Here is a 1,066,095-nt window from a genome sequence, read left to right on the forward strand (position 1 = left end):
ATGGGTTAAACAGTGAAGGGATTACGAAGTAAAAATTGGAAGTTATAAAATAGTCACAGGGATGTAAAGGACAGCATAGGAAATATAATCAATAATATAATAATTATGTATAGTGCCAGGTGGGTACTAGATTAGTCAGGGATCACAGCCTAAATTATATAAATGTTTAACCACTATGCTGTACACCTGAAACTAATATAAAATAAAATTGAATATCAACTGTAATTGTAAAAGAGAGAAAGAGAGAAAGGAAAGAAGGAAGTAAGGAAGGGAGGGAGGGAAGGAGGGAGAGGGGGGGAGAGAGAGAGAGAGAGAGAGAGAGAGAGAGAGAGAGAGAGAGAGAGAGAGAGAAAGAGAGAGAACAATCATGTCCTAAATAACACATGCCTGTAACAGAGCAGAAGCACAGCGTAAGTCTGATTCCTCATTTGTCCCAGATGCACACTCACCCATTCCTGCATGTTCTTTCTTGCACCAACCCTTTCTTCCATTTCTCCACTTTGCCCCTCATGTGTCCAAATGTTACCCTCCATTCCTGTACTGTTTCCTTTCATCCACAGCCAGAACTCCCTTTGCTTAGCTATAAGAATCAGGTTAACCAGGTCTTTCCCTTGTATTAGCTTTCTAGGGCTGCTGCAACAAATTACCACAAACTTAGTGGCTTAAAACAATACAAATTAGTGATAAACAATTGATAAAATTCTCCTTGTTTGGCAAAATGGTACATAAAGAAAATATTTCCCTGACTTAAATGTTTTTTCTTCTTTAGATTAAAGTAACAAATGCTGACTAAAGCAACAGCAATCAGACTGAAACAGAGGCTTTCCAAATATTTTAGAATTATGAAAATATCCTATAAACAATCAAACCAAATAAAGGACACGTATTCAAATGAAAAGAAATACAAATTCATTCTCTTACATTTCTGAGGGTCAGAACTCTGAAATGACTCCTATGAGGCTAAAATCCAAGTGTCAGGAGGGCTATGTTCCTTTTGGAAGCTCCAGGAGGAGTCTATTTCTTTTTCTCTTCCAGTTTCTGGAGACTGCTGGCATTCCTCGGCTCACTGAAGCTTCTCCCATCTTCAAAGCCCATCATTCCAAATTCTCCTTCTAGCATTCCATCTCCTTCTTTTGCCTTTGACTCCCACCTCCCTCTTATACAGATCCTTGTGATTACATTGGGCACATCCAGATAATCCAGGATAATCTCCCTTCTCAAATCCCTAGTTTAATTACATTAGAAAAGTTCTTTTTTAACATATAAAGCAAAATATTCACATATTTCCAGGATTAGGATGTGAATGCCTTTGGAGAGGGGAGGGTTATCTGTTTACTACAGATCCTCTAGCTTTCTAGCCAAACATCATTTTGATCACTTTCTCCTTTCACTTGTAAAATATACTGAGTTGAATTGTGCCTCCCACCCCTGCCAAATTCATGTCCATCTAGAGCCTCAGAATGTAACCTTTTTTGGAAATAGGATTTTTGCAGATGAAATTAATTAAATTAGGATGAGGCCATCCTGGATTAGAGTGGGCCCTACATCCAATATGATTGGTATCCTCATAACGCAGGGACACAAAGGGAAGGAGGCCATGTGATGATGGAGGTAGAGAACAGAATGATGCAGCTACAAGCCAAGGAATGCTAAGAATTGCTGGCACTCACCAGGAGTTAGAAAGAGGCGAGATAGGATTCTGTTCTATTGGCTTCGGAGGAAGCGTGGTCCTGCCAATACTTTGGTTCCAGACTTCAGAACTGTGGGAGAATACATTGCTGTTGTTTTAACCTCCCCAGTTTGTGGTACTTTGTTACATAAGCCCTAAAACACCAATACAGATACGATGGAAAAGAGGCACCCTATTTTGTTCATGTGCCAGGTTTTATTAAGAGACAGTTTGACTGGTATGTCAGCTGACCAAACTAAACACTTTCTTTGTTCCATTTGTAATGTACGAGGTTTGTGAATTGTTGGCTCTGTTCCTGGGGCTTCCCCATTTGAGGACCTCAGACTGCCCTCCAGCACACAGGAAATCTAGAGCAGTCTAAGTCAGGGGTTGGCAAACAGTTTCTGGAAAGGGACAGATAGTAAATATTTTTGACTTTGTGGACCAAGAGGCAAAATTAAGGATATGATATAGGCACTTATATAATGAGAAGGGAAAAAAAATTCTGCACACTTTTTACTGATAAAATTCAAAATATAATATGAATTTAGTATATTTTTTATAATATAAAGTCTATAATGAGAAGAATAAAATTCTTTTGGGGGTGATAACATTTCACTTAATTGTTGTTCCAATGCAATTGGCCTATCATCAACATTGATTGCTAATCCTCATCTGTTAATGCTGATCTGTAATGAGATTTTACCTCATTGAGTATTTCAATTCAAAGATGAATATTGCATCTTTGAAAATGTCTTTTCACACAAACAAGTACTGCCAAATACTGATATCAATTCATAAGTACATGATTTTAATTAAGCATATTGATTGCTTGCAAGGCATTTATGGTTCTATTAAATTTTTCTATTGATGTTTGTCTTTTAGCATATCATTACATTGCAGATTAATCACTTCCAATTGAAGGTTAGGCGGAAGCTCCTAAATTGCTCAGTTAAATGGATTTTGAAATATGGAAAATTTCGTTGCATTTGCATTGAAGTCCAAAAACTGCTGCTGGAACTGAAGTTTGAATTCAGAAAATATGTTCCCGCAAATTTGCATGGAAATGGAGATCTTTCTTCCTTACCTTTTGATACCACTGGAAGTGTATAAGGCAGCTTGACATTCAAACAATGTTAGTTGTCAAAACGACTTTACTGCCGTGTAAGTTTCTCACATGAGCACTGTTCCGCCTGGTAATTTTAGGTTGAGTTTATTAAGAAACATCAAGTGTTCAGCAAAAACTAATGTCCAAAGCCATTCAGTATTCAATAGTAGTGGTTGAAGGCAGTTCTTTTCATTAAAAATAATTTCAATCTTATCTCTTCGCTTGAAAAATTGTAATAAAACTTTACTACTCCCTTTGAACTGCTGTGTGGCACAAGTCAAGATATTCATCTTTTTTTTCTGACAAAAATTCATGGTATGTCCATGAGACCAAATGAGTTCACCAGTGGAACTAGTGAATCAGTGAGACATGATAGATTCAAATATTTTCTGCAAAGTACCTGCTAATGAACAACAATGAGTAACCACAGGCTATAAACACCTTACATTTTCTCAAGCTTTGTGAATTTGTCCAACTAAGCCTTTACTGCCCCACATATACTTTTAATTCTATCAATTGTAACACATTTTAGCAGACCCCAACTTAGGTTTTACTGAATTATTTTTCTCAAATTCTTTGAAAATATTCTCACCAGTGGACTATTTATCACGGTTAATTTTTCATTCACTTCAAACTTAGCATTGACTCCTCGAATAAATAACATCAGCTGAGCAGTATCAGTAATGTCTGTGGGCTCATCAAGAGCCAAGAAAAACCACTGCAAATTATTTGTCTTATTTTTTAATTGACTAGTGATATTGCTCCCAGTATCTTCAGCTCTCTGAGCATCTTTTCTCACTGAAAGGCTAAAAGTCTCACACAAGTTTCTTTTCTCTGGACATATTTGTCTGGATGCTGTAATCAGTCACAATTTAGTTATTTCACCATTGGTAAACAACTTTCTTTACTTGGCTAACAAATGAGACACTCAGAATTTTCTTTGGTTGATTTTAGGCTCATTTTCTTGTTGTTTTTTTTAAAAAATTCCACTGTGATGATAAATTCTGTTTTAAGTTTTTCTAACCATTACTTTCCTGTGAGCTTGGAATATTGTAATGATTGTTTAGTCTGGTGATGTTGACATATATTGTATTCTTTTAGCACAATTATAATGCTATTTTATAGTCAACATAATACTTTGCTATAACATTGTATAACAAAATAACCCACACTCCACTGTGTCTTAAAGACATGATATTCAAAGTCCACTTTTCCTTTGTTGTTTTGACTTAATGAGAGTTTACTATAAATTAAAATAAACAAATGTAGGGGGAGAAAAAGGAAGAAGGAAAGGAAGGAAGGAAGGAAGGAAGGAAGGAAGGAAGGAAGGAAGGAAGGTAGGTAGGAAGGAAGGAAGGAAGGAAGGAAGGAAGGAAGGAAGGAAAAATAGATGGAAGGAAGGAAGGAAAGAAAAATGGATGGAAGGAAGGAAGGAAAGAAAGAAAGTAGGAAGAAGTAAAAGAGGGCGGGATAGCACCATACAGAATTTGAAATGCTGTGGCATCACTGCCATTTGTAGTGTGCCAAGCATCAGTCCAAAGTGATGAGAATGCCATATATGGTCTATTGCACCTACTCAATTCTGCCACTATGGTTTGGAAGTAAACACACAATATGTAAACAAATAAGTATGGCTGGGTTCCAGTAAAATGTTATTGTGGACAATGAAATTTTAATTCCATGTAACTTTCATGTGTCACAAAATCTTTTGCCAATGATTTATAAACATAAAAATCATTCTCAACCATAAAAACAGGTGGTATGCCAGATGTGGCTGGTGTGTTGTAGCTTGTTGACTCTGCCTTAGTTATTAGGTCTTCTCCAAAGTTTATCCAGCTCAATATCATAAGATGCCCTTAAGACAGTAGTCATTTTAGTCACTTCCTTTGCACAGAGTACCTGTATACTACTGTTCGCTTGAATATTTCAAAGAAAGAGCTGTGAAATTTGTTTTAAAACAACTTTTTTAAACCATTTGGTCTGTTTTTTAACTTTTGCTGAATTTATGCTTACTTTATTTTATTTCTGTTTGCTATTATTTATTTTTTTATTCTTTTCTTAAGTGACAGAAAGCAGAGTTGGAAGCCATAGTGTATTATATTACCTGGGAGTCAAAAAGGAGGTTTATTTTTGATTTATTAATGCCCCAAAATATACATCCTATGACAGTCCCAGAGGGTTCTCAATCCCAAAGATGACTTAAAAAGAAAGTTCTAAGACATATCAGTAGTTGTCAGGGGTTGGGAGGCGGGGAGAGGCTGATCACATGGAGCTGCATAAGGGCATCTGCTGCTAAGGGAACTGGTCTCTATCTTAATTGTGGTGACAGCTAAATGATGCTTTGCATTTGTCAAAACAGAGCTTTATACCAAAAGTGTGAATTATATTGCATGTAACTTTTAAGTGAGCCATAAAAATAAAACACAAAGAGGACTTTTTGGGTTCCAAGCCGCAAAGAACTTGGAAGTCATCACTCCCATCCTCACAACAAGATAGAAATTGAATAAAGTAAAAATCGATGACTTTTCTTAGATCCCTCAGAAAATTGAGACCACATGGCAAACTGCCACCCCAACACTTATAGAGACTAGAGAATACAGATACAAGGTTGAGATCAGCATACTGGAGCAGAAGCCACTGCAGCCTGTAACTGTTAGGAACATTTAAACCATAATTGATGAATTCCAGGAGGCTGAGTATGGACTAATTTGAGAGTCAAAAACCCCTGGGGGCCCAGTTCCAGGGGAGCCCCCACATTTTCATGGGTTTTACCTCCAGAAGCAGATTCTCAAAGTGAAGATTGGAGAAAAAAGTCCCCTTGTGCTTCTGGCCACGGGAGGGGAAAAACAATCTTTTTTAACTACACCCAGAGTTTTTCCATACAAAGGCCTGCCCTCAAGGGAAACTATTTTATCAGGGGCTTTGCCAACCAGGTGGGAGGGCAATTAGACAACTCTAACCACCTCTAGCCTTCCTGTCTCACGTAAAGGGAGAAAAAAAGTGCTAAGAAATGCTTCTGAAGATGATAGCTCAGAGACTCAGACCCCTAAAAAAAATTGAGATTTAATCATAAGATTATAGCGTGCTTTCCTTCTCCAACATCATACCACTACATCAACAGGGCTCCAGTATAATAATAGATACAACTGAGAGAGATGCAAGACACAGACTATATTTAAAAAGGAATTCTTAGGGAAACCCAAAGACAACAGGAAGGGAAAAAAAGAAAGTCCTCTAGGACATATAGCTATAGCAAACATCAAACACAGCCTATCTACTAGCTAGATTAACATAAAACCTCACACTAAAAGCCTATTTATCATAGTTACTATTATCAGTACAGCATGTCTGGCTTTCCACAAAAAATTACAAAGCACATAAAAAGAGCAGGAAAAAAACAAAAACAAAAAACAAAACAACAACAACAACAAAACAGTCTAAAAAATCAAAGCAAGTATCAGAACCAGACTTAGAGATGACACAGGTTTTAGAATTTAAAGATAGGGAGTTTAACTATGATTAACATGTTAAGTGCTCTAATAGAAAAAAAAAAAATTAGTCAAGATTCAACAGATAGGTAATGTAAGCAGAGAGATGGAAATTCTTAGAAAGGGGAAAAAAAATGCCTTACCTATAAAGAAAAAAAGATAAGTATTATATAGGTCATCTCTTCAGAAACATGTAAGCAAGAAGAGAGTGGAGTCAAATATTTAGTGTTGAAAAGATAAAAACCACCAATCTACAATTCGGTATCCAACAAAATTATTTTTCAAAAATGAAGCAGAAATACTTTCTCAAACAAATAAAAACTGAGGAAATTTATCATTAGTAGACCTGCCTTATAAGAAATGTTAGAAGAAGTTCTTTAGAGAAAAGGAAAATTATATAGATCAAAAATTCAGATTTACATAAAGAAAAGAGCATTTGAGAAGGAATAAATGAAGGTAAAATAAAATCTTTTATTTTTCTTCTCATTAATTGATCTAGTAGATAACCATTCGTTCAAAATAAAAATAGCAGCAACATATTGGGTGATGATAGCATTTGGATACGTGAAACGGGCAGCAATATTACAAGGGACGGGAGGAGGAATTGGGAATATTCTGTTACAAGGTACCTGCAGTTCCTGTGAAGTGGTATAGTGTTATTTGAAAGTGGACTTAAATTAGTTGTAAATGTATGTTGTAAACACTAGGGAAATCATTACAAAATTTTTTTAAAGAATTATAGTTGATATGCTAAAAGAAGAAATTGAATGATATTAACTGCTCAATTAGTTAGAGAAGGCAAAAAAGAGAGGAAGATTAAAAAGAAGCAAAATACGAGTACAACGAATAGAAAACAGTTACAAACATGATTGATGTTAATCCAACTATATCAACAGCCACATCAAATGTGAATGGTCTAAATACACCAATTAAAAGTCAGAGTGGATTAAGAAAACAAGACCCAACAATATGTTGTCTACAAGAAACTCACTTTAAATATAAAGACATAGATAGATTAAAATAAAAGGATGAAGAAAGATATATACCATGCTAACACTAATCAAAAGAAAGCTAGAATAATTAATTTTTTCAGACAAAGCAGATTTCAGAACAAGGAAAATTTTGAGGAATAAAGAGGAGCATTGTATAAAATAGAGTGGCCAACTCTCTAAGAAGACATAACAATCCCTAATTTATATATACCATACAATAAAGCATCAAGATATTTGAGGGGAAAAAACTTATAGATAACTACAAGGAGCAAGAGAAAAATTTACTATTATAATTGGAGACTTCAACATCTCTCTGCCAGTAATTGACAGATACAGAAGACAGAAAATCAGATCAGTAAAGATATAAAGTTCATCCTTGAATAACACTGGTTTGAACTGTGCAGGTCCACTTACAGGCAGATTTTTTTTTTCAATAAATACTGTAAGTCTATTTTTTCTTCTTTATGATTTTCTTAATAACATTTTCTTTTCTCTAGCTTACTTATAAGAATACAGTATATAATACATATAACATACAAAATATGTATTAATAAACTGTTATTTGTAAGGCTTCTGGTCAACAGTAGGATATTAGTGTTAAATTTTGGGAGAGTCAAAAGTTATACATAAATTTTCAACTGCAGAGGGGTCAGTGCCACTAACCCCCACATTGTTCAAGGGTCAACTGCAGCTGAAACAGCAGCAGCAATCAATTGGATTTAATTGATATTTATAGAATACTTCCTCCAACGATAGTTGAATAAACATGTTTCTCAAGTTCACACAGAACATTCACCAGGATGGACCACATTCTGGGCTATATAAAAAACATTCTAACAAATTTAAACGAGTAAAATCTTACGAAGTATGCCCTCAGGCCACACTGGAATTAAACAAGAAAGGAATAACAGATAGTTAGAAAAATCTCAAAATACTTAGAGATTAAACAACATACTTCTAAATAACACATGGATCAATGATGAAGTCTTGAGAGAAATTCAAAATTTATTTTGAACTAAATGAAGTGAAAATACAACTTATCACAATGTGTGGATGCAGTGAAAACATTGCTTGGAGTGAAACTTATAGCACTGAATGCACGTGTTAGAAAAGAAGAAAGATCTGAAAGTAGTAGCCTAAACTTCCACCTTAGGAAACTAGAGGAAGAAGTACAATTTAAGACTAAAGCAAGCAGAAGAAAAAGAATAATAAAAATTAGAGCAGAAATCAATGAAATAAAAAAACAGGAAATCAATAGACAAAATCAACAGAGAGACCATAAGCTGGTTTTTTAAAAAGAGCAATGAGGGGGTGGCCAGTTAGCTCAGTTGGTCAGAGTGTGGTGTTAATAACACCAAGGTTGCTGGTCCTATCCTCATATGGGCCACTGTGAGCTGTGCCCTCCTAAAAATAATAATAAAAAAAATAAAAAGGGCAATAAAATTGATAAACCTCTAACCAGGCTATCCAAGAAAAAAAAAAAGAAGGTATAAATTATTAATATCAGAAACAAAAGAGGGGTAACCACTACTGATTCAATTAACATCAAAAGGATAATAAAGGAACGTTGGGAACAAGTTTATACCCCAAAATTTGATAGCTTAGATGAAATGGACCAATTCTTCAAAAGACACAAACTACTAAAATTCATATAAGGAGAAATAGATTATCTGGATAGGCCTATAGTTATTAAATAAATTTAATCAACAATTAACAACCTTCCAAGAAAGAAAGCAACAGACCCAGAAACCTTCACTGATAAATTCTACCAAATATTTAAAGAAAAAATTATGCTAATTTTCTACAATCTCTTCCTAAAAAATAAAAGCGAACAGTTTCCAAGTCATTCTATGAGGCCAGAATTAACAAAACCAGCTAATGCAAAATGAGATAAAGACGTTATAAGAAAACTAAAGACCGATAGCTTTCATTTACATAGTTACAAAAAATCCTCAATAAAATGTTAGCAAATCAAATCCAACAATGTATAAAAAGAATCATACACCATTACCAAGTGGGATTTATTGCAGGTATGCAAGACTGCTTCAACATTCAAAAATCAATTAATGTAGCCCATCACATCAACAGGCTAAAGAAGAAAAATCATATGATCTTAACAACAGAAATAAAGAAGCATTTGGCAAAATCCAATCCCCATTCATAAAAAAATAAAATAAAATTATAAAACCTCTCAGCAAACTAGGAATAGAGGGAGACTTAATAAACTTGATTAAAAACAAAACCTATAAAACAGAAAAACAGAAACCTACAGCATCATATTTAATGGCAAAAAACTGGATGCTTTCTGAAATCATACTGTAGCTTGTTATGAAGGAGCTAGGTAGGTTGAAAACCTCGCGGAAGATCACCTTTATGGGCTTATTTACAACAACAAAGCACCCGTTGGTTCTACCCCTTTGTACATCATCACTTCTTAGACTGGGATCAATAGCCCCTCAAATAAATCATTCCCTTTTCTCATCCTTCAAACCATTTCTCTGGACCCTTCAAGCAGTGATCCCCTTCTTCAAGGATTTTTGTACCTACCTGCGATATTACACACCCACTCCTTCCAAACCTTCAGCTTTCCAAGACCACACCTTCCAAGATGCCCACTGTGACAATTTGCTCCATTTAAGTTTCCCCCATACTCATTCCCAAGAAAGAATCAGATGCTGTGCCTTCCCCATAAAAACACAATCAGCCTTATTTTGCATAAAAACAACACAAATAGGACACTTGTTCCTCCTTCCTATCTGTGCCTCACAGAGCAGCATACTAGAGTCTGTATTAATTGATGAAGATGACGTAGCAGCAGACCAAGAACAATTCTGTTCTGTTGAAGCTTTTCTGGTTCTGGTTTGACACTAACTATTGACCCATTACGAGCTGGGGAATCCCATCTTTAACTGGGAGCAAGAAAGTACAACCAGTCAAGTAAGTATTCAGAATATAAAAATCAAAACATTAAATGGTGCCTCACATTATCAGAGAAAAACCATGTGCCACTTCAGAATTTACTCAGAGCAACTCAGTTAATAATATATTACTCATAGCCAAAGTATTACCTACAAGTGGTATTTCTATCTTTATGTCCTGTTGCTTCCCCACCCCTTGCCTTTTAAATTCTGTTGCTGTTTAAATGCAAATCCAGAGCTGCATAATGGATGATGCTACTAATCTTTAAGTTTTTGGTCCTTGGTTTAGAAGTGAGTTTCAAGACCATGGCTGTCTAGACAGCTAAAATTGTCCGAGTGCAGGGGATTTCCAATTTCCATACACGTGAATTGATGGAAACCACCCTGAAAACATCATGTTGCTAGAATCTCAAGGATAAGCAGTCAGCTAGTTGACGAGTCAGCCTGATAGTTCATCTACACGAGCTTCCTAAATATAGATAGCTCCAATATAGACTTCACATAATAAATAGTAGGGGAAGTGAAACAGAACTGCAACAATGATGGCAGTAAAGAAGATACCATAGAGATAATGTATAACTTTATAAGTTGCACACTTTACAGCTCTTCACGTTGTAGTCCATATAAATCATGCCACCTGGAGTTGTGCAGTGCACAACTTCTGCAACCATAAGCAACAAACCTGAAAACATTCTGATGCTAGTATATAATAGCAAATGCAGGCCAACAAAGAGCACAAATTTTATGTCTAAAGTCATAAGCTTTATAAATTAGATTTATTTAAAAGTCAACAAATTGTACTTTATCAAAAATTAAAACTTTTGCTGTGTCAAAGACACTGTTAAGAGAACAAAAAGACAAGTAACAGACTAGGAGAAACTATTTGCAAATCATATATCCAGCAAAGGTCTCATATTCAGAATGTCATATATTGAAGAACATGAAAAGATGCTCAACATTGATAGGCTTCAGGGAAATGCAAATAAAAACTGCAATGAGATACTGCTGCACACCTACTAAGATGATTTTTTTTAAACAAAAAGACAATACCAAATATTTGCAAAGATGTCAAGAAAGTTCAACTTAACATGCACTACTGGTGGGAATGCAAAATTGTCCATCTACCTTGGGAAATAGTTCGGCAGTTTCTTATAGTTAAACATTCACTTATCATATGATCCATTAATCCCACTCCTAGGTATTTACTCTAGAAAAGTGAAAACTTATGTTCATGTAAACCTGTACTCAAATGTTTATAGCAGTTCTATTCATAACTGACCAAAACTGAAACTAACACAAATATCCTTCAGGAGATGAACAGGTATATCCTGAAGGATCTAGTATATCCATACAATGGAATGACACTGAGAAAAAAAAATAAATGGATATTGATATTTGACTAACATGGATGTATCCCAAAGGCATTATGCTGAATGAAATAAAGAAAACGGTCTCAAAAACTTAAATACAATAAGGTTTCATTTATATGATTATATAGCAAAGGCAAAGCTGTAAAAGTGAAGGTGGGTGGCTGTCCAGGATTGGGGTTCAGGAGGGCTTGCCTACAATATGAGGGAATTCGGGGCGGGGGAAGGAACTGTTCTATATTATGATTAGGGTGGTGTTTTCATGACTGTACATTTGTTAAAACTCATAGCACTATACACCCAAAAAAATATTTTTAAAGTATGTTAATTAAACAAAAAAAGCATTTTTAAAAAATCCCAAATCTGTCCTCATCTCTCCTTTTCCTGCCCCTACTCTAATCCCTCCCTGGCCCTTTCACCTCTTCTGGACTAGTGCAATGACTGCTGACTGGATTTCCTCCCATTTACAACCCTCAAATCTGTTTTTTTAATGATATTAATTATGAAATATTTCTACTATACAAATTGTTATAAAGAAAAAAGTCAGATCTAAAGAGCTCTTCCCCTTTAGATTGGAATTTACACAAGTCCCTCTAGTAACCCCAATACTGAGACCCAATGTGAAAATTAAAATAAGCAGCCAAAGGAATATGTTTGTATTATATTATACACTTATACCATAGTTTAACAAAAATAAAGCAAGCTTGGTTACAGTGCTGGAAATTTTTTTTTTCTTTCTTATGCACAGCCCATTTTGCTCATTGTTCATTTCTGTGTCTCCTGCCCTAACCACTACGCCCACTGCCTCTAGCAGGTGCTAACCTAATCCTAGTTGAATTGAGTTTCTAGCTGTTTCAATTCAGTAGCTTCCTTGGCTTGATGCCTTTGTCATGTGGACCTGGAGCAAAAGTCAGTGAAAAAATTAACATGCCAGGCCTGGCCTGGCAATACTAATAATGCCTGGCAAAGAGCAATACCCTCCCAGCGACAGCATCTATCAAACAATTAATTAGCTATTTAGGAAACATGAGTCAGAAAATAGAAGAAAGGGAACTTCCCAATGGGATGCTAAAAAATTGCACTGGAGTTAAAAATTGAAAAAAAAATAAAATAAAACAAAAGAATTTCATCCCAATGTTATTGCAGGTGTTTCTGGATTGATGAGATGAACCTGAGGCAAGTGATTCCAAAACAAACAGAAAAAAATTGTAAAATATGCACTGGTATAATTTAGCATGTAATCAGAGCTGCAGAAAAGTACCTTTATGTAGAAATAATTAGTATGCCATAGCTGCTCAAAGGAGCCACATTTATTGCTAATAACTGATGCTCAGGTGGTGTTGATCATTTTATCACCCAAAACTAATTAAGGATTTTAAAAATGAGGAGGAAACCCACACAGGGAGACAGAGAGGGCCGAACAGATGGGGTGGCTCAAGGGCTCAACGACATGGAAGGCCGTCGTCTCAAAGTGAACAATTAGCCTGAAAATTCAGGCGTGCACACAAGGCCCCTGGGCTCCCTGCCCGGAGCTGAGGAATATTAGGGAGCGGTGAGATGAGCTGACAGCATGGAGAGCTTCCTCTGTGCCAGGGACGTCACCTAATAGAAGCTCCCCCATACCCCTGTTTTCAAAAGAAGGAATTGAGGTTTAAGGAAGCTTTGCAATCTGCTCGAGGTCACACAGCTCAGAAAGTCATGGAGATGGCCTTTAAACACAGCCATGACCTTCACCATGACAAGCTATGTCTCAAGTAAGCAAAATTGAGCTTTGTGGTTCTTTTGCCATCTTTGATACCCAATGTCACCAGTACAAGTCTTGGCCTATGTTCAGAAACTTTCTACTTGCAACCCTCTCTCTCCATCCCAAATCAGAAGTGACTTGATTTCAGAACACTGGCCTCTGAGCTGGAATACATGAAAAATAAATTTAAAAATAAATGAATGGTTAAAATATTAATATATGACCCCTTGATCTTAGCAATACATTTATAACTATCAGAAATATAATGTTGTAATAAAATATATAGCTCTAATTTCACACATGGAAGCCAAACTCTGGAGAAGTTTTGGGGCCAGCACATGTTTTTCTTCAGCTATCCATCCTTACCCGGTAAAGAAGGGACTGCTTTGTCCCTGTGTTGCTTTGTTGTAAGTTTCCTTTAGGCTGCAAGACACAGAGGCCCAACAAGTTGTCCGAAGTATTAGAGGTTTATTGTAAGGGTGGATGTGGAAGTGAAAAATACAGGCTTCTTAACTACAGCACTAGACCTCATAGGAAAAAAAGGAACCACAACAGAGCCAGGCCTCCCGGGCTCTGCAATGTAGTTCAGAAATCGACAAATAGGTGACTGAGGTATCCACCCCTCTCAGCAACATAATCTGCTGATCTGTCCTTCAGAGGCCAGTTTCTCTCGGACTTCACTTCTATTGCATTTATTTTCACTATAACTCTTCAACATGTTGTGTTTGCTCACTGAAAACTTCTGCTTACTCGTGCTAATTGTGGAAACAGAAAATGTAGGAGGTAAAAACTGCCACTAAAGTATATCCTTCAGTATATATATTTAAATAAAATATATATTTACATAAAATATATTTAAATGTATATGATATTAAATATACATTATTAAGTATATATTATATTGTATGTATGTATTTAATATGTGTATTAAATATATGTACTTAAATTAAAAGGCCTATTCAGCAAATAGTGCTGGAACAATTGAATGCCCACACAGAAAAATAAAATGAACCTCAACATTACCTCAGATCATACACAAAAATTAACTAAAATGTATTACAGACCTAAATAAAGTTAAAACTATAAAGTTTCTACATAAAAACAGAAAGTCATTGTGTCTTTGGGGCAGGCAAAGGTTTCTTAGATAGGACACCCAAAACACCAAATCCATTGGTTGTGACAAATAAACTATACCAACATTAATGAGACAAAAGCTGGGTGTGGGGTACATGGGAACTGTCTGTGCTATCGTTGCAATATTTGTATAATTCTAAAAACCAGTCTAAACTATGAACTTTATTATAAAAAATGGATAATAAAATTAAAAATATGTAAGTTGACAAAATTAAAACTTTGCTCTTTAATAACACTATTAAAAAATGAAAAATAAACTATAACTGGGGAAAATATTTGCAAATCACATATCTGACAAAGGAATTGTATACAACATACATAAAGATCTCTCAAAACTGAAAAATAAAATAAACAACTTTAATTTTAAAAGATTGACATTTCACATGAGAAGATATATGGATGACTTATAAGCACATGAAAAGATGCTTGACATTAATCACTAGGAAAATGAGATACCATTACACTCCTATTAGAATGGCTAAAATTTTAACGCAAACTATACTATGAACTTGGAGGATGCAAAGCCGTTGGAACTCTCATTGCTGGTAGGAATGCAAAATATCACAGATGCTTCGAAAAAGAGTTTGGCAATTTCTTTAACATACATTTACCATATGGCCCAGTAATCCTTCTCCTAAGGTGTTTACCCAAGAAAAACAAAAGCATTATGTCTTGTAGATAAACGTTCATGATCATTAGAAACTGGAAACAACCCATATGTCTATGGACTGGTGAATGAATAAATTGTGATATGTTCACACAATGCAATGTTGCTTTGCAATAAAAGGAGTGAAGTGCTGATATACAAAACAAAAATGGATCTCAGAAGTAAAGAAGCCAGATGCAAAAGGCAACGTACTGTATAATTCCATTAATGTGATATTCTGGAAAATAAAAAACTATAGTTTGCCAAGGACTAGAGTGGAGTGAAAGTACTGACTACAAAAGGGCAAGAGGAAACTTTTCAGGGTGGTAGAGTCTATATCTTGATTGTGTTGGTGATCACATGACTGTACAGACTTGTCAAAACTAATCAGAGTATATATCTGAAAAGGGAAGATCTTACTGTATGTAAATTATACCTAAAATATTTTGAGGTATTTGATTGAAAAAAATAAATTGGGAATATATCCTCTACCTTATGTACTGCTTCTCTTTTTCATTTAACTTCAGAGCATTATATGTATTATGAAAACATGACTTTAATGACTACATAAAATTTCATTGTGTGGGATATTGTCACATAATTATTGTCCCATTACTGGACATTGTTTCTTTCTAATTTTTCTTAAATATATTCTTACACAAACATCTCTGTACACCAATTTAGTTTTTCATCTTTGATTGCATTGGAACAAGATTCTAAATGTGAAATTACAGAGCAAAAGGGTATAAACATCAGTTTAAAGTTCTGGATATTTCCTGCCAATTTGCTCTCCAGAAAAGGAGGAAATAGCTCACATGTCTATCATTACAAGAATGCGTCTATAATAGAACTCTTCACTATATCTTTATTTTTTAACATGAAGCAATCGTACGAGAAAGACTTACTCTAAGTGTTTGAGGGAGATAGCACTCAAACTCTCAGGTCTAAAACACCAGACTGAACATCAGAAAAAGGTCTCTGGACTAGTGAGAAAAAGAGCAGGAAAGAGAAAATGAACAGAAAAGTTACAGGAAAGAGGATTTTCTGTGAAATTTCCAGGGGTCCCTTTAATCAAAGTTTTCTTGAATAATATTTTCCTCAAGAAGAGAGATTAGTTTTTCAGTTTGTAATACATTCTTTTGAATAATGAAGAACAATTAGGAAAATACTTCATCAGAATCCTATTCACACTTCTATTTTCAAGAGCAATCATTTCAACTAAGATATTCCTCTCCTTTTAACCATCAATGCCAATAAGTAAGCATGTTGGAATTTTCATAATCATCTTTCAACATACCAAATCCTGTATTCCACAATACAATCCTAAGCTCACAATATTCTCAATATTTTTTCATGCACTGGTCACTATATTCAAGATCCAGTTTATACTAATCGATGACACACCTTTTCAATAGAAACAGAAAGTCATTATTCATTAATTTTCTAATGATGTCTCTATTCAGACATTAGCTGTGCTATAACCAAGGTAAACACATTGCTGCTCTAAAATGTTAACTAAAAAGTGACCAAAATAGAAGAACAAAACGGGACAACATTAAATTCAGTTTTAAAGTATCTTCATTGGTGAATGAATACAATTTCTGAACCTCAGCCATACATATATCTCCATCTCTAACTTGAAAGATGAGCAATGTCTGTCTGAATAACTCCATCTAAAGCCCTCTTTTCCAAATTATTCATGCAGGCATGAGTTTTGATTGTACAGAATTCATATAGACTATTAATCTGCATCATGAAACATCAGAATAGAAAGAACCCTGATTTGCCCAAATCCTCACAGCAGGTTGGTGGTTGTGCTGACTGTGAACTCAGCTTCTAAACCTCGCACTCGCCACACTCACCCTGTTCTGCCTTGCTCTCTGCTCCACGTTGGCTGCGATAACTCATCTGACTGTACATTTCAGCTTGCTCCTGCCAGAATCCTTGATCTGTGAAATGAATTAAAAATGACACCAATGAAGTTTCCATTCCAAAGCATCTTTAATATTCCATTATATCTTTCCAGATTCAGAGGAGACCAAACCTAACTTGTAAAATCAAAGAAATATGTTTAGGAAAAAAAGTTTTTTAACAATGCACATCAATTTCTAGATCTAAGTATTATTATTGTTGTTGTTGTTGTTGTTGTTGTTTCTGTTGTTGTTGTTGTTATTCTTTAGGACTTACTTTTTTTAAGAAAAATGACCCATGATTTGAATCATTTGAAAATGATTGGAATAGGCAATCAAAATAAATATCACATCCCTCCACTGTGATCCTCTCTCCCTCTTTCTCTTTCACACACATGTACACACACACACACACACACACACACACAGACTCACACACACCTGTTTCCCACAGACTGCCAGGAACCTACCCAAGGTGTCCCTTACCCCAGGACATCACCAATACACGAAACTCCACCAGCACTTATGACCAAGGTGCCCAGACATCCTTACTAAGGCCAGTGCAAAGCAAAATGGAAGGACGCAGAGTGTCCCTCAGGCCCCGTCTCCTGGTGTTTCAGTGTCCTCTCTCCTTCCAGGTCTCACTGTATCTCACCCACCCTGTTTTCACAGCCCCTTTCCCCATCTCCAACTACCTGATAAACCTACCTTGTGCTAAATTCCTCCAGCAAAACACAATAAAAATCCAAGGAGGAAATCTAAGCCTCTCTGTGAAAGTGGATCAGCTGATAAAACACTGGATGGAGAATTGGAATATGAGAAATCTCATCCCAGGTGTACCACTCACTAGCTGACAACACTGGGGAAGGCCCTGTGGCTCTCTGGGCTGGGACATTAAATTGAGGGGGCTGGGCTGGTTTGTTTCCAGAAGTGGCTCTAAGTCACACCTTTTAAGGTTCAGGATGGTTGTCCTTTCATTAGAATTAAGAGTCGTCAAGCATGAAAGAGTCTGAGTGATGGAATCACTTCAGGAGTGGTGGCTGCTGCAGCAAGTGCACCCTGGCACCCTGGCTGCTGCAGCAAGTGCACCTCCTTCAATCGCTCCTGAGGCCTGGCCTGAGGACACCCAGTGGGGCTCTCAGCCAAGGGTCAAGCTCCATATTCAGTGGCCCTATAATCGAATCTACATCTGCCCCAGGTTTGGGAATTCACCCAATGGCTGTGTCACTTGACCAAATGCTTCCGCAAAAAGCTATTGAATGTTAGTCAAACCCTTAGGACATACAATGTTGATGAGCCCCTGCTGGTTTGTTTTGCTTTGTTTAAAATTCCTAGCTCAGCCTTCTGGTCAAGATGGTGGAGTAATTAAACTCTGCTTCCCTCTTCTCACAACCACATCAAAATGAAAACTAGACTACAGAACAACTATCACTGAATCACTTGAAGTCTAGCTGAACCAAAGCCCTACAACTAAGGACCTACAAAAGAAGCCAGGTTAAGACTGGTAGGAGGGGCAGACATGCAGAGCAGACTGGTCCTACACCCACGTGTGGCCGTTAAAAACTGGGAGGGTTGTCTTGGCTATAGAGATTCCCCTGAGGAGAGAGGGGTCCTAGCCCTACACCAGGTGCCCAGCTCAGGGTTCCAGTTCTGGAGAGAGAAGTCCCATGACTTCTGGCTGTGAAAACCAGTGGAGCTTGTGGCTGAGTGAGACAGAGGGTGGCCCAAGTCCCAGGTGTTCTTCTGAAAGGGATTATGCATGAACTCATTCTCTCTGAGCTCCAGTTCTGCAACAGCAGCTCAAAAGGTGCCAGGGACATGGGGGAGGAAATGAATTGCTTGGCTTCAGGGTGAGGGCTGGAGGAGCAGCTTTCTCCCAAGGGAGGAGCTGGTGGAAGCCACTGTTTCTTTGTTGAGCCCTCCCCACAGCCAGCTGCCATGCACAGGTGGGTGCCATATCTGAGTCTCCATGAACCTGGCTAACACCATTCATCCTGTCCCGGTGATTCTCTGAAACCCCACACCACCCAACTTGCAAGCCCATCTGAGTTGCTTCCAGTGGCTTTTTCATACAAACAGCCTGACTTGGCTCATGTTGTGAACTTCCCTAAAATCTCTGAAAGGTTCACAAACCCCAAACAAGCAGCATCTGGCCTCAGCATGTCTTGTACCTCTTGCTAAGCAGTCCGAAGCCTGGCACTAGTGGTAGCCTGCCTCAGTTCACAGCTTAGCCTTTCTCAGGTACCACCAAGGCCAGTACAAGTGGCAAACATCTGCAGATCATTTTCTCATACCAACTGACCCTGAACATGGCACAGGAAGCAGCTGACCTTGGCCTGCACCAGAGCTCCTCCCAAGAGGAGGAGAATCAACACAACCATTGGCCAGTGTCAGACCACACCAGAGCACCACCCAACCACCTTCACAAACAACACACCCAAAGGGCAAACTCAGCAGGCACCAGAGCCTCACTAAAGCAAATCCTGCTCTGTAGGGTTAGCCCCTGCACTACAGCCCCTCCACTGTAGTCACAACCAGTCCTCACAACAAGTCAGCTTGAGAGTCATTCCTTCCCATTGACATGCAAAGAGCAACCAAGGCTCAACTACAACAGGACACAAACAGCCCACACAAAAGACACACCTGGAGCACCTGCTCAGGTGACCAGCGAGACTGACACAGCCTTACAGGACACCTACTACATAAGGCAAGTCTGCTAAGACTCAGCAAGCCTACCTAATACATAGAAACAAACACCAGGAGGCAGCAAAAATGGGGAGACAAAGAAACACGTCTCAAATGAAAGAACACAACAAAACTCCAAAAAAGGAATAAAATGACATAGAGACAAGCAATCTACTAGATGCAGAGTTCAAAACACTGGTCATAAAGATGCTCAAAAGGGAATTAGAATACACTCAATCTATGCTGTCATCCTGTAGCAGTCTACAGAGCTGATACCATAAATTGGAGGAGGTATCTGCCATGGGACCTGCAGGAGTCTAACAGAAAGGTGGGCAATTGGGGCGTAGAGAAGGAAGGTTTAAAAGTGCATGTGACTCCCCATGGCTAGACTTGTGAAATCTGTATTTTTACTGTATTTAAGGTTATCTTAAATAACCTTCTCTTTTACCTGATTGTGGCATTTAGAAGAGGCTGCACATAAAGTGGCTTATGATGGCTTTAGACATAAGCCAGATTGCCCTGAGACCCTCAGCCAAACTAAACAATCCAATCATAGGAGCAAAGGAATTCATGCTTTTGTTTGTTCATTCATAATCTTATTCATTTCACAAACATTGAAAACCTATGCTGTACACCAGGAGAAATACAAAAGTGAATAAAACAGGGTTCTTAATTGGTTTATTTTTCCACCTTGAGATTTCACAATCCTATAGTAGATTTCTCCAGAGGTGAAGAATTTATTTCGCTTCTTCCAAGTGTTTAAAAACATAAGTGGAGGGAGGGGAATATGACAGATGTGAATTCATATCTGCTACACAGATATGTGATATTTTCCAAATTTCTTAACATCTTTAAACTAAGCGTTAGTTTATTAATCTATTAAATACAAATGATAATAGCTATTTCATAGGATTGCTAGTTTTGCTTGTAAGAAAAGCAAGCATAAAGTGCATAGAATAGTACCTGGTGTATAGTAGAAATTAAAGTTAATTTGTTCCCTCTATTACCCTGTGTATTTCTGACCATTTCCTATCAGTTTGTACTGAGGGCAAGTCTTATGCATCTCTGTGCTCTTCCCAATACTTTCAGCACCTTTTGCATGACCACTTTAGTGAATTTGACCTCACCCTCCCAAAGTGAACACTTATTGAATTGCAAGCACTATTTTAAATGTTTTACCTGTGTTACCTTACTTAATTCTTATAAGAGCTCTATGAGGTAAGTGCTACCTTGCACATGTTTTCACAGCTGAAGAAACTAAGGAACAGAGAGATTGAGTAGATTACCCAAAGGTCTGCAGCTAGAGGTAGGAAGGCAGCCTAGATCCAGGGGCCACCCTCTTAACCACTGTGCTATGCTGCCTCTTGCTAAGGCAGTCTGAGGTAGTGATTGTTAGGTGGTATTGGGTTGTAAGTAAGATCATAAGTTATCAGTTTTCAGCCCATTCATTTGATCAAAAATTGCTAGAAATTCATCAAAAGTTTATTACATAGGTTTCTGTATTATATACCATAAACATATATATGTATATATACTATATATGTATATACAGAGTGCCAAAAAATGTATACACACTTTAAGAAAGGAGAAAACTGTATTAAAATTACACTGATGGTAACAACTTGGAGCACCTCTTGTAATTGCAGAAGTCATACATGATTTGTATTCATCTTTGGTTATTGGTATATATTGAGTATTACAATTTTAATACAGTTTTCTGTAATTAAAATTGTAATGTTTAAATAAAAAAAAATTTTACAGTAAAAGACACATTGCCGTTAATCCCCCTCAAAATACTCTCCCCCCTTCCACTTCAAACACACTTAACCCATCGTTCTTGCCACTTTCTGGAGCAGTACTGGAAGTCCTCTTTTGTGAGTGTCTTTAGTTGCACTGTCGTGGCTGTCTCCATGTCCTGAATCATTTTGACTTTGGGGAAGAGCCAGAAGTCCCACGGTGCCAGATCCAGTGAATAAGGTGGATGAGAACACACCGCCATGTTTTTATTTGACAGAAATTGCCATACCAGAAGCGATGTGTGACACAGAGCATTGTCATGATGGAGAATGAAGCAGAGACACTCATTAAAGAAGACTTCCAGAACTGCTTCAGAAAGTGGCAAGAACAATGGGACAAGTGTGTTCATCATGAGGGGGGAGTATTTTGAGGGGGATTAATGGCCATGTGTCTTTTACTGTAATAATTTTTTTTAAAAATTTACATAAACATTCACCATATCTTTTAATCACACTGTGTGAGTGTGTGTGTGTGTGTGTGTGTGTGTGTATTTTTTTCCTCCATTACAGATTGCTTCTATTACACATAAAACTGAAATGATACAGCTAGTTCTTCAGTAAAATTTGGGAGCATGTATTCTGGGTTTGTATGAACTCCATAGCACAATGGAGTTCAATGTCTACTGATCATTTGCACATGGCCAGCACTGTTGTAATGACACAAAGATGAGAAAGATGAATCCTGCCAATTAGGAATTCATGGTCTAAGAGGAGAGAAAGAGAGTTACATAAGGAGGTAATTACAACATAATCAGTGTGAAGAAGTATTATGGACACAGAAGAATTAAGTAAATATCCCCGAGACCCTTTATTTAATTAAAAAAAACAAAAAACAAAACAAGTCTTTTTAGGGTTCTGAAGACATCTTTCACGTGGGTTCTCATGAGTGTACTTCTCACTAATTCCACAACAATTGAGAGCTGAGCCCTGCTGATACAAGACCTTCCAACTTTCCTCTGCTCAGCTGGCTTCAAGTAAATCTGGATATTCTGCACTTCTACAAAGTCTCCCTCTCCCACCACCCAACACTCAGCCCTCTCAATACCGAGATTTCTACAAAAATCAACATACAAGGTGAAATCCAGGCCATTCCTCACAGGGCCAGGATGTCCACTATGTTATGGATTATTTCAATAAAATCCTACCAAGGGCTGGAGAAAAAACTCTAAGAGATGAACTCATATCTACTCAAATGTTTGGTTTTATGACAATTTAAGTTCACTGGTCTTGGGTTAACAATAATCAACATCATTCCCAATTTCAGGGCTTGTTTTGTACAAAGGATGGAGAGAAAAAGAATGAACACATAATAGACTTTTTTAAAAGCTCAGCTTTAAAATGGGAAGAATATAGAGAAAAAATGTCCTTTCATTTCATGTTAAAAGCAGAAGGAAAATTTTTTTTTCAGCTTTGAAGAACAAAAACATAATAGCATTACACAAAGCAAACTTTTTAAAGATAAGTTTTATAATCTTATTAGCAGAAACTTTTTAGTACAAAATTTACAGATTATGGTATTTCTCATAACTCCTAGGGAAAAACATTTCATTGCTTAAATATTATCCGACTTCACGACAATCTTTCCTTTTATTTTTTTAAAACATAGTTCACCCTAATCAAATAAAAATAGTTTCTCTCTTTTTTGGTAACCGAAGGAAATCTAATTTATACTTCTAACTCTATTGCAGTACATAGCATGGCTGATCAATAGAGATGATATTTTCATTTGAGAGCAAAAATAAAACACATGAGTTTACTTATCTCCCACAGAGAGAACAAACTCCTACCAGAGATAATAAAACATCTGGGCATTGAATGTGTCAGTGCTATTCCAAATGTTCATACTCGATTTGAGGAAAAGTTGGACAAGTTTGGTCAAATGTCCAGTGGGATAATGCAAAGGAAGTAAAGAAAGCACTGGAGGAAACTGCACTGAAAATTAATAAAAGCTGGAGACTAGTTTTGTACAGGATCCAGATCTTTGAAAAGCTCTAAATTTATACTGACAAAGACCTTATAGAGATTTGCTACCATGTTATAAACAATGCTGTGAAAATCCAAAGGGCTATAATTTTCTAAGGCAGGATTTCTCAAAGTATGATCTGACCCTGCCTCACCTCACCCCACATCAGACCATGGAGTGCTTAGTAAAGGTACAGATGCCAAGGTCCCACACCTCTATATTTTCAGGTAATTCACCATTTATTAGTAAAATGCCCAAAACTAGCAATAGTGTTCCAACCTGCAAAGGACAGATGCATAAACTACACTTCCTTTATCATAAAGTTTAGGTTAGTTTGGTAAATGGACGAAGATGACAAAAACACATCAGCCTGCAGGGAATAGTGAAGGCTTTCCTGCCATTTTCTGAGGAGAACAGAAACTGTGCTATGGCCCCACCAGGGATATAAATGATAAATGTCTATGCTTGTGTCAGAACTCAGCATGCTGCCCGGCCACAGCTAACCACAGTTATCCAGTGAAATGGTCTATATTTGCTAGAGACTCGCTGACTAATCAGATTCTTACTGCTCATGGGTCTGGGAGGTGAGCTACATGGAGAAAAACAGATAAACCCAAGTGGCCAGGATATAGATGACTTGGAAAAGAAGGAATGACTTTCAAATGACAGCTATTCCATATCACAGGTTTGCTGTGAGTCTGAAATGCTGATACATTTGAAGAGGGCAAGTGTCAGTAATGAGTAAATATTGGTAGTATTAGTATTCATGATTGCTAACATTTCTTACGATATTTTGAGGTAGATTATAAAACAAATTGGCAGCGCTGCCATTCCGGGCAGCTTGCTTCAGGTGACACTACTGCCTTAGGGTAGTAGAGCCTACAGCCTGTTTTGTGAGTAAATCTCTCTGTTTAAGCCACTGGTGGCAAGATTTCTGTTATTCGCAGCCGAATGCATTCCTAACTGATACTACTGGCATGTACTCAATCCCGTTAAAATATACTTTCCCATTTTATTGGCACAGATAGCATTTATGATGCCACCCTTCTCAAAGGTGAAATTAAGAACAAAGCCGAACAGATAAAACATTTGAGAAAAGATGCCAGAAAAGTTTCCTAAATGAAGTAGTCTTGCACAGTCCCATATTCTGTGATATTAGCATACCCTCAGAAAACAAACTGTAAGACCTGCGGTTCTCTTCCTTACCGCATAACTGGAAGGTTAAGAGTGGTTCCTCATCAGTCTCAGCAGAAACCCAAGGTAAAGAAGGGTGTGCTTAAAAGAACAGAGACTATATATATAATATATATATATATATATTATTTATATATATACATATATATGTATATATATTTACAAGAAGCTGAGTACAGCATTAGGAATAGAGACAGTGGAAATGTAATGGCTCGGTGCGATGTCAGAGGGATAGTGGATGGGGGGAGGGGGGTTGACACAGTGTGAGTTAGACATATAAATGATAAATGTCTAACTATTACATTGTTTTGTGCACCTGAAACTAATAAAAATAAATAAATAAATAAATAAATAAATAAATAAATAAATAAATAAAAAAGAACAGAGACAGTACAATGAGATTGTTTTGGATCCACGGGCTTCTAGAATCAGTAAGGAAGTAGACTAAAACAAATATGCAGCTACAAAATGCAGGCTACCTTTCATGAAAAAGAAGGAATGACTCAAAGAATGAAATCAAGAACCCGGAGGGTAGAGCTGGAGCCACAGAAAATGATCCCGGGCTTTGAATCCTAATGAAGGACCTGCCATCTGTGCCAGCTGAATTTTAGAATGGCTATGGACCGGTGACTCTTGTGCATCTCCCTTTGTCCCTCTTCTTGAACAGCAGTGTCTATTCTGGTTATTCTATGCTTATCCCACCACGGACTGTTAGTTGTATCTTTAATTTCCACGCCTTCAGATTAAGTGGAAGTGGACTCAAGGACCTGTGTTTAAGAAAGTGCACCCAAGGAGCCCCATTCATACCTGAGCCTAATTTAGACGACAACATCCTGGACTTTGAGCTGATTATAAGGACTAGATTGAGGGGGCGGATCTCAGGACAGGGCCAGGATATTTTGCATTTGAGATGAACGTAAATAATTACCAGGGGGTAGTCTGTGGTGTTTTCAAATATGTTCATAAATTCCCTTTTAGGCCCTTCAAAAGGCGGAGCCTCATTGCCCTTGCTGGACTTCGTGAATCATTTCAAAAGAATACACAATAAGGTAAAAATGACAGCATGAGTCAGAAACACTATAAAAAGTAGATATCATTGTTCCAACAGTGTTATAGTCCAGGGCCACTTAGGGAAGGGGCAATGAGTCATCACAACTTAGAATTCCAAACCTATCAAAACTGTTCATTAAATGTGAGAACAGAATAAAGACATTTTCAGACATGCAAAGCCTCGGAACATTTGACTCTATTCACTTTTTATTAAGAAGTTATCTGAGGATGTACTCCAGCAAAACAAGAAGAGGGAAAATAAAGAACTCTCTGAACTATCTGGTCAATTCTTCTGTAAACCTAAAGCTGTTTAAAAAAAATAAACTCCATTAACAAAAGGAAGGAAGGGAGGAAGGGAAGGAGGGCGGGAGGGAGGTAAAGGACATGGAGGAAACTTAAATACATAATCCTAAGTGAAAGAAACCAATTGGAAAAACCCATACACATATACTTTATGATTCCAACTATATGACATTCTGAAAAAGACAAAACTGTAGAGACAGTAAAAAGATCACTGGTTGCCAGGGAACCAGGGGAAGAGAGGAAGCGATGAAAAAGTGGAGCATGAGGCATTGTTACGGTAGTGAAACTAATCTGTATGATACTGTAATGGTGGATATGTAACATTATGTATTTGTCAAAAGTTATGAAACTGTACAACACAAACAGTGAACCCTAACTTTAGTTAATGATGTGTCAGTAATGTCTTACCCATCAGCTATAATAAATGTACCCACATTAATGCAACAGATTAATAACTGTAGAAGCTTGGTGTGGGGAAGCCTCTATACATTCTTTTCAATTGTCTCTAAATCTAAAACTGATCTAAAAAACAGCCTTTTCCAAAAAAAAAAAAAAAAATCCTGACTTAAAAGAGTTGCCCTACACGACACGGCTGTCCCCTATCACCTCTGCTTTTCAACATAGTGTTGGAAGTCCTTGCCAGAGCAATCAGGCAAGAGAATTTATTTATTTCTCTCATCCACATTGGGAATGAAGAAGTTAAATTGTCACTCTTTGCAGATGACATGATGCTATATATAGAAAACCCTAAAGACTCCACCAAAAAGCTATTAGAAACAATCAACGAATTCAGTAAGTTGCCGGCTACAAATCAACGTACAAAAGTCCATTGCATTCCTATATACTAACAATGAAATCTCAGAAAAAGAAATACAAGAAACAATTCCTTTTGCAATTGCAGCAAAAAGAATAAAATACCTAGGAAAAAACTTAACCAAGGATGTGAAGGACCCATATGCTGAAAACTATAAGACATTTTTGAAAGAAATTGAGAAGACACAAAGAAATGGAAAGACATTCCGTGCTCATGGATTGGAAGAATCACCATAGTTAAAATGGCCATATTACCCAAAGCAACATACAGATTTAATGCAATCCCCATCAAAATCCCAATGGCAGTTTTTTAAAGAAATAGAACAAAAAATCATCAGATTTTTTGGAACCACAAAAGACTCCGAATAGCCAAAGCAATCTTAAGAAAAAAGAACAATACTGGAGGTATCACACTCCCTGACTTTAGCTTGTACTACAGAACTACAATAATCAAAACAGCATGGTATTGGCAGAAAACAGACACATAGACCAATGGATAGAATTGAGAGCCCAGAAATAAAACCACATAAATTGGACAGATAATTTTTGACAAAGAAGCTAAAAACATACAATGGAGGAAAGAGAGCCTCTCAAGAAATGGTGCTGGCAGAATTGAAAGCCACGTGCAAAAGAATGAAACTGGACTGCTATCTGTCACCATGTACCAAAATTAATTCAAAATGGATCAAAGACTTAAGCATAAGACCTGAAACAATAAACTGCATAGAAGAAAACATAGGTACTAAACTTATGGGCCTTGGGTTCAAAGAGCATTTGATGAATTTGACTCCAAAGGCAATGGAAGTAAAAGCTAAAATAAACAAATGGGACTATATGAAACTTAAAATCTTCTGCACAGCAAAAGAAACCATCGACAAAATAAAGAGGCAACCAACTGAATGGCATAAGATTTTTGCAAACAGTGCCTCCGATAAGGGGCTAATATCCAAAATATACAAGGAACTCATGAAACTCAACAACAAAAAAACAAACAACCCAATTGAAAAATGGGCAGAGGACCTGAAGAGACATTTCTCCAAAGAGGACATACAAATGGCAAATAGACATATGAAAAAATGCTCAACATCACTAACATCACATCTGTTGCATTTCATCAGAGAAATGCAAATAAAAACCACAATGAGATATCACCTCACCCCAGTCAGAATGGCTATCATCAACAAGACAAATAGTAACAAGTGTTGGAGAGGCTGTGGAGAAAAAGGAACCCTCATACACTGTTGGTGGGAATGCAGACTGGTGCAGCCGCTATGGAAGGCAGTGTGGAGGTTCCTCAAAAAATTACGAACAGAATTACCATATGACCCAGCAATCCCTCTCCTGGGAAGCTACCAAAAAAATCTGAAAACATCTATACATAAAGGCACATGTGCTCCAATGTTCATTGCAGCTTTATTTACGGTGGCCAAGACATGGAAACAACCAAAATATCCTTCGATAGATGAATGGATAAAGAAGTTGTGGTATATATACACAATGGAATACTATTCGGCAGTAAGACAAGATGATATAGGACCATTCGTGAAACATGGATGGATCTTGAGAGTATATGCTAAGCGAAATAAGTCAGACAGAAAAAGCAGAGAACCATATGATTTAACTGATACGTGGTATATAAACCAAAAACAACAAAAGAACAAGACAACAAATGAGAAACAAAAACTCACAGACACAGACAATAGTTTAGTGGTTACGGGGGGGGGGAGGGGATGGGGGGTGGGAGCTGAGGGTAAGGGGGATCAATATATGGTGATGGAAGGAGAACCTGACTCTGGGTGGTGAACACACAATGGGATTTATAGATGATGTACTACAGAATTGTACACCTGAAATCTATGTAATTTTACTACAAATGTCACCCCAATAATTTTAAAAAAAATATATCATCTTGTATTTCAGAGTTGAATAATAAATAGCACTTGTTTCAGTTCCAAAAAAAAAAAAAAGTGTTGCCCTTAGAAAAGGGTTGTTTGTGGATGATGTAGGGTTTTTTGTTTTTTTGTAAGCCCTTACGTGTTGTTATTTAAGGTATTTTTTTTTAACCCTGTGTATACATTACTTGGTTTAAAATGTTTTTAGTTCTTTAAAAAGTCTGTTTACCTACCTAAAATGACCAAAGACACCAGTGTTGGCAAGGGTATGAAGTATCCAGAACTCTCATACACTACTATAAACCTTCATGTAAATTGGTATAACCGTTTGGGAAAACTGTTTGGCAGTATCTACCAAAGCTGATCATTTGCGTAACATGTGACCCAGGAAATTCATTGCTAGGTAAGCAGTACCCCCCACACACACAAACACAAAAATCTCACTGAAGGACATGTTCTCTGATGTTCACTGAAGCTTTAATCATAATTGGCCTACACTGGAATCTACCTAAATGTCCGTCAAAAGTTGCAGAATCACCATGTAGAATACTCACACAATGGAGTTCTATGCACCAATGAGACTTAATGATTTACAATTACATGCAATAATATGAATGAATCTCACAAACATAATTTTGAGTGAAATAAGCTAGGCATATGTCATGCGGGGTTGTCAGGCAGGGTCTCCGGTCCCACTCCCCACACAAGACGCAGGATATGGCTAGGCCAAAAAGGAACACCCACGGAGCCATAGGTAGGGAAGTCACACCACTATGGTCTCACTGGAGCTGGTTTACACGACGTGCGACCTGCTGTCCACTTTGCAGCCAACCGACCGACTCTCCTCCACTCTCCTTCAGTCTCCTCCTCTCTCCTCCTCTCTCCTCTCCTCTCCTCTCTCCTCCTCTCTCCTCTCCTTCCTCTCTCCTCCGTAGCCGCGGCAGTTTATATTAGTGGCCATGGCTCAATGGTTACAGCTGACAGCCAACCAGCCACAGCTGATGGCCATTTACTACCTGAGCCAGCACCTTTCCACATGAGGCCGAGAGCCTGGAAACTGCTTTCTGGGGCTCTGTCCCGACACTCCACCCCTACAGGCTCTCGCCTCATAATCTACGCGACAAGCGTCTTTCGCGAGGGTTCCTGTGCCATATTAGCCTATTGACACCTACGGACGAAAAGAAACGGTAGTCTTAGGAACCAACAGTGGCAAATCCCTTCCATCTGGGAGGATACACGCTAGCTTTTTATCCTGGGAAAGGAGGGTTGCTGCCACTGGCACCTTTCCCGTTTGTGGTACCAAGCCTTTATGGCAATGCTTGGGGTCCCTTGCATAGTTTCAACATGTAACAGAACAGGGACCCCATAATAGGCCATAGTGAGAGCACATAGTCCCCCCCGCAAAATCATCCCAGTATCGGGACCTTCGTATACTACAGTCCACTTGTGGTGGCCACCCAGCCACCACCCCTGGCGTCACTTGCAAATCATGATTCAAACCGACCCCCCATGGGCTATCAGGCCCAACCAGCGACAGTGGGGGCTTTTGACCTGCCAGGGCCAAGTCCATTGCTGCCGTTCCCCTGCTTTGAAGCATGTGGGTGCTGGCAGCAAAATGTTTCCATTCCTGCCGTAGCCTGGCTTTAACAGAGTCTCACTGGTGGTAACTTGTAATTGAATGGGAGCAGCCGTTCGATGTAGCAGAGCTTCCACTGGTGCGGGCCCTCCCTTCCGTGGTCTCTCATTCAGGACTCTCAGGACATCCCATAAACGCGAGGCCCAGTCACGCATCGTGGGAGGGTGTTTTGACACCCGGAGACCTTGCTTCAAAAGGCCGTTATAGCGTTCAATCATGCCAGCTGCTTGTGGTTATACGGAGCATGAAACAACCATTGCACGTCCATCCTGGCAGCCCAGCGCTGCACTTCTTGCCCCGTAAAATGGGTACTTTCAATGACTTGGGGGCGCCCATAGAGGGCGCACAGCCGTGTAAGAGCGACCACTGTATGCCACTGATCTGCAGCTGGACACGGCCAAGCAAACATCAATCCCGTAGCAGTGTCCACTGCTGTAAACGCGTATATCGCATTGCGGGCCTTAGGCAGGGGTCCAATGTAATCCACTTGCCAGTGAGTGAGGGGCACCCTCCCTCGCGTAATCTGCTGTGTCTCCCAGGGGAGCCTCCGCCTTTGGGGGTTGTCCTGGGCACAGACAGCACAGTCATAACAGGCATCTTCTATCTCCTGCCATTTCAAAGGCAGACCCCAGCGTCTGCTCACCTGCACATGGCGCAGCGAGCAGGGTACGGTGCCAGCCAAAGCTCTCCGAAGGGCGGTGGAGCAGTTTGTGCGTGTGAGAGCCCAGCTTCAGGAGGGCCCGTGAGGAGCGACACCGGGAATGGGAGGCGCGGTCCGCCTGGGAGACTCAAGCCTCCAGCTGGCCACACCACCTTCTTGGCCATGGAAGGCGTTGCCTTAATTTTGATGATCTGCTGCGGCCTTAGGATCCGATGGTTGTGGACATCTTATAAAGGAGGCCCTCCACCCACTCAGGCACCTGTCACAGTGAGCAAGATTCCGACCAGGTAGGAATGGAGTCTGACTCTGGGCAGGAGGACGTGTGGCCCCCACACAGTGTGTGGTGTCCGATGGCCACTGTTCTCAGGAGTTGGAACCCCAAGGAGAGAGGAGGAGAGTGGAGGAGAGTCGGTCGGTTGGCTGCAAAGTGGACAGCAGGTCGCACGTCGTGTAAACCCAGCCTCCAGTGAGACCATAGTGGTTAAGACTTCCCTACCTATGGCTCCGTGGGTGTTCCTTTTTGGCCTAGCCATATCCTGCGTTCTTGTGTGGGGAGTGGGACCGGAGACCCTGCCTGACACCCCGCATGACACTTGGCGTAGTCGGCAGGATCCCCCGCAGGCTGCCCCGCATGACAGCATACGACACATAATTCCATTTATACAAGTCCAAAAACGGGCAAAACATTATCGACATGAAAGAAGTCAGAATAATTGTTATCTTGGAGGAGAGATGCGTAGTGACTGGCAGAGGCATGAGGGGTCCTCTAGGGCACTGGTACTGTTCTGGGGTTTTTTTTAATCTGAGTGTTGGTTCCATGAGAATACTGAACTTATGAAAATTTTATGAAGTTGTGCTTATAATACTTTTAACATATGTACTTTTAATGTGTATACTATGCTTCAATAATTGTTTTAACCTAGAGTTTAGAACCCTAAGTCACACACTTATTTCTATGCTCACTCCAGTGAACATTTTTTTAAAATTAAAGTTTATTGGGGTGACAATTGTTAGTAAAGTTACATAGGTTTCAATTGTACAATTCTGTATACATCATCTATATATCACATTGTGTGCTCACCACCCAGAGTCAGTTCTCCTTCCATCACCATATATTTGATCCCATTTACCCTCATCTCCCACCCTCCTCCCCCCTTACCTTCTGGTAATCACTAAACTGTTGTCTGTGTCTATGAGTTTTTATTTTTTGTCTTGTTCCTTAGTTGTTTTCAGTTTTATATCCCACATATCCGTGAAAATCATATGGTTCTTCACTTTTTCTGTCCAGTAAACATTTAAAAGAACATATATTTGGAAAAAAATCCTGGAAATATATGTGTGTGTGTGTGTGTGTGTGTGTGTGTGTGTGTGTGTGTATATATAATTTTACAGTTAATTTCAGTACTCAGAAAGTCTCTAAGTAACATTTCTATGAATACTTTCAGAGGCAAAATAGGTCCAATTTTGAGTTTAGTAAAAGCATATTTATTCAAACTTGCTGGGCTAGCCATAGTGTCTGATGTTGTTATGATCATTACCTTCCAGTTGGGCTATGGATGTGTTTATGACGTTATAGATTACAGTTTTGGTTGTCATTTACCAAAACAAGTGAGTGCTGACAGTGAGAAGTCATTGCTCTCATGCAATCTGCAATCAGGCTCAGCTTTGAGCTTTTTACTACTGGGTAACTTCCAGCTAAGAAAATTCTTTGTGTCAATTTCAGATAATACAACTTTGGCTTGCTCATCAAGTTAAAATATGTTGTTGTTCTCTGTGTGAAGAGGAATTAGAGCTAATTTACAGGCTTTAGACCCAAAATCTAAAAATGAGTGTGTCAATGCTTCAAATATGAGAATCTTTTTTATTTTTGTAATAATTTTCTGCTGTTTCAAACATAATTATTGTACTCATTTGTTTCAACACAGGAAGTACAAACCTCACACAAATTGTTCTTTTTAGCTCTATACATGTAGATTAATTAACATGGTTCTTAAGTAACCCTTACTGAACTTATTCCAAATAAGTGAAAATTTAGTGTGGAAATTTGCCAAGTTCTTGGGTCAATAACTTTAATCCATTAATTATAAATTCTCAATTTAAAACACCTAACAGCACATTTTAAATATCTTTCCAAGATATGATAAAAGACTCCAAATTTTAAGAAAGCCTAGAAAAACTTCAAGTCAAAACTGTCCAATAAATCAATTTAATCCAACCTCCTGCCTGTATAGTGTCAGTAACCTACAAAATATAGATTTCTTTGTCTTTAATTCACCCACAAATTACCTCTTAATTTGTCTTTTAGCTTTCCCAGTCCCCTCTGTCTGTGGAAAGCTGAACTCCCAAAGGACCACTCTGAGCAGATGTACTCATTGTCTGCACACACGCCTCCAATTAATAGCATTTATTGTTTCCTATGTGCCCATCACCATCGATGTCTTTTAATTATTTCAATAATCCAAGTTTCTTTCACTAACCATATTTGATCATTGAAGCTAAGGCACAGAGAGTTTATGTAACTTATCTAGAGTGCTAACGTTTGCAAACAGTGAAGCCTTAATTCCATCCCAGGCACTGTGATTCACAGCTGTTACACTATGCTGACTCCAATAGGATTTAACAGGAACTCAGGTACAAAGGCAACTCAGGCCACACAATACTATGAATCCTGCCCTTGCTAATACTCCACTTCTACCTTCTCGGCTGTAATGAAAATTCTGGCTCTACTCTTGTTCTGTGCAACAGCCCTTACTGCTGCTACTCACACGGAACACTCTTTCATAATATGAAACAATGTGAGCTTTAGACTTTCTATCACCACCACAGGGGGACTTGGGGTCAGGACTCAAAACTTAATTTTGATGCATTTTAGTCTTCACTGCTGGCAAAACTGGGGTAAGGCTTGGGCTTGGGCATGAAGCATTGTCCTGGAGATTCACTAGATCATTAAAGAATTGATGTAACAGACCCCAAGATAGCACAAAACACGTATCTTAAGACTTCAAGGAGTGTGAAGTTCATGAAAAAGTCAAACTTTATCACATTGTAAATTAAAATGCTTTCCAATTCATGCAAACATAAAATCCCATTTCAAAAACTTTCAACGTCACTAAAAAAACCAGACACAGTGTATTCTCTAAAATTTATTTACAGTTAATAAGTTAAAAAGCAAAGTTCAACCAGATTGTAAATCTTAATCATATGCACATCAAACTGTCAAAAAAAATTCAGTTCCATTACAAATAATTGCCTTCTAATGCACTTAAGACATAAGTCTATCAAAAAATATTTTAAACACACCAATAAAGTAAATATTATGTATATATGTCCATTTAAAAACACCAACTTAAGAGTGCTGTGGCAACCCTTAAAACAACACAAAACTTTGAGTTCAAAATTGCTCAGATTTTTGTATTCAAACATTTAAAATTTTTCTTACTGAAGAGTTTTCAGAAAAACAGTAATATACCGTTTGCACGTAGCAAATCAATAGGTGTCAGCCACCAGCTTAAGTTACACTTGTCTTATGGTATTCAAACTTGGATAAAATAAATACACACCACAACAGTGACACTTTGCACTATCAACAATGAAGCTTACCCTCAACAATCATGACATTACTGGTCTCAGTGAAGAAAAATAAGTTGCTGGTTGACAGGAAAGAGAATAAAAAATTGACATCAGGAATTTCAAAAAATTATATGAGGTGCCAGTCACCACATTTAGGCACTCAAGAGTTAAAAATAAACAGCATAGCAAGATGATCAACTTTCTCCTAGCTTCCCCCTTTACTTGTGCCATATGAGATATAAGAAAAGGTAAAAGAGTGAATAAAGATCATAGGAGTTCTTACAAAAACTATATACAAGCTAAGCTAGACTCACTTGAGAGGACAGTAAATGGATGCCTCGCAATAAAGGCCACCATGCCAAGTTCCCTTCACATTCTGCCCAAAAGTATCCATAAAATACTTTCACTTTTCCATTAATATACTAATCAAGTATATTTGTTGTTTCTTCACATTTAGAAGTTGTAACATAGGTTTTGCTAAAGAAAACTTGACAAAAATAAGGATTTTTTTTTTACATCTTATTTCACAAACTAAAAATGGCATGAATTTTTAATAGACCAGATAAACAACATATTGAATTCAGGATGAGCAATCATATCCAAAGTGAAATCAGATAGCCCAGATAATCCAAAGAAGCATTTATGTGAGTTCAAGTGCACTCAAGAAGTAAGAAGGCTAAGAGGAAAAATGTTCAGAATCTGTTACAATAAATGAGTGGTATCAATGGTTATGTTTCAGTTTTGTGCTGAGCAAAGTTATCCTCCCAGCTAAGTAATTTCAAAATCTCTGGGAAACTATCTACATAAGCTATATGTTGAAATTACATTCTAATATGGCCATTGGATTTAATTATTACAAAATTACATACAATAGTGAAGTAGTACAAATACAAATTTTTTCTCTCAGGTGGTAGCTTAAAAAGTTATCAATTTTGAGGGGGAAGAAACCCCTATGTATCGGAAATACAATTGGCAATGCAAGTTAAACAATCAAAAGAATATATATAAGCTTCCTATCACAAATATAACACTCTCCATCTTCTAATTATTCACTTTTATTTACTCATGTGACAGCGTTTATAACAATGCATTATCATTGAGTAGTGAATAAAAGAATATGCGGCTTACTGGGAAACTGGCATAAAGTTTATATATATATATGTATATATATATGCATATATACATATATATGTATATATATACATACAATAATTTTTTTTTTTTTTTACAAAACAAGAACACTTAAATTAGTCACAAAGCTCCTACAAGGGACTATTAAACTTGAAAAAAATCATTTCAGAAAGCTATGCCATTTAAATCCTAAGAACACAAGAGTCAAAATTGGTAAGTCTCATTATTTTCCCAAGAAGCTGCCAAGCAGAGACAAACCTTAATATTGAGGATTCCACATGTTAAGTTCCAGCCTGGTACAGCTCCTTCCATGGCAGAATACTTAAATTGAATAATAGCGGTACAAAAACACTACTTGACCCTTGAGATATTGCAGTAAAGTCTGGCTGTGGCACCACTGGCTAAAAACCATTAAGTCTTGCTGCCACCAATGACCAAAGGCACTTGGATAATCAAGAATTACACACTGGGCCATAGAGTATAAACACTATTATAAAAGTGTAAAAGAAGGGTCAGAACTCTGTGGATTGCCTGTTCGATTCCTGTGGTGTTCAGTTGTCAAAGACCCATTAACTGCAACATAATTATGAATGGAAACAAGATAAAAAAGGAAACTTGTGGAGCAAAAAAATCAACTAACTGTCATGATGTTTATAAAAGTGATGGATATGAGTCTGCACGTTTCTTGTGATCCAACAATAACAAGAAGGAAAGAAAAAGAGATCTATTTTGCCCAAAGTATAATAACTTCAACCACTTATTTAAACCGAGAAATGCCCCCACCCCTCTAGACCATTTCTAGTTCTGAGGATTGCAGTGGGTATTCTGTTGATCATTTTAATCACAAAGTTTACACACATTCACTTCTCCTATGTTGAGTCTTATTTTAAAACAAATTATCCTTGAATTATTACTGGATTTGTATGTTAGACCAGTACAAGGAGCCAAATCATTTCTAATCAGATTCCATCCACTCTTTAACCAACACAAGTTTTTTATATAACGCAGTCATTTTTTCAAACCACAGGCCATGTAGTTTCAATGCACTTTTTTATCAACTGAAAAATTCTAACAAGTCAACTTTTCCTAAACAAAACTTTATATGAGTTTCTACCTTTTTCTTTAGGAGTTCAGTAAATATAAACATTCAATTTCGATATAAATCTTTAGAAACACCTTAAAATAACTAAAAGTTGTATTTTGCATCTCTTTGTTTGTAATTACTGAGCCATGAAGTTCAAAGCCATACAAACCCTTGCACTATTAAGTCACAATAAGCTTGAATCTCTTAGAAAACATCCTTGGTCAAAGCATCGGAATCCAATTAATAATATTAGGAAACCAGGGGATTCAGAATACCCTCAGCACAAACTCGTGCACACACAAAACATGTCCAATCTTTCGTCCAGAAAGAGGGGTGGCAGTCAAGAAATTAAAAAAAGGAGAGCGAGAAGGAGAGGTATAAAAAGCAAGTGAACTCTGGCTTATTACACTAGCATGAAACCAAATTCCTTTGGAAAAATAATGACTTCTGCGGAGGGCTTCCAAACCGGTGAGGTAGAGTCCAAAAGGGAGAAGATGGATCTGCCCCCACAGTCCTGGAGACGTCTCAACCTGGGGTTAGGAAGAAAAGGGACCTCTCCTGCGGATCCAGCGGCCTCCTCCCTCCGCAGACCCGGTGCTGGGAGGCAGCAGAGGGCACACCTGCCCGGGAGTCCCAGACGGCGGCGCCGCATCCCGGGGCGCAGGGCCAGGAACACCATCCGGTGACTTCTTCGCCCGTAAAGTGCACTAGGGGACGGAGTCCTGTCCGGATCTGTAAACACTCGACTGACACTTGTTCATCCCTCCCGGCGGAAGCTCCGTCCTAGGGTCGGGGGGCCGCGTCTCACGCCCGAGGCACCGGGAAGCGGCGGAGCTTCACCACGGGTTCCAGGTTCACTCTCAGGACTTGGCGCGCCCGGTGTCGCGCCGCTGCCAAGCTGCGCTCGCCCCACACGTCGCCGCCAACGCGGATGGTGGGGAAGGTGGTCAGCGTCGGGGTGGCCGCTCTCCATATCTCCTCAAGGTGCGGCCCCCAAAGCAGGGTCCGGGGGTCGCGGGCTTGGCGGGGCAGCTCTCCTCGGGGCTCGCGGCGGCTGTGGCTTCCTCCTGCGAGCGGCGGCTGCCCGGGCTCCGCGGCGCCTCCTCCTGGCCGCCGAGCCCGGCGCCGGCCTGCGCGTCTGGCCGCGGGCGGCGGGGGCCCCCGGGGGGTCGGGGACTAGGGCCCGGCAGGAGGAGTAGCCGTAGACGTCCTTGCTGCGGAGGATGTGCGGGGAGAACTGGTGCTTGAGGCTGCAGAGGAAGCTCCACAGCTCCGCGTCCGAGCTCATGAACTCCGTGCTGCGGGGCATGAACAGCTTTGAAGGCGTCGCCCAGCGCTTCGGTGCTGTCGGCCAGCGACAGTTTGCGACCGCGAATACACCACCTTCTCCTCTTGCGCATCCAGTCCGGCCCGGTCCCCTGCCCTAAAGCCGCCGCCCCCGGGCGGCCGAGGCCGGGGCCGCTGGGGGCCGGGGCCGCCGCCTCTTTACGCCGCGCCGCATCGGAGGCCGCTCGGGGCCGCCCGCACTCGCCGGGTTCCGCTGCCGCCGCCGCCCCCGTCCGCGTCCGGCTCCGCGGCGGCGGCCACTGCTGGCGCCTCCCGCCCCGCGCGTCTCTCGCTACTTTTCTCGCCTCCGCCGCCCGCCGCCCCTCCCCTCCGAGGGCGGAGGACGCGGGTGAAGATCCTGCGCCCGGTACAAAATGGCGGCCGGCGCCCACCCCTGGGCTTTGTCATTGGACGGCCGCTTCGCCCCCCTGGTTTCTCTTTCTTCTCCTCTCTTGCCTCCTTTCGCCCTCTGCCTTTTCTTTAAATGTGCCCGCCTCAGGCCCCTCCCACCGCAGCCCTGATTCCACCCATTGGGTGCTCTCAAAAGAGGGGCGGGGACTAATGGGGTAGAGGCCAGTTCCTGGAAGATGGTGCTGGGGTGGATGGTGGTGGTGGCCCTTGAACGGGAGTCAACAGTTGGATAGGTAAATGGGAAGGGTGCCATGCCTAGAGGAAGGGGTAGACATCAGCTCCACCTTGGGGAGAGTCAGTCTCATAATGAGTGGGTGTGCATTTGTAGATTGAGCTGGGAGATATGCCCAAGGGCTGTTGCTTGTATCACAAGGGAATTTAGGTTTAAAATCTAGAGGGAATGGGCCTTTCACAATTCCTTTCTAAACCTTCGAAGACCTCTTGGCAATTTCATCCAACTCTTCCTTCTTTTGGTCCCAATCCATTTCAAGCAAGCACTGGTATTCCAGAATCATTCAGGTAATAGGGGCGGCATCAGTGAGATTGTCTCCTAGACAGTGGAACCATCTTCATATTTAAGAGATACACTGCTTCTCAGGAAAACGAAATCTTTTATACCTATAGAACTAAATATTCTGCTCATATTGATCAAATATCAATTACAATTAAGCCATTCTACTTAAAAGAAAATATCCTTATTTTTAAATATTATATATAGTTCTTTCCAAATGAGTACACTTCATTTTTCATTTAGTTTTAATATGCCCCTTGGCATCACCAACTGTATCATTTAGAAAGATTGCAGCATCACAGTCAAAAAGGTTCTGTTGAAAAGAACACATTGTTAAGCACACATTATCTTTGTATTTGAAGGAAGGAGGACATTATGGGTTTACAGTGCAGTGGACATTTCTTTAATCGTGTTTTCTATCCTCAGTACTTGGCTCAGCGCCTGTCAGGTAGTGAGCACTCATGTTTGCTGAGTAAATCAATGAAATATTGTTTGAAATGAGGTGAGAAAGAAAGATATACTGAAATCGCTTAGAGCAGGACAATTTTATATTTTACATATATATTGCAATTTTTTCTTAACTCCCTTAAATTTTTAAGGTTAAAACAATCTCCTAATACTTTGAATTTTGAGGTAGGCATGGAAATTTTACCCTTCAGTGAGCATCTTATTTTGCAGTAGTGAACTGATAAAACAGAAGTTTTGTGATTTGCATGTAGTTGCTACTGATTCCTCAAATATTTGAGCTGAAAGATACTAGTTCAATCTCCTTATTTCACAGGTGTGGGAATTTGGACACACAAAGGTTCAGGAACACAACCTGCTGGTAAGGACTGGGCTATCGTTTAGTTCTTTGGATTCCTGATTTGGTGACCTTTGTATTTCACTGGAGATTTCCCGGTTGTGTTGCCCAGACTCTAAAAGGTTCAATAGAAAGTTATTTATGCGTAAGTTGGAGTGACCAAATGACAAAGCTATACCCCTATTTCTACTTCTTCTTCATCTAGAACTGAACAGTTTTTGTGTGTCTTATATTGGACTTACAGATAATATTTTATTTGAACCATACTATTTTGTTGGTTTAGTTTCAATAACAAAAACAGAACTGCCTACCAGGAGATCAGTTCTCTACGTACCAAAATCATAGTAAATTTCTGAAGAGAAAATCATTTTCCTAAAAAAGCACACTCTGATCTCAGAACAAGATTAGGGAGCCAATTATCAGCTTCCTAAATCCTTATAAAGAAATGAGCTTATAACAGCTATTTACATCACACTTTGTTCTCTTGGTGATTCTGGGAACACACGGTAACATGAAATTTGAATAATTTCCATTGGAATGCCCCTGCAGATCGATGGAAAATCTCACGTATAAAGTCAGTGGAACATTAAGAGGACTTCATATGGAATAAAACAAGGAGTTATGTACTCCTAGCTTCTCATATTGTTATCCTCTCCCTTCCATGTTAATCATGTTATGAGTACTTAAGGGTCTTTTGTCACATAAAAACCGGGGATGCCAAAAAAACGCATTCAAGTGGACACTTTGGTCAACGTTGCTCAAGCAGTAGTTTGCCATAATCAGAAGTGTCGAGATGTTGATGGTAACCACATTGAGCACCTCTTGTAATTGCAGAAGTCAAATGTAACTTGTATTCATCTTTTATTATCAGTATATGATATTGAGTGTTACAATTTTAATACAGTTTTCCTGTCTTAAAATGTGTATACGGTTTTTTGGCACCCTCTATAAATATAGGGCATCTATACAAGCTTACAGAATTGATTTCAATTAAGAGGATAAATCTTTTTTCAGCATAATTTTGATTCTAAGAAAACATAAGATCTCAACAAATTACAGAGAATCCATAATACATGTTCATTTAATTTACTTAAAACCAAACAATATTTTTATGAAATATTTTTAGGAATTAGTGTCATGTCAAAGTGCTTAAGTTATACTTTAAATTTGGTATTGTTTGATCTCTCTAACCTTCTGTTTTCTCCATTTCTTATTTTTACATTTCTTCTTGACTTCTACCTTTGATTAGCTTATATTGTCTTACAAATAGCTCCCATATATTCTCCATAAGTGAGTAAATTTGCCATAAAGATATTATATTTTTTCTAGTTTCTGGGACTCTCCTGAGACACTATAAATTTTATGGAAAGTGGACAAATTAAATTTTGTTCTTGAGGAATAATAGTTTAAAATCCTCAGTTTATTTCTTTACTTCTCAAGGGGAATGATGCTTCCTATATCTGATGGATACTAAGAATAAATGGGAAAAACCTAGCTGTGTATATTTCTGAAGTTATAATTTATGTAAAAAATGAATCAAGCAGAATAAAGTGATTGGAGAAATTGAAAATAAAATATATCTCTTAGCTATCCATAACCTTTACTTTAAGATCACACTTCTATAAAATAATTTGTTTATTGAAAAGTGGCCAAAAATAAAAAGTATATGTAAGGGGTTGTGAGCATCAGCTCTGGATCAAATTGACCTGGAACTAAATAGGTCTTTACAACAAATATCCTTGAACACATTTTTTTCTGAGCCTCGGTTTTCTCATCTATGAAACGGGCATAACTTCTACTTCAATGGGTTGTTTTGAGATTGTATGAGACAATATTTTTAAAACATTTACTATAGTACCTTGATCACAGTAAGCATCCAACAAATAATAACTATTCTTATCTAATTATAAGGATTTTACTTGCTTTAACCAACATATTTCAAACCCTGTATTATATAATAGGAGATTTTGAAAAAGTATAGATTGATGAGAAGAAAATAAAAATGTTAGTGCTACAAGGAAACTTAGAGGTCGTCTAATGAGTCCAACACTCTTAATTCAAATGAGAATGTTTAGATGCCAAGAGATTTGCCCAAGGTCACACAGCTGAATGGTGAAAGACCCTGAACTAGAACCTTGGTCTCTAACTATTAGTCCAGAGTTGTTTTCTAACATTCTTATATTTAATACAAGGAGATAGTAATTTTTCGTTCAAATGAAATTAAATAGAGCATGATTCATCAAGAAAAATTTCAGCCTTTTCATTAGAAGCATTCTAAAGTAATTTTGATTTTTCTATAAAAGTTATCTCAAAGATCTGATATGCTGCAAAACTGCTTAATGTGAAATACAAAAAGACCATATAAACTAAGAGGCTTGGAATTCCACTTCGAGGAAGATGATTGTACTTTCCTTATTCCTCCTTCTGCTTATAACTAAAAACCCTGGACGTGACATATTAAATGAACATAATAAGACTGAAAAATGGAGAGAAGAAAGCAGACAGGCTAGGAACCTCAGAGCCCAACGAACAACTTGGCAAAGAGTTCCTTGGGTTTTCTTTTCTTTTTTCCTCTTCCTGCACACTTCTCAGATTGGGTGCTGGAGAAGCCAGCAACCCAGAAATTCCAACAGATGTAAGCATAAAATGCCTTAATGAAATCTTGTTTCCTCTTTCCATGAAAGCAGGAAATGAGCAGGCTAGCAAAACAGAAAACTTTTAAGAAAATAATCAATCTACTGCAACAAAACACCACAGAAAAAACTATGACTTCTATCCTCCTCACCAGTCTGTAAGAAGGCACTACACTATCCCTCCTGGGTAGTGTCAAAGAAGGCTAAATAGGAAATCATGATTCTCAGTCCTGCTGGACAGCTAAGAGACAATCCCATCCCACAGTATCAGTGGAAACCATGTGGGAGCAATAACAAGACACTCCTATCCCTCCCAACCAGGGAGCTATCGGTGGAGGTCTAGTGGTGAGCTAGAATTCCTGCCCACCCCACTCCAGCAGTGATGAGGAGCCCCTCTCCTTAACTTGGGTGTTAATGGAGGCAGATCAGGAAACTTGGACTTCTACTTGGCAGTACTGAGGCAGCACCTCTCCCTGTTTCTGTTGGAACAGAGTCAGAGAAAACCAGCTAAAACAAGTTTAAAATCATATCCAGTCTCATAATACTCATAATATTACTCAGTTTTCAATTGAAAATCACTTATCATACCAAGAACCAGGAAGATCTAAACTGAATGAAAAAGACAATCAATAGATGCCAACATTGAGATGAGAAAGATGTTAGAATTACATAGCAAAGATATTAAAACAGCCATCATAAAGACAATTTAATAAGCAATTATGAACAGTCTTGAAACAAATAAAAAATAGAACCCTGCGGTAAAGAAATAAAAATTGCAGCAAAGAAACAGGAGACATAAAGAAGACCAAATGAAAATTTTAGAGCTAAAAAATACAGTCATCAAAATAAAAGCTTAGTGGATGGCTCAACAGCAGAATGGAGGAGAGAGAAGAAAGAATCGATGAACTTGAAAATAGAACAATAAATATTATCCAATTTGAACAAAAGAGAGAAAATAAACTGAAAACAAAAGAGAGCTTCAGGGAGCTGTGGGACTATAAGACCTAATATTTGTGTCATCAGAGGCCTGGAAAGAGAGAAGAAAGAAGATGAAGCTGAAAAAGTACATGAAATAATGGTTTAAAATGTTCCAAATTTGGCAAAAGACAAAACTTACAGATTCAAGAAGCTGAATTAACTCAAACACTATAAACACAAGAAATCCACATCAAGACACATCACTGTCAAACTGACAACTAAAGACAAGGAAAAAAGAATCTGTAAGCAGTGAGATAAAACTGACACCTTACCTATAAGGGAAATGCAATTTGAATGACAGCAGATTTCTCCAGAAAAGAAGGCCAAAAAGAAGTGGCTCAACATTTTTCAAGTACTGAAAGAAAGAGCTGTTAACCTGAATTCCTATATCCAGTGAAATATCCTTAAAGAATCAAGAGGAGATACAAGATGGTGGGTAGATAAAAACTGTGCCGGCATCCTTCTGTGAACACATTAAAATTACAACTAAATTATAGAATGATAAACCTTAAGAACCATCTGAAGTCTAGCTGAACAGAAGTCCTATAACTAAAAATATAAAGAAAAAGCCATGTCCAGATTGGTAGGAGGGGCAGAGACACTGAATGGGCCCCAACCTCCCTGTGGCTGTTGAGAACCAGGGGGACTATCTTGGCCATGGAGGTTCCTCTAGAGGAGTGAAGGACCCCAGCCCCCCACACCAGGCTCCTTAGCCAGGAGTACTGGTGGCCAGGAAGAGGAGCCCCCATCACATCTAGCTGTGAAAAACAGTGGGGATTCCAACCATTCAGGTGGGATGGAAGGCTGCAGGAAACCTAGATGTCCTCTTAAAGGGCCTATACACAGACTTACTTGCTTGAAGGCACTCACCTTGAGCTCCAGCAGCAGTAACTCAGGGGGCCTCAGAGACATATGGGGGGGGGCAGACTGAGGATTCTTCAGGGGGAGGACTGGAGGACAGTTGGCATTTTCCTGGTGAGAGGTCCTCCTACCATTTAGCTGGCAGCCGGGCGCCATCTTTCCTATGTTGAACCCGCCCCCACAGGCTAAATCTGCATCTAATTGGCCTGGTGAGCTCCGCTGCTCCACTCTGCTGACTCAGCTGGGACTTCACCCTACCCAACTCACAAATTGCCAGAGGCACTTTCTCTTTAAGCAGCCGGTCTATCTCTCATTACATTCTTTCTTGAAAAACTGAGTCCATGGGCACCAGGCAGGCGACAACTGACCTCAGTGTGCTCTAAGACTTTTGCTGAGTCACTCCAGGCTCAGCATTGGCACCAAACCAGAGTCTACATTAACCTGATGACCACAACTCTTCCCACTCTAGTGACTCCCTGAGACTGTGCCTCACCCAATTCACACACTGCTTAAGGTTTTATCAGTGGCTGAACCATAAGGGAGCCATCAAGTGGCAGCAGGCCTCTGGCTGTCCTGGCATTTTGCAGAGTTACCCCAGACCTGGTACTGGTGGCAGACGTCATCAGTTCTCAGCGTGGCCTCTCCCATTCACCTCTAGGTTTAGCACCGACAGCAAACAACTGCAGATCACTTTGCAGCTCCTACCAGGTAGCCCCCTGGCCATTTACAGGCAGTGGCTGACCTGGGTGTGCACCGGAGCCCCTCCCAAGAGGCCCCCGAACCAACATACTTGGAGGATGGTGTCATGCAGGGTGTCATGCGGGGTCTCTGGTCCCACTCCCCACATAAGAACACAGGACATGGCTAGGCCAAAAAGGAACACCCACGGAGCCATAGGTAGGGGAGTCATACCACTATACTCTTGCTGGCGGCTGGGTTGGAGGGACAGGAGCCACACAATTTCCAACCCTCACTGCGCCGCTTGCTAGCTCAGCCACCGTCTTCTTGCTAGCCCCCATTTTCTGCTAGCCTAGCCACGGTAGTTATATTAGTGCCCTATGGCTCAATGGTTACAGCTGACGGCCAACTAGCCACAGCTGATGGCCATTTGATCACAGTCGTTGGCCATTTACTACCTGAGCCAGCACCTTTCTATGTGAGGCTGAGAGCCTGGAAACTGCTTTTTGGGGCTCTGTCCCCACACTCCACCCCTACAGGCTCTCGCCTCACAATCTACGCGACAAGCGTCTTCCGCGAGGGGCCCTGTGCGAGGAGCCTGGAGGTGAATGCTATTTCCTGGACACAGCCAAACTCTCTGGTCACAGCCAGGGTTTCTCAGGGCACCACCAGTACTTCTGGGCACAGCCAGACTTCCTGGACTTCTGAGGGTACCACCAGTACTTCTGGGCACAGCCAGACTTCCTGGACTTCTTAGGGTACCACTAGTCTCCCCGGGCACAGCCAGGGTTTCTCAGGGCACCACCAGTACTTCTGGGCACAGCCAGACTTCCTGGACTTCTTAGGGTACCACTAGTCTCCCCGGGCACACCAGGGCCTCTCAGGGCACTGCCACTCTCTCTGGGCACAGCCAGACTTCCTGGACTCAGCCAGGGCTCTCAGGGCACTGCCACTCTCTCTGGGCACAGCCAGACTTCCTGGACTCAGCCAGGGCTCTCAGGTCACTGCCACTCTCTCTGGGCACAGCCAGACTTCCTGGACACAGCCAGGGCTCTCGGGGCACTGCCACTCTCTGTGGGCACAGCCAGACTTCCTGGACACAGCCAGGGCTCTCAGGGCACTGCCACTCTCTCTGGGCACAGCCAGACTTCCTGGACACAGCCAGGGCTCTCAGGGCACTGCCACTCTCTCTGGGCACAGCCAGACTTCCTGGACACAGCCAGGGCTCTCAGGGCACTGCCACTCTCTCTGGGCTCAGCCAGACTTCCTGGACTCAGCCAGGGCTCGCAGGGCACTTCCACTCTCTCTGGGCTCAGCCAGACTTCCTGGACTCAGCCAGGGCCTCTCAGGGGACCGTGCTGGAACAACAGCGGCTCATAGTCAAGGTGCTTACATATTCTCGATGGCGGCCAGTCAAGACACAATAGCAAACATCTGCCAGTTCCACTACATAGTGGTATGTTCCCAAACAAATAGTCAAGCTGTCCATTAAATTAGGGATGGAAGGCAATTCCCATAGTCCATACTCATTGGCCAGGGCTGTCCTGGGGGTGAGGGATGACCTTGACCTCACCCTCATCTCCCACGGAGGACTCAGCAAGTGTTTCCTCCTGGGACTACAAGTCCTGCATCCGGGCTGCCTCAGCAAGCACTTTCCAGCACACGGGGCCGCAAGGACCTTCGCTTTCTCCGGCCTCTGCTGGTTGGGGAACCGTCCACGTCTTTCCACCCCTCCACGGGGTTCCAGCTCTCCGGCAGCCGCTCCTCCTGGTCTTCCTGAGACTGAGTGTTCATACACACAAACTGCTCCACCGCCCTTCGGAGAGCTTTGGCCAGCACCATACCCTGCTCGCTGCGCCATGTGTAGTGCAGGGGATCCTGCCGACTTCGCCATGTGTCATGCAGGGTGTCATGCGGGGTCTCTGGTCCCACTCCCCACATAAGAACGCAGGACATGGTGAGGCCAAAAGGAACACCCACGGAGCCATAGGTAGGGGAGTCATATTACTATCTTCTCGCAGGCGGCTGGGTTGGAGACACAGGAAACAAGAGCCACACAATTCTCAACCCTCACTGTGCCGCTTGCAGGCTCAGCCACCATCTTCTTGCTAGACCCCATTTTTTGCTAGTGTAGCCACGGTAGTTATATTAGTGCCCTATGGCTCAATGGTTACAGCTGACGCCCAACTAACCACAGCTGATGGCCATCCAATCACAGCCGATGGCCATTTACTACCTGAGCCAGCACCTTTCTATGTGAGGCCGAGAGCCTGGAAACTGCTTTTTGGGGCTCTGTCCCCACAGATGGCTTCACACCACAGCAGAGCACAGCCCAATTAGCCCCACAAGTGGCACACACAAAGTGTGGTCTCAACAGGTACGAAAACCCACTGGGGCAAATCCCACTCAGTGGAGTAAGGCTCCCGCACAGCAGCTCATAAGTGGTGGATATGGCCAAACCCCACAACCAGTCAGCCTGAGGGTCAATCCCACCCACTGATGTGCCAATAGCCATCAAGGCTCAACTATAACAGGAGAGCACACATAATCTATGCAAGTGACACTTCTGGAACACGTGGTTCAGGTGACAAGAGAGATTGGACCCCACAGTACACCTACTACATAAGGCCACCCAGCTAAGACTGGGAGACATAGCAGATCTACCTAATACATAAAAACAAACACAGAGAGGCAGCCAAAATGAGGAGACAAAAAAATGCACCCCAAATAAAAGAACAGGAGCAAAATCCAGAAAAAGAACTAAAAAAATGGGGGTAAGCAACCTACAAGGGGACAGAGTTCAAAACAGTGGTATAAGGATGCTCAAGGAACTTAGTGAGAACTTCAACAAAGAGACAGAAATCATAAAAAAGGACATAGAAACCATAAAAAAGAATCAGTCAGAAGTGAAGAATACAATAACTGAAATGAAGAATGCACGAGAAGGAATCACCAGCAGACTAGATGAAGCAGAGTATTGATCAGCGATTTGGAAGACAAGGTAGCATAAAACACCCAATTGAAACAGCAAAAAGAAAAAAGAATGTTAGAGGGACTTTTTAAAATGAAAAAAAGAAAGTTAAAATATGAATAATAAAATGGCAATAGCTAGATATCTATCAACAGTTACTTTCATGTAATGGATTAAATGCTCCAATCAAAAGACATAGGAAGGCTGAATGGATAAGAAAACAAAACCCTTACACATGCTGCCTACAGGAGACTCACTTCAGATTGAAAGACACACGTAGACAGAAAGTAAAGGGATGGAAACAGTTATTTCAAGAAAATGGAAACAAGCAAACAAACAAACAAAAAGCTGGGTAGCAATACTTATACCAGACGAAATAGACTTTAAACAAAGGCTATAATAAGAGACAAAGAAGGACCCAGTAATCCCATTTCAGGGTATTTATGCAAAAAAATCCAAAACACTACTTTGAGGGGACGTGGGCATCCATATATTTATTGCAGCATTGTTTACAATGGCCAAGATGTGGAAGCAGCCTGGGTGTCCATTGATAAAGAATTGATAAAGAGGTGGTACATATATACAACGTAATATTGCTCAACTGTGGAAGAGAATGGGTTCTTGCCATCTGCAGTGGCATGGATGGACCTGGAGACTGTTTGTGCTGAGTGGGGTATATCAGACAGAGAAGGACCGATGCAATGTGATTTGACTTATATGTGGAATCTAAGAACACAATTAAAAAAAAACAGAAAATCATAAATGCAGAAAACATTTGATGGTTGCCAGATGGGAGGGTGGTTAGGGCTGTGGGTGAAAGAAAGAAAAGGAATTAAGAAGTACAGATTAGTAGATACAAAATAGTCATAGGGATGTAAAGTGAAGCATAGGGAATGTAGTCAGTGATTTGGTAATAACTATGTATAGTGTCAGGTGGGTACTAGTCTAGTCAGGGGGATCAATTCTTAAATTATATAAATGTCAAACCACTATGCTATATACCTAAAATTAATATAATATTGACTGTCAACTGTAATTGATAAATTTAAAAACAGGGGGAGTGGAATAAGTAGTCCAAATTTCCAGGTAGAAAACAAGGAAGTCATGGGTATGTAATGGACAGTATGGGGAATATAGTCAATAATATTGTGATAACATAGTAGTACAGTGTCAGATCGTTGCTGGATGTATCATGGTGATCATCTCTTTAGGTATATAAATGTTGAATAACTATGGTATACCCTTGAAACTAATGTAATATTGTATATTAGCTATATTTTTAATAAAATCTTTAGAAAAAGAATAAAGAGGAAATCAAGACTTTTCACGTGAAAAAAACTAAGAGAATTTGTTGCCTAAAGGAATGGCTAAGGAAGTTCTCTAAACAGAAAGAAACAATAAAAGAGGGAATCTTGGAACATAAGGAAGAAAGAAAGAACACAGTAAGCAAAAATGTGGGTAAATAAAAAAGACTTTCCTTTTCCTATTGAGTTTTCTAATTATGTTTTATGGTTGTTATGTACTGAATATTTACGTCCCCTAAAATTCTTATGTTGAAACCTTAATTCCCAATGTGACCATTTGGAGATAGGGCTTGTGAGGAAGTGATAAAGGTTAAATCAAGGTCATAAGAGAGGAATCCTAATCTGATAGGGTTGTAGAAGAGGAAAAGACACCAGAGCTCTTTCTCTCTGTCATGTGAGGACAGAGAGAGAAGGTGACCATCTACAAGCCAGGAAGAGTTTCACCAGGAACTAAATAGCTAGCACCTTGATCTTTTACTTCTCAGCCTTCAGAACTATAAGAAAATAAATTTCTGTTGTTTAAGCTATACTGTCTATGGTATTTTGTTATGGCAGCCAAGCAGACTAATACAATGGTTGAAGTAAAAAGCATAACACTCTTTGATGTGGTTCTAAATGTATGTAAAGGAAATAATTAAAACAAATGTATTAGAAACAGGAAAGATAAGGATGTAAATGGAAGTAAGACTTCTGTTCTTCACTGGAACTGGTAAAATGACACCAGAAGACTGGATAAGTTATGTATATACAGCATAATACCTAGTGCAACCATTAAAAAAATCCTATAGAAAAAGACATACTCATAAACCAACATAGATAAATCAAAATAGAATTCTAAAAAAATGTTTAACCAACCAGAAGGCAGGAAAAGATAATAAAGAAATAAAAAATAGAGAACAGACAGAACACAAATGAGAGGGTAAATCTACAACATAACATTAAGTTATTAATGCTTATTGATGAATGATTGATCAGATAAGAAATTGCCAAAATAGGAAATGGACCAAGAAATTGACCAGACTTGAATTAGCCAGGACTGAATTAACAAAAATTCTTTGTTTCTCAGGTCTATTTGAAAGATTTTTCTTATGTTTAATTAAAATCTACGTCCATTTTAACTTTTACCCATTGTCTGTCTTCTACACCTTCATAAAACCAATCTTGAAAACTAAGTTTTAGATTGTCAAAACTTCAAAGTAAGCAACTTCTTCATACTGTTAACTCATATTAAATTTAAAGCCAAATAAAAATCTTAAATTTTTTTCCCACCTGAACTTCTCCAAAATTATGTATGCCTTGCACTGTGTTATACTTGGAAGACTTTACATTTTTCCTTATTAAATTCATTTTGTTTTAGTTTAAGTCCAACATTCCTACCTATGTGATACTTTTGAATCTAGATTCTGTCGTGTCTGATTTGATTAATGCTTTCAGTAAATTAAGCAACCATCCCTCCACCTTAAACTGAGTCATCAATGGCGCAACCAGTTAGCACAGACTCAGTGACAAAGACTTATGTCACTCTACTTGAGACTTGTACATGCTGACACACGTCCACTTTTTGGATATGGTTGGTCCCTTGGCCTCAAGTCTGCCTTATATTATTATCACCCAGCTCACACTCTCTTATCCAGGAAGATATTATACAAAACTTTGTCACATTTTTGTTGAAATCAAAATATATTATCTATAGGCTGTTGCCTAATCTTCCGAACCCGACATCCCTATCAAACTGAAATGAAGTCATCACATAATTTTTTAAGTTCATACTATTTGATCTCAGTTATAGACCCCACTAGTCCTATACCTCTCCTTAATAATTTTGGAGCTCAGCTGCAATTACATGTAAAAATAATTAGTTAGTTTGAAACTATTAATGTCAGGTTGGAAGAATATTAATACATATATTAAATGATAAATGTAGAAAAAGAGAAGTTAATAAAATGAACAACTAGATGAAGTGTCAATGAATTAATACCATAACTTCAAAAACAATTTTGCTTTATAGATACATAGGTAGATGCATAAGTAAGCATATAACATTTCAGAATCATGAAGAATATTCTTCTAATTTTACTTAATACTGCTCAGATTAATTACTTAACACACAGCTCCTATTCGGCCCCTTTAATACTCAGAAATCTTCTATTGTTGTACGTTTTTGTGTGCCATCATGAGAATGTCTGAGCTTGAATTAGAGCAACCAACAAACATTAAATTTCTTGTTAAACTTGGCAAGAGTGGAACTGAAATCAGGGACATGTTATTCTAAGTTTATGGGGATAATGCCATGAAAAAATGGCATTAAACGTTTTTCTAAGGGGAGAGAACGTGTCACTGATGAAGAGAGGTCAGGGGGGCAAGTAAGGAGCAGAACTGATGAAAATATTGCAAAAATTTGTTGAATTGTGCGTCAAAATCATCACCTGACTGTGAGACGCATAGCAGACCAAGTAAACATCACTAGAGAAACAGTTAAGAAAATCTTAACTGAAAATCTTGACATGAGAAAGCTGTGTGCAAATGGACCCAAAGGAGCTCACCGATGAACAAAAAAAGCAAAGGAGAGTAGAAGTTTGCCAAGACCTTTTGGAGAGGCAGGACAATGTTTTGGGTCATGTTATCACTGGTGATGAAACATGGGTGTACCGGTATGACCCTGAAACAAAGCGTCAAAGTGCACAATGGAAGTCAGCCAATTCTCCACGACCAAAAAAGTTCTGTCAGTCCAAATCAAGAGTCAAAACAATGTTGCTAACCTTTTTTGATATCAGAGGGATTCTTCATTATGCATTTGTACCAACTGGACAGTTAACCAAGTTTACTATTTGGAAGTGCTGAACAGGCTGCGTGAAAAAGTTAGGTGGCCTGAACTCTTCGCCAACAATTCATGGCTCTTGCGTCACAACAATGCACCAGCTCACACGGCACTGTCTGTGAGGGAGTTTTTGGCCGGTAGACAAATCACTGTATTGGAACACCCTCCCTACTCACCTCATGTGGCCCCCAATGACTTCTTTCTTTCCCTGAAGATAAAGGAAATACTGAAAGGAAGACATTTTGATGACATTAAGGACATCAAGAATAATATGACGACAGCTCTGATGGCCATTCCAGAAAAAGAGTTCCAAAATTGCTTTCAAGGGTGGATTAGGTGCTGGCGTCAGTGCATAGCTTGCCAAGGAGAGTACTTCGAAGGTGACTGTAGTGATATTCAGCAATGAGGTATGTAGCACTTTTTCTAGGATGAGTTCCCAAACTTAATTGTCAGACTAACTTTAAAATGGGGAGATTATCCTGGTGGGCCCTAGTATGCCTGTTTGAAGCAAACTTGTTGCCAAATTTCACCACAATGTATTCCTAGAATGCCTATTCATTCAATCATTTAAATAATTTATTGAGGGTCTACTACATATCAAATTGAGTGATAGAAATAAACAGTGAATAAAATTGTATCAGGATGCTTATCAGCTTGTATTATTAGTTTCTTATTGCTGCTATAAGAAATGACCACCAACTTGGTGGCTTAAAGCAACACAAATGTATTTTCTTATAGTTCTGGAGATCTGCAGTTTGACATTGGACTTACTGGGGCTAAAATCAAGTTGTCAGCAGGGCTATGTTCCTTTCTGAAAGTTTAGGGGTGAATTCATTTCCTTGCCTTTTCCATTTTCTAGAAGGTACCAGCTTTCCATATCTTATGGATTCATCCTCAATCTTCAAAGGCAGCAACATTAAATCCCTCTGACCACTCTTCATTAGTCACATCTCCTTCTGATTCTTCTGCTTCCTTCTCAAACTTTTTAAGGACCTTGTGATTACATTGGGCCCACGAGGATGATCTCCCGATTTTAAAGTCAGCTGATTAGCAAACTTAATTCCATTTGCAACCTTAATTCTTCTTTTCCATGTATTTAACATACTTGCATGTGCTGATTAGGATGTGAACATCTTTGGGGGACCATTAATCTACCTAAGAATTATAGGTTTAACCAGTAATAACACAGATTTAACATATACTGAATATTCATATTCTATACCAGACCCCATGTTAACCACTTCACATGGATCACTTCATTTAACCTTCAAAACTTTCCTGTGAGGTAAATACTATTCTATATGCCCTATTTTACACATGGGCAGACTGGGACTATTTTTTCCCATTTATTCGCTCACTTCCCCATTTTCCTCTTTCCACAATGTTATCCATCATTTGAGACTCCTCTCCAAAGCCATTCGATCCTCTGTGAAGTCTGTATCATTTTGCTTTTATCTCCCTTATAACATGCTTCCCCGCCCTTATCCATAGCCCACCTTACCCTTTATCCCAGGAGAACCACTGTTACTGACGGAATGTGTTGTATCTCTCAGTTGTGTTGGGACAGCAGAAAGCTTATGAACCATCTAGATTATAAACTCCTTCACAGAAAGACACATTAAAAGGGGGGAACATTACAAGATGTGTCTTAGTCATCTTTCAATTCATCATTTACATGTCAGATATATAGCAATAGTGTCAATATGTTTCTCTGCATATAGTAGTTTATAATTCAAAAAATAATTAATCTGATTTGATCCTCAAAAAGCCAGGTGACGAAAACAAGAAAAAATGTTCTTATATTCATTTTATGGATGAGGAAACAGAAGCCCAGTAAGGTTAACTGATGTGTTCAAGGTTAAAAAGATAAAGCTGGATCCTGAACCAGAGTTTCCTGATTCAAAAAGATCAATATTCTTTTCAGTACTCTTCCTCCTTACTCATAAGAAAAATACTCAACAACTATTTTGAAGCATTTCTTAATGTTAAAGATTATAGATTCTTCTTTGGCTATATTTATAACTTCACCATTTCCATTCTCATTTTGTTTTCATTTTAGTATTGAGTAATATGAACAAACTAGATAACCCATTAAGATACCCTCAAGCTCTAAAATTCTTTGAACAAAAGGGATAGAAAATAAATTACTTTTTAAAGATGAGAAGACATAGAAAGTAAAACATTATGGACCAGTGGTTCTCAACCAGTTGGGAAACCAAGCCCATGCACCTGAGGCAATGGCACAGGATCCGTGGCCAGGGGCCCCTTTCATTCCAGAGTGGAAGGTGCCAGACTGGGTGACACAGAATGTCCCCCAACAGGGGCAAGGGTTCCCACAGCAATGACTTCTTTCAGGCAGTGGTCACCCCATCCCAGCCTGGGCACACAATCAATGGAAAATCCACAGGGAATAAAATTTGGTGTGACTAGAAAAAAGGATAGAAAGTGAGAAGTCAGCTTAGGTCTCAGTTTGTGGTCCTTTGTAAGAGCTACCAAAGAACGTTAGGGTTTAAGCTCAAGTCAATGCTGCCTTAGGCACTGAGTGTTTGCCTGCCACTCAGTGGTGAGCTCCTCCTGCAAAAGAGAACAACCACTTACCCCTCTCTTAGCCTCTTCCCTCCAAACCCTACCACACAAGAACTTGTCCCCATTTAGCCAAACTCATCTCCTCTGGTAGAGGAGCTATTTGTCAGCCATGCACAAGGAGGGAGGTCCACAGAATACTTTGCAATGAGGCTTATTTTTACAATTTTACTATTATAATCAACATTTTATCCAACTCCACCCAACATCTGAAGGATGTGACACACTACATTTCCTTTCTGCTTTATACTCTGGAGTGGGAAACCTTGAAACTTTTGCAGCCCTCTTGCAACTGTGAGGCAAAAATCTTAGGGATGAAATTCAAGCTGAGGACGATGGGGAGGGCTCGAAAGAATCTATGCCATTCAATGCAAGTCCTCAATGGCATTGTTGAACTATCAATTCAACCCTGAGACTTGCCAGCTCCGGACATCTAGTTAAGAAATGAGAAAATGTCCTAGTGACTTAAACTCCTATTACTTGAAGCTGGACCCACCCTAACTGATACAGCCCCCCTGGCAATTATGCACTCCATCCCTCCAAGGATGTCCTCTACCCCACCTGCCCCACTGACTACCTATAGTAGAGATTTTGCCAAAACTGTCTTAGATTTCAAAATATGTGGAAATTACCCTCTTGAGAAATTCCCCCTCATTCAGGTGGAAACTCATAATAAGTAATCACTATCTCAAGAAACACATGATTGGGCAGCTGGTTAGCTCATTCGGGTTAGAGTGCGGTGCTCTTAACAACAAGGTTGCTGGTTTGATCCCCACATGGGCCACTGTGAGCTGCGCCCTCCGCAACTAGATTGAAGCAACTACTTGACTTGGAGCTGATGGAGCCTGGAAAAACACACTTAAAAAAAAAAAGTAAAAAAAAAAAAGAAAGAAACTCATGATTCATTTAGAAAATATGTTGGAGAAGAAAAGACCCAAAACACCACTGGGTTATGTCATTTGGAAAATAGTTCAATTTAAAATTCTTAATTCTTATTTTTGAAGATCTGTAGCTAGATTTACTAGAAATGTTTTCCCTCAATTGTGTCCAGGAAAATATTTCCACTGTCTCAATCAATCCTCTCCCACATTTTGTTTAGTAACTACACTGTAGCTCAGTGACTCTTCCTTTCTGTACAGGTGAAAAAGATCAAGGATCTTCTCGCAACCTGTTTTCCAGCTTTTATCGCATTGCCCTCACCAATGATTTTTCTAACTAATCAGACAGTAGAATGTATTTTATATGGTAGTAAATTTTAATGTAAAATGCATTTATTTTGAAAACAATATTACAGTAACATTGATTTAAACTTTTAAAATAAAATATTCACTCCATAATATCAATATTCAAATACTAGGTGATCAAACAATACAGTGAATGTTTAAATAAAAAAATGTATTACAGTAAAAGACACATTGCCATTAATCCCCTCAAAATACTCCCTCCCCCCACCACTTTGGACACACTTATCCCATTGTTCTTGCCACTTTCTGAAGCAGTTCTGGAAGTCCTCTTTCGTGAGTGTCTTCAGTTGTACTGCCTCGACATCCTGAATTGATTCAAAATGTTTACTGTCATGGTCATTTTGACTTTGGGGATGAGCCAGAAGTCACACAGTGCCAGATCTCGTGAATAATGTGGATGAGGACAAACCATAATGTTTTTATTTGACAGAAATTGCCGTGCCAGAAGAGATGTGTGACATGGAGTATTGTCATGATGGAGGATGAAGTAAAGACACTCACAAAAGAGGACTTTTGGAACTTCTTCAGAAAGTGACAAGAACAATGGGATAAGTGTGTTCAAAGGGAGGGAGAGTATTTTGAGGGGGGTTAATGGCAATGTGTCTCTTATTGTAATACATTTTTTAATTTAAACATTCACCATATCTTTTGATCACACCTCGTATCTATTTGCATGTTTCCTTAGTTTTGTCCAATTTTATATTGTCCTATAGTGTTTTTTCATTTAACATATAAACATTTCTCCATATTTTTATATAATCTTAATATTTAATACTTCCAGTTCTTCATAATATAATATTTCTTTCATCAGGATGTTCAAATACAGTATTTGTGGAATATTTAGGAGCTAAACACATTGCTTTCAGTTTTTCAGGATGACAGACAATGTTCAAATGCACCTCTTCAACATCTTTTTCTGCTTTTTATTACTTCCTCTGGATAAATTTCCTGGGTCAAGAAGTGAGAAAAAAATTTAGACCTCTTAATACATATTGCTGTATTGTTTTCTAAACAGATTATACCACGTTACAATACTTCCAGCAATATATGAGTATGGGTTTCATCCCAACCTTTCTAGCATTAGGTGTTTTAAATATTTTAAGCTTTTGCCTATCTCTAATTATTATCATCTTAATTTGTATTTCTTCTTTTACTAGTGAAAATAAACATTTTATTTTATATTTCTTAACTTATATTTACTGTTATTTAAATTGTCCCTTCATGAACTCTTACAATTAATTATTTATTGTGGTCTTTTGGTGGCAAACATTTAAAAGACAAAATATTGGTATAGTATGCTATTAAAATACTCACTCTTTTATTACATATCATTGTACATATTATAAAAGTTAATAATATTTTCACTGAAATTCAGAAGTTAGATCTACAGCGGTGATATTTAAAGATCAGTTTCTTATTATTGCACTTACACAGGCATATACCTGGCTTTAAAATATAGGCTTCTGTTTAAGTTGTGAACAAGCAATTTCCTATGCTCTGGATACCATTTTCAACATTTTACCATTTTCTGTGATTTAGATAAGATGATGGGTGGTGGGCTTATCAAACTTATGGATTCCATGGAGAAATATGATACAGCTAATACCACCTTTAGGACTACCTGAAACAATGAAAACAATTATAAAGTCTAGACTGTCTAGACCTGGGGTCCAACAACTCAACAGTAGAAGCATAACATAAAAGAGCTATATCTTAATAGCAGTACAAGTTTGAAGGATCAAGGAGGTTCAGTTGGCAGCAAGATTAACAAGAGCCCATGGAAGGCATTTGCTGCCCAAGAACCTATGTGATCCTACAACTGTGTTAATAACCACCCTGCTCTGCACTTCTGAGACCATTCCTGGCGTATGGTACGTAGTTCTGGGACATTGGCACACTGGAGCCTATTCCCCAGAAGAATGATCAGGAAGATGAAGTGACTCAACAATGGATCATGGAAAGAATGGACAGGATGGCTTAGGATATTTTGCCTGGAGAATAGACATCTCATACAAGATGGATTTAATGACTTGCAAACATTTTAATGTTTGCATGTTCTCTGAGGTACTAAATAGGGAAGCAACTAGCCATGAATCCATTTTATGATTAGTGCCCCTTTCTCTGGGCAAACATGAGACAGCCATACTGCTCTGTATTGTCTGTATCTGCTTCTCACTGCAAACAGAACTGAGCAGTGGCCACAGGGCCGTATGGCCTGCTAAGCCTAACATGGTTAATGCCCGGCTCTTGACAGAAAAAGTTTACCAGCTCCTGCTCTATAATGCTTTTTAATTTTCTTCTGTTCACAAATACCAGGATTTGGGGTGCAATTAGGGACTTAAAGTGTGAGTGCTCATTTTTAAGAAGCTGATTTTAGAAAAAAATACTTTTTGAAAGTTCTATTATTATAGTATTTGGTTACCCTTCATATGTCACTGTTGCAGTATGTATGTGTTGTAACGCTTCTGCTTATGAATAACCGAAACTCCCTTGGTTTTGATTAAACAGAAAGAGGATATTGGAAGGGTGGTTCCATATCTCTGAGAATCCAGTGAGGTGCTGCTGGGCCTCAGAAAAGGACCGGAAGCAGGGCTAGGCCTTGTAAGTAAGGAACCCAGAAGTCCTTTGATCGCCATTTCCCATCTCTGCTCTCTCTGTGCACTCAATTTATTTTATTTCATTTTCAATGAATTTTTAATTGAAAGGTTAAAAATACTTATGTAGTTTTAAAACTCATTGTCATATAAGACAAACAGAAAAGTCCCTGCCCTATCTTTTCTCCTCAATTTTCATTTCCTAGAAGCAACCATTTCTAAATCTTCTGGTATTTCTTCTGTCTATGTTTCTAAGTAACATGTTCATACTGCTGTTTCTTGATTCTTCATTTTAAACATTATTTATGTATTTCTTACTATGGAAGATGAGGTGTCTCCTTTGCTCTACCTCCTATTGTATTTATGTGACATACTTTTGCTAAATCTGTTTCTGTCATTTACATTACTATGACTATGTAAATAAAGCAAACTTTCTAACAGTTAAAGCCTTCCAACAATAGAAAAATATCTAGCAAGCTTACTGAGTTCTTAGAAACTGTAAATGCTTTATTTATCTTTATATCTCCAGTGCCTTCTACAATGCCAGTATATGTGAGGTAATGTTTACGCGGGAATGTATAATGTGAAAGAAATCTGGCATTTACTATTTCCCAAAAAAGCATCAAAGTAGTCCTCAAGGGGAAAACAAAATCCAAATTTTGTTAGATTTCCTGACTCTTATTTAGGAATTTAGTGTTATGGTTATTTTAGATTATAGAGAGTAGCAGATGGGAGAAGGAGCACCGCACTTGTCTGGGCTTCGGGCTTCCAAAGGTCATCCTGAGGTCCTGCATGTACAGATCTAGTGCACACGTACGCGGTTCACAGTGTAAAGCAGGGCGGCTCAGAAGCAAGGACTGAGATGAGGTCTAATTTAGATTCAGGATATTTTTACTTCTATCTATCGAGATGCTAGACATATCTATACAAATGCGTGAATTTTTGTTGCAACTAGTAATGTTCAGACAGATCTTGGAGCAGAGCAGGAAATGGGATTCTGTATAGAACCAGATAAAATGCTGTGTAACTAAGAGGCATACTAGAGCCAAGCCTGGGCCTTTATTTTACTTTCAGAAATGTCATCTTGACCTACAGCATTGCCATCTAACTGTTATTACTGGGATTTCATATTATAACTCTAGATTTCATTTTACTTTGTAATAATGATGAGACTTTCATTCACCTGAAACTCCATGTATGTAGTCTGTCAATTTCTCTCTTAGTATAAAACGGGGGAGGAGGAAAGGGTGCTATCTTTTGTTCAGCACAGTGCCATCCTATGAATCAGATGCTTTACCATTCATTAAAGTCATATACTAGGAAAACCAAGGGAAAAAAACAATCCGAAAACTCTGTGAACTTTGAGCTACAGGATTGGTCTTCAATGAAAGGATGTAGTCTCTCCCAAGAACATTGTCTGTGAGATAAATTTGTGTTTTGAAGCAGGTCTCTAGCCAGTTGCAAATCAAGGGTTGCAAATCCACAGAAATGCTTCATTTGAAATTGCACAGAATTTTAATAACCATAAAAGTTTAAAAGAATTACGGACCTCTGACTGTTCTTGAAAAATTGTTACTTCTGTCATCACTGAGTCCTCATTCAACATGATCACAAGGGCTGGAGCTGAACTGGTTTTGTCATCTGTGTGTCCTCAGTGACATATTTGGTTTGTAATCCTTGGACTCTGAAATCTCAAGGTTATCAAATCAAACCTTATGGCCTTAATACTGGTGGTACTATCAGGCCCCACTTCACTATTTATCAACTTCTGGGTAGCTTCAGGGAATTGAAGTTACATTTTGGTACTTTGAAGAACAAGCATAGAGTCAGAATAATAATAGAGAACACTTTTTCACTCTCCAATAGATGCAGCTGTCATGATGATGTCCAGCAGTCCACTTTTTTGACTCTATCTTCTTGAAACTGGTCTTCTGTTGTTGTTTATTTGCTTGTTCACAAAGCTATCGGACTATACATATGAGGCAAAAGTCCCTATGGGCCATCAATACCATTAAGAAGTTAGGACAGACTGAAGAAAATATTCTTTTGATAGGATGCCAACGAGGAATAAATAAATAAATGATGTTAGAAAAAGTATTCCATATTACAGGATTAAATCCACAGGACAACATTTTTCTGAATTCCCTGAGGATCTTTGTAAATCACTAAAGACACCCTGGCCTGACTCTGAAAACCGGAAACTCCAGGGCAGCGTCACATCAGTAACAGTGTGTTGATGCCTCCTGTTCAACCTTGCAGTCGGGGTGTCTGCACTGAACAGCTTGAGACGAACCCATAGGGGGTGTTTGCTAATATACACAGGGTGCCAAAACGTACACACATTTTTAAGGAAGGGGAACATTGTATTAAAGTTGTAATACTCAATATACACCGATCACAAAAGATGAATACAAGTCATATGTATACATTTTTACATTTTAAATGCTAAAGCAAAAATTAAGCATCACTACCCAGCTGAAATAGGTAGAATTATAGTAAAAAGGGAACTTTCTTGTCTAGTTTTACAACTATTAGCACTATTCTTTATGTAACTTCTTATCCTTATCGGCATTTTAGCACTTATCACATTATTCTGTAGTTGCTTACAGGTTTCTCTTTCCTAAAAGTCTTGAGGACAGGAATCAAGTCCAATTTCCTTTGAATCTCAGTTCTTAACAGAGTACTTGGTATTTTGAAGTTCAGTAAATATTTGTTGAATTAATGAATTTACAATTCATTAACTATACAACAGGCAAATTTTGGGGGTAATTACTACTACTACTCAAGTGTTCAAATATTGAAAACTTGGCTCCTAAAACAATCTAAATGACTGGTCTCTTTCTTAATTTCGTGTGTGTGTATGTGTGTGCGTGTGTCTGTGTGTGTGTGTGTGTTTTCCCTACCATCTTCCTTTTACTTGGCATTCTCTAAAGATGTTTATGGGGCTGACGTCATCCCACAGTGGACTGGGTCTCAGCCTTGACAAAATGCCCAGCCTGGCCCATGAAGCTTACACAAGTTACAGTTCACTGCAATATGCATGAAAGGTAGATTCTTAGCCAAGAACACCAGGATTTCATGTGGTTTCTGGAGCCTTACAGTGGGAGACTTCAGCTGATAGCAACCACAAACGGCTTGTTCCAGGTAAGGTCCCACCAGGTGCCAGAAACACTCAGTGGGACCTAATCAAGCCTCTCGTGCCCTCCAACCACATCACGCTGAAACTCCAGCAGAAGTACCTTAAATAGCTTGTAGGGAAAAAGCTGCTTTTCACACGCCAGATCACCTGGATCTCCCATTTAGCTGGCTGACACTACTTCTTACTGTGCCACCAGCACCTTCCTGCTACACTGTCCACCTGTTATACAACAGTGATCAGGCACGAGACATGCTGGCCGCATTTGGAACGACGACCTGTCTGTGGATATGTCCCACCATCAAAGCGGTTGTTCTTTCTCTTTGTGTTCATCAGCACCACCTAAGAAGTTTGCTGAACATATGTTCTTGGACCTCACTCTAGATATTCTAATCCAGTAAGTCCAAGATGGAACCAGTTAGCTTCCAATTTTAACAAGCACTCTAAGTGATTCAGATGAAAGTGGTCCACAGATACACTTTGAGAAACATTTCATTAGGGACAAATTATGCTTTAGTCTCTAACGAAATGCATGTTTTTAATGGCAGCAATCCACAGCAATCTTTCACTCCCACTTCCCAGATCTCTATATGTTCTTTAGGAATCTTTCTTTGGTTGTAACTCAGTTTATATAATATACAGACATATAGCTATGACCCTTTTGTTTTGAAATAAGTCTCCTATATGCTTTCCTCTAAATCAGCAGTTTTTGTGATACATTCCATGGAAACTGAGGATTGTATGACGCTTTTTTTTTGTAAGGGATTTTAAATTGTTCATAAACTTTGATGTATGCTCTATTTGGAGACATACAAAATATGTGCAATTTCCACAACCTTGAAAAAAAGGAAAAACATAAAGCCACCAGAATGGTTGATGACCTTATAATACATGTTTATGAATGTCTGCTTAGTTTTAAAAAAAATGCTTGTGATCAGTGTTTCCCTCTACATAACCGTCAAGAAAATTTACAGGTGACAAAAAGAATGAGTCAGCTAAGATTGTATCCTAAGTTCAATGCACACTAGACAGATTTCCCATAAATCTTCGATTGCTTTGTAGCTATCCCCACTCTCCAATCAGAGGCCAGGTCTAATCTTTATAGCATTAGAGGTTCAGCTTTCATTTGTAATATTTGAAGTGTGAGAATTAAAGGCAGAGTAGAATTTTCAGGAGCCTATATTTTCATTCGACCAAACTCATGGTTCTGTGTTTCCTGTTTTCAAATGCTTTTCATTCTTTTGTGAGGATCTGGTCCATTAAGATGTCTGAAATGTGCACCCTTTGGGTGTGCTTAACAAAAAGCCCTGCCTGGATGGTCTGCCAGAGTCCATCCCCTGTGAATGAAGTTGAATGCAATTGAATGAGCAATGATGTATAAATATCCTTAAAAACAACAGCACTGGTGATGGAGTTTCAGTGCCATTCTAAATACTGAACCCTTCAAGATGCAAAGGAGCAATCTCTGCCAAGTCAAATGGGAACACAAACGTAAACTATCCAGCTCTATTTAAACTGCCAAAGAAGAAAGGAGAAGAATAAATGAATGCTCATGATGAGGTTTTAGTGGGCCGTTAGAACAAGTCAAGCAAAATCAGTAAATATTTATTGAGCACCTTCTATATGCAAGAGTATTGATGAAAGTGTTTATATTACTACAGGACCCAGAAAGCTATTCCATAGGAGACATACCCCAACCTCCAGGCTTGGTCCCAGAGGACCTGAAGGAGATTGTCTGGTCCAATGTGACATGGTCCCATTGGACCCTGCCCAACACCGAACTACATCAAGAGTCCTATTGGAGCAATTGAACAAAGGATCAATACTGAGTAGAAATCAGGAAGTTTTCTGTAAGAGCAGGGTCCAAAACATCAAATGGTTGGACTAGATCAGTGTTTTTCAAGTTGTAGGTTAAAAAAATTAATTATTGGATCACGACCCAAAACATTTTTTAAAAATATAGAATAGAGAAGAGGAGACAAAAGTATCAGCACATTACCAATAATGAGCCCAAGCATTATTTCATGAAATATATGAAGTCTGACAATTAAGTTCAAGAACTTGTTGCAACAGTGTTGCTATCCTTTTTTGATATCAGAGGGATTATTCATTATGAATTTGTGCCAACTTGACAATTAATCAAGTTTACTATTTGGAAGTGCTGAAAATGCTGTGTGAAAAAGTTAGACGATCTGAACTTTTCGTCAACAATTCATGGCTCTTGCATCACGACAATGCACCAGCTCACACGGCACTGTGTGAGAGGGAGTTTTCAGCCAGTAAACAAATAACTGTATTAAAACACCCTCCCCACTCACCTGATCTGGCCCCCAATGGCTTCTTTCTTTACCCGAAGATAAAGGAAATATTGAAATGAAGACATTTTGGTGACATTCATGACATCCAGGGTAATACGACGACAGCTCTGACGGCCATTACAGAAAGAGTTCCAAAGTTGCTTTGAAGGGTGGACTAGGCACTGGCATTAGTGCATAGCTTCCCAAGGGGACTACTTCAAAGGTGACCATAGTGATATTCAGCAGTGAGGTATGTAGCACTTTTTCTAGGATGAGCTCATGAACTTAATTGTCTGACCTCTATATTAGTTGTGTGGGCGGAGAGAGGGAATGAGTATGTGTGTACGTGTGAGTCCTAGGTTGTTGTGAAATGTATGCTACTGGTGAGCAGTGGTACAAAAGTTTGAAAGTCACTGAACAAATGATCTAGTAACAGCTTTATCAACACAGAGATCCTATAGTCCCCAAATTTTCTAGTTTTTGCATGATTGATTTTTAAATTACTTTGTATCAGTTATATTTGTATATAGTTTTAAAACTCAAATAATTCTATAAATGTTTACAAAACAATCAGAATTCCAAATGTTACCTCTTCCTTTCCCTATTTCCATTTCCAAGAAAAGTACTAAATGCTTACGTTAATTTTGAGGTGAGAGATCACTTTTTCATTTATAGTTGTTATACTTGTAGTTAGCTCCATATTTCTAAATAGTATGCTCATATCGTTTCTTGACTTTTTTCTTCTTAAATGTAATCTATTGATTTTTTTCCAGTGAAAGATGAGTATTTAGCTCTCTTACACCACACACACACACACACTTTCTACTTCAATATCCAGTCCCATTAGTATCATAATTATGCTTAAGTCACTTGTCACTATTTATATTATATGACTATATGACTATTATTTCCAGCTGAACATGCAGAGTAATATGATAATATATCTTCACTTGCTGATTTTTTTGTTGTCCCTGGAGTTATTAATAGCTTCTTTTTTATTTCTTTGGTTTTTATGTATACCTATCTCTTATTCATATATAGACTTTCAACAGATCTATAAATACTTTCTCAAAACTGTGAAACACATCTGGCAAAATGTCAGTATCGTTATTTCTTAGAGCCTTTCCTCTAACTTCCTTAACACTCCTGTGCCAAACTGAGTTCGTGAGTCTCCTGACTTGCTTCTCTTCTGTCATCCTGGATTCTCTCTTTACCACCAGCCTGGGAATTCCCTTCATCTCTCTCCTGTGTTGTATCTCATTGGATATCTAGATCCCACGTGATCATCTCTGTTGGTTTACTCCTGCATTTAGTGGAACACCTTCTCCAGTAGTCTCTTGTAAAAAGGATAAATGTGAGTTACACATTTTTGAGAGCTTTGTACCTAAATCTCACAATTCATTCCCAGTTTGACTAGGAATAGGATTCTATGTTGGTAATCACTTTCCCTTATCATTTTAAGGAGATTGTTCCATTTTCTTTTGAATGAAAACTGTGTTTTCAATTTTACTGTTGAGAAACCTAATGCCATTCTGATCCCCTGAACCTTTACATGTGACTTGTTTTTTACTTCTGGGTGCTTTAGCATCTTTACTTTGCTCTCAGAGGTCTGGAAATTAAAGACTTATTTTGCCGTGGAATTTTTTTTTGTTTGGTTGGTTGGTTGGATTTTTTTATGCATTGGGCCGGGTCCTTAGTATGGTAACTCAAATCTTGCCATTCTGGGAATTTTTTTTTTACTATTTCCAAGTTAATTTTCTTCCTTCTGTTTTCCTATGTCTTTGTTTCTGGAACTTCTTTCCTTTGGATAATTTTCGTACCTATTTTCTCCTTTCTATCTATTGGTTTTCTGTGTACTGAAAGGTTTCCCCATCTTTATCTTCTAACTCTTCTATTACATTTTTCACTTCTGCCAACATATACTTAACTTCTAAGAGTTTTTAATGTATATGCTGTTTTCTCTTGCCTCTCAAGTATTAGCAATAATTTTTTTAGTGTTTTCTGCTCCCGGCCTTGTCCATGTATCCTCCAAGTTCCTTTTTAACTTTCTCTCTTCAGTTCTGTACACTCTGTTCCATGTTAGAGGGTTTCCTCAATTGTCTGGTGATCCTTGGATTTTGAACATATATAAAGATGAAGCACTAAATGGGGCTTTTAAACTTCACTGTCTTAACAGAGACACAGTCATTTTTGGGAAATCCCACACCATCAGTATCTGTTAGATTTTCTCTTGGGTTGATCAGTCCCCTGAAGGGGAATACTTTAAATTCCTGCCTGGGGTTTATAAGCCTCTCTGTCAACATTTTCTTGGAGCTGTGTAGGGGAAGGCAGGCTACAGGGAGTGAGGAGTCCATACATTTAATGCATAGAATTACCCTGTTTTCAGAGCAGTGCTCTGCCCACACCTATGCCTGCTTCAAAGAATCACCTCCTGTCTTCTCCCAGGTTGGGAGACGAGTAGTTGCCTGGCATGGGGCATGAGAAGGGATCTAAGGACCTAACTGATTCTCATTTGGAGTGTCAATCCAATTCATTTTCAGATCCAATTTCTGGATCTTTCTGAAGTTCTGCAACAAAATGGTATCTGCCCCTGGGCATTCTTCACTGTTAGTCTTTAGCTTTCTCTGGTGTTAACCATTTGCTTTTACACTCCCAAAATTGTTGTAGTTATCTTTTCTTCCATTCTCCTTGTCTTTTGGGGGGTTTACGTCTTTAAAAATTGCCTTTACTAGTATTTTGGTGGAGTTAGTAGAGGTTAATAGACACCATGTTTTCTTAGCTTTATAAAGATTACATGTAATGTCGTATCTTATATATGATTGTTACAGATGAGTTATCAATCATAAATTTCAATACTATGCAATACATTTAGGGTGGGTAGGAGCTTAAATTGGTATGATGTTTTGTACAGGTAGTATTTTTTAAATCCAGTTTGTTATTGGATTATCAATACAACACTTTCATCGAATTCATGAGCAAATTAGTTTAATTCAGTTAAACTAGACAATTCTATTTGATTCTCAACAGTGGGAAAGCAGGATTATATAGAAGGATATATTCTTCTCTGCTCTACTCCATTCCCATGTCCCTGAGCCACAGATACATTACACAGACATTATTCTCAGGCATAACTTGGGCTTTAGAGCCTGAAGGAGAACGCAGATGACAGTAAAGTAGAAAACAGGTTGTCTGATGCATTTATCTGGTAGAGCCTACCTGGGATTAAATCTGTATGCACTTCTTGTATCAGGGGAGAACTTGTAGTTGCTTTACTGGCTTCCTTTCCTCACTGTACTTATATTTAAGTGCATCAAAGGCATCAAAAACCCTTCTAGCTGCCATCAGGTACAGGGTGCTATGCGAGGAGAATGAGGAAGCCGGTGGAAATAAGCTATTTCCCCAACTCAGTGTCTGAACTGCCTTATTAATTGCAACCTTCTGGAAGCAAAGAAAAAATCTTGACAAAACATCAGTGACCTGAGTAGAAAATAGTTTCCATAGGGAGAACAGGATGAGAAAACACATCTCCTGTCAACCTGTTCTTTCCCTTTCCTTTCTTCTTTTTAGAATAGATTACACGTGCACTGACTACAGAGACAGGGTTCTTCCTCAGGGCACTCATGAAACAAAGTCTCTTACCCATATCCTTAATTCACCCTTTGAAATGTTACAGAGCACCAAGAGATCACAAATTTTATGATTCCATTCTTTCATCAAAAGTTATAGAGTTTGTTTAAGTAAGCTTGATATACTTTTCTATTCATTTATGAGATTCCATTAAGTTTTTCATAACACACTCCTTGTCACTGATAAAGTCTGAAGTTTCTACGTATTCTGGAGGCAGTCTTGTTCCCCAGACTAGATGCTTCGTGACCGGTGTGGACGCATCTCCCTCTGTGGGAGGAGGAGATGACCTGGAATGTTGGAAGGAATACCAGCTCTGGAAGCAGAAAAGTTCAAATTCTGGTTGTCACTTATGAACTGGTTGACTTTGTTTGTGAATTTACATGCCCTTTCATCAGAAACCAAAAGTTATGCAACTTAATTGCTTCTTTCCTTTGCCTTAGTTTCCAGAAAATTTGGAGCTAAATCCATCACTCCATTGTACTACATAGATGACTCATTTCAGGTAGCTGGTAGAGCCTTTTCCCTTTGTTTCCTTAGATGATCTTTATTGTGTTTGATTTCCAGTGTCTCATTTTATATTTCAGTCTATTTTAAGACAGCTAAAGTCATCAAGTATAAATCTAAAATAATTTTTATGCCATCGATGCTTCTTTAAACTGTCACTAATGTAGGCTGACCTTCTCCAGGTGGCTCACGATGCTGCTTTACTATCCCTCTGGCAATTTTGCTGTGACATACTGATGTCATTTAATGTTGTTTTCTCCTTTTATAGAAAGGTGAGTTGGAGGTGATATTTTAAAGTCTAGGATATTTTAGTTGTAGAGTTTTCTGAAAATTAATGCAAAAGGAGAAGCACATAGAACTACACGGTTTTCCCTTCTATCAGGAAAAAAATCATACCTGTTCATAAACTAACACATTTGACTTAGAAATGCCATCAAGAATTAATTTCTATTTCTTTAAGTACACATGCAATTAATTCAGCAAACATTTATTGAGTATCCATTATGTGCCAGACCTCTACTAGTCTCTCAGAATAGATATGAAAAGACAGATCTTATTTCTAAAATAGCTGTCTGTCTAGTGGGAAAAACTAATAACAAAATAGACAAGTACAATAAAGTGTGATAAATGCCATAGTAAAATGCAATGAGAACATGGAGTTGAAGCCAACTATTTTGAACAGGAATTGATTATTGAATGGTTTTGAATATGTTTAGCTTTTATAGATACCAGTTTTCCAAACTGGTTGAGCCAATTTATTCTCTTACCAGCAACATATTTGTGTTTTAGTGATTCCACATCCTCACCAACAATTCCTTAATTTAGCCATTCTAGTAGACATGTCATGATATCTTCATTCTGGTTTTAATTTGCATTTCTCTGATGAGTAGATGTTGGTGGAGGCAACGGGTAGGAAAGGTGGAGGGAAGAAGAGGTATTACAGACAGAGAAACCAACAATACAGGAGACATAGAGGCTAGAGATAATGATGTATATGATAGGTACAGAGATGGCAAGAATGAGACAAGAGAGAAGCCCAAAAAGAATATGGAAGGCTTTTCACAGCACACTAAGAAGGTTTTGCTTCTTGTAATGTCACTGGAAAGCTAGCCATCAAAAAATTTTTAAGTAGGAGATAAATATAATCAGACCTATAGTTAACTGATCCCTCTTACAACAGTGTGGAGAACAGATTGGAGGAAGCAACACTGGAGTAAACAGCCAGGAATGGGGATGAATAGGGCCTGGATAGAGGCAATGACACCAAGGACCATGCACAGAAGGTGGTTGTAAGAGACAGTTAGACAACAGCATCAACAGGATTGGCTGGACAAAGGAGAAGTGAGGAGCACAGGATGGCACACAAGATTCTGGCCTGAGAACTGGTTAGACGGTGATAATATTTACCAGCTTGGGAATAAATGAAAAGAAGCAGAAACAGGGTAGGATTGGATGGGAAAAGTGGTAACATTCATTTTGGACATGTTATATTTGAAGTGGTGGGAGAACATCCAATTAGAAAGATATTTTCCCTTCCCCAGCCTCAAACATCTATCCCCGAAACCAAGGAGTGTACATCAGAGGTCTTATATTTTCTTGCCTTGGAAGAGTTCAGATTCTGTTTTCAGAGCTTAATCCATAGAACTAACAGAGCTATGTTTCCAAAGGGAGATTAGGCTTGGGGGTTAAGAGAGGAGATAAAATAAAGTGCCATGGTCTTTGAGAGTATGAAAGGGCCCCGCGGCAACTTCTGCAAAATGAAGAGGGATGCTGTGAAGGGCATTGCTCTATCTCTGTCAGTGCAGCTGACAGCAGTCACAAGCAAGACTGCATCCCAGGAAACAAAGTATAAGAAGCTGACCTCTATAGGTTACGTACTGGTCATCAGCATGTGTAGGGAGGTTAAAGCCAGGAAGTGGGGAGAGCTTACTGTAGGATTGTTTATAGGATGAGTGGAGAAGAGGGCCAACATGAGGGGAAATATTATTGTTTAAGGGGTTGACAATGGAACAGGATGAGTCTGAAAATGAATGTTCAGAGAGGCAAGAAGAGCACTAGCAAAGAGCAATGCATGGAAGCCAACAAAGAGAGAGTTTCAAGAAAGAAGTGATAAAGGTGGTAAGTTAAATAAGGTGAGGATTTTAAGGAGTTAGAAAGTCATTAATGACTTTGCCAGAACCATTTCACTAGATTGATGTATAATCCTGATTATAGCAAGCTATAAAGAGAATGAGCGATAAAGAAGTGCAGAGAATGTTTTACATTCTTTTTTGGGATTTAATAACAAAGTGGAAAAATATAGGGTGACCTCTAAGTGGGATTACAAGTTTGGGGGAGAGAATTTTCCTTTAAGATGGAAGAAATTTTATCACGGTAAAAAGCTATGGAGGAAAAAAAAAACCAACAGTGATAGACAAATTGAAAAATGGGAGAGAGAAGAGGCTAAGAAGTAACAGAAGCATCAGAAGGAAAACCAACAGAGAAGTCTAAGAGAAGGGTAGGTTGTCAACTATACCAATTGCTTTTAAAAATTCATGAAACATAAGGGCAGAAAACAGTATGCTATATTTGTCAACTAGGACATCAGAAATGGCCTTTTTGAGAGAGGTTCAATTGAGTGTTGGAGGCAGAAGCAAGAGTGTAAAGAGCTGAAATCTGAAGGGAATATAGGGAACTGAAAATAGAAAGTTTAAGATGATGTTTTCAAGACATTTGGCTGTGATTGAAAGAAAAATAGGTAAATTCACTAAATCTGTTTATTATCTCTGGTAGACCTGTGGTCTCCATGAGTGGCCAGTATACCAGTGATCTTGCCTTGCTTATTGGATTGGGATAGGCACTAGTCAAGGGGAGTGAATGTTATGGGCACAAATTTCAATTAAGGTGAAGCATTTAAAGTAATACACATTGGCTTTCTTTTCATGGAACTTCTTTCTGGGGGAAATTAAAAATCTACTCGTGGTTCAATGACAGATACACAAGTTACACTCTTGGAAGAGATTCTTATGTTTTTTGGAGTGAGGAAACTCCCTTTTTTCTTGGAGATTAATTGATCCCCATGGTAATTAGTGGTTAAAATAATGTTAAGAGACATAGTATCTGTTAGATTGCCTTACAGAGATTATATCTTTCCTTTTCCATATTTCCCATTATTTTGAGCCATGAATAGGAAAGCAAAGAGTCATTAAGGAACCTATAGACCAAACACTTTCTGTTGGCACCATCATGATTTCAGAATATCTGGGTAATCAATCAATACCAAAAAGAAAAAGAGGCCAAATAAGTTAACAATCATAAATAAGTTGACAATCATTGATGAAATCTAACTTGTTTTTGTAACAACTTCCTCATTCTGTAAGCATGAATAATTATAATTATGTCCTAAAAGCTAACAAGGATTATCAAAAGTCATGTATAACCATGAGCTGTGGCTTTTCTTAGTCACAGCCTCTGGACGTGTTGATTCAGTTGAGAAGGAAGCAATAGGAGGATTCACTCTGACTTAGTTAGTAGTCATGTGTGGGGGACGGGTGTGGGACTGGGTAGAAGACAAAAAAAGATAAGCAAACATTTTTAAAAATTACAATAAAAATCTTTTACTATGATTAAGAAAGTAGCATTTATTTTTCTTATGTTGTAATGTGTTCAGTTTCATAACAGGTTATGAAGTTTGCTACATTCTTTTAAGGATATCTGAGCAGTACAAGAGAAGGGAGGAAATTACCAGGCATGAAGTAGGAGATTAGTGATAAATACTTTTATACCATTTAAAAATATTTAAAACCGTCTGCATTTGCTGAGCAAAAGTATACTACCATTTCATTATCTTTTTTTTTTTTTTTAATGTTACAGCTCAAGTAGTCAAGTTGCCATGTCTACTCTATTGGAGATGAAGAAGACAAAACTATCAATACTGAAAAATCTCAAACAAGGTAATGTTTATCAATTTGGAGATACCCTACCTTTCTGAATAGTTGAGGACAGTCTTTAATTTTTACCACATATAAGCAAAAGCCAAAGCTAACTAGACAAAAACTTAAGTTTTAAGAGTCCTTTGGGTATGGGCAAATATAATAATTCTGAGAGAAAAGGGTTTTTTGGCCTACTTTTTAAATCCCACTTGCATCCCATCTCACCCACTTCACAACATAATACAGTATCTGATGCTTATTTGTGAGGCAAGCATTTGCTAAGGGAATGGGGACACAGGAATAAGTAAAAAGAGTACCTACTTTCTTTTAGAGGAGTATAAACACTAATACAAAAACAAAAAAAAAACAAAAAACACAAAACAGTTTAATGATGTGTTCTATGCATTAACACCTAGATTTTATAGATGTTACATCAGAAATTGGTAAAGGATATACAGAGTGCCACCTGTGAATTAAAAATCCACTGGGATTAGGAAAAACTTTATAAGAAAGGTGTCATAAACTGTATTTGGTTGGAAGATTTCTCTCTGTGGAATGTGAATGTGATCAGGTCTAGATAGTGAGATAGTTGGAAGTCTCACAATAAACCTGTGCAGGTTCTGCCTGATGACCCTATAGCAAAGCCCTTCACCTGAAGCCCAGTCCCCACACACAGAGCCTCAACTCGTCTTTTAGTGCACCCTCATAAATATGGGCAGAGAGCCAAGGATCACCAAATATTTGAGGAAAGCCTCCAATGTAAAAGATAGAAAAAACCAAAACAAAACAAAAACAAACCCAAAAATTGTGTTGGGAAGAAATCCAATTTGAAAAGAAATAATTTCTAAATATCATAAATAATATCCTTAGGAAAAATTAGAAAAGATGATGTATTCGAAGACATGAATGGAAGGCTATAAAGAGGGACATTCAGAGAACAAAAGAAATTCAAAAGTGGTATTAGAAACATAAAACTCAGTATAAGAATTAAATGATGAAATTGAGGCAATATCAAAGAGGCAAATCCAAAAAAGGATAACTCTAGATGATCCAACATTCAAATCACAAGAGTTCCAGAGAAAGAGAACAGAAAAAAACAAAGGAAGGAAACTACCAATGAAATAATTTCCAGTGTTTAAAGATAAAAGTTTCCAGGTTATGAGAGTCTACTGAGAGCCCAGCATATTACAAATCTTCAAATTCACAAACAAAGAGGAGCTGTAACGTCCCTGGGGTAGGGGTGGGGGATGATTTCATTCAAGGGATCTAGATTCAAGATATCATCAGACTTCTATTGTAAAACTAGTAGCAAAAAGACAATGAATGGACAATGTTCAAAAAATCTGGAAGAAAATTTACTTTCATCTAGAATTCTATACTCAGACAAAGTATCAATCAAGTGGTAGAGGAGACCACATATATTTTTAAGACATACAAGGTCTCAAAACATTTACTTCTCCAGCATCCTTTCTGAGATTGCTACTGGAACATGTGTTCCACCAAAACAAAAGAGTAAGCCAAGAACGGGAAATGTATGCGACATAGGAATTATGAGATCTAACAAAAGAGAGATGAGAGGAAAACCACAGGGTGACAGTGAATGGAAATCTCAGGATGGCAGTTGATACAGGCCCAGAGAACACTAAGTCTAGATGGGAACAAAACAAATCACATTTGAAGAAACATTCCCCCAAAATAAAATTAATAGAATAGCTGAGCATTTTAATGTATTGAGAAAAGATACAGATTTTCCAGATAGTTTGAAAATGAAATAGTAAGAGAAACAGAAAATAAACCAACAGGTGAGGGAGATTATTAATTACAGGGAAACAAAACATTGTATAAGAAAAGAAATGAATTAATAGTACACTACATGGTTCAGATGGAAATGTTGGTAACACAACCATAATACTGTAAATGGTGAACATGGTCTAACTAAAAATTATAATATAACCTTATTGGGAGGAGAAGGAAAGTGAGGAAGATGTGAGAGATGGTAAGAGAGCATGAAATACTTGTTTTCTATAATAAAAATTCAATAGATATATCTAATGGGGGAAAAAATCAGAAGAGAGCAGTATAAGGATGCTACTTAGAGAAAAAGAAACTAATACCAGAAGAGACATCTAAAAGATTTTAAAGTAATTGCCTCCGAGAAGCAGAAATGGAAGTGTGTGTCTAAAAGAAACCTGATTTTTATTTTTAAAAATACCACAAAACTTAGAGAATTACCGTACTTAACTGCTCAGTATACTAAGATGCACTATTATTTTTATGTATCACTAAGAAAAAAATGCTGAAAAATTATCTCCTAAAACTTAAAATTTTTTATATTGATTGAAAGAGCTGTTTTGGGCATCTGTAGATATTCTTATCATATTTCACTCTTGTACATATGTAAAGAAAGAAAATGTAAATAAAATAAATTAGCCATAATATTTCTAAAAGTTCCTCATAGAGTCCAACTCTTCTGATTTTTCTGGGACTCCAAGTAGTTGATCTCTGTATTTTTCTAGACAGGTTTTATCTCTGTGCTATCTTGAGTATTGGAAATACACAGCATTCATTTAAAAAGTGCTTACTTAGCCTTCCTGAGTAAGTCACTTAATATTTTAATATTTTCTTTGGGTTTTCTTCCAACCTGCTGTCACCCATTCTGCAGCTTTTGATACTGTTATTAGTTAATTTTACCAGAAGGTATCAATAAAAGTTCATTATATAACAACCAGGACTCATATTCCTTCCTGAAATGGTCCTTCAATAATTGTTGAATAAAACATCAGGGAGCTGCAGTTGTCCAGTCACATCACACTAACGAGTAATCCAGTTTGGGCAGCAGATGATGATCACGATGTCAGCACAACGTCCTGACTGACAGCTAATGGAAGACACCATCAAGTAAAAGATGTAGCCCAATTTCAGGCACGTTGAAACATAAAAGACACACAAAAAAAACCCACAATTATTTTCAATACAGATTTTAAAAGCTAGAAAAGAAAAAGGGGAGAATGAAGAAAAAGAGAAGAGAAAAACTATTCTAATAATCCAGACAATAATAAGATATAAGCAGTGGGGATGGAGAGAAGAGCATGGATACAAGGCATACTTAGAAATTAGAATCACGTCTTGGTACTGATGGAAAGTTGAGTCGGAGGACAACAAAGCAATACAGGATGACTCTAGGGTTTCTAAGTTATATATCTGGATAAGGAGCAAGAATGTATTGGGGGGAAATTAGTTCAATTTTGGATACACAGAATTTGAGGTTTCATTTGATATCTAGATAGAGATGTCCAGTGGGCAGCTAGATATACAAATCTGGAGCTTAACAGAATTGCTTAATCTGTATATATAAAATTAGGAGAAATAAATCTATGACACTGGATGATATTGACCATGGACAGCCTATTGAATTTAAAACAAAACAAAAAAAAAAACAGAAAACAACCCCAGTGCTGTACTGGTCAGTATTTACCAGGTATGTACAAAGGAGAGAATCCACTGGGAACAGTTTCAGAGGAAAGGGATTTATTACAGAGTATTAAGTGACTTCGTTAGAAAGACTAATGAAAAAGACTCTATCCTAAACTTTCAGAGACAATTCCCAAAGCCACACTGCAGAAGTGGGCAGCTGAAGAAGCTACTGCCTTTAAAATGATCAGGGATCTGTAAAATCAGGAAACTGTCGGCCACATCAGAAACTACTGTTACAGTTATTTGCTACCAAACCACATCGCATTCATTAAAATCTATACCAGAAAAAAAAAAGGAAAAAAAAAAAAACCCTATGCCCTGACTCCCGGACTCTCTGCTCTCAAATTAGCTCCAAATCTAAATCTCACACAAATGTATCTATCTGATACAGCAGAATTTAACCTACATCCAGAACTCTAGGGAATCTGAAAAATGTTTTGCTTTGTTGTTTTGTTTGGGGGTAGGTATTTGTTTAGCTTCTGGCTTCCACATATTAGAAGGAGGCCGGGTCGAAATACATAAGTTAGCTAAAACACATACTCTACCATGAAGATCAAAAACAGAATACTGCGGAAAACGAACAATGAAAGTGTGAGAAACCAGCGAGGAAGAGAAGTCTTGGTCAGAACGGTGAGCAGCACGGTGAGCTCACTCAACGAAAGCCAGTGGGAAAAGGAATTTTTAGAAGAAACGTGTGGTAAACAGTGTCAGAAGCTTCTAAGAAGTGAAACGTTTAAACAGCTAGATCAAATGTGATAGAGTTCCCCAAAACCATATCCTTTGGTGACTTTGGCAAAAACAATTTCAGTGAAGTGGTTAAGAGAGTATAGGCCGTGATTTCAAGGAATTTAACCTCATCTTAAATACGAAGTAACCTCTAAGAGCGGGACTTTCCTCATCTGGTAAAATGGATGTATACACACCTGGTAGGTTTGTTAGAAGTGTAAAGTAGAGTGGCCAGGCCTTTTCCATTACAACACATCAAAAAAATTAACCTCACTTCTGCAGTGGTGGTCTCCCCAATTACCTCCTGGCTGTTGGGCTTTGGAGAAGCTCAGCCATTCACCTCCGTTTTCACTTCCATCCTCTTCTAAATTGAGAACAGACTCATTTCAGAAAAATCCATCTCATCCCCCAGAAGGCTGTGCCACCACTAATCCCACCCCATATTTGCTACCATATGCAAAGCTTTGGGACTTCAGCAAGATGCTTATCAAGGCTCTCCTCCGTCAGTCATCACTGGCCTCTGAAAATACAGAAAGGGCTTGTCAAGCTGTGAGCAAGAGTGGATATGAGTACTTTAAACTCAGTGCAGTTTTAATTAAGGAGAACTGTGATTTATCTGTTGGCCTTATCTATTGCCTAAATAAGGTCTGATCTCATACTGAGAAAAAAATCGTTCTCTTATCATGGTATGGCTCTTGTCCCTTTTGGAAAAATAGACTGCATTTCCTGTCCTGTTTGAACCAAACTATACCACAAAAGAAATTGTATCAGTTTTCTTTTTGCCATTCAAATGGAATGGACTCAGATCTATGAACATTCCAATTAAACTCTATCTATTTGGGGGAAAGTGGAGGAGGCTAGGAAAACTTCCAAACTTGCTGCCACTCTAGGTCAGAGTTAATGTAGACAAAGGACATAGCACAGTGCCTGACATTCTAAGTACATTTTAATTCTCTTTTATTTTTAAAGGTGAATAAGTCAAATTATCTCTAATTGCAAATGATATGATCTTGTACATAGAAAATTTTGAGTAATCTAGTAAAAAAACTATTAGAACTAATAAATGAGTTTTTCAAAGTTACAGGATATAAGATCAATATACAAAAATCAATTGTGTTTCTATACACTTGCAATGAACACACTAAAAATGAAATTAAGAAAACAATTCCATTTACAATAGCATAAAACTATAAATTAACACAAAAAAAGGGCAAAACTTATACTCTGAAAAATACAAAACATTGTTAAAAGACAGAAGATCTAAATAAATAGAAGGCATGTTACATTCATGGATTGAAAGACTTAATATTGTCAAGATAGTAATACTCCCCAAATTGATCTACAGATTCAATACAATCCCATCAAAATCCCAGCTGGCTTCTTTGTAGAAATTGACAATCTGATCTTTTTTGTGGTAGTGCAGAGTATCCAAAATAGCCAAAAGAATCTGAAAAACGAAGAACAAAGTTGGAGGACTCACACTTCCCAATTTTGAAACTAACTGCAAAAGCTAATAAATACAGTGTGATACTGGCATAAGGTTAGACATATAGGTCAATGGAATAGAATTGAGAGTCTAGAAATAAGCCCTCACATTTACAGTCAATTGATTTTCAAAATAATTCAATAGGAGGAAAAAGTCTTCACAATAACTAACATGCCAACCGAAAAAAAGAAAAGAAAGAAAGAAAGAGGAAGAAATTGCACCCTATGTCACACCATATGCAAAAAATGAACAGAAATAGGATCAAAAACCTAAATGTCAAAGCTAAAACTATAAAATTTTTAGAAGAAAACAACAAAAGGTTAAATATCCTTGGATTAGGCAATATTTTCTTAGATATGACACCAAAAACACAAGCAACAAAAGAAAAAAATAGAGAAATTGGATATAAAAATTAAAAAAAAAAACCTTTTGCGCTTCAAAGGACAAAATCAAGAAAGTAAAATATCTGACAACCCATAGACTGAGAAGAAAATGTTTGCAAATCATATATCTGATACTGCATTTATATCTAGAATATTCTACAACTCAAAAATAAAAAGACAATCCACTTTTTAAAAAGATCTGAATAGACATTTCTCAAAAGAAGATATACAAATGGTCGATATACTCATCAAGAAATGCTAAATATTATTAGCCATCAGAGAAAACACACAATGAGATGCCATTTCATATCCATTATGATGGCTATAACCAAACAGTCAGATAATAACAAGTGTTGACGAAGATGTGAAGCAATAGGAACCCTCATATACACTGCTGGTGGAAATGTAAAATAGTATAACCACTTTGGAAAATAGTCTGGCAGTTCCTCAAAAGGTTAAACATAGAGTTACCATATGACCCAGTAATTCCACTCCTAGGTATATACCCAAGAGAAATAAAAATATATGTCTACACAAAACCTTGTATATGAATGTTCATAGTAGCATTATTCATAATAGCCAAAAAGTGAATGCAACCAAGTGACCATCAAGTGCTGAATGAATTGAAAAATTAGGTGTATTCATACATTGAATTATTCAACCATAAAAAGGAATGAAGTACTGATACATCCTAAAATGTGGATGAAACTTTTATGTTAAAAGAAGCCAGTCACAAAAGGCCACATATTATAAGATCCAATTTATATGAAATGCCCAGAATAAGCAAATCTATAGAGAAAGAAAATAGATTAGTGATTTCCTAGGGAGGGTCAATGGGGGAAATGGGGGTGATGGCTAAGAGGTTTCTTTTTGTGGTGATGAAAATGTTTAAAAATTGGTTGTGGTGACGGTTGCACAACTCTGTGAATATACTAAAAGCCACTGAATTGTTTACTTTAAATGGGTGAATCATATGGTATGTGAATTATATCTCAATAAAGATATTCTTTTTATGGGAAACTTCTCAGACTGAGTAAAAGAAGTGAGAGAGGTTGTGAGTATAAGCAAGTTCATTAGAGGAAATTCCCAACTGAAAACCTCAGCTTTGAAATAGGAGGCGAAGCCATCTGCTAAGGAGTTTATAATCAGATAATAACATGTCCAAGGTAAAGACTGCGGAGGTGGTGCAGTTCCTTGAAATCTGGTTTCAGGGTGTGTTGTGAGAGTTGGTGGCTGAGATGGAGGAAAGAGAGAGGTGGCCGAGGCCCAGGAAATCCTGAGGCTTACTGCACCTCAAAAGTATTTGTTGAATTGAATTAAGGAATGACTTCCCCTGCTAGCATGTATAAGACAGCATTAGGATATCAATACGACCTTTAAAATCTTAGAAATTGTCACTGCATTTGCCCTAGGCAAGTCTCATTTTTATTCTACTAAATTCAGGAACTGCTGTGTGAGTTTGAATAGAGACCATACTCAAGTCACTTCTCGTCTATGGAGGAGGAAAACAAACAACAAAGAGGGATTCTTCGAGCACACTATGATTGCTCTAAGAATATAAAAACTACTTAGGAGAATAAGCTTCCAGAAATTTAAAAGCAAAGCAATGAATGTACTGAACAATAAATAAAATGCTAAACACCTTTATCTACTGATTGAAGAAACTCACCTAAGACCTTCTTCCTTCATAGCTCTAAGGTCAGTGGAGTCAGAGAGGGAATGTCTGGGAATCCCAAGGGCTTGCCTCCCTTCCCCGAACCCTGAGCACCTTCCCAGGTCCCAGCTGACCTTCAGATTCCTGGGATCAGCCTGATTTCTTTCCAGAGGGCACCATTCTCTCTCACCTGTGGAGTCAATAAACTCCCCTCTCTCAAAATAAGATTGGGAGTTGACACAATCTCCACAATTCCTTTGCCCCCAAACCAGTCCCTGTCTACTAACAAAAACACACAGTAACAATAAAGTTCCAAAGCAAAAAATAGAACCAGTCTAGTTATATAAAGCACAAAGGAATTTAATAAAGGGAGTTGGGTGTTTAAAAGATAACTAGAATGGCTGGAGGAGCAGGCTCTAGACTGGACTTCCAGAAATACCTCCCGGAATAATGCAGAACTGACCGTCCCGACAAGCTAATAGCTTTGCAACAATCAGGATGGTGAGCAATCAGGAGGCTGACGCTGGAACTAATGAGTTCATGAACCGTGACGTTCACAACCTCAGCTGTGATACAGGGATCAGAAAGGAACATCGGAAGCTACTGCTGCCTTAGCACGACTGCCTCTCGGCACCCATGAAGCTAGTGGCTGGACAGTAGAACACCATTTTAGAAAAACCTCCAAGATCACCCTCAGCATCAGAAAAACACTTAAAAAATAAAAGGGAGATAGCTTCTGTTTCACTTCTGCTACGTGTAAACCAAAATATCTATAATAAAATTTCATCCAGAAGAATCAGGAAAATGTGATTTCCTGCTGTTCAGTCTCTGTAGTACAGGAAGACACCAAAACAAGACAGAAACAGAGGCCAGATACCAATCAACCATGTCCAACACACGCACACACACACTCACACGGGCACTCGCACATGCGAACACTGCCCACGATGGCAAGATTACCGGCCCTTTCTGTTATATGAATTTTTCAGATAACTCTCACAGGAAACAGACTACAATAATGTAAGTTAGAAACATGGGACATTATAAAAGTTCCAACATTTCACATGGGCTATAGAATCTTGGCCCGGTTACTTGCAAAGCTTGGACTGTGAGGTAACCCTCACTCCACCCTCACCCTCTAATCATTTTAAAATTACAAGCGAGTCTCCCTTCCCTGATCTCTCAAGCCATTTTCAGACCTACTTAGGATCCTATTCTGCTCTCCCAAAAAGCCTGATTACGTGACTAATAAACCTTTCATACCCTCTTGGCACATGTGTTTCATCACTAGACTTGACATTCAAACAAAATTTTGTGTGGAAGGTCCGTCTTGCCTCTGAGGAATGCCTATAAGATACCCTCCCTCACCACCTCCCACCACAAGCCTCCCACACCATACATTCAGACCCCATCTTTGCTTCCTGAATGTCCCTGCTCCCAGACACCATCAAGGCAGACTACAGACACCATCAAGGCAGAATGGTGTCGCTTTGTCCTAAGTGGGGAGTTGACTTTTCTGCAGGATAAGATTGGTGAGGCCCAATCACCAGGGCTCTGCTTTGCCCAGAACACTTTCTCCCAGAGACCACATCCACCTTTCTCTCCACTGCCTAATCCAGAGTAATTCCTCATGCCGATGTGAAACTCCCTTACTAGATACTTTTCTTCACAATCATTGGCTGCTGTCATCTGTGTCTACTGTTCATTCTGTTATGCACTAGGAGCCTGATGCCTGGCTTACACGTTCACTTACCTCAAGACTCCTTTAACCGGGGAGCATGAATGATGCTACCTGCAAAATTCAGAGACATTTAATTCCAATGATACTTACTTGCAAACAAGTAATGCCATCATCCTACCTTTCATTGCTGTTAGCCTTCACTGCCCGCCCAAATTCAAACCTCGCCAGTCTCTCGTCTTCTCCTATACTTTCTTCTTAATACTGCTCTTTTTGCCTGGAATAAACTGCCTTTAACATTTTCATCTAGATAACTGTTTCTTGCCCTACTACACTCTGTTCAGAACTTTCCCTACTTTGCAAGGCTAAGACTGTCCTTCCATTGTCCCCACTACAAAGGTAAATAAATAAAAGGTAACAGGGATTGCAAATTGGCAGCTTACAGTCTGATTCTGGCTAGAAGCTATATTTTATTTGGTCTGCAGAGGGTTTTTATTTAAAACAAAACAAAACATTTTTTTCCAAAGAATTGAAAGCAGGATTTCAAAGAAAACTCGCACTCTCATGTTTTTTGCAGCATTACTCACAATAGGCAAGAGGTAGAAGCAATACAAATTTCCATCAACATTTGAATGAATAAAGAAAATGTGGTATATATTAGAACATTATTTATCCTTAAAAAAGAAGGAAATCCTGTTACATGTTACAACATAGATGTAACTTGAGGACATTTTCCTAAGTGAAATAAGCCAATCACAAAAAGATAAATACAGTGGTACCTCGATTTTTCGAACGTAATCCACAAGTTCTGAAATGTTTAAAAAGAACCAACAGCTAAGCCTCAGGATCTTGCACTCAGCGGAAGCCGTGTGACATGTTCGACTTCTGAGTCGTGTTCAAAAACTGAAGCATTTACTTCCAGGTTTACGGCATTCATAAACCAAAGTGTTCGTCAATGGAGGTTCGAAAACCGAGGAACCATTGTACTGTATAATTTCACTTACATGAGGTATCAAAAGGAGGAAAATTTATAGAAACAGAAAGTAGAATGGTGGTTGCCAGGGCTGTGGAAGGAGGATAAATGGGGATTGGTGTTCAGTGAGTTTGTTTTCAAAATGAAATTTCTAGAGATCTGCTGTACAGCAGTGTGAATGTAGTTAACACTACTGAACTGTACACTTAAAAATGCTTAAGATGGTCAATTTTATGTTGTGTGTGTTTTGTTTTGTTACCATAATTAAAGATTAAGAAAAAAAAAACTTTAAAAATCTGAATGCCTCTAGGAGGACTCTCTAGTTCACCAAAGGCCCAACACTCCTTATTCTAGCTTGATTCACATGTTTACCGCGTCTGACACTTAAGCTCATGAATTCGCCATGTGTTTACATTGGCAGCACTGTACAAACAGCTCGGTAAGGTTTCATAACCTTGATATATCAGTGTCTCACAGCTGTGTGCGTGTGGACGTGTGGCGGTGTCTTGCTGAGTGGCATTCATTATTGTTGTTGCATATTTTTGTGTGTTGTCGCAAGAATGTCTGAGCTTGAATTAGAGCAACGAACAAACATTTGTTTCTTGTTAAACTTGGCAAGACTGGAAGTGAAATCAGGGACATGTTAGTCCAAGTTTGTGGAGATAATGCCATGAAGAAAATGACAGTGTACAAGTGGATTAAACGTTTTTCTGAGGGGAGAGAACATGTCACTGATGAAGAGAGGTCAGGGCGGCCAGTAACTAGCAGAACGGATGAAAACACTGCAAAAATTTGTCAAATTGTGCGTCAAAATCATCAGTTGACTGTGAGAAGCATTGCAGACCACGTAAACATCAAAAGAGAAACCGTTAGGAAAATGATAACTGAAAATCTTGGCATGAGAACGGTGAACGGTGTGTGCAAAAATGGTCTCGAAGGACTTCTTGAATCACAAAAATGCACCAGCTCACATGGCACTGTCTGTGAGGAAGTTTTCAGCCAGTAAACAAATAACTGGATTGGAACACCCTCCCTACTCACCTGATCTGGTCCGCAATGACTTCTTTCTTTACCTGAAGATAAAGGAAATATTGAAAGGAAGACATTTTGATGACATTCAGGACATCAAGGGTAATACGATGACAGCTCTAATTGCCATTCCAGGAAAAGAGTTCCAAAATTGCTTTGAAGGGTGGACTAAGTGCTGGCGTGAGTGCATAGTTTCCTAAGGGGAGTACTTCAGAGGTGACTGTAGTGATATTCAGCAATAAGGTATGCAGCACTTTTTCTAGGATGAGTTTGTGAACTTAATTATCAGACCTCATACATTATCTGTCAAACCCCCGTGGGCATTCAGTCTGAGTTTGGAATCGTGGGAGAATTAAAAGATGAAATGAGGTGGATTTAGAATTCTTAACATAGGAGTGTGGGATTTAACGTTGATAACGATTCCTTGTTCAGCAAATATTCTTTAAACCCTAAAATCTGGTACTTGCTAAGCACTGCAAATACAAAAGTGAAAAAAATCAGTTCCTGCCCACACATATTTTACATTCTAAGTAAACTGAATTATAGATAGTTTAATAAGCCCTGTGGTCAAGGCCTGTACCAGGTGCCCAGGGCCACCTCCCTGAAAAGGAAGGGCTATGAGAACATAGGATGGGCATGAGGGGATGAAGAGAGCAAGTGTTCCCTGTGTTTAGTCTTGTAGGATGAATAGGAGTTATCCAGGGAAAGGAGTAAGAATAAACTTCCAGGCAAGACGATCAAGAATGTGGTAAAAGATAGAAAGGTTTGATAAGACAGCAAATTCCGGATCCCCACGTTTGTTCAGAATGGCCAAAGTTGCCCGTACTAGGGAGGGTGCAGCAGGTACTAGGAAGGGGACATGCCTCTGGGACACGCAAGTCTGTTATAAATAAGCTGACCTGAGACTTCAGCAAAAGAACTGGGTTGGAGATAAGCTTTAGGAACAATTAATGTAGATGATAACTGAATCCAGTGGGGTACATTTGCAGGACTTTGACAGGAAAGAAGATAAGGTGGTTCTAAAATTTTTAATGAATGTCGTGGGGGGAGTGGAAGGAGAGTGCTAAGAAAAATCCAAGGGTAGTAGTATACTCAAATGGCATAAGCCCAGTGAAATAAGGTTTTATTTTTTAAATAGTATTTCAAAATAACATTTTCTAAATACCATTTTTATTACAAAAATATAGAAAAACATAGTAAATGCGTAAAAATCACCACACTGTCATCAACTGGATTTAACCACAGTAATGTCTTCATGTTTTTCCTATACAAAGCGTATTTTTCAAAAATAAAATCATACCTAACTATTAATTTATAGCTCACTTTTAAGCAATACCACTGTTAAATTTTAAAGCCTCCTTTTAAACAATAGATCATAAATATTTTCTGTGCCATTATTTCTTAGTATCATTTTTCATGGTTATGTGGTATCCATCTTTATTTAATTAGTCCCGTATTGTTCATCATTTGGTTGCTTCCAAATATTGGTTATTATGAATATCCTTGCAGGCAAATAATTCATAATAATTTACTGTGTAAATTCCTGTTTGTCAAAAGGCCATGAATGTGCTAGAGGCATTTCATATGCCACATTGCCCTCAAGAAAAGCTGGGCTCCTATTAGTGCGGTATGAAGGTTTCATTTCCCTGAACCTTTATCAAAATTGGATATTTTCATTTAAAAAAGCTTTGCCATAGTAAAAATTGGTAACTTCTGTTTTGATTTGTGCTTCTTTGATATCTAGAAGTTTGAATTTATTTGTGCTGATCTGCAGGATATTTGTATTTTTTTATGTGTGTGTTAATATTGTGTGTGAATTCCCTCGGTTTTCTTTCCAGTTTCTTTCTAATTGTTAATTTGTAAGGGCTTTTTAAGTATACTGAATATATCTACCTTTTCTCTGTGTTGTTAGTTCCAAATGTACTTTTACCGAGTTTGTCATTTGACTTTTAATTTTGTTTTGTGGAGATTTTTCTGCTGAATAAAAATATTTTTATTTTAAATCATCGAATTTCTCAGTATTTTTCTTTATGATATAAAATTTTTTGCCATTAAGCTTAGAAATACCTTCTTCACACAAATTAAATATTTTTCTATACTTTTATTATTCATGCTTGGATTTTAGTAGAGATGGCATTAAATTAGCAGCTCCACAGGTAACCTAAATCTGTGAATATTAGGTTAAACTTAAAACAAAACAGAGTGGCAAGAATGATAAAGTGAATGCTCCATCTAAAAGTATTTGACATGAAAGTTTTAAACAGTGATGGTAAAAGCAAACAGAGAACAAAGCTGATGCCCAGACGTGACGCTAACGTCTGTATCCTCTGCTAAAACTGATAGGTTAGTTTGAGGGAGAAGTTACATCTTTACCACACTGTTTTCTGATTCAAGACCCTGAACATTTCTCCATGCAATTGTCTTTTTAATACCTTCATGAAATCCTGTAGTTTTTCTTCATTTTTGAACCTATACATTTCTTGCTAAGTTTGTTCCTACTGGTATGTATTTTATTGTTTTGTTGCTATTGTAATGAGATTCTTTTCTATTATACTTTCTGAGATTATGATACAGAGAAAAGCAATTGAACTTTTTCTTAGTTCTAAATTTTCTTTTGGACATTTTTAGGGAGATAAATGTATCACCTATAAACAATAATTTTATCTCTTTTTTTCAAGCTGATACATTTTATCTGCTTTTCATCTCTCATAATGGCTAACTCGCCAAAGAAAATGTTTAATAGTGGTGCTCATAGGCTGACAACAGTAAAATATTGACTTTTCACTTAAGATTTAAATTTATTATTCCATGAAAAAAGTATGGTTTGAAGCCTAATTTGTCAAATTTTTGTTTTAATGAGAAATAAATGCTTAATTCTATTAAACTCCTTTTGGCATATATTTTGATATTCTTGTACTTTTTCTTTAACCTATTAATGTGGTAAATTATTTTAATAAATCTGCCTAATACTGAACCATCTATAAGCTGTTAGAATAAAATTTATTTGCTTAAAGTGTGTAGTTAATATTTTGCTATTATTCTCTTGTGGACAAAAAAAAAGGGGATTCTCTAATAAAACTGACAAGTCCAGGCAATTCCTAATTGGGCAGATAACAGTGGGTAGTCACCCCTGAGTCTTATAACATTTTTAGTAAAAGGTTAATTTGTGCCTTAAGCAAGTCCTGTCCATTGTTCTTGTACATCTATGTTAACATACCTTTGAAATGCCAGAGTAATCCTCTTTTTCAGACCCCTTGGAGGAATAACCACCCTCAAGGAGCATACAATCTTGTTGCCTATCCTGATATCCAATCACCACCTTGCTTTCTCACACCTTCATTTAATCTTCCTTACCTTGCCTCCTAATTCCAAATGCATAAAAGAAACTGAAAATGGGAGACGTCACAAAAGGGCGGCGTGAGATGAGCCTCTGTAATTCTCCCATGGAATTTACAACAAATGGAACAACTATAACTCCACAAAGGACTCTCTACACAGCAGACAGGCAAGATGAAGACACCCACTACTGAATTCACCTAACGGTGGGCCAATCTCAGGAGCAGGGGAAGAGGGAAGGGAAAAGTGTGGAGATGGAGCCCCGCGGGTGCAGGATGCAGACGTAGCTCAGTGCTCCGAGCTCGCTGCATCCCGGAGCTGCGGTGGCTGTGGGAGAGGGAAAACTCCGACTACTAGGGCTCCGTTTGTGGCCCACAGGGCTGAGGGGACAGCATATAACACGGCTGAACCCAATGCTCACGGCAGAGACCTTGGAGAAAAGACTGAGGGAAGAAGGCTGAAAACGGTGGTTTAAGCCCTCACTGCCAAGCAGAGAATGGAAGACTTAGGCACTGAGACTAGCTGCCCCCTCCCTACCCTTCCAGAGCTTGCCCCGTCCCCACCTGCCCGGTGCTAGAAGCTGAACAGTAGCAGTGTCAGATCAAAAGAACAGAATATTTTCTGTTCTGAGAACTGTGGACTGCAGACACAGATTCGCAGCCCAACTAATTCCGGCAAAGGGGAGGGAGCTGTGGAAGCAGGACCGGCTGTGGTGGTGGTCGCCACCATGGCTCTGGGCCACCTCTCACAACTCACCCCGCCCCTGGCCCCACCTACCTAGGTGGATCCCTGAAGGAGTAAACAGAACTGCTGAAACATATGGGCTCTGAATCTGGTGCAGGAAGAGCTTTGGAACTTCAAAAGCTCTCTGCATACCCACACAGACACTGTGTCTTGTGACCCAGGAAAACTATTAACAGAGGAGAAGCCCATCTCCCAGGGAATCCCCCCATTGTGTGAGAAGCTGGAGTAGTGCAGAAAAAACATAACCGTGTGAGAGAGAAAAAAAAGGCTGCAGACGGAGAGAAAATAAAACATTCTACCAACAAGTACTGGAAAACAAAAGAAAGACCTCCTCCTATCAATCTGTTGCAGAAGCCACTCTTGTAGATGTCTCGGAAGAGAAATAATATATCAGTAATTACCATGAATAACCAAGTCAACAAGACAGCTCAGAAAGAAAGTGAAAAGTCTCCAGAAAAGGAACTTAAAGATATGGAAATATGTGAATTAAATGACAGAGAATTCAAGATCGCAGTTCTGAAAAAACTCAACGAGATGCAAGAAAACACAGAAAGACAGTTTAATGAACTCAGAAACAATCAAAGAACAACATGAGCATTTTATGAAAGAGATTGAAATTTTTAAAAAGAACCAAATAGAATTTCTGGATATTAAGAACTCAGTAGAAGAAATTAAGACTGAAATAGCCAGCTTAGGTAGTAGAGTTGACCAGATGGAGGAAAGAATCACTGACATCAAAGATAGAAACCTGGAAGTGACACAGATAGAAGAAGAAAGAGACTTGAGACTTAAAAGAAATGAAAGAACTCTACAAGAACTTTCTAACTCCATCAGAAAGAACAATATAAGAATAATGGGCATACAGGAAGGAGAAGAAAGAGAGAAGGGAACAGAGAATATATTCAAACAAATTGTTGATGAGAACTTCCCAAACTTGTGGACAGAACTGGATCCTCGAATCCAAGAAGCAAATAGAACACCTAATTACCTCAATCCCAACAGGCCTTCTCCAAAGCACATTGTATTGAAGCTGTCTAAAATCAACAACAAAGAAAGAATCCTCAAGGCAGCCAGGGAAAAGACGATGGTAACCTACAAAGGAAAGCCCATTAGATTATCATCAGATTTTTCAACGGAAACTCTACAAGCCAGGAGGGAGTGGAACCAAATATTCAAACTATTGAAAGAGAGAAATTATGAGCCAAGAATAATATATCCAGCAAAGATATCCTTTAGATATGAAGGAGGAATAAAGACCTTTCCAGACATACAGAAGCTGAGGGAATTTTCTAATACACGACTTGCTGTACAAGAAATACTAAAGGAGGCTATTCAACCACCTTCAAGAGGGACAATTTGTGGCAACCAAAACATAAAAAGAGGGAGAGTAAAGGCCTGAACCAGAATATGGGAATGGAGAAAGTAAGCATGCTGAAGAAAATGGAATATTCTAAATATCAAACTTTCTTTTACATAAACTTAAGGGTAACCACTCAAAAAAAAAAAATCCAGAACTGAAATACATACTGTAATAAAAGAAGAAACAGAGGGAAACATCATAGAATACCACCACACAGAAATAATAGACAACAACAAAAAGGTAAAGAAACAATGGAGACACAGGCTTACCAGAAAACTAAAGATAGAATGACAGGAAATCCTCACATATCAATAATCACCCTAACTGTAACTGGACTGAGCTCACCAATAAAAAGGCACAGAGTAGCAGATTGGATCAAAAAACTAAACCCAAGCATATGCTGTCTCCAAGAGACACATCTCAGCTACAAGGACAAGCATAGACTCAAAGTGAAAGGGTGGAAATTTACACTCCAAGCAAATGTTATCCAGAGAAAATCAGGTGTAGTCATACTGATATCAGATGAAACAGACTTCAGGGTGAAAAAGGTAACAAGAGACAAAGATGGACATTTCATAATGGTAAAGGGGACTATACAACAAGAAGACATAACAGTCATCAATATTTATGCCCCCAATCAGGGAGCACCAAAATATACCAAGCAACTACTAACAGAACTAAAGGGAGAAATTGACCAAAACACAATTATACTAGGGAACCTAAATACATCATTGACAGCTATGGATAAATCATCTAAACAGAAAATAAATAATGAAATAGCAGCCCTAAATGACACATTAGATGAAATGGACATAATTGACATATATAGAGCACTTCATCTTAAAACCTCAGACTATACATTTTTTTCTAGTGTACATGGAACATTCTCAAGGGTAGACCATATATTGGGACATAAAATCAGCCTCAGCAAATTTAAGAAGATTAAAATCACACCAAGCATATTCTCTGATCACAAGGCTTTGAAATTGGATATCAACTGCAAAAAGAAAGCAGGAAAAAAACACAAATAAACAACATACTTTTAAAGAACGACCAGGTCAAAGAAGAAATTAGAGGAGAGATCAAAAGACACATAGAAACAAATAACAATGAAAATACACCCTACCAAAATTTTGGGGATGCAGCAAAAGCAGTTTTAAGAGGGAGATTTATATCATTACAGGCCTATCTCAAGAAACAAGAAAAATCCCAAATAAATAACATCATGTTACACCTTAAAGAACTAGAAAAAGAAGAACAAATGAAATCCAAGGTCAGCAGAAGAAAGGAAATAACAAAAATCAGAGCAGAACTAAATGAAATAGAGAACAAAAAGATAATAGAAAAAATTAATGTGATAAAGAGCTGGTTCTTTGAAAAGATTAACAAAAACCCTTGGCTAGACTCACTAAGATAAAAAGAGAGAAGACACTAATTAACAAAATCAGAAATGAAAAAGGGGAAGTTATCATGGACCCCACAGAAATACAAAGGATCATCCAAAAATACTATGAAGGACTATATGCCATCAAATTCAATAACCTAGAAGAAATGGACACGTTCTTAGAAACATATAGCTTTCCAAGGCTGAACCACGAAGAACTGGAAAATCTAAACAGACCGATCACCAGTAACTAAATTGAATCAGTCATCCAAAACCTTCCCAAAAGCAAAAGTCCGGGACCAGATGGCTTCACTAGTGAATTCTATCAAACCTTCAAAGAGGATCTAATACCAATCCTGCTCAAACTCTTCCAAAAAATTGAAGAGACAGTACTCCCCAACTCATTTTATGAGGCCAACATTACCCTGATACCAAAACCTGGTAAGGACAACACAAAAAAAGAAAACTACAGACCAATATCTCTGATGAATACAGATGCAAAAATCCTAAACAAAATTCTAGCAAATCGAATACAACAATACATTAAAAAGATTATTCATCACGAACAAGTAGGGTTCATCCCCGGAGCACAAGGATGGTTCAACATCTGCAAATCCATCAATGTGATACATCACATAAACAAAATAAAGGACAAAAATCATATGATTATATCAATTGATGCAGAAAAAGCATTTGACAAGATACAACATCCATTTATGGTTAAAACACTTAATAGGTATAGAATAGGTATAGAAGGAAAATATCTTAACATAATAAAGGCCATATATGACAAGCTCTCAGCTAATCTCATATCTCATAATTAATGGTGAAAAACTGAAGCTCTTTGCTCTATGTTCAGGAACACGACAGGTGCTCCCTTAGCACCTCTGCTTTTCAACATAGTGTTGGAAGTCCTTGCCAGAGCAATCAGGCAAGAGAAAGAAATAAAAGGCATCCAAATTGGGAATAAAGAACTTAAATTGTCACTCTTTGCAGAGGACGTGATGCTCTATATAGAAAACCCTAAACTCCACCAAAAAGCTATTAGAAACAATCAACGAATACAGTAAAGTTGCCGGCTACAAAATCAATGTACAAAAGTCCATAGCATTCCTATATACTAACAATGAAATCTCAGAAAAAGAAATACAAAAAACACTTCCTTTTGTAATTGAAGCAAAAAGAATAAAATACCTAGGAATAAATTTAACCAAGGATGTGAAAGACCTATATGCTGAAAACTACAAGACATTTTTAAAAGAAATTGAAGAAGACACAAAGAAATGGAAAGACATTCCATGCTCATGGATAGGAAGAATCAATATAGTTAAAATGGCCATATTACCCAAAGCAATATACAGATTTAATGCAATCCCCATCAAAATCCCAATGGCAGTTTTTAAAGAAGTAGAAGAAAAAATCATCAGATTTGTTTGGAACCACAAAAAAACCTGAATAGCCAAAGCAATCTTAAGAAAAAAGAACAATACTGGAGATATCACACTCCCTGACTTTAGCTTGTACCGCAGCACTACAATAATCAAAACAGCAAGGTATTGGCAGAAAAACAGATGCATAGACCAATGGAATAGAATTGACAACCCAGAAATAAAACCACATAAATATGGACAGATGATTTTTGACAAAGAAGCAAAAAATATACAATGGAGAAAAGACAGCCTCTTCAATAAATGGTGCTGGCAGAATTGGATAGCCACGTGCAAAAGAATGAAACTGGACTGCTTGCTATCTGTCACCATGTGCCAAAATTAATTCAAAATGGATCAACGACTTAAGCATAAGATCTGACACAATAAACTGCATAGAAAAAAACATAGGTACTAAACTTATGGACCTTGGGTTTAAAGAGCATTTGATGAATTTGACTCCAAAGACAAGGGAAGTAAAAGCTAAAATAAATGAATGGGACTATATGAAACTTAAAAGCTTCTGCACAGCAAAAGAAACCATCGACAAAATAAAGAGGCAACCAACTGAATGGGAGAAGATTTTTGCAAACAGTGCCTCAGATAAGGGGCTAATATCCAAAATATACAAGGAACTCATGAAACTCAACAACAATAAAACAAACAACCCAATTGAAAAATGGGCAGAGGACCTGAAGAGACATTTCTCCAAAGAGGACATACAAATGGCAAATAGACATATGAAAAAATGCTCAACATCACTAATCATCAGAGAAATGCAAATAAAAACCACAATGAGATATCACCTCACCCCAGTCAGAATGGCTATCATCAACAAGACAAATAGTAACAAGTGTTGGAGAGGCTGTGGAGAAAAAGGAACCCTCATTCACTGTTGGTGGGAATGCAGACTGGTGCAGCCACTATGGAAGGCAGTGTGGAGGTTCCTCAAAAAATTACGAACAGAATTACCATATGACCCAGCAATCCCTCTCCTGGGTATCTACCCAAAAAATCTGAAAACATTTATACATTAAGGCACATGAGCTCCAATGTTCATTGCAGCTTTATTTACGGTGGCCAAGACATGGAAACAACCAAAATGTCCTTCGATAGATGAATGGATAAAGAAGTTGTGGTATATATACACAATGGAATACTATTCGGCAGTAAGACAAGATGATATAGGACCATTCGTGAAAACATGGATGGATCTTGAGAGTATAATGCTAAGTGAAATAAGTTAGACAGAAAAAGCAGAGAACCATATGATTTCACTGATATGTGGTATATAAACCAAAAACAATAAAAGAACAAGACAAACAAATGAGAAACAAAAACTCATAGACACAGACAATAGTTTAGTGGTTACCAGAGGGTAATGGGAGCGGGGGTGGGAGACAAGGGTAAGGGGGATCAAATATATGGTGATGGAAGGAGAACTGACTCTGGGTGGTGAACACACAATGGGATTTATAGATAAAGTAAAACAGAATTGTACACCTGAAATCTATGTAATTTTACTAACAATTGTCACCCCAATAAACTTTTTTTTAAAAAAAGAAATGGACAAAGATTTAAAAAAAAAAAAAGAATGAAGATGTGAGAATTTTTATAGGCAATACCATCATTTTCAAAAAAGGCAAAAAAAATCACATAAGAACAAAAACATTTGGATAATTGGGGACAAAAAGAAACTGAAAATTGTCATTCTGGGAACCAATTTTCACAGGCAGGTGTGGACATTCTTACCTTGACACTCATATAATTTATATTTTTTTCATAAGAAATTAGTGTGTAGTTTTTGTCTTTATGCTGTTTTCTCAAATTTTGGGACCTTTTAAATGGTGATTTTGTAAAATGAATTGGGAATAATTCCATATTCTCCCCATGCTCTTAAGAACTTAAAAATGAAAAAAGTACTTACTCCTTGAATATTTGGAAGAATTTACCTATAAAACCTGGGTATGGAGGCATTTTTTTTTTGGTTAATTCTTTGTTTTTTTCCAACGTCTTTTCTGAATTTATTCATGTTTTCCACCTCTCTTTTTAGTAAACTTTGCAATTTTTATTTTCTTAGAAAACCACATCTTTTCTTAGGATATTCAAATGTATCATCATAGAATTGATACTTTCTCATTTTAAAAACTGTCTTTCTCATGCAGATGCAATCAGCCAAGTTGAGAATTCAGGGGACATATAACTTCATTTCTTTTCTTTCTTTTTTGTTTGATGGCTTAGATGCATTTTATTGGTTTTCATTCTATAACTTCATTTCTTTAAGAAATAAATGGCATATGGAAAAAAGTGGTGGAATAGCAATTTTAGACTCAAGAGACTTAAGGAACATACTAACTAAATGCAATGTATGGACCTTGTTTGGATACTGATTTGAATAAAACAATTGTTCAGAGTTTGACACCATCAGGGAAAGTTGAACACAGACTAAGTATTAGATGATATTAGAAATTATTGTTAATTTGTTCAGTGTAATGTTTAAGGTATACATTTTCAAATTCCTAATTTGTTAGTGATATAAACTGAAGAATTTATGAGTCAAATGCTATATTGTATGAATTTCCCATGGGAAAAAAATGTGGGGAAAAGAGAGAGAGAGACAGAGAGACAGACAGAGACAGAGACAGAGAGACAGAGAGAGAGACAGAGAGAGAGAAGAATAAATAATAAGAATGGCAAAAGGTTGGTAATTGTTGAAGCTGATTGATAAATGCATGGAGGGTGGTTCACTGTACTGTTTAAAATATTTGAACTGTCAAAAATTTTCCCTCTCTATTTATGGGCGACCCCTTTTATTAACATGTTGTGTTTTCTCCCTTTCTTCTAGATTAATCTTGTAGAGATACTTTTTGTTGTTGTGCTTTTAGAGAACAAGCTTTTAAATTTATTTACTAATTATTCTGCTTTAAAAGTCAGTAACATAAATTTTTATCTAAAAAATAATTCATTGTGGGCTATCATCAATAAACCAACAAACAACAAGTGTTGGTGAGGATGCAGAGAAAAGGGAACACTTGTGTACTGCTGGTGGGATTGCAAATTGGTACAGCCACGATGGAAAACAGTATAGAGGTTCCTCAAAAAATTAAATCAATTAAAAATAAAACTACCTTATGACCCAGGAATGGAAATTCCTGGGTATTTATCCAAAGAAATCCAAAACACTAATTCAAAAAAATATATGCACTCTATGTTCACTGCAACACTATTGACAATAGCCAAGATATGGAAACAACCAAAATGCCCATCAATAGATTGACGAGCATTGGATAAAGAAATTGTGATACATTCATACAATGGAATATTACTCTGTCATAAAAAAAGAATGAAATCTTACCATTTGCAACAACATGGATAGACCTAAAGGGTATTATGTTAATTGAAATAAGTCAGACTCAGAAAGACAAATACCATATGATCTCACTTATGAGTGTAATCTAAAGAATAGAAGAATGAACAAACAAAACAGAAATAGACTCATAAATACAGAGAATAAATTGATGGTTATTAGATGGGAAGGGGGTTGGGGGGGTGAGAAAGGTGAAGGGATTAGGACGTACAAATTGGTAGTCACAAAATAGTCATGGGAATGTGAAATACAGTATGGAGAATATAGTCAATAATGTTATAAAAATTATGTATGATGTCAGATGGGTACTAGACTTTTTTGGGGGGGTCACTTCATAAATTATATAAATGCCTAACCACTGTGCTGTACACCTGAAACTAATATAAAATAATATTGAATGTTAACTATAATTAAAAATATATATGTATAGTCACAAAATATATATGCAAAGTACAGCATAGGGAATATAGTCAACGGTATTAGAATAGCTAAGTACAGTGTCAGATGGGTTGTAGATTTGTTGGGGTTATCATTTTGTGAGGGTGTAAATGTCTAATCATTATGTTATTTTGTACACCTGATACTAATAAAAAAATTAAATAAAAAAAATCATTCTGTATTTTGTACAGCTTCTTAAATTGAATGGTTAATTTATTTATTTTATTTTCCTAGTTATGAATTAAAGCATGTAAGGTTATGAACATCCCTTTAAGTACAGTTTTGGTGTATTCCATAAGCTTTGACAGGCACTATTATTTTTGTGTGAAAGTATATTGTGTATATGATGGATAAGTGTTCAATATTTGTTCTACTATGTTTCTGATGTGCCTTCCTAAACTGCAAAATCTGGACAGCTAAAAATTACATTTCCCAGATTCCCTAGCAAACGGGGGTTTGAAGGATATTTAGATCTGGCCAATCAAATGTATCCATGCAAGTTTTGGAAAGCAGAAGAAAGGCAGAAGCAGAGCTCATGCCGCTTCTGCTCGCAGGCGCAGTTCTAAGCAATTAATTTCTCTGCCGCTGAATAAGCAGAGGTCCCAGTGCCAGTCACCAGTTTTGTGAATGTCATAAGGCAGGCACAGGGCATCATTTTACTGGTACGGATTACACAGAGAGGCTGTGTGGTTCTGGGGGCTGCAGCAGTAACGACGGTTTCCTGTTTATGGTAGCATCCTCACCAGGACAGTATTTTTCTGTAGCAGTGGCTTTCTGATGTGGAAGACACAGCAGCTGCTTTGGTGACACCATTTGAAGTGTGGTTTTTAGAGTCATTTCTGAAAACTCAAACTAGCATCTGGTCTTCAGCATATTCTCAACATTTCTACAAGGCACTTAATTCCCTATCATAATCTTCCTAAACTGGCCATAGTGAATTCTGTTCTCTGTAACTGAACCTTGACTAATATAATGAAATTAGCAGTGTGGTTCTATATTACTTACAATAAAGGATTGGCTGCATTTGCTAGACTCAAAATAGCAGTGGCTTTACAAGACTGGAATTGTTTTTCTCTCTAATAGAAATGTCTGAGCCAGTACAGTGTTCTGCTCTGCAAAGCTTAGGTCCTTTCCATCTTTGTGCTCTGATATCCCTAGGTTATTACTGCACGTGTCCATATGGCCTAAAATAGCTCACCGCTGTCTCTTAATTCCATCCAGAGAGAAGAAAAAGAAGGACGTTTACTTTGTATAGTGGGTAAGACTCCAAAGAAGCCCACCCAGGATCACCCTGCAAACCTAGGAACCACCAAGGGCCCATGGTGCCCCATTGACTCTCCCCATTTTGCATTTGATGAACTTGGGTGAGTTTTCTCTCAGAATCCCAGAAATCCCTGCTTTAAGTAGCAGGTCATGACTTTATCTGAGCTACTTTTAGAAAATCCTTCAGGTGGATAAGTGTTGAGATAATGCAGGGAAAGAAGAAAATGGGTGGCTGCTTTTCATTTTGGCTTATTATTGAATTGCTTACTGAGAGTCTGAACAAAATCTTCGCTGGTTAAATGAGAGACTGAACTCTCCTTAGCGCTGAAAGAGAAAGAACATTTGCTTCTGTGGACAAAAAAGGGCTGCTATAACAAATCTATCTGAAAGTAACCTCACAGCGTGCTCTGATCATAAATTCCTAACTGGGCAGGTTATGGTGGGTAGTCACACCCCAGGACTATAACTTCTTTGGTAAAATGTTTATCTTTGCCTTAAATAAGCCCTGTCCATTTTTCTATGCACCTGGGCTAGTGCACCTTTGAAATTCCTCCTTCTCAAATCCGTAAAGAAGCTTAACCACCCTCACAAGAGCACATAATGTTGTTAACTATCCTATAAACCAACCCTTCTCCCCTTGCTTTCTCCCACCTTAATGTAATCTTCCTTACATTCTTTCCTTAATTCCAAATGTATAAAAGAAACAACTGTCATTCTCCCAAGCATTTGATATCTTGCTTCCCAACATGTGTGATCGGTCTCACTCAAGTCAACTCTCTATAAGTTTGGACAATTCTTACATCAACATTCCCCAACCTGAATAGCCAATGGGGTGACAATAGTTATTACATATCCCTGAATCCGGAGTGGCAGAGATGGGCACTGGATGGCATCCACACAACCGATACTGGGCAATAACACAACCGATCCCAGAGAAGCAGGCAGAAGCCCCGAGGAGAGTTCTTGGTGAAGAGCAGGGTGCCCTGGAATGGGTTGTGGCTCCAGTGGCATCCTGCATGTTCTCACTGGTCCTAGATCGGGTCCTAGATTCTTAGGTGCCTAAGAATCTTTGCGGGGTTGCTTGAGAAAAAATTTCCTCCAGGGCATGAAGCAGGATGTTCACCATGTTTGGCTTAACTGGAGATGCACATGTAAAGGCTGGGTTTTCCTAGAAGTTTCTTCCAACTCTACAAATCTTAAAGAAAAAACTAAAATTAACGTGGGAAATTGTGCCTCCAAGTCCGACAAGCCCCATGACAATCAGCCTCTCAATAATACTGCAGGAACATGGTCGAGATAAAGATCCTTCGATACTTTTAAATTAATCTTTCGCATGCACAATTAGAAAAAGGCGGCTATATAATTAAGCAGAATAAGTGAAAATATTTATTTGGTCTCTCCAAACTTCAAAAAGAGGACTTAAATAAATGCATCAACCTACAATGTAATTTAGGTGTCAACACAATTCTTTGAGGTATTAAAAATGACTGTCCTTAATTAAAAGTGGGAAGGTCATTTGGAACTTGATTTGTCAAAGACAGATAGAAATTGAAAATGCCTCCAAAACAAAATTTGGATCCACTGTTCTTTTATAAACTAGTGAGTTTTTCTAATGGCTAAAAGTTCTTTGTTTATGTCTGCGTGTATACATATGTAATAAATGTGGGACAAATTTCCACCTCCAGGTGGTATTGTTAAAATTAATTTAAAGGCAGGTGCTTTTAAGAATTGAATATTCTGAAATTCTTAGAAATATAGAAACTAACCCAATTGCTTTTCAAATTCACATCTAAAATTAATCTTTAGTAAATAAAAGTTAAAATTTGTTGGTTTAAGGAGAACAGAGAACAGACATGTCTTTTGAGTTATTAATATTAAATATAATATTATATTTTACCCAGATTTTACAAAAATAAGTCCATGTTAATAATTGACTTTAATGTCTATGAAACATGTTTCTAGAGGTTATAAAATATCTTCATAAATTTACCAGGCTATAGAATGCTGATAGCGTACTTCTTCATTTTCATTAGAAACTAAGGTTTTTAAGGGTTAAAAATTCAAGATATGTAGGAAGAACTTTGCAGTGTTCCAGAAGAGCTCTTTGAACACCTCAAAATATTTGTTTGTTTGTTTGTTTTTATGTTTAATTGAATGGGAAGCATTGCAAAATAAGTGATGAAAAAAACTTCGAGGGTGTATTTTATGGGTAAACAATGGTTAACTCAAGACATCTGCTTGGTTCTTCAAGGCTCCCTGGCAAACCCCATTTTTGGTTTTTGCATTCCTTCATGCATCAGTGCATTTAAGCTGGACTTAAATGAGATAAAGGAACTTATGAGCTGACATTATTGAAAGGAGACATCTCATATTATTGCCAAGATTTCATAAAGTCACTTCAAGAAAATGCCAAATCGGTAATGGTTTCCTTTTGCTGCGCCCTCCCAGGAAACAAAGATTGCCACCTGGAGATTCTGTTTACTGGAAAGGACATTGAAAAAAGGACACTTCCAACCTCATTTGATGGGAACTTATCAGGCACGTATCCACAAATGGACACGTACCCCGGTCTGTGACACTCACCTTTGCCTACAGTGGGCATCAAAGTCTCCTCAAGGACAAGGATATCAACAATGATGAGACAAATAAAGAGTTAACGAGGAGCAGGCTTGTGAGCTGGCAGGATGGGACAGGCAAAGAGTTAACAGGAGTGAGCTTGTGGGCTAACAGGAGCGAGCTTCAACATTAACTGCTTGGCTCTGACTCCCCTGGCTAACCCTGCACCTGTAGGCTGACAAGCGCCTTACATCCATCATAGGTGGGAACAGAACAGTTCTTAATAACAATGGTAACCCCCCGCAAACTAACAAACACCAATCATAGATGGCACCAGAACAATTCCCAATCACAACGGCAACCCCCTGCAAGCTGACATCCATCATAGATGGGAACAGGACAGTTTCCCCTGCAAGCTGACAAGCACCCTACCTCCTGCATGGAAAAATATAAAACCCCAGCACTCCTTCTCATCAGGGTGGTTGTCCCCATCGGACTCTGCCCTGGCACAACTCCATTTGCCAGTATCTCTCTCTTACCCCTCTGTCTCGGCGGCTGTCTCCATCAGACTACCCTGGCAAAACTTCTGCCAGTTCCAAACAGAATTCTCTCTCTCTCTCTCTATCTCTTTTTATGACTTTCAATAAATATTTTTCTGGATACTCTTGTAGTCTTGTAAATCCTTTTACATTCTGGGAATGACCAGGAGTTAATTCTACACAAAGACAAGCAAGGCCAAAATACTTACAGACTGATGTTGAACTCAGAAGCCGTTTTGTTTGAGTGTCTTTATCTGTCTGCTAATGATACTAGTCAGAACAACAGTTATACTTGTTCTTTGGGTTTATCTATATAGTCCAACTGTTTATGTTTAATGAAGATGCTAATACTCCTTTACAGCTAATGTAAATATTATACTAGCTGCAAAATAAAGAAAAATGAGACAGAAGGCAAAACTCAGATCATGATAGTTTACAGGATGGGAATGATCCAGAGTGTTTTTTACAGTGAAGGCCATAAGAACTGACTGCCTTCCATTTACCTGCCATTCCCTTTTGAGAAAATGTGGTATTGCCCCATTCCCGATTGTCATGCAAGGCGTCTGGTGGGGTCACTGGTCCCGCTCCCCACATAAGAACGCAGGATATGGTGAGGCCAAAAAGGAACACCCATAGAGCCATAGGTAGGGGAGTCATACCACTATAGTCTCACTGGCGGCTGGGTTAGAGAAACAGGAAACAGGAGCCACACGATCTGCAACTCTCACTCTGCCGCTCGCTGGCTCAGCCACCACCTTCTTGCTAGCCCCCCATTTTCTGCTAGCGTAGCCACGGCAGTTATATTAGTGGCCAATGGCTCACTGGTTACAGCTGACGGCCAACTAGCCATAGCTGATGGCCATCCAATCACAGTTGATGGCCATTTACTACCTGAGCCAGCACCTTTCCATGTGAGGCCGAGAGCCTGGAAACTGCACTCCTGGCTCTGTCTCCACACCAATGTTCCACCATTTCAACAAGATGATGTTGATACTGAGACTTCCTAGGAATGAGCCTTCTTCGTGTTGTGAGAATACACTTACTATCTGACCAAAAGGTTGTCATCAGTGGATCCTTCACTTGATTTTTGACCAAAAGGGGGAACTGTGGATGAAAAGGGGGTACTGTAATAAATCATAATTCCTAACTGTGCAGGTCATGGTGGATAGTCATAAGTCAGGCCTATAACTTCCCTAATAAAAAGTTATCTTTGCCTTAAGCAAGCCCTGTCCATTGTTTTTGTGCATCTAGGTTATCAAACCTTTGAAATGCCTCTTTTCTGACCTCTCAGAAGCGTAACCACCCTCAAGACAACACATAATCTTTTTAACTATCCTGTAGTACAACCCTCCCCTTCTTTCTCCCACCTTCCTGTCATCTTCCTTATGATCCTTCCTTAATTTCAATGTATGAAAGAAACTGCAAACCTGTTATTCTCCAGAGCATTTGAGATCTTGTTTTTTGACACTGTTATCAGTTTGGCTCGTATAAACTCTTGTAAAAACTCTGTACAGGTTTGGATGTTCTTACATCAACGGGGGACCATCCTTTTAAAGGCATAACTCAAAAGTTGCCCATGTTACTAATGCTCACATCCCATTGGCCAGAGCTGAGTCATATGACTATGTTGGGCTGTTAGGGACAGTGACCTCTTTCTGACTGGTCCCTGATTATTGATATTTTGGAAAATCTTATTATGATTACAAAGCTCAAAGAATGCCCTGGCCTAGAGAGGGGAGACAACCCTAATTTTGCTATATCCTCTACTGCTTCTTATTTTCTGAATATGTTGAGGTATTCATTTTCATTTCTTCTTTCATCCAAGAGTCATTTAAAACCTTGCTATTCAAAGTGTTCTCTACAAGTACCAGCATCAAGAGCATCGCCTGGGAGCTTATTGAAATGTAGGATTTCAAGCCTGATCTCAGACCCACTAAATCAGAATCCACATTTTAACATGAAGTATTGGTTCAGAACTCAGAGATGTACCTCCAGACCTGGAAGCAGATGAAGAAGCAGCACTCCTATCTTCTCCCCCAACTCAACCTGCCCTACTAGCTAGCAAAGAGGGCTTCAGGGAAGCAGGGTTCGTGCAAGATGGAAAAGTTCTGGAGTTTGGTTGCACAACATTGTGAATATACTTAACACTACTGAATGGTACACTGAGAAATGGCCAAGATGGTAAATTTTATGTTATGTTTATTTTACCACAATTAAAAATAAAATAAATAATAAATCCATATACACTGGTCAGAGTTGAGTGAGTGAGCCCTAATTCACTGGCTTAACTGTTACTTTAAAAAAGAAGTTATTGCCTTACATAGAACAGGCCCTTCCGCTAGTTCAAGGTAGCTCTGTGTGTTATTTATTTTTAAAATCGGAACAGTATTCAACGTGTGCTTTATGCTAACTTTTGTGTTTTCTTAGGAAGGTTTCTTTTTAATTAAAGATATTTGCAATACCATTAGTATCTTGGAAATATCAAGAAATGTCCTCAAAATGAGTGTTTTGATTCTGGAGCATAGGTAGAAGGTGGGAGGTACCATACATGGCTCCCTCAGCCAGGCATAGGTTTTTAGGACTCCAGAATCCCTGTAGCCTGGAAAGTCTCCTTCCACCTGTGAAGTCTAGCTTAGTTTCCTAGCTCCCCATTTCCTTGTCCCAACTGCTCTTTCTCCCTTTGGTCTCGGACAGCACACCAGGTGTGGGCTAGTACAGTGCCTCAGCAGCCTCACGCCAGTGTCTATCAGAGGTGGGAAGCTTTGACTACAACCTCCTAGAACTCACTCCTGACTTAGCAGAAAACTTATTAGCATCTTCCTCTTTGGAGGCAGAAGGTCAACAGAGAGCCAAGGACTCCTTCTTCCGCATTCCTTATCTCCGTTCTTTTGTTCTTTTGCCTGCCAAGTTCTCTGCACCCTCTTGGCTCTTGTGACTTTGCCGGTACCTGCTCCCTTGCTCTGGTTAATTTTCTGCTTGGTTCCTCTTCGCCTCCTGATTCTCTGCTTGGGCTTATCTGCACAGTCTGCTATGAGCGATAGTGATGGGTGAATCCCAACTCCAGATTCTAGACTCTTCTAGCTCTTCCCCTAGCTCCCATTTTATCATTGGTCTTGAGGTCAGAGCTGTTCCATGGGTTACATGGCTTCTGGTGATAGGTACACATCAGACCCACCAGTGTGGATATCTGGAGTTTAAAAAAAAACAAAACACATGGATGCCTGCTGAATTAGCAGTTCCAGGGATGGGGCTCAGCAGTGTGTCTTGTCCAAAGGTCCCCAGGGAATTCCAACGGCATGTGTAGAGTTGGAAACGAGTGTTCCAGCCTTTGTTCCCTGATTGGCTTCAGAACCACTCTGCTCCACAACATTTGTTCCCTTAGAGACCCTGAAATTACAATCTTCCTTTTTAAAGCAGCAGATATAATATTTAGTTTAAATTTGGGATGATTTCTTTTTTACCCCAAAAGTGGCTCTTCCACCATTAAAACTTGACTATGGGGCAGATGATTAATGACCCTAAGAAAGGCAGATCATGAGGGCAAAAGGCAGATTTTTGGCTCTTAATTTCTAAAATAGACTCTTGAAATTTATGACAGAGATAACAGATTGGAAAACCAAGGAATTCAATAGCAAGACTGTTCTTTTGGGCGTCTATTCAGATACAAAAAGGTAAAAACTGGGTGCATAAAGTTTATGCCACAAGCAAAAAAAGCTGGGAAGAGTCCTTGATTAAGGAAGAGCCACTGTTTTCACTTCAAATGAATTAAAGTTAATCCAGCAACAAAAGACGCAGAAGATTTAGTTTACTGGGATCTTGTGCTACATCCCCGCTCAGCAAAGCCATGGGAGGGGACCAAAGTCACGTCCCAGTGAAGCCTGGGGAGGGCAGGCTTCCCAGAGAAGCCATCTGCTTCCACAAGGTGCAGCAACCAGTAACAGAAATGGCATCAAGCTGTGTCAGCCAAAAGGGCACATGCTAATCTTCTAATCTTACACTCAGAAGGACAAGACTTTCCAAGGGTTCCTATGGCTCCAGGGGGTGTGGCAGAAAAAGGGGTGACAGGGAAGGGGTTCTGGGACCATGAGGAGAGGATGCCATCAGGAGTGGCCTGGACGGTACAAGTTAGAGTCCGTAGCCAAACCCCTGGTTTCTGCAGCACAGCACATGCTGCCAACCAAAGACCAGACAATTAGGTCTCAGTGGAGGCTGAAGAGAACAGAGAACCATTCAGGATCTGATGCCTTTTCTCATGGATCCCTTAAGCAACTCCCCTCACCTGCCCACAGAGGCAGAACTCCAGGCAGATGGGGAAAGATGGTTCTCTGAATTAACTGAGAAATCTCGGAAGTGACTGGAAATGACTAGGTCACATATTTGCTGTCAGCAGAAATGGGGGCATGAGGTAAGATTAGGTTTAGTAATAGTGGGAAAAAGTCATGTCCCTGAGATTGATCAACTGCAATCATTCTTAGCTGATATACAAGAACCTAATAGTGCTGAATCGCATACATTCAGTAACAATGTGATGACTCTTAATTACATATTACGTTGGATACTTTGGAAGACTCAGTGGCAAATATGCTGACAGAGGTACTCTGGGCAATTCCTGGTCCCAAAGGAAGGTGAGAGCTGCTGGGAATTTATACAAGCTTTCAGAGGGTTGTCTGGGTGACAGAGAAAGAAGTACATCAGGGATACTATGGCTTATTTTCATCTGAGGCCCAAATTTGTATGAAAATGCCATTAGTGCTGACTAATGACTTTCAAGTGATTATTTGGGGCCATGATTTATCAGATAGAGTGGCAACTATTGTTACATTTTTTTAAAAATTATATTTTCAAGTATGGATTTTAAGGCAAATTTGGTAGATCTCATATAATCTAGAGTCGTGGTCTTCAGATTTCCCTACCAGTAGAACAAATAAATAATCCTGAGCAAACAGCCCCAGTAACTGAGCTTGCAGCCCCAATGCCAGCCCCACAACTGTTAACTTCAGGGGGGCTTTAGTAATACCTGGCAATCTTACTACACATCCTTGGTTCTTTCACTTTCATTCTCCTAGGTGATTATTTTATCCTTCCTTCACTCTCCTCAAACCTCTACTTCTCCCCAAGCTCACTCAGCTGGTGACACTGCTTTCTAATTCACTGAAAAAATACCGTAACCAAAAGAGAACCTCCATTGCCTCCATCCCCACATACCAAGCCACGTGTTCTGTTCCCTATACTCCGTTCTCCTTCCACTTTGTGTGGATCGACTGTCTGGTGGCCCCTGTCACCTACTCCGTGTCACGTCTCCAGGTGACTTGCCTTCCTAAATTAGGCATCCTACGTAGGTGCCTCGCTTGCCTCCCCGAGTCGTGGCTCTGCCTGTTGGCTCTGCCTTAACAAGGTACTCAGCATCCAACCTCTCCCCACTCTCTACTGCTGCCAGCCTCAGCCTCCTCTAACCCAGGACAAGTGCTTTGGTGGCTAGTGGACTAGCCGGTCTCTCGGCGTCACTGTCTCACTGTCTGTTCTCAACACAGTAGACCCAGTTCTTCCCAAACGCAAGTCAGATGCAGTCACTAGTCTTCCAAAACCCTCCAATGACTGCTCCTCTACTCAGCAAAAGCCGAAGTCCCAGCAGTGGCCGATGGCCCGACCTGACGTGATCTGGAACCAGGTACTTCTCTGACCTCTGCTCCTGCTCCATGGCCTCCCCACGCGCCAGCCACGCGGCCTCCCGCTAGCCCTTGAATGCATGAGTGTGCTCCACGCAAGCTTTTTGCTTTGGCCACTTCCTCCGCCTCGAATGCTCTTCTCCCAAACATCTGCGTGATTTGGGCCCCTCGTGTTACATCGCTGCTGAAATTCTTACTATCATCAGAGAGGCTTTCTCTGTGCTCTGCCTGAAAGAACAGTGCCCTCCTCCTGGGGTGTTGTCCTCCATGCCCGCATCCCCATCTGACAAACCTCATTCCCTCCTTCTCTCCTCCCATCTCCATCCAACTAGAACGTAACTTTCTGACAACTTCTCTGACAGCTTGTTTGCCTTTTTGTCCACTGATGTATCCCCACCGCCTGCTACAGAGTAGGCCCTCAATAAACATCTTAGATTAATATACCGTATTATTTACAATTTATTTTCAGGCATGCTTATCAATCCATATATGCAGTATTAATCAATCTTTATTTATTTCTATTATTATTTTTTAATGCTGCGCAGCATTTTCCTTCAAGCTACAGTCCTCGGTCTGCAGGTGGCTAAGTATTATGCACTCAGTAGGCGTGTCCTTTCCTTATTCACGGGGTTCCCACTTGGTTGTCTGCTCATTTCCAAGCATTTTCTTAATTAGGCTCTGAATCTTTCTTCCCCCTCCCCCCGAGGATATTTGGCCATGTATTATTCTCCAAACAATAATTTTAATTCTCAGATAACTGTCCTCCAAACATTAGTAATAGTAATAATAGTACTGAAGTTTCATAAAGCCTTCTTTTTCCCAATGGCACAAGATGTTTTGTGTTTGTGCGTGATAATACACATAAAGTTTACACTTTGAAGTGTAGAATTCAATGGTATTGAGTCGGTTCACACTGCTATGTAACTATAAGGAAACTGTTACTTCAGGATAAGAGTAAGTTCTAACATTCTCCTTGGTCCTCACCCGCACCACCTTATTCTGTTACGCTTCCTTCAGCAGGACCATTAGGCCCACCCAGGCACCACCCTCTGAGAGTCCCCTGTCGTGGTGACCCACTGTTCCAGAGAGCTGGTGTCACACTTTTCCTGCATGCTCAGGAGAAAAATAAGATGAGAACTACTGGTGCAGAACTTACTCTGTTATTTTCACCATAATATTTCAGAAATGGTCTGCTCCTATTGAGGAAATACAGCTGTTTTCTAGAATTCTATTTTTAAATTGCAAAAACATCTTGATCCCCCCCCCCCTCATCCATCTGTCATTCAGTGATGATGAATTCATTCAAATCTAAGTTAAAAATTAGGGGGGAAAATCACATTTATATATAAACATATTTATATTGCTATCCAATGTATATGCAGATAAAAATGTTTTTATGTATAAAAATGCGTATACATGTTTATCAACCTATCAACTTTGCATATATGCTTCCCTTTGAAAAACAACAAAGCTGTAAAAATTGACATGTACCATTGACGCAAATAAAGTGTTTTTAATGTAATTTAGATGTTGTAAAATGCAAAGCTTTCTTTTAAGGGTGGTGTTCACCCTAGCCTAGAGCAAAACTCCCCAGACGTTGGCATAGATGCTTTTTTCCCCTGTGATTTCCTTATGTGGAAATAATCACAGTTCTGGCTCCCCTCCCCCTACCTCTATTTTATGACCAGGACTGTTTTATCTCTCACCTCTTGCATACATGCAGGAGACACAGGAGCAATGAGAACAGTGACTACAGCAGCAAAGCACTGCATTGACTCGGGAGGGACAAAAGGTAAATGGCCCTGGGTGGACAGGGTCTGATTTATTCAGAAAAAAAAAAAAGAGACAATACGTATGCTCCTCCATGAAAAGGATGTCACGGGAGGGGCAGAGTTGGTGCCAATCAAGCTTCCCATAAATAAACAGGCACGCAGGGAGAGGAGAATCGCAGCTAATTTCTCTCCCACTTTTACAGTTTTGAAGGACACAGACAACCTGACTTTCCAGCTCAATCTGTTTTCTTTCTAATTAAAAGACAGCACCAAAGGACAAGCATGTCCAGAACACAGCATTAAGCACTGGGATGCTTTTGGTACTATAATAAAAGAGGAGGTGACTGAGATATTTACTTTGAGCTACATTCTGTACTGGAATTGAATACAGGTGGTCCTCGTGTTGGATTTTAATCATTTCATCTGTCTGTTCCTCAAATCCACACCTCTGCTTCCTAAGCACTGTGAAAAGATGACATAAGAGGAGCCATTTTAAAAATGGAGTTAGGGCAGCCATTCCAGGGGAACTGCCTTACACATCTTGCTCCTTGAATCTTTGGAATACTTGACTTGGGCAAAATAAACTTTTGACTAGGCCAAACCAATATCGTCTTCCAAACAACTATAAAGCTAACAGGAAAGCAGACATCCTGACCACAAGAACTGATAATTAGGGACATTGTTTAGAATCAGTAATCAGCCATATACAAGCTAAAGAATAACTTAGTTTATTAGCACCAATAGAAATTCCTTCCTTTAGAAATTCCTGTAATTATTCTCCTTCCCTTTCTCATGAAAACCCCTTGCCTTCACCCCATAATCAGGTCATAATTTGGATTTCTACCTGAATCCATGTCTGGGATTTCAATTCTTTTTTGATCTCAAAGAAATGCTTGTTGCCTCCCATTTTGGCTTTTTATTTTTCGGTTAAAAGTACTTTTACCCAACTTGTGTCTGCAACAGGCTCGCCAGGCGCTAAAGCTTAGAAGTGGGGGATGGGGTGGAAACTGCTCTGTTTAAAAAAAAAAAAAAATGAAGGTTCTTATCTGCACCCCCACCCCTCCACAGTAAGGCAAGAGGGCACAGCTGCCTTCTCAACTCTTCCACACTATCTGGCAGCTACCGCCTCCGACTCTGCCTCTACTTTGAGCCTGCTCACCACCTGACCAAGGAGAGAGAAAAATGAAGGCAGAGGATGTGAGTCCAGAGATCCCCGCTCACCAGGCCCTCTCTCCATCAGCGGTGAGTTGGAGCTGGTCACCGACGCTGGGGAGAGCCCCTGCGCACACCCCTGTCCAGCTGTTTGGTGATCACAGTGGTACTGGTGTTTGCTGAGGTGGGAGTATTCACAGGCAGTCCTAGTTTTATTGTGTTTCACAGGTGTTGCTTATTTTACAAATCAAAAGCAAAACCCTTCACCAGCACAAAGATTACAGCTCACTTTATTTATGGTGGTCTGGAACCAAACCTCAATATCTCAGCGGTACGCCTGTATTCAGAAATGGGCAGATATTACAAATCAAGGCGCTTGTTCTTTGGGGGGGCGGTGTGGGGGAGCATTGTTAAACACTTGGCAACACTTCATTGCTGTCAACGCTCACACTTAGCTGAGGGTTTCAAATCTCTCGATGCCCTAATTCTGAAAGCACAATCCCAGATTCAGGTCCAGTGCTTGCCACAACATAATGACGCTTTAGGATTTCTGTGTAATGCTGAGAAAAAGCGGTAAGAGGGACACTCCACTCTTAAAACGTTTAGTTTTTTAATTGAAATAGTTTATATTCATCTGATTATGTTATGATATCGCTGGGAAAATATTAGATAATACAGAGCAGTATAAAGAATATAAAAATCTGTACTGCAAGTTCACTGCCTTAAACGCTACTGCTATTTTTTTACATAGGTATTTTCAGGTGTGTGTATGTGTTTTCCTAGTCCAATAATTTTTAATGTTATTAACAAAACAATACTTGCTCATTGAAACAAATTTCAAGCAATATCAGTGAAGTAAGTAAAAGACCCACCTCAATTCCTCTCACCTTCCCCTTCAAACTCCTTCTCCCTAGCTTAACTGTTACCTGCAATTTGTGGAATATTCTTTTAGACCCTTCACAGATAGATGGTTAGACCCTTTAAAAAAAAATGAAGACAGGATTGTATACAAATACTGTGTGTCGGTCTGGTTTTCATTCAATAAAGTAGTATTGATATCTTTCCACATTAATACTTATAGAGAGTTTATTAATTACTATAGAGTTTCACAATATAATCGCAGACTTTGGTTGTCGTTCTCCCTCCCACTTCCCTCCCTTCCTTCCTTCCATCTTTCCTCTATTCATTTCTGCTGTTACAAACAGTGCTGCAATGACCACCCCATACTTCAAACACCTGCCTGAGAGCTCCCATTTGTTCATTGCTGTTTATGAGTGAAGGGCCAGGTGGATTCTTACAAATCAGTAGTCTGGGTTTCCCTGGAGACAGGTAGTCCTGCTTCCCCTACAGGAGACATTGTAGGCTCCATATTAGGTTGGTACAGGTACTTAATTAGGTTGACTCCTCTGAGGTTCGTGATTAGGAAACAGCCAAGGTTGGTAGAACATTGGGCAAAACTCTCTTGCCTTCAACTATGGGGTTTTTTTGTTTGTTTGTTTTTTTCCCTTAGTCTCTGTTGTGGACACCTGGTGTTAGCTCAAGCTCACTTCTGTTTATTTATCAGGTCCAACATCCATCCTAGGAGCCGGCTCCTATCCAGACAAATCCTTCATTGTCTTCAGAGGGGGGTACTTGGCGTTTGGCCACAGTGGTAGCCATCCCATATACACTGTTGGAGGAAGGTCTGGAATCTGGCCGATCCTGTGTTTCTGGTGCCCTGTTAATACCAGGTAATTGCCCTGCTCGCTACTTTACAAGCTATTCCTGCTTTTCATAGTTACTGACTCTGACGTTAGAGCTTCCCTGGTATCCCTGGAAAGAACGTAGCTTTGATATTTTAGTTCTAGTGTTTTTGTTGTTGTTCTTGTTTCTCTGTCAATTTATATATGTATTGGTCCTACCTAATTTTTATCTTCTAGGAGTTGCTCAAATTTTCTGTTCTGCCAATGGTATTTTGCTTTGCAATGCTATTTTGCTTTGCAATGCTATTATGATTTCATTCCTTTTTAAAAAATGGGTTTTTCTATACTTTCAATAGGGCTTAGAAAGAAAAGGTTAGTAGATAAATATGCTCAATTTTCCATCTTGGATTTGATGTACTATAACCTATTAATTTTTTTCAAAAATGTAATCTTAAAAATATATAAATAATATGTGAATGTTCTTATTGTAAAAGTTTTAAAATACGTAACTACGCAGACTAAGACATGAACATACCTCTTTGCCCACCCACCCTCACTCCCAAACCCTTCTTAGAAGATTCTACTTTAAAAGTGAGCAGGCTTTTTGTTTTTTTCTGTACATGTACATAACACATTTATGTGCAGTAAGAGAAAACATATCACGAGTACGTTTTGTGACATACTTTTTTTTCACTTACAATACTTCTTATAGATACTTCCATTCAATGGGTATGTTTATCTCATTCTTTTAAATGGCTGCATAGTAGTCCATAGCATAGATTTCCTATAATTTATTGAGCCATGCTTATATTAATTGGTTATTTCCAATTATTTTATTATTGAATTAAAACAATGTTTCAATGCACATCCTTACACGTATAACTTTGTCATATGTGTTTCCATAGAATAAATTCCTAGACATGTAATGCTGCCTCAAAGTTATTCATGTGTACAATTTTAATAGGTCTTGCCAAATTGCCTTCCAAAAAGATCTCCCTAACATACACCCATCCAATAACATGAGTGTTCATTTCCCTGTATCCTGACAACTCTTGATCTTATCCATATTTTTAATTTTTATCATTATAATAGGTAAAACAATCTCCTTTTAAAGTGTATTGCTCTTTAAAAGGAGATTGTTTTAAGAAACTGTGGTACATTTATACAATGGAGTATTACGCAGCCATAAAGAAGAAAGAAATCTTACCATTTGCAACAACATGGATGGACCTAGAGAACATTATGTTAAGTGAAATAAGTCAGACAGAGAAAGATAAGTACCATATGATCTCACTTATTTGCGGATTCTAAAGAAAAGAATAAGTGAATGAACTAATCAGAAACAGTTTGGGAGACAAAGAGGAAAAACTGAGGGTTGCTAGATGGGCGGGAGGGGTGGGGGTGGGGGGGAGGGTGAGGGGATTGGAGGGCAGTTGGTGACCACAGGATGGCTACGGGGTTTGAAAATTAATCTGGGGAACGTAATTTGGTGGTTACCAGAAGGTAAAGGGGTTGGGGGGTGGGGGATGAGGGTGAGGGGGATCAAATGTATGGTGATGGAAGGGGAGCTGACTCTGGGTGGTGAACACACAGTGTGATTTATGGATAATGTGATACAGAATTGCACACCTGAAATCTATGTAATTTTACTAACAATTGTCACCCCAATAAATTAAAAAAAAATAATAAAATAAAATAAAATAAAATAAAATAAAATAAAATAAAATAAAAAATAAAAAAAATTAAAAATAAAATAAAGTGTATTGCTCTGATTGCTAATGAAACTTATGTCTTATGTTCATTTACCATTTGTAGTTCTTCGTCCACAAATTGGTTTGTTTACATTCATTCCTGGTTTTGCTAATGGTATTGTCCCTATATGCTCTTTACACAAGCCAGGCAACATGTTTTCTATAAAATGTATTACAACTATTTTTCACATCTTTCCACTTGTCTAAATTTGTTTATTCTGTTTTATCCTATAGATATTTATTTGTTTATCTTATTTGTTTCTACTATAATGAACTCATATATATGTCAATATGTTGCTTTAAAGATTATGATTTTTGTACATTACTTCAAAAGGTCATCTCCACCCTTAGCTGACTAAAACTATTTTCCCATATAGGTTCCCTCCACTATCCAAAAGTAGAGCATGTCTATGAAATCTTTTCTAAACCAAAATGGCATAAAGTGAAGAAGCAATTACCCTTAATTTATATGGAAAAAATTTTGAGCATTCCCAGATCCAAAATTCAACACACACACAATGTGTTTATTTTGTTCACCACAACTGAAACATTTAATTATGTGCAATTTTACACTTAGCGTATAATGCATTTTGCTGTTTAATAGAGCAAGTCCTCCACTAAAGCTCATTTCCCCCAACAGTGTCTTCGCAATTTTTGCTCATTTTATAAACTTCAAAATTCACTTTTTTAAGTTCCATAAAGAATCCTGTTGAGATTAGGACTGAGATTACATTGACTTTAGAGAGTAAATTTAAGATATTGGACACTTATACAACATTAGATCTTCCTATCTGGGAACATGCTTATGTCTCTCAGGTTTTTTTCATATCCTTCCAAAAAGTTCTATAGTTCACCTCATAAAAGTCTTGCATATTTCTTATTAAATTTATTTCTGGATCTTTTATGGGGCTTAATGCCATTGTGATATCTTCTTGTTATCACATTTTTCGAATTGCTTATTGCCAATGTGTAGGAAAATTATTGAGTTTGTACCTCAGTCTTGAATCTTTCTTACTTTGAGTTCTCATATTAGTTCAAAGAGTTTTACTAGTGATTTTCTTGAATTTTCTAAATAGGAAAATAACGCTTGCAAATAGTGACTATTTGAATCTTCCTTTCCAATATTTATTCCTCTTCTGTTTGTGTTTTATGACACTAAGAACTCCAACATAATGTTAATTAGAAGCAGATATAGTAACTTGTAGCTCTAAATGGAAATGGGCAAGTGCTTCACAATTAAGATAGATTCACTGCAGTTTCTAGTAGACAACATTTACCAGGTTGAGGAATTTCCTTATATTCTTGGCTTACAAATGGTTATTTTTGTTGTTATAATTAACATTATAAATTCATGTTAAATTTGTTTCAAATGCTCCTTTTAGCATCTATTCAGATAATCATACTCTTTCCTTCAACCTATTATTATGTTCATAGATAAATTGATAGTGACTCTTCCATGTATAACATGATAAACCCTGTTAAGTCATGATTTATTTTTCTTTTAATATTCTGCTGGATTCTATTTTCTAAATATTTATTTAGGATTTTTTATTTCATAAATGAGACTAGATTATAGTTTTTTTGTACTACTTATTGCATGGTTTGCTATTGAGACTATGGCATTGTGGAATGAGTTAGAAAGCTTCTCCACATTTTGTATAAACTGAAGGAGATTCCATAGTATAAGAATTTTCTCTTTTTTACTACCTGTCACTGTAGTTTCAATTTCTTTTATAGTTCTTGATCTACTCCGTTTTTCAGCTCTTCTTCAATTTTTATTATCTATATTTTTTTAGAAAAGCATCCCATTTTGTCTAAATTTTCAACCTGGTTGCATGCAATGTACAAGGTAATCGCTTATAATTTAAAAAATTCCTCTACATATAGTTATTCATCTTTTGTCATCCCTAATGTTTATTAGTTATTTCTCTCTTCCTTATCTTAATCAGATTTGTCACAGTTTCTTCATTTTACTGGTCTTTCAAAGAACCATATTTGGGTTTTAATGTTCAAGATTACAATCTTGGAAGGGTATCGCCTGTTTGTTATTTTTCAAATTGTTGTTTTATGCTTTTCTTTTTATCGCGTTCTTCCTTATATGTACTTTGGATTTATTTTGGGTTTTTTTCTTCCTAGTTTCTGAAGCTATATACTTAGTCATATACTTTCCGTCTCTCTTGTTTTCTAATAATGCATTTAAACTATAAATTTTCCTCTGGGTTCTACTTCGGGTGTATTTGACAGAGAATATTTCATACTCTTATTTTTATTCACTTCTAAATAGTTTATCATTTCAGTTCTTATTTTCTTTGTTCCAAACGTGATTTTTTTTTTTTAATTTCCAGGTCTGTGGGGGTTTTGTTTTTGTTTTGTTGTTGTTTGGTTATCCTTTTGTTGTTAATTTCTAATTGTATTGCAGTGTCATTAGTGATTGTGGTTTCCTATGTGGTTTCCACTTAATCTGTCAATTTCTAAGAAATGTGTTGTATATAAAGCTCCATGATTTATTTGTGAAATAAATTAGTTTTATGAAAAATCCATTTTAGTCTCTATGTGTCATTCCATATAGTGCTTTTGTCTTTATTTCTATTTAGTCTTGCATTAGTATTGTTATACATTCTTTCTTTAATTTTTATTTACCTGGTACTTCTTTTTTCTTCTTTAGTTTCAACCTATCTGTATTCATTTATTTTTTAAGTCAAGGTTTAGATTGACATCATGAAAGGTACCTAATTTGAGAACATTTATTTCTACCATATTATTTTATATTTCCTATTCATAATGGTTTCTTGTTTTGTTTTGGTTTGGTTTTTGTTTTGTTTTGTTTTGTTTTATTCTACCCTGCTGTTCTTTGACTTGGTTTCATTTTCTTTGTAACACATTTTTCCCCTAATGACTTAAAAGTTATGTATTCTATTTCTGTTTCTCTAAAACTTAAAGCTATGGTTCTAAACTTTATTGTGCATCAGAATCACCAGACAAGATTATTAAAACACATATTGCTGAACCCCACACCCAGATTTACTGATTCAGTAAGTCCAAAGTGGGGCCAAAGAATTTACATTTCTCACACATTCTCAAATGATACAGTCCTCCTGATCCAAAAGACCACAATTTGAGAATCAGCATTCTAGAAATTTCTCTAAATTTTTAACATTAATAGTTATTTTTCAATTAATATCTATATTTAATCTGTTTAACCTGATTTTTTAATTTTTAAAAAATTAATCATTAAATTGCTCTGTATACCATTACATTTTAAAATCTATCTTTTACTGATACACAATTAAGATATTTCTAAATTTTTACCATTATAAATAACACTGTAACCAACACTCTAAAACATTCATTTTTGCATACTTGTCCAATTATTTATTCAGGACAAATACTTATAAATAGAGTTACTAGGTTAAAGGTATGCAATTTCATATGCATTGATATTCTCACCAAATGCATTTGACAGGTATTGTCAAATTTCCCTCCAAAAAGATTATACCAATTTGTCCTTCAATTAACAGTATATGAAACTGCCAGAGTATCCATATTTACAAACACTGAAGAGTTTAATGTCTATATCTTCTTTCAGATCTTACATTGTTTCTTTTCTTTTCCTTTTTTCCTTTTTTTTTCCCAACATTTCAATCTCTAAATTTATCTGAAGTTTTTATGGTATCATATGTGAGAAAGATGTTTAAGTTTGCTTTTATTCAAATAGTTTTCTGGTTATCCCAGCACAATTTCCTAAATAATCTACATAGAATAATTTCTCACCTGACATGGTATTTATAACACAATATTTATATTTTTAAGAATTACCATGGTTGACCAAATCACAGTTATCAAAAGAAGGGTTTCATAGAAAATAGAGAATTGCTTGGGAGAACATAACATTGGGGATAAAAAACTAAAATAAATAAATACTTCAGAAAGTAGAATTCAATTTAAAACCAAATCAATGTTGGCTGGTAAAGTATCACTGCTTAACAATATAGCAAATAACTCCTAGCACTTACTGAATGTCAAGCACTCTTCTAATAATGTTACATGTATTAAATGCCTCATAATAATCCTATGAGACAGGCATGATTGTTAACTGCATTTTATAGATGAGGAAAGAAAGACACATGGAGGGATGTAATTGAAATAGTAAACATATTGACACATTTCTGGACTATCTCTTTAATTTCATTGATCTTTCTAGCACTGTATCTCAGTTCTCATTTCCAGATACTAAATATATTTTAGTATATGGTATGGTTAGTCTCTCCTCATAATGCTTCAAAAATTCCCAGCTACTCTTACATGCATCTTCTACCTGGTAGATTTTTTAAAATCATTTCTTTCAAGTTACAAAATGTCCGTTAGGATTGTTATAAGATTGCATTGAATTACTATGAAAATTTCCATTGAATTAACCCACTGATACTATGGAAACTTCCTGTCCAATGGCAATGTATTGTTTTCCTTTAATCAAATCTTTATTTTCCTTAGTAGAATTTACAGCTTTGTCATATAAGCCCTGCACAGTCCCTATTAAGTTTGTTCCTAAGTATTCTATATATATTTTTCCTCCTGTCCAGGTTATTTCTCATTATATTATCTAATTAGTTATTGTTAATAGAGAGAATATTAATATTTTAATATTTATTGTCTATCTGGCCTCTTTACTGAATGCTTGTATTAGTTTTTGTGTTTTTCCTTTCTGTTTTTTAAATAGACTATCATACACACTGAAAACAATACTAATTTCATCTTTCTGATACTTATTTATTATATTTTATTTTGGCCTTATATTGACCAGAGCTTCAAGAACAATGTAAGTGTTTTTTGTAAATGATAGGTGTGTCAACTAAATTATCCCCCAAAGCTTTCCTATATCTAAGTTCAACTGTTAGCTAAATATTTCATGTATGACTATTTTTGCTCATTTATATTATTTTCAAGTTGTAATATATGTAGTATTATATATTGAACATTACATTCCTGTACCCTCATTAGGTATGATCGTTTTATGCACAAGATATAAAACATAAATTTCATATTCAAAATAATCATAGAACTTATAATGGTTGTATCATTGTTCATGATAAATGATTAATTCAACCTAAATCTATTTGACGCCAAATGCTAGCTCATGAACATAATTCTCATGTGTAATATTTCTATGGAAAAGTACAATCTGCTTTTTGAGCATCCACTTTATTTTGGTTTCCAAGAACATATTCCAGCAAAACAAAGGGACTACACATACAAAGTTAGCTTTAGATATTAAAAGGCTTCTATAAACTGTTAGCTCTCATGATGGAATGTTGGATATGTGGTACTGGGGTAGTGAGCTAGGGGCCAAGTTGGTGGATCCTAAAAGCTGGAGAGTCACAAATATTTCAAACCATGAAGGCCAAACACAATAATATATCTAAAAAAGAAAATCTCCCGGAACCTATAATGACCATTGCATAAGTTAAATATGAGTCCAGGAGACCGTTTCTCAAACTGTTCAAATCACAGTTAAAAAGTTTTTGTAGATTGCTTAATTAAGATTATACAGAATTTCCTGATCTTTGGTTTTGTAAGAATAATTCCTCATCCCCAAATCCCAGAAAATATTTTAATAATTTAAAATGCATTTTAGAAAAATATCAAATGCTGTGGACCATCAGGAAATAACTTGTAAACACAAAAATGAAACTGGAGTGTTTTTCAGTTGCCATACAACATCTTTGGTTGACTACTTGAGTCACTACTAAAAAGAAAATTGGATCATCACAACTTAAGTTATAAAGAGCACAAGAATTTCATGATTTTGATTCACTAATTATTCACAACTGGAGATTTCTCTCTTTTTATATCATGTGTTCTGCCACATAACTCCTATAACATGAACTTGTAGACGATTGATTAGAGAGCTTTTCAGATGAGTATGTGATACTCTGGTAAACATTTTAAAGGTATTCTTCAGTGCTGAAGTCACTCTGTGAGGTATGTGTGGGAATAGAGCCACAATTGGATTCTATTAAAGGTGGCTTCAACTTAACTCCTTTGCTCTTTGCCTGGAGCAATCAGAGACCCATGTGACACCCTCAACCACCTCGAGTCCCTCACTTCTCCTCCGTGAGCTCTCTTCTGCCAGATGCCACTAATTTTGTGGCAGGAAAGCAAGAAGCTCCTGGTGAGGAGGTGGAGATGAAAGCTGTGTGGAGGGCAATGTTCTAGGTCAACTGGAGTTGGCAGTCCCCTGCCCAGGGGGAATGAGGTCTGTGTTTGATCCTGAGGGATCTCTACATTGTGGGCTGTATTATCTCAATGAAGCTTTGATGGACATGCTATCCTTGGCTGCCCTCAGCCCTACCAAGGCACAAAATAGCAGACAAGATTCAGGTGCAGGTTTTATCTTCTAAGAAGGTAGATAAGATGGCTGCCATGAGGTCGTACAATTAAGTTTGCAAACTCATCCTAGAAAAAAGTACTACATACCTCATTGCTGAATATCACTACAGTCACCTTCAAAGTACTCCCCTTGGGAAGCTATGCATCGATGCCAGTGCCTAGTCCACCCTTCAAAACAATTTCAGAACTCTTTTTCTGGAATGGCCATCAGACCTGTTGTCGTATTACCCTTGATGTCCTGAATGTCATCAAAATGTCTTCATTTCAATAGTTCCTTTATCTTCAGGTAAAGAAAGACGTCATTGGGGGCCAAATCAGGTGAGAGGGTGTTCCAATCCAGTTATTTGTTTACTGGCTAAAAACTCCCTCACAGACAGTGCCATGTGAGCTGGTATGTTGCCGTAATGCAAGAACCACGAATTGTTGGTGAAAAGTTCAGATTGTCTAACCTTTTCATGCAGCCTTTTCAGCACTTCCAAACAGTAAACTAAGTTAACTGTTCATCCAGTTGGTACAAATTTATAATGAATAATTTCTCTGATATCATAAAATGTTAGCAGCGTCATTGCAACAAGTTCGTGAACTTAATTGTCTGACCTCGTACATTGTGACATAAGAGACGCCAAAAAAAAGCCCCTACAAATGCCCAAGATTGGCCAATCTTCATGTTGATCTGCTTTCAGTCATTAGTCATGACATGCCCAAATACAAGGGGTTTACAAAGACTATAATAATAAATTTTAGCCTGTAGTCAAAAGGGATCAAAGTTCCTTATTTTATTTCTTCTGTAATCATAGCCAATTTCCCTGTGAAGTGATTCCTTAATAGTAAGTGGTCAACCTGCCAAGAACTGTGAAAAGTCTGAAATTATACTCGCAAACTAACAAATCAGCCTATTATCGTTTCATGGATGCTAGTAGAAGGCCCACAATTTCTAGATAACAGACAAGGTATTTTATCACTCAGAGCACAGAAGGCAGCATGAGCTTTAGGTTTATGTCAATTCCTGTCCTCCCCAAATCCCACAAAGTAAACTGGGTGGAATCTGCACATGCAGTAGATTTGCATTACAGCTAAGGAACTCCAAATTTAAGAAACCCCAACCTTTTATAGGGTGCTGCAAGTAAACCCGTCCAATCTTTGCTTCCAAATAGACATCATCTTTATTATATTGGATGGTAAACAAATCTGCCCTCTGTTCTATAGGGAGACATTATCTCTATCTTCCAATGCTGTTCACTATACAAACAGCCTTGAAAAGATAATCCACAAATCATTATGTTGAACACCAAAAATGAATACAATGTTACATGTCAATTGTATCTCAGTTAAAAGAGAAAAAAATGAAAGAAGGGACATAACTACAGATCCCATTGGGAAAACAAAAATTATATTCCAGAACAGAGACAGTCAATGCTTCTGCATGTAAAATGTGCAGAAATGTTAGAGACCTGCTTAGTCCATTCAGGCTGCTATAACAAAAATAGCATATACTGTTTGGCTTAAACAACAAATTTATTTCTCACAGTTCTGGAGGCTGGGAAGTGTCTGATGAAGGCCCACTTCCTGGTTCACAAATGGCCATGATTTTGCTGTGTCCTCATGGCAAAAGGGGTGAGGATGCTATCTAGGGTGTTTTTTATAAGGACACTGTCATGCAGGGTGTCATGCGGGGTCTCTAGTCCTGCTCGCTGCATAAGAACACAGGATATGGTGAGGACAAAAAGGAACACCCACGGAGCCATTGATAGGGCAGTCATACCACTATAGTCTCGCTGGCGGCTGGGTTAGAGACACTGGAAGCAAGAGCCACACTATCCGTAACCTGCCGTCTGCTTCTCTGCCAACCAACCTCACTTGTTAGCTGCAATCTGCCATGTTAACTGCAATCCGCGCTTGCTAGCTCAGCCACCATCCTCTTGCTGGCCCCCATTTTCTGCTAGCGTAGCCATGGCAGTTATATTGGTGGCCAATGGCTCACTGGTTACAGCTGATGGCCAACTAGCCACAGCTGATGGCCATCCAGTCACAGTTGATGGCCATTTACTACCCGAGTGAGTACCTTTCCACATGAGGCCGAGAGCCTGGAAACTGCACTCCTGGCTCTGTCCCCATAGACACTAATTCCATTCACAAGAGCTCCACCTTTATGACCTAATCAACTCCTAAATGCCCCACCTCCAAATACCTAACACATTGGGGATTAGTTTTCAACATACGACTTTTAGGGGAACACAAGCATTCAGTCTATAGCAAGATTCAAGAATTGTTTCCCAACACAAACCCTCAGCAAGACCACAATCTACAAATTCATCATTGGTATCCTATCTTGATATATTGAAATATGAGATATAAAGAAGGCCGTGTTTTCTCCCTCTTAGTAAGAGAGTTTCAAAAGAGGACCAGAGTTTTATTTTGAAGGGAACAAGGAGCATGATGCCAGCAATTCACTATTCTCATTTTTGCCATTCTCCATCTCAGGACCTTGTAACATTACAAGTCCAGCCGTTAACCAGATGAAATCACTTGAGCCACAGAGAGTGTGAGAATAAAAATATTAGCATTATTTCCATAGTACTCTTCATGTGGGTATTATAGAAATAATAGACATCAGCATATTACAATATTTTGTTCTTAAATGTTATAATGTCAGTGGGGGGGTATCTTTATTTGAAAAAGGTTTAAATGAAAGTATGTGTTACATATCTTTGCTGAAAAACAGTGGGAAATAAATTTATTGAAACCATATGAAAGGGAGGAAATAATCAATTAAAAACAAAAATCTAAAAACAAAAAAGAGAAATGGGTCAAGATGGCAGAGTAGGTAAACGCTGTGCTTACCTTCTCTTATGATCACATAAAAATTACAACTAAACTATAGAACAACCATCATTGAGAATTGCCTGAAGTCTTGCTGAACCAAAGCCTACAACTAAGGACATACAAAAGAAGCCACCTCAAGACTGGTAGGAGGGGCAGAGACACAGAATGGTCTTGTCCCACATGTGTGTTTGACCATTAAAAACTGGGAGGGATATATTGGCTGTGGAGGTCCCACCTGGAGCAGTGAGGAGTCCCAGCACCACACCAGGCTCTCCAGCCCAGGTTTCCAGTACCAAGAGAAAAGTCCCCATAATTTCTGATTGTGAAAACCAGCGGAGATTGTGGCTGAGTGAGACAGAGGGTGGCTGCATGCCCAGGCTCTTCTCTTAGAGGGACCACACATGGATTTACTCACTAATGGATTCACCTGCTCTGAGCTCCAGCACTGGGGCATCAGCTCAAAAGGTGCAAGGGACGTATGGGGAGGAACTGAGTTGTCTAGCTACAGGGTGAGGGCTGGAAGGGCAGCTTTCTCCCAGGGAGAAGCTGGTGGAAGCCATAGTTTCTTTGTTGAGCCCTCTTCCTTCCTGCATGCAGATGCAGGGAGCTTCCATATCTGAGTCTCCATCAACCTGGCTAATACACTCACCCCACATTGGTAATTCTGAGACCCTACTTCACCCAACTTTTGGGCACACCAAAGTCACTTCCAGTGATTTTTTTCATACAAACTGCCTACCTTGGCTCATGCTGCTAAGTTTCCTAAAGTCTCTCAAAGGTTTACAAACCCCAAACAAGCAGCATCTGGCTTGAGCATGTCCTATACCTCTGGCTGAGCAGCCCTAAGCCCAGCACTAGCACCAGCCAGCCTTGGTTTGCAACTTGGTCCCTCAAGGCACCTCCAAGCACTGTGTGGGTGGCAGCCATCTGTGGAATCCTTTGTGGCTCATGCCAGGTGGCCTCAGGCAGGGTACAGGCTATGGCTGAACTTGGCCTGCAGCAGGTCCCTTCCCAGGTGGTCCTGGGTCTGGCATGCCCAGTGACTATCTTTGAATCGAGCTGGAGAATCACCCAACCACCTCCAAAAATGACAAACCCCAGAGCCAGACTGGGCAGGCACCAGAGCCCTGCTAAAGTGAACCCTGCTCCATAGGGTCAGCCTCTCCACACAGTTCCTTCACTGTAGAAAAACCAGTCAACTATAACAGGAGGACACATACAACCCACCCAAGGGACACACCTGGAGCAACCAGCTCTGGTGATCAGGGAGAATGTGCATTGGGCCCCAAAGGACACATACTACATAAGACCACTCTATGAAGACTGGGAGACATAGCAGCCCTACCTAACATATAGAAATAAACACAGGGAGGCAGCCAAAATGGAGAGACAAATGTTCCAAATAAAAGAACAGAATACAACTCCAGAAAAAGAACTAAACAGATAGGAGACAAGCAACGTACCATATACAGAGTTTAAAACACTGGTTATAAGGATGCTCAATGATCTTAGGGAAAACTTCAACAAAGATATAGAAAACATAAAAATGGGGAAGGAAAACAAAAAATGAGCCAGTCAGAAATAAAGAATACAACAACTGAAATGAAGAACACATTAGGGAATCAAAAGTAGATTAGATGAAGCAGAGACTTGAATCAGCAATTTAGAAGATAAGGTAGAAAACACCCAAACAGAACATCAAAAAGAAAAAAAAAATACAAAAAAATGAGGACAGTTTAAGTGGCCTTGGGGACAATATCAAGCGTACTAATATTCACATCATAGGTGCACCAGAAGGAGAAGACAGAGAGCAATGAATTGAAAATCTATTTGAGTAAATAATGATGGAAAACTTCCCTAACCTGGTGAAGGAAATGGATATTCCAGCTCAGGAAGCACAGAGAGTCCCAAACAACAGGAACCCAAAGAACACACCACAATTAAAATGCCAAAGGTTACAGACAAGGCAAGAATCTTAAAAGCAGCAAGAGATAAAAAGCAGTTAGTTCCCTACAAGGGAGCTCCCATAAGACTGTCAGCTGATTTCTCAACAGAAACTTTGCACGCCAGAAGGGGTTAGTATGAAATATTCAAAGTAATGAAAAGCAAGGACCTACAACCAAGATTACTCTACCCAGTAAAGCTATCATTTAGAATCCAAGGAGAGATAAAGAGCTTCCCAACAAGAGAAATCTAAAGTTCATCAATACCAAATCTGTATTACAGAATCTTAGAAGGACTTCCTTAAGACAAAAAAAGATAAAAAATATGAATAATAAAATGGCAATAACTATGTGTCTATCAACAATTACTTTCAATGTAAATGGATTAAATGCTCCAGTCAAAAGACAGGGTGACTGAATGGATAAGAAAATAAGACCCATACACATGCTGCCTATAAGAGACACTTCAGATCAAAAGACATACAGACTGAAGGTAAAGGGATAGAAAAAGTTATTTCATGAAAATGGAAACAACAACAACAAAAAGCTGTGCTATCAATACTTATACCAGACAAAATAGCCTTTAAAGCGCTATAACAAGAGACAAAGAAGAACCTAGTAATCCCCCTTCTGGGTATTTATCCAAAGAAACCCAAAATGCTACTTCAAGGGATCATGTTCATCCGTATGTTCACTGCAGTATTATTTACAATAGCCGAGATATGAAGGCAACCTGGGTGTCCCTGAATGTGTGAATAAAGAAGAGGTGATACATATATACAATGGAATATTACTCAGCTGTAAAAAAGAATGAAATCTTGCCATCTGCGACAACATGGATGGACCTATAGGGTATTGTGCTGAATGGAGTAAGTCAGACAGTGAAAGACAAATGTCATATGATTTCACATACAAGTGGAATCTAAAGAATGAAATAAACAAACAAATGAACAGAAACAAATTCATAGATACAGAGAACATTTTGTTGATTGCCAGATGAGAGGGGGTTTGGGGATGGGTGAAAAAGGGGAAGGGATTAAGAAGTACAAATCGGTTGTTCCATAGTAGTCATGGGGATGTAGAGTAGAGCATAAGGACTGTAGTCAGTAATATTGTAATAACTACATATGGTGTTAGGTACTAAATCTATCAGGGTGATAGATGGGTGGAGGGTTGGGGGATACGGTGAAAAAAGTGAAGGGAATAAGAAATACAAATTGGAAGTTATAAAATAGTGGGATTAACGTAAAGCATAGGGAATACAATCAATAGCTACGTACAGTGCCAGGTGGGTACTAGACTAGTTAAGGGGATCACTTCTTAAATTATATAAATGTTTAACCACTATGCTGTACACCTGAAATTAATATAAAATAATATTAAATGTCAATTGTAATTTAAAAATTAAAAAGGGGGGGAACATAAAGGGGAATAAGAGGTTCAAATTTCCAGGTCTAAAATAAGTCACGGGGATGTAATGTACAGCATGGGAGTATAGTCAATAACATTGTGATAGCGTGGTACGGTGTCAGAGGGTTGCTGGACTTATCACGGTGAGCTCTTCTTTAGGTATATAACTGTTGAATAACTATGGTGTATACCTGAAACTAATATAATATTGTATATTAGCTATGTTTTAATAAGAATCAAACCAATAAATAAATGAATACAAAAAAAAGACAGACAGAACCACAGTACAGTAACCCTACTATGAAAATAGGTATCAGGGATCCCCATAAAAAAGCTTTCCTAAAATTCAAGATACCATACATCACAGTTAATTCTACTTTTAACTGATTACACACAGTTCTGACAAATTACCTTTAATTTTTCACAACTTGAATTATTATTTGCCTTTGTGGTATAAAGGAAATAATAATTGAACTGGAGTCAGGGGACATTACTATATGGTATTATCAGCATAACCTTGCGCTTTAGTTTCTTCATTAGTAAAATAAGGAGCCATAGAGCTTATAGCAGGCTGTCTAGCACTCAAATGCTAATACACCTTTTAAAGAAGGGAGTTTAATTCATTTTATTATTATCCTTATTATTAATTGCTGGATACTCGTATACCAAAATCACTATGCATGCCTGAAAAATTACCATTAAGAAAATCACAACCTAAGTTGGTAAAATTCCAATAATGTGAACAAATGCACATGAATTCTTAGAGGTTATCTAGTTCACAGTTCCACTCAATGCTGTATATTCATTCCCTTTTTGTCACTATAACTTTCAAGGAATCTCCACTTGTTCCCAGAATACAAGTCCCTTTAGAATTCAATGATTGAGAAAACACTCAATACAAAACAACCAGTATGAATTCCGTACTGCTTTTAAAAGTAAAATCTATTTTACTTAACACATATATCTGAAAAATAGTAAATAATTCACATTATTAATGTGAATACAATGTTTGGGGTGTGTATGGTCTCACAGACCCACTGCAATAACCAGTGTCTTTGTCCTCTCACCTACCCCACCCCAAAAGTTCTTCAGGAACTACTCCTCTATAACATGCCACCATAGAATAATTTTAGAGATATAGGGACTTTAATGAACACAATTTCCAATACCCTTATTTTACAGAATATTAGAAATAAGTATGAAACTATTATTTATCAGTAGCAAAACTAAAGCTAGATTCCTTATTTCATTGCTATTCTGGAATATGGCCAGTCATCGTCTTTGTAGTAGGTGCTATCGGTGCACTACCCGGATCCCATTTCCTTGGACAATGCCACCATCCTCCACCTGCTGTGAGTACTGGCTTTTAACAGCTCACAGCTGTACCCTTTACCTGAGATTTGTCTTCAGCAGAGCTGCCTTGGGCAGCCCACGGGCAATGACTGACTGATGTAGGGGCACCAGAACTCCCTGTGGGGTCAGGTTGAGGTTAGACGTTAGCTGAACTCATAGCTTTGTCCAGCTTCTTCCCCTGCCCTATTCTGCTTCCCTTATCCCTCTATAGGTTTCTCCTGAGAACACTCGGTCAATGAATCACTTGCTAAAGAATCTCTATTTCAGGCTCTGCTTCTAAAGTACCTGACCTAAGACATCCACCTTGAACAATTCCACAAATAGAACTGGCAACCCTACAAGGCATGTCATTCTGGTTTTGGACAGCTTTGAATTAGAAAGTTTTTATTATTATTATTATTTTTTATTATTATTATTATTATTATTGTATTAAGGTCACATGTGCCTCCATAATTTCCACTCATGGTTTTCTGTAGAATGAGTCTCATCCCTTTTCTACATGACAGCCCCTTAGATATTTGAGGGGGAAAAACATTATGTCTTTCTTAAATATTTTTCTGGGTTGTGAGACAAAAACAAAGTTTATTTTTAAATCACAGAATGATATTTTTAACTCAGGGTAATGTCTGTCTGATAAAATTGCATGAAGAAGAATAATGGAAAATCACCCAGAAGAGAATTTGAAGAACGCTGTGTTCAAATCCAAATGGGTGGTTGGGGTGGGGGAAGAGACTAACTGAGTACAGGAGTGAGGAGGAGATCAAATCTCAGGGGGGAAAAAAAATCAGACAGAAACTACTTAAAACCAGACACAATGAATGACTACAAGGATCCCCTGGAAGAGAAATCTTATAATTCTCAGGAGAGGATGTGTCATGCGGGATGTCAGGCAGGGTCTCTTCTGAGGTCTCTAGTCCTGCTCCCTGCATAAGAACGCAGGACATGGTGAGGCCAAAACGGAACACCCACGGAGCCATAGATAGGGGAGTCACACCACTATATTCTCGCTGGCGGCTGGGTTGGAGACACAGGCATCAGGAGCCACCCGCAACCCGCCGTCCACTTCTCTCTGCCAACCAACCCCACTTGCTAGCTGCAATCCGCTCCTACTAGCTCAGCCACCATCTACTTGCTAGCCCCCATTTGCTGCTAGCGTAGCCACGGCAGTTATATTAGTGGCCAATGGATCACTGGTTACAGCTGATGGCCAACTAGCCACAGCTGATGGCCATCCAATCACAGTTGATGGCCATTTACTACCCGAGTGAGCACATTTCCATGTGAGGGCGAGAGCCTGGAAACTGTACTCCTGGCTCTGTTCCCACAGGATGTCATCGAAGAAGTAGGTCAGGAAGAACTCTAGAACTCAAATGTCCGTGCACGAAGCACGTATACATTTAAGATTTTTAAATAAGGAACAGTAAATACTGTCTCAGAATCACCAAGACTTATTGATGAGATACATACAATGAAAGAATAAGCCTAGTTCAAAGGAAGTGTTAAACTGAAAGTATAGGATAGGAAAACTGTTCAAAATGTAGACATAGATACATATATGCATACATAAGAATACATTATTTTTTATTGTATTCCAGTCATGCATCTCATTAAAAAAATGTATACATTCCTACAGAAATTCAAAATCTGAGGGTAGAAGCATTTAAGAGAGGATAAACCCAGAAATGAAATAGAGACGGCCTTTGAACAGCATGGGTTTGAACTGCACATATCCATTTATATGAGATTTTTTAAAAAATTGTATAAATAACGATACTGTTTTCTGTCTGTGGTTGGGAGTCTATGGCTGTGGAGGGCCAACTCTATGCACTGATCTACACTGTTTCATATGGGGGCCTGAGCATCTGTGGCGTTTAGTATCCATGGGGGTCCTGGAAACAATCCCCCACAGATGCTGAGGAATGACTTGAGTTTTGGGGATGTCAAAAGTTATGTGCAGATTTTCAACTGCATAAAGGTTAGCACCTCTAACACCCACATCGTTCAAGGGTCAACTTTACTATCTTTAAGGGACTATAATATAGATACCCCACCAGGTAAAGGAAATTAGGTTTAAAAATGCTGAATAACCTTTGTTGGGGCTTTGTAATTTAAAATGTGCTTGCTCACATTTTCTATTACTTCTTACACCCTCACAGGAACCCATCAGGTAAATAATGTGTCATCCCATTTTATGGAAGTTACGTATGATTGACTGACCATGTAGAAATCACCCAACTCATAAGCAGTAGATCCAGGGCTTCAGCATGGGTGTTCTAACTCTAAAGTCTATGTTCTTGCCACCTCTATGCTATCTTTTAATACATGTAGCGAAACTGCTACAGAACTGGACATCTGGAATCTATTGGTGGTCCTATTCTGTTAACAGCATTCATTAGTCTCCTAAGGCTGCCATTATGCATTACCACAAACTGGGTGGCTTAAAACAACAGAAATCTATTGTCTCATTGTTTGGCAGCTAGAAGTCTGAAACCAAGATATCAGTAGGGCCATCCTTAAAAAGCACCCAATTGGATAGTACTTGAACATTCTTGTTAGTGGAACATTAGATTTAATGAATGAGATGAATGCACTTGGTTTGTTTTTCTTTTAAGAAAATAAAAGTTCAAGGTTATTAGCATATACTTAATTACAGAGTTTTCTTGTTTTTGTTGTGCAAACCAACACTTTTGTTGTCAAGTGAACCTGCCTGATGGTGTAGGAGGCTCACTCTGCCCCCAGACGGACTATGGACAATAAGTGTCTGGGATCTGTAGGGGAGATGCGTGAGTGCAGTGAGAACAGCTCCAGCCACCACTAGGGTCTAGGTAGTCAAAGCAGGGTCTAGAGGCAGCAGGGGAACATGGAAGCCCCCCGGAGACCTAGGAGCTGGGTCTATTTACCCAGATCATCTGCAGGAGGCCCGTGAGGGCCATCAGCTCAAGCCCAGTGAGCCAGGCAGTGGAGCTGCGAGGGGATGAGGTGGTGAGGACGCAGGAGGCCATGATATGGGTCTTATTTTCATCCAGGATATTTTGTTTCAGCTATGCACATTATTTCATATCATTAGCCGGCAACTAGCCTCACTAGAAAGCTACCCATTTGCTTGATAGAGAGTGTGAAGGGGCTGAAGGAAGTGGCTATTTGAGAAACTACCAGCTGGTAGCCAACATATAGACTTGAGGTACATCTATGCATTTCTCAGATTAGAGCAGTGGGGGACTATTTATGAGTGCCAAAACACGAAATTTGGAGTTATAATAAATCTCCCATGAATGTCTTGTGTGGCAGCATATGTTCACATTGCTGAATATGTCAGGCAAGGGGTGGTGGGTGGGGGAGTATATTGCTAAACCAAAATGCATGAGTACAGTTAAAGTTATAGTCCTGGTTTTTTTTTTAATCCCAAGTTGTGCCAATCAAAAAAATAATTGCTTGGTTAAGCTTATTAGATTAAAAATATTGCTGAAATCAAGCTAAATATACATGTGAGGTTCCCGCTGATGTGACCTGGCTATAAAACATGCTCCCTCTGAAGACTCTAGGGAAGATTCCTTCCTGTCTCTTCTTAGCTTCTCGTGGTTCCTTGGCATTCGATGGTTTGTAAACACATGCCTCCAATCTCTGCCTCCATCTTCACATGGTGTTCTCCCTGTGTATGTTTCCTTGTGTCCAGCTTCTCTCTCTTATGGGGACACCAATCGTATTGGATTTATCTCCTGCTCCATCTAGTAGGACCTCATCTTAACTTGATTATATTAACAAAGACCCTATTTCCAAAAAAGGTCACAATTACAGGTTCTGGGTAAACAAAAATTGGGGGGGACATATTCAACCCAGTACCCAGCAGAACGAGTGTCTTGTTCTTGGCTGTGTTGCTGACAATTTTCCCTCAGAAGGTAAAGGAAGAAATTTAGGAAACTTCTGTCTTGGATCCCAGATTGACCAACAAGAAAGAATGAGGTACCAAATGTAGAAACAAAGAAATCTTGGGATAACGTAGCTTTGAGATGTTTTACAGTAGTGAAAACGATAACAGTGAGGTCTTCAGAAAGGGGACTTCAAAAGAGGTGAAGAACATAATAGGGCCCAGAAGTGCCCAAATAATTTACAGGAGGAATATGAACTCGAAAAATGGGATTCCTTCGGCATTATAAAAAATTGATGCCATTGAGGAAGAAATATATGCTGCCTGGAAAATATATATATATATAATAGGGATAAATAGTCTCTCATAAACGACCATAAGTGAGGTCCTGGGCTTGAACTGAAAAAATAAACAGCATATAAGTACAGAGGAGGCTTATGAGCAGACAGCTCTCAGAGAGGAATTAAAAGGAGCATTGAATCTGGAATCAGAAGACTTCAAGTTCCTATGGCTCAGAGGGTTCTCTGATGAGTTCAAAAGGATGGGTGGAGATAGATGATGTCATGGATGCAATTAAAGAAAGGGGGAAAAAATGTTTAGAGTAAAATAAGAAAATAAGGCCTAAAACCAAATTTGAGCCTGAGATAAACACTGTAAACAATAAGAAAGCTGTTTTTCTCTTTTATCTCTGTAGCCAGGAGATGAGAGAAAGATTAGCTATGCCATATCTCAAACAATATGACCTTAACAAATGATAGCATAACCAAAAAACCATTTGATTTTCTGCTTCATTTCCGTAATCTCTCTCATGGAGAATGAATGTCAGTTGTGGAACAAACACTATTAAGAGAGAATTAAAACTTACAATAGGAAAAGGGTTCAAAACTTCAGTTAATACAAATTCTATCCCAAAGCATGGAAAGAATTTGTGGATAAGACAATTGTTGCTGAGAATGAAGGAGAATCAAAGAGATGTCTGGTGACTGGGAAATGTTTCTACTCCCAAAAAAAAGGTGAGAGGATGAGATTTATATATAAATTAGTGAGTCTCATGCAGATTCCAAGTAAAATTCTAGAATGGATGATTTGTAAGCAATAAGGAAACACTGATCACTGGCAATGACAGTGAATTCACTAAAAACAAGTCATGCAAACTTAATCTCATTTCTTAGATTGGTTGACAGTGTGTCAGAGGAAGGCATGAGCACAGCATGTCTTGATTTTAACATATTATTTGTCAAATCTCATGGAGTGCTTCTTTTATTGTTAAAATGGAGAAATGTAGGTCAGATGATAGGGAGATGTCTGGGTGCCTTTCTTCTTAGTTAGGTAACCTACATCACCCAAGGAGTGTTGGTCAAAGGCTTGGCTTCAACCTTGAAAAACAACTTCAAGAATTGATTTGCCCATTCCTGTTCATCGTATTTGTCAAACACATGGAGACCAAAGAATGCAGGTTTATAAATACTTGGATGACAAAATTTTGGTAGAGAGCTGATATACCAGGAGATAATTCAAAAGTATTTCTTCATTTAGAAATCAGGACCAAAACAAAGAAAATATAAGTTATTTGGAATAAATGTGAGATCCTATGCTTAGTCCAAAAAAGAGAATAATAGCTAACATTTATTGAACATTACTATGCATTATATCTTCACATGCATTACATTTGTTTAACCTCACAACAACCATATTATAATTAGAATGAGTATAACTATTCTAATTCACAGAAGCCAAGGCTCAGAGGGGCTAAGCAACTTTTGCAAGTTATACAATTAGTAAATGGTAGAGCAGAACTCAACTCCAGGTCTAACTCCAGAGTTTGTGGTTTTAACCACTGTGCTATTTTCATCAATGCATAAATGTAGGAAATATGTCATAGATTTATTTTGAGTTTTAAGTGAAAACATCTAAACAAAAGCATGGAATTTTGCATAGTAGTTACTCAATAATGTTATCTTCTTTCTTTCCATAATATTGAAAAATTTATTAGCAATATGATGGTTGAATGCAAATTTTTAAGAATTAGTGAAATCGATGTAGCTCAAAAGGAAAAACTAGGACTATAGTTAAAAATTACACTGAGACAGATTTTTGTTCAATAAAATGAACATTTTTCTATGTTGGGTCTGCTCAGCCATGGAGCAAATCACCTTGCCCAAAACTGAACTCCTTCTCAGCATTTCTCAGGACTGTCTGAGAAGGGGGAGCTTGAACCTGGAGGAGAAGTCACTAGGAGACTTCTCAGAGTCTTCTGAATCTAAGATTCAATAAAGGAAATCGCTTAAAAGTTAAAAGTGTGAAAAGGAATTCCTGAGAATCAGATTCAGTGCTACAAGAAAACTTGAAGCCATCAGCACTCCAAGTTAAAGAAGTTGTAGTTCAATGCCTAATTCTCCTATTTTAATTCTATCAGGAAGGTATGAAACCCTTGGAGCACTTCATTTATTTTGTTCTATTTATTTTTAGAGTGTTTCTTGGACGTAAAGCAACCATCACTATCCCTGTTTTATAGAGTGGAAAATGGAAGCGATTTTCCATGGAAGCTAATGCGTGGCCGGGCAGGATGGAAAGTCAGTTCCTCCACAGGCATCCAGTAATCTTTCTATGACATCACTGCTTTTCCAGCACAAATTATCTCAACAGATCTTGCCAAGAGCTTTAAAATTCAAATAAAGAAAACAAAAATTAACTTTGATTCTCTCTTTAGAATATACATATATGTGTTTCTTATAAATATATACATACATATATATACATACATATGTATATATTTATAAGAAACACATATATATTCTAAAGAGAGAATCAAAGTTAATTTTTGTTTTCTTTATTTGTATGTATATATTTATGTATGTATATATGTATGTATATATTTATAAGAAACACATTCAAGAAAAAAACTGAAATGGTACTTACAATTCCAAAAGGCCTGGATGTAAATATTTATTTAAAGCTTTCAGTCATTTAACACCACTTTGTCAAACACTTGATCATGTGATTTGGATCTCCGTCTACATGGTTCTGTGGAAATTCATTAGCAGCTAGTAAATAAGAGTCATGTTATGTTTAAATGTAATTTTACAAAGGCAGTCCTGGAATTTTGGTGCTGGCATAGCACGGCATAACAAAGAAGCTCTGTACTGGAAATCCAGGGTCATATTCTAGCCTGGCTCTGTCATTGAGCCATGTGACCTTGGGCAAGTGAAATAACCACTTTGTACCTCATTTTCTTGGTTTCTAAAATTTATAAAGGGCTTGAACTACACTGATCGCTAATGTTTCTTCTAACTTATAACATCTCTAAGTCATTGCCTATCAGAAACCTTAATTTATTTGTGATGGCCATTTCCTCTTTCACAGCTTATGGCATGGTTTAATTTATAATCCTATTGATTTTTCATGTTTTATAGCCAGGTCACATCAACAGAAACCTCACATGTATATTTAGCTTGATTTCAGCAATATTTTTAATCTAATAAGCTTAACCAAGCAATTATTTTTTTGATTGGCACAACTTGGGATTAAAAAAAAAAAACCAGGACTATAACTTTAACTGTACTCATGCATTTTGGTTTAGCAATATACTCCCCCACCCACCACCCCTTGCCTGACATATTCAGCAATGTGAACATATGCTGCCACACAAGACATTCATGGGAGATTTATTATAACTCCAAATTTCGTATTTTGGCACTCATAAATGGTCCCCCACTGCTCTAATCTGAGAAATGTATAGATGTACCTCAAGTCTATATGTTGGCTACCAGCTGGTAGTTTCTCAAATAGCCACTTCCTTCAGCCCCTTCACACTCTCTATCAAGCAAATGGGTAGCTTTCTAGTGAGGCTAGTTGCCGGCTAATGATATGAAATAATGTGCATAGCTGAAACAAAATATCCTGGATGAAAATAAGACCCATATCATGGCCTCCTGCGTCCTCACCACCTCATCCCCTCGCAGCTCCACTGCCTGGCTCACTGGGCTTGAGCTGATGGCCCTCACGGGCCTCCTGCAGATGATCTGGGTAAATAGACTCAGCTCCTAGGTCTCCGGGGGGCTTCCATGTCCCCCTGCTGCCTCTAGACCCTGCTTTGACTACCTAGACCCTAGTGGTGGCTGGAGCTGTTCTCACTGCACTCACGCATCTCCCCTACAGATCCCAGACACTTATTGTCCATAGTCCGTCTGGGGGCAGAGTGAGCCTCCTACACCATCAGGCAGGTTCACTTGACAACAAAAGTGTTGGTTTGACAACAAAAACAGAAAAATTCTGTAATTATATATATGCTAATAATCTTGAACTTTTATTTTCTTAAAAGATAAACAAAGCTAGTGCATTCAAATCTAATGCCCCACTAACAAGATTGTTCAATTACTGTCCAATTGGACACTTAAGTTAGGGCATCTTTCTAAGGAAATTTCCAGAATGTCACAACCTAGTAAAGTTAAATATGTTAAACATTCTGATTTGTTAACATAAACATACATATTAAGTAGTCAGAAATTTTTTTCACCTTAAAATAAGTGGCTAATGACTGTATAATTTATTTATTTGTATATTTTATATAAAGTTTTCTAAATATATAGTAAAATGTCAGTGTTTCTTGGAATGAATTTTAACAAAGTTTTTTTTTTTTTGCGGGACTTTGGACTGGAATGTTTATTTTGCTGCCATTTGTTATTGACTAAATATTTCAGTTAAAAGAAAGTCAGGTGAGAGAAAGTGGTTGAATATCTCTGGGTTTAAAAGCAGAAAATGTTCTTCATCACACGTCCTGTCAGTAGCTATCTGAGATGGCTGTCTGATGCTATGCAGCAAATGGATGCTTTTGGATACCAAACTCGTACACATGCTCACATTTTTCGTCCTTTGATCCCTCACCTTTCTGCCACTTTGAAATGTCAAAATACCACAGAGCTTTGACTTGAACGGTGTCAAAACAGAAAGACATACAGCGTTAAATCAGCTCATGAATTCTCAAAATCCAAGTCAGTCTGTGTTAGCCCTATGTCCGGCACTTATGATTTAGCATAGTAAATCACAGGCAGCGAAGTGAATCACAGCTGCCTGAGAGTTCTTTGTTATTCTTTTAGCTTTTCTGAAGAGTTGTCGCGATCTGAATTCAAAGTGTGCCAAGAAAGCACTGCGATGGCTTTTTCTGCCCTATAACATATCAGAAGCTATACAATCAACCACCTTCAAAGTAGTTTCCTCATTTAAAAACAAGTAAGCATGTTTTTAAAATTTATTTCCAATAGCTACAAAAAATAGTTTATTAACTTCAGTCACAGCACTTGTTGCCTGGGTCTGATGCCTTTTTCTTATTTCCTCTTCTGTCATCCTTTTGTTCCACTAGATTGACCCACCACCACTCTTTTACCGCCCTGTCCCATCACCATCCCTGCTGCCCCTTCCTCCCTCCCCTACTGTAACCCCTAGAGAGGGTTGCCCCAAGGGCTAGGTAATAATCCCAGAAAGCTCCTGGGATTACAAATTCAGGACAGCCTTACATGGAGAACCTGGAAAGACAGAATGGTTCATGTATATCCGTCCATGTGTTCCAAGTGGGTGAGGTAATTGGCTAATACGTGTACATGTAAAATGCTAAAATTCAAATCTCTAGGAAGCAGCCAATTGTGTAAAAGAATTATCTTCTTTTCAACAATTTGTTCACTCTGTATTGGTCCTGCCAATCTTTCCGTGTTCATGATTTCATCTTTCCATTGTTTTTTCCCTGAGCTTTGGGCAAATCTCATCACTTAACCACTTGCAGTAAACTGGACGAAGTTCAATGGTTCATCTTTGTATTTGCTCAGAATAACCAAGAGAAAAGAAGAAATTGGCTAACACTAGAAGACAAACTTTAAAAGTACACTACTGGTTAGACTGGAAAACAAAGCAACCTTCCAGAAGTTAGACTGAACCATTAGAAAGTGAGAACATGTGGCAACACTGCCCAGTGTATGGGGCTCACTCCCCATTCCTGCTACCGGACACATGCACATGTTTTAGATATTAGCTGGTATCAGTGTGGACTTTTAGGCAACTTTAATGTGCATGTACCCAAACCACGATTTAGAAATATATAAATCAGCAACACTTTTTTTTTTTTTTTTACCAGCTCACTCTTCCCAGGAAGTGCTTCTATCACAGGTAAATGAAATGAGCGGTTTTTAACCACTCTAATCCTCAATGTGGCTTATTATTCTGTGGGCAGTGATCAGGTACCATGTCAGTAGGGACACTAGAATATTATAGGTGAAAGCTGTCACCACAGTAACTTCAGTTTACAGCAGCACTCTATTTCCATCAAGGGACAAGGGCACATATGTTTTTAAAGGCATGTTTGAAAAGCACTGTTCAAAACAGACAGGCCCAGATTATGCACCAACCCACAGAGGGAAATAATCAGATCTGCCTGCCTGCACCCTCTTCACTTTCAGGTCCCCCAGTTCCTCTGTAACAGGGTTTCATGGGGGAGGAGGCAGCGTCTATCATTCAATACTTTATAAAAGCAACAAAGGATTATTCACTGGATCGTGCTTAGGAATAAATCATGCTCAGTTCATGTAGCAATTAAATTATAGATCAACCTTTATACCACAGGTTTCAATGGTATCCAGATAAAATTGCAGAGTGATTCTGGTGTTAATTAGCTGTCTTTTTTTTTAATTAAAATTTATTGGGGTGACAATAGTTAGTAAAATTACATAGGTTTCAAGTGTACAATTCTGTAATACATCATCTATATATCACACTGTGTGCTCACCACCCAGAGTCAGTTCTCTTTCCATCACCATATATTTGACCCCCTTTACCCTCATCTACTACTCTTTACCCTCTGATAACCACTAAACTGTTGTCCGTGTCTATGAGTTTTAGTTTCTTTATTTGTCTTGTTCCTTTGTTGCTTTCAGTTTTATATCCCACATGTCAGTGAAATCATGTTTCTCAGCTTTTTCTGTCTGACTTATTTCACTCAGCATAATAATCTCAAGATCCATTTATGTTGTCACAAATGGTACTATTTTGTCTTTTCTTGTGGAGAAATAGTATCCCATTGTGTATATATATCACATCTTATTTATCCAATCATCTATCAAAGAACACTTTGGTTGTTTCCATGTCTTGGCCACCATAAATAAAGCTGCAATGAACATCAGAGCACATATATCTTTACAGATAAATGTTTTCAGGTTTTGGGGGTAGATACCCAGGAGAGGGATTGCTGGGTCACAGGGTAAGTCTATTCTTAATTTTTTAGGAACCTCCACACTGCCTTCCATAGAAGCTGCACCAACAGTGTATGAGGGTTCCTTTTTCTCCACAGCCTCTCCAACACTTGTTACCATTTGTCTTGTTGATGATAGCCATTCTGACTGGGGTGAGGTGGTTTCTCTCATTGTGGTTTTTATTTGCATTTCTCTGATGATTACTGAGGTTGAGCATCTTTTTATATGTCTATTGGTTATCTGTATGTGCTCTTTGGAGAAATGTTTATTCAGGTCCTCTGCCCATTTTTTAATTGGATTGTTTGTTTTATTGTTGAGTTGTATGAGTTCCTTATATATTTTGGATATTAGTCCCTTATCGGAGACATTTTTGCAAATATTTTCTCCCATTCAGTTGGTTGCCTCTTTATTTTGTCGATGGTTTCTTTTGCTGTGCAGAAGCTTTTTAGTCTGATATAGTCCCATTCATTTATTTTAGGTCAAAATTCATAAAATTCTCTTTGAACCCAAGAAAACGTAGGTACCCTAAAGTTAATAACATAGGTACCTTCTGTTTTCGTCTATGCAGTTTATTATTTCAGGTCTCATATTTAGATCTTCGATCCATTTTTGAGTTAATTTTGGTACATGGTGACAGATAGCAGTCTCGTTTCATTCTTTTGCACATGGTTTTCCAATTGTCCCAGCACCATTTATTGAAGAGGCTGTCTTTTCTCCAATGCATGTTTTTCGCTCCGTTGTGAAAATTATCTGTCCATAGTAATGCAGGTTTATTTCTGAGTTTTCAATTCTATTCCATTGGTCTATGTGTCTGTTTTTCTGCCAATACCATGCTGTTTTGATTATTGTTGCCCTGTAGTACAAGGTGAAGTCAGGGAGTGTGATACCTCCAGCACTGTTCTTTTTTTTAAGGATTGCTTTGGCTATTCGGGGTCTTTTCCGTTTCCATACAAATCTGATGATTTTTTTGTTTTCTATTTCTTTAAAAAATGCCATTGGGATTTTGATGGGGATTGCATTAAATCTGTATATTGCTTTAGGTAATATGGCCATTTTAACTATGTTGATTCTTCCAATCCATGAGCATGGAATGTCTTTCCATTTCTTCATGTCTTCTTCAATTTCTTTTAAAAATGTCAATTAGCTATCTTTCTTCATAACACTCCCAACCAAGCATGTCCTCCTCCTTTTGCAACTCCATTTTCTCTTATTGCCTAGCTCTGGGTAACATTCCATTCACTCATTCACCAAATATTTACTGAGCACATAGTAGGTGTTGCCACTCTTCTAGGCTCAGGGATGCAGGAGAACAGGAAGGCAGTGTTTTCAGCAGAGAGCCAGGTTTTCATCAGAGAAATTTGGTGGTAGGAACATTCAGGGGTGAGGCTGAGGATAAGAGTTTTGCTAATAATTGTCTGTCAGCTCCAGAAGGCATAGAAGAGGGCAGGATTGAGGAAGGATAGGAGATGTCTCTTCTATGTTCATGACCAATGGTGATCCATATCGAACTAATTACTTCTTCTGTTCAAAGCTGATATATTAGTATCAATAAATATTCAGTCTCCAGCTGTAATTACTCAAACACTTTATCTTAGAGAATGCTCATTGACTCCATTTTCTGGCGCTAGGTAATTCTGTCCCAGTTCTTGGTTATTACACATCTTACAGCAATAGTGAAATTTGGCTTTTTTCTGCAGCCCATAGAAATCATGGCTGCTGCAGCTGCCTGTTCTTTCCCCAAAAGGCATTCCTTCTCTTTGCAATGGAGATGAGGATGGGAGAGGGAAAGAAACCAAATTCCCAGCTGAGCATCTCCTAAGAGGCTCCCGGCATTCTTCAACATGCAGCATCATCCTAGCATCCACTATTCGGCAGTTACTTTGAGGGTCTCCTCAGCAGACATGGCCTTTCTCACAACAGCCTGGAGTTGATCAATGTCATGCCCACTTAGGGTGGACCATGAAAGTGCAGTCTTTATTTCTAACAGTACATGTACAATACCTTACAAAAGCTGAGGGTTACATCCTTACGGATCACTTATTTATTCATTCAACAAATATTTATTGAGTACTTCTAGACAGTGGCAGGAATTCATTAGGCATACAGTAAATAAACAAATTGATATGTAACATAAGATCCAGTAGTGATAAATAATATGAAGAAAAAGCAGAGTAAGAGAACAGAAAATGCGTGCAGGGAGGGATATATTAGTACCAGTCAGGTTTCCTTTCTTCACGTCTACTAGGTAAACCCCTAGTACACTGCAATGGATTTCAAGCGATTTCAAAGGATTTCCTGCAGCTGGTTTGTTGTTCTGCCTGAGACATATAAGTCTGTAAAGGTCACCACAAGTGTAACATCTTCAGTTTTGTTGATCTAGAAATCCGATTTTGTCCATCCACCCAGTAAGGATCAGGCTCTGGAGAACCAACTCCAGCTAAACGTACAAAGGGAGATCCTTCTATAAACCAGAATATTAATTTCTTGATCTATATTAGGAGCCATATCTGGCCAGACAGCCAGGCTCTGCTCTTTGCTCAATCATGTCTTTCAGGCAGGGATGTCCTCTTAAAAGAATACATTGTGCTATATTTAAATGTTTGGCTACCATAGCAACCCACAGGAACCCTCCTGCATGGACCTAGGCCTGGAGGTGCTCGATTTGAGGAGCATACTGTGACTTTGTGTGATTAGAAAAGGGCACTCTTCCCCCTGGTGGATGCAGGTCCTTATTAGGACCTGTAGTTTAACAAGGGGAAGGAGGGCTGGATTTCAACCCCTACTCATTTCTTAGAGTAGGTGCTCTTACACAGTGAACAAGCTGGACAACTGTATAAAGCAGACCTAATGGAAGCAGAGTATTAAAACAAAAATGACTGGATGTTTTAAGGAATATTGCCATTAAGGTATGTGGCATGTGAAATCAAGTAAAGTGAATGTCATGTAATGATGCCTTTTACACCTTGCAGGGTGTGTGTGAAATATATAAAAAATAAATCAAAGTTTCCTTTGTTAATCCATTTATAAAATAATTGATCCAACTCTGAACAAGTCTTTTTTTTTTTTCTTACATGCAACGGTAGTTGAAAATATTTTAAAGTCATTCTGAAAAGTGTTCACATTTCCAGACTCTGTCTCACTCCGAGAAAAAGCTAGGGCAACTTGAACAATGCAGGAGAAGTTGGAATCTTGGAGAGATGAGGTTAGACATCCGGGGTTTGCCACCTCCCAAAATAGCTGAAATTGGCCAGTTTGGCAAAACAGAATTATGCCCCACCCCCCCACCCACCCCTCTTAGATGAGAGGAGAGCAGACAGGCTCGGAAAGGCTGTACCAAGTCCTGCCCTGATACGTCCGTCACTGGGCCCCGCAGTGTGGCCAAGCCTAGAGGTCACATTTCCTTTCCTTTCTTGTCTATTTTTCCTTCCCAGATTTGGACAATTTCTTGATTAGAAAAAAATCGATTCTAAGACGTTGGTAATTTGAAAACATTGATCAGGTCTGCCCCTATCATTTGTGGGACCTGAGGCAAGAATACAACGAAGGCCCACAAACCATATGTCTACATATTCCGAAGTTATAAATCAAAGCTAACAAGGTGCTGAATAAAACATGTTCTGTCCTCCTGCCTGATAAACATACCTGCAAAAGGGCCTGGCACACCGGGTGTAGGAATGCAGCGGTGCAGGGAGAGCCAGCTCCTGGCCCACAGCCCACACTCCCGCTTCTATCTGGGGCTTCATCTGGCCACTAGTGGACACTGCAGCCCACACAGCCAAATGCAGCCCGCATCTCCCACAAACAGCTGCCCCCCAGCCACCACTAAGGTGGAAGGCTGCCTACAGCAGGATACGCCCTCTGGAGGCCAGACCAGGGAAGAAGCCCACGCAAACCCTGGGAGTCAGCTCAGTGCCATTTGGGCAGAACCTCCCAGGGACGCAGAACATGGTCTAGAAGGTCGGTTCTAGGCTCCAGGCTGCATAAATCCTTGAGCCCACGGATCCCACATCACATGGGGGGGTGTCACAAGGAGAGCAAGATTCTCTAAACCACAGACCCCAAAGCAGGAGCCCCACTGGATCTAAGACTGGTACTGTCACTATGAAAATTATTTAATTTTTATCCTAGCCACTTCAATTATGAGTCTAATCATCTCAAAATGTGGTCCACAAAAAGCCTATTAAAATGTAAATTCCTGAGCCCTAACCTAGACCTATGAATCAGATTATCTGGACAAACTTTCCAGGAATCTGCATTTTTAAACAATCTCCCTAAATGACTCTTACACTAAGCGTTGAGAACTATCAGACAGCTGGGGGTTGGAGTGAAAGGCTCTGCCTTTCCCACAGAATCCATCAACTCTGTCCCCAAACGCTGGGCTCCTGAACAAACTGATGAACTGCTCTCCATTCTAGAGACATTATCATCTAAATAAACCTGTTGATCTCCCATAAGCTAAGGCCAGACTCTTCAGCACCGTGTTAGATAAACACTGCTCACATCACCCGCGCTCCAATTCCAAGAACACCATTACTTAATTCCTGGCAAGGTGCGTTGTAATTGAGTAGGTTGCTGTTTCTTTATCCAGCTGCTGTTGGCCAACTTCCTGGGAACACCATGATTTCTTGATGAAGATCCTGGAAGCAGGCATGGTTTCCCAATTGTAGTGGGCCAACTATTATTAGCATGATTGAAATATGTGCTTTTAAATTCCTATTACCCTTTCCTTTCACTCATCATTCAGCAGTCAGTGGGCACTTTCTGTAGACCTCACTCTCAGGGTAGGATCATCCAGGCAGAACAAAAGCCACGCGTTGCGAGCTAGCAAGAACACTTTGGTAAATCTACGGATAGCAGAGACCATGGGCCTCACGGCATGCTTTCTGTTTGAGAGAATAAAAGAGGGTTTCTCTTTTTCTTCTCTTTTAAATACCAGAGGCTTAACTTTAACTATCAAGATTCAAACCCCTAGGACTTGGGCAGAGATTAGAACTAGAAAACAAACTTAAATTTCATTACAGACAAATAAGATTACCTTTTTACACACACATATTTGAGTACATAGCCTGACACTGTGACATATGTAAACTATCAAACCTGCCACATAAGCAACAAATCCCTTCGACCTAGTCTGTGCTGTGTAAGGCTTTTCCTGAGGAAGTGTGTGTTAATTTTTACTGCTTTCTTTTTGAGAGAACTATTTCCTGATTCTCAGATTCCCGAATTCAGATTCTGAGGGTATACCCCATTTGAAGCCCTATTTGAGGCCTGTGATACCTTACACATCCTTACACAGTGTCCTCAAACATCTCGCAAGTACACGTCATTGGCATGTCAGGTCTGAGATTTGATTTTTACCCACATATAAAGTAATAAGTTAGTCTGTTAGTATTTTCAAGGCTCCTGAGTCAAAGACAAAGCACTGTATGACTCACAGCACAGTAAGAAGCATGAGTATCAGAGTGTTTGCCCTCAAACCCACACGGCCATCATGAGAGGTGGGCCCAGAGGGATGATAAGCACGCTGTGGTTGTGTTTAACAACTGAGTTTGAAAACTCCGTATTTTTTATAGCAAACAATAAGCAAGACTTATTGCTTCAGCGGGGCTTGTTACTTACTCTCTCAAGGTTACCAGCTGCATAAACAGCCCTGAGAAATGGCCCAGGTAAAAGAACGGTCATGGACTTACAGAGTTGGTACGTGATGTGTAGCAATAGAAGAGTCCCAGAGAGGACTGTCTTCCCAAAGTGCAGGACAGGACCTTTAGTGACTCCGGCTACAACATGGTATTATGGGCAAAACGCCAAACCAGGAGCCTCAAGAACATGGGCTCCACCCTCTTCTGCCATTTAGTGGCCATATGATGTGGTCAAAACCTAACCCTTCTAGGCCACAGAGTTCTCATCTCTAAAATAAAAGCAATAATACAGGTCTTGCCCACCCAAGGCATGTTATTAAGACCAAATGAGCTACTTGTTGTGAAATCACTTTATGAACTATAAAACACTACATACATAAGAAATTGTTACAATTATCACAAATCCATCACCACTTTCTTTAAAAATAACTCAAATGGTATCTATTTCAAATTTTTTGTGCAGAGAAACATGGGATACAAATGAAAAATACGCAAAGCACCTCATCATTGACTTCCAGTTTATGATTATATTAACTTCCAGTTTTCTTCTATGCTGTAAACTCCTTGGGGGAATCTTCTTTTTGTGTTCATTTTTGTATCTCTGGCAACCAGCACTGTGCCAGTCACACAGCAATCATGGATATGATAATGGAGTCTTGGTCTCCAACATAATAAACTCATCAGAAGAGATCACCAACTTTGACATAAATCTGTTTTGCAAAAATTCATCAATAATGGATGAAGCCATATCTCAAAGATGCTGGCCAAAAATTCAGAACTTTGAGAATTGTGTACAATTTTGTTATTATTTCTCCAGCTCTACTTTTCTGTCACAAGAGCTCACATCAACAGCGTACTTATGCCTGCCCTTCTCGTGCTCTCAATTTTTCTATTCACTTTTTCCCCATAAAGTGCATCATCATCAACTATTTAAGCTGTGAGGATTTGACACATTAAATCAGTGGTCTTTGAACGTTTTTCTCTCTTACTTCCTAAAAGAATTTTGAAAAGCTATGTATCCCCTTGCACATTTTCAAGTGGACACCTAAAATTTTTCATCATAAATTGGAATAGCTTGAAAATATATACTTTCTATCATATTGTAAATATTGAGTTAAAATTAAAATTATGTCATACTTTGTATACAATGCATTCTAAATGCCCAAGCAATTTGATACCCATTCTCATTCATTTAAAAATTCACAGACCAGCTCTTTTTTGACAACTGGGATATTAATATCATTTCTTTTTCTCCTTGATCTCATATGTCCCCAAAATAATGTTATTAATGCAATATGTTTTTATATTTGGAATATTTTATCTGGTCATTCTATTAACCTCTCTACAATAAGAAAAATAATTATCTATAGGTTGAAATTTAAACATTGTAATTTTGTATACCCATAAGGTTCTAAGTATTTTTAAAGTTTTCTGGATTGAGTTACCTTTACAATGATTTTTAGTACACAATTGACAAAAGCAATGTAAATGTATAACATATTTTGAGAAATAATTATAAAACATAGCAAATAAATGTTTATTGAAAAATTAATCTAAATGAAAAAATGGATCTTTTTAAATAAATTCATGTATCTTTGGTTGTTACTGTTTGAATGAGACAGAATTCAGCATCAATTCTATTCTTATTTTTCATTTTTACAGACATAAGCCCTGAGAAAACTTGTGTAATTAAATAAATAATGAGAATGTTAGGCGTTTTCTCATAGAAACATCACTCTATTATTGAATGCTTTCTTAACTAGAAGTCAAAGTGCATAGTGATATATTATCAAAAAAAATACTTCATCTATTTGTTGACAACTTGGTTAAGTCCTCCTTTAATTTTATTGAAAGCAAAGAAGTGGAAACCCCTAATTTACAAAAACCAAAAATTGTTATCCAGTCATTAGAGTTCTTCACTTTTTCCGTTTCTAGGAAGTACGACCCAAAAAAGCTTAACCAAGACTTACCACATTACTATTGATTGTACTGTTCATCTTTTACTCAGAGGCATCTTGCTTATGGAGCTAAAATAGATGAAATTGGGGTTAAAAACAAAAATATAAATTGTGTGTTTTAGGATTTCTTTACTGTGAAAACAGACTTCTATATTAATGTCACATTTCATTTTTTAGGAACATCTCAAAATGCATAGTAAGATATGAAAGAAAGAGACACAGACACTGGAGGATATTTATTTGTATATTAGTGATTTCTTCCCATTGTTGAAGTCACTTATGTTTATATAGTTACATATTTCACAGAATTAGGGTCAGTATATCAACATCTGAAAGGGAGAAATTAGTACTAATTAAATGAAGCTGAATTTTCTAAAGCTTACTTTGCATTTGGGGAACATTTTTATTGCTTTTGAATCTAGATAGATGTTCTGCTTTTAAGAGTAGAGTTTATATACTTATGTAAATTGACATCAAGAGAAAGAACTCAGTCACTAACAAGTCCAGGCTTACAAAAAGTACATTAAGGATTGTTGAACACATTATCTAAAGTACAATCTGCAACATATTCCTGTTAATTAAACTAATGCCCTGGACTGAACTGGGAGCCTTGCCCACCCCCTTCCCCACGCCCATGTCTCTATGTGGAAGCCCTAACCCCAAATGTGATTGTGCGTATTTGAATACAGGGCCTGTAAGGATGTGGCGAAGGTTAAATGAGGTCATAAGGGGGGGGGCCTAATGCAGCAGGGCTGGTGCCCTTATAAGAAAAGGAAGAGACAGGAGAGGTTTGTCTGTTCACCATGTGAGGACACAGGGAGAAGCTGGCCACCTGCAAGCCAGGAAGTGGGCCCTCATTAGAAGCCTGCTGGACTTCTGCCTCCAGAACTATGAGAAAATCAATTTCTGTTGTTTAAGCTACTCAGTCTATGGTATTCTGTTATGGCAGCCACAGCTGACCAACACACCTAATAAGTACATGTAGGATTTAATAAATGAGCAGAAAAGTGGTTGTTGAGTGACAGTGAGCAGGAGAGCTGTGCCTTCATTAAAAATGAGTATGGATTTCAAATTTTGTTAACTTTTAGTAGTGAAAATGTTTCTCCTATGATTTTGAATAAATATTCAAGAAAATATGAAACACTAACTAACCTCTGTTTCTTATTAGAACATATAACATTAATATGTTGGAAGAAATTATGGGTCTTTTCACTTTGAAATCATGCAAATTATACTATTGAGACTAGATTAAAATGCAAATGAATGAGAGTAGTCAGTGAGCTCATCCTCATTACTGAGATGGTGAAATTGCAGAGAAAGTGTGGCTCATAGAAGATTGGCATTTCCCAGCATGCTTCTTACAAACCTTGAATATTTCAAGATAGATAGATAGCTGAAGTACAGAAACCTATCACAAGTTTGTCACCTGGGTGACTACGTGCTGCCATCTTCAATATTTCCAAGAGATGTTCTTTTCACTCTGCACAGTAGTAAAGACAGCAAAAAATAATTCCATAACCCCCACCCCCTGCCTAATTCCACAATATACTTAAAATCAAATCATCCAAATATGCATCAGCATACCTGATTAAGGTATTGTTTCAGTCAATTCAGGCTGCTATAATAAATTCCCATCGACTGTGACTTAAACAAAACAACATTTATTTCTCACAGTTCTGGAGGCTAGAAGTCCAAGATAAAGTGCTGGAAGATCTGGTGTCTGATGAGGGCCCTCTTCTGGTTTGCAGATGGCAGTATTCTCATATCCTCACAGGGCAGAGAGCAGAGAGAGAGAGCAGGCTTCTATGTCTCTTCTTAGAAAGACACTAACCCTGTTCGTGAGGGCTCAAGCGTCATGACCTAATTATCTTCCAAAGGCCCCATCTCCAAATACCATCACATTGGGGATTAAGATTTCAACCTATAAATTTGGGGGGACACAAACATTTAGTTCACAGCAGTTATGTCTTGCCCTTAACAGAGATAAGCATAAGCCAGGGAAAGACATGATGCCCTATTACCTTTGGTTCATGGTGCCATTTTGGTTAAAGGAAGCTCTCAGATACCCGCAGTTCGAGTTGCCTCTGCTTGTCTCAGAGATTTCTACACCCAAGGCAATGTACCATAGTATGATTTGGGTTGAATGAGAAATCCGTCTCTCTCTTATAAGACAGAAGAAGGAAGGTTATGAAAGGGAAGGCAGAAAAGGAGAAGCAACTTGGTGCAGGGGCATTTGCAAGCAGGCGAATATAGAAAGAGTATATATAAAGAGAAATGTAGACTCTGGAAACTGACTCCCTTAAAATTATCTGACTCTATACCTTTTAGAATGTCTTCATGTATTCCCAAAGCTATGCAAATCCCAATTTGAATTAAATATTCCTACTATTGCTAATAATTATCATTGCAGTGTACTATGAGCTTACTTTAAACTAAGTATTGTATTAGGTTCTTCAAATATATCAGCTCATTTAAGTTGTTTTTCTCATGTGACAGCCATTATTAGCCCCATTTTACAGATGAAGAAATTGGGACTCAGAGAAGATAAGTAATTTGCCTAGTATCTCACAGCTAGTGAGGGCTAAAGTCAATTCAATCCTAGCTCCATCTGACTCCAAAGCCTGTGCTTTGTGATAATCCTACATAGCCTTGTATAATATATGCTCTTAACTGATAGCAGCTCAATATATCTCTCTCCCAAGAGAAATGATTCTCTAACGGTGGATTTTCAGGATATGTGGCAGGCCTTTGAGAGATATTTCATCAAGACAGTCTTCCTAGTGCTTCCTTAAATCATGCAAGAATATACATATATATAGAATCTTCTGACACACGTGTTACTCTAGTTCTTAATCTTAATGAGGTTGCTACGGGAAAACCAAATATGAACAGCAAATAAACATTCAAATTAAGAAAATTTGAATTTATTCCAAGGTCTTTATTTAGCCCACTGTTAGAAATTCTCTCATCATGTTTCATGTTTAATTTAGGGACTTTGTGGTTGCTGGGCTTTCCTCCCATAATATCCCACCAAAGGATTAATTGTTTAACTCTCAATTTTTGGTCTGAACCTGTGAATGCATCTAAAAGTTCCTTTATTGATTAACTAGATAGTTAAAAATTAAAGGTAATGAATGACCATAATAGTAAACCCTAAAGAATGCTGTTTTCTGCACACACAAAAATAGACAAATTTATTATATTTTTTAAAAGTCTCATCTTCAACGTATTCCACACGTACAGACACACAATTTTCAGTGAAACTGTGAGTAAAGTGAATCTACATTCATATTTCATAATGAAGACTAAACCAATATTCATGTATTTATTCTTTAAGATAAATCTTCTTTCCTTGGATAGAGTTGGGGCCCATGTTTTTTCAGTCATAGAGGCATCTGAGAAGTAGCAAGACACAGTGTGAATAAGAAAGGTCAGTTACCTTTGTTACAGATTTAGGAGGAGAGTACGCTTGATGATCTAGCCTGGAGACATTATATAGCAGTTACTAAGACAAAAGAGCACCTCTGTCTGGTAAAGCCAACCACACTGCACTGCCGAGAATACCGTGGACAGGAGAAACCAACATCCTGAGGAATTTAGTAAGGCAAGGAAGTAGGAGAGAGATACTGTGCTACTTTTTAAGGGTATATGCCATAAAAGGAATGAACAAATATATATATATTTGGTCCACAATGAAATAACAATGTTACATATTTATGTTTTGCCTAAAGAACTTTCATGTAACAGCACATGAAGTTTGTGGAGCAGACACTATTTTCATTATGTGGCAGAAAAGGGAGCCCAGGCACAGAAAGACTGGGTGACTTCCCATGTGTCCCTCCACTGTTTCCTAGCAGGATAACGACCAGACAGACCCCAATCCAAGGGAGTCCCACTTGTTTCTAGCAGTCTCAGGCTCTCTCCACTTCCTCTGTCCCTCTCTCTTCTGATGCCTAGTATTTATAATAGATTCTTCCTGTCACTTCTGGGAACCCCCTTCTCCATCTACCGCACACTTCTATATTTATTACCCCCTCATGTCTTCATTTTCAGCAAAGGTAGAGCCCATACAAACAACCCAGGCCCCAACACTCAGTTAGTGGTACTGAGGGCTGCAGGCCCACAAGTCCCCACTGTGAGAGGCTGAGAATCTGTGTGACGCTCCCACATCAAGCTGTAACTATGAACTCTATCAATGCCCTTTTATTTTCCTATGCTGGATTATTTTACTAGGACAGAAATAGTGACTATTTCTTAGTAGCTGATAATCTAAAATGATGACTTTGCTTTGTAAAATCTCAACAAGAATATGAAAAAATGCATTTGAGTATCTATACAGTCCTCAACAATAGATTCTGGCTTTCACTGAGTGGACTTAAATGCCTTATTATTTTGATCCAATGTAAATGTTGCCATTTCTGGATGAAGACACATATTTATAAGCATATACAACTTGACAACAATTAAGCAGATATTTAAGTTAAAAACTTCAAGTACGTTAAGTTAACCTCTCCACTTTATTGTAAATACAAGAATTGTTTTCATGTGAACTCCTTACTTGATCATGTATCCCGTTACTGCCCAATTTTTAAATCTATGTCAGGTTTTAATAATAATAATAACAACAATGATAGTAATAATATTAAGTGGCATTTCTCTGAGTACCATTCGAAGTGCTCTGTTTGTGTTACCTTGTTAAGTTTTCACCACAACCCTATGAGGCAAGTATTATACATACGCTCGTTAATACCATTTTGCAGATACAGAAACTGAGACACAGAGAGGTGACAGGACTTGCCCCAAGGTCTCCCAGGAAGTGTAGGCATTTGAATCCTAGCAGTCTGGCTTCAGAGCTCATGTTCTCACCACCACACTAACCTGTCTCTCATGTTACTTATAAATTTTATCTTACTCGTTTCATCACTATATTCCAGCTGCTGTGTCACCTACATACCTACCGTATCTTCAATCTCTTTGACTGTAAAAGTTGAACAAATGAACTTATAATGTGTTATAAACTTACATGGAAAATATAAGAAAAATATTAGGAGAACATCTTCAGGATTAGGTGAAGAATTTTTTAGATTTGACACCAAAAGTATAACCCATTAAAGGAAAATTTGATAAATTGGACCTCATCAAAATGTAAAACTTTTGCTCTGCAAGAGATCCTGTTAAGAGGAAGCAAAGACAAATTATAGACTGGGAGAAAATATTTGCAAATTGTATATCCAATAAAGGACTTATATCTAGAATATATGAAGAACTCACAGAACTCAACAGTAAGAAACAAATGATCCAATTCAATCCAATTAGGAAATGCACAAAAGATATGAACACACATTTCACTGAACAGGATGTACAGAGAACAAATACACATATAAAAGATGGTCAACATCATTAGCCATTAGGGAAATGCAACTTAAAACCATGTTGAGGTATTACAATACATATATCAGATTGGCTAAAGTTAAGAATAGTAGTAAAGTTAAAAATAGTTGTCACCAAATGCTGACAAGGATGCAGAAAAACTGGATTGCTTAGGCACTGCTGATGGGAACGTAATATGCTATAGTTACTTTGGATAATAATTTGGCAAACTATTATAAAACTAAACATGTAATTAACCATATGACATAGACATTGCACTCTTGGGCATTTATTGCAAAGAAATGAAAACATATTTTAACTGAAACTTGTATTAAAATGCTCATGACAGCTTTATTCATAATAGACAAAAACTGGAAACAACCCAAATATCCTTCAGCAGGTGAGGGGGTTAACAAACAAACAAACTGGTACATCCACACAATGAAATACTACTCCGAAACAAAAGTCAACAAACTGACACAAGTTGTTGATACACACAACAACTTGGATGGATCTCAAGGGGACTATCTATGTGGAAAAGTCAGTCTTAAAAGAGTACATATTCTATGATTCCATTTACACAACATTCTTGAAATAACAAAATTACAGAGATGGAGAACAGATTAGTGGTTTCAAGGGTTAGGAATGGGGGTGAATGTGACTATAAAGTGATAACAAGACAGAGACTTGTGGTGATAAAACAGTTCTTTATCTTGATTGTGGTGGTGGCTACATGAATTTATACATGTAATAAGATTTCACAGAGCTGCACACACACACACAAACACACACACACTCTCAAGTATGTGTAAAACTGGTGAAATCTGAATAAACTCTGTGGATTGTACCAATACCAAGTCTCTGGTTTTCATATCGGACTATAGTTATACAAGATGCTACCATTGGGGTCACCTGAGTAAAGCACACATGCAACCACCCTATACATTCTTTTTTACAACTCCCTGTGAGAATCTATAGTTATTTCAAAATAAATCATTAACAACAAAAAAAGTTGGTCAGGCCCAAGACTTCAACCCTGTGGCAGCCCAACAAATATCTCATTCCAGGTAGAAAGATGCTATAACCAACTCTATTTGAATAAAGTTGTTTCTATCAGCTGAAAATTAACCTAACAGTATGATCATCAAATCATTATTGCATCATCCTAACCAAAAAAAAAAAATCAAGGAGAACTTGAATTGTTTTTCTGAAATTAAGATAGATTATATCCACAGCCTTCCCCCAACCTATAAATCTAGAGACTCTATCAGTGAGATTACTGGCAAGACCAGTCCTTGAGGAGGCCATGTTGGGATGTGGTGATGACTCCGTCTCCAAGTGCTCACAAACCACATTTAGTCATTTTTGGATTTGACCTCAGATTAACAAAAAGCTGGAGTCAGGTGTCCTGTGTCCCCATTTCTACTGACCTATTGCTTTGTGCTACTTGCTTTCATTCATCACACACTTATTAAACACTCACCTAACATGCACTGCTGCTCCCTGGAGTCATTTGCCTTGCTCCCATCATTTAGTTCCAATTTGCTCTTTACCATTCTGTGAAAACAGAAGAGGGAGCAACTAATTCAACCTAGCAGAACCAGGCAGCTTCACACAGTGGGCATTTAAGCTGATTTTACCAGGATTTTTTTCTCTCTCCTCCAGAAAATTAGGTGGGAAAGCCCTCTTGAGCAAGTCAAACAAATTCTTCCACCTTTGAAAGATCAACTTTGGTACATTTGGTTGTTACCCAAGCAATCCAATCTACTTCTTTAAACAAACAATAAAAGCCAACTCTTCCTTCCCTACATTCTTTTCTTACAAGATCAACTGAAAAGAAAAAATAAATGAAAACTCTATGTAAAGTCCTCTATTTTCTGTTCAAAACTCTGACAGAGATAAAAATCTGACTTCTTCTTGAAGTCATGAAATTTTGTATCAGAAATATTATAGACGTTAGAGGCAAGTTTCCTGACCACAGAGAAGAAGAAACAGCCGTGGCGGGTAGACAGTGAGCTGAGAGTCAGGCAGCTGCCAGAAGAAGGCAGGCTTCCTGCTTCCAGACAATGCCCCTCTGCTTAGCTGTATTTGCTAAAAATTTTCTTACCTATATTTCTTGGGATCATATCTTTGGATAGCTGCTCAAGGAAGAGGGCTCGTCCCCTGAGAGGCTGTATGAGCTCCTCCACAACTCTCTTGTGTGCCAAAGGAACAGGATGGCTCCTTGCAGGTAACAACATCTGAGCTTCCTTTCTCTCTTTCTTTCTCTCTCTCTCTCTCTCTCTCTCTCTCTTTCTCTCTCTCTCTTTCCTTCCCTCCTTCCCTCCTTCCTTCCTTCCTTTTTTTTTTTACTGTTTATCAGGGTCTGAGTCTCAAGAAGTCAACAAAGTCCCAACTGCCTGAAGGAAGTCTGTGCTCCAGATAAGATCGAGGACCCCCCTCCCCTGTTTCTTCCACATCGCCATTGGCAGAAATAAGGAGGGAACCACTCACACTTCTGGCAAGAGACCACCCTACAACTCCCCAACCCTCACACTCCATACCACCTCCCCTGACACTACCAGGACCAATCTCGGCATAATTTTAACCCTGTTCATGTCATCACAAGAAGCCCAGGGCTCCCAGGTCACCCCTTGTCCCCCATATGGCTTTATAAGCAGTGAGGCAACCATCTCCCCAATTACACACACACACACACACACACACACACACACTCCCTATCACCCTTCCTGCTCTATTTTTTTACAAAGCATTTATGATCATCTGACAAAGTGTATGCTTTATTTATTTGCTTTTCTGTCCTCTTCTGGAATAAAAGCTCCATAAGAACATAAATTTTTGTATGTTTTGTTCACTACTCTATGCTTAGTGCTAGCACTTTGTTGGAGCTCAAAAAAATACTTGTTAAACAAATAAATCCCTACCACCATTTTTAAGTCAGAAAACAGAAAACGCAAGGACCAAAGGATGACCAAGAAGTTCGAGATAAAAGCAGAGGTCATACGTGGCAACCAGAAAACTTGAGGAAAGGAAGACTTGAGCTCTAAGGAGTTCCAGAAATGGCATCTATCATATTAAAGAACTATTCTGTTGGTGCAAAAGTAATTGCGGTTAAAAGACTAAAAATAATTGCAAAAACCGCAGTTACTTTTGCACCAACCTAATATTAACAGGCAGCTCCTCAGACTGTAAACAGGGCCAGACAGAAGCAAATAGTGTGTCTTTTGAAACAGGGAATGGAAATAACGTGTTACCTACTACGTGCCAAGCACTATGTCATTAAGTTATCATAAAAACTATACAAGGTGGCATTGTTATCCCCATGCACAGATAAAGAAACCAAGGCAAAGAGGAGCTAAGTAACTGTCTGAGATCCACCATTAGTAAGTAGCACAGTCAGTGTGCAAACCTAAGTCTCTCAAGCTCCCAAATCCATGCCCTCTCCTCTATCTGAGCCTGCCTGTCCTCTCCACACCAGGCACCAGGGGCACTGCCCAGCACCCCGGGTCTCCGTCCCTCATGGGCCCCCGCCCAGCACCCTGGGTCTCAGTCCCTCACGGGCTCCTCTTCCAAGCCCCAGAGGACCAGCAAGATCTATTAGTTCCCAGGCATGTGCTAATAAATGCTATCCCACTGTCTTCCTCCCTCTTTTTTCTTTTTCCAACTTTACTGAGGTATAATTGATAAAGAAAATTATATGTATTTAAAGTACACAACATGATGACTTGATGTCTGTATACATTATGAAATGTTTACCACAATCAAGTTAATTGACACAACCATAACCTCAGATAGTTACCCTTTGGGTATCTGATGAGAATACTTAAGATCTCCTCTTCACAAATTCCAAATACACATTATTAACGAAAGTCAGCAGGTTGTACGTTAGACTTTCAGAACTTATTCATTATAACTTAAAGTTTGTACCCTTTGAGCAATATCTCCCCATTTCCTGGCAACCCCCCAGCTCCTAGCAATACCATTGTACTCTGTTTTACATGCCCACACGCAGACACACCAGAAGTGCCAAAACATGTGTACAAGTGGACACTTTGGTCAATGTTGCTCAAGCAGTAGTTCACCCTAATCAGAAGTATGTGAACACTGATGGTAACCACTTCAAGCACCTCTTGTAGTTGCAGAAGTCAAAGGTGACTTGTATCCATCTTTTGTTATCAGTATTTGAGGCCTGACAATTAAGTTTGCAAACTTGCCATTGTGAGCTTACATTGGCTGCGCCGTACAAACAGCTCAGTAAGGTTTCATAACCTTGGTATATCAGTGTCTCACAGCTGTGTTCGTGTTGACATGTGGCGGTGTCTTGCTGAGTGGCGTTCGTTAATGTTGCATGTTTTTGTGCCATCGCGAGAATGTCTGAGCTTAAATTAGAGCAATGAACAAACATTAAATTTCTTGTTAAACTTGGCAAGAGTGGAACTGAAATCAGGGACATGTTAGGCCAAGTTTATGGGGATAATACTATGAAGAAAGTGGCAGTGCACAAATGGATTAAACGTTTTTTTGAGGGGAGAGAATGCGTCATTGATGAAGAGAGGTCAGTGTGGCCATTAACGAGCAGAACTAATGAAAACATTGCAAAAATTCATCAAATTGTGCGTCAAAATCGTCGGCTGACTGTGAGAAGCTAGCAGACCAAGTAAACATCAATAGAGAAACAGTTAACAGCTCTGAAGGCCATTCCAGAAAAAGAGTTCTAAAAACATTGCTTTGAAGGGTGGACTAGGCACTGGCGTCAGTGCATAGCTTCCCAAGGGGAGGACTTCAGAGGTGACCGTAGTGATATTTGGCAATGAGGTATGTAGCACTTTTTCTAGGATGAGTTTGCGAACTTAAATGTCAGACGTCGCATATTGAGTATTACAATTTTAATACAGTTTTTTCCTTTCTTAAAATATGTATACATTTTTTTGGCACTGCGTGTGTGTGTGTGTGTGTGTGTGTGTGTGTGTGTGTATCACATGAAAAAAGTATAGAACCCACTAGAAAGCACTTTTAATGATTACGTCATAAACTAAAGAAAAGTCCAGTAAAAAGAGGTTGGTGAGGGGGTGATTAGAAATACTGGTATATTTTGTAAAGTTTTTAGGAGTAGGATTTGATTAATCATTTCCGAACTTTAGGGGAACAAACAAAAGAGACTTTTAGATAAAAGCAGAAGAGATGGTTTTGTAACAAAGGCACATTAGGATAAAGGGAAACACTTGAATGAATTTTTACTGAAGTTGTGATCCCTGGAGAAACCGTCAAGAAATTAGTTTATGTCATTCATCCTGGATGGGTCTTACTGACATCGTGAAAGGTTTTGAGCTCAGTCAGATGGCCTCTTGCCGTTCCACCAATGGGCAAATCTCGGATTAAGAATGGCCCCATAATTTTCACAGGGCCCACTTGACATGTCAGCTGTTTGGAATTTCAGCGCTTACAGAATTAAGAGCTGGTGCGTGTGATTATTGTTCATCATTAAACATTAAGTACTATGTCTATGGAATGACATTGTTTAAAGGAACTACGGGCTTTTAGCATTTTAATTGTATAAGATCATCACACCCAAGAAATCTAAGATCTAATACAGATCTTTAGGTTTAGTAGGAAAGAGGGAAATGAAAGCTTAAAACTAGAATAGTTGTAAGAAAGATGCTATTTAAGATGAATGCAAAGAGAAAGACATAATTTCTCTGCTTCTACTCATAAAAAACCCTTATTACAGGTATCAGTTACTTTCCCACCTGTCCAGTAGGTGTCAGTGTAAGACAATGTTCCTAAAATTCACCAAGCTTTAAATCTGAAGCAAAAACAGAGTATCAAAGTTATAAAATAGGGAAGAGGTAATAAAGATGGGCTGCCAAAATTCCACATGAGCCTCTAAATGTCATTACTTAAAAAGAGAGCTGACCTAAACAAAGTTTCCTCGTGGGTGAGATGACAGTTGGATGAGGGGGCCTCAGAAGACCCCATCTGACTCTCAGATTCCTTGTCAATTAAGTAGAAACTCCTGGTGTAGCTCACAAGTCTCCAGTGGGATTCGGCTTATTAAGTTAGTCGCTGTTAACTAGTACAGTAACCAGCAGACACTCCCAGGGAACACAGCAGGGTCCGTCAGGTGTACCCTCTTTGAAAAAAGATACCATCCCTGCTTCTCAGAGATTTACAATGCAAAGGTAGAAATCCTGTAATCCACAAAGATATATCATTATAAGGATTTACAACAGTGAATCAAGGAAAAAGAGAGGGGACTCAAAGCTCGTCTGAGTGGTTTTGGGAATGTGTTGAGTCAGTCAGGGTGAGCTTCCTGGAGAAGCTGGCCTTTGAGCTGTAATGGAAGAGAAGAGCCACAAAACTAGGCCTCCACCCTCACCCCACCTTTCTACTCCACATTCAGTTTTCCTCCTCCAAATACCAATGCTCTATACCCTCATAAAAGGCAAACAATAAAGAGAAAGAAAATAAACATTATTTTTTAATTATTTTTTAAATTCACTATATAAAGGTATATTGATACTTTAAAGGGAACATGAGGGAGGGATTTCTATTGAGCACCTAACATACACATACATTGTTATACAATCCTTACCGAAGTCCTGAGATGTAAGTGGTACTGTTATCATTTTTAAATAAAGGATCCAAGGCTGATCAAAGTTATATACCTTTCCCAGGATTATGAGATCTAATATTTATTAGTGATAATAATAGTGCCAGCTATTAACCTAAGTGCTCTCACAACAATGCTATAAAGAAGTTACTTTTATTCCCATTTTGCAGATAAGAAAGTTAAGTCTTACAGAGAATAAGTTATTGGTTCCCCAAGGTCACCAGGCTCCAAAATACAGACATACCTCAGAGATATTGTGAATTTGGTTCCAGACCACAGCAATAAATTGAGTCATAATATTTTTGCTGCTGGAGGGGCTTGCCTTCAATTTGTAAAAACCACAACACCTGTGAAGCACAATAAAGTGAATCACAATAAAATGAGGTATGCCTGTAGTTGATCTGAAATTCAAACTCATGTTGCAAGTTGGGTTCTCTGGGAAGCAGCCTCTGAAATGGAATTAAGGTTATGTTTCTTTGTTAGGGAATGGCCTTCGGATTAGCACCTGTGGAAGGAAGAAAACGGAAAACAGGACCGGAGGCCCATGTGAGTTGTCTGTCCAATCATTGGGTGTGGACATGACTGAGGCAGACCCCACAGGGGTGACAGCTGACAACTCTCTGCTGACGGCACTCCCAGAGCTGAGGCCACAAGTCCTTCCTGGGAGGGACACCTGGGCAGCACACCTTCACGTCCACTGCATCACGTCTATAAGTTACTCCCAGTTCATCATGTTTTTCTGCTACCCCATGACTGTGGGGGCCAGGAGGGCGGCACCAGTCTTTGACAAAGTTGCTGTGGGGTTGTGGAGTGGTGAGTTCAGGCCCCAGGCTTCACAGGGAAATAAGCAGCAGGGTCTCAGACCTTACATGCCTCAAACAGCATTAGCTAGAAATCGAGACAGGGATGGAGGCTGAGAGCACTGAGCCAACAAGGGGATCGGTCCTTAAAGGCTTGTTGTTCGGCTGATTGACAACATCTAGGAGGCCTAGCAGGGAGGCACCAACACACTTGCAGATCCAGCAGTTGATCCAGGCACGTCTGCTATTTACCGTGTTTCCCCGAAAATAAGACCTGGCCGGACAATCAGCTCTAATGCATCTTTTCAAGCAAAAATTAATATAAGACCCAGTCTTATTTTACTATAAGACCAGGTTTTATAATATAATATAATATATAATACCAAGTCTGGTATTAATTTTTGCTCCAGAAGACGTATTAGAGCTGATTGTCCGGCTAGGTCTTATTTTCGGGGAAACACGGTAGTAACGTCTGGTTTTCTGCTGCAGGCCACTCACTCAACCCAGAGGCCGCCTGAGAGGGCAAAACCACCGGGTATGCCAAGTGCTGCCTGGCTGCCCTGCCCTGCCCTAGGTGAAAGCAGTGTTGAGTGTGCTGTTTTCCATTTGGAAATATAATCATCTTGTGGTATCTCAAGTGGTGAGAAGAGCAAAATTCCAGTCTGAATGGCAACAAATTCTCATACTTCTGCTTGAATTCAGAGAACAGCTGACTTGACAGAAGGCAGAAAGCCGGTGAGTTTAGCTCACTCAGTGGCAAAGGAGCACAAAGCAAAATCAGCTTTCTACAGTAAAATTCTTCCCCGACATCGTCCTGTTTGTGCAGGAAAGAGAGGCCTGAAAGACTGCAGAATGGCCATGCAGAACTGAAAACATGTCCGGTTGGTTAGCAGCAGGCGCCGGGCAGAAACCTCAGAGCCGTCCTCTCTGTCCTCCCTGTGCTGCAGTCACTGGCCCATGTGCTTCGTTGCCTTGGGCCAGCCATTCCTCACCACGCCACGTCCCTTTGGCCTCAGTTAGCAAAACCCAGCCAAAGCCTCAGTTCAAATTCTCCTCCAGGAAACTGTCCATCCCATCCTCCAGTCAGAAGTAATTTCTCTTTTAGTTCATTTGTTAACTACCGCAAAGCAGCAGGAGCTTTAACATTTTAAATTGTGCATAAGAATCACCCGAAGTGCTTGGTTAAAAGCCAGACGCCTTGGCTCTAGGCTCCAGACATTCTGCTTCATCAGGAATGGAGAGGCCAGAGAATGTGCATTTTCATAATCAGCCCCGATATTCCTGATGTGCCTGGCTAGCAAAGGATACTTTGGGAAGTACTGGCATTGTGATTTAAGAGATTTCTTCTCTCCAAAAGAAGGGGATGGCACGCCTGCTATAATGTCTATTCCCTCCCTAAATGCGTGTTTAGATGCAAGAGGATAGGGACATGGCCTCATTCTTCACTGTCCCCCACGGCACCCAGCATAGCCATTTGCATACAACAGGTGCTCAAACATTGTTTAAGGGCCAGCTAAGCGTCTTTCTGTTCTCTGGATTTCCTTTTTACAACAAATGGTTTGAGGTTTATAGGGGAGCTTTCCTCTCACTCGTTTCTCACATATTTGCCTCCTGTGTCCCTTCCTGTTTCAAGAGCTACTGAGCTGCTGAACCCCACCTCCCTTCACCCCATTCGCTCTGCTCTCCTATGGCCCTCCGTTAGTAGATCTTTTAGTTGTTTAATAAGAGATGTTTGGCATGATCTTTTATTCTCTAATTTTAAAAATATACATGTTCATTGGTCATATTTTAGAAAACAAAAGTTTTCAGAAGAAAATTTACCTGTAATCCCCATTTCCTCATCAATGTACATTTTCACACATTCTGAAAAGATCCCTTTTTCTGGGGACTATATCTGTAAGTTTCTTTTTCCTTTGGACCTCTTTTTTCTGAGAAGACTGAGGCATTATTATAGATTTAGAAAGGGAATTTGTGGGGAGGAGAGACTTTAAAGGCTGTTTTAAAAAAACAACACTTGTTCTACTTGTGGATGTAAAAGGGGCCACATAGTAAACCTGACAAACACAGGGGAGGCCGCATGGCAGGTCCTGCAAACTCAGAGACCGAAAGTAACCACATAGGATGGTCTGAACAGAAAAATTGCTAACTAAAAGACGATCATGGTCAGTAGTCACATCCTTGGCCTGTAGCTTCCCTGACAAAGGTCAATCTTTACCTGCAGTGAGCCTGTCTGTTGTCTTTTTGCATCTAAGATAAGAGCCTTGGAATGGCAGAGTCAGCCCTTTTTCCAGACCCCTCAGGGCACAAGCGGCTGCACCAGAACATGAGACCACAGAACCCCTCATTGTTATCTTGTTCCCCCAAATACTATCTCTATGTGCTGTGAAGGTTAATTGTGAACTATCCTGTACCCACCAATGTAAAAGAAGTATGTGTCTCTCCGTTTTGCTTTTTATCCAGTCCCAGAGATTTCCCCTCTTTGCTTTCTCCCACCCCCTTAATCTACTACCAGTGGGATTTCATGTAACCCTCCTTACGTCTCCTCCTTTGAGTCTAATATGTAAAATAAACTGCAAAACTACCATTCTCTGGAGCATTTTCTTAATCCATTGAGATTTTGCTTCCCGCAATTATCATCAGTTTGGCTCAGATAAACTCATTAAACTTCCCTACAGGTTTGGACGTTTCTTACGTCGACATACTATTTACTCCCACCTATCAAAAATTAAACAAATATGAAACTAATGGGACAACTTTGACCAAGCACACTGCATAAGTGAGAGACATTTGGGCAACAGAATTTTAGGAATTTGGTGTCTTTTTGCTGGTTTTCAGAATCCACTTAGCACAACAAGTAGATAATTAAAAGAAAGTAGAGATAATACACATCAAAATACAATTAATAGCAAACATCTATTACTTCCTATGTGCTGGGCATTGACATGAACACTTACATGCATTAAATTATTTAGCTTTACAACAGCCCTATGGGGTAGGAATTATTATTGCTACCATTTTACAAATGAGGAAAATGAGTCACAGAGAAGTTAATTAACTTGCCCAAAGCAACACAGCTAGTCAGAGGCAGAGTTGGAATTTGAACCTAATCAGGCTCCAAAGTCCATGGTCTTAACCATTAACTTCAAGTTAACTAGGGTTATGCGAACAATTATGACATTTTAGTCATTTAAAGACCTTAAGTAACACTGCACTTGAACTTTTGTCCCAGGTCCCAAATATTCCACAGCGTTTCAGAAATAAGCCCACAATTAAGCCTTAATCAAACAATCGTTCCACTTATAGTTATGATGAACCAGTCTTATATGACAGCTTGCATGCAGCCTGGTTGAATATCCAGGCTTTACTTTAAGCAAATACTTCTTTTATTCCTGGTCTTGGTTGTTCTCCTGAAATGCTTTATTCAATAAATTTACTGAGCAACTACTATCTGCCAGGCATTATTCTGGGTTCTTGGCCCAGAAGATCAGTGAGCTGTGTGTTTACTGACCACGGGAGGACTCAGATCTGTGGTCACAAGAGAGGTAAGAATGGGTTGCAGACGCATCCACAAGCAAAACTTCTATGTAACAGGTGAGCATGGCCCTCAAACCAGCACCCTATATAACTAACTATGAGATAGCTGAAGTATAAGAAACTCAAGTAGAATGAGGGCAGGGCAAACATTTTTCCTCTTGTTCCCAATGAGAGGAGCAATAAGTGTAACCACTGACTCAGCCGATCGCCCGCCCAGTGCCACTGTTTCCTGGCACTCTGAGCTGTGTAAGGATGGCTCTGATCCCACTGTGTTGATATGCATAGCCATCTCCTCCTTCCAGCATCACCTTCTTCTGGGTTCACTGCTTTCTACAGTGAATGTTTTCTCTAATTTGCCTAAGTATTAAATGCCTTTATGTGCTGTCACTGAAGTAGCCAACTAGTACCATCAGTGAACAAAACAGACAAAGATTTCTCCCCTTGTGGAATTTACTTACAAATGCAGGAGGCAGGGAATAAACAAGAAACACTAAATATGATGTAAAAAGTAAATGATATAGTCTGCTGAAAGGTGATAAGTGCTGTATGGAAAACAGGTGTAGCAGGACACGGGGGAATCACGGGTCCTCGGTGGGAGGCGAAAGGGGCACAACTGGCAACAGAGGGGTCACGGCTGGCCTCAGAAAGGTGGTATTGAGCACACACTTGAAGGAGGAAAGGAAATTAGGTATTAGGCTGTCAGTGGAAGAGCATTTTAGACAGAGAGAAGCGCTAAGGTCAGAAGGCGCCTGCTGAGCTGGGGAAAAGCGAGGAAGCCAGTGGGGTTGGAAGCTGTGAGCAACAGGGAGAATGGGGAGAGGTGAGGAGAGAGTGAAAAGGGTTCCCAGACCCAGTTCCAGTGTGTGTGCACCCGCTTTCCGACACCAACAAGCCATTCTCAGACACCAGCCGGTGAATATCTCGATTCGGACACTATCACCCAGAACACAGGAGAAGGGCTCAGGCCCTGAAGGCCACCCTCTACTTCAGACACCAGTTGCGAGCCCAGGTTGTTACCTGTGCTTCTGACATACCAGCTACAAACTGGAGGTTCCAATGAGCCCCTCCAACTCAGGATGCCAATCGCTAGTACAGGTTGTCACCCTTTCTTCTGACCGATGGGCTACAAATCAGGTTCCCATCACCCCCTGCTCAGGTTTGACTAATTTACTAGGATGGCTCACAGAACCCAGGAAACCCCATTTACTCACTAGATTACCCATTTATTATAAAGGATATTAAAAGACACAAATCATCAGCTGGATGAAGAGCTACATAGGGCAAAATCCTCCTGGAGTTTGGGACCCAGCATGGCCATAGAAGTGTTCTGGTTCCCCAAATGGAAGTCCTCTGAAAAAAGGGCCAAGGAACTGTCTTTTTGCATTTTATGGAAATTTAACTATATAGTCACGATTGACTACATCATTGGCCATTGGGGATTGATTCAACCTCAACCCCCTCCCCCGAAATCAGAGGACGGGACTAAAAGTCTAACCACAGGATTGGCTCCTACTGGTAACCAGCACTACTGCCCCCCACCTTCACATGGGGTGCAAAAGTCACCTCACTAATATAATAAGAGGCACCATTGTTGCTCTCACCACTTAGGAAATTGCAAGGGCTTTTAGGAGCTCCGTGCCAGAAACAGGGATGAAGACCAAATATATATTTCTTATTATAAACTGCAATATCACAGAGAGGGAACGAGGAACCAGTCGTACTGGGCCTCTTAGGCCTCGTAAGGACTGGCTCTGATTCTAAGTGAAACCAGGAGCCACTGAAGAGTTTTGAACAGAGAAGCACAACAGGTTTTAACAGGATCTCTCTGGCTGCTTTATTGAGAATTGGCCATAGGTGGCTGAGGAAAGAATCAGGGAGACCAGTTAAAAGGCTATTGTGGTGCTCCAAGCATGAGATGATATGGCTTGAACCAGGGTAGCAGTACATCTTATCAGCGCCTGGACGCTTTTTGAAGGGAGGGTGTATTGCTCAGATTAGGCAGTTATGCTTCAGTTACAAGAGACCCCCAAATCAGCAGCTTGCAACACTTCATGTCCAGTGCGAGTCAGCTGTGGCCCTGTTCCCTGTGATGTGGCTCTGGGTCCAGGTTGGCAGAGTGGCCTCTATCGGGAGCATCCAGGGCCATTGTGGCCAAGGGAGAAAGGAAATATGGCAAATATGTATAAATCTAACATATATGCTGGCCCTTAGAGAAGCTACTAAAAATGATATCCATCAATTCTGCCCACATTTCTTTGGTTAAAGTAAATCAGATGGCTACTCCCAAACTCAACAAAGTGAGGGGCACGGCAGGAGTAGAAACTGGATTACTTGGTGAAAAGTAATACTATTGGCCATACGGAGCCAACGGAATTTCCTGATGGATGTGGGGTATGAGTGAAAGAAAAGTATTGAGAATGACTTGAAGATTGTGGCACGAGCAACCACAAGGACAGACTGCCATCACCCCAGACGGCAAGACTCTACACCGTCTATGGTAGACGATCAGAGTTCAGTTTGGGGCATGTGCAGGTCAGGCTATCGATCAGACGTCCTAGGAGATATGTCAAGTGTGAAGTCGGACAATGTAAGTGTGGATTTCAGGTCTGGCATCTGGACTGCAGATACAAATTTGGTAAACATCGTCACATGGTTGGTATTTAAAGCCAAGACCCCAGTGCAATCAGTAAGAATATGTAGACAGAGAAAGGCGGGAGACCAAGGGCTGAGCCTGAAGCACGCCAACATAAAAAGCTAAGGAACAAGACAAGGACCCGGCAGGGAAACTGAGACTGAGAAGAGCTGGGCAGTGAGGAATCCCAAGACAGCGTGGTGATGGCCAAGAGAAAACATTTATCAGAGGAGGAAAGAGCAGCCAATTGCATCAAATCCTGTCAAAAACAGGATTTTTCTATTGGATTTAACAATGTGGAGGTCATTTGGTGACCTTGAGAAGAGCCGTTCCCATGGAGGGGCAGGAGTAAAGCCTGAATAGGAAGGATTTGACAGACAGTAGGGAAGAAGAATTAAAGTCGGAGTACAAACTGCACTTTGATTTTTGCTGGAATGAGGAGCAAAGGAATGAGGGCTGGTAGGGGAGGTGGGGCCAAGGACAGTTGTTTTATTTCTCTTTCAGGATAGAACATATAATAGCATAGACGTCAATGCCGAGAAGAATGGGTCCAGTAGTGTGTGGAAATTATGAGACAGAGAATTGCTGGCGTGCTTTCTTGACTACACGGAAGGGGAGGGGAGGGGAGGACTTAGCTTTAGCCAGGAGCACCGACCGGTACCTCCAGGTACAGACAGGAAGTATACAGGAGAGATGCAAAGAAGTGGGCCTGGGGTGGGGGTCGGGGGAAGCAAAGGAAAGGTCTCTTCTTGGTGCTTTCATTTTCTCCATGAAGTACCAAACAAGATCATCCGCTGAGAGTGAGGATAGGGAAGAGGAGTTGGAGATTTGAAGAAAAAGGCAAAGGTGTGAGAGAGCTCCTCAAGACAGAAATCAGAAGAGTGGTTGCCTCTGGGGGCAAGTGGTTCAGGAATCGACTAGGAAAGGACTTCGGGGAACTTTCTGGACTGTATTCTATATCTTGATGGGGGTGTGGGTGACTTGATGCATGTATTTGTCAAAAGCATCAAACTTATGATCTGCGCATTTCACTGAGCGTAAATTACACCTCAATTTAACAAGGAAGGGGAGGAGGAGAAGTGAATTAGGATCCTGATGTATTTTCCCGGGGTAGGGGATCCCGCCGTTACCGAAGAATGGAAACGGAGAATCCGGAGAGGCAAGCGAGGTTTAAGCAGAATCAGTTTTTATTGCGAAAGCGTAAGACAAAAAGCGCAGGAGAAAAACAGCTCTCCGCGTACATTCGCGGAGATGGGGCATTAGAGCGAAACGCCGGGTGGGCCGGGCTGTGCTGGGAACTATAGTAGCTCTGAGTCAAAGCTGACTGGTCTTTTATATGGGCAGTCAATCTTGGCGGGCTCGCCAAGCTGATTGGTTCCCTTTCCTGTACCTGGGCAGTTAATCAAGCTGATTGGCTTTGTTACAAGCCGGTTGCCCGCCTCTCCTCCCCCGCACCCCTCTACACCTGAGCAGATTACGCTGGCTTATTCTTGCGAGTCCATCATCCTGAATGTATTATTTAGCCATTAAAGTTACTTCCTCTGGCTTTGTTACCGTCTCTGCCTTAATTCCCCTCCACCGTGGCCATTTTCCTGACTGCCAACGATTTTCTATCTCAGAAGGATCAGAATGGGGAAGAGAGAGAGGACAAAAGTCACCCAGGAATGTGGAAGAGTGAATGGAGCAGGGAAGTGTGGCATTTAAGGCCCACTTGAAGTTTATGATCATTAATTCAATTAACACCGGGATGTGGTGTGTTACTCACCTGCCACATTCAGCTGCACAGGTAAGGGGCAGAGCTGGATTGATCCAGGGCCGTGGTTTTGCCAAGCAGGTAGTATGAAGTGGGAGAGTTATGCAAGGAAGTGTTTGTAATGACTGACCAGTTATTGTAGTTTTCAAAATGGGGCTGTGGAGTGTGTGGACTGTACATGAAATCCATTAGCAGATTGAATAGATACCATGGCTATCAAGGTAGAAACATGCATGCATTTTAGAGAAAACACTTGCTTGTCATTGATCTGTCTTGTAATTAGCATCACCGATGCTTTTTAATCATCTCTGATTACATCTTATGCTGTGAAATGTATTCATGTGGCCTTTGTAGATATTCTACTACAAGGAAAAGGCCGTCCTTTGGGAGGACAGGCAGGAAGGGACTATGCAGCACACGCACATCTGACCATCCAGCAAGTGGGCCAGTGACACAGCTACCATGTTCCCCCGAAAATAAAACCGGGTCTTATATTAGTTTTTGATCCAAAAGACGCATTAGGGCTTATATTCAGGGGGGATGTCATCCTGAAAAATCATAGGGTTTATTTTCCCGTTAGGTCTTAATTTAGGGGAAACACGATGTCTGCCTTCCTGGGTTTCAGGTAGTCGATTCTGCCGTGGCCGTTCACCAGCCCTGGCCTCCTGCAGATGAAGTATGTAATAGCCTGGGGGATATGGTTTCAGAGTGCAGTCAAGTTTCTTACCCCTGGATGCAACCGATTTTGCCTAATGTCTTGGCTAATGTCTGAATGTCACAAGAATTACAGTCTTCTAGCTTAAGGCTTTAATCATAAATAAAAATTCAAATGATCTTGTTATCGATAAATTATACTTTACACTTGAAATTTTCCCATCCTAACTTCTGCATTCCCACAATATTTTGACAGAAGGGTGAAGAGTTGAGAAGCTGCCAAGACAGAGTTCTTAGGGCTGACAGTCTGGGTGCCCCCCTGTCTGCTGAGGACCCCCGTCATGGTCCCCCTGCTCCTCTGCAGGGTCTGCACACACACACAGACCCTCCCTTCAGCTGCCTGGACTCTGCAAACCAGCTCCCCTAATTCACCCACACCAGACGGTTTGGGAGAACTTATTTACTGAAGGGTCAAGGTAATTTTAAAGGGAACATAGGCAAGAAAAAGTTAAGTTGAGGGCTGTAACAGATTTGACTTTTTTCAGAATCCAAAGGCAACAGGCACCTAAGATATTAACTCGTCATAACAGGCTTCCACCTGAGCTCAGAACCAACCTGTTCGCATCCTGAATCCACTGTCCTCATATCTAAATGTCTTCCTCAAAGAGACTCTCACCTCTAGTTTTCAAAAGGAAAATCCACACCACCTTCTGGAAAATTTTGCCCCTCGCCTAGAGGGGTCCATTATCACCCCAGAATGCATCCTCCTCCCATTAGAGCACATCCCACATCTGAGCCTTTCAGCAGGGGCTTCAGTAAGATGATCAACAATGTCTATGTTGCCCCCATGTGCCTCTAGACAACCAGGGGTGGGGGAGGGGCTGTCCAGGGTGAGCGTAGCTTCTTACAGCCTCACCACAAGGGTGAGCTGAGGGCACCCATCTGTTTATTTAACACCCGTTGATTCAAAGGTGGACCCATTACACCAAGTCTGTCCACACGTCCTTCGGGGACAGACATTAATGCTCATGGACAGTCTAAACCCATAATGAGGAAGAAAATATTTATTAAAATCACTGTAATTTTTCCTTCAGTAGAGTCAGGAAGCCACATCATCACACAATAGAGAATCTAGTTTCTTTGTTGCTCCCACATTCTTGATGGACACTTCCTTGGTTAATAAGAAAGCTTTGAGACAAGCATCTGTTGAGGGTTTGCTCTCATTCTGCTCGGCTCTCAATCGTGTAAAGCGAGGCCAGTTTCCACGTTGATAATGCTAAGCCCTGGGCAATCTTACTTCCCCGGCACTCTTCTCCTCTCTCCTTACACTGGTCTCATCCGTGCTGAAAGGACTGGGTGGGGGAGAGAGGGAATCCCAGCATGCCTACACAGAGGAGCCCTGAATTTGGGCATGGAACTGAGATGGGTACATAAACCTGGGACAGCGTGTGGTGGGCGGACAGGCACAAGAGGAGACAAGCTTCAGTGGCACACAGAGACACGTCATGAACGGACTTTCATGCCATGCTGCTCCTAGTCCTTGAAAATATAAGGAAGGAGTTCTGAGGCCCAGTTTTGTCAGACTAGTAGCTCATCAGCTGCCTACAAGGCTTTCACAGAAATAGAACTTTGAAGTCTGTGGGTCTCACAATATTTTTTTGCTTCTAGGTAATAAAAATAATTTAATGACTATTTGTTAAACAAACATAGAGAATAAAAATGACAGTTTTTCATAAATATTGATAAGATTGGCAAATAAAATTGAGAAGTAGTTGGCAAGGAGTACATTGGTGACTACACATTAATACACAGTACAGTGACAGAGGGAAAAAAACTGAGTAGGAAAACTCTGAAGCGCTGCTATAAAGCACCAGTTCTTGGATGCCAAAATCCTAATACTATTCAAGCTTATTCATAACTATTTTCCTAAATCCTAGTTCTTAATAATACTCCCTAATATTTGCCCAGAAAAATGCTTTCACAGGCATTACTTCACAAAAAGCCTACAAACAGAGTGTTATCATTTCTACCCATGAGAAAAGGGCTCAAAGAACTCAGTGTCTTGCCCAAAGGTACACAGCAAAAATGAGCCAGTTACACACATCAAGGAGTCCAAGCCTGTTCCTGCCACGGGAATTGGGACCTAGCTATTCCCTCTGTGGGAATGCTCTTCCCCCAAGTTTTACATGGCTGGCATTCTTTCATCCCAAATGCTGCCCCCTCACAGGAGTCTTTCCTAACCACCCCAGTCTAAAGTCACCATCTCCTACTCTAAGTGCTACTCTATCCCCGGAGTCCTTAAACAACATCCCTCAGGCCAAATCGGCCCACCACCTGTTACTGTTGCTGTTGTTTTGTAAATAAAGTTTTATTGGAACACAGCCATGCTCATTGGTCACATATTATCTATGGTTGCTTTCCCACTACACTGTAGAGTTCATATAACCTGCAAGCCTAAAGTATTTACGACCTGGCCCTTTAGAAAAAGTTTGCCACTCCTTGCTCTATATCCTATTGCTCCATTTATTTTGTTGACAACACTTGTTATAATGTGGTTGTGTCTCTGTCCTGCCTCTAGAAGGTAAGCTCCGTAAGGGCACGGTTTGTCTGTGGTCTGCACCACTGTACTGCCACCACCTAGATCAGTGTGTGATCGATAAATATTTGTTGAGTGATAAATGGCTCTTGGTGTATTCTAACTTCAAAGTCCCCAGGAAATTTTCTCTTCATAGTTAGGCTGACCAAAGGAGGGAAATAGCTGATCCCCTTTCTGTTATACATTTCATGTCCAATGACAGTGCTATTTCTGCTTTTAAAATAGGTACCTGAAGGGCACTGCCACACAATTCAATATTACTGCATTAAATTATTTAAATTAAATGATTACTGTTTAATTTTTAAATTATGGTAAATATTGGCATTTTGATAATGGTATGAATGCTCACTGATGAAGTTTCAAAATCCATTAATTTCTTAACATAATATATATTTTTTCTAATAAAACAAAGCTTGGAAGCATTACCAGCTAAAAATTACAGTGGGACCATTTTAATCTATGTCTTATCTTTTCTCTTTGATACTAGAAAAGTCCTGAAACATTTATCATGGAGAATAAGTAAGAAAGGAAACTATTCTATTCCTGCTAGCAAATTCCTATTTATCTCCTTCCACCATCACCTCTGGCCCAAATGACCAAAGAGAAATTAGGGGTTGGTGAGACGGTAGTTAAATGAGGATACCAGAAGTTGCATCAGATGAAATAATCAAGAGAAAGAATTTCTAAAGTGGCATTCCCCAGTAAGATCCCCCCACAAACATAACCCCAGATGTTAACAGGTTGGCAGTCACTTGTGAGTTTTAGCTTGAATCAGCGATAAGAGTCCAGTCACTTCTGAAACAGAAGATGTAGCATCTGACCTGAATTGTCACCTCTGCACCACTATGAACTCATCACATACCTTTCTTTCAGAAGTCTACTGTGTCATTTAGATTCTCCAGGATCTTCAGTTTAAAACATCAAAGATAGTTTTATGTTATAAGCCAGATGACTGTTTTCCTCCTTTTCTATTCTTCTCCAAATAGCTTAGGTTTTTAAAAAGTTTTCTTAACCAGAATTGAGATGCTTTCCAATGTACGTTACCAGAATTCTTAACATACATATCCAATTTTCTTTTTCCTTTGCTTCATCAAATATTTGACTTCAGAACATAGAGAATTAAATACAGAGGGGAAAAAAGTTAAAGGCCATTTATTTTGTTTGTTGTTCCCCTGTCAAGAATACCTATTGTGGCTTTACTCAAAGAGGAGGCTCACTTCCCTTCTATGAACTCCACGTGAAGAAGTTCCCAGGGTTCGGGAGAAACAATACACAATGCCAGTACTTCCCAAAGGACAGCCCCATGAAAATTCCAATACATTTTGTACATAATTATTTAACTTACCCTGACTACCCTATCTAATCTGTCACCCCAGTCATTGTCTATTCCCTTGCCCTGCTTTATATTCTCCATAACACCATGTTCCTAAGGTATCCACACATTACCTTACTTATATTACCTGTCTCCCTCACTAGCGCAGAAGCCCTGCAGTCTTTACAGAATCCTCAGAGCTTTGACCAGTAATTAGCACATAGTAGGTGCTCCATATGTCTTTGTTGAGCACAGTGGACACTGTTGGTTCTCCTTCTTGATCACATCCTTTTTACTCTTGTATTGTTTCTATACATCCCTTTATGTGTTTTTGATCCCACTGTTCCCGTCCTTCCATTCATCTTCAGAGCATTGCTCTGGAGCTACCAGAACTATTTTGCCACCTCGGGCAGAGAACCTGCATGCCTGGCATTTACATCTCCCCTGGGCAGTCCACAGCCAACGGCTGACTGCTGTGGGAGTACGAGAGCCCAGCTCACCAGCCCACTATCTGTTTCTAAGGAGCCTGACCTAAGACACTGAAGGACTGAATGAGGGCATTATAAGACTTTTTACAAACTCAAACCACTCTTTGAAAATTTTGCAATAGTAACAAAATGTCAACCAGATTTCTCTTGCTTTGGCCTCAAACAGTAAAGGATTAATATTTACCATCTGAATCTATGATAAAATGAGTTACCCAGAGCATTTTAGAAAGGACTCAGCTTCTGAAGTAATTTCATGAACAATAACTATAAACCATTGGAAAAAAGAAATAACTGAGTCAGTCCCCATTAACCATGCAGAATTATACTGCTTTGAAGTAATGCCATGATTTGAAAAGCATTGCTCTTTTAAAAACAAGAGAACTATAACAAATAAATTAAAAATGCATTTGCTTTTAATGCTGCCTGCTTCTCATAACTCCTGCTAATATCTTCATTTCTCAGTCAAAATGTGGGTAAAATGAAGTTTACTTTGCATTCTTCAGAATATCATTAGCAAAATGAGAGCACAACTACATGAGTAATTTTGATTAAATTGTGCTTCATCAAAATATCTAAGTGCCAGGTTTGCTTCTTCAAATGTCCTTTACTTAGCTTGCGCTATCTCCCACAACTTATTTTCCTCTACTCAAGTAATAAAAAAGGACAGTGTGTCAAAGGTCAAATCCCAACCCTAACTGCTAGACATAGAAATAGATGATGGCAGCATTTCCGAGTACAGGCTAATATAATTCTATGAAATCAATGCTAATAAAAAAGACAACCACTTATGTTTCCATTTTCCTGCCCTATGGATTTTGCAGCTACACAGACAGCAGGTATTTTCCAGTAAAGCTTTGAGGATCATGACTAACATTTAAAGAAATAAAGATGACAGTTTGTATAAGCAATGTCTGGAATTAGCTATAGTAAGAAAATATGAATGCCTCTATTTTTACACTTTGTTTTCATATGCATAGTTTCCATAGCTTCAGTCATCTCTTTGTTACTTTAGCAAAATCTTTCTCTGTCACTCCTGACACCAAAAGTATATTAATCAAGAGTTATTCTTATCAAAAATCCACAGTGTCTCATTTTATTGTGTATGTATTTCTCCTTAAGTCCTGTGTGGTCCTGGCTGTAATGACAATACTGGATCTTCACAAGATTTCTCTTTCTGGTGTTAGTCCTGCTTAACTGATTTTAGCATCCAACTCTCCAGAGACTGTTCACTGGATGGTTTTTGCTTCCATGGACTTGGTGTGGGCCCGTGTTCACCTTGGTCTCGGTGCTGACACCCAAGACAACAGGAGTGATTCTTACTCTTCTACAAAAGCCCTGGACCTACCAATGGCTTCACCCGGCCTCTTCCTCCACATTTGAGGGCATCGCATGTTTGGGCCACAGCTGAGCATCCATTTTCAACCATCTCATCAAAATGTCTGTGGCAAAATACCTATGGAGATAAATGAATGCTAGGAATTTAATGTAGTCACAGAGAGTGCATCTCTTAATTTCTTTAACCATGCGACATGTACAATAAACTATGATAATTGTGTATATGTGAAATGAGTGTAGTGTTATCAAAATTGTGCAGAAAAGCTAATTCAGTACCTTCACGGACGTGTCTACTAAACATTTTGGGGCATATATAAATGATGAGCAGTTTTCAAAAGTTGCTGTGATCACTTTGACCAAACCAAGTTTTATAGCTTTTGTTGTTTGTGTTTCTGAGTGTGTGGTTTAACAATATTTGTAAATGTCAATATTAACAAATTTCCTAACATCCTATAAATCCAAATAAAAGATATCAGTCCAAAGACTGACCGCCCCCAGGCCTGCCCCCGCCCCCCCCAGAATTGCTGGGCTCCCTGGGCAGCAGTCCTCACCCACTGGCCCCGAAATCAGGTGCTGTATTCTTATCTTCAGCAAGCCTCTTTTCTTCTGCCTTGGTTAGCCCCACCCCTATTCACACCAAGGCTTCCTCAACTTGGAAAGAGCATTAGAGAGTCAATTAAGTCTTTCCTGTCCTTCTTCCAAAAAGCGACACTCTGGAGGCCCCATATGTTACAAAAGCTCAGAAAAATATCTCAGAGAACCCATGGTCACCTCTGTCCCTGGAAATGTAGTGTTCAGAACTGACACAGTATAGCGCTTTATCCTAAACATTCATCCTCATGATTAAAGCCATTCCGTTCCCAGCGAAGTACTTCTTTACCTGTCTTGTCCCATGCACTGCGATCTCAAGATGAAGACATGAAGATTTGGGGGATGTATTGTTGCTGACTTTAGAGATACTGCTTTGACTTTGGGGGAAATTTGAGAAACAAAAGCACTTATGTAAGAGAAAATACAACTTAACTAATTTCTCAATCTTTCAATGTGAATGCAGTAGAATCCTGCATGAACCAAGGAGCATTTCCCAATGGTTTTAAAGCTCCTTTTCAGGTTCCAACTCCAGAAGGACTGATTCCGGGGCACTCACAAATTACCATAGTATTCACAATATATCTAGGAATATTAACCAGTCCATATCGCTCCTACATTGTATACATGTAGGTTTGAATGTGACATTTATGATACAAGATACCATTTTTAAATATTGCTGCATGACTCTCAATGTTGCTTTAAGGAACTGAAAAATCACAATTATATGTGATAGTAACTTGTATGGAACAGAGCATGACATTATGGGGATTTTTTTGACCTCAATCAAAATAGTGTTTCAAAAGATTCAGAGTGACTGTAAAAAACTTTTAATAATACTTTGAACAATTTATTTCACTTTTACTTTCCTTTTATGTATGCAATAGAACAGCAGTTCTCAAAGTGTGACTGCAACCTCCTGAGAGTTCCAAAACCCTTTCAGGAGACTCACGAGATCAAATTTATTTTCATAATAACACTAAGACGTTATTTTTTTCACTATGCTAAAATTGTCACAGATAGTGCAAAAGCAATGATGAATACAACAGCCAGTGCCTTAGCATAAATCATATGACATCAAATTTACTAATAATCACTGTATTCTTCACTATCGTACACTCATAATTTTTTTAAAAATATGTCGTTAATGAAGCAAAAAGTACTTCTGTTACATAATGAAGTACTATGGCTATCTTGAGGAAAATCAGCTATACAAGTAATATGCTTCCAAACAAAAACTGAAATTTTAAAAACTGTCTGCCAATGTGAACTTGATAACTTCCCAATATTTCAAGATTCTTCTGACGAGGTTGGTATGATAATAACAAATGTGAATATTTTTATACTGTAGAAGGAAATGTGTAAAGATAGGCATTTGGAAGATAGGCATCTCAGTGGACCAGGATTTTCCAAATGACTGCTGCATGTTGCTACAAAATCATGCATGAGTAAAATATCCATTCAATGTGAAAACAGACCAACGGATGTTAATGAAACAGAATATGAAAGTTCATTGATATAGTTTCAGATTTGTTATGGCAACCAATGTTTAAGAAACGACCATTTGTCAAGCTTGGGTAGTATCAAACAAGAATATCCACAGTTATTGCAAAGGCTATTAGAATCCACATGATATATAATCTGCTATATATATCATATACATATGCTATATATATGCACACACCCACACACACTCACACACACACACACAGAGGGTACCAAAAAAATGTATACACATTTTAAGAAAAGAAAAAAAGTGTATTAAAATTGTAATACTCAATATATACTGATAACAAAATTTGAATACAAGTCATGTGTATACATTTTTTGGCACCCTCTGTGTGTGTGTGTGTGTGTGTGTGTGTGTGTGTATCTTTCCAGATAAGGACTAAATTTTCTTTTCTTTATATGCTTTCACCAAAACAATATGTTACAACAGATTGAATGCAGAAATAGATATGAGAATCCAGCTAAATTCTATTGAGCCAAATAGTAACATTAAGGAGACTTAGGAAAATGTAAAACAATGCTACTCTTCACACTAATAGTTTTCAAAATATATTTAGAAAATGTATTATTTAGTTAAATGAATAATGGATTTGTTATTGTTGGTTTTAAAGCAATTATTAAATATTTTTTTAATTTCTCAGTTTTAATTTCTAATACTGTAAATATCAATGAATAAAGTCCACATAAACCAAAGTTTTGGGGCTCCTCAATAATTTTTAAGACTACAAGGCAATTCTGAGATTTTTTTAAAAATAATAATTGCTGCACTCAATTGATAAAAAGTAAAAATCTATGTCTAAATTAGTCTAGGAACACTTTCAATACACATACAATAAAAAGTATAAGTAATAAAGCATTACATCAGAGTTCATTGGTCAGAATATTTTCTTTTTTGGGTGGAGCATAAAATAATGATGCATCTTACAATCTATGGATTTTGAAATTCATTGCAAAATGAAATGTATGCCCAGAAAAACCTATGAATAATTACACCAAAGATATCACACAGTCCTGCATATGCAATTACATATTCATTTTAGAAAAGGATTCTCCTCATGACTCCTTATAACACTAACTTCTCTAGCACATTTAAAATGCGATTCTCATTACAAAAATTCTATTTGCACTTACTTTGGCAAGGGATCACATCTAGGGAACACAACCATACTTGTAATGTGAGAGGTAGAACGTTTCATTGGCTTTCATTTCAGTCATGATCTTTCCTGATATGCATGGTTCACACATCCATATTCGATTCACATTGTTTAGTTCAAAATTACCCAAAGATCTTTACTTGGCATTTGTTTGTTTTTTTCATTCTAGTGGGACTGCACTTCGTCTGGAAAGAACTTTGCCCCATCTGATGGTCACACTGAGACATTTAATCCAGAGACATACTGCACGTCGATTCCACCGAGGCTCAGGGCCGCCTCTATCGCGCTGGTGAAACCCTCTGCCTCCCGCTGTGATGCAGTCATAGGAACTTTTGTTAAAACAGTTCCTATGAATTTAAATAAGACAGATTAACAGTTTCATGGTACTTAACAACAAAAACAACAAAAAACTCAACAACAAAAGAAAGTGGGTTTGTAAGGAAATGTTTATAATAACATATTAAGTTGACAATTTTATCTACATACTTCACTTTCTCATTAATGCAAAAGCTAGATATATCTAAAATGACTGGCATAGATACGAGGTCTGACAATTAAGTTGCAAACTTGTTGGAACGATGTTGCCAACCTTTTTGGATATCAGAGGAATTATTCATTATGAATTTGTACCAACTGGACACACAGTTAACGAAGTTTACTATTTGGAAGTGCTGAAAAGGCTGCATGTAAAAGTTAGGCAACCTGAACTTTTTGCCAACAATTCATGGCTCTTGCATCACGATAATACACAAGTTCACAAGGCACTGTCTGTGAGGGAGTTTTTAGCCAGTAAACAAATAACTGGATTGGAACACCCTCCCTACTCACCTGATCTGGCCCCCAATGACTTCTTTCTTTACCCCAAAATAAAGGAAATATTGAAAGGAAGACATTTTGGTGACATTTACGACATCAAGAGTAATATGATGACAGCTCTGATGGCCACTCCAGAAAGAGTTCCAAATTTGCTTTGAAGTGTGGACTAGGTGCTGGCGTCAGTGCATAGCTTCCCAAGGGGAGTACTTCGAAGGTGACCATAGTGATATTCAGCAATGAGGTATGTAGCACTTTTTCCAGGATGAGTTTGCAAACTTAATTGTCTGACCTCGTACTAAAATGTGTGTGTGTGTGTGTGTGTGTGTGTGTGTATACATATATTATACATACAAATTATTAGTAAGCAAGAATCAACTCATAATTAACTTATTTCAGACCTGTGGGCAATCTTACCTACTAAGTTACTCTTAAGATTTTCACAACTTAGTAAGCATATAAACAAGAGACATAGAATTAAAGAGTTGGGGGTGGTCAGGAAATTGGCACTCCATTCACAAATTAAAGAATAATTCTGAGATTTGTTTTTATTTAGTATTCCCATGATTTGGTACATACTAACCAAAAGTATTCAGATATCACAACCAAATTTACCTCAGCTCTATAAAAGAATATGAAGAACCTTGTCTATTCTGAAATGGTAGTGAAAATATTAATCCCTGGTTCCATTAAAAAATGTTTTCTAAATCAGATTGACCTCAATTCTTGACAAATGTAACAGTTCTTTATCTAACACACCTGTGCTGCGGCAGTGTACCAAGCTTCACCTGACGGCCTAGACGACTGAGCTTATAAATTGATGGATTGGGCTTTGGAGAGCCAGAAAAGCCCCATGTTAGCCTCCTCTTTGCCTGCCTCACTTCACGCCTAAAATTCCAAGACTAGAGACTGATTTGCTTAACATTACAATAAAAATCCCTCTGAGAGAGGTAAAACATGGGAGGTCTTCTGTTTATTAACCAGTAGAATCAGTTTATTGGCCTCTTCCCAAAGATGACATGGGGCCTAGAAATCTTGGAGAGAATGCTTTAGCTCCCTCTGCCTGGATAAATCCTGAATAGTTTCACTCTGGGGTCCTGTTGCCTCCCTGGGTACGACAGAAAGCTGAGTCTAGGCCCTTGTAGTCCACTCACACACCCCCTCTCCCTCTTCTCTCTTCCCACCAAACAGTGGGGTTGGGGAGGAATCAGTAAAGTCTTTTCTGCTATTATTTCTGACCTAGCTAAACTGCCTTTTTCATAATCCACTTCACAATCTATTGATAAAGTTATGGGAACAAAATCAAGAATTTTTGTTATCTTCTACATCCCTTCCCTGAAGCAACGAGCACAAAACAAAAATTCATGATAACCCACCCCCTGAGGTCATAATTCATCTATAACATGACTGCCACGAACTCCAGTCCTCCACCTGGCTCCCGTTCTCACACAAGGGTAGGTTAACCATGATGGAAGAGCAAGACTGGATGGGAAGACGGCAGGCAACCAGATCAGACAGCAGGAAGGAGGAGATTTCTGCTAACAAACCTGGAAATTTCCGCAACCGACATGGTAGATCTGGAAGTCGTGTTCAGGCACAGGACGCAGAAGGGTCCCCGCAGATATGTAAGCTGCAGTGAAACACCCCATCAGGGTGATCCGGGCAGACCCACGTCCAGTTAGCTATGCCGACTCACCCCAGGCATTTCACTACTCATGAAATAGCAACCCTACGGTTTACTATTGAGTATTTTAGATCCTGCTCTTCCCATGCTTTATGGCAGATATTTACTACAGATATGACTGTACATGCTTAAATGGGGAAAAGGAAAAGGGAAAAATACAGGAATAAAATAAATATATGTTTTTATCTCAACTAATATCCCACTGCAAGAGGATGTAGGCCAGGGGTGTCCAAACTGCGGCCCACGGGCCAACTGCGGCCCATGATCCATTGTTAATTGGCCCGCAGCAAATTCCAAAAATATATTTAGTTTACTTAAATAAACCAGGTGAGGCAATACGTGAGTGAGTAGCCCGGCTGCTTATGTATTTTATCGCATATGGCCCTTGGTGAAAAACGTTGAAAAAAGTTTGGACATCCCTGATGTAGGCAATCAGGTAGTATTAGGTCACCCAGGTATGATACGTGGCACCAGGACAGAATGAAATGGATGTATTCTGAACATTGTTTTGGTATTAGAATCACCAGGACCTGAGGTTGATTGGATGCAGCTTGTGACCAAGGTCAAACAGAACTCCCACGTTTCTGACTTGTACATCTGTGCAGATGGTGGTATCATTTACTGAAATAGGGAGCATAGGAAGAAGAGGAGGTTTGAGCTGGGCAAATGATGTGTTTGGCTTTGGACCACTGGTTTTTAGATGCCTGTGGGACATCAGCTGATTTGAAGGACACAGCTGCAAATCAGAAGAGAAAGCGGCCAGCTGTGCCAGAGGGACAAACCGTGCCACTGTTTGTTCTCTGCAGCCAGGGAGGCCTCTTAAAGATGAGCTGACTGATTGGTAATTAAGTACATTAGAGTAGAGGCACACATCTCCTTAGAGTGGCTGGAGGCCATTAACACATTGCACCTTTTACTTACATTGCTCTGAAACAAATAGCACATCCAGAAAGTTAAACATCAATTCCATGTCCATTACCACGTGCAAATCAAAACTTGTGTTTTAATAACATGGACAGTGAAACAAAAGGGCATTCAAAGGTGTGCAAGTGACTATTCCACGCTAGGTGATGCTATTATGAAGCTCACTTGTCTTTGTTCATTAACCAACCCGCCTCCCTCAATCCATAATTCCAAACTCTGTGCTCGGCAATGCTTGTGTCACCTTCCAAGAGAAATCACAGAAACAATTTAGCATGATGCTGACTAATAAACTCGCTGCAATATATTATCTATCACATCAACAGCAGTTGCCCCACTTGACATATTGCTTGACAAAAAGAATCTCCTTTCTTCCCGAAATCAAACCCAATGTAAGCTGAAAACATTTTGATCACATTTATAGGGGAGGGCTATCAATATTTCAGTGTTGCAAACCAACCTCAGCTAATCTGATCAATCGTCAGATAAAAAGTAAAAACAGCTGTCACCTCTACAAACTCACTACTAGGTGGATGTTACAATAGAAATCTCAGACCAAATGTCACCGTGTACACAAATTTGGTAGCAATCAGGAACAAAACCTGGTTACTCTAAGAGAAGTACCTACTCTCTGTCTTAGACAATATACTTCAACGATCACCTTGCAAGAATCCCTCCGAGTCAGAGGGAATGATATTCTGACAGCAGAATCAGCAAACCTAGTTGTATTAGGTGGCCCGAACCTCACCATGCAGAGAGTGCAGAACTAAATGTAGTACTTGACCTCGTTCCTAACTCCAAATAGGGGTTGTTGCTGGGCCTGTTGATACTTAGAGCTTATTTATTCAAGGAAGGTAGGGCCCATTAAATCTTTCTAATTTACCACATATTTGAAAACTATTAATGTCACCAAGGAAATATTTCTAACATCCTTTATGCTAATTAACAAGCCCTATGGTGCAGACTTAGGTGCCTGTATTTACACTACTAGTGCTCATGCATTCTTGGTTAAAGCATCTCAAAATGTTAGTTTAAGGACCCTAGACCTTAGATTACTGTTAAATTAAACCCATGTATATCACATACTGAAATATTTTAAAGTAAAAATGAGACATAGACAATATGACATTTGAGTTCTTATTTTTTGTTGTTGCTTTGATGTTAAAAAAAATACCAAAATCTCATAACATGGGCTATGTCCCAATTACCTTTTACTATGTAACAAACCATCTCAAAACTTAATGTATACCATGGTGATTATAGTTAATAATACTGTATATATACTTGAAAATTGCTAAGATAGTAGATCTTAAATGTTTTCACCAGAAAAAAAAAAGAGATGGTAATTATGTGATGTAATAGATGTGTTAGCCATCAGCTATGGTGGTAATCATTGTTCAATACATAAGTGTATCAAATCAACATGTTATACACCTTAACTTACACAACATCTTCTGTCAATTATATCTCAGTAAAGAAAATGATGGAGTAATACAACAGTAATCATTTGCTTTGCTCACAACTCTACAGTTTGGTCATGGCTAGTCGGGGGCAGCAACTCCTCTCTGGTCCATGATATCTGGGGCCTCAGCTGAGGAACTTGGAACAACAGGATGGGAAGTGGGGGCTGGAATCATAGGAAGAGTCTTGACTCACCTCCCTGATATCCGGACTGGGATGTCTCAAATATGGGCTCAGCTGGAACTGTCAATCTGAGTATCTACCGTGTTTCCCCAAAAATGAGACCTGGCCGGACAATCATTTGTAATGTGTCTTTTGGAGCAAAAATTAATATAAGACCTGGTCTTATTTTACTACAATATAAGATTGAGTCTATATAATATAATATATAATACCGGGTCTTATGTTAATTTTTGCTCCAAAAGACACATTACAGCTGATTGTCCGGCCAGGTCTCATTTTCTGGGAAACACAGTATATGTGGCCCCTCCATGTGTTTTGGGCTTCTGACAGAAAGGTGGCTGGTGTCGCAGAGGGAACATCCCCAGAGTGAGTATTACAAGAGAACCAAAAAACATGGCGTTTCAGTCCTAGGCTCGGAAATCACACAGCCTCACTTCCACAATGTTCTATGGTGACAAGCGAGTGACAAGCAACCCCAGATTCAAGGCAGGAGAGTTAGACCCCACCTCTAGAAAGGCAGTGACAGATCACACTGCAGAAGAGCAATGGGAGATGTCGTTGTGGCCATCTTTGAGAAAGCAATCTGCTACACAAAAAAGAATTAATATGTGGTCACTGGGTTCTTACTCTCAAAGAACTCATAATTTAGTTGTGGAAGCAGAAAAATAAACCAATAAATATAGTACAAGATGGCAATAGCTCAGGGATTAGGAAACTATTCCTTGCCTCCTGTTTTTATAAATAAACTTTTCTTGGAACGCACCCATGCTAATTCATTATCTATTATCCATGGTTGTTTTCGTGCTACAGTGGTAGAGCTGAGTAGTGGTGACAGACACCATATGGCCCACAAAGCCTAAAATATTTACTTTCTGGTCCATTAGAGAAAAAGTTTACTAACACCTGCAATAGATTCTAGTAAAAAAAAAATGCTTTAGCAGTATTGGGGAGGAGAATATTAAATTTTTGTGGGTATTTCAAAAGCAATGTCACAAAAAAGTAAAATTTATATTGAATTTTATTCAATGATTTATTCCTATTTGCCTTGTTTTAGAAAAGATTTAATGCAGTTTACAAAGATATGGAAAGAATAACTAAGGATCACCCAGCAGCAATGTTAGGTAAGAGACATTCCAGGCAAAAGGAACAATGCACAGAAAACATGTCTAAGGAAATTAAAAGTGTGGTATGTTCAGAGAACTCTAAAGATTCAGTATACTGGACTATGTGGTAGAAACTCCAGACCGTGAAAGGATTAAGAGGACATATGAGACCAAGAAATATAAAGTTAAAGCATGGAGCCTGAAAACGCTTGGGAGAGTGATGATAGAGATTGGACTCAAGCAGGACCAATGAGAATGCTAAAAGTGTTATGCCCAGACACTCAGGGGATCATTCCCTTACTTATTCAGATGATGGTTTGTTTGTGACCTCATCAGAAATATTTTCTCGAATCAATGTACGAGGTGTGATCAAAAAATATGGTGAATGTTTAAATTTTAAAAGAAAATTATTACAATAAAAGATACATTGCCATTAATCCCCATCAAAATTCTCCCCATCACTTTGAACACACTTATCCTACTGTTTTTGCCACTTTCTGAAGCAGTTCTGGAAGTCCTCTTTCATGAATGTCTTTAGTTGCACTGTCATTGCTGCCTCGATATCCTGAATCATTTTGACTTTGGGGAAAAGCCAGACATCGCATGGTGCCAGATCCTGTGAAAAAGGTGCATGAGGACACACCATAATGTTTTTATTTGACAGAAATTGCCATATACCAGAAGTAATGTGTGACATGGAGCATTGTCATGATGGAGGATGATTTATGGCACATTTTAAAACACACCTTCTCACAACTGTAGCTCAGACCCAACTGACGGCACTGAACAAGTTAAAACTTGTCACACATTGTTACTAAGGTTTGACGCACCACTTCCCATATTGAAGATCCCTGCCTTTCCGATGGATGGCACTCGGCAGAAGCATTCACCGTATTTTGCAATCACAACAGAAAGGCTCTGTGTCACACATCGCTTCTGGTACTGCAATTTCTGTCAAATAAAAACATTATGGTGTGTCTTCACCCACCTTATTCACTGGATCTGGCACCGTGCAACTTCTGGCTCTTCCCCAAAGTCAAAATGACCATGAAAGGTAACATTTTGAATCAATTCAGGACATCAAGGCAGCCATGACAGCGTGACTAAAAACACTCACGAAAAAGGACTTCCCGAACTGCTTCAGAAAGTGGCAAGGACGATGGGATAAGTGTATTCGAAGTGAGGGAGAGTATTTTGAGGGGGATTAATGGCAATATGTCTTTTACTGCAATATTTTTTTTTATTTAAACATTCACCATAGTTTTGATCACAACTCATATCTAAAATGGCAACTCCCTCTATTACTCTTTGTTCTCTTACCCTGCTTTATGTTTTCTTCCTCGCACTTGACACCAGCTACCATCATATATTTACTTGTCCATTGCCTATTTCCTCCTATTAGATATAAGTTCCAAGAACATGAACTTTATCTGTTTTGATCATTGCCATTACCCCAGTGCCTGGCACAGATTAGACTCATTTGTTGAATGAATGACTGAGTGAATGAATGAATGAATGAATGAGTGGATAGAAAAATGTCAGAGCAGAGTGGCCACAATTCAGAGACAAACTGGATGTGGGAGATGGGGAGGGAAAAAGCGCTGAGGATCGCTCCAAGATTTCTTGTTCAGTTGACTGAGTAGAGGCTGATGCCATCCACTAAAGGAAGGAGAACAGGTCTGGTGGGGAATGAAACATTGGGTGGGGAGACTGCAAGTTTGATTTTAGATATACTGAGTTCAAGGTGCCTGTAAAACCTCCCAGAGGAGCTGTTCAGTAGGCCGCTGGGAATATGGTTGTGAAGTTTAGGAGAAAGGGACTGCGTGTTTATATTTGAGATCACGTGAGTATAGGTAATAGGTGATACTGTGGGAGGATATGAGATTTTCCAAGAAAAGGCGTAAAGTAAGAAGAGAGCTAGTGATTATCCAAGAAGAGAAAGAACACTTTAAGTGGCTGGCAGAGCAAAAGGAATCAAAGAGACTTAGGGGACAGTCAGAGAAGAAGATAACCAGAGAAGAACTGGTACTAGGTAAACAAAGAGAGTATACAATAGACCCCTTTATCCTTGGGGAATGTTTCAAGATTGCCAGTAGGTGCCAGAAACCATGGATAGTAACAAACCCTATATATATTATGTTTTTTCCTACACAAATATACCTATGATAAAGTTTAATTTATAAATTAGACACAGTAAGAGGTTAACAACAATAACTAATAAAAACAATTATGACAATATACTGTAATAAAAGTTATGTGAATGTGGTCTCTCTCTCAAATTTCTTATTGTACTGTACTCAACTTTTCATTTAATGGAAGCACTTTACAGCTTCTCTTTGGCATACCCAAATTGCCAGTATCACCACTATTGTTCTTTGGGGCCATTATTAAGTAAAAGGGTTGTTTGAACACAAGCAGTGAAATACCGCAAAAGTCAATCTGATAACCAAAATGGTGGCTACCATGGGACTAACAGGCAGGGAGCATCCACAGTATGGAAATGCTGGACAAAGAGATGATTCACATCCTGGGCAGGAAGGAGCAGGACATTGTGAAATTTCATCACAGAATGGAGCACAATTTAAAACTTATGAATTATTTATTTCTGGAATTTTCTATTTAATATTTTCAGACCATGTTTGACCTCCAGTAACTGAAACCATGGAAAACGAAACCAAGAATAAGGGGGGACTACTGTGTTTTCTAGAGAGAGAATGGCGAACAAATTCAGAACCAGCAGAAGTCTTGCGATAAAAGGACTACTGAGAAACCCCAAGGAGTTTCTACAATGTTCCCATGATGACTCTTACTATTTAGTATTGTTTATAATTTAGAAAATTTGCTGTTACTTTTATGACCTATTTCCTTTTTAAGTTTTTTCTGCCAGCCATAGAGAAATAAGATTCATAGAGACCTAAAGACCTAAGTGAACTCTTAGCTAAAGTTGGCAAAATTTTCCCTGAATTTCAGCCTATGTTTTCATATCCTCGCCTTTGTTCTCCCATATCTGTTCTCATCTCAATATGACATCTATTACCCCCTGAAACTGTTCTCTCCACATCAGGACCAAAACTTTATGACTAAATTCAATGATATCTCTACCATTTTCGTCTGCTGCATCTCACCTGGTGCATTACCATCCACCTTCAACCTCTCTTGGAAAGCTCTTCTCCTTTGGTTTCTCTGATACCAAGTTCTAGTTCTTCTATTTCTCTATATACTTCTTCTTTATTTCTTTGAATGGCTGATTTGCCGCCTTCTTCTGCCCCTAACTGTAGTTGTCTGCTAAAATCCAATCTTCATTCTTCAGTCGTTTTACTACAGTCATATTGGTCTCCTCTACTTCTCTGTTTTCCTACAGTTTTCCAACTAGACTTATAGTTTATATTTTCTTAGAATATTTTGATTATTCAGAACATTAGCATATGCAGTTATATACAAAATATTATTTACAATGTATTGGTAAGGATGCTGTGGTTTAATCAGTGGTCATTTAGATAATCCTTTTATATTGGAATCAAAGATGATATTCTGACTTAGAATATAATATGAACAAAGCAGTTTGAGAGAGAATATCTGAGAATTGTCTAAGGATGACATAGGGCAGAGTTTAATTCAGATTGAGGACATGACTAGTTTAATTAAGAAAACACTAACTCACACAGAAACTAGTGAGGAGGCAAATGCAGACACTACTTGCTGTTCAGTGACTTCCCTGCAGTTCCCAAATTATTTAAATTCTGTGCATGAGATAACTTCTTGGCAGTCCCCTAACTTCATGGACATGAAGGTGGTAAATTAGAATGAATACTAGACCTGTGCTTCTCAAAGTTGAGCCTACTTATGAACCACCTAAGGATGTTGTTAAAATGCAGGTTCTGATTCAGTGGGTCTGGGGCTAGGCCTGAGACTGTGCATTTATAATAAGCCCTGGATGATGCTGATGCTGCCAGTCCAAGGACCACAGTACTGGGGACAAATTAAAATTTGGATTAAATAAAAATTTACCAGTGTGTAAAGGGTTTAAGGCATAAAACAGATCTCTGGTCAAATAAGTTTGGGAGTCACTTGCTTAAACTTAAAATACTTTCTTTAATATAAGCCTTTCCAGAACCTTTAACATGCTAATGTGAATTGGTACTCTCCAGAGAGCAATATGGTATAAGATGTTTCCCAAGTTAATTAGATTATAAAACATTATTTTGCAGAGCATTTGAGAGATCCAGTGCCCATCCATTAGGGTGAGAGGACCTTGCATATACTTCCTGAACCTAAACCACTATTATTTCCAAAGGAGCTCCTTCAAGGGTTAGCTTGTATTGAAAAAATAAATAAATAAAACAAAAAGCTTCCCCCTGACCACCACCCTCAAAAACAAAACATTAACTTAGATTTCTGGTCAAGATGGCAGAGTAGGTAAATGCTGTGCTTTCATCCTCTCAAAACCACATCAAAATTACAACTAAACTACAAAATATCCATCACTGAGAATCACCTGAAGTCTAGCTGAACAGAAGTCCTACAACTAAGGACATACAGAAGAAGCCACCTCAAGACTGATAGGAGGAGCACAGATGCAGAATGGGCTGGTCCCACACCTTTGTGTAGCATTTAAAAATTGGGAGAAATATCTTGGCTGCAGAGGTCCTCCCTGAGGAGCCAGGGGTCCCAGCCCCATACCAGGTTGCCCAACCCAGGGCTCCAGTGCTGGGAAGAGAAATCCCCATAACTTCTGGCTGTGAAAATCAGTGGAGATCATGGCTACATGGGATAGAATGTGGCTGGAGTCCCAGGTGTTCCCTTAAAGGGTCCACACACGGACTTACTCACAGATAGACTCATTAGCTCTGAGCTCTTGTGCTAGGGCAGCAACTCAAAAGGTGCTAGGGACATATGGGAAGGTAGTGAATTGTCTGGCTGCATGGTGAGGGCTGGAAGAGCAGCTTTCTCCCAGATAGTAGTGCTGACAGAAACCATTGTTCCTTGGTTGAGTCCTCCCCCTCCCAGTGTGCAGACCTAGACAGGTGCCATGTCTGAGTGTCCATCAACCTAGCTAACACCATTTGCCCCACCCTGGTGACTCCCAGCGACCATGCCCCTCCCAACTTGTGGGCCACCCAAGCCACTTCCAGTGGTTTTTCCATACAAAGAGCCTGTCTTGACTTATGCCGCAGACTTTCCTAAAATCTCTCAGTGGTTCACAAATCCCAAACAAGAGCCATCTGGCCCCTGCATGCCCCACATGGCTTGTTAAGCAGCCCCAAGCCCAGCACTAGCAGCAGCCTGCCTCAGTTCACAGCTTAGCCTCTCCTAAGTACTTCCAAAGCCAGTGAAGATAGCGCCACCTACAGATTGCCTTGTGGCTCATTCTAGGTGGCCCTGGGTAAGGCACAGGCTAAGGCTGAACTTGACCTGCAGTGGAGCCCCTCCCAGGAGGTCCTGGGGCCAGCACATTTGGTGATCAGCTTTGGAACCAGATGGAGAACCACCAGGCTGCCTCCGGGTATGACACACTCAGAAGGCAGAGTGCGCAGGCACCAGAGCCCTACTACAGCAAATTCTGCTGTGTAGGGTCAGCCTCTGCACAATAGCTACTCCACTGTAGTTACAGCCAGTCCTCACAACCAATCAGCCTGAGGGTCAATCCCTCCCATTGATGTACAAACAGCAACCAAGGCTCAACTACAACAGGAGGGCACACAGAACCCACTCAAGGGACACACCTAGAGCACCCCGCTTTAGTGACCAGGGAGATAGCACCACTGAGCCCCACAGGACACTTACTACATAAGGCCACACTACTAAGACAAGGAGACATAGCAGCTCTACTTAATACATAGAAACAAACACAGGAAGGCAGCCAAAATGGGGAGACAAAAAAAAAACATGTCCCAAATGAAAGAACAAAACAAAGCTCCAAAGAAAGAACTAAACCAAATGGAGACAAGCAATTTACCAGATGCAGAGTTCACAACACTGGCTTGAAGGATGTTCAATAATCTCAGGGAAAATGTCAACAAAGAGGTAGCAAACATAAAAATGCAGATAGAACACATATAAAAGACCCAGTCAGAAATGAATAACTGAAATGAAAAATATATTAGAGGGAATCAACAGTAGGTTAAATGAAGCCGAGAATCAAATCAGTAGGTAACAGAAAATACCCAATCAGAACAGCAAAAAGAAAAATAATCCAAAAAAATGAGGATAGTTTAAGGGACCTCTGTGACAGCATCAAGCATACCAACATTCACATCATAGGGATACCAGAAGAAGAAGAGAGAGCAAGGAATTGGGAACTTATTTGAAGAAGTAAGGACAATAAATTTCCTTAACCGGGTGAAGGAAATAGACATACAAGCCCAGGAAGCACAGAGAATCCCAAACAAGATGAACCCAAAGAGGCCACACCAAGACACATCATAATTAAAATGCCAAATGTTAAATAAAGACAAAGAGAGAATTTTAAAGGCAGCAAGAAAAAACTAGTTACTCCCATAAGATTATCAGCTGGTTTCTCAACATAAACTTTGTAGACCAGAAGGGATTGGCATAAAATATTCAAAGTTATGAAAAGGACCTACAATCAAAATTACTCTACCCAACAAAGTTATTGTTTAGAATCGAAGGAGAAATAAAGAGATTCCCAGACAAGAAAAAGCTGAAGGAATTCATCACCACCAAACCAGTATTACAAAAGATGTTAAAGGGACTTCTTTAAGAAGAAGAAAAAAAGATTTAAAAAGTAAATTTAAAAATGGCAATAATGAGATATCTATCGACAATTACTTTACATGTAAATAGATTAAATGCTCCAATCAAAAGACATAGGGTAGCTGAATGGATACAAACCAAGACTCTTACATATCCTGCCTATAACAGACTTACTTCAAACTGAAAGACGCACACAGATTGAAAGTAAAAGGATAGGAAAAGATATTTCATGAAAATGAATAGACAAAAAAAGCTGGGGTAGCAATACTTACACCAGACAAAATAGACTTTTTAAAAAAGTCTATAATAAGAGACAAAGAAAGACCCAATAATCCCACTTTTGGGTATTTATCCAAAGAAAACCAAAATACTTCTTTGAAGGGACATGGGCATCCATATTTTCATTGCAGTATTATTTACAATAGCCAAAATATGGAGGCAATCTGGATATCCACCAAGATATGAATAAATAAAGAAGAGGTGGTACATATATACAATAGAATATTACACATCTATAAAAAAAGAATGGAAGCTTGCCATCTGCAACAACATGAATGGACATAGAGGATATTGTGCTGGGTGGAGTAAGTCAGACAAAGACAAATGCCATATGAGTTACTTATATGTGGACTCTAAAGAACAAAATAAACAAACAAACAAAACAGAAACAAACTCATAGATACAGAGAACATTTTGAGGGTTGCCAAATGGGAGGGGGTTTGGAGGGATAGGTGAAAAAGGAGAAGCGATTAAGAAGTATAATTGGTCGTTACAAAATAGTCACAGGGATGTAAAGCACAACACAGGGAATATAGTCAATAATATTGTAATAACCATGTATGGTGTCAAATAGGTACTAGATTTTTCAGGGTGACTATTTCATAAGTTACATAAATGTCTAATCAATATGTTGTATACCTGAAACTAATATAACATTGTATGTCAACTATAATTTAAAAATTTTTTCTTAATTATTTCAAAAAAGAAAAGAAAACACTAACTCAGAGAGGAAGTTATATTAAAATTGAAAGCTAACTTCAGGGTACTATGCTAGGTGCTAATTTACATACATTAAAAAGGCAGTCATACTGAAGCTAATTTAAGCTATTTCTACAATAGAATTCATCATAAAGGTTAAAAGTTCATTATTATTTCACACTTTTTCTTTAATAAGAATTTAATTCATTCAAAACTACATATGCTTATTTTGCTACATGTTTAAAGATTATCTTTCGTCTGCAAGCTTCAAGACTCTAAAATTTTAAACAAATCCTTTAGAATCTAAAATATAAGTATAAATTATACACTTAAAATATTACCAAATGTTCAGTAATTCTTAAATACTAGGTTTATCTTGACATCGGCTGTCAGCAAATCCTTGAGCCAAAGTAAAACATGTATTTGCTTAAAAGAATGGAGGAATGGATGAAGTCAGTCCCAGTTAAAAATAAACTTGAGCCCCCAATACAATAAGGGATGGTAAAGATATCGGGCCTTCAAATGTACTCCTTCCCGCTTTCCCATTTCTGCTAACAGTATCGTTAATTCCCTCGTCCACAGGCTTGACCCTTTAGAGACTCCGTTGCCTCTGCCCACTCCTTTCATACCTATTTCCAGCCTGTCTACAATTGTTACTAATCTTCATCTAAGCCGTGAGTATTTCAACTTGGGGTGTGAAATGGCTTCTGCTCCCGTCTCTCCTAGTCCCCGTCTCCTCACCACTTCACGAGTTTTTTCTCGCCACCTGAATGTTTCCTACGATTCTGTGACTGCCCAAGTTTAAGAACACTCAAAGGCTTTTTATTGTTGGTCACAAGAAAACCAAGTTGGGAGCCTGCGCCTCGGTTTCTTCGATTATAAAATGGCTGTGCTGGTCTTGAGGAGGGGTTTGCACACTTTTGAGCAGCCCAAAGCATACATAAAGCAGATTAAAGCAGGGCATCTCAGATTAAAGCATACGAAGGAACCAGACGCTACCACTCCCACCACTTCCCCTTCCCCACTGCCCAGCAGCCTTCACAGATAAATCACTGACCTGAAAGCTCTCTAAGTTCCTTTCTTGCAGCTGTAATGCTCTAGCGTTCTCTCCTGAACTTGGATTTAACGTCCTCCACCAAATGGTCTTGCCTTCCTTTACCAAACTGAGGTTTCTCCATTCCCTTTCAGGGTTCAGGACACAAGCCCAAATGCCTACGGACAGAGTGAGACTGACGCCATCCAGAAGTCCATCCTACATCTAAGGGCTTATAGGTCTGCAGTTGCTAGATCTTTCCACTTTTCAAAAGAAGCTTGAAATCTGGCTCTTCTTTTTAAAATCTAGAGATTTTTTAGTGTTAGTAGCTGTGATGGGCTACTAACATGTCTGGGCTAGAGCTCTGTTACTGAATCAAACATTAATATAAGCGTTGCTGTGAAGAGACTTTGTAGATGTGGTTAGTATCTACAGTTTACTTTAAGCTAGGGAGATTACCCTAGATAATGTGGGAGGGCCTTATCCAGTCAGTTGAAGGCCCTAAGAGCAAAAATCTGAGGTTTTCTGAAGAAGAAAGAATAAGAAATTCTGCCTCAAAAATGTAACATAGAAATCCTACCTGAATTTCCTGTCAGCCAGCCTGCCCTCCAGATTTCAGACTGGCCAATCCCCACAATCACATGAACCAATTCCTGAAAAATCAATCAATCACTCAATCAATTTCTATATATCTAGATACAAACACACACACACGTACACAAACATACATGTACAGTCAACCGTCTGTATCCATAGATTCTGTATCCATGAATTCAACCAACCCCAGATTGAAAATATTCAGGAAAAAAAGTAACATTTTTCCTGATGTGTACTAAGTAGTTAAGCCTATGATGGCTGCATCTGTACTGAACATCTACAGATTATTTTCTTGTCATTATTCCCTAAACAATACAGTATAACAATTATTTACAGAACATTTACTTTGTATTAGGTATTATAAGAAATCTAGAGATGATTTAAAGTATACAGGAGGATGTGCGTAGGTTGTATGCAAACACTCTGCCATTTTATATGAGACAAGCATCCACAGATTTTGGTATCCCCCAGATTTTGGGGGGGTGGTGTTGGGGGCGGCTGTCCTGGAATCAATCCCCTGTGAATATGGAGGGAAGACTGTATATATTATATGTCACACACACACACACACACACACACTTGGTTCTGTTTCTCTGAAGAACGCTGACAGATAAAAGTAACCAACTCAAGTTTTTGTGAAACTCTGTAGGTCAGACAAAACACATACAGGAACCCAGATTCCAACCAACTGCAAGCCACCAGTTTGTAACCTCAATTTCCCATAATCCAGCTTGTCTCCTCATCTCCTCAGGAGAAAGTATTTCATGCGCACCTGGTCTTGCTTCCACAGTGCCGTTTTTCCCCACCAGGAAAGTCTTTCCCATTTTATCTTCCCAGCCATCCAATGCTTCCTAAAGGCACTAGGCACAAGACCCTTCTCTTTCAGGAAGCTTCTGTAATAATATTTGATGCCATCATAATCTCTACACATGACTTTTAATTCCTGCTACATTTAATGTTCATAGATAGGTAGTATGTGCTAGGTTATGCTTTATGATTTTAAATTGCTCTCAAAATGTTATCAACCTTGTCTCTCAAATAATAATAAAGATTTCACCTTTAGAGATTGTCTGCCATTGTTCTGCAATTAGTACTTAAGACACATTTTGCTCTAGAAATTAGAAAACATGAGTTCCAGTCTCAACTCTGCTATGAGTTAAGGGCATTTCCTTGGGAAGGTCACCAGACATCTCTGAGCTGGAGTCCCTGCATCTATAAAACAGGATAAAGCTAGTTAATGGCTAAAATTTACTCACTGCTTACCATGTACCAAACACTATTCTACAAGCCTTTATATATTCATTCACCTAAAATTACATGAGGTAGATACTGTTATAGAGAATAAACTAAGACACAGAAATATGAAGTAACTTGCCCAAGGCAGGCTTGCAAGTAATGGAACCAGGATTTGGACCCAAGCAATCTGGTTCCTAAGTAACGTCGCTAACCATTACACTAAAGAGACTCATAATACATATTGCATAATTCCCAGCAGTTCTAAAATTCTATGATTTAAAAATCACCTTCACTTAGTATGCTCTTTATTATAAGACACAATAGGACTCATTAAATGTTTGTTAAAATGAGTCAACTACTTTACAGTTAATTTCAGTTTCATTGCCATGATGGCCTGTCAGAGATTATAAGTGTGTGGACTAGATTTGACTGAGACCATTGTCACAGGTGATGGGTTCTAATCACAAGAACTGACTTGGCCATCACTTCTACACTTCATCTTTTACTTGGACTTTAAGTCACTTACAGGTCAGATTTTACTGAACACCATTTCCTACAAAGCAAGATGAACATACTTCTCTAGAATTCATTTCTAGACAAGCCTTTAAAAATGTATCATGTGCTACTACTGATCATATAGTTGGTTAAAATAGGCATTTCCAGCCGGTAGCACAACCTCAGAATAAGTCATAATTTTTTGCCAATAGGAGCAGAAAAAACAATGCCTTTAAAAGATGGGAGTGGGGTGGCCAGATGGCTCAGTTGGTTAGACCACGAGCTCTGAACAACAGGGTTGCCAGTTCAATTCCCACATGGGCCAGTGAGCTGCGCCCTCCACAACTAGATGGAAGACAATGAGCTGCTGCTGACCTTCCACAGGGGCGGCCAGATGGCTCAGTTGGTTAGAGCACAAGCTCTCAACAACAAGGTTGCCGGTTCAATTTCTTCATGGGATGGTGGGCTGCACCCCCTGCAACTAAAGATTGAACATGGCAACTGCACCCTCCACAACTAGACTGACGGACAATGACTTGGAGTTGATGGGCCCTGGAGAAACACACTGTTCCCCAATATTCCCCAATAAAATTAAAAAAAAAAAAAGATGGTGTGAAATTGGATATAGCAGATGCTGTCAATAACCTCTTCATATCCCCTTGGCCCCCAGAGGTCTTCAGGAGACAGTTCCCACACACACCAGCAGCTTCCAACTTCAAGCCCCTGTGTCTCTGCCCAAGGCCATGCTCAGCCCAACACAGCCGAGGTCAGAAGTGCTGAAGGACTTCTGTGGTCAGGAGCAACCCCCAACTGATGAGGGATAAATGATCAAGTTCCTCCCCCATCGGTAGGATGGTTCTAGGCACCTTTCACACATTTTCTGGGAGCCTCTCAGAGGGATGGCGCCTCCGTGCCCCCAGTGGTCATCCATACAGCCTTTATTGGCCTCCCCACTTCTGTTTCCCCATCTCACTCTTCACTATGCTTCCTAGGATCATCTCCCAAATGAACTACTTGACCCAAATCCTTGTCTTAGTTTTGGAGACTGATGTTTTACAGGAACATAGACTGAGACACTGAGCTTTTCATTCCAAGTTGGTTCAGTTTCTAAAGCTGCAATCTTCAAATCAACATGGCATTGTACTCCCCATAGCAGCCATCTAACAGTCAATGCTTTGAGTGTGCTATTCGGGAAAGTGACCGATTGCGCATGACCACCCTGTAAGAGTGCATAAATACACATGGTGGGGGGGAGGGAGAGAGGAGCAGAGTGAGAGAGAGAGAGAGAGAGAGAGAGAGAGAGAGAGAGAGAGAGAGAGAGAACGAGAGAGGGAGAGAGAGGACGAGAGAGGGAAAGAGGATGAACAAGAGGAAGGAGGAGGAAGAAGAATATCAGCAGCAGCAGCAGCAGCTGGGGCAACACATCCTAAAATGTATGTACTCTGGGGAACATTAGTTTCCACAGAATGTTAATAAATTTTACGTGAAAAAACATTTTAATGTCAAATAAATTTTTGAAATGCTGGGTTGCTTAAAGAATAGAAGGTAAAAGAAAATGGATCTACTTTCTATAGCCAACTTACCTTGCTCTTGAGACTCTATTCTTATCAATAGGGAAAAATTAGCTTGCTAATTAAAAGTCCTTCCATCTAATCAATTGTAAAAATTCTTCTTTGAGTAAATATTTACTCAAACTTCAATCTCCCAGTCAGAGAGGTCTCCGCTCAAAGGGGTCACCATCTCTCATATCCCAAGGTGGCCTACAGGCACAGAGGCAGGTACACAAAACCTCACAACCGAGGAAGGATGAGGAGGCATGTGGCCCCATGTGCTGTCCTCTGGGGGTCCTCTGTGGCCTTTGCGGACATGGACCCAGCTGTCACTTATAAAATCAACTGGAGAGATTGTTGGAAAGGCAGAGTCCCAGGTTCTTTTGATTCAGAGAGAAGGGAGTGAAACTAAGACCCTGTGTTTTACAAGTCACCCCAAGGGTTCTAATGTAGCCAGGCCAAAGCCTGGCATTTGGGACACACCAGGATAGCCCATTCTGTTTCCTACAAAGCTTCGAACTTCCTACTATACAGTAAAAGGGGAAAGACTCATGACCTATTTTCTCCCATTGAGCTATGTGTCATCTTTATTCAGTATGAGGCATATTGGGGCAGAGGATATAAGGCATACACAGTGAATCTTGGCACCTGCGGCAAATATACTGATATTGCCATTAAAATACAGTCATCAGAATTTTTAAAGCAGAACTAAGGAGACAGAAAGAGAAAAAAGTCCTCTGTCACTAATTCCAGTTATTTCAATACCATTAAGACGGAGGAGGTTCTGAGAAAAGCCACACAAAATCCCTGAGGGGAACAATCTTTGTGAAGAAAGACAAAAAGAATTATATATAATTTATTTTTACTAAAATTTACATCTGAAACTGAAAATTATACCTCATTTTTAAAATGCTGGAAAAAGAAATTACTTATTATTTTTCTGTAATTGTGTACCTTAAACATTAGATGTAATGTTTGCTGTTTCTCCAGTACTTTTTTTTTTTTCCAGGACTTTACTGGGGAACAGTGTGTACTTCCAGGACTTTTTTCCAAGTCAAGCTGTTGTCCTTTCAATCTTAGTTGTGGAGGGTGCCGTTCAGCTTCAAGTTGCTGTCCTTTCTCAGTCTTAGTTGTGGAAGGCACGGCTCAGCTCCAGGTCCAGTTGCCGTTGCTAGTTGCAGGGGGCACAGCCCACCATCCCTTGCGGGACTCGAGGAATTGAACTGGCAATCTTGTGGTTGAGAGCCCGCACTCCAACCAACTGAGCCATCTGGGAGGCAGTTCAGCTCAAGGTGCCGTGTTCCATCTTAGTTGCAGGGGGCGGAACTCACCATCCCTTGCGGGACTTGAGGAGTTGAACTGGCAACCTTGTGGTTGAGAGCGCACTGGCCCATGTGGGAATCGAACTGGCAGCCTTCGGAGTTAGGAGCATGGAGCTCCAACCGCCTGATCCACCGTGCCAGCCCCTCTCCAGTACTTTTTATAAAAGAAGATTATAACATCACTTTGAAGCATTTTTAAATTGAAATTGTATTTTCATGAATAAATAGGATGGATTTATACTACTTAAACTTGATATCAACAAAGTCTTCCACCCAAATCAGCTTTATATTTCAAATCCGATAGAGTGAAATTCAACCTTTTAAAATCTTACGTCAGCCTATTTTTTCAAGGAGTACCTACCTTTACCTGATGTAGGAGTCAGAACATATTAGGTTGGACTGCTGTTACAAACAACTCCAAGATTTCAGCAGCTTGACCCAGCAAAGGTGAATTTCCCGCCCATATGCGCAACATGAGTGAACTGGGCAGTTCTGCTGATCCCAGTCTTTCAGGGGCCAGGTTGACAAGGTTCTTCTCACATGTGCTTCCAAGTTCTCCCCAGCAGAGGGAAGGAAACATAGCAACTATGATCCATTTCTGCTCATGTTTCATTGGTCAAAACAAATCAATCATCACTCCTAACTTCAAAGGGAGTGGAAATTGTCATCCAACTACTGCCTTCTAGGGGGAGAACTGGAGTATTTGTCACCAGTCCTACTGACCATCACATCTGCTTTTGCTTTTTATCTTCTTTGGACCTTGGCACCATATAACGATTCACACTATATATCTCCCCATATAGAACTCATATCATCAATCCAACAAACTTAAACTATCAATTCAATAAGAACAAAACATTTCTTTCTTTTAAAACCATTGTATTAGAGCAAGATCTTTTTTTCTTAAAACCAACATCCTCAGTACATCTCATTTTGGCAGAGCCAGGGTACTGTATGTAAATCTAAAGAAGAGTGAACTTGGTAGTCCACTGTGGCAGAGATGACTAGCTATTCACCAAAGCCTGATGACCCTCCCTACCACCACCATAGAGCAGAATTGTTGCTAAGTTGCAACTGGAGCTATTTCTCAGATCCTTGCAATAGGTGTGGTTACATGCTGAGTTCTGGCCAATGTAATGTAGATGGAAGTGCTATTCACCACTTTCAGGCCCAGCCCATAAAAATCTCTTATCACTCACATCTTCTGCTGGTTGTTAATGCCTGAGGCAACCTAGAAAGCCACATGTTGAAGATGACAGAGCCTCTGTCAGCCTGGTCTCCAAATGACTATATGACCCAGAACTTCCACTAATCGTCTACCCTGCTGATGATACGTAAACTTTTTATTAAAAATAGCTTTTTCTAAAGTTTATAAAAATAAACTTTTATTATGATAAATAAGCTTTCATAGTGATGGATTAGTATAATAAATTGACAAAACACTCCAAAAGTGCGAATTTTTAAAAACATTTTTGTTGGCCTTGACAATGACAAACACAACTAACGTAATTCCCTTAGCTACGTATTAATCTCTCTCCATTCTCTTATGTGCATTCTGTAGACAACTGCACTGCCTGATTGGAAGAGAATTTCCCAGCAAGTGAAGGAAGAACTGCATTATTGCAGAGGAGTTTGGAGAAGGCAACAGGGAGGACTGTCAGCTTCCAGTTTTGTAAAACCCTTTCCTTATCACTAACCACTTAATGTAGGGACAAGGTATAATTACAACATCAATGACTGCCTCAGTCTGACAGGCCATATTCTAAGTGTCTCATGGTAGAAATAATTCATAATGCATGAAATTAGATATATGATAGTACTTAAATTTTATCATGCTCATCAAAACCCTGTCCTCTATAATATGTTGCGGCAAACATAATGCTATGGCTTTGCCAAACCTTTCTTTTCCCCCATGGGCACACAGGATGGCTGTATTTTCCAGCCACCCTTGGCATTTGATGGGTCATATGACAGAGTTCTGGCCAATGGAATGTGGGCACAAGAGATGTGAGCCATTCTCACATCTCTAAGATGTGAGACTCAGTGGAGAACTCAAGGCCCAAGGGGAGAGCAAAAACACTAGTGGGAACAAGCTGGGTCCTGAAGGAATGCTTAGAACAGTGCCACCCTACCCAACTGGCTTGGGACTATAATGTGAGAAAGATATAAACCACTGAGATTTCGTTATAGTGATGAACAGTTAGCAGGCTCTAATGAATACATTAGGACAGTTGCATTTGCCTCAGAGAATTATCTGAAAGGTTAAAACTGAAGAGGATGATACATAAAGTATACCTCAATAAGACTGTTAAATTAAAAAAGAAAGTCCAGCCCTAAAGCTGTACTCTAACCCCACCTCTAATTCCACCCCACCCTGTTCAACCTGGCTCTTCCTAATTGTTTAACAACTGCCACAGGGGACGATGTATACAGATTTTAAAAAAGGAAAACTGTATTAAAAATGTAATACTCAATATATACCAATAACAAAAGACGAATACAAGTCACATTTGACTTCTGCAATTACAAGAGGTGGTAAAGTGGTTACCATCAGCGTTCAGACACTTCTGATTACGAGAAACTACTGCTTGGGCAACGTTGATCTAAGTGTCCACTTGTATACATTTTTTTGACAACCCTGGTATAAAGTATATCTCAATAAAGCTGTTAAATTAAATAAGAAAGTCCAGCCCTAAAGATGTACTCTAACCCCACCACACCCTTTTCAATCTGGCTCTTCTTAATTGTTTAACAACTGCCACGGAATGCTTCTGGAGATGGCAGAGGGAGGGGTATGCTCCAGGGGAACTTGCCTTCATTGAGACACACCCATCAGGGCTTTTCCCCCATCTGCAAGTAGTTCTCAGGTGCAGGGGAATAAGAGGCACGAACTCCAATTCCCGGGGATGTAACGTACAGCATAGGGAAAAATCAATACTATTATAATAACTTTGTATGGTGACAGATGATTACTAGATTTATTGCGGTGACCATATTGTAAGAAATATAAATGTCAAATCACTATGTTGTACACCTGAAACTAATATAATATTGTGTGCCAACTATACCTTAATTAAAAAAAAAAAAACACAGACCCACAAAATGGGTATTGCAGAAAATGTGGACCCGGCTTTGGAGGAGAAAAGGGTTCCTCCGAGGTGCAGAGCAAGGTGGGTACAACGGTGGCACATGCAGCTGGTCCTGACCTTGCTCAGTACCCTCCATCCCCCTCTGCACCCCAGGGAACAAGCTGGCTGAGCCCGCAGGGAGGCAGGCAAGGAGGCCTGGCACCTCCACCAGTGAGGTTCCCTCTGGCTATCGCAGAAGGCCATGCTGGGCTGTGGCCTTCCTGCATCCAACACCAGGGAAGAGCCTGGCTCAGAGCCAGCACCCCCACTCCCCTTCCTACCTCCAGCCCACACTTCTGCTCCCTTTATCTGAACTTGGAGAGGTGGGGCATCCTCTTGGCTTCCATCCAGCAGGACACAATTCCTGCCAGACTCTAAGCTTAGAACTCAGGGCTTTGGAAGGAACAATGTTCCATATAAAGACCTAAGAGGCAGTTTCTGTTCACCCCCGGGGCCTCAGGACCTCGGCCCTGACAGCAGGCTCCATTCAAGATTCTAAGACTCCCTGCCTCTTACGACCCCCTGCTATGCCCTTGAACAGGAAAAATCCCATGAATGAAGGAACCATCTTTGATTTGGAAACTCCCTATTGCAAACAGCTTTTTCTGTGTCAGGATCATGCCATGTACAAGGTAGATAGAGACAGGTAGGTGATTAAATAGGCATGTAGATAGACACATAAAAAACATTGACAGTCTGTAGCTCATTCTAAAGGCACAGTCTCAGGGAAGGGTCTGAGTATCCATTATATGGGAGGCGTTCTTGATCCCAAGGAAGTGGTACTGACAGTTTAGTCTCATATTTCAGTCGATATTAATAAGGAACAACAAAGAAAACTAATAAATTGGGTCAGGCAGAGGGGCTATGAAGGGGGATATTTCTAAAGCATTAATGGTTCCCTGTAATATTAACCAAACTGGGTTCCTTCCCAAGGTCCACACCCCACACCATTTTCTTTCCAAGTTTCCTATTCTGAGGTTTCAGGAGGAGGCAGATTGCAGGGCTTGGGGTTAGATGGTTAGATGGGAGGGAGGGGATGCCTAGGTTTGCGTTGATCTGGTTCTTCAGGACTGTCACCCAATATTCCTGCTGCTTACTGTAAATCCAACGGACTCCACTGATTTTTTTTTTTTAAAGCAGATACTCTATACCAACTCTCCATTCTACAAATACTTATTGAAGCCCTTGTTTTGTCTGTGCCAAGCATGGTAGTAGCCTTGGGGAATTCAGGGATGAACAGAGCAGTGACTGTCCCTAAGCACTTACAGTCTGGTGGAGAAGGCAGCCTAGTAAATTGCTGTCCTTCCCTAGGAGAAGCACTATGGCAACTGCCACTTACCAGCTGTGGGACCTGGGGCAAGCCACTTAACTTCGCTGTGCCTCACCTTCACCACCTATACATGGGGATAACAGTAGTGCCCCTCTCCTTGGGACGTGTGGGGATTAAATGAATTAATGTATCAAAGTGCTTAGAACAATGTAAGACGCCCAGGAGGTGCTATGGGAGAGTTTGTTCTTGGTCGTGGAGACACCCTGGTAGTGTGGTAGAGGTGACTCATGGAGAAAAGCCTCCCCAACCCCGTGCTTTCCTAAGCCACAAAGCCCTCCCAGTGGAAGTCACAGAAACTGGGGAGAAGAGGAGTTGGTCAAATGGCTGAGGGGGAGAAAGGAATGGGGGAGGGAGAGGAGAGAAAAGAACAAAGGGGAGGGGATGGAGCAGAGGAAGCAGCATTGGGCCGCACAGAGGTTTGACAGCAGAAAACAGTTTGATTCAAATGGGGAGGCGATTTGGAAGAGGAGGCAGGGGTTAAGGACAGATCATAGATGTAGACCATAAAGGGTCTGCTGTGTCATGCTAGGGGATTTAGATGTTTAACAATGAATTTACAGAATTTTTTTTCCAGAAATCTGTGAAGTGCTTTGTAAGCAAAGTTTAGCTGAACAAGGAAATTGAGAAAAGTGACCTCAGTGGCCAGTTTCTGATTAGAATATGCAGAATGTGTGGAATGTCCCATAGGCCTGGATCTGGCTGTAGACCCCTGCGGTGTATGGACTGTGACTTCTTTCCTATAGTTTCATTTCTCTGAACCTGGAGTAGCTCCCCTCTACCCACAGGCATAATAGTCTACCTCCCTAACAGCATTCAAGGCTGTGACAAACTCTCCTCCCTGGTACCCCTTTGTCCTTACTGTCAGAGCCCTGACATTTTGTTCTGGTGCCCACCCTTGTCTGCCACCCAGGAACTCAGTGGGGGAATCCAGATTAACTCACACCACTCATGAAATTCTGTCACTTATGCCAGTCATTGGCTGAGGGCTGGGTACTTGCCACAATTCTGGTCAGAGACATTGAGGGATCCCAGAAGCTTCTGGGAAAGTTTTCCTTTCTGTCTGGAAAAGAAACACACCAGCTGACATGCCTCTTCCTCCTCTGTGTGCTGTGTTGTGTTGTATGTGACACCTGGCATCGCATGTCCTCTACAGTATCCAGCACAGTGGCTTGCATAGTATAGTTGGGTAAGTTTACGTGCCATTGAAAATTGCAGATTTATGACAACTTCCTGTGAGACAAGGAGGATGGTGGTTATCCCTTTGGTAGATTAGGGAGCTGAGAGACATGAATGGGCATATATCAGGCCTACAGATGAGCAGGGCTACGCCCAGCTCTCACGATTGCCAGTGCTTGTACAACACCAAGATGCTTCTCTGTCATCCTACCAGCCATAGACTAGAAAGAGTCAGAAAGATTGGTGTTCATGCCCAGACAACAAAGCAAGGCATGAAGGTCAAGTAAATTGTTAGAGTAGATTAAAGTGCCTCTTTGCATTTTTGTTCACATTGTATAAGCCTCTGAGGCTGAACCAAAAAAAAAAAAAAAAAAAACCACGAAAAGATGGGTTCAGCTTTTCAAGCTGAAAGATACACCCGTCTGGGTCAGTCAGGTAGCTACTCCACCCAGGAACAATAACCAATAACACAGCTTCCCAACCAGTGTGGCCCATAGGGGATCAGGTAATTTAGGGAAACAGGCATTGCCTCAGGCTTCAAGGAGACTTTTCACTTTAGCCCGGTGTCAAAGTTGGTACGGATGCTATAACACAGTACCACAGACTGAATGGCTAATCAACAACAGAAACTTATTTTTCATAGTTCGGAAGCCTGGAAGTCCGAGCTCAGGACACCAGCACGGCCACGTTCCAGTGAGGGCCCTCTTTCAGGTTGCAGACTACTCTCTTTGTACCCTTACGTGGCAGAGCAAGCAAGGGAGTGCTCTCGGGTCCCTTTTATGAAGGCACAAATTCTACTCCAAAGGCCCGCCTTCTAATGTCACTATATTGGGAATTAGGATTTCAATATATGAATTTTGGGGGAACCCAAGCAGTCCATTGCACCCAGTGTGCCATGCAAATGTTATTACTATTTGCATGTACTGAGACATGAAATAAGTTTGGGAAGCACATGCCTCTGTCTCCATGTCATTCCCATATCTCCCACTGTCGTCTTTCACAAACCCTCCATTTCAGCAAACTGATCCATTCACTGTTTCGTTTGTTCACATTTTGGCTTGAAGACCTTCCCTGTGATTCCTCTTGCCTTAAATCCTGGGCCTCTCCCTGCATATCTGAAGCTTTTTTTATCCCACCCAAAGTGACCTCCTCCAGTAAAGTGTTGTAGCACGAGTATGTAATGAATGTTACCTAATACATTTAAACCACTTGGCCTATACTTCCGATCGTGTTGCACATCTTACTTTTTCATCTGTGTATCTTGTGTCTCTAACTAGACCACAAATAATCTCTCTGAAGGCCATCACAAAGAGTCTTTCTCACAGTAAATAATTCATTCTTAATCTGTTTATTGACCATTGACACATCTTTCTGTGTTCTTCTCGTTCCTGTGATGGTTGGATGTGATGTAGAAAGTCCAACTATTCGACAGTATTTTTTCCAACTAAAATGTAATGTATGAATAGTACATACAAAGCATGGTGCTAGATGCATGGAGATTCACAAAAGAGAAAAAAAGAAGACAACAGAGAAACATAGTGACAAAAACAGCGTAATGATGAGGTCTAAGGGTCTTCTGACCTAAAAATCTGGAGACAAAAGAGGCCCCAACTGGTAAAGTTTCCTCCATATAGAGGAAGTATGTACACAGAGGAAGGAGACACTGGCCACTACTTCTTCCTTGGAATATTTACTACATAGAGTCAAATTTTAGTGGCTATATTAGAATTTGGGGAAGAGGAGGGTACTTCTATTCTCAAACCACCAATAAAGCCTGACATATTGGCAAGTTTAATCATAGAACAGACAACCTTTGCATAACTCGACTTAGCTGTAGTTCCTGCAGAGCCAAGGAGACCCAGGAACCAGAGTCCAGCATTTCTGAAATAATGTATGTGTGTGCGCGTGTGGCGTCAGGTTGGAACTTGGTCTCCTGGGTGTAACTGAACCAGGGCAGAGAAAGAATCTGTTGAGGGAAGAAACCTACTAAATGGTCTGGAAAACAGAGCTGGCCAAGCTCGCGTTCCCTCTGTGGTCAGCCCTCCCAGCACAAACCCCACGCAGCCCACTCACCCGCCCGTGAGCCCTCCCACACACTCTGGGAGAAGCACAGCTTAGCAAGCTCCTGCAGTCTGACTCCTTAGTCCCTCGGAACCAACCAAGAGGTCCAGCTTTGAGGTTTCTAAAGCTGCCAGCCTCCTAAGGGAGTAGTCCTATATAAAAATATATTTTGGGGTGCTGATAAGCCTCCTTTAAGTATTTGGGATGCACCCTTTGAATTTAATGGTTTAACTGCTGATGCCAACTATTATAGTACAATATGTAGAAAGCTAAGACACAAGAGGCCTACGTGAAAGGAGACAGATCAGAGATCTTTAAATTATAAACCACCAAGAAAACTCTGAGGCCAGTGATATCCTACCTGTTGCCTTTGGGGCTCAGCTGTTGCCCAGGAGAGCCCAGGTTAGAGGACAAACTCTAGTCTAGGAAACCCTGGAATGGAGGAGAGGGGGCACTGGTTCAGGATCTGAGTGTGCCTAGAGGTTCTGGAAGGAATTGAGGTCACCTGGAAGATCCAGAGCTGCTCTCAAAATGATTTAGGATGCTTTTCTATGATCTCCACTCCCAGGACAGCCAGGAGCCACATCCCAGCCTATCTCCCCCAAAACCAAAAACCTCCTATTTTGTCTGTAATCATTGCCAACAGTAAACCTCCACCTCAACTCTCATTCTCTCTCTCTTTCTCTCTCCACAAACACACACACACACACACTTTCAGTTTGAGCCAGTGATATTTTGGACCCTGAATGCTATGAAAAAACAGGGAACTATCTCACCAAGCTAAGGAAGTAAGCTCCCAGGCCTTGTCTTTACAAATGTTCAGCTTGGTAACTCAGGCCCCTAGATCACTAGGTTTCTCTTCCCCATCCCTCAGTTACAGCATATAAACAAGCGATCATTTGAATTACTGTGAGGGAAAATTAACTGAATGGGCTTTGCAGGACTAATGTGTTTAGTTTGGCTTCCTATCAGGCTGTTTCTCTAATATTGTGACTGTTAAGCCTTTTCTTCTATTTAAAACTACCTAGAAAATATTTCATGTGTTTATGTCTCATGAATTTGTAGTTTTTGTTTGGATCTATGTAATTTTAATTCATTTCAGTCTCACAATTATTTTTAAAAACTAGTTTAAAGAGTTTAAAACATATATGGTAAACATTGCTCACTTTCATGCCTCACTCTCTGTGCTATTAACAGGAAATGCATTTCTGACACTTTTCAAATGAGCAATCACACATATATAATCGACTTGGTTAAAACTTCCTTCCTGGTAAGTGCAACACTTCCTCTGCATCTGGATACGAAGGGGGACCCAGAAAAGCGGAAGAGTTTTAGAGGCACACTGGGTAGGTTTGAATTTGTTTTGTTTTCAAAAATTAAACAAATGATCCTTCAGTATCATCATCTCCACTGCTTTATCAGGTATTTTTTGTCCTTTCTATTTTTTGCCCTTTGTTGGGTCTGATTTAGAATAGTGACACTTCCTTCTTAGCTAGCATATTTTTTATCTGGAACTGTTGTCTATTCTTGAGATGATACTACCACTGAATGTCTCTGTTTCTTTGCCTAGTCCAAACTACATGTGTGTACATCCACAAGGTTCCGGCAATAGCTTTGCAGGTGCATCGGTCTCTTTTTGTTTTTGTTTGGGAGGAAGAGGGAGGAGGGCACAGGAGCCTGTGTCAGCCAGGCTTTGCGTTCTTTCAACTGCACGCTTAGCCATTATTGTACTTAACGGTGTTTCTAACATTTCGTAAGAGGAGAACGCTTCATTGCCTCAACCATGACAGAAAGCAGTGAGTATTTAGTCCGCCTGTTTTCTTCTGCATCTTGTATCTTATAAGATTGTTTGAGATCACTGAGGCAAAGTTATTGCTGTGTATTCATTCGTATGTTGCCTAAATTCAGACCTGTTTTATTTCAAGATAGTGTCAATATTAATATATCTTACAGTTCTCTTCTCTGTTAGTTATTCTGTAATGTAGTGACAGACCAAATAGTGAATGTTTTAAGCTGCAAGAGACAGTTGTATGGGACAGCTGGTTTCATGTATTTACTAAGTAGAACTTCGTAATATTTTACAAGAGGAAATATTGTGTTTAAAAGTAATTTTAAGCCAAGATTTGAACAGAAGTTTGAATCTAATGAAACTTTCTTATCTTTTAATCAAGCTTTTCTTTTTGGTATATAGCAAATGCTCCACTGTTTCTTAAGGAAATAAATAGTTATGAGTCTCACTAACATTAATCCCTTATGAAAGTAAATGATGTTTTCTGAAACATTAATTTTTGTGTCAATAGTTTATTTTTATTTATAATGTAGTGATACTAAATATTAAAATTAAAAACTTATTTATATTTCAATTTTAATATTTTTAGCACTTTAATCATTATTTGAAGAGTTTCTTACTACAGTATGCCACATTTATACTTAAATGCTTTGTGCAGGATAGGTACTTATTAAATATTTGTGGAAAGAGTGGATAAGTTGTTGAGAAGAAACTGGTGAATTCTCGTTATAAAGATGAAAATATTAGAGCAAAAAAGAAGTTAAATAATTGATTGGGATCCAAACAACAGGTCACTGGAGCCCAGAAATCCTTCCTTTCATCTGTCTAACGCAGAGAAAGATGGGATGAAATGGGACAACGTTAAAATTACCTGAATGCTCCTGTTAGGAGAGTGCAGCCTTGGGTGACTCCCTTAAGACACTGCCCTAATATAGTAATGACAGTCAGAATGTTTACACATTTCATAATTCAAAATATTAAATATCTGCAAACGTTCTTGGTTGCAACTTTACCAATTCTGATGTTTCTGAGTTTTATCAATGAAATGACTACCTTTCCTAAACTAGAAAGAAAAAAACAAAAAGAATGGCAGGAAGTGCACTAGGCCACAGTTACCTGAAAAAGACAGTTTGAAAATAGAGTATGTGAAGTGAGGTTGGGTAAGGTGTCTCGGTTCCAAGCAGAAGTGTGAGACTAAACAAAGAGGAAATAAGCCAAAGGCCTGTGTTCAAAGTGGGTGTTTCAGCACCTCACAGTGCACCTTGCAAACTGGAACTTCATCCTTTAACTAGATTATTTTATTCGTCCATGCATTTCAGTATGCTTAAGAACAATGACCACTTTGACTTTGAGCCATTATACTATGTCAGACTTTGAGCCATTATAATATGTCAGACTTTGAGCCATTATAATGTCAGACTTTGAGCAATTATAATATTTCAAACACTGTGCTAGACGAATGCTTTACATATCTCCTTTATAAAAGTTAAATTTTCAAACATAGCAAAACTAAAGAGAATGATTACTGAACCCCATATACCCATCACCCTTGTATACCTTATTTCATTCTCACCTCCATCTTCTGAGTTAGTACCCCATTTGCCAGATGGGAAATAGGCTCAGAGATCATTTAACTATCTCAAGTCACCAGGTACTAAGTGGCGGAGTCAGGATTCATGGGCCCCAACCCAAGCCCCTGAATCCTCATGCGCACGTCACCGTCATTAGTCTACGCCTTCTGCCATCTCACAGACAAATGCAACCGAAAAGTGCCTTCCCGGTGACAGAACCCTCTGTTTCTCCGCTCCCAGGTCACGCCGGGCATGGAGCTGGAGAACGATGAGCAGCCCGTGGTTCTGAGAGAGGACAATCGCCGAAGACGCCGGAGGATGAAGCCGCGCGGCTCGGCGGCCAGCCTGTCCTCCATGGAGCTCGTCCCCATTGAGTTCGTGCTGCCCACCAGCCAGCGCACCAGCAAGACCCCGGAAACGGCGCTGCTGCACGTGGCCAGCCACGCCAACGTGGAGCAGATGAAGGCGCAGGTGTGGCTGCGCGCGCTGGAGACCAGCGTGGCGGCCGACTTCTACCACCGGCTCGGCCCCGACCACTTCCTGCTGCTGTACCAGAAGAAGGGGCAGTGGTACGAGATCTACGACAAGTACCAGGTGGTGCAGACCCTGGACTGCCTGCGCTACTGGCAGGTGCTGCACAGGAGCCCGGGCCAGATCCACGTGGTGCAGCGGCACTCGCCCTCCGAGGACACGCTGGCCTTCCAGCGGCAGCTCACCGCCCTCATCGGCTACGACGTCACTGACGTCAGCAACGTGCACGACGATGAGCTCGAGTTCACACGCCGCCGCCTGGTCACCCCGCGCATGGCTGAGGTGGCGGGCCGCGACCCCAGGCTCTATGCCATGCACCCCTGGGTGACGTCCAAGCCCCTCCCGGAGTACTTGTTGAAGAAGATTACCAACAACTGCATCTTCATCATCATTCACCGCAGCACCACCAGCCAGACCATCAAGGTCTTGGCTGATGACACCCCAGGCACCATCCTCCAGAGCTTCTTCACCAAGATGGCCAAGAAGAAGTCTCTGATGGATATCCCCGAAAGCCAAAACGAACAGGACTTTGTGCTGCGCGTCTGTGGCCGGGATGAGTATCTGGTGGGCGAAACACCCATCAAAAACTTCCAGTGGGTGAGGCATTGCCTCAAGATTGGGGAAGAGATTCACCTGGTGCTTGACACGCCTCCGGACCCAGCCCAGGACGAGGTGAGGAAAGAAGAGTGGCCACTGGTGGATGACTGTACAGGAGTCACCGGCTACCATGAGCAGCTGACCATCCACGGGAAGGACCATGAGAGCGTGTTCACCGTGTCGTTGTGGGACTGTGACCGGAAGTTCAGGGTCAAAATCAGAGGCATTGATATCCCTGTCCTGCCCCGGAACGCTGACCTCACGGTTTTTGTGGAGGCAAACATCCAGCACGGGCAACAAGTCCTTTGCCAAAGGAGAACCAGCCCCAAGCCCTTCACAGAGGAGGTGCTCTGGAACGTGTGGCTTGAGTTCAGCATCAAAATCAAAGACTTACCGAAAGGGGCGCTACTGAACCTCCAGATCTACTGTGGCAAAGCTCCGGCGCTATCTGGCAAGGCCTCCGCAGAGACTCCCAGTTCTGAGTCCAAAGGCAAAGCTCAGCTTCTCTATTACGTGAACCTGCTGCTGATAGACCACCGGTTCCTCCTGCGTCACGGGGAATATGTGCTCCACATGTGGCAGATATCCGGGAAAGGAGAAGACCAAGGGAGCTTCAGTGCAGACAAGCTCACGTCTGCAACCAACCCCGACAAAGAGAACTCAATGTCCATCTCCATTCTTCTGGACAATTACTGTCACCCAATAGCCTTGCCTAAGCATCGGCCCACCCCTGACCCGGAAGGGGACCGGGTTCGAGCCGAAATGCCCAACCAGCTTCGGAAGCAACTGGAGGCAATCATAGCCACCGATCCACTTAACCCTCTCACAGCAGAAGACAAAGAATTGCTCTGGCATTTCAGATATGAAAGCCTTAAGCATCCAAAAGCATATCCTAAGCTATTTAGCTCAGTGAAATGGGGAAAGCAAGAAATTGTGGCCAAAACATACCAACTGTTAGCTAAAAGGGAGGTCTGGGATCAAAGTGCTTTGGATGTTGGGCTGACCATGCAACTCCTGGACTGCAATTTTTCTGATGAAAATGTAAGAGCCATTGCAGTTCAGAAACTGGAGAGTTTGGAGGACGATGACGTTCTGCATTACCTGCTACAGCTGGTGCAGGTAGGGGATGCCTGTGGTATCAACAGAGCACTCTTCTGAGGAATTTATTTGCATGTGCACAGGCACCCCATTCAGTTGTCATCGAATGCCCTTTGTCCAGAACATCATGATTAGTCAAAGCAGATCTGATGAGGCCACCTCAGAAAGTAGTAAACTGTTCCATTTGCTTTTTTATGGTCCTTGAGGGTTTGCTGACAAGCATTTTGAAGATGTTAATATTTCCACTTTTTAGGAGAACTGGCCCTGTGGGAATACTTAGTTCTCATTTACTCTATTAACGATAGATTCAACGTAAGGAATGCTCCCTGTGCCAAAGCTCCAAGTGATTTACATGCTTTTCGTGTATTATCCCATTTAACTGTCCCAATAACTATGATGGAGGTCAAGTTAATGTTTTGATTTTATATAAAAGGAAACTGAGGCACAGAGAGGCTAAGTAATGTACTTTGAAGACCGGAGCTCAAACCCAGGAGGTCTGACTCCAGGCCCTGCACTTTTCACTGCCTCTCGATACCCTGCACCAATCCAGTATCAGGATTGTGTATCATAGAGAGAAAAGGTCTGACCATGTTTATCACACTCCATGAAAAACAACTCAGATCTGGATGGGACCTTGAAAGCCTCTCTTTAGACAGGTTCAGTACTGTATTTCCACTCCTGTTCTCATGCATTACCCTGGGGGTCAAGAGAGGCTAAGTCCTTTGCCTAAGATTTTCTTAGGAAGTTAAAGAGTGGCCATTCTGCCAATCTCAAATTAGATGGTGCTGCTTGATAAGGAAGAGGAAGTTAAGGAATTAGAATAGAGATGTTGTTTTAAAGAGCAGACTGCTCATTCATTCAAGGAGTTCTGTTCTGGATGCTGGATATGGAGCAGTGATCAAAACAGGGCCTGTCTCTGCCCTCGTGTAACTTGTGGTACGTGGAGAAGACTGACATTAAATGATACACATACAAGCAGATATTTAGTGACAAATTGTGACGAATGCTTTGGGAAAAAACTATAGAGTACTATGAGAAAATAGGAGTCCTGGGACACTTAATTTAGATTGAAGAAGCTAGGGACAGTTCTGAGTAGGTGATATTTGACCTGAGATCATTACGATTAGCCAGGCTAAGTGTTAGATACTAAACTGTTTAATCATTATCTGTATTGACAGGAAGGCCCCGGAATTTTCTGATGAGCATTTTGGATTCTCTCATCTGTAACTCTGAATTTTCACCTTCCCATTAGGCAGATACTTGAATCATTACATTTGACCTTTGCCTTCATCTGTCAAATATATCCAATATTTTTCTCTGCCCCTGAGTGCAGATGTTGGCATAACACTAATGAAAACTTTAGAATAATCCAAGTATCTTCAGCTTTCTAGCTCTCCATAACAAATAAAACAAATTTGCATGAGATCTGTTCCAAGTCTCAAGACCACCATGAATTATTTTACATTATCATTTTCACAAGTAAACTTTGAAGAACTGGAAAATGAGTAGAGTTCTTGGAAGGACTTCAATGAAAGAGGTCAATAAGTAATATTAGCGTTAAATCTGTAGTCGTAAATTTGTAAAAGAGTAGTCATTTGTAAAACTATTTGAGACATCTTCAGATGGCCAAATGACTCATTCCTGATTAAAATGGTCTCCTTGCTGAGATCTGCTTGTCTTTACAGAAGTGAAACACAAAGAAGGTCAAAAAGACTCACATTCAGGTTAGAATATTAAAACACTCTGAAGGAAGTACTGGTGGGGAAATAACCACATTCTCAGAATTGAGATCTTATTTGACCACACCCATGGAAAGCATCTTTCAAAGTATGGGGATAATTGAAATATTATCAGGACAGTGTTGATCATTTCCAAACTGGAAAACCAGAGTAAGAATTGTAAGTCACACGAAAAGCCCCCAGGCCCTAAAACATAAAGTAGGATGGGAATTTCTCCTGTTCCTTCTGAAAAACTAATAGACCATGTCTATTTATAAAGAAATTACTCTGAGATATTTAAGCCTCTTTTTATACTTATATATGACATCTGCCCTATAATCTTTATATATGTATCTATAATAATCAAACAAAATTTGTATTAGTCTGGCTGCTTTTAAAATTATGGACTGTTGCAGACACAGAAAAGTACAGAGAATGATATACCAAATATCACGCACCCACCAGGATTTAATTATTTTTCACATTTTATTGGTTCTTTTTCTACAGCCATAGAGCTGTCATCTAAGTCGATATCTCTATATTAACCAAGTGATATGAAAACTAAACACTACAAAACCTGAGGAAGCATATGAAATGAGAGATTTCCAGACAAAAAGCTCTGTATAGACCGCAGCGTGACAGGGAGTAGTAATTGCTCTGTATCGACTGACTGATCCAGGCCTGCTGTTTACTTGCAGTAAAGAACCCGCGAGGCAGCCCAGTGACTTGCCAGTGAGATGCCAGACAGACATCTTAAGAGAAGAGAAGCAATAGGATTTTTAGGATCTTCACATCTAACAAATATTATTCTCCTTGCGTGTACTCTGTCTGCACTGTCGGTGTTCTTGCCAACAGCCTCCCTTACCGTCCACTTCTATAAATGTGTTATAGCCGCCTCCATCTTTCCCTTCTATCCTTCCAGTAAATCAAATGAGCTTTTAATGGGAGCAAAAGCCCTCCCTCTTTGCCTTTGAAGTTATTAAAAGCACATGACTGTGAGTCAAGCGTTCTGGCTTCTACTCTCTGTCCTTAAGCAAGTGGTTCACTTCTACTCTCGGTCCTTAAGCAAGTGGTCCAAAGTGTCCTTGAAAAGAAAGGATTGAACTTAAGTGACTGAGAAGATTCTTACCACCCTCACCATAAAAACACACTGAGACAGAGCACCAGTTTTTCTCCATTTGCTTTTCCCTGATTAACCAACACAGACTGCAGTCCTACAAATGCCGATGTGTTCTTCCTTTAGGCTGTGAAATTTGAACCTTACCATGACAGTGCCCTGGCCAGATTTCTGCTGAAGCGTGGTTTAAGAGTAAGTATTTCCAGTTTGATAATAGCATGACATTTTAAAAGTTATTGAGAATTAGCTGATAGATCTAGAGCCTTAGTCATAATAATTTCAACCTTCTCGTTCTCACCCTCAGAACAAAAGAATTGGTCACTTCTTGTTTTGGTTCTTGAGAAGTGAGATAGCCCAGTCTAGGCACTACCAGCAGAGGTTCGCTGTGATCCTGGAAGCCTACCTGAGGGGCTGTGGCACGGCCATGCTGCATGACTTTACCCAACAAGTCCGAGTAATTGAGATGTTACAAAAAGTCACCATTGATATTAAATCACTCTCTGCTGAAAAGTATGACGTCAGTTCCCAAGGTATTGTAGCTGTATTTCCTTGGTTCTCCTTCCAAATGCTTTCATCTTCAAATGCCATTGTCCCTGCGATTCTCTTTCCTTCTGGAACGCAATTTGTACCCTCCTAAAGGCAGTGAAGAGCAAATTATTTAATCATCTGTCTTCATGGAGCAAACAAATTAAAGCCCTTTCTTCACAAATTAATATATATATTTTTAATCATATATGTTTAATGATGAGCTTATGATTGATATTAAACTCTGAAAAATTTATAAAGCATTATGCAGACGTAAGATGTATTTTTTAGAAACAATTGTGTACACACAAAAAGATTAGTTTTCAAATATATACATTTTCTCCCTATTTTTCAATATATACATATACTTTTCAAATTTCAGTCTTTTAAAGTAATGAATTATTAAAGCTATTTAAAATCTTTGAGATATATATATCTCCATATATATTATGTATGAATATATATACATATATATCTCAGAGTACTTCATATAAAAAATATATATCACCTCCTCTTAAAGCCATTTCCAATATTATCTTTTTATCCCTAAGAAATCTTATCCCTGCCCTAGGAAAATTAGTCACTCTTTCTCTGTATTTCCATAGGTTTTGTTTGATGCTGCATTAAATTATAGTCATCTTTCCAGTCTGGTAAACTATATGAGTCTTGAATCTAGGGATTATCTATTATTCATGTTTGTATACCTAGACCCAGCACTATGGCTCATAAGACACACTCACTAAGACACACAGCCAGTATTTTAAACTTCTGAATATTTCAAATTTCCACTTTATCCCTTTGATTCTTTCCAATACACCAATAATGCTCTTTCCAAAAATTAATGGTAATAATAATCTTACTCATTTTTATTCTTATTCTACATAAGAAAGGGGAACATTTGTACTGGCCTCCAGTCTATCTGTTATCCAGGGGTGTAATTTTTTTTTAATTAAATTTATTGGGGTGACAATGGTTAGTAAAATGACATAGGTTTCAGGTGTACAATTCTATAATACATCATCTGTATATCACAGTGTGTGCTCCCCACCCAGAGTCAGTTCCAGGGAGTAATTTTTAATTTATGTATTTGCCTTTAGAATTTTGAGGCTGTCGTATCCTCTCCACACAGCCTAACTTCCTCTTTGGAAAAGAATTTACAGAACCCTAACCAAAATCCGTTTAATATGGTCTGTTCCCCAAATCACATGGCAGTTTGAAGTTTCACATGTTGGAAAGAAATTCAGTTCCTTAGCATTATCGATTCCTTAGCATTACCCTTAAAACATCCTTCTCTACCTGATTGTCTTGGTATCTCATATTCCCCATTTCTATCTCCTGTTGTAGTACGCATGTATAGGGTCGTTTTGCTGACAATAGGGCTCGCTTATCTTGCCACCTCAGACGGTTAGGTCCTCAAAGACAGGAGCATATCTTTCTCCTACTCCACACCAGCCCAAATGTATAGAATTTTGTGAACAGAGGTGGCCTCAGGAAATGTTCTAGGTAATATTGGTAATTTCTTGAACTCACATAATTCTTATGTGCTTTTGACAATTACAGTTGTTTTACAACTTAAGCAAAAGCTTGAAAACCTACAGAATTCGAACCTCCCCAAGAGCTTTAGAGTTCCATATGACCCTGGACTGAAAGCAGGAGCGCTAGTGGTAGGTATCACGTTGCTGTCTCCCCGTGGTCTTTATGTCTTCAAGATACCTGTCAAACCCTTCTCTAAACACCTGCTGCTAGAAATCTCAACACCAGGCAATCTCCCACCCATTTTATTCTAAATCAGGTTTCATGAGGAACATGTCCATATAATAAAATTTTTCCATTTTAAGTGTACAGTTCAATGAGTTTTGACAAATGTATACAACAATATAACTATCACTACAATCAAGATATAGAACATTTCCGTAGAAAAAGTTCTTCCATATCCCTTTATAGTTAGTACTTTCCTCCTTCCATGTCCCATTCCAGACAACAGATCTGCTTTCTATCATGTAATTTTGCCTTTTTTAGAATTTCATGAAGTGGAGTCAAACAGCATGTAGTTTTTGTATCTGGATTCATTTACTTAGCATAATGCTTTTAAGATCCATCCATATTGCTGTATGTATCAATCTATTCCTTTTGATGACTGAGTATGGCTATGCCACAGTTTGTTTTTCATTCGCCTTTCTGAGTAAACTGTTTTCCCAAAGTGACTGTACCTTTTTACATTCCCACCAGCATTGTACACAAGTTCCAGTTTTTCCACATCCTAGCCAACACTTGTTATCATCAGTCTCTAATGTTAGCCATTGAAATGGCTATGAAGTGGTATTTCATTGTTGTTTTTATTTGCATTTCTTTAATGATGTTGAACATCTTCTCATGTGCCTGTTTTCCATCTTCTCTTGAGATGTTTCTGTTCTCATCTGTTGTTTTTTTAATGTGTTTCCTTCTTATTTTTATTTATGAGTAATTTATATATTCTGAATACAAGTCCTTTATCTATACAAATCCTTATCTTATTTTCTCCCAGTCTGTGGCTTGCCTTTTCATTTTCTTAGTAGTGTATTTTAAAGAGCAGAGGGTTTTAATTTTGGTTAAGTCCAATTTATTACTTTTTCTTTTATGGCTCATGCATTTTGTGTCCTAAGAAATATTTGCTTAATCCAGTAATTTTCAACCCGGGTGACCGCCCCCTCCCACATACACACACACCCCCCAAGGGACATTTGGCAAAGTCTGGAGACATTTTTAATTCTTACAAATGGGAGAATGCTACTAGCATCTAATGAGTCGAGGCCAGGCATGCTGCTAAATATCCTACAATGCACAGGATACTTTGTTATATCCCACAACCAAAAATGATTCAGCCCAAAATGTCAACAGTGCCCAAGTTGAGAAATACTGCCTCATTCAATGTGATAAATATTTTTCCTTGAAGTTTTATAGTTTTAACTCTTATATTTAAGTCTTTGATCCATTTTGAATTAGTTTTTGAGTATGATGTGAGGTAAAGATCAGGTTTCATGTTTTTTTTTATCTGAATATCCATTTTTCTAGCACCATTTGTTGAAAAGACTGTCCTTGTCTTGTTTAAATATGTTGGCACTATTTCTGTCAAATATCAACTAACCATATATACCTACGTGGGTCTATGCATGTATTTAGATTCTCTATTCCATTCCATTGATCTAAATATCTATTCTTACATCAATACCACATGCTCTTGATTACATTCAAATAATAAACCATTTCATGTGTGTATAAGAATCTTACAGCAGTATGCTTCCATTAATCTTCCCCACCACTTATACTATTTTTGTTATGCTTTTAATTTCTGCATAGTATGTTATAAACCTAATACGTTATTATTCTTTTTGCTTTAAACAGTTAAAAATACGTTTAACAGATTTAATAGATTAAACTTTTTTTATATTAACCCACCTGTTTACCATTATTGGTACTCTTCATTACTTTGTATGCCATGTTTCCATCTGGCATAATTTTCCTTCAGCATTTGATATTATTATAGTGCAGGTCTTCTGGCAAGAAATTCTGTCATATTTTGTTTGTCTGTAAAACTCTTTATTCCACCTCACTTTTGGAAGATGATTCCCCTGGATAGAAGGGGCAGTACCTCCCTTCACGTTTAATTTTACAGTGGGACCGCGTTTTTCAAACGTCTCCGCTGAAGAGCATTTCGGTTTACGAACACCATAAATTTTATGAATCTATAGTATCATTAGATAGTAAAATTCATGCTAAATTTGCAGTTTTAGGGGTTGATTTTCAAGGTCTGGAATGGATTAATCCATTTTGCAGTACTTTCTATGGGGAAACCATGCCTCAGTTTTTGAACATTTCAGAACTCGAACGGTCTTCCAGAACGGATTATGCTCGAAAACCGAGGTACCACTGTATATCCAATTAGCAGTAAACTGGCCCTATAGCCAAAGTACACACTATCCACTGTCCTTATGCACTTAAGAGATTGACAGGAATAATAATATATTAGTACAGCTTCAAATTGTGTTTGATTTTTAAAAAGACCACATCACATTTTTGATCCATGGTGAATTCACTTTTGGCTAAAACTCCTAAGATTTCTTTTTTTTTTTTGAAGTGAGTCAATGCTAAGCCACATTTCCCCCAAATTTCCTTGAATTTACTTAGATGTGTGGGTTCTTTTTGGAGAGTGCAGGTGTACCTGAGTGTTAGATTTCCATTTACTGCTGTTAAATTTCATCTTATATTTGGCCTATTGCTTCTGATTTTACAATAATAGTGTTTCGATACTGTGGTAGCAGTAGAATTCTTTTTTCTAAATTAAATCTTAGAAGGAGGCCAACTTTAATACAAAGCTATATTAAAGAGACAGGGGAGTACCAGAGTCCTATGGGAGTGGTGAATGCAGAGGATAGGATCTGCCACACCTCTTAGGCACCTTTACAGACTCTGAGGGTTCCTTGGAACACACTTTGAGAACCACTGGTTTAAGTGTTCTCAATTGCTCTCACTAGCATTTTCAGGTTTTGTAAGAACATTTTCTGTATTTTTTACCCAAATCACTGAAAATCATTTTCCAACTAGGGCTTCGTCCTGGTTGTTTATAGTGATACTTTGCAAGAGGATGTATGTCCCCACAATGTGTATTTATTGTGTGTAGAAAACATTTGACTGTTTCTTTACAGGTTGAAAAGTGTAAAGTGATGGCCTCCAAGAAAAAGCCCTTGTGGCTCGAGTTTAAATGTGCTGACCCTACAGCTCTATCAAATGAAACAATTGGAATTATCTTTAAACATGGTGATGATCTGCGCCAAGACATGCTTATTTTACAGGTATGCTACTGTTAAGGAATTGTGTTTTAATTATCTGAAAAAATACTTCTATATTAGAGCTAAAAAAAATGCCTTCTAATTACCCTATTCCCATTCTCCTATCTTGTATGCTGAACAGTGATCAAAGATTACAAAATAGAGAGTTTTCACGGGAGACATATGGTCGTGGGCAATTAGCCACACAATCTAGTGAGCATCACAGTTCTGTCCATTCCTGAGAAGACGCATGTCCAGCATTCCCAAACAGCCACATATACTTCCCTCACCTCGCCTCTTTTTTATGCACCCCATTCCTGGTATGGTAACATGGAATATAAACATGTTTACCCCCTAGCATCTACTTCATTCATATTCATACACATAGCTACACACCCACAGGTGCTCTCTCCTTAGATAGATCACCTTTGATACACACCCACATATACTCACACTCAAATGAGTGATTTGATAGGAAGGAGAGAGAAGATGAATAGATGGGTGATTGGAGATATCATGCAGTTAAGTAATTAGAGTGAACAGATTATTAGATCAGGTGAATGGTGAAGGTATCAATGTTAATCAGTTTTATATTTATAACATTTCTGGATGAACTTTAGCTTCATAAATCCATAAGTAATATTCTCTATATTCTAGTTGTTCAATATTGTGGAGGTAACATAATTTCTAATATTTAATATGACTTGTTTAAAATAGGCAAACCACAATGATTTAAATGTAGAGTACTTAAAAACTGGTTATGTTTTCAATTCCCTCTATGTTTCTGTTTTTACTTATTTCTAACACGGAAACAATAATACCCTTTGCTCTCTTTTCAAGAATGGTATGTGTATTGTCCTGGAAATAGTGTTTTATAAAAAGGGAAAAATAAGTCCTTCAAACCTTTGAAAGTTTATTAAATTTCCAATACATCTACAGATTCTTTTGAATTTTTCGAAGATGGGCACTTCAAAAAACACAAAACATCACTCTTTTCCTCTCATTTTGAGGGAAAGTTTACACTTGACCTTTATGTACTTTGTTTTGTTGTTAAGGCTCTTTGCTTGGCAGATATGGACAAGTTATTGAAGCTCTCTAGGCCTTAGTCTCTTCATCTGCAGAATGGAAGTTATCATCATATCCACACTATAGGGTTAATGCAAAGGATCAACATAAGGTAGCATTCAGGCGTGGCAGAGGAGGGTAATGGGGTCAAATATATGGTGCTGGAAGAACTGACTCTGGGTGGTGAACACACAGTGTGATATACTGGGGGTGCCAAAAAAATGTATACACACAACTTGTATTCATCTTTTGTTATCGGTATGTATTATTATAATTTTAATAGTTTTTCCCTTCTTAAAATGTATGTACATTTTTTGAGCATTTTCCGTATAGATGTTCTACACTTGAAACCTGTGTAATTTTACTAACCATGATCACCCCAATAAATTTTAATTAAAAAAATTTTTTAAATAAATGAAACAGCATTCAGTAAATGTTAGCTGTCATCATCGTTACTGTTGTCTTGGGTGTAGCCCAAGAGTGCCTTATAGATAAAAATGTATAGAAGTGTTAGAGTGGAACTTGTTTTTTATTGTCGTACAATATACATAACTAGAGTGGAACATTTGAATAAATGAATCACGGCTAAAGCCCTCAAAAGAAATCCGTTTATTTTTTTCCCCCAGGTACATCTCAGGGACCAAAATTAACTGCCTCCCAAGGAAGGGAATCTTTAGCGTACCAGAGTGATAAATAAAAGTACAATTGTTAATTATGTATTTTTTGTTTCCTTATATAGTTTGTCTTACCAGCTAAGATGATTGTTTTTTTAAAGGAGAAGAAATATATACATTTATAATGGAAATATTTTTGTGTTTTGATGCCCAGATCCTACGAATCATGGAGTCTATTTGGGAGACTGAATCTTTGGATCTGTGCCTCTTGCCATATGGTTGCATTTCAACTGGTGACAAAATAGGTATGTGGTTAACTCAGGAGATGGATATACCACTCAGCTAGTTTTAAAGGATCATAATTCCTTCAGTGTAGGCATTTAGTTACTAAAACCTTAAAATCATAATCCATATAAAAAGGAAGAACGTGTTCCAAGGCTGGTGAATGTCACTCTCAATTTAATATGGATATGTTGAAGATACATGAATGCATGATTCAAATCCTTGAGACTATACATGGAAATGATGTTAGTAAGAACTTGTTCCCTCCTCTTTACTTTTCCACCTCTAAACTTGAACTCTTTTCATTGCACATTAAACTTTTCCCTCGCAAATAACATTTAAAAGTAGAAAGATCTGTCACTTATTTTAATATCCCAGAATTCACATTATCATAGCTATTGCATATTCTACTCTTAGGTGCTTTTACAAACATTTAACATTTTAATTTCAGTCAAACATATTTTTCTTCAAGTTTCTGATTTGAGAAGTGTACAAAGCCATTTACATTTGACCCTGTAATTTAAAAAAGGAAAAGGCACAGGTTGCCAAGTAAGGAAGGATATACTCAGTACGTAAAAAAGCTCTTCCTTATTACCTTTCGAAACCAACCCTTTCCTCTTTTCATCAGGGATATTGAAAGCGCGTCCCACACAATTTCCATATCCTCCTCCTTTTGTTTCTCTTGCTCCTAAGAAAACCAACAGCATGAACCTGGAAAATAGCTTTCTGCCCTCCACTCAGCAAAGACATAGCCAGCCTTCCTCCGGGTCAGGCCCTAGGCCCCAGTCTGCATCAAACTGTGTGCCTCCCCCTGTAGGAATGATCGAGATCGTGAAAGATGCCACAACTATTGCCAAAATTCAGCAAAGCACAGTGGGCAACACGGGCGCATTTAAAGACGAAGTCCTGAATCACTGGCTCAGAGAAAAATGCCCTATTGAAGAAAAGGTGAGCTCCTGCGGCTTTTGGTGAAACCCCTTTACTCATGCGGCCCACCGTGGGGGCTTTCACATATCTGTGTAAAACAGAGGCAGGCGCTCGGTTCAGAACTCCATGAGAATTTGCTTCTCTTTTGATTATCAGGCATGCTTTGCATAAAATTCAGTTCTGTGGAATAATTTGTTAGCACTTTCTATAATGGTCTATTTTTGTTGTTCAGCCAAAAAAAAATTAGTTACGATATATAAATTGTTTCCTACCTGGGAAATACCACATACCCCATAAAGTAATTTTTCTAACTTGCCACTGCACTCTGATTTGAATGGTAAATTATGGATGCTGAAATTGTCGGTTTCACCATTCCTCGGAAGTACATATGCTGAATCCTTCACAAGCTGTGTGGTAGGCTGTCTAGCTGTCATTTAAAGTTCTGCAGCACAGGATTAGCACTTCTTGTTTGCATGATTAGCAGCCTTTGGGGGAGGAAATGTAATTAGTAGCAATTCTTAATCTGTTATATATGTGTATTCGTGACCCCATGTATCCTTTAAGTGGTCACAAGCAAAACAAATGTTCGCCAATCACGGAGAAATTATCATGGCTTCTGGATAACTGTTGGCAAGTGAAGCGTGGAGAGGAAGTGAACCCTTTGACTAAATTACTGTTGCCCTTTAACTGTTATTTCCTGCTTGTGCTTTTGTGATTCCTTGAATCTTGACCTAAAACCTACAGTAAGTAGAGCAATAAGAAGTTGACACTTCATAGATAGAACGTTAATGAAATCAGGCACAACTCACTTGCTCTCTGAAAATGGTTCCCAGAATACTGTCTTTTGGGAAGTCATTTGTAATAGATTCATGCTGCAATTTGTAGTTAGAACACAACTTACATTCAGATGCATTTTAATTAGTTTCAGGCAGCAGTGGAGAGATTTGTGTATTCCTGTGCCGGCTACTGTGTGGCAACCTTTGTTCTTGGAATAGGTGACCGGCACAATGACAACATTATGATCACAGAGACAGGTGAGTTTATCTGTTGTCATTTCTTTTTGATTGTGGTAAATATGCATAACATAAAATTTACCATTTTAACGAGTTATAAGTGTATCGTTTAGTGGCATTAGGTATGTACACAGTGCTTTGCAACCATCACCCCCATCCGTCTCCAGAACTTTGTCATGCTCCCCAACTGATACCCTGTGCCCGTTGAGCGCTAACTCCCCACGCCTCCTCCCAGCATAGAGTAATTTTTAAATGGAGTCCAAGGTTGTAGTACATATCTAGAAGTCATTATTATTCTGTGTGTGTGTGTCTGTGTAGGGACACAGAAGTTGTGATCACCCTAGATCACCCAGGAGTGACTAATGGTAGAAGATGCAGGAAATGAGACTTAAAAAGGAAAAGTCAGAGTAGCTGAGAAGCTACCATAGGGTCATACCTTAGAAGCTTCTAAGTGAAGGTGGGCGTGATCAACTGTATCAGATGTTGCAGAGAAGTAACCAAAAGAACTCGTAGATATCCTTACATCTGAAATGCTGTCCCTTCCTTACCTACTTCACCTCACTGGTCGCAGTGATCAGTATTGGCTATCATGCAATGAATTTTTCCCAAAAAAATTGGACCAATGTAAGAGTAGAGTTTGGAAAAAGTACCATATTAGAAAAAATCACTTACTCTCCATGAGAATCAAAAGAGACAATGCGCTTAAGGATCATACATGTGATAAAGGGCTATATAAATGAGACGAGATTATGGTAATTGTGGTGGTGATGGTGACAGTGGTAGAAATCGACCCAAAGGAGATTCAGAATGATTGATTTTTATCATGCTACTCAAAAGTAAAAGGTGAATGACCCTCCCCCAAACAGAGTGAAACATCAGTCAATCCTGAGTTACACAAAGGGCATAAGACTCTTGGGCATAATCATGACATATTAGCCAGAGAGTTTTGATTTATATTTCTATGAATAATTCTGAGATGAGAATTTTTTAATGGCATTTGGCTGTCATTTAAAGAACACCGGAAGGATAAAAATACATACATGGTTCAAAGAGTGCTTTGTGGCTACTACTACACACACCTGCTAAGACGAAAAATAACACAAGCTGATAAAACAGTGTAAAAATAGCTCTCTCGCCCAAGATAGCTCATTTTCAGGCAACTTAAAAAAATGTTTCAAGAAATAAACAAACAAGAGTATTGTTACGAGCACTTATGTCAGTGTAATGATGTCAGACATTTTCTTCTTTTAAGGAAATCTATTTCATATTGACTTTGGGCACATTCTTGGGAATTACAAAAGTTTCCTGGGCATTAATAAAGAGAGAGTGCCATTTGTGCTAACCCCAGACTTCCTGTTTGTGATGGGAACTTCTGGAAAGAAGATGAGCCTACACTTCCAGAAATTTCAGGTAATTGGCCTCCCTCTTGATCACCTACTGTGAACAGTAGCCAGATGGTACCTGCAGCTCACAGCTGCCCCCACCTCTCCTCCACTTTGAGGCTCTTCTCACCTCTGCCCACCCCCGTCTGGCATGACCACCCCACCTCCTCCCCATCTCCTCCATTCCTTCCCCAAGTGCAAAATGAGGCTTCTCAGAAATCCTTCCACTAAAAACCAAACAGCAAGTAAAAGTCTTCCGCAATCGGTGGGCCTGGCAAATCTCGAACATCAGGATGACACTGGCACAGAAGAGGGAGCTTTAAGAAAGAGTGCCTGGCAAGCAGGTGTCGCCTCTGAGTATTTATCTATCTAAGACGTTGCCTAGAAGATCTAAAGTTTACATCTGTTTTCAGGACTCTTAAATAATTGTGAACTTCTCTTGATTTTTGCTACAGGTTATCAAATTACTAACATAGGAATTCTTGTTAGACCACTGTGTGCTTGTTTCATTTTTGCAAAAGATAGTCCCTTCTCTCATTTGAACTCTCGTCAGCTTGACTACAGGTCCTTCAAAGAGCTGCGCCCTGTACTGCTGACCTGTAACGCTCCTCCATGCGTCTGCCCAGCTCCCTGGCAGCCTTCACATTCTATCTTCTTTTTCATTCCTTCCTGGTCTACATCCACTGTTGGCTATCAAGTATTTCAAATACCCAATGAGTAAAATTTTCACACTTGCAAATTTAATAACTGTGAATGAACATAACTCTGAGAAGTTGTAATTACTACTGTAATATACAGTTTTATAGCTATACAAACACAAAACACATCAATAGAGGCAACGAGTGATTATAAGTTCATTTGCCTTAGGTTCCCTTTAAGTAGCCCCCTCCTTTAGTGCCTTTTAAACATGGCTTGATTTGCACTCAGCATTTCAGGAACAAGTGTTTTACTTGAGTCTCTTCTTGAGTCTGTGTTACCCTGAGGAGGTGATATGGTTTCTGAAGTTCAGTGGAACAGGAACTAGACTGTATTGTTTTGAAACCTTGTTTATTCTCCTAGCTGATTTTCGCTTTGGTGATTACAGGACACCCTCCCACAGTTCCAGGAATGTTGTCAGAGAAACTGAGATCTCTGTGGCCAGATGGTCTTAGCATTTTTAGTGTGTATTTTTCTGTGTAAACTCAACTGGGTTTCAGACTATTTCCAGGGATTTGACACATTTCAGTTCTGTTTTCCTTTAAAGTTAAAAATCATATGTTTTGACAACTTCCTGGAAGAGAACAATTGTTACACACACACACACACACACACACACACACACACACACACACACACAGCACCTGGAAGAATTTCACCATTTAAAGGAGGGAAAACGATTAGTTCTCCTCTCCTGGAGGTGGGGCTTATCTGACTAGCTATGAACAAACAGCAGCAATAGTGTCATTTAAGGAATCGGAGACAGGAGGCTTTTGGCCTCACTAACAGGCTCTCCTTGTTTCTGTGTGTATGTTCCTGTCCTTTGTGCTGGTGGTTTTCCCCAGAATGATGGCCCATCTGTCCTGCTGCTGACAGCATTCCCAAAGACCCAGAGTGCCATGTCACCCCTAAAATCTCAGGAATACTTTGCCTTTAATGTTCTTTGTTGTTGTTTTAAGTTTCAGAACATTCTTTAGAGAAAAGATTTGGGGAGTGAGGAGACCAAGCAGAGGTTACCTCCCCTCCGGCAGCTTCCACCCAAAGCAAGAAATCTTTGCAGGGAGACTTTGCACAAGCTGTCCTCTCAGTCTGGGAGTATTTCTCCTTCCTTTGTGACCAAAGCTGGTTTCTTAAGCCATTAAAACCTCTTTCACTAAAGTGACATCTGGGCAGTGTGCACCACTAAAAACACACCTTTATAAATTTTATTGTACTTATATAGAGAGACCTACATTTTGGAGTATTGCACACTATTTAAGTGCCTGTGCATATATGCACTTTGAGCGTTAAACAGACCCAACATGGCATTGTGGTTGGAAGGAAGGATGGGCTCTGGAGCAGACAAACTTGAGTTTGAATCCTGGCCCTGCTACTTAATTGCTGTGTATGTGATACAAATTATTTATCCTTTCAGAACCTCAGTCTCCTCATCTTTAAAGTGGGAATACTGAGACCTACTTCCTGTGTTTTTTTAGGGATCATTTAAATTAAATATGTAGAATGCTTAGCCCAGTGCCCAGACCATAGCAGAAACTCAACAGACGGTAGAGCCCTTTGTTATATACATCACGACTGGTCTTCACACTTGGAAAACTTTTAAGTTGAGAAGTCCATTCTGAAATGACATCTCCAGCACAAGTGTAACATGTGAAACATGGAAAAGTGACATTGTTCTGGTGAAGGAGCAAGTGGGCTCCGAGCTCTGCCTGCCCCCTTGTCTGCTCGTCCTCTCTGCACTGTCCCCACCTTCACTCACAGCAGGAAAAAAGCTAAACACTTACACATATATGTGTACAGTTATACATATGCGGAATTTCTAAAGTTTCCAGCTTGACAGAGATGAGCGGCAAGTTTTTTTCATCATTTAACTCAGACCCTATAACAATACTTTTTTACATCCTACTAAGTCTTCAAGAGCATTTTTCTGTTTCTTAGTTCTGTGTTCCGTTTTTGAGATGAACTCCTTCAAGCTCAGGGAACACATCTCTAAACTCTCGAAATAGCACCTCCGGATCTTGTATAATAAAGCTGCCATTTTTAGGTAAGCAGGGGAATGTTGTATATATTTACATTTTGAATTAAAGGTGTCCTCATTTCCCGTGAATCACTAGTTTTGAATTGATTTGATTAATTAATGCATGCAGCACATTTGAATACCTGTTAGGAAGGGTGGAAAATGCTGACCCAGTTTTTGTTCAGGATGAGAAGAGCATTCTCCAGAAAAGACTTAAAAATCAGGGAGTGGCCGGAGGATGGAAGTTAGGGGAACTGAAGCAGTCCTTTATTTTACCTCTTTCTTTCCAGGGTAGCTAGTTTAGGCCAGGGTCATATTCATAAATTATTTCTAGAATAGGGAGAGTTCAGGAGCAAACTATAATCAGACAGAGACACAAAACCAAGGCCTATCATTTGTACCCAAGAATGTCCGTTAGCTTCTGGAGCAGCATCTGGCACACAGGCTGCCAAACAGATATATTTCAATGAGGACAATTTTAATAAATCAATTTTCCTTAGAAAAATCTCCCCCTTCCTGAAGAGATAAAAAAAGAAAAACAGTGTTTTGCCCACTGGTGATTTATTTTAGAACCACTTTGTTTTAAATTTCACTGAACAGTTATAGAACACATATTACATACAAATACACTTATATCACTGGCAAATTAAATTTGACTTCCTATTTATTTTTATATAAGAATGGGGGGTTGTCCCCTAATTTTAAAAGTAGTAAGTGCTTCTTTTAAAAAAAAAAAAAAAGCCAGCAAAATATCAGGAAGATCTAAAAAATCCATTATCCCATCTTCCAAAAATAACAGTCAAATTTTCGTGTTTTTTGTTTTTTGTTTTTTCATTCTATGAAGTCTCTGGTCTTTTAGAAGATTGTAAATTAATCAGAGCTTGGTTCAAAAGTGAACTTAAGAAACAGAGACAGTGTTACTCCCTTACTTGACACTGTTCAGTGGCGTCTCGTCATGTCATCTGTACTAAAATCTAAGTGTCTAATCTTGCCTTACAGGCCCTGTGCCATGGAGCCCTGTCCCCGCCCCATGGCACTCTCCCTACGTTCTCTCACTCAGGTCGTAGTGGCCATCCTCACTCACATCTGCCCCATTCCAGCTGTGCCACCACCCAGCCCCTCTCCCTGGAACGACCCTCAGTGCCCATTAGGTCCCCGCTTAAATGCACCAGGACCCTTGCGTTATTCTTCGCCACAGCCCCCTGCATGCTGCCTTCACAGCATCTGTCACAGCGTGTAACTATTTGTACTAGTCTGTTTGTCTCTCCCTTCCCAGAGGAAGCTCTGTGCAACAGGGCAGTGTCTGGCCTGCATCCCTCGTGTGGGGCCTGAGACAATCACTCAGGAGGTATTGGGGAGTGAAGGAGTGAAAGGTGGAGGGGCAAGGCCTGCATCGGAGGTGCATGAGACTAACTGCCCCCTTGCCTTGCTTCCTTCCCCATAACACACTGTGTTCTATGAGTTTACGAAGTAGTAATAGCACAGATTGACAAACTACCATCCCATGGACGTCAGTAAGCCTTCAGAGTACAGGTTAAATATCTATATATCAGAAGAGGAAGTACACCTAATTATGAAATCTAATATTTTATTAAATAATACAAATATGTGTCATACGAGGTGTAGTCACATTTTTGTGATGATTTCCTTACTGACAAACATTCCCTGTGTTCCCCAGTGAGAGCAGCAGTCCATGCAACGAGAACAGGACTTGCGGTGCGTACCTGCACATTCAGTATAGGATAGTTTTCAGGGCGCATGGACCGTTTGGCCTTGTCTAGGCAAGCATTTTGAAGGTGTTCTTTGCACACAGTAGGCACTGAGCAAGTGTGTGTCAGATAAAGCCGAGAAGTCAGGGCAGCCACAGAGCACCTTCCCACGCCCGCCTGGACAGAGCAGACAGCCTGGTGAGCAGCCTTACAAGGCACTTGCCCCTAGATGTCACTCTTAAGAAGCATCACAGGAAAGCAGTCGGAACCGTTGGCTGTGTGTTTGTTATTTTAGCCTAGGATGCCAGTTTTATCAGGCCGGCCGGTTTCCACTCCTGGCAGTGCTATCCCAGGCCCCTCGACCTGCAGACCCAGCGCTGGGCCCAGCCTCTATGCTGAGTCCTGACTTGGGTTTTTCAGAACCTTTATTCCAAATCCGTCTCTGCTGTCACTTAGCTGTCATCTCAGATCCCAGGTGGTTTTAACTCCTTCTGCCTCAGGTCCTCCACCAGCGCCCTGCTTGTTAACCTGCTTGTAGTACTGGGGCCCTCCTCCCACCTGCCGTCTGTCTGGCTGGAGACTCACCTACTCTCCCTCAGCCCAGCCACAGGGCCCAGCGGTCAGAGACTGTCTGACACTCACCGTTATTCCACATTCCTGCTCTCTGACTCCCCTGTCTTGTGTGCTAACCTCTGCCTCGTCTCCACCTATAACTGTCTATGCCTGTGACCTGCCAGGCAGGGCTTTCGCAGCCTCCTGCTCCATCCTGTGGTGTCACCAGGCCCTGTTCTTCCGTATCCAAGAGAAGACTCTTATTCAGTGCACACTAACTACCCACTACATTTCAGGGGCCGAGAAGCCTCAAGCACTGCTCTTGGTGAGGCAAGATGTCGTTACAGCTTAATCCCCTTCAAATATGATTATTCCCCAATTCATCTGGATTTTAAAGCAATGAATCTTGTCCAACATTGATTGAACTTGGCTTCTGCATATGAAGGATTCTGCATATTGTCTATAGTGCCAGACACTGCTGGGCGCAGGTGACACACAGAGCAGAGGCACAGCCCCAGGGCACAGCAGAAGAGAGACATGGGAAGGTCTGTGAGGATTTCAACAACGGTTTGCAGAGACAGCAATTAAATCCTGGGGATAGAAAAGGGCTGTGGAGCGAGTGAAGGAAGAGGGGAAGGAACATCCAGGCAGAAAGAATAACAAGCGCAAGGGCATGACGTTGGTATTTGGTATCAGTACTGAGGAACAAAAGTAGAGTTGTCAATATGGGGAGAACGTAGGTATACAAGGGAGTGCGCAGTGGAATTTGAATCAAGAAAGGAAATGTGGGTCCAAGTGTGAGCAATGCAAGTTTGAGGGCTAGCCTAGGGGGTAGAGAACAAAGCAAGTCGTTTAGAACTCAACTGATTCATCACAAATTACTATAATGAAGGCCTATTATAAAGGTCAACAGGGAGATGACGACTTATCTATCAAATTGCCCAAAACGTGCTGAGTTGATAACGAATTCTCTATCAGGACTTGCACCCTGGCCCACTAACGAGGCCAAGGTTAGCCTCCTCTGCCCAGGTCTGAGGCTCTCAGTTCTTCACTATCTGCCGTTGCTACCCACTTTTAGGGGTGCTCAGACAAGGGCCAGCATCAGCCACTTGGAGGACTAAAAATATGTTGGTGTGACATCTGCCCCAGATGCAGACTTGCCTGGGGCTGTAGAATTGTTAGGACTTGGATAAGCTTGCTGAATTTCATCAGTTCTCTGGAAAAGACATGAATACAAAACTGACAGGCGGCCTTGGATTGGTTATGGTTAATCTACCAGCGTGCAGTACCACTCAGTGCCTCCTAGACCGTTCCTTTTAAATATTTATCGAGAATAACTTTCCAAATGGCTTCATCCTCTCAATGTTTAGCGCCGTTTAGAGAATTGTTTTGTCTACCATAAGAATATTATCAAGGACACTATCCCTCATGTTGCAAAGTGTACTCTTCATAAAGATCCTCTTGCAAAGTCTCTCAGGTCTTGGTCTCTAGAAAAGCTGTGTTTCTCCTAACACTTTTTTGTTTTTTGTTTTTAATCTTCTGAACATTGGATGAAATATGCATTCTATTTTCCTTTTGGCTACAGATATATTTGAAGACCGCCGATAGCCAGTATTTGTGACATGTAGGATTAGTCTCTTTCCCAAACTCACTGTGGGGTCATTTCCTTTGTTAGTCCCTTTCCTTTATCTATTCATTTCTAGTTAATGACTTTTGTGTATCCAAATAATCTACCTTCAATCCTTTTTGGAACAAGGCTAGAAGACAAATACACACACACACACACACACACACACACACACACTCACACTCACCTCTACATACAGTCTATTTAGAATATTTGACTAAAGTAGAGTAGTTTAATTCTAACCTTTACTTCTAGCTATAGTCGTTTCCCCGAAAATAAGACCTAGCCGGGCAATCAGCTGGAATGCATCTTTTGGAGCAAAAATTAATACAAGACCGGGTCTTATTTTAGTGTAATATAATGTAATATAAGACCTGGTCTTGTATTAATTTTTGCTCTAAAAGACTCATTAGAGCTGATGGTCCAGCTAGGTCTTATTTTCAGGAAAACACGGTAAATATTTGAGAAGATGGCAGTTTAGCCCTGCCCCTGGTAGGCAGAGCTAGTCTTAGAATCATTTTTAAGAATACCTTAGAGGTAAGACTCCTAATTCAAACTCAACAAATGCATAGCCAAGTGTCAAACACACTCTTCTTTCAGATTTACCAAAAAGTGCTTCTTCCTGCATTACTAGGTCTGTTCATCGGTGACCCTTTTCTCTGTTTTGCCAAAATAACTTCTAATCACATTGCCTCACCAATTCATTGATTTTTATAAAAAATAAAATCCTCTGTCTTTGACTGAAATACTACTTTTCTCCACTCACTCCTTCCTCTAGCAGACAGAATCAACCTGACTTTTTAGGAAAAGTGGGTGAGAACATTTCTTCATTGATGAATATTTGTGAGTTTTTCTTTTCTCTCTCCTCTGCCTACATTCTTTTCCGAGTTTCTGTTTTATGATCCTGAGATCACTTCCTCATTTTTGTGCATTATGTGCAGTAATATTTCAGTTCTACTGTGTTTCTAGATGAGAATGGAAGAGTTTAGATTTAAAAAAAAAAAAAAAAAAGTAGGCCTATTTCACATTACCGTGGGCAGTCGAAAGCAGCCACAGCTCATTGGTGGTTATGAAATTAGTAGATTGTGCATAGAAAGTAGTTTCTTTTCAGTTTAATGAACTGATAAGTAATGCCAGTTTACAAATCAAGTCAAAGTTTTGAGCTCAAAATGGTAATGAATTCCTTTGTTCCCAAGAAGTATGGGAGTGGTAGCTTTGTACCAGCAATCCATTCCTTGGGTACTAGATGCTATAGTTAAGGCATTTAAATCAACTATGAAGTTCAGAGCAGCTGTACTATGGAAGCTCAATCTATTTATGAGCTACCAAAGGAGATGGTTCCAGCTAACGACATGAAGAAAACTGCAGTGTTTCCTGCTTTCCACTCATTAAACCAAGTCCCAGAATTCAGATTCTTCCCTAGCCCCTTCTCCTCCATTCGGTAACAGAGAACTCAACAGGCCATGGAGAAGGCCAGAATGAGAATGTCTGAGGCCAGCTCTGGGCAGCCCTGGCAGAAGGGAAAATTCTGTTGCTACAGCCAGGAACTTCTGTGTTCTGTGCTTCCCCCTGAGCTCCCCAAGCCACATCCGCATGGTCCCTGAAACCACAGGCCTCGGGGCTGAGGCAGCACGGTCAGAACGCTCTCACAGACCCTGTGGCTCAGTACAAAGGGCAGAAATGAAACCTCTGGGGCTTGAGTGGGTGGAGCGAGCGTTCACGGTGCCTTCATAGCAAGAGAGCCAGCTGCAGATGCACCAGCAAACGTGCTGTGCTCCCACCTTCCTACCCCACAGCGGGCCAGCACAAAGACTAGCTCCCTCTCCACATTGGTCGGAAGGAGGTTATCTCCCACCTCACCATCTGGTCTTTATTGTCGGAGGAGACATTTTGGACAGGTGGTCTAGATGGGAAGGTGACCTCAGCGTTGAGAAATGCAACTTCTTACACTATTATTAATAATAGGCAACCATTTACATAGCACTTAAATCTCACCACAACCATATGAAATGGGTATTGTTATTATTATTCTTATTCTATAGATGAGGAAACTGAGGTCCAGAGAAGTAACTTCTCAGATGACAAACAGCTTTTCAGTAATAAAGTGAAGTTTTGAATCCAGACAGTGAGGCGTGAATCTGTGCTTTTAACCACTGTTCCATACTACCTTTAAGCCAAAGATAATTAAATCCACACCAAGTCTCTAAGTCTGCACAGCCAGTCAGAATTTAGACATTGCATCTGACAAGTATGGAGCATGCGGTTAAATTTGGAAATGAAACTTTTTTTTCATAGAAGTGACCCCTGTATATGAAAATCAGAACTAACAGATTAAATTCAAGCCAGCAGAAATTCCTTACATAGGTGAAATGGCCTTCAAGAGGAACATTCCTTTTCTTTAACATCTCTTTGGGCTATAGCAATTGGTAAATCACTGTGTTGTCACTTAACAAATACTTACCTGAGCACCTACAGATTAGTGTCATGATAACTTGGCCCCAGATTAATTTCCCTCCTCAAAAATTATCTATCAAAGGGTTTGACCACACATGGGTTCAGACAGTGGGGTGTTACCTGGAACACCCAGTGTGCAGAAAGAATCGAAAATAATTAAAAATCGGAATGTAATCTAGTTCAAAATCAGAAGGCATCCCCATCTATGCCTTTGTAAAAATTGTGTGAGTTGGCAAATTAATGAAACTATAGCCTGGGATGAAGTCTGCCCTTAGCCTTGTGATTAGCAAGAAATGAGAGAGACCTCAATGGGTCCTGTGGGTGAGCAAAAGAAAATGATTTCTGGACATAAAAGTGGAATCACCAAGAATGCAAGGGCACTAATGCACTGGGGCCACTTCCAGGGACAAGAGGTACCTGGGCTGTGGCAGGAACTGCTCAGTCTTCTGGGCCTGTGGAGTGTCCCTCGGAGTTGATTTCCAGGTCGAGAAGGGAGAGGACTCACATTTACTGAAGCCTGTACTGTCCGTCCTCTGGGCCAGGCATTTTATACGTATTGTCTCACTTTAGAAATGCGAGTAGTCGTGGATTTTTGTCCTCGGACAGCGCGACACATACAGTCTCATCTTGGCACCCACAATGACACAGGCATGGCCCACAGGCATCGTCACTGCAGTCACCCTGTCACATGCAACGACACCAAAAAGATCATCTAAAAGCAAAAAAAACAAAAAATCGCTATTAACGTTTTGGCCTATAAATTTATATTCCTTTTTTATCTAAATATTTTAAGTTCAGTTACCAAAATGGGATTATACTACGTGTTGTCTCATACCAGCTTTTTATTTCAAATACTTTTACATGTTTACTAAATATTTTTCTACAGTATCATTCTAGTAGTTGTAGAGCATACAATTTTAGGTATTTTCATAAACCCTTTTTATCAGTCCCAATTGTAGGATATTTAGGTTTGCTTTCAAGTTTCCACAATTTTAAACAGTGTTCTAATTAACATTCTTGTAGATAAATCAGTACAAAATTACCCAATTTTTTTAAAAAGGTAAATTTTCTAGCATGGAAACCTCTGGGCAAAAGGATACAGACATCTTTAAAGTCAAGTTTATTGAGGCATTATTCACATACAGCAGAATTGGGCCTTTTTAGGCAAATGCATGTCATGTAGCCACCACCACAATTAAGTCATATAACACTTATAAGTATTTTAAAGCTTTTGATGCATGTTATCAAATTATTTTCTAGTAAAATTATACCTATTCCTATCTACCATCAGCCTATGAAAGGTGAACACTGAGTATTAACCTTTAAAAAAATTTTTAAAACACTTTCCAATTTAGTAAGTGAATATTTCCACCTCATTTTAAGTTATATTTATTTGATTACTAATGAGGTTGTATATTTTTTCATATGTTTATCTGTTTTCATGTCTTATATGAATTCTCTTTTATATCCTTAGCCTGTATTCTAGCCAACTGGTTTTCTCTTTCTTATTGATTTGTGAGAGCTATTGGAGGGTTAAGGTGAAGAAGTGATCTATCATGTTGCAAATAGGTTTCTCTTGTCATGTGCCTCTCTTAATAATTTATGGCTTTTTCTTTTCTCAAAAATTTGAACTTTCTGTAATCTCTCCATCTTTTCCTCATGGATTCCACTTTGGAAGGTATCTTCATAAAGTCCTTTCCCACTTCATGATTATTTAAATATTTTCCCTTTTTACATTTAATTCTTTAATTCTTCTGGAACTTATTCTGGTATATTACATGAGATAAACTTTATCTTTCCCCTAAATAATGAGCCCAATTGTACCAGCCCCGTTTATCAAATAATAGATCTTTTCCCCACTAATTTGAGAAGTCACCTTTATTATATCTTATATTTAATATGTACTTAGCTATATGTCTGAACTTTCCATTCTGTTCCACAAAATTTCTTATCTTTTTTGGAAAAGAATAGGTACTGTTCTACACAGTTTATAATATTGCAGTTTTATAATATGTTTTATATCTAGTATGGCAAGCAGTGTTTTTTATTACTATACTTTTTCAAAATTTCTCTCCAGCCCTAATTATTCCAGATGAAATTAAACCATATCTGAGTTGAAATATTCAATAGGAACTTTTATTGAGAGTTCATTATATTTATAGATTAATCTGAGAAGAAGTTCCATCTTTATAATAAACAATCATCACTGAGGAACATGCTATTGGCTCCACATGTTCACATTTTCTTTTATGTGCTGCAGTAATTTTTAGTTTTAAAATATGGGTTATGCATGTTTTGTGTATGTGTTTATCCCAGGAATCATGGTATTTTTGTTACTATTATGCATACATCTGTCTTTTCAATAGACTTTCTAACTTGTGGCTCCCATTTGTAGCATCCTATTTATTAATTTTATAAAAAGCTTGTTTAAAAAACCTAGTTAAAATAGTATTTAGTTTTTTTCCCTTTTGGTATTCCAAGAAGATAATTAAGTTATTTGTAAATATTAGCAATTTTACCTTCATTTTTCTGATTTTATTTCTTTATTTCTTTTTCCTGTACTCATTATTCACAATGACTGTGCATGCTAATTTCAGATAATGCTTCACTCATTACATTTTAGTTACATATTAAGTTGCATATTAGTTTTATAAAAATCAAAAGTGATTTTAATACAGTAATTTGTGATGAACTACTTTTGCAATTTTGGAATAAGTCGTATTTGGCTATGGTGTGTTATTCTTTTAACATTTTACTCAATACTTTATTTGAAATATTTATATCCGTACATGCTATCTTTGCCAAGTTATGACATTAATGTTGACTTATTCTCATGTTATGCAATTGGGAATCTTGTATATTTGTCTATGCTTTTAAACTACTTAATTGTCATAAACATGCCTGTTGCCTAATAAGTGAATTTAACTCACCTGTATCATCTGCTCCAAGGCTTTTGGAGGAGTCACCAGCTATAGCATTTTTTTCAAAGGCCTCTGTCTTATTCAATAGTCAGAATTTGTATTAAAATTCTAAAGTTCATTCAACAATTTTGGGAGTCAGACAACGAAAAGCTAATTCATCTGTTTTCTTAGAATAGGGCAAATTGTAAAATAAAGACATCACGTTTTCATCATTTCTTTGGATTCCATTAGCTCTTGGCAAAGCTTATTTATGCTTACATAAAGTTTATTGATTCCAGTATAGTGTTCAAAAACTGATTCATTCCTGTTCAGAGACAACAGAAATTTCCACCCTCCATTTCCTAGGAAAGAATTGAAGTAAAAAGGTAGAGTAAGAACCTTAACTAGTTTTCCTTGAGCACACCCTGGATATATGCAATACACTGGAGTACTTAAGAGATTACAAAAACAGTTTCTGTTCTCATCAAGCTTTTCACCTGAGGCAGGGGACCTAACTGTGTTTGTGACGTTTCTTCTCACAAACGGAGTAATGCCACGTAAATTCCAATACAGCTCAGTCTTCTCCACCCGACTTAGTTACTGGAACAACAGTGACAGCCCTTTCTTCTTTCCAGGACGTCTGTGCTAAGGCTTATCTAGCCCTTCGTCATCACACAAACCTACTGATCATCCTGTTCTCCATGATGCTGATGACGGGAATGCCGCAGCTAACAAGCAAAGAAGATATCGAATATATTCGGGATGCCCTCACAGTGGGCAAAAATGAGGAGGAGGCTAAAAAGTACTTTCTTGATCAGATTGAAGTTTGCAGAGACAAAGGATGGACTGTGCAGTTTAACTGGTTCCTACATCTTGTTCTTGGCATCAAACAAGGAGAGAAACATTCAGCCTAGTATTTTGGGCTAGAACGTTCCAGAGCTGTAAATGAGCATGTCAATCATCAGCCATGGATTTAAAATGTAATGAGACGTGAGGAAAGCTGGCACTTCAAAAATATAGCTCTTTTCCCGCTGAACTCTTCACTGGAAAAAAATATTGGCATATCTGATTATTTAAGTAATGTTCAATTCTAGGCTATTTGCAGGTTTGTGTTTTTCTCATTTATCTCAGTGATTTTGGAGTTCTAAGTTTAAACAGACTAATCATTTCCTCATTGTGCCTGATGTTTTGACTGTCTCATTATTGAATGCTTCTGGAAATTCTCTAGAATAATTGGTGACATCTATTTTCATCTGGGTTTACTCTCAATTGTGGTTGTCCCTGTATTCCTCCAGATCTTTACAGAAAAAGGCGTAATCATTGTAACCTTTGTCTCATTCCTTAAGCGCTAATCCAAACATCCCCTCACTGTCTGCAAATGTTAGTGATGTGCTACAAGCACGGAAAGCAAGTTCATCTTTTCAGTGTCTTTTGCAATCAGGTTCTTTTACAGTATACAACTGAGATGCACAGACGCAAAATGGAAAATCTGAACCTTCGTGCCTTGGTCCTTCTCTGCTGGTCTGGTTCTAGGTTATGAATAGGAAAAAGAGAGATGAGACTATTTATCTCCACTCTGTGTACAGAGTTAATTACCAAGTACAATCAAGTACAACTACTACCGTGTTTCTCTGAAAATAAGACCTACCCCGAAAATAAGCCCCCGTTAAGATCATCAGCCAGATGGACGCATTTAGTACGTTATGACGATGTTCCAGAAGAAGATGACATGCCTGTATTTGAATGAATATAGATTGTTGCACATGAAAAAATAAGACATCCCCTGAAAGTACTCCCTAATGCATCTTTTGGAGCAAAAATTAATATAAGACCCGGTTTTCGGGGAAATATGAAATAGTATAGTTTTCTCCAGCATATAAATAGGAAGTAACTAAAGGCACTCATTTATTTTTTTTTTTTGGCCTTTATATTTTCCTCCCTGCCTTCCTTCCTGCCTCCCTTCTTCCTCAGTTGCCACCCTCCCACAACTCTTTACCCAGAGTTGTGAAATCTTCAAGAACCCTTTTACCCTGGATTCAAAAATTAGTTGAAAAGGAATTTCTCCTCTAGGCTTACTAGAATTTTAGACACTTATTTGTAAAGATGCTTGGAGGAGTTTTTTGTTTTGTTTTGTTTAAAGTATATTATTAAAGGAGACATTCTATAAATTACAGATTAGTGTTAATCCATATGTGTTAATCCAAATGTGTTAATTTTAAATTTTGTTTTGAGCAGCTTTTTCTTTCTTTTTTAATGGAAAATGATGTTAGATATCTAAGAAAGTATCCAAGTTAAAAAGAACACTACTTGCCTACCCACCTATCAGTATAAAGGACTTTTAAACTTTGACACATTCTTCAGATTTCTTAAAATTATTTAAATGTGTTCTTTAAAAATTATCTTCATCTCTTAAATATTTTGCTATTTATTGAAAGTGTTGTTTCAGAGAAATATCATTAGAGAAATATCATTAAACTATTTATAAAATATTTTTAAATTACCTACACTTAATACTTTACATAGGATTATCTGTTAACAGTGTGTATATGTAAGTATATCAGATATAAATGTAGATTAAATTTAAAATTTTCTAAATAGATACCTGTTTGACTTTGGTGTAGCCCAAACCTTTTTGTGTGTGTGTGTGTATGCAAAAGCCCAGTGGTGCTTAACCCTGGCTGCAAATAAGAATCACCAGGGATACTTAAAAACACCCTGCCTGAGCACCAATCTCAGGTTATAAATTAATGAGTTTGGGATTATGCCCAGACATCAGTGTTTTTCAAAGTACCCTGGGTGAATCTAGCAAACAGGATTCAGCAGCCCTGCCTGACCTTGGAAGGGGAAGGTGGCACTGTTTCCTTGCCTGCTGAGCCTTCCCCGTGGCTCATAACTTATCCAGAAAGCACTCCTCTTCCTTGGCAAGTCGTCCTTTAAAATCACTTTCTGTCTCCCTGTACAGAGGACCATGCCCTATAATGAAATGTTTATTCCTCAGTGATAATGGAGGATAGACATCTTATGGTATATTTAGACCAACTGTTCCCTACCATTCTTTTAAAGAAAAGTAGGAAGAATGATGCTTTCCAGTTCAGAAGAGGGTGTTTTCATTATTCTTATAGAGAATAGCCAAACTCAGACCTTGCACAAATTCTACTTGTTATTTGAATTGCTGGAATAATCATCTTCATGATAGAAAAATTACAGAGGAATGTATTTATATTTAGCTTATTGGCGCATGTGCATACAAATTTACTCTTCAGATGAAGAGGTTCTTTCATTATGCTGATATAGATACAGAGGGTGCCAAAAAAATGTATACACATTTTAAGAAAGGAAAAAAACTGTATTAAAATTATGCTGATGGTAACTACTTTGAGTACCTCTTGTAATTGCAGAAGTCAAATATACTTGTATTCATCTTTTGTTATTGGTATATATTGAGTATTACAATTTTAATACAGTTTTCCTTTCTTAAAATGTGTATACATTCTTCGGTACCCTCTGTACACACACACACACACACACACTCATACGTATGTATGTATACACACACACACATACATGTATATAGCTCACATTGGGCATGATTCTTCTATATTCCAATGGAGGTATAATTTTAACTCTATACACTTACAGATAAACAAAAATCACCTTGTGTGTTTCCTTCCTTCATTGTTCCCAGTGAATCACATGCTCTACAACTTTTATGACTTTGAAAATGTCCTAGAACTAGGGTCATCTTGCTATTGAGAGGAAATGTTGGGAAACTACCCACAACTCGATCTTCAATGCCAAATGAAAACAGAGAGCACGAGTCAGATGACTCAGGTCAAAACAGCTTTTACGTGTATTTAGAATTGGCTACATAATTTTCAGAACCCAGTGCAAAATGAAAATGCCAGGCCTGTCATTCAAAAATGATTAAGAAATTCAAGATGGCAACAGAAGAACATTAAACCAAGCACAGGGCCCCTTCTGACAGTGGGTCACTGCACAGGTCACAAGCCCACGAAGCTGGCTCTGCATGTATCTGAAGAACGGCTTTGGTGCTCAGTTTTACATTTAGACAACGCCTGTATGAGTGCAGATAAAGTGCCTAGATCAAAATACATATTTAATAAAATTAATTTTTTAAAGTCAAGAACTTTCTCTAAGAGTTGATATATTTTATCTCTAATATTTCCACTTCTGCCTACTTTCACCAACGCCAGTCAAATGCGGGACGAAGTCTAAAATATCTGCAACGTTTTACTTTTAGTGGCCATAGTTCTCATCTAAAAGCAATGGGCCAGTGTTGTAGGACCTAATGCACAGCCACAGAAAAGAGGTATTTCAGTTTGAACAGAAGCAATACCAGGTACCAAAAAATGTATACACATGATTTGTATTCATCTGTTGTTAACAGTATATGTTGAGTATTACAATTTGAATACAGTTTTTTCCTTTCTTAAAATGTGTATACATTTTTTTGGCACCCTCTGTATATATAATGGAATATTACTCAGCCATACAAAAGAATGAAATCTTATCATTTGAGAAAACGTGGATGGGCCTAAAGGATATTATGCTAAGTGAAATAAGTCAGACTGAGAAAGACTAATACCATATGTTCTCAGTGGAATCTGAAGGAAAAAATATACAAACAAAACAGAAACAGACTCGTAGATACAGAGAACAAACTGATGATTGCCAGAGGGAAGGGGGGATTAGCTGGGTGAAAAAGGGGAAGGGATTAAGAAATACGAATTGATAGTTACAAAATAGTCAGAGGAATGTAAGGCACAGCATAGAGATATAGTACATAATGTTGCAACAACTACCGTGTTTCCCCGAAAATAAGACCTAGCCGGATAATCAGCTCTAATGCATCTTTTGAAGCAAAAATTAATATAAGACCTGGTCTTATTTTACTGTAATATAAAAGCAGGTCTTATATAAGACCAGGTCTAGTATAATATAATATAATATAATATAATATAATATAATATAATATAATATAATATATACCGAGTCTTATATTAATTTTTGCTCCAAAAGATGCATTAGAGCTGATTGTCCAGCTAGGTCTTATTTTCAGGTAAACACGGTATATATAGTGCCAGGTGGGTACTAGACTAATTGGATGGATCACTGCATAAATTATATAAATGTCTAACCACTATGCTGTACACCTGAAACTAATATAAAATAATATTGAATGTCAACTGTAACAAATTTTAGAAAGTAAAAAGAAATAAAATAAAATGTAGGTTTGCATATGTATTAAAAGGCTGGGAGGATATACTCACCAAACTGTTAATAGTTATTTTCTTACTTTGCATTTATTTTTTCTCTTGGGTTTTGGGGAACTTGACTTTCTATTATTTGAATTTCTTAACAAGGGAAAAAAATAAGTCTTTTCATTTTGGGGAAAAATGCAGTCTGCATGATAACTATCCTTTATCTTCCATCAAGCCTCATTAAAACTCAGAAAATTTTCTCAAACGGAAACTAATCATGTGAAGTCAGTAATTATCAGGCACTGGCATCAAAGCTGTTGTTGGAACTTCTGGAATAAAATGACTATTCAAAGCTTCCTGCGTCAGCTGACCTACCTGATTGTGATCTGTCATATGCCAAGGCTGGCCTGATCTATCCCCTCAGATGACGATGCTTTTGGAGAAGGAGGGCCTCCTGGGATGCTGTCTATTCAAGTCAGTGAGGGATGCATTGCCCGGCCCAGTTCTCATTCTGCAAACCTCACACAGCCCGCGTGGCCATGCTGGGTCTCTATTCAGTTAGGATCCTGATTGGAGGTGCAAACTGCCTCATTTTCACTTCTCATGAAAGTCGGAGTTTTTTTCTAAGCATTCACTCATTAGTACGGATTAAATCTCACTGCTTGCTGCTTTGGTAAGAATTTTCCCTTTCGAGAGCTGGGCTCTGAGTCTGTGTTCATAATGCACTTCTCATGTGACTTAGAGGGAGCAATGCAGATGGGGACATACCAAGGAATCCATTTGCAGCATTTCAGCAGCACTTCTCTTCACTCACAGCAGACGAACAGCCATCTAAAAAGTTTTCTACTCAGAGAATTACACTCAGAATTCTTTTAATTACACTTCAGAGTTAAGATGGGTGCCTAATGTCTACAGAGATGCACTCACCAGTATTCCTACCAGTTCTGGCCACGTGCAAGGTTTGTGGCTGCAGAGCACCTCCAATCACCAGATGTGTTTGGTGGCCAAAGCCATACTGGTCCCTAGCCCCTCCCACCTGCACCTTTCCTGCATCATCACCAAGCACCTGTGCTGCAAAACAACCAGCCCTGTGACTACTGAGGGTTTCCACTGGGGAAATCCTCTGGCCACAAACCACTGCCAATCCCTGACTTTTCCCAGCCTCTCCTCTCTCCAACCTATGGTTCTGGAAACCAGGCACGACAATTCCTCATTTTGGAAGCAACTCTTTCCATAGGAAATAATTGCTTACAGTGGCAGACGACATTCTGCGGGCTTTTAGTAGGCAGATGTGTGGTTTGACTTATTTAATGTATTAGACTTAAAGGAGTCTGGACTTGAGAGATCCTGGTGGAAATACAGAGTAAGTATATATGGATGTGGATAGAGGGGGGACTGTTAGCCAGGAACTTGGGGATAATCTATTTGAGAGTCTGAATGAGATTTTACAGGAGCAATTCAGAGTAAGTAAGGCTGTACAAGACAGTGGGTGAATGGTTTGAGCATTTGATCATCCCAACTTCAAGTATGATCATTTGAAAAAGTTGCTTCATCTCTCCAAGCTTCAGCTCTCTCCTCTGTAAACTGGACGGTAGTACCTCATTTGCAGAATTGCTCTGCAGATTAAATGAAATAATGTAAATGAAGCATTAAGTAGAAAGTCTGGCTAGAGTTCTTGCTCAATAAATGAAAACTACCATTTCTATGTTCCTTTTCAAGAAAGGCTGAAGAATCTTGTGAAATCAAAACGAAAAGTTCAATAGCATCATCCTTCAAGTGTGACTTTTAGGAATACTTTAAATGATGGAAATCTTAACAACTTTTAAGTATGGTGTCTTCCCAGTAGGACATCAAAGGAGAAATAATTTCCATTCAGTGTCAACATGAGATACTAGAAATCTTTTAAATAGCATCCTTCTCTGATGAGTTATCTTATCAATGCAAATTAATCCCTGGGTCCTGGGCCTCAGAAAAGTTTCCCCGAAAATAAGACCTAGCCGGACAATCAGCTTTAATGCGTCTTTTGGAGCAAAAATTAATATAAGACCCGGTATTATATTATATTATATTATATAGACCCAGTATTATAGTAAAATAATACCAGTAATCCCACTTCAGGGTATTCATCCAAAGAAACTCAAATGCTACTTCGAGAGGATGTGTGCATCCATATGTCACAGCAGCATTGTTTACAATGGCCAAGATGTGCAGGCAGCCTGGGTGTCCATCAATGGATGAATAGATAAGGAGGAGGTGGTACATATATACAAAGGAATATTGCTCAACCAGGGAAGGGAGTGGGTTCTTGCCATCTGCGGCAGCATGGATGGACCTGGCGGTTGTTGTGCTGAGTGGAGCATGTCAGACAGAGAAAGACAGATACACTGTGATTTCGCTTATATGTGGAATCTAAAGAACAAAAACAAACAAACAAATAAAACAGAAACAAACTCATAGATACTCATAAAACAAGGAACTAACACGGCTCTCCAATACCAAGTTTCTTCTCTACAAGTCCAATAAAAGACACAGGACCTGACTATAAAGGCTGCTTGTTAGTCATTTCTTGGTGTGTAGATGTACAAGATGTGATCAAACAATACAGTGAATGTTTAAATAAAAAAAATTATTACAGAAAAGACACATTGCCATTAATCCCCCTCAAAATACTCCCCGTCTCTTCGAACACATTTATCTCATCATTCTTGCCACTTTCTGAAGCAGTTCTGGCTGCCTCAATGTCCTGAATCATTTTGACTTTGGGGAAGTCAAATTTTGACTTTGGGGAAGTCATTTTGACTTCGGGGAAGAGCCAGAAGTCACACGGTGCCAGATCTGGTGAAAAAAATGGATGAGGACACACCATAATGTTTTTATTTGACAGAAATTGCCATACCAGCAGTGATGTGTGACACAGAACATCGTCATGATGGAGGATGATTTACGGCACACTTTAAAACACACCTTCTCTCAACTGTAGCTCACACCTGACTGACTGTACTGAACAAGCTGAAACATGTCATACACTGTTACTAAGATTGAATGTTCTACCTCCCATGTTGAAGATCCCTGCCTTTCCAGTTGATGGCACTCGGCGGCAGCATTCACTGTATTTTTCGATCACAACAGAAAGGCTTCATGTCACACACTGCTTCTGGTACGGCAATTTCTGTCGAATAAAAACATTACAGTGTGTCCTCATCCACCTTATTCACCGGATCTGGCACTGTGTGACTTCAAAATGACCATGAAGGGTCAACATTTTGAATTGATTCAAGACACCAAGGCGGCTATGACAGCACAACTGAAGACACTCATGGAAGAGGACTTCCAGAACCACTTCAGAAAGTGGCAAGAACGATGGGATAAGTGTGTTCAAAGCGAGGGGGGGAGTACTTTGATCGGGATTAATGGCAATGTGTCTTTTACTGTAATAATTTTTTTTTTTAATTTAAACATTCACCTTATCGTTTGGTCACACCTAGTACATACATACATACATATGTAAAATTTTAAAACTATCCATTCTAGAGGCAGTCTGTTGGAGGTGAGAGAGTTTCCCCAGAAGCAAGAAAACCTCTACAACAGACGGAGCAAGAGATAAAATGGAACCAGGACAGATATCATGGGCCATGAATGTGACATGAGTGTAACATGAACAAAGCAGTTGTTTGTTAGACAGTTGTGAGATACCTCACACAGAGTATCTGGGGTCAAGAGAGAAGAGACATTTTAAGAAGAAAATTTGGGAATCATCTGTGTAATGAATATGATTTAGGGGGGCCTGTGGTGCAAAGTCAAAACTTAGATTCATCTTTTATATCTTGTTTCTACCCATGTTAAATAAGTGTAAGTGACCTTGGTACGTTTTCATGGTTAATTTGATATCAGAACATGCACAGCCTAAGATAACGTAGTTAAGTTAGAGGAACACCAGACATATGGGTCCACTGAAAAACATTTACTCGTTCACATTACTTGTGGACTCATATTCTTCAATTTGCTTTAAAAATAAAATAAATACACTTAATATCATCACAAGACCATGAAATCCTTAGTCATATGTGTGGTATTGGTATCTTCTTATGAATATTCCAAATACAGTGCAGAAGGGAGAACCCAGGTGAAGTTCAGGACATGCCACTCCAAAATATGCCACTTTGGCATACTGATTATTTTAGGCTGAAAGCACTTGAGAAATAGCAGACGTGGGAAGAGTTCTCTGACCCCCCATTTTCTATCTAAAAACAAGCCATAAAATTTCCCATGAGAGAGGTGCTCTTTGTACCAGGAAGAGAACATCCTTATCACCAGAGACTAGGAAATGCTGCTGAAATGGTTCCGTACAAACACACTAAAATAGCCCTCATCTTCCACTAGCTTCCCTCCCCCACGTATCTTCTAGTCGCTGCCCCTAGTCCTAACCCCCTTGTCTTGTCATTTCTTCAAAAACTTGTTTCTTTGTCTAACAGGTACAAAAGACTTCTGTTCCGGTCACTTTTTTGGATCTTCATTCTCTTGCAAAGGTCCCCATGTACATGTAAAATCTCAATAAAACTTGTATGCTTTTCTTCTGTTAATCTGTCCCAGTTGAATTCCTAGGCCCAGCCAGTGATCTTAAGAGAGAAGAGGAGAATTTTTTTCCTCCCCTAAACAGAAATCTAAACCCTCCTTTCATTAAGAAAGTTCTAGAGGCAGAATGGGGTTGGGGCCAGAACACTGTTCTGGGGGTGGGAGTCTTGGCTCCCCACTCAGAGCAAACTAGTCAGCCTCCCTGGCTTCATGATTCTCATCTGGACGCAGAAGAGGTGGACCTGGACTCTGCATGAGTTTCCTTCCGTATCTACCAGTTTATGATTCTAAACCCAGAAGCCACCATACGTAGGAGTCTCCCTCCCAGGGAAAGTTCTGAATCTCCTCCAGTCAGCCTGCTATAGTTCTATAAAAAGCTTCACTGACAATTCCACCAGAAGCAGCACATGATGATGGAGCAGCATTTCTGTGTGGATCACCCAACCACATCCAGTGTGAAGAACAAGTCTACAGAGAGCCCTCAAGTGGCCAGTGCAGGAGGTCAGCATCCTTGTGGTACCACAAGAGGGCATCTACCACAGCCCCTGAGCAGGTCAGAAACGACAAGACCAACAGCCCACAAACCTGGACCATTGGGAAAGAAATGTGGTAAAAACTGATTCTAGCAAAGCTGGGTGTTTTATGAGGAGCCTTTTGAATGGAAGCAACAGAAAACCACTCTAACTTAAGAACATAATGGGATTTATTTTAAGGATATAAATCTATCTCATAAAACCTTGGATCAAGAACTACAGCAAGCCTCCCAGACGAAGAACCAGGAACTAAAAAGCCACCAAAAGTCCTTCCAATCTCTGTCTCTTCTCTCTTACTTTTCTTTTGTGTGTGCTTCAATCTCTCCCTGCATAACAACTGTCCTCCTGTTGGTTGAGCAGGAACTACACAGGGCTGCCCCCCCAGCTCCTCTCTGGATTGATAGTCTAGTTCAAACGGCCAGCATCTTTGCGTTCCAATTAAACTGCACTGAAGGTTGTTTAATTGAACTGCATTAGCTCAGCTCTCTGGTCAGGTATCCAAATCAAGGTCAGTCAGGATTAGGGAGGCAGAGTCAGACAGTGAAAACATGGTGCCAGGATTTACCCGCACTACGCTGGAAACATGGGCAAGGCAAGAGGCCAAGCTTCTGCCAGTCTTTGGCTATGAATGGAGATGGACACATATAAGAACATTTTGGCCAAATTTTCAGTGATTTTCTCCCTCAAATATTTATCCGTATATTAAAAAAATACACAAAGACATTCTGTGGTATTCACATTTTCTACATGGTCTAGAATGTATAGGATCTCAGTGCTCAATCTGATAATCACTGTCGTTCATTAGTAACCATCACCAATACCATGGAAGAAAAGCAGTTCAACTGTGTGGAGTTAGCTGTCCCTATCTTTCACCCCACAAATGAACCCAGGACATTTAGTTCTCCCCAGCTGAGCATGCTGACATTTAGTGAAGGAAGCACTTAATGATTTCTGTGCTTCATACAGAAATGTGGGTGTGTTTCATACAAATACTCTTCCTCAGCAGCTCTTTCTAATGAGAGCTTCAAGAACTAGCAGGCACATTTAGGGCTTAATGCCTTTAAGAAAAAAGGAATAGAAGTTATATGGTTTCCCTGGAAACCTTTTCTAAAGAAATTTGCACATGTGCCTTCTCAAGAAGCCAGCGCTGCAGCCTGGGGATTCTTCCCAGCCCCAGGCCATCCATTAAAGTGTGAAGGCCAGGGCTCCTCAGCTATAGCTCCGGGAGCAGCGACTGGGCTTATTTGGTTTAAGATTACTGAGTACCAATTCTCTGTGGTTCTGAGAGTAAGTACGCCCAGGTAATTTTGCCATCTTTTGAAGCATTTGCAAGTTCTGGCTATCAAAGTTTGTGGCCGAAATCCTATCAGAATGGGTGATGGGGGTTCCTCAAGGAACAAGGGGAATAGCTTGCTGATTATTATCAGTTATTTGAATATGAATTCTCAGTGCACTTGTGTTCCAATTAGAACAAAAATAACCTGGAAGGGGCCGTGCCTATTTGTGCAATTCTAGGATCTCTTTCAATAGCTGTGATCTTAACAGTTTTAGGGTAAGGTTACTAAACAAAGCAAAACAAAGAAAACTATCAAGTTTGCAGAATTTGAGGAAATTATTGATACTTTGATTTCCAAAGTGCCATGGGACCTATGTTGAAAATGATTCCTACCTGGCTTAAAGGGATACATACCATGTTTCCCTGAAAATAAGACCTAGCCGGACAATCAGCTCTAATGCGTCGTTTGGATCAAAAATTAATGTAAGACCCAGTCTTATTTTACTACAATATAAGACTGGGTCTTTATAATATGATATGATATGATATGATATGATATATGATATGACATGACATAACATAACATAATATAACATAATATTATATAATACCGGGTCTTGTATAATATAAGACTGGGTCTTATATTAATTTTTCCTCCAAAGGACGCATTAGAGCTGATTGTCCGGCTAGGTCTTATTCGGGGAAACACAGTATTATGAACCGCTAGACTTATATAAGTATGCCCTTCTTCCATTGCAACATTCACAATCCTCTTCCTGTTCCCCCTTTCCATCTCCATAACAACCAGGGTTATTAATCAAGAAGAAATCAGCCTGCCTCTTCAGCCTTTATTCTAATTTAGGGATGTTTATTTTGGGAGGTGCAGGTTATTTCTTCCTTGGAAACTCTTGACATTTTAAGGCATCTGTTCAATATCTTGGTTTCAAGGTCCTCCCCCATGTCCAATATCAATAGATCAGATAAAAATCAACAAAACACATAGGAAAAGAGGGTATCATTGTAAGATACGGAACAAACTGCATGACTATTTAATAGGTTAGGACAGGCAGTACAACTATAATATTGACTAGTCTTGGATAGACAAGAGAAAGAAATATTAACCAGAACAGCACTTACTCCAGATTCCGTTACAGAGCAAGGCCTCCAAAAGTGTCCCATTTCCACATGACGTCATCCTCAACATTTAGCATGCCATGAGGTCAACGCTGAAAGAACCCACTTACTTTCAAGATAATGTCCTTTCTCTTTCAATGTGATTATCAAACATTTATGTGCCAGGAACCATGTGAAATCTTTGGAATTCAGAATTCCTTCAGAGACGGAATAAATAAATTTCCTGCCGGTACTTTTTCCTGGCTCACTTTTAGAGAAAAGTCATATTGTGTTTAGGAAAAACTTTCTTGAATCAACTTGGCTTTTTTAATTTTCTGAAACAATTTAAATTCTTCAAATGTTTATCACTGATGAATGATTGCTATCCTTCCTGGCCTTTGCTCTTTTAGAGGGAAAATGGAGCCAGCAATCCAAATTAACATAGAATTTCTGTAAGCAAGAACTGCCATCAGCTTGCCTACAAAGTTCAATAAAGGTTCATCATTTTGTTTTTGGCCCTGCCCTGTAAATTCAACCCTCTGTTTCTGCAAATTGCGAGTGAAATATACTGATGATTTATAACCAAAAGCTGCATTCCCTTTTCCTCAAAAATCCTGGAGCTCTTTTAAAATTTTATACTTAGCGAAATATATAAGCATATTTTGAATTCCTGGAATATTTTGTCTTTACCAAGTATGTCAATTGACTTGAGAATATTTTGAAGTTATACAGATCTAGATATAAAAACTGCAGAATAGAATGAAAGATTTTAGAGTGTATAATTCATTGGACTAAATCATCAAATGACTGATATTGTGACAACTAAAGTACTAGGATCTAAATATACTCAGATATTTAAAAAGTCCTTTCATGAATTTTCCTGAGACAACCACACAGTATACTGTGGACACTTGCAGATCTAGCATCCAGGAGTTCAACTACTGAAGGGCAACTCTGAAGGTTCATAGTGAGACAGCACAAGTACTTGGGCTCAGGGCCGAAGGAATGCGGGATGGCCAGGAGGAATGCCAGATGAGCTGACCACAAGAATGCCACCAACCCAGCACCCCATACCTAAAAATGTAGAAATAGCTGATCATTATCTCCCTTCTAACCATTTATTTCAATACAAGTCGAAACCACTGTTCCACATGCACAGTTGATCAAGGTTTGCCCTCTGTATGACCTTCCTGGAGTGGTGATAATGAGCAGTTGGCCATCTTGCCCCCACAGTGCAGGTGGGAACATAGTTACCAGGCAAGTAGCCAGTGAAGAAAGCCTGCCTTTTCAAAAAGCCCTTCACATTCAAAAGGCCCATCTTTATGCACAAGCCCACTTTGTCCCCAACTTATAAAAGCAGCCAAGCAGAGCTGGCCCCTGAGTCAGTTCAGAGGGCCTTCTCTCCTTTGTGCTGCTTCCCTTGTGCTCTAGCATAGGCTTAATAAAATTTGTCTGGAAATTTTTCTGAGGTTTCCTCTTGATTTCTATCTTGGGAAACCCAACGACCCCAACACCGGTTACAATGGTATGTACTAACTGATCATTTTTTGTAGGAAACCAACTTTGAATCCAAGCTTTGAGGCTCATGTACGGAGTTGAGGCATTTAGTTAATGAGGGATTATTTCTGACCCATCAATATTCATATCTCTGCAATTCGTTTAAGTATACATCAAAAGCATACACAAGTATGATGTCAGTGTCATTTGTTTATTGTTTCACATGTTTAGTAGTTGTCTATGTTATGCTTTTGTAGTTGAGAGATCCATTTATTCACTTGTGCACCAAAAATTAGTATTTATTAGTTATTGGGGATTCTATAGTGAACAAATACAAGGAGTCATTGTTTTCATGGACTTATACTATGTGGTGGAGAGTAACAAGTGAGATGATTATATATTGTAATGTGTGATTAAGGAAATAAAGTAGGTGATGTATTACCAAATAAATGCAGGAGGGCAGCCATCCATAGATGGGTCAGGAAAGGCCTTCTGAGAATTGACATCTGTGTGAAGACCTGAAGGAAGAGAATTAAGCTGCCACTAGTTAATTATTAGCTGTTGCTGGAGAAAGTTAAGTATATAAAGAATAGACAATGTTATTCTCCTATTCCCGAGATATTTGAGCATCAAAAGCCATCTATGGGATGTTTAAATGCCTTTGCGTTATGCGTCTGATTTTTGATATATTTCAGTCCTCAGGACAAAACAAAGCCACTCCTTGGACTATAATGTGCTATTCATTAGCATAATCTATTTAGAACAAACAGTATTTCTTGTAGTTGTTTTCTGTTACCAGAATAAGTGTTATCTTAGAGCAAAAGTAAATGAAATATACAAAATTCAATTATATTTCAATACACTTTCAATAAACAGTCTGGAAATGAAATAAAGAAAAAATCCCATTTACAATAACAAAAGAATAAAATACTTAGGAATAAATTTAACAAAAGAAGTACAACACTTATTTTCTGAAAAGTACAAAACATTGAAAGAAAGATCTAAATAAATGGAGAAGCATCCATGTTCATGGACCAGAAGACAGTAGTGTTAAGATGGCAGTACTCCCCAAATTGATCCACCAAATCAACACAATCATCATCAAAATCCCAGATGGCTTCCTCATTGTAGAAATTGACAAACTGATCCAAATATGGAAGCGCAAGGGGCCCAGAATAACTAAAAGGATTTCAAAAAAGAACAAAGTTAGAGGACTCACAGATTTCAAACCTTAACATGAACAAAGGTACAGTAACCATGACCATGTGGTACCGACATAAGAACAGACATAAATCAAAGGACTAGAATTGAAAGTCCAATTTAAAGATGAGCAAAGGATCTGAACAGACATTTCTCCATAGTAAATATTAAATAGTCAATAAAAAAGATGATCAACATCACTAAACATCAGGGAAATGTAAATCAAATATACAATAAAATACTACTTTCTACCCACTAGGATAGCTATAATCAAAGACAGAATAATGAGTGTTGGCAAAAATGTGGAGAAATTGGAACCCTTATGCACTTCTGGTGGGAATGTAAAATGGCACAGCTGCTGTGTAAAACAGTCTGGCAGTTTCTTAAAAGATTAAACATTGAGTTACCATATGACCCAGTAACTCCACTCTTAGGTATATACCAAGATAAATGAAAACCTATATCCATATAAAAACTAGTAAAAAATGTTTATACCAGCATTATTCATAATAAACAAAAATTAGAAACAACACAAGACCAATTGATTAATGGATTAAAATGTGGTACATAATGAAATATTATTCATCAACAAAAAGAATGAAGTACTAATATATGCTACAACATGAATGAACCTTGAAAACATTATGGTAAGTTTGTGTGAAAGAGGCCAGTCACAAAAGACACCCATTGCATGATCTCATTTATATTAGATGTCCAGATTTGACAAATCTATAGAGACAAAGTAGATTAGTGGTTATTTAGGCCTGGGGTGCGGAGTGGTAGGTAAGAAATGGGGAGTGACTATTACTGGTTATGGGGTTTCTTTTTGAGGTGATGAAAATGTACTAAAACTGATTGTGATAATGGTGATAGAACTCTGTGAATGTATTAACACTGTATACTTTCAATGGGTGAATTGTACAGTATGTGAATTATATCTCAATAAAACTTTTATATTAAAAAAAGTAAATCAGAGACAATATCAGGAAACATCAGTTCTCCTAACCTTGAACCTTAATATCAGAAGAGTCAACAAGAATTTATTAAGTCCACTTACCTATCTTGCTTTTAGGTACGACCTCTTTGTAATAACACCAGGTGAAAATCTGTTCTGTTTTTTGGCCCGTAAGAAAAGGAGCATCCATCAGGTACTTCAATAAACTATTCCAGTTCTGACAACAACTCCATGAATCAACAGAGTCTTCCCTAAGACCAACCATGTGTTAGATTTTAGGCTAAGATTAATCTCCTTTGAGGAGAAAAGAATCAATATAGTAATTACTGTTTCCTGTTCTTCTGGGTGTTTCATTTTCTATTTTGCACTAAGACTCTGGTACTAATATATTATGCCTCTGCTCTACAGGTCTCATCTCAGGCTTGGTTCTTTATTGCAAATGCTGATTTTAAAAACCTCACATCGTATTATAATTTAAGACCAAAATGACGCTGCACAAATGAGTTAGTTTTTCCCTGCATTCATTTCTCCCTGTTGTTATTTCTAAAATGAGGTTTCTAACCCTATCAATTTCATGACTAGTGTGTGATAAATAAGTCATATGCAAGAGGAAAAGAATACCAAATAGCAAGTAGCATCGTTTTTCTAAAAAATGATATTGATTACTACTTTACAGTTTTTCCAAACCCCAAAGGTCCTTTTCTTCTTTCCATGGGTGCTTTTAAGTGTCTTAATTTAAGGTTATTAACTTCTCATTGCCTACTTGATGCCTTAGACAATTTAGTATCAGCAGATTTTAAAATACCACAGCCTTCTGAAAATCTGAAACCAGTGACTGGATAGTGTGAGGAAAAGGGCTGCAAAAAACTTTTCTTGGGAGAGAGGAGCTCTCCAAGAAGACAGAAAGGAGGAAGAGAAGAAATGGCAGGTAAAAACTATATGAGGCTTCTCATTTGGCCTTGTATCAGTTTTTCTCTCTTCTACCCTGCATTTTAAGATGGTAACCAGCTGTTAGGTTATACTTCATATTAGATTGTCTCCAAAGCTCTCCTAGAGGGTTCTGGCTGAGATAGTCCTCATCTAGAAAAGTTCAATAATGGACACTGGAACAACTATATGTTATTTTAATGCAGTAAGAGCTTGCCACACTAAGACAGGCTTTTCCCCAGATTATGTTGTGTTTAATTTGTGCTTTTCTCAAAGTCCTATGCTGATGGGATCCTAGTTCCTTAAAACAGTGAAATCTTTGTCTTTAAATAAAATTCCATTTTGGCACAATGAGTATTGACTACCCTATGAAGCACTGTGGGGTTTAAGAGATGACTTAGCTACACTCTCAAGGATCCTAGAGTCTAATGAAGGATAAAGAGCACAGAGAACTTTGATACAAGACAGAGCATAACAGGTGTTGTCCATCAGCATCAGTATTTAGTTGATGATTTCCCAAAGCTTCCCTTCCATGTTTAATTCACAGTAGCTCCTGAGAATTTGAATAAAATACAAATATTAAACAATCACCCAAATATGAGGTCATCTACTTTCTGTTATATATCATTTCCTCCAGTTTGCTGTCCTGGTAAAAATAACATTCAAGCCCTCTCATGTGCTAACATTTAGAACTATTTCAGTGAGAGGTTTGTATCTTCTAAAGAAATAACAATGACAAACCAGAAAAGCAAAGGAAGCTTTCAAAAGTAAGCCAGAGACTGTGGTGGAAAACTATTTATTTCTTTATGATCTTAAAAGATCCAGGTGTTCTTAGATTCCCTCAACGGTTGGATTTTTCTTTAGCTAGCTCTCACAAAAAAATACATGTAATAATAACACCTTAAAATCTGCCAGTGTTATGCATAAATATTTGAGACATTCACAGACAAATGCAAAACTCCAACTCCCTTTCCACACTGCAGAATTAATGGAGTGTTCTCTTAAAGCAAACAATGAGGTTTCTCTTTGGCAAAGTACAGAAATACATTTCCTTTTCGAAGATAATTATAAAGACTTCTTTCTCAGGGTGTGAATGCCATCTATTTCAGTATATGTCATATCCATTATATTTTCTCATTTTTCTCTAATGCTTCAACTGCTTACTGTAAGATCACACCAGCTATTTACTAAAACCTGAAAGTTTAGTCTTTGATAGGCCAACCAGATAAAGCTCACTGGTAAGTTTTGCCCAGCAAGTCTAGTGAACTTATTAACTATTCTTAGCTGCATTGCTTTTATCCCATATGAATTCACCTGTGTTTCAAATGACCGATTGATTCTTCCCCCAAGAAATTTTGATGAAGTTCATTTGCTCATATTCAGAACCCCAAAGTAGATGTGGGTTTTTTTCCCCAAGAGCAGACATTAAAGAAAACAGAGAAAGTACTGCCCACCTGTGTAATTCAGGGGAGGCACCAAATACATCAGCCACGGTAGCTGCCCCACCACAGGCCATGCTAGGGAGCAATGCTTTGTTCCGAGATACTGTGACCTCACCGATGACAGATGAATAGAAGCCAACCCATAGCTTGGCTAGTGACCTAAGAAGTATCTTGATGTGAAAAGTTAATGAGACCTTATCTTGGAAATTTAAACTGATAAATATTAAGATGATGAGAGGATAAGCACCTAACTCTCTCTATTTCTCAAGTCCATAATGGGAATGGTAATAAAAGCATTTACAACACAGCAGAGATTGAGTTGACCAGTAATATGAAAACACTTAGAATAGGGTCTGGCCCTTAATAGGCCTAGAATAAATGTACTGTCATCATCAACATAATTACTGTTTTGAATAGTTGTCTTCTATTCAAAAATCTTCCATAAGGACACGTGTGTAACAATGTATGTGTAATAAGCTGAAAATTTAAAATAATCAGGGATGACTAGCCCTACCAGATATGAAAACAAAGAAAATAAAGCCACTTTAAGTAAAATGATATGGGATTCATGCAGAATGAGGCAAATATAAATTGATCTGAATCCCCTATTATAAAAATATTCATCCATATTTTTCTTCTATTACATTCATTCTATAGATTTAAATCTTTAACCTACCTAGAATTTATTTTGCTGTAAGAAGTAAGTTAATGATTTTGTTTTATTTTATTTTTCTGAGTAGCTGCCAAGTTGTTCCAAAAATAGTTATTAATAATTTAATAATATATCTTTTCTTCACTAATTTGAAATGCTTTTTATCATACACTAAATTTGCATATATATATATATTATATATATATATATATAATATATATATATATATTTTAAAGTATGGCTTGATGAACCAAACAAAATGGATCTTTAGATTCGATGTAACTCATAGATAACCTACATATTGTCTTAAGATTTCCTAGGTATTTATACCCTCACCCCCCCAAAAAAAAACAACTTTAATGAAGAAAGTACTGTTAATACCAGTCATTTTGTTTTTATGAAGAATATGGACAGTGATATTTTCATGATTTTGTGAATAATGCATCAGTTTCAGGGCAATTATAATTTCAAAGTCCATTATTTTGTTTTATTTTTTAATGCATTCACTTTTGCATTTAGGTGGTTTTTAATATGCTTTTTCTCTTCAGTTTGATAATAAATGGCTCCACAACCTTGCTCCAGTTCAATGAAGGTTTTTTTAAAGGCAGTGCCAGCCAAAGTGTATATGAAGGTCTGACAATTAAGTTCACGAACACATCCTAGAAAAAGTGCTACATACCTCATTGCTGACTATCCCTACGGTCACCTCTGAAGTACTCCCCTTGGGAAGCTATGCACTAAGCCAGCACCTAGTCCGTCCTTCAAAGAAATTTTGGAACTCTTTTCCTGGAATGGCCATCAGAGCTGTCGTCGTATTACCCTTGATGTCCTGAATGTCATCAAACTGTCTTCTTTCCAATATTTCTTTTATCTTTGGGTAAAGAAAGAAGTACTTGGGGGCCAGATCAGGTGAGTAGGAGGGTGTTCCAATACAGTTATTTGTTTACTGGCTAAAAACTTCCTCATAGACAGTGCTGTGTGAGCTGGTGCATTGTTGTGATGCAAGAGCCATGAATTGTTGGTGAAAAGTTCAGGTCATTCAACTTTTTCACGCAGCCTTTTCAGCACTTCCAAATACTAAACTTGGTTAACTGTCCAGTTGGTACAAATTCATAATGAATAATCCCTCTGATGTCAAAAAACATTAGCAACATCATTGTAACAAGTTCGCGAACTTAATTGTCAGGCCTCGTAGGCATGGATTTCCAGCCCTAGCATGCAGATGTATTTGCAGAAACCAACCCCTAGGGGTCAGAATTAACAAACTAGAAGTGGTCTCAGGGGCTTAGTCATTAGCTCAGGAACCCTCAGCTCTTTTTCTCTGGACAGTAGTAGCCTCTTATCTTTTGTGAGAGAATTGGGGTTTTCCGTAAAGGATTTCTGACTTCTCTTCACCTGCTGATATAGGAGTAGGTCTGGATGACAAAGAGAAGACTATGTCAAGATCACTGTGCGTAGGCTAATGAACCTTTTATGCTGCACAAAAATGTTCCTGACTTGACAATTTTGATAACTATTTTAAGTCTTTCCAAATCCTCTAGCATGGAAAAATGTTCTCTGTTGATTTGCCAACTTAGATCAAATAAGTCCTATGTTCACACTGACAAAATTCTTTCTCCTTGTCATGAGACTACTATACGTACGTTTTTTAGAAAAAATGTTTATATAGATAGATAGATAGATAAGTGTGTGTGTATATATATATGTATATATATATACATATATATATATATATATATATTTAATAAAAACTCTTCAGAAAACCATTTTCACAAAAACACATTTGTATCTGACCACAGTTATAGATTGTGGCAAAGACAAACAGTTGAGAAGTGCTTAATGTTTAAAATGGATATGGTATTAAAATTTCAGATTCACACTTAATACTTCTTGGTGGATATTCCTATTAGAAGAAGCTGTGGGAATTGGTAAGTTCACTCAGGAAGAGTGGAATGTAAAAAGAGAAGAAGAGAGAACTGGGAGAAGGTAAGTAGTCCACACAGACGAAGCGTTGGAGACAGTAGACGTAGGTGAAGAGGCAGGGGCGTGAAGTGACTGAGCATGGAGTCTGGGTGGGAAAGCCTGAAGGGAACACTCAATGGGTTTGACAGGCTGGAGAGGGTGGGTGGGATTCAGAACTGGAGGTGCCAGTCTGGTTGGATTGTGGCTATGTTGTGGTGATCTGGAAAAATAAGATGTGGTCAGGAGGTGGGTATTTGAGTCTGAGATTTCAGGGATGGAGCAACTCTAGCAAGTAAAGTCAAGGTGTGGTCTTGAGACGTCAAGCACTATGAGCCTATTGCTTCTTTCGATGAGAGTGTAAAACTACTGCCTTGGGAGGAAATGAAAGTCCCAGTTTCCTGCTTCCAGTTGACTTCACTTTTGCACAATGGAAGGACAAAGAATTGCAAAGGCCATTGTGCATAGACAATGACCAGGCCTGAAGCATCGATGTTAACCCAACTTTCGTCCTAGTTCCAGCAATCCCACTGCCAACCTTGGACTTTATCAACATTGCAAACCCCTCTGATCATCTATCCTCTTTCCTGCTGTGCTCCTCAAATCCAATTTCCCACTATTCTCCTCCTTCTGAAGACTTACCATTTGATGGTAAACAAACCCCTTTATTATTCTCAACCTGTTCAAAGAGCTTCCCTGCCCTCTATGTCCTCTACTTTCCCTGCAGAGAGGGAAAGTTCACTCTCCCTGAGGCTACCATTTTCTGCAGTCATCTGGCATAGAAGCTGTTCTGTATTTTCCAGCTCTGCTGTGTGCAGACTTCTCTCATTTCCACTTCCAAAATCATTAATATTTCCTTAAGTACCACATCGTCATTCTCACCTCACTACACATTCATTCTCAAACTCAGGCACTTGTATCACCATTTTCTCCTGGAGAACTTTAATCTCCATGCAAAAGACTATCCATAAGCTACCAGTCTCATAGTGCTTGACGTCTCAAGACCACACCTTGACTTTACTTGCTAGAGTTGCTCCATCCCTGAAATCTCAGACTCAAATACCCACCTCCTGACCACATCTTATTTTTCCAGATCACCACAACATAGCCACAATTCAACCAGACTGGCACCTCCAGTTCTGAATCCCACCCACCCCTCTCCAGCCTGTCAAACCCAATGAGTGTTCCCTTCAGGCTTTCCCACCCAGACTCCATGCTCAGTCACTTCACTCCCCTGCTTCTTCACCTACATCTGCTGTCTCCAACGCTTCGTCTGTGTGGACTACTTACCTTCTCCCAGTTCTCTCTTCTTCTCTTTTCATATTACATACTCCTCCTAAGTGACCTTATCTACACCCACAGCTTTAACTGCCACTTATAAGCTAATGCTTCCTGAATCTCTAGCTCCATCCATAACTTTCTCCTAAATTCAGGAAGAGCCACATAACTGATTGTCTATTGAACATTTTTATAAGCACTTGCAAACTCAGTTTGTCAAAACTGAGCTACTCGTCCATCCCCACGGTTGGAGTGGGAAACATGACCCTCCTCTTATCTCCCTCATCTTAGTGAATGGTGCATCCCATCTATATCCCCAAATGTTGCTAGGCTACTTCGTACAATGCTTATCATAGCATTTTTCACACTGTTGTAGCAGCTGTTCATTTGTCTGGCTCCCACATTAGCCTACATTTTCACAGGACAAAGATTTTCCTTGCCTCAGCATACGCAAAGCAAACAAAGCACAGTGTTAGGCACATAGAGTGTTCAACAAATGTTTAGTGAATTAATGAACAAATAACTGATTCAATCAGTTTTGTTACCAGAGAGTGGGCCCTTCTCAGCGCGGTGTCCAGGTTCTAGGCATCTCAAGCAAAGAATTGAATGAGGCACAGAAATAAAGTGGCAAAAGAATAGTTTTTTAGAAGAGACAGTACACTCCAAAGAAATAGAAGTGGACCCGAGCAGCAGAGAATAGCTCCAGGGCCAAAGGTGGCATTATTAGGAGAAAAAGTGCACTCCAAAGAGTTTGGAGCAGGCCGAGCAAAAAAAGAGGCTCAAAAGGCCCTGAATGGTGAGGACTTGGAGTTTTTAATCCCTTTTTTTTCTCTATAATGGGCTGTTCCTCTCTGGGCGTGGGACTAATTGATTGACACCTGTGATTGACAAAGGGCCATTACCTCCTCTCTTTAGACTGTGCATGTTCCTTCCCAGAATTCAGTCTGTTATAATGATATTAAGGAACTTCTGGGCATATGTATGATATTATAATATGGTATAATGAGGTCCAGGTGAAATGGAGGTCATTGTAGCCTTTACTGAGAAGGTATGAGTGGCAGGTTTAATCTAGTTGGGTATTTTGTACCCATTTGTTTTCTCATAGGGGTAGATAATTACAGTAAAAAGGGAAAGTTTTGGGCAGAGAGGGGAGGTCTTTTCGGCAGTCGCTTTCTATGGGTTGTGTTGGATGTACAAGAATGTAGAGACCCGATGTCTATCTCTAACTGCCTGCCTTGTTTTCCCCTTGAGAGACGTGATCCCCTTAAAATCTCTATGGGTAGTGGAGGAACAGGAGGTCTTTTCTTCTGTATCTGCTTCCTGCTGGGCAGGGCATAGAGCTGTCCCTACCTGTTGGGGATTCACAGAACTCTCGCCCTATTTGATCTCAGATGAGAGGAAGGGGTCTCGAGATCCACCTGCAAGACCGCATTGGGTTCTTTGGCTGGGACTGGTAATCTTGTTGGGGTATCATCTGTATCCCCAAGACCCCCAAATGAGGAAAAATAGATTTTAATTAATAAATTTAAAAGTGTTGGCTTAAAGAGCAGAGCTCAAAGATATTAATGTGAGGTGGCTACATGATGGAAAATCTGTCGGCTCTCTAGGGCCTGTGGCCACTTAACCGGTTATTCAGGTGTCATTAATTGTCCAGGAGTCAGGCCTGGAAGGGGTAGGAGAGAACATTAGGCTTCAATGATTACAATCAATAAGCACAAATCACAAATTTCAGAGCAATTATCTAAAGGAGGGGGTAGGAGATTTCTATGATTCAGGTTAAAAACAATCTATTATTTATGATTAAGAAACTAATGAGTTAAACACGAAAGAAAGAAAACTTAAAGAGTTTCTATAGTGAGAAGCCCTTTCATTTGGCCTGTATCAGTTTCACATTTTTCAAAGTAGAATCTGAAATCAGTAGGTTTACAGGCAATATAAGAAAAGCAAAGTGAGAATTTCAGGCAGAGTTTGGGGAAATGTATATTAAAAAAGCTACCACTGTGTTAGGCTCCTTCTGTTTCCAGAATTAAGTCTCCCAAAAAAATTGTTATTAAATTAAAATGGAAATAACAGGTTGTTGAGTCTGACTTTTCATGGAAACAATAAGCAAGAACCTTACATTAACATAATGCAGAAGGTGAGGCATAGCATGTCTTCTCTGACATAAGAAATGAAGAGTCCATGGATATCAACAAGATTCTCAAAAATACTAGGAGAACTGGAGCAAAGAGAGGAAAAATCAAGCTTAACTAAGAGTGAACAGACGGCTCTTGGTCCATATAAGTGATGCATGGAAGTGACAGTGAAATGTTCCATAAGAAACAGAAATAAACTAGCTCTGAGAGTAAATACAAATCAACACTTAATAGATGATATTGGAGATAAAGTTGCTACTTCTTAAGGCTGCAAAATTTTATTGTAATGCAATTAGTTTATCTTAAGAAATGTGTAACTTTGGACTTGGGTAAGGTGTGTCAGCAACCAATGTCTGATCACATCTGGAGCATATACAAGACTGAGCTTATCTGAGGATCTGACGACCTGAAGTCCTTGGACCAAAGTGAATTCGCTAAAATATAAGGTATGTTAGAAGCCAGGCTGATCTCTCCTAGACATACTTTCTATGGACTGAATTGTGTCCCCCCCATATTTGTATGTTGAAGTCCTAGCCCCAGCATGATGATATGTGGAGATAGGGTCTTTAGGAGGTAATTAAAGTTACATGAGATCATAAGGGGTGGTAGGGAGATAATCTGATAGAACTGTGGCCTTATAGGAAAAGAGGGAAAGAGAGAGGTCTCTCATGTGAGACACGGCAAGAGAACACAGAGAAAAGGCAGCTGTCTGCAAGCCAGGAAGAGAGCCCTCACCAGGAACCAAATCCTCTGGGACTTCCAACCTCCACAGCTGTGAGAAACAGATTTCGGTTGTTAAAGCCACCGTTCTGCGGTTCTTTGTTATGGTAGTCCACGCAGATTGAGCCAACAGCCAATATCAAGTTGGGCTCTATATTTGAACTTCTATACTCTCCTCTGAAACAATGGGTTTTCTCATAGAAAATTCAGATTCGTAGCTTAAAGCCAAAACATGAAGTCAGATGATCCTCGGTGAGCCACCCTCTGGGATCCTCTTTTCCGTCCTCTCTCAAAGGAGGATGGCCGTTCTGCCCTGCCAGCTTCACATCATTGCAGTTATGATGAAATGCATGAGGACACACTCTTGAACCTGGACGTGCCAGGAAATGCCAGTGTCACGAGATCAGGCCCCTGTACCTGTTGAACCCAGAAGAGAGCTGCACGTTAGGAATGTTGGCTCCTAGTTTTAGTTTTTAACCAGAACAAATGGTTATTATAATTCCTCATTGGAATAATTAAATGGGGGTGTTCAGAAGCAGCCGGAATTTTTTAGGCAGCCTAGTTTCAGGCAGGGGAAGTTTCAAGTCAGTTCAGGAGGGAAACTTGGAAAAACTGAGATATGGAAAAAAAGAGTAAAACAAATGTGCAGCTTAACAAAGAGAAAGAGCCAAAAAGCTAACATAACTCTGGCTTCGTTTCCCAAGGCAACAGTCTGTCCCTCAAGCAAGTGTCCCGTCCAAAGGGAGCAGGGAGAGTTCCCACAGGCTAGCTCTTCTCTGGCTGTGGGAGTTGGCGAGGGGAGGGGAACTGTGTATTTGAGGTCTAGAGAAGACAAATCACTTGCACTGAGTAAGGGTAAAAATGAAAGGAAAAAGGAGAAGAAGAAGGCTAACAGCCTGAACTTGGACTAAAGTAAATTCCGTCAAACGTGATGAAATATACACAATTCATAGAGCAAAAGCAGGAGCTGAGGTTCACACATCAGCCAAAAGCCCAGCCTCTCGCCAGAGGAGCCAACACACACAAGTGCTCACAGGGTGCCCTTGACCTGGGGGCTGGATGAAGCGATGCCAGAATGGAGGCCTTGGCGGCATGCCAGGCGTGGTCATGCCACATCCAAAGCACTGGAGAAGCCAAAATGAAGAGTGAGCAAATACGACACAACTAAAAGTCACCACCTCTGTGTTCCTCTCCCAGCTCTACCACTTACAAGTCCAGACTGTTCGACAATTCACTTCATCTTTGTGGACCTGTTTTCTCCTCTATAAAATGGGGTTGAGAGAACTGGCTGGACCTGCCCTCCAGGGCTGTTGGGAAAATCAAAAGAGTTACAAGAGCAAGTATTTCACAACTGGAAAACAATCCTACGCATCACTGGTATTCTATGCAGGTGTTTCTGCATAACCCCCCCACCCCCCCCCACCCCCCCCACCCCCCCCACCCCCCCACCCACCCCCCCCCACCCCCCCACCCACAATTGAAAGGCACGTGCTCAGTTAGACCAGTGCTCCGCGGACCTCCACGCTCTGCACTGCGAGGATCGCACTGCTCTCTTTCCTCCTGGCAGCCTGAGTCGTGGCACAGCTGCGGCCGTGGTGATGGCAAAAATGCCTCCCTGGGCTGCACTTGTCTCTCCTTCCTCTTTTCTCGAAGCCGTGCCAAGCAACAGAAAAACACAAAACCTCCAGACTCTTGCACTCCCCACCCACTTCCTCCTGCTCAAATTCCTGTCTTCCTGCTTCCCCGGAGATGGCATTACTCATGAAAAATGGGCTTGCTGCAGGGTCTGCTGTGCGTGCGACCCGCCTCTCCCTTTGAGTGGAACAAAATGATGCCTCTTTCTCCTGCCAATGGGGGTGAAATGTGTGTGCTGTATTCAGGTTGAGGGAGAGAGAGCAGTGGGGATTTCCCTGTGATGGGCTCCACAAGCACCTGTGGCCCTTAGGGAACTTTTGGGGGCCCTCCCGGAACTCCCTTAGGGGCATTAAGGCAGCTGGTTTGTTATGTGGGGTTGCAGAGGAAGCAGGAGTCCTGGCTCACATTTCTTGTCCACCCACCCAAGTTGCAGCTCCTTGGCATCCACGCTGCCACCTGGCCCCACCCTGCGAAGGCCTCCTATGGGCACCAATGGGCACCAATGTACTGACTCGTCCCGCCACTGGCTTCACCTTTTCCTGGCCTCCTGCTCTCCCACCTTGAAAACCCAAATAGGGCCCGGAACTCGGATGAATTCAGTCATGCAGGGCTCTCTTTGTTTTCTTTCCTTTTTACCCTTCACTGGGGAATAAAAATTCCCTCAGGGTTCAGCATGCAGTTTGGCAGCCTCATGGTTACAGGGTTTACTCACCTACAGCTTTGCTCCTGACTCCATGGTCTTGAGCAAGGGACACAGATGAATTCCGATCCGCTGGCGAGATGCTCAAGCACTGGTGAGGAAAAGGGGACATGGAGGCCACTCTATAATAACAGGATGAATGTTTTCATTACGCTTCACAGTTTACTAAAATGCCCTTATATAACTGCATTACTTTATTGGAGCCTCACAACAACATTAGGGAGGTTATTCAGATTAGAAATAGGGAACTCACAAAGATCAAACAACTTGTCCATCAAACATCTGGCCTGGTTCGAGATGGTTCCGGAGCCTACACCTGCTGCCTGCATCCTCCCCCTCACCACTCTCTCTAGAGTCTCTGCTGCCTTCCAGTTGCCACCCTGCACCTGTACTAGAACAGACCCCACCTGCCCCAGGAGCGGCTGTCCGCAGCTGCAAAGCCAAAGGAGCAGTAACAGGGGCCATCAGAGAGAGTGAAGTCTCATGAATGTCCCTGATGAGGGCTCGCTGGGTCAGAGAGCCGCTCTACTCCTTGAGCTGGCTTTCCCCACGTGGACAGAAGTCCGCAGGTTGCTGGCTGTCACTAGGCAGCCTACAGGGAAGTTTCCTCGGAGGTAAGTGAGAGGTGATTCCAAGTCAGTGCTTTTCAACTTTGTACACATTAGAACCACCTGGAGACTTTATTAGAAATGCTTATTGCCCGGATCCCACCCCAGAGCAATTGAATCAGATCACTGAGAGGGGCCTAGGCATCTGTATGTTTTTAAATTTCCCCAGGTGATTCTGCTGCACAGGAATGATTTAGAACTGCTGCTCCCGGTACTCAGCATGAGATGATCCAGGAGATCACCAAGTACGGGCACCCTGAAGTCAAACCAGTGTGCTGTTACCCCTCTTCTTTTCTCCACCCTTCCCCCAAACCATTCCCTTTCAACTTGCATTTCTGGGTCCTTCTGGGGTATCTTCAAATGTCATACGAGAAGAATGCTGGTTGTTCAAGGCCAAACTTTCTAACAAATCCCACAGGAGTCTCAGTGTCCAAGAAGTGTCCCTGTCAGCTCAGATTAGAACTGTGGAGCTAGCAGACTGCCCAAGACTATTCTAAAGACACCCCTCCTATTGCAAAGGGTCACTCACTATGGGGAAGAAGAGCAAGGAGAAGTGGTGCCTGGCCAGCCCAAAGAACTGAGGCAAAAAGGTTAGGAACTGTCTATGCAGAGACACCAGCTACTACTCAGTACTTTCAGCTGGAGACTAAGGGACTCCAGGGTCAGTTACAATCATTAGATTTCCTTTCAGGCATTTATCAAAAAACTTTCTGAGACAAGCCTCCCAGACACCCACTACTTACTGCCTCCCTGGGGCTAAAGCAAGTGGCCCTGTTATCCAGCACCATGGTCAGAAGCACCCCAGAACCTAGCATGCAGCTTAATCATAACTCCTAGCACCCCAGAGAACCCATGCCCAGACCATGTCGCAGGAGCAAGGAGACTAGGAACAGTCTCCGGAGCGGAAGGGGAGTAAGGTGTTTAATGCAGGAATGGAGAGTTCTCTACTCAGCATATGCAATACAAAAGGAGAGGGTAGATGCTTTTACAAATTGTTTCGATGATCCTCACAACAACCCGTGAGGTAATAATTATTAGTTCTGCTTTAATTACAATTATCTCAGCTCAACAGAGACCCAAGGACGACACATACCCAGGACCTAGGAGGCAATAGAAGCAAAAGTATTGTATACAGGCCTCAAGCTTATGGGGTGGAAGGTATTGACTGCTCATCAATGGTAAATCTGTGCAGAGAAATAGGTGCTGCAGAAATCCACTGACCCCTGACTAATATAAACCCAATGGGGAATATTATTCACCCATAAAAAGAATGAAGTACTGACACGTGCTACAACATAAATGACCCTTGAAAATATTAGCTAAGTGAAAGAACACAAAAAGCTGCATATTGTGCGATTCCATTTATACGAAATGTCTGGAACAGATAAATCCATACAGACAGAAATAGATTCCTGGTTTCTAGGCCCAGGAGAGAATGCTAAGTGTCTGATAATGGGTACGGCTCTCTTTTGGGGTGAGGAAAATGTTAGCGGTGATGATTGCACAACCTTGCAAATATACTAAAAACCCCTGAAGTGTATACTTTTTGTGGTATATGAATTATACCTCAAAAAGAAAAAAAACCCCAAGGGTGAAAGGCTTTAAAATCTGAAAGCTACTGTGGGGACAGAGCCCCAAAAAGCAGTTTCCAGGCTCTCAGCCTCACATAGAAAGCTGCTGGCTCAGGTAGTAAATGGCCATCGACTGTGATCAAATGGCCAGCAGCTGTGGCTAGTTGGCCGTCAGCTGTAACCAGTGAGCCATTGGCCACTAATATAACTGCTGTGGCTGGGCTAGCACAAAAAGGGGGAGCTAGCAAGAAGATGGTGGCTGAGTCTGCAAGCGGCACAGTGAGGGTTGAGAATTGTGTTGCTCCTGGTTCCTGTGTCTCCAATCCAGCCGCCAGCAAGAATATAGTAATATGACTCCCCTATCTATGGCTCTGTGGGTGTTCCTTTTTGGCCTCACTATGTCCTGTGTTCTTATGTGGGGAGTGGGACCAGAGACCCCGCCTGACACCCCGCACGACACATGGCGTAGTCGGCAGGATGCCCTGCACTACAGCTACCCAGGGTTCCTTGAGGATCTTAGGGGGGCCTAAGAAAAACTTTTATAAGATCTCTCAACTATAAGTGGCAAAGGCAACATGTAAGCCAAAATTTGTCTGGTTGTGAATATCCTGCTTTTCTCCCACTCAGTGTCAAGTTCAGTTAGTCCCAATAACTCACCAGCAAAGCTTCTTAGTCCATGCCACCATGCCAGTTGCTTCCCTCCTGACATCTCACTCAGGTCCGCTGCACTGAGGAGTTGGGGTTGGGGTTAGCATGAGATTGGACCAGAAGAGGACACGGGCAATGTGAGCCCAAGACGCCCTTTGAGAGGTTGGGGGAGCCAGGGCGGTGCCACTGTGGAGAGCTTAGACCTGGAAGCAGGACAAGGTCTCTGCATGATCCCAGCACCTGGCACAGTTTTCCACCCAGCCTCAGTGCATAAATACCAACACTGGGTCAGGTCTCTGAAGTGGTGTCTTGGAAAAACGGCAAGGACCGAGAAACTCAAGCTGCAGGCGGAGATCAGGGAGAACACAGTTTTATTACGCCGGCGGGCTCAGCGGGCTCCTTCCCGAAAGACAGAGCCTTTAGCAAGGTTTTGAGAAGGTTTTTAGGGGTTGGGGACTTCCTTGAGTCAGGGAAGGGGTAGGTGTCATCTGGTGATTGGCTCAGGGTGTGGCTTGGAGGGGGTTACGTGGAAGTGGGCTGGGGCTTAGGCTGGGGACTTCTGTCTCCGCTGGGGCCACCATTTTAGGTCGGTTCCACGTGTCAGGGAAGCATTTTAAGGTCAGTTTCCCCATCAGTGGCAGCTGCTGGTGAGCACCAATAAAATGTGCTTGAGGAGCTGTCGTGCGGGGTGTCATGCGGGGTCTTCGGTCCCACTCCCCACATAAGAACGCAGGACATGTCTAGGCCAAAAAGGAACACCCACGGAGCCATAGGTAGGGGAGTCATATCTCTACACTCTCGCTGGCGGCTGGGTTGGAGACACAGGAAACAGGAGCAACACAATTCTCAACCCTCACTGCGCCGCTTGCAGGCTCAGCCACCATCTTCTTGCTAGCTCCCCCTTTTTTCTCTTCTTTTTGCTAGCCTAGCCACGGCAGTTATATTCACGGCTAATGGCTCACTGGTTACAGCTGACGGCCAACTAGCCACAGCTGCTGGCCATTTGATCAGTCGATGGCCATTTACTACCTGAGCCAGCAGCTTTCTATGTGAGGCCGAGAGCCTGGAAACTGCTTTTTGGGGCTCTGTCCCCACAGGAGCTGCAGCCCCACCCTCATCTCAGACACCATCAGGCCTCAGCTCCCTGTTAAGCTCAGTCACCCCTGAGGTCCAGATCCCTGAGACTCATCATTACCCAGAGTCCTGCGCCCACCTTCAGGCCTTTCCTTTGTATGGCTGTTCAGTCTGCTTGGGCCCCTCTCCTCCAGTCACCTGTACAGCTAAACCCCTCACCTCTCTGAATCTCGCCTCTGAATGAGGCTTATGCTGACCACTCTGTTTTAAATCACAGACCCACGCCTCTGCCTCCGCTCTCCTCCTGCCCCCGCTTACCCTGCGCTACCTACCTAGCTTGTTTCACTCTTTCTCCACAGCACTTAACACCTAACATACGACATCGTTCATTTGGGTATTACTTTTGAGATTTCTTCTCTATTTCCCAGCTAGAACAGTACCCAGCATATTATAATGCTCCATAAACACATGCAGAGTGACAGATGAATTGACGAATTTGCATTTTGGTCTGTTATGTCCCTAATCTACCAGACACATACTTCCTACCACAGACACATACTTACTTCCCTGCCCTGTGGGATACTTGCTCTGAGCTCAGTATCAGTACCGTAATCAGACTTTTTCAGTCTTTTTTGAAAGACCTCCTCACTTCAACACAAGCCCAACTCTTTGATGAGAACATCACCACCACCTGAGAGTATCACTGCATCTGCAGTCCTACAAAGAGGTGATCTTTTCTCAGCTTAACTGCACCATCCACAGTGGCTCCTTTTCTATCTAAATTATGCACTCCAACTCTCTGTCCCACTATTCTCTCCTATCAGCCACTTCTTTCTTTTCTTTGAAGAATTTGTTACAATATGAGAATATTGTTTAGTCCTTTACCTGTTGACAGTCTTTCTCCCTCTGGAATATAAGCTCCATGAGGACAGGAACTATGTCTGTCTTCTTCATTACCAAATCATTAGCCCTTAGCTGCATGACAGGCACCCAACGAACATCTGAGGAGGGAGGAAGAAACAAGAAGGCGAGGGGTCAGGGAGGTGTCAAGGAGAGCTGGATTTGTCCTTGTGTATTCCAAATTCTTCTGCTGTATTCACTGCACAGGAGGGTATTATTCCATTAAGACACAGAGCCTCCTCATTCTACATTAGACAGTAAACAGAGCTTGAGAAGAAATGGGAATTCTGGATATGAAAGGGGCAGGGAAAAGATCTGCTAAAGAGGATCTGATAAAGGAACCTGGGTGTGGAGGACAAGGGGTCCTGGTCAGCAGGAAACGAGAGTGGCTTGAGCCAAATCCAAGCCTGCTGGCATGCTCTCTCCCACTTGCTTGACGAGGGGCTTCATGGTGGCTAATTCCAGCATCAAGCCGTGGACACAGATGGCAACCAGAGAGCTAACTCTTCCAGTTCAAATGGTGGTAGTACCGTGTTTCCCTGAAAATAAGACCTAGCCAGACAATCAGCTCTAATGCTTCTTTTGGAGCAAAACTTAGTATAAGACCCGGTATTATACTACATTATATTATATTATATTATATTATATTATATTATATTATATTATATTATATAAGACTGGGTCTTATAGTAAAATAAGACAGGGTCTTATATTAATTTTTGCTCCAAAAGATGCATTAGAGCTGATTATCTGGCTAGGTCTTATTTTCGGGGAAACACGGTAAGTAATATCTTCCCCATCGTCTAAATACAGCTAAGCATGTCCATGAAGCGATATGAAATGCAACAGTCTTTTCTCCACATTTAGAATAGCGAACTTGCATTGGGCCCTTTCTAAGTGCCAGCCCTTCACTAGAAGCTTAATATGCAATACCTTGTCTAATTCTCACCATGAGCACATGATGTGACTGTCATCATTCCCATTTTACAGATGTATGCAGGAAGCATGGATTAGTACTCAGGCAGCCTGGCTCCAAAGATCCAAAGCAGGTTTAACCACATTGTACTGCTTCATTTCATTGCTACTTTTTGAGTAAAACTGAGGTTGGTTAGTATATTGCAAGATAGACAGGGGAATCCCTGGTGGAATAAACAAAAAGCAGCCATATCCTGAAACTCCAGGTTCTGGAATGTCTCCTTCACTCCAGGACAAAGATATGAGAATGGCCTTGAGGTTAATAAATTGTCTCAAAGCCCTTTTGGCCTGACAAAGGAGCAGACCTGATAGACAGGAATGGGTTATTTCGTTAACCCCTTCAGGACGGGCAAACAGGACAAACCTGATAGATGAATTCTATTAGAAGGCTCCAGCCCCCTTCCCCAAGCAGGCAGGGGAAAGTATAAAAGTAAGAGCTTTTGCCTCAGTCACTGGGCAGCCCCATTCGGGACCCCCTCCCGCTCGGGAGTTCTGACCCTTTCCTTTCAATAAACTATCCTCTTTAAAACTCTTTGCCTCTCCTGGGTCCGTGTTTCCATTCTTCGGTCACAGGAGACACAATCCCGGCCCACACCCAGAAACTGCAGGCAGATCCAACACAATTTACATCAAAACAACTCCCTGTAGTTCATTTGACAAGGAGAATAAGCCAGCACCTCTATACTCAGACCTAAGCTGTGACTCGTTTACAAAGCTGGCTCTACAGCTGTTGGTGCAAGGAAGGTTCCAGTGCACAAGAGTTAGCAGAGATATTTTTTAAATGCTTTTGTCCACAACTGCCTCTGTACTGTCTTATTTTTAATTTTCATCATATTGAAAACCAATTCTTTTGTTCCCATTTTGTGAAGATGGGAAAAGCCACAAAGTGTCGACAACACAGTGGTAATTGAGGATGAGGCCTTAGGACAGTTTTACATTGCAAATATATATCAATGAATCACTTACTTTTCCTTCCCCAAAACAGGGCTTTGATTCAGATCTGCTTTGTTCTCCTTCAAAGAGAAACTGCATTTTAATAAAAGCTTAAGTACCACCTGCAGTGCTTTGGCACACACACACTGAAGTTATTTCTGCAACAGCGGACTGCCGACTTGGGCAGGGGAGCATCCTCCTGCAAAGTTTTACTTAGGATGCTCTGAATTTTAACTTGAGCCACTGAGTGTGACTCCTGTGCTAAAATGCTGACTCTGCGGGGAGGTTTCCCAGACATGCCAGACTCTTTTCCAAGACCATGCAAGGTGTTGGCTGGATTCTGCATCTGTTTAACAAACAGAATCTGTCTAAAAGAAGCATCTAAAGCAATCTAGAAACCAAAAGAAAGGGGTGGGGAAACTATCTTAAAACATCTAAAGCCTAGACTGGAGGCTGGAAAAATAGAAAGATGAAGGAAGAGATTGCTACAAGGCTTCTCCAAGGTGTGGCAGCCTCACAGCTTTTTACCTTTTTCCTTCTCTTTCTTTTTTTTTTTTTTTTTTTTTTTTTTTTTTTGCAGAATCTAAGCGACACCTTCTTCTCCCTTCCTAAAGCTGAAGCCCACACAGACCCTTATGAGAAAGGCAGATGGCCATTGGAATTTCATCTCTTTGCTTTGAACTTGTAAGTAACAGCTCCCCATGCCTGTTTACTGAACCAAGAGGGTCCTGCAGGAAAGTGGTTCCTTGTCTTCTCTGAGGATGAAAACAGCAGGTGCTGGTGCCAACCGGAAGGAACCCTGCAACTGGGTTATACTGATCCAAGATCCCAGAGCAAATAGTCTGAAGCCCAGGCCCATCCTCCTAAAACCACTTTGCCACCTAACTAAACCCATATGGCTTGAATATATTCAAAGTAGATTTCATACGGGAGAAAGTCCTTGATATTCAACTTGTCTCTTTAATCGTGACCTTCCATGAAGGGGACAGTGTTCTTAAATATCAAAAAGAGGACTTCTCAGAAATGTGGTCTTGGGACCATCTGAATCAGCTAGAGTACCTATTAAAAATTCAGGGTCCTGGGCCCCAGCTCACACCTACTGAATCAGGGGTGGGACCTGAAAATTAGCATTTTGCTGATTAGGGCATTCTAAAGCTTACCAGGCTTTGGAAATCACTGGATTTGAGAACTAAAGACTTAACTTTCTCAGAAAAAGCTGGCCCAGGTGAGATCCCAAATATTTTTAGACCGTATTTTCTTTCAATCACCCTTTCGTTGTTATGTTAACAAGGCACTTAGGGAGCTGCAGATTCATTACAGAACAAAAGATCTGTGCACAGACCAGTGGCATCCAGTTCACTGAAACAGCTCTGCCTAATAGTGCTATTTGCTGCTTAATGCAGTTTGCTCTGAACAAAAGGAGCAGAGAGACGGTGTGTGAGGGTGAATCTGACTTGCGCTTGAAATTGCATTGGAAACGGCAGCCATTACCACTAGATAGGATACCTTCCCAGGCAATCCTGCAGATCCATTTTTAAAGCCCCCCGTTATGCTTGCCTCAGATTGGAAATCCTGCATTCTTGGGGCGTGGATCTAAGGGTTCATAGATGTGTGTCTGAAAAAGATGTAAACAGAGACTTGTGCATTCCTACTACTCTGTTTTCTTCTCTTAAGTGTCTTCAAAACCATTGCAGCGTAATCCAAACAGGATGGAAATTCTTCTCATCGCTGGGCCCAAATCTCATCCTGCCTCTTGCTTGTAAGGGACTAGGAGGGGTGAGTTTGGGGTTACAGAAACAATGCATGTGCCTCCTTTCTTTCCCTTCTTAATTAGTAGGCCTAATAATAAATGCATCTGCACCAGGATTTTAATTAAGTTGAAATTTGAAAACACTGTTTATTTTAGACTGAGTTCAGGGGAACTTTTAAAAGCATGAATGTGAGGGAAACAATGCTACACTAGAAACCTCAATTTTAATACTGAGCATGCCATGCGCAGTGAGCACCGTCTTACATCAGGAGCTGAATAATTTTGTCTTTGCCTAAAAATGGTCAATTAGCAGCTAGGAGCACATGTGTTTATCACATAGGAAACAAGCCTCAGCGGTCTGTGTCTTTACCAAGGGAACTTGCCACATTCCAGAGTCAGGCCCTCTCTCTTCCAGGCTCAGAAACCCAAGTGCTCCCTGAGTACATTAGAATCCTCAGGGGCAGACTCAAATCCACGAAGCCCCCCAAACTGAATGCCAGATGGCCTCATTTACTATGAGAAGTACCTCTCACAGGAACAGAAACATATATCACGTAACCAGCTCTTTCTTTCCCAGTTAGTCAACCTACAGGGGAAGCCAAATAATATAATGGTCAAAAATGCCATTTTGCTCATTTACAATGGGGGGTGGGAAACACATTTTAAGGAATGGAATACTAAAAGCCCTTATAACAGATCCATTTCTGTAGGCAGAATCATAGAGGAAGTCAGATAATAGAGATTGCCTGGAGAGCAGGACATCAGAACAAAGACTCTGTCAGATAAGTACAGTGCTTACTTAATGTGATCAGGCTTGGGTAGCCTGATGCTCTCACCTATAAGATAGGGTTGGTCTGGCCCATGGGAGGAGATTATTACTTCTCTCCTGGACAATGCTGTGAAGAGCCCTGCCCACTGCTCCTGGTGACTCCATTTTCTGTGCTCCAAGCTGATCACTGTGCTCCTGACTTTCACATTATTTCTTCAGCTCTGCTTAACATCAGTCAGGTTACTGACCCATTGTCTTTTAAATGGCTTTGCGTATTCCAAGTGCTGTATTCTGTACCATGTTGTGTTGATTTCATAGTTTAACTCTGTGCCAGCTACCTTATTTCATTTTTGAGAACAACTTCTCTGAAGCTCCCGATACGACATATCTGAGTACAATGTTATATTTCTGATTTGCAAGTACTCCAGCTTGTATTTAAGACAGTAACAAATTCATAATCTATCTCTTCCTTAGCATGGGTTTTCTCAAACTGTGAGCTGAGCTGAGCCACCTTCAAATCCCATTGCAGGGGCATCATTGATTGTTGTAGAGATGCCACCCTCCCCTGGTTACCATTTGTCGGGCTGGGGGGCAGATGGCAGGGGTAAAGCAGTGGCTGAGCAAGGTAGTGCAGAGGGGGACATAGGTCCCCAGGGCCAGTCTGTGGAGGCACAGCAAAGACGCCAGTTAGGGAATTTTTAAATTTCAATTTATTCTATTAAAATTTTTTGATTTGTTGGACTGAACATCTATTGCATGAACGTACCTAACTTTGCACAGAATTTATTCCTTTTCAGGTAAATTCTAGTGAGCAGAAGGGAATGGGGAACAAGCATTTTATATAACCCCTAAGGGCTATTTGCTCCCGTTAAGTTACTGGGGAAAAGTTGCTAAGGACTCAGTTCTTCCAAAAGCTTTAGCCTGGAATGAAGGTACCACTCAGAAATGAAGGATTAGGTTAGGACAACAAAATTGAATCTAAAAAATCAGACAAAACAGGCCACTCAATCCATACATTCCAAAAGATATGTGTGGGCTGGGCCATAAAAGGATGGGAACCTATGTGAGGGGTCCAGGCTCTACCTTCCCTTGCCCTTTGATCTGTTCCTCTACTTTAAGCATGTGGGTCTACATTGCGAAGCAGATCCTGCATCATTAGTGTTTCTGCATGGAAAGGGTGGGCACAGCATTCAGCATTCACCCTAAGGAGACAGCAGACTCCTGAGGTGGCCTTGGCCCTCTCTGTGGGGTTATTTGTGGGACCCTGCAGCAATCTAAAGGCATGCAGAGTTCTAGACTGGAACTCTGCCATCTCCAGAAAATCGGGCATCCAACCTGAACAAGGAGAAAAAGGAGTCTTAAGATTCCACTGACAGGGTCTGAGGTTGTTGACCATGACACACTATCTGTATTGAGACCCCTGCTGGTCCAGGCTGATCAGGAAGGGGATGACTCCCAGGACCTCCATGGAGCTAGTGGAGACTACTCATCAAGTTCCAGAGTAACACAAAAAAGGAAAACATGTGACATGCGTCAGGATCCTCCAAAGTTAAAGCCCAGGAATTAAAGAGAGGCAACTCAGGTAAGCAAAAGGCCAATTTATCGATTTTAGGCCACAAAAAAACAAAGATCCTGGAGTCTTAAACTTTGCAGTCTAAAAACAAAATGATGCTGGATAGGTGTTAGAATTTCTATAACGTATGTTAAAAGGAATTGAATTGAATACATATTTTTGAACCATTATTAAACTTCTGTGTAGGAGGGAAGGAGAAAGTAGTGAAAAGTGGAGAGACTGGCAAATATTTTATCATTTGGGTGTACCAGAGTTTAATTCCTTTTTAAAGCAGAACCTTGGAACTACCCAACTCTACACTGACTAACTAGTAAAAGTGTGTGTATTTGTGTGTGTGTGTGTGTGTGTGTGTTAATTTGGAGGCATAAAAAAGCTTAGCATGTACCATGAAACAACATCCAAATAAAAGTGGAAAGAGGTAAGAACTCCAGAATTTGAGTGTAATTGCTTGTGAAATCTACCTGAACAGTCATAAAAGCCCACTATGCCGGTGAATCCTTTAAAGAAATCAATTATATCATTAAATCCATTCCTACATCTACACACTCTAGTTCTGAACTATTTTTTATTACAAGTAAATTCATATTCAAAATATAGAAACTATCTTCAGTCCTACTAAAAGAATAAAAATAGTTTAAGGCTCACTAACTTAAAGCACCAACACTGAAAAAATCCCAGTGGTATATACTGTATTTTCAAACTGGAACCATTTCAGCCATCCGGCTCCATATGAACTAATTGGCAAAAACTAAGTTTTCTAGTGTGGGCAGTGGTGTCTGTGAGTTAAAGCTCTTTCCATTCAGTTGTCAGCAAGCTCCTCTCCTGCTCACCTGAGAACAAAGACGCTCAGCCCACAACCCTGCCTTCTCCACCCCATGAAGAGTGTCAACCAGAAGAGTCCTTCTTACAGTGCAGCAGAAGAAAGTCACATCAGCTACTCAGTCTTTCCTTCTTACATGTGAACAGACATTTAGGATTGCTAGGCACAGGAATAAAACCAGCAACAAGAAAGAAAAACCAAGATAAATCATCAGAAAGCAGAAATTAACTCAGGAAACAGAGCAATTGTAATTAAAATTCTCAGAGAAATTAGCTATTCATAAACCAGGGTTAGGTTACTATAAACAAGGAACAATCAGAAAACAGAAAGAATTATTAGAAGTTATTAGTTACTGATATAAAAAAAAATACAACAGAAAAATGAAAAAAATAAAAAACTAATTTCTCAGACCTTAGAACAAAAAGACAAAGCGATAGAGAAAAAAATGAGAGAAAAGTTGAGACAACTTTATGTTTTGTGTATTTTACCACACACACACACACACACACACACACACACACAAGATGAGACAAGACTAATTCAGCAAGTCTAGCATTCAATAGATCAAGAGAGGACAGAGACCATGAAGAAGAAGAAATCAGCAAAAAATTAATGAAAATAATTTAAAGCCAAGAGGTCAGAAATCTTTACGTTGAAAGGACCTATTAAATGTCCAGTTCAAGAATTTAACAATACCTATTCTTAAAGATATTACTATGAAATTTCAGAATACCAAGAGTATAAGAGAACGTCTTAAAATCTTCCAGAAAGTAAAACCAAGTCAGCCACAAAAGAACAAACTCGAACCACACTAGCATCTTATTTTTCATGAGTAACAGTGAGAATGAAGCTACACTTTCAAAGGTCTAAGGAAGAAGAATTTTCTACTTGCTGTGGTAGATTATATATTGAAGTATTAATCTGTATGTTTCCTGTGTGGTTCTTGCCCTCTTTACTTACTCACTTGAACCCCTGGGCTGTTTTTTTCTTCCACTCTGTTCTTCTCAGATAGGCATGAGTCACCCACTTTGGAAGCAGCCAAAAAAAAAAAAAAAAAACCCTATAAAATTAAAAGAAAAACCATTTAGATAAAGGACAAGACAGAAAGATATAACTGCATGCTTACAGAACCAGTTTTTCCATTCCAAAGGCTAAACAAAATGTGGACTGGGGGAGGGAAGAAAAAGGCAGAGAAAATACTTCGGAAAGGAATTGAGAAAGCTCTAAACTTAAGAGGGGAATTGGTGGGATGGGGAAAGCCTTTCTTGAGAGATATAGCTGGTTCCCTGGAAACTGATTTGGTGCTGAGCTGTCCGCACTGGCTGCAGTCTCAAGTGAAGAGATGATGGCTGGTCATCATTCACTGAGTGCCCAGTTTGATGGGACACTCATTAATATGAATGGACTATCCCCTGTCTGATGCTATATATTCAAGACATTTTGTGAAATGGTGGTGGTGATGGGGAAACTGACCTTAAAATGGTTCCCTGCCACGTGGAACGGAGCTAAAATGGTGGCCTCAGTGGAGAGAAAAGTCCCCAGCCCACTTCCGCATAACCCCCTCCAAGCCACAACTTGAGCCAATCACCAGACGACACCTACCAATTTCCCAACTCAAGGAAGTCCCCAACCCATAAAAACCTGCTCAAAACCTTGAGAGGGGCTCAGTCTTTTGGGAAGGATCCCGCTGAGTCCACCGGCGTAATAAAGCTGTGTTCTCCCTGATCTCCGCATGCCACTTGAGCTTCTCGGTCCTTGCCATTTTTTCTGCAACAGTGGCATGAATAGAAAGCATTTTCCTCTGACTAAGACAGGGCTGGGAAAAACCAGTTGAAAATTGCTCTATTCCAGTTACACTTGAATACTATACCCAGCCAAACTATCAAATGCACTGGCAAAACAGCTATTTTGAGACATATCTTAGTTTTACACCATTTTTAAGAAGTTTTTTTTTTTTTTTTTTTAATCTATTTTAGCAAAATGAGGAAGGGAACCAAGAAAAAGAAAGATGGAATCCAGGAGACAGCAGATGCAATATAAAAAAAGCAGTGAAGGAAAGTCCTAGTACTCTCAGAATCTTAGCTGTAGTGCAGGCCTAGAAAAGAAGCAATTCCTATAGCAGCAGGAGGATGGAAGTCTCTGGAAGGAAGGGAGGTTTATGGGAGGGTGGTCTCTGCTAAAAAGGTGATCTTGATGAAAAAGACGATGTATGGACTGACTGAATGTGTCTCCCTGAAATTCAAAATTTGAAGCCCTACTTCCTTATGTGATGGTATTAGGAGTTGGAGCCTTTTGGAGGTAATTAGAATTAGATGAGGTCATGAGGATAGAACCCTTGTGAATGGAAATTAGTGAGTGTCCTTATAAGAGTTACAAGAACTTGCTCCCTCTCTCTCTGTGGTCCACCAGATGAGGATAAACAAGAAATTGCAGTCTGCAACTTGGGAGAGGGCCCTCACCAGAACCCTACCCTACTGGCACCCTGATCTTGGACTTCCCAGCCTCCAGAACTACGGGAAATAAGTTTCTGTTATTTAAGCCACCCAGTCTATAGTATGCTGTTACAGCAGCCTGAATGACTAAGACAGATGGTATGATGAAATAGATAGTATAATGGAAAGAATTTATCTAAGTGAGTGCTTTAAGCAAAAAACAGAATGAGAGAGATAAAAAGAGTTTTCTTTCATGTCTTGTATTATAAGGGCAATAATCCCATCATGAGAGCTCCACCTTCATGACCTAATTCCCCTATCACCTCAACAGCCCATCTGTTAATACCATCACACTGGGGGTTAGGGTTTCAACATATGAATTGGGGGCAGGGCACAAACATTCATTCCATAGCATTGACTATAGAACTGGGCAAAATGAGCCCTGACTATGTGTCTTTTGGGGAGGGAGACAAAGAGCTTCGAATGATATGGGGGACAGGCATTGGAAGGGGATATGAGAGTCCCGAGGCCCAATAATGGGCTGGGTGTCCCTTTGTAATTACAGAGGATGTCATTAAGGGTGAGTCTGGGAGGGGAGGGAGAGGTCCCTGAGGACTCTGTGCTGTCCTAAGGACTTTGGTGGCTCTCCTTTCTCTGTGGACATGAAGGAATAGGTTGCTTCTGGGAGCGAGCCCTGTTGACCTCCATTCCCCAGGTGTAGCAGGGTCTCTCAACCTTGTTGCTCACTCCCAGACCACAAAGAGTCAGCCCAGACCACAAAGGGTCGCCTGGGTGTTCAGATCGGCAATAATGACAATTTGGCATAGGTATGATTGCTTTTACTTTGGTTTTCTCCAAAAGCAGTGGAAATGAGCAGCACAAAGGATATAAACAAGTAAGTTTGCTGGAGTGTAGAAAAGCTCCCTAGTGTGTCCCTTTATCTTAGAGAGACCTTTCTAGAGTTTGATGATCTTGCCAGCCTGCAAAGATGCCTTTGATGCTCCAAGTCAGAAAAATTTACACAGGCATACAACGATTTTACTACCCAGGAAGCTACAACTCTCAAACCTTCTGTCTGGTTTATAGCCTTGAAATTCTTATTGCATCAGCTCTGTGACAAATCTCCCCTTATCTGCACTTAGGCTTCTGAGTTTTCCATTTATGTCCACTAGAGATGATGGCCACTATACATGCCTGACCTTGCGGAGGTGGGGCACACTTCTGTGAATAACAGCAGCTCATTCTAGTGGGGACTTAACTGGACAGAGGATAAGAAAAGAGTATCTATTTGCCTATTTGCCTTTCTGGAGCTCAGAAACTTCTAATATATAAGAGAGGGAGGTCTCCAGGCAGTTTTTATTTTAAAATATATTTTTTTGTTAACGGAACATAAAACAAACTTACAGATAGGTTGCTTTATAAAGCTTAAACTAGTTTCCCATTGTTATTGATGTAGAATATTTTCTCTGCGAGTCCCGAAATGATGTAGGGGACTTTGGATCCCCTACATGATGTAGGGGAAATGATGTAGGGATCGTGTCTCGTGAGACCGAAGAATGGAAATATGGACCAAGGAGAGGCAAGAGGATAGTTTATTGAAAGCAAAGGGTCAGAACTCCCGAGGGGAGGGGGTCCCGAATGGGGCTGCCCAGTGACTGAGGCAAAAGTTCTTACTTTTATACCTTCCCCTGTCTGCTTGGGGAAGGGGGCTGGAGACTTCTAATGGAATTCATCTATTAGGTTTGTCCTGTTTGCCCGTCCTGAAGGGATTAACGAAATAACCCATCCCTATCTATCAGATCCTAAAGGGATTAACGAAACCATCCCTCAGATCTGCTCCTTTGTCCGGCCAAAAGGGATTTATGAGATAATTAACCTCAAGGCGCATTCTCATATCTTTGTCCTGGGGTGAAGGAGACATTCCAGAACCTGGAGTTTCAGGATATGGCTGCCTTTTGCTTATTCCACCACGGACCTTCCTGTCTACCTAACGACATGCTAACTAACCTCTGTCACTATGAGTTATGTTGGAGGTGGCAGTTAGGATATCTGTAATGTATTTTCTTTAATTTCATGTACCCTAATTTCAAATGCTTGAATTTGCAATGCCTGAGGAATATAGATTGCCTTTAAAATTGGGATTTTTTTTATTAGCTGTTTTGTTTCCCTTGTTACCAAGAAAAAAATTTAAACACTTGTAGCAGTCTAAGAAATTACCTTCTGTACTTGGAGGGTAAATTTGTGATGACAGTTTTTCTTCTTTATAACTCCCCCTATCTTTTTGGAACAGACTGTGATTGTGGGCGGATTTTTCAGATACTATTGCTTTGGCTGTGCAGTATTTTGCAGCTTAAAAGTGAAAGTTTTCTCTTATCATTGAACATGCATCCTTGCTAAACATACAATAGTAGTTCTCTGGATGTAAATTAGTTCTTTATTTGTTATTTCACTTCAGTGGCCCTCAAATTTAACATATATTAACATCACCTGGGACAATTTCTAAAATGCACATTATGAGGTGTTACTCACAGAGCCTGTGATTGAGGAATCTGGGTTGGGGCCCAACGATCTTCATCTTGAGCTTTAGCCTGAGAACCACATTCTGAGGGTAAATCATTGCCTTAGAGTAGGTTTCTCTACCTTAGCACTAGTGCCATTTTGGTTGGACGAGTATTTGGAGTGAGGCTGTTCTCTGCATTGCAGGAGATCGAGCAGCATCCCAGGCCTACCCACTGGATGCCAGTAGCATCCCCACCGTCTCAGTTCTGACACCCAAAACTATCTCCAGACATTGCCAAATGTCCCCTGCAGTGATGGATTTGCAAACCACTGCCTTAGAATCTTTGTTCTTCCTAATTCAAACATTCTAGCCACTCACGCATTCTTGTGCGTGATGGATTTGTATATGGAACTGTAGTCCTAACTTGATTTTCTTAGGACTCTGTATGTTAAAATGACTCTTGTCATATAGGGCTAAACCTAAGGGCCCATGACTATTACCAGCTCCCAGACAATTAATTCTTAGATGACCAGAACAGATTTTTTTTTTTAATTATTAAAATTCGTTGCTAAAATTTACTGTTTGTGGTATATACTCAGTTCTGGCTTTACGTGAAAATTCAGAAGATTTTATCACATTAGCTTATATGATAAGAATCAGCGGGACTAGGGGCACAGCTGAAATAGAGACCCAAATATGCTCTCCAGTTGCCCAAGTCCCCAGTTGGCTGACCTCATCCACAGTATCTGCCTGGCTCTTACAGGCACTAGATTTGCAATTCTTGGTTTAAAGCTCCACAACAACTAGCTGAAAATGGAACACTCCATATGGAATAACTTTTCTAGGGTTGTCAACTTTGATGCCAACTCTTGAATGTATTCAAAGCTGAATTAGATTGTAAGGCAATGGTCCAAATGTTTTAATCTCCTGTGGTTAATATATCTTCTTATTTTGTAATATATTTATGTAGAGTTTTATTTATTTCTACCTTTCTGAAATAAAATTTGGATCATAGATATTCATTCTCCCCACTAATTTATCACATTCCGTAAATATTTTTTGTTATTGACTAATGCAACCTTGCGTGTCTGTTGAGAATTTTTTCTTTCTTAAATGCTGGTTCTTGGTGGGCAAATGAACCATTTCCAGGGAGCAGAAAAACAAAGGAGAAGTGAGTATGTGATGCACTCCTGTCCACAGTTACCCTCACCCCACCCAAACTTATGCTATTGTGGGAAAAACAATATTATACAGGACAGATAGAAACTAGGACTTTTGACTGATCGCAAGAGAAAGGTGGAGGAAAATATCCAGGGATAGAGCTGGATTCATGGGCCTGTTACTGTATAGTCACACAGGTCCTGTGTGTAGAAGGACCCGGTTCTTCATTTAGTACTCTGTTGTGGCAATCTTGAAATCCTTTCCTTCTTTTTAATTCATTGTAACTCTATTGTAATAGCAAAAGACTGGAAATAGGGCAGATGTCCAGCAGTGGGGACTAATTGAATGAGCTGCACAGTGGAGGACTCTGAGGTTGCAAAAGGAACAAGGCAGATCTTGACATACTACTGTCGAGAGATTGCTGGGTGGGGTGTTCTGACAATAAAGCAAGGTGGGTGTCCAGCATAGGCAAATGTCTACCAGTTTATTATAAAATGATTTAACTGAGGTGTATCCAGATGGAAGAATGCACAGGGTAAGAGTTTTCATGCTCTGTGGGTGTGCCACTCTCCCCAAATCTCCATGTGTTCACCAACCCAGAAGTTCATGAAATTCTTAATAACTTTTGAACAAGAGGCCCTGCGATTTCATTTTACACTGAGCTCCATAAATTATATAGATGGTTCTGTCTGGAGGAGGGGCTATTTTATTTTATTTTATTTTATATTTTATTATTGTGGGATGTGGGAGTGTTCAAGAACATCAAGTTCAGGAATTTCATTATTGTAAAGAGAAACAGGGACATTTTCCCATGCTGAGCAACAACCTCTCAAAACTAGATATGTGTGGGGAACTGCTAGGAGAAAAGGAAACACAGATGACAAAGAAGGCAGTATGATGGTATGGAGCCAGGTATAAATGGATTCTTTTTTTCCCCTCCCTTCTTCTGCCTCCCCTTTCCCTACCACTCTGGTTCAAGCTGTTTCTCAGTCTAGTTGTGTAGGACACAGCTCCCTGGCCCATGCTGGGATTATGAACCTTGCGCTCCTCTCGCTGAGGCAGTAGGCTGCCGGCTGTGGCCACTCACGCTGGCTGCCGGCCACTCATGCTGGCACACGGTAGCCCATGGCAGCACTCAGCAGCCCGCTGCAGCCCACGCCAACCTCCGGCTGCTCACGGCAGCCCAGCTCCAAGGAGAGCTGTTGTTCACAATCTTAGCTGTAGAGGGTGCAGCTCTACATGTGGGAATCGAACCCGCAACCTTGGCATTAGGAGCACAGCGCTCTAACCACCTGAGCCACCGGGCTGGCCCTATAAATGGATTCTAATTTAGACAAACCACATAATTTCTCCAACCTTTAGTTTCTTTATCTGTAAAATGAGGATAACAGTTTTGATCTTGAGAAGTTGTAAGAGTTAAATGAGATAGTGTGTGAGTGCCTGGTACAGTGATTTGCATATAGTAAGCCCTCAATATATGGCAGTTATATTAATATGGGTCTTTGCTCTCAAAGAATCTAGCATCTCAAATGGGACATAGATGTGTCAAATCATGACAGTAGAACCTGGTGTATTAATTTGCTTAGGCCGCCATAACAAAAATACCATAGACTGGGTAGCTTAAACAACACAAATTTGTTTTCTCACAGTTCTGGAGGCTGTAAGCTGAGATCAAGGAACCATTTTGGTCAGGTACTGGTGAAAGCACCTTCGTGACTTTTGGAAAGCAGATTTTTTTGCATGTTCTCACAGGGCAGAGAGAGCTCTGATGTCTCTTCCTCTTTTTATAAGGGCACCAGTTCTATTGGGTCATTTAATCTTAATCATTTAATCTTAATCACCTCCTTAAAGGCCCTTCTCCAAATACAGTCACATGAAGGGTTAGGGCCTCTCATATGCATTTTTGGGGGACACAATTCAGGCCATAAACACCCGGTATAAGTACAACTAGGGCATAAATGCAAGTGCCCAACGCTGCTGGTGGGGGCAGGTCAGAGAAGGCTTCACTGAGGTGATTCCCAAAATGTTTCCTTGTCTAAAAGGTATTAAAGCTTCCTGCTTTGGTTGCTTCCCTGAGTCTCATCTTTGTGGGGCTCCAGTACCTATGTACTTAATTAAATTTGTTTTATTCCTGTTAATCTGTCTTTTATTAAGGGGGGAAGGAGTGACTCACCCAAGATCCTAGAAGAATAGAAAGAAAATTATTTTTCCTCCACTACACTTCCTTCCAGAAAGTATTTATATTTTAAATGTTAAGAAAGGTAATACTTAATCTAAAATAATTGATCTCTAAAGGTAAATTTTTCAAGACCAAGTCTCCCAAATGGATGAGATCTAACACCTCTCAAATCATCCTGGGTAGTGAGAATGTGAGTTATGGATGGAGGGAAGGGAATGCTTGTAGGGAGACCTTGTAAAGGCAGGTCGTATGGTGACTAAACAGTTCTCCATCTTTCAAATGTATCAAAAAATGGACATGCCCGTTGCCAAACTGATGTTTGAAAACAGAAACGTTGCAGCAGTCTACCTGGAGCCTATGGTACAAATTCCTTTATCTTCAAAACAAATAATGGCAAATTCCCAGAGAGTGCACCCCAAACCCAAATTCCCAGAGAGAGTGCACCCCGAACTGAAAGGCACTCGGTCATTTTCCATTACCTTTGCAGGGAATGAGTGGGGGAAAGAAAGACTGTATCTCATTTGGCCTCTTTTTGAATCAGCTTGCTCTTCTATAAAGCTGAAATGCTCCGACACAAATATTGCAAACATCAGTGGTCTCATTAACTGATTGTACCTATACTACTAATAATAATGACTTTTAAAGCGGGCTGTTACATAAGGAAGAGGTTTTTGTGTGTGTGTGTGATTGTTATAATATTAAGTTACGGATCTGAGAATGTATCAGTCTTTTCAAAACCACAGAGAGAGTGGACATCAGTGGAAAGAGCTGCAGCTCAGAGTGAAAATGTGGTTGAGAACTGAGCCTCCATCCTGCTTTAAGTACTACTCCCTGACTTTCAGGTTGTGTGATCCCAGCTGCGACAGGGAAAGGTAGGCTGAAGTTGAACGTCCTTTAATAACTTACAACTGAAGACCATTTAGGTATCCAAGCACACGCTCAGCAAAGGAGAAGAACTGGGGTGGCTGTGGGTAGTGGGTCAAAGATAAATTTTAATCTGGAGCCAGAGAACTAATAAGAAATGAGTTCTATGCCTGCCATTAAGGAAACAGGAATAGCAAAAAGTAGTATACAGTGAGAAAAGAACTGTTTTAGAAGGAAAGAGAGATGTAGCATTTAGGTTCCCGTTTTATCACTGTTTTGTCATTTCCTGGAATGTAAGCTACAAGCGGGCAGGGACTTTTTGTCTGTTTTATTCAGGGCTGCAGTAGACCCACCTTATCCACCATTGCACTTTCTGTGGTTTCCGTTACCTGCAGTCAACTGTGGTTCAAAAATAGTAAATGGAATGCCAGAAATAAACAATGCACAAGTTTTAAATTGCACACCATTCTGAGTAGTGTGGTGAAATCTCACGCCATCCACGCCTCCAGCCCAGATGCGAACCATCCTTTGTCCAGCATGTCTATACTGTACACACTCCCTACCCATTCGTCACTCAGTAGCTGTGTTGGGTATCAAATCAACTGTCTCAGTATTGCAGTGCTTGTGTTCAAGTAACCTTTATTTTAGCTAATAATGTCTCATTCACCTTTATCTCATCACGTAGATATTTCCTTATTTCACAGCATCACAAAAAGAAGCGTGAGTACAGTACCATAAGATATTTTGAGAGAGAAAGATGACTGGGTAAAGAAATGTGGTATATATACATAATGGAATATTATTCAGCCATAAAAAAGTAAATCTTGCCGTTTGTGACAACAGGACAGACCTTGGGGACATTTTGATAAGTGAAATAAGTCAGGCAGAGAAAAATAAATACCATATAATCTCACTTATATGTGGAATCTTACCAAAACAAAACAAAACCAAACAAAAAACCACAAGCTTATAGATACAGAGAACATACGGATGCGTTGCCATAAGTGGGGGGTGGAGATGGGCAAAATGGGTGAAAGGGGTCAAAAGTCACAAACTTCCAGTTATAAAATAAATAAGTCATGGGAATGTAATGTACAGCATGGCAAATATAGCTAACAACACTGTATTGCATTTGAAAGTTGTTAATCTTAAAAGTTCCTATCACAAGAAAAAAATTCTGTTACTATGTATGGTGATGGATGTTAACTAGACTTACTGTGACGATCATTTTGCGATATATACAAATATCGAATCATTATGTCGTACACCTGAAACTAATACAGGTGTTGTATGTCAATTTTATCTAAATTTAAAAAGTGCACATACCTGTAAAGCACTAAATCAATAAACCAATATTCATTACTGTTAATACTACAGTTATTATTAGAAACATTTCTCCATTATTAATAGCAGCCCAGGAAAGTATTTTTATTAGCGTAAATTCATGTAATTAAAAAAGAGAGTAGAAGGATACAAAAACACTAATACTCAACCGAAGCTTCCTCTAATATACCTAGATTGCTTGGGTGCCATGTATATCTTTATAATAAACCAAAAGCATGAGAAAAGAGAATGCCTATAAAAAGCTCTGGAGACATTTACAGTAGTGGAGCTGGGCCAAGCATTACTGCTTTCCTAAGAAATTAGTTGTTTGAAGACTGCTTCAGAAAGTGCAGTTCGAAAGAGTCAGACCAGAAGGCTGTCAGCTGGGCAGCAATGGCCCTGGGAGGTTCTGACCCAGCTGTCATTCTCTGGATGCTGCCCTCTGCCGTTGCCACATTGGCTTAGAGCCCTGTTACTCTTTGCCCAAGTAGCATGTTGCAAGATATAACTCAGACGTACACGTGTCCTCTAGCTCTCCATGCTATTTCTACAGCTTTGAACTTGCACCCAATTTGCCCTTGTGTTTGTCATCTATAAATTTCTCTTGGTATTTTCTCTATCTCCTCTAGCTCCGGGGCCTCTCTGACCTCCTTAGGGGCTATTGCATTTTCTACAAAGACCCAGAGGAGCATTTGGATAGCACACTACATTCTGCCAAGCGTACAACTCTGGTTGTAGCAATTTGCCCTGAGAGAGACCTTTAAACTTTTATTCAGTCCTGTCATTTACCCTTTGTCATCTATGAATATAGACTTTAAGGGTGAGACTAAACATAAGCTACCGTGTTTCCCCGAAACTAAGACCTAACTGGAAAATAAGCCCTAGCATGATTTTTCAGGATGACATCCCTGAACAATGCGTCTTTTGGAGCAAAAATTAATTTAAGACCCAGTCTTATTTTCGGGGAAGCATGGCATGCCTTTTCTCAACCTATTTCATTACAAATGAAAAATTGTCCCATTTTAAGACATTTGGAAACATTTCTCGTATTCTAAAGTAACTGTGTTCAACAACCTCACGAAAATTCTATTATGTTCTCATCTATCCCATATGCTAAAGTCTCAACCTGCTATTTGTTGCAGCAGATTGCGTCGATATTGATTGTCCTCCCATATCTTTTATCCCCTTCTTCTATGGCGATAGAACTCCTTTTTGGTAAACATTCACATTGGCGTTCAGTATAAAGACTGCATAGTTCAGCCTCCCCTCCAGGTAAGTGTCGCTATGTTACTAGGAGCTGGCCAGCGGCACGTGATGAGAAATGATATGTTCAACTCTGGGATGTGTCTTAATGGAAGGGGCATGCCTGTCACTTCTCCATTTTCTGTCCTGTTGCTTGCAGTGTAGATGTGGATGTGATAGTGTGTGTGTCATTTTGGACCATTGTAGGTAAGGGCAATATCCTAAGTTTCATAGAACAATACAGGGGAAGAAACTTGGATCCCTGACTGACCTCATGGAGAAAACCTCCACACCATTCCTGGGACCATCTACTCCTTGCTATGACATGAGAGAAATAAATTTCTACCTGGTTTAAGTCACAGTTACTTTGTGTCCCTGATACATGTAGCAGAACCTATATAATAATAAATACATTTGTTCTCTGTCTCAGAATCTTCTCTTAAGTTCAAATCACATTCATTCTTTTGACTCTTTCAAGATAAATGTCTATTTTTTGACTTTTTTGTAAACTTTCCCCAGCTACCCTCTATCCTTCAAAATACCTAACTTGTTTGAGGTTCCGTCTCCTCATCAGTAAAATGGAGACAGTGATGCCTACTTCATAGTGTTATTAAATAGATTAAAAGAGACTTTATATATGTGACAGATTAAAGATGGCCACAGTTTCTTTGGTATCACTCCCATAGAGAGACGAGGTCTGTGCCCTTCCCCCATGAATCTAGGTGAGCTCTATGATGACACTTTGACCAGTGGACTATGACAGAAGTGCTGCTGTGGCCCCATTCAACATCACCTGATGGTGGAGTTAACCTGGTCACCCTTGGTTAAGTGACCTTTTCTGAGCATTAGTACAACACTTGCTTGAATTACTTTTCCTTTCTCAAAATTTCATAGACTATATTAAGTTACAAAAATATCCATATTTATACTTTCATCTTCCACTTCTATTTCTTGGAATACGTATTCTTGGAAGCCAGCTGCCATCTAAGAAGTATGACTACCCTGAAACCACGATGCTGTGAGAAGCCAAACCATGTGGAGATTGGGGCCAAGGAGAATTGAGGTGCCAAACGTGTGATGAAGATGCCATCTTGGAAGTGGGTTTCCTAGCCCCAGCTGTGTTAGGGGATGCCACGTAGATCCTAGACAAATTGCCCAGCAAAGACCTTCCCAAATTCCTGACCCACAAAATAAGGAGCAAAGTAAAAGATTGTTTTAAGCTACCAAGTTTTATGGGTAGTTTATTACACAGCAATAGATAACCAGAACAACATATATTAGTACGTGGTAAGTGTTCGACTGCAGTGCTGACCCTGATTCAGGTTTAGCAGGCAGCACTCAGTGACTCTTTGGAAGTCCTCCAGCATAACGATGTCCCATGTAAATAATATCACACATTAATAAAGAAGCACATACATTATTCTTATCACAGTTTTGTATTTTTACTCTTTTGATAACAGTATTTTGATTTAGTTGGTTTCCTTTGTATATTTTATTCTGCACAATTGAAAATCTTATGCTGAGATAAAGTCCAGAAAACTTCATTAAACTTTCAAAAGAATTCATGACCCAAAGAAAAGGAATAAGAAAAAAGAAAATAAGTAAAGAATGCACCAGATGAAAGGAACCTGCGTCCCTGAATAATTGCACGGAGCAGAGTCCCAGCCCTACCCATTCCTATAGGCTTAAAATGGCCTATGATAGGAGCTTAAAGTAAACTTCTGTTGTATTAAGCCACTGAGACTTTGGAGTCTCATTATTTAGCATGTTCTTCCTAGTATAGCGCCTAATTATAGAAGAATATATTTATACCCATTAAAAACAAAAAAGCCTACCAGTAGGAGAGACTATGATAAGGACAGAAAAGTTTAGCCAGGATAACATAAAAAGACAAGTGTGACTCTGAAGATTATAAGCCCTCTCATGGATGATGGGCCTTCCGCTCTGCAAACCCTCCGTGCCCAGGCTCTACCATTTCCCCTGGTGCAGCCTCCCAGGCTCCTGACCTCTTCCTTGAGGCTGACCCTTTGCCTCCTTTCGGCTTCTTCCAGGTTCTCTGCCGGCTGGCTGTTGCTCAGTGTTGACCCCCGCTGCCCGCTGCACTAGCCTCTGCCTCTCCTTGGCTCAGGTTGGTCTCCTTGGTTTCACCCTTGGCCTTAGAGCTCCTGGCCTGACTCCTGCCCAGCACCCAGAGTGCCCCCTGCCCGACATCCCCGACGTTAGAGTTAAGCCATTCACCCTTGGCTGAGTGACCTTCTGAGGGTTAGTCCAATACTAGTTGCAATTATTTTTCCTTTTCCCCAAATTTCTTTGAACAGATTAAGTTAGAAGAATATCCATATTTATACTCTCGGCTGTTCATGTCACCTATTATATACTGCCTGAAAGGGAGGAAAAAAACCTATTTATTGAGCACCTTACTATGTGTCAGCCAATATGTTGAACACTTTTGCATTTCATTTAATTATTGTCAAAATACCCCTTTGACGGAGGTATTGCAGCTGCACATTTCCAAAAGAAAAAAATAAGGGGCTCTATAAGATTAAGTTATTGCCTAAGGTCACACAGGTAGTAAGAAGTAGAGCTGGAACACTGAACTAGGTGTACCTCACCGAAAGCCCATTCCCTTTTTAGTCCACAGTGCTGAATCTGACCACCCCATTCTGGGCTACAATTATACAAATAGGCATATGGAGTTCTAGGTGAGCCTGGGGAAGCAGAAGGTGCGTAACGTATGGGATCTGTCCTGGGCATGAATAGTTCACATTTCTCTTGACAACTTGAATCATGGAACAGACATACGAGTATGCCTGTTATTTGCCAATGACATTAAGGTGATTAGTACAGCAGCAGTCAAAAACTAACCATGGTAAAATTTAATGAGGGCTTAATTTCCAAAGGAAAAACACAAATACACACTTTAGAGGAATAATTTTGTGGAAGCTTTTTAAAAAATATTTTCATGTTCACAGTGATGCAGCAGAACAACCCTAATGATATATTTTGATGTTGGTGATAGTGTTGAATATTGTGTCATTATTTTTTAAAGTATGACTCCAGAAGTTATTAGCAAAAGCATGGCATGGAGGAACCATGATGTAATCTCTCCACTCTGTTCAACCTTGGCCAGGACTTCATTGGATTATGTGGCCATTTTGGAGTCACTCATTGCAAGTGATATTGGAGTCACTCAGTGCAAGTGAAGGTGTTGGGCACGTTCCAGGGGCAAAGCACTAAAAATGATTAACTTGGGAGAAAGAGCCTTATTAACAAAGCTTGGGGGGCCAGGTTTATGGAGAAGCAGGAGAGATCAGTGATTGGGATGAAAAATTAGGAATTTCGGTCCCTGTTGTAATATTTTTCAAAGGTGTGCATCAGAGACCATCTGCATCAGCATCATCTGAGATTCACGTAAGAAGCGTAGATCTTGTGATTATTCCAAACCTACTAAACAAAATTTCTGTTGGGGAAAGGGAAGACCACCTCTCTTCCCAAGGATTATGAACTCTGAAGTTGAGAATCTTTGTGCCCGAGCTGCATGTTGGAATCACCTGGAGACCCCCCCCCCCCGCAGAGATTCTGATTAAGTGGTCTGGGATAAACCCAGGGCATCAGACATTTTAAAGCTCCCATGTGATTCTAACATGCAGCCAAGGTTGAGAACCTCTGCTCTGTGCTAAGATGTAACGCACGAATGCCAGCAAGCAAACTGTCCAACCTCCGTTGAATAGTTGAGAAATGGGTGTATTAAATTTGTGAAACACTTTAATTAGATAAATCGTTACTATTCATTGGGAGTCACCTTTCCAAGATATTTTTATAATAGTGATTTGTCTGTTCTGATAACAGAAATGTCTGTTCTAATAAACCTGTTCTAATAAACCTGTTCTCATGTCTGTTCTAATGTCTATTCTAATAAAACCTGAGACTCGAAGTCATTGTGAACGAAAATTACTATTTTCTCTGGGTTCTGGAGACTGCACTCTCCCTTTCATTCTGTTGTTTTCTCACAAGGTGGCTGTGAGGGATGACAAATAAAAATATTATAGAGTGCTTTTAAACAATGGTGTATGTCCGAGAATGAGCTGATCCCGTAAGTCCTCACTGCGGTCTTCCCTGTCACTCTGGTCAACTCCAGGCACTGAGTCTGTCATTGGAAATGTCCTGGCAGTCACAGGTACCGCAGGCAAATGTTCCATAACACACCGGGAGAGTACTACTGCCGATGGTAGCCATTTGTGCCTCAGATTAAATTGGAGTCCATTACGTACCAGGGATCTTTGCGTTCTGGACTTTATCTCATTGTGTAATGACATTAATTGGCTCCTGGAGGTATCTGACTGAATTTCTGTAGAGGCTCTTTCCTTACTCTCTTAAAATCATATTTTAGGTAATGTCTTCTTTTCCTATTGATGCATAATTTTGTACATTATATTTTTTAAAATTGTGACAAAACACACATAACATAAAGTCTACCACCTTAACCATTTTTAAGTATACAGTTCAACAGTGTTAAATACACTCATGTTGTACAATTGATCTCCAGAACTCTTTTCATCTTGCAAACCCAAAACTCTACCCGTTCAACAACTTCCCATTTCCCCCTCCCCTGGCATATTATCGTTTGAACATGGGCATTATCAGTTTAATCTACCCTTTTAAAAGTTTCCTAAAATTCATTGGCCGACAGGGTTTTATTTCATGTTATTCACATTTGCCAATCCAGTCTTATTAAATCAAAATACTTTCTTTTTCCTTCATGGATCTACATATCACTGGGCGAAGACAACATACACTCCAAAAGCAAGTACATTATGGTTTTTCTTTAGGTAGAAATGTTAGTCCACTTAAAAAAAGAATAAAAGTGCAATTCTATAAACTGAAATTCTCTTGAATGAACATTTAAATTTTTTCTAATTCCAGTGCTAGAGAAATAGTAACTCTCAAATGTTGGTGGAAAAGAAAACTGATTCAATAAATTAGACAATATCTATCAAAATGAAATATGTAGATATCCTTTCTCCAGCTATTCAACTGCCACATCTTTATAGATATAGTCACAACAATTAAAAACAACATAAATGATAATCATTTGGGGACTGGTTAAATACTTACAGTATACTATATAATGAACTATTATACAAGTGTTGAAAATAACGTGATAGCTCTGTGTGTGCTGATATGGGGAGGTCTGAAAACATATTATTAAATAAAAAATTCATGATACAATGGAATGACATAATCCTTTTGTGAAAAAAAATCTTAATTATATACATATACCCATACACATACATATATACACACACATACGTGCATATGTGTGTCTGGTGATATATTTCCTTTTCTGGAAATATAAACAAGCAATTGTTAACAATTGCTCCTTGGGGGAAATAGGCAGGTGGTTAGGAAGGGTGGAGAGGGTAGGAACACTACTATTTTTCATTTACACATCTCATCACTATTTGAATTTTTTTAAAAAAACGTGCTTATGTTACTTTGAAATTTTTTAAATGTCAACAGAGTTATCTAGTCAATGGGAGTATGGGCCATTTACATGTTACTCTTTATCATTTTCTGTATATAAAAAAGTACACTTTAAAAATCTCTGTTCATTCGAAACACAAAACACAACATGAAATTTTATTTCATGCCTTAGATATTTGGACAAAAAATTACTTTCGTGACTAGAGTATGTCACACAGTCTTCCATTGTTTATGTCTCTACAATAAAAGACCCAACCAAACTAAATCAACCAACCAACCAAACAACAAAAAACTTCTGCTTTATTTTCTATTTTGACAAGAAAATAAATGACATTTACTAAAAAATCCCTTCAGTTTTCTTCTTGGTGCTCTGAAAACAGTCTTTGTAGAAGCTTTGTAATTTTATTATTTTTTTTAAGCTTTAGTGCTGGATTCATCATTTTCTATAGATTTTTTTTAGAGAGTTTTGCTCAAAGATTCTGCTGTTCCATTGAATAGAATATAACATCTATGGATCCCTCAGGGTTTAAGACACTTGAAGGTCCTGTCTTATAATAAGATTGCCTCTTTTTTTGCCTTCCAGTCTGAGAGTTAAGCTTTGTAGCAAGTGAAAATAATTCTGCTTTTCTCAGGTCAAAGAAACATAGTCTTAATATCCATGCTCAGGCACACAGTGCAATAGAACAAGAGGTCTTCCACCTCTGGAAACAAGTTCAAGATTTCCATATACTCATATATCATATAGCAAAAGTTAGGTAAGAAAATGTTTCCTTTATTCTGTTGGGAAAAGATACATGATACTAATTTTCTGGTTATTATAGCTAACATAATGCTTATCTCTGTGCATGAATAAATGCATTGAGCAGTTGTGTGGAAAATGATGTAAGTGGAGCTGGTTCAAAAAGGAGTTGGAGCTGCCATTTCAGAGGAACTGCCCTGCACCTTGAAACTTGGGACTGTTTGGACTGGGCCAGGACTAGGACTGGGCCGAACCAATGTTGCGTTACGATCGTTTGTAAAGTCAGCAGGACGACGAACATCCTGACCACAAGGACTGATGATTATGGACTCTCTCTCTGAAGACGGAATCAATAAAGAATCATGTATAGCCGAGAGTAGCTCAGCTTATTCAGAGAACCTGTAGGAATCTTTAGTTCTTTCTTTCTGACTGGCCTTCCTTCCTGTCATTCCTTCCTTCCTTCCTCCTTCCTTCTTCTCTTCCTTCTCTACTTCTTTCCTTCCTGCCTTCCCTTCTTCCTCTTCCTTCCTCCTTTTCTTTTCCTTATTTGTCTTCTTCCTTCCTTCCTTCCTTCCTTCCTTCCTTCCTTCCTTTCTCTTTCTTTCTTTCTTTTCCTTATTTTCTTTCTTTCCTTCCTTCCTTCTCTTCTTCTTTTTTCCTTCCTTCTCTCCTTCTCTCCTTTCTTTCTTCTTTCCTTCCTTCCTTCCTGCCTTCTTCCTCCTGCCTTCCTTCCTTCTTCCCTTTCTTTCTTTTCTTTCTTTCTTTCTTTCTTTCTTCTTTCTTTCTCATTATTCTTTCATTTTTCTCATAAAACTCCTTGCCTTTACCCTGTAATTGGGACACTATTTGGGTTTCTGCTAGAAACTATGCTCCCCAAATTGCAATTCTTTTATTATAAATGCTTGTTGCCTCTTATTTCAGCTTTTTAATTTTAGATTAACAGTTATAACAAAGCAGTTCTTAATGACTTTTTTAAAAGAAGATGTTTTTGCTTAAAATTGGACACTTCGAAAGACAATAAATAAAACCCAAACTCACTTTAAGTTACCAGAATATTAGAGTTACAAAAAAGTCTGGGCTACATCATATAATTGTAAATTAAACTCACCCCTACTATGTCCCAGCAAAAAAGTGCACAATGTACTTATTTAGAATTGAGTAATACTCATTGGAAAATAAATTTCTGGCAAATGTACAAAGTATGTGTGGTTCCCATAGAATTAAACAAAAATAGATCTTGTTCAAAATAACAATAAAAATCCCACAGGACTGACTAATAAAAGATGACTGGCACAATTTGAATTCCGTTACAAGAGCTACAGTAGAACTTTAAAAAGTGGTAACACAGTAGAATCATTTATCATTCTTTGTAACTGTAGCAGCCATCTTGGAACTATCCGAGTGACTATGGCTTTGGATAAGAATTCAGGCTACTACCACACTGGGAAGCACAGAAACTGCTTCTTTGGTATTTTGGAGTTTCAACAAACCAACAGTGGGCCATCCAGACACCACAGATGGTAGACATTGTGCTGATCACAGAAGAATCATACTTTAAACACAACTTGTTTAATTTGTATGAATGTTTCTAAAACATCAGTCCATTGGGCAGAGGGTTTTCTTGATATCAGATTCTAAAATAGTATGATCAGAATATATTGCTCTTCAAGTTTTCTCCACAAGGGTTAAAAACTATCATCACGTCAGGTTTTCAGTTCCCTCTGCGTACAGCATAGTCCCAAATTCCTTCCACTGTCATGCAATTTTTAATATTTTCAGTAGAAGCAATTGATTTACAACCATAGCTAAATCATTATGCAGTCTTTATATCTTTGTAAGAATTTTCGTATAATAAACTCAGCAATCAGAAAAAAGTCTTTATACAGAATATCTGCCTTAGAAAACACAGTCATTTAAAACATAGTAAAGATTCCAGTTTGCCTATTTGTTCTTGGGGAAGAGTCTCCTAAGAGCCATTAGAAGGAAAAGGTTCTGTTAAGGAAAACATGAAACGCAGGCCGTTTGTGTGTGTATAAATATTAGCTAGCTGTGTTGCCCTTAGAAAGGCTTGACGGGGTTATTTCCCACTCCCCGATCCTTTCTAAAGCAAAGAAAAACATACCTGCTGGCTGCTGTTACTAGGTCAGGTGGCCACGTCCATACAAGCCCAGCACACCGGAAAGAAGCTCTCCACATGGCCCGCACACCTGCTGGTCCCCAGGGCTCCTGTATTTCCACCTCAATGGTCTTTGAACGGCCATGGAGGTATCACGAGTCATGGCTGGTATCAGAGAAATTGTCTCTAAAAAATTCAGAATTGTTTAGACATCACTATAATATGTTTTTAGAATGGCACTGTTACTGAGATACATCATGGCAGAATAGAAAGTACATGGATTTTGATGTTAAATGGACCCGAACTCACTACCATGGTTCCACCTTTTCCAGCCATGTCATCTTGCACAACTCATTTTTATCTGTCTAAGCATCGGTTTCTGCATTTATAAAATAAGGATAATAATAGATTTTGGGAGCGGAGTAAATGTGCTAACATTTTTAGTGTGTCTTGAATGTAAAAGACTAACAATTGTATTAGGTTGGTGCAAAAGTAATTGCAGTTTTTGGAATTAACCTTTTAAACCACAGTTACTTTTCCACCATCCTCACAGCTACTGTTATCATTGTTACTGTTGGTAGCATTTCCTTCTCTAATTGTCACACTTAGAATTTATATTCCTTCCTTGCCAATCCAATATTTTTATTCTTAAGTCTCTAATGGTGCTAAAATGTTGGTTAAACAACTGTCTCCCCTACTAGGTTGAAAAGGCCTTGAGGGTAGAGGTCTGGCCAACTTCATCTTTGTATCCCTCCTTCTAGCCTGGCATTCACAATATGAGTTGTTTTCTCTATGATGAATATGTATGAATATATCAGAGCCTAATAAAGCTTATTTGAACCTTTCCAATTCAAAATTACTAAAAATATGCCAGTATTTCAAAAAGCCTAATTTCACCTCCAGAAATTCTTGTGAAATGTATTTCAACACATACAACCAATACCCAGGCGTAACGGCAATGTCAAAATGCACAGCAACACCTTACTGCTGCTTACTGCCTTTATCAGCAAACAGCTAAATGCATCTATACATTTGTTCTCATTTGAAGTTTTCCTATGAAATACGTGATGCACAAGTGCTATTCGTCTTGTTATACATGTGGGATGAGTAAGATTAGTAAATAACTTACTGAAAGTCTGTTATGGAAGCAATGGTGACACTGGCACAGGAACATGGCCTACTATAATTTTCCCCCTTTGAAACAAAACATTTATGTCTCAAGATGAAGCACTGGTATACATTTGGAGCCTAAATGGAGAGTTGAATAAACATCTGCTATTATAGTTCCTGTCAATATAATTTCCTTCCTCAGTTGGAATTGATAATTTCCTTCTTTCCATTCCAAAAGCATTTGTTCGTAGGTCTCTAATGGCACTTATTATAGACATATTCCCTCAAAAACAATGTGACTTAATTTTTCAACGTGAAGTACTAAAGTGCCCTTCATAGAGTAGGTTGATACCGTTACAAAGATTAGGTGTCCTTGACTGGTAGATTTTTCAGGGAAATAAAGAAACTGTGTAGCTCGTTGCTACACATTTTTGGGGGGGCTCCCTCTAATATTAGTCCACGAGCTACACAAGGATGCAAAGTAAGACCCACAAGTCCACAACACACAAGTAGGACAAGCCTCCTTGTCCTACTATACTCCTACTATACTCCTACTAATGTTTAGGCTCCAAACATTACTATAAAGAGAGTTTTGCATTTTCTGGATAAAGGGAAGGAGAGCATTTTCATACTTAATGTTGCCTTGGTATTTCTTACTATAATCTACTGCAACTGTGTAATGTATACCCTTTGCCTTCTTTATAAAAAATCATCCTGAGAAAAGCCAGCCACCCTTTCAGCAACTGGTCCCTCTTCCAGGTCTGCTGTCTCACCCTCAACAAGAAGCGGTGTCAGGCAGGACATGAGGAGATGCCTCGTCCACTCTGCCATTTCCCCTGACACACACAACATAAACAAGTATGATCTCTGGAAGGCCATAGGGGGATGTCTACCACGTTAGTGGGGACCCACAGGGGTGTGCCTTGTAAAAGCAGAGAGACAACTAGTTGGAATAGACAACGTTCTCCTTGCCACACCAAATACTTTCCCTTTGGGCTAGCTGATACAAATAGAGTTTCTACAAGTAGAGTTTCTTTCATTCCTTAGTTCCATGAAAATATTCCTGGGCGATGGGGCGAGCGGGGATGGGGGGGGAAGCACGTCAAAACTTTGTTCATCATTTTCTCTTTCTGCTTCTTTGGAGAAAGGAGGTGATCAAATCCTCTCTTGAGAGCATGTAATAGAGAATAAGGGCTATTGGGGAAAGAGAAAACAGAGGGGGAAATCACTAGCCAGTTTTTCTTGGACCATGTGTAATAGCTAGCTCCCTCTGCCCTGGAAACGTCCTCGCCATTAACAGGACAGTAAAGAATCTTAGAACTAACTAGTCCTTTAAAGGAACTGGTGTGTTAGCTAGACTTGGAGATGAAATGTCATTTTCTGCAAGCCCTCCACAGCTAAATTGTCTTTGCTCAAGATTCTGATAGAATGACTCACACCTTAGAAGCTTTAAAAAGATATCCCTCTGAGCTACTCTAAATTCTAAGTGTGGTCATTATATCTAAAACAGGAGTGCAAGCCCTTTGTTTTCCCTAGAAACATTGGAGAACAGAAACTAGTTATCTTCTGCTCAACTGTTCTTAGAAACTGTTTACTGATAAATTCTTCGGGGCTACTTTCCTCTCTTGCTGGTAGATCGGGGGTTTCAAGGACCAGGTCTCAAGCTGGCTTATTTCCTCTGGTCTTTATCAGGACCATTGCAGTGGTGGCTACAATGGTGGCAGCTTTGATAGCCCTTCCTATCTTTGTCCCTCTTCCCTAATTCTAAACTTGGATGTGGTCACCCTTTTCCTTTCAAAGACACCTATGGAAACATGACAGCTCAGACTGTTACTTTGCTGCAATGCAAGACTACATTTTAAGCATTTTAATAATTCCATAGTATTTGAAATTACCACTTGGATATGTGAGAAAGTTCACAAAAATGAAGGCGGTGCCTGCTTAAAAAGAAAAAAATCCCTGTAAGTTTATAATACTGTATTGTATACTTGAAAGTTGCTAAAGAGTAGATCTTAAATGTTCTCACCACAAAAAAGAAAAGATCAGGGGAATGGGGGTGAGGAAATATGATGAAGGTGGTCAAAAGGTACAAACTTCCAATTATAAGATAAATAAGTACTGGGGATGGATGTGATGCACAACATGATGGCTAAAGCTAACACTGCTGTATGGTATACTTTAAAATTGCTAAGAGTATATCCTAAAAGTTCTTATCACAAGAAAAAAAAATTTTGTAACTATGTGAGGAGACGGATGTTAACTAAACCAGCGTGGCAATCATTTCACAATATATGTACGTCAAGTCATTATGCGATACACCTTAACCTTACACAGTGCAGCAAACCAATTATATCTCAATAAAACTGAAGGGGGAAAAAGGTAACTATGTGAGATCTTACTAAAGCTGGAAAAAAATCCCTGGTTATTTATATATTGTCAGGAATAAAAGTAAAAAAAAAACAGTAATCCAGTTTATGCTTGAATAGTAGTCTACGTGAGATGTTCTGGGATATAATCTTTGGCTAACATATTTTTCTCATTTTGCCCAATACTTGTATATAAAGTACTTTGACATGGTTTACTGGCCAGCTGGAATATTTAGTCTGGTGCTCAGATATGAACATACAAATGACCTCCATTCTCCATGGAATCACAGACTAACATAAATACTATGTAGCCTACTAGCTTCTTATTCCCCCAAGGAACATGGCCACTGCAGAAGTCTACGCAACTTCAGCGCAGGTTCCTCAGAGCTCCTTCTTTCAAGTTCCTTCGCCTTGTCTCCTATTGAGCCTTCTCTCTCAGCCACCCAGTTTTTTCTACCTTGGCTCTCTAGAAATAAAATCACTTTAATTTATGACCCAGCTATCTCTAGAAACTCTAAGTGCTTTACAGATATTTTCTCATTTAACCTGCAACACCTCTAACAGACCCATAGGAAATATAGTTCCATTATTATAGCAAAGAAAATTAGGTGCACATAGTCTAAAATATCTGCACACAGCACGCTGATACAGCTGATGAGACAAGGAATTCAAGCTTAATCCATTAAAATATGACTGCCTCGTTTTTTTGGTGTGCCATCATCATGAAAGTATGGATAAATGCTACTTAGCAAATGGAAAAAACTACTTTAACCTTTCTGATAAAATTCAGCAAGCATAACATTGTCACAATTAGAATCAGTTGTCTTTTCCAAATTTAGGTGACCTTTTTTAAGTGGAGCAATTGAAGCCTAATTAAACACAAAGAAGTTAAGGTTTCACTCAAGAACCAATTTCTAAATTCAAAAATTATTTCAGTGCCAAGGCTCTGTTTACCTTTAACTGAAAAATAATTAATAGAAGACTTCAAAAATATTGGATGTGAGCACAAGTATTTGATATAGTCTTATGAAAAGGAAAATTCAGTAATTTTATTAGCTACTTTTAGATGTCAAAGAAGTATAAAAGACTTGAAAAATGCGGCAATCAACTTTGCATGGCAGAACAGTCACCAGGTAATATAGGGAGATAAAAATGTTCAGTACCAGGCTGTACCTTTCATTCATGACATAAGGGAGGGGTGAGGGATTAACAACTGGTTTTTTAGCCAATATCAACTTAACTTTAGGAACTCCATGGAGCAGATTAGCTTAATGAGAAGGTCTGGGAGGGATCCAGCATGTTCTTTTCCCTGACCTAATAAAAACAAAGAATCCCAGGCCTGGAGTGTCCCTGTTCACGGAAAGTCCTCACACTAAGGATGGTTTAGGCACTTAAAAACAATAATAACAATTCTAACACTTATATGGGACTTAAAGTGTTTTCAAAGCATTTTCATATCCTTTCTCATTTTGTCCTCTCCCAGCCCATTATCTCCATTTACCAAATGCAGACACACTCAGTCTCTCTGAAATCCAGCTTACAACCACTCAACACCATGAAATGTTATGATGAGATACAATCCAGAATTTGGAGTAGATCAGAGAGAAACTTCTGTGATCTACCCCTTGCCTGATCCTCAAAGGCAGGGAGCAGAGCTACCACTGCCAGAAACGAGTCACCAGTGTGAGGTTCTTATGGGGGTGGACAATCTATTGGACCCCTGAGTGGGGATAAGGACAGAGGCTTCTGTGCCATCCTGCCCCCAAATCCTTCCTTCATGGAATGAATCACTGTGTCAGGTTAAGCAGAATGTGCACTGTTGTGCAATAGGCTCTGTGAGGTATCCCAACATTCCATCCCCAGAGTGCAGTCAAGCCCACTGCAGAATATGTATACAACGATCACTGTATACATGATGTGACCTCATACTGGACTGGCCACAGTGCACAGAATCCATTATGAAGTCTACCATGAAAACCTTTACATTCCTTTTGGGGGGGGTTGGGGGGGTGGGGAAGGGGAACAGGACTTTATTGGGGAACAATGTGTACTTCCAGGACTTTTTCCAAGTCAAGTTGTCCTTTCAATGTTAGTTGTGGAGGGCGCAGCTCAACTCCAGGTCCAGTTGCCATTGTTAGTTGCAGGGGGCGCAGCCCACCATTCCCTTGTGGGAGTCGAACCCGCAACCTTGTGGTTGAGAGGACGTGTTCCAACCAACTGAGCTATCCGGGAGCTCAACGGCAGCTCAGCTCAAGGTGCCGTGTTCAATCTTAGTTGCAGGGGGCGGAGCCCACCATCCCTTGCAGGAGTCGAGGAGTCGAATGGGCAATCTTGTGGTTGAGAGCCCACGCTCCAACCAACTGAGCCATCTGGCACTGGCCCATGTGGGAATCAAACTGGCAGCCTACGGTGTTAGGAGCACAAACCTCCACCGCCTGAGCCACCAGGCCGGCCTGAAAACCCTTACATTCTGACTCTACAATGTCCAATCTAAATTAAGTTAAAATGAGACACATTCAACATTTTCCAAGAAATGAAGTATTAGTCCATTTTATAGATCAAAGAAAGCCAAGATAACTAGGCAGTGGGTTTCAGAGAAATATAGCTCCATTTTGAAATTGAGCCAGAATTCATATCTTACCCTCTTAAAAAAAATTTTATTTTTACCAAAATCACAAGAAACTTCTAAATTTTCCTTAGAAAATTCCTAGTGTTTGTTTGCAGTGGTAAAGTGTGACACCTAAATATCTATTCAAACAAATAACTTGTTTTAGTAACCAAGTTACTTTGAATAACATCATGGCTGCCAAATGCTCCATAGGAAGTGTTTTCCTATCTTTTGTACAGGTGTAGATTTCTGCCTGTCACTGTAGCATTTTTCATATTATAATTTCAGAACACTTCGAAATACTATTATTATCACCATATTTTTACAAAATGGAAACTGAAGCATAAAAAGACTGTGTAGCATTTAGAATCATTTTAGGGTAGTGCTTCTCAAAGTATGGGCAGAAGGTCCCTTTGAGTCCCTGAGACCTTTTAGTTGGTTGGTTCTTTGGGGTCCTCAATGAATTTTAAAGGAATCTTGATAATAAAAAGTTTGAGGTCTGCTGGGTGAGGGACTAAAACCCCCCATTAAAAGAGAAAGTCAATGGGGATCCAAGATGGCAGAGTAGATAAACACTGTGACTGCTTCCTTCTGTGAACAAATTAAAATTACAACTACATTATAGAACAATCAATCTGGAAAACTATCTGAAGTCTGGCTGAACAGAAGTTTTATAACTAAGGATATAAAGAAGAAACCATGTTGACACTGGCAGGAGTTGCGGAACTGGCTAACCCCAAACTTCTGTGTGGTTGTTGAGAACTGGGAAGGATATCTCAGCCCTGGAGGTTCCCTCCAGAGGAGTTAAGGGACCCCAGCCCCATGCTGGCCTCCCCAGCCCAGAGTACTGGTGCCAGGAAGAGGAGCCCCCACAACATCTGGCTGTGAAAAACAGTGGGGATTCCAACTATCTGGGTGGGACATAAGGCAACAGAAAACCCAGGCATCCTCTTAAAGGGCCAGCACACAACTCTCTCAATCCCAGGCACTCACCTTGGGCTTGAGCAGAAGGACAGTAATTCAGGGAATGTCGAACACATACAGGGGGCAGACTGAGTTGTATGGTTTCCACACGAGGGCTGGAGGACAGTTCGCATTTCCCCTATGAGGGGTCCTCTTGCCGTGTAGCTGGCAGGCAGGCGCCATCTTTCCTGTGTTGAACCTGCCCCCACCACTACCAAATCTGAATCTGATTGGTCTGATGAGCTCCACTGCTCTGCCCTGCTGACTCACTGGGACCCCACCTGACCCAACTACCCCAACACCAGAGGCATTTTCTCCAAGAGCAGCCAGCCTTGTCATCATTGCAGTCTTTCTTAGAAAACTATCAGGGTCTGACAGACCGCTGGAGGGTGGCAACTGGCATTGGTGTTACTCTGAGACTTTTGCTGAGTAGCTTCAGGCTCAGCACTGGCAGCAGACCAGAATTTACATTAACCTGGTACCACAACTCTTCCCACTCTAATGACTCCTGAGACACTGATTCACCCAACTTGCATACCACATGAGGCTTTATTAGTGGCTGAACCTTAAGAGAGGTGGCAGGTGGCAGCAGGCTTCGGGGTATCCTAGCATTTTGTAGACCTACCCCCAGGCCAGATACTGGTGGCAAACGTCCTCAGTTCACAGTATGGCCTCTTCCACATGCCTCCAGGGTTAGCACAGGCAGCAAAGAACTGTGGATCTCTTTGTATAATAGCTGTTACCAGGTCGTCCCTGGCTGGTCACAGGCAGTGGGTGACCTGAGCTTGCACAAGAGCACTGTACAAGAGGCCCTGAAACCAACATACTTTGACATTGGCTTCAGAACACAGCAGAGCAATGTCCAATTAGCCCCACAAGTGCCATACCCAAGGGTGGTCTGAACAGGCACCAGAGCCCACTGGGGTGAATCTGACTCAGTGGGGTAAGCCCCTTGCACAGCAGCCCATAAGTTGTGGATGTGGCTAACCCCCACAGCCAGTCAGCCTGAGGGTCAATCCCACCCACTGACATGCCAATAGTAACCAAGGATCAACTATAACAAGAGGGTACATGCAACCTGAACAAGGGACACTCCTGGAGCACCTGGTGCAGGTGAACAGGCAGACTGTGCCCCTGGGCCCTACAGGGTACCTACTATATAAAGCCACAAGGTCAACACTTGGAGATGTAGCAGATCCACCTAATACATAGAAACAAACACAGAGAGGCAGCTAAAATGAAGAAACAAAGACATACATCCCAAAGGAAAGAGCAGGAGAAGACTCCAGAAAAAGCACTAAACAGAAGAAGGCAAGCAACCTACCAGATACAGAGTTCAAAACAATGGTTATAAGGATGCTGAAGAAACTCAATGAGAACTTCAACAAAGAGAAAAAAAAAACATAAAAAAGGACATAGAAACCATAACGGAGAACCAGTCAGAAGTGAAGAATACAGTAACTGAAATGAAGAACACACTGGAAGGAATCATGGAATAGATAAAGCAGAGGATCGAATCAACAATTTGGAAGACAAGGTAGCATAAAACACCCAATCAGAACAGCAAAAAGAAAAAAGAATCCCAAAAAATAAGGGTAGTTTAAGAGACCTCCGGGACAACATCCAGTATAACATTTGCATTGTAGGAGTACCAGGAGAAGAGAGAGAGCAAGAGCTTGAGAACCTATTTGAAAAAATAATGACTGAAAACTTCCCTAACCTGGCAAAGTAAATAGACAAACAAGTCCAGGATGTGCAGAAAGTCCCAAACAAGATGAATCCAAACAGGCCCACAGTAAGACACATTAAAATGGCAAAGGTTGAAGACAAAGAGAGACTCTTAAAAGGAGCAAGAGAAAGGCAACTAGTAACTTATCAGGGAGCTCCCATAAGATTGTCAGCTGATTTCTCGACACAGACTTTGCAGGCCAGAAGGGATTGGTACAAAATATTCAACATGATGAAATGTAAGGACCTACAACCAAGATTACTCTACTCAGCAAAGCTATCATTTAGAATCGAAGGACAGATAAAGAGCTTCCCAGACGAGAAAAAGATAAAGGAGTTCATCACCACCAAACCAGAATTACAAGGAATCTTAGTAAAACATCTTTAAGAGAAGAAGAAAAAATCAAAATATGAATAATAAAATGTCAATAACTACATATCTATTAACAATTACTTTAAATGTAAATGGATTAAATGCTCCACTCAAAAGATAGGGTAGCCAAATGGATAAGAAAACAAAGTCCTTACATATGCGGCCTACAAGAGACTCACTTCAGATTGAAAGGCACACACAGACTGAAAGTAAAGGGATGGGAAAAGATGTTTCATGAAAATGGAAAAAGAAACAAAACAAAACATCTGGTGTAGCAATACTTATACCAGACAAAACAGACTTTAAAACAAGGGCTATAACAAGAGACAAAGCAGGGCCTAGTAATCCCACTTCAGGGTATTCATTCAAAGAAATGCAAAACACTATTTCAAGAGGACATGTGCATCCATATGTTCATTGCAGCATTGTTTACAATAGCCAAGATATGGAGGTAGCCTGGGTGTTGGTCAATGGATGAGTGAATAAAGAGGAGGTGATAAATATGTACAATGGAATATTGCTCAGCAAGGGAAAGGAATGGGTTCTTGCCATCTGCAATGGCATGGATGGACCTGGAGGGTATTGTGCTGAGTGGAGTATGTCAGACACAGAAAGACAAATGCCATATGATTTCACTTATACGTGGCATCTAAAGAACAAAATAAACAAAGAAAACAGAAACAAACTCATAGACACTTATTAAACAAACATTTTGATGGTGCAAGAAGGGTTCGGGGAGTAGGTGAAAAGGGGAAGGAATTAAGAAGTATAAATTGGTTGTTACAAAGTAGTCGTGGGGATGTAGAGTACAGTATAAAGATTATAGTCAATAATATTGTAATAACTACGTATGATGTCAGATAAATCTATCACCCTGTAGATTTATCAGGGTGATAGATGGGAGGGGGATTGGGGCAGGGTGAAAAAGTGAAGGAATTAAGAAGTACAAATTGGTAGTTACAAATTGCCATGATGAGGTAAAGCATAGGAAATATAGTCAATAATATTGTGATAGCGTGGTACAGTGTCAGGTGGTTGCTGGACTTATCACTTCTTTAGGTATGTAAATGTTGAATAACTATTATACACCTGAAACTGATAATATTGTATGTTAGCTATATTTTAATAAAAATCTTTTAAAAAAAGATTAAAAAGAGTATTTGGAAGTCCAAAATTTGTCAGCTAAATTAATATGAGATCTCAGATTGATACATAAATTGATTTTAATTAAAAAACAAGTAATGATACAACCCAAATGTTTAATAATTGTGAATTGGTTAAATAAATGCATATATTCTTATTATGACATATTCAGCCAACTATGTTCTGGAAGAACAGTTAATGCTCACAAATCAAAACGCCGGTTCCAAAACAATATTTGGAAAAATATAAGTATAGAAGAAAAGATAGGAAGGCTATAAGCCAAAATGTTAATTTTGGCTCTCTCTGAATGATAATATGATTGATCACTATTATATTTTTTGTATTTTATTGTATGCTTAATTTTCACAAAATAATAATAACAACAGTACTATTACACCAAATGTGTTTTGGTAGAACTGCCTAACATTCTTGTCTTCTTCAGAGGGTCCCAAGTTGGAACCATCACTACTCAGACAAGCCACACCCACTGACTCTTCCCTGGTTTTAATAAATAGGCCCAGGAAACCAGTATCTTCCTTCCTCTTACAAGGGCCAGGGAAGCACTCTGTACTGCTCTTGAATTCAGCAGCTCCAGCATGTGCTAACTGATTTTATTCTGCGAATTTAGAATTAGGTAGTTTGATGTAGAATGATGAACTCTCCCTGAAATAATGAATGCAAATTAATGTGAAAGCATATCCCCAGGATTTCCTGTAAGAATCTTTTATTTCAGTGACAGTTAGGAGTTTTTATAAGTACTTATCATAAATAATTTATTGCCTCTGGTGGCATGCCAGAAACCTTATGTGACTGTTACTATGGGAACATCAATGTCCATATCCAGTTTAATTCTATTTCCGGAAGCTGAAATGAAAGTCGGCATTATCTTAATGTTACAGATGTGAGAACTGAGGCATTTAAAAGCTAAGAAATTGGCCTTGATCCAACAACAAATCAGAGGAAGAAGAGCTGTAACTAGTCCGCTGACACCCTAGCCAGGTCCCTTGTGGCCTCTTCAAATTGTGTGCACTGCAAGCTTGTTTTGGCAAGGACCCTTCTATACTATGGTGATTCTAGAACAGCCTATCACAAGCCCCAGGTGGGTGATGACGTGCTTCCCTCGAAGCGGTTTCCAGGAGTTAGAAGGGGGTGCGACACCAAGGGTCGGAATTATCCTTAGGGGTGAAAGCCCACAAGCCAAGGCCCTGAGTAAGTGGGCACTAGCCAGTGACCCTCCTTTGCCCAAGTTGGAGCAGCGGGTATTGGCAGGAAGGGAAGGAAATGTATGTGTGCATGAAAGAGCGAGAGAGTGCTAAGAAACAGTTAGACAAAAGAGGGCTGTTTCATCTTAAATAAATGCGGCACAGGGAAGAAATGCAGAGAGAGCACATTTAGATGGAAAGACTCAGAGATTTTTAAGTTGTCATTGTCAGAGGGCGGGAGTTTCAGCAGAGTAACTTTTCCTCTGCCTTCCCCACTATCTTAAGGAAATGATGACCCTTCTCCAGGTCATCGTCTAATCCTCCATTTGGGTACAGGGGTTAAAAAAAATAGAAAAATCCCAGAAAAGCTAGATAGAGAAGGTCCACATTTTATGTGGAGAATAGAGTCTAGGAAAACAAAATTATAGTCAAATGACTTACAAAAGAGAATTATGTTCTACAAAATTGATATAAAAGTCTACCCTCCTACTATCCACAACTTTTTATCATTTAATACTGTTTAACAATCATAGTGACATAATAATGCTTTATGTAAATAACAAATTATTAATTAAAAAGGCTATTATTTACACATGAAACTGTTTACTCTGGTCTTTATGAAAGAATTATAGGTCCCTCTAAAACAGGGGTCAGCAAATATTTTGTGTAAAGGGCCAGATGGTAAACATTTTAGGCTTTGCAGGCTACACAGCATTTCTTTAACAATGTAAAAATCATTCTAAGCTCAGCAGTACCAAAACATAATTTGCTGCCCCTGCCCTAACCTATTGCAGCAAGCATAGGGCTGTAAAGGCCAGGAGGGCAGAATGGACGGGTCATCCACACCCACCTCCGTCCTCTCCACGGATTTGGTCCATCGTGTTCATACTGTAACTCCAGCCTCTAGAACAGTGCCTAGTGTACCTTAGGCCTAAACATATAATTGTTGATTCCGTAAACATAGTTCTCTCCACATTCAGATGACTGGAGATCGCTTCTCGGCCTTTTGGCTAACATCAAGTGCAGATGACTGGAGAGAAACTGCAATTTGTTGAAAGTCTGCAGGTCTTTTCCTCTTCATCTTTCTTGGACAAAATTTAGATGTTGATTCTTTTCTGCTATGAATCTTAGTGTTGAGACTCCACAGTAACAAGCCTCTGCTCTCTCTCCTGGCCAACAAGAGTCTTATCGATAATGAAACGCCTAAATATTATGACTTATAGCACAATATGGTCTACATGCATGGATATCTCAATGGAAAACAGTATTTAAAGGGAGTTAACACATAACAGAGACCTCTTTTATGTGCAAATCATCCTGGATGGAGGAACGCAGGTATTTCCTAGCGCAGTGGAAGAAAACTAAGAGTTCCTGAGCCAACCTTATGCTAATGTGTTTAACACATTATGTACTATAATTTGCATATCATTGTAAGGTAAAGAATATTATATTTAATGGGTACAATACTGAGGCTCAGGGAGATTGCATAACTTGCTCAAGTTCCAAAATTTAGTGAAAAACCAGGAAACAAATCCAAGCCTGTCTGTTCCCAAACTTCGGGCTCTTTATATTATATCTGACTGTGGTTGAGGTTGTATTTCTAGCTCTATCAACAATTTGTCTTGTGATCTTTAAGATGATCACTTCACCTCATTCATCAAATACAAATATAAATAACTACCCACCTCTCAGGGAGATGAAGGAATTCATGGTACAAAATATAGCACATAGCACTACCTTGCACTCCATAAATCTATCACCCTGTAGATTTATCAGGGTGATAGATGGGAGGGGGATTGGGGCAGGGTGAAAAAAGTGAAGGAATTAAGAAGTACAAATTGGTAGTTACAAATTGCCATGATGATGTAAAGCATAAGGAATATAGTCAATAATATTGTGATAGCATGGTATAGTGTCAGGTGGTTGCTGGACTTATCACTTCTTTAGGTATATAAATGTTGAATAACTATTGTATACACCTGAAACTGATAATATTGTATGTTAGCTATTTTTAATAAAAATCTTTTAAAAAAAGATTAAAAAGAGTATTTGGAAGTCCAAAATTTGTCAGTTAAATTCATATGAGATCTCAGATTGATACATAAATTGATTTTAATTAAAAAACTAGTAATGAGACAACCCAAATGTTTAATAATTGTGAATTGGTTAAATAAATGCATGCATTCTTATTATGACATATTCAGGCAACTATGTTCTGGAGGAATAAATAGTTAATGTTCACAAAGCCAAGGCCCATAAATATTTGCTGAATTTGAATTTTGTTGAATATCTGAATTGGCTGACACCCATGAGCAAGGAGAGAGGAGTATGTGGAGGCAATGCCGATTTCACACCTCTGAGAGGGAGAAGGGAAAAAAGTATGAAGTGATTATGTAGTTGGGGGTACAAATTCAGACAAAGTAGGGTACAATGCAGGAGTTAGAGAGTAGAAAGTGTTGGGTTTCTAGGAAAACTAACATCAATGTTGTGTCAATGATTTCCAAAGGATTGTTGGTTTTGCTTTTGTTAGCAACAGAACCTTTTTTCAGAAACCTTATTTCAGATACTGAGCTATTCTTTGCCTTGCTTTTGGGTTTCCATGGTGTCCCCTGAGGAACTTTCATGGAACCCCTCAGGCCAGCTGAGGGCATGGTTTGAAACTTCCTGCTTTTATATCTGCCTCCTCCCTGAACACTGAATCAAACACAGAATTTACATTTGATGAAGGGTGGATGGTCTCTTTCTCCTAGTAACAGTTCAGAGACCTACTCTGTAGAGTGTTTTCCTGTTGATGTTATCATGACCAGAGGTTGAGGTGACTTTAAGCATGGCTTGTGATTCAGGCTTTATACTTTGGGGTCAGGAATCTGTGTCTCTCCCTTTTTGATATTGCATTCTCCGTGAAGACTCCATTTTCAAGCAGACTCTTTCTACTTGTGGCAGAGATGGCCACCAGCAGTTTCAGGCATATATCATCCTAACTACCAACCTACGCTCTCAGAAGAGAGTGACACTTGTTTAATAGCACAACTCTCCTCAAAGAACTTGATTGACTCATCATCTGTCTTGTACTCATCCTGATCCAATTGCTATGGTTGGAGTAATTCAGAATTATGACGGACCAGGCCTGGTTCTCGTGCCCACCCCTAGAGCCAGGGGGAATGCCAGTTCCACCAGAACACATGGATTGGGAAGGATGGGCGTGAAGGGGGAGGCCCCAATGTCATATGAGCACAGAAGAACATATGTCTGCTCTAGTGATCAGAAACTTGATTATGATGGTAGTAAGCAAGCTCAAGACAGGGCGATTTGAAGACCAGGCTGACTGAAGTGATGAGATAAGAAAAAGGTAGAAATAGAATTTGGGAATAAATAAGGGAAGAAAAAAGATGAAAGAAATGTCCTGTTATTAGTGTGGACTTGTGCTTCCACAAGAAGAAGAAAAAAATTCAGTCCCTGAAGGAAAGGCAACTAGATTGTGAAGCCATCCAAGAGACTATTTATCATCAGAAGATGAAAAACAGTCAACAAGTGCCTACATGAGGATTTTGTGTGGGAACTCAGATTATAAGTCACTGGGGTGGACTTCAAGAGACATTTTTGCAATGATTCAGTTGCCAAGGGTGAAAGGGCAGAAAGAACAAGCCTTAAGCCTTAAGAGTAGAGCAATTTCTTATTTATTTTGGACACAGTATCTAGAGGAAAAGAGAGCTATTGGCTTGACACAAATAGCACCGTCAACCAGAGACAGAGATCATTTCCGTGGTAGTATAGCCCAGTGGTTAGATGCTCCGGTTCTGGAATCAAATAGATCTAGGGTTAAATATGGACTCTTTCATTCACTGGGGATGGGACCTTTACAAGTTACTTATTCTCCCTGAACCATGGCTTCCTCATCTGCAAAATGGGGATAATAATAGTTTCTATTTCATGGGCTTTAGTGATTTAGGATTAACAAAGATAATATTTGCAAAGGACTTTGTACAGTGCCCAGAACATTTAAGTGTACATAAATGTTGGTGTTTACATCATTTCAAAACAAAATGGTGGATAGATACAATGTAGACATTGTATAAATGATGATATCCAAACATGTCACCTAAATCAACTGAGTGAAAAACCACATTGCCTCAGAGGGAAAAGTTGGAAATAGAGGTAAGGGAAGAGTAGACCTTTACAAGGAAGTGACCAGAATACGTGTTTTTTGTTTGTTTGTTTGTTTGTTTGTTTGTTTGTTTGTTTTGCTTGAAAAAGAGATAAGTCACTGCAGTATATTTTTGCCTTAATTCATTCTTCTTTCCTCATTCAAGAACTTTTTGCTAACAGTCATTAAGTGTCAGGCACTGTGAGCAAGGTGCTAGGGGTATAACAAAGGAAATAAAACTCCCAGCCTTAAAGAGCTCATGTTCTAGGAGAGGAGACAGAAAGAAGAACATACATGATGTCAGAACAGTGTGATAAGAGCCACACAGGTGTGTTCAGAGCGTGTGATGGGAGCAGAGCGGTGAGCAGCCAACTCTACCTGACTTTTTATGGCTCCGGAGGGCATCAGAATACAATCAGCTTCAGACTTGTAGGTTGGCATAGAGACTAGGAGCTCAGTAATCTGTAATCTTACAAGGCCACATCTAGAAACAATCTTGAAGCTGGGCGACAGGGATTCTTTATACTATTTTCCCAGCTTTTATGTATCACTGAAAATTTACATTATAAAACATTTTTCAATGGCATACGAAATCTAATTTCTCAGAGCTAGAAAAGAACCGTGAGGCAAAGAGCACTTGGCAGCAGCCATAAGCAGGAAGTTCCAGATTCTTAGATAAAGAGGAAACGTGTGCCTCACTTGATATGGATGGAGGAGTAAAGAGAAGAAAGTAAGGGGTAGGGACCTGAGAAAGACAACTTACGGCAGTGATAGCAAGGGGACAAGGAATAGAAATGAAAAGACAAATGGAGCAAAACAGTGAAAACTAAACCAGAAATTCTGAACACCCACTGACCAAAAAAAAAAAAAAAAGGAAGGAAGAGGAGGAGAAAAGAACGGAAGGAAAGAAAATATGATCAAAGCAGGACTAGATGAAAGCATTATGGTGAAGCTGAATGACAAAGGGTAAGACAGATGAAAAGGGATTCGGAGTCAGTTCCAAACGAGGAATAGTGAAAGATAAAACAGAAGGATGCTCCGTGAGGAAAACAAGTTCAGAGGGAGAGTGAGAGTTCCAAATAAGCTCTACAGCACGATGTTGATTTGAGGGGCTACCGTTTAAAGAAAATTTTCAAGGTGAGGTTGGGTAACTTTGGGGAAGATCCACATCCACACCTTGCCAAATTCATTTGCTCATTCATTCATTTCAACAGATAGTTATTAATATTTTTCTGTGGCAATGAACCAGAAGACAAGATCAACATGTTGATAACAGAGCTTAGAGCCTAGCAACTGAGACAAACAAACAACCAATTAGAAGAAATTGTGATAGGTGCCAAGACAGGTACGTTTACATGGCAGGTCCTCACAAGGCTGCCTTCATTCCATGCAGGGTGTTGCCCCATTCATGGGCTGGCCTTGGGGCTTTGTAGTAGGTGCACAACCCTGACCTGCTCCCACGCCCGCATCCATTTCTTGGGGATGGACACATTTTAGCCAAGCTCACAAAGACATAACCACCAATTCATTGATTTATAGTAGGAAAAATAAAACGAAAGATTTGGATATTTGTATTTTCTGATGAGCACATCTTTCATGATAGACAAGTCTAAGTGGAGTCGGGTTACCACCAAAGAATTACTCGAAGAGAATGGATCCCAGCAGGCGGAGGTGACCTGGATGGCATTAGCGCTCAGAGTCATGAAGCTGTGATAGCCCATGCGTTCACCCGCGCTCTGGCCATTATCTGCCTCACAGAAGAAACTGGTGTTCACAGGTCAGGGCGCTGTCCCTCTGGCCACTACCAGAGGAGTTGTCACAGTGTATCTTTCGCAATATCCTGTTTATAGATTCCCCTACTTCTCCCCTACACATTCATTCTCCAGACATGGTACAATTTAATTAACTAAATATAATTTTTTTAGATATAATCACAGTTCAGTCTTCGCCCCCTAAGGTGATACACAGATGATATTTGAGCACTGATAATCTGTTAGGTCCTTTCTCTGTAGGTCTGATTTTATCTCCAATGTTTTAATTATTCCGATTTTCATGCGCAAACAGTAATTTTAAGCTCATTTTGAGCGTGTGCTGCCTATTTTCCATTTATTAGTGTACTCTCTAGCCAGGGTTTGGCCAATGAATGGGACATCAGAGATCAGAAGGAAGGAGGAAAATGCAGTCGGGATATTTAATGCCTCAACTCTCTCCTTATAGGGTCGCTATAAACAGGCTCCACCTCTGAGAGCAAAGATTACAACTCTTGTTGGGAGGGTCCTCTCTGTTTCTGTACTGTTTTTTCCTTTCGGCTTTGGGGTGGTAACAGTTTCCTGGTGTTGCTAGTCCCAAGGTAGTGTACTGTCTCTTGCTGGTCTCCCTAAATCCTGTCCACACCCATGTAAAATCTCTTTATTAAACTCTCCTCAACTATCTACTTTGGACAGGCTATCTTTCTCTTGTTGGGACCCTGATACAGGTTGGGGTTGAGTTTAAACCCATCTATTTACAAAGGGAGGTAAAAGTAAATACGGCTGGAATACAAATATGTAGCCAACTAGATTATATAGTGATTGAGACCCAAAGAGCTCGGCATTTAATTTTGGGGGCAGTGAAAGAACAAATGTTAGATATTACTTTCCTGCAAAGTAAATAGATGAAATAAAAATAGAATTTTGAATTTCAAAGGAAAATTAAAGAGTGTCAAGTTTCTTAACAGTGTAAAATTGAGGCAAGTTAGTTTAAGTGGCTCACCCAGGATCACCAAGTTCCTTAAGGACAGAATTGAGAGTAGATTTGGCTTTCTGGTTTTTAACTTCCCAGGGATATTCCCACAGTTCCTCAGCTTCTTGTCCTTTGATACCCAAATGCGTCCTTGTCAGCTGTTTTCCTCAGCTTTCTTGTCAGCTTTCTAATCCCTACCCATGAGTCATCAGATACCTGGACTGTTGTTCTCCACTGTCTCCTACTGAGGTCCCCAAAAGGATGACGGACTCCTTCAAGATGGGGTCTCTAGCTTTTACTTCTTCATCACTAAGTCCTGGCCCAGAGTCAGTGAGCACGATGTGTTGGTTGAATGAAAGATATGACCATAAGAAACCCGGGTTCCAGCAGATGATTTTCCACCTGACCGTGGACCCAGCTCTCTCCCAGGCCATACCGTGCTCACCTATTTCCTCCCTGTCCTGGATCTTCTGCTGTCGCCTTTAAGGAGGAACACTTTGGCAGCGTAGATAAAGGTCTCCATGTTAGTTGTTGCAACACCCGAGTCTCTACCTTTGGGTTGTATCATCATGGGAAGCTAAAAAGGAAAGGAAAGGAAAGGCAGGGTTTCCCCTTCAGGGTCTCCAGGAAGAGTGTAGGGTGGGAAATGCAATGTCATCTAAGGACAAGGAAACTTCTGTTAAGTCAAGAAGACCGGGTCAAAGGTTAGGGAAGAGACTGATATGATGACAAACAGGTTGACACTCAGCATCTCAAGCAGGAGAAGTGGTAGGTTGCCATGTTGCGTGGACACTCAAACAACCCTATCGAGAGGCACTAAGGCCAACTGCCAATCGTGCTTTCAGGGCTATTAGAAGCAGATTCTCCAGCCCCAGTGCAGCCTTCAGATGATTGTAGCCCTAGAAAACAGCTTGACTTCAAGCCAGAGCCAGAACCACCCCCCTGAACTTCTGAATTCCTAACCCACAGAAACTATGAGATAATAAATGTTTGTTGTTTTAAGTTGCTGAGTTGGAGGGTAATTTGTTACACAGCAATAGTTAATTAATACAGCAGGGAAGGGGACGGAAGGCAAAAAAAGAGAAAAGAGAGAGAAATAGTAGTCAGCAAAAAAATGCTTGTTTAATAAAACATTCTTGCACACCACAGCCAAAAATTGTTCAGAGAATAAGTAAATTAAAAAACGGCCGATGAGCTGGGGAGGTGCAAAATCAACCCACTTGGAACACAGAATGTCATGGTTTCTATAACAATATAAGAAAGAAAAAAAATTTTGTAATTTAAAAACTTACAAAGTGTCACTGGTCAGATCATGATGTGTACAAGCCCAATATGCTATTTATGATGTCTTTTGATACCTTATGATGTCCTTATGATGGTGGAACAAGATTTTGTGGGAGAATATGATTACTCTTTATGGCACTAATCCCTGCAATCTAGACAGCATGTTCATCATTCTTCATTTCACACAAAGATATATAGATACACACACACACACACACACACACACACACACATATCTATATATCAGAGATTATTTTTTTAAAATATTGAACTCAATCTTTTTTTCCTCCAAATATTGTCTCAAAAAACTGTCTCCAACCCTTGCAGTTTTTGGAGAAAACACTGCAAGGGTTGACCCTTCTAAAATTCTTATGACATCTTTGTAGGAAATCGGGGATCCTAGAGGCTAAAGGAAGCTCTGCTAGTTAAATGTTAATATTTGGGGAAGGGATAGCTATCAGAGTCCAGTAAGTCTCCATAAAATAACTAAAATTATAGTCATTATCTCAACAAAACATTTAATCTCAATGATCAGTTGTTCATCTTGTCAAACCATTAATTCTATGATTTGGACCTTCATAAAAGACACGAGTCGTTCTTGCCGAGTGTAAAGGCTTCCCTATGAACCTCTGTCTTTGTGGTTTTATGCTATATTTAATACAGGATAGGGGGAACCCTCTAAAGTTGCTGCTGAAAGAATTCTAATTGGTGATTCTGATATTTGGTGGATGTCATTCATCCTAAGTGTGGATTATTTCTTTTAGAATCTTTGATTCCTTTCCATCAGCTTTTATCTTTCAGACTCAATGATGGACAAACATTAAAGGAGGAAAGCAAAGCTGAAGAAGTATGATTATCGTAAGAAGAACTTTTTTGAACAGCGTGGTATCAAGTATAATAATTTGCTCCCAAACAAGCAAGGATATGTGATGAGAGAGGAGCTGCACTTGGTACTTGGAATCAGGACCGTCGTTGAGTAAAACGCCTAACCCAGCATGTGTGAAAGTGGTGAGAGATGTCAGATCATGAGATAGAGATGTCAGGGAAAAGGAAGGCGGCCTGGGGAAGGGAATCTGTGTGTGACACCGAGGAAGCAGCCGAAACAGTAGGAATCAATCAAGGAGAAGAAATCACTGAAAGTAAAAAAGAAATAAGCAAGCAAATTTATGAAAGGTGGAAGAGGATACTGAATCAGGTAAGTTTTACTGAGAGATATACTAACATATGTGTCAGATAACGGAGAAAAAGGAGAAACTGATCCTTGGCTGGATAGATAGCTGGATAGCTAGCTGGCTGGTTAGGTAAACAAACAAACAAATATAAGTTAAAAAACAAAAAGATGAAAACGGTAGTAGTCTACTTTGTGTCATTTTTTTTTTCCCTAGAGAAAAGAGAAGTCTGCAATAATTTGTGACACCAACACGCCTAGAGAGTGATTAATGTCCACGCAGTCCGGCTCTGAAAAGAGAGCCTCTGATAATTATGCAAGTACCAGGGAATGAAATAGGACTCCTTCTGATCATTAACTCTGGGGTTGTGCTGTTTATTTTCCTAATGGGAGACTAGATTTTAAGTGGCAGAGGCAAATGTCTATAGTTAGAAAGCCTAATAAAGTTCAAGAGAAAAAAGAGAGTTCCTGGAACAGACTGGCTTACCACTACATTAGCAAATAATTCCCCAACTGTTAAAATAAGCCTTTGGCAGTTATATTCAGCCTGATTCTGGAGAAAAGGGAAACAATAAAATCCATGACTCTAGTGTTTTTGACTATTTCATTTAGGGAAGCTAACAAAAAAATAGCAGTAATTGGAGATGCTCAACATTTTTAGATTCAGATTAAATTTTTTTTCATAATTTCATTGCAGAGACTAGTAGTAGCAAGTGACAGAATAATACTGCAGGCCTAAAATTATGCTACAACAAGAAGATGACAGACTAGACTTTCCAGTATCTTCAAACCAAGAACAGAATGACTGCAGAGCTTGAATGGTACCTTTGTGTCAGGAGACAGTCATCAATACAATGAGGCATAAGGCTTTTAAAAATAGAGCCAGCATATGGGTTGCTTTCTAACTGTGTCAAATATATAAAAACGCTAGGAAAATGTGATTGGAATTCCAATACATTACAGATAAAGCTTGAAATAAGGCAAGAATATTCATGCAATCTTTTGCAATATGCATAACAATAGAAAGTCTGAAAATATACTGCATGGTAAAATGCTAATGAAACATTAATAAGCAAAAATTTCTGGGCACAGTCAGTGAAAGTAGAGTTATCAAAGATTGGAAGTCTCTTGCTTAGGGAAAAGTGAAGCTATATAAATAAAGAGGACAGAAGTAGAAATGGTAGAGGCTGTCTGTTTTGTGTATTAAAAAATCAAGAGAATATAATACATAAAGCATGATCCCAAATTGTTTTAAAAAAATAACAGCTTTTGTCTCTGGATGTGGGAATATGGAAATTTTATTTTTTTCTTTATATTTTCTTGTTTTTCAAATAATTTCATGTATTATTATTTAAAATATTATTTTTAAAAATTTGTACTGCAGATAGAAGGCCAGTATACTGTATAAATAAGGGAATGAGCACATGTAAGTTGCAGCCTACAAAAATAATATTATTATAAGGATGACAAGAAAAAATGGATTATGTTATCATTTTGGTGACAAATACACAAGTCTAGATGCAATGTAACAACTATAGAGTGACGAAGGAAGAGAAGAGGGAAAATATAAAAAGAGTAAGAAAAGAAAAATAAATTTTCACTAGAATCTTAAGAGTATGAATTTTTTTAAAGGTGAAAGTATGCAAAATAAAAATTGGAAGGAATGTTACAGAAAAAGAATATTAAACAGAGTTGATTTCCTATACAGTTTAAAATTTTAACAGGTATGTACATTGTATAGGATATGAAGTATTTTTTTTTGAGGCATCGAATTATAGAACACTAGACCTAAAAAGAATCTTAGAGAGTATCTAGTATCCAATCCCTAATTTTATAGAAAACTCTGAGACCCAGAAAGGCAATAAAGTGACCCAAACTTAGTTAGAGAAAGTTTAGGATTTGAACACAGGACATCAGCATGCAGTGCTCCTTTTGTCTGGTTTTATCATGGTTTCTACTGTATGTAAGCTTTGCAGTCATCTTACAATTTCCAAAAAAGAGAAGGCACATTTCATTCGGGCTGGGTCATGACATGATCAATGCATATTTTAAAGGGATGTGATTGACTTCTAAAATTGAAAAGAATTGGATAACTAACAGGGAACTGAAAGAAAGAGGTAAGTTACTTCTAGATTGAATAAAGAAAGTGGGGGTGGTGGGGTGGGCATGGGGCATGTCAATGAACTCAAATGCAACTTAGAAACTATGAGCAAAAGAGATTAACCAATTGAGACTGATTTGAATCAGGAAAGGTAAGGATAGAATGTGATAGCTCTCTATTGAAAACTGATGATTAATGAAAGCAATGAAATTTTAGGTGTTTAGGGTCTAAGTTCGTAGAAAGATGGATACACTTAGAAATTTTGTTTTTCTAATGGAAAGTCACATAGCAAAGTTTGCAGGAAGTCTGGAATGGAGATCAAAGGGTTAATAGAGTTCTTCTGTTCAGGGAACAATTACTTAAATAAAAAGTCGGAAGTAGAAAGAGGGTAGATCTCAGAGAACACTGACCACAAGAACACAGAAATACATTGGATTTTAAAGGAATTATTTGACATAAAATAGTGCATCCAAGCTTTAGGAAGAAAATGGTCTCTAATGTGTAGAAATAAAAATGCACAACAAAAAAAGTATAAAGTGTGGATTGGGGATATTTAAATTTAGGATTCTGTTACATAAACAACTAATAAATCTGAACTATAAAAATGAATAGAATTTCATTGAAGAAACTATCAGTATGTAAATAAGGAAAGGAGAAAAGATTGGCTTTTGATAAATACTACAATTGTGAGTGTTTCAAGTTTCCTGTCTTTTTATATCACCTAGAAAATTGTATTAAATTAAAAATATTTATGGAGTTTTATGAATACAGCATTGGCAGCTTAAAAGTTAAAAAAAAAAAAAAGATCGTTAAGTATTTGCTTCATGACTAACACCGACCTGTCTGTCCCACTTCCCACTAGAATCAGAGGCTCCTGCGACGTGCAATAAAGCCTGCTGGGGAGGATCAGACAGGGGCCCTGCACCTTGTGGGAAGACGAGGTAATCCTGTGGAAAATGGCTACGTTTTGCCAACTGCTGTCTCTGGGGCTTTGGCTCTGAGCCAAGGATCTTCATAATGGTATCAGCTGCTCCCGCTCTGGCAGACTTGCTGCTAACAGTCTCTGGCTCTATTTACTAGCAAAAGACGGCATGTCTATACACAATACTAGAAGTCAATAAAGAGGACGCATTTCCACTCATGTCCAAATGAAGTGGATCTCACATTGTAGGTTCTCACACACCATCCTATACGCCTTCATAATTACGTAATTTGTTTTCTATGTATTTGTTTAATGTCATTCTCCCCAGCTAGAATATAAGGACAGGCACATTTTACTTCGTCCTACTTGGCCCTTTGTGTCCCTGTAACTCCTAGCATGGTGCTTTGCACAGAGGAGACTATAAATAATGTTGACTTCTTCGATGAATTCTCTCTCAGAGCCACTATTGCTAGTAAAGGAAATGTTCCTTAATCTATGTCAAACAGGTAACTTTCCATATTTTTTAATCCTGGAAAATGGTTGTATTTCAAATATCTTTCAAGGTTTATTCTTATTTATTTTGCTTAGTGCAACTCTCAGCATTAATATTTTTGATTCATTGTGATGTGTCCCCAAAATAAGAAATCAAATCTAAATACATAAATTGGCCCAGGAAGTAGCATCCTGGACATATTATTCTTATTGATGATAAACTCTCTTCCCAATAGCTTCCCATCCTCCCTGGATTATTTCATGCCAAAAAAGGCATGCTTCACAAAGCTCTGAGTTCTTTAAGTGGGAGGTTCTATTTAAATACATAGATAAGCCTTGTCAGGCTGTGCTGCTGTTAAGAGTGAACTACTATTGTAAAGTAACATTGCAGTAAAAACAATACTTTGGGTAGCTTTCCATGTTCCTTCAATACTTCCTCATGTATGGGAGACATTGTGAATTTAGGGCCTGGTTTAAAAGAAGTTTCAAAGAAAAAAAAGTCCAGAACTAAGCAACAGCTAAAAATACCATTGCAACATTATTATCATACATGAAAGCATACACAAGTCATAAATATATTTGATATCCTAATTATTACATGGTCTTACTTTGATGTAGTCCCTGCGAAATCATGGGGAATATTATAGGATCAAGCCTTTGCACAAAACTTACATTTTATGGAGTTTATGTAGTTTTATCTCTAAAGGCTAGACACTGGCCTTTTAAGATAACAGGCATATTCTATTAGGACACATTTCCTGAGAAAACACACAATCTTTCATAGTCCTGAAGTACCACACAGTGCCTAGAAAAAATGATTTAACAAGATTTAACCTTAGGTGCCCTTACTGAGTTATTATGATTCATTTCAGATGTTATCTTATTTTTCCCAGTAGCAGGATAGTATCTTTGAAAAGAATGAGGTCACTAAGCTGCTCTATAAGGATATATTTCCAAATGCTATAGTTCATATATCAGAGTCCTGATGATTCTGCTTCTGCTTCTACCACTAAACAGTTGGGAAACCTTGGGAATGTCATTTTTAATTTCCATCTGACCTCGTTTTTCTCATTTACAAAATGAAGGAGTTGAATAAGATCAATGGTTTAAAATACTTGGCAAAAAAACCCTTTCTCCAAATAAAATATTTTGTTGAAGCCTGAAGTGTGGAATAGAATAAAACTCCAATTAATATAGCTTGAAAATCACTAACCTAACTACTATCTTGTGTCCATCTGACTATGAAATATTGTCATTCCATTAATAGATTCATGGTTCATATTAACAAGCACCCACAGCACTGCTTGCTGGTATTAGGCCCTGCAAAGATTCTGTTACCCCAGGTGTAAGCCAGGCCACAACCCAAGGCTTCCAACAAGTTGTTTTCCAGAGGGGTTCACACAATTCCACAAATAAAATAGAAAGTTACAATACAAGTACAAAAGAATGCGCCAAATAGGGAGTAGTTATTTCTGGCCAGGGGATAAAAGAAATAGCATTTGAGTAAGAGGCAGGCTTTCTCACTAGGTAAGAGGCTTTCCAAGTGGGGCAAACGAATGAAGGTATGGAGGCAGGAAATTGAAAGACACATTAACAGAAAGGCAAGTGTTCCAATTTGGTTGTGTTATAAACTGCATGATGGAGACTTTGAGCTAACGCCGGGAAATTAGGTTGGAATCAGATTATCAAAGTTCTTGAATTTCATGCTAATGAGGCTTGCCTTTCTTCTCCAGGAACCAGAAAGCCATCGGAGGTTTGTCATCACACAGTCATATAAATGGAAATGTACCCAGGAAAGATTTCTCAAAATAATGTGTAACTGGAAATGAGAAAGACTGGAGACTGGAGGATTAAGCAGAAAACACATTCTGGCAAGAGGTGATGAAGACCCAGCCTGCTACAGTGCTGTGGACTGAAATGTGAACCCCGAAATTATCTATGTTGAAGCTCTAACCCCCAATGTGACAGTATTCGGAGATAGGGCTTTTAGATGGTTGCAAAGGTCATATGAGATCACGAGGGTGGGGCCTAACCCAATAGGATTGGTGTCTTATAAAAAAGAGCTGGAGGAAAAGCCATGGTGAGGACACAGTGAGAGAGAGATTCTCTCTAAGCAAGGAAGTGAGCTCTCACCAGAACCTAACCATGCTGGCACGCTGATCTCAGACTTCCAGCCTAAATAACTGTGAGAAAACAAACTTCTGTTGTTTAAGCCACCCACTCCATGGTATTTTGTTATGGCAGCCTGAGCATACTGAGACGGATATGCTATTAGGAATGGCCTGGAGAGGACAAATGTCAGCAAGACACCATGGAAATAGAATCAAAGGGATTTGACAAGTAATCCACTTTGGGACAGGAAAGGCCAAGGTCAATGGTGGCTCTGAGTCTAAGCCATTGACTAGAGGTGTTATGATGCTATTTACAGACATAGAGAACAGATGGGGAAGAACAATTCTGAGGGGTCAAGCTCATTTTTTGTTTCTGACAAGTTTGGTGATTGAGGTGTTGGCAACATAGCTACGCAGAGGCTTCCAGCAGGTAAATGGAATTGTGGGTTTGGTGGTAAGAGAGATGAGTGAATTAAAAAATCTAAATCTTTATGGAGTCATTTGCAGAGGAGTAACACCAAGGGCTGCCCGTGGATGAACAAAAACGTTCATGCATTTGAATGATCTCCATTATCCCGAGTCTACCAAAAATGGCACCTAGCTCTCTGTTTGGTATGTATGTCCAGCTTATATGTCTTTTTTACAAATTCCAGAACTTGTGCAGTAAAAGAGAGTTGGAAAATGCAGAAGATATATCTTAAAATCGTAAATAAAATGTAGTTTAGACACCTCAAGTATTCCTTCTGCTGTGATACATGTGTCGTTTGTTTTTGTTGGCAAGAAAAAGACCAATCAGAATTTACTAGACCAAAAAATTTACTAGACCTCAACAAACAAAAGATACAATGACTCTGAGGCAGGGTAAAGGGTAAACTGTTCTTCAAATAGAGCACACTTTAGCTCTAAGAGGACTGAAAGTAAAACAGAACATTCCGCCCCACAGGAACGATGCTTGGCTAGGAAATTCTACACCTGGGAATCTTGGTTCTTGAATTTCACAAATAACAATGGAGAAAAAAAATTGGAGATGGAAAACAAGGAGCAAAAAAAGGCAATAACTGAAGTAGAACAAGATATAAAACAAAGGGAAGTTTCACAAACATTCAAGTAAGTGGTACAATAAACAGGATAGTTAGAGAATGAATACTTTAAAAGTCCTTCCCTGTAAAAAGGGCCTACCTATCTTAAGAGAAACTGATTTCTAAAATTCATAGAACCTGATGATGCAGGCTTGGGATTCCCACTAGATGGTTAGCCCACTACAGAGCGACTGGCAAATTTCAGCTATATGGTCCCCTGAACCCAGAAATAAAGGGAAGAGTTGTATGAAATGTGGGGATCCCTCTAACTTACTACCTGCTATAGAAATTCACTCTTTAGTTTAACAAATGAATGTATCATTCCAACTTCCCAGAAGCAACCACTTTCAATGATTTAAGCTCTTTGTTTTGCTATTTAATGATGTATTTCTAAATAATACATATATTATTTCTTGTTCTTCAATTTAGACACTTCTATTGATGTCCTGCTGTGGAATAACAGGATTTAGTGCTCTTACTGCATGCTCCCACCACACACACAGAGACAAACACACACACCACACCACACACCACACACCACACACACTCTTCCCTTCCTCTTTTTCTGCCCTATATAGTCATACCACACTTTTTGGTTGTGTCAGTACTTGTTGTCTTGATTGTTATGACTACATAAATATTGCTTATGGCTAAGCCACACAATGTTCTTTGATTTTATTTTCTTTCTTGTTCAATATTCTGTTTTCCCTGGAGTAGATTGCATTGTTTTCTTCAATTGTCTAGTTTTCTCTGAAACTATCATTTACTCAGTTTCCAAACCCTTCGCCAGAAGTGTAGTTTTTCTCAATATAGTCAAACACATTAGAGAATTCATCAGTGCTTTTCTTTTTCTTTGGGGACTTCCTTCTGTATGTCTTTGATTTCCTGCTTCAGTTGGACCTGGATGAACAGCTGCTATCCTAGACCCTTCTTTACCATTATCCTAAGAATTCCCTTAGCCTTTTCTTCTGCATGCATTCCCTCCTCACACAACTTCTTTCCCCCCTACTTCTTTCTTTTTGTTCAGTAAATACTGAGCGCCCACTATGTCCTAAGCATTGTTCGGTGCAGTGCATAGCACAGAACTAGTAATAGGGTTCAGTGTTGAGGACATGGTGAGTTTGAGGTGCTTCACACATCTCAGGCAGTTGGGTATGGAAGTGTTGAGTTCAGAGTTAGGACTGACAGTATAAATTTGAGAATCACTCACATATAAATAAGCCATTGGACTGGATGAGACCACTGAGGACTGGGTGTGGGGAAAGAAGACATCTGCAGGCTTCAACATTTAGAGGTTAGGAGGTTAAGACATATCCAGGAAAGAAGACTGGAAGATGGGCTAGAAGGTGGGAGAAAAACCAAGAGAAAAAGTCGTTTCTGAAAAATAAGTGAAGAAAGCATTTCACCTGGGCTTCCTCAACATGACTGCTCACTTCAGCCAGCCTGCAAGGAGACTTTCTCCCCTCAGGGAGGCCCTCACCCCTCTTTAAAGGGTTTTTGGCTGATTAACTCTAGTCCTGGATAAACTCTTTTCTGATTGACTCAAAATCAACTGTTTAGGGACCTTAATTCTTCTGCAAAATTCCTTCCCCTTTACCCTATTTTATTGGCAAGAAGGAAGTAACAGGTAGCACTCACACTCTGCAGGGCTTCAATACCAGGGGGCAGGTGTCAGGGGTCCCCTAGAGTCTGTTGCCACCGAATGGTTCAGTTGAAAGGGAACATTGATGACACAGAAAGAGGGTGGCAACTGCAGAAGCAATTTCCTTGAGTAGGTCAGGATGGAGCAGATAGGGCATGGACGTCTAACTTAGATCAGAAGTACAGGTGACGACAGGTGCAGGTAGGTTGGCTAATGTGGTGGGAGCATATGTCAGATCTCGTCTGCTTACTGGATCCTATATATTTCTATTTCTCGGTTTATTTCCTTGTTTTGGTAAAACTTACTCGAATTCTTGAGAAAGGGTAATGAGACTTTGTATTATCTAAAACTTGACATGTCTGAAAATATCTTTATTCTACCTTCATTTTGCTGGGTACAGAAACCTGGGTTGGAAATAATTTTCCCTCAGTATTTTGAAGATATCATTCCATTGCCTTCTAGCTTCCAGTACTGCTGCTGCGAAGTTGATTACGGTCTAAGCTTTTAGACTTCTGTTGACGTTAGTGTTCTGAATTTTCAGTATTATAGGCTTGGTGGTGGTGTTTTTATTTATTGTCCCACAGGCCTGTCCATGGGCCCCTTCAACCTAGAAATCCATGTCTCTTAATTCTGGCAAAAATTCTTTAACAATTTTCTCAATTTGTTATTGGTTTCTTTCTTGAACTCATATTATTGGGATGTTGAGCTTCTTGGGTCAATCCTCTAATTTTGTTATCTTTCTCTGTCACTTTCTAGAATTTTTATTTTTCTATTTTCTGATAAATTTCCTCAATTTTATCTTGAACTCTTTTTATCTTTTTTTGACAGATTTTTACTATCATAATTTTAATTTCTAGTCCTTTCTTATTCCTCAAGTATGGAATAGTGGCTGCAGAGCCAGAGTGCCTAGGGTCCCATGCCAGTACCACTGCGAGCTGTGTTATCTTGGACAAGTTACTTAAACTCCCTGTCTCTTGTTTATTCATCTGTAGTGTAACAATGCATGTATGTCATAGGGTTCTTGTGAACTTTAAATGAGTTAATGGACATAAAGTGCTCAGAACAGTAGCTGTTAAATAAATGTTTATTATATTATTATGTATCTGAGGATATTAAAGCGCTTAAAAAAATTTTTTTCTGCTTACTGCGGTCTTTACCTCACTTAGGGTTTGTTGTTGTTGTTTTTCATTTATTTTGGGCCCAGTCTTTCACACTGAAAGTTTTTCTTGGACATCTGATGATTCTTACCTGAATTCATGTTTATGAAGTGTGTGGAGGTGGTGGTAGTTACAGACTGGTCAACTTCAAAATGGGGTGAAAAGACAGAACTGGGTTTTTCAACCTCAAATGTCAGCATCTGTCCGTCTTGTCTCTTGGGCTGGTCAGTTCCTTAAAGAGGAATCCTCTGATTTGGGGGTCCAGTGGCGGAAGGAGACCACTGATATACAGTTCCTCCAATCTGAATTAGTCCTTCTTTCCAGTCCAGTACTTATAACAACAATCAGCTGTGCAGAATTCTACAGAAAGTCAACCTCCATCTCCTGCTGGGAAAGGAGGAGAGCAATTGCCAGCATGGCCTACCTGGGGCAGAGGAGGGGCCAGAGGGGGACAGTGTTATCAGCTCCCTACGCAAACATTGCATGAATCCTCACTCCTTACCTGTCTTCAGGTTCTGTGCTTCTGCGCGCTGTGATACAGATGGGATCTTGCTTCGTGTTGGCTTCTCTCACGGACCCTTCACCCAAGCTTTGCCTCCAGCATTCTCTAGTTTGCGAAGTTAGTTCCAAAATTCTAGCAGACAACTCCCATCTGCTCTTGTCTATTGTCCTGCTCTTTTTCTTTTGTAATTAAAAATATTTACGTTGTGGGAAAACATACATAAAATACAGAAAGTTTACCATCTTAACCATTTTTAAGTGGTATAGTTCGGTAGTGTTAAGTATATTCACATTGTTTTGCAATCAGCTTCAGAACCCTTTCATCCTGCAAAACTGAAACTCTTTATCCATGAAACAACTCATTTCCCCCTCCCCTCAGCTCCTGGCAACAACCATTCTACTTTGTTTCTATGATTTCTGACTACTCTAGATACCTCATAGATGTGGAGTCATGCAGTATTTGTCTTTTTTTTGACTGGCTTATTTCACTAGCATAATGTCCTCGAGGTTTATCCATGTTGTAGCATGTGTCAGAATTTCCTTCCTTTTCAAGGCTGAGTAATTTAAGTTCTTCAATTATTTTAAATTTTATCATGGTTCTCTTGTTTTTTTGTCCTTATGGGTTTATAGTTTTATTTTCCCCATTCCTTTAGCCATTATTTTAGTGGAGTTTCAGGAAGCAGAGATAAACCTGTGAATCCAACCTAGTCCTTAATAGGAAACCCATATTCTATTTATGAAACGTAGCATTTAAGGACGCTGCTTTTGAGGACCTCTTCAACTTTGCAAGTCCCCTTAAAGGAGAACAGAACAACGAAGTTGCATTTAGTTTTCATTTAGCCAAAGAAAAATTATGGTTTGACGTTAAGCAAAAAAGTTACTTCAAGCAGTTGTTTTTTCAGTGAATACAAACTCTTCCCTGGGGAGTCTAATGTAGGATCTCAAACTGTGGTCCCCGGACCCGCAGCATAAGCATCACTCGGCAGCTTGACAGAAATGCAATTCTTCGGCCCCACCTCAGACCTACTGAATCTGAACATCCGGGGGTGGAGCCAGCAACTGTGTTTTAACAAGCCCAGTGAGTGCTTCTGAGGCTTGCTCAAGTTTGAGAAATGGGTCCTCCAGAGGCAACCTTTTGCAAAGCTGCATCTAGAGATTAAATATTCTTTTTAGTCGTAGTCCAAAAGTTTACAAGATTTTCAGGCTATGAGCTAGCCATCTTTCAGCAGAGAAGTTGTGAGGTGCCTACATCACCTATAGTGCCCATGTTTGGGAATTTTCTCTCTGCTGAAGAGGCTGGCTGTGTCCTGTATGAATACCACCTGACACTTCTTTATCTTGCATCCCACTGGCCACATGGACTGAACCAAGAAAGAATCTCTCACTCAAGGCCATCCAATCCACTGGATGGTCAGGATCAACTAAGCGGATTCTCTCTCTTGAGAACATGAACTAGAGACACCGAAATTAATCAGTGCTGACCTGCTAAAGGTATACAAAACTGACAATGATGGTCATAGTGGGTCCTGTGCAAGCAAAGCCTGTCTCCTTTCAAGTGCCCACTTTTTAAAATCTCCCTGAGTGGGTATATATGTCTTGCACCAAAGACCCTTGATCAGGATACTTCTTAACTGTTGATAAGAAATATGGTATGGCTGATTGGTGATAGTTATTATTATCCATCATAAAGCCTGCCAAACTATTGGCTTGTCCATGCTGCTCTGTTTTGGCAGCTGCATATAAACAAATTGATGTCACTGTCCAATATCTGTTTAATTTCCCATGAGTAGAAACAAATTTGGTAGCACTTCTTTGTTGAACTCTTGGAGTTATTTTGCAATTGCTTTGTGAATCAACAACCAAAGAATCAACATCAGTGAGGTTCTTTTATTCAAAGATAAATAGCCACCATAAGCCATGGTCACTGCACTCCAAGGTTCAAAAGGAAATAGCCTGAAAATGAAAGCAAAGGAAATCATACAATATTACCGAAATGGTTATGTGCTAGTGAATAAAGTCAGAATATGATTTGAAAAGTGAATATTTGTTCTGAGAACAATATTAACATAATTGGAATATCAGGATCAAGCTTTACTGTTTCAGGTCATAATTATTGACTTAAGAATTGATGCAAACGAATATTGTTATTAGAGAGCTGTTTGCAAAGATGTTTTAAATCCAACATATCTTTTGATATTATACTATTGTAGAATATCACAGGATGGGACAGACCATATAGGTTATCTAATCCAATAATGCATTTTGACTCACTTCTATACCTCTAAAGAAGTGATAGCCACATAACGCTGGCAGTGTGGTTGATGTCAGAGCCACCTACCACGCCTCATATAGAAAGTCCACAAAAAGGAAGAAACGCATTTTGAAACACAAAACGTAGGATGCTACTTTGAAATACGGCTCTTGTAAATGTTTGGAAAACATTTTTCTTTTGTCATTTCTGGGGAAAAGGGTGTTAAGCATTGTGACAGACACTGATTATTTTCTCCAGGGTTGGTTCTCCTTAATCTCCAAATGTTTGCTTGGCACATGACTGCTCCAAATAAAGATTACATTCCCAAGTTTTCCTTACAGCCAGTGCTTCAGTTACTACTGCTGTGTAACAAATTACCCCAGAACTGAGAGGCTTAAAACAACCTTCTTATTATGCTCACAGATTCCGTGGGTCCGAATTTCAGAAAGGGCATCACCCGGGCTGGCTGCTTCTGTCATACTGGCTGACTTCTACGAAGCTGTCGTAGCCCATCCAGATTCAGAGGAGGGGAACGAACATTTCAACTCTTGATGGGGGAGTGGCATGGTCACACGGTAGAAGAGCACATGAACAGGAGATATTTTTGTAGTCACCTTTGGAAAATTCAGTTTGTCACACCATTGTTGTGGTCATCTTGACTAAGTTCTGGCCAAGAGATATGTAAGAGTAATAGGTATATTTGACTCTGTGGAAGTGTCCTTAGAGAGGTGGGTATGTAGGTTGGGGAGAAATTCCTTTTTCTTTTCCACTTTCTTCTTGGCTGAAACAGGGATGAGATGACTGGAAATAGAGCAGCAATTTTGGACCACAAACTGAGGATTACAGAGCAAGGAGCGGGTGCCTGATGACGTGGAACCACCATACAGCTCTGAACTGCTTATGTCACAGAGAAATAAGCTTCTATCTTGTTTAACCTACTGTATTTTGCATTTTGTGCCACATGCGAACAATGCTAATCTTAATAAAACATCATAAAGATGATGCAAATTCATCTTAAATTACTAGGTTTATAATGATAATAATGCTTATATGGCTTATGTAATGCTAATATGGTTAGAGTTTGACTAATATAGTGGACTATGCAATAAGGATCATGGTATTTAATAAAAGCTTACTTCTTAAAATGCTCGACACAATTAGAAGTACTTTATTATACTTAAGACAACATATTATTACGAGGTTGAAAAGAAACGGAAATAGTGAAAACATTCACTCATGGAATGAATACAAGCTGGATTATAAACAAAAGGTTAATATCAACAAGTATGTTTAGAAAAGGGACTAATTTGTTACATCTTGATTTCTAGTCTCTGAATTTCCTGAGTCATGTATTTACTCTTTTTTATGGGTAGAAAGCTAAATCAGAATAACTAAGTGAGCTTGCTCTTGAAATATTTTTTTTATAATGGTATGGTAGTCATTGTAGAAAATGAAGTACGTGTTTTTACCAGCATTTAATTGTCAAAAGACAATTTTATAATTCAAAATTGTAAATATTTGCAGAAGAAGCCTCATTTCAAAGTCAAGGATTTCTACTTTAAAAGTACACATCTCTAATTCTATTTCTCTTTATATTGAAGTATTCTTATTTTTGGTGATATCATTCGAAATCACTCAAGCATAAGGGAAACTTTTAGAATAATAAGAGCCTAATCAAGCAAAGCTTGTCTTCCTTTAGGACCGTCTGTCCTGACCATGACATTTTATTCCAATTGCTGCACTATCCTGTTTGAAAGGCATCGACTAACTTTGATAAGTGCCTCACAATTAAATGATAAAAAATACACAGGGCAGACAATAGTACAGTATTAGTAAAGCAAAACATATTCAACAGGATGGAAGGAGAGAGGTTGGATAAAATGTGGTGAAAGAAAAAGAAAGGTGTCACAAAGATGGGGTATCACTTCTTTGTCCAAAAGAGAACCAGTACCACTCTTTGACTTTAAGCAAAAGACTTTACCCACACTTATCAATGCAACTAGGTTCTCGGAGGAAAATAAAATGCCGCTACCGAGGTGGAGGCTGAAGTTTCAGGGAAAATCGCGTGGCACCGGCTCTGCGTGGGTTCCCCGCGGTGCATGACGTGTGGGAATTCGGCGGAGTGGCCCGCTGGCTCCGGGCACGCGGACAGGTGGACAGCGAGGCGCGCCTGGTCGGCGGGGGCAAAACCCGAGGTAGTGTTGAGTGGGGGCCCCAAACCTCGGCGACGCGCCGGGCAGCGTTCCCAACAAGCCCGCAGGCGACCGCCAGCGTCCGGGCCCCTGTGAGCGGCGGGTGCGCGGCGCCCTGCCGGCGGGGTTGCCATGGTTTCCGGGGTCACGTGGGCGCGCTCCGGCGCTCCTCCAGCGCGCCGCGGCGGGGCGGGGCGGGGGCGGCGGAGAGGAGCGGCCGTGGCGGAGCGGGAGGAGCGGAGATGCTGCCAGCCCTCCCGGGGCCGCTCGCTCAGCCGCCGCCGTCGCTCGGAGCAGCCGCGCGCCGTGAGCCGCGCGCCGGGCCAGCCGGGCCGCTGGGGCCCAGTGCTCCGCGCTCGCAGTCGGCAGCGCCGCCAGCGCCGTCCGTGCTCGCTTGGCGCCCGCGGGGCCCGAGGCCGGTCCGGGGAAGGGGCGAGGGCGGCGCCCAGGCGCCCGCCGCACGGGAGGCAGGATGAGCATCGAGATCCCGGCGGGACTGACGGAGCTGCTGCAGGGCTTCACGGTGGAGGTGCTGAGGCATCAGCCGGCGGACCTGCTAGAGTTCGCGCTGCAGCACTTCACGCGCCTGCAGCAGGAGAACGAACGCAAAGGCGCCGCGCGCTCGGGCCATGAGGGCAGGACCTGGGGGGACGCGAGCGCCGCCGCCGGGGGCGGCACCCCCAGCAAAGGGGTCAACTTCGCAGAGGAGCCCATGCACACAGACTCCGAGGACGGAGAACAGGAGGAGGAGGAGGCCGCCGACACCGGGGCGTTCAACGGTGAGGATCGGCCCCTGCGCGCCCCCGCTCCCCACCGCCGTTTCCCCCTTTGCTGTTGAATCCTGTAGCTGTTCTCACCTCTCCCCGCATTCTCCACCTTCCCTACCTTCCTGCCCACCCCCTCAGCATCCATTTCTGTCTCTCCCATTCGCCCACCTTCCTACTCTGTTCTCTTGTCAGCCTTTCCTCTCGTCCTCTCCTCTGGAGGTCGGGAGCTGAGAGGTTAGAGTTCTCTGCCCATCTACACCCTCTGGTCCTAGGCTGGGAAGCGCAGGACGGCCGGCTTGGGGTTGGCATCTGCAAGGCAACTTTTCACTGTGGTTGGCGATACTGCGCTGGGCAGATGCCATTGTGCATAAAGGAAATTGGCCCACTTGGCGTCCTCTTTCAGCCGTTATGTTTATTAACGGAGTGTCCAGAGCGAAAAGGCGAGGGATGTTCAGCTGGATTGGGCTTTGTTTAGGAGGGCAAATTCTCTAACAGGAGCATGAAATTGTACTCACTGGGGCAGAACAAAATTTATGGCGATAAGCTTTGACATTCTTGGAAACAGAGTAATCTATTATTTTCCAATTTACCAACCGCGTTGTGTTTTTTTTTAGATGCACGACAAAGGATTCTTTCTAGCAAGCAGCCCACGGGGTCTGTGGAATGAGGAAACGGGCTAATAGTTTGCTTTTTATTTAAAACAAATATTGAATGATTTGGTGCCTGTTTTAAAAAAGTGTGTGAAAAACACTGTAGGAAGTTTTTGAAAGCTTGTTGGTTGTCTTTAGAATGAAAAGCCAGTGAGTAATTGTAAGGACTGTGCCAGGCACTGAAGCTAGAAAGAATGAATGGGGGAGAGAAAAAGGGATTTTCTCGAATAGCTACTCCTGGCAAGTCCCACCCCTTCTGCTTACAACCGTCTTTTCCACACACAGACACACATGCACGTTACAGCTTCCTGTATTTACACAAATGCCTAGATCCCATCTCGGTGGCACCCCAAGCTAAAACAACATGTGTGCAGTGTGCAAGTGTTTCTCTTTGTGGTATAAGGCAAACCTGCATTCAGCATTGCACCAGCTTTTATTCACTTACGCTGCTTGTGGTTTGTGTGTCTGCAGCGCATTTCATATAATGAAAACATTTTAAAGTGTCATTTTCTTGTGTATGTTCCCAGGTAGGTGTTTCTTTTCTTTGCAAAATTCTTGAAATGTGTTATAAAATTAATATTTTTAGCTTGTTTGAAACAATCACAAAACCCCTGCAAATTAGTGCTCTATAAAGATAAAAGGAAAGATTGTTACTTAAATTTTTTTATTTTGGATTTTTTAGTGTTTCCAAGGGTAGGATGATCAGTCTTAATTGTTCTTTTTGCACAAGAATTTAATCAAATGTTTTTCTTCCTAGAAACAAGGAAAGGAAAAAGAATACATCTTTTAAATAGATGCAGAGGAGAAGCCATTAGTGGATGACACAGAAAGAGCAGAGGCATCTAATACTTCTTTTAACGCTCCAACATGCAAACACACATGCGCACACACAAACACATGCGCACATGCAAACACACATGCACCCACACAAAGGAAAAAAGGGCTAGTTCCAAGATTGGAGGAAACTAGGAATTGGTAAAGAACCTATACATGTTTGATACAGTATGTTGTTAGTATAGCTAAAATCTTTTGTTTGTATAATGCTTTTGAAGTAATTGGCATTGATGATTCCATTTTTTTCCTTACAACAGTGTATATTGTGTACAGAACAGCTTTTATTTCCATTTTGCAATGAAAAAAATAATCCATTAAGTTATAAGCAGCAGGAATCATTTTATATGGTTCTATATTCTCCCAGATACCTTTATTGTAAAAATTACTGAGTGAGTTTTAATAAATACTTGTTAACCAATTGTGCTTGTTAGCCCCAGCCATACCCCCAAGGGCTTAAAAACTTTTTTGACTGCAACCAGATCATAACCAACACACACACAATTTGATCATAACCCAACACACACACACACACACACACACACTCACACACGAACTGTGGCAATGTTACTTCCCTATAGTAGGTGTAGTTGTAAATGTCTACCCAAAGATTTTCTTTTATGATCAGTTCTCTCCTATTTTTTAAAAAATAAATTATGTTGAGACCTGGAGTTTAAAAACAATTACAGGCTACCAAGGGGCTGGCATACTTTTTTGTAAAGGTCTAGACTGTAAATATTTTCGACTCTGTGAGCAACATTTGGTCTCTAGTGCAGTCGTCTTCTTTTTTAAAACAACCCTTTCAACATATATTCCCTCTGGAGGTGGGGTTATACAAAACTGGCCACAAACCAAAGCCATAGTGTGCTGACCACTAGTCAGAGAGGGGCAAAAAAATCAAGATAGTGCCATTGGGGGGAAAAAAACAGGAGTGAGCCTATCAGGGTAATGTTGAGATCCGAAAAAGTGCCAAAAAACAAAACAACAACAACAGCAGCAAAAAAAAAAAAAAAAAAACCACCCAGATACTGGGTAATTCTAGCATAGTAAAGTAGTAGAAGACAAGTCTTAAATTATTGTGACATAGCAGAAGACCAGCTGAATCAATAATTGCTGATTTTTAGTATGCATCTCAAGGACCTTTGATTCAAAAATGAGTATTACCAGGTACCATTCTTGGAGATCTTTTTGAATAGGTTGGGGTGGAATACAGGACTTTTTTTTTTTTTTTTACAGACAGGCCAGGCTATTTTGATATCCATTGTTCCCTGACCACACTTTGAGAAACATTGATCAACAGATAGTGATGGTCATACGTCTTGTTTGTATTAACAATTAAAGAAAATAGCTGCCATTTTTTGACAGCTGTTTTGACATTTTGACATTTTGATATTCACTATGTGCTAGGCACTAGCTAAATGCTTTAATTCATCATCCCAGCTTCATGAGAAAGATGAGACTGTCCTTTGCTCCATGTGTCACAGCTAGTATGCTGCAAAACCAGGATCAGAACACATGGGGGCTTGGCTGCATCCCTGTGCTCTTAACTCTAGGAGGCAGTGGGGCCGCCCTGGCATCACTTGAGCCTCCCTTTCATGTCAAACTCTACTGTAACGTGTTCTATCTTTAAAGCTCTGAAAAATTAACTTGTCCAAGGTCACGCATAGGGCTAGTAAGTAACAGAGCCTGGTTTCTCACATATCTCTGACCCAAGACCATCCATAGTTTCTCCTAAATGAAATCTGTACTATGGGCTGAATCACAGGTCAGGTTTTCCTGATTATTTTTCCAGTAATTGTGATGAATTTTCATTGATTGGTTCATATTCATTCTTGTGAATCCATTTAGGACAAGTGCTGGTATTTATGAGAGATTGGGCAAAAAGGCAAGTTTTTGACCATGAAGCTCGTACCCATTGACTCAAATCGGGATCAAGCATATGACATTGACCTCCTGGTGTGGTGGTTGAATAAAATAAGCCATCCAGAGTCTGGTAGCATGGCCGTTGATGGCACCAGGCCAAATAATCGGATGGGTGAAGGTGATCTTTACTCTTTCCTACCCTTCAGAAGGATCCCTTCCTCTGCTGATAGCTTTCCTGTTCGTCTTCCATTTTCTTCTAATTTTACCACTTCTAATTTCTATTTTTAGTTTGCTATCAATTCTGGTTTAAAGGGCAACCTTTAGCCTTAGGTGTTAGAATAATAATGTCATATGGTGATTCCCCCTTTCAGCCCTGAAATACGCTATAATGGAGACTCTGCCTCCCTCTTCCCCAACATGCAGAAAGTGAATAAAGCTTGACATGTCACTTCTGAAAGGGTAGTTCTCCCAGGCTTAGAATTTATTAGAAGGGTGTGCAGTTTAAAGGCCAAAGAGTTGGATCAGTACCAACTTGGAGTGGAATCTATGGTAATTACAGGTGTGCTCCCCATCTGAAAGTAGAGTGTTCCTATGAAATCTTTTGTAAAGTGAAGAAGCAATTACAGTTGACCCTTGAACAACAGGAAGTAGCGAGGAGAAGGAAGGTTAGGGGCACCAATTCACTTAAAACTTGTGACTTCCCCAAAAACTTAACTACTAACAGCCTACTTTTGACCAGAAGCCTTACTGATAAACAGTCAACGCATATGTTATATGTATATATACTGTATCGTTATATTAAAGTTACTTAGAGAAAAGAAAATGTTAAGAAAATGATAGGAAAAAGAAAATACGTACATTTTCTTATATTTATTGAAAAAACTATATAAGTGGATCACACATTTCAAACCTGTATTGTCAACGGTCAATTGTAGCATTAATTTATGTGGAAAAAATTGTGACCTCCCCCCAAAAACCTTACCAAATCATACACATAAAACCTAAAATAACACTAACATATAGTAAAAGCTTATCTGCGTACGCACTGCCTCTATAACAACTTGCGGCAAAACAAACACTGAACACCTCTCACTTTTTGCCTTTTTTTGTAAAAACAAAGTTCCTCTTTGATTTGTTTCCATTAGCGAATATAGGTGTGTATTTATATAGGTCTTTTATAAAACTGAGGTGCTGTAACATGAACTTTTGAAAAGCGGGCAATACCTGTAATGGTTTTACACTGGCATCATTGTGAGATCTTGTGTTGCCCAATAATTTCTTCAGTGAAATTGCTGAAATTATAAAATGAAGTAAGTAAAATTCCAATTTACCCTGTTAATCTGACAAGTGGCCAGAACAAAATAAATTACATATGGCATAAGAAGGGCAATCAACTTGAGAGAAAATTAAACTAATACAAAATATGGAAGAACTAACTTTTTTATATTGTGGAAGAAAAAGATCTAGAATTCAAAGGGAATACACAAGCTGAAAATATAGACCTATACCTAATAAGCAAACATGTCAAAGGTATATAAATAGAAATTTACCATGTAAAAACTATGACTTAATCCCCTTAACTCTGACGTACGTCAGACCTTTGTTGGAGAATCTTATTTACCTTTGATTTTTTTTTTTTCAATTTAAAGGGAATGTGGAGAATTTACCAGAGATCCTTAAAACCATGCAAAATATTTGAAAGCTGGAGCTGCTAGTGGTGGTGGGAGGGAGACTAAGAGAACAAAGTTGTTTATTGTGAGGAGAAATGGTTGAAGGAGAGTTCAGAAGAATATTCATTGTATGAAAAAGTTTTCTTAGAGGATTACGAGCAAATATTTCTGTTAGATACAGAATTAGGAGAACTAATCTTCATTCTAACTTGAAAAATAAAAGTCAGAAATTCGTCTGTTGAAGTGGTTTATATGGTCTTCCTAAAATGAGATGGCAAAGCAGTAAGGGCAATAGATTGACTTCCCAAGAATCTGCTGTAAAAATGTTCTTACACGTGGTCATACATGGAGTGAAAAATATGTTTACCTATGAGTTCATGGCCTTACTGATAGCAGAAAATTGTAGACATTAATCATGGCTTTAAAGAATTGTTCTTTGACTTATTATACACACTTCTGTGTGCCCTTATTTAAGAACTTGCTCTCTCTATGGCGACTAGAGATTATTATGAGACAAAGCAGCCATTGTTAGCTCTTGTGTCCTACTGCATGTAGCTGTCAACTTACGACTAAAGAAATTTATTTTAGTGGTTGTACTTATGCAACTAACTGAAAGTTAAAGTATCTTTTAATATATCATCAACCTCTTAAATACATTTAATTGGTTTGAAAATGTTCATGAAAATCAGGTTTTTTGGATTAACTAAATTCAGACAACAGTTATTTTCTTTTATGTATGAAGTGCTAGGCATGTTGACATGTTGTCGTACTAATAGTACCTCCCTCATAAAGTTGTTTCAAGGGCGGATAGATGAATATTTGTGAGGCCTCTAGGACTGCACACAGCAAGCACTGATTACATGTGAAACAAATGTCGCATTAACATGAAAAATTACAGCAGTGTAAATTTTTCTTGCAGAATAGCAATTTCATTGTATTTGGTGGAAATGAATCTAGCATTTGCACTTTTTAGAGAGATGAAGTAGGAAATGAGCTTATGTGCAGTTCTGCTTAGGATTTAATGAGAAGTTATGTTGTACAGTAATAAAACCCACATCCTTTCAACTCGTAATTTGTAGCTAAGAGCCCAGGGTTTTGTAATTAATGATACTTTCTGGTCTCTGGCTATTAGAAATGTATGTGCTAGTTTTAAATCCTCCTGAAATGGATTACATCATTCATGACAAATGGCTAAAATATTGAGGCCATTATTTTGATTATGATCATAACACAGTAATATTAGAAAAGATTTTTAAAATGGTAATTGTGATTTTCAGAGTAGAACAGTTAAGAACATTATTAATTTTGATAGTAGTATTAAGTGGATTGCTTTAGGGTTTGAAATTGGGAAATCATAGAACTTGAAATCACATATCCAATGAGAAACAGCATATTCTCAAACTCTTATCCATCTGTTAGGCTTTGGGAAAAGGGAGGGAGGAAGGTAAAGGGAGAACGACAGAGAGGGAGGGAAGGAGGGACAGAGGAATGGGGGGGAGAGGGACAGGAGTGAAATCAGTTGGGACTTGTGAAGGGTTCTTTGAGTGACTTATACTTTGAAGAGAGGGCATAGAATGAAAATACCTAAACAAGAATTGAAGCACTGGATAATTTCATTTGACTACCTCTCTTAGAAATCAAACTGTTTAGCCATTATTTAATGTAAGATAATTACAAGCTTTCCATGTGAGGCTGCACATAAAGTGATGTACTGTGGGTGGGAAGGAGTAAATGATTAATGGTTTCTTCTTGTTGCCAGTCTCGTTCCATAGATTCCAGTGAATTTCCAGCTGTCAAGATTTTGTTCGGAGCTATATCAAAAAAATGTGTGTTTTTTTTAACGGTGTAAATACTAACAAAAGACTTTTGAATTGGTCAATGAGTTTATTTGTAACCCATTAAGAAAGGCGTTTAATGAAAGTAGCAATAAAGAAAGGTCTGGTGGAGATTGGGATCAATGGACTGTAAGGGTGAGGGATTCAGTGACGAGATTGAGTGACTGACTGCAGGGTCTCCCTTAGTCGAGTCTAGAGTCACATGTTACCGGAAAGGGGCTGAGACCTGGGGTGGCCTGTTAGAAGAAGGAATGTGTGAAAGTTGGAAGGTAGGATACTATGCTCTTTCGCTCTTTCACTCCCTGCAGAAATTTTATTGAGAGCCAACTCTTCCCTTTTTTTTTTTAAAGAAAAAGGAAATGATGATTCTCTTAAGTTTTCTGTCTGTAGACTTCTTAAGAATCAATATTTTGTCATAGATTGTTTCATCGATAGTGTATATAATCCTTTTCATTTAACACATGAGAGCCAGAGAAGTTCTTTACCCAAATTCAGTTGGTTTTGGTCTTCTTATTCATAGAACTATCACTTACATTTTGTGTGCTGTTTATATTAACTTACGTATTATGAATTCTGTCTTCTATCCAGGTAATAGATAAGGCTTAAAAGGTTAGGCTAAAGAGAAGTGCTTTTCCCTATTACCAATTTTTTTGCTCTTTGATTTTTTTTTTTCATTGCAGCGAAATCTTATATTAGACTTTATTTTTGTATCAATTGCTTAAGAAGAGAGAATTGAAAAGAAGAGTACTGATTTTGATGAATTATTACCCTTGTGTTCTCGGTCCTGTTCTTAGTGTTCTTCCACTCTTACCCATACCATTTACGTGTGGTTGGGAGAATCACAAAACCCCATATAGAAACCTCACTGATGCCAATCATTATCTTTATTTTATGGGCCTGAAATTTGTGTTTCGGAAATTCAAAATGACTCAGACTGTTCCATTATGTAAGTATTTTGTGGAAAGAATTTGAGCTAAAATTTGTAGGTCATGGCTTACATGAAAACAAAACAATCTAAAAAAGTCAGAAATATAAACACAGTTGGTGTAACATTTATAAATGTTTCAGTAATAGGCTCTGCCATGTGTAGCTTAATATGTTTGGAAACTAAAAAAGAATTCATTCCAGTTGCTGCTGTTTAAAAATGTTTCTGTATTAAAAAAAAAAGACAAAAGGTCAAAATATAAACACATGTTCCACATAAAAGTGTAGCCAAGAACATATACTGTATACTGTTATTCCGGTATCTGTTTGGCTAGAGACTGACATTTAATTTACATTAGCTGTTCCAAGACAAAATAGTTCATGGGAGTGATACTGAGGGGATTTTTTTTTTGGATTAAAAGAAGGAAAAAAGCTTCCATTTGTTTAAATACGTTTCAGTCAGACCCCCAAAAGCATCATTCCAAAAAATTATGCTAAATTAACACATGACCCTGCTGTTTCATTTCAGTTACTATAGAAAGCTAATGTTTGTTAAATGATATTCTTTTTATTTAATAATTGTTAACATTTTGGCTGCAAGTATCAGACACTGAAGAAGGCCGCTTCTACCTAGAATTTAGCCCTCCCTAAAGTAGGTGGAGTAGGTTTTGAACCTGCCAGTCTGAGTTCAGAGCCCATCTCCTTAACCATGGTACATATACTTTGTTTTCAATAACGTTTACAGCGGTGACATGGTTGAAAAGAAACATATATCAAAAAGGAAACTATGTACTTTTCCCTCGAAAAATTTGCCGTCTAGCCTAGCAGTGATCTGTCCCTTTTAAAATTTGTTTTCTCTCTTTATTCTACCCAAATTAGCCCTTCATATACTTTATTAATTCAATAAAATGTTTATTTTTAGAAGTGAACACCTCGTATACTGAGCTGTTTAATTCTCAAAACTTTTAAAATTATATACCCTTATTAGCAGAATACACTTGAATATGCATTCCTAATATGTCTTTATATTGTATACATGTACCAGTATATTGATTTATTATTAAATGATAAAGCTTCCCACGATATAATTTTATAAGGAATAAGTATAAAGTAATTGTAAACAAGTTCTAATTTTTCCTACACCCCAAAGGATTGCCTTATAGTCTGCTTTGGGGTGCATTGGGTCTCCATTTTGGAGACCACAACTCTAAACAATTCAACACAACTTGATACTCTATTAATATACAAGGTAGCTATGATCAACTTTGCTTTCCTGATTTAAGTTCTTAGATTATAAAGGACCTGCAGGTAGGCAGGGTTCGTGTATGTGTGTGAGTGGGTGGGGGGAGCAAAAAAGGGTTAATAAAAGTGGGCCCGAAGGGGGACTGCCCAGGCCTGCATTCCCTCTCACAAACCACCCAGGCTCATCCCTTAGTGATCAATCAAGCTGTCCAAACACCCCTAAAAAGGAGATAAGACCCAACTGGATTTAGCTGGTTCCTAACACAGGCACAAACTGCTGACACCTGGCCGTTATCTGAACTCTAGCCTCATTATAATACAATTAAAAGAAAGTGAACATTAAGCCTTGGTCCCCCTGTGGGTTTTTCTGTATGCATTCTGGGTAAGAGCTTGCGCAGAAAGAAACTAGTTATATAACCAACATATGTCAGTCAAATGATCTCAGTCTATACGTCACCTCTCCTGCTGTGAGGAAATTTACCTACCCTTTCCTATATAAGAAAAAGCGAACCTAAGTTAGGTGCAGTTGGCTGCCCCTGGCAACCTCTCCGCCAGCGCCTTTCTTCTTGAATAAAACTTTCCTTGCCCTCCTACTTTTCTGAGTCTGAATTCTTTCACCTTTTGTGAATGACCAGGGGTTAATTCCAGTGACACTGTGTGTGTTTGTGTGTGTGTCTATTTTTTTTTTAAATAGACATTCATTAGATAGTTGTTTGATTCAACAGAAGTTTGGCAAAATAAAGAGGAAAACTCTATCTTTTTTTTTTTTTTTTTTTTTTTACTTAGACGTTTATCATTTATATCCCTCACACTGTGTGAACCCCCCTCCCCCAGGAAAATTCTATCTTATAAAAAAGAAATAAAAACGTATTACCTGAAAGGTAAGACCCAGACTTTTAAACCTGTATTCCTGCCTGCACCTTCAGCTCCAGCCTAAATGGTAGAGTGCCAATGTTCTTGGTACAAATTTTGGAGATGTGCCAAAGCGACTCACATCGTACAGGTGTTTAGTTAAGAATCACTGAATGAGGGAAATGCCAACCGGAATTAGGAGAAAATCTAAGTTTAAAATAGTTTAAAAGAGGCACAGTTTCATAGCGTATCTCAGGAGAGATGTCTCTGGAGATGACAACTGGTTAGGAGTGAGACTTTTTCACTATCTCCTTTTCTGTAACTTTTGAAAAAATGTTTATTATATTTTTGTATTACCGATTAAGTAGATTTTAACTGTAAAAAAGACATGAAAGAAAGGTAATTCTTTTGTAAAAATCCATTAGGTTGTCAATAAAACAATCTGTATGTAGCCAAATATTCTTGCATAAGTTATTCTCTTGGCCCTGATTGCCCAGTCGTCTTTCCTTCACTGTGTGCCAAATCACACAAAGGTTGGCTTAGATTGCACCCTCCCAGAAATCTTTGCAAGATTCTCAGGTTGACATTAATGGTATCAATATGGCAGGATGAATATGCCATACATCAGAGTGAGCTTTGCAGATGTCAGGTGTCCCAGCGCAGGCAGGAATATGCAGGAATATGCTCTCCCTCTGTGGCTTTCCTGCGTGCACTGCATTTTGCCTGCTCAAATATACTTTAAATTAACCGTAGTTAAATACTAAATGTCTAATTAATAGTATATGTCTATACCGTATGTTTCTAAAGTGACTGAAACCCTCTTTTAGGCATGTAAATTTTAAAATAGTCTCCTAATAATCATTTACATTAATGCATTTTTAAATGTTTTCATGAACTATAAAAGCCTTAGGCTATCTCTAGTTTCATAGTTTTAGATGTCATTGTATTAAAAATGTGGCTGTGTAATATTTTGGCCTGGTATTTGATCGCTCTGCAAAATATAAAGAGCACAGGCACACCAGCTTGTCTTGCTGGTAAGGATTTCACGTGCTGATTGAGGAGCCATTCTGATCTATTCTGATCCACCTGAACTTCCCACGTCATTGCTTCTGCTTATATGAGTCCCGTGCCAAGTCCAATACTTGCTTTGTCCTTTTCTCTCTCCTCCTTTCATATTCCTACTACATTGAGTGCAGACTGCCTTCCTCCCCTTATTAGAGAATCCAGCCCACCCCTCACAGAGCACTGTCCCCTTGGAGCCCTCCAGTTTTTCCTCTAGCTCCAGAACAGACCCCCCTCTCGTTAAGAGTCAGAATGACACGTTCTCCTCTGCTTACCAGCCACCCCTACTTGCATGTTCTTCAGGCACCCCCAACTAATTTTGTCCTAAACTGAATGTGTTATCTTCTGCCTCAGTTATTATTCTTCCCTGTACACTCATGTCATCCTTCTTTTTCCTCCTCTAATTTAATAAACGTAGTCAATAGAGCTCCTTTCCTTTGCCTCATACTTCTTAAAGCTGGTAGTTTATGGAAAACAAACAGATTGCTTTTAGATGCCAAAATTTTAAGAGTAGTAACATGAAAAATCAGAAACAATCGAAAGTTTTTTAAAAAAATGACTTCACTTTGGCATGGACTCTGGGTTTGAATCCTGGCTCTGACGTTTATAACGTTTGGATCCTTGAGCAAATTACTTTGCTTCCTGTGCCTCAACTTCCTTCCTCATCTATGAAATGAGAATAATAATAAAGTTATAGAATATTAGAATTAAATGAGTTAACAGTGTCTGGCATGTACTAAGCATTATTATGGGTTTGTTAAGGAAAGAAAGAAAGGAAGAGGAGGGAAAGAGGGAGAGGGAAAAGCAAAGCAAAGAAAGAGTGAGCAAATTTTAGATGTCAGTGAGAATGTGAGTTTTTAAAAATGAAGTTTGATTGGAAATGTAAGAAACTGGAGGTGGCTTTCAAGGCAGTGTAGTAATAGTAACTTTTAAAAAAAGATATTAATGAAAAATATAAAAGTAGTCTTTAGATCTTTTAGCTGTTCCAAACTTTAAGAAAAAAAATCTTTCTTCTTTAAATCTTAAGCCCTCCTTTAATTCTGTTTGAAATACAGGGTAAGTAGTCTGACTTAAAAAAAAAAAAAGTGAAAAAAGCAGTGGGGTAAAGCGTGGCTTTGTTTTCACATCATCCCCTACCTTGAGAATCAGTGTTTAACTGATAGAATAAATACAGTTGTTTGTGCAAAATCTCCGATTTTATGGTTTTATTTAACAAATCATTTTAAAACATCTTAGGAAAGAGCAGGTAGGAGTATTGAAAATTGTCACTTTATTTAAACGAGGCAGATGTTTATAGTAAAAAATTAACGTGTGTCTAAAATATAAATTAATTAGAAAAAGTTAATTGCATTAAATTGACAGCTTGTTGCCATTTCCTCATGTCATAATATTTAGCTCAGGGTAAGACAAGTTTACACCAGAGTTTTACATTCGAATGGGTTTTACTCCAAAACCCCATCCTTCTGTACTTGCTCCACTACAAATTGCTATCTGAATAGATTTTCAGAAGGAAAAAAGATAGTCCTTTCGGATAACTTTGTTTTCACATGGAGTTGTTACAGGTCTTCTTATTTGATGACTCTCATTAGCAACAATTTACCAACTAAGCAATAATAGGACTTTTGATTACTTAAAATAATTTCCTTATAATTCCTCAAAAAGAATCTCAAAGGTATTTTAGTGTTTGAATATTAACATTCATTTGTAAAAAGGATATTTTGTGAAAAATATTTTAGGAGCATGTTCAGCATTAAAAGGGTACAAAATTGCAGTTAATGCAAGATGAATTAGTTCTGGGGACCATAATTACCAATGCTATATTACATACTTGAAATTTCTTAAGAGCATCTTAAATCTGGACGCACACACTGGTAGCTATGTAGAGATGATGAAGAAGTTATTTAGCTTAATTGTGATCTTTTCACAATGTGTGCATATATTAAAACATCAAGTTGTACACCTTTAATATGTACAATTTTTATGTCAAAGATAATAGTTAAAACAATGTTAACTGATCTGGGTGGGCTGATGATGAGAGTGGTAGAGCACACTGAGAAATGTGTATTTGCCAGAACAAAGTAGAGCAGGACATTTTTTCTCTCTTTTTTTAAAAAATTGTGAGATATTTCCAATATACAGAAAGGAACAGAGACTATATAAAGAACACTCACATAAGCTATCCCCATGCTACTAACCCTTTTTAACACTTGAGTTCTTTTTCTTTTAAGAAAATATCACATGTGCAGTGGGGCTCCTCTTGTGTATCCCTCTCTTACCCATTCTCTGTAGGTAACTGCCATTATCATAAATTTGTTGTTTGTATTTCCTGTGCTTGTTTTTGTCCTATTACTACGTAGGCATTTATCCATGATTAGCAATAGTGCTATTTTGCATATTTTCAAAGTTTGTATAGATCGTGCCACTTATAAAAGTTTCATTATGTAAATTATCATCTTTCAACTTGTTTCTGAGAACAGTTTGAGATGATGTTATATTGATTCCTGTAGCTCTATTTCATTTATTTTAAACTGCTTTGTAATATACCCTTGTATAAATAGACACTGTCCATTCTTTGATAAATGTTTTGGTTTCCAATTTGTTATTACAGTGCTGTAGTAAACTTAGTGTGTGTGTGTGTCTGTGTGTTTGTTTTATTCAAATGTACTACAGTTTTTAAGGTGGTTCTCAAAGTGTGATCTGGGGACTCCTGGAGGCCCATTCTCCTCTTACTCCTAGACCTTTTTAAGGAGTCCATGAGGTGAAAAATAAAACAAGAACAATAGCAATAATAATAATGTTCTTTGTTGGGTTCCCCCTCATTCTCACATAAATAAATAGTGGAATTACCCAGAGGGTACATGACTGCAACAGATCTGAATGCAGAAGCAAATATGAGAACCCAATTGTCTTCTACCACATTTGCCCCCCCAAAAAAAGTCATTCTTTTAATGAAATTTTGCTTGTTTTGGAAAACATAGATTTTTTTAATAAAAATATTTATGATAACGTAATTGTTTTGTTGGTTGTTTTAAATAAAATGATATTTTTTAATTTACCAATTTTAATTTCTAATACAATAAATAGCGATGGCTATAAACCATATAAATAAATAATTTTAAGAGTGTAAAGATGTTTTGAGACCAAAAAGTTTGAGGACTGCTGCTCTACGGTGTATGCCTAAGCATGGAAAGGCTGGTTGTCGGGGAGGCACAGCTTTAACTGCACCTTGTACCACCATATTTGCTTTGCAAAGTTGTCACACCGCTTTACATTTTTGGCAACAGTGTAAGAGTTCCTGGTTCTCCATATTCAAGCTAACGTTTGATATTGTCAGATTTTAACAGGCTTTGCCAATAGGATGGATGTTAGATGGAATCTCATTGTGAATTGAATTTGCTCTTCGCTGATTATTAGTGATGCTTAGCATCTTTTTGTGTTCATTGGCCATATTTGTAGTTTATCTTCTGTGAAAAATATTCTTGTTTTTTGCTATTTTTCCTATCTGGCTGGTTGTGTTTTTCTTACTGATTTTTAAGAGGGTTTTTTTTCCTTTCCCCTTCCCTTCCCCCTTCCTTTTTCCCTTCTTCCCTTTTTCCCTCCCTCCCTTTCTTTCTTTCTTTTTAAATGTTCTGGTTACTAATCCTTTGTTGGTAATATGTATTAGAAAAAATCTTCTCCCAGTCTTGAGCTTGTCTTTTCATTTTGTTTATGGTCACTTTGATTGAACAGAATTTCTTAATTTTAATGTAGCCTAACATTAATCCTTTCCTTTACATTTATGCTTTTTGTTTCCTTTACATTTATGCCTTGTTTAAAGAATCCATCTCTACCCCAAATTAAAAAGCTAATCTCTTTATTGTAAAAATTAAAGTCTTGTGTTTCAGATTCAAGTTTTAGTCTAGTTATAATTTATTTTTGTGTATAGTATGAGGCATAAGAATGGCCAGTAAGCCCATGAGATGGTGCTTAGGAATTTCAGTTATCAAGGAAATAAAAATTAAAACCACAATGAGATGCCGTTAAACACACACGAGAATGGCTGAAATAAGAAGACGTACCTTATGTTGGCAAAGATGTGGAGAAACTGGAACTCTTGTGCGTTGCTTATGAGAGTATAAAATGGTCCAAACACTTAAGGAAAACTCTGAGTCTCTATAAACATTCGTCTACCTATGACCCAGCAATCTTACTCTAGCCATTTATTCAAGAGAAATGCATGTATTCACAAAAAGACCTGTATATAAATATTTACAGAAGCTATATTCAAAGTAGTCCAGCAGGAGAATGGGTAAACAAATTGTGGTTTATTCATACAATGGACTACTACTCAGCAATAAAAAAAGAACAAATTATTGATCCTCCCAATAGCAAGAATGAATCTCACATTTGTATGAAATTCAAAGACAGACAAAATTAAACTATGGTGGTAGAAATCCTAAGAGTAGTTTCCTGTGGGATAGTAGGAATTGAGTGTAAGGTGGCTCATGGAACCTTTCCAGGTGTTGGAAATGTTTTATATTCTGATTGGAGTCTTGGTTACATAGATATATACATTTGTTAAAACTCACTGAGTTGTGCATTTCATTGTATGTCAGTTTCACCTTGATTTTTAAAAAATTGGAAACATGGATGCTCTTGAAATCCTCTTTTCCACATTTTAATTGAAAAATGCCATTGCTTTCTGCACTGATTATCTTGTGAGATTTTTCATTATTTTTGTTGGACACTTAACATCTAGGTTAAATTTTCATTTTTATTGGGCATAAATGGGATTGTTTTTTGCTATTTGTACAAAAAGCCAAAGGGTAATCAAGCTCTACTGTTTTATGTTTTCATAATACTGTATTTTATTTTACAGTTTTCACAAATTTTATACTTGTATAAATATCACATTTGTCCAAATAATCTTTACGTGTGAGGGAGTGTCTCCCATATTAATTTTTCATTAGCACTATTTAGTCAGCATTTGTTGAACCTAATATATATCAAGCAGTGTTCCAGGTCATGGGGATAAAAAAGTTAGGCAGACAAGGAAGGGCCCTGCCCTCACGGAGCTTGTAGTCTAGCTTGGGAGAAACACAATAGACATAACACACTAGATCCCTTTCAGTAGGCACTGCTCACTCTGAGGAAAATGAGACAGGATACTGAGATGGAGAGGACTTGGAGGGGGCTTCTTTGAACTGTGTTCAGAGAAAGGCTACTCCAGGAGGAGACATTTCACCTGAGACTGGAATGGCAGGAACATCTTCATTCTGTGAAGATATGAGGGAAGGATTTAACCAAAGGAGGATTTTCTGTAACACTACTTTTATGATTAGGCAACCTAAAACACATCCCTTGATTGTTTTCTCACTTGTTCTTCATTTCAAAGCCCTTATATTTTTCATAACTACTCTATTGTGGATCTGTTTTATTGTGACTTTATCGATGTGTGACAATTTGAACTTTTAAGCTTTTGGCTTTCCTGGTATTCTCAGTAATTTACTCTGTGTTGTTCACTCTTAGAAACAGAACATTAGTCTCCATAAATCTGTCCTTTGAACATACTTGACCACAGAGGTTTAGAAGAGACAATGTTGGCATATACAGAAGCAGAGATTGAATTTATGGAGCCTTGACAACAGTTTTCCTATATCCTGCATCTCTTCTGAACCTGCATTGTAAAATCCTAAAAGTATTTGGAATCCTCTCTCTCGGCATTGTTATTGCATGAATCCTGTGGTTTTTAAAGCTTAGCTACCTTAGGACGCTTCTAGCTGAAACTGAAGGGCATTTTTGTTTAAGTTCTCATGAATTAAAAAATCGAGAGTCAAGTTCATTCATAAGCAAAAGTAAGTAGCAGTGGTTTTTTTCCTAGTGTAATTGTTATATTTTGTTACCATGGTATTTTAAAATATCAGTTATATTTTGAGGAGTTTGGTTTATGAATAGGAAGAACGAAAATCTTTTCAGTGGTCCTTAAAGTTGGCACTTTCTAAAAGCTAGTGTCTGTATTTCATCTCAATCTGCCCTACCTCCAGCCATGCTTCATATGTCTAGGTGGGTTGGACACCTGATCACATGCTGTATAATAAAAAAGGAAGAAGAAAATTGGTCCCCCAAATGCCTGAGTCTAAGCAGTTTCCATTATGTCTGATAAGAAGTGTTTTGAGGACACAATGGCTCCTAATCTGCCCCCTGAGGACGCTGACGGGGAAGCTTTGGACGGCACCCTCCAGCTCAGGTTTGTGCTGGTACCTCAGCTCCCCCAGAGGCCCCGGGTACCTGGAAACCAGCTCAGAGGCTCGCAGCACCGCAGCCGCTGAGTATCTCTGAGTGCTACTTATTAAAGTCGTCAAAGCTCATCGTCTTTTAACAAAAGTATAGAAAAGAAGTGGTCATTTTCAATGTCAGGAATTAAACACGTATGAAACAGTTTGAAAATCATGTCTGTTAGGTTAATTAGCAAAATATTTCTGGTTTATTGTCATTTGCTTTTCTGCTATTGATGTTTTTTGAAAGTTAATTCTTCCTTGGTTCAAGGGTGAGCCCTATTTCATTTTTAATTTTTGAAGCATGGGCATTAAGAGACATTAATTTATTCTGACCTGCGTATTTACTCTGTCAAAAGTAATTAGCTAACGTGGTTTCAGTTTACGTAACTTCTAGTATCTTTTATTTAGACAGTTAACAGATTCAAAAAGTGTTTATTGCTGGAAAAGCCGACTAATAGCATTAGGGACGCTCGTTATTCCACTGACTCCAAGATCACTGTGTACATCTCACTTCAGGGTCACCTTTCTGCAACAGGTCCATTGAACTAACGTGGTTTCAGTATAGATGGTGAGAGAGAGAGAGAGAGAGAGAGAGAGTCATGGATCACAACTTGGGGCTCCTGTTTCCGTCTTGGGAACTTCTCTCCCAGCGTTTGCTCAGAGATGCAGCCTGTATGCACCACTGTCACCCTGGCCTTTCTTCTCGCCGACTGGACCTCACTGGCTCATGCTTTTGTCCTTAGAGAATTTCCTAAGGTTTTTAGTCTTCTGTGGAATGTCTCTTTTACCTAAATGTTTCAGTTAGGTAGCTCCTCGCATTGTGTAAGCCCTCGCAGTCATGGAACTTGAAAATGCGTCACGCCTCGGCCGAGCTGCTCAGGGCAGGACTTCGCTAGGTCTCCAGTGCTCAGCAGTTGCAATCAATAAAGCAGTGACATCAGTGGGACAAGGGCTCTCTCTGTGCTCTTCTCAGAAGTTTATTGATCCGGCCGCAGGTGTTTACTTGGATGGCGTCTTGTCCGCCAGGCACTGCTTAGGCTCTGGGCAGAAGGAAGTGGGGAGATAAGCACGTCCTGCTGGCACCAGTGGAGTCACAGGTGTGGGAGGCTCAGTCAGTGTACGTGACGCGATGGAGGGTTTTTCCTGTAAGGATACTCCAGGATTAAAGGAGGCTTGGATCAGTTATACTTCTGGGTCTCCTGGGAGCAGAGGAATTAAGACCAGTCTAGTGGAATAGGGTTTGGGAACTGAGGGGGTCTGTGGTTAGACAAGCGTGAAGGTCTTCACAGGAACACAGGACTCTCAGGAGGCCCCGGAATGGCATTTTGGAGAAAGTCAAAGCTATATAAATATTTCTGTATTTTTCCTTGAGGAGTCACTAAGTAAGATCTTAGGTTTTATCTCTTTAAAATGTTTAGTATAGTCTTAAATTGTATTTCATGTTTTTCCAGACAGATAATACATTTCTTATTTTTTTTCTATACTTTCCTAGTTTCTAGTGTTGGTTTTTTTCCTCTGTGTGTGTGTGTGTGTGTGTGTAAATACAGAATATTCACAGAATAGGAAAATCTAAAGGTGGAAACCAAGAGTCTAAGAGAACTTAATTTGACTTGTCACATTTTAAAACATCATCTGTTAACTTTTTTTGTGAATTTATACTGCTGTTCATTTTGTATGTTTAAAAAATGGTAATATTAATGTTAGCTCACAATAAATAAACATCAATCTCTTACATTTGAATAGGAATTTATAGTTTAGAGGCACTCTCAAAGATGTCTATTTTTTTCTTGACAAACCCCTCTGAAAGAAGGAGGGCAGGTCTTGCTTTTCATACTTTATAAGTTGAGAATTTAAGTCAGAGTTACATGCTTCATCCAAGGTTTCTCAGACGACGACGGGGCCAGTCGTGGAACCTAAGCCTTCTGATTCCAGTGGGTGCCCTGCCTTGAGTCCCAGCCTCATCCCCAGTGGAGAACGGTGGCCATGCCCTTCCTCATCTTCCTGCTGCTCCCTTCCATGTACTCGGGTTCCTGAGAGAGAAAACACCAAGCATATCTGCCCAGATGTGCATTGCTTTGATTTCCAATGGGGCTTCCACCCTGAATCTCAACCTTCTTCCCCATTTGGTGGCTAGACTAAAAATCTAGAAAACGGTGATGATTACTGTTTCCTTGCCAGAATTTCGTAGGAAATGTGTGTTTCATCCCTGCAAGTGGGTATGGAAGGAGATGGACATGAGGGGTTGGATTTTTGGTAAGGGTTGTCAAAGCCCGATATTTCCTTGGCTGCTGCATACCACTTGCCTGGTGCCCTCGTCTTCTTAACTGCCTGCTCCTGTGCCCACTTACTGTTGGGAAATGGAAATCATAGTCATAGAACCTATCTACCCACAATTTAAAAAATGATATAGTTTCTAGCAAAAAATACAGAAGAAAAATAAAGGAAAGTAATAAAGAAAGTGGTAGGTACGTGCATCAGTATGTACACAGGAAGACATAACGTAGTTAGAGTCTCCCTCTTACATGTGAAATCACTAAGCTGCAGATGTCGTCTGATTGAGTGTAATGTACTGGCAGCTCAAATACCCCAAGTGGCATAGGCACAGTGACATGAGTTTTTGAAATGATGAACATCTATTAGTAAAATTCCAAATAAAATAAAATACAAAACGTCCCTACAAAATTTCTTTGATTTATGTAGTAGTTGTGTTGTGGAAAATTTGATGTATATTAAACCTGCATAAACTAATCATGTTATGTAAAACACCGTTAGTTAGGATCCATGCTTAGATGGCTATCAACTGACTTTTTTGCCAACATGAATGTCCAGTGGGCTATTTGAAAGTAGTGCAGGACAAAAATTGTGGGATTCAGGACATTTTTTTGTTGTACAGGACTGTCCTGTATGTTGTCTGTCAAGCACCAAGGATGTCCTCTGAATTATTGTGAAAATTGAAAAAATTGCCCCACAAATTTAGAATATACCTCCTAGATGGCGATGCCACTTGGTTTTGAAAAATCTCTGCCTTTAAACATTTAAAAAAGACCCAGAAAGCTAAGGGACTCCACGAGAACAAAGACATTCCAGCATTTCGGTTCAGAGGCTCATAGTGTCATGTCCGTGTGGAGAGAGGTGGGAGGAGAATGTCTGCTCCGGCTTTTTTCCAAGGCTGAGTTGTGTGTTTTGCCTTCATCTTGCCGTTATCAGCCTGCACTATCTCCTGCATTCCTGTGATTGAAGCTTTTTGCATCCTCGCTGTTCCCTGTCCTTGTAGTTTTCTGGGAAGGCTAAATTTCTTTAGACTATTAATACCTGAAGGAGATTGGAAAACAAGTTTGATAGTATCCAAGAAAACTGATGGAAGGTTTTTTTTAATGTGGTAAATATGCATAACATACAATTTACCTGATGAAAGATTTTCACATAAATAATTTGTGATTGCAAATATATTGCTAAATTATTTTGGTGTATAATTTGGTATATAAATTAGTAGAATTTTTTCCCTCTTGATTAATCTGGAAGATATAATTTTGCTATAAACTATAGTATTTTAATAATTGGATTTGTGAATTATTTTACAAAGTTGATCTTTAAGAACAATGGAAATCAATATGGAGGAAAATATTTGCCTATTGTGTGATTTCAGGAATCAATATTTTTGCTTTCTCTTCTTTACGAGGCAGCATTTTGGTGCTAGATGTGCCTAGGTTCAAATTCTCCAGCTCTGCCACAGGGTAGTTGTGTGATCTATAGCGAATTAATATCTCTGAGCCTTAATGTTCTACAGGAATGTGGTGATGCTGATATGTAATAGTGTGGTTGCGAGGCCTCAGCGAAAACATCTGAGACTGTTTTCTTCTAGTATGTGTTCCTATGCCTCCATATTTTTCATGCAGTACCATAGTGCTTATGAAAAATTTGTCTTTTTTTCACTTGAGCTATTTCCATAGTGTAAATAATTTTTATAAGTACTGATCTAAAAATATTGAAGTATTAAAAAGTATTATACAGGCCCATGACATTCTGCCCCTAAAATATACTGTGTAGTACATGATGTCCTTTCTGTAAATAATATGAACCACAAACTCACCTGCTTCTCTCAAGAAATAAAGTTTTTAAAAACCTCACTTCTTGAGGTAACTGTAAGCAAAACCAAGAAGCAACAGCAGAGCTGAGCTGAATCCGGGGAGTGGGCCCATGGTCGCTTACCAGCTATGTGGTGAACTCCCGCCCACCAGCCTGGAATTGCAGCCGTCAGTATACAGATTTGCGTGTCTTCGACCTTTGGGTTACACAAAAATTGACAAAACCACAAATCTTGAATCTGAGAATATCAAGGATGTATTGTCCTTCACCTAATAATAATTTCAAAGTATATGAGCATTTTTAGTTTTATTTCCTAATTTTTCGTTGTAAAACTGATGCTGCTGAATAGATGTATACATATATTGTGTTTTCTTTCTCTAGTGGTATTTGTTTAGGATAAATCTCCAAAAGGAGAATTATTCTGTTAAAGGGCAAACCTTTTATGGCACTAGATGTAATTGCCAAATTGTTTACAAAAATATTATATAGAATTACACTGTCCTTAGTTAAATAGGTCCAGCTGTCTATAAGTAGGGATTTTTATTTAACATCTTTTGGGGGGGACTAGCTGATCCCTCCCAAAGGTGAAATAATTTATTTTAATTTATTTGACTACTAACAAATTTAAACATTTAATTTTTATGTATTTGTGATATTTCCTCTTGATAATTCAGTCATTTCTCATTTAATTTATGGGATCACTTAACTGTTTTTTTTTTTTCAGGACTTTGGATAAATTAGATTTTTATATAATATTATTCTGCTTTTTTTTTTTCAGCTCCAGTAATAAACCGATTCACGAGGCGTGCCTCAGGTAAGTCTGACTGTATTATGGATTTTGCTTACTAATCGTGACATTTTAAAAAATGATAGCAGTATTGGACAAGAAGGTATGAAGAGAATAATTGCTGTAGAGTAATAATTTATTTGTCCGTCACTTTCCCAGAAAAAACAACTTCTGATATAATCAAGAGCTAAGAAACAATTGGAAATATTTTCTGACTGGGTAAACTTAAAATCACACCAAGGCTAATGTACCTTTTTAAATGGAGACTTTTACCCCGATTCGTTTATTGCTACTCTTGATCAGTTATTATCTGTATGGTTACCTGGTTGACCAACCGCAGCTTAGAAGCAGTGATTTAGAAGATTGGGTAAAGAACACTTAGGAACAGTGATGGATGAGAGTTTTGAATAAGGAACAGGAAAACTGAAAATACAGATACCATAAAAACTTGTCATCATGGTGCCATTTAGAATAAGGAGTAAATTGCTTTCCATTTGTGAAGGCCCCCGTGGTTATTGCTGTCTGAAAGATCCCACGGTAACCTAAAGCATACTCACAGTGATAGACCTTAGCTTAAATTAGGTTCACCAGACTGAGTACTGCCTCTGCTGACTGGTAGGGAGGTACAGGACACAGTTAACAGCGTTTCTGTCTAAAATGGTTTCAGTGAAATGAGTTTGGGCATTGCAGTGGATAAACTATTATTTGGAAATTTCACCCCTGTGGAGTAGCTTCTTCTCTGAAGATAGAGGACAAATGAAGTGTTACTTTGTTTGGTTTGAGAAAATTATCCTTTTTTTAAACGTAACTAGAATTTTGTTGAAAAACATTTCAAACAAATCATCTGTGACGTTTATATAATACAAATGAGTAATTTATTTTGTAAAATTACCTATTTCTACCTGTGCTATATTATTAAAAGCGTTTTCAGATTGAGTTTTATTTTTAATTTGTCGATAGTTGCAGGTACAATTTTCTGTTCTTATGTCGGTATATAAGGAAAAAGGGATTCGGAAAATGTGCTATGTTAGGATGGTATCTACTTTACCCCCTTAAGCTTTTTGTAATCTCAAGGCACATTTATTTTAAATCTTGAATACAAGGAGTAGATTGTAATAACTTTTTTGGAATGAGAGGTTACATTCATTTAATAAGTCATAAAACTTTATCCCAGAAAAGAGGTATCACGTGTGATGGTAGTCTAGTACTGTCTCAAACTGTATGACATGAGATTTATTTCTGGGCAAGTTTCATTAGTATTTGTTGCACAATAGACATATATATCATCAATTGATGGGTCAGGGGCGCCAGTATGTAGGTTACTTTTGAAACACCATTATTTTAGTTCCCTGCTACCACTAAATCTGTGAGCAGTGTATCTCAGCAAGACTTGGCTGAAAATGTAGAGAAGATGGAATACCAGCAGAGAAATACTCATTAAAGTCAAATGTTGCATTTACTCCTATAATGATAGGCCATGGGAAATGTCAATGAAAACAACAGGAAGCAATTTGATTCAAAGAAAAATAATAAGATGATATCAAGTTCAAGAATCATATTATATATATAGCAATAAACCTTAAAAGGAGTAAAATGTTATCCTAGTAATATAACACGGTGGATGGAAACCATTATGAGAATGAATCTTGACATTGATTATTGGAAGGCAAAAAGAACTAATTTGTGGAGTATCCCTGATCGGACACTGAGCATTTTACATACACTGCTAAGCATTTTATATATATTTTCAGCCTTTCAGGCAAAGGGAAATAAAATTGTATTTACTACCTTAGATAAAAAGAACTTTTTTTTTTTTAAAGGAATGGGGCCTATTTAATCAGCTACCTGTTTATAATTTATATTGACTTTCTTATTTTTTATAAAAGTTTATCTAAAACTACTCTGGCAATGAAGAATATAGAAACAATCTTAAGACATCTGTCTTATGGAGGAAATGCTATAGTTCTCTTTGTTAGTTTAATTTGATGGCTAAAAGTAATTTAGTAATATATATATGAATTTATTTTCAAGTAGCAGTTCCTGAAAATAAAAATAAATTTGTGCTTAAAATATAGATATCCGTATTTGATAATTGAAAGTATTTCTTAGGATATTTTATTCTGATGGAATTTTGTTTCAGAAATACGTTTCTTTTCAAAAATAAACTATAAAACTTTAATGTAAGACCTGTATTTGGGGTGGGAGGGTGTGGAAGTAAGTCAGGTAAAATCAACGAGAAATCTGTAGAAAGTTTTTCTTATTAGTCTATTTTTTAATAATAATTCCAACAATAATGCTGTTTGTGTATACTACAACAACAAATATACCATGTATAGTGCTAGGTATTCAATGACTGTTAATTGAATGAAAAAAAGTTATATTTCTAATCTTCTGACTGAGTTTCCCAAATCTTTGAGGTTTTTTGGCTTTTGATATTCATACTGCATCTATCAAAAATAAATATTTCACCTTGAATAATTCAGACAAAGCATTTCTCCTTTTTATGCCTTTTTCTTTTGTTATAGTTCATGAGAATGAGAGGAATGTTTATATTAAGAAAGTGTGTAATAAATACATTATTTAGGATCATTTTTACACTTTTAATAATGCTGTTTCTGCTTATCTCTCCTCATGTGTTTTCAGTGGCTGCCCATAAAACTGGCAGTTTTTATTCCTATAAGTAAAAGGAATCAGTTTCACTCAGTATTTTCAAACTAAATTCTTAGAATCTTGAATTTGTAGAGATTTCAGGGTTTCGTAAGATAGTTTTCCACTTGGTGTAGCAATGAAAGGCACAGGGCCGTATATGACTGGCAGAAACAAACATAGCTGGGCATTGGAAGAATAGGGTCTTGCCTTATAGAGTAGATCGGATAAATTCTACAAAACATGATCAAAACTGTCAGGTAGCTTCTGAAATCCAGATAAAATGTACCTTTGGTATCTTCCTGGCAGCACCCCGTCACCTTAATTACATTACTTATTTATAACATTGTGTATGTTTAAGGTGTACAACCTTTGATGCATTTATATATTGCAGTATGATTACCCATAACCTTATTTTTAAACAGCACCCCATAATCCTATCTTTAAACAAAAGAAAAAGAAATACTGCTTTCATTCTTTTTTTAACCCATTCCTACTCCTAGTGATCACTTCTTATCTGTGTCTTTTTAAATACACAAAAATCATACACAACTATTTTAGAATTTTGATGTATAATAATTAACTTTAAAATTTTGGGGTTTAATTTCTCTTTATTTTTAAAACTAATTATGAATTTTTATTGTGTTTTCAATACTTAAACAAATACGTACACGTACTCGTATTTAGAAAAACAGCCTTAAGTCGTTAATGCTATTAAATAATTACAGCTACTTCACTAAAGTATTTACAGATACAACTTAGAAAAAAGTTTCAATTATGACATATTTAAAGTGTTAAATGAAAATTTAGCAAAGCCTTGTGAGAAAGGGAGATTTTAAATTTATCTTCATCTCTAGAAAAGGATGTGTAAATATTTGAGTATGACTTCTTTTTACCTTATGTTCTGAAGCATTATTGATTAATATTTAGTCAAGCTAAGGACAACCAATACTTTGGCTCCTAATAAAACATATTCCCTATAGGTAATTGAATCTATTCTTTCTTGTTATAACAAGAAAGGTTGTGATAACAAGAAAGGTCGTTTTTTGTTATCATACCATGGCTTTTGAGGTTTGAATCATTGCTCTCCATCTTCTCCCAAAAAGGTACCTTATCAAAGTATTCTTTCAAGTCACAAAAAGGACAATATTTCAGAGGCTTCCTTCTAAATGAAATATTCTCCATCTTGATAGTTAAAGAACCACAGAAATGGCTAAGATTACGCCTTTGTGTAGTACTTGAAACAGTTGTTTGATTCTTTGGAAAAGATACGGCAGGGTAGTTTATCACAATCTTTACTTGGGTTTTATTATTCACTAATAGTGTTTTTCCCTTTTTACTTTCTCTTAAAATCTTTTTTTTTTTTTAAATGTTTTGTATGGGGAGCTGGATGACTTTGTAGTGTCCTTTTATGACATGTTCCCTTCTTAGTATTTATTTATTTATTCATTTATTATTGTTTCAAAATATTTTTTATTTTTCTATTATAGTTGACATACAATATTATATTAGTTTCCAGTGTACAACACAGTGACTAGACATTTATATAATTTACAAAGTGATCACCCTGATAAACGCAGTACCCATTTGACACCATGCATAGGTATTACAATACTATTCTATTCCCCATGCTATACTGTACATCTCCATGACTATCTGGTAATTGCCAATTTGTACCTCTTAATCCTCTCCCCCGCTTCACCCATTCCCCCAACCACCCTATCCGGCAACCATCAAAATACTCTCTGTATCTATGGGCTTGTTACTGTTTTGTTTGTTTATTTGTCCTGTTTTCTAGATTCCATTTATAAGTGAAATCATATGACATTTGTTTTTCTCTGTCTGACTTACTCCAGTCAGCATAATACCCTCTAGGTCCATCCATGTTCTTACAGATGGCAAGATTTCATTCTTTTTTATGGCTGAGTAATATTCCATTGGATATATGTACCACATCTTCCTTATCCATTCCTCCAACAACAGACACCCAGGTGGTCTTCACATCTTGGAGAGTGTAAACAGTGCTGCAATAGACATATGGATGCACATACCCTTAAAGTAGCATTTTAGGCTTATTCAAATAAATACCCAGAAGTGGGATTACTGGGTCCTTCTTTGTCTCTTGTTATAGCCCTTGTTTTAAAGTCTATTTTGTCTGTTATAAGTATTGCTACCCCAGATTTTTTGTTTGTTTGTTTCCATTTTCATGAAATATCTTTTTCCATCCCTTTACTTTCAGTCTGTGTGTGTCTTTTTCAATCTGAGGTAAGTCTCTTGTAGGCAGCATATGTAAGGGTCTTGTTTTCTTACCCATTCAGCCACCCTGATTTTGATTGGAACATTTAATCCATTTATATTTAAAGTAATTGTGATAGATATGTAGTTATTGCCATTTTATTCCTCATATTTTTGATCTTTTTACTTTATCTTCTTTTTAAAGAAGTCCCTTTAACATTTCTGGTAATAATGGTTTGGTGATGATGAACTCCTTTGTTGGCTTTTTCTTGTTTCAGAAGTTCTTTATCTGTCCTTCAATTCTAAATGATAGCTTTACTGAGTGAAGTGATCTTGGTTGTAGGTCCTTGCTTTTCATCACTTTGAATATTTCATGCCACTCTCTTCTGGCCTGCAAAGTTTCTATTGAGAAATCAGCTGACAGTTTTATGGGAGCTCCCTTGTAGGTAACTAACTGCTTTTCTCAAGCTGCTTTTAAGATTCTATGTTTTTATTTTTTGGCATTTTAATTATGACATGTCATAGAGTGGGCCTCTTTGGAGTCATCTTGTTTTGGGACATTCCACGCTTCTTGGGCTTGTATGTCTATTTCCTTTGCCAGCTTAGGGAAGTTTTCCATCATTATTTCTTCAATTAGGTTTTCAATTTCTTGCTCTCTTCACTTTCTGGTCCCCCTATGGTGCAAATGTTGGTACACTTGATGTTGTCACGGAGGCCCCTTATACTATCATTTGTTTTGGATTTTTTTTTTTCCTGTTCTGACTAGGTGTTTTCTGCTCCATTGTCTTCCAAATCGCTGACTCAGTATTCTACTTCATCGAGTCTACTGTTGATTCTCTAATGTATTCTTCATTTCAGTTATTGTATTCTTTAATTCTGACTGGTTATTTTTTTATGTTTTGTATCTTCATTTTTATGTTTCCTGTCTTTGTTGAAGTTCTCACTGAGACATTGAGCATCCTTATAACCAGTGTTTGGAACTCTGCATCTGGTAGATTGCTTGTCTTTATTTTGTTTAGTTCTTTTTCCTGAGCTTTGTTCTTTTCTTTCCTTTGGGACATGTTTCTTTGTCTCCCCATTTTGGCAGCCTCCCTGTGTTTTTCTATGTATTGGGTAGGGCTGCTATGCCTCTGGTGTTAATAGAGTAGCCTTACTTAGTACATATCCTGTGGGGCCCAGTGGCACAATCTCCCTGGTCACCTGAGCCAGGTGCTCCAGGTGTGTCCCTTGTGTTCGTTGCTCTCCTATTGTAGTTGAAGCTTAGTTGCCATTTGCATGTCAGTGAGAGGGATTGACCCTCAGGCTGATTAGTTGTAAGGACTGGCCATGACTACAGTGGAGGAATGGTTGTGCAGGGGCTGACCCTACAGATCAGGATTTTCATTAGCAGGGCTCTGGTGCCACTCCAGTCTTCTCTTTGGGTGTGTCCTTTCTGGAGGTGGTTGGGTGGTGCTCTTGTGTGGTCTGAAGCTGACCACTGGGTGTTTTGGTTCTGGGGCCTCTTGGGAGGGGCCCTTTTGAAAGCCCAGGTCAGCTTCTGCCTGTGCCCTGCCAGAGGCCACTTGGGATGAGCTACAAAGTGATCTGAGATGGTTGCCTCATGTAATGGGCTTGGAGGTGACTGGGAAAGGCTAAGCTGTGGACTAAGGCTGGCTGCTGCTAGTGCTGGGCTTGGGACTGCTTAGCAAGAGGTATGGAGCACACTGAGGCCAGATGCTACTTGTATGGGATTTGTAAACCTTTGGGAGATTTGAGGACTGTCTACAGTATAAGCTAAGACAGACTATTTGTATGGAAAAGCCACTTGAAGCAGCTTGAGTGGACCTGCAAGTTGGGTGGGATGGGTTCTCAGGGAATCATCAGGGCGGGACAAACAAACGATGGTAGCTAGGTTAATAGAGTCTTACATATGGCGGCTGCCTAGTTCTGCACACTGGGAGTCGGGGAGGGCTCAACTAAACAACAATGTTTTCTTCCAGCACTCTGGGAGAAAGCTGCCCCTTCAGCCCTTGTCTTGGAGCCAGACAATTCATTTCCTCCCCACATTCCCTGTTGTCTTTTGAGCTGCTGCCCCAGTGCTGGAGCTCAGAGTCCGTGAGCACATCAGCAAGTAAGTCCTTGTGTGGGCCCTTTAAGAGGATCACTTGGGACTCCTGCTGCCCGCTGGGTCAAACAGCCACAGTTTCCGCTGGTTTTCACAGCCAGAGTTATGGGGGCTTCTCTTCCCAGCACTGGAACCCTGGGCTGTGGAGTCTGGTGTGGGGCTGGGACCCCTCGCTCCTCAAGGTGACCTCTGCAGCACCGATATCCCTCCCTATTTTTAACTGCTGCGTGTGAGTGTGGGTCCAGCCCCTTCCTCTTCCACCCCATGTACCGGTCTTGATGTGACTTCTGTATGTTCTTAGTTACAGGAATTCTATTCAGCTATACTTCAGGTGATTCTCAGTGATGGTTGTTCTGTAGTTTCATTGTAATTTTGATGTGTTCATGAGAGGAGGCAAGCACAGCACTTACCTACACCACCATCTTGACTGGAATTTGGGGTTTAATTTTTTGTAAAGCTTATCATGGGCTTTCTGTTTGGGAGGATTGTTCTTTTTGGTGGAAAAATGGAAATAAACCATTTATTTTTGTAATTATTAAAAATTAGCTGTAGTGGTAGATATAGTAGCTTAATAAAATTTTGAAGAGTAAAACTTTAAGCAAACAACAGTCTTGTTGCTTCATTGTTCATCTAGTATACTATATGGGAAGACCCTAGGATTTAGAGTTATACAGACTTGAGTTCAAACCAGCCATTTATTATGTGAATTTGAATATAAATGGTTTACCTCATTGAGTTTTATTTACTTCCTTTTTTTTTTTCAGTTTGGGATCATAAGAGCTATATTCATACTTATTGTGATGGTTAAATTAGATGGTTTTTATAAAGGAGAATGGCTAGACTCTCAGAAATGTTAGTGGTCAGCCCTCTCTTTTGAACATAGTTTAAGACAAAACAATAAAATCCTCAGCTCTGTACTTTAGTATGTCGTAAAAAAGCCTTAGAGAGTCATAACACTATTTGATAATCATCGTTTAATATGTGCATCTGTTTTTATTATTTGTACTTTATGGTTTTTTAAAAAGATTACAATAGTGTTCTTCTGTAGTTTTGTTTTTCCCTGACTCGAAAAACCAAAAAAGAAAAGACATGTCCCGAAAAATTTCATTATTCTTGAGCAAATGCCTTGATGCATGAGATAAGACTTCTCTGTGAATTTTTTTAACCCCAGGATTTTATTTTGAAAAAAGTCAAGCTTATAGAAAAGTTTGAACAATGATTCAGTGAATACCTTTATCTAGATTTCCCAATCGTTGAGATTTTTCCACATTTGCACACTCTTCCTTCGGTCCTTACACATGCACATACTTTTTTTTTTTTTTTTTCACTGAACCTTTTAGGAATCCTGAATACTTCTCGGATATCTCCTAAGAGCAAGGAGATTCTTCTACATTATAAAACACTCAAAAAACTTAACCTTGATACAATGCTATTATCTAATATATAGTCTAGAACCCTATTTCCTCAGTTGTCTTGATATATCCTCTCTTCCTCTCTCTCTTAAATTCAAGCTCATTCTAGGATTTTATATTGCATTTAATTGTCATGACTCTGCTTTTCTTGTCTTTCATAAATTGAGTCCCTGGAATCTGCTTTTTGAGAGTTCTGAAGGTTATCCGTAACAATGAAACAGTTCCCTGTATCGCCTGTTAGGAAATCTTAGATTGCACAGGGGCATCCACTGTCGGTCACTGTGCCCCATCGATGTCTGTGAAACCTTTGCATTGACATTTAGTATTGCTTTCACGGACCGCTGTTGAGCATTACTTGTTCTAATACATAATTATGTCTTAAATACAAGTGAAAATCAAACTCCAAATTATGAACTTGCTAATTTTCTTTTCTTATGTAGATAATTAGCCACTCGTCAATTTTTAGCCATAACATGAGCGTTGAATTTTACAGTATATTTTCAGCAGAGCTAAAATTTTATAATTTTTTCTAAACTAGCATTTAGAATAATTCGGAGGCGAAATTAAGTCTTTAAATCTCACTCACCTACTGTGTAAAATGACATATTAAATACTCAGTGAAGTCACCTCAAACAGAAAACAATTAGTCCCCAAGAAAGTAGTGAAATAGCAGAAGTTCAGATATTGTCTTGAATCCAATTCAGGGAACATATGCTTCCTTGATTCAGGGAACATATGCTTCCTTTTGTTTTGTTTTGAAACTATTTTGTAGCCATGGTGTTCGTTGTTTTTACTCTAAAGTTATTTGATGAGCTCTTTTAACCCCTCGATGATTTTTTCCCCAGAGGTCATTCTCATATTGTCAAACTAATTTGCTGGTATGAATACGTTTACATTTATATTTAGTTTTGTAATGAGCATTTTGGAAGCTCATTTCAAGCTTGGTAATCACCAAACTAGATAGATAATGCACACGGGAAGAATACTGTGCTAATTAATTTACTAATTCATTCAGCAAACATTTACTGAGTCCCTACTGTGTGCCAGATACAATGCTAGGGATGCAAGAAGAGTTCAATATGGCCTCGTGGAGTTCATAGTCTGGCAGGGAAGCTGACTGTGACGCAGTGTGGTAAATACCACAATACCCACAAAGGGAAAAGGAAAAAATAAATGTATAGTTCTTCCAGGGCGAGGCTCACAGATAGGGTGCCATTTAGCTGGTCTTTAAGGCTCAGAACATGGGTGTGAACAGCAAAATCAGGGGAACATTTGTGCCTTATCACTAGTAATGGGCTGTTTTTATTGTAAGAAGTCCTTTCTCATAGTCTGCTCTGCACTTTGCCTCTGCCACCAAGCACCTATGGCATGGCTGGAGTAGCAGATGCCCACGGCTAGGGCCTGCTGGGGCTAAGGCCAGGAGTGACTTCTGCATTTATCTTACTATTCTTGCTCTCTCACAGTGTGTGTGTATGTGGGGGGACGGGGGGGACAGTTTGGGCTCCGGATTCAGGTCGACCTGGGTTGGAGAACTGGCTCTGTTACTTACATGTCCACTTATGAAATGTGTGTGTGTGTGTGTGTGTGTGCGCGCGTGTGTGATTACTCAACTTTCTAATGCTCAATTTCTCCACATAGAAAATGGGGATAATACTTATCTCACAAGATATTGTAATGATTAAACAGCAGATAATCCATGAAAAACACTAACGCTTAACAAAGTCTTCTCTTCGGTTTGGTTTCGCAGTATCAGCTTGTTGTCCAAATGTGTCTCCTGGCTAGGCAGGGGCATTCAGGAGCCTGGACTGACTGAGCCAGAAGTAGCTTGTGGACCGCAAAGCTTGACATGGAGAATTCATTAGAAACATGATACCCAGGGTGAGGCTGAAATCAAAAGTCAGACGGTTCAACTGAGGCAACAGGATAAAACTAGATGTGCCAGCCCTGGGCAAGGGAGGTGAGAAGAGAGGGTAGAGGGTGGACCTAGAGAGTTCTCTGAGACGCCAGAGCACAGTCCCTGGAGCTTTTATCCAGGCATCTCCCTCAGGTGAGGTGGAAGTGGCTTCAACCACTCCATGCACCTTTTCTCTCTGGGCCCAGGCTGATGTGAAAACGGATTCTCCCCTGTGAACGGTTACAAAGCAAAGCAAGTGAACACAGCAGGCGCTGCTCCCACCTGGTCCGTCTCTTTCTTCATCCTCTGCAAGTGCCCATTTACTGCCACTTAAGCATGCTGTGTTCTTGGACGCCTTGGCCTCCTGTGGGAATTAGACCCTGGTGGAATCTGTGGAAAGTGTTGCGTCTGGTTTTTTTTTTATGTTAGGCCTAGGAATGCTGATAAACTATCTCAAGGTCAGTGAGAAATTCAGTTATCTCTTGAATTTAACTGCATTTTCTCCAGAGTTCTCTTGGAGCCCTCCAGTGAAGGGAGGAAGGAATGCACTAGTACAAACATGATTACTGGTTCAAGGCTGGGCAGGGTGAGTGGGTGTCTCCTTCTCCTGTAGTGTCCTCAGGTTCTTCACACCAGCAGGTTAGGAGGGGCTTGGGAGGTGGCACGAGAAGCCTGTGTAGCCCACTGTACCCTCATGTGTCCTGGTGATTGGACCCTGCCTGGAAAACAGACGTGAGTAGACAGAATGGGCATTTGAACTTGTTGCAACCATTCTGTAATTATGATCAGAGTAGGTCACTACTCCACAGACTGTGTGAAGGACCAGCCCCCCCCAATCCATTGCAGACCAGTACTTTTGTAAAATATAATAAAATTGCCACGGCAGTATCAAATAGTTACAATAGTTTGTAAACACTCCCCCTCTGTCCTTATCTCCTTGTGGACCAGTGTGGTTTAGGTGACATGACCTTGGAGAGCTCTGTATGAGACACGAAAATTCTCATAAGAAGCTTTCATAAGGGAAAGTCACATTTATCTAAAAGAACTGACTATTGAAACAAAGCCACAAGCCTTATTTTATTGCCTTGGCATTTTGCAAGAACAGACTGCAGTGAAAATGGTGCCCGTCAGCGTGGTGGAATGGTGCTCTCGGCATCCCCGCCCGCGTCCACCACACGCACGGCTACTTCTGCTGCCGGGCTGTGCCGGTGCCGATTCGGAATATTCCACAGCCTTTCTTTGTCTAGCCTTGCTGCAGAGCACCCCCTAAACCACGGTCCCTACCCCTCAGCCTTCTTTCTTTCTTTCTGGATGCCATCTGTGTATAGAGTACGTATTCATGCTGCTATTACTGTTACACATCATTTGATGTTGTAGTTTGTTCACATGTCTTCCTCTACTGAACTGTGAGCATCATAATTGATGAACTGAGAGAAAAGGATATGAAGTCAAAGGAAAAATAAAATGCAAAAATAGAGGAGTACTAAAAGGATGGCTGGAGTTGGCCGGATGTGTATAGTGAGGCTTAAGATTCCTGAGGTAAGGACCAGCATGTGTGTAGTTAGAGTGAGACTGCTAACGTGGATGTCGGATGAAGTTTTACTGTTGCCAAGGAAGCAAAAACAATTTGAGGTTGGGCTTGGACATCGAAGTCTTCTGTGATGATGGCAAAACTGGAGTGGAAAGGAAACTGAGCCAGCTCTCAGGCGGGGTGGGGGGCCTGAATGCCGGGAATCCCAGGAGCACGGGCGTTTGCATGGCAGTTCCAAGTCGTGGTCTAGAAGCCAGTGGGGCAGCCTGGAGAGTCCCTCGGATCCCACCATGTGCAGGGAGTGGCTCCTAAGAGAAGTAGTGTTCTTGGAGAAGAACCGGCTTTTAGCTGAGGCAGAGCCATGTCGGAAATGTATTAGAGCACTGGAGGGTGAAAGTGCTGGAGAGGAGGAATCCCTAGTCAGCATTTCGGTAGAGCAAATATGTATTGAGCAGTTCCCATTGCCAGGCGCTGTGCTCAGCCCCGGGTACTGGGGCAGCAAACGCGCCTTGCCCTCGAGACACTTCCCGTCTCGGTAAGCTGAAAGGAGTGTGGCTAGATGGTGGGAAAAGGCGTTGTCCAGAGCGGCTGGCATGTTGTGGAGGATCGGGGATGACAGATCGCACAAGGCGTGGTTGGATTAGGGGGTCATTAGGCTCCACCTGTTCACAGCAATGCTTGTTTTAGTCAGCTTCCTCTGAGGTAACTGTCGGGTTCCCAGTGAGGCGTTTTAACCTCCTGAGGTTACCTTAAGTACAAAGGCAGCGTAGTGTAGAAGTGAAGAGCTTGGATTTGGACCGTGCTTTCATTTATTGATATATTCATTTATTGATATATTCAAGAGGGCCTACAGTGTGTTTGGTATTGGGCTGGGCCTGAGGCAAACGGATATTGTTTAGGATCTTAGTTGCATCTTTTATTAGCTCTGTGACCTGGGACAACTTACTCAAACCTTCTGTAAACAACCTGGGTCTTCTGTAAAACCCAGTTGTTGTAATGCCTGAAGAGATTACAAGCAAAGCTTTTTTTTTTTTGAAAGCCCAGTACCTGACACATAGTGTGTGCTAAATAAACGTTTACATATCATTAGGCTCAGTTGTCAAATTTTACTCTAAAAAAATGCCACAATATTAGTATCTCTGTAATCTCCTGTAATTTCCCACTTAATTTTAATTGGCCAAAAATATGTAATCTGTGTATCTCTTACAGCTAATCCCCTTACCTCAAATTTGGATTGATTTAGCATTGCATGGAGATTTGTGGAAGATGGAGAGATTTTCCTGAAATACAACATCCTTTAGGTTTTTAGATAAAAACAAAACGGCAACTTCTGTCTCCCCAAAATTGTAAGTTATATTTGTAAGCTATTTTGAATATAAATTGATCTGCCTTTTAAATTTTAACCTTTAACTTTACACAGGTGTGTGTAAATATACCTCCCCACCCCCCATTGCTCTTAATCAAACTGAACCAGCATTTTCTTGGAGCAGATTACTAGAGAATGTTACTGTCATTGGGTTCTCAGTCTCTGTGCTCCCAACAACATATTTTATACTAGCTAATCATTTGATCATGTTTCTGATATTTAAAAATTAATGGTACAGCTAAACCCCTAAAAGGGTATCCAGGTCTTCTCTTTTACTAGTAGCAAGCAGGTTTCAGCTCCATTACCACCATTTTTTTTTCCTGTCTTCAGTCTTGAGTTACTAAAACCAGAGTTGTTGTTTTACATGAGAGTATGATCAAACTGATAAAACATTAAAATATAGATTAATGATGTATTGTTTTCAGAATGGTAGAAAAGACTAGCCTTTCATTTGAAAGAATAACGAGCCTAAATAATTGTATTGTTAGACCTCTTTCAAGGAATTAGTAATGCTATCTTTATTGACCTCCATATAAAAAGGAGGAACCGACTCTCCCCTTAGATATTTTAAAATAGGATTCCAAGTTATAGCTCTTTTTAAAAAACAGATATAGAAAATTTAATACAGTCATTGCATAACATAGAGTAATAGGGAATCAGACGTAAAGTGTTCCAAAAAATGTACATGGCTTTTATGCTGTGAGGCCATTTTCAGAGCAGCATTTCAACAGGTTGCTGAGTGGTGATATACAGTGGAGACTGAACACTTACACTTACTGTGTCTCCTCTGTGGCTTTCTGAAAATAAACTGCTACTTTCAAGTTACCTTTTTACTTGATATTTTCACTTTATTCAGATTTTGTAGACCATTAGAGTGTTGCTTTTCTTTTCTTCAGCACATTTACATGAAGGGGACAATTTAATCTATTTTAGGTACATTTCTTAGGTTTGAGGGCAGTTCTTGAAATTAGAATAATGAAAAGGCTTTGATCCAGAATTATATTTTTATTAAAAAGTAAACATGTTGTATCACGTAGGCAATTACATTAGAAGTTAAATGAAATTAAAAATTTTCTTTAACTCTTTTAGAAGGGAGACTTGATGTTAAACCATATAGTTGGTGAGACTGAAGTCCCTTGGATGGTTGTTGTAACCTTCAGGAGAGAGTCACGCTGTCTCATCCCGGACAGAGATCATTACATATTTTAAAGGCAGTCTATGATTCCTGTTAAAAGATAAACTGAGGAATAGCGAACATTTTAAGAGTTTATTTGAGCAAAAATTGATTTGAATTGGGCAGCATCCAATCTAATAGCTAGAAAGGAGCTCTGAGCTGTACAAAATAAAAGATTTATAGGCAGAAGAGAGTGGGAACAAGGAAATTGTACTAGGCAAAAAAGTGGGTTGGTTATTGGAAGGTTGCTTTCTTTTAGGGGATGGCAGAGGTCTGTCAGGCAGGTTGCCCCACTAGTGTTGATCAGGCGATTCCTGATTGGCAGATTGTCGTGAGCGGGACGTGGCTATGAAAGCGGCAGTCTCACACACATTTGTGTCTTTCCACAAGATCAGACTTTATTAGAATAAAGCCATGGATCTAGCCCTACTGACTCGGTTTACCACGGGCATTGACCAAAGCTCTGGCCAGAGGGTAGTCTTCAATAGAGGGAGAACGATTTCACACAAGAGGGTCACACAGGTTTGCAAGCAGTAGGGTTAGTGTCATGCAGGGTGCCAGGTGGGGTCTCAGCTCCCGCTCCCCACATAAGAATGCAGGACATGGTGAGGCCAAAAAGGAACACCCACGGAGCCATAGATAGGGGAGTCATACCACTATATTCTCGCTGGCAGCATCTGCCTCTCTGCAATCCACAATCCACAATCTGCCCTTGCTATCCCCTATTTTCTGCTAGCGTAGCCACAACAGTTATATTAGTGGCCAATGGCTCACCGGTCACAGCTGACGGACAACTAGCCACAGCCAATGGCCATCCAATCACAGCCATTTACTACCTGAGCCAGCACCTGTCCATGTGAGGCTGAGAGCCTGGAAACTGCACTCCTGGCTCTGTCCCCACAGTTAGGCAAAGTCAGCAGTCTTACACAAGAAGGATGGGAGAGTCCGGTGTTCCATGAGAGTCCCTTCCCCGCTGGGGTGCATAGCGTTGGGCGTCAGGCGGGGCTGGTGAGACAGTCAGGACGCCAGGCTTCAAGCGGTCGCCAGGCTTCAAGCGCTCCGTCTGGGACTAGTGCAGATGCAGCTGTCAGCTCCTCAGCTGAGGCCTGAGCTAGCAGCCCGCAGAGAGCTCTGATCTTATGCTTGAGACTGGGTGAGGTGCCCCCATCTGCAGTCCCATAAAGCTCACCTGCAGTCCGGTAAAACCGTCCAGATGGTCACACTCCACCCTGTGCCTAGAGTTAGGGCGTTCACCCTGGTTAGGGCGTTCACTGGGTACGCCTTTCCCATGATGCTCTGGCATGACTGTCACTGTGTGATTGACAGAGCTATCAGCATTATTAGAGTCCATTCTGTGTTCATAATTAATGCTCTGTACACTGGTGTAAGATTCCATTTCTGGGAGAGCTGAAACTAATTAAGTCTTGGTTTGGTGAGGTGCGTCTTAGCAAAAGAAATTTCATTCTGGGTCTGTAGTCTTGTTTTTAAAAGTCCCAAATGTTTTCCATGAATATTTAATTCGCAAAGTTTTTTTCTCTTGCTTTTGTCGAAGAATATATTTCTCTAACAAGGAAAGTAGCTCAAAAGTTTGAATAAGGCTCTGTTATTTAGCTTATAAACCTTAGCCTAAATTGTGAAAGGAGATGATGATGATGACACTAAAATGGACGCAGGGTGGATTGTGTGCCAGGAACCATTTCTCAACTTTATTTTCCCTTGATAATCCATGTGAGTCACTACTACCATATTTGAAGGAAATTTTCCTATTATTGCCATTTTACAGGTGTGGAAACAGACACAAGAGTTTAACATGCCTGAGGTCATGTTCTTTTTATTTTTTAATATTTATTTTTAAAAATTGAGTCAAACTAATTTTTGTTTCATTAAATGGGAGTTGCAGGCTGGTAGAACTATAAAAATCTTGGGAACTTCAGAGCCAAATCATGCAGTTGTTCGTGAGGATATTGCAGGATTCTAAATCAAATAATGATACCTATTTTTTCCCTGTTATAATTTTCATCCTGAATTATGAAATTATGTTAATATTTTATACACTAAATTCTAACGAAGTAGAGAAAAAGCAATTGTTTATAGTAATTTCTAGTACCAGCATTATTTTTCTACACATACTCTTACAACAGATGAAGCATTTAAATTGTTGTTATTTAGTAATACCCAAGGTATTTTTTACATTTTAATCAATTTATCATTCAAATTTTCTGTGCCCAAACTTACAAAATAATTTACATTCTAATGCTTTTAGCAGTCAATTTGAGTGATTCAGAGTTCCTCTTCCTCCCCCCTTCCCCTCCCATTCATCCCCCTCTCCTTCCTCCTCCTTTGCCTCCTCCCCCTCCTCTCCCTCCTTTTTGGTATCAGAAAAGATGTATTAGAAAATTTTGACCCTGAACTAGTGTGGGACGTGATGCAGCACCGCTGTTCATTAAATTAAAACCGATCGGAGGAAATGCACTTGTTTCCAAAGTGGTCTTTTTACAAAACATATAAAAAGCAGTTCTGGTATGAACTGTGCTCTGCCTCTTCCCGTTGACATCCCAGTTCAATTAATTTTGATCTAAATTTAAGTATAATCCCCTTCCCTTTACAGCTAGAAATCTGAAAATACTGTATTGCCACCCAAGTTAATGGATGAGTACCTAGAAATACGTAAACCATAATGCTATTTGTTTATACCTGGAATTAACTACATTTCTAGAAATGATTTGCTTGCAGTTTAGTTGGGTTTATTATTTTTCTTTGTTTCTCCCTGGAGGGGAGGAAAAAAACTTTAATATTGAGAAATATTAATTTAGATTGTAATGACTACCATCCTTAAAAGGCACAAATTAGAACATATAAGATTTTCCTATGTATGAAAAGTTTTATTTCAGTTTTATAAAACTACATTGTATATTATTTTAAAAGCCATGAAGTACATAGATATAAACTTAATAGACATGAAAATATAAGGCAGAAACAAAACCTAATTTCCCTATATCGTTTCTTACTCCATAGTTTGGGTGGAACAATGGCTGCTTGTTATAGGAGTATATATTGCCTAGTATATCTCACAAATGATAAAAGCCTCTTGTTGGGATCAGTACTTCAACCAACGGTTTCTAGCTAGATAATTCCTAGCTCTGATTCTAATTATTCACCTACAATGGGATGGCACACTCAATGATGTTCTCTGAAATACACCTAAACAAACAAATATACCTAAATTCAGAGCTTGATTCTGTGTTAAAAATGTGTTTTGATTTGTACTAAAATAATAATTGGTATGTGTTAGATGTACCTTAAGAACACAACTAATAATTAATATTATGACCAAGGAGATTTCATTCTAGGAATATAAGAATAGTTCAATATTAGATAATCTATTAATACAACTTATATCATTATGTTAAAGAGAAGAATCAGATGATCAGATAGATGCTATGAAAGCATTTGACGAATTCTAGTCTTAATTTTTCAAGAATCTTAGTAGTATTAGTAAGGCTACTAGCAAACGTAGGAGTATTATAGTCTTACTATAGGGAAATTAATTCATCTGTTAAGGCTGTGGTGTTATATCTTTTGGCTATCTCTATGTCGTCTTTGGAGAAATGTCTGTTCAGGTCCTCTGCCCATTTTTTAATCAGATTGGTTTTTGTTTTTGTTTTTTTGGTATTAAGTGTGTGAGGTTTTTACACATTTTGGATATTATCATTGGCAAATATCTTCTCCCGTTTGGTAGGATGTCTTTGAGTTTTGTGGATGGTTTCCTTTGCTGTGCAAAAACTTTTTAGTTTGATGTAGTCTCGTTTATTTTTTCTTTTGTTTCCCGTGCCCAAGGATACTTATCCAAAAATAAATAATATAATAATAATAATAATAATAATAATAATAATAATAATAAAATACTATTAAGAGCAATGTCAGAGAGTTTACTGCCTTTGCTTTCTTCTAGGAGTTTTATGGTTTTGGGTCTTACATTTACTTCTATAGTCCATTTTGAGTTTATTCTTGTATGTGGTGTAAAAAGGTGGTCCAGTTTCATTTTTTTGCATTTTTTTGGCTAGTTTTCCCAACACCATTTATTGAATAGACTATCTTTACCCCATTGTATATTCTTGCCTCCTTTGTCATAGATTAATGGACCATATAAGCATGGATTTATTTCTGGGCTCTCTGTTCTGTTCTGTTGATCTGTGTGTCTGTTTTTATGCCCTGCTGTTTTAATTACTATGGCCTTATAATATAGTTTGATACCAGGTAGCATGATACCTCCAACTTTATTCTTCTTTCTCAAGATTACTGTGGCTGTTGAGGGTCTTTTGTGGTTCCATATAAATTTTAGGATTATTTTTTCTAGTTTTTTGAAAAATACCATTGGTATTTTGATAGGGATTGCATGAATCTATAGATTGCTTTGGATAGTATGGACATTTTAATGATGTTAATTCTTCCTATCCATGAGCATGGTATATGCTTCCATTTATTTGTATCTTCTTCAGTTTCTTTCTTTAGTGTCTTATAATTTTCTGAATACAGGTCTTTTACCTCCTTGGTTAAATATATTCCTAGGTATTTTGTTATATTTTTGGATGCAGTTGTAAATGGGATTGTTTTCCTAATTTCTCTTTCTGATAGTTTGTTATTGGTGTATAAAAATCCAACCAGTTTCTGAATATTAATTTTGTATCCTGCTATTTTACTGAATTCATTTATCAGTTCTAATAGTTTTTTGATGGAATCTTTAGGGTTCTCTACATATAGTATTGTTATCTGCAAATAATGACAGTTTTACTTCTTCCTTTCCTTAATTCATTGTATTCCTAAAGCAGTTCTACACAACAACTATTATTAATGTCCTAATATTACAGGTAAGGAAATTGATACACAAAGAGTTTTACCTTTCCCAAGGTAACAGCAACAGAATGACAGAGACAAGATGCAAATTCACACATTCTGTCTTCAGAGCCTGGGCTCTTTTAAATACTCCAATCTCCCTACAAAGATGGAACTATTTTCATTCAACACATACTTATTGAGTGCCTACAGTGTACTGGAAATTATTAATTGTTGTAGATCTGGGGCAGTGCCATGGTAAACAAGACACACACGCTCACTTCTGTGTCATGGGGTGTACATTCTTTTGGAAACAGAAAATAGAAATACAAGTTCATAGTTTATGAAGGTTCTTCATTATGATGAATGTTTTTTTACCTTTTCCTCATTTATTTGGCTGGTTTATGAATTCCCTTTCTTCACTATTGGTGATATTCTGTGTTTTTATGTAGACCCGGGAGACTGGACAGTGTAAGGAGAAATTCTTATTCTTTGGCATCTGAAGACCTGGGTGAGAATGACAGCGCTCCATCATGAACTAGCTGTGTGTGAACTCTGAGCTTTGGTGTCTTCATTTATAAATGGGGCATTGAATGCCCTACCTCCTGAGGTGGTTGTTAGGATTAAATGAGCACAGGCTCCTAGCATAGTGCTTGACATAGAAAAGGCTAAATGACTATTGGTTTCCTCTTTTCTATACATTTTCTAGTCGTAATAATTTTCATTAAACAATGTAAATGTAGGTAGAGAGACTCCATTGAGTTCCCCATATATGATGTTTTTTTCTCACCAGAATGCCGTATTTTTTCTAACTCAGATAATTTTTGTTTGAAATTATCATTTAGGACAATGTTGAAGAAAGTTGATATTTCCAGGATAACTGAAAATTATCTTTTTGAAAGAGTAAAGTACAAAAAATGCATAACTATTTTCTCAATTTCCTTGAATGACATTGGTGTGTATTACATTACTGTGCTAGAATGCATTTCTGTATTTTGTACCATAAATACCATTCATGTCATTTTGGTATTACTTTTAAAATGATGTTGCTTCTTATTTGCTTATACTTATCAAATACACATTTGTTTCATTGGAAACATTTTTTTTGATATTAGTAACTGAGTATAATGTGATAATTAGATTTTATTGTACTACAGTAAATTCTTGATAGAAACCATTTCTGTTAATTAAATTATTAATGTGTATACTTAATAACCTTGGCCTTTATATCTAGTGTGTTAGTGGATTAGTGCTGACTTTTACTTACTTTCTATTTCTATTGACACCATACCAACCACGTACGCATAGGTTGCTATAGTGATGCTATGTGATCTCTCTTGCTTTAGTCTTCCTCTTTTTTTCTTAATTTGTCTGGCAGATTTCTGTCATAATATCCTACATATCACACAGGGTAAAGTCTATACATTTTAAATCAATATTCAACTCAAGGCCCTTGAGAACTTATACTCAGTTATTATATAACACTAGATTCTGGTACCCCTAACACAAATCTTGCCTTTCAACCACGCTGTGGCTGCCTACTGTATTCTGAACATTCTTTAATTTAAAAGATATCATGTAGCCGTCTCATCAACTTTTTGAGTAAGGTACTATTATCTCCATTTTATAGACAAGGAAACTGAGGCACAAAGAAGTTAAATAACTGGTCCAAGGTGCCTCAGCTTGTCTGGAATGCAGTCAAATTTTGAACACAGCAAGTTTCCCTCTGGATATGGGCTTTTTACTCTGCCTTTCTTGGGGACTAGAACTCCACTCGGGTGTCATCCTAAGTGAGCTTCGGTGGGATGACTCAGTTCTTCATTGAGTGTGACACATGACACCTATTTACACAAGCCAACTATTTACATAGGGGAGAATGCCTCTCCCAGGAGGTGGTTTCAGTCAAGACCTGGGAAGAAGTGGGAGGCAGGGCTTGGGTTGGGGTGTGGGGTGGAGCATTCTGGGGGAATTGTGCATGCAAAGGCCTGGAGTTCACGCTCATTCATCGGCAGGTGTGAATATTTATCATTCTACTTCATTATGTCTTTTGACAGTTTAAGCCAACTATATCAATCTTCGTATTTTTCAGTGTTTACTCACGTGATTCCTATACAGCTGGCAGTTATTTAATCACAGCAGCTCGATGAGGTAGTTCTTAATAGCCACACTTTACAGATGAGAAAAACTAAGATTCATAATGGTTAGTAATATATACAAAGGTCACACCATTAATAAGTGGCAGGCATAAAAACGGCAGAGCTGGGATGTGCCTCAGTCTGTCTGAGTCCTGTGCTCTTTCCCCACCATGTATATCAGTCACTGCCTGTATAACCACACACAATAATTTACACTACTGCTTTACAGATGAATTGATCTCCCTAACCAGTTTGTAAGCTAAGAGAGTGCAGGGACCCTATTTAGTACTTGTGTCACTCATAGACACCAAGCACAGCTTTACAAATAATCAGTAAGTAAGAGTTATTTCCATGTTAGTTTCAGTAAAGCTGGAGGCATTTCGTATAGGATAAAACAAAATTTTAATAGTTAAATGAATTGTTTGCAGAGTACATATATTATTTGCATAAAACGATAAAGCTATTTAAAAAAATACCAGTCAGTGGTTCTGAAATCCATGGAACATAAAAACTAAGTTGAAGACCTAAGGCCACGATTATTCGTTCTGCAAGACAGCAAAATTTGGTGGCAGGAATGATTTCAATTTTGCGGGCTACTTTATCATTTACATTCTCTCGTGTCATAGACAAACAGTCCTGGGTACTCCTGTCAGAACCACACAGGGTCCCGAGTATGTCTCACCCACTTTTGTTGTTAGAATTCCATTGAATAATCATTAGAGGTTAAACTTGTTATTTTGCGAATACCACTTCCTTATCAGTGACTGCTCTGTGCTTTTATTCTTAGTTATTTTTGGTAATTGGCTGGTGATTATCTTGTTTTCCTTGTTGTCCTGATTTTTTTTGAACCAGTGTTCCCCTTAATTTCTGATGTCTCCTTGGTTGTGAGTTACTGAAACACATTGAATTCAAGCAAGTGAAGATGAAACATTTATTTAAATAGTGGGGTTAGGGTTCTCACAAAATCACAGGGAGGGCAGTAATGTAGCCCGGCCTCTGGAGCAACTGGAACCTGGGCTTTGAACAGTGTTAGGGATCTCTCCATCTCTTGTCTCTGCTTCTCTCTCTTGTAGGCTGCTTGGTCCACGTAGTGGGGAATATGACCTCCACAGCTCCACACTTTACAGCAGTAGCCCCCAGAAAGAGATTGACCTGACATATTCCCTCTGATTCAAGATCCTCAAAGGCCCAGGAAAGGGTTCTGATTAGCTCTGTCATCCTGGATTGATCTGGAAGTTGTTTCATTTGCCCATCTGGGGTCTGCTGTGACAGAGGACTCAGAAACACGACCTCCCTGGGACTAATTTTAACTGATCCATTTTGGATTATGAGAATCATGTCTATTAGCTGATTCTTACTTTCGACCAACTACTCTGAAGAAGCCCTCTATCTTTCTTTGTTGAAGGAAGCTTCTCTGTTGGCCCTCTGAATTTCCTTTTCAGCCTAAGGGGACATCTGCAGTGTACTCAGCATATTTGTAAATCAAAGACAGCTGACAAGCCCTGAGCTCCGTGTGTGAGGGAAGCTCAAGTAACTTGTTTGACTGCCTGCCTGTACGACTGTGCTGACCCACTTGGATGTGTCATTTTCTATTGAGAAACATTACTGTTTATGATAGAATAATACTTGACACATAGAATGACAGTGAATAACAATACCAGACAAACTTTGCTTCTCTTCAAAAGAATGGAGCTATTATCTTGCATATCAGTTCATTTAACTACTAAATGAAAAGGTCCCAGAGAAGAAATAATACTTTACATTCATACCACACATTTGTTAAAGAGATAAAGTGGGAGACTAAAGGTCACTGTAATTTTCTTTGTACAAACACTTTTCTGCTGTTATTTCTTCAGAATGTTAAGAGCAGCCAACCACCTGGTTCCCTTATACTATGCAAAATTACTGTGTTTTAAAATCAGATTGGATGTTTTTTCTAGACTCGCAAGTGTTTTTGATTAGCAAGAGGATAACTTTTTTGTGTAGAAATGTTTGTTTTTGGAATGTTTATACTCTGACAACTGCAGACAAAATGGCTTTGTATCTGATTGGTTATGCTATCACTTCAGTTAAATTAAAAAAAAACATTAATCATTAACTCACTATTTGCAACACTATTCTGTGCATACTGTGCGATTGCTAAAGATGAGGAAGACATAGCTTGTGCCCAAGCCCCTGGAAGAGCTGACTGGATCCATGGCTGTCCTAGCAGGCGGTTGTAGGACAGCATAGCAGTTGGGCCATGGTCAGTGCCACCCACTCTTATTCCACTATACACATTTCACAGAGAGCTTGAGTGCAAAGGAACAGAGAGCCATTCCACTCAGTGAGTTTGTACCCTCAGTGGGTGAGGACGGATCTGAATCTACCCTTCCTGCTGGCCTGCTTGGTTCCTGCATGCCTCTCAGAGTGTGAGCATTTCTAGCGTTTTAAAGGGATCCATTTTCCACACATGTAGCTTCTAAATGTAAGCCAGCAACAATTTCTAGTGCTCAGCAAAAGAAAAAGCAATCAGTTTTAATGCTGGAGGGAAAAACCCCTTGTTGTGGACTTATTATGGGGCTATCTGACCATATTCAGCAATGGTTTCCTATGGGATTTTCAAGAATAATATTGACTATTGGAGATTTTTGCCTCATATATTGTATTTAGAATTTAGCTCCCATATAATATGTGATTACACTGAAATAAAGATACGAATAAGGTGCATTTTGCGTTCCTACATAGAAGGGAGCATTTAATCCCAAATTTTGTGCTTGGGAAAAGTGTCAGGGAGGCTGTGGCATTTGTGCAGAGCTTTGGAGAAAGGGTAAGGTTTTGATAGATGGGAATGGAGAGTGGAAGGGATAAATTTCCTGTTGAGCAAACCACATGAAATAATATTGTGTTGAGGGAATCGTGAATAGTCTAAAAAGGTTAGAAATTTATGGGCTTTATTATATTATAGTAGGAGGAAGGTTTCAAAAAACTAGGTTTGAATCAAATAATGGGAGACCCTTTTGGCAAGAGTTTGGGTTTTATTCTGTATGTTGTGGGAAGCATTAACAGTTTTTGGTCAGAGATGTACTGTGTCCAAGAATGGTCTGGATGGAATCCTGAAATTTCAAAAAAGATCCATATTATCCTCCATACCTCTTTCATCTTGATCATCACCCAGGAACAAACTGAGAAGAGGTGATCTCTTTGGGCATAGCCACATGTAACCATCAGACTGCTTTACTAAGGTGTGTGAATGAGAAGGAATTGAGGTACATGGAGTTCGACTGTCAGCCCATTGTTCCTTTACTAACATACTATATATGTTATAAACCCAACCGTTAAGTGTTATAACTGTGCTTTATATAATCTTGTCTTTAAATAAAAATTAAAAAGAGCAAAAGTATGAGTTTATACAGTCTGTTTTATTTATTCACATATTTACCTTTTGTGGTGCTCTTCATTTCTTCCTTGTCACTTTGAGTTAGCATTTGGTAGTTTGAGTTAGCACCTGTGTCATTTCCTTTGAGCCTGAAGGACACATCTGCTTGAGACAAATTTTCTCAGTCTTTGTTTATATGAGGATGAATTCATTTCACATTCATTTTTAAAGGATAGTTTTGCTGGATATAGAATTCTTGTGAGATAATTTTTTTCTTTCAGCAGTTTGAATATGCCATTAATGTCTTCTGATCTCCATTGTTTTTGATGAGAAGTTAGACATTGTTTTATTGTTCCCTTGTATACAAAGATGATTTCACATTCATGATTTTTTTTTGTTTTTGACTTTTAACAGTTGGACTAAAATGTGACTATTTATGGACTTCTGTGTGTTTCTTCTAGATTAGGTTCATTGAACTTGTTGGACCTGTGCAATTAGTGTTTTTTGTAAAATTTGGCAATTTATTTTAGCCTTTATTTCTTCCTATTTTTTTCTGCCCCTTTCCCTATCTCTTCTTTTTTGTGGAACTGTCATTCTATTGCTTTATCATCAAGTTCCTTGATTCTTTCTTCTGCCAGTTCAAACCTAGTGAGCTTGTCTAATGAATTTTTTCATCTCAGCTATTGTTTTTCCAACTCCAGAATTTTATTTAGTTCTTTTTCATAATTTCTACCTCTTTATTGAGGTAAAGGTATTTGTTGCATTATTGTCATCATACTTTAATTCTTTAAACATGGTTTCCTTTATTTCTTTGAACAATAGCTGCTTTGAAGTCTTTGTCGGCTAAGTCCAACATCTCGACCCACTCAGAAATAATATCTATTAACTGCTTATTTCCTGAGTATGGATCACACTTCCCTGTTTCTTTGCTGTTCTTTCCTGTTTCTTATAAGTTTGCTGAGAACTGGCATTTTAAATTATATTTTGTAGCAATTCTGATTTCCTCCATCTTAGGGTTGTTGATGCTGTTTTTTTGTTTAGTAATTTTCTTAGGCTAAATCTATGAACTCAGTCTATACCATGATATGTGGCTGCTAATGTCTGTGCTTTTCAAAATTTTTTAATTAAAAATTTTTAATTAAAAAAAGTTTTAACTTTGGGTTTCCAGGGTTAACGCTGTTTGTGCATGGCCTAGTGGTCAGCCAGTGATTGGTTAGAGGTTATACTCACAGACCTTGAGCTGATGGATATGTGTATGATTTGGGGAGCAGGTTCATATTTCAGATAGTTTTAAAGTGTGCCCCAACTTCTGTCATTTTTGTTTTCTCTGAATGTCTCACAGACATCTTCATGGACAGCCCAGGATTTATGAATGGCTTGGGCCCTGTCTGGTTTTTCCTGCATGACTGCATAGCCTTCCAATCAGCCATGGATGTTTGGAGAGTTTATGAAGCCCCTTTATGCTGTCTCATTTTTTGGTTTAATTTCTGGTTAGTTTGTTGGTCTGATGGTGGCTGTAACCAGGACCACGACCTCAGGTTAGGCAAGCTGCCAGCGTTCCTTCTTGTCTGCCACTGAGCTCAGCATTACCAACAATGCTGCTGGGCTTTTTTTTTTCCCCCCACTCTACTCTCAATCAGGTTAGTCTCCTTCAGCAGCAAAGTTAGTAGAACTCCCCTACTGACCGGTCTAGTGGTAGGGGATCTGGATAGCAGCCCCAGGCAGGATTGCCATAGACTCCCTGTGAAACAATGGAAAATATATATAGATATATTGGTTTTTGTCCCCAGTTCTTGGTACAGAACTTCTAAAACCCCTGTAATTTTCCAAGTGATAAGACCACTAGGGCCATCTTTTGTTCTAATATTTAGTCTTTGACCCTGGTTCCTGATATAGAACCCCTAAATCCTTTGGAATTTTCTGGGCGATAGGAGTGTTTTTTGTTCGAATGAGGCGACTCTTGGTGGGCTTCTGGATAATTTCAGTATGGGGGCTGGTCACCAGAAAGACCAAGCTGTGATTAGAAGCTTAGAAATTTTACCCACCCCCACCTTCTGGGAAGGGGAGAGGGGCTGGAGATTGATTTAATGATCAATCATGCCTACCTGGTGAAGCCTCCATAAGAACCCATGTATGGGGTTCAGTAAACCCATCTACATGCTGGTAGGGTGGCATACCCCGACTCCATGGGGACAGAAGCTCCTACCCTTGGGACCCTTCCGGACCTTGCCCTACGTGTATCTTCATCTAACTGTTCATTTGTATCCTTTATCATATCCTTATATAATAAACTGGTAAACGTGTTTCCCTGAGTTCTGTGAGCTTTTCTAGCAAATGATAGAATCTAAGGAGGGGATTCTGGTAACCTCCAGTCAGATAGAAGTTGTGGGTAATCTGGCTTCTGTAGTGTGGGCGGGGGGCGGGGGGCAGTCTTGTGGGATTGAGCCCTTACTTTGTGGGATCTGATGTTAACTCCAGGTAAATAGTGTCAGCATTGGATTGAATTGTAAGACACTTGGCTGGTCTTGGAGAATGGCCAGCGTGAAAATAAACCTACATATCTGGTGTCAGAAGTGTTGTGAGTGTGACAATAGTGTGAGCATAACTCCTGGTTTTCCTGTATGCTCCCACTGTTCGAACTAGAGGTTCAGTAGTTTTCTATGAATAAATGCTTCTCAATTTGTTACATGCCTTTAATTGATTTCCAAAGTCCTAATGCTTTTGTTTTTTGTGTGTGAAATTTTTGTTTTGTTTTATCATGGCTTTTGGGGTGAGAATTTGCCATACACCTCACTCTGCAGTACTGCATCTCTGAAAATGGCTTGTAAGTATTCAAGGTGTAGAGGAAACCATGTTATTATCAGCTTGAGGTTTATATACATTAAGTCAGTATTATTTTATGTAAAAAATTTTATTAGAAAGAAAATTTTCCATTTTACAATAATATTGTTGAGATTATTTTTCATAACTACTTTCTAAGTTTTAGTACCTTAACTCTGCCAGTTTTAGAAGCTGTATGTTTTTAAGAAGCATTAAATTGTAAAAGTGATTTTGTAAAAGGATTAGATGCATTTCAAAGAAAGACTGATTATTAGCAAGATAGCTGTTAACTATTTTTAAGCCCCTTTTTATGTTTGAGATATGAATGTTTCAGGGAGCTTTATAATCATTATCATCTTTTTAAAAAAATAAACAACAAACTTTATTTCTGATTATAAACATAGTACATTCTCTGTGGAAAATGAGGAAAATCTAGGAAAACTGGAATCGTTACAGTCATACTAGAAACAACTACTGAATAGTCTTTGGTGTCTATCCTATCAGACTTCATGCATACTTTATGTGAGCTCAAACCATGCACCTGTCTTAAAACCTGCTTAAAAAAACAAACGAACAAATAAAAAACTAATAAGATTTGGTGAACATTTTACTATTTCATCAGATATTCTTGTAATTTTTAAATGGCTGCATAGCATATCATAGTATGTAAGGACAGTAATTTATTATTGGTTGTTGGAAATTGAGGTTTCTTCTATATTCAACTGTCATTATCTCTTCAGATCAAACTAGTTGAAGAGCACTTGCTGAATTGGGCATAAATATTTTCAGGACTTTTAATATTTCAGACTGATTCTTCTATCTCACTCCCAGTTTAGCGTTTCACCAGCAGTGTATGAAAAAGTTCACTCTAATCTATGTATCTCTTCTAAAACTGGGTATTATTAAAAAACAAGTAACTTTACCAATTTATTAGATTTCAAATGTTTAACTGGCTGTTTTATTTCCATATCTCCTATCTTATTCTCTTTATATCATATCATTTTTCTTTTTAATTAAAAATTCATTTAAATTCATCGTCATCACCTCACAAATCTCGACTTTTTTTTTTTAAGTCTCCCTTCTTTTCTCTAGGAAGAAAATTTTCTTTTCTCTGAGAAGAAAATCCTGCTAGGCTGCTTATAAGTACTTATATCTTTTGAATGTAAATAATGAGACTGCTTGACTGAATTGCATTTACTTATAAATATGTGATATATTTTTTAAGTTTTTGGATGTTGGTGTGTATTGTTCACAATTTGGTTATGTTTTTTGAAAGTAGCATTGAAATTCTTATTAGACTTCTGATAGTCACATAGAGAGGCTTGATTGAAAGATGTTCCACAAATGCTCACACTGCTTAGTTTTATTACTAAATCTGGAAGCCAAGAATTGACTTAAACTATTTTCCCATTATTCTGACAATATTTAAATCCAAATTTAACTTCCTAGAGCCATCTGGTCAAATGATACTGGTTCTGAAAATTAATTAATAAATTAGAAGAATCCCTGTCGTGATTCTGTTCCTATAATTCCTTTATAGGTACATGTTAGGCAGTGTTAGTCTCAAAAATAGTAAACAAATAAAATTACTCAGACGCTTTCAGTAGGTCCAGCTCTACTGCATCTGTATTTTGATAAATGTGGGTATAACATTCATTATCAGCTAGTATTTATATTCATATTACCTTAATGTGATTCAAGGTCTCAGACCAAAATAAAATGCCACGAGATGATCACATTATCTAAACTCCTAGAGCATTTACACAAACTATTGGGAAGCTGTTGGCTTTTTAGTCAAAGGATCAGAATTATTTTTTGATTTCTTCTTGGCTATTAATTTCTGAAAACCCATAATATTCATCAAATATAATGCTCAGAAATCCTCATTTTTTTCCAGCAAAGCATGAAATAGTTTCTATTACAGTACTGTCCTCTAGTACTGATGGAGCCACTTAACTGTCTGCTACTTAATAGTTCTAGAGAATATCATTGAGGAATTATAGTGATTAGTAGCAAACACATACTGGGGGTTAAATTATTAATGGTTATCAAAATATATTCTTAGAATTAATCTTCAGGCTCTCTGTATTATGTCTGTTTATCTTACCCCTTGATCATTTGTAAGTTTTTATATTTTCTCTTAAAGAAAATTTACTTGGAGTAGATTATTTGAGAAATACCCAGAAATTGAGTCCTTTGATTATGTGCTCTTGCCCTATCTTAGATCTTGCACATTGTTTATTTCCTTATATCCTTACTGATGAAATAAGGGTTAGTAGCTACAGGGGACCACTGTTCCATGTGAGAGAGGGTGAAGACTTATGGTGTCTCCTCCATTCTCTGAATCCCACAGGCTACTCAGAGTGTATGAACAGTGGAATTGTGGAGAGTATTTGAGCCTACCGGATTCTGGATTCATCCTCACAGATACATTCCACATTGACTCGATTCTTTTTATAAACCTATTGAATACTTTGTCCTCTTAATTGTGATATACCGTGTTTCCCCGAAAATAAGACCTAGCCGGACATTCAGCTCTAATGCGTCTTTTGGAGCAAAAATTAATATAAGACCCGATCTTATTTTACTATAAGACCAGGTATAATATAATATTATAATACCCGGTCTTATTTTACTGTAACGTAAGACCAAGTCTCATATAATATAATAACAATATAATATAATATATAATATTGGGTGTGATATTAATTTTTGCTCCAAAAGACACATTAGAGCTGATTGTCCAGCTAGGTCTTATTTTCAGGGAAACACGGTATATTCCTGTTTGGCAGAAGTAACATGTATCACTTCCAGGCAGAAGCTTTAGGAGTTTAGGGGAGGAAAGATTCTCCTGTACCCACTTTGGGTCTCTGGCTGGATCTAAGTATTAAACTTAGATTCAGGAGAAAAGCATACAAATTTTATTGAATTTTAACATGTGTGTGGGAGCCTTCACAAGAAAATGAAGACCCAAAGAAGTGATCAAAGCAGGAAGCTTTTATACTTTTTAGACGAAGAAACAATAAATCTGTGAAGAATTGACAAGACAGTTGTCAGTCTATAGGTAGTAAATAATGAAGTAATAAGGTTTGTTTCCACGGCCTTCTCTGCCCTAAATTCCTTGTCTCTAGTGATAAGGCTATCTCCCTTCCTCCTGGTATACGGAAGGTACCTCTCACATGGGAGATTTATCTCCTGCTTTCAGAAAAGAAGGGCAAGGTGGGGGAGGTCAGAGTGACCTTCCGGTTTCTGCTGTTTTCTCAGACTCCTTTGGCTTCAGATAGTTCAGGTTTTGATTGCATGTCTTGAACTCCTTCAGGAGCCAGTGAGCAATTTGCCACAGCTTTGGGGACTGGTGACATTCCAAATGATGGCAGCTCTATCAGCCTGCAGCCTTTAGTAATGACCACATGGAACAGATTACCCTCTATCATGAGACTGACAAATAGTGTGAGCAAGAAGTAAACTTCTGTTTTTAAGTCACTAAGATTTGGGGATGCTTGTTATTGTGCTATAAGCCAGCCTACCCTGACAGATGCAGTTTCTATAAGTCTGAGGATCAAAAGAAGATAAACTTTTCTCACCAACTGAAACAACTATTCATTTCTTCAAACAATATAAACATTTACTTCAAACATTTTTAACCCTGTGCGAGTCACTGTTTTAAGTGTTAAGAGGATAGCAGTGAACAAAACAATCTCTTCTTTTCTCGGTAAACTTCTTCCCATTCTTCATTAACTGTTTAAGGAGTTCTGCGAATCCTTGTGTCCTATAAGCAGCTGGTCACTCCTTCTCTTCTGTGCTTCTACAGTGCTTTGTACATACATACCTTCATCATGGCACTAATATTATTGTTGATTATTCTGTTTCTGTCTTGCTTTCTAGGCTGTGATTGCCTGAGAACAAATGGTGTATATACAGTACATAGTTATATATAATATTTAAAGTAATATACATATATATATATATAAAACAAGTTCTACCCTATTTGTAATATATAACGATAATATAGTATATATGCCTTGCATCATTCTTTTACTCTTTGTACTCTTCATCTCCCACATTTCAAAACCTAATTTTTTAAAATGAATAAATAAGATTTCCTATAGGTCCTTTTGCTTGAGTGTGATTTTGAGATCAGAATGTGAACTTTATTTTTGGACATGTTGCCCAAATGCCTTTGCTCTGTGAATTAAAATTTAAGATTATGGATGAGAAGGAATATATCTGCCAAAAAGGGCTCCTCATGGTTAACTGGGCACAAATTCCTAACTAGAGTCTAGCAGCCATTGCTGACAGAGGCTTCTCACTCACGCTGCATTTCAGGGGAAAGCTATGGACTGAACCTTCAGCCACTCACACTGTGCTCTTGCCTGCTGAGTCAACCCTTATAAAGGGTGTCATCTTTGGACCAATAGGCTGAGACCTGCCCCATCCAATTGGAATTCTGCAGTCATAGCCTCATTTGCATATGTACTGACCAATCAGACCTGCTCCGTAATGACCAATCAGGATGTACAAAGCAGACCAATCGGGACAGTGCTGTTTGGAACAATCAGCCTGTGCAGATTTGGAGTGCTCATTTGCATAGAACGGACCAGTCAGGCACCAGGGTGGGAACTTTCTCTATATGAGTGGGCCTCCTATTTGTCTCTGTAGAGCACACTTTAGGTTTCCACCAAAGGCTGCGTTTCCCCAGTTGGGAAACTGTTCACCTGAATAATAAATAAAATTCCTCCTTTTTTCGCACCCCAGATTGGGACTCCTGTTGACAAGATTATCACTAATGTGTCAGAGAAGATATATACTGTGTTTCCCTGAAAATAAGACCTAACTGGAAAATAAGCCCTAGCATGATTTTTCAGGATGACATCTCCTGAATATAAGCCCTAATGTATCTTTTGGAGCAAAAATTAAATAAGACCTGGTCTTATTTTTTGGGAAATACGGTAGCAAATTATCTTGGCAGAAATACAAATGAATGAGGGAAGGGGAGTCTGTTGACTTATTGTGCCTCTTCCCTTTATTTAGCTATAACTAGTATATTCTTATACCAGTATTTCTCAATCTTACTTTTATTATTGCCTCTCGAAGTATTTTTAGACTTTTCCCCCCTTAACTGCCCCAAGACATTTTAATACCACAGATATGAGTATACTGTATATTGATTTATGTATGGTATATATGCGTATATCTGTGTTTTATATGGAAAAAAGAGTACTTTTTTTATCCCCCAACTAATCTTGTTTGAGAATTCATGCCTTAAATTAATATTTGTAAAAGGTAATTTTTTTTCCCCTTTGTAGGAGGGCATTTCCACTTCAATAAGCTAAATTTAACCATATTAAACCAGAGCTCTGTTGTCTGATACACCTGTGCTTTAATAATAGCTTTCTTTTAAGCTGATTATCATTTAAATAGTATGCTAAATTCAATATTAAGAACATTGCAAAAGTAAATTTTATACAGCTTATAGAAGTCAATTTTTTCCCTAGGCTAAAGGCCTTTAAACCGCGCAGTCTTTCTGTACAAGCCACATTTGCTCTTTATTCCCTCGACGCATACTTCCTGAGGGTGTGCTGCGTGCAAGGCTCAGTGCCCGGTGCTGAAGCCCAGTGGCTCGTGGAGTTCAGTCTGGGCCTTTATGTCTTGTTAGCTTTGTTGCAGCTTACTTGGGTTATGTAAACTTGTCCAGTGCAGAGTTGTTTTCACTCTACTGATTTTTATACATTACCACCAAAGTGCTATAGTGGGCACTTTGTGGAAGACCCTGGAAGTTGGTGTAACCACTTATGTGGAATAAAAAGAAATATACTTGGTCTTTGCCCTCGGTGCCTGGCACCGAGCTTCTAAAACCCTTGGAATTTCTAAATGATAAGAGTTTCTCTGGCGTGCTAACGAGGTGACCTTGACTGAGCAGCCCCTAGATAGCTTCAGAGTGAAGGCTGGTTGCCAGAAAGATCAAACTTTGATTAGAAACTTGGAACTTTCAGCCCAACCTTGGGGAAGGGGACTGGGCTTGAGACTGAGTTAATCACAACTTGCCAATGATTTAATCAAGTGTGTGTGTGTGTGTGTGTGTGTGTGTGTGTGTGTGTGTGACATGAACCCCCCCAAATGGCAGAGTTCAGAGAGCTTCCAGATTGCTGAGCACATCGAGGTGCCGGAGGGTAGCACACCGGAGAGGGCATGAAGGACTCTTTCGTTCCCCTCTCCCCATATCTTGCCCTATGCCTCTCTTCCTTTTGGCTTTCTTGAGTTGTATCCTTTATAATAAACTGGTACCATATAAGAGTAAGGAAAACACCTTCATGAGTTCTGTGAGTCAGTCTAGTGAATTATCGAACCTAAGAAGAGGGATGTGGGAGCCTCCAATTTATAGCTGGTTGGTCAGAAGTGTGCATGGCCTGGGAATTGCGATTGGTGCTGAAGTGGGGCAGTCCTGTGGGACTGAGTCCTTTAACTTGTGCGGTCTAACACTAAATTCAGGTCGATAGTTTCAGAATTGAGTTGAATTGTTGGACACCCAGTTGATGTCAGAGAGTTGGAGAAGTGGTGTTGGAGAAGATAGCACATTCGGTGTCAGAAGGGAAAAAGATCCCTTACCCCTTGTCTATCATCTGTGTGTATGTAGGTACCTATCAAATTACATGAGAAGATTGAAGGTAAAGCCCAAGAAGATACAAAGTCAGTGTAGTTCTCACTTTCCTGTTCTGGCCTGCAAACTGACAGGTGTGTGGTTACACCAGTGTACATTATACTGTCTGTAATGTGAGAATCGATTTAAATTCCTGGACCATTCTAGATAACTAATGTATTATCCAAATGCACAACATAACAGGGGAACCTCAATATAGGGCTCACGTAAACGATAAGGCTTTGTCCCTCACAACTGTGTAATCACCAAACAAAGATGGAACATATAGTTTCAAGCTAGATTTTCAGATTGCCAGGGAGGGAGGGGGCACATACATTTCAGGAAGAATACAAGACAGGTAACGTTATCTGGTGACTTTAGTTTGAGGGTCCATCTAAGCAGAGAGCCTTTCATCGATTCGTTCATTGTACAGATACTTGCTGAGCTTCTAATCTCTCTGCCAGCCCACTTGGTGAACAAGACGAAAGGTCCTTATTTTCACTTCTACTCTCTGTCCCAGTATCTTGGACAGACGCTGTAGGACATTTTAACAAAGAACACTTTTTTTTTCATTCATTCAACCTGCTGTGTTTGTTTGAGAGCATATGATACAGGTCGATATTTAAAAGACATCTCTGCCCTCAAAGACCTAGCTAGCTTGTTTGTTCTTCATTCATCCATTCAAAAAATGTACTTTGAGCCAGGCCATGTGCCAGGTCAGTGTAGTTAAAAAGCAAACTAGATAAACTGATTGTCAGAAATATGACAAAGTGGTATTAAGAGACTGATATAAGTCAAAAAGAGCACAGAGTCAGTCCGTGAAGGGCTGCACATCCCAGCCTGGAGGGGCAAACAGAGAGTAACGTCTTTGGTAAAGTGTGGTAAGTGATACCAAGCTCGGCCCGCCGTGAGGGAGGGTGCAAAGGGAGCACGGAAGTGGGGCTCCCCAGCTCAGCTCTGTGTGTGTGAGTTCAACATAGGACTCTTGGTCTGACTTTTTAGTTGAGGTTGGAGAGAAGGGATGGCTTGGAAAGGAGGATGTGGAGGGAGTTCCAATCAAAAGAAATGGTGTATTTGCACATAAGGAGGTGTGAGGTGCCAAGGCAATGTACAGAGTGCAAGAGCTGCATTTTGATTGGGCTGTAGAAGGGGGCGGGAGATGAATTTCAACACAGCGAAACAATTGTATGTAAATGCCAAGGACTAAATTCTTGTAATGTTGGCTTAGTAAATAGTTCAAGGAAATGGATAGTCCAGAACCAAACAGCAAATATATGATAAAATAGTTTTCACAAATCAAGAGGGTATTAAATAATAAGTAACGCTGTGACAGTTAGGAAGTTATTTAGAAAAATAATAGATTCTTACTCCTCATGATTTTTAGTCAGAGTTCAAGGGCTTGAAACTTAGAAATTAGAAGGTTAAGATTTTCCTCTGTGAGTTGAATTTTAAGATCAATGCTAATGGGTCAGGGGATATATAAAAGTTACCTTAAAGAACCAAATATCTACTATATCACCTCATTGGATGTATTGATCCCATTAGCAGGGCTGACTTCATGGGCTCCATACTCACGAGGGTTTGACTTAATGTTCTGCTGTTGCCCTCTTGAAATTCTTAATTTTTGAAAATGGGGCCTGTGTTTTCATTTTGCACTGAGCCCTACAAATTTTGTAGCAGTCCTGCCTGTGAGATGGGTCATTCACAGAAACAGAAAGTCACAGAGCACGGCTTTAGAGGTGGGTGTCCTCACACTTTTAGGAGAGTTGCAGCCAACACAATTACAGTGTCTGGGTCAAATTAGCAGCACCATCTGTATCGTGCACGTGGATGCAAAAGTCTGTCCCAGAATGATGCCATTAAACATTTATTTTATTTGACAAACGCACTTCCTCCCATCTCCTTCTCACCAAGCAACCTTTTAATTATGATTTGGCTTCTGTGGTCTTCCTGAAGGGAGAAAGCTGGCTGGTCATGCTGACTCCCTACTTGATTCAGGAAGTTACTTACTAAATTGGCATTCTGGTGACATGCATCAGTGAGTTTTTTAATGGGAAGCTGCCCCTGAGACACTGGGCCCCTTCTGTTAGATTTCTGAGACAGGAGACTGAAGTCCAGGCATCGTGCTGTTGAATTCACCAAAGCAGTATAATACAGAACAGTGGTTAAGAACGAGGGCTGTACTACTCGGCCATAAGAAAATATGAAACACTGCCGTTTGTGACAACATGGATGGACCTGGAGAATATTACGATAAGTGAAATAAGTCAGACAGAAAAAGTCAAGAACCACATGACTCATGTGGGATATAAAACTGAAGGCAACAAAAGAACAAGACAAGCAAATAAAGAAACAAAAACTCATAGACACAGACAATAGTTTAGTGGTTACCAGAGGGTAAGGAGGGGGATGGTAGAAGAGGGTAAAGGGGTTCAAGTATATGGTGATGGAAGGAGAACTGACTGGGTGGTGAGCACACAATGTAATATGTAGATGATGTATTACGGAATTGTACACTTGAAACCTATGTAGTTTTGTTGACCATTGTCACCACCATACATTAAAAAAACAAAAACCAGGAAACATTACTATGAAAAAAAGAACAAGAGCTTTGGAGTTAGCCGTACAATCTTGGGATCATGTATTGGTCCTGTGGTACTACAATGTATGATCTCCACCAAGATACATAACTTCTCTATGCCCTGGTCTTTCATCTGTCAAGTGGTGATACAACACCTGTCTTAGGGTTGTTGTGAAATTGAATGAGAAAATATACACTAGGTCAGGGTTTCTTAACCTCAGCACTTTGTTGGGGGGTGGGATGGGGAGTGGGGAGCTGCCCTGTACATTGTAGGATGTTTAGTAGCATCTTTGGACTCTCCCAGTAGCTTCCCCTTAAACCCCCATAGTAGTGACAATCAAAATGACTCCAGACATTGGCAAATGTCCTCTGGGGGAGCAAATTTGGCCCTGGTTAAGAATCACTCACTGGCCTAGGTATGTAGAGCAATGCCTAGAGAAAAGAAAGCTAATGTCAGGATTTGTAATAACGTAACAGTAATACTATTAATAATTATAGGGTGGCCGGTTAGCTCAATTGGTTTTAGAGCTTGGTGCTCGTAGCACCAAGGTTGCTGGTTCAATCCCCGCCTGGGCCACTGTGAGCTGTGCTAGCTCTCCTTAAAAAAAAAAAGTTATATGCTTGATGCCATCCTGAGGCCCTTAGAAAGACATTTTTCAGTTTTTTACCTCTGTTCTTTAAATTTCTACATCTGTGGCAGAATAAAGTCCATGTGGATGAAAAGGTAAATGTAAAAAGATCTACTTTTAAAAAACTGAAAGAAAAGAGAGGTAGCACATTTTTAGATTTTCAAACAAAGACAGGATTTTCAAGCTCAAAACCACTGGTACTTTTGTGATGTTTAACATTTGCATTTAAATCATTTTGAGGAATTTTCTTCCTTGATGTGGCTACACTAGAAATAAGTAAATATACATAATCTGTAAAATCTTTGTAATTGTAGTTAGAAAACAAACTAGATAAATTGATTGTCAGAAATATGACAAAGTGGTATTAAGAGACTGATGTAAGTAAAAAAGAAAACCAAATACATATATAAATTTCTCATACATAAGAAAACAGGAGGAAATATAGTTAGCTTATAAACATTTGAGAATTGTTCAAATAATAATAATAATTTTTACAAATTTAAATCCTTTTTCCACCCACATTAGCAAACTTTTAAACAACAACATCCAACTCTGCTGGACAGTTAGAGGACTCTTCTTTGTAGGATAGTGGATGGGTGCAATCCCTCTGGAAAGAAACTTGGTAATAAGTATGTCTTAAAAATTGTTATATCTTTTCGCCCCCCTCCCCCCCCAAAAAATAACATCTGGGAATAATTCCAACAGCATAATCTGAAATGTAGACAAATATTTCTGCATGAAGATGTTTATTGCAAAGTTGTTTTAATAGAAAACAGCTAAGTCTCTAGCTTTAGGGGAATGGTTAAATTATAGCTTATGATAAATAATCAGCAGTCCTTAAAACAATATTTACAAAATGTTTTGAATGGCATGTGAAATTCTTACAGTGTTAAATGAAAAAAGCAGTTTTTAAAATTATATATGCAATATGAACTCAGTTCAGAATGAAGACTGCAAAGGAATATGTAAAATGTTAATAGTAGTATTTCCTCCTGGAATTTGGGTCATGGATAATTTATGAAAGTTACTCCTAACTGTATGATTAAATTGATCGTTTCATAGCAGACGTAGACTTTTTTTGGTATCTGTTTTTTTAGGTAATTTTTAGATCTTGTGCATTTCTATCGCTTGGAAATTCAAGTGAAAGAGGTTAAGTTGTGTTTCTCTGAATAAGAGAAAGAAACAAGCAGTTGTCAATGTCTTAAAGTTCAGCTCTGTAATTTAATAAATTACGTATATATTGGAGTAGGAAACCGATTTGTGGGTAGACTGCTTGCCCCGGATGAATTAATGTTTTTTAGGCCATGATACTCTTTTGTTTGTTAATTTTTAAAGACGTGTTTATTATAGTATGTTTTGTGGTGAAAGAATCTTTAAAATGTCCATTTTTCTTTTGATAGTATGTGCAGAAGCTTATAACCCTGATGAGGAAGAAGATGATGCAGAGTCCCGGGTATGTAATTGACAGAATTAATTTATTTTAAATTACTTCTGTTATGGATAAGGAAAATAATAATAGAAAAGGTGTTAACAAGCGTATAGGTTAACAGGATGTATAATGGAGTTATTTTGACTATTTCTTTTCTTAGTCTTAGCTCTACTTCTATTTCATGTTCTGTAGGATTACTTTTATCTAGAGAGTCTCTCTCTTTGTCTAAAAGGAAAAATAAACATAAAAACTCACTGTAGTTGTGGTTTTATTTCTTTTGCAAAAACACAGCCTGGTGATGAAAAATATTTTTAGCTATCTTTCTCATAGTGATAATTTGTTTCTCCTAGTATTTCTAGTAAAGAAAAATACTGGGAAGAGCCTTCTGCTCCCACTAATTTATGGCAACAGAAGCTTACTCTGAAACAAACAAAAAAAAAAATCACAGTAAAATTACATCTGAAGTGTCAGTGCAGCAATTGTTAGTGTTTTTAAATCTATGAATCTTAATAGTTTGCTCAGAAACTGATTTCTTGGAGGTCCTAATGTTTTTGTAAAAATTTGTCCAGTTTTGTTTGAAGCAGTTTTTTAGCTGTGTCCTTTAGCTTCATATTCCTATTATTTATTTAGTAAAAAGTAAACTAAATAAGAGATGGAAATGGAAGTAATAATTTACCTTTTTTTCGTGAGTACATGTTTTGCAAAGTCTCCCTTTTCTATTTGGCATTAAAAAATAAACTAAAATCTATTTCTGTAGCTCTGAAAAATACTTCAGTAAGATTGAGTTTTAACATGGAAAAGCAGATACTGTGTCTCTAAGTCATTACATCATTAAGCTCCCTGAAATATATGTAAAATTCAATGGTAGCAAGATCAGGAGCCTTATGTGACCAGAAGACCTTCAAGGAACCCCCATTTCACTCTTATACCTATGGAGATTTCCAGCACCAGGGTTGGGGAAAAAATAGAAAATGAATAAAGAACAAGGAGATTAGTATAGCACCGAGAGTTGGCTGAGCTTTTGGGGACAGACGGACTGGATAGACTTGTTTCCGGTGATGCGGAGCATTTACAGGAACACAGAAGCTGTCAAGGTTTTGGTTTGCTCACGTGGTACCGCAGGTGGGAGCAGCTCCATCTTTGGCCAAGAAAGTTATTTCAACAATGGTGCCGTGGTATCCCTAACTTTCTCTCTCTGAGGATAGAGTTTCTCAGCAGGCAAGCATTTATGATTACTTCAGCTTGAAGTACTAGGTGAATTCCATGAAGTGAGAAATAACTTTTGTTTTATTATGTTAGCCTTCCTGACTTGAAGTAGGGAGATGTGAATTTTGGTTGGCATGATTTAGTTAATACCCAAATTGTAAGAGTTTCTTGTATACAATGAGTTAATAGGCACCCAATCTGTTTTTTCTGTGTTCATATGACATCTTAGAGTCCAGTTTGAGATAAATATTGATTAGATAATGAACAAAAGTTTGCCTTTGTCTTACCCTTATAGAAAAAATGCAGTGGCTTTCTCTCAAACTGGCTAATAGACTTTTGTGTAGTGTATAAATAGTGCACATGCACTGTAAATTTCCTTGATTCTTCTTGGGCCTGTAATTTTCATTCATTTTTAGCCATCTGAGATGGATTTGAAATACTGACTTTCGTTTCCCGTTGTGAGTTCAGATATAGTAATGGCACAGAAGTCAGCACTGCTGGTTCTGGGAGCTCTGGTGCTGGGCTGGCTGGCTGAAGAGGTGAGGTGCCAGCTCGTCATCTCCCGTGGTCACCGTGAGGGATCACTAGAATAGGAAAGGTGGTGTGTTGGGCCCCAGGAGACCGACTCGATGCCTGCTGCTCAAAGGACCAAAAGTCTCTTGTCTCTAACTCATGTTATAGTTGCAAACTACCAATGTCCATGAAAGGATAGGATGTTTGGTCCAAGTCTGTTGAGCCTTCTGTTAGTCACAAGGGACTCTGGCAAATTGGCAGAGAGCATTCTGTGGGTCTTACAGATGGCATTCTGTGGGTCTTCACCCTCCTGGAATGAAAGTTCAGCAAGAATATAGGACACTGGCTTTCTCTGAGCTCATTCTAACGTGAGCACACCAGGACTCTTGGATTCATTTTTTTCTCAGCTCCACACTCTTGGCGTGGCCGGGCACGATTGCTCCTTCCCTGCAGAAAGCCACTCAGTGCGGAGGGAGTTACATATATTTACAGTATTAAACAGAATAAAGGTTGTCTCTAGATTTTCAACATAGCTGTTGTCACCTGTTGTCCTTTTATGTGTTCCCACTGGCTGGAAGTTTGGGCATCCTTAGTGATTGGCCAATCACAGACCTTTACAAAATGAATTTGCTAACCTGGAGGGAAACACTCCTTTGAAAAACTTTCAAGTGCTGTATTGATCAGTGTGCGCCTCCCCCACCTCCCAGACAAATTGTGTTACTTTTCCTACTTAATGGGCTGATAGTTGTCTAGTCACATACAGTGAACCTCGGCTTACAATTCTTCCTCGTAACATCCTGCTAAGAAATTGTGTCCCTTATGAGTAAGAAGAGTAGACTAATTGTTTGTTTGTTAATTTGGTGTCCTTTTAGATTATACATCCAAAAACTGATGATCAAAGGAATCGATTGCAAGAGGCTTGCAAAGACATCTTGCTGTTTAAGAACCTGGATCCGGTAAGATAAATCTCAATATAGAAACGATTGTCTTTTCAGTGTCAGTGTCAAGAACTGTGTGGAATCTTGGGTCTTACTTTCTTCACAAGCTCACCTCACCCCATCGTGGATGCCTGCATGCGTAGTGGGTTGTGTTAGAAGAACACTTGTCCTGAGCTTGGGAGGTCCACTGCTGTTAGAACCAGGAGTAAGCAGGCCTGCCCTTTGTCTGGGGGAAGACGTTATCTCATCCTGCAAGGTTACTAGCACAAACATAGCTCTGAGAAATGGCCCAGGTGAAAAGAAGGGAGGACCTTCTTTCTCTGTACCCCCAGCTGGGACACCCAGGGATGTCCAGGGCCCATGATGGATTGCCTCTCTCACCAGCCGGTGACAGTAACTATATTCGAATGTTACATTTTACTTGGCTTTAAATGTGGGGGGATTTTTTGTTCTTTGTGAGGATTTTGAAATCTCTAATCTTTGGTTTGGAGTGTATTTCTAGAACAGTCTCTCTCAGTATGAGTGAGCGTGCCATTCAGATTTTGCCCTGCACTCTGACTTCAATATTCCGCCTCCATCATTACAGCTTATGCTTTTTCATTGCTATAGGGTCACTGGGGAAAGAGCTACTGCTGTCATGTTCCAAACGTGACAACTGAGTCAACTTTTATAATTGACCTCAACATTTTTTTGGTCAAATCAATGTCTTACAGTTTTCAGATTGATGCCCTAGAGAATAAAGCACTAAATCAAGATCCACTCTTTTTAAAAGTTTTCTTTAAAAGGCCATTTTTATAAAGAGGGAGGTACTACATTATACCGGGTCTTCTACACTTCTCTACATATTTTTAAAATATTTCAGTGTCTTATCACATACTGAAATATTTTTAAAAGCACCTGTGTTTCTGTTACCATTTATGTTTATGTCATGCCCTCCGGGAACTTGGATTACATTTTGTGACTTTGGAGATCTTGTTTTAGGACCACATATTACAGGTTTTGTCCAGTTTGATCTAGGTCCTCCAGAATTATCCCTGAGTTTGCAAAACTAGGAGCTCTAAAGAATGGGATTGCTGGTTCTCTCTAGTAATAGAAGAATAAGAAATGGAATTAAGACAGAAAATTTAAGAATTTAGTTTATGAGTAGAAATTTTTCCTTGTAGTAGTAAATAGTGGAAAAGTGACTAAAGGGAGTTTGTGAAATTTGATGGGCTTCCAAATAATCCCAAATTTCATTTATTTCCAGAATGGTTATGATTCTGAAATAAAGGACACTAAAATATGTGATCTCTCACCAGTATGAATCCAAATAATTTTTAGTGGATAGATAGAACTGTCTGTGTGTGTGTGTGTGTGTGTGTGTGTGTGGCGGGGGGGGGGGTGTAAGATGATAATTTTGGTATTGGAATTAAACTAATTTAGAATTTAACTCTTGTTCCAGATACACACACAGAAGACATCTGTAAAATTAATCCTTCAATTTACCTTTACGTATAGGCTTCAACCAAGGAGACTGTCTGTTTTTCAACTAGAACTTTACATTGGAGAATTTTGGAGGTCACAAAAACAGTGTTTCTCAAACTTTAATATGCCTGTGTATTATCAGGGGATGTTGTTAGAAATGCAGGTTCTGGTTCTGCAGGTCTGTAATGGGGCCTGAGAGTCTGTTTCCCACAAGCCCCCCGGTGGTGTTGCCGCTCCTGCCCTATGGCCGTACTTTCAGTAGCAAGGAGTAGACCCAGACGTGAAAATGCTCTCGCTCGGTATTTTGGTAGGACTATGTGTTACTTTGTTTGCATATGTCCCTATTCAACTGAAGTGTTTTAATGCTTCATCAGAGACTAAACAGTGATATTCTAGTGTTTCTACACTAAGGAACAAAGAGGCATGAGTGAAATAGCTGCCAATTATACTCTTCTGAGGTGCTGCTGCCTCTTCTATTCCATCCTATAAATTAAATTGCTTTTCCTTGCCATTTCAACTTTAAACTCTTAAAGCATTGTGAAAATTTTGGTTGCATTTAAAATAATTTAAAAAAAACTTTTGCTAGTATATTCTGGCGAGGAGCATCTTTGTTTAATTAAAGTGATTATTTTTATAAACATAAGAATTTTTTAAGATGTCTTCCACGGCTGTGTTACAGGTCTTTAATATATATATGTGTCTTCAATATATATTTTCAACATACACTCCTATAAATTGGTCTTCAATATATATATTTTTCTTAAAAGAGAAAAAGCCAGTTCCTGAAATTACAAAGTTCATGAATTACCATTATTGAATGTTTTGTAGAGAAGTAGCAAACATATTTACATAGTTGTTTCCAAAAGATCTTTTATTGAGTTTGAACTCAAACCATCTTGGTTTATTTCTTCCCTGTCTGAAATCCTTCTAGGAAAGATGCAGAATATAAATAAGTAAAAATTAGTTTTTCTCAGCAAATTACCACCTGGAATACAAAATTTATCCCCAAACATGGCAGATTGAAGGTTTTAGGGAAGCTCATATTTCAAGTAGCTTTCTACTTTTTTTATGATATTCACTTTTTACAATAACTTAAATGCATTTAAATTGAATTACATGTTCAATTCATATGCTCTGCTTGTACAGCGGCTTCTTTCAAGTTCGATTCCTTAATTACCCACTATGTTCCAAGGCATGTCTAAAGTGTTGAGTCCACAAAAGTGCTTAGACATGGTTCTTGTCCTCTTGGAACTTAAACTTTGATGAGGGATTCAAGTACAAATACAAAGCAATTTGGTAAAACATGGGAAATGCTGTTACATGATCAGGGCACTAAGAGAGAATGTGGGTCTCTTAGCGTCACTAAGGATTCACAAAGCTGAAGAGGCCACCTGAGCTCCGCCTCAGAAAATGAGTAGGAAACTGCCCGTTGAAGAAAAGTACAGAGTGGTATCACTATAGCCTAAAGTGGAAGACAGCCTAAGATGTGTGTGCTGTGTCACGAAGGGCCATTCTTGAATGCCTCGCTGTACCATGGGACAGACACATCCTGTACGCAGTGGGCAGGCGTGACTGGCACAATTGGAGCACTTAAAGCAGAGAATGTAACAATCAGATGTACTTAAGGTCGCTGTGGTGGTGGTGTAAGGGGTCCAGTTAAAAATGGGAGAGTGACAGGGCAAGAAGAAAGGAATGGAGCTCAGTGAGGAAACAGTATCACGACACAGGGAAAAGAAATGGGCCTACCTAGGGAAGGGGCGAGAGGGATGGTTTCACAACATATTCAGGACCAGTAGAAATTGGTACTTGGTGATTGAGTGAATTGGGACCTGAAAGCAAGTCTAGGATGACTCCCAGTATCTAGCTGGAATGACTGTGAAGGTGGTGCCTTTTCCTGACATGGGAAAACTTGAAGGAGGAAAAGGAAGCAGTAATTACTAATTAGCAAGAAGAATGATTTTGGCTTTGTGTCTGCCTCATTTGAATTTCCTGAAGTTATTGTTTACCTTGAAAATCTTGCACTTCCTAGGCCTAAGAACATTTTTCCTTGGAGTGCTGTATATATATATATGTCAGAGCACAGCATTTATACTTATTAATCTCTTTGAAGATAATCTTCATGAATATTTTAATGCTCAACGCAGTAGGCCATTTTTCTTCTGAATATTTCTAATATGAGGCAAACTGAAATAATTTTCCTAAGCTATATGATAGGCTCTTTCATTAATGGAGAGTAAATTGTTACTTTTAAGTGAGTCAGAGCCCTTTTACTGAGCTCAGTCTCGAATTTGTATTCTGTAGGAAAATAAGATGTGGATTTCCTGCAGTAGTTGTCAGTCATAGTGATAAGCCTTTGCATATTAAATATTTCCTAAGTTCTTTTTACTCTGCATAATTATGGGGAAGTTACAGTTTGATTGACTAGAACAGACACTTGTCGCATAGAGAACCTCTAGAGATAATTGTTCTGTATTTTATCAGGAATTACTTTTTCATATATCAGTGTATAAATTCTTAAGCTTTATAATGTTTTAAAATGCAGCTAACTCCAAAACAACAAAAACATTGAATATAACAATGTTTTTCATCTTTTTTTCCATTTCATGTTTTCAGCCAGAGCTAATCAATAAAGCTGATATTCCCCCTCCACCTTCCCTAAAAGAGTTGAAATAGAAACAGTAAGCAGAACAAACTATTAGTAAACCATTTAATCAAACTCATAATTTTGATAGGTGACCATATGTTGCCTGGTTCATGAACTCATTAGGTAAAATGGTCCCCGTGGGGTAAATTAGCACCACATCAAGAAAGCACAGTTTTTATTGCCATCCTGCCCTTATTTTCAGCCCTGGCTGCTGTTTCACAAGTAGGTGCCAGAGCTCCCACAGGGACCCAGAGCAGGGATGAAAACTACTTCCTGTAAACTCATCACCATTGTTCTCCCAAAAGTTGTTCTTAGCTTACATGAAGCTGCAATATTATGTTCTCTGTTTAAATGGAGAGTTTGTTTTTTTAATTAATTAAAAATTTTAAATCAGTATACATATTTGTATACAATGTACAAAAATTCAAAAAGAACAAGAGAGTAAAAATTCTAAAAGAGCAAAAGAGTAGTCAGTGAAAGGAAATCTCCCTTCCATCCCTTTCTCCCAGCAACACAGTTTCTTAGCCAAGTTCTTTTAGCATCATCATGTGTATTTTTCCAGAGTTACGCTATCTATACACAAGTATATTCCTTTTAAAATGTTGGTGGCAGCAAACTCTATACAGTGTTCTGCCCAGTTCTTTTTTTTACTTAACAATGTCTGTAAGAGATTCCATATTCTTTTAAAGTTATTTTTATCAGTACCAACTTACTTGTAATAATTTAAGTTGGTAATATTTATATGTTATAAAGCTAAACCATGAAAATACTAACATTTTGCTGTTGTCTAATGTATTAAAATTGTATATATAAGGGGGGATCCCAGTAGTCAAAATAATATTGAGAAAGAAGAACTAGTTGAAGGACACACACTTGCTGAGTTCAAAACTTTTCCTACAAAGGTACAGTAATCAAAACAATGTGTTACTGGCATAGGGAAAACATACGGAACAATGGGATAGAATTGAGAGTCTAGAAACCAACCTGTACATCTATGGCCATTTGATTTTGACAAGAGTGCCAAGACCATTTCATGGGGCAAAGAATAGTCTCTTCAACAAATGGTTCTGGGACAACTGGATACCCACACACAAAAGAACAAAGTTGGCCTCCTACTTTATTCCATATATAAAAATTAAGTCAAAATGGATCAAAGACCTAAATGCAAGCTCTAAAATTATAAAACTCTTGGAAGAGAACACAGGAAAATTTTTCTTGGATTTAGCGATGTATTCTTAAATGCCAAAAATAGGAGTAAGAAAAAGGATAAATTGGACTTCATAAAAAAATAAATTTTGTGACTCAAAAGGACATTATCAAAAAAAGTGAAGACAACCTACAGAATGGGAGAAAATATTTGCAAATCATGTAGAATAAGGGCCTAGAATACAGAATATACTAAGAACTCTTACAACTCAACAGCAAAAAGACAAACAACCTAACTTAAAAATGGGCAAAGTACTGGAATAGACATTTCTCCAAAGAAGAAATACAAATGACTAATAAGCACATGAAAAGATTCTCAACATGGTTAGTTATTAGGGAAATGTAAATCAAAACTACAGTGAAATAACACTTAACCCCCAATGGAACAGGTGTAAAAAATAAATAAATAAAATAAATGTTGGGAAGGACTTGGAGAAATTGCACCCCTAGTACATTGCTGGTGGGAAAGGAAAATGGTTCAGGCACTGTGGAAAACAGCTTGATTGGTTTCTCAAAAGTTAAACATAGAATTACCTGCTGTATGACTCAGCAATTCTACTCATAGGTATAGACCCAAAAGAATTGAAACAAATATTCAAACGAGTACTTGTATAAGAATGTTTTTAGCTGCATTATTTACAATAGCCAATAACCATAATGAACCCAAGTGTGATGGATGAATGGATAAGCAAATTGTGGTTGTGTGTGTGTGTGTGAACGCGCGCATGCATAATGGAATATTATTCATCTGTAAAAAGGAATAAGGTATGATACATGCTACCATGGGGATGAACCTCAAAAACTTCATGCTGAGTGAAATCAACCAGACAGAAAAGATAATGTATTATGTAACTCCATTATGTGAAATACTCAGGATAGGCAAATCCATAGAGACAGAACACAGATCAGTGTTGCCAGGGGCTGATGGGAGGGGAGAAGGGCAAGTGATTGCTTAATAGGCACAGGGCTTCCTTTTGGGGCAATGAAAAATGTTTGGAACTAGCTGGAGGTGATGGTTATACAACTTTGTGGCCACTGAGTTGTTCACTTTAAAATGGTTGATTTTATGTTATGTGAAATTTCACCTTAAAAAAAATTGTATAGGGAGCATTTTCTCAATCCATTGAGATTTTACTTCCCAGCAATTGTTGTCAGTTTGGCTCAAGTAAACTCTTATAAACTTTCAAAAAAAAAAGGTTGTATATATAATCCATCTAAGCATTTTTATTTCCATTAATTTTAATATTTAATGGCTAAAATACACTTTACGGATACAATTAAATCAGCTGTTTACAGAATTAATCCCTGAAAGGCCTCCACAAAAATCCCCGGGTTCCACAAAACAGTTTGAAAAACACTGAGCCCTTGCGACAGCATGTGGGAGATGGATAACCTGCCTTAAACACTTCCTTGAGCTACAAGAAGCTTCTGTCCGTGCGGGGCAGCCCATGCCACTGCTAGACAGCGCTCATTCTTGGGAGGTGTTTACATTGTGCCAATGTCTCCGTGAAACTTCCACCCAGCAGTCCCAGTGTGGCCTCTACAATTACTGATATCATCAATGTGACAGAAGATAGCATATGTGTTCACGTGCAGGTCTCTTTTCTCTCACCCAAATGCCCCAGTTCCCTGAACTGTTCCCCCTGTGGCAGGTTTTCAGATTTCCTGATTACCCTTCTGTGAGTATTCTCAGTGACTCCATGAAAGATAGATGTCTTAAAACCCTCCCGTTCTTTTTGATAGCTGCATAGCTTTCCAGTGTATGGATATACCAGCTTATATATCCAGTGCCCCGTAGATAACATTAGTGTTTCGATATATGCTGCTGCAGTGAAAAGTGCCTGTACACATGTCATTTCGCAAATATCTGTACAGTAACTTACCAGAAAAAATGAGGAGAAGGTTATACATATTTGAAATTGTCTCCAGTATTGACAGATTGCCCTTAGTGGAGTTTGTTCCATTTACCTCCTGTCAGCAGCAGTCTGTGTGAGAATACCTCTTTCCCATACTGTCTCCAACACAGTGTATTATTCTAACATTTTTATCTTTTTGAATCTAACAGGTGAAAAAATGGTGTCTCATTTCAGTGTTAATTTGCATTTCTCTTTATTTTGAAAGGAGTCGAACATCTTACTGTATTTTTAAGTGCTCCTTCCCCCTTTTTGCCGGAAGCTTTGCAGATCTGTTCTTTATCTTTGGTGTTCTTAAATGACATTGTCACTTTAGGGTGTGGTTTTTGGTCACTGACTGTGCTGGGCATTTGAGTGTGCCATTTTAGTCTGAACACTTACGTCCTTTGGTTCTGGAAAATTCATCCCATATTTCTTTGATTATTTTTCTGTTTTGTTTTCCCTATTTTCATTTTCTCGGGAACTCTTCTCTTGTCTTTTCATCTCTATCGACTTTTTTTGAAGTTTTTGGTTTTAATTTATTTCTTACCCTTTAATTAACTTTTAAAAGTATTTTGTAATGATAGGTACAGGTCATTTACATTTGGCACAATGTACAGCACCAAGAATGAACTCTAATGTAAACTGTGCACTTTGAATGATGATGATGTGTCAGTGTCGATCAATCAGTTGTGACAAGTACCGCTCTGGCGGGGCTGTTAGTGGTGGGGAGAGGCCGGGGGTGGGGCAGAGGGTGTGAGAACTCTGTACTTTTTGCTCAGTTTTGCTGTGAACCTAAAATTGCTCTAAAAAATAAAATATTTAAAAGGAAGAAAAAAGTTGACAATCATGTTTTTTATTTTTAGCTTACTCATTTTTCTCTGATTTGCTCTTTTCTATTTTTCATGTCATGATCATCTTGAATATCGCTGGGTATACAGAGTAGAACTTTCTAAAAGCTCTCTACTGTTCCTGAATTCTCTCCCATCTGGTGTTACTTTGCTGTTTATCTTAGTCTTGTAGGCTACCAGAGGGGCAACGCCAAGCTGACTGAGAGCTCTGAGCAGTAAGTAGGGCAGGCCTTTCAACCAATGAACTGACTGTTTAGTTGAGTGGACAGGGAGCCAGCTGTTATATGGGGGAACCCCTAAGTGCCAGTAGCTGTTCTGGTTTTTTTTAATTTGTTTAGTTTCTGCCAAAAACCTGACTCCGATCTTTTGTCTGGGTAGAGTTGGGGGTCAGTACTTGGTTGTTAGGTGTTCGGTGTTCAAGGTGGTGGCATTTGGAAGATATCAACTGATCATGACTCTGAATCAGTCCACCTGTTTTCAGCTGTGACTCAGCCCGGTCCTGGCTGAGGCAGGTGTTTCCCAGCCTGGTGGTGCTCTCACAAGTGGTTGATCCCATCTGCCCTACTTTGGGCTGTGCACTCTCTGTCCCCCGTTTAACTCCCTTTTGTCTGGAAATCTCTCCATCAATTTCCCTTTCCCATACTTTATGTTATTGTATATTCACACTTTAGTATTCCCTGTGACATGTCAGCAGGGTCTCAAAAAGAAGAGAATCACGTGTGGTCTGTTCAAGCTTTTGATCCAGAATGTCTTGTTTCTTTATACTGCATTTTCTACTTGTATTTTTCCCCTCTCTAATCTAGCTTCAGCTCCTTAACTTACAATAATAACTGATTTTGGCCTGAGAAGTTAGTGTTGTACCCATTTTGAACCCACAAAGAGTGATTTGATCAAATGTTCAGAGCTAGTAAGTGGCAAAGCAAATAACCCTCTTAAGCCTTTTGACTTTTTTATTACTATGCACCATACTTTTTCTCCATATCCATTTGTTCTATTTGAAGGCCTTTGAATTGTTTCTCTCGGTGTTTGTTCTGAGGATTTCTTTACCTCCTAGTTTATTCTCACTAGCTGAAGTTTGTCCCGGAGCTTTGTCAACTACACTTGAACCGAATAAAAATTTTAGATATTTTACATAGTTTTTGGATAATAGTTTTGATGTTTCTGGCATCAGTTTTAATAAATTTTCCCTAGTGAGGCAAACGGTTGCTTCTTAAAGAGAACCTTAGTGATAAAGAATAGTAGAATATTTGCCGCAGCTATTATTGGTTTTACATTTGTTGATTTTCTGTTTTGTTTTTGGTGCCAAACCAAAAATGATTGGAGTCAGGGTTTGAATTCACTAAGTATTTAGATAATCTCTATATAAATTCTGGTGATGACTAATATAGGGAAGTTTTAAAAACCGATATTTGAAAAAGATATTTGCAATAGGTCTTTACTAACCTGGTCATTTTTGTTGTTAATATTATATTTCACAAGGTATGTAGTGGTTTGGTGATTAATTTTTCATATTAAAGTGGTGATAATTACAAATATTCTGAAATAGACTAACTATAATTACTTTCACTCAGATATTGAATGTAAGATAAATATATAATCTCATTTGTATGTCTCTAGAAAGAATGTACTACGTATATTTTTGACCAGAAAATAGCAGTGATGGTATTTCCATTTCTTTGCACTTGTTCACAGAAATATAAAGCTAATCATGGTTGTTACTTAAGGAAACGTGCTAGATGAACATAAAGATGATATCTTTTCTTTTTAAAAAATAGGAGCAGATGTCTCAAGTATTAGATGCTATGTTTGAGAAATTGGTCAAAGAAGGGGAACATGTAATTGATCAAGGTGATGATGGTGACAACTTTTACGTAATCGATAGGTAAGTTTTGCATAATTTACTACTGAAATGGAACAAACCTCTTGTGTAAAATCTCAGTGGTTATTATAACGACTGACAAAGAAATACATGATAGTTGCTCTTGCCTCTTTACTTTTATGATTACATAAGAGGCACTGTAAACCTGCTGTGAAACCCACAGTGAAACCAGACTAGGTCCTGAAAAGAGGCAGAGTGTATAGAAGAACTGAGGATTCTGGGTAGGTTAGTCTATGCAGCTCAGCCCTGGGGAGCCCGCTCGTTTGTTAACTTCTAATTGAGGGGTAGTTAGTATGGAATAGATAGATGCTTGTTACAGTGGGAATTAGATGCATAATACAGGACCTGGGATCAGTATAAGTCGATCTGGGTTATGTTTTCTAAAAGGTTCTTTTTTATTAACTCTAAAGCAAAACATGCTCGTGGTTTAAAAAAATCAAAGGGGCATAAGGTAAACAGCCAGTTCTCTTCCTACTGCTCCAGCACCATTCAGTCAGGAGAGTGAGTAGTTTGTGTATCCTTCCAGAATTGATTATGCGTTGTTGTATTTGTTTTCTAAAAATTCTCTAGAGGAATTATTTTAAGTAAGAAGGCATGCATTTACATTGAAAATCTAATTTCAGAAAACATAAGTTGTGCTTTACTTTAAAGCTTTATGCTTTAAGCAGTAGTGAGGTAAGAGTTCTAAATTATAATAGGGGAGCAGTCTGAACTGAGTCTTTATTTCTTCACTTCTGTAAAGTGATGATGAAGTGTTCATGACACAGTTGCTATCCCCAGCCTCTCCCGTTTTGTGTGGAACACAGAGAATCTCCCAGCCTGACTTACTGGATTCTGTTTTCTTCTCTGGGTAGAGTTGTGTTCAACTCAGAAGGCTTGCGGAAAATTACTCCCCATCTGACTGCTTAGTCCTCATTTCTTGGTCTTAGCTCCATGGGTGGTATCTTTCACACATCGGTAGTGTGTGCTCCCTGAACCAGGGGTTTTCACCGATTCTTCTGTTCCCTCATCCCGAATGCCTTGTTGACGTGTAGAGCTGTTGCCAAGACACTAGCCGGGGCCCAGTGGACTCTGATTTTAGAAAAGAACAGGCACTGTTCTTCTAGTCATGACTGACTTCCAGTCATCCCGTATGTAAATGGAAGTCGTGGTTTTGGTATCATTAACAGTTTTCATCAACGTAACACCTCAGAAACTCATTCAGCTGTTTAATTATATTAATTGTAGGAGTATATGAGAACCCCAAATATAATACAGGATTCCTCTTCTTCTAGTAGGCATTTTGACTATAAAAATTGTCTTAAACATTTGTATATAGCATATCCTTCTCAGGTAGATCCTAATCATATGTTTGCCAGATGAAAACTCTCAGGAGTACAGACGTGGTGTGAGTGGGTTAAGGTCACCAAGACGATCGTAGTACAGCCGCCCCCACAGCCTCGGTGTTCTCTCCTGGGCTCCACTGCCTGACGCCTCAGGGGGACGACTGTGAAAAAGCAGCTCATAGTATTTTAATAGATTGCACTTGGACTGTAGCTCATTTTACTTCTCATCAGCACATTTGTTATATTATTTTATCTCAATTTAAAGTAGAAAATGTAGACAATAGTTTTAGTGCAAAAGTATGAATAGTATAAATAAAATTAATCTACACTTGAAAAATAAGTATTCAGGAAGCAAATTCTAGACAGTATCCTTGAAACAGCCATTCTATCCATGAGTTATATTCAAAACCAATTATTTTCTTCCTTATTCATTAATATCTTTGTCTATTATCTTATGTTTTTGCTTTTATTGTATTTTTACCATTCATAATCCATTTTTAATAAAAGCACTGCCTTTTTGGTCTTTGTTAGGGATTAACCAACAGGATAAAACCAAAGATTTTCTCCTGTTCGCCTTGGCAGTTTCTTTAGCGAGCCTTGAAACCATGTTCTCTGATAAAATACAGTATACGGAGAGACAGTCCTCCACAAGAGTGGAGTTCGTGTAAGCACAGGATCTGGACAATATGTAGTGCAGTGGTATGGAAACAGGCTTATTTGCCTAGAAAAAGAACCCCAATTAAAAGATAAGCACAGAGAGGGGCCAGCTGGTGGCTCAGGTGGTTAGAGCTCCGTGCTCCTAATTCCGAAGGCTGCCAGTTCGATTCCCACATGGGCCAGCGGGCTCTCAACCACAAGGTTGCCAGTTCAATTCCTCGAGTCCCGCAAGGGATGGTGGGCAGCGCCCCCTGCAACTAGAAAACGGCAACTGAATCTGAGCTGCACCCTCCAGAACTAAAACTGAAAGGACAACAACTTAAAGCTGAACGGCACCCTCCACAACTAAGATTGAAAAAGGACAACAACTTGACTTGGAAAAAAAGGCCTGGAAGTACACACTGTTCCCCAATAAAGTCCTGTTCCCCTTCCCCAATAAAAAAATCTTTAAAAAAAAAAAGATAAGCACAGAGAAACGATAAAAACCCTGTTTCCCTAAAAATAAGACCTAGCCGGCCAATCGGCACTAATGCCGAAAATTAATATGAGATCTGGTATTATGCTATACTAATATTGTATTGTATTGTATTTTATTATATATTATTACATTATATAAGACCGGGTCTTATATTAATTTTTGCTCCAAAAGATGCATTAGAGCTGATTGTTTGGCTAGGTCTTATTTTCAGGGAAACACAGCAACAAACCAGGGTCAGATATTTAGTCTGGATTTCTCCACTTGACCTTTTTACTTAGAGTGGGGGTTGGTCTGAATAAAGGGCCAGATGATGTCAGTTCTATAGGCTTTGTGGGCCACGTGGTCTCTGTTTTAGCACAGATCAGCTACAGATGATACATAAACCTGAGTGTTTGTTTTCTAGGAAAACTGTTTACAAAAGCAGGCGGCCAGTCTGTAGGACACATTGGCCAGCCCCTCCTTTCAATTATAAAGGACCCTCCCAAGTGCCGTCCATTTGGCTGACCAAATTGTTAGAGCTGTATTGTTTTTCTAAGTTATTTTCTTCTGATCTCAAAAGTAATACCTGTTCATTTTAGAAACAAAAACTCTTTAATTAAAGAATGTCCCTGGAATCCTTCACTATTCTTATGCTTAGAGGTAACTGCAGTCAGCATTTTCATACACATTCTTTCAGGTGGTTGCCCGCACTTGTGCTGTTTGGTTGCTCTGTCAGTTATATTCTTATTGTTGATTTTATCTTAAATATGTATTATTTCGTCTCATTTTCCCCAGCAGGCACATGCATGGTCTTTACCTAGTCTAGGTGATGGTCTCTTCATGCTTGTCTGGAACAGATAGTGTGTCTGGCGTGTACTGATGGCCTTTTGTTGCTTATTGTCATCAGAGGGGGAAAAGGAAGGCTGGGAATGAAATTTTATTATTGCACAGCACTGTTCTCTGAAATCAGGTTTTGTTGAAATGAGATTTTACTTGAATTACTTTCACCTCTTATTTTTCCTGTGTCCAACAGAGGAACATTTGATATTTATGTAAAATGTGATGGTGTTGGAAGGTGCGTGGGTAACTACGATAATCGTGGGAGTTTTGGCGAACTGGCCTTAATGTACAATACACCCAGAGCTGCTACAATCACGGCTACCTCTCCTGGTGCTCTGTGGGGTTTGGTGAGTGAAATGTTTCTTTGACCTGAATATTGTTTGTAAAAGGCGTTATGACAGAAGCCAGATAGATACAGTATTTGTTAGGGATTAACGAACAAGATAAAACCAAGTATGCAAGAACTAATTGGTAGATTTATCTGGGAACGTCACCAGGCACCAGGGATTTTATTAAACAACTACTGGATGCTGGACTGTTGGGTGCTGAGACACTGCTGCTACGTGAAATCTTCGTGTTCAATTCCCCAGTTAAGTCAGGCGCTTCACTTACTGGCCTTCCCTGGAAAGAGAGACGCTCAGATCCAATCGGCGTCTTTTACTGCCTTGAACCAACCTGCCACACAAACAACCAAAGCCTTCAGAGCAGTTTTCTCAGTTAGCCTTTTGTGTTAAGTATTATAATCTGTGGTTCCCAAAGTGTGGTCCCCTGACCAGTAGCATCTGTGTCACCTGGAAACTTGCGAGAAATGCACATTCTGGGGCGCCTGCTTACCGATTTGTATCCACTGAAGCAGACACTGAAGCAGGCCCAGCGATACGTATTTGAGCAAGTCTCCAGTGAATCTCCTGCACACTGGAACTGGAGTCACATTGTGTCTTGGTGTGGTGTGAAACGAGTGGTCACTACTTTGCATTGAAGAGCGGCTTTGCATTTCAATAGCTGTGTAGAAAATATACTCCATGCACATCAGAATTCCTTAGGGGGTGTTAAAAACAATCCTCTTGCCTAAGCCCCACCACAGACAAATTTAATCAGATGCTCCTGGGGTGGGGCCTACGCTTTCAAAATAAATTTCTTAATGGTGATATTTCTATCACATTTGGGTGAGGTGGGGAGGGAGATTTTTTTTTCATAGATGAGATCAGGATGCAGGGTAGCAAGTAAAGCTGATTCTAGAAGACTGTTTAAGCGGCTCTTCTCAGATTACAGATCACCTGGGGGTCCAGTTAAAACGCAGATTCTGATTCAGTGGGTCTGGGATGAAGCTTGTGAGACTGCATTGCTCATAAGCTCCCAGGAAACACCAGTGCTGCTGCAGCCCAGGACACCCTTTTGGCAATGATTTCAGTGGATGCTAACAATACTTGTATTTTCTTTTTAACAACAGCCCACTCTGTAGCTTTGACATGCATATATCTGGTAATTTCTCTCAAATCCTTTGAGAGAAATCAATCTCATTTCCAAGGACTATAGCTTCACAGAAGGTACACGTTCTTTAATCACGACTCAGCATTTGACTCTGAACTGGATACAGCTGATAAAAATATCGCTTGATCAGAGAAATAAGACAGTGTATGTACATTTCTTCTTATGAGAACCAGGCAGTTGCTGTCTGCTTATTAAAAATGTGATGAGTCATTTTTGAAGTTGTAGAAGAAAAATTGGAATTATTTCCAGGTGGAGGGAAACTCATCATCTGAAGTGTTTTTAAGGGCTATCAAAGATTCAAATATCCAAAGCCTGCTGGACAAAACTCCAACTTTTACTGTTGGAGTAAAAACTCTAAACCAGAGCAGTCTTGGTCCATAGGAAGTGTTTGCCTGTCATCAGAGTGGCGGGTAAAGTTAGAGTCTGCCAAGAACTGTTTCATTAAGGAAGGTATCATTTAAAAATTTAACCACCCGCACGGGGTTGCCTGCCAGGGTCAGATTGTCACACGATATAAGGAAGCCTTCTCCTTGCACGTCCTGGGCATGAGATCATGTTTTTATCCGGTTAGCCCCTTTGAGTATTGATCGTTTTCAGCTCTGGCAGAAACCTTAAACGAGGTATAAACTGTGCGTGATACTTAAGCTTTCAAGAAGGATCAGGCATTTTTCAGAGATGTTTTACTAATCTATACATGTTACTAAACTTTATAAAGTGGGCACTTTGTGATGGTCACCTTGGGGTTTGTGTGTAAGTGCAATAGCTTTTTTAAAAAAATTAGATAGTTAATATAATCTGTTAATACTTCAGACCTGCTTTTTAAGAGCAACTAGGCTCTTTTCAGGGAAAGTCGAGAAGAAATTTTTCTTTTAAGGCCAATGGATCAGAGTTCTGCCATGTAAGTGCAGATATAAAGATCAGTCCTTTATAGACTAGTCTAACTTTGCAAATAATACTCAGTGACTGTTAAGTCTTAGAGGGTTAACTATTACATGAGCATGCTGATGATTCAGAGAGGCGATTATTGAAATGACTAGGATGAAAACATTTGAAATGGGACTTTCTGGATTTTATTTATATGTCACAGTGGGTGTGAAGAGGTGGGCCACTAATAGAAAATTTCTCCTGAGACGTATAGCTCACTGTGGTTAATTTCTGAATTGCTAAACTATGTCTAGTCTTTTCTGTTTTGCAATAAACTCAGCCCATAAAATGGTGTTGCAGCTGGTTCCCAAACTGGACTATATCTCAGAATCCCCTGGGGAGCTTTTATCAACTATTGGTTATTGAGCCCTACATGCAAAGATTTTGAGTCATTCAGTCTGGGACTTCAGAATCTTTGTTTAACTGATTCTGATGCAGAGCCAGGCTTTGAAATTATTTTAATATTTTTACTAATTAACCTTGTAAAACCTTCTCGTTTTAAAAAAAATATTAAGAGTACAAATCCAAGAAACAACCAAAGCCCTTATTTATAAATTGTAATAAACTAAATTGCAGTCCAGGATGTTTAATTTACTAGATACTTACATCCACACTAGCGTTTTTCTCCATCCTGTCAGTTCATTTAAATTTAGCCTTAGTATATTGGCACAGTAACTTATTAATTAAGAACATATTCCAGTTAATTTTATTTTATATTAAAATGGTATAGTTATTTATCAATGTGTGCCAAACTAACATAATTCTGGGGGCTCTTTACTAAGAATTAAAATAATGTTTTGTAGGAATTTTTTCAAAATAAAACTTGTAGGAAAACCATTTTTTGAGCTGTTATCTTTAAAATTTCCCTAGCTCCTTAATTGAGTTCTGTATCTTTGAGGTTAAGTAGTATAAACATAGGAACATTTTAGAATGATGAGCATGAAATAAACACTGGAATTAGACTTTACTCAAGAAAGTTGTAGTTTCTCTATGCACATTTAAAAAAAGAGAACTGACATAATGTGGATGTGACTAAAAACCAAATAATTTTTCAACAACTCTTACAATTGCTTTATGATTTAAAAATATTTCCTAAGAGTGTTTTCCATTATTTTTTATCATAATCCACATTAAAAAGCACATTAGGAAACATCACGACCAGTGCATATGTTTGTGTGTGTTTGTGTATAAATATATAACTAAAAAACACTTTACTAAATGGAGTACACACTATTTTCAGTTCTATTTTATTTTTTATAAAAATGTTGGTCATGGGTGAAGGGGATCAGAAGGTACAAACTTTTAGTTATAAAACGAAAAGTCTTGGGGATGTAATGCACAGCATGGTGACTATAGTTAATAATACTGTATTGCGTGCGTATTTGAAAGTTGCTAAGAAAGTAGCTTTTGAAAGTTCTCATCACAAGAAAAAAGTTTTCATTAACTATGTAAGGTGACAGATGTTAACTAGATTTCCGGTGGTGATCATTTTACAATGTATACAAATATCAAATCATTATGCTGTGCACCTGAAACTAATATGTTACATGTCAATTATACTCCCCTTCCCCACCCCCCGGGAAAAAAAATGCTGGCCATGTCTTATCGAACTGATTTTGTAACACTCGAGGGCTGTCATCCACATAAAGAACTGGTTGCCAATCTGAACTGATTGAAACTGAATACAGTGGTGGTTGCCAGGGGCTGGGGGCTGGGGAAAGGGGGAGATGTTCATCAACGGGTACAGACATCAAGTTACAAGATGAATAAATTCTGGGGATTGAATGTACAGCTGGGTGGTTATGGTGAACAATATTGTATTACATACTTGAAAGTTGCTAAGAGAGTAAATTCTTAAATGTCACCACAAAGAAGAAATGGTAATTATGTGAGGTGATAGAGGTGTTAACCCTATACTGTGGTACTCATTTCACAATATGTAAGTATCAAATCCATACATTAAATATCTTAAACTTACATAATATTATAGGTCAATTATATCTCAATAAAGCTGAGGGGGGGAAAAGAACACTGTGCTAGTTAATCTAGTTTTTTAAATGGTGCGACAGCGCCACCTCGTGGGTTTAGCCTAATTACATGGTGGTCAGATCTCTGTTCTGACTAAAAGTAAACTGATGCTTCCTTTAAAAAAATGAAAGTGATATTTTATATGGTTTTATATTTTATACTTGAAGAAATAAAAATATGAAATGAGTTGCATTAAAAGTATAATAATGTTAGTCTTTTATTTCAAAATCTTCAATTATTCTTTGTTCCTTATAGGGAATGAAATGAAACTATCTCTTCAAACTTGTTTTTCCCATAAAATCTACCTTTTAACTGTTTTTATATTTGATATTCTGTCTTCAGGACAGGGTAACCTTCAGGAGAATAATTGTGAAAAATAATGCCAAAAAGAGAAAAATGTATGAAAGCTTTATCGAGTCACTGCCATTTCTTAAATCTTTGGAAGTAAGTATATGTTTATGCTTTTATTTTATTTTGCTTTAAAAGCTTCTGTTTTGTTAGGAATATTTACTTCTGTACAAGAGTTTCTTTGAATAAAAACCTCTCCATATTTTCATTGGAAAAGATTGAATTATGGTGTTTGTATAAATCACTATTTCTTTTACCTAGAACTGCATTTGTTTTGTTGCTTACAAGGAATAGATTCCTGCTAGCATCTATAGCAGAGTGACCTGTGGTCTATATCTAAAAGCAGACTTAAAGTAATCACATAAAGGTCAGTGATAGCCGCTAGTTACACCTTTGCAGGGAGAGGTTATCTAAATACAGAATGTCCTCATGGCCTCTCCTCCTCAGTCAACTTTGCTCTTCTCCTTTCCTAAAATTGGCATTCCAGGCTCTCTTCTTCTTTTCTCAGGCTATTGTTACTCACTTGGTGAACTTGTCCAATCTCCTGGCTTTAAATACTGTCTATACGTTGATGCCTTTTAAAATTGACATCACGAGACAAGGCCCCTTCCTTGAATGCCAGTCATTTATCCAACGGCATAGTTAACATTTCCTCAGACACCTGATAGACATCTCACACCTAACCGGCCTAAATCTACTCTTCCCCTTTCTTCTCCATCTTAGAGGATGGCAATACCATCCTTCCAGCATCTTGGCCAAAAACCCTGGGGCGAGTACTGACTAACCTATTGAAATATCTTTGTTGTATTGTCAGTATATGCCTGGCCACATTACAGAATGCATATAAAGCAGCTGATCTTCTCTAGCAGTGTCTCTTTAAATAAAAATAGATCAGAGGTTGGAAATTCAGATGCCTTCAGAGCTAGGCAAGTAACATAAAGAAGAAAACGAAGCCAGGATGAGACTTTGGTAAACTGGAGAACATGTGCTCTCTCTAAAGAAGCAGCTGCTATCCCACCACAGTGTATTGTTGCCAAGTGGAAATACCGGCTGAGTGTTGCTGAGTCTCCTGATTTTTCAAGATAAGCTGGAAATTCAACTTCTTATGAGAAATTTATTTTAAAATGCTGGCTGTTAATAATATAACACACACATACACACAGACCCACACACTGCTCAGTTTATTTGGTTTATAGACTACCCATTTTTAAACCTCTGAAATAGATGATTACCCAATTAATCTGTTGCATATTGTCATGTTTTTTTTTCTTTGTAGGTTTCTGAGCGCCTAAAAGTGGTAGATGTGATAGGCACCAAAGTATACAATGATGGAGAACAAATCATTGCTCAGGTATAATTGTTTTTATGTAATTCACTTTAGGGTTATATTCTAAAAGGTTCTTAGACACTGTAAATCTTGATAAATTTTTCACGTGTCTATAATTAGCATGTAGACTTAAATGAATATTACTTCTACCAAATGTCCTGTTAAAAATAGTTTAATTTATAGCCATTAAGCTATTTAATATTTTTTATTTATGTAATTAACTCCTAATGAGTATGTATTAAATTATCAAGTGAATTTCTGCATAATATTTGTATATGACATGAAATTCACTTGTATATAGAGAATAAGATGTCATTTATAAGAGGAAAGGAAAGGTGAGCATTCTGTGAGATTAATAAGGACCCAGAAGATGCATTGGAAGATATTGTAGAGTTTTGTACAATCAGTTCCCAATGAAACCCCGTGGCTGCTCCCTGATAAAACCAACCAGGAAGGGAACACACTGCACCATATAGTGTATTGGCTGGCAGGCACTCAGTGGGGGCCAATATGTTCTTTAACCCCTAACGCTTTTCCAAGGTCCCAGTTGGAACCAATTGTAATACAAATCTAGGGCTACCAAGAAGGAGGATTTATGAAGACGGTTGAAGTCCACAGACACAGCACGCAGATGATAGTATCTCATTTCCTAGTTACATTTTTGAATCACTGAGCAAATGATTTAAACAGATTTTTAATAGATTCTGTAACTTTTATCATATTATACAGAATTGTGCTATTTACCTAAAATATTGTCTCGATATTTGTGAAACAAAATTCAAGGTCTGTGAGACTGAGGAAAGAATTATTTTAGAAGGCAATTAAACAAGTAAATCAATCTGTACACACACACGCACGCACACACACACACACACACATTAGAGCAGTGAGGGATTGAGAAGAAGTGGAGTCAAATTGGAGAACAAGGCGAAGCTTCTACTATATAAATAGATAAACAACAAAGTATAGAGCACTTTTGAAATGATTTTTTTAGCTTTTTATTTTGAAATAATTATAGCTTCACGGGAAGTTGCAAAAATAGTAGAGAGGCCACATGCACTCTTCACCCAGTTTCTCCCAGAGCATCTTGCATCACTATAGTGCAAGATCGAAACTGGGAAACCAATGTTGGCCTCATCCACAGACCTTATTCTGTTTCGCCAGTTTTATATGCACTTACAGCATGTTTGGAAAACAAAATTACACAGTAGTTGTTAGCCCTACTACTATTCAAAACACTTGAAAATTTAACACGAAGCCCCTGGAAAACCTGATGTAAAGATTAGGAAAAGGGGATATGTATACCGTACTTAGAGTTTATTTAAGATACATTGAGGTATATTAGTTGTTTTTTAAGCATTTATAAACACAGGTCTACACTACATAAGTCTAGACTCCACATTTATTTTTGTGATGTAATCGGATACTGCAATTCTTGAATTGTACTGAAGAGTTTTGAAATACCTAAGTTTCTTCAGAATCACTTTGAGAGGCTCAGAAAAGTCAGTATCTGTTGTCTTCTGTGTTATACTATTTAATTCTGAAGGCATCCTTGGAAATCATGGCAAATTTTATTCAAAAATACCACCAAGAAAATATGCGTATGTAGTTAGAAATGGCAACACTTTTCTTTAGAAGTCTTTTCAAGACCTTGAGGTGGATTGTCAGTAAACTGGCATCTTGGCATTTGGTCCCTAGCTAACTGCAGTCAAAACATCAGGACCCACATCTACTGTTTCCGAATAAGTCTCTGTATGTTCTCCCTTTTTGGAGTCGATGGCTTATCTTGGGTCACTGCCCTGCTTGTCATATTAGGACGACACGTGCACAGCCTTGGCTGACATACTCCTGCTGACTGCGGACGTGCTGCTCGGACCCCTGTGGCCTTTTCAACCCTGTGCAGTTATCCAGGCAGAAGTTTGGGTGGAATTCTTACCCCCATGTTATCTGCCATATTTTCTTGGCTAGCTTTAGCAGAAATGCTATGGTAGAGTATATTATTTCAAATAATTTTATAAATGAAATCATTACTTTGTAATTGTCCACTGTAACCTGTCAGTGTAGAAAGTGAGAGATGATAGCCTGTTTTTATCATCACTTTTCAGGGAAAAGTGTTTCAGGGTTTCACTTTTCAGGGAAATCGTCTGTACATTGGGGTTGGATTGACTTCAGGGGTATGATAAGCAAGAGAATTGTTGTCAACTAAACTTGCATTTTCACCATTTGTTTTTGTTTTATTCTGATAGGGAGATTTGGCTGATTCTTTTTTCATTGTAGAATCTGGAGAAGTGAAAATTACTATGAAAAGGAAGGTAAGTTCTAAAAAATCCACGTAATATTAGCAAGGAACATAATACATTTTCTTTTTGATGTTTGGACTAAGGTTAATGTCTAGTTTTTACAAGCTGAGTAAAAGTTGATGCTTTTAATTACCTTGTCAGGGTAAATCAGAAGTGGAAGAGAACGGCGCAGTGGAAATCGCTCGGTGTTCTCGGGGACAGTACTTTGGAGAACTTGCCCTGGTGACTAACAAGCCTCGAGCAGCCTCTGCACATGCCATTGGGACTGTCAAATGTTTAGGTAGGACTCACCACGGCAGGCATGCTTCTCCTGGTGGAAGTTGTTACAGGAGAACAACTTCCTTGCACGTATTCAGTACACATTATTTGTTGGGGTTCATAAGTTTTATGATCCCCACAAAATATAACAAGATTAGGATTCATTGCATTGTAGACTTAGTTTGTGGAAGCCACTTTTTTCTTTAAAACTTTCATATACATATGTATCGTGTTTTTTTATAGGCATGAAATAATATCTTATTTTAGTAATTAAAATAATTCTGAGTACCAAGTTTTATATCTGATCTTTCAAATGAACAACGTGCAACGTGTACCTCACAAAAGAAGGCTAAAACAGTATTTTTATATAAAGTGCATGAAGTTCTGTGGGGGAAGTTGGAACATCTGTGGGAATACTTATTCTAGTACTGGGAAACATAGATTCAGGTTTGTCAAAGCACAATATAATTTTCTTTATTGTTTAGCTGTTTATTTTCTTATACCATATAGTAGCTTGGCAGAAATACCAACTTCAGCTGGAAAATATATATATATATATATATATATATATATATATACACCATGTTTCCCCGAAAATAAGACCTAGCCAGACAATCAGCTCTAATGCGTCTTTTGGAGCAAAAATTAATATAAAACCCGGTATTATATTATATTATAATATATTATAATATATTATATTATTTTATACCGGGTCTTATAGTAAAATAAGATGCGGTATTTTATTTTATATTATATTATTATATTATATATTATATTAATTATATTAATATTACATTATATTATATCCGGTCTTATAGTAAAATAAGACCTGGTATTTTATATTATATTATATTATATAATTATATTATTATATTATACCCAGTCTTATAGTAAAATAAGACCAGGTCTTATTTTTGCTCCTAAAGATACATTAGAGCCGATTGTCCGGCTAGGTCTTATTTTCGGGGAAACACGGTATGAGATTTTATATATGAGAAATAACTTTAATAATGAAAAATAAAATTCAGGTAGTGTCTCTATAGATGACATTTTTCTTTTTTAAAGAACGATTCAACAGTAATTAGTTACTATTCTCTTCATCCACAGTTTAGTAGAATAAACTTAGCTTCAGTGTTCTTAAGATTTGCTAATATGCTCAGAATTAACTTCCTAGAGAAGCCACTTTTAAAAAGGTTTTAAAGTATAGTATTAATCAAGCGTTATACTTGGATGAAAGAGAAGACAGTTAGTAACTGATAGGTAATTTCCCTGAGTAGAGATATTAGACAGTAAGAGTAAAGGTGGTATGAGTGAAACCCCATTATTTTTTTCTACAATAAATTATAATATTCACATAAAGAAAATTTGAGAAATACGGAAAAGCTAGGAAAAACTAAGAGCAACACACCACCGCCACCCAGTGACTACCACATCCTTTTATCATCCCTTCTTGTCTTTTATTTGCATGGATTTTCTGGTTTTAAACAATTTTGTAAACTGCTTTGTTTTAATTCATATAGCTTAGGCATTTTCTCATTTTATTACATCAAAGTGTAACATTGTATTAGGGAAATATATACATTATAAATTATTTAATGATCCACCACTGGTAAATATTTTGAGTTTGGGCTCCATTTGGGAGGGAGGGGATTTTTGATGTATGTGCATAGACTGCTTTTCCATTTATAGGATTTTTCCTTAGAAATGGTTTCAGAAGTCCTTTTATAGCTTTTTTAAAATTATATTTCTACCAATTTACATGCTACCAGCAGTACAAGAATGTCCATTCACTCTATTCTTGTAAACATTGCTTTTTACCTCTGCAAATTTGAAAGGTGAAAAACAATTTTTTAATTTGTATTTTTATGGTAGAGCGTGTGATACTATTTTCCACGTGTATATTATAAATTCATTTTAAAAAATGGAGACGGGCAAGCACAGTGACATGCAGCATATGCTTATAGAAGTGGACAAAAGCATGATTTGGGCTGTAATTTTAAAGTGACTAGGCAATAGTATAAGAGTGAAAACTATAAAAGGTGACATTTGGTCTTCACAAGGTGGCGTTGTAAACCCTGAGGAGGGAAAAATGGGACAGAAAACACTCCCTTGCCATCTTTGAGGAATTTGTATTACTCAGGTGATGACATCAAAACTAGTATTTTTAAATTCCGAGGTCTTGCCCATGACAGTCCCGCATTTTCTTCTCAGCCTGGATCAGGAACTTCCCACCAAGCTTACAGATCAGATTGCCAAGGGAGCCTGGCTACTTCTCTGGGAGTGGGACATTTTTATCTTTATGACTTTTGCTTTTATATTTATCTAAAAATACCACTGCGTTATTGACATATGCAGAACGGTATCAGAAATGACTCAGAAATTCTGCAGATTTTCAAAGAATGTCATTCATTTTTCTTTTATTCTCTCCTTTTCTTAGCCATGGATGTGCAAGCATTTGAAAGGCTTTTGGGACCTTGTATGGAAATTATGAAAAGGAACATCACCACCTATGAAGAACAATTAGTTGCCCTGTTTGGAACAAACATGGATATTGTTGAACCCACTGCATGAAGCAAAAGTATGGAGCAAGAAGACCTATAGTGACAAAATTACACAGTAGTGGTTAGTCCACTGAGAATGTGTTTGTGTAGATGCCAAGCATTTTCTGTGATTTCAGATTTTTTTCCTTTTTTACATTTACAATGTATAGTAAACAGAGTAGTGATTCAATAGGAAATAGGCTTTAACATCACTTTCTAAAGAGTAGATCATGAAAATATCGACATATTGATAAAAATGATTTTCTACTCCACAAAGTTATGTGACTAAAAGGTTCATTCAAATGATTGTAATACACTGAAAGTATGTGTTTAAGGAGATAATTAAAGGATGTTATCATCACAGAGGATAAGTGTTCATTTTAACTTAACTCAGATTGATACGTTAGTGACTGCCCATGTAAGAGGGAACTTGGCAGTGAATCATGCTATACAGCATGGCATCACGTTCTTTTTACAACTCATTATATATATAGTAAGTACAATTTTAACTATTTTTGTTTTCAAGTTTTTCTGGCTTGATAAGTTATGTGCTGGCCTTGGCCTGTTGGTGAAATGGTATAAAACATCATATGCAATTCTAAAACCTTTTCTATTTTTGCAATAAAGTACATTTTGACTTCTTTGGCATAATGTCAGTAACCTACATATTCCAGTGGTTTTAAGGATGGGCAATTTAGTCATTGTAATAGGGAACAGTCTTTTTTCATGGGAGATCATTAACACTTCTTCCTCATAAAGCATATATCTCTGCTTCCTTTTTCATTTGCAATTCTCTGTATTCCTTAAAAATGTGAGTTTGACATTTAATGCCACAAATAAAGTTTTTTTTAAAAAGCTATTTAAATTTACTTGTTGTCTTCTAAAAGCCCAAGATCTTATATATGCTATAAAAAACAAAACAAAACAAAACCTCCTATACCAAAAATAATTTCGGGTCCTCATGAACATGCCCACAGAATCTTTCGTTGTTCTTCACAAGGCATCCATAACACAGTCCTTTCAGACATCTGCTCCTAGGAGGTTCCTCCAAGGTGGTGGAAATAAATTTTTATAAGCAAAACCATATACAAAGACAAAAGGAATTTCTGCCCATTCTAAATATACCATTAGGCCTTGCCATTTGCTTTAATGTAGACTCACATTTAAAAATGCAGAATGAACTCAACCTGAAGAGATTTTCATTGATAATTGATACGCTTGTTATTTGGCTACATAAGATGAATTATATTCAACCATTATATTCTAGCCTACATGATCCCAATGTCTAGAGAGATTACTAGACACTGGGAAACGGGAAAATTACTCTGTTGCTAGTGTGGTCTCAATGGAGAATGTTTATGGTTTCACTTGTGTAATGAAAATGTGGTTAAAATATGTTAATCAGATAATGTATATATAAGAGGTTAAAGTATGTAAAGTATAACTTCAGCCACATTTTAACACTGTTTAACAATTTTGCACTTTCTTGTAGGAAGAGAGCTTATTACATGAAGATGACTTGTTTTCTATTTAATTTTATTTTAAAAGCCATGTCTGTCAAACAGGAAAAATCACACAGAACCCCAGATTTCTGCTTCATCATTCTGTATTCTTTATTCACTTTTTCAAGTTACCTATTTTGTTGCACAATGATTGTTAACTATTCATAGAATAGCAAAAAATGCCTGTTTAATAAAGAACTCTGACCAAGGCTGTAAATGCCAGTTACATTATTTTCAGTATTGTTGGTTATATTTAAATTTTCCTTATAATAAAGTACACTTTTATAATAAACAATTGTTTTTAATGGAGGCTTTTTTTTTTTGGCTTTTTTCTTTAATATGACTTCCATAGATTATACTATGTGAAAAGCATGATAGAGATATGGCATGTGTGAAAACTAACCCCCTGGGCATAATGTAGCAAGAAAGTATGGTTCTGAATGGCAATAGATTTAAAAAAAAAATTTTAACTATTAGTCATAGGTATGTGATTTTGGTATGTTGCAGGCTCATTTGGCCATTTAGAATAACGAAATAAATCTGGCTAAGGAATTTGTATCTTAAAGTATCTAAACCATCTCTAATTTGATTTGTGGATGTTATTTATTCACTAATTAAGAATCCATACTGTTTGGAAATTGTTGTAGTTTCATTCAAGGGTATAGTATGTAGGCCTAAGAATTCTTCTCGGATAACATTCTTTTAACACAAATGTGCTTCCCCTTATTTGTTTTAAATAAATATAAAGAGTGTGTATGTGTTTCTTGCATATCCATATGAACTAGGGCTTGGTGCATATATGTTAACATAAATACTACCTGTAACACAAGTTGGGTGAATGTATTGGTTTGCTGTTATAAACTCTGCTAGCAGACCATTTTACAGTGCAAGTGAAACATAGGGCATGAAACAAGGGACTTTGGATTTTATTGAAATATGTAAGATTAAGTGCTGAGTCCTTTTCCTTTCTAAAGCATCTTTAAAACAGTGATGTAATTTTTCCTACTTTTCTCGAGAAACATGTTTATGACGAGGAATTGACGATCTTTGGCTTCTTAAAGAAAATAATGTGTAAGCCTAGAAGGGTAAGTAATACATCTGGATAAGCCAAGGCTTTGTTAAATAACGGAAGAAGGGATTCTAATATCTAATTATGTTAATACCTAAGGGAGAAATAGAATTTTTAATACATAATGGAGAAATAGAATTGTAAGGAATGCTGGCTTCTAAAAATAGTGTGAGGTACAGCCTGGTGTTGAATATTAGAATTTTGACAAAAAGAAATTGGAATAAGTTGAGACAACCTTACCTGTTCCAGGATACTTTTAAAGGCAGCAAAACTGGTTGAGCAACTTAAACTTTATAGTTGTTAGTCTTCACAGGTATTTTAGAAAAACTTTAATATAAAAGTATGACTATGGAAACATAAGCAATAAAGTACACCAGGTATTTTCAGAGGATTTGTATGCCCAACAACGAGAGCGTAAATCAATTCAGTTACATAACAGTAGATCAGTGACTTCACCAAAATCATTTACTTTTGTGAGTCCATTGCAGAACTCATGGGCAATTGAGATCTCTTGGTTCCTCATGAATTCTTGGCTTCATATAGTTTCCTAATAATGATGTTAATTGAGCTTAGTATATAGAGAAATTTATAGAAAGTTTCCAATGCAGACAGATTATCTTGAGAGGAAAGCTTTATTGTGTCCCTTGTTATGCTCTAAGTTTGTAAATCTAAAAGTGCCTAGGAAATCCTGAAGAAGCATGTGATGATGTATGATATAGAAGTAATTGTCTACCCCATAAAAATGAAGTGCCACGTATCAGCTGGTTTTCCCAGATTTTGATTTAACCACAGCCCGAGTCTTGCCATTTTCCCAAATATAAAAAAATAAAACACTGCCGCAAAATGTATATACGTGAAATGAATTGTTAGAACCAATTATAACTGATTAATAAAGTAAATGCATGTTTACTCTGAATTGGAAAAACAAAGTGATTTGTTTTTCCTAGGTGCAAGGGAAAGAAGTGGGAGCTGGAAATGGAGTCTTAAAATAAGCAGCCTCAGCTCTTGACTGCAATAACGCAGAAGTGAAACCATAAATGTTTTCTATTTAACATGAAAAAAGTTGACAACATAGAACCCTTGAATGAGTTTATGAACAGTCAAAATCTTGGATAAAGTTGCTCCTAATTGCTGATTTTCTATCTGTCCTAATTGAAAACCTACCTGGATCCTGCTGAGGAACGAGAATACATGCACATCCCTAAAATTTCACTGTGTCTTGTAGGCCAAAGCCTGATGTTTAATGCGATTGTACTTCCCTTTACATAATGACTATATTCTTGAAATATGTACGAATTTTTTTAAGGCCAAATATTTTAATTATTTTAGGAGAGGTGCTCCCTATAAAGACATCTTGGGCAAACCTTTCTCTCGTAATTGCTCTTTATTAAAGCTGAAGTTAAATATCCTCAGCATTGTTATTACTATAGCGCATTGTGATATACTATGTAATGTGAAGGATTGAAGTGTATTAGACAAGTATTGTTTGCCTTTGTGTGACTGGCCCCATGAGGAGAAGAAATCAGTGAGAATACTGCTATTTACCATGTAATGTAGAAGGTGAGACCTTTCTCAAATAATACTGACGAATATTATAGGACAGGTGACACTTAAAGCCCATGGAAGCTATTTAACAGTTAATATTCAAAGGGCACATGACATACAGCATAACACACAATACAGTGTAAGTAAGAAAATTCCTGCAACTTATTTCCCCCAATTTTCCTTCATTTTTCAGCAGGCATCTATTTATTGACGGCCCAGACAAAAAGATGCATCAGAAGTGGTGACTACCAGGGAAGGAGGAGATCATGTAAATGTTGGGGAGGCAACTGTAAGCAAAAATAATCGGGGGGAGTACTGTGTCTAAGTCCTGTGTACATATTGTTCCTATGATTTTAATTGCTTTTTATCAGACAATTGTCTCCAGATTTAGGTACATTTGACTGGCAACTAAAAATACATAGAGAAGGGCCTGGGATACCAAATAGACATGAGTAGAAAATACGTGGGAATTTGTGTTAAATGGTTCAGATAGAAATTATTTAGTCTAGAAAATTTACAATGAAAGCCATGAGAATAGTCATCTGAGCAGATGAAAATCCTCTTATTTCTGCTTGATTTTAAAAATTGGAAGTAGGATCAAGTAGAATTATGTTTGCTTTCTCAACTTACATTTTCATTTACCAAATTGGACAACTTGAAAGTTTTTTGAAACCACAAAGGGTAGTCCCCTCTGTCCTGAGGACACCCAAGTTTATTTCCCTAGAGCTGGATCTTCTAAACTCTAGACCAGTATGTTTAGCTGCTTACAGGAACCCTGTACCCAAATTTCTTGCCTGTCCAGTAAGTTCATCTGAAGTTGAACCCATCTTTTCCCCTTCTCCCAGTCACCAAACCTGTCCTCTGCAACATTCCCTAGCATCAACATACCACAATTACCCAAGCCAGAAAGCCAACAATCATTCTTAATTCCTCCCTTTTCCCTTGGTTCTTCCTCTTACTGGTGATAAATGTTAAGACACCCACAGATGGGCCACTGAACAAAGGTCTTGCTTTATGGTCACCAGAGCTAAATCTTAACTTTTTTGCATCAATCATTACAATCACAAGAGATTCATCAGAGTTTAAATAATCTACCAAGAAAGATAGTTTGGGCACTTACTTTTTAGACCATGTATGTGTTCAATTCCCCAATTTTAGTACTTGATTTAAGTGATTTTGTTTGCTTACCTTTGGACAATTTGAACAGCAATATTTTCAATATTCAAGCATTGTTACTAGCTTGAATTACCTTCTGTATATTTAGTACCTTATTTATACATTAGTACCTTATGTATGTTTAACAGGAACATCATTAATTTCGTGGGTGACTATTACAAAACCAGCCAACTCATAAGCCAGAACAGAACAAAGTACTACTTCTTTCTTAGTCTAACAAAGTTGTCACTGGTGTGCCAAATGTGGTGGAATCAAGGGAAATACATTAATAGAATTTTTTTTTACCATCTTTAAATTAGAACTTGATTTTTTTTATATAACAAGTAATTTTACAAACTTTTGGAAAGACATCTTTTTTTAGATGACAACTTCTTGACACAGTTTGGCATAGTTTATGTGTAATATGTGTCTATATTTGTATTAACCAAGATAGGTGTTATTTAACAAAACATTTTTTTAATGTCAGTTTTATCATGGAAACATCTGAACAGATAAAAATTGTATCTGTTTTAGTGAAAGAGTAGAATTTACATGTGTAAAGATTTCCAAGGAGATCAAGTTTTGTAGTACTTTGTTCTGTTCTGGCTTATGAGTTGGCTGGTTTTGTAATAGTCACCCACGAATTAATGATGTTCCTGCTAAACATACATAAGGTACTAATGTATAAGTATAAATAAGGTACTAAATATACAGAAGGTAATGGCCACCCACGAATTAATGATGATGTTCCTATGAAATATACAGAAGGTACTAATGTGGTCAGTTTCACAAGAAAGTCAGAAGTCAGGACTAGTCCATTTAAAGGTATAGAGAATTCTAATACTGATATTTTAATCAGTTGTAACTGAGTTATCAGAATTTTATTCTTACAGTCAATGACTTGGACAAAAATTAATGTATATGAAAATATTTTTATCTGTATCCTTATCAAGTAGCACAGTGGTCAAGAAATAATAGGAACTAGATATTTTTGAAATAGAAAACTTTATAGTGCTATTAAAAAATGATTACTTATAATAATCTACAGTATCTGAGGTTGAAGTTACTCTTCCTATCACAGTATCCAGCAAAAAGTATCTCCACTGAGGCGTTCAGTAAAAACTTTCAAATAGAAAAACTTTTAAAATAAAGTAAGATTTAGCCAAAAGCAGATCTCACAGGTTATGCCATAAAGAGGAGAAAGAAACGGCTCAAGCTCTTGAGAGCTCATTTTTGGGGGAAGGAAAACTTTTTAGTTTCCTGGAGTTACACAAAAATATCTCAGATTTTAATTTTAAAAGATCAGGTGAATTCCACGGATGTTTCTTTTTGTCAAGAAATACTGGGGTTTATATTTTCAATTCTAGAGCACAATGAATCTCCATTGAAAAAATAAAAGAAAATAAGGATATACAGAACTGCAGGGACACGAGTTATTTTTTGGATCACTCTATTAATTCTAAAAGACAATAAATTCAAATCCTGTCCTTTATCCTTGAAAAAATTTGGGATTTTGTTGGCCCTCAATTATTTTCAGAAAAAATATGTTTGATTACTATTTGTGAATACAGGAAGTAAATCTTTGATCACACGGTAGGGAGGACTATTTTATAAATAATTTCACTTCAAGGATTCAAATGGAATCCCTACAAGAATTTGAAAACTTGTTTCAACATATAAGGGTAAATCTTGTATTTCTTGATTTGTTATGTGGCTTTCAAGTAGGTTTAAAAAGTCAAGAAATGTAGGGAGTTTAAAGAAATGGCTATGATTTCAGGCTCTTTTCAAAAGTTTGACTTCACTGATTTTTTTATTTTTTTACGAATGTAAGATTTCCTTCTCTTAAACTTTAAGCATACATAGTAATCTAAAGATATAAAATCTAAAGCATAGCTTAAATGATTAAACACTAAAGGATTAAAGGGGAAAAGCCGTAATAATGCCTTTGTAATGTGAATGGTAAACACATCAATTATTGTCTAGATGGGCTGTGATGTTTAAAGTGAAGCCACGTTTAAAGTGAAGGCAACTCACTCTAAAGCCGAGAAGCCATCCTTCTCTGATCAGAACGTTAATTTAAGGAGGAGCTCCTTAGTGGAAACAAGTAGAAATACCTTCTTTCTTTCATCGATGGAAAGTCGTCTGGAGAGAGAAAATGGTTAACAAAAACTCACCAGAGAAACTTAAATAATGGTTCACAAATTAAATCAGTTTAAGTTACTGTATTACCGTAACCAACAAGCAAGCTGGTCAATACGGTAAACACGGCTTGACTTCCTTCAATTTCGAAGCCAATAATAGTCGCCCACTCCCCTTACAGCTTTGTACGTTCTCCAGACCCTGAGCTTCGGTCTCACTACTCATCCCCAAGCCTCTCAGTGCGTGGAACACAGCTGGCATTCAGCAAATCTTGAGTGAACTAAACAGAGTTGGCCGAGAAATCTTAAGTCACCGTCTTGAGGGTGGCGAGTCAAGACTCGGGATAAAGGAAATACAGTTCTTCTCACTGGAGCTCAGCACCACCTTTAATATCCCCATCATGCCTGGGACCGTGATTTGTGTGGGTGACTGGGTCCCTCGCGAGGCTGCACTGCTTCCGCTTGTGTAGTCATCTCCTTCCCCCAGCACTAAAACAATACCTTGGCCTGCTGCCAAACTTTGAACAGCGAGAGACTCTGGCAATTTATGGCCGGGAACGGGTGCTGCAAGAGGTTGGATCTCCTCTGAGTGCTAGAACAGACTAGAGGAAGAGAAGAGTCCAAAGCTTTAAAACACTCCCTTCCTCCGCCTCCTCCCTTTTGTCCCAGACACCAAAACAAACGAGCTGATACACGTGTCCCTATGACTCTTGTTTACTATCAAGACTGCACTGTATACTCATCTCTGGGACATGTAGTCCAACTGGTTCCTCCGGCATGCCGTTTCCCAAAGGTACGGGGCAAGATTGAGACTACGAACCCACAATCCATTTCGGGGGCATCCTTTGGCTTGGGTCCCCGAGTCTCGGCAGCAATCCAATCCCAAGCGCTCACTCTAGTGATTGACACCCCGTCTTCTCCAGTAAACACAGCACAAAAGTCAATACAAGCCCGCCCCTCGAGACGGGCCACGGTGCCACCCAATGGGAAAGGGGAACGATAGAATGGCAGTTATGCAGGCCAATAAGAGGGTGAAAGAGCTGGGCGGAGGCTCAACCCCCCAGGGGGTTGAGGGGAGGGGGAAGACGAAGCTTGAAAGACTTGGTAATGGCGACGGGTTTGGTAAGTAGGAAAGTTTCGGTTGAAGAGTAAGAGCGGCGGCGAGAGCAGTAACCCGTGCCGGGGAGGCCGGCGTCAGTCGGAAAGCGGGTACGCGAGCTGCTGGAGGTGTTGTCGCGACCAGGGCCGCTCGCTCGGGGGCTGACCGCACTCCGCGGCGGGTTTGTTGTCTTTCAGTTCGGGAAGGGGTGGGGGTGGGGAAGGGAGGGGCAATATCCCGAGGGGAACTGGCGGGCAGGCGAACTCCGGTCCGCGCTCCTAGTCCTCGAAAGGCTGCCCTCACGGTAGAGGCATTTAACCGTCTGGTAACTGCTCGCTGCGAACCCACTGGACCATCGTCTCCGCGAGCTCACCTGGGCTTCGGGGCGGCGCGGCCCAAGGGGGTCTCAGGGGCGGGGGCTGGGAGGAGTCGGCGAGGACAGCGCTCCGAGCTGGGTTGCGCGGTGGGTGGCCGGGCCTGGTGCGGAGTTGGGGCGGGCCTGGGCGGAGGAAGGGGCCGACGCGGCGCTGAAGCTGCCCAGGAAAGTTTGACTTCAACTCCCTGCGCGTGGGCGGAGGGTTGGAGGTTGGCCTGCGGTGGGGGACAGGCGGGGGTGGTGGACCCCAGTAAGGTGCAGCGTTCTTCGTGGCTGAGCTGGGCTCGGGCCGAATTGGGAAGCTCGCGGAGCCGCTGGGCCCCGGGGCTCATTGTTACGCAGTTCGAATGAATGGGCTCCGAGGCGCCTGCGCGGTGGGGCTGAGCGGAGGGGAAAAACAAGCCTGGAGTCCAGGCTGCGGTCACATGATGGGGGGAGGGGAGGGGAACGCGATGAATGGCAAAAGAGGTGGGGGATGGACTTGGCTTGAACCTGCGGGCGCTGCCTCTGTGTGACCGTGAGCAGAGGCTTGGCAGGCGATTCCAGTCTCCGCCTTCCAATCTATGCTGCTACCCCAGGCAGATTAAAACAAAACAAAAAAGAAACCAGGCGAAGTCGACCGCGGGGGCCCGGTTTTGTAGTTTCTTTAACTGCTGCATGCTATCTAGGGGATTTCAGTCGCTGCTGTGCGTTCTACAATAGAGTTCATTCTTAGGGAGTTCTCAGCGAGAATCGTTTTTAAAAGGAGCACTGACAGCAGAGCAATACTCAGAGTTTTTAGCCACTGATACTATAAACCGGGAGGAGGGTAAAGGGTAGTTCTGTGTACTAGGATATGTTGCAGTCCCACCAACAATTCTGACGCGCTTTAGATTTACTTATTTCCATCTAAAGTATCTGTAACAGATGAACCCGAACAGTGGTTTTGAAATTAAAGTTACCTTTTGAGAGTTAGAATAGTTTTAACATTTGTGAATACTTTTCTGTTTTTCTAACTTTTCATAATTTACATTTACATTCCTAAAACTTTCGGGCCTTTTTTTTTTTCTTTTTTTTTTTTGGCTGTTGTGTTTTGCTTTAGCTTGCTAACGAGTGTTAGGATCTTTTCAGTTTCCTTGATTACACTACTCAGTTCTTGCTAAGTTGGCAATATTTGGCAAGTTTTAAGGAAATTTGAATTATATTCAAAAGAATTAAATTTATTCCTTACGTTTTGGAGCTACTTTATACTTGTGAGGAAGCCATTTAACTACTTTATAGCAAAATACTACTGTTTATTCTGATTTGGCTAATACATTATTTTTAGGAGGAAAATTTGATTTCACTTCCTAGTTTCTATTTTATTTAGGTTTACAAGTCCAATTACGTTTTCTTTCTGCCTGGAAGACCCTTCCCCTTTGTTCACTTCTGGAACTTCTGCATACATTAGTTAAAACTTGACCTTCTCCCAGGATTTCCTTACACACCTGTCTCCCCAATCTTCATGACTCACAATGCCTACCTCTCAGACTTCAAACATGGTACTGTCACTGTTAAGAATTATTTCCTCTACTGTATTTTAATTTCTTTGGAGTGTTTAGTCGCTGTCCTTGTGTTCAGTGGAGGAGGTATGTGGTCTGGGCTTAATGAATGAATAAACTGTTAGGCTCTGAAGGTTTCCTTGAAGGAGAATTGCAAGCCAGTGTCTTACACTTGTATTTCTGTTTGAAAAGAAGATATCAGTACTCTATTTTCTGTCATAAATTATAAGAAGTTACTACCATGTTAATAAGACAGTGCCAGGTATTTTGCATGTATTATCTTTTAAATATGAAAGTGAATATTCACTTAAAATGAAAAAGTAAATCGCAACAAAGTAAAAAAAACTGACACTGACAGAAAGATACCTTCTGTATCAGGAAAAGTGGTATTCTTAAATGATAAATTAGTAGTATTCATATTCCTTCATATTTTGATCTGCATTTACTTTGGAGCTTCATATTATAATTTATACTGTCATTTTCTATAGAGAATAGAAAAGTAATTTTCTCTAATAACAGTTGATTAAATTTTTAGTCATTGATAGTAGCTTCGAAACGCTTTTTTCACACAAAATTTTTTAGCATTACAATCAGGTTTAGGAAAACAAGTTTCATATATGCATTTTAGATGATTTCAAGTTTTTTCATACAATGACTCATCTTGAATGCTAAACAGGTTTGTACTTGGCTTCCTGTAGTGGTGTATTATGGGTTTTCTGTTCTCTTCATCAATATCAGCATTTTATGTCAGATCAGCTCTTCATTACTAAGAATTTGTATTGATGATTTGGCGCTGTCCAGCAAGGTGTGGAGTCTGGTCTGGGCAGCAGTGACTGATGAGGTGCAGGAGTGCGTTGGAACTGTTAAGCATGGGGATGGAGTATCTTATATATACTGTGTTTCCCCGAAAATAAGACCTAGCTGGACCATCAGCTCTAATGCATCTTCTGGAGCAAAAATTCATATAAGACTCGGTCTTATTTTACTATAAGGAAACAGGATTTTTCCTGTTACTATAGGAAAGACAAACTGTGAATATTTACTATAAGACTGGGTCTTATATAATAAATATAATATATAATACCTGGTCTTATATTTAATTTTTGCTCCAGAAGACACATTAGAGCTGATGGTCCGGCTAGGTCTTATTTTTGGGGAAACACGGTATGGTAATGGTGATAGTGGACAGGTACTGGTCCCATTTACAAATAAGAAAACCGAGGCATCAAAGTTAAATTCTTCAGTCATATAGGCAGTAAGTGATATTCTACAGCAGTGTGTTTTACCAAAAGAGTACCACCCACCGTTGCGTGTTTTGTTGTTGTTTTCCTTAGCACAGTGGCAAACAAGTTGTAGAAACATTTCTTGAAATCTTTTGTTTAAAGTTTCATTGAAAATACTCTAGAAGAACTGCAGTAAGGCCCCAACTGCTTTTGGTGAAGAAAGTTGTATTTAATAAAATTTGTTAATGGAGGTTCATTTTAGCATGGAATTATGTAATCCATTTTGAATACCCCAATTCCCCATGTTAGAGATATAAATTCATTGCATATAAGAGATTCTTTCTGTGAAATCCATAGTAAGGAAGAAAGATAAGGATTCAGGGGAGAATAGGTGCTTGAAAGTAGGAGTCTAACTTATGTTGGTCTGTACCTTTGTCTTTTTTCTCATTTCTTTTCAAAAAGAAAATGCTCACATTCAGTCATCAGAGTCCTGTTTTCCTCACCCATAATAATACTTTGTTCACGGAGCTGTTTTGAGGCTATGTAAGATTAAATGAATTATGTGGAAGTGCTCTGCGCATAACTAGGTAGGCATTTAGTAAAGCTTATTTCCTTTCTCATTCACTGAGACTTAGCTATTTCTAGTCTTCTTCCTCTCCTCTTATCTGAGATTTTTGTACTTCTGCAAAATAAAAGCAATAGGGTCTTCCCAATAGCACCCAATAAAATTTTGTAATACTAAATATGACATTTCAAAGTACAGCTGCTGGAGAATTTTACTCTTCCTTTTTGAGAATCACTAATGTACTGAAGAGATGACATGTGAATCCTATAATACCAAAAAAGTATGCAAAAGCAGGAATGAACAGTAGGGTTCAATGAACAGTTAGCTCTACCAAGAAATATTTGAACGAAGAGCTTGTTTACTGAAGTGAATCTCTAATTGGTATAATGTATTTTTGAGTATGGACTCTTCTGGTATTCATTTACTGTATCAGAGGCCTTGCTTCCTCCAAATAGTTGGACAGAAACAAATGAGAGCCAAAAACTTATACAGAGGGTGCCAAAAAAATGTATACACTTCTTAAGAAAGGAAAAACTTATTAAAATTGTAATACTCATTATATACTGATAACAAAAGATGAATACAAGTCACGTTTGACTTCTGTAATTACAAGAGGTGCTTGAAGTGGTTACCATCAGCGTCCAGACACTTCTGATTATGGCGAACTACTGCTTGAGCAACATTGACCAAAGTGTCCACTTGTATACATGTTTTTGGCACCCCTGGTATGTGTATATGGGTTTGAATTTTGCTTTCTTGTATTTGTCCCAATAGCGCTGTGACATAAGTAGAGGTACTGTGAGACTGAGGCTAGGTGACCTGCCTACGTTACATTCTATAAAAGTGAAATCAAGTCTTTGACTAAGTCTAGGCTCCTGTTTTCTATACTGGAGGTTTATACTAGGAAAACCTCCCTTATCTCAAGACCAACTTTTGATAGCCGTGAACTGTGAGAGGTGCAAACACACAGAACTCAAGTTCAACAAATATTTATGTGATCTTGATTGTTATTGTAGGTAGCTGTTTTGAAATTAAAATTATTATTTCCCCCCCTGTTCACCCCTCCCCACTCAAGTTCAAGCCGTTGTTTCTCAGTCGAGGTGTGTAGGACACAGCTCCCTGGCCCATACTATTATGAGCCTTGTGCTCCCCCCGGCTGAGGCCGTCAGTTGCCGGTCACCGGTCAGCTGCTCACAGCAGCTCACGGCCGCTCACACTGGCTGCTGGCCGCTCATGGCAGCACACGGTAGCCCAGGGCAGCACATAGCCCGCGGCAGCACAGAGCAGTCTGCGGCAGCCCACGCCAGCGCACACTGGCTGCTGGCCACTCACGGCAGTACACAGCAGCCCACAGCAGCTCTCGCCGACCTTCGGCTGCTCACTGCAGCCCAGCTCCAGGGAGAGCCGTCGTTCACAATCTTAGCTGTAGAGGACGCAGCCCACTGGCCCATGCAGGAATTGAACTGACGACCTTGATGCTAGGAGCACGGCTCTCCAATCACCTGAGCCACCGGGACGGCCCGAAATTAAAATTATTTTCAACTTCATTTAAGGACTGTTGTGATTGGAAATTAGTACTGACAGCTAAGGCTAGGTGCTGAAGAAATGATAGAAGTTGCAAGGAGGCATTAGTGTATTGTAAATGGTGAATGGTGGACACTGCAGGACCTACTGAGAGGGAAGATAAAATTTAGCTGGGAAGAATGCAAAAATTGTAGAACTCTGCAGAGGGCGTGGGGAGACAGACAAACTGCAACACTGCTTGTGTGGAACCCAAGAACAGCACTGTTTCATACACTTAAGGATAGCTCCTATGAGATGCATATGTGTAGGGCAACCTCTGAATTTCATTGTAAAGGTAAAAAGAAAATTATCAAGTTTAAGATTAAAGCCAGGGCTGACTTAGGCAGATCACATCTGTATGTAGAGCATAGCACATTTGAGCTATCAAGATAGGTTAAATTGTGTTCTGTATGTTTAAGATTTCTAGGAAGAGAGTTAAAATCTGTTCTCTAAATGATTAATATTAGTTGTTCAAAGAACTCATATAGAATGACTAGTTTCTCTTATGTCTTAGCCATTGCTAAATAACGCCGTTTGTGAGAACTCTTGCAAAGGAAGCTGGGAGCAGGTGGCTTACATGGATACAAATTGGGAATATTAATACATTCTGTTTTTAATACACTCCCCCTTGAATATTTGTTGCATATGTTCCTGCATGCTCATAGTGTTTCAGTATGATTTTGTATAGACTCAAAGAGAATGTTTAAAGTATAGTTCTGAGCATGTCAGACCTCTGTTCAAAAATCTTCAGTAGTTCCCCACTGTTTGGTAATAAATAGCTAATAGCCACTCTACTTTGAGGGTTTGCTCTGTGTTGGGCACTATTGTAAGCTTTCTATATTTATTAGCTCACTGAGTTTTTGTAAAACCTATGAGATAGATGCTTTTACTTCCATTTTACAAGCAAGGCATAATAAATAATTTAAAATAAATTGTTCAGGGAACATAGCTAGTAAGTAGCAAATTTGATATGTTAACTCAGGTAGTCTAATTTCAGAGCCCTTATTCTCATCTCCAAAAAAAACCAATTTTCCTAAACTAGGATTGAAGATTCTGATCCTGGTCTATCCTTCCCGCTTTAGTATCGATGACCACAGTCCACACAAGGCCATCTTACCTTCTGGTAATACTGGATTCTGTCTTCTCTTGATCTCATCCAGTACTTGGCTAATTGCGAGCTTGGTCATATGAGTTTCTCATGGTGGGAGACCTCCCTTCATTCCTTTTCACCCATTCATAGCTAAGCCCGGTTGTGCAGCACTATGGTCATTAGCTTCTATCTTTCCACTCAGTTGTAGATGCCTGGAGATTCATGAGTGAGTGCTAACATTGAAACTGGTATAGTGTCACGAACATAGTATATATTAACTGATGAATATATGTATTTTTTTAAATAAAAAGAAATTTGGCAATCATTTTTAGCCCACTTGTTCTCACGCTGCATCTGGGATTCTTTTAAAAGCAAATAAATAAAAACCAGTGCACAGGACTGTACCTCAGACCAGATCAATCAGATTCTCTGGAGGTGGTGCCTGGGCATCATGTTGTTGAACTACACGTGATGTCTGAGTCACGAGGGTTGAGAATCACTGATCAAGCCAGGATTGCTTGATTTTGCATGAACAAGAGGCTCAGAATCATGACTTGGCCAGTTTTACTTAAATCAATTTGTGTTACATATTTCTTGTAGCCACCAATTTTGTAGGAAATTATGTGTTATACCCCAGCAGATTTTCTGTAACCACTGTATGTAGTAAAACTGATTAGTCAATACCTAATAGATTTTCCTAAACTGGGAAAGTGTTAATTTCTTGTGAATGCCTCAGATATCGTTTTAGTTAGATAAACTGTTATTTGCCCAGAGTAATGGCGTGACACATGACTTCTATTGAGATTTGTTGGGTAACCTGTCTTGGTATTTCTCAGGGAGGAAATTGCTGAAGCTGAATAGATAGCTGTCTGATCTCCTGTTATGAACTTTGCTCAGTAACTGTTCTATTTAGGACATTAAGTGCCCAAAGTATGTATAATGTTGTCCTGTGTCACTCTAAATTAAATTTAAATAAGTCATTTTACATTTCTTTCACTTTGAGTTTGTCCTTACAATTACTCAGGGAGGGAAGTTGGGCCGGTGTATCATTAACCCTATTTTACAGATGAAGATAATTGAGTTGAGACGCTCAATCACTTAGGTCATATATTTAGTAACTGAACAAGCTGGAATCAAAACCCATGTTTTCCTTAACACCTAACCCAGTGCCCTTTTCACTACTCCATACATCTTACAGTTGATGTTGAGTAAGGCTTTAAAAGCAGTGCCCTGGATACGGGCCATTTTTGAGGTGTGTAGGCAGAAAGCATCCAAAATAGAATATTAGAAAATAAGGTAATAGGCAGTTTGGCCATGTATGTCAAGAATCTTAAGATGTTTAGCTGCCATCCACCTATTAATCTGTAGAAATCTAAAGAAATAATCAGATATAAACAACTACTTAAAAAAATAAGAATGTAAGTTGGATATTATTTGAAGAGTTGAAAACTGGGAACAACATGTTCAGCAATTGGAGGGCAATAGGTGAATTTTGGTACATCCAATGTGATGTATATTATATAACTATTTAAAATAGATATTTGAAAAAAATGACAGGAAAATGCTTATGAACTTATGTTCAGGAAAACGTATCAATTACATGAAATATGAAGTATGAAGAAAAATATGATTGGGGGTATCTGCATGAAAAAGATATGTAAGATAATACACCAAAATGTTAACAGTATCTAAATCTAGTTTGGATTAGAAGTAATTATTTCTTTTTTTTTAATGCCTTTTAAGTTTTTGCGACTGTGTATTTTATAATCAGAAAAACATTTCATAATTAAAAAGATCTTGAAAAAGCCTTTGTCGAAAAAATTTGTTAGTATTGCCAGTGTTTTTTGGTGGTTATGTCATGATTTAGAAAACTCTGGTATTAAGTATTTAACATATTTTCAGTGCAGTTTTTCATCTATACTGGGGTACTTGATTTACAGTGACTTTTAACAGCAGTATATTTTATTTTGAGGAAAAAATGATATGTTTTCAGAATTTTTTGTGTATTTCATTTAAGCTCACTAGAAATTTTTTTAAATGAAGTTTGGAGTAAAACCTGAAAAATCAGGAACTCTTCCTGCTCCTGTCACCCATGTTAAATAATCAATTTGGATCATGTCCAAAGGCAAGAATATAAAAGGTTTTACTCTCATAAAATTTGGTTGGTGGACCTGAAGAATTATTGTGATGTGTTAACCGATATTATTTTCTTCCCTTGTGATAACTTTATAGGCTTGAGGTAAAGGTAGATTTACTATTTATTTAGCTGAATCTCCCAGGACTAGTATTCATTTTTCCATTCAGAAGGACAGGTGTCTTTCTATTATGGCTAGGCCCCAAATTCTCATTTTTATTTCATTATTATTTTTTGCCCCCTTTCTTCCCCCTCCTACCACTCCGGTTCAAGCCGTTGTTTCTCAGTCTAGTTGTGTAGGACACAGCGCTCTGGCCCATGCTGGTATCATGAGCCTTGCGCTCCCCCCTGCTGAGGCCATCGGTCGCCAGTCGGCTGCTCACGGCAGTTCACGGCAGCTCTCACTGGCTGCTGGCCGCTCACGCTGGCCCCCGGGCACTTCATGGCGGCACACAGTGGCCCACGGCAGCTCACACCAACCTTCGGCTGCCCAGCTCCAGGGGGAGCCGTTGTTCACAGTTTTAGCTGTAGAGGATGCAGCTCACTGGCCCATGTGGGAATCGAACTGGCGACCTCGGCATCACGGTGCTCCAACCACCTGAACCACTGGGCCGGCCCCTTGTTTTTTATTTTTGAGAAGTATATGATCATTTTAAGAAACTTATTCTTAAATGTTCTTCAGAAAATATAATTTTAAGTGTGTTAAACTTGTTTAGTTTCAGAAGACGAGAAAAAATAATGAACACAGTAAATAGAGAAAATAGAATCTTCAAACTGAAAAAAGTAGAATATTCTTTTGGTCTTTTTTAATTTAATTGAGGAAAGTTTGATAATTTTCTTTTAAATTTGAAGATACAAGTTTAAAAACAGTTTTCGTTAGTATCAATATTTGGGTCTGAATGATACTAGCTAACAAAGTAAATGTATATATAACTGTCCTATTATTCATAAGAAGAAAATACTTATATAAATTTAAGATATTAATCTTTGGGACTTGGGTGTAATTTGATGCCAACTGCATGGTTGTAGGTCAAGATATCACAGTCATCCTGGTCTGAAGGATTTGGGGATATAAATAGCAATGTATGATTAAGTTAAAGATAACGTTGTGATGTCTCGGGTTGATTTTTATCATACTTATATAATCTCCCGATCACATGACTTGACATTTTTTTCTTACATTGTTTTTAAGTCGGAGCACCATAACATGGTGTGGGAAGTGAAGACAAATCAGATGCCTAATGCAGTACAGAAACTCCTGCTGGTAATGGACAAGAGAGCATCAGGAATGAATGACTCACTGGAGTTGCTGCAGTGTAATGAAAATTTGCCGTCCTCACCTGGCTATAACTCTTGTGATGAGCACATGGAGCTTGGTAAACAAGATTAAAAGTTTTTAGGAATCTCACTGAAATTCAGATTAATTTTCATGTTTAGCCTACCTTGAACTATTAAAAAGTATGTGTAGTTTTGTACATTATGAGTTTTCTGTGTTCTCTTGTTATTGCTTGTAAAATATTACTTAAAACCAGCATAAACCTGAGTTATTTATGGTTATAGAAACTCATTTACAAAGTATTAAACTAAGCTGCCTTACTTCATGGGTAAAGATTGGGCCATTAAATTTAGGAAAACCCTGCTGTGTCGCTTTTCAAAAGGTGTTACTTCTGTAACATCCCAGTGAGCTCAGTAAATTATGCCTGGCCACTCTTCATGGCTGTTCGTTAGTATGAAGAAGTTACAGGGGACCCTTGAAACTTGAAGATCTGACATTTGTGGTCGTCACTACTGCTGAGCTACCCCAAAGATATGTAGCCTGTAGAAATGTGTAGGTTTGTTGAGGTATAATTTTCAATTGTATTGGTTTGAGGTGTTGAAGAGTAAACAGCTAATGAGTGACCACAGTTGCTAACGCCCAGCTTTTCAGCTTGGTTTTGTCCCCGTGTAATAGGCAGTTTTCCTTAATGTTCACAAAACCCTGAGAAGATGTGGTTATCTTTATTTTACAAAAGATGAAATAGAGGCGGTTATATGCTAGGGTGCCTTTTGGGAACGTGGAGATCCTGAAGGCCTTGGGTCCTCGTATTCCTTAGTAGTGGTTACTGTTGAGCAAGGACACCCTTTTCATCAGGCAGCTGATTCTTCACCCTCACATCTTAGGTTTCTGGAGGAAATGAAGAACCTGGGGCTAAGGGGGGCTCAAAAATGTGTGCCACCGCAAATGACTTCAGATTAAAAGTTGTTAATTTCCTGAATTTGAAAGACAGAAATGAACTCTTTACAGCAAATAAAGAAGTGATGGTCAAAGAAGGATGTTGGCAATGAGGGAAAGGAAGTAGCTACACAAGCGTGAGGATTTGATGATAGATGTCCTGAATCAGTACTTCTGAGTTAGACATTTCAGTGTGTTAGGCTATTCTGGGATGTTTGCCTGAATAGGATTTATGTGTATGTACCCTTTGTAGTGGCAGTTTAGGAGAACTCCCTAGACGAGAAGAGTTTCTAATATATTGAAGGGAACCAGTGGATCTATACAGTGTGTGTAAGTAGGTATACGTTTCATAGAGAGTTTTTTAAGGCCTACAAGATGCTTTTTCTCCCTTTATATTTCTTCTTTCTTACTCAATAATTTAGAATTTAATTTTTAGAATTCCTTATACTATTCATAGCCTTCATGTGTACATGAGTGGTAGTTGGGTAGTTTTTATACTTTTCTCTCTTGGGGAGTGAAAGTCTATCATGAACTACCTTGTGGGAATACAGTTACAGGAAAAAATAACCAATAAATATTACTGAGTTCAGAATTTCTTAGTAAAAAATAATTTGCCATATATAAAGATGAATAAATGGTACCTAAAAACTTATTATATGATCTATAGTCTTATCTTTGAAAATTGTTTTCATTGTTGCAGTTATCTAGTATAACAGGTTAATAAAGTATATGAACATAAGTACATACATACACACAGAATGTCTTCTTTTTCATTAATGTGTTCATGTAAAAATGTGTATAGTGGCATGTGGATTGCTCCTAAAGTGAACTATAAAACATCAGGGGGGAAATGTCAGAATACACAAAGCTTGTTTTTCCAGTCTGCACAGTTGTGGTAATGACATGGTTTAGGTAGTGAGGTCATTACTACATTTACATTCAGTGGATACACTTTTCTCCCGGGCTCTGTTGACCCTTAATGTACTAGGTGTTATTTTTTAAAATTGAAACTTGTTTCATTCAAGAAAACCTTTTGGATTTATACTTTTCTTCTCACAAAAATAATTAGCTAAATTAGAGGACTTGTCTTGCGACTATAATTAATAGAATTGCCTTGTATTAGTAGTTTCCTATTTATAATTTTGAGTGTGCTTATTTGCAGATGACCTTCCTGAACTTCAGGCTGTGCAAAGTGACCCCACCCAATCTGCCATATACCAGCTAAGTTCAGATGTTTCACATCAAGAGTATCCAAGATCGTCTTGGAACCAAAATACCTCAGACATAACAGAAAATACTTACCGTGAAAATGAGGTGGATTGGCTAACAGAATTAGCAAATATTGCCACCAGTCCACAAAGTCCACTTATGCAGTGCTCATTTTACAACAGGTAGGAACATTGGCTATATTTTTTTTGAATATTTCTATTACCACAAAATGCTATTTTCTGTAGTTTTAAAAGTAAGGCTATAAACCATCTAATGAATGGTTTACTTAAATTAGGATTTAAGTAAAGTCATTAGAATAAGCTTCTTGTGTTATGATGATCAAAGAGCTATGTTATTCAGTAGTATGATTTCATACTCTGAGGATTGGATACAAGTAATATGAAAACAGCAGAGTGAAAAATACTTGTAAATGTTTTTAAATCATCGGAAAATAAATGAGACGAAGAAATACTTTTAAATTTTTAACAAGCTTGAGTTTGGTTCCTTTCTGTGTAGGTTTATTTTCTCCCATTGTATGTGTCCTTGTTGTTTACCTGTTTGCTAATACTATCATTTGCTAATCTTTAAATCTTGAACTTATAAAAGTAGACTCCCATTGGTGAAAACCAGTTTCATATATCCTGACCAGAGTTTAAGAAAATGAGTTGTGCTGTGAAATTATGGAAGCTTTCAAGCAATATTCCTAGAGACCTGCGTAGATAATATTTATTAATTATCCCTAAAATCATGACATTATCTGTGTAAAAAGACAGATAAATATTATAGTTTGTAGGGGAGAAAAATGCCCACATTTACACTCATGTGGGTGGATAGACCGTAGTTCATACTAGATGATGTGGAAATAACTGAATTTTGGTGGTGCTCTTAAGATAATTCCTTGCTAAAGAATAAACTTTTTAGGTTAGAAGACTAGTTTTCTTGCAGGCCATTAAATTATGCTGCTTTTCTTCTATTCAGCAGGATATTGGTCTTGATTAAAGCAAATTCATTTTAGTTAACTACAGTTTAATTCCATGAACATTTTCACAGGAAAGAAAACTTGCTTTCCAGAGTATTATTTCCTTTATATCCCAGTTTTCATTATAATCTTAATAGTCAAAACTAAAAATTCTTTTACATTAAAAACACAAACCCTGATTTTACTATTGGACTTTCTTTTTTCCCCATTTCTAGTTTAGAGATAATTCTTTTCTTTTTTCACAGCAAACTCATGAGGATGAAAATATGGTTCATGGAAAGTTGAGTACATCCTTCAGGAAAAAAATCAGTATAAACACATAAGTAAAGGAGTTATCTCCCTAAAGATGTAAATTTATTCTCTGCAACATTTTCTGTGCTTCCCTTCTTCCTAGGGAACAAGACCAAGAGTCACGCTCTGCTATCTTGCCTGCATTGTAACACTGTTCATGCAACTTCTTGTAGAGTGTTAACTATGTTAGTTATTGAGCTTCGGGTGTCTGAAGTCCTAACTGTACAGTACCAAGGGTTTCAGGAAGGTCACATTTACATTATCCCTGCATAGACAGAAGGATGGAGATACCAGTATTAGTGTTGTAGACATGTGTTTATAAGTTAATTTTTCACAGAACATTTAGGCCCTTATACATTTTAGAACATTGCACTGGTACTTCTCTTTTAAAGAGTTAAACAGAAGAACTGATAAAACACATTTTCCTTTAGTGGAAAAGGCAGGGATGAATTAAGGAATTTTTAGCAGTTTGGTCATTCTCTAATAACGTCATAAAGTTCCAAATGTATAGTGAAGAAATTGGTCAAAGATGAAACATTTAGTATTTGTATTTTGAAATCCAAAATTGGAATGTATGGTGAAATGCATGGAAATTTGTGGGGTTTTTATTTAAGAACTGATATGAACATGAAAGCAAAATAAATTTCACAGATCCTCATTTAAAAATAATTTCTGCAAAGGTATAATGAAAAAATGTTAATGAGGATAAAGTTAAAATTGAGAGGCTAATAAAATCTCGGTGAATAAGGAAGAATTGGAAAGTAAGATGCCCTCTTCCCCATTTTAAAAAGAGGGTTAGTACAGACATGCATAAACTTTGTTCTGTTAAGGACCAAATCCCTATTTGGCATCTCAGAATGGTCCTGGTTTGGGACCTTCAGACAGATCTACCCCCAGACCTTGCAGTCTTCCTCTGCTGTTTCCACACTTCCCATGTCAGCACATGTTCCTGGTCATCCTTTATGGGCTTGCTTCTTACTGTTAACCACTCCTGGAAATAGCTGATCTGTTTGCGGGGAAAGATCTTAGTATGTTCTTGGGAGCGTAGGTACTCTTAAAGGGAGCACTGCCAGGTAAAGAGACTTGTGAGGGGAAACTGTGGAAGGAAGGGGTAAGTTTTTTTTAAGGTGATCCTGAGGCAAAATAACTAGTCCTTATGTGGAGGTGCTTTTCCAAAAGTTTGTGTTAGGAAACAAGAAATAGTGACCGGTTACAAGCAGTTGCAAATAGGCTGCTTTCTGCTATAAGAAATAGTAAGTTGAAGCATTTTAGCTTAAGGTAGTTCATGTGTCTGCCTGGTGACAGGTGGTTGGTAGATACAGAGTTCAGTGTTGGCTGTATTAAGCATAGATTCACTTGTATTAAGACTTAGTGACTATATCTCAAAGTAGAAGAAAAGTAGATAGGGAGCCCTGCATGGGGGTTATTCCTCATGAATTAAAATATGCACATTTATATGTACTTGTTGATACAAAAATAAATGAATGAAACGAATTCAGAATTTAAAATACAATGTCAAATCTGGAAAAAACAGTGCTTAAAATGTGTGAAAAGGGCTTAGGTAAGACGTTGAGTTAAGGAACAGCATATTCTAAATGAAAACTCTATGTCTTTACTAGTGTTTTCAATAGGTGTCTTATATGTAATAACATTGGCATTTCTAATATGAAGTGTTTTTCATCAAAAGGAAAGATCTACTTTAAGGAACTGTGCTTTATTGTTAAAACTACTTCTTTATTTTAGATCATCTCCTGTCCACATCATAGCTACTAGCAAAAGCTTACATTCCTATGCACGCCCTCCACCAGTGTCGTCCTCTTCTAAGAGCGAGCCAGCCTTCCCTCATCACTGGAAGGAGGAAACACCAGTCCGACATGAAAGGGTGAGTTGAGTCATGAGATTAAACTTTGACAAAGTTTGCACAACAGTTGAAATATATTAACTTTCCCTCTTTCAGAAAGTCTTTTGAAGCACATACAGATGGAAAAGAGTATGTCTCATTGTTCTGCTAGTGATCTAGATTCGATTTCACGTACAGCTCTATTAACTGCTAGGAAAGTTTGTTACAAGTGGGAATATGCATTTAACTAGAACTTTTCAAAATCTTCAGTTCTCAAAGGCATTGTGTTTCCCTAAGTTTAGAATGATTGTTATCCCCTAATAAGGAGAAAGCCTGAAGGCCTGAGATAAAGACAGATAGTAACAAGATATGTTTAAAAATAAAAAAGTGTATAATGTTTTTCTCCACAGGCAAATAGTGAGTCAGAATCTGGCATTTTCTGCATGTCCTCCCTCTCAGATGATGATGATTTGGGATGGTGCAATTCCTGGCCTTCAACTGCTTGGCACTGTTTTTTGAAAGGTAAAAAAAACACAGTTGAGTTTTTCACAGCTTACGTGTGCAGCACACTAGTCACACATCTCATGTTTGTTTTGCTTGCACTGCAGGCACACGCCTGTGCTTTCATAAGGGAAGCAAGAAGGAGTGGCAGGATGCTGAGGACTTTGCTCGAGCTGAAGCCCGTGGCAGTGAGGACCGCCTCCAGATGGGCGCGCACAAGGTGGGGGTCGCATTCCTGAAACTAAAGTCTTCAAAGGGAAACATAAGGTTTATTGTTCACCTACAGGAGTATCCTCCATTTACTTTCATGTTTAAGTGACAACTTATAGTTTAGGTAGAGGTTTTGTGACTCCTTATCGTTGTTTAGCCTGATGGAGAGGTTTTAGATTTACGTGTATAATTATACTTTCTTAGAGGTGGACAAGTAAACTGGCATTAAAAATGAATGAATCAATCAGTGAGCCAAAGACTTGTCTTAGGTAATCTACAAAGTGGTTAATTCCCCTGTGGATAACGGAGAGTTGCTTACATTAAGTTATTTTTTGAATAACTCCATAAAACACCAGCTTTTTCTAAGTTGATAAGCAAAAGCAGTAGTGGGCAATCGTAGGATAAAGACAATTGACACCCTTGTCTGTGAAATCTTGCGTTTCTCCAAGTGCACTGTGGGCAGAGAGTTGGGGCATGTGTAGCACGCTTGTTTAAAATTCCTGTTTGATCTTGCTGTCCCTACTGAGATTTTTGAGAAAATTAGTCCGGACATGGCTGCCTTCAGTTTCTCCCTCTTGCTGTTATTGTTCATTATAATGAAGTTTGCCTTAGCCTGAGTGGCCGTTACCACTCTCCTAAAGTTGTCTCAGAGGTTACTAGCTTTATTCTGATTTCTAGAGAGACTGCTACTTGTTCCATTTGACATCTCTGCAACATCTGGCACGGCGACTTACTTCTTGACGTTGTCTTCTCTTGATCAGTGAAGCAGGCAGTGCCTTGATTCTTTTTCACATCTCGGTCTTTCTGATTAGTGGCTTGTCTGCCCAGAGTGGTGAATGGTAGACAGGGTTCTGCTCCTCTGCACTTAAGCCACTTCCTTCTGTGATCATGTCGGCACCACCTCCGTGGGGTCTGAGGACAGCACTCTGGACTTGGGAGCACTCCGGAAACCTGGGTGCTCTTCTAGCTCTTCCAGCAACTATTTGTGTGACTGACCTTGGGCAGATTGTTAACCCCACTAGGCACTGGCTTCTTGATCTGTAAAATGGGATTGGATTACTTTTAAGGGCTTGTAGGTCTAAGAAGTAGGAGAGTCTGTAATTCAGTTATTTACAAATAGATGTCTGTAGCCTTTACTTACATGTTTCCACGTGCGTATTAGACATCTGTATAGGAATATCAATCCGTTGTTCAAACTCAGCTTATTAGTACAACCAACATTGGAGTCACCTTTTTCTTCCTCTTCCTGGCCTATTTTTCCCCTAATTTTTTAAAGGTATTGTTATCCTTGATTGCCAGATTCAGGACCATCAAGTGGACTATCCCTTCATATTTAGTTATCAGTTCTATTTCCTTAAAGATTTTTTACAGTCATTTTTCTCTCTCATTCTTTACTTTGTTCATGTACTAGTGTAATGCTTGGATACTATAGCTGGCTGTTGGCATATCTGTCTCCTTTGTTTTGAATTTAACGGTAGAAATCATGTGTTGTTAATGCTTGTATTTTCAGAGCCTGGTGCCTGGTATATACTAAATACTCAATAAATATATGCTGAATTTAAATTTAGCCTAGTTCTACCACCACTGTACTTGTCAATTCAAGACTGATGGGTTTCTCTTCTTATATCTTTAAATAAATTGAATACTAGAGGTAATTTTTCTATGTTATTTCTATATTATTCTTTATTATCATCTCAAAATGAAGTCATATTAATAAAAACACTTTCATTGACCTCCCAGTTCCTCTCAAAGGGAAGTTGAAGCACTTTGTCTTTAAGACCCTTTACTTACTAATTGGCCCCTCCTTTTCAGTCTTAATTACCCCAACTCTGAACTCAGCTTGTATTTTTAGCAAATACTCAGCACTCCCCAAAGCAGTTGTTAGTTACAAGTACTCCTGGTGTAAGGCCTGTTCTACCTTCCTAAATTTCATTCTTCTTTTGGGAGTTGGGAGCCTCCTTAATATCTCTCAGAATTAATGTCTCCCTTTATTAAACTCCATTAGCATTATTTACCCTTGAATTAAAATGCCTTTTCCAGTCTGCCTTATATTGTAGTGATTTATATATGTGCTTTTCTTCACTACTGGATGAAAGCTCCTTAAAGACAGAGATCCTGTCTTGTTTATTTTTTGCCTTTTCCACAAAGTCTTACATAATAGGAATTTCACTGTGTGTTGAATTGAACATGCCAATTCATTTACTTTATACCTGTATTTTCAGGGCTATGGTTCTGATGGTCTAAAACTGTTATCACATGAAGAAAGTATATCCTTTGGGGAGTCTGTACTGAAGCTGACTTTTGATCCTGGTACAGTGGAAGATGGTTTGCTAACTGTAGAGTGTAAACTGGATCACCCTTTCTATGTTAAAAATAAAGGTAGGCCTTCAATTTGAATTTGTAGTAACTTTTTAAAGAAATCTTCTTAAATCTATAATTTTATCTTGTGGCATAGATCTTTGATGATCAAGGAAAAAAAATTGAAGGGAAAATTTCAAACTAAGTAAAACTACTATAGGAAATGCCTTATATGCTATGTGTCTTAGTGGTGTAGTAGTCAGACCAAGCTCTGCTTCCTGTGGGTATGAAAAACTTTTAGATTCGTGTAGCATACTACATAATACGCTCTCTTACCTTGGTGTATAGTTCGGGGAATGGAGTATTCTAGTAATTGCATTTTGGTTTAGGGTTACCAATTATGCTATTATATACCTGAATCACTTTTCAGAGCCTATTACAATACCACCGTGTTAAACATGATAATTCAGAGAGTATTTCCTGGTCTCACTCATCATCATTTATTACTCACTATCTTGTAGAAGATGGAAGTGCTGATAGCCTCTATTAATGTTGAATTAAACTACGTTTCAGAAGGCTTTTGTATTGCTTAAAGAAAGTACTTGTACTTGGCTTTATGGCAAAGATCCATGACTTGTGTTAGAAAATGTCTTGGGACTTATTTTAAATAGCTTTCTTTTTTAAGACTCAGAAATGATATATCTGTCATATAATAGGGTGCTTTCTATCAATCCCCATCCTTGATGCAGCTATTATTTGATTTAACTGTAGGTTGGTCGTCGTTTTATCCAAGCTTGACCGTGGTACAGCATGGCATTCCGTGTTGTGAGATTCACATTGGTGATGTATGTCTACCTCCTGGACACCCCGATGCCATTAATTTTGATGATTCAGGTGTTTTTGATACATTTAAAAGGTAATACTGGGTCAGTTTTCTTTTTCTGCCGAAGTTTACCTTTAATCTCCCTACTGATTGCTAAGTCAAATATTGAAGAGGTTAAACCTTTAAAGATTTGAGAATTACAAAAGAACCACTTAGAGGTAGTACATATACATGATTAAGTGAAAAAATGTTAGGTAATTAAAGTAAAACCAACAGCTCACGGGGTTTTACATAGAGTAGTCATATAGGAAAAGTGCGTTCATTTAGCATTAGATTAGGAAAAACATAACGTGTTACATGGCCAAGAATTTAATAGATCGGCTTTGATAGTTTAAAAAAAATTGTTATATCTGGCCAGTTGTTTTTAATCAGTCCATGTCTCTTAATATTTTTGTAGTTAATTATATCTTTTTCTCTTTAGTTAACTGTCTTTGTTTAATACTCATTTTGACCAAGGGCATTAGTTGCATGGTTTAACAAATAGTAAACATGGCAGAAACTTGAGATTTGTAAAGACTTAAGAGGGAAGTGGTATTTCCTGTGATCATGTTGCTGTTAAGTGGCAAAATAGGACCCTCAGGAAGGTTGACCCACTGTCTCAGTTTGCATAGAATTTCTGTGGTTCCAGCGCTGAAAGTCCAGCATCCCTGGAAACCTGTCAGTCCTGGGCTAACAGGGACAATTGGCCACCCTACTCCCAGGAGGTACCCAGAGAAAGTTTGTATGTAAATATCTGGGATTTTAAGACTCATTCTTTAAGATAATTATCAAATCCACAGGCATCAGGTAGAGAATTCTCAAGAGTTCCTGCTGGGGACTAGATTTTCTTTCATTCAATTAACACAATAACATATAAGGTTGATATATTTGTAAAAGCACAGGCCACAAACTCATAGCTACAGAGAACATTTTTATGGTTGCCAGATGGGAAGGGGGTTGGAGGATAAGTGAAAAAGGTAAAGGGATTAAGAAGTACAAATTGATTGTTGCACAGTAATCATGGGGATGTAAAGTACAGCATAGGGAATATAATTGTCAGTAATATAGTAATTATGTATGGGGTCAGATGGGTACTAGATTTATTGGGGTGATCACTTCGTAAATTACATAAATGTCTAATCACTATGTTGTACACCTGAAACTAATATTGTATGTATGTCGGTTGTAATGAAAAAGTTAGAAAAATTAAGACAAAAAGGGAAACGAAAGGGGGAAAGAGTGAGAGAGGGTCACTGAGAAGCAGAGCAGAAGCTGGAATTCAGGCCTCTGGATTCTAGTGAAAGGCCCCTTTCCCTTCCTGAGGAAACATTGCATTACTTGAAAAATAAGTGCTTATTGTTTGCTTGCTTAAAAACACAGGCCATATGCTTAATAACAGCTGCAACATTGCAATCTAAATGCCGCTTGATTGTATCACTCATACACACTTTTCCTTGGAAAATTAGAAAATGAGACAAAATTTTAAGGTCTGATACTAAGTATTCTTAGGATACAGATCAGTGGTAGCTCCTTTGTTTTGGTGAGAGTGTAAACAAAATTTTGGAAGACAGTTTGGCCTTATAACACTGAGTATCAGCAGTTCCATTCCTCTGTAATGTACCCTTGTGGACCTGAGTTGGGAGATGTGTAAATAAGGTCATAGCTCTGTGAAATGGAAAATGAATGAACCTTAGCTGTACATTTTAAAACATGGATCAACTTTAGAAATAATGTTTAATAAAAATCAGTCTCAGAAATATACACAGTGATTCCATTTTTTATGGAATCATATTCTTTTGAAATATATGTAATAAAATTATAAATATATTGGCACTATACAGTATATAATACATATAATACATACCATCCAGTTACGCTGGGGTTCTTCACTGGGAGGGCTCGGATTCAATATATAGTTACTCACAGCTCGGATTTCTTACAGTGAAAGGATACAAAGCAAAATCAGGGAAAGGAAAGGCCTGGGTGAAGTCTGGGAGAAGCTATGCTTCCGGGAGTCCTCTCCCAGTGGAGTCACGCAGGACATAACCTATATCCATTAGCAGTGAGTTATGACCTGTATGAAATGTTATCTACCAAGTGTCTATCTCCTTAGACACTCAGCAGGTTTTTTACTGAGAGCTGGTCACATAGGCTGCCTCAGGCTGGCACGTACCAACATTCCAAACTTCCAAAAGGAAAGCAGGTGTTCAGGGTAAACCATATTGTTTGTATACAGTTTCGCGAATTGGTCCACTCTTCTCAGTTGTGGGAATCAAAGTTTTCAGATGATAATTAAGGGCCAACCTTGTAAACCGTTGGAAGGATAGCAGTCAGGCCTATTATACCTTTTCAGCACAGCGAAACATTATGTATCACATGTTAATAAATTGACGTTACCATAATTAATGCTGTTATAGTATGTATATATTGTGTTTATGAATAATGCATTATTTTTATAATAAAATTATTGAAAAAGTAAGAGAATGATAAACATTTAGGAGACTAGTTATCTCTGGGGGGTTGGCAAATGTAGAATTATGATGATGTTAGAAATATTCTGTTTTTTAATTTAGGTTTTGGGTTCCCTCATTTATTTGTATGTTTTATATATATATGTAATATCAGGTATTGCGTAGTGCACAAGATTGTCTCTTAAAGCAAAAGGAACACTTGGCTACCTAATTCCTGTTTTTCCAAGATGGCAAGTTCTCATCGCTTGGTCCTACTGAGTAGCAATCACTCTTACGATGATCTTTGCACTGGTCTTTCTTGTGGAGTGACAGCAGCACCCCTCTTTTCCCTTGCCCATAAAAGAGTGCACATGGGTGGTTTCATCCAGGAGAAGCCATGAACAAGTTGAGCAACGTGAAGTTGACTTAAATTTTCATTATGGGTTAGATTATGGCTTGCTTAAGGGGGTGCTTAAGGGAGATGCTGCGCGATACAAGGAGGGCAAGAAGGGAAAGAAAGAAGGAATACTTAGTTTAGGAAGGAACTGGGAACCGCAGAATAAATTCCCTTGCCCACTTGGGGGACTTGGGGCAAGCTGTACAGGGAAGACATTGAGTAGATTCTAGCTTGGTAAGGACCGGAAGTCAGCAATAAACTGATGAGCTCTTAAACATAGTGCTGGCTCTCTTGTGGAAAGGAAGCTTCCAAGTGGGAGCATGATTTGAAGAAGCCGATTCGAGACTTGGAGATATGTGCCAGCTTCTGCCCTAAGCGTTTTCATACATGCGTTGTTCTTTCAGCTATGCAACAACATTGCACAGCATGTATTCTCTTCATTTTACAGAATATAGACTTGAGGCTAGGTGGTTTAACTTGCCCAAGGTCATGTTACTTGTAAGTGGCAGAGGTGGGATTTGAACCCAATTAAAATTTTGCATCATTATGTTTTGCAAAAATACTTATTTTACCCTCTCAGTCACCCATCAAACATTTGAGAGCTTTGTATGTGCCAGGCATTGGGGATTAAAATCAGACGTGGGCCTGGCTCTTCGCTTCCAGCCTAGAGAAGGAAATGGTTTGGTACATGTGCACGTGGGGCACACTGATGGAGGCAGTGTAGTCTGGTAGGAAGCTGAGGTCTGGAGCTGGACTGCCTGGGTTCAAATCCTGCCTCTGCAGTAGATTGCTATGGAAGCTGGGTAAGTTAATTAACTTTTCTCTGGCTCTTTAAAAATCTGTAAGAGGAGAATAATATTGAAGGGAGGAGTAAATGAGTTAATATATATGGCATTGTCAGTAGATACTCCACTATTATGGAGTTTTTCTTTAAGAGTAATAATTAGACAATGAAGGTCAGAAAGGACATTGTAAGCTTAAGGAATGGCGTGTACAGAAAGAGGTGTGAAAAAAGGCACATTTCAGGAACTTCAGATAGTGAAGAAACTGATGGTGAGGTAGTATAGCAAAAGGTTATTTTTTCAGGTATTCTTTGTAATAGTTTAATGCTGTAGTTACGTCAAAATCCAGAATTCTGTGATTGAATATTTCAAACTGCTTTAAATTGTATCCATACTGGAAATAGGTGATGGTTACATTTGTGCCACTAGATGGTAGAGTTTTCAAATTTCAGTAGTTAGCTTACCCTATTTAAAAAATTTTAATTGAAATATATTTGACATATAGCACTGTGTAAATTTAAGGTGTACCACATGTTAATTTGATAACTTTATATATTGTAATAAGATTGCCATTGTAGGGATAATTGGCACCTCTGTCATGTTACATAGTTATCATTCCTTTAGTGGTTGTAATAATTAAGTTCTAGTCTCTTCGCAAGTTAGATGATTACAGTACAGTATTGTCTGTTCACTACAATGTGCAGTAGCTCTCTAGGGCTTACATACTACTCATTGCAAGTTTGTACCCTTAAACATCATCTCTCCCAGCCCCCTAACCCCCATTAGGTAACCGCCATTCCCATTTTTATGAGTTTGGTTTTGTTAGATTCCACATGTTAGATCATACAGTATTTGTCTTTCTCTGTCGCACTTACCTCGCTTGGCATAATACCCTCCAGGTCCATCCATGTCGTCTTACCCTATATGAAATATTTTGGTATTTTACATTGTAATTAAATATTTGTCTCAGTAGAGATTAATTTGTGTCAGATTTACTTATAATGCTTAAGTTTGCTGTTTTTCTAAGTTATATTTGGAAGTAGCTTATGGTAGTGATTCTCTGTCATAATACTGATTGCTATGCATTCATTAGATGATTTTGGAGTCATACTTTAAGTACATTTATTTCATGTAATACCCTTAAAAAACAGACGTTGTGTGGTTGATAATTGGTCGAATTCATTTTTACTACGTGCCGTTAATGGCATGGACCTCATTCATTTAGCTCGCTCTAGAATAGAATAATGAGGTTATGAAACCTCATATGCATTCCCTGAGGCAGACACTATTCTTACAGCTAATATGAACCTGTTTTGATGTGTTACCAGAATTTCAGTTTCAGGGAGAGAAGTAGGAGTTGGGTTTAGAATTAAAAAAATGAATACGAGGTTTTCTACTAAGATAAAAAGTAGAAGCAGAAGGAGTTAACACAGTTGGAACAAGAGAGAATTCTTCTCACAGGTGTATCTTTAGACTGTGGTCTACATTGGCTCTAATTGTCAGCTGATGCTTTCAGTTAATATGATTATTTGTTCAATTGAGGTTAGCCAGTGTCAGTGCAGAGGAAGCACCGTGGTGTTGGTGAGGAAGCCCGGGCTTCGGGGTGCACAGACGGACCTGGGTTTGGCTCTAGTAGCTGTGTGGCCTTGGGCGGTAGGACTTCGTCTTTCTTAGCTTGTTCCTTCACGTGAGACAGTAGTGATACCCTCCAAGCAAGCTTGTTGAGATAAGAGATGATCTGAAGAGAGAGTTGCCGTACCTGTATAAACTGAATGTACCAAAGGCCTGGGCGATGTGGGTTTTTACTTTCTAAGTTATTAGGCTGTTATAACAGATGGATGGCCTTTTGGGGAGACTGATACATACTGGGGGGGCCAGAAAATGTATACACATAACTTGTATTCATCTTTTGTTATCGGTATATATATTGAGTATTACAATTTTAACAGTATTTTCCTTTATTTTTTAAAATTTTTTTATTGGGGAATATTGAGGAACAGTGTGTTTTTCCAGGACCCATCAGCTCCAAGTCGTCGTTTTTTCAATCTAGTTGTGGAGGGGCGCAGCTCACTGGCCCGTGTGGGGATTGAACTGGCGACCCTGGTGTTATGAGCACTGCGCTCTGACCACTGAGCCATCCGGCTGCCCCGTTTTTTTCCTTTCTTAAAGTGCGTATACATTTTTTTGGCACCTTCTGTGTATGACTGTATCTAACAGATGATGGCCCAAATTACTCTGCCCTTTCAAGTGCCTTTAGCTGCACTGAACTGCTTCTGACCACCTTCCCCAGCAGTTTGTCGTCTGTAGTCGTTAGTCTGCAGGCCTGGTGTATGTGTGCCACTCCATTTTAATTTTCTAGTTTTAGGCTTCTGTAGGCCAAGAAGTCAGATTATAAAATTTGTCAAAAAGTAAATCTAAAGTAAGAATACATGGGGGTGTGGGATCTGGAGAGATTATGAGTGAAGTATGTGGGTTACAGCAGACTCCTTTGGGGGTGGGGTGCTTGAAGTCTTTTGTTTTGAAACTTTTGTGTTCTCCACAGATTAAAAAAAATAATTTTAGTCAGTGTATTCATAAGCTTTCATCTTACAAGTAACTTCAGTGGTGAAGTTGTTAAAGTAGTTTTGGTAACATTACATAGAGGGAAATACATTGAAATTTCCTATCATACATTAAAGATTTTTTTTAAATCCAGTTTTTACAAAACAGATAATTAAGTTGAACTAAAACCATGTTATAATTTTTTTTAAGCTATGACTTCACGCCTATGGATTCTTCTGCAGTCTACGTGCTAAGTAGTATGGCTCGTCAGCGCCGTGCGTCTCTGTCGTGTGGAGGACCCGGCAGTCAAGACTTTGCAAGATCTGGATTCAGTAAAAACTGTGGCTCCCCTGGACCATCACAGCTCTCATCCAATTCTCTGTATGCGAAAGCCGTCAAAACCCACAGCTCAGGGACTGTGAGTGCCACTTCTCCTAACAAGTGCAAAAGACCAATGAATGCCTTCATGCTTTTTGCCAAAAAATACAGAGTTGAATATACTCAGATGTATCCAGGGAAAGATAACAGGTAAAAATAGTGGTGATTCTGATTGTAATAATTAACACTTCAGTGCAGTTCACAGGAACTGGGACAGTTAAACTTAATGTTCAGTAGCTTTTATTACTGAATTCTATTTTCTTAGGTTGACTTGAAAGTAAAAAGTTTAAGTAGAATTTTTAGGGTTATGTGTAATTATTTTATAATACCTAATAGATAATTAGATTACTAAGTGGTAAGGATCTGGCTTCTAAAATAGTACTAAATGTCATTTGCTTGTTAGAGGACAGACACAGTTGTTGACAGCTGACAGTTCCATCTTCACAGAAAAGCTTTATAGAGAAGCCTAGCACTTTGTGTCAGATCTCAAGGATGTACTGATTTTACAGCCGTCACACTACGGCATATGCAGACGTTAGCAATTTGTAATAACTGCCAGCTTTGTCAAGACTCAACCTAGAGGTGTCCTCAGTAAAGCCCAGAAATACAGATGAACTCGCGTCCTTCCTCTTCTGTTTATGGTGCTCTCACATCATCTCTGCGGTTCTCTACTGCTCATTCCCTCTCACAACAACCAACTTCTCCATGTATAGAAACGAATCATTCAAAACCTCCTAACAAACAAAACCTCCGTTTCCTTTACCCACAAGGTCATGAGAAAAGTCAAATGATTATCCACCGAAATTATCACTTTTGAATTCAGGTTTGAATGTCTCACGAGCTTAATTTTTACATGTATGTATATTATGTATATATTTTGTGATACAATTGACATATAGCATTACATTAGTTGCAGGTGTATAGAGTAATGATTTCAATATGTGTATATATTGCAAAATGATCATGACAATAAGTATGATTAACATTCATCACCATACTAGCTATGAAGTTCCATTCTCTTAGCAGCCGTGCAGTGTTGTTCACTGTACATCACATCCCCGGGACCAACCGGCAGTGCAGTTTGTGCCTTTTGACCACCTTCACCTATTTCATCCCACCCCTTCATCTCCCGTATCTAGTAACCACCAATCTGTTCTCATGAGTTTAATTTTTGTTTACATTTTAAAAAGAGAAGCTTCTTATATCAAATGCATCACTGATTGGGGTATTCATACATATGTGAATGTTTATTGGTTTGTTTGTCTGGTAAATGTGTCAACCAATATGTGGTACCTTTAACCCAGAGACTACAAAAACGGGTTATTTTAGTAAAGGAAGATGCAGTACATTGTTTAATTGCATCAAGTCATTGGATTAAAAAATGTGTTTACTAAACATTTAATTTCTTTTTAAGTAATGGAGCTTCTGAGGTTCTGTTCCTCTAAAGCCCAGATGCCTCTCTAGTGTCCCGTCAGTTACTGGAAATCACTTGTTTATACTTCATGCAGTCATTTCAGGATCTTTTGTTTTGAAATTGTCTTGACAGTATCGTGAAATTAATAGTTAAAAGCTCTTCATAGAAGGAAAATGGTTTATGTGTACGTGTCCTGGATGAGACTATTTAGTAGGTTTGGGACAGGTTAACAAACATAAATAGGAAATACCTTCAGATTTCCATCATGATGTCTTCACAGTTTGACTTCTTGCTTTTGAGTTTATGCAGTTTCCTCGAGGGATAGTACAAATATGGCCTGAGGTTTATCTGGACTTGTCTTAAGAGGGAAACAGTAAGATGTGCGTAGTTAATGTCACCCCATTTTCACTAATGGTTGCATGACTGAAATAAGACTTTTATCATACTTATTTGACAGGTTATGGGCACAGATAGAAAGTAAGAATAGTTTTTTGTATGGGTCAATACTGTATCCTGCTAACGCTGACTGTTGTCTGCCTTAATGTCTTAAACCATGGACCGGGAGAGAGCCAATGGTAATTTAAACCATTTCTTTGAAATAGTAATTTTTCTCTTTAAATTTAAACTTTGTAGAACATCCATTTTGTAGCCATTTTAGATGTCCTTTGGCATTTGGAAATATTGGCACTATTCCAGGAGACTAATTGCCGAGATTGTGATGAATGGACCACATGACTTGAGATTTTACTGGAAATGACTACGATGGTCTTGACCTTTTCCCTCCTCTATGTTGGACAAGATTTTTGTCTTTTAATTTTATATTGCTTCCTGAAGTAGCAGCACTTGACATGAGTTTTATGAAAAACTCTTGCCTTCAGCATTGTGTAAATATTTCTTTTACAGAGCCATAAGTGTGATCCTTGGTGACAGGTGGAAGAAAATGAAGAATGAAGAGAGGAGGATGTATACATTAGAAGCAAAGGCTTTGGCTGAAGAACAGAAACGTTTAAATCCTGACTGTTGGAAAAGGAAAAGAACCAATTCAGTATGTTTCAACAAGCAGTTGCTTAAAATTACCTTGACTTTCCCCCAGAACTGTGCTCGCACGGAGCAGTTATCTAGCCTTTAAAAGCTGTGTTGATGGTGCTCTCAGCAGTTTTATACCTCAGCACCTAATCGTGTTCTCACACCGTCTCATCACGCAGGCCGCCTTTTTACATCAGGCAGTGCCATTGACTCCTTTCGCATGAAAAGTACAAGTCTCAGGCACGCTTAGGAAGCATGTTGGTCATGAAATGCTGAGGTGGAAAAATAACTTTGCAATGTAGTATTTCTAGTTGGATTGAAAAATGGGTGTTACTAACTCAATATCACAGTAGAAATTATTTCTACTTTGGGGTGGTATCACAATAGAAATTATTTCTAAAAAGAAGGCTGGTTAGGAAACAGCCTTTTCCTAATTGGTGAGGGGCAGTACAGATATTGGAGGCATGGGGGGGCAGTCCTAACCAGCCTTCTTGGGGACTTCTGATGTTGCCCAGAATTTCTAAATTAAAACCCTCAGGAAGGAGAAGAAATCGAAACGCCCGGGAAGACTGGTCAAGTTTGCACCGTGCAATGCTGTCTTGGGTAGACGTGCTTCTTAGAACTGCTCCATGACTAGATTAGCGTCCTTCAAGTTGTGTTAATCTAGATTAATTACAAGGAAAGTCACGATAGAACAGAATGAGCTCAGTTTGAACTATCTGCAGATGAAGGGAAGACATGTACAGCAGGAGGGCTGCAGAGGTGTCTGTGATTCTGTGTTTTTGTGCCTCTTTATAGTAACGTGCAGTTCACATCTGTTTACGTTTTTCAAGAATTTCTTTTAAAGAAATAGTGGTCAGATTGCAATCTCAGAGGATGGCTGAACTGGGTTTTTTTGAAGTTCTTTATTACCTTAGGATTCCATGTAGGACTTTGCCTGGATCCCCTTTGAATCCTACTCCATCTCTCTTATCATTTTTATAAATTTTCTAGATGCTTAGGTCATCAAATATTAGCAAACTTTTTTAAATCCCCACCTTTGAGGAAGTGATTTTTAATAGTTTATAAACATCCATCTTAGCTTTTGTAGAATCCATTTATAGAATTACTATCTGTTGCTTTGTAAATATTCACAGAGTTGTTTTTTTTTATCTCCTCAGGGCTCACAACAGCATTGAACCAGGATGCTGACGGGAAGTCTGCATTTGCATAGACACTGACGGGGGGGTGGAAAGACCTAAGAAGATCAAGGTCTCACCATTTGTCCTGAATTCGTGTGACCATAAGATACTGATAGCCTTGAGTCTCGAAATGATTTAATAATAAGAGTGAGGATGTGCTTTCTCCATTAGAGCATTAAGTAAGCTAAAACTATCAACATTGTAAACCAAATTGCCTTATTTTTCTTCCAAACTTCATATATGTCTATCAGGTAATATAGGCTTGAAAATTGATATCCTGTGGTGCTAAAGTACAGTAGAAAGCGGAGAAGTGTATACATGTTTTATTTTAAATTGTACAAAAGGGGAATTTAAAAATATGTAACTGCTGTTCATACATCGGCTCCTTACTGCTTATTAATCTGTATTGTACACATGATGGAATGAAACAGAAGCTGGGGTTGGCCTTTCCTTGAGCAACCATCACATGGCTCAGCATCTGTGCCAAACACAGGCGCTCCTTCTGGCCAGTGCCAAGGGCTGCCGGAACCTTGGCGGGTGGCTGGTGTCAGCGTCCAGCAGGAGAGCCACCTGCTGCAGTTACCCAGGCATGCTGACTTCATGCACCAGGTGGCAGCACCACCCACCGTCCAGTGGAGACGCGGCCCAGGCCACCAGTTCATGGCCCTGGGACGCAGTCGCCGACAGGGTGCTGTTAACAGTTGACACCATTGTATTTTTAAACTGTGTTCTGTATCTCCTCAGCCACATAGCCTAAGTATCTTATTTTGTCATCGTATCTTTATGGTGGGGGCAGACTTTGCACTTACTGCAGTGCAACACTCGCACTTTACTTTTCCTCCAACTGTCAAAAATTAGAGCAAATACATTGGCAATACAGCTGCTTTTGCTCTGAGCTACAATCATGGCTTTTCATGTTACTTAACCACATGGTATTTCTGGTTAGGAATCACAGCTGTAAAATTGATTTCAGTTCATCACACTTCTTCATGATGTTGCCCCTAAATTTTGCACACTATATTCTTGTATATTATTTCAAATAAAATGAAAAAAATTGTTTATCTTTGACTTCTGCTGATTGATCTTGACTGAACTTGATGCATGAGATGTCAGAATAACAGGTTTAGGGGATGGAAAGTAAGTTGCTCATGGGATTTTAAAGCATTAAAGATGTTAACAGAACAAGGGCAATAGAAAAAAACCTAGATTGTCTGCTATTTATAAGAATCTTTGTAGACTAAAAATGGTTTTTATTTTTAATTGGGCAGCCCCAAAGTCTGTTTTAAATAAAACGACACACAAACTGTAAAGCCACTTCTTTTGCTCTATCTTTATTACAGCTATAGTATAACATTTAAACATTTAGCCCTACAGCTTTGCCTTGGGCTATGCCAGTGGTTCCCAAACTTGGTTACATATTGCAAACACTTGGGGATGTTTTTTAAAAATCCTAATGCCTGACTCCTATCCCCAGACGTGTCAATGTGGGGTACAAATCAATATCAGGGTTTTTCTAAAGCTTCCACCAGTAATTCTAATGTGAAACCAGATGTGGGAACCACTGGGCTACATACTCACCTACTGAGGAGGAAGGCTGGTTGGCGGGTGCAGGGTACTTACTATGTGTTATCTACAGGGGGACTCAGGTGATGAGAAAGAAGTTTTAGCCTCAGAGAAGCCTGAAAGGAAAAGAGTAGGATGTCCGGGAAAAATCAGGACCCTGAAGTTTGAAGGTGGTAATGATTTTTGACATTTTATGCTGCTAAAGGTAAAAGGGCTAAAGAGGTAAACAGAAAAAGATCACTAAGCAATACAGAAAAGTCAATTACATTCTTAAAATAGTGGATAATAGCTGTCTTTTAGAGTATGTATTTAGTTTAACTGCCAACCCTGAATGGGTTAGTGCAAAATGGAGATGAAAAAATATTTCATGTTATTGCTGAAGAGCAGATGTCGCTTTTTGAAGCAGCTGAACCATCACGGGATAAACTGGTGCAAATTCTTTGCCTTCTCTACTTTTTACTGACTGGACATAAGCTTCCAGGGCTCCCCTGAAAACCAAAACGAAAGTAACGTCAAAAATTACATAAATAAAACAGCTTATAAAACATGCTATATAGTTTATATAGTATATTTATATATATAGTGTATATATACAGACGGTGCCAAATACACATTTTAAGGAAAAAATTATTAAAATTGCAATACATACTCATAACAAAAGAATACAAGTCATGTATACATTTTTTTGGCACCCTGGTATATACATATATACGTAACCTATATATATACATCATATAAACAGCGTGCCAAAAAAATTAAGGAAAAAACTTACACTGGTGGTAACCACTTTGAGCACCTCTTGTAATTGCGTAAGTCAAATGTGACTTGTATTTATCTTACTGGTATATATTATTACAATATTAATTTTTTCCTTCAAATGTGTATACATTTTTTTGGCACCCTCTGTATATGCACACACATATAGGTATATGAAGTCAGACAAGTTCGTGAACTTGTTGCAACAATGTTGCTAACCTTTTGTGATATCAGAGGGATTATTCATTATGAATTTGTACGAACTGGACAGGTAACCAAGTTTACTATTTGGAAGTGCTGAAAAGGTGAGACCTGAACAATTCACGGCTCTTGCATCACGACAATGCACCAGCTCACACAGCACTGTCTGGGAGGGAGTTTTTAGCCAGTAAACAAATAACTATTGGAACACCCTACTCACCTGATCTGGCCCCCAGTGACTTCTTTACCCAAAGATAAAGGAAATACTGAAAGGACGACATTTTGATGACATTCAAGACATCAAGGGTAATATGACGACGGCTCTGATGGCCATTCCAGAAAGAGTTCCAAAACTGCTTTGAAGGGTGGACTAAGCACTGTTATTGGTGCATAGCTTCCCAAGGGGAGTACTTCGAAGGTGACCACAGTGATATTCAGCAATGAGGTATATAGCACTTTGTCTAGGATGAGCTCACAAACTTGTCTGACCGTGTGTGTGTGTGTGTGTGTGTGTGTGTGTGTGTGTGTGTGTGTCCCATTTCTGGAACTGCTCTGCCCAGTTCCGTAAGCTAAGTGACCAATAGCCTTCAAATATTTACTGGCAGTGTTACTATGGTGAAGGTGCGAAATTAAACATCTTTGGGTCTGCACTGTACTCTCATACAATCAGAGGCTCTGGCCTCTGAGCTGGTTCTCAGTTTCCTTCTTCCATTTCCCTCTTGAGGAGACCTCTGACAAGCCACATGCAGTGTGTGCTATGCAGAGCTCGTGCAGTGGAGGGAGGGGCCTTGGTGCACAGCGTGACACCATTACATGCACTATACCCTTGTTTGACGGAACATGAACCCATAGAAGAAACTGTTCCTGGGCCTGGATTTTTAGCAAATGATGTTATAAGGAGACAGTCTGAATTTAGTCAAGGGAATGTGATACCAGCCAGTTATGATTAATGTCCTCATGAATTAAATTGGTGTTATTTGCAAACTGCCCCCAGGCCACGTCCAGCCATACGCATGTGTCTGTGTTGTCGTGGAGGTTTCACACTGCAGTGGCAGAAATGAAAAGTCCAGACAGAGGCTAAGGCTGGCCAAGCCTAGAATATTTACCGTGTTTCACTGAAAATAAGACCTAACCGGACAATCAGCTCTAATGCGTCTTTTGGAGCAAAAATTAATATGACTATATTAATATGTAAATGTATATATTTATATAAAATTAATACATGACTATAAATATATTAATATAAAACGAATATATTGTATTATACCTGGTCTTGTATAAGACCTGGTCTTAAGTAAAATAAGATGGGGTCTTATATTAATTTTTGCTCCAAAAGACGCATTAGAGCTGATGGTCTGGCTAGGTCTTATTTTTGGGGAAACATGGCAGTATCTGGCCCTTCGAAGAAAAAGTTTTCAATGCCTGAACCAGATAATCTGTTTAAGTGGAGCTAAAAACAATGGTTAGATTATTTTTCATTATTGGTCTAATTCCCAGGTATAACAAATTTTTGTCTTAATCATATTGTTTTAAAAGTTGCACAACTCTGAGATCAGAGCATTTCTCTAAAGATACAAACTAACACAGTTACTCAGCACACAACAGTCTCCAGTCCCATCTCACATGTAATTCTTAACTGGTGGTTTTGCTTCCAAACACTGAAAAGACTAAGCCTTGCTCAGGTTCGTTCATTGCTGTCCTTTAACTGAGGAACACACTGGCTGGAGTCTGCCCAGCTCCTCACTCGCTCTGTGCTCCATGACCCTCCGACTCCACTATCCTTTTCCACAGTCTCAGCTACGAAATAACTGAATCCCCTATCTCTTCCAGCCCTGAACCCCCTCCTGATTTCTGCTTCTACCTGCCGTTCTGCACATTTTTACCTGATTTCTTCCAGGTAACCCTCAAACTCACCTGTCAGAAACCTAGGGAAGTCCAAAGCCACAGAATGAAAGTGTGGCAGCAAGAATGAACCTCATGTAAACTGGGCTTTGGGTGACAGTGGCGTCAGTGTGGGTTCACCGACCGCTACAATGGACCACTGGTGGGGGCTGTGCACGCGATGGGGTGAATAGGAAATCTCTGGACCTTCTCAAATTTGCTGTGAGCTAGACTTGCTCTAAAAATAAAATCTATCAAAAAAACAAAGGAAAAAGAAAAGAAACGTAGGGGACAAAACCACCCACAGGGCAGTGTTCTGCCCACCTTCCCTATTTCACCAAGACACCAACAGCTCCCAAAGGCCTCTATCTAAATAAACGCTTCATCTCACCAGTTACAAGTCTGTCACCTCCTTCGGCATCTCCACGCCAGCCCGCCTGCCCTCTGCTTGTCTGAGTCCTGCCACTTGGGGTCCTGATTACAGCTGCAGCCCGGGGCTGGCATTTACCCTGGTGCCATCTCAGCCCGGTGCTAGTGGACCTGCCACATGATCGATCGCAAGAGCCACTGGCCCGCGCGGCATCCCTGGCCGTGCCCCAGGCCCATCAGGACGACGCTTCGACACAAGCCCACCGAACACCAGCTTCGTCCTCACCCCCACCCTGTCTGTGCCACTTACTGCTGGGTTCTAGACACTTTGCTGTGGCCTAAAAGTGTCCTCTAATCATTAGTTTCCATCGCTTGTGTTAAAACACTGCGCAGAGCAGCTTCACTGTGTGTGACTCCCAGGCAACGCCAGTGCCCCGTGGTGGGGGAGGCGGGTGTGTGAACAGGACTGAACAAAGATGTCTGCCTAACACGGCCAGGCTGCAGAGGCCTGTTGCTCTTTGGCCACACTGAGAATCGCACGGTTACGAGACACATCCTCTTAGGCCCTTCTCCGTACCTTCCTTACCCTTCGAGTGCCCTTAGGACCCGGCTCAGATGTGCTCTTTCTGATAAAGCCTTTCCAAACCCCAGGCAGCACAAAAGAACTGAAGCCACCTGCGTCACACGCATTTGTGGGAAGGGCTCTGATTTGCACCAGCAGCCCTGACGCAGCAGGACCCCCACATCTGGGATCCCTACAGGCTGGCTTCATGCTCTGCTCAGGGCACAACTACTTCAAATGGGGAACGTGGGGCTGGCGGCTCTTGTTTGAGGAGCACAGCTGCAGTATCAGGCTCTGCCCCGCTAGCCGGAGGTGTGCTTTGGGCCACATTTGGGCCTGTTTGCTCACCTTCACCTACATGGTATAGTTATGAGAATGAAAAGACTGCACTCTGAAACGCCCAGCTCTTCCAGGTACAGATATGTACTATGAAGCGCTCAGAAGACCCCTCCTTCATACTTTCAGGCGGCCGCAGATTCTCCATGTAACTGAGCAAGACGCGTACACTTCACCACATAACAGTGGACGCTGGCAGTCCGTTCATTGGTAAGTTTCCCTCCTACGAGGTAAGAACTTTAAAGGTTGGGGCTGTTTAGTTCATTCACGTAGACCCAGAACCAAGTGCTTCACAAATGCATGATGAATGAATTTTAAAAATGAATTAGAAATACAGGAAGATAGAACTGTAATGAAAAAGTGAGGACAAAAGTGCAGAAGAAAGTAAAAGAGAAACATGAGTATTGGGGTCCTCAAAGACGCAAAGGCATGCGAAATGGAATTTAATGCTGTTAGAGAATGTTTTGTGAGCTGCCTTAGTTCATGTCACAGCTGAGCCTTAATGAAGCTATTTCTTTATGAAAAAAAGAAAAAAACTTGCTTCTTTTAGTAACACTTTTCAAGTTGCAATGGCATCGTAGGCTATCACCTCAGTCCTGCAGATTCCTACACACCAGAAAAATCCCCAATGGCCCCAGCTGTCTTTAAGACAATGGTATATGTCTATCAGTCTAAGAAATTAGTCTAAGAAAAAGTTCTCAGCATTTCTGCTTGTTCTGTGGTGAACAGATTAGATCCATTTTATCTAATGGACAAAAAAATTGACTTAGCAATTTCATTTGCATTCACAAAGGTACGACATTATATGAACTACACAATATGTAGAAGAAAACTCAGAAATTAGTTTGGTTAGTTTTTTTGGTATTCATCAAAAACACTATCAGAACTACTGGAAGAAAAACAGATTAGAGCTGCCCTCCCACATCAAATCAGAGCAAGATTTTCAAGCAATTACTAAATTACTTCATTTACTTGAGCAAAACATCAGCTATCTTGGAAGCCAGGACAAGCATTATGTAAGAATTCGTCCCAACTCTAGTTTGCAACCAAAATAAACAGATTATTAAAGTTACCCTTATTGAAAAAAATTAGTACGGGAATTGTGCAAACAATTAGTGGAGGAACGGGTTGTGGCAACATGGCAACACTGCTCAATGTGATATAAACTAGCCAAGCAGAGGCTTTTATGGAACAAAATTGGGTTTTGCCCGTCATTAAATACCAGTATGCACACATGGCATCAAAGTGTAGCACATGCCTTCGCTCGGCAGGTAAAACCCCGGCTTTCCTGGGCTCCACCCTCCCTTCTGGTCTCATCTCAGGCACCCAGTTTCCAGAACTGTAGGTATCTAGTGCCACAGGGACACCAGGGGAGACTGAACATCCTCCTCCATCCACGGGACCTGCGGCTTCGCTGATGGACAGGACGCGAGGAATGGCTCCCCGCTGGGGCCCCTGGGAGGGCTGGAGGGCAGGGGGTCCAAGGACACATCTGGCACCGAGAATTGCCTCACGATGGTATAAGAAATACAAATAGGCAAAGAACGTCTGCACTTTTGACACCATAAAGGTGTTCTACTAAGACTAAGGAAAAGCAAAGAGGGACGCACAGAATAACAAGAGTCGCTCTGTTGCAAATATCAAGAGTCAATGAGTTTGAGGCCAATTCTGCCAGTTCTGCAGAGCCTGAGAAATCTTTGCAACTAAAACTCAGTCTTCCTCTTTACTGAAAGCACATTCAACATTTACAGTTGCACGCAGGTCGCAGCCTCCGCCCCTGAGGGCACACACGTCTGGTACCTGCCTGCTGGGCACAGAGGAGGTGCAACCCCCAACTTACACCACTGGCTCCATGTCTCAGTGATTACTCTGATTTTAAAATTAACTTGACAAGTACCCATTCAAGCTATAGAGAAACATCTGGTGTCAAAAGGAAATAAAAAGGTGGGCAGAAGAGTTCATTGTTTGCCAGTTAGCAGCAGTGGCCACACGCTCCTCGGTTTGCCCTACTTTACAACAACCTAATATTGTGCTGGGAGGAACAGATGAGTATATAACAAGGTTTTCCCAAAAGCAAAACAAATGTACTGACATTTAAAGAGCAATACTTACCCTGGGCTTATCTAAGGGGAAAGAAATCCGCCCCCATCCTCAGCATGTGGGGACAAGGCTGGTTATGCAGAAACAGATGAGAGAGAACATTCTCTAGGACGAATCCCCTCCCCGCTGCCCACGACCAGGGCTTCACCAGGAGTGAGGTGGCTGGAATCTCCTGGAGGCGGGGGGCCCGATTTCCTGCTCAGAGCATGAAGGCTCTGATACCAGACAAATGTGGAATGATGGATAGGTCTTATTTAAAAAGCACAACACTATTTCTTAGCACGATTTTCAGTTACTAAATATAGGCTCAGCAACAGCACTGCTGATGAAATCACCCAGGAGACATTTTCAAAGAGAAGCAAAAGAAAACAGATTTCTGATGTGTCCACAGCAGGACAACTGTTGTAGATGAACTCACTCCAATGTAAGAAGACAAAGATGAAACCTGTTCAATTAACTGAATCCTAAATCCTCTTCTATTATCAAGTGGGCTGCAGCTGAGTGGGTCTGAGACTCGGAACAAAGCCTCTACAAAGACACCCCAAATCTCTGAGTGGGCCCCGAGCCCTTCCCTCCCTACGCCGCCTTCTGCGGGCAGTGGTCACCAGTCCCTGAACTGCTGGCAGGCTCCCTGGTGTCTGTGCCATTTTCTGGTCAGATGCTCAGAGCTGACAGGAGTTAACCGATAAGCAGGATGAAGAGCAGGGGCTGCGCTAATCTCTTCATTCACCCACGCGCCCCGGGGGCCAGTGGCTCACCTGGGCTCAGTGCACCCCCACCCCCCACCCCCGGAGCCGATGGGCTGATATTCCTCAGTGATCTCTCCTCGAGTCCTTCAGCCTCGGCTGTGCTGGGGAACTGCCTGATGCAAGGTCCCACCCCCGGCCTCAACACCAGGAGTTTTCAAAGCCTGAAGGGGATTCTCACGTGCCGACGTGACTGGGAACTGCACCACCCATCAGCCCTGCTCTGGCCGGGGGAACCCCAGCCGTCACCGGCACTCAGGCAGAGAAAGGCTTGTCTGTGCTCTGCTCCCCCCGGGGGGAGCTTGAATGGCTGCCAGAGCCACGTGAGAGGCACGACTGACTGCTTCGGAGGATGAGGTGGGTGGCAGAGGAGCTGAACGACGACTCACAGGTTGTCTGTCCAGCTTGGCTGGAGGTGAAGGTGACACCTCAGCAAGATAGGCAGTCTAGAAGAATGCGCAGGTTTGAGAGGAATGATGATTTCTTTTTGACATTTTGTGACTGAGATTTCTGTGGGACTTTGACGACATATGACAGCAAGTTTGCTGGCTGGGATCCTGGGCAATCAAGGTGAGGCACAGCCCTGGGAGCCACTGGGATAGAAGAGATCACTAGAGTCACTAGAGTCATAGATGAGCTTACCTGGGGACCAAAATACAGATAGAACAGGAAGGAGACAAGCCAGGAACAAACTGGGAAATGATGGCATTTAAGGAGTGGACAGCAGACAATTCAGCAAATGAGACTGAGGGAAAAATGCCCAGAAAGGTTAGGACAGAAACATAACCGTGATGTCCTGGAATCGCTGAGGCAGCCTGTGTCCTCAGGGCCGAGTACACAGTCGGCCTCAATGGCAATGGGTTTAATCAGTCAGTCAATGAGGGGTTTCAAGAAGGAAGCGGTGGTCGACTGCAGCGAGAGCTGCAGGGTGTAAGCTAAGGACAGGTGCTGGGGTTTGGTGGCAAGGCCTCTGGAGATTTTGGAGAGCAGTGTCAGACGAGAATGCTTCATAAATCACATGCGACAGTCAACGCCCCCAACCTCGGCGTGGCGGGGGTGCAGGAGTGTGCGTGGAGGGCACGTGCTACCTAGTAAGTGCCTACTGGACTGCTCTTGCTTCCTGCTAATAACTGTAGCACACTAGAGAATTTTAAGTTTACTCGTATCTGTGCTCCACCAGCTCAATAACTGCAGCATGTGGAAGTGAAGCAGAAATGTGGAACTGCTCACAGCAAGGGGTCTGCTCACAGCCCAGCAGGTTTCCAGCACCGGAAGTGCACGGCAATTTGGGCTGCAGGAGGCAGGGGCCGCGCAACAGGGACGTGGACGGAAATGCAGGTGAAAGACGCGGGCAGCAAATCGCTGTGCCCGCAGCTCCCACTGTCTGGGCCCCAGCCGCCTGCACCTGTGCACTGAGGTGGCCCCAGAGGTGCCGTCGCGCGTACACGTCCACCCACTTCCCCTGAGATCCCTACTCGTCCTGAGCTTCCAGAACAAACAGATGCCCTGAAATATGGCTTTACCTGATGAGGAGAAGCCTGTCTTTTTCAGATGGATGGTCATCCAGCCACTGGGAGAAGCGAGCGTGGGACCATTCAGCCCTCTGCAGGGGGGACAGAATTAGAGAAGAGAGAGTGCACATGCATTCTTCAGTGAACGGCAGCAAGAGATGGTTCAAAACCTGCTCTTAAGGATGCCAAGGAGAAAGCCCCCCAGCACGTGCCTGAGGGAAGGTGGCACAGCCCTTGGGGAGCCTTCCCAACTCCCAAGGAGCTTCTGGACTTGCCAGTGAAAGGTGGGTCAGCAAAGAAAATGGGGCCTCCATCAAAAAACCGCAAATAAATGTAAATTATTTGTGTCATTATTATTTAAAGGGCTAGTTCTGGATTCACTGGGTAATTCTTACAATGCTGAGAAAGCAGCGGCAGGGCAGTGGGAGTTTTCCTTCCTAAATGATTCACTGCTAAGACAGAAATCCAGGACTGAGTAAGAAAGAGAAGGCGGGGAGCACATCCAGGGAGTGGGGGCTCTGTGCTCAGACTCCTGAGAGGGTTGTGGCTGCAGGTGATTACCTGGAAGGGGGATTTCAGCTCAGCCGGTGCTCTCGTGAACAAAAACTGAATAGCGATGCTGAACGGAATAACGTCCCCCAGTGCGGGACTACTGGCCAGGTGTTCACTGGTCTGGAAGAGCAGTGGTCTAAAGAAAGAAAAAGCAGAAGTTATCCGCGCTTGTCAATCCTGAGGAAGTGCCGTGGTGGAAGACCCACACAGCGGATGGGGGTGCAGCGGCCCTCGGCAGCAGCAGAGGAGTAAGGGCGCTCTTCCCGCCCTGGCGAACTCTTAACCATTCTCCCCACCTGCAGCGGGGACACACGCACATCCACGCACGCCGGCAGGGGACCCCAGCTCGCTGGCCTGTGTGGCTCACTTTGCTTCCAGGTGGCTCGGGCAAACCCCCTCGTGGAGCGCATGTGATTCACAGGCTAAATTCAGAGAACACAGGAAAGCCTTCAACTAGTTACCACCAATAGGTTCTCCTCTTGGTCAAAACTTTCAGCTTTCATTTTCAATAAAATCCTTCTTTGGGCTATAATCTAAGGTGGGTAAATTTAAACATTTCTACACAACTTTTCAAAGGGCAATTATGTCCGTGTATACACAAAATTATTTCTCTGCTGAACACTCTATCAGGTCTATGCCAGCTCTCTTCTAACGACTGCATGTCGGGGGCCACCAGCCCCCCTTCCCCAGGAGCGTGCGACCAGATCCACACCCCTACCAGTCATCAGCGCCTTGTCACAAGGCCGGCAACGCAAATGGGAAACTCTTATTGCCCCCTCCTTACTGGCTCTGGGCTCTGAGGGACAAGAGCAGATTAGAGGCCAAGCTGTGGAGCCTGCGTGTCCAGAGGTAGGACGGCAGCAACGCGAGCTGACAGCAGCAAGGACGCGGAAGCGCGAAGCACTGAGTCCCGGGCTCTCCTCCCCGTGGCGAGGACTCCAGCTACGCTGAGAGCCTGCAAAACCAGACCAGCGTCTTCCTCACACTGACGTCTCGTCAGCAGTGTTCTTGTTAGGTCCAGAGTATTACTGAAAGAATGTCCTTATATTAGCCATTCTCTAAGTAAAATCTATCTCCGGTAAGGATTCTAATTTTAACTGTTTCATCAAATAACACTTACCAGCAATTTATTTTACTTAGTTATTGCAGAAACATTTCAGTTCGTGTGTGTTGCCCATCACAAGAAACCCATAAAGCTCCACACCAGACACTGGACGGGAGTGTGACTTGGGTCTTCCACGGCCGCCCTGGGGGCGTAGCACACTCGCCTTGAAAAATTTTGAGGCCCAAATCATCTCACAGTATTTCAAGCTACAGAGCTTCAGGCAACAAGTCAAGCACCCAATCAGATCTGAGGGATTTTGGTTTTGTGTGGCGGCATCTCTGGGAGTCCTGCTCTGTGGCGGCTGGCACTGCCTCCACCTGGGTGGACGTTTCCAGCTTTACCAACAGCGCGGCGATCACAGCACCTGCTACCACCTACAGCGCTTAACGTGTCCGGCAGTGTTTGAGAAGCTTCCTACATGGGAACTCATTTATTCCTCTAAACAACCCTATGAAGTGGGGGCTCCCATGCTCTCACTTTGCGGACAGCTCAACTGAGGGGTGGAGAAATTAGGTACGAGACAGGAGAGCACAGAGCAGGGACCCAACCAGGCAGCTGGCTCTTCATTTCGCCCACAGCCTCTTCTAGCATCTCGACAACAGCGACTGCTTGCCCTGTTTTCAAAACAGATGAATTCTCAGGGAGAAACAAGAATCCCTGGAGTAAGGACCATTTCAAACCGTCAACCACTCACATAGAAAACCCTATCTAAAAATAATGTTTCCAGGACACCCATGCAATTATCGTCTCTTTAGGTACCCCAAATTCTTTCTTTGGGTCAAACTGGACCCGTTACCTACATACTTGAGTCATATCATCAGAGCCTCTCTTGTAATAATTTCCTCCTTGGGCAGGACCGTAAGTTCCTGAGGTCTCCGGAAGCTGACGGGTGGAATGCAGATGAAGCTGCACCCCAGCTCCACTCCCACAGACGGGCAGGGGAAGCTGAAACCTCTCACAGCCTGTGGTCCTGGGGGTGGAACAGCTGGCATTCCCAGCCAGCTCCCTGGGACCCTGAATCGAGCCTGTGGCCCAGCAGTCTGCTTTCTGCACCACAGATAAGGGATAAAGGGCCAAGAGGTGGGGGGCACAAACCCCCACGCCCCCTGCCCCCCACACTCCGGCACACCTGAAAGGCCGCTCTGAGGACTGTGGGGAGACAGGGGAACCCATGCCTCCACTTTCCGCCCTGCCGTCCCTGTCCCCACACGATCTGGCGGGATTTACCCAGAACTGTAGTTCACGACACGAGACCCGGGACTGACTGCAGAACAGCCCTGTGGACTCTTTCCTGCCTCTGCTACAGCAACATGCCTAAGAATGTCCATCCCCATCTCCCTGGTGCTCCCCGTATGAAACCCCACGGACAAGGGCTTCAGAATTAAATGTTAAGAAACACTGAATTTTCTCGTAGGAATAGACATCCTTCCTTTCTTTCGAAAATGAGAATTACCTTGCTGATTCTGTTTCTCTTTTATCTCTAGCTTCAGGAAGCTTAAAGTCAAATTTGAAGCTTACCTATAGCAATTAAATTGGTTTTATGGTTTGAATATTTGTGTTTTTTCTTTATTTTCCTTCAATATATCCTGATGCAAACTGCAAACAATACAATGGCAGAAAGGGAAGGACAGGAAGGAGGGAGGGAGATGGAGAGAGAACCACTGTGTGACATGTCATGTCTCGCTGGCCCATGCCCACCGAGGCCACTGGCTGAGATGCCTGCATAAGCCAGTCTGGTAAAACCCAGCTCTTTTTAAATTGGGGTCTTTTGGTCAATCACCTGTCCCTTTGGAGCTCTGAGTCACAGCAGTTATTTTTCTGCCAAAACTAAATCTTCCACTCTAGCCACTAACAAGACTGCCAAAACGCCACAGAAAGCAAAACTGAATCTGATTCCATATTATGCGTCACTGACATAATTACTTGTAAACATCAAACGCAGACATTTTATTTCTGGTGCTTTTTTAAGAGTCTGACAGAACACAGCATGAGAACCTTCCTTTCTCCCTGAACCCAAGTGCAATCTGAAATACTGGCAATTTAAAAAAACAAAGTACCATCTGAGGTGATACAAGGAAAAAAAAGAAATTAACTAATGTGTTATGAAATGCAGATACTCCAAATGCCATAACATCATTCTTAGAGAAAAATATAGCAGCACTTTCAAAGTTCAACTTTACAGCCAGCAGGTAGTCTTAATTAATCAAGTATTAAGTCCCATTAGAAAAAATTGCATTTCTAGTAGGAGATCTCCACATTAAGTGACTCACGCTATGAAGCTGTCAGTCTTCTGTTAGGGCCAATTACAAAGTGATGGAAGCCGGAAGTCCTGCTGCGCCCGGGCCCACATCTAGTGGTGGCCCAGGCCTCCTGCACCGCTCACTGCAAACCTCCTGGTGAGGGGCCTGGGAAGACTATGCACTGAGATCTGGAACCAGTCCAGAAACGAGAGGAAATGGAAGGAAAAAATCCCCCGTGTGCAGGACACGAGCACCTTCTGAGAGCAGGAAGGGGAGAGATGAGTGTCAGAGGCCAACAGGAAGTCAGCGCCTTGTGGGAGCTACTTTAGGGAGGCCCAGATATTGTGGCAGGGGGCCATGTGGCTCCCAGACGAGAGTGAAGCAGGCCTGTAACGGGGGCTGAGTCAGGGCTCCTAGTAGAGAGGTTAGAGGACTCCCAGGTTCCTTCCTTAGAGTCTAAATTGTCAATCTTAGGAGACCAGGTTGAAAAGGAGGCAGGGATTTCAGGCAGACATTCTCTAGAATGAAAGGGTGCATTTGGCTCAACATTGCAGATGCGTCTCCTGGAAGCCTATACATGGTGAAGGTGACAGAGGGAGTGGGGGTGGGGGCGGAGGTTTGACAGCATATTCTCTTTAAGTTTTCTGACACTTTTCCTGGATGATTCACAGAAGCATTCAAATGCTGTACTAGGACAAGAGTGCAAACACCAGGAATTTCTGCAATAAGACATGGGGTGTGGTGGTTCCAAGCGTGGGCTTTGGGATCCGGCTGCCCTGTGTTTGAAGTGCAGCTTTGCAATTCTCAGTTTTCAGATGCGCAGCCCGGGCAACCTCCATTCTCCCAGCATCAACTGCATTTAGCACAGGCTTAGCAAAGAAAGTGCTTAAATGATGAGTGCTAGAATAAACACTGTGATACACTAAATACCCACCCTCCCTGTTCACTGGGTGCTCCTAGCACTGTCAAAGTACTGGCCCAAGAGGGGCTGCCTTCTGGCTACAATGCTGGAATCTCGAACTTAGAATTAAGAATCCAGAAACCCTGGGGAAATAGTTATTTCAGGGCATTGATTCACAAGCGGAAAGTGAGGACAACATACTTTTAGCACTTAGTGCTAAAAGTGCTAAAAACAGCAGCTTGCAGGGATGGCTGCCTTTTAGTCCTACATACACGCAGGCATGGAGGGTTGAGATTTCAAGCAGCAGAAAATCACTAATACAAATTGTAGACATGGAAAACCCTCACCACACCTACAATTAAATAGTTGACATGATTTCTAGTCAAGGTGGCGGAGCAGGTGGAGCCCTGCTTGCCTTCTCTCACACCCACAGGAAGGTTGCAGCTAACTGCACAGCACCCATTGCTGGGGTTCCCTGGGATCTAGCTGAGCAGAGGCCCTGCAGCCGAGGACACACAGAGGAGGCCGCCTCGAGACGGGTGGGAGGGCGGACATGCAGCAGGCTGGTCCTACACCATGTGTGGAAGCTGGATAGCAGGAGGCATGTCTTGGCTATAGACTCTGGAGGGCAAGGGGCCCCACCTTGCAAGAGGCTCCACAGCCCAGGGTTCCAGTACCTAGAGGAGAGGTCCCCACAACTTCTGGCTATAAGGACCGGTGGAAACTGTGGCTGAGTGGGACGGAGGGCTGTTGGAGTCCCATGTGTTTCTCTTGAAGGGCCCATGTGCAGACTTTCTCACTGACAGACTTGCTCACTCTGAGCTCCAGTGCTGGGGCAGTGGCTCAAGGGGTTCCAGGGACATGCAGAGAGGAACTGAACTGTCTGGCTTTCGAGAAAGGGCTGGAGGGGCAACTTTCTACCAGACAGAAGTGCTGGCAGAAGCCATTGTTCCTTTGTTGAGTCCTTCCGCCACCCTGCCTCTAGGCACAGTTGGGTGCCATATCTGAGTCTCCATCAACCTGGCTAACACTGATCACCCTGCTCTGGTGACTCCCCAAGACCTCACCCCACCTAACTTGTGGTCACACCCAAACTGCTTCCAGTGGCTTTTCCATACAAACAGCCTGTCTTGGTTCATGCTGTGTACTTTCTTAAAATCTCACAAACCCCAAACATGCAGCATCTAGCTTCAGTGTCCCGTACCTCTTGTGAGCAGCCCCAAGCCTGGCACTAGAGGCAGCCGGCTTCGGTTCAGGACTTGGCCTCTCCCAGGTACCTCCAAGCCTAGCATAGGTAGCTTCCATCTGTAGATTGCTTTGTGGCTCAGCCAGGTGGCCCCAGGCAGGGCACAGGCTGTGGCTGAACTTGGCCTAGAGTGGAGGGGCCCTCCCAGGAGGCCCTGGGGCTGGCACACCCAGTGGCCTGCTTCAGACCAAGCTGAGCCAGACCATGACCCGCTCACCTCCTAGGGCAAAACACCCAAAGGGAAGACTGGGAAGGCACCAGAGTCCTGCTAAAGTGAATCCTGCTCTGTAGGGTCAGCCCCTGCACTCCTCCACTGTAAACAACTCCTCCACTGTAGTCACAGCCAGTCCTCACAACCCATCAGCCTGAGGGTCAATCCCTCCCAATGATGTGCAAACAGGAACCAAGGCTCAACTACAAGAGGAAAACACACAAAACCCACACCAAGGACATACATGGAGCACCTGGCTCAGGTGACCAGGGAAACTGTACCATTGGGTCCCAGGACACGTACTACACATAAGGCCACTCTACTAAGACCAGGAGGCACAGCAGCCATATCTAACATATAGAAACAAACCCAGGCAGGTAGCCAAAATGGGTAGAGAAAGAAAAAAAAAAAAAGGAATGGAAAAAAAAAAAAACAGAACAAAACTCAAGAAAAAGATTTATACACAATGGAGACAAGCTATCTACCAGATGCAGAGTTCAAAACTGTGGTTATAAGGATGCTCAGTGATCTCAGGGAGAACTTCAACAAAGAGAAAGGAAACATAAAAATGGAGATAGAAAACATAAAAAGAACCCATCAGAAATGAAGAACATAATAAATGAAATGAAGACTACATTGCAGGGAATCAAAAGTACATCACATGAAACAAAGGCTCGAATCAGTGTTTTGTAAGACAGGATAGCAGAAAACCTCTAGTAAGAACAGCAAAAAGAAAAAAAGAGTCCAAAAAAGAAAAAAATCAGGGTAGTTTAGGGGACCTCTGGGACAACATCAAGAATATCAACATTCTCATCACAGTGTTACCAGAAGGATGAGAAGAGAGCAAGGAACTGAAAACCTATTTGGAGCAATATGACTGAAAAATTCCCTAACTTGGTAAAGGAAATAGACATACAAGCCCAGGAAGTGCAGAGAGTCCCAAACAAGATGAACCCAAACAGGCCACACCAAAACATATCATAATTAAAATGCCGAAGATTAAAGACACAGAGAGAATCCTAAAAGCAGCAAGAGAAAAGCAGTTAGTTACCTACAAGGGAGCTCACATAAGATTGTCAGCTGATTTCTCAAGAGAAACTTTGCAGGCCAGAAGGAATTGGCACTAAATATTCAAAGTAATGAAAAGCAAGGACCTACAACCAAGATTATTCTACCCAGCAAAGCTATCATTTAGAATCAAAGGTCAGATAAAGAGCTTTCCAGACAAGAAAAAGCCAAAGGAGTTCATCACCACCAAACCAGTACTACAAAAAATGTTAGAAGGACTTCTTTAAGAAGAAAAAGAGGAAGCACTTTTCTCAGTCTGTTGAGATCTTGCTTCCTGGCGTACCTCTGTTTGGCTCATATAAACTCTAATAAACTCTTAGAAAAAAATCTCTAAAAAAACAAGAAAAAAAGATCAAAGACATGAATAATAAAATGTCAACAACTATATATCTATCAACAATTACTTTAAATATAAACGGATCAAGTGCTCCCATCAAAAGATAAGGTGCCTGAATGGATAAGAAAACAAAACCCTTGCTGCCTACAAGAGACTCACTTCAGATTGAAAGACACACAGAGACTGAAAGTAAAGGGATGGAAAATATATTTCATGAAAATGGGAAAGAAAATAAAAATCTGGAGTAGCAATATTTATACCAGACAATATAGACTTTAAAACAAAGGTTATAACAAGAGACAAAGAAGGACCCAGTAATCCCACTTGTGGGTACTTATCTGAGGAAACCCAAAACACTACTTTGAAGGGACATGTGCATCCACATGTTCATTGCAGCATTGTTTGCAATGGACAAAATATGGAGGCAGCCTCGGTGTCCATCAATGGATGAATGGATAAACAAGAGATGGTATATGTGTGTTTGTGTGTGTGTGTGTGTGTATATACATATGTTTATAGGTATACACATATGTATACACACACACACACACACACACACATACACATATATATATACATATATACACACAATGGAATATTACTCAGCCATAAAAAAAACAATGAAATCTTGCCATCTGCAACAACATGGATGGACCTAGAGGGTATTGTGCTAAGTGGAGTAAGTCAGACAGAGAAAGGCAAATTTCATATGATTTCATTTACATGTGGAAACTAAACGACAAAACAAACAAACAAACAGAAACAAACTCATAGATACAGAGAACATTTTGATAGTTGCCAGATGGGAGAAGGTTAGGGGTGGGTTAAAAAAGGGAAGGGATTAAGAAGTACAAATTGGTAGTTACACAGTAGTCATGGGGATGTAGGGTATAGCATAAGGAATGTAGTGAGTAATATTGAAATTACTACTGTGTTTCCTCCAAAATAAGACCTAGCCGGACAATCAGCTCTAATGCGTCTTTTGGAGCAAAAATTAATGTAAGACCAGGTATTATATTATACTATACTATATTATATTATATTACATATTATAAGACCCAGTCTTATATTATAGTAAAATAAGACCGGGTCTTATATTAATTTTTGCTCCAAAAGACACATTAGAGCTGCCTGTCCGGCTAGGTCTTATTTTCAGGAGAACACGGTATGAATGGAGTCACATGGGTACTAGATTTGTCAGGGTGATCGTAAGTTATATAAATCTCTAATTACTATGTTGTACACCTGAAACTAATATTGTATGTCAACTGTAATTAAAAAATTAAAAAATCATTTTAAAAAAACAGTTGAATTGATGGTTTTCTTCTCCACCCCTCACCCCCACCCCACTCCCCGCCCAGTTAAGAGATTCATCCTAACAGCCGCTTTCACAGCTCTTTCAGTAAACTGAACAAAGCTACCAGCAGAGCAGGCCGTGGACAATATCCAGGGACAAAGCTGTCCCCTCCAGAGCAAAGGTGGTGGTGCCTGCCTGAAGGCAGGATCTGTATCCCTGAGCTCTTCTGTCTTTGGCCTCACGAATATCTACACTGAGATGTAAAGGTCAGGACTTTCTGGTGCTGGTCAGGTGGAGGGCAGCTGTCTCGAGTAGAAACAGAAATCACCTAGGGGCAAATCCCTAATGTCAGCAGCTTTCCCAGGCTGCATTCTGCCCAGGGTAAGAAAAGACTCCTGCTGCCTGACACACACTAAGGGAGACAGTAAAATGTAAATGTATGCAAGAAGCTTGCTGGCTTAATTAAATAGTCCACTAACATTACTGTCAAGAAGAAAGTGCCCTGTGGCAGCTGGCTGCGTGCTGGAGGAAAGGGTGCCCGCTGAGGCCGTGTGTGCGCGCGTGTGTGTGGTGCTGCACCTGGGGTCTGCACTGCAGGCACTCTGGCTGGCACTGTCATCGTCCCGCTGCCCTCTCCCGCAGCCACTGCCACTGATTCAGACACAGACCCACCTGCTGGGTGTGTGGGGGGGTGGCTGCCCACTGTTCTTGCCCCCCACTCCATGCATACTCTTTTAGTGTGTACACACACATGCACACACACACACAAAGGTGCCAAGAAAATGTATATACATTTTAAGAAAGGAAAACTATTAAAATTGTAATACTTAATATATACCGACAACAAAAGATGAATACAAGTTATGTTTGACTTCTGCAATTAGAAGAGGTGCTCAAAGTAGCTACCAACAGCTTAATTTGAATACAGTTTTTTCCTTTCTTAAAATGTCTATACATTTTTTTGGCACCCTCTGTATATATATTTAGCTCTCTTGTTATTTTTAAATGGGAAGAACACTACAACAGGGATTTTATAAAACGTTTGCTGACTTTTCTGACTACAAATATTATAAATACAATAATATAAAACAACCGAGGCAGAAAAACTGAAAAACATAGGAAACCTGTAAAGGAAAAATCACCAGTGACAATCCTACTATCCAAAGGTAACACTTTGATGTTTATCCTCCTTGGCTCTTTCTTCCTCTCCATTTACACACACATTATTATTTAAAAAATAGTAAGGGTCGTATTATCTATACTGTTTAGTAACCTGTTTTTTCATTTCATGATGCATGAGGCAGTGTTTTTCATAGTATGAGTTACGAAGGAACAGTATAAATTGCTACCTGATGCATGTACTTGATCCTGCGAATGCAGCATATATAATAGCCAGTCTCCCACTGACTGCCACTCAGCTGTCTGCTGGAATTCAGAACCTCTGGGAGGAGACCATGAGGAGAGCCAAGACAGTTCTGCACACGGCCACTGGATGACGCTTTGTCACAACCCACAGCACAGATGGAAGATTAACGAGAGTGGGCCCTTCCATTGCAACTGCTAAGGACTAATTTTGGATTAGAGGCAGAGCTCTGCAAGTTTTTGCAGGTAAGCAAATCGAGGATCTAGAATTGGTTACCGGAATCAAGATTGCTCTTGTACTGATTTACTCCTCTCTAGGAAGGGATTCTGTACGTTCCTCTGAACAGGTAAGCTTTCCTAAGGCAATACTCTTCTCTTCAAGTGACAACTGTGGAGAAGCTGGCAGGGCCGGGGGCTTTGCCAACGGTAACAGGCAGAGGCACGGGCACATACTGACATCTCTCATCTCAAAAGACGGGGCCTAAAACATTCTCTGCAGATCAGGGCTAGATTTGACCCCAGAATATACTATGCTTTCATTTTATTTCCTGATCTGGTTAGTCCTAAAATCCATATCAAATGGTTGTCCAAATCTTATCAAATAACTGAGGAGACGCTAGGGTCTACTCAACAGACTTTGGCTGATTTAGTATGACTGTAGGAATATATTGGTGGCTATAAATCTGTTGTATCTACCAGTAGCGAATGGAGAGTTATGGAAAATGCTCCATAGGTAAGACACAATTATTACATGTGTGCTGAGGCTGAGAGTCATCTGCAGGAGGACACTCAGGTGTACCAGCGTCCCAGGAGAAGAGGACGTACATCTTTATCGTTGTAGAAAGGACAGACTCTGCTCGTCACTAGAGCAGCTGAAATTTGAGTTAAGGGCCCTGTGAGAAGGGTGAGAAACTGCAATGATGAGTCTAATTTAGTGGGTTAAAATAATCAACGAAAACGAAATGTCAGAGAATATCACATGAAGTAAGAGTAAATACTGCTTCACGACACATGTGGGTGTGCATGTGTGTGTATATGGGTTTGAGTGTGTCTACATGTTTTCAAGTAAGTCTATGCCAGGTTGTAATGTAGAATAACTTACTCTGAGTTATAGTCAGAAGTTTGAAACCCATCTAGATTAACCATTGCTCCATGAGAAGCTAGATATAAAAAATAAGTTTTTATAATAAGGACTTTCTTTTATTATACTCGTACATTGACCAATCATTGTTTATTCCATAAATAGGTACTAGAAGGTGTCACTATTCAAACTTTAACAGCTCCTTTAGAGTGCTCTTTTCAGGTGAGAATTGGGAGGCTAACAGAAAATTCCCACCTTACATGACTGCTTTAACAGAACTGGTCTTACCTAAACCCTCAGAACTTGTATCACCACATTGTGACCCAACTTTAATAACAGCTATCTTGCATCAGCAAACAGGAAGACGAGCACTATTTTAACACATACACATGAAATAAACTACTAAACACGGGAGCTGGGAACTATCAAAAATAACAGCCTAATCTTAATATAGCAAGTCCCAAATCACAGCTTCTCCCAAACCCTTTTCAGTAACTCAGTGTTAATATCCTTCAGTATGCTAACTGATTCCGTTATTCAGGGCAACCTTTCATCACCCAACTGTAACACCTGTGTGACCATCTTATTCAAAGTAAAGTGACTTTACAGGAGTTTTATTGAGGTTATTTTTATGGTGCAGACAGATGACTGGTAGACCTCAGGACCTCTTAATCTTTCAACTTCTTCATGTTTGGGAGCATCCCACAATTAGTTTTTTGAAATCTCCACTTGTGATTCCACATTAATTTTTTTTGAAACCCACCTCTGCATAGATGGGCATTTGAGAAAAATAATTCAGGCTCAGGCTATTATTTTGGCATTAAAAAAACAAACAAACAAACAAAAGAAAACTTTGTCAACTACAAAGCATAGAACTCCCTTTTCAATCAACAACCTTGGATTCTTATATTTCAAGCAACATTATACCTGAATTTTCTACTACCAAAAGTTGGGATGACATAAGCGAGTGAAGCGATCATTTAAAGGACATAGTGTTTATTGATTACTCTAGTTTTTGGTACTGAGCATTTTTACAAAGCCCCATGTCTGGACTCTCTTACCTTATCTTCATAGAAATACATTCAAAGACCATTATATGCTGTTGGATATTATGGACAGTTTCTATCAAGGCTTCCCTTCTGGTATGCTGTGATCACAAAATGGTTGTAAGTATTATGCTGATCCCTTCAGCCCTTAGGGATGGTCATCTTGTGGAATGTATACCTTTTCTGTATGTGCCACGATGTGAAAACGTATGGAAGTTGAGTATCTTCTAAAACCTGCTATTGAAGACACTAGTCATTAAGCTACTCAGGGTTTCTTAAAATCTGAGTTGGTGAAAGGCCTTTCTAAGCATTCAGCACTGAAAGGATTTTCCCATTAAATTGGTACATTCTTAGGTCATGGGTATGAATTAACTCAGTTTTCTTTTTGAATGGTTTTTAGGAAACTCAATCCTAAATTCTCTGCTCAACTACACTAGCCATCTTCAGTCTAAATCATCTACTATGTTTACAGTCATTCAGTACATTTCATCACTAAACTCAGTTTTTTAAATACTCTATTCAATGGTTTTGTTATGAAATGAAACCCATCACCTATTTAGAAGTAGGTTGGATTGAAAATGATAAATGAACAAAGATTTCAGAAAAAAGATGTCTATATAATTATGAACTTCCTGGTATTACTGTTCAATATATTTCTGTAAGAATGGAATAAAAAATCCCCCTGGCAAGAGCATAATAAAATTCACCTGCTCTATCTTCTGAATTGTAAACTCAAAACTAACACAAACACACATACGCACATGCACACACACTCACTCAATAGTCATTACATTAATTCTATACAGGTTTCTGGTTTGAATAATAACTTTTGAGATGCACCATATGAAACTGCCATTGCTGTAGGTCACAACATGGTTCAATATTGGCGATTTCATATATTTCAGCATGCATAGGAGAAAAGGTTTTAACTGCTAATAGGATATGGATATATTAACAGCAATAACAGAATTATGTCTCACCTGAATGACCTCAGCATTCGATAGGACTTTCCTAAATCAGACACTCTTCTGCAGAATGGACCCACAGCTAACTCCATCTGAAATATTAAAAGATAAGACTCACAGCTTTTTATGTCAGAATCCTAAGGCGAGTTAAGGACACTCCTGGATCATACAAAGTTGTAACTTTGCCATCAACTTAATTTTATCTGCACTGTGAGGCAAGCTTTAAAAGTCAATCCAATTTATTAAAAGGCAAGAACATAGATAACTTTTACACTTATTTACTAAAGGGGCATAAGATGAGACGAATCCTTCAAGAAAATAGAAAAACGTTTTCTGTTATGTCAGAGAAGAAAGTTTAGACCTTTTCTCCATTGAAAAATCAGAAAAAGGAAGGTTTTCAAGACTGATTGTGTCTTTTTCATGTTAAATACAAACAATGATAATTTTTACTAAACTGTCCCCACTGATTAAAAAGAGCTGACTCTAGAGGCAGCACATCGGTGTGAGAATTCCCGTGTACAATGACCAGTTGTGTGGCCCTGGACTTGACCTCGTTAAGGTCCAGCTTCCTTATCTGTCATGTGGAGATAATAATCCCTACTTCCTAGAATTATGCAAACAAAACAGATAATTCCACAAAGTACGCTGTGCATGGCATATTCAGTAAGTGATCTTTAAATGTTGACAATCATCAGTATTTTAAATGCTTCCCCCTTTTAAATTATTGACAAATTTGCTCCCTGACTCAAGAATCTAGCAACTATTGGTTTCACTTCTCTTTATTTTCCTCCTTTGATTGGAAATTTTACTTGTCATTAACTGGAGTTTTAGGCTAGCTGTTCTTTATCTACCATGTTCACATGCTAAGATTTTGCGTATGTGGCACTCAGCTGATAATGTTTCTCCACACTTGCTATAAAGAGGACTCAAGTAAAGAACCGTTTAGAAAATGGCTGAAAAAAGGCTGCTCCCTCGTAATGCAGCATCTTTCTCCAAGAAAAACATACAAAAGTAAAGTGTAGGCTGCCATCCTGCTGGCCATCCTTCTGAAACATTGCTCCAACCTCCTTGCCATTGGAAGACAATGGAGACCTAAACAATCACTCATTTGAGAAAGATTTTTGACTCCCTATTAATTGCAGGCACCAAGCGAGGTATAGGGATGAGAAGATGAATTCGACTTTCTTGCCTTCAAGAAGCTCTATCAAATTTAGTGAAGGATCTGTTTATCCAAATGATGTAATTATTATTGAACAAAATCGTAAGAAACGTGTGTGTACATGCACATGTGCAGATAATACATACGTGCACACATAATGACGTCTGTTCATCAAAATGACAAGTGCAGCATCAAATGTATGAACTGAATGTCAGGGCAGAGCTGGAGGGCAGTGTCCTAGAGATGGTCTAGTGGCTAGGTGGGTTTCTCTCCTAACATAGACACAGAGTATACACTGTATGTCCTACAGAGAAAACTCACGGGGTTGGAAAACTCATAAAAATAGAGAAGAATAAACAAATGAAAAGAGTAAAACCTAAAAAAGAAAAGTCAGGATTCTTGCCAACAATGCAACACGAGAGCAGCTTGAGCCAGTGCTGAGCTCCGAAGGCAGTGAATGACAGGCCGCTCCGTGGGCCTGTGCAGTGTACTCATTCAGTGGGAGGGTCTGGGTTTCTTCAGAAGGTGTCATTTATTTTGCAATGAGCACAAAGTACAAAACAAGTTATTACCATGTATCTCTGAGTTGGTAATTCTCATCATACACTTCCCCCTCTCTGTATGTACATGCATATATATGATGGTTGTTTACACACTGAAATCATGTGAAGTGTTTCATGAAATGTTTGTACCATTTTTTTTCAGTTACTCTAGTGGGCTTCATCATCTTCAAAAATTAAACCAAACAACATTTGCCTTAGCACTTGATCATTGAATGTTAAAACAAATAATCGGCTAAGAAAAAAATGACAGTATGAGAGAATATGACCTCAAATGGCTGTGTAATAATCTATGCGGGAGATTTCTATGCCACAGGACAATTTCAAAATGTTAAGCATTTAAAATAAATTTCTCATCCATAAAGGACCTCTAGGGTACTAAAAACCTTTTTCTTCTGCCAGAATTCCATCAAATAATAAAAGCCAGATTTCTAAAGGGCAGCAGTGTTCCTTTTAGAGGAGGTGACTCTTCAATTAGCTGTGGATACAAAAAACAGCCAGTGCAACTGCCTCTCCTCAGGTCTCCCGTGTGGAGGGAATGAGCGGTCAGCTCAGGCCCAGTGAACTAATTACAGAGCTGCCCCACCAACCGCAGACATTTGGTTAACCACAGGGCATCTCTGGACGCTCCTAGGACACTCCTGCCCTGACATTGCTCAGGAGAAAAAGGAATCGGAATTAGAACAGAAACTAGAATCTTAATTATTTTGTTTTCTTTTCTAAGATGGTACTTGCAGGCAAAGAGTGAAATATAGATATACATGTACGCCTCAAGGACACTAGAAGACCTTAAATAGAAAATGCTGTAAGTACCATCAAGTAAATAATTGAATGCTAACTTCAACAGTCATCCTTTCCCTCGGGGAAGAAATGAAACTGAGGAGAAGGGGGGCTGTGTGCCTCTGAGGACAGTGTGGACAAGTCCCTAAAAAGATTCGGAGTCAGCAGAACCCCAGTGGCCTTGAACAAGCTTCCTGCTTTAGAATGGCTGTGATCAGTGTGGACACACAGACCATGTGGTCACAGTAAGGAATTAATTAGCTGCAGGAAACCACCTCGTGCCTTGACCTGATTGCTCCGGGCTGGCTGTATGTGGGTATGTCCTCACCACAAACCCTCCAGATGGCACCCTGCAACCACTTTCTCTTTCACCTGTACAATGGTGCCAGTGGGGAGAAGTTAGGATTCCTAAAGAAATCTTTAATATGCATCATTATCTGTCTTTGCAACTGGACTTCATGCCACAAAAGCAGCATTGGTCTCTTGAGCAATTTCTCTTTCTGTTCTTCACGCCAGGGCAGCAGGCACTTTTCTCACAAGAACGCTTTTCAAATCCTCAGAGGGTTTGTGTATTCCTCACTCTAGTGGCCTCAGTGGTTGGTTTAATTTTGAATACAGATTGATAGAACGTTCAATAATGAGGCAGTCAAAGGCTCTGTAGTCCCCAGTAGGTACCTGTCACGAATGTAAAAGCCAGGGTGATGTTATTTGGTTTGACCCTAGAAAAATATGTCCAACCAAGCACAATTCCAAAAGCTGAGGCACAACAACACATAATTGCAGTTGTGGCAAGAAACCAAACCAAATCAAATCAAAACCCCAAATTCACTTTAATTGTTTAAAATGTAGGGGATTGAATGATGCAACACTTGCACCAGGTCTGCCAAGGTTACTGGTCACAGATGTGATCATGACAGTGCTTCCCCGTCTTTCCTGTGCCCCCAACCCACAGGACCAGGAGTCAGCCCCAAGGTGAGTGAGTGCAGGGCGTTCTAGAACTGGGGCACCCTGTTCAGGAGTGAACAAAGGAATCAGCGTCACACAGACTGCAGCAGCCAGTGTCACTGCCGGGCTGGGAAATACACACTTAACACTGAGGAAGCGCTGTTTGTAAACACCTTTCCTAAATATGTTTTAAGAAAGATATTTGCAAATGACACTTCCAATAAGGAGCTAATATCTAAAATATATAAAGAACTCATACAGCTCAACAACAAAAAACCAAACAATCTAATTAAAAAATGAACAGAGGACCTGAACAGACATTTCTCCAAAGAGGACATAGAGATGGCCAACAGATAATATGAAAAGGTGCTCAACTTCACTAGTTATTAGAGAAATGGAAATCAAAACCACAATGAGATACCACCTCACACCTGTTAGAATGGCTATTATCAGCAAGACAAATAATAACAAGTATTGGAGAGGCTGTGGAGAAAAAGGAGCCCTCATACACTGCTGGTGGGAATGTACATTGGTACAGCCTCTATGGAAAACAGTATGGAGGTTCCTCAAAAAATTCAGAATAGAATTACCATATGACCCAGCGATTCCTCTCCTGGGTATCTACCCCAAAAATCTGAAAACAATGATCCATAAAGATATATGTACCCCTATGTTCATTGCAGCATTATTCACAGTGGCCAAGGCATGGAACCAACCAAAGCATCCTTTGATAGATGATTGGATAAAGAAGATGTGGTATATATACGCAATGGAATATTACTCGGCCATAAAAAAAGATGAATTACTGCCATTTGCGACAACATGAATGGATCTTGAGATTATTATGCTAAGCGAAATAAATCAGACAGGAAAAGTCGAGAACATTTTGTGGGATATAAAACTGAAAGCAACAAAGGAACAAGACAAAGAAACAAAAACTCATAGACACAGACAACAGTTTAGTGGTTACCAGAGGGTAAGGAGGAGGGTGGTAAAAGAGGGAAAAGGGGTTCAAATATATGGTGATGGAAGGAGAACTGAGTCTGGGTGGTGAGCACACAATGTGAGACATACATGTTGTGTTATAGAAATGTACACTTGAAACCTATATAATTTTACTTACAAATGTCACCCCAACAAATTTAGTAAAAATTAAAAGAAAAAAGAAAAACATAGGATGCCTTAGAGCATAAATTAGTAATAATGATTGATTGATGAGTTTCATTTATCTTAAGGGAAAGGACCAGGAAAAAAGGTCTGGTTCATTAGGCAGTATGTCTTAAAAAGAAGGAATGCCAAGTAAAACTCGGAATGATGCAGGTTTCGGAACGAGGGACTCGGCCCGGCCACTGGATCCTGGGCATTCTGAGCAGGTGCTAGCTGCCACAGCGTGGCTAAAGGACGAGGCTTTCCATATAACAAGACACAGAGGGAACGCATCATTAAAATAAAAAGCAAAAACAAAAAGCCTTCTTCCCACAGCGCACTGCTCTGCTCTGGCCCTCTCTCGCTCTTCTCCTGCTCGGCTGCCACTCTAATTGGACTTCAAGTGCTGCCTCCAAGAAAGTGACTCAAGAACCAGCTGGAGCAGAATGCAAATACACTGGTGGGGGAGGGAGCCCAGGGGAGAGAAGAACATAGGAAAAGGAAAACAAAATTAAGGAGGAAAGGGGAGGGGAAGAACAGACACTACTTGGAGAGTAGCTCACAATGTTCCTAACAAGTAAGAGCAGGTCCTGGTATATCACTGTGTCTTCGTTTCAGTAAGAGCCTGTGAGCCGAGCGAGGGATAAGTAAGGCACTATTCAGATAGAATGCTCTTTAAGCTGATGTTTATCTATAACAACAAAGCCAAACGTACAGGTGCCTGAGAATGAAGCTGAGAGAAATGGGAAAGGCAAAGGAGCCACATTAACGGTAACGTTTAATTTCTATTGTCATGCTGAGGCTACTAAAGGCATATTTCCCAAAGGAAGGTTCTTTACTACAGTCTGGTGGTCTCAAGTATATCATTTGGGGATGAAAATGACTTACCCTAGTCCGACTGATATGCAAAGAGCTTAGCTCTTGACACATTACATTATGCACTTGATTCTTATGAATCTATCAGGTATGAGGGAACCTCAGACAGCTACCGCCCTCAGCCATATCCCTCCCGAGGTGCAGGGATAACGAACCAAGGCCTGCTCACAGACGCACACAGGAACAATAGGGACATTGCAACGCGTCTGTCTTTATAAGCAGGGAGGATCTGGGAGACTACTATGAATAACACATTTGAATAACTATTAGACTTACTAATGGCTTTGAAAGGCTTGTAAATGTGAATTATCAGTTCTGACTCTTGTAATGAGAGCATGTGTTTGAGATGTTTCTTCTTTGCCTCTGATACTATTAAAAACTAGGTCTAAAGAACAAAGGAAAAAAAACCCTTTCTATACAAGCAGGTTATGGTTCTGTTATTTTATGTCAGTTTACCTCATTAACATCACACAGCTTGGAATGATTTCAAAGCTGGGCACACAGAGGAAAGACACTCTTTAGTACAGGAGACCAAATACTCAGACTCTATCTACCCGGCCCACTGTTTATCTGGATGAGTTAGAAGGCTGTTTTGGAATGCTGAGCTGGCCACCAGGGAATTGCAGATGTGTTGGAATTCTTTCTCTTTATATGACAACAGCCCCTTTACACTGTTTCAGTGACATATTTCATTGCCTACAGCATGTTGTAGCAAGGTTAATCAATTACTCTTATCAATACTGACTTGGTGGGATAGTAAAACAGTGAGAAAGCCCCATATTACGTAAAAGTGGCAAATGCTGCTTTACTGTGGAATGCAGTACTTCACCCTAACCTTGAAGTACTGAAATGAGTGGCGATTCTTTTGTCAAATACAAAGGAAAAAGTATCTACTATGAAAGCATCTTTAAAGTTTTTTTGTTTTTTACCAATTAGGTTTAAACAAATTTACTTACCTTCATACCTCAAGTGTTTAAAACACTGATGAAGATTTAGTCTTTTATTTAATAGATAATATGGAGGCTGACAAGTTTTCCCCTTTGTAGCTATGTGTCAATTTACCTGTGCAAAATCAGCAGCCAGTCGCATTTTCCCACCTTCACCAAGAGGTCTTATGAGGCTGGCATTGCGGATAAAAAGTTCAATTGCTCTTTGGGCAATAGCTTCGGTGTTGTCAAAAACAAAATCCAAGCATTCAAAGTGTTTAAAGTAGTCACTCATAACTCTGGCAATGAAACCCTGAAGCTCCTTCATGTACAGAGAACACGGAACATCGGGCTTTCCAGTGCTAGATAATGACCTGCAAAAGGATAAAACAGTCAATGCACTAAAAGGGACCCTTTGACTTCTGTTCCTCCCTCTGCCTATTTCAATCCTAAGCAATGTTTCCCCTTAATGTGTAGAAAAGGCATTGTTTATTTTTGCTAAGAGTTAAAGAGCATAAAACTATGTTTAAATTATATTCTAAAGGCTGTTTTAAGAGGCTAGGGAGATTATTGAATCTTAGGATCCATTTACCTAAAGATTATTAAGAATGAAACAGACAACCACCTGTCCTGGACGATTCATACGACTGCCTTACGTCCTCTCTGACCCCTGAGGTCTCTCCCAGTCATACGTTTATAAGGCTCCACCCAGTCATACGTTTTGCTGGTTACTGAATAAATCAATAATAGATCCTGAAATGGCATTTTACACTTTGTCATGACAGAAAATGCTGCCTTTCCCAAACAAATTCTTGGCAAAGACATTTCTGCTCTTGCGCTATTTACTCTGATCAGTCCAACAGTAGCATTCTGACTGTGGAACTGGTTATGTAACAATACACATGGTTTGCAATTTTTTTCCTCCCAGATGAGGAGGTTTGGAAAGGCTTTAATTTGGATCAACAGATGATGCCAGATGATGCTCCATGAAATACTATTTATAATTCATAAATGTTTATAATTGCGCTTTAAAGACTATGTTAAAAGAACGTGAAATATTTATAGGAAAGTAGAGTTATAGCAAAATTAGAAATCACCTGATAATAATTAGCTAGCCAATGAGATCACTGGCTACATAATGCTGAATCATTTTCAAAAAATAAGTTGTGTTTCCATATTCTAAGGATGACACAGAGAAAATGGTGATGGTCTAGAGAAGAACAGCTATGACTCCAATGCCAGGAGCAACTGAATGAGGGGAACTTAATCATTTTCAAATATAGCAATGGTTATTATAAGTAGGATGTTAACCAAAGGTCTTCCCTTCCAGAAGCAGATAGAAACAGACAAAGTAGGCTTATGTTCCAGCAGGAAGACACTGTGTTCATATGTAAGAAGGACGTAGCAGTGGCAAGGCCATGGACGGGGGCATGCGTAACATGACTGCGGTGTCACAGGCTGGCGCGCAGCTTGGTACAGAGGACAGGTACAGCCTCGGTGAACAATGACAGTCTTCACATGAGGTTTGGTTTTGCCAGATTCAGACCACTGCATGGCCTATCTTTATTCAGGTTTCATTGGTCCATATGGCAAGTTTGGAAAAAAAAAAAAAAGCTAGCAATCTCTTTTCATGTATCTTCTTATGCTTCATCAAAAGCCCTGTTGCTATCTTGATACTACTCTGGAGGATTGTTTCAAGAATTTTAATTTGGTCAGTAAAAATGATTTCCTTGAGGATTAGAAAATAACATACTAAAACATGTTCCATAAGCATGTGTTAACATAAATAAAATTATTTATTACCCGAAATCTTGAAATATGTATTGTCAATTCTGTGTGGATCAGAAGCTTGATTTAAATTTACTAGAATACAAAACTTGTTTGGCAATTGCTGGAGCTGAGTTTTTCAAATTGTGCCAAAACGTTTAGTAAGAGGTTCTCTAATAAAGTGTAGCAGTAAGTTGTGCAGAAATGTAAGCGTCTTCATAGTGAGAGCCTACACACAGAAGTTGAAGATAGGAAGAGTCAGCAAATGCACACTTGAGAAGTGGTGGGTGATTCCTTCCCATCACGTGGGTAACTCTCCTCTCCTTCACTTCAAGGATATACAGGCCTCCCGCTTTTACTGTCTTTCCTCTCCCAGGCAAAGTAATTGGACAAGAGTCATTTTACATTAAATAAAGGAATTTCAGTCAATGTACTATGTCAATCACACATTTACATTTTAAGCTTTATCTACTTTTAAAAGAAATATACTGGTCCTATCGAATAGATTTCAAATATCTGGAAACAGTGATGAGTATTACTTTTTAAACAGCAGGGGATTCTGTAACCATACTACAGATAAGATTGGCCAAGAAGGTAAACCTGATTTATTCCTTTTACCTAGAATAAGTGTAGAGGAAGGGCAGGTATTCACTAATGTTTTTCTAAGTGTGTCCCTTGGGGGCTGGCCCTACCATAAAAATGATGCCTACTTAGTGACGTTTGATCCAATTTCATATAACCTTACATTTCATATAAGCAATACATATATAAAATAACATACTAGAATTACTAATAGCAAGATTCTAGAAAGTGGGCAAATTACTGCCATGGGAGCAATACTTTAAATACACTATAAAGCAACAGCGCTCCATGCTCCTGCACTGCCATGCACGGAAAACGACCTTCAGTGGAACCTCAGATGTCTGCTACATATGGAGAGAGAGCTGAAATGGAGCCATCACAGGCCATTTGGGGGGGAAAAAATAAGGATAATGTTATATATCTTAAACAATGCATCACACTCATGGCAATCCTCTCAGTTAGAGAACCAATCTGGTCCCTAGTATTTAAGCAAACTGGTAAGAAAGGAAACCAACTTTTACGTCCAGTGTGCTACCTACAGGCACTAGTCGTGGCTCATGAACACATTGAAGTAAATCTGACCGCTCATAAGCAAGCCTCGAAAGATCACCTCCTATTTGCTTCCTTTTCAGAGGCGTTGGTGACTGGACTCACTGGAACATTTGAAGTCACTTTTAAACAAAATTCATTTCTTCCCAAACACTGGTAATCGGCAGTTTTATATTCCTATCTCCAAATAGAGCATTTTTGTGTAGAATCCACTTTACCCTTCTGGGCTTCCTACTATTATTAAAAATAGAGACTGGGGTGGATGGTGGCTCAGTCGGTTAGAGTGCGAGCTCTGGGCAGCGGGGCTGCGGGTTCAATTCCCACATGGGCCAGCGAGCTGCGCCCTCGCAACTAGAATGAAGTCAATGAACTGCCGCTCAGCTCCCGGGTGGCCAAATGGCTCCGTTGGTTGGAGCGCGCCCTCTCAACCACAAGGTTGCCGGTTCGACTCCCACAAGGGATGGTTGGCTGCGCTCCCCTGCAACTAACAACGGCAACTGGACCTGGAGCTGAGCTGCGCCCTCCACAACTAAGACTGAAAGGACAACAACTTGACTTGGAAAAGTCCCGGAAGAACACACTGTTCCCCAATAAAGTCCTGTTCCCTTTCCTAATAAAGTCTTAAAAAAAAAAATAGACTGAAATAATAATATTAAAAATAGAGTCTTCAAAACATACTTTATAAATTAAATGATAAATGACTTGAAAAATTAAAGGACAGTGTAATAATCACACAATTTTTCTACTAACAGACTAGTAGCTGGACATTTAATAAAGTAGATATTCTTTTAAACAACATGAATATAAAGAGAAACAGGACAGTACACAAACAGTAACTAAGTATGAAGTAGGAATATAAAACATACACCTACATTTTGATATTTAAATGTTTACCTCTAGAGTGCGGTTAAGTTGTTTTGAAGTCCACCTGAGCATGTAAAGAACTATCCCAAACTCTCCACAATGGAGAAGGCAGCATGAGGTTGGAGGCCAGACCCATCACAAGAGGACCAAGCCCAAGGGGGCAGGAGACGGTAGTGACAATTTTGGTTTAACGTCCTTACCCAGAAAAGTCTTCTTGATGCATGGTGATGATGATGGCCTCTATAGCATCTCCCACTGAGGTCAGTAAGGGCTGCACAGCACTTCCCATAAGAACATGGATTGTCTGAAGAGAACAGGAAGGGAGGAGAGGCAAAATTAAAGACGACCACACGAAATGTGAGAAGCATTTTGACTACAAGTTTTCTTATTGTATCAAATTCAGGCTATAAACAGTTTAACTGTAACAACGCAACAGAAGTCTGCTCCTCTTCCTAACTGCGAGTAATGATTTTTGAAGCTTAAAATATGAAGAACATGGCACCGAAAAATCGCAACTCCCCCAATGCTCTTATATTTTCAAAAGTTTAATGGTCAAATGAGCCCTTGGAGAAAGGTGCAAAGGGGGGAATAATACTACTTATGAAGTCAAGAACAAATGAACACGTTTTAAAGTTTCTGAAGAGCGTGAGGCAAGACCAAAAGTAATTCTTCAAAATTGGCACTACATCATAATAAATATACTGGTGATTCTTATAGGGCAGAAAGCTAGGCATTTCATGACGTAGATTTCTATTTATTAGAGTTTTACAGCAATGATTCTCAACTGAGGGCAATTTTGCTCTCCAGAAGGCATTTGGAAGTGTTTGGAGGTATTCTTGATTGTGAAAGCTGGGTGGGGGACAAAGGGTCTGCCACTGGCACCTAGCGGGCAGAGGCTAGAGATGCTGTCAAACAACATCCTAGAACGTACAGGACAGTTCCCCACAACAAAGAACTAAAATGCCAATAGTGCTAAGATTGAAAAACTATTCTATAATGAGGTATAATCATTGGTTAGGTTATGCAGACCCTTGGCCTTAGCTATGGGTTTTTAGCGTTACATACTGACTGGACCTCAGTAAACACTCAAAATCTAAAATTTAAGTACATTATATATGTTTCAGTGGTGATTACATAAAATGAAGATGGATGGTTTTGGCTCATACAAATGATTTCAACCAATGAGAAACGTTTAAATAGAACCTTCCTAATTCATCAAATTCCTAAATGTCATCTCTAGCCCTAGGGGAGCTTGCAATCTAGTGACAACAGATAACAAGTTAGAGTGACATGGTGCTCCACAGAGCTATGGGATCATGGGAGAGACCTCCAACTTACACCCAAAGGATCTGAAAAACAAAAGGTGTTGCTTGAACTGAATTTCAAAGGCCAAACAGGTAAGAACCACTTGAAGAAGGGTGGGGCTAGGAGGGCTTATGTTAAAGGCAGAGGAGCCTGGGAAAGCTGATGCATTTAAGGAACTGCCAAGTATTCAATACAGATAGTGTGAGGTGCCTGCCTAAGTTGAAGAGGCAGCAGATGTACTCTGTGAAGGCCGCTAAGGAGCTGGAAGTTTATCCTGAAGGGACTGGGAAACCAATGATGGATTTTAAGCAATGAAAAAATGTGGTTAAAGATTTGAATTTGGGAAAAATCATGTTGGATAGTAGACTGAATAAATTAGACCAAAGGCAAGAGGACACGGTAGTAATACAGACGCAAAATGGTGAACACCTGAACCGAATCAGAGGCACAGCAATGGAGATGCAGAGATGGGATGAAGACACGGAAAGAACAGCAGGACTTGGTAACAGGATTTAAGGAATATGGAGTAGAAAGACTTAAGGGTATTCTTAGATGTTTTTTCTTAATGGTTTGGTGGTATTATTAACTGTGTAACTGTGTAAATGCAGAAGATGCAGGTTAATTTGGGGATGAAGGAAGAAAATGATGAGCTCAGTTTTGAATATGAGTTTGAAGGGCCTCTGGGAAACCCACATCGGCTATCCAGTAGGGCCTGAGATCTTTACATTTGTAGTTCCTGACACGATCTGACTATTTGGCAGTGTTTGGCTTTTCAGAGGGTAGATCAAACCAAAAGAGTCAATGAGATCCAAGAGGATGCTTTGCAGACTAAGGCCAAATGCCATTTTAAGGTCATGCAGAAGAGGAGCCCTTAAAGGGTTAAGAGGGATCAGAGCACTGATTTAGTATACGTTATGTGCTGGGTACTGTGCTACGTGCTCCGTATATAATAACTGCACTTACAACTCAATTATTCCTTCCCCTAAGAATTATTAAGATCTCTAACATATTATAGAGGGGAAAGCTAAAGTAATTTGTAGCTGGGGAAACCAAAGTCAAGTTAAGGAGATTGTCCAGAGCCCTAAGTGAACAAAGGGAAGAGCTGGGATTTTCTAGCTGTATCTGACTCCAACGAGCTTTTGGCTATATTTTGTCACTGGGCAGAGAAGGAGGAAGAGACCTTAGGGTATGGTGGAAATAAACAGATAAGATTTCAAGAAGGAAGGGTTGGTTTTCTGCTCTGGTATGAAGGAGTGAGTGTCTAACTACACATCCTCTTACAAATAATTATTGAAAAAGATACCAAAAACAAACCAAACCAAAAGCCTACTGGAGGACTCTGGAGATGGGGAAAAAAAATAACCAACAACAGGTAGTTTTAGAGGGCTGTGGAAATCCAGAGCAAGCAACCAGAAGATACAAGTTTTCCATTTTTTTCTGTGACTTTGCTCTAAGAGTAACTACAGTCACGGTAGCAGCAAGGCTGGTGGCTAACACTGAGAGAAAAACAAAATAAAACAAAACCCAGTCTTTCAAGCCAAAGGAACAGGGGAAAGAGCCCTAGTTCAACCAGGGCTACCAGAGAGTGAGAGGGGAACCTCAGAGAGGAAAAAGCCAGAGGAGAAGAATGCCTGATGCTCTATTTAGACTTAGCACTAATCTTTAGTGGACTCATTGATCATGCACGTGCAGAGCAAACTGAAAGTGGTTTACAACTAAGGCTTAAAGAACTGAAGTGATATCTGAGGCATGGCCAACTGCAGGTATGTCAGTGTTCAAACTGAATCTAATTAAGCTAATTATTATAATTGAAAAAGAAACATCATCAACACTCTTAGGAGCAATATAAAAAAATACTGAATCTAAAATACTGAATCTACAGACAATAACATTCACAATATCCAGGATATATTAAAAATTACTACTATACCAAAAGCTAGAAAATTTATCAATTCTCAAGGGAAAAGATAATCAACAACTGACAACCCAGAGATGACCCGGACTCTACAACTATCAGACAAGAACCTCAGTGAGGTAAAGCAAAAAATACTCACAATAAATCAAGTAATAGGAAATCTCAGCAGAGTGATTAATAATGTGAAAAAGAACCAAATGGAAATTTTAAACTAAAAGAAAATTACACTACACACATGTAGACATAAATGCACGTCTATAAATGCAAGATTTCTATATCTTACATAGCGTGATACAATATTAACTCTAAGAAGACTATGGAAAGTTAAGGATACAATATGGTAATCCACAGAGGAACCACTAAAAATCCAATCATGCAAAGAGGTATAAATAAAAATACAATCAAAATGGAATTTTAAAATTTTTGCAAGTGATCCAAAAGACAGCAGAAAAGGGGGAAAAGAGAAATAAAAAAAATAGAAGAAATAAAAAACAAATAACAAAACTATACACCTAAACAAAACCTTATTAATAATTGTATTATGTGAATGGACTAAACACTCCAATTAAAAGGTTGAGATTATCAGAAGACAAAATGGCAATACCCAACGATATACTGTGTACAAGAGATACACTTTAAAAACAGACACAGAAGAGTTCAAAGTGAAGGCACAGGAGAAGACATACCATGTAAAAACTAACCATAAAAAGGCTGGAGTAGCTAAATTAATATCAGGGAAAACTGAATGCATGACAATAACTAATAACAAAAGCTAATGAGAGAGATTTCATAATGGTAAGAGGGTCAGTTCGTCAGGAAGAAGAATGATAAATACATATGTATCATAATAGAGCTTCAACAGAACTAGCAACACAGCTTCAAAATTGTCAAGAATTGACAAAATTAAAGGAAGAAGTACACAAGTCCACAATCATAGTAGAAAAGATGAATAAAATTGATAAACCCCTAGCTAAACTGATCAAGAAACAAAAAAAAGGAGAAACAAACCATCAATATGCAAAATGAAAAAGAGGTTGTCACTATAGGCCCTAAGCACATTAAAAGCACGGTAAGGCATTAAAAGCATGTGCAACATCATTCTGACTAATTAGATAACTTAGATGGCTAGGCAAATACCTAGAAAGTCACAAAGTATCAGAGCTCACTCAAGAAATAGATAACCTGAATAGCCCTTTATGTATTAAACAAATTACATTTGTAGTTATAAACTTTCTATTAAAGCAACTGCAGGCCCGGATGGCTTCACTGGTGCATTCTACTAAGCATTTAAGGAGAAAACAACACAAAGTCTTTCAGAAAACAGAAGCGAAGGAAACAATTCCAAATCTAATTAGTGAGGCCAGTATTAACTTGCTATGAAAACCAGACAAAGAATTAGAAGAAAACGATATACCAATATCCCTTACGAATATAGATACAAGCACTTTTAACAAATACTAAGTAAATCAAATCCAGGAATACATAAAAAAGGTACTACATCATGACCTTGGTCAGTTAGATACTTGAAAATAAATTCCTCTAAAGAATTTTAACAGAATAAAGGAGTAAAAACTATATGATCATTTCAAAAGACACAGAAAATGCTATTTGATGAAACAACACCATTTATAATTTTTTTTGAAGTCTCAATAAACTGGTAATAGAAGGGAACTTGTTTAATCTCATGAAGGCCAGCTCAGATGAACCTACAGGTAACATCATACTTAAAACAGTAAACTACTCAGTGCTTTCCTCCAGGTCAGCAAGGCCCACTCTCACCCGTTCTGGTCAGCCCTGTACTGGGGCTCCTAGCAGTGAAACAGGGCATGGGAAAAGAGGCGTAAGCTCAGAAAGAAGGAACTAAAACTGTCTCTACTTGTATATGATGTAATGGTTTACACAGAAAACTTAGAGCTAGATGAGGTTTTCCACTTAGGGAAAATATAAAACAGGAAGAGAATGCATTCATTTAAAGAACAGGCAGATGATCAACAGCGATCAGAGGAAACTGAGAAAGGAGGCTAGATTGTATTTCATAAAATAGTTACAAAGCAGGGAAGTGTGTCATACATTTTGAAAAGATTTACCTAAAATAGCTAAGATTACAAAAATATCGAAGCCTCGGCAATCTGGAACATTCCCTAACATAGAACATCAAACCTTCACAATAAGGGAGGAAAAAATTGTCATATATAAACTCAGCAATATAATCACTGTCTGCACAAGACAATCTCAGCAATAAACGGATCAGAGTTACTGGGCCAAAGTATTTAAATAATACTTACAGCCGAGGTGATTATAATGAAATGACTTGAAATGTACACTCATTAACTAATACTAATTTTGCCATCCATGCCATACTAGATAACACTTATAATATGATGCACCCGAAGCCTAAAATAACACTGAATTTTGGATAAAATTTCAACAAGGTAGAGTAGAAAAGACTATCATGTGTCATTACTTACATATTTAGTAAGTTAAAAAAGTATGTGTAATATCTTCTCTATTAATAAAAGCATATAGATTTAGGGTTCTTGGGCTGCAGTCATTTATGCACCATCACATTCTAGTCCTAACTCAAGTGATGTAGTAAGTTTCCTACAATTTTATGAAATTCAAGGCTCTGTTTTTTTTCTTTAAGTCAGAGGGTTTTGTTTGTTTATAACTTAATATGTCATAATGATTTTTATAAGATTTAACTAAAAAAAGCAAGGTCAAACTATTTCCTTGATTTCTGTTACCATGAGCAATTAAGTCCTAATTGGCAGGGCACTGCCAGGCAGCGTTGAACTGACGGCTAGTTTTATCCTGTTCTGAAGGGAAAACTGGCGATGCCTGAGCACAGAGCAGTCCCAGCAACACGAGACCCTGTTCTGGAGCGAAGCTCAGAGTGAGGGCTGGAGCCCAGGCTCGGGGCCATTTTCCCTGCACAGGCCTCCACTCCCAGCCCAAAGTGGTTGGTGTTACGGTAGGAATAACCTTTGCTGTACGTTAAAATACAGATTCAGAGAGTCTAGTGCATACTGAATTACAATTTCAGAGGAATTTCTACTTTTAACTTGTCCAGGAGCTTTTTATCATCAGGCGAAGTGTAGGCACACTGTATTAACCTACAGAATGGACTTTCTCAAAAAAATCAATTTAGTGGATCACTATCAGAATGTTTTAAAAAATAATACACGAGTATAGAAAATACCAGAGAGCATCACAAAAAATAAGGAAAAGTATTGTTTTGTGAAAGCTTTGTTTTAATTATAGAAATGTGTATAAATGTATATTCTACATATATGCAATTATATATCTGAGTATATATTTATAAATGCTTATGTATTGTGTAGGGGTGACAAAGTAAAATGTATTTCTTATCTTGGTTAGTGATCAAAAGACATCTGACAGCTACTGCTAGAAGGAAAAACTGTGGAATTACAGAAAAGAAAACTATATGTATTCCCTGCCTGGCGGTAAGAATATCAAGACCTTTTGGGTCGTCATACAGGCCTGATTTTATAGCGTTTTTATGATCATCTATAAATTGGACAACTCCTACTAAAAACAATTATTTCATTATGGTATCTTTAATAATATTTCATCATAATGAGAAAAGCATGTTAGGGAAAAGAAAAGGATACTGGTAACATCCAAGTGTAGTTCTGCAATGCTGGGGGAAAACAAGACTATCTCCTCTTACCCTCACCTATGGATTCAGAGTCCTTAACTTCTGGGGCCTGTTAAATCCACATCCATGTCACCTATGGACAGCATTTGACCTCAGAAGTTCCCTTCTCCTTTAGAATTTGTGACATCATTCTCTCCCAATTTTTTTCCTTACTCTCTTTGTATCCTCTTTACTTTCTAAATTATAAGTGTTTCTCCTTGGAGTTTCCTGGTTCTCTTTCTCTCTCTCTTTTTCTCTCCAGCCCTACCCAAGTGATCTAAATCCAATCTAACAGTTGACATTTAACTTTGTGTTGGTATATAGTACCATTTTGTAGTTGCAAACTAAGGCAAGAGAGAACTTACTAGCTTGTCTGGGGTCACACAGCCAGTTGAACAGCTGAGAAGGGCTTCACACAGATCGTTTGGCTCCAGAGTCTGTGCCATATGGCCTTATTTACTGATTTAGTACGCACTAAGTAAATGTTTAGTAAACGAACGAATGAATAATGGTGGCAAGGTATGGTAGACACGACTCTTTGGAGTCAGCAAAGTCTGGGTTTACCAGCTATATGACTTTGAGCAAGTTATTAGTTCTAAGTTGTATAAAACGGGGATAATAATACACAGTGTAATGGCTGTAATATTTCAATATATTGCATGTGACTGGCAAATAGCAGGTGTTAAAGGATATTTACTACTATTATAAGAACGAATGATTTGCTTGTTTTTTTTTAAAAGAGTTACCTACTGTCAACTACATATGACTCCTAATCTCATACCAACGTCATTTTGCACTAACTTCCTTAACATTAGACATAAGGCATATTTATGTTAGTGTATTTACAAAGGGGGACTTACCCTGGTTTCACATCTTAGATACACATTAAGAGTTTCTCAACCTTAGCATTACTGATATTTTGGGCCTGATAATTCCGTTGTGGGGGGCTGTCCTGTGCATTGCAGGATGTTTAACAGCATCCCTGGCACTAGATGCACCCCTTTCCCAGTTATGACAACCAAAATGTCTCCAGATATCATTAAATGTCCAGCAGGGGACAAAAACAATCTGGTGTAGAAGCACTGCTTTACTACTGTGTTTCCCTGAAAGTAAGACCGGGTCTTATATTAAGTTTTGCTCCCAAAGACGCGTGAGGGCTTATGTTCAGGGGACCTCATCCTGAAAAACCATGCTAGGGCTTATTTTTCGGTTAGGTCTTATTTTCGGGGAAACATGGTAGGTCAATACTTGACTGCACTGTCCTAAGATACAGTGAATACTTGTAAGACTCTTGCTTCTCTTGCTTATGATACAATTAACACAAGCAGAACACAATAAGTAAATACCAACGGGGTCTATTTTCAAATTCTGGAAAATATAAACACACATGTATCCTCTCTCTTTAGGAAAATTATCAAAATGCTACTTTCAGTATATGTAGAATATTCTGAATTATTTTTAAAATGTGGTATCTCCCACTCATTCAAACAAATAATTCTAAAACCCACTTTGATGTATAGAGTCCAAGATTAAATTCTTTTACCTTTAGAGCTGAAGTTATAGTTTGCTCAGCTGCTGGTGGGAATGAGCTCTGACTGGAAACCACCTAAAAAAAGGTTTTGATCCGATTACAGTTTTGCTTAATCATTTATTTATTTTTTCTATTTTTACAAGGAAGCTGAATTCTTGCATTTATTACATAATTCCAAGTCATTTGTTTTTATACTAATTTTGATCATAACATGATAAAGCAGTTTCCACAAGCCACATATAAAACAGCATCATTACTTTAGAGTAATGTCTCATAAATGTTTTTAAAACTCATTGGTAATTATTAGTTAAGATAGGTTGAAAAATACTTGCCTATATAAAGCAAATAGATACTTCGAATAATCAAAACATTAAGATTCTAAGAGCTAGCTTTCCTTTATTCACTTTACATAGGTTTTAATGATAAAGTTTTAACTTGAAAAGGTTAAAGATCTAAAGCTATATTTATGAACTTCTTTTAAAAAATCCACTTTTCAAGGTTGACTGTAATTTTCAACAAGTCTTTAAAATACAAATGTCAAACATTTCCCTTTTTACAAATCAATACAAACATTATGAAAACTCTGAAATTATCAATAAAGACATTTAAATCAGGCTAAATAAACACAACCTTTCATTACTTGTGGGGCTTTAGAGTACTTATTAAAGGAAATGGAAAACATATTATTTTTTTATTTTATTTTGTTTGTTATTGACTTTTCTGAGATTTACCTGTTAACACTTCAAAATATTTTTTGTCTAGTGTGTGAAATGTACATTTTTGGAAACCCCTCATTGATCAAAAGGACTTGTTAAAATTTTTAAGTTAGTGAATAACAGTCACATAATTATTCGAAAACACAATCTATCATATTAAAGCTCGTATTAGATAGAGGTCAAGTTTTTAAGAACGTCACCTAACCTTTAGCTTCCTTCAAACTTCTAAACATTTATCTTCCTATTTACTAAATATTTTGAAAATGCTTTATAGAGAATAAACACAAGCTACTCAAAAATCAAAGATGGGGTGAAAGTGTTTGCCCAGTAATTATGAATACAGTTCATCTTAGACATAACATATGAAGGCAAACAAGTTAAAGTTCAGTCATTTTTTAAAAAGGCAAAAAGAATACATATTCTCTACTTGCAAGTATTCATCAGTGATTACATCATAAAAATTCATTGCTTTTATGCAGCTCACCCCTTTTTTGCGCAAAAATAGAAACTTTCTGAGATGTTGGAAGGCTTCAGAGTTCTTACTCTGTCATTAGATTTGCTAAAATTTACTACCACCCACATGACATCAAATTATGCTTTTTAATAGGTATGAAACGCAGATGATTTACCTTTAAATCAATTGTTCAATAAATTTGATTATACCCACCAAATTTGAGAATCTATAGCTCATGTGTTTTAAACCAAATGTATAGACAACAAGTCACACAAATAATAAAGGCCAGGGTCAAAGATTGTGAAAAAAGAGTTAATTCCTCAGCTTATTTCACAATCGTCATGTTTTCATTATATTCTTTTGCAAAAATTAAATAATTAGTAAGCTGTCTAAATTTGAGGCGAGAAGAAAGAAGAACTTGAAATTAAGTGCACAGAATTGGATGGTAATAAACATAAAGGTTACCTTTGTCACCGACTGGTGCAACTTAAAGAGTGAGTTCACCACCGCCACGTTTCTTCTCTGCCCGTCAGTCAGCGGCCCAATCACCTGACTTGCATCTCCCTGTGTGGAGAGCTGTAAGAATTCAGTACAATTCATTATTCACTGGGGGGAAATGGATGCCCCCTGACCAAGAGAATGTTAACTGGAACTATTCAGCCCCAGTGTTGGCCTTTGGGCACAGCAGGGGCCTCTGTAGAGATGACACACGGATACGGAGGCCTCACTGTAATTAGTCTTGCACAGGAGGCACGTCCTGCACCCATACATCATAGCGGAGGGACCTGAGGCCAGTGGGACTCAAAAGCCCAGTGCATCAACATAGTACTCCTAGGGAATACAGTCTGGTAACTGTCATCCAAAAAAACGAAGAAAGAGGAAAGAGAGAGAGAGGAGGGGGAGGGAGGGAGGAGGAAAGGAAGAACAGAGAGGGAGGGGGGAAGGGAGAACGGGAGAGAGGAAAGAATAAAAATGAAGCTACATTCTATGTGCATTTGACAGCCACCATAATACTCCAATTAAATGAGTGGTGAGAAGAGGGTATTACTCTTCTTTTTTGTAGATTAAAACTTCTTTTTAAAAGTTTCCGAATATTATACTGTGTATGGATGATCAGTAGAAGTGGTATTAAGAACTTTCTACTCCTGACCTTTACTTCTAAACACATGAGTTTTAGGGAGGAGGACATGGAATGTTTTACTGAGTATTATACTCTAGAACTGTTGTAGTTCCATTTAAGGGAAAAAACCCCACATATGAACCATTCTCATACTGATCTGATTTTCATCCAGTCCTCTATTAACAATTATTATTTAAAGATAAATTAAACTTGATGAAGACAAAATAAATAAATAAATACATGATGCAAGTAACTCTATGAATGTGGATGCAGATTTTATACGTATGAAAAACTGGCCTTTTAGGAGAGTTCCTAAGACTATCTTCCCTTTGTTATAGTGAGTCAAATAAAATGTGAGAGAAAGAAATACTATTTTTCTTTCTATTTTCCCTTTGTCAACACACACACACACATATATTTTCAAAATTAAACTCAATCTCCACTTTATCAATTCCTAATTGTGGTAATAAAATACAGTTTAAGAACATTAAAAGTTAAAATAAAGGGAATAATCCTCTGCTGAAGTTACAACTCATGATGATGATTATTAAATCAACGTAAGATTTTCTGGCATCAGGTTAAATAACCCCAATTTACTTCACCTTTACTCATGGACATAGTCTAGTCACCAACTTGCAATCAACCTGTATTCTAAGTGATCATTTGTAAATTGGTGGTCTGAAAAAAGCCATAGTTTTCGTCTAGAAACTATGTTAAAAGTTAAAGGTGAGAGTCTCAGAAGAGCCCACAGAATCCAATGTAACTTACAGTGTGGTAAACTCTAATACTAATAGCAGCTCTGAGCTCCCAGGAGAAAGCAGATGATGGGCAAGGCTCCGGCACGAGCCACTTCAGAGACCAAGGCGGCAATGGCCAGTAGCATCGATGGTTATGGCAGACTCGGGCTCAGGTGCTAAATATACAGCTGTCCGTAACGGGCGTGTGAAAGTTACAAGTTCTAGATGTACAATTTTTAAAAATCTGATCTCTCTTACTTCTTTTGAGATTCTCTCCAAACGATTTTGAAGAACTGCCACAGCAAGGGGAAAGGGAAAGAATTCTTATGTTACTCTTATTTCCCTTTATTTTATGTATTCTGTATTTAATGAAGAGATGGGCTCACTGCTAGAAAAGGGTGGAGATCATTTTATTACTGCGGACTGACCGTAGTTTTAGGTTTTGAAGGTATAGAAAGGCGACCAATTGCACAACCTTTGGGATGCTATAACCAAAAAGACAGATTGTAACAAATGTTGGCCAGGATGTGAAGAAACTGGAACTCTCATACACTGCTGGTGGGAATATAAAACGGAGTAGCTGCTTTGGAAAACAGTCTGGCCATTCCTCAAAGATAAACACAGAGTGACAAATACCCAGCAATTCCACTCCTAGTTATATACACAAGAGAAATAACACATGTTCACACAAAAACCTGAACACAAATGTTCACAGCACCATTATTCCATAGCATAATAGCCAAAAAATGAAGGAATAAAAAACCCCACGTCAACCAACTAATGAATAAATGAATGGATAAATAATATGTAGCATATCCATACAATGGAACATTCCTCAGCCAAAAAAAAAAAAAAAGAAATGGAATGAAGTTCTGATACTTGCTACAACATGGATAAACCTTGAAAACATGCTAAGTAAAACAAGCCAGTCCCAAAAGGCCACATATTAAATGATTACATTTATATGAAAATCCAGACTAAGCAAATTCAGAGACAAAAAGCAGTTTAGTGATTAAGGTGCAGGTTGGGGGAGCGGGGAAATGGGGAGAGACTGCTAATGGATAGGTTTCTTGTTGGGGTGATACAATGTCACAAGTCTGATGGTGAATATACTAAAACCAATTGAACTGTACATTTTAAATGGGCAAATTGTATTTTAATAAAGGTCTTTTAAAAAAAAAGTATAGAAAGAGGAATCCCCAGGCTTCAAGACTACTTGCAAAGGTTGAGATAAGACGGCTAAATTAAATAGATGTATAAAGTTATATGAAGAAAACATTACAGGAGTAAAACATTGATAATACAAAAAAACTAAAAATTAAATATCGCTATGCCAAAGACAAGGACTAAAATTTAAGTATCAAAGTGAAAAATATGACACCAGATGAATGTAAACTTAATCTGAGTATGCTGGTTCTACAGTACAGAATATAATCTTAGCTGAGGGGATCACCCCGTGTCTCTCTCCAACACCACTCCCGACATAATCTTTTTAGGAGAAATAATTTTAAATTTACAAAATAATACAAAAATAAAAACAGTGCAAGGAACACTCATATATACTTTACCCAGATTTATCTTGCAACATTTTTATCACTTGCCATATTATTTGTATTCCGTCTCCTTCCCTTCTCTCCCCCTCTCATACACATCTACATAATTTTTTTCTGAATCATATATATATTATGGCTCTTTACCCCCAAATATTTCAGTGTATATTTCCTAAAAATAGGGATACGATCTTCATAAATTTACATTGATATAATGTTTTCATCTGGAACCTGCCATGTCGCCTAAGAGTTCTGGTTCCTTTTAGTGGGAAGTGGTATTTGAGACCACGATCTGGGCATTAGGTACTCCCTGCTACCTACTCCTGAAGTAGCTCTTGATTAACTCAGCATTTCTACAGACGATCCTTCCAATACCCAGGACTCTCAGTCAGTAGTCTAGAGTCACTTTAACCTGTGACTCTTAGTCACAAGCTCAAGAACTGTACAGTGAACCCTCATTTGCTGATAACCTGTATTTCACAACTAATATTTTACAATTTGCTTTGTATCACGTATCTATCCATCCTTTCACTCATTTCGTATTTTTGATTCGTTTCAAAATAATTGCAGACATCAGTAAACATCATTCCTAAACACTTAAGCACGCATATAATTAACTAGAATTTAATGTTTATAGTTATTGTCCTTTTAAGGTAAAATTCAGGTACAATGAACTGTAGACATTAAGAGCCCAGCTGAATGAGATTAGGTGAACGGTTTGGCTTGTGCAGCTAACTCATCACTCCGGAGGGTACTTTATCACTGCGCAGTCAGCCCCCACGGTTCTGATGTGATTCGCCTCGGCGTTAAGTGCGGCTACATTCATAGACAGTATGGAAAGTATATCTAACAAGTTCCAAAGACAATTTACTCTTTTACCGGCCACTGCTGCCACTGCATTCTTCTTGGGGAAGATTTTTACTTTTGCTCATATATACTGTTTTCCAAAACACTGAAAGTAATGCATAATTTGATTTTCCTAACATTTTATTACAAACACTTGAAAGACTTATACAATGAACTCTCATACACTGACCACCTATAGATTTTACAATACTTGCATATGCTGTCCACCCCTCTACCCGTTTTATGTTTGGATGCACCTCAAAATAACTTGAGACATCAGTATATTTGTTCCCAATGACTTCACCCCACTGATTAGTTCTGCCTATTCTGTACCTTTATATAGTTATTTTGTGTACCTGCGTGTAAAGCTTCTTATACTAAGCATAAGGCTTTTGGTTCTCACCCATGTTTGTCCCTTTTTATTGATGTGTGGTATTATACTGTATGAATTTATCGGTTCATTTTACCTATCCTCCTGTTGTTCCCAGGATGTTTGCAATAAAATAAACACTAGACTTAGGATTCTAAACAGACTTGTCCCTACCATTTGCTGGCTGAGTAAATTGTGGCTTCAATTTCATCTCTATCATGGAACTAGTAACACGGTTGATACAAAAGTATGTTTTGCAAACTGTAAAATACCTCAACAATGTTAGGTATTACCAAGTTCATCTCTAGACAATTCTATGCCTTGTTCTCATTTTATTCTCACTTATTCTTTGCTTGGTCCTCATCCCTACGACCCACTCCTCCAAGTTCCAGCCTATTTCAGCACTGGCTAGGGACCAAAGGCAGAGATTAGAGGAAATCTAAGGACTTGAGGAATCAGAACCAAAGCCAGTCAAGCTGCCTGGAATTACAGAGTGAATTCTGGCTCCTTTGGGTGTGGTAACAAAGCATCTTACATCGAGTAGGCACTCTGAGTATTTCAGAATCTTCCACCTGCCTTGAGCCATTTAAACTTTGTTTCAAGCTATTTCCTTCATCTGAACTCCTTCAAATTGACTTTTCCCTAATTCACCTACTTATTCAGCAAGGCTTAAAGTAGAAAATATTCATTAGGCATCTGCTGAATGACTGAAGGGCAGTCACTCAGAGGAATGGTGCCTCAAAGTTACATCTTGAAAGTCTATTTTATTTGAGATGAAAAAAATTCTATGTAGGTGCAAATACAGTTTTGGCTGTACAGCATTAGGAGCTATAGGACTAGAAAGGTGGGAACAGTAAGAGATTCAACATTGATTCTAAACTACGAGAAATGTGCATACTGGAGAATCACGTTACACTATTTAATAGTCTGGAAAGATGTCAGAACCAAAAGAGTTGCGTAGTTGCATTCAAGTTTTAAAAATCAGACACACACACACACACACACACACACACACACACACACAAAGTAGGAGAGGTAAATAAAAGGTTAACAAACCCTCAATAATAATTAAAATGGTTCCCAAGTGTGAATGACAAGATATGTTATTCCTTTTAACTATCTAAAGAAAATATTTTTCAGAAAGTCTAATTCTGTACATCTGCTCACTGGGAACACCATGTGAATTCAATGCATGAGAAACAGCTGAGACTGAATCCTTGAAACAATGATAAACCATATAATTAACATGAGGATTGTTTTTATATCAATAATTTGCAGAGGAAATGACCAAGATCTCCCTAACATCACAGCTAAAGGCTAGAAGTAAAAGGAAACTGGCAAGTCGGCAGGTGAGTGGGATGACAGCTTTAAATTTATATTCAGAATATCTACTTAAAACCACTTCTGGGGAATTATAAAGTTGGGGACACAGAAGAATGTGTAAAAAGAACAAGAAAATACATTATGGATTGGTTCTGAATTACAGAAGGTTAAGTTACTTTCCAGATATAATGGAAATACTACTAGTGTTCTATTAATCTATAATTTCTATTACTGCCAAGGAAATGTCAAGTCTACAGAATAACTTCTTTTTATGCAGATTTGTTCAGAATTCTTCTAAATATCTTTGCAAGCATTCATAGAACAAATGAGGAAAAAGCATGTATCAGAATTTCATAAGTTTAGAGCAGAACAGTGAAATGCATACTAATCTGCAATGCTTCTCTAAAAACAAGTCAAAACATTTTTATAATTAAACCAGATATTTTTAACGAAAACTTTGAAATAAATTTTGATGACCCTTTAGTTATAGTTATATCAATACATGCTGTCTATCTAATTTTTGGATTCACAGGAAAAAAAAAAATCACACACACAAAAAGTCTAAGTGTCGTTGTTATTATTTTAATGAGAAGTAGAAAAGACAAATATTTGGATCTCAGATTGTCACTCCCCCTTCACACATACAGAAGACATCAGTAATCAGCGGTGGCCTTGTGATGGTCTCACAGCACAGTGCTTCAGGCAGACTTGACATGGGATAGAACCTATTTGCAATTTCTGACCTACGTCATACCAGTTTCTCTGGACACACAGTCCAATAATTGTAAGTGTATCTATGGGTCATCTAACTGTTTTCTAGGTCAGAAGACGTTAATGAGCAACATAGTCCAAGAGTTTTAAAACTGCAGTATCCTCATATATTCCACTGTTAGAAATGTATCCTAAGAAAATAATAAAGTTATACGCACAAAGATAATGCTGTTTATAAAACAGAGAAGCTGGAAAAACCTACATGTCTAAGAATAAGAGAATAGTTAGGTAAATTAGGCAATTCACAGGATGGAACCAATAAACAATGGGAGAGCTCCTTATGTTACAGTGTTAATTGTTTTTTAAAAAAAGCAGATTAATCTATGAAGCACTTTGCTCTCACAAAAAGACTGGAATGCAAAAATGTTAAAATAGTATGAAGCATTACATGAAGAAAGTTACTAAAATACTAGCAAAGGGCACTGCAGATTCCACAAAGTATATACAAGGCTCACTTGTAGATTACACTTAGAAATGTCATCCACTATAAAAATGAAAGATGTACAATCTCCATTCCTAAAAGATTTCAGGTAACATGAGAAAATAAACTTTGGTTACTGTTTACTTGCCCAAAAGAAGGTTTTGGGAAAGATAACCTCTTTTGATTTACTAATCTGTGACACAGGTAAAAATAATTGATTTTTATTTATGAGGTATGATCTAAAAATGCGATGAATGTTTAAATTAAAAAAATTATTATAGTAAAAGACACATTGCCATTAATCCCTTCAAAATACTCCCCCTCGCTTCAAACACACTTATCCCATCGTTCTTGCCATTTTCTGAAGCAGTTCTGGAGCCCTCTTTCGTGAGTGTGTTCAGTTGCGCTGTCGTGCCTGCTTTAGTGTCTGTCCTGAATTGATCAAATCGTTTTCCTTTCATGGCCATTTTGACTTTAGGGAAGAGCCAGAAGTGGCACGGTGCCAGATCTGGTGAATAAGGTGGATGAGGATACACTGTAATGTTTTTATTTGACAGAAACTGCCGCACCAGAAGCGATGTGTGACACAGAGCATTGTCATGATGAAGGATGAAGTAAAGACACTCACAGAAGAGGGCTTCCAGAACTGCTTCAGCAAGTGGCAAGAATGATGGGATAAGTGTGTTTGAAGCGAGGGGGAGTACTGTGAGGGGGATTGATCGTAATGTGTCTTTTGCTCTAACAAATTTTTTATTTAAACATTCACCGTATTTTTTGATCACACCTTGTACATTTACTTATCAAATGCTTTCATCATAGATTACATGGTCCAAGTAAAGGAAAAAAAGAATTATGATTAAATATCATTTAGCTTATTATAATACACCAATTATCCTATAAAAATGTAAAGGCACATACACACATATACACTCACAAATTGTGAAACATTCCTAATAATAAATATAGTTCGTAATACATTAGAAATTGCATTGTATTTGGAATCCACAGCAGAGCACGTTTCTGCAAATGCACAACAAAAGACAAATCCTTCAATTCCCTGGCATTTCAACCTAACTAAACCTTCCTGACAAATGAAACTGATTGTCTTAGGCGCTAAAATTATCAAAAAATATTTTCAAGAAAATCTTTCTATAGTGCATAACACACTTCTTCTGGTTTCATAAATACGGTACATAAAACATGTACTTTAAGAAGGCAAATTCTAGTTAAATTAACCATTGTATACGTCCAGAAGCATTATAATGACCAGTTTTTGTGTTATTACATTTTTTTTTTTTAAAGTGACTCTATCAGAGCTCAGTAAGGTATATATGGCTGCCTGCCCCTTCACTCATTAAACAGCCTTAGGTTACTGTATCTTTTGAAATTTTGTGTTTTCTTTTTATTTAAATTCTGGTGATGTTTCAAGCTGTTTAATATTCCTAAGGTGTCAGTTTTCTCTTTTTGATCTTCTCCTATGGCCCCTCATCTTGGTCGAACTTGCTTTAAAGTGGGAGTCTAGAGAACTAACCGCATGAAACCTGGGAGATTTTCCCATGAGCTAAGTGTATATTCTAGCACTTCAGATGGGGTTTTTTATTTCCTTCCTGGTTCTTACTTATATTTCAGACCGTTGAATTTGCCAAGTGTTTGACTACTTGATAAAAAAAGAAAGAGGTGTTACTACATATCCATTTATCTCAAAACTAAGAACAGGTACCCATTCAATCATAGAACAGATTCAATGGTAACATTACATCCTGACATCAAATTAAACCTTCACACAAATCTGTTTTCAGAGAGATGACAGCTTGAGATGGGTTCACTTTGGAACAGTTAACATGTAACCAAAAAGCTGGAAACAAAATTAAATCTTGTTTCTACATGAGAGATGAGCAAGATCAGCATCCAGGAATAAAATACAGCTTGCCCTTCAAAGCTGGAATGCTCAGACCATCCTTTCTCCTTAACCTTTCTGCATCTTCCCCATGCTTTTGCCCTTTAAATCAAAACCCCCACCTAGCACAAGGGATTCAGCAACTACAGGGGGTGGGGAAGGTAAACACGATTTGCTAAGAATGGATCATTTAGAGCTTTTACTTTATTTTCTTCAAAGGGCCTTATGCTTTTGAACAACAGATGGAATTTCCACCTACCCACAGCCAATCACTAGCTCCTAAACCCTGATCTTGTTAATTAAATTTAGACTCACAAGTCTGTATACTTTTAATTCTTTGAAAAAGAAAGAACTATTCACTGTCAGGTATACTGAGCTTTCCCATTTTTCAATAATGAATGCTATGACTGATTTATTAATCAATAGCAAAACTCTTCACATATACATAAAGTACAGAGAATAAATCCTCTTTGAATTAGGGTAAGTTGGGTGCAGTACAGACTAAATTTCAAAGCAAAGAATTTGCAAAAGAAATGAAAGGTTTTATTACCCTCTGGGATACAGAAAAACTAAAATTAAGGCCTAAGTTAGCCACAAATATATAAACTAGAAATAGTTAGTAGTTTATACATTTGTACATAGACTAGTACTTTCACAGTTTTAGAGATGTGAATTCTAATGTAATTAAACCTATAATCTTGTATGCATTATTCATTTTCATAGCAAACAAGTTACATATAGTCTAAAGATAAATTTCAATTTAACTAACGTCTTAATAACTAACACTAACAATTTTACATTATTGAACGCCAAGCTGATGAGGCTCTCCTTATACATGAATCTTTTGTCTGAGGCGTCTCCAGCAGGTGGTTCTAAAGAGCCTCATTCTCCAGGGGCCTGATCAACCCCTTTAACCCCAAAAAGCACCCATTTCGATAGTGGGTTTGTCAATGTCTCTCTGAAATTCTACGCATTTTATTCGTCTAAGGCTGTGCTGTAAGGTACATCATAATTCCTGTATCTTCCTAGTGAATTTGTTTCTTTTCTCATTTTGTGATACCCCCTACCCTATACACTAAGAAAGCTTTTTGCCTTATAGTCTTTTTCTGAGGTTAATATAGTTACATCAGCTTTTGTTTAATTAGTATGTGCCTGAAATATTTTTTCTCCATTCATTTATTTTCATCTTTTATATTAGGTGGGTGCAAAAGTAACTGTGGTTTAAAAGGTTAGGGGAAAAAAATTGCAGAAACTGCAATTACTTTTGCACCAACCTAATGTTCTTATATTTTAGGTAAAATCACAGAAAGCTAAATTTAGTTAATTGAGTCTATCCAAAACGAGAAATATCAGTGGCCAGTTTAGTCTATTTATATTTATCGTAATCAATGATGTATTTGGAATCCATCTTAGTATGAACTTATATATATATATATATATATATATATATATGTGTGTATATATTTATATGCTTATTTTTATTGTTTACTTACAGCCTTTACTGAACTGATACTTTTTTCTCTTTTTACTCCTTTTCCCATTAATTCATTTAGAAGTTATATATTCTAGGGCTGGCCCGGTGGCTCAGGCGGTTACAGCTCCATGCTCCTAACTCCGAAGGCTGCCGGTTCGATTCCCACATGGGCCAGTGGGCTCTCAACCACAAGGTTGCCAGTTCAATTCCTCGAGTCCCGCAAGGGATGGTGGGCTCCGCCCCCTGCAACTAGCAACGACAACTGGACCTGGAGCTGAGCTGCGCCCTCCACAACTAAGACTGAAAGGACAACAACTTGACTTGGACAAAAGTCCTGGAAGTACACACTGTTCCCCAATAAAGTCCTGTTCCCCTTCCCCAAAAAAATCTTAAAAAAAAAAAAAAAAAAAGAAGTTATATATTCTATTTCTGTGCTCTCAGTGGTCATAATTTAATTGTTAAAATTCATACTCAACTTAAGTCAAAGTATCTATATGGCTTTGTAGCCCTCCTGAACCATACAAGTATTTTAGAATGCTTTAAAATTCCTTATTTCTTCCTCACTTTAAACTTTAATGTGCACCTGTATTTCAGTTCTATCTTGTTTACATGTCACCAATTAGTCACTATTATTTCTTATTTTATTCAATTAAGGCTTAGATTTACCTACATGTTTATCAATTATTTGTGCTTACTATTACTTCTTGCTATTCAATCTTTCCTTTTTGAGTTAGATTTCCTCCCTCTTTGTTACACCAACAAATGGCTTCCCTCTCACTCAGAGTGAAGGCCAAAGCCCTTCCTATATATATATATACATTGTAAGAGCTGGAATGATCTAGAATTAAGGTCACAGTCTCTAGTATATTAGATTGGTCACAGGAATTCTAGGAAAGCAAAAACACTGAGTTAGTCTCTAGCCTTTCAGTGTTCAGGAATTCTGGCATGTAGTTGAAGAAGCGCAGTCCTGAAAACTAAAAGCTGTGGGTTGAAGGTGCAACTTTGTGACTGCATGATCGATGTCCGGAATACAGATTGCTCCAACAGCTACCAGACTTTTAAGCCAGTTGTACCTGCCTCCTTAGCCCCAATCAGTGTGAGCAGTCTCCTTGGGTGTTAAATTATTTCTTCTGTTAAGAACTTGCATATGATAAAAATTGAAATAGAGCAACTGAAAGGCATAAATTGAAAAACAAAAGTTCTGTCTCCACATCCCAGCCCATTCTCCTGTCAGACACTAATGGAGTCTAGGTGTGACCTCCCAGAAAAAAAAGAAAGAATAAAGAAAACGCACAAAACAGCATTGATTTATATATCTATTTCACTTATAGGTGGGACTACTACATGTACTAGTTCCACCTTCTTTTTCTAGCCTAATAATATATATTAAGAGACTTTTCCAAATCAGCACTTAAAAATGTGTACAAAACTTTGTAGTTACAAAGTATTACCTTCACCAATTTGTAACCACGCTCCCAAACCACCAGTATTTTCTTGAAGTATTTTCTGTGGATGCTTGAGAAAGAAAACCAGGGGATCTGAATTCCCCAGAGCGCAATATTCCTTGTTATTATTGTCAATCTTTAGACTACTAGACTGATTATTTAGAAATTAAATTTTCCAAATAAGTAGAGTTCTTAGCAAAGAGAGTGATCACATATATTTTGAATTTACGAAAGTGAAAGGAAGAAATCTACATCTAAGAAAAGATGTCAGAGAGAAAGAGAGAGAGAGAGATAGATCTCTTTTGCTCCAAATTTCCAAAATGTATAGCAAATTATATTTAGTTCTGGTTAGTTTATTTTAGGAAGTTCTTAGATGTTTAAAGTAGAGAGATGTGGGTGGTTGGTGAAGTAAGGAAGAAAAAAGGCATTTCCACTTTTCCTAATTAATCTGTGTCCTTTTTCATTTTTTTCTAAAATTAGTTTATTAAATATTAGAGATTCACTAAATACCTTCCAAAATTTATAAAAGTATTCATATCCTTTCAAGTCCTAGACTGAATGATTTTTCTCCTACAAAGCTAGATACACCTAGGTGCCACCTATATACATCTTTGTATAGTCCAAATATTTTTAATTGAAATACAAAATCCAGATAGGAATGTATATAAAAATTAATGCACAGACAAATGATTATAAATTAAAAACTCTTATAACCACAAAAGAACAAAAAATTTAAATTAAACAATACTAGCAATCCAAAAACCTTCCCTGTGGTCCCAGCTCAATCACTATCTCCTTCCTCCTGCAAGATGACTTCTTCATATAAATGAAATCATTCAGGATATATATTATTTCATTTATAATAACATTATTTTATATATATATATACATATATGTGCATATATATATATATATATGTTTTGATCAACGTTATGTTTCTGAGATTCATCCATATAGGAATGTATGTAAGTTGCAGTTTATTCGTTTTCAGTGCTGTATAGTATTCCACTGATGGATATCTCAGAATTCATGTATCTGTTCTACTGTTGATGTGCATCTGGGTTGTTTCTATAATAGTTTGGAGCTGTTACACATAATGCTGCTATATATATATATCTCAGTGTACATATGTAGGCATTTCTATTACGGTTTTCTTTTCACACCTGGAATTGATTTTTGTCTCTGGTGAAGGTTAACTTTCATTTTTTTCCACAAGACTATCAGACAAACTCATTATCACTCACTAAAAAGACCATCCCTTACCCACTGCTTTCTAGTGCCATCTTTGTCACATATCAAGTGACCATAAATGTGTGGTGCTGTTTCTCTTTCAATATTATGTTTCTGTCTTTGTACTAATACTTCACTGTATTAATTATTGTAGGTTTATAATGAGTCTCGATATCTAGCAGAGAAAAATCTTCTAGTATTGTTAAAAAATATACTGTTACACTGAATCTGTAGATCAATTTTGGAAAAACTGACACATTTTTAATACTGAGTCATCCAATCTATGAATAGAATATATACCATCATGTATTTAATTCTTCTTTAATTTTTCTCACTATGACAGTTTTCAGTGCAGTCTTGTTCCTATTTTATCAAATTATTCATAGGAATTTGGTATCTTCGAATGCTACTATAAATTATGTTTTTCTAAAATAAATTCTATTTTCTGTTTGTAGCTGGTAAATAGAAATAGTCGATTTTTATATAACTTATTACAGACAGAAAAGGGGTTGTATGGAAAGTAACATCACAGGGTGATCTGATCATAAACTCTTAACTGGGCAGGTCATGGTAGGTAGACCCCAACATATACCTTCTTTAATAAAAGGTTTATCTTTTCCTTAAGCGAAGCCCTATCCACTGTCTGTGCATCTAGGTTAATACACCCTTGAAATGCCAGAAGCAATCCTTCCAGACCCCGTGGAGGCATAACCACTCTCAAGAGAGCACATAATCTTGTAAACTATCCTATACCTTACTTTCTTCTCCTTCAAAGAAACTGTAAAGCTATCATTCTGGGAAGCATCTGAGATCTCGCTTCCCAGCAACTGTTGTCAGTTTGGCTCAAATAAACTCATAAAAATTCTCTACAGTTTTGGATGTTTCTTATATCAACACATTCTAGAACAGGCTTTTGGTTTCATTGATTTTTCTTTATTGGTTTTCTGTTTCTAACGTGATTGATTTCTGCTCTCATCTTTATTATTTCCTTCTCTCTACTTGCTATGAATTTAATTTGCTCCCCCCCCATTTTCTCATTGTTTTTTAATATAGAGGGTGCCAAAAAAATGTATACACATTTTAAGAAAGGGAAAAACTATATTAAAATTATGCTGATGTAACCAATTTGAGCACCTCTTGTAATTGCAGAAGTCAAATGTGACTTGTGTTCATCTTTTGTTATCGGTATATATTAAGTATTACAATTTTAATACAGATTTTCCTTTCTTAAAAAGTATATACATTTTTTTGGCACCCTCTGTATATAGAATTTTCATTAAAAGATTGTCGTTATAATATACCTTGTGTATCAATTAATGCTTTTGGATGCAAAAAAACCAATGCCCCAAAAAAGTGGTTTAAAAATACAGATTTAACATAACTTAACAAGCTGCTAATGGGTAAATGGTTCCAGAGTGGTTGCAATGAATGATTTGACAACAAACTAAACATAGTTAGTTGTGGAATAATTTTGCCCAAATCCTACCCACATTTTCTAATTAAATTTGTTCAAGGAAAAAAATGGCAGAGTTTTAATGTGATGTTCAAAGTTTTTCTTTTTTATGTAGAGAGATGGTCAGAGGAGACTTACTTATGATATTAACTATTTTTCACCTCCCTAGTTTCTTAAAGTGGAAGATCAGAACACTTATTTGAGAACTCCCCCCCCCAATATAAGTATTTAACGCTATGAGTTTTCCTAAGTTAATTGCATTCCACAAAGTTTGATGATATTTTATATTTTGATTTTTATTTAGTTCAAAATATATTTTTACATTTTCATTTTTGACCCAGGAGTTACTTAAAAGTATGTTATTTAATTTCAAAATATTTGTGATATTTTCCAAATATTTTTCAGTTACTTTGGGAGGAGGGGTCATAGAGTTCTTTGAAATCTGTTTCTACATTTCCCCCCCAAAATTCACATATCATAATATTTTATAATTTCCTGGGGTTCCCGAATCCTCTGAAACCCCTTCACAGACCTCCTCAAGTTAACAATTCTGACCCTAAGATTTCTTGACTCCTATCACAGAGAAAACACTTTCCACATGCATCATTTTTAAATGTATGTCTTCTAAATTCTAAATTGGCACAAATTCATACTAATAAGTTGAGTAAAAGTTAATTAGCTGCCCGGAAGTGCTCCTGACATAAGAACATCCAAACCTGCCGAGAATTTTTATAAGTTTATTTGAGCCAAACTGAGGACATATGCTGGTGTCGACGAAAAAACATCCAGCCTAAGAAAAAGCTTGTAAGAGTTTGTTTGAGCCAAACTAACAATCGCCAGGAAGCAAAATCTCAACGGATTGAGAAAATGCTCCACAAAATGGCAGTTTGCAGGTTATTTTATACATAGAATCAAAGGAGGAAGGTTACATGAAACCCACTGGTGGTAGACTAAGGGGGTGGGAGAAAGCAAAGCGGGGAATTCTCTGGGATTGGATGAAAGTAAACTGGAGATACAAGTACTTCTTCCACATAGGTGGGTACGGGATAATTAATAGTTCACTTTTTACAGCACATAGAGATGGAATCAGGGGACAAGAATAATAATGAGGGATTCTGTAGTTTCCTGCTCTGGTCCGGAAAGGGATTACTGACATTCCAAGGATGTTATCCCAGATGATGCAAAAAGACGACAGGCTCACTTAAGGTCAAGATTGATTTTATCAAGGAAGCTTCAGGCGAACGATGTGACTTCCCGCCATGGCCCACCTTAGTTAGGAATTTTTATGTTCACGCCATCCTATGTGGTTATTTTCAGGCTGCTGAACTTGTCAGGTTTAACCTATATCCCTTTTCCATCCTCACTGGGGAGCAATATCTCAAATGCTCCGGAGAATGACAGTTTTGTAGTTACTTTTCTGTATTTGGAATTAAGGAGGGAAATAAGTAAGATTACATGGAGGTGGGAGAAAGCAAGGTGGGGATTAGCTAACAAAATTATCTGCTCTCTTGAGAGTGGTTACTTCTTTCAAAGGTACGTTAACCTAGATATACAGAAACAATGGACAGGACCTGCTTAAGGCAAAGATAAACTTTAATAAAAAGTTATAGGCCTGTGGTGTGACTACCTATCATGCATGACCTGCCCAGTTAAGAACTTAGGATCAGATCACCCTGTGAGGTTACTTTCAGAAAAATCCTTTTCGTCCCCAGTGTGCTATGTGCTTGATATGGTAAAGGATAATTAAGACAATCAACAGCTTCTAAAATGCAAATGAGTTCTTTTATACTGAAATGCAGTGAATTTCAGTTTGCATCCTAATTTTTAAAAGGAGGCATTTGTTCAAGTGTCTTCTGTTGCCTCTCTGTCTGTCCCTGGTGCATGGGGGTTTTACGGTTGCCCTTTCGGCCATCCTCCCTCCTCAACATCACAGCTCTCCATTTCAGAGCATATCTATCCATCGCACTGGAATACTGTAGTTCCAGTTCCTGAGCATGTTTTGGCCTTGGTTCCATTTGCAAGGCAACCTTGCCTCCTGTCACACTACGGTGATGCCCACTGCAGCCCTAACAGGTAAATGGAGGTTATCTCTGTTTTTTGTGAGTCTGATACAGCTTTACTGTTCCCTGTATTTGCTGTCTGTGTGTGTCAGAGAAGAGGGTGCTCTGAGTGAATCACAGCCTAACCTGACAAAATGCTGACAACTTTCTCTCCCAGAAACACTTGCAAACACATAGTATAATTGGGAAGGATAATCAGGGAATTAAATCATATTCCTATTCCTTGGAACAGGGATAAAATTAAAAGCTCTTCTAGATCACTAATGTGCCTAAAAAGATTTAAAAGCTCTATAGTGTTAAGACTTCCAATTCCAGTGAAAATGGACCAGGTAATTCAGACTAATCCTGACAATGAGAACACGTAGGAAAAAATGAATAATATATTAAGAAAATCTTCATGGTATCGAAGTGCTAACATGGCAGTAAAAAATTACAGGGCATAATCCAATTGTCCAACTTCTCTTCAAGTCTCTAACTACTATTTGTATTTCTTGGAGTTGGTATAAAAAAATTCTATTTATTCAGAGACTGAAGAAACTCCAGTTTCAGTATATTTTGTAATGACAGAGATAAATAAAACATAGAAGAGGGAAAATATTTATCTGAATATTATATGCTTATAGTAATGAAAACAGGCTTAGAACAATAAAGATTAGAAAATGTGATAAGATATATGTGTATCATCAAATGAAGCCTATTAGAAAAAGGCTAATGAGTTTTTTAAAGTAATATTAACATTAACTAAAATCATTAAGTGATTTAACATATTAATAACTTTGTCTTCTTTGGCTGATAGTCAAATGTCATAAATTTAATACACACTTGGAAAAAAATACTTGCAAATCATGTATCTGACAAGAGGTTAATATCCAAAATATATAAAAAACTCATATAACTGAATAGCAAAAAAAAAAAATAATAATCCAATTAAAAAATAAGCAGAGGATCTGAACACATTTCTCCAAAGAGGACAGCCCCATGGCGAATAGACATATGGAAAGATGCTCAACGTCACTAATCATCAGGGAAATGTAAATCAAAACCACAATAAGATATCATCTCACACTGGTCAGAATGGCTATTATCAAAAAAAGCCAACAAACAAGTGTTGGCAATGATGTGGAGAAAAGGGAACCCTTGTGTACTCTTGGTGGGATTGTAAATTGATGCAGCCACTATGGAAAACAATATGGAGGTTCCTCAAAAAATTAAAAAAGAACTGCCATATGATCTGGCAATTCCACTTCTAGGTATTTATCAGAAGAAAATGAAATCACTATTTCATAACATATCCGCAGCTCTATGTTCACTGCAGTATCATTTACACTAGTCAAGCCATGGAAACAACTGAAATGTCCATGGACAAATGAACGGATAAAGAAAATGTGATACACACACACACACACACACACACACACACTCTGAAATATTATTCAGGCATAAAAAAAGAAGAAAATCCCGTTATTTGTGACAACATGGATGCATCCTGATGCCATTATTCTAAGTAAAATAAGTCAGACAAAGAAAGACAAATACTGTGTATCACTTATATGTGGAATGTAAAAGTAAAACACAAACTCGTACTCACAGATACAGAGAACAGATTGGTGGTTGCCAGAGGCGAGGGGGTGGGGGCTGAGGGATGGGAGAAATGAGTGATGTTCAAAAGGTACAAACTTCCAGTTATAAATAAGTCATGGGGATGTAATGTATAGCAGGGGGACTACAGTTAATACTGCATTGTATATTTGAAAGTTTTGAAGACAGTCAATCTTAAAAGTTCTCAACATAAGAAAAAAAATTTATGTTGTGCACCTAAAACTAATATACTGTTATAGGCCAATTATATCTCAATAAAATAAGTATTTAAAAAGTTTAATACACACTATTAGGATTCAGTAAGGGAGATTAGGCCTGTAGGAATAAAAGGAAAAGTTTATGAGCTCTTTTTTGTTGTTGTTGCCAGGTTCCCAAGTTGGTTTTGTGACAGAAAGCCTAGGTGGTCCTGACTGAGCCTTCACCCCTCTCTGCATCCGCATCGTCAGTCGGTGCCTAGTACAGCACTGCGGATGGGCTGCTTTGGTCAGCCAGACTAAAGCGGATGCTCTCTCTACCTTCACAGTAAGGCCAAGCCCAGGATCAGAGCCTGCACACAGAGCTGTTGGTAAGGCCGGCCCAGACCCGCAGCCAGCCTGCGGTGAGCAAAGCCTGCCTAGCTCAGCACTCACCTGGCTGCCCCATCTGCCCTGACAGGTATTAGGGATAAATGCCGACTGCATGCCCCTCAGATCCTGTGCTTGTCTGTTAGAAAACGTGCTTGTGGCAACAGAAAACGAATTCAGACTTCTTAGTATATGTGCTGCTGAAGCGAGCACACGAATTCAGACTTTGACAGACTTTAACTGACAACCTGGAAGTTAGACTTTCTCCTGAAAATATTTCCTACTGACAAGAACCATTATTTGACATTTCTCTGTCTTCACTTTGGCCTCGTGAATCTTAGACAAGCATAACCAACTACTACTGAGCTGGCACAGCACCCAGAAAATCAAGCTCTCACAAGTTGGGGAAACAAGTCAGAGCTAACTTAAAGAAGAGGAGCAGTGATCCTAAAATAGCCTAATGTAAGAGTACATAGAGGTAAGAAAGAGCGGAAAGTCTCAAGAATCAAGAGGGTAGGTAATCCAAAGGGATGAGTGTATTTGTATTAAGCTAAAGTGCATTTGTCCAAGAGAATCTACTGATACGCTTCCTTTGTTTGCACGTAATATAAAAACTCTTTCTAGCGATTTCATATTTTTTAAAATCTTTATATTGAATTATAACATAGATTATTCCCATATGATATATTGAGCAGTATCCAGGTAGATGACATTTAAATCTGCATTAAATAATCCTTTTAAAACTAAAAAAGTAGAACTCATGTTTCTGTATCATTTAAATGTCACACATGTAGGTTTTATTCCATTATAGAAATGTCAAGTCTTCAACTTACTTATGAAATTATACAAAGAATAAAGTGTACATTTACAAACCTTTAAAAAGCCCTACTACCATCTAGAACTATTAACCTCATATGCAGCCTTTCACCTGCACTGAAGTTGAAACCTCCCCTTAAATGTCATTCCTATTATTATTTCAAATGGTCTGCAACCTAATTAAATGCCAATCTACTTTCTCAGTTTTTAATATTTCACATTTATACACTAAAATTCTAGATGTCATTCTCTGAAACCATCAGATAGTAACAGTTATTGTTGGAAAATTCACTGACAATTTACCTTTTAAAAGGAATACTTATCAGTATATTTGCCTATAATTCTGATATCACACAAGTTTATAAGCTTATAAGTTATAAAACAATCCCGTTATATATAAATATTTTAATTTCCTTTTAATATACTTAAGACAAAAAAGTTATTCAAATTGTCATAGCAAGGTCTAGTGACATTCTTCTAACGGTCATATTTCAGAACCATACAAATTACCAATATATCACCATTAAATAATCAATTTGTTCAGTTCAATCATGAAAGATTATGATATATATACATCTATAGGTGTTTGTGTGTATTTTGAACGTAAAATTCTACTTAGTAAATTATAACTTTACAACTACTGTCAAAACAAATGAATACAAATTTTGTTTTCTTTCAGTCTATTTTCTCCATATACGTTACTTTGCAAAAAATGGGGTCATACTATACATACTATTGTGTAACATACTCTCTTCCTCTCAACAATTTATGGCCAACACTTCTTTGTGACAACATATACATTTATATATCATTTAAAGTATTCTATAAATATACCATGGTTTAATTAGTAACACCCTATTGCCAGCATTTTGAATTTAGTTTTATTTTCATTATAAACAATGCTATGATCAACATTCTTACGACTGAATAATTGCACATGTATTTAGTTCCTTTATGTAAATCTCTAGCAGTGGTGTGCGAGGTGAACATTTTTATGATGGATGATTTTGATCATTAGGTGATTTTTGAGAAAGGTTAAACCAATTTATACTTATACCATCAGAGTAGGATAATATCCACTTCCCCAAATAGAGACATATCATTCAACAAATTAAATGTGTACTAAGTGCTAGAAGCACTGTGCTAACTACGGCTCTTATGAGAAGTGGCCATTGCCATTCCATTTTTTTCTTTGCTAATTTAGTAAGTTAACAATGGTATCTTAATTTTATTAAACCTGCTTTTGTTATTGTTGCTGCAATTTAGAGTTCATCTATTATGAATTACCTGTGCATCTTATTTGCCCATGCTTCTAAGGTGCAGTTGCTTTTTGAGTTTTTTGTTGTTTTATAAGAGCTTTTCACTAATTAAAAATTTTAAATGTTTGTAATATGTTGCAAAAAATTTTCCCCTTTATTTAAATATTTACTCAGGGCCCACTATGTAACTGGAACTGTTCTAGGTGCTGGGAATACAGTGCCAACATAAAAATCCTTGTTCTGAGTTTATATTCTAGTGCTTCCTGTCACTTTTAACTTTGTTTATAGTATTTTGGAAAGTTTAGGTTTTAAACTTCTATGAAATCAAATGTATTAACGTTTCATTTCAAGGTTATTGCTTTTGCTGTCTTATTTGTGTATTATTTTTATAAGGACTTTTAAAAAGGAAGACTAAAAAAGTCCACCATCTCTTTAGTCCCAAAGTAACCCCACCCTAATTGAAAATCCCACACAGCTTACATCTGTGTCAACCCACTGGCAAACATCCATGGGTGCAGCTGTCATGTCACCTATTTTGTAAACAATGTTGGTTGGAGCCTTCTCTGCATGTCTGATTATCCCCACAATAGTGACCTGTGAAATCTCAACATTCCCAATTCTGAACACTTCATCAATCAGAGTGGCAGAAAGAAGCTGAGATATGGTACAGGGTACAATGTGATGGGCTCGGGATCTTGATTTCTTTTCAGCCTGAGAAGGTGTCGGCGATCCAAAGCCCCCAGTGGACTGTGTGTAGCCGCCGGCTCCCCCAAAGGTAGAGCTGCCATAGCTTTAATATCCACTATTCCACATCATGGTCACAATTCCTTCGAAAGAGGCCCAGAAAGCTCAGGTCGGCTGGGTTCGCCGGACGCCCCAGAATCTTACTGAGGCCCCAGCGCTATATTTACTTTTCGCTGGCGCCACAGACTCCTTCCCCGAATACGAATTTTTAAATGAAGAAAGTCTACAATATTACACTGATCTCATTTTCACAAAAGAGCACCTTGGGAGCTGGTATTCACACGACACATACTAACTTAAATACATATTACAGGAAGTAAACCCTATTGTGTGTAACTCATGTGAAAATTCAAGGCTAAATCCCTGTCATTTCTAAATTAAACTACTAAACCATCTAAATGTCTGCTATCATCTGAAAGTTTATTATTCCTCCAGTTCATATGCCCTAGGTGATCGTATTAGGGGGTGGGGCCTTTGGGAGGTGATGAGCTCATGAGGGTGGAGTACTCATGAGTAGTATTAGTGCCCTTATACAAGAGGCTTGAGAAAGACTTGCCACTTCCGCCCTATAAGGTGCCAGGGAAAAGATAGTGACCTATGAACCATGCATAAAAGACTCTCTCACCAGACTTCAGATATGCTGGTACCTTCATCTTGGACTTCCCAGTCTACAGAACTATGAGAAATAAATCGCTGTTGTTTATTAGCCACCCAGCTTACGGCATTTTGTAACAGCAACCCGAATGTACTAACACACCATCCATTAAGAACAAAGAAATTAAATAAACTATGACACATAAATAAAATCCATTATACATATATTAAAACAGTAGATGTAGATCTCTACATCATATTGTAAAGCGAATGAGTAAATTACAGAACAGTATGTATAGCACAATCCCACTTTTCTTAAATAAAAAAGAAAGATGTATTTGTGTTAAGACTCAAGAGTTTCAAAGCTTGGTTTAGAGTCAAATCTGAGTTTGAATGCTTGTTTTAATACTTGCTATCTGGCATTTTATTTTTAGCAGTTTATACTGGTCATACTACTAACCTTTCTCAGCCTCAATTTCCACATTTTATAATGGCAAATATTGTTACTTCCATTTCATAGGATTGTTGTGAAATAAATGAGATAATACTGAAAATGGCTTGGCACAATCCAAGCTACTACAAATGCTTAATGGTGGTGGTTATTTTTATGGCCCTACCCTAACCTTAAAAAATGAATTCTCTGGTACCATTTAAGAGTCAGAAAAAAGCATTTAGGAATTTGTCCCTATACAGGTTTAGGTTTGTATGACACACAACTTTGGTGATTAATAACAGAAAAGCTTTAGAAAAATAATACATGTATACATGCGTAATGATAAAATAATTTCAGGTCTTTGTAAGCATATATATGTACCATAAATATACTTTATATGTTATATTCTAGTTACCCTAGAATATTAAAATAATGAGGTTGAAAAGGAACAGCATATAGTTTTTATAGACATGTGGAAGAATATATCCGGATACGCATAGAGAATTTAGATGACTATAATGATGATCCACAGAAAGCTCCAACTTGAAAAAAATCCTTTTGTCTTGATGTGAATTAAAGCCATAGATAGGTACACGAAAATGTTCTGATAGCCAAGAAACTTCCATAACTAACCTTTAGGGAAATAAATTTAGGATCCTGGGAAGCTGCTCATTCTATTTTTCAAGTTTTATATTTTCAAATCACCCTTTTTGAAAACATGCTCACTTTAAAATTCTAGCTTTCCTTTATCTCACTGCTTGAACATTCAATTAATGATCAATCTGATTTCTGTCACTTTTCAAACTTGTGGACTTGAGGCGTAAATATTTTATCCACAAAAAGAATCTTCCAGTTTTAGACTTAGATATGATACCAAATTTCAAGTCAACATTTCCATTTACAGATAGAGGAGATATTCTACTTAAAAATCTGTTTCAAGTCTCTCTCCTACTGAAAACTTGACTATTGGCTATTTTCCTCTAAATGTTTCCAGTGAAATAACTCAAAGAATAGGAATATGGCAAGATCAAAGAACAAAATAGGTCAAATTTAAAAACATAAAGGAGTAGCAGAAATAGTGTTATTAACAGCCAAAAAAAAAGAGATAAACACTAAAATGTAACTTGTCATTAATAATATATTTTAAAAATAAAGTAAATGATGCCTTGTACTCTGACTTAATGCTTAGGCTTTCTTTACATGCTAAAATAAAAGCTGAAAAGTAAATTTACTTTGGAAATAAAACTCACTTAAAAATTTCTAAAGTCAGTGACTGACTTTCTATTAACCTTTAGCATAGAACGCTTGGTGGGCCTGAGTAATTTAGGGTCACACACTATTTGATTAACAGTATCAATTCAATTAGATGTATTTTAATTTTGTCAACACCTTTTGCCATTCATTAATTGCCTTAACTGACATCACAAGTTACATTACCAATGCTTCCTCCTGCCGAAGAAAGCAAAATACTTCCTATAATATATGCTGACTCTTCCTTATAATAATGTCCTCAGGTGGGACCATCTCATAAGCATTCTTTTCCTGACATTTTCAGTAATTACAGTAAACTACTGGATATAATACTGAATTTCATTTATAGAAATAAATAAACATCACAATAAAGCTTCTATTAAAAAAGCTTGAGACAACAATTAGTCATCAAATTGAGGCAGGATATGTAGCCTAGGAAATTGACAGCCCCCTCCAGGGTACAATGTGAGGTGTTTCACTGGTTACACAAGTAGTAAAGTGAATGTATCCACAGTCCCTGCAGCTGAAGAAAAACAAGAACAGTTTCTTCCAGCTCAGCTGATACCTATGTCCTGGACCTGACTTTCAGCTAAGTGTAACATCATTCCAACGTCATTTGCATCGCTGTTACTACACTCCGCTCATGCATCTGGTGCCATGACCAATCCGGAGGAACCAAAAACAGGAAGAAACAGAGGGCCCTGCCCAGGGGAAGGAGACGAATGAACCACGGCAATGGGATGTTACCAATCCCCCCTCAGGGAGGGATAAATACCCCTGATTGCCACTTATTCCCCGACTCTTCTCTGAGTTTTCCTGCTCTTTCCTCTCAAGTGTGTACTTCCATTTTCAATAAATCACTTTCGCTTTCCTGCATCTGCCTCACTCTTGAAATCGTTCTTGCATGGACACAAGAACCCAGTCACCGCTGCTCTGGGTTGAGTCCTTTCTTGGACATCCCTGTAAGCCTCTAGCAACGTCATTACCTACAAAGAGCTCCAACGATCTCTGTAGGGCCAGTTTTCAATAAGCAAAAGTTTACAAAAAGATGCTTCAAATTCTCTGTCAAGGCTGCACGAACAATTGAATGGAAAATAGCTCCGTGTTAATATGCAAACAAAGTCTGGCCATCCTTTGGAGCTGAAAGTAGGAAGCCTCATGATATGACTTATCATTAAGGATCATTTTAAACAAATTCCTTCAGTTCAATTTCTTACTAACCTACCCTAAAAACTATTCCAGAACCAACTGGAACTACTAGGACATCAGGAAAACCAGTTTACTTCCTTTTATGATACTTCAGTTGGGAGCAGTCAGAAAGACTAAACGGAAACATGGTTGGCCACCCTATAAAGATAATAGAGGTATCAGGTTTCAGCACATTCTCTAAAATTAGTCTATCAATGACAGTTAATACTACTAAAGCCTTATTCTTTAGATTTCAGTTAGCATGTATGAGTATACAGTATATAAGCTAGTTAAAGGTGTGCTTTAAACATTAATGTACAGAATTCAGATATGATTCAGATATATAGCTATTGTTTTATTGTCAAATAGAATAATTTTAGAGTTAAACTTCCATGCTCTGGGGTTAGAACCTTTAGAAAGTTAATCAACATTTTTCTACTACAACTTTAAGCACTTCAGTTCCTCTAATCCTTTTCTAACAGTTCAAGTCAATTTCACACTAGGTACCACTGCATGAACACCTGGAGTGAGTGGTCACATGAAAGGGAAGATTTAATCAATAGGAAATAATTCTATTTTAAAACATATAGACTTAGCCCAGAAAGTGGCAAATGCATTTTTTAAAAATGTCTTATAAAACCTACCTGCATTGTGAGTGGTAAAAGGGCCTTTTTTTTTTAATAAACACATTTTTTTCTGGTTCAAATTCATCAGAAAGTTTCAAAAGTTCACTAAAGTAAAAATGCCAGTAAACCTAGTCAATTCAATATTTATAGTCAAGCACTGACTGCATAATTAGTCATTTTAAACACAATCATGAAAGTTTACAGGAGTATCACTTACGAGCTGCTCTGATTTTACACCGTATAACCGGATGGTCTTGGCCACGTTTTTTGACACAGCTAATGTGAGATTTGCATCAACAGCAGCTACATTTAGTTCACTGGAGAAAACAAAAACAGAATTATTAGCAGCATAATTCATCAACAAAGTAAAGAGCAACACATAAACCTAAAACGATAACCAATATGGTGATTCTTTTTATAGATTTCACTCATTGCTTCCAAGAATTGGTGGCATTGTTTCATTTTCCCTCCTAAATTCAGCATTAGAAAAAAGTGCTTTGTGATGACTTGGTTAATGACCAGTTTCTCATTAATAAAAGGACGTCATGTGTGGGTTCAGGCTGTGATTAGAGAGTAAATTGTGTACTGATTTTAAAAGTAGCACTTTTGAGAATACTGATAAGTGCAATTAGAGACACTGCATATCACAGACATCTGCAAGGAAATGACAGCTCTTGGATGGAAATGATGACCTTGAAAGGACACAGGCTAAAAATATAAATTACACATGACACATAAAGATACTCCGTTTCTATAGGAATCATGCCAATTCCAGCTAGGCAGAGTAACTTTTTAAGTACAACAAAACCATAACAAAAATTTAATTTGAAATTTTAAAATCCGAATTCTTCAAGTATTTCTTTGTCATGGTTATTTTCAACTTTAACATTGAATTAACTGGGGCAATTCAGCTAACTACCATCAACAATCAAAAAAACTTTACATGCAAAGACCATAGGAAGAATACTAAGAGTTAAAAATTGCATAAAAACCCACATACAGGTAGAAAGCAGGAAAAGGCATTATCGTCTCTGAAGTGGCAGAATAAATCTCGGCACTTGCCAGATTCTCTTTATGAAGAAAATACAGGACTTTGAAACAATATTGCATACTTTGTGGGACAAAAAATGCTCTTTCATATAATAGTGAGACCTAATTGTATTAATGTTCACTTTTCAATTCTATGAAACACTGACGTAAGTATGCCTCTTTAACCTGCACACCATACCTGATTACAGCACTGTCAAGGGGCACAGAGGAATGGGAAAGGTGCCTCTTTAAAATTCCCATAAGCAGGTCAAAGGATCAAGTTGAATCTAGGACTATTTTTGTCACTACCATGCTAAACAGATAACAAACACATTAGGGTCAAAAAAATCTAGAGTCAGGATTTTGGAAAAATCAAGATAATTGTGGAGAGATTTAGGATCAAGATATTGGACAATTTAGACAGTGTATAGGTAAGTTTGTAGCTGGAGAAACGCTTCTGTATGTTACACCTGTGGCTTTTTAGTCTTATTCTCACATGCCTCAGATTCACCATCGTCAAATTTGTAGTCTAAAAGAATCTAGACATTTCTATACCTTGGTCCTATATTGCTTAACTACTATTTTACTCTTCAAAATGTTCATCTAAATGTACGGACCCATTGTTATGACAACTTGTTAGCTGTGACAGGAACTGAGATAGTCTTAACTGCAAATCAATCTGGTAACTGTAAATGTCTAAAGGCAACAGTATAATTACATTGTCTGCAAACATTCAGGTGGCACCTCTGCTAGGATACCTTCCCTTTTAGAGAGTTTTAAAAGCTGTCACATTCATTTAGAAAGCTTAAAATAGCAAACGCAAGTAGGCTAGTGAGGATTATAATCCTGTGTATGCCATGAAGTACTTTTTGAATTTAAGATAAAAAACATTAACCTCTATGCTTTAGCTTCCCAATTTATAAATTTTTTTGTACTGTCTTTCTTGTGTAATATTAGAAATTTACTGTGGCATAAAGAATTAGGTCTACTTTGCATCACTCACTAGAGAGAGAATAATTAGAATAGTCTATTTTTAGACTGTATATAAATGATTTTATTAATTGGAATCTCAAGTACTTATTTTACATGCACTCATTCACTGCAAAACTCTTGATTTAATTGCAGGACTAATTACTTGAATAATTTGAGATAAATTAAAGATGTACTGCTATCATACATGACTAAAAACGTGGCAGGCCTTTTTAGACATGCCATTATGTAACAGATACATACCTTGCGATAGTTTTAATGATACCTTCAAGTTCATCTGCAGAAGGAGGATTGCGACCCCCAGGGGGGAAAACCAAGTTGATAGGATCAAAGAGTCTGGATAAGGATTTTGATAGATAAGCAGACTCGTAGGGTTGCAGTGAGTCTTTTAAAGCCTTTTCTGGACTGTGGGAACAAAATTTATTAAAAATAAATTTGTTATACAAAACTAAATGTTAGTGTATCAGGCTGTAAGTACCTTTCTTAAAAAAAAAAAAATCTCCTAAATAAAATGTAACTCTATATACAGAAAAGAAAAAAATTTGTTTAAAAATGTATAAATACTGTTAGAAATACATTTCATAATTAAACATTCATTAAGGACGAAACATTTTGATTTATAAATAAATCCTAGGTATAAATGTAACATAATATGTACCAGTACCTACTAGGGTGAGTCTGTCACTTGAAACTCAAAGAATAACATTGTAAAATCTTATTAATTCTAAAGGGGCTATGCTTTTACTTAGCAAATCCTGTTTCCAGAGTATCAAAGCAGACACAGGATAGGCAAGTCTGCAAATACCTGATCCACTAGCTCAGCCCTTTTCACCCATAGCTGTCATCATTCCCCATAATGCTCACTGACTGAGAAGGAAGCATACAAACAGGTCTAGGTTTTTATCAGCCTTCCCGCCAAAACTGTTACTAACAAGAATGAGGGGAAAAAACAAGTATTTGTGAAAGTCCTACCATCACATAAATACTCCCAATTGAAGTTGTAAGCTCATTTGTTTTATAATATTCTTCACAAACTAAAACTTAACCTATTAAAACACTTCTTTCCTCCTTAGTCTTCCCATGCTTTCAACTGTCTGCACTGATCTTCTTTAGCAGTCCAATTATTGGGTTTTACAGTTTTCCTTTGACAATTACTATCAAGAGTCTATAACTATTATTTTCATCTGCTTTCTTATGCCTATAATTAATTCCACATCTTCTCACATCACATCTGTTTATCATCCTTTTACCAGCCCTACTACTGTCTTTTTTGTTGTTGTTAAGTAAAACCCCCTCCATCCTAAATATTAACCTTGAAAACATCTGACCTGCTCCGTCACATATACAAAACCCGGCTTTCTCCTTTACCACCCTTTCTGACCCACTGACAAGACCTAGATGTCAGAATGGCCTTGGCTCCTGCATCATAATTCCACAGTTATCTCAACACTTTCTCATTCAGTAAGTATTTCACTCAACACCTATTTACTGATAATACTATGTACCAAGCCCTTGTTAAATGCTGGAAAGACACAGATTAAAAGATTAAAAGTGCTTTACAGTCTAGTAAAGAAACGTAGGTAAAGTGCTAACTATAATAACTTCTGTAACAGATGAAGATAGGCCACAATAGGAACAGCGAAGAAGTGTCTAAATCTGCCTGAATCAATCTTCTATTAAAGTCCATGCCATCTATTTAAATGTCTTCCTTATTTTTCCTCCTGTCGTTTACCAACTTTGAGAGCTTCTCTCTTCCACAAAAATTTCAGCACTGAATTTTAAGTACTAACATTCTTCCTATTCTCCAAATCTGCTGTAAGGATCCTTGGTGGCTACAGTGTCAAAATGGGTAACTTTTCTGAAACGTACCCTGCATTACAAGTCTATCTTTATTTCAGTTTTACTATAGAGCTTCCACATCTGAGTCATCATTTTGAACTGCTCCAATTCTAAGATCTCCAAGCTTGAGGACAACTTCCCACACCCCCACTCTCCTCTATTTCTTTTCTCCTACAAATGCTATTATGTCTCTACAATCTGCCAGGTACTTTCCTAAGTGCAGGAAATGTAGCAGTGAAGTCAGTTAAAAAAATGATCTGTTCTCTTAAAGTATACATGCTAATGAAAAACACACACACACACAAATTTTTAAATGAGTTAAATATGGGATACGATAGAGTGATAAGTTCTAAGAGAAAAATAAAGCAAAGAAGCCAGAGGGAATATGTTTAGGTCTTTATCTCATTTTTTCATCCAATTTTAGATTCACTAAAGCAAGGGAAGGCTTACTGAGAAGGTTCCTGAGGGAAAAGGGAGAACACGTTATATAGATTTCCAGGGTAAGAGCTTTCTATGAGATAACAAAATGAAGAGGTCCTGAGAAGGGGCTCTTTATCTGGCTGTGGGTGCCAAAAAGTTAGAGGGGCAGAGCACTTAGTGACAGGAGAGTAGTACAAGATGAAGTCAAAGAGAAAACAGAACGATGCCAGGCTTTGTATATCAATAAAGGTGCTAGATTTTTACTCAAAAGAACTAGATCTTTGACCTTATTGTGATCAAAGCTGCAGATCCCTTTCCTATGCTCATTTTCCATCAGTTCACCGGGTTTTATGCCGTTCTTTATCCACAGCCAACCATTTTAAACTGCTCTCATTAGCATCCTGATTTTTCTAATTCTCCTTCCTTTCAAAGCTCTTACTAAGAAAGTTTTATTTAGATGCTCTCTGAATCTCCTGCTAAGCTGCACAACTATTGCAGAGAAAAAGTAAATTGCATTTATTAAACATTTATGCAAACCCCTTAATTTTAAGAGACCTGAAGTTATTCACCTGAAATTCTTCTTTTGCAGCCCTTCACTCTCTATCGGTGACAATTTGCCTCTACAGTAAGACCAAAACCACCGACAATGACCTTCATCAACTTGGCACTTCTCTAGCTTTTTTTTTCTTTGTAATTTCATTTATCCCCCTGTGATTTTTCCTATTATCTCAAAGAAAAAAGTAGCTTTATTCCTTTTTCATATCAAAACTTCTTAGAAAAATTGAATCCACTCCCTCCTTTCCCATTCTCTTTTTTAAAAAAACTGCTTTACTGAGAAATAATTCACATATATTCATATATACAATTCATATTCAATTCAACCATTTAAAGTGTACAGTTCAATGGTTTCTAGTACATTCACAGATATGTGCAACCATCACCACACTCCAATTTAGAACATTAAACCTCATACCCTTTGCCCATAACACTTTACCCACCTCTCCCCATCCCCACCCCTAAGCAACCACTACCCTTTGTATCTCTATAGGTTGTGCTATCCCGGCCTTTCACACGAATGGTTCTTGTGACTGACTTCTCTCATTTAGCATGTTTTCAAAATTCAGTCATGTTGTAGCATGTATTAGTACTTTTTTTTTCTTTTTATGGCTAAATAGTATGCTATTGTATGGTTATACCACATTTTGTTTACCCACTTGTCTGTTAATTAGACATGTGGATTGTTTCTATCTTTTGGCGATTATGAATAATGCTGTTATAAATATTTGTGTATAAATTTTTGTGTAAACATAGTTTTAAATTTGCTTAATATGTTTTGTTTCTATTGTAATAAAATACATATAATATTTGCGATTTTAGCCATTTTTAAGTGTACAGTTCAGTGGCATTATGCATTAATGTCAATCATCCTTGGATGTCCAACCATCACTACCATCCATCTTCAGAACTTTTTCATCATCCCATACTGCAACTGTTCCCATTAAACAATAACCCCTGGAAGTCCTAGCCACAGCAATCACACAAGAAAAATAAATAACAGGCATCTAAAGTGGAAAGGAGGAAGTAAAACTGTCATAATCTGCAGATGACATGATACTATATAGAGAGAACCCTAAAGATTCCACCAAAAAACTATTAGAACTGATAAATGAATTCACTAAAATAGCAGGATATAAAAATTAATATTCAGAAATCAGTAGCACCAATGAAAAATTATCAGAAAGAGAAAACAATCTCATTTACAATTGCATCAAAAATAAATAAATAAAATACCTATGAATAAATTTAACCAAGGAGGTAAAAGACCTGTACTGGAAAATTATAAGACATTGAAGAAATTGAAGAAGATACAAATAAATGGAAGCATGCACCAACCTCATGGATAGGAAGAATTAACATAAAGGCCTGTAGCTTCCTTGACAAAGGTCAATCTTTACCGTAAGTGAGCCTGTTTATTGTTTTTTTGCATCTAATAACATACCTTTGAAATGTCAGAGTAATCTCCTTTTCCAGACCTCTCAGGGCACACTCACTGCACCAGAGCAGGAGACCACAGAACCTCTCATTGTCATCTTGTTCCCTGAGTAGCATCTCTATGTACTTATTATAAATGTTAATTATTAACTATCCTGTACTCACCAATGTAAAAGAAGTACGCGTCTCTTCATTTTACTTTTCATCCAATCCCAGAGGTTTCCCTGCTTTGTTTTCTCCCACCCCCTTAATCTACCACCAATGGGATTTCATATAAATCCCTTCTTATGTCTCCTCCTTTGATTCTAATGTATGAAATAAGCTGTACAACTGCCATTCTCCAGAGCATTTTCTCAATCCATTGAGATTTTGCTTCCAGCAATTGTCGTCAGTTTGGCTCAAATAAACTCATAAAAATTCTCTACAGGTTTGCACATTTCTTACATCAACATTTCCTTTCCTCTCTGACCCAATTTTATATCCCTTTCTACCTCAATCAGTGTGTTCCAGTTTTCTATTCCTTAAACTTCCCCATCTTAATTTTCTCAAGGACTCTAAATTTGCTGTTCACTCTGCCTGCAAAAATTTACTCTAAATCTTCCATTTCTTCACATTATTTAGATCTCAGGTCAAATGTCACCTTGTCATAGATATCTTCCCTGACCATAGTAAATAAGGCACTCTATCACATAATATTGTATTACTTTCTTCGGAGCATTTACCACTACTGAAAACTCAGCATGAATAATACCGAATGATGAAAACTGCTAACCTCACTATTTGAGCCTTGCTCCTATATTCTGGTTCTCCCAGGGCCTTGTTCCTTTCCTTACCTTTCTTCTTGCTTGCATCTCCTATCTCTTTCTCTCTTCACTGGCTACTTCTACCTATAAACATTCTCAACTCTCCCTCTATCATTAATAACAAACAATTCTCCTCTGGCTTAGCTAATACGGTCAAATTTGTTTTCTTCTCTGCCTTACTTCAAAAGGATACTTAAAACCCACTGCCTTTGTTTCCTTGTTACCCTCATGAGTTTGAGGGTCATACTTCCTTGTTCCCCACCAACTACTTTACTGAATTTAGGCTCCAAAGGATGACTGGCAATGATGTCCCATTAGTAAAATATCGTGGTTTTTTTCCCCTCCCCACTGAACTTAAAAAGCAGAAAATACAAAATAAAATTTCTACCTCCTGGAGATAAACCACTATTATCATTTGCTGTGTATATTGCCAGAACGTTTTTAGTATAAACAAATGGATTTAAAAATAAGACAAAAATAGAATGACAATATATATGCTATTTTATACACTAAAAAACAAACAAACCCTAATACATTATTAGATCTTTGCAGATAAACACGTGGGTTCAGTCCTCTTGTCCCCTCATCTAATCTCCATGTTTAGCATAAAAGAGTTCAGGAAGACAACACTGTGGTCTCATTCTATTATTATAGCCTTCGCTTGTACCACTTATTTTACCAGTCAAAACGTCTACTTCGTGTATTTTACCAGTCAGAACTTCTTACTGCAGTGGGTACAATTCAACTATAAGTATTTAAAAAAAAAAGTTGAAAGAGAACCAAACATTTAAATAGCACTCATGAATCTATCCAACATTTTTCTTACAAGGTAGGTGGTAATAACCTGCTGTTATCTGAGCAGCCTCATCACAATAAATAAATAGATTCTAGTGTTTAAAGGTGTGCAAGTCAATCAATCGATTTGGTGCACAAATAAAAATTTGAAAATAATACTCTTTTTGAATTTAGGAGGAAAAAGTTGGATGCTTTAAACTTACTGAGATGGTACGCTGTTTTCCAATGTGGCTCCTAAGTATGGCTACGTATACTGTATTTTATGAGTTATCTAAGAGATTTTCAGGTTTAATTTTGAGTGTAACTCATTTTTTTCTTACCAGACTGAGAACTTATCCTGAATAAGAACTATGCTATAGTTCCCAAACACAACAGTTTCTTTTATATTTATGCCAATGATCCATCAATAATGATGTTATCTGATGTAATTACAAGTGTTTTAATATCAGTTAAAAGGTAATGACCACATAGGCTCATCCCCTAGCTTCTATTCACCCTATTTGGTATTATACTTACAACAGATCCTAGTTAGGAATCAGGCTGCTCAACTAACAATGAAGTTTGATTGCTTCAGTTAAGTTTTGTTGTCTTTTAAGGTGTTCAAATAATAATAATAGTCATTACAAATATTTAGAAGATTAGCATATTCCCAATTTATAATAAAAATAAAAGACAAAATTCTTAACATGCCAACAAACAGGTTTGATTAAACAAACATACTCATAATCTGGCTTTTTTGGTATGAACATGTCTTGGGTATCGTCTTCCATGTGTTGTAGGTCAACAGAGAGGTCTGTAGTTCCACTTGCATTAAACTTTCCTTGAATGTTTTGGCTGTACTGTTGAAGACGCTTCCATAAATCATTATAAAGACGTAATAATTTAGGATATTCTCCTTCAAATGCCTGTTTCAAAAACATAGAAGCTGCCAAGCAAAACAATAACATGCATTAGATAAATGATAAAACAATAAAATGTAGCATATAAAAGTTTCTTCCATATATGAAGATGATGTTACAAATAGCCTATGTTATAGGACAAACCAAAGATGTGTTCTAATGAAGCCTTTTATAACAATGCTGGTAACAGTGATTTTCTACCCAGACCTTCATTGCATTTGATACATTCGTGGACCTTATTTTGAAACATAATCTATAAAAAAAAATAGACAATTCAACAATTATAGTTGAAGATTTCAATTCCTTTTCTCAGTAATTGATAAAACAAGTACATAGAAAATCAGTAAGCATATAGAAAACCTAAACAACACATGAAAAATTTACTTGACATTTATATACTTCATCCAAAACAGCAAAGTATACATTTATTTCAAATGCACGTGAACCATTTACCCAGATCGACAATATTTACTGCCATAAAAAAAAAGTCTGAATAAATTTAAAAGGTTTCAAGTCATACAAAGTATGTTCTTTAACCAACGTAGTTTTAGATTAGAAATCAGTAGCAAAGATATCTTTAAAAATCCCTAACTTTGGAACAAAAACATGCTTGTAAATAAATAACTCACGTTATTCATAAAAGGAGTGAAAAGGAAAATTAGAAAGTATTTTGAACTGAATGAAAATTAAAACACAACATAAGAAAATTTGTGGGATGGTATTAAAGGAGTAGTAGGGAGAAATTTATATAAACTCCTATATTTGAAAAGAAGGAAAGTCTCAAACCTATGACCTCAGCTTCCACCTTAAGAACACAGAAAAAGGAAGGGCAAAGAAAACCCAACATAAACAGAAGAAAGAAAATAAAGATACACAGATACCAATGAAACAGAAAAACAATAGAAACACTGAAACCAAAAACTGGCTCTTAGAGAAAAATGAGTGAAATTGACACACTTCTAGACAGATTGGTTAGGAAAAGATAGAAAAAACAAATTAGCCATATTAGGAATGAGAGAGATGACCCCAGTACATATTCAGCAGAAATTAAAGGACCATAAAGGAATTATAAAAACCTTATGCTAATAACTTTGAAAACTTCCATGAAAGAAGAAATAGATACACTAAATAGCCTTATATGTATTGAACTTTTAGTTAAAAAACCATTCCACAAAGAAAATACACTGACCCAGATAACTTCAGTGGTGAATTCTATGCAACAATTTAAGGAAAAATACTAATTCCCTACTCTTTCCACAACACCATTACCCTGATAACAAAACCAAAAACATAACAGGAAAACAAATAAACAAATAAAAAAGAACAATATTCATTAATGTAGATGCAAAAATTATAAGTCATTCTCTCCTGGATTTTATACTTTTTTGATTTGTTTTTCTTATTCTTCTTTGCTGGTTTTTTTCTTGTGCCTTAAATATGTTCCTTGACATTTTGAAAAACAAAAGTTATAGATTTCAAGTATACAATAAGGGCTTCAGTTCTTATCAGCTCGATCTTGGCTATCTGTATTCCTAGCCAATCCTTCTCCACTTCTACCAACTATCTGGGAGCAAACCACAAACATCATATTTTGTTATAGAACAAGGGCTCACTGCCCAATGCCTATGTAAGCCAATATTATGACATGGGCTTTTGAGAAAAGACAAGGCTATCTTGCAAGGTCGACTGGCAAGGATACAGGCTGCAAGGCTCAAATCTGTCTCCCCAATCCAAGGTTTGGCGTGGAATTTAAGAGGTTAGAGAAGGATGGGTGGGTTGGTATACAGAAGTGCTGGAGGGCTTTGGAATTTCACCATTTATGGTAAGATATGCTAAGGGACTTTAGCACCAGATCTTCCTGGACAACAAACCTATCACTTCTGAAAGGGTTCTGGTGTTCAAGCTCCAGTCATCCCAGTCCTTTGGTTCCTTGTGGGGGCGAGGGGATTGGGGGAGACTCTGGTCCCCGGTGTAATTAAAGGTCAAAATTCTCACCTCTGCATATGCTTTGGCTGCCTAACTTGCAATTTTGTTCTGTTGTCTCTGAAAAGCAACTCAGTATCTTATTAGAAATAGGCTAGGACCAGTTTCAGCTGGTTCAGCAATTATAATTTCATCCATAAATACTTTACAAAATTAACAGTGATCACATTTGCCTGATAGACTTGTGATTTTTTGTGGTTTGTTTGATTTAGGACGCATAAATAGTCCATATATTATAATTAGTTGATATATCATCAAGCCTGATTTATAGTTCCTTTTTATTCCTTTTAATTCTTTGTTTAAGAATCTGGGTCATATATCCTATAGAGTTTCCCAGTCTAGATTTTGCTGATTGTACCCTCTGATCTCTGTATTTCCTGTAAATTATCAGTTGGATCTAAATCAGTGCATTTCAACCTTGGCTGCACATTGAAACAACTTGGGGAGCTTTAGAAAAAAATCCTGATGCTTGAGTCTCACCCTCAGAGACTTTCATGTAATTGTAGCTTAAGCTAGTGGAGTCTAAAACTCTCTCTAAGTGATTCTAATGTGCAACAAAATTGAAAAACAATAGATAAGGGGTTTGATCAGATTATACTTTCTGACAAGACTACTTGTGTACTGTTTGCCTTTCCATGATATTAGCAGCCATTAGTAATCATTGCCTACGTCCACCAAGAGATTTCAAAATAAAGATGTTTTAACATTCTTTGTGCATTTATTATAGGTGACACTTTTATAGACACTTCTGTCATCAATTGTCTGATTTCTTTGAGATATCATTTGGATATCATAGCAAAGGCAGGGAAAATTTTTGATTTTTTCCCTTTATTAACCCCTTGTCTAAGTAAGGAGTAAGTTCTATGCATAATCAAGGATAACCAGTAAGTATTACTTTACTTGTATCATTATGAACTCATGGATTTAGGATATTTCATGGGTTTCAATCTCTTATGATTGTTATGCTTATTGATGCTAAATTTATTCCATCTTTGGTATATATGAGGTCGGACAATTATGTTCGCTAACTCATCTTAGAAAAAGTGCTACATACCTCATTGCTGAATATCACTATGGTCACCTTCGAAGCACTCCCCTTGGGAAGCTATGCACTGATGCCAGGGTCTAGTCTACCCTTCAAAGCAGTTTTGGAACTCTTTTTCTGGACTGGCCATCAGAGCTGTTGTCATATTACCCTTGATGTCCTGCATGTCATCAAAATGTCCTCCTTTCAATATTTCCTTTATCTTCAGGTAAAGAAAGAAGCCATTGGGGGCCAGATCAGGTGAGTACGGAGGGAAGGTGTTGCAATACAGTTATGTGTTTACTGGCTAAAAACACCCTCATAGACAGTGCTGCGTGAGCTGGTGCATTGTCGTGATGCAAAAGCCATCAATTGTTGGTGAGAAGTTCAGGTCGTTTTCATCTAACTTTTTCATGCAGCCTTTTCAGTAAACTTGGTTAACTGTCCAGTTGGTACAAATTCATAGTGAATAACCCCTCTGATATCAAAAAAGGTTAGCAACATGGCTGTGACAAAGTTTGCAAACTTAATTGTCAGACCTTGTATCTATTCAAATTCCTGAGTCCTGTCAATACAATCCTACCAGTCTTTGGTATCTTTGTTGCTTCCTAGTACATGGGGTTACAGAATCGTCCTGCACATTTCCTGCTCCAGGCCTGGAATCAGCCATTTCTTCAAGGATTCTGGTTTCTTTTAATGGGAAATCATGTTTAAAAACCACGACATGGATGACAGAGGGGTCCAGTACTGTCAAAATGGTCACTATTTCTAGGCCATTCAGTGGACAGAGATATGGGCTGAATATAAATCAAACTACATGTTTTCAAAGAAAAAATACCTACTCAGTTGATCTCCCCCATTTTATACTTTCTTTCTCCCGTGCTGAAAATCCTGATTCACTATGATACCAACATAATTATTCACTTACTTTACCCCACACTACATATACAGCGGCTGGGAATAACCATAGTAATACTACCAACAATAACATGATTATTGACAGGAGTCATGGGTTTGGGGGGAAGATCTTGACCTTGAAGTATATCCTAGTGGGGCTACAAAAACAAATTACCCTATTTAAAAAAAAAAAAAAGTAGTCAAATGAGTTAAGTAAAAAGTCAAATGAAGAGGTTCCTCTCTGTGTGGTTATGCCACCAGTTGGACACATACTTGCGTTAAGATTATCCATTTTACTTTTTATTTTTAGTATTTCTTCTTTAATTTTAATTTTATTTTATAACTATATAAAGTATTTGCATGACTTCAAAGTTCAAGCTACACAAAATATATTTAAAGAAGTCTAGCTTTTATCCCTGGTCTCGCCAATGTATTCTTCATACATACGCTCCCTCAATATTGGTAACTATGTTTCTGGATTTTATGGTTTATTGTTCCATTTTGAAAATATAAGCAAAAACGTATATGTATTTATCCCACTCCCTTTCTTAGGTAAACAATAGCACACTGTACACATATTTCTTCTTTCTTTCTTAAACTTAATATATCTTCAAGATTGCTCCATAGCAGTATACAAAGATATCCCTTAATCCTTTTTTTCCTTCTGTTTCTCATTCCTTTCCACAGCTATGGGTACACCACAGTCTAACCTCCTAGTGATGAATATTTCAGCTATTTCTATTTTTTTCTATGCCAAATAATGATGCAGTGAATAGACTTGTGAATATGTCTTTTCATATTTTTGCTAGTGCATCTATGGAATAAATCCTTAGAAGTAGAAATGCTGAATAAAAAAGCAAATGCCTATGTAATTTTGTTAGATACTCATGAACTCCCTTCCATAAGGTTTACACGCTAATTAACAATGTGTGAGAGTGTCTGTTTCCCAAATGTGTTATAAAACTTTATTTTTTTGCTAATTTGATAGATGAGAAATGGTGTCTCTGTGTAGTCTTATTTTTCGTTTCTTGATTTATGGGTAACATTACGAATCTTTTCAAATACAGAGATATCTACATCTTTTTCTTTAGAGTTGTTCGCCTTTTACTACTCATTTTAGAAACTTTTTATACATTAGGGATAATAACTCCTTTTCTTTGGTGTAACTTACAAATGTTGTTCTAGTCTGTCACTTGTCTTTTAATTTTGCTTAAGGTGTATTTTTCTGCCATGTAAAATTTTTAATATAATCAATTATCAATCTTTTCATCATTGCTTCTGAATATTAAATCAGAGAAGCTTTCCCTATTCCTCACTTACTTGGGTTTATTTCTAGCACTTGAATGGTATCATATTCTACATTTAATTAAATCTTTAATCCATTTCAAATTTACCTTGGTATGTGAGATACATGAGATTTTTTTCCTTTTGAACTCTTTATCTTACCGTATTCTTCAACTCTGAGCAGTTTATCCATTTTCATAACTACTGGATCACATTTATGCATAAACAAATCTTCATGGAGGATTTAATAAGTATCTTAAACTTGTGTTTGCTTTCTTCTTTTATCTCAATGAAAATTGCTTTATATTTCATAACTGATGATATAAAATGCTCATTGCAAAGAATCAAATAAAGGTATAAGGAAAAAAGTAAAAATTACTTGATATCCTATTATCTTATAATAATCATCCTAACATTTTTTTCACCATCCTTTCATATCCCTGTTTACCATATATACATACTGTTGTTTTCTCAAGTTTCTTTATATTAGGGACTCATTTAACTTACAAGTACTAATTTTTTAATGAAAAGTATTTTTATAGTGTTTCGCCTTAGACTTTCTAATTCCTAAAGCCTTTAAATATTAACACTTTTAGGATCCACTTCAACACAATATCTATTATGTACTGAACACTGTGCTATGTGATAGGAATATAGTATAGAACCAAAATACAGAGAGAATCTTTATAGCCAAGTGGGAGATACTGCAGTGGGATAAGTACTAAAAACAATGCAGTGGGGTAAATAATAAAATTAAAGAGATATGAGAGTTTTATGGGAACAGACAGAGGATATCATACCCATATTTGAGTGTGATATGGGGAGGGAGGTGTCAGGAACACTTCATTTCCAAACTAAGACTGGAAAGATGAGTGTGAGTTACCCAGATAAAGGGGAAGATAAATGTGTTTCAGGTATTTGTAAGTACTGAGAAGAAAGAGGATGATTCATTAAAAAACTAAAGTTCAAGTACAGAGATGAAAAGTTGAGAACCACATGACTTACTCTTATGTGGAATATAAAACTGAAAGGAAAAGAAACAAAAACTCATAGACACTGACAACAGTTCAGTGGTAACCAGAGTGAAAAGGGGGAGACGGGATGGTAGGAGAGGGAAAAGGGGGTCAAACATATGGTGATGGAAAGAGAACTGACTCTGGGTGGCGAGCACACAATGTGATATGTAGATGATGTAATACAGAATTGTACACTTGAAACTTACATAATTTTGCTAACGATTGTCACCTCAATAATCAATAAATTTAATTTAGAAAATTCGAAAGAAAAAAATGAATGCTGAAGAGACAGGAAGGGACCAGAAAAGCCATGTTTGGAATGTATCCTGAGAGTAATGGGAGAAGAGTGGAGGCAGACCAGTGCTCCCATTGTAACAATTAAAGAAGCCATATACAATTTTAAAAATCCAAGATGGCCCAAGCAGAAAACTTCTCCTGGAGAAAAGAGAAACTAGCAAAGCTTTTGGTGGTTATTGGGACTGGACTGGAAATTCTGAAACTTAAGGACTCTCAACCCAGGTGTCCCATGGAAGATATATTTAGTTATGAAGCTGCAAGGGAAGCTGGGAACTAGGTCTAAAGCTTCGAAGAGCGGAAGTAAACTATCATATTTGTGGAAATATATTTTAGGAAACAAAGACCAGCTGTGGGGAAAGACTATGCCACAAACACAGGAAGATCTTCCATTTCATGAAGATATTCACAAGACTGTGAAGTTTCATGAAAGGGAGGCTAACGAGCTTGTCTGGAAACTTCTGGAGGGCAGAGCTAGATCAACCTCAGTATTTTAGGGCTGAGGAGACAAAAGCCCTACAACTTCTCAATCAAAAGCCTGAGAGAAGCATGCCCAAGAAAAGGGAAGAATGAGAGATACACTGAATCTTATTAAAACTGCAACTACCCAAATTCAACCCAATCCTAGTATGAATTGAAATGATCAGACTACATATATACAACTGGAGTATCAAAGAGAGAGAAAAGAATCCAACAAAATACTTCCAAATATGTCAAAATCCTATGATTCGATACAACAATTTTGTAGAAAATGAACACTTTATAAAAGAGCATATCCAAATGGCCAATAAACATAGAAAAATAAAGATCATTAATCACACACAAAAATTAAAACCACAATGTGATTTGACTAAATGTCCACCAGAATGGCTAAAACAAAAAACAAAGAAAATACCAAGTGCTGACAAGGATACGGAAAAACTGGAAATTTCATATCCTGCCAATGTGAATTTAAATTGGTATAACAACATGGGAAGACACTTTGGCAGTATCTACTAAAGCTGAACATACACATGCTTTATCACCTACAGTATTAGTTTCCTACAGTTACTGTAACAAATTACCACAAACTTGGTGGCTTAAAACAACACAAATGTATTATCTTTCAGTTCTTGAGATTTTCTAATAAATTTGGTCTCACTAAGCCCAAGACAGGGTGCCAGCAAAACCGTGTTCCTTCTGAAGGTTCCAGGGGAGTTTTTCCTGGACTTCTCCATCTGCCTACATTCCTTGGCTTGTGGTCCTGTTCCAGCAATTACATCACTCTGACCTCTGTTTCCATTATCACGTCTCCTCCTCTGTTAAATTATTAAGCTTTTAAAAAAGAGCACTGGCATCTTTTCTTCCTTGATTCCTCCCTCTTTTCCTTCCTTCCTTTCAGTCAATAAGCATTTATTAAAGGTGTGTGTTAGGTACTCTTTTAACCATTCAAGATATTGCCATAATCAAAATAGTATTCCATGTCTTATGCTGATTACATTCTGGCAAGGGGTGGCAGGAGATGGGTCTAGATATGATAAATAAAATGAAATATTAGAAAGTAATGAGGTATGGAGAAAATACAGCAAAGGGGTAAGAGACATTCTTGGAAAATCATTGAATTACAACGAATTATGTTTTCATTTGAAAGAGTTCCAAGTGGTAGTGTTTATTTTGCTTGTTTCTATTGAGACTTAAAAATATGTACCATAACTCAACAGGCTGGGGAACAAGCATTATTACCTGAAAACTACAATATTTAAATAACAGACATAAAGATTAGAAACCTTGGAAATAATTATCACCCATTGATAATTACAGCAGTAGATTTCCTACAGAAGCTATTTTGAATCTTCATGGTGAAAAGCTCAGGCCCCTGACTTTTTGAATAAAGTGAGTTCATTGTTTGTCAAACTCCTAGATTATATCTTATTATACCTAGAATTTCTTTTTACCAAGCATGAACATTTATAATAAGAAAGAACATGTTCCTAACCAGGAAAATTTCCCTTTAGATATTTTTTGCCAAAATATTACTTGCTTAGACAATCTGTTACATTGTTTAGAATCTTCAACTCTGCAGATGGTTGCATTTCCTTAATACTGCGTGTCTACGCGTATAATTTTAAGTACTACAGTATACATCAGGGACTGTATGTGCTATATAAAAGGAAGGTGCTTTCCAAACAACTTACTTGGAGTTCTCCCAAAAGGAGTTTTTAAAGTAATAACACTATTAGAAGTAACAGACTACTCTGAATGTGAAATATTAATGAGTTTGGTTTTTTGTTTTTTTTCCCTTGCCTAAAAATATTATACTTCCACTCAGTAGCTTCTCTGACTACACAAGCCAGGTAGGTCCTGTAAGGCATGCACTGAAAAACATCCACTGGATTTGGTAATTAAGAGGTAGGTCACTGCTAACTTTAATGAGAACTATTTTAGTAGAATGGTGAAAGATAACCAGAGTACATCTCATTGAGAAATGAACAATATGAAAACGAAGACAAAAAAATGCAAATTACTCTTTTGAGAAGTTTGGATTAAGAGAGAATAAACAGTAACTAAAGAGGAACTCTCTAGTTTTGTTTTAGTTTTTATTAGATTAGAGCAACTTAAATAGGTTTATATCTCAAAGAAAGAAATTTTTAAAAAGGAGAAATGCAAGATAGAAAAAAAAGAAAAGTATGAATGATACTGCTGAGAGAAAGGGGCAAACAAAGCAAGCATGCAGGCTGTCACAAGTGGGTTGCTCTGAAAAAGAAGAAGGCCCACAGGGAGGGAATAAGATTCTTTTGGGAGGGAAGGTACAGGTTACTGAGTTTCTTAATGACATTAATCATCCTGATGACCCAGGAGATGAGGTTGGTTACTGAGAGTGAGCAGAATGGGAAAAAGGAGGGCATGTGGAGAGTGTCAAAGGTTTGCAGTTGTTAAGGGAAATAAGAAAGCAGATGACCAAAGACAAATGACAGTACCACTAAACATACACACACCTACAATATTTTGAAATGTATTTTTATCATTGTTCTTAAAACTAAATGAAAGATCTGCTTCTGGTCAAAATGGAGTAACAGGGAATAGAATTACCCTTCTATCTAAAACAACCAAAAATAAACAAACAAACAAATAAAACATACTTAACATCATGCAATAAAGACAGTGATCTTTGAGAGACAGAAAAACAAATCAGGCGAACCCCACAAATTGCCACAGCTAATTTGCTAGCAGGAGCTTTCAGGCTATGGCATAGGAAGGGGAGAGACTTGTCTACACCTACTGCCCCGAGATCAGGAAGACAGAAGTCACTGGAGTTCACAGGACAGACCACCAGAGAGCAGAGAGCTGCACAAAGAGAGAATGCAGAAATTTGCAAATGGTTCACCTTGAGTATTCAGCAAAGCACTACCAGCATATGCACATGAGGAAATTTCCAGACTTTGGGGGAAAAAACCATGCAAAGGATTAGAGGGAATAAACCTGTTACACAAAACTGGGAAGAGTAGCTGTTCTCAAAAGTCAGGCTGGAAAACTTCATAATTTAGAGTATTTAGAGTACTAAGAAGAGTATTGCCTCAGGTAGTGGGAAATAATTAGCCCTAGACTAAAACACTGCTCAGGTTTTGCTAATAAATCTTAAAAGTAAGACTCAAAAGGACCTAAATGTTTCAAATAATTTAACAATATCCAGACTAAGATATTTATAGGAAGACAAAAGTATCCAATACCAAACATAGTAAAATTCATGTCTAATAACCAAAATTATTAGACATGCAGAAAAATAGGAAAAAAATATCTAGTATGAGAAGAAACTTCAATCAACCAGACCCAGAATTGAGATAGGTGATCAAATTAGCAGAAACACCAGGCTCCCTAGCCCTGGGTCCTGTGCTGGGAAGAGGAATCCCCAAAACATCCAGCAGTGAAAAGAAGTGAGAAGGACTCTGTCTGCCAGCCCCGGTGAGAAGGAAGGCAGTGGAAACCTAGACTTGGTAAAGGGCCACACATAGACTCACTAGCTTGCAAACACTTACCTGGGCTCCAGTGGAAGGGCAGCAACTCAAGAAGTGTCAGAGACATATGGAGAAAGACTGAGTTGTGTGGCTACAGGAGGGACAGGTGCCATTACCCTTGTGTGGAGCCTGCCTCATGTGTAGCCTATGTGTTCTATGTTGAACACTCCCCAAAGGGCCAAATTTGAGACACTCAGCTGGTCAAATCTGCATGTGCACACCACCTTGGTGCCACCTTGGGTCCCCGCCCTGCCCAGCTAGTTCTGCCTCGTACAAGGCACTATTGACTCCTGGACAGCTGGTTCTGTCCCACATGCTGCAAGAGCCTTTTACAGCAGTGGATGCCTGCAGCAGCCTGGAGAACTTTCAGTGGCAGATACTCTGCCACAGAACTTTCATTGGCAGCCACATCTCGCATTATAGCTTCTTGTGCAGCTCTCAGGGATCTGTGGGCCCAAGGTGAGTGATGGTGGGCTGCAGTATACTCTGGGAGTTTTGCAAAGTGGTCACAGGCCAGCACTGACACAAGAAATGAATCTGCATCAACTTTACAAAAACTACTGGCTAAGTCTTCTGACTCTCTGGGACACCACCCACCCAGCTATTTGCTACATCAGGTTAATGTTTTCAACATCAGGGTAACAAGCCTGGCCCACACACCTAAAGAGGGTCTTTCAACAGCTGAGCCTTCTGGGCAGTCAACAGGTGGCAACAGGCCTTGCGAGACCTTGGGCCTTATGCTAAGCTGTCCCAGGCCCAATACTGGTGGCAGCCAATCTCATTTCACAGCAAGGCCACCACCACATGCCTCCAGGTCTAGCACAAGCAGCAGCCAGCCACTTGTAGCCTTGTGGCTCCTACAAGGCAGCCCAGGGCGAGTCACACACAAGGTTGAAACTGGCCTGAACAGGAGTCCCTCCCAAGAGGCATAAGAAACAACACACATACAGAGGATGGCTTCAGACCACACCAGAGCACTACCCAACTAGCCCCACAAGAGGCACACACAAAGAGTGGTCTCAACAGGCCCCAGAGCCCACTGGGGCAAATCCCCCTGTGAGGAGTCAGCCACCACACAGCAGTTCATCCACTGTGGGCATAGGCAATCCTCACACCCAGTCAGCCTGAGGGTCAATCCCACCCATTGACATACCAAAAGCAATCAAGGTTCAACTACAGCAGGAAAACACACACAACACACACAAGGGACACTCCTGGAGCACACGCATAGGTGATCAGGGAGACTGCACCATTGGAACTCACAAAACACCTACTACATAAGGCCACCCAGCAAAAACTGAGAGATATAGGAGATCTACCTAATACATAGAAGCAATCACAGAGAGGCAGCCAGAACGAGGAAACAAAGAAACATGTCCCAATTAAAAGAACAGAAAAAAACTCCAGAAAAAGAAGTAAGTGAAACGGAGGCAACCAATCTACCAGATGCAGAGTTTAAAACACTGGTTATAAGAAGCTTAAAGAACCTAGTGATAACTTCAATAAAGAGATAGTAAGCATAAAGAAGGACATAGAAACCATAAAAGAAATGTCAGAAATAAATAATACAATAACTGCAATAAAGAATACACTAAAAGGAATCAACAGCAAATTAGATGAAGCAGAGTTACGAATCAGTGATTTAGAAGAAAAGGTAGCATAACACACCCAATCAGAACAACAAAAAGAAAAAAGAACTTTAAAAACGAAGACAGTTTAAGGGTCCTCTAGGACAACATCAAGCATAACAACATTCACATCTTAGGAGCACCAGAAGGAGAAGAGAGGAAGCAAGGGATCAAGAACCTATTTGAAGAAATAATGACTAAAAACCTCCCTCACCTAGCAAAGCGCAGAGAGTCCCAAAAAAGATGAACCCAAACAGTTCCACACCAAGATACATCATAATTAAAATGGCAAGTGTTAAAGAAAAAGAGAGAATCCTAAAAGCAGCAAGAGAAAGACAACTAGTTCCTTACAAGGGAGCTTCCATAAGACTATCAGCTGATTTCTCAACAGAAACTTTGCAGGCCAGAAGGGAGTGCCAGGAAATATTCAAAGTGATGAAAACCAAGGGCATACAACCAAGACTACTCTACCCAGCAAGGCTATCATTTAAAATTGAAGGAAATAAAGAGTTTCCCAGCTAAGGAAAAGCTAAAGGAATTCAATATCATCAAGCCAGTACTACAGGAAATGTTAAAAGGACTTCTTTAAGCAGAAGAAAGCAGAAAATAAACAAACTACCTAACGAAGGTAAAAAAAATTATGAATAATAGCATGTCAATAACTATGTACCTATCAATAATCAGTTTAAATGTAAAAGGATTAATGCTCCAATGAAAAGACATAGGGTAGCTGAGTGGATAAGAAAACAAGACCCATGCATATGTTTTCTACAAGACTCACCTCAGATTGAAAGACACACAGAGACCGAAAGAAAAGGGATGGAAAAAGATAATTCACAAAAATGGAAATGAGAGAAAATCTGTAGTAGCAATACCTATATCAGACAAAATAGACTTAAAAAAAAAAAAACTATAATAAGAGACAAAGAAGGTCATTACATAATGATAAAGGGTTCAACCGAACAAGAGAACATAACCCTAGTAAATATCTATGCACCAATACAGGAGCACTTAAATATATTTTAAAAATTATTAACAGATATAAAGGCAGAGATCAACAATCACACTATCATAGTAGGAGACTTTGACACCCCACCGACATCAATGGACAGATCTTCCAAGCAGAAAATCAACAAGGAAACACGGCCTTAAATGACACACTAGACCAGATGGATTTAATTGTTAACTTTAGAGCATTTCACTCCAGAGCAGCAGAACAGACATTCTTTTCTAGTGTACATAGAATATTTTCCAAAACAGACAACATGTTAGGCCACAAAACAATTCTCAACAATTTTAAGAACACTGAAATCATTTCACATATCTTCTCTGACCAAAAATGGCATGAAACTAGAAATCAATTACAAGAGAAAACTTAAAAACACACAATCACTTGGAGGCTAAAAAACATACTACTAAATGACGAATGGGTCAACAATGACATCAAGGAAGAAATCAAAAGAAACCTTGAGACAAGCGAAAATGAAAACACAAGGTCCCAAAATTTATGGGACACAGCGAAAGCTGTCCTAAGAGAAAAATTCACAGCAATGCAGGCCTACCTCAAGAAACAAGAATAAATCTCAGATAAACAGTCTAACTTTACACCTAATGGAACTGGAAAAAAAACAGCAAACAAAGCCCAAAATGAGTACAAGGAAGGAAAGAATATAGATCAGAGAGAAAATAAACGAAATAGAGGCTTATAAAAACAATACAAAAGATCAATGAAATCAAAGAGCTGGTTTTTTTGAAAAGATAAACAAAATTTGTAAATCTTTAATTTAACGAGACTCATCAAGAAAACGAGAGAAGACCCAAATAAATAAAATCAGAAATAAAAGAGAAGAAGTGACAATGGACACCAAAGGAATACAAAAAAATTTAAGAAAATACTATGAGCAACTATATTCCAACAAATTGGACAATCTGGAAGAAATAAATTCCTAGAAACATACATCTTCTAAAGCTGAATCAAGAAGAAACAGAAAATCTGAACCAACCAATTACCACTAATGAAATTGGATCAGGAATTAATATGCTACCAACCAACAAACAAAAGTCCTGGACCAGATGGCTTCACAAGGTGAATTTTATCAAATATTCAAAAAATAATTCTAATATATTCTTCTTAAACTATTCCAAAAAATTCAAGAGGAGGGAAGGCTCCCAAGCTCATTTTATGAGGCCATTATTACCCTGATTCCAAAACCAGAAAAATACATTACAAAAAAGGAAAACTATATCCCTAAAGAACATAGATGCAAAAATCTTCAACAAAGTATTAGCAAACCGAATTCAGCAATACATTAAAAAGATCATACACCACGCTCAAATGGGATTCATTCCAGGTATGCAAGATTGGTTCAATATCTGCAAATCAATGATAAACCATATAAACAAAATGAAAAATAAAAATCCTATGTCCACATCAACAGATACAGAAACACATTTGACAAAATCCGGGATCTGATTTATGATAAAAACACTCAGCAAAGTGGGAATAGAGAGAACATATGTCAATATAATAAAGGCCATATATTACAAACCCACAGCTAATGTCATACTCAATGGGGAAAAGTTAAAAGCATTCCCCCTAAAATCAGGAACAAGACAGGGATGCCCACCTTCCACCACTTTCATTCAACATAGTACTGGAAGTCCTAGAACAGCAATCAGACAAGATAAAAGAATAAAAGGCATTCAAACTACAAAGAAAGAAGTAAAACTGTCATCATTTGCAGAAGACATGATACTATATATAGAGAACCCCAAAGATTCCATCAAAAATTTATTAGAACTGATAAAGTAATTTAGTAAAATAGTAGAGTAGAAAATTATTATCCAGAAATCAGTTGCACTTTTATACACCAATAACCAACTATCAGAAAGAAATATTAAGAAAACAATCTCATGTACAATTGCATGGAAAAACAAACAAACGTAGAAATAAATTTAACCAAGGAAGTAAAAGATCTGTACCCAGAAAATTATAATACATTGAGAAAGAAATTAAAGAAGATAGAAATAAATGGAAATATATACCAAGCTCATGGATAGGAAGGATTAATATAGTTAAAATGCCCATACTACCCAAAGCAAACTACAGATTCAACACACTCTCTATCAAAACACCAATGGCATCTTTCACAGTATTAGAACAAATAATTCTAAAATTTATATAGAACTATAAAAGAACCCTAGTCATGGCAATCTTGAGAAAGAAGAGCAAAGCTGGAGGTATCATGCTACCTGACATCAAACTATACTACAATGCCATAATAATCAAAACAGCATGGTATTGGCATAAAAACAGACACATACATCAATGGAACAGAATAGGGAGCCCAGAAATAAATCCATGCCTATACTGTCCTTTAATCTATGACAAAGGAAGCAAGAATACACACTGTGGTAAAGACAGTCTATTCAGTAAGAGGTGCTGAAAAAACTGAACAGATACATGTAAAAAAATGAAACTGGACCACCTCCTTATGTCATATACAAGAATAAATTGAAAATGGGTTAAACACTTTAAAAAAATGGTTATTAAACACTTAAATGTAAGACCCGAAACCATAAAACTCCTAGAAGAAAATATAAAAAGTAAACACTCAGACATTACCCAGTAATATTTTCACTGATATATCTCCTTGGGCAAGGGAAACAAAAGAAAAAATAAACAAATGGGACTACATCAAACTGAAAGGTTTTTGCACAGCAAAGGAAACCATCAACAAAACAAAAAGATATCCAACTGAATGGGAGAAGACAATTTGCCAATGACACATCTGATAAGGGGTTAATATCCAAAATTTATAAAAAACTCACACAACTCAATACCTCACCCCAAAAATAATCCAATTAATAAATGGGCAGAGGACCTCAATAGACATTTCTCCAAAAAGGACATACGGGTGGCCAATAGACATATGAAAAGATGCCCAACATCACTAATTATTAGAGAAATGTAAATAAAAAAAACCACAATGAGATATCACCTCACACCTGTCAGAATGGCCATCATCAATAAAGCAACAAACAAAAGGATTGGCAAGTATATGGAGAAAAGGGAACCCTAGGTTCACTGTTGTTGGTGTGATTGCAAATTGGTGCAGCTACTATGGAAGACAGTTTGGAAGTTCCTCAAAAAATTAAAAATAGAAGTACCTTATGACCCAGCAATTCCACTCCTGGGTATTTATCCAAAGAAATCCAAAACACTAATTTGAAAAGATACATGCACCCTATGTTTACTGCAGTGCTTTTCACAATAGCCAAAATATGGAAACAACCGAAATGCCCATCAGTAGACAACTGGATAAAGAAGTTGTGGTGCATATATACAATGGAACATTACTTAAACAGAAAAAATTAAATCTTACCATTTGTGACAACATGGATAGACCTAGAGGGTATTATGCTAAGTGAAATAAGTGAGACTAAAAAAGACAAATACCACATGATCTCACTTGTATGTGGAATCTAAAGAACAGAATACATGAATAAACAAGATAGAAATAGACTCATAGATACAGAGAACAATCTGATGGTTGCTAGAAGGGAGAAGGGTTGGGGGCATGGATGAGAAAGGTGAAGGGATTAAAAGTACAAATTGATAATTACAAAATACTCATGGGGATGAGAAATACACTATAGGAAATACAGTCAATAATATTGTAAAAACTATGTATAGTGTTAGATGGGTAGTAGACTTATTAGGGAAATCACTCAAAAATTATATGATTGACTAACCACTGTGCTGAAACTAAGATAACATAATATTGAATGTCAACTATAGTTAAAAATATATATAAGGCCAGCCCGGTGGCTCAGATGACTACATACATACATATATATATATATATATATATATATATATATATATATGGTCACAGAATGTAAAGTACAGCATAGGGAATATAGTCAATGGTATTGTAACAGCTATGTATGATGTCAGAGGGGTAGTAGACTTGTTGGGGTGATCACTTTGTGAGGGGTGTAAATATCTAAGCACTATATTGTTTTGTATACCTGAAACTAATGCTAAAAAACTTATTAAATAAAGAACAGATTTGCTAGACCTATAGACTAAAAGCTATACATTGATAAGAGAAAATGTAAAAGACCTAGATCAACGGTAAGGTATAGCACACTCGTGGATGTGAAGACTCAGTATCGTTCAGATGTGAACTCATCACAAATTGATCTGTAGATTCAATGCAATCCTAATCAAAATCCCAGGAGACATTTTTTAAGAACAACAACCTGATTCTGAAATATATATGGAAATACAAAGTGCCTAGAATAAGCAAAATTATTATGATAAATAAGATAAAATAGGAGGACTTACACTTCAGTGATTATGATTTTTATACAAATATACACATGCAACAAATGGAACAAAACAGATTCCAAAAACAGTCTTACTCATATATAACCACATGACTTTCAACGAGCACCAGGGCAGCCAACAGGCAGAGTATAATCTTTCAGATCCATAGACAAAGAAATGAACCTTAACTTTTATTCTCGTATCAGATACAGAAATTCATGCCAAACGAACCTAGTAAAATTTCTAGAATAAAATACAGCAGGAAATACTTCTGGCCTTGAGTTAGACAAAGGTTTCTTAGGTCAAAAAACCACTGCAAATTATAAAAGAAAAATTGATACATTTGACTTTACCAAAATTAAAAACTGTTGTCATTTGGAAAATATTAAGAAAATGAAAAAGCAAACCACAGACAAGGGGGATATATTTGTAAAACATACATCTGAGAAAGGACTTTGAATCTAGAATACATAAAAATTTCTTAGGACTTAATAATAGAACAAGCAATAAAGTAAAAATAAATAAATAGCCAATAATTTTTACAAACACATAACTAAAGAATATATACAGATGGCAAATAAGCATGTGAAAATATGGTCATCATTAGTCTTTAGGCTAGTGGAAGTTAAAACCACAATTAAATCAATTACACGTTCAAAAGAATGGCTAAAATTAAAATGACTGACAGTATCATGGATTGATAAGATTGTAGAGCAACTCAAATTATCATATATTGCTGATGGGAATGTAAAATGGTACATCCAACTTGGAAAATAGTTTGGCAATTACTTACAAAGTTAAACATATATCTTTATATATGTTTACATATCTTATCAAATGATCAGGAAATTCCACTCCTACGTATTTACCCAAGAAAATGAAAACATATCTACAAAAGACTTGTATGTAAATGACTGTAGTAGCTTTACTCATAATAACCCAAAACTGTAACAACCCAATTGTTCCCCAAGTGGTGAGTGGGTAAACAATTGTTGTATATACCTCTACAATGGTATATACCTCTACAAAGGTATATACCATACTAATCAGCAATTAGAATGCAACAGACTAGGGTGGCCGATTTGTTCAGTGGTTAGAGCGCAGTGCTCACAACACCAAGGTCGCCAATTCAATGCCCACATGGACCAGTGAGCTGCACCCTCCTCAACTAGAGTGAAAACAACAACCTGACTTGGAGCTGAGCTGTGCCCCCCACAACTAGATTGAAAAAGGACGACTTGACATGGAGCTCATGAGTCCTGGAAAAACATACTGTTCCCCAATATTCCCCAATAAAAATTTTAAAAATAAATAAAATAAAATGAAACAGACTACTAATATATGCAACAACATGGACATATCTTAAAATAATTATGCTGATATAAAAGACTGTACACTGCATGATTCCATTTTTATGAAAATCTAGGAAAAGGAGTTGGAGATTAACTACAAAAGTACTTGAGGGAAATTTCAGAAATGTTCTATATTTTAATTGTGATGGTGGTTATAAGGATGTAAACAATTGCTCAAAACTCAGAATTTTCAACTTAAAATTAGTGAATTTTATTTTTCAAAAAAGCTGACTAGAACAGCTACCTATAATGGAGGGAGATGTACGGTATTATCTGAATAGTGTGATTTGTAGAAGTAAATGGAGTGAATCAGCCCTAAATAAACCCTCTGCCTAAGTTCTGTTTGGCCACACATTAATGAAGACCTCTTCTATGGATGCGACCTTGCTACGCACTTCTTTAGAAACAGAAGTAGGGAAGTAGGTAGTGTGGTTTATTTAACCCTGTGTTGCCAGTGACTAAATAATGTTTACACTCGTATGTACTAGGTACTTTCAGTAGATGTTTGTGAATAAAAATTTAACTACACACAAATTCTCAAAATGCTTTTAAAAATCCTAGATACATTCAGTACTCTTACAGTCATTAGACAATAACACTTGTAAGATATTAGTTTCTACATTTCACTGTTTAGAACTACCCCGTGCCATTATTTCATGGCAAAAACAAATTAAGAAAAAGTTTCGTGGATCATATCTGGATAAGCAACTTTTAATTCATGATGCAGCTACTTCATCTGTTCATTCATCAAATCTTCATTTTTAACAATAAGGAAAAAGCTACCAAGTCTCTGCATTTTAATATTTTTTTAGTTAGGAAAATAATTCTACAAGCACTAATACCCTTTACAGAGGAAAAATTCAAACAGAGCTCCTGTATGTTTAAATTATGGAGAATCAACTTATTTTTCTGGAGAATTTTATTCAAGATACTAATCATTTTAAAAATATAAAAAATTAACTTGTCACTTATAAAACTGAACATATGGCTAAAATAAGAAATGATAATTAGCCAGGAGTTTTAAAAAGATGTTTTATAAACCAATAGAGAAAAACTTCTTGACTTTAAAGTAACTGAATAACTATGAAATTAATTTGCAAAGTAAATAGTATACTTACAATTTGTTGCCATTTGAAATTGAGAATAAAGTGCTTGAGTAACTGAATTCCAAAATGTGTATAAAATTTCAGATTCTCCATCCTGCGATCCAAAAAAAGGATGTATTCATTAAGTCTTAAAAATTATAATGGATAAGATATAAGATGAAGATTTATTAAAAATGTATTGAAATGAAAAATTTTAAGACATCTATCAAACAATGGAATTATTAAGTCAAGTAATCAATAATCATCGTGCTCTGCTACTTACTAGCTGTGTGTGCTTGGGCAAGTTGCTTAATCATTCTGTGCCTCCTTTCCAACTGAAAAATGGAAATGATAACACTACCTACACTGCAGGATTATTATGAAGATTTAAGAAGTGTATAAAAGTGGGGCAGTTGGCTAGCTCAGTGGTTAGAGCGCAGTACTCATAACACCAAGGTCGCCAGTTCGATTCCCACATGGGCCAGTGAGCTGCACCCTCCACAACTAGATTGAAAACAATGATTTGACATGGAGCTAATGGGTCCTGGAAAAACACACTGTTCCCCAATGTAAATAAATAAATAAATAAGTGTATAAAATAAAGTCTTGGGACAGTTCCTAACGTATTATACATCCTCAGTGAATGTTAGTTATTATTACAATTACTATCATCATCACCTTGGTGATGATACAGAAGGCAATTTCTGTGACCATAACAAAATGAACGAAGCATGCTTAGACTAAGAATGACCACCAAGATATAATTCACCTATTATAAAACAGAACTGCGTGACATAGTTTTTTTTTAAAGTTACCGGAATTACTGCTACTTAGCTTAATATAATTTTATATTCCACTTTGAATACATGTTTTAGAAACTAATTACTAAAAAAGGATAATATTAGTTTAAGTATCACTTGTTAAAACAAGACAAAGTACTTTAATACTGTTAAAACAGAATCACACTTCTAGAAATTTTACCAAGTACTTTGAAGGTACTTTTGCGCATGTGGTGTACAATATCAAATTGCCGATTTTTGAAGTACAAAATGAAAATTTCATATGATTCACTCTGTTAACTTGAATAAAATTTATTTAATGTTCAAATATGACTACTGTCATAAAAAAGAATAATTAAGAAATTCATTAATTCTGTTTTAGTTTTGCACTTGTAACAAAAGAAATTCTAATTTGCAAGGTTATAAATGAAGAAAATGACCAACAAGAAATACTGATTTCTCACTTTTATACCTATCCACACTTCTATTTTCATTATAATTTCTTTTTTTAATATGTCTTTTGCTTTGAATTCTGGGTATTGTATACTATAACAAAGCAAACCAAACAACTGTTAATTTCTTATGCAATGATCAGGAAATAGATTCAGATTCTCAAGATGTTATACAATATATGTACTGTATATCATGCACCTTAGTTTAAAGTATATGTAATATGTGTACACAACATTAACAGAATGAAGGACAAAAAACACATGATCATCTTAATTGATGCACAAAATAAGCACTGGATAAAATTCAACACCCTTTCATGTTAAAATCACTCAGCCAGCTGGTAGCAGAAGGCAATTATCACAACATAATAATGACTATATATGAAAAGCCCACAGATAACATCATAATGATAAAAAACTGGAAGCTTTCCCTCTAAGATGTGGAAAACTTGATGACTATATATACTTCTACACACACACACACACACACACACACACACACACACAGAAAACTTGGGTTAATCTTGCTTAAGAATCGAATGCAAAATTCTCAGATATGAAAGCAAATTGATTTCAACAGTGTATTAAAATAATTATTTGAATTATCTACCCAAACCAGTAGGACTTACGTCAGCAATGTAAATACCATTTAATGTTAGGAAATCTATTAATGTACTAGCCCAGTGTCTCCAGTAAAGAAATCTACAGCTAAGTGAATAAAAGGCAATTAATACCCTTTAATTAATGAAATACTTTGTCACATAGTTTTGAAGTTTGATGTAGTCCCATTTCTCTATTTTTGCTTTTGCTGTCTGTGAGTTTGGTGTCATATCCATGAAATCACTGCCACATCCAATGTCATAAAGCTTTTCCTCTATGTTATCTTCTAGAAGTTTTATAATTTTGGGTCTCACATTTAAGGCTTTAATTCATTTTGAATTAATGCTGGTACAATGGAAAGTAGGGTCCAATTTCTTCCTTTTGCACATGGATATCCAGTTTTCCCAGCACTATTTGTTGAAGAGATTAGTAATAGAAAGTTTGTGTGACCTTCTTTATTCTATATACCATTATTTGTCTTATTTTATCTAAAATTAATACTGTCCCTATTGCTTTCACTTGAGAAACATTTATCAATCTATTTATTTTATTTTTTCTGTCACTTGCTTTTTGATGTGACTCTTACCAATAATATGTATTTTATTTTTAAACACTATTTATTTGTCTTTTAATAAAAAAATTACAAACCATGTATGTTTACCTAATAGGTTGTTCTTGCTTTTATCATCTAATTTTATGCTTTTTTGTGTGTTTCCTTTGACTTCTGTGTTTGTTCTGGGGATTATTTTTGTTTGCTTTTATCTTCCCTCACGACTTTTTCTTCTATTTCTTTCTGGATGTGTCATTATTTATTCCTACAATTAACCATAAATTCCTCTGAGGCAAATCATCTTTGTTAACGCCACAGAATTATAAAAATAGATTTCTAGAAATAACAGAAATTCTTTAAGGCATTTTAGAATTATCAAAGTAAACAAGAAAATTCCAACTCCTAGATATGCCTATTTGAAAGAAAAGATGGGTTCCCAGATAATGTGGCTTCTTTTCCCTTCTTAGTCACAAGTCACTTAAAAATTCAAAGCCATGAAGCATGTACTTTTAAGTTAATCAGAGAAGAACCCAGACAAAGTGTCCATACACTAGACTGTATGCAAACCTTAGCTGAAGAATTAACATTTTCTGAAAGTCCGTATGCAACAGGCACTACCGGATGCTCTCATTTAAACCTTACAACAATCGCTAGAAATAAGCTCCATGCCAGCAGACGCCCTGCTTTGTCTCTTTTATCATTGTAATTTCAGCACCAAGAATGTGACCAGGACATAAAAGGCATACAATTAATACCAATTGAAAGAATGAATGGAACAATCTTAAAAGAAGGCATACTTAGTTCCTTTCTGGAGAGAAAACAAAAGCTCAAAGAGATGTGAGATTTTTAGAATTACAAGAAAGTAGCAGAACTGAGATTTGACCTCAGGTCTGTCTGATAGATTAAAGTGTTATCCCCCTTAACTTGACTTAGAAAGCACTTTATGACCTAGCCGTCCCAGCCTTTTTCTCTTACACACCACTGAGGGCAAAGCTCCAACCACACTCAAATTCTTTCAGGTTCTTCAAGGATTTTTTTGTAGTCTGTCTCCGTTATCAGCTTTTAAAACCTGCACCTTCTTTAGAGTTCAGTTTACGTGTCCTTTCTCTTGGTTCCCCTAGGTTCGGTGCAGTGTTATTTACTTCTACAGCGTTCCAGATTCCCCATCCTAATATTTTCCTACTTAGGTAAAGGAACAGAACAGTGGTTAAGAGAGGGAACCATGGAGCCAGAATAATAAGCTTCAGATCAAAACTGCACTTACTGTGTGACCTTGCATAGGTTACTTATTTCTCTATACCTCAGCATCCTCATCTGTAAAATGGAAACCCATTCCATGCATTTATCACAAAGACTGAATGAGTTAATTGTAATGAAGTGCATAAACAGTGCTTGGCATAGTAAGCACTCTATGAATATTTGTCAACATTGCCAATGCTATTTCTAATTTGTAACAGAGACAACTAACATGTCTCCTTGTACTTCACATAGGGGCACCTAACACTGCTATGGTGCTTCATTTTATGAGTCTACTTGACTGGCCACTGGGCACCTCAGATATTTGGACAAAGATAACCGTGGTGTGCCTGTGAGGGTGTTCTGGATGAGGTTAATATTTGAACAGGTAGACTGGGTAAAGCACATTGTCCTGAATCATGTGGGTGGCTGTCATCCAATCAGCTGAAGACCTTACAGATCAAAAAGGCTAAGAGAATTCCTTCTGCCTGTCTTCAAGCTGGGATGTCAGTTTTTCCTGCTTTATGATTTAAACTGAAATACTGGCTCTTCCTGGGTCTTGAGCCTGCAGGCCTTTGAGAGGAACTCTGGGGTCTCAGGCCTTTCAATTCAGAATTATTCCGTCTGCTCTCTTGGTCTTCAGCTTGCCGAACGCAGATGTTGGGGCTTCACAGCTTCCTTAATGGAGCAAGCCAATTCCTTATCACAATCTTTTTCTCTCTATACATACACATCTTAATTACTCCTGTTTCTCTGGAGAATGCTAGTACAACTGCTGGAAAAAAACCATGAATGAATGAATGAGTCAATCAATCAGTCAGTCAATTCCATGGATTTGTCATATTAAGAGCTGAGTCAACTACCACAGACTCCTACTAAGGAAGACACATAGTTGTTGGAACAAGAAAGGACATGAAAACTGCTTAGGAAAGATAAAAGGCAATGAAGCAGATTCAGAGGCATGGGGAAAGTGTAGGAGAGAATAATGAAAAAGTAGATTTGGGGGTAGGATAGTATATTAAAACAAAAAGTTCACATATGCAGAGGGTGCCAAAGAAATGTATGCACGTTATAAGAAAGAAAAAAACTATTAAAATTATGCTGATGGTAACCACTTTGATTATCTCTTGTAACTGCAAAAGTCAAACGTGACTTGTATTCATTTTTTTTATTGGTATATATTGAGTATTATAATTCTAATAGTTTTTTCCTTTCTTAAAATGTGTATACATTGCACATTTTTTGGCATCTCTGTATATATATGTATAATGTTTTGTACATGATGTGCATGTATACATAGAAACATATATAATATGTCTTATATATGTTCTGCCAAAATATAGAATAACGATTTTAATTATCAAAGAATTATCAAAAAATTGTTGTCAAAACCACAATATATTACATAAATATATAACATAGATATGTATGCATAAAATAGGAAAATACGAAGATATATAAAAATAATAATTTCACTTACTCTTTCAAGTCAATCAGCCTGTCAAGTAATTGTTCCTAAGTGTGTTGAAATAAAATTTATTCAGCTAGATTTTAATACTTGAACTAGATTTAAACTGGAAGGATACTTGACAATAATCTATCTACACCCAATACTGGCTTATTTTCTGTCTTAGTCTGTTTGGACTGCTATGACAAAAATACCATAAACTGGGCGGCTTATAAACAACAGAAATTTACTTTTCACAGCTCTGGAAGATGGGAAGTGCAAGAACAAGGTGCTGGCAGATTTGTTGTCTGGTGAGGACCTGCTTCCTTCCAGATGGCCATCCTCTCATTGGGTCCTCCCATGACAGAAGGCAGGAGCTCTCCGGGGCCTCTTTTATGAGGGCACTAATCCTGATTGTCAGGGCTCCACCCTCACGACCTCACCACCTCCCAAAGCCACACCTCCTAAAACCATCGTCTTGGGGTGGGGTTAGGGTTTCACCATAGGAATTTTAGGGGGACACAAACATTCAGACCACAGCACTTTCATTAAGTTCAATTCAGTCATGTTATCAGATCAATTCTGAGAAATGTGCACAATTTAAAACAACTTCTTGTTTCTTAATTATAAATAGAAACGATACTATAATTCTAACTTTTAAAAGGATGAAATTTGGACCTTTGGCTGAGGTCAATAAGTGGAAAATAAAACCAAAATCAGATATAGTTTATAGATATATATAGAATAACAATAAAATATACAGGAATACTAAAACATTTATGTTTGGATGAATCTGTTATTTAGAATTACAGCTTGGTCTTTGCTTTTGTCATTGATTTTGACATAATTAAATATAGAGAGACAAACTTAGAATAATAATACTTAAACCAAAAAGATTTCAATGCAGATATGATTTTTTTGATCTTTAAACAAGGAACTAACCATAGATTTCCTTGCTCAAATATATTTGATAGATTCTTTCTGCACAAAGCATAAGGTCTACAACTTCAAGCTAACCTTCTTGCATTAGGTGTGGTAAAAGGGTATTGGGTCTGAAGTAAGATGAACTTGACATAATAAATCCAAGGTCTGCCAGTTACTGGCTCTATAACCTTGGGCAGGTGTTTCATCTTTCTGATCTTGTAAACTATGGAAACAATAGGGATTATAATACTTTATAGGATTTACTTGTTATGAAAAATCCGGATATCTTGGGCTAGATCTTACAGGAAGATTGGAATTCACCATACAGATGGGAAGAATAGATGAGCAGAGAGTATTCCAGAGGGAGGGATGAACAGTGCACAACAATGTGAACAAATATTTTCTGAATTAATAGTGAGCAGAATTTCTGGAGAGAGAGAGGTAAGAAGTAAGAATGGAAAGAAAGACAAGGATCAGATCAAGGACACCAGTGAAATATTTAAGGGTTTTAATGAGAATGCAATGATTAGACTTGTTTTATATAAATCACGCTGATAACAATGTGGAAGATAAAGTGTGGAGGATGGTGGTGAGCCTGCAGACAACAAGACCAGCTATGAGTTTGCAAAAAACATCTAGGTGCAAGGGATTTTACTATGGCCATAGCAGTGGAGGAGTAGTAAGAATGGGTAGCAAAAAAACTGGTAGGACTTGATGAGCAGGTGAATATGTTTATAAAGAACTCCAACTGGATATATTTATGTAGGACCAGGAGGATGGAGACTGATCAACCAAAATGGAATTTTCGGAGAAGCAGGGAGAAGAGAAAGATTAGTTCATCTTATGCTTCTAGTATCTGTGGGGTATCCAAGTAAAGATGATGTAGGACAGTGAGTATAAGTCTCCTGCTTAAGAACAAGATTTAAACGGAAGAAATAGATTTAGGTATCATCAGTATTTGGAGGTGGTAGAAATGGTAGCATGTGCGAGCTTTTCCACAGATTGTAAGTGGCATGAGAAGAGCAGCCGAGGATGGAACCCAGGGGAAAAGCATTACTTAAAGGTTGGTAGAGGAAATAATTCAGAGTGAAGAGAGAGGAGTGGTGAAGATAGTTATGTAAGATTGGTCACGAGTTAGTAACTGCTGAATCTGGACGATAGGCACAGAGAGATTCACTGTCCTGTATTTTAGTTCTATACTTTGGTATATGTTTTAAATGTTATAAATAAAATATTTTAATAGGAGAGGCAGGTAGAAAAGAAGGAATCAGTGAAGGATTCTGAAAAGATGGAGTATCTGTTGTGACTAAAAAGGGAACCTGTAATAAATAAGTCCAGTGCCCAAAAGTAACCTCACAGGGCGCTCTGATCATCAATTCCTAACCGGAAAGGTCCTGGTGGGTAGGCACAGCTCCAGGCCTACAACTTCTGTAAGTTTTGCCTTAGGCAAGCCCTGTCCATTGTTCTAGTATCTAAGTTAACATACCTTGGAAATGCCAGAGTAATCCTCTTTTCAGACCCCCTCCGGGGCATAACCACTCTCAAGGGAGCACTCAACCTTGTTAGCTATCCTAATCCAATCACCACCACACTTTCTCCCACCTTCCTGTCACCTTCCTTAGGATCCTTCCTTAATTCCAAACGTATAAAAAGAAGCTGCAAAACTCCCTCTCCGGAGCAGCTGAGATCTGCTCCCCAGCAGTGTCATCAGTTAGGCTCAGATAAACTCATAAAAATTCTCTACAAGAATGGACGTTTCTTATAGACACTGTGAAGGAGGAAAGCATTAAACAGAAGTAGTTACTACCTCAGAGGAGTGAAGTAACAGAGGGAGTCAGAAGCCAGCAGAAGGATTTGGTAGTTGGGTCATTAGAATGCCTTCAAGAACTGTTTCAGTGGAGTGCAAGCTTGATCTCAGTGGTTAGGGCAAAACAGAAATAAGAAAGGAGACACAAAGTAGCTTACTGAAACCTGGGCAGAAAGAGAAGAAACAGGCAGATACAAAACCAAGGGTTTGTGTTTGGTTTTGGTTTTGGTTTTAGATAGTAGACCCTAGAGAGGAAGTAGCCCAGAAAGGTTGATATTGGAGAAAGCAGAGATGCGCTAGGAGCGGCTAAGATGCACAATGAAAAAGAAAAGTAGAAGGATAAGTCTGAGAAAAGAGAAGATACAATCTACCTTTAACTTTGAGATGAAAGAGGGAGGTGGGGATCAGATAAAGAGCTTCTTCAGTCAGAGTGCTACTTCAGGAAATGAAGTCAGACAGAACCCAGGAGGCTAAGTTAAAATCAAAGAGAAGAGGAGTAAAAGATTTAGCAAAAAGTCTGTGCCAGAGATCTCTGTGGAGAGATCACGCTGTGAATAAGAAAGCCTCCAGACTTGATCAAAGAAACCAAACAGATATGAATTTAAATTAGTTCTTAATCATTTTCTGGATTCAAAGCAGAGGGATCGGTGAAGCAAATACAAGGCAAAGAAAAAAACTTTTACTGGAAAATAGCTTTCAGGGAGAAACATTTTGCTGTGTAGGACTGTAAAAGAAGGAAGATATAGAAACTCAGTAGAGATTTTAAGATGAAAACCACAGAGCAAAATGAGAAAGCCTAATAGAATTTAACTTTAAAAAAAAATGTAGGCTTTTATATGTATATTGTTCTTTTTTCTTTGAACAATATATTTATGGTACAATGCACATTTTGTTTTTAAAAATGGGGCTAGACTAAAGTCGTGGTAGGAGGTAGTAATAGAAAAATAATAAAATTTCAGATACTTTTGGAAGGTAGAATAGATGAGACTTTTTAAAACGTATACAATTAAATAGAAAAGCTATACAAATGTTAACAGAGGTTATCTCTGGGTAATAGAATTAAATATAATGCTTTCTTTATTCTTTCTAAATTTTTTGAGGAGCAATTTTAGATAATTTAACCTAATTCCAAACAGAAGAATAAATTCTTGATATAAAAAAATTCAATACTGAAATACATATGGTAAAAATGTTAAGTTCCTCATCAAACTCAAATTCTTTATCCCATCTTCTTGCCTAGAAAGCACAGTTAAACTACAGTGGTAAAACCCTTTTCGTATAGTTTACTGCAATGTTTCTCAACCTTTCTTTTCATTATCGTCCCTCCAAAGGGAAAACTAAATTAAATAACTAATTGTATGTGTATATATTATATATATTATACTTATGTAATTATATAATTGTACTTAGTTAATATTAAATTTAACTTAGTTTCTTCCTAAACAAGGAAAACTAAACACTAAGGAATAAGATTTTGTAGGGTAGAGTGAGCTCTGGAGGCCACCAGCCACTGTAATATCTAAGATTTGTTGTGCCTCTCCCCTTTCCCAGAAAACAGAACTCCCTTTCCCTCATGGGGTTAATACAGCCCTTACTGAAAATGCATGGTATACTGGTATTTTAAGTATAGTATCAGCCAAACTAGAAATAGTATGAACCATCCTCTTCTTAAAACTGTTCCTGGCTCCTCTCGCCAAATTCTCCTGGTTTCATTCTCCTCTTGGGATACTCGTTGCTTCCCCTGTTACAGTGTTTTCCTATCTCACTGAACGCAATATATTTTTTAACTCATCTATATGTTTATTTGTTCCAAAAGTATATACAAATTATGTACATATTAATAAAATATGTGTCAATATAAAATATACAAAAATAGTTTAAAGGATAAGACTTAAAATATATAGCTAGAAATTATAACTTTTTCCATGTTAAAATGTACCCACCACTTTGGAAAACAGAGTTCTATGGGAATTTTATAAGTTGCATTTTTCTTGGGACTCTGTCTAGGTACTTTCTTTTCTCTCTATAGCCAACCTTATCCACTATCACAACAGGGATTGTCTGTCACCTGTGAGCTGATGTCTCCCAAACGTCAGTCTCTAGCCTACCCCTCTCTTCTGAGCACCAAATCTACAGATTAAATTGCCTAATTGACATTTTCATTTGGATGTTACATGAGCACGTGAATACTGAGCTCATCATCTTTCCTACTAAATGTGCTTCTCAGTTTACGCCCTCAAATGAAGTCACTACCAGCTACCAGGACCTTTGTCAAACCAGAACGAGGGGTGTCATCCTGGATATCTTCTGCATCTCACCACTTCTAATCTATCACTAAAATCTGTCGCTTTATTTCCTGAGTAATTCTCAAATCAGTCCACTTCTCTACATTTTCATTGCCATCAATGTAAATCACGGTTAAACTGAATCGTGTCCTCGCAAAATCCACATGTTGAAGACCTAACCTACCCATACCTGAACATACTTGGAGACAGGATCTTGAAAAAGTAATTAAAACAGGGTCATTAGGGTGGACCCTAATCCAATATGACTGCTGTCCTCACAGGAAGAAGAAATCTGAACACAGACACATACAGAAGGAAGACGATGTGAAGACACAGGGAGAGGAGATCTATGGACACTTTTATACAAGTCTTTGTATGGATATATTCTTTCATTTCTCTTGGATTAATACCTAGGAATATAGTGCTGAGTAATGTGGTATGTGTATGTTTAACTTTTTAAAGAAATTGCCAAACTGTCTTCCAAAATGTTTATATAATTTTACATTTCCCATCAGCAGTGTATGAGTTACAGTTGCTCCACATCCTCACCAACCCCAACGTTTGGTATGGGATGGTCAGGTCTGTTAAATTTTACATGTGAGCTTATTTGACATGTATCTGTAAAGTGCCTATTCAAATCTTTGGCCTATTTTTAAACTCAGTTTTTTGTTTTCTTGTTGAGTTTTGAGAGTTCGCTAGATATAAGTCCTTTATTAGATTTATAATTTGCAAATTTTTTTTTCCCCAGTCTATGCCTTGTCTTGTATTCTCTTATTGGAGTATTTCGGAGAGCAAAAATTCTTAATTTTGAATAATTCCAAACTACCAAATTTTCTCTTTTATGATTAGAGCTTTTGATGTTGCATCTAAGAAATCTTTGCCTGTTCCCATGTCACGACGTTTCATTCTGTTTTCTTTTATAAGTTTTAGAATTTTAGGTTTTACATTTGGATATCCAAATGTTTCAGCACTATTTGTTAAAAGACTATCATGCCATCACTGAACCACCTTTGCAACTTTTTTTGAAGATCAGTTTTCCATGTATGTGGGAGTGTATTTTTGAATTCTATTCTGCATCAATGATACATGTCTTTATTCCAAACCCATACTCTTAAATACTATAGTTTTATAGTAAGTTTTGAAATCAGATATTGTTAGCCTTCCAGTTTTGCTTTTCTTTTTCAAAGTTGTATTAGGCATCCCAGGTTCTTTATATTTCTGTTGGAATTTTGGAATCAGCTTGCTAATTTCTCCAAAACATCTGTTGGGATTATAGATCAATTTGAGAAGAATGGACATCTTAACAACAGTGAATCTATAAACCCACACACATAAATAAGGTATCTCTATTTATTTAGGTCTTCTTTAATTTCTCTCAGCAATATTTATAGTTTCCAGTTTACAGATGTTGTTCATCTTAGAGATTTATTTCTAAGTATTTCTTATTCTTTGATGCTATTGTATATTGAATTATTAAATTTCAATTCTCAATTATACATTGCTAATACCTACAACTGATTTTTGTATATGTATTCCGCAACCTTGCAAAAAAATCACTTATTATAGTTTTAACTGCTTTTTTGTAGATTCCATTAAATTATTTACTTAGATGATCATATCATCTGTAAAAAGACCATTCTGCTTTTTCCTGTGCAATCTGGAAGTCTTTTATTTCTTTTTCTTGCTCGTTGTACTAGCTAGGATAATGCTCAATAGAAGCAGCGAGAACAAAAAGAAATCCTTGTGTTTTCCCTTATTTTAGAGAAGCATTCAGTCTTCAACATTATGTATGATTTTCACCTGTTCATTGTTCTTTTTTAAAAATTTACTGGAGTGATAATCGTTAGTAAAATTACATAGGTTTCATGTGTACTCTATAATACATCATCTATATATCACATTGTGTGCTCACCACCCAGTCAGTTCTTCCATCACCATATATTTGACCCCATCCCCCATCTTCTACCATCCCTGTTCATTGTTCTTAAAAGCCTTTTATCTGGTTGAGAAAGATCCCTTCTATTCCTAGTTTGCTGAAAACTCTTATCAGGAATGGATGTTGGATTCTGTCAAATGTGTTTTCTGCATGTACTGAAATGATGACATGGTTCTTCTTGATTGTGGGTTTTCCTTTTTCAATTAGTCTTATATTTAAACCTCATTTAATCCTCCATAGTTTTTTAACCTCTCAGATTTTCCATAATCTTGTCTTTATCCTGAATTCTCTAAAATTTCATCAATTCTATCTGCCAGGCTGCTAATTCATTCTTTGGCTTTCTATAGTATCTGTTTAAAACATAGGCTAAATTTTTAATTCGAATAATTTTATTTTTAATTTCTAAATGTTCTATTTGGTTCTTTTATTAGATCTAATGGTCTTTTTTAACACTGATTTGTTTCTCACTTTTTTATTCCATTCTTTATTTTTAAAACATATTCAGATATTTCAGGTTTTTTTATCAGATAATTCTAACATGCGAACTCCTTTAAAAGTTCTTTAAAAGCCTAAAATCTATCTTACATTGTGTTTATTTTTCCTGCTAACTCTCAGTCACAGCTTCCGGTTTATTTAGAGGATTGGTGATTTTTTACTGTGAGCTCGTATTTGGCTGACCTTAATGTGTGGAGAATTCTGATGGTTGAAACTAGAAATGCTGTCCTTCACGGAGGATCGGCGTTTGTATCTCATGGGAGTGAGGAATTGTTACTGACCATGTCAGCCAGGGTCAAAGGTCTCAGCCTGTGCAAGACCATCAGTTTTATTCTTCCACCTTGTTAGAGCCCCAGAGCCTAGTGAGCCGACCCCATCACAGACAGGAACATGTGACCCTGGGGTAATGACTTGTAGCTCAGAAAACTCCACTACAACTTCAACTATTTTATCTGCTTATGTATACTTGTGTGTGTGTGTGTATTTATATACATGTATAAACTACATATATAACATAGATATGTAATATACGTATACATAGTACGTACTATACATACATATATAATATACATGTATATTCTTAATACATACATATTTACACACACACAGAAGGTGCCAAGAAATGTATACACATTTTAAGAAATGAAAAAAACTGTATTCAAATTACGCTGATGGTAACCACTTTGAGCACCTATTGTAACTGCAGAAGTCAAATGTGACTTGTATTCATCTTCGGTTGTCGGTATATAGTGAGTTTTACAATTTTAATACAGTTTTTCTTTCTTAAAATGTGTATGTATTATTTTGGATATATATATATATATATATATTCTTTTACTTTTTTGCACATCTAACAGTGCATTTAAAATTATACTTGTCTAATTTATTTAGAATTTATCTGTACTGTAGTAAAAGAGCCTTTAAGACTATTTGGTCCCTCTCCTAACGAGTAAAAGCAGAAATCTTCTAACCTTTACAGATAGCAGTATTTGTTGGTAATATCTGACTTAGAAATTTACCTGGCTTACTGCTGCTTGATTTTCAAATTGATTAATCAAATTGAGATGCCACAGATAAGGGAAAAGTTTTTCTCATAAAATTAAAAAAGATTTCATATTTGGGTATTCTAAAATTTTTCTAAGTCTTCAATGCTAATAAAATCATTTACTGTGTCTAAAAGCGCAAAACAAAACATTTTTCATAATTACAATTCTCATTAGTACTATAGTTGCTCAAAATGCTGAACACATTCCAAATTAGCCTAAGACATCCTATCCACATGATTACAAGATTCTGTTCGATGATTAAAAACTGATGGCTTAGAAAATCAAAGTATCCTATCTACACTCCCACATACAGTTTCACAGGCTTAATTCCACATATAAGAATCTACAACTTGTTTTCCACGGTGTGGATCCTGAATAATTTGTCAGTAATTTGCTATACTCACTTTCAAACAAACTGTTAAATAATATTGATGTTTATATAGTAAAACTCTTAACTGGTTTTAAAAGATACAAAATAAACAGTCTAAAATTCTAATTTAAAATGAAGTGATTTTAGCCAAAAAGAAAAAAAAATGAAATAATTTATTCATTCAAGTAAACTATAGAATATACATATAGAAAGAGGAAGAAAGTATATTCATATTTAAATGCCATAAATAATTAGTATGATTAATAGGTATAATCGTGTCTTTTCAAACTACAGTATGAACTGAAAATAACAGGCTAATTTTACAGGTTTGCCAGGGTATTTATTAAGTTAAGCAGCGTCAAAATTAGTTACCTTAACTAAGAAAAAGCTTTGAAAAGGCTCTACAGTGAAACTATATTCCTAAAATTTGTTACAGCCAATACATGTCAAGTTTTATTTTATACTCAACTCATTTATGCTCTATTTACACTTTGATGTATTCTTTATAACATGAGTATCTACTGCAAAACCTGAACTAATAACGCATTACAGAAACTATCATCATGGGGAATTTTTTCTCTTCTTAAATGTTCCTAAGATTAGACTGAATACTAATATGTACAGTTCTCCCTATCAAGTGGAATCAAATAGCTTGCAAACACTAAGTTTTTAAAGTAAACCCTTTTTTGGAGCCTAATAAAAGAGTATAAGTGATTTAACAATTCTCACAAGATCTCACAGACCAGAACTAAGGGAAATCATTCTCATTGTTTTTATGGCTACAAAATTACCGAATGTTAGACCATAAACTCATGATTCCTTAGTAAAATGAGATATTCATAGAAAATCCTTGATACTGTCTTATTTAAATAAGTATAATTTCTTAAATTACATTTCTGATAGTCTGCATTAATTAATAATGTACATACATATCATGTTAATAGAACTGTTAAATAAAACTGACTTTGTCACATGGCAGGGTTCTGTATTACCTAGCACATGGTAAGTTTAAGACCCCTAAATAAATGTTTCAAGATCTTTTTTAAAAAATTGACATAATAATAATGAGAGCAAATTATTGAGCCAATCTTTGAATTAAGTCTACATTATCTCATTTTCCCTCAGAATACCTCAGTTCTATAGGTAGTACTATCATCCTCATTTGATATTTGATGTTCTGAAAGATTACAGGACCTACCCAAGGTTGCATAATCAATGGAGGAATACTTAGCTCTGTCTGACAGGACCCAGTTCTTAATCACTGTACTATCCTGCCTTTGACACTGCTTAAATAAGGTTTTCAGAAAGGAGATCGTTGAGATTTGGCTTTCCAAATGCTAAAAAACTATACTTAATCTTATAAAATTATTTCAGAATATTTTACGACATATTAAGGACCTGGATTGACTGTAACAGATAAATATTATTAAATAATGAGTGTGGCAAAACTTTATTCCTATGGATAAAGTCTTAGAACCTTAACTAATGAAAATATTTTCCCATAAATTAATTTTTTAATATTCTATAGGGAAATACAAATTAAAACAATAAGATACCACTACACACCTACTAGAATAGCTAAAATCCAAAACACTGACAATATCAAATGCTGGTGAGGCTGTGGAGCAACAGGAACTCTGTTCCTTTGCTAGTGGGAATGCGAAATGATAGAGCCATGTTGGAAGACAGTTTGGCAGTTTCTTACAAAACTAAACATATTCTAACCATACAGTACAGCAAGTTTATTTCTCGGTATTTACTCAAGTGTGCTCAAAATTTATGTCCACACAAAAATCTGCATATGAATGTTTATAGCAGTTTTATTCATAATTACCAAAAAAATGAAAGCAACAAGTTGTCCTTCAATAGGTAAATGGATAAACATGGTACATCCAAACAATGGAATATTACTCAGTGATTTAAAAAACTGAGCTATTATCAAGTCACAAAAACACATGAAGGAACCTGTTTTTTTAAATTAAAGTGTATTGGGGTGACAGTTGATGAAGGAACCTTAAATGCATATTACTAAATGAAAGAAACCAGTCTGAAAAAGGCTACCTACAGTATATTTCCAATTAAATGACATTCTGAAAAGGCAAAACTACGAAGATAGTAAAAAATTCAGGGGTTGTCAGGGGTCATGGAGAAAAGTGGGGGAAGGATGAAGAGGTATAACATAAGAGACTTCTAGGGAAGTGAAATTACTGGACCTATTTTGAATAATACTATAATGGTGGATACGTGACTATACATTTGCATAATTGCATTGGTGTGGCCCATTTGTTACAATTAATGAATCATTATTAATACATTATTATTTACTAAAGTCCATAGTTTACATTAGGATTATTAGCTCATTGTGTTGTACAGTTCCATGGGTTTTGCATAATGCATAATGGATGTTATGATAACATAAGTAACATGTATTTTCTACTTAATTTTTTTAATAAAAATAAGACCATTAATTTTTTAAATCTACAGGTATTGAACTACAACAAAAGAAAAATAATTACAAAAATTATTTAACAAAGGAAAATGCAAATAAATTTTTGTGTAAATAAAACAAGTTGGCAAAAATAAATCAAATATGGAAATTCTATCACAGTTTATAGTGAATTACAATCAGTTTAAAAACAAAGAAACCTGGGAAATGGATTCTTAATTTTCCTATTGACATAAATAAGTCTGTTTATATTCCCTATTATAAGCCAAAGAGAAAGTATTTATTAATTTAGCTTCAGTGAATTTCAAAAATATGGACTACTGTTTACAAAAATTTAATACATAAATATTTTTAAAATGTGTTCTAGGTAGATTCCAATTTTAAAAAAAGGTATTTGCTAGAAATGATTTCTCTAGGGAAAAGAAGCATTAATTTCTAACAGATATTGTATAAAGCATAAAGCATAATTCTAATATTGTTTCATCTTAATTATTTACCCGGTTTTGATTTTTTAAAAATATATTCACAGGTTTAAAAGGCTAAACCACTAAATTTGAAAGAATGTTCAATACCAGGACATATCCTTAAAAATCTTGAAGATGCAAATCTTGTAGTGTAAGAACATTCTGTTCATAATCTTTTCCTCAAAAAGAGATTACAAAATGATTTTGAGATGGTGGTCGAGACATCGATCTTCAATGACCCAAACCACCAGATATATATCACCAACTCAAGTTTAAAATGTCTGAAAATTTTAAGGGCCATTATTTAGGGACTCAAATCATTCTAAATCATTGACACTTTTCACAAGGTTCTCCTTTAATTATTTTAACTAGATAATATTCCACGATAGTTACATAATTAGCAAAAATATTTTTTATAGCTTTACAATAAAGGAAATGACTATTTTAAGAAATCATAGTAGATATAGTAAAATTTATGTGCTATCTTTGCAATATATAACAGATATTTTCTTTTGAGTATTTTCACCTTCTTCTTGCCCTGGAATTCCCAAGAATATAGAGTCAGAAGTTATTTTAGACTTTTCAGGTAGACTGCTCATTTCTGAATATAGATGAGTCCACTGAATTCCAAGAAAGACTAGCTTTGTCCATAAATATTACCCTAAAGACAAATATCAACTAACTGGAATTTACTTTGAAAATTACATATAAAAGACCCACATAAGTGGCCAGTGTCTATTCACTATAATAACTGAATGTTGATGAGAATTGACAGGTGTTTTTAATGTAGAAAGTTTGCTCAGCACAATATCACAAACATAAGCTCTTTTAAAATGGCACTATTCCTTTATTTTTAATTTTTCTTTAGACTCTTAAATATTACAATAGTTTCATTAGAATTGCTCTAGTGTTGTTAGTAGAGCATTAATTAAACTATTAAAAAGAATCGAAATATATACAAAAGGTTAGATAGTAAAGCTTAAAACAAAGCCAATGCATAGAAAGACTAAATAATTAATTGGGTAGAAAATCAAAATCAGAAGGAATGAATGATAACGTTTCATGGCAGTTGTTTGCCTATAAAAATGAAGACCTGGTATTGGTAACCCCCATCTACTAGTAAATGGAAAAAATTATATGACTATAATTTTGTAAATTATAAAATGCATCTACATGATAAAAGCATCTTATTGTTTCTTTCACACAATTAAAAGCCAAATATGACGCATGGTAATGTAAGTAGCTATGTCTATTGTAAGCAAATATGCAGAAAAGAGTTTAACATAGCAGGTCCGAGACTGCTATCGTTAAAAAATGCCCCGCATACACATCTGGTCCTTGCCTAGCATCTGGAACTTTGCTTTTGAGAGGGTCTCCATGATTCTCTGACAGGAGTGCTCACTGTATCTAAACTGTGTGTACAAATAACGTGGTTTATGTCAAACACACGTTTTTCTTTTGGGAGTCTAGAAATACGGTATGTGCTAGGCGGGAACTGATCTCTGATGAAAATCCTGGACTTCCCGGCTTCAAAATGAACATCCCTGGAAGATGACATTTCATGCATGATGCCAAACTTACTGGCAGACCTGGAATTAAGGGTGTCCTGTCCTAACTCCAGTGGGCGAGGACTCTTGGAAGCTCTCATGTGGTTTTCCTGTGACTTCACCCCATGCGTGCACCGTTTCCCTTTGCTGACTTTGCTTCACACACTCTCCCTATAGTACGTCAGTCACAAGCATGACGATATATGCTGAATACTGTGAACGCTCTTAGTGATTCACGACACTGAAGGGAGTTTGGAAATCCTCAAGACCATGTATAAAATATTTAAAATTTTGAACTATAAAGGAAATTACCTATACATGATACCGGAAACTTAAAAGAAATTTTTTCCTTTGGAGCCCTTAGGTGTTAATATTTAATGATGAATAATCAGTTATTCTACAAATCGTTTCAAAAACAAATCAAATATGAATGACTAAAATGTAGTCAGGGATTTCCTACGCACAGAAGGAATTCTCACTGCTTACAGGCCCGCAGATCAGCGGCTGCTAGGAGGGAGACTTCAGAAATAGAACATGAATATAAACAACATGCTCCTCAGGAAAAAGTAACAACGAGTGGATCCATACCAGCTTCAGTAAAAACTTTCATAAGACAGGATTATAACCATTAATTAATTTTCTTATTCTACCGAAAATTGTCATCTTACTCTCTAGTGGAACTTTAAAAACCATTTATAATAAATCATTTATATGGCATGAAAATGGGAAATTATTATATGCATTTCAGAAATAGTCTATAAATGGTATTACTACAATCTACTCAATAAACAAATGTACTTACACATATATTGCAAAGAAAACTTTGTCTGTCAAGAAAATACACTTATTTCCCTACAGCTATTTGACATGTAAGCCTCTCTGTATGGACAGAAACACAAATAACACTGGCCTCATATCTTTTTGCCTTCTTCTTTATAAAGAGATAAAAATATTTTCATTGAAATATACCTTAACTATTTCTTCAATGAAACACACGTGAGAAACAGGATCTCTCTTCTTGGCTACTATTTTTTGTAGATGTTGGACCTAAAAGGGAAGAGAAGGAGAATATATAAACTGGGTATTTTCAAATGAAACAAGCGTAAAGCACAGCAATGGCAGCAGCAAGGGAAGGGAAATGCCGTTTTGCCAGAGCCTTTCCACATATGATAATCAGCGAAGGTAGTGATTTTGAATGCTCGGAAATTTTAAGAAACCTGCCCACGGGGTCACACAACTTGAAACAACCAGGAGTTAACCATAATTAATGTTCTTCTCACTCTAAAATATTTACCTGTCCACAAACAGTACAAATATGATCTACAAGTTTCTCCATATTGGTCCAGAGTGAAGCACGAAAAGCTGCTGTGTTTCCTGGGGTTGGCATGGTAGATCGGCCAGGTCCCCCTGTTTATATGAGTGACAAAGAAATATTAAAGCTAAAAGTTTCCAATTATAACAAACTGTATGTTATTATGAAAATCATATACAGGCTAAAAAATTAGAAATAATTTCTTATAATATAAAATAAATTTAGCCTTTTGTGTTTAAGAAAGAAAGGGTTAACAGGATCTACACACACACACACACACACACACACACAAATATAGGAAGGGTAATAAAACAAAACCAAAAAAATTACTGAAAATGGTTTCCTAATGGGGGAGTGGGTGTGGTGAACACAGTACCAGGTGAAGGCCACAGGGTTGGAAGTACTGAGTCTTTGTGAGCCATACAAATGTTTTACATACTTCAAAATAGATTTAAATTTTAAAAGAATGAAAAGAGCAAACTCTAAAACTAAATACAAACAAGTACAGAAACAAATAAAACTAATTGCACTACAAATTGATAATGTAAAACACACAAGGGAAAACAAATATTTTATTAATTTTAATTACAGAGCCCAGACTTTAGTAAGATATTTTTAGGGGCAAAAAGAATTGCAAAGAAATACTTACTTTACTCTAATAGACTTGTTGAATGTAGTATGGATGTAGTATTCTGAAACTAGTTTAGGTGTATTTTAGAATAGAGCAAATGGAGGTTCTTTCTCACTGTAAACAGAAATAAAGATACACAAATACGTAAAGGGGGTACAGGTATTTCCCAACTCTGTCCTCTAAATGAACAGAGAGAAAATGACTCAACAGAAATGAGGCATACCAAGTACCCAAAGTTTGATATCTAGCACCATTTCCCAATAAAGAACCAGGGCTCACTGTAGAAAAGGGTGATTACCTGCCTGGAGCAGTGAACACAGAAGGTGAACCTGATACATACTGTGCCAGAGAGCAAAGAAGTGTTCAAAGACAAATGGAGATTTGTCACAGGAACCCAACGAGAAATTGACTGAAGGGGGCTTCCCAAAATTAAATTTGGAACATTTGGGCATCCAAAATAATTACTGATATATCAATTACCAAAATGTGATTAAAAAATAATTCATTTAGATGAGGTAATACAGAATTGTTACACTGAAATCTACGTAACTTTACTAACAATTGTCACCCCAATAAACTTTAATTAAAAATAATAATAATAATAATTCATGAGTTCATAGTGAAAAGTCGTGTTTCAAAAGTATGGAATTGCTTTTTACAGAAGTCAGTTAATAACTTGCAGATGGAATGATAGAAATAAAAAAAAACACCATTTTGAAACTACTCGTAATATAATTGAAGGAAAGATTATCATTGGTACTAAAACACTGGGAGAAATGTAACAGGAAACAGGATATTAACATGGTCTCAAAGTATGCGCCACAATTACTAATTACACAAAAAAAAAAAGTACTCTTACAGGAGCAATCCAGCATTACATTTTAGTAACAAAATGATTTCATTTAGCATCAGCAATTATGAGACAGACTAACACAACTGTGGTGCTTCCTGATATGATGTAATGGGGAATACACATTCACCACCTTACCCATCTGTTAACCCTGAATGTAATCATGAAGAAACAATCGGATAAATCCAGACAATCCAGATTGTGGGCTCTCCAAACATATAATGCCATAAAAGACAAAAAAGGTAGTGTGGGGGTGTTTTGATTAAAAGAGAATAAGAGGCAAAACAACAATAGAAGGCATGATCTCTGACTGGTTCAAGTTGGGGGAAAAACAGCTATAGAAAATATTTTGGGGAACAACTGAAAAATGTTCGATATAAATTAGATATTAAATACTACTAACGTACTTGTTGAAATTCTTGAGAGTGATGTCTACGAATGTTATCGCATGTTATCTAATGTCTAAGAATGTTATCGCATGTAATACACACACAGTTATTGTACAGGTTTTAAACTGTTTCAACATAAAAAGAAGTATTGTAATCTCAAATTGAAAAGTATAAATTTCCATCCAAACTAAGCTGAAAACCCAGGCAGTACAGAAGACCATCAGTGATTAGCTAGTCTAGCCTGCTTTTAAAAAGGGCAGGGAATCAAGAAACCAGAGGCTGTGTTCGTAAGCTGCTTCACTTTTGTTTCTTCACCAATTCTAAGTTTACAAAAGAATTACATGTACCGTTAGTAAGGAGATGCTGTTACTTTTTACTGATAATTGAAAGTAATAAAAAAGACAAACATATAGGAATGAGATATTGGCTTTAAAATATGAATAAATCCTGTTTGAAATTTAGGTCTGATTAATTTTTAAATTACTTGTAGTGTTGTGCAAAGAGTGTTCAGGAAAAGTGTACAGGGAACAGAGAGGTAATACTGAAAGAACCTGTAACGGTCAATATGTTGTATAGAGAATGAACTCATAATACTGAGGAAAGGCTATGTAGTGCCTTTGTGAAAACTAGAAATATTCATTAAATTACTAGAATATGTATAGCTTGGTTTTATTATAAAGAATTATGGGATGCGTCAACCCATTACAATCTTAAACCACATACAAGCAGAAATACAAGAAGATACTTTCTGCTCGTATTTTACTTTGGAGAAACTGAAACAGAGGTAAGATCACCGCTACTGGTTTGACAGGTTCTAGAGGCTTCACTTTTCTTATTTATAGCTTAGAACTTAGAGATTTTTATTCTCATAAGCTAAATATATCTTTTTGAAGACATAAACATGAAATAACAACTGAATATAGGAGAGCTGTATAAAGGAAGGGGAGAAAGAAAAAAAAAAAAAAAAGACACCATTATCAGTTAGCTTTAAGACTAACTAAGTTTTATCAAAGTGACGGAAGAAACTAAGAGTTCCTCAAAGAAAAGAATACTTAATAGTGATTTCCAGTTAGTGATAGTGAATAAAAACATTTTCCTACTCTCATCCCTAGAAAAGCAATGAAAATAAGAATAAACAAAAAGTAGAGGAATATGTTAACTTCAAAAGAAACAAGGAATCAGCTAAAAGCTCAAACTTGAGATTATGAAGCATGGATGCCAAATGCTGCAGATAAATCAGAATGAATAATGAACAGATAGCTGCCATCTAAGACCATTAGCAAGAACAAATTGTTCTTAAAATCAATCGTAAGAATTTAGACAGGCTACCCAGTGAATCTTTGCTTAGTGTTGAGACGGACAGAGATGGATGGCCCAGGGAAGAAGCTAGTAAAGGTTCAATGTTGCAGAGTGGCAAAGAAAGAAAAGCGGGAAAGAGAAGTCATAATAAAATGATACTGGACATCGTGTAAGACTTTTGGCTTCCAGCGTGGGGAGACGATGAGAAGTAAAACGAGGTGAAAGAGGAAGAAGAGCAGAGGATGTGAGGTTTCCACACAGAAACTGCTTAAAGGCTTCACTGGGATGCACACTAAGTTCCAGAACTGGCCAGCACTTGAGAAAGAAGTGTTCCCAAGGTGGAAGGAACACAAACCAGTGAGTGTTTTACTAGAAGATAATGGGGGAAAAAACGGAAGAAACTCTGTTGAGAGGCACCCAAAATCCAGTCAGGAGGCTGCTGAGGAAGTGGGGCCTGTGCACACCTTGGCCTCTATTCTCAGAGCTGCTATGAAGTTGCCAAACCTGTGGCTAAACTCAGAGCAAGGATATCCTAGAGCCATAAGCACCCTGGGACACGGCTCCATGGACTTGACTTCCTTCCGTGTAGTTTTCACTTCTCTTGTTTGCATATTGGAAACTAACCCATCCCTGTTAACCTAGCCAGAATCCTTCATTTGCAGGAAAGAATTACATTCTGTTGGTTTCTGCCTTTATAAACCCCGCCTCTCTTTGTTCTCTCCAGAGAGCATTTCGGGTTGCCTATCTGCATCTGTTGGATTTGAATCCTCTAAGACTCCAAATAAACTTTTGTTTACAACCTCAAATCTCTATTGGTTAATACTAAACAAACTTAAATCAAAGTTATAGACTGTCTCAGGTCTCTCCCTACAACCATTCCCATACCATTTTTCAAAGAACAAGCAGTACATTTCAGGATGAATAATAATCAGGAAAAAGCAACATGCGGCCTAACACAGATATTTGAGAAGCGAGGGCAGGAAAGGATATAAGCAAAAAGCAATGATAAACATAGCTTATCAAAGAATTCCTAAAGGAAAAAACAGTAAGGGTTACTTAGTTTATTCACTGTCTCAAAGTAATATAGGAAACATTGTCGTGTGCTGATATAAGAGATTAACACATGAGAAATAACAAAACATAATGATCAACGGTGAAATCACAATCAGACATGGGAAGTAGGCAAGAGGGATCAAACAATTAAATTAAAGTACAACATATAAAATATAATTGAAGGAGAAGATACTAAAAATGGAAAATAAAGATGTGATATATGCATAAAGTTTCCTGAAAAGAACAAATGAAAAGAAAAATATTCAAATATACAATTTGAGGTCAACTTTTCTATAAAAGAGAATAACATATTCTCACACAGAAAACAAAAAAATAGATATAGAGCATTCAATCCCCAAAATATATCCCAATTACTGAACTTCAAAGATAAAGAACCATTTAGACATCCAAGAAAAACAAGTGAGTTATGTGGGGGGGGCTAAAAATCTGATTAGCAATTGCATTTCTGGTTCCACACGTAAGGAGCCTGAGCTTCGAAGTCAGCACTCTGTCCTAACAACAAATAACAGATGAACAGACTGAAAAAGCAGCAACTCTTCTTGGACCCATAAGAGAGGGGAGGGCACATGCCAAACCATTGCCCCACAAAATGAGAAAGAACCTACAAGCAAATGCAAGGAGTTGTACTTACCAGTGAAGAGCCTCCCTGGCAGAAACTGCCGAGGGAACCAGTGCCATGGTATGAATACCTGATAAGGTAACTGAGGAATTGCTAGAGGCTCAGTGTGGACAATTCTGAGAGTTAAAAACTCCAGGGGATCCAGTCACAGAGGGACCCCACATATTGAGATTTATTTCCAAGAGGCCTGACTAGGTTCCCACAATAAATATCAGAGAAAAATCCCCTCATGCTTCCAGGAGGAGGAGAGGAAAAAGAATCATTTTGAAATAGGCCAGAGAACTCTGTACTTAGCAAGGCCTATTCTCAGGAGAAACTAATTCACCAGAGCCTTATCTGCTGGAGTATCTTAGCAGAGCCTAACTGACCTGGGAACGGAAATACCCCAACTCCCAGCCTCCTCTAGCCCTCCTCTCCCACCTAAAGGAGGAGAGAAATATTTTACATTTGTGAAGTTCCCGGTACCAAGGTAGAGGCGGGCTGGAAGAGCGAGACCTCATCACAGCACTGCAGGATGCTGCCCCTCCCCACACGTCACACCGCCACATGATTAAAGGCCTATTCACAGCAATCAATGCCTTTCACCAAAAAAACCAATGACAAGTTCTAGTAGAAGGCAAAAACACAATTTGAAAACACAGAGCAAGCATCAGAACCAGACATGGCAGGGATGTTGGTGTTATTCAGACCAGGAATGTCAAATAACTAAGCTAATATGCTAAGGGCTCTAATGGATTAAGAAAACAGAATGCAAAAACAGATGAGCAATTTAAGAAAACAGATGAACATCCTAAGGAAAAAATCACAAAAGAAATACTAGCGATACAGAAATGAAGCATGCCCTTGATGGGCTTATGAGTAGACTGGAGACGGCTGAGGAAAGAGTCTTTGAGCTAAGGATGTATCAATAAAATCCTCAAAAACTGTAGAGAAAAGAGAACATTGAAAAAAAACAGAACAGAATATTCAAGGACTGTGGGACAACTACAAACAGTATGATATACAAGTAATGTGACAGTAATACCAGAAAAAGGGAGGGAGAAGAGAAAGGAACAGAAGAAACATTTGAGCCAATATGACTGAGACTCTCTCCAAATTAATGTCAGACACCAACCCACAGATCCATGGAGCTCAAACAACACCAAGCTGGATAAATGCCAAAAAACAGTAAAATTATGCCTATCATTTTCCAATTACAGAAAAAGCAAAGGTAAATAAAATCCTACAAGAAGCAGGGCAGGGGCTAGTGGAGGGAGGAATCTTATCTATAGAGGAACAAAGATAAGAATTACATTTGTCAAATCATGCAAGAGACAGAGTGAAGTATTTAAGTGTTGAGGGAAAAAAAAAAAAAACACCAACCTAAACTTCTATGCCCTGTAAAATTATTCTTCAAAAGTAAAGGATAATGAAAGGACTTTTTCTGCAAACAAAAATGGAGGGAATTTGTTGCCAATAGACCTGCCTTGCAAGAAGTGTTTAAAAGTAGCTCTTTAGAAAGAAGGAAAATAACATATGTCAGAAACTCAGATCTACATAAAGAAAGGAAGGAGGACTGAAGAGGAATAAGTGAAGGTAAAAAATAAAACTTTCTTTTTTATTCTTAGTTGACCTAAACAGTTTATTCAAAATAATATAGCAACAACGTATCTGATTATGTATGCTTATGTTTATATCATATATATGTATGTCTACATAATATATACATGTTTTTATGTTATACCTATATATAAGTGAAATGAATTATGGCAATGATACAAGGGATGGGAAGAGGGAATTAGGATTTATTTTGTTATTACATATTACAAGGTACTCACACTATCTGTGAAGTGGTATAGTGTATTTGAAAGTGGATTTCAATTGGTTCTAAATTTATATTACAATATCTAGGAAACTTCTATAAAAAATTTAAAAAGTATAACTGATATGTTAGAAAGGAGAAAAAATGGAATTATATAAAATGAACAATTAAAACCAAAAAAGGAAGAAAAAGGGTAAAAAACAAAAATAAGAACAAGAACAAGGGCAATAAATAGAAAACAGTAATGATATAGTAGCTATTAATCCAACTATGTCAATAATCACTTTGAATGTCAATGGTCTAAATGCACCAATGAAAAGAGAGAGTTCAAGTGGATCAAAAAACACAACTCAATTATATGTTGTCTACAAGAAATCCACTTTAAATATAAAGGACACATAGAGATTAAAAGTAAATGGAGAAAAATATACCATTCTAACAATAATCAAAAGAAAGCAGGAGTAGCTATATTAATTTCAGGCAGAGGCAGAATCAAAGTAAGGAAAGTTATCACAGATAATGAAGGTCATTATAGAATGATAAAGGGAACAATTCTCCAAGAAGACATAACAATCCTTAATATATATGCAACTAACGACAGAGTGTCAAACTATATGAGGCCAAAACAGAACTGCAAGAAGAAATAGATGAATCTACTACCATAGTTGGAGAATTCAACATTCCTCCCTCAGAAATGGACAGAACAGAAAGAAGAAAATCAGTAAGGAGACAACTGAATTTCCCAATAACATCAGAAAATAGGATATAATGGACATCTATCAACTGCTTCAGCCAACAACAGCACAATACATTCTCAAGTATTCTTCTTCTCAAGTATATTCTCAACAGCACATTCTTCTCAAGTTCACATAAAACATTCACTTATACAGACCACATTCTAAGCATAAAACACATCTTAAATATTAAAGAATAAAAATCATACAATGTCTGCTCTCAGACCATAAAGAAATTAAACTAGGAATCTAACAGAAAGATAAGGAGAAAATCCCAAAATGTGTAAAAATTGAAACAACACACTTCTAAATAACACATGGGTCAAAGAAATCTGAAGAGAAATTTAAAAACATTTTTAATTAAATGAAAAATATAAGAACAACTTATCAAAATTTGTGGGATGTGGTAAAAGTGGTGCTTAGAGGGAAATTTATAGCATTGAACGCAAATATTAGATAGAAAAACGAAAGATCTAAAAATAAAATCTTTAATTTAATTAAACTAATAATTAAACTTAAAGATTATTTAAGTTCCACCTTAGAAAACCAAAAAAAAGAAAAGCAAATTAAAAAACAAAAAGTAAGCAGGGCTGGCCGGTGGCTCAGGCGGTTTGGGAGCTCCATGCTCCTAACTCCGAAGGCTGCCGGTTTGATTCCCACATGGGTCAGTGGACTCTCAACCACAAGGTTGACAGTTCAATTCCTCGAGTCCCGCAAGGGATGGTGGGCTCTGCCCCCTGCAACTAAGATTGAACACGGAACCTTGAGCTGAGCTGCCACTGAGCTCCTGGATGGCTCAGTTGGTTGGAGCGCGTCCTCTCAACCACAGAGTTGCCGGTTCGACTCCCGCAAGGGATGGTGGGCTGTGCCCCCTGCAACCAGCAACAGCAACTGGACCTGAAGCTGAGCTGCGCCCTCCACAACTAAGACTGAAAGGACAACAACTTGAAGCTGAACGGCACCCTCCACAACTAAGATTGAAAGGACAACAACTTGACTTGGAAAAAAAGTCCTGGAAGTACACACTGTTCCCCAATAAAGTCCTGTACCCCTTCCCCAATAAAATCTTAAAAAACAAACAAACAAACAAAGCAAAGTAAGCATAAATAAATAAATAGTAAGAATTAGAGCAGGAATTAATAAAATTTCCTACAGGAAATCAATAGAGAAAATCAATGAAACAAAAAGCTGGTTCTTTGAAAAAAATCAATAATATTGATAATCCTCTACACAGGCCAACTGAGAAAAAAAGAGAGGGTACAAATTACTAATATCAGAAATGAAAGACAAGACATCACTATAGATCGTATGGAAATTTAAAGGTTAATAAAGTAATACTATTCAAAACTCTATGCTCACAAATTTATGTGAAAGACGCAATTTGCCAAAACTCATGCAAGAAGAAAGACATGATCTGAACAGGCTTATATCTATTAAAGTAATTGAATCAGTACTTAATAATAACCTTCCAAAATTAAAGCACCAGGCCCAGATGAGTCTACTGATTTATTCCACCAAACATTTAAGGAAGAAATTATACCAATTGTGTACCATCTCTTTCAGCAGATAGAAGCAGAGGGAATACTTCCTAACTAATTCTATGAGGGCAATATTACCCTAACATCAAAACTAGACAAAAATATGACAAGAAACTACAGACCGTATTTTTTATGATCACAGAGGCAAAAGTCCTCAACAAAATACTAGCAAATAAAATCCAACAATGCATATAAAGAAGTTTACACCACGACCAAGTGGGATTTACTTAGGTATGCAAGGCTGGTTCTACATCAAAAATCAGTTAATGTAATCAATCACAACAACAGGCTAAAAAAGAAAACCACATGATCCCATTAATGCATGCAGAAAAACTGACAAAATACAACACTCATTAATGATAAAAATTCTCAGTAAACTATGTATAAAACGAACTTTCTCAATTTGACAAAAACTATTTACGAAAACCCTGCAACTGACATCATCCTTAATGGTGAGACACATTCTCACTAAAATCTGATACAAGGCAAGGATGTTCCCTCTCACCATTCCTTTTCAACACAGTACTGGAAGTCCTTGCTAATGAAACAAGGATAGAAAAGATATACATTGGAAGGAAGACAAAACTTTTTGTTTACAGATGACATAATCATCTACTAGAAAAACTGAAGAAGAGAAGCAACTTTTTGGCTCCTTCTCGAGTCTGTCTGGTTCCGTCTCCTCGTCGCCTCGCTTCCACTCCAGCCTCCACCATGTCCACAATGTCCACAAGGGTGACCCAGAAGACCTACAAGGGGTCCATCTCTGCCCCCGGGCCTTCAGCAGCCGCTCGTACTCGAGTACACCCAGCTCCCGCATGAGCTCCTCGTCCTTCTTCCGGGCGGGCGCCGGCTACCGGTCTGGTCTGGGCATCATGAATATGGCCGGAGGTTACGGCGGGGCTGCGAATATGGGGACCATTACATCTGTCCAAGTGAATCAGAGCCTATTGAACCCCCTGAAGTTGGAGGTGGACCCCAACATCCAGGCGGTGCGCAACCAGGAGAAGGAGCAGATCAAGACCCTCAACAACAAGTTTGCCTCCTTCATCGACAAGGTGCAGAGCTTGGAGCAGCAGAACAAGATTCTGGAGACCAAATGGAGCCTCCTGCAGCAGCAGAAGACGACCCGCAGCAACATGGACAACATGTTTGAGAGCTACATCAACAACCTTCGGCGGCAGCTGGACACATTGGCCCAGGAGAAACTGAGGCTGGAGTCAGAGTTTGGCAACATGCAGGGGCTGGTGGAAGACTTGAAGAATAAGTACGAGGATGAGATCAACAAGCGCACAGAGATGGAGAATAAATTTGTCCTCATCAAGAAGGATGTAGATGAAGCTTACATGAACAAGGTAGAGCTGGAGTCCCGCCTGGAAGGGCTGACGGATGAGATCAACTTCTACAGGCAGCTGTATGCAGAGGAGATCCGTGAGCTGCAGGCCCAGATCTCCGACACGTCCGTGGTCCTGTCCCATGGACAACAACGCTCCCGGACCTTGGACGGCATCATCGCTGAGGTCAAGGCCCAGTACGAGGAGATCGCCAAACCGCAGCCGGGCCGAGGCTGAGACCATGTACCAGATCAAGTACGAAGAGCTGCAGACGTTGGCTGGGAAGCACGGGGATGACCTGCGTCGCACGAAGACGGAGATTTCTGAGATGACCCGGAACATCAGCCGAATCCAGGCTGAGATCGAGGCCCTCAAAGGCCAGAGGGCTTCCCTGGAGGCCTCTATCACTGATGCTGAGCAGCGTGGGGAGCTGGCCCTCAAGGATGCTCAGGCCAAAATCTCCGAGTTGGAGGCCGCCCTGCAGAGGGCCAAGCAGGACATGGCCCGGCAGCTGCGTGAGTACCAGGAGCTCATGAACGTCAAGCTGGCCCTGGACGTGGAGATTGCCACCTACAGGAAGCTGCTGGAGGGCGAGGAGAGCCGGCTGGAGTCTGGGATGCAAAACATGAGTATCCATACCAGGTCAGCAGTGGCTTCTCCGGTGCGCTGAGCCCAGCCTATGGAACGTCACAAGCCCGGCTTCAACTACGGCTTAAACATCCAGCCCAACTTCAGCTCTGGCAGGGACTCTGGCTACTCCAGCCGCACCAGCACCAGCTCCTCCAGGACCGTGGTTGTGAAGAAGATTGAGACTCGAGACGGCAAGCTGGTGTCTGAGTCCTCTGATGTCCTGCCCAAGTAAAAGGCTAGGCTACTGGGGTCCTTCCTGGCCTCCGACCCTGTGGGAAAGGAGCTGAGCAAGGGGACATTGGTCACAGGAGACACCCCAGTCCTCAGCCCACCCTTGGGGGAGGAGTCTACTGCTTGGGGGACCACCTCTGACCCACACCCCCAACTAAAAGCCAAGTCAAGTGTTTTTTCCAAAATAAAATCTCAGCTGGCTATATGCCCACCCAAAAAAAAAAAAAAAAAAAAAAAAAAAAAGAAAAATTGAAGAAAAAATCTCCCAGAACTAATATTATGGCATGGTTGTAGAATACAAGGCTGATACATATAAAAGTCAATTGCTTTTCCGTATACCAACGATAAACAAGTAGAATATGAAACTGAAAACATAGTATCATTTACTTTAGCCCCCAAAATAACTTTGGTATAAATAAATCTACCAAAATATGTACAAGATCTATATGAGGAAAACTACAATACTTTTGATGAACAAAATCAAAAAAGAAAAACTAAATAAATGGAGAGATATTCCATTTTCAGGGATAGGAAGTTTCAAAATTATTAAGGTATCAGTTCTTCCCACTTGATTTACAGAATTGATGCAATACGAATCAAAATCCAGCAAGTTATTTTACGGATATTGACAAACTGATTCTAAAGTTATATGAAGAGGCAAAAGACCCAGAATAGCCAACACAATCTTTAAGAAAAGAGCAAAGTTGGAAGGCTGACTGTCTGACTTCAAGACATACTATAAAGCTACAGTAACCAAGAAGATGTAGTATTGGCAAAATAACAGACAGATTAATGGAACAAAATAGAAAGCCTAGAAATATACCCACATAAATACAGTCAAACAATCTTTGACAAAGGAGCAAAGGCAATAAACTGGAGGAAAGGTAATCACTTTAACAAATTGTGCTGAAAAAACTGGACAACCACATGGAAAAAAATATGAATCTTAGACACCCTTTAACAAAATTAACTCAAAATGGATCATGGACCTAAATGTCAAACACAAAACTATAAAACTCCTAGAAGACGACACAGGAGAAGACCTAGATGACTTTGGGTACAGCTATGATTTTTTAGATATAAGAGCAAAGACACAATCCGTGAAAGAAATAAATGATAAGCTGGACTTCATTAAAATTAAAAATTTTTACTCTGGAAAAGATAATATCAACAGAATTAGAACACAAGCTACAAAATGGGAGAAAATATTTGCAAAAACCTCATCTGAAAGGACTATTATTCAAACTATGCAAAAACTCTTAAATCTCAACAAAGAGAAAACAGCCTGATTAAAAAATGGGCCCAAGACTGTAAGAGATACCTCCCTCACTAAAAAAAGATATACAGATGGCAGATAAGTATATGAAAAGAAGCTCCACAACATACATCATCAGAGAAATGTAAATTAAAACAGTAAGATACCACTACACACCTATTAGCATGGCCAAAATCTGGAACACTGACAACACCATATGCTGCATGGATGCGGGGCAATAGGAACCCTCATGCTTTGCTGGTGGGAATGCAAAATGGTACAGTCACTTTGGAAGACAATTTGGCAGTTTCTTACCACACCAAATATACTCTTAGTGTACATCCAGCAATTCTGCTCCTTGGTATACAACCCAAAGGAGTTGAAAACTTACGTCCATCAGAAAACCTGCACAAGGGTATTTTATAGTAGCTTTTTTCATAATTGCCAAAACTTGGAAGCAATCAAGATGTCAGTAGGTAGATGGATAAATAAACTGGTACATCCACACAATGAAATGTTAATAAGCACTAAAAAAACAAACAAACAAAGATATCAAGCCATGAAAAGACATGAAAGAACCTTAAATGCAAATTACTAAGTGAAAGAAGCCAACCCTGAAAGGGCTACATACTGTATAATTCCAACTACATGACATTCTAGAAAAGGCAAAAGTACGGAGATAATGAAAAGGTCAGTGATTACCAGGGCTGAGAGCTGTGGAGATGAACAGGCAGAGCACAGGGGATTTTTAGGGCAGTGAAAATACTCTGTATGATATTATAATAATGGAGATATGTCATTACACATTTGTCCAAACTCACAGAATGTATACCACCAAGAGTGTTTCCTAATGTAAACTATAGCGTTTGGGTGACTGTGATGTGTCGATGTTATTTCATTCTTGGTAACAAATATACCATCCTTGGGGACGTTCAAAATGGGGAAGGCCATGCAGGTGTGGGGGCAGGGAAATCTCGGTACCTGCTTAATTTTGCTGTGAACCTAAAACTGCACTAAAAAAAAGTCTTAAAAATAAAAATTTAAAAACAATTTAAAAAATGAATAAAGTTCCCTGTATACCCCTCCCTTCCTGGTCCCATTTTCCCTGCTCTCTCCCCAGAGCTAATGCTATTTTGATTTGATTATTATTATCATGCATATATTTATACTTTTATTACATATTTACATATGTAGAACAATATATAATATAATCTATCATGTCTACTATGTTCTTAGGCTTAAATATAGTATACTGCATTATCTTTCTGCAAGTAACTTTTCCATGTACTGCTTTTGAGAATTATCTGTATTTGTAAATTTATTAATTTAAATATTTATAGTAGTCTACTTAATAGTTTATTAATTTTTCCATTGAAAGAAAGGTTGTTTTCACTGTTATAAACAATAGTACAATAAAAATATTTATACATATGTGCCAAGAGTTTCGCTAGGGTATAATCTCATGAGAGAAATTATAAGATCATAAGGTATACATTTTTAACCTCACAGATCAATTTAATAAAATTGAGCAAAGTAGTTGAATCATTTTATCCTCCTAGAATCAGAGTACAAGAATTTCCGTTCTCACCCAACACTGAGTTAGCTGGGTCTTAGATTTTGCCAATTTCATGGTCGAGAAATAGTGCTTGTTTAATTTGTATTTTCCTAACTAGTTCATCCTCCAAAGAGACTGAATCTTTTCACATTTATTGGATGTTCTTCTTTGAATTGCCAATTTACAGTCTTTATATTTTCAACTGACTTGTTTATCTTTTTTCTTATTGAATTATAAACTTTAAAATATATCACAGGTGACATTTTTCCCTTAAAATCATATTAATGTTACATGTTTTTTTAATTTGAAACAATCTGAAAAATAAGAAATTTGAAAGCATAGTAAAAAAAATTGTCTTCCCTGAATCACTTGTGAATAAGTTACGGACAGGATGCTCCATAAACCTTGAATGCTTTAATGTTATTTCCAAAACACAAGGATACTCTACTACATAATATCAATATCGGGAACGAGATCAGGAAATTAACATTAGTACTGCCGGTGTAATCTTTAAAAAATAAAACTTGTGGTTACTCTTTTAAAAATAATGAGAATTAATGCTTAAGATTTCTACATTAAATCATGGTATCCACTCTCAACAGATGATAATAAGGCTTTAACACTATCCTTTCAACAAAAGGGCATAGAATAGAATTGACAGCGTGTGGAAAACTGCTTTCATTTCCCCCCTATTTCTTGCAACACAAGAGGGATGACATTAAACTGCTCCTAGAAATTAAACATTAAGTCAAACTTTCTGAGAATAATTGCTGGGAAAAGCTGAGAGTGAAATCTGCTCTGGCAGTTTCTGTTCAAAACTTTCCTACAATAGTCTTAATACAGACTTAATCAGAGGCTAGCACTAATCTTTAAAAATCTGTTTAAAATCTAAAATTCTTCAATCTCTTTTTAATCTAGTACAATTTATGTACGGATGAGGAATGAGTATAGTGTATATAAGGTTAGGTTTATATAGCAAATATAAAAATAATGGCTGCAAATAATTTTTTAGTATTAGCCATGTATCAAGAATTCTGCTATTAATTCTACATGTGTTATTTCATTTATTCTTTAGGACAACTCTATGATGATTAGAGTACCTTCTTCAATAGAAAAATGAAAAGCAAAAAAGTGGAGACAGTATGTATAGACAACACTTCGGGGAATTTTTCTGAAGCAATACAATGGGGCAGTAAAGCTGAAGAAAGAAATAAAGAGAGATTTGTTTGGTTGTTTTTAAGCAGAAGAAGATACAAGAGCACGATTATAAGTGATGAGAAAGCCTCGTAAAACTGACAAACTGACGACGTGGCACAGAGAGGGGGTCTGCTAAAGCAATGCTGCTGAGTGATAAGATCTGAGCACAAGTGGTGTCCTGGGTCTTTGCTAGGAGCTAACACAGTTCATCGATATTAATAGGAGGGAAGAAAGAATACGGGAGAGAAATGCAGAGTTGGGTCGCTTCGGTAAGAGAGAGATGCATGTAACGTGCAGTCTCTCCTCTCAATGAAGTGTGTAAAGCACGCGAATGTCCTCAGCTGTGCGCTTGGCAGGGCAGACTTGCAGACTACTGGTGCTAATGTGGGCTACTCCTCTCCACCTGGACCCCTACCTTTCTTTAGATTTTGCTACAGTTGCAGTGTTCCCAAAGGGTATCAGTTTCTATCCTCCACAGTTACCCATTATTACTCTTAAATACCAGAATCATTATAAGGAAAACCCCAGAAAGCTAAGGTAGAGATGGCATTTCCTTAAAAAATACTCTGTCTCAATAAGAAATACATGTGAGGATAAGGATTTTAGAGGGAAAAAAAGTTCTTTTTTCTTGCATCTGTTTCCTCTGAACTAAATGAAGCCACAGTTTACAGACTTTTTATCTAGAAGTTCTGAATATACCAATTGGCCAGTTCAACTCACTGATTAGGCAAAAAGTTATAAATAAATTCTGAACATAATTTCTTCTCTCATTTTCTGTCTACTAAAAAATGAGTCATTAAATTGCTTTGATACTTGAGTGTTTCACATACTATTCAAAGAACTTCTCAGTTATAAATAAATAAAGACTCTAAATATAAACGGTATCCATACCTCGCGCAGCTGACTGGGCAGGCTGCGTCAAAACTTTGATATCTAAGGCACTGCTGATACTTTCTTCTAAAGCAGCACAGTATCCATCCACCACACTGGTAATGGTAGTCTTCAAAGTTCCAAGATTATGGAAAACCTGAAGAGCTGTTCCGACTTGCGTTGGATTCTTTAAAAAGGTGGGGGTGGGTAGGATGGGAATAGATATAAATAGAAAAAAAAAAAAGCAATATAAATCTACAATTTTTACTGGTACTTGAGTAGTTACTATAAAATTTACAAATTATCACAGACAAGAACAAAAACATGCATTTAGAACAAATATTTTTCACCATCATTTCATGAAAGACAAAGTTAAATATTATGTACACAATTACCACTTTTCTTTTTTCCTCCTCGTTTAAAGGATAAGATCATAAGTCTGCTATATTATTAGAATTTATTTAAAATTTACATCAATCCCTATGGAGAGAGCGATGCTGGAACTAACATTCTACATTTATTTAGAGAACAAATAAGTGAGTTTTGCATAGTTAACTGAGGGCAGAGCCACGCAGACGATACTTACTTTCATTATATTCCACTCATTCTTACTACAAATAATTGTAGTGCTTACTATGTGTCTGTCTCGGTTTTAGATGCTGGAAATACAGCACCTACAAAAACCACATCCCTCCCCTCAATGGAGCTTTTATTTACTGAGAATGTGTAAAAAATAAATATAACAGAGTATCAGGTTGTGATAAATGCTATGAAAACATGAAGCAGGGAATATGGATAGAGAATGATGGGAATTATTAGAGAGAAGAGTCAGAGGATGCATATCTGAGGTGATATTTAAACAGAGACCTGCACTGAATGGACGGAGTCTAAGGAGAAAATAGGGAAATACAGATCTGAGCAGAGATATCAACGGAAGTGCTGAGGCAGAAATGTGCTTAGTAGCTAATGAAACATCAAGGAGTCCTTGACGGTGGCTGGAGCAGAGGGAGGGGGTGAGAAGGTGCGGAGCAGAAACCTACCTAAGAGAAGATGGGGTCCATAGTGATATAAATAGTTGGATTTGTCACTAAGGGAAATGATTGAATTATCAAGTCAGAATTTAGTACACCAACATATATTTCCAGGCCCAAATAGCTGAAATCCCTGTTTCATTTATGATTCACTGTGTTATTAGAGGAACATAGTTAAAAAGTTAAATTATTTCTTTATTTTCTTGACTGTTAAGTGTATAAAATAAGCCAAAAGTTACTTCTGAATTCTGCTGGTGCTGGTAATAGTACAAGCTGCAGATACACACACACAAATGCACACAGAGGCAAAATAGAGTCAGCTTAAACATCAGGAAATATGGCTGATGAATAACAATACCCATTTTTTATTTTTTTTTAATTAAAACAGAAAAACAAGCAAATGGATACTGTTTCAAATTAAAATATTTTACTTTAAAAGCTTAATTTAATATGGCTATAATAGAACTTAACATACTGTCAATTATCTCTCAGTACTAACAAAGAAAATGGGAGAAAATATTCATATAAATTAACTGAAAATATGTGGTGTAGTGCTTTGCTTTGGTTGTTATTAGTTCCATCCAGTGATTGATTATTTTTTTACTTTTCAGTAGATACCAAGAATTAAAATTAGGCAGCTATAAAGAAATTTCCTTTATCAGTATTCAAGTGTCTATATAATCCAAGAAAACATTATCTAAGCAACTTCAAAGAATATCTTCACATTGTAAAACTAGAATATTGATATATATTTCAGTATATATCGGAATATTGAAGTACAATTCTGTAAAATTATACTTATTGCCTTTACTATCTTCAAAGGATTAGAAAAAGCACAGCTTCTCAACATACGGTTGCGTTTCAGTGTTATCAGATGAATGTATACTGTAAGTTATGTGTACTTCAAATGAAAAACATCGAAAATCATATTTCACTTAAAAGATTTCACTTAAATGGACCAATTTTCAAATTTCCCACTCTAAAACTTAACTTCCCCAATCTTTTCAAAACAGAAACATATATAGCTCATTATTAAAGAAGCATCTAATATAGTAATATTTATAATTTATATGCTTATAATTCAAGATGTAATTTAAGCTTGCCAATTAACATGATCGCTTTTTCAATTAATGCCAGTTATTCACATTCATTGCTTAAACATAAATGTATCATTTGTTAGTTGGCAAACTACAAAAAAATGATTTGAAATAAAAATTTTAATATACAGAGGAGTGTGCAAATGATGCAAGCACAGCTTTATGCATTACCAGAAAGTGAACACAGCTATGTAACTAACACGAAGACCGTGAAACCAAATATTATCAGGACCCTCTAAACCTTGTGTGGCTTCCCCAAGTGCACTATCCGTGTATTACGATTACCATAACTTCTAACACCATTGATCGGTTTTACCTATTGTTCAATTTTACATAAATGGAACCATAAAGTAAGTATTAGTTTGTGTCTGGCTCATTTTAGTCAGTATCTTATTGTAAAATTCATCCAGGTTGTTGCCTGGGGCAGATTCATTTTCAGTGCTATCGATTATCCCAGTGTAGAAATTTACACCTTAGTTTAGCTATCCATTCCACTGTGGATGTATATTTAAGTTATTTCCTTTTTTCCCAGGTATTTTAAATAATGCTGTCATGAATACTCTAGTGAACGGCTTTTAGTGAACATATACGAGTATGCATATGAATTTCTGCTGGTTAAGAACAGAACTGCTGGGTCATATGGTATGTATTCGTATGCTCGGTGTTTGGAGATATGCCGATTTCCCAGTCATCACACCAATTTATATCCCCACTGGGAACGTGAAAGTTGTGGAGTGCTCCACAACCTTGCCAAAATTTAGAATTTCAGTCTCTTCAATTTGAGCTATTCTTTTGAATGAGCACTGTCGTTTTCATTTATCTTTTTGTGACGACTAAGAAATTATCCCTTCTTACTTGTTAATTTTCTATTGAAAACCTTCTCTTGTGAAGTGTATGTGAATATTCACCTCCTTTGCCCATTTTTCTCATTGGTTATTTCTGTGTTTTACACATGTATAGAAGTTGTTTATAGATTTTGGATGTAATTGCTTTGAAGATTATACATATTACAAATATGCTGCCCTACTCTTAAGAAGTCTTTTAAGAGAAGTTCCTAATTTGAATGTAGTCCATCTTATTAACCTTACTTGCTATGGTTAGCACTTTCAGTATCCTGTTGAAAAAATTTTCCCATTCCACATTCATGAAGATGCCGTTCATTCATGAAGTAATACTCCACAGACTCTATCTGTTTGCCTTTCACATTTAGATATACAATCCACCTGGAATTAGTTTCTGTACAATGTGAGACAGGAGGCATGATCGCTATTTCTCTATATGACTATCCAACTGACAGAACAGTTTATTTGAAAAAACAAGCAAGCCAACTGACAGAACAGTTTATTTGAAAAAACAAGCAAGCAAATGAAAATTTCCCCCTACCCCTGCTTTGAGAAGCAACCTTTGCAATAAATCAAGTTTTCGTTTATGTGTGTTGGTTTCTGGACCTTCAATTCTAAACCATTTGTCTGTCTGTCCTTACACAAATTTACCTGTGTAACTTATTTTATCTTCAAAGCAAGTTTTAAACGTCCTCCACCTCTGATTTTCAGATTGGTACAGGCTCTGTTGTTCCTAGTACTTCCTAGTACTTCCACATACATTTTATAATAGGCTTAACAATTTCCATTGGGAAAAAAGTTTCTGGAATTTTCAGATTGTATGAAAGCTATAGATAAAATTAGAAAGAATGAAGGCTTTATAATATTGAGCTCTCTAATTAATGAATATGGTATGTCTCTTCATTTACTCAGGTCTTTTTAAATTTCACTTAATAATGTTATAGTTTCTGTGACGAGGTCTTATGTATCTTTAATTTGAATTATTCCTACACAATGGCTGGGTTTTGATACTGCAAATGATAATTAAAATTTTCTTTCTGTGTTTCTGTTGCTGGTATATTAAAATACAATTGATTTCTATATACTGAATTTCAGTAAACTTTCAAAATTCAGTTTTTAATTCTAATAGTTTATCTGTAGATTATTTTGGATTTTCTATATATACAATCATATTATCTACGAATAATTTTTATTTCTTCCTTTCCAATCCTCTATATTTCACTGCTTTTTCTTATTATTCAGATTAGGGTCTTCAGTATGTTGCTCAGTAAAAGTGATGAATGATGTTCTAGCGTCATCCCTAATCTCAGGTAGAAAGCCGTAAGAATTTCACTCTGAGATTTTTCGAGATAACCTTTATCAAATTAAGGAAGTTCTATTCTTAGTCTGCTAAGAGTATTTTTAATCATAGATTGAAGTTGAATTTTATTAAGTTCTTTTTCTGAATGTTGAGATTATCAGTTTTTCCCTTTATTGATGAAATTACATTGGACTTCTGGGCCAAAGCCATCTTAGTCAAGATGAATTATACTTTTTAGATATCTCTGACTTACATTTGCTCATATTTTGCTTAGTATTTTTGCTTTGATTTTCAAGAGAGACAACTAATAATTTTCCTTTCTTATAATATCCTTATTTTGATATCAAGTTTATACTGGCCTCATAGAATAGTCAGTGAAGTGTTCCTTCCTTCCTCAATTCTTGGAGTTTATATAACATTGGTGAAGCTATCTGTCCTTGGAGTTTTCTTTGTGGGAAGGTGTTTAATGATAAATTCAATTTATCAAAAGTAGTATTCAGATTTTCTAATTTTCCTAGTGTTATTTTGGTAAGTTGTTTTTCTAGAAATTTCTCAGTTTCATCTAAATTTTCAAATCTTTGGTATAGTTATATCTAATGTCCTTTTACTAATTTTTCAGTTTCTACTGGATCTGTATTAGGTTACCTTTTTCATTCTTAATCCTAGTATCTTGTGCCTCTTTAAAAAATTTTTTTCCTACCTTCATCAATCTTTTCCAGTGTTGATCAATTTAATGCATTAATCTTGTTAAATAACCAACTTGTGACTTTGTTAATTCTATTATAAGCTTTTGTTATTCCTATTTCACAGACTTTGGACTCAGACCTAGATCAAAATCCAAACAATAGCACTTAGTCACCAAAACCTTAGCAAATTATTTAACCTGAGACTTAGTTTCCTCATCTGTACAATGGCAAAAATAATAGCACCAACCTCACAGGAAAATGAAATAATCCTTATAACTGATCTAGTACTGAAGGTAGGAAAAGGAGCTCAATAAACATTAGTTGCCTTTACCTTGATCTGTTGGTATCAAGATACAGTGGCAAGAATGTGGGCTTTTAAAATGAGATAGTGTTGGGACGAAAACCCAGCTGTGCTATAGATCAACTGTATGCCTTTCCGGCAAATTATTTCATCACTAATAATATTTCATTTTATTTATATAATTAATTTTTCTTCCTCATCAGATTTTAAGGTCTCTGAGGGAAGGTTCCAAATTTGTTTTGTTCACTGCTATAACTTGTAGCATTAGTACAGGTACTAGATAGACAGGTGTTTAAGAAACCAGTTTAATAAATGAATGAGTAAGTACGTTTTATAATTTGGTTTGCTATTACATTCTTTGTGTGACTGCTGAAAAGACGATTGAGAGAACATATTTAACATGCCTGGTGCTCTCTTGCTAATGTTCCCTTTCTATCTCTGAACCAATCCTGCATGTGGGGTCTCTGACTCTCATGTATGCGGAGTTCCCATACGTAAGTATTAAATTTGGTTATTGTTTTCTCTTGCTGAAAAAATGAAAATAAAATATCTGGCACTCATATACAAGTGATAGAAAATATTGGATCTCTGATCATTTATTAATATTCCAAAATTTAAAAGAATGCTATGAATAGCCTTTATTCTAGTTCCTAAGGACTTTTTCTTATCACTCCATCTTTATTTATAATTGAAATAAGTAAGTTACCCACTTATTGAAATAAGTAGAGTAACTCTGAGAAACTTGAGTTCTCTCTTCTGTATCTCAATAAATTTCATAAATTTTAAAAAGATGAGGCTAAATGAAAGGAGGGATTCCCAAAGCTGACTGGAGATTTTTTAATAAAATATAGCTAACAAGATCTCAACTCCAAAAATTCTGATTCACTTGGACCAGACTAAAACCTGGTTACTTTACTTTTCAAAGCTCTTCACATGCTTCTGATATAGTTGACCTGGCAACCACCTCGGAACTAGCATTTGGGAACCAATGGACTAGGTGACTGTCAGACTCTGAAGGATGAGAACCATTTATTCATGTGAACATAGCATTTTTTTTGGGGGGGGGGAGGCAAAAAGAACAGAATACACAAAGAAATGACAGAGGGAAACTACAGAATATGCATAAGGAGTGGTGTGTAGATAGACTCTATTGCCTGGAATGTTGTATACATGAAAAAATAATAAAAGATAACACTGAGAGAGTCTTGTCTGATAACACTAAATAAGAGTTTGGTCATTGGCAACTCAAATGGCATTCTGTGAAATTTTTATTTTGTTTTATTTGATTGGTCACAGAAAAATCATTCATGTTTTCTAAATATCATAATCTAAATTGCCTGAGGAAATGAAAATAAATCAGCTTTGGCAATAGTTTTAAAAAGATGGAAAAACACAGCGTGAACTAGGGAGTTGCACTGAGAATATAAATACAGGACAGATATAAGGGATTTTGAAACACTTGAAAGAAACGGAATGCTGATGGTTACAGAAGTCTACCATACCTTTGAAGTTTCAACTATGGGGACTGAGAAGGTGGAAAAAGAAAAGGAAAATTAGATCATCACTGGACCAGTGGGTGGGAAAGAGGTAGGAATGGAAGGATAAAAGGCTGTTGTTAATGAAGTATTTAGTGGTTAGACATGAATCTAAGGTGCCAATGGAGAATTCTGGTTGGAAATGAGAATACTTTTGAAATGGATAATCATAGGAACACAGTCTGGGTAGCAAGCTAAATTAAAGTAATAATAATGAAAATAGGGGTGCGAAAAACTATAAATCACAAAGGGGGTAAATAAAGAACAGAATCAGTGAAAGTGAGAGAATAAAAATGGGAGTTGAAATTGGAACATTAGAAAATTTGGATCCGGGTGCCTACATAAGTGGCTCTCAAACTTTTGGTATATAAATAATTACCAGGGGGAACTTGTTAACTGAAAAGGGGGAATATGGAAAACTTGTGGGATGCTGGTAAGGTTTTAGATTTTTTTTAAGTCTGAATGCTGGTAATATGTGTTTGTTCACTGTGTGAAAATTGAACTGCCCTCTCATGATATATGCACTTTTCTGCTTATTATATTTTAATTTTAAAAAGCCTAAAGAACAGAAACTGAAAGACATAACAGATTATGACAAAAAAATGTGAATCAGAAAAGGCCTCTACTTAAATACCTTAAAAAGCCCTTAAAAATGCTTTATAATTTATTTTGAGGCAAAGATATTAGATCGAATAAAACAATATATGAATGATTAAATTATTACACACACATGAATCTTACATAGTTTTTTCTCAGGACAATATAGGCAAGTTTTATGTGTATGTATATGCATAGTCACACATATCATTATTTTTAAAAATAACTGACTCCTAAAATATTGCCTAATGTAAAATATATACTTTGATTTTGAATCTTATGAACTGAACATCTTTGTTCTCCTCCACCCCAAATGCAGTTGAAGCCCTTATTCCCAATGTGATGATATTTGGAGACTGGGTTTTGGGGATCTAAGTAGGATTAGATGAGGTAAGAAGGGTAGGCGCTAGTGTGATGACATTAGTTCCCTTATAAGAGACACCAGAGCTTGCGTTTCCCCCACCCTGCCATCTCCTCCCTCTCTTGGCCATGTGAGAACACAGCAAGAAGGCGACAGTCTGAAGCCAGGAAGAAAGCCCTCACCAGAAACTGAAACCTGCTTAACCGTGATCTTGGACTTTCCTGCTTCCAGAAATCTGAGAAAATAAATTTCTGTTATTTAAGCCACCTAGCGTATGGTATTTTGTTGTGGAAGCCCGAGCTGCCAAATGTTTATATGCTTTACAATGGATTAAATTTTAGAGGGTGTAGTGGTTGAATAGTGTCCCCACAAAATTCATGTCGACCCACAAACTCACAATGTGACCTTATTTGGAGACAGGGTCTCTGCAGATGTAATTTAGATAAAGTCATACTGGATTTTGGTGGGCTTTAAAGCCAATGTTTGATGTCCTTTTAACAGAAAAACACAAATACTGAAAAAGGCCATGTGTCAACAGAAGCAGAGTGGAATGAAACAGAGACAAGCCATGGAATTTCAAGGACTGATTGCAGCTACTAGAAGCTGAAAGAGGAAAGAAAGGAGTCTTCCTTAGAGTTTTCAGAGGGAGCATGGCCGTGCCAACACCAAGATTTGGATTTCTAACCACCAGAACTGTGAGGGAATAAATTTCTGTTGTTTTAAACCACCTCGCTTGTGGTCATTTGTTACAGCAGCCCTAGAAAATCAAGAGAAGGTTAAGGGCAACATAACTCAAGTGTCCATCAAACGGAGCAAGAAAGCGTGGTATTTATACAATAGAATAGTACCCGGACTTAAAAAGGAAGGAAATTCTGACAAACGCTACAATAGATAAGAATCTTGAGGATATTATGTGAAGTGAAAAAAGCCAGTCACACGTACAAAAATACTGTATGATTGCATTTATATGAAGACAGTATTACTTATGTATTACCTGCTATATGAAGACAGTACCTAGAGTAGTCAAATTCATAGAGACAGAAACCAGGAACCTGGGGGGAGGGAGAAGAGAGGACAGGTGCTGGGTTTCAGCTCTGCAAGACGACGAGCGCTCAGGAGACAGGCTGCACCGCAATGTGAAGACACCGCATGCTGAGCTGCACACTTAAACCGCTTACGGTGGTGAGCTCTGCTACGTGTGCTTTACCAACAGTTAACAAATACATATGCTTGGGGGGAGGATCCAAGATGACAGAAGAAACACTGTGCCTGCCTCCCCCCATACACGTATTAAAATTACAATCAAATTACAGAACAATCAACCAGGAAAACCATCTAAAGTCTAGCTGGACAGAAGTTTTATAACTAAGATACAAAGAAGATGCCAAGACTGGTAGGAGGGTGGAGATGCAGAATGGGCTGCCCCTAACCTCCAGGTGGCAGTTAAGAATCTAGAGACATATCTCAGCCATGCAGGTTCCCCCTGGAGAAGCGAGAGACCCCAATACCACACTAAGCCCGCAGCCTGGCAGACTGCTGCCAGGAAGAAGAGCCCCCCACAACATCTGGCTGTGAAAAACAGTGGGGAAGCTCACCATCAAGGTGAGACAGAAGGCTGCAAGAAGCCCAGATGTCCGCTTAAAGGGCCTGTGCACAGACTCACTCACACACAGGCACACACCAGGGCTCCAGCAGAGGGACAGTGACTCAGGGGGCATTGGAGATTTACAGGGAGAAAATGAGTTGTGTGGTTCTACAGCAAGGACTGGAGAATAGTCGCCATTTTCCCCGCGTGAGCTCTTCCTTCAGTCTAGCCAGTAGGTGGGTGCCATCTTTCCTGTGTTAGTCCTCCCCCCCTACCTATGGCCAAATCTGAATCTGAATTGGTCTGGGGAGCTCAGCTTGCTCCACCCTGGTTACTCCCTAGGACTCTGCCCCACCCAACTCGACCAATGATGGAAACATATTTTCAGCCAGCAGCCAGACTGGCCTGCACTCTTTCTAAGAAAACTACTAAGGGTCCCTGGGCACCAAGTGGGTGCCAACTGGCCTTGGTATTCTCTGAGACATTTGCTGAGTAGCTCCAGGCTCAGCACTGGCACCAAACCAGAATCTACACTAACCTGGTAACCACAACTTGTCCCACTCATGTGACACCAAGACCCTGCCTCACTCAACTCCCTTACTGCACAGAGACTTTATCAGCAGCTGAACCTTACAGGAGCAGGCAGGTGGCAGCAGGCCTTGGGGTGTCCTGGCTTTTTGTGGAGCTACCCCAAGACCAGTACTGGTGGCAGCTGCCTTCAGTTATGCAACGTAGCCTTTCCCATGCGCCTTCAGGTCCAGCAAAGGCAGTGACCAACCACGGATCACTTTGTACCTCCTACCAGGTAGTCCCCAGCCAGTCACAGGCAGTGGGTGACCTGGGTCTGAACCAGAGCCCCTTCCGAGAGGCCTCAGAACCAACAAACTTAGAGGCTGGCTTTAGGCCACAGCAGAGCACCACCGAAATAGCCCCAAAAGCAGCACACCCAAAGCAGCACACTCAAAAGGCATCACAGCCCACTGGGGTGAACCCAGATCAGTGGGGTAAACACCACAGATAGCAGCCCATAAGCGATGGACATGGCCAAACAACAGAGCCAGTCAGCCTCAGGGTCAATCCCACCCAATGAACTGCCAAGAGCAATCAAGGCTCAGCTATAACAGGGACACACACAACTCACACAAGGGACACTCCTGGAGTATCCAGTGCAGGTGACCAGGGAGACTGCGACACTGGGCCCCACAGGGCACCAACTATAGAAGGCTACCTGGACAACATTTACTGAATACATAAACACAAGCAGAAAGAGGCAGCCAAAATGAGGAAACAAAGAAAGGCATCCCAAATGAAGGAACAGAAAACTCCAGAAAAAGAATTAAACAAAATGGAGACAAGCAACCTACCAGATACAGAGTTCAAAACAATGGTTATAAGGATGCTCAAGGAAATTAGTGAGAACTCCAACAAAGAGATAGAAAGCATAAAAAAGGACACAGAAACCATAAAAAAGAACTAGTCAGAAATGAAGAATATAATAACTGAAGTGAAGAATGCACTAGAAGGAATCCCCAGCAAACCAGATGAAGCAGAAGACTGAATCAGCAATTTGGAAGACAAGGTAGCAGAAAACACCCATCAAAACAGCAAAAAGAAAGAGGAAGAGAGAGAGAGAGAGAGAGAGAGAGAGAGAGAGAGAGAGAGAGAGGGAAATGAGGATAGTTTAAGAGACTCCTAGGACAATATCAAGCGTACTAACATTCACATTATAGGTATACCAGAGGAGAAGAGAGAGACCAAGGAGTTGAAAACCTATTTGAAGAAATAATAACTGAAAATTTTCCTGACCTGGCTAAGTAAATAGACATACAAGCCAGGAAGTACAGAGTCCCAAACTAGATGAACCCAAATGGGCCCACACCAAGACACATTATAATTAAAACACCAAAGGTTAAAGACAAAGAGAGAATCCTAAAAGCAGCAAGACGAAAACAGTTAGTTACCTACAAGGGAGCTCCCATAGAGTGTCAGCTGATTTCTTAGTAGAAATTTTGCAGGCCAGAAGGGATTGGCACAAAATGTTCAATGTGATGAAAAGCAAGGACTTACAACCAAGATTACCCAGCAAAGCTGTCATTTAGAATCAAAGGACAGATAAAGAGCTTCCCAGACAAGAAAAGCTAAAGGAGTTCATCACCACCAAACCAGTATTACCAGGAAGGTTAGAGGGACTTCTTTAAGATGAGTGCACGCGCGCACACACACACACAAACACACACTTTCACAACGGGCTTGTTGCCAGAACACAGGTATAGTGAAAACCATCGCTAAATCTAACCAAAAATGGGAAAGGAAAAGAAACACATGAACATCGTTGTGATTGGACGCACAGATCCTGGCAAGTCTACCACTACTGGTCATCTGATCTAAAATGTGGTGGGATCGACAAAAGAACCATCGAAAAATTGGCGAAGGAGGCTGCTGAGATGGGAGAAAACTCCTTCAAGTATGCCTTGGTCTTGGATAAACTGAAAACTGAACGTAAGCATGGGATCATTACTGATATCTCCATCTGTGAGGAAATTCAATACCAGCAAGTATTATGTGACCATCATTGAATCCTCAGGACAGAGACTTTATGAAAAGCATGATTACAGGCACATGTCAGGGCGACTGTGCTGTCCTGATTGTTGCTGCTGGTGTTGGCGAGTGGGAAGCAGGTCTCTCCAAGAATGGGCAGACCCGTGAGCGTGCCCTTCTGGCTTACTCACTGGGTGTGAAACAACTAATTGTTGGTGTTAACAATTATGGATCTAAAATGGATCCACTGACCCGCCTTACAGCCAGAAGACATATGAGGAAATCCTTAAGGAAGTCAGCACCTACATTAAGAAAATTGGCTACACCGCTGACACAGTAGCATTTGTACCAATTTCTGGTTGGAATGGTGACAACATGCTGGAGCCAAATGCTAACATGCCTTGGTTCAAGGGATGGAAAGTCACCCATTACAGATCGTAATGCCAGTGGAACCAATGCTGCTTGAAGCTCTGGATTGCACCTGCCACCAACTCATCCAAATGACAAGCCTCTGAGTCTGCCCCTCCAGGATGTCTACAAACTTGGTGGTATTGGTACTGTCCCTGTGGTCCCAGGGGAGACTGGTGTTCTCAGACCCCACACGGTGGTCACCTTGGCTCCAGTCAATGTACACCTGAAGCTTTGAATGAAACTCTTCCTGGGGACTATATGGGCTTCAATGCCAAGAATGTGCCTGTCAAAGATGTTCATCATCATGACAGTGTGTCTGGTGATAGCAAACATGACCCACCAGTGGAGGCAGCCGGCTTCATGGCTCAGGTGAGTTATCCTGAAACATCCAGGCCAAATCAGTGCAGGATCCACACCTGTGCTGGACTGTCACACAGCTCACGTTACTTTGCTGAGCTGAAGGAGAAGAATGATCATCATCCAGGGAAAAAGCTGGAAGATGGCCCGAAGGTTGTGAAATCTGGTGATGCTGCCATCATTGATATGGTTCCGGGCAAGCTTATGTGTGTTGAGAGCTTCTCTGACTACCCTCCTCGGGCTGTTTTGCTGTTTGTGACATGAGACAGACGGTTGCTGTGGGTGTCATCAAAGCAATGGACAAAAAGGCAGCTGGAGCTAGCAAGGTTACCAAGTCTGCCCAGAAAGCTCAGAAGTCTAAATGAATATTATCCCCAACACCTGCCACCCCAGTCTTAACCAGTAGTGTAAGAAAAGTCTGAGAACCGTTTTGTCTCAATAGGCCATTTAAGTTTCATAGTAAAAGCCTGGTTAATAATTACAATGCATCATAAAACCTTCAAGAGGAAAGGAAAATATTTTGTTGACCATTTAAGGGTATTACTGTGTGTGGCAGTTTTTAAGTTATTAGTTTTCAAATCAATACTTTTTAATGAAAACAACTTGATCAAAAATCTGTCACAGCATTTTGAGACCCATGAAAACAAAGTTTAATGAGAAAAAGAAAAAGATAAAAAATATGAATAAAATTGCAATATCTACATATCAAAAATTACCTTCAACGTAAATGGATTAAATGTTCCAATCAAAAGACACAGGATGCCTGAATGGATAAGAAAACAAAACCCTTATATATGCTGCCTACAAGAGACTCACTTCAAATTGAAAGACACACATACACAGAAAGTAAAGGAATGAAAAAAGATATTTCATGAAAATGGAAAAGGAAAAAAAAAAACCAACCTGGTGTAGCAATACTTATACCAGACAAAATATAGACTTTCAAACAAAGGCTATAACAGGAAACAAAGAAGAACCCACTAATTCCACTTCTGGGTATTTCTCTGAACAAACCCAAAACATTATTTCGAATAGACGTGTGCATCCGCATGTTCACTGCAGCATTGTTTACTATGGCCAAGATTTGGAGGTAGCCTGGGTGTCCATACATGGATGAATGGATAAAGAGGAGGTGGTACATACCGTGTTTCCCCGAAAATAAGACCTAGCCAGACCATCAGCTCTAATGCATCTTTTGGAGCAAAAATTAATATAAGACCCGATCTTATTTTACTATAAGACTGGGTCTGATATGACATGACATGACATGACATGACATGACATGACATGACATGACATGACATAAGACTGGGTCTTATATTAACTTTTGCTCCAAAAGACGCATTAGAGCTGATGGTCCGGCTAGGTCTTATTTTCAGGGAAACACAGTATATGCAATGGAATATTGCTTGGCCAGGGAAGGGAATGCGTTCTTGCCATCTGCAGTGGCATGGATGGACCTGGAGGGTATTGTGCTGAGTGGAGTATGTCAGACAGAAAAACACAGACACAATGTGATTTTGCTTAAATGTGGAATCTAAAGGGAAAAAATAAACAAACAAACAAACAAAAAACCAGAAACAAACAAACTCATAGATACAGAGAACATTTTGATGCTTGCCAGATGAGAGGGGGGCTGGGGTATGAGTGAAAAAGGGGAAGGGATTAAGAAGTACAAATTGGTTGTTATAAAGTAGTCATGGGGATGTAGGGTATAGCATAAGGAATAGAGTCAATAATATTGTAGTAACTATGTATGGTGTCAGATGGGTACTAGATTTATTGGGGTGATAGATGGTATGGGGTTGGGGGACAGGGAAAAAATGTGAAGGGATCAAGAAGTATAAATTGGTAGTTACAAAATAGTCATGGGGACGTAAAGCATATAGGATATAGTCAATAATATTGTAATAACTATGCATGGTGCCAAGTGAGTACTAGACTAGTCAGGGGAATCATTTCTTAAATTATACAAATGTCTAACCACTATGCTGTACACCTGAAATTAATATACAATATTGAGTGTTAACTATAATTGAAAAATTGAAAAGGGGGGGAAGGTGAAGGGGAATAAGAGGTCCAAATTTCCAGGTATAAAACAAATAAGTCACGGGGATGTAATGTACAGCATAAGGAATATAGTCAATAATATTGTGACGGCGTGGTACAGTGTCAGATGGTTGCCGGACTTATGGTGATCACTTCTTTAGGTATATAAATGTTGAATAACTACGGTGTACCCCTCAAACTAATATAATATTGTATGTTAGCTATATTTTAATAAAAATCTTTAAAAAAAATGAAACAAAAAAATGGTTATTTCACCACCCTACAAAAAAAGGGGTAAAATCCTCAGAATCAGAGACATTCTTTCACTCATAGCATGAATACTGTTTTATGAAAAAGTCACTGTCTTGTTCTTTTTAATTTTACTGGGAACTGATAAAACCTGCAGGTCACTGTTGGGAAAACAGTACTTATGTTATCTGTACAGTAAACAGCTTAGCCAATCTTGCCAAGAGGCACGTGCACACTGTCTTCAAGTTTAAAGTCTCCCCGAAAACTGCCCATGGAAAAACTCCTTTCCTAGAAACCTGGGTCACTGCATTCTCTAGGAAGCTTGATGGTTTTAATTCACGAGTAAACAGTTAATCAGCTTCTTGCCTCACTCAACTGACTCCCCACTCTGTTGCAAATCACAGCTCCAGCATAGTTTAAATCAGTAAAATCATAAATTGTCCTTAATAGGATCCTCTTTCTCATCTCACAGGTAATCATGAAAAGTAGTGTGAACACTTGGATTCAGCGCTTGTCTTGAACTGCCTGATTTGTGCACCTATTTTCTCGAAGCTCTAGGATCAGCACTAGGACTCCTCTGTTTCCCCACCACCTACCAAACCTCTTCCTTCACAACAGACCCATTCTCAGTCCTCTGTGCCCTTGGTGGTCTATATTCATTGTACTGATCTGTGGAGACAGTAGTCTAGATGGAGATGCTTTCTCCCCTGGACAACAATGTTTAAAAGTCCTTCATATCCACAATTCTTTCATTGAAATATAGGTAGAGTAAGTATTAGGATGCTCATTTTACAGCTAAGGAAACTTAGGTAGGAAACCAAGATGGTTTCCTTCCACAGGTGGTCAGTGACAGGCCAGTTTTATTTCTCGGGACCTTCACTCCCTGTTACATACTCTGCAACAGGCCATCCTATCACCACTTGATTTTAGGAAATCTCCAGATATGCCAATTTTGCAGGGGAGAAATATTGTCTGGCAATTCTAAGAGATCTCAAAAAAGACAGACTACACACATTTGAAAAATACCAAGCTAAAGAAATAAACTTCTACTGAAAAGGGAACAATGTTTTCTAGACAATGTTTTCTCTTCACATGAGACAGTCAATATCCTACGGATACTTTTTCTACAAATTGTCAATGTGACCTTGAACAAATCATTTAACCTTACATGAAATTTCCCAAATTCATAAACTGTAATACATGAGGTATGATCAAACAATATGGTGAATATTTAAATTTTTAAAAAAATTATTACAGTAAAAGACACATTGCCATTAATCTCTTTCAAAACACTCCCCCTCGCTTCCCACACACTTATCCCATCCTTCTTGCCACTTTCTGAAGCAGTTCTGGAAGTCCTCTTTCATGAATGTCTTTAGTTGCACTATCATGGCTGCCTCGATGTCCTGTATCATTTTGACATTGGAGAAGAGCCAGAAGTCGCATAGTGCCAGATCCAGTGAAAAAGGTAGATGAGGACACACCACAATGTTTTTATTTGACAGAAATTGCCATACCAGAAGCAATGTGTGACATGGAGCATTGTCATGACAGAGGATGATTTATGGCACATTTTAAAACACACCTTCTCACAACTGTAGCTCACACTCAACTGGCTACACTGAACAAGTTGAAACTTGTCACACACTGTTACTAAGGTTTGCTGTGCTGCTTCCCATTTGAAGATCCCTGCCTTTCCATTTGATGGCACTCGGCAGCGGCATTTACTGTGTTTTGTGATCCCAACAGAAAGCCTCCATGTCACACATTGCTTCTGGTACAGCGATTTTTGTCAAATAAAAAAATTAGGGTGTGTCCTCATCCACCTTATTCACTGGATTGGGCACCATGCGACTCCTGGCTCTTCCCTAAAGTAAAAATGACCATGAAAGGTCAACGTTTTGAATCGATTCAAGATTCAAAAACTGAGGCAGCCACAACAGCGTAACTGAAGACACTCACAAAAGAGGACTTCCAGAACTGCTTTAGAAAGTGGCAAGAACAATGGGATAAGCGCGTTCAAAGCGAGGGGGAATATTTTGATTGGGATTAATGGCAATGTGTCTTTTACTGTAATAATTTTTTTATTTAAACATTCACCATATTTTTTTATCACACCTCATAAAATGCAATGAAAGACCATGCAACCAAGTAGAAAGAATAATTTCACAAGTAGATCAAGATAGACTTTTACGACTTCAAATCATTTCAGAAGATGGCACAACCATATTTTTAAACTAAAATTATTTTTTCTGCTTAGGAAATAAATATGATGTAATTTTTTCTTTCTTTTTCAATGTCTTGGTAGCATTACATGGAGGAAAATAAAATCTCACAAGAATACAGTCAGAAAAGAAACACAGTTGTTTAAGATCCCTAAAAAGCTTGCCAAAACAGGAACACTGTAACCAAAGCAACAGCTGGCACTGAGCTAATGGAACAGAGATATATCTGTAGGCTACTGTAAAGATTGTTCCAAGAAACAGCAAGCAAAATTCTAGCATTTACTAAGTTATAGGCTAATATGAAATGAATGACATTTGTGGGCATAAATACAGCATTAAATCAAAAGTTTGACAGGATTTTAAAAGCTCCACATAACTAAAATTAAAAATGGAAAGAGTGGCAGAATTTGATTAAATTAGAAAAAAAATGCAAAAATGACAGAAATGTACAAGACCAGGATTCCACTGTGGATGATATATTAATTCTGAAAAGATCATATAATCCTTGTATCACAAAGAGTAACAATCACATTTTACTTTGTCCCCTAACAAAATAATTCTTTAGCAGTTAAATTATTTTTCTTTAGGTTTCATATATACAAGAAACACATGTTGACTAAAGAAAAGGGCCAAATGTAGAATATAAATTTTGCTGATGCTATTCTGCTGTTCCAGTCCATGCAATATCCCACAATGTGATTCAGTTCACAAACTGTATGCCTTATAATCAAGTCTGAGTTGATTCCAACTGATTTTCACTAGAAAGACAAGCAGAAATGAAGAAATTTTACCTCCAAAACAATTAGTGAGGAGGTTTCAGGACTACAGTGTTTCCTCAATGTTTGCTTAGTAAGCCATTACATATTCAATTAAAACAAATAAGGAACCCTGGAATCAGATTAACAATATGGGGGAGCTGGGACGGAGAGGGAGAAATGAACAATACCTCTCCCACTTGGCTTCCCCAAAGACACAGAGGTTACGGTGAGAAAGACGCTAAGTCAGTTCAAGCAAAAATTTAAAGAGCAGGTATCTTTCACTTTATAGACAATCCTTACTGCTGGGGGGGGGGGGGGAGCTTTTCTTTTTTAAATACCATAGAAAGGATACAGATCATTACCAAAAAAACAGGTAATTCTTTAAACCATACTCTGCGTAGAATATACATTTAATAAAATTAGGCTGATTTTCAGGTAAATTTTAAGACAATAAAAAGTATAGCACCTTAATCATGCACGATAATGAAGGAACTTTAAAATCCAAATATTTTATTTATCAAGAGTAGTGTTGATAAACTCACAACACCTTATACATTACAAGTATACTTTAGAACAAAATATTTAAGGCAGTTTATACATCTGTGTGCGTATGTCCTAACAAGATACATACACATGACATTTTTCCTAGAGCTACAACATGCCTGAAACACTGAAAACTTAATGGAGCTCCACAGGAGATTACACGTACCAAAGGAAGAGAGAATCACATTAAATAATGTAATTTAAAAGCTAGAATTACATTAGCTACCTTGGCTGTGATTCAGAGCTTACCAGGGCTTTTCTGATTCAGTCACATGCAGCCCATTAATGCTTGATATGTACTTCTTGGCTAACCTAATATGATTATTTCAGAACCTGTTAACCATCAACAGTCAACACTGCATAACCCAAATGAAATTAAGCAACTACGCAGGACATTTAATAGCACAGTATGATCTTATCAAGCAGAAATCAACTTTATTCTAGCCTTTTTGGAAGAGAAGCATAAAAAATGAAGACCTGTGGTAAGGCAAGGGAAAAATGAGAGAGGAAAAAAAGGAAGAGAAAAGAAATGAAAGCAAACATAGTTTGGAAAATGGTTCTGCAGAAAAATAAGTGATAATACACAGAGACCCTAAGAAAATGAAGAAGAGAGTAAAGGAATAATCAATATAGAGAAAAAGGTTATTTTAACTTCCAAGTTTCTTTACAAAATAAATCTGAAGAACATAGTCTATATGAATTCATAGTTTGGCATTAAATAAAAGCTTTTAAATAATGTCAATACTTAGAATAACATTCTTATCATATTAGATAAGACACTAAAATTTGTTCAATAATAAAATGAATTTTATGGACAATGAAAGAAATCATGAAATATTAAGATGCAAGCCCCGAAATCTTATTCTTTTAATATAAATTTTAAATTAAATAAATAAATATGGCTTATTTTTATATAAATACAATATAATAATTCCAGCCATTCCATGCTTTACCAAAAATACTTATGGCAGGCTTTACTACCGTGTTTCCCCAAAAATAAGACCTAGCTGGACAATTAGCTCTAATGCGTCTTTTGGAGCAAATATTAATATAAGACCGGGTATTACAATCAGCTCTAATGCGTCTTTTGGAGCAAATATTAATATAAGACCGGGTATTATAAGACCAGGTCTTATATTAATTTTTGCTCCAAAAGACGCATTAGAGCTGATTGTCCAGCTAGGTCTTATTTTCAAGGAAACAGGGTAGTTATCCCCACTTCTTTCTTATTAGTAAAAACCGAATTTTCTCCAAGGGTAACAATGCGCCACAGGCAATGGCTCATGAGTAGTCTAAGCCAATGTCGACAGTTCTGTTCCTCTTGGCCACATACTTGCTTGGACAGCTGGGGTAACATTGTGACCCAGATTTGGCCAATGAGACATAAAGACAGGTCTGCTAAGACAATTTTGGGGAAGGATTTTGTAACACTGCCTTTTACTGGCAGCTGGCACGGCCCCATCGCCACACCTTGAATATGGGCAAATGCCTAGGGGTGTCACAGTTATCTTGTGACCATGATGTGACAAGCAAGAGGACACTAAAGATGACAGAATAGAAAGAAAGACCTGAATCCTTGCTGAATACCTGGAACAATGTTAGTACCACCTACATCCAGACTAATATGTTTGTTTAAGTCACTGTTAGTCTAGTTTGTTACAACTCTAGCAGTCTCATCCAGCAACAAATTTATTGAAACACAATATATAAAAGTATATGATTCTATAACAATACTTTAAAAAATATAATGAAGGAAAAACGAAAGAGAACAAAATCATGCCTCACTTGCTACCACTGGAGGTGACTATTCTATCAACTCATTACTCTGCAAATTGGCAATAAAAGTACAAAATTTAAGTATTTGTCCATCTTTTTAAAAAGAAACTGCAGTTCAGGGCAACCAAAGTATCTTTAGTTGATGAGTGAAAGTTATTCTTTACAAAAGAATCACAGCTAATAAACAGAGGAATAATTTAAATTGAAAATCACTCTTTGACAATCTCTGATAACAAAATTAAAAGATTTAGGCAAAAATCATCAGTAGATGTTAAAACCATTAGGAGAAAGTTTGACAGAGACTTAAATATTCGCAAGGTACAAAATACGACAAATTTATAATTAAGTAATTTAAGGGGGGGGAAATAATCTTTTTCTCAACAAAAGGTGCTCAAACAACTATGAATATCTCTGAAAAAAATGAACTTTACAATGTATAAAAATAATTAAATTTAAAAGATAAAATTATAAACTTCTAAAGAAAAGAAAGAAAGAAAGCTTTGCAATGTTAGGGTAGGCAAAAATTTCTTATATAACATACAGACCAAAACACAGATAAACTGACCTTTATCAAAACTGTAAATTTTGCTCTTCAAAAAGACGGTGTCAAGGGAGGGAGGGAAGGAAGCATTATTCTTAACAGCCAAGAACTGTAACCAATCTAATGTCTATCAACCTGTCAGTATATAAACAAAGTGACTATATCCATAGAATGGAATATTACTCAGCAATAAAATGGAGTATTTATACATGCAACGACATAGAGAAGTCTAAATAAAACACTGTGCTCTGTAAAAGAAGCTACATATATAAAATTACCTTTTATATGGTTCCATTTATACAAAAATAAAATTTTAAGTCAAATCTATAGAGACAAAGCCTATCAGTGACTGCCCGGGTTTGGGGGAGGGAGAAAGGGCTGCCTGCAAACAGGCACAAGGGAACTGTTTTGTGGGGATAACAGTTTTCTAAAAACAAAACAAACAAACAAAATGCATCATCAAACAATAAACTTGAATGAATAGTATAGTAAATAACACTTCAATAACAATGCTAAAAAAAAACAGGCAAGCCACAGAATGGGAGAAAATATTTACATATATATGACAGAAAACTTGTATCCAGAATACATAAAAATTCTTACAAATCAGTAAGAAGAAAACAATACAAGGGGGTTGGTCTGTACAATGGTTAGAGCGCAGTGCTCGTAACACCAAGGTTCCCGGCTCAATTCCCACATGGGCCAGTGAGCTGTGCTCCTCCCACCTCCCCCCCACACACACACACACACAACTAGATTAAAAAAAACAATGACATGACTTGGAGCTGATGGGACCTAGAAAACACACACACTGTTCCCCAATAAAAAAAACAACAACAACAATATACTCTTTAAATGTTGAGCAAAGGCCCTTCCTTCTTTATTAGGCATTTGAAAAGTTGGTCACATCAGCAATTAGTAAAATGCAAATTAAAAATCTACTACGCCACCAATAAAATGGGTAAAATTAAAGATCGCCAAAGTCAACTCTGCTGAGACTCTGGAGGAACCAGAACTTGAAACAACTGATGTGGGAATGTAAAATGACGGAAGCACTTTGGAAAACTGGTAGTCTCTTTAAAAAGGAACCATATCATTTTTTGCAAAAACCCAACCATTCTTTGTGTTAGGTAGTCACCCAAGAAAAATGAAAACAAACGCTGACATAATGACCTGTAATTGACTCTTCATGGCAGCTTTATCTACAATAGCCTGAAACTGGAAATAACCCAAATGCCCAACAATAAATGAATAGACAACTGTACTTCAATAAAATGAACTACTAATTAGCAATAAGAAAGGACCCAACTACCAATGCACACAACATGGATCAATTTCAAAATAATTATGTTGAATGAATAGAGCCAGACATAAGAAAGAATACATTATATGACTCTAATTATATAAAACTATGGAAAATGCAAATTGATCTATAGTTTCCCAAAGTGGTTGCTGGACCGACATTTATTTCTGAACTACAAAATAAAAACTTTTGTATTTACTACTATAAAAAAAGAGCCAGTATAAGATTGTTTTAATTAAGTGAAATCATATAAAGAACAGCTACCCAAATGCAAAAGTTCTGAACTTCTGAGAAACAGAAAAACAATTACACATAAGTTGAAGTGGGATTATCAAATTTTAACCAAAGAACAGTGATAGAATTCTGTACGAAATACAATGAAAACTTAGTCAGTTATTGAAAAAATTATTCACAGGGCAGAATTACAATGAAATGCCATTGAGTAAACTGGAAAACTATGGAAATCAAGAATGCCAAAGACTCTAAGGCTGAAAGCAGACAGTTAATTAGATGTGAATCTATACTGTAAAATAGCAATAAAATAAAATAACAAAGCAAACAATGTTACTGTGGGTTGTTCATAACAAGAGAATATATCAAAGACTAAGCAAATAACATGACTATATAATACAGAATAACTACTATTTTACATTTGGCATAAAACAAAAACAGAGAAATACCCTATGATAGTTAAAATACTGTAAAAGAGGAAAGGGTAGTGGAAGGAAGGGAAGGAGGGAGTGAAACATTAAAGTACCCACCATGAACAAAATACAATTAGTATTTAAAGCAGAGATCAGCACACTTTTTCTTTAAAGGACAAGATAGCAAATATTTCAGATTTTCCAGGCCTCATTTGGTCTCTATTATATGTTCTTCCTTGTTTTATTACAACAATTTAAAAATGTCAAAACAGTTCTTAGCACCTGGGCCATACAAAAACAATCCACAGACTGTAGTTTGCCAACCCTTGATTTAGAGTATTCAAGTTTTAAGAGCTCAAATTATTTCTATTCAAATTTAAGAATAAAGTAATAAGCATAAGCTAAACAAGTAAGACTAAGCTTAGGGCAAACATTTAGATGATCAGTTTAAAATGTCTTTTAAAATTATTAAACACCATGCCAGTACATATTAATAACATTACTATTATAATACTTAACAAATATCTTTGAAGAGAAACTGAGTAACTTTTATTTTAGAAAAGTAACTTTTAGAATTATTTATACATGTCATAAAACCTATCTATCTAACTTAATGTAATGTACCCACACCAAGTCTCTACTAAATGTAAGGAAAGCTAACAGTGATAGGAGCAAACAGACAAATATTGGGGGAGGGAGAGGCCAATTATCCACTGAGGCTAGTAAATTAAAGGAATATATGAAACCTTTAGATCTGCGCCACTTGAAAAGACTATAATCAACCTTTCAAATTTTTTAACTGAGGTGTAACTGACAAACAACATTATGTTAGTTTCAGCTGTATGACATGATTTATATTCGTATATGCTGTGAAATGATCAACACAGTAAATATAGTTAACATTCCTCAACACACAGTTAAGGACTTTTTTTGTTGTGATGAGAATTTTTTAAGATTTACTCTCTTGGCAACTTCAAACATGCAGTACAGTACTAACCATGCTGTACCTTACATTCCCAGGACTTATTTATTCAATGACTGGAAGTTTGTACCTTTTGACCCCTTTAACCCATTTCACTCCCTGCCCTCAAATCGTTTCCTGTGTGGCACGAAAAATGCTTTGTACTAGGGTTGAAAAATTATTGAAACTTTATAATAAGTGGCACAAACAACATCAAGACCAAATATACAAAAGGAGTTTCTGTAGATTCAAATGATGAGATCTGTTTCAAAATTCCTGAAACCAGCCAGGAAAACTAGCAGCTAAAGATAGGAAAAGTAGACCTCTTAAAGCAGATATTCAGCTTACAAACCATCAGACACCGAGTATACTATTCGTGTTTGTTGGGCCCACAGTAAGAGATCACAAAGGAATTGTTGCAAGCTGAACTACCACAGTGAACTACAAAAGCAATCAATGTGTTCAACTTTTCAGAAGTTCTTTTTGAAGCTTACGAAACTGTTTAACTTTCATAGATCTTCAACACAAGTCATTTGAACTGGTACCCTATCTATGCTTCAAACAATTGAGAAACTTTAACTACAAACGTAAAAAAGGTTCATACTACCATAATCACTTACGTTATGCTATCTAGACATTTATCCACTAAACTTTTATTCTATGTTGTCATCTTAGAGGGAAACTGTATAGATCACGCTTTCATAATACTTTGGCTAAGAACACATCAGCACCAGGACCCTGGGATTTTCCAAGGACATCTACTTCCTAACTCTGGCAACATTTACTACAAGGGAGATTATTTCCAGATTCTGAGCTCTGAAAGAACTAAGGGCATTGACCCTTTTCCTGATGACTTTTAAAGACAATCAATTTTCTCCATTCGGGAACCTCCAAAAAGTCCTGCACTTATTTACTGGAATAGCTTATAATTCACAAGTTAAAGCCATCTTTCTAATTAATATGTCACCATTTCATTGTGGGGGCTTGGTATCTATGGTGATGTAGGAACTCGTCCAGATGAAAAATCACTATCACCTATTTTTAAAGCTAGTTAGAGTTCGAGGTAATAGAATCTATTGCAATCTCGAAAATACTGTAAGTTTCTCTCTTTGGCTTCTGTCAGTGAAACATTCTGAGGATCAGTAGGAAAGAGAGAGAGGAACAGAAAGAAATAGGTGTCAAGAAAGAGCTGCAGATGAAGCCCCATGTTTGTGACAAAGACTGCCAACTGAATTGAAAAATGATTTTAGTAATATAGTGATATGGTATGCTTCATAAAAAGGTATACTCTAAGTCATTAATTCTTCCAAACTTTTTGTAAAGAAAGTGGTAATCTTTTCCATATAGAAATAATACGGCATTTGTGAGGTCAGAAATTTATTTATATATATTTTTATGTAGGAAGCAACAACAGGTCCTCAGTATCTAAACAGTCATTTAATTTGTCTTTGAAAACAGAAATTTTGAAATACTGTTGTAGAGACTTTATAATATTACAAAATTATTTAAAAAGCTTCTGCACAGCAAAAGTAACCATCAACAAAACAAAAAGGCAAACAACCGAATGGGAGAAAACATTTGTAAACATCTCTGACAAGGAGTTAATATCCAAAATATATAAAGAACTCATACAACTCAACAACAGCAACAATAACAAAAAACCCAAACAATCCAATTGAAAAATGGGCAGAGGACCTGAACAGACACTTCTCCCAAGAAGACATACAAATGGCCACAAATACATAAAAAGATGATCAACTTCACTGGCTACCATGTTTCCCCAAAAGTAAGACCTAGCTGGACAATCAGCTCTAATGCGTCTTTTGGAGCAAAAATTAATCTAAGACTCAGTATTATATTATATTATATTATATTATATTATATTATATTATATTATACTATATTATATATTATACCCTATATTATATTATACTATTATATTATATTATATACCCGGTCTTATAAGACCGGGTCTTATATTAATGTTTGCTCCAAAAGACGCATTAGAGTTGATTGTCCAGCGAGGTCTTATTTTCGGGGAAACAGGGTATTGAGGAAATGCAGACCAAAACCACAATGAGATACCACCTCATCCCTGTTGGAATGGCTATTTATCAACAAGACAAGTAATAACAAGTGTTGGAGAGGCTGTGGAAAAAAGGGAACCGTCATACACTGCTGGTGGGAATGTAAATTCGTACAGCCACTACGGATAACACTATGGAGGTTCCTCAAAAATTTTAGAATTACCATACGACCCAGCAATCCCTCTTCTGGGTATATACCCCCAAAATTTGAAAACAGTTATTAGAAAAGATATATGACCCCTACGTTCACTGCAGCATTATTCCTGGTGCCCAAGATATGAAAACAACCAAAGTGTCCTTCCACAGATGTGATACATATATATACAATGGAATATTACTCGGCGATAACAAAAAATGAAATACTGACTGCCATTTATAACATGGATAGATCTTGAGAATATCAGGCTAAGCAAAATAAGTCAGATGGAAAAAGTCAAGAAACATATGACTTCACTCATATGCAGAAATAAAACTGAAAGCAACAAACAAACAAGGAAAACAAAAACTGTGTCTCATAGACCAGACAACAGTATGGTAGTCAGGCGAGGGAAAGCGGGGTAGGAGGGAGGTAGAAAAGGGTAAAGGAAGTCAAATATATGGTGACAGAAGGGAGTCAAATATATGGCATTCTTGATAATATATGATAAAATTGTACACTTGATACCTATATAATTTTATTAACCAATATCACCCCAACTAACTTAATAAAAAAATTTTTAAATCTGTAAATGAATACAGCACATTTAACCGATTAACTAGGAAAAAAACAATAATAATCAACAAGAAGTTATCTACATTTAGCAAAAAAATTTTGGTTTTGGAAAAAGATGCTAAAAAAGAAACTGCACTACCTGTCTTTTAACCCTCTCAACCCTGATGGAACTAGTCGAATGAACAGTTCCATCAGCTGACTGTGGCATTCGAGTTTACCCACAAGCTCAAAAAAACTTTTCCCTCTACTGCAGAGTTTAAGTCTATTCTCAGGCACTCGAATCCAGTGCCAGAAGTCTGTGAGTGCTGCTGTCAACGTGCAAGAACAGGAAACACCTAGGTTTACATTCCCCACGTCATCATCATTGCGAACTGTCTTTTGTGCTGTTGCCGAGTGGCTGGCGTGGTTACTTTGCAGTTCTTATGAAAGACTGGAGTTTCCTCATCATTACATTAGTTTTCTCTGCTGCTTATTAGCAGATAAGCTTTTATTTTATGTGTATTTCATAGCATGCTGAAGTAATTATACATCCCATTATTGAAAGACATACGCATATGTACAGTTCAATGGCAGTAGTAACAAAGTGTGTCACATACGAAATATTTTATGCTCCAAGTTTAGAAATGAGTGAAGAGAAAAATAAAAATTGATGACTAAGAAATAGAAAGGGCCTTGCAAGAAGATAGTGAAATTGACTGTGAAGACGACGATGATACGAAGGAGGAAGCAGAGAAGAACACTGATAATGTAGTATCAGTTGAACAATCTCCATCTACACAGAGCATCACATTCCTTGGCACCTTGGCATAAGATTGGAAACGTGAAAGATACTTCTTTACCTGAATTAGACTCTATTCCAGACTTTACTGGAAAACACAGTGTTTGTGGATTCGACAATTTAGAACCATATGCATGTTTTACTAAATTATTTTCTTTTGTCTATTTTTGAGTTTGTTGCCAATAAAAGAAACAGACACGCTGAAAAACTCTCACCTGGGTCGAGGTTTAACAAGTGGCAAGGTATTACTGACCAAATTATGAAGGTGTCTGTAGCTGTTGAAATTGCAACGGGGTTGGTACGCAAGCCAACATTAAAAGCACACTTTCAGGACACCTATTGGTTGACTCAAACTCCTGGTTTCAACACTGTTTTTACAAGGGATGAATATCAACTATTAGGTCCTTCCTTCATTTTTCCAATGATATGATGAATCATCAAAGACTGATGGGCTTGCAAAAATCAGGCCCGTAATAGATTTAGTAAAGGATACATACATTTCTGCCTATAAGAGCAGTAAGGATTGTGTGTGGATGAGTCCATATTGAAATTCAAGGGGCGTCTATTTTTCAAGCAGCATCTTCCTAGTAAACCAAGTACAAAGTGGGGCATAAAGATCTGGTCACTCTGATTCACAAACAGGATTTCTGTTGCAGTTTGATATATATGCAGGCAAAGATTCATCTCAAGATAGGAAAGTTGGTTGGGAGCAAGGGTGGTGTCCAGTTTGCTGAATGGATTTGAAGGCAAGGGACATGCAGTTTGTACAGACGATTTTTATTCAAGTGTAGAACTTTTTGAGAATCTAAAATTGAAAAACATTGGAGCATGTGGTACAGCGCATGCCAATAGGAGATGTGAGGACTAGCAAGCTGAAGCGTGGTGACCTCCCAGGGATGTGGGAAAATCATGATCGATCAATGCTTGCTTGCACTTGGCAGGAGACAGGGAGAGTCAACATGATCTCCACTGTCGGGAATGGTGGTGTCAGGGAAGTGCATGTAAGATCAAAAAAGGGAATGAGAACTGTGTTGAAAACCAAATACTCAACTCTGCACAATTCATTTATGGATGGAGTTGATTGTTTTGATCTACTCAGAGCCACTTATCCTTTTGGTAGGAAGTCTAAGAAGTGGTATCAAACCATATGGCATTTTCTCATTGCAGTGGCTCTAGTAAATGGCTGTATATGTTACAACATTCAAAACCCTAACAATATATAACTTGACCCAGCGGAAATTCAGGGAAAAAGTTATAATGGGCTTATTAGATGGATTTTCAAGAAAAGATGGAAGAGGGGATGCAGGATGTCTGCACCAAAAGAAATTATGCTGATAGAACACCATTTTCCTAAGCAATTGGAGGACAAGAAAAAGAAGTCTAATTGCTGCGTGTGCAGCATTATGCCCTCACAATGTGCAAAAAGGGGAAAAGATGTTTGTAAACAAAAACAAACAACGAATTATTCTGCTATGTGTCCTGGAAATCCAGTAATGTGTGTTATTCCTTGTTTTGAGAATTATCACTCAAAATAAAATATAAAGAATCCTGTCAGTGTTCCAGAAATAAAGTTTAGGAAAACAGATACACATTTTTCTATATTTTTTTGTGTTTTTCAAGAATGAATAACAATAGGAAATTTTTCTACATAAAAATGTCATTTATATACAAAGCAGCTCAAATCGTTATTATTAAATGCATAAAATAGTCAAAATATCAACTTTTTGGGGTTTTTGTAGATTTCTGACACATTTTGAAAGCAAAACTTGAAATCAATTAACACGGTGAAAGAGTTTAATGAAGTGTTATAGTTAACTGATATTAAAAATGATGGCTATCAACTACACACTCAATAAAAGCAGATCAATAACATTTTTGAGAGACCAAATTAATGTCAGACTTGATTATTAAATGCAAGTGATAACATGTAATTTTTCAAAAGTGCCTGTGGTTCATGTCAGGTTGCTCAGGCAGAGCATAGGTTGTGGCTGAACTTGGCCTGCAGCGGCACCCCTCGCAGGAGGCCCAAGGACTGCATGCAGGGTGGACACCTTTGGACCAAGCTGAGCTGGAGCATCACCTGGTTGCCTCCTAGGAAAACACACCCAAAGGGCAGGCTGGGCAGGCAGCAGAGCCCTGCTAAACCAAATCCTGGTCTGAAGGGTAATCCCTGGAACAATAGCTCCTCCGCTGTAGTCACGTCTAGTCCTCACAACCAATGAGCCCGAGGCTCAATCACTCCCACTGACATGCAAACAGGATCAAGGCTCAACTACAACAGGCACACAAAACCCACACAAGGGACACACCTGGAGCACCTAGCTCAAGTGACCAGGAAGACTGGGTCACTAAGCCCCGTAAGACGCTTACTACATTAGGACACTCTACTAACACTGGTAGGCATAACAGCCCTACCTAATACATAGAAACAAACACAGAGAGGCAGTCAAATGGGAAGACAAAGAAACATGTCCCAAATTAAAGAAAAGAACAAAGCTCCAGAAAAACATATAAAAAAAATGGAAACAAGCAATCCAGCAGATGCAGAGTTAAAAACATTTGTTATAATGATGCTCAATAATCTCAGGGAGAACTTCAAGAAAGAGAAAGGAAAAATAAAAATGCAGATAGAAAACATAAAAAAGAACCAGTCAGAAATAAATAATGCAATAACTGTAATTAGAATACATTAGATGGAATCAACAGTAGATTAGATGAAGCAGAGGTTTGAGTCAGCAATTTAAAAGACAAGGTAATGTGCTCGCTTCGGCAGCACACATACTGAAAAAGAAAAAAAAGACAAGGTAACAGAAAACACCAAATCAGAATAGGAAAAACAAAAAAGAATCCCCCAAATAAGGACAATTTAAGGGGCCTCTGGGACAACATCAAGCATAGCCACAACTGCATCACAGGGATAACAAAAGGAGAAGAGAGAGAACAATGAACTGAAAACCTGTTTGGAGAAATAATGGAAAACTTCCCTAACCTAGCAAAGGAAATAGATACACAAGTCCAAGAAGCACAGAGTCCCAAACAGGATGAACCCAAACAGGCTCACACCAAGACACATCATAATTAAAATGCCAAGTGGTAAAGATAAAAAGAGAATCTTAAAAGCAGCAAGAAGAAACAGTTAGTTACCTACAAGGAAGCTCCCATAAGACTGTCAGTTGATTTCTCAACAGAAACTTTGCAGGCCAGAAGGGATAGACATGAAATATTCAAAGTGATGAAAAGCAGACAATCAAGATTGCTCTGCCCAGTAAAGCTATCATTTAGGATCGAAGGACAGATAAAGAGATTACCAGACAAGAAAAAGACAAAGGAGTTCATCACCACCAAACCAGTATTATAAGGAATGTTAGAGGGAATTCTTTAAGACCAAAAAAAAATTAAATAAATAAAAAATATGAATAATAAAATGGCAGTAATTACATTATCTATCAACAATCACTGTCAATGTAAATGGACTAAATGATCCAATCAAAAGACATAAGGTGGCTGAATGGATAAGAAAACAAAAACCTTACATATGGTGCCTACAAGAGACTCACTTCAGATCAAAAGACACACACAGATTGAAAGTAAAGAGATAGAAAAAAATATTTCATGAAAATGAAAACAAACAAATAAACAGCTGGGGTAGCAGTATTATTCCAGACAAAATAGACTTTAAAACAGAGGCTATAACAAGAGACCAAGAAGAACCCAGTAATCCCATTTCTGGGTATTTATCTGAAGAAATCCAAACGTTACTTCGAGGGGACATGTGCATCAATACATTCATTGTAGCATTATTTACAACGGCCAAAATGTGGAGGCAGCCTGGGTGTCTGCCAATGGAAGAATAGATAAAGAGGTGGTGGTACATATATATACAATGGAATATTACTCGGCCAGGGAAAGGAATGGGTTCTTGTCATCTGTGGTGGCATGGATGGACCTGGAGGGTGTTATGCTGAGTGAAGTGTCAGACAGAGAAAGACAGATGCAATGTGATTAAGTGAAATCACTAATATTGTATGTTAGCTATATTTTAATAAAAATCTTTTTAAATAAATAAATAAATAAATGAGCACTGCAGGTGCAGCTACACCTCTCCACATCACACAACCCCAGACTTATGGCTGAACCAGGATATTCTGAGTTGAAGGAGCACCTCTCATATTATACTTCCTACAACCAGGATAAGTTGACCACCGAATATTCTTAAAGAATTTGTTTGCAATTTTCTTATCATGGTGCTCACCTCTTTAGGTATATAAATGTTGAATAGCTATGGTGGACACCTGAAACTAATATAATATTGTTTCTAATATAACTAATATAAACTAAACAAATATAATAAATATTAACTATATTTTAATTAAAATCTTTAAATAAATAAAAAGAGAAGTTAAATTTGACAGCTGTTAAAATGTATACAAAACAATAACATATCTAAAATAAAATTTACAGTTCTATAAACTTTGGTATTGTTTCCTTTCTACCATTTTTGGTCCATTCACATGACTCTAAAAATATAGTAAAATATTAAGAATTGAGTAAATTAAGGACACATATACATTTACATATACATGTAGCAATAAACACAGGTAAAAGTTTTTAAACAATTTATATACATAAAGCTTTAAATCTTTGATGTAGTGATTATAAGGACATTACATGATTATAGAAGGACTGTGATATTGCACTATCTGAAATGTTAATTATCTTTCTTGAAACTAAATAAGCTAGGCTGATATCAATTTTCTATAGAAATATTCATCTTATTTAAAAGTTGGTTTATATTCCCTTGACTATTTCTTTGAGAAAAAGATATCTTCTCTGATTTGATGTAGACAAGTATCCAATCTTTTTTACAGTATAAGTGTTTTATCTTCATAGTGAGACCTAAAATTAAGATATAACTGGCTGCTATTAAAACTAATCTCCAGTGTCAGAGGTTAGGATGATAGTTACCTCTGGAAATGAAGAGATTGGTGTATGTGAGAGTGAAGGGACTTTAGTTAGGACTAATGGTAATGTCCTACTTCTGGATCTCGGTTTTGATTTCACAGATGTGTTCACATTGTGGTTTTCATTCTATATGTATATCTATGATTTGTTAACTTTTCATTAGGTACATAATGATTTCTAAAGTTTATTTAAAACAGTAACTGACATTCTGTTATATTTTTTAAATTACAACAAGAATCAGAAGTCGAATAAGTACTGTTCTGATTTAGAGACTACTTCAAAAACTGAATATTTTATAAAGTTATTTTCATCTAATATGAAAAATTTATGGTTGAAAGGCGATGCATGAAAATAGCTAATAACTGTATTTGGATAGAGAAAACATCTAGGTACAATACAAATATAGAACTGAGATTGCCATTGAATTTGTTGATTCTGCACTATCAGTATCTTTTGGTTTCTTCTAATTCAGAAAACTAAACACCAAAAAATGATTCATTAGAAGAAATCTCAAGTCAACTTTTTTGTAAATTATGGCACAGTGATTTTTAAGGGTGCGATGTTCTGAGAGTTAGAATGGTTAATGTTTCGATCCAAACTATACCATTTAGTAGCTGTATGATCTCTGACAAATTATTTAAATTCTCAGTTTTCCCATTTGTAAAATGCTAATAATAATGCCAACCTCAGTTACTGAAAGGCTTAAATGAGTACCAGTGTTGTGGATAAAGTAAGCATACTCAACAGGTATTAACTATCTACTTACATATGCACATTGTATAAAAATATATTTCATATTACATTATACATTAAAAATTTTGAAAATCTATTTTTAGAACATAATTATATTAAATGAATTTTCCCTGTACTTTTTTTTTTATGCTCTACTCTCCAATTCAAATTATAAACATAGATCCTCAGTAATAAAATGAAAACGTGTTACTTTTGTAAACTCAATGGCAAATATTCATCTGTATATGGCATATTTTTCTCATTATTGTAAAAAGGCAATACTATTTTTATTACCTGAGTCTCTACACCCTGCTCCAGTAGGCGCTTAGCTTGATTTTCCACTTCAAGTCGAGCTCTTGCAATAAAAAGTAGATCATTTTCAATTACTTCTATTCCAGAAAGATCTATTCCTTGAGAAAGATAATCTATTTAAAAAAAAAAAAACATACACATTTAAATATTTCAATATTGGATAAATATCAAAGTATCAAAGCATCATGTCTAACGTCTTCAAAATACAATAGATTTGCTGTTGAACACGACTCCCTTTCAAAATCTGTATTTTAAAAAATACAGTTATTCATTTTCTACTCACTAAATAACTTTATTCCACAGCAAAATTTTCCAACTAAGACACAGTTGGTAAACAAAGAGAAGAAATTATGATTATCATAAATTCAAAGTAATGTCAACAGATTATATAAAAAGTAGTGTCAAATTTATTTTAATGTAAATAAATATCCTGATGATATGAGAAATTTCACAAGTTGCAAGACAGCTTTTAAAATTTATTCTATAATAACAAAACACTTGAAATAAATGTCCAACATTTGGAGAATGATTAATTGTGAAAAAAAACATAGCATGCTGTCAGTTTACATGATTATGCAGATCTAATACTTACACTGAAAAATTTTCATATTACTGAATGAAAAAATTACAGAGGAATTAACTCTATATAATTATATGTAAATACATAATTATATAAATACATAATTATATAATTTACAATTCTATAAATGCTATAGAATTATACATTTTCTATTTATAAAATTATATACAAGCACAAGAAATGTGAAAAGACATTGACCAAAATGTTAACAGCAGTTGTCTCTGCATGTATAGAGTTTCAGAAATTTATTTAAAAAAATTTTTTTGCTTAATCTCAGCTATATCTAAGATAACTAAAATGATAAAAATAAAAGTCACATTTTCATTAAACAGCTTAGACACCATTCTAAAACTCCTATTTTCTATTTTAATAAGATAAATTATTTCTAAAAACCAAAACTAATTTAGATGGAAGATGACTTTGTTTTCCAGTTATTTAATACAGTATCAAATGTGTTTTTCACTGTAGTCTCTTAAGTAGAACTAAGTTTTAAACTTGAAGTCTTATTAAAATATATACCTAGCACTTACATATTATCATATCTTACTTCAGCTGGATCATAATGTATTACCTAAGACAAACTACATTAAAGCATCCAGTACAACGCTAACCACTTATCAGCACTCAAAAATATCTGCTGATTGAACACCATACAGTTAGTTCTATACAAGAGGACAAAAGAACATCACATAAAGGGCAGCTGAGCAGGGGTTATTCAACCATGAGCAGTTTTTTAAAATGTGTATATCTAAAGTGACACTTGCCTTACAACAGTGGAAAGAGTATTAAAAATGCCTTTAAATCATTTGGGCTACAGTCTGTCTCATAATTACTCACTTGATGTTCACAGTCAAGTGACATAGCCTCATTGGGCCTCAAATTTTTCACCTGTAAAATGCCAACAATTTAAAATTCACACCCAAGGAGACACGAAATGGGCTGGCCCACACACATCTGTCAGTTAAAGATCGGGAGTGGTATCTCAGCTGTGGAGGTTCCCAGTGAGGAACAAGGGCTCCCAGTCCCACATCAAGTTCCCCAGGACAGCCCAGAGAACAATGCCAGAAAGAGGAGTCCCCACAACATCTGCCTGTGAAAATCAGGAGGGACTCAGTCAAGGTGAGACAGACGAATGTGGTAGACCAAGGCGAGGCATCCTCTTCACAAGCCCAAGCAGATTCACTTGATCATAAATACTTGCCTTATTAATCTGGGGAATGTAATTTAGTGGTTACCAGAGGGTAAGGGGGTTGGGGGGTGGGAGATGAGGGTAAGGGGGATCAAATATGTGGTGATGGAAGGAGAACTGACTCTGGATGGTGAACACATAATGTAATTTATAGAAGAGGTGAAACAGAATTGCACACCTGAAATCTGTGTAATTTTACTAACAATTGTCACCCCAATAAATTTAATAAAATAAATAAAATAAATAAATAAATACTTGCCTTAAGCTCTAGAGAAGGGAGAGCAGATTGAAAAGTTCCAGAGACATACAAAAAGAAACTGAATTGTTCAGCTTCAGGTCAAAGATAGGAAGGGCAAACAGCATCGTTCCTTTGTTGAGCCATCCCCCAACACAGCCTGGAGGCACAGGCTGGCACCATATCTGAGTCTCCATTAACACGGATAACGGGGCTCTCACCCCACCCTGTTAATTCTGAGACCCAGCCGGATCCAATTCACAGGACAGGTCTCAACATCTTTCAGAGGCTAAACCACACAAGCACCCAGCAGGCCTGGGCCCCTGCTGGGGATATTACGAATATCTCTCAAAGGTCCTTAAACCCCTAACAAGCAGCAGATTGCGTCTGCATGTTCTGTACCTCTTGCTAAGCGGCCCCAAGACTGGTACTAGTGGCAGCCTGCCTCAGTTCCTAGCATTACCACTCACAGGCACCTACAAGCCCAGCACAGGCAGTACCGTGTGCAGATCACTTTGTAGCTCCTACCAATGGCCCCAGGCCAGACAGGCAGAAGCTAACCTTGGTTTACATGGGAATGTCTCCTAAGAGGTCCCAGAACCAATATATCTTGTTGCCAGCTTCCGACCACACCAGAGCACCATTCAATTCGTCACACAAACAACACACCCAAAGGATGGACTCAGCAGACACCTGAGTTCTGGTAAAGCAAATCCCTCTCTGTGGGGTCAGCCACCACACAAGCGCTTCATATGCTCTGGTTATCACCAACGATCACAGCCAGGCAGTTAGAGGGTAAATATCACCTACTGACGAGCAAACAGCAATCAAGGTTCAGCTACAACAGGAGGGTACAGACAAGTGACACAAAGGACACTCCTGCAGCATCCAGCTCAGGTGACCAGGGAGACTGTGAAGCTGGACCCCAAGGACACCTGCTACAGAAGGTCACCCTGCCAAGACTGGGAGAAGTAGCGGATCTGCCTAATACATAGGAACAAACACAGACAGGCAGCCAAAATGAGACAAAAATCTGTCCCAAATGAAAGAACAGCAGAAATTTTCAGAAAAAGAATTAAACAAAATGGAGGGAAGCAGTTTACCAGATACAGAGTTCAAAACATTGGTTATAAGAATGCTTAAGGAACTTAGTGAAAACTTCAACAAAGACAATAAGCATAAAAAAAAGGTATAGAAACCATAAAAAGAACCAATCAGAAACAAAGACTACAATAACTGAAATGAAGAATACACTGAAAGGAATCCACAGGAGATTAGACGAAGCAGAGAATCAAATGAGTGATTTAGGGGACAAGGTAGCATAAAATATCTAAAGAGAACAGCAAAAAGAAAACAATTTTAAAAATGAAGATAGTTTACAAGACCTCTGGATGACATCAAGCATAATGCCATTCGCATCACAGAAGAACCAGGAGAAGAGAGAGAGCAAGGAATTGAGAACACATCTGAAGAAATAATGACTGAAAGATTCCCTAACCTCGTGAAGAATATAGACATACAAGTCCAGGAAGTGCAGAGAGTCCCAAACAAGATGAAACCAAAAAGAAACATCATAATTATGATGCCAAAAGTTAAAGACAAAGAGAGAATCTTAAAAGCAGCAACAGAAAGGCAGTTACCTTCAAGGGGGCTCCCATAAGACTGTCAGCCGATTTCTCACCAGAAACTTTGCAGGCCAGAAGGGATTGGCAGGAAATATTCAAAGTGATGAAAACCAAGGACCTATAACTAAGACTACTCTACCCGGCAAGGCTATCATTCAAAACTGAGGGACAGATAAAGATCTTCACAGTCAATAAAAGGCTATAGGAATTCATCACCACCAAACCAGTATTACAAGCATGTTCAAGGGACTTCTTTAAGAAAAACAGGAGGGGAGGAAGAATAAATATGAATAATAAAATGGCAAAAACTACTACCTATCAAAAGTCACTTTAAATGTAAATGGACTGGGGTGGCCAGATGACTCAGTTGATTAGAGAGTAAGTTCTGAACAACAGGGTTGCCGGTTCAATTCCCACATGGGCCAGTGAGCTGCACCCTCCACAACTAGACTGAAAGACAACAACTTGACTTGAAGCTGATGGGCCCTGGAAAAACACTGTTTCCCAACATTACCCAGTTAAAAAAAAATTTTAAAGGAAACTTTAAATAAATAAACAAATAAATAAATGTAACTGGACTAAATGCTCCAATCCAAAAACACAGGATGGCTGTATGGACAAGAAAACAAGACCCATATACATGGTATCCACAAGAAACCCATCTGAAATCGAAAGACACACTCAGACTAAAAGTAAAGGGATGGAAAAATATATTACATGCAAATGGAAACAAAAAAAGATGGGGTAGTATACTCATATCTGACAAAATAGACTTTAAAACAAAGGCTATAACAAGAGAAACACAAGGATACTACATAATGATAACGGGAACAATCCAACAAGAGGACATAACCCTTGTAAATACTTACGCACCCAACATGTGAGTATATGAATTTATAAAGGAAACACGGACAGACATAAGGAGAGAGATCGACAGTAATACAGTAACCGTAGGGGACTTTAACATCCCACTGAAATGAATGGATAGATCATCCAGCCAGGAAATCAACAAGGAAGCAGAGGCCTTAAAAGACACATTAGACTAGATAGATTTTAATTGGTATTTTTAAAGCATTTCACCCCAAAGCAGCAGAATATACATCCTTTTGAAGTGTACATGGAACATTTTCCAGGATAGACCACATGTTATGCCACAAAACAAGTCCCAATAATTTAAGAGAACTGATTATATCAAGCATCTCCACCAATCACAATGGTATAAAAGTAGAAGTCAATTGCAAGAAGAAAACTGAAAAAGACACAGCCACCTAGAGGCTAAATACTATCCTACGAAAAAAGGAACGGTTAACACCAAGATCAAGGAAAAAATCAAAAGATACTTTGAGACAAATCAAAATGGAACTTAATGAACCAAAATCTATGGCACACAGCAAAATCAGCTACAAGAGGGAAATTCACAGCCATAAATGGCTATCTCAAAAACAAGTAAAATCTCAAATAAACAATTGAACTTTATACCTAATGGAACTGGAAAGAGAAGAAAAAACAAAGCTCAAAGTGAGTAAAAGAAGGGAAATAATAAGGTCAGAGCAGAAATAAATGAAATGGATTCTATAAAATACAAAAGTTCAATGAAACCAAGGGGTTATTTTTTGAAAAGATAATCAACATAGATAAGCCCTTAACCAGACTCAGCGAGAAAAACAAAGAGGACCCAAACAAATAAAATAGAAGTGAAAACTGACACCACAGAAATATAAGTAAATACTACAAACAATTATATGCCAACAAATTGGAGAATCTGTAAGAAATGGAGAAATTCCCACAAACATACAGTCTTCCAACTCTGAGTCAAAAGAAACCAAAAATCTGAACAGAAAGATTACTACAAACAAGATTGAATCAGTAATGAAAAACTCCCAATAAACAAAAGTCCTGGACAGGAGGGCTTCAAAGGTGAATTTTACCAAATGTTCAAAGAATTAATACCTATCGTTCTCAAACTATTCTAAAAAATTCTAAACGAAGGAAAGCTTCAAAGCTCCGTTTAAGAGGTCAGCATTACTCTGATTCCAAAACCAGACAAAGACATTACAAAAGAAGAAAACTGTAGGCTGCTATCCCTAATGAACACAGATGCAAAAGTCCTCAACAAAATATCAGCAAACCGACTTCAGAAATACAATTAGAAGATCACACCCCATGATCAAGTGGGATTTACTCCCAGGATATTAGGTTTGTTCAATATCTGCAAATTATTTAACATGATCCACCACATTAACAAAATGAAGGGGGAAAAAAATCATATGATCATATCAATAGATGCAGAAAAAGCATTTGACAAAAATCCAGCATCCATTTATAACAACTCTCAGCAAAGCAGGAATATAGGAAACATACCTCAGCATCATAAAGGCCATGTATGACAAAACCACAGCACAATCATTCTCAATGGAAACAAGCTCAAAGCGTTTTCATTAAGATCAGGAACAAGACAAGGATGTCCACTTTCAACATACTACTGAAGTCCTAGCCACAGCAATCAGAAAAGAAAAAGAAATAAAAGGGGCATCCAAATGGGAAAGAAAGAAGTAAAAGTGTCATTATTTGCACATGACATGATGCTATATAGAGAGAAACCTGAAGATTCCACCAAAAAACTACTACCGTGTTTCCCCGAAAATAAGACCTAGCCGGACAACCAGCTCTAATGCATCTTTTGGAGCAAAATTAATATAAGGCCCAGTCTTATTTTACTAATATAAGACCGAGTGTAATATAATACCAGGTCTTATATAATATAACATAAGACCACGTCTTATGTTATATTATAACATAAGATATAAGATAATATTATATAAGATCTGGTCTTATGTTATATTATATATGACATATTATACAAGGGTTTAATACCCAAAATTTATAAAGAACTCATTCAACTAAATACGCAAAAGACAAAATCCAATTAAAAAATAGGCAGAGGACCTGAACAGACATTTTTCCAAAGAGGACATACAGATGCCCAACAAACATATGAAAAGATGCTCAATGTCACTAATCATCAGAGAAATGCAAATTAAAACCACAATGAGATAGCACCTCACAACTGTCAGAATGGCTGTCATCAATAAATCAAAAAACAGGGGCGGCTTGATGGCTCAGTTGATTAGAGCGTGAGCTCTGAACAACGGGGTTGCTGGTTCGATTCCCACATGGGCCAGTGAGCTGCGCCCTGCACAACTAGATTGTAGACAGTGAGCTGCTGCTGAGCTTCCAGAGGGGTTCAGTTGGTTAGAGCGCAAGCTCTCAAAAACAAGGTTGCCGGTTCAATTGCCACATGGGATGGTGAGCTGCACCACCTGCAACTAAAGGTTGAAAATGGCAACTGGACTTGAAGCTGAGCTGCGCCCTCCACAACTAGATAGAAGGACAACCACTTGGAGCTGATGGACCCTGGAGAAGCACACTGCTCCCCAATATTCCCCAATAAAAAATTAAAAAGACAAGAAATAAAAAAACGTGTTGGTGAGCATGTGGAGAAAAGGGAACCCTTGTGCACTGTTGGTGGAATTGCAAATTTTAGTGCAGCCACTATGAAAACCAGTATGGAGGGTCTTCAAAAAATTAAAAATAAAACTACCTTATGAGCCAGCAATTCCACTTTTGGGTATTCATCCAAAGAAATCCAAAACACTAATTTGAAAAGATAAACGTACCCTTATATTCATTGCAGCATTATTTACAACAGCCAAGATCTGAAAAGCAACCTAAATGACCATCAATAGGTGACTAGGTAAAGAAGATGTGGTACAAATATACAATGGAGTATCACTCAGACATAAAAAAGAATGATCTTACCATTTGCAACAACATGGATGGGCCTCTGCTAAGTGAAATGTCTGACAGTGAAAGACAAATAACATGATTTCACTTATACGTGGAATCTAAAGAACAAAATAAACGAACAAACAAAAAACAAACAAACTCATAGATACAGAGAACAATCCGAAGGCTGCCAGATGGGAGGAGTTTCTGGGGCTGGGTGAAAAAAGTGAAGGAATTAAATACAAATTGGTAATTACAAAATAGTCACAGGGATGTAAATTACACCATAGGGAATATAGTTAATAACACTGTAATAATTATGTATAGTGTCAGGTGGGTACTAGACTATAGAGGTGCATCACTATGTAAATTATATAAATGTCTAACCACTATGCTGTATATCTGAAACTAATATAAAATAATATTGAATGTCAACTGTAATTGAAAAAATGAAAAATTTTTTAAAAAACACAAAAATATGTATGAGAAAAAACTAAATGATCTATTTGAATTTAACATATTTATTATCCCCTAAGATGTGAGCAAACGATTAGACTAGTAATTTCAGTGTAAAAGAAATTATATTGCTCACCTCTTTGTTTACTTAAGCTGAGAAAAATTTAATCTAACAAACTAGAAGAAAACCTGACACAGGTATCAAGAGGATGGGTAATATGAACATAATTATTTTTTTGTCAAATGTACTCAACTTTTTGAGATTCAAGAACCTATTATAAAACAGTAAGTTCTGATTTCCCCCATTATCATTGTCCTGGTCTCAAATTACTAAAACTTTAGAACAAACTTCATATGTTTTGCCTCTAATCAGTCACTTGATCTCAGTGGTTGGTTCTTGTATTTTTTTCCTGAGATTAACCATTTCTTTTTATTTCTTTAGTCTTCTAACTAAACCAATATCTCAATGCATAAAAATTGTTTACTACTAAAATACAGGCCAGTCATTTTAAAAGGCTTTCAGTGTTCTAATCAACACTACACATGGCTACCAGAATAAACATTCTCATCCTGTTCCTCTCCTATTCATGGAATCTATGGCTTCACGTTGACTAACATTATCTCCTATTTCGCAGTACAAATCCTCCTTATTCGTTCCATAATCCTCACTGCCTCTTCCTTTTTCTGGCATCCTCCTTTGTTTAAAAGAAAACAAAAAGAAGAGTATTTATAGTTTGCTAAATGATTTAGCTATTCGTTTCTTTTTAATAATGTTGGCACTAAATTATTTATTTGGGGAAAAAGCAATGAAGGAAGAGTACATGTTTGAAGTTGGGATTGTGCTGAAGTTGGAAGAAATGAAGAAGGCTAAGTCTTCATGCTTCAAGAAGTTAAAAATTAAAAAGCAGGAATATAAGCAGGTTATTTAGAGATATGAAAGTAAATACCTAAAGAATCGATGAAAATGTTGGGACATAGTTGCGCCTGGGGAAAAAGTAAATGGGGCAGAGAAGCAGGCAGGGCATGGCTATTTTTTAATAACAAACCTTGTAGAACTCTGAGTACGTTATGCATGCATAACTTTCATAACAAATAAAACAAAATTAAATAATAAAGTGGAAAGTTAAAAACTAATATGAAAATTAAAACAAGGTGTAGCCTAATTTAAAAAATCCGTATCCTCTAAATCAGGGGTGTCCCAACTGCGGCTCGCGGGCCAACTGCGGCCCACAATCCACTTTTAATTGGCCCGCAGCAAATTCCAAAAATATATTTAGTTTACTTAAACCAGGTGAGGCAATACGTACTTCACCTCGAGTGAGTGGCCCGGCTGTTTGTGTATTTTACCAAATATGGCCCTTGGTGAAAAACATTGAAAAAAGCTTGGACACCCCTGCCCTAAATCAATGATTCTGCTTCTGGGGGTAAGTAATCTTTAAATGGAAGAAAAAACTGAACACATTTGGGCAGGAAATTATTTACCACAGTGCTAACTGTAATAGCAAATACATGCATACATGTATATACATGTATATGAATATACATGTAGATGTATGTGTGTGTGTATATATATATATGCACATGTACGTGTACGTGTGTATACATAGCACATTGTAAATTAGTGAAGACCACGTTGGAAATCAATTGAGGATAATCCAGTAAGATTTCATATGACTGTCTTTATGAGCAAAATATGCCATTCCTAGGCACATAACCCAAAGAAATTCTGGGTTATGAGTATGTATACATAGGAAGACATATACACGAATGTTCAAACACTCGTAGCTTTGCTAAAAACAAAACAAAGCTGAAAACAACCAAAATGACCATCAACTAGAGAACAGATTAATATATTCATTCAACATAAGATAGAAGAATAAAAATAAATAATGACAGGTATACATATTAATATCGATGTTTCTCAATAACATAATATTAATAAACTAGTTTTAGAAGAACACACACAGCAAGAGGCTATTGATATTAACTTTAAGACATGTAAGATTAACCAATACATTATTTAGGGACACATACAAACCTTAACAACATTTAGAATAGTAGACATAAGTGATATACCATGCTTATAATATTCTAATTCTTAAACTTGGTGGGTAGTCCTTGTAGCTTACACGTTAAAATGTTTTTGTGTTTTCATTAAATATTAAATAAATATGAACCAATGGCACAGATTATACAGTATTATAAACAAGAGCATCACAACAGTTATAACTGTATTTCATATGTTCAAAATGAAAAGAGACATGTCACTAAAAACATGGATATTAGTAAGACACAAAACATGGATATTAGTAAGACACAAATAGAACTTCAAGAGATAAAAAATAGAAAGTCTGGATAGGATTAATGGCAAACGAAACATTGTAGGAAAAACAGAACATATTGTCTCATGAAGAAGAATTTAATGCTAGGATTATTAACTGGTAAGTGGGAAAAAAGGCTTTTTCTTTTACAAATATCATGCTCATAAAAAATATTTGGAAAATGGAAAAATATTTCAAAAGGGGGAGAATCATATAATTGCCCAACACAGAGGCCACAACTGCCAAGTGGATCACTGGACTATACACGAGTATGTCTGAGAAATTTATGAATTCTCACGTAGCACCAAAATAGCATATCTCCTCCTCCTGGATGTTTATGTGAGAAAGAACAGAAAAAGCAAAACTAACACACAGGGACTGGGCAGCTGGCTATAGACACTTACCAATGAAAGTGACTCCCTCCTACACGCCAACTTTGCAAAGAGCACAATTCAGATACGTGCCACACAGAAATTTCAAGCAACCTTCAGATGTTCCTAAAATACTTAAAATCTTGGTTGGGCTGAAAAGGTCTGCTATATTCCTCTAAAATCTTATCCTCCTTTTTATGCTACCCATGAGTTGTTTTGTCCTTATTTTTATTTGTAATTATACTTATTTACAATGCCTTCTTTATTAACTTTATAAGCATTCATCCATCCTACTATAATCCTTTTTGTAAATTTTTTTTCCTTTTTGTAAATTTTTATTAAAATACTGCTACCATACAATATTAGTTTCAGGGGTACACCATAGTCATTCTAAACAAGTGATCACCATGATCCATGGAACACCGTACCACACTATCACAATATTATTGACTGTATTCCCTATGCCATACATTACATCCCCATGACTAATTTGTTTTACCTGGAAATTTGAACCTCTTATTCCCCTTTACCTTTTTCCCACTTTTTAATTACATTTGATATTCAGTATTTTTTTCCATTAGTTTCAGGTGTGCAGCATCCATTAGTTTCAGGTCTACAGTTTAAGAAGTGATCCACCTGAGTAGTCTAGTAGCCACCTGGCACTATACATAGTTACTACCATATTTTTCACTATACTCCCTATGCTTTAATTTACATCCCCATGACTATTTTTTAACTAGCATTTTGTACTTCTTAACCCATTCACTTTTTTGCCCTGTCCCCCAACCCTCTCCCATCTATCACCCTGATAAATCTAGTACCCACCTGATACCATACATACAAGTACTTATTACAATATTATTGACTATGTTCCTTATGCTATACCCTACATCACTGTGACTTCTGTGTAACAACCAATTTGTACTTCTTAATCCCTTCCCCTTTTTGACCCAACATTAACGGCCCTCCCATCTGGCAACCTTCAAATGGTCTTTGTATCCATGAATTTGTTTCTGTTTTGTTTATTTTGTTCTTGAGATTCCACATATAAGTGAAATCACATTGCACCTGTCTTTTTCTATCTGACATATTCCACTCAGCACAATACTTTCCAGGTCAATCCATGTCCCTGCAGATGGTAAGAACCCATTCCCTTCCCTGGCAAAGCAATATTGCACTGTATATATATATCACCTCCTCTTTACCTATTCATCCATTCATGGACACCCAGGCTGCCTCCACATCTTGGCTACCGTAAACAATGCTGCAATGAATGTATGGATGCATACATCCCCGCAAAATAGCATTTTGGGTTTCTTCGGATAAATACCAAGAAGTGGGATTACGGGTCCTTCTTTGTATCTTTTATATCCTTTTCTTCAAAGTCTAGCTTGTCTGGTATAACTATTGGTACCCCAGTACTTTTTCTTTTCATTTGCATTCTCATGAAATATCTTTTTCCATCCCCTTACTTTAAGTCTTCCTGCATCTTTTCATCTGAATTGAGTCACTTGTAGGCAGCATGTTTTCTTATCAACTCAGCCACCCTAGTTTTTTTCATTGGAGCATTTAATCCATTTACATTGAAAGCAATTGTTGATAGATATGTAGTTACTGCCATTTTATTATTCATACTTTTGACCTTTTAATTTTTTGTCTTAAAAAATTCCCTCTAACATTCTCTGTAAAACTGGTTTGATGGTGACAAACTCCTTTAGCTTTTTCTCGTCTGGGAAGTTCTTCATCTGTCCTTCAATTCTAAATGACAGTTTTGCTGCGTAGAGTAACCTTGTTTGTAGATCACAGCTTTTCATCACTATGAATATTTCATGCCAGTCCCTTCTGACCTATAAAGTTTCTGTTGAGAAATCAGCTGACAGTCATATGGGAGCTTCCTTCTAGGTAACTAACTGTTTTTCTCTTGCTGCTTTTAAGTTCTCTCTTTGTCTTTAAACTTTCGCATTTTAATTATAATGTGTCTTGGTGTGGGCCTCTTTGAATTCATCTTGTTTGGGACTCTTGTGCTTTCTGTGCTTATATGTCTATTTCCTTCACCAATTTAGGGAAGTTTCCATCATTATTTCTCCAAACAGTTTCTCAGTTCCTTGCTCTCTCTCTTCTCTGGTACCCCTGTATCATGAATGTTGCCTGATGTTGTCCCAAAGGGCCTCTAAACTATCCCCATCATTTTGATTTTTTTTTCTTTTTGTTGTTCTGATTGAATGTTTTCTGCTATCTTAATTTCTAAATCACTGATTTGATCCTCTGCTTCATCTAATCTACTGCTGATTCTCTCTAATGTATTCTTCATTTCTGATTGATTCTTTTTTGTCTTTTCTATCTCCTTTTTTTGTTTTCTATCTCTTTGGTGAAGTTCTCCCTAAGATTATAGAGCATCTTTATAACCAGTGTTTGAAACTCTGCGTCTGGTATATTGCTTGTTTCCATTTTGTTTAGTTCTTTTTCTGGAGTTTTGTTAAGTTCATTTGGGACATGTTTTTTTGTCTCCCCATTTTGGCTGCTTCCCTGTGTTTGTTCCTGTGTGTTAGGCGGGGCTGCTATGCCTCCTGGTCTTAGTAGAGTGGCTGTATGTAGTACATGTCCTGTGGGGCCCAGTGGTGCAGTCTCCATGGTCACCTGAGCCAGGTGCTCCAGGTGTGTCCCTGGTGTGGGTTGTGTGTGCCCTCCTGTTATAGGTGAGCCTTGGTTGCTGCTTGCACATCAGTCAGAGGGATTGATCCTTGGGATGACTGGTCTTGAGGACTGGCCATGACTACAGTGGAGGACCTGTTGTGCAGGAGCTGACCTTACAGAGCAGGATTGGTTTTAGCAGGACTCTAATGCCTGCCCTGTCTGCCCTCTGGGTGTGTCATCCTAGGAGGCGACAGGGTGATACTCTGGCTCAGCTTGGTCTGTAGCTGGCCACCAAGTGTACCCATCCCAGGGCCTCCTGCAATGGGTGATGCTGCAGGCCAAATTCAACCACAGCCTGTGCCCTGCCTGGTGCCACCTGGCATGAGCCACAAAGCAATCTGCAGATGACAGCCACCCATGCTCAGCTTGGAGGTGCCTCAAGAGGGGGATGAGAGAGAAGGTGAGGGGATTACAAAGTACAAATTGGTAACCACAAGATTGTCACGGCGATACGAAAGACAGTTAGGGGAATGTAATCAATAATGTTATAAAGATGTGGTAGGTTATCCGATGGACACTTATTAGGGAGACCACTTCATGGATGGTGTAGATAGATGACTGACCATTGCAGTGAACACCTGAAGCTGAAGCTGAATAATACTGAATGTCAACTATAATTTAATATACGTATAGTCACAGGATGTGGAGTACAGCATGGGGAATAGAGTCAATGGAATTGTAACAGCTACATACAATGTCAGAGGGGTAGTAGGTTGGGGAAGGGGGTTATCACTTTGTGAGGGGTATAAATGTCTAACTATTACATTGTTTTGTACACCTGAAAATAATTTGTTTTTTAAAAAAGGCCAAGCTGTGGACCAAGGCTGGCCGGGCTTAAGGCTGCTCAGCCAGAGGTATGGGACATCCTGAAGCCAGATGCTACTTGTCCGGGTCTTGTGAACCTGTGAGAGATTTTAGGAAAATCCAAGGCATTAGCCAAGACAAGTCATTTATACGGAAAAGCCACAACAGTGGATTGGCCGTACCTAAAAGTTGGATGAGGTGTGGTCTCAGGGAATCAGGGTGAACAAACAGTGTTAGCCTGTTTCATGGAGACTCAGATATGATGGCTGCCTGTGTCTGCATGCAGGGAGGGGAGAGGGCTCAACAAAGAAACAATGGCTTCTGCCAGCTCCTCCATCTGGGAGAAAGCTGCCCCTTCAGCCCTCACCCGGCAGCCAAACAATTCAGTCACTGCCCGTATGTCCCTGGTGCCTTTCGAGCTGCTACCCTAGTGATGGAGCTCAAGAAGTAATATATAAGTAAATATATTTAAATCCGATAGACACTTATTAGCGAGCTGGTCTGTCTGCGATAAGTCTGGTGCAGGACCTTTAAGAGGAATGCCTGTGACTACAGTCAACCTCTGTGTCACTTAACCACAGTCTCTGCTGGATTTCACAGCCAGCAGTTATAGGGACTTCTCTCCCTGTAACTGGAACCCTGGGCTGGGAGGCATGGTGTGGGGCTGAGACCCCTTGCTCCTCTGGGGGGACCTCCACAGCTGAAATATCCAACCTGATTTTAACGGTCACATGCGGGTGTGGGACCAGCCTGTTCTGCGTCTCTGCCCCTCTTACCAGTCTCAGGGCGCCTTCTTCTGTGTGTCCTTAGCTGTAGGGTTTTAGTTCAGCTAGACTTTAGGTGATTCTCAGTGATGGTTGTTCTGTAGTTTACTTATAATTTTGATGTCGTCATGAGAGGAGGTGAGCACAGCATGTACCTATTCTGTCATCTTGACCCAATATCCCCTATTATAGTCTTTCAAATATGAATTTTTGATAGCTACCCAATATTTCATCAAGTAAATGAACCAAAAATTATTTAACCATCTACCTAAGGTGGAATAATTATTTATCATAAATAACTACTTTATCTTTACATTTTTTAAAAAATATTTTATTGGGGAAGGGGAACAGGACTTTACTGGGGAACAGTGCATTTCCAGGGCTTTTTCCAAGTCAAACCGTCATCCCCTCTATCTTAGCTGTGAACGGCACAGCCCAGCTCCAGGTCCAGCTGCCGCTGCCAGCCGCAGGGTGCACAGCCCACCACCCCCTGCGGGAGTTGAACCAGCAACCTTGTGGTTGAGAGGATGTGCTCCAACCAAATGAGCCATCTGGGAGCTCAGCGGCAGCTCAGTTCAAGGTGCCGTGATCAATCTTAGTTGCAGGGGTGGAGCTCACCATCCCTTGCGGGACTTGAGTAATTGAACTGGCAACCTTGTGGTTGAGAGCCCACTGGCCCATGCGGGAATGGAACCGACAGCCCTCGGCACCAGGGGCACGGAGCTCCAACCACCTGAGCCACCAGGCCAGCCCTATCTTTACATTTTTAAATATCTAGAATTATTTGTTTGGGAAATAATCCAAGACAGAATTACTGGATCAAAGTAACAACTTAAAATTTATTGATACAAATTATCAAATTACTTTTCAAAATGGCTACAATGCTATATACATTTTTCCAGTAATCTGTGGGAGTTACTAAACCATAGATAGCACTGGACATTATCACTATTTTGAATATTTTATATGCTTCTAGAACAAATACATTCTTATTGATGGTCTAACATGCATTTTTAAGTGATGAGGGTGAATAGTTACTAATATTTTTTTAGTAACTGTATTTCCTTGAGAATCTACTTTTTAAATTTTATTACCTTATGTTTTTCTTATATCACTTTGTATTAATTATGGAACAATTTTTACTGTTTGCCTGTATTTGCTATGAATATTTTCCCAGTCTGTTGATTTTTAAATTTTTAGTTATTTAATTATATATTACTTCTTGAGGCCATTTTCAGAATACAATTATACAATTGTATTATCTATAAAGCTCCATGTTTGATTCTTCTACACAACCCTGATTATTTAGAAACTTCAAACTAAAGCCTATCTTTTACAAAAGCAAATATTATAATGTAAGACTGTGATTTATAAAGGCTTATCTGGCAGACTGATGAATAATAATCTGGAGAGGAAAGCTGCTATTTTAGAATCCATTTAACAAAAACTTTATCTTTAAATCAAAAAATCATATTGTAAGATGGGGGCTTATTATAATGACTACATTTTAAATTGTTCTTGAATATCGATTTTCTGTGCTACCATATCATATGTTGTATAAAGAACACAGTTACTAGAGAATACTGAGCTAAATTACAAATTTAAATTAAGACAAAACAAACAATAACCTTAAAACAACACCACACAACATAGATGCTGCAAGGTTATAATATTGACAGAACTAATTTATCCAATCAACAATTATATCTGAGCCTCTACTTACTGAAGGTACCAAAATAAAAACGATAATAATGTTCCATAATCATTATTTGTTATTTGTAACAAATGGTTAAGTACCAGATAGTCCAGTATGGCTTTTATAAATTGTTTGAATCACACAAACTCTCTGCTCATTGAAACACACATACACACACACACACACACACACACACACACACACACTTTTCCTAAAGAAATGTTAGAGAACACATAAAGTTAGAGAAAAACTAAAAATCAAAATCTCCAACAAACTCCAACTTTTAATGACAAGTTCATACTATTTTGATTTCCATTTCCTAATTTTAGCTGTAAAAAATGTTTTTCTTTTATATTTGACATATTTTGATCATGTTTAAGTGGATATCTTGAATCTGCTGACAAAATATGCTTGTAGGATAAAATATTTTAAAAAGATGTTTATGTACAGTTCCAGAGTAATTTCAATAATGTATAATATAAATGAAAACAATATTTTTAAAGCAAAATTTTCATGAAGTAATGTGGTATTTGCACAAAAGTAGAAATGATGACATACAGGATAGAGAATAACATGTTTAAAAGTTATACGATTTCAATATACGATAACCAAAACATAACTAAACAAACAGGAAAAAAATACTAATAAAGGCTTCTCACAAAATATAAAACCAACCTAAAAAAAATTTTTTTTAATACTTATTCCAATTATGCAGGAAAATAATTTCTTTCCAAATGAATTACGAGAGAAATTTCACAACTACTAATATATACAATTTCTAATTTTTTCTAAAGAAAAAGTAAAATGAAAAGAAAAAAATGGATGAAAATTTTGAAGTAAATTAAACACATGAAGGTATTACCATTAAAACATATGAAGAATTTATAGTTTTCAGTGAGTAAATACTCAAGGGATATTAAAAAACAAGTTTATATAAGAGGATATTCATGATTAAGTCAATGTTTGAAAATCTATCAATCCCTTTTAACAGTCTTTGAAATTTATCTTCATGTAAAATGAAATGGTGCACAATCAGTGGAACACTTATAAAATCAATAAAAATCCTTCAGTTAAAATCAACTCTATTCAAGTTTTAGAGAAAACAGGTATATCCTTTAAAGGCAGAGTATGACAGTAAGAATGTTGAACTAGGACTTTATTCTACTGAATTCTGTAACCTGAGAAAAATCACTTAATGAGATTCCCAAAGCAAAGATTAAAATATCTATGTTACAAATCTTGTAAAATCTTATGAATAAGATGATATGCATGAAGAATGTCTTGTAAACCATGAAGAACTACATGTAAGTTTTTATTTTCACAAATGAGGTATCAGTTGTTAACCTTCTTTTTTTTTTAATGGATGGAGGAAGGGCCCTGAAAAACAAATAATCCTAATAAGTTCAGTATTTAAAAAATAAGTAAGGCTAAAACTTGTACTTTTCTAACAATCCTAATTGATATTACTGATAAAATTATGCACAGAATAGCCTCAGGCTTAGGTAAACTGCTTTGAGAGAATCTTTATATTTCAATTCCAAAGCACTTCTCAGGGCATGTAGCTCTCTCTTGTTCTTCAAAGCTTTATGGAAATTTAACATCAAAAGCCTTCCTTTTTCTTCTGGTTCTTATTGCAAACAGGGGAAAACCTTACTGTAAAAAAAGGGATTTCTTTTTCTTTTCTGAAATCTTACTCTATGTCTGTTTCAGCTAGCACAAAAAATTGCCCAGAGCCAAAATAAAAAGAGTGTATTTTTCTATCTTTTCCCTCGGCACAGTGTACTTTTTCCCCTGACTTTCTAACATGGTGCTGTTGACATGACGTTATAGTCTAAAAACATAGATTTGTACAAAACTTGCTTCTTTGCCCTCCATTAAGATATTTTAGGTGTTTTATTTAGCGCCTACCTTCCAATCAGCACCTAACCAGAAGTACACATCAGTATCGTTCCCTCAACTATTAAGAGAGGCACTAGATAAAATCAGCAAGGATACAGAACAAAAGAACACCACCATAAACCAAGGGGATTTAACTGACATCTACAAAGCACTCCACTCAACAAAAACAGAATAAACATTCTGTTCAACTACACAAGGAACATTAACCAAGATAAAGCATGTCCTGGGGTCATCTATCAAACATTTTAAATGCAAAAGTATTGAAATCATTGCAAGTATGTTCTTTGAACATAATGGAATAATAGAAAAACAACTGTAAATGTTCCAAACATTTGGAAATTAACACATTTCTAAATAATCAATGGATCACAAGGATCTCAGAAGAAATTTTTCTTTAAATATTGAACTGAATGAAAATAAAAATCAACATTGAAATCTGTGGGATTCAACTAAGGCACGAGTTAGAGGGAATTTTATAACACTACATGTGTTTTTCGGGAAAAAATGTGTAATTAGAAAAACAGACTCAAATCAGTATTGCAATCTACTGCCTCAAGAAACTAGAAAAAAATAGAAAATAAACCCAAAACAAGCAGAAGGAACTAATAAAGATAACAGGAAATCAATGACATTGAAAACATAAATAACAGAAGAATCGACCAAAAGTTGATTCTTTGGAAGAATCAATAAAATCAATAAACCCCCACTAAGACCAACAAATAAAAAAAAAAAAGAGAGAGAGAAGACACATTATCAATATCAGGAGTGAAAAGAAGACAACACTATGGACTTCACAGCATTAAAAGGATAGTGGAAAACTATGAATAATTCTACAACTTGGAAGAAACTATCTGAACTCACACAAGATGCTCTGAATAGATCCACAACTACGAAAGAAATTAAATTTGTAGTTCAAAACATTCTGAATTAGAAATCTATAAGACCAGTTTCACTGTCATTGAAAAAAGAAATAATCCAATACCACACAAGGGAGGAAGGAACACTTCTCAAAACTAGACAACAAAAGAACGCTACAAACGTTACCCTTCGAGAGCATAGACACGAAAACCCTAAAAATGTTAGAAAACCCGATTACACTGACACAAAAACCAGACAAAGACATTTGAAAATAATAATAAAACTAGAGAACCATCTCTCTCAAAAGTACAGATGCAAAAATCTTCAACAAAATATTAGCAAATATAATCCAGTAGCATATAAAAAATAATACATCATGACCAAGAGAAGTTACTTTTTAGAATACTAGGAAGATAAATGATAATTTAAAGATGTTTACTACAAAACCTAAAGCAACAAATAAAAATAACACAGAGTTTATAGCTAAGAGCCAACAAATGAGATGAAAATATAATCATAAAAAATACTCCAAAAGAAAGCAAAAAAGAGAAAAAGGGACACAATGAACTAATAATACAAGCAGAACACAAATAGCAAAATGGTAGCATTAAACCCAATCACATCAATGATGAAATGAACTCTAAACTGTCTAAATATCCCAACTATATTGCAAAGATCATAAAACTGGATTTAAAAAAAAAGACCAAATTACATGCAGCCTACAAAAGACTCAGTAAAACGATGAAGACACAAATTAGTTAAAAGTAAAATAAGAGAAGATATGCAAAGCTAACACTAATCAAAAACACCTGGATTAATTACATTAATATTTTTAAAAGTCGATTTCAAAGCAAAGAATAACAGCAGGAGGGGGGTGTCATTTAATTATAATAAAAGGGTCAAATCATCTAGAGGACATAATCCTAAATATTTATGCACCTAATAAAAGAAATTCAAAATACACTGCAAAGAAACTGATAGAATTGCAAGGAGAAATAGTAAAATTGGAAAATATAGTATGAGATTACACCACCTCTCTCAGGAGTTATAGAACAAAAAGATATCAATAAAGAACTAGAAGACCTGAACAAGACTATCAACCTACTTGACCCAATTGATATTTACACAACATTCCCCACAACATCAAAACACACATTCTTCTCAAGTGTACAGGATTATTTACCAAATAAGAAAATATTTTGGTGCTGAATCTAGTTTCAATAAAGTTAAAAGGATTCAGTTCATACAAAGCATGTTTTTTTAAATAGAGTGGAATAGTAAGAAGTCAATACCATAAAGACTCCTAGAAAATTCTAACTGTTCAAAACAAAATAACTTGGGCCGGCCCAGTGGCTCAGGTGGTTGGAGCTCCATGCTCCTAACTCCGAAGGCTGCCGGTTCAATTCCCACATGGGCCAGTGGGCTCTTAACCACAAGGTTGCCAGTTCAATTCCTCGAGTCTCGCAAGGGATGGTGGGCTCTGCCCCCTGCAACTAAGATTGAACATGGCACCTTCAGCTGAGCTACCTCCCAGATGGGTCAGTTGTTGGTTGGAGTGAGGGCTCTCAACCACAAGGTTGCCAGTTCGATTCCTCCAGTCCCACAAGGGATGGTGGGCTGCGCCCCCTGCAACTAGCAACGGCAACTGGACCTGGAACTCAGCTGCGCCCTCCACAACTAAGACTGAAAGGACAACAACTTGACTTGGAAAAAGTCCTCGAAGTACATACTGTTCCCCAATAAAGTCCTGTTCCCCTTCCCCAATAAAATCTTTAAAAAAATAATAATAACTTCTTTAAAACAATCCCATAATCAAAGATGAAACTAAAACATGGGAAAGCATTTTAAACTAAGTGATAATTAATGAAAACACAACAAAGTAACATTTATAGGCTATCGCCAAAACAATACTTAGACATTTATAGCACTAAAGACTTGTATCTGTTTTTGAAAAGATAAACTCTGTTTCCACCTTAAAAAACTGAAGACGGAAGAACAAATAAAACCCAAAAGAAAATAATAAAGAACAAAGTGGAAATCTAAAACTATAGAGAATAACAATGAAACAAAAAGCTGGTTCTTTTAGAAGATAAACAAGATTGAAAGCCTCTAGATAAACTGATTATAACAACACACAGAAGTTATCAGTATCAGGACTGAGAGAGATGACATCTCTAAAGAAACTACTGATATTCAAAGGTTAAAAAAATAATATTATGAATAATTTTACACCACAAACAATATAGGTGACTCTCAAATAATCATGCTGTGGGAAAGCAGCCAGATCACCACCCCAAAAAATAAACAAAAAACAAAAAAAACAGTACATGTTGTATGATTCGATATACAGAACTTTTTTAATTGCACACTGGAATGGAAGTCAGTGCTTTCGTCGGGATGGGAGGGGATTTCAGAGAGGGTGGGAAGGAGGGCTTACATGGTAACTTGTAAATGATTAATATGTTTGTTATCTTGATTGTGTTTATGGTTTCTCAGAATACACATGTACCAAAATGTATCCAATTGTACACTTCCAACGTGTGCAACTTACTGTATATCAATTATACCTCAATAAGTCTGTTTTTTAAATGAAGAAAAACTGCAACAGAAATACATCAAACAGAACTGTTGGGCTTATTCAACAAAAAATTCACGTTCTCTCTTCATCTTACTTATAAAAGACATCAAGAAGGATCTGTATGACTTGATTTTCCCTTTCAAACAGACATTTAAACGCCTCTTCTGAGCTAGATACTGTCTGTACATAAACAAGACACCAATCCTACCTTCAAAACATTTCCTTTATAGCTTTATTGACAAACTAGAAAATAGAAGTATGTAATTCAGGCAGTCGCCCTAACCAAAAAGTTTAACAACGAACTTATGTATTAAAAGGTTTTGTTTCCAGAGAGCTAAAAACAATGATATAATTCCTAATTATGGATATGAGAGGGACTGCTTCTCTAAGGTCCTGCCACTCCAAAAGATTAAATGTTTAATAGACACTGACTTTTCACTATGTTAATTGGTGTTATCATTAAGAAAATTTTAGGAAATGCAGGGTTAAACACAAAATAAAGCAGGCTTCTTCACTATAGTACTCCTCAGAACCATTAATATGCACTAAACATTCCAAAGAGGCATATACTGTATATTTCCCAAATCTACTTATCCTGTTTTTTCCCCTCAAATTGCAGATCTAGTAGGACCAGCACTATAATATAACTAAAACGTAAAAGATGAGGAAGATACACATCCATATATCTTACTCTCATTTAAATAGTAAACATCTTAGATAAACATGTAGGACCATAAAATTGATCAATAAATCTCTCCCCCATAAACGAGATATAACAACTTCTAGCCATATTAATTTTTATCTATATCTGAAGTTTACTAAAATTCAATCTTATTTTAAAAAACAAAAACTATCATATGGCTATATGAAATTCACTTATTCACACTACGAAGAGTCTTTACTGTGAAGAAGCAACATGAAGGTTAAAAGTAATTACTAAGGTTCACAGAATCAGTTAACTCTAAAAATATCTCCTCTCCAATCCATACAATATAGTATAGCACAATGATGCAAAAAGTTTAGAAACATTACAATCGCAATACAACTAGTTATCTGAATAATAAGAATAATTTTCACTCATATAGTGCTTACTGTGTGTTACAGGTTGAATTGCATCCTCCCAAACTCATGTAAAAGTCCTAACTAACCCCCAGTATCTCAGAATGTGACCGGTTCGGAAATAGGGTAGTTTCAGAGGCAACTAGTTAAAATGAAGCCCCTAATCCAATATGACGGCTGTCCTTATAAAAGGGAAATGTGGACACAGTCACTCACACAGGAAGAACGCCATGTGAGGATTAAGGGAGGAAGGGGGTGATGCTTCAACAAGCCAAGGTCTCCAAAAATTGCCAGCAAACCACCAGAAGCCGGGGGAAAGCACTGCACAGGTTCTTCCCTCACAGCCCTCTAAAGGAACCAAGCCTACTACATCTGGATTTTGGACTGCCAGCTTCCAGAACTGTGAGGTGATAGATTTCTGTTCTTTAAGCCACCCAGTTTATGCACGTTGTCATAGCAGCATTAGCAAACTAATACACTACGTGTCCAGACACTGTAATAAGAACCTGTATATCACTCATTTAATACAAGCCTTCAGTTAGGCACTCGCATCTATTCCACTTTACAGAAAACATAACTAAGGCACAGAGCAGTTAATTATCTTGCCCAAGTTCACAATTATTAACTTGTAACAGCAGGATTTGGGAAGTGACACAAATGGTGGTGTCAACAAAACGGTCCCACAGTGTGGCAGAATATTTCAACTGGATGATCAACATCAAAGTTTGATTCGCTGGCCTTCTAAAGTGTTGTTCTCTTCACACACTTAAACCAGCAGGAGTAGATTCAGTGGGCCTCAACTAGGAACGCTGACTGATGGACAAGGAGACCTCGAGTTAGGAACTGGAGTGCTGGGTTAAGCTGAAGTACTTCCAGACTCTGACGGTAGTCACAGATCCAGAAAAATATCCAAGTGATCTAACAACATATGGGTTTTGAGTTTTGCACTGAAGTAGTGAAAGGTCTACCTGACAAGCCGGTGCACAAAAGTTAATTTCTCTGATCTTAAGGCTTCATCAATTCTGACCATAAACACTTTACGCCCTCTCTCTGAAAGCAAGGCCACATATACATAGATCATCCTGGAATCCAACTGAGGGCTGGAGGGTACAGAGGTGAGGAGAATAATGGAGGCGTCCAATATTTCAGGGACGTCAAGAGAGATTAGAGATCCACAGTCGAGGCTTGATTTTTCCTGTATATCAAAGGTGACAATGGTTCGAGCTATGTCAACTTTCTCTTTCTTATCTTTCATTGCACTTAATTAAGTTCACTTCATGTTACCTCCTTGTAAAAATGCTGCACTCACAAATTAATTCACAACCTGATAGTTAAATACATTTTAAGACAAAACATAGTCTCCTATTATGGATTGAATGGTGTCCCACAAACAGACACGATGAAGTTTTAACCGCCAGTTCCTGTAAAGGTGACCGTATTTGGAAATAGTGTCTCTGCAGATATAATCAAGTTAAGATGAGGTCATACTGGATTAGAGTGGGCCCTACTCCAACGACTAGAATACTTAAAAAATGAGGGAGATTTGGACACTGACACAGAGAGGAGAATGCCATGTAAAGACAAAGACCCACAGGAGAAGGCCATGTGAAGACAAGGTTAGAGAGTGGAATGACACATCTATAAACCAAGGAACACCAAGCAATTCCAGCAACCTAGAAACGCTAGAAGAGGCAAGGAAGCATTCTTCCCATATAGCCTTTGGAGACAGCATGGTCCTGCCAACACCTTGGTTTGGGATTTTTAGCCTCCAGAACTAGGAGAGAATAAATTTCTGCTGATTTAAACCACTCAGTTTGTGGTAATTTGTTAAGAGTAGCCCTAGGAATCTAATAAAGCTTCTCTCCGATATATTCACTTTCTTCCATCTTCACTAAGCCTCCCATTTAAGCCTGAAGCTACGGAGCAAAAGAGTTAATTAAGAATGAAGTCAATGAGGGCTCCACAGACAGAGCAGCTGCAAGATGAGCCATTTAATCTTCCCCAGTATGGCATGCACTGGCCCATTACCAGCAAGTACCCATATTCTCTTCGCTTAGACAATCTGGAGCTACTGAACACAATTTTCACAGGGAGTGACTTCTTGTAAGGGAGAGTCAGGAAAGTGGGATAAAACACTACTTGGGGGTGGTGAACACACAGTGTGATTTATGGATGATGTGATTCAGAATTGCACACCTGAAATCTATGTAATTCTACTAACAATTGTCACCCCAATAAATTAAAAAATAAAAAAAATAAAAATAAAAAAAAATAAATAAAAAAAACAAAAAAAAAAAACACTACTTGGGATTTAAGCACAGGAATCAGATGTTTTGCTAAATAAAATGGAGATTATGATGTCAATTCCATCAATAGCATTTCCTGTCTGTATGCTCTATATTAACAAAAAAAAATTCAAGAATTGTGCATGACAATTGTACAATGAAATACTAAGTACTAAAAATTACTGAGAGTATATACTATTCAAAATTTTACCTAACACATATTGGCTATAAATATAAATACAGATTTTACTATATAGAATCTACATAGAACAAGCATATTTCAGTTAAACTTTCAAAGGGATTAAATAAACTATGATCTCGGTAGATCTCTGGTAAGCACAATATGAATGTAACAGCTTGGAAATGAGTGGAATGTTTCTGATCGCAAAAGTTGTGAATCAGCCCCCCAAGTTTCAGGAAATTCTGAGTGGCTAGACAATGCATTAAACCCTGATCATACCATGTGATACCATACATGTTGTCACCCATTACAAAAGGCAAAGAAAATTCAAAACCCAAAATATTCTAATGTTTCCTGTACCTTAAGAATGAATATAATTATGCTATGCTTTTTAGATATTATAATATAATCTTAGGTAGTTTTTTTTTAAGGTTTATGGAGAAATATTTCACATACCATCAAATTCACCCATTAATTTTGTGTGTGTGTGTGTTTCACAGAGCTGTACAACCATCACCACAATCTAACTTGAGAACACTGTCATTGGCAGTGCAGGGACAAGGCCTCCAAGAAAACCATTAACCACCAGTGGAAGACAAGAGGACCAGTAAATCAAGATGAGAAAAGGAAACCAGCCAGGACTGGCCAAGACCAAGATGGCAGCGAGAGTCACTGCCAAGGAACCTCCAGCCACATGACAAGGACATTATATACACCGCCATGCTAAATGACACTCCCACGAGCACCATGATGCCAACAGAGAGGACCACAGAAGGACAAGAAAGGAGTATATTCCAAATTCCCGGAAAAGCCCACCCCTTCAGAGAACTAGTAAGAACATTCCTCCCCTTATTCCCGTATTAAAAAGCCTAAGGAAGGTCAGGACTGTCTCTAGCCTAAGGCCAGCCCCTACAGTGCCTTTTCATCTGTTGTCTGGCTAGTGCTGGAACTCCTTCCTGCACAGAACCCTCTTTCCTGCAACATTATCACATCAAAAGGAAAGCTCATGCCTATAAACAATCAATTCCGTCTCTGCTTCCTCCCACCCCACTCTGTCCCCTCCCCATGCACCCATTAATCTACTTTCTGTCTCTACACCGGGTATTTCTTATGACTGACTATACTAATAAACTTTGGTCTTTGGTGCTTGGCCTCTTTCACTTATTTTCCCCCTTTCTCCTCACACCCCTCCTGGTATTGGTCCTATGTTCTCTGACAAAGAGAAGAAAAAAATTAAAGAGCCAGGGGAGGAGGTCACAGGGAAACAGAACAAACCTCAGAGTTATACACCCAAATTGAAGAGACCCTTGGCTCTAGGACCACAGAAGTTTATAGCTGCCTGGGGTCTCAGAGCTGCAGAATCCTTAGGGAATCTGGATAAATAATTTCCCTTCTGTCACAGCATCATACCCTATATTTTTGCCCATATAGGGAACTGTGTATTTTTGCGTGTTTAGAGAGCAGCATGCTGAATCCTTCTGTAATAAAATGATCTTCTTGAGTTTGATGGCGAAATTAAATTTCTGGATAATGAACTATACAGACAAGCCAGCTGCCCATCATACCTTGCAGACGCTTCAGACACTTCACCTGGTTCACGGACTAACCTCATGCCCTCCTAGAATAGGCCAAATAGTGTTTTTTGTTTGGGTTTTTCTTTTTTCCTTCTGTGACAGCTTTAGTGAGATAATTTACATACCATACAATTCACTTTTTAAAGTATAAAATTCAATGATTTTTAGTATATTCATGTAAGAAATTCAGTAAATGAATAATGTCATTAGACTTATCGAATTTAGAGTTTGACTCATCCGCAGGACTTCTTATCTAGTCACTTGTAGCAGTTATATGTAGCTAGTTTGCAGTTAGATCCACCCTGATATTCAGCTATTTCCTCTTTGTTTCTCCCTCCCCCCCAACTGATTGACTTAAGAACTGTTTTGTTTCGTTTCTCAAGGCGACACATATGTCATTAATCTATTTAATCAACAGAATCCCAACCTGAAAATGGCAATTTCTTAATACTCAGGCAACCAGACACTGAATACACATAAAGCCCCAGGCCTTCATGCCCAGTCTGGAGTCCGGAGATAACATTATCTTAAAACAGACCAGACCCCAGGAAGAATGTCAGCCCTGGGGCCTGCCTGACCGGCTCCCCCTTTCCTTTGTTCTTCTTGTGCACCTATAAAACCTTCTGCCCGGAACAGGGAGATAGCCTTTGGACAGGAGTCCACCCTTCTCCCAGAATGCCCGCATTCTGAATAAACCTGCTTTCTTTCCACCTATCTTTGTCTCTCGATTTTTAACTTGTTCAAGTGGCAAGCAGCCGCATCTGAACACAGTATCATTCAGAGTCACGTAACCATTACTACAATCAATTTTAGAACATTTTCAAAACCCCAAAAAGAAGTCCCATACTCTACTGCGATTGAAAAGATTGAAAGCAGGGACTGGAAGAGGTATCTGTGTACCCACGGTCATAGCAGCATTACTCACAACAGCCAAAAGGTGGAAGCAATTCAATGTCCATCCATGGATGAATGGATAAACAAAATGTGTCATGTCCATACAATGGAATATTATTCAGCCTTAGAAAGGAAGGAAATTCTGAACATGCCACACATGAATGAACCTTGAAAACACGATGCTAAATGAAATAAGCCAGACAGAAAAGGACAAATTTTGTATGACTCCACTTATACGATGAACCTCGAATAGTGAAATCCATACAACAGAACGTAGAATGGTGGTTGCCACGGGCTGGGGAGCGGTAGGAATGGGGAGAGTAGGTATTTAATGGGTACAGGGTTTTAGTTTCACATGATGAAAAGAGTTCAGGAGATTGGTTGCACAACAATGTGAGTGTTCTTAGCACCACTGAACTGTAGTCCTAAAAATGGTGAAGATGGCAAAGTCTATGTTAAATGTATTTTACCATAAAAAAGAAAAGAAACTCCATGCTCTTGAGCTACATCCTCCTTATCCCCCATTCCCTCAGCCCTAGGTAGCACGAATCAACCCGCTGTTTCTACAGATTTGCCTATTGTGGACATTTCATGAAAGGAAATCATATAATTTGTGGCTTCTTTCTCCTAGCATAGTGTTTTCAAGGTTCAACCGTGATGCAGTATCTATCCTTTTATTACCGAATAGTCCATGGATGTATCACATTTCTTCATTCACTCATCAGTTGATGGACATTTAGGTTGTGTTCAATTTTGGGCTATTATTAATAATGCTGCTCTTCATGTAGCAGTTTTTGTGAGGACTTATGTGTTCATTCCTCGTAGGTACTAATATGAGAAGTGATGGGGCACATGGTAACTCTATGGTTAGCATTTTGAGGAACTAGCAAACTATCTTTCAAACTGGCTGCACCATTTGACATTCCCATCAGCAGGACACGAGAGTTCCAATTTCTCTAAATCCTCAGCAAAACTTATTATTGTTTATCTTTTTTATTTTTATCCATCCTAGTGCATGTAAAGTGGTGTTTCATTGCAGTTTTGATTTGCATTCAAGTCCTTTGTCCATTTTTTAGTTGGGTTGTCATCTTTAGAGTTGTAAGAGTTCTTTATACAGCCTGCGTCCAGGTACCTTGTCAGATACATCATTTACAACCATTTCCCATTCTATGGGTTGTCATTTCACTTTCTTGATGATGTCTTATCTTTTCACTCTCTTGATAGTGTCCTTTGATGGACAAAAATTTTTAATTTTGGTAAAGTACAACTTATCTATGTTTTTCTTTTGTCATTTATCCTTTTGGTGTCAAATCTAAAAAAATCAAGGTCACAAAAATTTACTCCTATGTTTTCTTCTAGGAGTTTTTATTTTTAGCTCTTATATTTAGGACTGTGATACACACACACGCACACACACACACACATTTATTTGCATCGTGTAAGGAAAAGGTGCAAATGCATTCAATTGCACATGGATATCCACTTGTCCCTGCATCATTTCTTGAAAAAACTATTCATTCCCCATTAAATTGTAATTGTCCTCAATTACATATACCTCAATATTATATTACATTACATTACATTATATTAGTATATAAGACCTGGTCTTATATTATTGTAAAATAAGACCAGGTCTTATATATATTAATTTTTGCTCCAAAAGACGCATTAGAGCTGATTGTCTGGCTAGGTCTTATTTTCGGGGAAACACGGTCGCTAGTGAAGTTGAGCACCTTTTCATGTATCTGTTGGCCATCTCTATGTCCTCTTTGAATGTCTGTTCAAAAGACAGATCTGTCTGTTCAGGTCCTCTACCCAGTTTTTAATTGGATTGTTTGGTTTTTGTTGTTGAGTTGTATGAGTTCTTCATATATTTTGGATATTAGTTCCTTATCGGAGGTATTGCTTGCAAATATCTTCTCTCATTTGATTGGTTGCCTTTGTTATGTTGATAAGCCACTATGAAAAGCAGCATGGAGGTTCCTCAAAAAATTAAGAACAGAATTACCATATGACCCAGCAATCCCTCTTCTGGGTATCTACCCAAAAAATCTGAAAACATTTATCCCTAAAGATATATGTACCCCTATGTTCATTACAGCATTATTCATATTGGCCAAGACATGGAAACAACCAAAGTGTCCTACAACAGATGATTGGATAACGGAGATGTGGTATATTTATATTTACACACACACACACACACACACACAGTGTAATATTACTTGGCAACAACAAAAGATGAAACACTGCCATTTTTGACAACATGGATGGATCTTGAGATTATTATGCTAGGCGAAATAAGTCAGACAGAAAAAGTCGAGAACCATATGATTTCACTGATATGTGGTATATAAAACTGAAAATAACAAAAGAACAAGACACACAAATGAAGAAACAAAAACTCATAGACATAGACGATAGTTCAGTGGTTACCAGAGGGTAAGAAGGGAGGGGGTGGTAGATGAGGGTAAAGGGGATTCAATATATGGTGATGGAAGGAGAACTGACTCTGGATGGTGAACACACAATCTGGTATGTAGATGATGAATTGTACACCTGAAATCTATGTAACTTTACTAACAACTGTCATATCAATAAAGTTTAATTTAAAAAAAAGGAAAAATAATTGTATGAATGCACAAATGATCCTGAAGGACAGTATCACTCTCCTCTCACTCTTTCTCTCCTCACCCACCATCCATTCATCCATCTATTATCTATCTCTCCATCTATTATCTATCTCTCCATCTATGTATCTATTTATCGATCTAGCAGTCTGTCATCTATATCTATTTATCATCTATCGATCATCTATCCATCTTGCTAGTTAGCTCTTTATCTATTATCTACCCATTTATCTACCCATTTATCTTTATCTACCCATTTATCTAACAGTCTATCTAACTAATTATTTAGCTCTGTTTTCATTAAATTTGACTTCACTCTCAGGTAGACACTCTTTGTATTAGCAACTGTAATAATCATTGTGAGATCCATGATCGTATGTTCCTAAACTCCTCCTTCTCATGGAAAAACCTCCTTTCCTACAGGGTGGCAGTGCTCTTTGTCAGTAGTTCCCAATAATACGTCTTCCTCCGAAGTCTTGGGGTTACATGGGTCCCATGGAACCTTTTAATTTAACATGCGGTGAAGGTGTCCCCAAAGATATGATAAGCATATGACACTTATGCAATGACAAGTCGGATAATAGATAATGAATGACCTGCTGTAGTAAAAAAAAGAAAGGCAAAAGGAAAGGCATTTTATTAAAAATTACTGTATAAAAACACATCAGAAAAATGCAGTCATTTCTCATGATGCCAGTAGAATTTTCTAGAAATAGGTCTCCCAGAAAAAACTAGAGGTAAAAGGGACTAGGCAGCAGGGGCACCCAGTGTCCCAGGCTGAGCAGCTAGCTGGTTGAGTGGGTCCTGGAAGACAGCAGACAAATGGGCTTACAGCACATTCTGCTTCACAGGCAAAGCTAAGCTCTGCCTGTTTCACTGGGGTCCAGAAGGTGATGTTTGAAACCATCCATTTCTCTTTTTAGATATTCCACTCACCCAAGTAATTTTCAACTGGGGAAGGATAAAAAGAGGTTGAAGATAAAATTTTCGCCAATAAATGAGGACCCTGAGTGATCAGGCACATGGCAGTTTCCATGGGAAATGTTAAAACTGGAACAAAACTTTCCTCAATTGCTTTAATCAACCATTCATGGACAATTAATTGAAAAACTATAAATAAGTTGTACTGAGTCTTTTTTCAGGTCTGTCTCTTTACTCTCATGTCTTCATATTTGCATCCTTTTTTTATTTTATTGGAGTGTGTCCTTGAGCAATATTTTTCAAAAGGGATTCATCTATAGCAAATTTTCGGAGTCTCCAAACATCCAAAAACACACCATTTGTCCCTATGACAGTGAATTATAAATTACTTCTGTACTGAATTCTACATTCAGGTTATTTGCCCTCAGAAGTGTGAAAAAAGCCATCTGGTATCCAGTGTTGCAAGTTAGAAATTTTATGCCCATCTGATTATTGCCCTTTGTTAACCATGTTTTAAGGAGTTTTACAAACATCTCGTGATGGCTTCGATGCCCTAGGACACACATGCGCACATTTTCACTGGTAAATATTCAGGCAGATGAGAAACAGGGAAGCTTATGACGTTCCTCACAGGCATCAATCATCACATATGAAGAACAAACATGGATACCAAGCAAACACACGCGTGCTATGAAACGGGAGCAGCGACATCAGAGGAACATCAAAGTGACTCTGGGCGAGAGGAGGATGTGGGACAGGCCACCTGCCGTCACCCAGTCACACACTGAGGGCAGTGCCCTCTTTCCTCCAATCCTTCTATAAATACAGCTGACTCCCTGTGATGCCCAATCGCTCACTGATCCAGACCTTGACCTCCAGGTGACTCTCAGCCATGAGGACCCTCGCCCTCCTTGCCGCTGCCCTTCTCCTCTTGGCCCTCCAGGCCAATGCCAAGTCCCTCCGAGAGACAGATGACCAGGTTCCTGCCCAAGACCTGCCTGAAGCCCTGGACCAGGACCAGCTTGAGGCTGAGGACCAGAGCCAGCCCGGGGCCAAAGGCCAGGACGTGGCCATCTCCTTTGGAGCACCTAATCGCCTCGTTCAAGGTGCCTCAGGTGAGAGACCAGCCAACGTGCTATTGGGGCCTGCGGCCCGTTAGACGGGCTTGATAGAGGGGGCCTGGAGTCTGGACTCAAAGGGGGGGTGTGGATGAGGTAGGGTGAGGAATAGGTACCCCTGAGTTTGCGAGGTGGATTGTTGGGGTGGACGCAGGAAAGAAGCATGTACATGATAAACTGGTATCAGAGAAAAATTACTCATATATGAGATATAAAATTGAAAGCCACAAATGAACAGGACAAACAAAAACTCATAGGCACAGACAACAGTTTAGTGGTTACCAGAGGGAAAGGGCGGTAGAAGAGGGGAAAGGGGATCAAATATATCATGACAAAAGGAGACTCGACTTTGGTGAACACACAATGCAATACACAGATGATGTATTGTGATTGTACACTCGAAACCAAAGTAATTTTATTAACCAGTCACCCCAATAAATTGAAATAAACAAACAAATAAATAAACATAAAGGACAGCCTCCAAACATACAGCCTAAAGACATGTTATTTTGGACAGTAATTTTGTGGATTTTCTTTAACATTTTATTATAAAAATGTCATAAATAAAACTGGCATAATGAGCCCACTGTACCCTATTACTGAGCTTCAACAACTCTCATCATTTACCAATCTTATTTTGTTTATATCCCCATTCCATTGTTTGCTTGTTTGTTTTGCTGGAGCTTTTTAAAGACAGTCTCAGAAATCAGGTTAGTTCCCCCATATATATATTCAGCAAAAGCATGAAATCTTAAGTACCAAAAGAATCATCAAGGAGAATATGTCAAGTAAAAAGACCCAAGTGTGCTAAAATAACTGCTATTTTCAGTTAAGTTGAAAAATTAAGCACAAGAAAATCAGACAAAACACTGCTAGAATAAAATTTAACATGATAAAATACGCCAGGCTGCAAAACATTTTGGCAATTCAAAAGTAACTGATAACACACACACACACACCACCACCACCACCATTAAAATGGAACCATCTAATCCACTGGGGTTATAATCTTAGGATACTGAAACTAACGATAACATGACTATAGCCCTAAAGCCAAAAACATATACTAAAAGTTTCAGTGTAAGCACTTGAAGGATTACCCTCAAAAATGTATCAAACTCTTTTCTTCTTAAGTAACAATTCAAACAATTCAAACTAGAAAAATGGGAATCTCTAAAGTGATAATATATTTACCAATGTCATCCCAATAAGTATTTAAAATTTTAAAGTTAAAAAAAAGCATAGGACAAAGCTTCATGAAACTGGATTTAACAATGATTTGGACATGTCACCAAATACATAGGGAGCAGAAGTAAAAATAGACAAAACTGGACTAGACAAAACTGGACTGCATTAAAATTTTAAAATTCTATACATCAAAGGACACTGTCAATAAAGTGAAAGACCACCTACAGAAAGGGAGAAAATATTTGTAAATCATATTATCTGATAAGGGGTTCACAAAAATATTAAAACTGAATTGGTACATGATCCTCTAATCCCATTTCTGGATATATATCCAAAAGAATTAAAATCAGGATCTTGAAGAGATATTTGCAAACCCACGTTCACTGCAGCATTACATTCACATTAGCCAAGAGGTGGAATCAACTCAAATACCCATTGACAGATGTCTGGATAAAGAAAATGTGGTCTGTACACAGAACAGAATATTACTCAGTTGTAAAAAGAGAAGGAAATCCTGTCACATGCTACAACATGGAGATAGCTTGAAGACATTATGCTAAGTAAAATAGGCCAGTCACAAAAAGACAAATACTGTATGATTCCACTTACATGACATATCTAAAGGAGTCAAACTCAAACACACGGTCGCACAGTGGTTGCTAGGGGCTGGGGAGAGGGGAAACTGGGTGGTGGTTGTTGCTCAATGGGTATAGAATTTTAGTTTTGTACAACACTGGGAACACAGTTAATGCTATTAAACCACAATCTTAAAAATGGTTAAGATGTTTTTACCACAACTTAAAAAAAAGTGCTGGAGAGGGTATTAAAAAACTGGAAGCTTTGCATATTGCTGGCAGAAACATAAAATGAGGCAGTCCCTGTGGAAAGCAGTATGGTAGTTGTTCAAGAGACCAAACATATAATTACCACATGATTCACCAAATTTTACTTCTAGTATATATCCAAAAGGTCTGAAAGCAGGAACTTAAACATATTTGCACATTCATGTTCACAGCAGCATTATTCACAATAGTTAAATGGTGGAAGCAACCCAAGTGGTCACCAAGAGATAAATGGATAGGAAAAAAAATGTGGTATATACATATACTGAAATATAATTCAGCCTTAGAAAGGAAATTCCAACACATGCTGCAACGTGGGTGAACTTTGAAGACATTATACTAAGTGAAACAATCCAGTCACAAAAGGACAAATACTGTATAATTCCACACATACACAGTACCTGGAGTAGTCAGATTCATGAAGACAGAAAGTAAACTGGGGAGAGGGGATTGGGAGAATGGACAGTTAGTATTGAATGTGTACAGAGTTTCAGGTTGGGAGATGGACAAGTTCTGGAGAGAGACAGTAGTAATGGTTGTACAACTATGTGGATGTACTTAAAGCCATAGAATTATACACTTAAAAATGGTTAAAACGGAAAATTTTGTATACATATCTTAACACCTAAAAAAAGCTTTCTATTTTAAACACAGTATTAAACTTGTACTGGTTAAGTTTTTTAAATATTATTTTTTCTTGCAACTAACAGAAAGAAAATATCATTTAACATAAATGAAAGGGGGGAAAAGCAATACACTGGTTCACATAATGAAAAACTCACAGCAATAATGAATTAAAGCGGAACTGAATCATGGGTGGTCAGCAAATATCATCAAGACTCAGTGATAAAGATAATAAGAAGCTTAAAGATAAATAAGATAATAAGAAGCTTACTATTTAATAATTAAAGAAAATATTTATAATATAAATATTACCCAGAATTCTTTCAAAAGAGTGAATGTCCATTTACAATAATATCCAAATTAATTAAGAGTCCAATGACAATTTATCATCCCAAAACTAGACTGCAAATCAGGAATCAAAGATCTAATCTCAACTTTACCATTTATAGGCCACGAACCTCTGGACAAGGAATTTTCTGAGCTTCAGTCTGCTCGTTTATTAAACAGGGATCATCTGTCTGCTTAGTACGAGTTTCAAATGAGGTATCTGTGAAATCTCTTAGAAACCGTGAATGTTTTATACAAATCCAACGTATTATAATCAGCAATTTTATTAAACACAGGAAGTGAATGGATATATTGCCACATGATTTCTTTCCTCCTCTACTTCACCAACTCCCTTCTCCTCCACCCACTCAGCTCCAGAAAGGTATCCAGCCTCCACGCATTCTGCTCGATATTAATCTACTTGTACCAGACAGGATGGGCACATATGCACAGCTCCCGGTGTCACTTAATGTAAAACAATCACCTGAACCTTGAAGTTTGACCATCTTAAATAAAACAACTGTAAATTTTATTATGCTTATGTAATATTTTCTGCCTAACAATCTAAAATGCTGGTGCTTGTAACAGAACTAAATATGTCTCTCCTTTCACTGGACAATTATTATTGAATAGCCACTGTGTGACGGTGCTCTTCTAGATATTTAGTTTAAAGTTCCACTGTTGAGAAAAAACTATAATATTTAATGATTCTCATATGCACATTTTATTTACTTTTATTATTTATTATGCATTAATACATCATTTATTATATTAAGAACCATTTTGATATGCATCCTAATATGCTTTAAAAGCTGCAACAGAATCAGACATTCCTTATATAAACTGCAGTTCCTGCTTTTCTATAACAGTATAGTATATACTAAGTATTTAATTGCAGTCACTGCAAGTTGCCAAACCAATATCCACGTTCCCCTTCTTCATTACTAACCAAACTTCAATTTTGCTCAAGGCAGCATATTACGCAGCTAAATAAATCTCTTTTCTCAAGACACAGTTCACATGCTTGAGGTAGCCAATTAGATATGTTGTAAGTCTGTCAAGACAAAGTTTTACTTTCTCTGATAGACAACACGCCTTCCTTCACAGAAGTCTATCTTTTTTCCTCTCTGGAACCTGAATGTGGAAGAACAGCATTCTTACTGAGACCCTAAGGGTGGCAGAGCAGAAAAAGAGAAGAAATTTAGTTCCTTGATAGCACCCCTGAACAAAAGGGATGCATCTGTTACTTTGCCACGGTTTGACAGGGTTTATAGTCTTCATAGCTGAAGTGTTGATACATGGTATTTATACATATAAATAAGTAATTACACAAGGGTGCATAACTCTTTTCAAATTCGTGTTTTCGTTTTCTTCGGATAAATACCCACAAGGTATATTAATGTTGAATCACTATGTTATATACCTGAAACTAATATAGTATTGTATGCCAACTATAATTTTTTAAAATATGAAAAAAATAAGAAATTACAAACAATGATTTAAATGCTTAAAAAGAAAACACCATGAGAGGGAATATGATTTAGATTAGAGAGGCACAGACTGTATGAAGAAAACGAATTCATGCCTTCTTTTTCCAACCAAAACCTGGCTTTCCTTCTGTTTGTTTTACAGATATTCATAATCAGATTAAGGACATACCCTACTATTTCCTGTTACTGTAAGTTTTTATTTTAAAAACAGGTTAATGCATTGAGTACATTTTCTCCATCTCTGGATATACTGTTTTTGTCACTGAAACTGTCAACGTAATTAAGTGATTATTCTAGTGTTGAATCAAATTTATATTCCTCAAATAAACACAACTTTCTCGTGACGCTGTGTCCCTTCTAAACATTGCGAGATGCCTCACTATTCCTCCTCTCATTTTAAAAGCTATGGTTTCCAAGATTTCTAAACCAAGGATAGAGTGAGCAACATCTCAAGTTCAAATATCCATAAGCAAGTCATCCAACACAAACAGAAAGTGGTTTCTTCCTTTATCCACAAGATTTCCAGAATGTGGAGGCTTCTAGTGGTGAAACCAAACAAAATGCCATTCCGAATCATAACACATTGGAAATGATGAGGCATGGGAGGCTGGCTGAGGGTATAATGAAAATGGGTTGTATTTTACCAGAGTCTGAAATATTGGGCAAAAGAGAAAGTTCTATGTCAAAATGATATTTAAAAATGAGATAGGCTGGGAAAAAGAAGGAGGAAGGGAGGAGGAGGAAGAGAGCAGCAGTCCAATATGGCAAAGTGAACTACAAAGGGGAGAGGCTACGGGTGAAGGAGAAGGAAAGCCACCCAGGCTCTTGCTGGGAAAGAGCTCCGTTTCCAGGGTCATTACCACCCACACAGTTTGTGTGTGACCTCAAATCTGTATTCTCAGCCTCCACCTCCCAGTGGAATTCCCTGACTCATATCTCATGTCATAGGTAGCGAAAAGGCACCTCAAATTTAGTAGGTTCAAAAGGAATTATTTCTCCCATTAACCTGCTCTCCTTCAGGATTTGCCGTATTACTAGTAGTACCATATATCTATTTATTTGTCAAACTGCCCCATAAAATGTTCTTGGAATCTCCTTGAGAGCAGAAATTTGGCTATTTTATCACAAATGGCTTAGCACAATATTTAGGACCTAGAACTTCAATAAATATTTGTTTGAGTGAATTAAATACCAGAAGATTAATTCTGCTCGTATTCTGATCTCTTCTGCAGAAACCAGTAAAAGAATGAAAACTTGTAGCAGCTATAAGGTAGTCTAGTTTTAGTCCTTCCTCCTGGAAAAAACAGGACTGTGTATGTGCATATACTCAGCATGGAGCAGAGAGGAAAACAGAATAGCAAAGTAGGAGGAAAACAGTAGTTTCCCTTATTAATTAGACACATACACACACACACACACACACACACACACACAGAGTGAGCAAATGTAACAATGAACACTGTTGTGATAGATAAGCCCAGAACTGCTTTAACAGGATTACAGTCTTATAACACACAATTAGACAGGAGACTCACCATACAAACACTTCATTCAAAGCAGATACTGCATAAGCAGAAGAGAAAACCCAGAAGCTAAAACTGAGAGGGTTTTGCCATGAAGGAGGACAAAAAGATTTACTCATAAGGAGCTGAGGAGTGCCAAAAAGCTACCTCATTTTCTTCTATCTTCTCTAGATTTAGAGAAACCATCTATTTCACAACTTTTCCTGGTCTATCCTGTTAATCTTCAACTGACCAACTGAATGAATCTTAAGGAGTAGTTAGTTGCTAGTAATGAGAATTGACCAGACAACACACCTATTTTTCAACACCAAACTGCTTTCCTCCAAGTTCTAAGTGACGGCTTATAAGAAATTCAACATAATCCCTTGCTTTTAGTCCTATTTCTTATCCCATCTTTAAGACTCTATCATGCATCTGGTTCTGAGCCTTTCCAGAATTCCACGGGGTGGAATTCTTCCTGGCTTCCCCCTTTGCAGGTATTTATGTTTCTTTCTGCACTTTAATAAACCAATTACCTCTCACCTACCTGCTTTCCATATTCCAAAATCCTATTAATTTCTCTCATCTGCTAGTATATATACCAGGAGTGCCAAAACAATGTATACTCATGAGTATTACAATTTTAATGCAGTTTTTTTCCTTTCTTAAAATGTGTATACATTTTTTGTAGCACTCTGTGTGTGTGTGTGTATATATACATATACATGTGTGTGTGTGTGTATAATATATATATATTTTTTTTTTCATTCTTAGTCCTTGAGGATTTATACCTTTTTATTCCTTTACTGTCATTTTAGTGAATTTTAAGAAAAGCAGAAATAAAGGTGTGCATCCGATCCACTATATTTAACCAGTAATCATCCATAGCTTACATTTTGGTCAAACTACAATACTAACTATACCCCCATAACCCTAAATTCTTGCACCTTCCCAATTCTAAACATCCCAATAAAATCCTATCTTTAGTACTAATTACACAACATCTTTCTGCTCTCCCAAAGTGTAAATAACTTATCTATCTTCTGAATTTTCCTAGCATAGTCCCTGTATTTCTTCTGGCATTTACTTAGACCATATGTGCTAAATTTTAATGACTAATGCTCAAAAATCTCCTGCACTGTCCAAAGTTATTCACTTTGCTAAACCTTCAAATTCAATCAATCAGGAATTTATTTAGTAAAATGAGTGAACTTTTAAAATACAAAATACTCTTCAAAATGATAAGCACACCATGTTAGTTTAATAAGACTTTTTCCTTTTATACCAAACTATGACCCATGAACGAAATAAATGTGATCTCTGATAGACAGAGAAAGGAAATCTTGCACAATTTCAAGGACTAGGCATCTGGCCTCTGAAAAAGGAGTAAGCAGGATATGGATGGAAGAGCTATGAATAATCTGCAGGCGTTCAGAAAAATAAAACTTGTAATACATATACACTCATATGCACACAAGGTAAACATCAGGCCAAAAGCATGTCAGAAATGTTCTCTCTCTACTTCACATATATGCTTCAGGCTGCATGTTACCTTCTAGAAATACGGTCTTGCCTGCTGTTTTAATCAATTTCACCTAAAAAACAAAGGGCAATTAGGAAAGAGAAAGACAGAGCATGTAATCTGTCACCGAGAGAGACAACTTAAGAGTTACAGACCATTTGGGTAGATGGTAGATCCAGTAATATGCTATACCAGAGGTGCTTCAGCCAATACAAGTGTAGTGAGATTTTGAAAGGTAGAGAAAGGAACACCAGAAAAAGAGAAGACGGTTTATCCAAACACAGGGTTTGTAGAATACTATAATAAAACAGTTGACCTTGCATTATAGCTCTCCAGTGCCTTAATTCATAATTCCTAATTTCTTTCCAAGTTTCAGAGGAGTCTATAATATACTTAAAAGATGCAGTATCAAGGGCTTTCCAATGTTGCAGGTCCATGAAAAGGGGATGCTCTATTTCTCAAATTGTATTAGCTTTAAAAAAAAAAAAAAATCCAGAAAAGACAACCCACAGGAGACAATATTTGCAGAAATAACTCAAATGTCCCTCAGATGATGATAAATTTGGTATACTCATACATTAAATATTTTTTGCAATAAAAAGAATGAAATACTGATATATGTTACAACACTGATGAACTTTGAAAACATATACTAAGTGAAAGAGCCAGTCACAAAGGATCACATACTAATATTATTCTATTTATATGGAATATCCACAATAGGTGAATTTATGAAAACAGAAAGTAGAATAGTAGTAGTCTAGGGCTGCTACTGGAATTAGACAAGGGGTCCTTCCTGAGAATCAATGTGTCAGGGGGATTTTAATGACCTTGAAGACAAATGGTGGTGGTGACCCAAGGAGATGCCACCCCTTTTCCCTGGAAGGTTCTTGGAGCACAAACACCAGCAGGTCCTGAGCTATGTGTCGCTCAGATGTCATGTTCATGGGACAAATGAGCTGTTACCTCCATAGTTTCTCCAGTTTGTTATAGGCAGCATATTAAATACCGAATCTCCAGAATTCTAATCTAATCCTATTTTTGGCCTGAAGAGCCTACACTGACTTTGAAGTTGGTGGGGTTTTTTTTGTTTTTGTTTTGGTCTTTCTTCGTGTAATATTTTTAATTCCTGGGTGTGTTACGAAGATTCAATAAAGTGGAGGATATAAAAATGCCTTGAGGAAGCCAAGTCTAAAGCTTCATTTCCCATGGATTGAGAGGTGGTAACAGATGTGATTATAATCCCATAGTTATTACACTGTGATTAAATAAGCTCGATGGACATCCAGAACCCCTTCTAATACGCAAATACACTCAACTTTGGCTTTGGCTTCTACCTCTGAGTGACCTGTGGCTGTATTATATCTAAAATGTATTTTACCTACCTGAAAAATACCAAGGAGCGTGGATCCCACACAGGATACAATGTGAACTCAATGCTGTCATGCACGGAATTGTATGTGAGGAACAGGAGTTCATTAAATTGTGATTTTTCTCTCCCTTGCCCTAACACCAAGATTATGCTATCAGGAGCAGTCTTAGGGCACAGTTGGATATTCATTTTATTTTGCATTTCAGAGCTGATAAAACATCTTCATGGTGTGTCTCAACCTTCATCAGAGCTCCCCTGTAGGTAGGGAACTCCTACTTTCCTGATTTAAAAACAGATGCTGAGAGAAAATGCTTTGCAACATCAGAGAAATAGTAGGTCAAATAACTGGCCTTTGAAAGCAACTCTTTTGTTAAGAGCCAACACGTCTGTCAAGACCCAGTGAGGTCTTCTAATATGTTGAACGCTGTGATCCTTCTATCCACCCATGTACCCTCACTATTAAACATTTTAAAACATAAAAAAAAGGACTAAGAAAAAGTACCAAAATTAGATTACAGTTGCAATCGCATAACTCTCTGATTATACTAAAAAACACTGAACTGTACATTTTAAATGGGCACATTACCTGGTATGTTAACTATGTGTTAATAAAGCTGTTAAAAAAAAATAACCTCTGGCCAAAATGGAATCTCTAATAATATAATGAAGTGTTATCATAGAGAACTAAAATGTATCTTGCTAAGAAAAGTGAAAAGGTATTTGACTTTGCTGATAGTTCAAAAATAATTTTTTGGTAAAAAGTCCTAGTCTTATTTTGCAGTGGATTCAACCTCCCTCGCTTTCAGAATGGTGTAAAATCTCCCCTTATGTTTCTGGGCCTTAAAGAACTGAAACCAATTGGCATAATCTTATGTTCCTATGCATCCCATTCACCATCGCTGCTACAAATTGACATTATAGATTTCATATATTTTTTTACCATCTTCTAAGCTGTGAAATATAAATGAGATCTCTAATAGGGTGGTAAGAAGCAGACAAAACAATGGACTGAAATGTCTATAAGAGTCTGCATATTTCGTAAAAATTAAATATTCAGATTCAGTTACCTTCACAAAATGAACTAGAGTTCTACTTCAAACAGTTCTAACAGACTGATTGTTATAAGACAGGCAAATATTTGTAGAAAAATAAGCAACTCATTTATCTCTCTGGTCCTGTAATCTTCAAAATGAACATGATAAATTAACCGATCTCTATTGTATCATCCAGCTCTGTAAGTCCGTAAATTCTAGTCTAGTCAATGCTACCACAATCTCCCTATTTTCAGTAAACTGTTTGGTTGCAAGCTAGAGCGTAAATTAATCATACAATTTATATTTAATATAAAATCTAAATTATTCAGTTTTATTTTAAGAGTTTAAATTATTCAAGTCTATCTCATCACCATTTTCAGCAATAATAATTAAAGTAAAAAAGTCAGCCATGTAAATTAGCACAAGCAAATAGTTCAGTATTTTAAGGCTACAAGCTCAAAAATTAAACAAGTTAGATAGCTGCATTTTCATCAATGTTTTCTCCACTTACTCCAGCTCTATTTCTGAAAATTATACCTATTCTTACACCCTACCCTAGTTCATGAAACTTACTGAGATTCTTCAAACCAGATGGCCTCTTTTGAACCTTTATAGCACATTACTAATACCTCTTTTAATGTGCACACCATATTCAAGTTATTTTTATAATTCTCTTAGATTCATTCACCCCAAATATTCAAATAGCATATAATAAACTCTGAGAGCAAAGACTATGCCCTGCCCTGTAATACTAGAATTAGCAATTCCCACATAGTAAATACTAGAATTAGCAATTTCTACCAAAGTAAAATGACTCTTCATGACAACAAAAAATAAATTTAGAAAAGTAATGTTCTTCTACTCCATCGGGAGAGTAAGAGGGAGAGAATGCAGGCTGAGTGGTTAAAAAGAAAAGTAACAGTCACAAACATTTTCGGCTTTTGAAATTCATATCCTGGGCCAGCCCGGTGGCTCAAGCGGTTGGAGCTCCATGCTCCTAACTCCGAAGGCTGCCAGTTCGATTCCCACATGGGCCCGTGGGCTCTCAACCACAAGATTGCCAGTTCAATTCCTCGAGTTCCGAAAGGGATGGTGGGCTCCGCCCCCTGCAACTAAGATTGAACAGGTACCTGGAGCTGAGCTGCCTCCTGGATGGGTCAGTTGGTCGGAGCACGGAGCTCTCAACCATAAGATAGCTAGTTCGATTCCTCAAGTACCATGAGGGATGGTAGGCTCCGCCCCCTGCAACTAAGACTAAACACGGCACCTTGAGCTGAGATGCCGCTGAGCTCCTGGATGGCTCAGTTGGTTGGAACGCATCCTCTCAATCACAAGGTTGTCGGTTCGACTCCTGCAAGGGATGGTGGGCTGCGCCCCCTACAAATAGCAACGGCAACTGGACCTGGAGCGGAGCTGCGCCCTCCACAACTAAGACTGTAAGGACAACAACTTGAAGCTGAACTAAGATTGAAAGGACAACAACTTGACTTGGAAAAAAGGCCTGGAAGTACACACTGTTCCCCAATAAAGTCCTGTTCCCCTTCTCCAATAAAAATCTTAAAAAAAAAAAAAAAAAAAAAAAACCCTACAAGCTCCTCAAATAGGCTATTCTGGACTAATTCATCTAAAAAAAAAAAAAGAAAAAGTCTTACACTAATAAGTAGAAATATATACACTAATAAATATTTTTAGATTAGAAAGACATCTAGTACATGTGCAATTGCTAAATTTTGTGTTTAAAACTATATATAGCATATTTCCAAAAATTTAATTGAGACAATAGCATGATTTTCCCCAAAATAGAGTTTTATACAATCACTGTAAAATACTTTAGATGATTCAACTTTTTATGGTGAGCTTCCACAAACTGAAAGTAACTCTCCAGTGTACAACTGCTGTTTGCAAAAGGGTTTCCGGTTAAATCCGTGTTAGACTTGGCTGTTCAGAGATGAACTGCAAATCTGTTTTAATAAATCAGATATTGGCCAGCAAGGAATTATACCTTCACTATTCCATTATTTTACAAATTGTTCTAGTTCATTCTTTAGTGCAAACAGAAGCTTCTTGGTATTACAATACAACATGTAAATCAACATTACTTATGAAGACTAAGAAGAATGGCACATACTTGAAAAGCATTTAAATATTTGAATACTGGTCATATTGCCACATCAATTGGCTTATTCATCCATCCAACAGACACTTACTTGGTAATTGTCCTAGACACTATGCTACAAGGCACACCAATGAACAAAAGAGACACACCTATGGGAACAAGTCCTAAAATTGTCAAGAATACACCAACACAGAGCCACTGTGTGCAGCGACACAAACTGTCCACCGCACAACTTTACACCTGACATTCTTATACAACTACAATGACAATAGTGCCCCTTGAAGTTGTGGCACCACTCAGCAACCCTTCTAGGAACCTTCCTCACACACGGAACTGCAGAGGGAGATGTCATGTTCCTATAATGTGACCAAACATGGTTGCTTCAGGAATTGCCATCTAAACCAAGGTAAACCAGTCATAGTGTTGCCGAGCCCAAGGGGTTCGCTGCTTGGGATGTTGTATTCAAGAACAAGACATGGTTGTCATTAAGTGGTTTTATTTATTTGCAGCAAGTAAAGGAGACAGGGGATTCACATCCAAAGCTCTGACTCATGAGAAGGAGGCTTGGCCATTCTTCCATACTCTATTTGGTTCATTACATGCTGATTTCCTCTTTGTAACTGGCTAAATTTATCAGGTTGGGTCAAACTCATCAAGTTACAGAGGCCTCTGCAAAATACTGTGCTATACTGTATCATTCAGCAAGAACAGCATTTAGTAAGAACCGCCCAGACCTGGAGACCCTTGTCCTATCTAATAATAGTCTTCATCTTCAACTGTTACTGCTGCTGTGGGTTCTCGCGATCTGCAGGATGGAAATCAAGAGAGACTGCCAAACATTAATGTAGAGAAAGAGAGAGTTGTATTAAGCTTGTGCACAGGAAACCAACACCTGAGAGACGCTTGGGGTGGGGGAAGGGGCACAGTAGCTATATCTAATCATGTAGAAGCAGAGGTTTCCCAGCGCCTGCACAGTATGGTTACATGTCTCTTCACACACCCCATGTCTCACTAGGATGTTAAATCTCCACTGCTGGCCATGATTTTTAGCATTATAATTAAGAAAAGATCACACAGGGCATTTTTTGAGCCTGCCTGTGCATGCAGAACCAAAGGGAAAGTCCCTCGACCCTTAGTAAGTGGGCCTTAATGTTGATTATTCTCCCTAGGGTGGTGTCCTTGGGGAATTTATCTAAGTTTTAACAGCTGGCTCCTGTTTGTTCAACCTGACTGACTAGACAGCAGAAGCTGCCGCCCTGTCTCATTCCCCCTGGGAGATTTCATCCTTCTTAATACTGAGGGATAAGGGCTGAAGGTCTCGTCTTCTGAAGCCACTACCTGCTGACAGAGGGGCACTGTTGGGACCCCAAGCCCAGGAGGAGTAAACACCTCGTGCAGCTTGATCAGGGGTCAGGATGATCAAGAGTCTGGTGTCTCAGTGGTCGGGAGAGGCTGGAACTCCTGCGTGACCACCAGCTTTACATGAAACTCTTAAAGCTTGTAAGATGTAAACTTAACAAGGAGATTAAAGAGGCAAGGGCCAAAAGGTAATAAAAGTAAGATAGCTTATTTTTATTAAGCTAAAGGGGTCCCAGGAGGGAAAGAAGCCAAGAGCTATTTGGTAGGTACCCCTTTATGGAGTCCCGTATAGTTTGAGCAGTGGGGTTATTAAGATTGTGCAGCCATTTGGCCTGGTCTAGAATCTTCTTTGTGTTTTTTTAAACGTGTCCACTGCTATTTATATACATGCAGCGGGAGGTACAACACAAATGCCTCCCTGTTCAGCCAATACATAATCTGGGGTTACTCAGTTATCTAGTATAAATTTGGCTACGGAGTCTAAGGATTTTTAGAGAAGCTGGAAATCATGTCTAGTCTCCTTGGCTAGTATTGCAAGGGAAGTAAAGCATGGGTGGTCATGGTATTATGACTCCCCCTGCCAGCCCAAGAAGCGAATCAACCAGAGTAACTACCCCTGTTACTATTAACCTAATTTTCTCCTCTGGTTATGGATTAAAGGCTGGATTTTATTTGTAAAGGCTTGAATAGCATTCTTTTCAGGTTTTACATATCTCACCATCCAGACAACCTATAACCTTGGTCCAGTCAAAACAAACTCATAAATTTATCTCCTCCTGCTTGACAAAGAAACAGCATATCAGCAACATAAAATTAAACTGTGAGAACAAAAGTTGAGCAAGAAGAGTGGCTAATTGTGAACAAAGGCCTAATTAAGACTTAAATTAATACCAGGTGCCAAAATATTAGGGGCTCAGCTACAAATCCCCCCTTTTCTTTGTAAATCCCTCAATGTTGAAGGTTAGGAGCATTAATTGGTTTTCTTTGTACTACAATTACATTTTTCTTCAGAAACATTCTGTGACTTTCCTAGCCCTTTTAGTTTACTAGATGGGAGCAAAAGTAATTGCCATTTTTGCAATTATTTTTAACCTTTTAAATTGTAATTACTTTTGCACCAATTCAGTACTTCTTTTTATTCAGAAATAACCCATTTCAGGACAAATAACTTTCCTTCTAATTTCATCCAAAAATGTATTTCTATACCTAATTTCTTCTATTACCAAAAACATATAGTTTTTATCTTAATTAGAATGTTTAACTCTTAGGAACCTTAATTGCTAAAAAGTAAGCAATTAATACTCTTCAGATTGGCAAATTTATGAAAAAATTTCATAACCTTTAGAAATATAGATTTTTCCATTAGCAAATACATTTATATTCTCAAGAGACATATTTCTAATAAAGTACAAGACATATTAATCAACAGATCCCAATTTATCTTTTAGTTTCTCTGCTATTGCAAAAGTAGCCAAACGTACCAAAAGAAGCCAAAAGCAGGTTGACTTACTTAATAATTAATGTTACAGCACTTCATGTTACTTTGAAATATCTAGACATTCAATAATTTTTATCATTTAACTTAGTAAGCCTCAAGGTTTCAAGTTATTAAAGGAATCTGGGAAAACACGTTTAAGTATTATGTACACACATGACAATTATTATTACTGAAAAGTTTTATTAACAACCTTTTATTTTAGTTATATCTATTTATTATTTTTAATAACTCACTGAGTTATTAAACTATTCCTTTAATTTATCCAAAAATACCTCAAGATCCTATCTTAAAACAGCACATTCAAAAACAGTAAGTGCTTGGACCTTTAAGAAATACCTTGTTTGCTTAAACTAGCTTAACTTGTTTGCTTAAACTAATTTCAACTAATTTCAACTTTGAATGAATAACCTTTGTTTTAAAGAGGCTAGTTAAATAACTGGCACAAAATCACACTGCCGAAAACAAAACCAAACTCCTAGATACAGAGAACAGGTCAGTGGTTACCGGAGGGGAAGGAGGTTGGGAGGTGGAGAAAAGGGTGAAGGCGGTCAACTGTGTGGTAATGGACAGTGACTGGGACTTGGGACGGCCCTGCGAAGTGTATGCAGATGTCAAATTACAATCTGGTACATCTGCAACTTACATAATTTTTTTTTTAATTACACTGAAGACCTGGGACTACATATGCCCACTGAGGTCATTGAGAACTGGTAGTTTGTCATCGTAAGCACATGTATATACTATGTAGTCAGCCTCCAACATGATCCCCTCATGATCTCTCTGCCTCGTGATAAGCACACTCTTCTGTAGTGTAATTTACTATTATACCAGTGTTGGTCTGTGTCAACAATAGAATGTGGCAGACATGATGATGTGTCACATCTGGGATTTGATTTTAAAAGACATAGTGCCTGCTGGTGGGATTGCAGATTGGTGCAGCCACTATGGAAATCAGTATGAAGGTATCTCTAAAAACTGGAAATGGAACTACCTTATGATCCAGCAATTCCACTCCTAGGTATCTATCCGGAGAAATCCAAAATTCTAATTCGAAAAAATGGATGCACTCCTATGTTTATTGCAGTGTTATTTACAATAGCCAAGACATGGAAGCAACCAAAATGCCCATTGGTAGATGACTGCATTAAGAATCTGTGGTACATTTATACAATGGAGTATTACTCAGCCATAAAGAAGAATGAAATCTTACCACTTGCAATGATATGGATGGACCTAGAGAACATTATGCTAAGTGAAATAAGTCAGACGGAGAAAGATAAATACCATATTATCTCACTTACATGTGGAATCTAAAGAAGAGAATAAATGAACAAACTAATCAGAAACAGTACCAGAGATATAGAGAAAAAACTGAGGGTTGCTAAATGGGAGAGGGGTGAGGATGAGGGAGAGAGTGAGGGGATTAGAAAGCACAATAGGTAACCATAAGATGGCCACGGGATACGAAAGTCAGTTTGGGGAACGTAATCAATAATGTAAAGATTTTACAGGGTATCCGATGGACACTTGTCTTATTAGGGAGACCACCTCAGGCATGATGTAGATGCCTGATGACTGCACTGTACACCTGAAGCTGAATAATAACGAATGTCAACTATAAAATTTTATATATATATATGCATATATATATATAGTCACAGGATGCGGAGTACAGCATAAGGAATAGAGTCAGTGGAATTGTAACAGCTACATACGATGTCAGAGGGATAGTAGATTGGGGGAGGGAGGTTATCACTTTGTGAGGGGTAGAAATATCTAACTAGTACATTGTTTTGTACACCTGAAACTAATTAAAAAAAAAAAAAAACCTCAAGAATCACTGTAGATTTGTGAGGGGCTGTGTTGATTATCTAAATTTTCCAAAAATTTTTTTACAAAGTTTCCATTTATAGTGTTATTGTGGGTATGTTGGAAAAGACTTTATTGATCTAGTATTTAGATTTTATAACCTTTATCCTTTGCTTTGATATAGTTGGTAATAGATCATTATTTCCGTGGAATTTCTCCATTAAGGATGACTGAAAAAATAAACTTTGGACGTTGATAGTTTCAAGCGGGAAAATAAAAAAAGACATTCTTCCATATGGTAATAACTATGTATAGTACCAGGTGGGTATTAGACTACTCAGGGAGATCACTTGTTTTTTTTAAAAGATTTTATTGGGGAAGGGGAACAGGACTTTACTGGTGAACAGTGTGTACTTCCAGGATTTTCTCCAAGTCAAGTTGTTGTCCTTTCAATCTTATTTGTGGAGGGCGCAGCTCAGCTCCAAGTCTAGTTGCCGTTGTTAGTTGCAGGGGCCGGAGCCCACCATCCCTTGTGGGAGTCGAGGAATTGAACTGGCAACCGTGTGGTTGAGAGCCCACTGGCACATGTGGGAATCGAACCGGCGCCTTCAAAGTTAGGAGCACAGAGCTCCACCAGGCCAGCCCGAGATCACTTCTTAAATTGTAAAAATGTCTAACCTCTATGCTGTATACCTGAATATTAAATGTAATTTAATACTGAATATTAAATGTAATTGAAAAATTAAAAAGGGGGAGAAGAAGTGAAGGGGAATAAGAAGTTCAAATATCCAGGTATAAAACAACTAAGCCATGGGGATGTAATGTTCATTATATGGGGAATACAGTCAATAATATTGTGATAGCGTGGTAGTATCTGCTGGTTGCTGGATGTATGGTGATCACTTCTCTTTTCTTTTTTTAATTAAATTTATTGGAGTGACAATGGTTAGCAAAATTACATAGGTTTCAAGTGAAGAATTTTGTAATACGTTATATATCACATATATATTTCACCATATATTTGACCCCCTTTACCCTCGTCTACCATGCCCCCTCCCTCTCCCCTGACCCTCTGGAAAACACTAAACTGTTGTTTGTGTCTGAGTTTTTGTTTCTTTGTTTGTCTTGCTCCTCCCTTGCTTTTGGTTTTATATCCCACATATGAGTGAAGTCATGTGGTTCTCAATTTTTTCTGTCTGAACTTATTTCGCTTAGCATAATCATCTCAAGATCCATCCGTCTTGTCGCAAATATCAGTATTTCATCTTATGGCCGAGTAACATTCCATTGTGTAAATATACCACATCTTCTTTATCCAATCATCTATGGAATTTTGGTTGTTTCCATGTCTTGGCCACCATGAATAATGCTGCAATGAACATTGGTGATCACTTCTTTAGGTATATAAAAGTTAAACAACTGTGGTGTACATCTGAAGCTGATATAATGTTGTATGTTAGCTATATTTTTAAGTACAAATCTGTTAAAAAATAATAAATAAAAGATTCCTTAAAAAAAAAAAAGGCATTGTCCTCTATCTTACATACTCACCTGCTCTCATATTCATTCTCTCGCTCTCTCTCTCAACACTCTCTCTTGGAGAAATCAGCTGCTGTGGGGACAGAGTCCCAGAGAACAGTTTCCAGGCTCTCAGCCTCATGTGGAAGGTGCTGGCTCGATTATTAGATGGCCATCAGCTGTAATCAGATGACCATCCGCTGTGGCTGGGTGGCCATCAGCTGTTACCGGTTAGCCATTAGCACTGATACAGCTGCCGTGGCTGAGCTAGCAGGCGCAGACTGCAGTTAGCAAGGGGTTGGTTGGTTGGCAGAGAAGTGGCCGGCGGATTGCATTGCGGATCGTGTAGCTACTGCGTCCTGTGTCTCCAACCCAGCCACCAGCAAAAATATAGCGGTATGACTCGCCTATCTATGGCTCCGTGGGTGTTCCTTTTTGGCCTCACCATGTCCTGCATTCTTATATGGGGAGCAGGAGCAGAGTCCCTGCACGACAGCCGCCACGTTGTACGTGCAAAGCACTATGAACAGGCACTCATGGTGAGGAACTGAGGCCTAGTGACAACCACATGAGCGAGCTGGAAAGTATCCTCCAGCCCTAATAAAGCCTCCAGATGACTACAGCTTCCCTGCAAACTCGTGAGAGTCAGAATCACCTCAGCTGAGCTGGTTCTGGATGCCTGACTGCACACAGCAGGTTCTTGAATAACATCATTCAGCGTCATGTCCTTGTAATACTGATGAGATACAGTGGGAACTCTAATGTTGTTTATATTAATTAGCATATGGTGAAATTGGTTTCGTTATATGTCATTTTGCTTCAAGTTGCAGAGTTTAATGACATTAAGTGAGAACTTACTGTAGTTTGCTATTGCTGCCATAAAACTACAAAATTATTGGCCTTAAACAATACAATTTACTATTTCACAGTTCTGTAGGTCAGAAGTCCAGTGGGCTCAGCTGGTTTTCTCCATTCTGGGTGTCACAGACTGAAATCAAGGTGTCAGCTGTCTGCATTATTTACTGGAGACTCTGGAGAAGAATCTGCTTCCAGTCATTCAGATTTCTGGCAGAATTCAGGTTCATGCAGTTGTAGGACTGAGATGTGTCCATCTCCTTGCTGGCTGTTAGTTTCTAGAGGCTGCTCATGGGGCTTGCTTCATAGGCCCCTAGCTCCATGTCACACTTGGAAATCGCTCTGAACCGTTTTCTGCCTCTGACTTATGTCTTCTGATTTTAGCCAGGAACTGTTCTCCACTCTTAAGGGCTCGTGTATTAGACTGAGCCCATCTAGATAACCCCCCATCTCAAGAACCGTAATCGTACTCATATTTACAAAGTCTCCTGCTGTGGAATGTAACACATCCACAGGTTTGGGGAAATGGGACATGACATCTTTAGGGGGCTATTATCCTGCCTACCTTACCCTCAGAAACAGTGTGATTTGATAAATGTTTGTTGTTTTTAACTTTTAACTTTGGGCATAATTTATTGTACAACAACATATAAGCAATACACATACCAAGAGAAAAAACAATCTCCTGAAATTATTAACCACAATATATACTATATGTAAGGTGTTAAATATATGGCATATTTATATACACACATACACACCTGTCAGGCATTGTGCTAAACATTTTTATATATTATCTAATTAAATTATGTCAATAACCATATATAATCCACATTCCTAGTAACTGGTAGAATTTAGATTAAATCCCAGTTATTTCAAATCAAAGCTGTATTTATGATACATATTTCACTTTCTCTTTTATCATCTCAAGTTTCAAGTTATCGCATTTCAAGAATCAGATTTTTATTCTACTTATAAAGTCTTCAAAAGTAATTTTCCACAAATTTATTTTATTCTCACTGACACACCTCCCCCCCACCAAAGAAACATGAAATGCTTAGTAACTACACTTGACAATTGAAATAACGTCCATTGAAAGGGTCATGTGGAAAATGTGCTCACACCAGTGTTTGCTTGATCTCCGTGCCTGTGCTTGCTGAAGTCACCAGCTACTTTGTTATTTTTAAAACTAAGTCCTGAAGCCACTTTTCAACCTCATTTTAAGTCTCAGCAACATCTACCAATGTGGGTTACTTCAGCCTCAAAGCACTACCTTTTCTCAGCTTCCGTCCGAGCGTACCCTTCCTCCTCTCTGGTTATTGCCTCTCAGTCGTCTCATTGGTCTTGTCTTCTTATGTCCATCCCTCCCATTTTAGTTTCTCAGGAGTCATTCCTATTTCTACTCTCTTTGGGGGATCCAACTCCATCTCTCTTCATATTCAATTGCCATCTATATGTGGCAACGCTCAGATCTATATTTTTTTGCCCCCTTTTTTCTCCTGGAATTTCTCTTCTAATCCACATATACAGTTTCCTATTAGATACCTACACTTGCATGTCCAACAAGCACCTCAAATTCAACACATCCTAACATTCACGAATAATCATCCGTCACACTACCAGTCCTCCTAGGAGCCAAAACTAAGTGAGCAGCCAGCCCTACTATCTGCTTAACTGGTCAAGATAGGCCTACTCTTTTCGCCAAATCTCACTTCTTCTATATCTCCTTAAAAAGGGTTAAAACTTTGTCCCATCCTTAACATTCCAATAATTCTTACCACCATCAACTCTTGCCTAACATAGTAAGTTTCTGTTCTCTAATTACACTCCCCACCTTCCAATCCATTCAACATTTCCATCAGTGATCTTTCTGAAATGCAAGTCTGCTCACATTACTCGCTTACTTAAAGGCCTTTACGGGGGATCATCACTGCCTTCCTGTAAAATTCCAACACGGTTTGCATGGCCATTTACTATCTGGCCCAATCTCTCAACACTCACTTGTCCTCTTCCCTTGTCTTCCCTACCTCTAACTTCTAGAAAAAGCTGTTTCTTTTGTCTGGTATACTTTCACCAATCTGGACCAGCACCCATCCCCTTGATCTGGCTAATATTTGAATAACATTTATATCTCAGTCTATCTGATACGGGCCAAGCAAGTACCCCCGCCGCCCACTGAAAACCTTCCACGTGTTCTTTCCTTATAGGGATTTTAGGTTTCTCTTTCCTTAAGTTTCCTTTCCCCCAGTTTCTTAGCTCCCTAGTTCCGGATTTAATCACCTTTAAACAGAAGACTGTTCCCAGCCTGAATCATAGGAAGTCCCCTGCCCCCTGCTCCAGGCCATTCCAGGTCCAGCTCCTGAGTGAACACCGCCACCTGAATAACCAGATTAACCAGAGGAGGAGACCACAGGCTCCACGAAGCTAAACAGAATTTCTATCACACAGCCACCTCACATCAATAGCTTTGAGCTCAGCTTCTTGGGCCAACACTTTTAACTCTGTTTAACCAAAATCTATTTTTCCTCATTCAGGGGCCTCGAGGATACAGATAATACCACAGAGAGATTACCAGTCCCAACCAAAGAAGCCAGCACGGTCTTTCAGGAGGATCTCGAGACCCCTTCCTCTTGTGAATCCCTCAATAGGTAGGGACAGCTCTATGCCCTGCCCAGTAGGAAGCAGATACAGAAGAAAAGACCTCCTGTCCCTCAACTTCCCATAGAGATTTTATGGGGATCACGTCTCTCAAGGGGAAAATAAGGCAGGCGGTTAGAGACAGGCATGGGGTCTCTGCATTCCTGCACGTCCAACACAACCCACAGAATGGGACAGCCCAAAAGACCTCCCCTCTCTGCCCAAAACTTCCCAACTAGATTAAACTAGTTACACCTGCGCAGTAAAGGCCACAAGAACCTTCATTTCACCTGGGCCTCATTATATTATCATTACAATATCACGCATATGCCTGGAAGTTCATTAATATCATGATAACAGACTGAATTCTGGGAAGGAACATGCGCAATCTAAAAAGATGAGGTAATAGCCTCTTGTCAATCACAGGTGTCAATCAAGTGTTCCCACGCCCCGAAAGGAACAGCCCATTCTAGAGAGAAAAAGGGATAAAAACTCCAAGTCCTCGCCAGTCAGCACTTCTTGAGCCTTGCATTTGTTCGGAGCCCACTCCAAACTCTTTGAATGTACTATTATGTCTTCTAATAAATTACTCTTTTATCACTTTACTTCCGTGTCTTGTTCAATTCTTTGCTCAAGATGCCAAGAAACTGGGCATCGCGCCGAGAAGGGCCTGCTCTCCGGTAACGTATCTGCTTCCTCTGGAAAGCTTTCCCTGGTCACTTCCCCCAGAATAGTGCCCCTCTTATGATTTCACAGTACATCATACTTGACCCTCAGTACTGCACTTACTCTACCATCATGGTGGATTTGTCTGTCTCTCTCACTAAACCAGAACTCGTTACTTATCACTGTTTCACTAGCATCTTACCTACTGACACACAGAATTCCTGAATAAATATTTGTTAAATGACTAACCGAGGTTTAAAATAACCTCCTGAATAATAGTTATGTCTTCACTACATAAAAGTAAGAATTATAGCCAAAAGTACAAGAATCAAATCTCTCCCTTATAATACAGTATATTCAAAAAATGTAAATGACAGGAACTCAAGATTTCCCCAGTTTTTAAATTTCACTCTTATGAGAGTTACTGCATGTGGTATCATTAATGACAATCTGAGAAATACAGAGAACTAACCAGGATGAGACTGGCAAAGTGGGCAGGACGAGGCTCCCATATTAGCTAAATGACTGCCTGAACATCAGCAACACAACTTGTTTCATACTCTTGTCTCAGCAAATAAACAAATCACTATAAATCAAGGACTCTTCCAAGACAAAACGGTCAAAACCTAAAATGTTAAATCTGATGTTTTCACAGAGAAATTTCTCAGGTACCATAAGTTGAGATAACACTTTTACTGGTCTCGTTTATAAAACTAGTGAAAAGAACTGTATTATTAACTTACCTTCATTACATCACATGTTCAACAAAGTACAAAATAGCATGGCACAAATTTTGACATTTTGAGGATACTAGTGTAAGAGTTAATGTGATTAAAAGATTTAAATATTTAAGACAGCTATTATGATACCGATACAGTTTCTTTATTGTAGGCTCAAATACTCTCAAATCCAAGCATAATGTCAAACGTGCATTTATAAATGTTAGGTTATTGTATTCCGAATGCTTCCAGGTCATTCAGAGCACCATTCTTCAATTTTGAATAATTCTGAGTTATATTTACGTATCTAAAACATCCAATTCAAAACTAATTTTAGGAATTTACTCACATAAAACACTTGTTAATGACGTTATTGTGTATCCATCAAAAAGAGGGAGGGAAGGGAAAATTCAAGAGTAAAGACCATTACAAAACTAATCACATAAGACAAAAGCAATTAAAACTCAAGACACAAAGCCAAGTTGTAATATATGTGATTGCAAAAGAATAATCAAACAATGATTGCACCTAACAAAATACAGTCCCTGAAAGCTTAAATGATATCAAATTTGAATTTAACTCAGAAAATGACATGAAATCTAAAAACTAAAATCTACAGATGGAAGTCTAGAGCTGTGTGTTTTACCTCTGGGAGTTACAGGCTGCACCATGATTCTATTCTTACATTACAAATCTGTTGTGTGGGGAGCGGGGGAGGAATAACTGTGTTACAGGGAAAAAAAAAGGATAGAACAAATTGTTGTGAGAACATGTAGTTTTTTAATGTGTCTTTATTTTTTACAAGTAACCTTATTCTTTAAAATTTCTTTTTCATATAAATGGGCTCATCTGTATTTAAAACAGTGAATGTCCTTCATGTTTCTTAGTATGAGAATGGTCCAGAAGAAGTCACTGCTACATGACTCACATTATTGCTTTTTTCAAACCCATAATATTACAAGAAAAATGAGGAAGGGACTCTTTTGTATTTTTTCCTTCCCGATCTTAAACCAAAACACCAGTGCAAACCACATCAAGGAGAACAGAGAAGAGGGGAGGTACCATTGGGACAGTACCTGTGCTGAAGCTCAGAAAGGACAAATGTTGGCAGATGTGTCAGGTGATGCCTGCAACACAATGTACCTAGAGCTAGTTTCATTCCTAAAATTCGTTTTTAATTCTGTTTTGCCTTTTGGAGAACTATACCCCTCCCTATTTGCTTAAGATGTTCTAATTCATTCATCTTATTATGTTGTCACTGGAGGTAAATTTATGAAATGAAGAAAAATATGCCCAACATCTACTAGAAATGAGTATGTATCATAAAACACCTTATATCTATGTACTCTACAACAGTTTAAAAAGCATTTCTTTTTCCATTTGCAATTTAAACTCAACTAAAAGTACTTAAAAACAAGGGATAAATGAACTTTGAAGAGAACGAAAGCAGGAATTTACATACCAGGTTTAGACTTACATGAAAGGATATGTATACATCTTCGCTTTCACACCTTTGCTGTGAAAGGTGGACAAATAACTGAAGCTCTAGATAGGCTTTTAGATGGGATACATAAGAAGCAAGAAGTTGACCAAGTTCAAACTTTTTTTCTTTCTTTTTCCTGTTTTTTTTTTAATATTTATTTTTAATTATAATCAACATATAGTACTATATTAATTTCCTGGGTACAACATAGTCATTCAACATTAATAGACCTTACAAAGTGATCACCACAATCAGTCTAGTAACTATTTATCACCATACACAGTTACTACGATGTTATTGACTCTATTCCCCTCACGGTACTTTACATCCCCAAGACTTGTAACTGGAAGATGGTATTTATTTTTTGTACCTCTATTTCTTCAATGAAGGGAGAAGTAAGGTCTTCTGGTGAAACTGAGAGAGGGGAAGGTTCCTTAAAACAAACTAGTGGTGGTCTATGTCAAGGTTTATCAAACTAATGCCCGCAGGCCAAACATTCCAGCTAAGAATGGGTTTTACCTTTTTAAAAATCAGAAAATAAAACATAAAGAAGAATATGTGACACAGACTGTATGTGGCCCAAAAAGCCTGAAATATTTACTATCCGGCCCTTTACAGAACAAGTTTGCCAGTCTCTAGTCTGTATAATAAGAGGGGGAAATGACAGGAGATTAGGAGACATAAATTTGCCAAGGCATCAATCTGCATAACATATGATCGTTTCTCCAGCAGTGTTCTTTCCCCAAAAGAGGTGGGGGGGAGGGAGATAATAGAGGCACTTTTACGAAAGATAATTTACAAAAGTAAACTATCTAGGACAAAGATTTTAAATGCAAAGAATCTTAAATACATGATACAAAATATTGCATGCCTATTATTAGATAGTACCATAAGAAATAAGGCATAGAAAGTAAAACAGAGTTCATAACTCTGAGACAGCAGTAAAAGGAGTGCCACAAGATAATTCATAATTAATTGCTAAAAGAAACTTAGTTTTTAAAACAAATATGGACTTCTACTTTCAACCTAACAAAGTAATTGCTACAGGACTTACCCTAGCAAGTAGAAAACTGGACAAAATTTATGTAACTACTCTTTTCAGATACTGGACAATAGTTAAGTACAAGACTATGATCCATAAAAAAATAAATGAAGTGAGCACTGTGATTATTTAGGATTTCTGCCTACATACACTTTCTCTTACAACGTAAGGGAAAACCCCAGCAGGGCATAATGGTCTACATGAGTTGAAGGGACAAATTTGAGTTAAAGAAGGCAGAAAGAGCTGAGAGGCAGGTCAAACTAACAGAAAAATGTGAGCTACGCAGAGAAACAGTTCCAAAAATTTCTATATAGGGTTTCGTGTGTCTTCAAAGAATACATATGGTGAGACTCAGAGAGACTGGCAAAGAACTACGAGAAAGCCTGAAAATTGATCAACTAACAGAGCTCACAGGGAGAGTACTGCAAGATATTCTACCTTGGAAAGAGAGCCAAAATGAAAGACGTCATTGAACACAGGTTCATTTGGTATAAATCTATTAAGAATTATATCTTAAAGGTAGAGATAACCAGTGTTAGAGTAAAGATTCCTCTAATGCTGCCCCAATATAGCTAAAAATGTAAGTCTTAAAAGGATTAAGTTCATGTCCAGTCAAGATGGCAAAGTAAATGCTGCACTCACCTCCACCCATGATCACATCAAAATTACAACTAAATTATAGACCACTCAACCTGGAGAACCATATGAAGACTAGCTGAACAGAACTTCTGTAACTAAGGATATAAAAATTCTTATATCACAAGATGGTAGGAGGGGCAGAGATGTGAAACGGGCTGGTCCCAAACCCACATGTTGTGGTTGAGAATCCAGAAGGATAGCTCAGCTGCAGAGGTTCCTTCACGAGGAGCGAGAGGGCCCAGCCTCACACCAGGCTCCACAGCTCAGGGATCCAGTGCCAAGCAGAGGAATCCCCACAGCTGGCTGTGAACATCAACAAGGATTCCATTCCCTCCCAGGAAGACGGAGTGCTGAGAGAAACCCACAAGTCTGTTTAAAAGGCTCACAGACAGACTCACGTGCCCACAAACACTCAAGAGCCAGTGAAGGGGCAGCAGCTCGAAAATCAGCAGAAACATACGGACAGAAACTGAATTGTGGGGCTTCCAGGCAAGATCAGCCACTGTCCCTGTACTGAGCCCTCTCCCAAACACAGCCTTACTGGGGCAGGCAGGCGCCAAATCTCAATCTGCATTAACCTTGATGAACACTGCTCACCCTACCCTAGTGACTCCCTGAGACAATGCTCAGCCCAACTCTCTTCACTGCATTTTCAGAAGCTGTGCCATGGCCCATGTTCAAATTTTCTTAAAAACTCTTCAAGGTCTGCAGGCCCCAGGCAGGTGAAGGCTAGCCTCCTTGTTCCCTGTACATTTCACTGAGTGGCCCCAGGCCAGGCTCACATGGCAACTGGCCTCGGGTTACAGTGTGACCTTTCCCACACCCCTCCAGGACGAGCACAGGCAGCCACCACCTGTGGATAACTCTGTAGCTCCTACTGGGTGGCCAAGGGTTGGGACAGGCAGTGGCTAACCTTGACCTGCACCGGAGGCCCCGCAAGAGGCCCCAAACCAACAAAACCAGTGGCCTGGTTCACACCACAACAGAGCACCATACGATTAGCTCCCCAAATGGCACACCTAAAGGGAAGTCTTGGCAGGCACCAGAGCCCACTGCGGCGAATCCCACTATGAGGGGTCAAACTCCACTGTGGTCATGGCCAGTACTCACAGCCAGTCTGCCCAAGGGTAAACCTCACCTACTAATGTGCCAAGAGCAATCAAGTCTCAACTACGAAAGGAAAGCACACAATAGCCACACGAGGGACATACCTGATGAACAGGAGACTGCACCACTGTGCCACACAAGACAGCTGCTATATAATGTTACTCTGCTAGGACTGGGAGACATAGACCCTACCTAATACATAGAAACAAACACAGGAAGGCAGCCAAAATAAGGAGACAAAGAAACATATCCCAAGTGAAAGAAGAGAACAAAGCTCCAGAAAATGAACTAAACAAAATGGGGACAAGAAATCTACCAGAGGAAGAATTCAAAACACTGGTTATAAGGATGCTCAATGATCTCAAGGAGAACTTCAACAAAAAGATAGGAAACATAAAAAAGGACACAGAAACCATACAAAAAAAGTCAGAAATAAATAATACAATAACTAAAATGAAGAATCCACTAAAAGGAATCAATAGCAGATTAGATAAAAGGAGATGATCGAATCAACAACTTGGAAGACAAGGTAGCAGAAGCACCCAAACAGAAGAGCAAAAAGAAAAAATTTTTTTTTAAATGAGCATAGTTTAAGGGTCAATACCAAGAATAACAATATTTGCATCATTGGGGAACCAAAAAGAGAGAAAAAGGGACTGTGAACCCATCTGAAAAACTGATGACTGAAAACATCCATAATATGGTGAAAAAAAATTGACAAACAAGCCAAGGAAATACAGAGTCCCAAATAAAATGAACCCAAAATGAACCCACACCAAGACACATCATAATTAAAATGCCCAAGGTTAAAGACAAAGAGAGAATCTTAAAGCAGCAAGAGAAAAACAGTTACCTATAAGGTAGTTCCTGTAAGACTATCAGCTGATTTCTCAACAGAAACTTTACATGCCAGAAAAAATTTGCACAAAATACTCAAAGTGATGAAAAGCTAAAACCTACAACCAAGGTTACTCTACCCAGCAAGGTTATCATTTAGAATCCAAGAAGAGATAAACAGCTTCCCAGACAAGAAAAAGCTAAAGGAGTTCATCACCACCAAACCAGTATTACAAGGAATCTCAGAGAAACTTCTTCAAAACTACGAAGAAAAAAAAAAGATACCAAAAATATGAATAAAAAATGGCAGTAACTATCAGATCTATCAACAATTACTTTTAATGTAAATGGATTAAATGCTCCAATCAAAAGAATAAGGGTGGCTGAATGGATAAGAAAACAAGACCTTGACATATGCTGCCTACAGGAGACTCACTTCAGATAGAACAACACACACAGACTGAAAGTAAAAAAAGAACAGAGAAAAGGTATTCCACGAAAATGGAAAGAAAAAAAAAAAAAGCTGGGGTAACAATAATTATACCAGACAAAACAACTTTAAAACAAAGTCTTTAACAAGAGACAAAGAAGGACTCAGTAATCCAACTTCTCGATATTTATATGAAGAAACACAAAATGCTACTTCCAGCAGATGTATGCATCCATACGTTCACTGAAGCATTATTTACAATAGCCAAGATGTAGAGGTAGGCTGAGTGTCTGTCAATGGATGAATGGATGAAGAGTAGGTGGTACGTATACCCATACACAATGGAATATTCTTGGCAATGGAAGAGACTGGATTCTTGCCACCTGTGGTGGCATGGATGGATATGAAGGGTATTGTACAAAGTAGATTATGTCAACAGAGAAAGACAGATACAATGTGATTTCACTTATACATGGAATCTAAACAACAAAATAAACAAAACAAACTCATAGATACAGAAAACATTTTGATGGTTGCCAGATGTGAGGGGATTTGGGTGGGGGGTGGATGAAAAGGGAGGAAGGGATTAAAGAGTACAAATTGGTTGTTATACAGTAGTCATGAGGATGTAGGGTATTGCACGAGGAATATAGTCAATAATATTGTAATAATTATGTATGGTATCAAATGGGGACGAGATTTATCAGAGTGATTGATGGGAGAGCAGTTGGAAGAAGGGTGAAAAAGGTGAAGGTATTAAGAAGTACAAATTGGTAGTTATAAAATAGTCATGGGGATGTAAAGCATACGAAATATAGTCAGTAATGTGGTAATACCCATGTATAGTGCCAGGTGGGTACTAGTCAGGGAGATCACTCCTTAAATTATATAAATGTCTAACCACTATGTTATACCTATGAAACTAATATAAATTAATGAATGGTAACTGTAATTGAAAAATTTAACAAGTAGAGGGAAAAATAAAGGGGGATAACAGGTTCAAATTTCCAGGTATCAAACAAATAATTTGTGTAGATGTAAAGTACAGCATAGGAAATATAGTCAACAATACTGTGATAGTGTGGTACAGTGTCACACGGTTGCTAGACTTATCATGATGATCACTTCTTTAAGTATATTAATTAGAGTAACTATGGTATACACCTGAAACTAGTATTGTTAACTATGTTTTAATAAAAATCTTGAAAAAAAATGCAAAAGACTAATGAAACCAAGAGCTGGTTCTTTGAAAAGATAAAGTTGATAAACCCTTAACCAGACTCCTCAAGAAAAAAAGAGGACACAAATAAACAAAATCAGAAATGAAAGAGAACTGACAACTGAAACCACAGAAGTACAAAGGATTATAAGAAAATACTACGAACAATTATATGCTAACAAATTGGACAATCTAGAAGAAATGGAAAAATTCCTACAATCATACAATCTTCTAAGACTGAGTCAAGAAGAAACAGAAAATCTAAACAGACAGATAACTACTAATGATATCTAGTCAGTAATCAAAAAATGCCCAAGAAACAAAAGTCCTAGACAGGATGGTTTCACAGGTGAATTTTACCAAATGTTCAAAAAAGAATTAACACCTATCATTCTCAAACTATTCCAAAATTTTCAAGATGGAGGAAGTCTTCCAAGTTCATTTTAAGAGGCCAGCATTACTCTGATTCCAAAACCAGACAAAGACATTATAGAAAAAGAAAATTACAGGCCAATATCACTGATGAACATACATGTAAAACTCCTCAAGAAAATACTAGCAAACTGAATTCAGAAATACATTAATTAAAAGGATCACACACCATGACCAAGTGGAATTTACTCCTGGGATTCAAGTTTGATTCAATATCTGCAAATCAATCAACATGATACACCACATAAACAAAATGAAGGATAACAATATCAACAGATGCAGAAAAAGTGTTTGACAAAAATCCAGCATCCATTTATGATAAAAACTCTCAGCAAAGTGGGAATAGAGGAAACATACGTCAACATCATAAAGGCCATATATGACAAAACCACAGCAACATTATACTCAAGAAAAGCTAAAAGTGTTTTCCTTAAGGTCAGGAACAAGACAATGCTGTCCACTTTCTTCACTTTCATTCAACATACTATTGGAAGTCCTAACCACGACAATCAGAAAGAAAAAGGAACAAAAGGCATCTAAATGGGAAAGAAAGAAAACTGTCATTATTTGCAGATGAGATGGTGCTATACAGAGAGAACCCTGAAGATTCCACCAAAAAACTGATAAATTCAGTAAAGTAGCAGGATACAAAATTAATATTCAGAAATTGGATGTATTTTTATAGACCAATAACACACTATTACAAAGAGAAATTAAGAAAACAATACAATTTACAATTGTATCAAAAAATAAAACCTAAGATTTAACCAAAAAGGTGAAAGTCTTGTGCTTGGAAAATTATAAGACAAGGAAAGAAATGAAGATACAAATTAATGGAAGCATATACCATGCTTATGGACAGCAAGAATTAACATCGTTAAAATGTCTGTACTCTCCAAAGCAATCTACAGATTCTATGCAATCCCTATCAAAATACCAATGGCATTTTTCAAAAAACTAGAACAAATAATCCTAAAATTTATACAGAAACACAAAAGACCCCAAAGAGCCATAGCAATCTTGAGAAGGAAAAACAAAGTTGGAGGTTTCAAACTACCCAACATCAAACTATACTTTCAAACAACCCAACATCAAACTATACTACAAGGCTACAGTAATCAAAATAGCATGGTACTAGCATAAAAAAAGATACATAAATCAATGAAACAGAATAGAGAGCCCAGAAATAAACCCACGACTATATCATCAATCTATGAGAAAGGTGTCAAGAATACACAATGTGTAAAACAGTCTATTCAATAAATGGTGTTGAGAAAACTGGAGAGATGTCACATCCAGCGCAACACAGACAGTGAGAGAACGAGAAGGGTCAGCAAAGGGTTAAGAAAGAAACAGAAGTCAAAAGATTTATGCACTAGGAGCCAAGGGTCTCACAGCCTCAAAGGACCGAGAGTCCCGAATCGGGCCACCTTGTGGCTTTTATTGATGTACACACAAGGAAGTAACATTGTTTTCTCCACGGTCTGTGAATTTCACACATTATACTAGGAAACTGATTCAAACCAATCACCATTGCCTGCAAGCAGCCGGAACCGAAAGTCCCAGGATGTCTTAGTAATTGTTGTATGTACCTCCCCAAGAGACATAACCTTTATGCTGAAACTTACTGATATGAATAGATGGAGAACTGATGTTATCACATCATTGAATCTCTTCCCAAGCAGGTTGTGGGAAGGAATATAGCTACAGAGACAGAAGCTCTCCTTAGCCAGGGGAAGATGGGGGTCTACACCCACCTCTACCAACCCCGTGAGTTCTCCAGATGGCCCCTATGCAACTGTGCCTGTCTTAGGTTGTTCCTCCCTTGAGTAATCTTACCCGTCATTGACTAACCAGCCATCCTTTGGGGCCAAACAGAGAGACATAAGATGTAAGCACAAAGGTGAAGCAAAGTCCCTGAAAGGATCAGTCTCACAGACTCTTCTTTCTTTAGAGGTAGGTACCAGGGGACAGACGGGTAGGCTGCTGCATGACAACAGACAGATAATGCAAAAAAAAAAAAAAAAAAAAAATTGAAACTAGAGCACTTTCTTATACCATTTACAAGAATAAACTCAAAACAGACTAAACACTTAAATGTAAGACCCAAAACTATAAAACTCCTAGAACACAGAGACCGTTCTGTGACATCACTCTTAATATTTTTTGGGATATTGTCTCCTTGGACATGGAAAACAAACAAACAAACAAACAAACGGGGCTGCATCAAACTGAAAAGTTTTTGCACAGCAAAGGAAATCATCAAAACAAGAAGAGAACCTACTAAATACGATAAGATATTCACCAATGATACATTTGATAAGGTGTTAACATACAAAATATATAAGGAACTCATGCAATTTATCAAACAATCCAATTAAAAAATAGGCAGAGAACCTGAATAGACATTTCTCCAAAGAGGACAACGCAGATGGCCAATAGACATATGAAAAGATGCTGAATGTCACTAGAAAAATGTAAATAAAAACCACAATGAGCTATTACCTCACACATGTTGGAATGGCTATCATCAATACATCAACAAACAACAAATGTTGGCTAGACTGTGGAGAAAGGAAACTGCATTCTTAGTGGAATTGCAAACTGGTGCAGCCACTATGGAAAACAATATGCAGTGTCCTCAAAAAATTAAAAATAGAACTACCTTATGACCCAGAAATTCCACTTCTGGATAGTTGTCCAAACAAATCTAAAATACTAATTTGAAAAGATATATGTACCCCTATGTGCATCGCAGCATTATTTTTAATAGTAAAGATATGGAAACATTTTAAGTGCCCATCAATGGATGATTCAATAAAGAGGATGTGGTATATATCTACAATGGAATATCCCTTAGCCATAAAAAAGAATGAAATCTTACCATTTGCAACAACATGGATGGACCTAGATGGTATTATGCTAAGTAAAATATGTCAGACAGAGAAAGACAAATACCATATAATTTCACTTATATGTGGAATCTAAAGAACAACATAAACAAAGAAACAAAACAGAAACAGAATCATAGATACAGAGAACAAACTGATGATTGTCAGATGGGAGGGGGTTGGGGGGCTGGGTGAAAAAGATGAAGAGATCAAGAATTATAATTTGGTAATTACAAAATAGTCAGAAGGATATAAAATACAGTATAGGGAATACAGTCTATAATATTGGAGTAACTATGTACGGTGCCATGTGAGTACTAGATTTATCAAAGGGACCACTTTGTAAATTACACAAATGTCTTCCCACTATGCTCTACACCTGAAACTAATATAAAATAATACTGAATGTCAACTGTAATTGACAAAAAATAAATAAAATTTTTAAAAAGTATCAAGTTGATTCACCAGTCACTTGACTGTCTAATATTCATTAAAGCAAGACAACAAAATCTATTTATAGTGTTCAAACACAGTGTGCGGTATCCAATCAAAAATTATTAGAATTACCAAGATGCAAAATGATGATGGAATTAAGAGACAAAGTTCTTAAAATATGTATTATAACTGAGTCCATACATTTAAAGAAAAAAATGAACACAATGAAGACAATACTGTGTTTCCCTGAAAACTAGATGGCGTCTTATATTAATTTTTGCTCCATTAGAGCTTATTTTCAGGGGATGTCTTCTTTTTCATGTACAACAATCTACATTTATTCAATTACAATCATGTCCTCTTCTTCTGGAACATCATCATAATGAACTAATGCGTCCATCTGGCTGAGATCTTAACTGGGGCTGATTTTCGGGGTAGGTCTTATTTTCAGGGAAACACAGTAGAAACTATAAAAATTGATCAAGTAAAACTTGTAGGGCTGAAAAACATATTTGAACTTCTTAAATTCAATGGAAGGGTTCAAGACAGATCAGACACTACAAACAAAAAGGCTGATGAACCTGAATCCAGAACGAACAAATCTTTCCAAACTAAACATACAAAGAAACAAATGACCAGAGCCTCAATGATATGTGGGACAATACCAAGAGTCTAAAATTCATGTTATCAAAGTCCCATAAGAAAAGGAAAGACGTGAGAAAGAAAAAGTATTTAAAGAAAGAAAGGATGATTTTTTTTTTTCAAACTTGATGAAACCAAAAACAACAAATGGTAGTAGCAGCAGCGACAACAAACAGATCCAGGAATAATATTAACCCCAAAAGCAACACAAATCCATGAATACAAGTGAACCCAAAGCAAGGAAGGAAGGTAAACACAAAGAAAGCACACCAAGGCACACCATACTTAAACTACGGAAACAACGAAATGAAAAGAAAATCTTAAAATGGCCAGAGAGAATAAAGACACATACTCGTATAGCAAAGAACAAAGACAGAATGATCACAGCCTTTTGTCAGAAACTATGCATGCCAGAAAACAACAAAATAATTTTTAAATGATAAAAAATTGAATACAGTTCTCTACATCAAGTGAAAATAAGTCAAAGGTAAAGACATCTGGAACATATTTTTTATGAAAAAAAAAGAATTTGTTACCAGAAAGCCTGCAGTACAAAAAAAGGTCAAAGTTCTTCAGACTGAAGGAAGAAATCTCTGATGTACAAAAAGAAATGAACTATTAGAAATATGTGCTAAATATAAAATTTTTTCTTTAAAATTTATTTATAAGATAATTGGCTATTTAAAACAAAAATAGTAATGAAAGCACAAAAAATGGAAGAGGGACAAAGGAAATGATATTATAGTAATGATGTAACATTATATATGATGTTATCTATTGTAAGTAGACTGTGATAAGTTAAACATATATATCATAAAACCTAAAACACTCACCAAAATAAGAAAACTAAAAGACCTAATAAATCAATAGACAACTTACTATTCTGTTTTATTTATTACTATTGTATTTTATTTATTCATTAATTAGTAAAAGTAGCGATTATTATTATTCCATTTTTACTAATCAATTTTATTTGGAATAGTAAAAATTGAGCAGTTAAGATTACTTATTCCAAAAGATGGTAAAAAGCAAGAAAAATGATGGTAGAAAAGCAAGAGCAAATGAATAAAGAATACCTAGAACAATCAAAACAAGTGCGAAGTGTAAGACTTAAACTACAACATATGGGAAATTATATTAACTGTAAATGTTCTGCAGTCCAATTAAAAGACAAAATCAGAATGGAATTAAAGCAAACTATTACTGTCTACAGAAGACACACCTTAAAAATAAAGACACAGAAGAGTTAAGAATAAAAGATTGAGAAAATATATATATGATGTAAACCATATCAAAACAAACCTGGAGAAGCGACATTTATAACAGACATTAGAACATGAAATATTATTAGGGCTAAAGACATATATTTCATAACACTCTACAATGTGCATGCACCCAATAAAAATGCATGACGCAAAAACTGGAAAAAAATGAAAGGAGAAACAGACAAACCCAGAATTATAACTGAGAACCTCACAACCACTCTTTCAGTAATAAGCTAATAAAACAAATAAATAGAAAATCAGTAAGGTGAGAGAAAATTTGAATAACAACACCGCATTTTGCTGTGTGTAATGCACACCCATGTTTTTGGCCCAAACTTTCCGGGAAAAAATATTTCATTTTAATTTTTTAATTCAAATTTTTATTTGTTTACATTTAGGCATTTGTTTTCTGTATTATAAAGGAATTTTTCGCATTTTTTAACATATTATGGTACAAGAAATTTAATGTAACAAATAATTACAAAACACAAGAACAGATACAAGGTACAAGATATTTTACGTACTGGTAAAAAATTTACGATATTTATACATCATAGAAGGCCAAGAACTCTTCGTCGTTGCAAGTTCGTCATAAGTTCAACAAAACCGATGATCTTATTCCAGGGTATTATTTTGCATATGGATATTGTTATTGATTTCTAGAGTTACACTTTTAACCCATAAGTATAAATAAAAGAATTAAAAACATTTATATAGATACGGAATTAGGACTACCCATGTATAATGTGCCTCCTTGTTTTTCCCTCACAAGTTTGGGCAAAAAAGTACACATTATACAGAGCAAACTACGGTGTTTATCAACTTGACCTACTTGACATTTATAGAATTCTACACCCAAGAAGAACGGGGGAAAAATTATTTTTAAGAGTACATGGAACATTCAACAAGGCAGACCATATTCTGGGCCTTTAAACAAACCTAAACAAGTTTTTAAAAACTGAAATTGTACAAAGTATGTTCTTTAACCATGTAAAATTAAATTTGAAACAACAAAAAAATTACAAAAATCACAAACATCTGAAAAATTGAAAAATACAATTTTAAATAACCCATGTGTCAGCAAAGAAATACATGGGAAATCAGAGAACAAACTGAACTATTATTAAAATTTGTGTGATGTAGGTAAAGCCGTACTAAGCACGTTTTAGATGAGATCAAAATCTATTAATGACACTTTCACCAAAGTAGTAAAACAAAGGAAATACTAAAGGTAAGAGCAGAAATCAATAAAATAGATAAAGAACAATGAAATCAAAAGTTAGTTATTTGGAAAGATTAGTAAAAGTGACAAACCTCTAGACATACTGACAAAGAAAAAAAATACAAATTTCCGCTATAACTAATAAAAGAGAAGATACCAGTTCCAATCCTACATATATTAAAATATAATATGTTACAAACAAATAGATGCCAATAAATTTGGCAAATTAAGTGATATAAATTATTTGAAAAATATTTATCACTAAAATAGACACAGAAAAATAGAAAAATTTAATCTGCTATCTATAAAATTATTTGAATTTATAATTAAAAACATAAAACAACATAAAGTCTCTTGGCTCAAATGTCTTCTCTATTGAATTCTATCAAACATTTAGGAACGAACTAGTACTGATGTTACCCACTGTTTTAAAACTAGAGAATGAGGAAACATTTTTCAATTCATTTCATGAATCCAACATTGTCCTGATTTCAAAACCAGACAAAAACATTACAATAAAAGAAAATGACACACAAGCAAAAGACTTTATCAAAATAATGCAAATAAAAGCATGCAATATTTCAAAGGGTAATCAATCAATCATGACCAAGTAGGGTCATGAAATTAATCTATTATCATGGTAAATAGCCAGGAGAGCTGAAGTTATAGGGCAACCAATCCACCCAAACTCTAAGGAAAACCAGGTGCCTTAAAACACAAATGAGACTTGAACACTTGAGTATCTGTGAAGACAACACTTGACTCCACTAAGAATAATTCAACTGAAATTGTTAATGAATTGCTAACCGCTGAGTGTGTACCAGTGAGAAAATAGCACACTAAAAACACTGGGTGAAGAGTAAGAGGGTGAGAAAGCATCCCTCATGGTGCAGACGTGGAAGAGGACAGCAACCACTGAGAAAAGGACATGGAGTCCAGCCTGGATCCTTCCACCACACCTAATACAAGAGAGAAAAGCGTAAAACTACCGAAGGAAATGCAACAAACTCCATCACTCTCGGGGCACTGCTGAAAACCCATTAGAGCTAGGGGAAGAAAAGAACAAGAAACCCAATATCCCTGAGAAAGGAAATGAAATTCCTGAAAAAAGGGCCACTGAGGAGTCCCCTTCCGGAAGCCAGGCACAGTGCTTGACCAGTTGCTATATCTAATACAATAATGAATCCAGGTAGAAATGGCAGCAATCTGAGTACAGGCTTGAGTGACCCAAACTGTGTGAGAGCTGCAATCCGTTTCTACAGTTTGCCGCCCTAAACAGATGTTTTGAATCTGTAAGTCTTCCAAGTGGCACACCTGAAGGTAGGCTACTGGCAGCAGCCCACGAGTCTGTAAAATATGCGGACGTTAATGAAGGGTCAGAGCTCTGAGAATGCAGCGGAGAGGTCACACCCACTCCGTTTTCTGTACCTGGCGCTGAGGTGCAACAGCTGCAGCAGCACAATGGATACATCAGTTTCCAGCCTGGCTGAACCATCAAGTGTTTACAGGAACTTCTGTGGCCCCATTGAGCCAGCGGCTTTGCTTCAGGTGGTAGAGTGAGAAAAAGTTTTCCCTAAGAGGGATTGCTTCCACCCATTCATGCAAAACCACAGTGACACTAAGCCAGGCGAGGTGTCCCCCACCCTGGAACAAACCATTTTCATTTGATCATTGAAGTCTACTGGGTCCTTTTCTTGTTAGCAGTCAAGCATGAGTTAACCTACCCCGAAACGGTTACATCGGGCTGGAGAGTCGCAAAGCATCTACGAGTCAGGTGCTGCTTTTTAGCATGACCTTGGCAGTAGGCCTTCTCAGGAGGTGCACTTGGTGGCTGGGTCAGGCAGGTGGCACTGCTGTACTAAGAAACGCCCTGAGTACTATGGCAGCCACAAAGTCACAACGAAAGCTGTGATTTTCTTTTCCTGCCTCCTGGGATGCTACAATTTGTGCTGGATCACCTAGGGAGAGGACATGCAGCAGCCGCGAGTGGGAGAATCTCCTGTGAACTTACAAGCATTCACAGTACAAGCACATAAAAGACATCCACACCAAATACACATTTGTCAGAGGAAGCAGGAACAACAGTACACTGCATAGGCCCAGAGACTCCACCCACACTCACCTTTCCTTGAATTTCTGTGTTTTTCCCTCTGCAGGAACACACATACAAAAAGGACTAAAGCCACAGCTGCCAGGAGATAACGTTATTTTCCGACCAGGGGCACGGCAAGTACAGGGTAGTGGGGGAGGCCAACCTGCAGAGGAGGGCTGGGCAGTGGGGCCATTTCTCCTGCTTGGTCCTCACCGCAGGGCTGGTGCCACTTCTTCCCTCAGGAGCTCCGAGCTCCTGCAAGTGTCTTGGCCTGGGCCCCGCTCCACCCCACAGCCAGCAGTGCCATCGGCCTCCCCTGCCACTTACTGTGCTTTCTCCCCACAGGACCTGGTAGGACGGGGTCTTGGGCTCCTCTATCCAACGAGCTATCCAACTTTGGATCCCTCCCCTTCGGTGAAGTTTCCTACCACACTTGGCCTTGACCCTAAGCAGCTGAGGTTAGAGTAGAGGGGAAGAGGCATCAGAGGCAAAGAAGGAAAGAGCAGCGCGGCACCAACAGGCAGACTTGCCCATGTACATTCACTTTCAAGTGGTTGCCGACTTGGATTCAACAAATGAACTTACAGTGTACTCAGTCTCGCCAAAGCTCTGGATATCCCCAATGCTGACACCTTTTATTTTAGCTCCGGGGACCCTTTGATTCAGCAGCCACAGCCATACTTACTGCCTTTTGCATGGGACCTGGAGTCTTGTTGCCTCACTGGTGTAATAACATTCTTTCCTTCTCTGGCCTAGAGAGTGGGCAGTAACCAAAAGCACCACTCAGGCAGCTTTGCTTAATTCCACCTCTCACTCCTTAGCTTCTGAAAATTCATTAACAGGTTAAGTCAGTATGGAATCTATTAGCCCACCACTTAAACAAGACATTTGCTACTGGATCTCAAATTCCCTAAACTGGCCCACAGGGCCCTTCTCTCTTCTCTTGCAGAAAGCAATATTTCTGTCAACATCACATCCTTGTTACCAAAACTGTCAAAACTTGTGATAGGTCTAGAATTTTACCTTACTTGCAAGCTACAAAGCTATGCTGTTTCTGTCATGGATGCTGGCAGAAGTCATAGGACTTTATTACCCCTGACACAGCAAGCAGTATGAGGGTCATCAGAGAGACAGCTCACCATCCCCTGCAAGTCCCCTGGCAGAGGGGCCTTGGTGGATACCCTGTATACAGTGGGTTTGCATCACAGCAGAAGAATACTGAACTTGAAAACATTTACCATTGTTATAACAAGCAGACGCAAGTGTGCTCTTTGCCTGGGGACTCATTATTGCATCCATCAAGGTCAGAGAAATGGACCAAGCAAAGAACAGTAAGGTCTTTGCATTATTAGCATACTCACCAATTACCCAGCATGTCCCAGTCAGGGATGCTCAGGACAGCTTGCTCCTCCCCCACATAATCCTGTCAAATCTAATACCAGAGGTCTTAGCCAGTACAATAAGGCATGTAAAGAACTAGAAGTCACATGTGGTTCAAAGAAGAAGTAAATTATCTCTATTTGCATAAGGCATCGTTTAGATAAAAAATACTATATAATTCACAAAAAGGTTCCAAGAATAGTATATAAGTTTAGTAAAGCTGCAGAACACTACATCAATATACAAAAAGAAAAAAAAAGTATCTCTATATATTAAAAGTAAACAATTGGAAATTTTTAAAAAAGAAATAGGTGCTACTCAAATAGTACTAAAGAAATGAAATAATTAGGTACAAATCTAGCAAAATACTTGCAGGGTCTATAAGCTAAATGCTATAAAACACTGATAAATCAAAGAAGACCTAACAATAATAGATATAGTGTATCCATAAATTGGAAGACTCAGTGCTGTTAAGATGTCACTTCTCCACATATTTATCCATAAATCCTCTGCAATACTAATCAAAATCACAGAACTTTGTGTAGATATTAGCAGGACTTGTTGTAGACAGTCTACCCCTAAGTGTAACTAGCGGCAGCAGTAACTGACAATACACTGCTGAGTTTTGCCAGCAGGAAGTCACTAGCGAACATAGCCTTTAACTATTATTAGTAAATGCTTAAAATGCATCCGTTTTCCCAAATGGATGCCCCAAATAGTACTGTGGAAATTACTATGTCTATAATAGAATTCTACCACTCTCTGACTTTGTACATAACGGATAGCAGCCTTCTTACAAAAGCATTATGTGTTTAACTAATTTCAATAATAGACTTCTAGTTCACAGACAGCCGTTCAGCTATGTCTGCTACCAGAGCACAGGACTCGTAACAGCACAGAAGAGGAGATTTCCCATAGCTTCGTTAAACATATAATCTAGTTCATCAACTGACTTGGTTTCAAGATACAGAAATGAATTTGATTCTGCATAATAACCTACAACAGGAGAAATTATGCAAAAAAATGAAGTAACAGAAAAGAAACTAATGTGGGAGGGAAACGAACAAACATGATGGTTTGTGTAATTCTTTGATGAAAATATAAGAGAAAAACATCAACAAAACCCGTAGTATTTAAGGATGCAAAGAAGGATATAAGGCAGTCAAAACAGTAAGCCAGAAAATTGGGGGTAGTTGTGATAATAATCTGGACAAAGAGCCAAAGACAACATGCTAACAGTAGGACAACAGAAAGAGATTAAAAAATAGTAATAGTCCTAGGGTCCAAACTCTAGGTTTGGATGAGAAAATGGAAAGAAATGCCACGTATTTATTTTTATAATATATGTGATGCTGACAAATAACTCAAATACATAGTATGAAAATTTTTAAATGCCCAATTTAGGTAAGATAGGAAAGGATAGGGAAAATGCTTTATGGATTGTTCTGTTGAGTACAATTTTGATGCATGTACTTTATCCAATTTTAATCAGTTTTCAATTATTCTCTTATGGATAATGAATTACCAATGTTGTTGATTCTCTACTACCGGAGCTACTCCCCATTTGATGGATGTTTCAGCAGATGGTCCATTTCTCTTTTTCTGGTAAAACATTTGTTGTAAAAGAAATTTAAAGCTGAGAAGCTAAATGAAATTTTTGAATTGGCTTTAAACCGAAATAATCCTTTCTTCCTTGGGCTCCAGTATCAGAGAGAGTTGAGAGTTAGCCTTGTTAAGTATTCATTGAAAAAGCACCCTTCAAGCAATGCAATTAAAAAGTGATTTTTCAGCAATTAGAAACAGCTTTTGCACATATACTTTGTAAACAGTTTCAAAGCACTTTCAGTTGTAGTTAATTGCAATACTTTGTAAAGTTGAGGATTTTTTTCATACAAACTCAGAATCATCAAAAATGTAGCATCAGAACTAGCTAGACACAAGCTGGATAGAATGATATGATATAGTGCAACGTAAATGCAAACAATAATCTACTAACACTCACAGTTGTCCAAACTTAAGGGGGCAAATGTATAAAATTAAATATTAAAGGCTCCCATATCAAGAATTTTAGGAATTAAAATTCCTATGAAATCAAACTATAAAGAAAAATATAACTTGTGAAAAATAATTTTAATAGAGACATTTAGGGTTGGATTCATATCTGTTGCTTAGTTATCATTAGAAAAGTTAAACTGCTTTACCAGATTATTAATTAATTAATAGTTAATCTATAAAGTTATTTTATGACATATAAAATTTGGTTTTAAATCACCAATTTTAGCATTTTTCAAAATTAATATCCTATATAAATACAAAATATATTTAATGCACAAGTGTGAAAATCTGTTACTATGGAAATAAAAAACTTTGTAAATTCTGACGTATGTAATTTGATATTAGTTTTTTTCATGAAAATAACATCATCTGCTTTTCTTTTTTTTTTTTTTTTTTTTTTTTTTTTAGATTTTATTGGGGAAGGGGAACAGGATTTTACTGGGGGAACAGTGTGTACCTCCAGGCCTGTTTCTCCAAGTCAAGTTGCTGTCCCCTCAATCCTAGTTGTGGAGGGTGCCGTTCAGCTTCAAGTTGTTGTCCTTTCAGTCCCAGTTGTGTCGGGTGCAGCTCAGCTCCAGGTCCAGTTGCCGTTTTCTAGCTGCAGGGGGCGCAGCCCACCATCCCTTGCTGGCGTTGAACCGGCAACCTTGTGGTTGAGAGGACGCACTCCAACCAACTGAGCCATCCGGGAGCTCAGCGGCAGCTCAGCTCAAGGTGCCTTGTTCAATCTTAGTTGCAGGGGGCAGAGCCCACCATCCCTTGCGGGACTCGAGGAATTGAAATGGCAACCTTGTGGTTGAGAGCCCACCGGCCCATGTGGGAATCCAACCGGCAGCCTTCGGAGTTAGGAGCACGGAGCTCCAACCGCCTGAGCCACCGGGCCGGCCCCATCATCTGCTTTTCAATCCAGTGGTTTAGATATTTTCATCTTTGTTAAAGACAAAGGAAGTTAGGATTATCCTGCTAAGAAATCAGAGAACCCTGTAATCACCAAACCATTTTGCGGTGTTTAAAAAGAAAACAATACTAAGCATTATGTGCAATAAAAAAATTGTTGTTTGTAATACATTGTGTATTCTTAACCACAAGTCACTTGCACAGGGAATAAAAAGCAATCTCAAGACCTGAGCTTTTTTGCTGCCATTATTTTTTTCAGAGATCCCAGAATTTGTTTTTTCAAGTGAGTCTGAATTTAACTTGGAAATACTGTCTCACAGAGAGTTAAACAAACCACAGACATATATTTCAATAGAAAGAATCAAAGCTGTGATTTTGTGACCTAGACAATGCTTGACTTTCCAAAAATCATGTAACTAAATAAGTAGTATCTGAACCCAGAGCATCTAATTCTAAGTCCCAAGTATTTTCAGAATTTTCCAAAGAAAAGGGCCAGCTATACGTAGAGGGGACCAGTTCTAACACTGGCTCTACTACTAACCTACCTCAACTTTTTTAAGTTATTCAACTTCTCTGTACCTTGGTTTCCTCTACTTAATGGGGATATTTTAATTATTAACATAAGCAAATACTTGAACTCTGGCAGAAAAGCATAATATGTATTTCACTTGTCAATAATTTCTCATTCCCACAAGTTTCAACTGATGCTAATGTCTTTTCTCTGGTTTTAGTTTTAAGCTTCAAATAACATGTGTGCGCATATTCATACTATCTTTCAACACAGTTGGCATTCTAACAAGATCCTTTCCTCCAACTTTGAAAATGCAGGAAAAGTAGCACAACATTTTAATTTGGGGCATTACACCAAAGCCTTGCCACCCAAAGTTATTCAGAAAATTTTAGAAATTCACAACAAAATTTTCTACCACATTACTCTCAACTTCTACAAAAATGCAATTCAAAACTTATATACTACTCAGCCAGCCCGTGAGGTTTAAACACTACTGTCAGATTACAAAAAGGCATACTGCTTTACAAATTTATGAAAGAATAATTCCAATTACAAATTTAAAATTTAGCATATATTTTAATAAATGAGAATCACTAATATTCCTAAAATAATGGAATAAGCGATGATCAATATTCTAATAATTCCATCATTTGCAACAAGTCTTCTATTTTATCAACAGATATAAAATACAGCCACTTTATATTACTGAAATCTAAAAAAATTCTCTATTTTGAGAATAGAAAATTATGTATAGGTAACCAAAGTTAATAGAAATTTAATTTTAAAGTAATGTTTTAAGTTAATTATGTTATACCACTGTTTTTATTCTTTTGACAGCATATCTATCTCAAAATAATTTAGCTTTATAATTTATGAAGACATGTAGCTAACACCCTTTTTCCTTTATTAATGTATTTACCCAATAACATTAGGATACTCAGGACAGAGCAATCCACTAAAAGTGCCCAGGTGAAACAGAAATAGCCAGTTGAGATAAAATATTACGGCAACTGATCAGTATATATCTATTGAATAAAAGGGTTCCCAAAGGTGAAGACTGAGGAGTAACCTAGTAATGCACATGATTAAATCTTTACACACTTGGAGTATTTTTAGAAAATATTTTAGGGTATGATCACCTTAGAATAATCTGATTACTGTTTTGAATGAATGCATGAACACCTGAATGAATGAATACTGCTGTCATAACAATGTTTACCACTTTGAGATGTTCACAAGAAGTTGGAATACAGAGAGGAGACGACTCGAATACAAGCAAACTAATTGAAATTCAACGCGGTTCACAGTAAAGATGCAGTGCCTTTCTACGTGTAGAACAAAGAATCTCAACCAAAAACATATATATATATATATATATATATATATATATATATATATGACTAAAATATTCTCAAGTGCTATTATCCAGGATTTAAAAAGAATACATACTCTTACTATGTGAATTCTCTCTTGAGCCCCCCCCACCTCCCAGCATTTGTTAATATTTTGCATAAATGGACAACAAACCAGAACAGAATACACATTTTCAAAATACTAATTTACTCATGTTCTATTTAAGAGCAAGGTACAACTACTTATAGCCTTTTAAAAAGCATCCTTATATAAAAATAGAGGCGGGGCGGGGGGGAGCGGGAGAGGGGGGAACCCTGCTATACATATGAAGCATAGTTGGAGCCCAACACAACTGACCAATCAAAATTAGTGAACGCACTGCATCTCTCTGCAGTGGAGAGAAGCGACAAGGTAGGCTGTCATTCTGCAAAAGCTGCCCAGAGCAGGCTTTCCTCTGAAAAGCAGTGCCTTTCCTTTCCAGAAAGACTGAATCTAAACGCTGTCTCTGGAGACAAGAAGCCTTCAGCATGTTAAATGACTTTCATTATGCATTTTGAGATGCTTATCGATTGCACAGTAGGAAGAGTGAGAGACTGCAGCAGCCCTCAGCAGCACGACATGCTCCATACATTAGCAGTAGTGCTGAAACAATGGCACAGTAAAGACACATTTCCATTAAGGTCTCTTCAAAGAGACATTTATGACTCTCTTCCCCAAGTCCTCTACTAACAAGTGAACAACATGAATCAATCAAAACTGGAAATGCTTCAACTGCATCAAGAATTTATCAAATCTTTAGCGGAGGTAAGACATGCTCCTTCTTATAGTATGCAGAGGCTTCTGAACCAGCGTAGTGGGGTAAAATTACTTTGAAAAATTTCAGCCTGATTTTTAGGAGTTTATTTGCTTAATTCTACTTATTGCTAACCATGTATTTTTTTAAGATCTATTTCTTTTAAGGCATGATACATTTTAAATGTAATTTTTTAGAATATTATGTTAAGTACAAAGAATATTCTTTGTTGATTCACTATGAAGACATCAGCTTTTAAGCTACTTCAGATATACTAAGTATTCTTAATGTCATCAGTTTTTCTTCCTCAAGTGTTCAAAAAATGCTTATGTTTCTTAAAAGAACCAGGTTTACTATTTAGCTATTACTTATTACTCAATTTTCAGTTAAGTTTATCATTGGACATGGTCATTGAAAATTATATAATTTGCAGTTACATTTTGCATTATCTTTTATTGTATTTCAATTACATGAACAATTCACCAATGGAAATTTTTAATATCATGAAATCTATTTTAATCAATTAAAATTCAAACCATGTGCTAATATAGCAAGCAACAGTATTTTACAGCAAGAAATATTGTTAAATCTCTTATAAAGACATGAGGGAATGACAGTATGTTTAGTATATGCTAATTGCTCATAATCTCTGAAAATACAGATTAGCTTCTAAAATGAGAGCAGAAATCAATTAGTTTGAAAAACACACATTTTCTTTCATGGTTATATTTGTAATGTTAACTCTTATTAAGTAACATAATATTTACAATCCTTGTTAACAAAACAGAATATTTTACTGAAAGAAACCCTTAAATTAATATGTAATTGTGGCTCTAATAATATAGTTTGCTTTTACTTTAATAACAAATACTATATATGGTATTAAAATAAACAAAATAAACTTTCAATTAATTGGAAATTATTAGGAACCCTATTTCTTAACCATTTTTTTCTTTTTCACAAGGGCCCACAGCAGTTAATTCAGTACTTACAACCAACAATATGAAGAATGCAACTGACCGAGTATCTCCCTAGCTGTCTGAACCATAAACTGCAGGATATTCTTGTAAACATGATTTTAAGACACTAAGGAGTTAAAGCCAGAGAATATAGGTCTGCCTTACTGCTGGGACATAACACGTTGACAGTAATCATCCTAAGAAGATACGGTATAAAATAGCCACAAAAAGAAAAACAATATAATTGTAAAAGCCTGAAGACAAAATGGTGAGCATTTTTAAAGAGGGAAGTTTATACTTTAATATACCAGAAATGTGGAGCTACTGATTCTTAAAGAAACAATGAAACATGGATTGCCAAAATGAGAATGCCATACAATACCTACCAGCAAGCTAAATGAAGCTTTAGCAAGTAATTTCAGATATTCGTGCCAATTGATTATTACTAAAGGATTTTTCCATCGGAGTTTTATGACCAATTATGTATCCTCTTCTAATGAAAACAAACCAAATTAAATAGCAGATGGTTTTTATCAAAAGAACATGGACTGGATTTATAATATAAAGCAAGTTATGTGATCAAGAAATCATTTCAAAATAATGAGAACTGCTATAGAAACAGTTTGTAAGAAAAGGATGTCTAAATACATTTTAGGAGCTAGAAACCTTATATTTCCTGTTTTGTTTTCACATGTTCTGGAAAATAAAGAGACGCTATCATATATTCCCGCAAAGGGAAACATATTAATAGTTCCTATCATTTGAGGAAGTTTCTATTGGTCATGACTTTTTAAGGCAAAGCAAACACAAATGTTTTGTACTGGTCTTTAGAAATCCATCAGCCAACTAAATCTCACAATTCATGCAGCTGAAGTATTGGAGAGAAAATGAAAGAATTCCTACAAGACATGAAATAACACACAGCTCCTTCACTGTTGTCAGGTGAAAATTCATGTCAAAATCTGTCAATGACATCATGTTTCAATTTGTGAAAAACTGCTATAATGAGCCAAAAGGCACATGAGGCAAGAGCAAACAGGTAGGTCAGAAAATGCATGCACCCCACCACACGGTTAACATTTACAAAAGAAAAGAATCTTGCTCTAGAGGGGATGCATTTTTCTTAGTTATCATCTAACTAGACATTTCTGCTTTATTTACTTGTAAATCTAACTGATGTGACAAAGACCTGATGTTTAATCTGGCAGTTCAGAAAATTTGGCACACTTAAATTTTTCCATTTCTACAGAATTTCAGTGTTAGTTAAGACCCTCACTACTTGATTGAATATGTGCCTCTAGTAATACTTTATACCAAGCTCAAAAGAAATTAATATTGCTGTCATTTGTGTTTCTGAAATATTACCCCTAAAATAATGTGCATAAATAAAATTGTATTCTAAAACTCGTAAAAGGTTACATCAAGTGAAAGGTTAACCTGAGTTCTGAAAATTATTAGCTTTTATAATTTGTTTAATTATGATTTTGCAATCAAAAAGCTGTACTTGAAATGTGAAATATAGTTGGTTGTATGATTTTATATTTTAACTGATTATACTAATGGTTACTGACATTTTAGCCCAGAAAATCACACATTATTTTTATAAATTACTCTAAACCTCTATAAATTAAAATATAGATTTGCATGAACTAGCAAGAGTTTTTTTTCTATTTCTTAAGTTGCCTCAAAATTATATACGCTGAGTGATTTATAAAAAAGGTTTCAGAGGAAATGTGTAACTTTAAAAATTCCTCAGAAAATGGGCTTCAGATGCTCCTTTTCCCTAAAATTTCAATTATTTACTTTAAAAATTCTGCTTAAACAAATAAAATCAACTAATGTATTCTTTTAAACCACTTCAAAATGGCTATTTCTTAGTATGATATTAACTTTCAATTTTCTCCTTCCACAAGATACAAGAGGGTGTGATCACAAAATAAATCATTCATAGGAGTAATTATTCTTCTTTGACCCAGCTTTATGGCACTTTAACATAATGTCCTTTTTCTTTCAATTTTCATAAGTTTGCCCATTATAAAGTTCAGTGATCATTTTATCTGTGAAATATGAAGTATTTATCCTTTGCCTACTTCTGTCGGAAAAAAACTCCAAACATCCAAATCCCACTGTCGACTTGTGATTATGAATTTCAATCAAGAACATGAACAAAATGGTTTAAAGCCAACTAGCACTCATGCCATTTATCATTTTAAATGAACACTTGTCCTGTTCCTTTGAAATCTCATAGGAATAATTACACCTACGCTAATTATGCTAGAACATACTAAAACAACGTTTATTTCCCACCTACTCACAACATTTTAAAATGATATCTTAAAACACTCGGCTAAAATTAGTTTTTCATACTGGGTAGTTTTATTATACAAAAATACACTGTATCTGAAATAAGAAGCTTGAAAAACCCAAATAAGGAAAAACGTTTTAGTATATGAAATAATTGTGAACTATATAGGAGTCATTATCCCCATACAATATTTCTTCAAAGGAAGAACCAACCCAACTTCCTTTTACATCAAAATAATGCAACTTTGATGTTTCCTAATTCTACACTTTCCATTAATAGTTTACCAACTTAAAAATTAAGTACACAAAAGTTTTGTTTTGTTTTATTTTTTACAAAGACACGTTTATACGTCATTTATATTGCCAAATATCAAAGAGTTTATTCTATTTCACTTTCTAGGGAAAAAACCAACTGCTCCAAAAGAATGTGTTTTTCTCCCATTCTGGAAATCAACATGCAGTCTGAATCTAACATTACAGTCCGAGATGACATTGATGACATCAACACCAATATGCACCAACCACTATCATATCCATTAAGCTTTCAAGTGTCTCTCACCGGATTTCTTATGTTAGAAATTGTGCTGGGACTGGGCAGCAACCTCACCGTACTGGTACTTTACTGCATGAAATCCAATTTAATCAACTCTGTCAGTAACATTATTACAATGAATCTTCATGTACTTGATGTAATAATTTGTGTGGGATGTATTCCTCTAACTATAGTTATCCTTCTGCTTTCACTGGAAAGTAACACTGCTCTCATCTGCTGTTTCCATGAGGCCTGTGTATCTTTCGCAAGTGTCTCAACAGCAATCAACGTTTTTGCTATCACTTTGGACAGATATGACATCTCTGTAAAACCTGCAAACCGAATTCTGACAATGGGCAGAGCTGTAATGTTAATGATATCCATTTGGATTTTTTCCTTTTTCTCTTTCCTGATTCCCTTTATTGAGGTAAATTTCTTCAGTCTTCAAAGTGGAAGTACATGGGAAAACAAGACACTATTGTGTGTCAGTACAAATGAATACTACACAGAACTGGGAATGTATTACCACCTGCTAGTACAGATTCCAATATTCTTTTCCACGGTCATAGTGATGTTAATCACATACACCAAAATACTGCAGGCTCTTAACATTCGAATAGGCACCAGATTTTCAACAGGGCAGAAGAAGAAAACAAGAAAGAAAAAGACAATTTCTCTAACCACACAACATGAGACTACAGACATGTCACAAAGCGGTGGTGGGAGAAACGTAGTCTTTGGTGTAAGAACTTCAGTCTCTGTAATAATTGCCCTCCGGCGAGCTGTGAAACGACACCGTGAACGACGAGAAAGGCAAAAAAGAGTTTTCAGAATGTCTTTATTGATTATTTCTACATTTCTTCTCTGCTGGACACCAATCTCTGTTTTAAATACCACCATTTTATGTTTAGGCCCAAGTGACCTTTTAGTAAAATTAAGGTTGTGTTTTTTAGTCATGGCTTATGGAACAACTATATTTCACCCTCTCTTATATGCATTCACTAGACAAAAATTTCAAAAAGTCTTGAAAAGTAAAATGAAAAAGCGAGTCGTTTCCATAGTGGAAGCTGATCCCATGCCCAATAATGCTGTAATTCATAACTCTTGGATAGACCCTAAGAGAAACAAAAAAATTACCTTTGAAGATAGTGAAATAAGAGAAAAATGTTTAGTACCTCAGGTTGTTACAGACTAACGAAAAATCTAAGTTTCACCAAACCCACATTGAGAAGTTTTAAATTTAAATTGTAAAAAGTGAAATTACTGCCAAATATAAGAAAAAAATTTTAGGTATTGGTTACGTTGTAAATTTCCAATGTAAATGTCAAGATTAGATTAAGTCATATATATTCAATTTCTTCATAACTTAATGTATTTGCTGCATGGCAGTTTGTTAAAGTAATATCATGTGTATATTTTGTCAATATTATGTCCACCAGAAGATATTAATGTAAGTCATATTTTCTAAAGAATAAATACATAGCCTTAAAACAATGTAAAACTTTAAAATGTAAGTGACACAGGTATTCTTGGGTTTTGTGTTGTTTTGTTTTTATAAAGTGTACTGTTTCTAAGCCACAAACTACAGATATATTTGTATAATGACAACTGGAATAACATTTTAATGTAAGAACCAAAATTATGAGCTCCAAACAATCAAAATAATCCAGGATTTTCTGTATCACTATATTATGTTTTCTGGTACAGTCAACTTGCTATAATATTTGATGCATCAAAAATAATGAACTATGTACAAAACTTTATCCTTTTTTAATGTAGAAATTGTAGGCTTTATCAGGATTTTAAAACTCAAGAATCAAAAACAAGTAACCTGTATATGCATACCAAGATAGGGAAACTTTGAAATTAAATTTTATTATGAAAAAAGAGATTGATTTTCTAAGTTCAAGGGCACTATGCCTATAATACACAAATGAACTGACAAAAAAGAGAAGGAAGAAAACTAAAGCACCAGTGTTTTTCTTCCTTTCTCAATTTGTTTGAGTCGTCTAAGCCAAATGCTATGAATTAATATAGTAGGCTGGTAAAAAGAGTGCATTAAAATAAACTGACTTCCTAACTTTATTCAAGTTGGCCTTTTTGTATAATAGAAGTTAACTATTAAAATCTGAATACAAGGAAAAATAAAACTATATCATTGTAGAAAAGCTTAACAAAGCCAACTATTTCTAATTTTAGATACAAAGCAACTTTAGAGTAATACAATTTACACAATGTTTTTATTCTATCATAGCTCCCAAATGTTTCAAAATACAGTAGTAGCTCTATTTCCACTCAGAAAATCATTAAAGTGGCAATAAATCTTGGGTTTTATTGTTTTTTTTTTTACTCTACACTACTTAATTTAACTTGAAGCATCTTGTCTCCAATCCTCAATTCATGTCGGGGAAACTAGGAAATTACGAATCCTAACTAGATAGCAGGTTTGGGAATTCAAATCAAACAAATATTTTCCAACTGTTATAATCTAATAACCTATCAATGAGCATTAAGTATCACTGCATCAGCAATAAATTACTTACAACAGGTAAATACTTGCTACCTTATGATTGTTTAACTGGATAGTTTTTTATTCCATGTTTTACACACTGTATTCACTAAATCAAGTAGCAACTGATTTTTAAATAAAATTTTATGTCAAACAATTCAGTAATATATCACCTTTATTTAAACAAGTGAGATTCATCCAATGGAGCTTACTGAATATCCTAGTCCTTGGGGAAATGAGCACCATGCAATCGCCTGAATTTCCTGAGGTTACACAGCACATTTAATAGGGATTTACTTCTGATAACAACGCTAACAAAATGTCAAATCTTGGCAAAGCCGAGATATCCTTCTGCCTTATTTTCTGCTCTTTTATGGCATTAAAGAAATGCTTCAATGTGACAAATGTAGCCTAAGCAAGTAAGACTTATTTTTTGAAACCCTTAAGAGAAATTAAGACATCATAGACAAAGATATTAAGAAAAATTTCATTCGATACATATAGTTAGTATAGAGTATCTGTTAATATGTTAATTAAAAATTTTTTAAAAACTAATTTTATATTTGGACTTCCAAGCATAAATTAAAATTTTAATATTTAGTTTTATAATCTTAAAAAAATTAGACTGTTTTTAGAGTTTTCATATTAAGAAAATACCCTTCCTGTTATAAATATTTTTAACATTCAAGTCTGTATGCATGCCAAAGAACTCAGTTAAAAAACATTTTTCTAATATATTTGCCTAAACTGCTTTCATGCCCTCTTGTTCTCTGTAATAAATCTAACAAAATAAGAAATAAATGGCAAATATTATAATGTTGCCCTCTAAACTGTTATTATTTCTACACTTGACATTGGATCAGACAATTAAGCATTTTGCCTACCTGTAATGATCTTTCAGGTATAAAAAAGTATATCCACTGATTTACAATAAAGAAAAATCATACCAGACAACTTCTCACAGCTTCTTAATGTTAAATAGTATGTAATATGTAAACCAAAATATTTATAAGTTCAGCTTTTTTAAAAAGTCACGTTTGCAATTACTGACCTTAGCTTAAATGAGAGAATGAGAAAGAATAACATTTTTGTTAAATGTTTGTTTTATGAAAAGATGAAATATTTTTTCCTCATGATGACCTTCACTACCACATATAATTTTTTCACTTTACTTCAAATAATTTTACCAAAAAAAAAATAATGGTAATTTTTCATGTTAGAAAGAAATTTTAAAATGCAAAAGCAATAGAGGTAACAGTAAACTCAATATAGGATCCTTCTTAAAATCATATTTTTCTATCCATATGCTACAAATCACAGATATAGATATCAATTTCTATTAGTTAACTTGCTTAGTTCTTCAAAACTATAGCAATTAAGATTATTTGTAAAACATAACCAAAGATAAGCTCAACAAGATATAATACTGTTATTTTTTGTTTTGTTTGCTAATTTAAGGAAGTTATTATTCTGCTAACTAGTACCCAATAGACATTCAATCCTATTACGAAAACTGAATTATTTACAATTATGCTTTTTCTAAAAAAAAAAATGGCATTCATAATAATTCTGTACTTTTCACTCATAGTAAATCAATTTTTAGATATGTGGCCAATTTTTTAATCCTCCAAATAAAATTATAGCAAAATCTCAGTTCTCTGGGCATTAAAAATGAAACTCCTCATTTAACTGCGATTAGACTTAAAGGTAAAAACCTAAAAGTATAAGAAAACAGGTGCTTAGTAGAGCTATATTCAACATAGCAATTTCAAGACTACTTTCCAAAGTCAATAAACTTTTGGTTTTATTGCATGTTATGATTGTACATTTAAGTAAGCTTTGCAATTCAGTGAACACTTCAATCCTTACAACATAGAAGGCATTAGGCGGATACTCATATTCATATGGAATAGAGTCATTACCCTCAGAGTTTAAAATCTAGACTCAAGGTATTAAATAGTAACACCCATAAAAAAGGCAGAATGTGGTAAATGCTATCAAAAAAGAGTAAAGCTCTTAATAGACTTAAGAAGAAAAGAATTATGTTGGATTTAAAAACAATAGCATTGTTGAGGAAAGCTACTGAAGCATACTCTGCAAAAGTAACACAGCAGTTGAGAAGTTGATCTGTTAAACTGGGGCCAAAAGACTTTAGAAGCCAGCAGAGAAACCTGAGCAGGGGAATAACACCATGAGACATGAGCTACAGAAAGAAACAATTAAAACAGCAATATGTAGACACGGTTGATTGGGTAAGACACAGAGTGGGAAGCTGAGAAACTAAACAGTTGTGGGGTAAGTAAGACACAAGAGCTGGGCGGCTGTGCGACACCTGGGTAGGTGCGGAAAGGCCTAGCAGAGGCTTCACAAAGGAGCCTGTAGACGTGACAGGCAATGTGAAGGCACAATCAGGAGCGCAGGTCGACTGGCTAGAAAGACACCTGACATAAGAGATGGAAGAATTAAAAACGATGGCCGTGAAAAGGACCTGAAGAAACTGGATTATCTTCAGTGATGTAAGAACTTTTTAATTATGCTTCATATAAAGTACATGGATAACAAGGGTAAAAACAAAAACTATTTCAGGCAAAGCAGGAAATTCCATTAAGTAAAATCAATAATGTTATCCAAGAATGTTGTAGTTATTAGAAACTATTCAAAATGAAAATTTCAAATTGATGTTTTAAATTAGTTTATATTTTGTATAGTGGTTTATTCTGTTTTTCTGTTAAACACGTATTTTCTTCTGTGATTTTTTTTAATTATAAAAAATTATAAACACAATGGGAAAATGTCAAGGTATCGAAAGTAAAAAATATAAATGTCATCCTTTGCTTTTTTCCTAATAATTTATTATAAACATCCATCGAACTCATTACATACATATGTCCTTCATTCTTTAAGAGCTGCATAAAAATAACTATAAAATTTAAAAACATGTAGCAATAGATCTAAAAAATAATATTGATAAAATATCAAATTCTTAAAACTTTTTCTATTGTAATTAAATAGCTTCAAGCTACATTTCAAGATCATCTTATTAGAGGTAAGAAAGGTACATGGCAAACTGTGAAGCAGGTTATTTTTTTAACTGGTGGGAAGAAGCTAGGGAAAAAACAGAAAACAAGGTATTTCTTTTCTTCCTTCCCACTAAGTAAGATGAGAAATAAAAAACTAAAGGAAACTTTGGAGCCTATTTTCTTTACATCTCAGGCATGGACACCTGTATCTACTCCTTGTGAATGAAGCTCCTAGAAAATGCAGTGAACTCTAAGAAAGCTAAACATGAGATGACTAATAATAAATGCTAGGGAAAGAAAAGGAGCCCAGATCACATTACAAAAGAGAAAATATAAGAGATAATTAAACCTAGAAGGCAGGAAAAAGATCTAACATACTCAGAGATGCTCAGCTCTTAGGAGAAATACAAAGAAAAACAGATTTGTGAGTTAGAATTCACAGAAGAAAACTAGTTTGAAGACTGACTTTTTGCTACAAAGCATTCAAAACAATGAAAGAACAATTTTTTAAAAAGAAACCTTAGTTGACAGACTGGACAGATTAGTAATATAACAACATCTTGCACCATAAGAAGCAGATTATCAGAATATTACAATTCACAAACATTTGGAACAGAGTGGTATTGAGATGTAAAAACAAATGAAAAATTGGGCTCATCACTACTTCGAAAGCTATCACCTTTTAAAGAATATCCATTTTTGCAAGAGAAAAAGAGCTGAGCAAACAAACGCAGTATTTCTCCTCTTGCTCATGATAAAATAATGTGTAAAATAATCCTATCTCTAACCGTGCTCACATATTTTTTACAGACCTCTATAAGTCGTACCCATGGCTTTCAAGCATGACAGCTTTGTATTTCCACCATCAAGTGGTAAAAAGTGCTGTCATTCCTGTCACTGCCACCAAGATGAACTCCATACCACTACCAAACACTGAAGCATCAAGCCAGATACAGGAGGAGAGCAGAGTCTGTTTGGATTGAAGTCGTTTTCCTCACCCTGCTTCCACGAAAGTGACACATCATATATTTCTGAGAAGCAGTAAGGCAGACCACCACATCAGAAAGTACATCAGAATTTTTCAGGATGAAAAGAAAAAGGATCAAGAAAAGGTTATAGGGAACTGCTTTCTGCTCAGTTACAGACATACAATATTACTAGTAAATGCAAAATGAAAACTGAAAAAATTTTAATTCAGTTTAAAAATTTTTTAATGTTGATGCTAACTAACAAATGAGAGTTTTAGCAATATTCGATGTAGACTGTAGCACTGAGAAATATATATGGAATATATATATGTATACATATATATATTGTATATATATTGTGCAGCCATTAATACTACACACAATCCCATATGTTGTACACTCTATATTGGGTGGTATATTGTATATTGATTGACCAGAGAAGAACCAAAGATACGTATTTCACTCTAATATTGTGAATGCCTTAGGACAGGGGTGTCCAAACTTTTTTCAACGTTTTTTACCAAGGGCCATATGCGGTAAGATACACAAACAGCCGGGCCACTCACTCGAGGTGAAGTACGTATTGCCTCACCTGGTTTATTTAATTAAGTAAACTAAATGTATTTTTGGAATTTGCTGCGAGTCAATTAACAATGGATTGCAGGCCACAGTTTGGACACCCCTGCCTTAGGACAAGTTGAAATGAAAAAAATCAAATTTACATAATCTACTTTTTAACAGTTTTCTTCCCAGTTCTTAAAAATCTGTAGTCTTTTTTTGCTATTGAATTTTTTCCAACTACCACTTCTTACAAGCAACAAAATGCAGCAAACTTAGCTGCCTAACTTTATAAAACTGTCGTTAATCCACACAATACAATACTCCATAATACGAGAGTAACCTTTGATAATTCTTCCCCAAAAAGGGCCTGATACATACTAACTGATCAGTAAATATTAGTGAAATTGAAATGAACAATCTGCCATATTCTCTTTCAACAAATTCTGAAAAAAATAATTGGCCGAGAAATGGTTCAGTGTTGAACCATAAACTTGAATAGCCACCTAAGCTGAAGGAAAGACTAACATCTGCAAAATGACACTCGACTCTTGCAGAGGTGGCTGTTAGCAAATCTAAAATGACAAGATAAAAGACTGAATTTTCATCAACTAATTTTAAGATAATCTACTTTGCCTGAAATTTCTGATTTTCATTAAAACATCTTACAACTGATAATTCAAAGATGCATTTAGAACAGAAACAATAAAAGCTAAAAGAACTGTGCTTTCAACTACATGATAAAAGATACCCTATCAATATTTTATCACTGTTGTTAAATACAAGAAATAAGATATGAGAAGCTTTTATTTTTAAATATAGTATTCTTCTATCAGTACCATTTATATTAACAAATATGTTTACTGGTTCTACAACACAACATTTATCAAACTACATAAATGTTTCTAAAAACTTAATGAATAACATATGTTACAGGATCTAGTAGGCAGATATACAAAACGCCCAGATGAAACTGTCAAGTAGCAATAACCATAAAACCCTAGTTACCATCATAAACAAGTCTTTTATCTTGTAAGCATTTTAAAAAAATTATAAAGTACTTTTAAATGGGCTCTTATAATAGCACTGAACCCTCACTTGCCCAAATTTGAACATTTCATAAAAGGTTTGGGTTGTGTGCACTTACAAAAGCAGTGGCAATAAGACAAATAAGTCAACATCAGTATCACGAGGCAAAATACAACTACAATATGAGTACAAACAAAGAGCAATCGGGCTCAGAGGAGAAGGAGCTCATGTACCTGGAAAAGCTGCAGAAAGTAAACGGCAATTGAACTTTAACTGAGTGATGAGACTGGCTGATGGCATCTAGGCAACAACAGGATATCAGGCAGACACAGCATGAGCAATTATACAAAAGCAAGAAAACAAAGTCTCCAGTCCAGGGAACAATTCCATTTTGCTGGTGCGCAGACAGTGAATATGGAAGCAGGGAGAGATAAAGCTGGAAAGTAATAGGTTCTAACCTATTAGGTTTTGTCAGGCAAAAAAAAAAAATTTCATTTACGCCCAAAGCCCAGTGAAAGTATTTCTAGATTGGACAGTATCTGAGGGCATCTAAAATATATATCCTACACTTCATTCTTTCATCATAGCTCAGGCCCCATGCTAGACTACTGTCTTAGCCTTTAACCTGGTCTCTCTGCCTGGATCTCTCACGATTTCCATTTCCACTTCCTAAAGTACAATTCTGCTCACGTTCACCCCTGATCACAGTAGATCTTCCATCACATACTTTACATTGAGACTTAAAATACAACATAATATTTAATAAAAAATAATTAAATCGAAATAATAGTAACATCTTAGTATTTTCAAACGTAGAATTAGTTATCCCACAAGATACACAAAGACACAGCCTTGAAAAAAATGTCAGTGAAAAATATGTATGTCCAATTCCATTTTCCCATTAAAAACTATGAAAAAAGGAAACACTGGAAAAATCTAGCTGTAAATAGTAGTAAGTAAAAAATAACTAAATTCAACAAAAAATACTTAACCCCAAGACTTAAAAAAAGGAAAATAAGAATAGACAGACAGCTAAAATATAATAAGAAACCCATTAAAAACCTCAAGCAAATAAAGGAATATCTCATTATTTCAGCAATATGAAATAATGAGATATTTCAAATGTGTACTGAAGTGATGGATTATTCATTAACGGATACTGGGGAAACAACTAAACACTGGAAAAATAAAATTAACTGCTTGCCTCTCCCCAAGTTGGGTGAGTTGCACATCCAGGAAGCATGTGAAAGGGAGTGGTACTGCCTGGAGTTGTAAAATGTTGTGGTTATATGTATTTAAGTTCTACTACAATAAACTGCAGATGGCTAAAACTAAACGCAAAATTCCTTGAAAAGTTGGAGGTGAATATTTTTGTAATATTGTGGTGAGGAACCAAAATAATCCATTAAGTAAAAGGTTAACAAGTGTAACTACAAAACTTTAAAAAGTATACATAAAAAAATCAAATAATAAAACAAACTGGGAAACAAATTTACAGCCTATATAGTAAAGCAAACGTACCTCTATTATGTAAAGATTACTTATAAACCAACACAGCAATAGGAAAATGGGCCAAGAACAAATACAGGTAGCTCACCAATGAAAAACAAATGACAAACACAAAATTGTTCAACCACAGTCAACAAAAACAAATGCAAATTAGAATAAGGTATAAAACATTAATATACCATTTTTCACATGATTGACAAATAATTTTTTAAATGCTAATGTCTACTTATGACAAAAGTGCATATATGCATTCACATTAGTACTAGAAATAAATTTCATTTTGAAAGATTAAGCATAACTTTAAAGACAACCTCTGACAAAAAAAAAAATCAACTTTTAAAATTTATCCTAAAGAAACAATTGAATAATTTTGCAAAAATGTATTCAAGCATGGTCATCAAAGGATAGTTACACCAGTAAAAAAAAAACAAGAAAACCAAATAGTTAAAATAGTAGACTGTATAAATTATGGGAAAGTTCTCACCTGAATATTATCCAGCCATTAAAATGATATAAATTTATGTTTATTAACATGGAAGGATGTCAATAATATAATGTTAAGACAAAATGTATATAATAAAATAATACATAGGCAAACAATTGGAAGGCTAGTTTCTCAAAATGAATCTCTAGGTGATAACTACCTGCATTTTCTAATTTTCAGCAATTAACATACACCTGAATTTTCCAGTTTTCACAAGGAATATATGATTAGTTTAATTTTTAAAACTAAAGAAATTATTTTGTTAAACCATTGCTAGTAGTCTGACAGTAGTATTAATTTTTTAAATAACAGAAAATTGAGGTGATTATTCTGAACCTATTTATTAAAAACTAAAAAGATGCAGCAAAGAGCAGGCCTTCTCAAAACCTCTTCCTCAGCTGCAGCTAGGGCCTTAATAACAGTCACCAAACGTAAGTGTGAAATCATACTATTAAATGAAATTTATACAAGTAAAATTGAGCCTTTAAAAGTCAAATTAACTCATCTCTCGGATATAATATTCAAAACAGACATTTTCCTCACAAAGGTACTGTCCAGACTGAGACTAATTTGTCAATATCTAGGTCTTATTTCTCTTTAGTTTAATGTTGTCTTTAATTATGCACATACTTTATAAAACATTCATTCTTTGCAAAATAAGGCAGAGATTAAAAAAATGAACACATAGTTACCTGACTTTTTTTGTTCATTTTAAACAAAGAGTAATAGGTAGCATTTTTCTCACTTCTTCCTTCTGCATTCAAAACTATATACAAGTTTTCCCCAAAGTCAAAGTGTTAAATATGTGAAACATAACATTTTCATGTAAAAAACCTGGGTAACTCCATAAACATACTATATTCACTGGGATTTCTCCAGCCTTTGGAATGTTCCTTGAATTAGTTGTCCTCTGTTATCTTATATTTTTAATCAGGCCAGCCTATCAAAAATACAGGGGTGAAAATTTATTAAGCTGTACACTTACAAGTATGTGCACATTTTTTATACCTCCACAAAATGTTAAAAATAAAACTACAGAGGCTGTTTCAACAATGCTGTTTAATGTCCTCAAATGTTCTCTAGAATATATTTACATAACCAGAAGCAAATTACAAATCCTTGACTAAGATGTATTTTTATTTTCTTGAAATACTCAAAAAAAACTCATTTAAATCCCAAACCAATCTCATATCTCAGCTGAGATAAATGTTGGTTCAAAAGAAAAACGCAGGCAGCATCAATGGAGGAGAGGAGACACCATTGAAAACCTTTTTTAAGTTATATAGGTCATTCAACTGCGACTGACAAATAATTTTGTTATAACCCATACCTCAAATTTACAAAAGTCCCAAATTGACACAATACTTGTGCCTCACAGAACTTTGGTTCTCAGTCGCACCTCCACCAGAGCACAAGTGGAGGAAATAAGTAGTAAGCACAAGTCGAGGTCCTCTTCTCAATAGCTAGTGACCCTGGGCATGTTACTTAATCTCCTCCAGACTTTGCTTCCTCACCTATAAAATGGTAACATCTCCCTTAGGGTGCTATCGTGAAGCTTCAGCTAGATATAACACATATCAGGCTAGCACAGCACTTGCCACGTAGCAATAAATGGCAGCTTTATTCCCTGAAATTGTCTTTAAAAATATTAACGAATGTATTTCCAATTCAATTATGTAATGTAATTACAAAGAAGGAATCACTGTGGATTAATTATTCTGGTTCCTCAAAAAGTACAATTCTTTCCTGTTTCAACAGGTATCTGAGACTTGTTATTATTCACTTTTCTTAAATGGTTTTTACTCCCTTCAATGCCCATCTTTAACTTGAAAATCTTACTAATACTTCAATATTCTGTTACCATAAAAAATGCACAAGAAATGAACGTTATATGATGGAATTTGGGGGAAAAAATAGCATTTTTGCACAGAGTAGAACACATGACTACCAATTATAATGTATAAGCATTGTGACGTTCAAAATATTATATAAATTCATTCTTTACTCCTATTTCTAAAGAAAGAAGGATAAAAGGAAAGCATTATTTGGGGGTCTATTATATGCTAATAAGCAAGGTCAAAAACAATCTATAAACCCATTCTTATTAAACCTACACAACCGCCTTTCAAAACCTGAGAGAGAAGTTAACTTGTTGAAATTCACAGTTAGCAAGAGGGATGGAAATTGTATTTAAAACCAAGGTCTAGCTAGTTTCCTGCCTCTTAATTACAAAGTACATAGCAAAAACAATTACAAACACTTTATGTTATAATCTTATGATGTTTTGAAATCTCTAAAGTGTTAGTAAAGTGAATATTACTTTGATGAAAGAAAAGTTTATGAATACCATGTTGTTCGGGTTATTACATTAAAATAACTAGCCTCCGTGTGCCCATTCAACAAGATTTATTCATAAGTCATTTACCTTCAGTAGAAGTCTTTCCAATTACTCCTTTTCAGTTTTTATTTTCATTGTTACAATTTAACTCACTCTAAAATATCGATTTTATTGCTTAGTTTTAGGTGGAAAGTCTCTATTAGGTGGCTGTTCTTAAGTATCCCTAAACTTTGTTTAAAAACAAGAACAATCAAACTACCTTCTCTCTACCCTTACCCTCAGTCCAGCAACTACCACAGTTCAGCATTTATGGAGAAAATCAAGCAGATGTTACTTCTCTCCTTTACCTTCCAAAGAGGAGATCATCGTTTTGGGTAGCCTTCCATCCATGAAGAGTAAGTAGCTGAGGCTGGAGGGTCTAGGCCATCACGCAGCACATCCCAACAAAACACCTTTTTATCCCACTCACACTGGCGTTTAAACTGTTGATATTTTAACCATTCATGCTCTCCACTCTGTCCCAGATGTAATTCGTCCTGAAGTCTCTCCCCAAATAGAGGCTTGGATCCTATAACTGTCTCAATCAATGATCTACTGTACTACATCTCACAAGAAATAATGACTTCCATTTTCAAACTTCTTTTAGCAATATAACTTTTTCTTTTTCAAACAAATTATTTCCCAAACCCAAATTTATAAACAAGATAAAAGCAGATAACTCTCAAAGAAGTAAAATTAAGGATCCAGAGTTAAGTAAATAGGATTCTTCAGAACACGGTTTGAAGCAACATGATTTTGAACTATTAACCTTAACAGGAAATTCTATAGGAAATTTCTTCCACACTGTATTGAGATCCTGACCATAAATTATTCTTATTTCTTTTAGAAATTAAGTAACTATGACTCTTAACCAGGCTCCACCACATGTCTGTAACCAGACCTGGAAGTGTCCTACAAGTGCCCTGAAGACCAAAAATGCACTTTATTACTTTGCATAACTCTAAAACAGTCTCAGAGATGAGCACACAGGAGGGTTTTAACACAAATCTTTCAGCACGGAAATGAGTATGTAAATCTAAAAAGTAGTTTCCTTTATCTACCAAATTATTTACCTGGAAGAATTGTTAATGTGGCCTGAGGACATTATCTTTGTTTAAAAGCAACAGGAAAGAAAATGTATCACAGTATCAGAAGACTATGTAGGATATTTTATAAGCAGTATCCCATTACAGCAGTTTACTTTAAAATCATCAGTTAACATTTTATAACTCTGTATAAAAAAAGGTATCTGGTTTCCTGCCAATAATTCACGTAACTTTGGCACTTTCTTATTCCATGAGTAGAAGTAGGACATATTTAAACACTACAGGTGTGTGTCTGTGTGTGTGTGTGTTATTTTGCTTCAACTCTCATGTCTTCGTAGGGCAGACATTTAAAAATTACTCCTTCTCTTTTCTCCAAAACAAATAATCCTCTTTTCAGATAGCTGATATGGTACAGATGTACTAGTTTCTTACTTGCTGCTGTGGATAAAAAAGCCACACTAAAACTGACAAGCTCAGGGAAGGCCGCATGGCAGGCCCTACAAACTCAGAGACCGAAATTAACCACATAGGCTGGTCTGAACAGAAAAATTTCTAAATGGGTCATGGTCAGTAGTCACATCCTTGGCCTGTAGCTTTCTTCACAAAGGTCAATCTTTACCTTAAGTGAGCCTGTCTATTGTCTTTTTGCATCTAAGATAATACCCCTGGAATGTCAGAGTAATCCTTTTTGCTGGACCCCTCAGGGCACAACCCACCACACCAGAGGAGACCAAAGAACCCCTCATTGTTATCTTGTTCCCTGAATATCATTTCTAAGTGTGCAGCAAAATGTTAATTATTAACTATCCTGTACCCACCAATGTAAAAGAAGCACCTGTCCCTCCAATTTACTTTACATCCAATCCCAGAGATTTCTCCGGCCCCCTTCATCTACCACCAATGGATTTCATGTAACCCTACTTATGTCTCCTCCTTTGATTCTAATGTGTAAAATAAGCTGCAAAATTGCCATTCTCCGGGGCATTTACTTAAAACATTGAGATTTTGCTTCCCGGCAATAGTCGTCACTTTGGCTCAAACAAACTTATTAAAGATCTCTACAGGTTTGGACGTTTCTTACACGGACGCTGCCATAACAAATTACCACAAACTTAGAGGCTTGAAGACTACAAATTTATTATCTTATAATTCTGGAGGTTAGAAATCCAAAATGGGTCCCAATGGGCTAAAATCAAGATGCTGGCCTGATGCATTTCTTTCTGGAGGCTCTGGGGGAGAATCTGTCCTAACTCATTCAAGTTGCTGGCAAAATTTAGTTCCCTGTGGTTGCAGGCCTGAGGTCCCCATTTCCTTGCTGGCCATCAGCTGAGGACAGTTCCCAGCTTCTAAAAACCATCTGCACGCTTTGGCTCCTGGCCCCCTTCCTTTATCAGTAAAGCTATTGATGGCAGGTTAAGCACTTTCATACTTCAAATCTCTTTCTGCCTCTTCTTCCACCACTGCATCTCTGTGACCCTCCGTCTGCCTTCCTCTTCCACTTTTAAGAATCCACGTGTTTAGAATGGATGCCTGGATAATCTAGAAGAGTCTCGCCCACCTTAAGGTCCAAAACCTTAATCCCATTTACGAAGTCCCTTGTGCCATGTTAGGTAACACATTCATAGCTTCCCCGGACTAGGACGTGAACACCGTGGGGGCGGGGTGGGGTCACTGTTGTGCCTACCACACCATACTTGTTGAGCTGCACTGACTTGAGGTCAGGAACAAAACCATAGAGAGTGTCACTACCCTTTGGCTAAGCTAGAAAAGTTGTTAGGATCAATCACACTAGAGTTCAAAACGCTGCGCAATCGTCAAACACTACCACTATCAGGGGGGTCGTCAATCTAATTAGTTATTGTCACAAAATCCCGACATCTTTTTAAGTGGAAAAACATGTAAATATATAAACAAAACTTACTCAAAGCTGAGTAAATTAAATTTCCCATTGCAAAAAACACTAATTTCTACCTCTAGGTTCTACTCTCTCTGTTCACTTCCTCAATGCCCCACAAATTTTTATCCAGAAGTAATCTTGCCACAGGCGCAAGTCATTTTGGAAGACACACAGGCTTAGATGAGATTTTCTGGAGAGCAGGACACTTTATATCATAGAAAATAAATTTGTTAAAATGGTAGTAAGACCCATGAGTACAAGACACAGCATCCAGAATCTTATAGAATCCCCAAGTTAAATTATCCCAAGACTAAAGAAAAGGTGTTGCTGCTATAACTAGTTTAGGCAAAGAAAACGGGTAACTTCTATGGCCATCATTTTTCTGCTGCTCTAAGTAAAGTTTGGCCTTAGATAACAAATTGTTAAATAGCTAGAAAAATGATCCCATGAAACTGATTTCTGTCTTTCAGTAAAAATTTCCATAAAACAGGTCATCTTTTCAAAGTAATAACTGTTAATAGCAGTAGACTCCAAAAGGCAAAGTAATGATAAAATGACTTGGCAACTTTATTGTTCTAAATTTGTGTTACCCAGACTCTATGAAACATTGTTGTATTCATTTGTTCGTGGGAATACAGAGATTTCATATACATAAAATTTAAGTCTGCATTTAACATTACCTCTAATTGTATTTACTAAAAGTAATTCATGAATTCTGGACCTACACAGGTTTTTATCAGTGACTCAAATTTACAATGCTCATTCAATTTTATGGACTTTTAGTGCATATGAGAAACAAGCGACTGCAAATTAGTTTAGTCTAGCTTCCACTAATGGCAGAATGAATTGGTCAAGCATAGTTTCCTGGAGATAATTTCTAAATCTAGATAACCCATTTTGAAAACCACACTATTTGAAGGCACTGGAAAGTGACCATTGGCAGGAACAGACCAAACTAGGTTTACCTTTGAAATACAGAAACTGCAATGGGAAGCTTGGGCTTTTTTGCCTGAGGACACTCACCACCATTACTCCCACCCACACCCCATTCTAATGCCCACAGCTCTTGCAGCAGAAAAATACAGCTAGCTTTACAATCTGGAGACAGCAGAGGACAGTAATCAGGGAGACAGATTAGCTATAAGTTTAGTGGGAGAAATCCTAAAAGCACCAGAGGTACAGAAGGAGTGAGACCCAAATCCCTGATTGCCATTAAAATACACACATAGGAGGGGAGATATGAAGGGATTCAAAGTAAAGCAAGCAAAAATCAGAGGGGACAGGCCCTTAAGACACTGGTAAGATATGTAAGTGTACTGCTTTTTTAGACTGGTGGCATTCCCCAAACAGAGCAGAGTGTGAGCAGCAGAAAGTTGGGGCTTTACTACTGGGGTGTCAGAGGACAGAGCTCACGGCTGAGAGAGGAGCTGCAATCTTAGGAGGAAACTCAGAAAAGAAAAAAAAATGCACTGAGAGGTGAGGCCCATAATCTTAGTATCAACTCTGCCCAAATTCTTGGTAACAGCTACCATGTTTCCCCAAAAATGAGACCTGGCCGGACCATCAGCTCTAATGTGTCTTTTGGAGCAAAAATTAATATAAGACTCAGTATTACATTATATTATATTATACCCGGTCTTATATTAAAATAAGACCAGGTCTTATATATATTAATTTTTGCTCCAAAAGACGCATTAGAGTTGATGGTCCAGCTAGGCCTTATTTTCGAGGAAACATAGTAACTACAGAGGTACAGGGGAGATCCCCCAGGCACCAGCTTACAGAAATAATACTGTAAGCTATAAAGCTGAGCAGAGAAAAAGACTACACAGTACAGGGAATGAATGTGTAGTTTGTAAGCAGACAAGTTAACTGCCACTAGAACAACAACAAAAAAGCAATGCTGACAGAACAGAATCTAAAATGACTAAAATACACAAGGTGCCAAAAAAATTGTACACATTTTAAGAAAGGAAAAAAACTGTATTAAAATTGTAATACTCGGGGCGGCCCGGTGGCTCAGGCGGTTGGAGCGCCATACTCCTAACGCCAAGATTGCGGGTTCGATTCCCACATGGGCCAGTGAGCTGCGCCCTCTACAGCTAAGATTGTGAACAACGGCTCTTCCTGGAACTGGGCTGCCATGAACAGCCGGAGGTCGGTCGGTGTGAGCTGCTGTCTGCTGCCATGGGCCTCAGCCCGGGGGGAATGGCAGGGGGGGCCAAGGCTCATAATGCATGGGCCAGGGAGCTGTTCACTACAACTAGACTGAGAAACAACGGCTTAAAAAAAAGAGGGTGGGGAAAGTGGGAGGGTGGAGACAAAAAAAATTGTAATACTCAATATATACCGATAGCAAAAGATGAATCCAGGGCCGGCCCAGTGGCTCAGGTGGTTGGAGCTCCATGCTCCTAACTCCGAAGGTTGCCAGTTCAACTCAAGTCTCGCAAGGGATGGTGGGCTGTGCCCCCTGCAACTAAGATTGAACACGGCACCTTTGAGCTGCGCTGCCGCTGAGCTCCCGGATGGCTCAGTTGGTTGGAGTGTGTTCTCCGGTTCGATTCCCGCAAGGGATGGTGGGCTGTGCCCCCTACAACTAGCCACGGCAACTGGACCTGGAGCTGAGCTGCACCCTCCACAACTAAGACTGAAAGGACAACAACTTGAAGCTGAACTAAGATAGAAAGGACAACAACTTGACTTGGAAAAAGTCCTGGAAGTACACACTGTTCCCCAATAAAAGAAAGTCCTGTTCCCCTTCCCCAATTGAAAAAAAAAAAAAAGATGAATCCAAGTCACGTTCGACTTCTGCAATTACAAGAGGTGCTCAAAGTGGTTACCATCAGCGTCCAGACACTTCTGATTGCAAACTACTGTTTGAGCATATGTGTATACATTTCTTTGGCACCTCCTTTTCTGGCATTCTGTGGTTTTTATCCACAAGTCGAGTTTCCAGTAAAAAATTACTAAACATACAGGAAAATAGGGCAGTCAACAGAAATGGACTCTGCAAGTGGGCTCATGTGTGGGATTTAGCAGACTGACTTCAAAGCAGCTAATATTTCACCTGAAGTAATTCAACACAAACACTAAGAAGACTGTGCTAAAGAAACATGCTGTAATAAAGGAATTCCTATAAGAATAATGCAAGCCAATAGCTAAAAAGTCCATAGACAAAATGAAATGGAATACACAAAAGAAAGTACGAAATTTGATTAACACAAAAGAAAGTACGAAATTCCAACAAAGTCCAGGACCAGAAAGCTTTATTGGTGAATTCTAACAAACATTTAAAAAAGAATTAATATCAAATTTCCCAAACTCTTCCAAAAAATTGAAGAGGAGGGAACACTTCCTAACTCACTCTACTTGCTCAGCATTACCCTGATACCAAAGCCAGACAAAGATACACTACAAGCAAAGAAAACTACAGGCTAATATCCCTTATAAATATAGATGTAAAAATCCTCAACAGTATACTAGCAAACTGAATTCAGCAGCACATTACAAGAATTAAACACCATTACTAAGTGGAATTTAACCCTAGAACGCAAGGATGGTTAAACATGAAATCTATATAATACACCACATTAATAGAATGAACGGGGGGGGGGGGGACACACACATGATCATCTCAACTGACGCAGAAAAAGCATTTGACAAAATTCAACATCCTTTTGTGATAAAAACACTTAATAAATTAGAAATAGAAGAGAACTTCCTCCCCATAATAAAGGCCATACGTGAAAAACCCACGGCTAACATCTTACTCAATGATAAAAGACTGAAAGCATTACCCTAAGATCCGGAACAAGAAAAGGATGTCTCCTTTTACCAGTCCTATTCAATATAGTACTAGAAGATCTAGTCTGTGCAATTAAGCAAAAAACAAAAAAGAAAGAAAGAAGGAAAAGAAACAAAAGGCAATCAAATTGGAACGGAAGAAGTAAAATTACCTTTCTTCACAGATGACAAGATCTTATAATTAGAAAACCCTAAAGATACATACATACACACACACACACACACACACACACACACCCCTAAAAAAATAAATTCAGCAAAGTCACAAGATACGAAATCAACACCAAAAAGTCAGTCATTTCTATACACTACAATGAACAATTCAAAATGAAAATTAAGAAAATAATTCTATTTATAATAGTATCAAAAAGAATAAAACACTTAGGAATAAATTCAACTAAGGAGGTTGAAAGTCTTGTACACTGAAAACTACAAAAGACATTTAAGGTCTAAATAAAAGGAAAAACATCTGTGTTCGTGAATTGAAAGACTTAATACTTTAAGATGACAATGTCACTCAAAGTGATTTAAAGATCTAATGCAGTCCTCACCTAAAATCCAATGGCACCGTTTTATAGAAACAGAAAAACCCATTCTAAAATTCATATGGAATTTCAAGGGATCTTGAATTGCCAAAACAATTTTGAAAAAAAGAGCAAAGAAGACTCAATCTTCCGAAGTTCAAAACCTACTACAAACATACAGTAAACAAAACAGTATGAAATTGGCACAACAGACATATACACCAATGGAAAAGAGGAGAGAGCCCCAAAATAAACCCTCACATAAATGATTAAATTTTGAAAGGGGTGCTGTTACAACAGGCCCAAAATGGGGTCATCTGTCCCCAGGACAGCAAACCAAGACTTAAATGCACTATTCAACCCTTGAATTACTTTTGCTACCTCAGACTGAGTCTATGGTTCATGCAAAAGGCTACATTCTCTGATTTGTAAATTATATCAGAATCACAGTCTTTTAATTTCTGTTTCTAACTTCCCCTTTCATTAACTTCCTTTTCCATTCCATAAATACCCCTCCATCTTGGCACGCAGGCTTGCCATGTCTGCATGCGTGGGTTGTAACCCTTTCTTCTTCCTCAAGTAAATCCCTTTTGGTGACAAAACACATAGTCCATACTATTTTTCAGTTGACAGTAATTCGGTGGAGACAGGAAAGTCTTTTCAACAAATGGTACTGGATTAACTGGATATCTTTATTGCAAAAAATAAGCTTCAATCTTTCCCTCAAAATATATCACAAATTACCTTGACATGGATCATAGACCTTAACACAAAAACAAAAACTATAAAACGTCTAGAAGAAAACATAGGAGGAACTCTTTGCTACCATAGAAGAGAAAAAGACCGTCTTAGATAGGGCTCCAAAAGCACAAACTACAAAACAAGATACACTGAGCTTCATCAAAATCACAAATTTCTGCTCAAATCACACCACTAGGAAAAGTAAAAAGAAATCTTATACTGGGAGAAAACATTCACAATATGTATATTTGACAAAAAACTTGTATCCAGAATATAAAAAGACCTCTTACAACTCAGTAAGAAACAAACACCCAGTTTAAAGCAGGGCAAAAAATCTAGACAGACACTTCACAAAATAAGATAAGTAAAATGGAAATGAACACACAAAAGCACGCTCAACATCATTAGTAATCATGTATACACAAATTAAAATCACAAAGAGATACCATTATACATGTATTAGACTGGCAAAAATTAAAATGACTCACACTGCTAAGCCATATTAAAGGATGGGCCTCTCATTCATTGCTGGTGGGAAGGTAAAATGGTACAACCATTTTGGAAATAGTGTAGCAAATCTTAAGTAATTGTAACACAGATGACTCAAGGAATTCCATTCCTACATATTTACTCAAGAGCACTGAAAATAAATGTTCACAGCAGGTTCACAATAGTCAAAAAATGTAAACAACCCAAATACGTATCAAAAGCTGAATGGATAAACATACTGTGAAATACTACTCATCAAATGTATATATACTGTATGATTCCATGTACCTGAAATTCAAGAAAGAACAAAATGAAATCTCTATTAACCACAAGTTTGTGCTGGAGGTGGGAAGACTGACTCAAAAAGAAACAATACAACTTTTGGGGATCACAGAAATATTCCCTATCTTGACTGTAGTGGTGATTATACCAACGTTTACACATAGGTCAAATCCCATCATAGTGATATTAGCCAAGTGAGTAGCCCCACCACTGAATAACTTTAAGTTTTCTTTTCTATAGAGATTTTAAGTTTCCTTCTCCTCAAAGTTTCCTTTTTCCCAGTTTCTTATCTCCTACCTCCTGCTTTGGATAATTACCCTAAAACTTGTGATTTATACTTGTTGATTGTAATCATTGAAGCCTAATGTTCTTTCCAACCCATTCTGGGCCCAGCTCCTGGAGAACTGAGCCACCTGAGTGATCAGGTGAATGGCCACAGGCTCCATAAGAGCTCACGGATTTTCTATCAGGTAGCCACCCCGCATCAATAGCTTTGAGCTCTGCTCATTAAGCCAACACTTTTAAATTTGTTAATTAAAATCTATTTTTCCTCATTCAGGGGCCTTGGGGATACAGATGATACGCCAGAGAGATTGCCAGTTGCAACCAAAGAAGTCAACACGGTCTTCCAGGTGGATCTCGAGACCCCTTCCTCTCATCTGAGATCAGATAGTGCGAGAGTTCTGTGAATCCCCAACAGGTAGGGACAGCTCTACGCCCCTGCCCAGCAGGAAGCAGATACAGAAAAAAAGACCTCCTGTCCCTCAACTTCCCATAGAGGTTTTATGGGGATCACATCTCTCAGGGGAAAACAAGGCAGGCAGCTAGAGACAGGCATCGGGTCTCTGCATTCCTGCACAACTCACAGAATGTGACCACCCAAAAAAACCTCCCCTGTCCACCCAATGAGGAAACAAATTTAAAATTATCTACCCCTCTGAGGAAACAAATGGGTACAATATACCCAACTAGATTAGACCAGTCACTCACATCTATGCAGTAAAGGCCACAACGATATTTATTTCACCTGGGCCTCATTATACCATCATTATATCATGCATATGCCCAGAAGTTCATTAATATCATGATAACAGATTGAATTCTGAGAAGGAACATGCACAGTCTAAAAAGATGAGGTAATAGCCTCTTGTCAATCACAGGTGTCAATCAAGTGGTCCCACGCCTGCAGAAGAACAGCCCATTCTAGAGAAAAAAAGGGATAAAAACTCCAAGTCCTCGCCAGTCAGCGCCTTTTGAGCCCCTTCTTTTGCTCGGCCCGCCCGCTCGCTCCAAACTTTTCGGAGTGCACTTTTTCTCCTAATATTGACACCTTTGGCCCTTGCCCTGAGCCTGGGCCTGGCCCTTGGCCTTTGAGCCCTTTGGGCCTTTGGCCTTTGAGCCCTTTGGGCCCTTGGCCTTTGAGCCTTTGAGCCACAGTCCACTCCAAACTCTGTGGAGTGTACTGACCCTTTTAATAATGGCCCTTGAGCTTACTACCTTCTGCTCGGGCCCACTTCTACCTGTTTGAAGTGTACTTTTTCTTCTAATAAACTGCCCTTTCACCGCTTTATTTCTGTGTCTCATTCAATTCTTTGCTTGAGATGCCAAGAACCTAGACACCACGCCAAGGAGGGCCCATCCTCGGGCAGCCAGAGCAGCTGAGATTCCCAGTGTACATGAGGCACAGGTTCAACCCCCGGTCTGGGAATCTAGCTCAGACACCGCCCGGTTTGACATCCGGTGTGGAAACCAAGCCTGGACATCACTCCAAGAAGGGCCCGCTCTCCGGTAAGAATCGAGCACACTTCAAATGGGTCTATTTTATTGTATATAACTTATACTGAATAAAGTTGATTTTTTTATAAACCAAGTTAAACCAGCCTGTTTCTTGATGTTTCCCAAATAAAGGAATACCCACTCCACTTTCAATCTAAGTCTGGTGCCCAAGTTCTCTCAGTTCCTCAATGCAAATCCATCATTAATCCAGCCCCACTTGGAAAGTAAGAGACTAGGCTTAAAGCACAATAGCAAATGTACCTTAAATATTAAAAAAGGAGGAAGAGGAAGGAATGAGTGGGGGAGATTAGGAAAAAAACAAGGAAAAACGGAAAGAAAGGTGAGGGGGGACATGAAGAGACAGATGATGAAAGAAGAAAGAGAAATGAAACAAGGGAGATAATTTGGTAAAATTCTATGTGTGAATATACAAGTTATAGAGACCATGCCAATATAAAGTATTACTATTAACATTCAGAAAAAAAAAAAAAGTGCGTGAAATAAAGAAAATGAGACAACTGAATGAAATGGTAGCAATCTGGTGTTTATTTATTACAAATAGGCAAGTAGTACAACTCAAAAATTTCGAAATAGACAGAATTTAGTCTCCATTTCTAGTTTCTCCTTTTCACCTGCATTTATTTACAAAGAAAATCTTTCCAAAAAGTTTGGAACTTCCCAGATCACTTTCCTCATGTCTCCTTAGATGAGATCACATGTCCAGATCTAAACAATTACACAAAAGAATGAAACTATCAAGACCAAGCATGTTTTAAGCCCTGGAGGCAAGGAGTGACCCCTTCTCTGAGTCCAGGGTTACTAAGAAGATGAAAACTAAATCAAATCTGGGACTCTGCCAGAAAGGAAGAATGGGGGAGAAAGGAATTGGGAAGTCAATCGATAATGTATGCTACATTGACGGAGTGTGGATACACACGTTTTGGAAACCAAATTAAAATGTAAGAGTTGGCATCCTGTTTTGAAAAATAAAGATCCTATCCAATTGTTCTTCCTGGAACATATGAAGGAGGTCTTCAGGAACAGTGGTTGACAAATTCAGCACTTTCCTCAAGAAGCAACTCTGGATAAACTTGAGAAGTGAATGACTGAATCTCCAGAGACACAGAACATATTTAGATATGGAGGTTTTTCAAAGCAGATGGTACCAATCCCTGTAACTGCTGTAGAAAAACCTCTATGTACCATCTCATTCTGACCATCATGCCTTTGTAATGTACCCATCAGAATAAATTAGCTGTAAAATACATCCCTAGATAACCAATTTGGCCATTTTGAGTTATATGGTATGAAATGACTGGATTTTAGAGAATAGTTTGCCAGAAATAATGATTCCAGGATTTTTTTTCCAAAGTAGAATTATTTTAGTTTTCATATAATTAATATGGAAATAATATAGATTGTGACCACTGATCACTGAATATATTCCTAGTTGCGATAATAAAATTTCATTATCATCTGTATTATCTTCCCATTTGGATATGGTAGAAAAACACATTGTGATTTCATTGAAATGGATTTTAAGACCCTGAGACAGAAATGAAAATAAATGAATATAACTGCATCCTATTTTACTAAACATGTCTCAGAAAATCATCCTGCCTGCCTACCTCCCTGTTGTTTCCATGGCATTCAATGTGGAACTCTGTATGTATACATACAATCATAAACCCTTTTCACTTAGCCTGTAGTTCATTTCAATTTACCAAACCAAAAACTGATAGAAACTGTTTCATATAGTTCTAGGCTTTTTTATACATAAAACAATCAGTATAAAGTACTGATTTAGATGTACTTTATGTACATCTAAAAGACGTAAAAGTACATCTTTTAGATGTAAAGTACAACAGGCCATCTAATCTTAACATAAAATATTAGACTTAGAGACCCAAAACTGCAATTCACTAAGAAGTGGGCTGACACCATTTTTAAGGAACAGTCAAGAAAATAATAAGCCTGAAAAAAAATAAAAATAAAAATAAAAACAAGGAAATAATAAGCCTGTATTTCTGAGGTACTGTTTATATTCATTTAAGATACATTTGAATTGCTAAAATTTAACATTGATGGTTTATATCAATATATACTGGAATAGAAAAAGGAGGTTGAGAACTATGGGCTTCAGCATCAAAATGAAAAGAAACCCCTTAAAACCAAGAAATCTATTAGGTTGGTGCAAAAGTAATTGCGGTTTAAAAGGTTAAAAATAATTGCAAAAACCGCAATTACTTAATAGCTAAAAGAACCTTATCAGTGCTCTCAAACAGATAATCGTTCCATCAGGAGTAACAAATAGTAAGGTAAAATACAGAGCTTCCACAAGCATTAACTGACCATATGGAATAAAACATACCTAGAAATACTACTATAACTTTGAAATGTATCAAAAACAAAATACTAAAGCTTACAAAAATTAAGCTGTTTTTGTTTTTGTCTGGGTGTTATCCTGGTTTTTTTGACACTGTGTAATGAAAGATAAAACCAATAAAACAGGATCATAAATGCTGCATGGGTATTATCTGTTAAATACAAATTTTAGTAACATTAAATTCAATTAGATAGAAAATAAAGAGCCTTTGTGTGAGTGTAATTTTAATACGCTTATCTCTGCAACAGGCAAAGCCATACCTAAGCGAACGCCCATTATCCTGAACATGTGGGTTTGAGTACAGACAGCATCACCCCACCTGGTGGTATCTGAATCCAGTCACATATGTAAGTGATTTAGAGACCATCTCAAACAAACTTACCGAAAATGTCTATCATCATATGTGATTACACCGTAGGTTTAAAAATGCATATTGAATTCTCTATATTGAAGTTGTCACAAAAAACCTAAGCATGTACTATTAAATACATTTAAGAAGTCACCTCAGACCTAATTTAATACTGGAATGTGGCATATTTAAAAATTTCCCCTATCAATAAAGAATTTTTAAAAGCTTTAAATAATAAAACTTCATTAAAATTTTCACCAACTACATCATCTTGTAGACATCTTAAAAAACATTCATGTATTTCATTAAGTATCTATCGGTCACCTAGTAGTATGTGGCTAAATTATATAAATCGGACTTTCATCTGTGCACAAATCAGAACTGTTTGCCTATAAGTAGTACTGTTTTATCAGACTGAGAAAATATCACAGTTACAATAAGAACATTAGTGAATGAAACAAACTTACACTATCCCTTCCTTCTACAACATTTCATAAAATGCTTCCACGATAAATTTTGTTTTAACAATATTTTCTCATGATACATGGTATTAATATATTTCAGCTTAGCAACAAAATTATAAAACTCATAAAACAGACCATAAGCAATAAAAATTAATAAAGGAAATACCTTATATCATATCCAACTGCTTGATAATAACTTACTACTTGACTATACTTTTTTTAAAAATGATCTTTAAATCATTTAGGGGAGCACAGGCCTTCAACCACAAGGTTGCCGGTTCGACTCCCACAAAGGATGGTGGGCTGCGCCCCCTGCAACTAACAACGACAACTGGACCTGGAACTGAGCTGCACCCTCCACAACTACGGTTGAAAGGACAACAACATGACTTGGAAAAGTCCCGGAAGTACACACTGTTCCCCAATAAAGTCCTGTTCCCCTTCCCCAGTAAAAAAAAAAAACTCAATAAAGCTTATACACAGAATGTTAAGTCACTAACAACAGTCAACCCACAATCACAACATAAAAATATATTCACTATACAAACATGGTGCATCTTAAATGTGATTTTTTTATCCTTTATTTAAAAAAAGATACTGGGAGATCTACCAATGGCAACAATGCCTTTGGAAGCAATTAAATAGTGCTACATAATTTAAGGAAAGTAAATTTTTTATGGATAGACCAGGTGTGTCACCTTGGGATCCACTAGAATATAAACTCTGTAAGGCAGAGGAGTTTCCATTTTTTTCAGTGAGGTATCTGCAATAACTAGAATAACACACGGCACACACATTCAATAAACACTGGTTGAATGAGTGAATAAACTAAGTCTCATGGCAAGAGAACGACGAAGCGTTTTCTTCCTCTTGCATGGAAAAGCTGGGAGGACCGGCGGCACCGTCCTCTCGGCCATCACCACCAGCGTCGCCCCCCAGCATCACGTCATCATCAGTTTTAGGCTTAGTTTTAGAAAAGGACATACCTTAAGCTTCTCAAACACAAAAACTGCATCTCAGTCACTCGTTTTATACCAGTTCCTAATAAACTACAAGGTTTATGTATATTGAAACCTAATTGTTCGATGAATTAAATGAATTATACATCATGGATTTTTTAAACATAAACTAAGATCTACATATATTTTTAAAAACTTTGAAAATATAAAAGTAGACTGGAACAAATGAAGAGATATTATGCTTCTGTTTAGAAAGCATCAATACTATAAAAAGATACAAATGTGTTTTTCCATTTAATCTATCCAGAATGAAAATTATACGCTTTCTTTTTTAATTAGTTTATTGGGGTGACAATTATTAGTGAAGTTACACAGGTTTCAGGTGTACAATTCTGTATCACATCATCTGTATATCACAGTGTGTGCTCCCCACCCAGAGTCAGTTCTCCTTCCATCACCATATATTTGATCCCCTTTACCCTCACCTACCAATACACCAAACAGTCCATGGAATAAGCAAACCTGTTCATCCAGATATACTGATATTACGAGAACCTTTTCAATATTTCTAATCTTGTTAAGTCCTTTCAGACACTAATTTAATTTAAAAAGAACTTCCTTCCTCTGGTTCACAATGACAGTTTATCAAGCTGCTCAAAAATTTCTGGAAGATATCAAACTTATGAATTATACAGGATCCCTTAAATAGGCTAACAATAATTTTTAAAAGTAGTTGGTAACATTATTTTTTAAATGTTTTAAATACATTATCTTAATATTGCTCAAAAAATGTTACCAATTTGTAGTAAGGTCCAGCTAAATTTTCATCTAGTCCCAATAAAAATCTGTATGGAAAATTACAGTAAACCTGTACTTAAGTAATTCTGTTTATTCTCTGTTAAAATGACATAGTATGAGTTTAATTTTTATTTCCCTATAATGCCTAATGATGGTGAATATCTTAAATGCGTATTTGCCACCCATTTACTTGTATATCTTCTCTGGTGAAGAGTCTGTTCAAATCTTTTGCCTGTTTTTTAAATGGGGTTGTTCTTACCAAGGTTTGAGAACTGTTTTTAATATATTCTGGACACAAGTCCTTTATTTTTTATATATATATATATGCTTTGCAAAAATTTCTCCCTGTCTGTGGCTTGTCTTTTCACTCTTCTAATAACATCAAAGAATAAAAGTTATAAATTTTCATAAAGTCTACCAATGTGTGTGTGTGTGTGTGTGTGTGTGTGTGTGTCTTTAGGTTGATATATCTAAGAAATCATTTTCTAATTGAAAGTCACAAAAATGTTCTCCTATGTTTCCTTCTAGAAGTCCTACAGTTTTGAGTTTTACATTTAGGACTATGATCCATTTTCAGTTAATTTTTCTATATGAAGTGAGGTATGAATACAGTTCACTGTTTTGCATATGGATGTACAATTGTTCCAGTACCATCTGTTGAAAAGACTATCTTTTCTCCACTAAATGTGTCAAAAATCAGTTGGTCATATATGTGTGGGTCTATTTCTTGGCTCTGTATTCTATTCCATTGATTTGTCTATCTTTGTCTCTGTGACAAGTCGTTAAATCGGATAGGGTTAATCCTTTGTTTTCATTAAAAGTTTTGGCTACTATAGATCCTTCGCATTTCCATACGATTTTTAAAAACAGTTTGTCATTTTCTAAATAAAATCCTACTGGGATTCTGAATGTAATTGTGTTGAGTCTGTATAGATCAATTTAAGGAGAATGAGCATATTAATAAACAATATTGTCTTCTAATTCACAGACGATATTTATTTATTTACTTAGGTCTTGAATTGTTCTCAACATGTTTTCTAGTTTTCAGTGTACAGGTTTTGTGTGTTTTTTGTCAAATTCAACCCTGAGTAATTCATATTTTTGATGCTATTATAAGTGATATTTTTGAATTTCAATTTCCAAATGCTTGTTAGTACAGTATATGGAAATAAAACTAATTTTTATATATTGATCTTATATCCTGAAATCCTGCTAAATTCCTTTATTAGTTCCAGCAATTTTTTTTGTAGTCTAGTAACTTTTTCTGCACACCTATTAAAATGGCTAAAATGAAGAAAACTGACTATAACAAGTGTTGGCAAGGATGTGGAGGTAGTGGAATTTTCGTACACTACTACCAGGGATATAAAATGTTACAATTACTTTGAAAAACACTTTGGCCGTTTCCTAAAAAGTTATACATATATATACCATGTGATCCAGCCATTCCACTCATACATATTTATCATAGAGAAATGAAAGTCTCTGTCCACACAAAGACCTACACAGGAGTGTTCACAGCAGCTTGATTTGTAACAGCCAAAAACTGGGAACCACCCAAATGTCCATCAACAGGTGAATGGATAAACCAACTGCGGGATATCCATATAATGGAATACTCAGCATTAAAAAGGAATGAGCTATTTACTGACACACACCAACAAGGATGAATCTCAAAATAATTAAGCTGACTGAAAGAAGCCAAATAAAACACATACAAACTATGATTCCAATTATATAACATTCTTTAAATTGCCAACTATTCTATAATGACAAAAAGCAGATCAGTAAATGCCTGAGGAGGAATTACCAAGGGGCATAAGGAAACTTTCGGGGGTGACAGTTTCATTCACTATCTTGATATTGGCGATAGTTTCGTGTCAAAACTTACCAAATTGTACATTTTCAATATGTGTAGTTTATTATATGTCACTTAGACCTCAATTTAATAAAAAGAAAAGGTGCCAATGTGAGATCATTATCACTAGGTACCAGAATATACTTTTTATATTGATATATAAATCACATGCCATAAAATTCAACATTTTAAAGGGCACAATTCACTGGCTTTTTTGATAATTGACAAGGCTGTGCAACAATCACTACTATTTAAGAACATTTTCATCACCCCAAGGAGAAATCTGTACCACAGTTCCCCAAGACCCTCAGAATATACTTAATTTCTAGATGACAATTATTTTACCGGGTCACTGCAATTCAAGCCTCAAGACCTTTCAAGTTTGAGAGACTGGTTTTAAGATAATTCCAAAGGCTTATGGTGTAAATACTACTATTCCATCATTTTATTCTTTCTAATGAGAACCAGAGCCATACTGATAATTTCAGAGCTAGTCTGACTATAGAAATATCATTTAGTGTACATATAATTATAATAGTGATTAGCAAATTATTACTTCTATTAAAATATTAATTCCAAATGTAGAAATTTTATCTTCCTCTTCGCTTCTCCTTATTATCAACACCAGGACTAGCCAAGACTGAACCAAGACTGGTGAAGGAAGAGATGATGCCTTCACAAATTTTTGAATAGTACATAATCTGCAAAGCTTTAAAAATTTAAATTAATTCAATCCATTTGGAGATAACTCCACGATGAACTATACTTTTTCAATAACCTCTGGTCATCATAATATTTATAAAACTGTGTAAAGCCAACAGCTCATTGGAAGGATAATGGTTTTATATTCTGCATTGCACCAACTCAAAGCATGATTGATACTTGTGCCAGTTTTTTTTTTTAAAAGACACCACTTGCATTACAGCATCTGCTGTTTCTAAAAGGAATGATAATCAAAATCAAAATCTAGCAATGTATTATGGGAGAGCATCAGTGATAAAAAATATACATAATAACCTCAGAATAATCTGTGTCTGTTTTCATTGATTCTATTATTCTACAGATTATTTTTCAAGCACAGAAATCAAATATGATAAAGCAAAGACTAACAGATGACACTAGGATTTTTACACTCCTATATTTTGCAGTCTAAAAAAAAAACACTCAAGCATTACTCACTGTCAAAAAAAATTATCTTTTTATACAATATATTCCAAGCATACCAAATCACAAATTAGATATATTCCCAATGATGTGCCTAAGCACTGTATTTAAGCATTATAAATTGAAATGTTGTTGAAGCATGATTTGTGAAGGATATTATATTTTCTTAGCAAAAACCACGGAATAAGCATTACAGCATGCTTTATAATTAAAATATCCAAGGTAGAAAAATTCAAAAAAACATGTAACATGTATCTTTCTGATATTATTTTGCCATAACTACTTTCAAAGCATACCATTAAAAGTAAGTAGAATCTGGATACCTCACATGGATATAATCAAAGACCTTTTGAACCTACAATGATACAAATACCACTAAACACATCCACTTCAGGAAATTACTGGGTACCACATGAAAAGAAGTAAACCACAAAGCCTCATTAAAATGCAGGTGTTAGGTAGTTCTATTGCACACTCAATAGCTATTCAAAATTTTGCCTGAAAAATTATGAACTGCTTCATCATGGACTGTGCAGCTTAGTCAAAACTATGAATGTCAAGAGTCTACTCTAAATTTTTGAGAAAATAAGGAACGAATGAAGAAATGAATTCAATAAATTTTCAAGGCATAATGTCAACATGGGATTTATCACCCAAAGAAACAGCGTTTCTCCTGGATAGTTCTCCTAGAGAAATGAAAACTTAAGAACACATAAAAGCCTGTACACGAACATTTATTGTAGATCTAGTCATAATTACCAAAAACTGGAAACACAAATTTCCTTCAACCAGTGAATCAATAAACTGACTGTGGTACAACCACACAATGGTATTCCAACAAACACAAAGTAACAAACTATGGTCTATACAAAAACTTAGGTAATTCTCAGAGGTATTACGCTGAGTACAAGAAGCCAGCCTCAAAAGGTTACATACTTTATGATTCCATTTATGTGACATTCTCCAAAAGTCACTGATGCAGAACCCATAGGTGATTGCTAGGGTTGGGGTGGGAGGTGGTAGAGAGGGGAGAGATAGACAGGATTATAAAGGGAGAGCATGAAGGAATCTTGGGGGAAATGGAGCTATCCTGTATCATGACTATGCTGAAGGTTACATCAATCTATACATATGTTAAAATTCACAGGTTTGTATTTTTAAAAAGGCCAATTTACTATTAAAATATGACAGTTTTTTAAATAAACAGCATTTCTAAGAAATCAACTAATTTTACCCATTTTGAAAAGTGTGACAATGTTGTAAACAGCCAATTATTAAATAAATTTGCTCAATATTTGTTAATGGTGATTATGTAACAAGTCAACAAATCAAGTGACTAAAAAATCTTTAAAAGTCTACTAACTCTATAACCAAAAAAGTACTTACCAAGTTCATTGAGACTCTGAGCAGCTTTTGTTATCTCTCTACTTCCCCCCTGAAGCTGTCCTTGGAGTCTCTTACTGAGGTACAAGATGCGAATAATTCTCCGAAGCAAATCACAGGCAACCTGTACAAATATCACAGGGTTAATAAATAAGTGTGGTCACTCCATGGAGTTTTATTACTATTATTACGTGAATCTATCCATTCTTTCCAGATGCTAAGGATTCTTCATGTCTTTTTTGTTTTCCACCAGAAACATAAAAGATCACAAATCTTAAAAAGCATCATTTTAAAATAAACTCCAATTTACTCTAAATGGAGTGAATTGGGGATTAAGATGCTCTGAAGAGTCCAGGGACTCTTCTCCTCGGTCCTACACCAGTTTTCTTCTCTAGGCCAGCAGTTCTCAGTCTTGATTCACATGAAATTCAAGTGGATAGGTTCAAAATGTTCCAGTGCCCAGGCCAGGCATTGTCCTGACCAATTAAATCAGAACCTCTAGCGGTGGGAAATAAGCATCAGTATATTTTTTAATATCCTCAGGTGGTGCCAATCTTCCTACTACTGCCTCCTATTGTTTCCAATCCTGATTTCTCTTTTCTAGGTCCCTAGGGAAACAGACTTAAAACTTCTCCCAATTTTACTAGACTGAAAAGAACAAGCATGTGCTACTTGAAATTTCCTAGTCTGTTTTTTTATCGCTATTATCTAAGAAAAAGTTATTAAAACAAACAAACAAAAAGCTCTCCTCTGTTACCTATTACCTTTTTATTACCGGATCTAATACTGAGTCTTTACCTATCCAAAAGACTAAGACATGAAATAAAGACTCATGCATTTCAGGACACTTTCTTACAGAAGCTGGATGGATCCAGGACAACTGCCTGGGGAAGAGTAAGGAGAAAGGAGACTGATGCAATACGAGATATGCAGCGACCTTCAGCTTCAGGACCTTCAGAGTCTATGCTGCTGCAGCATCACCAACCATCTTTGAATGGCCCTAAACCTAGTTGAAAAGCAAGAATACCTGCCATCTCAAGAGGAAGATCCTACCTGGTGGTGGCAATAAAAATTAAAAGCACTGGGAAGACAGGGACCTTGAGGCTCCAGCTATAAACATTTTTTTCACAGCCACACTCATGTACCCACAATATGCACACAGACAACAAATACAAACATACACACAAACATAAACATATAATAAAATATACCGGGGTGCCAAAAAAATGTATACACATGACTTGTATTCATCTTGTTATCGGTATATATTGAGTATTACAATTTTAATAGTTTTTTCCTTTCTCAAAATGTATATACATTTTTGGGGGGCACCCTCTGTATGTTTATAAACATATGTAAGCAAAAGACAACCAAGTAAAAAACATGTTTACCTGACTGCTTCTCTGAGTAACTATAGTCTGAAGTACTTAAAATAATAATGCCAAATTAGAATTCCCCCCTGAACAATGGAAGACTTGGGCATCTTTATCTTTTAATTACATTTTACTTATTTTCTGAATAGGTAACATAAGCACATGATTCAAAACTGAAAAGATAAAAAGTCACCCTCCTATCTCTGTCCCAACTATGCACTTACCAATAGTAAAAGAACCACTATTACCAGTTTCGGATTGCCAGATAGCATTTTAGATGAATCATTTGGAATATAGAATCTAGCAATCATTCCGGGATTCTAAATACATCACGAGGAGAAACACAGATCTTATTTAAATGTAATTTCCTAGAATTGCCCTGCCAGAATTCCCAGGCCCTACCCAATGAAGGATATACCCCCAAACATGAAATGTTTGAGCTTATTTCTAATGCTTTTATTTTTAACCATACTTAATCTGTCACCACGTCTTATTGACTATTCTTCTGTTGCGTAACACAACAGTTATTCTACCTCTATTCCTACAAGCACCATCCTAATCCAAATCTTTATCACCTTCGCCTTAACACTGTGGTCTCCTGGCTAGCTTTCCAGTCTCTTACTGAAATCCATCCTACCAGATTTATCTTCTTAGAAACACAGTTTTCAGCACTCCAGCCCCCTTTTTAATAAACTTCACTGGCTCTCTACTAACAGATTATGTTGAATCTTCCCAAAATAGCATTTAATAAAATCCTCAGTCAGCAAGTCTTAGATAATCTATAAGGCACCAACTCTCACCATTTCCTAATAGAGTGGCTTCTGCTCCAATCAATTTCCTTTCCTTATTTTTTTGTTAGATTTTTATTATCAAATATAATACAAACATTACTTAACACTAAAAAGTAAACTATCAAGCCATGAAAAGACATAATGGAACCTTAAGTGCATAATACTTAGTGAAAGAATCCAATCCAAAAAGGCTATGATTCCAATTATAGGACATTCTGGAAAAGCCAAACTATGGAGACAGTAAAAGGATCAGTGGTTGCCAGGGGTTGGGGATGAATAAGTAGAGAATAGGGGATTTTGACAGCATGGAAAACACTCTGTATGATACTATAATGATGGATATATGTCATTAGACATTTGTCCAAACCCATAGAATGTACACGAAGAGTGAACCTTAATGTAAACTACGGACTCTGAGTGACAATGATGTGTCACTGTAGGCTCATCACTTATAACAAATGCGCCACTTCAGTGGGGATGCTGCTTAAGGGGGAGGCTGTGATGTATGGGGACAGGGGAGATACGCGAAATCTCTGTATCTTCCTCTCAATTTTGCTGTGAACTTAAAATTGCTCTAAAAAAAGTCTTTAAAAATATTATATATACAGATACTACAAACAGAAAATCACATACAAAAATTATAGCAAACTGAGGTCGAACCATTACGCAAATCAGGAGAAAGAACCCGTCAGCCACTACAGAAGCCTTCCATGTAACCCCTGCCAATCACGGCACCCTCCATTGTGCCCCCTCTACGCTCCGTCGTAACCAAAAGAAAACACTATTCTGACTTTTGTGGGAATCACTCCCTTATTTTTATTTAGTTTTATTCTTGAAGTGTACATACGTAAATGCTATAGTTTAATTGTGCTCTTTTTTAGTCTGTATGGGTTCCCTCATCATTTCTTTTGTTTCTTTGCAATCTGTTGAATATACTGGGTCATCTGTCCTATAGTTTCCCACAGACCGGGTTGCACTCCCAATGTACTTTCCCATGTTCCTCTGTCTTCCGTATTTCCTATACATTAGTAGTTGGATGTAGGCAGCTTCTTCAGATTCTGGTTTAATACTTTTGGCAAGATTATTCGTTGTGGTGGAATCCTATAGCACATCCATGATTTTCTCTCTTTTAGTGCTGCCAGCAGCTACTGACACTCAATGTCAAAATCGATTAAAACACGGGCCGGCCCAGTGGCTCAGGCAGTTAGAGCTCCATGCTCCTAACTCCGAACGCTGCCGGTTCGATTCCCACATGGGCCAATGGGCTCTCAACCACAAGGTTGTCAGTTCAATTCCTTGAGTCCCGCAAGGGATGGTCGGCAGCGCCCCCTGCAACTAAGATTGAACACGGCACCTTCAGCTGAACTGCCACTGAGCTCCCGGATGGCTCAGTTGGTTGGAGAGCATCCTCTCAACCACAAGGTTGCCGGTTCGACTCCCACAGGGGATGGTGGGCTGTGTCCCCTGCAACTAGCAATGGCAACTGGACCTGGAGCTGAGCTGCGCCCTCCACAACTGAGACTGAAAGGACAACAACTTGACTTGGAAAAAAGTCCTGGAAGTACACACTGTTCCCCAATAAAGTCCTGTTCCCCTTCCCTAATAAAATCTTTGGGGGGAAAAAAAACCATTAAAACGGTAACTGCAAAATGCTGATACTCCAATTCTATCATTCTGTATTTGTATGAAAAGAAACTTTACTTCATCTACTATTTGTTTAGCTAGTGGTTCTGTTCACACAGAAAAGTAAGAATACTTGATTCTGCCCTTTTATTTATCAGTTTTCCAAATTAAAAACTGCTTTGCTAACATCCACCAAAGATGAACAATTAGGGTTTTGTTCTGTTTTGGCCCCCACTCTGCACTCGGACATTGAAGCGTCACAAAGGATGCCAAGCACTGGAGCGCTCAGCTCTGCAGAGCCTCCCACTGCCGGCTCGGCTGAGGAGCCTCTGAAGGGACCTACTCTCCCGCTTTGCCTGCGACTCACAGGCTTCCTGGGACACAGGATTCTCAGCACTAAAACTGGGAGAACTGGTCACCCCAGAGCCTCTTCAAGTTGGCTGCTGAATCCTTTAGTCATGACTCTAGTTAGTAGTTTCTGATAGCTTCCTGTGTATATGGTATAAAATATTCCAAGATCATTTTGTATATTTCATGCCCCAGACCTGGAATGAAAAATTTATCAAAAAAGCCATGGTTTCTTTGAGAAGTCAAAAGATGTCAAGATCACATTCTGGGAACTAGGTTTGCTCATTTCTTGGACTTTTCGGTAGACATAGCTAGGAAATGTCAAAATTAAACTATCACATATTCATTTACTTTATTCCACAATACACATAAAACATTCTCAGATTAACATTATAGGCATACATATGTACAAAAACATACACATATATATGATGTATATACCATTTTAAGATAAAATTAAGAGTTCATACTATTACTGCCAATTAAAAATAAAAAACACAGGGTGTTTACTTAGTCTTTTAATTTATTTCTTCCACATGGAGACTCCTGGTTATCCAAGACATAAGGTATAACAGAATTAGAATAATTTAAAATTATTCATTTGCTTTAACTGCACAATACACAGAAAACATCTTAATACAAAACTAACATTACAAACAAAAATATAATTGCTGGGCCAGCCCGGTGGCTCAGGCGGTTAGAGCTCCATGCTCCTAACTCCGAAGGCTGCCGGTTCGATTCACACGTGGGCCAGTGGGCTCTCAACCACAAGGTTGCCGGTTCAATTCCTCGAGTCCCGCAAGGAATGGTGGGCTCTGCCCCCTGCAACTAAGATTGAACACGGCACCTTGAGCTGAGCTACCTCCCAGATGGGTCAGTTGTTGGTTGGAGTGAGGGCTCTCAACCACAGGTTGACAGTTCGATTCCTCGAGTCCCGCAACGGATGGTGGGCTGCGCCCCCTGCAACTAGCAACGGCAACTGGACCTGGAGCTGAGCTGCCCCCTCTATAACTAAGATTGAAAGGACTTATAAACTTATAAACTTATATAAACTTATAAGTTTATATAAACTTTATAAATTTAAAGTTATAAACTTATAACTTGACTTGTAAAAAGTCCAGGAAGTACACACTGTTCCCCAATAAAGTCCTGTTCCCCTTCCCCAATATAAAATATATATATTTTATAATTGCTGAAAATAGTTTTTAAAAATTGTTTTGCACATGCTCTCCCCACATTTTTCTACAACTGCATTTTATTTCCATGTCAAAACATAGAGTTATTATATACTATACTCTCCTTTACATCACTTATTTAATCCTAGTTCTGATGTGCATCACTAGTCTTACTTTGATGTTTCTCTAGTCATTTCGGTTGTCTCAAGTGCACCAACAGATTCCTAGGAAAGGTCCATGGGAACAATATTCCCTGCATTCTTACATATGGATAGCAGTCTCTATATTTGAAAATCAGTTTGAGACTGATGTATCAATTTCTACTGGTGCACAAGAAACCAGCCCAAAACTTAGTGGTTTAAAATGATTTGCTATTTCACAGAATTCTGTAGGTGAGGAATGTAGACAGGTTTCAACAGTTCCACGTGGTATCACCTGGGATTACTCACTCTGCTACACTCAGTTAACAACAAGTCTCGTCTAAACAGTACAAGAAGGCTTCACTCATACGTCTGTGCCTCAGTCTCTCTATCCATCTGCCTTCTCCACATGGCTAGCTCAGGCTTCCTCACCGCAGAGTGGTGTCAGGTATTTGGACTTCTTACATGAACAGTGGCTTCCCAGAGCAGGAACAAAAGCTGCTGTGCCCTTGCAGGCTAGGCTGCAAACTAGCACAACATCACTTTCACCAGCATGGGTTCTTTGGTTTTGCTATCCTAGTTGCTCTCTCTGTTTTTATAGCATTTGGGGACACTGGCATTTTATGCTGCTGTTGTTATCTTCCCTATTCCTTCCTTTCTGGTACATTCACTTGTTTGGTAGATAATGATAAAGCAAGCAAAATAAGTCATCATTCCATATAACAATATAGGTAAAATTATTTGATATCATATCAACTGAAAAACTAAAAAAGACCCTAAAAAAGTATATGACGAAAACCATGTGCATGTAAAACATAAACAAATAAAAATGAAAAAAGATTTTATGGATGATTTCCTCATTCGTTCCAACATTTTTTAGATATTCTTACTTACACGTCAAAGTTAAAAATTAAATAAACTTTTAATTAAAAATCTAATTTATATGTATGTCATAAAATATTAAAAAGTGAAATGATAGTTAAAAAATAAGTTAGAGATAAAAAATTACACAAGAGGTATGTGACATATCTCAATGAAGCTGTTGTATTTTTTAAAACATGATTTAAAAATATTAAAAATATACAGGATTTCAAAGTTAAAAACTCATTTTTGAATATAATTTTAAGTAAAAATATTTAAATATTCAATGTAAGGGATAACAAGCTCTTCAAAATTTCTTTCTGAAAAATTCTGAGGCAGTTCATAAGCAGTGTTACTAAAATGAGCTAAGATAGAGATGATTCTTGGGGTGATAATTAAATTCAACTAATGTATTCATGTATATAGATGATCATCAGAAGCTTCTGCTAGGAGCAAGAACAGGCTTTCAGAAAAGAGAGTGAAATGGGGATAAAAAGCAAAAAGAATTAAAAGTACTTATTTCTAAGTGAGAGCACAATCATAGGAATTCAAAGTTTAAGCATAAAACTTTATAGCTATTTCTTGCTTTCAAATACCACATACATTTAAGTGAATTAGAAGCTCAAAAAATGAAATGATTAAACAGTTTCCCCGATGTTTCAAATGAAAATTGCTAGACAAAGTGAATAGAATAAAAATGGTTAAAACATAAGCTACCCAAGAATGCTTAGAATTCAAAACTGTTTGAAAGGCAACAAATTTCTAAGATGAACTTCCTACGGTAAGGGTGCATATGAGTCAGTTCAGAAAAAATTAAACACTAGAAACAAAGATACCAAAATGTACCTAGGCATATTTTTCTTTTCTCTCCCCTCCTCTTTTCCTTCCTTTATAATAATTTGACCAAATTTAGTTTGGTTGTCCCTGTAGTGTAATATTTTTTACAGTAAGAGTATAGAAAATTAGACTAATATTTAATAACAATAATAAAAAGTATTTATTTTAAACACAAAAAATCCTGACCTCTCATGCTTGAATAACCATAAAAAATAAAAATATTCATAAAACAAACTATCACAGCTTCACAAAATCATGGCATTTTTAAGCTGGAAGAGAATTCACAAATTCAGTCCAAACTTTCATTGTAAAAAGTACACCACCACCATGACCACCACCATAACAAAAATGGTAATTATGTGAGGTGAAGGATGTATTAACTAACCTTATTGTGGTAATCATTTCACAATATATACACACATGAAATCATCAAGTTATACACCTTAAGCCTATACAATGTTATGTGTCAATTATATCTTTAAAAAAGACACTAAAGTTTGTTCATCATCATGCAGCTAGAGTGATGAAGAACAGCAGTTAGGCCTCAGAATTGCTAGTGTGTGCTCTTCTTCTGACTTTATGAACTTGGATTTGTTTTTTATTTTTTTCACCTACATCAAGCTTCTGAAAAACAGAAAATATGTTTCCTACTTTTTTACATTGTCCACAGGATCAAAAGCAAAGAATACTAAATTTAGAGAAAGAAACCCTGTTTCACAGTCTTAATGCTGCTACATACTGGCTATATGAACTTCAAATAACTTTCAGGACACATAAAATGATGAGATGTATAACTTCTAAACATAATTATAAAAATTGAATGATTTAGAATACTTGAAACGTTTCTTACATTATAAAGTCCTGTATAAACAAATTTTTTTTATCACTAATACCTAGGTAAGTGGCAAAAATAAATAAGATTCTTAAAACTTACTGTCAAAAGATTGTACCGAACAAAGGAGAAAAAAGAAATGTACAATTCTGACATGTTTAAGATTTGAAGTTAAACGCAGAGAAGTAAACTTGAATTAAATTTTTAATTTAACAAATTAAATTTTAATTCATTGCCTAAAATTAAACAATAATCTATAATCAAAACAACACTACATGAGGCACATAGGACTAATAGTCCTGGATAGTGTAGTTCTGCTAATAAAAAACACTGTGTCTCCATATATAAAAATATTTTAAAGTTTACTAAACTAAAAGTTAATTTCCATCTATGGCCAAAATATCAGAATAGCAATTTATAAATTTTCATTTTATTAGGGACACGTTTGTAAACATAAGCATAATCACTTTTTGTAATTAACAATACCATCCTTACACATTAGTCTATTTTCTCACAAGAAAAAGAATTCCAGTAAACTTAATCCTATGATTTTGAGTACAAAATGAGAAAGTTACCCTAAAAAGCAATATTTAAATCCCAATTAAACTATGGGGGATATTGTTTTAACGTATATTTTAACATTAAAGTAAAACTTAGCTCCCTGGAGAGAACTCTTCCAGTGCTCGGAGAACTTGCAGTGACCACGCCCCTTCCTCTGGAAAGTAGCTTGGGCAGGTCCTTATGTATGGTTCATCACATTTCAGGTCATATGACCTTGAGACCTTAGCCACAACTGATTAGATCAGGGAAATGCAGCTAGCTGAAAGGAAGCGAGCCACAGTCTGTCACCAGTGGCCTATAACATCGTCTTGTACAAGAACTGCCCACAATGGTTACTGCCCACAATGGTCACTATTCTCCCTTGGGAAGTGGTGGCAGGAAAGGGCAGAAGCTGAGGGGGCAGTAAGAAGAGAAGTCTTGGGACAAAACAAGCGAGAGTGAAAAGAAACAATGAGCAAGTGAAAAAGAGAATAAGGGTTAATCCATAGTGGCAGCAAGAAAAAGCAGCAGACAGAGAGATGCAAAGATGCAGGAACTGAGTTATAGGCAAGGGTGCTTGTTAGGGTGCTGCTGTAGACCAGGTGACGTTCGGATGTTAAGACAGGTTCCTGTGCGCCCCTCACTGCCCCATGTTCTCCTAAGTGGCTATCCCTGAAATACCCTGAAAGGATCTCTTCTCTATCTGAACCGACTAAGACAACCCAACTCTTCTCATAGGCTATATATACACGTATATTAAAATGATTTTTTAATACTATGTATGTTTTACTCAGTCGCATGTTACATTTTATGAAAAAAATATTACAACTGGGGGACAGAACAAAGAACAAATGATTGTATTCATTTCTTAAACATTTAATAAGTTTAAGTGCCTGATAACACTATGTTAAGGCTAGAAATTCAAAGATTAACATACATTATCATAGCCCTCAAGGAGCTCAGCATTATAGGAGAGTATAAGTAAGGGGAAAGCTATGTAGAAAAGTACTATAATGGAAGCATCTATAGGAAATTAAAGGAACCAAAAAATGAAAAAGAAATATTCTGCTTTGCCAGAAGGAAGGGCAGGAAAGGACTTCAAAAAAGAGATGATATATCAATTCAAATACGCTGAGTGACAAGAACATTCTGAGTTAAAGAAGAAAGAAAATGTGAAAAGGAATGAATGCGAGAATTTCTACCACATTCAGGAATAGTAAGCAGTTCGGTATGATTAACACACAAAAAAATTTTTTTTAGAATGACAAAAGGTCCACTTGATAATGGCCACATAAAAAAGGGGCATTTGTGCCATGTAAAGGACCTGAGATTTCGTTGTATTACTTGTTAAGGAACTACTGAATAATTTTATCAGAATAAAATATCTGATGTTTGTTTTATAAAGAAGATGAAACATGAGTTTCCTTTTTTCAATAATAGTAGACTAGATTTATTACTTTACCACTGAAAACAACTAAAATGTTGTATAAAATGTAAAATGTCTCAAAAGCATCAAAGAAATGATATTACAAATAGAAATACCAAGCAAAAAGTGAAGCAAAAGATAACTCAGAGAGAAGAGAAGCAAATCCAAATCTAATCTGAGAACACTTGCTAATCCTGAAAAATTAGATACATTTTGATAGCCTCTGAGGCAAAGTGAAGGAAGAGAGTTAAAGTTGATTGAATTAAATTCAGCGTTGTCCTTGAACTGGTAGTGATTTCTGATGCCACATACCGTGCTTCCCCGAAAATAAGACCTAGCTGGACAATCAGTTCTAATGTGTCTTTTGGAGCAAAAATTAATACAAGACCCGGTCTTATATGATATAAGACTTGGTCATATATGACCAAGTCTTATATCATATAAGACCGGGGACCGAGTATAATATAATAGCGGGTCTTATATTAATTTTTGCTCCAAAAGACGCATTAAGAGCTGATGGTCTGGCTAGGTCTTATTTTCAGGGAAACACGGTATATGATTCCACTCATATGAAATACAGAAAGCAGTCAGAATCATACAAGCGTAAAGTAGAAAGGTAGTTGCCCAGAAGGAGAAGGGAAGGGAGGAAGGGAAATTAGTGTTTAGGGGGTAGAGAGTTTGTTTTACAAGACGAAAAAGTTAGAGATTTGTTGCACAACAATGTGCACATAGTTAACAGTACACTTAAAAATGATTAAGATGATGGTAAACTTAATGTTCAGTTTTGCACAATAAAAAAATCACCGTGAATTACTGATCATAAAAAGAAACAACTTCTGCTTTGTAAGACACAAAAAGTTGTTAACAACAGCATCCCATCTGCACATCAATTCTCATAAATTCTCCTATGCCCAATTTTGGGTTTATAACATTATTATTAACTAAAAGGAACCAGGGTGCTTTACAGCTTACTGATCCCATTTCTTCCAACAAGAAGCATCAACATGTGTCTAGAACATTCCATTGTACCAGAAAACAAAGATGCTTTTCAAGAATGGTGACGCTCACTGAAAAAACAAAGGAGTCAGGTTGAAAGGATTCCAACAGATCAAACTCTGATAGTTTGAACATCAACAGTAGTAATTAAAATAACTGGAAGAGGTTGAGTGTATGAAACACCATGAATCCAAATTGACAGTAAGAAGACAAAGAATTAATCTGAAGTAGACAAAAAAAGATTGTTATAAGAAAAGATAAGCAAGAATAGTACAATTTTTCATTAATTTAGTAAGTGTTAATACAGACATATCAGTATTTCTTCTTCTGAATGCATACTGGTGTACAAAACATAAAGGAAAAAAACCATAGAAAAACAAACAAAAATTATGTTGAACCAAATGATTCCAGAAAGAGTAGTATTACTCAAAACAAAAAGGCCTGATGGTATTGGTGATTGTATATAACAACCAGAAAAAGTGAAAGTCCAGCATCAATCAGCACCAGTCTCTAATGGTCTCATAACCACCAGGAGGAAGTGAGTTCACTGGTAGTCAGACACAACATACAATTAAAAAGAAAATCCAATATTGCTTTCAAAATTGATTAGTTCGCTGAATGTTCCAAAGAAATCAGATTTGCTTCCTTGTACAGAACAGAAGTTAGCAACCAGCAGGCCAAAACCAACCTGCCACCCAATTTTGTAAATAAAATTTTATTGAAACACGACCACTACTACAATCTAGTTCAATACCTACAAAAGAGCTATATAGCCCACAGAGCCTAAAATACTTCTACATGGCCCCTGACCAAAAACATTTGCCAATTCCTGTATAAATAATTCCTTTAGAAGTCTCTATTAATTATAATGGCATAATGCTAAGACACACATTAAGTATTTGTTTTATCAACGAAGTGAATCTATGTAGCAATAAGACAAAGCAATGAGAGATAACTAGCCATGCAAAATGTTTAAAATATTTCTGAATACACCAAGTTTCAAAAATGCACAATCTAAAAAAAGGCACAGAATAAAAGTCACATGATATAACAAGAAGCACTTAATGATGAAAAGATCCTGAAGAACTTTGCTGAACTGGGTCAGGATTCTTTTTGTTTGGATAATGTAAGACTGTCATAACCTAACGAGGCAAATAATAGGCAAATAATAATTTTTGAAAAATTAAAATAAGAATTGAAATAAGTAGATATTCTAAAAAAAATAAATCGATGATATCTGCACTTGTTACCCGATTTGGTCTGAATGTAATAATTACAGTATGTTTTGTAATCTGTTCTTGAAGATGTTTAAAGCATTTAACAAAATCAATTTATGATTCTATTTAAATGTTTAAAAGAATTTGATTAAGTTTGTGATCACTGTTTAAATGTCTGAGGAAATTCAATTTCTTTTTTCTCTTTTCTTCTTTTTTCATTTGTTCTTTTTTGTTTTTGTTTTTTATTCTTTCATGTTCATTCTTGGTTTTTTAATTAATTTCTTAATAAGTTTTTACTTATTACTTGCATAAAAAGTCTATGTACATTTAGTGAGTAAATGTTACTTAATGTTAAAGATATATTGTTTAGTAAATCTAAAAGACAAACTAGAAATTTTTAAAATATAGGTGACAATAAGTATTCTCCATCCAAAAAAGCTCCTCAGATAATAGAAATTCTACCAAAAGTATTAACACTGAAGTCAAAATATAAGTATAAGGCGAAACATGAACCTGTGTTACAGACCAAACCAACACCCTCCAACTCAGAGAGGCCTAACTCCTGTGTAGTAAGTTAACATCTTTACTCTTAGGTTCTTAATAGATGTTGTGCCTGTATCTAAATATTAAATGTTCTTTTCACAACTGAAAAGTCACAGTACTACAGGAAATACACAAAAAGAATCAGAGGATGGTACGGTTAACTTTAGCTAAAGTTAAAGGTGATGAATATGACACAGATGACATAAAAACATTTTTCCAGGACAGTAGCTTTCACTTACCACAAAAGTGAAAGATACAATTTCAGACCAAAAAAAAAAAAAAAAAATACGTAACAAAACTATACTTTATACATAGCTTAATAAAAAGCTTGAAAAAGTATTAGATAGAAATAAGGAGACCATTTTTTTATGTGATATTAGGGAAGAGGACAAAGAAATGTGCAGTTACGGACTAAATTTGGAGAGTAGAGGGGGCAGAAAGTTTAGGAAATTTAATTGTATTGTTAAAATGGGTAAATTTTATGATATGTGAATCATACCTCAATAAAGATGTTTGAAAAATAAGAGGCATGCGGTGAAGTACTGAGAGTAGAAAATCAGGGGAGGTATAAGACAGAAAATGGAACATGGGGGTTTAGGATAAAGACTTTCACTGAGAAGATGACACGTCTGTCTTTAGTGAACAAGGAGGCTTACAAATACAATTAATAAGGAAGAAGGACAAGGGGAAATAGCTTGAGTTAATTCTTTTAATGCAAGCTTTCATTACCATTCTCTGGACATGCCCTAGCAAGCCTCTACCTCATGCCTCTGTTATATTCTTCTTTCTATCTGTAATTCCCTACTCTCATCTCAGCCTACTCAAATCTACCTACTCTTTAAAATCCATATCAAATCTCATTCATTCTTAAAGATTTACTTCAAATCACTCTATAGCCTATTTTTCTTAAGCCCATCTCAAATGCCATTTCCTTATTAAACATTAAACATTTCAGAAAACAATCCAACTGCATATAATTTCTCTCTCCTCTGAATATTCCTCGTTACTTTATTTTGGCATTTATGTAATCAGTAGTATTTTATTTGGTCACTGCGTATAGTTATCATATTTCCTTTAATCATTATATAAACTTTCTGAAGACAAGGACCATCTAACCCATATTTGTACCCTCTGCTATGACTAACACAGTATCTCTCACCTGACATGTTCCACTAGCTTATAGGAAGATCTAGAGCTCCTCAGCTATTACCCCTCAGTATCTTATCTATTCTCTATCTCAAACAATACTGAAATTAACTCATGCTACATCTACTAACAATATGAAGAGAAAATTTAACTTTAAAAAAGAAAACCTCATAATTTCCTTTATAGAGTCAATTTTAAAAAATCAACTGTCTCTCTATCAAATAGTAGTAAACATTAGAAAAATAAAATTTTTTAAATAATACCATTTAGTATAATAACAAAAGAAAATATTTAAAGATAAATTTAACCAAATTAAAAACCAGTTATTGCTGAAATTACAGAAGACCTAAATAAATGTAGATATATCATACCTACATGAATTGGAAGACTCAAAATTGTTGAGATACCGATTCTCCCCAAATTACCTACAGATGCAATACATTTCCAGTCAAAATCCTAACCAGATTTTTGGTAAACTGACAAACTGATTGTAAAATTTACATGGCTTGCAAAGGAATTAAAATAGTATCCTTTTTCAAAGTCATTTGGCTAAAAAAAAAAAAAAAAAAAAGATTTACTACAAAGCTGCAGTAATTAAGCCAGTGTACTAATAATATAAGGGCAGAAAACTAGATCAATTGAGAGAGTAGACTCCAGAAATAATCCTACACATATATAGTCAATTCAAATTTGTGAAGGCAACAAAAAAATTCAGTGGGGAAAGAAACGATTTTTCAAGAAAAATCTTGGTGCTAACAATCCAAAAGAAGAAAATATGATAATTTGGGCTTCATCAAAATTAAAAAAATTGTATTTCAAAAGACACCATTTAAAAAATGAAAAGTCGGGGCTAGCCCGGTGGCTCAGGCGGTTAGAGCTCCATGCTCCTAACTCCGAAGGCTGCCGGTTCGATTCCCACATGGGCCAGTAGGCTCTCAACCACAAGGTTGCCAGTTTGATTCCTCGACTCCCTCAAGGGATGGTGGGCTCCGCCCCCTGCAAGTAAAATTGAACACAGCACCTTGAGCTGAGCTGCTGCTGAGCTCCTGGATGGCTCAGTTGGTTGCAGCGCATCCTCTCAACCACAAGGTTGCCGGTTCAACTCCCGCAAGGGATGGTGGGCTGCGCCCCCTGCAACTAGCAACGGCAACTGGACCTGGAGCTGAGCTGCGCCCGACACAACTAAGACTGAAAGGACAACAACTTGAAGCTGAACGGCACCCTCCACAACTAAGATTGAAAGGACAACAACTTGACTTGGAAAACAGGCCTGAAGTACACACTATTCCCCAATAAAGTCCTGTTCCCCTTCCCCAATAAAATCTAAAAAAAAAAAAAGAAAGAAAAGTCAAGTCATAGACTGGGAGAAAATACTGCAAATCGTACGTCAGATAAAGTACTTGTATCATAATAATATTGAAAAACCCCACAACTCAACAATAAGATAAACAACTCATCTTAAAAATGGCTAAAAGATGTGAATAGACTAGATTAAAGACATACTAATGCCTAATAAGCACAGGAAAAGATGCTTAATATCATTAGTCATTTAAGAAATGTAAACTGAAGCCATAACAAGTTACCATCTCACACCTACTAGAATGGCCATAATCAAAAAAGAGAAAATAAATGTTGTGAGGATATGTAAACACTAGATCCCTCACATGCTGGTGAGAATGTAAAATGGCATAAGCATTTTGGAAAACAATATGGCTGTTCCTTAAAAAATTAAACAAACTTACCACACAAGCTAGCAATTCCATTTCTAGAAATCTACCTAAGAGAAATGAAAGCACAGGTCCACACAAATACATGTAAGCAAATGTTCATAGCAGCATTTTCATAAAAGCCAATACCTGGAAACAATCCAAATGTCCAACAACTAGTGAATGGAATAAACAAAATGAGGTACATCCATAAAACACAACAGTACTCAGCAATATAAAAAAAATGACATTCTATAACATGGATGAACCTCAAAGGCATTATGCAAAGTAAAAGACGCCAGACATAAAATACTGTCTCTTGTATGATTCCATTTACATGAAATGACCAGAAAAGGCAAATCTATAGAGACACAAAATCGATTCGTTGGGGTGGGAACTGGGGGTGGGAACAAGGACTAATGGCTGGAATGGACTGAATATTAAAATTCACATTCTAACCCCCAAAGTGGGGCCTGTGGAAGGTAATTAGGTCATGAGGGTGCAGCCCTCATGAATGGGATTAGTGTCCTTAGAAAAAACCCCAGAGAGCTCCCTAAACCTCTCCACCATGTGAGGACACAACAAGGGAATGACTCTCTGCCACCCAGAAGAGGGCACGCTCCAGGATGCACCCTGATTCACACTTCCAGCCTCCACAACTGTGAGAAACACGTTTCTGTAGTTTAGAAGCAACCCAGTCTGTGGTATTGTTATAACAGCCCAAACAGAATAAGACAATGGCCAGACATGAGGGATCTTTTTGCAGTGATGGAAATGTTTTAAAACTGGACTACAGTGTGACTGACATACTCCATAAATGAGCAAAGACATTAAAATAGTTATGTTAACAGTATTCCATATGTTCTAAAAATTAAGTAGATAGATGGAAAGTACAGAAGACCCAAATTAATCAAACTTCTAGAGGGGGAAAAAAGAAGAAAAAAGAAATGAAAAGTACACTGAATGAGATTAGGGGCAGATTAGACAGTACAGAACAAATGATTAGTCAACTTAAAGACAAAAAGATAGAAATTACCCAGAATAAAACACACAGGGAAAAGAAGACTGTGGGGATAAGCAAATGAATAGAGCACCCAGTGATCTGTGAGATACCTTGAAGACACTTAATACAGTATATGTGTAATTGTAGTCCCCAAACTGGGAGAAAGGGGAAGAACAGAAAAACATTTGGAGAAATAATGGCTATATATTTTCCATATTTGATAAAAATTTTAAACCCACAGATCCAAGAAGCACAATGAACTGTAAGCAAACACACACACACACACACAACATACACACACATACACACACACACACACACGTCACCAAGGCATGTCATAATCTAATTGCTCAAAACCCAGTGATAAAGTGAAAATTTTAAAAAGAGTGGGGAAAAGAACACATTATGTACAGAGAAACAAAGATAGTAACAAATTTCTCATAGGAAGCAATGCAAATGAGAAAACAGTTGGGCAGCATTTTACAGTACTGAAAGCAACAAGTCATTCAACCTAGAATTCTATGTCCAGCAAAATACCTTTCGAAATGAAAGATTAAATAAAGGCTTTTTTAGACATACAAAAGCTGAAAGATTCATCAACAGCAGATGCACACTAAAGGAAATGTTAAAATAATTTTTTAGGGCAAAAAAATATGAGTCTAATCAAAGAAAAGAAAAGCATCATAACTACATAGATGAATGTATGAGATTTTCTTTTTAAGTCTCTTTAAAACATAAGTGACTGTTTAAATAAAAACAATAACAACATACTGTGGAGTTTATAACATATATAAGAGTAAAATATATAATAATAGCACAAAAGCTGGGAGGGAAGAAATGAAAGTATACTATTGTAAGATTCTTATACACAATGTGAAGTGGTATAATATCACTAGAAGGTATACTGAGAAGTTAAAATGTATACTATACATCCTAGTGCAATCAGTAAAATAAAATAAAAAAACAAAGTTATAGATAATAAGCCAACAAAGGAAGCAAAAGGAATTACAAAAATACTCAACCCAAACCAAGGCAGAAAAAAAGGGGAAAAAGGAAAAAGAACAAATAGGAAAAACAGATAAGAAGATGACAGATTTAAATCTAACCATGTCAATCACATTAAATGTAAATGCCGTAAGTACCCCAACTGAAAAGCAGATTTTATAAGATGGGTTAAAAAAGCAAGACCCAACTATATGCTGCCTACAAGAAATGCACTTTAAGTATAAGACGAAGAGGTTAAAAGTAAACTGATGGAAACTTTCAATATCTCTGTCTATGAAACAATTTCTGTGGAACACTATCAGGATAAATAATATAGTAAACACGCTGCAGCGTTAATTACCACTATCACTGCCTTTATTACACATTACCGTCATCAGCCTGTCTCCCCTACTCCACTATCAGCTATTTGAGAGAAGACTCCACAGTCTTAAGGATGCCTCCAGCACCAGACCTTAGGCCAGCGTCTGGAGAGTAAGGTTTGGTGATATTAAGCGAACTGAGGAAAAACACCATGATACTCTGTGATTCCCAAAGGTGTCACATAACGGACAATAGATGTTATAAGCCAGGTTATCCATGGCGAGAACGGGGGAGTAGGAATGGATAAAGCAGTGAGACTGTAGAAAAAACAATAGCAAAAAAGAAAACCAATGGAGAAAGAACAGAATGTTGATAGAATAATGGTAAATAAGATCACCAAGGAAGAAGGGGAAAATGTTGCCAACAGAAGGAAAAAAATGAGGGCAGTATCAGGTCCTCAGATTACATGAATAAAACATGACAAGGGAACGAGGGGAATAAAAGAGAACTTTACTCTGCCTTTCTAAAATGAAGTGCAAAGTTACTGGATTTCCTAGGAAAATAACCCAAAGAGGAGAAAAGGCTATATATATAAAACAAAATAATTCACAGCAGTAGTACCTACAATTGTGAGAAGCCTAAAACAATCTACATATCTAACTAAAAGCAAATCGCTTTTGAATAATCTATGGAAACTATGTGGAAAATAAAATAAAATAATGTTTTGTGTATCCTTCTCATAAAGCTAGAAAATCACTAAATTTTCATCAAAACCTGAATTTCCTGAACAAGCACTGCTATTAGAACAACTATAGGTTTGGGTTCCTTACGTTTAACAATAGCAAACTGCAAGAACTCAATAAATGCTAGGTTTCTTCCTGTTCTCTGTTAAAAGAAATAAGTTTGAATTCTAAAGAGTTAACAAGTGATTATACCCTGCAGTAAGAGTGAGAATACTTCACTTGAACAGTAGTTTAGATTTGTATATTTTTAACTGGCACTCTTATTTGAAAGCCCTTTAGTATTTTTCTCCTTCTCTCTCATATCAGCTTATTTTCTCAGAATTCATTCTCTTGAAAATTGTCCACTTACAAAAACAAAATGAATTAACAAAGTACAAAGAAATGCAAAGTGAGAACCTACCTGAAGCCTGGCTAGTTGGGCAGTGCGGGCTACTATTTTATTATATGGCTCAACAATTTTTGCTTTCATCCTAAAGGAAAAATGAAGAGAGGAGTGACAGTAAAGTCATCTTCAAAATATCAGCAGAGAAAAATCCTTCCATTCCGTTTATTTACAAAATGAACAACAGTACCTGTCAACAGCTCCCTGCAAAGCCCCAATTCTCGTCTGCATCATCTGAAGAACACCTCGGGAAACATAACAGCTTACATTACTTTACAAATTTACAAGGGCGCAAATTAGGTAAAAAATTAAAAGAGAAAAATATAGTTTTACATATACACATACATAGACAAATTTCAATTTTCTTCCTGCCACCATTGCAATCTAAGCGGCCAGTATCTTTATCAGCACTATTATAAAAGCCTCTCACTATCTCCCCCTCCAATCTTTGCTTCACTAACGAACGGGGAGTGACTGCTCAATGGGAATAGGGTATCCATTTGGGGTGATGAAAAGTTCTGGAACTAGATAGTGATGGTTGCCCAACACTGTAAATGTAATTAACGCCACTAAATTATATACTTTTAAAATGGATAAAATGGTAAATTTCATGTTAATGTGCATTGTATTGTAATTCCAAAAAAAAAAAGAAGCCTCGATGATTTTTAAAAGTGAAAATTATATCATAACATTATTCTGCTAAAACCTTTCCATGGTTTTCCCCTCGCTCCTATGTTAGAACTGAAGTCCACAGCTTGGTCTACAAGGCTCTACGTGATCTGGAAATGGTGTATCTCTGCCAGATATGGTCTCTCCAACCCCCAAACCCACTGCCAGGCTCCAAGTGGATAAGCTACTATTAGTTCAAACCTTAGCTTAACATAAACAATCATTAACAGATCCCTGAACTAGTTTAGATTCTCTTGTTATTTTCTTCTACAGCATACATTTCCTTCAAGGCACTAATTACATTAGGTAATTACATATCCATTTGTATATCTGTTTAATGTTTTACTCTCTTACTAGACTATAAATTCCTGGCTGTTAGGGAAAGTATCTTTTTCATTCATCATTGTGTGGCCAGAGCCTAACGCAAATACTTCCTATGAAAAGTAGTCAATAAATATTTGTTATTTAACTGTATGCTAGATAAATAATAAATATGGACGGCAAGTATATTATTGCCTTTACTCTCCATATATACAACATGATAAAAATTGTTTTATAAAATTGTACAAATATTTTCATATGGATCTCAAATTTTACTATTTTATGTGCCTAAAAATAGGCTTTCCAATGTTACAGATTTATTTTGAAATCCATTCACTAAAACTCAGTTTCTATATCAACTGGCGTAGTTATAGTTTTGAAACATATTACTCTAAATAAATAAAGTACAGAATGTTGTCAATATATTAGATGAAATAATATTAGAACTAATAAACATTTCTATCAGCATACAAATATGCTTTAATATGGCTCAGTCCAATAGAAACCTCTCTGGCCTCAAGCAGTCTCATTCTTCAGCTGGTTTTATGGTTCATTGACCTTAAACCTCTAAGAATGGACTGACCTTACTTGTTATCATCACTTCCTTCATCGTGTTCTCTCCACAAGGTAATCTCAATAGGCTTTTCATATACACTCCATCAAAACAATCTTATCAACGTCACCAGAAATCTCCAAGATGCCAAATTTGTCCATTGTCGGTTCTGCCTTTACCTTATTTGAACTCTCAGAAATTCATGACATAGTTAAACTACTCCCTCTCCATTTCTTCTCGGGGATTCCAAGTCATCACATTCCTCCTCTGTTAGATCTCCACATGCTGGAGTACTCCAACATTTGATCCTCAGCCATCTTCATCTCTCATCTACAATCTCTCTTAGGAACTACATTTAATCCCAGTGTTTTAAATATTATTTGTTCAATAAAGTACTGATTTTACACATACGTCCATCCACTTATATACACATATATACATGTCTATATAGATTTTCTTTATATCTGCCTATTTATGTACACACACACAGACACACACACACACACACACACTCATACACATACACACACTTTAGCCCTGAACTCTCTTATTTCAAATTCAAGACACCCAAGATAACTTCTCCCCACCCTGACCCATCAAAATCATAATATTCTCCAGTCTAACCTATCTCAGTTACTCAGACCATCATCTATCCAATTTTCCGGACTAAAATCTTAAGGAATCACTCTTGGTGACTTTTTCCCTCAGCCTTTTCATCCCCCATCAACAAATCCTATCAGCTCTGCCCCATTTTATCCCATCCATTTCACTCTCTCTCTTTACTTCCACCACTCTAATCAACTTCCACTTCTCTGATAGCTTCTAACGTGGTACCCCCGATTCTACTCTTGCTTTCCTAGAGGACTACCAGGGCACACGTCTAAGGGCATTAATCTTATCACACTATACCCCTAATTCAAAACCTGCAATGATTTACCATTACATTTAGAATGAAAATCTGAAGTTTCCTATTTGTACATTTTTTTGTCTACTTCTCCACCTAGAAAGTTCCATAGGAATAGTGACTTTGTGTACTGTTCACAGGTGCCTGATACCTCCATTACTAGTTCTCAATTACTATTTGATTGAGTGAACAAATGAATGAATGAGGATATCTCTTTTTACAAAACAAAATTAAGCATTCCGTAAGGACAGGGCCTCTGTCTACTGTTACAACTGCCTGGAACCTCACAAATTTTCATCTAATATTTAAATGAATAAATGAACAATAATGAATAGGGGGCAACTTTTAATAAAATAGGCTTAATAAATATATCTCCAAACTACTTATACAACAAAATTTAAAATAGACAGGAAAAAAGCAGATGAAGTAGAAGTTGGGATAATATTCTTTTCCAAATACATACTATACTTACTTTTCTGCATCTCAAAAGAACATGCTATAAGTGGTTAAAAATACACAATGCTAATATGAATAATAACCAATTCATACTCTGACTTTGTATGTTCAAATAATCTGGAAAATACTCTTAGATTATCACAGGAATTCAGAGAAGCCACCCTTTGTACTGTATACACTCATTCAACGAATAGTGATTCTAACTCAGTCCAAGAGTATATTTTAAATGTTGTAATCACTGAAAAGCATTCTGGGAAAAGCAAGCCCATGACAGAACTAAACGCATAGAAGAAAACCACAATGAGAAGTATTTCAGTTGTGATGATTCATACATACACATATACATTCATATGCATACTTAGTATTCATATTCATACTAAGTAGTACCTTGATTCTGATTCCTTATGGGTTCTTACAAATAAAACAATCATTTATCATTTGTTGAAAAAAATTACCATTAAAACAATATTATTTACTTGCTTCCAGAAACACATAAAAAACAATTAGAGATTAAAAAACATAATTAATTTCCAATACTAAGTCAGTACTTAGAGCCTTTTAATTTTCCCAAGAACATAATCTGACATATCCCATAAATATTAAAATAACAGTCAAACTATTATTTCCGAAAATACTAAGGTCTTCATCAAGATGTCTTAGAAACAGCGTACATGCTGAGAATTATATACCTTTGAGTGCATAAGCAATACTGAGGGAAACATTAAAGAATATTGCATCACAAAAAGCAATATTCTTCCTCCTTAACAATTTGATCAACACAGGAAAACATCACTTAGCGTTCTTTTGTGTGGTTTTTTTTTATTAGTTTTAGGCGCACAAAACAAAGTAATGGTTAGAGGTTTATCATTTATATCCTTCACACTGTGTCAACCTCCCTCCCCCCATCCACTATCCCTGACATCGCACACAGCCAGTACATTTATTTAGTGTTCTTTTGATGTGTAATGATTAATAACAGCAATCACAACACAAGTGATAATATAAAACATATTAACATTTCATATTTATGAGGTATAGTTTAATCAAGAGAGAACAAAAAATTCATAGAAGATTTAGCCAAACAAAAATAAGAGGATTCATAAAAATAAAAAACGAATGTATTATTATTCTACTATCCATTCACTGAAAAAAGTTTCAAAATAAGCCAAAAATAAGAAAGAATTCAAGCTTACTTCCACAACATCCACTCTGGTATTCTTGATGCTTTTGTTGTTTTCATTAACAGCTATAGAAGCACTAAGTAAGTGCCGGAAATTGTTCTAAGCATTCTGCTAGCTCATTTAATCCTCAGAATGACACCACGTTAGTACATATAAATACTCCTCCTTCACAGATAAAACTAAGGCACAGAAAGATTAAGCCACTTATCCAAAGTCACATGCGAGTACCTAGTGAATGGCAAAGCAAGGATTTGAACACAGATAGTTTAGCTCAGGAGTCAGCAAAGTTTTATTAAAGATTTGTTGGAACACAGCCACACACATTCAGTTACGTATTTTCTGGCGCTTCCACTCTGCAATTAACAGTTTAGTAGTTGCAACAAAGACGGTACGGTCTGCAAAGTCTAAAATATTTACTATTTGACCCTTAACAGAAAAAGTTTGTCAATGCTTGTTCTAACTCTATATAATCGGTAATAGTTAATGGAAATGTACCTTCCAAAGACTCAATCCCAGTTGCTTGTGCCAGTAAATCTTCATGTCTTGCAACAACCTGAAAATCAAAAATGAATAATCAGCATACCCGTTTAAGTATATACCCTCTATTTTTCTTTGTAACCACAAGGTCTCTCTCCGTATAGGAAGGGGGCAAATACTAACATTAAAAAAAAAAATACAGATACAAAGGTGTGTTTGAGATGAGTTATTAGGAACACAAATACACTTATAGTTTGACATGGAGCCAAAGAAGATACAGCCTTTTCACTAGTCCCTTGCTTTCCTAATGGGACGTGCAGGTGGAGTTGTGCCAAAACCGAAAAATGAAAAACGGCTAATTCTTGCCACGCTAGTATATGTTTTCCCTTTAAAGAATGTTTTCAAATATTGGCTTCTCTTAGTTCTTGAACTTAATTCAGCATCATTAAGCCCACATTTCAACCTGGAAAGATAAGGCAGAATCAGTGCCACCTACCCCTGAACAGCACTCTTTGCTTCTAGTTTCCCAGTGTCACAGCAAACCCTCCTCCCTGCAGATGGTTGATGTTTTAATGAAAGTTAGGGCTGTGTAAATGGCCACATTAAAAAATTAAAAAGGTTAAGAGTGAAAGGCCACATGCAAGAGATTTTAGAAACATTAAGAAATTGTGTAAATCTTTAGAATAATACAAGAATCTTTATCATTGTGTCCCCTTTAGAGTTTCATGTTTAATCTGCAAACTGAAGCTCTTATTCCCCGAGGATTCATTCACTGGAAGCCACGCGTCCTCCACTCAGTCCTGTTTCAGGTATCACTGTCATTCTATCAAGTCCCTTTCTATCATATCCCTCTAAAATAAGTGTCACTTTTGGTCTTCTATATCTCTTATCCTTAAGATTGCCAGAAGACATCTGAATTTTCCCCAATCCATTAATATAGTCATCAATATGTGCAATCTAACAAGACTAACTTTTTTTTTAATTCTTTATTCTTCTTTGTCCCTTATGATAAATACTTTGGAAAGGTTGAAAAGCCTAAAACTACAGCTTCATAAACTCCCCTGTAGCCTATTGGTGAATTTCCAAGAGATTTGGAAGACAGAGGAGGAAAGCTATCTTCCTGTTACTGTTTTGGCCAGTAAGCGAGGTCCTGAGACCTGAGGATTTACAGACAGTTGAGCTAGCGGGTTACTCTAGAGTTTAGTTACCAGGTACCCATAGCAATAGCAGGGAGGTGACAGCAGAAGCTTCCGGGCCCCTGTGTCCCATCTATCCTAGATCCTTCAACTCAGTCCACTGTCATCCAACGATTACATAAGCACCCAATTCTCTGTATTAAATAGTGTCCTGCTTTAAATACCTAAGTCAGTTTCTGTTTCCTGTACTAAGCAACAACTAATACATACGTTAGGACATCGTTTGTAATTTTAATCATCTCAATTAAATTTTAAATTACTTTTATTGTATTTATGGGTGCGGTTAGCCTTATCCCAATTTTTTTCTGCAGACAAATAATTATAGCAGGTTCAGATCTCAGAGACGACTTGTACCTCACACCCAAAACAACTGTAAGTCTCACTTGTCCCCTCTAAGAGATGTTAAATAAATTTCAACTTTTTATTAATTCCTGCAGAAAAGGTATTGCATGCAAGGAATAAGGAAAATACCAACCATAAAAGGGCAGGAAGAATTTCAGGTGGTGATTCTTGCACAAAGCCAGCCCCTGATCCCTAGGCAGAGTTAAGTGCATTCCCCCTGCTTCCAGAAGCACTTTGTACCATTCTATTTAAAATAGGTATCACTTGCCTTCATTATTTCTGTATATATCTGCCACTGGTCTGTGAATCCTTGAGGAGCCAGAGAAATGTGTTTCTTTTTCTATCACATAGCCTAATGCAGAGCCTGACAATTGTTTTATCAATGTTTATCAATAAATATTGAACTCTAATTAGTCAGAATTTTAGACTTAAAGTGACCTTAGAAGTCATCCTACTCCAAAACTAACCTGCTCTTGTAATTGATAACGTAAGACACAAAAAATGTAAGTGATTATGTCTCATGTGATACCAGATCTGGTTTTCCTGGTAAACAGTCCATTTACTCATGAATTTGTTCGTTCATTTAAATACTTATTAAGTGCCTACTCAGACAAAAGGTAATACTAGGAAGTATACCATAAAACCACCCAATAAAAATTACAGAACTATAGTAAAGGAAGGAAACTTCAAGATTTTCTACTATAGTCTCCTCTTCTTATTCACTCCAACCCACTTGACAGATTTTTTAAAAAACAAAGCAAGACTCAAAGACATTAAGTAATATAAAAGGCAACAGAGCACAGCTGAGATTAGGACCCATCTCCTAACGTCCTATATTGTGTTCTATCCACCACAAATTTATCAATTTTCTGTAATTGCAGCAAGTGTTACACTTTCTGGTCATGAAGTATGAATTGCCAATATGAAGATCCCTATTTTTCTTATTCAAACCGTTCTATTTCCAAATTCCATATTCTATTATCTTTATCAATGTCATCTTATTTTTTGCCCACCTATATTCACTGCATGTCAGGGTGGTAAAAACAAAGTATGAATAATAGGTTTTAGACAGATGGGTATACTAGTTTTTCAACAGGGTAGTTTACAGAAAACTTCAAAATATATACTTTGAAAAATAAGCCATACTGGGAAGTTATACATTTGTTCATATAAATGTGCATTTAGAGTAAAAAATAAAAGGATTATAAAAATGATAAATTATCGCTTTAGGCTGAATAATCTGTAAGATCCAGAAGACTAGAAGTACCTGTAGGTGTAGTTCTTTATCCAATTGACTGATTCCTTGGGCAAGTTTTGCTAGTTGTTCAGCAATCACAGCTTGATGAATAGATTGGGAAGTGTAAGTCTTTACATCAAAGTCTTCATTTAAAAAATCACTATAACACTCTGGGGAAAAAAATAAGGAAAACCCTTTATTAATTACAGTGCACTAAACCACAGATACTAAACAAAATAATTATAATCAGTTAACATATTTTGAGGTCTTTTCTATACACCAGAAAGTGTTGTAAAGGAGAAGAGGAGGCAACAGCAGAAGAGAGTGCTAATATTCACTTCCTATGTGCCAGGCCCTGATCTAGGCACTTTATAAGTATTATTAACTCATTCAATCCTCAAACAACCCTGTTGGAGCTATCATTTTCCCCATTGTACCAATGAAGACACAGGCACAAACGTGGCATGCAACTTGTCCAATTTCACTGTCTGAGATTTGCATCCAGGCAGTCTAACTGCAGAACGCACACTCTGAACCACTGTCTGAACCAGACAGTTACACTGCTAAAAGCTAACTTTTATCAGTCAAAAGGAAAATACTGAGTAAAAGATTAAAAATTCACTACTCATCATAGCCTTCAATACAAGAAAACAAGGTCACTGACCAATGACAACAGGAAAATGGACTATTTTGACTATCTCTGATATCTCTAGATCCATGCACAAATACTGTTATAATAAAGTGAATCTGGAATTTTAATAGAAATAGGCAAATACAAACTTACTGGTTATTGCAATTTAGGATTTATGGATGAAACAGTAAGTGGAAAGAGAAGCTATTCAAAATAGACCCTTAATAGACAGGGAAAATGATGCTAGATGTTAAGAAGGTATCTTTCTGTATAGAAATCCACAAATCCATGAATGAAAGAAAAAATGGAGAGAATTATGAGTTAAAAATAGATATGTAGAAGTGAGCTCAATGTAGGTATAAACCACTATTTCCTAACCATATGATAGATACAGGTAAGACTGCTCTGACAGATTATGAGGCTAACAAGCAAAACAGAGTACTTATAGAACACTTCAATTGTCAGTATTACATATATGAGGTGTAATCAGAATCTACAGTGAATGCTGCTGCCAAGTGCCATCCAATGGAAAGGCAGAGATCTTCAATATAGTCTGCGGCACGTTGACCTTAGTAATAGTGTGACAAGTTTCAATTTGTTCGATGCAGACAGTCAGATGTGAGTTACGGTTGAGAGGTGTGTTTTGAAGTGTGCTGTAAATCATCCTCCATCATGACAACACTCTGTGTCACACACTGTTTCTGGTATACAGAAATTTCTGTCAAATAAAAACATTATGGTGTGTCCTCATCCACCTTATTCACTGGATCTGGCACCATACGACTTCTGGCTCTTCCCCAAAGTCAAAATCATTCAGGACATCGAGGCAGCCACAATACTTGCAACTAAAGACACTTACGAAAGAGAACTTCCAGAACTGCTGCAGAAAGTGGCAAGAATGATGGGATAAGTGTGTTCAAAGCAAGGCGGATTAATGGCAGTGTGTCTTTTACCGAAATAAATTTTTTTAATTTAAATATTCACCATATTTTTTGATCACACCTTGTATGTAGTCTATATTATATATATAACTGTCTATATTATACACAAACACACCCACACACATAACGTGCTCCATGAAGGCATGTTTACTATATATATAGTCTATATTATGTATGTAACTGTCTATATTATATAGTAGGAGTGCCAAAAAAATGTATACAAGTGGACACTTTGGTCCACGTTGCTCAAGCAGTAGTTCGCCATAATCAGAAGTGTCTGAACGCTGAGAGTAACCACTTTGAGAACCATTTCTAATTGCAGAAGTCAAACATGACCAGTAGTCATCTTTTGTTATCAGTATATATTAATAATTACAATTTTAATCATTTATTTTCCTTTCTTAAAATGTGTATATGGGCGGCTGGTTGGCTCAGTGGTTGGAGCACAGTGCTCATAACACCTAGGTCGCCAGTTCGATTCCCACATGGGCTAGTGAGCTGCGCCCTTCACAACTAGATTGAAAAAAACAACAACTTAACTTGGAGCTGAGCTGCACCCCACAACCAGATTGAAAGCAATGACTTGACATGAAGCTGCTGGGTCCTAGAAAGATACACTGTTCCCCAATAGTCCCCAATTAAAAAAAAAATGTGTATACATTTTTTTGGAACTATCTATATATAACTGTCTATATTACACACACACACACACACCCACACACACACACACACAAAGATACAGAGGGTGCCAAAAAAATGTATTCACATTTTAGGAAAGGAAAAAACTGTATTAATATATACCGATAACAGAAGATGAATACTAGTCTGGGAGTGGCCAGGTGGCTCAGGTGGTTGGAGTGCTGTGCTCCTAACAACGAGGTCGCTGGTTCAATTCCCACATGGGCCAATGAGCTACGCCCTCTACAGCTAGATCTGCGAACAACCGCTCGACCTGGAGATGGGCTGCTGTGAGCGGCCTGCGGCCAGCGGGAGCTGCCATGGCTGCTGTGTGCTGCCGTGAGTGGCCATGAGCACAGGTTGGCGGTCAGCAACTAACTGGCTCAGCCGGGTAGAGCACAAGGCTCATAATACCAACACGGCCAGTGAGCTGTGTCCTCCACAACTAGACTGAGAACAACGGCTTGACTCAGAATTTTGGGGGGAGGGGAGAAAGGGGGAAAAAAAGATGAATACTAGTCATGTTTGACTTCTGCAATTAGATGAGGTGCTCAAAGTGGTTACCATCAGTGCGCAGACACTTCTGATTACAACAAACTACTGCTTGAGCAACGCTGACCAAAGTGTTAACATCACTTAAAATGTATGTCCATCTTTTTGGCACCCCTGGTATATGTAACTTGTGCTCCATGAGGGTACATTTACCACCACATCTTAGAGCCTGAACAGTGCTGAACACATGGCAAGTGCTCAATACTGATTGAATTAATCACTCTATATATCAACTGGAAGCATCATTCTTCATTCTTGACTACTTTCAAACTAGAGTGGCGTTAAAGAAGGCAACTGCCACTGGGGCCTTAATCCTGAGAACCATTTCCTTCCAGTTTGCCAACTTGTTTTCAGAATTAAAGATCCTGCCAGACAGACAAGTGGATAAGGCCATTCCAAGAGGGGAGGTTTAGAGGCAGCAAACAGCATGGCATATTTTGAGGAATAATGGGAATACTAACATCAGAGTGTCTAGAGCACAGCATGAGTGTTGGGAAAAAAAGGTTAAGAATAATAGGAGTTGAGGTTCCAAAGGAAGTTTGGGGGGCAGTTTGAAAGGACGGTGGTAAGACATCCAAATGTTCAGACTATGCTCCATTTAAGGTTTTAAAGCCAAGAAAGAGCACTGTCAGCTTTGTTTTAGAACAGTTTCTGGCAGCAGTACGAAGGAGCAGTGAAAGGGGACTAGTCACACAGGGGTTGTGCAGCTAGCTGGTAGTGTGAGAGCTAACTTAAATTTTTAGGAATTGTGTGAGCCAGTTGACAACACATGTATGTATCTTAAAATTGATCATGGCGAGAGGATTTACACCACGGAAACTAGCACACACTGTAAAATCAGGGCTCTTCCTATTTCCCAGAAAACTGGTTTACCATCACATCCATGGAATAGAGCCACAGAGGCCAGTAAGGTGCTAAGTTAACAGCCCAAGTGACATGATGAAGGCCTAATACAGTGGCACAATGCATGTGAAAGAAGTGACAAATTTGACAAATATTCAAACCCTGAAATGTGCAGGACTTAGAGTCAAGCTCAAAATCGATGATTAGATAGAACAAGAAGTAAAAGATGATTTCCAAGCTCCCTGACTAACTGACAGAGGGAATTCAGCTTTGGATTAATGCAGACCACTAGGCATCTGTGGATAAAGATGAACATGAACATGCCCCTACCTCCGAGGAACTCATCATCTACATGAGGAACAATCACACATCTAACTACTCACATGTAATTAATGATAAGGAACTATCAGAGACAAAGGTTACGGGAGAGAAGTTAAAAAAACTCATTTCACTTCTTCATATGTAGAACCTGTATTACTGGTTTATATGTAGGTTTTTATATGTAGAACTACGAGTGCTTGTTCACTATCAAGGTAGAAATGTCCAGTAGACATCTGGTCCAGTAGTTCTATCGCTTAAGAGAAAGGTAAGGACCACATATATGTACATTTGTGGGCATAGATATTAATTTTGAAACAATGAAAAGAAGACCAGATGACTTAGGAAGAAATTTTAGAATGCACAAAAAAAGGGAAATGGAGAAGATAAGAGTTCAGAAAACACCAAAACTTTGGTGGTAGAAAGAGGGAATGACACCAGTCAATACTGAACACTACGGAGTGTTCAGAGAGAAAGGAAGAGAAACAGGTGAGAACAGCAAAAACCAAAAGGGACAGTGTAAAGAAAGTAAATAGTCAGTAGCATAAAAGATCTTACAAAGATCAAACACATGTTAAATGCTGGCCACCGGATGTGGCATTTGGGACTAAGGATCCTCAAAGACAAAAGTCGTATAATGCTTCTCTTTTATAGTTTTCTCATTCTTATAGGAGGCACCTCAGGAACACCTCACAAATTTCCAAACTATGCATCTGCACACCAACCCTATCCTGTATCATTGGCAGATCCTGACACAGTACATCACCACTACTGATGGAAATGTTTAATTCTTTAGGAATGTGGCAGGGGATGAGTGAGTGAACTATTGAATTAGGGGCAAACTGAAGACAAGCATCTTAAAGAAAATGGAAAAGAACACTTAGAGAATTAGGAATTTTTTCTTCAAAACATGTAACTCACAAGCCACATGAGGAAAAATATTTCAAGGAGTCAAACCCTTTTAACAAGTTCAAGTAAGATAAATATCAAAAAAGTATCCATCTGGTCAGTCCGGTGGCTCAGGCGGTTAGGGCTCAGGCGGTTAGAGCTCCGTGCTCATAACTCTGAAGGCTGCCAGTTCGATTCCAACATGGGCCAGTGGGCTCTCAACCACAAGACTGTTAGTTCAATTCCTCGAGTCCCACAAGGGATGGTGGGCTCTGCCTCCTGCAACTAAGATTGAACCCCTAGAGATGAGAGGCAGCTGAGCTCCCAGATGGCTCAGTTAGTTGGAGTGCGGGCTCTCAACCACAAGGTTGCCCGTTCGACTCCTCGACTCTGCAACTCAGGCAAAGGATGGTGGGCTGCACCCCCTGCAACTAACAACGGTAACTGAACATGGAGCTGAGTTGCACCCTCCACAACTATGATTGAAAGGACAACAACTTGACTTAGAAAAAGTCCTGGAAGTACACACTGTTCCCCAATAAAGTCCTGTTCCTCTTCCCCAATAAAATCTTAACAACAACGAAAAGTCTTTAAAAATAAAAAAGTATCCATTTGATTTCTCCACAAGGAAATCATTTGGAGACCTTGGCAACGCTATTTCAAAGGCATAGAACAAGGGTGACTGGGTCCTTGAGCAGACAGGAAGAAAATCCAAGCACAAGAGGAGGGACTGTCCGCAGGAAGGAGCAGAAACTCCATCTCTGATGTAATCACAAATATGAGAGGAAAAGAGAAGATGGTTGCAGGTTTAGCTTATAGGTTTGATGGCAAGAAATGGAGAAAGCTCACATCTGATGTATTCTCTCCCTCTCTTTCTCTCTAAGGGAAGTTGAAAGTCATTTGTTAAGCTTGAAGGGAAAGGTTTGAAAAGAGTAAAAGAAATTTAAATAATCACTATGGAAGATGGAAAAGAGAACTAACCAGGAAAACACAGAAGGCAGCATTACGGAATATTCACCCTTCAAAAACTCATTATAGTTCTGGAATGAATCCTACTGAAACATATACCCTTGTTTGGCATGTGTTGTTTCTTCCACTTCGTCACCTGGAGAAATTTTATTTACACTTCAAAACCAACTCCTGTGGACTTTCCTGACACTCCCCTAACCACTCCCAGTTATCATCCTCCCCTGTACTACTGTTACACTTTGTACACAATTCCACTGCTACCATTACAACCCTGTATCACAGTGTCTACCTTTATAGCTCTACAAACAAGAGTATCTCTAGTAAATTGGTGAGCTACTTGGGTGGGAATTGCACATACACCAGGAATTCAAAACTTGGTTAAACTGAATTTAAATTAAAATGCAAGGATGCATTAGACAGAGATCTTAACCTAGAGAATCTAACACAATCTAGTTCAGAAAACAGAATCATTAAGTTTTGACAAAAGTATATAAACTATGAGCAGAAGGCAAGTAATTAGACTAAGGGCAATAAAAAAATATAAAACAGTCAGAGAAAACAATTTAGAACTTATTTCATTTGTTTATAACCTACTTTGGTCTACAAATGTGGGCATATGTTTCTCACTGTAATGTTCAATTAAAAAACACTTATTCTGTACCTATGTGTGAGGTAATGTTATTAACACTGTGAAATATAAACAGGGGCTTTACAATGCAGTAGAAAAGATTAACATCAAATTATTTCAATGAGGTAGGACACGATGACAATTCGGGAATAAAATTAAGAACAGATGAGAAGGGCCTGAAAAATCGGGACTTTATTCTGAAGGATAAGAGATTTGGGGCTTGTTCATTGGATTGGTTCAATTTAATATGCTTCTCACAGGTACTATGTTTAGCTTATCTTCTAATTTCTAGCAATTTCTGTCCAAAACTATCAATAAACCTGACTGCTATGTTCAATACATACGGCTAATCCCAGCCTGAAAGAATGCTTCACACCCTCCCCCATGTAAGGTTGTGGATCAAATGCTTTGTAAACAAACGAGCCTGAAAGTGGGGCCAACTGTGCAGTCCAAGAATTTAACGGAAGGGATGTTCCTAACTTTATATAAAAATGAGGCCCTCTTTCACTAAGCGTCTGTCATTTGTTCTAAACCCTACAACTTTCATGGGATCGAACCCTACACCCCTTCGTGAAGAACTGCGGCAGCAGCCAGTGGCTGCCAGGGTGAGTCACTGGGTGCGGGGTCCCAGCACTACTGGGAAGCCGGAGGAGCGTAGAGGGCAGAGCTGAAATGAGGAGCAAACAGAAATCAGGTGTCCCAGGAAACAGGCGAGACCAGCACCCAGACGCCAGGGGGCCGGGCGAAGGGGAGTGGTCAAGTCGAGACCGGAAAAGTTTCTGCAAAGCGTCGGGTTGAGTCCACCACCTGGGCCCAGGTGAGGAGCAGGACAGCCCCCCAATCCCGCGACCCGACCCATCCTGATTCCTTACCGTCCTGCAGAATCTCCCGGACTGTTGCTGCAGCCGCCTCAGAACCCCGAGCCCCATGGCTAGCCACAGCGACACCGCCGTCTCCACCTTCCATGTTGGCAGATGCCGGCTGATGACGTTGGCGGTGAGCCCGCCCCCTCCGCCCAGGCGGTGACGTAAAATCCCGGCGCCGCCAGCTCCGCCCCTCCTGCGGCTCCGGGCCCACCTGGTGAATCGGCTTAATCCGAGGCAGCCGGACGGAACCTGGTTGGAAGCCGCGTGGGTCCTGGAGCAAGCGGGAGCCCAGGGTGCAGCGCACGCGGGAAGCCTACGCCGCGGAGTCGGCGCTTTCCGCCGTCGCCCGCCGCGCCGCTGGGGCTGGTGTCGTTCCCCGGGCCTAAGAGAAAGTGGGCGCGGGCGCCGGAACGTGGCCGCAGCGCTTTTCGCTAAAGCAAGTATTTAACCTAAGAACAAGGGCCTCTCGGTGGAGGCAGGACAGGAAAGCGGGGGTTCCTAGAAGCTTCGCGTGTGGTCTACAAGCACAGCTGGCGGGAGTTAGTAGTTACCCAGCTTTCTCTGTCACACGCCTTGTTTCGCAATCCTGGGGTAAAGGCAGGCGGGAAAGGTTTGAGAAGAAAGTTGCCGGGGTTGAATAGTGGTAATTCGGGAGAGTTACCACTCTCCCGAGGAGGGTCGGTGAAGAAAGAAGAGTGAACCAGGGGAAAAACAAGTGGACTCAATCTCTGACCTCCCTTCCATGAGATCCGGACCTACTTTTCTACTTCTGCTTCTCAGTTTCAGCCACGTGCTATGAGTGATGCCAAACTTTTTCATATTCCAAACTGATGGATTTTCCAGATGTCAACTAACAGTATTGAAGCTATAAAATCGAGTTAGTTTTCTGTCATTTCTGCTGTTACGTCTGCGTTATTCATTCACCTAGATCTCTCCCAAGATAAATACTAATAAATTAACAGGTTAATCACATGTATGCAAGAAGGTGAATTTCAGCATTTCTTAGTAAGAAAAAGGAAACTGTAATACAACTCTTTATGTACACAGGGAGCCATTTTTCCCCAATTCAGAGCTACGTGGTTCTCTTGATTCTGCTAAGTGTATTTCAAGACGGTGCTATAATAGTACTTACCCTGTGCCAAACACTTTTCTAAGTACTTTATAAATCTAAACGAATTTAATACTTATTACAATTTAAGTGAGCAAGTCTCAGGCATTATGCTTTCTCTTTGTCTCAGGTTTTCCCTAATGTGCTTGATCTCAAGCACAGTGTGAACAGGATTGACGGTTTGAAATGGACCTCAGGAATTGCTTTGGACAATGAGCTCAGACTCAGAATAGGTTTCATTATCTGTAATACACAAAGTTTCAAATACTTCCCGAATGTTAATAAGCACTATCTTTGATATATGGGTTGTTTTTCTTTCCTTGTCTTTTCCATTGGAAGATTTTAGAAAAGTTGCATAATATTCATTTATTCGATGAAGAGTTTTGAGCCCCTACTATGCGTACCAGCATGCGTTTAGAAACAAGACTCAATCCATATCTTATCATTAAGGAACTAATAGGTAAGATAGAAACCCATTTGAACATACAGTTGTACCAGGTGCTTTGGAATGTATGGATTTATTTTTTTCCCAGTCTTACCTGCACAGTGAAATCACCTGGAGAGCTTTAAAAATCTCTGATGCCAAGATCCTAAGCCCAGAGATTCACATTTAATTTGGAATATGGTTGGGGAATCCTGATTCTTAAAAGCTCCCCATGTCATTCTAATCTACAACCATGGTTGAGAACTAATGATGTATGCATTCAAAATTACAAGAATGAAGAATCAAATTGTTCTTGCTAAAGTCACTAATGACCTACTTGCCATTGCACACGTCAGTCTTTACCTTGCTTAATTTTTCTGTGATATTTACGATGCTTATCCCCTCCCTCCTTCTTAATATTCTCCCCTCCCTTGATTTTTTAATAATCACTCTTCAGGTTTCTTCTTCCCAGCTCCAGAGCTCATCTCAATCTCCTTTGCATTCTTCTTTTTCTCTTGTACTTAAATGTTGGTGTTTCAAAGGATTTCTTGCAAGATAAGACATTCTTAAGTACTTTGGTTTTAGCTTCAGCTTGTCATCTAAAGGTTAAAGACTCTATAGCTTTTTCTATATAGCTTTTTCCCATATAACCAGTTAAAGGCATCACCATCTGAAAATCCCATGAGCACCTCAACTTCATTGTTCCCAAATGTGATCCCTGCCAAAGCCTATTTCTCCTGGTTCTCTATCTCATTGAGTGGAATTGCCATCCACCCAGTCTCTAAAGCCAAAAGTGCACATATATCCTAGAATTCTTCCTACATAATATGCACTGTCATGAAGTGATTTCCTAAATATCTTGCCTGTTTATTTTTATTTCTAAATAACTCCTAACTATGTTCTCTTATTTCTGTTCTCACTCCCAGAGTCCCAGGTATGACGACACTCATTACACATGGCCTGGTCTACTACAGTGGCCTCCTTGCTGATATTTTGCCAACAGCCCTACCCCCTCCAGTGAAGTCTTTCTAAGTCAGAAATCTGATCATATCGTTTCTCTGTTAAAATTTTTCAGTTACAACTAGTATGCAGGGGAGACATAATACAGCCTATACAAGAATGTCTGGTATGCCCATGGAAGTATGTCGTATGCATGTGTTAGCATGTTTAGAGCATACATAAAATAACCAGCAGAGGAGGAAAACATGGTGAAGAACCAAGGCCATACGATATGAAATCCAAAAAATCTTAACCTGGTGTATAAGGCCCATTATTATCTGGCCTTCTCTCTCTTTCTCGTCCAATTACAACTCAAACAACATAAACTAATGGTTTACTAAAAACATCAAGTACTTTTCAAGCTTCTATGGCTATGGCTTTATACCAGGGGTGCCAAAAAATGTATGCAAGTTGACACTGGTCAACATTGCTCAAGCAGTAGTTCGCCGTAATAAGTGTCTGGATGCTGAGGGTAACCACTTTGAGCACGTCTTGTAATCGCAGAAGTCAAACATGACTTGTATTCATCTTTTGTTATCAGTACATATTGAGTATTACAATTTTAATAGTTTCCTTTCTTAAAATGTGTATACATTTTTTTGGCACCCTCTGTTTGTATTGTTCTCTGTAACTGGACACCCCTCCCATCTATGTATGTGGAGTCAGCTCAAGATTTCCTTCCTCCATTGTTAACTCTCCTCACTTCTCTAGACATTTATTTCCACCAGGGTTAAATTGTGTGTGTGTGTGTGTGTGTGTGCATGTGTGCATGCATAATAGCGCGTTCTATTATATAAGTATGCCTAACTGATAAATTTTTAAGGACATGGGAAATGTATTTCTGTATTTCCAACGTGTAGTAGGAACTTCCATTTGATGAATGAAAAAATGTCCATGCCCTCAAAAACTCACAAAGAGACAGACGTGTTATTATATTCTATAAAAGTAATTGCAAATGCACATGGTAAGAGAAGATTGGGTGTAATGGGTAAATAAGATCAACTCTATCTGGAGTCAGAGAAGACTGTCAGAGTCATCAAGACGGGGGATTAGGAGTGTGTACATAGACTGTGGGGCAATGAAGATGTCTCAGGGTTTAATTAAAGGTACTGGTACCACTTGGTTGATACACTTTTTGCGAATTGGAGAAGTGGAGGAAATGCCAGATTTCTGACTTGAGTGAGTATGGGTTGATGGTGATGGCATAACCAGGAGATGAAATGCAAGAGAATAGAAACAGGTTTGCCTCATGAAAAAGAACTACCTTTTTGCTCTTTACATATGTGGCTTATATTGTTCTAATAAATTTTTATTAAAAAATACGATGCTAATAACTGTCTAAATCTTTAAGTCAGACTAATTGAAAAGTGATTAGTAAAACTAGTTTATCTTATTCCAACTCTACATTCTATCTAAAGAAACTGAAATTTTTGATTTATATTTAGGTATAGTACTTCCAGGATTAACCACATAAAAAATTTCACGTTCAGCAATTCAGCCTTTCTAAAGTTGGCCAATATCTGTTTTTAAGGCCAAAAATTGGGATATGGAAAGCAGCTAACACTATGAAATAGGATTTTAAGTATAGCAACTATAAAATACTATGAACTACCTAGTTTAATCACCTGAACCTCTTTGGGTATAAAAGTGATTTACCGTGCAATTATATAATTATAATTGAAATTTTCATTAAATAATACTTCATTTAAATTTTTGAAAATAATAAAAGCTTTTTTGTTCTTTGATTCAGGTACAAAGAAGAGGATTTGAGACTAAGAATAAACACTAAGCATACCAGTATATCTTTTGAAATGCTAACAACTACTTAAAGTTGTTCAATTAATGCCATTTAACTTTCCTAAATAAAACAAGGTATTTCAAAGTGCCAGACGTACACATTATGATATATGATGTGAGTCCAATCGAACTTTCTGGTTTATCATTGCTGAACGAAGAAACATGGAAAAATTTTAAAGTAACATGAAAAATCATAACACTGTATACTATGAAAAAACCTTGTAGTTTTCCACATCTTGAGCTTTTATTAATTTGAGCAGAAAATGTTACTACAATGAGTTAAGTATAGAATTTGAAACTGTTAGTGTTTCATATGAACAAGCATAATTTGTACAGAACATAAACATTTCCCAGTATGCTAAAAACTATCAGTGACATATAAATAGAGGCAGATTCTGTTGTGTCCTATTTGATACTGTGAAAAGAAGCTAAAAAGATTCCTAAGTCCACAAGTCTGATGAAAAAATATATGTTCTTGGCAATTGAAATGGTTGGAATAGTGGGTCTTCATCTAATAAAAGTAACCTTTCTCTATGCAAACCGTCTTTTTCAGATTTGAAACAAATCTGTATTCATGAAGAAGGACTGCATACAAACCACAATATGTCAGGAAAGGAAAAAAGATCCAATAGAAATGTTTCATTCTGGGAAGCTGATTAAAGTTTGTGCCCCAATGGTTCGATATTCAAAGTAAGTATTGTTAAATGGTTAATAATGATTTCCTTTTAATGCTCTTGACTTTTTTAAAAGTAAGTCTACCTCATCGTGTGGGATCTTCAAACACTTAGCTTGGCGATTGTGCTTTAGGTTTGAGTTCTGGTGTTACTACTTGCCTCGTATGTGGCCCTGAGTAAACAATCTCTCCAAGCTTTACTTTTTGTATCTATAAAAAGAGTAGTGCTTATAAAGATCTAATGGATATTAAATAAATACAAGCATTCATGCACAGGTTTTTGTGTGACTGTAAGTCTTCATTTGTCGAGGACAAACCCCAGGACTGCAATTGCTGGGTTATTTGGTAGTTATATATTGAGTTTTTAAGAAACTGCCAAATTTTTCCAGAGTGGCTGTACTGATTTATGCTCCCACCAACGGCGTATGAGGGATCTGTTTTCTCCTCACCAATTTTTCACAATGTCATTGTTTTTTGTTTTTGTTTTTTTAAGCCATTCCGATGGCTTTACAGTAATATCATTGTTAAACATTGTTAATAAACATTGTCGTTTTGATTTCCATTTCTTTTATGGCTAGTGATACTGAACATCTTTTCATGTGCTTATTTGCCATCTGCATATTGTTGAAAAATGTTTCTTTATGTCTTTTGCTAATATTCTAAATGGATTATTTGTTTTGTACCATTGAGTTGGTTTTCAAAGTTTTTAAATTGTGGTAAAATACACACAACTTAAAACTTGTTATTTTTAACATTTTAAGTGTATAGTTCAGTTGTGTTAAATACATTCACTTTGTTTTACATCTAATCTCTTTTCATCTTGCAAAACTGAAACTATACCCATTAAACAATAACTCCCCAGACCTGGCAACCGCCATTCTACTTTCTCTATGAATTTCACTAGTCTCAGTACTTAATATTATTAAGTGGAATCGTACAGTATTTGTCTTTTTGAAACTGGTTTATTTCACTTAGTATAATGTCCTCAATGTTCATGTTGTATTATATATCAGAATTTCATTTTTAAGGCTGAATAATATTGTATGTATATACCACATTTTGTTTATCAGTTGATGAACACTTGGTTTGCTTCCATCTTTTGGCTATTGCAAGTAATGCTGCTATGAACATGGATATATAAATATCTTTTTGGGACCCTGCTTTTGGGTATATACCCAGAAGTGGAATTACTGGATCATATGACAATTAAATTTTTATTTTTTTTGAGGAACCTCCATGTAGTTTTTCAGAGCGGCTACACCATTTTACATTCCCAGCGGTGCACAAGAGTTCTGAATTCTCAACAGCCCCACTAACACTTGATTTTGTGTTTTATTTTTTATTATAGCCATCCTAATGAATGTGAAGTGGTATCTCACTGTGGTTTTGATTGTATTTCCCTAGTGATATTGAACATGTTTTCATGTGCTTATTGGCTATTTGTATATATTTGCTACTGAGTTTTGAACATTATCTTTTTTTTTTTTTTTTTTTTTAATGAGGGCGCTGCTCACAGTGGCCCATGCGGGGATCCAACCGTCAACCTTGGTGCTACTAGCTCCATGCTCTAACCAACTGAGCTAACCGGCCACCCCTAGTTTTGAGAATTCTCTGTATATTCTGGATACTACTCTTTCCTCAGATTTGTGGTTTGTGACTATTTTCTCCCCGTATGTAGCTGATCTTTCCAACCTCTTAATGACGGTCTTTCGCAAAGCAAAAGATTTTTATTTAGTGATGAAGTCTAATTTATCAGTTTTTTCTTTTGTAAATTGTGCTTTTGGTGTCAAAGGTAAGAAATCTTTGTAGCACTAGATTCTAAAGATTTTTCTCCTATTTTTTTCTCTTAAAGTCTTATAATTTTATGTTTTACATTTAAAGTGATCAATTTTGAGTTAATTTTTGTATGAGTGTGAGGCTTAGGTTGAGGTTCATTTTTTTTTTTTTTTTTTTTTTTGCCTGTGGATGTCTAATTACTTCAGCACCATTTGTTGAAAAGGCTGTCTTTCCACTATTAAATTATTTTGCATCTTCATCAAAAATTAGTTGGGCATGTTTGCATGGCTCTTTATCTGGATTTTCTGTTCTGGTCCATTGATCTGTATGTCTATCCCTCCACCAACACCACACAGTCTTGATCACTATAGCTAGCTTGTAATAAATCTTGAAATCAAATAGACTGAGTTCTCCCACTTTTTCAAAATTGTTTTAGCTATTCTAGTTCATTTGCTGTTCCAAATAAATTGTTGTATGGTCATGACTATATCTGCAAAATATCTTGCTGGAATTTTCATAAGAATTGTATTAAATATGCATGTCAACTTGAAGATAGTTGAATTCCTTACTATGCTGAGTCACCTCACTCATGAATACAGTGTCTCTCCATTTATTTAGATCTTGTTTGATTTGTCAGTGTTGTGTAGTTTTTAGCATACAAGTTCTATGTTTTGTAAGACTTAAACCCAATTATTTCTCTTTTATTTGAGTGATTGTAAATAGTATTATACTTTTAATTTCAGTGACCATGTGTTTATTGCTGGTATATAGAAATAAAATTGATTTTTGTATGTTGATCTTGTATCCTGTGAACTTGTTGGACTCATTGGTTGGGGGGTTGGTAAATACTTTGGGATTATCTATGTACACAATCATGTCATCTGCAAATAGAGACAGATTTTATTTCTTCCTTTCCATCGTATGCATTTTGGTTCTTTTGCATGCCTTATTACACTGACTAGAAGTTCCAGCACTATGTTGAATAAAATGATGATAGCTGACATCTTTGCCTTGTTCTTGATCTAGGGGGAAGTGATCTTTCACTTTAAGTATAATGTTGTAGGATTTTTTTGTGGATGCTCTTTAGCAAGTTGAGAAAGTTCCCTCTATTCCTATTTTGCTGAGAGTTCTTTTTATCATATATGAGTATTGTTTTGTGAAATACTTTTTCTTGATACCATGTTTCTCCAAAAATAAGACCTAGCCAGACAATCAACTCTAATGCGTCTTTTGGAGCAAAAATTAATATAAGTCCTGGTCTTGCTTTAATGTAATATAAGCCCGGGTCTTATCTAACAAAATACCAGGTCTTATATTAACTTTTGCTCCAAAAGATGCATTAGAGCTGATTGTCGGCTAGGTCTTATTTTCGGGGAAACACGATATTTATCATTTGATTTTTTTTTTTTTCTTTAGCCTAGTAACGTAGTAGATTACATTGATTCTGAATGTTGACTTTCTCTTTTAACTGGATATTTTTCTGACACCACTACAGCAAGGAAAGGATGAGAAGGCGCCACCTCATTACTTCTAGCAGGTAGAGGTAGAAGTCCAAGTTCCCCACTGGGTCTCCTTTGACACTGTGAGAGCAGGGGGCTCCTCATTACTGCTCAGCAGGGGTGACAGTTCCAGCTCCCCATGATGGGGTGCCCTGGTAATTGCTGGGCAATCTGGCTCTTCACTAAGCGTGCACTGATCCTACTCTGGGGGGTCAGGGGGGGCGGGGAGTGCCTCTAGGCTCCCCACTCAGTCTTTGCTTGTGGAGGTGGAGCCACAGTTTTTTCTCTGGTGTTTGGCTGAAATAGAGCCATTGTTATCTTTAAAATTTTCTGTCTTACTAGGCTTTCCTTTTCTTGGTCCTTTATTTAGGAAGAGCAGACTTTTCTTGGGGCTGCTTTTGTCTGTCCCTGTTGGTATTTCCAGGTTGCCAGCTTCTTTAGTTCCAAGTCTGGGATATTTGAGGCAAAAAGAAAACCCAAGGAACTCATCATTGTCATTCTTCAGGTCCTGAGGTCACTAGCCTGTCTGCTCTTTTCTCTCTACCTTTCAGAGTTTTCTTATGTTTGTTTTACATATAATATCCAGGGTTTTTAGTTACACTAAGCTGGAGGAATAGGGAAAAGTACATCTCCTCCATTTTCCCATAGGCAGAACTTTCCTCTAATAAATATTTCATATTTAACTAAATTAAATTTGGAAGTACATATGATTGTGTTGATTTCTAAATGCCTAATTCAAGTTTTATACGCTTACAGGTTGGCTTTTAGAACACTAGTAAGAAAATACAGTTGCGATCTGTGCTATACACCAATGATAGTTGCTGCTGATTTTGTCAGATCTATAAAAGCCAGAGACAGTGAATTTACCACAAACCAAGGTATGTGAAACCCAGAGTTTACTGACTTTGTGAAACTTAAAAACTAACAAAACTCACTACCTTGTCTAATGAGACAACTCAATTCAGAGATTTTAAAATCTTTTCATTTGTTTCATGTTTTTAATAAGTCTTTTTACATATGTTTTTACTCAGTGCCTTGTAAACTATGGATGACATACAAAGTATAAGGTCAGCCTTCCTTAGGGCCCCCCATTCTGTCACTAGGACTAGTAGATGAGATTCCTATCTTACTGCCCCCAGTTTTGTCCCATTCCAGGCTATCCTCCAAAGAGCCCAAAGTGATCTTTCTAAAATGTAAGTTTCGTCACATCTCTTAGACCTCTCATTGCCTGAAGCAGTGGTTCCCAAAGTGTGATTCCCCAGGCCAGTAGCATCAGCAGCATCAGGGAACTTGCTAGAAATGGAAAGTCCCAGGCTCCACTCCAGGCCCACTCCATCAGAAACTCTCAGTCTGCGGTCCAGCAATCTCTGTTTCAAAAAGCCCTCCAGATGATTCTGAGCTTGCTAAAGATTGAGAACCACTGGCCAAAAAGAGTAAAATTCTAGCACCTGTGCATAATATGTAACATTCTTCGTGATCTCGCCTCTGAATCCATCTTCTGCAGCTTTATCTTCCATTAGTTTTTCTCCACAACCCCCTGACTTTACTCTTCACAAATACGAAGTTACTTTCAGTCCCTGCAAATGCCCTATTCTCTCACAATTCTCTGCCTGTACTATCCTCTCAGCCACATCTGTCCCCTATATCCCTACCCCTGGCAAATGACAGTTTATGCCTCTTAATCCAGCTCTCACACTTTGTGGCCTAATCACTCTCCACTCATGTCCTTTCTGTGAAGCACAGGCTTTATATTGTACTGAATCCTACTGTGTTATAATTTCTTCTATGTACCTGCCTCTCCCACTCAACTGCGGGCTCCTTGAGGGCTGGAACTATTTCTTACTGATTTGTGTCCTCAGTTTCTAGCTCAGTGTTGAAAATACATTAGACAAATAAATGATTGTTAAATTGACATTCTACAACTCTCTTGAGTTACAAAAGGGAAAGCACCTTACATCCTCAGGAAAAAGCAAATCAGTAGATTTCCATAGAAATCCTGAATCAGTAAAACTAGGATAATACCCAGAAATCTGCACTTAGGCAAACACCCAGTAAATCTCATATAGGTAGTTCTGAAAAAATAAAAAACCTTTAGAAAAATTAAAATACATCTATCCAGAGTTTATAACACTAACCCAAAGATGAAAAAAATATGTCCTTTAAAACCTAGGAAAGCTCTGATACATTTGGCTATATTAAAATTTAAACTTTTACATGTAAGGAAAGAGCACAAATATACTCAAAGGCAAACCAAAACTAGGAAAAAATAAAATATTTTTGATAGTTAATTTCATTGTTTTGTAAAAAATTAAATAAGAAAAAAAGGAACAACTAAATTAAAAATTGTGCATAGAAAATGCAAAGAATTTGGAGAAGGAGCTCACAAGTAAAAATATACACCGTTGGATATACAACATAGGACAAGCTGTGAGAAAACAAGAACTTTCATCCATATTGGTATGTATCTATATTGGTAAACGCTTTTGAAATAAATTTTTGTAATACCTATTAAAATGTTTGATGCCTATCCAGCAGTTACACTCCTAGGAATTTACCTGACAAATGTACTCATAAAAGTAGTCTGTAAGAGTGTCCTCATCACATTATTTGCAAGAGTCACAAATTAAAAACAATCCAGAAGTATGCGATGTGATCCATCCATACAGTGGATATGCCACTAAAAAAATAAAATAGATCTGAGAGTACAGCTCTCATGTACATCAAGTAAAAAAAGAAAAAAGCAGTATGCACAGCAATAAACAGAATGTTTATATTTGTGTAAATTTTACAGGTATATATAAAATTGTCCTGGAGTACAATAAACTAATTCTCACCTTTGTAAACGGGGTCTGTCAAAAGTGTTGTACTTTTCATTTTATCAAATTTTATACTGTTTGGATTTGTACTAAATGTAAGTTCCTTTTAATTTAAAAAGGCATTGATGCTGTCTTGTTTGAACAGATGCTTCTTAGGCTAAAAATAGTTGTTATTTTATCCTGTACAAACATTAGAGTTTGGTATTGTGTGTGTGTGTGTGTTTCTGTGAGTTTTAATGTTGAGCTATTCGTTTTATCAGGTGATTGCCCATTGATTGTTCAGTTTGCTGCTAATGATGCAAGACTTTTATCTGACGCTGCCCGTATAGTCTGTCCTTACGCGAATGGAATAGACATTAACTGTGGTTGCCCTCAGAGGTAAAGCTCACAGCACTTGGAAGAATTTTCAAAAATATTAGGAAAAAACTATGTGAACATTACCAAGAATTAAAAAGTACGGAAAATAGAGTTAAAGCACTTGGCCTCTAATAAGAAGCAAGAAAAAATAAGGAAAGATTATGTAGGAACATACATGCAAAGGTATTTTCTGATGGCTAAAACGGTGTCTAGACCCTTGACAAGTGTTTTGTCTCACCTCACCTCTAGAATGTCTTTAATGTGTGGATCTGCCTTGAACTTCATCCATAGCTAGTTATGTGAGACGCTAATGTTTATAGCAATCCCTAAACTGTGTTTTTACTGCCACATCAGACATACTTGCTCTAGAAACTATGATTCTGTGATTTGGGAGATCACTTATTTTCTCCTAATTGATATTCTTTGTAAGAATGCCTTCTTATAATTACCTTTTCTTTTCTATATCACAGTTGTTTGGTTGATTCTAAACAATGGGGTACTGATAGGCTGTACTTGATATGACAATAATATCCTTACCTTTCTGGCACTGTACTATATTATCTGACTGTAATTCAAAATGTGTCTAAAGAATAAAATCATTTTAAGTACAGGATAATCCACGTCAGATTAGACATTTTGTCTAATTAGGAGAGTTAAAAGCTGTTTAGTGGCGTTGGAATGCTATAAGCCAAAATGATCTCTCTAGTAAGACTAATAAAACTTCTTGTTATGTACAATAAACTTCAAACTTGGAATTCAAAAAATCGGAAATAATTGCAATTAGTTACAAATACTTAAATCTGTTTTGGTTGAATGAATTTTAATTTAATTGTCTTACTTGCCAATGAAAACCATTTACCCTAAGTACTTTTAGATCTGGAAACCAGTTTTCCTAATCTCAAATTGATCCACTTAGAAATGTTGGGTCTATCAATGGTAAACATCTGATTCCATTCCAGATCACTAGATAAATAGATAAGTGTACTTACAGTGCTTTTAGAAATGTATCTTCTCTTTCAGCTATTTACAATTTATTTGTTGTTTTTGCTTTATAAAGATGGGCAATGGCAGAAGGTTATGGAGCTTGCTTAATAAACAAGCCAGAGGTTGTTCAAGATATGGTGAAACAAGTAAGAAATCAAGTGGAAAATCCCAGATTTTCAGTATCTATTAAAATAAGGTAAAAACAATATTTGAATCTATTAACAAGATAGTTCTTTACTTAAGAAATAAGAGAATATTCCTTTTGTCTGGGGCTGTGGGTCTATCTATCCTTAATAAATTTGTAGCTAGTGTATGGAAATGTTGAAACAAGACATTTAATAAATGAACATATACCACAATTTTTATTCATAATCCAGAACAACTTCCTCTTTGTAGTTTTTAACAAATTAAAATATCCCTTTATTATTAAAAACTTTCCCCCAAAAGAAACCATCAACTTTTTCCATGATACTAAGAAATTAATACCAAGAAACATTCATGGTACCAAGAGTGGAAAATAAGAATGGTATTTGCACTAAAATTTCACAATGAAAAGAAAATAAACCAGGAATCGTTTTTTTTTGGTGGCAGATAAAAACGTGTTTCAAGATAAAAGTATTTTCATATTTTCCCACTTGGGGCTGGTATACGTGCAGCAAATATTAGGAAAGTATCTTTTAAGTCATGTGTGACAGTACTTGGATGACTTTGTCAGTTAGGTAAGATAAAAGGCTTTAGGTGACATAAAACTTGTGATGCTATTGTTGCCAATAATGAAATAGCTAAATTTGAAATCATAAATGGGAACTGATCCCTGAGCAAAACCTTACTGATAGTGGCATGTAATGATATTATGATATAGCAAAACTAAATAGATAATGTTTTATATGAAATAGTATTTTATTTAGTTTATTAATGTTATCATTGATTATGTTCTTTAAAATGATGGATATGATTTTGAAATTATAGGATCCATGATGATCTTACAAGAACTGTAGATCTTTGTCGAAAGGCTGAAGCCACGGGAGTTTCCTGGATTACAGTCCATGGAAGAACTGTTGAAGAAAGACATCAGCCTGTTCACTCTGAGGCCATTAAAATAATTAAGGAAAATATGTCTATACCTGTTATTGCTAACGGAGACATAAGAAGCTTAAAAGAAGCAGAAAATGTGTGGCATATTACTGGGACAGATGGTAAGAAATAAGTACTTGAGTTTTATCTTTTAACTAGCAAAAAAAGTGGTGGTAGGAGAATAACATTAATGTCGTTTTCATTACTTTTCTTTAAATTCGAGCCATATTTTCCTGTTGTACTGATTTAAGCTAAGCAGTTTATTAAAATGATGTTAACTCTTCTACTTAGAAATAATAGATTATCTTAAATGGGGTAAATTAAGTCAGTTACTTTTCTGCCACCATCATATCCAGTGAATGACCAGTTAAGAATCTTACAAATAGCCTATTAATAAAGGGAACGCCTAGACTAGAATTGAGAGTTGGTGAACACAAGAGTAGTCATAGGAACCAAGGGAACCTGAAACTGCTATGCAGTTTCCTTATCCCCTGAAATTACTGGCATACCAAGCCCTGTGATACCTATTGCTAGATGGAAGAATGCAGATAAACTTCAAGCAAGTCCAATTTATGATATCCTGGATTTACCCTAAAAAGAAAGCCTGAAGACTAATTAAGTGTAGAAGTATTAATAAAATAAAGAATACTTCATAAAATAAAGAATACTTAAAAAAAAAAGTACATTTAAACTTTCTTGGTTTACAAAAAGAAGTATTAAATTGTTTTATAATTGAATTAAACAGACTAATATAAAGGCATTGTGAAACCTTGTGATGATACTTTATTTTTTAATATTCTCAATTTGTTTCATTGAGTTTAACCTAATAACTGTGAGTTCTTAAAGTGTGGACAAATGTGATATGCTTTAATTTGTAGGTGTGATGGTTGCAAGAGGACTCTTAGCAAACCCAGCCATGTTTGCTGGATATGAGGAAACCCCACTGAAATGCCTCTGGGACTGGGTTGACATTGCTCTTGAACTTGGAACTCCTTATACATGTTTCCATCAACATTTAATGTACATGATGGAAAAGATAACTTCAAAGCAAGAAAAAAAAGTATTTAACGCTTTGTCAAGCACATCAGCAGTCTTAGATTACCTTACAGACCATTATGGGATTTGACTGGACTTCCTAAATTATTTTAATATGTATTTCAACGAAATTGTTTTTAACATTTTTAAATAAAACTTTTTATTTTACTACTAAAAGTATGACTCATAGTATCTGTAAGTTAACGTGAAGTATGTTTTTAATGAAAATAAGTGCAGAGAAGTGACAACAAATGCAAACCTCTGTGAAAAGGAACAAAAAATTCTGTACAGAATTGCACTCAGGGCTTAGATTAAAAGTTCAGATTGGAAAATCAAACTGATACTTCCTAATTCATGAATTACATACCTCAAGTTTTTTGTTTTAAATTGTATGTAGCTGAATTTAATTAGATGTGATGTTTTCTATAATTTAAAACTAAGTTCTATGAAACTCTTTAAATGACATTAAATTTGTTACTTTTCAAGACTTCTAGATCCTTAGAAGATTGAGAGCTTGGTAAATATAACTTCCTAAAATGATAAAATTAATTTCACTCCTCCACATTTTAAGTATAAAAAATTGGTAGGTAATCTGAAGATGATTGTGTATGAAGTATTATTTCATTAGAATAGTAACCAGGTTTTATTTTTAATTAAAAACGTAATTTTCATACCCTGTTTTTGTGATGTTATTTTTATGCCTCCCAGCAGCTGAAAATAATTTTAACTTTAAAATTCCATGTTTGGGGAATGTTACTAAGAGAATTTTGTTATTGGTGAAGTGCCACTACAAGAACTTCTCAAGTTAAAATAAAACAGTTCCATAATTAAGATACTGGTTTATGTTACCAACATGAAAACTGTTATAAAAGGAAACAATTATCTAAAACTGCTTAATTCAAGAGTTTGGGAATGTTAAATGAATCAATTTTAACATAAGTACCGTGTTGCTGTATTTTTTCCTTAGGCATATTCTCTGCTTTCATTTTTCAGTTAATGTATTTTTAAAGATAACTGGCTTTATCATTTGATATCAGTAGTATACAAGCAAATAGGGAGCCATCAGCAAAACTTAGTCATCTTTATGTTTATAAGTTAACTCTGAGGTGAATTACGAGGTCTGACAATTAAGTTCACGAACTCATCCTAGAAAAGGTGCTACATACCTCATTGCTGAATATCTCTACAGTCACCTTTGAAGCACTTCCCTTGGGAAGCTATACACTGATACCAGCATCTAGTTCACTCTTCAAAGCAATTTTGGAACTCTTTTTCTGGAATGGCCATCAGAGCTGTTACCAGATTACCCTTGTCCCGATTGTCATGAAAATGTCTTCCTTTCCATATTTCCTTTATCTTCGGGTAAAGGAAGAAGTCACTGGGGGCCAGATCAGGTGAGTAGGGAGGGTGTTCCAATACAGTTATTTGTTTACTGGCTAAAAACTCCTTCACAAACAGTGTCGTGTGAACTGGTGCATTGTTGTGATGCAAGAGCCATGAATTGTTGGCGAAAAATTCAGATCATTTTCGTCTAACTTTTTCACGCAGCCTTTTCAGCATTTCCAAATACTTAGTAAACTTGGTTAACTGTGCAGTTGGTACAAGTTCATAATGAATAATCCCTCTGATACCAAAAAAGGTTAGCAACATCGTTTTTGACTCTTGATTTGTACTGACAGAACTTTTTTGGTCATGGAGAATTGGCTGACTTCCATTGTGCACTTTGATGCTTTGTGTTAGGGTCATATTGGTACATCCATGTTTCATCACCAGTGGTAACATGGCCCAAAATATCGTCTTGCGTCTCCAAAAGGTCTTGGCAAACTTCGACTCTCTTTTTAAGACCATTTTTGCACACACCTTTCTCATGCCAAGATTTTCAGTTAAGATTTTCCTGTTTATTGATGTTTACTTGGTCTACTATGCTTCTCACAGTCAGCTGATCATTTTGATGCACAATTCAATTATTTTTTTTATTAGTTTCAGGTGTACAAAACAATGTACTAGTTAGACATTTACATCCTTCACAAAGTGATAACCTCCCTCCCCCAATCTACTACCCCTCTGACATCGTATATAGCTGTTACAATTCCATTGACTATTCCCTATGCTGTACTCCATATATTGTGACTACATATATATTATAGTTGACATTCAATATTTTTCAGCTTCAGGTGTACACTGCAGGGATCAGTCGTTTATACCATCCATGAAGTGGTCTCCCAATAAGACAAGTGTCCATCAGATACCCTACCAGATCTTTACAACATTATTGATTATATTCCCCAAACTGTCTTTCGTATCCCCATGGCTGCCTTAAGTGACACATTAGACCAATTGGATTTAATCGGTATTTTTAGAGCATTTCACCCCAAAGCTACAGAATATACGTTCTTCACGAATTTTTACAATGTTTTCGTCAGTTCTGCTCGTTCCTGGCCGCCCTGACCTCTTTTCATCAGTGACGCGTTCTCTCCCCACAGAAATACGTTTAATCCATTTGTATACTGCCGTTTTCTTCATGGCATTATCCCCATAAACTTGGACTAACATGTCCCTGATTTCACGTCCACTCTTGCCAAGTTTAACAAGAAATTTAATGTTTGTTCATTGCTCTAATTCAAGCTCAGACATTCTCACGATGGCACTCAAACACACAACAATAATGAGCACCACTCAGCAAGACACCACCACACATCCACACAAACACAGCTGTGAGACACTGATATACCAAGGTTATGAAACCTTGCCGAGCTGTCTGTACAGTGCTACCAATGTAAGCGCACGGTGGCAAGTTCGCGAACTTAATTGTCAGACTTCGTATATTAGTGTGACGACAACAGCATAATTAGAGTAAGATACTCAGCCTTTCAAAGGGAACAGTGTGGAAGGGCAAGGAGTTCTAAATGGTTTTTCTTAAAACTTCCTTACAGTTAATTTGTTGTCTTTTATATGCAATCAAGTATATTTGTGATAAAAGCATCAACTTAAGTGTTTTCTATATTCTATAAATTAAATCTATTTTTTAAACATTTTATTGGGGAAGGGGAACAGGACTTTATTGAGGAACAGTGTGTACTGCCTGGACTTTTTACAAGTCAAGTTGTCCTTTCAATCTTAGTTATAGAGGGGGCAGCTCAGCTCTAGGTACAGTTGCCCTTGTTAGTTGCAGGGGGCGCAGCCCACCATCGCTTCTGGGAGTCCAACCGGCAACCTTCTGGTTGAGAGCCCTGGCTCCAACCAACTGAGCCATATGTCCACCTGGGAGCTCAGCGGCAGCTCAATGACTTCATTCTAGTTGCAGAGGGCACAGCTTGCTGGCCCATGTGGGAATCCAACTGGCAGCCCAGTTGCCCAGAGCTCGGGCTCTAACCAACTGAGCCACCCATCCCCCCTATTTTCATCATTTTTTTAACGGTCCCAAAATAATTATCTCCAGGAAGATACTTTCCTGTGCATTCCTGGTATGTCAATATTGAAAATATATGTATTTAATAATTTGAGTGTATTCACACAATTTGAAAACCTGGAAAATGGTAATTGAAAGAATTTCCCCTATCCCACATTGTTTTCATTTCCCATCAGTCCCCAAACATCATCCTGAAGTTTTTTTGCTTCTTCCCAGCCAATGGAGAAGAGCAGAAAAACTTACAGAAATAGTATGTTTTGACTACACATTCTACAGTTTTAGAAGAACAAAATGCTGCACAACTAAATGACTACAGTTTATTCGGAGACAATGAAACGTTTCTCCCATAAAACAGACGGAACAGGAAAAAGAATGCGATTCAAACACGTTCACCAAATTTGTATCACCACGTCTAACGCTCCCGCCCTGGGGCCATTCCTTCTGCGAGGACTCCACGCAGCTCTTTCTGAAAACGTCGGTTAATACCATTCCCCTCCCACCCAAACCATACTTTATTTGAAATTTAAAGTCGGCTCTCCTGAAGAAGTTGCGCTTGGTAGCCCCAAGCATCGGGTTTACAAGTCTGAGTCATCCTCTAGCACCAATTAGAAAAAGTCACTGGTAATCGAATTCGCGCCGCCTGCGACCCCGGCAGGGACGGGCACCCTCGGCCGGAGCAGGCAGCTGGGACCTGGAGCCAGCCTGGCTGCGGGTGGGGGTGGGGCACTCTTCCCGCTCCCAGCCCCGCTCCGCTCTCCTCCCCCGTGGCGTCTGACGTCCCGCGCGTCGGCGGTCACGGAACGGCGCCGGGAACGAGGCCGGCGGGAGCGGGGGTAAGGCTGGGAGGGGACCTGGGGGGCCGCAGTCCCCCAAGCGACGTGGAGCGCCAGGCCGCGTAGGGTCGCGGGGTCGCGCCGCTCCGCGATGGGGCCTCGGGAAGTTGGCCCTCTCCCCACAGCATCGGTCAGGGAAGGTTTATAGGCGCGAACGCTGCGTGTTCGCCGGCCGGGAGGGTTGGTAGGCGCGGGCCGTAGTGGAGGCTGGCGTTAGGCAGCTGTCGCCGCGCAGCCGGCCGACAGGCGCGCCCTGGGCGCCGCGCAGGCCGCCCTGCATGTTGCGCACGGCCCGCAGGGGAGGGGGAGACCCGGCCCTCGGCTCACCCTGCCCCTTCCTTTTGCCGCCGGTCCGGGTTAGCGCCCGCGCCGCCGCTTAGGGGAGGGTCGGACCCCCTAAAGCCCCTGGACAAAACGTTGCGCCCCGGGGGCCTTGAACCAATTTCTTTGAGAGGAAGCAAAGTAAAATAAGTGTTTCTCTATTTAGGTGTGAAGAAAAAAAAAATGACACTCCAATGGGCGGCAGTTGCAACCTTTCTTTATGCTGAAATAGGACTCATTTTAATCTTCTGTCTACCTTTTATTCCTCCTCAGAGGTAGGAAACTTCCAAATTGTTACAATAGTGAAAATATCTGTAGCAGCTCCTTTGGACTGTTTAGTATGATACTGAAAAAGTTTTCTTAAGATTGAAAAGTTTTAAGTGCTGGTTGTATAAAAGGTTCTCTTGAAAAATTAACATATAATGACAACATTAAAATATCACTTTATATAGAACGTTTTATTGTCTGCACAAATTAATTAACTTCTCCCCCTCCCCAATAAAAGGAAAAGAGCCAAGTCCTTTTGTTTTTGTTGATTACAGATATAACAAAGCAATGGTTATACTTTTAATACCTGTCTTGTCATCAGGTTTTACCTTTGTTTTTTGCCCTGAATTGGAACAGTGAACTAAATAAAGGTAGGTGGATAAATGATATTTACAGCACAGCATGGGTTCAGAAATGTTTCACTGGGACAGTGAAATGACAATTTAGAAGCTTAAGCCAATAAATGATTCTTAGTTTGGGCCTACCAAGAAATACTTTCATTAATGTTTAATGGTAATTTTACTACTACCCCCCCCCACACACACACACACGGAATTAATGAATATATGTTAGAAGTGCTGGATATGAAAAGTATCAGAGCCATACATTAGCATTAAAGGACCTTAGAAGGTCTTTACTACATAATCGAAACAATGGCTCACTTTACCCCTATAATCCACTTATTGGAAGCTCAGTTTTAGATCCAGAAATTTGCTAGTGTGAATGGTGAAATACACTTGTAGTATAAATGTTGCAAGACATTTGTTCATTCTCGGCATAAAAGGAGATCTTCCGTTAGTGAAATCCTAGAAATAACGCTTCAATAAGAGTCCATGACTGCAAGAGACTTAGGAAAGTTTTTACCTTGGCCCAGGGTTCAGTCTTTCACACCTCTTAACTTACTTCTTATCTTCCTGGATTTCTACTCCTGTCTTTGTCCATCAGCTATGCCATCGCTTTTTTCTTCCTTACTAAAGAAAAAAAGTTGAATCATAACTGTAGGAAGGGGCCTTAGAGATCTTTTTATCCAACCCACTCATTCTATAGGGAAAGTGGTCTAAGGTCAGCTAGCTGATCAGTGACCTATTCCAGACAAGACTCGGGCTTTCAGCCTAGTGCTCTTTCTACTCGGTCACTCTACTTCTCATCCTGTTGACTTTGTTTCAAATCGTCAATAATACCCTGTTTAGCTTTTTGGTAATACTTGCAAGAATTTGCAAAAAAAATGTTTTGTCAGTTAATCTTTTTTCCATCAAAATGATTTATAAATTATGGATCTTTTTCTTCCTGGCAAATATAATATGTTTCCTATCCTGATCAAATAACTATATGATAGATGTGTGTATATGTACACATATAAATATACCCTCATATACATAAGAAAGTATGGTATATCTGCACATATATCATTTACAGTATGTCCTTACTGTGGATATCCACATCTTTTTATCTTTTATATGTGAATTACCATAATCTTCAAAGAAAAGGGGCTTCAGTTTTTATTTAATTTGGCTCTCTATTCTTTTCTCACATAACCCATTGGTAGACACATGCTCAGAGGTCAGACAGCCTGTTACTGTGTGATCTTGGGCAAGTTATTTACCATCTGTGGTCAGTTTCCCCATTTGTAAAATGGAGATGTAATACTAGTATCCATCTCATATAGTGGTTATGGTGATTAAATTAGCTAACACATGTAAAGTGTTTAAAGCCATGTTGTAGTACGGACTCTGTATTGTACCAGATCTTCCTTGAATGGAGTCTTATACACTGCTAGTTGTTCCCTGTAGGCAGTCTCTTTTTCTGTTTGCTTTTATACTGGACCTTGACATGTGAATTTACATTTGGACATATATCAAGGTATTGCTTGTATTTAGACATATAAGCACTGCTGATTCAGCATTTATTTTGCCATTTGATTATCCAGAGACCCAGGACTGATATTATATGAAGTACTTGACAATTCAAGTAAAAGATAATCTGATTTTTTTCCAAAACTGGTCAATAATAAATGAATTTTAAAATTTAAATCAAAACAATGGACTCCTTACAGTACATTATTGATAAGGTACACTTATTCTAACAACATTTTCAAAGGATAATGCATTATTTACTGCCAGTGCTAATAAAACTCCAACATAAATGAAAGTATTAAACTGAAAAAAAAGAGGCCTGAGCGTGTTAAACATTTTGCAGGGTAAGTTTATTTGGAATTTCAGTAAAGAACAATATGTAATATGATTTGTTCCTCAAATTCCATATACATATATATATGTGTGTGTGTGTGTGTGCGTGTGTGTATACACACACGCACACGCACACACATACACATATTTAAATCGGTTAGTGAAACAAGTTGATTATAATGGCTCAAGTTCTACAGCCAAGCACTAAAATGTCCAATAACTATTCGCTATGAGTTCCAGCACATAGTGATGATCTGAGTAATGCAGTATGAGAAAGTGACAAGTAACTCTTCACAGCAATAAAGTTACAAAAGAACAGAATACAACTTTAGACTTATTCCAGAGTTAGAAAATTTACTATGATTTTAATTTTTTTCCAGGAGTGTTTTTTTGTTTGTTTTTGCTTTTTATTTTTCAACTACAGTTGACATTTAAAATTATTTTATATTAGTTTTAAGTGTACAGTATAGTGGTTAGACATTTCTATAATTTACGAAGTGATCCCTCTGATAAGTCTAGTACCCACCTGGACCCATACATCATTGTTACAATATTATTGACTATATTTCCTATGCTGTAGTTTACAACCTCATGACTATTTCGTAACTACCAATTTGTACTACTTCAATCCCTTCATCTTTTTCACTCTGCCCCCCCAAACCCTCTCTCACCTGGCAACCATCAGATGGTTCTCTTTCTAAAAATATAAAATTTTTGTAATGCAAAATTTTATATAGCATCCTTGAAATTGGAAGCCTAGAGGTGAAAGAAACCACTTCATCTGTATCAGTCTTCCTCTCCCCACCAACTTCAAGTTAATTACTTACAGTTGTTTTCAAAACTTTTTAGTTAATAATTTGTCATAATCTTAAAGTAAACCTTTTTTAAAGTTGTGTTTGAAGTTTGCTTACGTGCTTATTACCTTTATATACAAACACATATATATGTACGAGTATATATAAATGCCTTCTTTGGACTGAGGTAAAGTGCTATTCATTTTAAATGCCCTTGTACAAAGTTTTTTACCTTTCCAATTGTGTGATGAAGTACTTTGTCACTCTGCCATTTATAATCCGTGCATTCTTACCTCTGCATATTTGCTTATACTGTTCAATTCATCTAGACTATTTCTTCATTTTGTTTCATCTACATTCAAAGTCTTGATCTGGGTGGTAAATACATGGGTCTATATACATACGTAAAAATTCATCAAGCTATATATTTAAGATTCTTGCACTTTACTGTGTGTATGTGATACCTCAATGATTTTTTAAATTCTTTTGTGGTAAAAGTAAAGAAACTCTTTTACTTGAAGTAAACATTAAAATTGTGCTACATAAAAATAACTAGTTTAGAAAGTTGGACCCCCCACCCCTTGAAATGTTGCTAATTGTTAGACCAATCGACCTTTGTTATTTGTCAGTTATTACCCTGATTAGGGAAAAGCTACAAAGTGATAGCTCCTATGAGCAACGTAACATTTTACTACAAGAATTCCTTTGTAAGGTCTTGATCATGGATCTTTCCTTTAAAAGTTATTTTCACTGTAGAATGTTTAACCCACCAGGCAGAAAATAATCAAATGTCAGGTTATTATTAAATTTGAAAGAAGTTGTTCTTATTTCATGACATTCTTATGAATTGGTAATTCTCTGATATAACATAAAAAATTAAATTTCTGTAATTCTTTTTACTCATTACACAATTACCAAAATGTTAATTCATTATTTGTAAAGTATTTCAAAACATTCTTTTGATTTTTTTTGTACCTAATGTAATTGTATTGCTTTACAGATGGCAAAAGATTTTTTCACTTAACATCTGGAGTAAAATAGCAACTTTCTGGAACAAGGCTTTCCTTACTATTATAGTCCTATTGATTGTTCTGTTTCTAGGTAAGTACTTACTTACTAGATTGGTAAATACTAGGTTACTAGATTGTTCTGTTTGTAGTTAATTACTAGAGTAGTAGCTTCCTCCTTTGAATAACCTTACTCTAGTTTTTATTAATGAATTCATTGGTTTTATTAATGAATTCATGATGTTGCTATTGATATACAGTTAACTTTCTCTAGTGCGTTGATAATATAGAGAGCAGATATTGATATTTTGATAAATGGTTGATAGATATTACCATTATATATGCAGAAGCATAAATTTCAGCAGAGTGCAGTGGCTCTTAACCTCTTTGAAATTGTTTTAAGATTTAAATGTACCAATGCATAGCCCACTTGTCAGTTACCAGTTATATAATCCTTTGTAGTAATGTCCTAGGCAGGCAAGCTTAGCTGTTAGGGAAGCATGAAGGAATGGAATCATTAGGCCCTCAAGAGGAGTTTTAGATGCAGGGTGTGAATCTTGATTGGATCCTGGTCAGAAAACAACTACAACACAGTATTTGGGGATTACTGCAAAAATTTGAATATGGACTGGTTATTAGATAATATTAGGAAATTTTGTTAACCTTAGTTGTGCTAACAGTGTTGTTATTATATAGCATAACTATAGCCTGCGGACCAAATGCCAGTTATTGAAATGAAAGTTTTATTGGAACATAACCATGCCCATTTGTTTAGGTATTGTCAATGTGTGTTTCCATGGACAGCTACAGAGGGGAGTAATTGCAGCAGACACCATATGTCCTAAAACATTCACTCTCCGCCCCTTTACAAAAAAAGTTTCCAACACCTGTTATATAGGAATATGTCCTTATTCTTAGGAGTTACGTGCTAAAATATTTAGAAGTAAAGTGTCATGATATTTTCAACTTATTTTCAAATGATTAGAAACAGATAAAGCAACTGTGGGAAACTGTTAGCAATTATTGAATCTAGGTGGTGGAAATACGGGTTTTATTGTACTAGTTTTGAAGGATGTTTGAAATTTTCATGACAACAAGTATGTTAATTTAAAATTAGAAGTAAACCTTTATGGTTCTTGTTAAACCAGGAATTCCATGAGTCTAAATAATTATCATATTTTTTAGAAGAAATAGCAGAGCTTAGATAATTAATTGTCTGATCACCCAGCTACTTAGTGGCGCTTCAGCTTTTGATACACATGGCAGAGTATATTTTCCTTCAGAATTCTCTCAGAGTTGTTGTGTTGTGGGTTAAGTTTTACAAAGGACATGGTAGAACCATACCACCATGTCCATTCCACTGTTTTGTGAGAAAATGTTTCTCTCATTCCATAACACCAACCTCTGAAATGGAATTCTCTTTTTATAACTGGGACCAACATGTGTGAGTGGGTATGAGTAGGTAATTGTATCAAGGTGTGAATGGGTTTCTGCCTCCTTTAAAAATGTCATTATTTGTCTCATGGTACATTACATATTGTTAATGTTATTGACTGAATCTCTAGCTGTGTAAGAAGTAACACTTAAATGAGTATAGAATAAGGAAAACAGGTCCCAATTTTGCCAACAGCTAACTAAATGACCTTTGGAATGGCATTTACTCCCAGTTTAGTTTATGCATTTGCAAAATAAAAGGAGAGAAGGAAATAATCTTTATAGATTTTACTAGCTCTAAAACGTATTGTGATCTTCGAACTCTAAAACTATCACAAGAATTTCTACTGAAAACTGCCACGTTTCCATAGAAAGAAGGGGAACTTTAGTCAAGGTTCTTTAGTTATTTATATCAGAAACCAACTTGAGCTCACTTGAGCAAGAAAGGGGAATTTATAATAAAATATGGGGTTGTTTCAGAGCAGCCCAGGGAAGGAAGGAAGCCAAATTCCAGGGAGCCAAATTCCAGTCTTAGGAACTGAAATGTCCTTTTTATGTCCCTGCATTTCTCCCTGCATCTTCTTCATTCTTCCTCATCTCCACAGACTCTGTATTCCCAAAGCAGAAAATGGGCCCCACACAGCTGCCAAGTGTTATCACTCTGTCAAGGAAAAAACATCCAGCCTAAGAGAAAATTTACAAGAATTTATTTGAGCCAAACTGATGACAATTGCCGGGAAGCAGAGTCTCAACAGATTGTGAAAATGCTCTGGAAAATGGCCATTTTGCAACTTGTTTTATACATTAGAATCAAAGGAGGAGGGTTACATGAAATCCATTAGTTGTAGATTAAGGGGGTGGGAGAAAGCAAGGGGGGCGGGGAATCTCTGGGATTGGATAAAAAGCAAAATGGAGACACACATATTTCTTTTGTATTGGTGGGTACAGGATAGTAAATAGCATTTTATAGTACATAGAGAGATGATACTTGGGGAACAAGATAACAATGAGGGATTTTGTAGTTTCCTGCTGTGGTGTGGTGGGTTGTGCCCCCTGGGGGCGTCCAGCAAAAAGGATTACTCTGACATTCCAACGGTATGTTATCTTAGATGCAAAAACAGGACAGACAGGCTCACTTAAGGTAAAGCTTGACCTTTGTCAAGGGAGCTACAGGCCAAAGATGTGACTTCCTGTCATGGCCCACCTTAGTTAGGAATTTTTATGTTCACGCCATCCTATGTGGTTATTTTCAGTCTCCTGAGCTTGTCAGGTTTAACACGTGGCCCCTTTTCCATCCACAACAACAAGTATATGCAAGGATGAATTCTAATTCCAATGTAATTCCAATTCTAAGGGAAAAAATAAGACCAGCTAGCACTAGATAGCCCATCGTTGTCTGGTAAGCCCGAGGTCAGAGTCGTAAAGCAGAATCATGACTGCTAGCTGGAGCCTACATCTGTGAACAGAGTCTAATTCCCAGAGAATGGAGAGATCATAAATGATTAATGCAGGAGCTATAACCATGGATGGTAAAGGCAGGCAGGTAGACACTTACCCTTTAAGCCTCAGTGTTTACATCTCAGAATAGGGTAATAACATTTCCTTCACTGAGGTGTTGGATGGTTTAAATGCAGTAACCTATGTAAAGCATATAGTCCAGTGTTCTTATCCACTAGAATGATGGTGTAAATAATGTAAAACTAATAGGTTACTCAAGCTTGATTTATATTGTACTTTGGAATTTATTTCATTTTTCTTGTTGGTTGTCTTTAAAAAGGTAATTTTTACAAGGTGTTTATATTCCTAGAGCGAATACTAACTGAAAAGTGTATGTGCATCTGTGTGTGCTTACACGGGTGGGAATAGATAGAAAGGAAGCAGGAAACCCAGGAATATGTTTAGCGTCAGTAGAAATGCATCCCAGGAACTTGAAAGTTTCCACAAGTGATCCAAAAAAAGACTATCTCCACATGGTTTATACAAAATTGACTACATATCACACTTATTGTTGCCCCCATTCCACTTTTCAGAAATAGTCTCCTTGTTATTATACAGGTGACTTATTCTATGGGTGGGTTTGTATGACCATTTACATTTATAATTTTCTTTGACTTTATTGGTTAATCTTCAGCATTTCTGCATAAGGATCCAGGTGTATTACTCTCATTTCATTGTGAAGGAAGCTGAATCACAAGCCTAACGACCCTTCATAGTACTGTTTGGTTCCTCTGGCCTGCTCAGAATACCTCACAAATACTATTTTGTTTGTTCTTTTCGTTGTTTTTTGTAGTGCTTGGAATGCTCTTACATATTATTGACGCTACCTGCGAAATGACAGGGGAAGTAGCCGTAACGACAAAGGAAATTTTAAAAAGATCATTTAAGAGACTACTTAATATACCTCTATGCAAACAAATTTGAAAACCTACAAATAAATGAAATGGGTAATTTTGCTGAAAAATATAATTTACCAAATGAACCCTAGTAGACATAGAAAATTTAAGTAGACCAGTTTTCGTAGAATTGTAGAAAGTTATCAAAAATCTGTGCCCCTTCAGAAAAGCATAAAACCAAGTAATTTTGCAAAAAAAATTCTACCACTTTAAAAAAATAGATATTACAAAAGCTGCTTAAACTGTTCAAGAATTTAAATAATTCAAATTTTATGAAGCTTGAAAAAAGCTAACTCTAGAATTGAAAATAAATGAGAACAAGTAAACTGGATATTATATAAGATTGGTAATATATGACAGAATAAGTAACTCTTGAATGCAGTACTCTAACTGTACCTCGTTGGTCAGATATACCGTGTTTCCTCAAAAATAAGACCTAGCTGGACAATTAGCTCTAATGCGTCTTTTGGAGCAAAAATTAATATAAGACCCAATCTTACTTTACTATAAGACTAGGTCTTATATAATTAATATAATACAATAAAATATAACATAATATAACATAATATAATATAATATATAATACCAGGTTTTATATTAATATTTGCTCCAAAAGACGCATTAGAGCTGGTTGTCCGGATAGGTCTTATTTTCGGGGAAACACGGTATTGTAAAAACGAATATGATTGCAGAGAAATCTGAAACTTCATATAGTTTGATTGTTAGTGATTTAAAACCTGTATATTGCAGCATAAAGCGAATTAGTAGGTTAATGATATTAGAAACTAAAATTTTCAGTAATAAAAATGCCAAATATAAAGTCAAAAAATAAATTATTTTTTTTAAATTTTGGAGTGACTTATTTGGGTTTTATTTTGGAGTGACAGACATGCCTGGGAGTAGATAGAGATGGTGGTTACATAACATTGTGACTATGCTAAACACTGAATTGTTCACTTTAAAATGGTTAGTTTTGTGTTACGTGAATTTAACTTTGATAAATTTTTTAAAATAATTTTTCAAAAGTCTAGGAATTCTGGTTTTGGTGATGGCAGAATAGCTTGTGTTAGATTAACCTACCTGTTATAATAATTATGAACCCTAGGTAAAATATGAAAAAAAGTATTTGAAGTCCTACAAGAACAACCAAAAGCAAATGGAAGCTGGAGGGAAATCGAAACAATGAAAGAAGGATGATCACATTTATATAGCTTTCCTCTAAGGTCAATTCTCAGTTCATGTGTCATGGTCAGATGGAACGCAAAATAGAAAGCCATAGCCTTACTGGCTAAAGGTGTCAGAGGTCAGAGAGGCTGGATATTAAGGGGAGATATCCAAGACAGGAGACAGCCCCAGAAAGGGAATCCCAAAATCTGCATATAAACTCCCCTCAAATCCTTGGCTGAATCTTGAACTGTGGATGTGTAAGGAAAATTCCGAGGAGCTCAGTGGAAAGCAGGAGCTAGAAAGCTGAAAGAGCTGAGTAGAATTTTTAGATGCCGCCCACCAAGGAGAAACAGAGTTTAGAGTTTCAAGTCTCACCAAGTAAAGGGCCATGGTAAAGACCTTGAGCCTTTCCACTAAAATCACAGGAGGCTTTTCTTAGGAATAGAGATTATGTCCCAGGAGTTAGGAATTTACTATAACTAAAATTAAAACCAAAGCAGACCAGCCCTAAAAAGTATAACAATCAAGTCTCCCCAACAGAACAGAATATAGATAATCTTGGCAAGGGCACATGAAGACACTGTACTCTGTTCACCAAGATACACTATATTCTGGGCCATAAAATAAGTCTCAATAAATTACAAAAGGACATGCAGAGTATGTAAAAGAGAAATCAGTAACACATATCTGGAAGAATCCCACATGTTTAGGAATTAGACAAGACACTTGTCAATAACCTATAGGTCAAAGAAGAACTCAAAGTCAAAAGAGAAAATATTTTTAACTGGATAATAATGAAAATACACTATAACAAAATTTATAGGATAATAAAGCACTGCTTAGAGAAGAAAATTTGCAGCTTTGAATGTTTATTAGAAAAAGATGATAGCGTTAAAATCAGTGATGTTAGTTTCTATCTTAAGAATATTCATTAATGATTAAAAAAAGATTAGCAATAAAATCATAGGGTGATCTCAATAGAGGCAGAAAAAGCATTTGACAAAATTCAACATCCATTTATGATAAAAACTCTAAACTGGGCCGGCCCGGTGGCTCAGGCGGTTAGAGCTCCATGCTCTTAACTCCGAAGGCTGATGGTTCGATTCCCACATGAGCCAGTGGGCTCTCAACCACAAGATTGTTAGTTCAATTCCTCGAGTCCCGCAAGGGATGGTGGGCTCTGCCCCCTGCAACTAAGATTGAACACGGCACCTTGAGCTGAGCTGCCGCTGAGCTCCAGAATGGCTTAGTTGGTTGGAGCGCATCCTCTCAACCACAAGGTTGCCGGTTCGACTCCCGCAAGGGATGGTGGGCTGCGCCCCCTGCAACTAGCAAAGGCAACTGGACCTGGAGCTGAGCTGCACCCTCCACAACTAAGATTGAAAGGACAACAACTTGACTTGGAAAATAGTCCTGGAAGTACACACTGTTCCCCAATAAAGTCCTGTTCCCCTTCCCCAGTAAAAATCTAAAAAAAAAATAAAAATACTCTAAACAAAGTTGGTATAGAGGAAGCATACCTCAACATAATAAAGACCATATATGACAAGCCCCCGGCTAACATCATACTCAACAGTGAAAAGCTGAAAGCTTTTCCTCTAATATCAGAAATCAGACAAGGAAACCAATTTTTATTCAACACAGTATTGGAAGTCCGAGCCAGAACAATTAAGCAAGAAAAAAGAAATAAAAGGCATCCAAATTGGAAAGGAAGAAGTAAAACTATCACTATTGCAGATAACATGATACAGAAAACTTTATCTGTACAGATATAAAACACCCTAAAGACTTCACCAAAAATACTATTAGAACTAATGAATGAATTCATGAATATATAGAAAACTGTTGCAATTCTATAAAAACAAACTATCAGAAATAGAAATTAAGAAAATCCCATTTAAAATTGCATCAAAAACAATAAATACATAGGAATAAATTCAACCAAAGGTATGAAAGGCCTGTACACTGAAAACTATAAGATAAGATATTGGTGACAGAAATTAAAGACACAAATACATGGAAAGATAGTCCGTGCTCATGGATGGGAAGAACTACTAATGTTAAAATGTTCAGACTGCTCAGGGCAATATGCAGATTCAGTGCAATCCCTATCAAAATTCCACACTGGATCTTAGCCAAAAGGCCAAGAAGTAATGTTCCCTATCAAAATTCCAATGGCATTTTTTACAGAAGTAGAACAAACAATCCTGAAATTCATATGGAACCACAAAAGACCCCAAATAGCCAAAGCTATCTTGAGAAAGAACAAAGCTGGAGGCATCACACCATCTGATTTCAAACTACTGTGTTTCCCTGAAGATAAGACCTAGCTGGACCATCAGCTCTAATGCATCTTTTGGAGCAAAAATTAATATAAGACCTGGTATTATATTAATTGTATTGTATTGTATTGTATTATGTTATATTATAAAGACCCGGTCTTATAGTAATGTAAGACTAGGTCTTATATTAATTTTTGCTCCAAAAGACGCATTAGAGCTGATGGTCCGGCTAGGTCTCATTTTCGGGGAAACACAGTAGGCACCCCCATATTCACTGCAATATTACTTATACTGGTCAAGATATAGAAACAGCATAAATGTCCATGGACACATGAATGGATAAAGAAAATGTGTGTGTGTGTGTGTGTGTGTGTGTGTGTGTGTGTGTGAAATGGAATATTAATCAGCCATAAAAAAGGAATTTTTTAAAAAAGAGAGAAACAATTGGTGGTTGCCCAATTTGGGGAGTAGGGGGTGAAGGAAGTCAAAACTTCCAGTTATAAAATAAATAAGTTATAATGTACAGCATCGGGACTATAGTTAATAATACTGTATTGTATATTTGAAAGTTGCTAAGCAAGTAGATCTAAACATTCACATCAAAAAAAAAATTCTGTAACTGTATAGTAATGATGTTAACTAGACTTATTGTGGTGATCATTGCACAATATAGTATACAAATATCAAATTATTTTTTCAAAAGGATTAGGAAATTAGGAATAGATGGAAACTTCCTCATTCTACAAAACAACCTAGGCTAGCTTTATCCTTGATTAAATATTGAAAGTTTCCTCCATAACTTTGGGAACAAAACAAGGATATTTGCTTTCACTATTTTATTTAAGTAATAGATATCCTGACCAGCTTGATAAGTCAAAAAAAAAAAAAATAGAAAGCATAAAAAATTGCAAATAAAGAAGTTAAACAGTCCTTATTTGCAGATGACATGCTTATTTACATACAAAGTCCTGAAATACCTACAAGAAAGCTACTGTGTCAAAGAAATTAATATAGTGACATCACAAAATACAAAGTCTATACAAAAATTAATTGTATTTCTATACTAAATATAAGCAGTAAACAACTGGAAAATGAAATTTTTGAAAATTCCTTTTATGAGTATACCAGCAAGCCTAAAATAACCTTAGAATTGAAAACTACAAAAACATTACTGGAAAAAATTCCAAAAGCTGGAAATAAATGAAGGTATTTTTATCATTTAGAAAACTCAACATCATTACAATGTTTATTTTCCCAAAAATGATCTATAGATTTAACAGTCACGGTCAAAATCTTAACTGGCATTTTTGTATAAATTGACCTACAATTCCTTCTAAAATTTGTATGGAAAAGCAAAGATTTTTGTAACAGCCATAATAATCATAAAAAAGAACAAAGTTGAGGAACTCACACTATCAGATTTTAAGACCAAAGGGAAAAAAATAAATTACTTGCTAATTGCAAAGGGAATCACAAAGGAGAAATCTGGTGTCCACTGATTAACCATCTGTGATGGTTAAATTTTATGTGTCAACTTAGCTGGGTCACAATACCCAGATATTTGGTAAAACATTATTCTGAGTGTTTCTGTGAAGGTGTTTTTTGGGTAAGATTAATATTTAAATAAGAGGACTTGGAGTAAAGCGGATGAGCCTCCATAATGTGGGGGGGCCACATCCGATCAGTTCAAGGTTTTAATAGAACAAAGACTGACCTCTCCTGAGCAAGAAGAAATTCTGGCGGCAAATGACTTTTGGTCTCAAATGCTAACTCTTCTGGGTCTCCAGCCTGCAGCCACCCCTGCAGATTTTGGACTTAACACACCTTTTATGGTGTACAAATTATCGCAGTCATGTGAGCCAGTTCCTTGAAATAAATAAGTATCTCCCCCCCCACTCCCATTCCCCCGCACCCCCACCCAACCACACACAAACACATCCTGTTGGTTTTGTTTCTCTGGAAACTATGACTAATACACCAACTTAGATAAGTAATCAAATTTAGCATCAGAAAGTTTGGGTCATGCTAATATTACATGGATTGTTGCCAAAAATATTAAACCTGATCCAATCAAGTCTTTATGCCTATACCTGACTTCTAGACGTCTAGTTTTCTGGGAATATAGGAGTTAGAAAAATAAATTAGACTGTACCACAATCAGACAAATCCAGAATGTGTGCACTTTCTATAAAACAATTGGCCTGGCACTTTAGTCAATGTCTTTTTAAAAAAGTACTGTACATTAAAACAGATTAAACAGGCGTAAGTACAATGAATGTCCATTATAAATTTCCAACTTGGAAAAAAAAATCTGTAAAAGACTTTTAGGGAACGAATATTCATAATATTCAAAAAGTAGAAACAATTTCAAATGTCTGTTAGCTCATGAATGGATAAAATAAGTGTGGTATATCTGTATAATGGAATACTTTTCAGTCATAAAAAGTAACAAAGTATTGATACATGCTACAACATAGATGAACCTAGAAAACATCCTGCTTAAGTGATGGAAGCCAGTCACAAAAGACTACATAGTATATTATTCTATTTATATAAAATATCCAAAATAAACAAATCCATAGAGGCAGAAAGTAAATGGGTGGTTTCCAGGAGGTAGGGGAAGGGAACGATGGGTATGGATTTCTTTTGGAGTTGATGAAAATGTTCTGTAATTAGACAGTGGTGTTGGTTGCTCAACTTTGTGAATATACAGAAAACCACTGAGTAATTATTTTAAAAGGGTAAATATCAAGGTTTGTGAATATCTCAATAAAGCTGCTATTAAAAAGCAACACAAAATAAAATAGTGGTTAAAATGGCCTCAATAGTCAAACTGGAATCTCTTTCCTATATGGCAGTAACTACGTGAAAGGAGCAATGTAACTTGGCTTGTATCTCCTCTGGTCTCTGAGACATCTAGGCAGATACCTTCCCTAGGGCCTGCAAGAATGTTGTGACTAAGTGCACTAAATATAGATGCTGATAATCTGACTCTGTTCTCCACTGGAAAGAAAGGATTCCCTGGGATCTGAGACTTAGCAGAACTGCAAGCATCAAAAGAGCAGCTATCTGAACATTTCCAGATGCAGGTGCCATCCACGTGCCAGTCGGGGGAGCATGTGCCACCACAGGTTTAACAAGCATGTGCCAGTGGAAATTTCCGTCTAACTAAATATTTCTAAAATCTCAATAACTTAAAGTAATAGTAAATGTAATAAAATGCTAGTACAGTAAGAGAATTAGGATAGTCTCAGAAATGACAGTAATGGGATATGCCCTATACATTACCGTGTTGTAGGTTGACATTTAGTGACTCTGTCAAGGTAGAAAGTACAGGGCAATAGTTTGCAGTGTAGCTAGAGATGAGAGACAGTGCAATGGTGATAAATCCTAGATGAACAGGAAAAACCAAAAATGCTGTAACATTCAGTGTACCACTAGTATCCACATACAGAGTATCTGTTCTGAGCATGGCCCCTGCCAGGTATGTAGAGGAAAAGACAAAAGGAGAGCCCCTACCTAAAGTCCCGTAGTTAAAAGTTAGGTCAGTTATTCTGCTTCCCATTTAATAATATTTTATATTCTTAAAAGCCCAAAGTAATGTTTTCTCTTTTTCTCTGATAGATACTGTGAGAGAGGTACGGAAATATTCCTCCGTTTCTGCCGTTGAACAGATCTCACCCAGCCGGCCTGGTGCCCATGAACACACCCAGATGAAACTTTTCAGGTCACAAAGAAACCTTTACATTTCTGGATTCTCATTATTTTTGTGGCTGTAAGTAAAACACACACACACACACACACACACACACACAATTCATAATTTATGTTTCTCTTTCTCTTTTTTTTAGTCTACATACACTATTGATTTTTTTCTATGCTATTTAGTATACTAACATCTTCATAAAAGAACTCAGACGATATTCTCAAATAAGAAGCAATATTATGGCTTGTGGGTTTGATAAGTTCAAAAGCCCTACTTCTCTCTAGAGCCTTGTCTCATGCCGTTCTGACAGGTGCACCTCTTTCCACCCCCACTGACCTTCACTGTTCATTCATTCTTGCAACAAATATTTCTTGAATTCCTATTGTGTACCTGGCTCCTTCCTACTTCAGGGCCTTCACACCTCTTTCTGCTGCTAGAACACTCTTCCCTTCCCTCTTTCCCTAACTTCTTCTCATCCTTCATCTCCTTTCTCTGGAAAGCTTTCTGTGACCATCACTCCCCCAAAGTAGGCAGGTCTCCCCTTTACACTCCCCGTAGAGTATATATGTACTTTTCTTTCAAATATCATTCACGATTGTACTTAAATACTGTTTTAACGCTTGCTGTCCTGATTAGCACCTGAACTTCTCGAGAGCAGGGACTTTGTGTCGTTTCCTGCTGTGTACCTCGGGCCTAGCACAGTGTTTAACACTTAGCAGTTCCTGAGGAAATATCTGTTGAATGAATAATTGAAGATATTAATTGCTACCTCTAACAATGGAAGTTACCCATGAACAGATGTGAATGAGTTTTTAGGCTTGAGCGGCCTCAGACATTGTTCTTTAAATAGCAAACTTTGAACTAGGCCAAAAAAACAGAGAAAGAATTCTCTGTGGTCCTGCTACAGTGTCTGAAATTCTGTTTCTGCTTCTCCTGGCTAGAGGCCTCTACGAAGAAAGGAATTAAATTAGTAACTACCATTGAATCTGTATTCCAAATGCTAGTCTTCTAACAAAGATTCCAAATGAATGAGACACAGGCATGTTTTGACTGGAAGACTTGGATTTAAAAGAAAATATATGTGTCCTCCCTAAACATCATCTCTCCACCACACCCATATCTAAAGGGGAGTCGTTTGACAATGACTATTTATTTTAAAGTTACTTTTTTTTATTTTCTTAGAGTGTTGAGACGTCTGGTTACCCTTATTACTCAGCTGGCAAAAGAACTGTCAAACAAAGGAGTACTTAAAACTCAAGCAGAAAATACTAACGCCGCTGCCAAAAAATTCATGAAAGAGAACGAAAAACTAAGACGGGTATTTAAATTTTCTTTCTAAAAATTTGTGCAAATGTCATTGAAATTCCCAAGGGGTGGTATGTTATTTTTCACCATCAAAAAAGAGCATTTTCATAATTTATAAGCAGAAAGTGACCATAAATAGCAATATTGTTCTACAGAATGATTGTTTCAAAAGTTATTATCCTTTAGATTTGTTTGTTCTCACAGTTTCCCTCCATAATGGATTAACGCCATTGGACCTATTTCCTATGGTTCTAGGAGAAAACAGTATTCTGGGAATGTAAATTTTAATTCCTTTATTACCATTAATTTTACTTTATAACCTGAAGCAAGTCCTTATAAGTCTCTTTATTTCCATTTCCTTTTCAGTTAAATTATTTTTGTAAGTCCTTTTTTTTTTTATGGTGTTGTTTTCTTTTAAATGATGGTTATTTAGGAAGGAGAGGAAAGTAGTTGATGTAGATTGATGACTGCATATATTTAAAATCTTTAATTAGGTGACACTGTTGATAATCCTTCATTGAGCACCTATGCTGTCCTTCCCCTGCCATTCAGGGAGAGTGTGAATCAGGTATTGATGTTCTTACCCATTAAATAAGAAGAAGAACAAATAGAAAAATAAAAGATACAAAATTACTTTGGATTGTTTTTTCTTAAGTTTGAAATTTAGGAGTCAGATCTCATAGCTTGAGTCTCTTCAGTTCATATTAAGCCCCATAAATTTTGCTAATTCTACTTCTTAGTAAAAAGAATCAATGGAACTATTCAGAATCAAAACAGATTTTCTTGAAGAAAGCATTCCTAAAGTAATGCAATATTATTTTTTTATCATAAATTAATGAAATGCAGTCTTAGTCGTATGTTACACCAAGTTATATTTATGTAAAAAGTATTGTGAGTCCAACAGTGAAGAATTCAAATTCTTATCCAAGTCATTTTATAGGAAGAACTCTGAGCAACACCTTTCATCAATTATAAATGAGTTAGCTATTACAAAGCACAATATAAAGCTTTCTAAAACCTATTAAATAAGACAAACTCATTTCACAAACTTGTGCTTGGTACCATAGTACCATGGTCTCCTATTCAAAAGCCTTATTTATTTTTTTATGATGTCTGCCTTATTTTCACTACAACAAAAAGGTAAAAAAAGAAAAAAAAGGAAAAAAAAGACCTCTTTTTATAGAAACAGAATTCAAAAATGTTTCTTTGGGTGGATTATAACCAGCATCTTTTAAGGAAACTTTTAGACAATAAGCACCAGTTATTTTTTACTTTGTTTTGTTCTGTTTCAAAACGGCATTGATTCACAGATGTCACATATATTTACTTTTAAATATAGATCTGGGAAATTAAGCTGTTGGTATTTCTGAATTCAAAAGCAAGCAATAAGTCATTTTTGCTTTTTGGGGGGAACGTTTCAACAACACAGCCTCATTTTGTACTTTAATATTATTTGCTTCATTTTCTATTCCTTGATCTCATTTTACAATGGTAAAAACAAAACAAAACCCTCCAAGCTTTGATTAAGATGGTGGCTAAACTCAAAGTTGAGTGTCTCTGTGGACTTGCCATGTACCTGTCTGGACTTAACATTATACCCATTGTATCAGATTAATGAGTTGTAACTACTGATAGAACACTGCTTTTTCCCCCTCTCATTGTTTAGTTGTTTTCCTCCTACTCTTCAGCTCTAAGAAAACGGAAAGTGTTTTTATGAAGTTTTGGTACTATTATTTTTCTCATATGAATCATAATTAATGTACTTAAATTAGTCTTGTTCTTCAAAATAAGCACCTTCCTCAAAACATGTTTGGATTTTTTCCTTGGGAATTGTTTTCAGAACCAGTTACCGTAGCAAGGCAGTTTATTTCACTACTGATCCTTTGGCCCTGCACAGTTTCTCGTTTTGTTTTCCTTCCGTTTGGTTCCGTGCTGTCCTGCTTCCTGCATGTCTGTGACCCAGTCAGTGGCCCCACGTCATCAGAGGTGCAGAGACACGCTGCGCTAAAGGCCAGTACACACTGCGGACATAAAGCCTTTCAGTGCCCAAAGTGCAGCTAACACACCAATAAAGGCCACGGGTCAGAATATCAAAGATGACTTCTGTTTCAAGATACTTCATTCATGTAGGTTTTGAAATGCTAGCTAAGGAAGGATAAAATTGCTAAAACACTTCTTCATTCTCTATCAGAGACACATTATCTAGTGGAAAGTACATTACCTTGAGATCCAAGAGACTTGGGTGCTAGTGCCAATTCTACCAACAATTAGCATTGTGATCTAGGGCAAGTCCTCTCATATGTTCTGGGCCTCCAGGTTACAAATAATAGCTAACAATATGCCAGGTATCACTTCAAATGCTTCACAGAAAAGCATTAACTCTTAATTCTTGCAACAACCCCATGAGGATAACTATTGTTATCTGCATTTTATACATGAGGAAATGGAGACACAAAAATGTTATGTGACTTGCACAAAATCACTCAGCTAATAGTGATGAAACTAAGATTTGAATCCCAGCAGTCCGACTCTGAATCCACACTCATCGGACCACATTGTTTTGTCCATTCGCTCCTAGGCCAGCCTATAAAATGACTAGCAGATGGTGCCTGAGACCCCTTTGTGTCCTGATATTCAGTTAATGAAATGAAGTAATTATGAATGACCAGTTAACTTTTAGTTGCTTTAAATAACAACAGTGATGAAGCTTTACTTCTTACTAGTTTTTTTTCCATTCACTTACCAAGGTGGGAAAAGGTGGGTGGGACAGCGAACACATGCAGTATTGTAGCTGGTAGCTATTGAATTTCAGATTCCAGGGCTCTTGGTCTTTCTCCAGAATCAAGTTACACATAATAAATTTGGACAAGTTTACAGGTGCAGTAATGAAAGGTTATTTTCAAGACCGACACAAATCCAACTTTTTCAAGTAAATGGCATAATAATTCAAGCAGTCAGTGTAAACATTCCTGCAATCAATGGTTCCCTTCCAATTTGGGTAATCACGGGAGACTGTGTGAACTGAACTCAGTAAAGTAACAGCTAGGATTGTTTTGAACTTCAGGTGGGCAGCAAACTGATAGAGATTTGGAAAAATTTTTCTTCTTGATTCTGCTCTTTAATTTTTTTTTTTAATTTTGAAGGTATAGGGTCCTTCAGTTGTAGTGTGTACTTCAGTCCTCTTATCTTCTAAATTACATTTTGAAAAGGAACCACCCTGAAGTAGAAATTCTTTTCTGTCAGTCTGTTTAAAATTGTCCTGTGTTGCTTTTTCACCTGACTGTTGGAGCTGCCATTATCAAGTTATTGCACTTTAGTCAAATAACCCATGCCAGCGTGTACGTATTTTATTTTTCAGTTAATTTGCCTTTCTTGGTAACTTAAATTCCTTAAAATTTCTTTAAGGTGTCAACTTCTTAATTCTATTAACAATGATGGTTTCTGTCCAGACATACGCATTATGAAATTTTTACTCCATGGTGTTTTTATCTTAGTCACATATTTTACTATTTAGATTTTAATTTTTCTTGCTAGGAAGGATAAGCTAGAAACATAAAATAAAAGTTTTTAAAGCCAGAATAGATTTTTAAATATGCAGATCATTGTAAATGGAATAAAAGTAATTTGGAAACTAGTCAAAGAAAATTAGAATTTTCCAAGCACAGAGATGGCCCTTTGATTTTTCACTTCCCACCTCCACCCTCACAACATTTATATTCATCTGTATAAACATAGTCTGAGTAGACAGCGCTGCAACTGGAGCCTAATAGTTTTCCAATTAATATCCTCAGTAATGTTTTTTTCCTTAGGTTTGCATTACACACTTAATTGAGGAAAAGACAGTCACATTATTTACCTAAATACTTTTGAATATATAATTTTAATCGTAGCTCAACCAGAAACTCTTGTTATTTTCATTCAGAGAGTTCAACCATTGTAAGGAGAAATCTTTTTTGTGTGTTTGCCAAATGTCAAGTTTCTGTTAGTGAAACGACATTGTAGAAAATTATACAATACTAAAAAGACAAAGAATAAAGACCAATAATTTTAAAAACGTTACTCAGCCTATTTCCTGGAAGAATGTCTGGCTATTGCAGTCTAAGCTTACTTCTTTTATAACTCTCTTTTCTTATAGCTCTTGAAAAACTATAACAAGGAAGAGGAATATATTTTGGAAGCAGAAAATAAAAAACTGGTAGAAGACCAGGAAAAACTGAAATCTGAATTAAAGAAGACTTCAGCTGGTAACTTTGTGTGCATATGCCAAAGTAGAAAGAGAATGAGATCTTATGCTGTTGCACTTCGCTGTTTTCCCTAAAACAAAAATAATGGCTTAATGTTCTTCTGGCTAAAATACCAAGAGTGACCTATTTATAAATTCCTGCTCAAATATGAAGTTAAAACATTGTTTCAGCCAAGAGAAACATGCTCTGTTATACGGGAAAACATGTAGGTGTTTCAGATCTGTGTTGTAAATACAGATGTTCCTGCCTTAGCAAAAGAACTATGTTCCTGAAAAGTTGCTTGTAAACACATTTTTGGAAGATAAATCACATTTTTCTATCATAGTATATTGCTCCTTTGAAAGAAGGAATCTCAGGGAGACGGTTTTGGTTACAAGAAAATATTGCTGATCTCTAGCCCTAGTATTTCCTACCTGCCAGATATAAGGAGAACATTCCTTGAAAGAAATGGAAAGACATAGAATAAGAACAATCTGGGATGTTCTTATAGAATAAGAACAGTCTGGAATGGAATGTCTCATTCCAAAACACATTGCGATGAGGATTGGAGTGGAGCATCCTATCTTCATTTCCCTGGAGGGAGCTATTTCTTCTACATTTTTTGTTTTTTGAAAAATAATTCTGCTAGTATGTTCTTCATCTTAGCTAAAGAACAAATTATTATTGCCTGCAGCCGCATAACACAGAAAAGTAGATAAACCAAGTCCAACATCATCCCAGGAAACTGTTCAAGTTTATGGTTTGACCCCAGGCAACATTCCTGCTTGTAACAGATATTCCTCGATGTTGTCCAGACACTGGGGAACCTCAGCCAGTCAGTTAAGATAATGATCAGTGCATAGACCTCCAGTTTCAAGTCTCTTCCACTACTTGAATGTTGGAGGTACATTGGAGAATGTTCAATGATTGAATCAAGGACCTACTTTATGCCATTTGTAAATTTAAATTTTTTAAATAGGCCTCGGCATAATTGAAGTTCTCTGTAATATAACTTGCAAATCAATAATCTATTTGCATTGTTTGGATAGAGTTTACATCATCACGATGTATTTCAATTTGAGATGGAAAGTCTGAAGATAAAAGCTAATTCTCTAAAAAAAATTAATGGGATATTTCATGTGATATAAAATTTTTTAGTCACTTTCTACTTATTTAAAGTGAAAAAAGAAAATCAGAAGATAGTTTAGAGGCAGTTAGTTAAAAACTAAGTAAGTTACTCTTCTAGACAAAGTGGCAGCTACAATACAGCCCAAAAGTTAAAATCTCGTCGGAGTTGGTGCTGTTGGCTTTTCTGCAATTCCAAAAGGTTTGGAACATGATCAAGAAGTTTTCGTATTTGTATGAAAATAAATCTAGTAATCACCTGCCCTCTATGTTAGAGATCTTAGAAGAGAAAGTGTTCTTTTTTGTGCCCAACACAAAATATTACTGCTAATCCTTCTGAAGAATGCAAGGGACTATTTTCAAAATACCTTTAATTAGTTTTTAAAAATTGTTTCCAAATCTTTCTTTTTTTCACATCTGCCAAGGATTCTTTTTCTTATGTTGTAAGCTGGGTGGTACAAAAATGAAAAACAGGAATAAATTGTGTGCCGTGCTATGCCTCTCCGCCCTGGCCAGATTAGTTTCTTCTACCTTTCAAAAATTGCATCTTTGAGAAATTTTGAGCCTTTACTTCACAAGTCTGAGCTATAACCCTAACCGCATCATTTTAGAGCAACATAAAGAAATTCAGTATTTCTTTCAGACAATTTAGATGTTTGGAGAAAATAAACTCTTTGATAATATAGGCATTGTGTTTGTAATCGGATAACAAGACAATACCAGCTTCTGTGTTTGAAGTGTAGACTGCCAAGCTGCTTTCAAAGTGAATCAGTGTTGGGATAAAAGCAGATTTTACCTGTTTGAGTATGTCCTGTTGGGTTCCTACAAGGGGTGTAGTATTTTATGAACACATTGTATTTACCCAAAGTTATTTAGGTAACATTATTAATGACCTTGAGCAGATCAAAGTTCCATTTCTAAAGGACGTGTGTGTGTGTGTGTGTGTACACATATACACACTATGTATATATATATATATATATATATATATATATATATATATATATATATATCTCCTTGGCTATGTTCTCTTGACTTACACTGCTCATATTCATTAAGGCAAGAACTAAGAAATTACATAAAGTAATAGTACAATATTTGGATGAATTTAGCAGCAAAATGCTTTGTACATAGTACCATTCAAAAATATTAACTGATTTCTAAAGATTGAGAGTGTTAACGCCGACAGTGCTTAAGAAATGTTTCAGAAAATTCTTTCATATTTGAAAATCGGGTAGAAAAGCATTGTGGTTTACTTTTTTAATAGGGGTAAATAGAGTATTTTCCATGCAATTTGTTTTACCCTTGCTGTTTCTTTAAGTGAAACATTTTCTCCAAAGCATATTAGTAGAAATAAAGCGTAAATACAAACGTTTTTCTAGCTGGTTAGCCCCAAGTTGGAAAAGTAGTATTCTGAAGGCAGGTATTAAGAACACTGTATCAGTAGTGCCAAACTCTACCAGTTTTTAACCACCAACTCAGATTTTGACCAGACTCCGTAAATTACCTCTTTGAAGGCAGTACCATGACCCTAGGGATCCAAAAGTGTGCACCTCCACAAGCACTTAATTTCTACTCAGCACTAACTTAGGTGTGAGGACCTGATCTGTCGTTTTTAATGATCTGTTTAACAATAGTTCTGATGTCCCAGTGTGTGGAATAATTGGGAAATGGCACTGCCATGAAAAATGAGAACTTAAGCTTTGAAGAATTTACAGAACTCACATGCTTTCATAATGAAAATAGATCTTGTATGTAGTGGAAAACCTACACCCAAGGAGATTGGCTTCAAAGGACTCTTTCAGGATAGCCACTGTATTTTTTCTTATAAATAAATACTGTCTCGATATTATTCTTATAACTGGAGGAAATATGCACCATGTAATCATCGTGTGTATCCAGGCAGTGGTAAAGGTAGATAGGATTTTAAAAATGATGGAACTGCATGTGGCAGTGTCTACTCTTCATACTTTCAGGAGCAGGAATATACTCAAAACATGCTGCCTTAAAAAAGTTCTCAGGGCTGCGTCTTACAGTAGAGCTTGAGCACTAATATATTTCTCCTACATAAAGGGAAAGAAAAAGAAAGGTAGGGCAAATTTCTTGACCCTGTCTTTATTCTCTTTCTTCCTTCCTTTCTCCCTTCCCCTTCCTCCTCTTCCTGTCCTTCGTTTTTGTCCTTCCCTTTCTTTCTTCCCTTCCTCCCTTCTTCCTTCCCTTCATTCTTCTTCCTTGTTTTCTGGTTCTTTTTCTCTGTCAACAATTTTTTAAAGAACTTTTCAAATAATTCATTCATGGCAAAACTGTTTAACATGGAACTTAATTAAAACTGTTCTTAAGTAGCATTCCAGTTGAGGATAAAGCAAATTTTTAATGTCTCCTAAACAAAGTGTATACAAACAGAACAGAAAGTGAATGTAAAAGCCCATCTGTACACCTAAGTATTGGCAGCTATAACAAGGACCTTAGATTTGGAACAGGAAACAGAACCTTCTAATCCTTTTTAATCTAGTTGATAATTCCTGGATAAATACTTCCATATCACCGTGGCTCACCTTGAAACGAGCTAACATTTCATTTTACAGACCAATTTCACTACCCTTGAAGATTTTAGCGTAAAAAGGGAAAAAAGTCATCATCCTCTAATTCTAGTGATAAGTCATACTAACACAGGGATCTGGGAGTGAAAATAGTTGGAGTGCTTTTCAGGAGAAATTAAACATTGAGACAAGAGAGAAAATTACAGAGGAATTACAGTTCTATATACGAGTAACCCTAAATTCCTGCCTCTTGAGTCTTAAATCTTAAACAAGAATAAGACATGTGCTTTTTATACAAATTTAAAACTGGGTTTCCAGTTCCTTAAAAGAACTATTTGAACCGTCTCTCTCTCTCTAAAAATAAATTCTCAAAGTCCAACCTCAGCATGTTTTACAGTTGTAATTCTTATGGCCATGAACTGAATTATCTGTAACTTGCAGTTACATCAAAGCCACCATCTTACTATAAAATTGTTGATGCTTTTAAAAATTTGGTAGTTTTGGTCATACTATATTTTTTGCCTTATTACCTTTTAATGAGTTTTTATGTTTTGAATAAGAAAAAAATGATTTCCCTGCTCTGTTTATATGGACATTTCTGCTTCTTTGACAGCTGCTTCCTTTCTTTTATTAACTGAAGAAAACACCGTATTTAAAAAGAATAGTATGGTTTGTTTGATGGATATGACAGTAGGCTATGTGTAATGAATAGCATGTTAATTACGTAAAGCAAATAAAATATATGACCCATCTTCTCAGTTGGTTTCAGATCTTAGGTTTTGGGGGTTTGTTTTTTTTCAATAAAGAATGTATTACCATTTATTAGTTTATATCATCTCCACATGTGGTTGATATTATTGTCAAACCAGAAGAAAGGTGCTTGCTTGCTCTAAGACTACTGTTCCTGGTCCTAATATATCATGGTGACATTGTATCCTGTTTGGCCTTCTGTTATTTTCCCATTTAGTTGTGATACTTTTCTGTGAGCTTCTTATCCATTCCCAGGGCCTGTACATGTACAATAAACCATTTGTGTCCCCCAGTGTCCAGGCGAAATAGCTGTGGGGAACATAGTAACCTAAGACAGAAATTCAAGGATACTTTAAATATCATTGACAATACCAGCACACGTAACTGATGCTAGCTACCCTGAGAAAAAGCTTTTATAATCTCTACAGAGGGGCATTAAAGCAAGAGAAAACAGTCTCTTCCCTAAAGAGTTTATAGTCCAGATGGGTGGATCCAACATATATACACAAAATGACTGTGATTCATTTCCTCTGTGTGATACTTTTGTTAGTCTACCAAAACCATGGAGAGTGCTAAGTGCATACTGAATCCAGGAATGTTGCAGATGATAAGATTGTAATCAAGCACAATCCTCTGTTGATGGACACGTACATTGGCAGGAAAATGAATGAAATGACATTACTATTGTGAGAAGAGCAAAGCATATAGCAAACTGGTGTGTCAGAAGTTGCTATGTCACCCTAGGATACAATCAAAGATAATGCTGTAAAGTTTACAGGCCCATTGATGGAGCCCCTAAGAGATTGAGGGGATAATTAATTAGAATGCTTAGGTGTTTTTCCCTGCTGTCTTATTCCCCACCTAGATATGCATGATCGCTAAAGGCCTTCACAGTAAATATAGTAATTATATCAGGTTTATGTTTACCACCAAGTGAGATACAGAAATTAAGCTGGACAACTCTAATCTGAAAACATTTTCAACTGGGGAAAAAAAAACCACCAGACTCTTCATAAGGGTTATGACAATGAAGTTTGTTTTGTGGAGTTTAAACTAATTTCTGTAAAGAATTTCTTCTATTTGTAACAGTGAAAAACGATAGATTTTTATGGTTTAAAAGAAAAACAGCTCCCAAATATCCAGGTGTAACCCAAGGCAGTAGTTTTTTGGCTTAAATTATCTAATTAACTCACTCTACTCTCAACTTTACTTTGAGAATAGATACTAAATATTAGAAGTTGTTTAACCTTATGCTAAGTTACATGGCAAAGTCTGTGAAAATACACTGCTAGTCTTGATCAAGTCACTGACTCTTTTTAGGCCAGTTTTCTATAAAATGAGGGAATGGACTAGTCAACCTTAAATGTCTGTATATCTCCAAATAATGTAATTAAGGAGAAGTGACCCTCAGGAACTATTTTCATTGTTGGCTTTTTGACCTTTAAAATTATATTTATTTTTCATGAGAGGAAACTTTTTGTTTTCCAATTTTTTTTTTTAATTAAAATTTATCGGGGTGACAGTGGTCAAGAAAACTACACAGGTTTCAAGTGTACAGTTCTGTAATACATCATCTATATATTGCATTGTGTGCTCACCACCCAATCAGTTCTCCTTCCATCACCATGTATTTGACCCCCTTTGCCCTCTTCTACCATCCGCCCTCCCCCCTTACCTCTGGTAACAACTAAAATGTTGTCTGTGTGTATGAGTTTTTGTTTATTTGCTTGTCTTGTTCCTCTGTTGCTTTCCGTTTTATACCCCACACAAGAGTGAAGTCATGTGGTTCTCAACTTTTTCCGTCTGATTTATTTCATTTAGCATTACCATCCCAAGATCCATCCATGTTGTAGCAAATGGCAGTATTTCATCTTTTCTTATGGCAGAGCAGTATTCTATTATGTGTATACACAAGAGAAAAGTTTTCACCCTAACTTCCCTTCTTCCAGCCTGAAGTTCAGCAAGTGGTTCATGAAACCATATTTCTGACATTGGAAAAATATTTCCTGTGGTCGTGGAACCATAAGGACAGGGCCTGACATGTTTCACCAATCCATTAGCTCGTAACCCAAGTGTGTCATGTGGAATGGGGCCACAAACCTTAAATGTGTAAGTCCGTTGGATTGGACATTGGGACAGGAAAGGGTATATGACAGTAAACGTAATCATTTCTCACGAGTGTTACAGCGTGGTTGTTTGTTTATAACATCTATTGGAACCATTGATATGGAATGACAAAACTCTGCAGGAAAGGAGAAATGATTTGAGTAGAGAAACCAGCATTTTCTTTTCATTATAAATATTAGGGAAATTAAAAATGAGACTAGACCTCTAGAGATCTTTGCAGCTCTGAGAGCTTTTGCTTATGGGATTATCATACAAAGTAGTCATATATATTTCTATTTCTTTTTTATTTTTATGAAAGTTTTACATATACATAATCTTAAAAGTCAAATAGTACTACAAGACTTAAAATGAAAAACAGCAGTCCCCAGGAGCCCATCCCCAGAAGCAACTATTCAACTCGTTTAGCTATTTCTTCCGATACGCACCTCCAGCTTTCTAAACACAGTGTTTAGGTAGTTATTTCTTGATCTTTCACTGTATGGGATGTTGTCATTGACTTTCTTATATAGAAGAGAAGGACTTAGGACTCGGGACGGCTCTCTTATCTCACCCAACTCCTCACACACACTTCCCATCCCCTCATCCTTACAATGTAAACTTACCAATTTTTCTTACATCAAATTATTATGACTATATATCTATTCATCATCATTATGGTTACCCTTTTGTATCTTTCTGGTGTTGCTGCCCGCTTTCCTGGATTCCACGTTTTCCACTTTCTGTTTACTCCCTCCTTCTGGTAGAGCATATCATCCACTAGCTTCCTGAGAAAGAGTATATGTAAGGTAAACAATTTGAAGCCATGATGTCTAAAAATCATTATTTTCTGAAAATCATTATTTCTGAAAACCATTATCATTATTTTAGCCTCACTATTGGTTGAAAAATGTTTAACCTTGGAAATTTGAAGGCATTGCTCCATTATCTTCTGGTTTTGATTGTTTCTGTTGACATATCCAGAGTCATTCCAATCTCCGATCCTTTCTGTATATGACCTGTTTTACTTTGTTTTGCTTTCTGGAAACTTATGGAATCTTATGTCTGTCCCCAGGGTGGTGAAATTTCATCTAAAGAGAGATTTTAGGAAGCATGCAGAATCAATAAGATTTGGGAAATGAGGAAAAGTAGAAGTTTAAGATGACTCCAGTTTTCTAATTTGGTTGACTAGGTAGGTGATGCTTTTTTTTTTAATATATATTTTTTTATTTTTCAGTTACAGTTGACCTACAATATTGTATTAGTTTCAGGTGTACAACATAGTAATTAGACATCTCTATAATTTACGACATAATCACCCCAATAAGTCTAGTACCCATCTGATAGTGTACAATTATTACAGTATTATTGACTATATTCCCTATGCTGTACTTTATATCCCCATGACTGTTTTTCTAACTGGCAGTTTGCACATCTTAATCCCTTCCCTTTTATCACCTATCCCCCTAAACCTCCTCCAGTCTGACAACCAACAAAATGTTCTCTGTGAGTTTGTTTCTGTTTTGTTCATTTGTTGTTGTTTTTTCCAGATTCCACATTAAGTGAAATAATGTGGTATTTGTCTTTCTCTGTCAGACTAATTTCACTTGGCAAAATACCTTCTAGCTCCATCCGTGTTATCACAAATGGCAAGATTTCGTTTTTTTATTGTTGAGTAATAATATTCCATTGTATATACGAACCATCTCTTCATTATCCATTCATCTATCCATGGACACTCAGGTAGCTTCTGTATCTTGCTTGTTGTAAATAATGCTGCAATGAACATAGGGATGCACATGTCTTTTCGAATTAGTGTTTCAGGTTTCTTCGGATAAATACCAAGAAGTAGAATTGCTGGGTCCTTCTTTGTCTCTTGTTATAGCCTTTGTTTTAAAGTCTAGTTTGTCTGATATAAGTATTACTACTTCCGCTTTTTGTTTGTTTGTTTCCATTTTCATGATACATCTTTTTCCATCCCTTTACTTTTAGTATGTGTGTGTCTTTCAATTTGAAGTGGGTCTCTTGTAGACAGTATATGTACGGGTCTTGTTTTTTAATCCATTCAGCCACGCTACCTTTTGATTGAAGCATTTAAATCCATGTGTATTTAGAGTGATTAATGATAGGTACATAGTAATTGCCATTTTATTATTCATATTTATATATGTTTTTCCTCCCCCCTTTCTTCTTAAAAAAGTCCCTTTTAACATTTATAAATTCCTTTAGTTTTCTCTTGTCTGGGAAGCTCTTTATCTCTCCTTTGATTCTATATGATACCCTTACTGAGTAGAGTAGTCTTGGTTGTAGGTCCTTGCTTTTCATCACTTTTGAGTATTGTATGCCAATTCCTTCTGGTGTGCAACGTTTCTGTTGAGAAATCAGCTGACAGTCTTATGGGAGCTCCCTTGTAGGTAACTACCTGCTTTTCTCTTGCCACTTTTACGATTCTCTCTTTGTCTTTAACTTTTGGCATTTTAATTATGATGTATCTTGGTGTGGGCCTCTTTGGGTTCCTCTTGTTTGAGACTATGTGCTTCCTGGGCTTATATGTCTATTTCCTTTGCCAGGTTAGGGAAGTTTTCTATCATAATTTCTTCAAATAGGTTTTCAATTCCTTGCTCTCTTCTCCTGGTACCTCTGTGATGCAAATGTTGATACGCTTGATGTTGTCCCAGAGACCCCTTAAACTATCCTCATTTTTTTGGATTCTTTTTACTTTTTGCAGTTCTGATTGGGTGTTTTCTGCTAGCTTGTCTTCCAAATCATTGATTCAGTCCTCTGATTCATCTATTGAACTGTTGATTCCCTCTAATGTAGTCTTCATTTCAGTTATTGTATTCTTCATTTCTGACTGGTTCTTTTTTATGTTTTCTATCTCAGTGTCTGTGTTTCCTATCTCTTTGTTAAAGTTCTCACTGCGTTCATCTACTCTTCCCCTAAGTTCATTGAGCATCCTTACAACCAGTGTTTTGAACTCTGCATCTGGTAGATTGTTTGTCTCCATTTTAGTTCTTTTACTGGAGTTTTGTTCTGTTCTTTCATTTGGGACATATTTCTTTGTCTCCCTATTTTGGCTGCCTCCCTGTGTTTGTTTCTATATATTAGGTAGGGCTGATACATTTCCCAGTCTTAGTAGAGTGGCCTTATGTAGTAGGTGTTCTGTGGGATCCAGTGGCACCATCTCCCTGGTGACTTTAGTCCAGTATTTCAGGTGTGTCCCTTGTGTGGGTTGTGTGTGCCCTCCTGTTGTAGTTGAGCCTTGGTTGCTGTTTGGACATTGATGGAAGGGCCTGATCCTTGGGCTGATTGATTGTAAGGACTGGCCGTGACTACAGTAGAGGAATTGTTGTGCAGGGGCTGACCCTATAGAGCAGGATTCGCTTTAGCAGGACTCTGGTGCCTGCCCATTCTGCCCTTTGGGTGTGTCGTTTGTGGAGGTGGTTGGGTGGTGCTCTCATGTGGTCTGAAGCTGGCCACAGGGTGTGTTGGTTCTGGGGCCTCTTGGGAGGGGCTCAGTAGGTGATGCTTTTAACTACAGTCTGAACCAAAGGAGAAGTGGAGTGCTTTCTTTTATTTGGTGAGAGGGGAAGCAGAAATAATGCATTTTGTTACAAATATGCAGAGTTTAAGGGGCTATCAGAATAACCTAGTGAAATACCCAAAGAACAGTTGGAAATACAAGTTTTAAGCTTGAAAGAAAGGTAGTCTCAAGAAAGACTCTAAACCAGGGGTGTCCAAACTGCAGCCGGCCAACTGCGGCCTGCAATCCATTGTTAATTGACCCACAGCAAATTCCAAAAATATATTTAGTTTACTTAAATAAACCAGGTGAGGCAATATGTACTTCACCTCAAATGAGTGGCCCGGCTGTTTGTGTATTTTACCGCATATGGTCCTTGGTAAAAAACGTTGAAAAAAGTTTGGACACCCCTGCCTAAACCATCATACATATGGACCTGATGGTTAAATCAAGGAGTTGGTGATTCCTAGTCAAGGAACACTGTGTTAAGTAAGAAGGAAAAAACCTGAACACACATACCAATGTTTGAGGATTAGGCTGATTAGAATTGTCAGAGGTTTACCTGATAGCTATTCACCTCTGATCATTTAATTCTCAATCATTTCATTATTAAAGATTTTCTAGATTCTAGGTGATACCTTACTTTTCAGTGTGCATTAATAATGTTAAGCTTACTCATGGTCTAGAAGGTATAGTGAAAAAAAATGCTACGTGTAATTATAAAATTTTCTTCTAAAATTTTACCCTTTGAAAGATATTTTGAAATTGCACAAAGGAATAGAGTGTATGAAAACTATGTGGCGAATGTGAGTTGGAGGAAGTTGGGATACATGAGGAAACTGCAACTTGAGAAGCCAATACTGTATTGCTCAGCCATGCTCCGTCCTCTCTCCCAGAACTGCTTCATTGATTTTTGCAACTTGATCTTCAGAAGAAATCTGACAGTATTTTCCTTCACTTCCTCCCTCTCCATCTGGTTTCACTTTCTTAATTGTTGGTAAGACATTGCTGTCAAAGGTTAACTTTATTCAACACTTCTGAAGATTTATATTTCATATGTGTCGTTTCAGTATGTCTTCATGCAGTGATTTTCCTGGAAACATTTACCCCTTTGCTCTCTACCCTGGGGGAGTAACAATAGCATATTCTTCAGCTTTGTAGAATGCCCTGCAACCTTCACGAACCAAGTACTCCTCAACATTTCTTATAGGATCAGTTCCTGGGATTCGGGATTCTGCAGATGGCTGTGTGCTCCTGCAGGGTTGCATATTACAGAGATTGTATTATCGTGTTTCCCCCAAAATAAGACCTAGCTGGACCATCAGCTCTAATGCGTCTTTTGGAGCAAAAATTAATAATAAGACCCGGTCTTATATATTATATATTATATATTATACATATATTAAGACCGGGTCTTAATTTTTGCTCCAAAAGACGCATTAGAGTTGATGGTCCGGCTAGGTCTTATTTATAGGGAAACAACGGTAGGTTGGTGCAAAAGTAATTGCGGTTTAAAAGGTTAAAAATAATTGCAAAACTGCAATTACTTTTGCACCAACGTAATACATAGCAACATGGAGTGTCTGCTAGTTCCATGGATGAACTTTGTACACTAACTGTGTACAAAGTATTGTCCTGGATGCTCTGAGGGATACCAAGATGAATACATTGTCATCTACGTCCTCAAGGATGTCTAGTGAGAAAAGTAGACAGATTCACTGACAACAAAAATGTCAGGCAAGAGATGATAAAAGCCAAAGTAAAGGTATAATACAAAGGGCTTTGGTAGAACAGAGGAGAGAGTGATGGTTTTACTGGCAGTTGAGGAAAAATTCATGGGGAGGTGTCATTTGAGCTGAATCTGGGGAATGAGAGGGATTTCAGAAACAGTGTCTTCCCGTCGCCTCGGGACACACATGAACAAGGATGAAAGGCCCCTGTGCCTGAGATTATGGGTTATGGCAGGGCCGAGTGGAACTGATGAGGCTGTGAGAGCAGAGACAAGATGGTAGGCAGCGGCAGCCATCCATGAGGACCACGCTTAGAAGTCCAAAATTTGTTCTGAAGTAAGACAGAGGCAGCAGCAGATTTTTAGCAAGAAAATACAGAGCCAGAAACAGTCTTTTGCCAAATAATTTGTGGACAGAGATTAGAAAAAAGAGAATAAAATAACTCTGAAATGTTTAAATCTATTTCAGAATTCTCTTTCACAGTGTATTTGTTTAAAGATGGTGAAAGCTAACTGGAATTTGGGAATGTGGAGTTTAAAGTTACTCAGACTTAGTTTAAGACTGGCTTTCACTTATTAGCCTCTCTGTGATCTTGGGGAAGTTACTGTAAACTGTAGTTCTTCACAGAGTCATTGCATACACACCGCACGTGGCCCAGTGTCTCGTCTGTGTTACAACTTAATTGCTAGGTATTATTATTTATTATTATTATTATTTCTGTTCAAAAACTTTACATGTTAAATAGGGAATAACTGAAGCAAGAAAGAAAAGTTTAGACTTTAACTGTTAATCTAAAAATTGATGTCAAAACTAATTTCAAACATGTTTCTCAGGTTTAGGGATGATTTTTCTGACACTGTCTATGTCTAACCTTCCAAATCCATTTGCCTTTTTTGTATATCGTAATATTGTCAAGTTTAAGATAGAATCTTTTACAAGTTTCTAAATTGAAAAAGATGAAAAGACCTCTCAAAACCTGATCAATAAGAAAATGCAGTGTAGATGTCTGAGATGTTCGTTTGCTAATTAAATCTGGGGTTGGTTTATAAAACCAAAGGGCAATAATAGCAGCAATTTTTCTGTGGGTGTCTTGGAAATATATTGATTGGGCCCAGGGTGTTTTAATTGGCCAATGTTTAAAGGTCATAAATACCAATGAGATGAGTTAGTTTATCTTTAGAAGCTAGAGCATGAGTTTTTGCTTTAGAGGTTGCTTGATGGGGGCACGTGAAAATCCAGCCAATCTCAAATCAACATATCCAAAATTGAACTCATCATCTTCTCATCTAAATTATCCCTCTTGGTTCCTGACTCGGTCATTTTTAAAATGGATAGAAAGCAGTAAGCTAGAAAAATGAGCTGGAAAATTAAAGGAGGAAAAACCTTTTCTTCCTAAAACTAATTAAATCTTACTGCAACATCCCCTATCAGTATAGATAGCCTTTGTTCGTTCTATAAGGAAAATTGAGAGAGCTAAAATGGGAAACTTATTAGGAGGTTTCTTAAAATTTCCAGTATAATTTGGACCATCTTCTCATGTTCTGATAGTTTGTAGTTATTTTGAGTAAATTTATAATTTAAGAGAAACTGATAAAATTTACAAGTGTTGGTATAGAATGGGTCAGCAAACTATGGCTTAGGGGCCACGTCCAGCCCGCTGCCTTGTTTTTATAAATAACATTTTATTGGAACAAAGCCACAATCGTTCATTAACTTACTTTCTGTGGCTGCAGAGTTAAGTAGACTAAAAGTACTTACTATCTGGCCCTTTACAGAAATAGTTTGCTGATCCCTATTTAGGGTCTTCAAATAAAGAAGAGAACCTTTTTCTGTATAAATGAGATGATGCTAAAAAAGATTTGCTTCTGCTGTTAATATTGTTAAAAATTTTGCTGTGTACCTAGGTGCTTGTTGAATGTATATTGATCAGATAACTTAAGAAATTACATGCTTACGTATATTAAAACTAGTTTGTTTATCATCAACGTAAATTGATTCCCTCAATTATATGATGGGTTGGTAATTCTTATAGATTCCACATGTTGCTTTTGCTTACACATGAAATTCTTTTATAAAGGATACCCTTTTCCAAGCAATTTGCTTGGAATTATGCTTACACAGTGCTTTGCCTAAAATGTACATCCTGCTTTTTAAGCACAAAGCCAACATATTAATATAGTTTATAATTATTCTTTGCTAAGTAACAGAACCAAAATTGTTTTCTTAAATACATTACTTAGCAACCTAACTAAGGTTAATGAAGGAAGTCTTTATGCATTTATTGGGTTTTTTCTTTTGCCAACAGTATACACAGTGGGGCTGATTTTATTTATTAAATTGGAAAGCCTACTTAACAGTTCCCTGGCCCAGAGTACCAATAATCTTTATAAGTACCAGCGTGCCTGAAGTCCATGTCTTTTCTAAACCCAAAAGCACTTCACCCACAAACCTCATTCATGTTCCCAGTACCCTAGAGGGTATGGGCAGGCACTAGGAAACCTAGTGGTTGGTAGAGAAATTGAGACACATGCAAAAAAAGAAAAAATCATTGATTTCTCCTTTTTTGCATATGAAAAATAGAGCTATATTTAGCTGTATCCATTAACGTTTACTCTGTATTATAATCACTTGTGCAGTTTTATTTCCATTCCAAAATGGTTTGCTCCTCCTCTTGCAGAGCAAGCAGTCTTCTAAAACATGTTCCCCTTTAGCTCTGCCATTGGTTTGGCTTCTTCACAATGCCAGTAGAGCCATTTTCAGCACCACATATCTGACTATACCTCTGCACTACTGAAAACTCTTCATTGGTGTCTGTCACTTTTACGCTCTTCAGATCACACGTGGCCTTGTGTGGCCTGCTCCCCAGCATCATCTCTAGCTTTGTCCCCACCCTGGTCCAATATCAGTTTTATACTCCTACTTTAATAAATACCATAGTTTGCAGTTCTTTAACAGTGCTGTTTCATTATTTTTCACCTTTGCCCAGGGCTACAAGTCTGTCTCCTTAATGTCTTCTTCGCTCTTCTTTATAGCTGATGCTCCCTTCAGCTCCAGTGCTGCCACCTCTGGGAAGCCGCCCTGAAACTCTCTCCCTTCAGGCTGAGTGGAATGGCCTCCTTCTGGGCCTCCGTATTCCTGCTGGGTCACTTATTTGATAGTGTACTCTATAGAAATTACGTTTTTATTTGTTTTTCTTACTAGATTGTAAGTGCTATGAAGGCAAATCAGCTCTGTGTCCCAGGATGCACTTAGTGTTCCAGAAAGATGCTAGTAAATCTCACCCCAAACACTGAATTGGGTGCCCTCTCTTACCTCCTTACCCAGCTTAGATTTCATGGTTCATCATAATTATGTCCTTGCAAACCACTTACTTACCTCCTTTCTCTCCCTCTCCACCTTCTCCTGTCTCAAGAACCTAGTCCTGGTAATACTCCGATATCCGTCTGTCTATTTGGTACCTGCACCCAAGTCTCTCAGCATTACTGGAGGGACTAACTTCTTGTTTGAAGTCAATGGTCACTAAATTCAAATGGGCCCTCAGTATTGCATGACTGCCCTATTGCACGTCTCTAAAATCTTTACTTTTCCATTCTTCCAAACTATTTTAGAACTTTTCATCTCATTTCTAAATTCTGAATCCGTCCTGCTTCAGTGAGCACAAAGAATGAATAAGACAGCTTCATCTTCTCACCAACAAAACTACTGTCTGGGCTTGAACTCTCTTCCTGTCCTTGGATTATAGTGGATTAAGTGTCAATTCTCTTCTAGTGCTGTCCATCCCATCCCCACTGCCCTTCTCAAGGATGTAGTTCTGCAATTACTCCCTCACTTCCTGTCATCCTACAAACATCCTCTGGCACCTCCTATTCAAAAAAACAGAAACAAAAACTTCCCTTTGTCTTCCAGTTACTACTCCATTTCTCTGCTCTACTTCATTGCAAATTTCTTTTTTTCTTTTAATTTTTTTATATAGACGTAATTTCAGACTCACAGAAACAATGCAGAGTAATATTTTTAAAATTCCCTTGTACCTTTAGCTCAGTTATCCAAATGATAACATCTTACATTTGCCTTATCCTTTTCTCTGACTCTCTTTATATTGTTCTCTCACTTATTACTTTGATATTTTCCAAATGGTAATTTTCTAATTTTCTTATTCCTTTTACATTTGTTAGATCCCATTCTGTTGTAAGGAGGAGCTTTCCTTTTTTTCCTCCAGTTATTTAATTGTTTGCTTGTTTAATATATTCAGTGGGTTATAATACATTCCGAGCACATTTTAGTGTTCAAATTGTCTCAGATTTGGCCTTTTCAAACTGCATCATTTTGCCATTACCATTTTTTTCATGCTCCTGTTCTATAAGCACTTAACTTTCAGGTATAACAACGTATTCCAAGCTTATCTAGTACATTTCCTCCTCCAGCCTTTGAATCCACCGTTTCTCCAGTGAGCATTGGTTCCTTTAAGTGGAGAATGGTATTTAGAAAATAAAATTTAGACCATAGGTGTGCTCATTGCTACTGGGTATCATCATTCGAGGTCCCCTTCGTAGACAGAACTAATAGTAGCTTAAGTTTCACCTTTTTAGAGAAACTTTTTCTGACTATTCAGTCCAGTGTAGCTGCACAGTCATTCACTGTCCAATCACCCTATTTTAACTTTCTGCATGACACTTATCACTCACTATTAGTTGGGTTATCTCCTTTTTTTTTTTTCAATTCCTATTGGTTGATCTTTTTATCTTACACACACACACACACACACACACACACACACACACACACTGCAAAATGAGTGTTGGAAGAGCAAAGACCCTAGCTATCTTTTCATTGTATCACCAGCACTTAGAAAAATGCCGGATGCCGGATTCCATAAGCTGATGATTAGAGGACCAAATAACTCCTTTGTCTTGGGGCACTTTCATATGTGTACCAGCTTTGTCCTGAACTCCAGGAAGCTTTGGGAGGGACTCGTGTTTCATGGACTCTGAGCACTTAGAGACTAGGAGAAGCAGTTCCTTCTTCATAGTCTAATGAAAACAGGAGAGGTTTCTCCTTGCTGTTAAGAAGTTTAATTCTCACAACCCTTCTATATCTGTTGTACATACTGACCCTAATACATGATTTCATAAAAATTATTCTATGAACCTTAATTTAAATATTTTTGAGATATTTATAATCATATTGCCCCTTCTCTTAAATAACTTAAATATTTTACACATAGTTGTATACATAAAGGTTAAATGTCCTATACTTTGATATTCTTGAAACGTATTAAATCTGTGCTTCTTTACTAGGATATCTGCTTTTCCTTTATCCACTTTTTCACTGCCTTTTTTATTTTTTTAAAGATTTTTTTGGGGAAGGGGAACAGGACTTTTATTGGGGGATAGTGTGTACTTCCAGGACTTTTTTCTAAGTCAAGTTGTTGTTCTTTCAATCTTAGTTGTGGAGGGTGCCGTGCAGCTTTAAGTTGTTGTCCTTTCAGTCTTAGTTGTGGAGGGCGCAGCTCAGCTCCAGGTCCAGTTGCCATTGCTAGTTGCAGGGGGCACAGCCCACCATCCCTTTCGGGAGTCGAACCGGCCACTTTGTGGTTGAGAGGATGCGCTCCAACCAACTGAGCCATCCAGGAGCTCAGCGGCAGCTCAGCTCAAGGTGCCGTGTTCAATCTTAGTTGCAGGGGGTGCTGCCCACCATCCCTCGAGGGACTCGAGGAATCCAACCGGCATCCTTGTGGTTGAGAGCGCAGTGGCCCATGTGGGAATCAAACTGGCAGCCTTCGGTGTTAGGAGCGTGGAGCTCCAACCGCCTGAGCCACCGGGCTGGCCCTGGATACATTATTATTGACTGAAGTCCATAGTTTATTCAGATTTCCTTGGTTTTCACCTGATGTCTTTTTTTCTGTTACAGGATTTCATTCAGGATACCATATTATGTTTAGTATTCATCCTTAGGCTCCTCTTGGCTATAATAATGTCTCACACTTCTTATTTTTGATGACCTTGACAATTTTGAGAAGTACTCGTTAGGTATTGTGTGGAGTGTTTCTCTTGGAATTTATCTGATGTTTTTCTAATGAGTAGAGTGGGGTTATGGATTTAAGAGGAAAGTCACAGAGGTAAAATGCCATTTTCATCGCTGCATCAGAAGTACGTACCAACATGGTTTATTACTGTTGATGTTGACCTTGGCTGTGGTCGTTTATCAGGTAGTGTAAAGTTACTCTTTGCCCCCGCCTTTCCATATTGTGTTCTTTGGAAGAAAGTCACTCTTCTCAGCCCATATTTAAGCAATGGGGAGTTACGTCTACCTCCTGAGGGTAGAATATCTCCATAAATTATTTGGAACTATTCTGCACAAATGTGTCTATTCTCCCCTATTTATTCATTTATATCAGTATGGACTCATGGGTATTCGTTTTGTACTTTGAGTTATAATTTAATATTACTTTACTTATTTGTTGCTCAAGTTGTTTCAGCTTGGGCCATTGGGAGCTCTTCAGTTTGCTCCTGTTTCCCTGTGATGTATCCCCATCCTTGCGGATGGTTTTGTATATCGTTGTTTGAGTACTTTCTTATTTTCTGATAGTACAAGATGCTCTAGACTTGTCTTGCATATATGTCTTGACCCAGTTCTAGAATGAGTGTTTTATGTTTTTTTTTAACTGAACTGGATTCTGTTATACTATCTGTTTTGTTTTTGTTTTTTTAATTCTGAATTAGCATGAGATATTTGTAACATTATATTTTTATCAAAATATTTCAAGAATGGTCTGTTTGCTTTGTGACTGTCCAACTATCCTGAATATTTTGTTTTTTGATTAAAGATATAACTGTTTTTAGTTGGAAGCAAGTTTCCTATCAGGTGACTAACATGACATCTCATTGTTGACCTGACCTTTATTTTATTTTCAGGTAATGAACTGGTTTTATACAAGTAAATTTTTCAGATGCTTAATGCTAAGACTTTTCACTTATCCATTCTTTCCTTCCTTTAAGGAACATGTTTTAAGCACTTACCACATGGTTGGCATAGTGCTGGGTGCTCAAAACAGACAAGACACAACTCTGTTTCTTGAGTAGTCCATAATGCAGTGGGGACATAGATTCACTTCAGCATGATAATGCTGTAGAACAGGTAAGCTCAAGATGAAGTAGAAGCCAACAGCGGAGATCAAGGACAATTTCTTGACATTTTGAAAGATGAATATTAATTAACCAGACTAAATGGGAGAGAATGAGAAAGCCAAGGAGGTTAAGGGAGATGGGCAAGGATGTTTTCACAAAATGAGTAGCGTGTAACTGAGTATGGCCCTTCCAGTTACTACAAGGAGCTCAATGCAGCTGGAGCATAAAATAAGATAGAAGCAATGGTGAAGTTGAGCAGTCAGCCCAGAGTCCGTCGTGAAGGGCCTCATATGCCATGTGTAGATGTTAACATTTTGGGGCACTGTTGGAGAGGTTTTGTGCAGAGGAGCAATCGCTTTGACGATACTGGGGACAGTGAATTCGAGTAGCCAGGAAACGAGGTGAGGAGTCCATTTGAATAACAGGAACCAGGGATGAGGACAGTGGTGGAGTGGAGTCGATGGAGATACAAAGGACGCATGGATGTGAGGTTAAAAGAGAGTGGGCAAAAAAATACATAAAAATAAAATAAAATTAAAAAAGAGAGTGGGCGATGAAGTGGTGAATAAAACAGACCTTACCTACATGTTCCTGACAATGTAGACATATAGGAAAATAACCGTAATGAAAACAGGGTCTAGTGATTGATTACCGGTAAAGGAATAGTACCGGTGAGGATCAAGTACTGAGTCACTCCAGCATAACACATTCTCAAGTTCTCAAAAATAGAACCAAATAAACTGGAAAGAAGCTAACACTAGATGTATGGAAATTTTTCAAATTAAAAATGTTTTTCTCTCATGCAGTCCTTATAGCTGTTGTACCACAGCCCACTTTAGGTATCCTGCCAGTGCCTCTAAAACTGTTCCATTTCCTGGCAGAGCTTAGCTGGTAGTGAGTGTCTGTTATCGCACATGGAAATCATAGTGACACAGAATATTTACAGAGCGCATTAGTCTCACCAGCTCCTCCCACTGTGCAAATAGCTCCATAAATGGAAGTTTGGCACCTTGAAAACCACACATATTTTTGGCCTGCTTACATGTCATTTTACAAGCATTATGGATTACTATGTGTCACTGTAATATTAATTGAGGTTATTCTCTGTTAATAAGTGATGCATGTGCCTCAAAAAGTACCTGAAGATTAGGACATAACTGAGTTTCTAATTGAATCTGGCCGGTATTGTCATGAAATATCTTAGCATTTCCATGAAGCCACTGTCAAGTGATAGCAACTCATTTCTGCAGATGGGAAAATTGAAATAGTGACTTAGATGTATCACCTCAACCCTCCTTGTCTAATAATGTCTTCTGTATATTCTGTTTCCAAAATAATGTGGTTCAAAATAAAACAAGCATATTTAAATGTCACATAACAAGTTTATATAATCCCTTAGTCACGAACGCAGTTCCAGAAGGAGGCAGAAGGCATCCAGAACAGAATATTGTAATTTTTATAAAATGAGAGCTGGAGAAAGGACTGGGAAACAATCCAAAAGGCTCCTACACAACAACAGCCTCTCCTAATTGAAGTAAATTCAGTAAGGTAGTAATCATTAGGTTTATTAATATCCACTGAAATGCAAAACAAAATAAGAAATACAGTTCATACCTTGGCTTGGTAAGTGCCAGAAAAACAGGATTAGCCTACAGTTGTTTTGTTGCTGCTTCATACTAGTTGGGATCAGAAGAAACTTCCGAAGAGGCTGCACAAGTGATTCTCCAGCTCCTTTTACAGATTCATAAGACCACCTGACTCATTTTCTCTCCTAACAATTCATGAGAAAAATAGTATCTTTTAATAAGGAACTAATGAGTTGATGTCTCAGATTTATGCAATTTCCTCAGCAATGTATTCATGTCAGAATTTAAGCATAAATCGTTTTTAACATTAAGTCCAACTCCTGTTCAATACAAGCTCCTGACCAACATTCTTAAAACCGCCATTATAGGCTACTCAGATGTTATTAGGTTGTAGAGTCTTCTTTGCTTTTTGTATAATGGCAGTCTAGACTCTTAAATTTTTTTAGTAAGGTCCTGAAGATAACACTGTGTTTCATATTCTCAAGTAGCCTCTAGGAAGTGCCCTGTAGAACCCAAATTGAAAAGAATATATAAATCTGTATTTGTGGCTGTGGTCCCGGTGAACTCTAACCACTCCCAAAACTCTCTTCCATACCTACCCCATACCTATACCAAGTGATACGGTAAATTTGTCAAATTCAACCGTAATACCTAATTTAGATGTATGGACCTCTAGAAGTGATGTGCAAAAAATTATAAAGCTGTGCTGTCCAGTATGGCTAGCCACTAGCTACACATGACTATTTAAATCAAAATTTAAATTAATTAAAAGTAAATAAAACTTAAAATTCAGTTCTTCGGTTGCACTAACTACATTTAAAGTGCTCAGTAGCCACATGTAACTAGTGACAACTGTGCTGGACAACGCAGATGTGCAACAGCGCAGATAGTTAATTTGACAATGTTGTCTAGAAAGTACCGATACAGAAGGCATTTTAGTTGATAGTGACATATATTTATATGTTAAAATGCCATGTGATGGCTTCTCACAAGGAAAGGCTACCAGATTGATTATAAATAGAACCTATAATTTCATTTCATTGTGCCAAAAAAGTGACTTTTAAATTTGTAAATCCCACTTTCTTTCCTCAAACCCCTACCCTAAATGTTTTACAAATGCAGAATGTCTAAAGGCTACATGTGCAGAATTGTACATAGAGCTAGTTCCAGAGTCACAGAATTTCTCCAGTCCATATTGTGCTTCTCCCTTCTACACATTTGCTTATTAGCTTCTCCACAATGTGTTGACTTAATTATCACACACAAACACACACACACACACATACACACAAACTTCTGTGTAATCTGCTGATTTAGACTGTAGCTCCTTAATGGACAAAGGCTAAAAGGTAGCCATTTTTGTGTATCATCTTGAGGTGAAGCCTTTAAGTGCCATTTGTACTCCCCTGTATTTTTCAACTTTGTATAAGAAAGTGATTGTCCTTGTTCTTAAGAATGATAAAATAATTTTTATCCCTAGTTTTGTTCAAAAGCAGACCCTCTGATAAATGCTGTTCTATAATGCCTGAGTCCAGGCTAAGCCAGAGAAGGGTTAGGAGGAGGCTGGAACATCTTGTGCTAGAAAGTGAAATACTCAAAAAATGGTGGGGACATTATGTCAAAGGATATAGGAGCCAACTAAAGGGGGTTCCCACTGGCGAAATCTGGGGGGAAATTAAGTGTGATAATGAAATGTAAATCACTGAAAAAATAGGAAACTATGAGTTCATACTGATGATGGATGAATGGATGGATGAGAAAGGAAGGCCCTTCTTTAAATAGCTGACAAATGTGGATGGAGTGGTGAAGCTGGAAAATCACCGTTTCGCAACCATAATAATCAAGATTGGTTTGGGCAAGAATTACCAGTGGATGCTACATATAAGAAGGCAGTCTATCAAGAAACAGGATGCTTACGTAGTCTTAATTGTCTTCCCACATATGGCTTCTTAATTGTAAGGAGAAAAATAACTGTAAGGAAAAACCAGTGAGAGGCAGATGGGCCTCTGGATTGAGACCTTGAGAGCCAGTCAACATCACTTACTTCCTATTTGTATGTAAGTGGGATGCATAAGCTGAATTTAGTCATGAGGAAACATAAGACAAAACCAAAATGAAACACACTCTATTGAAAAAAAAGTGACCTGTATTCCTAAAAATGTCAATGTCTCAAAAGATGGGGGCGAGGAAGGCAGGGGAAGGCCGAGGAACCAATCCAGAGATGTGACAACTTAGTGCAAATCTTTGATCGAGGACTGGATCCTGGACTAGAAGTGAAAAATAAAAAATAAAAAGGACATAATTGGGACAATTGCCAAGATTGGAATATGGATGGTAGATTCAATAAAGTATTGTATTGATGTTAAATTTCCTAAATTTAGTAACTTTACTATGGTTATATTAGAGAATACCATTGTTCTTAGGAAACGCACAGTGAAAAGGAGTAAGAGGGCATAATGTCTATAACTGATTCTCAAGTGGTTCAAGAAAATAATTGTGTTTGTGGAGAGAGAGAATATAATAACAAATGTACCACATCATTAGCAGTTAGGGAATTTGAGTAAAAGCTACAACGGAGTCCTCTGTTTAAGTCTTGCTGATTTTCTGTACATTTGAAATTATTTCAAAATATTTTTTCATTCTATTCAATGTTTTATAGCACTTTCTAAGGCACAAGATGACGTGATGACAATGAAGATGCAATCAGAGAGACTTTCAAAAGAATACGACCGACTCCTACAAGAACACTCCGAACTTCAGGTGGGTGCCATCCACGTCATGAGCCTACATTTTTGAAATTGTAATTACTCAAGACAACTGTTTACGGGTTTTTTTCTCTTCCCAAATCAAGAGGTTTCACTTAATCCTAGCATTGTTAATGGATTAAAGGAAGCCAGGATTTTACCTAGAGGGAGAAGATTAGGACATTGCATGAAAATACAAGATAATCATGACAGGGAATTACTGACATACTAACTTTTAGCATTCTAGTTTTGAAGTTTTAAGCATTAAAAGAATTAAGCTGTAAAAATGGCAGCATTGAAACACACACTGTTTTTTTTCTGGAAAAGTGTAGTTTTGCTGTTTGGAATGTTTGTCATTTTCATGTCAAAATAAGGCCAAAATTAAGGCAGTCCCACTTCACACTACTCCTTGTAAGCCCCTCTTAAACATCTTAGGACAAAGCCTATTGGCATTCCGATACATGATTTACCTCCAAAGCTGATTTGGAAAATGGAATTGAAAAAAAAACCACACCTTTTTGTTGTTAAAGTCACAAAGTCGGACGCCGTAGATTTTCTTTCTCTTCCCCTTCCAGCAAGTCAGTTCCCAACATTTATCCACGTTGGGCTTCTCTTTCCCTTTCCTCTTGGGCTGCCAGGCCCTAACCTGAATTGATGTCCCAGCTACACTCTAACCATGTGTGGGGAGAATTCGAGGGAGAGACCATCCAGGGGCAGCCCTGGCCCTCCTGCTTTCTCCCAAGGTTGGGGGGGTCTGTGTTCTTTTGCTTTCAGGTTGCGCTTATCCTCAGAATTTGGCAGCCGTATGGCTTTCAATCAGGGAGTTTTAGCAATTATAGCTCTACGGTTATTTCACTGTCGTAGAAGCCCAAGTCCCAGGACTCGTTTCCATGCCCCGTCATGGTCATTGTATCTCCAGGGTTGAGCACTGTGCTGGCACGAGGCAGGGAGGCGCTATGCTGACAGGCCTTGCAGTCAGACAACCGTGGAGTAACTCTGACTCGTACTAGCTTTGTGATCCCAAGCATGTTATGTAACCCCTCTGAGGCTCACGTTTCTTCATTGTAAATTGGAACAGGAATAGCACCTGACTCACTGGGTTGTTGGGAGAATTAAGTAGAATATGTAGGGCACTTAACACTACCTAGCCTGGCTTATAGTAAACACAAGAAATGATTGCTATTGTGATCATTATAATTTTCATCTGTATTAATTCCTCTGTAGAAGTTTTGCTGAAAAATAACTTATTCTCAGCCAGTCATTTTGGCCTTGATTTCAAGCCAGTCAAGAAGCAATCCCAAACACATTTGTAATCTGGTATTCCTAGTGGAGTTGCACATTTGCTTTAACTAACCGACTATGACCAGAGGGCAGCTCAGAGAAGGGTAGATACCCTGTGGTTTTAAACACAGGACACCAAGAACTCAGTTCCCTACTCAGTCTGGAGTAGGCAGTGAGATTTTCAGCAAGACCACCCTTTCCCGATGTCTAAACCAGAGGTCCTGAAATTGCCGGCTTCAACGCAGCATCCTTGAAGATCCACGATTGGAAGGGAGGAAATGTTCAGAAGCCTCTTGCCTAGAAATAGAACCCATTGGTGAGGTCAGAATGTAGTCAACAAGTGGACTTTGCCAGGTGTCAGAAATGTTAAAATCCCTCAATGAAGAAAAGAGAAGCAGCAATATTTCCTCATTTTCTTATGTCCAGTGGCCATTGCTGAATGTCCCCTTTGTGGTAACAGCTAATGATTCTCTTAATCCCTGGAGAATGTAGGTGACAGAGATTCCGTCAACCTATATTCTTTCCCAAAAAAGCCTTCAGCTTGGAGCTTATGCATTCTTGATAAAAGATGTTAAAAAGCTCTTATGAGCAGTTTTTTCCCAAGAAAGCAGTTGTTATACCTGTTTCTTTGAAAAATGACCCCATCGCAGATATGCCAATTGCCATGCTGACAGTGGGGCCCATTCACTAGTGCGTTTAGCTTTGACCTCACTTCTGCTTGTATCCAGGTTTTTGAAATGTTTAATGGATGACATTTATTGAGGGTATGGTCTGCACCGAGCACGTAGCTAATGGCTTCATATATGTTATCCTGTTTACTCTCCATCACAGCCCACTAAATTAAAATATTTTAATACCCTATTTTGTAGATGAGGAAAATGAGACCCAGAGATATTATATACTGTACCCAAAGTTACTGAACTAGAAAGGGATAGCATTCAAAGTTGAATTCGAAGTCAGTAAATCTTTCTTGGGAACCTCCATTATTAACCACTGTCGCCTTTGGCCTGTGCTGGTCATTGGAATGTGTGTTCTGGGATCCATTATCTTCCACTGCCCCTCTACTCTCTTTCAGGGAGTTACATTTCCCAGGCTCCCTTGCTCTCTGGCTTCAAGGTGGGTTTGGCCAGTGGGTGGCACGAGTTAGGAGACTGAAGGCAGGAAGAGCGGGAAAGCCAGAGATTTTTACAGCAGCAGATCCATCTCTTCCCAATAAACCAATCACCTATAAAACCAATTTCCCGTAATCAATACCTGTGGGAAATAAGCAAACCTCTCAACTCCGTAGTTCACCACTTTTATAAACCTCAGGTGAATCACTTGACACTTGACCTTTGGCTTCGTCAGTACTTGAGTGAGGATTGTGATACCGTATGAGCACTAAACCGGATTCTGTGCAAGAAAGCACTTGAGATATTTTTAAACAAGGAAATCTCTATACAGCCATAAGATGCTAGTAGTTGTTTCTTGATTGGACACGTATTTTCCCATCCAGCTACTCACCCCACCCCCATTGTCCATTATGAGAACATTTATAAAATTCTGAGATCCACGTGTCATTAACTGAGAACCATTTTCTAAAAAGTAATTCTTATACTTTTATCAAATTACCATGTTTCCCTGAAAATAAGACCTAGCCGGATAATCAGTCTTTTGGAGCAAACATTAATATAAGACCCGGTCTTATATTATAGTAAAATAAGACCGGGTCTTACATTAATGTTTGCTCCAAAAGACACATTAGAGCTGATTATCGATATTCACCTTCTGAACCCTACTTGAGAAGCAAAAGATTGCTGTAGACCATCTACTGTAAAAAGCTACATCAAATTGTCCTTCATGAATTTTACTTCTATTATCAAACCAACCTTAATAATTGAATTCTATCCTAAAGTTCTTTGGGAAACTTAGCTTTCTCAATTTTACATAGTTGATTTACCTTAAATAAAATAATCATAAAATAAAGGACTATAAAATATTAAGGAAAGAAAGGTGGAAGGCGTGGAAACTGGTTTCTTTACTATAAACAAATCCCACTTTGCATCTTTAAAATCCGTTTGGGTTTCCCCATCTGGTTCCCTTCCTGTTATAGGCACTAAATAAATATTAGAAAACAGTCCCTTCCAAGCATGTACTCTTAGCCTTTCCTTGTTTGCTTTCGCTCTCTTCTAGAAAAGAAAAAACCAGAACTAAGCGTTTTGGCAGCACAAATGCATACGTACCTGCCAGTTTTCAAATTTCATTTTGGAAAATCACCCTTCACTTAAGGGACTTGTCCAGGATCACAGCTCCATTAAAGCTGTGATTTTTATCTAAAGTGGTAAGATATATATAAACACGTGAAAGCAGTACCCTGTCATTTAAAATGCCTCCTCTATCCCTGTCTTCTGATTTGGTTGCTGAATGTTATTATTAAAGTCGTTCTGGAAGCATGAACGCTTGGCCTGAATGGAGCTGTGAACGTCCCATTTCCAGGCTGTAGGACTGCAACTCCCTTTTATGGGATTTTTTTCTCAGTGTGGACTTTTACCTTCTTAGTGCAAATGATCTCTGAAGGTTAGTTTCTATCCCATTTTCCTCCATTTTTAAATGATGCATTATAATCATCTTTACAGCATGATCAGCAAAGAGTATAATTTGAGAAGCCAGTTCTCTTGGCAGATATCTGAAGTACAACAACAAAAGGCCGCCCCATCTGGGTTTTTTGGTTCCCTTCATTCTTTCCTTGCCAAAAATTCTTAATTGGGTTTGTAAGAGGGGAATTTTAGAAATTTTGTTTTCCTGATATAACCTGTGAAACTAAAGCAAAATAGATTAAGGAAGGGTGGAAAACTGAAGTTACCGAGTGTTACTTTCCCATTTCGATGTTTTTTCAAGTAAAACCCACCAATTTTGTAGTTTTTAAAATGTGAGACTTTCTCAATCCATATTTCACTTTTGATTACTCTCATAACTAATAACTGTACACAAAAAGAGAATTTTTTGTAAAGTCCTGGTTGTATCTATGAATCTGTTTCTCACTCTGCAGCAATTACCTAAGTCATATTTTTTTCTTGCAGGATCGTTCATGGAAAGGCAACAAGAAAGGCCTGTGAACTGTGTGAAAGAAAGTTGTGATACATACACCATGTCAAGATGCTAAATTTGTTGTGTTAGCCTCTAGAAAATTTAAAATTCAGTTCAGAAAAATGTACTATGACCAACCAATATTTTTTTAATGCCATACATAAGCTGTTATCATAATGGCATTATATACAGTATTTGATGATGTTTCACATATATTGTAAAGTGTGTATTCTAGCTTTTAAGTAAAATATAAGCATGTTAAACACCTTATTAAGATACTGATAATAACACTGTATAGTGGTTGTTTACCAGTAGAAGGAAAAATTTCATTAGCCAGTTACTTCCAAAATTAGATTTTTAAGTTGTATGAAACCATTAATAGCCTTAAAAGCTTTAATCAGTTTCCACTAATAATAATCTAATTGAATCAGATGATGATAATTATTACGTATATGAATACAGTATACAGTATCAGCAAATTTGCTCATAGGGAGATTAAATAAGGATAAATGATCAGAATTTGCCACCATATTTATAGGGAAGAGTCAGAAAGAGCAAAAAAATAAAAACAATGACCTTAATTTTTATTTTTTTTAAGCCTGATGACACTATGGCTTACTCTTATAAGACAACTCTATTGATAATTATGTTTTTGTTACTGTGCTTCTGCACCTGTTGGGCTGTTTTTGTTGACAAGTGTGTTAACACATAATTAATAAGCATTCTACCTTTTTAAAGTTCATCTAGTAATGGAATTTACATCTATTTGTGTAACTGTCACAGCCCTGAACTGAAATTATTTTACAACAGTGTGGAACTCTTGACTCAAAAAGTTAATGTACAACATATCCAAAAAGCAAGTGTTTCCCATTGCTGAGAGAGTTACTGATTATACAAATATTACCTCAAATACACATACACTAGTGTCACAGTTTCTCTGAGATGTTTCTATATTCTGAAAACTAAATATTAAATGCTGTTTCTCCATTTAAATATTCAGTTTCCTTTAGAAGATGATAATGATTATAATGTTGATCTGGTTTTTGTTATTCCAGTGTTTAGACCTGAAAATCATCTTCCTTGTCTCATAAAGACCTAAATATAAAAGAAAATGGAAAATAATTGCTAGAGTTTTTACTTTCCTGATATTTGTTTCATCCTTTGTAGTTTACTATCACTTTAGCACCAACTTCACTTATAGTTACTTTTTTTCATTGTAAAATGAACAAGTACATAAGAATTTTATTTCAGATAAAAGTCAGGAGTTCCTGCCAGAAAACAAGACATGTAGGAGACATTTAATAGGAGTAAGAAATGAGAGTGAAACCATGTGGGCTGACAACACCATAAATAACAAGGGAGGGAACTGTGCTGAAATAGGACAGAACTGAACAAGTGACAGCTCAAAGTATCAACTTAGAAATATCAAGGTAAGAGCTATTCAGATAAATATGTGTTAATAGATCGGGAGCGTTTGTGATTCTGGCCTGCTGTACAGATATCAAGTCTAATGAGAGAATAACACAGAAAAGTAGAAAATTTAGACTTTTAAACTTTAGAATTGGTAGAACTAAAATCTAACCCCAGCCTCACAATAATTTAACCATGTGATTTTGAACATTATTCAAACCTGTTACCAACTTCCATTCCCTCCTTTCCATAATAGGAGTAAGAATGCTTAGGTCAGGATTAGTATATAAACTAAGATAATAAAACTTTGATTCTCAAAGTTGTTCAGACTGTACAGCAAGGGGAAAGTCTGAGTACTCTTTGAAGAGCACGAGGATTTGAAAGATTTCCCGAGAGCACTTTAAAGGGTACATTTACGTAACCTTGGACTTCAACCCTCAGTAACCTGAGGCCTCAGAAGTTTGAGCCATTTTTCCCAAGGTAACATGGATGGTTAGATTCAGGGCCAGGATCTGAGTCTAGAATTTAGGTGTTCTGGTTCCCCGGATATTACTCTAGTCTTTATAAATACAAGTTAGCTATAATTTGCTAAACAAAATGTTGCCATGTTTAGCGAAGTACTTGGGCTTCAGAGTCTGTGTACGTTACCACCATACTGAACTGTCCTTCAAGCTATGAGGTATGATCAGAAAATACAATGAATGCTACTGCCAAGTGCCATCCGACGGAAAGGCAGGGACCTTCAATACGGGAAGCAGAGCTCAAATCTTAGTAACTGTGACAAGTTTCAACTGGTTCGGTGCAGTCAGGTGTGAGCTACGGTTGAGAGAAGGTGTGTTTTAAAGTGTGCTGTAAATCATCATCATGACAACTCTCTGTGTCACACATCGCGTCTGATATGGCAATTTCTGTCAAATAAAAACATTACGGTGTGTCCTCATCCACCTTATTCACGGGCTCTGGCACCGTGTGACTTCTGGCTAGGCAGCCATGACAGTGCAACTAACGACACTCACGAAAGAGGACTTCCAGAACTGCTTCAGAAAGTGGCAGGAACGATGGGATAAATGTGTTTGAAACAAGTAGGGGTATTTTGAGGGGGATTAATGGCAATGTGTATTTTACTATAATAATTTTTTATTAATTTAAACAGTCACCATATTTTTTTATCATACCTTATTTTATTTTACCTCATTTTGTTTTATCATACCTTGCCAATGATGTTGTTTGGCAAATCCTATTATTAGAAATAAACATGTGTTCCATGGACTTAGTTACACTGCATGTTAAGTTATGTTACCTTCTATTATCAGGGATGATTTCTTTATGTCTTAGGCTGGTCTGCACTGTCAGCTGAAACACAGCCATGCATGCCATTCTTGTCCTTTCCTATCAGAGTTACACAGAGTTTTGCCAGACTTGCAAATCTACTTCGTCTGGACTCCAGGAAGTGGCACTTAAGTTCTAGCCAAGCACTCTAGAATTTGGCATGAGTCATCCTCGATATTTACCTGGCTGTAACTTGGGCCCCAGTACTAGTAACCAGAGTACCTTGAACCCCAATCGAGAGCCTGGAGCTTCACTACTTCCTACGATACTGTCCTGATACCCATGCTTGTAGCTCTGGGTGCTGGTCTCTCCTTGCCTGCTTCCTCCTTGGAACTCCCGCCAGCCATTTGGATGCACCTCCTGTTTTGCTCTGCCTCTCGAGGTTAGTCTGGTCCTGCATTCCCACTCCATTGCCTGCCTTCTCTCCTATCCATGTCCAACGTCAGCTGAACGGCCCTTCCCAGCCCTGCTGACTTGTGATACACCTTGTATCTGCATGCCCACAATACAATGTGTAAATATAGGCAGTCTTTGTAAACGTTGACTACAATGATTCGTCTAAAGCCCAGGAATCTTTTCTGGATTTTTTTGTCCTTCAGCCTACCTTTCCTAGAATTCTTGCAAACTCACAAAGATTCAGTTTGCGCTTTTTAACATTTCTTTCTCTATTCAATTTCCTTAACGGCATTTTTGCCTTCACAGTGTTGCTTTCCATCTTGATCTCTAAACAAACAGCCTTTGCTTCTACAGCCAAAAGTGACTTCCAACACTACAGAGCTAACAGCCCCCAAAAGATACCCATGTCCTAATCCTGGGGATAGTCTCTTCTCTGGCAAAAGAGTGAGTATTACTTTATATGGGAAACAATGTGACTAAGTTAAAAATCTCGAGAGGGAGATTTTCCTGAATAACCTAGGCTCTAAATGTAATTGCAAGTGTCCTTATAAGAGGCAAAGGGAGATATCACCACAGGAAGAGAAAGCGTCGTGACCACAGGCAGAGACTGGAGTGCTGTGTCCCCCGGGGCTGGAGGAGACAAGAAACAGATACTCCCCGAGAGCCTCGTGACGGAGCGTGATCCTGTAGACACCAGTGAAACTAATACTGCACTTCTGCCCCCTAGAATTATGAGACAATAAATTTGTTGTTACAAGCCACCAAGTTTGTGATAATTTGTTACGGCAGCCACAGGAAGCTAATGCAAGAACATATGTGACAAATCTGTAATGTGCTGGACTGAATTTCACAGTGTGTGAAAAACAGGTACCTTTAACATCACTCCTACCTTTGTTCTTTTTCTCCTTCAGTTTTATTTCTCCCCATTCCCACTGCCACTGCCAAACCACACCATCGTCATTTATCACCTGGACTATGACAACGACAACGTCCTCCTGGTCTGCACTCTTACTCCTCGCGTCGGAACATGCTGTCATCCATTGTCATTCGCCGCTTTTAAGTCTTCCGATTATTTCCCATTGCACTTAAGATCAAGCTCTGCAAACCTCACCAGACTCCCACCTACTCTCCAGCCTCATCTCCGTCCACGCTACCTGTCAACCACACCTGTAGCAGATTCTCCTTAGAACAAGCCAAGTTCTTTCCCCTCTCAGGATTTTGCATACACAGTACATGCTGCATCTCAACCCTATCTGTCTGAAACACTTCTGTCTGAAATTATCTCATGTATGGTTTGCTTTTGTCTCCTGCCCAGCGACTACACAGTTCCTGCACACAGTAGAAGAGTTTCTCAGCAGAGAGTGAGGAAGATATTCCGAGGGATATTTAGCAAAATATAAACATGTTTTTTGTTGTCATAACTGGGTGAATGCTATTGGTGGGTAGAACCCAGGGATGCTGCTAAACTCTGAAATGCACAGAATAGCAGCCCCCCAAAAAAGAATTGTCTGACCCTAAATGTCAATATTGCAGGTTGAGATACCCTGCAACAGATGCTTGTGGCACAGGGTACTGGTTGTCCCCCAATATCCATTCTTTCATCTGCGGTAATACCCTGATATTTGTATACACAACTGCCAAGCATAGACAGTATTTTCTAGTCTCATGGTAGGTGGAAATAGGCTGGAATGTCACGTGGTGGCAATTGCTTTTTTTCTCCATCCTGCTGCCTGAAACAGACACTGCCATCTTTGATCATGACATTGAGACCATATACGCAGAGGATTTTGTGTCCCTGACACCAAAGAGCACCAAACCTCTTCTGAATTACTTCTCAACAGATAGTTGAATAAATGAATGACACCAGATATCCTTAATGCATTGTCTTTCTTAATGGCCTAGACATGAATAAAAAGCCAAAAATATGTTTGTCTTATCACAAAACCATCACCTTTTTTTGTTTTATCTCTGCTAATTCCCTGCCTTTTATGTTAGGGTTATGATTTTAAATTATTAATATATCCTCTGCTCTCTCTGCAAATTCCACTTTTTGTATTTAACTTAACCAGTCTCTCTGCAACGTACGATGTGCTCCCATGATGTCTGTGCATTTCACACTATAAGAGTTTACAAGAGAAGATCCCTGGTCTCCTCCTTCCTTCTCTTTACCACGACGTGTGCGACAAGAACAAACACCGCACAAACACAAGAACATTTGGTCACATCATGTACACACACAGTGCATAAGAGCCTGAGGTGTAATTGTGACAAAACTGGTAAAAACTTAAGTTTCTACAGGGTTTTGTTCTTGGTGATCACCCCTTTTCCTAAATTTGAAGTTTTGGCCATCCCCCCACCCCACCCCCAAACCAGATGCCTTCCCAGTTAGCCAGGTTTCTCCAGAGAGTATATTGCTCCAGAAATCTTTTTTCTCCCAAAAGCATCAGCAATGGTTAAAAAAAAAAAACATTCATTTTCATTCTCCCAAGGGCTGCCACTTTCCTGGAATACAAATCATCTAGACGACCAGTTCTCAGCCAAGGGCTTCCTGAAATAACCCTCCATGAGAGTTTACTTCCCGAAAAGTTGGGTTTTTTTGTTTTTTCTTTTTTTTTTTTAGTCTTGAAACAAAATTGATTTATGGCAAATATAGACAATTTAGAAGTTACAAAAAAATTACAGTTAGAGGTTTGGTTAATGTTCTTATACAAATACTTACAAAAATAAGATTATATAATACATACTATTTAGTAACCTGGCTTTATTCCCTCCACATCAATAAATGTTCTTCTATAACAGGATTCTCCACAGGAGAACTTATCTCCCATAGGTCTTACACACATCCCTCGAGGGGTCAGAGGTTTTCCTAAGTCCATATACTCACACTCATATGCCTAATCCATTGCTACCACCATTGAGAAATACTGACCCAGGGAACCAGTGTTAGTGATGAGACCCTGCCATAACCACCCAATATGTGAGGGCAGGAAAAGTGGATGAAACGCAACAATCCTAGGACACAGAGCATTTAATTTATCCCTGTCGTCAGACATTCCATAGGGACCTTTATTGGCAAAATGTGCTCAGACGCAGTAGAGAACTATGATTACATGTACGGACTACCTGGGATCAAATCCCATTTCCTTTACTACCCATTTGAGCATCACTTTCTTCATTTTTAAAGTGACAATAAGCCTTTCTACCTCATGGACTTCCCTGAGAGGATTAAATGAGGTGATACACATTGTTAACCTAAAAATAAAAGGCCTTTCAAAGTGAGAGACGACCAAGCATTTATTGAGAGCAAGAAGAATAACTATTAAGGAAGCACTGATTCAGACAGAAACCCAATTGACGTCCCCATTAGGAGACAAAGACAATGGGTATTTATGAGAAAGGTAAGGGGAACAATTACATCAATAGAAGGAAGGCATTTTTATGGGTGCAGATAATGTAACACAGTGGTGTTAATTCTGAGCAGTGTGTTTTTCCAGGACCCATCAGCTCCATGTCAAGTCCTTGTTGTTTTTTTTTTCAATCTAGTTGTGGAGGGCTTAGCTCACTGGCCCATGTGGGAATCTATCCAGCGACCTAGGTGTTGTGAGCACTGCGCTCTAATCACTGAACAAACCGGCCACCCCAAGCAATGTTTTTAATTTTCAGTCCAGTCGCCATAATAACTGCTTTCCTGTTGTTTTGCAAACAGCTCTTTTCCAAGACACAAGGTTGCTCAGCTCCAGTCCAAAGGTTATTTTGCCCGTTTTAAACATTCCAAAGGTTTGAGACGTAAGACATGCACGGCAGTTCCTCTGGCATGGCAGCCCCGGCTTCGTTTTAATTATTGTATACTCCATTTATATTACTGTAGACAACATAAATAACTTTTTCTGCTGGTAATCTGAACATTATACGGAAACTGGTACCCAACGATGACTTACCCCATTTTTAAAAAAAGATCATTGGAAAGGAGAATTTATAAATACATTTGAAAAGCAAACTCCCTAGTTGTATGTAATGAAAATGTTCTGGGGGGCAGTTTAGGATGACTTTTCCTAACAATCACGGGCCATCCTCCTCCTCTGCCCCAGACAAAGTGCAGTGCCTGATTTGTTTAGGAATGCAATCAGTGTTTGCTTATTTGTATTTCCTTCAATTCTGATGCATCAGATTCTCTTGACATGACTCTTCCCATTCTCTGCCTTGAGAGTGTGTCCCGTTGGCTAAAGATTATGACAGGATCAGCTACAGCTGTGACCAGCTTTCTTAGAATATATTAATAAATCCCTCTTCCTTCAAATTCCAGCGGCAGACTTGGTATTGATGTGGGTAATGTTGGATCTGCCGGCAGCTTCTGAGTGTGGGCCGTGATCCTGTCTCGTGAAGCCGAAGAATGGAAACACCGATCAGGGAGAGGCAAAAAGTTTTAAAAAGAGGATAGTTTATTAGAGGCAGGAGAAGAGGTTGCAGCTCCTGAGCAGGAGGGGGTCCCGAATGGGGGGTGCCCCATGACTGAGGCAAAAGCTCTTACTTTTATACCTTCCCTTTGCCTTCTTGGGGAAGGGGAGCTCTTTGGAGAAGGGAACTTGTTTGAAGAAGGGAACTGGCGCCTTCTAATGAAATTTGTCTACCAGGTTTGCTCTGCTTGCCCATCTTAAAGGAATTAGCAAAGTAACCCACTTTTTATCTATCAGATCAGCTCCATTTGTCAGGCCAAAATAAATTTTATGATTAACCTCAAGGCCTTGTTACATTATGTCCTGGAGCAAAGGGGTGATTTCAAAACCTGAAGTTTAGGATACAACTGTCTTTGTTTATTCCACCAGGGACCTCCCTGTCTACCTAGGGACATGCTAACTCTCTTGCATCAGTATTACAGGAGGGCTGGGGTCTGGGGTGTTTCAGCAGCTACTTGAACCTTAACTACCACCTTTTTTTTCCCTTTCCCAATGATTCACACACACACACACACACACACACACACACACGCACGCGCGCGCGATGATCCAAAAGGAAAAAGTCAGAGTCAGGGTTGGATCTGGGTTTTTTTCAACCTAGAGCATATACAGTTGAGGGAGTTCTCTGTAAGAAAAAGAATATAAAAGTACCAAAGCAAAATGAGGTCTGAACATGAGAATTTATTCGAAAATGAACAAAAATCACAACAAATTGCTTAAACCTTGGAGATCCAGACACTTTTCTTCTAAGGTCCTCGGGACAAGTCATCAGGAGTGCTTCCTGGTTGCACCCTGCTTCCTCCTCTCTGCCCTGAACACTCCACAACCCAGTATTCCAAGGCCCCAAACTTAAATTTCATTAACTCCAGAGAAATCTACATTTAGGTACAAAATGGGAGGGCAAAGTAAATGTAATCAATGCGCTGAAAACTTCCAAATTAGAGGAATGTGAATCACAATCACTTTTTTATTTTATAGTAACATATTACTTTTCTATTTACTGATTAACATATCACCACATATTTTGTAGTTTATGATGACATAAACTTATTCTCTTATAATTCTGGACATTAAAAGTCTGAAATGACTGTTACAGGGCAAAAATCAAAGTGTTAGCAGGGTTGGTTCCTTCTGGAGACTAGAGTAGAATCTTTGTTTCCTTGCCTTTTTCCAGCTCTGCATTCCTTTTCTGTTGGCCCTGTTCCATCTTCCAAGACGGCAATGGCCAGTTGAGACTTTCTCAGATCACATCTTTCTGACATGGCTCTTTTGCTTCCCTCTCACATTTAAGGACTATCATGCAGGGTCTCTGGTCCCATTCCCCACACAAAAACGCAGGATATGGTGACGCCAAAAAGGAACCCCAACAGAGCCATGGGAGAGGGTTCATACCACTATATTCTCGCTGGCTGCTGGGTTGGAGACACAGGAAGCAGGATCCACACGATGTGCAATCTGCCATCCACTTCTCTGCCAACCAACCCACCAAATCCCTAGCGTAGCCACGGCAGTTACATTAGTGGCTAATGGCTAACCAGTAACAGCTGATGGCCACCCAGCCACAGTGGATGGCCATCTGATTACAGCTGATGGCCATCTAATAACTGAGCCAGCACCTTTCCATGTGCGGCCCAAAGCCTGGAAACTGCTCTCCTGACTCTGTCCCCACACCACCCTTTCAGCGTCTCACCTCACAATCTACGCGACAAACATCTTCCGCGAGGGGCTCTGTGTCAGGAACCTAGCTCACGAGAAAAAATTTCAGTCCAGTTCAAGTAATGTCCCGGGGGTGTCCCTCGATGTCCACCTACTTTCTGGGCACAGCCAGGGTTTCTCAGGGTACTGCCAGTCTTTCTGGGCACAGGCAGGCTTCCTGGGCACAGCCAGGGTTCTCAGGGTACCATGCTACAACAATAGTGGCTCACAGCCAAGAGGCTTACATATTCTCAACAGCGGCCAGTCAAGACACAGGAAGTAAACATCCACCTATACCCAACAAGGGGTCTTCCTGCACCACAATCTCGCTGGCAGCCAGGTGAGACATGGGAAGTAAACATCCGCATGATCCACTGCATGGTGGTACATCCCAAGCAAACAGTCAAGCGGTCCATCAAATCAGGGATGGAAGGCAATTCCCCATAGTCCACAGTCATTCGCCAGGGCTATGCATTGGCCCCACAATGTGTGCCCTCTTCACAGGGCGAGGGCTCCAAGTCCTCCCCAACCTGGTGGTGAGGGACAACCTTGACCTCACCCACATCTTCCACCAAGGACTCCACAAGCGTTTCCTCCTGGGACTACAAGTCCCACAGTCGGGCTGCCTCAGCAAACACTCCCCAGCCCACAGGGCCGCAAAGACCTTTGCTTTCTCTGGCCTATGCTGGTTGGAGAACCGTCCACATCTTCCCACCCCTCCAAGGGGGTCCAGCTCCTAAGAACAGTGGCCACTGGGCACCACACACTGTGGGGACAACATGTCCTCCTGCCCAGAGTCAGACTCCATTCTTACCTGGCCAGAATCCTGCTCGCTGTGCCAGGTGTCTACGTGGGTCGTGGCCTCGGCATAAGATGTCCACAACTCTAGGAGCCCATGGCAGCAGCGAACCACCAAAAAACAGGCAACGCCTGCTATGGCAAATAGGGTGGTGTGCCACGGAGGGGTCACGTTTCTCCCAGGCAGATTGCATTTCCTGCTCCCAGTACCGCTCCCCCTGGTCTTCCTGAGACTGAGTGTTCATATGCACAAACTGCTCCACCGCCCTTCAGAAAGCCTTGGCCGACCCCACACCCTGCTCGCTGCGCCATGTGTCATGCAGGGTCTCAGCTCCTGCTCCCCACTCAGAACACAGGATACTGTGAGGCCAAAAAGGAACACCAACTGAGCCATAGATAGGGAAGTCATACCACTATAATTTCGCTGGCAGCTAGGTTGGAAACACAGAAAGCAGGATCCACACTATGTGCAATCCGCTGTTCGCTTCTCTGCCAACCAACCCACCAAATCTCTAGCGTAGTCATGGCAGTTATATTAGTGGCCAATGACTAACCGATAGCAGCTGATGGCCACCCAGCCACAGCAGATGGCCATCTGATTACAGCTGATGGCCATCTAATAACCGAGCCAGCACCTTTCCACGTGAGGCCGAGAGCCTGGACACAGTTCTCTGGGACTCTGTCCCCACAAGGACCATTGTGATTGGTTACATTGGGTCACCCAGATAATCCAGGATAATCCCTTTATTTTAAAGTCAATTGACTTGTTACCTTAATTCCTGTTTGCCATGTGAATTTAATGAATTTACAGTTTCTGGGGTTAGAATACGGTCATCTTAGGAAGGCCGTTATTCTGTCTGCTACAGTGAGTAAACTATTTGAATGCCAAGCACTTTGAGAATGATTTTTTCTAATTTGTATTAAATTTATTGGGGTAATGCTGGTTAGTAAAATTATATAGGTTTCAGGTGTAGATTTCTATAATACATCACCTATATATTACATTGTGTGTTCACCATCCAGAGTCAGTTCTCCTTCCACAATATATTTGATCCCCCTTACCCTCATCTCCCAACCCCCTACCCCCTTACCTGGTAACCACTAAACTGTTGTCTGTGTCTATGAGTTTTTGTTTCTTTGTTTGTTTCTCTTATTCCTTTGTTCTTTTCAGTTTTATATCCCACATGAGTGAAGTCATATGTTTCTTGACTTTTTCTGTCTGACTTACGAAAATGCTTTTTGCAATCAGATTTCCATAACTTTATATTGATTCTCAAATTGGAGAATTTTTAATTAGACAATCTGCAAGTGAAGCCAAAGCATGTTTGTACATGTCAGAATTGAGAGGGAGCGAGGTATAAAACTCAGCCTGCCCTGCACTGCTGCCTTTGGTTTTTCCCAGTTGAAGGCAGCTGTAAAATTCTCCAAACTCTAGAAAATATCAGATGTAGGAGTTTTCACCTAAAGAACATAGAACTGCAAAAAGATAGCTGATTGAATACACACTTTTTACTCCCCTAAAGTGCACTAAAACTACAGTATAGGGAGTTTTTAAAGGCATAAACTTACAAGGATAAAGTGAACATGAGAAGAAACAGCACCAACTTTTTAGAATCTGTGAAACAGATGAACATGTGGCACATACTTAATAGACCTAATGAAGAATGAATTCTATCAGTGGGGAAAGCCAAGTGCAAAGTCAATTTAAACCACCAAATAAATAATAGGGGCTGAGGGATGGAGGGTGACATGGGCTCCTTCTGGCAAGGGGGGCAGGTATGTGCTGGAATAAGGAGCATTGGATGGAAGCTGTTTGAGAAGCAGGTAGATCCCTGGATATTCCTCTCTTCTTCAGACTGCTGGGTCATGCCCTCCCACTTGCCAGCGGAAAACAGTTTCCCCTTTGAAGAGGGTAAAGCAGAGAGTCATTTTAACAAACAGAAAACAGCGGAGTTGAGTAAATGATGTATACACAAGTACTAATTGCAAAATTTCCTCTTCAACCCAAAATGATAGCAGCCAGTCCCTTACTTCCAGGCAGAAGAACAGACAAGTCTTTTTCCATGAAGGAAACTCTCAGGCCCAAGAGGAAAGACCTAATGAATAATGAGATAGTGTTGACATTGGGGGTTCCCCAACAAATGCCCGGCCAGCTCACCCTACATGTAGAACATCTCACCTACTCACACAGAGCCTCCAGGCAGCCCCTTATATAGCCCCCACTTTTAAATATGAGCAGGCAAGCAAGCATGAGAAAAGCCTCTAATATGAAAAAACAGAGACCAAATACAAACAGAAAAAAACTGTGGTGAAAATAGAAAGTATGTGGGAAGTAGAAAATTACATTTAAAAAAAAAAGCAACTAAATTTTTATTGTCTACAGAGAAGTCATGGATTCTTATTTTATTCAATACAGCTGTGAAATCAGAATTGAAAGCTATAAAAAAAAAATTTGTGATCACTGCACTGTGCACCTGAAGCTGAACAATAATGAATGCCAACTATAATATTATATATATATATATGTATATGTATATATGTATGTATATATAGGTATGTATACATTTGCAAGAGGCAGAGTACAGCATTGGGAGTGGAGATAGTGGAAATGGGATGGCTCGGTGCGATGTCAGAGAGATAGTGGATGGGGCGCGGGGGGTCCACAGTGTGAGGGATATAAATGATAAACGTCTAAGAAAAAAAGAAAAAAAACTCATAGACACAGACAATAGTTTATTGGTTACCAGAGGGTAAGGGGGGTGGGGGGTGGGAGATGAGGGTAAGGGGGATCAAATATATGCTGATAGAAGGAGAACTGACTCTGGGTGGTGAACACACAATGTAATTTATAGATGATGTGATACAGAATTGTACACCTGAAATCTATGTAATTTTACTAACAATTGTCACCCCAATAAATTAAAAAAATTAATTTAAAAAAAAATAAGAGAATGAAGGGAAAAAAAAAATTTGTTTCAAAAATAAAAAGAGCCCTTAGGAAAAAATAGGAGGGCCCACCAAATCCCTAGCACAATGCCTGAAAATAGATCCACACTACTGAACTGGCTTCAAAGAGAAGGTTCTACAAGTTTCCGGTGACAAAACACATCACAAAAACGTTAAGGATCCAATGGAGTCCAGATTCCTGAAAAGGAACTCTGGAAGATACAAGACAATGGAGCTATGCTTTCAAAATTATGAGGGAAAAATATTTCCAACCAGGAATTCTACACTGAGTCGAGTTATAAACCAAGTATGACTGAAGAATAGACATTTTTCAGGCTTGCAAGTTCTAAAAAATTTTACCTCCCACACACCCCTCCTCAAGGATCTAGTAGATAGAGGATGTGCTCCATCTAAAGGATGAGTAAACCTCAAGGAGGAAGCTGGGAACCAGGAAGAAGGAAACCTGCACAGTGGAGAGATGGGGAATCCACAGGATGATAGTAAAGGGAAATTTTTTCGCAACAAACAGCTCAGATAACTCTGAGAGACACTTTTTCAAGAAGATTAAATTAATCAAATACCTGTGTGAATGAACATATTGAAAGGAGACTTCAATTACGCTGAAGGAGAGTTTTGGCTTAGGGATAAGTATCACTGGTCATAGAAAACTAAGCAAATAATACAAGATAAAGAAAGAAAGAAAAAAACCAAAGCCAAGACAAAACTCAAGGGAACACCAAAAAGAAAGTCCAGGAAATAAAAAGTAATAGTGGCTTACCACAGCTCCATTCTGAATAAAAAACAGAATTATAATAATGTGAATACTCCCTATTTATCTAACCAAAACGATTACCCTCTATTACCATGTTTCCCCAAAAATAAGACCTAGCTGGACCATCAGCTCTAATGCGTCTATTGGAGCAAAATCTATATTCAGACCCGGTCTTATTTTAATATAAGACCGGGTATAATATAATACCAGGTATAATATAATATAGAAATATAATATAATATAACCAGATCTTATATAAGGCTGGGGCTTATATTAATTTTTGCTCCAAAAGACGCATTAGAGCTGATGGTCCAGCTAGGTCTTATTTTCGGGAAAACACAGTAAGAGATGGAGAAGTAGGAAGTGTAAAGAGGTTTAGCAGTGGTGGGAACAGAGAAAAGAGAACTAAATCCTTATCTCACATAGTAAGAAAACTGAAAAAACTGAACTGAGCTGGGTGAATATTATTCAGAGATGTGGACAAACATCAAAGAATCAGCTACAGCATTTGAAAGTGGTTACCCTTGGGACAGGGAGACTGGGGCCTGCTATTTATTAGGCTGGTGCAAATGTAATTGTGGTTTAAAAGATTAAAAATAATTGCAAAAACTGAAATTACTTTTGCACCAACCTAATATCTTATTTGTCCTTATACAACTAGTTGATTCCTTAACTAATAACACTGACAAAATTCAATTTTTAAATTTTAAAAAAGAACAATAATTGCTGAGTTAAGAATGTTATTTAACTTTTTTGGAAGTACTGTTCAGATTAATGAGATGTTTATAACATGTTATGAGCTCTTTGGAAGAAAAAATAGACATATTTAGATTTCTTTATATTGGTCCTCAGCTCATATTAGCATTTCCATTTGTTCCTAATGTAATTATGTTAAGACATGACTTTGCCCTTTCTAGAACTGTAATTAAGACTTTCAATTAGATGTATGCCAGTGGGAATCTCTCATTCACCCCCGTTAAACACCTTTCCTATTTGATTATAATTCTACCTACTAATTCCTTCTGGTTTTTGCCATCCAAACAAATTTCCCTCCTTCTTTCACCTCTCCCCGCTCCCTACTCTGGTTCAAGCCATTGTTTCTCAGTCTAGTTGTGTAGGACACAGCTCCCTGGCCCATACTATTATGAGCCTTGTGCTCCCTGGGGCTCACAGCAGCTCATGGCAGCTCTTGCCGGCTACTGGCCGTTCACGGTAGCCGAGGTCAGCTGGCGGCCGCTCACAGCAGCACTCGGCAGCCCTTGGCAGCCCTTGGCAGCCCCAGGGAGATCTGTTGTTCACAATCTTAGCTGTAGAGGGTGCAGCTCACTGGCCCATGTGGGACTCGAACCAGAGACTTGATGTTAGGAGCCTGGTACTCCAATCACCTGAGCCACCTGGCCGGCCCCCATCCAAACAATTTTTTATTTCTATTACATAAGTGCAGTTTAAACTGGTCTAGCAAATGGTTTATAAGGTTTAGTTGTAAGAAAAATTGGCAAACTAAATAGAAAATAAGACAATTGTTGGGTAGAAAACAGTGATCAAGATTACCTCAAATGATCTGTTTATTAAAAGGACAATGCCATGAATTTTTTTCCAATTCTTTTTAAGGATTTTTAGGTACCCACTCTACACTAAGCATTATGAGAAGTTTAACAGTTGAGTACTCACTGTGTGCTAGGTGCTAATTGTTTTACCTACTCCTCAATTTATTTTTGTAAAAAAATCCTATGAAGTAAATATTCATTATAATCCCCAATTTGCAGACAAGGAAAATGAGGTGTGGAGAGAGTATGTTTTTTGAATTCCTCCGCAAATGGTGCAGCAAGGACTCAAACCTGTGGAGGAGACCACAAAACCAAAGAACAAAAAGAAAGGAATTAACTATTGAGCACTTTACTATGGTCTAGAAAGTTCTATCATTGTATTGAGTTATCACAACAATGATTATGTTGTGATAACATGACATGATAACAATGAATGACAATGAATGATTATTACTTCATTATACTTGTGAGAGAGGTTAGAAAACTTGCCCAGAGCCACACAAATAAGCATCAGCCCTCAAGAAACTTATTGCTGCAGGGAGTTAACACAAACAAAATGAACTGGCATAACTACGTACATGTGTGGGAGACATAGAAGTACAGTAAAATCTCCAAGGAAGGAACGTTCACATGCTGGGGAGGCTTCCTAGACGCAGTTCGTGAGCAAAGGCTTCATGTGTCCATTTGGGGCAGACAAAGCGGACAGGTGGACAGCATTGTTCCTGATTATCGCTCTTTACTGTACTTGCAATTTTCCTCTTTTTGTATTGTAAGTGTTTATTATTTTATAAAATATTGGCTTTAGTGTTGACAAAAAGTCATTTCCAGAGTCTCCTCTTTTTATAGGAATTTCAAAGCAGGGACAGATGCCTAAGCTGAGAAAATGGTAAGAGTGGGCGAAAGAGCAGAATATGGGGACTCAAGAGAAGGAAGGTTGCTCCTTTAAGATTAGAACAAAGGCGGTAAATACTGGGAACTGAAGAGATGAAAGGAAAGTTAGAGTATAGGAAAGAAAGTGAAATTCTCTAATGGAAGTCTATTTTGAGAGAGGACTTCATGGCCCAGCCCACTGACCTCTTGGAAAGATTTTCATAAGTCAGCTGCTGCCACTCATTTTCTTTTTCTAAGTATTTCAGAGGTGTAAGTGAGAAGTGCTTCTCTCAGCCGAGACGTTTGCAGTTCCTTCAGATCAGGGGCACTGTCTTCTCAATCTCAGGCAGTATTGCTGTGCTTGGCACCTGGGATGGAGCCAGTGCCGGCGGTCAGTGGTATGGGTTCCATCTACTGGAAAATGATTTATTTTACATCTTGTGACATCTTTCATGAACTCTGCAATGAAAATCAATTATAATCCCTTTTGGTGGCAGAACCTAAATTAGAAAGAAAAATGATTAGAAACAGAAGGCAGCTTGACGCTTGTGTTGCCAAATTGTTCAACATGTGATTCAAAAGCCGTGGATAACTTTTTCTGGCCATTCTCCCAACTAACAACCTTTAGCTTACTGAAAAGCCAAAATCTGTGACTCAAAAGAGCGTGCTAGGAAGAAATTTTTGACAGATAAAATTAGCTATTCCTGGCAAACATCAAATAACATACATACATACACTCATGTACCTTTTTTTGAAATGAAGCTCAAGATCTAACTCAAACTGCTCCCCAAGACTCCACAACTCATTTATAATAGCCAATGTTTTTCAAATGCTTACTACGAGCCAGGTATTGCATTTAATTCTAACACCAACATTATGAGTTAAATACTATTATCACATAATCTTATTTTTTAAATGATGAAATTGAATCAAGGGGAAGCTAAATAGTTGCCCAAGGTCAAAAAGGTACAAAATGACTGAGGCAGGGCTGAAACTCAGACAGTCTGATTGCACTATCCTCTTGATAAAGTCCTTACCCTCAAGGAGTTTGTAGTCTAATAGTGGATTCAGACAAGTAGCCTTCAGCGTGGTAAGTATACATACATAGTATATGAGTGCTAAGGACTTGTGTAGGAAAACCATCTAATCTTGCCTTTGGCCATTAGGGAAAGCTCCTAAAAAGGAGACCTAAACCAAGACAGAAGGTAGGAATGGTGAGAGGAGTTCCAGAGAGAAAATGGAAAGAGTTCCAGAGAGAAAAAAAAGAGCTCAGTACCTTGGGTGCAGAGAAGGAAAGAGCTTGTGGCAAAGGAGAGGCACTTCAAAAGATTCTAAGCTCAGGATGGACCTGATCAGATTTGCATTTCTCAAACTGTTTTTGGCTGATTTGGAGAATGAATTGTGAGTAGAAGAGAAGCAGGAAATTTATTAGGAGGCTATTGCCCTGGGTGTAAATCTAGGCAGCAGCAGTGGCTACGAAGTGATGGAGAGAAGCAGAGGAGCCGGAGCGTTATTCACAAAGCAGACTTGACAGAACAACAGCAAAGGCAGCAGAGAAGACGGAATCATCTTCCCTCAGTGCTGGCATTTGGGTGAGTGCTTCATTTCTGCCTTGGGCAACTGGATGGACAGGGAAGCCATTCACCAAGGTGGGAAATCCAGGAGGAGGAACAGGTTCAAGAACGGAACCGAAAGAAGACAATTCCCTTTTTGACTGTGTTGAGGTACTCATGCAACCTACATGGGATCATTCTTTACTTTATAAAAGAGTAGCTCTTGTGAAGTATTTTAATCACCTAGTTCTCCTAACATACTTTCAAAATCTTGATTCACAAAATTTATATATATATATAAGATATATATATATATATCATATATATATATCATATATATGATATATATATAAAAGATATATGTATATCTTTCCAATATAACTTTTTTGGGGCATCTAGTAATCCACGACTATCAAGACATACATATATACATTTTATCTTATCACTAGGGCATTCCAAACATGATATATTTTTTAAAACGATTGAAAAACTAACATGGACCTAGCAAAAAAAATAATAAACTCGAGGGAGTACACCATCTTCCCTTAATGTTGGCATTTTGGAATAAACCTGCTTTCCTTTCCACCAAATAAAAAAAATTTTTTCTTAATAAACTCAATATTGTACAATAAAGTAAGTCTCTTCATTAGTATGAACTTATGTTTAGCTTAATAGATGTAAGATGATTACATATAGAAATATTATATATATACAGAGTGCCCCAAAACTGTAAACATATTTTAAGAAAGGAAAACTCTGTTAAAATTGTAATACTCAATATATACCAATAACAAAAGATGACTATAAGTCACGTGTGACTTCTGCAATGACAAGAGGTGCTCAAAGTGGTTACCATCAGCATCCAGACACTTCTGATTACGACAAACTACTGCTTTAACAACACTGACCGAAGTGTCCACTTGTATACGTATTTTGGCACCCCAGTATATACACATTTCATAATATAGTATGTTCTATAAAACATTACATATTATTATTTTATAATCTACACACATCTATTTCTTTGCTCTATCAGCTGATAGGGCTTAGCAGCAAAGGCATTACAGTAGCAAAGATCACACCTATTGCCCGCATCTTGGTTTCTAGCAAAATTCTCCAATGAAAGAAACCAGGTTCCTTGGATTCAAGGACTGGTACAGAAAATATTAAAAATAAGCCTAGAGTATCTTGAAGTACCAGAAAGTAAAGAAGTGAACCAAAACCCAAAAAACAAAACCACCCTACATTGATGAGGGCATGTCAGAGGGGTACAGGAGTCAACTGAAAGAGCTACTACTAGCCAAAGCTAGAACAATTTGATTAACAAAATAAAAAAATAGTATTAGGTTATGATACAAAATATAAAATAAATATCCATGATTCCATACTAACATAAATAAATAATTGAACAAATAAATAAATGGGAGCAGAAGAATTCCAAGTAATTTATGTACTATGCCGTCAGGGAGGTGGGGTTTAACTCCCCACTCCTTAAGTATGGGCTGCATCAAGTGACTTCCTTCCAAAGAGTACAGCATAGCAAAGGGAGTGGAGGTGGGGGAGAGTCACTTGACACCTAAAAAACACTACCTCAGCCAGGTGATCAAGGTCAATATCAACAATGATGTCATCTTGATACTGTGTATCCTTAATATGATGTGATGATGGCTCTTCGCCTCTGTGGTTTTCCTCCCCGAAACCCCATAGCACCAGTTTAAGTACGAAAAAAGACACATTCCGGTAAAGGAGCATCCTGCAAAATACTTGGCCAATACGTCTCAAAACTGTCAAGGTCATCAAAACAAGAGAAGTCTGAGAAACTGTCACAGCCAAGAGGAACCTAAGAAAACATGACAACTAAATGTAACGTGGTATCCCAGGACAGAAAAAAGACATTAGGTAAAAACTAAGGAAATCTGAACCAACTATTGAGTTTTAATAATAACGTATCAGTATTGTGTGTTTTTTTTTAATTGTGGCAAACGTGTCATACAAATTTGAGATGCTAACAGTAGGGGAAACTGGGTATGGTATATGTGGGAGCTCTCTGTACTATCTTCTCGATTTTTCTATAACTCTACAGCTATTCTAAAAATGAAACGTATTCTTTAAAAATCTCTTGCTTCCCTCAGAACCTACTGTCTTGTGAATCTTTCCAGAAATACTCTATGTTTATATGTAGAGAGAGTCTCCATTCGCCCCTTCCTGTTCTCTGTCCACCTTTCTCTGCTCTGCTCTGAAGATTGGCTTTATTGGCAATCAATGAGCACCTCAGTTTCTTCCAGTGGAATGTGGGCCCTGGAGGAATGGAGGAGTGGGGAAGTACCTACCAGCAGGTCAGAGGTAGGCGGGAAGAAGTAGGGGGATTTATTCCCTCAGCTCCTTCCTGTTTGGGCCTGGAATCAGCAGGGCTTCCATTCCTCCAGCGAAGGCCACAGTTCCTGTGGGACCGCCCTCTTCAACAACACGCTGGGATCTGGTAACAGCTGTCTCCCCTGCCCCTCAGGCTAGGATTGCTTACGGCTCCCTTCTCAGATGGCAGACAGCTGAAAGCTCCCTGCAGTTAGGCCTGAGGTGCTTCACCATGCCTTACTGATGTTCCTTTACCCTTCCCACACTTTTGTAAAGAGTCCCTTTATTAACTCTATCTCAATGTATCTCTTTCGTTCTAGGATTCTGATTAACATCATATATAAATGTATATTCCCTCCTACACAAATGTGGGGACAGAGTCCCAGAGAGCAGTTTCCAGGCTCTGGGCCTCATGTGGAAAGGTGCCGTGGCTGGGCTAGCAAGCGCGGATTGCAGCTAGCAGATTGGTTGGTTTGCTGGTTGGCAGAGAAGCAGACGGCGAATTGTGAATCATGTGGATCCTGTGTCTGGCCTGGCCGTCAGCGAGACTGGGGTGCAGGAAGACCCCTTGTTGGAGTAAGGGCAGATGTTTGCTTTTGTGTCTCCACCAGCCACCATCGAGAATATAATGGTATGACTCCCCTATCTATGGCTCCGGTGTTGTTCCTTTTTGGCCTCACCATGTCCTGCGTTATTGTGCTGGGAGCCGGAGCTGAGACCCTGCATTAAAACAAACATGAGCATACTATACACATTTTTTGTACTTTACCTTATTTTCATCTATAATAGACTTTGGGTTTCTTTTCCATGCCCATATATATTGATCCACTTTGTTAGTATCCCATCATCTGTGTATATCATACTTTTATATATTACATTGAAAGAGGAGAATTAAAAGCTGAACTTAGCAGAGGAACCAGGAAGCCAGGGATGGGGTAATAAGATAGGATGAGAAGTTCTAATATGGTGGTGAGGTTGACTGATGCTGCCAAAGTGCTGGGTAATTTGGCAGAAATTAAGAGAACGGCCTGTGGGATTAAACTGCTTGGTTTCATATTCCAACTCAGCCAAACTGTGTGAACTTGGGCAAATTATTTAAGCTTTCTGTGTGTATTTCCTCATCTGTAAAATGGGAATAATAACATCCACCTCAAGGTAAGACTTATGCTCAAGTTACCTTTCAAGTCCACACCAGGCAACATGACACATCCAGTGGGAATGCTGCCATGAGCCTCCGTCTCCAGTGGGGCGTCTCTCCCCTTCCCCATCCTTCCGTTCTTTCTCCTCAGCCTCCTGCAGCTTCTTCCTTCCCTCTTTCTTCTCTGCTTATAGCACCAGTCTGTCCCATTATGCATGATAGGCTTTCTTCCTGTTGATACTTAAGATTTATTTTTAAATGAAGAATTAAACAGTAGATTCTAGGGTTAATTGTGTTTTTACTAAGTTAAAGTTCAGTAGAAGAGGAGTGGATAAATTTAATTTAAAAAGCATTTTTATAAAGTCAGACAGCCAAAAAAAAGTGATAAACTGCTTCAGGTGATTTTGATTTCACAGAAAGTTAGTTTTCTGCCTGAATCAACCTTTGCCCAGATCCCCATGAGTTACCTTAAGAACTTACTTAGTGTACTGCACCCCCAGTACTAAAAAGTAGTTATTAATTACACATGTGATAGAAACAATTGAACAAATTCTAAACATTAAGAGTTTTTCCCGTTACTTTACATGTGTCATTAGAAAACATAGCTGCCAAAAAATTTTCACTTAAATAGAATAAAATAGTTCTCCAAAGAGTTTAAAGTATTTTTTTTGTTGTTGTTCACATGAGTTCTAGGATTATCTGCACTTCACAGAAGAAAAGACACCCCTTATCTTCTCCTGTGATCTCTCAAATGCTCGTTGCTGGCATTTTTAAATCTATCTACCCCCACTCCCTAAATGCCTGGTTTTAATTGCCACATACTTACTGAGGACTACAGGTTTGTTACCTCCAGATCAGGTTTATCGGGATTTCAACCACCCTGCCTTCCTTTTGTATTTCTCAAGCACATCAGGCTCTTTCCTGACTCGGGGTTTTTCCTTTTGCAGTTCTGTTTTCCAGGAAGGTCTTCTACTTCTCATACTTCAGATGTTTCCTCAAATGTCACATCCTTGGGAAGAGAGAGGCCTTCCCTAAGCACCAATTGCCAGCAGTCCTCCCTGGCCCCGGGCTGTGCATTGCCCCCTCAGTACTTGTACACATCATTCTGTTTATCTCTCTCATAGCTTTTAACACGACAGAATATTATCTGATTTATTTATTTGTTTAGAGTCATTGTCCCCACTAGACCGTAAGTCCTTTGAGGGCAGGAGGAACTTTGTCGAACTTGTTCATTGCTGTGTCCTCAACACTTGCATTTACTCCCTCCAGCTCGAATTTTGGGTATTCTTAGGTGACTAAGAATCTTTGTGGAGGTGTTTGAGGGTACTCCTCACAAGTAATAGTCTCAGTAAATACTCACTGAATGAATAAATAAATGGATGAATAAACGAATGAAATACTTAAATATCTGGCTCAGGATAGTGCAGCACATCAGTATTTACTTGAAATATCCCTCAAATTTCCCGTTTCTCCCTCCATGGACAAACTATAGAATTCATGAGATTAAGTGTGCAAGGATAACTTTAAAAGTTACATATATTTAAATAATAAGAAACTTGGGCAGGTCCTCAAATTATTCTTTGCTTAGAAAACTATGCCATTATTTCATGCTAGTGAGAGACAAATTTACTAAACCACATTATCAAATTTGGATTCATATTAAAGTGAGGAAGGAAAACGGGCCACAGGTTACATCTGATAAACTCAGGAGACTGAAAGTAACCACCTAAGATGGTGTGAACATAAAAAAATTTCATAACTAAGTGGGCCATGGCAGGAAGTCACATCTTTAGCCTGAAGCTTCCTTCAAAAAGTCAATCTTCACCTTACATGAACCTCTCTATTGTCTTTTTGCACCTAACATGACATCCTTGGAATGTCAGTAATCCCTTTTTGCAGACCAGAGCAGGAAAGTACAGAATCCCTCATTATTATTCCTGTCCCTTGATTAACATCTCTATGTGAAGTATTAACTACCCTGCACCTACCTGTGTAAAAGAAGTACCTGTCTCTCCAACTTACTTTTATCCAGTCCCAGAGATTTCCCCCGCTTTGCTTTCTCCCACCCCCTTAATCTACCACCAATGGATTTCATGTAACCCTCCTCCTTTGATTCTTTGCATAAAATAAGCTACAAACCATCATTTTGTGGAGCCTTTTCTCAATCCGTTGAGATTTTGCTTCCTGGCAATTGTCGTCAGTTTGGCTCAAATAAACTCTTGTAAGCTTTCTCTTAGGCTGGATGGTTTTTCGGTGACATTACTTGGGTGTATTTAGCAGGATTCCAAAGCAGCCCACCCAGGACCACCCTGTGGACCCAGATTCAGTGCTCGGTACCAGCAGGGGCCCTTTGTGTCCCACCGGCTCCCTGCTTCACATCAGGTAAACTTGATGAGTTTTTCTTGGAATTCCGAACCTCCCTATTTAAAGGTAGGAGACCATGAGTTTAATTGAGCTTTATTTATTTTTATTTTTTTAATTTAAATCCTTGAGGTGGAGTTAAAGGTTAAGGGTTGAGAGAACCCAGGTTAAGGATAAGCGTTAAGATGACGCAGGGAGAGGAGAAAAAAATGGGTGACTGGTTTTAATTTTGGCTTTTCGATTGGAATTGCTTACTGCGAGGTGAACAAAACCTATTACTGGATAAATGAGAGTCTGAACTTGTTCAGCTCCGAAGATAAGGGGCATTTACTCCCTCCAGCTCGAATTTTGGGTATTCTTAGATGACTAAGAATCTTTGTGGAGGTGTTTGAGGGTACTCCTCAAAACGTGCAGTGGCCCTACAGGGAATTCCAACACAACCGCAATTAAATATTTGACTCGTCTGGGGACGTGCACATAAAGGCTGGTTACCGAGCGCTCCGAGTCCTCACGGTTGTACTAGAAAGCTTGGGAGAGAAACCGAGGCTCGTAAGAGGGTTGAAACGACTCGGGATGTTAACAGCCCCTTGGAGCTCAACTCATAAGCAGCACACGTCAATCCTCTACATAATATCACTGGAAATTTGTTCAGACTCTGCAGAACTCAAAAACAAAAAAACAAACAAACAAAAAAAACCATGAGAAATGGTGCCTTAAAGGCCGACAAGCTCCCCGACCCCAGCCCCATTAGTACTCCTGCAGATGTACAGTTCCTAGGAGTCTTGCAAGTACTTACAGAAATGGAAAGATTTAACTAGAAGTGATATCAACTTAGGATGGCCAAAATGAAGCTCTTTTGACATCCAGATTAATTTTTGTGTGCACAATTAGAAAAAGGTGGCTTAAAAATCCAAATAAACGGAATGGGAAGCTTACCTCAATTGGCAAATAGAAAGAAGCCTCTGAAACGATATAGAGACACGTCCTTCTCTCCAGGAAGTTAGTAAGAACATTTAGAGACCGTCTCTGAACTAAAGAAGGTTTCTGCAGCCGCTCAATGCCAACACCCGACTTCTCCCTCTTCGCCAGCTGTCCCACGGTGTGTTTTACTTTGTCTGGCCTTGCTCTCCTTTTCCTCCGTCTCTCTTCTGCAGCTCTGTTTGGAGAGGAGCTGGTCTTGGGCGAAGGGGAATCCACGGTTATATGCAGGCAGAACTAAGGAATCTACTAAAGATTCCCCCAACCCTCTCTAGGACCCTGATGAGCTCGCAGAGGAATTTGAATTAACTGTTAGAACATATAATCCTGGCTTTTCTGATTTATTCCAATTAACGCACCTACTGGATTCTGAGAGCAAAGCAACAAAATTATTAAAGGCTTGCTAGGAAAACTCCTGTAGAGGAATCTGCTTTTATTGTAAAAAGTCAGATCACCTAAAGGATTGTGGAAAACTAAAATAGGATTTAGAAAAAGGAAATAAAAGCAAGCATAGGGCTGCTCCAAGGACTATGAGGGCATTTCCTCTTCTTACTAACACTGGGGCTACTTTATCTGTTAGCACCACCCGGCTAAGTTGCCCTCTCCCTTGGAGTAAAGCTTCTGTACAAATAGTAAGGACATCTAATCAACCAATGTCTGTTTAAATCAGAACCTATTCCTCTCCAGCTAGGAAATATTAAGGAGCAACATCTAATTTTTCTACTCAAATCTGCCCCAATTCACCTGCTAGTGTGAGACTTTCTGACCAATGATGCTCACATATCCTCCCAGAAGGGGGAAATGTAGTTAGGACTAAGTAAATCAGGTTGGAAAAATTATTTTAAACAAAACTGTATGAGAGGAAACTAGTCTTGATACTGACGGAATGTTTGTTACGGGATGTTCTAATGCAATTTTATGCTTTTTCCAGTACAGGTATTAACTGGCAAGATTAAGTCAGCCACTCCTATTAAAATAACTATTGATAGTATTTTGCCTCTATCTAATATTTGCCAATATCCTTTGAGGCCTGATACATCAACTGGAATTAGTTTATTGTATAAGATTATGTTTAAAAGGGGGGCTTATAATTCCACTTATAAGCGCCTATAATTCCCCTCTCCTTCTAGTAAAGAAACCCAATAGGAGAGGATGGAGATTTGCACAGGATCTCAGACTTATAAATAGATATCCTGTGGTTTCAGATCCACATACCCTATTATCAGCTATTCCTGTGTGTATCACCAATATTTTTCAGTGATAGATTTATGTAGTGCCTTTTTCAGCATTCCTGTAAGAAAAAAAAAAAAAAAAAAGACAGGAAATACGTCTTTGCCTTTCCACCTGGGAAGATCAGAGCTTACTTGGACAGTAATGCTCTAGGGATATACAGAGTCCCACCTACTTCTCTCAGATATTAAAAGCTGATTTGAATAATGTTGAATTTCCCAGAAACTCTCATCCAATATGTAGATGATTTACTCTTATGTTATATGCAATAACTTCCACGGTAAACATAAATTTAAGTTTCTTATTTACTTGAATAAGATCAGCCCAACAAGGAGAATTAATTGATCTAACAGGAGCTTGTAAATGAGCCAAAGATCAAATAGCCAGTATTTACACTGATAGTTGCTATACCTTTGGTGTAGCTCACAACTTGTGGAAGCAGTGAGGCTTCTTAACTTTCTCAGGGCAGCCCATAAGAATGGAAAACAGGTTGCAGAATTTAAATTAGATGTCATACAGCAACCGAAACATTGGGCAATTATCAAAGTTCCAGGACGTTCTAAGGTTGCCATCATAGAAGGAAAAGAAAATAATTTAGCTGATACTGCAGTTAGACCAGCAGCAATAAACAGCCAAATTATCCAGACTTGAGAATGTTTCTTCTCTCTATTAAATCAATAAAAGACTTTCACAGTTCCAATGGGCAGCTGCAGAAGAAAACAAAAGAGGGAACTTTGACCCAAACAGGTATAGCTTAGCATGTACATGAGCTAAGTGCACTGGGGTCTTGGAAAGACGGTATCATAGAGTAAATATTATTAGAAATCTTCCACTGTAGCTTATAAAGTATATAGCATATGTTCTATCTATTCACTCATTCCATGGGTCCCAAGGACATTTCCCATTTCCTTTAGTTCCATGAGGTATGGTAATTGGATTTTATCCAAATGCCACCATCTCAAGGATACAAATATGTATTGTATGTTGTCTCACTGGGTTGAGACATCCCCTTGCAGGAGAGCAACAACCTTAATGGTAGGAAAGTTATTTAAAATAATAATAAATATTCCTCAACTAGAGAATTTCCTGTGAGTTGCGTAGTAACTGAGGGACTCATTTCACTGAGCCAATGATATAATGTATTTGTAATATTTGGCTTATTTTACAGCATTTTCATTGTGCTTATCACCACAGTCCTCTGGATTAGTAGAATGTACAAATGGTAAATTAAAACTCAACTGGGTAAATTTTCAGAAGCTTTAAATCTTCCTTGACTAAAAGCTCCCCTTATAGTGTTTCTCAACCTGAGATTCCTTTTGGTAAACATGGGCTTTCTCCTCATTAGTCATTGTTCACCCTCTGTGAAGGGACACATGAACCAACCTTACTAAAAGGAGACATTCTACATTATCATCAAGGACTTATCAATTATCTTAAAGAAATTAATAAATTAGTAACTGATTCACTTCAGTGTGCTCCCAGAAGACAAAGACTTCAAAGACCACGACTCACAACCAGGAAATTTTGTCCATTGGACAAGATCAATTAAAGACTCTCCAACCTTGTCAGAAGGGACCTATCAGTGGGCATCAAAGACTCCTCAAGGATGAGAAGCCACCGACATCAGGGTTAGATAGCTATCCCAAGACATCGAGAAGGCCTGTATACTTGCATAATTGATATTGAACTTAAAATAACCATTTGTTTGTCTTTATCTGTCTGCTAATAATATTAGTAATGATGGTAGTTATACTTGTTCTTTAGGCTTTTCTCAAACCCTGTACTTATATAGCCCAACTGTAAATAATTGCTGAAAGTATATAGCCTTTATACTGTCGATAATGCTATTTTCATGGTTTTGAAATTTAGAAGGAATGTTATTGTAGGGACGGAGTCCCAGAGAGCAGTTTCCAGGCTCTCAACCTCACATGGGAAGGTGCTGGCTCAGGTAGTAGATGGTCATCAGCTGTGATCAGACAGCCATCAGCTATAACTAGTTGGCCATCAGATGTAACCAGTTAGCCATTAGCCACAAATATAACTGCCGTGGCTACACTAGCAAGCGTGGATTGTGGCTATCAAGTGCAGTTAACGGATTGTGGATCATGTTGATTTCTACTTTTTGTGTCTCGACCAGCTGCCATCAAGAATATAGTGGTGTGAACCCCCTATCTATGGCTCCATTGTTGTCCCTTTTTGGCCTCACCATATTGTATCCACTGCTGAGAGCAGGACCAGAAACCCTGCATTACAGTTATTGTAGAAGGAAGAAAAGGGATGTGTGTGCATTTTTGAGAGAAGTTAAATTGAAGTAGTTTGTCCTAGTAAGTTGATTATTTCTGATTGAGGAAAAGGAGTGTGGGGACAGAGCTAGGAGTACAGTTTCCAGGCTCTAGCCCTCACATGGAAAGGTGCTCACTTGGGTAGTAAATGGCCATCAACTGTGATTGGATGGCCATCAGCTGTGGCTAGTAGGCCATCAGCTGTAACCAGTGAGCCATTGGCCACTAATATAACTGCTGTGGCTACGCTAGCAGCAAATGGGGGCTAGCAAGAAGACGGTGGCTGAGCTGGCAAGAGTGGATTGCAGTTTGCACAGCGGGTTGCAGCTAGCAAGTGGGGTTGGTTGGCAGAGAGAAGTGGAAGGCAGGATGCGGATCGTGTGGCTCCTGCTTTCTGTGTCTCCAACCCAGCTGCCAGTGAGACTATACTGGTATGACTCCCCTACCTATGGCTCCGTGGCTGTTCCTTTTTGGCCTCACCATATCCTGCATTCTTATGTGAGGAGCCGGACCAGAGACCCCGCATAACACCCTGCATGACAAGGAGACAAACTGAGAAGGACGAGTGAAGTTGTAGATGGTTAGTAGAAAAGAAATATTGAAAAAAGAATTTTATATATATAAATATTAGAACCCTATTATGCTTACCCCCTAACAACATACACTACTCACTAAATTAGTTCAGATAGAAGCTGAAGAGGATGTATATTAAACAAACAAACAAACAAACGGCCCTCTATAATGGCTGCTGAGACACAGAACATTTATTTATGAAACTTATGGTCCTGGCCTCTAGAAATTTTTAGGTAATTTACACCCTTACATTCTTACAGCCTTGGCCCCTATTTAAGCTTAAAATTACAGTTCCCAGTTATACAACTAGCAGAAATCAGGTTAATAAATGACAATAATAAATGACACTCGAGTACTTCCAATGTAAACTAGATAGGCCACATTAAATCAAAAAGGTGAATGGTTATGTTCCCATCTATATGGAATTCTGAAGTCACCCAATCCTGGCATATCGTATCCACCCCAACAAACAACAATAAATTGTATATGGGAAGGAGACGTTTTTATTGGGAAGGGTTAGAGAATTCTTGTCATACTGATTTATAAGGACGCCAGGTTTACAGTAAACACTATGAGACTATAATTATAGGCCGATTAACTTTGCCCGAGGTTAATAAAACCCATGATAATACTGATTCTGACAATCCGATGTGTTGGGAAATTGGAGTCATTTCCCAGCGACTCCCCATGGAGTCATTTTTATGGAAACTAATTGGCCAAAAGAAAAATTAGAACTTCTAGATCCTGAAATAATAGAGTCTTCATTCATCTGGACAAACTTATCATAAGGTACGAGCAGCAGTAGACAAGGGAGGAAAACATTAGCTTAATAAAAAATTATGATAATGCATGTAAAGGGTTCTTTGGTTGGATAGGATGTTTGCTCCCCTCAGACTCATACTTGTCTAATATTGGATATTTTCTGCTCCTAATCGGTGCTACTGGTTGAATACTATTGCTCTTGGTCCTAGTTTGTACATGTTACACTAGATGCAAAAAATAACACAAGACAGACAGAAAAAAAAAAAACTTGGATCATGATAGCTCAAAGATTTGAAATGCTCCAGAATATATTTATTTAATTTAGACATATAAGATCTGACTGCTTTCCCTTTACTCACCTTTTCTGTTAATTATAAACAAATAATTGGGCTGTGACTGCCATCTAAGGGTATGGTCTTGCCCCACCCCCCAGTGGTCCAACACTCAGCAAGACAAACGCTGACACTAAGACTTCCTAGGAATGAGCCCTCCTAGCACCGTGGGACCGCACTATACAACCAAAAGGTTGGTCCTCGATGCATCCTTTGGATTGATTTAGGACCAAAAGGGGAAACAGAGGACAGAAAAGGGACCACGGGTTAAACCTGACAAGGTCATGAGACTGAAAATAACCACATAAGATGGCGTGAACATAAAAAAATTTCATAACTAAGTGGGCCATGGCAGGAAGTCACATCTTTAGCCTGACGCTTCCTTCATAAAGTCAATCTTCACCTTAAGTGAGCCTGTCTATTGTCTTTTTGCACCTAAGATGACCTCCTTGGAATGTCAGTAATCCCTTTTCCCAGACCAGAGCAGAAAACTAGAGTCCCTCATTATTATTCTTGTCCCTTGACTAACATCTCTATGTGAAGTATTAACTACCCTGCACCCACCTGTGTAAAAGAAGTACCTGTCTCTCCAATTTACTTTTATCCAATCCTAGAGATTTCCTTGCTTTGTTTTCTCCCACCCTTTTAATCTACCATCAATGGATTTCTTGTAACCCTCTTCTGATTCTGTGTATAAAATAAGCTGCAAACCGCCATTTCACGGAGCCTTTTCTCAATCTGTTGAGATTTTGCTTCCTGGCAATTGTCAGTTTGGCTCAAATAAACTCTTGTAAGCTTTCTCTTAGGCTGGATGTTGTTCATCGACAAAAGAATGTGTTGTTTCCTCTACTAACTGAGACATTTATTGAATTATATAAAAATAAATTTTTATTGACACTGAAAGTTGCTTTAAATTGGAATGGATTGTCATATAAGTTTAGAAAGAATTCTTTAGTTTTCTTTTTTTTTTTTTTAAAGAATGGACTCTCATTTTTTCCTTTTTTTTTTAATTTGGGGAAGGTGAACAGGACTTTATTGGGGAACAGTGTGTACTTCCAGGACTTTTCCAAGTTAAGTTGTCTTTTCAATCTTAGTTGCAGGGGGCGCAGCCCACCATCCCTTGCAGGAGTCCAACCGGCAACCTTGTGGTTGAGCCCGCTCTAACCAACTGAGCCACCTGTCCGCCCTCTCTCATCTTTTTAAATTAGTTTCCTTTCTACCCAATAATTTCTTAAGAGCCCATCATTAAATGATCAATCAATCAATAATTTAACAAGTATTTTTCCAGTACCTATTACATTGTGATAATTTGCCAATGTATTATGTAGAGAAACAAAAGAAGACTTATAAATTTACTTACTTGAAATTCTTGCAATTAGAGAACATTTTAAATTGTAAAAGGAGAAGAAAATTTGCCTTCTAGACCAAAAAAAGGTAGAAAAACTGACTGCTTGCTCTCAGTTTAAATTAACATAGCATAGGACTCATACCATTCTTGTAACACACAAAGTCACTCAAAAGCATAGATACACTTATGATTTTATATATATGTATATTCATATTTCATCAATTCTAGTATGCCATTAATTGTAAAACTCACAATTATTTTATGAACTACTAAGAAAGAAAAATGCTGCCAAGTGAACTACAGCACATCATCAATTGTGAGATGAATTCTGATAAAATGTGAAAAATATATATTTTAGAATCAGTGAAATTGGATATATATTATGTGACCATTTGATGAATGTCTGTTGTACCCACAGACATTACAGATATGAGACCGAGGTCTATGCTTCTTTTGTTCATCATTGTACCATGGCCAGCACGAATACATTATTAATAAATCCTTGAATGAATGAATGAATGAGTCAGTGTGCAGATCTAATAGTGGAGTTTGTCTTCCACTCTAAGTACCTAAATGATAAAGAAGAAATGCATTTTGAATTAGCATTAACTACTAAGTAAGTGCTGGAAAGTAACAATAATATTGTCTGACATTTATTTTGAAGTAACATCTCTTTGAAATGAAGTCCTGGAAATGATTAAATTCTGGTTAAAAAAAGAACCACCCACCTCTCTGGGAAACAGGTGAAGCTTGATTTACAAAGTGTAAGTGGGTAATTTGAGGTGTTTAATATAACAAGTAAATTGGATGGGGAGAGCAAGCTGTTTTCATCTCCTACCCTTCTCTGTTTTTAAAAGAGAGCCAAATTCAGACCTAGGAGAAAGGAGTTCTATAGTTTTATAGAAACTCGTGAGGCAGATGCCATTCTGTCCATGTACCATTAATTTCTTCTGTCAAAAATGCATTTAAGAAAAGAAAGCAATATCTTCATCCAGGTCCATGAAGGGCTTATTATAGGGTGATAACTATTAAACCGAATTCTTATAAGGAAAGATGCAGTTCAAAGAAGAATTCTGTCTGTTCTCCAAGGGAAGTTGTACGCTTGACTCCTAGTGTTACTTGATAGTCTATTTTCTCCTCTGTCTTCTGACATCTCCACCCAACTCCTCATTCCTTGGAATCTCCACCACTACCAAATCATCACAAAGTTCTGATCCAAAGTGGTCCACAGAGCTGACTGGACCAGACCAAAAATGTCAAAATAGAAGTAACAGGGAGCAAAAATGCCTATCAAAATGGGTATGGGTTATATTTGCACAGAATGCCTCCTAATTAATTTAGTAAAGAATTGTGAGTTGTCTAGGTGAGTTACCGTGGAACTCTGTATGAATGAGTTGATAGTATGAGACCCTAAGCAGCTATTGACAAAGTTAAGAAAAATCCATATGATTCTTAATAAATCTGGAAAGATATGTGTGACATAGCCTTAATTAAAAAAAAAATTTGTAGATCAATATGTAATGTATTTTAGTTTTAGTGTTGCTGTTTTTTTGTTTTTGTTTTTTTAAAGAAACCTTGGGCTATAGATACTGTTAGAAAACTATAGAAGATAATGGTTGGAAGGAGTTATAGAGTTCACCCTCACAAAGTTTTTGTCTAGTGAGGGAGATAAAGCTTGTATGTAAATAAAACTATGATACTGAGGTGGATAGAGAAAGGCCTCTTAAGAGAGGATCAGATAAGGTGCCAAAAGAATCCAGAAAAGGAACTGGGTTAATTCTGACTGAGAGCACATCAAGGAATGTTCATGGAGGAGAAGTGATTTAACTGGGCCTTAAAGACCTGTGTGACAGTATAGAATGGGTGCATCCGGAATCTGCTTGAAAAATCCTCTCCTCTATTTCAGTGTAGTTGATGTAGTTGAGTTTCACTCCCACCAATGCTACTTGTGAAAAATACGTGTCATGGAGATATATATCTCCACAAATATATGGAGAGAAATTCATGTTCAGTACACATAGCAATTTATTGATAAATGTACATTTTGAATAACATACAGAATCTTAGAGGGACTGCGAACTTCATCTCATCATGCGGTGTTTAGCAGCCTCCCTGGCCTCTGTCCACTAGATCTCAGTAGCAACCCCCCGGCATGACAACTGCAAATGTCTCTAGATATTGCCAATGTCTCCAGGGGACAAAGTAGCCCTTAGTTAAGAACCATTGGTTCTTAATTCTTATCCACCTGTAGTGACTTAGATTTTCTTGGTCCTATTTTCAAGGGTTTATAACCTTATTAGGTCAAGAAAACTTTTGAAAATCTGTTGAAATCTTTTGACTCATTCATTCCTCAGAAAAACGCACATCCTTGCACTCTATGGAATACAATTTCAGGGGGTTCATACTTGGGTTCTCCGGAGATGAGTTCTGTTTCTGGGAGCTCACAGAATTGTCATGGTCTGTATTTTCCAGCCAGGTGGGTAACTGAAGGCTGGTGTCCAGAAGGTCCATATTTTGGAGTCTCTTTGGCATTTACTTCAGAATACTAATAATCAGGAGAGAACCATCTTGTTCACTAAACTCGTCAGTCCTCCCTTCATCTTAACCTGCATTCGTCAGTTTTAGCAAGATGCATCCCAGCAGAAGACAAAACACTGAGGGTAGGACAGCTCTGATTCCCCTCACTTCCTCCTGATCTAGATTCCTTTCTAGTTCAGCTTATTCCCTCCTTGATTGTCCAGATAAATGAGAAGAAAGAAAGAACTGAAGAATCAGTCAGGTAAGAAAAGGGACCACGCGGACACTTGATTTTGATTGTGAAATGAGGAGAGAGAGAGAGAGAGAGAGAGAGAGAGAGAGAGAGAGAGAGAGAGAAAGAACAAACTATGTATCTAAAATTTATGAATAAATTATGAGCTCTATAACCACCTACTAGGTACTCCCAAAGAAAGAATTTCTAGAAATCCAAACCCCAGACTAGACACTGCTCCTTTCTTTCCTCCTCCCCACCTGGTATGAGGGCTGTGAGCCAGACTGTGGAGCTCCTGATTCACACAACCGGGACAAGGTCGGCGTTCCCAGCAATCGCTGACCTCGTCTCCGCCGGGCTCTGCACTTTAACAAGTTCCCCAGGTGCTGTCCCGCCCCTGACTTCGCAGCCTGCCTTAGTAATTGGGAGCGGGGGAAGGGTAAGGGGAGTGTGGGGGAGGTGAGTGATTATCCGGTGGCCCAGTGAGTGACAGCCAGTAAGATTCTCAGCCTTCCCTGTTCGGGAAAGAGAAAGAATGCGGGAGGGGTAGGTAGGATTTCTTTCTCGGTAGGATAGGTGGAGAAAGATCGCTGCCTGTGTGTCCCTCTTTTGAACTTAGGTGTCTCTGTTGCTCCATAAATAAAAAGTGTCCCTGCCTTCTGCAAGCGCTATAAAGGCAGGAACGGCAAGCAGTCCCGGGGGCATTCCGGGAGGGGCACCAGCGGAGCCGCAGCAGGTGAGATCGCCACTGGAGGTGCAGCTCACGCCGCCTCACCCTGGCTGTTTCCTAGGTAGACCTCGCTGGTTGAGTACGGGACTAGTGTGGGGCCTGGAGCGGGCGGGCAGGGGGCAGGACAGCCTTCTTTCTGAGAAGCTGAGAGTGAGAAGGAAGCTAGGAAAACAGGCCGGGAGAAGGGATCTGCCCCACCCGCGCAAAGTTCTGCGCCCAGGAAAGCTGCGACCCGCGTCCGGAATTTGCCTTGTGTACTCGCAGCCTCGGACCCGGGAGCGTAGCCTGAGGGTCTGACCACCGGCCCGGGGCCTGTGCTTCTCTCCTGTGCGCGCTTGGGGCTGCGTCCTAAGTGGGACGCAGAGAGGGAGGGACGCTCACGTGGTCCCCTTCAGCCCCGCCAGCGCCCCGGGTCCCAGCCCAGGTTCGGGGAGATTTCAGGACGCGGACAGCGCCCTGGCTCCCCGCCGGAGGCGACTGGGTCGAGCTCCCGAAGCCCCCAACGCGGGACTCACTCCTTTCAGTCCGGGAGCCCCGGGAAGCAGGTACAGGCTACGGGACCTGGAGGTCTTCAGGTGCCCCCCTGCAGGTGGCGGTGCTCGCCCCGGGGCGGCAGGTCCCGAGCGCCCAGGGCGGCCTCCAGCGGACCAGGCTTCGCCGGATCTCTGGAACAGGTGGGGCCGGGAGGCGGCTAACGGACGGGTGCCACTCCCCGTCCCTACTTCACGACCTCTTCTCCTTCCTCGCTCCATCGCCTCTCATCTCGTCGTCCTCCTCCTCGAAGATTATGGACGCGCCGGGCAGCAGGTCGGAGCCGCCGCAGCTGTGCGAGCACAGCGGCAGCTACGTGGTGTCGCGGCGGGTCTACAGCGAGCACACCTTCCAGCAGCAGTACGAGCGGCGCCTGCAGGAGCGCAGGACGCTGCGGGACCGACTCGCCACGAGCTGCAGGTAGCGGCCGGCGTCAGCCCGCGCAGTGGCAGACGCCTGGGTTTCAACCACCAGACTCCGGATTCGGGCTCATCTGTCCGCGACACGTCCTTCCTGGTGGGAGGGTGGCTCCATCGTTCTCCGCCCGAAGTTGACTCTACTCTCAGAGTTTATCTTTGGGGAGAGTGTGTTCTGGTAGCCCCGTCTCTTTCTTTTCTCTTGGAGACACAGGAAGTGCGGGAAGTACGCCCTGGGGTCCAGCGGGCCCGACTGCCTTCTCGGGAAGGCCAGGCTGAGGACAGTGGGAAAGAAAGAGGCTCGATTAAAAAGAGATGATGGGTAAACCCATCACCTGACCAGGAGTCCTTGAAAGCCCCAAGCTCATTTAGGCAGGATGCCATTCAGAGACGGAATGACAGCCAGAACACGGGACAGAGCAGTGTGCTTCGCGTTCTTCCCGTCAGACAGTGCACCAGGAGAACCTCCATCAGTCTCTGAACCCACACGGGCCACCTGTAATTAGATATCACAAAGAGAACTAGAGAACCAAGAACTGCCAGATGTTCTTTCTTTTTAAAATACTTTTATTATAGAACATTTCAAATACATACAAGAGTAGACATACCGGTAGTAGTATAATGAACCCTCTCTCCATGTTTTTGCCCATCTACCAGCGTCAATGACCATCTACTCAACATATATCTGTAGAGACTATTTTTAAAAATATAATAATAATTCCATTGTCACACTTAAAAATAAAATAATTCTTTAGTACCAAAAATTGCCAGCGTTAAAATTTCCAATTGTCTCATAGATATAATTTTAAAAATATTTTTTTTGAATTCGGAGTCAAAGAAGGTTCACCTACTGTTAATATTTTTCTCTTATCTATTAGTTGATGGATTTAAAAAATACTAACTAGCAAGGTACAACAAGGTGTACATTCACCATGTTGAGTTTTATAAAAACTGGCTCCAAGTTTGGACTGCCAAAATATACAGAATGTGTTTATTTTTCTTAAAAGAAAAAGAGAAGAGGTAGACGAAGGCGCCTGGGGGTAGAAGTATGAAAATTAATCTCCATTTAGAGACTCCACATTGATCAATGTAAGGCTGGACAGAAAATGAGTTCTTGTGTAGGGATATTTTCTCAGAGGATTAAGAAGGGCGGGAACACACTTAATCCTGTGTTTTCTAGTGCAGTGCATTCAAAAGAGTAGATAGAGTTCTTGGCAAAAGCATGGTAAACCCTTCAGTGTTAGTATATTGTCCATGAAATTCTCATTCTTTGTGATTTCTCTTGAGATTAGATTGGAAACCCGGGTTTCTTGCCTTTTGACAGTTGTTCAAGAAAGAGAGCCCTTGGTGTGCTGAAGACTATCATGCCCATCTTGGACTGGCTCCCCAAATACCGAATCAAGGAATGGCTGCTTAGTGATATCATTTCAGGAGTTAGCACTGGCCTAGTGGGTACACTGCAAGGTAAGGTGTTGGTGGATTGGCTCTCAAGTGTTTGAGAATCAGTTTCCAGCAGCAGTTCATAACTTCCCCCAGGCTCGCATGGGTCTGTACCAAATGCTTCCTCACCCTTCAAGACCTCACCTTTTCTCTAGAGCCCTTTAGTGGAGAAAATGGCCTCTTTCCTCCTCCTCTCCCTTGGAGTTCTCTTCCTGGGAAACGATGTTGCTTTTCTAGCTGTATGGCTCCAACTAGAGCCCTATTTACCTAAGCAGTGGCTTCTTAACTTTTACTGACCACACCTCACAGTAAGAAATATGTATTACATCATAATCAGTACACACATATCTCAAGTCTTGTGAGCTAATATTTACCCTCACTACAAGTAATATATTCTGATATTTTCTATTCTGCTTATATATTTTTTAAATGATAATTGCAGCCCATTAAATTATTTTACATCCCACACATGGTCTTGACCTGCAGTTTGAAACTGGCTTGAGGGAAAGTGAAGGAAGTATTTTAGCCTGGACTACACATAAGTGTTTTTTCTATACTGCTCCCCACTCCTTTTGAATCCATCCCCTTATTTTAATCTCTGGCAAAGTGTCCCAACATAGGTGGTTATTACTATTCTAAACTGGCTTTATACCATATTTCCATGAGCATCTTGAAAATCTTTTCCCTAGTTAGTTGGGCATTGATGTGTATTGATCTAGTGGAGAGCCCTGTGGAGTTGTCCTACATGCCTTTATGTACAATTGTCATATTTCTTCTTGTTTGGATCTAATTTCTGTTCTCCAACAAGAAAGGAGAAAAGGCAGTGCAATAATCAGTGTGTCCCTCAGACAGAAAAACACTGAATTCAGATGAAACCACCCACATGCAAAGCTGGTATAAGCTTTTGGACTGAATTGACGACGAGTTTAATCAACAACTGACTTATTTCCACACGTGTGATCAGTGGATGATTGGATTACTAATCAGTTCAGTCAATTCATTTAAAGCAGGTGATGCTTGTCCATTCAATCATTATCCCAGCAGATCTGAATTATGTTCCGCATCCCAGCATATCCTCAGACTGTATGTAAAATAAAGAAACCACACAGGACAGGCTGCAAATTTAGGATATTGTGAAAAGGCCTTTCTTTATGCAGTAGAAATATACCATAACTTTCGTTTGCAAATTCAGTCATTCTGGATGTACTTTTAGGCATGGCGTACGCTCTACTAGCTGCGGTTCCTGTTGGATATGGTCTCTACTCTGCTTTTTTCCCTATCCTGACATACTTTATCTTTGGAACATCAAGACACATCTCAGTTGGTAATTATAAGCATTTACTACAATTGTATCATTTATGTTTAATGTGTTGTGGCCATATAATGTGTATTATGCTTCCATCTTTGTTAACGTTTTCCAGGGATATTTCCAGGGCTTCAGTACTTTGCCTGCTTTTTCTATTCAAAGATGCAAAAATGGTTCTTAGTTTTCAAAATACTATGCCTTTTGTTAGCTTTATACTTAAGGCCTTTTTTTTTTTTTTCATGTAGTGGAGAAATTGAAAAATTGTTAAAATTATAGATACCTTCAAATTTAAGCATGGCTTGATTTTTAAAAATGTAATAAATTTGACTTCATATTTAGAAAGTGTTCTCTTTCAAAACAAAATATGACAAGGAAAACTTCGAGAGGTCTTTGAACCTACTGTTTTACCAGATTAACTCAGTATTTACTAAGTTACGTTCATCAAATACATATTCATTTTTTCATTACAGAGCATACTTATTTTAAGTCACTAAGATTGGAAGACTGGCAAAATTGTGCCAAAACAACTTAGAGACTAAGCTTGGCTTTCCTTCTCAAAATAGGTTTATTTCCTGCTGTTTCTAAAATTTGAATTCTCTTTTGCTAGGATGTGCTGGTAAATACATATTTTAAATGCTATTTTGCAACATTGACATTTATACTTGAGATTATTTTGCGCCTACATCCATCTGCTGACTAGACATGCCTACCTGGACAATCTTCTGGAAACAAACACAACTGTCCACCACATCCCCAATCCATACGCTTGTCCTTAGTTGTATTTCCCCCAGTATCTGGCATATTGCCTTGTTTGTGGAAGGAGGGCAGGAAGAATTTTTATTGATTGAAAGAACTTCCTCACCTGGGAGAATTGTTCAGTATCAAATGCTTGACCAGGTGAGGAACATAGAAGCTGAATTTTTCTTTTAAGTATTCTATACATTTAGCCATTCCGGGTTACTGGATTTTGGTACGAGGCCTCCCAATTGTTGAAGCCTTCCATGGTTCAAGGACAGAATCATCATCATCATGGATAAACATACCAGTAATAAATAGATCAATTGCTGGAAGAAAAGGAGTACTTTTTAAACATAGACTCTTACAGACCGGCATTTAATATGAAAAAATAATTTGTCTTGGAAAGAGAAAAAGAGAAACTACACACACCATTTGATGTTTCTTTATCCTAATTTGAAACCTGTGATATTGATCAAGGTGCTCAGCTCCACAGAGATTAAGACATTGGAAATGAGCTTCAGTGGAATAAAAATAAGATGAAACAAGGAAGGACTCAGCTTATAGGCCCCCTCTGCCAGGAAACCTGTCCTGACAACGTGGCCCCCACCCCATACCCAGGAAGATCACACAAGGATAGATTAGACACCCTTTCTCTGTACTTACAAAGCATCTGGAATGCTGCAGTATGATGACCTGCCTATGTGTCTCTCTTGCTCGTTTCTGGGTCATGAATGCCTTGAAACATCTGCTTTTTAGCTTCTTTTGTAAACCAACAATGTCAGATTCGCTCCCAATCAGAGCTAATTATCTCGTATGTCTTTCTAATCCTATGTAGATGCATGTTGCGCCTAAATATTTGTGCTTAAAAATTATTAATTGATGGAGACTTTTTTTTCTTCAGGACCTTTCCCAGTGGTCAGTTTAATGGTGGGTTCTGTTGTTCTGACCCTGGCCCCCGACGAAAACTTTCTCATACCCAGCAGTAATGGAACTGCACCAAACGCTACCATGATAGACAGTGCGGCTAGAGATGCAGAAAGAGTAGTGATTGCGAGCACCCTCACTCTTTTGGTTGGAATTATACAGGTAATGGACTTACAAGTGAAATATAGATTGGCATGAGTTTTATTTGAAATAACTAGCTGGTGCTAAGCTAAAAATAGAAGGCCTTTCAAAGCGAGAGGCAACAATCATTTATGGAGATCAATAAGAATAGCTATTCAGGAAGCATTGATTCAGGCAGAAGAAGCCCAGATAATGTTTCAATTAGGAGACAGAGGCAATGGGTATTTATGAGAAGGGGAAGGGAAGCAATTAGATCAATAGAAGGGAGACATTTTATTGGTACAGATAACGAAGCATAGTGACGTTAATTCTAAACAACGATTATAATTTTCAGTCCGATAGTCATCAGTCCGGTAGTCATAATACCTACTTTCTTGTTATCTTTGCAAAAGTTACAGAAACAAGCTACATGATATTTTGCTTTTCTTACTACATATTTAGAAATACTTCAAGGTTCGTATTATACATGGTTTTCAAATTTAGAGTGATGCAGGGGAGAGGTAGGGCATTAAGAAATTCAGATTTGTTTCCTACAATTATTTTTGTGTTATAGGCAGGCTATCAGAGTTTAAATTGGTGTTAAATTTAATTTGTTAATAGTTCAAGAGACTAGGTTCTTCTCTTAGGCAAACATTTCATTTTTCCTTCCTTCTTCTTGTCCTAGTTGGTATTTGGAGGTTTGCAGATTGGATTTATCGTGAGGTACTTGGCAGATCCTTTGATTGGCGGATTCACAACAGCTGCTGCTTTCCAAGTGTTGGTCTCACAGCTAAAGATCATCCTCAACGTTTCAACCAAAAATTATAATGGAGTTCTGTCCATTATCTATGTAAGTGTTGCTTCTTCCTGTAGAGATGGCTCACTAGGAACAGTGTGTCTTTTTCCTCTTTAACTTGAGTCTGGAGAGCCTGAGCTCCTCTGTGCCATACTTTGGGAGCCACTGAAATCATTCTTCTCTGAAAGAAGCAACACAATCAGGAGGAGCATCAAAGAAGACAGATTTTGCAAATCATTGTTCTCAGTTGATCAAAATGGTTTAAGAAGTGTCACTGCACTTAAAAATATGAATGAAAACTAAGTGGTATCATCATGAAGCTAAGACTGGGATACAACAGACTTGAGTTCCAGTCTCAGCCTTGCCTCTGACCTTAGGCACATACGGTAGGATAGTGGCTAAACGCTCAGGTTTGGAGCTCAATGACCTGGATTCAAATCCTGACTCTACTATTTACTAGTCATATAAGCAAATCACCATGCGTCAGTTTCGTTCTCTGCAAAATGGAATTGGTAATAGTATCTACCAACTAAGTTAAATAAGGATAGGTGAGAAGCACTTTGGCCCAGAGGCTGGCATAGAACAAGTACTCAATGAAAGTACTTATGTTGAAATTATTATTTCACATCTCAAGGCTTCTTTTCATTTTATCTGTAAAATGAAATAATTGGGCATGTATATCTAAAGCCCTTTCTAACTCTGAGAGCCCACAAAATATATAATGTAAATGTCTCAGCAATTATAGATGAAAAAGAACATTAGATTCAGAGATGATTCATCATGCAAAAGAGATGCAAAAGAAAGATGTAGATCTCACTAATTAGATTTAAAAAGTTCTTGGATCTAAATATATGTTCTATATAAAGCATGTTATTGATGGTTGAAAAGTGACGATAATAGTAACATGATGTCGCCCTGGCTTTGGGGGGACAATACTATGCAAAAATAATGCGCCAACATTAAGAATGGAGTCTTTTAATGATCTACTTATTGGCTTCTGACACAATGTAAGGCCATGCATAGATATCTAAAAATGAGTGAGGTGGTTAGGAATTTGCTCAATTTCACAGCAGTGTCCTAATCCCACATTACGCCATCCATTCCACGCACGTTACTGAGTGCCTTTTACAGACCAGGTACTATGCAGTAGAGGAGGCAGTGTAACACAGAAACTAAGCTCATGGACTTTGAACTTCAACAGGCTTGAGTTGTAGTCTTGGTTCCAGCACTTACTACTGATGTGATTGGGGTATGTTATAGTTTCCTAAGCCTCAGCGTCCTGTGTTGTAAAATGGGGATCATACGTCGTAGCTGCCTTTTAGTGTTGTGAGGGTTACAGCACTTAGCACAATATCTGGCACATAATAAGAACTCATAGTAACATTATTATTTTCGTTATGATGAACAGGTATTATCGAGCTTACTGTTCACTTCCCAGGCATGTAGCCTGTTAGAAGACATTAGCACAGGCTGTTTTTTGGTTCAGCATTATTTTTGTCATTGTTGCTTTTTTCCCCCTACCAAGTCCTTGATTCACTTTCAAACCTTCTGACTGTCTTGTTCTGACAGGCTCTCACTTTTGCAGTCGCTGGCAGCGCTTGCTTTTTCTTTCACACTTTCCCCATCAACCATTCATTTTTTCCCTTTATTGTCATTCATTCAATCAGTCTATTCAATAAGTATTTATTGACAACCTACCATCTGCCAGGAACCGCTTTCCCTATAGAAACCCACTGATCTCTGAATCCACCAAGATACCCCCTACTGAGTGTACTCACCTCTGGGTGTGAACACTGCTGGGTCTGCCTCCACACAGATCACAGGAGGCCGAGGCCAGTGGTTGACCTGGCCGTTGCTGGACCTCTGTGGACGGGAGACTGAAATCGTTCTTCTGGTCTCCTAGGACTATGTGTAAGATGATGTTTGCTGCCAATGGGCTCACTATCAACAGGGACGAAATTAGCCATGAAACACTAGAACAAGGTCAAAAAAAGTTTTAAACCATACACAGTCATTATGTGACATGTTTTGTTGGAAATTATTCTTGAAGTCTCAGGTTACAATGTGTCTTAGAATTTTGCAAGAAATTCCTCCCAGCCCAGGTAAGTTGGATGAAGATATTTCAGTTAGCCCTTTGTCATGTGACTATAAGCTTCCCCTTCTGAGAAGAAAGAATCAGCAGGTCTGGAAATGATTGCAGAAGGGGTGAATGAGCCACTCAGTACCTGAACAGAGAAGTTTGCTTATGACAGCACCAATTGCAATCATTCATGAAAGAATCCTTCCTTCAACAAATGCAGAGTGATCGTGGATTCCTCCAGGAAAGACTATGAGCTTTTTTGTAAGATGCTTTCCCTGGAATGGAGTTAACTTAACCGTCCTTTTGTTATAAAATTATACTTTGGATTGACCCCTACCCCCAATGAAAGGAAATAATGAACACAAAAAAATGGAGGATGGAATAGTGGGAAAGAGAGAAAAAGAAAAACATCAATTCACAAATGCCAGAGATGCGGGGTATAGGATGCAGAAGGGAGAATGAGAGTGTGTGGGCAGAATTCAGAATTAGTAACACTCTTCATGCTATCCTGTAGCTGCTTAATTATCTAAGTAAATCACGTGGTTTGTTCAAGAGTGATTGTTTTCCTACCATTCATTTTGAACGGTTTGCCTCAATAGATAAGGGAAGTCTTTCTTCATGCTTACTAAATCGATGCTACCTGCCCTATTTCTTGCCTTAACAAAGCAAGACAACATTGAAAAGTTCTGCTCAGCTGGTGAGAGTTTTGAAAGCCACCGCTAAGCTTGATCAGATTCATGACTTTGAATCTATGTCAGTACGTAAAATTTAAGCCATTATAATAAGGTAGCACTTTATATACACAAAAGTTCCAATAGCAGGAAATGCCTGACAGCAAGGGGTGGTTACGAAGGTCCGGTTATATTCATAGAGATAAGATGAAGTAAAATAAATTTGGCTCCAAAAGTTAACTGATAAATTTCCTCATACATAATATCAGGTACAATTTTTAACATGACTTTATATACCCAAGTAATGCTGGGTAAGAATGAAGAAATTATCTAAATGAAATGGTCCTAAAATTCTCCAGGCATGGTAGAAAATATAGTAAAATATTATCCATTACTGAAAAGCTCATTATCATGATTTGGACTATTCAGAATCTAAGCTGGATGTGGAATTACATGTGTATCCATATTTAAACATATTTTAGTAAGTATTTTAATAGTAAACTAAATTAGAACTAATTTTCAGTGTTTTCTTAGACTCTAAATCTATTTCTATACCTTTGAGTACAATCTGACTACTTCACTTTATATAGGTGCGTTTTATTTCCACGTAGGTTAAACTATTGTAGAACTTTTCATAAGAGATCCTGAATGATTACTCAATATATAGGAACGAATATACTCATATGCCTTGTTTTATGAAATTGTCTAATATAGACTGATTTTATTTTTTGGAACTCATATTGTTAATACAAAGGTTGCTTTTATTAATCAAAGGTGCTTTATATTCTAAGGTCTAAGTGTTTCTTTTTGATTAAATGGGAATCTGGTAGTGATCACTTCTGTAAGGTGAAAATGTTTTTATGATTGGGATAATTAATTATTCTGTTTTTAAGTTTCAATTTTACCATCTTGAGTTGAAAGTAAACCTTTATTGTACAGACAATCAAAATATTATTTCTAGCTCATGAATTAATGAGGATCAGTATCAGAAAATTGACGATGTAAGGGGCCAGAGAGCAAGATCTTTAGGATTCTGAACTATGTAGGGTTGTTTATGCCTGTGGTACATAGGTGCCCTGAGTTCTTGAGTTACTGTGTCTGCTTATGGTAGTTTTCCATTTTTTTTTTTTCAATCTGCTATCACTTGTCTCATTTTGGTACTATCAGTGTATGCTCCTCTAGCAATTTTTACTGACTCTGGGAAGCAGACAACGTAGACTTGTTGGGATTGAGTTTAAAGCAAGAGTAAAAATACTTTCTGAATGAAAGTCCAGGAAGCTTCCTCCAAGTCAAATGCTTGCACTCTAGTTCAAGAGCTTAGTGGGATGTACTTAGCTCGCACTGTAGCTTCTTCCCTCTTTCCCTTACTCTTGAATGTAATCCAGAGAGTGGAGCGTGCTGGCAAATGGCGCCTAGGTTACTTAATGTTCATTATACGTAAGTGTTATCCGATTGCCATTGTGATTATTTTAAGTATAGTTCATTTATAAAAATAAGTAAGACACAAATTATAAACTATAACATGCTCCATTCCTTTATCTTCACGTAAAAATATATCTATAAAAAGCCTCATTCAAAGAAAAGTGACTTTCACTTAAATCATGTCTTCGTCAGGACTGAGGTTGCTATAACAAACATATTAGTGTTTTTCCCTGGGATTCTCCCTTGCTAACAATATCCCTCTATTCCCAGAAACCTCCTATTTACAAAACAAAATTAGTTTTTCTTGAGCTGGCTTGTCTCTCCACTTGAAAAAAGAGTTACTTTTATTTAAGTCGTCTTAGTTCAAGTCTGAAGTCAGTATGAAATTAACTTTCAAAATTTTATATTTGACGTATATATCAATTCAGTAGATTTTCTAACTCATAAGGAATAGATCAGTCCATCTGTATCTCTATATGAAGTATTTTAGATATTTTTATTATCACATGTATAATTTAGGTTTAGGAAAGAGCTGTACCTAAAACTCTGGCTAACTGGGACTTTTTGGTTCATTAGCTTTTCATCTCAATAATACCATATCAAGATGGTAAAGATTAGGCCACTTAATAACACCTGTAAAACCACTATAAGATATAGACTTTTAAAGTTCTTCTGCAAGTAAAATACAGTATATAATGATACAATTTTTCTTTTAAGAGATCTTATTTTTATTGTAAACATTACAAGTAAACCAAAATAAGAAAGTAGAAACCACTCCAAGTTAATCATTATATATATATATCTCAAAGACTGGATGTATTTAATGGTCTCTGTATCTGTCAACACATTTTTATGATTTTACATGAAGTTTTAAGTGCTATTTGATGATGATATTATGATTTTTTCATGTGGGAAAACATATACAATTATTTTCTTTTCACAGACTCTGGTTGAGATTTTTCAAAATATTGGTAACACCAATGTTGCTGATTTCATTGCTGGATTACTCACGATTATCATCTGTATGGCAGTTAAGGAATTAAATGATCGATTTAAACACAAAATCCCAGTCCCGATTCCTATAGAAGTAATTGTGGTAAGTAGGATATGTAATTAAAAAATTCAGCATTAATTAGTTTGACAAGAAAGGAATTGTTAGAACAAATGGATTTTTTTAAACCTCTTTTGTTTTATTTCAGACAATAATTGCTACTGCCATTTCATATGGAGCCAACCTGGAAAAAAATTACAATGCTGGCATTGTTAAATCCATCCCAAGGGGGTGAGTACGCATTCCTCTTAGGCAATACGAATATATTAAATCAGGGCTTTCTATTTAAATGAAACCTTTTATTAAAAGCTTCATTTCATTGGTGCTCTTTCAATTGTCCTATTTGGGTATTAAAGAAACACCCATTTGTGCAAACTATCAGATAAACAGTATGGATGTAGCTCAAGTTTAAGCCATTTGTTTAAAAGTAGCCCCCATAAGCTCTTTGTCCTTCATTTTCTTAAAAAGTGGCAGGACATGTAGTTACTACCAGACTCCTGATTTAAGCTCATATGTATAATTATAATTATAAAATATAATATAAATAGAGTCATGGTTAGTCACATTTTTTGCATTGAGAACCTCCTGCTTAAGGAATCAGGAATATCTGATCGAAATTCTCCATCATTTTGTTTAATCAATCTTAGGTAATAATTATGTCATTTGTTTTTATTAATAAAATGCATTATCTGAAAGGGAAGTTTTATATGTGTTTGGTAGTTTGGTGAATTAGAAGAGTAAAGAACTCCGGTCCTTTGTCCATCTCTGTCACCATCTAGTTCTGTGGCCCTGGAAGGGGTTCTCCTATAAAACAAGGGTGATTACGACTACTGAAGCCTCAACTTGAGCTTGTTGTGAAACACCAGTGAGATCCCTCATAAAACACAGAGTGGACCAGGTCCATACAATATAATTTTATCACATGGCATATAAAAAGAAGCCCAAATGTTTATTAGATTTGTAACATTAACTTAGAGCATTTATGACTAGGTCTGCTGTTAGATAACCAGTAAGTACTCGGTAACCAATAAGTTTTCCCTCCCTTAGTACTACCTGAGGGACCTGGTACCAATCTTTGTTTCTCCATGCTCTTAATAGAAACTCCTCAAGCTAGCTGAGTCCCAGTGCTTTTCCCACACGGAACTGCTGCTTTTTTGTTTCATTAATCTTAGGATTTCTTCTAATAGCTGTTCAAAAAATACTTGAAAAATTATAACTGGCTACATGGGGCTTAATTTACATGTTATCCATTGTACTGTTTCTTAAACTTACCTTTTTGTGAGAATCATGAGGCCCTTGTTAATACAGATTCCTGGTTCCCACCCCAGACTATTAAAGCAGGGTTTCTAGAGGAGGGGCCTGGGAATCCATATTTTTAAAAGGTGCTGCAAGTGATTCTTATGATCACGCCTATGACATTATAAACAAGCCACAAGAAAGGCCTTTGTGGCCTGATCTCCTGTGGTGGCACAGAAATAAGTCTTTAGACATCAACACACCTGACAAAGAAAATCCGGTGTGGAGAAATTGGAAGAGCAAGGAGAGTGTTAAAGGTGAGTACCATGAAAGCAAGAAGAGCCAAGAGAAAGTTCATGCTAGCCCACCTTTTTATCTAGTCCCCGCTTCTATCCTCCAATAAGGGAGTAAAAGTGAAGCCCTGTTGGCAGCTTCTTTTTATCGTACTGAGGTCAATACCATATGTTAGGATTGCTTTGTCCCCAATAACTCCATTTGTATAAGAATCTTATTCTACTTTACCATGTCCCTCTAATTATAGGGGTGGGTGGGGGGTGTAGTTTCCTATTAAAGGAACTTCAGGCATAAGTGAGGTAGGTAAGGGAGATTAGTTTTTTCTAGGCCCTCTACAATTACACCATATGGATAGTCCTCAAGATATAGGTCCATGAAGGTCATCCCCCAAATTTTCATATTTGGAGACAACCATATGATTATACACTTGTAGTTTTTTTTCTTTATATGTTTTGTGGAATAGCTCTGGTTTTGTCAACCAGTAGTTGTTTGACCCCACGATCACTGGGATATATTAGTCATTGTGACTACGAAGCATTCTGATAATTATATAAATTTAAAATTTTTTGAATTCAAGATTTTAAATATCCTAGCTCTTAAGATAATGGATTTTCCATGTAGCTCTTTTAGCATCTTATATCTTTTTATTTCTTTAACAGACCTGCCATGTCTTCATACAGGGTAAATCTCATTTTGTAGCTGGTTTATCTTTTAAATTCAAAGATCTTGAAGATGAAATTGTGTAAGAAATACTAGTGAGTGAAAGGGCATAGCATGGACTTGTATGATACTAAAGAATCAGCAGTGGCAGGTTTATTCATGTCAGAGCTACAGGTGAGGCTGCATTGATTGGTATTCTCTCAACAGGGCACACACACACACACACACACACACACACAAATCAGCCAGCGAGATGGCACCAACTTCTGATTAAAATTATAAAATCGGATGCTCCCACTCATACTCGCGTGTTTTTGCTCGATTGCATCAAGTACTTCCATGTTTGACCTGTGGCTGGGTTGATTAGCACTTGGTGAGGTGGGAAAGAGAATTACGGTCAAATCTTCACAGCATTTTTCATTTAAAAACTCACTAGGTTCTTGCCTCCTGCACTGCCACCTGTAAGCTTGTTTTCTAAGATGCTGACTGCATCATTTTCCATCGCTGTGGTGGCTTACGCTATTGCAGTGTCTGTAGGAAAAGTATACGCCATCAAGTATGATTACACCATCGATGGGAACCAGGTATGGTCACCCTTTTGCTGAACTGGTTTTGTAGTGCTGAAAATAAGAAAAAAAAAAAGGGAAAGATTTTGTTGTCTGCTAAAGAAGAGATTGGTTTCTTCCACCACTCTTTATTGAATTGGTTTCCCTCTTGTGAGTGTTAATTTGAAATTATTTTAAAATATGCATGGTGCATCACTTTACTTTTTAAGAAATAAGTTGAAGTAATCCAAATTTTAAAAGAGTTAATTCAGTCAGGTCATAAATAACATTCAGAGCAACGTATTAGGTCAGAATAAGAATTCTTCATGTAATCCCATGTCTCCTGGTAATTTTTTTTTAAATAGCAGCTATAATATGGCAAAAACAGTGCAACAAAACACTGTTAATAATAGTTGTGGCCCCTTTAAACTGAGGTGGTTCACTGTGCAATTAATGTACTCAGGACAGTTTTTGTAGGCATGTGATACATTGTCAGGTGAGCTCGCAAATCTGCAGTTATGGTATGTTTCTGAAAAGGCAGCATAGCAATTACAGCAGTTAAATGATTAGTACTCAAGCAGAATAATAGTTCTCCTACTCATAATATGCTTCATAGCAAATATTCAACCACAGAAAAAAACACTTTATGTGAGAGCAGAAAAATGTTTTATGTGAGAGCTACAGCAGATACGCCACTCATCTGGAAGTGAAAAAGCATTTTAGCAAAAGATCAGTTACTATTCCTCATCAACCTTAAAAACGGTTGAGAGCAGTGAGCCCTCTTTTAGGCTGTAAGGACCTCAAACTCCTGACAGCTTTCAAGACCCTCAGCCACCTTTCATGGTAAAAATTAAATTGGGACTCCCAGGCGGGGGTTTTGGAAGTTTGCTTTCTTAACGGTCTTCCTTAAACGCTTGGTGAGGGTCTTGCAAAGGCTCTATTTGTAGCATCCTTGTCACCCAGTCTCTCCCTTAGGAATTCATTGCCTTTGGGATCAGCAACATCTTCTCGGGGTTCTTCTCCTGTTTTGTGGCCACCACCGCGCTGTCCCGCACTGCTGTCCAGGAGAGCACTGGGGGAAAGACACAGGTACGAACGCAGTGTGCTAGTAGCCAACTACTGCAAAGTGAATCGGGAATGGAGGGGGGCTCGGAAACGTCTGTCCAAGAACCGAGCAGGACAATTAGCCTCAGAGAAGAGAAGCGTGCCTCCTGATTCGCTTCCACCTGGGGGCCCCCTTGTTTCACCCTCCTCGCAGGAAACCTCTTAAACAACATTTATGGTTTTCTCAAGCATCAATCCTCCAATCTCTTCCTGTCAGTGCTGAGCTGGCAGATAGCTTCACTTCTCTGCTTTTCCAGGGACAATAACAATTGACAAAGAGTCATATGAAGAATGCTGATTCTTATCACTTTGTTATCTGGGGATGGAGAAGGCCTAGTGAAAGCGTATTCACGGCTTAGCGAGGTTATTGTGTTTTCAGAAAAATGAGAAGCGTCGATTTACGTTTCCTTTACAAGGATCAGGAGCTTCCTCCAGAGGCCTTTGGTCCCACAGAGTGGTTTGCTAGCCAAGAACATTTTTGTTGTAACATTTTGACATTTCTTGCTGAGAAAAATTTGTGTCCCTAGAGTTCTGAATGTGGGTTTGATCTTGCCTTTTACATGGGTTTAAGTTGTTGCCTTCACAAGATGACCCCAAAATCTGCATCCCAGTTAATCTCTGGATGACCCCTCTTTTAATTGTCCAGAAAACTCAGGAGCCATTCCCAAAGGCCATCCTGTCAGTCAGACATGGAGTCAGAGATGCCAAACCAAGTGAATGCGGGCAGTCTCAGGAGGTGTTTCTGTTACGCCTGGAGGCTTTTCTCCTCCCAACACAGAAAGAGCTATTATTTAAGAGTAAAAAGTACATTGACACCAAAAAGGAGAACAAATCCAAATAGTTTAACACACACACACACACACACTCGCAAACAGGGTTTTTATTAAGGCAGACACACTACAAATAAGTATAAAAGAGAGTAACTGAGAAACTGACTACAAAAGTGGCTTGCTTTAATTGTCCCAAGGCGCACGTGATTTTTTCCCATTTGTAATGGATCTTTGCGACAGGATTGGAGGAACGAACCTCTTTCAGTTTCTTGGCTCCCATTGAACAAAAATTAAATTTAATTTTGACAATTTTTCTTTTCACAGTTCAGGGCTCCCCCCCCCCAAAAAAAATTTCTAGTTCTGAGGGAGCAAGTAAAACAATACAGCCCCTAGCTGAAGGCATAATCAGACATCTGTGGAAAAGGGGAAGAGGTCAGAGGTGATTTCCAAAATGACACCTATGTGTGTGTGGGGGGGGGGCGGGGGGAGGGGTTTGGCAATTGTCAGTAGTGAGAGTTTCTGCTGCTTTCATTTGTGATGGGGCATTGACAACCTCTCCAGGGCACGTGGCTGTCAGCGGGTGCAGGCAGATCCCCAACTGCTGATGTCCACTGCCTTGCTGTTAACTTCCAGGCTCAAATGAGGCACAGGCTGGCTGCCCCAGTAAGAATGCCCATGTAAAGTGACTCCTTGGCACGGGGCTTGGGGATAATAGTGTTCTGGCAAGCTGATACCGCCTGTCACACACTGGCGTGTATTATATTTAGGAGTAGAGGATGCCAGGATTTCAGTACTGAAGAATGAAACGAGCACAGAAATGGCTTGATATTTAATTACTGAAATGTATACTAAGTTTTGGGGTTAAAAGTCTTAGTGCCTGGACTGAGAATCAGGGACTCATGACCAAATAAACTGGCAGGTCTTCCCTTATTGTGTGGTTTCTCATGTTTTCTTTTATGTTGGAGCCTCAGTTTCCGCATCTATACAATGGGCATAATAATTATATCCACCTCATAGGAATGTTGTGAAGATTAAATAAGAAAATGCCTGTAAAGGCCTAGCACATACATACTTGTAAATGCTCATGTTCCAGTCATTAACGCCTCAAGATAAGAACAGTGGCTTAGTACCTATGATACGTATGTTGTACCTGACACAGAAGAAGCAACCCGCATATATTTGCTGAATGAATGAATGAAAGAAGGGAAGAATGAGTGTTAGTGGACATTAACTGTTTCTAGCACATCAACAGATTGTACAAGAGCTCAACATTATGACCCGTTCTTTCTGTCACTCCTGTCTGACTCCTACTGATTCATGAAAAAGGAATTCTGATTACAAACTATTCTCTAGCTCTAATTACCCTCTCACTTAACAGAATAATTAATTTTCTAGTGATTGAATCTGCTCATATGTGTGTGTGTGTGTGTGTGTGTATACATATATGAAATCTACAACATTCCCAGAAACCAGCCTTATAAGATTTTAATATAGTAATGAAAATTAGCCTCAGTCCACATAATTGGAGGCTTATTATTACACATACTTGGTGACCAGGTGGCCACCCAGCCACAGGCACATTGCCATGTATCTCCCCAGTGCACCGAGCCCTGCATCCACAGGGAGATGCAAGTGGCTCATGATGGACAATAAATATTGGTTAAGTAATTGCCTAGCAAAAAGGAAGGAAGGAGGGAGGGAGGATATGAGCTTCTCTTTTTAGATAGGAGAGACGAAAGCTCAGCAAGGTGCTGGGAACCTGGAGGTGTGGTGCTAGCAAGTAAGAAATTGCCTAGGAAAAGGGGTCTGGATGAACAAAGAAAGCTTTTTGGTACATCATATACATAATACCACCTCAGGCTGACCCAGCTATACTCTGAACATGGATGATCAATTTGCCGGGTCAGGTGAATGAGTGTGACTGTGAAATTTCCTTAAGTCTTGTATTTGTCTCCTTTAGCTCAAACATCTTGCACTAGCAATATTTGTGCCCAGTACACTGTTCCCTGTTGTTTCCTCTCTGATCACTTGCTTCTGGTTCCCTGTCTCCATCTCTCCTTTGTTTCAGAGCTTCTAGTCTTCACCTTGGCCATGGCCCAGCTGTCTCAACAGAGAATTCATTGGATATCTAATCAAACCAGAGAACAGGCCCTATCCCCTCAGTCTCCTAACTATGGACCTTAGGAGAGCTTCTTTTGCCCGCCAAGGTCAAGTTTCTGGAGCTTCCTTTACCCCTGCTACTGCCCATCATCACTCGAGCTACTGGGGGGCCAAGCTGTGAGCCTGCATCTGTGGAACTATTAGAGGAAGCAGGAGACACGTTCCCACCTCTCAGTGGGCTTCTGTGGCATTTTGAGTTTGCTGTAGGACTGGTCAACTTCTTTTCTCTGAGGCTTCAGTGGCAATATGTGCTTCAAGGACAACATGTTATCAGAACTGCCATTGTGGGTGCTGATTCAATGATGCAGAGGAGTCAGATAGGTGCTGTGGGAATTTATGTCCCCAAAACAGGACTATGATCTTGTTGGGGAAGGGGATGGTCCATGTTTCCCGGTATGGCAAATAGAAGTCTGGTGTCCTAAAGCGACACCAAACTACAGGTCTAATGTATCCAAATGAAATCCAGGTCAAACTGGCTTTACTTTCGCAGACTTGGCCTCCACATTCTCTTTAATTTATCTGCCATAGCTACTATATACTATATGGTTTCCATTTTGTTTTGTTTTGGTTTTCATTTTTGTAGAGTGTTAGCAAAGAATTCTCATTTCTCCCAACAGCATTGAGCAGAAGGGGGGCAGTCAGGAAGCGTCCTGTGTACCCGTGATCAGGCTCTGTGACGCACACATCTGGCGAGCGGGGCTACAGGAGGGGAAATAACTCTGTTCATGGGAGCTGTGTGTCTTTCAGGTTGCTGGCATTCTCTCGGCTGGGGTTGTGATGATTGCCATTGTTGCCTTGGGGAAGCTGCTGGAACCCTTGCAGAAGGTATAACCCCGCTTCTCGGCACACTGATTGCATAATTTCCCTGCTCTGTCCCCAAAGAAATAACAGGAGATTTATAAATCATCACATGGAACACCATCCCCCTGAATAACACAGCCTTCTCTGTCTCTCTTGGCAGTCGGTCTTGGCAGCTGTTGTAATTGCCAACCTGAAAGGGATGTTTATGCAGGTGTGTGACGTGCCTCATCTGTGGAGGCAGAATAAGATTGATGCTGTAAGTCACCCATTTTTCTCTGAAATAAGATTCGGTTATTATATGCTTCCTGCCATATCATTATGTTCCCTTATCTCCTCAGTCTTGCTTGCATTTTGGGAGCCTCAGGGCAGAAGTGAGAATTGTGTGCATGAGCCACACCTTGGAACTCTTCCTGGTGAACTATGGTTTTGAAGGTTGTGTATCTCCAGGAAGATCCATTGCCAGCAAGAATCCCATTGGAGCTCAGTCATATACACTTGATGTCTAGAGCCAGAGCCAAACCAACACATTAAAACAAACAAACAAACAAAAACAAACAACTAATTTAGAAGGACAAACAAAACAAAGCCAAAAAAACAAAAACAAAATACAAAACCCCATGTCAATTATAATTCTGACCAAAGTAACCTTCATAACTGTTCTAAGGAATTACTTAATAAAAACTGGAAGTTAAATTCTTCAGAGTTATGCTTTAATTTAAACCAGAATAAATGAAATGAGAAAACTTCCTGTATATTGATATGGAAAGATTTCTAAGACAAATTGTTAAGTGAAAAACAGACCAGTGCAGAATAGAATAGTGTGTATAATACACTAAGAGATGGAAAAATAAAACATGCTTTGTAGTCATATTTCAAAAAGAAATACTGGCAAAACGTGTGCACGTGCACACACACACACCTACACACACACACACACATTCAGAGAGGAATAAAAAAAGGTCCAAGTAGGGAGGGAGATTGAGAGTAGGTGAAGAGGAGAGAGGGCTGCAAGCAAGATTTTTCACTTTTATAGCAGTTCCATTTTAAACTATGTTAATATACTAATTATTCAAAAATTAAAAATTTAAGTAGGACAGTTGATCTTTATTGGGAAGGCCAGTTTCTACTTCCACTTAAATATGAAATGAATATTTTTAAAAAGCTGTGCAGTTGACCCTTGAACAACATGGGGGTTGGGACACCAACCCCTCGACAGTCAAAATTCCACATATAACTTTTGACTCCCCCAAAACTTAACTACTAATAGTCTACCATTTACCCGAAGCCTTACCAATAACATAGTTGATTAACATATATTTTGTATGTTAATGTATTATATATTATATTCTTACAATAAAGTAAGCTAGAGAAAAGAAGATGTTATTAAGAAAATCATAAGGAAGAGAAAATACATTTGCAGTATTTCTGAAAAAAAAATCCACTTCTAGGTGGACCCGCGCAGGTCAGACCTGTGTTGTTCAAGGGTCAACTGTAATTTGTTTATGGACAATTGATATTATTTTCTTCACAGGTAATCTCTCACCTGATGGTACATGATGAATTAGTGTACTTTTTTTCATTTCTATTTTTTTCCCTAGGTTATCTGGGTATTTACGTGCATAATGTCCATCATTCTGGGGCTGGACCTCGGTTTATTAGCTGGTCTCATATTTGGATTGTTGACTGTGGTCCTGAGAGTTCAGTTGTAAGTAATATAAGACCCAGGTTACCTCTAACTAGAACAACACACCCTGAGGTTTTTTGCACCATTTTGATAAAATAGTGAAACCACTCCGTTTCATAATAATTCCTATAGTGAGTGCTTCTGTGAGTTCGCACATCGTGCTTTCCACACGTTACCTTACTTAATCTTCAAAAACAAAAGACTGTGAGTAGGTTTTATTACTTTCATTCTACAGATAAGAAAAGTGAAGCTCAGAAAGGTTAAGAACCTTCCTAAGATCACATACCTAGTAAGTGGAAGAGCCATGATTTGAACCCAGATGAATCTCACCCCAAAATCTATGCACATAGTCACATGCTCTACTGCTGGCATTCTCCTACTATCCTGGTCAGACCAAAAGATATAGGATTCAGCAGAAGACTGAGGTTGGTTTGCAGTTGCTTATTAAAATGAGGTGAAGTCTGTGAGGGACTTGGCCCGAGGCTTGGGACAAGGTAGCTGCTGACTATATGTTAGCTCATTTTCTTTGGAAGCTAGTAACCTAGAAGTTGATGTAACCCAGAACAGGAGACTTTAAAACAATTAATTGTAGCCAAAATTTATTCACATTTGCCAAAAAAGCATGTACCTGATATCCACACAGTTATGTGAAGAAAACATCATTAGATCATCCGCAGGGTGAAAGCAGCAAAGACCCAGGGCCAGAAAGAACTCACAAGCTCCCAAAGCGCCCAATTTGCTTCTGTGAAGTAACTCAGTCAAGGTCCTTAAAAGATGCTGCCTCTTGTGCTCTGTCTGTCTCACGTTTATTTTTTATTGTTTGGCTATGGTTGGGAAAGAAGGGCTTTGTAGAGAGAGACTGTATAGTTTATGAACTTTAAATTAAAAAATCAGCACAGAACAGCCAGACGAGGAAAAACCGACAGCGTGCTTTAACTGCTGACTTGGTTTAAGTAGGCTTTTAGCCAACAAAACGCAGTATCCCCCACAGTATTTAATTTCCAGTAATTATAAGGCTGATCCAGAGGGCACATTGCTGAGAGTGCCCCAAACAGACACTCTTTCTTCAGGAGTTGTATTTAGCACATGTCCCTAGTCACACTTGAAGACTCATGGAATTTATTTGATTTCATCAGGAACAGGAAATGGGAAGGACTTACTTCTGGTTCTCCTAGGCTCTTATTTCTATAAAATGAGACTAACTTGATGACCACAGACTCTCCATACTTCATCAGAAAGTTGCAATAACTCACAAGTAAGCTCCAGGCCCTGTGCCAGGCAGGGAAGACCAGTGGGTTAAAGATAGATGCTGGGCTGCCCTTAACCTCTAGGGCCTTTTCAATTTCTCTGAACCTCAGTTTACTCACCAGTAAAAATGAGGATAATACCGCTGACATTGCACGGTTGGGGCTTAAATCAGATATAACAGGTGTGAAAGCTCTTTGCTTAGCCGACAAGGTGTTGCACACATGAAAGTATGATGCTCGTTATTTCTCCCAGCCATCAGAAAAGACTTGTGGTTCCTCCTTCTCCTCCAATTCCACACAAACACCAGCTGTTCATTTCAGAGTTAACTGCAGGCAAATGTCAACTGTAATAAAGACAGAGTCCAAAAAACATCAGAATGAAGGGCTCTTTAGTATCTGTTATTTCTTCTAAATTTTTATTCCAAAATATGCCTGTTCCAAAAAATCCTGAACTTAATTTTTCTTTTAGTCCCTCTTGGAATGGCCTTGGAAACATCCCTAGTACAGATATCTACAAAAGTACCAAGAACTACAAAAACGTGAGTGCCTCTTTAAGGTAGTTGCTGGACTGGGTTTGCTAGCCTGGATTTTCTGGGGTCACATATTACTCATCTAGTAGGTTAGGAACAAGGTAGGCAAAGGGGTGGCAGGTTTCTGTCAGGAAATTCCCGAAGTCTACTGGGATGTCATGAAAACTTTTACTTCAGTGTGCCCTCTGATATCCCTGGTTTACAGGGATTTTGTCCATGCTAGTTGAATGTCATTTTAATGTCAAACCATTGTAAGAGGAACTTTAAAAAACAGGCAATTCAATTATTTCCAGAAGTTGAATCAAATTCTATTTCTCTGAGTGAAGGGAGTCCAAAGGTACAAATTTCTAGTTATAAAATAAATAGGGCATGGGGCTGTAACGTACAGCATGGTGACTATAGTGAATAATACTATATTACATATTTGAAAGTTGCTAAGAGGTAGGTGTTAAAAATTCTCATTATAAGAAAACAACTTGTAATTATATATGGTGACAGATGTTAACTAGACTTATTGTGAGGATCATTAGCAATATATACACACATCAAATTATGTTGTATACCTGAAACTAATATAATGTTATATGTCAGTTATACTTCAATAAAAAAAAATATAGACAGAGCCTCAGAGACCTCCAGAACAAAATAAAACATATCGATATATGTATAATCAGGGTCCCAAAAGAGGAGAAAAGAAAAAAGACAGATGCAATTTTTTGCATAAACATAAAAATTTCCCCAAATTTGATGAAAAACGTGACATACAAATCCAAAATGCCCACTGAACCCGATTAGTGCACACACCAAGGTCCAGTACACAATACAGTAACACTGCTGAAAGCCAAGGCATTAAAAAAATTTTTAAGCAGCAAGAGGAAGAAAAAAATTTTATTTCTCTGCTATATAATCCTTATCCTCTATAAAATTATCTAAAATCCCTCTAAGATTTTTTTCTAACAAAAGACTGTAACGTTCTGTCACCAAAACCCTATTTGACATTGTACAAATTGGAATTGCAAGAAATAATAAAAAACACAGGAAATAAAAAACAAAGAAAATAAATATCTTACTGATGGGCTTGTGGTTCCTGCAAATAAGATTGCTTAGTGACCAGCATGGGAAACAAAGATGAAAAAGCAGAGAAAGAAAATTAAGAAAACACTTTTAAAAATTAAAAATAAAAGTTTTTAAAAGAAATTTTTAAAAATTTGTTTAAATGTGAACCCTACGACATTGTAGTCTAATTTTACCTTAACATTAAAAAAATGTTGGCCACTGAATCTGGAATTCCAGTAAGTGCTACTTAATTTATTTCCACAACCTCCCTCAGTTATGTTGACCGAAGTGCCATCAAGAGCTAAAAATGATGGCCGAGAGTCTCTGTCTCTGGGCTGGGAACCCTGGGCTGAGTTCTGAGTTCTAGCATACGGCTTGTAGAGACCTTGCCCAACACACTCAGCCTCTCAGGGCCTCAGTTTTCTCCTCTGACGGGGTTGGACTAACATTGTTATGATTCCTAAAGACTAGAAAAGCCTGTGATTCTGTGGGTTTGACTTTTGGTCTGGCCACTCTGTGTCAGGGTAAGAACAAGCAAATGACATTATAGGTCTCAGTTCCCGTAGATTCCCTTGGTTTTGCTACTTTTTTTTTCTATTTTAAAATAAATTTTTTTGAAGGGGGAAGGGCCAGTGGTATGAACTTGAGGCAACTCATGTCATCAGTCTGAGCCTGTTTCTTCCTCCAGAAGTCAGAGGGTTGAATAATTGCTTTCTAAAGCCCTCTCTTGACCTTCATTGGGACAGTGGAGGTTTAGCAGTTTGGGTAACCAATTGCTTCCCACCTGGGATGAAGCCCCTATTTGAGGAAAGTTGAGTGCTGCTGCCCAGCTCTTCTGAACAATTGTATCTCAGCTGATAGCTGAATAGCCAGAAACTCAATTGAATATTTGAAGCCTGAAATTATTTAACCTCAATTTTTTTTTTTTAATGCTAGATTGAAGAACTGGAAGGAATGAAGATTATTAGGTTTTCTAGTCCTATTTTTTATGGCAATGTCGATGGTTTTAAAAAATGTATCAAGTCCACAGTAAGTATTTTATCTCTAGAAATGTGCTTTCTAATCTCCTTTGAGACTTCATTTATTCTGCAGGTATTTATTGGACTCAAACTGGGCATAAGTCTCTATACCTTGTTCCCTTTGTACAAGGCGTGAAGAATGATACAATACGTGCCCTCAAATAACTTACAACCTTTTGGGGATAAGAAAAAAAATATATAACACACATGTTAAAGTCCAGGTAGCAATAACTATGCTGGACAAAAACACTAGAGTTGTCTCCAGGCAGAATTTGAGTAAATTCCAAATGGATAGTACAGACCATATGTGTTAAGCGTTCATAGAAGGGAGCGATCCATGTTACGTAGTTGGACTCATCAGGCTTTGTGTGGCAGTCGGGCAGAAGGAAAGAGATTATAGCCGATGTTTGGGGACTATGTGAGCTGAGAGGAAAAGGTGGAAACAAGTATTGGAGGGAGGATTGCTCATCTGGAGTAAAAAGTTAGATAGTGTAAGTGGACCATGAAAGCAGGAAATTCTGAATTCCATGCTGTGCTTCAAAGTTGGGTTTTGCCTCTATACCAGTGTTTTACCACACGGGTTCTAGGGTGAACTGGTTCAGAGGAATAGTCATAGATTTTGCAATAACAAAAGAGCTCTGTAATATCAAGGGAATTTAAAAACCACAGATTTAAAGTTAAAGAAGTTATTTTCACTCTTTTGTTTTTTATTGTCTTAGAATCTTTAATATGCTACTGAGTTTCTGGGTGGTGGGTAGGGTGGCTCGGTAGTGGAGGCCGCCATCAGACCTCAGAATTTCTTCTTCTCTTTTTTTTTTTCCCCAAACTTTTATTTATTTAAGTCTGTTTTCCCAGGATCCATCAGCTCCAAGTTAAGTAGTTGTTTCAATCTAGTTGTGGAGGGCGCAGCTCACAGTGGCCCATGTGGGGATCGAACTAGCAACCTTGTTGTTAAGAGCACCTCGCTCTAACCAACTGAGCTCTCCGGCTGCCCCATACCTCAGACTTTGTTATTTGGCAGGACATCGCAAGGAATAATACCACTTAAGAAATAACCTCTTCGGATAGCAATTGTCATTAATTGTCATTAATGAAACCAGATGTTTTAAGTAACTTGATATTTATTTCCAAAGGTTGGATTTGATGCCATCAGAGTGTATAATAAGAGGCTGAAAGCACTAAGGAAAATACAGAAACTCATCAAAAAAGGACAATTAAGAGCAACAAAGGTGAGGAAACATCTTATCACTCTTCAATTCTTTGCTTTCTCAGATGAAAATGAAAGCTGCTTGATAGTCTACAATCAAATCGACCCCCTTTGTCACCCAGATGTGTATAAGCAGATGACAGATTTGCCAGAGAACAGCGGAGGTGTTCTAATAGTCCAGAGGAAATAGGAGGAAATAAAATGAAATCAGAGTTCCTTGGAAACATGTGGTGTGATTCTTTTTCCCATCATGAAATAAACCTTGTTTTTACTGAAAGGAACAAAACAAGTGCTAATTCAATGCCAGAAAATTGTAATAGAAGGCAGTAAGTTCATAAACTTTTAGAGCTGTTGCCTTTTATTCAGACTCTGCTGCCAAAGTATCTCTTGGCCAAGTTCTACAATCTTCCAGAAATCAAGAGTTCGCGACTCCTCTGTTCTTCCATTTTTCTTCCTAGAGAACATCAAAGTTTGGCCTGAGGTGGACCTCACTCCTTAAGAGTGCTTCCCCTCAGTGTTTTGCTTACAAGGAACAGTGTGTAGCATTTTTAAGTAATTTGAAATGGATTGTTGAAAGATCTCCCAAATCACTGGTGATTAAGTTAGCGGTATTTTCTTTGTTTAGAATGGTATTATAAGTGATGCTGGCTCATCGAATAATGCTTTTGAACCTGACGAAGATATTGAAGACCCAGAAGAACTCGACATCCCAACCAAGGAAATAGAAATTCAAGTGGATTGGAACTCTGATATTCCAGTGAAAGTCAATGTCCCCAGAGTGCCCATCCATAGCCTCGTGCTTGATTGCGGAGCTGTATCTTTCCTGGATGTTGTTGGAGTGAGATCGTTGCGTGTGGTAAGGTTCTGGTGTTTTGAATTATAGATCTGAAGCTTTGGCAATAGTAAATTAATACATTGCCTAGTCTTGCAAAGGGACAATTGATTGCATGGGCTCTGTAATTTTTCTAGGGGAATGCTTTTGCACTAGACTATAATATTTTAAAGCACAAGCTATGGAGCTAGACCATCTGGGGTTGAATCCTGACTCTACCACTTGCTGCAGTGTGACTATGAACAAGTTGCTTACTCTGTCTGCACCTCAGTTTCTTCATCTGTAATATGAGAATAATGATGGTGCCTACTTCTTAGGGTTTTTATGAGCATTAAATATATATATTTAGTGCCAAAGAAAGTATACACATTTTAAGAAAGGAAAACTATTAAAATTGTAATACTAAATATATACTGATAACAAAAGATTCATACAAGTCATGTTTGACTTCTGCAATTACGAGAGGTGCTCAAAGTGGTTACCATCAGCATCCAGACACTTTTGACTACAGCAAACTACTGCTTGAGCAATGTTGACCAAAGTGTCCACTTGTATACATATTTTTGGCACCCCCAGATATACTAATATATATGGTTTAGAAAAGTATCTGGCACATAGTTACCCCTCAGCAAATATTAACATTAGTTATGTTTTATTTTTCTGAGAATATATAGGAAATGGAGTATTGAAAGAATGAAAAGTAGGTGAAAGTTTACATTAAGTATTATGTTTTTATTTGTTATGTGAATAACAGCAGAATGAAGAATACCAGGTACATGGCAGGACTGGGAAATGATCAAGCCAGGAATGATCAAGAGGTTAGAGCAGGAAACAGCTCAGGCATCTCGGACGTCAGGCTTGGAGAGCATGTAGAACAGGAACATTCATGATATCAGACACCAGTTGTGCAAGCTCAAGTTCATTCCTTCAACAAATAGATGCAAAATGCCTAGTACGTGCGTAGCACTCAGCCAGGCACACGAAACAAGTAATGAAGTAGTCAGAGTCCCTATCCTCATGGGACTAGCAGTCTAGAGGGAAAGGCAAACATTAAGTAATCTTTTAAATAACAACTATACTAAGTGCTCCAAAGCAGACAATCTAGGGTATCGACTTGACCAGGAGTGTCGAGTTTAGATGAAGCTACAGGTAGGTATCAAACGAGTCAGGCAGAAAAGTAGGCAGGTTCAAGGCACCACAATGAGATGTAATGATATGAAAATGACCTTCAACGGAGGTTTAGCTTAGCTGGGGCTTCTTGGCTACCTCTGCAAAGTTAGAGAATGATCCCAGGATGCGAGTCCTAGGCAGGTAAGGTAGAAAAGCGATTATAATTGACGAAAGACTGTGAGAAAATGCTGACAGGTTCTCTGCCGGTGTCTCAGCAGACCTGGTCATTAGCTCATTTGAGAACAGATCTTATTCTTCATTGTTTATTTCACTCTAGGCATTGGCTCAGATGCATTATAGATTGTGTTGGCCAAAGGGTTTCATGAATTACTTTTGGGAAGAGTCTTAATGTACTTAATGCCAGAATATTTGTCACACCTAACAAATAATTGCTTTCAAATGCTAAAATGACAATTATGAAAACTCCAGACTTTATAGTTATATAGAGGTCTTGATCTTTTTCCCAGAAATTTCAAGCTCTATTTTATTATTATTATTATTAATTTAACCCAGCATATTTATTGAGCACATTCTCTGTGCCAGGCACTGTTCTAGGTGTTGGAGTTAAAGTGACAAAAAAGATAAATAAATATGGACTGACCATGGGTGATTAGACAATTTATCATCTAACCTGGGACACTTCTGAGAGTAAAAGTGAGCACTATTAATAATTACGCTGAGTGTACTGGTCAGCTGTTGTTGCAAGGATGCTGCATAACAAACCACCCCAAAGTCAGCAGCTTACAACAGTCATTAATTTTTCTTGCTCATGTGTCTGTAGGTTGAGTGGGAAAGCTCTGCTTTATGCTGAGAGTTGGCTGGGCTGGGCTCCAGCCTTCAGACTGCATTCAGGTCTCTACACGGAGCGTGTTCCTATGATGGTGAATCACAAAGCACAAGGAAAGGAAGCACAGTGCCTCTTAAAGCATCACTGACATCATATCTGCTAGTGTTCCATTGGCCAAAGAAATCACATGACCAAGCACAAATTCATGCTACTGGCAGTATACTCTTTCTTAAGGGGAAAGGAGTTAATATTTGCTGAACAGCAATCTAATCCACCATACTGACACAAGAGGTATAAACCAGGGCCATTCCAAGAATAGCTGGACCTGTGGTCCACCCTAGTTTGATCTTCTGGAGCTTATGATCTAGCAGGGAAGACGGATAATTACGTAGTTAATTGTAAGGGTGACATGGGTTACAAGAGTGCACATGGGGTGTAAAGTTCTATTTTATTATTGCCCGTAGGTCTTACATCTTGATTTTTTAAATTAAACTTTTCATTTTGAGATAATTGTGATTCCCATGAAGGTGTAAGAAATAATGCAGAGAAATCCTTTGTAACCCTTACCTGCTTTCTCCCAATGCTAACATCTTGCAAAACTATTGTACAAAATCACAATCAGGATATTGAAACCGATACAGTCAAACTACAGAACCCTTGATTTTCAGGTCAGTTTTTACATTCAAAATCTGGTGGCTGCATATCTACACCCATATGTCTTCCACTCAAAGATATAAACTCATACTCTTGTCTCTGATCTGCAGGGGCTATCTTAGGAAGCCTCCTGTGCTCCCTTCTTTTCTTCCTTCCATAAATATCTACCAAGCACCTCGGTGCTATCAAGTGCTGTGCTTTGGGCACTGGATGTAGCCACCTCTTGCGCTGCGGTCTTATCCCTAATCACATCACCACTGTGGGCTGAAAACCTCTGTGATTTTCCAATAATGAATTTTCCTCAAAGTTCTGATTAACCATGAAAGTATTGTAGTTTCTCCTAAGCAAGTAACTGAATGCTACTGAATTATGATAAAGTTACTCAAATTCTCCTTTTTAAATTTTTAGATTGTCAAAGAATTCCAAAGAATTGATGTAAATGTGTACTTTGCATCGTTTCAAGGTAAATGCGTATATGTACATATCTATCTATAAGACTTCTCCCTAAGTCCTTTCTCCTACTTTGGAATGTAGATACGTCATGACCAAAGGCCTTTAAAGAAAAAACAACATTTTTCTTGTCATGATAAAAAATATATAATGAAATTTGCCATTTTAGTCACATTCAAGTATACAATTAATTCAGTGGCATTAAGTACGTTACAACGTTGTGCAACCATCACAACTATGTATTTCCAAAACTTTTCATCACCATAAACAGAAACTCTACCCATTTAGCAATCCCCCCAAGGGCCTTTTTGAACCTAGAAAGATATTACTTCCAATTTGTGCCATTGAGCTAGTAATGCATGTAAACTTATATCTGGACAGCAGTGCTGGATCAGTGGGGAAAAATTATCACAGGGAGAGCAGAGCTGGAGATGACTTAGATCCCTTAAAATGAGAGGGTCCTCCAGGGTCTGACTCTGTGCCTGACTATGTGTGAGTGTGTGTTTGTAGGAAATACTAGTGCTTTGATTGGAAGCAGAGACAGATAAGGATACTTGAACCAGTGATGTATTGAGCGAGGACACTGGAAACATTCATGAGGGAGTGAGGAAAGCAGGATAGGGTAGAGGAAGAAGCTGGACAAAAACATGGTTTCAGAAGTCTACCTTAGCCTGACTTCACAAGGATCACACAGCAGGTAGAGCACCGGGGGCTATTCCTCCTTGAGGCCAGGAAGCCAGCCTGTGCACCCTCATGTCAGCCTGTCAGTGGCTGCAGGCCACCCAAGGGTGCAGGTGTTAAGTTCCCAGGCCTTCTCAGGTGACAGCTCCCCTTGGCCCAGGAAAGTTGTCCAGAGAAGGCCACAGCTGTGAAACAGTAGCAGCCAGGCTCACAGCAGCTGGAGGATGAGAACAGTGGCAAAGGGACCTGGTTAGGAACCAGGCATCTCCTACAACCCATTATGGGTAACCCTGCCATGTGCTACCAGAAAAGAAACTCATTTTAGAGCAGGATCACATTTTGGAAATGAGTAAAGGAATTAAAAGGAGGAGCTACCAAAGCTTAGTATTGGTTGATATTACAAAAATATCTTTTTCCTAGAGACTAACTAAACATTATTTCTTTCTTTTGAAGATCATGTGATAGAAAAGCTGGAGAAATGTGGTTTCTTTAATGATAACAGAAAGGACATATTCTTTTTGACTGTCCATGATGCTGTCCTCCACGTACAGAACCAGGTTAAATCCCGAGAGATTCAAGATTCCCTTTTAGAAACGGTAAACATATAACTTTTTTTTTTTTTAAGATTTTATTGGGGAAGGGGAACAGGACTTTATTGGGGAACAGTGTGTACTTCCAGGCCTGTTTTTTTCCAAGTCAAGTTGTTGTCCTTTCAATCTTAGTTGTGCAGGGTGCCGTTCAGCTTCAAGTTGTTGTCCTTTCAGTCTTAGTTGTGGAGGGTGCAACTCAGCTCCAGGTCTAGTTGCCATTACTAGTTGCAAGGGGTGCAGCCCACCATCCCTTGCGGGAGTTGAACCGGCAACCTTGTGGTTGAGAGGATGCGCTGCAACCAACTGAGCCATCCAGGAGCTCAGCGGCAGCTCAGCTCAAGGTGCCGTGTTCAATCTTAGTTGCAGGGGGCACAGCCCACCATCCCTTGAGGGACTTGAGGAATTGAACTGGCAACCTTGTGGTTGAGAGCCCACTGGCCCATGTGGGAATCGAACCGGCAGCCTTCAGAGTTAGGAGCATGGAGCTGTAACCGCCTGAGCCACCGGGCCGGCCCAATTTAGCCTTTTTTACCTATGTATATGTATCTTCCTTACACCAGCATAACTTCTGTAAATGGTGAAAATTGCACAAACTTAGGTTTGAATGCCAGCCTCGGAGGATGTTAAGCCATCTGCTTAACTTCACAGAGCCTCAGTTTTCTCATCAGTAAAAGGGGAGTAAAAACATTTCCTTTTCTGGGTAGATGCGAAGACTACCCAGCATCTTATAGGAAAGCACCTGGGAGTGCCGAATGCATATTAGTTACACTGTGTGGGCTTACTAATCAAAGTAGGCAGTAACTGTAGTGCCTTTTTAGAATAAAGTGCTGACTCTTAGTGTGGGGACAAAGCCCCGGAGAGCAGTTTCCAGGCTCTCGGCCTCACGTGGAAAGGTGCTGGCTTGGGTAATACGTTGGCTGTGGCTCGTTGGCCGTCAGCTGTAGCCTGTTAGTCAATTGGCTACTGATAGAACTGCCGCGGCTGCACTGGGAAGGGAGAGTCGGTTGGCAGGCAGAAAAGCGGACAGCAGGTCGCACGTCGTGTGACTCCAGCCTCCAGTGAGACTGTAGTGGTATGACGCTCCTACCTATTGCTCTGTGGGTGTTCCTGGTTGGCCTAGCCTCATCCTGCATTCTTATGTGGGGAGTAGGAGCTGAGACCCCACAGGCCGCCCCGCACGACACTTGGATTTTCTGGGATTTGTATATAAAAATGCAATGTGAATTCTCAGCAATCTAGAAACTCCTGATTATCAATGCCTTTAAATAGGATCCATTAGGTCAGAACTGATGTTTGAAAAAGAAAAATAATTAAAAGCCATGAATCAGCCCAGAGTTCATTATCCCCCACCAAATAGAAAAGACCCTGATTTCTTATGGTCCTTCTTATTTCTTCAGTTCTGTTGTCAGACACTGAGGAAAGTTAAGCATCCTGCTCTGGGTCACGGGCTGGACCTACTGGTGGGCTCGGTACAGGAACCTCTTTCCTCCCATGTGAATTTTGGAAACGAAAACAAATACCTATAAAAATAACAACAATAATTATTATTTCAGTGACACAGTCTACTGTATTTTAAATTGCTTCCCCTTTCTCCCCCCTAAATTTAGGGTAAGCAGCTTCTTATTGTAAACTGGAAGTTAATGTCTGAAGTAAAACTAATTTAGAAAACAATAGTACATTATTCTTTTCAGCTGTTGTTAGTAGAGAGATTGCTCTGCCTAATGCTGCTGGAGAAAATACTAGTCTTAAGCACCAAGATCTGGCTCTTAAATTAAAAAAAAAAAAAAAGGGGGGGGAAGAAAAGTATTATAGTAAAACCACAAATCTTAAAAAAAACAAAGATGCATACAAGATGCTCGTCTTTGGAAACTCATAAACCTTTTTCTGTCTTAAAATTCTCTAACCCATACATAAAAACAACAAAGCAGGATCATATATAAAGTATCTAAAAAAGACCCCGTATTAAAAGTAAAATAGAACTAAGGTGTCAAGTTCGTTCTCAACATGAAAACAGTTATTTTGTTATTTGTTTATACCCAATTCTGATCCAAGATCTCTGATCCCATGAATGTTACAAAAAGCACTAACCAAGAGTGCCCCCACCAGTGTTACTCAACCTCGTTTGTAATCAGAGAGGCATTGTGAGAGGCTGGGAAGGATTTTTTGACCCTGAACAAATGTCACACAGAGCAGAACTGAGTGCTTGTATTATATCCTTACTGGTTCACTGGGTAGTGGGTTGAGCACGGCTGGTGGCCTGTCAGATCAGAAACCTTATACTTCTGTGCACCCTCGGTATCGAGCACAAAGCCCTGTACATGGCGGAGGTAAATGATGGTAAATCTCACCTGTGGTACTTTCCTTCTCTTCAGGAAGGGGAACTTGTGTATTATGGATGTTGTGGATGCAGTGTTAGGACCCTCTCCCATCCCTTGATATGGCCATCACAGAGGTCACCCAGGACAGCCTCAACTTGTAGTTACCTACCCTCTGACTTTCCCATTATGTCTGACCACCTGCGCGTGACTGAAGTGAATTACATTTCCATGCTAGCAAAGAGAATTGGATTATTTATTTGTGAGATGAAAAGTAGCTAAAAAGCTCTTTGAAATGCCACTCTTGCCTTTATATATATTTGCAGTTGCTTTGGGAATATATTTCTTTATTCATTAAGACAAAGCCCAAATTATTATTGGTTTCCTCTGTGTATAAGATTAAAATACATATCACTGAACAGCCAACTTGGTCCATAGATGTTGGTTTCTATCTCCAATAAAATTAATTTCCATCCAAGTTACCTTGGGACTGTTCATTGTCATCAGTCACAGGAGCATTCAGTGCATGCTCAATGCTTAGTTTAGCCATTGAAATAAAAACACTATGGACTGCTGAATCATTCAGGAACTCGGGGTGACTACTTCAGAGGTTGGGGAAGAGAACTGAAGAGGGGGTTAGACAATGGAGAACTGTCCTAGCTCACACTCAAATGTGAAAAAATGCTACAGGGAAAACTCTGAGTGAGAAATATAAAAGAACAAGAAAGCTGGAAAGGATTCTAAAGTTTTCAGATGATTCCAGATGAGAAGCACCAGCAGCACTTAAAGTCATTTTCAGTGGAGGATCCGGTGGTTTGACGCTATTATGTTTCCAATAAATCTTGTCTGTGTTCTTTGTCAAGATCTCCCTCATCCAAGACCATAAAGATCGTCTTGAATTAATGGAAGCAGAGCTGATTGAAGGAGACCTCAGTGTCGAAGATGAGGTATGGGCATTATTTTCTTTCAAAGAAAATAATTCGGATTAAATCTTGAATAAATAGAATAATACATACAGTGACTATGTCTGATGCAAACTATTCAGAGAAAAAATATATATTTTAAATACCAAAAGGATGGCTTCATCAAAAAGGAAAAATGGGAAATAAGAATTCTCTCTTGAAGACATTAAGAGCTTGGGGACCTTCTGCCCCAGGCATATAGGCAGATACCTAAGCCTCCGCATACTTCCTCTTCCACTGACCTAAGGGGTGGGGGAAAGGTGAAGGAAGGGAACTTCTAACTCAGGAGTTTCAGAAGCTTCAGAAATAGTACGGGAGGAGCAGGAACCTCGTGACCTTTCTCCATCCGACTGATAATGGCTAAGAATGCATTGCAGATGCTCTTGAGGCATCGGATGATTCCTAGGAAACTTGACTGGAACTTGTGGTTATCTGAGTGAACTTTGTGGCTCCACCAGTGAGTAAAATGTGACTACCAAAAGAAGGTCATAGAATTTTAAAGTTGAAAAATGTCTTAGAAATCAAGTGATCCCCCCTCCTAGCCCATGCAGAGATCTCTCCTCCACCATGGATGTTCACTTAGCTTTTGTGCGAACATTTCCAGACACTGGCAACTCGTAGCTTTTCCAGGGAGTTTGTTACATGGTCAGGAGTCTCCAAGTGTTAGTTGTTCTTATGAAACAAGATTTAGCTTTTCTCTAATAACGGTCTTACGGACTGAGATCTGCCTTTTGGGATCAAACCCTCCCACTGAAGAGTCCTTGTGTGTCCAGCAAACTCTACTCCAGGCAGGACTCCTCCAGGTCCCTTTATCATTCCTCATAGACACAGAATTTGCCAAGAAGAGGACACAAAACCCTAGATGGGATCAGGCCAGCATGGAGCTTATGCAACCATGACCTACCTGGATCTCATCAATGTATTTCCGTTACCGTGACTTAAAAGTGTGTTTATTTTCATAATAGCCACATCAACATTTTGCTGCTATTGAGCAGGGGTCAATTAAAGACTTAGGATTTTCACACTAACTGTTGTCCAGCTGGGCTCCCCATTTATATTTGTGTAATTGGTTTTTGACCCTAGTGCAGGACTACACGTATTTCTGATCGATTACATCTTATTCATTCCCGTCTATTGACATCCTTTTGAATTCTGAATCTATCATCCAGCATATTAACTATGCACCCCCACTGGTGTCATGTACAAATCGGATAAGTATGCCTTCTTTGCCTTATTTCAGAACCTGATAAAAGTGTGGAAAGCATACAATTCAAACCCCTATGGCAAAACCAGGCAGTGAGGATGACAGTCAGAGAAGACTTTTGTGGAGGAAATAACACTGCTAGGGTGAAAAGCAGAGGTCCTGCGTCTTAGCCCACCAGTGTCGTGAGCCCAGGAACATCATCACTGAGCTCTGCAGTCCTTCCAGCTTTAGAAGTTTAAGACTATGGATATAGGGCCAACTTAGTAGAGTAAAAGCTCATATATCAAAATTGGGACTAAAGAAGTTGCTATAATATAGATGTATTTTTGATTGCTACATAAAAGGATCATTCAGGTAGGAATCCTGTAGATAGTGAGGCAGTAGAGCGGAGTGGTTTTAAGGACATGGATTCTAGAGCCAGATGGATGTGAGTGTGAACCCTGATTTCCTACTTACTGGCTGTGTAGCCCAGGGAAAATGACTTACCTTGTCGTCATGTTAGTTTCTTCATGTAAAATAGAAATAATAATGCTTCAAAGAGTTGCAAAAATCAAAGGATGACTAGTAAGTGCTCAGTAAATAGTAATTACTGCTTTTAAATAAATCTAATTAACGTTTGATGAGTTACAAAATTAAGTTTGTACCCTCCTTTTATTATGATGATCCACACACCTAAATGGGCAAACGCAAGCAACCAGCACTATCAAAACATATTTGTAAAACGCTTAAGGAGAATTCAGTTCTATTAACACTTTTATTTCCCCTTTGCTTCCATAGGCTATGCGCAGACTTGCTTTCTGAAAGTGAGCTCAGGAAGTCACTCGAATTTAACCGCCTGTGTAATTCTATGCAAGCATTTTCTGCACTGACTGTTTCTTTGAACTTGAAACACTCATTCTTTTTCTATTAGATTTTTTTTTTTAAATCTTCGATTTTTATTTTTTTTAACCTCTTAGCCATTGAAAGAGAAACACTTAAGATTGTTTCTAGGCTTTATTTATAAATAAATAAATAGCTTACCTCTAAAATGTGCAAAATGGTGAGAAGAATTATCCAGGCAATTTAGCCATGTCCAGGCTCTGCTGATGACATGCGGCCAGACCCACGTGACAGATTCGCTGACAGCATTCACCGGGGTACCCACGTGCCTCAGTTCAGTCATGGTAAGTGGGACCCAACAGCCTCTCTGGAATAAGATCTGCCTTCTTACTCCAGGAAGGTAATCCTAAGAAAAACCCATTTCTAACTGGCCTTGATAGCCATCAGCTGCACTGATCACAGGATGCGGGCACCCTGAGCAATACTGGAATATAATTGCTAGTGCCGTTTTCAATCAAAGCCTTCAAAATTCACTTTTGGTAAATACGTCGAAAAAGTCTTTAAAATGCAAAGTTGGTTAGTACTTAATAGTGAATGTTACATGTGACCATATCTGTAACCAGAATTCAGAATCAAGAAAATGGTTCACTTAAAAGCTACAGAAGTGGGTTGATGTATTTAGAGAAATGAAGCAATAAGATTATTGTGGTTTGTAAAAATCACTTTTTGATATGATAATCATGGATCACAATTAAGATCAAACAAAATATATGAAAGTCTGTCTCTAGTTTCAAAGTGCAATTTTAACTTAGTTTATAGAAATGATCACTGTGTAGTGGTATATAGAGGTATGGTCTATTTGAAATGTAACACAAAGATTGTGTTATTTTGAACAAAAAACAGTTCTGATGTTTATAAGACTGGTGATTAAAACAAATTTCTATTTTTCTCTAAAATTTTATCAGCATGAGAATAAGTGATTGTTAACTGAATTCTGATCACCTTTCAAAAGAAATCTTGAAAAGTAAATAGTCTATACAAAAATCTATGCTTAAAATGACTGTTTTAGATAAAACATTCTAAATGTACTCAATAGCAAAAGAAAAAAATTGGTTTTGGAATATACACATTGAAAATGTATAGGGTTTTTAAAAAATCCATATTTAAAGCCAGAAAATATTTTATATCTTTTATTTTCACTTAATCTTTTCTGACTGCCAGCGATTTTCTAGGTACTAGATGTAATATGTAGGCTGTGGCCCTGTGGACTATTCCCATACATTTCATGCTGGAATTAATGAAGTTGTACTTCATTACTAGAGAAAAATGAGTACTCAGGTCCCCAACTGAGACAACATCTTACATGGTGGAGAATTTTATTATACCTTTGGCACAGATGTGTGAAATTCCCAAATATGTTTGGCTAGCTAAAGGCAGCATGTCTTCTCTCTCTTTTTCTTCTTAAATACAATGAGAAACAAGGTATCTACTTCTGAAGGAATATCATCAGTGATCATATCAAATTGATTAACCGAAAGAATCATCGCCATCCTCTTAGCCTTCTGCATATTGGAATTTGAATGGGTTCTAATGGATTATGATATTACAATATTCATTCACGTTCATGGGTTATTCTGTCTTTGACTTAGAAGAGATTTCTCCCCCTATTGGGTACAGCATAACCAGGATTCTAATGTTATCTCATTTTCACAGTAATACCTGTTTATAATGGCAATAAATAATCTCTCTAAAGATTGAATATAATAATCTTGTAGGAAGTGGATGAATACCTCTGTTCAATAGAGGAAATATGCACTGTTCATTTTTTTTATTAGTTCAAAGAAATACCAAGTTACTCTTTATAATAAGGCTAGAGTTTTGTAAAATCCTGGGTCCATTTGTGACTATATAAGTTCACAGTCTATTTGACTTGTTTCCCCACACAGGAATACTGTCTCTTCTATGCATGTTTTGAATAATAAGCATACTTTTAATTCTGTATTGCCAATGGAAACTTTACTTGAAATTAAAGTTGTCTTTTGTTATGTTTTAACCTATATGATAAGACTCCAGTATTGTATATGAATTTCAATAACAAGTGAAAAAATCAAATCATGTGCAGTTGAAATATTTGCACATGTTTTTATTAAATGTAAAGTTACCTTTTAAACTACTCTGATGTGTCCTTTTTGAACAAAACTATTACATAAAAAATGCTACATTTTGTTTGCCATTACTCTCATCACTCATCTGTTTGATGTATTCTTTATAGCTCTCCTTCCACCTTTTGTGTGCGTGCAATTTTTTTGTAAAGACTTATCAGTGCAATAAACAATGTTACAAATATCTCAGTTAAATCTTGTAATTCTTATCCAAATATTTCCAGCGTATTTTGATTTTCATTCTTTTAAGAGTGATTCATTCTTTTAAGAATGATTTTCACTCTTTTAAGCAAACTTTTCATGCTGGTACAACCTACGTATCAAAAGCACACAAAACACAGTGTTCTGTTTGAAGAATTTTCACAAAGCACACCAGTGTAGCCAGCACCCAGATCAATCAGCAGAACACAACCAGAACAGCACCCAGAGCCTTCTCATGCTCCCTCCCAGTAATTGCCCCGATGTGTAATTACTGTCCTGACCTCTAACACTTGTTTTTTGAACTTCATATAAATGAAATCAAACAAGATTATTTTTTCCCTTTCTCTTTTGTGTCTGTCTTTTACACTTAACATCACAATCATGGAATTCATCCATGTTTTTGTGTATACTAATCATTCAATAATTTTCACTGCTGTATAGTATTCCACTGTCTAAATTTACCACCACTTATTTATCCATCCTACTGTGGACATTTGTGTTATCTAGAGGTTTTTTTCTTTCATGAATAGTGCTGCTATGAATATTCTTGTTTATTTTCTTGATGGACATATGCACACAATTATGCAGTATTCGGCTGGGAGCAGGGTTGCTGGCGTCACATGCACGTGTTCTGCTTCAGTAGACACTGCAGTAGACATCTAATATCTACAGCAGACTGTTGGTAAAGCGATCCCACCAGTTTGTATTTCTATCAGATGTGAGTTACATTTCCAGTTGCTACTCATTTTTGCCAATACTGGGTCTGTGTCTTTTTCATTTGAGCTGTTCTTATGGGTGTGTAGTTGTATCACACTGTGGTTTTAATTCTCATGTCGCTGATGACTAAAGAAGTTAAGCACCTTCTCAATGTTTATTATTTAAATATCCTCTATTGTGAATTGTGTGCACAAGTCACTTGCCTATTTTTCTCTTTTAGTCATCTGCCTTTTCTAATCGCATTGTAAGGGTTTATATAGTAAGGATATAAGTCGTGTATTGTAAATACTCTATTCTGTGGATTGCCTTTTCACTCTCATAATCATTTTTTGATGAACGAAAGTTCTTAATTTTAGTGTTGTTCAATTTGTCATTTTTCCCTTAATGGTTAGCCTTTTTTGTGTGTGTTTAGTGTAAGGTAATCGTTACCTCCCTAAGATAATGAAAATATTTTCCTATTTTTTTCTTCTAAAAATTTTGTTTTACTTCTATTTAGATACACGATATCTCTGGAGTCAATTTTTGTGTGTGATGTGAGGCAAGGAGTAAAGATACACTTTCTTTTGTTCAAAAATAGATATACCATTGACCCAGCACCTTTCAATAAAAATACTATCTTTTCTCCTTCTTCAGAGCAGTGTCACCTTTATCAAAAATCAACTGACTGTATATGTTTTGTCTGTCTCTGGGTTCTCTTGTCTGTCCCATTGGTCTCTGTGTCTGTTCTTGTACCAATACTTCACTGTATTGATTACTATAGGTTTTTAGTAGCTGTAGATACTTGGAAGTATAATTCCTCCAGTTTGTTCTTTTCCTGCTATATTTATGCTTAGCCTTCTGCATTTCCATATACATTTTAGAATAGCCTATCAATTTCTAACAAATATACTTTCTAGAAAATATACTTTCTAAAAAATTCTTAATATACTTTCTAGAATTACCAAAAATTTTCATCAGGGGCCAAAGACTCAAAAACTTAAATATACTTTACATTAAGTGAAATTATATATATATATACCCACAAAAATTAATCATGGTAATATTTTATTAAATGATTCAAAATACAAAAGCAACTTGAGTTTTGTGTTTTAAGTTAGAGAGAAATACAAATTTTGACTCATCTGCGTATAAACTTACACGGTAGGCCTCCCGGGTTGAGGTCAAGTATCTAACCGGAATTGAGATCCATCTCGGTGCCGCCAAGATTGCGGAGCAGGTTAACGCTGTGTTTGCCTGCTGTCACGACCACGTCAAAATTACAACTCTACCCACAGACTAGGTAGCCGAAACAACATTTGTTTCTCACAGTTCTGGAGGCTAAAGTCTGAGATGAGTGTGCCAGCGTACTCGGGTTCTGGGTGAGTGCCCTCTTCCTGGTTTTCAGAGGGTTGTCTCTTGGCTGTGCCCTCACACAGCTAGCTCCCTGGCCTCTTCTTGTGAGAGCACTAATCCCATCTCTACTCTGCTGACCTAATGAGCTCCCGAAGGCCCCACATTTAATGCATCACTTTGGGATTATGGTTTCAACACATAAATTTCCAGGGGGACATACTGGATGCACTGCCACTCTCTTCAAGAGAGCTGTGAACTAGGTGGCACTGCCACACACCTGAGGTCACATTCTGATCTCTGTGAGTTGATCGAAGTAGTCAACCCTCCCTAGCCTTCTTGGTGAATTCACTTCCTAGCTCATTGACTTGTGGTGAACCCATGAGGGTCCTCTAACCCAACCCTCCAAGCCTATGCAATGTACAAAGGAAGCCTGGACCTCCTTCTACATCCTGGCACGGAGGTTTTCAGGTGAATAGGAGAGGCCTGCACCATTCAAACATACTTGGGAGCCATGACCTTTTCCAGTTAAGTGGGTAAGGGAAGGAAGTGGTGAGAAATGAGTCTGGGAGGTGGACGGGGCGAGATTATGAGGGGCCTTGTATATCACATAAAGGATCATGGATTTTATCCTCCACTCGGGTAAGAGATAAGGGCAAAATTGCTGGGTTACATTACCTAGCTAATCCAGTCAACTGACCTGGATCCCTAGAAATAAATTCAGAGGTGAAATTAAAGTAGAAATGAATGAAGCTTTTGTTGTTTAGTTTCCAAGGAAAGTAACAGATGAACACAGACATTAGCTTTTGTGATTAAGAAATAAGCTGTTCCGTGGATATGATTTTTATTTCCCTAGTTTATCCTTTTAAAGACAATTTTAGTATTCTATTATCTATAATAAGATGAGGCATTGCTTTTATAATTAGGAAAATATGTGCTACATTAAAGGATTTAATGCAGAAACAGATACTGAGATTGAGATTGTGGAGTTAATATTTCCTTATAAACATGTTGCTGTTTCTATGTAAGAGTCATTGTCTTTTCTGGTTTTACTTGCTAGTAAAACAAAGAATTTTCGGTCCCTAAAACAAAGGAAGAAGTGATTGCCTAATCTTTCTGTTTAAACCAGTTATTAAATGTCTGACAAAATACAAGTTCTGGCAAACGAGCGCCCTATGCTTGCTGTGACCTTCTTCCAAAGAATTCAAGGTCGTGGACCTTTGGGAGTGATGCTCTTCTCTTTTCTCACTTCCTCCTCTTGATACTCAGTGGTTGGCCTAACCAGAGACACAGCCAGCCACACGGTGTGAGAAAGCTCAGGATGAAAAATCTGTACTCTGGGGAGAAACAATATGAAAGCCAAATTTGCCTGCTTAAATAGTTGAGGCTAGTTTCTCTTTTTAGATTCATCTGCCTTTTGTTTTTTTTCCAGGGCATTATTTTTTCTGTCTGTTCTTTATTCATTCATTCATCAAGTGTTTACTGTACATCTATTCTGTGATAGGCACAGAACTCGGGGCTGGGTAAACAGCAAGTGGTAAACAAAATAGACACAATCTCTGTTGTCATAGAACTTATAGTCTAATGTGGGAGGTGGCCAATAAATAAATACTGGGGGTGCCAAAAGCATGTATACAAGTGGACACTTCCGTCAACGGTGCTCAAAGCAGTAGTTTGCCTTAACCAGAAGTGTCTGGACGCTAACGGTAACCACTTTGAGCACCTCTTCTAATTGCAGAAGTCAACGTGACTTGGATTCATCTTTTGTTATCGGTATATATTGAATATTACAATTTTAATACAGTTTTCCTTCCTTAAAATGTGTATACACTTTTTTGGTACCCTCTGTATATTATGACTAGGGAGCTGTGCCACGGGGTGGGGGTGGAGCTGAGCGAATGAAGCGAGATGCTGAAGAAAAGCCAAGATGCAGATTCACCTGGAATTTCTGGAGCCTCTGAAAACTTGACATTCAAAGAGCACCAGGGCCTTTTCTTTTCTTTTCTTTTCTTTTCTTTTCTTTTCTTTTCTTTTCTTTTCTTTTCTTTTTCTTTTCTTTTTTTTTTTTTTACAAGTTTCTTTTATAGAGTCTGAGTTTGAAAGGGGACAGAATGAAGGGCAGTAGAATATAATGAGATATTTCTTCTCCCCCATCTTCCCCAAGGAGTACAAAGAAGTCCCATTTCTATGTTTTTTCAAAAACTTTATTTTAGCTCTCCAACGGAGAACAGTTTGAACTAACAGACTATTGTTTGCACTATTTAGTAGCAACTGCAGACTGTTATACAGGAGAGTCAGGTTTTATCTTCCAGGGGAGAGAATATGTGAAGACAGGCTGTGTGTTTAGTTCAGAGCTAACATGTGATAAGATTTCTAGTTTTCACTTAGAGTTCTGAAGCAGCTTAGACCCAAGCTTCCTAAAAGTGAGAAGATGCACGTCAGAAACTTTGTCCCCTCCTATTCTTCACAGGTCCAAGCCCTCCCGATCAATTCTAAATATTGGATTGAAAAAATGTTTTCCAACAAGAAAATTTTGAGGCTTTAAGCTTAGGAAATTTTATTTTTATAAATACCCAATTGTTATAATAAATCATTGGTGATTTTGAAGATGGCAGTTAACATTAGAAAGATAACTAAATATTTCAAATATTCAAGGTTATCTATAAAAGAATATCTTTAGCTGAACAGTGGTGATGTGAATAGGAACAAAAATATCTGAGAAGAATGTCATATTAATAGGTGACACTAGAACACAACAGTTGCTCAAGAATTTTAAATTTAAAAAAGAAAGATTTACATCGATAAGCTGTCAAGGAAGGGAAAAGATTCAATTGTGAATGGCATCTGTAATTTAAATTTGTAAAAATAGCTTGTATGGCAGTTCAAGCTATGTTTTTACATTAATAGAATTATTTGATTTTCATTTGTTGAATTATTAGTTACTACTGTCATTTCTTCAGCTATAAATATGTGGCTAATGTTGGGGAGATGGACCTCACTTTGTCTTCTAATGTGTGATGTTAACATGGTAAATTACTTTGGGATTATGAGAAAATTTTCTATTTGTCAAAACACTGGTGTGGGGTCTAGATGATTTTGCTGTACCATATCGTTCTTTTACAAATATGTATGTTAGGAAAATATTCATACTTTCAAACAGAAGAGGGAGGGGCTTTCTAGCCTTAGAATAAGAGTTACATGATAAATCATTAAACAGCAAGTGTAAATATTTTTTATGTCTATCAGGGTTCTTATGTGGAAGTGTGCTTTTACCATTTCCCTTGTTTAAGTAAGAGAGTAAAATGGTTCTGCGTGTTTATGAAGGGTTTGCATTTGCTCCAGAGGTGCTGGGAAAAGCAGGCTTCTCCCAGATATCTTGAGAACTCTGGCAGCCTTATGGGGACTAAATCCACACTTTCTTCAAACAAAATGATGCAGATGAACTACTGTTCTGTTAATATATAGAAAAAGAAACAAATACACGTTAAGTACATGCAAATATATGGAAATATCTACATATAGGGATATTTATATGCCTGGTTGTAAAATTCACAAACAAGTGGATTTGGCCATCCTTCCATGTAGGTCAAATGTGAATAGGTGTGAAAGTGCTTTTCATAACTGCATTACGACGGAAAAAACATCAAAACTGCTGTAGTTTTCCATTTCTACTGTATTTTATATGCAACCTATTTTAACAAACTTTGTGTGCATTTAAGTGTAAATATATATGTATGTATATACACATATATACACACACATACAGAGGGTGCCAAAAAAATGTATACACATTTTAAGAAAGGGAAAAACCTCACTAAAACTCTGCCGATGGCAACCACTTTGAGCACCTCTTGTAATCGCAGAAGTCAGACATCGCTTGTATTCATCTTTTGGTATGTATTGAGTTTAACAATAATAATTACATTATAATTTTAATACAGTTTTTTCCTTTCTTAAAATGTGCATGCATGTTTTTGGCACTGTATGTGTGTGTGTGTGTGTGTGTGTGTGTGTGTATTTACACTTATATATATGATGACTATTTGTTTCAGGGACTTCAGACGACAAATGGAAGGCCATCTGTTACACAGAGTAACAGGGGTGGGAAAGCTGTGCACTCTCTGAGGAGGAAATATTTAAGGAGAGGATTAGCACGCGTGGAGTTGGGAGAAAATTGTCCAGGCAGAGGGAACAGCACAGGGAAAGGCCAGGAGACAGAGAAGATCTAAACTGAGAAGAGGATTATCTGGACCTGAGAGACCAGCAGGCCTGAGGAGGTCGCCAACACAGGGTCCTCAAAGTCAAGAGTTTGTAATGGAAAGGAGGTGAAAGGCTTTTAAACAAAAGGGTGAAAGGAGGGAAAGAGACGGCCAGTTTTGCATTTTCAGAAGATTCCTCTGAAAGCTACAGATTTACTTGCGGAGGCCTCTCCCGGGACACACAAGGACCTGGTCTTCTGTGCCTACAGGAACAGGAGCAGGGTGGCCAGGGCCCGGGGGAGGTCAAGGTTTTACTGGAGATCCTTGGTTAACTTCTGATTTTGAGGTTATTACATATATATTCCAAGACCGGAAGCAGGAACAGGAAAAGGGCTAGTGCAGATGTCCAGGACTTGAGGTGTACTTAGGAACACCTGGTGATCACTGTGGGCGCGAGCGGGAGGGAGGAGTTCAGATGATCCCTGTTTCTGGATTTGGGATTGAGCAGCTAAGGAGACGGGGATGAGAACTGAAATTGGGGAGAGTTGAAGAGAGACTGTCTGGGACACTGGCAGCTCCAGAATTTCCCTTTAGGAGAGGCTTAGAGGTGGACAGCTAGTTGGAAGTAGGTGCTGGAAGAAATTTGTCTTAAATATGCATTTGCATAGCATTTAAATCAGTCAGGATATGTTTGATTATACTGCAGTAACCTAAAACAGACACACACATACACACACCTCAGAACTCAAAAAGCAAAGCCTCAGTGACTTATACAACAAAGATTTTTTTCTTCTATCTTTTTGTTTTAATCTTGCTCAAAGTTTGTTGTGGGTCCAAATGACTCTGGGCAATTTTCCGCCACATGACGGCTCAGCATTTCCAGGTTGTTTTAATCTTAGGCATGTACGTTGCAACAAATGATAACAAAGAAAGGGAGGAAAAGACAGCAAGGCAAATTGTGCATCTGCTTTTAAATACTTCCATCCAGAAGCAATGTGTGTAGTTTTCACTCACATTTTAGTGGCCAAAGTAAGTGCCATAGCCAGGTCTAACTTCAAGGACGTGGGTAAATAAAATCCTCCATTGGTGAACTCCAGTAATGTTTACAACATTACTCTACATAAGAATGAAAAACTTCAAAAGTCTGTATCAAAGAGTTGGGTAGAGGCTATGAACGGAGGTGGAACTTGGGGCTCGATGAGCCTCCCCCGCGCCCCCAGTCCCATTCACTATCCTGTTTTGTGGGGTGAGGGGTGGGGGAGGGGCTCAAGAATCCCAATTTTGGACACATTTAATTCAAGATGCCTCTCTCCAAGTGGAGGTGTCAAGCAGTTACATCAGACGGTCAGAGGGCGGGCTGACTGGAGGTAATTTGAGAGACTAAAATTGTAAGTCTACAGTTGGATATGAGAGTGTGAAGCCCAGGAGAGTGGGCTAGCCTGGAGGTCGGGGGTAAGACTAAGGAAAACGTGGACAGGATTAGAAGGCCGGACAGAACCCTGCCGACGACCACAAGTAAAGGAGGGTCTGAGAAGGAGACTGAAGAGGAACAGACAGGAGGGGGAGAATCAAGGGTCATTGCTAAAACTAAGGAAACAGAGCTTTAAACGGTTTGCGTGTTTCTCCTGGTATCAAAGCAAAGCCCTCTACTTGTGTGATGCGTCCCGCCCTTTCCGGACCTCCGCTCCTCTGGCTCGCTCGCTGCTGAATCGTGTGAGCACTTACACCTGCTCCAGTGAGCTCCTCCGATCACGTGGAGCTCCTTCCCGTCACTCCCACACCCAAGTTCTCCAGGCCCTTTGCACGTACTCTTCCCTCTGACAGGCAGGCTTTCCCCAAGTGTTTCTAGAAATGAACTTTCTCATCTTTTTAGTCTCAGCTTAAATGTCATCTTCCCAAAGAGGCTTTGGTCATACTTTGTAAAGCAGTCCTGCATCCCTACCCTTGGGCCATGGGTGCCTTGTCTTAGTCCGTTCAGGCTCTCTAACAAAAATGCCATAAACTCAGTGGTTTAAAAACCACCAACGTTTATTTCTTACAGTTCTGGAGGCTGGGAAATCAAAGACTATGGCTTTGGCAGATTGCGTATCTGGCAAGAACCCACTTCCTGGTTAGTCCAAGGTATCTTTGGACCTCTGCTAAGCCCGTGCAGGAGGGATCCCCTCTCAGACCGAATTACACCCCAAAGGCCGCACCTCCTACTACTATCACCCTGGTGGTTAGGATTTCAACATGTCAGTTTGGGAGCGGGGGACACAAATATTCAGACCATAGCAGTGCTTCATATCACATTGTCCTGCTGTTTCCTGCACAGCACTTACAAGTCTCTGAAGTTCTTGTTTGTTTACAAGCATACTGTGAGTTCCTTCCACTAGAAAGCAAGCTACAAGAGGATGTAAGGAAAGCTTATTTGGGGGAGGGGGTGGGAGTTTGGGTGTATAAGGAGTGGTCATTTCCCCCCAAAGTATCACATTTGCCGCAATTTTAAGACAGTATGTTGATAAGAGAGTTAATATGATGAAAATAACATTTGAGCAAGCAGTCGGAAATTCATATTGTGATGCAAGCAGAGAAGTTAGTTAAAGGTTGGCACCTTTGTAAGTGCTCGCTGCCCCACCAACCACAGTTGTGGGGCCCACCACCTCCCTGACCCTGGCCCCAGGCCAGATACCTCGGCTGTCATGACCTGCTACACTCTTAAGGCAGCACCTCCTCACGGCTATGCAGTGCCTGGAACAGGGTCAAACACAGAGTAGGTGTTCAATAATTATTGAATGAATGTTAACAGTTGCAAATGTTGCACAGAGCTTAGATTCAGGCTGAAAACCACCCACTGATTTCGATATGAAGTTCACTGGTAACCTCAGGTGGGGGCGTTCACAGTTGAGCACTGGCAAAATGGCCAGATTGCAGGGAGGGGGGAGAAAGAGAAAAGAGGACGTGAAGCCGGGGAGATTGCTCTTTCTAGAAGCATGGTTGCAAACGGAAGACAGAACAGGACAGTAATTACAAGGTGCAAAATGAGAGGAGGGGTTTTGATGGCTCTAAAAAGTAGAGACTTTACCTTTTTTTGTATGTCATGAGAATAGAGCCAGTAATGAAAGAAGAATTGAAGATGTATGAAAGCGGGTAACTGATGGTGTGTGGACAAGAGGAGAGTTAGCATAAGTCAGACAAAGAAGTCCCTTTCCTCTGGGATAGCCAGGAGGTCAGGATGGGGTGGGGTGGGGGACAGGAAGCTGAGGATGGGCCCGCTACTCGTCTCTATTTTCTTTCAAAACAGAAAGCTCAGAAACTTGACTTCAGAAACAAACTGCTCTTTTCAAGTTTTCCTCTTAACCAGTTTAATTCTGCTCCATATTTGTTTACATCTCCTCTTTACTTTTGTCTTGTCAGGCTCTGTCTGTCATCTCCTCCCTATTCGGTGTCCACCTGCAGCCCCTTCAGCTGAGTTGGTGTATTACCATGGCCCGTCTTCTGGGATCACCTTGCTCTTTGATACCCAAATAACAAAACCTTCCATCCTTCCATGAAATTGTAGGCTTGCCAGGCTTTTATCTGATTTCTCTAAGTATTAATGAAGATTCCCATGGAGTGTTTTCACATTTCACAAACTTTATCACCTATTTCTGTAACTCAGTTCCAATTGGCGTAATAATTCAGCTAAAAGATGGACACAAACTCTCCCTTAATTCCCTAAAATATAACCAAGATATTTAAACAAGTTTTTATTTGAAGGCTTCGGGATAACAGAAAGGAATTGCCGGGAAAAAAAAGTAAAGAAATGTTGTAACTCAAATGTCCAGCCCATTTTTTCCTGTTCTACCTTGAGATCATTTTCTCAGAAGTCAGAAAAGCGTATCTAATTACACAAGTGCCATTAAGATTTCTCACCACATAGAAAAACTTGCTAAAACCCTATCTGAACTCTTCTGCACTTCCAAGCAAGTTTCTGTATCTATGTCAGTTGTCTGTTCCCTTGTGCATCCCTGCAAAAGTTTCCTCCCACAACACACAAAAACCTCTGGCCTTCAGCAGCTTCTTTATCCAAATCACAACCTGCTCTGCAAAACAAAAGATGGCGGAACAAATTTCTGCAAAACAAAAGCCCTACTTGTTAGTCAAACTTGAGCAAGCATCACACCACCACACCCCTCCTGGGGTCTGGGAATCAAACCAGAACTTTGCCTTGTAATTGTTTTAAACATGCTTTAGGTCATTATTATGGATCAAATGCTTAGTTTGTGGGCCACAATATATTTGTATTTATATATGCACATTGCCTCATTACCATTGCAGTTCTCTCTTCATATGACTTCCAAAATTTGATGAAATAGAAATTCAATACCTACATGTGGGAGATTTTATTTACCTGTAGCTGGTGCCACCTAGTGGACATCATCTCCAAAACAGCTTTGAGTCTACCGCTTTTTTGTTCACCTGGCAAAAGTGGTGATAAAAATGAAGATGGCTAACATTCATTGAGTGCTTATTATTTGTTAGGCATTGTGTCACATGTGATGTAGTCTAAGTAAATAATTTAATCTCCAAAACACTAGGAGGTGAGAACAACTATCCCTATTTTGCAGAATATGGAAACTGAGACAAGGAAAGCTTAAGTGAGTTGCCTAAGACCACTCAGGAAGTAAACGGCAGAGCTAATATTCGAAAGTCCACACTTTTAATTAGTACGCCAAAACAATGAATCAATTCTTCTATTGATGATTCAGTACAATGTGTTTATACTATATTGGGAGGTGAGTGGTTTAACACCTGGGAGATGGTTTAAGAAGACTTAAGTACTAACAGGTCTCAAGGAGGCAGCTTGGTTGTCCTCTGGGGCATTAAGAAGGGGCCAAAGAAATGTCCTGCACTGAGCAGACAGGATGCATTCTGAATTCCTCTGATGCCCTGGGCAAGGATGCAGGCGGACAAGGCCATCGTTTTTATGGTCTTTCTATGCAGGAGATCAGCAAATACTCGCAGTAAGTGGGATCGCCGAAGGGTAAAAAGTGACACTCTCCCCTGGCCCCCCATGAAATTAGAAAGCTCAGACTCTATCCTGACAATCTGGAGTCTTTATTCCTGACAAAGGAAGTGTATACCATTCTCCAGTCGCTCAGTGAGAAGCTCAGTGTACTCAACTGCCCATATTATCTCTGTTGAGGGAGACCTCATAGGTATCTTCATAGTGCGGCCAAGGATTTTGTTATCTCAGGAAAATTAAGTCACTCGCAGATGTATTGGTCAGCTTGCCATAAGAAAATACCATAGACGGGGTGGTTTAAACCACAGGAGCTTTATGTCTTCACAGTTCTGGAAGCTGGAAGTCTGAGATTTGCGGGGTTAGGTTCTCGTGAGAGCTCTCTACAAGAAGGCAGCCTGGAAGAGTTCTTACCAGAAATGGACCTCAGTGCAAGTACCTTGGTGTCTCTTCTTATAAGGGCACTGATCCTATCATGAGGACCCCGCCCTCACGACCACATCTAACCCCGATTGTCTCCCAAAGGCCCCGTCTCCAAACACCATCACACTGGGGCTTAGGGCTTCATCATATGAAGTTTGGGGGGACACATTCGGTCCATAACACCAGATAGTTTAATTTCTTTTTACATTTATTTTTATTGCAGGGTCTGTCTAGAATTTTTCCAACTTTTCATTATATAGTGTTTTAAACACTAGAAAAGCTGAAAGGATGGGACAATAATACCTGGGTTCACTAATTGCCACAATTGCCTTATCTATGCTATATGCCTATTTAGCTAATTTTTTGTTGTTCAAAGTAGCTTTGTTCAAAGTATGCTGACATCATGATATTCTACCCTTAACTGTATCAGCATGCACCTCCTAACCAAAATACCGTTATTACACTTAAGAAAATAATTCCATTGTATCATCTTCTAGCCAATCTGTATTAAAATTTCCCAATATCTTTTAGAGCTATTTTCCCCTGAATTTGGATCCAATGAAGCTTCAAGCATTGCATTTGGTTGTTACAGCTCTTTAGTCTTGTTCATTTAGAAAAGTCCTCCTACCCTTTTTCCCCCATTACATTGATTTTTTGAAGAGACTAAGGTGTGGTAATGGCACTGTGACTTTATTATCTCTTAGAGATTTATACAGAAATATTTACAAATGAAATGGGTAAAATGCTTTTACAAAAATACAATGCATAATTGATTGTATTATGGCTTCGGATTTAATTTAAACTTCTTACTTGAGTGGAATCAGAAAGTTCATTGATTGCAGAAGTTAACATATTGCTACATGGTCATAATACAGGAAGACATTGTATGTTCATAATTCTAGAACTCTGCCTAAATTTACCATAGTTTTAAACTTATGTTCATTAATGGTTCAGCTCATCAAAATTTATGGATGAAAAATTTTTTAAATTCAAGTTTAAAAATGCAGAAAAATATAAGGATAAAATTGCAAGAATCACTCAAAATGAATCTATCCAGAAATAACGATTATTAACACCAAGTGAATAGTGAGGGGAGCAGAGTTTGCCACCCCAAACCACACCTTTTGGGGTATTACTTTAAGCTGGTGAATTTTAAAAAAAGCACAGGAACCACCGTAGACTTTCCCCCAACTGCCTAAAAGAACTGAGAGGACGCTTCATAGGAAGTAGCACGTGATAGACGGGGAGGAACCCAGCAAGGCCGCTTGATCCTAGTCCTCTGTTTCCCATGGGTACAGACGGCCAGCTAACATTTATTTATCAAACATCTGCTTTTCCATCTCCGTGTGAACTGCCTTCCTCTCCACTGACGACCCAAACCACAAAACCCTGTCCACCTCCATAGCTCAAGATGGCATGTAAGCCTTACCTACTCCCTCTGTCCTCAGATCTCATACTCTTATGAAATCCCCTCATGCACATCTGTAATAAATTTGGCCATTTTCTCCTGTTAATCTGTCTCATATTAATTTATTAGTCCTGTCAGAAGAATTTAGACACAGCATGTCCAGCTTTCTCTCTACAGCTACGTGGGCAGGTAAGCAGCAGTACTTTTACGACAGTAACGCGGTACTTACACTCAATACAAGGCCTTCGTGCCCATTCCTCGACCGGCCTCTGCTCTAGGAGTACTGCAAGGGGATAATCCCGATAGGCTGCATTTCCCTGGCTCCCAGGTCAGCGGCTATCTGGCTGGGGTCAATGAATGGGAGACGGGAGGGCAAGAGAAGGGGAGAATCCAGGGGTAGATTCTTCACAGAAGTTGTGTTTCTTCTGGCCCCGTGTTTCAGGTAACAGTGTTTTCTCCCTTTGTCCCTTCAGGCTAAGGGCTCAGTGTTTCTGGCTCTTACTCTAAGCACTGGGTTACCTCATTGTCATATCTGGCATCTTAGCTCCTCCATTACCTATACGACCAATTTCCTGCATTAAATTCCCTCCCCGAAAATAATCAACGTGGTTTCTAGTTAGACCCTCACTGCTCTATGATAGATGCTATTTTAATCGCAATATTCTACTTTTAATTAATTTTACTTGAATTTGATACAACAAAAGAACATGAGGTAGAAGATTTTTTTCTTTAACATGAAGGATATTACTTTCTAAGAGCACTTTCTAGGTTAAGGAAAGAATTATGAAAACCTCTCAGAAGTTAGAGTTGTTATTCTTAATGTTTTAAACTATTTTTCAATTTTAGACAGTAAATAAAGGTAGATGACTCATGAAAAATTAGTGCTCACATGCTGTCACCTCTCCACAAGTTTTTGGTTACACTATATTTATTTTGTTCAGGTTTATAACCTGAATGGTTCCATTCTGTAACCGTAATTTCCCTAGTTGCTCAGTATTAGTCAAGTTACATATTTAAACCAGTTGTATTTCACTAGAATGTAAGTTTCACACAGGCAAGGTGGATTATTTGCTTTGTTCACTGAGACATTTAAAATGACTACAAGAATGAGGAATTCCTGAGAAAGGGAGACTGGAGATGAATGCTGGGGACTTGTATGTCTGAAAATATCTCTAATCTACACTGAGACATCCAGGATGCTGGTATAGAATTCTAAATTGGAAATCACTTCTCATAATTTGGAAGGTACTGCTCAATTTTCTACCTTCTGCAATGCCTCGCTTCCTTTAGCTCAGCTCCATCCACTAGGGAGACTGCTTTGCCTTAGGCTTTTTTCAAGTTCATTAGTAACATTTTAAAATTTTCTAAAAAAGAAAATCCATTTGAAGTTAATTGGCCATTATGTTTTCTAATGTCCTTTACTCAAGAATAGCTTTTCCTACAACTTGGTACCAGGAAAATGTTTGCATCTCAGGGAAATTTCTATGCTATCTTTTCCGAGACAATAGGAATTAAGTAATCTACTGTGATTCATTTTTTTTGGTCTTGACTGTTAGTGTCCAATTCCATTAAACTCTCATACGATACATTCAATTCATTTGTATCCTCAGATGTTTAATAAATGTGCAGGAAAAGAAAAAAATAAAAATGACTATTGGGGAAACGTGGAAAATGACTAGAAGAGTGTCTGCTACTAATGAATAAGTTACCAGAGTTATTCACTCTTAGTTTTAAATTTTAATCTCTCTCCTTATTGGCTGGGTTTCATTGTCGTATATGTGCGTATGTGGAAACAAACACACACAAAGGGTTTTTTTTCTCACTCAAGAGAAGTTCAGACACGCTATGCTGTTTGAGGTCCTTCTTGTTTGAAGACGTGGGCTGTTGTCTTCTGGCATTAGATGTTCTTTGTTCATTTTTATCGAGTGAACTCTGAATGTTGGTGTTATAAGCTATCACTAATTCTTTACAATCCCAGTGGTCAATGCCCTCCTATCATAATTAGGTTTTTTTTATTGTAAGTTTTATCCATTCGTTTGCCATATTCATTTGTGTGCAGAAGTTTTAAATGTTTCTTTTTTTTTAAAGTTTTGACAGGGCCATATTATCTCTGCTGATGTTCTTCAGTAAGTCAACAAGTATTTTGTGAGCACCTTCTGCTAAATACTTCCATCCTCTGCTAAATACTGTGTATTATACAAACCTGGATGGCCAATGGACCCTGTCCTCAAGGAGCCTGTCTTGTAAAATAAGCATGTTACTACAATATGAAGTAGAGAGCGATGTCTTAAAAGAAACACAGTGCCTGGATGTTCTGAAGGGGCAGTAATTACCAAGAAGAATGAAGGAAATGACCAGTCATTGAAAAGCCTGTTATTTGGCAATGAAGAGTCTTCACAGATGTTGTCTCCTTTGATGATCAGGGCAACTCTGTAAGGAAAGTTATCATTATCCCCATGTACCAACACAGAAATTAAGCTTAATTGACAAATTATGACACAGGAAGAGTTGACATTTGAACCCAGTTCTGCCTGCTTCCAAACCTCATGCTCTTTATCTGTTACATATATTACCTGTTGCAAGAATGAGTCAGAGAAGGCTTGATGGAGAGAATGACATCTGAGGTCTGACCATTAAGTTCACAAACTCATCCTACCCTGTTTCCCTGAAAATAAGACCTAGCCAGACAATCAGCTCTAATGCGTCTTTTGGAGCAAAAATTAACATAAGACCCGGTCTTATTTTACTATAAATAGTAACAGTAAATATATATATTATACTATATATATATAAGACTGGGTCTTATATTAATTTTTGCTCCAAAAGACGCATTAGAGCAGATTGTCCGGCTAGGTCTTATTTTCAGGGAAACACGGTAGAAAAAGTGCTGCATACCTCCTTGCTGAATATCACTACGGTCATCTTTGAAGTACTCCCCTTGGGAAGCTACGCACTGACGCCAGTGCCTAGTCCACCCTTCAAAGCAATTTCGGAACTCTTTTTCTGGAATGGCCATCAGATCTGTCATCATATTACCCTTGATGTCCTGAATGTCATCAAAATGTCTTCCTTTCAATATTTCCTTTATCTTTGGGTAAAGAAAGAAGTCATTGGGGGCCAGACCAGGTGAGTAGGGAGGGTGTTCCAATACAGTTATTTGTTTACTGGCTAAAAACTCCCTCATAGACAGTGCTGTGTGAGCTGATACATTGTCGTGATGCAAGAGCCGTGAACTGTTAGTGAAAAGTTCACGTTGTCTTTTTCACACAGCCTTTTCAGCACTTCCAAGTAGTAAACTTGGTTAACTGTTTGTCCAGTTGATACAAATTCATAACGAACAATCTCTGATATCAAAAAAGGTTAGCAACATCGTTGCAACAAGTTGTTCCCAAACTTAATTATCAGACCTCCTGTGAGCAGGTGTCTTGATGGATACCATGTTTCCCCGAAAATTAAGACCAACCCCAAAAATAAACCTGTTAAGATCGTCAGCCAGACAGACACATTTATAGACACATTTAGTACATTATGACGATGTTCCAGAAGATGACATGACTGTATTTGAATAAATGTAGATTGTAAAATATGTAAAAATAAGACATGTAAAAATAAGACATCCCCTGAAAAGAAGCCCTAATGCGTCTTTTGGAGCAAAAATTAATATAACACCTGGTTTTATTTTGGGGAAATACAGTATAAGACCCAGTCTTATTTTCAGGGAAACATGGTAGGTATGTTTTCAGGTGGAAGTTAAGTATTGCAAATCTATGCGTAGTATTTTCCTCAACTGAGGTATGGGAGGGTATTAAATCTACTGTCAAGAAATGGTTTTTGTTCATTGGGAGACCCAGTTCACAGGTGGTAGCTATTACCAATTGCAGAAAAGAAACTCCAAAAAGACTTGTTCTTGAGTTTCCTGGTATTCTGTCGTACTAGGTATCTATTTTCTTCCTTATCATCCCTTTGCAGTCACACAGGATTAAGTCCTCCCAATGCGAAGATTTATCCTTCCTCTCAGACATTTCTAGAACAGCATAAGCTCTTCAAAACAACATGAGAGATATAAAGCAGTGCTTTTCAAACTTGAATTCCAAGACATTCGTGTACTTTATGACATCTGAGTGAGTCATAACCAGCTTTTTTTTTAAGGGACAGTACAGAAGAAAAACAGCAGAGAACATTATATATGCGGAGGGTAAGTACAGTTTCATGACACTTGTATGTATGTGTATGTGTGTGTTTGTGTTTATGTACTGGGCTACGACATAAAATATATTTCTGATAGTGAGAGACATTTAAACACTAACAGGGCCTATTTACAAACCAAGTATACCAGGAGAGCTGGAAAGCCGTCCTCCAACTGGCATGGAGTGGCCGCTGGGGCCAGGGTCAGCGAGCATGTGGACAACAGCCTTCTCACCTCTAGAAAACAGGTCGCAGACTGCTTGCTTACAAACATGGCATAGCTATAGAGCATTTTAATACCCGAAACATTCGTTCAGGAGTGAACTAAATAGAAATGTAGAGAGAAAAAAAATAAGGCAATTATCTCTTAGCAGAAAGGCTACAGGGAAGAGCAGACCTCTCCAGCTCAGAGGATCCCACTGCAAAACTTTCCTTCTCAGGAAGAAGGCAGGCTGCGGGGCCTCTCCAGACCAAAGGCTCCTGCCCACGGGGGTGTGACGCTGCCTCCGGGCTGCAAAGGGGGGAGTGGAGAAATGCCTTGCTCAGCAACGCACGGTGCTGCAGTCCTCAGCCTCTACTGCCTTCTCATTCCCCGGCTGTCTCTGGTCCACTTTCGTTTTTAAGATTCTTTTACATTAATTTTTCTTTCTTTTTCTTTTTTTTGTATTAGTTTCAGGTTTAAAAACAATGCAACAGTTAGACATTTCACCCCTCACAAAGTGATAACACCCTCCCCCAATCTACTACCCTTCTGACATCGTATGTATCTATTATAATTCCATTGGCTCCATTCCCTGTGCTGTACTCCACATCCCGTGACTATATATATATATATATATATATATGAAATTATAGTTGACATACAGTATTATTGAGCTTTAGTTTCAGGTGTACAGTGCAGTGATCAGGCATCTACACCATCCATGAAGTGGTCTTCCTAATAAGTGCCCATCTGCCACCCTACAAAATCTTTACATTATTGATTTATACCCCACAGCAATATTGTAGTTACCAATTTATGCTGTCTAATCCCTTCCCCTTCTCCATCACCCCCACCTCCTCCCATCCAGCAACCGTCAGTTTTGCCTCTGTATCTCTGAGACTGTTTCTGTTTACTTTGCTCATTCATTCAGTTCTTGTTCCACATGTAAGTGAGATCATCTGGCCCCGTTTTTGATGCTGGTGTTTGGAAAGCCAGCTGCTGTACTTGATAAGGCTTGGCTGTGGGAACACACTGGGGACCAGTGTCAGGAGCTGGTAGGCAGAGGAGGAAGCGGGGCCTGGCGGGGCTGGAGTTAAGCCTGCTAATCCAGTTGGAGAGCAGATCACTCTGCTGACTCCAATATGCAGAAGTCAAAGAGTCTTGGCTAGCTTTTCTCCCCCGGTGCCGAGCTGGGCCTGCAGGCTGTGGTGAGCTATGGACGCGGGTCTCTGTTCCGCAGGATGGGATTTGGTCAAGTTGTCAAAAATAAGGCTTACTTCAAGAGATGACGAGCGGGTAAAACTGATTACTATGCCTGGAAACGCTCGGTAATCCTGGATAAAAATAAGTACCACACACCCAAATACAGAATGAAAGTTCGTGTAACCAACAGAGGTATCATTTGTCAGACTGCTTACACCCGTATAGAAGGAGATATGATAGTTTGTACAGCTTACGCTCATGAACTCCCAAAGTACGGCGTGAAGGTTGGCCTGACAAATTATGCTGCTGCGTACTGTACTGGCCTGCTGCTGGCCTGCAGGCTTCTCAATGGGTCTGGCATGGACAAGCTCTGTGAAGGTCTTGTCCATCAGTCAGGAGGTGACTGGAGATGAATACAATGTGGAAAGCACTGCTGGTCAACCTGGTGCCTTCACCTGCTATTTGGATGCAGGGCTTGCCAGACTGGAAATAGACTGGAAATAGAATTTGGGGGGCCCTGAAGGGAGCTGTGGACAGAGGCTTGTCTGTCCCTCACAGTATCAAACGATTCCCTGGTTATGATTCAGAAAGCAGGGAATTCAGTGCAGAAGTACATGGGAAGCACCTCATGGGTTAGAACGTTGCAGATTATATGTGTCACCTAATGGAAGAAGATGAAGACGCTTACAAGAAGCAATTCTCTCAATACATAAAGAACGATGTGACTCCAGACATGATGGAGGAGTATAAGAAAGCTCATGCTGCTATATGAGAAAGTCCAGTCCATAAGAAGCCTAAGAAGGAAGTTAAAAAGAAGAGGTGGAACTGCCCCTAAATATCTCTTGCTCAGAAGATTTAGTGCAGAAGGCAAGCTTCCTCAGAGCTCAGGAACGGGCTGCTGAGAGTTAATAAACCAAAGAACTGTCCATGAAGATTTTTCATATAAAGACAATAATAAATGTATCTATTAAACAGCTAAAAAAAAAAAGTGTCTTGGTAAACACCAGGCTTGCTTTGTGTGTGCATCAGCAGGCTAACAGGTCCAAAAGGCCTTATTGTCCCTCTTCAAAGCTTACTTCCAATCCATTTTCATAGGCAATTATAATGAAATTGTAGCTAACATTTAACATTCATTTAATAATGTGCCAGCGCACTAGTTATCTCATTTAATCTCCACTATCACGTCAAGAAGCAGTGACTATAGTAACTATCCTGGTAACAATAAGTACCATTTAATGAGGACTCATTGTGTGCCAGAGGGTGATAAGCGCTTTAGACAGGTAACATTCAATTCTCACAACAAACCCCAAGGTAGGCACCATCACCGTCCCCATTTTACAGATGAAGGAAGTCAGCCACAACGATGAGGCATCTGCCTCCAGTGTCACAGCTGGTAGGTGGCAGTGCTGGGTTGGGAACCGTCGTTGGCTCCCAAGTGCATATATCTCCCTACCCTATTCCCCTGTCTTTCCCACGCATTTCTGCTTATGCAACCTGTCAGTGTATATGACACCATCCTGATCAGGTCTTCTCTTCTTAACATCTATCCACACTGTGGGCTTGGCCATCATCGGGTCCCTGGCTGCTTGGTCAGCTGCTCTTCTCCTACATGCATTGGTACTAATTCACCTTCTGCCTGTCCCCCCCACCCCCCCGCCCACATTTAAGATCTGCTCATTGTTTCTGACCATATCTTGCTGAATTATGTTGTTCATCTGACTATACTGTGCTAGGTTTTGTTTATATGCTCTTTCTTAACTATTACTCTGAAATCTTACTTTTCAAGGTTCTCTACAATCATACCTTATTTTATGTTTCACGACTTGCAAACATGGATCAATAGTGCAACTGGAACCGATGACTGTCTTCTATAGAAGCCGTGACAATTCTGACACCCTGTTTGCTGTGCCCCTCACGGCTCTGCTCCCTCAGGCCCAGCTCACGCCCCCCCACACAGCCCCTCTCCCTCACTCCCACCACTCATCTTTGCCTCTGCGTTGTAGGCAGTACTGCATTCCCGCAAACCACGTAGGATTTAATTCTACGTGTTTTTTGTTATTTCTATAACTGCTAGCCTGTGCGGTCCCTAAGGTAGGGACCATTATTTATACAGTTCTTACCTTCTGCTGTCTTAGGCACTACAGTGTGACAGAACTGAAAGAGCATTACGGAGATGACGGTTCTTGTCCTCACCTGGTATTGAGGAGCCTCAAACAAGCTCTTGGAAAACAAGCTGTCTGATACCCATCCTATTTTTCCTGTATCATAAACAGTGCTATGTAAATGGGGGACTATCAAAGCATCTTGAAGAACTGGCTTGTAATTCATAGGCTCGCAGATGGTCTGTCACTAGGATGAAAATGCGCACCTCAGTGCTCCAGATCGTCTATCACGATGTTCCATTTTTATGAACCTTAGGACAGTGCCATGCTATAAAATAAATGTGAATGTGGACTTTCAATAAAGAAATTGTGACATTACAGCACACAAGTCACCAACAATAGCTACCAAGCACAGTAATAAAATCTCAATCTATGTATAGTTTCACTTACCAGTTTAGTTAAGAGATTTACACTGCTGCACTGGTAAAGTGAAGCAACTACAGTTAAGGGAGAAATGAATATAGAGCATAAAGTAATGCATGAAAACAACAGATGTTAAATGAAATAATTCACCAAATGTTTAACATTTTATCAACAGGAAGTCTAAACAGGTGAGTTTTCCCTTAGTAAATTTTCATAACAATGCTGACAAAACTTCTGATTTAGATTATATAAAATAGTTTGAAAGTTCTTTTTTCTTCTAATTCTTTAAATATTAGCATCAGTAGACACTAATATTATTTTAAACCTGGATTTGCATCAATCTAAAGTATGGCCAATAGGCTAAATATGAGGATAGAAAAAATAAAAAGAGTACTTTCTAGGTGAAAACGACCTTTTTTTAAACCCCAAATTGGTGAAAAATGCTCGATCGTATCAACACTGTAAATAGGAAGTATGGGAGGAAGATTAAGCTTCTCCCAGCCTCCAAAACAAAAAATAAGGCCAGCAACTGAAAGCATCTTGAAAACCACATTTTAACAAAAGCAGGGGTAATCTTGATTCACAATTATCCTTCCTTGTGAAGGTCCTTAAAAACTTGTTCATGAAGTTGCAGATATAGTAGTGGGAGTGTCTTTTAAAGGATTCAAGTAAAACACTCACCAAATAACAGGGAACATATTATTCAAAGTTGTTACTGTATATCTATACAGATACAGCACATTGCTACACATACTTTATTTGGAATTCAGTACCATGAAAACATTTCTTGTAAGAGGTCAATGTAATCTCTTATTAATCAAGGAACTCTGGCACTGAAAGCGTGAATAACCCAAGGTAATGATGTCGTCACCAAGGGACGACAAGAATAGAACCCAAATCCCTTGACTCCCCAGCTTGTGTTTTCCACTAATTGTGCTCCTTTCTACCCATCAGAGGGTATCAAACGTAAAAGAGAAGGGAGTGGACACAAATGAGCCAAGCCCGAGAGGTGGAGACCGCACTGAAGGTCCTCAGGAATCACTCTTTGCCACTTTCCGTTGTTTTGGCCTAAGAAGATGAAAGCAGCAGCAGCCACAAACCCCTGGGACCAAGAACTGGAACTAGGTACTGCTTACTGTGGTAACTCTCTCTTCCTCCTTTGAGGCCTTTCCTTTTTAACCTCTCCCTTCCGGCCAGCCCTAACGCTCTCTCCACCTCCCCTCCTTCAGCTCCACGGTGCACTTTATTGACCGGCGTCCCCTAGAAACAGGCGGCTGCGCTGCACTCGCTCTCCACCTGACCCTGCACCCAGTCCTTCGGACATATGTTCTGGCTGTTCCTAGAGGCAGAAGCTTTTAGGCTAGAAAAGGAGTGCTACTCAAGCATTCTAAATGTGTCGCAACTGTTAGAAACTTAAGAGGCGGGAACGGGGACAAATACCAAGTCGGTTGTGCGTGGGTCTATGTAGCTCGTCGCGGCAAAGCGACCTTTAGACAATAAGCACAGCGCCCTTCTCTCTAGCTGGGAGCTTCACACAGCTCACCCATCCCCTGGGCTAGCTCCGCCGGAGGACGCCTAGGGGAGCGCGCGTGTTTACACTTTTCCTAGACCCGGGGAGGGGACAGCCGCTCTGGGACCTGGGGGATTCCAAACCGTTACTCCGCCTGCCGGGGTGGGGCCGCCCAACGGCCGAGCCTGCGCACTGGGCCTGGCCTCTCCAGGGCTCCGGTGCACTTCAAGTCCCAGAAGTCAACGCTCAGCGGGGGCGGGCATCCGCCTACCTGCCGGGAGCTTATCCCTCCAGCTACTACCGCTCTCCCCCTCCCCGGTTCCCGTCCGTCTCCTTTCCAGTCAAAGGCTACTTTCTCTCGAAGCATGTGAGGAGAGGCCGTAGCAACCCCGACATCGAAGGCCTTAGCCTACTCGCTCTTTCTTCCTCAGCCCGAACTATGCCTAATTCGCTTACCGGAGTTGGGTGGTGTGAGCCAGGAAAGGAAGCCCTCGGAAGCCAAAGCCGGGGCAACCTAATGGCACTTCCGCCTCCCGGGCTCCGGAAGGTAGCGCGCACGCGCTCCCTGCGACTCCGGCGCAGTTGACTTCCGTTCCCACTGTGCTCTGCGAGCCGAATCATGGATCACACTGGTAAGGAGGCGGAGGCAGTGGGGGTCCCGGTTCCATGCCCCCTTGGCCGGCCTGGGACTGGTCTCCTAGCGGACATAGAGGGGTTACGCTCGCCCTACATTACTGGGGTGTAGCGGTGAGAAAGAAATCTTACAGACCCCTCCCCCTGCCCGGCAAGGGCCTGCTACTTCCCGGCCTACTCTCCGGTGTGGTACCTCCAGCCGCGGTGCCGGCAACGGCCGCTTATCTGGTTCTGCTGAGCCCCGAGCCGGGACGGCGGGCGGCGCGGGCCTTGTGCGGAGATCTCGCTCTCTCTCTCTCTCTTTCTCTTTCTCATTCTGAGGGCTATGCCCTACATTACGGGAACTAGGGGGAGATTCCCGTTTCGGAGACGGGGAAGCCTTATTACGCTGGGAGTGGATTTGCGAGAGTGGGTTGGAGACGTTCTGCTGTCTCAGGCAGCTTTGGGCGGGTGCTGCGGTGGTCAGCGTCTGTGGTCATTGTCTCTCCCGTCCTTTATGGACTAGAGGTGGGAGAAGGGAGTCGGGTTGGTTTTCGGAATGATGCTCGGAGCAGCTTTTCTATCGAAACCCCGCGCTTCGGCTATGGCCCTTACTCATCATTTGGGGACATTTACAAAGGAGAACTTAAAATCAAGACATTCACATCTCTTTCTCAAAGTAAGGATGGCTCCACTCTTTGTTACGTGTTTTTTTGGTTTAGCTTGCTGGGTTTTTGGATATTGAATGAGTGCACTTGGGATTAGAAAGTGCTTCGTATAGTTACATTAACCACATCGCAAATAGGGAAAAAAGGCGTTTTCCTGTAGTAAGTACTTGTTGGGATGTCCTCAATCATCAAATACCTGTCTATCTGTCTGTCTGTATTTTTCTCTATCTCCAAAACTTGCAGGCCTGGAGATGGAATGGTAAACAAGGCAGAGTTACTGTCATGGAGGTTACGATCTATTGGGGAAGACACAATAAATTTTTTTTAAAGCCCAAATGTTTACAAGTTATGATAAGTTCTTTGAAAACAAACATGCTGTGGTAAAGACTAATACGACGCTTCAGAGAGGGTGGTAGGGAAGGTCTTTCTCTAAAGGTAGCATTAACAACTTGAGATCTGATGGATGAGAAGAATCCAGCCATGGAATAGATCAGGAGGAAAGCATATTCAGCAAGTACAAAGAATGAAGTGGGAAATTAGTCGGCTGCAGCTTAGTTATTAGCAAGAAGGAAAGAGCTCTAATACGAGATTGGAAAGGAGGGCAGGAATCAGGTCGTGCAAGACTTTGAAGGCCATGTTAAAGATTCAAATTTATTTTATGTGCAATATGAAGCCATTGAACAGAAGTAGAAGAGGAGCATAGTATCTTAAAAATATAATAGGTTCTATGGAGAAGGGTGTAAGAGAGGGTGGCAAGAATAATAGAAAATAGACAATTTAGGAGGTAATTGCAGTAAACCAGAAGGCAGGCTTGGCTTAGTGAAGAACCGGAGTGGACAGAGTCAATAAATATTTTGGTGGTGGAACTTAAACCCACACTGATAGATTAGTTTGGAGAAATGTAAGAGAAAGAGAGATGCCTAAGTTACTGGTTTCATCAGCTAGGCAGTGCCTATTACTGAGTTGGGGAAAACTTGGGAGAAAAACATTTTTTAAAGGGGTAAAAGGTGATTGGTGGGCATTTGGGAACAAGATTTTGGACTGCTAAGTATGAAATGTATATTGAGATATGCAAGGAGAGATGTCATGTGGAGATCAGAGAAAGAGGTGGGCTGAAAAATACATATTTGGGACTTAGCATCACATACCTGATATTTTAAGGCAAGAGGATGGACAAGATCACTTAAGGAGAGGGAATACAGAAGAGGGTCTAGAACCAGGCTCTAAGGAACTCTATGTTTGGAAATTTTATAGACTTGAAACTAGGATATTGATGTTAGAGTAGCAGACATCCAACATTAGCGAAATATTTCTTTTTGAGCCTATTAACTGGAAATGGGAGTAAGGCCCCACTCACAGTTTAGAGAATGTTCTTAGGAAATTGTAATATGGGTGGGTGTATACCTGAGTATTTGGTATCCTAGTTCTCTTAAGTTAAAAAAAGTAAGTTAAAAATGTAAAAGTTATCCTAACATGAAAATATTCACTCATGACCTGACCATTTAAAAATTATCTCCTACTCAGATATCTCTGCGGCTTAACACTAGTTTCTTTTCTGTTAGTTAATTTTGTTACATCCTTGATGTTTCATATCAGGAAACTATCAAATGCTGTATATAAATTGTGATTACAAGCTTTACAAAAGATTCAGCTTTTCATGTAATTTATAAAAGTGAATTTGAATAATTATTTAAATAATTATTTGAATCACAGAATCATTGGCAAGTGAGGAAATGCCAGTTAGCCAGTTAATTGAAGACATGACAGGATAGGCATCTCACAGGAATGATTTTAATGTCAAAGGATTAAGAGAAGTCCTTGAGGAAACTGACAAAACCCTCGAATATTATGCAAAAATGACTGATTTTTCTGATCATGTTGAAAAAGTGAAACATATGGAAGGTTAGCCTGTGGTATTCGAATAGAATTTTGCCAGCAAAATCACTCCAAGAAACTGCCAGTTAACACTTGATTTACTTTTTGGTCATTCTAAGAATTAGCACTTAGCTGTCACTGTAATCTAAATTTTCTAAATTATTTTTTGGTTCCTTTAATTCAAGATAAAATTCTAAATATTTTTAAAAATTATATAATAGTGTTATTCCTTTTTAAAGTGGATTCACCTTAAAAGGCCAGTTATATCCTTCGTTCTCTTTCTTTGTAATATCTAAGGACTTTTGTGGTTTTAGTTGGCGTTTTCAAAAGGAAATTGCTGTAATTTCTGATTCTTAAACCAGAAAACCCAAGACAGACCCAGAATTGATGTCATTATTACATGTTGTACTTTGTTGATGGATTTGCAGTCTGTAAGACAGGCGGCAAGGTGTGTAAGGGGCAGCAGGCTCTTGAAAGTTGTGTTGGGTTAAGCAAACAACAGTGGTGATAGTGACTTCAAGTGCTCAGGGTGGTGTGAAAAGGGTTTGGAGTGATGACATGTTGGTATTCTGATCATTCGCCAAGGGAACTCCATTAAGAGTCTCTTTAATATCTGAAGTGCAGCATTGAACTGTTAACTGTCTACAAGAACTTGATTTTTTTTTCTTTAGTCCATTGGAAAATCAGAAATAACTTTAAGCAAAAACCAAAAATTCATTCTATCATACTTGTCTTTTGGCTATTACATTGCTTGTAGGTACTTACGTAAGCAACTAAAGTGAAAGCAGATGAAATACATCCTCAACTTGTTAGTACAGTTAGTGAAGTCTTGAAAATTATCAAGTTGGGTTTGTCTTAATTGATTTTAGCTGTGCATGTCATCCCTTTTCCACGAATTTTGTCTTGAGTATTAGCTATTGTAAAAGCAGTAGTAGAAAGTAGACTGAAAGGTATTTAATTATTCAGGACCCATTTTGAATGATGTTCTGTATATTGTTCAGAAAGAGTGCAAATCATCATGTGAATTTAATGTGTGTTTGTAATCCTGGTCGCTCTGGAGGTCATTAGTACTAGGTTACTACTTCCAGACTTGGCTTTACTGACTTTAATGTAGACAGCTTGGCTCTCAATCTTGGTTGGACTATCTCCCCCAGTAGCAGTTACACAGCCTGTTCAATCACTTGTGATGTTTAAAACATTACTATTTGAAAAAATTATTTTATTTGCATTTCCTCCTTTATGGCATTTCCCTTTCTGTCTTTAGTAGGTAGGTAAAGGTGAAAATTTTCTATATTGTAATATTTTGTCATAGACTTGAAAAAAGGTGACTTTTAAACTTCAGATGGAGTAAGTTCTTTGAAATAATACTATTTATTACTCATGGGCTATCAGTTAATTTATTTCATAGTCAATAACAAGCAGGGACTTAGAAAGTGTAAATTGTTTATACCTAGTTGAAGTACAGAAACTTTGCATCTTCCTAAATTATAATTTTCCGTTACAGTGCTGACTAAAACTAGCAGTCACATGTACATCTAGAAATGTTATTGCGTGTTTGTACTACTAAATGATGTGATAATTTTTACTATGTTCCTAAAATGTTTTTTAGAAAAACTATTTTACACTTAAGGGAATAATCTCCTTCCTTAAAACTAACTTTAATTTCAATGCATTTACTTAGTTTTACCACTGTCAGTGTTAGTTTTGTGTTTTTAGTTTTATTGATTGTCCTGATGTAGAATCAGTTTACTAAATGTATTGAGTGCCTACTTTGCGTGCTTGATGGAGATAGGGATGGTTTCCTTTTTCTTCTCGTCCCTCTTTTTCTTCTTTTAAAAATCTCTTAGTTACTGTATTTTGCCATGTATAATGTGCTCCTGTGTGTAATGCGCACCCATGTTTTTGACCCAAACTTTCAGGGAAAAAAATTTTCTGTTTTAATTTTTTAATTCAAATTTTTATTTGTTTACATTTAGGTACTTGTTTTTTGTATTATAAAGGAATTTTAGCATTTATTTTTTAGCATTATGTTACAAGAAATTTTATGTAACAAATAATTACAAAACACAAGAACAGATACAAGGTACAAGCAATTTTATGTGCCAGTAACAGATTTACGATATTTACGCATCATAGAAGGCCAAGAACTCTTCGTCGTTTCAAGTTCATCGTAAGTTCAACAAAACCAACGGTCATATTCCAGGGTATTATTTTGCATACGGATATTGTTATCGATTTCTATAGTTACACTTAACTCATAAGCATAAATAAAATAATTAAAAATATTTATGTAGATATGGAATTAGTACTACCCATGTATAATGCACATCCTTATTTTTCCCTCACAAATTTGGGCAAAAAAAAAGTGCACATTATATATGGCAAAATATAGTACTTCAAGACAGAAGTTCTTATCTTGGGTTCATGAGTTTTATTTTCTATAAACCCCTCTGGAATTATATGAAAAATTTTATTGTCTACTTTTTTAGGGAGAACTCTATAACTTTCGTCAACTTTTTAAAAGGTTTCATGTTTCAAAAAGCATTGCTTTGGGGGCGGTCGGATGGCTCAGTTGGTTAGAGCGCGAGCTCTGAACAACAGGGTTGCCGGTTCGATTTCCACATGGGCCAGTGAGCTGCTCCCTCTACAACTAGATTGAAGACAATGAGCTGCCGGAGGGGCGGCCTGATGGCTCAGTTGGTTAGAGCACGAGCTCTCAACAGCAAGGTTGCCGGTTCAATTCCCACATGGGATGGTGGGCTGCGCCCCCTGCAACTAAAGATTGAAAACGGTGACTGGACTTGGAGCTGAGCTGCGCCCTCCACAACTAGATTGAAGGACAACTACTTGGAGCTGATGGGCCCTGGAGAAACACACTGTCCCCCAATAAAATAAAATAAAATAAAACCTCCCCAAAAAAACCCACATTGCTTTAAGGGTTTATCCCAAAGTAGAGAAAATTAGCACTTATATAACATAGCATTCAAAATCAGAACCCAGATACTCAACCCTTGATAATGTTGGGTGTGTTGCTTTAATACTTGCAGCAGAATAATCTTCAAAAAAGAAAAACTAAAAGAAATGACAACTTTTTCTCCCTCACACAGACAATGAGTTACAAGGTACCAATAGTTCTGGATCATTGGGTGGTCTTGATGTTCGAAGACGAATTCCTATAAAGCTCATCTCCAAACAAGGGAACAAAGCCAAAGCTTCACCGCGCACCCCGAGGACAATAAACAGGATGCCTGCAAAGGCTCCGCCTGGGGATGAAGGTAATTTGTCTCAATTTAGAGGTCTTTGTTGTATGGGATTCCACCAAATAATCCATGTGATTTTACTTACTTACAGCTACCTTTTTAAATCTTACATACTCTCTTTTCTTGTACTTTTCTGTCCCTTTATAAATATTTTGTTTAGTTTCTTTTGTTGTTGAAAATAACACTGCCTATTGTTAAAAATTTAAACAATATTGCAGAAAGCATAAGATTAAAAGTAAAACTGTCCCTCAATCCCACAATACTTCTCCCCCAATATAATCTCTGTTACAACTTTTTATACTTTCTTTCATCTATAACTGCCCTTTTTTCATGTAAGATGCATTTGAGACTTTGCCTTCTCAGGATGTACAGATATACCTCGTTTAAGAAAATAAGTTTAGGTATTTCATATATGGATATTTTTTCTAATTTTCTGCTGTTAAAAGCAATGTTGCAGTAAATATCCTTATACATATACCTTAATGTACATATACCTGTATAAATGTCCTTATACATATTCCTTAATACCTTAATATACTTTAATTAAAAATTAAATCAAAAAATTTTTTGATTTAAACTTTGCTTTGGGCATTTTAGGATTTGACAAATGTTGTCAAACGACTCTTCAAAAACAAGTACATTAGTTCATGCTCCCACACATCAATATTGATGCTTACTATTAACTTTAAAAATATACTTTTCTTTATGAGTGGGGATGTATGTCTTTTCATATTATGTTAGTTGTTTAGTTTGCCTAGGATCGACCTGTTTATATATTTTTTTCCCGTTTGGTTGTCTTTCCTCTTGATTTTTACAAGTTCTTTGTAAATTAATAAAATTGGCTCTTTGTTATATATTGTGTGTTTTCTCTCCCCGCCTTCTTGAATTTTATATATAACATTTTTATTATAGAGAAGCTGGAAGATTCTAGGTAGCAAATATCCATTTTTTTCTGTTATGACTTCTGGTTTTTTTTTACATTCTTAGAAAGACCTTTCCTGTAGTCCTATAGGAAAGGCCTTTCCTATAGTTCCTATATTTGTGAGTATAAAACAGTTTTCCCATCTTACCCTTTAATACAGGGGCAGCAGACTATGGCCTGTGGGCCAAATCTGACCCTGTTTTCGTAAAATTTTATTGGAACGTAGCCATGCCCATTCAAGTATTGTGTATGGTGACTTTCACACAGTGATGACATAGTTAAATAATGACAAGAGACCCATGGCTTACATTGCCCACGCTATTTACTTACCTGGCCTTTTACAGAAAAAGTTTGCTGATCCCTGCTTTGGAATATTAGGGATATGTATTTGGTTATTTTAAAAAAAAGTGGGACTGGCTTTATTTCTTTTATCTCTAAAACAGCGAGCTATTTACCCCAACCAGTGAAGAATCTCTTTTCCGTGCTGAATGGGAATCTCACCCTTATCATATATTAAAGTTCTGCAAGTATTTGTGTCTACTTCTAGATGTGCTATTCTACCCCAGCAATCGGTCTTTATTTCTGTTTTTAGAATGAGACTGTTTTAATTATACCTTATATTATGGTTCCTTTTATTACAGGTTTTTTTCCTCCATCTAAACAAATATATTTGAAATCAAATGTTATAAATCATGGTTGCAACTTAGGGCTGATGCTGTACTAAACTAGGGTCAGTAAACCTGGGACTCCCCCTTTGGCCTTTTTGGGTTTTAAATCATGTTTTAAAACTACACGGTAATGTACAAATAAATTCCTGTAACAATCCAAACAATGCAAAAACGTTAAAATTCCCCTTGTAGCCTTTCCCTCTCATGTATCCCTTCGTTCCCACCCCACTTCCTAGAGGGAGCTACTGTTACCAGTCTCTCTCTTTAATAGAGCAAATTTAGGCTGAAGGTAATCTTTGGATACATTAGATTCACCTATTTGGGGTAAAAAAATTTTTTTGATTGTTTTTTCTTTCCCCTTAGGCCTTGTTGAAAATATGGAATTTGGGGTGCTTGTATGGTATCTATACAAATATGTATATATTATAATATATATATAATATATATGTATATGTATATATATGTATGTATTTTAATGATGGATGGGAATGCAGGGTTGAACTACGAAAAGTGATAATGTGTTCCTAATTTCCTTGGCTTTTGTTCTGCTCAATAGTTTTTTGAGTTTTAGACAAATAAGAAAAATTGAGTATTAGATGACACCAGCTTTTATAAGGTATAAATGGACCATATAAGAACCTAGGGTCACTCAAATGCATCACTGTGTGTGTCCATCTCATGCCCCCTTGTCCTCTGTGTGTGCGCGCGTGCGCGCGTGCGGTGTCTGTCCGTCTCTCCTCCTTGTCCCCGTCTGTCCTGTATCTGCGTGTATGTACTCAGGTGCTGTAATTTAGCCATATGGGTAAAGTTAAAACTTGTGTGCTTTGCTACTCGATTTACCAGTTCTAGGGCCAAAAGAGTTGTGAGAAGCCGGGCACTTTGGAGAGATAGATTGTCTTCTCAGCTTTACTTTAGTTAATTGGATTCTACCTAGAATCCTCATTAGACTGTTCACTGGTTTTCTGTTCTTTTGTATGGGATGAGAGGATTACAATCAACCTTTTAATTAGGTCATAGAAATTGAGCCCATTTAATCCTCATATTGTTTTAAGTTTACTGATACTGATATACGCAGTGTAGGGAGGCTACTTGTAAGTAGATAGGATATGGCTTCTGTTTGGGTGATTAACCAGGGAGAGGTTTAAATTGAAAGGATGAAGTATCAATATGTCTGATGTTTCTAAAATCAGGCTCAGTTTAAGGCTGAAGAAGAGGATACCTAATTTACTAAGTCATAAGAAGAAAGTCTGCAGAATTCTTTGTTTCATTATATTCTTTTGGCCTCTTGCACCATGATGCCACTTTGGTAGATAGATTTGAATAAATGGTTATCAACATCTTAAAAATTTGTGTAACAAGCATGATGATAATTAGTAGTTTTATACTGGAGCTAGTTGGGTGAGTAATGAACACTTGAATGGGAGTGAAGAGAGCTGAGTTCTGTTCCCAGCTCTGCCACTTACTTCTCTGTGTTGTTACTGTGGGTCTCCTTCTTCTAATATTCCCAGTTATGAAGTAAGAGCATTAGACATGATCGCCAAGACCACTTCTAGCTGATGTTTACACTAATCTTGGTTATCTTGTTCTTAGAAGAGCTTTGAAAAGCATCAGTGAACAGGGCTGTTTTACCATTGTACATGTACTTCCGAATGAAATGCAAGATAGAAAAAGTTAATAGATAACTTTTTCTTTTCTCAGAAGGATTTGATTATAATGAAGAAGAACGGTATGACTGTAAAGGGGGCGAACTGTTTGGAAATCAGCGAAGATTTCCTGGACACCTTTTTTGGGACTTTCAGGTATTACTAAAGTAAAAGCATTTATTAGAACAATAAAATATTTTAAGTATCTTATTAGAATAATGCAAAATACACAAAGAATGGTATGAAGTTTTATTATAGCTATGTCTCTCAGCGCACGTAATTCATTTGTTTATTAATGTCCTGCTTCTGTTTTCAAAAATACTTTGAAGCAATTTTCAGTAAAGTCAGGTAAAATCAATAACTATTAATACTATTTAAGAAAAAAAAGAAACACCAAAAATAAAGCACAACCAATGGTGGGGAATATGTAAGGATACCAAGAAACTTTTATTTCTAATTATTTTAACAACATTTATAAAATGCTATTTAATTAATTGTGTAAATTATAGATATGATTTTAGAAATGCTTAAAAAGGAAATTTTAATTACATCATTTCAACAGATAAACATCCTAGGTGAAAAGGATGATACACCAGTTCATTTCTGTGACAAATGTGGATTGCCTATTAAGATATATGGGCGAATGGTAAGTACAATTAAAGTAAATTTTATTTTTGTAAATGTAAACATTTATGTAGTGGTAGGATTCTGAAATTTAAATAGCTTTATCACTGTTTAATGACTAATTTTGTGACATTTTAAATATGAAATAGCTAAGGGAAATTTTGGAATAATATGCATTTAATATAATTATCTTGACAAAGTCTTGAATTGTTTATAAAGTATTATTAATTAAGGGAACTGTTATAATTTCTGAAAACTAAATAATTTCTTTGGACTGTTTGATACCTGTTAGTTTATATTTATTCTAGTTTATTAAGGAAAATTTTTTTCTTGTTTAATAGAATAACATCAGTTATGCATTTTGGAAGGCTATAATTTTTAATGTAAAACTCAATAAATAATATTTTTTATTTCTGCGAATTGAATTCTAATATTTAAAAAAAATTACAACCCTACCCTGTAATTTTATAGTCATTTTGACATATCCTCCATTAAAAAAGGTAGTTTTACATTTGTGTTTGAAAAAAATAAATTGAATTCAGTAATATATCTGTGATGGTAGAGGGCATTGATTGCGCACTATTGCTTTGCTGTATAACATTAGTTAAATAACAGTCATGGCTATGAAGGTTAAAATGGCCTAACGTCATTTTACTATGTCTTATGTCTTGATTTATTTTTATAAGTTTGTGAACTTACGGCTACCAGGGGCAAATGCTGCTTATGTTAAATCTAGGAGATATTTGTTATCTTACTGCTCTGGAATAGTTTCAGGAGGAACAGGATATGATCAAACATGGTTATAGTATTCTTTGTCAGAGGCTTTTAACTTGTAAGGACTGTGGATGAAGTTTATAGGGTTTATACCTTCAGAAAGTATAAGCGAATGAGCAGCTATATGTTTATTGAGGAAAGGGCGGAAGTTTTCATCACATTCTTAAAGGATTTTGTGACTTAAAAAGGTTAACTATTACTTTTATATAATTGGTATACTTACTAATTGTTCATTTTAACAAACAGTTCCCAACTGTCTTCTATGTCTAGGTCACTGTTCTTACTGTTATTTTTTTTTTTTTGGGAAATATTTTAATTTGTTCTAGTATGCTTAACTGTAACATGTCTCTTCACAGATTCCATGCAAGCATGTTTTTTGCTATGACTGTGCTATTTTACATGAAAAAAAGGGAGATAAGATGTGTCCAGGGTAAGATCATCATTAAATTTTAAATAATAAAGTTTGTGATCTTTATAAATAATACAATTTATAATGTTGGTTAAAGGTCAGAGGTGATTTAAACCAGCAGCAGGCTGTCATATGTGTAGGCATGGCTAACCTTTCTCTGTGAGTTCAGAGTCTGCCTTAGCCTTCTCCTAGGATGGGGCTAGGTAGCTGCTATTGGTCAATTCAAATTGGCCAAAATGACCAAGTGTATTTGCTATCACAAAATTTGTTTTATAAACTAAAAATAGTTATTTTCTTGTTTTGATGGGACACTAGAGAAGGTAGTGTTGCATAGTGACTGAGAGCAAAGACTTTGGAATTAGAATTCCTGGGTACAAGTCCCTCATCTGCCATTTATTAGCTGTGTGACGTAGACTGTTTCTTCATCTATAAAATGGAGCTAATAATAGTACCTGCCTCCCTGGGTTATTATTAGAATTAAATGAGAGAAAGAGAGAGAGAGAGAATAAAATAGTATATGTGAGCATAAGCTCTTATTTCTTACCTTCAAGTCTGATTATTATGTGTTGAGTGTATTTTGGAACACCATCATGGCATAGACTCAGAAAAGTTATGAAGATCTAGAAGTATTGGTTGATAATGATCTATACTGGAAAGGTCTTGAAAGATCCAGATTAAGCTAGGAAGTTTTATATCATTGTAGAACCCCCGACAGGCTTGGGAAAGCTTTGAGAGAAACTTCTCTTGTCCTAGTTTCTTCTAACCTGTGTCAGAAGCTATCCCGACCTAAGAGTTGTAGTGTTGGTTGATAGCAAAGCTCTGGATGATTGTAAGGGATGATTTCCTCTTACGGTGCAGGAAGACTGGCATCACAGAGAGGAAGGATGATTCAGTGACAAACTAGTAAAAACGAGTTGTCTTGGCATATTTTTATTAGCGCTTGAAAGTCCCGTTATAAAATCTGTTGTGTGAGTTTAAAGAATATTTCTTCCCTAGAATTATAATTCAGAAGAATTGGGAAATTAAAAGTACATATTCGCTTGTTTGCCTAACTTCCTCTAATGTCTAATTTTCCAACACTGTACATTTACTTTAAATTATCTAGTAAATTTGATTGCTTCATTGGGATAAAGGATTTTAGATGTTGTAAAACACTATGGTAAAGTACATTAGAAGGTTTTCTCTTTTATATGTGTTCTAATGTTAATATTTAAGAGGGAATTCAATCTTCAACTTGAATTCCAGTTAGCACCTCCCTGGTTGGCCCTGAGCTGCTTAGAACAGTAAGCCTGTCTGGATTAAGATCCAGATCAGAAAGTGAAGACCTGGCAATCCAAGTTAACATAAATACTACATTGCTACGATTAAGCATCACCCAAAAGAAAGTGCGTCACATCCTGATACTGGGGAAATATTTCTGAGCTTACAGAGAATAAAAAGCAAAAAATGAGAAGTGAGCCAAAAGGCCACTAAGGGAAGCCTGCTGGTATCAAGCAGGAGTGCCAGCCTTACATCAAGGGTGGAAATAGAGACACAACTCAAAAACTAGAATGTAGAGCCATTTAATACAGTATCATATGACCTGACATTCATATTTAATGGTGATAGCTTATATTTATACATACATAGTGTTTAACTAGTGATGAAATACTATCGTTTTCATTGTTCCGTTGATTTTAAGGACACTCTTTTAAGTAGGGTGAAACAGATAGAAAAATCTTGTGAGTTAGGTAGAGTAGGTGTTTTAACCCATTTTACAGATGAAACAGACATATTACATGACTTCCCCAGATTACAGAGCCAACACTAGATACCAGTTCTTCTGGTTCCTAGTTCAGTCCTCTCTCCACTGTTTTAAGAAGACTCTAAAAGAGGCAAGAGTGGATTAAATACAATGAATGAAAAATTGTTACAATTTTGACCCTGAGTCATTAAGAAAATATTGAGTTAAATTTAGTGCTTACAATTTAGAAAGGTAGGAGTGTGTGATACTTCTGAGTAGTAAATTTGACTAACAGTTCAGAAAGGCCCCTCCGTAAGGGACTCTTGATAGCCAGGATTTGAATGTCAATTGCTTATGTTGTTTAATGTTAAGGACTCTGATGATTAGGACACTTGTACTTGTTTTTGTAGTCCTTGCAGCATCTTCCACTTCCTGTCTTCCACTTAGTTTTATTTGTTCAGCAAATGCTATTGCTCAGTAAATAGCGTGTAAGGTTGGATTCCTTGGTTGTGACAGATTCTTTGGTGTGCCCTTCCTGGGTTTTTTTGCAAATACATGCAAAGTATAAAACTGTTTGAGAAAATTAGATACATTCTAGGTCTTAGGGAAGAATAAGGTGTTTTCTCTATAAAATTCTGTTTGATACACTTTCAATTTTTTCTTGTAAGAGTTACTGACGCTTAATAGCAAACAGATAACAAAGTGGGAAAGTTAAAGATTCACTTAACAATAACTATTGTGAGCTTTTGCAATATTTTCCATAACAAATTTTAAAAATAAGCCTATGTTTGAAATGAAGTGCATTATTTTTAGTCTGTTTTTAGTGAATCCAATTCTTTCCCCTTCTGATTTAGCTGTAGTGATCCTGTGCAGCGGATTGAGCAGTGCACACGAGGTTCTCTCTTCATGTGTAGCATTGTGCAAGGCTGCAAGAGAACATACCTGTCTCAGAGAGACTTGCAGGCTCATATCAACCACCGCCACATGAGAGCTGGAAAACCCGTTACCCGTGCTTCACTTGAGAATGTTCATCCTTCTATTGCCCCACCACCCGCCGAGATCCCTGATCGTTTTATCATGCCGCCAGACAAGCATCATATGAGCCATATTCCGCCAAAGCAGCACATCATGATGCCACCACCTCCTTTGCAGCATGTGCCACACGAGCACTATAATCAGCCCCATGAGGATATTCGGGCTCCTCCCGCAGAATTGTCCATGGCTCCACCTCCACCTCGTTCGGTCAGTCAGGAAACCTTTCGTATTTCAACAAGGAAACACAGCAATTTAATAACCGTCCCCATTCAGGATGACTCCAACTCAGGTGCTAGAGAACCACCACCTCCTGCCCCAGCACCTGCTCACCACCACCCCGAGTACCAGGGCCAGCCCGTGGTGTCGCACCCTCATCACATCATGCCTCCACAGCAGCATTACGCACCTCCGCCCCCGCCTCCTCCTCCAATAAGCCATCCAATGCCACACCCGCCCCAGGCCGCAGGGACTCCTCACTTGGTGTACAGCCAAGCTCCACCTCCTCCAATGACCTCTGCTCCACCGCCAATCACCCCGCCCCCAGGACACATCATGGCCCAGATGCCACCGTATATGAACCACCCTCCTCCGGGACCGCCCCCCCCTCAGCACGGTGGTCCGCCTGTAACTGCACCCCCTCCTCACCATTACAACCCCAACTCTCTACCCCAGTTCACTGAAGATCAAGGAACTCTGAGCCCCCCATTCACCCAGCCAGGGGGCATGAGCCCTGGCATATGGCCCGCACCCAGAGGGCCGCCGCCGCCTCCACGAATGCAGGGCCCACCTTCTCAAACCCCACTGCCTGGACCACATCATCCAGACCAGACAAGATACAGACCATATTACCAGTGATGAGAGCATTTTGAACTGGAGCTAGGAGAAAATGCCTATGTATAGTCGATCTTTTAATTAAGTTTTGGCTGTTTGGGGAAGGAAAACACCTCTTACTGAGGTAGCTGTAAAACACCTAGGATCTTGTCTCTTAAAATGGTTTTAAATCTTCACCTTAGGATTAATTGCAAGTACTGTCCTGTAGTGCGGATAAGTGGCTCAGTGGAGCTCGCCTATATTTGAACACGTTTGTTCCCGTAGTGTGGTAAATTGACCCCGAGGTGACCGTTTGTAAAAAATTTGAAAAAAGTTTTTCATTGTTCCACTTTTCAAAAGTACTGCTTTTGTTAAACCCAGTTTAGTTTTTCTTGTGATACATTTTGTTAACCTGTGTAAAAGGATTAAATTTCAATATGGTTGTAAAAATGCTATTTTTATGTGAATTTAAGTGCAGCCACATACTGTTTTTTAAAACCATATGTTTTACCACTAATTTCCCAAAGTTACAATAAAAACCTAAAAGTAAAAATCTACTAGAATTTACTGTAAGGCAGACTGTTAAATGGTAGAGAATAATTACACATTTTAGGCACTGAAATTTTGAGGTATATTAAGTATATAATGCACTTCACTTGGAGGCCTTTTCATCTTCAGGCAGCCTCAGGAGCACCAAAACACATTGAAATTCCAGACTAAGATCTGTTTGTAATATTAAAGGGCATTACTAGTTATTCGGAAAGATATAGCCAAAGTCATTGACTCTCCAGGCTGCAAGCCGTTGGAGGATGCTGTTACTCATGAATGCTTTTTACTGAATGGTTGGAATCACATGAGTCACCACACTTATTAATCTTAAGTAACATTATTTTATAGAACTGTTTCAGTGGTGTTCTTTAGATGAAGTGTGTTCTACTCTGCTCATTATCTTAAATATTTAGGGCTGAATGGGCGTTACGTAATTACTCAGTTCATGGTAGAGTTTGATCCTGCGCTTAAATGGAGAATTGTTTCTTGGGTTTTCAATTACAATTGGAATGCCAGGGAGGGATTTTGAATACTGTATTAATGAAAGACATTCCTGTAGTCACAAACTGGCATTGCACAGATTTCACTACTGTGTGGTAAGGGTTCTTCCTCTAACTTGAAATTTAAAACTATTAATGATTTCCTTTTTCTTTTACTGGTTAAGCAGTCTAACGCTTGGGACATGTTAGCATGGAGTCGACCAGATGATTTTGTATTGGAGAAGAGAAAAGCAATGACTAAATTGTGAATTTCAGTGCTTTACAAGGTGCCTTTAGAGTCAGCTTTTGCATTATAGGGCTTGTTACAGTCCAGCTAAGATGACCACTTACAGTTTCTACAGAACTGATATGTACAATTCAATATTCTTAGGATATTGTATATCCTTTGAATAAACCCCTGTGAAGTATTTCCTCCCCCACTAAAATGGTGCAAATATAAACATGAAATGTGTAGTATGCAGATATCATTTATTAAATAGTTTGTAGTGTATAAATTTAGAACATTTCTTTTTGACAAAGGGTGAAATGATTGCTAATTTACCATTTAATTCAGTCAGGTACAGGCAAAATAATTTCTCATCTGGGATAATCAGATGCAAAGTCATCTATGAACTTAGAGCTGAAGTTAGAAATAATATAAATGGCCATTTCAAACGTGACCAGTCAAAAAAATAATACACTTTTTTTTTAAGTGATTTTTCACAATTAACAATTTGAGAGTCCAGTGTTAATGTAATATTTCTAATGAGAAATTTTTGTTATTAGAAGCATGGGAGTGAAATAGTGTGAAAAGTTGGTGAGTACTTCTATCATATTACTGTAGGTACTTGGACTGGTGCAAACTTGATTCCCTTTCATGCCCCTTTTTAGGAGCTGTTAAAAATATTACTGTTGAAAATCCAATACCATTCTTTGTTTCATGTAATATGAAAATAGCCAAATTTACTTCAGAGCTTCTCAGCTGTTTTTGAAGAGCTCTTCTGTTTTTATTGAAATTCGCTAGAGTTGATTGTGGTACGAAACCACTTAGGTATTGGACATAAAATTAGTACCATGATAAAATTCCACATGTTAAGAGAATTCTCGTAGGCTTTTTAAAAAATTATTTTCAGTTAGGTTTAAGAAATGCAATGCAGGGAGGCAGATCATATGAATTTTTAGCAGACAAAATTTTTAAATGGTGACTTGACTTCATCCAGTTATTGTTTGAACGAGGGTGGGTGGGCAGAAGGATTAAAAAAATAAATCGCTGTTGGTGTTTCTTTCCTTAAGGAAAAAGATGTGAATCCCAGCCTTATATCAGGGAAGCCTTTGAATCTATGATGGACATAAGTCTAAATTAAATGTATGTATGTTTCATTATATTGCTCTTAAGACTACTGAGGTGGCAGTTTAATTCTTAAAAACAATAAAATGGAAGCATAAATACTATTTTGCCTAAATGAGTTTTTACCTAATGATGACAACATTTGGGAGAATGCAGAATTTCCATGGTTATGTTGATACAGCATTTACAGTAAAATTAGATTCACTTTTTTAGAGATTAAAACCCAAAAGTTGAATGTTAAATTTCTTCAGTGGCATGCTTGTTTGGAGCGTTATATAGTATTTGGGAAAATTGTTGCAAAGGCCATAAGAAACTATATCCATTTTGCCCTTTAAAAACCACTGGCTTAAAATTGTTGTGTAAATATTAACTAGATACCACTGAAATATAAGTGGAAAAGATAGTTGAACATATTTTTAAACTCACAATAAGTGAACTTAGGCTTTGTTCTGACTAACATACTGGAAGAGTATCTTTCATACATCTTTCTGGAAAAGCCTATAGTCCTGTCATAAAATTTTTGTGAAAGTCTTATGTTATAAGTACATGGAAAAAACTCCTGAGTACCTAAAACAAAAATCTACTTTTCTAGTGATCTTAGATTAGCCAAATTGGTATATTGATGTTAATTGAAGTTTGACATAATCATATTCAAACATTTTCTGAAGTAGATTTTTCACTGCTTTATAACTGTAATCTCTTAAATTGTGGCCTTGAAAACCAAGCACAATTTATGCACAATCTAATGAAGCAATATTGGATATACTAACTAGGCCGAAAGGGGAGGGGGCATAAACCAGTTAAGATACTTGGTAGTGATACTAATAAAAACATTTGGATTTTCAAACATTTTTTTTGTTTTATGTTCTTTTAATTTCCCATTGAGGGAAAAAGTGTTATGGCAGAATTTTTATTTTTTTTTGACTTTTTAAATTTTTCCCCTAGTTTTTTATTTTTCAAATATAGTTGACAGTCAATATTTTATATTAGTTGCAGGTGTACAGTGTAGTGGTTAGACATTTAAATAATTTATAAAGTGATCCTCCTGATTAGTCGGGTACCCACCTGGCACTATACTTAGTTATTACCATATTATTGACTATATTCCCAATGCTGTACTTTACATCCCCATGACTATTTCATAACTACCAATTTGTATTTCTTAATCCCTTCACCTTTTTCACCCTGTCCCTAACCCTTCTCCCATCTGGTAACCAATTTGTTTCTTTGTATCTGAGTCTGTTTCTGTTTTGTTTGTTTATTTTTAAGATTCCACATATAAGTGACATCATATAGTGTTTGTCTTTGTCTGACTTCACTGAGCATAATACCCTCTAGGTTACGGCAGAATTCTTAAAGCAATATTTTAGAGTTAAAGTTTAAATTTCCCGGCAGAATTCTTAAAGCAATATTTTAGAGTTAAAGTTTAAATTTCCCGTCTCCCTATCTTTAAGAAATACGAATTTTTAGGCATTACAGAACACAGAAACGAAATGAACAATGATAGGTTTAGTTCTCACACTTGGACAGGACCATGTCTTTTAAAAAATCTAGCATTTTGAACTGTTAATCTACCCTATGACCTCAATATCCCATTTCTATTCTAAGTGGTAAGCACTAAGTTTCATATTGCATTTAAACCCATTTTTATTAAGCTACCATTAAAATTGTTCTCCCTTTGCCTGCCTTCAGATTGAAAAATACTGTTCCCTTTTACTTTTCTTCCTAAGCATTACTTTCCTAAGCATTACTTCCTAAGAATAACTTTGTTTTAAAATTTGTACTCATTTCAGTTATACAAGTAATACTTCTTTTGGGCAAACAATGTAATATTATAAATAAAGCTTAAGATCCCCTTGACCACTGTTGAACATTTCCCTTCCAGAGATAAGTACTATTATAACTTTGGTTTGTATATATATCTTATTTTAGTTACAGAGCTCACAACTAAATAGGCACCATTCTCCGGTTAAGCATCCTAATCCATGATATATGTAGTATTTCATGATCTATCTTCAATAAATACATACTGAGCACCTACTGTGTGTGATACAAACATTCATTCATTCTGGTATTTAAGTGCTAGACACCATTCTGAGCACTTAAGACGCATTAAGTCTTTAGAGACAAAAGATCAACAACTTTCATTGTATAATAAGTGTGATAAAATCTTGTGGAATAAAAGAAAAGTCAGGATAATCAGGTCGTGGTAGATTTGCAACTTTAAATAGAGTGGTTTGGGTAGAACTCATTGAAAAGACATTTGAGCAAAGATTTGAAGTAGGTGAGAATTAACCATATGATAACATGGGGCTGGACTTCCCAAGCAGAAGACACAGAATGGAAAGGCCTTAGAGGGGGTTGCACCTGGCATACTTGGGAGCAGTAAGGAGGTTGGAGTGCAGTGAGGAGATGAGTTAGTAAGAAGAGGTCAGAGGGAATAACAGAATCGGGAGATAACAGGCTTTCTAGGCCACCAGGAGACTTTGACTTAAGACTGACGGGAAGGCACGGTGTTCTGAGTGAAGGAGTGACGTGATCTGGCTCTGAAAAGGATCAGTTATCCTGGCTGTGTGCTGAGAAAAGATGAGGGAGGCAAAGATAGAGCAGTCAGAAGTCTGCTTTAATTCCACAAGAATAGCACAGGTATCAAGAAGTGGGTGACTTGTGGGAGGGTGCATATGTATACATACCGTACACACATAAAACACATATACAAATTATATGGAAATCTGTAAGATAAAAATATGTAATTTATAAAATATAAATTTATATAAAGTAAGCACTTATTATATGGCATATAATGAACAAAATAGATATGGTCCCGGCACTTGAGGAGCTTACATTCTAACTTCCCTAGGAATTGTTCATGGTGGTCATCCTTAAATTTTTCTTAAAAAAATTTCTTAACATTCTTTTTCAAAGTATAGTGGCCATTTAAATATTACATTAAAAATGTATTACCAAAATATACACACAACTATAATGAGAGAGAAATACTAAATTTGTTTAATTCTGGACATTTAATTCTGATAGCTTTTCTGGGTACATTTACGTACACAATGCTTCGTTAGTGACTTTAGAACAAATCTGTAGTGCACCTGTGTAGTTCCTGAGTATAGTCCTGCCTTATACCAGATGAGTTTTTAGACAGGTTTTAATTTCTCCTAGGAGGTAATATTTCCTGATGTTAAGAGCCTGGGCTCTGGAGTCAGACTGTCTAGCTTGAATTCTGGTTGTGCTACCTGCAACTATGTATATAACTTAGGCTAATTAGTTATCTTCTTTGAGCCTTGATTTATTTTGCTTTTCTAAAAAATGGGGATAAACATAGTGCCTACCATACGGGGGCTATTTTGAGAATTAAATTAATTGATTCTAGGTCTACTTTAAAGGTAAATAGAACTTCCTGCCAGTTTTCAGCCTGAGCGTCTGGAAGGACGGAGTTGGCATCAACTGAGGTGGAGAAGATGCTGGTCGAGCATCGGGCGCCCAGTAGATCAGTTTCAGCATGTAGACGTCCCGATGAAGATGGCAGGGAAATGGATGGAATAGTCCTCCTCTGTCCTTGTTCATGCAGTGTCAAGTCAAGCTGCTATTTCAGACACTTCATTTACATTTCTAAGTGGTAAGTTACCGTGTTTAGACAAGATATCAACTGCTTAAATAATTATTAGAAAATGATTTTACAGATAAACTGCCCAACACGTGATAGCTTCAACCTTTCTTAATTTCAATAATGGATCTGTCTTCACAAGTTTTTCTTTCTCCCAGTTTCATCCCTGGATATCTTCTCCCCTTCCATCTTGCTCTGGTTTATGTAAGTTTTATTTTTATCTTCCAACATGATCTCTTAGACTCTTCTTAAATCAGGGATTCAATTTGTGTACTAGTCAATTTCCAGTATTTACTTTGAGGCAGGCAAGTAGAGGTCCAGCCCCAGGTATTCCCACGCCCCAAAGCGTATCCACCTTAGAGGCCTTGGAGAAAAAACATTTAAGGGTGAGGACACGCGAACTTCAAAGATATTAAGGTTGAATGGACTGTGATGGGAACATGATCATTGGAGTGCTTGTCCCACTCTGTGGTATTTTGTTTGGCAAGAAGCGTGTAGAGGGCACCTTTGCTTGGGAAGATGCAGACATCAGTGGCAACCCTATGTAAGGCTTTTGCCCCAATCCTAAGCCAAGTGATCAGTTAAATAGCCTCATGTTTTTATTTCTGTTCCCTGCCCTCTGCAGAGGATGAGCTGTTAACCTGATGCCGTCATGAGGCATCATATGTAAATATATGTATATACGAGGTCTGACAATTAAGTTCGCGAACTTGTTGCAACGATATTGCTAACCTTTTGTGATGTCAGGGATTATTCATTATGAATTTGTACCAACTGGACAGAACCAAGTTTACTGTTTGGAAGTGCTGAAAAGGCTGCGTGGAAAAAGTTAGACGAAAACAACCTGAACTTTTCACTAACAATTCATGGCTCTTGCATCACGACAATGCACCAGCTCACACGGCACTGTCTGTGAGGGAATTTTTAGCCAGTAAACAAATAACTGTATTGAAACACGCTTCCTACTCATCTGATCTGGCCCCCAATGACTTCTTTTTTTATCCGAAGAGAAAGGAAATATTGAGAGGAAGACATTTTGATGGCATTCAGGACATCAAGGGTAATACGACGACAGCTCAGATGGCCATTCCAGACAAAGAGTTCCAAAATTGCTTTGAAGGGTGGACCCTATGGCATTGGTGCATAGCTTCCCAAAGAGTACTTTGAACGTGACGGTAGTGATATTCAGCAATGAGGTATGTAAGCACCTTTTCTAGGATGAGTTCGCGAACTTAATTGTCTGATGACATATATTTTTTCCTTTAAAGCCCTTAAGGTGTGTGAAGCTCTGTGAGGTGTCCACGACGCCTTAAGAAATGTTGCTATAAAGAGTGTTGATTTTCTGGTTTTTAATTAAGAATAGCTATGTAAATAAACCTTTGTTTTACCTTTTTAAAGTCCAAGGGACAAACCCCCCCCCCCCAATAAAGACACTAATAAAGGATGGAAGAGTACCTTGCCAATAAATATTTAGAGGTGAGATCTAAACCGGAACAGTTCCCATTGACAACGTGGTTTGATGTTGAACAGAGGGCACTCAATCTTTTTCTGTTGGTGCTGATGTTTAATTTCTAACTATTACATAAAATAAATACAAAGTTGCACCAAGAACAGTGCCAGTGAAGCATGTGTGCTGAATGTCATTCACTAGCTAAACAGAGCTGTTAGTCTGCCCTATGAGTTACAAATAATGACCAGTAGTGAAGAAAGAGTCAGACTTTCTTCTAGTATTTTTTCTTTCCTCTCATTAAGACCAGGAAGAACTGGCTACTCATCATGTTTTCTCTTTACTTTTTACCTTCTTGCCTTTTCAGTTTAAATCTTCCATTAGCTTATACAATTTTCATATTAAGAGGTGTAGAAAATAAGGATTTGCTTCAAAAGGTAGTTATAGAAGGATTGTGTCTAAATCTGGATAGGAGGCTGGATGCTTTAAAAGCTATAGGGATTGTACGTCAAGTGTAAGAATATATATTTATGTATATGTATGGTTTCTGACAATGCTCTCTGTACAAGGTCGCTTGGGCAAGGTGCTGGATTTGGGTTTTTCTCGAATCCAGCCCTGGAAACAGAATCATGGTGCACTTCTCAGCTCTCCTCTCACCTTAGGTCGATCTACAATAACTTTCTGGAATGGCTTTTCATTCTAACCTTTTTCTGTATAATATAACTCTTAGGGTCCAGGGTTATCTTATGCTATACATTTCTTTATTTCTAATGTAAATTCCTTTTGCTGTTCTTAGATCTTTCTTCAAATAAGAGAAATACCACCAGTCACCTCCCATATTTGAAGACAATCATTTGATTCTTTCTCAGGACCCTCGATATCATTAGTTTTTCATGAAAGGATGGAGCCGATATAGTATAGTAAGCAGAGCACAGGCTTTGGCATCAGGTAGATCTTGGTTCAAATCCTGTTGCTGTTAGCAAAGTGACAGCAAATTGGTTAAGTTGTCTGAGTCTTTCCTAATTTCCTCATTTGTGAAATGAAGAGATCTTTGCATATTGTTGCATGGATTGAGATAATGTAATGTACCCAGCATGTACCTGGCCTAAAGCTGATACCCATTTTGTGGTTCTTTTCCCAAACTACAGGCATTCCCTTAAAGGACTCAGTATTCTAAAAATGAATGTTCTAGAATGAAATGGGAGTATCGAGTTAAATGATGATTTGGCAGCTCTTTCTCATAAGGAAGGAAAGGAACTTCACTTTCCTTGCTGGGTAGGCATTTCCCACCACCTGGGAGTCAGGAGGTGCGCGTTAGCTCCTCAGCCCCATTACTAATTCACCTATAAATGGAAATAGCAATTGTATATATATATATATATAGTCACGGGAGGTGGAGTATAGCATAAATTGTAACAGTTATATAAGATGGGGTAGTAGATTGGGGGAGGGCGATTATCACTTTGTGAGAGGTGTAAATGTCTAACTATTATGTTGCTTTGTACACCTGAAAGTAATAAAAAAATAATTTTCACAAAAAAGAAAGCTATAGTGATAGTCATAAAATCTGGGCCAAGAACCCTCATTGCAGGGATTTTAGAAGATTCTCGTGTAGGAGGCTTCCAGCCAGACCACGATAATGTGGACTCCCTGCAAGTATGTTCCAGAAAGCAAACGAATAGCAACACAAGACATATCTACTGTACAATTGAATTTTTTTAAAAATGGAGATACACTAGTATGGGCAGTATAAATGACAAGATTCAAAGCAGTGGTGTAAATACACTGTAAAATGTGCACGAAAGTAGCGACTTGGATGGAAATCTGTCAGTGCTATAAAAATACATATAAACAAAAACATTTCTTCCTTTGATAAATCTACAAGCTATAAAATTAAGAGTATTTACATAATTTTATACTAGATATGTGAAAAGTATACCATGCTAGAACAATCTCGTTCCAAAGTTTGAAACATAATCCTGTCAAAAATATTCATACAATGTATGATATCAATAACCTTCCGGGTATAAAGTTGTTCTGTGTGTGACAGTCAGATGAGGATCCCTCTGAATTATATTTTGATTAGAATTTCGTTTCAACTGGTACCTGGAAGAAGACAAAGTTCTTGTTTTAAAAGACTTGTTAAGTTCTATCCCTTTCAGTAATCATATCTTGTGTTTAAAAGGAGTTGCGGTCAATCTGATTAAAATTAGAAGCTAGCATTTGCCAGTTATCGTTTTTGTTTTTTGTTTTTGTCTTAAATTGTAATAATCAAATACCTTCTATTGCTACTTGGTTAACATAGAACCGTGTGATACCATGTTGTAATATAAGTATCTTTTGAAGGCCTATTTTAACTTAAAATAATACAATGCATTGTAGCAATATATTTCTTCACATTTGTTTCAGGGGCCACACAAGCTCCAAAGAGTTATATGTGTTGGCCCGACACATTCAGTTTTACATGAATCACCACTGGTGGCCTGTCCATAATTGCTGATTGTGGGGACAGAGCCCCAAAAAGCAGTTTCCAGGCTCTCGGCCTCACATAGAAAGGTGCTGGCTCAGGTAGTAAATGGCCATCTACTGTGATCAAGTGGCCAGCAGCTGTGGCTAGTTGGCCGTCAGCTGTAACCATTGAGCCATTAGCCACTAATATAACTGCCGTGGCTAGGCTAGCAAAAAAAGGGGGAGCTAGCAAGAAGATGGTGGCTGAGCCTGCAAGCGGCGCAGTGAGGGGTGAGAATTGTGTGGCTCCTGCTTCCTGTGTCTCCAACCCAGCCGCCAGCGAGAGTATAGAGATATGACTCCCCTACTTATGGCTCCGTGGGTGTTCCTTTTTGGCCTAGCCATATCCTGCGTTTTTGTGTGGGGAGTGGGACCAGAGACCCTGCGGGGCGCCCCGCACGACACTTGGCATATTTGGCAGGATCCCCTGCACTGCACTGATTTATCTTCTTCGAAGAAATGCAAGGAGCTGGTGTTAAATGTTTCTTTTTTCAAATATGGGGAAACAGATACAGGATGGTGCTGACTACATTTTGCTAAACAGTTGGTTCTAAAGCTTTGATCAGACATCAGGTTTAAATTCTATTCCTATTCTTTATCCTCTAAAAGCTGGTGAAAATCCTGAATCCAACTACTTGGCAGAGGGTTTCTGGCAATGCTCTCTGTACAAGGGGCTTGGGCAAGGTGCTGGATTTGGGTTTTTCTCGAATCCAGCCCTGGAAACAGAATCATGGTGCACTTCTCAGCTCTCCTCTCACCTCAGGTCGATCTACAATAACTTTCTGGAATGGCTTTTCATTCTAACCTTTTTCTGTATAATATAACTCTTAGAAAGGGTCCAGGGTTATCTTATGCTATACATTTCTTTATTTCTAATGTAAATTCCTTTTGCTGTTCTTAGATCTTTCTTCAAATAAGAGAAATACCACCAGTCACCTCCCATATTTGAAGACAATCATTTGATTCTTTCTCAGGACCCTCGATATCATTAGGTTTTCATGAAAGGATGGAGCCGATATAGTATAGTAAGCAGAGCACAGGCTTTGGCATCAGGTAGATTTTGGTTCAAATCCTGTTGCTGTTAGCAAAGTGACAGCAAATTGGTTAAGTTGTCTGAGTCTTTCCTAATTTCCTCATTTATGAAATGAAGAGATCTTTGCATATTGTTGCATGGATTGAGATAATGTAATGTACCCAGCATGTACCTGGCCTAAAGCTGATACCCATTTTGTGGTTCTTTTCCCAAACTATAGGCATTCCCTTAAAGGACTCAGTATTCTAAAATTGAATGTTCTAGAATGAAATGGGAGTATCGAGTTAAATGATGATTTGGCAGCTCTTTCTCATAAGGAAGGAAAGGAACTTCACTTTCCTTGCTGGGTAGGCACTTCCCACCACCTGGGAGTCAGGAGGTGCGCGTTAGCTCCTCAGCCCCATTGCTAACTCACCTATAAATGGAAATAGCAATACTTCCCTACCTCATGGATTATTGCAATACCAGAATAAGGTCCTGGTTGTACTTTGACAACACAAAAAGTTCTCTCTCTTATGTTCAATATTGCATTAATAGAGATTTAGTATCACTGTTTTCCATCCCTTTTGTCCTTGGGGGAGTTTATTTTCCCCCAAATGTCCTGGAGATTGGCCTTGCTTCAATTTTCTAGGGATGAGGCACTGGCTTAAACAAGTGCTGGACTTCCTGCAGTCTGCTGGAAGAGGCCTCACTACTTTTAAGTTTTTTGTCGAGAGATCTAGATAAAGATAAACCTGTTGAAGACTCTTACCTTACATTCTCTGTTACGTAATCCTCCATTTGTGTTTATAGTATAATCAAATTTTATTTCTTTTGCCTGAGAAAACCAGAATGGAACTATGGATTAGAAACACTTTTAAAAAATATATTGACAAGTAAAGAGAAATTTAAAAAGCAAAGATGGTTGGTTATACAAATGTGAAAGTGACCAAAAAGCTGGTTACCTGACTGGAATTAAACTTTGAAGTACTGTAATCCTTCTTCATCAAAATATGCAAAACAGCATCATGGATTGTTAAGAAAAATATCGAATCCTTGACTTCCTCATCAAAAAATTCACACCGTGCAAGCTTCTCAATGAAATCATCTGAAGAGAGAAAAGAAAGAATAATAGTTAGGATAAATAATTGTCCACAGGTGTCTCCTTCAGGCCAATGTGCATTTCATTGACGTCTGTGTGAGTGTTTGGAGTTTGCAACGGTACAATCCCAATGTGCCATTAGTACCATGTATTCTGGAACTAAAGCAACCCTTCTAATAAAAGTATACATTTAATGCCCTAAAGTAAAAAAGATAGAAGGAAAAACGTTCAAATGAGAAAAACTTTTAGTCGTTCCAGAGCCTAGATGAGAAATGATAAAGGTGTGGATTAAGGTTGTGGAGCTAAAGGTGGAGCTAAAGAGGAAGAAAGTGATTCAAGAGATATCTAAAGGAGACTCACTGAATGCAGAGGGAAGGGGAAAAGGAGAATTATAGGTGGCTCCAGGGTTTCTACTTGGGGCAACTGGGTGAATGGTGATGGAGTGATTGAGATAGGAAAGGAGGAGTGGTTTGGGGAGGAAGGATAATATATTTAGTTTTGAACATGTGTATCTGAGGTGCCTGGGGCACAGTTGAATACATGGGTCTGCAGCACAGAAGCAAAGTCTGGGTTGGAGGTGTAGTTTGGGAGTTCATTAAGAAGATACACTTGCAGTCATAAACATAGAGAAGATTGACTAGAAAGAGTCCCTGGAATTCGAACTATCGGGTTTAAGGGTGAAGCCGAGGAAAGACTGACTCTTCAAAGAGTGGGAGAGGACCCGATATTAGATGCTGAGGAGCTACGAAAGTGCTGGGAGGTGAATCAGAAGAATGGTCTTGCAGAAGTCAGGGAGAGAGAGTTTCAAAGACAAGTGCCAAAGAAAGGGCCAAATGCTAAAGTGAGCTCCGTGGGCAGGAGGCTGGGGCGGAGGCAGTTGATCTTGACAATCTGGACATCGCTGATGACCTTGGCAAGGGCAGCCCCATCAGCGAGGTGAAGCAGAAACCAGATGATTGTGAGCTGAGGGAATCAAGGGAGAGAGAAAACAGGCCTACATTTTCAAGAAAATGAGAGTAAAAATGGTTACATATTCACTCTTTTGCAGTCTACTAAACTAGGATTCAAAATGACATATCGGCTCAACTAAAATATAAAGATGCTATTTCCATAAGGATTTCTATCGGTTCAGCTACAAATTAGATTTCCTTCTTGGTAATCATAAAACATAGCTGGTCTTTGGAGAGGTTGTCTAGATTGAGTTGGCAATGAGCCTGAAGTGATTGTCAGAATATAAAAATAAAACAACTTACCATCAGTTCCAACAATATACACATCTACCTTGATCCTGATAAATTCTTGCAAAATCTGTTAAAAGGAAAGTAGATCTTCCTTAGGGAACAGTTTCACTTGTCAGAAATGTAAAGAAAACTATCATAGTTATGCCTTATGGGTGACATATTGCTCTCAGAACTTTCCATATTTTGAAAAGAGACAATAGTATAAAGAGACACTAAAGTTAAAAACAAGGCTCAGTGACAGAAAGAAATAAATCCAAAGAAAGAACTCTCCTGGTAGAGTTCTTGTGGGAAGTACGATGGGAAAGTACGGGAAGGATGATGGGGAAATGTCCTGCCTCAGCTCACAGGATAAGCTCGGATTCAATTTTAAATTGAAGGGAGAAACAAAGGAGTCTCCTCACTCCACCGTGATGCTTACTTACGTCACTCCCCAATTTTACAAGTTTTTTCTATGGGATGATCTTGACTAGAGCTTTCTACATACATAAACAAAAAATCCCTAAGACCCAGAAGTTGTTCATTATTCCTGTTCACAGTGACTGGATGTGTCTAGCACCAATACATCTTTATCCAATTTTCTGGTCTCTAGGCTAGAACAAATACCAGTAGTGATATCGTTAAGGACATATAAGATAAGCAAAGTAGCTTATACTGCTGATCAATTTAGATGATCACTAATATCATTAGGACTTCTACAAGGCAAGTTAGGGCTTTCAAGAAACATAAGGCAGAGTCCCTGTCCTTTGTGTTACATTGCTAGGATGAAAAAAAATAAATTTTAGGTGTGTGTGTAGTTTTCCTCCAAAGCTAAAACAAACACAAAAACAGAGAAAGAAAAGAAAAAGCAAGCAGTATGGACAGTTTTGTGATAAGATTTTTTTAAAGGTAAGTTTGAAAGAAATGAAATTGATTCTATTTTCTATGTTTGTATCCAGTTCACCCATACTTGATACATCTTCTCTTAGCTCAGTTCTTATGTAGGCAGGTTTCTGTGCAAAACCAAGCAAATGAGGAAAATGTGGAATTTCTTAAATTTTCTTTATATCTGTTTCTGCATTTCTGTCAGACACTAATTTATTTTAGAAATCCTGACAAAATTGTGGAAGGAAAACAGACTGCAACCTGATTGTTTCAGTCCTTTTTAAAATCACATGTGACATTTATTCTTTCATCTCTCTCTCTTTTTTGGAAACAGATTGTTATATAGCCAAGCGAAATTTCATCAGCTTATAATCACTAAGAATGAAAACAAAAGGGCCCAGTATTTCACTTTTTCCCAAGACCTTTCCAAATCTTCTCTATTTTAGGACAATTTAGATACAATGCACACAATGATTTGAAGGCACCGCAGGAGTGAGTGAGCATAGTTGTCCGCTAGCAGTTCAGGATACATTAGAAATGTAGGTTTAGTTGCCTTCAAAATTTTATGCCAGTCTCGTATTGAATGCACTTTTGAAGAGTTTACTGACATGTCCCACTTGCACGCCCACTCCCTCCAGAGAATATTCTAAGGTTATAATTTACTTTTACTTAAGTGTGTATTATCTAAAGAAGCATCCTTCCATAAATACAATTTTTCACGTCTCGTCACTGATTAGTTGTTTCCGTTAAGAAAAACGAAATTACCCTTTTGAGACCTCTCATTGAAGAAACGTCAAGAAATGACACTGCCGAAAAATCAAGAATAAGGCTATGCAGGTCAACTTTTGGGACCTCGAGGTTGAGAGGAAGATCGGCATTCCAGTCTATGTGGAAAGGCAGGTCTGTGGTGTTGATTGGCTGATCCAGTTCTTCTATCTGATTGTTGTCCAGCTCTTCGTCAGAATCTTTCAGGCCATCAATGGTACATACAAATCCTTTCTGCAAGAGAGGGTGATGAAATGCACGATATCTGTGACCACGGAATACACTGTGTATGTCAAGGATAGCCAGTGACTTTCTGAAGCCCAGATTCAAGGTCGGGCCAAGCAAATGAGGTTGTAAACTTGTTTATTTGGAGAATAAAAATTGTCCTAGGAGAACAAAAATTTTAAGGGGTCCATCAGAGGTCCGTTTAAAAATACAATAATGGATACACGAAATAGCTTGTTTCTCTGGCATTTTATTGAAAGGAATGGAATCAACATACTGATCTACACTTGACTAAGCTTTGAGCTATTCTCCACAGACATGTGGTCAAGAGACTTACTGGTGTCACTTGTAGCAGGCCTTTCTTCTGCAGTTTTTGGAGTTTCTTCACGGCTTTGTTGCGCTTGCGTAGAATTCGAAGTGGACTAAAGCCAACCTGAAAAACCCATTGCTGTGTTACAAGAGTACTGAAGATTCTGCTACTTATATGCCGTAATGTTAATAACGTTAAGTGGAATTGAGGCCCATAATAAATATATTTGTAATAAAATGTAAGTGTTTCAGACAACATCAGCGCGAGCGTTGTGTCAGATCTAGAGTTTGCTCGTCTTGTATGCAGTTAACATCCGAAAGCCTCGGTACCATCCAGGAGTCATCCATAAATTATCCACGAATGGGTGTAAACTCTGTTTGAATCCGTTTGTGGTTTTGGCCCGCGCAACTCTTAGGAGATTTTATTTTATTTATTTTCTAAATGTTGAATATGGGTGCCATCATTAATATTCTGCTTCCACATGATTTTATTCTATCAAAATGTATATGATTATAGTTTGTACTATCTATTATGTGATTTTATTTTATAATTTTAATATTAGATCTGAGGATAACCTTTACTTCCCCCTTTTCAAGACAAACATATTCTGATTGTGGCGATATTTAGCTCCCGAGTAACAACTAAGGAGGATCAAAAGATACTAGATTATGTGAAAAGGATAGTATGTAAAGTCATATACACCATACGAACCCATTATTATTAAAAAAAAAATTGGGTAGAAAAATGTTTGATGCCTACCAAAGTAATAACAATAGGTGGGTCTTAAGGCAGAAGCTCAATGCAAAGTACCCGTAGACCAAAAGGCAGGTACAAGAGTAAGCCTAGGCTCTCGGTTTCTAACCCTGAAGATGGCTTTTTGTCATCTTCTCTCCAGTCCATCAGGGGACACCCAGTTGTTATTTCATGTTAAATATTCACTTACATTATATTTATTGATTTCATTTTTTCCCCAGATGGAAAACAATTTTTTAATTTTATACATAAAAAAAGCCCCACAAGAGATGCTATTCTCTTATTTCCCCATCTTCTTCCTCTTCTTCAACACCCCTGATATAAAGCACATTATTACACCTTATGAAAACTTCACCCAGATGTCCAGACAATGCTCCATCTATGTATTCTTCTGTGTTTGCAAGCTGCATGTTCATCTAGCCACCTACAGATACCAGATCGCCTTTGTACTCTATTCCCCACTTAAGTTCACCATTACTGGCTTCCCTGTCAATCCGTTGAGGAAAGGTTTGGGATTGAGGGGCAAACTCATTGTGACGCCGGGCAAATGCTGCAGGTTACAAGTCCCCGACCCTGTTGTTGTCATGACTGGAGCACCTACAGCAGGGCCGGAATCGCGGTGCTCCAAGAGAAAACCGATTTCATTTATATTTTAAATATTTGTTTGCTATCCTGCATCTCTTCAATGATGCAGTCAAATATTAAATCCTCTTGTTTCTGAAGTTGATGCCCCAAGAAAATCTGTAGGATACTCTCTATTAAAACCCAGCAGCCCCAAATCTGTGGAAGTTTTACTCTCTGGCAGAATTTAGTCAAAGGTGACTGTATGTTGGACATCGTCTGAAGAGTCTTATTTCTCAATGTATTAAAGGACCACTTATAAGGTCGTTTCACCATGGGATACAGAAACACTACCACAACCCAGCCTCCGCATATGTGAAGTCAATGAACCTCTCTTGTTACAGAACAACATTTCATTTCTAGACATTCAGTGGAATTACAAAAAAAAAAAAAAATTAGTAACCCTAAAACTTACAGCATCGATAAGTTTCTGCTTAAAGAAATTAATGTTTGCAAAGTAAATAGGGGATGGACATCTGAAAATTTTCACTCCTTCCCGTTCATATATCTGTAAGGCAGAGAAGTAATATTAGATGGTGCCCATTAGATTCATACTAATGTCATTTAGCAAGTCAAAGTGAAAAAATGAATCTTCCTTACTTCAGAGTAATCTTTTTTATTTTTATAGATGTCGTTCCTTCCAACGTTAGCCAGTGTGCTGCATTTTGGACTGTAAGGAAAATCAACATCATTGGTGTGAATCACTCTTGTGTATTTGGGGGCCGAGAAGGCCGGCACTGAGGTTTTCCTAGCCTACCACAGCAGGCAGGCTCCCTTTCCAAAATGTCAGAGGTTGGGTGGTTGAACCTGCTCAGAATATAATTACTTCCAGTGTACAGTGGGGCAGACAGACTCAGAGATTTACATGATGTCTTTGAAGTGGTCACATCAGGGAGCAGACCAACAGCCGGTGGGACGTGGGGTGATGCTCTACATTCAGGCCCTTCTGTTGTCCTTCGGGCCTGGGGGAGAGCAACCTGAGGAAGGACGGACTCACCAATCCTGATAGACCTGCACGCTGCCTATCAACTGAACTACTTTTCCCTTAACCAGTGACAAGTTTTTCTCTTCTGACACTGGCATCAAAGTCTGTGAGGATGCAGAGCATGACAAGCACTCACAATTGGGTCCTGAACACGATGGTCAGGAGCTGAAATGCCACACTCGCTGCCAGGCCCAAAGCGAGTCCCAGGACAACGACAAATATGAAGGTCATGATCCAAATGAGCTGCAGAAGGAAGGCAACACATACATTGCAACTGACTGATTCAAGTACAGTGTCTTCGGTCCAGAGCTATGAGAAAGCATGAACTTCTACAGACAATAGTGGAGGGTGGAATTGTACAGAAGGGAGGTCACTTCTGCTGGCTTAGGTTCTGAACCATAGAAACACAAGCAGATATCTAAAAACTCCAAAGAGAGTGCATCCATTGCCAACCCTATCCCTGAAACAGTTCAGAAAATTAATGTATATGTCACAGCTAAGATTCCAGAACCAGCTGCTAATTTTAAGCAAATTAGTCGGTAGAACCTATATGAATCTCTTACTTTTGGTCTGCTGATTTCATTAATGGCTACGATATCTAAAAGCATTTAGCATGCCAAAAGGCTGTGGAAATCCCCAACAGTTATCTAGCAGGAACAAAATGAGCCAAGTATAGTTTATTACTTGATGCCTGTAAAGTTCCATAGGATATGGTGTTTTGATGCCACAGACTTTGACCCTGCTGTAATTATGGACTCTACTTCTCATAGCAAGGCAAGTGGAGAGCAAGGGGAGCCCCTATAGAGTATTTCCAAAAGGAATGCTCAGAATTTAAGTTTTTCACAGATTCTCTGGTAACTAACATATGATGTAATGAAGACCAGAAACAAGGCATACCCAGAACTTCAGAGAGTTTCTGTGGCATTTGGGATGACTGTAAGAGTTTTTAGAACAGATCTAAGGAAATTCTCTACTAGTGTTTCTTGGAGCATTTCCTACTTGCAAGTAGCTCATCCTTTTAAATTGAAATCCTGGAGAATGATCATTAAAGTATGCAGTTTAAAGATCGCAAATGAAACAAACAAAGGTTATTTTAATAGATACATAGAAACAAAATTTCTCTTAGTTTACAATGAAATATGCATTGTACTTCAGCATTAAAATGTCATCTTGATTACTCTCTCTAATACAATTACCTCTACTTACACAGTCATACTTATCCTTTCGCCACAGCCTTCGTATTTCTGTGAACTGCATCAGCATTCCCTTTAAGTTTCCAAGTGCTAAAGCTGCCAAAACAGACTGAAAAACATAAACAGCAGATGTACTTCAAGATAGCCAAATAAGCCACACAGAGACAAAGGTGAGGGTTGCAGATAAGTGAGTCCTTTAAACAGCCTCAAAGCAAAGGGCACACCCTTTTGTGTTGTGCCAAGACACACCAGACCTGGGACTCTGACCTGGCCCCAGGTGTGATTTTTGTCCTTACCACAGCGACAGTGACATGCCATAGATGATCTGACAACACCTACTAGCCTATACCTTGGGACCAAGAAAAGCAGATCTTAAGCCCTAGGATGGAAATAAATTCTTTTCCATCAGAGATAGTCTAATGTGTGTCTATTTATTGGAGGTGGGAGAGGGGGTTGCTCTTTGATAATTAAAAAAAAGTTTGGGGCGCTTCGGGTCCTGGGATTAGAATGCAAAGCTTTGATGATGATCAGCAATCATGCCATTTAGAAAGAGGAAGCTGAATATCACAGGGAGGCTAACAGACTCGAGGCAGACTCTCTGGGACAGCGTGAACCATATCTGCCATCTTCCCTGCTATATCCCCAGAACCAACCAGACTAAATGCATATAAGAGGGGCTCAATAATGATTCAGTGAATGAGTGGATGAGCTAATGAATTAATATTTTCCAAGCCAGGACTAAGCACCCAGTAACACAGCCTCTTTTAAGTAGCCCTGATGTTGACACCATTGAATAGTGGTTTCACTAAGAGGTCTGAACGGAAAATCCAGCTTGACCACAGAACACTTCAGGCTTCTGGTTCTCCACATGCTCAGTGAGATCATTTAACGTACAGGAATGATGACAGGTAAGGTGAAAAATGCTGACTCACCAAATATGGGCCCTTTCTTATTTGGATTTTAACACAATGGTAGGAACATGCCCCAGTCCCTGTCCCCAGTTCAAGCTGTTCCATTCCAAATGTGCTACGCAATTTGTATACTGATTACTTTCATGCCGTAAAAGCACAGTGTACAAAAACAAAACAAAACAGACATAGTTTTTATTTCCATATCTCAAAGATAGTTTAACTGATTTTTTATTTTCACAAGTAACATTTATAATTTAATACCTAACCAGTTAATTTTACTGACTGTGAGAACAGAGGTCATTGTTTAGAAGACTGAATATGGTCTCAAGTGACTTTAAAAAGGAAATTGCACTCAAATAAACACCGGTTCAGAAGTGGTAAAAACTGAATAAAGCCTGTAATCTAGTTAACAGTACTGTGTCAATGTGTCACTGTCGGTTACTGGCTGTGATTTTGTACTAGAGCTATATAAGACACCTTCACCATGGTCTCTGGGGAGGGGTTCATAGGGCTCTATAGTAAGCCTCCTCCTTTGGGGGACTTCAGTATAAAACACGTCAAGTGCCACCTGCAGAAGAGACTACTTTTTCTTTTCATTGGCATTATTTCCCTGTTCTGTATTCCATAGAAAAACAATTTGAAACAATTAGTAATGAAATACATACACAATAGAGCCCTTTAAAAAATAAAGATTACAGAGCATTGAGAAACTATAGACAGGTAAAGGAAGATCATTTTACTAGGAACCTGGTATCCACACTACAATTGCTATAAAGAATTAAATGCAGGGCCGGCTGGTGGCTCAGGCAATTGGAGTTCCATGCTCCTAACTCTGAAGGCTGCCTGTTCGATTCCCACATGGGCCAGTGGGCTCTCAACCATAAGGTTGCCAGTTCAACTCCTCGAGTCCCGCAAGGGATGGTGGGCTGTGTCCCCTGCATCTAGCAACGGCAACTGGACCTGGAGCTGAGCTGCGCCCTCCACAACTAAGATTGAAAGTACAACAACTTGACTTGGAACAACTTGACTTGGAAAAAAGTCCTGGAAGTACACACTGTCCCCCAATAAAGTCCTCTTCCCCTTCCCCAATAAAATCTTTTTTAAAAAAAAGAATTAAATGCATATAAAACGCTTAGGAATCTGTTGATGCTTAATAAGCACTCAAAAAACATTCATTATTAGCTATCATTATGGGTTATTTTGCCCTTTTATGATAAAAAGAAGCAAACGACTGTTCAGGGACCAGGATATTACAGACACAGTAGTCTAAGGACTTGTCACCTGATTCTTTGGAGGAGGGGTTTTGACTAACATTCCCGGACGATGTCCTTGGGTGTTGTTTTCTCACAAGAGATAGGATTTTATAGGGCGATTGTTTTTTTAGTTTCTGCAAGCTGATGTGGGTGAGGCAGACCCCAAGTGTACAACCTGGAAGAAGCACAACAGGGCAGAATTCTCTCCATAGGGGGTTGTATGTGCATTTATTTTGACTGACATCTACATTCTTCTGTTCCTTTGGGGGTGACTTCTTGACTCCTTTGGAAACCAGGAAGTTAGCATATGGAGAACACATATTTTTGGCAAACAGTACTCTGCACTGCTGAATGGGCCAGCGAGGCTCTTTGGGGTGACCAGAAACCTGGGACCAAATTCACATTCCTGCTACCAACCAACAAGGAAAAAGCCCTAGATATCAACCAGTCAACATTAGCTGGTCCTGTCATATTTCTATGTCCGTTGTAGTCAGAAGGTATTAGAAAGTTCAGAGAATAATAATGCTAACAACATTAACAAAAAAAGCTATCATTTATTGTCTATCATGTACCACACCCTGGGCTAGTTACTTCGCGTGCCTTATTTTATTTAATTTTTGCAGCAACTCTGTGAGGTGGGTGCTATTTCCCTCTTTATTTTACAAATGAGCATCTTGAAGTTGAGAGAAGTTAGGTGATTTGCCCAAAATGCACAGAGAATAAGTGACAGAGCCAGGAATAGAAGCAGGTTTGCTGTTGTCTGGTTTCCTAGAGATCCCGTGGTTTCCAGGGTCTGCTGTTAGGTGTTTCACCTGGGAGCCGCAGCAGTTTACAAAGCATTCACCTAGACCCTCAAAAACTACATCCAGGATCGCGGGACAGAGGAGACCGAGGATGAGGGTGCAAAGCCTGTGTCTGGCTGTTTGCTCCTGTCTTGCAACCTGACAGCTTTGGTCTTGGAATCCAGCCAAACTCCGGGAGCTGCAGGGTGGGTTTCTAAGAACAGGTTGTGTGGCTGGTAGCACCGTCCTCTGACTCAGAGGCCCTGATTACCTCACGCTTTAAGAAAATCTTCACTTCAGTGCATTCATACTGAAGCTGCAGTGCCAGAGTGTCTATCTATCTAAACATTCATTATATTCCAGACTACGAACATGGGAAGAGCAGAGTAGATAAGAAAGTTTGGGCATGTGCATTCCTAACATTCATAAAATTCTACTAGGGGAAAAATAAATATTTTTGGCCCACGGAGTACTGGCTAAGAAGAACACTTGGGAGTTTGCAGTTACCTCATTTTCCCACTTGGTGTGTTTCCAGAGTTTAGGAACCAGGGTCCTTGATTCATCACTCAAAGGAGAGAGATAGTATCCAAAGAGAGAGGCTTGTTACCTTTTGCATTGGCTCCAGAAGATAGCCTATGGCTACAATTACAACTAGCACGATAACAGCAGAGAGAAGCCCAGCAACCTGTGAAGATGACAACATTCTCATCACAAAATCCACTTTCCCCTGTTTCACATTCCCCAGTGACTAATGCAGGATGGCCCTCACCTCAAAGAGCCTGAAATACCTGCGTTTTGCCTCCAGTGCTCTCCTGAATCGCTGACCTGGAGAGGGCGGTACTCGAAGCAAATCCTTTGAATGATCCAGTGAATATGTTACTTAACCCCAAAGCGATTAACTCCTGACAAGAGAATGGGGAGGAACCTGTTTTTAGACGCTGCACCACTGGTACTATACACACAAAACAGTATTTAATTTAGACCCAGCGTAGGTTGTACAATTACCTGATTGCCATCAATCGGATAATCGTGTTTGAGGGAATAGACACTGGCAACTGAGAAGGCCACTGCGAAGCCGACGATTGCAATGCTAAAGCTATCTCCGATGGTCTCTTTGAAAATCTGCAAGTCAGGTGTAACAGGGGCCTGAAATCTGAAATGGAAGTAAAACAAGTCTGAATGTCACCAACCTGCTTATAAACCTTCAACGTATCCATCTGCTCTCAGGAAAAGTCCAAATTCCTTATCAAGGCCCCAGTCTATCCCGTCCCCCCATTCCTGCTTAAATTACTACCATTTCCCAAAATGTATGCTCCAGCCGCACCCAGCTTGTTTGTTTGCTTGTTTGTATGTTTGTTTCTCAAAGGTGTCACCCGTTCTCTCGCCTTGGAAGCTGCTGCTAACTTTCTGTTCACTCTGCCTGAATCATTCCCCTCATCCCCAATCCTCCCAGAGAGTCTTTTCTCACCGCAAGATCAGTGTTAAGATAGATTGATTCTCTGTGCTTCATCAGCTCTTGTTACCTCCCTCTCCCATCCTTTCCACCGCCACCCTCACCCCGACCCGGGCCAACTTTCCACCCAGACACTGAGCGGAGATGGTTCACTGTTCTGTGACCAGGACGGAACACTCTTCGTGGCATATATCAGGTGGTCAATAATTGTTGGGCAAATCAATGCATGAATGCCGTCTAGGATGAATGATGCCTCACTTTGGAGCAGGACTAGCAAGAATTTAACACCACTGAAAACTTTGGAATCTGTTATCGTCGAAAAGCAATGCTGCTTATGTTTGATACAAGATTGTTAATACAGTCCAATGAGAGTGGTACATCTGATGTGATTTTGCTAGTATAACTGTATTATAATGTATAATTATATCCCCATAATGTTCATGCAAAATGTCTTAGGTCCTAGTTGTATTGTTACATTGGGTGGCAAAGCATCACCCACAATGCCTTCACTACTTCTCCATAGATGAAGACTTTCTCAGGAAACACAGTTCTGAGGCAAGACAAGCAAGAAAATCTTCTTTCCATTGATAACATAACCTTTCATGGAAAACCCTTAGCAAACAGATGGGACTTGGACTCTGCCCCATGCTGCACAGAAGAGCTGGAGCCAGCTGTGCCCTGACGGAGAGTGGTTTTCCATTTATAGTGACACTGTGTCAGGAAAACGGTCAACTCAGATGTTATTTTTGAGCTTATAGACTTAGAGCAGTTAAATAATATTTGCTAACTGTATTATAAAAGGCACACATATCTCAAACTCAACAGCGGTTTACTCAAATGCCCAGCTCCTGTGAACATCTAAAACTTATTGGTGGTGGGATAATTGTATCCATTCAACTCTTAATTGCTGTTCATGCTTTGTGAATCTCCATGGTTAAAAATTTGCAACTCTAATTTTGAAGAAGTACTATTATCTCATATTCTGAAGCTACCATGAATCAGAAAGTTAGCTTGGAATAGTGTTTGTTTATGAAATAAATCTAAAATCAGTGACACAATTAAAATTCATATTTCATACCAAAATAACCAGAAGCCTGCTATTATTCTTTTTTTTCTAGCCTCTAAACATCATAGACAGAACGGTGCAATGAAGTTTTATGGTCTGAAAACTTGAGTTCATGTCCTAGGCCTTGTTACTTACCTAATTCCCTGAGCCCAAGGTCAAGAAGTGAGTCAGAAGTAAACCCCAGGCATTCTGCCTCTAGAACGTGTGACCTTGCCTACTAGGCTACACTGCCTCTCTGCAGAGTGTAACAATTAATAAGTGTGAGTCCCCCCTTCCACACCCGGCACACACTGTGGAGAGAGATCCATTGACATTTAAAATATATTCACTAAGTAAAGTCTCTAAGATTGTAACTCAGTGATGTTAAGTTTACCTTTTATTTCCAAAACCCTCCTGACAAGATCCCTTTGAATTTAATAAGGTGTGATTACTTGAAAGCTGCAGAGAGGAGAGAAACCCTAGAAATTTTTCGGCTTCAGTCTAACTCTTACTTTAAAACCTTTTAAATTAAAAGTGATGTTTGTGATTCATGAAGTGTGACACATGAATAGCTGGTGATAATACGTTTTTGCTTAAAAATATATATTTGCTTTTAAAAGAAGTCGGTTATTCTTAAGTCAACAATGCACATAAATACTGATTCTGGGAATTCTCAAATACTCCTTAAGCACGGGAGGGAGGTCAGTCTTTTTTCTTTTTTCTTTTTTAACAGGAACACCTTTCTTTGGTAAGCAAGTTGTAAGAAATTGATGCTATGGTCTGAGGTCAGAGAGAGAAAAGAGAGCACAACATTGGCTCTCCCCTCTCAGTCCAATCAATGCAATGGGATACATTTTTCAACTCCTCATATGAATTGGATCTCCTATCCTTCTGCCGGGCTAAGAGTTGCTCTGGCTTTGTTTTGAATCTGATCACGGGAAAGGACAGCGTGTGCTTAACTGGGCTGCTCAGGCGGTGTGCCAGGTGTGCCTTCAGTGTTTCCTTTGAACTGTCGGATCTTGGCTCCGGTAACTTCAAACAAAACACTACATATTGTTTATAGTAACTTATGAACAAGGAAATCTGGTTTCATTTGGTTTTCTTTTTTTACGAGGAGAAGCTGGTTTAATGTGCCTATTTTGCAACTTTCACTATTTCACGTTTACTTGTATTTGAGTCCCTGTTCATCTGGTTTGCGAGTTTTTCCACAAGGAGAAAGAAACTTCCTGATATTAAAGACTGCAGACCCACGTGTCCTTGTGGCTCCTTCCTAGAAGCCTAATGGATGCCGATGCAGGAGGACTCTGGCCTGGAGTAATGCATACGGCTGCCAGCTCTCTACCTAGTGCTTGGAGATGCCATCAGAAAAGACACACTCACCCTTTTTGCATCTCCCCAATCACAGCCACGTTATACCTGTTTTTGAAGTCAAGGCCATAGGATATACCTGTTGCGATCACAGTCTGCAAAGTCACAAATTGCCCAAGTTAGAAATGTGAGATAGACCTAAGCGTCTTGCTTTACAAAAAATACCACTGTCAAAAACCACCTCTTGACCTATTAGATAAGAATCTCCAGCCCAGGCTTTGCTACTTTTTAAAAAGTCCCGAGGCAATTCTGATGTGTCGCCAGAGCTGAGAATCACCGCTCTAATTCAAACGGGTCTATTGACTTTTCAGAGACTTGTCCTCTGCACCAGCCTTGTCTTACATGAAAAGAATAAGCCCAAAATCATAAAAGGACGTGATTACATTCTGAATGAAGAGAAAACCTTACTAAGTGTTGTACTTAGAAAGTGCACAATGGCATCTGCCCCACTGAAACCTCCTGATCTACAGATGGTGAAGGGCTTTCAACATACAAACCTGAGACTAATGAATTATAAAGTCTTAAGATAATCAGTTACCATGATGAGTTCAATTGGGATGGGCACTGGAAGTCTGGCTTTGTAGCGCTGATTTATCTCTTTAACCACAAATAAAATGAGAAGGACAATCAAGGACGTCACAAGGTCTGCAATGTTAGTTTTCTCTATTTGTGTGAATATGGAATTTAGCACCTAAAATTATAAAAACAAAAACACCCAAGTGGTATATTAATGTGGTTACGACACTCAATTATTTCCAAATAGATAGAATAAACAGTGAAGCAAAAGGACGGACAGACATTGACAGTGATTCTCTGCTCTGCTCCTTTCACCATGGATGAGTAGTTATAGAAATTAGCACGCAGGGGTGGAGGCTAAATCAGCAATGTCAGCACCACACTGGTTTAGAGATACTTCTGCATTTTTGCTGGGAATCTCTTTGGCTAGTGTCAAACTTTCTTGGGTTCTTTTCACATTTTTACAACTGGTCTCTTCTACTCTTAGGTCTCTCTGGCCATCGTTTCTGATCCCTGATAGTTTTCCTTAGGATGTATCCTCTTAATTCCTGGCTCTTTTTAGGTTAAGACCCCTCACATATCTTCGTTTAGTCTCTGTGCCACTTTTGGAAATGATTTTGTTGGCTAACTGCACTGTGAGTAATTTTAATTCTTGCAGCCAGTTGAATTCCATGTCTATGGGATCAAGACAGCTCAAGCAGACCCAAACTAGACCCCAAATTGCTCCCAAAACACTCCACTTTGGGTTTAGCTCTGGATGGGAGTGAGAGAGTATTAGTTCCAATTTGGAGCAAATTCTGTCTCAGACTTCCAATGACTGTCTCGATAGCCACTAACAAGCCCAAAGTTAGCAAAAGAAAGGAAATAACAAAGATCGGAGAGGAATAAATGAGATAGACACTAAAAAGACATCAATAAAATCAAGAGCTGGTTTTTGAAGAGATAAACAAAATAGACAAACCTTTAGCTAGATTCACCAAGAAAAAAGAGAGAGGACTCAAATAAACACAACCAGAAGAGCTAAGAACACTTTGTTCTACAGTGTGTCCTCTGAAGGAAGAATCACTGTCCTATTCACATATTGGCCAATTTTCTTTTGTTTTATAAGCAAAAACTGTATAAGAGAATCAGGAGGACTTCAATTCTAAAAGAACGAGAACTGCTTTTTAGAAATAGGGAAATATCATCACTCAATTAGCACATTTCTTTCAAAATAAGATTTTAAGAAAAATTTAAAAACTTGGGACAAAATATTAAAGCTTTTAATAATGTACTTAGATTTTTTTCTTTTTAATAATATTCAAGAGTCAAATCTAAGAGAAGTGGTACTTAGTTTCTATTGTTTGCATTAGCTGGGTGGTAGACATGGTTGATTTTCACTGTTGTTTTCTTTGCCACTAACTTTCTTAATGTGAATAAGTTTCACAACCCATTTGTTTCTTGGAAGTCGTAAGTAAGCCCCATGGCAAAGGCATGAAAGGAAAGTTCTCCCAGAAACATGATAGTGAATTTCATGTATTTCAATAATTTTTAAGCAAAAGGAATACTTACTTTGAAAATTGAAAATGGATCAGTGTATGCCTTGACATCCAGCTGAAGAATAAATTTGAGTTGGGAAACCAAAACGTGAACAGCGGCAGCTGTGGTGAAGCCACTAATCAGGGATTCAGATAGATATACCACCACAAATCCGACCTGCAGAACCCCCATGGCCAACTGGAAAAAGAAGGCAAGGCCTGTGTTAATGTAGACGAGGCATACAGCTCAGCAACCGAAAGGGCCAGCAATTGAAATGACTCAAAATGTAAAGGTTCAGCCTGCACATACGTCTCGTAAAGAAGCATGAGTCCCTGCCTCCTGGAACACCTCCCATTTTAGGGGTTTCTCCCTCTTCTCCCCAATTCCACCCCATCTGCAAGGTGAAATATTATATGCTTTTCAAATAGCATGCAAGTCTAGCACACCCCCAAGAAGTAATATGCTTATCTCCCCTTCCACTTTTTTTAAAAGGTGCAGTATCTTTAGAAGACTCATAGCAGAATATCTAGCATCAGCCCTCATAAATTTCCCCATATAATTTTAAGTTACGCTTTCTAGCTGCTGTAGCTTACATGGGTGAGCATCCATTCATATTCCCTTAAAGAAGTTGTTTGACTTTTGTAAGAAGTAAATAACCTCATATTGAACATCTGAAGTGCTTAGTTTTAACTGGGGGCAAAAATCCTTCCCTTAGATGCCTGGCCTGTCTTATAATATAAGTCCCCAGAACGCAGCCAGAGCTGTGGACCTGCAAAGGTACGAGGCTCAGAAATGTCTTAGAAAGAACAGACCACACTGTTTGTTAATAGGACACACCACTTATGTATTTGTATAAATGGCCTCTTTCTTTAAGGAATGGCTTTAACCAATAATATCACTATTCATAAACTTGGGCAATATCTTGAGGAGTCCGTGACATTTTCACCATCAGCCATGGTGTGGCATGGGAGGAAGGCTTTAGGCTCCTCCATAAATCTCTTCAGCTTTCCCCAGATCTTTGATATGGACAGTTCAAAATGCTAAACCTCAATCCCTTCCAATTAGATTACAGTCCCTGAGGAATTAGGAAGAAAAAAGTTTCCAAAGCTCTCAGTTTCACTATGACTTGCACCTAGTTATGTTTCGTGATTATATCAATTCCCAGGTATTTTATTGAATGCAGCAATTCAGCATTTCACTCCTCACCACAGGTGCCTTCCTCTTCCCACTTTTCCTTCTCTCTAGACCCATGTTCACTGATCCTTGCAACGTGAACTGTCCCTCCGCTACTGGTTGGTGAGTGATCCTCCTTAAATTGTTTCCTATGGGCCACAGAAGGAGGGCTACAAATCAGAGGGAAGAGTAGGGAGGCACAGCAGGACGGAGGAAAAGCAGAAAAATGTGTACCAGTCAGGACAAGGAGGCTGGGGATTCCATGAGAAAGTGCTCACCTGCATGATTCCAGAAAGAATTGTGACCATTGCAGCTACCATCACCTTATGGTCATCTAGTGATGAGTTATTGCTCATTGAGCTATTAGAGGAATTCATAGCATCTGGACTGGCCGTTGGGGTTAATCTCATAACTGTCGCTCCCACCATGATACTCAGAACTGGAAATGGACCTAATTAACAGAGGGTGCACTGTGGTCAATATATGCCTCCCTAATGTACAATTGTCTTTCAACCATAGTGTAACATAAAAAGACTGCTCTGTCCTCCTTCCCCAAGACCCAGTCCTAATTCTTACAAGAAACTATGACTCTTTTCCTGGATTATGCACAATTTGAAATTGACGCAATGTGTGGCTAATGGAATTAATAAAGAAAAAGGAGTGTGAGCGTTAATTAGCCCAGAAATTCACTTACCTACAGATATGTGTCTAGAGGTTCCCAAGAAAAAGTAGACTATGATCGGGAAAAAGGCTGCATACAGCCCATAGCCTGGGGGGATAGTGACCAGCAGAGCATATGCTAAACCTGTAAATACACAAAATCAGGGGTCTTATTTCTTGCAAGGGGAATCACAGAAGTTCTATTTAGGTTCTTTAAGTATTTAAAATTGGATCCTAAATGTAAGTTACTTTATTAACTCAAATGTATCAAAGATGTAAATGTAAGAGCTAAACCTATAAAACTCTTAGAAGAAAACATAGGTATAAATATCCGTGACCTTGGATTAGGCAACGGTTTCTTAGAAATGATCCCATACAGCATAAGCAATCAAATTAAAAAGAGATAAATTGGGCTTTATCGAAATTTTAAAATGTGTGCTTCAAAGGATACTATAAAGAAAGTAAAATGACAATCCTTGGAAAGGGAGAAATTATTTGCAAATCATATCTTGAATCAGGTTCTAGTATCCAGAATATATAAATAACCCTTGCAACTCAACAATAAAAAGACAAGTAACCTAATTTTAAAATGTGCAAAAGATTTAAAGGGACGCTTTGCAAAAGATACACAAATTGCCAATAAGGCCATGAAAAGATGCTCAGCATCATTAGTCATTAGGGAAACACAAATCAAAAACCACAATGAGACACCGTTTTATATGATTAGGATGGCTACAATAAAAAACGGCAGACAATCCCAAGTGTGCACCAGGATGTGGGCAAATGTGAGCCCTCATACTTTGTCAGTGGGTTATGATATGTGTTCCCTCAAAAACTTGTACACGGTGTTCATAATAGCATTATTCGTAATAGCCGCAAAGTGGAAACAATCCAGATGTCCATCAACTGGTGAGCGTATTAAGTAAGTGTGGTCTATCCATACAGTAGAATATTATTCATCCATAGAAGGGAATGACAGACCCATGCATACTGCCTCATGGGTGAACTTGAAAACATTCTGCCAAGTGAAAGCAGCCAGACACGAAATAGACCATGTTCTGTGAACCTATTTATATGAATTACCCAGAATAGGCAAGGCCATAGAGACAGACAGTTGTTACAAGGGGGATGGATAGAGGGAGAATGTGAAGTGACTGCTAAGGGCCAAGAGAGTTTTGGGGTGGCGATGGTGGTGAAAATGTTCTGGAATTAGATATGATTTTGTACACATTCAAAGGATTCATTTAATGATGGATGAATTACATCTCCAAAAACAAGTTACCTTGCAGGACACACACAAGCCCTGTGCTGATTCCAGAAACAATGTCACTGAGCAGCCATTCCTTTATCCGGTATGCTGGTAACCAAGACACTATGGGGAGCAGAGAGAGGGCAATTCTCTTGGCCTTTTGTGTGGAACAGCTGAAAACATTGGAAGCCACAGGTCAGTTAATTAACATCAAATTTTAAGTTTCGTGCCTCCTGGTAGGTGCAAAATTGGTAAAGATGAGAAAGATATTAAAGAACAAACTAGTACTTTCACTAGCTTTCCCATGCAGGTTCACCTCCTTACCCATATCAACTGCTGCTGGCCACCACCAAAGGATTTATTTAAAAAAGGAAAATGCTGCTTTTCTTTAGCTGTAATAGAGCTTATTTGTCATCCTCAGCTTAAAATGTCTAACATTCCAATTGAGAATTTTCCTCTGTTCTCATCTATTAGTCCTCTGATACGGAAAGACTGTGTTGAGAGCTGAGGTGGTGTTCATTTCAGAGACGACCTTTCCAACTCTGGCAGGGAGGTTTGGAAACCAAAGATAAAAAAACTCTGAAGACTATGGGCTACAGCCAGAAATGAGCGCTTGAAAGTTTGAGAATTTAGGAGAAAGTGTTTTATTTATTCCTAATGCCAGTATCTTAAAAAATATCTTACCTACAACACACTTTGAGATGATCCAGAAATGTCTTATGATATCTGTGTTTCTTCTTATGTTCTTCCCCAAAAGCATTTGCAGAATACACTGGCCTGGCCACAACGTACTGATTCCCAATGGGTTCGATCATTTTGCTTCCTTGGATGGCTGTGGTAAGTGGAAGACCTTTGGAACTATGTGGCAAACCCTTCTTCTTGCCTTTAGCAGGTTAAAATGCCTGAAACCAAACGGAGCTTGTGTCTTAAATAACTCAGAGATAATGTGATGCAATTTACAGATGAGTGAGCTCTGGACTGAATGTTACCACCTTTTGAGATCAAAAGAGGCAGGATTAAGGGGCCTGGATTGTGTTTTGTGACAGTGATATTCCAATGAGCTGGACACTGGACACGGCTCCTTTGGGTAAGTAAACAAGGGCTTTTATTTATTTATTTTTAAAGACCACCAAAAAGCAATAGAAATCGACTCAGTTTCCTAATCAGTGAGTGCATTTTTTACTTGTAAAGTAAGATCTCCTCAAGAAAAGGAATTCTATTTTTTTTCCCTAGAAGCATTTCCCAAGTTATGGCATTGGAGTCCTGGGACTGATGAGACTTACAGTCTACTCATTGCCTCTAATTCCAGTCGAAGCTGTTCCATTTTACCCATCAGAATTCTTGTAATACCTTAGAAAATGCTTTTAATATGGGAAATTCAAGAATATTGCCCATTTAAAGTATTTTCCCATTGTTTCTGGGAGTTAAAATAGAGTTTTAAAATTTATAGTTGATGACACTAGCACAAAGTATTACTTGGCTACTTAGTTCACTAGTGATGAGAGCTTTTTAAGGAAAGATCTTGGGCAATTTACTTAACCTCTCTGAGCCTCAGCTATGTAATTAGGATAATAATACTCAAGTTTCAGTGTGATTGTGAAGACTAAATGGGAATGTTTTCAAAGCATCTAGCTTGTGCCTAGCACACAATAGGCATTCACTATATGGTAGTTATTATTATAACTGTGCATTTTCTGCACAAGATTTTTAAATTTTTTTGTTCTTATCTCAATCTATTATACTTAAGAGATCAATTTTGCAAAAGCTTTTAATGCACATTACCTATTTATCCCTCACAATTCTTTTAGGCACCTATTATTGTTATTTTCTTACAAATGAGAAAATAATGGCACACCCATTCCCACAAAAAGTCTAAGTACTTTTTCTCAGATCATAACAGTTTGTAGAGTATCAAAAATGTGACCTCTGTTTTCCAACTTCTTCGCTATTTTTTCTACAACATGGAGTTTCTCTATTGTCCAATGTGAACATAATTAAAGAACATTCCAACTAACTATTAGCATTTCCGCCCTCTAATCTTGGTTCTGTATTGCTACTTGTTAACACCCAGAATTTTCTTCCCTGAATACAATCACAATTATTAATTGAATTATCTCAAACTAGATTGTACCTTGTTACATGGTGCTGTGTCATAGCTCAGAGGGATTTTCAGCACGTTTGCGGAGCTCAGGTTATAACCAGGAAGCAGATGCTGGTCTCAGCTTCTGGCCCCACCTGACCTCTCTATGACCACCCATTTCTCTCACCTACCCCATTCCCTACCTTCCTTCTAAAGTCCTCTCTATGGACATCCTCTGACCACAATTTAGTGCTTCCGGCTCACCCTCTGGCTTGATTTCCAGAATTTGAGTCCCTCTGAGCTTTGTTATGACAGTTAGAGCCTCTCTACGGCTCTTTCTGAGCCTCCTCCCACCTCAAGCTGCTTGTCCTCCCTGCTTCTCATCTCTCTCCCCCTCCCAGCCCTCCATCCCCATTCAGTTCCAGGTGTCATAGCTCACTAACTGTATAGTACTTGCCATTGTCAGGACAACTTGTACTTGATGAAGACTTGGCTTACTCACTGCTGCACATAGCACAGATTTTTGTCCTTATTTGCCAGTTACCAACAATATGGTGGGGGCATTAACACTTAAGATCTAATCCGTGTTAATGACTCTCGACAACTCAGCTCTCTTACAAAGCCTGTCTGGAGTGTCTTTCAAGAACAATTTTAATCCTGTGTAGTATCCAACCTAGCCAGTCTTAGGATGACGAAGACTCTGGTACTGTTCATTTTATTTCTGTCAGATGCTGCCATGAACAGAAAAAAAAGATTCCACTATTTTGTTGCTTTACTCATATTTTCACCACGTTGTTCACGGAAACTTATTAGTTCTCTTCCTTAAGAAAGATCCTGAAAGTATTTCTTTTCTTCCTTTTGCTGCTGTGTTTTTTCTCTCTGCTAAATCATACTCTAATTTTTTTGGCTAATGTCAATGATGGCAGAAATACCTTCATTTCAATTAAGCTTCCTTCCTGAGGAAGACCATGACTGGCTCTTTGGTAGGCTCCATCATACCTCCCACTGGATAAAAGGCATGACCTCTGGCCATCCTGCCACAGACTGGAAAATACCTCCTCCTCACACCAAGAGCTGAATAAGATGGGTGTGCTCAGGGCAGGACTCAAAATCTTTCCAGAATTAATTAATTAATTTGTTTTAGGGAGCGTGCAGCTCACAGTGGCCCATGAGGGGATTGAACCAGCAACCTTTGTGTTATTTGCACCACGCTTTAACCAACTGAGCTAACCGGCCACCCCAAAATCTTTCAAGAATTTAGAGAGAGAGAGAGACCTTAATGGCCACATTCTAGTCTTGTTTGTTTCCTTTGCTGCCATCCCTGCTTTCCCAAGTGGCTGCCTCATGCTCCACATGTAACCGACAATCTGAGGCCCGAATCAACACCCCAAGGGTGCCTCTGCTGAGAGAAGCTCCAGGTAGTCATAAATTAATGTCACTCTCCATTTCATTCTTTCAGGGATTCTTGAGAATGACCTACATTAGTTAGGAATTCAAAAGTGAATTTACTAACTTTTAAAATAACCCAAACAAGTTAGCTTTTCCCCAGAAATTCTTGGAAAAATTTTTCGTGGTTCCTAGAATCACAATTCCAGTTACACCCACATGAACGGACACCTTTTCATGTTCTACCTCTGTGCCTCAAACTTCTCTCTGGGTTCTTTAGAGTGTCAGTGGCTTTTGAGGGATTGAAAGTCATTCTCAGGGATCTGCCTTCTAATAGTTTTACAGTTCTAAGCTTTGTATACATTTCCACTTTTATTTCCTTTCTTATGATGTGTTCTTTTTAATTTTTTGGCCTTTATAGTATATATATTGCATACATAGGCATGAGCTTATTAGTCATACACATCTGTCCTTCTCTGTTTTTTTTTTTTTCTGAGCAGAAATTTAATCCTGATATTAGTCTCTGAAGTTCAATTTTTTCCAACTATTCTGGTATATTAATAACTTGTTGATATTTCCAGCGATGATATACGTACTACCCACCCTCCACCCCTACCCTAGTTCCACCCATCTCCCACCTGCAGCCCAGCACCGAGCGTCACCGCCTGGCTCCCAGCCACCCCCACTCTGCCTGCCCCACTTCACTGAGCATCGTCTTATGGCCCTGACCTTTCTGCTCCTCACAGTTTATCTATTCATTGTTCTAGTCTTTCAGGGGTCTGTCCTTTCTGCTGGAAAACAACTAATTTGAACCAACATACTCAAAAGCAGTGCTAGTACTTTTCTTCAATGAATGGAAACTTGAAACCAGGAGGCAAGCAGGTGTGCAGGTGTTTCCAGCCCCTCTTCCGTCACAGCAGATGCCTCCACCACCTTACACAAGGTGGGCTCTCAGCGACCCCACCCCTCAGTGGGATCTCTAAATACCCCTGTGCCAGGCAGTGGGAAACCAGAAGTCAGCCATTGCTATTGCATGAATTGGTCCTTGGACGATGAGAAACACAGCAGTGTCCTGGTAACTATGCCTGGGCAGAACAATTGCTCCACGGAGCACCTTGAGAGGGACCCCAATCAGCAGTGGCAAGGAACCAGAAATCAAGGGCAATACATCTCACATCTGGTTGGTATTAAGCTGGACAGAAGCAGGGAGATGATGGTATCGGAACTGGAGAGGGCCAGAGCGGTGATGAGGAGCGAGTGGGCTGGGGTTGGGGGAGGGTGGGTGGGTGAAATGATATCAGTGCAGATGTTGGTGAAGAAAGGTCAGAAGGGGTCCCAGCAGGGGCAGGCAATCACTTCCAGTTAAATCCTGTGATTCCTGTGTGCCTCAGTCACTTTTGAAACACAGCAGGGTAATTGATTAGTTAAGTGAGCCATGAAAAATATAACAAATATTTTTTCAAAAGGCTATATTATAGAGGTGAACCGACTAGTTATTTCCTTGGGAGAAATAAACCAGTTGATTATCATTTGGAACATAAAAAACACTCCTGTTTTTCCCTATCCTTTAATGATGATCCTTTGAACGCTATCAGCATCTCACAAGCCCTTCCAGATTGTTTCCGAAGCCGTAGTCTTTTCCTTGCAGAGAAAGGAGAAGCTGCCATCGAAGGTGATTAAAGGTGACGGCACCGAGGTGAGGCTAGGAGCGTGTGGAGGCCCTTTCTTCACAGAGTCCCCAGGCAAGACGGCTAAAGGAAAAAGTTTCAGATTCTCTTTTTCTTTTCCTTTTTTTTTTTTTTTAACAAAATAATATGGATAATTCTAGTTCACACAACTCTAGTTCAGTGTCCAAAACACTGAACTAGAGAACTAGAGAACACTGGGCAAGAACATACTGTGTATCTCTCATTGTTTATTCTGTTTATGTGACTTGCGTAATTTATGGTGGTCTTATAACCTCTTCTAGGAACTTAGTTTTAGCTTTATCTTAGTTTAGGCACTAAACTTATTATTATTAGACAATTGTTTTTATTGGCAATTGTTATTACCGCCCATATTGCTGAGAAACTAAGTCAAACCTCATGTAGCTAGGAAGTACAGCAGAAAAGAGCAAGAATTTGGCAGCTGGGGAGACCTGGCTTCACATTCCTGCTCCGCCATTGCCTAACTGTGTGGCTATGGCCAAACACTTCTAATGGTAAAAGGGGCTGCCACTACCTTCCCTGTAGGGCTGTTGTCAAGACTGAAAGTAAGGTATGTAAGAAGAGACTTCTTGGCTTGAATTTCATAGGTAAAGGTCTCAGATCTGAGTTTAATATTGACAGCGTAAACCCAATTTATAGCTGTGCCTATATGACAAAAGTCAACTGGAATCTGTCTGAAAATGTTAATGTTGCTCTTTTCTATGACTTCATGTTTACTCTGAGCTTATCCAGAATTAACAATTTTCCATCCTCATCCATTTATTTTAACTTAATTTCAAAGTACCTCTGTATCTATGACATACAGAACCTTTGATGTTGTGGCTCTGGCCTGTCTCACAAGCCTCTTGACTCTTCTTCCTCCTACACAATCTTAAGAGTTTCCTGGCATACCATGATATTTAGCATCTCCATGCCTTTGTACACGTTGTTTCCTTATCTGTGTTCTTCTCCTCCAACACCTGGTAAATTCTAATTCATCCTGAAAAATACTCAGCTGTCCCTGACCACTGATTTGTTCCTTTGTTCCTTCAACAAGTATTTATTGGCCTATTGTTTGTCAGGAACTCTTTCCTAACATAGTTGTATAAGATAAAAAGATGCTGCAAAGTCTTCATGGGATCCTTCAGGAAGAGTGAATCATTTCCTTCTTGTACATACCGTGGGCAGTCATTTGTCACGTAACATTTCAGTGAACGATGGACTGCATATATATGATGATGGTCCCATACGATTATAATGGAGTTGAAAAATTCCTATCGTCTCGTGACGTGGTGGCCTTATTGTCAGAGCACAATGCCTTACGTGTTTGTGGTCATGCTGGTATAAATAAACCTACTGTACTACCATGTCGTATAAAAGTATAGCACACAGAATTATGCACAGTACGTAATACTTGCTAATGATATAAATGTTACTGGATTATGTATTTGACATACTATACATTTTATAATCATGTTAGAATGTACTCTTTCTACTTACAAAAACTGTTTGCTGTAAAACAGTATGCTGTGTTACCCGGCAGCAACCTCATACATCTTGTGGTTACTGAGTCTCTTGATTGCGTCATTTTCTCTGGTACTTGATTTAATCTTGTGTTGTTTTGTTCATCATGGACTCTAAGAGTTTAAACAGTGATGAAATCACCTATGATGCATGTCTCAGAATGTATCCACATCATTTAGTGAAGCATGACTCTATGTATTTCTATCCCATATCTTACTGTACTGTTGTTTCTTGTTTACAAGTTTCTCTCCTCAATGAGATTCATTTCTCCAAGAACAAGGCCCAAATCTTGATCATTTTTTCCTTTTTGCATAATACCTATAACATAGTAATTGCTCAGAAAGGTTTGTTGAAGTAAACTGAACTATAAATGAAAGACATATGAATGATAAATGATGTAGTCCTAAACTCCAAAATTTACATACATTGGAGGAGTGACCAAAATGATTGGTACAGATAATAAACTGTGAGAAGAGGGCATGTGAATGTGTGCTGGAATTGAGGAAGGGTTAATAAAGGAACTGGGTCTGGAGTTAGATCTTAAAGAACAGATACATTTGGGAGAGATGATGAGAAATCAGCTGGGGATGAGCAAAATCATGTTTAAGGGACAGTGATGCAAAAATTGGAACAGAAGACATTGTTGGTCACCTTCAGAGGAATGTTAAGATGTGCCATAGCAAGGAGTTTCAGATCCAGGAGGCTCACAACAAAATAAAGAGAATCACTTGATTTTCTGTCAGGTTTTGTGCTTTTCTAAGCACTTTCACATTTCCCCCACTGTGTGTTATCCTATGAGGTACACAGCGAACATGGGCACTGTCATCACAAACTTACAGATGAAGAAATTGAGATCAGAGAGGATAAATGACTTTCCCAAGTCTCACAGCTAGCACGTGGCAAAGCTGAGAAAATAAGCTAGTTCTTGTGTCTCTGCAATAGACACTCTTCTCTGGCATATTGATGTGTGTGGGGGGCGGGGCATTAGCCCTGCTCCTGAGAGAGACAAGGCAAGAGAACAGAACTCCAGTTGAGGCCCCCCAGCGCCCTTGCTCTTGAGCATACGTGTGTCTCCCCCAAGGTCCTATTCTCCACATCCCCTACACAAAATGTGAGCCTGGGCAGCCTGGAGCTCAACCTCCTTGAAGTGAACTGGCTTATTCTCCCCTTTGTTTCTAACAAAGTGAAACAGAGCCTAGAGGAGGCTCCTCTTTTTTCTTTGGAGAACCAAAGACCTTCATTATAGAGGGAAGCTAGACTGAGTTATGATTTATTTATTGTAGTAATTAAAAAATATCCATTCTCATTTTGCAAATTGTTTTGTTTCTTAATCGAATATGACTTATTTAGTAGATATTGATACATTTGTTCATTTATTTATGCACTCACTCATTTGTCCAGGTGGAGCTGGCAAGTTATGTGTTATCCCACCATAAACTACTTGTTTCTGAAATCAAATAGTTGTTTTCTAATTTCTCAGTAGGAATGATCTTTATGTGGCCAACTTTCACTACACTGTTTCTCTGAATGACAAATTTACTTTGGAAAAGAGAATTATTTAGTCCAATGATTTAATAAGTTTTTTTCTCAGCAGCACATTTAAAGAATGTTGTGTGATCTTTTCCTGACATTTTAAAGAATGAAATAAATCTCATCTTGTTAAGACCGGTGACCTGTGGGATAAGAAACTACTCCTGCACAATATACAGTTGATCCTTGAACTACATGGGGGTTAGGGGGTACCAAATCATTTAACTTTAAACTACCCCCAAATTTAACTACAAATAGCCTACTGTTGACTGAAAGTCTTACCAATAACATAAGCAGTCAGCCAACACTTATTTTGTATGTTATGTGTATTATATACTGTATTCTTACAATAAAGTAAGCTAGAGAAAAGAAAACGTTAGGAAAATCCCAAGGAAGAAAAAATATATTTACGTGTACTCAGTGGACCCGCACAGTTCAAATCTGTGTTGTTCAAGGGTCACCTGGAATATTACTTGTGGCATATGACACTCTGCTACTTTGTAATGACAATTTTTTTCTCTATCTCTCGTCTTTTTTCAGTGTCTATCCCACTTGCTTCTATTCCTTTTTCTCCTCCCATCCTTTTCCTTCTTGGACTTTCTGGTGTGCAGACAAATCCCTCACTTCTGGACCAAAAGGCCTTTCTCAATACCTTCAATAGAAACAGATGATTCTATTTCCTGGAAAAACGTTTCGTAAAAGCTTGCTTATTTGCCAAGCTTCAGAACAAATGGTCTACCTATAAAGTCAGCTTTGGGTGCAGAATTAAAGGAATTATGTGAATAAGTAAGGCAAAAACCTCTGCTATATTTGAAAAGGCAATTTAAGCTTTAACAATGCATATGGTCAAATCAAAGTCTATTCAAATATTTACTTCACATTGCCAGGGCTCTATACAAACATTTTTAGCCTACTGTTAGTGGAATCATTCAAAATATTCTTGCTCATGGAATGACCTCAAGAACACAATCCTAACTTTTATATAGGCTTTGATCAGAAAATATGTACCATTTTCAAGAAAAAGAAAACTAGTTTGAATAAAATAATCATAAAATTGTTTCCTACCTGACACATACTTGGTGAAGCACTTCAGCAACAATGAACAATTTCTGAGATACAGTAGCCCCGTTCTCAGGGATTGTGTTCATCCACTTAGGTCTATAGCCTTTGAATGCATCCATATGTACAAGGATGTCTATATATAGATTATGTAAGTCAGTGGGGAAATTGCCGTTCTGTCAGCTTTAATAATTAACTCTCATTAACTTTTACAACAATGGAACGACTCCAGTGTGGTCTTGACCTTTGAGACTACGATCAGCAAAAGGGATGATAACAGCTTCCTCAAGTTCCTTGTGAGATTATACCACTCATTGCACTTGCGTGTATGTGTGTGTGTATATATATTTCATTGGTTTGCAGAGCTTTGCGCAGCAGATGTGCACGTGGACGTAAAAAAAAAAAGAAAGAAAATCTCAGCAAGGATCATCTCCCTGAGGTCTTACCTACCAGTTTAGATGGGAATTCAGAGGTGTTGCTTCTTGGCTGGATGACTTCAGGGAACTCCCAAGCTGCATAAGGGTGGGTGTACCGGTTAACTCAGGGTATGAGGAAGGCCCTTGTTAGGAAGCTCTCCCAACTCCAAGCAGCAGGCCTGTTTGCACTCTAATTCCTGACCCTCCCCACACCTGTCCTGCTACGAGCAGTAAACTCTATGTTACTAAAGCCCGTGAAGACTTTCCATCCTCATCTTACTTAACCTCTCAGCATTTGACTCTGCTGCAGACTTTTCCTGGAAATACCTTCTTTTAAAATGTCTAACTTTTTTTTTTTTTTTTTTTACCACACCTCTCTTTATATTTCACCTCATGCTTCTCTGCCAACTCCTCCTCTATCCAAACATGTACTCCCTTCTTTTCTCTCTCTCTCCCCTCTTGCCCTACATAAGAGTCTAACGAGTCCCTGTGACTTTCAGATCTCTAACTCCAGACTTTAGATCCACATATTGAATTGCCTGGGTGCCCCAGACGCATCTCAGTCTTATCACATCCAAATCTGAACCCTTAATCTTTCCTCCCAAAGATGTTTCAGCTCTACTTTTTATCATTCCAGTACAGAACACCCCCTGTCTACTCATGTCAGAAACCCAGGAGTCATCCTTGACACTTCTTTTTGCAAATGCTCTCCCCACCCGCAGCCAATCCGTCTTCACCGTCCTGTTAAATCTACCTCCAAAACATACGACAAAGGCATTGTTTCTCATCTCCACTTTTGCCTCCATCGCCTAAGCCACCACCATGTTGCACAATAATAGCTTCTTGCTGCACTTCTTGCGTCCTCTTTTAGCCCTTCTAGTCTCTTCACCATTAATAGTCGGAATGATCTTTCCTTGCTAGTCTGCTTCATGGAGCTAATCGTTTATCTTTACAATACAGGCCTCCAAAGTCTTGCATGATATGCCCTGCCCAGCTCTCCAACCTCATCTACCTCCTCTCTCACCATTGTCTCCACTCCAGCCACAGTGACACCAGCTGTTAGTCCTCTGAATTTGCTAGCTCCTTTCAGGCATTGTTTTCTCTGCTGAAATGCTCTTCTCACTCCCTCTTTGTCTAGTTGTTATTTAGTTTCAGTGTCACTTCCTCAGAGAGAACCCCGTTGGTCCCCCAATCAAATTAGCTCCTCTTATGGCTCTGATAACATCCTGTACTTTTCTAACAGAGCATCATAATTTTAAAATAAACTATTATTTTTGCAACTAGTACTTGTCTAATGGTTGACTCCCTTATTAGAATGAAAGCGCTATACAAGCAGGGGCCTTGATTGTCTTATTCACTACTGTATCCCCAGCACCTACAACGAATCCATCACGGAACTGGTTGAATGACAGTTAAATGAACGAATTATATACGATACAACAGAATTCCAAAAGAATTTGAACATGGCACTAGTTTGTTCTAAGTTAATCTAACCTGTATTTTAAAATTTGGCTCAAACTTATATCAACTGTATAATGGAATTAGCTGTGGCATGATTTAAAGCATGTAATATGGCTTTTTATTGTTTTAACAAATGTACAGCATTTATTCAGAACTACTGTGCATTGGTCAAAGTGTGCTTTTGGGTAGAAAGAACTGGAAAATAATTGTTGAAAGAACTGGAAAATAATGCCTATAAAGACAGAATCTCAGAACCATTGATCAGATTAAAAATGATTTATTTTAGAACAAATAAGAGAGTTTTGTTAGGTTAATAGAATACAGGCTGAACAAAGACAAATCAAAAGCATTCCTGTATACTGACAATAACCAAATAGAACATGTAATAGAAAGAAGGATACCACTGGTAACAGCAAACAAAAGCTCCAAAGATAAGTAGAAATAAATCTTATCTAAAGATATAAAGAACTTTATGGAGAAAATTGCAAAACATCGGTAAGGGATGAGAAGAAAAACTGAGAAAAATATACATCCATACATCTTCATGGGTGTGGGAGTTCAATATCATAAAGACGTTTGCCCCAAATTAATCTAATACATTAGATGCTATTGCAACAAAAATCTGAAAGTGGGGAGACTTATTCTGCCAGATATGCTTATTACAAAGCGTCAGTGGTATAACAAACTCTACAGGAGGCAAGTGTGCCCATGAAGCAGAACAGAAGGCCCAGGAACAAATATTTAAACTTGATATGTTGTGATCGAGATTGCATCACAGTAGAGAAAGGATGGGCTGTTCAATAAATGATAGAGAACTGGCTGTCCATATGGAACAAATGAATTTAGATCCCAACTTCACACCATTCACACAAAAAGTTTTTCAAGTTGATTAAAGACCTAAATGCAAAAAGCAAAATTTTAAACTTTTAGAAGAAACAACCAAATGCCATTGTATCCTTGGGATAACAGGATTTCTTAAACAAGCCACAAAAATCTGCATATCAGAAGGAAAATTTAAATAATCTTGTCCAGACTGGACAGGATATTTGCCCCCAGTAAGTCTTAAGGATTAATGTCCATCATATAAAAGAGACTCCTGCAAAGAGCAATAGACAAAAGGCAAAAACTCAACATAAACTGTTAATTTACAGAAAATTTGAAATGCCAATTAACATATGAAAAGATGTTCAATTTCACTACCTATGGTCAGAAGTGGAACTATATTTGGTGGAGCCTGAAACTTATGCAATTTATGGGGCTCATTTGAAGAACAAAAGTACAAAATTACAAATACAAAATTACCTCTGGCGCTTTTGAAGGGGCCCAAGCAAATGAAGGGTCCTGAAACTTAACCTTCATTTATTTCATGGTAATTCTCTTCTGTAAGAAGTGTCTGAAAGTGCCAACTGCCACAGAGAATATGGAGCCAGAGGAATTCTTACACTACCACGTTTCCCCCAAAATAAGACCTAACCGGAAAATAAGCTCCAGTATGATTTTTCAGGAGGACATCCCCTGAACATAAGTCGTAATGCGTCTTTTGGAGCAAAAATTAATATAAGACCCGGTCTTATTTTTGGGGAAACACGGTACTGCTGTGAATGTAAATTGGGGCGATTACCTCAGAGAGCCCATTGGCACTATCTTGTCAAGTTGAAGATACACATCTAAGAGTCAGCAATTCTACCCTTACGTGTACATCCTTAAGAAATGTTGACCAGGGCCGGCCCGGTGGCTCAGGCGGTTGGAGCTCCATGCTCCTAACTCCGAAGGCTGCCAGTTTGATTCCCACATGGGCCAGTGGGCTCTCAACCACAGGGTTGCCAGTTCAATTCCTCGAGTCCCGCAAGGGATGGTGGGCAGCGCCCCCTGCAACTAAGATTGAACATGGCACCTTGAGCTGAGCTGCCGTTGAGCTCCCAGATGGCTCAGTTGGTTGGAGTGCGTCCTCTCAACCACAAGGTTGCCAGTTCGACTCCCGCAAGGGATGGTGGGCTGTGTCCCCTGCAACTAGAAAACAGCAACTGGACCTGGAGCTGAGCTGCGCCCGACACAACTAAGAATGAAAGGACAACAACTTGAAGCTGAACTAAGATTGAAAGGACAACAACTTGACTTGGAAAAAAAAAGTCCTGGAAGTCCACACTGTTCCCCAATAAAGTCCTGTTCTCCTTCCCCAATAAAATCTTAAAAAAAAAAAAGAAATGTTGACCAGTATTCAAAAATGTTCATAGCACCAATGTTTGTAATGGTGGGGGAAAAAAGGAAGTATCCTAAAGGTCCATTTACAAGACAATGGGTAAGGGAATGATGCTTTGTTCATAAAATGGAACTCCATACACAATGATGAAAACTAATGTATTAGAGCTGCACATAACAATATGAACTCTCTGACAATCACAAATCAAGTGAAAAAATTATGAAAGAATAAATACAATATGATTCTATTTATATAAAGTTTAAAAACACGCAAAAATGCTATGTTTCATAGATACATAGCAAATGTATAAGCAATGGAATAATAAACAAGAAACTCAGAATAGTGGTTACCTGCGTGGAGAGAGGAAGGAGATTTATTGGAGCGGGCCATGAAGAGGGCCTCAACTATATTTGTGATATTTGGTTTCTTTCTCTTACTTCAGATTTCTTTCTTTTTTATTTTGAAGTATGTATTAGTTTCCTAGGGCTGCCATTAACAAAGTGTCACAAACTAAGTGGCTTAGAACAACAGAAATTTATTTTCCCATAGTTAAGGCCAGAAGTTCAAAATCAAGATGTCACAGGGCTACGTCCCCTGTGAGACAATGAGTAGAAAGAATCCCTCCTTGCCTCTTCCTAGCTTCTGGTGGGGCCCTCAATTCTCGGCAGTCCTTGTCTTGCAGCTGCCTCTCTTATCACACGGTATCTCTGTCTTCTCCTCTTTTTATAAGAACACTAGTCATTTTGGGTGAAGGGCCCATCCTACTTCAGTATGACCTCAATCTTAACAAATTACATCTGCAGCGATCTTATTCAAAACAAGGTCATTCTGAAACACTGTGACTTAGTACTTTAACGTATCTTTTATTTTTTTGGTGGTGGTGGTGGCGGGGACAGAGCAATTCAATCCACAGCAAACATGCAGTGAAATATACAGTTTTTAAATGTATATTTTAATGAGTTTTGACAAATGCATATACCCATTTGTACTAATTTTCTATTCATCTTGTAACAAATTACCACAAACAGTAGCCTAAAACAACACAACTTTATTATCTTATGCTTCTGCTGTTTTGAAGGCTGACATGTGTCGCACTGGACTAAAATCCAGGTGTTGACAGGGCTGTGTTCCTTCCTGGGTGGCTAGAGGAGAACGTTCCTTGCCATTTCCGTCTTTTAGAGACCACCCACATTCCTTGGCTTGCAGCCCTATCCTCCATCTTCAAAGCCAGCAATGTTACATCTCTTTGCCCTTTCTTCTGTTGTTTTTCTCTCCCTCTCTGACGATAGCCTGGAAAGTTTCTCTGCTTTTAAGGGCTCAGGTAATTAGACTGGGCCCGCCCAGATAGTTTCCCCATCTCAAGGCCCTTAACTTTAATAACATCTGCGAAGTCCTTTGCCATCTAAGATAACACATTCACAGGTTTGGAGTGTTAAGTCATGGATATCTTTGGGGCCATTATTCTGCCTACCCCATCACGTAACACCTACCCCATTCCTTCATGCCTCTTAGTTGATCCCAGACAACCCCCAGAGGCAACCTCTGTTCTGATTTCTATCGTTCAATTAGTTTGGCCTGTTCTAGAACTTCTTATAAATGGGACAAACAGTACGTTCTCTTTTGTGTGTATCTTCTATCTCACTGCATATTTTTAAGGTTCATCTGTGGTATTATGTGTATCATCATACAATCACCCTATTCAACAACACTAATCGGGATGGCCTCCCAGCTGTACTGAATTTTACTAGCAGTGAGAGTCTCTGGATAAAATTTTCATGAGTCAAATTTAATTTAAGTGTAACAGAAGTGCCTATCTGGATACCCCCAGAGTTATGTGGTTAGAAATCAGGGACTGTGAAAACTCTATAAAAACGTGTGTGTGAGTGTGTAAGTGTGAATTTTTCAGGTTAGACGTTCCATAGTCTTCATCAGATTCTCAAAAGCCAAGAAATAGGAAAAAAGATAGAGCAGAGTTAACAGATTGAATATTATGGCTATCTTGATCCGTCAGTTATTTCAATTCGTGTATAACAATTAGTAGACTCAGTTAAATAATTGACTTGATTTTTCTTCTTCTGAGTTGACCTTTTAAGTGTTTCGCTGACGAGATCAAAACCAATTTCCTGGTGTAATGCAGGTGCATCCCCAGACATCATTAACAAAACGAGCAGAAATTACACTAGGAGGCAAATCTCTCAGTTATGGAGAGAAAAACAAAACTCACCTCCCCATGGTTTACTGTTATGTCTAGACTCGAAATCATACTGATTTTTCTAATAGACCCCAGGCTGCTGTTGCAAAGGTTCAGTTTGCCCGTATGGAGCATCTTTTTCTGTTTCCATGAGGAGTTCTTCTTTTGCACTTCATAAAGACCCCAAAAGGATTCCAATCCATCAAAGGAAATTATTCCCAGTTTAATATGAGTCTCTGTTAATCCCTCTTAGTGTCAAGATGAGACCAGACACAGATGGAAGCTCAAATTTCACAATGGAGAGAAAAGAGTAAAATCAACCAGGAATCACTAATCAGAAGCAAATTAAACTTTCTGGTGTCTTTTATTTTGGTCAAACTTGAGACGATTTAGAAAAGAGCACAAAAGGAAAAGAAGAAACAGTCCTATAGAATCCAATCTGAGAGAAACTCCATGAGAATGACCTAGCAGAGTCCAAGTCAGCCTCAGATGTATGTGTGTGTGTGTGTGTGTGTGGGGGGGGGGGTTCAGGAAGGGAGAGGGTGGTGATGCTGAAACTTTGCAGGAAGTACACTTTGTACAACCTTGAAAACCATCACCTGGGGCTCATGGCTTGTCTAAGCATAAATCACATTTCCTCTATTGCTTATTGTTATTTTGATTTGTTTTACTATGTATAGTCATATGATAAAACTTCTTATAGCAATATTAGAATGAAGGATTGCATTTTATATGCTTAAATATAACATTATAACCTTTGGTCCTCATCATTTCTTTGGGCCTTTGGGCCTCCCTCCCATAGCTAGTCTGCATTTTAGAGGTGGGACTCCCAGTAAAATCCTGGGTGTGTCCAGTACATTGGGATGGGAGGGCCAGACGGGTCATTTTGAAATGAACTTTCACTTTATTGCCAACATTATTCAACGTTTTGGAAGTGAGTCAACTTCATCTTTGGGGGAGTTTAAAGAGCTGGCTGGGTTTTGCACCAGCCTCATCGTGGTAGAATTTTTTAGTAAACAGTAAAGGCTTCTAACATAGATGTTGTCCACAAGGGTCCCAACATCTGGGTAATAAAAAGACTGTGTTAATCCATTTTTAGTTCTCGACCTAAGCAAAGGGTTCCTTTTGGCTATTTTCTTAGTTCTTGATGCAACGTGCTATACTGTTCGTGTCTTTCCTGGAACTCTCCTCCTTTGCTGTCTGTAATCTTGAATGCTCTTGAATCTCCTGTCTTTTATCAATCTTTTTGTAGCTGATTCTTCTTTTTTCAGCCATCACCTCTGGTCCCCAAGGCTTAGTTTTGTTCCTCTGCTTTTCTAACTCTACATTCACACTTTCAGAAAACATTATTCTCTCTCCGGTCATGATTCCAAAATCAGCATCCTACTCATCTTCACTCAGTTAAATGCAGATCTTATACTTCTGGCTTCCTACATGAATGATCCCTTTAAGTGACTCTGCAGCTCCTCAAACTCAGAATATCTAAAACTTCATGCAGCAGCTTAAAACTATATTTATATATAATTTAAAACGATATATTTTTAACATTAAACAACTTAAAACTATGCATGTAACATTATTCATGTGTCAGTTTTGCCAGATGAAAAAGTTTGAAAATATTTATTCTAATAAGAATGTGGAGAATCAGGACGCCTTGTGTTCTGTGAGTACAGGTTTTTATTAGTACCCACTATTTATTTGGCAATATTTGTCAACAATTAAAAGACATTTATTAAAATTGAACACCATATTATTTGACCTAACTCTTCCACTTGTAAGAATTTATCTTAGAGATATAGGTTCACAAATACGTAAAAAAATTGCATACAAGAATTTGTACCGCAGCAATGTTTTGTAGTTGCAAACAATAGCAGCAACAACATCCTACAAAACAATCCCATTAATTAATCCATTAATCCCACTAATCAGGACAGACTGGTCAAATATAATACACCCATACAATGAAATACTATACAGTTTTTATTTTTTAATAAGGCAGATCTGGAAAGCTCTGTTTTAAAAATATACTACTAAGGCCATGTAAATCGAAGTTGGTAGAGTATGATCATATTTGTATAACAGAAACTTTCAAGAAAAAATACATAAACAGCAGTTAATAGTCACTATGTTTTGAGAGTGGGGTCGGGAAGAGGAGGAAGAAGATTTACTTTTCAATATATACAATATTGTATTGCTTGATTTTTGAAAATACAGTTTTATTGATAACATAAAAAACGCAACTTTTTTCTTTCTTATAAACTCGTCTCCTGGTTTCCCCAAACTGTCCACATCACTCTCCAAACAACCTAGCTTGATTCCTCTTTCATTTTTAACTTTCTTGTAATCATCCACTTCTTCTTCTTCAGGGTCTCCCAGCTTTATCCTTCCCTCTCTAGCAAGGCTACCTCTGCTCTGGTCCCAAATCCTCATCATTTAGGTCTGTGAGAATCTTGGCAAGCCACTTAATCACTCTTTAATTTCCTCATGTGTGAAATGGGAATAATAACCCCCCACACTGGAGGGGAGGAGGTATTTTAGGGTTAAATTACATAAGAAATTTAGGTTTCTGGAACATAGTATTTCTCAATAAATGTTATTTTCCACCTTCTCTCTAGAGAGTTTCCCTATTACCACTGTATCCTCTAATTCATAGCATATGCAGCTAACAAGTTAATTTTCTGAAAATACTATTTTCATCATTGAATTCCTTTGTTAATTTCCTTTTGTGCTATGACCCTACCCTGGAATCACAGACCGGACCAGTAGACAGAATCATTACAGCTGGTGAGCCATGGAGGCTCTTGAAGAGTTTCTTCTGGAAGGAAGAGGAGTTGCTATTACTGTTACCGTAAGTCCATACTAGCTGAGGTGGGGGCTCCTCCTGGAACCAAGTTTTCCCATAGTCAAACCCTTTTCCTCCCCAGCCTAAGAGCTTTCTGTAAATTCTCATTGATTGAATTTGAGTAGAAACCAGTGGGTAAATAGATAAAGCCCCGAATTCTCCATTCAATGCTCAAGATTTTGCTCTATCACATCCATTCCACTTTCTTTTCTACTTTTCTTTAATCAAGTCAATGTATTTCTTACATGTCTTTCCCATGTTCATTTTTCATTCTTACTTCATTCAGCACAAAAGCTACATGTACTCATTGTAAAAAGGAAGTATTACATTTTACGGAAACATACAGAATAAAAAGGAAAGTCCTCTGCTACCATGCCAATTTTACTTGTCAACCAACAAAGCTAATCAAGAGACAGAAGATAAAATTTTTGGTTTTGTCAATACAGTTAGGTAAGAAGAGAAAATATAATAATCTTTTACCTTTTGTATCTGTTTTAAAAACACTGGCTTTGGAGATTTTTAAAAGATTTGGTGGGTACGAGGCAAAAATTCCATTTTTCTTCTGGATGTGCTCATACGACTGCTATTCCTATTGCTGAAGACAGAGGAACTAGAAGCAAATAGCAGCTAAGATGAGCACAGCAGATAAGCCTTGTGTTCCCAGAACAAACCACAGCTTGGATAAAAGGAGATATCATCTGGTACAACCTGGTATCTAAGACCTCAGGGTCTCTCTTCCTTCCTCAGGGCCCACCTTCTCGCTCTCCCCATTCTAGTGTATGAGGCTGAATGGTGGGCTTATTTACCTCACTTGACATAGGTTGTTTCCCAGGAACCACTCTGTCTCCTGAGCCTAAGGCAGAATCATTTCTAGGAGTACTCTGTTGTTCCCTTAGAGCCTCACTGCTCATCTTGCCAATATTTTTCATAGGCCCTTTTAAATAAATAATACAATTCTTATACTTTGGTTATTGGGCTGCATTGGCAATTGATTTATGTACACATTAAAAAGTATATTATTGTACAGTATATAGGCATATAATTTAAAGCTCATTAGATGTGATGCTGTAATCATTTCTAGAACAAAATATAGCTTCAGGCATTTGGTTACAAACATAACCCTGCTATTGCAGCATTGCTCCTATGAGAAAATCAGATTTAATTCATAATCTTTTGATTTATTATAGCTTTTTGAGTAATGCAACCCATTGTAAGTTTAAGAACTGCTTGTACCAGTATTGCTATTTGTTATTATTGGTTGCTTGATTCATTATGAAGAGATTGAATACGTAAGTACTGCCAACTTTAATACCATGTAATCAAAATTTTAGGAACAGATGGGGAAGAACACATAGGTCCTGGGCAATTGGGTATGAAAGGGAAGGAAAAATGACTCCCTTTATTGAAAAAGAAGGAGTTTTCTTGACAAGACTTACTAATACTAATTAATAACTGACATTTAGGTATTTGCAGTTGCATTGTTCTATTTTTTAAAAACTAGGGAACATGATTCCCATTGGCTTTTCTCTTCTGTTCCAAAACATTAAAAAATATTTTACCAAGACACTTATCTGATCCAAGCTAGCCCAGCAAGGAAAGGCAGCCAAGAACAGAGGACAGGCTACTGTGATTTCTACATACCTTAGAGACATAATTTTTAGCTCAAAATTTTATTATATTACATTTAATTTAAATTACTTACCTACGGTATATATCATCTTTTACTTGTAGGCTCTGAAAAATCTCCAAAGAATGTTCCACCCATTGGCTTTTCTTCTTCTTCTTCTTTTTTAACCTGTGGAACATTTTAAATATTTGCTCCCAGTTTCAGCAGTGCCTTTACTTTTGTCTAGCTAAAGCCACCTGTCTTCTTTTCATCCATAAGATTCTCAGCTTTAGTTTGGAAGTGTGTGTGTGGGTGAGGTGCCTGTTTCAGCAAATCCATGTTTCAAGCAAGGGTCACCAGAGGGCCAGAGGACAGAAGCCCCAGCTCTGGTGCCTGCTCTGACATCCCCAGAGCCCCATATTGGCTTTTCACTCCCCAAAGTAATGTGAAGAATAAAGATTTGACTATACATACAAGGTGTGTGATCAAACAATGCGGTGAATATGTAAATTAAAAAAAATTATTACAGTAAAAGACACATTCCCATTAATCCCCCTTAAAGTACTCCCCCTTGTTTCAAACAAACTTGTTCCATTGTTCTTGCTGCTTTCTGAAGCAGTTCTGAAAGTCCTCTTTCATGAGTGTCTTTAGTTGTGTTGTCATGACTGCTTCAATGTCCTAAATCATTTCGACTTTGGGGAAGAGCCAGAAGTCGCATGGTGCCAGATCTTGTGAATAAGGTGGATGAAGACACGCCATAATGTTTTTGTTTGACAGAAATTGCCATATACCAGAAGCAATGTGTGACACGGAGCATTGTCATGATGGAGGATGATTCACTGCACACTTTAAAACACACCTTCTCTCAACTGTGGCTCACAAGTTGAAACTTGTCACACACTGTTACCAAGGTTCAATGTACTGCTTCCCATATTGAAGATCCCTGCCTTTCCATTTAATGGCACTCAGCAGCGACATTCACCATATTTTGTGATCACAACGGAAAGGCTCAGTGTCACACATCGCTTCTGGTACAGCAATTTCTGTCCAATAAAAACATTATGGTGTGTCCTCATTCACCTCATTCACCAGATCTGGCACTGTGAGACTTTTGGCTCTTCCCCAAAGTCAAAATGACTATGAAATGTAAATGTTTTGAATTGCTTTAGAACATCGAGGCAGCCACAACAGCACAATTAAAGACACTCACAAAAGAGGACTTCCAGAACTGCTTCAGAAAGTGGCAAGAATAATGGGATAAGTGTGTTCGAAGAGAGAGGGAGTATTTTGAGGGGTATTAATGGCAATGTGTCTTTTACTGTATTATATATTTTTTATTTAAACATTCAGCATATTGTTTGATAACACCTCATAGTTCCTTTTCCAGAGCATACTACTGAGGTACTGAGATCAGGCTCAGGAATGAAGGCTGAGACCCCTTTGTTAATCCTTTCCTGCCTGCAAGTGCCCTTTTTGTCCTTATCCTTTCTTTCCTGTTAATTTGAGAAAACTTATTTCCTTATATTCAAGTTCTTAGATATTTTTTTCTCTCTGTCTGTAAAGGGAAAAATTTGACATCCAAGAATGTGAATCACACATTCCCCTATCTATTGTAAGTTTCAGGGTGCCAACTGCTAGGTCACTGGCTCATGTAAGAGAAATCACTATCTCACTATTTTGATGCAATTTCCTAACAAGTTTGTTGGAATTTTGCCATGATCATCTATCCGTTCAACGTTGACTGGCTGCCTAAAATGTGCCTCCCTCAACATTGTTCCAAATCCTATTATAATTCAATGTTTTATTTTATTTTATAGCTTTGGGAATAAAAGAGTTTTAAAATTCAAAATAAAGTATATAAATGGTTACCCTTATCTTTTTCTCCTCCTCCTCCTTCTTCTTCTTTGTAAAATATAAGGGATTGGTGATCGATGATTTTCCTCGAGAAAAATGTATGCCCCTTAGAGGGCCAGGGAATGACCTTCCTTTCATTTTTCCTGCTGAGGTGACTTCAGATGTGGTGGCAAGTTATTTTGGATCATGTGAATACAGGCAACCACTCTAGGAGAGTAGGACAAGATGGAAGAGCCAAGGTTCCTGATGCCCTGTACCAGCCTCAACAAGATAGCTTTAGTTTTATGTCTAAGATAACATCTTCTATTAGAGTCTTATAGCTTGTCTAGATAAAGAAGTTAGACTCATTAATCCATAGTGTTCAAGGCTTCTCAAAAATTATTTTATGATTGAGTTTTCAGTAATAAAGAGCTTGTATTAAAACTAGAATCAGTATTAAAACTAGTGACCATTTCACCCTCAAATATTTTGCCATGGCTCCAATTTTAAGTCATTTTCTATAGTGTATAAGAACTTGTAAAACCTGATATTCCCATTTTTGGGTTGGGAAAATACTATGTAGTTACTGAAAAAGACAGCTTTTGGCTGCAAGTAACTGAAACCCCAAATCAAATAGGTTTTAATACAAAAGAAAAGTAATGGCTTCAGGTAAGATTTGGTCTAGCTTCATTTCTTTTAGAATTTCTTGTCTCTGTTGGCCTCAGCAATCTCCATCATCAGGTTAGATTTTTCTCACGAGAACTGAAGTAGAGACTATTCGATTCCAGTAGAATTTTTAGCTGGGTCCATGACAGTCTGGTTACAGTCTGCCTTTCCAAGTCCCCTGATAGCTGGGTGTGACCATATGACCAGATCTGTCTGACAAGATATGAGCAGAAGGAATGTAGGCAATTTCTAAGTCTTGTTCTTAGAAAATGGGATGTGCAGTCCTTCCACGTTTTCTTCCTTCCCATTCCCTATGAATAGATTTTGGGCAGGGTAATGAATCACTTTGAATCATACAGGTGAAGGTGTCACTTTTGAAGAAAAAAACCACCCTGAATCCTATAGATTCGCAGAACAAGAAGAAAGAATTCTGGGTCTCTGACACTGTGGAACTGCCACGATAGCCTTGAACTTCTGATGCCTTAACTATAATATGGGAAAGAAATACTCCTATTTTTTTAAAACTACTATTATTTTGAATCTCTATAGAGCAGCCAACTAGGACTTCTGGGGTCCCTGAGACCCTTTTAGTGGATCCCGGAGGTCAAGTCTCTTTTTATAATAATACTGCTGTAGGCTGAATAATGGTCCACCAAAGATGTCCACATTTTAATTCTTGGAACTGGTGAATATGTTACTTTATATGGCAAAAAGGAATTTGCAAAATGTGATTAAGTTAAAGGTCTTGAGATGGGGAGATTACTTTGGATTATCTGGGTGGACCCAATGCAATCACAGGGTCCTTATAAGAGAAAAAGAGGAGAGCAGAGTCAGAGAAGCTGTGATGACACTGCATTGCTGGCTGGAGGAGGGGTCCACAGGCCAAGGGATGCAGGCAGCTTCTAGAGGCTGGTAAAGGCAAGGAGACAGATTATCCACTAGAGCCTCAAGAAGGAGCCGTAGGTGCTGACATCTTCATTTTCACACAGCAAGGCTGATTTTGGACTTCTGACCTGAGAAGTGGAAGATAAAATTTATGTCATTTTAAGCCACTAAGTTTGTGTTAATTTGTTATAGCAACACTAGGAAACTAATACAGATACTTAGATGTTATCTGCTTTTCAAATTCTCATTCCCTTCCAAACATACACTGGTTTTCCAGAGGTTAGATGATATATATATTATCACAATAGATTGAATGCTTCAGATATGAGAATTCAGCCTTTATTAAGTTAGATATTAAAGAAGCTTGCAAAAATATAAAAACAATGCCACTTTTCTCACTAATCTTTTTTGTTTGTGTTGGAAAATTCAGTTAGTTTTTTCATTTAGAACTATGTTATTTATATTAACCTGTAAGAGGTCTTTTTATTGTTATTTCAAATGAATGAATAAACAGTTTTAAAATTCTCAGTTTTAATTTCTAATACAGTAAATATGGATAAATACAACCCACATAAATACAAGCTCTTGTATTTCAATCACTTTTAATGGTGCAAATTGATCCTTAGGTCAGAAAAAGCTGAGAACCACTAATACATCCTAAACAATACAGGACCAAAATCGGCTCCTACAATTTTAGACCACAAATTCACTCACCGTACTACACAAATGAGGAGAGAGGTTTCCTCCAAAAACATAAAATAGAAGCTCCAGGCTAGTTTTCATTCTGGTTGAACCTACTTAGGATCTGTGCCCATTCTCGTTCCAATCACTGTGACACAGAGCTGGATTACTCTGATGGATTCAGCAACCATGACCCAAGCCTGGAGCTGGGGGTGGGCTCAATCCTACCTAAACGGTGTGGCTGTTACCCAGTGAGAGAAGGGATGTAGGATGCCAGGCAGTCAGCCAACAATACCCATTATGGTTACCGTAGAAAGTATGACAATGATGATGATAAACCATAGCCCTTCTTGTCAAGCTCTGTTCTAAGCACTCACTTAATTCTCACAGCCAGTCAATGAGAAAAGTATTGCTATTTATTATCACATGTGATATACTCTCTATCCCCACGTCAGCTCAGAAATATACTTGAGGAATGTTTCACTTTCCTAAGATGTTGACTGAAGTTTTGCCATTAGCATATTCTTGCAGTAGAAGGCAATGGTTGGTAGCATAGTCTTGGGATCTCACAGATTTACTCACGCTATGCTCAGATTGTAATTGAGGAAAACGAGGGGGTTGTTTTTTCCTATAACCTATATGATACCCTTTATAACCCTCCATCGTATTAGTAGGGGGAAATTGTATTTTAGTCTAATTTAATAGTTTAATTCAAGTCAACAATTTAAATGGTTTCTTTAGACTTAAATATTCTGTTTCCTTGGAGACAATGCTCAGTATGTTGGATTTCTGATCCTCCTCTCCGGAAGGTGCTAAGGGGTTTGGGGGGACTGGGTGAGAAGAAGCCTGATGTGAGTGCCTGCGGTGAAGGACTATGAGGTCCTCAGCGCCACATCCCTGGACTGGCAACTGCTAAGGGGCGGTGGACCAGCACCTGGGTATTCTGGCGAGTGCGTGGCTAAAATGGGGGCGTGTCTTCCTGCTTGGCTTTTGTAGGTTGCCCTCCTCTTCTCTAACACATCCACACACCTAGGCCTGAGGACACTTTGGACATGAAAACTTTTGACAAATTCCTCAGCCAGACTCTAAACTCATGTCCATATCACACACCCCTGATGCCCCCCACCCTAAATATCCCACGTGGGAACCAATATCCTTAGGGGAACTAAAGTGAGACCCTCCCCCTGCCTAATGAGGCTGCATTCTGAACTTCCTTTAGCATGGCTGTCTTTCCGTTAATGCAGGGAAGTTCATGAGGTGGTTCCTTCCCAGAGTTTCCAGCAGAAAGCAGAGAAGAAACCCCTCCAAGTTAGGCTTTCCTTTCATCTTTTTTTTTTTCAAGGATTGCCACTTTTTTTTTAAATTGGGGAATATTGGGGAACACGGTGTTTCTCCAGGGCCCATCAGGGCCCATTAGCTCCAAGTCATTGTCCTTCAATCTAGCTGTGGAGGGCACAGCTCAGCTCCAAGGCCAGTTGCCATTTTCAATCTTTAGTTGCAGGGGGTGCAGACCACCATCCCAGGTGGGAATTGAACTGGCAACCTTGCGGTTGAGAGCTCGCACTCTAACCAACTGAGCCATCCAGCCTCCCTCCATTCATCTCACCTACTGCTCTTCTCTCAAGGGCATTGGCACAGAGAGGGAAGACTGGGACACACACCTCTCCTTGCCTCTCTAACTGCTCATCTCTCCACAGGCCATTGAGAGGAGAAAGAGGACGGCTTTTCCATATTACCTAGACCTTTGCTCTATGAAAGCTTATCATCAAGTCTTCCAGACATGGTTCTTGATGGTAAAGGATGAGATAAGAGAATTTAGAAAAATCCTTGCTTTCAAGCCTATGGTCTTGCTAAGGAATTGAACATCTGATCTTGGATATCAGAAGACGAATAGTAACTCTCTCTCTCTCCCCTTCTACATTCCTGTTATGACAATCCAAAACATACACTCTCCCCTGCTCCCCACCTCACTCAAGACCCTGGTATGACTTAGATGCTCTAGGGGAAAGGATATATATATATCTGAGAGACAAGAATACAACATAAAAATACCTTTGTGGAAAACAGGCACATTCATGCACTTAATAAGGTCACCCCATGACAAGGACAAACCTAGCTTAGAATCCTGGCTCTGCTATGCATCAGTGGTATTCCCCGAGGCAGGTTGACATCTCTAAGTTTTGGCTATTTCATCTATTATGCAGAGAAAACAATAGTATCTACTTTATAGATGTTTTGTAAAGGTAAAATGAGGTAACATACACAAAGCACTTAGTTGGGTTCCTGCCACATAGCAGGTGTTCCATAAATGTTAATTATTATGTTAACATATATGTTTATCACATGCCTGCCAAGCCCATTTCCATACTCATGTGTTTAACACTTGTCATGTGAACACACGTGCTAATTATTCTATACATATTTAGCCTATGCTCAGGATTAAGTTGAACTAAATTGACATTGTGAGAAAGTATTATTCAATAACTTGTTAAACCACTTCATCGGCATTTTGCTTCCTATCAGTTCCTTCCAATTCTTATAGATTGTGCAAAATAAGATCTCTGACTCTTCAGGGACATACATCTTTATCGGGTGGAAGTGGTCGTTTCCCTCTTTCTGCCGTGGAGAAGCTTGATTGGAAAGAAAGAAAGGAAGGAAGGAGTGGGGGAACCTGGGAGGAAGAAAAGGAGGCAGCGGAGGAAGAAGGCAGGGAGGGAGACCCAAGTAGCACCATCTAGTATAATCTTTAAGACTAGTTTGGCTGACAAGTATAAAGACTGCTGTGATTCTTTTATTTTTTAAAATTTTATTGGGGAATATTGGGGAACACTGTGTTTCTCCAGGGCCCATCAGCTCTAAGTCAAGTTGTTGTCCTTCAATCTAGTTGTGGAGGGTGCAGCTCAGCTCAAAGTCCAGTCAGTCTTTGTTGTTAGGGATGCAGCCCACCGTCCCACGCAGGAATTGAACCGGCAACCTTGTTGTTGAGAGCTTGCTCTCTAACAAACTGAGCCATCAGTCTGCCCCTCTGGCAGCTCAGTGGCAGCTTATTGCCTTCAGTCTAGTTGTGGAGGGCATAGCTCACTAGCCCATGTGGGACTCGAGCTGCCAACCGTGTTATTCAGAGCTCACGCTGTAACCAACTGAGCCATCCTGCTGTCCCAATTGCTGTAATTCTTATGTAGAAACATCCGTCTACACATAATGAGAAGGCAGTCTGCTTATTGTGGAGTCTTTAATGAACAATTCAGATTTTTATATAATTTATTCAATTAACAGATTTCTCCAAGATCCTACAAAACAGGCATGAAATTATAACACAGACCTGTTTTATAGCTCTAAGAAAAGTGTTTTACGTATACAACTGTATACACATAAGGAGGTGATATGGGCAATCATAGTTTTTCTTTAAAGGGACAGATAGTAAATACCATGTTTCTCCGAAAATAAGACCTACCTGGAAAATAAGCCCTATCATGATTTTTTAGGATGACATCCCCTGAACATAAGCCCTGATGGTCTTTTGGAGCAAAAATGAATATAAGACCCCGATATATTTTTGGGGAAACACAGTCATTTAGGCTTTGTGGGCCATACAGTCTCTGCTGCCAATGCTCAACTCTGCATTTGTAGCTGAAAGCAGCCATAGATAATATGCAAATTAATGAGCGTAGCTGTGTTGCAATAAAACTAATTATAAATACATTTGAACTTCATATAATTTCCACTCATTACAAAATATTATTCTATGACATTTCTCCTAACTATTAAAAATTGTGGGCTGAACAAAAGCAACAGGCTGGATTTAGATCCTGGGACTGTAGTTTGCTAACCCCTGACCTATACAAAGTAATTTTAGAAACACTGAGGGATCTTTCTACTTGCTTCTGACCAAAACCTGTAATTCCACAGTGGATGTTTGAGTGCTTCAGCTTAGGGTTGTTTTTTGTTGTTGTGTTTTGTCTTTTTAAAGAAGATACAAATTTCCCTTGGGTAGGCAACGCTTTCAGTTGTTACCAGCCTTTACAGTTGCATTTTAATACATTTCTGATTCTTAGCAGATTTTGACAGGGAGAAAAATAAGAGAACCCTAAATCTTCTCTGGAGGAAAGAGGTGCTAAGGAATGTGGATAAGAGGAAAAGGTGGAGTAGTGGGAAAATTTTGATGGCATGAAAGACAAGCTCGCCTTGTTCAAAATTTGGCCTACCATCACAGTTGCTTGGATAGACTTTAGAAAAGGAACTGATCAACTATGGACGGTCCAAAGGCAATGTCAATAATAACTGTCAGAAGAGAAATCCTAGGCTGGAACTATCAACTTCCACCAGTGCTTTGAGGGAGCCATTCTAAAGACAAGTTGGACAATAACTGCCAACGCTGAGTTCCTATTGACTTTCATCATGTGGACACTGTATTTTGAGAGAAGAAGAAAACTCTATTTAAGAAGCCATGGATGAGAAAGATAACACGGTTATCTTTCTAAATTGGTCAAATGGAGGGCTTACACTCAGACCTAGTTCTCTACTGCACTCACCCATGCATTGTTTGACTAGACTTGTGCTGTCCAATACAACAGCCACCGACCACAAGAGGCTACGGGGTACTTGAAATGTGACTCATCCAGAGTAGTAAGAGCTGTTAGGTATAAAAGACACACTGGATTTTAAAGACTTAATACAACAAAATATAAAATATCTCACTATTTTATTTTATTAAAATTTTTTATTTTTCAATTACAGTTGGCATTCAATATTATTTTATATTAGTTTCAGGTGTACAGCATAGTGGTTAGACATTTATATAATTTATGAAGTAATTCCCCAATTAGTCTAGCACCCACCAGCACTATACATAGTTATCACCATGTTATTGACTATATTCCCTATGCTTTACTTTACATCCCCATGGCTATTTTGCAACTACCAATTTGTGCTTTCTAATCCCTTCACCTTTCTCATCCATCCCCCCAACACCCTCCCTTCTGGCAACCATCAATTTGTTCTCTGTATCTATGAGTCTATTTTTGTTTGTGTTCAATTATTTTGTTATTTAGATTCCATATATAAGTGAGATCATATGGCATTTGTCTTTCCCTATCTGACTTATTTCACTTAGCATAATACCCTTTAGGTCCATCCATGTTGTTGCAAATGGTAAGATTTCATTATTTTTATGGCTGAGTAATATTCCATTGTATATACAGAGGGTGCCGAAAAGAATGTATACACATTTTAAGAAAGAAAAAAACTGTATTAAAATTGTAATGCTCAATATACATTGATAACAAAAGATGAATATAAGTCATGTTTGACTTCTAGTTACAAGAGGTACTCAGAGTGGTTACCATCAGCGTCCAGACACTTCTGATTATGGCAAAGTACTGCTTGAGCAATGTTGACCAATGTGTACACTTGTATCACTGCACATGCCATCTCAATTTCTTCCTGAAGTACCGCCAGTGTAGCTGGTTTTCTACGGTTCACGACATCTTTAAGGACCCGTATAGGTAGAAATTAAGGGGTGTTATGTCAGGAGAATGTGGGGGAAACTCAGCCACACATCTTCGTCCTATCCATTGGGCTGGCAAATTCTCATCGAGGTAAGCTCTCACGTCTCGGTGGTCCTGTGCTCCTCGAACAACAAACGTACTTCCACCATTTTCTTTGACTGTACTGCCTGTCGCATGGTGACAGCAGCGTTCATTTGGTTAACGCCATCTTTTGAGGGAATGTTACATTACACATTGCTACCGTAATTCAATTCAACTTCAAAAAGTAATACATAGATAACACCTCTTAAAATATGTGTACATTTTTTTGGCACTGCCAGTATGTACCACTTCTTTTTTCAGTCATCTATTGATGGGCACTTAGGTTGCTTCCATATCTTGGCTATTGAACATAATGCTGAAATGAACACAGGTATGCATATATCTTTTTGAATTATTATTTTAGATTTCTCCAGATTAATATCAAGAAGTGGAATTGCTGGATCATAAAGTAGATCTATTTTTAATTTTTTGAGGAAATTCCATACTGTTTTCCATAGTGGCTGCACCAATCTGCAATCCCACCAACAGTGCACAGCGTTCCCTTTTCTCCACATCCGCACCAGCACTTGTAGTTTGTTGATTTATTGATGATAGCCATTTTGACTGGGGTGAGGTGGTATCTCATTGTGGTTTTTATTTGCATTTCTCTGATGGTTAGTGAGGTTGAGCATTTCTTCATATGTCTGTTTGCCATCTGTATGTCCTTTTTAGAAAAATGTCTCTTCATGTCCTCTGCCCATTTTTTAATTGGGTTGTTTGTTTTTTTGGAGTTGAGTTGAGTGAGTTTTTTTTTTTTATAAATTTGTGATATTAACCCCTTATCAGATATATCATTGACAAATATCTTTTCCCATTCAGTAGGATCCCTTTTAGTTTTATTGATGGTTTCCTTTGCTGTGAAAAAACTTTTTTTTTTTTTTTAAAGATTTTATTGGGGAAGGGGAAGAGGACTTTATTGGGGAACAGTGTGTACTTCCAGAACTTTTTTTTTTTTCCAAGTCAAGTTGTTGTCCTTTCAACCTTAGTTGTGGAGGGTGTTGTTCAGCTTCAAGTTGTCCTTTCAGTCTTAGTTGTGGAGGGCGCAGCTCAGCTCCAGGTCCAGTTGCTGTTGCCGTTGCCAGTTGCCATCCCTTGCAGGAGTCGAGGAATTGAACTGGCAACCTTGTGGTTGAGAGCCTGCGCTCCAACCAACTGAGCCATCCGGGAGGCAGCTCAGCTCAAGGTGCCGTGTTCAATCTTAGTTGCAGGGGGCACAGCCCACCATCCCTTGCGGGACTCGAGGAGTTGAACCGGCAACCTTGTGGTTGAGAGCCCACTGGCCCATGTGGGAATCGAACCAGCAGCCTTCAGAGTTAGGAGCATGGAGCTCCAACACCCTGAGCCACGGGGTCAGCCCCTGAAAAAACTTTTTAGTTTGATGTAATCCCGCATGTTTATTTTTTCTCTTACTTCCCTCGCGCGAGGGGATATATCAGTAAAAACCTTACTCCAGGTAATGTCTGTGAAGTTTCTTCTTATATTTTCTTCTAGGAATTTTATGGTTTCAGATCTTACATTTAAGTCTTTAAGCCATTTTGAATTTATTTTTGTATATGGTGTAAGGAGGTGGTCCAGCTTCATTTTTTGGCATGTGTCTGTCCAGGTTTCTCAGCACCATTTATTGAATAGACTGTCTTTACCCCACTGTACATTCTTGCTTCCATTGTCATAGATTAAATGGCCATATAGGCATGGATTTATTTCTGGACTCTCCGTTCTGTTCCATTGATCTATGTGTCTGTTTTTATGCCAGTACCATGCTGTTTTGATTACTGTAGCCTTGTAGTATAATTTGATGTCAGGTATTGTTATACCTCCCACTTTGTTCTTATTTCTCAAGATTGCTGAGGCTATCTGGGGTCTTTTATGGTCCCATATAAATTTTAGGATTATATGTTCTATTTCTGTGAAAAACATCGTTGGTAGTTTGATAGGAATTGCATTGAATATGTATATTGCCTTAGGCAGTATGGACATTTTAACTATATTAATTCTTTCTATCCATGAACATGGTATGTGTTTCCATCTATTTTTATCTTCTTTCATTTCTTTCTTCAGTGTCTTATAATTTTCTGAGTACAGATATTTTTTACTTCTTTGGTTAAATTTATTCCCAGGTATTTTATAGTCTTTGGAGCAATTGTAAATGGGATTGTTTTTTTAATTTCTCCTTCTGATGTTTTATTATTGGTATATACAAATGCAACTGATTTCTGAATATTAATTTTGTATTCTGCTTCTTTACTAAATTCATCTATCAGCTCTAATAGTTTCTTGGTGGAGTCTTTAGGGTTCTCTATATATAATATCATGTCATCTGTATATAATGACAATTTTACTTCCTCCTTACCAATTTGGATGCCTTTTATTTCTTTTTCTTGTCTGATTGCTGTGGCTAGAACTTCCAGAACTATGTTGAATAGAAGTGGAGAAAGTGGGCAACCTTGCCTTGTTCCTGATCTTAAGGGGAATAATTTTAGCTTTTCCCCATTGAGTATGATGTTAGCTGTGGGTTTATCATATATGGCCTTTATTATGTTGAGATATGATCCCTCTATTCCCACTTTCTTAAGGGTTTCTTTTATCATAAATGGCTGCTGGATTTTATCTAATGCTTTTTCTGCATCTATTGATATGATCGTGTGATTTTTATTTTTCATTTTGTTAATGTGGTGTATCACATTAATTGATTTGCGGATGTTGAACCACCCTTGCATACCAGGAATGAATCCCACTTGATCATGGTGTATGATCTTTTTAATGTATTGCTGAATTCTGTTCGCTAATATTTTGTTGAGGATTTTTGCATCTATATTCATTAGAGATATTGGCCTGTAGTTTTCTTTTTTTGTGGTGTCTTTGTCTGATTTTGGGATCAGGGTGATAGTGGCTTCGTAAAAAGTGTTTGGGAGTCTTCCCTCCTTCTGGATTTTTTGGAAGAGCTTGAGGAGAATAGGTGATAATTCTTTTTTGAACGTTTTGTAAAATTCACCTGTAAAGCCATCTGGTCCAGGGCTTTTGTTTGTTGGGAGATTGTTGATTACTGATTCAATTTCCCTGGTGGTAATCAGTCTATTCAGGTTTTCTGTTTCTTCTTGAGTTAGCCTTGGAAGGTTGTATGCTGTGTTGGTAATCAGTCTATTCAGGTTTTCTGTTTCTTCTTGAGTTAGCCTTGGAAGGTTGTACACCTCTAGAAAATTGTCCATTTCTTCCAGATTGTCAAATTTGTTGGCATATAGTTGCTCATAGTAATTTCTTAAAGTTTTTTGTATTTCTGCAGTGTCTGTTGTCACTTCTCCTCTTTCATTTCTGATTTTATTAATTTGGGTCCTCTCTCTCTCTCTTTTAAATGAGTCTGGCTAAAGGTTTGTCAATTTTGTTTATCTTCTCTAAGAACCAACTCTTGGATTCATTGATCTTTTGTATTGTTTTTCTGGTTTCTACTTCATTTATTTCCGCTCTGATCTTTATTATCTCCTTCCCTGTACTCCCTTTGGGCTTATTTTGCTATTCTTTTTCCAGATTCCTTAAGTGTGAAGATAAACTGTTGATTAGTGATGTTTCTTGTTTCTTTAGGTAGGCCTGCAATGCTATAAATTTCCTTCTTAGGACTGCTTTTGCAGCATCCCATAGATTTTGGGTCGTCGTGTTTTCATTTTCGTTTGTCTTGAGATATCTTTTGATTTTTTCCTTGATCTCCTGGTTGATCCATTCATTATTTAGTAACATGTTATTCAGCCTCCATGAATTGGTGTGTCTTCCAGTTTTTTTTTTCCTGTAGTTCATTTCTAATTTCATAGCACTGTGGTCAGAGAAGACAATTAATATGATTTCAATTTTCTTAAATTTATCAAGACTTGTTTTGTGGCCTAACATATGGTCTATCTTGGAAAATGTTCCATGTGCACTTGAGAAGAACGTGTATTCTGCAGCTTTGGGGTGAAATGCTCTGAAAATATCGATTAAATCCAAATGGTCCAATGTGCCATTTAAGGCTGTTGTTTCCATATTGATTTTCTGTCTGGAAGACCTGTCCCTTGTTGTCAGAAGTGTGTTGAAGTCTCCTACTATGATAATGTTACTGTTGATCTCTGTCTTTATGTCAGTCAATATCTGTTTTTTATATTTAGGTGCTCCTATGTTAGGTGCATAGATGTTTACTAGGGTTATGTCCTCTTGTCGGATCGATCCCTTTATTATGATATAGTGCCCATCTTTGTCTTTTAATATGTTCTTCTTTTTATTTTTTTTATTGTTTTATTTTAGATTTTATTGGGGAAGGGGAATAGGACTTTATTGGGGAACAGTGTGTACTTCCAGAACTTTTTTTTCCAAGTCAAGTTGTCCTTTCAATCTTAGTTGTGGAGGGTGCCATTCAGCTTCAAGTTGTTGTCCTTTCAGTCTTAGTTGTGGAGGGTGCAGCTCAGCTCCAGGTCCAGTTGCCGTTGCTAGTTGCAGGGGGCGCAGCCCACCATCCCTTGCGGGAATCGAACCAGCAACCTTGTGGTTGAGCAGACGCACTCCAACCAACTGAGCCATCTGGGAGCTCAGCAGCAGCTCAGCTCAAGGTGCTGTGTTCAATCTTAGTTGCAGGGGGCGGAGCCCACCATCCCTTGCAGGACTCGAGGAATTGAACAGGCAACCTTGTGGTTGAGAGCCCATTGGCTCATGTGGGAATTGAACCGGCAGCCTTCGGAGTTAGGAGCATGGAGCTCTAACCACCTGAGCCACGGGGCCGGCCCTGAGTATGTTCTTCATTTTAAAGTCTATTTTGTCAGATATAAGTATTGCAACGCCAGCTTCTTTCTCATTTCCATTTGCATGAAATATCTTTCTCCAACCCTTCACTTTCACCCTGTGTGTCTTTTGATCTGAGGTAAGTCTCTTGTATACAGCATATCCAAGGGTCTTGCTTTCTTATCCACTCAGCCACCCTATGTCTCTTGATTGGAGCATTTAATCTGTTTACATTTAAAGTGATTATTGATAGGTGCATAGTTATTGCCATTTTTAAAATTTGTAGTTAGATTGTTTTCATCTTTCTTCTATTTACAGAAGTCCTTTTAGTATTTCTTGCAATGCTGGCTTGGTGGTAATAAATTCATTTAGCTTATTCTTTTCTGGGAAGCTCTTTATCTCTCCTTCAATTTTAAATGATAGCCTTGCTGGATAAAGCAACCTAGGTTGCAGGCCTTTGGTTTTCAGCACTTTGAGTACCTCCTGCCACTCCCTCCTGGCCTGCAAAGTTTCTGTAGAAAAGTCTTTTGATAGTCTTATAGGAGTTCCCTTGTATGTAACCTGCTGTCTTTCTTTTGCTACTTTTGGTATTCTCTCTTTGTCTTTAACATTTGCCATTTTAGGTATAATGTGTCTTGGTGTGGGCCTGTGTGGGTGCATCCTGGTTGGAACTCTCCACACTTCCTGTGCTTGTATGTCAGTTTCCTGCACCAGGTTAGGGAAGTTTTCAGTCATTGTTACTTCAAATATGTTCTGGATCCCTTGCTCCCTCTCTTCACCCTCTGGTATTCCTATGATGTGCATGTTGTTGAGGTTGATGTTATCTCAGAGGTCTCTTAAACCATTTTCATTGTTTTTTATTCTTTTTTATTTTTGTGGTTCCGCTTGGGTGATCTCTGCTAACTCGTCTTCTAAGTCGCTGATTCGATCCTCTGCCTCATTTAACCTACCGGTAATTCCTTCAAGTGTGTTCTTTATATCAGTTATTGTTATAGCCCTTGCCTTGTTCTAGCCCTGCCTTTGCTGTCAAAAGTCTATAGGGGCTTTACTTGACTGCCTCTGCAGTACCCTTCTTGGGAGGCAGACAAAAGACTTTTCGTAAAAAGTTCAAGCACCCCCTAACCACCTGCCGCCGGCCCGGCTTGATGTTTTGTTGGTTTCCACGGCTGCTGGTGGTGCTGTGGCGGGAGAGAGAGTCCCCAGGGTGACATTGGGGGGCTGGGCTAAGGATGGTGCTGGAACCAGGGCTGAGCTCGGGAGTGGCGGTCCTGGAGCCTGATCTTTCCTCAGGAGTGGTGGTCCTGGAGCCTGGTCTGTGCTCAGGAATGGCGGTCGTGGAGCCTGATCTCTCCTCAGGAGTGGTGGTCCTGGACCCCCAGCTGGACTCAGGAATGGCGGTCCTGGAGCCTGATCTTTCCTCAGGAGTGGTGGTCCTGGAGCCTGGTCTGTGCTCAGGAATGGCGGTCGTGGAGCCTGATCTTTCCTCAGGAGTGGTGGTCCTGGACCCCCGCCTGGGCTCAGGAATGGCAGTCCTGGAGCCTGATCTTTCCTCAGGAGTGGTGGTCCTGGACCCCCAGCTGGACTCAGGAATGGCAGTCCTGGAGCCTGATGTTTGCTTGAGAGTGGCGTTCCTGGAGCCCTGGCTGTGCTCGGGAGTGGAGGTCCTGGAGCTCCAGCAGTGCTTGGGAGGAGAGGGCTCAGGGGTGGCGTTCCTAGACTTCCGGCTGGGCTCAGGAATGGCAGTCTTAGATCCTGGCCTGGATGGGGGTAGGGTGGTCCTGGACTGAGAAATGGCTGTGCTGTAATCCTGGGTGTATGTAGGACCGGCAGACTCTTCGGCCTTCTCTCCTGGCTTGTGGTCCATAGGCAGCTGCTCTGCTTGCTGACAACCGGACAACTTGGATTGAACCTCCTGGGCTGGGGAGGGGCTGCGGCTCTGGAACTCAGGGGGATGGAAGGGCTTCACCTTGATTGTACGGTGCTGGTATTTTAAGTTTTTTCTGTGTAAAATGCGGTATGTGGCCAGGATGTTGTTGTATATTTTATTTCCCAATGCGTTCTTGATGTCTTCCTCCCCAAAGCCCAGGTTCACCATTTCTTCCATTACCCAGGTGTCTATTACATCACTGGGTGGCTCCACGTAGGGCTTCAGCTCTTCCTCTTGGCCCATGTTTATCCAGGGATCTGACGTGATGTCCCTCAGATATATTGGATCTGATCTCAGTTTTCTTGAAGAGATACTTTTTTTCTTCAAGCTCTGCCTGATCCACTGTACTGAAGCTCCAGACATAGCTGAAATGTTTTAAAACTAAACCATTAAGTCTTTCAGACTATACCGCCAGTCTTTCTCCTTTAGCGGCACACAAAATGGAATGAAAGAAACATCTTGGAATTATTATAATTCAATGCATTTGGATAACTTATTTGTGCCTTATTTATTTTAAGTGTGTTTTTGTTCTTAAAATTCATCCATTCAAGTTTGTCTTCCTCACCAGCTCCCAGACGCCATTACCTTTCCATTAGTGAACTCTGATGCACCTCTTCCTTTGGTCTTTGATCTGTCATGAGCCTTTTGACATTATCGGTGGTGTTTTGGGTCCTATAGAATGCCCCTCCCCATGTCCCCCCACACTCAGGATTTATAGGGACACTCATCGATACTGAGATATTCTGAGAAATACTTCAGTTCTAATTGATACCTGCAAATGTACCAAACTGGACACCTAACATGGTTCCTGAAAGCAGAGTAACTTACAACTGTAAAGCCTCCTTTTGTCTGTTGTTGGAAGGTTGTATGCTTCTAGAAAATTGTCCATTTCTTCCAGATTGATTAATTTGTTGGCATATAGTTGCTCATAGTAATTTCTTACATTTTTTTTTTTTTGTATTTCTGTGGTGTTTGTTGGCACTTCTCTTTCATTTCTGATTTTATCAATTTGGGTCCTCTCTTTCTTTGTTTTGATGAGTTTGTCTAAAGGTTTGTCAATTTTATCTTCTTGAAAACCTGGCTCTTGGATTCATTGATCTTTTCTAGTGTTCTTTTGGTCTCTAATTCATTTATTTCTGCTCTGATCTGTATTATCTCCCTCCTTGTACTCCCTTTGAGCTTATTTTGCTGTTCTTTGTTCAGAACCCTTAAGTGTAAGAAAAAACTGTTGATTTGTGACATTTCTTGTTTGTTTCGGTAGGCCTGCATTGCTATGAATTTCCCTCTTAGGACTGCTTTCACTGCATCCCATAGATTTGGGGTCATTGTGTTTTCATTTTCATTTGTGTTGAGATATCTTTTGATTTCTTCCTTTATCTCTTTGTTGACCCTTTCATTATTCAGTAAAATGTTATTCAGCCTCCATGTATTTGTGTGTCTTCCAGTTTTTTTCCTGTATTTAGTTCTAATTTCATAGCAGTGTGGTATGATTTCAATTTTCTTAAATTTATTGAGATTTGTTTTTTGACCTAACATGTGGTCTCTCTTGGAAAATGTTCCATGTGCGCTTACTAAGACTGTGTATTCTGCAGCTTTGGGGTGAAATGCTCTGAAAATATCAATTAAATCCAACTGATCAAATGTGTCATTTAAGGCTGCTGTTTCCATATTTATTTTCTGCCTGGAGGACCTGTCCCTTGTTGTCAGTGGTGTGTTGAAGTCCCCTACTATGATAGTATTACTGTTGATCTCTGTCTTTATGTCAGTCAATATCTGTTTTTCATATTTAGATGTTCCTATGTTGGGTGCATAGATGTTTACTAGGGTTATGTCTTCTTGTCAGATCGATCCCTTTGTTATTATGTAGTGCCCATCTTTGTCTTTTAATGTATTCGTCATTTTAAAGTCTACTTTGTCAGATATAAGTATTGCTACTCCAGCTTTTTTCTCATTTCCATTTGCATGAAATATCTTACTCCATCCCTTCACTTTCAGTCTGTGTGTGTCTTTTCATCTCAGGTGAGTCTTTTGCATACAGCATATGCAAGGGTCTTGTTTTCTTATCCACTCAGCCACCATATGTATTTTGATTGGAGCATTTAATCCATTTACATTTAAAGTGATTATTGATAGGTACATAGTTTTTGACATTTTTTATTTGTAGTTAGATTGTTGTCATCTTTCTTTTGCTTATAGAAGCCCTTTTGATATTTCCTGCAATGCTGACTTGGTGGTAATAAATTCCTTTAGCTTATTCTTTTCTGGGAAGCTCTTTATCTCTCCTTCAATTTAAAATGATAGCCTTGCTGGATAAAGCAATCTAGGTTGTAGGCCTTTGTTTTTCATCACTTTGAGTACCTCTTGCCCCTCCCTCCTGGCCTGCAAAGTTTCTGTAGAAAAGTCATTTGATAGTCTTGTAGGAGTTTCCTTCTATGTAATCCGCTGTCTTTCTCTTGCTGCTTTTTGGATTCTCTATTTGTCTTTAACCTTTGCCATTTTAACTATAATGTGTCTTGGTGCAGACCTGTTTAGGTTTATCCTGGTTGGAACTCTGTGCACTTCCTGTGCTTGTATGTCAGTTTCCTTCACCAGGTTAGGGAAGTTTTTGTTCGTTATTACTTCAAATACGTTTATGTTCTCGATCCCTTGCTCCCTCTCTTCACCTTCTGGTATTTGTATGATGAACATGTTGTTACGCTTGATGTTATCCCAGAGGTCTCTTAAACCATCTTCATTGTTTTTTATTCTTTTTTCTTTTTGTTGTTCCGTTTGGGTGACCTCTGCTAACTTGTCTTCTAAGTCGCTGATTCGATCCACTGCCTTATCTAACCTGCTGGTAATTCCTTCATGTGAGTTTTTTATTTTAGTTATTGTGTTCTTTAGTTCTAAGTGGTTGTTCAGTATGATTTCTCTATCCTTCTTTATGTCATCACTAAGTTCCTTAGACGTTCTTATCATCAGTGTTCTGAACTCTGTCTCTGATAGGTTGGTTACTTCTATTTCATTTTGTTCCAATTCTGGAGGTTTCTTTTGTTGTTTTATTAGGAACATGTTTCTTTGTGTCCCCATTCTGGCTGACTCTGTATTTACTTCGATGTATTAGGTAGATCCCCTAGGGTTCTTGGTTTTTGCTGGGTTATCTTATGTAGTATGTATCCTTTTATTTGACTTACACCACTTCCCTATTCTCTTGTGCATGTGCTCCTTGTGTTGTGTATATTGTCCTGTTAAAGTTGAGCTTTATTTGCTTTTGGCTTGTCAGTAGGTGGGATTAACTCCTAGGCTGTCCTGTGTCCTTCTTTATGCTCACTTTCTCTTTGCTGAAGTTCTCACTAGGTTCATTAGCATCATTAAAAACAGCGTTTTGGACTCTGCATCTGGTAGGTGCTTACCTCAGTTCTGTTTAGCTCTTTTTCTGGAGGTTTCTATTGTTCTTTCATTTAGAACATGTTTCTTTGTATCTTCATTTTTGGCTGCCTCTCTATTTTTGTTTCTATGTGTTAGGTAGATCTGCTATGTCTCCAGTCTATATGGGGTAGTCTTATGTAGTAGATGGAGCCCTGTGTTGCAGTCTTTCTGATCAACTGCACCTGGTGCTCCAGGAGTGTCCCTTGTGTGGGTTATCTCACTACTAATTTTAAAATATGGATTTTATGTTGAAATGATAGTATTTTAGATGCACTGGATTAACTAAAATATATTATTAAAATTAATTTTACCTGCTTCGTTTTGATTTTTAAAATATGGCTATTAGAAAAATTTAAAAATATATATGTGGCTTGCATTGTTGTTCTATTAGACAGTGCTGAACTCGACTTTGAACTGACAGGTAGCAGAGTATAATGAGAAAGTACTAGAAAGGAAGTTGGAGGCCTGAGTTTTACTCTTACATCTGCTTTTTACTTGTTTTGTGACTTTGGGTAAGTCACCTATTTTAATCTTCAAAATCTGATTTAGAACTAGAAGATATCTAAGATCTTATCTAGTTATAAAAAATATTATTTGGGCCAAGAGTATTTTCACTTCTCTGTTATAAATATTATTAATAATATATCAGATAATGGAAAGCTAACAATCTTCTTATACTTATCTCCAAGAGTCTTAAAGATAAAACTATGAATCAGTTATAAAATTTATTCTTTATCATTCCAAAGAAAGGGAAAGGCAATGCCACATAATTAAAGTGTTAGCGTAACTATAATAAATTTGCTTGTGGCTCTCTGAACCTCAATCTGCTTCATTTCACTCTTTCTTTGGACTCCTAAAATGATCAGAGACCCGGCTTAGACATTTGTTTCAGCTTCATTTTTAGAGCTTTATCCAGCAATAGCTTCCAGGGTGTTCTTGATCTCACTCCTGCCATTAGCTTGAAATGTTTCCTGCTTTTTTTTTTCACCTGATCCAAAATTACAAGTTCTTCAGATGCATTTGTTCACACATTGTGTATCAGGCAAAAGCCAGAATCATGAGTCTTTGAAGGAATGCACATAAAAGGAAAGGTCCTTCTCTAGGACAGAATTCAGAAACATTTAATTAAGAGATTCTTTGGGTCCTAAACCCAAGATGATTTTTCTTGTCACTTTTATTCAATGGTCTCCTAAATAGGTCTAAATATTATTGTAATCCATATTTTTTATGTATTATATTAATATTAATATGCACTCATACTCGTATGTTCTGTATTTATTGAATGCATGACAGCTATAGCCCTATGGAAGGTATATGTGAATGCAAATTTTATTTTGTTTCCTTGGAAAGCATGAACTTCATGTATGTTTATCAAAACAAATTTCATTTTTGAATAGTTTCAGATTTACAGAATAATTGCAAAGATTGTACAGAGTTCTCATATACCTGACATCCAGTTTCCCCTAGTATTAATATCTTAAATTAGCATGGTACATTTCCTTTCATTAACACACAATATTGGTACATTATTATCATTAATTTAATTTCATACTCTCTAGGTTTCTTCAATTTTACCTACAGTCCTTTTTCGGTTCTGGGATCCCATCCAGAATGCCGTATATTTAGTTGTCATGTTACCTTGGGCTTCTCTTGGATGTGATGGTTTCTCAGACTTGTTTTTGATGACGTATTAGTCAGGGTTCTGCAGAGAAACAGAATCAATAGGAGATTTTACTCAGGCAGAAGTTGGTGTTGCAGTTTCAAGACAGAATTTCTTTTTGGGAAACCTTAGTTTTTGCTTTTAAGTCATTCAACAGATTGGATAAGGCTCCACTCCACCCACATTATAATCTTCTTTATAATTTTTATATTCTTATTCTTAATCTTTATAATCTCAGAGTCAACTGATAATAAACTTATACAAGCAGAGTCAACTGATTATAGATGTTAACCATATCTAAAAAATACTTTAATAACAGCCTCTTGATTAGTGTTTGATTAAGTAAGTGGCTACTATATAGCCAAGTTGACACATAAAACTAAGCATCACAGTGACTGTAACAGTTTTGAGAAGTATTGATTAGAAATTTGTAGAATGATCCTCAAGTGGGATTTGACTGTACTCTTCTCATGATTAGAGTAGGGTGATGTATTTTGGGGTGGGCTATATTTTATTCATCAATGGTCTAATGGGTGACTTGGCTGGGTTGTTTAAAAATAAGTTCCTTAGAAATATTTTGGGAATCTCCAGCAACCTGGCTAAAGATGTTCATTTGCCTTGCTCCAGATGATTCTAGGAGACCTCGCCCCACTCAACTTTCAGGTACACCCAAGCTGCTTCCAGTGGCTTTTCTTTATAAACAGCCTGTCTTGGTTCATGCTGCAGACTTTCCTAAAATCTCTCAAAGGTTCACAAAGCCCAAACAAGCAGCATCTAGCTTGGGAATGTCTGGTACCCTTTCTGAGCATCCCTAAAACTGGAACTCACAACAGCCAGCCTCCATTCATTACTGGGACTCTTGAGGCACCTCCAACTTCACCACAGATGATGGCAATCCATGGATTGCTTCGTGGCTCATACCAGCTGGCACCAGGCAAGGCAGAGGCTTGGCTGAACTTGGGTGGGTGGCAGGGCCTCTCCCAGGAAGCCCTGGGAACTAGAATGCCTGAAGGCCAGCTTTGGAACAAGCTAAAACAAATCCTGCTCTGTAGGGTCAGCCCCTGCACAATAGATCTCCACTGTAGTTACGGCTGATCCTCATAACCAATCAGCCGAAGGGTGAATCTTTCCCATTGACAGGCAAACAGAAAGGTAGACACAGCCCACACAGGGGACACACCTGGAGCACCCAGCTCTGGTGACCAGGGCCCTACAGGACACCTACAACATAAGACTACTCTACTAAGACCAGGAGGCATAGTAACCTTACCTAATACATAGAAACAAACACAGGGAGGCAACCAAAATAGGAAGACAAAGAAGCATGTCTCAAATGAAAGAACAGAACAAAGCTCCACAAAAAGAACTAACCAAAATGGAGACAAGCAATCTACTCGATGCAGATTTCAAAACACTGGTTACAAGCATGCTCAATGATCTCAGTGAGAACTTCAACAAAGAGATAACAAACATAAAAATGGATCTAGAAAACATAAAAAGAGAACCAACCAGAAATAAAGAATACAATAACTGAAATGAAGAATACATTAGAGGGAATCAACAGTAGATTAGAGGAAGCAGAGGATTGAATCAATGATTTAGAAGATAAGGTAGCAGAAAACACCAAAACAGAACAGCACAAAATAAAAAGAAACCAAAGAAATGAGGATAGCTTAAGGGACCTCTGGGACAACATCAAGCATACCAACATTAGCATCATAAGGGTACCAAAAGAAGAAGAGAGAACAAGAAATTGAAACCTATTTGAACTAATAATGATGGAAAATTTCCCTAACCTGGTGAAGGAAAGAGACATACAAGCACAAGAAGCTCAGAGAGTCCCAGACAAGATGAATCCAGAGAGGCTCACACCAAGACACATCATAATTAAAATGCCAAACGTTAAAGACAAAGAATCTTAAAAGCGGCAAAAGAAAGGCAGTTATTTACCTACAAGGGAGCTCCCATAAGACTGTCAGCCGATTTCTCAACAGAAACTTTGCAGGCAGGAAGAGATTGGCAGGAAATATTCAAAGTGATGAAAAGAACGAACCTACAACCAACATTACTCTACCCAGAAAAGCTATCACTTAGAATCAAAGCACAGATAAAGAGCTTCCCAGACAAGAAAAAGCTAAAGGAGTTCATCACCACCAAACCAGTATTACCAGGAAGGTTAGAGGGACTACTTTAAAACTACACACACACACACACACACACACACACACACACAGAGTTATTGCCGCTATATATATGTAGTTATTGCCATTATATATATGTACTTATTGCCATTATATATATGTATTTATTGCATACATATGAAGTCTGACAATTAAGTTCGTGAACTTGTTGGAACAAAGTTGCTAACCTTTTTTGATATCAGAGGGATTGTTTGTTATGAATTTGTGCCAACTGGACAAACACTTAACCAAGTATGCTATTTGGAAGTGCTGGAAAGGATGCATTAAAAAGTTAGATGACCTGAACTTTTCTCCAACAATTCATGGCTCTTGCATCATGACAATGCACCAGTTCACGTGGCACTATCTGTGAGGGAGTTTTTAGCCAGTAAACAAACAATTGTATTGGAACACCCTCCCTACTCACATGATCTGGACCCCAATGACTTCTTTCTTTACCCGAAGATAAAGGAAATATTGAAAGGAAGACGTTTTGATGACTTTCAGGACATCAAGCATAATACGACGACAGCTCTGAGGGCCATTCCAGAAAAAGAGTTCCAAAATTGCTTTGAAGGATGGACCAGGCACTGGCATCAGTGCATAGCTTCCCAAGGGGCGTACTTCAGAGGCAACTGTAGTGATATTCAGTAATGAGGTATGTAGTACTTTTTCTAGGATTAGTTTGTGAACTTAATTGTTTGACCAACAATTAAGAATCTACAGCCAAATTCAGGGTTGTAAAGATGTACCCCTACATTTTCTTTCTTTTTCTTTTTTTTTTAAAACTGACTTTCATCGTACTCAGACACATTCTCTCTCCCTGGTTCTTTTGTGTGTGATTGATTGATTGATTTTTAAAGAGGGTGCAGCTTATGGTGGCCCATGTGGGAATCAAACCAGCAACCTTTGCGCTATCAGCACCATCCTCTAACCAACTGAGCTAAGCGGCCACCTCTACCCCTACATTTTCTTCTAAGATTTTTATAGTTTTAGCTTTTACATTTAGATCTTTGATCTATTTTTTTGTAAATTTTTTTACATGGTATAAGGTAGGGATCCAACTTTATTCTCTTGCCTGTGGATATCCAGTTGTCCCAGCATAATTTTTTGAAAAGACTGTTCTTTTGCCATTGGAAGGTCCTGAAACCCTTGCTGAAAATTAACTGATTATAGTTGTATACTCCAATGATCATTGCACTTTCTCTACTCAGACCAGACCAGATGGACATATGAAATTAACCTTAAAAAAAAATAATCTGATTTAGCATGTGAAGCCTATCTGTTCTATCCCCCAAATATATCCAAGTTGGTGCACTTCTCTCCATATCCGCTGCTACTACTTTAGTCTAACTCTCATCTGGACTCCTGCAGTGGCCTCCCAACAGGTTCTCCTTTTCCTCTCTTGACCATTCTAGTCAGTCTTCAACTCAGCAGCCAGATACATCTTCTAAAATTAAATTCTGGTCATGTCAATCACTGGCCTTACATTCCTATTATGTCACAGATAAAATTCAAAATCTTTAACATGATCCCAACAAATCATTGGCATGATTTGCCTTGCCAATACATTCCCCCGCACCCCTCTAAACCATTACACTCTAGCCTTTCTGGACTTCTTTCTGTTTCTTGAACTCACTAAGCTCTTTGCTGCCTTATGGCCTGTGCACATATTGCTCCCTCTGCCTGGAATAATCCCCCCACTCTTCACCTATTCATCCTTCAACCCTCAGCTTATAATGTGACTTCCGCACAGAGGTCTTTGCTGATCTCTGACCCTTTATTCTTTCTCACCAATCCTAGCTATTTCCTTTCCTGACCCTTATCACACTGTGTAGTTACACATTTATTTATAGGTATGTGCTATTTGTTATGCCTGATTTCCCCACTAGACTCTAAGCCTCCTGAAGGCAGAGCTGTGCTTGTTTTGTGTTGTGCTTGTAATTCCTGTGCCTAGTGCATACCGTGTTTCCCTGAAAATAAAACCTAGCCAGAAAATAAGCCCTAGCATGACTTTTCAGGAGGGCATCTCTTGAACATAAGTCCTAATGCGTCTTTTGGAGCAAAAATTAATATAAGACCCAGTCTTATTTTTGGGGAAACGTGGTAATAATAATCAACTAAATACTTGTTGAGTGAATAAATAGCCAATATCTGCAAGATGAGAGTGTTTAATTCAATTTATTCCCCAACCTCCCATTAAACATTGAATGCCTATCAGTGCTGAGAGTAAAAATGAATAAAACACATTCCATATATGTCTTTGCAAATATGATCAAGGATATATTTTTTTTTTTAAATTGGGGAAAGGGAACAGGACTTTATTGGGGAACAGTGTGTTCTTCCGGGACTTTTCCAAGTCAAGTTGTTGTCCTTTCAATCTTAGTTGTGGAGGGCACAGCTCAGCTCCAGGTCCAGTTGCCATTGTTAGTTGCAGGGGGCGCAGCCCACCATCCCTTGTGGGAGAACCGGCAACCTTGTGGTTGAGAGCCCTGCTCCAACCAACTGAGCCATCTCGCCACCCCCAAGCTCACTGACTTCATTCTAGTAGCAGAGGGCGCAGCTCACTGGCCCATATGGGAATCGATCCGGCAACCTCGGCCTTGGAGCACGGCTCTTCAACCACCTGAGCCACCGGGCTGGCCCTGATCAAGGATCTTGAGGTAGGGAGATCACCTGAATTATCCAGGTGGATCATAAATGCCATTACATATATCTTTATAAGAGAAGCAGGTGATGTGAAGAAGAAGGCAGAGTTTGGAGTGATGTGGCTTAAGTCAAGGAATGCCAGCAGCCACCAGAAGCTGGAAGAGATGAGGAACAGTTCTTCCCTAGAATCTCTGGAGGGAGTGTGGTCCGACTGACACCTTGGTATCAGCCCTGACTTTGGATGTCTATACTGACTTTGGATGTCTGGCTCCCAGAACTGTGAGAGAATAAATTTGTATTCTTTAAACCACCCAGTCTGCGAGACTTTGTTAACAGCAGTCACAGAAAACTAATACAGACAGTGATACAAACAGGTAAATCATTGCAAAACAATATGTTACATGGAGATAAGAATCAAGGTGTGAAAGAATGGTCTGGGAGGTGTCTGGGACAGTGTCACAGAGGAGAAGACATTGAGCTGAATTTTAAAAGGTAAGCAACAGTTTTTCAGGCAGTGGTAGGGCCGGTGTGTGAGGAGGTTGTTCTTGGCAAAGCAGCGGTGTGTGTAAAGGCATGGGACACACAGAGCATAGCATGTTCAAGGAATCAAAACATCTGGGTTCAGCTGGAGCGTCAGGTAGGTGGAGAAGAATGGTGGGAATAAGGAGGTAGAGAATTAAATTGTGGCCAGACAGTGAAGGGTTAATGTAAGTGCTAGGAACTAATGGAAATATAGGGATGACTGATTTGTAGAGAAAGAAATTCTGCAGCAACATGAATAGTGGACTAAAGAGAGGTGAGACCAGATCAGTTGTGCTAGTAACTGTATCTAAAGATGAATAAGACACAGTTCCTGCCCTTAAGTAGCTTAGAGATCAAGAGGGGAAACAAACAGGGTAGCAAATGAATACTCTATACCGGAGATTTGTTATAAGGCTGTGGTGATAATCCTGTCAGAGATGAAAGAGTAAGGGAGAGCAGTAGGGATAGAGAAATGGAAATACTTGGAAGACGTGTTCTGGGAATATAAACTAACAGAACTTGGAGACCTACAAGTATGGAATGCAGGAGAGGGAAGACTCAAGGACAAATCAAGGATTTTAGCTTATGTGGCTGAGAAACACCATTAACAGAACTATATGGGGAAAGGTCCAGGAGATTAGTTCCAGTTGAATTTAAGATGTCTGAGGGATAGCCAAGTAGAAACTTTAAGAAGAAGCTGAAAATTGGTTGAGAGTCTAGAGACACAGATCTGGACGTCATCAGCATGAGGTGGGACTTGAGCAGGCAGATAAGAGAATCAAGGTGAGAGCCCTGGACAGTACTGGTACCTGAATAGGATAAGCACAAGCTCTTTTGTGTACCAAAAGGACTGTGGACATGAATGAGCATTCCAGAGTCTATGACTTCTGTAAATGCCTTTACTTGAAAGACTTGGATCTCAGAAACTTGAGTTGTTGCAGCCTTACCACCCTCAGGTGGTTGGCAGCCTATACTTCTGTGCCTGCTGGCTTTCTCAGATCCTGCTGCGTAATTTGGTTAACCTGAATACCCACGTCAATAACCAAATCCTTGACCAAATCATTAAATAGTTAATCCAGTGAGCACTGAATGATCCTATTTATTTGGTCAATAGGATAACCATAATGAAAATCAAAATGCTCCTTTGTCTCAACAATGGGACCAATTTATCATGTAGACATTTCTTGAGATACGTATGGCATTTTTCAGTTATTAACAGGCTTTTGGTTAGATTGGCAATAACTCTTAAGCTATGTAAATTGAGCTGGAATCAATGAGGTCAGAGATCAGGAAGCTTTTGCATCCTCATTGCCCTTTCTGAGTGTTCCTGGCAGAATTGAGGCATCAGCAAAAGAGGAAAAACAAGAAAAGAAGATAGGAGAGGAAGAGAAAAGGGGAGAGGAAAGAATGTAGAGAGGAACTGAAGGAAAGAGAAGAACAGAGAAACAGCAGAAGATATTTATCTGAATGTGCTTCTAAAGGATAGGATGAAATATTTCCAGAGATCACACGATCAAGGTGGCAGTGAGGTGTAGAAGGAAGCATGCATTTCAATGCCAGACAAACCTGGGCTCTGAGCCCTGGTGCTGCCATTCTAGTTGTGTGACCTTGACTCAGGCAAACTTTCTGAGCTTCTTTTCCCTCTTCCTGACAGGTAGTCTGATGCAGAGATGGAAAGCCGTGTTTATGGAGCTGGTTTTAAATCCTGATTCCCACACGTATCAGCTACATGACCTTGAGCAAGTTACTTAACCTCTTAATAACTCACTCCCTCATCTTTTAAGGTGGGGATAATAGAATTTACTTAATCTAGTTGTTGTGACTCATACATGAATTAATACTTGTAAAGCACTCAGAAGAGTGTGCTTGATAATGTTGCTAGTAGCTATAAAATTGTAATGATTAGATTGTAAAATATTGGTAAATGCTCCTAGCCCAGTGCCTGGCTTATGGAGGCACTCATAAGCCTGGTCTCACTTTGTTTTGGGACAAACAGATACATGGAGCACCGCCTGGGACGAGGGTTTTAACAGGTGCTCTTTTCCAAAGCCATCTTAACAGTAATTATAAATGGTCTAATAATTTCAGTTAACTTTGCAACAGCTCCCAAAGTTCAAGACTTGTGGAGTGTAGGTGTGTCATATGCATGGTATGCTGACTAAAACAATAGTGCGAAGAGAGATCTAGAAGACAGAAATTAAAGTCAATACTGCTAAAGCTCAGCAACTGGAGAGCCACTGCCATGTTCATCCTTCTGAGTGTGATTTGAGTGAAGAATAGGGAGGCAATTATTTTTGCCCCTTTCCTAAATAATGAAGATATAAACAACACCACACACACACACACACACACACACACACACACACACACACACTTCCTTTTCACATAATTCATTAGCTGCATGAATGCAAACCTTATGATTAAAAAAGCCATCCTTTCCATATTTAGTGCAATTCTTGCAACACAAAAGTCAAAAACTGGGCAAACATAAATCCTAAATAGAGAAACATCCATAAATGAATGTGGGGAGCTATGTATGGCAATTTCACTCCTGCAATGAGGGGAGCACAAAAGACGCCTCCTGCACTTCTTGCTGCCTCTGGGTTACTTTTACTCTCTTGTGAGTTCCCATTTACTTTCCACTGCTATGCTCCAGGACTGTAAGACACCTTGATGTCAGCAAATTAGATGACACTACATAGTTTAGGATGAGCACATGGCATCAAACTACTTGTGTTTGAGTCCCACAGTCACCACTTAGTATTAGGGGTATAAATCACACAAATTCCATACCTTCTCCTTGCCTCATTTTTCTCATCTCTAAACTAGAGATGGAGCTAGACCTGACCACCTAGGGCTGCTGTGGAGATTAAACAAGATGATTAAATGAGATAAAATGGTTAGTCCTTGCTCTAATTCATGCTTAGCAGTCAATACATAGTTGCTATTGTTTTCAATCGCACAAAGTTAAGGCCAAATACCAAGCCAATTGTTGAGAAAATCTTTTGCCTACCCTGGAATGGATGAACACTTTCCCAATGTGCAGGAGAAATTGAGTTCGCCATAAATGCAGCAATGTGTTCATTGCATGGACTTTTTCAGGGTATAGCTATCTTTTTAAAGTGTTTACTAGGTGCTGGGTTATCCTTCAGGAATTGCTATCAAGGTCACCTGTCAGTTGGCATGAAATTACAGATTAAATGTTATTGCTAAATATCTGCCTCTTCCACCTCATATGTGTGAGGAATCCTGACGAATATTTTCTGGAGATAAACCCCAGAGAGGAGGATCCCTAAAACTTGCCAAGTGTGGGACATGGTGGGTATTAAGCAGTCAGTCTTACATTTCTGCCACCCAGCTGGTCTAGCAGTCTCTAGCCAGGACTGCATCTCCTCTCCCTTAAAGTTGGCTTCTGCTTCTCTCTTGGTGATATCCCAAGGTCACCTGGGGTGAGAGGGGATTGTCATGTCTTTAGGGTTTTGACTTCAGCAAGGCACACCAACTTCTACATGTATTTCTGACACGAAATTTAGAGACAAGATATAGTCAAAGGAGAAATGTATATATATACAGAGGGTGCCAAAAAATGTATACACATTTTAAGAAAGGAAAACTGTATTAAAATTGTAATACTCAATATATACTGATAACGAAAGATGAATACAAGTCACATTTGACTTCTGCAATTACAAGAGGAGCTTGCGCAAAGTGGTTACCACCAGCGTCATTTTAATACAGTTTTCTCCCGTCTTAAAATGTGTATACATATATATATATATATACACCGGCGGTGCCAAAAAAGTATGTACAAGTGGACACTTGGTCAATGTTGCTCAAGCAGTCATTCGCCGTAATCAGAAGTGTCTGAACCCTGATGGTAACCACTTTGAGCACCTCTTGTAATTGCAGAAGTCAAACGTGATTTGTATTCATCTTCTGTTATCAGTATATATTGAGTATTACAATTTTAATACAGTTTTCCTTTCTTAAAATGTGTACACATTTTTTGGGCACCCTGTGTGGTGTGTGTGTGTGTATATGTGTGTGTGTGTGTGTGTGTGTGTGCATGCGTGCCCCAGCCAGAAAGTCTGAATAGAGTAAGGTTTACAGCTAAAAAGTTTGTTTTTTTTCCCTCTCCTGAGCAAAGTCTTAGAGGCCCAGAGGGGAAATAACACACTTTTTTTTTTTCCTACATTTTTTTCTCAGGGGAAGTCTTGGCAGATTTGGCCCTAAGTATTCTGTGGAGGATTAGTAAAGGGCAAAGATGCATATCATAGACCCAGATCAGGTACACTCCTTATGAAGTAAGGACTGAACTGGCCAAGAATGCAATAAACCCAACCCAGAACCCAACACCACAGGAAGATTCTGTGCGATCTTCACAGATGCACAGTGAGGCAATGTGTAAGGATTTGAATGGCGCCTACACCACTACCACCACCTTACTCCTCCCGGCAGAGATTCAAACCTAGATTCAAACATAGGAGGACAAAACACCCAGTGGGAAAGGGGAATGAACAAAGGACAGGAATGTGGAAGCTGGTAAATAAAATGTAACCGCTGTATCTTAGCTGTGTGAGGACAGTAGTCACTTCCTCCAGGTTGGAGAAAGACCACCTACCAATCCAGAGACAGCAATGAGGGCAGGAAAGGCGTTCTCTCCCTAGGTGCCCTTCGATTTGCTACTTTGCAGCAGAAAAACACTGGATTGTAAACCCTAGGATGTGGCCCAAAAGCTTGTGTATAGGTAGGATAACTGAGCAAAGCCTTTTGTTCAGGGAGTCCCAGGTACATACTAGTAGGTGCTCAGAACATGTAGCAAATAGCAGAATCCAGTAAATAATTCTCCTGAGCCTGCAGCCATTGCTCCTTGGATCATTCTGAAGTCTAAGTGAGGGTGTGCCAAAAGGAACATTGGTCCTAAAATGGTTAATACCACCCTCATACTCTAGTTGAAATTTTTGCTTTCTTGGTTTAATCTGAAATTGTTCTTCCCAATTAAGGCCAAGGACTTCCTAAAGTCTCCATTAAAACATTTATTTTAAACCTAGGCACATTAACCCATTAACACATGTTAGTTCTGGTTAGTTTATCAGATATCTGCAACAGAATAGAGCCCAGAGGGTAAGGTAAGCAGGGAGGCAGGGGACGTGGGGGGGTGGGGTTATCATTTCATCCACACCTCAGCCTAATGAGGGAGGCAGAGCAAGAATTGTCTCCATTCTACAGTTGAGGCAATTGAGGCCCAGAGGGTTAAGGGATTTGCCTAACGCCACAGCTCCAGGACAATGGTCTTTCCATCATGTTGGTCCCACCTGAGACTTGACGTGATTTCTGCTGAGAGTTTCAGAGAAATGCCCAGTGGGTGCCCATAGTTCAGAAGCTGCAAGTACAGAGGAAATGTAAGTTCTCTTTATGCCCTAGAGGTTACAGCTCTTGAACCATGAAATCCCACGTGCGAATACCCTCTAATTGGGAGCACCAATGGATACAGTCTAGAGGGGAAATGGGAAATGGTTGCTACAACAAATTGCATCAGTCTATCTAATATTCATTCAACACATATTCATTGATCACTTACTATGTATCAGGCACTGTTTCGGGCCCTGGAGATGCAATAGTAAATAACAGAGTAAAATATCTCTGCTCTCATTGAGTCTATATTCTAGTGAGCAGAGACGTGCAGTGAACAAAACAAGCAAGTACTGTTTACAGTGTGGTGTTCTGGAGAGAAGTGCACTGCAGCGTGTGGGGTGGGGAGAATGATGGGGGCAACATTAAATTGGGTGGCCAGGGATGAACCTATTGATACGGTGAACTTTGAGCCATACCCCAAGGGGGGTGAGTGAGTAAACCATGAGTGTATACGAGGAGGCGTCATCCAGCAGAGGGAATAGCGGGTACAAAGACTCTGTTACAAGGAAGATGATGACATATGGTGAAGAAAACCCTGAGTATGAAATGCTGTTTGGTGGTTCCTGCAGGCGTTGTTTTTGATCAAGGGGGATAAATACTTAGTTAATATTAAACTGCCTACAGTCAGATTAAACATTTGGCCTATGATTGCCAGAGAAGAAATCAATATTTGAATCTTGGACTATGGTTTAAGTACAAAATTATCTTTTTAAGTTGTTTGCTCATTAAAAAAAGCTTTAGCTTACTAATTAATTAATAATTTCCTGACTGTGAGAATGCCTTGCATGATGTATTGATCAAACCCGATTCTTTCCCATTTAGAGGTGTTTGTATTCACTCCACGGCACTGCACAGGGGGAGGTATTGTGAGCACGCGCAGATCACCACTGTGTTCTAGTGCACAACAGACACGATTTGATTCCCCTAAACTTTACGGAATTCACCGCAGAAGTCTTTTAACACAGAGAGAAATGTATTTGTGAGTACTGCTTTACACAGCTTGGGTTTCAGTGCAGTTCAGCCTGTTACAGACAACCATCGTGCCTCTGAGACTGGGAGATAACAGTTGTTGGCTTTAAAGAGAATCACGATACTGCTCAACTCCTGCTGCTACTGAATTGGGCTGCTTTCTCTACACAGGGTCCCTGGTCTCCTAGGTTCAATGAACATTTATTGAACACCTACTGTCTTAGACCATTCCAGCTACTGTAACAAACCATAACAAACTTTCTTATCAACCACAGAAATTTGTTTCTCACAGTGCTGGAGGCTGGGATGTCCAAGATCAATGTGCCTGCAGATTTCGTGTCTGAGGACCCACTTCCTGGGTCCTAGAAGGCAGTCCTCCCGCTGTGCCCTCACGTGGCGGAAGAGGTGAGAAAGCTCTCTGACGTCTTTCATAAGGGCACTAGTCCCATTATAAGAGGGCCCCACTCTTATAACCTAGTCATCTCCCAAAGGCCCTACCTCCAAATACTACCATATTGGGGATTAGGTTTCAACATATGAATTTTAGTGGGGCATAAACATTCAGTCTATAGCACCTACTCTGTGCTATGAATGGTGTGTGAGGTGTTGGGGATGCAACAGTGAACGAGGCAAAAACGGGGCCTGCTTTCACAGGACTTTCATCTCCAGGGAAAGAAACACAGGTGATAAACAAGTCTATCAATAAACAGACAATAAAAAGTGAAAGATCATGGGTAGTGAAGCAAACCAGTGGGGTATTGTGACTGACATTAACCGTGGTCCCTCAATCAAGCTCAAGCGAATCAAGGAGAGCCTCTCTGAGGATGTGCCATACAAGCAGAGACCTGCAGCATCAGAAGGAAGCCCTCAGGAGACCAGCTGGGAGAGAACGCCCCAGTGAGGGAAATACACGGGCAGGGGGCGATGGTGAGAAGGCAGCAGGGGCATCTGGACTGCACCAGGCGGGTGAGAGAGAGCAGAGTGTGCGGAGCAAGTGTGGAGTGACACGCCTGGCCTCCACCAATTGTTTCATTAAAACATCCATCTAGCATTGTCCGTTTGATCATGTGGATCACACAGATCCAAAGTCATCCACCAGGAGCTAACAGTGGGGTTTGCTTTTATCTTATGAAGAGGGGATAGCACTTACTTTTTAAGTCATGTTAATTGGGATGTAAAATGCATGCAATAAAATTCATGTTTTCAGTGTACAGTTTTGATAAACACATACCGCTATGTAGCCACCACCACAATACAGAATGGTTCCATCCTCCAGAACAATTCCTTTTATAGTTATTGCCTCCTCCACGCCCAGCTCCCAGGAACCACTGATCTGTTTTCTGTCCCGACAGTTTTTGCCTAACTGAAATCATATCTAACATAATGCTTTTTGGATCTGACTTGTTCACTTAGCATAATGCATTTGAGATTCATCCATGTAGTTGTGTGTATCACTGGATTGCTCCTTTTTATTGCTGAGTGATATTCCTTAGTGTGGATGTACCACAGTTTGTACCATTCCCCAACTGCCGGTCATGGGGCTGTTTCTGGGTTTTGGTAATGTAAAAGTCGCTATGGATATTTCGTCGTGTGTGTGTGTGTGTGTGTGTGTGTGTGTGTGTGTTGTAAACATATGTTTTTATTTCTCTAGGCTAAATACTTAGGATTGGAATTGCTGGGTCATATGGTAGTATTTATTTAATTTATAAGGAAGTGACAAAAATGGAGCCTGGCTATATCATTTTCATTTCCACCACCAATGTGTGAAAGTTTCACTTAGCACTGGAACAATGCCAGTTAGCACAAATCTTTTCTGCTTGTTTTGTTGTGAATGTAATTAAGTGAATGTAATTAAGATTTCCTTTCTTTTCTATCTCTGTTATTAAATTTGCAACGTTCACTTCTAGATTGGATTCTGTGTTGTTTGGATATGGATAGAGAATGTCACCTGTTTTGTGGCTAACAGTAAAAGAAATGATGTATAACTGGAGCACACACAGAGCCAGTGGTAGGAGCCGATGGTCCCCGCGTCTGCCTCGGGTCATCCTCACGTCTTGGCCTGGTTTCTAGTAGGCCTAGCTGTCAGCCTGGCCGGTGATCCCCTCGGCTGCTCCAGCTGCAGGGCTCAGAGGACTGGCACAGCCCCAGAAGACTGCAATCTGACATCATGGACCCTACGTACTCGTAGTATCTGAGACTGGGGAGCAGATCTTCGCAGCTTCAGAACTCGGCTGTGTTGTTGCAGAGTCTCTAAAATGACAACCCCGTGGCTCTGGACACACATGGGGTGCCTGTGCACTGGAATGCCCTCCCTTAGTTTCTAAAGTGTGTATATGGAGATGCCCTTCTGTTTGAGGTGCCCTACTGCTCAAAAGGCCGGGATCATGGCCCAGTCTCCCCTTGCTTAGTGCTACTTATCCCAGCTTATCTGAGCAGAGTGGAAGTTAACGGATACAATAGACATCAGATCTCCATAACTTGTCTAAGGGACTAATGACACAGCGGTACCTGGACTGTATTTTCTGAATCACAAATAAGGAAATCTGATTTGATAGAAAATTTAGAGAGACTCCTGTATATTTTATTACAATATTTATTCACTATTTGAAGAAACATGAGAATTTCTGGGACAGTTGGGTGACATTTGAGGACAAGGAACCAGAATATTTAAAATTATCAGAATGGTCACTTGCCTTACAGACCAGGTTTAGAGCCACTTGTCCTGCTACCTTTTTAACAGTGATGGGGCTAGGGAAATGGACAAAGCTCCAGGGTTATTGTTATGTGTTCCCTCTTCAGGCTTTGGAGGGAGAGGAACTTCAGTCCCAGCTCTGGGTCTGCCAATCTCGACCAGTGTGGTGAGTTAAACTTCTTAACCTTCTAACGCATCAGTTTCTTCAGGAGGGTTAATGTGAACATTAAATGAGATGATATTTGTAATGCTAAGTACAGTGCATGATACAAGCAAGTGTTCAGTTAATGACAGTGATAATCATGACTATTTTCTTTCTTCTGCGGATATAGGGAAAAGGGAATATGAAATTTCAAACCGACTGATTTACTAGAAGACAAAGAGGCAGAGGATTTCTTTTGTACTATAGGAACTTCTATATTTTCTCCTTGTTCCTCCAATACAACAACTGAAAATGTCTGGAGTGCCATAACTGAAATCTCCAGCTTTATTAGTTTTCTATTTCTGCTGTGCAAATTACCACACACTTAGTGGCTTAAAATGTCACAAATCTAATTATCTTATAGTCCTGTGTGTCAAAAGTGCTATGTGGGTCTCACTGAGCAAAAATCAAGGTGGTGACAGGGCTGTGCTCCTTTCTGGGGCCTTTTCAGGACAATCTGTTTTCTTTCTTTTTTCAGCTTCTAGAGGCTGCTCACATTCCTTGCTCATGGCCCCTTTCTCCATCTTCAAAGCCAGCAATGATGGGTTGAGTCCTTCTCATATCACATCTTTCTGACCCATTTTTCTGCCTTGTTTTTCCACTTTTAAGGACTCACATAGTTAAATTGGGCCCACTTGGATAATTCAGGATCATCTCAAGTTCTTTAACCTTAATCAATTCTGCAATGTTCCTCTGCCATGTAATGTAACATATTCACAGGTTCTGGGGGTTAAGATGTGGACACTTTTGGGGGGGGCATTATTCTGCTTAACATATCAACAAATTCAAAAAACATTTAAATGGAAAACTAAATGTAAGAAGAGAGGTTATATATATATATATATTCATATCTGTATATATATCTATGTATGTATATAGAAGTTATAAGTATCTAAGTACCTATGGCCTACATATTAATTCAAAAATGAAAATCATACCCAAGCATCCATAATTAACTGATATTTTTAACTCCACACCTCTTATTAGAGAAATTTCAAATAAGAGTAATTTTATTATATTTCCCATGTAAATAATCCAGTTATAGAAATACTTAAAATACATCTCCTTGAAATTCATTGGCCACTCAAGTCAAAGTATACCAAACTCAAAGATGTGTTGTCTTGTTTTCTATGTTTCCCCAGAGGAAGGTGGAAACCCTCGTCATGCAACATCCCGTCGTGATATATTTGCAGACATAACTGCTCACGTGTGTAATTTCTGCACATACACTCCCCTCTTCACATGCTTGTGCTATTTTTTGAAACTGAGAACAGAGCAGTGAGTTGTTCCCATTGGCATTGCACTTGAGGGGTCTCGGGTGACTGAGATTGGAGAATGTAATCCCCCGGCTGACAGAAGTGGACAAGCTCCGTTGGAGTAGTTGAGGAGGTATGAGCGATGCTTGCTTTTCTGTTCAGCATATTAGATGGTTTTTCCTCTCAACCGCTTTAGCAAAACTTCAAAGGAGTCCCTACTTCTTTTGATAGTCACAGTAACCCGATTCATGGAGAAAACAAAGGAGAGGTAGGGAGGTGACTTGGCAGTTATGGGAAGGGGCACATGTTGAATAAATTCATTCATTTTGCCTACACCTGAAGGCAAAATCATCCAAAAAACACATATTATTTTCTTCATGTACCGTTCTTTTACTACTGTAGTAAAAAATATATATGGATGCTATTGTCAATTTGTTCCTTCAACCTGTACCTTGAATAGTTTTTCCAAGCATGATGCATTTAAATTTATATTTTCCCCAGTAATCCATGTGACAAAGAACCTGTGTTTGCAGCATGACTGGCTAGAGATGATTTGTAGTCTGTAGTTAACGAAGTAGGTAAAGATCACAGGTAAATTAAATGAGGTCAAGTAAAGCCCTTAGGTCGGAAAAAGGTATGCTGTAAGAAATAAATGTTTTTCTCACTCATCTCGCCTATCTTATCACAGATGGCAGATCAGATCTATGCCTTTGACCTTACATAGTGTTCCTGGGGATTGTGATCATTTAGATTCATAATTGCTGAAGATAAGTGCAACTTTCTGCCAGTAAAACCTAAAGGGTTAAGCTCACTGGACAAAAATATTTCCCAATAACAGAGAACTCTGAATCCCGCAGGTATTTTACAGCCAGCCCCAGGTCCCAGGTGCGTCTGCGGACAGTGTAGCCCTGCTCTGGAGATGCAAACATGTCAGTTTGGAAGGCATCACTGTGTGAGAGCAGAAGCTAGAATGGAGACCAGTTCAGATGGTCCTGGTTTTTCCTACCTGATGACTCCCTCAGCCCATCACAGCTAGAAGTGGGCCTTGCACCAAAACCAGCTCATGACTGTAACAAAACATGACTATTGGAGGAAGACTTGCTTCATTTCACTTCAGAATCATCCCACAAGGCCCCGTACACTGTGATGTTTGACTTTGCCACCTTTCTAATCCCTTCCCACCTCCAAAGCCCCAGCTTCTCCTGTGCGGGCAGGGCAGCATGGAGGGTGTGAACAGCATGGACTTTACCATGGGTGAGGTCAGTGTCCAGAGGTTCGGCATTACTCACTCGAAGATAGGAAACTGGAGTTAGGGCTTGGAGAATTGGGAGTGGAGAATGGGATGGAAAAGAGAATATAAAGATACATGCTCCAGAAAATAGAGTCACAGTTCTGGTCTATGCCCTTGACTTCAAATAAAGTCTGCTTATAGAGAGCATACACTGATCCTTTTAGTGCCAGTGTTCATTGGTTCAGTCCTTCAGTCATTCAACAAATATTGTGAGCACTGATGTACACTCAGACTCTGTTTTAAGTACTAGGGAACAAAACAGATGGAATTTTCTTGGAAGCTTTCATTCTAGCAAGGGGAGAAAAACAGATAATAAATAGGTAAGCAAATAACAGGATAAGATGATACAGACTGCAGAAGGAGAAACAAGAGTGACGTCTGAATGTCCCAGGAACCAGTTATGTGAAGTGCTGGTAAAGAGCCCTCCAGGAAGAGGGAAGAAGCTGGATGAAGACAAGGCCAGATGGTCTTGAACAAGAGCAAAAGGGCCAGTGGGCTGGGAATCTTCTCTTGAGATATGATTTTGATTTGTTTTCTTTAATGATGGTAACCATTTTAAGTGTACAATTCAATGGCATTAAGTACAGTCACACCATTGTGTGGCCATCACTGTGCATCTCCAGAACTTTGTCATCATTTCAAACAGAAACTACCCATTAAACAATAGCTCCCCATTTCCCTGTCCACCCATCCCCCAGCAATCGCCATTCAACTTTCTGTCTCTATGGATTTGACTACTCTAGGAATTTCATATAAGATGAATCATACAATATTTGTTCTTTTATGACTGGTTTACGAGGTCTGACAATTAAGTTCGCGAACTTACCACCGTGCGCTTATATTGGCAGCACAGTACAAACAGCTTGGGAAGGTTTCATAATCTTGGTATATATCAGTGTCTCACAGCTGCGTTCATGTCGACGTGTGGTGGTGTCTTGCTGAGTGATGTTCATTATTCTTGTTGGGTGTTTTTGTGTGCAATCATGAGAATGTCTGAGCTTGAATTAGAGCAATCAGCAAACATTACATTTCTTGTTAAACTTGGCAAGAGTGGAAGTGAATTCAGAGACATATTAGTCCAAGTTTATGGGGATAATACCATGAAGAAAATGGCAGTGTACAAATGGGTTAAACATCTTTCTGAGGGGAGACAACACACCACTGATGAAGAGAGGTCAGGGTGGCCAGCAACGAGCAGAACTGATGAAAACATTGCAAAAATTCATTGAATTGTGCGTCAAAATCATCACCTGACTGTGAGAAGCAGAGCAGACCAAGTAAACATCAATAGAGAAACAGTTAGGAAAATCTTAACTGAAAATCTTGGCATGAGAAAGGAGTGTGAAAAAATGGTTTCGAAGGAGCTCTCACATCATGACAATGCACCAGCTCACGGCACTGTCTGTGAGGATGTTTTTAGCCAGTAAACAAATAACTGTATGGGAACACCCTCCCTACTCACCTGATCTGGTCCCCAATGACTTCTTTCTTTCCCTGAAGAAAAAGGAAATGTTGAAAGGAAGACATTTTGATGACATTCAGGACATCAAGAGTAATACGACGACAGCTCTGATGGCTATTCCAGAAAAAGAGTTCCAAAATTGCTTTGAAGGGTGGACTAGGCGCTGGCGTCAGTGCATAGCTTCCCAAGGGGAGGACTTGGAACATGGCCGTAGTGATGTTCAGTGATGAGGTATGCAGCACTTTTTCTAGGATGAGTTCGCGAACTTAATTGGAAGACCTTGTATTTTACTTAGCATAATGTTTTCAAGGTTCACCCATGTTGTAGCATGTGTCAACTCATTTTTAAGGCCAAATAATATTCTGTTGTATGTATATACCACATTTTGTTTGTTCACTCATCTGCTGATGGACATTTGGGCTGTTCCCTCCTTTTGGCTATAGTGAATAGTCCTGCCACGAACAGGTGTTGGTGTTGGTGAACAGGAACAGGTGTTGGTGAACAGGAAGTGATGTTGAGACTCACTTTTAAGTTGTTGACATCAGTGGTCTAATTTAACTCTTGCAATGGATGTATATGTGATTGAAACACATATGAATCATATTTAAAAACAAGAACAAAAACATGGTGGCTTAACTGATACTGTAAGTCCCCCATCCCTAAGATTTATAGTTTACATAGTTATTTTATTTATTTTTATTCATTAATTGAGTTGGTATTTATATACATTTCTAGATATTGATTGAGTATAATTATAAAGGATACCTATTGAGTCCAGGGATGGCATTTTGAAATCATTGCAATTATTTTCTTTCTTGAAGTGTTCAACGTAAAGTATATAGTAAAAAGTAAACATGTTTTAAAAAAAACGCATACTGTGAAAAAGCACATAGAGACGATTTGGTTTCAAAACTGTACCAAAGCTCAGTCAGAATGCTCTGGAAGAGAGGATACTTCCTACTGTGATGAAACAAAGATGCATCTTCCTCTGTTCATGTAGCTGTGAGCTCCGTGCCTATCTATGAAACTATGACTAAGTACGCCACCAGCCATGCTTTTCTCAAGGTCATTGTAATGTTCGGACAGTGGGGCTGAAACTTCCATGAGCCCCACTCTACCCGCGAGGATGAGGAGCAGTGATTACGACTCCCATTTTCACCATGTGTGTATGGTGATTTTTCGAGGTGCTCCTCAACAAACAAATTTAAGTGCACATCTGAAATTTATATAGTGAATGTTATTTAAAAAGGTACCAAGTGAAGCACCCTCTACCTCCTAAAAGTACATTTTGGAAGTTAGTTTCATTAGTTAACTAGATAATTTAGCCAAAGCTGAAGACACTCACCCAGGGAAGACTCTCCTCATTATTTTAAAACCCTGGTTTAAGATTTTAAAATTTCTTTAATATTTGTAAACTCTAAATCGTATGGAAAGATGTAGCCATGTAGCTATTGAAAGTGCTTTCATGGTAAGCTTTTGTGAGACCTCACTAGCAAATCACAGGGTTTTCTAGATTCAAAATCATTATACCCCTGGCATCTTTGGTGTCAAGGACTGTGTAAGAATAACCCTCACTTATTCTGATCCTATTATCTGCATGACTAAGGAATTCCAGACATGAATAAATGTGACTGCCCCCAGTGGTGAAGGACCTGCTAGCTGAGGGTGGGGCTCGCTGAAAAGATGTCACTGGATTGGGCTCTTAGCCCTGTGCTTATCAGCCACATACCCAGAGCAGCACTTCCTCTTGAGCAAGGGGCCGGTGAGGATTTTGCCGAGACTGCCAGCATGGTTCGTTCTGTGGGCAGGCGACAGGTGGAGACATGGGAGGGCAAGTTGAACTAAGTCTGAATTACTGTTTCCTTCTCTCCCCCCATAAGGACAGAAATGTGTTTTCCCTTTGCCTTTTTCCACTAATGCTGCAGACAGAGATATTGGTGGCTGCAGAAGCTCCCAGCGCCCCACTCAAAGAAAGTGTCACCTCCCTGGACATTATTTGTTCCCGAACTTTCTCCTGGCCAGAGAACCAGACAGCTGCAGCACTCGAGGTAACCGGAAATTCCTTTCCTAGTCCTAAATTTCCTCTTTAGTCTATAAATTCTATCAGAATACCAGCCCTGCATTAACAAGATTGTCACCACACTTCCAGTTTACTCTGTGAAATCTGCAGACATCTCCTCTGGGTTAGGGGACCAAAAGGTTGTCCGTTTTTAGCAATTTGTCTCTGTGGCCTAGCACAGTGTTATACCTTTGGGAAATTAGCTGTAGTTGAGAACTTAACTGTGCTGGATCTAAACAAATGTAAGTCTTGTAATCCTTGCCAGTTTCTCCTTGCCTGTGTCCACACTTCCCTCAAATGTAAGAAGAATTTACAACTCGGAATTTACCTCTAAAAGTTGCAATCTGGGAAAAGTAGATCTAATGTATGATACAGAAAAGCTGAATGGGAAGCTGTGGTTAGTAAGATGACCAGAAAAGCTAAATAAACATCCCTGATCAAACATTGCAAAGAAGAGATCCTCCAGATTGGCGGTTTGGGGGGAGGGAAAAATGGGTAAAGGGGGTCAATTGTATGGAGATGGATGGTAACTAGATGGATGGTTAGTACTTAACATTAGGTAGTGCATACAAATATCAAATTATAATGTTGTATATCTGAAATATATATAAACTTGTGCAATAATTTTACTACAATAACAATAGTTAGACAGAAAAAAATGATATTCTCTAAGACTCTTGAGTACGCAGCTCAAACTTCAAAAATCTCATCCTCCCGGTTGGGATCCGTGCCACCTCCATCACTCTGTTCCCCACCCCCAAACTTAAAACCTTATTGTACCTTCATTCACACAATGAAGAGCAGACTCCATCACAGGCATAGACCATGACAGGTTTATTCTTGATAGACTATCTTTCTGGCTCCATCCTTAGATACCTCCCTCCCCCACTTCATGCTCCAGTCCAACTGAAGTTCTGAGTTCTCCAAATGTACTGTGCTGTCTCTAACCCCCAGGCCAAGCCTTCGCTTGTGTTGGCCCCTCCCTCCCAATGGCCCTTCCTCCGCCTCACCTGGTGCAGAAAACATTTGGCACATTTTGACTCACAGTCCTTGAAGTCTCTTCCCACATGTGAAGATCACCTTATGCATCTTGTTGGGAAACAGCACGTGTCTTCCTCTACAGAAGACCCAACACTCAATTTGATGGCCATCCTGGCACCTGCGATATGGGCAGGCAGCCTCGGCGTGGCCCATCAACTGTTCCTGTCTGAAACATGGATCTGGTAGTTATGTTACCAAGAAGTGGGTAGGGGAGACTCCTTCCTGGCTGTGATGGTGGTAAGGGCAGCAGTATCCAGATCCCTGGGGCCGTGCGCAACGCCATACCACGAACAGCATCCACGTCACACTGGTACCACTTTCCTAAATTGTTCTGTGGCCTTCTCAGAACTTTGTGGCTAACTGATGTCCTCTCCACAGATTCTGCCCAGAATCTGTTTCTGTTACTTGCAGTTAACAGTCTGACAGTTATACCTGACTAGCTTCTATTTGGTCTTTGAGACCCTCTCACTTACAGCTTTATCCAGAAACAGCACACATTCGTTTTCATCCCTAGCCAGTGTTTATCTTCTGGACTTCCATAGTAGTCTGGTCCATGCCAGCTCAGCTCTAGTGACACCATGTGATGACCTGTCACTCGCTCATCTGTCCCCTCTTCTAAACTGTAAGTTCCCTGAAGACAGAAATTAGGTTTTGCTTCTCTCTGTCTCCAGAACCCAGCACAATGTGTAATATAACCTGCAGTAATAGTGGCAGGAGCACTAATACTAGTAGTAATAGTGATAACATGTACTGAGCACCTACAATGTGCCAAGGGCTGCATTCTCTTGTCAGATGCAAAAAAAAAAGAAAGAAAAAGACATTAACTTAATGAACAAATGAATATATACCAAGAGTTGTTCACAAGATACTTTTGAATAGAGTGGCTCAGGCAACCTGGAGGAAACATGGGTACCGTTCCATTTCATCAATTAATACCCTTCTCTCTCTCTTTTCTTCCTCTGGATACATCTCTAGTCTTCCACTCTTATCCTCAACTAGGCAGATGATCAGCAGTGGTTATGGGGTTAGTTGCCAGGGCCTCGCCTTTCAAAAGAAGCTTCTGAAAGTGTGACAAGGTTTCAGAAGGATCGAAGCCTTCACTGCGGAATGGCTTACCGTAGACCATACTTGTTTTTATGGAGTGGGCCCAGGAGCTGGAGATGCAGAGAGAATGCTGGTGTACCCGTTTGAAGGAGTGGGTGAAGATGCTCCCATCCTCCCTCTCTTACCGGGAAGTCCTCTTCTGGGATCTTTCTAAGCCCCACAGAGGTTTCTCCAGGGCTTTGGCTAAGCCCATGGAGAAGGCTCATGGTGAGAAGGAGGAGAGGAACCCATAGACAATCCTGTTTACTTTTCAGTTCCCATCCTCCACATTCGTGCCTCTTGGCTCAGTGAACACAGAATTGACACACCATCTCTGAAAGGCTGCAGAGCCTGTTTTGGATTGCCTCTCTCTGTCAAACACTTGCAGTATATTTCCCCCTAACAGGAAGTCTGAGGGTGAACAGAAAGTCCTCAGGTCAGGTATAAACCCATCTTAAAAGCAAAACCAGACAAGCAAAGAAAAAGCAGGGTAAGAACGGGGACAGAACAATAACAGAGAGTCCCCCAGCTCACCTGCCATTCCTCACATCTGACATCCTGCAGGCTGTCCTGGTTGGTTAGCAATATGTGGCTGGAGGAGGCTGGTTACTTGTTTCAAAACAAACGAGGTCCTCAAATCCTTTGAACAGCTAAAGGAACAGAACACTCCATTAAGCTGTATTCCTTCATTCCCTCTGAACTGACATCTTTATTTACAAGGGTGGCTGGTCTTGGCTGGATAAATGGCAGTCAGATGTAGATCAAAACGATAACCTCAAAATGCTCATCTCAGAACACAGCACCGAGTGTCTCCTGCATGAGCCTTAATGTCCTGATAGAATGGGGATCGTACAGGAGAAAAAAAAAGTCATGGGAAAACGTGAATGTTTTTAATAGTTTACTGTGGTTAGAGGCTCACCGTATTTCTGACTCAACTTTATAACGTTTCCCATCTCTAAGCCAGAAGGTTCAGAAGCATGGCTGTGGTGGGATTTGACCAGGTACAGCCTTCGCAATAAGTCTCTTCCTACTCTTCTTACTTTAGAATCCAACCCACATATACAGTTGACCCTTAAACAACACAGTTTGAACCGTGTGAGCCCACTTATATGTGAATTTTTTTTTCACATATAAAAATACTGTAAATGTGTTTTTTCTTCTTTAGGATTTTCTTAATAACATTTTATTTTCTGTGGCTTACTTTATTGTAAGAATATAGTATATAAGACATATAAAATGTAAAATATGTGTTAATTGACTGTTGGCTATTGGTAAGGCTTCCAGTGAACAGTAGGCTTTTAGTAGTTAAGTTTTGGGGAGTCAGAAGTGATAGGTGGATTTCCAAGTGTGCAGGGGGTTGGCGCCCCACTCCCCTCATTGTTCTAGGGTCAACTGCAGAGTTCTTTGAATTGCAGAGTGCACACAGACTATGGCACTTGTGAGTTCATTGCCTGCTGTTCTCACATCACAAAATGCAGCGGAGTGAGGTGAGCTAATGGCTTAATTTGGTCAGTGCACCAGTGAATCTAAATGAGTTACCCGATTTAGGGTACACTAACTCTCAATTATCAAGACTAGTTTACCTGCACTGTACAGATTAGTCACTAACCTACTTTATGCTATACAGAGTGTTTTAAACGTTCGTCTTTTTCTCCAGATTTGCACTAATAAGATTTTTAAGATCAAAGATTTTAAAATAAATATTAAAATTTAACAGTTTGGTGAATTATTTTTCTTCCTTTTTACCTGCCATGCCACAAAAGTAGAAAATTCCGGTACTTTTTACCACCTATACTACTCCAATCATGGTTCACGTCACTGCCAGCTGCCTCTCAGGCACTGAGAAAGTTTCCAGACACGTTTCCCTGCCTCTACTCTTACCCTACACCCTCCCAGCACAATCTACCCACCACACAGCAGGGAGAAGTGTCTTTATAAAGTATAAATCAGATCACATCATTCTCTACCTTAAAATTCTCCCCAGGCTTCCCCTGACAAGCAGAACAAAACGCACCCCTAGCCTTAGTGCACCAAGCTTAACTGACCGGGGTCCTGCCTGGCTCTCCCAACCAACACATAACTCGTCTCTCTGTCCTTGGCATTCCAGTCCCTTCAGCTTTCTTCTGTCCCTTAAACACACTAAGCTTGCTCCCTCTCTGGGCCTTTGCACTTGCTGTTTTTTCTGCTATTTGCTTCTTCAACAGACCTTTGTATGGGTACCCCCACCCCATCATGTGGGTCTCAATTCACACCTCTTTGGGAGATCTGAAAAGACCACCCTGGATAAATCAGCACCCCCTGCCCACTGCTGCCACTCTATTCCACATCTTATTGTAGCACTTGATCACTCACCATGGAATAAGTATCTAATGGTCTGTAGAAAAGGCTCTCATATTAAACAATTGGTGAACAATCACTATATATACACGTATATATATATATTGCTTACAGAGACCTTGGGAGCCGCATGGTGTGGTGGAAAAGTATGGACAGGGCGTTAGATGGGCTTTGAATTTTGGCTTTGCCACTTGATGTGTCTTTCAGTTAGGATTTCTTACTTGAAATTAACGCAAACCCGCTTTGGCCAGCTGTTCACCCCTTGACTACACCGCCAGCCGTAAAGAGGAACGACACAACTCCCTGACCCGTTGGGAGGCAGGTACTTGGAATTATACTACATGCAATGGGAGGAATGTGATTCCCCCAGAGAAAATCAGGGTGCTCTTAGGACTCCAGGCAACGCAAGCTAACAAATGTCCAACACTCTGTGTGACCTTACTTAACCTCTCTGAATCTCAGTTTCCTCATATTTAATATCTACTTCTTAGAGTTCTAAGAATTAAACATGGTAGCTAGCCCAATGATTATTTAGAGTGCCTAGAACATAAATGTTATTTTATAAATGTTATTCCCTTTTCCTCTTCCTTTTGACCTATATAGCTAAAACTTGAACCTCTAGCATTCCCAAACTCAGTTGAAAGCTTAATAATTTACCTAGCTCCCCAAGCTAGAAGTCGGGGAGTGAACCTCAGTCTATTTCTCTGTTGTTTTCACCTCCTACACGTGAGATAGCCATTTCCCCTGGGCTATTACACCAGCCTTCCAACTGATCCACCTGTCCCCCTTCCCCTCTCTGTCTCTGTCCCTGAGGCAGCCGTAGCAGAACCTAAAGTGCAGAGACTCTGGAGCCAAGCTGTCTGGGTCTAAATCTTGGCTTTGTTCCTTAATAGCCACAGAACCTCAATCAAGCTGCCAAATCTCTCTGTGTGTACCTATTTCTTCATGTGTAAATCGAGGATGATAATAGTTCCTACCTCAAAGAATTGTTATGGGGATTAAATGAGTTACTCTATGTAAGCTCTGAAAACAGTGCTTGGGTCATCCTGAGGGCTACACAATCGAAATAAATCTATTGCTAAATAAATCTACCTCCTGCTGCTTCCAGAATTATCTTTCTAAAATTTAACTGCAAACCTTGTGCTTGGAGGAACTATGCCACCTGCCTAACCCATTTCACCCTTTCGGGCCTCCTTCTCCAACTGCCCAGCCCAAGCTGGAACTCGGCCCCTCCGTGCACCTTGCACTAAACCCTTTTATTGCACCTGGCTCATTGGGTTCTAATAATTTGTTTATGTTTGTTTTCTGCACTAGTCTGTGAATTCTTGGAAATGTAGACACTTATCTGATTTACCTAGGTATGGCCACTACCTATGCATCCAGCAGAGGTGCTTAATAAATGTTTTCTGATTGAATAAAATGACCAAAATAGTTGATATTTTGTCCACTGAGCAACACAGAGGCTATTGTGTTCAAAAGTAGTTTTACTGAAAATCAAAGGACTGATATTCCCCTGGGATTCCTTTCATTAACTCACCATAAAAATCCAAGGCCATAGTTTTAAATGTTACCATTGTGGGGACATTTGTATAGAAATCTAAAGTCATGGAGAGCAAGAGTGGCACTATCTGGTGGCTCCATGCAGGGATGGAACATCTAGAATCTAGATGAGAGGGTGATTTGCATATGGACCTTGAACATTGATTAAGATTTCAGTTAGATCTTTTACTGGGCACTGGAGAACAGGACGTTCCCAGGTTGTATTCCGTAGCAGGCCCTGAAGTGTAGAAATTCTGTTACTGGTTGAATATATACTGATCTGGCTTAAATTCCAGGCCTGCCAGTGGGTAAGTTTATACCTTGTTGTGAAAAATAGAAAGACCTGAATTCGTGCCTGGATCTGGAACCTTCCACAGCTTACAGAGGCACAACAGGAGGACATGGGCAGGGCTAGGGTTTTATTGACTGGAATCTGCTCCAATGCCTAAGAAAGTGTCAGCTGGAGGCCCAGAGTTCGGCATGGTTGGAAGTGAGAGAGACGAGGCTGGTCAAGAACACTAAGGGACGATAGAGGACCTGATAAGGCTGGGGGGACATTCGCTTCAGGGCAGAGCTGCATGCCTACAGGCCCAGGAGAAGTCAGCTGCAAAATGCAGCCCCAAACAATGTGAACTTAATATTGCATCTCCTGCAGATATTTAGGAAACATCAATGCCCAGGCATTGACTTGTACATACTCAGACTGACTGACCCATAAATCTCCGGGGGGGGGGGGTTAGGCCCAAGCACCTCTAAAACTTCTCTAGACGATTACAATGTATAATACAAACAGGATTGAGAATCCCTGGTGAGGAGGGAAGGAAAAGGCCCCTTTCCTATTTATTGTGGCTGAGGGCTGTCTAGAAAGTTAAAACAGCTCTGTCAAATTACTTAGACTAACAGGAAAGAGGGGCATCCTGGGCACCCCCTTCCCTGTTTCATATCATTAGGGTCAAGTGCCTGTTGTTACTACTCTGATCCTGGCAGGGCTGTGACAAAAGCTCATAGGAAGTAGCAATTGTTTGTGATCAACACCAGGAATAGCCTATGAAATGACATGTTGATATTAGTTTGATAAATAATGGGGGGGGGGAACCTGAAAATATTTTCTCTCATAAAACAGAAAATAGCATCAATCGACAATAGAATAATTCTTACTCGGCTGTTCAATGGGTAACAAGAAACCTGAAATTTATTAAAAGAGCTTTCAAGAGATAGCCAACACCCCAATAATTATGTTATAATTTGAAGTTGAGGTAAAAAGTTGTGCTTTTGGAAATGATTTGGTGAACAGAGGAGAAGTTGGGTGTAGAGGAAAGATCAAAGTTCAAAGACCTCACCCAAGCCCCGAATTTACAATTTATTCCTTACCTTGAATGTGTTTCTTTACTTAGAACATGTGATTAATACAACTACTGCTAATGTATTCTTCAGTAGGTTGTTATGAGGTAGCATGTGTGAGTGCGCTTTGGAAACTGAAAAGTACTACCCTCATATTATTATTTCAATTAATCTGATTTCAATTATTATTTCAATTAATCTGAGGGATTAAATCTGATGAGTTAATTACGGTACCCAAATAAGAATTGAAGTCTACAATTCATAAAATAATATTCTGATTAAAAAATTAACTGGTATTTTTTTGAAAAAAAGTTGTACATGGCAAATGGCAAAAAACACCTTAAGTAATATGAGAGTATCCATTAAAATATAGATCTCCCTTCTACCCTCCAATGTATCTTCTTCCCTAGAGGCAATTGTTAACAGTGTGTTGAGTATCTTGAAATTTTATATAAGTATAAAATTATATATAAATATATTAAAAATATATAAATAATATATAAATATATATTATATAAATATATAAAATAGTACATATAATTTATATATATTACATAAAATAGATATAAAATATATATATATTAAACATATATAGAGAGAGGCAGGTATTTTAAATTATAGAAGTAGGAACAAACTATTTGTATAGAAATAGTGAGAAACCCTGTCTTCGCCTTGCTGTTTCACTTCCTAGCAGGTCTTGGTAGCCTCTAAAGCAGCAGGTGTCTTCAGCAGAGATTTACCGCACGCACATCTTTAGCACTGCATGGCAGGGAGGCACCGGGCCCACCGTGGACATTTAGGGGTTGCTGTTCTGTGCCACACTGCAGAGAATGCCTTGAACATACATCTTTTTGCACTTGTGCAGATATAGTTGAACTAGATACTTAATTGTTAAAACAGCTAAAGATATCAAGGGACCTTTCTTAACCTAAAGAGAGTAATTGCATGGGGGTGGCCGGTGGGGGGCGTGGGAGGTGGTAACTTATTCCTGCCTAGGTGAAGTTCTGAGTCTACAGAATGGAGGGCAAATATTACGGGGCCATATGTTGAAAGAAATACTTGGCACAGCTACCAAGAGAAATGTGTGCTTCCACAGTTCTGTTTGATATGGGGCTGTAGGCACTCATGTTCCAGAATCAGCATTAGTTTTAGCTCTACAGGATCATCTTTCCACTGATATCTGTTGTAAAAACTTAACACTAAAGTAAGTTACCAACAATAAATATCCACACAGGCTCCCTTGCGCTCTGTCCCTCTGCCAGTTTTGTGTGGATCTGGGAGTGCTTATAAGGTAATGGTACCTAATAATGCCTCGGAAAGGCAAAACCGGTACAAGGGGGTCTCCCTAGTAGTAAGGCGTGGCCTGTGTTCTCCACTTTCCACTCCCTCTTCCACCTTTCTGCCTGGGAAGAAGTGCAGATTTTTCCCAGTTTCTTTTTATTTTAATTCAGCAAATGTCTATTGGGTATTCACTGTGTGTCAGACACAGTACTAGGTTCTGGGGATGGAGGTGTTGACAATAAAACAGAGTTGCCACCCTCATTGAGTTTTTAATCTCATGGACAGGGAGGAGGTGCAGGGAAGTAAACAGGCTTTTATTCATTCACCCATTCAATACATACTTAATGAGGACTTCCTGTGGGCCAGGGCCTGTGCTAGGAGTTACAGATCAAAAGATGGACAAGATGGTCAAAGCCCCAGACTTCGTGGAGCTTATAGTTCAGTGAATAAGACAGAAAACAAGGAAACCCATAAATAAAATAATTACAAATTGTCACACATTCTACAAATAAAACAAGGTGCTGAGACAGAGTGTGATAGGGGATCATACTTTTAAAAGGGTGGTCATGGAAAGCTCCTCTGAGAAAGTGTCATTTTAGCCAAGACTTGAAGATGAGAAGAAGCCAGCCATTAGGAGAGAAAGAGTTTCAGCTAGAGGCCACAAAGGCCCGGAGACTGAATGAACTTGGCACGTTGAGGAAATGAAAGGAGAACAAGAGTTGCTTCAGGGAAGAGCTGCATGGAGTGGTGAGTGAATAGAAGAGACACTTGAATTAAGTTTGGGGAGATAGTGGTGACGTCATTCAGAGCGGTAGTAAATAGTTTGACATGGAGTTTATTGTAAGCTCATTGGAAGGCCAGGGGAGGATTTCTATGCAAAGGATCAACCTGATCTAATTTGTGTTTGAGGTGTCACTGTGGTGCTGGGATGTGAATGAACTGGAGAGGGGCCAAGAACGGAAGCAGAGGGAACATTTACCAGGCTTTGACAGCACTTCAGGTAAGAGGTGAGGTGGAATGGTTTAGGATGGGGCTGGCTGGTGGGTACATTTGAGTTTTCGTTGGAACTGGATTTATCAAAGCTTTCTGAAGGATTGAAGGTGGAGGGGAAATAAGGCACCAAGACTATCTTATAGGTTTGGGGCTCAAGCAATTGAAGGTCTGTATTGCCATTCGCTGAGACAGATGAGATTGACAGGAGGAAGAGCAGGGCCGACGTGGAGGGGAGGGTGGGTCGGAATAGGAGTGGAAGAAGTTCTGTGAGATGTGTTGGGGGACATCCGATCGGAGTGTAAATAGGTAGCAGAATATACTTTGATGGGGACGATGATAGATATGATTTGAGAAGTGCTGGGCATTTTAAATGTGGTTTTGCAGGTAGAAATGTCCAGTGGGTGATAGAGAAGCTGAGCCTGAAGCTTAGAAGAGGCCAGAGAAAGAATTGCAGATAACAGATGAGGCCAGGCACACGAAAGATGCAAGAGAGGGAACAAGGAGTTTCCTTTGTAAGCTGCCCTTTTCATAATTCATGCCGACCACAGCCAACCACCAGCTGCCTGTTTTCCTCTATATATCACACTATGCATGTCATACTGTACAAAGGTTGAAATTTCTTCTAAATCTGCCCAAAAGTCTTGAATCTCAACATTAAAGCTGAGCACAGTCTTAACGAGAAGCCTGCAATAAAAAAATGCCTTTAGGACAGTGGCATATGAAATCTTAGAGTGAAATAAAGAGTTTTTCTGAAATATGGTGTGTATTTACTGTTGTAAATTTTCTTTATGCGGATTCCACGATGTGAGGTAGCTCTGCTGCCAATATGCTCATCAGAAATGGCAGAGATTAGTTCTTAAACTGACTCTAATTCACTGGCTGTAAGATCTCTCAGGCACGTCACTTCACATTTCTGAGCCTCTGTCTCCTCAGTTGTAAATAAATGGAGCAGATTAAATAAAGGGTCCTTCCGTCTCTAAGATTTCATCATCTAATGACTGCACCCGTTTATCAATGGGCCCAAGCCCCCACCCTGAATTGTTTACATCGTTTGACAAGAAAGTACAGGAAAAGCAGAGTGATCAGATTTTTGCTGAGGACCAGGCTACACAGGCAGAGGTTTAAGTGACACGAAGGCCATTTCCAGGACCGCTGGTCACCAGCTCCCCTGCTAAGAAAAGCAGACATTTTAGGGCAGTGGTGGCTCCCAAAGAAGGGGACAAAATGGAAATGGATCATTTCAAGTTCTCTTGAGTTATTTTATTAAAATTGTTTATTGGAATCGTTTCTCTGGAAGCTGCTCTGTGATTATGGTGATGCCCATCCACTGTGCTGAGAATACCTGTGCCTTTGAAACCAATTAATTCAGCTAAGAATTGGGACATAATTCATTCACCAACTCATTTAGCAAAGACATGGGACAAAGACACCAATTTATTTATTATGAAAAGAATTTTGTCACTGTAATGAAACTCAGCCAAGTAGATAAAACTGCTGGATATAACTGCAAATATTTTGTGATTATGAGATTTAATTTCAAGATTGAGTTATCAGTTACACCCTAAACTATGTTTTTTACTACCTTAATAAGCGTGAACAGGATTAACGTAAAGAATTATGTAAGTATATTGTCACATTTTTTCTACTTAATAAATATTTTTTACTTATCCACCGTTTGATTTTTTTTTAGGCCAAAGATAACAAGATTCGAACTCTGCCTATAGGTCTAATTTCTTTGCCCCCGTTATATAATAGTTTTTCATTTACTTGACTATCCAGAATACCAACTCAAACAACTGTCAAGTTAAAAAATATATATGTATTTCTGACTTAAGAATGTCACTGGAAGAATTTTATGCAGGAATTACATGCAAAATATTTAACATCACGTACAATCTGGGCACTGACCAACCAGAATGATCACTGGGCATAAACAATAGACACATCCACCCGCACTGTGTCCTGGCTGAATATGGCCTGACTTTAGTGTAGTATTAAACCAGGACGTTTTGATTCCTAGTTTAAGACGGGGATTTCAAACTTGAACACTTACAAGAACCAAGCAAATGATGTAAAATAAGGGAAGGGGGCTAAGGTAAGAAAAATAACTCAGTGAGCTCTGGTCAGACTTTAAAGTTCAACAATCACAGAGGAGAGTGACAACTTAGCTCCAGCTGACTGTTGGCATTGAAAATGCTGATTGAAAAGAATCTCAAAATTTGAATTTTTGGAAAAATAACTATGGGCTGGGTTTATGGCCCAAGGATTTCCAGTTTGTGCATCTGTACTTTAAGCCCATTTTTGAGTTTTCACTGGAAAAAGTATAGAAATTCCTCATTTGTTTTGAATACCTTTTAGCCATGATTGACTCAGAGGAAAAAAAGTTCAGGACTCCAGTTTCTTTAAAAAACATCATTGTGTTTTTCTTCTTATAATAAGCCTTTGTGTATTTAAGTGTATAATAGGAGAAAAATCACACTTTTGGGTGAATATTTATTGATTCTATTTTGAGAAAATATGAACTTTGTAGTAAGCATAAAAGTACATTTTTATGGTAGTTTTACATAAGGCACTATATATACCTATTTAACTTAATAATCTTTGGCCTTTTCCTGACTCTTGAGTTTTATTCTCTTTCTGCAGAACTGGAAAATATTTTTCTAATTAAATCAAGGGGAGCATCGATGTAAAAGGGGAACACATGATCCTGGATGTTACTTCTGTTTCCTCCTGCTTCCCAATTTGAAACCACTCCAAATTAATCTGATTTGCATTTTTTTCTTGAAAGAAGAAAAGGCAGGAATGGAAGAAAGGAGAAAAGTGAGTAGAAGCAGTGAGGACTGGGAGGAGTCTACAACAGAAGGTATTTAGCTCTTATCTTTTGTTTTCCTTCGTCAATAAACACGTATTGTGTTTCTGTTATATGCCAGCACTGTTCTAAGCTCTCGGGACAGAGTGGATGAGGTCTTTGCCCCTTTAGAGCTTCCATCCTACTGAAGTTAATAACAAGAAAGTTAAAAAAAAATTGGCAAGATGATTACGAAGAGTGATAAGTGATTTGAAAAACAGGGGTGATATGACAAAGAGAAAGTGGAGGGCCCCTTGTCTTAGTCAACTCTGAGCGCCGTAACAAAATACCACAGATGAGGTAGCTTAAACAACAGACATTGATTTGTTCTTAGTTCTGGAGGCTGGAGGTCAAGATCAGGATGCCAGCATGGGGGGATTCTGGTGAGAACCCTCTTCCTGGCTTGCAGAGGGCAGTCATCTCAGGGTGTCCTCACATGGTGAGGGGAGAGGTGGGGGGGGGTGTGAGAGACAGAGAGAGAGAGAGAGAGAGGAGAGAGAGACTGCTCTTTGATGTCTCTTCTTATAACAGCACTAATCCAGTCATCAGGGCCCCACCCTCATGACCGCATCTAAACCTAATTATCTCCCAAAGTCCCCATCTCCAAACACCACCACACTGGGGTTTTAAGCTTCAATATGTAATTCTGTGGAGACAAAATTCAATACATTGCATTCTCCCCCTAGCCCCCCCAAAGTCATGTCCTTCTCACACATAAAATATGTTCATTCCATTCAAACAGCCTCCAAAGTCTTAACGTGTTGTAGCATCAACTGTAAAGTTCAAAGTTTCATCTAAATATCATCTAAATAAGATATGGGTGAGATTCTACGATTCCTGAGACAAAATTCTTCTCAGTTGTGAACCTGTGAAACCAGACAAATACAATGAAAGACAAGCATAAGACAGACATTCCCATTCCAAAAGGGAGAAACAGGAGAGAAGGAAGGGGTGGTGACAGGTCCCAAATAAGTCCAAAATCTAGCAAGGCAGGTTCCATTAGATCTTAAGGTTCAAGACCAATCCCCTGGTTCAATACTCCACCCCCAGGCCCACTGCGGTGGCCCCACCGCCCCCAGGCTCTGACGAGCACCCCTGTCTCTTCAGCCTGACAGGACCCCTGCCACCTCTGATGCTGCAGCTCACTGAATCAGCTTGTTTCATTCCTCCCTTTTCTTGAAGGATAATACAAGTTTGCAGCTGTCCTTCGCTTTCTGCTTCCTTTAGTCTCAGCTGGCAGAGTTTCTGTGGATACAGTCCGATCTCTATTCCTAGCTTCTGCTGAGATGGATTGAGATGGATGATTAGATCCGTGGTTCACATCCACGCTAATCTTCTCAAATGGTCATTCAGCCACACGCTTAGCATTCTCTTAAGAACAAGCTTTCTCTCTCTCTCTCTCTCTCTCTCTCTCTCTCTCTCTCTCTCTCTCTCTCTCTTTTCAATAGGGACAGGCTGAGAATTTTCCGAATCTTCAAGTTCTGGCTCCTTTTGTTGTGTAGTTTTTATTTCTTAATCATGAACTTAACTCAGCAATCCCGCTATAGACTTGGAGGTGAATAAGGAAAACATGGAACTGCAGTGAGAGCACAAAGATTATAGGGTATTCTGAGCAGATGCGGGTGAAGGGGCACTCTCCTGAGCTACAGAAGCAATGGTCTCATGGTTAAGACAAAACACAAGTCAAATTCATCAGAGTTGTCCCCGGCCAGCCATGGGATCTTGCTGGCCTTGCCATTCCTGGACCCACAGCGCTCCTGTTCTCCACAATATTCGTGCCCTCTCACCTTGCCAGAGACCACATGCTTGCCATCCCACCACTCGGTTTTGGCCGTGCAGATGAAAAACGGAACCATCTGTGTTGGGAACCACTTGCCATGGACAATGAAGTTCTCACCATCAAACTTGTCCCCATCGATGGACTTGCCATTGGTGCCATTATGGCGTGTGAAGTCACCACCCTGGTACATACATCCCAGAATCAGTCTGTGAAAGCAGAAAGCTTTAATACCAAATCCTTGCTCCCCAGTGCTCAGGGCAGGAAAGTTTTCTGCTGTCTTTGGAACTTTGTCTGCAAACAACTTGAAGGAGACATGGCTCAAGGGCTCGCTTCGAAGGTGATGTTGAAAAACAAGGTGGTGCTGACCATAGCTAGACACGGCCAGCTCTGGCGCAGCAGTGTCTGCAAGGCTCTGGTTCCTCTTTGCTTAACAATTCCATTGTTCAGAGCTTCGCTAGACTACTCATAATATGGCTGTCCCAGCATCTATTTTGTGTCGCCCAGCTGCCTGCAGGGCCTTGAATGGACACTAACCCCTCCCTAGACATGTCCTAGAAAGCAGCCCACAGAGTCACAGGCAAATATTAAGTTCCTGGTACGACTCCCCCAACCACCCTTGTAATAAGCACTCTCCCCTAAAGCCCAGGACCTTCCCCTTGTGTTCCGCTTAGATAAGACCTCCCCCTCAAAGCTTATCAAACACCTAGCTCCTTCTGGTGTGAACTGACCAATCCAGACTAAGCCTAGAAACCTCAAAGCTCTAAACCCATGGACCCTAATGAAGGCGTGTTCCCCAGGTCCTGCTGTCTCTACCTGCAGCCTGCCTTGACCTCCCCACATGTTCCTTCAAGGTGTGCTGTGTACTTCCTCCAGGACCTGTGAGTAATAAACTTCTCTACTTCACTTTCCCTGGCAGTATTTTGTTGAATTGTGGCTCATCATCTGACACCCCACGGCTCCACTTAACAAATGTGGATTAAAGTTGCAACATCCTTCTTCAATTCATCTCTCTCCTTTTGCATTTCATTATACGCAGTCAGAAGGAACCAAGGAGCTCTGTCAATATTTTGCTGAGAAATCTCCTAAACTAAATATCCAATTCCATCATGCACAAATTTCACCTTCCACAAAACAGTAGAACATGTTTCCCCCAAGTTCTTTGCCACTTTATAACAAGGATCCAATAACATGCTCCTAATATCCATCTGAGACCTCACCAGAATCACTGTTAACGTCTTTCTTTCTAGCATGCACCTCAAAACTCTTCCAGTCTCTATCCATTGCCCAGTTCCAAAGCTGCTTCCATATTTCGGTATTTGTTACAGTAACACCCCATTCTTGGTACCAAAATTTGTCTTAGTAGGCTTGGGCTGCCATCATAAAATACCATACACGGAGTGGCTTAATCAACAGAAATTTATTTTTCTCACAGTTCTAGAAGGCCAAGATGAGGGTGCCAGCATGGTTGGATTCTAGTGAGAGCTGTCTTCCGGACTTTTGTAGATGGCCACCTGCACTCTGTGTCCTCACGTGGTAGGAGAGAGAGAAAGAGAAGAAGCTTTTTTCTTTTAGGGGCACGAATCCCGTCATGGCGCCCCACCTTATGACCTCATCCAAAGCACTTCTGTGGAGAGCTGATCAAGGAATGCTTCTCTCAAAGACAACATGTAGACTAAGACCTAAAGGATGAGAAAGAATCAGGATTCCCCTCTCCCCCGATTTGTTTACTATTGTATCCCCAGCCCCTAGAACAGCACCGGTACAAAGTTTGAACGCATTATGAATGCAAGAATGAATGAATGAGTGAAGCAAGCAACCTAGGTAGAGTGGGAAAGACTGTTCAGGCAGAAGGACCAACAGTGCAAAGAGCTCGCAGTAGGAAAGACCTTAGCATATTTGTGATCACAAAGGGAGCCGGTGTGGCGGCAGAATGTGGAAACGAGATGAGCATAGAAAGGCAGGCAGTATTATTAGATATTGCTTGGTGATCTGTACAGTAATCCCCCTCACCTGCTTTTGATCTCCACGGTTTCAGTAACCCTGGGTCAACTTTAGTCCAAAAATATTAAGTGGAAAATTCCAGAAATCAACAACTCACAAATTTTAAATTGTACACAGTTCTGAGTAGTGTGATGAAATCCCTCACCATCCTGCTTCGTCCTCTCTGGGATGTGAATCCTCTAGTCACACCTGTTAGTCACTCAGTAGCCGTCTCGGTTATCAGATCAACTATCTCGGTATTGCAGTGCTCGTGTTTAAGACACGCTTATATTACCTAATAAGGTCTCATCCGCCTCACCCCATGGGGTCATGTAGGCATTTTATTATCTCACACTGTCACAAGAAGAAAAAGGGAGAGTAGAGTACAATAAGGTATTTTGAGAGAGACCACATTCACATAACTTTTAGTACAGCATATTGTTATAATTGTTCTATTTTATTAGTTATTGTTGTGAATCTATTACCGTGCCTAATTTATAAATTAAGCTCTATCACAGATATGTTTGTATAGGAAAAATCATATTATATGTAGAGTTTGGTGCTATCTGCGGTGTTAGGCATCCACTGGGGTCTTGAAATGTATCCCCCTTGGAAATGTGGGAGTGGGCTATTGTGCTTCAATATTATGTGGTGTTAAGAGATGAACTCTGGAACCAGACTCTCTAAATTCAAATCCCTGCTCCGTCACTTACTAGCTATGTGACCACTGGCAAGTTAGTCAACCTCTCTGTGCCTCAGCTTCCTTGTCTAAATGTTTGTCCAGGGAATTTTTTTAAAGAGTGCTGTGGGGGTATGATCACTGTTAGCATTTTGGGAGAAAACCTTTCAGATACCTTTCAATGCATATGTATATGTATATACTTATAGAAATATGTATATAATTTTATACAAGTGTGATCAGAGGCAGCCTCAGCAGCCCTGTTGCCACGGATCTCCACCCCTACACTACCTGGCCTCTAAATAAGGAAAGGCCTGGGGAAGGGGAGATGACTTGTGGGGACGTAGGAGGCAAGAGTCTCTCTGTTGGGCAGGTTTCCCCCACTTCTCCCCCACACAATGTGCTGTGAGTCTCCGAGAGTCACTCACAGAGACCGAAGGTCCTGCAGGAAGGATCCCGCTTCTGGATCCCTGGCTGAGTAGCCAAACTTACTGTCCACTCAGGTGCTGCTGTGGGTGGAGGGTTAGCTGGTCATTCTTAGGAGAGCTTGACGAGTGTCCCCTGGGGGTGGGGGATTTCCTGTCTTGCAGAGACTGGTGTCTACTTGTTGTCTAGAGATCTCCAGAGGCAGAGGGCTTTCTGGAATAGCCCTTTGGGCAAGGCAGGACTGTAGCTTATGTGACTGGGAGGAAAAGGTAGGGGGCCTCCTTACCCCAGTTTCTTGGCATAGAAATGAACCAGCATGTGTAAAGCGGCTCACCCCGCCCCCATCACATGTGCTCCCTCTCCTATGCTTCCTTGTAGGTGAAAGACGTCACCGCACACCATCAAGTGTTCCAAATCGGAAGCTGAGGCTCAGGTCGCCGCTCTCCTTGTTCATCCCTTACCTCTAGTCAACTACTAGCTCTTTAGTTATGTATTCTTACTATTTCCTTAATCTTTTTTCTTTTCTCGCCTCAAGCATTCATCACTTAGTTTACTTCAAGAGGTCTCTCTGCTAGGGTGAGGAAAGCCCAGACTTTAAGGCCACACTCCTGAGAGAGTGAGGGCAGAAGCCTGCCTCCCTTTCCTCGTTGACCCCAAATCCAGAGAAACAAGGCAGTGAAGATACTCCAGTTCTCCTCCAACCAAACAAATAAAATCCATTCAAACAAGCAGAAAACCCACTCCCTTTCACCCACGCCTCCTTTGAGTAGACCCAGACCTTTTATTCTTTTTACCACAAAGTGTCATGTTTACTGTTTCTACCTATATTTCCTTACCATTTAGGCTTTAATCCTTGAATTATGGCTTCACCTCTTTTTGACTAAAATTTACTCCTAAAGATCACCAGTGTTAAATACAAAGAGGTAATGATTAGGAATCGTTTCTGGTGGCCAGAGCAAGCGATAGAAATTCCAACCCAAACTGGTTTAAGCAAAAAAGAGAACATGAGTTTGTTTCACTTTCTGAGAGTGTCCTAAGTCCCTGAACCAATCAGTCTAGCACAGCACTGTATCACTCTCATTGTCAGGCTTGAGTCACAGGCTCTATTTTTAGCCTTTGGACAGGAGACGTCCAGTAACCATAAAATGGGAGTCCCAAATATGAGACACAGGTGTAAGCCACCTATGTAACTTTAAATGTTCTAGTAGCCACATCTTAAAAAGTGAAAAGAAACAAGACGAATGAAATTTAATGATATTTTATTTAATCTAGTATATTCAAACTATTATCGTGTCAACATTAATCAATAGAAAATATTACTAATGAAATATTTTACATACTTTTCTTGTACTAAGTTTTCAGAATCAGCGTTTTAGCAAGGCTTCCGAGTGATGATACTGCAAAAGGGGGATCTATGAAACATTCTGAGAAACACCGTCCTACAGGCGCTTTTATTTCTTTGTGTTTCCCAAATGACATTGATAGTAGTAGGACTACTGAGAGATCTGCTGAAATATATTTGAGCAATTGAGAACAGAAAGCAGGGTTGTTACTGGTTAGATCAAGGATGGAATGAGTGACATTTAATATTGCTTGCATGCTGCTGCCACCTGTTGGTTGTGGCCCATACGGCAGCCACATAAACCACAGAACTGACTTGGGTCGTTTGACTGACTTGGGTCATTTGGGAGCCCTTGACACCTCTGGCAACACACCTCCTCAACTGTATCTTGAGACGACTTTCCTTTAGAGTTCCCCTTCATATCACAGCACAAAAAATCTTAATAGCTTGTATTGTGGATTCTCAGACTTACATTTACCAGGGTGTGTTTTTTTTTCTGCCTGCTGCTGCACATGTACATTTCTTCCTCCTTTAAACCTTTCGTATTCATCTGTCAGTGTTCTATTGTAATCGTTCCTGCTTTCAGTTTCTTCAGATTGTTGCTGTAGCTATTCCTGTACATCTTCTGAAGGCAGTGGCCAGAGCAAAGTTCTTAACATCTCTAAGCCTTAGTTCCTTAAGCTGTAAAATGTAACATGTTAGCTTCTTCACATTGTCATTGTGAAGATCAAATTGCATGCTGTAAACTGCGTGGCACAGTGACAGACATAAATGAAGACCTCTGTAAATAATATTGTTCATAATGACAAATCCTAAATGGAAATTTGAACAGTGACTATATATTTGGTGATATTAAGGAGTTGATTTTTATGTTCTATTTTTAAATCTTTATGTTTTAAAAAATCCTTATCTTTTAGAGATACATACTGAAATAGTTATGGATGAAATAATATGACTACTGGGGTTTTGTTTTAAACTCAAACAGGAGGAGTGATATGGGTGAAACAATATTGGCCATAAGTTGATAATTGTTGAAGCTGGGTGATAGATATATGAGATTCATTATAGTATTTTTTCTATTTTGTGTGTGTTTGAAATTTTCCATAAAAAATTTAAATAAAAAAGAATAACAAGGTTTTCTATTTCTCACAGCACTGTATACAGTGCTAGACCCACACTACGGATACTACTTGATTTGTTGATTAATTGCTACAGTGGGATACAATTTTGGTATTTTTTGGAGAGTTGCTATTGTCTTTTCAAAAAGATGAACTTAGAAGATTGGCTGCACATGCTTCCAGAAAATGTTAGATGATAGCGTGCTTTAGCCTAACAACTAAGGCTCATTTTGTCAGAAAAATAATGATAAAGCATAGCATCATCTTCACAGAGAAAATTTGCAATTCTTTAGGAGTTGCAGAAAGAAGGAATTGCAGACGTTTCCTCTTTGAGCAGCTTTCTTCTTGATTCTAGTAAATACTTGCAGAAAATACCTGCTGGGCCTGTGGACAGAAATCAAAGGAATACCTGATTTGTGCAGACGATGAGTATGTTCTTTAATATGACAGAGAGCCCGCTTAATCATAGGAATAGCTGTATTTCTGCAGTACCTACATCTCTCACATACACAGTCCATCTAATTCCATCACATCAAGTTCATTCACGAACTTGCCCTATGTCCCTTTTCACACCCTGTTGTGTTAAGAACAAGGTCCAGTTCCTCTCTGCTTCACGGGTTTTCTAATACCCTACTACAACTTTCTTGTACATTATTTCTTGCTCTGTTCATCCTTGGATGTATATAGCAACACCCCTCTCACCTCAATGTGTATTTATTCACATATCCTAAGTTGTTTTGGTCTTTTCATTCTTCCCCCACCCCCAACTTCTTAATGGTTAGGTTGCATTCTTTCTTAACTGGAAACATTAAATGAAATATGTTGAATGAGATAAGGTAAAGGGTATTTCCAACTAATTTCCCCCCAAGTACCATTTCTACCTGAAGGGGTTTAAATTCTGTGAGAACAAAAACTTGAAGAGGAAATCTTTCATAAACTGGCAGAAAGTGGCCTTGGGGGATACACTCCAGTTCTCCAGTTCCTCTTATCTCAGTCTGAGAGAGAAAGAGAGAGAGAGAGAGAGAGAGAGAGAGAGAGAGAGAGAGAGAGAGGAGAGAGAGAGAGAGAGAGAGAGCAGTCTAGGCATTCGAGAATCATCAGGAATTTTTCAGTTGGTTGAACAGCTCAACGATTTAACTGTATAGTTCAAATCCATTAAAACAGAAGTAGAGAATCATTTAATGGAAAGAGTAAATGGGCTTGGAATTTGAAATCCTGGCTATGAAATCCTTTATCACTTAATAGATTTGTGAGCTTAGACAAGTAACTTCATCCCACTAAACGATATTAATATTATCCATGTCAGGCTCACTATATAGACCAGTGCTAGTAAGTGTGAGACAGAATTTCATAAACTGTAAAATGCTAATCACATACTCATTCTTAGAGACGCTTAAAGATTCATACCGCATGACCACCTCCTGCTTTGTCTCATTACATAGATGCAGAATCCAACCCCAGGAACCTGAGCTAAACAATTCAAGTGACTCAAAACAGATTTGGAAAGTGAATTCAACTAATCTGCTTGTTAAGTATCCCAGCATGTTATACCGTATTTCCCCGAAAATAAGACCAGGTCTTATATTAATTTTTGCTCAACAAGACGCATTAGGGCTTATGTTCAGGGGATGTCAGCCTGAAAAATAATGCTAGGGCTTATTTTCCGGTTAGGTCTTATTTTTTGGGAAATACAGTAGCAATATCATAATAATGTCCCTAAGGACCTACTATGTGCCTGGTACATTATTTTTTAAAAATCCTTTTAACAATCTTCCATGTTGCAATCAACCAATATTAGGTTGGTGCAAAGGTAATTGTGGTTTTTCCAATTATTTTTAACCTTTTAAACAGCAATTACTTTTGCACCAACCTAATATTATTCTCTCCATTTTATAGGTGAGGAAACAATTTAGAGAGATGAGTAAATTTGTTCAAGGGAACTGTCTTGGCATGGAATTAACCCCTGGTCTTTTGCAGAATGGAAAAGAATTTACAAGACTCTACAAGAGTAAAAAAAGATTTATTGAAAGTCAGAGAGAGAGAGAGAGAGAGAGAGAGAGAGAGAGAGAGTTCTGGCAAAGGAAGTTTTGCCAGGGCAGAGCCCAATAGGGACAGCTGTACCAATGAGAAGGCGTGCTGGGATTTTATATTTTTCTAAGCATGATGTAGGGTGCTTGTCAGCTTGCAGGGGTCCTGCCGTTACAATAGTCACTGTTACCTACTCAATCAATCACAAATGTTTATATTATCATTTTGATACAATTTTGTTTAAGCATCATCTAAGAAGATGAAATTTATCAGGAACAAAGGAGATGATTAGGAAATGAAGTAATTTCCTCAATAAAACTATAAAATATCCAAGGGAGAGGGCTGCATGGCAGTAACTTTGAGACCATTTGAGCTAGTTTATCTCATTACAGGTAGGGAAATTCAACCCCAGTAAACCTGGGTTAAGCAATTAGTCCATGCCATCGATGACGTCTCACACCACAAGTGTATGAGGTTGTAGAAAGAAAAAGCCAAGGAACTCAGCTCCGTACCCATAGTCCTGCATCGGGCATGAACGGATGTAGCGTGGAATTGTGGAAAGAGCAGGGGCACGCTGGAGTTTGCCACTTACTGACTGAACGACCCTAGCTATGTTATTTAAACTCTGACCTTCTGTTACCTTCCCTAAAAAATAGTGTTAGAATACCCGGCATGCAGTTACGAGAATTTAAAAAAAAATAGTTCATTTAAAGTGACTTTTTATGTGTGTGTGTATTATTAAAGTTTCGGAACACAATTCATAAAGCCCTATCAACAAAAGTTAAGACTCGGCCTGCAAATAAACAAATACAAGTTTATTCAGAAATGTAGAGTTTATTTATGTGTTATAAATGGTCCCCATTTCCACTTTTTACTGGAGGGTGGATAATTGGTAACTTTTTCCTTTGTTAGAATTCAACCCTTTTTCAATATTATCTCTTGAATAAAACCTTGCATTAATGTTAAAAAATAATGTTCAAATAAATGTTAGTGTACCAATCATGATTGTGGATTCCAGGTAATCTCTGAGGAAGAATCTCTGGTCCACTTTTGCAGAAAGCACTTTTTTAGCAGGCTATTGGGTAGCCACAGAACCAATGTGAAGTTTTGAAGAGCAGGCAAGACGCTAGATGGCCCCAGCTGAGATTTCCCACAAGCAGGGAATGACTAGGACATTGCCATTGTCATCACTGGCCACCAACGCTGCAGCCACTGGAACTGCCAGTGGAATGACTCTAAATTGTCGGTTTCTTTGTGTCAGCCTTCTGACTCAGGTGGCTTGGGTTCTGTGTCTGCTCTACCACCTGGTGGCCAGGGGAATCCGGGGTTTCCTAGTGGAGTCTGGTCTCACACTGTAATAGGTCTTTTAAACATATAAAAGGGGTTCCAATAGACAACAGCTTCCAGAGTAACAAACATCCACTACAAATAGCTACTGTGACTATTATGTGGGTCTCTGAAAACCAATTCTGCAACTCAGTGGCATAACTTTATAGCTAGAAGGGAGATTATAGCCCCTTATTTTAAAGTCTGGGAAAGCTAGATCCCGAGAGATGGCTCTTACTAGATTACACAGCAAGTGGAGAGCAGTCAGGTCCACAACTTACGTCTCCTAACTGTCAGCCCAGTTTTCCTCATGACGTTCTTTCCTGTCTGTAAAATGAGTATGATGATAAAGCTTCCTGTCCAGAACACTCCTTCTCATTGTTTGGATATTAGCTGAAGCATCATTTTCTTAGGGGAGCCTTCTGTCCCCAACTTGTCCAACTAGCCCAAATCCCCTCTTAACTCATCATAACACTTAAACATGGATGTAAACTCCGTGAGGGCAGGGGCGGGTTCTGGTTCTGTTCCCTGTCGTTTCCCCAGATTTCAGCATAGTGCCCAGCACATAGTGGGCTCTCAGTGGTTATTAGATAAGTGAACGGGTAAAGAGAGCTTGCAGACTATAAAGAAAATTGAGGTTATTATTAGAGTTGTCACTATTATTGCAGTGGTTATACGCACACTCAAGGTGAATGTCCGGTGAAAGTCTTTGAGTTTTCATACATTTGGCTCCTATTTTCTTTCCATCTATGCCTTTCACCTGATGTCCACCTGTCATCTACTCTGCTCCATTCCCACCATCGCAGGTCTGCCCAAAGGCGAAGATTCTCACGCTCCAGAATAATCCCTCCACCCACCTGAGGATCTTACGTATTTCTTTCACTAACCATCTAGAAGATCCACTGACAAACCAGTTCACAGGGCTGGGGTGAGAATTAAATGGAGAAATTATGTAAAACCTTTACCACAGGGCTCAGAACATCTGTTCAACAGATCTTAATTTCCTAACTTTTTTCCCCTAAGGGGAGAGTTGGAGCCAGCAACTGACAGCTTATTTTAATAGAAAATGTTAGGAAAAAGAGCAACAGGAATGAATCTCTTAATAGATAACTTTTAGACCAGGAGTTAGGTCCGTGGTGGGTCGAGTAGCAATATTGGGCCACAGGGCCATTTAAGTGCCACTGTGTGGGTGTCACACTTGTCTGAAACAATTTGGAGGAGAGTAGCAGTATATATGGTGATTCTACTTGTACGACAGCCTCTTCTGGAGGGCCACACAGCTCAATTAAAAGTAAATTAACAAATAGTAATTGGGACGTGCTCCGTGCCAGAGACTGTACTAAGTTTACAGTCTCTCTGACAACTCCTTCTCACTCTTCCTCATAAGCTCCTTTTAAGGTGTTATACTTAGTGAATTCACCTATTCCTAAAATGCCAACTACCATGCATATGCCAGCAAACTTTCAAGTCTATGTCTGGAGTTTCTAAACTGTAAACTTGTGTTTCCAGTAACTGTTGAAGATCTCAACTGGGTTGTAGAGCTGGCATAAAAAAATTAAAGAATTTAATCCATTATCTTCTCCTCAAAGCTGTTCTTCCTCCTATATTGCCTATTTCTGTTTTGGTTTCACTACCTACCCAGCCATCTAAGCTAGAAGCTTTAGAACCATCTTCAATGTCTCCTTCACTCTTATTCTCACACAGAATTGATAGAACTTGGTGATTGTAGCAGACTTTATTGGTGTCTCTCCTGTATCCTTTTAGCATTCACTTTTCCCTGCATGCTCACCCAAAGTGTTCTTACTGCAAGCATCAGGCACTCTTTACCTGAGAGATTTCTCTGGCTTCTGGTGCTCACTCAGCTCACTTATGGGGCAGGCCAGAAGTGTCAGGGAGTTAAAATCCCTGGAAGCAGTCCTCAACCAATGACTGACGGAAATTGATGCATATATTTTGGGGAGGACAACTCTGAAGCATTCTCTAGGCTGTCTCCAGAGGCCTCCAGTGAGTCTGACTCCTGATTCCCACAGTGGTAATCTACTCATCAATGTATCTGAAAAATTTCCATCCCTTTTCCATCCCCTGCTGATGCTTCCTTGACTGTTTCTCAAACACACTCATTGCACTCAAATGCTTGTCTGTGGGTCTGCTTCTGGGGGTAGTCGACGAAAACAGTGACCAATTAGATATTGGGATAAACAGAGGCATTGAGAATGGCTACAAAATCTTTACTATGTATGATTAGCTATTTGGAGTGATTATTTACGTTTTAGATATTAGATAATGGAAACTGAAGTGCTGGCAGTAACACAGAGTTAAGTGTGTTCAGTAGATAGTTGAAAATATGAAATTGGAGATCAGAAAAGTAGAGACTG

General features: G+C 38.4%; 11 protein-coding genes, 2 long non-coding RNA genes, 1 other non-coding gene and 4 pseudogenes across 35 annotated transcripts; 12 read left to right on the forward strand and 6 right to left on the reverse strand.

Moving 5' to 3' along the window:
• Positions 1 to 35,582: 35,582 nt before the first annotated feature.
• Positions 35,583 to 38,255, reverse strand: CCDC71L (coiled-coil domain containing 71 like). Its single transcript, XM_033088744.1, is given in 6 exon segments — positions 35,583 to 37,737; positions 37,740 to 37,802; positions 37,805 to 38,072; positions 38,074 to 38,115; positions 38,117 to 38,191; positions 38,193 to 38,255. Coding segments are annotated over 6 exon segments (690 nt in total). The 3' UTR covers positions 35,583 to 37,558.
• A 165,539-nt stretch (positions 38,256 to 203,794) lies between these two features.
• PIK3CG (phosphatidylinositol-4,5-bisphosphate 3-kinase catalytic subunit gamma) lies at positions 203,795 to 236,850 on the forward strand. Of its 4 annotated transcripts, none has more exons than XM_033088695.1 (11): positions 203,795 to 203,862; positions 206,117 to 208,123; positions 211,064 to 211,129; positions 211,242 to 211,467; positions 213,023 to 213,126; positions 216,145 to 216,291; positions 218,161 to 218,251; positions 219,046 to 219,176; positions 220,078 to 220,189; positions 221,421 to 221,578; positions 234,138 to 234,828. In XM_033088695.1, exons 2-11 carry the CDS (start codon positions 206,129 to 206,131, stop codon positions 234,414 to 234,416), a joined length of 3,309 nt encoding a protein of 1,102 aa, XP_032944586.1. In that variant the 5' UTR covers positions 203,795 to 203,862; positions 206,117 to 206,128; the 3' UTR covers positions 234,417 to 234,828. The 4 variants fall into 4 exon arrangements, with proteins under 4 accessions (XP_032944586.1, XP_032944587.1, XP_032944588.1 ...); XM_033088696.1 differs by having other exon boundaries at positions 203,824 to 203,938; positions 234,138 to 236,850; XM_033088697.1 differs by having other exon boundaries at positions 203,831 to 203,862; positions 206,058 to 208,123; positions 234,138 to 236,850.
• An 11,774-nt stretch (positions 236,851 to 248,624) lies between these two features.
• LOC117012129 (uncharacterized) lies at positions 248,625 to 260,633 on the reverse strand. 2 transcript variants are annotated; one of them, XR_004421128.1, is made up of 4 exons: positions 260,501 to 260,633; positions 260,194 to 260,290; positions 257,479 to 259,400; positions 248,625 to 248,894 (listed from the first exon to the last, which is right to left on the reverse strand). It is a non-coding gene; the product is annotated as an uncharacterized LOC117012129 (long non-coding RNA). The 2 variants fall into 2 exon arrangements; XR_004421127.1 differs by lacking the exon at positions 248,625 to 248,894 and having other exon boundaries at positions 256,763 to 259,400.
• Positions 260,634 to 328,570: 67,937 nt separating this feature from the next.
• PRKAR2B (protein kinase cAMP-dependent type II regulatory subunit beta) lies at positions 328,571 to 418,733 on the forward strand. The gene is made up of 11 exons (XM_033088721.1): positions 328,571 to 329,016; positions 351,055 to 351,090; positions 389,819 to 389,871; positions 392,439 to 392,522; positions 402,337 to 402,443; positions 405,913 to 406,066; positions 410,505 to 410,606; positions 411,787 to 411,861; positions 414,084 to 414,149; positions 414,279 to 414,417; positions 416,833 to 418,733. The coding sequence occupies exons 1-11, from the start codon at positions 328,710 to 328,712 to the stop codon at positions 416,964 to 416,966; spliced, it is 1,257 nt and encodes a 418-aa protein (XP_032944612.1). The 5' UTR covers positions 328,571 to 328,709; the 3' UTR covers positions 416,967 to 418,733.
• Positions 418,734 to 425,357: 6,624 nt separating this feature from the next.
• On the forward strand, positions 425,358 to 455,553 carry HBP1 (HMG-box transcription factor 1). Of its 4 annotated transcripts, none has more exons than XM_033088098.1 (11): positions 425,358 to 425,466; positions 435,107 to 435,290; positions 437,289 to 437,517; positions 440,349 to 440,487; positions 440,856 to 440,967; positions 441,054 to 441,166; positions 443,379 to 443,535; positions 444,226 to 444,370; positions 450,697 to 451,014; positions 453,182 to 453,323; positions 454,465 to 455,553. In XM_033088098.1, the coding sequence occupies exons 1-11, from the start codon at positions 425,452 to 425,454 to the stop codon at positions 454,480 to 454,482; spliced, it is 1,572 nt and encodes a 523-aa protein (XP_032943989.1). In that variant the 5' UTR covers positions 425,358 to 425,451; the 3' UTR covers positions 454,483 to 455,553. The 4 variants fall into 4 exon arrangements, with proteins under 4 accessions (XP_032943989.1, XP_032943990.1, XP_032943991.1 ...); XM_033088099.1 differs by having other exon boundaries at positions 425,413 to 425,553; positions 454,465 to 455,544; XM_033088100.1 differs by having other exon boundaries at positions 425,447 to 425,624.
• Positions 455,554 to 455,801: 248 nt separating this feature from the next.
• Positions 455,802 to 769,333, reverse strand: COG5 (component of oligomeric golgi complex 5). 3 transcript variants are annotated; one of them, XM_033088094.1, is made up of 22 exons: positions 769,188 to 769,333; positions 761,898 to 762,037; positions 759,111 to 759,168; positions 754,722 to 754,776; positions 754,550 to 754,619; positions 735,548 to 735,668; positions 621,037 to 621,167; positions 587,803 to 587,968; positions 571,760 to 571,872; positions 571,435 to 571,512; positions 552,115 to 552,196; positions 532,013 to 532,217; positions 525,687 to 525,848; positions 523,642 to 523,741; positions 498,120 to 498,230; positions 496,497 to 496,559; positions 488,276 to 488,379; positions 484,450 to 484,687; positions 477,937 to 478,013; positions 465,072 to 465,198; positions 464,523 to 464,602; positions 455,802 to 456,536 (listed from the first exon to the last, which is right to left on the reverse strand). In XM_033088094.1, exons 1-22 carry the CDS (start codon positions 769,279 to 769,281, stop codon positions 456,419 to 456,421), a joined length of 2,493 nt encoding a protein of 830 aa, XP_032943985.1. In that variant the 5' UTR covers positions 769,282 to 769,333; the 3' UTR covers positions 455,802 to 456,418. The 3 variants fall into 3 exon arrangements, with proteins under 3 accessions (XP_032943985.1, XP_032943986.1, XP_032943988.1); XM_033088095.1 differs by lacking the exon at positions 769,188 to 769,333 and having other exon boundaries at positions 754,722 to 754,765; positions 761,898 to 762,034; XM_033088097.1 differs by lacking the exons at positions 754,550 to 754,619; positions 754,722 to 754,776; positions 769,188 to 769,333 and having other exon boundaries at positions 761,898 to 762,034.
• LOC117012152 (keratin, type II cytoskeletal 8-like) lies at positions 581,389 to 583,105 on the forward strand (annotated as a pseudogene).
• On the forward strand, positions 698,988 to 704,662 carry GPR22 (G protein-coupled receptor 22). 2 transcript variants are annotated; one of them, XM_033088102.1, is made up of 3 exons: positions 698,988 to 699,386; positions 700,340 to 701,373; positions 703,039 to 704,662. In XM_033088102.1, the coding sequence occupies exons 2-3, from the start codon at positions 701,339 to 701,341 to the stop codon at positions 704,363 to 704,365; spliced, it is 1,362 nt and encodes a 453-aa protein (XP_032943993.1). In that variant the 5' UTR covers positions 698,988 to 699,386; positions 700,340 to 701,338; the 3' UTR covers positions 704,366 to 704,662. The 2 variants fall into 2 exon arrangements, with proteins under 2 accessions (XP_032943993.1, XP_032943994.1); XM_033088103.1 differs by having other exon boundaries at positions 700,340 to 700,602.
• A 14-nt stretch (positions 769,334 to 769,347) lies between the features above and the next one.
• DUS4L (dihydrouridine synthase 4 like) lies at positions 769,348 to 783,916 on the forward strand. Of its 3 annotated transcripts, none has more exons than XM_033088106.1 (7): positions 769,348 to 769,617; positions 774,063 to 774,199; positions 778,214 to 778,335; positions 780,534 to 780,651; positions 781,688 to 781,810; positions 782,584 to 782,810; positions 783,567 to 783,915. In XM_033088106.1, the coding sequence occupies exons 2-7, from the start codon at positions 774,084 to 774,086 to the stop codon at positions 783,812 to 783,814; spliced, it is 954 nt and encodes a 317-aa protein (XP_032943997.1). In that variant the 5' UTR covers positions 769,348 to 769,617; positions 774,063 to 774,083; the 3' UTR covers positions 783,815 to 783,915. The 3 variants fall into 3 exon arrangements, with proteins under 3 accessions (XP_032943997.1, XP_032943998.1, XP_032943996.1); XM_033088107.1 differs by lacking the exon at positions 769,348 to 769,617 and adding an exon at positions 773,463 to 773,584 and having other exon boundaries at positions 783,567 to 783,916; XM_033088105.1 differs by lacking the exon at positions 769,348 to 769,617 and adding an exon at positions 773,467 to 773,624 and having other exon boundaries at positions 783,567 to 783,916.
• A 3,694-nt stretch (positions 783,917 to 787,610) lies between these two features.
• LOC117012155 (B-cell receptor-associated protein 29) lies at positions 787,611 to 838,846 on the forward strand. 4 transcript variants are annotated; one of them, XM_033088108.1, is made up of 8 exons: positions 787,615 to 787,965; positions 788,453 to 788,561; positions 792,534 to 792,634; positions 803,441 to 803,591; positions 804,705 to 804,840; positions 808,963 to 809,071; positions 832,194 to 832,294; positions 836,619 to 838,846. In XM_033088108.1, exons 2-8 carry the CDS (start codon positions 788,470 to 788,472, stop codon positions 836,652 to 836,654), a joined length of 726 nt encoding a protein of 241 aa, XP_032943999.1. In that variant the 5' UTR covers positions 787,615 to 787,965; positions 788,453 to 788,469; the 3' UTR covers positions 836,655 to 838,846. The 4 variants fall into 4 exon arrangements, with proteins under 4 accessions (XP_032944002.1, XP_032943999.1, XP_032944000.1 ...); XM_033088109.1 differs by lacking the exon at positions 787,615 to 787,965 and adding an exon at positions 787,984 to 788,095; XM_033088110.1 differs by lacking the exon at positions 787,615 to 787,965 and adding an exon at positions 788,082 to 788,100.
• Positions 812,117 to 812,246, forward strand: LOC117012606 (small nucleolar RNA U109). Its single transcript, XR_004421209.1, has one exon. It is a non-coding gene; the product is annotated as a small nucleolar RNA U109 (small nucleolar RNA).
• Positions 838,847 to 871,790: 32,944 nt separating the features above from the next.
• On the forward strand, positions 871,791 to 911,861 carry SLC26A4 (solute carrier family 26 member 4). Its single transcript, XM_033088263.1, has 20 exons — positions 871,791 to 872,181; positions 873,502 to 873,641; positions 874,831 to 874,941; positions 876,563 to 876,747; positions 877,391 to 877,555; positions 882,618 to 882,770; positions 882,874 to 882,956; positions 885,352 to 885,499; positions 886,436 to 886,549; positions 890,242 to 890,319; positions 890,456 to 890,551; positions 891,894 to 892,000; positions 893,696 to 893,765; positions 895,749 to 895,841; positions 896,965 to 897,060; positions 897,664 to 897,894; positions 900,890 to 900,944; positions 902,066 to 902,208; positions 905,381 to 905,464; positions 911,727 to 911,861. Exons 1-20 carry the CDS (start codon positions 872,018 to 872,020, stop codon positions 911,859 to 911,861), a joined length of 2,451 nt encoding a protein of 816 aa, XP_032944154.1. The 5' UTR covers positions 871,791 to 872,017.
• Positions 911,862 to 928,538: 16,677 nt separating this feature from the next.
• Positions 928,539 to 930,128, forward strand: LOC117012260 (60S ribosomal protein L5-like; annotated as a pseudogene).
• A 1,762-nt stretch (positions 930,129 to 931,890) lies between these two features.
• On the forward strand, positions 931,891 to 950,925 carry CBLL1 (Cbl proto-oncogene like 1). Of its 4 annotated transcripts, none has more exons than XM_033088303.1 (6): positions 931,891 to 932,165; positions 938,813 to 938,980; positions 942,257 to 942,354; positions 942,761 to 942,844; positions 943,953 to 944,026; positions 946,583 to 950,925. In XM_033088303.1, exons 1-6 carry the CDS (start codon positions 932,117 to 932,119, stop codon positions 947,616 to 947,618), a joined length of 1,509 nt encoding a protein of 502 aa, XP_032944194.1. In that variant the 5' UTR covers positions 931,891 to 932,116; the 3' UTR covers positions 947,619 to 950,925. The 4 variants fall into 4 exon arrangements, with proteins under 4 accessions (XP_032944194.1, XP_032944192.1, XP_032944196.1 ...); XM_033088301.1 differs by having other exon boundaries at positions 931,894 to 932,165; positions 942,254 to 942,354; positions 946,583 to 950,924; XM_033088305.1 differs by lacking the exon at positions 931,891 to 932,165 and adding an exon at positions 932,216 to 933,182 and having other exon boundaries at positions 946,583 to 950,053.
• Positions 950,926 to 956,475: 5,550 nt separating this feature from the next.
• On the reverse strand, positions 956,476 to 987,912 carry SLC26A3 (solute carrier family 26 member 3). Of its 4 annotated transcripts, XM_033088782.1 has the most exons (23): positions 987,787 to 987,866; positions 985,409 to 985,509; positions 985,168 to 985,304; positions 979,201 to 979,418; positions 978,550 to 978,689; positions 977,302 to 977,412; positions 976,886 to 977,058; positions 975,468 to 975,632; positions 973,939 to 974,091; positions 973,413 to 973,495; positions 970,540 to 970,687; positions 970,323 to 970,436; positions 970,142 to 970,219; positions 966,602 to 966,697; positions 965,532 to 965,638; positions 965,011 to 965,080; positions 964,826 to 964,918; positions 963,064 to 963,159; positions 962,502 to 962,735; positions 960,888 to 960,942; positions 959,498 to 959,640; positions 959,305 to 959,370; positions 956,476 to 957,118 (listed from the first exon to the last, which is right to left on the reverse strand). In XM_033088782.1, exons 4-23 carry the CDS (start codon positions 979,329 to 979,331, stop codon positions 957,095 to 957,097), a joined length of 2,280 nt encoding a protein of 759 aa, XP_032944673.1. In that variant the 5' UTR covers positions 979,332 to 979,418; positions 985,168 to 985,304; positions 985,409 to 985,509; positions 987,787 to 987,866; the 3' UTR covers positions 956,476 to 957,094. The 4 variants fall into 4 exon arrangements, with proteins under 4 accessions (XP_032944673.1, XP_032944672.1, XP_032944671.1 ...); XM_033088781.1 differs by lacking the exon at positions 985,409 to 985,509 and having other exon boundaries at positions 987,787 to 987,899; XM_033088780.1 differs by lacking the exons at positions 985,168 to 985,304; positions 985,409 to 985,509 and having other exon boundaries at positions 987,787 to 987,912.
• On the reverse strand, positions 963,174 to 964,808 carry LOC117012473 (small nuclear ribonucleoprotein F-like; annotated as a pseudogene).
• A 58,870-nt stretch (positions 987,913 to 1,046,782) lies between the features above and the next one.
• On the forward strand, positions 1,046,783 to 1,050,686 carry LOC117012385 (uncharacterized). The gene is made up of 3 exons (XR_004421162.1): positions 1,046,783 to 1,046,886; positions 1,050,110 to 1,050,200; positions 1,050,578 to 1,050,686. It is a non-coding gene; the product is annotated as an uncharacterized LOC117012385 (long non-coding RNA).
• Positions 1,050,687 to 1,054,496: 3,810 nt separating this feature from the next.
• LOC117012384 (peptidyl-prolyl cis-trans isomerase A-like) lies at positions 1,054,497 to 1,055,651 on the reverse strand (annotated as a pseudogene).
• Positions 1,055,652 to 1,066,095: the final 10,444 nt, after the last annotated feature.

This window comes from Rhinolophus ferrumequinum, chromosome 20, assembly GCF_004115265.2.
Source record: "Rhinolophus ferrumequinum isolate MPI-CBG mRhiFer1 chromosome 20, mRhiFer1_v1.p, whole genome shotgun sequence".
Classification (NCBI taxonomy): domain Eukaryota; kingdom Metazoa; phylum Chordata; class Mammalia; order Chiroptera; family Rhinolophidae; genus Rhinolophus; species Rhinolophus ferrumequinum.

Bases quoted from the DNA above. Each gene is read 5' to 3' on its own strand.
- GPR22 (XM_033088102.1), top strand. From the start codon at position 701,339: ATGAGCCAAAAGGCACATGAGGCAAGAGCAAACAG. The intron at 701,374-703,038 runs GTAGGTCAGAAA...TTCACTTTCTAG, and splicing joins CATGAGGCAAGAGCAAACAG to GGAAAAAACCAACTGCTCCA.
- PIK3CG (XM_033088695.1), top strand. From the start codon at position 206,129: ATGGAGCTGGAGAACGATGAGCAGCCCGTGGTTCTGAGAGAGGACAAT. The intron at 208,124-211,063 runs GTAGGGGATGCC...TTCTTCCTTTAG, and splicing joins ACCTGCTACAGCTGGTGCAG to GCTGTGAAATTTGAACCTTA. The intron at 216,292-218,160 runs GTATGCTACTGT...TTTGATGCCCAG, and splicing joins AAGACATGCTTATTTTACAG to ATCCTACGAATCATGGAGTC.
- HBP1 (XM_033088098.1), top strand. The intron at 435,291-437,288 runs GTAAACAAGATT...GCTTATTTGCAG, and splicing joins TGATGAGCACATGGAGCTTG to ATGACCTTCCTGAACTTCAG. The intron at 451,015-453,181 runs GTAAAAATAGTG...TTTCTTTTACAG, and splicing joins TATCCAGGGAAAGATAACAG to AGCCATAAGTGTGATCCTTG.
- PRKAR2B (XM_033088721.1), top strand. From the start codon at position 328,710: ATGAGCATCGAGATCCCGGCGGGACTGACGGAGCTGCTGCAGGGCTTC. The intron at 392,523-402,336 runs GTAAGATAAATC...TTTAAAAAATAG, and splicing joins TGTTTAAGAACCTGGATCCG to GAGCAGATGTCTCAAGTATT. The intron at 411,862-414,083 runs GTATAATTGTTT...TTATTCTGATAG, and splicing joins GAGAACAAATCATTGCTCAG to GGAGATTTGGCTGATTCTTT.
- LOC117012155 (XM_033088108.1), top strand. From the start codon at position 788,470: ATGACACTCCAATGGGCGGCAGTTGCAACCTTTCTTTATGCTGAAATA. The intron at 792,635-803,440 runs GTAAGTACTTAC...TTTCTCTGATAG, and splicing joins ATTGATTGTTCTGTTTCTAG to ATACTGTGAGAGAGGTACGG. The intron at 832,295-836,618 runs GTGGGTGCCATC...TTTTTCTTGCAG, and splicing joins AAGAACACTCCGAACTTCAG to GATCGTTCATGGAAAGGCAA.
- CBLL1 (XM_033088301.1), top strand. From the start codon at position 932,117: ATGAAAGCAGCAGCAGCCACAAACCCCTGGGACCAAGAACTGGAACTA. The intron at 938,981-942,253 runs GTAATTTGTCTC...TTCTTTTCTCAG, and splicing joins GGCTCCGCCTGGGGATGAAG to AAGGATTTGATTATAATGAA. The intron at 942,355-942,760 runs GTATTACTAAAG...TCATTTCAACAG, and splicing joins ACCTTTTTTGGGACTTTCAG to ATAAACATCCTAGGTGAAAA.
- DUS4L (XM_033088106.1), top strand. From the start codon at position 774,084: ATGAAGAAGGACTGCATACAAACCACAATATGTCAGGAAAGGAAAAAA. The intron at 778,336-780,533 runs GTATGTGAAACC...TCGTTTTATCAG, and splicing joins TGAATTTACCACAAACCAAG to GTGATTGCCCATTGATTGTT. The intron at 780,652-781,687 runs GTAAAGCTCACA...TGCTTTATAAAG, and splicing joins AACTGTGGTTGCCCTCAGAG to ATGGGCAATGGCAGAAGGTT.
- SLC26A3 (XM_033088780.1), bottom strand. From the start codon at position 979,331: ATGATCGAACCCATTGGGAATCAGTACGTTGTGGCCAGGCCAGTGTAT. The intron at 978,690-979,200 runs GTAAGATATTTT...CAATGTTTTCAG, and splicing joins CATCTCAAAGTGTGTTGTAG to CTGTTCCACACAAAAGGCCA. The intron at 965,081-965,531 runs GTGAGTGCTTGT...TTTTCCTTACAG, and splicing joins ATCGTGTTCAGGACCCAATT to TCCAAAATGCAGCACACTGG.
- SLC26A4 (XM_033088263.1), top strand. From the start codon at position 872,018: ATGGACGCGCCGGGCAGCAGGTCGGAGCCGCCGCAGCTGTGCGAGCAC. The intron at 892,001-893,695 runs GTAAGTAATATA...TTTTTCTTTTAG, and splicing joins GTGGTCCTGAGAGTTCAGTT to TCCCTCTTGGAATGGCCTTG. The intron at 897,895-900,889 runs GTAAGGTTCTGG...TTAAATTTTTAG, and splicing joins GAGTGAGATCGTTGCGTGTG to ATTGTCAAAGAATTCCAAAG.
- COG5 (XM_033088094.1), bottom strand. From the start codon at position 769,281: ATGGAAGGTGGAGACGGCGGTGTCGCTGTGGCTAGCCATGGGGCTCGG. The intron at 754,620-754,721 runs GTACTGTTGTTC...TTTTTCCTTTAG, and splicing joins TTGCAGGGAGCTGTTGACAG to GATGAAAGCAAAAATTGTTG. The intron at 496,560-498,119 runs GTAACCTTTATG...ACCTTTTTTTAG, and splicing joins TGCACCAGTCGGTGACAAAG to GTGGTTTCCAGTCAGAGCTC.